General features: G+C 45.7%; 20 protein-coding genes, 4 long non-coding RNA genes, 2 other non-coding genes and 1 pseudogene across 73 annotated transcripts; 10 read left to right on the top strand and 17 right to left on the bottom strand.

The window, feature by feature from the left end:
- The first annotated feature begins 13,908 nt into the window (after positions 1–13,908).
- On the top strand, positions 13,909–99,184 carry SRPK1 (SRSF protein kinase 1). 6 transcript variants are annotated; one of them, XM_070777421.1, is made up of 17 exons: positions 13,909–14,014; positions 14,545–14,605; positions 49,087–49,205; positions 50,025–50,133; positions 51,040–51,127; positions 52,192–52,279; positions 63,745–63,851; positions 64,822–64,987; positions 67,899–67,924; positions 68,354–68,567; positions 68,949–69,368; positions 70,091–70,191; positions 75,637–75,744; positions 80,053–80,122; positions 83,146–83,238; positions 83,544–83,636; positions 85,053–87,529. In XM_070777421.1, the coding sequence occupies exons 1-17, from the start codon at positions 14,002–14,004 to the stop codon at positions 85,235–85,237; spliced, it is 2,061 nt and encodes a 686-aa protein (XP_070633522.1). In that variant the 5' UTR covers positions 13,909–14,001; the 3' UTR covers positions 85,238–87,529. The 6 variants fall into 6 exon arrangements, with proteins under 6 accessions (XP_070633522.1, XP_070633526.1, XP_070633524.1 ...); XM_070777425.1 differs by lacking the exons at positions 83,544–83,636; positions 85,053–87,529 and adding an exon at positions 99,090–99,184; XM_070777423.1 differs by lacking the exon at positions 83,544–83,636.
- LOC109577155 (transcription factor E2F5 pseudogene) lies at positions 55,054–56,685 on the bottom strand (annotated as a pseudogene).
- LHFPL5 (LHFPL tetraspan subfamily member 5) lies at positions 89,976–105,587 on the bottom strand. Of its 2 annotated transcripts, XR_011563258.1 has the most exons (5): positions 104,925–105,587; positions 99,727–99,963; positions 96,468–96,494; positions 91,506–91,834; positions 89,976–90,319 (listed from the first exon to the last, which is right to left on the bottom strand). XR_011563258.1 is itself a non-coding variant. In XM_019985432.2 (4 exons), the coding sequence occupies exons 1-3, from the start codon at positions 105,334–105,336 to the stop codon at positions 96,484–96,486; spliced, it is 660 nt and encodes a 219-aa protein (XP_019840991.1). In that variant the 5' UTR covers positions 105,337–105,587; the 3' UTR covers positions 89,976–91,834; positions 96,468–96,483. The 2 variants fall into 2 exon arrangements, 1 of the variants encoding a protein (XP_019840991.1); XM_019985432.2 differs by having other exon boundaries at positions 89,976–91,834.
- Positions 105,588–111,930: 6,343 nt separating this feature from the next.
- On the top strand, positions 111,931–114,769 carry CLPS (colipase). The gene is made up of 3 exons (XM_019985404.2): positions 111,931–112,512; positions 114,021–114,143; positions 114,565–114,769. Exons 1-3 carry the CDS (start codon positions 112,429–112,431, stop codon positions 114,694–114,696), a joined length of 339 nt encoding a protein of 112 aa, XP_019840963.2. The 5' UTR covers positions 111,931–112,428; the 3' UTR covers positions 114,697–114,769.
- A 1,233-nt stretch (positions 114,770–116,002) lies between these two features.
- On the bottom strand, positions 116,003–123,445 carry CLPSL1 (colipase like 1). The gene is given in 3 exon segments (XM_070778399.1): positions 116,003–116,740; positions 117,502–117,719; positions 123,425–123,445. Coding segments are annotated over 3 exon segments (360 nt in total). The 3' UTR covers positions 116,003–116,619.
- A 468-nt stretch (positions 123,446–123,913) lies between these two features.
- CLPSL2 (colipase like 2) lies at positions 123,914–126,500 on the bottom strand. Its single transcript, XM_019985189.2, has 3 exons — positions 126,414–126,500; positions 125,562–125,684; positions 123,914–124,229 (listed from the first exon to the last, which is right to left on the bottom strand). Exons 1-3 carry the CDS (start codon positions 126,498–126,500, stop codon positions 124,134–124,136), a joined length of 306 nt encoding a protein of 101 aa, XP_019840748.2. The 3' UTR covers positions 123,914–124,133.
- Positions 126,501–144,147: 17,647 nt separating this feature from the next.
- Positions 144,148–167,304, bottom strand: ARMC12 (armadillo repeat containing 12). Of its 10 annotated transcripts, none has more exons than XM_070777865.1 (9): positions 160,888–161,376; positions 155,677–160,306; positions 154,986–155,255; positions 154,188–154,440; positions 153,350–153,495; positions 152,993–153,127; positions 146,379–146,552; positions 146,172–146,243; positions 144,148–144,513 (listed from the first exon to the last, which is right to left on the bottom strand). In XM_070777865.1, exons 4-9 carry the CDS (start codon positions 154,345–154,347, stop codon positions 144,184–144,186), a joined length of 1,017 nt encoding a protein of 338 aa, XP_070633966.1. In that variant the 5' UTR covers positions 154,348–154,440; positions 154,986–155,255; positions 155,677–160,306; positions 160,888–161,376; the 3' UTR covers positions 144,148–144,183. The 10 variants fall into 10 exon arrangements, with proteins under 10 accessions (XP_070633966.1, XP_070633968.1, XP_070633967.1 ...); XM_070777867.1 differs by having other exon boundaries at positions 154,188–155,255; positions 155,677–157,039; positions 159,820–160,306; XM_070777866.1 differs by having other exon boundaries at positions 154,188–155,255; positions 155,677–155,820; positions 159,820–160,306.
- LOC139178943 (uncharacterized) lies at positions 161,810–173,022 on the top strand. 2 transcript variants are annotated; one of them, XR_011563370.1, is made up of 2 exons: positions 161,810–165,104; positions 166,410–173,022. It is a non-coding gene; the product is annotated as an uncharacterized lncRNA (long non-coding RNA). The 2 variants fall into 2 exon arrangements; XR_011563369.1 differs by lacking the exon at positions 161,810–165,104 and adding an exon at positions 165,136–165,730.
- Positions 173,023–194,910: 21,888 nt separating this feature from the next.
- FKBP5 (FKBP prolyl isomerase 5) lies at positions 194,911–317,207 on the top strand. Of its 3 annotated transcripts, XM_070777864.1 has the most exons (13): positions 194,911–195,051; positions 200,611–200,715; positions 218,605–218,635; positions 245,202–245,327; positions 259,685–259,829; positions 277,707–277,849; positions 278,796–278,910; positions 299,948–300,104; positions 304,575–304,665; positions 307,161–307,244; positions 311,608–311,793; positions 313,936–314,175; positions 314,893–317,207. In XM_070777864.1, the coding sequence occupies exons 4-13, from the start codon at positions 245,223–245,225 to the stop codon at positions 314,998–315,000; spliced, it is 1,374 nt and encodes a 457-aa protein (XP_070633965.1). In that variant the 5' UTR covers positions 194,911–195,051; positions 200,611–200,715; positions 218,605–218,635; positions 245,202–245,222; the 3' UTR covers positions 315,001–317,207. The 3 variants fall into 3 exon arrangements, with proteins under 3 accessions (XP_070633965.1, XP_070633963.1, XP_070633964.1); XM_070777862.1 differs by lacking the exon at positions 218,605–218,635; XM_070777863.1 differs by lacking the exon at positions 218,605–218,635 and having other exon boundaries at positions 245,199–245,327.
- Positions 317,208–400,956: 83,749 nt separating this feature from the next.
- Positions 400,957–416,097, top strand: TULP1 (TUB like protein 1). Its single transcript, XM_019986346.2, has 15 exons — positions 400,957–401,072; positions 401,171–401,222; positions 401,592–401,670; positions 401,904–402,071; positions 402,734–402,883; positions 404,122–404,223; positions 404,311–404,427; positions 404,740–404,858; positions 408,046–408,051; positions 408,147–408,317; positions 408,481–408,593; positions 409,601–409,712; positions 409,794–409,892; positions 412,263–412,434; positions 415,224–416,097. Exons 1-15 carry the CDS (start codon positions 401,026–401,028, stop codon positions 415,355–415,357), a joined length of 1,641 nt encoding a protein of 546 aa, XP_019841905.1. The 5' UTR covers positions 400,957–401,025; the 3' UTR covers positions 415,358–416,097.
- Positions 415,757–439,570, top strand: TEAD3 (TEA domain transcription factor 3). Its single transcript, XM_070778392.1, has 15 exons — positions 415,757–415,774; positions 416,431–416,821; positions 426,061–426,312; positions 428,181–428,245; positions 433,202–433,264; positions 433,454–433,516; positions 434,341–434,352; positions 434,908–435,045; positions 435,153–435,202; positions 435,790–435,851; positions 436,810–436,943; positions 437,117–437,290; positions 437,468–437,608; positions 437,713–437,865; positions 438,095–439,570. Exons 1-15 carry the CDS (start codon positions 415,757–415,759, stop codon positions 438,206–438,208), a joined length of 1,830 nt encoding a protein of 609 aa, XP_070634493.1. The 3' UTR covers positions 438,209–439,570.
- Positions 439,571–444,367: 4,797 nt separating this feature from the next.
- RPL10A (ribosomal protein L10a) lies at positions 444,368–446,907 on the bottom strand. Its single transcript, XM_019986176.2, has 6 exons — positions 446,826–446,907; positions 446,396–446,470; positions 446,229–446,309; positions 445,724–445,872; positions 444,876–445,048; positions 444,368–444,570 (listed from the first exon to the last, which is right to left on the bottom strand). Exons 1-6 carry the CDS (start codon positions 446,828–446,830, stop codon positions 444,400–444,402), a joined length of 654 nt encoding a protein of 217 aa, XP_019841735.1. The 5' UTR covers positions 446,831–446,907; the 3' UTR covers positions 444,368–444,399.
- A 902-nt stretch (positions 446,908–447,809) lies between these two features.
- FANCE (FA complementation group E) lies at positions 447,810–456,994 on the bottom strand. Of its 5 annotated transcripts, XR_011563363.1 has the most exons (11): positions 456,529–456,994; positions 454,650–455,265; positions 454,003–454,047; positions 453,645–453,713; positions 453,211–453,354; positions 452,459–452,582; positions 452,153–452,231; positions 450,723–450,789; positions 450,158–450,251; positions 449,468–449,593; positions 447,810–448,369 (listed from the first exon to the last, which is right to left on the bottom strand). XR_011563363.1 is itself a non-coding variant. In XM_019986238.2 (10 exons), the coding sequence occupies exons 1-10, from the start codon at positions 456,777–456,779 to the stop codon at positions 448,268–448,270; spliced, it is 1,623 nt and encodes a 540-aa protein (XP_019841797.1). In that variant the 5' UTR covers positions 456,780–456,992; the 3' UTR covers positions 447,811–448,267. The 5 variants fall into 5 exon arrangements, 2 of the variants coding, with proteins under 2 accessions (XP_019841797.1, XP_019841798.1); XR_011563364.1 differs by lacking the exon at positions 450,158–450,251 and having other exon boundaries at positions 447,811–448,369; positions 450,723–450,785; positions 456,529–456,993; XM_019986238.2 differs by lacking the exon at positions 450,158–450,251 and having other exon boundaries at positions 447,811–448,369; positions 456,529–456,992.
- Positions 456,995–458,996: 2,002 nt separating this feature from the next.
- On the bottom strand, positions 458,997–464,764 carry LOC139178942 (uncharacterized). Its single transcript, XR_011563362.1, has 3 exons — positions 464,258–464,764; positions 459,627–459,762; positions 458,997–459,382 (listed from the first exon to the last, which is right to left on the bottom strand). It is a non-coding gene; the product is annotated as an uncharacterized lncRNA (long non-coding RNA).
- An 18,209-nt stretch (positions 464,765–482,973) lies between these two features.
- PPARD (peroxisome proliferator activated receptor delta) lies at positions 482,974–568,673 on the bottom strand. Of its 7 annotated transcripts, none has more exons than XM_070777858.1 (8): positions 568,542–568,673; positions 564,896–564,980; positions 497,295–497,525; positions 488,722–488,957; positions 487,819–487,957; positions 486,400–486,602; positions 485,781–486,231; positions 482,974–484,911 (listed from the first exon to the last, which is right to left on the bottom strand). In XM_070777858.1, exons 3-8 carry the CDS (start codon positions 497,422–497,424, stop codon positions 484,664–484,666), a joined length of 1,407 nt encoding a protein of 468 aa, XP_070633959.1. In that variant the 5' UTR covers positions 497,425–497,525; positions 564,896–564,980; positions 568,542–568,673; the 3' UTR covers positions 482,974–484,663. The 7 variants fall into 7 exon arrangements, with proteins under 7 accessions (XP_070633959.1, XP_070633960.1, XP_070633962.1 ...); XM_070777859.1 differs by having other exon boundaries at positions 488,722–488,930; XM_070777861.1 differs by having other exon boundaries at positions 488,722–488,903.
- A 5,613-nt stretch (positions 568,674–574,286) lies between these two features.
- DEF6 (DEF6 guanine nucleotide exchange factor) lies at positions 574,287–601,398 on the bottom strand. Its single transcript, XM_019986311.2, has 11 exons — positions 601,247–601,398; positions 590,460–590,600; positions 589,625–589,810; positions 587,733–587,969; positions 587,498–587,644; positions 578,111–578,219; positions 577,624–577,922; positions 576,411–576,577; positions 576,100–576,298; positions 575,066–575,156; positions 574,287–574,863 (listed from the first exon to the last, which is right to left on the bottom strand). The coding sequence occupies exons 1-11, from the start codon at positions 601,340–601,342 to the stop codon at positions 574,640–574,642; spliced, it is 1,896 nt and encodes a 631-aa protein (XP_019841870.2). The 5' UTR covers positions 601,343–601,398; the 3' UTR covers positions 574,287–574,639.
- Positions 601,399–603,091: 1,693 nt separating this feature from the next.
- On the bottom strand, positions 603,092–633,136 carry ZNF76 (zinc finger protein 76). 4 transcript variants are annotated; one of them, XM_070777403.1, is made up of 14 exons: positions 632,846–633,136; positions 617,817–617,984; positions 614,189–614,269; positions 613,995–614,072; positions 612,583–612,782; positions 610,510–610,626; positions 610,096–610,171; positions 609,428–609,553; positions 609,137–609,316; positions 608,112–608,345; positions 607,854–608,017; positions 607,018–607,152; positions 606,116–606,229; positions 603,092–603,955 (listed from the first exon to the last, which is right to left on the bottom strand). In XM_070777403.1, the coding sequence occupies exons 2-14, from the start codon at positions 617,887–617,889 to the stop codon at positions 603,851–603,853; spliced, it is 1,683 nt and encodes a 560-aa protein (XP_070633504.1). In that variant the 5' UTR covers positions 617,890–617,984; positions 632,846–633,136; the 3' UTR covers positions 603,092–603,850. The 4 variants fall into 4 exon arrangements, with proteins under 4 accessions (XP_070633504.1, XP_019841543.2, XP_019841544.2 ...); XM_019985984.2 differs by having other exon boundaries at positions 606,988–607,152; positions 632,960–633,112; XM_019985985.2 differs by having other exon boundaries at positions 606,988–607,152; positions 632,846–633,004.
- Positions 633,137–633,206: 70 nt separating this feature from the next.
- On the top strand, positions 633,207–806,221 carry TCP11 (t-complex 11). 8 transcript variants are annotated; one of them, XM_070777409.1, is made up of 12 exons: positions 633,207–633,413; positions 641,452–641,551; positions 742,659–742,758; positions 746,750–746,844; positions 751,903–752,073; positions 767,460–767,556; positions 776,438–776,558; positions 789,988–790,208; positions 790,918–791,054; positions 791,291–791,508; positions 791,595–791,776; positions 793,987–806,221. In XM_070777409.1, exons 6-12 carry the CDS (start codon positions 767,510–767,512, stop codon positions 794,390–794,392), a joined length of 1,332 nt encoding a protein of 443 aa, XP_070633510.1. In that variant the 5' UTR covers positions 633,207–633,413; positions 641,452–641,551; positions 742,659–742,758; positions 746,750–746,844; positions 751,903–752,073; positions 767,460–767,509; the 3' UTR covers positions 794,393–806,221. The 8 variants fall into 8 exon arrangements, with proteins under 8 accessions (XP_070633510.1, XP_070633511.1, XP_070633513.1 ...); XM_070777410.1 differs by having other exon boundaries at positions 742,656–742,758; XM_070777412.1 differs by having other exon boundaries at positions 633,207–633,595.
- SCUBE3 (signal peptide, CUB domain and EGF like domain containing 3) lies at positions 644,111–680,881 on the bottom strand. Of its 5 annotated transcripts, none has more exons than XM_019986255.2 (23): positions 680,300–680,881; positions 666,699–666,821; positions 665,597–665,722; positions 663,848–663,982; positions 662,695–662,820; positions 662,407–662,523; positions 660,239–660,286; positions 657,850–657,966; positions 656,017–656,139; positions 655,426–655,542; positions 654,817–654,942; positions 654,416–654,532; positions 654,171–654,275; positions 653,765–653,881; positions 653,290–653,448; positions 652,832–653,047; positions 652,324–652,485; positions 651,949–652,116; positions 651,295–651,456; positions 650,677–650,874; positions 650,090–650,242; positions 649,895–649,974; positions 644,111–648,212 (listed from the first exon to the last, which is right to left on the bottom strand). In XM_019986255.2, the coding sequence occupies exons 1-23, from the start codon at positions 680,382–680,384 to the stop codon at positions 648,063–648,065; spliced, it is 3,030 nt and encodes a 1,009-aa protein (XP_019841814.1). In that variant the 5' UTR covers positions 680,385–680,881; the 3' UTR covers positions 644,111–648,062. The 5 variants fall into 5 exon arrangements, with proteins under 5 accessions (XP_019841814.1, XP_070633500.1, XP_070633503.1 ...); XM_070777399.1 differs by having other exon boundaries at positions 662,695–662,817; XM_070777402.1 differs by lacking the exon at positions 652,324–652,485.
- On the bottom strand, positions 709,050–709,156 carry LOC139179174 (U6 spliceosomal RNA). The gene has a single exon (XR_011563598.1). It is a non-coding gene; the product is annotated as a U6 spliceosomal RNA (small nuclear RNA).
- LOC139178798 (uncharacterized) lies at positions 758,285–761,976 on the bottom strand. The gene is made up of 3 exons (XR_011563257.1): positions 761,108–761,976; positions 758,782–758,810; positions 758,285–758,698 (listed from the first exon to the last, which is right to left on the bottom strand). It is a non-coding gene; the product is annotated as an uncharacterized lncRNA (long non-coding RNA).
- Positions 806,222–807,778: 1,557 nt separating the features above from the next.
- Positions 807,779–977,104, bottom strand: ANKS1A (ankyrin repeat and sterile alpha motif domain containing 1A). Of its 5 annotated transcripts, XM_019985677.2 has the most exons (25): positions 976,756–977,104; positions 907,100–907,180; positions 904,627–904,783; positions 902,439–902,501; positions 895,015–895,311; positions 894,088–894,163; positions 893,712–893,813; positions 893,517–893,618; positions 891,991–892,187; positions 888,468–888,560; positions 883,511–883,631; positions 867,356–867,942; positions 836,233–836,299; positions 831,202–831,308; positions 817,097–817,195; positions 816,203–816,355; positions 815,998–816,105; positions 814,883–815,047; positions 814,060–814,185; positions 813,824–813,895; positions 813,611–813,697; positions 812,949–813,086; positions 811,966–812,136; positions 811,239–811,336; positions 807,779–810,119 (listed from the first exon to the last, which is right to left on the bottom strand). In XM_019985677.2, exons 1-25 carry the CDS (start codon positions 976,962–976,964, stop codon positions 810,116–810,118), a joined length of 3,480 nt encoding a protein of 1,159 aa, XP_019841236.2. In that variant the 5' UTR covers positions 976,965–977,104; the 3' UTR covers positions 807,779–810,115. The 5 variants fall into 5 exon arrangements, with proteins under 5 accessions (XP_019841236.2, XP_019841235.2, XP_019841237.2 ...); XM_019985676.2 differs by lacking the exon at positions 807,779–810,119 and having other exon boundaries at positions 810,126–811,336; positions 976,756–977,103; XM_019985678.2 differs by lacking the exons at positions 807,779–810,119; positions 902,439–902,501 and having other exon boundaries at positions 810,126–811,336; positions 976,756–977,103.
- A 142-nt stretch (positions 977,105–977,246) lies between these two features.
- Positions 977,247–986,111, top strand: TAF11 (TATA-box binding protein associated factor 11). Its single transcript, XM_019985633.2, has 6 exons — positions 977,247–977,384; positions 978,026–978,700; positions 981,571–981,716; positions 984,255–984,342; positions 984,673–984,769; positions 985,447–986,111. The coding sequence occupies exons 2-6, from the start codon at positions 978,530–978,532 to the stop codon at positions 985,575–985,577; spliced, it is 633 nt and encodes a 210-aa protein (XP_019841192.2). The 5' UTR covers positions 977,247–977,384; positions 978,026–978,529; the 3' UTR covers positions 985,578–986,111.
- A 214-nt stretch (positions 986,112–986,325) lies between these two features.
- BLTP3A (bridge-like lipid transfer protein family member 3A) lies at positions 986,326–1,059,221 on the bottom strand. 2 transcript variants are annotated; one of them, XM_019985632.2, is made up of 21 exons: positions 1,058,951–1,059,221; positions 1,038,062–1,038,224; positions 1,037,923–1,037,961; positions 1,037,082–1,037,173; positions 1,019,921–1,020,110; positions 1,019,331–1,019,471; positions 1,018,739–1,018,909; positions 1,017,640–1,017,829; positions 1,011,888–1,011,974; positions 1,011,189–1,011,359; positions 1,010,655–1,010,794; positions 1,007,930–1,008,071; positions 1,007,199–1,007,392; positions 1,005,534–1,006,990; positions 1,000,062–1,000,258; positions 997,470–997,624; positions 997,235–997,385; positions 992,308–992,570; positions 991,759–991,867; positions 991,528–991,634; positions 986,326–991,123 (listed from the first exon to the last, which is right to left on the bottom strand). In XM_019985632.2, exons 1-21 carry the CDS (start codon positions 1,058,992–1,058,994, stop codon positions 990,998–991,000), a joined length of 4,329 nt encoding a protein of 1,442 aa, XP_019841191.2. In that variant the 5' UTR covers positions 1,058,995–1,059,221; the 3' UTR covers positions 986,326–990,997. The 2 variants fall into 2 exon arrangements, with proteins under 2 accessions (XP_019841191.2, XP_070633497.1); XM_070777396.1 differs by lacking the exon at positions 1,058,951–1,059,221 and having other exon boundaries at positions 1,019,921–1,020,001; positions 1,037,083–1,037,173; positions 1,038,062–1,038,162.
- On the top strand, positions 1,057,804–1,070,628 carry LOC139178797 (uncharacterized). Its single transcript, XR_011563256.1, has 3 exons — positions 1,057,804–1,058,498; positions 1,065,739–1,065,889; positions 1,070,383–1,070,628. It is a non-coding gene; the product is annotated as an uncharacterized lncRNA (long non-coding RNA).
- Positions 1,070,629–1,073,587: 2,959 nt separating this feature from the next.
- SNRPC (small nuclear ribonucleoprotein polypeptide C) lies at positions 1,073,588–1,084,378 on the bottom strand. The gene is made up of 6 exons (XM_019985631.2): positions 1,084,244–1,084,378; positions 1,083,859–1,083,901; positions 1,080,234–1,080,342; positions 1,077,978–1,078,067; positions 1,076,500–1,076,604; positions 1,073,588–1,073,934 (listed from the first exon to the last, which is right to left on the bottom strand). The coding sequence occupies exons 1-6, from the start codon at positions 1,084,249–1,084,251 to the stop codon at positions 1,073,810–1,073,812; spliced, it is 480 nt and encodes a 159-aa protein (XP_019841190.1). The 5' UTR covers positions 1,084,252–1,084,378; the 3' UTR covers positions 1,073,588–1,073,809.
- Positions 1,084,379–1,085,121: 743 nt separating this feature from the next.
- LOC139179160 (U7 small nuclear RNA) lies at positions 1,085,122–1,085,184 on the top strand. Its single transcript, XR_011563587.1, has one exon. It is a non-coding gene; the product is annotated as a U7 small nuclear RNA (small nuclear RNA).
- Positions 1,085,185–1,090,776: the final 5,592 nt, after the last annotated feature.

Genomic DNA, 1,090,776 nt, shown 5'->3' with positions numbered 1-1,090,776 from the left:
GCTGTTTAGTTCCTCTTCACTTTCTGCCATAAGGGTGTTGTCATCTGCATATCTAAGGTTATTGATATTTCTCCCGGAAATCTTGATTCCAGCTTGTGCTTCTTCCAGCCCAGCGTTTCTCATGATGTACTCTGTATATAAGTTAAATAAGCAGGGTGACAATATACAGCCTTGACGTACTCCTTTTCCTGTTTGGAACCAGTCTGTTGTTCCATGTCCAGTTCTAACTGTTGCTTCCTGACCTGCATACAAATTTCTCAAGAGTCAGATCAGGTGGTCTGGTATTCCCATCTTTTTCAGGATTTTCCACAGTTGATTGTGATCCACACAGTCAAAGGCTTTGGCATAGTCAATAAAGCAGAAATAGATGTTTTTCTGGAACTCTCTTGCTTTTTCCATGATCCAGCAGATGTTGGCAATTTGATCTCTGGTTCCTCTGCCTTTTCTAAAACCAGCTTGAACATCAGGAAGTTCACAGTTCACATATTGCTGAAGCCTGGCTTGGAGCATTTTGAGCATTACTTTACTAGTGTGTGAGATGAGAGCAATTGTGTGGTAGTTTAGAACTCCCAAAGTTATAGAACTCTAAAACTTTACCAAATTCGTGGGTGCTCTGATTAAATCTAAAATGCCCTCATCCCAGCATGCATTTCTTGTTCTCAAGGACTAAGATGAACAACCTGGAACTCTGCCGGATGCTCCCACCTGGCCTCAGCCCTCTAGGCAGCTCCAGGCCCACAAGTTTGTTTCCAGTGTCCTTTATTCAATGTCATAAATTTAAGGAAACGCTACGGAGTTGGCAGAAATCTGGTTTACTTAACAGTAACTTTTATGAAAGCGACTAGGAGACTGAGTATTAACTACAGCAACACTTAAATGCACTATGCCCTTGTGCCAGAAATTAGCATTTTTTTTCCTAAAAGGAAAGCAGTCTTTATTTTGGGGGGCTTCCAAAGCTTGATTTATAGTAACTACAAACATTGCTACTTTTGAAAGTTTATAGAAAGATTCTTAGAAAAATTTCAAACATTAGTCACACTGTTGTAATATTCATCCAGTGTTAATAATTTGTTCTTCAGTAAGAATGGAATTCTTCATAGCAAATGCCCAAGAGCAGCCATTAAAAACTTGCATGCATGGGTGCTAAATCGCTTCAGTTGTGTTCAACTCTTTGTGACCCTATGGACTATATAGCCTGCCAGGTTCCTCTGTCCATGGGATTCCCCAGGCGAGAATACTGGAGGAGGTTGCCATGCCCTCCTCCAGAGGATCTTCCTGACCCAGGGATTGATCCCAGGTCTCTTGAGTCTCCTGCATTGGCAGGCAGGTTCTTTACTACTAGTGCCACCTGGGAAGCCTATTAAAAACTGACTGTTAACTAAATCAGCTAAATGTTAGTAAAGCCTTCCTGAACACCTGTAGCTCTATCCTCTGTCATCTCCATAGGCACCACGTTTATCTAAGTAACAGCCAATCATGTCCGACAGGTACTAACACTAAGCTCTTTTACTGTACAAAAGAAGCCTAACATGGATATGTGTGCTTGCATAGCTGTACTGTTTGATGCTTGTAAAAGTAGATCTAAGTAATGCTTCCCTGGTGGCTAAGACGGTAAAGCATCTGCCTGTAGTGCGGGAGACCCGGGTTTGATCCCTGGGTTGGGAAGATCCCCTGGAGAAGGAAATGGCGACCCACTCCAGTACTCTTGCCTGGAAATTCCATGGACGGAGGAGCCTGGTAGGCTACAGTCCATGGAGTCGCCAAGAGTCGGACACGACTGAGCGACTTCACTTCACTTGTGGATGAGAGAGTTTACTTGGCCTTGACTGTTTCTCATTCTAGCCAGTGAACTCTTTGTTTATAATAACACTTAAAAAAAAAAAAAAACCCTGTAGGGGACTTTCCTGGTGGTCCACTGGCTAAGACTCCGCACTCCTAATACAGAGCACTTGGTCAGGAAACTAGATCCCACACGCCACAACTAAAGATCCTACATGCCACAACGAAGACTGAAGATCCCACATGCTGCGACTAAGACCTGGCTCAGCCAAGTAAATATAAATAAATAAGTAAATAAAAACCCTGGAACACTAAGGGCAAGTAAAGGGAGCCCATCAGTAGCACAATTTGTGGGGCACCTGCAGATGACTGCATGGCAGATACATTGCAGCCTTAAAGAAAATGTCCTGTTTGCTGATATAGTAAGCAGCGGTTCAAAAACCATGCAAGAACTGGGATCTTCATCAAAAGTCCTGTTACAGTGAATTGTGTAAGGGTCGTGAGCGTTAAAACTAAAGTTGGGATTCCACTGTTCAATTCAAGCAGGCAGGGATCTGTTGTCACGATGGAGGCTCACAGAGAAGAGGACTCTTCATTGAGCCCCCGAGCACAAATGGGCCTTAGGTTTCTCTTCAGGAATAGCTTCTGCTTCGAAATGGTCCATCACTCACTAGTGACAGGGACTGCCTATAATCTAAAGCAAATCAGGCATGAAGTGAAGTCTCTCAGTCGTGTCCGACTCTTGGCGACCCTATGGACTGTGGCCTACCAGGCTCCTCCATCCATAGGATTTTCCAGGCAAGAATACTGGAGTGGGTCGCCATTTCCTTCTCCAGGGGATCTTCCCAACCCAGGGATTGAACCCGGGTCTCCTGCATTGCAGGCAGATGCTTTACCATCTGAGTCGTCAGGGAAGGCTAATCAGGCATGAGAGCAGTGTAAATAATCAGCCTGTTTATTGGTGTAATCAACTCTGTTTATCCCAAGCTCCCTGACTGCAAACATGGGCATGGCTGTCTCCAGACACTAATACCTGACATTGCCTCTGCCTACGTGTCTGTAAACACTGGGTGGTTGTATCCTCTTCTGAGTCACAATTAGCTTGTGAAATTGCAGAATCGTTCTGATTTATTTCAGTCATTCCAGGAGCTGACTTTGGGTCCCATTTATATAACAAATTAACATGTGAAAGGTCTTAAAATGCATGTATTTGTGCATTGGGAAGGGGATCAACTTCTTTTTCAATACTAAGCTGCCTTCTCTCTCTAAGCTCATCCTTTTGATCTTCTGTAGAAGCCAAGGATGGAGCAAATGTATCAAAAAATGCTGAATATGGGCTCACAGGAATATGCTGGGTTTTTTTTTTTAATTAATTTATTTGTTTATCTGGCTGCACTGGGTCTTAGCTGCAGCATGTGGGATCTAGTTCCCCAAACAGGGGTCTATTGGGAGCCCAGAGTCTTAGTCACTGGACCACCAGGGAAGTTCCAGGAATGTGTTGTTTACTCAAAGTCCATTTTGGGGTTTAACCTGAGCCAGCAGGAAAAGGACATTTCTCAAGCATTAATCTAGAAAGGGGTGTGTGTGTGTGTGTGTGTGTGTGTGTGTGTTTTATTAGAAAAGAGGAGATTCAACTGTTAGTAAGTCTTCATGGGAAAACCCCAGCCCACAGTATCCTGCAACTTCTGTCTCAGAGTGACTTTCTATAGTGCTGCTGGAAATGACGTTAATATCACGCACAGAGCTTATGCCATTGTGCCCCTCTCTCTTTTGAAGTCCACTTTGAGTACCACCAAACCTTTTTATTTATTTTTGCCATGAGAATTGCGGGATCTTAGTTCACAACCAAGGACTGACCCCAGGCCCTGGCCATGAGAGCACCGAGTCCTAACCACTGGACACCAGGAAATTCCCTCCACCAAGCTTTCTGCAGAACATATCCTGTGGAGCATGCCAGTAGCAGAAATCTCCTCTTGCAAGTCTTATTCCTGGCGTGACACATGAATTATTATCGATTTCAATGCTTATTTCAACAACCTGAGGAGTTTCAGTGGCACAGTTTTGGTTTCTCCTTGAAGAATTCTTTGAAGGGCTTAATCCCTATTTTAAGGCAACATTTCCTCTTCTGGGACTGCTCTGTGGCTGAGAAGTGTCTCCTATACTGATTTTTTTCTCTTTGACAGGCAAGCATCTCTTGGAGCTCAGGCCCACATTTTCACTACAGCTTCCTCTTTCATGGCTGAAGAGATTCTGACACCTGGACTGGAAGTTATTCCATATTTCCCCCACTTTACCCATTGATTATAAGATTCTGACCAATAGCAGGCAGGGCTTTGGAGCGGTGGGAGCCTTGAAGGAAGTATGCTGTTCTTGTGGCCACAGATACGCATGGTGCCCTTAACTTGCTATACTCACTGAAACTCGCCCCACTGGTGTTCATTCCTCCATAGAACCCGCCTCTGAAACATTCTGATTAACAGTGTGTGGGAGGGACTTGCCTGGTGGTTCAGTGGCTAAGACTCCGGACTCTCAACACAGGGGGCCTGGGTTTGATCCCTGATCATGGAAATAGATCCCCTCATGCCGAACTAAGAGTTGGTGTGCCACAATTAAAATCAAAGATCCCAAATGCCACAGCGAAGACCCAGTGTGGCCAAATAAAATATCAAAATTAAAGAAATAAAGACAGGGCAACTCAGACGGTCCCCACTCTTCCACTCTGCTATGATCAGGTGCACCTTCTCTCCCAGGTAGCACTCATTTATTAACTCTTGATTGTGTGTCAAGTTCTGTTCTAAGCACTTTGCAAAAGTTAGCACATTATTCTGCACAACAACCCCATGAGGCAGGGCTGTTATGACCCCCGTTTCCTAGATGAGGAAACAGCACAGGAGTCCCCCTGCCCTGGACTCCAGCTGAAGCCTCAACTCTACCATCTTGTATTGCTTAACATCTGCGGCAGTGAAGGTTCAGAACAAGTCCAAATGAAGGCAGATGCCTGTTGACTGAGTGCATGCAATGCGGCAGGTACTTGACGGGTAATATCATATTTAATTGTCATTTCCTCCAATGCCTCTCCTTGAGCGGAACAGTTATTCTTTTTATCCAGGGTAAGACTCTAAGACCAAGAGTTTGTCCAAAGTCAAAGCTATTCAATGTCAAAGCTGAAATTCAACCCCAAGTGAGATACCAAAGATGAGGTGTTTTTTTCTGGTGGTGGTGTTGCATCATTTGGCTTTTAAGATCTTAGTTCCCCCACCAAGGATCAAATACGGGCCTCTGACATGAGGGCACCAAGTCCCAACCACTGAATCGCCGAGGCTTTCTCTTTACTCAGTGCTGCTTCCATCTGGGGAAAGGTGGCTTCTTGATGTCTTTAAATTGAAAAATGCAAATCAGTACACCGAGTGCCTCTGTGTCTCTGCCTCTTCTCCCTGTCCCCACCTACCCCCTACCACTGCCCACCATACACACACCCAGACACCGTGGTTTTTACCTTCTTTCGTGTTGTTGTTGTTGTTCAGTCACCAAGTCACATGCAACTCTTTGAGACCCCATGGACTGCAGCACGCCAGGCTTCCCTGTCCCTCACACTTTCCCAGAGCTTGCTCAAACTCATGCCCATTGAATCAGTGATGCCATCTGACCATCTTGCCCTCTGTCACCCTCTTCTCCCACCCTCAATCTTTCCCAGCATCAGGGTCTTTTCCAGTGAGTCAGCGGTTCGCATCAGGTGGCCCAAGTATTGAAACTTCAGCTTCAGCATCAGTCCTTCTAATGCATATTCAGGCTTGATTTCCTAAGGATTAACTGGTTTGATCTCCTTGCTATTCAAGGGACTCTCAAGAGTCTTCTCCAACACCACAATTCAAAAACACCAACTCTTCGGCGCTCAACTTTCTTTAGGGTCCAATTCTCACATCCATACATGATCACTAGAGGAGGGAATGGCAAACCGCTCCAGTACTCTTTCCGTGAGAAGCCCATGAACCATATGAAAAGATATTTTTTTCATAACATTCCTGAAGATAATTTACTGAGAACCTACTATGTATCTGACACTTTTCTTTTAGGCCCTGGAGATACAGCAGTGAACAAAAGTCACTGTCCTTCCAAGGAGCAGTGAGGCAATCAAACAAAAAGTCCTCTCCCTCCACCAAAAAATGCTCAGGTACACTGGCTGAGGGTGTATAAACCTCTCAAGGGTCCAAACGAAGGAATACGTTGAAATACTGCCGTTTGGATTGAGACAGTAAATAACTTTAATGACTGGATAACACATCTTTTTGCAAGTCAGATGGTTTCCAATTACCTGCTTTCAACAAAATGAATAAGGACCTCTTGGAATTGTCTGTTGATGGCCATGAATATAAATTTTGATGATTACCATGTTATTTTTGGCACATTTGGAAGGAAATGTTTTAAATTATATTGCTGTGCCAAACCCTTTCTATTCCCATTTATAAAAAATTTTTATTTTATGTGACCAAGTTTTCTCACCCATTACCAAAAAAATGAATAGAATAATGCAGGCCTCATTAAGAAACATCACCTACCTTTGCACTGATGTGTATTTGCAACAAAATTTCATCTATCACAAAATGATCCTGTATGTTATTTTGATTTATCATGCTGTGATATTCATGATAGGTAAGAGTTTTTAGAGGACCATGATCTTAAGAAATGTCTTTGGAAACTAAATTACAATGTTAATGCACATTTATGTGGTGAGGGATGACAGGATGAGCAAGACTTTTTTCTTAAAATTTATTTGACTTTGCCAGGTCTTAGTTGTGGCATTTTAATCTTTGTTGTGGCATCCAGGATCTTTTTCTCTTTTTGGTTGTGGCATTTAAAGTTTTAGTTGCAGCATGTGGGATCTAGTTTCTTTACCAGGGATTGAACTCAGGGCCCTGCATTGGGAACGTGGAGTCTTAGCCACAGGACCACCAGGGAAGTCCCAAAACAAGGCTTTTAAGCATAAAATTGTATTACCTGAGGATGAACTTCTGTGAGAGTAAAATGAAATAGAAATACAAGTTCAAGGAGAAAAGGAGGTAATGTAAAATTTCTTATAATTAACAAAATGATTTTTTTACATATAAAAGTGTATGACTACTGCTGCTGCTAAGTCACTTCAGCAGTAGTCACTCTGTGTGACCCCATAGACGGCAGCCCATCAGGCTCCCCTGTCCCTGGGATTCTCCATGCAAGAACACTGGAGTGGGTGGCCATTTCCTCCTCCAATGCATGAAAGTGAAAAGTGAAAGGGAAGTCGCTCAGTCATGTCCGACTCTTAGCGACCCCATGGACTGCAGCCCACCAGGCTCCTCCATCCATGGGGTACTGGAGTGGGGTGCCATTGCCTTCTCCGAAAGTGTATGACAATGGATATCAAATTGCTATTGTATTTAAATTCCACAGAATGGCATTCAAAACTGTGATGTAACACTATTTTAAATTGTCAATTTCCTTTCCAGTTTGTATGCCTTTTATGTAATTTTCTTGTCTAGTGACCCTAGCTAAAGCCTTCAGCACGTGACTGAATACCAATGCTGAGAGTGGACATCCTTTTCTTGTTCCTGATCTTAGGGAGAAAGCTTTCAGTCTTTCATCATTAAATATGCTGATAGCTGTGGGTTTTTTCCTCAGCCTTTATCAGGTTGAGGAAGTTCTATTTCTAGTTTGTTGAGTGCGTTGCACAGGGATAATTTCAAAAAGTTATTTTAGTGAGGAAGGAGACAAAGTGTTTTTGTGTTTTGGGCTGTGCTGGGTCTTCGATGCTATGCACAGGCTTACTCTAGTTGCGGCGAGCAGAGGCTCCTCTCCAGTTGCGGGGCTTCTCATTGCAGGGGTTTCTCTCGTTGTGAAGCATGGGCTCTAGGGCTCGTGGGGTCAGTAGCTGTGGCACAAGCTTAGTTTCTCTGAGGTATGTGGAATCTTTCTGGACCAGGGATCGAACATGAGTCCCCTGCATTGGTAGGTGGATTCTTTATCACTGAGTCACCAGGGAAGTCCAAGGAAGGAAAGCTCAAGTTCAAGTTCCTTAGAAGCTCTAACCTCCCTGCTATACCCCCCAGCACCAAACAAAGTGCCTGCATAAAGAAAGGGCCCGATCAGCATTTGTGGAGCAAACTACCTCCCACCTTCCCCCTTGCACTTTATACTCCAGCGATGCTAAGCTGTTTATGGTTCCCCCACATACCACATGGGGCTTCATCCCTGCCTTCTGTTCCCAGCTGACATTTATTCGATGCTCTCCAATGCTGCACAGTGTCATCTCATTCAGGAGACGTCTCTCTCCTTACCCCTCCTCAAATCCTGAGCTGAGAGGGCCTCTTTTTTTTTGTGCTCCTGTGGTACTTCATGCATCTATTATGTTTATAATATGGTGTGTGGTGAAGAGTAGGAATTTGAGAGCCTGGCTGCTCCGATTCAAAACTCTACCTCTTACTATATAGTTTGTGTGACTTTGGTTGTACCTCAGCTTCCTCATCTGTCAAACACAGATGATAATAATAGTGTTGACCGCACAGAGTTGTTTGAGGGATGAGGGACAACAGTGTCCAGGAAACAATCATTACTATATAAGGATTAGCAGATATCTGTATATGTATAAACGGCTCACTTGGCTGTACACTTGAAACTAATACAGCATTGTAAGTCAACTATATCCCCCCCACCAATTTTTTTTTTTTTTAATAATTAAGTCCTACTGGGCAAGGTCTATGTTTTTTTCTTCTCTGCTTCTTGAAGCCCTTAGTCTCATGCCTGGGCTGCAGCAGGTACTTGATAAATCCTTGTCCTGAGGGTGGACCTGGTGGAAAGGATTTGAAAGAAGGAAAAGAAAAACAGATCTGATACTGCATAGCAGGTAGAAATCAGAACTCAAATGTCTAAACCATGTTGCCCATTTTTATGTGTTTCTCAAACTGTCTTTATTTTGGCCCCAAGATTGCCAAACTTTAGAAATTAAACCTGCAGTCAGAGCCTCCAAAAGGGCAGAGACCTCAAAGAACATACACAGGTCATAGGAGCTGTTCTGTGCCTGCCTGCCAGTGAAGGTTAACAAATGTGTGTGGCAGATTTTAGTCAAAACTTGCTTCCTTTATATCCCAGGAGTGAGGATGTGGGGCAGACAAGTCCTCATCACTCAGACTTGTCTGGTAGAAGTTCATTACCAAGGATAAAGAACTTAGAGTTGGACCCGATCAGCTTAGGTCAGTTTGTAACACCCTACTGCCTCACCAGCGCACCTCCAGGGAGCAGAGAAGGGGCTCCACCTGCCTCCAGAACCACCAGTCTCTGCAACCTCCTCATTGCTAGAGAACCCGCACCCCCAACCTTCATGCTATGGCCAGAGGAGGCCATCTAAGAGGACGCAAGAGTTTCCCACCCCACCAAGCCAAGGCTTTTATTCTTATATCTCCTCTACCTACTCCCCTCAACTCTTCAGTCCAGCACAATTTCCTTGTGAAGTTTATTTTTTTTTAAATTTTTTGGTTGTACCACACAAGCCTCTTAGTTACCCAAGCAGGGATCAAACCTGTGTTGCTTGCATTGGCAGCACAGTCTTAACCACTGGACTGCCAGGGAAGTCTCAAAAGGGAAAGTTGCTTGGTCCTGTCCAACTCTTTGAAACCCCAAGGGCTATACAGTCCATGGAATTCTCCAGGCCAGAATACTGGGGTGGGTAGCCTTTCCCTTCTCTGGGGGATCTTCCCAACCCAGGGATCGAGCCCAGGTCTCCTGCATTGTGGACAGACTCTTTACCAGCTGAGCCACCAGGGAAGCTTTTATAGAACAAAGCCAGAAAGGGGTTTATATCTCCAAGCAACTTCATTTCTCAAGCCTCTCCAGGGACCAGGGAGCCCAAGAGGCTGACTTACTCACTTGGAAACTGAGGTCTGCTTTGGGTGGAGCCTGCTGACTGCCCAGACAGGCTGTGCTGGATATTCTGTTTGCCCCTCCAGACTCACCCTCCGCCCTCTCCACCCTGCTCTGTGCCTTGGGAGGCTGGCTGAACTGTATCACCCAGGCACCCCTGTCTTCTAACTTCCAGTTGGGTTTTGTGAATGGGAGGCAGTAGCCAGAGAGGATGATTAGATAAAGAAGCTGGGTATTAATTTCCCTGCTAGGTGACAGCTGGAGCTTCCCTGGTGGCCCCAATATACAAGCATCTGCCTGTCAATGCAGGAGACATGAGACGCATGTTCAATCCCTGGGTTGGGAAGATCCCCTGGAGGAGGGCATGGAAACCTACTCCAGTATTCTTCCCTGGAGAATCCCATGGACAGAGGAGCCTGGTGGGCTACAATCTATAGGGTCACACAGTCAGACACGACTGAAGTGACTTAGCACACACACAAGTGATGGTTTTATCGCTTTATCAAAGGGCACAGCTGTATTCAGGTAGTGCTTTCTTACCACTACAGCTCTGTTATGGGTTGAATTGTACCCCCTCCCCAAAGACGTATTGGTATCCTATCCCCCAGGACTTCAGAAGGTGACCTTTTGGAGATAGGGTCTTTACAGAGGATTAAAATGAGCTCTTGAGAATGGGTCCTAATCCAATATGGCTGATGCCCTTATGAAAAGGGGAAATCTGGACATAAATCAAGACACACATAAAGAGAAGATGATCTGAAGAGACATGGAACAGGAAGCCACCCACAAGCCAAGGAAAGAGGGCAAATCCTTCCCTCATAATTTTCAGAAGTAACCAACCTTGCTGACACCTTGATTTCAGACTTCTAGGCTCTAGAGTTGTGAGACAATACATATCTGTTGTTGAAGCCACCTGGTCTGTGATACCTTTTTTATGGCCTCATGGCATATGGGTCTTAGTTCCCCTACTAGAGATCAAACCTGTGCCCCCTGCATAGGAAGTGCAGAGTCTTAACCACTGGACCAGCAGGCAAGTCTCTATGGTACTTCGTTAAGGTAACCCTAGCAAACTAATACAAGCCCTCATTGGGTTCTGGTAACACTTCCACCCTTGTTTCTTCAGGCCTGGGGTGGTAAACACTCCTACTGTTGCTAGTCCCTGGATGCCTTGCCATCCCTAGCTGGTTTCCCTTAAGCCCCTCAATCCCTTTCTTCACTTCACTCCAATTATTCTATTGACTGTGCCATGTTTCCTGATATTCAAGCCTACAATGTAATTATATTTTCCCAATATACTTCACAAAATTATCACAAAGGCAAGACAAAGTTCTGTGGGGGTTCTCCAATCATGCAGATGTCTACTGGGAATATTATTCAAATAAAGCATCTGTTTTATTCTCACTTTCTTCTTCTCTTGTCTACTTCCCCAGGACACAGGGGAATCCATAAGGGGAAGCGATACTTTGGATTTAATTCAGATCAAAACTTTGAGAGTTTGTGGTAATCAAGCCAGGGAATGTTGGGTGTGATGAAATAAGTATGGTACACTTAGGTGCTCATATTTCAAAATTCCAAAGAAGCATTAGGGAAGATCCAGGAGGGTCTTACTTAGTAAATAAATTAGCTCATAAGGAATGGGATCTTTGCAGAAATTAAATTCTCACTGCCCATAAGCAGCAAAACCACAACGATTTATGTTCTCTGAATTCTACTTTTAAAAGAACTTGCAGAAAAACAGTTGTGGGAGAGGAGTATGCATGTAATTGAGAATACCAAAGAATGCCACCACTTTTAAGAATAACTTCTGGAAGGGTAAAATCCAAAATAGATTAAGCCTTGTGAAATGGGGGGGGGGGTGATTTTTAAGGTTACATTTAAAGCAAGAAGCATAAAAAATGATATAGGCTTTAGAATAGGGGGAAACCCAAGCAAGCTAGCTTATGTGAACAATTATAGAAACTGTAGAAAAAGTGTGAAGAACTGAAGCATGCTGGGAGAATGGGGGAAAACAGAAGAAAGAAAAAGAAGAAATGGTCAATTCTGGGAACTCAGTCCAATAAACTTGACAGTGACTCTGGAAAAATTCTCAAATGAGTTATTAAACAGAGGACTGATAAGCTCTTGAGATAGAGAAGCAACAGTCACCCAGGGTCAGAATAGGTGCGACTGATTCATGCCAAGCTACACATTCCTTTTTGATGGATTGGCACTAACCTATTTGAGTTTTAGCACAGCTCTCCAATTGTCCCTGTCAGTGTTTTCTCTCCCTCATCCAGACCATTCTCATAAACTGCACGTCATTTGTTTTTTTAGCCACACCCTGTGGCGTCTGGGATTTTTTAGTTCTCTGACCTGGGATCGAACCTGGGTCCTTGGCAGAGAGAGCTTGGGGTCTTATCCGCTGGACAACCAGGGAATTCCCACATCATTTATTCTTTGATTAGACAAATATTTGAGCACCTAGTAAGTGTCAGACACCCTAATAAGTGCTTGTTAGTGAGGATACACCAAGGAAAACCCAAGCAGCACTCCAATTCCCATGGAGTTTACTTTCTGTGGGAAGTAATTTCCCCATTCTGGGACTCTCCTGAACCACCAGCACTCTCCTGTCTTTTCTAAATCCTGAGCAGGCAGAATCCTGACTCCAGGGTTTCAATGTCTGCCCCAAATCTCCTTTTGTTTTCAAGGACAGAACTCAGAGGAAACTGGGTTGTAGTTTTCCTGGACAACAGGCGCTGTCCTCTTTTGCAATCTGCCTAGAAATGCTACCATTCAGGTTCCCTGCAACAGATATTAATTATCTAAATTTCAAATTTGGCAAACCTACATTTCCAGCCTCACATTCTACTTCATCTTTTCAGTCATTACCAGCCTCAGTCCCTGCCTGTAGGTGTCCAAGCCTGTGTCTTTTTGCTCAATTGATTTTCTCATTCAGGAATGTGTGACATCTCCTCCACCTCTGGAAATCCTACACATTTCCCAAGACCCAGCACAAATGCTGTCTCCTCCCTGGCTGGACTTAGTGACCTACTTTGCTCAATAAAATCCTGCCCAAGCCCCCAGGCTTGACCTGTGCAGCATTATTGTACTTTCATCTTCCCGTCTCGGTTAATTAATTACTCCTCGGTCTTCCCCACTACAGTAACTTCTAGAAGAGCAAGGATCTGCAGGCTTCCACCTGTCCTGCCGTAGTACTTTACAAAGGGGTTGACAAACAAAGGCCTGAACCAAGAATGGTTGAAATCATGGGAAAAGATCAACAGAAAAATAGTATTTCATGATACTGGAAAATTACATGAAATTCAAGTTTCAGGGACCATACATAAGGCTTGTTTTGAGCACTGAGAAGCTTTTGAGCTCTAGTGGCAGAGCTGAATAGTTAACAGATCTTATGATCCCCAAGCCTTTTAAGTTTACTACATGGCCCTTTACAGAAAAACTTTGCTAACCCTGCTATACAAGTATTTGATGACTGATCACTGTGTCAGGACACCAAGGTTCTGAGTACACATCCCCTCCGAGTTAGCTTATTCGTGTAGTGGAAGTAATAACTATCTTGCCTTTAGGCTGTCATGAACATCAAATGAGACAGAGCACTTAGAAAAGTATAAAACTAACTATTCTATAAAGACAACTGCGTGTATCTGTACTGAAAAGTTGATAAAGTGGTAAAATAAGAAAACATTAAGTTTTATTCTCCCGCTTCCTTCCTTTAACAGTCTTCATTTGACTTTGAAATTATACGAGAAAACTCACTTTTAAAGTCTTTGCTTTTCAGTAACGATAAAATCACAGGTTCCTTCCTTCCGGTCCTTGTGTTGCTCCTACTCCTTTTTCTTACTTGTAATTTCTCCCTCAATTTTCCTCACCGAGTTTCTCAACTGGCCCTCACAATAGCGCCGCGGAGGGACTGGGACACACCTGATCACTCCCTTTTACAGACCAGGAAACCAAGGCAGGCTACAGTCGGCTACGGAGCTCTGACTCAGCATGCAGGGAACCCTCTATGCCACTCTGTTCGCCATTCCTCAGGGGGCGACCGCCCGGCGAATGGAATAAACCTCGTACTGCGAGGCTTCCAGGCTCGCTTCTCAAACACCGCGCGCGCGCTCACGCTCGGCGTTCTTCCCCTCCTTCCTCTCCTGTTCTTCTCGCCCTCCCCTCCTCGCGAGCAGGTGGTAGGCTCCGCGCTCAGCGCGCAGGCGCGCGCCGTCGTGGGCGGGGCGGGGCAGGCGCCGGTGGGCGGGGCGTGCGCGGGCTGGGTTTGGGGCCGCGGCGGGAGCGGGAGTCAGCGCCACTCGAGTGCGCAGGCGCCTGGCGGTTACCGGTCTCGCCATGGAGCGGAAAGGTGAGCGGTGAAGCGGCCTCCCGCCACGAGGGGCAACGGCCGCCGGGGGCGAGGCCCGGGTCACCGCCGGGAGCTTAGCCTAACCGCCGCCGTCCGGTCCCCGGGCGTGCGGCACCCCTCCACTGAGGTGGCGCCGCCCCTCACCCCCCGCTTCTGGGCTGCGGGTCCGCGCCCCTCAGCTCGGGCGTCCTTCCGCGCCGGCAGTCATCGCCCCTTGTTCCCCGCCAGGCCCGCCCGCGACTTGGGGCCGCTCCAGGGCCCGGCCCTCGCCCGGCGAGGCCGACCACTGCTCGCCAGCTCCCTGACCCGGCCCGAGCCCCCTCCGGCGCGCCCCGCCTGGGCGCTGCTTTGCGCCCCGTGGGCCGCCAGCCCCCCGAGCGGCCGCCCAGCAAACGCCGCGGCCCTCAGCCCGGAGCCGCCCCTCAGGCAGGCCCGGCGCCAGGGCCTCGCACCCCTGCTGGGTCTCCACCCTCACCTTGGTCGCCTCCTTTTCTCCCCATTCGCCCTTCATCCATCCCTCTCTCCTGCAGTGCTTGCGCTCCAGGCCCGAAAGAAAAGGACCAAGGCCAAGAAGGACAAAGCCCAGAGGAAGTGAGTTTCGCACCCCAACATTCCGTTCTCTGGGTCTATCCCCGCACTTCCTCTCCTCCGGTTTCACGCCTGGAACGTTCACGGGGTCTGGGGCACCCGGGCGGCCCCGGCCACATGGCCTCGGGGCGGCCGTGGAGGGTTGCGCCCCTGGAACCATGTGGGAGGGAGCTTCGGTTGCTGAAGGTCTGGTTCTGAGCAGCCCGGCGCCTGCTGGAAAAGGGCTATTGGTGGAGGACCGGAGCAGCCCGGGCCATTACCTTCCCAGCTACAGGATGAGGCACCGGCTCCCCGAGTTTGGGCCTTCGCACCGAGCTGTTGGATCATGATCAGTTTGTGAACTGTTCTCTTTCCATACCTGCGTCTCAGCGTCTTAACTTGCCTCCTACGTGTGCAGGGTAGGCAGCCAGGGAATTCTTGAATGAATTTTCCGTCTTTCGGTCTGCCAGCCTACACGCTCCCTTTTATAGAGGAGGGCAGGAGCTTCCCCCCTGGGTTAGGCAACTTCCTGAGTATGCAGGCGTCTCTCCTTCCTCGCGGTGTGCAGGCAGCCCCCTGGTCTGGAGCCGGTTTCGGTTGCTGCTTGTCTTGCGCTGAATGCAGAGGCCTTCTGGAGTGGGCATCGCAGCAGTGGCGGGGAAGTTGTTTAGCCAACGACGCCGTTGGATTCTGGCATGGTTTGTTCAGTGCCACAGGCCCGTTTTTATCAGCAGGATGCATAATCGTGGTTTAGCGCTATTGTGGGAAGCACAAAAGTTGGTCAGAGCTTCATAAAAACGCCCAGTAGAGGGCTTCGCAAGTGAGTCTTAGTCTGAAGAACTTTTATCTTATACTCACGTTTAATTGCAGAGGGCCTTGGGAAAAAAATGCATTTTCTGAACACTTTTCCATTTACTTGGGTCTACCTGGAGTTGTACACCATCTACGTCTTTCTGAGCTGATGAAACTCATTTCTGAGGCTTCCCTAGGTTTCCTTTCTGAGTGATAATACAAGATCCGGGTATGTGTGCGTGAGTGTACGTATGTGTATTGTTTTTGGCGGCTACCTAATGTTTCAGGAGAGCAAATAATGACTTGTATCAATAGAGCTAAAGTAGACGAACTCAACTCTTGCTTCGTTTCAGTCAACTGTTTTATGAAATTTTTTATTTTGTGAAGTGCTTGGTAACCAGTGTATTTAAATTGTACGTATTTGGTTTGCCCCTTGATTATCCATATATGGATGATTCAAAAACCAGTTTTTACTCAGATAGGTTTAATAGAAGCAACAGGGAGCTAACCTGGTTCTCCTGTGCAGTGGGAATTTAAATGTTTGTGTGTGTGTTCTCTGTGGTTCTCCTGTGTGTGTGTGTGTGTGTGTGTGTGTGTGTGTTCGTTCTGTTACTCTCTGTGGTTCTCCTGTGCAGTGGGAATTTAAATATTACTCTGTGTGTGTGTGTGTGTGTGTGTGTGTGTGTGTGTTGTTACTCTCTCTGGAGCTGATATGAATGTGTTATAAACCAATATGTTTTCTGCTGATGTAAGGAGGTGGTGATTTTATTACTCACTGTATTATTTAGAATTCTTCTAAATAATTCTAATTCTAATTCTTCTGTTTTTGTTCTCTCCATAAGGAAATTAACCTTGATATTAGCCTGAATCAGCCTATATATAATTTGGGAAGTAAATATAGTAGGGGTGATCATATACTTTATTTTTAACCAGATATTCATTACTTTGGATTATCTATTTAGACCATATGTTTTATTTGTAAAGCTGAATGTATGTATTTTGGATTATCTGTTACTCCATTCACTGCCGTGGGTAACTTAGAGTTACTTGCACAAAAACAAGTGAATATTACATATAATTAGCAGTTACTGTACAACCTTGATTCTTTGAACCACCTTCATTTACTTGTAGTTTCAGAGGTGCTTTTTTTTTTTAATTTTAATTAATATTTTGATTTGGGGGGACAGGTTTCTCCAGCCTCCTTTTAAGTACCTGAGAAGTCTAATTAATTAGCTTGGTTACAGAACCGTGTCAGAAGTTCAAGCCCATTTGACTCAGGTAACCTGACTATTCCATAACTTCTGACTGCCCTCCTGGTTTCCAGTCATTTTGCAAAAGCAGGCTGCTAGTTACCAGATTAGTCAAGGAGAAAGTCTGAGAAAAAGCATGTCATAGTTTAGTCTTTGGACCTTGGATTACTTAGTTAGGGAAACAGTCTTATATGTTACCACTGGTAGCTCAGTCATAATGAAAACTGATCAGGACTTGTTTTAAAAAAAGCATTTAAATTAATAACTTTAGAAAATTTTCATGTAAAACAGTAAATGACATCCTAGTAATTTAGTCCTGGGGTGGTACAGGTAGAAAGGATTTTTAGTCTCTATTTTGTGGATCTTAATACTGGAATCGACACACTTTAGAGAATATGCCCGGGGAGCTGCACCTGTTTGTAGCAGTGTCAAACTGGAATCCAGTGTTCCTATTTTCCAGTTCAGTGCTCTTTAGGATTTGTTTCCTTTCTGTTCTTTTAACTCTGCTGAAAGATCTGACCTGGGGATCTTTAGTTGTCTTACTTGGGGAATTCCTTCTCCATTTCACTTTTTCACACACTGTACTCTCATTTACTAATGTTAACTAGTTGGTGACAGTCTCTATTTTATTTACAGATAAGGAAATTGAGATTCACCAGATTACCCACCTAGAAAATTTGAAGCTAGGATTCTAACCCAGATCTTACACGCCCCAAAGTCCTGGTATATCTCCCAGTGACAATTCCTTTTGGTGTATCTAAGGACAGTTATGGTAGAAGCCTAGTGAACAGAGGCTTCTGAATAAGGGACCTCAGGATGCCTTGGTGTTGAGGTATACATTCATCGCCCCCTGGATATGTCTGTTTCTAAAGGATAGTGTTCTATCTCCCTTTGAGTGTTCAGTTTTCAATGTGTATATCAAAAGCTGTGTGCCTTTATTTGTTTATTGTAATTTTATAATTCAGTGCAATTTACATCTGCATTTGAAATTGTATGAAATAGAAACATATATAGATGTACATATATATTATATAGAAATATATGTGTTTCTATTCCACAGAATCATATAATTCCAGAATAGATTTCATAACTGATTATTACGTAGCCTAGGAAGTTAGTTTGGACAGTAATTTACACTGTATTTGCAGTTAAAGAACTTTATGAAGTTAGTATAAATTTTGTAGTAAAATTTTTTGAGCTGGAGAAGTGCTTTTGCTCATTTTAGCACTCATATATGAAATCAGAGGGGAGGAGGTTTTATTTCTTAATTTTGCAATGTAATTGAAAACTCAGAAGGGACAATACTTTGAAAAAAATTTTCAACATTTTTATTCAGTAAAGGGTAAAGTACATAAACTTGAAATAATTTTTAATTAAATGGTATTAGATGTGTTTTATGTTTAACAACATACCTTGAAAATTGGTTCTGCCCCAGTTCCATATAGTGCAGGATTACCATTTTTTTAAAGGTCTGCCTTTTTCATCATCTTAGGAATGGTTCCATATCAAGACACTAGACAGTAGCTTCATTTAGCATTCCATCAAATGGATGGACCATAATTTATTTTAGTTCCTATTAATAAACATGCATATACTTTTTAAGACAAAAATAGAATTATTGAATATATTTTTCAGTAGTAGACATTACCAGGAACATTTTTTACAACTTAAGTATTTCACGTCATTTTAAACATTCCACTATATGCTGTTACTTCACAGCTAAGATGAATAGTCTTTTGGATTACTATTGCTCCCATCAGTGATTATTTCTTTAGGATAAATTCTTAGAAGTGATATTACTAGTGTGTACATTTAAAAAATTTTAAGTTCATATTGTCAAAGTTTTCTCCAGAAAAAGTTAACCAGCTCCTATTCATTAAATACTTCAGTTCAGTTCAGTTACTCAGTCGTGTCCGACTCTTTGCGACCCCATGAACCGTAACACGCCAGGCCTCCCTGTCCATCACCAACTCCCGGAGTTTACTTAAACTCATGTCCATCGAGTCAGTGATGCCATCCAGCCATCTCATCCTCTGTCGTCCCCTTGTCCGCCTGCCCACAATCTCTCCCAGCATCAGAGTCTTTTCCAATGAGTCAACTCTTCACATGAGGTGGCCAAAGTATTGGAGTTTCAGCTTTAGCATCAGTACCGCCAATGAACACCCAGGACTGATCTCCTTTAGGATGGACTGGTTGGATCTCCTTGCAGTCCAAGGGACTCTCAAGAGTCTTCTCCAACACCACAGTTCAAAAGCATCAATTCTTCAGTGCTCAGCCTTCTTCACAGTCCAACTCACACATCCATACATGACCACTGTAAAAACCATAGCCTTGACTAGATGGACCTTTGTTGGCAAAGTAATGTCTCTGCTTTTGAATATGCTATCTAGGTTGGTCATAACTTTTCTTCCAAGGAGTAAGCATCTTTTAATTTCATGGCTGCAGTCACCATCTGCAGTGATTTTGGAGCCCAAAAAAATAAAGTCTGACACTGTTTCCACTGTTTCCCCATCTGTTTCCCATGAAGTAATGGGATCAGATGCCATGATCTTAGTTTTCTGAATGTTGAGCTTTAGGCCAACTTTTTCACTCTCTTCTTTCACTTTCATCAAGAGTCTGTTTAGTTCCTCTTCACTTTCTGCCATAAGGGTGGTGTCATCTGCATATCTGAGGTTATTGATATTTCTCCCGGCAATCTTGATTCCAGCTTGTGTTTCTTCCAGTCCAGCGTTTCTCATGATGTACTCTGCATATAAGTTAAATAAGCAGGGTGACAATATACAGCCTTGACGAACTCCTTTTCCTATTTGGAACCAGTCTGTTGTTCCATGTCCAGTTCTAACTGTTGCTTCCTGACCTGCATACAAATTTCTCAAGAGGCAGGTCAGGTGGTCTGGTATTCCCATCTCTTTCAGGATTTTCCACAGTTGATTGTGATCCACACAGTCAAAGGCTTTGGCATAGTCAATAAAGCAGAAATAGATGTTTTTCTGGAACTCTTTTGCTTTTTCCATGATCCAGCGGATGTTGGCAATTTGGTCTCTGGTTCCTCTGCCTTGTCTAAAACCAGCTTGAACATCTGGAAGTTCACGGTTCATTGCTGAAGCCTGGCTTGAAGAATTTTGAGCATTACTTTACTAGCATGTGAGATGAGTGCAATTGTGCGGTAGTTTGAGCATTCTTTGACATTGCCTTTCTTTAGGATTGGAATGAAAAATGACTTTTGCCAGTCCTGTGGCCACTGCTGAGTTTTCCAAATTTGCTGGCATATTGAGTGCAGCACTTTCACAGCATCATCTTTCAGGATTTGAAATAGCTCAACTGGGATTCCATCACCTCCACTGGCTTTGTTCATAGTGATGCTTCCTAAGGGCCACTTGACTTCACATTCCAGGATGTCTGGCTCTAGGTGAGTGATCCACACCATCGTGATTATCTGGGTCATGGAGATCTTTTTTGTATAGTTCTGTGTATTCTTGCCACCTCTTCTTAATATCTTCTGCTTCTGTTCGGTCAATACCATTTCTGTCCTTTATTGAGCCCATCTTTGCATGAAATGTTCCCTTGGTATCTCTAATTTTCTTCAAGAGATCTTTCCCATTCTGTTGTTTTCCTCTATTTCTTTGCATTGAAGCTGAGGAAGGCTTTATCTCTCCTTGCTATTCTTTGGAGCTTTGCATTCAGATGCTTATATCTTTCCTTTTCTCCTTTGCTTTTCGCTTCTCTAGAAGCAGTTTATTTTAATGAGAGGATACAAAGAATAAACAACAGACATCGTAAGTAAATTATGTAGTATGTTAAGTGATAAGGTGGAAAATAGAGGAAGATAAGAGGGATTGAGAAGCTGGGATGGGGGTGCAGTTTTAAATAGGGTGAAGGAAGCCACATTACTAAGGTGACACTTGAAGGAGGATGGCTGCAGGCAGAGTGTGAGGAATAGGAATGTTCTTCCAGCTCCTGCTTAGCCTCCAGGACTGGGCAGTATTACTTGAAAAAGCTTCTCAAAAATGGTAATCTACGAGATACCTTAATTTCTTTTATTACTAACAAAGTTGACCATTTGGAGGATATTATTGGCCAGCTACTATCTTTTGCCCATTTTTATGTTGGATGTTGATTCTTTTCTTAATCTTAAGAGCTACTTGATAAGAATATAGCTTTTGTTAAGTGGCAGGTTTGTATTTCTCTCAACTTCATAGCCTTTCAAATTGCATTTATAGTGTGTTTTTGACATAAATTAACTTTTTTAAATGTGGCTAATCTTTTTCTTTGCTTTTTGACATTTTCAAAGGTAATTGTCAACTGTCCGATGTTTAAAAAACAGTGGCATTTTTAATTTTGTGTGATTCCATTAAAATATGTACTTGGAAAATTATATACTACTAAAATTTCACTTTTAGAATTGCTGTTATCAGAAATGTTTTCTTGTCTTCTTTCTCAGTAAGTTTATATATGTTACTAAATTTTATTTGTTAGTGTTTCTTCTATAGCAAGACCCAGAGGCTTTACCGTGTTCCTTTAGATTGCTTGAAACCAGCAACTTGTTGAAATGCTAAAAGTGACTGTTGCTTAGGAACTCCTTTGTTAAAAATGAAGAAAAGACAGGCTGGTCAACAAAAATTCATTTTTACCATATTTTTTAGACCTGGTAGAATAACGATAGCAAACATATTTTTCCTCCCACCTTATATAGACTTTTGCCCAGTGTTTCCCAAATCCTGTCTACCACCAATGCTGGTTTGGGGACTAAGTTCATTTTTATATTGACTAAAGTACTTTTATGCTTCTCTCACTGTATCTGAAGTAATCCAAGCATATAAAAAAGTTCAGGTAGCTAGTAGTTTTAATGATTTAGCTAAAGAGATATAGGTATCTAAATATATTTTATACAGTTTTTCTTTGAATTTAAGATGCTATTAGTTTTTAATTCACCATTTTATTAAATACTTCCAATTAACCTGATAGCACCATTCAATATAAGATGTGTCTTTATTTCAGAGATGTGAATTGGTGGGAAACATTTTCATGTTTGAATTTGTGAAATGCAGTAATTCCGAGGTTGTGCAGAATTGACAGCTTGATTGTCAAGAGAAAATGGCAAAATTCACCTCAACTTCAACAGTTATCAACTATGGCTGATGTTATTTCATCTATATCTTCTACTTCCTTCCATCTTAGTTGAAAGCAAACCCCAGACATATCATTTGGTAAGATTGGGACTCTTCTTTTTTTTTTTAGGCCACATCATGTGGCATGAGGTATCTTAGTTCCCTGATCAGGGATTGAACATATACCCCCTGTGCTGGGACCACAGGAGTCTTAACTACTGAACTGCCAGGGAAATCCTGGACTCTTCCTTTTTAAATGCATAACTACAGTACTATTATCACACCTAAAATTTTTTGTCACACATGGGCTCTTTTATTAGGTTGGTGCAAATGTGTAATGGCCATTTCAGACTGTGGATTTTAAGTCATTATAATTAGGCTCAAACATCTTTATTACTCAAAATAGGAACCACTGTAATCAACCTATTTTTGCCAACAAGAATTAAGTTTGTTTATTCCTGTAGTGTAAAAATCCATGCTTTGGGGTTTGACGAATTGGAAAGCATTTTCTGCCTTCTGGTTGTGGAAGTTTTCTAGATGCTTGAAGAAGTGGTAGTCGGTTAGGGGGAAGGTCAGGTGGATATGGCAGATGAGGTAAAACTTCGTAGCCCAATTTGTTCAACCTTTGAAGCGGTCAGGTGTTGTGGTGGAAAAGCATTGGGCCCTTTCTGTTGATCAGTGCCGGCTGCAGGCATTGCAGTTTTCGGTGCCTCTCATCAATTTTTTGAGCATACTTCTCACATGTAATGGTTTCACCAGGATTCAGAAAGCTGTAGTGGATCAGGTGGGCAGCCGACCACCAAACAGTGACCATGACCTGTGCTTTGGAGCTGCTTCTTGGTCCAGCTGTTGAGCTGGTCATTGCCATTTGTCATATAAAATCCACTTTTGGTCACACATCATGATCTGATTGAGGAATGATTCATTGTTGTATAGAGTAAGAGAAGACGACACTTCAAAATAATGATTTTTTTTATTTTCAGTCAGCTCAGCTTACTGAGTTTTTTCATCTTTCCAATTTGCTTGAAATGCCAAACAGTTGTAGAATGGTTGACCCAGAGTTCTTCAGCAACTTCTTGTGTAGTTGTAGGAAGATCAGCTTCAATGATCTCTCTCAATTAGTCATTGTAACTTCTGCTGGCCAGCCACTATGCTCCTCATCGTGCAGACTCTTAATCTCCTTTGCAAAACCTCTTGAGGCAGCCCCACACTGTTAGCAGTTCCTGAGCCAAATGCCTTGTTGATGTTGTGAGTTGTTTCTGCTGCTTTATGACTCATTTTGAACTCAGAATCGCTTGAGGGACTCCCCTGGTGATAACAGTGGATAAGAATACGCTTGCCAATGCTGGGAACGTGGGTTCAGTCCCTGGTCTAGGAGGATTCCACACGCCTTGGAGCAACTAAGTCCCTGCATAACAACTACTGAGCCGAGGCTCTAGAGCCTGTGAGCCGCAACTGCTAAGCCCATACTCGTAGAGCCTATGCTCCACAGCAAAGAGAAGCCCCCGCTCACTGCAACTGAGAAAAGCCTGTGAGTAGCAGTGAAGACCCAGGGCAACCAAAAATAATAAATAGAAGTATAGAAAGATAAGAAAATTATTCAGATTTGCTTTTTGTCTAACATCATTTCAATAATCCAAAATAAATATAAAACAAATAATGTCATTAACAGCAAATAATAAATCATTAGCAAAAAAAACCCATAAAGTGAGAAATGCACACTGAAATGATCTATGACATAACCACATTTATTTAAGAATGTATTCCAACATCAAATGGCAAATTTCAACAGTGCAAAAACTGCAGTTACTTTTGCACCAGCCTGTTAGTTGTGGCTTGGAAGTCGTGGCATGGGGGATCTAGCTTCCCAACCAGGAATAAAACCTTGGCTCCCTGTGTGGGAAGAGCAGAGGCTTAGCCACTGGACCACTAGGGAAGTCCCTGTTTTGTGCAGCTTTATGGAGGTATAGTTTATATACCATAAAATTCACCTGTGTAAAATGTATAGTTCAGTGGTTTTCAGTATGTTCACAGTCTTGCAAGCATCACCACTATCTGGTAAGTTTGAAATATTTCCATCACCTCAAAAAGAAATGCTGTACCCATTTACAGCCACTCCTCATTACCTCCCAATCTATCTGACCTCCAGCCGTCGGCAACCTCTAATTTACTTTCTTTCTCCATAGATTTGCCTAGGCTGGACATTGTGTATAAATAGAATCAACTATATGTGGGTCTTTTGTGATGACTTCTTTCATTTAGCATGTTTTTAATGTTCATGCATTTTGTAGCGTGTATAGTTGTTATTTCTATTGATTGTCCTATTTTTGGCCAATTGGAGTCCCTTCATGATGGCTTCTGAGTAGTTTTGACTCAACCTGAGGCATTTTTTATAGTTTTTGATGTCTGGTGTGACAGTTTGTTCAGACTTCTGCATTTTCTGCCCCAGACTAGGAAGTAGCCCTTTCTCTAAGAATACTCTTTTAGTGAGAAATGACGTTTAGAAATCACAATCAGTGCACTTATTTGTACTAAATTTAGTCACTGTTTCTAGGACTTGTCTGTGGTTAGGAAATAAGTTGTGTTTTTTCTCTTAAAAAATAATGAGTTTATGTTATACTTAAAAATCAAATTGAATGACCCAGGGATTTTCCTTAGATCTTACATCTCTATCTCCTTTCTCTCAAATTGAAAACCCCAGTTCTCAACAGCAGCAACATGATTATTCGTTTTCTTTCCTCACAGCATGAATACAAAATAGTCTGAGAATGACAATGTCAATACTACCAGCAGTAATATGATTACTGAAGAAAGCTGATGACTTCTTCAGATTGTTGTTCTTAGGGCATAGTTTTTCACTAAGGGTGTAGAGTCAAATTCCCGAGTTTTAAAGTTATGTGAGCTAGTTCTTGCTGTGTGATTATGTTACCACCTGGTACACAGATTCATTTGTTTAATTTTTGCTTCATTTTACATCATCTTTGGCTTTTTAAAAATCTTCTTGTAGAGTTTGGGTCATCTGTGTTCTTAGTTTAGAATGAATATTGTATGTACAATCATTTGTGATTGTGTTGATTTATTTTTAGAACATGGTTTCTGAAGCATATGATTAATAAGCACAAAGGGAATGGTGATTATCAGAATATGGGGTGGGCTTTCTCATTTGTTCTGTGAGAAGATGAGTCATGTTACCAGGTCTTCAAATTTTTGGAGAGACCCTGGAAATTTTTGTTTTAATGTGACTTTTAATTTTTAAAAAACTATTATAAAAGTTAGAGGCAGGATTTTACAGCCTGCAGTTTGTTCAGTTCAGTCGCTCAGTTGTGTCCGACTCTTTGCGACCCCATGAACCACAACATGCCAGGCCTCCCTGTCCATCACCAACTCCGGAATCCACCCAAACTCATGTCCATTGAGTCGATGATGCCATCCAACCATCTCATCCTCTGTTGTCCCCTTCTCCTCTTGCCCTCAATCTTTCCCAGCATCAGGGTCTTTTCAGATGAGTCAGCTCTTCGCATCAGGTGGCCAAAGTACTGGAGTTTCAGCTTCAACATCAGTCCTTCCAATGAACACCCAGGACTGATCTCCTTTAGGATGGACTGGTTGGATCTCCTTGCAGCCCAAGGGACTCTCAAGAGTCTTCTCCAACACCACAGTTCAAAAGCATCAATTTTTCGGCACTCAGCTTTCTTTATAGTCCAACTCTCACATCCATACATGACCACTGGAAAAACCATAGCCTTGACTAGATGGACCTTTGTTGACAAACTAATGTCTCTGCTTTTTAATATGCTATCTAGATTGGTCATGGGCTTTCCTGGTGGCTCAGAGGTTAAAGCGCCTGCCTGCAATGCGGGAGACCTGGGTTCGATCCTTGGAGAAGGAAATGGCAACCCACTCCAGTATTCTTGCCTGGAGAATCCCATGGATGGAGGAGCCTGGTAGGCTAGAGTCCATGGGGTCACAAAGAGTCAGACACGACTGAAAGACTTCACTTCACTTCACTTCTAGATTGGTCATAACTTTCCTTCCAAGGAGTATTCATCTTTTAATTTCATGGCTGCAATCACCATCTGAAGTGGTTTTGGAGCCCAGAAAAAAAGTCAGCCACTGTTTCCCCATCTATTTGCCATGAAGTGATGGGACCAGATGCCGTGATCTTAGTTTTCTGAATGTTGAGCTTTAGGCCAGCATTTTCTTCACTCTTCTCTTTGACTTTCATCAAGAGGCTCTTTAGTTCTTCTTCACTTTCTGCCATAAGGGTGGTGTCATTGCATATCTGAGGTTATTGATATTTCCCCTGGCAATCTTGATTCCAGCTTGTGCTTCATCCAGCCCAGCATTTCTCATAATGTACTCTGCATATAAGGTAACTAAGCAGGGTGACAATATAAGCCTTGACGTACTCCTTTTCCTATTTGGAGCCAGTGTGTTGTTCCATGTCCAGTTCTAACTGTTGCTTCCTAATCTGCATACAGGTTTCTCAAGAGGCAGGTCAGGTGGTGTGGTATTCCCATCTCTTTCAGAATTTTCCAGTTTGTAATCTCTGCCGTAGAGTCTTCAGGGTGAGAGTTAGTCATTAATTGGCCTAATCATTAGGCCTAATACCGTCTTTAGTGCTTCTCCCTAAAGTTATAGTAAGCACAGTCGTGGAAAAGCCCTGTGGTTCTTTGTGCCTCTTACTAGAAGATTAACTTGGAATTTGAAAAAGATCCATGAGATTAGCTATGAAGACCACAGTATCTAGTTTTTTCAACTCCCTAAATGATTAGTTTCAGAAAGTTGTCAGAAACCACAAAATAAGTGGTTTATACACAAAATACACACAAAATAAGTGAAATATACTTCATTTTCAGAAAAGTATAGTAGCACTGGACAGAGAAGTTAGCTGGAAGGAGGTAGACAGATAAAAATCATACTCATTTGTACAATGATGAGCCTGTGGTTTTATAGATGAAGGTTAAGGTCAGATGTAATTCATTGCTATTGGGTAATTTATTGGTGGCTTAAATGCTTCGTGCAGTAGATATTTAAAGATTGCCTATCAAAGAGTTTGAGAACATTTGATATATATTTTAACTAGGATGTAAGAATTGTCACCAGTAGTGGTGAACAGTCATCAGTGACATGAAGTTTGGTGGTGGTATCGTGAGTCATGTTGATGACCTTTATATATTGTTTAATTTACTCAGATTCTAAATTCTTTGTTTTGAGTGACTAGGCATTTTGAACAATGCTACCTGTCCTTTTGGGGGTAGACTTATGGAGAACCCAAAATACTAAAGTAGTCTTATTTTGTAACTAATAATAAAGGTAATTTTGGGGCAACTGTATCTTCTCATTCACTTTGCTCTTGATTGTGGTGCTGCCCTTCGTCATGTGAAGGATCTTGAATGTCTTTTCAACCAAGTTGTTTAACCACAGATGTCGGGTCCTTTCCATACAGAGCTCAGTGGCAAGATCCCTTGATACTCTTTTTCTCTTCCATGACTACCTTTGCTTTTGAGAATAGATTTTGCGAGAATTGTATGTTGCATATTTCTTTGCTAGTGTTAAGAATATAATGACATAAATTAGGTAACTTATGCTTGTGTTGCTTCCCTTCCCTGGTGGCTCAGTTGTAAAGAATCTTGCCTGCAGTGCAGGAGGCCCCGTTTCAGTCCCTTTGTTGGGAGATCCCCTGGAGGAGGGCATGGCAACCCACTCCAGTATTCTTGCCCTGAGAATCCTATGGACAGAGGAGCCTGGTGGGCTGCGGTCCATGGAGTTGTACAGAGTCGGACACGACTGAAGCAACTAAGCAGCAGCAGCATGCTTGTGTTGTAGGTAGAAAGATAGTAGAGGTATATGCTCTCCTGTGCGCGTGCACGCACGCTGAGTTGTGTCTGACTCTTTGCGACCCCGTGGATTATAGCCCGCTAGGCTCCTCTGTCCATGGAAATTTCCAGGCAAGTATGCAGGAGTGGGTTGCCATTTCCTGCTCCAGGGGATCTTCCTGACCCAGGGATTGAACCCACGTCTCTTAAATCCCCTGCAATGGCAGATGAATTCTTTACCACTGTACCATTTGAGAAACTCATGTTCAGGTACTGTTTACCAAAAAGAGCTTGTACTTTCGAATCCCATAGTCCTAGGTTCCAACTTGCCTCTAACGTGGTTGTTGGGTGAACTTGGACAATATCATTTGACTTCCTTGAGTCTGAGTTGCCTTATCAGCTGATGGTGAGATTCTGATGATGAAATTGTACGTGCATGCCTTGCTCAGCACTCAGCTGGAGTAAACTGCTTTGGGGACTACTCCCATGTTCATGTTTTCTTCCTTACCTTAAATGGGTTTACCTTTGACTGTTATGTAACATTTCTTACTACTGTTCATGTGTTGAGCTAATGCTTTTAACTCATCTGTTGGTATTTCTCACATGTACATGTATGAATCAAGTCTAGATTGGAGTAGAATTGCCAAAGATCAGGGATGCTGCTGCTGCTGCTAAGTCGCTTCAGTTGTGTCCGACTCTGTGCAGCCCCATAGACGGCAGCCCACCAGGCTCCTCTGTCCCTGGGATTCTCCAGGCAAGAACACTGGAGTGGGTTGCCATTTCCTCCTCCAGTGCATGAAAGTGAAAAGTCAAAGTGAAGTTGCTCAGTCGTATCCGACTGCTAGCGACCAAATGGACTGTAGCCCACCAGGCTCCTCCATCCATGGGATTTTCCAGGCAAGAGTACTGGAGTGGGGTGCCATTGCCTTCTCCAAAAGATCAGGGATGGTTTGTTTAATTTTGTGTACATATTATCTGATAAACTTAGGCACTCAGATTTTTGTTTCATTGTTGCCAAACCCTTTTTTGAGGGGGATACATACAGTTGAACCCATAACGTGGTTCCTTGATAGTTCTTCACCACAGGAGCTCCTGCAATTATTCAATTTCCAAGGCAGAAAGAAATAGAAGACTAAAGTTTGCATGTAAGTAAACTAGTTTCTAAGGTGCTTTTTCCAGTCAGCTTTCGGTTTGTCTTTTGAAGCCAGAGCTAAATAATTTCTAAGACCCCAAATACATCATCTTCAAATCAGTTCTTTCTCCTGACTTTTGTTTTTTTTTTTTGAATCTTTCCAGGTGAAACTCTAGCATCTCTCACCTCTTTACTCAAATGTCACAACCTTATTTAAAATAATGTCAGCATACTCTTGTCTCCTTACCCTACTTAAGTTTTCTTTATAGCCCTTCTCATAGCCTGACATAATAGAACATGTATCTCCATGAGAGACATTAAGAGAGAAGACTTTGATGGGACTTCTGTCCTCCCAAGTTTAGCAGTTCACCAGCTGAAACTCAAAAACCAGACAGTTGAGATAAATTGGGGCTCTTTTTGTCTCCTTGTGCTAGCATGTAAACATAACGAAGACTCAGAACGCTTCTTTCCTCACAGCTGCGTTTCCAGTGCCTAGGAAGGTACCTGACCTACCTGTTGGCACTCAGTAAGAGTGAGTTAAATGAACACATGTTTGCTTGCTTCTGTTCCCTTATTTCATATATGTAATGCTAAAATTTATGGATCAGCCACTGATATAGGATAAAAAGAACCACTGTGTTCCTCAGGAGGTAGGTATTTTTCTGCCTTCATTGTAGGTACTGGGCGACTGAAGCACAGAGAGCTTCTTGAATTAGCAGTGCATTCAAAGTCGTGGGGCTCTAGCAGACTGTAGAACCAGGATCAAACCTAAGTCTCCTAACACCGGAGACCTTGACTGTGTCTCCTGCATCTTTGGTTTCCAGCCCTCATACACTTTTACCATCTTCTTGTCAGAAGAATTTTTCTAAAGCACCGCTTCTGCTGCTTAAGTTTCTTGATTTCCTTCCACATAAAACACTTCAATATTTGACATTTAATAACTTCACAGTCTGATTTCATTAGGTGATTGCTGGGGTTGGGGTGGGGTGTAATGGTTTTCAGTTGAGTGATGAGTAACAGCTAAAAAAGGAAGAGAAGATACTTGCCTTGTATATATATACCTTTTCTAGGTATTTATATAAGAGAAGGCAATGGCACCCCACTCCAGTACTCTTGCCTGGAAAATCCCATGGACGGAGGGGCCTGGTGGGCTGCAGTCCATTTGGTTGCGAAGAGTCAGACATGACTGAGCGACTTCACTTTCACTTTTCACTTTGATGCATTGGAGGAGGAAATGGCAACCCACTCCAGTGTTCTTGCCTGGAGAATCCCAGGGACGGGGGAGCCTGGTGGGCTGCCGTCTATGGGGCCGCACAGAGTTGGACACGACTGAAGTGACTTAGCAGCAGCAGCAGGTATTTATATCCCATTTTACAGGCAATGAGCAAAATAAAGTCTGTCCTCATGAAACTCATGAAACTGGGAGTGTGTAGGAAAAAACATCAATCACTGAAGAAAAATGAAGTGGGGTAAAAGGGCAGGGGAGGGTGTGCCCCTAACTACTGTTTTATGTAGGAGTGTCGAGGAGGTTTTCTGAAACGGCAACCCGTTAACATGGATCTAAAGAGATACATGGTCAGTAAGGTGGGTTTGCAGGGGCAGAGCTGGACAGCAAAAAGATTATGTAAGGCCTTATATAAGCCATTATGAAAACATCTATTTTGAGTGTTCAGTTCAGTTCAGTCCCTCAGTCGTGTCCGACTCTTTGCGACCCCATGAATCGCAGCACACCAGGCCTCCCTGTCCATCACCAACTCCCGGAGTTCACTCAGACTCAGGTCCATCCAGTCAGTGATGCCATCCAGCCATCTCATCCTCTGTCGTCCCCTTGTCCTCCTGCCCGCAATCCCTCCCAGCATCAGAGTCTTTTCCAATGAGTCAACTCTTCACATGAGGTGGCCAAAGTACTGGAGTTTCAGCTTTAGCGTCATTCCTTCCAAAGAAATCCCAGGGCTGATCACCTTCAGAATGGACTGGTTGGATCTCCTTGCAGTCCAAGGGACTCTCAAGAGTCTTCTCCAACACCACAGTTCAAAAGCATCAATTCTTCGGCGCTCAGCCTTCTTCACAGTTCAACTCTCACATCCATACATGACCACTGGAAAAACCATAGCCTTGACTAGACGAACCTTTGTTGGCAAAGTAATGTCTCTGCTTTTGAATATGCTGTCTAGGTTGGTCATAACTTTCCTTCCAAGGAGTAAGCGTCTTTTAATTTCATTGCTGCAGTCACCATCTGCAGTGATTTTGGAGCCCAGAAAAATAAAGTCTGACACTGTTTCCCCATCTATTTCCCATGAAGTGATGGGACCGGATGCCATGATCTTCGTTTTCTGAATGTTGAGCTTTAAGCCAACTTTTTCACTCTCCTCTTTCACTTTCGTCAAGAGGCTGTTTAGTTCCTCTTCACTTTCTGCCATAAGGGTGTGGTGTCATCTGCATATCTGAGGTTACTGATATTTCTCCTGGCCACCTTAATTCCAGCTTGTGCTTCTTCCAGCCCAGCGTTTCTCATGATGTACTCTGCATATAAGTTAAATAAGCAGGGTGACAATATACAGCCTTGACATATTCCTTTTCCTATTTGGAACCAGTCTGTTGTTCCATGTCCAGTTCTAACTGTTGTTTCCTGACCTGCATACAAATTTCTCAAGAGGCAGGTCAGGTGGTCTGGTATTCCCATCTCTTTCAGGATTTTCCACAGTTTATTGTGATCTACACAGTCAAAGGCTTTGGCATAGTCAATAAAGCAGAAATAGATGTTTTTCTGGAACTCTCTTGCTTTTTCCATGATCCAGCGGATGTTGGCAATTTGGTCTCTGGTTCCTCTGCCTTGTCTAAAACCAGCTTGAACATCTGGAAGTTCATGATTCACGGATTGCTGGAGCTTGGCTTGGAGAATTTTGAGCATTACTTTACTAGCGTGTGAGATGGGTGCAATTGTGCAGTAGTTTGAGCATTCTTTGGCATTGCCTTTCTTTAGGATTGGAATGAAAATGGACCTTTTCCAGTCCTGTGGCCACTGCTGAGTTTTCCAAATTTGCTGGCATATCGAGTGCAGCACTTTTACAGCGTCGTCTTTCAGGATTTGAAATAGCTCGACTGGAATTCCATCACCTCCACTAGCTTTGTTCTTAGTGATGCTTTCTAAGGCCCACTTGACTTCACATTTCAGGATGTCTGGCTCTAGGTGATTGATTACACCATCGTGATTATCTGGGTCGTGAAGCTCTTTTTTGTACAGTTCTTCTGTGTATTCTTGCCACCTGTTCTTAATATCTTCTGCTTCTGTTAGGTCCATACCATTTCTGTCCTTTATCGAGCCCATCTTTGCATGAAATGTTCCCTTGGTATCTCTAATTTTCTTGAAGAGATCTCTAGTCTTTCCCATTCTGTTGTTTTCCTTTATTTCTTTGCATTGAAGCTGAGGAAGGCTTTCTTATCTCTTCTTGCTATTCTTTGGAACTCTGCATTCAGATGCTTATATCTTTCCTTTTTTCCGTTGCTTTTCGCTTGTCTTCTTTTCACAGCTATTTGTAAGGCCTCCCCAGACAGCCATTTTGCTTTTTTGCATTTCTTTTCCATGGGCATGGTCTTGATCCCTGTCTCCTGTACAATGTCACGAACCTCCGTCCATAGTTCTTCAGGCACTCTATCTATCAGATCTAGACCCTTAAATCTATTTCTCACTTCCACTGTATAATCATCAGGGATTTGATTTAGGTCATACCTGAATGGTCTAGTGGTTTTCCCTACTTTCTTCAATTTAAGTCTGAATTTGGCAATAAGGAGTTCATGATGTGAGCCACAGTCCAGTCCTGGTCTTGTTTTTGCTGACTGTGTAGAGCTTCTCCATCTTTGGCTACAAAGAATATAATCAATCTGATTTTGGTGTTGACCATCTGGTGATGTCCATGTGTAGAGTCTTCTCTTGTGTTGTTGGAAGAGGGTGTTTGTTATGACCAGTGCATTTTCTTGGCAAAACTCTATTAGTCTTTGCCCTGCTTCATTCCGTATTCCAAGGGTAAATTTGCCTGTTATCCCAGGTGTTTCTTGACTTCCTACTTTTGCATTCCAGTCTCTATAATGAAAAGGACATCTTTTTTGGGTGTTAGTTCTAAAAGGTCTTGTAGGTCTTCATAGAACCGTTTAACTTCAGCTTCTTCAGCGTTCCTGGTTGGGGCATAGACTTGGATTACTGTGATATTGAATGGTTTGCCTTGGAAACGAACGGAGATCATTCTGTCGTTTTTGAGATTGCATCCAAGTACTGCATTTCAAACTCTTTTGTTGACCATGATGGCTACTCCATTTCTTCTGAGGGATTCCTGCCCACAGTAGTAGATATAATGGTCATCTGAGTTAAATTCACCCATTCCAGTCCATTTGAGTTCGCTGATTCCTAGAATGTCGACATTCACTCTTGCCATCTCTTGTTTGACCACATCCAATTTGCCTTGATTCGTGGACCTGACATTCCAGGTTCCTACGCAATATTGCTCTTTACAGCATCGGACCTTGCTTCTATTACCAGTCACATCCACAGCTGGGTATTCTTTTTGCTTTGGCTCCATCCCTTCATTCTTTATGGAATTATTTCTCCACTGATCTCCAGTAGCATATTGGGCACCTACTGACCTGGGGAGTTCCTCTTTCAGTATCCTATCATTTTGCCTTTTCGTACTGTTCATGGGGTTCTCAAGGCAAGAATACTGAAGTGGTTTGCCATTCCCTTCTCCAGTGGACCATTCTGTCAGACCTCTCCACATGACCCGCCCGTCTTGGGTGGCCCATGGGCATGGCTTAGTTGCATTGAGTTAGACAAGGCTGTGGTCCTAGTGTGATTAGATTGACTAGTTTCCTGTGAGTATGGTTTCAGTGTGTCTGCCCTCTGATGCCCTCTTGCAACACCTACCATCTTACTTGGGTTTCTCTTATCTTGGACGTGGGGTATCTCTTCACGGCTGTTCCAGCAAAGCGCAGCCGCTGCTCCTTACCTTGGACGAGGGGTATCTCCTCACCGCCCACCCCCTCCTCTAGGCCCTCCTGTGCCCGGGCAGCCACGGCTCCTTGGAGGTGGGGTTGCTTCTCCCGGCCGCCACCCCTGGCCTTGGGCAGGGGGTAGGTCCTCCTGGCCGCCGCTCCTGACATTGGCCGTTCCTGTGCCATCACAGCCTAGCACTCTCGGCTGCCTCCCTTCAGGCATGGGGTCCTTGCGGCTTCTGCCCCTGACGTGGGGTAGCTCCTCTTGGCCGCGCTAAGTGTAGTGGTTACCTAATACGTAATATGTTATTATATATTATTACATATTAGTGCTTTATTAAAGATTGCCCATTGTTTTTTGGTTTTGTTTTTTAAGTATAATAAGTCCAAAATGCTCCCTGTAGAAGCCTAGGCTGCTGAGATTAAGAGATCACAGATTGCCATCTAGTGGCTATGTAATCATAAATGTGGGTAAACCTTCCAGAAAATAAGCAGGCTCTACAGAAGTTTGCGGAGAAGGCAATGGCACCCCCACTCCAGTACTCTTGCCTGGAAAATCCCGTGGGCGGAGGAGCCTGGTAGGCTGCAGTCCATGGGGTCGCCAAGAGTTGGACACGACTGAGCGACTTCACCTTCATTCACTTTTCACTTTCATGCATTGTAGAAGGAAATGGCAACCCACTCCAGTGTTCTTGCCTGGAGAATCCCAGGGACGGGGGAGCCTGGTGGGCTGCCGTCTATGGGGTCGCACGGAGTCGGACACGACTGAAGTAGCTTAGCAGCAGCAGCACAGAAGTTTGTGTTGCCATCTTAGGTGTATCAGTGCAAAATGTGGATGCCTGAGGGGGGAAAAAAAAACCTTTATATATGAACTATTGTGTACCTCTACCCTCAAACACTTTATATAGTCCCTTTGAACAAAGACATTCATTTGTATATTCACAATTTAATTATCAAAATAGGAAATAAAGTGTTAATAACAGTAATTTAGATCTTATTTAATTTTTGAATTTTTGTCAATTGTCTCAATGTCTTTTGTAGAAAAAGGGTTTTTTTTCTGGTGTATCTAACCCAGGATCATGCACTGTATTTAGTTTTTGTGTCTCCTAAATCTACAGCAGTTCCTTGCCTGCCTTTGTGTTTCCCGACATTGGTGCTTTTTAAGAATATAGGCCATTTGTTTCTGAAATTTCTCTCAGTTTGCTTTTTTCTGTTTCCATGTGATTCGGCTTATATGTGTTGGCACTACCTAAGTGAAATGTATCTTCCTTGGGGCATCACATCAGGAGACAATTGATACCTGTCTCAGTATTGGTGATATTATCTTTGCTGAGTTAACGTAGTGACTACCACGTTTCTTTACCATAAAATCAAAATTTTTTCCTCTTTGCAATTCATAAATTATTTCTGGGGAGATATTTTGACCTGTATGTGTAATTTTTTCCTTATCAAAATTTCACTGTTTCAGCATTCATTATTGATTCCCACCTAAAGCAGTTATTGATATGATGGTTACAAAATGGTAATTACCTAATTCTACGATTTCCTTCTATGTAGTTAATTGGTCAGCATTGTGTTACTAGAAAACTTTCCCTTTACTCCATTCATTTGTTTATCATTCTGGCCATCAGCATTAACATAAATTTATGGGGTCTCTTTCATTCAGTAGAGTTTAATCAATTGCACTCATTATTATGATGCTCATATTCTTTCATATTTGGCCATTGGGACCCCTTCACACTGGCTTTTGTTTCTTTGACAGGTCTCCTTTATTCTTTGAGCACTTCTCTACTTTCTGGTACAAGATAATTCTATGTTTATCTTGTGCTTTTTCTGCCCCAACCCTGGAATCAGTCATTTCTTTGAGGAGCCCTGGTTCCTTTTAGTGAGGACTGGTGTTCAGAAGCCAAGATTTGGGTATGTTTTTAACTAAACTTTTAAAGTATGATTTTAATACTTCTGTATCACAATATGTTGGAATAGTAGGTTTCTGTGATATCACAGTTCTTTATTTCTGATGAAAAACCTAGGTGGTAGAAGCTGTAATAACTCTTGGGCCCATTCTTTGACATTGCTCCAGTAACCTACTTTAGTGTAAGGCAATGATAATTAATGTTGTAATGTTGTAATTGAAGCTCCATATTTCCATTTTGAAATAATACCACTGTACACTGTGTAACTAAGTAAAGTACTGAATGCATGAAGACATGTAAATTTCCTATCCCTGTAATAATCTGTAAAGTCAATTCCAAACTTTATGTAAAATATGAGCATAATTTTCCAGAAAAGTATACTCCATTTTGAGGCTTTTTTGTTATATGGTGTGAGAAAATGTTCTAATTTGATTTTTTTACATGTAGCTGTCCTGTTTTTCCAGCACCACTTTTTTTTAATTGACCCATGTCCCCTAGCATAACAAAGGCTATTATTTCTCTTATTTTTATATATACAATTTTATTTGTATATTTATTTTTGGCTGTGCTGCGTCTTTGTTGCTGCGTGGGCTTTTCTCTAGTTGTGGTGAGTGGGGGCTACTCTGTAGTTGTAATGTGCAGGCTCTCGACGTGGAGGCTTTTCTTGTTGCAGAGCGGGGGCTCCAGGGCACATGGGCTTCAGTAGTTTTGGCATGTGGGCTCAGTAGTTGCGGCTCCCAGGCTGTAGAGCACCAGCTCAGTAGTTGTGGCAAATGGGCTTAGTTGCTCTGCAGCATCTGGGATCTTCCAAGATCAGGGATCAAACCCACATTTCCTGTGTTGGCAGGCAGATTCTGTACCACTGAACCACCAGGGTAGCCCCAGCACCACTTATTGAAGATACTGTCTTTTCCCCATTGTATATTCTTGCCTCCTTTGTCATAGGTTAGTTACATAAGTGCATGAGTTTATTTCTGGGCTCTCAGTTCTATTCCATTTATCTATGTTGCCATTTTTGTTCCATTACCATACTGTTTTGATAATTGTAGGTTTGTAGTATAATTTAAAATCAGGGCACCTGATACCTCCAGCTCTTTTATTCTTTCTCAAGATTATTTTGGCTCTTCAGAATCTTTTGTGTTCTCATACAGACTTTAGAATTACTAGTTCTATGGAAAATGCTATTGGTATTTTTAACAGGAACTGCATTGAATCTATAGATTACCTTGAGTAGCATGGTCATTTTAACAGTATTCTTCCACTTTGTGAACACAGCTAATTTTTCCATCTGTGTTGTCTTCAGTTTCTTTCATCTGTGTATTATAGTTTTCTGAGTACAGATCTTTTTCTTTAGTTAGATTTATTCCTAAGTATTTTATTCTTTTAGATGTGATGGTAATTTGGGTTGTTTTTAAATTTCTCTTTCTGATAGTTTATTAGTATATAGAAATGCAACAAAGTTTTGTGTATTAATTTTGTATCCTGCAATTTTACCTATTCACTGATGACATCCAGTAGTATTTGGGTGTTATCTCTAGGATTTTCTATGAATAGTATCATGTTATCTGGAGACAATGACAGTTTCACTTCTTCCTTTCCAATTTGGACTCCTTTTATTTATTAGTCCTAGTGGGTTTTTGATGGATTTTTTAGGATTTCTAGATGTAGTGTCATGTCTTCTGCAAATAATAACAGTTACACTTTTTCCTTTCTAATTTGGATGCCTTTTATTTCTCTTTCTTGCCTAATTGTGCTGGCTGGGACTTCAGTCCTATATTGAATACAAGTGGTGAGAGTGGGCATCCCTGTCTTGTTCCTGATCTTAGAGGAAAAGCTTCCAGCTTTTCACCATTGAGCATGATGGTCATTGTGGGCTTGTCACATCTGGCCTTAATGATACTGAGATATATTTCCCCTATAGCTGCTTTGTTGAGAGTTTTTAATCATAAATGGATGCTGAATTTTGTCAAATGCTTTTTCTGCATCTGTTGAGAAGATCATGTGATTTTTATCCTTCATTTTTTAATGTGGTATATCATGTTGACTGATTTGCAGATGTTGAACCATTCTTCATCCTTGGAGTAAACCTAACTTGATCATGATATAGGAGAAGGCAATGGCACCCCACTCCAGTACTCTTGCCTGGCAAATCCCATGGACGGAGGAGCCTGGTAGGCTGCAGTCCATAGGGTCCCTAAGAGTCAGACACGACTGAGTGACTTCACTTTCACTTTCCACTTTCATGCATTGGAGAAGGAAATGGCAACCCACTCCAGTGTTCTTGCCTGGAAAATCCCATGGACAGAGAAGCCTGGTAGGCTGCAGTCCGTGGGGTCGCACAGAGTCGGACACGACTGAAGCGACTTGGCGGCGGCGGTGGCGGATCATGATATATGATCTTTTCAATGTATTATTTAATTTGGTTTACTAATGTTTTGTTGAGGATTTTTGCATGTATGTTCATCAGTGATACTGGCCTGTAATTTTCTTTTCTTGTGGCATACTTGTCTAGTTTTGGAATTGGGGTATTTATCCTCAAAATGAATTTGAAAGAGTTCTCTTCTCTACTGTTTTTTGAAAGAGTTTGTGAAGGATTGGTATTAATTCTTATTTGAATATTTATTAGAATTCACCAGTGAAACTGACTGATCCTGGTTGTTAAGAGGTTTTTGACTGCTGATTTAATCTCCTTACTAGTAATCAGCCTGTGTTCAGATTTTGTATTTCACCATGATTCAGTATTGATAAATTGTATGTTTCTAGAAATTTATCCATTTCTTATAGGTTGTCACATTTGTTGGCATGTAATTGTTCATAATATCAGTTACGATCCTTTGTATTTTTCTTGCATCAGCTGTAACATCTCTTTCATTTCTGATTTTGAGTCTTCTCTTTTTGGTGAGTCTAGCTAAAGGCTTGTCAGTTTTGTTTACCTTTTCAAAGAACTAGCTCTTAGTTCCATTGATCTTCTCTCTTGTCTTTTCAATCTATTTCATTTGTTTCTGCTCTCATCATTATTTCCTTTCTTCTAGTAATTTTGGGCTTTGTTTGTTCTTTTTCTCGTTCTTTGAGGTGGAAAGGTAGGATGTTTACTTGGGACTTACTTCTTCAGGTAGGCATTTATCACTCTCCAGTTCCTTCTTGGAATTGCTTTTACTTCATCCCACAAATTTTGGTATGTTACTCTTCCATTTTCATTTGTCTCAAGGTATTTATTTTCCTTTTGATTTTTTTTCTAAAGAAACAGCCCATTTGTTGTTCAGTAGCACATTGATTTTTGTTTTTAATTTATTTTTGGTTCACTGGGTCTTCATTGTAGTGCATGGGCTCCTCATTTCTGTGGCTTGTCGTTGTGGAGCACAGGCTCTAGGCACACAGGCTTCAGTAGCTGCAGCATGTGGACTCAGGCGTTGTGGCTCGCAGGCCTAGTTGCTCCTTGTTATGTGGAATCTTCCTGGACCAGGAATTGAACCCGTGTCCCCTGCGTTGGCAGGTGGATTTTTATCCTCTGTACCACCAGCAAAGTCCAGCATGTTATTTTATGTCCACATACTTGTGAAAATTTTCAGTTTTCTCCATGTACTTAATTTTTAGTTTCATATCATATGGTCAGAAAAGATGCCTGATATAATTTCAGTCCTCTTAAATTTATTAAGGCTTATTTTGTGGCCTATCATATGATCTGTCTTGGAAAATCTTCCATGTATACTTTAGAAGAATGTGCTTTCTGTTGGTTTGGAAGTCCATCTGGTCTAATGTATCTTGTAGTGCTTATTTTTCCTAATTGATTGTCTGGATGGTGTCTCCATTGACTTTAGTAGGTTACTAAAATCCCCTACTGTTATTGTATTGCTGTCTTTTTCTTTAATAATACGTTTGCTTTATATATTCAAGTGTTCCTTTGTTGGGTACATGCGTGCATGCTGCATGTTTAGTTGCTCAGTCATTCTGACTCTTTATGACCCTTTGAACTACAGCCTGCCAGGCTCCTCTGTCCATGGAATTGTTCAGGCAAGAATACTGTAATGGGTTGCCATTTCCTTTTCTAAAGGATCTTCCTAATCCAGGGATTGAATGCATGTCTCCTCTGTCTCCTTTATTTCAGGCAGATTCTTTACCCACTTAGCCATCGAGGAAGCCTGTTGGGTGCATAAATACTTATAAATATTATATTTCATATTGGATTGTCTTCTTTCTCCTTATGTAATACCCATATATGTCTGTTTAATACAGTCTGAGGTTTAAAGCCTCTTTTGTCTGATACAGTTATAGCTACTCCATCTTTATTCTGGTTTTCATTTGGATGGAATATCTTTCTATCCCTTTACTTTCAATCTGTCTGCATTGTTTCATCTGAAGTGAGTCTAGTTGCTTGAGATGGGTCTTGTTTTTTTCTTTTTTTTCTTTTTAAATTTACTCAGCCGTTCTGTTGACTTTTGATTGGAACATTTAATCTGTTTACATTTAAAGTAATTATTGGTAAGTATGTGCTTATTGCCATTTTGTTAATTGTTTACTGTCTGTTTTTGTAGTTCCTCTCTTAATTTCTTTTCTTGTGCTCTTCCTTTGTGGTTTGATGACTTCTTTTAGTGGGTTATTTACATTTTTTTCTCTTTATCTTTTTTAATTTTCTGGGTTTTGCTTTGTGGTTACTGTGAGGCTTACATATTTAACAGTCTATTTTATAAAGTTAGTAGCAACTAAGTTTGATCCTGTTTGAAGCTCAGCATTTTTATTCTTTCCTTTCCTTCCCTCATTTTATGTTTTTGATCTCACATTTTACTTGTGTATCCCTTAATTATTGTTACCATAATTATTTTCACAACTTTTGTCTTTTAACCCTCATACTGTTAATAGCTATAATAGTGATTAGTCCGTTTTATTTTTACTTTTCCAGTGAGATTTCTTCTTTCATGTATTTTCTTATTACCAATTAGCATTCTTTCTTTCCAGCTTAAAGAAATCCCTGTAACATTTCTTGTTAAGGCCAGTTTGGTAGTGGTGAACAATTTTAGATTTTGTTTGTCTGAAAGACTCTTATCTCCTTGAATTCTGAATCACTTTCCTAGGTAGAGTATTCTTGGTTAAAAGGTTTTGTCCTTTAGTTTTTTCTTTTAGCAGTTTGACATATTGGCCATTTCCTTCTAACCTGCAAAGTTTTTGTTGAAGAATCTACTGATAATCTTATGGGGGTTCCCTTGCCACATAACAAGTTGTTTTCTTCTTGCTGCTTTTAGTATTTTCTCCTTGTCCTTAACTTTTGAGATTTCAGCTAGAATGTTTTGGTGTGCATCTCTTTGGGTCTGTCTTCTTTGGAACCTTCTGGGATTCCTGGATCTGGATGTCTGCTGTGTGGAGTGTCAACTTTATTATACAGACTTTCAGTTAACCTCCCTCTTTACCATCCCTCTTCTCAACCTGCGTTCCTGTCCCCCTTCTCCACTTTAGGTCACCTTACACTTTTCTTTTCCCCTAGATTGCCAGAGCATTTCTCTCTCTCCCTGTCTCTACATTGTAGTAGATTTATCATTTTATTTTAGTTTTATTGGCTTTGAGTGAACAGATGATATAAATGTAATTGTGCAGTCTATTATAGTTTCTGTTTCTAGCTTTTTGCTTTAATAAATGCTGTGATAGCCATTGTTATATCTAAATCTTTGTGTATGTGTTAATTTTTCTATAATAAAACAGATTCACAGGAAGTTGCAAAGATAGGACAGGGAGGTCCCAGGGAGGCTTTGTCCAGTTTTCCCCAGTGGTTGCTTCTTAACAATATGTAAGAAATTGACCTTGGTATAAAGTGTGTGTGGTGTGTGTGCTTATCTTAATTTTTAGGATAAATATAAGTGAAATCATTCAAAATTATTGTGACTATTACCTAATTATGCAAATGACCTATTTAAAATGCTTCTTGTTGTAAGTAACCAAATTCAAACTCACTTCCCAGGCTGTATCTAGAGGGGTTAATGGGGCTTCCCTGATGACTCAGTGGTAAAGAATCCACCTGCAATGCAGAAGACATGGGTTCGATCCCTGGGTTGGGAAGATTCCCTGGGGAAGGAAATGGCAACCTACTCCAGTATTCTTGCCTGAAAAATTCCACGGACAGAGCAGCCTGGTGGGCTACAGTCCATGGCGTCGCAAAAGAGTCAGACACAACTTAACAACTAAACAACAAAGAGCGGTTAATCTGTGAGGCTGGACTCTGAGTATATCTCCATGGATCTGCCTGTTTTCTCCACTCCTAGCCAGTAAATGGCTTAGCTTAGTTTTTCTGTATTTTAACATCATTTTCAGACATTTGCCTCCTATTTGGTGGTAGTACTCCCCTCTGACAATTGCTTGGTTCTTATTGCTTAAAATTTCAGAAGTAGAACTTTCAACATCAATTCTTTCCTTCCCTAAAGATTTCTAGATCTTGCTTGGATCATGCAAGGGAGGTTTTTACCTATGGGAAGGAAGGGTAGTTAGGCTAGGTGATTGGCAGCCTTGCCAAGTTGTGGAGGGTTATTTCCTAAAAGTAAATGATACCAGACAGAAGCAGCAGCTGAGCATGAGAGAAGTCCATTCTCCCTGCACTCTTCCCAACCTAACAGTAAGTTGAATTTTTTTTTTTAAATTTTGCCTATTTTGAAATGATGTGGCTGTTTCCTGAGTAATTCTCATAGGAAAAGATGCCAACAATTCAGAATTGTACTATATAAGACAAATTTTTTTATTCACTCTTTTCCAAGAGGGGGAACCAACCTGTTAACAATTGTCTGTATCCTTGCAATTATTAGTTTGTTTACTAATATATGTACCTGTATACATTTTTTAAAAAATTAAAGCACACACACACACATACATATTATCCAGTTACTTGCTTTTTTCATCATAATGGTGTGTCTTAACTTTCCTTGAATAGTACCTCTCCAGTTACTTGAATGTGCTGTTAATTACTTAATTGTTAATATTGATTACAAATTATATTCATTTTTTTTACACTAACAATAAAGTGATGACTTTTTTTGCTTTAGTCTTTATTTCCTGCTTAGTTAAAAGATCTAGGAGTCTAGATATTGTTGTGACATCACAGCATCATGCTAAGGCACTGTTACAAGTTCTCTCATAATGTTTTGGGATTGCTTTTTTCCTATGTTGATTTTTTTTATCCCCAAATTGTGGTAAAATACACATAACAAAATCTACCACCTTAACCATTTTAACTGTACAGCTCAGTCATGTTAAGTACATTCACACTGTTGTACAACTATCACCACCATCCATCCCCATAACACTTCTCATCTCATAGAACCGAAACTCTATATATCCATTAAACATTTTGAGTCTTTGCTTTCAACTCTTTAGGTATATGCCCAGAGTAGAATTGTTGAATTATATAGTGATTCTGTTTTTAATCTGGGGGCGGGGGGGGAAGGACCCACCATACTGCTTTTCATAGCACCTGCAGCATTTTTACATTCTCAGCAGCAAAGCACAAAGTTTCCAGTTTCTCCATACTCTTGTCAACATAGTTATTTTAAAATATGTACCTGTACTTTAAAACGCATTAATAATAAGTAATATATATTAATCACTACCTATGTACAAGGTGACTCAGTGGTCAAGAATCCACCTGCCAATGCAGGAGACATGGGTTTGATCCCTGATTCTTGAAGATCCCCTGGAGGAGAAAATGACAACCCGCTCCAGTATTCTTGCCTGAAAAATCCCATAGATGGATGAGCCTGGTGAGCTACAGTCCATAGGATCACAAAGAGTTAGATACGACTGAGCACACACACATACATAATAAGATTATGCTAATTATTATGTTAAATGTCAGGTTCTCACAGCAGCTAGTATCCTCATTCTGTAGATGAGTTGCTTTCGACTGCTTTGGATGTCAGGGTTTCTGCTTTGAATGTCAGTTTATGCTAGTGCTGTCAAATTAACTGGAGAGCTTTTCTAGCTCTTAGAGATACACTGGTACACTTTATTTTAAAAGAATTTTTAAAAAAGAATTACTCAATTAACTCTTCATTGAAAATGTAGTAGCACTTGACCTTACTATCTGGACTTGTTGCTTTTTAGGAGTGGTTCTTCAGTTTTTTAATCTACATGATTGTTATATCCATGTAGGTGTTTTGTTTTTTTTTTTGTTCAGTAAAACTGAGCATAAAAAACAAAAACTATAGAAAAATTTTTTGCAAGTACTTTTTTCTCCCCCATGAATTAGGCATGCAATTGAATCTCTCCCCATTGCCTCCATTTGTATTTTGTGATAAAAACATGATTAACCTCAGGCCGGAGAAGGCAATGGCAACCCACTCCAGTACTCTTGCCTGGAAAATGCCATGGATGGAGGAGCCTGGTAGGCTGCAGTCCATGGGGTCGAGAAGAGTCGGACACGACTGAGCGACTTCACTTTCACGCATTGGAGAAGGAAATAGCGGCCCACTCTAGTGTTGTTGCCTGGAGAATCCCAGGGACGGCGGAGCCTGGTGGGCTGCCGTCTATGGGGTCACACAGAGTCGGACACGATGAGGTGACTTAGCAGCAGCAGCAGCAACCTCAGGCAGTGTAAAGGTACTTTTGGGGGTAGTTTATGGGTAAGGTCAATAAGATTTCCAAATGTATGATAATGATTTAGCCAAATGGCATTAAGCCAGCCATGTGTTGGAGTCATACTTAAAAGCAATCAGAGCCAATTTTTTTAAAATAAAACATTTGAAGTATAAACAATAAAATAACAAATAAATAATAGTAGCTCCTACTCAGCCTAAGAAAATCTCATTGTTGTATATGATGCCATGTGTACTCCTCCTTGATCATATCTCTATATTAGTAGTTCACTTGTGGAATATAGCTATCCTGAATTTGTCTTGTATTTCTTTTGTGTTGTTACTTTATTCTTTCTTTTTACTCAGCTTTTTAAAAACTGAGATATGATTGGCATATAATACTGTGTACGTTTAATGTGTATAACATATTTGATGAATTTATATCACATTGTGATTGACATTGTAGTGTTAACTAACATCTGTTATATCTTATTATTTCTTCCAGTGGTAGGAGCAGTTAAGATCTAGCCTCTTAGAAATTTTGATGTTTGTAATATAGTTTTATTGTCTATAATGACCATACTGTGTGTCAGAGCTCCAGCAATTATTTACTGACTAGTTGCAGTTGTGCAGTTATTTATATTTTAACTACACATTGGCTGTTTTGTATGTTTTTAAACTCTGAAGGTGGGATACGTTGTATATATTCTACAGCTTGCTATTTGCACTCCATCTTACGTTTGTGCAATTCATTCATACTGATGGATGTAACTTCTTCATTTTTCAGCTCAGTTCAGTTCAGTCGCTCAGTAGTGTCCAACTCTTTGCGACCCCATGAATTGCAGTACACCAGGCCTCCCTGTCCATCACCAACTCCCGGAGTTCACTCAGACTCACGTCCATCGAGCTAGTGATGCCATCCAGCCATCTCATCCTCTGTCGTCCCCTTCTCCTCCTGCCCCCAATCCCTCCCAGCATCAGAGTCTTTTCCAGTGAGTCAACTCTTCACATGAGGTGGCCAAAGTACTGGAGTTTCAGCTTTAGCATCATTCCTTCCAAAGAACACCCAGGGCTGATCTCCTTCAGAATGGACTGGTTGGATCTCCTTGCAGTCCAAGGGACTCTCAAGAGTCTTCTCCAGGACCACCGTTCAAAAGCATCAATTCTTCCGCACTCAGCCTTCTTCACAGTCCAACTCTCACATCCATACATGACCACAGGAAAAACCGTAGCCTTGACTAGACGGACCTTTGTGGGCAAAGTAATGTCTCTGCTTTTGAATATGCTATCTAAAGTTGGTCATAACTTTCCTTCCAAGGAGTAAGCGTCTTTTAATTTCATGGCTGCAGTCACCATCTGCAGTGATTTTGGAGCCCCCAAAAATAAAGTCTGACACTGTTTCCACTGTTTCCCCATTATTTCCCATGAAGTGATGGGACCGGATGCCATGATCTTCGTTTTTACTGTTGGATATATTTTATCAAAATACTATAACTTACCTGTCTCTCCTCTTGATGGACATTTAGTTGTTTTCTGCTTTTCCTTATTTCAGACAGTGCTGCTGTGAACACAATTGCATATGCTTCTTCTGGAGCATTCATAGCAGCAAGATTCATAATAGCTAAATAATAGAAACAGTAGAGATGTCCATCAACTGATTAATGGGTAAATTACAGTCTGGCCTATCTATATAATGGAATATTATTCAGCCATAAAAAGTAATGAAGTACTGATAACACCCTATGGCATGGATAAACCTTGAAAACATGTTAAGTGAAAATAGTCACAAAGGCCACATAGTATGTGGTTTTCTATATCTGAAATACACAGAATAGGCAAATTCATAGACACATAAAGTAGACCAGTGTTTTCCAGAGTCTGGGGGAAGAGTGTAATAGTGAGTAGCTGTTGATGGGTTGGGGCTTTTTTTGGAGGGAGGGGGATAAAAATGTCCTAAATTTAAATTGTAATGAGATTACACAACTCTGAATATACTTTAACTAGTGAAGTGTACACTTTAGATTGGTGAACTTATGACATGTGAATTGTATCTTTGGTAGCTCAGATGGTAAAGAATTTGCCTGCAATGTGGGAGACCCAGGTTCGATCCCTGGGTTGGGAAGATCCCCTGGAGAAGGAAATGGCAACCCACTCCAGTACTCTTGCCTGGAGAATCCTGTGGACGAAGGAGCCTGGTGGGCTACAATCCATGGGGTCACAAAGAGTCGGACACAACTGAGCTACTAACACACACACAAAGAAGTTAAAGTAACTTCCAGGAAATTGTTTTCAAATGCAACCCACTAGTAGGTTATAGACCAATTTAGTGAGTCAGAATGGACTTAACAGTTTCTTTGGTTTTACTTTTTGTTTTAAACTACAGGAATTTCTTCATCATTTATTCTTTAGAAAATGTAGAAGTGTGGAGTTTGTGTGGCTAATTTGAATATATGAATTCATGAAATGTGTAAGTGAACATTCATAAATAGCATATTCTTTATGATGATTATGAATATATAGTATTTGACTACAAAAGACTCAGTAAATTTTTATTTAGTGCTTTGGTTTTGCTATTGAGTGATTGGTGATGATTATACCAATGGAATCTTGAGTTGAAAGGATCCTTCGAAATCAGAGAAAACATTCTAACTTGGCTTTTATTTACCTCTTGATTCACACTCCAGACTTCGTGTCAGAACAAGCTTGGAACTATAAGGAGAGCAAAACTGTCAAGCTTTTCCACTGCTTTCAGCTTTCTTCCCAAATTTTTGCCTTGATTCTGTTCTATACCACAGCCAAGTATATTCCTATTTCTAATATTACTGGTGTTTTAATTGGGTTATAGATTATTTGACTTCTTTGGAAGCATACTGCTATTAAATTTTGATCTGTTGTTCATTTCAGTTTATATTGGAGATTTTGTAGATGTACTGGGTTAAATTTTGTATGCTTTGAGAGCTTTAAACTACTGATAACAATGGTTTTTCTTCTAAATATAAATAGCATATACTTGTGACATGAAATATTGATAGGTATGAAAAGTTTTAAAGCACAGACTGAAACTATTTTAGAACTCTCCCTTTTTGTCCTAGGAAGACTGGTTTTTAGTTTCAAGTGTTAATAAGCTGAAATTCTTTCTGTAATATTTCTTCAGAAATTTTATACTATTATAACAACCATCAATCAAAGTTACAGTGATATTGAACTCTTTAATCATGTTATCATCTTTTCCTCACTGTCTAATAGTAACTGTCTCTGTTTTCTCAAATTTTCTTTCTTTTTTGGGTTTTTGTCTTTTTCTGGCAGAGGCTTTTATTGAGTTGTCTGATGTTCATTGATTGACATCGTGTGTAAAAGCATGGCTTAGTAAAACATGGGTGGTTTGAGAAAGCCAAGATAATACAAGGATCTAAAGGAAACTTAGAGACTATAAATCCTATCCTAAAGATGAAAGAAGGCAGTACATCATTGAAACAATACAAGAGTCTGTAGAAAAGGAACATTCAAGAGAAAAAAGTGGGAATTGCATGTCCGTTTTTCACAACTCAATATTTCACTGCTTTTCAAAAATTTTTCAATTATAGTTCTTAAAATAAAAATTGTAAGACAACAAGTTTGAAATCAGAGAATTTGTTTTAGAAACCTGTCTTAATAAATTTGGAAATGTTCATTCAGACTCATTCCCACTTAGGAAAGTAGGCCAGGTAAGTTGCCCAAAGACATGCTTTCACTAAGAATTGAATCATGCAGTTTTGTAACTACTTTTGTATCCTCTGAGGGACAGAAAGTACCAAGAGTGAGGCAGGTTGGAATGGCCACTGAAAATTCAAATCTAGTCATGCTTGCCAATGTAGTTATGTCTCAGCAGCCCATTAATTTTGCTATTCAATTTTTTTCTGTTGAATCTTTTGGAAAAAAAAACAATCTGATGAAAAAGGTTTGAAAATGCAAATAAAATACTGGGAAATGGGAATTAAAATTCCTTTTCCTGCAACTGCTGAAAAGAGTGATGTGGACACTACTACTTTTGCTCAAAGCTTCATGAAGCAGGCAGCTTTTAAGTGTCAGAGCCTGAATGCAAACCCAAGTCTTTCTGCCTCCTGAACTACTTACTTACTCAGTGCTTAAAAGTTTTAATATAAGTAATTGATGGCATGTAGAGAAAGGAATCAGTTTTAAGTGTTTAGTACATTATAAGATAACATTTTAACCTGTCAAATAAACCAAGTTTTTGAAATTTAGTAATACTTGAATACTCGGAGCCCATGTGTGACTGGAGATGTAATTCATTACAGCTCTTTCAGAAAAGTCATACTATATAAAAAACATTTGTGGGCACAGATTGGGAAGAAATAATCCAAAGTGTTAATATGTTCAAAATAGAGATGTTTTAGAACAAAATAATTATTTTTCAAATTTCCTATATTTAACCTGTTATTTTTATAAACAGGGAAAATGTTTCTATCTTTATCTGGTAGTTTAGGGGAATAATTCTAAATGCAGAATAAAAATTGTCTAAAAATACTCAACAGCTTTAATTTTTAGTACTGACAGAATGTACCAGAGTAGATAGTGATACCACTAAAGGAAGTAGATTTAAGAGATGGTATAGGAATGAGGGGGAACGTTAACAATATAATAGGAAAAGCAGGATACAAATTTGTTTATAAAGTATGTTTTTTAATAAAAACAACAGCAAATTACTGGAGGAAGATCTAGTTTTACCAGCAGTTTTGAGTATTGAGATTCAAGTAATTTTTCCCCGTTGTACTTTTATATATTTTCCAGATTTTATTTAATCATGTACTGACTTTTTAAAACTAGGCTTTTCCTAACACGAGGTAAAGTGATAGGTAATGTTTTCCTAGGCTGCCACTGCGTAACATTCCGTTTGTGTTATCTGTTCATGGGTCCTGTTTTCTTCTGCTCACATGGAATGAACATGTTTGTATTATTTCTTAGATCTGAAACTCAGCCCCGAGGCTCTGCTCCGCACTCTGAAAGTGACCCGCCCGAGCAAGAAGAGGAGATCCTGGGATCTGATGATGATGAGCAGGAAGATCCCAATGATTACTGCAAAGGTAAGGTTTTCTGTGAGGAGATATCAAGTAAGATATAATTCATGTGTACACTCTTTCATTTGAATATTTGATCTATCAGCATAAATGGTGTTAATGCTTTCTGCTTATTGCATCCTTTTCTCTAAGTATAGGAATTAGTATTTCCTTTTAGTTTGACTTAATTAAAGCTTAGTTTAAGTTAAATGTATCTACTCTCTTTTTCCTTAAAAAATGATAGTGCATATTTTCCTTAGAAAATTTCAGAAATATATTAAACAAAAAGAAAACAAAAGTTATCTATAATGCTATCATCCAGAAGTGAACAGTGATAAGATTTGGTATGTAGACTTTTGAAAAACACATTTTCTCTACTCTTTTCTCAAAGTGATGATTGCTAAGCTACATTGTATTAGAATTACGGATACTTAAAAACCATGGCATAAGATTGCCTGATGTATTTTGTTTCTTTTACAAAACATTCCAGGATTCTTGGGTAGGATTGAATCTTGTAACAGAATGTATCTTACCATTGAGGAGAACTTGGTTCTTCTCAGCAGGCAGAGATAGGTGTTTAAATCCTTTGATTCCTGCCACTGTTATCAGCCTTTTCTGGTCTTCTGGTTTGTTTCGTTGTGCTGTGTTTTGGAAAAGTAATTTTTTTTTTTCAAGTTAACATGAGCTCAATAATACTGTGTTGCTGACTTGATTTAAAATTTTCTTTTGTTGAATTGATTGTATTAAAAGAAACCATTTTTATTTGCTGAAGATGTATAAATGTTGGAAAATGTGAGATTTTTTTTTCCTAAGTAAGTGATTCTTTCCCTCTGTTGTTTCTTCCAGGAGGTTACCATCTTGTGAAAATTGGAGATCTGTTCAATGGGAGATATCATGTGATCCGAAAGTTGGGCTGGGGACACTTTTCAACTGTGTGGCTATCATGGGATATTCAGTAAGTTTTAGTACAAGAGGATTAGGTGGTTCCTAAATGTTTGTGTTTAATTTTCCACTTTTAGTCTAGCTCTAGACTGATTTCTTAATAAAAATCTTATAGTTGATAATCTTTATATTCTTGGGCAAATGACTTTCCTCTGGTGAAGCAGCACCTTAGAGGAGACACAAGATTGAATTATTATCAGTAAAGCTCTTGAAACTCCCAAATTCAAAACATTACAGATACTCAAAGAAAGTATAGTGTATTAGTTCATAGTTTTTCCCACTGGAATAGAGCTAAATTTTTAGATGGTATCCTAGACCAACCTGTGTGAAATTATTTTCTTGTGTTTTGTTTCTATAACAGATTTGCTCAGCCATACAGTCTAAAACCTCTACATAAAAATCACAGGCAGTTAACATTGGATGTTTACCTTAAAGTGTATCTTCTATCTTTGATGAGACAGCAATTGCTATCTATGCACTATTTTTATCAGTTTTTCACCCAAGTATTTCTTCTGGCTTCTTAGAGGAAAGTATAATATTATAGCTTTTAACCTTTTAGGTTTTACTATATAAGTATACAGAATACTTCTGATTTGGTGAAGTTTCCCCCCTTACTTATCTCCATTTCATGGTTTTACATGGGTTCATGGAGCATTCAGAAAGTGGATTTTAACTCAGAGAAAATGTTTTGATGATTGACATTATCTAGGAACAGATTTTCTTCTTCTTATAAGTTCAATATGGCCAGTTAGTGCTATTAACAGGTGCAGATGATCCCACAGAAATAGTTCTTTGTGTTTGAATACCAGGGAAACATGAAATCAATATACATTCTATCACTGTCTCCCAGTTATGGTTAAATCTTAGCGAAACTGAAAGGTAAGACATTTAGTCTTAATTGCCTGTATTTGTTTCTTAGGGGAAAGAAGTTCGTGGCAATGAAAGTAGTTAAAAGTGCTGAACATTATACTGAAACTGCACTTGATGAAATCCGGTTGCTGAAATCAGTAAGTATTAGATTGTATATGTGAGCTACGTTATAAATAAATAAAGTTTTATTCAAGTTAAGACATACCAAATACATACTTTTTGATATGGCTAAGTTTTACTGTAAAGTTCCAGTATCCTTACAGAGGTAGAAGAAGACAGTATTTACACATTCTGTGTATTTGGTAGGGAACTGGTAGAATATGCTGTGATGGCAACTCTCCCTGTACATGCACACTGAAAAAAAACCTTGCAAATAAAAATATTTATTGAGCATGTTTTATGTGCCAGGTTTTCTTTCCTGTCATGGTTAAAATAAAAGAAGTGTGAATAAATATATAACTTCTGTTTTGTTTTAAAGTCTTTAAAAATATTTAATATAAAAATAAGCACTGTAGTTATTAAGTCCCTTATGTTACTTGGAAACTTAGGTAAATATTTTCAAAAACTTATTTTCAGTTTTCTTAAAAATTCGGAAATGTCAGTGAGGTAGAAGAAGCTTGAATCCTAAGTGAGAAGACATGAGTTTTTAGGACTGGCTCTATCTGAATATATCCTCAACTCGTCTTTTTATTTCCTCTGAGCCTTAGATTTTTCATTCAGAAAAGCAAGGATGCTAGACCAAGAGAGCTTCAGGAAAGTACTTTCAATGTGCTAGTCTGTAACAAGATGAGCTCATGACCCAAAGTAAATCAGGGTACTGCTTCCTTCCCTGAGAGGTTTTTCTGTGAAAAAAATGAAGGCTGAATAAGCAGTATGGTTAGTGCTATGGTTGATTTGCATCATGCAAAAGCTCCTGAATTCTTCCTGGCCTGGTAACTAGCAGTTAATTTGGGAGTAAGTAGCAAAATGTTATAATTAGAACAGTAACTATATAATACAATCTTTGTTGATTGTATTTTCTTTTGTGAACTGTTTTTATTAAGTTCTTTGAGCTATTAAAATTTTATGTTTGTCTTACAGATTTGTATAAGCTCTTTTCTGAAGTAATCCATTGTTACATATGCTGCTGGTATCCCCTCCCTCACCATTTGGTTTATTTCTGTGCTTTCCCTTTTTTTAAATATTGTCTTCCCTATTACAGGTTCGTAATTCAGATCCTAATGATCCAAATAGAGAAATGGTTGTTCAACTACTAGATGACTTTAAAATATCAGGAGTTAATGGAACACGTATCCTTTTTAGAACCTATTTTGAAAACAAATCATGAAATAACTTTATTTCAAAGAAAGGAATGAGATTTGCATTGGTCTCTTTTCTCAAACTATAATCAAAATGTTTTTATTTTATTGTAAACTTTTGAACACATTGTGAATCATGTCTATCTTTTGTATGGTGTGTTTTTTAAAGCTATTGCTTTACACTTTTTCCTTTTTTCAGGCAAATTAAAACTGAAGTCAAAAGAAACTTTAAAAAAAAAAGACTTGTAGTACTAATACTAAGTAAAGTTTCTATTTTATCAATTAACACAGATTTTAGTGAATTATTGAGAAATAGTAGGTTAAATAAGAATTCAGTGCACTTTATTATCTCAGTATTTAAGAGGCTGTATGTGTAGATTATGCTTAAAATCTAAATGTAATTGTTCATATTCTGTCGTAATGAAAAAAACTACTAGTTTTATGTTTTGATCTGAAATTTTAGAATTTTAAAGTTGGAAGGAATGTTAGCTGTTCCCCCCGCTGCCCCCATAAGTTAATATCAGTGTGACATGCAAAGAGCTGATTGAAAGATTGTTGCAACAGCTATGGTTGTAAAGGCCTAGCAAATTTTTCAGAATAAAAGATGAATTTCACTTGGATTGGAGAGTCTAAAACTGTTTTTAAAAGTGTTTAAAAATGTGTAAGGAAAGATTTCATGAGTCATTCTACTTTCCCTGCATGTCTAGCTTCTCTTAACACACACTGTAGCCAGTGATTTGTTAAAGGAAATGGGCTACGTAGGGCTCTGTAGTATCATGTGGACTGTGGTTTAAGAGATTTGAACTAAAACACATGGAGAAAGCATAAGATAGGAGAGAGAACAAGTGATACCATGAGGATTTTATCTGTCATTCTGAAGTTAGTTTTCAGTTATTTCCTTGGAGAAGTATAAATCATAGCCCTCTGCCTCCCATCTCTAAGGAATACAGATACAAGAATCATGCCATATGAATCATCGTTTTATGTCTTGTGGTCATTTCATAGGTGACTTACTGTGTGTGTGTGTGCGCACACATTTTTTCAAAGAATTAGGGAGGCAAACCAAGAAATAAACCATATAGGATATTGTGATGGCTGTTGGATTCTGTTTCCCTATTACTTGACCTTGTAATGTTTGTCATTGTGCCAAATTTCTCTCTTAATTTGGGAACATTATAGTAAAACTGTAGAAAAAGTCGGTATAATCTCCTTAGTAATGCAGAGTACCTTTTTTTGACCCTAAGCAAGAAGAGTTTTGTTTTTGTTTTTGTTTTTTTAAATTATTGAAGTATCTTAATAGATTTTGAATTTCAAGTTCTAAGATGTTTTCTAAACATCACCGTATGGTTTCTCTGTAGTTTCTGTCCACTGAGTTCCTATTTTACTAATTTCTCCCTTTATCCTTAGCCATTTCTCTCTGCCCTTCCTCCTACTTGTCTCCCAACTGTCTCAGTTAAGGCATTATTTGCTGCGTCTAGAGGTTGAAAAGGATAAAATGCAGAGCACTGAGTTAAGGTTTAATGAATTATGTCATTCTCCTGCCTCTCATCTCTTTTCACAACATAGGTATAACTGTATGGAGCCACATATCTGTGATTTTCTTTGTATCTGGGTATACTGCTTTTTCTCTGGAGCACTGTCCTTTCTCATTTTGAAGTATCACAAGGACTCTGAACTAGAAGTTAGTCATAGACTTCAGTATAAATGCATTCGTTCTACTTCCATGGGTGGTGAGGGGAGAAGAGTGATTAAGAAGTAACAGCTGATCTTTACATAATATTAACATGGGTCAGTGTCATTTTTTGGCCACCTATGTGACCTATGTTTTAGGGTACTTTTTTTTTTCTGGTGTGTATTTTACCTCTTTTGCTAGCTCTTCTTGTTCATAAGACACTCTAAGTGTGGCTCTTAATTAATTTTCAGCCTTTTTTCTTTACACCATCTCCCACAAAATTTTTTTTTCACATATCCTTTTGCTGTTTCACCCAGTTCTTTTGTTTTTAAGCTATTAAATGTTTGATCATTTTTATATCACTATTTGCAAATTAAAACAACACTGTTGTTAAATTGTAATGCTTCTCTCAAAGGAAAGTTAATAATAAAGCTGCTGCTGCTAAGTCACTTCAGTCGTGTCCGACTCTGTGCGACCCCATAGACGGCAGCCCACCAGGCTCCCCCGTCCCTGGGATTCTCCAGGCAAGAACACTGGAGTGGCTTGCCATTTCCTTCTCCAATGCATCAAAGTGAAAAGTGAAAGTGAAGTCGCTCAGTCGTGTCCGACCCTCAGCGACCCCGTGGACTGCAGCCCACCAGGCTCCTCCATCCATGGGATTTTCCTGGCAGGAGTACTGGAGTGGGGTGCCATTGCCTTCTCCGATAATAAAGCTAGGAACTTAAAATTCTCTTTTCTGGTTTGTTTGTTTAAGCAATCTGCATTCTAAAATATCTTATTTTGGTATATTTCGTATATACAGAAATAGAATAGTTTGAATCCTCAGAGATCCATTACCCATTCTCAAATTTATCAACTCATAACCAATGTTGTTTTGTCTGTATCTCCTGATAATTTTGTGACCAGTCTTAAATATATTATTTCATCCATAATTATTTTAGAAAGTATTTCCAAAAGACAGAGACTCTTAAAATATAACCCCAACATAGTTATTATTCCTAAAAAAATTGGGGACCAGTTTCTTAGTCCCTTTATGTAGTCAGTGTTTCAGTGTCTCTAGATGTCTCTTTTTCTTTTTTTAATTCTTTTTTTTTTTTTTTATCTTTTATACAATTTTATTTAAAAAATCTTGTTAATGTACAGGCATTGGCACATTTTAAAAACAAACTACATAAACAGATCTTTCCTATAACCTAGGAAAGTGGAATGTCAGAAGTCAACAAAATGTGATAAACTTAAAGTGCTAAAACAGAAGGCACTTCACAAACTCTGTTCACTGAAACAGTTAATATATCCTAGTTTACACCCTTCATGTTATAAGTGGCAGTGAATGTCTGGATTGGAGGACACAAAGGAACATGGACAGTCTTGTGGCAGTACAAGTGGAAGACAGAACAAGTGATGAGCCCTTGGCCAACTTTCTTGTTTCGCATGACCTGAAGTCTACTTTAACTTTCTTCTCATATAAGGGGAAGAAAACAGAAGGGTTCAGAATGGGAAGAAAAGTTGAAATTTCAGAAAGTAATTACTTGAGGGTGTGGAGGGTTGGTGGATATGAAATCATTTTTTCTCCTGAAACAGTCAGAATCCTTTGTTTTTATGGTTGAAGTTTTGTGAAGCAAAAATAAAGTATTAGGGAAGAACATTTCAGAATCAGTGAACTAAAAAGGTGTTACATTCATTATTTTAAATACTTAGGTTATTAAGAAGTCTAAAATGTTACACAGTTAGAGGTAGATAACAGTCCCAAGTTTCCATGGAATCTAATAATTTAGTATCTGAACATCAAACAGATCACAAACGCCTTCATTATCATCTAAATTAAAGTTGTAGTCATCTGCTGGGGTCGGAGAAAGCCGTAAGAGCGGAAACACATCAGAAGACATTAACTCATCAATGATATCTCCACTAATAGATCCTGCTGAAGACAAGTCTGTGGCTGGCGTGTGCTGGAGAGGCTGGCTTCGTTCAGAGACAGGTGGCTCAGGCAGGCTCTGGACGGCTGAGCTGGGCTTGTGTGGAGGCACTGGGGTAGGAGGCTCAGAGGGAGGCTGCACGAGGTCGTCTGAGGGGGGCACCGGGAAAACCACGGGCTTAGATGAGCTGGACTCTTTATTTATAAGCAGCACGTGGATAGGTCCTGAATGACTCTTTAGATTGATCTGATATTTCTTTTGTCCATTCTGACCCATTTCTGGAATAGGTACCTCCAGTTGTGTACCAGAAGGTGCTTGAATGGCCAAAAGTGTATCACCATTAAAACAATTACAGATGTCTTCATGAGTTACATAGGAAAATCTATTATTAATGGAGTCGTCCATCACATTTTTGATGCTTTGCTGTAGCCACAACTTCTGCTGATCAAGTTCTCTTTCCTTCAGTTCTAGATCTTCAATTTCAGCTTTGAGATATTTTAATCTATCTATGACTTCTTTAGTATTACAGCCAGCACCTACACCTTTCCATTGTATACTGTTTTTTGACTTTTTTTCAATTAAGTCAATTCCTTCCAAGACATTGGTGATATCATAAATTCTTCTTTTTTGCCTCACAGCCAAAGTATCTGCAGCCGCCTTGAGGTCCAGAACGCCGTCCTTGGCCTCCTGCAGCAGCGACGCGAACTTGGCGGTGAGCAGCCCCAGGCTCTTCTCGTGCCGGCTACTGCCGGCCCCGGGCGGCGCGCAGCTCGCGGGCTCGGCCGCCGCCATCCTGTCCCCGCGCTCCGCCACCTGCCTGGCCGGACCCCAGGCGGCCGCGGCCGTCGCTGCCCGCCAAGGGCGGGACGAGGGCTCTTTTTTTAATTCTTAACTTAAGTCAAGAGTCACATAAAGTTTTTAACAGTTCCTTTATTATTTGGCACATCAAAATGTTGCAGGCTCATTTTGTATATTTACTATCCCAGACCTGGGGTCAGCCATTTATCTGCAAAGCCCTAATTCCTTTTAGTGGGAAATGGACAGAATTGAAGCACAGCACACAGTTTGCTACTGGGTTGGTTACGGCCGTCACTTGTATGATCTGTCAATCCTCTGCAAAGAGCAAGTACCTTCATTCTCTTCCTCCCCTCCCTTTTTTTGTGTCACTTGGAAGTTGCCTTTACAGCTTACTCTTGTGGGTCTGTGGGTTTGTTTGAATTACTTTTTCTTTATGTGTTTCATTTTGGATAGTTTCTATTGCTGTACTTTTTTGAGTTTACTAATCTCATTCTGCAGTGCCTGATCTGCCATTTATCCCATCCACGGTATTTTTCATCTCTCACTTGCTGCTTTTCATCTCAGAAGTTCAGTTTGGGTCTCTCTTTTTCTTCCAGTTTTATTGAAATATAATTTGATAATTATCACACACACTGTGATAAGTCTACTAAGGTTATATTATCATAGAGATGTTAAAAGTTGACTATGTTCTCCACACTGTACATTTCACACCCATGACTCACTTATTTTGCAACTGAAAGTGTGTTCCTAATCGGTCTCACCTTTTTTTTTTTCCCCTCCTCCAACCATCCTCCCTCTGGCAACCACCTGTTTGTTCTCTGTATCTATAACTCTGTTTTCTGGTGTTTGTTTATTTGTTTTTGTCTTTGATATTCCACATTATTAAGTGAAATTGTACAGTGTTTGTCTGTCTCACTTATTTCACTTAGAAGCATACCCTTTAGGTTCATCTATTTCACAGATGGCAAGGTTTCATTGTTTTTATATTAATATGTATACACCACCTCTTCTCTGGGTCTCTCTCTTTTTTAAAATCTTTTGTATCTCTTCAACATATGGAATGACTATGACTGTTAATTTCCTTGTCTGCTAATTCTAACAAGTGGGCCAGTTCTGGGTCAGTTTTAAATTATTGATAATTCTAATTTTCAGATACAATTTCCTGCATCTTTGTTGCCTGGTAGTCTTTCATTGAGACATTGTGATTTTTACCTTGTTGGCTGTTGGATATTTTGTGTTCCTTTAAATCTTGAGCTTTGTTCTGCAATGCAATTATTGCCAGGAAACAGTTTGATCCTTTTCAGATTTTACCTTTATGATTTGTTAGATGGCTAGGACTAATCATCATTTGATGCTAAAGCTGAAACTCCAGTACTTTGGCCACCTCATGCAGAGTTGACTCATTGGAAAAGACTCTGATGCTGGGAGGGATTGGGGGCAGGAGGAAGAGGGGACGACAGAGGATGAGATGGCTAGATGGTGTCACCGACTTGATGGACATGAGTTTGAGTGAACTCCGGGAGTTGGTGATGGTCAGGGAGGCCTGGCATGCTGTGATTCATGGGGTCGCAGAGAGTCGGACACGACTGAGCAACTGAACTGAACTGAGGACTAATCATTCCTTCCACTGAGGCAAGGTTTTCCTAAATATTCTGCCAAATGCCCCATAACTATGAATTTTTCCAGGTTTTTTTTTTTTTTTTTTAATTGACTTTCCTGGTGGCTTATATGGTAAAGAATCTGCCCGAGATGTAGGAGACCTGGGTTCGATCCTTGGGTCGGGAGAAGGGAATGGCTACCCACTCCAGTTTCTTGCCTGGAAAATCCCATGGACAGAGGAACCTCGTGGGCTATGGTCCATGGGGTTTCGGAGCTGACAAGACTGAGTGACTTTCACTTTCTGTTCATAATTGATATACAACATTGTATTAGTTTTTTGTATACAGCATAATGATTTAATAGATGTATACATTGCAAAATGATTACCATAGTAAGTTAACAGCCATCACCACACAGTTACATGTTTTTCTTGTGTTGAGAACTCTTAGCAACTCTCAAATATACAATATTATTAAGTACAGTCACCATCCTATACCTTACATACTCAGTACTTACTCATCTTAGAACCAGAAGTTTGTACCTTCTGACCACCATGACCCATTTCCCCCACCTCCCACCTTTGGCAACCACTGGTCTGTTTACTGTGTCTGCGTTTGTCTTATTTTGGTTTTAGATTCCACATATAAGTGAGATCATACAGTCGTCTTATTTCATTTGGCATAACAACCTCAGGGTCCATCCATGTTGTCACAAATGGCAGGGTTTCCATCTTATGGCTGAATAATATTCCATTGTCTATGTAGACCACATTTTCTTTATAGTCATCCATCAGTGGACACTTAGGTTGCTTCTGTGTCTTGCTGTTTGTTTTGCATTTCCCTGGTGATTAGTGATGTCAAACTCTTTTTCATGTACCTGTTGGCCATCTGTATGTCTTCTCTGGAAAAATGTGTTCAGATTCTTGTTTTAATCAGACTGAGATCTTTTCCCCCTGTTGAGTCATAGGAGTTTTTTTATATTTTTTATTTACTCCTTGTCAGATCTTTGATTTTAAGTATTTTTCCCATTCCATAGGTGGCCTATTCATTTTCATTTTGTTTCCTTTTTTTCTGCAGAAGATTTTTAGTTTGAAATAGTTCTTGTTCATTTTTGCTTTTGTTGACTTTGTTTTTGGTGTCAGATCCAAAATATCATCGCCAAGACCAATGTTAAGGAGCTTACCACCTGTGTATTCTTTTAACAGTTTTATTGTTTCAGGTCTTATGTTCAGGTCTTTAATACATTTTGAGTTGATTTTGGGATATAGTATAAGATAATGATCTAGTTTCATCCTTTTTCAGGTGGCTGTTCAGTTTTCCCAGCATGACTTATTGAAGTTACTGTCCCCATTGTATATTCTTGGCTCCTTTATTGTAAGTTAATTGATCACGTATGTGTGGGTTTATTTCTCACCTGTAACTGAAGTTGCCTAGTCCTCCTGGCTGGAGCCCTGTGGGGATGCTGGGCACTGTTCCCTCGAGTCCTTTCAGATGGCTCCCCCCCAGTAGTTTCCTCATATGCCTGTGCTGATTTACCGCTCTGCTGAATGTGTGAGGCGGACCGCATTGCAGATCTTCAGGGCTCTCTTTCTCTACAGCTCTCTCCTCTCTAGTACCTTGTTCTGTGAACCATAGCTGCTGCCTTGATCTCCCAAGACTAGTTCCATCTGTTTAACTCAAGGGGTTTGCCTGAAAAGTCTCAAGACAGTAAGAAGACAGTAATCTGTCAGACATCACTGTCTTCTTTGCCTGATATCCAAGGTCGTTAAATCTGTTGTTTTATGTATTTTGCTTGATTTTGTTGTTGTCGCTTAAAGCAAGAGGGTAAACCCAGTTCCTGTTACTCTATCTTGACTAAAGAACTTCCTAGACACGTTTAACTCTTAAGAAATTACTGACCAGTTTTCCAAAGCAGTTGTACCATTTTACACTTTTGTTAGTGCAGCATGGGAGCTCCAGTTGCTCCATATCCTCCCCTACATTTAATCATGTTTTTCACTCTGCTGGATCTTCTTTGCTACACAGGTGTTTGTGTAGCTGGTGGCAAGCAGGGGCTCCTCTTTGTTGCAGTGTCCAGGCTTCTCACTGCAGTGGCCTCTTATTGCAGAGAACAGGTTCTGGGGCATGCAGGCTTCAGCAGTTGTGGTTCCCAGGCTGCAGAGTACAGGCTAAATAGTTGTGACACTCGGGCTCAGTTGCTCCACAGCATGTGGGATCTTCCTCGACCAGGGACTGAGCTCATGTCTCCTGCATTGGCAGGCACATTCTTTACCACTGAGCCACCAGAGAAACCCTAATCTTTTTAATTTAGTCATTCTGGTGAGTTTGAAATGATATCTCACTATAATTTTGATTGTATTTTCTAAGGTAGTCAAAAGACACAAGTTTGGGTAAACTCTGGGAGTTGATGATGGACAGGGAGGCCTGGCGTTCGCGGATCATGGGGTCGCAAAGAGTCAGACACAATTGAGCAACTAAACTGAACTGAACATGTCCATTTTTAAATCTTTAATTGAGAACAGTTTCTTTCATGCATTCACCACCATCACCCCCTACTGACCTCAAAGAAGCCAGGCCAGTTGTATTGTTCCTTAATTTGGATTTGCCTGATTGTTTGCTCATGATTAAATTCATTAATCATTTTTGTCAGGTATATCCTGGAATGTGAAGTCAAGTGGGCCTTAGAAAGCATCACTACGAACAAAGCTAGTGGAGGTGATGGAATTCCAGTTGAGCTATTCCAAATTCTGAAAGCTGATGCTGTGAAAGTGCTGCACTCAATATGCCAGCAAATTTGGAAAACTCAGCAGTGGCCACAGGAGTGGAAAAGGTCAGTGTTCATTCCAATTCCAAAGAAAGGCAATGCCAAAGAATGCTCAAACTACCGCACCATTGCACTCATCTCACACGCTAGTAAAGTAATGCTCAAAATTCTCCAAGCCAAGCTTCAGCAATACATGAACCGTGAACTTCCAGATGTTCAAGCTGGTTTTAGAAAAGGCAGAGGAACCAGAGATCAAATTGCCAACATCCACTGGATAATGGAAAAAGCAAGAGAGTTCCAGAAAAGCATCTATTTCTGCTTTATTGACTATGCCAAAGCCTTTGACTGTGTGGATCACAATAAACTGTGGAAAATCCTGAAAGAGATGGGAATACCAGATCACCTGACCTGCCTCTTGAGAAATCTGTATGCAGGTCAGGAAGCAACAGTTAGAACTGGACATGGAAGAACAGACTGGTTCCAAGTAGGAAAAGGAGTACGTCAAGGCTGTATATTGTCACCCTGTTTATTTAACTTATATGCAGAGTACATCATGAGAAATGCTGGACTGGAAGAAGCACAAGCTGGAATCAAGATTGCAGGGAGAAATCTCAATAACCTCAGATATGCAGATGACACCATCCTTATGGCAGAAAGTGAAGAGGAACTAAAAAGCCTGTTGATGAAAGTGAAAGTGGAGAGTGAAAAAGTTGGCTTAAAGCTCAACATTCAGAAAACTAAGATCATGGCATCCCGTCCCATCACTTCATGGGAAATAGATGGGGAAACAGTGGAAACAGTGTCAGACTTTATTTTTGGGGGCTCCAAAATCACTGCAGATGGTGACTGCAGCCATGAAATTAAAAGATGCTTACTCCTTGTCAGGAAAGTTATAACCAACCTAGATAGCATATTCAAAAGCAGAGACATTACTTTGCCAACAAAGGTCCATCTAGTCAAGGCTATGGTTTTTCCTGTGTTCATGTATGATTGTGAGAGTTGGACTGTGAAGAAGCCTGAGCGCCAAAGAATTGATGCTTTTGAACTGTGGTGTTGGAGAAGACTCTTGAGAGTCCCTTGGACTGCAAGAAGATCCAACCAGTCCATTCTGAAGGAGATCGGCCCTGGGATTTCTTTGGAAGGAAAGATGCTAAAGCTGAAACTCCAGTACTTTGGCCACTTCATGCGAAGAGTTGACTCATTGGAAAAGACTCTGATGCTGGGAGGGATTGGGGGCAGGAGAAGAAGAGGATGACAGAAGATGAGATGGCTGGATGGCATCACTGACTCGATGGACGTGAGTCTGAGTGAACTCCGTGAGTTGATGATGGACAGGGAGGCCTGGTGTGCTGCGATTCATGGGGTCTCAAAGAGTTGGACACTACTGAGCAACTGATCTGATCTGATCTGATCTGATACTACATTCTTTCTCATTGTATTACATCAGAGGGTACATGATGTGAATTTGTGTTTATCATTGGTGATAATATGTTTGATCACTTGGTTAAGGCAGAGTCTTCTGGATTTCCCTGTTTAAAAGTACCTTTTTCCTTTTATAATTAGTAAGCAGTCTGTGGGGTCATAGGGTAACTCCATGAGAATTCTTTCTCCCAGCAGACTTTATCAATAGTTTTAGTATTCATTGATTCTTACCTGAAACAGTTCAGTTATTACTGTAGTGATTGTAAAATGGCAACTTTTATTTCTGTCATACTTTATATATTTATTAATTGACTTTTTCTCTAAAGAAGACATTTTGAACACACCCTTATTTTAGTATCTTGTTTGGATTCATTTTGTTTTTAGTTTAAGCTAATTCATAACTTCACTCTGCAAAATGTTCTCAACTTCGGCCCGTGGTTTCTTCAAGCTGGTTTTTATTTTCTCTCGATGTGTTCCCTTACTGTAGGCACAGCAAGGTATTCCAGGTTGCCAAAAGGCCCTGGATTGGGCCTTTTTAAGGAGTCCAGGTTTTCCTTTAGTGGAGAAGCTTATTTAAAATAGAAGTCTATTTTAAAACACTGGATCATTATTACATACAAATGTCTTGACTTTCCAACTTATATAGAAACTTCTGTCGAAAATACAACATCTTCCTACTAAAATCCCCGCAGTGCCCTGGCCCTAGCACTACAGGTCCGCAGAGTATTCCTGTCATGCAGTGGGATTCTGGGTGCTCACACAGCACACGTGGCGGTGGCACCAAGGTCAGGTTTGTGCACTGCAGAGGATAAAGCAAGTCAGCTTCTTGTTCTTTAAAAATGCTGACATTTACATTTTTTAGGTTGTTCTGGTATATTGTTTTCTGTAGCTAAAGCAGAATTTATTTTTCCTTGCTCTGATACTAGGAGAGTTGGAGTTGTTACCCTGGACATTAGTTCTGACATTAGGGAAGAAGCTGATCAACACCTTAAGCCTAGTGCTCTCACTAGCTTTATGTACATATTTCACTCTTATTTTAATCACTGTTTAGATGCATAGTTTTACTGATAAACCAGCTCCCCCCCCAAGTTTTCCATATTTTGGGTATTTTTGGTGACAAAACATTAACCTTTGAAATTTCATAATATTGACAGCTAGATTTTTTTTCAGGTAAAGTGCTGTAACTTTTTATACTGAAAGAATACAATAATAATTTCCTTGGGGTGGAGCACAGCTTGTCTTGCCCTTTTCTTCTGTCTCCGTTTTCCTCCTTAACAAACTCCTAGATATCTGCATGGTATTTGAAGTTCTGGGACATCATCTACTCAAGTGGATCATCAAGTCCAATTATCAAGGGCTTCCTCTGCCTTGTGTCAAAAAAATTATTCAGCAAGTATGTATCCTACTATTTTCTATTTTTTCAAGGTTGTACTCCATTTATAGTTATAAAATATTTGCTATATTCCCTGTGTTGTAAAATATATCCTTGTGGCTTATTTATTTTATACATAATAGTTTGCATGTGGTAATTTTTTTAGTTTCTTAAAGTGTCTGGAGTTTCCTATTTCCAATAGAATTTTTACTTCTAAAACTAAGTTTCTTAAATTGCTGAAATTGTTTATTCAGCCTCTAGGGTTTATTGGTTTATTGCATTTGTTTTTAAATGTTTTAGCACAACCATTTCCCCCAGGTTCATCTTCCGTATTAATTATTAGATGGAGAGCTGTGTTTAATGCCTGATTTTAGAATTTTGGACCGTTATCTAGAAGTTCTGGTTGCAAAAACGGATTGTATATTGATAAAGAATACTTTGTCAAATTACGTCCCGCTCTTCACATTATTCATGAGCATTTTCTCATAAACAGCTTTCAATATACAGTAAAGGAGTTTTATCATCAGGAAAGTAGTAATACTTCAGTGGCAAACAGTTTGTTTAACTAATGTGTTTTGTTGGACAGAGCGCCAAACTGGGAAGCACAAGACCTCAGTTCTTCAATAAGGAAATTTAAATTTCAACATACTTAAATCTCTTTCATCGTCACCTACATTTCAGTAGTTAAAGGACATGTCAACCATTTATTCTCAGTCTCTATAATGTACTTAAAGAATATCTTCAAATAGAATTAACTCTGTAAAACTTGAAAGAACATTTCATTGCAAATAAACTCTTTCCTTTGTTTATAGTTTAAAATTAATCTTTCTGGGGAAGTTCTTTAAAAAAAAAGAAAAAGCTTTCTTCTCTGTAGGAAACTACCATATCATTTTTATATATTTATTTTTCACAGTGTTGTATTGTAGCTTTTTTCTTCTCCAGGAAGACTTGTATTCAGTGTTTGCAAGTCTGCTGTTCTGTTCCCATTCAGGTGTTACAGGGTCTGGATTATTTACACACCAAGTGCCGTATCATCCACACTGACATTAAACCAGAAAACATCCTGTTGTCAGTGAATGAACAATACATCCGGAGGCTGGCTGCAGAAGCAACAGAATGGCAGCGCTCTGGAGCTCCTCCACCTTCCGGATCTGCAGGTATATTTTCTTTGGGGACTTGGTTTTCATTAGAAGTTAAAAGTTCCTGTTTTTATTCTGTTACCTGGCAGTTAAGTAAAGCACCACTAATTCACTTAAGAGTAAGGTACAGTAAGTACTTAAGTAAAAAATAGTTCCGGCCTTCAAAAGACTTTTTTATGCTGAGTATTATTTCCATAGGGGAAGAATACTATGCCTTTTAGGTTCAAATATGTTGTGTATTATAAAAGCTGATTCATGTTAAAATGTTTTCTCTTGTGATTTGATGTTCTTTTTTTTTGATGTTCATATATGCTGACCTATGTGAATCAGTGATCCTTGTGCAGGGACATGATAGCATTGCTGTTAAAAGTATGGGTTTGAGCACTGGAGTGGACATACCTGTTTCGAATCCTTGCTTCATTGGTTAATGACCTTGGGCAAGGGATTTGACTGCATTTTTCCTCATGCATAACTTATTGGGATTAAATTTCACATGAAGCAATTAGTAGTATGCCACACAGTATTATGTATAAAATAAATGGTGGCTACTATGATTACGATTGATATTTTTTTTCTGTTCGTGGTACAGATTTTAATTTTAATAATTTAATTATATTTGAGGAACTCTCTTGATCCTCAAGGTGAAGTATCAATTGTCTGTACACATCCCTTAAAAAAAAGAATACCTCCACAGGGGCAAGGGGCAGCTGTTCAGTGGGCATAGAGTTTTCATTTTTACAAAATGAAAAAGTTCTAGAAATGTTGTGCAACTATGTGAAATGAACACTGCTGAACTGTATGCATTACAATGGTTAAAAGGGAAATTTTTTGAATTTCAATTCAGTTCAGTCGCTCAGTCATGTCCGACTCTTTGCAACCCCATGAATCACAGCACACCAGGCCTCCCTGTCCATCACCAATTCCCGGAGTTTACTCGAACTCATGTGCATCGAGTCGGTAATGCCATCCAGCCATCTCATCCTCTGTCGTCCCCTTGTCCTCCTGCCCCCCATCCCTCCCAGCATCAGGGTCTTTTCCAATGAGTCAGGTCTTCGCATGAGGTGGCCAAAGTATTGGAGTTTCAGCTTCAGCATCAGTCCCTCCAGTGAATACCCAGGACTGATCTCCTTTAGGATGGACTGGTTGGATCTCCTTGCAGTCCGGGGGACTCTCAAGAGTCTTCTCCAACACCACAGTTCAAAAGCATCAATTCTTCGGCGCTCAGCCTTCTTCACAGTCCAACTCTCACATCCATACATGACCACTGGAAAAACCATAGCCTTGACTAGACGGATCTTTGTTGGCAAAGTAATGTCTCTGCTTTTCAATATGCTATCTAGGTTGGTCATAACTTTCCTTCCAAGGAGTAAGCGTTTTTTAATTTCATGGCTGCAGTCACCATCTGCAGTGATTTTGGAGCCCCCAAAAATAAAGTCTGACACTGTTTCCACTGTTTCCCCATCTATTTCCCATGAAGTGATGGGACGGGATGCCATGATCTTAGTTTTCTGAATGTTGAGCTTTAAGCCAACTTTTTCACTCTCCTCTTTCACTTTCATCAAGAAGCTTTTTAGTTCGTCTTTACTTTCTGCCATAAGGGTGGTGTCATCTGCATATCTGAGGTTATTGAGATTTCTCCCTGCAATCTTGATTCCAGCTTGTGCTTCTTCTAGCCCAGCGTTTCTCATGATGTACTCTGCATATAAGTTAAATAAGCAGGGTGACAATATACAGCCTTGACGTACTCCTTTTCCTGTTCGGAACCAGTCTGTTGTTCCATGTCCAGTTCTAACTGTTGCTTCCTGACCTGCATATAGGTTTCTCAAGAGGCAGGTCAGATGGTCTGGTATTCCCATCTCTTTCAAAATTTTCCACAGTTTATTGTGATCCACACAGTCAAAGGCTTTGGCATAGTTAATAAAGCAGAAATAGATATTTTTCTGGAACTCTCTTGCTTTTTCCATGATCCATTGGATGTTGACCATTTGATCTCTGGTTCCTCTGCCTTTTCTAAAACCAGCTTGAACATCTGAAAGTTCGCAGTTCACGTATTGCTAAAGCCTGGCTTGGAGAATCTTGATCATTACTTTACTAGCATGTGAGATGAGTGCAATTGTGTGGTAGTTTGAGCATTCTTTGGCATTGCCTTTCTTTGGGATTGGAATGAAAACTGACCTTTTCCAGTCCTGTGGCCACTGCTGAGTTTTCCATATTTATGAGTTTATTTTACCACAATTAAAAAAAAATTTTTTTTTAAGGAGGACTGAAGAGTCTACCTTCCAGCTAAACTAAATTAATATCTATAACATACTATGTAATAAATTACCATAACTGTTGATACCACTTTCCTTTTAAAACTGACAAGTGCCAAGAGGAACTAGCCTTAGGTAAAGAGATGAGATGGTTGTTGCCTATCATATTCCATTCTAAGCGCTACATGGGAAGGGGATTTTAGCAACATTAATAGTGTGAATTGGGCTATCCTGTGAATCAGTGGTGAAGAATCCGCTTGCCAGTGAAGGAGAGGCAGGTTCATTCTCTGGGTCGGGAAGATCCACCAGAGAAGGAAATGGCAACCCACCCCAATATTTTTGCATGGGAAATCCCACAGACAGAGGAGACTGGTGGGCTGCAGTCCATGGGGTCACAAAAGAGTCAAACAGGACAGTGACTAAACAATAGTATAAATCAGAAACGGGCACTTGGTTCTTTGCATGTACTGATGCTATTTGGAGAAGAGTTTATTTAAATTTATTTTAATGGGTCACCTTTTCTATGCATTGTTCTTTAAATGTTATTATTTTTTTTAATGTTGTTTCTAACAGTTGCTTAACACACTGTACAAAAAAGACTTCATTCTGATAGGGTGTCTTAGTTTATATTGCCTGCTGAATGCCAAGATTCTGACTTGGTTTTCTTTTCTTTTCAGTCAGTACCGCACCCCAACCTAAACCAGTAAGTATAAGGTGTTTCTACATTTAATTCTGATCTATGGGCAATGGGCAGGGGTTCTTCTCTTATGGATCACAGTTTATTTAGAGTTTAGAAAACAAAGAAAAAATGTTCCTGCGCTTCTGTAATTTTCTCCAGTAAATTCCTGTGTGTCTTCAGCAAGTTTGTACTGGTGAGGCCTCCATAAATTTGAGCATGTTTGAGCGTGAACCAGCCCCACAGACTGTTCTGAGGACCAAGATTTGTTGTGTATTTTGTTTTAATTTGGTTTCATAAGAGTATCTGCATTTTTTTGGTTAATGAAAAACTTAAGTGTTGTGTTAGGGAAATAGTGGAATTTAATCAGGAAGTAATTAAAATTAATAGTTATCTCCAACTAGGGGTAATGGATTAGCCACCTGAAGGCTTTATCTGTTTGTAATCTCCGCCCAGGCTGACAAAATGTCAAAGAATAAGAAGAAGAAATTGAAGAAGAAGCAGAAGCGCCAGGCAGAATTACTAGAGAAGCGAATGCAGGAGATTGAGGAAATGGAGAAAGAGTCGGGCCCCGGGCAAAAAAGACCAAACCAGCAAGAAGAATCAGAGAGGCCTGTTGAAAGACCTTTGAAAGAGAACCCACCTAATAAAATGACCCAAGAAAAACTTGGTATAAATAGAGCATCACAAATTACTTTATAGCAAACTTTAATTTATCATTGTTATATAATGTAGTGGTTTCATGCGTACACAGCATCTCTGGGGGTGTCCTTACACAGTAAGAATATAGAACTTGTCATAAATGTTAGGGAGGTAATATTCAAATGTAATTTCTAAGTTTTCTCAGGAAATGCAACATAGACCTTTTTTAGCAATTGGGTAAGAATTAGAAGATCTTTGTCCTTCCATGAGTAGGCTTTTGATGTGCAATCATGTTTTTATGTCACTCTGTATAAGTTCTGGAAAATGTTCTAATCTTATGGAGAGATTTTTTTTTTTGCTTTCATGCATACGCATACATGTGCATCCTTTTTGTCTGTTTGTTCCTTAGAAGAGTCAAGTACCATTCACCAGGATCAGACACTTACAGGACGTGGTATAGAGGGTGGTGCAGCAGAAATTAATTGCAATGGAGTAATTGAAATCATTAATTTTACTGAGAACAGTAATAAAGAAACATTGAGGCTTAAAGAGGATCTACGTAATGCTAATGACTGTGATATCCAAAATTTGAAGCAGGAACCTAGTTTACTAAGTTCCCAAAATGGAGACAGCAGCACATCTCAAGAAACAGACTCTTGTACACCTGTAACCTCTGAGGTGTCCGATACCATGATGTGCCAGTCTTCATCAAACGTAGACCAATCATTCAGTGAACAGGACATCAGCCAACTTCAAGAAAGCATTCGGGCAGAGATACCCTGTGAAGATGAACAAGAGCAAGAACATAATGGACCACTAGACAACAAAGGTAGTTTCCCATTACTCCTTTCCTCCATAAGATATTCATGAATTTCTAATACGTCAGACAAAGACAAATAATGTGTTATCACTTACATGTGGAACCCAAAAAATAAATGAGCAAAACAGAAATTGACTTGCAGGTATACATACAAATGAGAAGAGAGAGAAGGGGAAGGAAAGATGGAGGTGGGGACTGAGAAGAACAAGCTACTATGTATAATAAAATAGACAGGCTAAGGGATATATTTTACAGTCCAGGGAAATACAGCATTATTTGTGGTGACTTTAAATGGAATGTAATCTATAAAAATGGTGAGTTGCTGTGTTGTATACTGAAACTAATATGTTGTAAATCAACTGTACAATTTTTTTTTAATTACCACATAGAAAAAAATTTTTCATGAGTTTCTAAAATAAAAGTATACCTTTGTTGTCATAAATACAGCTTTACAGCAGGTATCCGAGTTACCTTCAGTGTATAGATGTGTAGTTCAGTTTGATCTTTATTGGTCATGTAGTGAGCACACAGCATTTTTATTTGTCGCTTTGAAGGCAGAGGTTTTATTTCTGGAAACTTGAGGTGTTGCTTTTACTTGTTTTCAGTCTTAGAAAATGTATTAATAGGTGGCCAGTTGGGGGCCTGGGTGTGTTACCTCACAGAGTTTTGTTAACCTTTGGATATTTCTCTGTTCATTGAACAGTCTTATTGATGATACCTGTTGTCTATAGGAAAATCCACTGCTGGAAATTTTCTTGTTAACCCCCTTGAGCCAAAAAATGCAGAAAAGCTCCAAGTGAAGATCGCTGATCTTGGAAATGCCTGTTGGGTGGTAAGTTAAGCTTGTCTCAGTGTTTTGAAGAGACTGGGGATAAATAAGAATTTGGACTTCGTCGTGCGAAAAGAAGAAAACATCTGCAGTTCTCAACCTACATTGCCAGTGACCATTTTAACTTTCTCTTAACCTTTGCATGAGTAGAGAGAATGGTATGCTGAAACAGTCCCCTCCTGCCCCTGCACAAGGTACCTGTCACCGACATTCAGTGATATCCACTTTTGGCTGGTTTTATCTGTATCCTCATTGACATTCATAGTCCAAATGCCCACGTTCAGACTTTCCCTTCTGTTTTTTAAATCAGCATCTAACCAACTTATTAATTGTAACCTTTTAATTCATTTAATATATTTTGGAGCCTTTGTCAACCACAAATTTATATCAAATTCAGTTTTATGTGATACTTGCTAATATACTACAACCTTCACGTATTCTTGACAGTTCTTTGTGATGAACAGTCTTTGCTCATGAGTCTTCTGTAGTTGACCTAGAACATGCCCAGACATGACATTGCTAAGTCAGAAGTTGAGTGCTTTTTTTAAAGGGGGGTTTTGATATATAGTATCTTATTAATACTGTTGTTTACCAAGTTAGTGCTTTTGTGTTATTTTTAATGAATATCTTTTTAAAAATCTACAAAGAGTTGCACAATAAACAGTACTATTCAAAGAGCCATATGCTTTATAAACAGGGATGCTGGAGACTATTGAGGTGAAATCCACTTTAATAGATCCTGTTCATTTTTATATTTCACATTCCCTATTCCACATGACATTCTATATCTAATGGTTCATAACCAAGTAGGATCTCAATTTCAGTATTGATTCCAGAATATTGTGGTAACATTTTAGTAAACATCAAGTCAGTACTTAGCACTAACTGATAGGAATATGGAAAAGCTTTTTAGGTAATTGGAATTATCTCACCAGGCCACCATATTTTTACCTGCATGACTATAGTGGCTCTCCTCACTTCTCTTCGTTGTCCTTTCCTCTTACTGTTCTCAACACAACTATCAGAGTGATCCTTTTAAATGCATGTCAGATATTCTCAAAACTTTGTGGTGGCTTCCTTTAGAATGAATAGAAGATCCTTACTGTGGCCCACATACCACCACATGAAGCAAAAAACTTAGTTTCAAAAAGAGTAGATTTTCTTCAAGTTCCTGTTCAGATGGCATCTTACCAGGGGGATCTTTGCCTGAACACCTGCCTAACATAAACCACTACTCTTTACACCCACACACCTTTTATATTCACTCACGTATTTCCTTTTTTTTCCTCTCACCCTCTCCCCTAAGTTTTCTTTCTCCACGGCACTTAACCCAATCTGATTCTACATATTTGTTTAATATCCCTTTCGCTATCATGTATGTCCCATCACAGCAGAGATTTTTTTTCATTCATTGCTGTATCTATAGTGCTTAGAACAGTACCTGGTACATAGGAGCTGCTTATTAAGTATTTAAAGCAATTATAGAGGAAAACATTGACTCTAACAAAAATCATGTGGTATAAACTTCAAACGTCTGTCAGTTTTCTGCTTACGTCATTTCAAGTTCCTTTACCTTTGTGTTTGGAACGCCTTCCGTCACGCCTGTCTTGTGCATTTGGCATACTTTGCCTTATTTGGGTTGTCTTTCCTGTCATTTTTCTACACAGAATTAATCTATTTTCTTTAGTTCTCGCGTACATTCCTTTTCTTTAATGAGTCTCTATGCTAAAGTGACTTTGTGTGGGCGCAGGCTTGACCTGGGCACTAGCACGGTGGTGACTACACGTGGCGCCTGTCCTGCCAGGTCCTGGTCGGACCCCACATCTTGCTGGTCTCTTAAGCACAGCAGCATCTGGCATTCTCTAATGGAATTTTATATTATTTTCAAAGAGCTTGGTTTTTTAAAATATTATACTTTTCGCTCATCACTTACGCACATACATATATAGCTTAGGGTCACTTACATAGATTTTAGTTCAAAAATCTGTGCCCTTCCTTTGCCAGTTTTTCACTCCCTGCATAATGGTATTTACCTTCATTATTGTTAATAAATAACTTAGGTATGTTGCTTCCAATTCTTTTCAGTTTTAGCTATTTCTTCCTTTCCAATAGGACTTACCTGCCATTATATCTATCCCCTATCTTGTCAATTTAATATGACTTTGGGCTAAATAATTTCATGTTTCTATTATTAGGACTCTGATGCTATCTTCAGCTAAACTAAGTATATATTGTGTTATGATTCCTTTTCTCTTTTTGCCTAACACTGTTGCTTCATTTATTTACGCGTTTTGTTGTTGTTGTTTTTAACTTTTATCATTTAATTCCACCCCATACTTTGACCCATTGCTTTGAATACATACACTTTAATACACATGGATACCTTGGGTATTGGTCAACTTTTTCTTCCTAAAGAGCTCTATCCTGGAACTTGTCTTCTAATCTGTGTTCATCTCTTTGGTTCATCTGCTGCGTCACTGCCATTTGAGATTTCCTTTCATAGTCATCCTTGAGATTATTGTTAATTCTCTCTATATATACATTTTGTGTCTCTCTGATCTTCTTTCCTGGTTTACTCCATCATGGTTTTTGTTTGAAATATATACAGCTTTTAGTGGCTTCCTAAAGGAGTGAGCATCCTTGCATAGCTAATAATGTCTTCATTCTGTTTTTATACTCAGTTGACCGCATGTAAAATTCTAGGATGAAAATCATTTTCCCTCAGAATGTTTGTCATTGCTTCATGTTTTTCTAGTTTCTTGTCATTGCTGCTGAAAGTCTAGAGTCATTCTGATTTTTGGACCTTTGTATGAAATCTTTTCCCCTGAGGAAGTCTGTGGGATCATTTAACAGCCATGTGCCTCATGCCATCTATTTTCATCCATTAGCTAAGAACCCAGTGTGTGCTGTCAGTATTGAAACGCTGGTTCTTTGGTTTTGTTTCTTGATTTTTTTATTTTTTTTTCTTTGATTCTCTTCTTTTCTAGCTCTGGTACCTCATTATTCAAATGTTAGATTTTATTCAGGTTCTCTAATTTTCTTACATATCTCTTCTATTTTCTAACACTTCCTTTTCCAGGAGATTTCTCAGCTTGTGCTTTTAAGCCTTATATTTTCTTATTTCTCTTATTATATTCTTACTTTTTAAGAGTTCCTTGGTTCCATGATTATCTCTGAGAGGATACTATTTTTCCATTTTCTTCTTTATATGGTGTCTTCCTTGCTTTCTTTGTTTAGGGTCATTAAACAAAAGACTGACTGACCATTTGAATGGAGTGCCAGAAAGCTGTTTAGAAGCTTTGTGCCTGGTGGATCTTGTTGAATTACTCACTATAAAATGATCTGTCTGAGCTGTTTCGTTTCATCCTCAGATGTCAAGGTCTTAGATTGGTCGTGTTTCCCACAGAAAATTTAAGTCTTCCTCAAATCTCTTAACCAGAGAGTAAATGCCTGACTGCTAGTGTTTTGAAAACTGAGTTAAGCTAGAAAACTGGGGGTTCAGCATACAATTACATATAGTCACTTAATTGCCCTGTATTCAGAATAGTACTCTCCCCTCAACCATGCCGAGCATCCTCCAGGAGCTGTTTTACCTGCTTCAGACAAAACCTCTGTGTTGGGTCAGGCAAGGGCTGTTACACTGCATCATGCCTGTGTTCTGAGCTCTGTTTCTTTAAAAGGTGTTCTAAAGCAGTGTTCATTTGTTCAATCCCACTTACCCGCCTACTTCCAGAAATAACCTGATACCTCGAAATCCTTGGGAGGAGGAATACTGTGGTGTTTATCACTGTGCTTCTCAGCTTTCACTAGTGGCTTATTATTCAGCTTCCTTGGATCCATTAAGACATTTAATAATGATCTCTCTGCTTTCCAGCTCCTAAACTGTATTGCTGTGACTTCTTTGCCATTCTCGGTCTTTGTCAGTTTATTCTTTATTTGTTTTTTAAAATGTATTTATTTATTTGAATGTGCCGAGTCTTAGTTGCAGCATGTGGGATCTAGTTCCCTGACCAGGCCCCCTGCATTGGGAGCACATGTCTTAACTGCAACCTACAGGGAAGTCCCTGTCAAGTTTATTCTTTAAAAATTGAACACTGGATTCTCTACAGAAGTGGAGTTTCAGGAATAAGTGGATGTGTGTGTTTCCAGTTCAACTTCTTTTGATGACTCTTGGCCTCATTTATCCTTTACAGAGTCTTTGTAAGGCAGTAGTAAGGCACCATGAGTAGAGACAGCTCCCTTGAAAACAGCATGTCCGTTTTTCTAAGTGTATCACCTGTAGTACATTTCCACTTCAAACTCAGTATCTGAACCCATTGTTTTCCTGTAAAACCACATCCCTCTCTAAGGCTTTCCACCCATTTTTTGTTGACAACTTCTACCACAGAGTTCCTTTTGACTCTTCTTCCTGTCTCCCACTTCTAGCCATTGAATTTTTAAATTGTGCTTATTCTTCCTGTGAATGTCCTTGGTTTTAACTCTTCTCTCTCCTGTTTTCACAGCCATTGTTCAGATGTTCATTACTAAGCCTAAATCTGGCCATAAACCAAAAGAAGATTACCGGAATGGTGTTCTCAGAGGTCCTGTCAGTATTCTTACAGGACGCTCTCCTGTTTCCTAACATGCTGTGGTGTTCTTTTGTCGCCAGATGAAATCTGAACTCTTCAACCTAGCAGTTAGCTGTGTTTGGCTTTTGCAAATGTCTTTCCATGCCTTTGTGATGTCCCCTCTACCTGAAGTACTTCTGGTCAAACTTGTTCCCTTTGGAGCTCCTCTCAGTGTTGGTTTTCTGCCTGAAGCTTACTCTGCCTAAATTCTGCGCTTCACAAATTGCTGTTTTCTTTATTTTTAGATGTTTTCCCTTTTCCCCATACATGTGTTAAAGAAACTGGTTGTTTTGATCATTGCATCTCCATAGTGGTTAACATGGTCCCCAAGATAAATGTTTTGTATTTTTGGAGGGGTGAGGTAGCAAAACGAGACTGAAGGCAAGAAGTCTTTGGGTGGTGTTTGTAAGGCTCTTAAAACTTGAAACCTACATCTTTTATTTTCTCATGATGAGAACACAGCAAGGAAAAGTTTGAATGGAACCTAAATTGGGAACATTTATATGTTGAAATGCAAAGTATTTTAGACAAACAAACAACTTTTGTTTGGGGTGATAGTTTTCCATTTCTTAAAAAACAATTTGTTATTGCCTAACCTGTGTTATCCATATGTAAGTTCAGGCTCATGTTTGCAGAAATAATTTAGAGCAGATGGCATGTAAAGAAAAGTGCTATTTAAAGCCAATAGCATAAAAATGATACTTAAGAAATGAGCCACACGAGAACTTTGGTTTAGGGAAAACTTTGGTGAATTTATCTTAATCTCCGTTATTAAGCAATTATGACTTGTTACTTTTTAGAATAAATGAATTTTAAAATACTGTTTCCTTCATTTACTCAGCACAAACATTTCACCGAAGATATTCAAACAAGGCAGTATCGCTCCTTGGAAGTTTTGATAGGATCTGGCTATAATACCCCTGCTGACATTTGGAGCACAGCATGCATGGTAATGTTTTTCCTGTTGACTTTAACTTGTTATGTGGTAATTTGCTAATTTCAGTAGACCAGCAATTTAAAAAAATAGTAAAGAAATTTTTTTCTGACTTACTACTGGCACTCTAAATCCCATGTCTGGAGAGGTCTGAATTCAAAACCTTAGGTATAAACATCTGGCATTCCTTTCAGTTCCTGCCCAATTCCTGTTAGGTGAAGGAACCAAATGTTTCTTATTACAGATGGGGCTGGGGGTGGGTGTTAAAAACAACTGCTCAGAAGTGGTATTGCTTTTGCAGGTTACAGGTACCCTTTGCCCTTTCAGCTCTATTATCAGATAGGAAAAACCCTGGAAATTGATTCATTCTATACAGTTCTATTGGAGAAGGAAATGGCAACCCACTCAAGTGTTCTTGCCTGGAGAATCCCAGGGACAGAGGAGCCTAGTGGGCTGCTGTCTATGGGGTCGCACAGAGTCAGACATGACTGACGTGACTTAGCAGCATACAGTTCTATACATTCAGCAGTTCTTCAGACATGAAGCTCAGTCATCCATGGATTCTTAAGTTGCTGCTTTCTCCTTGTCAAGCAACTACTCAAGTGATCAGATTTAGTTGCTATTAAATGACTTCCCACAAATAGCTTCATGTTGGAGCATATTAAATTGTTTCCTGAAATGGAGGTATTCTGATTTGTGATTGTGTGTTTTACTTTTTTCTCTCCTACTTGTTGTAAGTGCCGTACGGGCAGGAGCCATGTCTATTATTATGTATAGCTAAGTGTCTGGTTCAGGGCCTGAGACTTTTTGAGGGGGTGCTTACAGTGCATTTCTAATGCTCACTACCCAGAGTCATCACAGACTTCACAGATTAAAGGCATAGTTTTCCACAAGACTATTCTCACTTCAGACACCAGCTGCAAGCTCGGGGGTCCACAGGCCACCTACACTCCTGACCATCTGGCTACAAATTGGGGATTTCCACTATCCTTTCAGATTTAGTAATTTGCTAGAATCATTCACAGAACTCAAGAAAGAGCTAAAATATTACAGTTCTGATATAAAGGATATAAATCAGGACCACCCAAATGAAAACATGCATATATTGAGGCCTGAGAGGGTACCAGAGATGAAGAAACTTCTGTGTCCTTAGCATACCTGACTTTCCTGACAAATCAATGTGTATCACCAACCAGGGAAGTTCACCCAAGCTTTGAGTGCCCAGAGTTTTTATTGAGATTTCATTACAGTCTCTAGCCTCCTTATCCTTCCGCGAGATTAGGAGGTCAGGCATGACAACATTCAGTTCAACACCTCAACTTCCTGATTGTACAATTGGTCTTACCCACACTGGGGGCATGTTCATCCCTGCTCTTGAAACTGTGTCTAGGGACCCACTATGAGTCACCTTATTAGTATAAACTGAAGAGCGGTCCTAAGGGGCCCACCATGAATAAGAGTCACTTTTATGACTTGGAAATCCCAAGAGTTTAGAGGCGCCCTCCCAGGAAACAAGAACAAGATCAAACAAATTCATTAGTATACAATAATACTTAATAAATATTTGTGGACCATCAAATGACTGAACTAAACCAGAAACAAACTATAATTTCAGCTGTTATTTTGTTTTGACACATCAGTGGTCTTTTAAGCAGGGGGCTACCCGAAATGAAGGTGGTTTGGTATTGGTGCACAAGATGAAAAACATTGGGAAAAAAACTTCTTTCTTGCCGTACTTTAAAGCTTTGTATTGAGGGATTTGATGTGGTAGAGGAAATAACTGATACAGATGCCCCCATACAAAATATAGCTAGTGTGTAGGTGGCCTTTGATTTACTATGATGTGGTTTTTAATAGTTTAGTTGAGGGCAGTAAGTCCTGCTTGCTGTTGAAAATAGTACTGACAATGTCAGGCTTAAGAAGTAAGGCAAAAAAGATGAAAGGAGGGGTTGGTTAACGTAGGCCCCTCTTTGGACCAGCTCACATACAGGAATTTTGTTGAGTAAGGGAAGGTACTTAACTGACTTGAGACAGTATCATGAAAACTTGAGCCCCATTTATTACCCCAGATTTCTCTCATTTGCTAATAGACATAGAAATATTGCTTTAAATATCACCATACTCAGAGAATAAAAATAAATCTTAGAATATCATAAGTGTCCTGGAGACATGGATCCTCCTTCATCCTGTGCAATCAATTGATAGAAAGATTGGGACCCTTTCTGAGAAGTAAAAAGGCAAGTTGTGAGATTGCCTACCACTTTAGTGATTGATACTACAAAGTTAGAAGCAATTATAAGAAGGGAATGTTCTGTGAAGAGCATTAAGAATGAATAAAGAATAGATACTGTGTCCACAGTTTTATCTTTCCAGAATATCATACAGTTGAAATTAAACAGCATGATTTGTTAGCTTTTTTTTTAACTTTGTAATACTCATTTATGGTTCCTCCGTGTCTTTTCATGACTTGATAGTTCATTCCTTTTTAGCACTGAATAATATTCCATTATCTGGAGGTATCAGCACACTGGATTTAGTAACTGGTTTTGCCTGTGGCTGTTAGCATGACCCTGACTGGCATAGAATAGGCCCTTTGGTCAGCATGAGACAAGGACAGGAGTGTAGCACCAGAGCCCTGGATCTGGGATGGACTTGGCCTTTCCGTTCTGGTCAGGTTGCTCATCTGTAAAGGAAAGATGTTCAACTAGGTGTTTTGTAAGCAAGTTTCTAGGGGTTTTTAGTTCTGTTGTGATCTTTTGGTTTGGGTTGGGTTTTTTGTACTGTTAATTATAAAATTGTAACTAATAAGCAGCTACCTTATGTTCCAAAAATAAAGTTCTTTTAGAGAACTTTAAGTATCTAGGTGGAAAGTTTTAGTGTTTTTGATCTGTTTTTGTTTTGCCACACCACATGGCATGTGGAAGGAACTTTAGTTCCCCAACCAGGAATTGAACCTATGCCTCCTGCATTGGAAGAGTAGAGACTTAACCACTGGACTTCCAGGAACGTGCCTAGAGTATTTTAAATTTTTAGAAAACTATCTTCTTTTTTAACTTGTAATATTTTCACTGAATCTCAACATGAGGAAAAATTAAAGTACTGGTTTTAGGAGAGATTGACAAATTTTGATGAACAAGAATCCGTTTGTTTCTGTTCTGCTTTGAGGGTGTAACAAGTATCTGCTTTATCAGTGTAGTTCAGTAACGAACTGCTAGCATGTAAAACAAGCTATGCTGAGCAAGGAGCCACACAGCATTGCTGACATTTTAGAGACAATCCTGAAACTTCTGGTTTTGTGGTCTTGTTCTGGGCAGTAGTACAGCCCAGGTGATACATTTTTGAGAAAGACTCTGCTTTTGTGACAATGGCAGACCACCAAGACCTAGACCTGGATCTAAATTGAGAATGTGCCCCAACTAAATTCACCCCACATTCCTGAGATTGTCTGGGATACTTGGCACCATTGAGTCAGTCAAAATTAACCCGTGGTTACTAGCACTTGACTGATAACTGTACTTTTTATATCAATAAGGTCCTTTTTAAAACTGCTGTTAAATTACTTGCTCTCTTGTTAATCATTGAAAAATTAATACAGCCCCATCACTCGGATGCTGTCCTCTGTACTGACACTTACTCCTAAGGAAATCGCTTTTTCAGACCCTCTTAAACTGTTTACAAATTTTCTTGTTATAGGAGACATGCCTCTCTTTTTCTGATTGTTGAATGCATACCTGCTGATCAGTATTAGTGGCTTCTGACTCCGTTTATACTTCATCTTTTTCTGATTCTCTATAGACCAAGGAATTGGGAACTCTCTATCTGGGACAGTTTAAGAAGTGCTTTCCAAAGCAAAACTTACTTTAAAAGTGCTTTCTACCAAACTCTAAAGAGTCCTAAGTAGAAAAATTTCTGAATTTTTTTGGTTTTAAGTACAAAATCTTAATTTCTAGATGTGTGAATTTATTAAAAAATACTCACCTCATGAATAATTTAATAACTTAGAATCACCTTAGATATGTCCCTCTCTGAGCAAAAAGAGAAACTTAAGAGAGTTGAATTAATGATTAAGAGATTGGGACGCAGGGGGCTTGGAATAATCCATATATTGATATTAACTGAGCTTTTGCAGTTTTCTTGCTCCATTTTATTAAGGTGCAGGTGTGAAAGGAAAGTTCTTTAAGAATAATTTTAGACAATGTTTTAAATGATCATTTGCAGGTTTTTCCAAGAAAAAAAATTACTAAAATTGAGCCAAATAGCAGTAAACTTCCCAGAGGTCTTTTTTTTTTTAAGGCTTTCATAAGCTTTTCCTCTTTTTCTTAGGCCTTTGAACTGGCCACAGGCGACTATTTATTTGAACCTCATTCGGGGGAGGAGTACACTCGAGATGAAGGTAGGTCCTCTCACCTGAGGCTGTCTGTGCGTGGTGGCTGTCATCTGTTAGTACTAAAGAGCCTTAGTCTTCTTAGTGTGCTAAGTATATATAAATCCCAGAAAAGAAATATATTTTATATTAAGTATTAGATATAGTAGATATTTTATGATAGATACTAAAGAATTCTATGTAAAGATTAGAGAAAAGGCCACAGTTGGTTGAACTGAAACTTGTATTTGCCAGATTTCTTCTAAAGCATCTAGTTGTCTTCCTTCCTGTATATTAGTAAATCAGTGATTCATTCTTTACCCAGTTTGGATCTACCTGTTCATCGATTTGTTGCCTAGTTATGCTTCCAACTTTATCCGGAAGTCAATTTCAACATACATACACTCCTTGAATGCAGAGAATATATCCTCTTTGTCTATATAAATTATACAGCATTTAGCGTTCTTTTTTTTTTCCTTTCTGAAAATGAAAGCTATATATTTTTTCTTTTTAAATGATACTAACATTTAGAATTCCATTTTAAAAGAAAATATTACAGGTTTATATTTTACAATACCAGTAGGAAAAGCCTAAGCTGTCAGTTGCTCTATCTGAGAGGCTGTGAAACCAGACAATTAAATGTGTGATTATTTTTTTTTAATCATGGTGGCGTTCAAGTAACTAGATGATAGCATGAATTTAAGAACTTTATTAAAGGAATGTTTTACCTTCTTTATTATATGATTTTGGCGCTTTTGTTTTCAGAATCACTGGGGATTACTTTGAGAGAGTACTGCCACTGTACCCACCCAGGGTGGAAAATAGGTCTTTTACTTTCTGTGCTTTCCTTGATCCTTTAAGAAAACAGGTTCTGTGCTGTATGGAACTGACAGTGCTCTTTTCTCAAACTGGGGTGTCAGTAGGCAGTGTTAGTAAAACCTCCTACTAAGTATTGTTTGGAAAATGCTCTGCTAACTAATCTCCATAGCCATATACCTATTTTAATGGGTACAATTTGGACATAATTTCAATACATAAGCCCCTTTTAAGAATATACTATAATTACTACCTCTGTACACACTTGATTTTCCCTATTATCTGCTTGCTTCTTTTCTGGATTATAAGTTTGGGGGCATAGACTTAACACTGTTTTAGAAATGCACTACTAGGGACTTCCCTGGTAGTCCAGTGGTTAAGATTTCATGCTCCCAATGCAGGGGGCCCAGGTTCAATCCCTGGTCAAGGTATTAAGATCCCACATGTTGCACTGCACAGCACAGCAAAAAAAAGAAAGCCCTACTATATCTGTTTTGTAAGGGTAATTAATTTTTTTTCTTTCCCTAGATTCCCTATAAATAGTCTGTGGTACAAAACTCATATAGTGGCTAGAATTATATTATATGGGGTATTATGCTATCAAACCTGAAAAGTGAAATGTAAATGAAAGTCTCAAGAGACGCGAGAGAACCAGTTACCCTAGATATTTAGATCATAACTTACTCCCTTCCATTCCAGTCAATACTAATAGTCCTGAGATAAAACCTCAGTACTATAGGAGCAGGAAAAAGTAAACGCTTAGCCCTCGCTAGTGTAGGCATAGGGTTAGGAGTCATGGTAGGACTGGGGCCTAAGTAGCATGTCTTCTGCTATTAGAGACATTCCACAGCCCTAAACCTTAGAATAATACTTAATAATTTTGCCTGTCAGGTATATTAATCCTATGATTAATTGATAAACGAGAGGTAGGTTGCTGCAACTAAAAGTAATGTTACGATTTCAAGGGGAAAATAATTCCTTAGCATAAGAAAAATAATAAAAGAACCAGTATTTTACTTGGAAGTTTACAGTAAGACAAATTATAGTCTCATTTATAATTAATGTATAAAAAGATACTTATTTGCAGATCCTGCCTAAATTTGGCAAAAATTTCGTATCAGTGAAATACTTGTTACCAGATCATAAATTCAGTCAGACCGCCCAAAGGTTATAGTGAGTTCATGAATAAAAAGCTGCTTTTAAATGACACCAGTGAGTCCTTTACATGAAAAATAGGAAGCACCTGAAACCTTCCCAAATTCCCAGATATGTGAATGTCCCTAGCATATTATTCCCCTCTGAGATACATTATTAGAAGGTTTCAGTGATTCCTTTTGACCTTGATTCTATAACTGCAGAATTAAAGTCATTTTTAAAACTGTTTTGTGGCTAGGAGCCATTGCTTTTTAAATCTCTTCGTATTTCCTTTCTGCCACCTGCAGGGAAAGGTAGTAGGGCTGTCTGTAGGTGTGGATGCAGGCTAGTCCAAGCTCACCTGGAGACGAACTGCACGTCTCCTAGCAGCGCTCACAGTCCATAGTCCTGCTGGGACAGTTACAAGGCACTGCATGACTTAAACACTTTAGAGCCAAATGTGGTCAAGTATAATAGCTGTGCTTTAAATGTTGTTGCTAATTTTTTCTTTAAAACTATGATTTATTAAATTACAAAAAACCCTCTGGACAAGACATGATGAGATAGGGGCTGTTATCTGAGCTCTAGCTCTTATTAGCTGTGTAACTCAAGTAGTCCATTCACCTTGAGGTTTTATTTTCTCACCTTTAAAATGGGGTATTTAATTTTTGGCCTGTTCTACAAGGTGATTGTGAAAACTTAATCATATGTGAGTGCTTTGTCATGAACATTCTTAAATAAAGTGATATTATTTCCCACAGAGCCCTATTGAACACTGTTATAAATATCTGTTATCAGTATCTATCCTAGAATGTCTGAAGCATATTGGTACACTTTTTACCTTACTTGTAAAACCCACCTGAACCTAAACATATAGACAAAATAGAAATAAAATAGATAAGCCTCCAAACTTTAGAATGGGACTTGCCAACTACAGGTGATCAATCACCTGAAATAATTCTTGGCCTTCCCAGTCTTCCCTTGAGTATGCTGGGTTTTATTTGTAGTTCCTTTTAAGTAGCTAGTTTTTGAAAAAGCTATTCATAGAAAAACCTCTTTTACAGCTTGTCCTTGATCCTGTTCTTCTTACCCTTCTATTTTAGACCACATTGCGCACATTATAGAGCTGATAGGCAGAATTCCAAGACGCTTTGCCCTCAGTGGGAAATATTCACAGGACTTCTTCAATCGCAGAGGTAGTATTGTTAACATGAGTTTTCATCTAGGTCCCAGGGATGCAGCTTCAGGAAGCAGAGCATTCACACCAAGATGGTTTTTAGTTACCACTCAAGTCCCACTGGAGTGGTTATCTGATTTGTAATGGTTTTCTGGATTCTCCATTAGTTGGATAGAGTCCTCTTCTCATTTAGGACAGAAAGCAAGCTGAAATGCTTTACAAAGAGGTGTGCATGCTACTCTTTCTGCCAGTGTTTAGAATTATGTTCGTTATTCCTATTATGTATGTCTTTTTCCCCCCTCTTGAAATGTTTGAAACATACAGATCACATTGCATTGATCATAGAACTTCTGGGGAAGGTGCCTCGCAAGCTCATTGTGGCAGGAAAATATTCCAAGGAATTTTTCACCAAAAAAGGTAAAAGAAGTGTGTTTGTTCCCAGACATTGAGGGGACAAAAGTGTTTGACAATGAAGAGGTAAGTACTGCTGGGTACAGTGTCCTCAACACCTCAAGAAGGATGCTTCTTCCTTGAATGCAGAGCTGTGACTTAGCAGAGACTGGAGCCAGACCATCTGGGTTCAGATTCCAACTGCTGTACTACTGATACGATCTTTGACCCAAACTCAGTCTCCTGATTTCTAAATGGGGATTACTTCATATTAAATTAGTAGTGGGCACATAGTTCGTTGATTATTCCTACTATAGCACTTCTGAAAAATGGGCAGATTTTGCTGAGGCAGTTCTATCAAAAGACAAGTAAAATTAATTTTTATACTTTGAATTTCATAAGTTTATGTTATCATTTATTAGTAAGGAAAACAAAGATAAAATTCACCTTAAATTTTTTACTGGATAATATTATGTTGACATATTTAAATATGTATTTCTTAAGCATTCCAAATACTGAAATGTGAAAACCTGATCCTACAAGGGGCTAGAAAACTGTCCAACCTTTTTTCCCTTTTTGTCATGGTTCCCTTTTTCCTCAAAATCTCTATACTTGTGCTAAGAAAAATCTTTTTTTGTCAGCACTTGAGAGCAAGCAAGCATTTCTTAATGTTTCTATTTGGGGCAAGAAGATGGTGAAGTGCTTCCTGAGAGTTCTTCCTTTTGTGCAAAGTCAGGTTAATGGCATGCATGTACCAAGTAGGTAATCAGGCACTCACTGCCCACAGAAGAGACTTCAAATAAGTGTTATATAAGAAAAAAAAATTTAAAGCAGCATTAACCTTAACAAGTCACTGATAATTGACTGTCTTTAAAAAAAAAAAATTGTTTCGAGGAGGCAAAAGGAGATTGATGTTCCAAAATGGTACAGTGTGATTCAGCTGTATCTGAAAATTTGTGTTTTTTTAGTTTTATTTTTAGACATGTTGGACGTGGTTTTTAGCTCATTATTTTTTAATTACTGCCTTATTTTGAAGCAACATTTACTAGATTATTGAGCCAAAAATCGAGTACAAGCAAATTATTCTTCGTATGTGGTAATAAATTGCCTCTGAATACCATAAGACCATGCTGAGTATATCGGCTTTTAATTTTCAGTTTAGTGAATACCTCGTTCCTGACAGGCCTACCCAACTTGCTCAGGACGAAAAATCCTAGAATGGTGGATCAAAATATTGTTTTAAATTTTTAGGCCTCGTGAAAAATGGAGACACTTCTTTCCAAGGAAGGCATTAGATAAGAGAGGTGCTTTATGAATAGAGAAGGATTAGATTCTGGTGGCAGTTTGATTTCTTGATAGACTGCCTGGATTAGTTCCTGGATTTCCGCAGAACAATGTCACTTAGCAATGTTGGTCAGTTGCTTTGTACTGTCTTTACCGTAGGTGACCTGAAACACATCACGAAGCTGAAACCCTGGGGCCTTTTTGAGGTTCTAGTGGAGAAGTATGAGTGGCCTCAGGAAGAGGCAGCCGGCTTCACAGATTTCTTACTGCCCATGTTGGAGCTGATCCCCGAGAAGAGGGCCACTGCCGCCGATTGTCTCCGGCACCCTTGGCTCAACTCTTAAGCCCAGTCCAGCACTGCAGCAGAGATCACGGGCTGGCCCTCCACCCCTCCCCTCCAAGCATTTCCCCCTTCCCTTTTCAGGGTGAAGCTCTGCCTTCAAGGGTTTCTAGGGTGTTTGTGTCTTTTATTTAATCCAACATGTTCATTTGGGTTTGCTTACTTGACCCTGTGGAGATCCTCCCACAGCCATTGGGCATCCTAGGTGAATTTGGCCTTGATTGGGCTCTGCCAAAGACTAATGGACTAAAATGTGAAACAGCCTCACACCCTGTACCCTTGTCTTTCCATCAGGACATCCTTTAAATTATAAGCATCCTTTTAAAAAGAGCTATGAAGATGTATGAGCTCATCCTTTTATTCACTGACTCTAAGAGTCAAATATTCTAGTGCATATCCTGTTGCCAGCATGAGGATGAGAAGGGGAAAGGGTGTTACTTCTATGTACAGCAGAGACATTAAACTTGCTGTATCCAGGCTGCATCATCTTCCTGGATTGTTTCTGTTGTTCTCTTTTCTTCATGTTTTTTTCTGCGACTTTTAAGCTACTGTGTTTTTAAATGAGCTGTATAAACACCAAATTTAGGTAACATTTATCACTGTTCAAAGCACTGTCAAATTCCTTTCATCCTTTAATAACCCTAAGGTCCTCGAATCTTCAGTCTGATTTTTGATGGAAACAGAACTGGAACCATTGACTAGTAATTTCTTCAGAACCACATATGTTCTGCAAACAGTCCTTTCCTGTGTCTTTTCTGTACCCTAATAGCAGAATTACTTTGATTGGCTGTTTATTTTTTGTTTTTTAATCCCTGGCTGGCACTTTACTCATTGCACTTGAGTTTATTGCCCCATAATTAAAGAATTGAGGATGACTCTGGGAAAGAGAACTAAGTTTCAGAGATTTTCCCATCTAAGAAGAAACTATCCTAGAGTTCTTGGGTTTGTTTTTTTTTTTTTTACAAACAGTCCCCAATTTTTATTTAGGGCCTTTGCTTTACCTCGTCCAGAATTCAGCCATGAAGCAGTTTCCCCTTATGGCTTTGCCCTTCTCATTTTCTCAGAGGCTTCAGGTCTTAAACGAAATCCCAGGATACAAGAACCAAGGGGAGGGGGTGGGATGGTACTTTTTTCATTGTTGTTTATTTTGAGGGTTGTGTTTGTTTTTATTACTTTTCTTTCTCAATTGGTTTAAGATTAGCCATTCTCTGCTGCTATTTCCTTGTATAATGTAAGTTTTAAATTTTGAGATGATTGAAATGTACTTGAGGCTTTTTTTTTTTTAATGGGAAAAGGAATTTGTGAATCTTATTTTAGGATGAGCCTCTCCTAGACTTGCCCTAGACATTACATATATTCCTCGGGTCATATTGAAAAGCAAAAGGGGCAGGATTGGGGTCACAGCTGCTTGTTCTGCACGGACCAAGTGGGCCTTGGGGATTCAGCATTCTCCAGAAGTGGCTACGGGACTGATTTACAGAACGCCAAGGAGGTGCAACTTGAGGCTCCGCTAACAAAGCAGCGATGAGACTGCTGGGTGGCCAACTTTCTGTACAGAAAATTGGAATCTAGATTCTGTCATTTACCAACAAAGGCAAAGGAAAAAGTGGTGCAATTATGCAATCCATTTAACTCACAAACATATTACCCTGAATAACTGGCCAGCCGTTTCATCGGATCCTTGATGGTAATCCTGAAATCAGACATGTTCCTGTAGAAAGAATTTTAAATGAGGCTGTCTATGCACCTATCAAGAATAAAGAAAATAGATTGTATCAAACAACGGCAGGGAAAATCCTTCAGCAGTTCTAATCCACTTTTGGTTTTCAGCGATATATACATGTAAAGCAATACCAGACTAGAACTGAATTCTTTCCTACACTGTAAAATCACAATTGTGGAATGATAGGAATTCTGGTGATGACATTAAAGTGAACTAAGCAAAACATACACAAATAGAAGGCCCTGTTTTAACAACTAACATGAAGAGAAATGTAATGAGAGAACCTGTAACTTCATTTTGGAAATGTTTTCCCACCAAATAAGGGCTTTCCCCCCATCTCTTAAAGAGCCAGATGAATTCAAAGCCGTAGAAAGAGGCAGCTGCAGAATTTGATCTTCCAAGTTTTCCCATGTACCTTTATTGAACTTACTGTCAAATTGCCAGGATCTCACTAAAGGATTTCTATTTGCTCTCAGTAAAAAATAAAACCCCAAACACATTTTTATTCTTTCTACTGGGTGCATTGTCTGTTTTCTTTGTAAATGCAGTACAATAAAATTATTTAATAACCTACATGTTTCCAGAAGATTTCTGTTTGTTGCCCAAGTTAATCTGACCTAGCTTCAGAATGGAGGAATGGATTGGTTGAGTTGCTTTTTGGACTTAATATACCGTGAAACTGTATAATTTAAACACATATCATTTTGTGTGGTTGGTAGCTTTGTTTCTATCTTTAAGGAGGTGAAGTGGGATTAACAAAGTACATTTTGGAAAATTCTAAGAAAATTGTTATTCCTATAACTCAGCACCATTTTTCCTGAATATTTGTGGGTTGTCTTTTTTTTTTTTCTCTCTAAATATCACAAAGTGCAAAATATCAAAATTTTGTGAACCTCAAGGCACTGGAATACACAGTCTTTCATGTATTTGTCTCGTTCACCCCTCAGTATAAATTCTTAGAAATGGGATTGGCTGGGGCAGAGAGTAAGCACATTTTAAAGGCATTTAGTAAATGTTGCCTAACTTAAGTGGAGAACAGTTGGACTGGTTTGTGGTGACCAACAGTGTTTGAATGAGCCTGTTGTAATCTCTCTCATTTTGTTCCTAATAGCCAGTTTGATTGCCCCAAAAGGGGAGTATCTTGTTTTAATTTGATTTAATTTAATTTAATTAATTTAATTTAATGACTAGTATGGTCAGAATCTTGTTTCATAGGTTTTATTGGCCTTTTTTTGGTCATTTGCCTACGTTACCCAACTTTTCTTTTGGCATGCTTCCCTGTTTGATGATTTGGTAACATTTTTGCCATGTTTCTGTCACATTTTCCAGTTTTTTTAAGTTGCCTTTCATTTTTGTGATAATGTTTATTCATAAAGCCCTTCTCTAGCCCTGAACTCTATGTAAACTGCTTAATTATTTTGTTTTAATTGAACTGTGCTTTAAGGTATAATACACAGTGTGTTCGTATTGTAGTATTGACCAGAATGTAACCTGTTTAAAAAACAACCAAAAATTAAATTGGAATTCTTCAAGCCAGCATGTTCATCAGACTGACAATTCTAGGCAGTCCCTCTAGGTCTTGTGTTAAGCTATCTCAAAGGAACCATCAAACTGAGTTGAGTTACAACCCTGAGTATACACAGGGAAACCATTAAGCTGTTCCAGAGGTGAAATTCAAAAACTACTTAGATGATATGTATTTATCCTTTAAGTCGTTGCACAGATATTAACCCACACCACCTCCTTAGGATATCAGAAACATCTCAGTTTAAAAAACCAGAAAAATTGAGATCGTGTGTTTAGAAGCTTAACTAAGCAAGTTTACATTAGTACCTACTTCTGTTACTGACTTGAGGGTTTTCCATACATAGATTATCTGGGTTTATATCCTACCAAGTTCACTCTTTTATCATAATCTTTTGTCCTTAATTCACATCTAGTTATTGCCCATTTTAATACTGTAACAATAACAAGCCTTGCTTCCCATTTGGCAGAACTGGACCATGTTATGAAAGTATCAGCTGCCTGCAATTTGAGCTGTGCCCTTAAGACATTTCACTGGTTGCTTTGGATTTATTAAATACAGAGGAAAGTATGGTCAGTGTTGGAAATTAGAGGACTTTTTAAAGGACCCCAATGATTCTTACCTGGTATTCAAGCACTTACACAATTCCCTCACCTTTAACGTGGGCTGGACTTTGTGACTGTTCAAAAGTAACAAGGTGTCACTTTTTGGTTACAAAGGGGTGGTGGCTTCTGTCTGTGCTCTCTGTGTAGGAACCCTTGCTCTGGGGAAGCAAGTTGCCAGGTGAATAAGCCTTTGGAGAGGCCTTCAGCTAGCAAGGAACTTGGGCCCTTGGCCCAACTACCTGTAGAAGCTGAGTCCTACACCCCTGAGCTTGGAAGCAGATCCAACACCTTAGTTGCAACCCTGTGAGAAACCTTGGTGCAAAGTCACTTGGCTAATCCTTGCCAATTCTTAACCTGACGAAGGGCTTCCCTGATAGCTCAGTTAAAAGAATCCACCTGCACTGCAGGAGATCCCAGTTTGATTGCTGGGTCCGGAAGATCCCCTGGAGAAAAGATAGGTTACCCACTCTAATATTCTTGGGCTTGCCTGGTGACTCAACTGGTAAAGAATCCACCTGCAATGCGGGTAGATCTGGGTTCGACCCCTGGGTTGGGAAGATCCCCTGGAGAAGAGAAAGGCTACCCACGCCGGTATTCTGGCCTGGAGAGTGCAGAGTTGGACACAACAGCAACTTTCAACCTGCAGAAACTAAAATGTTTTAAGCCACTGAGTCCTGGGCTAATTTGTTATTCAGCAACAGGTAGCTAATAGAGAGATGTAAGATAGTGAAAGCATCTAGGAAGGACACCGTTCTGGTTCACATTCCAGATATAAATCATAAGGCCTTCCTCTGTTGACCTGCTCAGTGCTAGTCACTGTTCAAGCTTGGTGATCACAACCATTCCTGGGTCCCAGCCAAAGGCAGAGGAAGGAGTATAGTAAGCTTGGTTAGAGGAGTGCTAGTTTTATTGATTTTTCTATATACTTTCAAAGATGAAATCTGAATTTAAAGATCAGACCACTTGAGAAAGGCTGATGATGCGTTACTGTCAACGAAAATCATCACTTTATTGGAGAGGTTGAATTCTGAGTTTTCTTGAAGATAAAGCAAAAGGTGAAATGCTGACTCATGTGACTCAGATTTGCAGATCTTCTCCAGGTTGGTAAACATCCAGTCCTCCTCTGGTGAAACTCAACTGTTTTTGAGGGCAAGGTGAAGGCTTTTGGCAGATGTACCTGAAGCCCCCCAGAAGCTTCTCTGTACCTTCATAGTTGCCATTCTAGTGAGAAATCTTTTAAAGACAAGGAAGCCTTAGAAATTTTTCTTTTACCTTTTATAAAAAGTTACAAGAAATAACAAACCTAGCTAAAAACATCACTAAACTGCAGAATTGGCCAAATTCTGTCACTCGTGGGTGGTCCAGTGGTTAAGATTGCTTTCATTGCTGTGGGCCAGGGTTTGATCCCTGGTTGGGGAACTAAGATCCCACAGGCTGTGTGGCCAAAAAAAAAAAAAAGCTTGCATAAAGTAGATGCCTGACAATGAAATAATTTTATCAGCACAAGAAAACATGAATGTGATCACTCATAAGTCCCATCCCAATGGTTCCCATCATCAACAACTGGGACGATGCTGAGATACTCATACTTAGCCTATCAGCTAGAGGAGAAACTGTACTGACTGGGCAGGTGTCCGAGTACATTGGTTAAAAAGCACACCCTGCAGCCCAGAATAAGAAGCCTGTTTTCCTTGTTACTGCTGGTTGATCAAGATCCATTACAGTTTTGTTCAGCATTTACCCCCTTTACCTGTGAGAGAACAGCACGCATACGTTACTGAGGAAATGTACCAAGGTCAGAAAAAACACTTGTTCTTCCTGGATCACTCGCTGCAGATAATCAGCAGAACCCTGCTTTAACATACCATCCTGAGGACAGGGAACAGCCTAAAGAGCCTGTCTTTGTCTTGGCATCTGCTACAATGAGGTATTACCTAAATTGTGTTCCCCTCTGGGGACTGGTAAGATTCACCAATTAACTACCAAACCTAAAGTTTGTTTTCTTTTTTTTAACGAGAGGGTCATCTATACTGTAACAAATTACTTGGCTACTAGTAACTTTCTGAAACTGTTAGCCCATTCTCTTTGGGTCAGTATAGGCACTGAAAAAATAAGATTTTTGGTTCCCAAAGGGAAAAAGTCAATTTAGTCTTGAAAGTTTTTACATCCTAAAGTTACCCAGTCTTTATGAGACTTCCTGATGGATTCAGGTTCCCGTAACCCCTCTAGTCATTTCCTCTGTGCATCAATTGAAAAAAAAAAACCTGAGGAAAAAAGCAAAGGACTCCCTAAACCTCAACCTGAAACGGTCCAGCATGGTGACAGCCACCTCTTTTTAATTGCCCTCTAAGAGCTGGATGGCAGTTTCTGGGTGCTTTGAAACAAGTATCCTCAGTGAATTAGACTGTCGGGGACTCACCCTAGACACAGTCATTCTGCTGTCATTTTACAGAGAGGCCTCGAGATGGTAAAGCGACTTGCTGGGGTAAAGGGATAGGAAGAGAAGGTGGGTTCCTAGTCAGGAGAGTTAAACCATTACTCTGAACGTCTTGGATGTGGTCACTGCATTTCTGCCTCACTGGAGTTTTCCGAATGTAGTAAGTGGTCTTGAAAATCTTGTCAGTTTCTAACCCTATAATGAAAGGCTTCAGGACTTCAGGCCTAGACTAGCAGACACAGGGAAGCATGGAACAAGTTTTCTGAAGAATTTGATTTGCTCATTTTTCCATTGTCAGGGAAATAGATGATCTGTCATATTAAAAAAAAAAAAAAGCAAGATTATAGACTTTGACATTGTTAAGCAAATAAAAACGCAATACTCACATTTTAATTCAGTTCTACTCCAGACAGCAAACTTCCTCATTAGTATATAATATCAGTGTCCCTCAAGTTAAAATTCATAAATGTCTTTTAAGATGTAAAAAAATATATAGGGCAAGAAAAAAGACAGCTAGTTTAGCTTTCATTCAGTAATGCCACCCCAGAATTTATCAACAGAAGCAAAAAAGTTTTCTGTGATAGCAGTCCTAAATAGCTAACTAAGGTCTGGTTTAGCAGTGAAATGGTACAACAGTGCTGTGGAGTTCTGGGCTTTTAAAAAAATTGATAAGGAACATTGCAAAGACATGAGAAAATATTTATACTCTTAACAGTTTGCTACTCAAAGTGTAACCCCTAACCAGCAGCTTATCACTGGGGGGCTGCTTAGAAACACAGTGCTTGGATTTCTGAACTTCAGCTAAATTAGTCTGAATTTTAACAAGGTTCCTGAGGTAATTTATGCATATTAAAATTTGTTGTTCAGTTGTTCAGTCGTGTCTGACTCTTTGAGACCCCATGGACTGCAAGCATGCCAGGCTTCCCTGTCCTTCACAATCTGCTAGAGCTTGCTCAAACTCATGTCCATTGAGTCGGTGATGCCATCCAACCATCTCATCCTCTGTCGTCCCCTTCTCCTGCTGCCCACGATTTTTCCCAGTACCAGGGTCTTTTCCAATGAGTCAGCTCTTCACATCACGTGGCCAAAGTATTGGAGCTTCAAGTTCAGCATCAGTCCTTTCAATGAATATTCAGGGTTGATTTCCTTTAGGATGGACTGATTTTATTTCTTTGCTGTCCAAGGGACTCTCAGGAGTCTTCTCCAACACCACAGTTCAAAAGCATCAATTCTTTGGCACTCAGCCTCCTTTATGGTCCAACTCTCACATCCATATATGACTACTGGAAAAACCATAGCTTTGACTACATGGACCTTTGTCGGCAAAGTAATGTCTGCTTTTTAATAGTCTGTCTAGGTTTGTCGTAGCTTTTCTTCCAAAGAGCAAGTCTTTTAATTTCATGGCTGCAGTCCTGTCTGCAGTGATTCTGGAGCCCAAGAAAATAGACCCTCTCACTGTTCCCATTGTTTCCCCACCTATTTGCCTTGAAGTGATGGGACCAGATGCTGTGATCTCAGTTTTTTGAATGTTGAGTTTTAAGCCAGCCTTATCACTCCTCTCTTTCACCTTTAGTTCCTCTTCGCTTTCTGCCATGAGGGTGGTGTCATCTGCATATCTGAGGTTATTGATGTTTCTCCTGGCAATCTTGATTCCAGCTTGTGCTTCATCCAGCCCAGCACTTCCCATGAGGTACTCTGTGTGTATAAGTTTTAAAAGTAGGGTGACAGTACACAACTTTGACATGCTCCTTTCCCAATTTTGAACTAGTCTGTTGTTTCATGTACAGTACTAACTGTTGCTTCTTGACCTGCATACAGGTTTCTCAGGAGGCAGGTAAGGTGGTCTGGTATTCCCATCTCTTTAAGACTTTTCCACAGTTTGTTGTGATCCACACAGTCAAAGGCTTTAGCATAGTCAAAGAAGCAGAAGTGGATGTTTTTCTGGAATTCTCTTCATTTTTCTGTGATCCAACGGATGTTGGCAATTTGATCTCTGGTTCCTCTGCCTTTTCTAAATCCAGCTTGAACATCTGGAAGTTCACAGTTCACATACTGTTGAAACCAAGCTTGGGGAATTTTGAGCATTGCTTTGCTAGCATGTGAAATGAGTGCATTGTGTAGTAGTTTGAACATTCTTTGGCATTGCCCTTCCTTGGGATTGGAATGAAAATTGACCTTTTCCAGTCTTGTGGCCACTGCTGCAACACTTTCACAGCTTCATCTTTTAGGATTTGAAATAGCTCAGCTGGAATTCCATCACCTCCACTAGCTTTGTTCATAGTGATGCTTCCTAAGGCCCACTTGACTTCACACTCCAAGATGCCTGTCTCTAGGTGAGTGATCACACCATCATGGTTACCTGGGTCATTAAGATCTTTTTTGATATAGTTCTTGTGTATTTTTGTATAGATCTTGTGTATCCTTGCCACCTCTTTTTAATATCTTCTGCTTCTGCTAGATCCATACCATTTCTGTCTTTTATTGTGTCCATCTTTGCATGAAATGTTCCCTTGGTATCTCTAATTTTCTTGAAGAGATCTCTAGTCTTTCCCGTTCTCTTGTTTTCCTCTGTTTCTTTGCGTTGTTCACTGAGGAAGGCTTTCTCGTCTCTCCTTGCTATTCTCTGGAACTCTGTGTTGAGATGGACATATCTTTCCTTTTCTCCTTTACGTGTCACTTATCTTCTTTTCTCAGCTATTTGTAAGGCCTCCTCAGATAACCCTTTTGCATTTCTTTTTTCTTGGGGATGGTCTTGACTATGTTGACTATGAGGGCTACTCCATTTCTTCTAAGGGATTTTTGCCCACAGGAGTAGATATAATGGTTATCTGAATTAAATTCGCCCATTCCGGTCCATTTTATTCACTGATTCCTAAAATGTTGATGTTCACTCTTGCCATCTCCTGTTTGACCACTTCCAATTTACCTTGATTCAGGGACCTAACATTCCAGGTTCCTATGCAATGTTCTTTACAGCATCAGACTTGACTTTCACCACCAGAGACATCCACAATGGGGCATTGTTTCCCTTTTGGCTCAGCCTCTTGATTCCTTCTGGAGCTATTTCTCTGCTCTTCTCCAGTAGCATATTGGGCACTACCAACCTGGGGAGTTCATCTTTCAGTGTCATATCTTTTTGCCTTTTTATACTGTTCATGGGGTTCTCAAGGCAAGAAGACTGAAGTGGTTTGCCATTCCCTTCTTCAGTGACCACGTTTTGTCAGAACTCTCCACCATGACCTGTCTGTCTTGGGTGGCCCTACATGTAATGGCTCATGGTTTCATTGAGTTAGATGAGGCTGTGATCCATGTGATCAATCTGGTTAGTTTCCTGTGATTGTGGTTTTCATTCTTTCCACCCTTGAGGAATGACTACAGGCTCATGGAGACTTTCTGATGCAAGGGACTGGTTGTGGGGAAAACTGGGTCTTACCCTGATGGGCAATGCCCTGCTCAGTAAGTCTTTAATCCAATTTTCTGCTGATGGGTGGGGCTGTGTTCCCTCCCTATAGTTTGGCCTGAGGTCAAACTATGGTAGGGATAATGGCAGTAATGGTGACCTCCCTCAAAAGGACTTATGTCAGCATACCACGGCTCCCAGGACTGTTGTATTCAGTGCCCCTGACCCTGCAGCAGGCTACTGTAGACTCACGCCTCTGCCAGAGACTCCCGGACACTCACAGGCAAGTCTGGCTCACTCTCTTCTGGGGTCACTGCTCCTTTTTCCTGGGTCCTGATGCACACAAGGTGGTGGTGTGTCCTCCAAGAGTCTGTTTCCGCAGTTCGGGGAAGTTCTATAATCAAATCCCATTGGTCTTCAAAGTCAGATTCCCTGGGGGTTCTCCCTTTGCTTGATCCCCAGGTTTGGAAATCTGTAGTAGGCCCTAGAACGTCTGCAACGGTGCAAGAACTTCTCTGGTATAATTGTGCTCCAGTTTGTGGGTCGTCTGCGGCGGCTCTATTGTGGGGCTAACGGTGACCTCCTCCAAGAGGACTTCTGCCACACACCACGCCTCGCAGGTCTGCTGCAGCCGGAGCCCCTGTCCCCGTTGCAGGTTACATCATCTGGTAAATTTGTGGGGGTGGGGGTCAGTACTGATTTACTGTTTTTCAGATAAGTATGTTTATGTGGTCGGGGATTGGAAAGTTATTGGAAAAAATTAAAATAGTTAAACTGGAGATATCTGTCCTACCCACACACAGTGCCTGAGCAGCTCTGAGTCCTCAGTAAGTGACAGCTGTCAGGAATATGATGCCACTGTGGGCTGTTCCTTCCCTTCCTTCCTCTCTCCCTCCTTCCTTCCCCTCCCCTTTCTTTGTTTTTAAAAGGTGTTCCTTCATGTTCTCGTTAATTCACATCTTAGAAACCTAAAAGACAATAAGGGAATTAACATGTTATGTTTCCTTTTCAACCAGATATTAAAATTGATTAAGTCATGTTTTGCTTTTTGCTTCAGCTATCAGGAAGCAGGGAACTAAATTTAATACCTAGTACACTAATGCTTTTAGCCCAGATTTCTGTAATATTTGTTTTCCTTTCTATGTCTTTTATTTTATGTTTCATTAGGTTTTCCACCATGTCTCTTATAAATCTTCTGAAAATAAGGGTCCAAATTACAATAATGACTTCTAAAAACAGTCTGTTCTTATTGGCCAGGCTCCACAAAAAGAAGAGTTTATGAAACCACCTGCCTGTTTTAAATTATTTCTTCTCTCCCTTTGTTTTTCCTGCTTCTCAAGACACAAGTAAAACTAGAGGATTCTTGTTTGCCCCTCAGTGACGGTCTCCTTTGCCAGCTAGCCCATGCCCCCTCCCACCCAACACTCCACACTCATCCCCCTGCCCCTCTTTCCCTAGGTCCTACAGCCCAGCCTCATGAGTCATTCTGCGAGGCTATAGCACTTGCAAAGACACACAGACCACCCTCCAGTGCAATTACTCACCAATGCTCCAGCTGCTTCAGACTTCCTCTGCAAGGAAAGAGAACAAACAGGATGTGTTTACAATCCAGCCTTGTTTCCAGGCTCATTGCCTGCACACTATTGCCTCTTTTATTCACTATCAGGAAAGCTTGCCCTTTTTGTTCATAATGTTTATCAGCTTGTGCTTCCATCCTGCGTGATCGTCTCCCCTACTGGACTTGAGGTCCAAATGTAGACTTCCTCCCTCACTGGACCTCTGGGCCAGAAGGTGTCGGGGGAGATGGCGGCGCAGATGGATGAGATAACGAGTGGAGGTACTAGAAAGACAGAACGTGGGGAGAACTAACATTTAGCCTTCACCTACAATATGCAGGCACTGCTGGTGCTTTGTACACACTATCCTGAGCACAATTTTTTTTTAAGATCTATTTTATTTTTGGCTGTGTTGTGTCTTCCTAACTGCACATGGGCTTTCTCTGGTTGTGGTGAGTGGGGGCTACTCTTCCCTACAGGATGCGGGCCTCTCACAGAGGTGGTTTCAGAGCATGGGCTGTAGGCGCACGGGCTTCAGTAGTGGCGGCTCTCGGGCCTTAGAGTGTGGGCTCAGTAACTGTGGCGCAGGGGCTGAGTTAGTTGCTCCACAGCATGTGGGATCTTCCTGGATCAGGGATCGAACCCGTGTCTTCTCCATTGGCAGGTGGCTTCTTAACCACTAGGCCACCAGGGAAGCCCTTTTATTTTTTTTATTGAGATATGATTTACTAACATAAAATTTACTCATTTAAAGGTACAAAACGGTGGGTTTTGGTGTATTCACCACATGATGCAACTATCACCTCTGATTCTAGAAATTTTCATCACCCCCCCAAAAAATCCTGTGACTTTTAATGATAACTCCCAATTCCCCTCTCTTCCCAGCCCCAGGGAATTACTAAAATTTGCTTTCTGTCTCTTTTGATTTGCCTATTTCGAACATTTTATATAAATCGGATCATACAATATCTAGTCTTTTTTCATCTGGCTTCTCTCACTTAGCAGTGTTTTCTTCCACATTGCAGCAGTCACCAGTGCTTCATTTCCTTTTACGGCTGAAGAATAACTCCGTGTATGGATACACACATTTTGTCATTCAGTCCTCAGTAGATACATGACTCTGAAAACTACTATGAACATTTGCACACAAGGTTTGGGGGGCACATATGTTTTCAATTTCCTTGACTATTTGCCTAGGAGTGGAATTGCTGTGTCACATGGCAACTCTGCTTAATCATTTGAAGAGCTGTCATTCTGCTCTCCACAGCAACCACACCATTCTACATTTTCTCTAGCAGTGTGTGAGGATTCCAACTTCCTCACATGCTCATCAGTACTCGATATTTTCACCTTTTCTGTGGCAGACATCCTAATGGGTATAAAGTGATATCTCATTGTTGTTTTGACTTGCATTTTCCTAATGGTTAATGATGTTAACTATTTTTTCATATGCTTTTTAGCCATTTGTATATCTTATTCAATGAAAAGTCTATTCAAATCCTTTGCCTATTTAAAAAATTGGATTATTTTTATTGTTATTGTTGAGTTACAAGGGTTCTTAATATATTCTGGATACTAGAATTATGATTATGACTTACAAATATTTTCTCCCTATCCATGGGTTGCCTTGTCACTTTCATTATGGTATCCTTTGAAGCACAGAGTTTTCAATTTTGAGGAAATCCAGTTTACTTATTTATTTTTCCTTTTGGTACTTGTGCATTAGATGTCAAATATAAGAAATCATTGCCTAATCCAAGGTCTTCTCTAGGAGTTTTATAATTTTATGTCTTACATTTAGGTCTTTGATCCATTTTGAGTTAATTTCTGTATATGATGTGTGGTAGGTGGCCCAACTTTATTCTTTTGCATATAAATATCTGGTTATCCCAGCATCATTTATTGAGAAGAGTATTCTTTTCCCCATTAAATGTTCTTGGCACCCACCTTGAAAATCGATCAGTCGTAGATGCTTGATTTTATTTCTGGACTCTCTGTTTCATTCCACTGTCTACCCTATGCCAGCGCCACACTGACATGGCCATTGTAACTTTCCAGTAAGTTTTGAAATCAGGGCATGTGTGCCCTCCAACTCTGTTTTTCTTCAAGATTATTTTGGCTCTTCTGGGTGTCTCACATTTCCAAATGACAAGCTGATCCTAAAATCAAGCCAGCTGGGATTCTGATAAAAACTGCAGTAAGTCTGTAGACCAGTTTGTAGAGTATTGCCATCTCAACAACATTAAGTCCTCTGATCCATGAACATGGATATTCCCATTTATTTAGGCCTTTAAACATGTTTTTTTGATTTGCACATACAAGTTTTACTTTTTTATTAAATTTATTCCTAAGTGTTCTTTTTGTTGCTATCATAAATGAAATTGTTTTTTAATGTCATTTTCACATTGTTCATTGTTAGTGTATACAAACAGAGTATATTTTTGTATATTGTTCTTATATTCTGCAACCTTGCTGAAGTTGTGTATTATTAGCTTTAATAGTTTTTTAGTGGATTATTTAGGATTTTCCATATACAAAATCATGTCATCTGCTAACAGAGATGGTTTTACTTCCTCTCCAAACTAGATTTCATTTCTTTTTCTTGTCCAGTTTCCCTGGCTATAATCTCTGGTACAATCTTCAGTAGAAGAGCAGACAGCCTTATCTTGTTCCTGAGTTCTATCTTGTAAAGTAGGTATTTTTTACAAATGAAGAAAAATCTGCCTCCTACCCCCTAATGAGGGGAAATGAAGCTCAGATCAGAAAATGGATATATGGAGAATCCCAAGGTGACTCTAATCTGAGGGAGCTAGGCTCCCATCACCTGGAGTCCAGGAGCCATCACATCTGCGCCCTCACCTGCCTCTCCTCCTTCCAGAGCAACTCATCCCTCTGCTCCCCATTGCTCCTCTCTCCACCAGCAGACTCCCCTGTTATTGCAAGACACAGCCTCAGTGCTGCCTTCCACGGGAAGGCCACACCTAGCTCCCCAGGCTGGACCAGGGCTCTCTCCCCGGAGACCCTGAGAGTGCAGGGGGACGAGGACACCCTTCTATCACAGGCAGCCTCTGCCACGTAGGTCTGTCCCTGCCTCACTACGTGCCAGCCTGCAACCCTCCACTGACCCTTGGGTTCTGGAACAAGAGCTGTGTTTGATTGGTCTTGGTGTCCCCACCCTTGGCCAGGGGACACACCTCAGGCAACTGGCAGAGAGGAAGCCTCAGCTCCCTGGGCTGGAGAGAATTACCTTTTCCATCAGCCTTATAGTCATCAGGGAGCAGCTTGTCCTGGCGGTAGCCCAGCACAAAGGCCAAGAAGGAGAGGATGAGAGCGTCTCCAATGCTGAGGATGGCAAGCATGAAGGCCCAGCGGATGGTGCAGTGACCCAGCGTGTATTTGCCTGTCTGCTCTCCACACATGCGCCGTACCTCACTTGAGTCCCAGCCGTCTGGGTAGACCAGGCAGCCGATCATCAGGCCTGTGGCTGAAGGGGCAGGGGAGGTGCAGATGGCGTCAGGCTGGGGAAGCTCGGTCTGCTCCCTCCCACTGTGCACTGCTGTCACCGTGCCACCTCCCTTCCTGTGTTAACAGCCTTGAGAGGCACAAGAAGCAAGCTGCTGCCACTCTTCTTGCAGAACAAAGAGGAGAAAACTGAGGCTCCAAGAGCTAAAGCCATGTGCCCCGGGAGCCACTGGTCAGGGGTGAAGGCTCAGAGCAGGACTTCTCAGCCCGGAAGGTTCTGCCAGGGCACCAGGTAGCCCTGCCAGGCCCTCAGCTATGCCCCTCACTTTGAACTTGATGAGGCACCGGCTTCAAAGTCCTCCCAAAATCCAATTCCAGCCCAGAGAACTCATCACTCCTAAGATGTACTTTTGTTCAGACCTCAGCATCTCTGGAATAAGTGTAATAACAAAACTTTAAGCTATAACTTGATTAGAAGCTTTTTTTCCTTTTACACCACATCAAATAATTATGTCTCCTACAACTCAGATATTTTAGATTGAGTACAGGAAGTTTTCCAGCCCCATCTCTGGCTGCTTCCTTCATGAACCTTCCATCTAAGCAAATAGGATCTCCACACCTTTACCCACTACAGCACAGGACAGTTGTCCACACCTCCCTGAATGTGTTTAAAATGTTGATTCCTAGGTCAGGGTTGGGCTCAGGAATCCCTTCTTTAAAAGCACTCTTCTGGGTGACTCTCTCAACAGGAAAAGCTGGGGAACACTAGGGTAAACTGCCTGGATCTCAAGCCCAGCTCTTTGCTAACTGGCTGTGTGACTTCAAGCTAGGTACATAAGCTTTTGTGCCTTGGTTTTTTCATCTGTGAAATGAGGATAATAGTATCTGCCTGTCTGGATTGCAGTGAGGCTCAAATCAGCTAATACTGGAGAAGTGCTCAGAAGAGCGCCTGACACACAGTTGGCATTTCCCGAGTGGCAGCTCGTATGCCACACTGCTTTCATTGATTCAGTATTGACAGCCAAACGTTTCTTCTTCCCCACCTTCCCTCCATTTTCCCCACCAAACTTCCACCCCACCTTAGCCACCCAGGAAGGTACATATTCCTGGGAGGTGACTGGGGCAACCTCCGGGCCCACCATTAGGCAGACACGGGGCACCTCCCCTTATCTGTGCCGCAGTCCCAACCCTGGCCCTCCTTTCACAGGACCCGAGGCTCTTCAGCCCCAAAGCTGTGCCCTACCCAGGAGCCTCATGGAGAAGCACCTCACAGGACACCAAGTCACCGTCTGGGGCTCAGCTTGTTCTTGCAAGGAAGGTCAGCAGATCAAACAAAAGCACAACAAAGTATAAAGATCAATGTACCAAATCCCACCTTCCCACCTAAATGAACGCCTCCTTTGTTTTTTTTCTAGGAGGAGCTGATTTATTAATACAGACTTCTCTTACAGATCACAAAATACTTCATATACCATTTTTCTGTCAATCCTTACAACAGTTTTGTGAAGTAGGCCATGTGTTAATATCCCATTTTACAGACTAGAAAACTGAGGTCCCAGAGAAACCAAGTGAGTTACCCAGTCCTTCAGCTATGGCAAAGCCAAGACCTGCACCCACAACTCCCGACTTTCTTGGCTTCAAAGTTGATTGCCCCAGACTTCCAGACAAACATCTCTCCAAAGAGCTGAATGTATTTAGCAGTGACATTTCAGACTCAGTGACAAACAGGAAGATACTTAGGGTGGTTACCCTAGGGGCTACCCTCCCTGAATCCTTTGGTAAAACCTGTGGCCTCCCCCACTTGGTGTGTGATGAGTCCTCTGGTACCTGGCGTGGCCCTCTTCTCCTATAGCACCTCCCTATAGCGGTTTCAGAAAAGAGTCCAGGGTCTCTGGCTTGGAAACAGGTTGTTTCTATGGGCGCCACAGTTCTGTATGAGCGCCCCACCCACCCACCTAGTAGGGAGATCCACCCCACTGTGGTGTCTCAGGGCTCTAAGCAGAGGCCAGCGTGGTATGCTCAAGCAAGTTTACTTACCATTTCTGACTTCCAGTCTCTTGCTGGAAAAATAAGAATAATAATACCTGACTCAGAGCAGGGTTATGAGGATTAAATGTGATTAAGTGTTTACTGCAGTGTCTGGTCATGACCGAGTGACTTCATTTTCACGTTTCACTTTCACGCATTGGAGAAGGAAATGGCAACCCACTCCAGTGTTCTTGGAGAATCCCAGGGACGGGGGAGCCTGGTGGGCTGCCGTCTATGGGGTTGCACAGAGTCGGACATGACTGAAGCGACTTAGCAGCAGCAGCAGCAGCAGTGTCTGGTATATGCTAAATGGCCAGTTAATGTTAGTTGTTGCTACTATTATTGGCACTAAAGTCAGATGGAAGCACCCTCAATGGATGTCTCTGTCATCAGAGCTGTTCACGAATATTCAAGGTACATAACAGGATTATACTTCCTTGCCTCCCTCCCTTGAAGTTGTGTGCATGCATGCGTGCATTCTCAGTTGCTCAATCCAACTCTCGGTGACCCCATGGAGTATAGCCTACCAGGCTCCTCCGTCCAAGGAATTTTCCAGGCAAGAATACTGGTGCAGGTTGCCATTTTTCCTGCTCCAGAGGATATTCCTGACCCAGGAATCACACTCGTGTCTCCTGCATCTCCTGCATTGGTAAGCAGATTCTTAACTACTGAGCAACCTAGGAAGTCCCCCTTGAAGTTAGGCTGGGTCATAAAGATTCCTTCAGCCAATAAGTGAGCAGAGATGCTGTGTGCTTTTCCAGGCCAGAGCATTCAACTGCTGTTGGAGACTTTCCAGAGCTCTCTTTCTCTTTGCAATGATCACAGCCAGATGACAGCTGATGCTCCATCAGACTGGGCTCTGGAAGAGAACAGTGAGAGCAAAACCCTTCACTGATCCTCAACAAGTGTGTACCGTGATCAAGAAATAAACCTTTGTCCTAACCCACGAAGATTTGGGAATTGTTACTGTGGCATCATCCCATCCATCCCTGACTGAAAAAGCTGTTTTGGGTTTTTCACGTTTACCGAGCACCTACCACATGTCAGGCCTTGTGCAAGATGCATTATAACATCCCATTCCTGCAAGAGCCCTGTATTTCTGCCGTCTTCAACAGATGAAGTTACCAGAACTCAGAGAGATGTGTAACGTGCTCTACTTATGTTTTTAGGAGCTGGGATCACCCTCGGCCTGCACCTGGCATCCAGAAGCTCATTTAACTTTAAGCGACAGCTCCTCACTGCCCCACTCATCAGTCCTCTTTCTCTTCTCCTGTGCCCTTCTCTGGTCCTTAATCTTGTCCAAATTAAGCTAACTGGTTTAGGGCTCCTCTGATGGAGGAAGCTGTCAATGACTGGCTGTGGGACACACCTCCTCCTCATCTCTCCCTTTGCCGCCCCCCTCCTTTCCCCAGCACCAAAGAATGGAACACAGCACCATCTTTGTTCTCCCCCAACATAAATGTTTCATGGGATGGCACCCGGCCACCTCTGCTATCAGTGTCTTCAGCTCCATGACCCAGAAAAGGATCTGACTCAAATGGCCTGGTGATCCCTCTCCCACCCAGGCTCTCCCAGCACTGCCAGTTCAGCAAATGGCACCTGTTGCAGGAGGTTGGGGGAATGGGACAGTGCAGAGAATGAGGGAGGGAGGGTGGTGTTTCCAGCATCCCATTGTTCTGGAGGACCAGCTGGCAAGCATGCCAGGGTCCATTCTGCTCCTCTTTGTCACAAAACTGCTAAATCCTCCCTTCTCTCTCCCCACTGCCCACTCAAGCCCATCAAGACTTGCCTCATCTGTGCCCCAGCCTCTCCCTCACCGTTTAGAGAGACTACAGAGAAAGGGAGGTGGCAGGGGGATTGGGAAGGCAGCTGTGGAACCAGGTCAGTAGCCTGAGTACAAGATTCAGAGTTTGAAGGTTCTGTCTCTCACGACCTGTGTGCTAAAATACAAGTTACCCGCTAGGAGCCTCATCTATCAGATGGGAGGAAAACCCACCTCACTGGGTCATGATGAGGCTCCTCATCTAGTTCTTGGGACTCACTGCCATAATTCTATTTCCTTGGTTTCCAGGTGATCTATTACAGTCTTGGCTAAGTCGTGTCTTCTCTCAGCCCCAGATCCCTCATTTATAGTTGGGGGGAGGACGCTCTAGCTCTCTAGAGCCCCCTCCAGCTCTGACTGTCCTGAGTTTATGGTTTGGTTGTCTGGGATTCAGTTCCCTGTTCCATTCCCCCTGCTAAGGATAACGCTGCTTCTCATTCTAATCAATGATGTCAAGATGATTTCACTCTAGTCTGCAGTCCCCAACAAGGCTCCTGGACATCTCCCTCACATGGACAGTCTGTGTGTGGTGCTTGGATTGAGGAGGGACCAAGGGCTGCAGGACAAAGTCTTAGGTAGGCATCCCTTCCTAGGCTCTAGAGGATAGCAGGACCAGCTGACCCCCAGGACCCAGATGCCTGTCTGTAGCCAGAAGCAGGAAAAGAGGGGCAGATAAGGCCTTGCGTCTGAGCACCACAAGTAGCCGCCCATCTCACATAGTTCTAAAAGACCCTACTTCCCTCCCCCACCACAAAATATCACCTCCATTCACTGCCTCAAGTGCTTACACTTGCTGTATCAAGGATGGAATCCTAGAATTAGGGTACAAAGACCTTCACTCTACCATGAGTGATTTGCTCCTGGGCAAGTCACTTCCCCACTCTGGACCTCAGTTCCTGATCTATAAGATGAGAGAGTTGAACCATTTGATATTTAAAGTTGTTTTGATCTCAGCCATCCTGAGACTTGTTACTCTTCAGAAGCATCTGAAGAGCACACAGCATGGCTGGGCTATACAGGACAACAGCTGAGTTGGAGACTCAGCAACTCCAGGGAAGGTGGGATGCTGCACCTTCTCCTGTGGCCTTGGGGCGGGGCGAGGGGCTCCCTGCCCTCCCACTATCCCTGCTCACCCGCAGCCAGCTGCATCCACGCACAGATCTTGTAGACGGTGGCCGTGTTACAGACGAAGAACAGGCTGAAGCAGATGATGGAGCCAATGATGAGGAACATGGCCAAGGCCACAAAGAACATAGCAGTCTTGAAAGCTCTAGAAGGGATAGAGGAGAAGTCCAGCGGGCCACCCTTGCAGATAAGCTCAGAAGACAGCACGTTGCCCACGCAGTAGGAGAAAAGGCCAAAGTAGCCCGCCTGGGGCGTGTTGACGCTGTCACCGATCCAGTAGGGCTGGATGAAGAGCGCCATGACCAGCACAGAGAAGCAGATGGTGAGCGTGCCCCACATCACGCCCACGGCCCTCGAGTTACGCACGTAGTTGGTGTGGTAGATCTTGGCTGCCTCCTGGGCAGGCAGCAACTTCACCATCGTGAGGGCGCTGGGTCCTGGGGTGGGGACTTGGGGGCTGGAAGTGGCTTTGCGAATGGATGGAAGCCCAGAAGTGGGTCACCCCCTCAGCCGGGTGTGGGGAGGAGGCTGAGGTCAGGGAGGATGACCTTGGCTTCTCCTGGGGAAGCTTGTCCAGGGGCTGTGTCTGCTCTGCTCGAGCCGGCCTGCCTCGGGTCTCCTGCCTCCCTTTAAACCCGCCGGGGTCACGGGCCTGCGGGCGTCGCCCTGCCCCGCCCCCTTCCAGCGGAGAGCCCCAGGGAACTCCGCCCCCTTCGCTCGTCCCGGCTCCGCCCCGCTCCCTCCACCGCGCGCGCAGCTTCAGCACCGTGGCCAGCGCCTCGGGCCCCGCGGCAGAGGCGCGTGCCGAGCGGCCGCCCCACCCACTCCACAAGGCGGCGCCTGGGAACTCTCTTCACCCTCCGGAGCCGGGCTGACAAGGACCGAAAGGGCGGGGCTGTGGTTGTCACCTTCCTCTCGCTCGGTGTCCTGCCGCCAAACCACTTCTGGAGCGCAGTCCCCAGCCCAGCGCATACTTCCCTGGTTCCCTATATGTCCTCCTGGAACCTCCAATCCCTCGGAGGCCGGCAAAGTCTTCCGGGTCACTGGTTTCTCCTCCCTATATCATTCAGGGCACAATTACTAAGAGCCTTCTGCGTACTGAGCCCTGTGTTGGAGGCAAGAACCATATACTAAAAAGGACGGGGCCCCTGCTCTCAAGGACAGTGAGGTATTTACATATATGTAAATATATATTTGAAATGCAGACTGATAGTGTGATAATAGAACCCACTACACAAAGAACGGTCCTTACGAGCCTTCTCAGACTTTAACATATGCTTTTTGTTCAACACAATGTCTTTCACTTCTTGTGTATGTTTTTGTTGCATATTTCTTTTTTTATTTACTTTTATAAGTATAGTTGATTTACAATGTTGTGTTAATTTCTGCTGTCACTCAAGGTACATATGTTCATTCTTTTTTATAGTCTTTTCCATTATGGTTTATATCTGTATATATATCTGTATATATGTCTGTATATATATATATATTTTTTTTTTTTTAATTTACTTATTTGGCTGTACTGGGTCTTAGTTGAGACACGTGGGATCTTCGGTGTGGCACACAGAATCTTTAGTTGCACCATTCAAACTCTTTGTTTTGGCATGCGGGAGTGGGGATCCAACCCAGGCCCCTGCGTTCAGAGAATGGAGTCTTAGCCACTGGACCAGCAGGGAAGTCCCTATCCCAGGATATTGAATGTAGTTTCCTGTTCTGTACGGTAGGACCTTCTTGTTTATCCATTCTGTAGAAATAGTTTGCCTCTAGTAACTCCAAATTCCCAGTCCATCCCTCCTCCTCCACACCCTTGCTTATTCCTTTCCCCCCCTCTTTTTCAAAATACCTGTATTTTTCCTAAATGTATAGGCAAATTCATGATTAATATACATACATAGGAAAATTCAAGAAAGTTACATAAAAGAATAAAAATCACTCATAACCCAAAAATGGGAGCTAAGGACAAACAAAATCATTTCACAAACATTCACTTCAGCTTTAGATAGATCTGAATTTGAGTCAGCACTTGTTAGCTGACTCAAGTTAGATGGTCAATTTTGAAATCAGATTGATTATATTCTTTGCAGCCAAAATGGAGAAGCTCTATATAGTCAGCAAAAACAAAACCAGGAGCTGACTATGGCTCAGATCATGAACTCCTTATTTCAAAATTCAGACTTAAATTGAAGAGAGTGGGGAAAACCACTAGACCATTCAGGTATGACCTACATCAAATCCCTTACAATTATACAAATAGATTCAAATGGAAGTGACAAATAGATTCAAGGGATTAGACCTGATAGAGTGCCCGAAGAACTATGGACAGAAGTTCGTGACATTGTACAGGAGGCAGTGATCAAGACCATACCCATGAAAAAGAAATGCAAAAAGACAAAATGGTTGTCTAAGGAGGCCTTACAAATAGCTGAGAAAAGAAGAGAAGCTAAAGGCAAAGGAGAAAAGGAAAGATATACCTGCTGCTGCTAAGTCACTTCAGTGTGTCCGACTCTGTGCAACCCCATAGACTGCAGCCCACCAGGCTCCCCTGTCCCTGGGATTCTCCAGGCAAGAACGCTGGAGTGGGTTGCCATTTCCTTCTCCAAAAGATATACCTGTTTGAATGCAAAGTTCCAAAGAGTAGCAAGGAGAGATAGGAAAGCCTTCCTCAGTGATCAATGCAAAGAAATAGAGGAAAACAATTGAATGGGAAAGAACTAGAGATCTCTTCAAGAAAATCAGAGATACCAAGGGAGCATTTCATGCAAAGATGGGCACAATAAAGGACAGAAATGGTACGGACCTAACAAAAGCAGAAGATATTAAGAAGAGATGACAAGAATACACAAAAGAACTATACTTCTTCATGACCCAGATAACCACCACGATGTGATCACTCACCTAGAGACAGACATCCTGGAATGCAAAGTCAAGTGGGCCTTAGGAAGCATCACTATGAACAAAGCTTTGGAGGTGATGGAATTCCAGTTGAGCTATTTCAAATCCTGAAAGATGATGCTGTGAAAATGCTGCACTCAATATGCCAGCAAATTTGGAAAACTCAGCAGTGACCAGAGGACTGGAAAAGGTCAATTTTCATTCTAATTGTTCTAATTCCATTCTAATTGTTCTAATTTCCAATTCTAATTTCATTCTAATCCCAAAGAAAGGCAATGCCAAAGAATGTTCAAACTACCACACAATTGTACTCATCTCATATGCCAGTAAAGTAATTCTCAAAATTCTCCAAGCCAGGCTTCAACAGTATGTGAACTTTCAGATGTACAAGCTGGATTTAGAAAAGGCAGAGGAACCAGAGACCAAATTGCCAACATCCACTGGTCGTCAAAAAAGCAAGAAAGTTCCAGAAAAACATCTATTTCTGCTTTATTAACTACACCAAAGCCTTTGACTATGTGGATCACAACAAACTGTGGGAAATTCTTCAAGAGATGGGAATACCAGACCGCCTTACCTGCCTCCTGAGAAACCTATATGCAGGTCAGGAAGCATCAGTTAGAACTGGACATGGAACAACAGACTGGTTCCAAATTGGGAAAGGAGTACATCAAGGCTGTATATTGTCACCCTACTTATTTAACTTATATGCAGAGTACATCAAGTGAAATGCCAGGCTGCATGAAGCACAAGCTGGAATCAAGATTGCTGGGAGAAATAGCAATAACCTCGGATATGCAGATGATACCACCCTTATGGCAGAAATCAAAGAAGAACTGAAGAGGCTCTTTGATGCAGGTGAAAGAGGAGAGCGAAACATCAGGCTTAAAACTCAACATTCAGAAAATGAAGATCATGGTATCAGACCCATCACTTCAATGCAAATAGATGGGGAAACAATGGAAACAGTGACAGACTTTATTTTTTTTGGGCTCCAAGATCACTGCACATAGTAATTGCAGCCATGAAATTAAAAGACACTTGCTCCTTGGAAGAAAAGCAATGACCAACCTAGACAGCATATTAGAAAGCAGAGACATTACTTTGCTGACAAAGGTCCGTCTAGTCAATGCTATGGTTTTTCCAGTAGTCATGTATGGATATGAGAGTTTGACTACAAAGAAAGCTGAGTGGTGAAGAATTGATGCTTTTGAACTGTGGTACTGGAAAAGATTCTTGACAGTCCCTTGGACTGTAAGGAAATCAAACCAGTCAATCCTAAAGGATATCAGGCCTGAATATTCATTGGAAGGAGTGATGCTGAAGCTGAAACTCCAATACTTTAGCCGCATGATGCAAAGAGCTGACTCATTGGCAAAGACCCTGATGCTGGGAAAGATTGAAGGCGGGAGGAGAAGGGGACAACAGAGGATGAGATGGCTGGATGGCATCACCAACTCAATGGACATGAGTTTGAGTGAACTCCAGGAGTTGGTGATGGACAAGGAAGCCTGGCATTCTGCAGTCCATGGGGTCGCAAAGAGACACAACTGAGTGACTGAACAGAACTTGAACTTGTTAACTGAGGGTTTAGCTTCCTGAGCCTCAGTTTATTCATTTATAAGATGAGTATGATAATAGTATCTATTACATATGGGTTAGGTAAAATAACATATGGAAAATGTTTAACCCAGGGCCTCACATATAAAAATGCTCAAAAAAGTTTATTATTATTATTATCTCTGTTGACATTTTGGTGTATTCCCCTCCTTCTGGACATATTGCTTTATACAGTTGTATAATAATGTATATACATTTGTGCTCAGTCGTGTTCAACTTTTTGTGACCCCATGAACTATATAGCCTGTGAGGTTCCTCTGTTCATGGGATTTTCCAGACAAGAATACTGGAGTGGGTTGCCATTTCCTTCTCCAGTTTACATTTAGTATCCAATTATTTTCACTTAGCATTTCACCATCAGTGTTTTCTCACATTACTAGTTTTTCAAAAACGTGATCTTTAATCTTTATGTAATTGTTTAATTATCCCCCTTCTTGGGGGTATTTCAACAGTTTCCCATTTTTCACTATTAAAAAGAACCCTGCCTTAAGCATATTGTGCTGTTAACCTGTGTTTCCTCTTAAATTTCTTCAGTTTTGTGATCAGTCCTCGCCATCAGATTGAAAGTTCAACAAGGCATGACCTGTATCTCCACCATCGGGCTGGGAGCTTCTCCAGAGTGGGGGCTGTATGTTCCCCCCTTCAGAAAAGGCCTGGGGCCAGGCTCTTCGGGACTAGCAGACACCTTTTGTTTAGCCTGATCAGCAGAACTTCCCCTGCCTTTCAGAGAAGGCTCTCCTGCTTTCTGAGGTTCCTATGAGACAGCCATCTCATGTAGATGGAATCAAACCGTCTGTGTTCTTTAGTCCACGGGTTTTCTCATTCAATATTATGGGGGATTTCTTTTTTTAAACTGTTTTATTTATTTGGCTGTGCTGGGTCTTAGTTGCAGCATGTGGAATCTTTTAGCTGTGGGATGTGGGATCTAGTTCCCTGAGCAGGGATCGAACACGGGCCCCCTGCATTGGGAGTGCAGAGTCTTACCCACTGGACCACCAGGGAAGTCCCTCATTCAGCATTATGTATGTGAGAGAAATGCCTGTGATCGAACGTGGGAATCAGAAATCGATTCTTTTTTGAGGGGGAAAAAGCCAAAGCAAAACACTCTTTAGATTGGGGAAGGGGTGGTTAGACCATATGAGGTTTGGATACAAAAAAGTCCTTAACTACTTCTTGCTTGTATTTTGGAAGCACAAACATTATCAAAGTTCTTTTTGCTATATTCTTTGTTTGGAATGGAAAAATCTGCATTCTTTCACCTCTGGAAAGGTGGCCATGACCTGCTGGCTATACTAGGACTGATGCATTTTGATAGAAAGAGCTCTTGGGTTCCAGTTCCTTCCCCAGCCTCCTCATCTTGACTTGGGAGAAGGAACAGTGTGGTGGAAGGGCCAGGACAAGCTCATGGGGAAAAGTGGTTGAAAACACTGAGCCCCATAAAAAAAAAATAAGAGAAGACTGTTTCTTTCATCAATGGCATTTCCAGGTGTCTGGAATTGGGTGGGCTTCTCTCATTTTGAGGACGTCCTTGTTGGTTTCTTCAGCTGCTCTTCTCTAGGCCACCCTCAGTGCTATAAGGGTGAAGGGTCGCTATGTTGCCTGAACACCCCCCATGTGTCAGGCACTTCCGTGGGGTTTCACATACACTGTCTTATTCAATCCTGACTTTCCTAAGAGCCACTGACCTCTTTGCCTCGATAAGAAAACAGGTTCATGGAGATTACAAATTTAAATAACCTGTCCAAGTGCGTGCAGCTAATTATGGTAAGTTTTGAAGTCAGGTCTGTCTGGATAAAGGCAACCCAGTCTGGGAACCTCCCCAAGTTGGCCGTCTTCCACTTCCTGGGGTGGGGAAGGGGTGCTCTGCTACAATGGCCAGCCCTCCAGGGAAAGCCGCTCCATCCCACACCTGAGCACACTCAGGCAGCTGTGCCCTTCCCAGCCTTCACCCTGGGCCAGCAGAGGCCAAAGGGACCTTTTCATCCTCAGCCAGGACTAACAACTGCTCAGGCACACACGTGGCCTTGGGTAGGGGACAGGGTGAGGAGACGAGTGGAAGCTTTATCGAAAGGGGCGAGTCTTTGATGCTGGCTGCAGATATTGAGTGAAGTGGAAAGGAAGCGGGAGAGAGTTGTTGGAGAAGGACCTCCTGAGAGTCCCAGAATCACTCCTACAGGCGTCCCCCGGGGGGAGGTTGGGAGGGCGGGACACCCAGAGCAGGACGCCCAGAGCAAGGCGGTACCCCCCTGCCAGCGACCACAGAGCCGGTCAGCCCCAGGCGCCTGGGCCTGCAGGAAAAGCCCAAGGGGGCCTGGGACCCCTCCTCCCCTGAGCCTGATACTGCCACATACCTGGGTTTGGGTGGGGTCAAAAGCAGGACCCAGACTCGGGTGAGGCAATAGAGGGGTCTAGGAGGGAAAGTTAAAGGAGGTGCTCACACTCTAGGTGTCTGTTGCCTCACCCAAGTCCCAGCCCTGCCAGGGAGCTCAAGGCACCAGAGGTGAATAACAGCAGTGAGCAGGTACTGCAGCTAACATGTACTGCTCATATTCGAAGCCCTGTTCCAGGCTATAGGTATTTTGTGTATAACATAACATAACATAATTTCGTGTTAATGCTCACAACTCTTATCAGTTGACAGGTAAGGAGACTGAAACAGAACTGGTAACTTGCCCAGCTAATACCTCCTACAGGCAAAGGTGCTCCTGAGTCCCCTCTCTTAGCCAGGCCACCATGTCACACAACCCCCAACACACACACACACACACACACACACACAAAAGGTACGGGTGCCAGGTGGCACCCAGTAGCTTATCAGGACCCCACCCCAGCAGGCTGGCCACAGCTGGGCCTCTGCCCATGGCAGGCCCTGTGGGACTGGGAAGGTGGGTCACATGTGCACAAGGCCTCTTTTATAGCCCCACCACCCCCTCTGGCTCTGTCTTTTGCCACCTGACCTGACCTGCCGGCTGCGACCTACACCAGCTGTGCCTGCTCATTATGGAGAAGGTCCTTGTCCTTCTGCTCGTCACCCTCGCAGTAGCCTATGCGGTTCCCGACCCCCGGGGAATCATAATCAACCTGGTAAGAGGGTCTTCCAGGCAGGAGGCATCTGGGCCCCCATTTGGGATATTTTTTAAGCTTGGCTTTTTGACCCCTGGTGGGTCAGCTGCCCAAGAGCTGGGAGGTAAAACATCTCTTCCTTGACTGCCCACCTCCTGTCTCCCTTGCCCCTTCCCCAGGGCCCCAGAGAAGGCCGATCAGTGTGGAGCATGCTCAGAGCATGGTTCAACCCGGTTGAGGGAACTTGATAAAAATCCAGAGCGGAGCTCCCTGGAGGTCCAGTGGTTAGGACTCCACACTTTCACTCCCGGGGGCACAGGTTCAATCTCTGGTTGGGGACCTGAGATCCCACAAGCCGTGAAACGAGGCAAGAAAAAAGAAAAATCCAGAGTGTTGGGCTCTCGTCCCGGAAACCCTGACTCAGAAGATCCAGTAGTTTAAAAAGCTTCCCCAGTGATTCTGGCTTCTGACCTACACTGACCAGTCCATCTCTAAATGCCTCAGGATTGCTTACTTATTTAGTCCTTGTAAGAACCACATGGGGCTTCCGAGGTGATGCTGGTGGTTAAGAACCCACCTGCCAGTGCAGATGTATGAGACGCAGGTTCGATCCCTGGGTCGGGAAGATCCCCTGGAGGAGGGCATGGCAACCCACTCCAGTATCCTTGCCTGGAGAATCCCAGGGACACAGGAGCCTGGTGGGCTACAGTCCAGAGGGGTTGCAAAGAGTCAAACACGACGGAAGTGACACCGCGTGTGCATATGCACACATGCGCGTGGACACACACACACACACACACACACGAGCCATGTGAGATAGGTACTATCATAATCAATCCCGTCTTCACATGGAAAGCTGACTTAGAGGAAGGTTAAGTCTCCTGCCTGAGGTCGCACAGCTGGAAAGCCTTGATCAGGGACTGGCGACCAACTGGCCCGCTCCAGAGCCAGGCTCTCCCCACTGTCCACATGGCCTTTCCACAAGAGGGCACTGCAAGAGCCCTTTGGATTAGGAACCCAGTTTGCAGGTTCTTAACTCAGGGCCAGGCGTGGGTTCAGAGGGGCCGGGATGGCCCTGCGATTACCTGTAAGAGTCTGTGGAGGGAGGAGTTTCCCAGGAGATGGTCCTCAACTTTCACAGGCTCCTTGAAGGACTGGGGGACCCAGGGAGGTTTGGAGACCCCCTTTGGGGGGCCACAGGTGACCATTCCAGATGGGAACACTGAGGCATAGAAGGGGACAGAGACTGGCCCAGGGTCACCCAGGGAGCTGGTAGCACAGCCAGTCCGAGGAGTTGGGTGTCCTGTCCCCACCCAGGGCTACTTTCACAATGCCACACTGCTTGTGTCTCATGCGGGTGGGTCAAGGGGTCGGGGTGGGCAGAGGCCTCCAGCCCCGGGGGTTGGATTTCTTCATACCAGCCCACCATGGTGTGAGGCCCTGTCGTCAGTAGCGGGTGGTGAGTTGGGGGTCTGCATGGACAGGGGACCAAAGGGAGGAGGCCGGGCTGACTGGCTGCCCCCTGGCAGGATGAGGGTGAGCTCTGCCTGAACAGCGCCCAGTGCACCAGCAAGTGCTGCCACCGGGAAGACGGCCTGAGCCTGGCCCGCTGCGCACCCAAGGCCAGCGAGAACAGCGAGTGCTCCGCCTTTGTGAGTGCCGGCGGGCAGGGTATTGGGGGGTGGCAGAGACAGCTGGGGAGGTACAGCTCAGCGTGGGGAGGGCCCTCGAGGCTTGGGGGTGGGCTCAGGGAAGAGGGTCAGTCTGGACACCGAATGCTGGAGGTGAAGGGAGGGCAGCACACTTCAAAGCCCTTTCCCATCCCATCCGCTCTCGAGCCTCACAACCGACCGGTGATGTGGGCGGGGCAGCGAGGTGTTACCCATCCTATTTCATGGGTGGGTAAACAGACGCTCCTCAGAGAGACCAAGTTAGTAAGAGCCACACAGTGGACAGCAGAACCCAGGTCCTCCAGGCCCACAGCACCCCCCGCACCCCCCCGAGGAGGCACGAAGGAGAAGCGCCATCTGGGGCAGCTGGCCCGCACAGTCTGTGACCACCCTGTCTCTGCAGACGCTCTATGGGATTTACTACAAGTGTCCCTGTGAGCGGGGCCTGACCTGCAACGTCGACAAAACCATCGTGGGCTCCATCACCAACACCAACTTTGGCGTCTGCCTTGATCTCGGACGTGCCACAGAGTAAGCAAGCTCACCCAGGGCCGGCACACCCCAGGACACTCCTCCACCAGGACCCGCTCCTGGCTGGCCACCGCCTCGACCAGCATCTCTGCCTTCTAACTGGGTTCTTGGCAATTAAAGCCCCTCTTGCAAACCTTCCCCAGTCACCTGGATACTCTTGCTGAGTCAGCGTCTTCCTTGCTGTTACATCAAGCTTCTTGCACATCAGGCAGGAGTCATCTGAAAAGGAGGAACAGGTCCAGGGGGCCAGACAGAACAAGGCTGACAGGCTGGAGACAAGGTTGTGAAACAAGACCAGTCAGGCTAGGAACCTCTCCGTTTCTAAGGAGCATTGCAGCTCCCTGGGAGGCCCTCCTTGCTCCCCAAGTTCTCAGGCAGGCAGGCAGACACGCATGCACACACACACACACACACATGCACACACACACATCTCTGGTGGGGAGTTATAATGGCCCATATTCTTTGCCCTGCATCAAAACTTACCAGTCCCTTCTCCTGGTCTCTCACCCCTTTCCTGGGCCAAACTCAGAGATGACAGCTAGCTGACACAGTCTATGTTAAAGAGATCACGAACAATCGCTGCAGCCTTACTCTGTGGCCAGCAAATTCTCACAACAGCCTTGGGAAGGAGAACTCATTGTCTCCCCTTTATAGATACAAGAAACTAAGGTTCAGAGTTGTTAAGTAACTTGCTCAATGTTATGTAATTAGAAAAAGTTGGCACTAAATCCACCCAACTCCACCCCCAACCCTTTATACAATTTCCTGTTCTTTCCCAGTTACTCACACTAAGACAAATGGGTGGAATTAAAAGGAAAGGGCTTCCCTGGTGGCTCAGACAGCAAAGAATCTGCCTGCAAATGCAGGAGACTGGGGTTTGATCCCTTGGTCAGGAAGATCCCCTGAAGAAGGGAATGGCAACCTACTCCAGTGTTCTTGCCTGGAGAATCCCATGGACAGAGGAGCCTGGTGGGCCACAGTCCATGGGGTCGCAAAGAACAACTGAGCGACTATCACTTTCACTTTCAAAAGGAATTTAGTTTTGACTTAATATAAAAACCTTATACCCACTGGAGCCATCAAACCTGGGCTTCCTTAGAGAGTCTTGGGATGCTGGGCACTCAGATGTGCAAGTGGAAGTTCAGTGACCCTCAGTGGCGATGCTGGAGAGGAGATTCACATAAATGGGGGAGGGTGAGCTGAATGAAACAGGTGCTCTGCCCGCCCCGGGATTCTGTAGTTCTGGGATAATGAATCCTCAAGAGTAACCATTAGGTTTATGCGATAAGTCTGGATTCAGCTGTGAATAAGGAAAACCCAAGTAATTATGGCACAAACAAAAGGGGCATATATTTCTCAGGCATGAAGAAGTCTGGAGATGAAAGTGTTGGCATGTGTTTGGGTGCCAGCTCCTCTCAGCCAATGCCTTCACAGGGGCTCCTAACATCAGATCCTCTCACCATCTGCTAAGTTAGAAAGCCTGGGGACAGAGGCTGGGTTGGGGATGGGGGCAAGGACAGAGTGCCTCTCTCGGGGTACCTCCTTATCTTCCCCTAATATTTCCAGGCTGACGTCTCCATATCTACACAGCTACAGCTGGGTCACCTGACCACCGCTAGCTGCAAGGGAGGCTGGAAAAGCAAGTATTGGGCAAAGAGAATGGGATTGCCACAACTGGCTTAGGCTAATTACAATCCTGCTCCAGGGCTGGGAATGTGGCCTGCCCAAACAATTCTGGGGTTTTGCAAGGAAGGGGGGCAATGGCTGCCAGCAACATTGCAAGCTTTTTATCTCAGTGATAGTGCATCATCTCTCCCTCCTAGCCCCTCCCCCTTGGGGGAGGCTCTGGGAACTGGGCAAAGGAACACACAGTCTGGGTGGCACAGGAGTAGGTGGAGAAGTGGGAGGAGGCAACGAAGAGCGATCATTAAAAGAAAGCTTTCTCAGCTGGCTTCTTTTTTTCAATTTTCTTACAATGGCTATAGATGATTTTAAACTATTTCTGATTCTTTGGAAATATACAAGTCAGGTCCAGCTGGCAGGGATACCTGTTATCCAGGCCGAGGAATGCCAGGGAAAGGCGGCACTTTGACCTCAGCCTTGAGGGCTGCTCTGGGGGCAGCCCCCACCTTCAGCACAACCCAGCTCGGGGGCCCTCGACTTGTGCACAGCAGAGGAGCCTGGGCATAAAGGACCTTCTCACCCAGCTGCTCTGAGTCTGTGCCTCTGGTCACCTCCTCCAGGCTGACCTCTAGGGTTGCACAGTGCCCTCATCACTCCGCCCCTGGCATTGGCTTTCCCCTGTTATCCCACCTGCCAGTCCTAAGTGGATGAACACTGAGAGGGGGCCCCATCTCCTCTCCTTAAATCCTCTCATGGGTCAATCAGCTCCCCTCTCCAGCACACTCAGTTCCTCTCTCAGTCCACTTCCTCCCAGGAAGCCACAGCAGAACTCCTGGGGCTTGGGATGAGGGTGGTTAAGGCAGAGGAAGACCCAGGATTAGGGCCAGACCTAAACTGTGCCATTGACCGTGCTTCTTCAGGGTCTGCTGAGAAGACCCCCGGAGAACGGGAACCCATGTTAGAAAAAGAAGCATCGCCGGACCCCATCCCTGCCCCACCATCCAGGATTCCACGCCCCTGGGGGGAGGAACCCACCTTGGGTCTGTCCGAAGTCTCCCCCAGCAGAGAATTCCCCAGTTGTTTCCGCCCACCTACCCCTCCCTCCTTCCCCTGGCCCCTGGGTGCGCTCCAGTTCCGCCTTCTGTGGGTCTCTCCCCCTCAGCTCCCCCGAGGCCCCGACACCCACCCCTGGGTACACGTCCTGCCCTTGGACCCCCTTACGGTGCAGTACAACTCGCAGTTCTCAGCAGACCGGCGGCAGCACCCACTCTTGCACCCCTTCTTCTGGAAGCAAATCTCCCCCGTGTCCTGCGGGGAGACAGCCTGGCCTGCCTCCTTCTCCCACACCGCCCCCTCCACCTGCCAGGCTGGGCAGTCTCTCAGGCCCCAGGGGCGTCTGTGTGGCTGGGGTTCGGGGGACACAAGGTGTCCGTGGGACCTGACTTGTGCCTAGAGGGGACTAAGCAGTTTTGGAAGATTTGCCCACAGTGTCCCCCAAATAGGTAGCTTCTCCCCTGGTGCACAGGAGAGTGGGCCAGACCCACCTGCCTGCCCCACAGAATTGTCATCTGCACCCCCCAGACGTGCACACGCTCACACGTCAACGGTCCCCAGGGCTGGGGCTTATGACATTATCACTGCCATCCATCAGCCCTCTGTCCGACAATGTCAGTAGTCTTTCAAGGAGCAAATACTGAGCGCCTACTGTGTGCAGGCCCTGGGGCTCCAGCTGAAACAAAACCAACAACTGCCTGCCCTGCTCCGCGTGTCCCGCCCCGGGAGCCCTGTCTGGCTGCTTCCCTCTCCTGCCCCAGGCTGCAGCCCTCTCGGACACCCAGCTGGAGCAGGCCCATCACCTGGGTTTGCCGTGTTCACATCGTATATGACTCTGAATTTATCTTCTTTATCCTGTTTTTAAATTTTTCTATCCCCCTCAACTCCAGGAAGGCAGTGATTTTTGCACTCATGATCACAGTTCTATTTCTCACACACAGTAGGTGCTGACAGCAGAACTGCTGAATAAAGAATACTGTAATGTTCCTTTGACCTCTCTAACCTCTTCTAACATTTCCATTCTCTCTCACTCCTCTTTGCTGTTTCTGAATATGCCAGGCAAGGTCCCTCCCTAGACTTTTGCCCTGGCTGTTCCTCCACCTGGGCAACTCCTTCTCCTGCCTGCCTGGCTCCCTTTAGGAAAGGCCTGGTGGTTCAGATGGTAAAGAATTTGCCTGCAGTGTGGGTTTGATCCCTGGGTTGGGAAGATTCCCCTGGAGAAGGAAATGGCGACCCACTTCAGTATTCTTGCCTGGAGAATCCCACGGAGAAAGGAGCCTGGCAGGCTGCAGTTGATGGAGTCGTAGAGAGTAGGACACGACTGACTGACTAATCCTCATTCACTCCCTTTAGATCTTTGCTTAAATTTCGCATTGTTAGTAATGTCTTCCCTGAATACCCTCTCCTCACACCACAACTCCTGAAGCCCCTTTCTTATTTTTTTTTTTTTGTCCTCAGATGTTGATCACGTGGCATATATTAATATTTTACTTATTTACCCCCTACAGTAGAACGTCAGCTCTCCCAGGGCAAGGATTTTTGTGTCTTGTTCACAGACCTATCGCTAGCACCTAGCAAAATCCTTTATATGTACTAAGTGCTCAATAAAACGTGAGGGGAGACGAACGTCTATGACTCTTACCAGACGTGAGCGAGCTTGGAAAGGAGTGCTCTGTTGCGTTCACCTCTGCAAGACCATCAGCGGTGCCCCAGCAGGGCTCCCATGATCCAGATGAGCTTTCTTTGTCCCCCCAAACACCCAGCACTCCCTGCTGCCCCCCAACTTCCAGCTTTCACCCACAGAAGCCTCTGGGTCCACCCACCCTTCCCAAACAGAGTCTTAGGATAGTGGTAGATAGTGTACCCTCTAGGTTCCCTCCCAAACTTTTGATTTCCTCCCCAGTGAGGAGGAAGAAAAAGGAGAGGAGGAAGTGGAGGACCAGGAGCAGCCGCCTCTATGTTCCAGCTAAAAACCCTGCATCTTCCACGTGACTGAGGCCTGGTGGGTAGGTAATGAGGTATGAATGCCCAGTCCTGGGCTTGAGAGGGAGAGGCCAACAGTGCCAGCTCCCAGACCAAAGGGACAGAGGACCAAGCAATGGGGATGAAGCAGATGTTCCCCAAGCTGCTTCCTGGACCGTCCACTGTGCTTGTCTTGCTGCTGGCAGAGTAGCCAGTCCATGTGCTTGGGCTCTGGCACCAGCAAGATAGATCTGGATTCAGATAGCTCTGCTATCTACTGGCTGTGTGCTTTTGGCGGACTTCTAAACCTCTTTGAACCTAGTTTCCCCATCTGCAAAATAGGACATAATAACAGTATATCATAGGAGTGACGCAATGCTTAAATAACAGGTATTTTACTATGAGTAGGCACCCAATCAATAGAGGCTGTTGTCATTATCTATACAGTTAGAAGGTCTCAGAACGATCTCAAAAGACTCTCTCATCCTATCTGATTGTATATTACTGTTAACAAATAGCATTGTGAATATTTGTTTCACAGATGAGGTGACTAAGGCCCAGAGAAGTCGCCAAACCTCCCAAAGTCACCAAGCTATCAAACAACAGAAGATTAGACTCTGGTTTTTACCTTTCCACTCCCTACCTCCGGAGACCTTCAATGAGAATTTCAGTAACTCCCCCTCCTGTGAAAGTGCGGTCACCTGAACACATTTCTGTGGGCCTTCTCGGTGAGCACGAGGATTACAAGCTCAGAACACACAAACTGGGAGTGGGTCTGGCGGCAGATAATCAGAACAAAGTGCCTGAGTCTTGAGAATGGAAACAGGTGGTAATGCTGTGGGTAGAGGGGCAAGACATTCTAACATACAGTAATCATGGCAGGAAAGGAAACACTGCGGAAACAGACCACCCAGGAGGCACAGAGGCTTAACACAACACAAGTGGGTGTCTTGCTTGTGCAAAGTCAGCTCTAACATACAATAATCATGGCAGGAAAGGAAACGCTGCGGAAACAGACCACCCAGGAGGCACAGAGGCTTAACACAACACAAGTGGGTGTCTTGCTTGTGCAAAGTCGGCTGTGAATCAGGACATTCTCCAGGGCCACCATCCACCATGTGGTGACTGAGCCATTCAGGCCTCTCCCAGCCACAGAGCTTCCCTTGGTCACCCAGCCATGGCAGGGAACGAGAACTGGAGAAACTGAAGTCATAGTTTCTGAAAATCAATTGAGCAATCCACGTTTTCTGGGTGCCTCTTGGAGGATGAAATCAACCCCCACCCAGAACTGGTTTGGATGTTGGAATGGATGATGTCACATATATCAAAACAGTATGAAAAGGTTTACTACTCAAATAATGGACCTTTCCGGAGACAGCAGGGCAGGCGCAAGGGGGTCTGAGTGGTAAGGATGAAGGGGTGGGCGGCTTTGACTTTTACTGCAGCTAGGAGATGGGGCCAGGGTGAGGGTTCTCCCAAGCAGGCTGGGGTTTGTGTAGTTTGCTTCTCCCACCAGCACCAAGGGAGGGAGGGGGCTATTATTGGCTGGCCTAGATGTGGGGCAAAAGGGGTGTGAAGGCTCAGAAGATATCATTGCCCAATCAAAAATGGAGTCTTCCTTGGCACTTCCCTAGCCATCTATCAGTTAGGGCTCCATGTCTCCCCTGTAAGGGGCATGAGTTCCTTTCCTGATCAGGGAACTAAGATCCTGCAAGCCATGCAGCATGCCCCTCCCCCAAAGAAGTCTCCCTACCTGAAATCATAAAATTCTAGAAGAAAACATAGACAAGTGTTTGCACTGGTCTTTGCAGTATCTTTCTATTAATAGTTGTGACTCTTCAGGCAAGGGAAACAAAAGCAAAAATAAACAAATGGGACTATAGCAGATAAAAACTTACTTATGCACAGCAAAGGAAATCTTCAGGAAAAAAATGAAAAGACAACGTACTGAAAATGGGAGAAGATATTTGCAAATGATATGTCCAATAAGGAGTGACTATCCAAAATATATGAAGAACTACAAATCAAGAACAAAACAACCTGATTAGAGCTGCCTAAGGCAATGGCACCCCACTCTAGTACTCTTGCCTGGCAAATCCCATGGACGGAGGAGCCTGGTGGGCTGCAGTCCATGGGGTCGCTAGGAGGCGGACACAACTGAGCGACTTCCCTGTCACTTTTCACTTTCATGCATTGGAGAAGGAAATGGCACCCCACTCCAGTACTTTTGCCTGGAAAATCCCATGGACAGAGGAGTCTGGTAGGCTGCAGTCCATGAGGTCACTAGAGTCGGACACGACTGAGTGACTTCACTTTCACTTTTCACTTTCATGCATTGGAGAAGGAAATGGCAACCTACTCCAGTGTTCTTGCCTGGAGAATCCCAGGGACGGGGGAGCCTGGTGGGCTGCCATCTATGGGGTTGCACAGAGTCGGACACGACTGAAGCGACTTGGCAGCAGCAGTAGCAGCAGCAACAGTCATTAGCTCTGGGTCCTGGGAGCCAAGCTCTCCTGGCTTATTAAAAAAATAATAAAGGGTTTTGTGACAGCAAATTGCTCCCACATTTTGTCCTTTTGTCCTTTAATAACAGAACTCCCCAAGCTTTAGCTGGGCACATGGATGTCCAGATGAAAACTACATTTCCCAGCCTCCCTTGCAGCTAGCTGCAGCCACGTGACTAACTTTTGCCTGAAAGTGAACGTGTTAGTCTCTCAGTCTTGTCTGACTCTTTGTGACTCCATGGACGGTAGTCAGCCAGGCTCCTCTGGCCATGGAATTTTCCAGGCAAGAATACTGTGGTGGATTGCCATTTCCTTCTCCAGGGCATCTTCCTCACCCAGAGATTGAACCCAGGTCTCCCACACTGCAGGCAGATTCTTTACCATCTGACTAGTGGCTCACCAACTTTTGCCTAGTGGGGTATAAGTGAAAGTAATTCCTGCTGCCCTTTTAGGAAGGGTGAGCTGCCTGCTGCCCCTCTACCCCCTTTCATCTAACTGGAAGGTGGACCCAGCAGGTATGGTGGTGCACTATCTCTGACTATAGAAGGAAAGAAACAATCTGAGGCAGAGCTTCCCAACTAGTGTGTCTGGAGATGTGGATGCCTTCTGCCCTCAGGAGAGCCTCTTTAGGGCCCCGAGACCCTTCTACTCTTATGCCAAGGTGCTATATCAAAGTGAATCAGCTATATGTATGTGTGTGTGTATATATATATATATATATCCCCTCTTTTTTGGATTTCCTTCCTATTGAGGTCACCACAGAGCCTTGAGTAGAGTTCCTTGTGTTATACAGTAGGTCCTCCTTGGTTATCTATTTTATACATAGTAGCAAGTCATTGCTGTTTTTAAAAATATTTTGGTGACATGAGGGAAATGATTGAGATACAATGAGATAGGAGAAAAAGAAATTTATGATCTCGGGGTGATCCAAAAGATCTCTGTATTACACTGTGTTTATGTCAAATGAGGAGTGGTGAGTGGGTCCAGGGCAAGGTGACCCCGAGGCAGACTGAACTGGGGTTGAGGTAGAGACTCAGCGTTCCAGTCTGACCCAGGAGAGTGGGTCAGGGTTGAGTATGCAGACTAAGCAGACTAATCCAACTAGAATCAGTCTTAGGATGTTTGCTGAGAATTGTGACACAGATGTTTCCTTTCTCTGGGGAGCCTGATTTCTCCATATGTGAGGTGGATTTGTGGTTAAGAGCCTGCCCTGTGGAGCAAGACAGCCTGGGGTCCAACCCCAGCCCCACCCCTACTCGGACACTTTGAGCCTCAACAGCCTATTCTTAAACTAGGGATAATTATAGTACCTACTACAACTTTGTTGTGACAATAAGATGAGTTGATACAGATAAGAAAACACACTGCACAGTGTCTGGAACATAGTAAGTGCTTGATAAATCTTAACTGTTATTATTACCTGACGCCTGGAACTTTTACAGCTACTGGGAAGGAATCCAGCCAGAGGGCCATGGAGCTACTGGACTCAACCCGACCCGAGGCCAACCTGCTACTGCACTTCCAGTTCTGACCACCAGTGAATTCCCTCAGCATCCAGACCGTTTGCAATTGTTTTATTTTTTTGGATACTTGCAGCAGAAAATACACCATGGTGAGACTTGGGTAAGTCATGTAGCTCTGTGAGCCTCAGTTTCTTTATTTTTAAACATTTATTTGATTGAAGTATAGTTGATGTACAATGCTGTGTTAATTTCTGCCGCACAGCAAAGTGATGCAGCTATACATCATATATATTCTTTTTTCATATTCTTTTCCATTATGGTTTATCACAGGATAGAGTTCCCTGAGCTATATAGTAGGACCTTGTTGCTTATTCATTCTATACATAATAGTTTGCATCTGCTGCTGCTACTGCTGCTAAGTCGCTTCAGTCGTGTCCGACTCTGTGCGACCCCATGGACTGCAGCCTACCAGGCTCCTCTGTCCATGAGATTTTCCAGGCAAGAGTACTGGGGTGGGGTGCCATTGCCTTCTCCAAGTTTTCATCTACTAATCCCCAAATTCCAATCCATCCCTTTGCCCTCCCCTAGCAACTACACCCCCACAAGCCCACGCCCTTCCCACAGTTTCCCCCTGAGACCACCAGGCTTCCAGGCAGGGCCAAACCATGGGAAGCTCTATCGTGTCTCTTCTTTCAGAACAATCCCTATCCGGTTCCCTCTCCCAGGAAGCACAGACAGAGACCAGAGCCAGGAAATGACTTTAATGTCTTTGAGCAAGATGAGGCCCCTCAAGGAGGGGCGGGAGGAGGGTGTTAGTGACCAGACTGCGTCCTCCTCTAAATCAAACGGCACCTACGGCTACAGTCTGGGTCCTTTTGTATGCATTTCAGGCCTACTCGGCAGGGACAAACGATGTTGATGGCCCTCCTGGTCTGCAGAAAATGGGTGAGAGAGTTGAAAGCCACCAAGGAGCAGGGAAGAAGGAGGCTTAAACTTCTTGGGGAGCAGAAGCAAGAGCCCAAGTGATGGAATGAGACAGACTTGAGGTCTGACAGCTCTACAGCTCATAACATTGTGGCCTCAGGCAAGCTTCTTTGTCTTAGTTCCCTCATCTGTCAAATGGGAATACTAAGGGACTTCCCTGGTGGTCCAGTGGCTAAGACTCTTAGCTCCCAATGCCGGGGCCCAGATCCCTGGTCAGGGAACTAGATCCCAAATGCTGCAGCTAACAGTTCATATGCCAGAACTAAAGATTCCCCCATGCCAGGATCTTTAGACCTAGTACAGTCAAACAAATAATTTTTTTAAGGAAATAATAGTAACCCCATTTGTCATTGAGGGAATTAAAACGAAGTAGATTAAGTGCCCATAATGAAAAGACCCTCTGGCTACTTCAGTTGTAGTTAGGCCACAGGAGGGACCTGGCTGTCTTCCTGAGCACTGGCAGTTCTCCAGACAGAGAGATGGAGACTGAGCCCAGCCTCCCTAGAAAGTTTTGGGCCCAGGGCCAGAAAAAAGGCAAGAACAAGATGCACTGTACGTTCTGCTCCTTGCATTTCCACCAGCTGATAACAACCATGTTCACTGAGCACCGTCATTGCCAGGATCACATACTTTTCCCAACAAGCTGGTCGGGGGGGTACCTTAGTCCCATTTTACAGATGAGGAAACTAAGGCTCAGAGAGCAGAAATGATCTGTCTAAGGTCACAAAGACAGGGGTTGGTAAAGCCAGGGTTTAAATTCAAATCCAATCCCAAAACCGTCAACCTGCCTGGGCAGCTCCTCTCGAGAAATTCAGTCATTGCAGCAGCGTGGTAGGGATGGATTGGGAGGTCTTTTCCCACCTGCTCTGTGGCAGTGATGTTAGAGTAGAGATACTCATTCATGCAATAAACGTTTGTTGAGCAACTGCTATGTGCAGGCACTAAGCTGGGGGGTAGGGGGTTCCAAAGTGAATATGCTTTAATCCTGCTCTCGCAGAGCTCTGACCAGTGGTGGAGGCAGACAGAAGACAGGCAAATCAGGGAGATACATGCTCTGCTGAGGGTGTGGGTCCCGAGGGTATGCGAGTTCCAAGGAGGGAAGGATTCTTGGAGGAGGCGCCTGGAGTTGCATTGCAGGACGATCAGGAGTTTGCCAGGTGGAGAGGGGGGAAAGGATGCTTCAAGCAAAGGGTGAAAAAAAAGGTGCGGCCATGCGGGGTTTTTGAACCATCTCCACCCTACGAACCAGCAGGGGCTGCCCCACGGGGGCAGGGTCTCACCTGGGGCAAGCACGTCATGGTTATTCTGGCCCGAGGGGCACAGAAGGCGCCACCAGAGTCCAAGTTGATGAGACAGCAGTCACTGAAACACTCAGAGTGGTGGGAGCACCTAGCCCCATTTGCCTGTGGGGACAACCCCTAAGTCACCAGCTCTCTGGCCATGTGTGTGTGTGGGGGGTCCCCTGACACTGCCAAAGCCCCATGGATCCAGAAAGAGAAGTCCTAAAGAAGTTCACCCCCACGTCCCAACCCCCACTGCACTCAGAGGAGCAGGGGAGAGGAAGGGGGAAGTTAGGACTTTTCCCTCTGCTTCTTTCCTGGGGGACCCCTCACCTCTGTGGGTCCCAAAGGGTCACCTGTGTTGAAGGACCAAATACTCCCCATCACACTTTAGTGGGGGATGTGGAAGGGACAGAGAATGCGGTGGAGAGGAAGACGAGGAAGGAAAAGGAGGAAAGAGCTGCGTGCCTACAAGGGCATGGAGAGGGGCAGACGCTAGGGCAGGTGTGCAAGCGTGACTTGGGGCAGGACTGAGTGTCCCAGGAGGGGAGGGGAGGGGGCTAGGCAGGGGAGGGGAGGGGGAGGAGGCTGCTGGTTATAAGGCCACTTTCTTATACCTCCAGAGCCACTAGGGAGGTGAAGCAAGGGCTTTGAGTCCTTTGGGAGCACACCAAGCTTCCAGCCTGAGAAGAAATCCCCAGTAGGGGGTGGTCCCCTCCCGCCCCTCCCCCCTACCTCGGCCCCGTCCCCCACTTCTCTCTCCAAACCCAACTGGCCCCTTCTAGATGGAGAGCGATGCCCCGGCCACCACCCTCGCCTAGAACGGAAGGTTCAAAATGTTTCTTGGCTCACCTTTGTAGACCCCTTTTTAAAGAGCGCGAACTCTCCCCAGCAGGGGAGCAGGACCCCCGAGAGGAGAAGCGCGATGGCCAAGGCCATAGGCTTGGGAGGCAGAGGTGCAGCGGCTCCGCGAAGCCCGAGGGGCGGTGGGGAGAAACCCCTTGGCGGCCTCGTGACCGGTGCCCCCGCGGCCGCCCTGGGCTGGAGGCGGAGGGTGAGGGAGTTAATGGTCACAGGCCGCTCGGGAGCCGAGGCCAAACCCCGCGGAAACCCTTTCTAGCTCCCAGGAAGCTCCTGGCCCGGGAAAAAGAATGAGACCCTGATTCAGGCTTTGACAGGCCAGATGATCGGATTTTGGGGGCCCTGGGGCCTTCCGTGCGTAATACTTACAAGTAAAAACTTAAAACTGTAAAGTAAGACTTTATCTTGCAAAATTATGCAAATGTATATGCTGAAATGAAAACAGCTGGCTTCTTGATATTCGGACTCTCTCTCTGCCTTTGCCGCAACTACCTACCTCCTGGCCTACCCTATTTGAACAAGCCAGCCCGGACCTCTGGTGTTTCCCATACCCTCTCCAGGCCCAGACATGTGGTCTGTAAGAATCAGGAGCCAAGAGAAGATGACCTGTAAGACCTAGAGGTCTCCCAGTTCTAAGAAGTCGATGAAGTGTCTAAGAATCTGTGAATCGTATGTGACTCAGCCATCTTGGTATGAGGGCAGGATGGAGGACCGGCAGACTGGGAAGGAAAAGGAGGGTTCTTTCGGGAGAGCTGCAGGCAGCAATCATGGGCCCTGGGGGAGGCAAACTTGCTTCATCTCTTCCCTCTGGATGAAACTCCCACCTCATCTCACCCTGGGCTGCTTCTCTGCTTTTAAAATTTGGCTCCTGGATTTCCCCAGTGGTCCAGTGGTTAAGAATCCACCTACCAATGCACGGTCATAGGTTCGATCCCCACTTGGAGAAGATCCCACATGCCGCAGGGCAACTACTAAGCCGGGCACCACAACCACTGAGCCGGCTCCCTAGAGCCTGTGCTCTGCAACAAGAGAAGTCACCACAGTGAGAAGCGCACGCACCCCCTCTAGAGAGCAGCCCCCACTCTGCAACCAGAGAACGCCCGCGAGCAGCAAGGAAGACTCAGCACAGACAAAAGTAAATAAAGATAATACAATTTTTAAAATATATGTAAAATTTGGCCCTTAAGATCTGAGGAGCCCTGACTTGATGGGGTGCCATAGACTGAGTTGTTCCCCCCTCCCGCAAGTTCATAAGTTGACACCCTATCCCCCAGTGTGATGAGATTTGGGGGTGGGGCCTTTGGGACATAATCATGGTTAGATGAAGCCATGAGGGTCCCCTCAGGATGGGATTAGCACCCTCATGAGAAGGGACCCCAGAGAGCTTACTGTCTCTTTCTCTCTGCCATGTGAGGACCCCGTGAGAAGGCAGCTGTCTGCCAGCCAGAAAGAGAATTCTCACCAGACCAAACCATCCTTAACCTGGATTTTTAGCCTCCAGAGGGTGAGAGATAAACGTCTGTTGTCTAGGCCAGACTACGGTGTTTTGCTGTGGCAATGTGAGCTGACAATTATAGAGGGTTTAGGTCTTTTCTTTAAGAAGAACGGCCCCCCACTATCCTCAGAGGGGTTTGTGTCCAAGATCTCTGTCAGCCCGCCCTGTATCAGTCATGGTAATTGCCACAGTCTGTCATAACAGAGAACTCTTGAAATTTCAGTGGCTTGGCACAATCATGCATTACTTGTCAGGCATGTAAGTTTTGATATGGGGCAGGAAGACTCTCTTCCATCTCATAGCTGCATCATCTGGAAGACTGGCCCCCAAGGTCCTTATGGAGGAAGCGAGAGAAAGGAGGAGGAGGTATGTGGACACCTCAATGCCTCGGCCAGGCCTGACAGCTGCCTCTTCCAGGCACACCATTGGCCACAACAAGTCACGTGACCCCGACCTTTTGCAAGGGAGGCTGGGAAATCCAAGTCTTGGAAGCATTGGCGTCTACTATCGTTTCTGCTGCCGGTTTTACAGGTGAAGAACCCAAAAGCTGGCTCAAGGTAAAATAATTTGCCCAAATAACAGTTAAGTCACAGGACGAGATATCAACCCAGGGCCTTTTAGCTCCTGAGGTCAAGCTCTCCCCATGCCCCACTGCTGTGGGCAGCCAGAAGTCTTTGTCCCCTAAAGGAATCTCTGCCATCCTTTGTTTCCTGTCGGTAAAGCGCATTGTGAACCCAAGAGGAGCCCCAGGGTATAATAATTCTTCGTGTGGAGTCACCTACTTCCCTGAGGTATTTGGCCCTTCCTTGTGAGTGTTTGATAATGGGTAAATAGTGTGTCTTCTCAGGAAAGGGACTGATGTGGGGGCAAGAGACCAGTGATATGTCAGGATTGGCAGGTTGGAATTCTTGATCCGAGGCCCAGGAACCTCAGAGAGGCTTAATGAAGGCCCCGAGGGGGAGGTAAGCCCCTGAAATTCTAAATTCTCTACCCCCCCAAAAAAATTTTTTTTTAAGGCACAGGACTGCATTAGCCTCAGAGACTGGTTCAGAAACTTCGGGGTTTTTTGCTTTTTTAATTATTTCGAAGTCTAGTTGATAGAGCCTTCATTTTTAAAAATTATTATTTTGTTTGGCCGTGCCTCACAGCATGTGGGATCTTAGTTCCCCGACCAGGGATCGAACCTGCACCCCCTGCAGTGGAACCTGAGCCACTAGGGAAGTCCCACTAGTGCCTCCATTTTAAGGTAAAGAAACTGAGGCCCAGACACAGCAGGGACTTCCCAGGTGACTCAGCAGAGCCAGGGCTGGACCCCGGCTCCTGACTCCAAGTCCTGTGCTCTTTCTTTTGCACCAATGGCTTGTTTCCCACATCCAGCCGGCACTGGTCACAAGCACAAATCCAAGACACGTGCAGTGTGAGGGGGTAGGCACCAGATTACTAGGTCCCTGAGACACCTGACGTGTGAGAGCGGCTCCAGCTCTGCCCTTTGGCCAGGACCCAAACCTGGGCAGCCCAGTCTCATATGAGGAGAAGGGGGCAGGAAGGGCCTGGCTGGTGGTCCTCTGTTCTCCCACCCCCGCAACCAGCCCCCCTCCCCCTCCCCATCCATTCTCCCATCCTCAGACGCCCTCCAGCGTCTTCTCCTTCCCTGCATCTTTCTGTTGGTTTCCATAACAATATTCTCACTGATCTACAGCAAAATGGAAAAATTTAGGGCAATGTGGTTTTTGTTCTTGTCGTTAAACATATTTAAAGAACCATTCTTTATTCTGAAATTGCATCCTTCCTACTTTCTTGGCCTTCCAATGCGTTTTTATGAAACAATGGAAAATAAGACAATACCAGTAGTTTTATTTGGTTTTCCATGTTGTTTCTTGGCCAATATATTACACACACACACACACACACACACACACACACACACACATTCTGTCAGTTTCTTAAAATTTTTGGAGCTTTTAATCAATCTGGGAAATCCAAAATAGAAATCTGGTGGAAACTGCCCTAGGTAAAAAAATCACCCATTTCCCTACTCATTCCTGAAGGAATGCTCAAGGGAGTCTGAGGAGAACGACGAGCAGAAGCTGGAAAGAGCGTGGGAAGTAGAGAGAGCACAGCCAAGGCTTCCTGGGGAAGAGGACAGGCGGTGTCCGTGGGTACAGGGGTGGAGGCGCCGGGGTCCTTCTGGTGCCCAGGACAGGCAGGGAAGCCTGCAGCCAGGGACAGTGCTCTTCCATGAGGGCTTGAAAGGGGACTACGATTTGAGCAGGCTGAGAGTAAAGGCTTGCAAGCAGGGGTCCGATTCCCTGGCGGTCCAGTGGCTAGGACTTGGTGCTTTCACGGCTGGGGCCCTGGGTTCAATCCCTGGTTGGGGAACTAAGATCCCACAAGCTGCAAGACTTGGCCAAACTAAACATACAAGCAGGAGTCCAGAGGGACAGAGGTTTGGAGGTGAGAATGAGTAGGGGACAGGCTGGCTCTCTGCTTACAGAGGATGCAGGGTGGAGTCGGGGTGGTCAGTGCTCCAGGGAACTTGGGGGACCTTGGGAGTAACCCCAGTTGTGGTGACTCCTCAGTGGAAAGCTGGGCTGATGGTGGCCGTGCTGGAGTCGGACCGAGCCTGGGGTCCAGGGTTTTCATGGGGTGGGGCTTCTCTGCTGCTCTGTGAAGACAGGAGGGGTCTCCTGAGAGAGGAAGAGGCCCAGTCCTAAGGGAGGTTACCTCATATCCATCCTCAGGTCATCTCTCTCTCTCTCTCTCTCTCTCTCACACACACACACACACACACACACAGCTCCCATCTTATTTCTTCCCAGGACAGACTGGTCCTGGGGAGGGGCTGTCAGCTCAGCAGGGGAGGAAGACAGGCTTGGAGGGAGAGGACAGAGCTGGCCACAGCCTCACCTCCTCCAGAGGTAGCCAGCTGTTGGACCCCGAGGCGTCTACCTGGAGGACAGAAGTGGGTAGTCACACCTGGTCACACCATTGCTCTCCACCCACGAGAGCATCTCGACAGGTTAGCCTATGATGGAGGCTTCCTCAGAGGGGCCACAGAGGGCTCCCCACAGCCTCTGTGTTCGGGGGAAATGTTCATGATGAAGTTCTTCAGAGATCTCTGTGCAGCTTCAGGTGACAGAGGGGTGGCCCGACCTGGTGCCCAGCCTGCACTGCCCATGTGGATGGGAGCTTCGTCCTTCTCTGACTCAGTGGAGCCTCTGAGCCACAACCGTACTTAGTCGCTTGGACAAAGAGTGTTTCTGGCCTCCTCAAGGAGCCATGATGTAATCACAACCCCTTTAGATACACGTCAAAGAAATGCAAGACTAACTTGTTTTAAAAATAAAAGCCAAAGGAACAGCTTTGGGCCAGCAGCTGTGTGAGGCTGGCCTCAGGGGCCTAGGGGCACACTCCCTGATATTAGGTGTCTCCTCCTTGGCTTTAGCCTTTGTGGGGGCTGTGTCTGTCTGTCTCTTGGGAGGGTGGCTGCCTCTCTGGACAGTGGCAGCGGGGTGGGCAAAGCTGTGTAAAGCCCCAAGCCCCTCCCCTCAGCACCCATTATACAAAACCCTAGAAGACTCGACTGGCCCCAGTTGGGTCAAGCAGTGTGGCCAGGGGGCCAGGGACTGTTACTGGTGGGACTTTGTGAAGCCTGGTCAGAGCAGGTTCCCAGAGGCAGGGACATGGGGGGTTGGGATGGGAATGGATGCGGGTGGGCAGGAGGATTGCTGTGCCTCCAGATGCAGAAATCCATCATGGTTAAGTTTCTCTAGCCTGGGGCAGTGCCTATGGAAGGGTCCTCAGAAACATGTGCCCACTGCCTCCTAGCCCCGCAAAAGCTGTAAGGTATGTTCCATAGACCACTGGGTTTCAATCTTTTTTTTTTTTTAACTACAAAGATATTTTTTATACTGGTATTCAGAGAACTAGTAGATATTGTTGGCATCCATTCCAACTGACTGACTCTGTCATGTTGGTTGTTGAATATTTGGATTACTATCACTGCAAACGTGTGTGTGTGTGTGTGTATACACATGTGTAATGTGTATATGTGTATGAAACAAGTTTCACAAAAGCATACTAACATTTACTATATGTGATCTGCTCTGAGATTTTCTATTCTACTTCATCTTTTCAGAATGTCGATTAGAAACTTATCGTTGCTGGGGGGAAGGATGGGAGAAGTGACAGTTAGGGAGTTTGAGATGGACAAGTACACACTGCTATATTTAAAATGGATGACCAACAAGGACCATATCACATTGGAACTGCTCAGTTATGTGGGAGCCTGGATGGAAGGGGAGTTTGGGGGAGAATGGGTACATGCATATGTATGGCTGAGTCCCTTAACTGTTCATCTGAAACTGAAAATATAAAAATATTGTTTGTTAATTGGCTATACCCCAATACAAAATAAGAAGTTTAAAAAATAAAAAAAATTAAAAATATCAATCAGAATTCCAAATTGATTTCACTGCTCACTTATGTCCGTATTGAGTCCGACTACTTTGACTGCCCAACCCACTGTAGATACCTTGGCAGCCTCCATTGCCCATTCATTCACTCATTCAACAAACATTTTAGCGACACTTACTCTATGTTAGGCACTTCATCATCAGAGTCCATTTGCAGATAACAGACACCACTGTGCCTATTTTAAGCAGAAAGGGATATAATATAGTAACTGAGGGCTTATAAAGTCTTCAAAAGGGTTTGAGGGGTAGAATCTAGGCTGAACTTCCTGGAATAAAATTTATTTAAAAACTGAGCTGCCAAGGAAGCTACCTACTCTGCCACCATTAGCAGGATGGGAGTCAGGAGGCCACTGCTGTGACTGTGGGCCCCAGGAAACACACACCTTAGCTGTGCTCTCAGAATCAGGAAGCTGCCATCAAAAAGTATTGCCTGTATTTGCTCTGTCTGGGGCCTAAAAGAAGAAAAAAGTCTCCCACATTTCCAGCCCTAAGGTCCAGGGAGGAGGTGGAACAAAGGCCGAAACAAGTCAATCTACAGCAGCCACCACTGGGACGAAAGGTCTGGATGTGGCATGGGTTACCTGAATGGGGTGGAGGTCGATTTCTCTCTATAGGACAACTATTCAATGTTTACAGCTACAGATCACTTTGAATGTCAACCTATGCTTTTTATTCCTGTGCTTCTCTGTCTCTCTCTTTTTCTGGCCATGTCATGCAGCTTAGATTACATTAGTTCCCTGACCAGGGATTGAACCCATGCCTTGGCAGTGAAAGCACAGAGTTCTAACCACTGGACCACCAGGGAACTCCCTGCTTGTCTTTCATACATATTTAACATGTCTTTTTTTTTTTTTAAATCACATCGTCATTGATCAGGGGTTTTGCCCACCGCCCCCACCCCACCCCCGCCCCGGGAATTTGTTAGGGAAATCCCATGCCTCACAACCTTCTCCCTTACCAGCTTGCACACCCACCCTGGTGCACTCTCAGAAAGGTGAGCTTCCACTTCCTGCTCCCTTGTCATTTCCTTCCAGCCGCAGTCCAGAGAGAATGCTCCCTCTGCTCTGTGCCATTGTCAGTCTTTACTGAACTAATGCCCAGGGTCCAGGAGCTGCTGATGAGGAGCTCTGTCCTCTTTCAGTCATTGGCCACTTGAACTTGCTCACCCCCTTCTCAGTTGCCACGGCAATCATAGTTCTCCCCTCTAAAAACAGTTGCTTCACAGACAGATGATGGTAACTGCCTTTGTGGAAACCAAGGCAAAAATTGGTCCTGGGAGAGAATTTCCTGGTACCTCAGTGGTTCAGTCTCTGGTCAGGGAACTAAGATCCCATATGCCACATGTTTTGGCCAAAAAAAAAAATTTTTTTTTTTTTTAAAAAGATGGTCCTAGGAAAGATGGGCGGATAGATGAGTTTACTCTTTGATGGATCCAACTCGCTCCTGTCCCGGGTACCCAGCTCTGTGCTCACCTGCCAGCTCCTACTTAAGAGGATACAGAAAGAGCACTCAAAGCTTGAACAAAATTTGTTTAATAAGAAAATTATGAAACAAGTGAATTACTAATAGCAGAATTTCATTTACCAAGACAGAGCTGTAGGATATACAAATAGGTTTGGCTGCAGCAAAAGAAACCACGGAACCAATGGTTTACTAGAAGACAGAAGTTTATTTCTCTTTCCCATAACATCCCAAGGATATGCAGTCCAAGATGAAAATGGGGTCTCATGGTCTCAGGGGTCCAGGCTGCTTTAGTTTCACTGCTCTGGCATCTATAGTCGTTCTCTTCATCAGCCTGGTCAAAGATTGCCTTATTACCTGTTCATATTTCAGGTATGAAGTGAAGGATGAGGGTGGGTGTGGGAGGGCCTGACTGCTTTAATACTCTCCACTCCATCAGTCAGTCATGTTCGCAAGAAAAACTGAGAAATGCAGTGTCTACTCTAGGAAGCCATGTGTCCAGGTAAAAATCAGACACAGGCCACAGTCTAAAGTATGTGTGTGTGTGTGTGTGTGTGTGCATTGGCCAGGTGGTATGCTTTCTAATTCCATATGTTACACTCACAGAGCCCTGTCTAATCTTCTTAACCATGCAATCTCCATTCTATGTCCTGTCTCCTGGACTCCAGCACCCTCCCCCTTCCAGAATACAAGTACCCAGAGTGATATGAGAGTGGAGAGGCCCTCCAATAAGGATTCATTTCTCTTTGTCATTCTTTGTCAATCTAGACCAACAGGGTTGGGCCACAGTGGCTCTCAATTTACATACAAGCCTTGGAAATAAAAAAAGTTTGCCAGCCATGTGCCCAGAGTATGACACTGGAGCTTGGCAGTTAACCTTGATGGTTTCTAGTCTTAGGAGACAGGATCTGTTACATAGCACCTCCTCCCCCCTTTCCAATGATGGTGCCCCCAACCTTGGGGAATTTTCCCTGAGGTTCCATCCAGAGGTCAGATCTTGGGAACCAGATCACTGCCTTGGAAGTAGCTGAGGTTCCCACACTCGCTCTGGCAGCCTCGATACCCTGGTGCCTTCAGTGCTCTGATAGAACACCAGGAAATGCCAGAGATGGGACCCAAGTTCATGAACTCGGCTCTCTTTCTCTGCCTTCCTTCCCTCCTTTTACTCTATTGTATGTATCTAGGTCACTGTATCTTGAACAATGACTTGTAAACTATTTTAAGAAATCACATTTCTGTTTTTCTATTACTATCTGTTTGCTCCTTGCTCATTCATTTTGAAATCTGTTACTCCTAGGCAGATAAGCTATAGCAGGTACCAAACATTTAGGTGAAAAAATACCTTTTCACTTTTCCCTCCTACTTTAAAGAAAGACAGCCACTGCTTAGTTTCAGCTATGGGAGTCCTCGGCCCAGCTCAAGGAAACGAGGTGTTGTAAGATGCCAGTGACTGAGAATCTCTGGGGTTAGGAAAGGGTTAGGAGGAAGGGAGGACAGCTGAGAAGAAAAAAGGGACCTTCCAGGGTGGCATTTGGGTTCACCCTTTGGCTCCATGGAAGTAGGTATCATGGAGGGTAAAAGCTCTCTCTACTGACTTCTTTTTTCTCTCAAAGGAAACTGTGTTGTGTTCCAGGACATTTGAACGGCCATAGTTACTTGTGGGCAGGGGTCACGGGCATTAAAAGTCTCACACGTGAGTGTGGTATTGGTGATTTTTGTTCTCATCCTTGAGTGGAAGGAATGAACAAGTGGCAAGGCTCTTGGAAGAGTTGCTTGTTGCATTCGTTACTTACTGTTGCATGATGAATCACCCCAAAAGTTGGTGGCTTAACACATCATTTGTTGCTTCACAGATTCCCGTGTGTCAGGAATGCAGTCACAGCTTGGCAGGGTCCCCTGGCTCTGGGTCTCTTCACAGGTTGCCATCAAGGTGTCGGCGGGGGATGCAGTCACCTTCAGACTCCACTGGGAGTGGAGCTACTTCCAAGTTTACACAGGTGGTGGTTGGCAGATTTCAGTTCCTTGCAGGTTGCTGGACCGACAGCTTCAGTTCTTCACAGGCTGTTGGCTGTCCTTTCCATAGGATAGCTCACAACACAGCCATTGGCTTCATCAGCACAAACCAGGGAAAGAAAAAGGAGAATGGAAGCAAGATGGAAGTCACAGTGATTTGTAATGGAATATTTTTTTTTGGCTGTGGCATGTGGGATCTTCAACCTTTGTTGTGACACACAGGATCTTCAGTGCGGCATGCAAACTCTTAGTTTTGGCATGTGGGATCTAGTTCCCTGATTAGGGATTGAACCCAGGCCCCCGACATTGGGAGCACGGAGTTTCAGTCACTGTACCACCAGGGAAGTCCCTGTAATCTGATCTTTAAAGTAACAGTTCCTCACTTGGCCATTGCATGATCAGGCCACTCAAGATAGCTGTTCTCTTTCTCTTTGTACATCTCCTGCTCAGCCAGACCCTGTTTCACCTGCACCCTACTTGCATGAATGTGCTTGCCCCCTACCCCAGCTATTGGCTGATCTAACCCCTCAGCCAGAGGGGCTCCACCTGCTAGTTTATTAAGGGAAATACTTCCTTGTGATGGTCGTTAATCTGAGCAGCTGTGAGGGTCATGCCCCAGTTGATGGTTTCCCTGGTAACTAACTGATGAGTCAACCTGATGTCAATCCCCCTATAACCAGTTGCCTCATTCTTCCCCAAGTAGTGAAGATGGCTGTCGTGTTCTGCCTGGTCTCTGCTGTATTGGTGGGATGTTGCTCCAGGACCTTTTGTTTCACACATGTAAGACACCCTATCTCTCTGATACTGTCTCCAAGCTCTTTCTTCACCCATGAGGCTAGGCAATCACAAGACTTGCAGGCCTGCAAGGTGCAGCCTGACAGCCATATCCTATCGGTAAGAAGCAAGTCACCAGGTTCAGTCCACATTCAAGGGGAGAAAATTACACAAGAGCAGTGGTAACACATGAGTTTAGAGAAGAGAGGCTCTGTTTTAAGTCTTAAGATAAAGCCGAGGGCTCCAGCCCTGTTTGCTTGAGACCCTGTGTTGGGATCCTGCTGGAAGCAATCCAGTGGGGTTTGGCGTTACCTCATCTCTGTCACACGCCTCCTTCAGGAAATCAGTTACAGGAGTAATTGGCAGTCTGCCTGGCCAAATACCATCTACCAGCACCCCAGCCCATCTCGTAATCCCATCAGAGGAAACTCTGATTTCCCTTTTGGTAAAATTTGAAGTATAATTGTTTCCCACCCTGGAAAGCTCCTCCCTCTCTCCAGATCTCATTCAAGCCCATCTCTTCTCTGAAGTCTTCTTAGAATCAATTGAAAAGATGGAAAGAGATGCTTCTTTGGAGAAATAATTGCCCAAAGATAAAATAACTCTGCAGGTAAGGAAACAAGCTAACCAGCTGGAAGTCAGACTGAGGGATGGGATAGATAGGCTGGCAACCATTGGCGTGAACTTTCTCTTCTCTTTGGCAGAGAACCTCCCAGAGGGAAAACAGGCGCATCTAGCTGCTGAGTGCAGATTAGTCCTTTTGATTTTTGTTTTGTCTTTTTTTGTGGCACCTCGCAGCTTGTGGGACCTTACTTCTCAGATCTCAGGGATTGAACCCAGGCCATGGCAGTGAACTCAGATGGCTCAGACGATAAAGAATCTGCCTGCAATGGAGGAGATCTGGGTTTGATTCCTGGGTCTGGAAGATCCCCTGGAGAAGAGAATTGGCAACCCACTCCAGTATTCTTGCCTGGAGAATCCCATGGACAGAGGAGCCTGGCAGGCTGTAGTCCATGGGGTCGCAAAGAGTCAGACATGACTAAACGACTAACATATTCACTTTCATAGCAATGAAAGCACTACAAACTAACCATTGGACTTCCAGGGGATTCCCTGGTCCTTGTTGATGGATGCCACCTGTGGCAGGTTTTTTCTTTTTTTTTATTGGCATATAGTTGCTTAATAATGTATTAGTTTCTGCTGTACAGCAAAGTGAATCGGCTATACATATACATATATCCACTCTTTTTGGATTTCCTTCTGTTAGGTCACCCTGTGATGGCTTTTAAATACTCACAAAGTGTTTGACACTCTTCAAAAGGTAGCACCTAACTCCCCTTGTCTTGAATGTGAACCGGACCTAGAGACTCACTTCTAACAAATAGAAGATAGTGAAAGTGATAATGTATGACTTCTGAAGTTAGGCCAGAAAAGGCACAGCAACTTTTGCCCTGTTCTCTCTTGGATGATTCACTCTAGAAGAAGCCAGCTTCTATGTCACGAAGATGCTCAAGCGTCCTTGTGAAGATGCCCATGTGTAGACAAACTGAGGCCTCATGCTAGCTGCCAGCACCAACTTGCCAGCCACACGAGTGGGCCTCTTGGAAGTCACCCTCCAGCCCCAGTCAACTCTTCAGATGACTGCAATCCTGGCCAATGTAACTTGACCTCAAGAACAACTTGACTGAATCAGAAGCACCAAGTCAAGATGGCTCCCAAATTCCTCCAAGAGATAAGAGGCTCTTATCGATGTTTTAAATTGTTAAGAGGAAAAGAAATGGAGAGACAGGGCAGGAAGAAAAGATTTATGCTTCCCTGTTGTAGCATATTTGATTGGCAGATTCCTTTAGTGCAAACAGCTTCACCAGTGCCCAGGTCCTGGAGCGGCCAGCAAAACCCAGTAACCAGCAGGTCCTCCTGGCACTGACTCTTAGGCAGCAGTGTCAGCAGAGTGCCTCCATCTCCTGCAGCTTCTCCAGCATCCGGTACCTGCTGTGCACGTGGCTTCTCCAGCCGGAGGTTCCTGCGGCACTGACAGGTTCTCCAGCACCAGGCTCCTGCGGTATGCGGGGGCTCCTGTACCCTGCCCAGGTGGTTTTGTCGTGGGTTGAACACCTTTGGCTCGACACATCCCTGAGAAGAGCTCTCCCTGGCATCTAAGGAGGCAGACTTCTGCAAGTGCCCCTGGCATGACACCAATGTGACCTTTCTACTCTCTGGCAAGCCACAGACTGTTCTCTTCAACAGGATATAGATTACAACCTTGAGGTAGGAGGCAGATATCACTTTCTGGAATGCTCTGTTTCAGCCTTAGTCTTGGGCACAAGGGCTGCTGCTGTGTCTGCTGTTCATGTATTTAGAGTTCTCTTTACTCCTTACTGGGCTTCCCTGGTGGCTCAGATGGTAAAGAATCCACCTGGGATGCAGGAGATGGGGGTTTGATCCCTGGGTGGGGAAGGTCTCCTGGAGAAGGGCATGGCTACCCACTCCAGTATTCTTGCTTGGAGAATTCCATGGACAGAGGAATCTGGGGGGCTACAGTCCATGGGGTCACAAAGAGTCAGACACAACTGAGCGACCAGTGCTTTCACTTTACTCCTAAGTGTTAGTCACTCAGTCATGCCCGACCCCATGGACTGCAGCCCACCAGACTCCTCTGTCCATGAGATTTTCCAGGCAAGAGTACTGGAGTGGGTTGCCATTTCCTTCTCCAGGGGATCTTCCCAACCCAGGGATCAAACCTGGGTCTCCTGCGCTGCAGGCAGATTCTTTACCGACTGAGCTACAAGGGAAGCCTGTTTACTCCTCACTAACCAATTCTTTTGGAGAAGGCAATGGCACCCCACTCCAGTACTCTTGCCTGGAAAATCCCATGGATGGAGGAGCCTGGTGGGCTGAAGTCCATGGGGTCGCTAAGAGTCGGATACAACTGAGTGACTTCACTTTCACTTTTCACTTTCATGCATTGGAGAAGGAAATGGCAACCCACTACAGTGTTCTTGCCTGGAGAATCCCAGGGATGGGGGAGCCTGGTGGGCTGCCGTCTATGGGGTCGCCCAGAGTCGGACACGACTGAAGCGACTTAGCAGCAGTAGCAGCAGCAACCAATTCTTTATTTCTTATTACAGAGGATTGGACTTACAATTATTTTTAAATCTCCCTGTTCAAATTATGGTGTGGTTTCTCTCTCTCGATTGGACCCAGACTGATACCCATAATCTGTTACACAGCAACCAATAACCAACACAGTGCACCCCACGTCACTGCCCACTGCCAGCTCTCCGTTCATTACCATCGGCCAACTGTGTGCCTGCCCAGAGCAGGCTTTGCCTTCAAGGCTTTTATAAGCAGTCAGATAGGACCTACTGCAAAAAGAACAAAATGTATAAGACCCGAGCTTTAATTTGCCAAATGCCACATGAGAGACTCAGATGAGAGGTGCTGCTGGAAGCCCCAAAAGCGGGTATAGTTGAAGAAAACCCTAGACTACCACAGGTCATGGGGAACACAGCCCATGGGAAAGCAGGAAGACAAGCCCTGTAGGCAGGGAGAAGTCTGCATCAAAACCTCAAGGGCAAGACTAAACATGACGGATTAGGTCAGCTGTGACTTGTTTGCTCCAGTTTGACTAGTGAAGAGTGTTGACACGTTGACATGTCAACACGCTTGGCTAGTGGCAGGCAGGATGAACAGATGCTGAAGGGCCTTAAATGCAAACTGAATTCATTTGGTGCTATTATGTGGCAAAGGGCTCCAGTGACCGTACCTTCCAGGACAAAATCCTGTCTGCTTTTCATGTAGGTACACTTGCACGTGTCAGATCAAGTGACTTAGCCTCGGGGCTGAGAAAAGTTCACTTTGGTGGTGGGGAACCTCTGAAGGTTTTTGAGGATGGTGCAATGTGAGGTTTTGATCTTTTTTTTTTTTTAATTTTTTGGCCATGTCACATCACATGTGGGATCTTAGTTCCCTGACAAGGGATCAAACCCATGCCCCCTGCAGTGGAAGCACAGAGTCTTAACCACTGCACTGCCAGGTAAGTCCCAATGTGGGATTCAAAGATTAGCTTGCAGTGTGTAGGGCTGGAGGATGGAGGACAGAAATAGGAGAATGACTTTCCAGAAGTCCTGATGTGGGGGAGAGTAAAGCAGTGGGAAATGGAGCATGTGATGGGGAAGAGAATTTAAAGTGACTCCCCATACCTTGCTGGTGACATGGGAACATGGGGGAGCTGGCAGAGAGGTGGGTAGGATGATGCTGGCATTTGACACGTCCCACTGGGCTGACTGCACTGTAGCCAAGTAGCAGGGAGGAGCAGCCTAAGTCCTGAGCTCAGGAGAAAGCGAGAGCTGGTGATTCAGAGCTGGTAGTGACTGTTCACCCACAGATGGTGATCAACTTGGGGAGATGGTGATAAGGATGGTCCCTGAGTAAGAACTGGCTCTCTTGGTGAAAAAGTAGGTGGATTAAATGAAATCAACCTTGGATCAGTGGTTGCTGAGCCTGGATGAGTGTCCACAAAGGTTTCTACTTTCCCACATGTTTTGCAAGTTTTCATAATAAAACATTAAAAAAAAAAACCCTGACTCTCTGATCAGCATATCCTAACCTATACCCTTCCACCCACCATCCATCCACTCAAGTGATGGGGTCTTGGGTCAGGGAAACAGTGGGGACAGATTTGCTCGTAGTTCAGTCCTAAACTGGCCTCTAAAATCCGGAAGCATTGAGGTCTTTCTCAACTGCCACAGACTCTGGCTTAGAATCAATCCATGGTCTCCTCTCACGGGGCTCAAGCCAAGGAAAATGAAAGAAAAAGTCCAGTAAAAATTAGGAGGTTCTATTCCTATTTCTGTCCCAGACCAGTCATGTGACCTTGAGCAAGTCACTTTTCTGCCCCTCCACCCCCTCAGCTGACTTCTCAGGAGCATGTGTTAAGGAAAAGAAAGAACCGTGGCCGTTTTTAAGCACTGAGACTTGGCAGTTGCTGTTACTGTTATGTAGCCCAGCCCGTTCCGAGTAACCCAGTGCTATACTGTCTGCAGTGCCATAGTCTCTCTCACTGATTATCTTTGGCCTCAGTCCCCAAACCCACCTTCTCCCTGAAACTCCCTGAAAGCACTGGCTCCACATTCAAATTTAAAAGCAGCAAGAGACAGGGAGGAATACATTGGGAGACTGGGATTGGAACATATACACACACTACTATATATGCAATAGATAACTAATAAGAACCTATTGTATAGCAGAGATCTCTACTCGGTACTCTGTAATGACCTACCTGGGGATAGAATCTAAAAGAGAGTGGGTATAGCACTCAAAAAATGGGCAGAAGACCTAAATAGACATTTCTCCAAAGAAGACATACAGATGGCCAATAGGTACTTGAAAAGATGTTCAACATTGCTAATTATTAGAGAAGTACAAATCAAAACCACGAGATATCACCTCACACCAGTCAGAATGGCTATCATCAAAAAGTCCACAAACAGTAAATGCTGGAAAGGCTGTGGAGATAAGGAAACGCTCCTGCACCGTTGGTGGGAATGTAAATTGGTATAGCCACCACGGAGAACAGTATGCTATGCTATATGGAGGTTCCTTTAAAAACTAAAAACAGCGCTGCTTTCAGTTCGGTCACTCAGTCGTGTCCGACTCTTTGCGACCCCATGAATCGCAGCACGCCAGGCCTCCCTGTCCATCACCAGCTCCCGGAGTTCACCCAAACTCACGTCCATCAAGTTGGTGATGCCATCCAGCCATCTCATCCTCTGCCGTCCCCTTCTCCTCCTGCCCCCAATCCCTCCCAGCATCAGAGTCTTTTCCAATGAGTCAACCCTTCACATGAGGTGGCCAAAGCTAAAGCTGGAGTTTCAGCTTTAGCATCAGTCCTTCCTAAGCAATCCCAGGGCTGATCTCCTTCAGAATGGACTGGTTGGATCTCCTTGCAGTCCAAGGGACTCTCAAGAGTCTTCTCCAACACCACAGTTCAAAGTCATCAATTCTTCGGCGCTCAGCCTTCTTCACAGTCCAACTCTTACATCCATACATGACCACTGCAAAAACCATAGCCTTGACTAGACGGACCTTTGTGGGCAAAGTAATGTCTCTGCTTTTGAATATGTTATCTAGATTGGTCATAACTTTCCTGCCAAGGAGTAAGCGTCTTTTAATTTCATGGCTGCAGTCACCATCTGCAGTGATTTTGGAGCCCAGAAAAATAAAGTCTGGCACTGTTGCCACTGTTTCCCCATCTATTTCCCCTGAAGTGATGGGGCCAGATGACATGATCTTCGTTTTCTGAATGTTGAGCTTTAAGCCAACTTTTTCACTCTCCTCTTTCACTTTCATCAAGAGGCTTTTTAGTTCCTCTTCACTTTCTGCCATAAGGGTGGTGTCATCTGCATATCTGACGTTATTGATATTTTTCCTGGCCATCTTGATTCTAGCTTGTGCTTCTTCCAGCCCAGCGTTTCTCATGATGTACTCTGCATAGAAGTTAAATAAGCAATCCTGCAATTCCACTCCTGAGCATATATTGGGAGAAAAACATGATCTGAAAGGATCCATGCACCCCAGTATTCATTGCAGCACTGTTTCCAATAGCCAAGACATGGAAGCAACCTAAATGTCCATCAACAGAGGAATGGATACAGATGTGGTACATATATACAATGGAATATTACTCGGTCATTAAAAAGAATGAAATAATGCCATTTGCAGCAACATGGACAGACCCAGAGAGTGTCATACTGAGTGGAGTAAGTCAGAGAAGGAGAAATATCATATGACGTCACTTATATGTGGAGTCTAAAAAGAAATGATACAAATGAACTTACAAAGCAGAAACAGATTCACAGACTTCAAGAACAAGCTTATGGTTCCCAGGGGAAGGATGAGAGGAAGGGATAGTTATGGATGCACGTGTACACACTGCTGTGTTGGAAATGGATGACCAACAGGGATCTACCGTATAGTACATGGAACTCTGCTCAGTGTCACACGGCAGCCTGGATGGGAGGGAAGTTTGGGGGAGAATGGATACACGTATATGTGTGGCCGAGCCCCTTCGTTGTTCACCTGAAACAATCACAACATTGTTTGTTAATCGGCTGTACCCCAATACAAAATAAAAAATTTTTTAAAGAGTAGGTATATGTGTAACTGACTCATTTTGCTGTATCGAAGAAACGAATACAACACTATAAATCAACTATACGCCAATAAAAAATTATCGCTCAAAAAAAAATTAATAAGGGACTTCTCTGGCTGTCCAGTTGTTAAGAGCCCACACTTCCACTGAAGGGGGTGCAGGCTTAGATCCCACATGTTGCATGGTCTGGTCACAATAAATAAATTTTAAAAAGCAGCGAGAGAAGGGAGTCCGTCCAACTCAACAGGGAAGTGGGAATGCGTTTGAGGAGACAAGCCCACTCTTTGACAGGCAGTTATGCTGGCTAAAGTCTCCACCCACCCCGAAGGCCCAGGACAGACACAGTCCCCAGCCTCCTCTCCCATACTCATTTATTGGCTCTCCATAATTTTATTCCCCGTTATTAAAGCAGGAATGACTGGGTGGGCAGGAAGGCCGGATTCCCACATCCTGGGGGCACTGCAGGCTGACTATGACTTTGCAGGCCTGGATCTGAACATCCTCCTCCGGGTGGATGACCAAGGCGAGCAGCCGGTCTGCCAGTCGTGAGTCGTCCCCAAAGAGAGCTTCGTGTAAAGACTGTTCGTTGTAATGCCACTTCACGGCGCGGTAGTGGGGTGAACTCCGGCCTTCACTCAACCGCTCTGCAAACACCAGGACCTCAAACAGCAGACTCCCAGGCTGTGTGGACTGGAACAGGTTCAGGAAGTTGCAGTGCACCTGCGAGCAGGATTCAGTAAGGAATCAAGTCCATGGCAAGTTCTAAAGTTCCTCCATCCTCCTACTGCCTCAGCTCCCCAATACACCTGAGTTTCAGATGCGACTGTGTAGCAATCTTTTGGTTTTCAATATCGTTCTCTGACATAATTCCATTGTGGTCATAAAACATGAGTGATATAATATTGATTCAGGGAAGTTTGTTGAGCTTCTTTTTAAAGCTTAGCGTGTGGCTAATGTTTGTAAATATCTTGTGAACTTGAGAGGAATGTGCATGTACTAATTGTCGAGTGTTCTGGATATATCTAATGGCTTAAGCTTATTTATTTGCAGCAAGTGTAACCTAGTTTTATTTTATTTATTTATTTTTTTTTGTAACCTAGTTTTAGATATTTATCTATTAATTGCTGAAACAATAGTTAAAACCTTCCAAATCTTCCACTGTGGTGGTAAACATGTCCTTTTTTCTTTATAATTATTCAGCTGTAAGAAAGAAATCCTGCTATTTGTGACAATATGGATGGGCTCAGGGAACATTATGCTAAGTGAGATAAGCCAGACAGAGAAAGACAAATACTGCATGGTATCACTTACATGTGGAATATTAAACACACACAAAAAAATCAAACTCATATAAACAGTAGAAAAGTAGTTGCTGGGGGCTGGGGTGGGGTGTGGGAAAATAGGGAAAGGTTAGTAAAAGGGTACATATGCTGTGCTTAGTCGTGTCCGACTCTTTGCGACCCCAGGCTCCTCTGTCCATGGGGATTCTCCAGGTAAAAACAGTGGGGTGGGTTGCCATGCCCGCCTCCAGGAGATCTTCCCAACCCAGGGACTGAACCGGGTCTCCTGCATTGCAGGTGGATTCTTTACCGTCTGAGCCACCAGGGAAGCCCAAAAGGGTACATACTTTTAGCTAAAAGATGAAAAAGATCTGATGATCTAATACAAAACATGGTGACTATAGTTGATATTAATAATACTGTATTATATAATTGAAATTAGCTAAGAGAATGGACGGAGAAGGCAATGGCAACCCACTCCAGTACTCTTGCCTGGAAAATCCCATGGACGGAGGAGCCTGGTAGGCTGCAGTCCATGGGGTCGCTAAGAGTCAGACATGACTGAGCGACTTCACTTTCACTTTTCACTTTCATGCATTGGAGAAGGAAATGGCAACCCACTCCAGTGTTCTTGCCTGGAAAATCCCAGGGACGGCGGAGCCTGGTGGGCTGCCGTCTATGGGGTCGCACAGAGTCGGACACGACTGAAGCGACTTAGCGGCGGCAGCAGCAAGAGAATAGAACTTAAATGTTCTCACCAAAAACAAATATGTGAGGTAAGGGGATAGTTGTGTTAATTAATTAGATGGTAGGGATCGTTTCACAATGTTGTAAGTAATTTTTCCCTATTGCTAAGATACCTAGACTAATTTGTGTCACCTGTGTTCCTGACTCTCAGAGTTCAGAAAGTCCCTCAAAGGAAAATCTGATTCTGTTGAGAGGACAGGAAGGGGGCGGTTTGCAGTATGTATCTAGTGCGGGGGCAGAAAGAGGAACAAGATGATCCTGTCAGGGCTGAGTGTGTCTGAAGAACCCACGATTCCGCCTTTCCCAATATCTGTTAGCACCCGTCGGCCCGCCCCTCAGATCCTCTCTCACCTGGCAGTTGAGAATATCGTAGAGAAGGTCGTTCTTCTGTGCCAGGCTGCTCAGCAGTCGTATGGCTTGCACCTGAACAGAGCAAAGGGCCACGCGTGAGAAGGCAGATGGGCCTGAGCAGGGATGACACGAATCTCTGCTCCTCCCTCTAGGCGTTGTGCCAGGGCCGGGCAGGGGGTCGGGGCCTGGGCCCCCATCCTCAGGCACCTGTGCCAGGATATAGTCCGACTGCAGGATCTCCATCAAGGCAGGCATCACCCGTCGCAGCTGCGGATGCACAAAGTCAGGCAGCGGGAAGTTGTTGAGGAGTCTGAGGCCTGCAATGTGCAGCTCTGAGTCCCAGATGGTGGAGATCAGTTCCAGCACCTTGATGGAGTGTTCCTAGGGAGGGCCGGGGGAGAAGAGAAGGGTTTCCTGCTTTCACCGGATGGCCCTCAACATTAGCCCGCCCTCTGCCTTCACTCAGGACAACTGAGCCAACCCCACAGACAGTTCCCCACTTAAACTCTCCCCGTGGTTTGACCACCCCTCCCACCGCCTTGAAAATCTGTCTTCACTGGGCTTCTCTGTCCACAAGCATCTTTCCCCGGTTCTTCTGCCAACCTCCTCTTCTGTCTTCCTCCCTGCCTTAGTGACACGGTGTTAAAGACTCACAGACTCAGTGTTAAAGACTATCCATATGCTGATGCCTTTCAAGTTCCTGTTTCCCGCCCAGACCTCTCCCTGAACTCCAGACTCACAGATGCAAGTGCCAATTCCACTTCTTTCCCAGAATCTTACTAAACCTCTGAGTTGACACATTCCCATCCCCACACCTGCTCTCTCCACCACCCTTCCTGTCTCCGCTGTTGTTTACACCTGCCTCCCTTACTCAAACCAAAACTCCCTGGTCTTCCTTGACTCCTTTCTTTCTCTCACACCCCTTTCTAACCCTTCAGAACATCTTGAGGGCTCTGCCTTCAAAACCTGCCAACAGTCAAGCCACTGCTCACCATGCCCCTTCCGCCACCCTGTTCCAGGCCACCAGCATCTCTCCCCCAGGCTTCTGCAATAGCCTCCTCCTCTCTACTTCCAGCCTTGGGCAGCAGACAGGCTGGACGTTCACGCCCCTGCTCCAGAGTCGCTGGTTCATTCAGGATAAAGGCTAAAATCCTTACAGTGGCTTACAAGATCTTCCCCTGTTCCCCCCATTATTTCTTTGCCTCATCGCCTATTCTCTCCTCTGCTCTCACGGATTCCCTGAAAAGGCCAGGTACACACCTATCTTAGGGTCTTTGCACAGGCTGGTCCCTCTGCTTAGAGTGCTCTACCTCCGATATTCGTAGCTCACTCTGACTCTTACCTCCTTCAAGACTTTGCTATTTAATGTCACCTTCTCCAGAGGGGGGGCTTCCCTGACTACTCTCTCCTCTAAGATGAGACCACCACTCCCATCCCCACCTTCCTTATCCACCCCCTTTTATTTTTCCCTATACCACTGTCACATGGAACACACTTTTTGTTTTTAAATTTTTATTTTCAAATGATTATAAGTTCACTAGAAGTTGCCAAAACAGAGAGGTCCCAATGTGCCTTCCACCCAGTTTCCCTCCATGCTGCTGCTACTGCTAAATCACCCGACTCTGTGTGACCCCATAGACGTCAGCCCACCAGGCTCCCCTGTCCCTGAGATTCTCAAGGCAAGAACACTGTAGTGGGTTGCCATTTCCTTCTCCAATGCATGAAAGTGAAAAGTGAAAGGGAAGTCGGTCAGTCGTGTCTGACTCTTAGCGACCCCATGGACTTCAGCCCACCAGGTTCCTCCATCCATGGGATTTTCCAGGCAAGAGTACTGGAGTGGGGCACCATTGCCTTCTCTGTTTCCCTCCATTGTTACATCTTAATTACAGTATCAAAACCAGGGAACTGGTATTAGTACAATGTGTACGTATAGTTCTGTGTCATTTTATCAGGTATGTAGATTCGTGTAACCACCACTGAAGTCAACAAATTATTCCATCAGCATCGCCACAGATCACCCTTGTGGGTGATCTTACTGTCACACTTACCCTGCCCATCAAAACCAGCCCTCACCAGGGCAGGCCACCAATCTGTTTTCCACCTCTCTGATTTTGTCAATTTCGAGGTTATATAAATGGAAGCATACTTTGTAATCTTCCAAACCTGGTGTTTTCCACTTGGTATAATGCCCTTGGGACCCATCCAAGATGTGTGTATCAATGGCTCATTCCTTTTCATCACCGAGTGATGTTCCACAGTACGAGATTACCAGTTTGCTTAGTCATGTATCTACTAAGAGCCATTTTGGTTGTTTCTCCTTTTGAGTGTTACAAATAGAGCTGCTGTGAACAGGTTTTTGTACAGATATAAGGTTTTATTTCTCCAGGATAAATGCTCAAGAGTGCAATTGCTGGTTTGCATGGTAAATGTAGTTTTTTTGTTTTTAAACTACCAAACTATTTTCCAGAGTGGCTGCTTTACCATTTTACATTCCCACCAGCAACATATGAGAGATTCAGTTTCTCTCCATCTTCACCAGCATTTGGTACGGTCACTCATTTTTTTAGTTTAGATCATCTAATAGGTATATAGTAATATTTCATTGTGAAATATTGCATTTCCCTAGTGTCTAGTTAAATGTTAAACGTTTCTTCATGTGCTTATTTGCACATGAAGTTGTATATCTGCTTCAGTGATATTTTGCCATATCTTGTACCCCTTTTCTAACTGGACTTTTTAAAATATTGAGTTTTCAGAGCTCTTTATATAAACTAGATATGTCTTATGTCAGATATGTGGTTTGCAACTATTTTCTTTCAATCTGAAGCTTATCTTTTCATCCTCTTAACAGGGTCTTTCACTAAAAAAATGTTTTTAATTTTGATGAAGTTCAATTTATCACTTTTCTTTTATAGATTGTGGTTTTAGTGTCATTTCTATGACCTCTTTATCAAGCCCTAGATCCCCAAAATTTTCTCTTTTGAAATTGCAGCATTACCCTCATGTCAGCCTTCTTTACCACTCTTCTTGATTTTTCTCAATAGCATTTGCCCCCATGAAACAATACGTTTCACTTTTTTTGTTTAAGATTTTGTTGATATTTAATTAGATTTGGCTGCACTGGGTCTTTGTTGTTGCCCTCAGACTTAGTTGCTCCACGGGATGCGGGATCTTCCCGTACCAGGGATCGAACCTGTGTCCCAGGCACTGCAAAGCAGACTCTTAACCACTGGACCACGAGGGAAGCCCTCATTTATTTGTGTATTGCCTGCCTTGCTTTCTGCTAGAATTTAAGTTCACTTGGGGTAAGGTTCCTTCTTGCTCCATTCCCCGTTGTATCTCATATGCCTAGCACAGTGCCCAGGCACGACAGAAGTGTTCAGTATACGTCTGTTGAATGAAAAAAGGGATCTTGGCTTCTGAGCTGCAGATGCTTGGGGCTTATTACCAAAGGCAGGTACCTTACAAGCTATGCCTTTGCAAGTCACTTAAGAAGGACGCTAGAAGCCTGGAGTGAGAAGCACAGACTTTCCATTAGTACCCTGCTCCTTCCTGCCCTCATCCCTCGCTGACTGCCGAGATCTGAAGGGCAGGTAGGAGTTAGCAAATCTGGGGTGGGCTTTCAGGCAGCAGAGCACCAGGCACAAGAGCTGGGAGGGGAGACAGCTTGAAACACACAGTGTAAACAGCGGGGGTGTGGGCAGGGAGGTGGAGCTGGTTGTACACGTTAAAAATTTTTGTGTGTGTTTTTATTTGGCTGTGCTGGGTCTTGTTGTGGCATGCAGGATCTGTAAGTGCAGCATGTAGGATCTAGTTCCCTGACCAGGGGTCAAATCTGGTCCCCATGATTGGGAGCGCTGAGTCTTAGCCCCTGGACCACCAGGGAAGTCCCTGGTCATATATTTTCTGATGAGAGCCTTGAGGAAGACCCAGCAGGGAACTGATGCAATCAGATCTCTCTCAAGAGGGTGGTCTGGTTCAGGGAACAGGGGCGAGCTCCATTTGGATGTTGGGTCAGAAGGTCTCCAGACTAAGTGGAACAGCTGGCCATGGGTCTGGAGGTCAAGGGAGCCTTCAGGCTTTAGACAGAGACACAGGAGAGCACATTTAGCTGGAAACTGAGGCTAGGGAGTGGCCGTTTTCACCCAGAGAGTCAGGTCCTCAGGATACAGACCCTGGGGGAGAAAGGGACAGCGGTGCCCATGCCACGTGCATCGGAATCTCCTGAGGGGCTTATGAAAAACAAAGCTTCCCTGTTGAACTGGTTCTCTGGGTGTAATGCCCTGAAATCTTCATTTTTAACCAGCTTTCTTGGCAATTCTGATATGCATGAGAATCACAGCCTTAGGGTTAGCTGAGAGATGAAGTAGAAGCAGCCAGTAAGTAGAGACTTTTTTTCCTCCAAAGAGAGTCTGATACAAAAAATTTAAAGTGTGAAAAGACCAAGTGTTGGGGAAGAAATGATGCAACAGAAACACTCATGTGGGGCTGGTGGAAGGTGTAAACTGATTCAGCCCTTCTCAGAAAGCTGGGCATGCCTTTCACCTGACCATCCCACAACTGCATACATGCCCTAGAGAAAGTCTCCCGTGTCCCAAGGGCGATGCATGCGCGAAAGCTCAAGGTGCCATATGCAAATGACTCAAATACCTACCATGAGCAGCTGGATAAATAAAACTTCAGGATAGTCATGAACTAGAATACTGCACAACAGTGGAAAAGAAACAGAGCAGCCCCTATCAATAAGGATGAATCTTTCAATGTTGGAGGGAAAACACAAACCACAGAATGCAAACTGCAGACTTTCAGATCCATGAAGCATAAAAACATTCCAATTACATTTTACCTATTTTTGCCTGCTGCTATGGCCTGCTAGAAAATGAAAACACATGTATACATGATAAAACTACAAAGAAAATCAAGAAATTGATGAACAAAGTGCAGAGGAACAACTGCCTCTGGTCAGGGAGGAGGCTGGCATTAAGGAGGGGCGTCCAAGGGCATCTAGCCAATTGGTCATGTTCTATTTCTTAGCCTGAGTTCTGATTATGTGTGTTCTGTTTTTGTTTTAAATATTTATTATTGATTTATTTGGCTGTGGCCGGCACAGGGATCTTTAGTTGCAGCATGTGGGATCTGGTTCCCTGATTGGGGATCGAACCTAGGCTCCCTGCATTGGGAATGTGGAGTCTCAGCCACTGGGCCACAAGGGAAGTTCCGGTGTTTTATTGTTACCAAACACGCGTAAAATGTTCACGTTTTGAATATTTTAGCTATTTTTAAGTAAAATATTCTGGGAGAGATCGTTTGCTAGAGAGAGATTAGAGGTCATTAGAGGTCAAGGAAGATGTTTTCTAGTTTTGTCTTTTAAGATGGAAAGAATAGAGCTTGTTGAATCTAATGGGAAGGAGCCAGGGGAGGCTATACAAGACAGAGTTTAATCAAGGAGAGGGGCCCTCAGGGGAGGGGGCGGATGCAGGACTGAGACGATCATTAAATACAGGCAGGAAAAAAGCCTTTCTTCCATGGCACCAGCAGGAAAGCAGGAAAGGATGAGTAACAGGTAAGCCTGAAGGCCTAGCAGCAGGAAGCTGGGGGAACTGACATTTGGTGGCTTCTGTTTTCTCTGCATCGTAGTACTGAAAACATTAGTGATCCAGCCACCAGCCTTAGACCAACACAGCATGGGTGTGGTCTGACAATATATCTGGTTTTTGTCCCCGACTGCAGGCACAAGGTTCCTAAAATCCTTGCAATTGCCTGCCAGGAGTGTTTTTGGTTTTTATAATGAGCCTCTTTCCATCACCCCTGAATTTATGCTAATAGGGCAACTCTAGGCAGACCCCTAGATTCCTGCTGGATGAGGCCAGAAAGACCCAGCTAGGATTAGGGGGCTGGAACGTTTACCCCATACCTGACCTCTGGGGAGAAGAGTGGGGCTAGAGACTGAGTTCAGTCACCAACGGCCAATGATTAATCAATTATGCCTACATAATAAAGCCTCCATAAATACACCTACATGACAGGGTTTGGAGAACCCTGGGTTGGTGAATATATCGCGCTTGGGTTGGTGAATATATCGAGGTGCTAGGAGTATGGCAGGCCTGAAGAAGACATGGAATTCCTTCCCCCACATTCTGCCCTTGCACCTCTTCCATTTGGCTGCTCCTCAGTTGTATCTTTTTCCCCTGTTAGCTCCGAAGAGTGTGGCATGTGGGATCTTAGTTCACCAACCAGGGATCGAACCTGTACTTCCTGCATTGGGAGCACGGAGTCTTAACCACTGAACCACCAGGGAAGTCCCTCCTCAGTTGTATCTTTTATAATAAAATGTAAGTAAAACATTTTCCTGCATGCTGTGACTCTTTATAGTGAATTATCAAGTCTGAGGAGAGAGGTCATGGGAACCTCCAACTTTACAGCTGGGCGGTCAGAAGTGGAAGACGGTCTTATGGGACTCAGCCCTCAGCGGTGGGGTCTGTACTAACCCCAGGGAGACATGTCAGAACTGAACTATAGGATACCCAGCTGGTGTCAAGAGAGTTAGCTAGCGTCAGAAAGAACCTCGGGGGTTTCTGTTTGGGGTTCAGAGATTCTCCAAGGGACTGAGTTCAGTTTTATCCTGGGATTCAAAGACTTCTGCCCCTATTGGGAAAGTGATCACCATTTTCCCACCAATTCCAAGGAAAAACATATTCCTGGGTTACAAATTCAGACCCAAACAGACTTCTGGAACATGACCATTCATCCTAGGCCCACTAAAGGGCCCACGGCCTGTGGACACCCCGTGCGCTCTGCCCCACCCTTATTGCTAGGCTCACCTGGATTTTGAGCCTGAATTTTCTGATGCCAGAGAAAGCTTTAAGTGTGTTCAGGGCTTGGATTTTGACACTGTTGTCCTTGTCATCCAGCATGGAGCCCACCAACGTGATGTCATCATTAGTACAAGCAGAGGCCTAGAGTGTACCAGGAGAGACGGAAGAGGCGGGAGAAGCGGGGGTCCTGGTTCCCCCACACACACACCCTGTCACCAAGACCCCTCAACACAACCCCTCCCACCCTCAGAGAGACAGGTCCATCTGCCTAGTCAGGGGGGTTGGGGGGGGTACCAGGACACACGCTGGTAGCCCCCAGGGGCCAGGCTGATGGGGAGGGGTCTCCTGCCTCCCTTCCCTCACCTCGGACTCCAGCAAGTACACACAGCGCGTGATGCTGTGTAGGATCATGCTCCTGGTGTACGGATCCTGCTTGCACTCCAAAGAGTTGAGGAGCCTCCGGAGCTCACCTGAGTCCCGCCCGTGTCGCTCTCGCTCGATTGCCAGGCCTAGATAGCCACCCCAGACCGGTTCAGGCTGTGGACTCAGAGGTGATGAAAGAAGGGGATTGGGAAGTGGGGCAGAGGGGCCTGGGAGACAAGGCTGCCTTGCCTTTTCTGAAGAGAAGACTTCCTGCCGTATGCAGGACCACCATGTGCAGCTGATCAGGGTGTGCGCTGCACAAGGGCACCACATCTAATGCTGCGTCATTCAGATCATAAACAAAAACGTTCTGTACGTTTACCATAACAACTTTCTGGCATATGGCAGTCACACACGGTGTTTCATCATAACTGGTATGTGGCAATGATATTCCAGCAGGTGGCAACACAAAGTCTTGCAGAAAGGGTTTCTTTCTCAACTTTGCACTGAGTGGTCACAGAGATTAGTGGAGGCTCTGGGCACATAGGTCCCCCAGTTTTCCCTTGGGGAGAACTGCTGATAGCAAGTTTCTATCCATCCTAGATGCCAGAGTGAATGTAGAATTTAGAAACCTGCCAGATGACTCCTGAGGATGCACCTGAGCGCCATCCACTACCTGGGGACCCTGCTCCAGCATCACTAGAGTGGGTCTGGGGAAGATGGAGTTGAGAAAGAGGCACGAGAGAGGGATGTGGAGGAGTCCCCTTGGGCCCCTCAGAGACCTGGGGAATAGGTACCTCCTGGGGCCGAGCCCTCTCCCCAGGGCGGGGACACTCACGGGCGATGCAGATGGGTGAGGCAGAGCAGAAGGGCGGCTGACATTTTATGCCGGCCTTGATGGCCTTGTAGAGGAGGTAGACGGCCCCGGCGCCGGTGGCCAGGCTCACCACACCTTTGCGGATGTCCATTTGCCTCGGGCGCTGGCGGATGCAGGACATGCCCGAGGCAGCCAGCGAAGGCCTTCCGGAACCAGAACTCCAGCAGGGCCAGGAACCAGGGCACCAGAATCAGAACATGGGCAACAAAGGGAACTGGGGAGACAGCAGGACGGAGGGCGGCGGTCGGGAACAGGGCATCCAGGGAGCCTTGGAGGCTGTGGGAATCAAAGTCAAGACTCCAGGGAGACAGAAGGTCTGGGGCAGGAAGGTCCTTCACAGCCCCCATTTTTAAGGGACCCAGGTTGGTGGGGCCCCAGCAGTCAGCTTCAGAGGCTTCCTTTCCTCCATTAGAGGGCAAAGTGAAAAGTGAAAGTGAAGTCCATCAGTCGTGTCCAACTCTTGGTGGCCCCATGGACTGTACCTGCCAGGCTCCTCCATCCATGGGATTTTCCGGGCAAGATTACTGGAGTGGGTTGCCATTTCCTTCTCCAGGGGATCTTCCCAACCCAGGGATCAAACCCAGGTCTCCTGCATTGCAGGCAGACTCTTTACCGTGTGAGCCACAAGGGGGCTTCACCATTAGAGGGCAGCAGAGGCCCAATTTCTGGAAGTTTGTAAGTTTGCTGTGGGGGTCCGGCGGGGTTGGGGGTGTTGGGGGTTTGGGATTTGGCCCCTGGCAGCCCTGTTCCCTCACTTGCCTGGCCTTCCCATCTTTGATCTTTTTGCCATGGATCCACTTCTGGGCCTCGGAGTGTTTCTGTAGGCAAGGGCCCCTCTTTCCATCGGAGGATGAAAAGATGACGAGCACCTTACAAAGTTTTCCAGAGTCTCAAGGCAAATCTATTATCTTCCAGCATCCACGTGTTCCCTAGTGTTGACCAAAAGCTCATAAGGGCAGTTGTCTCTGCATCTCCAACATCCAGCAGTCCTGCACTTAGGAGATGCTCAAGTTATGACTTCTGTTATTCCTTGAGGATGGGAGGACAGAAAAACGTGAGAGAATCTGAATACGGGGATGCCAGGCCCATTTAACCAGTGTGTCTCTGGAGGAGAAGGGGCCCTTGCCTTGATCATTTGTAACCTGAGAGGACCCAGATTTAGCATTCTAAAACTCCAGGGTTAAAATCTGGGTGGGTCTGTGCCATTAAACCTTGGAGGCCTGAATCTGGGAGTATCACACCCCATCCCACCCTCCACACACAACATATACACACAGGGTGGGATGGGGTTGGAGGCCTCTGGAAAATGCCACCACCCTGGAGGAGGAGAACCCAACTTTGGAGGCCTCAGTCTCCACCACCTCCACCACTAGGATGGGGCAGGTGAGACCAGACCCTTCCCTTCTCCTCCTCCCCTTACCCGCAGTGTCCCCATAGCCTCTGGCCTCACCTTCTGGTGCAGAACAGGGAGGAGCCCAAGCCAGGCTCAGGCCCAGAGTCAGCCCTGAGCATGGCTGCCCCAGAACAGGGCTTCTCCTGCCTGGCCTTGAGCTCCTGTTGGAAGCCTCGGGGCTCTGGGCTGCTGCATCTGGGCCTGCAGGAGGTGTGGAAACACATCACCAAGGATGCTACAGCAGCCAGTCAAGTCTATCCACTCAGAGCCTTCATCCACATCACCCCAGGCTGCAAGCAACACTCCCGGGGGGTCATTCTCTTCCATCCTCGGCCCTCCTCAAGGGTCATTTCTGGTCCTCTACACAGCAAAGAAGGCGATGGCACCCCACTCCAGTACTCTTGCCTGGAAAATCCCATGGATGGAGGAGCCTGGTAGGCTGCAGTCCATGGGGTCGCGAAGAGTCGGACACAGCCCCAAGGTGGGTGTATGGTCAGGCCATTCAAGATGGCTGTTCTCTTGCTCTTTGTTCTTCCCTTGCTCTACCTGTCCCTTCTTTTAAAAACTTGGCCGTGCCACTTTTGTTGTGGCCCGAGGGATCTTCCATCTTCATTGCAGCATGAGAACTCTTAGTTGTGGCTTGTGGGATCTAGTTCCCTGACCAGGAATTGAACCCCGGGCCCCCTGCGTTAGGCGCTCAGAGTCTCAGCCACTGGACAACTGGGGAAGTCCCTTGACCAGTCCCGATTTTGCCTGCACCCTACGCATGTGACCAGGTTTGCCCCCTGCCCCAGCTAATGGCTGATCTCACCTGCTAATTTATTAAAGCAAACATCTGCCCTCGTGATGGTTCTTAACTGAGGGGCTGTGAGGGACGTGCCCCAGCTGGTTTCCTTGGTAACTGACCAGCCAACCTGACCTCAATTCCCCCTCTAAATAGTAGTCTCCTTCTAGCCTGAGTGGGAAGGATTGCTGTTATGGCCTGCCCGCTGTAATCCACAGGTTGTTGCTCCAGGACCTTTTGCTTAAGACCAGCACCAACCCCGTCCCCAAAACTCCTGTCCAAAAAACCACTGAGGTCGCCATCATTGTCTCCAGACTCTTTCTTTGGTCTTGAGGTGGGGCAACCACAAGGCTTTCAGGACTGCGGGGTGCAGCCCAACGATTGGTCAGCCAGGCGAGAGGCCAAAGGAACACCCAAGATGTCGAGAAGTCAAGGATGGGGAACGGAAGATCGCAGGCATGATCTCGAGGTGGCTGTTCACCAGCAGGTGGGGCCCTGTGGCAGCCGACTGCCATGAGAGAGGTCTTTCTCTTGCATTAAATTGATTCTCTTCCACTCTGGTAACCTCGGAGTCTCTGTTTTCAGTTTAAAAGCAGCAGCCCTATGCCTGTGGCTCATCTGACTGCACGAGGATGGCTGGTGAATACAGACAAAATGCAAGGAAGTGGATGATCTGCAAAGGACAAGCATACACACCTCCAACCTCTCACCACTAAACAATTACAGACAAAGGCTTTAGGGGATCTTAATTCAGGGATAGGCTGGTGAATTGGACGTGGCTGAAAAGTCTGGTTGGGGCCTGTGACAACAACAAAGAGTACTCCTGGGCTTCTGGTCCCAGCTGTAGAAGGGGGCAGAGCAATGATACAGACCGCGAAGGGACAACAGCCATGTGCAGCTTACACTACAAAAGGCTTACCTGGGTCTAGCAATGCAAAAATTCACTATTTGGGGTCTAGGATAGCTGTGTGTGAAATACAGGACCCCCATGGACATTGATAATGACCAAAGACTCCACTTAACCAGGCATGAAGTTCAGGAACGGGCTGATAAAAATGACACACATTGGCCTTTCCACTTGCCTTACGGACATCCCTCCCCCGACTTCGACCAGGCTAATGGAAAGGATGAAAGAACAACTTAACAACTGAAATGGAAACCTGTTCTTTCCACGGGTGGACCAGAGGCTAACTTAAGCTCTAAGAATTCAAACTGAGCATCCCAGGGGCAATGAGCCCAGGGCTATGTTAACCCAGAAGTGACTAGTCAATACAGTCTGAGCTTAACAGTTAACCGCCTAAAGACGAATGCCTACTATCAGGACAACAACTTACTTTTGCTCTCACCCCAGCATCTCACCCCCAGAGGAACACATTACCAAGTGATCCGGGGACTGGCAGGTAGTCCCTGGTGCTTTGGGTTTGCTGCCTCGTGGGGAGTAGGATTGGCAAGGGAATTACAGATTTCACCTGGATTTATACTAGACCCACCTAAGACTACTAAAGTTAATCCAGCTCCTAATGGAGAAACCTGTATGCAGGTCAGGAAGCAACAGTTAGAACTGGACATGGAACAACACACTGGTTCCAAATAGGAAAAGGAGTGCGTCAAGGCTGTATATTGTCACCCTGCTTATTTAACTTCTATGCAGAGTACATCATGAGAAACGCTGGGCTGGAAGAAGCACAAGCTGGAATCAAGATTGCCAGGAGAAATATCAATAACCTCAGATATGCAGATGACACCACCCTTATGGCAGAAAGTGAAGAGGAACTGAAAAGCCTCTTGATGAGAGTGAAAGAGGAGAGTGAGAAAGTTGGCTTAAAGCTCAACATTCAGAAAACTAAGATCATGGCATCTGGTCCCATCACTTCATGGGAAATAGATGGGGAAACAGTGTCACACTTTATTTTTGGGGGCTCCTAAATCACTGCAGATGGTGACTGCAGCCATGAAATTAAAAGACGCTTACTCCTTGGAAGGAAAGTTATGACCAACCTAGATAGCATATTCAAAAGCAGAGACATTACTTTGCTAACAAAGGTCCATCTAGTCAAGGCTATGGTTTTTCCAATGGTCATGTATGGATGTGAGAGTTGGACTGTGAAGAAAGCTGAGTGCCGAAGAATTGATGCTTTTGAACTGTGGTGTTGGAGAAGACTCTTGAGAGTCCCTTGGACTGCAAGGAGATCCAACCAGGCCATTCTGAAGGAGATCAGCCCTGGGATTTCTTTGGAGGGAATGATGCTAAAGCTGAAACTCCAGTACTTTGGCCACCTCATGGGAAGAGTTGACTCATTGGAAAAGACTCTGATGCTGGGAGGGATTGGGGGCAGGAGGAGAAGGGGACGACAGAGGATGAGATGGCTGGATGGCATCACTGACTCGATGGACGTGGGTCTGGGTGAACTCCAGGAGTTGGTGATGGACAGGGAGGCCTGGCGTGCTGCGATTCATGGGGCAGCAAAGAGTCGGACACGACTGAGCGACTGAACTGACTGACTGACTGACTGGAGAAAAAGTGCCTCTATACCCTGTAGGCTGAGGTTATACCACCACCAGCCTTCAGCACTATGAATGTCTTTGTTGCTGTCCTAGGCTCTTTATTTGGTCTCAAGGTTGGGCAACTCTGAGACTTACAGGTCTGCGGGGCCCAGCCCACCAGTGGGTGACTACACAGACTCCCCGCAGTGAAAGGTGACAGAGGCCGCTGGAGGCCCCCTTCCTCCACTGCCGTGGGACCACCTATCAGGCTCCATGAACTCTGGGCAGGAAATGGCTGCCTGATGGAACTGTTCTAGGTTCAGACTCCCCTGATGGCTCCGAGGAGAGGTCCTTCAGAACAGAGTTCCAGCCCTCTTCTGAGGGGAACCCAGGGCTACTGGCCTCCTCAGTCTATGGAGCTGACCCCAAGACCCTCACATCCTAAACAAATGCAGTGCTCATCTGCTCTTTAAAGCTCTCCAAAGATGTGGAGTTCTTTCCTGGCTCTAAGCTAATTCCTTCCTGCTATATCTAAGCCTATTTTTTTTTTTTGGTTCTGCTCTCAAATGATTCAGAGGGATCAGAGGCAGCCGCCCCATTATACGTTTTTGCTAATCCACAGCACAATATAGAAGAAAAAAAAATGTGTATTTGTTGGTGGAAAGTCAAGGACTGTTCTTTCTTGGGAGTAACTGCTTTTGATTCAGATGAAGTCTGTCTTCTTTTGAGAATTAAAATATATTTGCTTTTGTGAAATGATGGTGACAACACTCGACAGTGAATGTTCTTGGTGAGCATAAACGAAGGCTGCAGCTCCCGGTGAGAACTTGGGTTTTGGTTCTTTTCCCCTGTCAAATCCCCAACTTTGGAATATCGACTAGAGAGAAGTCTGAGACGCCATACACACACAAAGCCAACCCCAGGTTTCTTACCTGCCCTCCCCAAGGCAAAAGGGCACGGGCTGCCCTAGCACAGCTTTCGGCCATCAGCACCAGCTTTCCACCTTGAAGGCTGCTGATGTTCCCATCATGCTGCTGAAGTTCCCATCACACTGCTGTTCGGTCGCTCAGTCATGTCTGACTCTTTGCAAAACCCCATGGCCTGCAGCACCCCTGTCCTTGACCATCTCTGGAAGCTTGCTCAAACCCATGTCCATTAAGTCAGTGATACCATCCAACCATCTCATCCTCTGTCGTCCCCTTCTCCTCCTGCCTTCTATCTTTTCCAGCATCAGGGTCTTTTCTTCCTATCAGGCGACCAAAGTTATTGGAGCTTCAGCATCAGTCCTTCCAACGAATATTCAGGGTTGATTTCCCAACATGTTAGGTGCAATTTATTTAGTGAGCGTGGGTTCAACTCAGACTTGCTGCTCAGTTACTGAGTTAGCTTTGTAATCTTTTTGTGCCTCATTTTCCACACCTATAAAATGGGTAAAATAGTAATATCCACTTCTTGGGTTTATCAGAACAGTGCTCAGCACACAGAGCTCACCAAATGTGACTATGATCATTTCGATTATAAGCAGGCTTCCCCCTGGACAGAAATGTCAGGGGTGGGAAGGAAGTGAGCACTCAGAGGGTTGGCCTCTATGAGGCCTAAAAGGTACATTATTCAGCCTCTTCCCTTATCCTCTATCCCTCCCACTCTGGTCGTCTTTAGGCTAATCAATCTCAACTCCTGTAGCGCATTTACTTTCTTTGCCAGTTTTGGAGTCCTCCTTGAACCCTTCAACCCCACCAAATACCTAACCCTGGAGAGCTAGGGGCACCCGGCCCATTCCTGGGCTACTCAGTTCCTAAAAACCATCCTTCCGCGTGTAAAACCCCAAGACTACCTGCTTACTCTATCAGGACTCTAGGCATGGGTATTTCAGCCTAGTTAATTAGAGGAGACTGACACGCTATTAGGGACCTGCTGTGCAAGTAGGCCATTAAGAAGTGTGACCCAGGAGGGGTCCCGCACTTGCATGCCCAGGAGACGCTAAGGGGAAATCAGCTTACTTTATAATGAAAAGCGCGTTGGAGTCCTTCGAGCTTCGGTTTGGGCAAGTTCCATAATCTGGGTCTCAGTTTCCTCCTCCGGAAAACGGGTCTATCAATACCCGCCTACTATACGGAAGTGCGCCGTCAGAACTGAATGCGACGCTGTACGCCCGTGACTCCAGGTGAACTGGGGAAGCTCTGCACGTGCGAGCTGCCCCCGCAGAGAGAGGAGAGGTGCACGCCTGGGGACAGCCCGCGCCCTGACGTGGACCCCACGCGCTCCGAGGCCGTGCCGTCCAAGCTCGCGCATACCCCGGGCCAGGGACCAGGCTGGCGGGCCTCTTGAGTAGCTCGTGACGCCGGCGAAGGCGTGGGGACGCGGGAAAAAGGCGGCGAAAACCCAGGGAAGCGAAGGGGTCGGTGCCCCCCGCAGAAGGAGGACTGGGCGTGGGGCGGAGGCCGAGGCTCCTCCCGCCCCCGGCCTCCCCCGTCTTGCCCCCCCTCCTCCGATTGCTCCCCGCTCCTCCCCCGCCCCGCGCGCATCCGGCGGCGGGCACAGGATGTTCTTTCGCTCGGGCCCCCCCACCCCCGCCCCCGCTCTCACTTTCCCTCCGCTCCCATCCCCCACTCCCGCCGCCGGCACCTTGTTTAACTCTTTCCCTCCCGCGCTTCGCGGCGCCCAGCGCGCCCTGGCGGAGGAGGGGGGGTGGTTCCCACCCTTCCCGCCCACCCCCAGGACCGGGAGCTCGGTCCAGGGCGGCACGGGAAGAAGGGCCCCAGCCGAGCGCTGGGCCTCGGTTCTCCGGATCCACTGGCTCGTCGGGGGTGGGAGGGGAAGGGATGAAGAGAGATCCTAGGGCCTGAAGCCGGCCTTCTTCGGATCCCCCAGGCCAGCTCACCACCGGTGCCGGGTGGGCTAGGGGTGGGGGTGCCCGCAAATCCAGCGAGTCCCGCGACCGAGGAGGGCAGCCAGCTGGGCGGAGTTAGCGCCAGGCCAGGCGTAGAGTCAGCAAGGTCGAGGACCCCAACCTCATCCTCTCCCTGGTTGGGATGAGAAGGGGGCCCCCGGGTCTCCGGGAGAGGATGGACAGAGGTCACGCCCTTCGCGTACACGTCACTGTTTCCAAGGCAACCAGGGGCGGAGACGCGGGCTGGGGAAGGAGAGAGCTTAGCGAAACAAGGTTGCTAGAGACCCTGGGACCCGGGAGTGCGGGGTGCGTTGGGGTTGGGAGGCGGCGTGGGCGGCCTTTTCAATCTTTGCTTTTCGCTCTCTGGTGCTCAAAAAGCTGAGGGCCGGACAGGTTCCGTTCATTCGACAGACGTTCGTTGAGCTTGGACCGTGCTTGGCATCAGGCTTAGGCACTGCGTTCTGGCGGCGCTGGATCCGAACCCTGCCCTCGCTGATTATTTTGAGTCAGGGTAGAGTGGCTATGCATCCTGGGTTACCTCCGTGGAACTGGTGTTAATTGTTAACAGTGTCCTTTTACTCGCTTAGAAATGTCTCAGTGGGGGGTTGGAGGACAGTAGTTAAGGTACCGCATCCCCCAATTCAAGAAAAGCTCCCGCAGAGCAGGCTGCTGTCTGCTCACTTTGCAGCCAGCACTTTGCGTTCTCTGTAATCTTTGCCTTTCATTCTGCAAGGTAAGCATCTCTCTCACCTTTTACAGATGAAGCAGGCTCAGAAAGGTGAAGAGGCTTGCCCAGGGCCATACAGCTAAGTGTTGGACCTACGTCATTGTGGCCTTCAAAATCCAAGAGCCCAATCTTAGTCTTTCTTTTCAAGACAGATGATATTAAATAAGTAAATAAATAACCCTGTCCCTGCCGCGAAGGAGCTTATAATATTTGAGGCTGAAAATATTACAGGACATAATGAAGCAATAAAATCTAGGAAAGATTAAAGGCCACCCATAAGGCTTAGAGGGAAGTTGATGACAAAATGATCCAAGGGTAGAGATTATCAGTGCCTTTGAGCTGGGTTATGAGGTGGTGATGGGATCAAGCTCACTGGGTCTGTGTGTTTGTGTGTTTGTGTGTGATGTGGTGCCAAGAAAGAGAACAACTTAAGGGCATCAGACCAGCGACCCAGAGCGAAGCAGGCTGGACTCTCCAATGGCAAGATCCCTCTGTAAACCCCAAAGCCACTGCTTGCACTCTTTTCTGCCCTCCACCCTCCTCAGTGGTTTTTCTGTTCCTTGCTGGAGCACAGGCTCCAGGCAGGCAGCTAGAATCATTCCATTCAGCACTCCAGTACTTTAGAGTTGGTATTTGGCACAACCTTGGTAGCTCCGACGGTAAAGCATCTGCCTACAGTGTGGGAGACCCGGGTTGGATCCTTGGGTGGGGAAGATCCCCTGAAGAAGGAAATAGCAACCCACTCCAGTGTTCTTGCCTGGAAAATTCCATGGATGGAGGAGCCTGGTAGTTCATGGGGTCGCAAAGAGTCAGACAGGACTGAGCGACTTCACTCACTCTAATGTTAATTTGGATGTCAGCTTCTCTCTTCTCATTCCCCACCCCTACCCCAAAGATTCTGGGAAATTTAAAAACCAGGGCTGCTCAAAACAAAAGGGCCTGCATGAGCATCAGGAAAGCAAAAGGCTTGATGCTGACAAGGAGACCAAGCCAGGAAAGAGAACTGTGAGGAGAAAAGAGGCACAACCCAATGGACTGGACACTCGGGGAACACTGGATGCCTTCCTACCACGCACCAGGCCTTGTGCTGGATTCTGTGGTTTGGGCGCACCATGAATGAATGTGGGCCCCTTCGTATGGAACACACAGATTAGTAGCTGGTGTACCCAGTGTGCTTGAAGAATCTGAAGTTGATAACATACACAATAAACAGTGTTTGAGAAAGATTATTCCAGCAGGGTGTGTAGGAGGAAGGAAAAACCTGGGTCAGAAAGGACAGTGTGGCAGTGACTGTGGGAATTTGGGCCAAAGGTGGAATCTATGGTATTGGAAAGGAAGGTGTGAGGAAAGTAACAATACACCTTGTAATAAAAGCAGGAGTGGGAAGAATTTGGTAATAGATGGTGAAGGAGAGAAAACAGTTAAGAAATTTTTAAGTTAATTTTTTTTTAGATTTTTATTTTTGCCTGCACTGGGTCTTCATTGCTGAACACAGGCTTTCTTGAGATGCAGCCAGTGGGGGCTGCTCTCTAGTTGCAGTGCACGGGTTTCTCATTGCAGTGGCTTCTCTTGCTATAGAGCACATGGGCTCTGGGTGCACGGGCTTTAGTAGTTGTGGCTCAAGGGCTCTTAAGTGTGGGGTCAGCAGTTGTGGTACACAGACTTTGTTGCTCCATTGCATGTGGGATCTTTCCAGACCAGGGATCGAACTGGCATCCCTTGGATTGCAAGACAGATTCGTAACCAGGTCCATCAGGGAAGGCCCAAGAGTTAAGAATTAATCCTCCTTCATGGTGAGTTTGGGCAGTAGGAAGGTTACTGCAGGCAAGGAGGAGGAGCTGGTGTGAGGGACCTGAGGGTGAGTTCCGTCCCTCCTGGGCCATGTGAGGGCAGGTATCCTCTAGGTGATTGGACTTGGACACAGGGACATCCTAAAGAGTTGTGGCTGCCTCGTAAAAGAGTGTCCTCGTCACTGTGGGTATGCAAACAGCTTCAGAACATTGGCCTGGGATACTGTGGAAAGATTTTATCCATCAGGTAGAAGGCTGGAGTCGACACAGTGAAAGTGGCTCCTGACTGAGGGATTTGGTGAGCGTTGGCTGGGTAAGCACATGTGTGGGAAGGACGCCTGTATGTGTGGGAAGATGGTTGGCATCCATCGTCTCAACTTTGGCTACAAAAGGTGCCCGAGATGCCTGGGAAGTGGGGGTTGAGGCCCAGGTGAGGCATGTCAGCAGCCTAGGATCCTGCCCCACCCACCCCCCGCCCCACCTTGGAAGGCCCTGGAGCCCAGGACTGTGCTGACTGCCAGGGCATTTCCTGGAACTTGGCAGAGGATGGAGCCCCTCCCTGCCTGCCCTGGCACACTCCAGGTACACTGTGTCCCGGGATGTGGGGTGGGGGTGGGGGGTGGAAACCTTGCAGACACCCCAGGAGACTGGGGTGTAGGAAAGGTCCCCACCCCCCAGGAAGAGTCCTGGTTTGGGCAGACATCTGAGCTCCCGCCCTGCGGCTGTCATCCTCACAATGGCCCCACCAGACCCCAGGGGACAGAGGCCCAGAGGAGGAAGGAGAAGCCTTGTGGCTGGGTGGCAGGATTCGTGAGTCTTTGTTGTGGCTTTGGGTGGGAGGGTGGGTAAGGCAGAAAAGCGGGGTCTCAGGCTTCAAAGCACCTCCCCACCTGCTTCTTCCCTGCGGGGTAATCTTCAGGGGCCTAGTGGTTTTGAGGGGAGGGGACAGGAAGAGACTCTGAACTCTGGGTCAACCGAGGACAGAGATGGAGAAGACTTCCTTGCCCTGCATCCATCCCATCTCTCCCAGCGTCGTCTTCTGCTCCCCTCCACTCTAGACCAAATTTCTACTTCCATCTGCAACTAACAGTTACGACCCCCCACCATGCCAAGACCTCCAGAGGCCTCCCAGAGTGGTGGGAGAAGGGGACGATCAACTTGTCTGGCGGGCCACACCTGCCGGGCTGGGTGAGGTGAATGCCTCTCCCGAGTGGGCAGAGCCCATTCAGGTCCGGCCGGGGCGTGGGGGGCGGCGCGAAACGCTAGAATGGAGGGGCGAGAAGGCAGAGGGCTGCGCGAACCGGCCACGTGGAGGTCCAGAGCGACAAGCAGGGGAGGGAGCCGCGAGTAGGCCGTAAGCTCGCTCCTCCCGCTCGAGGGAGCCTCCGAGAGAGTTGAGTCGTCGCTGACCGCAGGCTGCAAGAGCGGTTGATCTGGTGAGCGAGCACACCCACTTACCCAGCTGCTGAGTCAGGCTGTTCTCGCTCCCCGTTCGCCCGCCCGCCCGCTCGGGACATTGTGTTCCAGCCCCGGCGCGCTGGCACCCGGCCCAGGCGCTCACACCAGCCTCCTCGCCCTGTTTGTGCTCGCGGCTTGCGCTCGGCGCGCAGCCTCCCCGCCGCCGCCGCCGCGGTCCCGCGAGTGCACGCTGGGGCCGGGCCCGCCGCAGACACCGGGGACGGTCGGGGGCTGGTGCGCAACTCTAGCACCCATCCCCCTATCCCCTCCCCTCTCCGCCGGCCCAGGGGTCCCTGAGGCTCTGCCCGATCACCGGCCTTAGCAAACCCAGATCACTCCATCCCCCACATGAGTCCCGGTTCGGATCCCTGGGCGAGTGGGGGGCCTGGGGCAGCACAGTTGGGAAGGGGCGGGGGGCAGATATTGGGAGCTAAACGCGAGAGAAGGAGCCACCCAGGCTGCCACCCCAGCCCCACGGGTGCTCAGTCCAGGAGTCTGGAGGACGAGAGCAAGGAACGCGCCAGCCCCATACTTGCGAGACCTGAGATGCGGTCACGTGACAACGGAAGCCCGCTAGAGGGGGCCAATTCAAGCCATCTCCCCGGAGCCTCCCGGTTCCTCCGACCCCTTCCCTGATTGATCCTTTTTTCACACAAGCCTGGAGACTCCAGTGATTCCCAGGGGCTGGCAAACCAAGCCCAACTTTCGGCTAGCTTGGGAACCCCCTGGCTGGACGCCAGGAGTGAGTAGGAAGAGCCTGGACACTAGCGGGTGGGAGTGGGCGGCGTGGTGGAAGACCACGACCCCAAACCCGAGCCCGACCCCTCCCTTCGTCCAGCCCAAACCTGGGTGTATTCAGGGCCACGTCTTCTTACCCATCCTTCTGCAGAAGGAGGTCCCTGAGCGCTTGGCCTAAAGGTTCCTGGACCAAGGAAGGGACAAAGGACTTAGATACCGAGCACCTACCATCTGTAAGGATGAGTTCGCCCCTGCTAAGGAGATCATTAAAAAAGTTTCCAACGCAATTCGGAAAGTCCTTTCTTCTCCCTTCTTCCAACCTCCACAGTCTGCTGTGCCATTTCCCCCATGCTGGGAGGACCCATCTTCCAAGGTCTACCCACCTCTCAAGCTCCAGCTCATAAAGCCTGTTTGGAACAGTGCCGGCCAAATCTGATTCCTCTCTCCTCTGAAAGCCCAGCACACTCAGTCTGTACCTTTCTCAGGGCACAGCATGTGGCCTGTCTCATATTCTAGTGATCTGTTTACTAATCCTGTTCTTCTAACCAGATTAGAAAGTCCTTGAGGCAGAAACAAAGTCTGCTTCTCTGAGCCTTCTCCCATGGCTTGAGCTCATCCCCCACAGGCCAAGCTTGGCACTGGAGTTGATGTTCAATAAATGTTAGGTGTATTGAAATGATTTCCTGCCCTTGGGCAGTTTGCAGGCCAGTTGAAGAGACAAACACATGGCATGTGAGGTTAAATAATAACCCAAGCCAGCAGGTGGTGAGTACCAAATGTGTGAGAGCTATAGGGAATCAGTGGGAAGGAGACGGTGATAAGGGAGAAAGATCCCCGAAGGCTCTAGGCTTTGAGCTGTGTGTGTGGAGGAGGAGAGAGAAGGTGTGGAGGTGACTCAGTCTGGTTTACATCACCGCAGACCCGCCTACACACTAGGCACTTCACCATGCATTATCTCTAATATTTAAGAGAGCGGGCTGGGTTTGGGAAGAGTGGAGGGGACCCAAGCCAGACGTGCCCAGAGCCAACCAGAGCTCAGAGGCAGCCTTGGATCTGGGCTTCCCACTCTCACTCCCCAGGCACTGCCTGTTCCCTGGCCTGCCGCTCCTACATACTACACCCAAGAGAGCTGCCCAGCACTGCCCAGCTCTGGATGCCCTCTGGTCCCTCCCTAGTGCACAACTGGCTGTGTGACCTTGGGCCAGGCACTTCCTTCCCTACACCTCTCCGTCGTCGTCGTCTGTGCCTCCATTGCAGCATTTCCAGGCTGTGACTCTGTGAGTCAGTGTCCCAGGGATGCTTGCCACCTCCCCTGATGTGACCTGGGCTGCTGTGGCTCTCCCCTCCCCTAGCCCCTACCCCCCTTGTTGCTTCCTCCCAGTCTGGAGCTGCTGAGAGGAACACTGGGTACAGAGTGTGAGCAGGGATAGGAGGTTTCCTGTGGTTGCAAAAGGAACATCGGGACTTTCCCTGCTGTGGGAGAAGTGGGGGAGGAGGAGGCAGGGCCAACCTCGAAGGAACCTCTGCTCTCTTCCCTCCCCTCAGTGCTCCCAGCTCTGAAAAAGGCTGGTACAGTTTGTTACGCTGGGGCCGGAATGTACCGTGTGTTTCATATGGCCTCTGTCCAGTCCTACACTGGTTGCTTTATATTTATACTTCCTTCTTCAGCCGTGGCATCCTGCTGCCTGTCACCCCTGCTCTCATCTGCCCACCTCCCACCTGGGCTCCCCCATTCACCAGGGGTTCTGCACTCTTCTGGGTGGTAAGGGTGGGGGGCTGAGCAAGCCCTGGAGGAAAGTTGGACTCTGGGAGGTTGAAGCTGTCAGTCCCCTTCTCCCTCCATCAGCCAGCCCAAAACAGCCTCCAAGGCCATGGACACTCCAAGCTGGGTCTGAATTTTCTCTGGGCCTTTGAGGTTGACCCCCCTCCACCACTCCTTGCCACCCTTATTTTTCTGAGCACTTAAACAGTGTGCTTGAGCCCAGCTAGAGAGGTGAACTGAAGGCTCTATTTAAGTTGCCACCCCCCACCCCAAAACCTTGGCAGACTTGTTAATCCTTGATCCTCCAGGCATCCATTACAGAACAAGGCAGAGGTGGGAGTGGGGGGGGGGGATTCTACCCCCACTCCCCCTACCCTAGGAGTCAAGCTTACCTAACAGAAGCTGCAAAATGGAATTTGACACTTTGTGACAAAATGATTTTTGAGTTGTGACCACTTTAATCTCCTCAAAGTGGGTTTGACATTCAGAGATCGATACATTTATGATCTAGCCTTCCTCCCACAAGAGCACATGATGTTATTATTCACAATAAGAACTAATGTCCATTGCCTCCTAGGGACCAAGCATTGGGTTCAGGGGTTTATATACACAAGCTCATTTACTCTTCACAGTGACTCTAGGAGGTGGGTGCTTCTGTACCTGCCTTTGACAGTTAAGGAAACTGAGGCTCAGAGAAGTAAGAGAGCTGGGATCCACATTTAGGTCTGTCTCACAGCAAAGCCAGCACTTCTGAGTGTCCTGCTAGATGACTTAGGTCTGTATCTAAATCACAAACCCTCCATTTCTCAAGCCTCAGAGTCCTATTCCGCCCACACTTCAAATGATTCCAGGAACTCTGCATCCTAAGAGCCTATATATGCCTGGAGGTATAGTATGACAGCGGGAAAAACATTTTCAGCCCATTGGAAAGGCTGAAATGCAGAGGCCCCAGGGGACACTCAGTGGTGGAGGTAAGTGGTCAGACCTGCTGGCTATGGGCAGCCTCAGTCATTTCTCGGCTGGCATGCCAGCTCCCACTCAGCCCCTCACCTAGGAGTAAACTTTTTCTCACTGTACCACTCTGGAAACTAAGAACCAGACCTTGGATCCAGGACTCTGAACTCAGAACTTATGTGGTACTTGGTGACATGGTGGCATGGCCTCTCCAAGGACCCATTTACATTTACAGCAGGGCTTTGGCAGAAATCACCACCATTATGTCAGATCCCTGGCCATCTTGGGGTGTGTCCATTTCATTTATATTTCCCAACTCGCTATGCTCACTATGATCTTCATGATCCTCTAAAGGAAGGAGAATAGTGCCCATTTTCCTAATGGGAAAACTGAGGCATGAACAGCTCAGTTGCTTACTCAAGGGCAAGAAATTAGATTTGTGACTCTGATATCTGGGGTGCATTGTTTCATAACACTGAGCCTGTCCTAAGACACAAAGAGTTTCCCAAGATGTCCCCAAGCCTGGTGACATGTGACCTTTCATCCAGCCCTTTCACCCTAGGATGCTGCCCATGCCACCCTTATCTACCCCAGGGCTGAAGCAAGGGCCCCAGACATCCTGTAGTCAGCTGGCCTGGCCTGGGCTCTGGCTTCCTGTCCTCTGCGGCTCTCACAGGCACATTTTGTCCCCTCTGAGGCCAGTTCTTTCTTCCTCTTTTATCCTTCCTTCTTTGTCGCTCTTTGCTCACTGAGAGTCCTGTTTAAATGCCTCCATCCATCTGTGTTTGCTTTTTACCTTTGTGTTCTGTATGTCCCTTCTCCTGGGAAGTTTCCTAAGGTCCTCCGTGCCCTCTGCCCTTGACACCATCTTGTTTTTAAGGAAGCATCTTCCATTTCTACCCCCACCCCCACTCCTCGCTTTGCTTCCAACTTGAGAAGAGGGGTCAGATTACTCTGGTTCATGCCGTCAGTGTGCACTTAATGAATGCCTACTCTGTGGCCCAGGAATTGTGTTAGTGCCTAGGATCTAAAGTCCAAAAGCTGTGCTGGAGCATCTATTAAGCACCTACTGTGTGCTTATGCTTCAACCTAGGGACACGTAAGCTGGTCATTGTCTTCAAGGAATCTCCAGGTAAGAGAATTCCTTTGTGGTATAGTGGTTAGGACTCCAGGCTTTCACTGCTGAGAGTCTGGGTTCAGTCTCTGGTCAGGGAACTAAGATCCCCCAAGTGGTACAGTGTGCTGCCCCCAAAGATCTCCAGGCTACTTGGGAAGATGCATATGAACAAGTTACTATAATGCCCTGGGAAGTCAGAGACTGGGTGTGACCAGAAGCCTCAGGAAGGGCTTTTCTGAGGAGGCCAGTCTTCAAGCCTGAGAGGAGCTGGCCAGGCAGAGAAAGGGTGCAGGGAGTGCCAAGTAGAAGGAACAGTGTGTATAAAGGCACATGGCGTGAAGCTGCCCTGGGTTCTCTGGCGGACACTTTGAGTTGTTTGGTCTGGCCTGAACCTGGAGTGCAGGTTGGGGAACCTGAGCAGATGTGGCCAGAGGCAGGCAGCCCCAGATGGTACAGAACCTCCTGTTCAGCCAGAGTTGACCTTTATCCTGGAGCAGCCAGAAACCAAAGCAGCCTGACGGCTCCCTACAGCCTAGGAGCCCCAGGGTTGGGCTGGGGCCAGGCCTGAAATACTCTCAAGTCGCCATTAACCCATATTTACTGCCCTTTGGCTCCATAAGACCTGAGAGAGAGGCAGACACTTCAATATAATGCTGTTTCCAAAGCATAATCATTCATTCATTCATAAATGTTTCACAAGTTCTCCTGTTTGCCACCTGCGGCTCTGAGCACTGGGAAGGGATCATTGACCCCCTCCACTGAGGTCCCAGCTTGCAAGAAATTTTACCTCTTTGGCAGCTGGGGAGGGAGGATAGGCCACAAACAAACAAAACAAAAGAAGTAAATGAAAAAGATAATCTCAGATCGTGCTGAGTGCAGAGAACAAAGCACAGTGGTGCAACTGCAAATGATGGGCTGAGTTGGGTGGTCAGTGGAGGCTGCTGTAAGGACAGTTACCTTTGAGCTGAGACCGAGATGGCAAGAACAAACGAGTATGTGAACGTGCGGGGACTTAGGGTTCTAGGCCTAGGAAAAATCACTTGCAAAGGGCCTGAAACATGACGGAGCTTGGTGTCTTTCAGGTTTAGAAAAATGCTGGGTTCATTACTCTCCGGCAATTCTATGCAAGGATCATTGTACTCATTTTGTAGAGATGGAAACTGGGTATCAGAATGGTTAAGTTCCTTGGCCAGTATCCTAACTGGTAGTCCAAATTTGGGCTCTAAATCCACTGCTCTTTTTTTCTACCAAAGTATCATGTTGGTGTACAACCAGTGTCCTAAATTATTTAGAACCATCCAGTTTCCAAAATTCTGCCTCACTGTTCTCTGGACATTCACCCTGGACCTTCTCTGTGTCCCAGATCATGACTTCAAGCCCTGTCTCTGCGTTCTACCAGCAACAGCCGAGAATGGGCGTATCATCCCCCTAAGCCTCAGTTTCATCATCAGCAAACAGGGAGAGTAAGAATCCCAATGGCATAGGCTTGCCAACTGAGGATTGAATGAGGTCATCTATGTACGGTCAGTACAGTGCCTGGAGCAGGGTACACATTCCACTTGTGGTTGTTCTTAAAACTGGGGTCGCAGGAGAATGGTCCTGTCACCATGTGCAGGCCTCTGACGCACGTGCAGGGCCTGGGCGCTGCGGGGGCAGAGGACAGCCGGGAGGGCCTCTTCCCTTTGCCCAGCCGCCGGCTTCTCGTGCTGGGATCCCATACTGACACATCTTGTACTTCCCGTTTCCAGGGAAATTCCTCGCCTCTGGACCGCACCCGCCCTTGAACACCTCCCGGTCTCTTTGGGCAGAGCGCAAGCCAGACAGAGCTGGGGACAGTGAAGTGGCCATCCTCAGCCCTGTGTGTGCCAGGAGCCCCCCTCCCGGGGCGTGGGGGGCGGGTGGCCCCGCTGCAGGAGGGCAGGGGCGGCAGAGGGAGCCTGGCGTGGGCGGCTGGGACAGAGTCCTTTTTGAAGGAGGTGGGGACCCCGTGAAGTACGTGACTTCTGACCCTTCAGCCTGCACGCTCCAGTTAGCAGGACAGAGACCCCTCCCCATGCATCCCCAGCCTTCCCGGGCTTTCTGCCCTGCGGGGAGGCCCTGTCACCCCGCCCCCCACAACACCCCCCCAGGCATCCTTGAGAGGACCAGCTGGAACTGGGGGCTGGGAGCAGGCAGAGTCCTGCCAGGGGTCTCAGACCCCTAGCCTGTCTCCCCCTACCCCTCCCTCGACACAACTGCTGGTTTAAAGCAAAACCTGATTCCGTCCTTTCTGCTGCTCGGTGGTGCTGGCACTGCTGCCTGGGGTTATTTTTAGCAGGGATGCGGGAACGCACATTTCTCCCGGACTTTCACTGGGGACACCCCCACCCCGCCAGCCAAGACTCCCCCTGGGGAGGCTGTTTCGGAAACCCCCCCTCCCAGAAAGGGGAAACGGGTGTGCTTTCTGTTCCTCCAACTCACCAGAACAGGAGTTGCAGTCAAGCCTGGGGCTACCCTGGTGGGAAATTCTAGGTTCCAAAGCCTTCATCCCTGGTCTCTGTGTTCCCTTAAATCTGGGGGGCCTGATGCTCAGTGTGTGGGAGTTGGGGTCCAAGGAGAGCCAGCACTATGGACTCCATGGGGGCACCAGTTATTCTGGGTGGTGTTTATGTGGATACTTGCTTTATGATTCATTAAACTGATCTTGCCTGGTCTGTGTATTTCTCTGTCTGGGTGTCTTTTCTGCTAGCAGTAGTTTATTGAGGTATAACCGATATCCAGTAAAATGCACAAATCTTAACTGCACAGCTCAGTGAATTTTGACAAATATGTATACCTGTGTAACCATCACCTAGATCAAGACTTTGAACGTTTTGAGTAATCCTAAGTTCCCTTTCTTGACTAAGAAACCTATATGCAGGTCAGGAAGCAACAGTTAGAACTGGACATGGAACAACAGACTTTCCAAATAGAAAAAGGAGTACGTCAAGGCTGTATATTATCACCCTGCTTATTTAACAATCTATGCAGAGTACATCATGAGAAATGCTGGGCTGGAAGAAGCACAAGCTGGAATCAAGATTGCCAGGAGAAATATCAATAATCTCAGATATGCAGATGACACCACCCTTATGGCAGAAAGTGAAGAGGAACTAAAAAGCCTGTTGATGAAAGTGAAAGAGGAGAGTGAAAAAGTTGGCTTAAAGCTCAACATTCAGAAAACTAAGATCATGGCATAATCAATAAAGCAGAAATAGATGTTTTTCTGGAACTCTTTTGCTTTTTCCATGATCCAGCGGATGTTGGCAATTTGATCTCTGGTTCCTCTACCTTTTCTAAAACCAGCTTGAACATCTAGAAGTTCATGGTTCACGTATTGCTGAAGCCTGGCTTGGAGAATTTTGAGCATTACTTTACTAGCGTGTGAGATGAGTGCAATTGTGCGGTAGTTTGAGCATTCTTTGGCATTGCCTTTCTTTGGGATTGGAATGAAAATGGACCTTTGCCAGTCCTGTGGCCACTGCTGAGTTTTCCAAATTTGCTGGCATATTGAGTGCAGCACTTTCACAGCATCATCTTTCAGGATTTGAAATAGCTCCACTGGAATTCCATCACCTCCACTAGCTTTGTTCGTAGTGATACTTTCTAAGGCCCAGTTGACTTCACATTCCAGGATGTCTGGCTCTAGGTGAGTGATCACACCATCATGATTATATGGGTCTTTTTTGTACAGTTCTTCTGTGTATTCTTGCCACCTCTTCTTAATATCTTCTGCTTCTGTTAGGTCCATACCATTACTGTCCTTTATCGAGCCCATCTTTGCATGAAATGTTCCCTTGGTATCTCTAATTTTCTTGAAGAGATCTCTAGTCTTACCCATTCTATTGTTTTCCTCTATTTCTTTGCATTGATCGCTGAGGAAGGCTTTCTTATCTCTTCTTGCTATTCTTTGGAACTCTGCATTCAGATGTTTATATCTTTCCTTTTCTCCTTTGCTTTTCGCTTCTCTTCTTTTCACAGCTATTTGGAAGGAAAGTTATGACCAACCTAGATAGCATATTGAAAAGCAGAGATATTACTTTGCCAACAAAGGTCCGTCTAGTCAAGGCTATGGTTTTTCCAGTGGTCATGTACGGATGTGAAAGTTGGACTGTGAAGAAAGCGGAGCACCAAAGAATTGATACATTTGAACTGTGGTGTTGGAGAAGACTCTTGAGAGTCCCTTGGACTGCAAGGAGATCCAACCAGTCCATCCTAAAGGAGATCAGTCCTGGGTGTTCATTGGAAGGACTGATGCTAAAGCTGAAACTCCAATACTTTGGCCACCTCATGCGAAGAGCTGACTCATTTGAAAAGACCCTGATGCTGGGAGGGATTGAGGGCAAGAGGAAAAGGGGGCAACAGAGGATGAGATGGCTGGATGGCATCACTGACTCGATGGACATGAGTTTGGGTGAACTCTGGGAGTTGGTGATGGACAGGGAGGCCTGGTGTGTTGTGATTCATGGGGTCGCAAAGAGTCGGACACGACTGAGCGACTGAACTGCACTGAAGTTCCCTCGTGCCTGCTCCTAGTCAGGCCCCACCCCTGAGATGACCAAGATCTGGTTTCTATCCCCATATTCATTGGAAGGACTGATGACTGATGCTGAAGCTTAAACTCTAATACTTTGGCCATCTGATGCGAAGAATTAACTCATTAGAAAAGACCCTGATGCTGGGAAAGATAGAAGGTGGGAGGAGAAGGGGACAACAGAGGATGAGATGATTGGATGGCATCACCGACTCAATGGGCATGAGTTTGAGTAAGCTTCAGGAGTTAGTGATGGACAGGGAGGCCTGGCGTGCTGCAGTCCATGGGGGTCACAAAGAGTTGGATACAACTGAGTGAGTGAACTGAACTGAAGACTGGTTTCGTGTATGTGTGTGTGTTTTACAGGTTAGAAGAAATATAGCTGCTGTCATAAAAGAAAGAAATGGGTAATAAAAAATTTAACATGAAAGGGAGCCTCAAAAAAGGAGGGTAATTGGAATTTGAAAAAACTAAGGAAAAATTGGCATGGAAATGGGAGGTTCCAAACTAGCTCAACCCCTCAGCTTTGGGACTGGAGGGTTTGGGATATTCCCCTGAGCAGAGAGGCAGTGAGTGGGGCTCACTCCTGGGCTCAGTCCTGCCAGGGCTCCTCCTGGGTCCAGCTGCCCCTGTTTTCTGCTAGAGATCCAGGCCCTTCCTCCAGCCCCCTCACCACAGCAGGGTTCAGCAAGGCCAAGGCTGCAAGGAAATGGCACTCTCAAAGGGATTCACCTAGAGACAGGGAGAAGTCAGAGCCTCTGTGCAGTCAAAGTTGTTAGTCTTTTCTGCCTTCCCTTTCAAGATCTTTGTGATTCTGGGCCTCCTTCACCCTACATGAAGGGGAGGGGAGAGGCTGAGGCTCTCAAAGGAGGGTAGGAGAGGAAGAGTCAAGGAGCCCATCATTCCTTCTTTCCTTTATTTTAAAACACTTATTTGGGACTTCCCTGGTGGTCCGGTGGTTGAGACTTTGCCTTCCAATGCAGAAGGTGCTGGTTCGATCTCACATGCCTCACAGCCAAAAAACCAAAACATAAAAAACAGAAACAATATTGTAACAAATTCCATAAAGACTTTAAAAATAGTCCACATCAAAACAAGCCTTAAGAGAAAAACACTTATTTGAGCACAAGTTACAGCACCCACGTTGCTGTATCTTCTGCTCCTGCTGGGGACTGGAGAATGACCATGACAAACTTCAGCTCCCTAGGGAGTCAAAGATAGCATTCCCAGGTGGGCCGAGGCCTTATGCCCACTTCCTAATGGAGAGGAGGGGCTCAGAGAGGTAAAGTGACTTGGTCAGTGCCACAGAGCTGGCTGCTGGCGGAGGGAGGGGGTCCCCGACTCAGCCTAGCTGGAGACGAGAAAGCAAAGGAAGCGAAACCAGCAGCCTGGCTCCTCGGCTTCCTTCCTCGCAGGCTCTCGGGAGCAGCAGAGTGAACGCTGACCTGGAGGGCAGGAGCCTAGTTGCGTCTAGGGCTCAGAAGCATGTCCTCTCTATGGGCCTCGGTTTTCTCCCAAGTCCGTTGAGGAGGCAGCCTCAAGAGGAGCTTTAAGCTTCCTTTAGCTCTAAGTCTTTCAGGCGAACAGGGCATCTTCCTGCCTCAGGGCCTTTGCTCAGGTTTTTCTCCTACTGGAAGTCCCTTTTCCCTCCAGCTTCCTTCCTCTGACAGCCTCCCAATCTTTTGCCATCTAATCCCAGGGCTACCCGCTGAGGCCCTTGCAGTCCAAGGCCTTTTTTTGAGGGGGTATCCCCCAGGTCTCCACTACCAGGACAGGCAGAGCCTCCCTCCCTTTGCGCCACCCACCTCCCACCTTGGGACGGGGCCTCCCGTGGGGTGAGGAGGTGTTTGTTCCGTCAGCCACACCGGAGGCAAAGTGAATTTTTGCTCCCACCCCACATTTCCATGTGCTCCTTTCAACTTGCTAAGAATGAGCTCATCCTTCCTCAGGGCCAGCAAGAGGTTGTGCCTTCCTGCTGGGCAGCCAGCCCTGCCCAGGGCATCAAACTGGGGCCCTTTTGGCAAAGGTGGCTGCCCTGGGAGGCGAGCCTAGGAAGGATGGATGGGAAGGACGGGCAGGGTCTCAGGCAGAAGGATGGATGCTCTGCCTCACCCGACCCATTCTCATTCACAGACACCTGGGCAGAAATCTTTCCTACGACAAACATATGGCTCCTGTTCCCATCGCCACACCCAAACCTACGCCTACCCACTTGCTCACAAACAGACCGGCAACTTTGTAAACATGCACCCCATCGCTCCCTCTGCCCCTGCCCCAGACAGGCATTGCGCACAGATACATGATCATCACACATAGACACGTGGGCACACATAGACACAGGGCACACATGTGGGTGCATCACGGGCAACAGTCATGCCCACAAGGACCTTGCGGCAGGGAACACTCACATGCATGTGCACACAGGCATGCATGTTTGCACACCAGGGTACACACATACACACACTCTCCTCTCCACCCTCAGCTCTCAGATGAAGGGGCCCAGCTTGTACTCGGAATGAGGAGAGTGCTCCATCGTTGGGGTCTGATGTCTCTGGATTTATATCAAACTGAGTATTTTGTTCCCCAACTTTCCATAGGGATGGCCCTATGGGAAGCAGGGAAAGCCCTAAGAGCTGTGAGCTCAATCCAGGGCAGCAGCTGGGGTGGGTGACAGACAGGAATGGGGGCAGGAGGGTGGGGGGGAGGACTCTGTCGGTCTTGGGGACGATGTCTCCAAGGAGGCTCGTTTTGCGAGGCTGACCTCTCCGCTTTCACTGTCATGCTCTTCACTCCATTCCATCCATTCATGGGCCTCAGGCCCGTGTTCTCTTTCTATGTGTGTGTGTGGAGGGGGGTGGGTGGAAGTCTTTGAGAGGGCCCAGTCCCAAGGTTGATATGGCATCTCTGAGGCTAACAGCAGGATGCCAGGCAGGTTGGCCCCCCCTCAAGTGGAAGTGGGGGGCTTCGCTTGGATTCCTCCAGGGCAGCACAGCAGGAGTCCAGAGAACAGGAGGTGGAATGGTTGTGTTTGTGACGTAATTACCCCATCTAGAGGGTCGGGCAGGGAGCAAGCTTGGATTCTATTAAACCCAGTTTAGCTGCAGTCAATGTGTGCCTGATGTGGTGTGGGGGTGGGTGGGGAGAAGGAGGGGTAGATTCAGAAATGACTAAGACACAGTAACTATTTTCTTAGAGTGAGTGAGTGAGTGAGTGTGTGTGTGTGTGTGTGTTGGGTGGTGGCTCATGAAACCCCACACAGGCAGAACAACCCCTGGGAGGAGAATTTAAACACAATGTGCTCCGCACGGAAGCCATCACCTCTGCCTGTCCCTGCCCAGAGCATCACAAACGCGCCCTCTGCCTGACCCTCCTGCTGTGCTTCCTGTGTGGGTTTACTGTTAATATAAGGCCATGTCGTCCCAGGGCGACACCTGGGGGGCTGCCCCAGCCCTGCCCTCTCCTACCCTAGCTCTCAGCCCCCATCCTGTGGGTTTTCTCGTCCCATCTCTTCCATCTGCTGTCTCCTTTCAGGATTCATGGTCTGGGCATCTCTCACCACCTCCTTCCTGGACTTTGAAGGGATGGGGGAAGTCTCACATCCAGGTGTATATCATCCCCTACACTGTTGCCACGAGCACCTGCCTCAGACAATGGCTGTCACTTAGAGGCCTTCACTGGCTCCCTACTACCATTAGAATAAAGTCCTAAATGCCTGACACAGCACAGGCATCCCTCTGTGTACAGCACACGCAGCAGCCCTGTACCACGCAGTCTGCCCCCAGCTCCCAGTTCCCCCAACTGGCATTGCTGGCGGACACCTCTAAGCCTTCGTATGTGCTGTTCCTTTTGCCTGGAATGCCTTTCCCTCATTGACCTAGCAAGGACCTCCTCATCTTTCCAGACTGAGGTGGGGTCCTTCTTGGTCTCTATGAAAACACATTTTATCAGAGAGCTAACAAAAGCAACTTAAAAGCCACATACTAGGCACTCTTCTGACCCATCACTTGATATATATTATATATACATATAAGCTTGTTTAATCCTCATAACAACCCTGATAGAGATTATCATCTTTATTTATAGATTGGGAAATTTGATACCGAGAATTTAAGAGACTTATTCACCTAAGGTGATATGCCACCTAAGGTGATATGCCTCGTAAGTGGCGGAAGCTAGCTGAAGAGTCTATGCAGTTAATCCCTACACTACACCGCCTCACTCACTATTGTGTTTGCTAATTTATATAGCTTTTGAGCAATCAGAGTCAGTTAATGTCTGATGAATAAATAAATGAGTGACTCATTAAAATTGAATGGAATGAAGAAGTAGGGCTCCTCCTCATTTATAAGATTCTGCCATGCTAAAGCTGTTTCATAGAACATAGAACAGTTTAAAGAACATAGATTTTGAAGAAAAATCCCATACATCGTGTTTTCATCTTATCGTCTTGCTTTTTATGTAAAATTTCCATGGATCTCTGAGCCTACGTTTTTTTCAAGTCAATGGAGACAAATGTCCTCAGACAAATGTCCTGCTTCTAATGACCTGCTTACCATGTGCTGCTGCCCCCAAGGAGACAGACCCACTGAGAAGTGACCAAGGCAAGGTGAATTGTGGCAGATGCTGGAAGCGCATCCCTTCTCATCACACAGGCCTGGGACAGAGTCATCCCACCCAGGAATGTCAATGAAGGCTTTCTACAAAAGGTGAGATTTGGGTTGAGTCTTAAAGAATTTTGATAACTAGCAAGAAGGAAGAAGGGTGGGGAAGGCCAGTGAATGTCTGGACTCCAGAGTTGGGTGGTAGGAAGGGCAGGGCAGGAAGACAGGAGAGGGAAAAAGGATGTGATGGAAGGTGAGACCAGCCAGGTAACAGTGTCTGGTGGTGTGGCAGGTGTGAAATCACCTTCACTTCCACCCCAGGCAGCTGTACAGTTTTGAACAAGTGGCTGATTTTAAAAGTTTCTGCAGGAATTCTTGGGTGGTCCAGAGGTTAGCGCTTTTACTGCTGGGTCCCAAGTTCAATGCCTGGTTGGGGAACTAAGATCCTGCAAACCACAACACATGGTCAAAAAAAATTATTCTTAATTTTCTGCTCTCCTGTGGGCAAATTGATCATTTAAGCCTGGAGAAAAGCTCAAATGAGCATCCCCAGGACAGGAGAGATTGCTGATCCTCCAATGCCAACAGCTCAGTCCTACACTCATCTCTGGAAGGTGGTATAGCTTAGGGGGTAAGCCATGATTCTGCCATTTGCTGTCTTGGCAGGTCATTCAACCTGTCTGTGACACAGTTTCCTTAGGTTGTCATTGAAGATTAAATTAGTTAAAGCGTTTAATTATCTAGATCATTGGAAGCATCCAGCTTCTCACAGCTGCCAGTAGACTCTAGCTAGTATGGTCACTGCAGCCAGAGGTCTTCACAATGGTGCTAAATTTCATTGAGTTATCCCTTGTCTGGGCCACAGGATTGAGCCTTTGCTGTGTGGTTCCTGTTGCCCTCCTCACTCACCAAATGCCCCAAGTCAGTGCCCCCAATTTTTGCCCCTGCCCACTTAATGCCCTTTTCATACTGTTCATGGAGTTCTTAAGGCAAGAATACTGAAATGGTTTGAGAAGGGAGTGACAGAGGATGAGATGGTTGGATGGCATCATCGACTCAATGGACATGAATCTGAGAGAACTCTGGGAGATGGTGAAGGACAGGGAAGCCTGGCGTGCTGCAGTCCATGAGGTCACAAAGAGTCAGACATGGCTGAGCGGCTGAACAACACCCTGTACCCACTGTGCTGATACACCGGCTTCTTGCGATGAGGTTAATTTTGCTTTGTGCCCGTAGGGCTGGGACGAGAAAGCAAAGCTGCGAAGAAACCTGAGTAAATACTTCCTGGGAGTGCACAGGGCATGGAGCCAATTTCAGTTCGAGAGTCAGCCAGGTTCACACATGAGAGTTAAGTCCCTGGGAGTCGGCACTGGTCCCTCAGCGTCTCCCCGAGTGGGTGCGGGGTGCTGGCCACCTCACAGCCCTGCAGGGAGCCAGGCCTGGAAAATACCTGTTGGTTCTTTGCATGGCAGGGTCAGAGCAGAATCCAGCTATGCAATTACAGGCTGAAGATCCTGAGAACCAGGCTGGGATGGGCTACAAATGTGGCTCATCCTGGCCTAGGTTCAGGTGGCAAGGTGATTAGCTTCCGAAATAGAACCCGGGCCCTTTCCTGGGGCCAGCCCAGTGGCTGCTCCTTAGCAAACCCCCAGGGCTTTGACGATTCTCTTTGAATGATCAAGTTCACCTTCCCACCATCCTGCCCTACGGCTTTCTCCTAACACCTTCCATCCTGCAAAAACTTTCTCTTAAATATTCTAAGTCAGAGTTTCTATCACTTTTTTTTTTAATAGTTTGATAATGATGTGCCTTGGTGAGATTTCCCTTGTGTTTATACTACTTGGGGCTCATTCATCAACTTTGGAACAGTTTCTGTCATTACTTGTCCTATCCCAACTATTGTGTCTCAAAGATGGTTTGCAGGGAATCACCTGGGAGCTTGTTAATGACGCCCCACCCAAATAAGAATCCCCTGGGAGTCTGTTTTGAACAAGTTCCTGGCTGAGTCTTCGGTGTACTGAAGGGAGACCACTTCAAGGAGACTGTGAGTGCTCCAAATGAAGGGCCTAGATGTCACTCCTCTCTGTGTCCCTGAAGGGCCTCACTGTTGAATGGAACACTCAGCTGCAAGGGTTTCTCTTCATTCATTGAGTCAGCAAGATTGGTGCCATCTGCCTTCCCATGCTACTAAAGCCCAATGCTGAACAGATGACCCTTGGACTCATGAATTTCAGGCACCAGGTAGCAGAGGAAAGAGACTCCGTGGGCGCTTTAAGAGGCTCCCCCAAACCCACCAAGGATGCTTCTGGGGAAAGCACGCCTGCTGACATAACCATATGACTGGGCATGGGAGGAACTTCCTTGGTGGCGCAGTGGTAAAGAATCCGCCTGTCAGTGTAGGAGACACGACTTCCATCCCTGGTCTGGGAAGATCATACTGTGGGGCAACTAAGCCAGTGCACCACCACTACTAAGCCTGTGCTCTAGAGCCTGGAAACTGCAACAAGAAACAACCACAGTGAGAAGCTTGTGTACCGCAACTAGAGAGTAACATCTGCTTGCTGCAACTAGAGAAAAGCCTGCACAGCAACAAACGCCCACACAGCCAAAAATAAATGAATAAATAAATATTAAAAAAAAAAAAACAAGGGACCCCTGTTCTCTGTAAAATGCAGATAAGCATTTCTGTATGGAGGCTTGAGATGAATGAGTCAGACTCAATAGTTAGAAATTCTGGGTGACAGGTTTAATTCTCTTTGGAGTTAGGAGTAGAAGAAGAAGAACAAGTAAGGAGGTTAGAAATGATTATTTGCAAGCTACTTCCTAGAAAATACAGTGGGAAGCAAATAATGTACCAGACAAGTAAATAAGCAGGCACATGGTTGTTATCCATCAACTTTACTGAGGCAAAAATTTACATAATAATACAGCACACCCATCGTACAGTTTGATGAGTTTTGACAAATGTGTTTGCCTGGGAAACCTCTATCACAACATAGATTATTTTCTTAAAAAATTTTCTTTGTTCCTTTTCGCAGTCAATCCCCACCTGGCCTAGCAGCCCCTAATCTGCTTTCTGTCACTTTGCATTAGGTTGGTATTTCCTAGAATTTCAAGTACATGTAATCACACTCTTTTGCAACTGGCTTCTTTTGCTCACCATAGTGATTTTGAGATTTGTTCCTGTTTTGGCATGTATTAATAGTTTTTTCCCCTTTGATCGCTGTATATTATTCCATCATATGACTGTACCATTATTTGCTATCCCTTCTCTTATGGTTGGAGGTTGTCCTTTTTAAAATATTTGTTTATTTGGTTGCTCCAGTTCTTAGAGGAGGCATGCGGGATCTGTGAACTCTTAGTTGCCACATGAGGGATCTCGTTCTCTGACCAGGGATCGAAGCCGGGTCCCCTGCTTTGGGAACACAGAGTCTTAACCACTGGACCACCAGGAAAGTCCCTGATCATTGTTTGAGGCTGTTATGAGAAAGTTGCTATGGACACTCTTGTACAACTCTTTCTGTGAACATACATTTTGGTTTCTCGTGGGAGCAGAATTGCCGAGTTATAGGGTAACTGTATGATTAATGTTAAAAGAAGTTACCAAACTGTATCCCCAAGTGGCCGTATGTTCCCACCGGGAAAGGACAAGAGTTCCAATTTTTCCGCAGCCTTGCCAACTCTTGGTATTGTTGGTCTTTTTCATTTTAGCAGTACTGGTTAGGTGTGCAGTGGTCTCTCACTGAAGCACACATATGCCCACCTCTCTAACCTCTTCTAGGACTGCTGCCCCCACCCCCACATTTTTCCCCAGTCTCCCTGACCATCTTTCTGTTTCTCCCATGTTCTGGGCTTTTTTCCTGGAATTCTTACCCTCTCAAAATTTCCATAACTAGTTCCTTTTCATGATTCAGTTCTCAGCACAAGTGTCACCTCCTCAGAGGCCTTTCCTCACCACCCTCTCTATTGGTGTCCTCAACATTTTTGATCATATTACTCTTTTTTCTTCCTTTGTAGCAGTGAGTCCTATGTGAAAGAATCTTATTTGTTTGTCTACTTGTTAATTGTCTGCCCAATAATAACATCAGTTCCAGGACCAAACACACTTTGTATTTTTTGTTTAGAGCTTAATAGAGTAAATGTTCAATGTGTATTGTTGAACAGATTTGCAGTCCAAAACGGATGTTTGATATATTGATATTTGAGGTTCTAGGAATTAAAGGGTATGCATATCAACAGAGAAAAAATATTTAAAGCATAAATTACTTTTATTGCCTGGGGAAATTTGATTTTGCATGTAAATATGTTTAGAAATCTAAAAATACAGAAAAGTAGAAAGAGGAGGAATATCAACTATAGTTCCACCAAACATTGTGGTTTTAAAATGTAAATCACTGAACATTATTAACTAGGTTTAAAATTTGATTTTTTTGAAGTTAATATTAACTTAATTAAATAATATTTCAACATGGGAAAAAAACAGTGTATCCTTCTGGAAAAGCTACTCATATTCAAACATAGCTATAGCTATCTGAATTTCTTCCCAAAATAGTACCATTCTGTGTACATTGCTTTGCACCTTAGTTTTTCATTTAACAATTTATCATAGAAATCATTCTACATCAATATGTTTATTGGTTAAGATTAGGTTCAGCTACAAGTGATGGAAAATTCAAAATATCAGTGTCCTGAAAACTTAGACATTGGTTTCTCTTCCACTAATGACTTGCCTGGTGGTTCAGATGGTAAAACATCTGCCTACAATGCGGGAGACCCGGGTTCAATCCCTGGGTCAGGAAGATCTCCTGGAGAAGGAAATGGCAACCCACTCCAGTATTCTTGCCTGGAGAATCCCATGGATGGAGGAGCCTGGCAGGCTACAGTCCATGGGGTCGCAAAGAGTCGGACACGACTGAGCGACTTCACTCAATGAACTCCAGAGGAAAGTAGCCAGGCAATACTAGGTCTACACAATTATCAAGGACCCAGATTCCTTCTGTCTTTTGCTATGCCAGACTCAACACGGGGCTTCTACCTCATGGTCCAATGTGGCTGTCTGAGCTCCAGGCATTACATCTGCATCTAGCCAGCAGAAAGAGGGGAAAAAAAGAGAGACATCCTTTCTCCCATTAAGACATTTCCTATGACATTTCTGCTTAGCTCCCATTAGTCAGAGCACAGGGACACATCTAGTTACAAAGGAGGCTGTGTTCTAGGTAGATACGTATACCAGTTCAAAAGGCAGATGGGGGAATCCCCTGGTGGTCCAGTGGTTAGGATTCTGCACTCTTACTGCTGAGGGTGAGGGTCCAATCCCCCTAGGATCTTACAGGCTGCATAGCACGGTCCAAAAAAAAAAAAAAGCAGAGGAGAAAAGGAGAATGGATATTGGGGGTGACTAACAATCTCTGCTAGAGTATACCTAGATTTGCCTCATTTTCAAAACTGGAATTTTTTTTATATCCAACTGTCCAGTGGAAAGTGGGAGCCAGTCACCAAACCTGTTGTCCTACATTTCCAAATTCTCCCTGAGGCTTGTGATTGGTAGAGCTATGATCCAGCTGCAAGGGAGGTTGGGAATTTGAGTTCTGATTTCCAGGTTGAGAGGTGAAATTTGTGATAGAAGAATTTCCCCAAATATAGAAACGCCATTTAGAATTCGGACCATTCCTCTTATCAAAGACAGCTATATACATTAGACAAATACTTTTGAATCTTAAAAGCATCAAAAATCTAGCAAGGTAGTGAGGAATTACTGGACCAAGATACACGAAAAGAATCCAGAGAGATTAGAGTTGCTAGATAAAATACAGGACTCCCACTTAATTTCAGATAAACAACAAAATATTTTTTAGCTTAAGTATGCCCATGCAATATTTGGGACATAGTGATACTAGAAAATAATTTGCTGTTTATTTGAAATTAAAATAAACTTGATGTCCTGTGTTTTTGTTTATTAAATCTGGCAACCCTAACAGAGGAGTGAGTCCAGCACTCGGGGCTGCTTGTACCCAAGGGCATTTGCCAGTCTGAGTCATCAGAGAGGCTGAGCTGTGCTTTTGTATAGAATTGTATTTCAGGGCCTCCCGAGGTTGGAGATTCTGATAGACCACTCCTGTGGTAGGATATTCCTTCAGTGACCCCCAGGGAACCATAACTATGGGTATTCTCCTGACTCTGGGCTGGCCCTGTGATACACTTTCCCTGATAGAATGTAGGGCCAGTGATGTTGCGCTGGGCCTGGTTCAAGCCTTAAGATGGCTTCCATATTTTGGCTCTAGGGGATGCCAGCTGCCATGTAAGAAGTCCTACTACCCTAAAGAACTGGGACCTAACCGAGGAATGGGTGACAGGTGCCCAACTAGACTTCAGAATTGTCATGGACCTGTGGCTGCTATAGGGTTTCTCTGGTGGCTCAGATGGCAAAGCATCTGCCTGCAACGTGGGAGACCCGGGTTCAATCCCTGGATCGGGAAGATCTCCTGGAGAAGGAAATGGCAACCCACTCAGGTAGTCTTGCCTGGAAAATTCCATGGATGGAGGAGCCTGGTAGGCTACAGTCCATGGGGTCACAGAGAGTCGGACACAACTGAAGGACTTCACTTTCTTTCTTTCTTTGTGTCTGCTATGTGTCTGCCACTTTCTCCTTTCTGAACAGGAGTATCTATTGGAATTTTCCTTCTTCTGCCTAACCATTACCTGAAGGGAGTAGATAATTTGTCTCTAATTCAAAGTTGTCAGATTCAGAGAATTCCTTGAGAAACCTCAATCATACGTGGACCTGAATTAGATGATGAAATTATGGACTTCAAGTTCAATCTTGGTACAGTAATGGGGTTAAGATGGGAAGGGGTCTTTTTAAATATTTATTTGTATTTGGCTGCTCTGGGTCTTAGTTGTGGCATACGGGATATTCAGTCTTCATTGTGGCATCCAGGATCCTTAGTTGTGGCATGTGGGATCTAGTTCCCTGGATAGGGATTAAACCCAGGCCCTCTGCGTTGGGAGCATGGAACTTAGCCATTGAACCACCAGGGAAGTCCCTGGGGAGAGAGGTCTTGAGAGGTGTATTTTGCATATGGGAGGAAGTATATCATTAGGGGACAGAGGACAGATTGTGATAGATTATTACTTCAATGGGCCCCAGTGAACCACGTATCTCTGAAATGACATTATTATAAGTTCCCTCCCCTTGAATCTGGGCTGGCCCGTGATCTGCTTTAATGAACAGAACATAGTGGAATGACACGGTCAGTTCCAGGCCTAAACCTTAAGAAGGCCTGGCAGCTTCCACACTTGCCCTTTGGAGGAAGCCAACCGCCATGTTTAGAAGCCCAGTTATGCAACTCAGTGGTTTTAATGTTCTCACAGATACATGTCACCATCACCGCAGTTAACTTTAGAACATTTTCATCACCTCAAAAAGAAACCCTGTGCCATTTACCTGTTATCCTCCTATCCTTTCTTCCCCTACACTCCCAGTTCTAAGCAATCTCTAATCTACTTCCTCTCTGCTGTCTCCTCTCTTATGGATATTTCATATAAATGGAATCAAACAATATGCAGTCTTTTGAGACTGGCTGCTTTTACCTAGCATAATGTTTTTGAGATTCATCCATGTTAAGAAGGCAGGGGACGTGGGTTCAATCCCTGGTCTGGGACGATTCCAAATGCTGCAGATCAACTAAGCGTGTGTACCACAACTACGGAGTCCACCAGCTACAACTACTGAGCTTGTGTGCTGCAATTACCGAAGCCTGCAAGCCCTAGAGCCCATGCTCTGCAACAAAAGAAGCCACAGCAAGGAGAAGAAGCCTGTGCACCGGAACAAAGAGTAGCCCCATTTGCTGCAACTAGAGAAAGCGTATGTGCAGCAATGGAGACCCAGTGCAGCCGTAAAAAGTAAACAAATAAAAGATTTATCCATGTTGTAGCATCTGTCAGTACTTCATTCTTTTTTATGGCCAAATAATGATTCACTCGGAGAAGGCAATGGCACCCCACTCCAGTACTCTTGCCTGGAAAATCCCATGGATGGAGGAGCCTGGTGGGCTGCAGTCCATGGGGTCGCTAAGAGTCGGACCCAACTGAGCGACTTCACTTTCATTTTTCACTTCCATGCATTGGAGAAGGAAATGGCAACCCACTCCAGTGTTCTTGCCTGGAGAATCCTAGGGATGGGGGAGCCTGGTAGGCTGCGTCAATGGGGTCGCACAGAGTCGGACACGACTGAAGTGACTTAGCAGAAGCAGCAATGATTCACTGTATGGATATAGCACATTTTGTTTATCCGTTGATAGACATTTGGGTTGTTTCACTTTTTGGCTATTATGAATTTATGCTGATACTTAAGTTGGTGTACAAGTATCTGTCTGAATCTTTGTTTTCAAATCCTTGGGGGTATATACTTAGGAGCAGAATTGCTGGGTCATATGGTAATTCTTTGTTTAACATTTTAGGAAATGCCAAACTATTTCACATTCCCACTAGCAAAACACAAGGGTTTCGATTTCTTCCCGTACTTATCAACACTAGTCGCCTTGTGGAAAATCAGCTCACCATAGATGTATGGGTTTACTTCTGGATTCTCAATCCTTTCTTTGACCTAATATATTTCATTGTCAAGGATATGTATACCCATGTGCTGTTACCAAGAGTTGATTACTGTTGTCTTCAGTAAGTTTTAAAATCAGGAAATGTAAGTCTTCCTACTTAGACTGTCTTTTTAAAGATTGTTTTGGCTATTCTAAATCCCTTGCAATTTCATTAGAATTTTAGAATCAGCTTGCCAATTTCTGTAAGGAAGTCAGATGGGAGTCTAATGGAATGATACTAAATTTGTAGATCAATTTTAGGAGTATTGTCATCTTCACAATGTTAAGTTTTTTGATCCATAGGATGTTTTTCCAGTAATTTAGGTCCTTAATTTCTTACAACGTTTTATAGTTCTCAGTGTATAAATTTGGCACTGTTTTGGTTAAATTCATTCCTAAGTATTTTATTCTTTTTGATGCCATTATAAGTGAAATTTTTCTTAATTTTATTTTGGATTGTTCATTGAAAGTGGATAGAAATATAATTGCTATTTTAAAATGTATCCTTTATATTTTATTATTTTAAATTTATTTATTTGACTGTGCTGGGTCTTAACTACGGCATGTGGGATCTTTAGTTGTGGCAGGCGAGCTCTTAGTGGTGGCGTGTGAGATCTAGTTCCCTGACTAGGCCTTGAACCCGAGTCCCCTGCACTGGGAGCATGGAGGCTTAGTTACTGGACCACCAGGAAGTCTCACAATTGCTATTTATTATTGATCTTGTATCCTGCAACCTTTTTGAATTTATTAGTTCCAACAGATTTTTGGTGGATTCCTTAGGATATTCTGTACACAATACCGTGCCATCTGTGAATAGTGATAGTTTTACTTTTTCCTTTCCATTTCCTTTCCTTTGTATGTGTGTGAATGTGTTTTTTATTCAAGTATAGTTGATTTACAGTATTATATTAGTTTTAGGTGTACAACAACATGTGTGTGTGTGTGCTCAATCATGTCCAACTCTTTGCAGCCCCACGGACTGTAGCCCACCAGGTTCCTCTGTCCATGGGATTTCCCAGGCAAGAATATTGGAGGGGGTTGTCACTTCCTTCTCCAGGGGATCTTCCCAACCCAGGGATCAAACCCAAGTCTCCTGCACCTCCTGCATGGGCTGGTGGATTCTTTACCACTCAGCCATCTGGGAATCCCAGGTATATGATGTAGTGATTCAATATTTTTATAGATTATATTCCATTTAAAGTTTTACAAAATAATGGCTATATTTCCCTGTGCCATATGATATATCTTTGTTGCTTATGTATTTTTTTTTTAATGTTTATTTTTGGCGGTGCTGGGTCTTCGTTGTCGCGTGGGCTTTTTCTTTAGTTGCGGCCTAGCTGTGGTACGTGGGCTTCTCGTTGCGGTGGTTTCTCTTGGCGCAGAGCATAGGCGCTAGGGTGTGCGGGATTCAGTGGCTGTGGCACATGGGCTTAGCTGACTCACAACATGTGGGATCTTTCTGGACCAGGGGTCAAACCCCTGTTTCCTGCATTGGCAGGTGGATTCTTTACCACTGAGCCACCATGGAAGCCCCACTTATGTATTTTATACATAATAGTTTGCATCTTAATCCCATTCCCCTATTTTGCCACTTCCCCTTCCCTCTCCTCAAGGGTGACCCCTAGTTTGTGTTATCTGTAAGTCTGTTTCTGTTTTGTGATATACATTTGCCTGTTTTATTTTTTTAGATTCTACATATAAATGATAACATAGAAATTTTGTCTTTCTCCATCTGACTTACTCCACTAAGCATGATAAATTCTAGGTCCATCCACATTGTTACAAATGGCAGAATTTCCTTTTTTTTTAATGGTTGAGTAATATCCCATGTAGAAGTAGAAGAAGTGAAAGTCGCTCCGCCGTGTCCAACCCTTTGCGACGCCCTGGACTATACAGTCCATGAAATTCTCCAGGCTAGAATACTGGAGTGGGTAGCCTTTCCCTTCTCCAGGGGATCTTCCCAACCCAAGGATCAAACTCAGGTCTCCCGCATTGCGGGCGGCTTCTTTACCAGCTGAGCCACAAGAGAATATTCCATTATATATGTGTGTGTGTGTGTGTGTGTGTGTGTGAGATTTTCTTTATCCAGTGACCTGTTGATGGACACAGGCTACTTCCATATGTTGGATATTGTAAATAATGCTACTATGATCATGGGGGTGCATTTATCTTTTCGAATTAGTGTTTTCATTTTCTCAAGCTATATACCCAGGAGTAGAACTGCTGGATCATATGGTACTTCGTTGTTTTGTTTTGTTTTTTTTGAGGAACCTCCATACTGTTTTTCATAGTGGCCAAACCGTGGGTGCCTTTTAATTTCTATTTCTTGACTAACTGCTCTGGCTAGAACCTCCAAAGCAACGGTAAATAGAAGTGGCAAGAGTGGACATCCTGTTTTGTTCCTTGTCTTGTTTTCTGGACTCATTGTCCAGTTTTTCAGTATTAGGTACAATATTTCCAAGTTGTGAGCTTTTTTGCAGATATTCTACCAGGTTGAGGATGGCTGCCTATCTTTACAAATAAAGCTTTATCATTATATAGTCAGGCCATTCATTTATGTGCTGTCTATGGGTGTTTCGTACTATAATGACAGAGTTGAGTAGTTATGACAGAGGCCATATGGCCTGCAAGCCTAAAATATTTACCATCTGGACCTTTAAGAAAAAAAAGTCTGCTGACATCTGTTTCAAACTGCTAAATCTGGGGACAGTTTGCTATGAAACAGTATATAACCTAAAAAAAAAAAAAAAACCCTCCCATTTTTGAATGGGACCTCAGAGAATTGTAGCACTGACTAAGGGGAACCCATAAATGAACAAACCCTCCTGCAGACTCTTCAAGTTATCAGAGAGGCTCAAAATCAAAAGCCCTGAAATTGGGTTGCAAGCATGCTAAGTTGCTTCAGTCGTGTCTGACTCTTTGTTACCCTATGGATCATAGCCCTCTGGGCTCCTCTGTCCGTGGGATTCTCCAGGAAGGAATACTGGAGTGGGTAGCCATGTCATTCCTGAAGGGAATCTTCCTGAGCTAGGGGTTGAACATGTGTCTCTTACGTCTCCTGCATCGGCAAGCAGGCCCTTAACCACCAGCACTGCCTGGGAAGCCAAAAGTGGGTTCAGGATCCTAACTTGCTAGTGTTTCCCCAGGATGGGGACACAAACGGAAATCCTCTCTTTTTCCTTCTTTCTTTTAGAAATCATTTTATTTATTTAGCTGCACTGCGTCTTGGTTGAGGCATGCATGCAGGGTCTTTAGTTGTGGCACGTAGAATCGTTTAGTTGGGACACGTGGGCTCTAGTTTCCTGACTGGGGGATCGAACTGAGGTCCCTTGCCCCAGGACCTCAGAGTCACAGCCACTGGACCACCAGGGAAGTCCCTAGAAATCCTTTCTGGAGGAAGATATCATTGGTGCCTCAAACGATTTTTTAAATACAATGTCCAAAGCATAACTAGATACATGTGGAGATAAAACAGCATGAAGGAGAATCAGTAGGGAAAACTGACAATGAGAGTGGACCCAGGAGGACTCCAGACTGTGCCCTGCCGCCCACCATGGGCACAGACCCTCAAACTACTATACTTACTATGTTTAAGGAGAGAAAAGCCAAACTTGAAAATTAAGTAGGGCACTAAGAGAAAATGACATAGCAGATCTGAAAAAGAACCAAAAAGAAATTCTAGAAAATTCTAGAAATTCTAAAAAAAAAGAAATAGAATAACCAAATTTGAGAGCCCAATGGAGGAGAATTTTTTAAAAAGCTGAAGAGAGAATTAGTGAATTGAAAGAGAAGAAAAATTTTTAGAATAAAGCATTTAAGGACAAAAGACAGAAAAAAACAGAAGAAAGGGATGTAGTGAGAAGGTATAATATATATTTCAACTAGGAGCCCAGAAGGAAAGAGGAAAAGGTATAGAAACAGTATTTGAACATATAATGGCTGAGAGTTTTTCAAAACTGATGAAAAAGTATATAAAAGGTGATATCCATGAAATGACAGATACTCATCCCATGATATTGTGACTCAAAATCCTTCATTTACAAATCTGCCTTTGAGAGGATTCCGAAACCAATATGGAGGTGGCACTGTAGCGAATGGAATAGTGCCCAGGAGGGCTGAGTTCAGGTACAAACTCTGCCACCTCCTAGCTATGCCACCTGGAGAAAGTTGCCACACTTCATTTTCTCAACTGACAGGGCCAGTAACACAAGCCTTCTCCACATTATCATTGTGAAAATGAGGGATACAGTGTATGTGAACAAACCAAGTGAATGCCAAATGTTTTTTCTTATTTTGGCTGCACTATGAAGCTTCTGGGATCTTAGTTCTCTGATCAGAGAATGAACCCACACCCTGAGCAGTGAAACTGTGGAGTTCTAACCACTGGGCCACCAGGGAGTTCCCTGTGCCAAGTGCCTTAAGTAAGACATGGCTTGAGCAGTAGCACAAGCATGGCCAGGGGCATTGACAGGGACAGGTGGGACTGACAATTTGTCCAACTGCAAAATAAAAATGTGGGTCCCTTGTTAAAAACTTATTAAGAATTTCAAGACAGTGACAACAAAGCGTTAATCAGAACACGGGTCACAGGCCGGTGAGGCCTGCTGTGGTGACAGGTTTTGCAAACTGCTCTGTGCCTAAGGAGAGGGTTGCTCACCCCACACCCGGGTGTTTGTAGCTGGGGCCCATGTTATCTTCGAATTCTGAAGGGCAGCAAAGCTCAGGGAAATTGCAAAGCACGCGTGTTTCCAAGTGCTGAGGAGGGCAAGTGCAGTGACCGGAGTGGTTTTCTGAGAGAGGGTGGGGCCAGCTCGGCTGCCGTCGGAACTGACTGTTCCCCCACAGACTCTGGACTAGAAAAAAAAAAAAAAAAAAAGCTGCAGCTGTATCTACAGGGCCTGTTGTTGTTTGCTGCGGTGTGTTACAACACAGCCTGGCAGCCTCCCGCTTCTTTCTCTCTTCCTCCGCCTGGTCCCAGGCCATGTGACATGGCCACACGGCACAGCAGATTTGACCACACGGTTCCTGCTGTTCCCTCAGTTACTAGGCTCTTCCAGGTCTGCATTCTTCTTGCTCACGCTATGCCCCCCCTCTTCCCCCCCTTCCCCTCCCCAGAGTTTCTTTTCTTCCTCTTCCACATTCATCAGTCTGGCAAACACCATCTCTTAATAGTCTTTTATGACTCAGATCTAGCGTCACCTCTTCAATGAGGCCTTCCCTGACTCCCTTCCCCAGGAAGAGCCGATTGCCTTGCTCCTGGGAGTCCGCCACTGGTCTATGCATAGCCACTCCCTATGTAGGTATCTTGTCACAATCTATGAAACATGAGGCCATGGACATGCAATGTGGATGGCACTGTCTCTTAGGTCTGGGACAATGTCCTCTCACCTCAGTATACCGTGCGCGTAGCACAGTGCTTAATTCCATGCTGTTAAAAAGCATGTGGGTGTATGCTAAGTCGCTTCAGTTGTGTCTGACTCTTTGAGACCCTATGGACTGTGGCCTGCCAGGCTCCTCTGTCCATGGGGATTCTCCAGGGAAGAATACTGGAATGGGTTGCCATGCCCTCCTCCAGGGGATCTTCCCAACCCAGGGACTGAACCCGTGACTCTTGAAGTTCAGGCCTTGGCAGGTGGGTTCTTTACCACTAGCATGCCACCTGAGAAGCCCCATTAAAATCACAGTAGATGCTTAAACGATTGGTGTTAGTATGCAGAATTAATGCACAAATAAACTGTTTCAGTGACACTTCTTGGCACCTGGTAAAAAGGTAAGCTTCTAGGCACTGAAGCAGGGCCTTTGCCCTCATTGAGGAGGTTTCAGTGTCAGCTCTAGTGGTTGTTTCTGCAGGTGGCACCTCTTGAAGGCAGGGATGGTTATTTGTAGAAGAAGCTCTTCATAAATACCTAAATGACCCTAGGTGATATAGTGTTGAGGCCAGATGTGGAGTTGGGAGATGTTAGGTTTCCATAGGTAATTATTAAGCTCCACAGCTGTGGGACTTCAGGTTTCTGTTTCCTCAAAAATGAGGAGATTGAGCGAGCCACTCCCTAAGGCCCAGGAGCTGCTAGCTCAGTCCCCTCCATCTGAATCTTGGTTTGGTCATTTCACTCCAGGGGCCTGAGCCCCCTCCTGAAGTCCAGCTGCTCAGCAGACCTACCCGTTGGCAGGTGGAAGAGAACACAGACATCTTTTAAGAGAACACAGGAATCCTCTGCTGTCTCAGTTACCTGGGATCTCATGTTTGAAAGGTAGAAGACCGTGGGAAACCCTAATCTTAACAGTCCCTGAGTGTCTAGAGGCAAGTGCTACGTGCTATGCTTCTCCAGATGGGATTTTTTTCCTCCCGTTCCAAATGGACAATACCAGTTCCCCTGGTATTATTTCCTGGGGCTAACCTGGCTTGCTTACCTGACGCAAACAAGCCTGGCCTGCCCCTCTCCATCCCCGGATCAGGTCGGGTGGGCGGACAGGAGGGCAGAACTATCAGAGAGAGGTCCCAATGTGAAGTCCACTAGCTTGTTTGAGCATTAGTGTCCTCGGAGGTAAGGGATGGAGTGAGGGGGCGTCGGTCAGTTTCCTCCATCTCTTCCCTACAGCGCCCACAAAGGGGCAAGGGCTAGACACGTGGGCTGGCGTGGGGGAGGCGGAGGTTACACCGAGGCGGAGGTGCAAATGACCCGGGGCGGGGCCTTATTTGCATGGACGGCGTTCGGCCGCCAATCGGGATGGGAGAAGCGACAGCCCGCGCGTCTTTTGGGGGCGGACTGACAGCCCCGGGGCCCTATGGGAGGCGGGTCCTGCGGCCCGCGGGGGCGGGACTGCGCCGGGCGCTGCCCCGGGGAACTCAGGCCGCTTCGCGGGCGCTGCCAGTCTCCGGCGGCGGCGTCCGGCGCGCGGGCGGCCTGCTGGGCGGGCTGAGGGGCCGGCGGCGCGCGGCTGAGGCAGAGCGACAGAGCGGGCGAGCCGCCACGGCGACAGGTACCGGCGCCATGGCCATGGGGGGATGAGGCGGGGTGGCCGCCCGGCCCCGGGAACCGCGTTCCCTCCTTCGCGGTCCTGCAGCCGCTGCGCTGCTTCCTCACACGGGGCCCCAGCCCGGGAACCGCGCTGCGGGGCCGGCGGGGCCGGGACTCCTAGGAGCGGGCGCGCTGGAGGCGCCCAGACTCCCCCGCGGGAATCCTCTGCGTCCTGCCGGGCGAGCTGGGCCGGGGCTCCCTTCCCCTACTAGAGGCGCGGAGCCGGGCGGCCGCGGGAACGGCTCCCCGCCCCTGCCGCGCTCTCCCTCAGGGAGACGAGGCCGGTCGCGCCCCGCTTGTCCTCACTCGGCTCTTTTTTTTTTTTTTTTTGGTTTCCCGCCCTGGGTAACAGGTCCCGTCTCGGCGGCCCTCGACTTGCCCGACGCCTGAGAGCCAGGCGGCCCGTGAGCCGCCGCCGCCGCGAGCGGGAGAGAAACTTCTGTCTCCCGGGCCCGGGCGGCGGGAGAAGTGGGCCCGCGGTGAGCCGTGCGCCGGCACGCATCGCAGGCGCGATGGAGCCTCGCTCACCTGGCGGGCCCGCCGAGGGAGGGATAACGGAGCGTCCCGCCGCAGCCGCGGTCCCCGGCTTTCGGTCTGCGCTCCCGGGGCGGTGGGTGTGGATATGCGCGTTCGCCGCCTTTCACCTGCCGCCCCGGGAGGAGGACCAGTGACTGGGAACACGGCCTCCCCGTCCTCGACTGCCTGTAGAGGGGACTGGGGCAGCGCCGTTCCAACAGGTGATTATCCCAAGTGCCAGGTCAGAGCCACTGAAAAGTTGTTTCAGTGTTCGATAATTCAGTTCACTCCCTGGGCTTTGTTCAAGCCTTCTCCCGTAATGAATTTTTTTTTTTTTTAAAGGTGTGCTGACCGTAGTATAGGAGTCAAAAACCAGTATTGATTGGGGTGCGGGGTGGTTGGGGAAAGTGGGGAGTGTCGCCAGCGTGTGGATTGCCTTCTTTCCATTGACTTGGCCGGGAGGAACATCTTAGTTTAAAAATCGGTTTCTGCAGTGGTGGTGAAAGCATGCATAGTAAGGTACAAGTTGTAAATGGAGAATGCAGAGCTCGAGATATCCTTCGCTGTGGTTCAGGACAGAGTGTACAACGTTTGGCCGCCATTCAGTAAATTCTGCATGAAGCAGTTTGAGCTCGTGGTTTTGGATTTACTTTACAAGAGTGGAATAAGGCTTAGCTTTGAATGGGAGCTTTCTTTGCCTCTCTGAAGGCACACAGGAGTGTTTATTTTCATTGTCTTCTCGTTTTGTTAGATTGTAGACAAGGGAAATTTAAGGCATATTTTGGTTCAGTATTTTTAATAGCCTATGGGAATTCTCCTTCACCCATTCTCCCCCTCCCCCGCCCCGCATAAGAGTATTTATTTTAAAATTCGAGGGTAGAGTTGAACAACTTTTTATTCTTGTGGAAGTTTTTATGTTATACTTTCACTTATTTTCTGTTTCTCTCTCTCACAGCTGACCTCACTTAAAATCTACAGTTACGGCCTTGACCAATTTAGGGCATTTATAGAAAAAGTTTTAAAATAATATGTAATTATTTTAAAATATATTATGAAGGTTTAGATAACTCAGATTTTTCTTATGTCTTTTTTAAAATGTCTGTGCTGGATATGATTTGAATAAGAGATGTAAGGAACTTCTTAAGGACAGTTACACTTTTGATTTAATTATGTTACTTTATTAGTGCTTCATTGAATGGTAATTTTAGTCACATGTTAATTAGTAACACCTTTGAAAGGTGCACTCTAACCAATAGGCTAGTTGTAACTGTTCGGGATTTTTTTTTTTTTTAATCAAAGATTTTATAAAATTTTTTTTTGTTTCTCTAAAACAGGCTTATCTGCTGTGAGTTCTTTGTCTTTCAAACGTGAACATTTTAAAATATTGGATTAGGCAACTAGTGAAGTCTTCAATTTTCTGTTTATTCTTGCATTGGAAAAAGAACTTATTTCGGTTGTTTTGTTTCCTAAAGTCTTAGCTTAGAACAAGCAGTCTAGAGAAGGAAGAACATCCTCTTTCTATAGCTGTAGAAGAAATTATTACTGTTGAAAGCTGAGTTGGCTTTTCGATGCTTAGCGAAGGTAGATTGAGCAGTGACTTGTTCAGAGTGGGTTTTATTCTGTATAAGTAGTTCTGAGGAATCTCATGAGACTAGGGTTATAGGTGATCTATATAATTGTTGTTTAAAGTGTATAGGAATATATTAGTCTAACTATTGTGTATAATTAGAAGTTTTATAGTTTTTATCTTGTGATGCTTAAATGTACCACATACCATAAATTAAAGCTGTATTTCATAGTTTAATTTACAGAAGCATGTTTTGGGAACTTTAACTGTAAAAGTGCCTTTTAATTAAAATACTGTTTTCAAATTCAATTTTTACATGTTTTAATTACTGATTTCTGTCCACTTTTAACTTGTGGTAGACCGTATCATAAAATGGTCAACCACGTTATAGTTTCAAAATTAAATATAAGTTGAATTCTTACATCTACATAATAAATGTTGGGAGTATTTTTAAGTCACTTACCCTCAGGTTTGGCTCCTTTTGAATTTGGGGGTGGGCAAATATTTCTGATTAAACAAAGCTACAGAAAAACAGGGACACATGTGAAACAAGCTACGTTTGAGGGTAAATCACATGATACTGTTAGATAGTAATACTTGTTTATTTAACAGTAAAATGCATGCTGTATCTGTTATTAAGAATATTTTCTGTAGGCCTTTAATATAATTTTTCACAATTCCTAACAATCTATATTGTACATATTTTGGCACACTGAATTCTGTACTTATTTTATGCTGAACAGTTAAATATTTTATACTTTTTATAATTCTGAAACTATTTGAACTTTCTAACCTAGCTAATTAAGTAATCAGATTTTTTCATTATTTTACATTCTGAATTTTTTTTACAGTGCATTTTTAACTTCTGACATTATGCCAGGAAAATTAAAAGTTTAAGGAAAATTAAATTTACAGTCATTTGAGACTAAGTGGAAGTTGGTAGGTAAATCATGTAACTGTTGATTTAAAAACAGTAGCCACTTAAGTGGGTTTTTTTTTGCAAAAAGGTGCTTATTTATTGTGTAAAAGATAGTTCTGCCAAATGAAACAGGTAAAGTAATTTATAGCAGGACCTTGTGGACGTAACTAAGTTCCTAAGGATATTTCAGTAGTATTTAAAACACTAAAATTCAAGCACTCAAATTATTTGTACTTCATTTTTGTCATGATGAGGCTTGACCTGCATTCAGCTGAAACTCAAACATGTAAGACTATAATCCTTAAATGTGGCACGTATTTTAGTGTTCTAGCCTTTTGGAAAACAGCTAGTTAATAAGAGTGAAGGACCACCAGAGGGAGTGTGGGGTCTACACATTTGATTTGATCTATTTTCTACTCTTGGTCTGGAAAAGAAACATTTTAAAAAATAGGAATAAAATTTTAGCTCTCTAAAACAGGCAAAAAGATATTGAAAGTTGGAAATTGTAGCTCTTTGGAATTGCTGTCATTTTTGTAACACTTAATCAAGTTTGTTTTTTTCTTTTTAGAAAAAGGTACAGTTACTAGAAAAATAAAAATTATGTATTTTCAGAGTGCAGTAATGGGTTTTTAAGTAAACATTTCCACATCTGTGAAAGTTATGGAACATCCGAATGCTAAGAATGTTTTTTAAGATTAAAAATACAGTCCATTTGAGTTGTATGGTCTTGAAATTGCTCATTTTTTGGAAGGAGGAATAAAAGATGGAGAAAGATCAAAGATAGAAGAGGGTTTTTTTTCCCTTTTGTAGTCTGCAAATCTTTGCTAAAGCAGGCGATGGTAAATTTTTGGAACCATTTGTGATGTTCAGTTTGTAGTCTTGGCAGTTTGTCTGTGATGTTAAATGAAGAACCACTCCTAGTCCCCTGCAAATGATCATCTGATGATCAAAAACAGGGTTGGGGATTTCAAATTGGTCGCATCAAAAATCCGATTTGTGTGTATGTTTCTCAATGTTCCTGTCTCTGGAAATTAAAGATCCTTCTAGCTGCTGAAAGTTACACATGGAATTTGAAGGTCAGGATGTCTCTGTCACAGACAGTGCTGCAGTAGGTTGCTTTTTGGAATGGAGGTCTTTTTCTGAATAATGATGAAATGGTCTTTACTCATGTTAAATATTAGCCAATGGAATTATTTCCATGTTTAACTTTTTTAAAAAAGCAAGACAATAAAGTAAAATCTTGTAACCTTAACATATTTTGGGTTTTACCCCCTAGCATTAAAAAATTACTTCATCATGGATAGTCATATTTAATGTTCTGAAATTCTAGTTTGGAAAGGGGATCTGTTGTGAAAAGATGGTATTTCATTGATGCGAAATACAGTAGCTTACATGGAGAGAAATTTGTTTCTCTTTTGAATTATACTTAGGTTAAAATATAATATACTTATTAAGAATTGAAATGTCATCTAAATTTATTTTCATTGTGAACTTTATAAGTTTGTTTAATATACCTTTGGGGTTATTCCTAGGTAGATCTCTCAGAGTCCATTTGTGTACACACACACATAAATACATACACACAGGTAGGAAGATAAATATCTATACTATATGTATTTGTATTATATATGAAACTGTGTATGTTTATTATATGTATACATATAAATCATCTATATGACTTCCCAGGCTTATTTATATGTGAATTCTTTTTTTTCAAGTGAAATCTTGCTTCATCAAGAGGAACAAAGTACATGTCCACACAGAAACTGATAAAAATGTTCGTAGAATCTTTCTTCACAATAATAATAAATGACTCATAATAATAATGACTCATGGTGGCTCAGAGGTTAAAGCATCTGCCTGCAGTGCGGGAGACCTGGGTTCGGTCCTTGGGTTGGGAAGATCCCCTGGAGAAGGAAATGGCAACCCACTCTAGTATTCTTACCTGGAGAATCCCATGGACGGAGGAGCCTGGTGGGCTACAGTCCACAGGGTCGCAAAGAGTCAGACACGACTGAGCGACTTCACTTTCACTTCACTTTCAATGACTCACACAATGACATAGAAGAATCTCAGAAATATTATTCAGAGCAAGAGAAACCAAACACATGTATGTATTGTTCGATGCCATTTATAAAAAATATAAGAACAGACAAAACTTAGGTATGGTGATAGAAATCAGGAAAGCAGTTTCTGGGTAAAGGCTGTGGATAACTGGAAAGGGACAAAGGGGAACATTTTCTGTAAAGAAACTCTTCAGTTTTCAAAAAATTAATTAATTTGACTTTGCTGGGTCTTTGTTGGCAGCATGTGGGATCTAGTTTCTTGACTAGGGATCAAACCCTGGCCCCCTGCATTGGGAGAGTGGAGTCTTAGCCTTTGGACCACCAGGGAAGTCCCAAAAGGGAACTTTTGAGGGTGATAGAAATATTCTATAGCTTGGTTTGGGATTCAAGTGATTAAATTCACGTATACGCTTTCAGGGTAATTTTTAATTTTCATATATTTTTAACTTACAGAACAGTTTCAAGACCAGTACACAGAACTTCCAGATTCATCAATTGGTGTTGTATACATTTGTTCAAATTTACCAAGCCGAATACTAAAGATCCGTGCATTTTATGGTATGTAACTTTTACTTTCATAAGGAAAAAAGCTATAAATGTTTGTTGAAGATGAGAATGACTTTGTTATCTGAAAAAAGTGAAATACCTCAATTTGAAATATGAAAGCAGTACTTTAATAACGTAGAAGAAGAATTACTGACATGTCTTTTGTCTCTATATGTATCTGTGTTCCTTCTCTCTGAAGTCTCATGACATCATATTTCTGTTAGAAGAAACAGAATCCTGAAAATGATTCAAGGCACAATTGCCAGCAAGGAAACTGGTTTATTTTGTTATGCTGTGTAAGTCACCTAGGGAACAAGACTGCTACCCAGTGATAGCATCCTGGGAAGGTACTGGTAATTCCCGTTAAGAGAGGGGCACATCTTCAGTGTGCTAGGTTTTTCTCAAACATGTACAATCTTTACTGTCCTAGAATTCACCAAAGAAGAGGGAAACAAATTTGGTTGTTCTTTTTGGGTGGTATTTATAATAGGGAGGAAAGAGTGGTGCATACTAACCATATAAACTAGTCTTGATCATAGGTAAGTGGTAAATCTAAATGGTGAATTTGGTGCTCTCTATTAGTTTTAGTGCTGCCATAGAGTGATTTGAGTTAAACCTATTTAAGTCATATCTTAAAAATATGTCAGTTGTTAAGACATTCAACTTTTTTTTCTTAACTTACTATTTTATGTAAGCTTAAATATGTCCTTCACAATTTAGGATTGGGCATTATTTATGGATATTCACTTTTCGTCCTTTTTTTTTTTTTTTTTTTTTTGCATCTCCATAAGAAATTTGTTTATTTGGTTATGCTAGAGTGGAAGATGATTTGAAGTAACAGGAGAACTAACCAACAGGCTTAACAAATTAATCATTGATGACTGGCGATAAACACTTATGTTGCCTGTACTAACCAAAACTGTACATATATATTGTCTGTAAATTTTTTCCTTAACAAATGTAAGTTCTTTGATGAGAAAAATGACAAACGTCGAACTTGGCCAACATGGGTAATAGGACTGACTTTCTTCATTTAGTGAACACGCTCCTGTTCCTCATGTCCTGTTCTCCCTTTTATAGACACTAAATTTCACTGATCTGTTGAGCATGAATAAAGCATTATTTGAAAAATTTTAAGAATTTTGTTTTGAGTTGTCAAGCCTTAACTGCAGATAGAATTTTAAAAATACTTATAGGTAGTTTTTCTTTTAGACTTTTTATTATGAAAGTTTCAAACATACACGGAACTGGAGACACTAGTATAATGAACATCTATATACCTATTCTCCAGGTTTATTAATTATCAACAGTTCAGTTAATGTGCTTTTAAAACTGTTACATTCTCACAAATATTGTAAAGCAGTAGTATACCAGATTTTTTTTTCCCCCCCAAATTTTGTTGTACATAGAGAAACCTGAAAAGCGGTGTGTTTTAGCTCACACTTAGCTTTGGACGATCAGTAATTCTGAAACCATTCTTATTCTTAGTTTCTTTCCGTCAGTTCATAGCCTGGAAAAGAAAGATACATTTTTTAGCTTTTTCTTTATAGTAAATTAGTTCAAATACACTATAGAATAAAGTACTGTTCATCTGAAAAGTTAGATTATCTTCAAAATGTAGTGTCTGAGGAATGCTGTTGTTTAAATGTTTTGCTGTTATTTTCTCTTTCTCTAAAAACTAAGTCATTGCTGTGCTTTTTTAGGCTCCAAATCTGTATCTTCTTGAGGCCTTCCAAAACTGAGGCCCCAATTTTCACCTGTGTCTTGAAACTAAATATGTTTAAATACCATCTCTGTAGCAACTGCACACCAACACCCCCTCCCTCCGCCCCCAGTCGAAACACTTTCTTGACTTTCCTCTTTAGCTGCTCATGACTCTGTTATTCTTACTGGTCATTTTTTTTTTCCCCTTACTCTTCCTTTACTTAAGCTCAATGAGTCACTAAATCACTTTGTTTCTAAATTTATGCTTTTTTGTCCTTTTCATTTCCACTCTAATTGTCCTAATTTGGGTAACATGTTAGCAGGAAGTTGTCCTTAATCTATAATGAACTTGATATATATCAAAATTAAGATATATTACTAAAGTAAAATAGGGCATTTTCTTCCCTTTCAGAGAAGGCTTCAGTCTTATAAGCAAACACATAATTTTTAAGGCCTAGGAAATCATTATATTTGAACCAAGGTGATGTAGATGATCTCCAGACCACTCAACCTGGTGAATGATGGCCGGCAGGGGTATAGGTGGCAGACTTCCTTACCACAGAAATGGCCCAAGTGAGTTCCTTCTAGCCCAGAATATCTGCAGGTGCTTTGCAGTGGGGCAGATACTATGTGTATGTAACAGATTTTCAGGACGTCTTGTGCTTCTGTGGTAAAAATAAGGGATCTATTGGTTTACCTGAAAACTCTTCTCCTATTCCTTGTGGCAAATTTCCTGTCCAAGATAGTTCTCATCAAAAAGCCATTATGCCAAAAGTGACTTGACAGTCTTATCTCATTACTTTCCCTTCTCTTTACAGGCTCCTAGAATTGAGGTTTGTCAGAAAGATAGCAACTGAGGTTAGTTGAGAGGATGTAAAATAAAAATGGGAAAGTAAGGGTTGTCTGTTGCACTTCACATGAGCAGTAGCCAGCCTCCAGTGGTCTTGGGCCTGAGTCCTTTCCAGATGGATTATAGCTTATGAACTTGGCTTGCCTTTGGTCAGCTTATGGAGATCTTTCTTCTTTCTGCTCTTCTGGGAATTGTTTGAATTTCCTCCTGGTGGAAATCAAGATGCAATTTTACATTACTGACTCGGGGATAAGAGAATAAAATTTGATACTGTTTTAGATAATCCAGTATATCTGATTATTTTCTTCTGTGGGAAGTAGGAATAATACAGGGATTCTGAGATGCTTATGCAGAAATTAATGGTTATTAAGAGTGGAAAATGGAGAAGAAAATTACACCATTTATAGGAAGGCTAGTATGGTGGGGGCTAGACCTTTGATAAGGAGTATTGCTACATGATCTTGGGCAAGTTACAGTTGTTAGGATTAGTGGAATCCTTCTCTATAGTATAGAAACTAGAGATAAGTCCTAGGGTATAGGGAGTAGGGGAGCCTGAAGGGAGAAGGAATGGGATGGAAGAGTTTCCAAGGATTATTTTGGTTTAAAATATAAGTTAAAATCTTCCTGAAGTTTTGGGGATGGCCCCTCTGCCTGTGGCATCAGAATGTGGTCCTGAGGCCCTCGTGCACTGTGAGAAGCTGTGCCTCTTATCCTGAATGCTTGGTGTTCAGAATAGTGCTGCAGAGTAAGTGAGAGTTGAGTTGAGTTGTTAGGACTGATTTTGTCTTCAGGGTGTTTTGTGGTTGGGTGGAGACTAAGAGTCTGGTTAGACCCTTAGGTAAGACTGTCACCACCGCTTTGTGATATGGGACAAGATACATAGCTTTTCTCTGAGCCTCAGTTTCCTCATCTATAATATTGGGAGGTGCATGCAGTATTAATACCTACCTAAGAGCTGTGAGGTTTAAATGAGATAATACATACAAAGTACTTAGCCCAGAACCTGGCATATGTCTTCAGTAAATATTAAATACAATTATAGTTTCATTAATAAGCAGTTTTGTGTTTGGATAATAAGTTCTGTTAGGTTCTAAGCATTGTTACAGAATAAATAAGATCCTGTCCTTAGACAAGATAGAACATGTACACAAAAGATAAGTAACAACCCAAGTCCTGTGGTAAGTGACAAATGAGTGGTGTACTTGAGAACTCGTGAGGCAGGAGTAATTGCTAAGCGGATGAGAATTTCAGGAAGGTGACAGAACTCCACCTGAGCTTTGTAGGACTAGTTAGCAGGTTAAGGGGATAGGCTCCTTGGAGCCAGACTGCCTGTGTTAGAGTCGTGACTCTGCTACTGTGTAATCTTCAGTAAGTTACTTGACCTCCTTCCTAGGATTGTTGAGAGAATTAAATGAGTTAGTACATGCCAAGTGCTTAGAACAATGCCTCAAATGTGGTTAGAAGACCCAGCACAACCCCCAAAAAACCAGAAACAAGCCATGTAATTAGCGCATGATAAACTGTTGCTATAAATTGAGAGAAGGGAGAATGCATTTCAGGTAGAACATTGAATGATAACGAAGGGGAGGTATGGTAAGTTTGTTTGAAATGATGAAGCCAAATGGATTCAAGGGAATAACCTGTGGAAAATAGCGTGGGATTGTGTTGGGGCAGAATTATGAGTGATTAAGCCAGGGACTATGACATCTTCTCCATATATTTCTGGGGAACTTGGGAAGATTTTTTGGGTTATTGTAAAGCATCCTTGTGTGCTGTGAATAACATTTCTAAGTCGTGTCTCTTGCATTTCTCACTGTCTTTCCTGATTTCAGTGTAACTGAAACTGCTGTTCATACTAATTTTGACAGTGAAGTTCATGATCCTCTACTTTGAACCATTATGGCTCTTTAATCTATCCATTTCTTTTTGTAAACATGTATTTTGGCTAACTTTCCCTATTTCTCTCCTTATTCTATTTGTTTACATAATGCTTATTCCGTTTCTTCAAAGTTTAGTGGGTTTCTGCTGTTTTCCACTCTGCCCTCAAAAATCCCAGTAGAGATCCTGAATTATCAAAGTCACGAAGTAGAAAGGGATAGGGCAAAAAAAGTGAGGAAAGTGGGGAAATATTCTCTAGTCCAGCAGTCTTATTTTACAGATGAGGACATTGAGGTCCAGAGGAAGTTATGTGAAGATCCACAGCTAATAATTAGCAACCTATACCTTTCAGAGCTAAACAAGGGCTGTTTTTTTTTTGTTTTTTGTTTTTTGTTTTACACTGTTATCCTAGTATGATTCTTAACAATCTGGGTAGGAGTTAGAGTAGTATCACTAATATTTCTACTAACAACTATCAGACCCCAAGGTAAGAATAATTTTACTGCTAGGAATAATGTGATAATAATTCACTCTATTCTTAATGAGAAGCCCATGATTACACTTATTAAACTAGCATTACTATTCTTTTTTTTAATATAAATTTATTTATTTTAATTGGAGGCTCATTACAATATTGGTTTTGCCATACATCAACATGAATCCGCCACAGGTATACACGTGCTCCCCATCCTGAACCCCCCTCCCTCCCCGTACCATCCCTCTGGTTTGTTCCAGTGCACCAGCCCCGAGCATCCTGTATCCTGCTTCGAACCTGGACTGGCGATTCATTTCATATATGATATTACATGTTTCAGTGCCATTCTGCCTAATCATCCCACCCTCTCCCTCTTCCACAGAGTCCAAAAGACTGTTCTATACATCTGTGTCTCTTTTGCTGTAATGTTTAAAACCAAACTCCAAAGTGTGCTTTAGAAATAAAAGGATTTCTTTTATTTTTAAAGTTTTAAGTTATAAATAGTATTATAAATAACATTCTCAAAAAAAGTGGACATTTTGTTCCTATCGTGGTGGAACACAGGTTCTCTTTTAGAGTGATTGATGGGCCCGTAAGGTTAGCATGAAATGTTGGAAACTATTGTACTTTCACCTCACAGCCCCCAAACCAGTACTTCTGCTCGGACAGTTGTCTCTAAGCTTACATCTTCTTCAGTGTCTTACATTTTACCATATGCCACACGTAAAGGTGAGAAGCTTACTTAAGCACTGTACTCTTCTAGATCGTTTTCCTACCTAGATGTAATCTGACAGACTATATTTTATAAAGCCCTAATCTTTATTTAGTGTCTGGATACTCTAGTTGCTCAATAAATGCTTCCTTCACTTTTTACAGAGCACGTAATTTTTTCTCAGTAGTGTCAGTTCCTAATCTCTAAATCACTGTCACACCACTTTTCTGCTCTTGCAGTGTCTTGTTTTAACTTTGGCAAGATGCTCCTCTTGTGTTTTGAAAACTTGTGTGATGTGCAAATACTTTTTTAGTCACTTTAAGCATAATTTTATCATAAAATTATTTCACAGCTGGTAATATTTCCATGTTTTGTATTCTTCCGCAAGATGAAAGAAAGAATAAGTGTCATGGGTTACATAAAGATGCCCCAGACCTCTCTGTTCATCCTGCCCTATCTCTTAAAAAAAAAAAAGGCTTCTAACCAGATTCATTTTTACTGAAATACTTATTTTTCTTTATCATTTTCAAACGCCGTGAAGCTGAAGTGTATATACACAAAGAAGAACTGTGTCCGTGTCCTCAGTGCTTTGTATCAGATCCCTTAGTTGTATTGTCTAGGCTTTAGTTTCTTTTTCCTGTCTTCATTTTTCTGAGGATTTTTTTCTCTTATGATCTGCAACTTGTTTTATATAGATGATTATTCTTTATAGGAAATTATAACTTCTATTTATGCTAATAGGAAAGATAAATACTTCAAAATTAAATTTTGGATTTTTTTGATAGCTGTGTGTGTGTAAGGATCTCTTAGCCTCTTTCTTCAAATTATAGGAGTTTGTTTTCTGTTTTAAAATTTTTTTCTTGTAAACTGTTTTATTGTTTTAAAGAAATTTGTTAAATTATATTTTGAGTGGTTTTTAGCCTTTGTTTCTATATACATACAAATATATATAGAGAAGCAAAGGCTTCTCTATATATATTTATAGAATATATTCTTTATATATATAAATCATTGTGTATAATTATAATATGTGCACTGTGTATAATACTATATTATATATGTAATATATAGCATAAATATTGTATATGTTAATATAATTTAGCTTTGGGTGTAAGCCTTCCAGTTCTCGTATGATGAGAGAGAAAGGAACAATTGGTTTTTGTAACCTTTATATAAATTATTTGGCTGTCTTGCTTACTCCATTTACTATTTTCCGTTTTTTATTTGTGGCTTCTATAAGTGGAGAGCTTTAATATTATACATTCTTATAGACTGTAGTCTTTGTTATAAAATAAATTTATTTCTTTTTCCATTTTTAATATGACTATTTAGATTTTCTGTTCAACTCATGGTATATTTTTGTTTAGTTTTTGGTTAGATTTGTCAGTTTGGTTGTAGTTCATCTTCCTATTGTTTTTGTTCATTTTATTCATATCTCCTTTAATAAACTATTTGGTATTACCATGTGCTGAATATTTTCGTGTTTGTGTATCTATAGCTGCTAAACAAGTGTGACTGAGTTTTCCTCTTTAAGATTCCTAAGTAAATATTTTTATACCTGTTGTCTGTTTTGCATCTGAAATGCTGGTAACAGTAAACAAAATTTTAGTACAGTTGATGTGAATTAATTTTTTATGACAGTTATCTAGCTTTGCCAGACCAGTTTTGTTAGAAAATTGAAAACGTTTAAAAATTAATAATTCTCCTAATCTTGTGTCCCTAATTTAGTAATTTGTTTTGATCCTAGTCTTTTATTTTGAGAACTCAGCAATGACTTTTTAAAAAATGAATCATGAAATATGTGAAACAACTTTAAAAGGGGAAAGTAAAGATACATTTTAGGACCTACATTTTTTGTGAATTGGATTAACAGATTATTCAGTGATATAAATATATGACTTTTAAATTAAGTTTCTTCTATATTCATTGAAAAGATTTGATATCTTGTAATTAAAATTAAAAGGCAAACACTATTAAAAACCAGAATTCAAGCATAAAATACTTGAGAAATAATGAGCAGGATGAGAGTGGAAAGAAATCTCTAAACCAGTAATCTGAGGTAAGATATTTTCTGTATTTAAACACTGAATTTAGCTCTGAGCTTCCTGGCAAGCAAGAGAAAAAAGGGAATAGGATGGGTTTCATCGTTATTGTCTAATAAAGAAAGCTTATCAGTTTTTAATGAGAGAGAAACCTTTTCTGAGTTCTAAGTTAAAAAAGAGGTTGTTATGTGAATTCTTAAAAAGGAATATATTTATATTTCCATTTTTATGCCTTAACTACTGCAGTTGCTGTGTTAGCTGTCATATACCATTCATATGCACTGTAGTTCTATTTGGTCATATTAAGTTTACATCCACTGTTGTCAAAAGTGGAAATACCATGGCTAGGGTGTGTTTATATATTGCCTCTAGAATTGTAGCCATTGACGAACAGGAAACTGAAAGCTAAAAGTTCAGGAAATGTATTTAAACTTTGTGGAAAGAATGTATAGGATACTTTACTGAAATCCATGGCCATTTGAAGACTAAAAAATTATGTGTGCATTTAGTTAGAGAATAATAATATGGATTCTTAAAATGCTGTCAGATGCTTAAATATGATAATAAATACAGTATGCACATTGTGTGCCAGGAAAATTGTGCAATGCTAGAAAAAAATGCAAACGGATTATTATATGTGTTCAGCTATACTCTCAAGAAATAAAACAGCTGGCACAGCAGTCAAATTCTTCAAGGATGTCTTATTTTCAGAGAATTACAGAGTGTTGGTTTTAGTTTTAGTTCCAGGGAAGGAGAGGTCCCTGTTTTACAAGATAGTCCATTTTACTCTTAGGAAATTCTAATGGTTAAGTTTTATTTTCTCATATTGGGTTGAAGTTTGTTCCCTTGTAATTTATTAATGTACTCAATAGTTTTCCTAGTTTTGAAAAGAAAATAGTTAACTGATAAAAAAAAAATACTAAAAAAAATGTTTATTATACATTTCAAGTGTTTGGGTTTTGTTTGTTTGTTTTAGGTATTGTGGCATTTTAGGTGCCTCAGGAAATACTAAAGGTTGAGGTCTTTATTTTTGAAGTGGTTTAGAAGATTTCTGTCACAGGACATATGATTAACGTGTATGCTGGGTAACCTATTTTCTTACTGTTTCTATACTTACCTGTTTTAACAGGATGTGATCTATATGGTTTCAACATTCTTATTGTTTGAAACAACATGAAGTTTTAGTAACTTCTTAGAAATGGGAATTTTCTAATACTGTGTTTTTTGTTGTTGTTGTTGTTGTATTTCAACAAAAGAGGTCGGTTATGATTCTTTCACTCCAGTTTTGTGATTTGAAGTTACAGTCACTCAGAATATTCAGGGACCACATTAAATGAGAATTCTATTTATTACAAAGTTCTTCTAGGAAATTTAGCTGTATTATATGTCAGCAATTACCATTTTAATAGCCTCATTAAAATTAGCCTTTTTCAGAATTGATTGGATTTGGATCTGTCATGTTTTTGCCTCTGAACTATTGGGATGGCCAGGGGGCTTGAAGGAACTGACTGGCGGGACTGGGAATGGGCCTACCCCCAGGGGTGAGGAGCAGTGATTCCCTGGTGGAAAGTCCCAGAATGCTGTTTGCAGTAGAGGGTGGAATGGGCTCTAGGCTGACAAAACAAAGAGTCTCAACCAGGCCAGACCATACGGGGCCTGGTATAATGAGTTAGGGGGGTGGACTTTAGGCAGTAGCTGATCTGTTTTTGTAACAAAGGGTTCTTTTCAAGAACAGCTCTTACTTTCTCCTTATTGTATGGTACGTGTTTATTGTAGAAGAATTTAGTGAGTATATATAAATCCATACAGAAAAGAAAAATTTTCTATAATGTTTCTTCCCTTTTGAATTTTCTTAGCTAATTTCCCTTAAATTTCATTTACCATCTAAGTTACTTCTTAAAATTTATTTGAAATGGTGCTTGTTGAATTGTTCTTTCACAAAGTGTGTCTCTGATAACTTTTTCAATTAATTATGAAGGAGATAGGAGTTAACCTTTAAAGCCCTTGTTTTTGTTTGATGTAATTATTCTATGAATTTCTATCTATTTTATGGGAAACTATAGGCACACAATGAGAACACAAACCTGAAAGTCAGAGTGGTTCTTACAAGGCAAACAGGAAAAATGGAGCAGGGATGAGGTCCTTCTTGTTCACCATTATGTCAGTATCATCAGGTACAGTGCCTGACATGTAGTTAGTGTTCCATAAATAATTGTTGAATGAATGGATGAGTTTCTCATTAAGCACTTTGAGTAGCTCATAATTCCTGCACTGTAGATAATCAAGTTCAATTGCATTCATCCAAAGTTAAAGAGTCTTTGCTGTGCTCAGTCCTGTTTTAAAAATGAAAGTTAAGATGATTTTTTTAAAAAGATAATGTATGTGCACACACACACACACATACCATACAAAAAGTAAAACTCCCTTGTTTCTTTCTTTGAATCCCATTCTCCAGAATTTGCTACTGTTAACGACTGGTATTTTTTTCCTAGATATTTTCTTGCATTTACAAATATATGTGCATTTTCTTTATACAAATAAAATAGTAGTCTACATTGTTGTATAACTTGCTTTTCCCCTTCTTAAAGGTCTTTCCATATCAACTCATATGTAACAGCTCCATTTTTAAAGAATTTTTAAAAAATTATTTATTTATTTGACTGCAGTGGGTGTTGTGATGTCTTTAGTTGCAGCATGTGGGATCCAATTCCCTGACCAGAGATTGGATCTGGGCCCCCTACACAGGGAGTGCAGAATCCTAACCACTGGACCACTGGGGAAGTCCTTGTAACTGCTTCTTTATTTTTAATTGCTGCATAATATTCCACTGTGGAGATGCATAATAATAGTCAAGGAAGTTTTAGTAGTGTGCCCACTTTTTTTTTTTTTTAAACCATTTCACCAATATTGTGTTTAATAACCTTCCACATGTAATTTTGTTTTCTTCTGTGAGACTATTGGAGAAGGCAATGGCACCCCACTCCAGTACTCTTACCTGGAAAATCCCATGGATGGAGGAGCCTGGTGGGCTGCAGTCCATGGGGTCGCTAAGAGTCAGACACGACTGACCGACTTCACTTTCACTTTTCACTTTCATGCATTGGAGAAGGAAATGGCAACCCACTCCAATGTTCTTGCCTGGAGAATCCCAGGGACGGGGGAGCCTGGTGGGCTGCAATCTCTGGGGTCGCACAGAGTCGGACATGACTGAAATGACTTAGCAGCAGCAGTGAGACTATCTACAGGATATTTCCTGGAAGTGCTATTGGAGGGCTAAAGGATATTTGCACTTATACTTTTTATCAGTTCAGTCACTCAGTCATGTCCAACTCTTTGCAACCCCATGGACTTGAGCACACTAGGCTTCCCTGTCCATCACCAACTCCCAGAACTTGCTCAAACTCATGTCCATTGAATCAGTGATGCCATCCAACCATCTTATTCTCAGTCGTCCCTTTTTCCTCCCACCTTCAATCTTTCCCAGCATCAGGGTCTTTTCCAATGAGTCAGTTCTTTGCATTAGGTGGCCAAAGTATTGGAGTTTCAACTTCATCATTAGTCCTTCTAACGAATATTCAGGACTGGTTTCCTTTAGGATTGACTGGTTGGATCTCCTTGCAGTCCAAGGGACTCTCAAGAGTCTTCTCCAACACCACAGTTCAGAAGCATCAATTCTTCTGCGCTCAGCTGTCTATATAGTCCAACTCTCACAACCATACATGACTAGTGGAAAAACCATAGCTTTGACTTGAGGGACCTTTGTTGGCAGAGTAATGTCTCTGCTTTCCTTCCAAGGAGTAAGCGTCTTTTAATTTCATGGCTGCAGTCACCATTTGTAGTGATTCTGGAGCCCAAGAAATAAAGTCTGTTACTGTTTCCATTGTTTCTGCATCTGTTTGCCATGAAGTGATGGGACCAGATGCCATGATCTTAGTTTTCTGAATGTTGAGTTTTAAGACTACTTTTTCACTTGCTTCTTTCACTTTCATCAAGAGGCTCTTTAGTTCTTCTTCACTTTCTGCCATAAGGGTGATGTCATCTGCATATCTGAGGTTATTGATGTTTTTCCCGGCAGTCTTGATTCCACCTTGTGCTTCATCCAGCCCAGCATTTTGCATAATGTACTCTGCATATGTTAAATAAGCAGGGTGACAATATACAGCCTTGATGTACTCCTTTCCCAATTTGGAACCAGTCTGTTGTTCCATGTCCAGTTCTAAGTGTTTCTTGACCTGCATACAGATTTCTCAAGAGGCAGGTCAGGTTGTCTGGTATTCCCATCTCTTAAAGGATTTTCCACAGTTTGTTGTGATCCACACAGTCAGAGGCTTTGGTGTAGTCAATAAAGCAGAAGTAGATGTTTTTCTAGAACTCTCTTGCTTTTGTGATTGATCCAGCAGGTGTTGGCAATTTGATCTCTGATTCCTCTGCCTTTTCTAAATCCAGCTTGAACATCTGGAAGTTCACAGTTCACGTACTGCTGAAGCCTGGCTTGGAGAATTTTGAGCATTACCTTACTAGCACGTGAGATGAGTGCAATTGTGTGGTAGTTTGAACATTCTTTGGCATTGCCTTTCTTTGGGATTGGAATGAAAACTGACCTTTTCCAGTCCTGTGGCCACTGCTGAGTTTTCCCAATTTGCTGGCATTTTGAGTGCAACACTTTTACAGCATCATCTTTTAGGATTTGAAATAGCTCATCTGGAATTCTATCACCTCCACGAGTTTTGTTCATAGCAATGCTTCCTAAGGCCCACTTGACTTCGCATTCCAGGATGTCTAGCTCTAGGTGAGTGATCACACCATCGTGGTTATCTGGGTCATGAAAATCTTTTTTGTGTAGTTCTTCTGTGTGTTCTTAGCACTTTTTATAGATGTTGGAAAATTCCCCCTTAAAGATAGCATACTGCTTTGCACTCATTAAGGACATGAGTTGTTGTTTTCTAATAACTACATGCATTCATTTTGTGGGTTAGAAGAGTTCAACTTTTGAAAATGAATCCTCCTCCTGGTAATTTGAGTGGTTCAGAAGATGGATTAAATCAAATATCCCCATTGCCTGACATAAGTAGTTGAAGTCAAGTGGAAGATGGTAGCCTATACTTTCTGCAGACTTAGAGTATACATTACACTGATCCAGATATGAAAGATCAAAATGTTGGTTTTCAAAGGTTTTGTCTCCTTGGGATGTTTAAGCTCAACATTTACAAGTGACCGTCTGAAAGGATGGAAGGCCCTGAGTATTGGTTTGAGAAGTTGGGTTTCATTGTTCTCAGGAACTATTTTAAGTCCTTGAACTGGGGCATGTTTACTGGTGGTATGTACCGAATGAATAGAAGGGAGTGAGTAGGCTGGAGGGCTGTGGTGACTCAGGAAGGAAAGGAAGAAAACGCAGAATGTGGTGATGGCTGTGGGATTGAAAAGCTCAGGCGGTAGGAAGCAACGCGCAGTTGGCGGGCCCTGTCGATGAAGTGGGGAAAGTGAAGTGTTTGAAGTTGCGGAAGAACATCCAGACAGTGCAGATGATGAAGTCAACAGAGAAGGGGCCAAGTTTGGAAAAGTTGATTTAAAAAAAAAAAAAAAAGTAGGGCTATAAAAGGGTTCTTAAGTATCTCTAACCAGGCAATTCAAGAGAGATTAAAAAACTGGAGAAGGGAATCGGAAGAAATTAACTAGATCTGGAAGTTATCTGCAGGTGAAGTTGAAATTAAGAGTGGATGAGTTCTGGGATGAAGTGGTTGACAGGGGAAAAGCTGTTGATTGAAAACTACATTTTGAAAAGAGGTACTTGCAGTAATGGGCTTCCCAGATGGCTCAGTGGTGGGCATCCGCCTGACAATGCAGGAGACGTGGGTTCGATCCCTGGATGGGGAAGGTCCCCTGAAGAAGGAAATGGCAACCTACTCTTACATTCTTGCCTGGGAGATCCCATGGACAGAGGAGCCTGCTGGTCTACAGTCCAGGGGTTGCAAAAGAGTTGCACACGACTTAGTGACTAAACAACTTGAGTAATAGGAGATGGGATGTAAAGAGCAATTAAGAGAAGAAGTCAGTAATCTGAGAAACAGGAAAAGAATCGGGAGAAATCTAATTGGGAACTCACTTTTTTTTTTTTTAATGGCCTTATTTTAAAATTTTAATTAATTAATTTTTTGGCTGCACTACGAGCCATGTGGGATCTTAGTTCCCAGAGCAGGGATCAAACCCCAGTCCCTGCATTGGAAACATAGTCTTACCACTGGGCTACGTGGGGAGTCCCTCACCTTCATTATTTTTCTCTACATACGATATTGTATTTACTGGATGTTTTCCAGGCAGCTGCCATGTTCTTCCTTTGGTGTAATACCTCAGAAAATTTTGTTGTGTGTATTTTAAAGTTGGAGTTAGTTTTATTCCTGAAGTTGACTATTACACTTGAAAAAAAGTCTTGGAAAAGTAGTTTTGGTGTCAAGCTCTGTGCTCGCTCTGTGCTCCTTCTTTGTGTGGTTTCATAAAATCTTTTCATTTTGTTTTAATATCTGTGGGTCCAACACAAGAAAAAAAAAAAGCCAGCTTATTATTGACTAGATACAAGTCCAGATACCTTGTGCATTTTAACTGATCATTTAAAAAATGTTTCTTGGCTTTGGAAACTCAGCTAATAACAAATGATAAGAATGAGTATCTTTTTTTTTTTTTTTTTTTTTTAAGAAGAACAGTGTGAATTTAGAGTGTACTGTCATGGTGCTTGTCAGGATGGAGCCTAGTCACAGGAAATAATCTAGAGTCAAAGCCAGGGCCCTGTGACTTCACCAGAGTTAGTAGGTGAAATGGTTCAAATGCAGGCTCAGGAGTCATTCTGCCTGGTTCCACTGCACACGAGCAGTATTATGCCCCTGAATTTCACCATCTGGACATGCTAATAATAGTTTGTATATCAGGGTCATTAAGAGGATCCATCCTGGAAGAAAATTAAAGAGAGACTGGAAATTTGCAGATAAATACATGTGCCAGGTGGTAAGTGGGGGAAAATAACAGTAGGACTGATTGTTGCTGTTCCTTGCTCTTTTATACTTGGTAATAGGGAGGGTCTGTCTGATAAAGTGTTTAAACAGAGCCTGCTAGAAGTGAGGAAGCAAACCAGAGACCAGTGAGGAAGCTGATTTGGGGCAAGAGTTTCAGGTGGAGGGGACAGCAAGTGCAGAAACCCTGAGGAGCGGCGTATTGAAGGTACAGCGAGAAGGCCAGAGTCACATGGGCAGAGTGAGAGGAGGAGCAACAGGAAATAATTTCAGAGATAGCCACCGACCAGCACGTGGGTTTTCTCCCCTTTATTCTTATTATTTTTAAAAATCTTTATTGGCCTTTAGCTGCTTGACCATGCTGTACAGCAAAGTTAATCAGCTGTGCATATACATGTACCTCCTCTTTTTCAAATCTCCTTCCCATTTAGGTCACCACAGAGTACTGAGTAGAGTTCCCTGTGCTATACAGTAGGTTCTCATTAATTACCTGTTTTATAGATAGCATCAATAGTGTACATGTAGAGTTTTAAGCATAAGAAGGATTTGGCTTTATTCTGTGTGAAATGGGAAGCCGTTGGGAGTATTACCAGAGTTCATTTTTTAAGTCAGTCTGATTGTCACTTCTTTTCTTAAAAACGCTTCAGTTCTCTACTTGCTTTGGAATAAAAGTTCAAATGCTTTCTTCTGGCACACAAGGTCCTTCATAGTCAGGCCTCTGCCCATTTAGCATTATCTGCTTCCTTCCCACATGTACCCTCCACTTTAGCCAAATTGGGTTACGTGCAGTTCCCTGCATGGGTCACAGTGATTTGTGTCTTCGTGTTTTTCTGCACGCTGATTGTCCTAGGAGACACGCTCGCCCTCAGCTCACATGGTCATGGCTGTGTTTCAGAGGGACCTCTTTGTGCTCCCAGGGCACCCTGTGCCTTGTTCTCTCACCGTCCCCTCCCCGGCCACTTTGTACTCTAGTCGCAGAGTCTTGTAGTGTGCTGTGTTCTTTTACCAGCCTTGATTTGATTTCACTCGTGCCACACCCTTGCCAGTTGAAATTTTGTTCATCCTTCAAGAATCAGCTGAAACACTGCAATCTTTTCTCCCCTTTATGAATCTTTATAAACCTGCCCTCATAAATACTTTGTAGCTTTGTTATACTTAATCATAATTATCCTGAGTTAAAATGCTTCTCTGCCTTACTTCACATAGAATCCTCTGCTTGACTCATTTTTAAGTTTCTGTTGTAGCCCCCAGTATAGTGTCTTGCACAGATTTCACATTAAGTAGATGATCAGGGTATGTAGGATTTATATGATAATTAGAAAAACTGTTGGGTTTCAAGCTGATAAGCTATTGGGTTTCAAAAGCAGCACAAATGAACAGTTAAAATGAGATGCCTATTAAGAAAACAAATTTATTATAACATAATGTTGATGATGGCATGGTTACTCTGATTCTCATATAGTTACTACTGCCAAAAATTAGTGCACCCCTTTTGATATGTGTCGGAGAAGGCAATGGCACCCCACTCCAGTACTCTTGCCTGGAAAATCCCATGGACAGAGGAGCCTGGTAGGCTGCAGTCCATGAGGTCGCTAAGAGTCGGACACGACAGGGTGACTTCACTTTCACTTTTCACTTTCATGCATTGGAGAAGGAAATGGCAACCCACTCCAGTGTTCTTGCCTTGAGAATCCCAGGGATGGGGGAGCCTGGTGGGCTGCCGTCTATGGGGTCGCACAGAGTCGGACACGACTGAAGTGACTTACAGTTTGATATGTGTAGTTTGGCAGGATGTATTCAGACATAAATGTCCATGGTTTTTTTTTTTTGAGTTAGTGATACCCCTTCTGGAAATCATCTTCAGAAAATAATGCAGACTAGAATAACAATTAGAATAGCTGCCTCTACAACTAATGCTGAAAGTTTACTACGTGACAGGCACCGTGTAAAGCCCTTTACACACATTACTTTATTTCTCAGAATCCAAAGACGTATCGATGCTAGTAATCTCATGTCGTATATGGGGAAATTGAGGCACAAAGAAAATGACTGACTTGCTGCCATGTTGTCAAGCCAAGAGTCCTACAAACCAAATTCATACCCCTAATTTTATAATGTGATAAAGCCTAGGCACAAAACTATTCACAGCTGTGTTACATAGAGTAGATAAATTGGAAGCAATGTATATAATTAATTATGGTTCATCCATTCAATAGATTAATCTTTTAATAGCTTTATTGAAATAAAATTCACATAATATTTATCTCTTTAAAATCTACAAGTCAGTGGTTTCCGGTATATTCACAGTTACACAACTATTACCATTACCCCACTTCAGAACACTTTATCACCCTCGAAGAAATCTCATACCCATTAGCAGTCACCCCCTTTTCCTGATTACCCAATAACATCACCAGTCTATTTTCTGTCTCTATAGCTTTGCCTGTTCTGGACATTTTGTATAAATGGAATTGTATAAGATATGGCATTTTGTGCTTGGCCTTCATTTAGCATAATATTTCAAGGTTCATGTTGCAGCAGGTTATAGTACTGCGTTGCTTTTCATCACTGAATAATATTCTAATGTATGGGTATATGACTTTTATCTATCTCATGGACATTTCTGACTAATGTCTAATGGACATATCCGACTAATGGACATTTGGAGTGTTTCTGCTCCTTAGCTATTATGAATATTCATGTCCAGGTTTTTGTGTGGACATATTTTCATTTTTCTTGGAATTGTTGATCAGATGATAACTAAATTTTAGAGGAACTCCCAGACTATTTTCCACAGCAGCTGCATCCTTGTACTTTTCTCCTAGCAGTGTATGTATGAGTGTTCCACCTTCTCTACATCTTTGACGATACTGGCTGTTATCGGTCTCTTTGCTAATAGCCATCCTCGTGGTTTTGGAGTGCTATCTCATTGTGGTTTTGATTTGCATTTCCTTGATGCCTAATGATGTTGAGCATCTTTTCGTGTGCTTATTTGCTGTTTGTAAATCTTGTCTGGAGAAATGTCTGAATCCTTTGCCCCCTTTTAACTGAGTTATTTTTTTTATTATCGAGTTAAAGGAGTTCTTAGTATATTCTAGATACAATCTCATTATCAGATATTTGATTTGCAAAATTTTTCTCTCATCCTGTTGTGTTTTCACTTTCCTGATGGTGTCCTTTGTAGCACAGAGTTTTTAATTTTCATGAAGGCTGATGTTGTTTTTTTTTTTTGCTTTCAGTTTCACATAAGAAAACAGTGCCTAATCCAAGGTCAGTGAAGATTTACTCCTGTGCTTTCTTCAGAGTTTGATAGTTTTAGCTCTTATGAGGAGGTCTTTGGTCCATTTTGAGTTGATTTTTTGTATGTAGTGTGAAGTAGTGTCCAACTTCATAACCGTTTGCATATTAAGATCCAGCACCAGTTGTTGAAAAAAGGCTGATCTTTCTCCTATTGAATTGTCTTGGCACTTTTTTCAGATATCAATGGACCATAAATGTAAGAGTTTATTTACCAGCTGTCAGTTCTGTTCTGATCTGTGTGTCTGTCTTCATCTTAGTACCACACTATGTTGATTCCTGTCACGTTGTAGTAAGTTTTGGCACCATGAAGTGTGAGTCCTCCCAACTTTGTTCTTTTCAAGGTTGTTTTGACTGTTTTGTTCAGTTTTGCTGTGAACCTATAACTGCTGTAAAAAATCTGTTTTTAAAAAAGGACTCCTAAATTGTGGTGTTGGGATTATGGTGATTTCTTTCCTCCTTCGTTTCCTAAAGTTGCTGTAACATGTAACTATATTATATTTATAATTTAAAAAATTTTAGTTTACACAGTTTGGCTAATGGAATACTTTTTTTTTTTTTTTAACTCAACAGGCAACTCTTAGCTTTGTAGCTAAAAACTAGAGTAACCCAACTTTCCAGGGAGAATGTATGAAGGTGAAGAGGTAGGGCATAAGGTGACGGTTAGAATGAGCCAGACTCAGATTTAACACTTGGCTCCATGGATGTGCCTTTCTGTCTCCTGTCAGTTTCCGTCAGTTTCTTCTTTGCCATCTCACTGTCCATTAAAAGCCTTCCCTCTCACCTTAACTAAGACTTTCCTCCAAATATTTAGGTGAATTTTTGGAATCTGGCTAGTCTGTATAATTGCCATCCATAAATGGAATGAATGATGATTGAGTAGCATTAGGGCAAGGATCCAGATAGTGCAGTCTGAGCTGCATAAGTCACTTTGATGGAGGTTGATTTTGAGAAGTGGACAGGGGGAAGTCATCCAAGCAGAGCTCTTTACTGACTTCTCTGCCCTTTTGTTCCTTCAACTCTTTGCATCTGTGTATGTTGTTTTCTTAGGAAATCATGGTGAGGGTAGAGATCTGTAGGTGGTGCTAGTTAAAAGTTTAAATAGGTGCACAGAGAAGCAAGCCTGTGACCGACTCAGTGACAGACTGCTTTTCCTGCGGTGTTTGTCAGCACCACTACAGAGTGTGCATGTGTTTTAAATAGTCTGCGGACTTTCTTTCCAGTGGAAGCAGTGTTAAAATCTCAGTATATTGAAATACTTGATAGGTTTGTGTATTATAAGTGTCCATTTGAAGTTTGTTTCAAAACAAAAGCAAGTTTTATAGACCTGCAAAAACTATTAATACCAGTGTCAACAACAAGCCAACTTTTTTGTAGTATTAAGATGATTTGCACTGTATTTTTTAGCTGAATTAATAAAAGAAGGGGATTTTTAACCCGGATTTTTGTAAAAGCTGTGTTATATTTATTAATTGCATTTAGAAATGTAAAATCATACTTTTTTATTCTCATAAGGCTTAAACTTCTTACATACGTTAAAGAAAAACGAGATGCTGAAGTTATGCAGGTTTTCAGAAATATTTGCAAAGCCATAGTTTTGACAGTTTTTTTTTTTTGACAGTTGTTTTAAAATCAAATACCTGCCATTTTAGGAGAGAGATGTCTTACTGCCAGTTATAGGTTTTGGCTTTTGTAATGTTATGGAAAAACTACATCCTTTAGATTTCAGACTGTAAAAATTAGTTCTAAATAATTCTTATTTTATAAAATACTTTCTTCCCATTTGAAGTTCCATTCATAATTCTTGTGTCTCCCTTTATCTTAAAATACTTGCTTAAAAATACACTTGCAAGCTTGTGCTTCTGTCCAACATAGGATAACAGATTGGATTTACTCTCTCAGCTGTAATCACATAACAAACGAACAAACAAAACCTCCATAAAAAAATATATGAAGTTTCAAACACTGAACAACTGGCAGCAAAGGATGATAATTCCCAAGAAAGCAGAAACAGATGAAGTCTACAATTATCGTAGCTTACTGCCTGGAGAGAGTTTCCAGGCTGCAGCATGGGACCCAGCCTCATCCCAGCAGTCTCTCCAGTAGAGGAGACAGAGCTGGAGGTAAAGGAGGCTATAGTTTGGAGAAGAGGGCACAAAAAGGAAACTTCAAAGGTCTGCAGGGTGTTCCCCCTTAAGCTTTCAGGTGAGTAATAATCAGTGCACATGTTGTATGGAAGCTACCTTAAGCCAGGAACCATCTGAAGAGAGTAGAGGGAATAATACCTGATTCCTTTTCAGGGTTAAAGTAGTATGTATTCCCATCAGCCAAAGGGATTAAACCTCCTAAGTCACAGGACATCCGGTAGTGTATTCAGAAAGGTGTTGCCCCAGCAGTGGTGCTAAACTACAGACTGCTCTCATCCCTTCTAACAAAGCTTAAAAATAGGCCTCAAAATGATCAAACTGTTCTGACTTGCTTCACTCTGTGTAATAGGCTCTAGGTTCATCCCCCTCATTAGGACTGACTCAAATAGTTCTCAGAAACCAACACAAGATTGTAAAGCAATTATCTTCCAATAAAAAAATCAGTCATTGTTGACACCATTAAAAAAAAAAAAGGATCAAACTATTTCCAAGTAATTTAACTGCACCCCAGAACAAAGCTCAAAATGTATAGTTATACAAAAAGTAGCACTCTGTTGTCCAAAAGATAACAAATAACAAATGTTGGTGAGGATGTGGAGAAAAGGGAACCCTTGTGCAACTGTTGGTGGGAATGTAGATTGGTACAGCCATGGTGTGGAGATACTTCTAAAAATTAAAATAGAAACACTGTGTGATCTAGCAGTTCCACTCCTGGATATTTATCCAAAGAAAACAGAATACTAATTAGAAAAAATATATGTAACCATACGTGCTCATTGCAGCATTATTTACAATAGCCAAGATATGAAAGCAACTTAATTACCCATCAGCAGAGGAAAGGATATCGCAGATGTGATATCTTTATACAGTTGTTAAGTCAGACAGAAAGATTAATAGTGTGTGATTTCACTTACATGTGGAATCCAAAACACAAAACCAATGAACAAACATAACAGAAACAGCATTACAGAAACAGAGAACAAACAGGTGATTGCCAGAGGGGAGGGGACTAAGAGAAAGAAAGAAATAGGTCAGAGAAATTAAGAAGTACAAACTTCTGGTTGCAAAAAAAAGAGTCAAGGGTCTGAAATGTACAGTGTGTGGAATATAGTCAGTAACTATGCATATCTTTGGTGACCTGTTGTGACTAGACTTTCTGTGGTGATCATTAGACTTACTGTAATTATCATTTTGAAATGTACAGAAATACTGAATCACTATGTTGTTTAACAGGAACTAACATAGTGTTGTAGGTCAATTATAATTCAAAAACAAATTCATAGAAATGGAGACCAGATTTGTGGTTACCAGAGGTGGGGGCAGGAGAAGGGGAAATTGGGTGAAGGCAGTCAAAAGATACAAACTCCCAGTTATAAGGTAAATAAGTACTAGGATATAATGCATAACATGATAAATATAATTAACACTGCTTCTGCTGCTAAGTCACTTCAGTTGTGTCTGACTCTGTGCGACCCCATAGACGGCAGCCCACTAGGCTCCTCTGTCCCTGGGATTCTTCAGGCAAGAACACTGGAGTGGGTTGCCATTTCCTTCTCCAATAATTAACACTGCTCTGTGTTATATAGGAAGGTTGTTAAGAGAGTAAATCCTGAGTTCTCATTGCAAGGAAATTTCTACTTAATTTTGTATCTGTATGAGATGATGGTTGTGCACTAAAATTATTGTGATCATTTCATGATATGTGTAAGTCAAACCATATGCTGTACAGCTTCAACTTATATACAGTGAAAGTGAAGTCACTCAGTCGTGTCCGACTCTTTGTGACCCCATGGACTGTAGCCTGCCAAACTCCTCCACCCATGGGATTTTCCAGGCAAGAATACTGGAGTGGGTCGCCATTTCCTTCTCCAGGGGATCTTCCTGACCCAAGGATCGAACCCTGGTCTCCTGCACCGCAGGCAGACTCTTTACTGTCTGAGCCACCAGGAAAGCCCTCAACTTATACAGTGCTAGATGTCAATTATATCTCAAAAAACTAGAGGGGAAAAAAAAAATAGCACCAAGGTAAAATTCACATCTGGTCTCCAATCAAAAGCATCAGACTTGCAAGGAAGCAGTCCTTGAGGAGGAAAATTAAAAAATAGAAACAGATCCAGAAATGACACAGGTGATAGAATTAGTGGACGAAAACGTTATTTTTGTTCACTGATATCTAGCACTGTATTATTTGAAGGTGTACAGCATATGGTTTGACTTACATCTTAAAATGATCACAATAAGTTTAGTGAACAGCCATCATCTCATATAACTGGACAAGTAGACAAAAAAATTAGTAATGATTTAGAAGAGTTAAACTATTATCAACCAACTGACCAAACTGACATTTATATGACATTCTACCCAATACAAGCAGAATACATATTTTGTCCAGTTGCACAGAAGAACATTTACCAACACATTTTAGTCCATAAAATAGTATCAATAAAATTACTTAAATCATAAAAAGTATGTTATCTAACTGAAAGGGAATTAAATTTATAGTCAACAATAGAAGGATATGTGGAAAACTTTTAAACATTTAGAAACTAACTGATTTTTAAGAAGCTCATGAGTCAGAGGAAAAAAAGATGAATTTAGAAAGCATTTTGTAGAGAATGAAAACACAACATATCAAAATTTGTGGGATGTAGCTAATGTAATGCTCAGGGGGAAATTCACTAAATACCTACATTAGAGAAAGTCAAGTTGAGCAAATCATTGTCCTCAGCTTCTACCTTGAGAAACTAGAAGAGAATATCAGACCCATAGTAAGCATAAGAAATGAGCTAAAGATCAAATCCAAAACCATGAAATAGAAAAACAGAAAGTTAATGAAATCAAAAGCTGGTTCTTTGAGAAGACCAATAAAACTGATAAACCTCTATCCTGTTGGATCAGGAGCAAAAGAAGACACAAGTTAGCAGCATCAGTAATGAAAGAGCCAGCAAAGCTGCAGGTACTGTGGTCTTTAAAAGGCTGTGTAAGAGAAGGGTATGAATTACTTGATGTCAGTACATTAGACACTTAAATGAAGTGGGTAAATTTTTGAAAGACACAAAATACCAGTGCTCACTCAGGAAAATATGAATAGCCTGAATAATCTTATGTCTGTTAAAGAAATTGAATTCCCCCAAAGAAAACTCTGGGCCCGGATGACTTCCCTGATGAATTCTAGCAAATATTTTTGGAGGTCATGATACGAAATTTAAACATATTCTTCCATTAAGTTGGAGAGAATCCTTCTTAACTCATTCTATAACAATTGTATTGTCCTGATACTAAAACCAAATACACTACAAGAAAAAGTTACAGACTCGTATCCTTCATGAACACAGTTGCACAACTCTTAACAAAATTTTAGCAAATACACTCCGACAACATATAAAACGATAAAAAAATACAGTGACCAAGTGAGATTTGTCCCAGGAATTCAAGGTTGGTTTGACATTTCAAAATCAATATCATATAGTAAAGTAAAAATGGAAAACCATGTGATCAATTCAATAGATGCAGAAAAAGCATTTAACAAAATCCATCATTAAAAACTGCCAACAAATTAGGGAAAGAAAGAAACTTCCTCAGTCTGATAAAGGACATCCATGAAAAACTAATAGCTGAAATCATACTTAGCACTGAAAGACTGAATCCTTCCCTTCCAACATTAGGAACAAAGCATGATGTCCACTGTGAGTCACAGCTTGAATTCAGGACTGTACTTGAACTTATAGCCAGTGCAGTCAAATAAGAAAAGAAATAAAAGGCATTCAGATTGGAATAGAAGAAGTAAAACTTATTATCACAGATAACATGATTGCCCATGATTTCTTTAAAAAGAAAAAAAGCTATTAGGATTAAGTGCACTTAGCAAAGTGGCCCCCTTCATGGATCACACCCTTGTGGCAAAGAGACTCGCATAGTTCAGTGAAGTTATGAGCCATGCCGTACAGGGGCATCCAAGACAGATGAGTGATAGCGAAGAGTTGTGAATCAACTCCGAACATTCGTTGGAAAGACTTGCTGAAGCTCCAATACTTTGGCCACCAGATGCGATGAGCTGACTCATTGGAAAAGACCCTGATGCTGGGAAAGGTTGAAGGCAGGATGAGAAGAGGAGGCAGAGGATAAGATGGTTAGGTAGCATCACTGATTCAGTGGATATGAATTTGAGCAAATTCCTGGAGATAGTAGAGGGCAGAGGAGCCTGGTGTGCTACAATCCTTGGGGTTGCAGAGTTGGACATGACTTAGCAACCGAACACCAACAAGCAAAATTGCAAGATATAAGATCAATACAGAAAAGTCAACTATATTTCTATATACTAGAAAACAAACAGCCAGAAGTTGAAATTTTAAAAGAATACCATTTGTAGTAAAATTTGAAATACTAAGTACCTAAGGATAAATTTCCTAAAAGATATGTAAGATCTCTCCACTGGAATCTATTAGATATTACTGAGAGGGATTAAGGAAAACTAAGATAAATGAAGATATACTGTACTCAAGGATTGGAAGCTCAATAATGTCTGTTTTCTCTAAAGGTATAGATTCAGTGCAACCTCAATCAGAAATTCAGCTGGCAATGTGTAGAGAGTGTCAAGTTGGTTTTAAAGTTTATATGGTAATGCAAAGGTCCTAGGATAGAAGAGAGCTTCCCTTGTGGCTCAGCTGGTAAAGAATCTGCCTGCAATGCAGGAGACCTCGGTTTGATCCCTGGGTTGGGAAGATTCCCTGGAGTAGGGAAAGGCTACCCACTCCAGTATTCTGGCCTGGAGAATTCCATGGACTGTACAGTCCACGGGGTTGCAAAGAGTCAGACATGACTGAGTGGCTTTCACTTCACTTAGAATAGAAGAATAGAGAGGACTTAAAACCATCTGATTTCTAAAACTTACTATAGCTACAATAATGAAGACAGTGATATTGATGTAAAGTAAGTAGACCCATGGAACAGAGAATATGGTCAGTTTCTGAGTACAGTGCCAAATCAATTAAATAGAAAAATGGTTAGTGTTTACAACAAATGGTAGGGGAACAACTTGATATTCATATGCAAAACACTAAATCCATACCTTATTCCATACCTTATATGCTGCTGCTGCTGCTAACTCGCTTCAGTCGTTTCCGACTCTGTGCGACCCCGTGGACGGCAGCCCACCAGGCCCCTCCATCCATGGGATTTTCCAGGCAAGAGTACTGGAGTGGGGTGCCATTACCTTATATATAAAAGTTAATTCAAAATTGACCATAGACCTAAATGTAAGGCCCAAATCAATAAAATTTTTAGAAGAAAATATTTTTGATTTTGGGTTTGGTAAAGATTTTTAAGATACAACACCAAAAGCATGATTTATAATAGAAGAAAAAGATAAATTGGAGTATATCAATTAAGAACATCTCTTTGAAAGCCACCTTTAAGAGAATAAAAGGACAAGTCACAGACTGGGAGAAAATATTAACAGATCACATCTGATTAAAGATATTCAGATTGAACAAGGAACTCTCAAAACTTAAGAAAATTAAGTCAAAAATAAGCAAAAGATTTGGACAGTTCACCAAAGAAGATACACAGATGGCAAGTCAGCCCATGAAAAGATGATCAACACTGTTACTCATTAGGAAAATGCAGATTAAAATCATAATAAGACACCACTATGTAGATGTTAGGATGTCTTCAGTTAAAAAGGCCTACAGTACTGTTAGTGAGGACATGGAGCAGCTGAAACGTTTACACACTTCTATACAAAATGGTACATCTACTTTGTAAAGCAGTTTGCCACTTTCTTAAAGACCTAAAATATACACCTGCTCTGTGATTTAGCCTTTTCCACGCGTAGGCGTTTATTTAAGAGAAATGAATGCATATGACCACATAAAGATTTGTACCCAAATATTCATAGCAGCTTTATTTGTAACAGGCAAAAATTGCAAACAGTCCAAGTGTGCATCAACAGCAAACATTGTGCCCTGCCTCATACAATGGAATCCTACACAGCGACAAAAAGGAACGAACTGTTGATGCATGCAGCAATGTATTTTATTCTCAAAGTAAGAGAATTCAGGAGGAAAACAAGACATTCCGTTTATATGAAATTCTATAAAATACAAACTATTCAGAAAGCAAATCAGAGATTGCTCTGATGTAAGCCAGAGAGAAGTGAATCATAAAGAGATACAAAGAAAATTTGTGGCTGACAAATATATTCATTATGTTGATTGCAGTGATGGCTTTATGAATACATATATGTATGTCAAAACTTACAAATTGTATATTCTTTAAATATATGCAGTTTATTGTCAACTCTTAAAAAAAATTTTGTGTGTTCTACATTTGGGGATAGCAAGCTGCTTGCATTTCAGAATCAGATAAGGGACTCAGTTTTTAAACTAATTTTTAAGTGATTAAGTTTGAGGTGAGAAAACATGCACTGTATTTATCAAGTTTACTTATAATTTTTAACTTATTACAAAATTGAGAAACTGAATAAATGTTCTAATTTGGGCTTTCTGAAAGTCTGAAGAATTTTTTATAATAATGTATCAAATGTTAGATTTAATTCTGTTGTCAGATTAGAACATTGTAAACCAACTGGATGGTAAATAAATGGAGAGAGAGGAAGGAATGTTGAAAGAATACTGAGTGTAAGATGGTGGAAGTCAACAGAATTCTAGGCTTGGGAGACATTCTTACGATCTTGTTTGGATGACTAGGCATCTAAGATAGATAGAAGAATAAAGATCCCTCCAAAGATGCCCACATCCTAACTCCTGGAATTTATTAGTGTTACCTAACAGAGAAGAAGGGAATATGCAGATATGATCAAGGTTAAAGGTTTGAGGTGGGGAAATTTTCCTGGATTATCTAGGTGAGCCCAACATAATCACAGGGATTCTTAAGAAAGCAGAGAAACTTTCCCATCTGTGGCCAGAGGGAGAAGGTGACCATAGCACCATCTACATTTGGGGATAGCAAGGATGACCAGAGAGAAGATGATATTGCTGGCTTTGGAAATGGAGGAAGTGGGCCATAAGGCTGCTTATATAACTTATATGCAGAGTATATCATAAATGCCAGGCTGGATGAAGCATAGCTGCAATCAAGATTGCCAGGAGAAATATCAATAACCTCAGATATGCAGATGACACTACTCTTACGGCAGAAAGTGAAGAAGAGCTAAAGAGCCTCTTGATGAAAGTGAAAGAGGAGAGTGAAAAAGCTGGCTTAAAACTCAACATTCAAAAAACTAAGATCATGGCATCTGTTCCCATCACTCCATGTCAGATAGATGGAGAAACTATGGAAGCAGTGACAGACTTTCTTTTCTTGGGCTCCAGAATCACTGCAAATGGTGACTGCAGCCATGAAGTTAAGAGATGCTTGCTCCTTGGAAGAAAAGCTATGATCAACCTAGATAGCATATTGAAAAACAGAGACATTACTTTGCCAACAAAGGTCTGTCCAGTCAAAGCTATGGTTTTTCCAGTGGTCATGTATGGATGTGAGAGTTGGACTGTGAAGAAAACTGAACGATGAAGATTTGATGATTTTGAACTGTTGTGTTGGAGAAGACTACTGAAAGTCCCTTGGACTGCAGGGAGATCAAACCAGTCAGTCCTAAAGGAAATCAGTCCTGAATATCCATTGGAAGGACTGATGCTGAAGCTCCAATTCTTTGGCCTCATGATATGAAGAACTGACTACTGGAAAAGATCCTGATGCTGGGAAAGATTGAAGGCAGGAGGAGAAGGGGATGACAGAGGATGAGATGGTTGGATGGCATCACTGACTCGATGGACATGAGATTGAGGAAGCTCTGGGAGTTGATGATGGACAGGGAAGCCTGGCGTGCTGCAGTCCATGGGGGTCGCAAAGACTCAAACACGAATGAGCGACTGAATTGAGCTGATGGGCAGCCTCTAGAGTCTAGAAAAAGCAGAAGACTCTTTCCTAGAGCATCCAGGAGGAGTGCAGCCATGCTAGCACCTTGATTTTAGCCCAATGAGACCCATTTCTATCTTCTGCGCTCCGTAACTGTGAGATAAGAAGTGCATATTGTTTAAGCCATTACATTGGTGAACTGTTGCGGCAGCTGTAGAAAATATCTAAGAGGATAACCCTCAGAATTAATAAAGTTTTACCAGAAGATTGCAGTAGAAAGTGAACTCTGTGATACCAGAATAACTTTTTCCATTCCTTGGGAATTGTTTTCCATTCCACATATCAAACGACATTTTCCTATAAGGTAAAACATGCACTTATTCATTAAAAAGTAATCCTAGATATAAAACATTAGAGTTGGAACTTCCTTGGTGGCTTACTGGATAGGAATCCGCCTGCCAAGGCAGGGGACATTTGTTTGTCCCTGGTCCGGGATGATCCCACACACCCTGGAGCAGCTCAGCCCGTGTGCTGCAACTCCTGAGCCCAGGTGCCCTAGAGCCTGTGCTCTGCAACCAGAGAAGCCACCACAGCCACCCCTTGCTCCAACTAGAGAACGCCTGTGTGCAGGATTGAATGCTCAGTGCAACCAAAAATAAATTTTTTTAAAAAATTAGGAGTTGGAATAAATCTTAGATTTATCACTCTAGTCTAACCCCACCCCCTCTACCCCCACCCCCAAAATTTACAGATGGAGAAATGGAAAACTGAGCAAGAACCAAAGATCCTGTAGCTTAGTTACAACAGGTTTGAGGTTAAATTCAGGCACAGGGCAGTACTCTATTGTATACATGCCCTATAATTAGAAATTTGTTCTGGAAGCATGGAATATATGAGTCATTCCAAAGAGGGTGTTTACTTGGGAAGATGGACAAATCTTTATCTAGCTGGCAGGATTCACTTAGGAGGTTAACTTGTCAGCTTGGAAGGTCCTCTCTTAGGTATGGTGTCATTCTCCAGGTTAGATTTTTCAGAGTAGACCTAGAAAAGGAATATAGTCAACTGATAATTAAATTTCAGTGCTGATGCCTTACACTGTCTACTATTTTATTATCTTTACATTGATTGCTTTTGAATATCACAGTTCATTTGTGTTTATCGAGTGCCTCTTGTATGTCCATTTACACTAGGTGGTGGGGGTTCAAAAATGAATAGGACACACTCTGCCTGTGTGATGTTTACAGCCCTTCTGCCGTATGTTACCTTGTTGTCCTGTTCTTAGAAATCATCAGCAGACTTGGAATCAAACTGATCCAAATGAGTCAACTCAAGTTAATATACCTCTGTGGCACAGGTAGAAATATAATTTTTCTATCAAAACATGAATAGAGGCTCACTCCTGTGTTTACCCTTAGCAGCGTGTAAGTTCTATGGAAATTATTTCATCTGTACTGCCACAGGGCATAGTAATCAGAAGTGAGGTTGGGACATTAAAAGTTTGAAAGCCAGTTTCACTTTCCTAGAAGCAATTGCAACTGTACTTTTATTTATTTTTTTTAATATTTATTTTTATTTGTTTGGCTGTGACCAGGGTCTTAGTTGCGTCTCTGATCTTTACTGAGACATGCAAGATCTTCAGCTGCGACTTGCAGGATCTAGTTCCCTGATGAGATCAATCCCAGGCCCCCCTGCATTGGGAGCACTGAGTCTTAGCCACTGGACTATGAATTAGGGCGCCCCTATACTTATATCTTAATTACCTTGTAGAATCTGATAACTCCCAAATGTATACTGTCACCCAGAGCTCTCCTGAGTGCAGACTTCATCTCCCGACTGCCTTCTGGATCTCTTACAAGCACCCCTCATTCAACCAGAGTTTGCTTCCTCTACATAGGAGGCACTCCACCATGTTTGAATTAAATTGAACAGAAAGAATAAAAAATCCTGATGAGTGCAATGAAGTATTTTCATCATTTCATCTTTTTTTTAAAAAAACTTGTCTTAAAAATCATGAAAGAAATGTATACTTATCGTTAATATTTAAATGATAAATTTTACAAATGAAAATTCCTTTTTACCCTCCTAAATCTCATTTTCCAGAGGTAACACTATCTTAACAGTGGTTAAATATACATTTCTTGTATATATTAGTAAATGTACACCATTTTCTTCCTAAAAATAGGATCATACTAATTCTTCTGCAGCTTCCCATTCACTTCATAGTACATGTTGGACAGTGTTCCAACTTGCATGTCATTGTTAGAAGATTGCGTATCTAGAATAAGGGCTTCCTTGTGGCTCAGCTGGTAAAGAATCTGCCTGCAGTGCAGGAGACCTGGGTTCAGTCCCTGGGTTGGGAAGATCCCCTGGAGAAGGGAAAGGCTACCCACGCCAGTATTCTGGCCTGGAGAATTCCATGGACTGTATCATCCATGTGGTTGCAAAGAGTCGGATATGACTGAGTGACTTACACTTTATCTAGAATAGCTAAGGCCTCACCTGTTTCCTATGAATATTTTTAGAGTTTAATTGTCTTAACTCTAGGAAAGAACAATGATGAAAAAGACATTTTGGCATGTAATATTTGCATAATTGTAATCCAGTGCTCTAAAATGATTGTATACACCAAATCTATACTGGGAACCATAGTTGGTTACTGCAAATAATTGTGATATACCACATTGTCTGTACCACGTATATTGTCCCTTTTTGACATCATCGAGTGACTTTGGTTTTGTTTACAGCCCAGAGAACCAAATCATTGGGCACTGTGCATTCTAACAACACATTTCATTTATTACAGTGGTGTTCTTTTTTAATGGATGGACATCTACAAAATCCTTTCTCAGTTCATTTGTTTTGATGTTTTTGATGTTTAGACTCTTAGCTCAATATTCTCTTTAGATTTATCTCATCCTTTTTAAAGACTGAATAATATTCTTATGGTATGAATTTGTGAATTTTCATTTAAACATTCCTCTTGAGGAAAACCTTACTTTTATTTAGCCATATTAATTTAGCTGTAAGTTAAAGAAAGAAAGTGAAGTCACTCAGTCGTGTCCAACTCTTTGTGACCCCATGGTCTGTAGCCTACCAGGCTCCTCCGTCCATGGGATTTTGCAGGCAAGAATACTGGAGTGGGTTGCCATTTCCTTCTCCAGGAGATCTTCCCAACCTAGGGGTTGAACCCAGGTCTCCCGCATTGTAGGCAGACACTACCTTCTGAGCCACCAGGGAAAATCTATGCTTGTGTTCTTACTCTCAAATCATTACTTTTTTGTTTCCCTGTGACTTTTTCCCCTGTGTATTTAAGCTTGTCTAGTTATTTCTTATTCTTCAGTTCCCTTTCAACCAAAGCATTTTATTGTTTCCCTTTGTAAGCATAATATGAGTATCAAAATTCTCACCTGTCACTCTTGCATCTTATACATACCCTTCTACTTTATATTCACGTATGCTGCCGTTCTCTCCTTTCCGTTTAACTGCTCAATCTTCACCACTTCCTAGTGCCTTTGGGAGATATTAGAAAGTGAAGCCACTCAGTCGTGTCCGACTCTTAGCGACCCCATGGACTGTAGCCTACCAGGCTCCTCCGTCCATGGAATTTTCCAGAGTACTGGAGTAGGTTGCTATTTCCTTCTCCAGGGGATCTTCCCTGACCCAGGGATTGAACCCTGGTCTCCCCCATTGTAGGCAGATGCTTTACCATCTGCACCACCAGCAAAATCGGGAGATACTAGGGAATACATAAAATCCGCATTTTTTTTCTTTAAAAACTTTTTAGCCACATATGTATTCATGGGAGATGTCCCATTTTATTCTAAGAATCTTCAGAAACATTTGGGAGGTAATTGCATCCATGAAGTAAGGACATGCTAAGAAAAAATGAGCAATCAGATAGTAAGAGTATACAGAAATAAACATTAGTTTTAAAAATCCATTGTACAGATTAAGTGACAACAGTGGACATGGCTGACAAACAAAAGGTGATCTAGAAATTTCATCAAAAGGTATCTTTTAGGATATAGAGCAAAAGGACAAAGATGGAATCTGAGAGAAAAGACCAATGTTTCTCAACCCTGTGTGCACACTAGAATCATCTGAGATGCTTTCTAAAAACACGGATATCCTGATCACAGGCCAGTTTCATCCAGACTCTCTGAAAGTGGGTCCACAGGCATCAGTGACTTTTTAAAGCTTCTTGAGTACTTCTGATATTTATCCCAGAAACATGTTTAGGCGACCTGAAGGATATAACCAGGATATAACCAAGGATATACCCAAGTCTGTCTAATAATACTTCTGAAAGCAGAGGACAGACATTGAAGGAAAAGAAATAGTAGGAACTTCCCTGAGATCTCCAGAGTCTTGTTTTCAGTATTTAAGGACCAGGATGTTAAGGCCCTTGCACAGATGAAGGAAAGAAGACAAATACTATATATATCCTAGTGGTATAGCTGAACCTCTGGAATAAAGAAAATTTTTACCTCTTTATAGAAGAAAATGGGAGCCACCTTGTGCATTTGGGAAGGAGGGAAGCCTGCCTGTCCTAATTGATGGAACACTGCATCTGCTGTCCGCAGGCGGGGCTCTGCTTAATTTCTCTGCTCTTTGGGAGGGTGTCCAGGTTCCCTTGGGAAGAGCTGTTATAGCTGGTGTTTAGAAGGCAGTTTGCTCTTTGTTCTCTCCTTGGGACTGATCTCTTCTGCGTTCTAGTTCAGGGATACATTTTTTCTTGTTTTCAAGCTCAGAGCTTTATAAGTTTTTCTATCTCTCCAGTGCCATTTCAGAGGGAGAAAGTTGACCTTGGTCCTGTCTTTCAACATTTGCCATTTGGATGTTCTCGTGTTTTCTAGATTTTTTGTTTTGTTTTGTTTTAATACTAATTTAACTCTTTGCCTCCTACTCATTTAAGAACAGTAATTTACCCAAGTAAATGGTTAGTGACAGGAGTAACTATAAATTTGGTCTATTAACTTTGCTTTCTTCAATAATTACTGGGAAAAGTGAATTTACCAAAGCATTGTATGCATCTGAGAGAGACAATAAAGGAGGAAGCAATTTGTAGCTATCAAGTGGTAGTTCAATTTAGGATTCTTTTTCCTCTCCCATCTTTATGATTGGACATCCCGGAATCTTTGGTCTCTCCCTCCAGAATTGATGCAGAACGCTTCTGGAGGCTCAACTCAGAACTGTGGGATTGCACTGGAAGTGCAGAAGGTGTCCTCAATTAAGGGGAAGGTCAGAGGACTAAGGAGAGTGCAGTGGCATTACGTACTTCACGTTGCTGAGCAGTTATCACCACTCTTTTTCAGAACCTTTATATCTCCCCCAAAAGACACTCTGTATCCATTAAACCACTACTCTCTATTCTCTGCTCTCCCAGCCCCTGGTAATCTTTATTCTATTTTCTGTCTCTCTAAACTTGCCTATTCTATATACTTCATATATGTAAAATTATACAATATTTGTCCTTTTGTGTCTTATTTTACTTAGCATAACATTTTCAGGTTCCTCCACATTGTAGTATGTATCAGCATTTCATTCCTTTTTATGGCCAGATAATATTCATTTTAACATATATAATTCATACTGCACACATAGCCATATTTTGTTTATGGACACTTGGATTTTTTTCTAAGCTTTTGGCTTTTGTGCATCATGCTGCTATACCTGTTTGAGTCTCTGGTTTTACTTCTTTTGGGTACATACCCAGGAGTGGAATGGCTGAATCCTATGGTAATTTTACGTTTAATATTTTGAGGAACCACCAAACCTTTCCACAGAAGCTGCACCATTTTACATTACTACCAGCAGTGCATGAGGGTTCCGATTTCTCTACATCTTCACCAACACTTTCCCTTTTTTGATAATAACCATCCTGATGGGTGTGAAGTGCTATCTTATTGTGATTTTGATTTGCATTTCCTTTATGAATAATGATGCTGAACATCTTTTCATGTACTTATTGGTTGTTTGCATATGTTCTTGGAGGTTTCTTTTTTAAAGGAGGAAAAGTAAATGTATGAACATGTCTTAGAGTGTTTTTTGTCATCTCTCCATTCCCCACCCCAGTGTAAAGAACCGAATAACTGGAGGGACATAGGTGAATAGATACAGTGTGCGATTTCATATAGACGTATAGTCTATACATTTGGTGTTGCTTCCTGTGTGTGCACGTATATCCTGTCTTTTATATGTATGTATTGTCTATAGATAGATAAATCCTCCTGACGCTCCTCTGTGACTGGACTTGAGTGTTACTGGCCTGGGATTGAAAGTAAATGAGGGCTTTCCAGTTCATCCTTTCATGAATATTCTCAAAATTAGGATGCACTTACACTGCATTCAGTCTTAAGCCCTTCCTTGTGTTTTCTTCCTTTTGTGCTTTAGTTTTAGGAGACTAAAAACCTTTATGGCTCAGACATATGTGGTACTAAAAAATGTAATTTTCTGTGCTCCTACCAAAGTAGCCAGTTTCTCTATTCTTTTCTGCCTTCTTTGTGAAAACTCTTGCTAGACAGTAGGATAATCTTTGATACAAGATACATATATTTTAACAAAGAGAACAATGAGTAGAGTATGTAATATGCAAGGTTAATTTAGTGGAAAAACCTTTAGAATGATTTCTCACTTGGGGGAATATGACAATATAGTTAGGTAAATTGAAGTTTTCAGTGCACTGTTGATGAAATGCTCAACATAGTCTCATTTTTCTGTGCTGTCTCAGGTGTTTGCTGACCAGCACTTTGGAGAATGCATGCTTATCCATAACAGAACGAACTGTGTGTTCTCTTTCTGAGGCACTGGGCAGCAGTTTCCCCCTTTAGACAGTTCAGAACAGTAAGCTTTATCATAGATTAATATCCATAGCTACAGAGTGATTTTAAATCCAGAATAAATATAGGGTAGGGAACAAAGACACAGCTCTCTCATAAAAAAAGTGAAACTTTCTCAGTGTGTCCAGTTGGTTTTTAGGAATTATCTGTTCTTACAGCCTTTTTTTCATGTAACACTGGATAAGAGAAGTTTTTATTTGTTTTGTCTAATTCAAAAATCTGTATCAGATGGCATAACTGGAATTAAGGGTAAATACTTAGAAAGTTCAGTTTATTTATTTATTCTTCCAGATTCATCTGCCTTTGAAAGTTCAACAAAGCTTTAGTTTGGTTTTTATCTTTGTGTTTTAATTATTTGTGCTACTTCTTTTCACGTGGACTCCATACTGGTCAAAATCATTTTCAGATCATGAAGGTTATTTGTATCCCTTCAAGTGTTAGAACCAAAACTGAAGAGCAAATTCTTTTATCAACTGAGATTTGTAAAGCTTGCAAATCAATGTATACAAGTTCCCTATTTATTTGAATTTGAGCAAGCCACTGTTTCTAAAGGGGAGGGTTAGAACCAAAAGGAAATGTTTTTTTGAATCACAGAGTTTTCATCTGAAAGTTTAGCTGAACACCAAATGACGAACATTCAGAAGAAAGGCCTTGCCTTTGGATGTGTTGCGTTCGTGCTTTCTGAATGCTTTGTTTTTAGCTGTTTGTGCTCACACAGGCCGTCAATAATTTGAAAGTACGAGGCACACGTCATGGCACCTCATCCCTAAATGCTTCAGTATGTCTCCACTAAGAATGAGGAGATTATTCTATACAGAACCACAATACTATATCACACTCTAGAAAGCTAACATTATACAACAATGGTAAGGTAATATATAGTCTGTTTTTCCAAATTTTCCTCAAAATTTGCTTCTGTAAATTTTTGTTCCTCCTAATCCGATATCTAGCCAAGGATCACACATTGCATTTGGTAGTTGTGTCTCTTTAGTCTTTTTAAACCAGAGCAGGCCCCTTTCCTTTCTTTAAATGTTTTTTCTTTTATAACATTAACATTTTGAGGAGTCTAAGCCAGTTGTCTTGTAGAATGTTCTACACCCTACTTTTGTCTTTTCTTCTTGCTTAGTTTCAGGTTAAACATTTTTGGTAGGAATACCACTTGTATACTTCCTATTACATCACAGCAGGAGGCACAGTGATACACCAGCCTGTGTTAAAGAAGATGCAGAGTTTGGTCACGATGTAGGTTACTTGTGTGATCAGACCACTCCACTGGAAAGCCCTTTTCCTTTTTTTAAGTATAAGTAGTCTGTAGGGTCATGCTTCAAGACCCTCTGACTGTCCTGTTCCCTAATAACCTCTCACTTGATGGTTTTAACTTGTTTATTGATGTGGTTTTCCTAGGGGTTTACTGATGGATGTCAATGTATCTGTAAAGCCCGACCTCCAAAATGTTTAAAAGATCTTTTCTCCCTGTTTTTGAAGCGCTTTCTGCAAATTTCTATGCATGAGAGAAGTGTTTTGTGAGTGGTAGGTTACTGGAATTTGGGTACAAATCTTGTTCATCTAATTTTCCTGTCTTGCCCAGCATCACATACAACAACTAGGTACTTAGTTTTTGTTGTTGTTTGTTTGAGAACACTTTGTTCTGACCTTTCCCTTACCCTGAGCCAAGCATTTGGATCTTTGGTGTCTGGTATAAACTGTACTAGTAAATAAAGCAAAGGGGCTTAGCCCCTGGTTTTTGGTGTTCTCTTTGAAGATTTTTGAGTACAGCAAAGTTTGATTTGTGTCTTTGTTGACATTGAAGTAAGTTTAGGTCAACTGGAAGTGAGTTAAGATACATTTAGTTGTTTAATCATCAGTTTTATCAATAAGACATTTGTCACAAGTATAAAATAGTTCTTTTTGACTGTGTAGGCAAGAGGATCCCACAGTGACTTAGGGAACCTTAACGTCCATTATTAGCCTAATAACGAATAACTGTGGAAGTTACTAAGTCTTGACTTTTCCTGCTCAGCCACTAGAGCTGTTAGGAAATTCATCATGACAGCAGGCAGTGAGATGTTTTTTGTTTTGTCTGTTGATTAGCTTTTCAGTATTTGCCTTGCATGAAAAGGTGTCTGTCATTTTAGATGATTGATGATAATAAGAGCTAGTATACTTTTAACATAAACATCATATCATTTAATCCAGAAAGTCACTCTGTGAAAGGAGATGTTACTGTTATTCTGATTACACAGGTAGAGATAAAAGGCTTGGAGAAATTAAAAGTAAACAACATCACACAGCTTGTAAGGAGCTCCAAATTCTTTGCCCTTTCTGTCTTATCAGTCTAAAAGGTAGAGGTGTTCTGGAGAATCTAAATAAGGACAAACCATGGCCCTGCTCTTAGGGATCTCTTAAATCTGGGCCTTCTGGTTCAAGATGGCAGACTAGAAGGATGTGTGCTCATCTGCAAGAACACCAAAATCCCAACTAGCTGTTCAACAACCATTTATAGGAGGACGATGTAACTGACCAAAAAAAGATATCCCATGTCCAAAGACAAAGAAGAAGCTGTAGCGTGATGGTAGGATGGGTGCAATCATGATAAAATCAAATCCCATACCTGCCAGGTGGGTGAGCTGGGGATCCAACAAAGGGACTGGGGATCCCCAGGAAATCTGACCCTGAAGGCCAGCAGTATTGGATTACAAGACCTCCACAGGACTGGGGGAAACAGAGACTCCAGTCTTGGAGGGCACAAACAAAATCTTGTGCACACCAAGGTCTAGAAGAAAGGAGCAAGTGGCTCCACAGGAGGCTGAACCAAAACTACCTGCTGGTGTTGGAGGGTGTCCTGTGCAGGCGTGGGTTGGCAGGGCCTTGCCACAGGGACAGGGGCAATGTCCCCCTTGGTGTAAGCCCTTTTGAAGGTCCCTGTTAACTGTACTATAGAGCCCAGGGCTGATTTGTCTCAGGCCAAACAACTGCCAGGGAGGGAGTGCAACCCCACTTATCAGCAGATAGTTGGACTAAAGCTTTACTGAGTAAGGCCATGCTCATCAGAGCAAGACTCAGTTTTTCCCACCACCAGTCCCTCCCATCAGGAAGCTTACACAAGCCTCTTAGCCTCCTCCATCAGAGGTCAGACAGAAGAAGCAAGAAGAACCACAGTCCCACAGCAGCTAAAACAAAAAGCACATTACAGAAAGTTCATTAGCATGAAAAAGCAGAAAGTTATGTCCCAGATGAAGGGACTAGATAAAACCCCAGAAAAACAACTAAATGAAGTGGAGATGGCAACCTTCCAGAAAATAATTCAGAGTAGTGATAGTGAAGATAATCCAGAATCTTGGGGAAAAAATGGAGAAGATGAAGAAATGTTTTATCAAAGACCTAGAAGAACTAAGCTAGTGGAGGTGATAGAATTCCAGCTGAGCTATTTGAAATCCTAAAAGATGATGCTGTGAAAGTGCTGTACTCAATATGCCAGCAAATTTGGAAAAATCAGCAGTGGCCACAGGACTGGAAAGGGTCAGTTTTTATTCCAATCCCAAAGAAAGACAATGCCAAAGAATTTTCAAACTGCTGCACAATTGTACTTAGCTCACACACTAGCAAAGTAATGCTCAAAATTCTCCAAGCCAGGCTTCAACAGTATGTGAACCGAGAACTTCCAGATGTTCAAGCTGGATTTAGAAAAGGCAGAGGAACCAGAGATCAAATTGCCAACATCCATTGGATCATCGAAAAAGCAAGAGAGTTCCAGAAAAACATCTATTTCTGCTTTATTGACTATGCCAAAGCCTTTGACTGTGTGGATCACAACAAACTGTGGAAAATCCTTAAAAGAGATAGGAATACCAGACCACCTGACCTGCCTCCTGAGAAATCTGTATGCAGGTCAAGAAGCAATACTTAGAACTGAACATGGAACAACAGGCTGGTTCCAAATTGGGAAAGGAGTACGTCAAGGCTGTATATTGTCACCCTGCTTATTTGCAGTCATTTCAGTCCAGTCGCTCAGTCATGTCCGACTCTGCGACCCCATGAATCGCAGCATGCCAGGCCTCCCTGTCCATCACCAACTCCCAGAGTTCACCCAGACTCATGTCCATCAAGTCAGTGATGCCATCCAGCCATCTCATCCTCTGTCATCCCCTTCTCCTCCTGCCCCCAATCCCTCCCAGCATCAGTCTTTTCCAATGAGTCAACTCTTTGCATGACGTGGCCAAAGTACTGGAGTTTCAGCTTTAGCATCATTCCTTCCAAAGAAATCCCAGGGCTGATCTCTTTCAGAACGGACTGGTTGGATCTCCTTGCAGTCCAAGGGACTCTCAAGAGTCTTCTCCAACACCACAGTTGAAAAGCATCAATTCTTCGGCGCTCAGCCTTCTTCACAGTCCAATTCTCACATCCATACATGACCACAGGAAAAACCGTAGCCTTGACTAGATGGACCTTTGTTGGCAAAGTAATGTCTCTGCTTTTGAATATGCTATCTAGGTTGGTCATAACTTTCCTTCCAAGGAGTAAGCGTCTTTTAATTTCATGGCTGCAGCCACCATCTGCAGTGATTTTGGAGCCCCCCAAAATAAAGTCTGACACTGTTTCTACTGTTTCCCCATCTATTTCCCATGAAATGATGGGACTTGATAAAGGACAGAAATGGTATGGACCTAAGAGAAGCAGAAGATATTAAGAAGAGATGGCAAGAATACACAGAAGAACTGTACAAAAAAGATCTTCACAACCCAGATAATCACAATGGTGTGATCACTCACCTAGAGCCAGACATCCTGGAATGTGAAGTCAAGTGGGCCTTAAAAAGCATCACTACGAACAAAGCTAGTGGAGGTGATGGAATTCCAGTTGAGCTATTTCAAATCCTGAAAGATGATGCTGTGAAAGTGCTGCACTCAATATGCCAGCAAATTTGGAAAACTCAGCAGTGGCCACAGGACTGGAAAAGGTCAGTTTTCATCCCAATCCCAAAGAAAGGCAATGCCAAAGAATGCTCAAACTACCACACAATTGCACTCATCTCACATGCCAGTAAAGTAATGCTCAAAATTCTCCAAGTCAGGTTTCAGCAATATGTGAACCGTGAACTTCCCTGATGTTCAAGCCAGTTTTAGAAAAGGCAGAGGAACCAGAGATGAAATTGCCAACATCCGCTGGATCATGGTAAAAGCAAGAGAGTTCCAGAAAAACATCTATTTCTGCTTTATTGACTATGCCAAAGCCTTTGACTGTGTGGATCACAATAAACTGTGGAAAATTCTGAAAACGATGGGAATTCCAGACTACCTGATCTGCCTCTTGAGAAATCTGTATGCAGGTCAGGAAGCAACAGTTAGAACTGGACATGGAACAACAGACTGGTTCCAAATAGGAAAAGGAGTACGTCAAGGCTGTATGTTGTCACCCTGCTTATTTAACTTCTGTGCAGAGTACATCATGAGAAACGCTGGACTGGAAGAAGCACAAGCTAGAATCAAGATTGCCGGGAGAAATCTCAATAACCTCAGATATGCAGATGACACCACCCTTATGGCAGAAAGTGAAGAGGAACTAAAAAGCCTCTTGATGAAAGTGAAAGTGGAGAGTGAAAAAGTTGGCTTAAAGCTCAGCATTCAGAAAATGAAGATCATGGCAGTATGTCATGGAAAATGCTGGTCTGGGTGAAGCATAAGCTGGAATCAAGATTGCTGGGAGAAATATCAGTAACCTCAGATATGCAGATGATACCACTCTTATGGCAGAAAGTGAAGAAGAACTAAAGAGCCTCTTCGTAAAGGTGAAAGAGGAGAGAGAAAAACTGGCTTAAAACTCAGCATCCAAAAAATGAAGATCATGGCATCGAGTCCCATCACTTTGTGGCAAATAGGTGGGAAAACAATGGAAACAGTGACAGACTTATTTTGGGGGGCTCCAAAATCACTGCAGATGGTAATTGCAGTCATGAAATTAAAAGATGCTTGCCCCAAGTTAGAAAAACTATGACCAACCTAGACAACATATTAAAAAATAGAGACATTACTTCACTGACAAAGGCCCGTCTAGTCAAAGCTATGGTTTTTCCGGTAGTCATGTATGGATGTGAGAATTGGACCATAAAGAAAGCTAAGTGCTGAAGACTTCATATTTTTGAACTGTGGTGTTGGAGAAGACTCTTGAGAGTCTCTTGGACTGCAGGGAAATCGAACCAGTCAATCCTAAAGGAAATCAGTCCTGAATATTCATTGGAAGGACTGATGCTGAAGCTCCAATAGTTTGGCCACATGATATGAAGAACTGACTCACTGGAAAAGACCCTGATGCTGGGAAAGATTGAAGGCAGGAGGAGAAGGGATGACAGAGGATGAGATGGTTGAATGGCATCACTGACTCCATGAATATGAGTTTGAATAAGCTCCAGGAGTTGGTGATGGACAGGAAAGCCTGACGTGCTACAGTCCATGGGGTCACAAAGAGGTGAACACAAAAGAGCAACTGAACTGAGAAGAACTAAAGAACAGACAAAAAAATAAATACACTAGAAGGAATCAATAGCAGAATACCTAAGGCAGAAGAAAGGATAAATGGCCTGGAAGACAGAATGGTGGAATCACTGCCGCAGAACAGAATATAGAAAAAAGAATGAAAAGAATTGAAGACAGCCTAAAAGATCTCTGGGACATTAAATGCACCAACATTCACTTTATAGGGGTCCCAGAAAGAGAAGAGAAAGAGAATACCTGAGAAAATATGTGAAGAGATGATAGCTGAAAACTCCTTAACATGGGGAAGGAAATAGCAGTCCAGGAAGTGGAGAGTCCCAGGCAGGATATAAATCCAAGGAGGAACACACGAAGACATAGTAATCAAACTGACAAAAATTAAAGACATAAAATATTAAAAGCAACAAGGGAAAAATGACATATAGGGGAACTCCCATCAGGCTATCAGCTGATTTTTCACCAGAAACTCTGCAAGCCAGAAGGGAGTGGCACTTTAAAGTGATGAAAGAGGAAGAACCGACAACCAAGAATACTCTACCCAATAAGACTCTCCTTCAGATTTGATGGAGAAATCAAAAGCTTTCCAGACAATCAAAAGTTAAGAGAATTTAGCACCACCAAACCAGCTTTACAACAAATGCTAAAGGAACTTTTCTAGGCGGGAAACAGAAGGAAGAGACCTGCAGAAAATAAACCCAAAACAGTTAAGAAAATGGTAATGGATCTTACATATTGATAATTACCTTAAATGTAAATGGATTAAATGCACCAGACATAGATTGGCTGGGCAGGTGAGAAAATGTGCATGTATGCAATTCTACTTACCACTTTACTCTGCTTGACCACCCCCCAGATTGTATAATTATTTTATAGTGCCAGGTCAGTCATGTTTCCATTATGGCTTGCAGTTGTAATAATCTTCTATTTTTGGTCTGGCTATTGAGTGTGAAAACTGTTCTTTTTGTTTGTTTGTTTTGATGGTGAAAACTGATAAACATCTTTTACTATTGTGATTGTGCAACTCTTAATACCATTGTATTATGACTGGTCAACAGAAAAACAACAGAACTCTATATCACCAAAACTACCGTTTAATAGAAAAACCTGTAATCACTTTTTAAAATCCAGATGTATATCAGAATTGTTGGAATTTTTGAAAAATAAAAATGCCCAGGTATTGCTTTTTTTCTTCAGAGCTCCAGATATGTTTCTAATGAGCAGCCATGTTTGGAAACAACTGAACTACATGATGATCTTTTACTTTTATCTCGTTTGTTCCACTTTTTCTGTTTCATATTCAGTGCTCCCATTTCATTTAGTTTGTTTTCCAGTTTTTCCATCTCTTCTTTTTTGTTTTTTGATGTTCTTTCTTAAGCCTTTATCAACTAGTAGAAAAGTTTGTATACATATATGTAAAAACAATATGTATAGTATATATATTTCAGAAAACTTAGAATTTTTGCCTAACTATAAATTTTATGACATTTTGATTCTACTTGTTTGACTTAGTATGAATAGAATGCTAGATTTCTAATTAAAAAAATAGATATGCAACAACAACAAAGGTTTACTGTATAGCACAGGGAACTGTATAGTCAGTTCAGTCGCTCAGTTGTGTCCAGCTCTTTGCCACCCCATGAATTGCAGCACTCCAGGCCTGCCTGTCCATCACCAACTCCCGGAGTTCACTCAAACTCATGTCCATCGAGTCCATGATGCCATCCGCCCTTCTCATCCTCTGTTGTCCCCTTTTCCTCCTGCCCCCAGTGCCTTCCAGCATCAGAGTCTTTTCCAATGAGTCAACTCTTCACATCAGGTGGCCAAAATACTGGAGTTTCAGCTTCAGCATCAGTCCTTCCAATGAACACCCAGGACTGATCTCCTTTAGAATGGACTGGTTGGATCTCCTTGCAATCCAAGGGACTCTCAAGAGTCTTCCCAACACCACAGTTTAAAAGCATCAATTCTCCGGTGCTCAGCTTTCTTCACAGTCCAACTCTCACATCACAGTCCAACTCTCACAGTCCAACTCTTCACAGTCCAACTCTCACCAGTAGAAAAACATGACCATAGCCTTGGCTAGACGGACCTTTGTTGGCAAAGTAATGTCTCTGCTTTTTAATATGCTATCTAGGTTGGTCATAACAGTCAGTGTCTAGTAATAACCTATAATGGAAAATAATTTCAAAAATAATATATGTGTATATGTATAACTGAATCACCTTGTGTACCTGAAACACTGTGTGTCTTCTTATGAATATATTATAGAATGCAAATCAATGGAAGAGCTAAGAAAGTAAAGGGCAGACAACTGCAAAATAGAAGGTTAAAGTTGGTACAATGAAGGTAGCATTTGAGGGAAGGTACAATGAAGGGAAGAATGGGAAAGAAAAAGAATGCCCAAAGTATGGAGATGGGAAAGCACAGGACTTGTTGCAGGAGAAGCCTGGTCTGGTTTGGCTAGAGCGTGAGCCACATGTGAGAAAGTAAAGAAAGTACTGGAGGCTCGACCTGAAACATAGGTTAGGGTCATGTTGTGGAAGGCGTTGAGTGCCATGGTAGAGAAGAACATCATTCTGTAGGAAAATTTGAGCAGGAAATGAAAAATGTGGCTCTACAAAAGAACCAATAATCGTCATGATAAATGTTTACATTTTTCGGTTATGACTTTGCGCTCATCCCTTAACATTTGTTATCTCCTTAATGCCTCATAGTAACTATGAACTATGGACATGGAACTGAGGCTCAGACTGGGGTCTATCATTTTCTAAAGTCTTGTCCTATTTTCCACTGTGATAGATTGCTGTTTCTTTTATCAGATCACCTGATAAGTTCTTAATTCTCTGTCAAGAATATGGTTGTAGGAAAAGGACATTTTCAAGTTCTGAAAGGACTACTTCTCAATGTGTAATCATACTAAGGAATATAATCACTGCCAAGCCTGACTTGTGCTGCTCTCTAATTTGGGACCAGAGCTAGATGGGAAATTGAAGATTTGGATGATGTTTTATTTACATGCCTCATGACGTCAGTACATGCTCATAGCAAACGTTTTTATTTTCCTTTTTGGTGTTTAACCTTATTGGCCCTATGTAAATCTTGGGTCAGGTAAAGCTCTGTTTCTAGGGGCATTTTAAGATACATAATGAAGTGATACATCTCCTAGCTAAAATTTGTTTCTTCTCAGCAGGTTTTCTACTTTTAAAAGACAATGACTACTGATGAAGCTGCCAAGAACAATGGAGAAAGCCCTGCAGCAGCTGTTGCTGAACAGGGAGAGGATATTACCTCCAAAAAAGATAGAGGAGTATTAAAGGTGAGGCCATGACATGTAAGGAAATTTGCTATCTGGAAAGATTGTTAATAAAAATCTTTTTTTGTTTTTGGCTGGAGGTGTAGATGGATTGGGGCTTCCCAAGTGGTGCAGTTGTAAAGAATTTGCCTGACCATGCAGGAGACGGAAGAGACGTGGGTTCCATCTCTGGGTTTGGAAGATCCCCTGGAGGGGGAAATGGCAACCCACTCCAGTATTCTTGCCTAGAGAATCCCATGGACAGAGGAGTCTGGTGGACTACAGTCCATGGGATTGCAAAGAGTCAAACATGACTGAGCAACTGAGCATTGAGATGGATTATGTTTATTGAGGCTTACCAAGTACCAAACGCTACAGCTAAATTCTCATTTGGTCTTTATAACTGCAGGTTTATTTTTAATCCCAGATTACAGATAGTAAAGCTGAGGGCCAGCTATGTAAATTAACTTGCCCCAAATCATATATCTCAGTAAATGCAGGTCTGAGGATTTATGTTATGTCTGACTCCAAAAAGACTGTCTCTCTCTATTCTCACCAGAGTATAAATGGGCAATTATTTTAATATTTAAGTATATTAAAGCTGCTGCTGCTAAGTCACCTCAGTCGTGTCCAACTCTGTGTGACCCCATAGACGGCAGCCCAGCAGGCTGCCCCGTCCCTGGGATTCTCCAGGCAAGAACACTGGAGTGGGTTGCCATTTCCCTCTCCAATGCATGAAAGTGAAAAGTGAAAGTAAAGTCGATCAGTCGTGTCCGACTCTTAGCGACCCCATGGACTGCAGCCTACCAGGCTCCTCTCTCTGTGGGATTTTCCAGGCAAGAGTACTGGAGTGGGGTGCCATTGCCTTCTCCAATATTAAAACTAGTTAATGACAATTTAAAAAAAAACTTTCTTAAAGGAAAAAAAAGTTGACTTGAAAAGTTCAAAAGGATTTGTTTTTTACATAGAGTTCCTGTGTGTAATGAAAACATTTTTTTGAGGTTTAATCAGAGAATGTATCTCACTTTTGAATTAGTGTTCCTCCTTAAAAACACTTTTTTCACTCTGTAATTATGTTTACAAGTGGTTTTTTTTTAAACCTCACAGAGGTCTTTTGAGACAGAGCACATTTGATTCTTCCATTTATATATGGAAGATATATGTGTTGTTATTCCATATAATAGAGAGGTTAAATGGCTTTAGTCATAGTAAGTTCTTTTTTCTCCTACACTGTTGTGATGTATTCAGGTTTTGTAAGGTTAATTTTTTTGCTGAAAAGATTGAACTATTTAAATATTATCAGTAAGCTGAGTTTTAATATAACCTATGTTATCAGTAGCAAATGAGATTTTTTCTTTTAGTTTGTTTTGGCTAATCTTGCTTACGTGAAAGCTTTCTTCACATATTCACAAACATCAATCTCTTCTGAATATACATGTTTTACTATTTGCTTGCTATATGCTAAGCCAAAGTTTGAAGACCTGTAAAATAAAGACTTTAGCATTATAGATGTGTACCATGCTATCTTCATTCAGAGGGCTTTCAACCTTGTAGCTCTGTGAATTCAGTTCAGTTCAGTTCAGTTGCTCAGTCGTGTCCGACTCTTTGCTGCCCCATGAATCGCAGCACGCCAGGCCTCCCTGTCCAACACCAACTCCCAGAGTTCATTCAGACTCACGTCCATCGAGTCAGTGATGCCATCCGCCCATCTCATCCTCTGTCGCCCGCTTCTCCTCCTGCACCCAATCCCTCCCAGCATCAGTCTTTTCCAATGAGTCAACTCTTCGCATGAGGTGGCCAAAGGACTGGAGTTGCGGCTTCAGCATCATTCCTTCCGAAGAAATCCCAGGGCTGATCTTCAGAACGGACTGGTTGGATCTCCTTGCAGTCCAAGGGACTCTCAAGAGTCTTCTCCAACACCACAGTTCAAAACCATCAATTCTTCGGTGCTCAGCTTTTTTCACAGTCCAACTCTCACATCCATACGTGACCACTAGAAAAACCATAGCCTTGACTAGATGGACCTTTGTTGGCACAGTAATGTCTCTGCTTTTCAATATGCTATCTAGGTTGGTCATAACTTTCCTTCCAAGGAAGAAGCGTCTTTTAATTTCATGGCTGCAGTCACCATCTGCTGTGATTTTTGAGCCCCCCCAAAATAAAGTCTGACACTGTTTCCACTGTTTCCCCATCTATTTCCCATGAAATGATGGGACCAGATGCCATGATCTTTGTTTTCTGAATGTTGAGCTTTACGCCAACTTTTTCACTCTCCACTTTCACTTTCACAAGAGACTTTTTAGTTCTTCTTCACTTTCTGCCATAAGGGTGGTGTCATCTGCATATCTGAGGTTATTAATATTTCTCCTGGCAATCTTGATTCCAGCTTGTGCTTCTTCCAGCCCAGTGTTTCTCATGATGTACTCTGCATAGAAGTTAAATAAGCAGGGTGACAATATACAGCCTTGATGTACTCCTTTTCCTATTTGGAACCAGTGTGTTGTTCCATGTCCAGTTCTAACTGTTGCTTCCTGACCTGCATACAGGTTTCTCAAGAGGCAGGTCATGTGGTCTGGTATTCCCATCTCTTTCAGAATTTTCTATAGTTTATTGTGATCCGTAGAGTCAAAGGCTTTGGCATAGTCAATAAAGCAGAAATAGATGTTTTTCTGGAGCTCTCTTGCTTTTTCGATGATCCAGCAGATGTTGGCAATTTGATCTCTGGTTCCTCTGCCTTTTCTAAAACTGGCTTGAACATCTGGAAGTTCACGGTTCACATATTGCTGAAGCCTGGCTTGGAGAATTTTGAGCATTACTTTACCAGCGTGTGAGATGAGTGCAATTGTGCAGTAGTTTGAGCATTCTTTGGCATTGCCTTTCTTTGGGATCGGAATGAAAACTGACCTTTTCCAGTCCTGTGGCCACTGCTGAGTTTTCCAAATTTGCTGGCATATTGACTGCAGCACTTTCACAGCATCATCTTTCAGGATTTGGAATAGCGCCACTGAAATTCTATCACCTCCACTAGCTTTGTTCGTAATGATGCTTTCTAAGGCCCACCTGACTTCACATTCCAGGATGTCTGGCTCTAGGTCAGTGATCACACCATCGTGATTATCTTGGTCATAAAGATCTTTTTTGTACAGTTCTTCTGTGTATTCTTGCCACCTCTTCTTAATATCTTTTGCTTCTGTTAGGTCCATAGCGTTTCTGTCGTTTATTGTGGCCATCTTTGCATGAAGTGTTCCCTTGGTACATTTGGTTCCCTCTAATTTTCTTAAAGAGATCTCTAGTCTTTACTATTCTGTTGTTTTCCTCTATTTCTTTGCATTGATCACTGAGGAAGCCTTTCTTATCTCTTCTTGCTATTCTTTGGAACTCTGCATTCAGATGCTTATGTCTTTGCTTTTCTCCTTTGCTTTTTGGTTCTCTTCTTTTCACAGCTATTTGTAAGGCCTCCCCACACAGCCATTTTGCTTTTTTGCATTTCTTTTCCATGGGGATGGTCTTGATCCCTGTCTCCTGTACAATGTCACGAACCTCTGTTCATAGTTCATCAGGCACTCTATCAGATCTAGGCCCTTAAATCTATTTCTCACTTCCACTGTATAATCATAAGGGATTTGATTTAGGTCATACCTGAATGGTCTAGTGGTTTTCCCTACTTTCTTCCATTTCAATCTGAATTTGCCTGTAAGAAGTTCATGATCTGAGCCACAGTCAACTCCTGGTCTTGTTTTTGTTGACTGTATAGAGCTTCTCCATCTTTGGCTGAAAAGAATATAATTAGTCTGATTTCGGTGTTGACCATCTGGTGATGTTCATGTGTAGAGTCTTCTCTTGTGTTGTTGGAAGAGGGTGTTTGCTATGACCAGTGCATTTTCTTGGCAAAACTCTATTAGCCTTTGCCCTGCTTCATTCTGTACTCCAAGGCCAAATTTGCCTGTTACTCCGGGTGTTTCTTGACTTCCTACTTTTGCATTCTGGTCCCCTATAATGAAAAGGACATCTTTTTTGGGTGTTAGTTCTAAAAGGTCTTGTAGGTCTTCCTAGAACTGTTCAACTTCAGCTTCTTCAGTGTTACTTGTTGGGGCATAGACTTGGATTACTGTGGTACTGAATGGTTTGCCTTGGAAACGAACAGAGATCATTCTGTCATTTTTGAAATTACATCCAAGTACTGCATTTCGGAGTCTTTTGTTGACCATGATGTGTGAATTACTCATCCCAAACTCCAGAATGCCTCTCAAGACCATGGAAATTCTGCAGGTTGTTATCTTCTGCTCTTTTATCTTTTCAGAGCACTGGTGCAGAGAACAACTTGCCTCAGGCCCTGCTTTGTTCTAGGGAGTAAATCCAATAAGATTTTTAGGCCTGTAAGAAACATTTTGAGATTGTAAACCCTTTAAATCTTACCATCTATCACTGTCTAAAGCCTCAGGTTTCACCATAGGGCTTTTGGTTAAGATTAAATAGGTCTGTGGACTTCCCTAATAGTCCAGTGGTTAAGACACCAGACTACTGCAGGAGCACAGGTTCGATCCCTGGTCAGGGAACTCAGGTCTTGCATGCTGTGCAGCACGGCCAAAAAATCAGTTCAGTTCAGTTGCTCAGTCGTGTCTGACTCTTTGTGACCCCATGGACTGCAGCATGCCAGGCTTCCCTGTCCATCACCAGCATCCGGAGCTTACTCAAACTCATGTCCATCTAGTCAGTGATGCCATGCGGCTGTCTCATCCTCTTTCGTCACCTTCTCTGCCCGCCTTTGATCTTTCCCAGCATCAGGCTTTCTTTTCAGTGAGTCAGTTCTTCGTGTCAGGTGGCCAAAGAGTTGGAGTTTCAGCCTCAGCATCAGTCCTTCCAATGAATATTCTGGACTGATTTCCTTTAGGATTGACTGGTTGGATCTCCTTGCAGTCTGATGGACTCAACAGAGTATTCAGCACCACAGTTCAAAAGCATCAGTTCTTCAGTGCTCAGCTTTCTTTATAGTCCAACTCTCACATCCATACATGACTACTGGAAAAATTATAGCATTGACCATTCTCACCTTTGTCGGCAAAGTAATTTCTCTGCTTTTTTAATATGCTGTCTGTGTATAGACAGCATATTAAAGGAGTAAGTGTCTATTAATTTCATGTCTACAGTCACCATGTGCAGTGATTTTGGAGCCCCCCAAAAAAGTCTGCACTGTTTCCCCAACTATTTGTCATGAAGTGATGGGATCGGAAACCGTGATCTTAGTTTTCTGAATGTTGAGTTTTAAGCCAACTTTTTCACTCTCCTCTTTTATTTTCATCAAGAGACTCTTTAGTTCTTCTTCGCTTTCTGCCATAAGGGTGGTGTCATCTGCATATCTGAGGTTATTGGTATTTCTCCCAGCAATCTTGATTCCAGCTTGTGCTTCATCCAGCTCAGCATTTTGCATGATGTACTCTGCATATGTTAAATAAGCAGGGTGACAATGTACAACCTTGATGTACTCCTTTCCCAATTTTGAACCAGTCTGTTTTTCCATGTCCAGTTCTAAGTGTTGCTTCTTGACCTGCATACAGATTTCTCAGGAGGCAGGTCAAGTGGTCTGGTATTCCCATCTCTTTTAAGGATTTTCCACAGTTTGTTGTGATTCACACAGTCAAAGGCTTTGGCGTAGTCAATAAAGCAGAAGTAGATGTTTTTCTGGAACTCTCTTGCTTTTTTGACTGATCCAGCAGATGTTGGCAATTTGACCTCTGGTTCTCTGCATTTTCTAAATCCAGCTTGAACATCTGGAAGTTCACAGTTCGCGTACTGCTGAAGCCTGGCTTGGAGAGTTTTGAGCAGTACCTTGCTAGCATGTGAGATGAGTGCAAATTGTGCGGTAGTTTGAGCATTCTTTGGCATTGCCTTTCTTTGGGATTGAAATGAAAACTGACCTTTTCCAGTCCTGTGGCCACTGCTGAGTTTTCCAAATTTGCTGGCATATTGAGTGCAGCACTTTCACAGTGTCATCTTTCAGGATTTGAAAGAGCTCAGCTGGAATTCCATTACCCCCACTAGCTTTGTTCATAGTGAAGCTTCCTAAGGGCCGCTTGACTTTGCATTCCAGGATGTCTGGCTCTAGGTAAGTGATGACACCATCGTGGTTATCTGGGTCATGAAGATCTTTTTTGTATAGTTCTTCTGTGTATTCTTGCTACCTCTTCTTAATATCTGCTGCTTCTATTAGGTCCATACGATTTCTGTCCTTTATTGTGCCCATCTTTGCATGAAATGCTCCCTTGGTATCTCTAATTTTTTTGAGGAGCTCGCTAGTCTTTCTCATTCTGTTGTTTTCCTGTTTCTTTGCATTGATCACTGAGGAAGACTTTCTTATCTCTCCTTGCTATTCTTTGGAACACTGCATTCAAATTAGTATATCTTTCCTCTTCTCCTTTACCGTTAGCTTCTTTTCTCAACTATTTGTACGGCCTCCTCAGACATCCATTTTGCCTTTTTGCGTTTCTTTTTCTTGGGGTTGGTCTTGATCACTGCCTGTTATCAATGTCATGAACCTCCATCCATAGTTCTTCAGGCACTGTATCAGATCTGATCCCTTTAATCTATTTGTCACTTCCACGGTATAATCATAAGGGATTCTACAAACTAAGATGGTGGAGTAGAAAGACGTGAACTCATCATCTTCTGCTAGAACTCCAAAATTACAACTCGCTACTGAACAGCTGTCAACAGGAGAGTATTGAATCCCACCAAAAAAAGATACTCCATGTGCAAGGGCAGAGGGCAAGATGGTAGGAGGGGTGAAATTGTGTTTAAACTTAAACCCCATACCTGTCAGAGACACTCGGAGGTCTCAGACAAGCCTTGTATGCACCAGGACCCAGAGACCCCCACAGAGACTGAGCCAGAACTGTGTTTGAGTGTCTCCTGTGGAGGTATGGGTCAGCAGTGGACTGGGGCAGGGGCTCTAAGTGCAGTAGACTTGGGAATGGCATAAGCCCTCTTGGAGGAGGTCACCATTAATCCCACCGTAGAGCTGCCAGAACTTACACAGGACTGGGGAAACAGACTCCTGGGGGGCACAAACAAGACCTTGTGCACACCAGGACCCAGGAGAAAGGAGCAGTGACCCCACAAGAGAGTGACCCAGAGTTGCCTGTGAGTGTCCAGGAGTCTCTGATGGAGGCGTGGGTCGGTGGTAGCCTACTGCAGGGTTTAGGGCACTGACTGCAGCAGTGCGTGGACCTTTCGAAGGAGGTCACCATTATCTTCATTACCTCCTCCATAGTTTGGCCTCAAATCAAACAACAGGGAAGGAACACAGCCCTCATCAACAGAAAATTGGATTGAAGATTTACTGAGCATGGCCCTGTCCATCAGAAGAAGACCCAGTTTCACCCTCAGCCTGTCTCTCCCGTCAGGAAGCTTCCATAAGCTGCTTTTCCTTCTCCATCAGAGGGCTGACAGACTGAAAACCACAATCACAGAAAACTAACCAATCTGATCACATGGACCACACCCTTGTCTAACTCGGTGAAGCCATGAGCCATGCCATGGAGGGCAACCCAGGACGGATGGGTCTTGGTGGAGAGTTCTGACAAAAGATGGTCCACTGGAGAAGAGAATGGCAAACCACTTCAGTATTCTTGCCTTGAGAACCATATGAACAGTATGAAAAGGCAAAAAGAAAGGACACTGAAAGATGAACTCCCCAGGTCAGTAGGTGCCCAATATGCTACTGCAGATCAGTGGAGAAATAACTCCAGAAAGAATGAAGAGACGGAGCTAAAGCGAAAACAGTACCCAGTTGTGGATGTGTCCTGTGATGGAAGTAAAGTCCAATGCTGTAAAGAGCAATATGCTTAGGAACCTGGAATGTTAGGTCCCTGAATCAAGGCAAATTGGAAGTGGTCAAACAGGAGATGGCAAGAGTGAACATTGGACATTTTAGCGATTGGCGAACTACAATGAACTAGAATGGGTGAATTTAACTCAGATGACCATTATATCTACTACTGTGGGCAAGAATCCCTTAAAGAAATGGAATAGCCCTGATAGTCAACAAAAGAGTCCAAAATTCAGTACTTGGATGCAATCTCAAAAACAACAGCATGATCTCTGTCCATTTCCAAGGCAAACCATTCAATATCACAGTAATCCAAGTCTGTGCCCTGACCAGTAATGCTGAAGAAGCTGAAGTTGAACGGTTCTATGAAGACCTACAAGACCTTCTAGAACTAATACCCCAAAAAGATGTCCTTTTCATTATAGGGGACTGGAATGCAAAAGTAGAAAGTCAAGAAACACCTGGAGTAACAGGCAAATTTGGCCTTGGAGTACAAAACAAAGCACGTCAAAGGCTAACAGAGTTTTGCCAGGAGAATGCACTGGTCATAGCAAACACCCTCTTCCAACAACACAAGAGAAGACTCTACACATGGACATCACCAGATGGTCAGTACCGAAATCAGATTGATTATATTCTTTGCAACCAAAGATGGAGAAGCTCTGTACAGTCAGCAAAAACAAAATTGGGAGCTGACTGTGGCTCAGATCATGAACTCCTTATTGCCAAATTCAGACTTAAATTGAAGAAAGTGGGGAGAACCACTAGACCATTCAGGTATGACCTAAATCAAATCCCTTACGATTATACAGTGGCCAAAAAACAGAGAAGAAAAAAAGAAGATTCAGATCAGATCAGTCGCTCAGTCGTGTCCGACTCTTTGCGACCCCATGAATCGCAGCACGCCAGGCCTCCCTGTCCATCACCAACTCCCGGAGTTCACTCAGACTCACAGCCATCGAGTCACTGATGCCATCCAGCCATCTCATCCTCTGTCGTCCCCTTCTCCTCCTGCCCCCAATCCCTCCCAGCATCAGAGTCTTTTCCAATGAGTCAACTCTTCGCATGAGGTGGCCAAAAGACTGGAGTTTCAGCTTTAGCATCATTCCTTCCAAAGAACACCCAGGGCTGATCTTCTTCAGAATGGCCTGGTTGGATCTCCTTGCAGTCCAAGGGACTCTCAAGAGTCTTCTCCAACACCACAGTTCAAAAGCATCAGTTCTTCAGCGCTCAGCTTTCTTCACAGTCCAACTCTCACATCCATACATGACCACTGGAAAAACCATAGCCTTGACTAGACGGACCTTTGTTGGCTAAGTAATGTCTCTGCTTTTGAATATGCTATCTAGGTTGGTCATAACTTTCCTTCCAAGGAGTAAGTGCCTTTTAATTTCATGGCTGCAGTCACCATCTGCAGTGATTTTGGAGCCCCCAAAAATAAAGTCTGACACTGTTTCCACTGCTTCCCCATCTATTTCCCATGAAGTGATGGGACCGGATGCCATGATCTTTGTTTTCTGAATGTTGAGCTTTACGCCAACTTTTTCACTCTCCACTTTCACTTTCATCAAGAGGCTTTTGAGTTCCTCTTCACTTTCTGCCATAAGGGTGGTGTCATCTGCATATCTGAGGTTATTGAGATTTCTCCCGGCAATCTTGATTCCGGCTTGTGTTTCTTCCAGCCCAGTGTTTCTCATGATGTACCCTGCATATAAGTTAAATAAGCAGGGTGACAATATACAGCCTTGACGTAATCCCTTTTCCTATTTGGAACCAGTGTATTGTTCCATGTCCAGTTCTAACTCTTGCTTCCTGACCTGCATACAAATTTCTCAAGAGGCAGATCAGGTGTTCTGGTATTCCCATCTCTTTCAGAATTTTCCACAGTTTATTGTGATCCACACAGTCAAAGGCTTTAGCATAGGCAATAAAGCAGAAATAGATGTTTTTCTGGAACTCTCTTGCTTTTCCCAAGAAGATTAAATAGGTCTATTAACTGCCATGACCTAGGGCAATTTAGTAACATATCTGTGAGAAGTTTCCTCATTTGTAAAATTTGAATAATAATACTGCCTATCTCATAGAATTAAGATTATATAAAGCATTTAATACAGTGCCATGTTTGTAATTGTCTCTTATTAACATATATATATATATTTTTATTTTTTTTTTTTTTTTTAAGACCAATGCAGATCTTGGAAGTCAGTCAGAAACTAGCCCAGTAATATAAAATTTCTTTATGGAGCTTACATTTTTAAACTGAATTGAGATTAGGTTGTTTTCTTAAGACAACTCCAGATTTAGGCACTAAACTCAGCTTGTTGGGGAAACCTGAAGTAATACCACAGTATTACTGTGCATGTGAACAGCGTTGACTCCCTGGGTGCCCTTCACTCCATCAGCCCAGTTACTTGGTTATAGTCCTAGAAATGCAGATGCCCTCCAGGGGCAGCCGAGGCTCCCCAGTACCACATGCAGTTCATGAACATGAGCTCTTTCAGAATATTGTGAGGTTTCTCTTAGATTAACATTTTTGGAAACATTTTTTCCTCTTGAGCCCTAGAAGGGCAGTAATGGTTCTCCTGTTTTTTTTTTTTAAATTAGCTTTTTAGTTTTTAAATTATAACTATTTTTTCCCAGCTGTATTGAGATGAAATATAACATTATGTAAGTTTAAGGTGTATAATGTGATGATTTGATACATTTAAATGTTTCGAAATGACTACCACAAAAGGTTTAGTTCACCCCTTCATCACCTCAGATAATTATCATTTCTTTTTTGTGGTGAGAACATTTAAGATCTATTCTCTTAGCAGTTCTCAAGTATATAATACACTGTTGTTAATTACAGTCACCATTCTGTACATTAGATCTTGAGAATTTAATTCATGTTATGACTTGGAAGTTTGTACCCTTTGACCACCATCTCCTCATGGCAACCTTTTCCTCTGGCAACCATCATTCTGCTCTTTGTTTCTGTGAATTTAGCTTTTTTAGATTTCACATACATGTGGTATCACACCATTTATGTGTTTCTCTGACTTACTTCACTTAGCATAATGTCCTCAAAGTACATCCATGTTGTCACAAATGGTATGGTTTCCTTCTTTCTTGTGAGTGAACAATATTCTGTTATACATATCTATGGGTTTCCCTGGTGGCTCAGAAGGTAAAGCATCTGCCTGCAATGCAGGAGATCCAGGTTTGATCCCTGTGTTGGGAAGATCCCCTGGAGAAGCTAACCAGCTAACCTGCCTCAGAATTTTGGCCTGGGAAACCCATGGACAGAAGAGCCTGGAGGGCTACAGTCTGTGGGGTCAGACACAACTGAGCGACTAACACTACACAGTACATATATATACCACATCCCTATTCAGTATTTCTTTGAGATAATAATTTCATTTCCTTTGGATTTATACCCAGAAGTGGAATTGTTGGACCATATGGTAGTTCTAGTTTTAATTTTTTGAGGAAAGTTCATACCATTCTCCGTAGTGGCTGTCCCAGTTTACATCCCTATCAGTAGTGCACAAGGGTTTCCTTTTCTCCAAATCCTTATTAACAGTTGTTATTTGTTGATTTTTTTTTGTAATAACCATGAGTTCCGTATATATTTTGGATATCAAATATATGGTTTGTGGATATTTTCTACCACCCCATAGGTTGCCTTTTCATTTTGGTGATTGTTTCTTTTGCTGTGCAGAACCTTTTTAGTTTGATATTCTACCTATTTATTTTTGTTGCTTGTGCTTTTGGTGTCATATCCAAAAAAATTGCTGCCAGGATTAATGTCAAGGAGGTTTTCCCCTTGTTTTCCTTCACATGTTTTGTATAGTTTCAAATCTTATGTTTTAAGTCTGTTGTTGATTTTGAGTTAGGTTTTGTGAGTGGTGTAAGATAGGGGTCCAGTTTTATTCTTCATGGGGTTATCCAGTTTTCCTTGGCACTTTTTATTGAAGAGATTATCTGTTCCTCATTGAGTATTCTTGGCTCCCTTGTCAAATAGGAGTTAACTGTGTATGCTGAGGTTTATTTTTGGGTTCTTGATTCTGTTCCATTGGTCCATGTGTCTGTTTTTATTACTGTAGCTTTGTAATATAGTTTGAAATCAGGAAATATGATGCCTCCAGCTTTTTTCTTGGGATTGCTTTGGCTATTTTGGGCCTTTCATGGGCCTGTTCTTCTATTTCTGTGAAAAATACCATGGGAAAGTTGATATGGCTTGCATTGAGTCTGTAGTTGTCTTTCAGTGGTATGGACATTTTAGCGTTTTTAATTCTCCTCATTCATGAACATAGGCTGCCTTTTCCATTTATGTGTGTCTTCTTCAGTTCCTTCCATTAGAATCATGCAGTTTTCAGTGTACAAATCTTCTGCCTTCTTGATTAACTTTATTCCTAACTGTTTGATAGTTTTTGATGCTATTTGAATGAGAGTTTTATTGAGGTAGAATTTAACAGTTTATTAGTTTCAGGTGTGCAACATGATGATTTGACATTGGTATATATTATGAAATGGTCACCACAGTAACTCTAGTTAATATTTGTCACCACACATAGTTTAAAAAATTTTTTTGTGATGAGAACTTTTTAGATCTATTTTCTTAGCAGCTTTCAAGTAGGCATTACAATATTATTAACTGTCACACCCTGCTGTACGTTACATACATGGCTTACTTATTTTGTATCTTTCGACTCCCTTTACCCATTTCTCCCACCCTCCCCTCAAACTCTGACCTCTGGCAACCACCAGTCTGTTTCTGCTCTGTATATGTGTAAATTTGGTTGTTGTTTTTTTTTTTCTTTTTGGATTCCATATGTAAGTGAGGTCATACGGTATTTGTTTTTCTGTGTCTGACCTATCTCACTTAGCATAATGTCCTCAAGGTCCATCCATATTACAAACGGCAAGATTTAATTATTTTTTATGACAGAATAATAATCCATTGTGTGTGTATACAAACATATATATATATATTTAATATTTATTTATTTGGCTGTGCTGAGACTTAGTTGTGGCATGCGAGATCTTGTTCTCTGACCAGGGATTGAACCCCTTTTCCCTGCTTTGGGAGCATGTAGTCTTAGCCACTGGACCACCAGGGAAGTCACCATATATATGTATATATTTTTTTTTCTTTATGCATTCATTTATCAGTGAACATAGGCAGTTTTCATATCTTGGCTAATGTAATGAACATGCAGTGAACATGGGGTTGCATATATCTTTTTTCAGTTCATATTTTCATTTCTTTTGGATAAATACCCACAAGTGGAATTGTTGGATCACGTGGTAGTTCTACTTTTAGTATTTTGAGGAACCTCCATACTGCTTTTCATGACAGCAGTACCAGTGTATATTCCCACCAACAATGCACAAGGTTCCCTTTTCTCCACATCCTTACCGATACTTGTTATTTCTGTCTTTTTGATAATTGCCATTCTGATTCATTTGCATTTCTGGGATTATTTTCTCTACAGTATTTCCTTTTCAGATATTTTGTTGTGTGTAGAAACACAACATATTTCTGTATATTGAATTTGTAATCCTGCAGCTTTACTGAATTGATTAAGTTCAGCTTTTTATGAAGTTGCAATTTTTTTTTTTCCATTTAGAATGTCTGGGCTTTTGAACCAAGAAAGTTGTAGAATCTTAGTTCACAGTGTTTATGTGAGGATATGAGGGTGGAGCAAGGAGGTTATATCTCAAGAAAGAATTCAGGAACAGATCATTCTTTCGATAAAAATTCAGACCCTTCCCCACAAAAGATGTTTAGTTACCATCCTCTGTTATCTAGCAAAAATGATTAATTTGGCATAAGTGATTGACAGAATAAATTATACACCACATGCCTGGATTTGATTTTCTTTTCCCAGAACTTGACCAACTCTATTAGTGTCTTGCTCTGCCAAGAACAAAATAAATATACTGGATTTTATGATAGTTAAATATTTTTCAACTTGGAACTTTCTGACATTTCCTTTACTAGAACACAAGTTATTCAGTATCATATCAAACTTTTTTTTTTTTTACACATTGCATATTCTTCAGATAGTAAGAAGTATAACCTGTTATATCAGAAAATTGGGCTTTTTGAAATAAAACCAAACTAATGGAATCTAGTCAGAAGCTAATGTTTTTAGCAAAGGAGAGAAGTAAAAATCTTACCTTTGAAACTTTGCTTCAGACTTACTTTTGAATGTTTTTGAAAGTCCACTAATGTTTTTGGTCTAATTCAGTTTGTACATGAACTAGCTCTGTGTTTTCAGAGATTTTAGTGTCAAAACATGGGGCATTAAAGCAATAAAACAAGCTCTATTAGTTTATTATTTTGAGAGAATAGTGTGGTTAACAGTAGTATTAAATATTTAGTGGTATAGGGCAGTTTTCTAACAGTGAAGGTTATTGCAAGAACTGGGAGGTAGGCCTTTAGAAAGGACAGACAGTTGTTTACAAATCTGCCTGAGTGATGTGGCATGGACTGAGTGACATTTTTATTCTCCGATTAAGAGAAAAATGTTTAACCTCCTTTTTTCTTGACATTTGTCTTTCCTAGATTGTCAAGAGAGTGGGAAATAGTGAGGAAACACCAATGATTGGAGACAAAGTTTATGTCCATTACAAAGGGAAATTGTCAACTGGAAAGAAGTTTGATTCCAGTCATGATAGAAATGAACCATTTGTCTTTAGTCTTGGCAAAGGTAAGAGGGTTGTTTGTTTGTTTGTTTGAGTTGTGTTTTGCTTAGATTTATTGCTATTTATATTATGTGGAAGCTAGTGGATCTTATCCTTGCCAAAAGTGAAAATATTTTGGAGCAGTAGTTATCAAAGTGTGGTCCATGGATCCCTGTGGTGTCCCTGAGATTCTTTTGGGGGTCCATAGTGTCAAAATTGTTTTCATTATAATACTAAGATGTTACTTACTATTTTTTACTGTGTTGACATTTGCACTGATGGTACTAAGCTGCAGTGGTGAAAAACTGCTGGAGCCTTAGCGCAGATCTAGGCAGTGACATCAGATCATACCAGTAGCAGTGTGTTCTTCCTGTCCTCACTTACTGCTTAAATAAGAAAGACAAAGGAAAGCAGGTTTCACTTAAGAATGTCCTTGATGCAGTGTAAAAAAATACTCATTTTGTTAAATCCTAATCGTTGAGTTTCACATTGTTTTGGTATTTTGAGACAGATGGGAAAGCACATGTAAAACACTACGCCAGCCCCCCGCCGCCCCCCCCCGCCCCCCCACACACAGAGGTTATCTCAAGGGGAAGCACTTGTGCACTTTGGTTGAGAACTGAACTGGCTGGATTGTTTCTGTGAAGCATCATTTTTATTTGAAAGGGCAAGCTGTGATTATTCAGACTTGGCTATTCTGTATTTGGAAGATAATTTCTTGCAGATTAATGCAATGAGCCTGTCACTTCCAGGACAACAAGTGACAGTGTTTCTACCATTGAGTTTTCAGGTGAAAAGTGCAGTATGGGGAAATTTGTATCTGCTACTCAGAGCTGGACAGCTTCCCAGAACGTAAAAGATTTCTGATGAGATCAATGAGTATAAATGAATGTGTTTTAAGATAGTATACAGTGAAATGTGTTAACATTTGGAAGATTGTGTGACTCAGTGAACAGTATTTTCCCAGGGACCAATGCAGGATGTTACGAAATCACTCATGAGTAAAAGGTCCATTGGATGGATTTTAATGTAACATCATATGAAAAATTCATTGATATGATCTCAGATTCTACATTGCAACTGACCCTTATGAAACTAATACCTGTCCAATTTTGATGTAGTATCAGATGATTGTATTCATGATTATCCGAAAAGGCTGTTAAAAAACTCCTATCTTTTCTATTATCTTTGTGGGTTTGGATTTTTTCCATATACTTCAACCAAAACTTGTAGTTGCAACAGATGAATCTAAAAGTAGATATGAGAATCAGATTGTCTTTTATTTTCAGACACATTTTACATTTGTAACAATTATAAAACAACACCACTCTTCTATTTTTTTTTGTTTTGTTTTGGGGAAATATAATTATTTTCCATAAAAATAATTTATGCTAACATATGAAGCTATTGTTACTTTAAAGGAACTGGTAAAAATGTATTAAGGTCCTAAGAAAAAAAGTTGAGAACCACTGTTTGAAAATCTTAAATGTGATATTTTTACTAATTTCTTTATAAATACTTTTAAATGTCTTCAGTTAGTTTAGTATTCTTTTTTTTTTTTTTCACTCTTGGAAAAAGCATACCCCATACAAATTGAACTTCGTGGACTGTGTGACTTGTTGGAAGTGAATGGCTGAATTACAAAGTCCTTTTAGTTTGTCAGTCACAGATAGAGCAGATTTTAGTTTGTTCCCAGGCCAAGTGTAGGAGAAAGGAGGCAACCCCCCCACCCCATTTACCACCATGCCTCAGTGTTGAATAATTTCATTCTTTTTTCCGACTCTACACGTTAGTTGAGTTGCTAGCTAAGCAAAGATCTGGGAAAGGAAAAAGCAAGAAGCTAAGGAGTTAAACTCTTTCTGAGTTTCTGCTTTCCTTGTACCCATAGACATTTGTATGTCATGGCGACTTCTGCTTCCTGTCCAACAGTCCTCTCTTCAAGCTCTAATGCTGGCTGGGTCACTGCCCCCTTCTCCTTTGGGTCCTTTGAGTTGATGGCTCATGGGAGATTAATCTTGTGTTTAGTAAGATAGCAATCAAAATCAAGTACAGATTTTTTTCCTTAACATAGCAGAAAGTGCCAACGGTGAAGCATTTTTTCATTCTTGCTGATGTAGGGATGTGAACCTCCAGGGCCACCAGCATGGCTGTGGCATCATTATTTAATTGAGAGGACCCCAGAGTAAATGGCCTCATCAGACCTCTTTGTTCCCGCTGCTCCCCCTTTGAATTTCTGTCTTGGAGTTGGTAGATTTAAGATAATAGGTCTTCTGTCACCAATTATCTTTGCAAGAAGACTGAAAAATTGCTGAGAATCCATACAACCACCTTCTGTACCCAGATTTTCTCAGTAAAGTGCACTATGGTGAAAGTAATGGAAATTAAAATAAAAATAAACAAATGGGACCTAATTAAACTTAGCTCCCTTCATTGTGTAAAAACTTCTATCAGCAAGGTAAAAAGACAACCTTCAGAACGGGAGAAATTAATAGCAGATGAAACAGTGGACAAAGAACTAATCTCCAAAATATGCAAGTAGCTAATAAAGCTCAATAACAGAAAAACAACCCAATCAAAAAATAGGCAGAAGACTTAAACAGACATTTCTCTGAAGACATACAGATGGCTAATAAATACATGAAAACATGCTCAACATGGCTTAGTATTAGAGAAATGCAAATCAAAACTACAATGAGGTATCACCTCACACCGGTCAGAATGGCCATCATCAAAAAGTCCACAAACAGTAAATGCTGGAGAGGGTGTGGAGAAAAGGGAACCCTCTTGCACTGTGGTGGGAATGCAAATTGATGCAGCTACTATGGAGAACAGTATGAAGATTCCTTTAAAAACTAGGAATAAAACTACCATACGACCCAGCAGTCCCACTACTGGGCATATACCCTGAGGAAACCATAATTGAAAAGACTCTATTTCCATAAAATAGAACCCCAGTGTTCATTGCAGCACTTTACAATACCTAGGACATGAAAGCAACATAAATGTTCCTCAGTAGATGAATGGATAAAGAAGTTGTGGCACATATACACATTGGAGTATTACTCAGCTATAAAAAGCAATGCATTTGAGTCGGTTCTGATGAGGTGGGTGAACCTAGGGCCTCTTATACAGAGTGAAGTAAGTCAGAAAGAGAGAGACAAATACCATGTGTTAATTAACTCATATATATGGGATCTAGAAAGATGGTACTGATAAACCTATCTACAGGACAGCAGTGGAGATATAAAGAACAGACTTTGGACACAATTTTTAAACGTTTCCTGGGATTTTGAGCAGAGAAGAGGCAGCTTTCAGTTGACGTGGTACCTTCAACACACCTATCTAGAGGTCGCATGGTCTCATGGGGAGTGCATCCGGCTGGGTGTTAGGAAGCCAGCGTTCCTGTCTTTGTTCTTCCCTATGGTATGTTAACATGAATAGGTCACCTAACCTTCCCTACTCTTACAAAAAGAAGCGTCTGTAGAAGAGCTTTAAGATTAGTCCTGAGTCTGAGATTCCATTCTTGTATATTCTGTGAAGAGTACAGGGACAAAAACTGTAAAGGATTAAACCCAACACAAAAACAAAAACCTTTAGAGGACCCCTGAAGATGATAATTAGGAATATGAGGCTAGAGCAGTATCACTGTGGTAAAACTTCTATAACATAATGTGTTTAGTTGCCTATAAAACAAACATTGGCTAGGCAGCTTAGTTTTATACCTGTATGTTATGGCAGTAACTACTTCATCGTAATGAAAAATAATACAAATGGACTCTAGCATAAGTATTGTACACTGAACTCTCTTGATTCCTTATGTACTGGACTTACTGGCTGGCTTTACAATGGAGGGGAAAGAACTGTGTTACAGCAGTTTGGGTCCTCCTGTTTACTATGCTTGCATACAGACCTTTTAAAACAATGCTTAAGCATCTTTTTTAGCCTCAGAAAGTAACTGGATCAATCTAAGACAGCTGGTTATTACCACTACAGAGTGTGTTACAGAAATTAGAATGAAACAATGATGGTTTCCCTCACTGAATTTTTTAAACTAAATCTTTATTACATATTCTGAATCCCTAGAACTGTTCCATAGCCCATCTTAAAAGAAGCTAAAATAAGAATGACTCAGGATTTTCAAGTATGCTTCTGTAATAGGGCTTTTGTTCTTTCCCTCTCCCTCCAGCAAATACGCTGTCACTAAAATTGGGAAGGGATGGGTTTGGGGGCTGCAATAATTATATCTGGTCTGTTCTTAAAGTAAATCTAAGGACACTAACGCTTCACCCACCTACCCCTATGAAGATCTGCTGATTTTTGATAAAAGGCTATTTCAGTGAAGTTGTCTTTGGTGTTCTTGGTATATGACTAAACACAGTTGGGAATTATGAAGATAAAAATCTTATCTCTTATATTCTTCCCTCAATTTGAGAAGACAAACCAGTCATTTTGGATTTTTGACATTACTATTCTTCTTACTATTGAGAGTAAAGCGTAATGAAGTAAATGTGAGTGATCTGCCTTTAATCTAACCTTATTAGATGCATCATGATCCATGATTATTGTCAGTCATTAGCATACTGGGGTAAAAGGGAGAAAGTATATGTTGAAAGACTAATAGCGAATACTTTCTAGGACTTGCAGTGCAAGGCAAAGGGCTTATATGCATTATCTCATTTAATCCTCACATCAACCCTATTCTTTTTTTAAAGATTTTTTAAGAAATTTATTTTTGGCTGTGCTAGGTCTTTGTTGCTGCATGGACTTTTCTCTGGTTGAGCTGAGTGAGGGCTGCTCTCCAGTTGTGTTGTGCAGGCTTCTCATTGCGGTGGCTTCCCTTGTTGCAGAGCACCGCTCTAAGGTGCGCAGGCTTCCATAGTTGCAGCACATGGACTTGGCAGTTGAGGCTTCCAAGCTGTAGAGCACGGGCTCAGTAGTTGCGGTGCACGGGGCTTAGTTGCTCCGTGGCACTTGGGACCAGGGATCAAACCCAGGTCTCCTGCATTGGCAGGCAGATTCTTTGCCACTGAGCCATCAGGAAAGCCCCTACTGTTATGTTTTAGATTTTTTTTTTTTCATTTAACAAATATTTATTGAGCTGCTATTATGTGATTGGTTTTGTGCTAGGAGCTGAAAATATAACAGTGGGCAGTACAGTTACGATCCCGGTTGTCTAAAGCTTATTTGTCAATAGAGGATATGGATACTAAAACAAATACATAATTTTAAATGTGAGGTATTTAAAATTTATACAGACAATTCAAGAATTCATAAATGTAACTTTACTTTTTTATAATTGCATTCAATTTTGCTCTGGAATGCCCTTTTTTTCCCAATAGTGGGAAATTCCCAATCTTGCCATCTTCAAGTAACTCAGTCACTCCTGAGTATATTTTAGATTTTTGGCACAATCTATTTAGTATAGTTTAGGTGGCAGTTAGTCATAATAACATCTGTGTCTGATTTTTTTTAAACTGAGGTACTATTTACATATATTAAAACTCACCCTTTTAAAGGTATAGCTTGATGGGTAATAGCTATATGACCACCACCACAATCAAAATATAGAACCGTTTTCTCACCCTAAAAATTTGCTTATAGTTCCTGGGCCATGCAGTCACTAATCTGGTTTCTGTTACTACAGTTTTGCGTTTTCCAAAAATTCATATAAATGGAATCATATGTCATCTTTGGCGTTTGACTTCTTTCACTTACCATAATGATTTTGAGATTCATACATGTTGAATTTCAAGTAGCATTTTACAAGTATGGAAATACTACAATTTGTTTATCCATTCAAAAACTGGACATTGGAGTTTCCAGTTTGGGGCTATTGTGAATAGTGTACTGAGCATTCACATACCTGTCTTTGTGTGGATATATTGGGTAAATTTATTTTGGGGTAAATACCCAGGAGTGGACTTGTTGATCACATGGTAAACATATGTTTAACTTTAAAAGATGCTACCCTACTGTTTTTTTTTAAAGTGTCTGTACCATTTTGCATTTCACCAGCAAGGTTTGAGAGTTTGTTTTTCATATCCTTGTCATTTGTTAGTGTTGTCAGTCTTTTTAATTTTAACCATTTTAATGCACATGGAATGGTGTTTGACTTTGGTTTTCAGTTGCATTTTCCTGGTAATTAGTCACATTGAGGGTGTCCTTTCTTGTGCTTAGTGTACATTTGTATATTTTCTTTTGTGAAGTATGTGTTCAAATCTTGTGCCCACTGAGTTGTACCCTGTAAGACAAGCACTTAATCAGATATGTATTTTGCAAATGTGTTCTCCCAGTCTCTAACTTGCCTTTTCATTTTCTTTTCTTTTTGCCCTTTCATTTTCTTAATCAGTCTTTGAAAGAACACAAATTTTCAATTTTAATGAAATCCACTTTACCAATTTTTTAAAATGTCTTGAAAGTGAAAATGAAGTCGCTCAGTCGTGCCCGACTCTTTGCGACCCCATGGATAGTCTGCACCAAGCTCCTCCGTCCATGGGATTTTCAAGGCAAGAGTACTAGAGTGGGTTGCCATTTCCTTCTGCAGGGAATCTTCCCAACCCAGGGATTGAACCCAGGTCTCTCACATTGTAGACAGACGCTTTACCATCTGAGCCACCAGGGAAGTCCTAAAATGTCTTGCTGCTGCCAAGTCACTTCAGTCATGTCCGACTCTGTGTGAGCCCATGGACTGCAGCCTACCAGGCTTCTCCGTCCATGGGATTCTCCAGGCAAGAACACTGGAGTGGGTTGCCATTTCCTTCTCCAATGCATGAAAGTGGAAAGTGAAAGTGAAGTCACTCAGTAGTGTCTGACTCTTAGCAACCCCATGGACTGCAGCCTACCAGGCTCCTCCATCCATGGGATTTTCTGGGCAACAGTACTGGAGTGGGGTGCCATTGCCTTCTCCCACAATGTCTTAGGTACCTACTATAATTAGCTATTTTAGTTTTCTTTTAGTTGGTTTTTGTTTACATATGAGGAGGCAACAGGTAAAGTGAGAGCACAAAGTTATAATTATTACTATTATTTATAGGTCTAATAATTAGCCCAAAGTTATACAGTAAGTGGCAACGCCAGTTATACAGTTATGGCAGAGCCATAACTCTTTCAAGTTATGTTAGATGTTAAGGTTTAAAACTAGCCCCAAAACTAGGTACAGAAACAAAGTAGGTCCTGGTCCAGCAGAATTTACTGAGTGCCTGCTGTATACCAGACATTTTTCTTAAAGGAATGATGTAGTTAATGAGGTTTATCAAAAGCAAAATTATTGCTATTACATGCTTGGTATTGGTGCCTAGTTCCTAGTTTTAGTTTTATTTGAAATGGTTTTTTTTTTTTTTAATGTTTATTCATTTTTGGATATACATATATATTGTGAAATAATTACCACAATCAAGTTAATTAATACCTACATATATCCCCTTTCTCTTGAGCCTCCCTCCCACCCCACCCCTCCAGGTCATTACAGGGCACCCAGGGGAGCTCCCTGTGCTGCGCAGCAGTTTCCCACTAGGTAGCTGTTCTATACTTGGTGCTGTATGTGTCAGTTCTGCTTTCTCAGTCCGTCCTACCTTCTCCCTCTGTGTATACAAGTCTGTTCTCTACGTTTGCATCTTTATTCCTGCCCTGTTTTTTTTTTTAAAACATATTTTAGGCCTTGACAACATTTTACAGCGAGTAAAATACACTTACTAGTAACAGGTAACCATACAGCCAGTGTCCTGTGGGCTGTTTGTGGTTTAGCCATATGTTCCCTTTAAATTTCTATTGATACTCTTGCTCCTCTGTAAATATAGTCTTAACATCTGTTTACTTTTTTTTTTTTTTTTTTAAACATGCAGTTTAGGAGCATTCAGGATTTGGAGGGAAGGCTTATGGGCCAAAATATTCAATTTTTCTGTCCTTCCCAAAAATGAGAGCCAGAAAGACAACAAACTTTCAGTACTTTCTTTGGATTTACCTGGTACTTTCCAATGAAGGAAGAATGCTTCCAGTTTCATCACTGAGCAGATATTAAGGAGAAGCTGATTTAGGCATGGGTGAGAGTAGACTAGGGGAAGCTAACAAATTTTTAATTCCATGTAGATATTGCAGCATGGACTGTGTTCCTTTATTAAGTGTAATATTTGGTGGTAAGTTCTTTGGGAAATAAAAAATAATTAATATATGACTGCTGACTTCAGGTATCTAGCAGTTTACTCTGGTAGCGTTGACTATGATGGCTGTCCCAAAACATTATTTTTTCTCCCTGTCTTTGAAATGATAAGTCATGAGGATGGGGAAAGATCATCCAGTGATCAGTTTTCTTAGTAATTAGAGCAATGGCAAAAACAGAATGTAACATAAGACATATGAACACTTTTAAAGAATTTTAACATATAAATTAGTTTGTTGAATTCATAATCATATCCTTTTGGTAGGGAGTGGGGATGATTTATCAAGAGTCCTTTTTTATAAGACATTTAAAAAATAAAAGATAAAATTAATATGAGGAAAAAATATACAGGAAAAACTTTATCTAGTATGAAAAGAAGAAAGACAATGTCAATATTATCAATGATTTCACATGCAAACATACATTTAAAAGTTAGTCATTAATTTTGTCAAGGATGCCAAGACCATTTATTAAGGAAAGGAAACCGTTGATGCTGGGAAAGCTAGATATTTACATGCAAAATATGAAGCTAGACCCTTGATATATAAAATTTAAATGAATCAAAGCCCTAAATATGAGACATAGTTTTTTTTAGGAGAGAACTTGAGAAGAAAGCTTTATGACTTTAGATTTGGCAATGATTTCTTGAATAAGACACTAGAAGCAAGGCAGCAAAAGTAAAAAGTACATAAATTGGCTGCCTCAGAATTAAAACCTTCTGTGCATCAAAGGATACAGTAATGGAATGGAAAGGCAGCCTAGGGGTTCCCTGGTGGCTCAGTGGTACGGTGTCTGCCTGCCAACACAGGAGATGGAGGTTTGATCCCTGGTATGGGAGGATCCCACAGGCCAGGAGCAACTGAGTCTGTGTGCTACAGCTATTGAGGCTGTGTTCCAGAGCCTGGAAGCCACAACTGCGGAGTCCACATGCTGTAACTACTGAAGCCCACACACCCTAGAGTCCGTGCTCCGCAACAAGAGAAGCCACTGTGATGAGGAGTCTGCCCACTGCAACTAGAGAGTACCCCCTCTCACTGCAGCTGGAGAAAAGCTCGCATAGCCATGAAAACCCAGCACAACCAAAAATAAAAAATAAAAGTGAAAAAAATTAAAAACCTATTTTAAAAGGCAGCTTAAAGAATGGAAAGAAATATTTGTGAATCATGTATCTGACAAGGGGTTAATATCTTAAATACGTAAAAGAACTCCTATAATCCAGCAGCTAAAACCCTCAAATAATCTGATTATAAAATGGACAGTGGAGATGGGAGGGAGGTTCAGAAAGGAGTGGATATATGTATACCTGTGGCTGATTCATGTTGAGGTTTGACAGAAAACAACAAAATTCTGTAAAGCAATTATCCTTCAATAAAAATTTTTTAAAAAATGGACTTAAATAGACATTTCCCTAAAGAAGGTATACAAATGGACTAGAAGCATATGGAAAGATGCTCTGCATCACTGAATCATTAGAGAAATACAAATCAGAACCACAAAAAGATATCACCTCATATCCATCAGGTACTATAAAAAATATTACAAGTGTTGGCAGGTTTTGGAGAAATTGTGCATTGTTGGTGGGAATGTAAAATAGTGTAGCCACTGTGGAAAACAGCATGGGAGTTTCTCAAAGAAAAAGTTAACCTATGATCCAGCACTTCCACTCCTTGGTATATACCAAAAGAACTGAAAAGAGAGTCCTAAAGAGATATTTGTACACCCACGTTTGTAACATTATTCATTATAGCCGAAAGGCGGAAGCCACCCAAATGTTTGTGGGTGGGTAAACAAAATGCCTTAATGTACTTACAATGGTATATGCGTGCAGTGGAGTATTATTCAACTAAGACAACACTGATAAAACTTGAGGACATCATACTAACTGAAATAATATAGTCACAAATAGCCAAATATTGCATGATCCCACTTACATATAGAGAAATCGAGAGTAATCAAATTCATAAAACAGAAAGTAGAATGAAGTCTTGCCAGAGACTTGGGGCAGGAGGAAATGAGTTTTAGTGAGTGGAGTCCTAGTGTTGCAAGATGAAAAATTCTGGACATTGGTCGCACAACAATTTGACTATACCTAATTGAACTGTACACTTAGTGGTTGAAATGGTCGTTTTTATGTACGTTACCACAATTTAGTCTTTCCCTTTTTTCAACACCCCCCCTCCAGGGTGGTATGCTTATTACAACTGGAACCTACATTGAACCTATAAAATTTGGTTTTGTTTTTTTTTTTTAATCAGAAAAAATTATATAATACTCTTCAGAAAGAAGAAAAAAGTACAGTGCATTGTTTTTATACTGAGCTTTAAGTATATATTCTCATTTCATATTTTGTACTAATAGAATAGGACTGCTGACACTGATAAATTGTACTTGAGGTAGTAAAATTGAAGTCCAGAACAAGTGGGAGAATAAATTGTGTTTTTATATTCTCGGTGTATTATACTTATACTTAAACCCTAAAGAGACCAAAAGATCCCCAAAATCAAGAATCTTAAAAATGTTTTTGCTTTGACCCAGTAAATCTGCTTTTAGGAATCAGTTCTAAGGAAATAGGTAGGAGCTTGCTTAACCAACTCCAGTGTAACTGGTACTCTCCATTCTGCTTGTAAAGATGCTGAGTGATACCCCTTGTTTCCTGTTCTTAGGTGTGGCCCTGCACTCTGCCTCAGCCAGCTGAGAGAGTCATCAGTGTCCTTCAGCCACAGACCGCTAGGAACACAACTGTAGTGAACAGGTTGCATTTATTACTCATATAGCCTGCACACCATGGGAAGCCGGGGCGTCCCAGTAAGAGTGTTTGAAAGGCCTATAGGATCGGGGCTCATATTAGGGGATTTGGGAAGAGTTTAAGGAAGGGATTTGCTCTGGATTGATACTGTGGGAATGCAGATGATTCTTTGGCTATCTTAGCAGATCTCAGCTAGGAGGAGGGCTGACTGGAGTGAGGCTTGAGCTGTACCTGTAGAGAAGTGGCAGTCACTCCTGTCACCAGGAGAGGGGGATGTTTGGTATTTTGTAGGTTGCACAGGGACCTTGTTTTTTGTCCATGCTCAGACAAAATTTTGAAGTGTTCTTCTTTTGTCTCACTTTTTCATGGTTTCAGAGTAACCCTGTCCGATGCTGATGTTTTGTGAGATTGTTATGTCCAACAGGAGGATAGCATGGCCTAGCTGGGTGCCCTGGGCCCATTTCAGAATCACCAAGGCCGAGCTGTGTTGGGCAGTTTCTAGACATTAGGGCCCACTTTTTTCTTTCTCAGATTCTTTTTAAGTATCCGTTTAAACTTGCTTATATCCAGTATCCTTTTTGTAATCATGCAGTTTCATTAGATAGTATATAAAACACTGAGATTATATAACTTATAGATATAATGAGAAAGGGGAATCATTTCTATGAAAACTAAGTTGAACATCTTTGGAAAGATTTGTTAAAGTGAATTGCTAAAAGTCTTTTTAAAATGGCTATTGAATTAGGGGTGGGTAAATGCCAGGTGAAATAAGTAGGCCATTCAGAACAAATTTTTACCAGACGGATTCTACATACTATTACAAGTTCTTCTAGTTCTTACTCCACTTTAAAGATATCCACATTGTAAATTGCAAGTGCTATACTGTAAGTGTGATTTATATAGTGAAGATGAAATAGGACTCTTATTATACTCAGAGACAAGGCTTTGGCTTTCTAACACAGAATTAGTGAATTAATACACTATGATAGGTTTTAAGTTTAAAAACTTAGGAACCTGGAATGTCAGGTCCGTGAATCAAGACAGATTGGAAGTGGTCAAACAAGAGATGGCAAGAGTGAATGTCGACATTCTAGGAATCAGCAAACTCAAATGGACTGGAATGGGTGAATTTAACTCAGATGACCATTATATCTACTACTGCGGGCAGGAATCCCTCAGAAGAAATGGAGTAGCCATCATGGTCAACAAAAGAGTCTGAAATGCAGTACTTGGATGCAGTCTCAAAAATGACAGAATGATCTCTGTTTGTTTCCAAGGCAAACCATTCAATATCACAGTAATCCAAGTCTATGCCCCAACCAGTAACACTGAGAAGCTGAAGTTGAACAGTTCTGTGAAGACCTACAAGACCTTTTAGAACTAAGACCCAAAAAAGATGTCCTTTTCATTATAGGGGACTAGAATGCAAAAGTAGGAAGTCAAGAAACACCCGGAGTAACAGGCAAATTTGGCCTTGGAGTACAGAATGAAGCAGGGCAAAGGCTAATAGAGTTGTGCCAAGAAAATGCACTGGTCATAGCAAACACCCTCTTCCAACAACACAAGAGAAGACTCTACACATGGACATCACCAGATGATCAACACCGAAATCAGACTAATTATATTCTTTGCAGCCAAAGATGGAGAAGCTCTATACAGTCAACAAAAACAAGACCAGGAGCTGACTTTGGCTCAGATCATGAACTCCTTATTACCAAATTCAGACTGAAATGGAAGAAAGTAGGGAAAACCACTAGACCATTCAGGTATGACCTAAATCAAATCCCTGATGATTTGATTTAGGTGGAAGTGAGAAATAGATTTAGTGGAAGTGAGAAATAGATTTAAGGGCCTAGATCTGATAGATAGAGTGCCTGATGAACTATGGACTGAGGTTCGTGACATTGTACAGGAGACAGGGATCAAGACCATCCCCATGGAAAAGAAATGCAAAAAAGCAAAATGGCTGTCTGGGGAGGCCTTACAAATAGCTGTGAAAAGAAGAGAAGCGAAAAGCAAAGGAGAAAAGGAAAGATATAAGCATCTGAATGCAGAGTTCCAAAGAATAGCAAGAAGAGATAAGAAAGCCTTCTTCAGCGATCAGTGCAAAGAAATAGAGGAAAACAACAGAAAGGGAAAGACTAGAGATCTCTTCAAGAAAATTAGAGATACCAAGGGAACATTTCATGCAAAGATGGGCTCAATAAAGGACAGAAATGGTATGGACCTAACAGAAGCAGAAGATATTAAGAAGAGGTGGCAAGAATACACAGAAGAACTATACAAAAAAGATCTTCACGTCCCAGATAATCATGATGGTGTGATCGCTCACCTAGAACCAGACATCCTGAAATGTGAAGTCAAGTGGGCCTTAGAAAGCATCACTACGAACAAAGCTAGTGGAGGTGATGGAATTCCAGTTGAGCTATTCCAAATCCTGAAATATGATGCTGTGAAAGTGCTGCACTCAATATGCCAGCAAATTTGGAAAACTCAGCAGTGGCCACAGGACTGGAAAAGGTCCATTTTCATTCCAATCCTAAAGAAAGGCAATGCCAAAGAATACTCAAACTATTGCACAATTGCACTCACCTCACATGCTAGTAAAGTAATGCTCAAAATTCTCCAAGCCAGGCTTCAGCAATATGTGAACCGGGAACTTCCTGATGTTCAAGCTGGTTTTAGAAAACGCAGAGAAACCAGAGATCAAATTGCCAACATCCACTGGATCATGGAAAAAGCAAGAGAGTTCCAGAAAAACATCTATTTCTGCTTTATTGACTATACCAAAACTTTTGACTGTGTGAATCACAATAAACTGTGGGAAATTCTGAAAGAGATGGGAATACCAGACCACCTGACCTGCCTCTTGAGAAATCTGTATGCGGGTCAGGAAGCAACAGTTAGAACTGGACGTGGAACAACAGACTGGTTCCAAATAGGGAAAGGAGTTTGTCAAAGCTGTATATCGTCACCCTGTTTGTTTAACTTATATGCAGAGTACATCATGAGAAACACTGGACTGCCAGAAACACAAGCTGGAATCAAGATTGCTGGGAGAAATATCAATAACCTCAGATATGCAGATGACACCACCTGTATGGCAGAAAGTGAAGAGGAACTAGAGAGCCTCTTGATGAAAGTGAAAGAGGAGAGTGAAAAAGTTGGCTTAAAGCTCAACATTCAGAAAATAAAGATCATGGCATCCGGTCCCATCACTTCATGGGAAATAGATGGGGAAACAGTGTCAGACTTTATTTTGGGGGGCTCCAAAATCACTGCAAGATGGTGACTGCAGCCATGAAATTAAAAGACGCTTACTCCTTGGAAGGAAAGTTATGTCCAACCTAGATAGCATATTCAAAAGCAGAGACATTACTTAGCCAACAAAGGTCCATCTAGTCAAGGCTATGGTTTTTCCTATGGTCATGTATGGATGTGAGAGTTGGACTGTGAAGAAGGCTGAGCGCCAAAGAACTGATGCTTTTGAACTGTGGTGTTGGAGAAGACTCTTGAGAGTCCCCTGGACTGCAAGGAGATCCAACCAGGCCATTCTGAAGGAGATCAGCCCTGGGATTTCTTTGGAAGGAATGATGCTAAAGCTGAAACTCCAGTACTTTGGCCACCTCATGCGAAGAGTTGACTCATTGGAAAAGACTCTGATGCTGGGAGGGATTGGGGGCAGGAGGAGAAGGGGACGACAGAGGATGAGATGGCTGGATGGCATCACTGACTCGATGGACTTGAGTCTGAGTGAACTCTGGGAGTTGGTGATGGACAGGGAGGCTGGGCATGCTGCGATTCATGGGGTCACAAAGAGTCGGACACGACTGAGCGACGAACTGAACTGAAAGTTTAAAAAAAGTTCGACATCATATATATGTTCTTTTTATGATTCTTCACTCAAAGCAACATTTTAAACTAACCTACCACCTTAGTCCTAATGAGTCAGGTGAGAGGCTTTTATAAAGAAATCTAAATGTTTATTAGGGGAGTAATGAAAGTATGGCATATTCAAAAGATGAAATAGCATATAGCTATTAAAAGTCATATTTTCAGATACTGTCTTTTAACAGAAAAAAATGCCCATATAAGTGTAAAGAGTAGGCTACAAAATGAAGTAAACTATGACCAGAATTTTAAGAATGTATATACAAAAATTTAATATGTGTACAAAGTAGAAGTACACAATTGGAAGAAAATGAACCAAGAAATTGACATTTTATCCCAGATGCTGAAATTGCCTAGATTTTTTTTTCTTATTGTATTCTCTATGTTTTTATATACATTCCAAGTGTTCTATAATGAGTTTTTGTTTTTTTAAATCGGGGAAGTGCTTTTTATGAAGAGGCCCAAGATGGACAGCTTTAGAACCATATCCATGTTCATATCAGGCTGGCTCTTTGCTCAACGTGTTTCATTCCATATCTGAAGTTCTGTGTAAGAGAAACTTAAATGTTCCTGAATGAGAAGAAAAGCCAAAGGCACAGACATTTATATAGCTTGGGGCTCCTGTGGATTTAATAGCCAGACTGCTGTTTCCAGCTTCTCAGGCCTACCATAGACATCATCTGTGAATTAAGCTTTTGCTGATTGCGCCAATCCCCAGCCCAAGGCAGAAGCCACTCTTTGTGTTCTGTGTTGGTGTTCACCATATCCTTAAAAAAACAAACAGGGCGTGTGTCTTTCTGCTGCAGTAGCCAGACAGTTGCATGCTTCTTAGATGGAAGAAGGGAACAGCCACTTTCAAATTTTTAGAACCTAGGCAGACCTTTGCTCCTCAGTAATTGGCTAAATGTCTTGAACAAATATACAGTAGTACCCCCACAATATGATTTCCTCTTTCCAATAAAAGAGGGTGTAAGGTATTATTGGTCTTAAAATAGCAGAGTTGAGAGTAAAAAAAGTTCTATATGGACCACACTAAAACCAGTCATAGTCTTTGAGGAGCATCAATGACTGTGAAGCAGCCTGTCCACAGCAGACTTTACATTTCTTCTGAAGATTCTAGACTGTTCACTTTGGAACTGTGTGTGGGCATATATATTGATGTAGCCCTTTTGGAAGGGCAGTTGGGCAATATCTATCAAATAGAAAGTGCACATCACTTTTGCACTTCTAGGAATTCGCTCTCCAAATATACTTGCACAAAATAGGCAAACATAAGGGACAAAAATCCTTATTAGAGTACTGTTGACGATAATGTTTCTCAAGAGTAGAGTGACTGGAATATTCTGAAGCCACTGACAGTGAAGTACGTCGCTATGTATTTATGATGATGGCGACGACTGTTCTTTATTCAGTGTGTATTATAGCCAGGCGCTTGAATTCTTACAACAACTGTATGGCAAGTACTATTAGTATCTACGCTTTGCAGACAAGGAAACTTGTACAAGGTCACACAGCTAATATGGGCTAGACCTGGTATTCTAATTTATGCAGTCTGGAGTTAAAGCAGGCTGTATTGCTAACTCCTAAAATTCATATCCTCCTATCAGCTGATGAATAAAGATGTGTGTGTGTGTATATATGCATATATACACACATATAGAAATTATAAACATATATATTTATAGCATTTTATAATGTCATATATTTATATATAATTAAAATATATGTATATAAGAATCTATATAATGAAAAAGCAGTTCCGACCTGAATGTATAGTATGCTGTCCTTTTGTTTTAAATTTTTTAAAAAGCAATAGTGCACACTGGAAAGATACAAAAAAGAGAATACAACAGTGGCTTCTTATAAGGAGGGAATGAATGACTTTCACTTATATCTTTCTCTCTTAGGTGTTTGTAAAAATAGGCATGTATACCTTACATATACTTTAAAATAAGTATATCTGATATTTTGAAAAGTTGTAATGCCTAAGACTAAGCTGAAGTCATAAGTCACAAATGCCTTGTCCATCTCTACTTACATACCTTAGCGTAGAGTTCCCCTTATTCTAATCATCCTTACTGTAATCCTACCATCAGCTCTCAGTTCAAGATAACAGCTGTCTTCAAAATTTTGCTCTTTCTGGTACTCATTGCTCACCTGGTCTCACTTTGAATACTCAAGTCTTTGACAGAGCACCTCAAATTTGTATATCATCGCTTGAAGTTTTGTACATTTTCTGTTGTTTTCCAGAGGATTTGGGTTAAGTTTCTTCCCTGGTGGTCCAGTGGTTAAGACTTCACCTTCCAGTGCGGGGCGTGCGGGTTTGATCCCTAATCGGGAGCTAAGATCCCACATGCCTGTGGCCAAAAAAGCCAGAACAATAAAACAGAAGCAGTAGTGTAACAAATTCAATAAAGACTTTAGAAATGGTCCATATCCAAAAAAAAAAAAAAAATACAGTTTTACAGTTAAGCAGTAAACTTTTAGTTTCCTGGAAGTAAGCAAAAAAAAAATTCTGAGTTCTGTAGTTCTTGTGATTTGGCAGAAGAAGACACACATCATTCTGGTTTTTTAGAAAAACAAAAACCACTTTTTTTTTACTCTAAATTTTGAGGAGAAATCTGTTTCATGGGCCGTTTTATGCAATTTATACTTTTCCAAATGCTTCTTGTTTGTTGTTTTTGTCTACCCAACTAAATTATAAGCTTTCTTAGGACAAATTCCATTTTCTATACTATTTTTATTCCATCTCTGCCTAGAAAACACGCACTTATTCTTACAGTTGAAATTATAAATTAAGCAACAACTGCAGCCCAGCCACATTTCAGAGATTATGTTACCGCCACTTTTCAAAGACTTCGTCTTTGAGCAGTTTAGAATCTGATACCACTTGCATGCTTCTCAGCAGAGAATCTTCTCTGTTCGCTCTCAGGAAAAAAAAAAATCATGATTTGTTTCTTAGTGTGTAACTTTTACTGAGTTTTTTTGTAGCCCCTGCTTCCTAGCTGAGTAGTATATAGTTTAAGGAATGGGAAATGTGTTTGAATTTTTGTTTTGTGAAAGTCTTAAAATATAGCCTATAGCTTTCAACCACTTTTTCCTTTCTCCTAGGCCAAGTTATCAAGGCATGGGACATTGGGGTGGCTACCATGAAGAAAGGGGAGATCTGTCATTTACTGTGCAAACCAGAATATGCATATGGCTCGGCTGGCAGTCTCCCCAAAATTCCCTCGAATGCAACTCTCTTTTTTGAGGCAAGTATGTGTGTGATGTTGCCTTGTTAGCATCTGCTGTACTACAGTGCTGGCTCCAAAGCGACAGGCAGTGCAACGAGGAGCTAAGCTTGCTATTGAGAATCGGATCCAACTTATTTATTTTGGAGCTTGGCTTCTTGAATTGTTTCCCACAAACCCAAGGGGTGTGTGCCAGTGCTTTCTTAGAAACGTGTCTCTGGCACAAAACGGTCATATCCAAATAAACAAAAGAAACCAGGCTTAGAAATAAAGGTTCTGGTCAGTGGTGTGAGTTGTGACATACTCAGACCTGACCAGAGGACAGGATGGGAAATGTGGGAGATAAATGTTGAAATACACCTAAACCAAGTTGTAAAGCTATTTTTATGACAGAGGTTTATGACTGTCCCAGATCTCACTTCCTCATTAGAAGCAATAGGTGGTGATAAAATGTTATTCATCCTGTGTTGAGTCACACATATTTGGCCACACTTAATTAAAAAATTAAGAGGGAAAATGCCTGAAACATTGTACCCAGGTAAAATACACCTTTAGTTGGTTGTAGGCCTGATTCATAGGGTTTAGTCTTACATTTTAAGAAGGGAATTCCATGAATCTGGGGTGAAAAAGTGGTGGCCTCTAGAGTTAAACAAAATTGTTTTGGGCCAGAACTGTGTCACTCTGGCGTTTTGCCCACAAGGCAGTTTTCCTAGTATTTCCTGTCTGTCTTTGCAGTGTAGCCCCACAGGATGTGGTCCTAGACATTATCATTACGTGAAGGTTCTTTCCAGGTATTGAAAAGTGCAGTGTTCTTTTTTCCCTGCTTTTCCAATAACTGAGAAGCACAGATAAATATAAAACAGAGTTTTGTTTTGTAAAATGAAGGAGAATAGTTGCGCTAGTGTTTAAGTATGTTAAATTGAGTTTGTTTGGGCCATTCTCAGCCATATCCCTTTTTCCTTTCTAGATTGAGCTCCTTGATTTCAAAGGAGAGGATTTATTTGAAGATGGGGGCATTATTCGAAGAATCAAACGGAAAGGAGAAGGGTATTCAAACCCAAATGAGGGAGCGACAGTAGAGAGTAAGTACTGCTGTGAGAGGTCCCAGTTATGTGGACGAAATGGAGATTTCCTTTTTAAAATCTTTAAAAGAATAAATGTACTGAATATTTATCTGTAGAATAGTTTTAAATTCAACATTTATTTAATAAGGACTTCATTTAGTAAATATTCACTCAACCTACATGCGCCAAGAACTGTACTAGGTTCTTCAAACTCTTTAAAAAAGTGACTAAAAGGTAAGCCCATCCAATAAGGAATTCTTAGTCTGTGGACTCCTTGGTGTGCCAATAGCCATATTAGTTACCTTAAATATTTATTCATTTATTTCTCACAGTAACCTTTTGAGGTATGATTAATTATCCCTAGGCAAGAAAAGTGAGTTCAGAGAAGTTACATAATTTACCCAAGATTACATTTACTAAATAGAGCAGTAGATGGTAATGCCCTTCAGGGCTCTCAAACTCATCTCACAGGCTGTTGTCAGGATAAAAAATGGTTCATCATATTAGACAGATCAAAACTGGGGATTAATTTATTCTCTTTGGTGTCAGGAGACCTGGGTTCAAGTTCTGCTTCGTCATTTATAGAATGACCTGAAGCTGTTACATTTTTTTGTTTTATTTGCTAAATAGGGTGTAAGAATAGGATGAGGACCAGGGTAGTGGAGCACCCTTCCCCCTCCCAGAGGGAGGTGTGCACATATCAGGTGCCACTGTGTACACGACTTGTCACTGTGCCCTCCAGTCAGCACCTGCTCCTCTCTTCAGTGCACAGTGCATGCTGGAGGACAAGAACCTTTCTTCATCTTTTTGTTTCCAGCGTCACTTACAGAGCCTTACACACATTTGGTGTTCAGCAAATGCTTTCTGCATGGATAAATGTTTGTAAGATGCCATTTACTAAGCCAAAGTACTTCAAAAAAGACAGTTGTGAGAAAGCATAAAGAAATACACCCATTAAAATTAAAAAAAAAAAAAATCAAGGGAATTCTCTGGCGGTCCAGTGGTTGGGACTTAGCACTTTCACTGCCATGGCCTGGGGTTCAATCCCTGGTCAGGGAACTAAAGATCCTACAAGCTGTGTGGTGCAGCCAAAAAAAGTTGTTTTTTTAAATCAGTAAGGGATTAGTCTTCAAAATTTATAAACACTTTGATCCTTAACAGCATTAAAACACACGGCCCTCTCAAAAAATGGGCAGAAAACCTAAATAGACATTTCTCCAACAAGGAGATACAGATGGCCCACAGGCACATGAAGAGATGTCCAACGTTGCTAGTTATTAGAGCAGTACAAATCCAAGCCTCAATGAGATAGCACTTTACACTGGTCAGAATGGCCATCATAAAAAATTCACAAACAACAGATGCTGGAGAGGGTGTGGAGAGAAGGGAACCTTCCTACACCGTTGCTGGGAATGTAAATTGGTATAACCACTATGGAGAACAGTATGGAGATCCTTAAAAAACTAAAAATAGAGCTACCATATGACCCTGCAGTCCCACTCCTGGGCATATACCCAGAGGAAAGCATGATCTGAAAGGATCCGTGCACCCCAGTATTGATTGCAGCACTGTTTGCAATAGCCAGGACATGGAAACAACCTAAATGTGTGTCGACAGAGGAATGGATACAGAAGCTGTGGTGCATATAGAGCATGGAATATTACTCAGCCATCAAAAAGAGTGAAACAGTGCCATTTGCAGCAACGTGTGCAGACCTGGAGAGTGTCCTACTGAGTGAAGTATGGCATCCCTTACATGTGGGATCTAAAAAGAAATGATACAGCTAACTTACTTGCAAAACAGAAACAAGACCAACTTACGGTTCCAGGAGGAAGGGATAGTTAGGGACTTTGGGAAGGTCGTGTACACACTACTATATTCAAAACGGATAAACAACAAGGACCTGTTGTATAGCACATAGAACTCTCTTCAGTGTTATGTGCCAGCCCGGATGGGAGTGGGGTTTGGGGGAGAATGGTTACATGTATATGTACGGGCCGAGTCCCTTTGCTGTTCATCTGAAACTACCACAACTTGTTAATTGGCTATACCCTAATACCAAATAAAAAGTTTAAAATTTGAAAAATAAAGGTTTCATTTGAAATAGCATAATGAACTAGAATATCTAGGAATATATGTGACAAAAAATATGTAGGAAGTCCCTTACGGGGAAATTATAAACTATTGAAAGACTAAACTAAATGGATTGTGTGCCCCAAAAAAGAAATACACACATTAAAAAAATCAAGTCACTAAACAAGGATGGCAACAGGAATGAGAGTTCGTTTTTAAAATGTAAACTAGAATAGTTGATTCCCTCATCTTTAATGTTGCATATTGAACCACAACATTATTTTACCTTCTGTTTTGAACCCATTTTTCATTTTCACAGGTCTGGTAAATTAGTTCAAATTTCGCTTTTGTTTAAGTTGGAAACAGTTATAAATAGTATTGTTGTCCTATTGTAGTTAAAGTGTTTAGATAGTTATCATTCTTGGTAAGTTTAGAATAGATGAAGAAGAGCTCAGATGTATAACGTTGGAGAAGCATCTAGACTAGGAGCTGAGAGAGAGGGTTCAGACTGTGGCCAGCTCTAACTGGATGTTGCCTCTCTAGCTTTAGCTTCTTTCATGTACAGTGACACAAGGGAAGCTGTCTTGATTGCTAAGGTCCTACTAGCCCTAAAAATTCTATGACCAAATTCTAAATGTTTATGAAAGTTATAAAAATAATAGGAAATTCTCTTCAGTATATTAATAAGCATTTAGAAATCTTGTCTATAACATTTTTAAAATTTTTATTATGAAAATTTTCAAACATACAAAGTAAAGGATTTTTCACCTATGCTACAGTGACTTCCCTAACTCAGCAATTTATGTTTTAAAACTGGAGGTTTTTGTCAACTAAATTAAAAGGAAAAACTTTTCCCAGTTATAGGCAATACCACAAAGCTACCACTGCTAAATTAAATCAAATCTTGCTTTTGGTAATATTTTCAACGGGAGTCATTTTTTTTAATGTTTCACTGAAATAATTTTTTTTTTTTTCTTTAATCCATTGTATATTCTTGCCTCCTTTGTCAAAGATAAGGTGTCCATATGTGCGTGGATTTATCTCTGGGCTTTCTATTTTGTTCCATTGATCTATATTTCTGTCTTTGTGTCAGTACCATACTGTCTTGATAACTGTGGCTTTGTAGTAGAGCCTGAAGTCAGGTAGGTTGATTCCTCCAGTTCCATTCTTCTTTCTCAAGATCGCTTTGGCTGTTCGAGGTTTTTTGTATTTCCATACAAATTGTGAAATTATTTGTTCTAGCTCTGTGAAGAATACTGTTGGTAGCTTGATAGGGATTGCATTGAATCTATAAATTGCTTTGGGTGGTATACTCATTTTCACTATATTGATTCTTCCAATCCATGAACATGGTATATTTCTCCATCTATTAGTGTCCTCTTTGATTTCTTTCACCAGTGTTTTATAGTTTTCTATATATAGGTCTTTAGTTTCTTTAGGTAGATATATTCCTAAGTATTTTATTCTTTTCGTTGCAATGGTGAATGGAATTGTTTCCTTAATTTCTCTTTCTGTTTTCTCATTATTAGTGTATAGGAATGCAAGGGATTTCTGTGTGTTGATTTTATATCCTGCAACTTTACTATAATCATTGATTAGTTGTAGTAATTTTCTGGTGGAGTCTTTAGGGTTTTCTATGTAGAGGATCATGTCATCTGCAAATAGTGAGAGTTTTACTTCTTCTTTTCCAATTTGGATTCCTTTTATTTCTTTTTCTGCTCTGATTGCTGTGGCCAAAACTTCCAAAACTATGTTGAATAGTAATGGTGAAAGTGGGCACCCTTGTCTTGTTCCTGACTTTAGAGGAAATGCTTTCAATTTTTCACCATTGAGGATAATGTTTGCTGTGGGTTTGTCATATATAGCTTTTATTATGTTGAGGTATGTTCCTTCTATTCCTGCTTTCTGGAGAGTTTTTATCATAAATGGGTGTTGAATTTTGTCAAAGGCTTTCTCTGCATCTATTGAGATAATCATATGGTTTTTGTTTTTCAATTTGTTAATGTGGTGTATTACATTGAGTGTATTACATTGGTGTATTACATTGTTAATGAGGTGTATTACACCTCAAGAAACAAGAAAAAAGTCAAATAAATAACCTAACTCTACACCTAAAGCAACTAGAAAAGGAAGAAATGAAGAACCCCAGGGTTAGTAGAAGGAAAGAAATCTTAAAAATTAGAGCAGAAATAAATGCAAAAGAAACAAAAGAGACCATAGCAAAAATCAACAAAGCCAAAAGCTGGTTCTTTGAAAGGATAAATAAAATTGATAAACCATTAGGCAGACTCATCAAGAAACAAAGGGAGAAAAATCAAATCAATAAAATTAGAAACGAAAATGGAGAGATCACAACAGACAACACAGAAATACAAAGGATCATAAGAGACTATTATCAACAATTATATGCCAATAAAATGGACAACGAGGAAGAAATGGACAAATTCTTAGAAAAGTACAACTTTCCAAAACTCGACCAGGAAGAAATAGAAAACCTTAACAGACCCATCACAAGCACGGAAATTGAAACTGTAATCAAAAATCTTCCAGCAAACAAAAGCCCAGGTCCAGACGGCTTCACAGCTGAATTCTACCAAAAATTTAGAGAAGAGCTAACACCTATCCTGCTCAAACTCTTCCAGAAAATTGCAGAGGAAGGTAAACTTCCAAACTCATTCTATGAGGCCACCATCACCCTAATACCAAAACCTGACAAAGATCCCACAAAAAAAGAAAACTACAGGCCAATATCACTGATGAATATAGATGCAAAAATCCTAAACAAAATTCTAGCAATCAGAATCCAACAACACATTAAAAAGATCATACACCATGACCAAGTGGGCTTTATCCCAGGGATGCAAGGATTCTTCAATATCCGCAAGTCAATCAATGAAATAATTTTTAACTTTCAGAAAAGTTGCAAAACTAGTACAGAGAATTTCCTCTTAGCTTCCCCTTTACTTAACCACAATACATTAGCAAAATCAGGAAATTAACATGGATTCAGTGCTATTAACCATTCTGCACATCTTAACTTTAATGTCACCAGTTGCCATGTCGATGTCCTTTTCCAGCACACCATCAAATTCAGCATCCAACATTGTAATTTAGTTGTCTCCTTCAATCTGTGACAGTTTATCATCTTTCTTGTTTTTCATGACTTTAACACTTTTGAAGATAACTGGCCAATTATTGTAGAATATCCCTTAATTTGGGTTTGTCTGATGTTTTCCCCTGATCAGATTGAGGATACACATATTTGGAAAAATACCACATAAGTGATGTTGTGCCCTTCTCAGTTACCAGGAGGTGCATGACATTGGTGTCTCACTGCTGGGGATATTAACTTGGATCACTTGGTTAAGGTGGGGTCTATGTTTTTCCACTATAAAGTTACTGTTTTTCTGTCCATAATTATGAAGTATCTCATTGGGAGGGAAATATTAGGAAACTATGGGAATAACCTCTTTTACATCACACCTTCACACACTAACTTTAGCACCCTTGAATGAACGGTTTTTGTATGCAACAGTTATTACTGTGGTATATAATTTGCCTAATGGTGACTTTTCTATTTCCACTGTTTCTTCTACATTTAGTTAGAATTCTGCTGTAAGGAAGAACTGCCTCTTCTCCCCTGTTTGTTTATTCACTTGTTTATTTACACCAGTATTGACCCATGGATATTGTTTTATTCTGTAGGTTATTGTTCATTAGTACTCTTGTTGCTCAGATTGTCCTAGATTTGGAAATTGAAAATTCCTTCAGCTTGGCTCCTTTGTCCTTTCAACACTGTTTCTTGAGCACATGCTTGCTTTGGACACCACTGGATGCTCAGGGTTTATTTGGTTAATTTTCCTGCCCCAGGTGTAGAATCAGCCATTTCTCCAAGGAGCTCTGATTCCTTTTCCTGGAGAATGGTATTTAGAAATGAAGATCTGGGTGCTAGGTATACTCAAGCTATGGAATGTTATTGCTTCTAAGGGGTCCAGGAAACACATGTACTTCAATGTGCATCTGTACATATCTATGTATACTTCTGTATTAGTATGTGAATATGTATTAACTCATTATTGACTAGAAACATATTAATACATTTTCTGTCACCTGAACTTTATTGACCAGAGACTTTTCAAGATTTATTTATAAATTGCTGGCCACAGGTGTTAGTTTCTGCTGAAATTCCCTGGTCAATAATACGTTAAAAACTATGGGTACGTACTGACACTTTCAGTTTCACCCCATCACAGATTTGTTTTAGCCTTCTCTCTGCTTCTTTGAAACTGCTTTCTCCTACAGTGAGAAACCTGGCTCTCATTATCCACAGTATATTTATTTATTTGCTTAATCATAGTATACACAGAAAGCAGTTTCAGAATTGCTAACCCATACCCCTCCAATATTCTTGCCTGGGAAATCCAATGGACAGAAGAGCCTGGAGGGCTACAGTCCATCGGGTCGCAAAGAGTCGGACATGAATGAGTGACTGAATGCACACACACACACGCACACCACCCCCCCCCCACCCCACCCCCGTGAAAAGCAGATTTCCTAAGTAGGATGTGTCTTGAAAGTAGTTCCTTTTGTCCTGAGCCTGTCATACACTGAAAATACTACTCTCCAACTTAGGTTAGTTCTCTCATTTTCATTCCCTTCGTTGTGGTTATGTTACTCACTTGTAATACAGTTAAGTTCATCTGTTATGTTTGCCTTCCATTGGAGTTCCCCTCACACTCTGGTTGGTTTTAATTATTTGTTTTTGGGGTATATGAAACATTACCATGATTCTAGATGATATAAAAAGATACACTCAGAAGTGTTATCCCCCTCATCCTACTAACCTGTCCCCATTACCTCATTATTTCCATTCTGTTCCTAAATTTCTCCCTCTTATAGGTAGCCAGTCTCATTAATTCTTGGTTTATTCTTGTATTTTTTGGCAGAAATGAGCAGATATATTAATTTTTTCTTATAATCCCTTTTTGCATGAAGGATAATATTCTATCTTATTCTATCTAATATTCTATCAATATTCTATATTGATATATATTATATATTGTATAATATATTGATAGAATAGTAGAGATCAATGAGTTCAGTTCAGTTGCTCAGTCGTGTCTGACTCTTTGCAACCCCATGAATCACAGCACGCCAGGGCTCCCTGTCCATCACCAACTCCCGGAGTTCACTCAAACTCACGTACATCGAGTCGGTGATGCCATCCAGCCATCTCATCCTCTGTCATCCCCTTTTCCTCCTGCCCCCAATCCCTCCCAGCATCAGAGTCTTTTCCACTGAGTCAACTCTTCGCATGAGGTGGCCAAAGTACTGGAGTTTCAGCTTTAGCATCATTCCTTCCAAAGAACACTCAAGACTGATCTCCTTTAGAATGGACTGGTTGGATCTCCTTGCAGTCCAAGGGACTCTCAAGAGTCTTCTCCAACACCACAGTTCAAAAGTATCAATTCTTCGGCGCTCAGCTTTCTTCACAACCCAACTCTCACATCCATACATGACCACTGGAAAAACCATAGCCTTGACTAGACGGACCTTTGTTGGCAAAGTAATATCTCTGCTTTTCAATATGCTATCTAGATTGGTCATAACTTTCCTTCCAAGGAGTAAGCATCTTTTAATTTCATGGCTGTAGTCACCATCTGCAGTGATTTTGGAACCCAGAAAAATAAAGTCTGCCACTGTTTCCCCATCTATTTGCCATGATATATATCTATATATAGAGAGAGATAGATAGATATCTATGTATTAGATGTGTATTATTATCTATATTATCTATAATATATATCTACATATTGATATCTAATATTCTATCAACATGTTATATTGATATATAATATTCCATATAGAATTCTTTCTATTCTAATATATTCTGTGAATAGAATTTTTGATATATTGGAATAATCTTTTATATAATTTTATTCTTTTCTGTCTCTAAATAATATTAAGAAAAGGCAATGACTAATTTTTTTGTCTCTCTTGTTAGTTTGTATTTTCCTGGGGAATTTTAGAGTAAATGGTTTATTCTTTTTTATCCCAGAAGCCCTTTTGGGTTTTCTGGAACAAATCAATTTTATAAAAATTTGTTGTATTGTCAGTTGTCAAGGTTAAGGTGTTCCGCTCTCCCTCTGTGAAACCTATATGAAGCTCTTTGCAACTCTGTGTGGGAGGAGGACAGAAGGTTGACTCAGAAGTGGTCCCTGTCAGAAACCAAGATCACCTTGTTCCTTTTAAAGTCTTCTCAGTCTTGTCTTGACTGATGTGCCTTTTTTGCAGCATCACTATAGACTATTCAAAACCAAGTAGAAATCCTAGAACTAAGGCCAGTTGTGAAAGAAAAACTACAGACAGTGATCATCCATTATAATGTGTCATTATAGATATACAAGAGGGACTGAGTTTCCTGTCGTTTCTGTATAAAGGTACAATGAATAGTCAGGGGAAGGGGCCCACAGGCTTCAGAAGTGATAGACACGAATTTTGAATCTCAGAATCACTATTTGATATTTTTATGACTTTAGACAAGTTACTTAATCACCTTGAGCATCCATCTTTCTCATCTGTAAAATGAGAAGAATAATTTTTTTACCCCCACAGATTGTTGTGACAGTTAAGAAAGGTGCCTAGAATGTGGCAGACACTTAATTTCTTTATCTTCTATATTATGTTTATATCATATGTTTTGCTGTCTTTAAATAGATTTAAGGAAATAAACCCTAGACTTCTCTTTCCCTTATACTCTCCAGCCAATCCATTAGTAAATCGTTTTCCTCTACCAGGTTTGATCTGGAACCCATAATCAGTTTGTCTTTGGTAACAGTCTTTAAAATAATTATATACCTTCTTAGTAATCTTACCTAAATCATATTTCTCCAGGATTTTTGTTGGTTGGTTTTTTGAAGAACAAAGTTATGGATGGAATCAAAAGGCTTATATTGAATTGTGATCTTTTGTTTCCTTTTAATGGTTTCTTTGTGGAAGACAGAATTGCACATTAATTTGACAGAACTTAATCTTTCTCAAAGAAATTGTGATATTTTACTCCCTCTGTCAGGATCCTAATGGTTGCAAATCAATAGATCCTGTTCCAGTGTGTGTTTTTATGTCAATTAAGATGACCATCTTGTAATTTTTATGCAATGTTGTCCTTTTTCCATTAAAGAAAAGTTACTGTGTTCTAAGGTCCTCTAATTGACATTATCATGATGACTGATACTTTAGTCATCATACTTTAGTTTCATTGCCAGTAGTGGCTACATTGTTACTTTTAAGCTTTGTTTTCTTAGAAAAACCAATTGACTGACATGCAACTCTGAAGAGCTACCAGCTCCTCTTCCCCCACCTCCCATCTCTCACCTCTTCTGATTTGTTAACTTTGTGCTTGGAGTAGGTACATCAAAATGCTCTCTGAGTTAAACTAACTCTTACCTCACAGTACTTTCAACCACATCTGAATGCAAAGAGTACAGACAGTCGGCAGTATTTTCAAATGTGGAAGTTTCAACAGAGTGATCTACAGGGAGTTGAGTTGTTGGGAGTACCCTTCCCCCTCACCTTTCCCTCCACGAATCCCACTGAAATGAGAGTTGGGGAAGGGAAGGGGATAGATGGAGAATGATTTCAAAAAAGAGGAAGAAATCTATGTTAGTGGTAGAAAACAGGAAAACTTCAAGAAGTATGTCAAAAATTATGAAGAATTTCTGGAATATGTAGATAAAATTGGACTGATGGAAACTAGACTCAGGAAACCCAACCCACAACAGGTGTAAAGACCTCTGCAGAGCTACATACTGTTCTTTTCCATAGACTTGGGCAGAACTCCAAGCTTGGTTAGCTGGTACAAGGGAGCCAAAGCAGGCTATGGGGCAATCATAAGGGTTGTTATAAAACAGTATGGAACAGCTGGGCCAGCAAGCTGCTTATGTAGCAAGTTCTCAACTTTGGCTGAATTTAGAATTACCTGAGGAGCTTTTAAAATCCTGATGCCCAGGTCTCAGTCCAGACCAGTTAAATAAGAATATTAGATCTCAAAGGATGGAACTCCAGGCATAAGGATTTTTTTTTTTTCATATAATACAAGTTGTATAATTGGGTCAGTGACTTAACATGTAATTTTATTTAATGATACATAAATATTAATCAAACACCCAGGAATCAGACAGATGTTAAGCAGCTAGACGAATTCTCTAAGGAGGTTATGAGCAGCGACTTCCCCAGCAGTCCTGTGGTTATGACTCCATGGTTCCAATGCAGGAAGCATGGGTTCGATCCCCAGTCAGGAACTAAGATTCCACACTTGGTGTGTGGTGTGGCAAAAAAGAGGTTACAAGCTGAGTTTCTTAGAATTAACTGCTGTTTATGAGAAAAAATCAGATTTCTAGACCAAAACAGATTGTAATTTAAGAGGACTGGGATGGGGTCTAGAAATCTGCAAATTTAAAAAAAAAAACTCTCCAAGGGATTCTACTTTGCAGCCAGGGATTCAGAATTACTACTGTAGGGCTTGGCTGTGACTTTTGCTCCCAGACTAAAGTCAGTAAGGCTAGATTTCTGAAATAAAAATAGGGATCTGCCTCGGAAGACTCCATGTGTTAGGACTTGGACTGCAGAATAAGAACATAAAGTACCTTTGAACTTTGAAAACAGATTTGAAGGGGGAAAAAGTGAAAGAGCAACTCTGCCCAACAGTAAATAAGCTGAAGTGTCTTGTTCCTGAAGTAAAACTTTCTCCTACGTCACCAGTGGAAAAAGGTGTCCCCAGCCTTCCTGTGCACATCATCTCAGCACATAGTAAATGCTCAATAAATATCTGTGGGCTCTTCACCCAGAGATCCCCATGATCAGCCCACCCTTCTTGGGAAAAGGCTTACCTAATCCAAGAGCTTAGAAAAGCTGTGCCAGCTAACTAAACTCACTTGATCTTTCTGAATCCTTCCTTTATAATATGGCCAAATAATACAGAATCCTCAGCAGATTCTGAAACAGAAACACTCAGATAGACTTGTCTAAGTATTCAAAATACTAATACAAAATACTAAGAAATAGAAGAGAACTTTCAAAATACTAATTACTATCTTCAGAGATATTTAAAACAGGATATTGAATTCATGACTCAAGATCAGCTTCTCTGAAAATGAAGAAGATAAGAAAGTATCTGTAAATTAAGAATGTGATTATCAAAACTGGAATACCAAGGAAGGATTGAGAAGCAAAATGGACAGTCTCAGAATCCTGAATTAGTGATACAAAAGATGGTAAAGAATATCTCAGAACACAGAGAAAAAAACCCAAAGAGATGAAAAATTAATCAAGGATAGGTAATATGTATCTTCCTAGAGGAAGAGAGAAGAATCTTAAGATTGAAAGGACCAGTTGATAGTGGCACAGGAGTGCATTTTCACCTACATACATCCTGATGAAATTCCTCCCTCCCTCTTTCTTTTTTCTTTTCTTTTCTTTCAGTTGAAGTATAATAGACTTAAAATATTGGTTTCAGATTGGGTTGGCCAAAAAGTTCATTCAGCAAGCTGATACTGAATGAACTTTTTGGCCAACCCAATACATTAACAAAATGATCACTATGGCAAGTGTAGTTACCATCTGTCATCATATAGGGTTATTACAGTATTACTGACTGTATTCCCTATGCTGTGCATTATATCCCTGACATTTATTTTCTAACAAAGTTTGTACCTCTTTATCTTCCTCATCTATTTCACTTATCCCCACTCCCCTCTGGCATCCCTGTTGATTTCTGTATCTGTGACTCTGCTTCTGTTTTGTTACACTTGTTTATTTGCTTTGTTTTTTAGTTTTCACATGTACATGAAATGAGATGGTATTTGTCTTTGTCTGACTTACTTTACTTAGCATAAATACGACGTCCATCCATGTTGTCATAAGTGGCAAGATTTCATTCTTTTTATGGCTGAGTATATCTGCTGAAATTTCTTAATTCCATTACTTAAAATTTTGCATGCTTCCAAAACTGTGCAAAGGACTAAGAATCAGAATGACCTTGTGAAACTACATACGAAAAGACGTTTTAAGCATTGTCTATGAGTATTTTGAACCTAAAATTCTATCCCCAGCCAAATTCCCACTTAACTATAAGAACAAAATTAACTACTGGGAGTATGCAGACTTGTGCCCTTTTGGGGGGTGGGGGGGAAATAGGATATACTAAAACGTCACAAAAGATAAAGCCAAGAAGTGAAGACTCAGCCATAAGAAACATCAGTGAGCATAAAAGTAATTTCCATACCAGGACAGCTGAAGTTGGGATCCCTGAAATGGTAGGACTAATGTTAAAAATAGTAATTGTTTAACAGTCTGGGTCATTTTAACAAAATGAGATGCAGATGGGAAATGAAGGAAAATGAGAGGAAGGAAATTGGCTAAAATGATTTTCTTACTCAGATTCTGCCGATTAGTTCAGTTCATTTCAATCGTATCCAACTCTTCGCGACCCCATGGACTGCAGCATGCCCCTGTCCATCACCAACTCCCGGAGCTTGCTCAAACTCATGTCCATCAAGTCACTGATGCCACCCAACCATCTCATCTTCTTTTGTCCTCTTCTCCTCCTGCCTTCAATCTTTCCCAGCATCAGGGTCTTTTCAAATGAGTCAGTTCTTCACATCAGGTGGCCAGAGTATTGGAGTTTCAGCTTCAGCATCAGTCCTTCCAATGAACACCCAGGACTGATTCCTTTAGGATTGACGGGTTTGATCTCCTTGCAGTCCAGGGACTTTCAAGAGTCTTCTCCAACACCACAGTTCAAAAGCATCAATTCTTTGGTGCTCAGCTTTCTTTACAGTCCAGCTCTCACACCACAGCTTTGACTAGATGGGCCTTTGTCAGCAGTGTAATGTCTTTTTAATATGCTGTCTGGGTTGGTCAGAGCTTTTCTTCCAAGGAGCAAGCCTCTCTCAATTTCATGGCTGCAGTCATCATCTGCAGTGATTTTGAAGCCCCCAAAAATAAAGTCTCTCACTGTTTCCACTGTTTCCCCATCTATTTGCCATGAAGTAATGGGACTGGACGCCATAATGTTAGTTTTTTGAATGCTGAGTTTTAAGCCATCTTTTCTACTCTCTTCTTTCACTTTCATCAAGAGGCTCTTAAGTTCCTCTTCACTTTCTGCCGTAAGGGTGGTATCATCTGCATATCTGAGGTTATTGATATTTCTCCCGGCAATCTTGATTCCAGCTTGTGCTTCATCCAGCCTGGCATTTCACATGATGTACTCTGCATATAAGTTAAATGAGCAGGGTGACAATATACAGCCTTCCCAATTTGGAACCAGTCCGTTGTTCCATGTCTGGTGCGAACTCTTGACCTGCATACAAGTTTCTCAGGAGGAGGTTGAAATTAGTTCACATTGATAAATATGTGTGTGTGTGTGTGTGTGTTAAATGATTTGTTCAAAATTTAATCTTAGGTGCCAATAAGAATAGTATGTAGAACTTCCAAACCACCAGCATGAAGTGGGGAAGTAAAGGAACAAGGAAAATTTGACTGAACTAGTAAAGGTAATAAAGGAAAAATAACAAGAAAACATTATATAGGAAATAAAAAATAAGATGGTAGGAATAAAATCAATCAAAGTCACCTATTACAAAAAATATGAATGAGGTAAAGTCACCTATTAAAGGCAGAAATTCTCACGAGGTTAACACAAAGATGACAACAAAATATAGGTATGTGTTCCTTATAAATAATACATATGTTCTTTATAAATAGCACCAAAAACCAAAGTGAAAGAAAGTGAAGTCATGCAGTCATGTCCAACTCTTTTGTGACCCCGTGTTCTCCAGGCAAGAATACTGGAGTGGGTTGCCATTTCCTTCTCCCGGGAATCTTCCCGACCCAGGGATTGAATCCGGGTCTCCCGCATTGGAGGCAGACGCTTTAACCTCTGAGCCACCAGGGAAGCCAAAAACCAAAATGGTCCAAAAATTGAAAATAGAGGAAGGATTTAATGTATGCCCATGTTGAAATCTGATAGAGCTATCATTATTAAATGCAGATCAAAATTACAACAAAGTATCACCTCACACCAGTCAGAATGTCAGTTATTAAAATCTATAGACAATAAGTGCTGGAGAGGATGTAGAGAAAAGGGGACCCTCTTGCATGTTGGTGGGAATATAAACTAATACAGCCACTATGGAGAACAGTATAGAGGTTCCTTAAAAAGCTAGGAATGGAACTACTACCATATGACTCAACAGTCCCATTGCTGGGCATATACCCTGAGAAAACCATAACTGAAAGAGCCACACGGACCCCAGTGTTCACTGCGGAGCTTTTCACGATAGCTAGAACATGGAAGCAACTTAGATGTCCATCGACAGACGAATGGATACAGAAATGTGGTACATATATACAATGGAATATTACTCAGCCATAAAAAAACACATTTGAGTCAGTCCTAATGAGGTAGATGAACCTAGAGCTTATTGTTCATCCACCTAGAGCCTGTTGTACAGAGAGGTAAGTCTGAAAGAGAAAGACATGTTGTATATTAACACATGTGTGTGGAATCTAGAAAGATGGTGCTGATGAACCTATTTGCAGGGCAGCAGTGGAGACGCAGACAGAACAGACTTGCAGATGCAGCGGGCCAAGAAGAGGGTGGGACGAACGGAGAGGGAAGCGTGGAAACCTGTGTATTACCATATGTAAACTAGCCAGTGGGAATCTGTGTGACACAGGGAGCTCAACCCAGTGCTCTGTGACAACCTGGTGGGGTGGGGTGGGGTGGGAGCTGGGAGGGAGTTTCAAGAGGGAGGGGACATGTGTATACCTGTGGCTGATTTATGTTGATAATACGGCACAAACCAGCACAATACTGTAATTATCCCCCAATTAAAAATTCTTTAAAAAAAGAAATCTGATAGAACTATGAGGGTTTTTCTGGTTTTGTTTTTCACATGCTTTAATGCCCTAGCAAATTTTGTCCAGTAAGAGAGAGCAGTTCTTGAAACCATTTTATTAGATATTTTCACAAAATAATGTTGTATGGTACTTGGGTCTAGAGCTTCCCTGGTAGCTCAGCTGGTAAAGAATCCGCCTTCAATGTAGGAGACCTCGGTTCAATTCCTGGGTTGGGAAGATCCCCTGGAGAAGGGATAGGCTACCCACTGCAGTATTCTTGGGCTTCCCTGGTGGCTTAGATGGTAAAGAGTCCTGCAATGCAGGAGACCTGGGTTGGGAAGATCCGCTGGAGGGCATGGCAACCCACTCCAGTATTCTTGACTGGAGAATCACATGGACAGAGGAGCCTGGTAGGCTACAGTCCATGGGGTCACAAAGAGTCTGACACGACTGAGCGACCAAGCACAGCACCTGGGTCTAAAATGGATAGTGTTTATTCTTTCAGATATTTCCATTTTACATAGCTCTAAAGGCCACCTCATGCGAAGAGTTGACTCATTGGAAAAGACTCTGATGCTGGGAGGGATTGGGGGCAGGAGGAGAAGGGGACGACAGAGGATGAGATGGCTGGATGGCATCACCGACTCTATGGACATGAGTTTGAGTCAACTCCAGGAGTTGGTGATGGACAGGGAGGCCTGGCATGCTGCAATTCATGGGGTTGCAAAGAGTCGGACACGACTGAGAGACTGAACTGAACTGAACTGAAAGGCTGCTTAGTCACTCAGTCGTGTCTGACTCTTTGTGATCTCATGGACTGGAGCCTGCCAGGTTCCTCTATCCATGGGGATTCTCCAGGCAAGAATACTAGAGTGGGTTGCCATGCCTTCCTCCAGGGGATCTTCCCAACCCAGTGATCGAACCTAGGTCTCCCACATTGCAGGCAAATTCTTTACCGTCTAAGCCACAAGGGAAGCCCATATAGCTCTAAAAGTTATCTTCAAATCCTCAGGTAGAGTAAAATCTTAGTAGAAAATAATCTTTTTGTTATTTAAAAATTCAGCCAATGGACCATTTATTTTAGAATAGTACTAAAAACAAAAGCTGCATATCAGTGAAGAATTTAAATAGCTCTTAAGTTTATTAAAAATAGGAGTTCTAATATATTCAAAAGGGAAAATTCCTATAAATGAGTGAAAATCACATTTTCCTTAATGCCTTGTTTTCAGATTAATCATTAAGTAAATATTTACTTTCTGGCCCTGAACTGTGTGTTGTACACACAGTTAGACATACTGCGAGGTACAAAAGTGTAAGAGATTGCCTTTGCCTGCTTTGAATTTTATTCACATTTTGACAGCACTCTCTGTGGAGCCATTAACTGGTTTCTCATACCAAGTTCTAATTTTTGTTTAATCTGGTATAATTTACCACTCATTGCAGGAAAATAATCATAGCTAACGTTCATTGAGTTCATCTCTGTGTAGCCGCACATAATAGTGTTTTCACATAGTAGCTGCCCTGACATAAAAATGAATGATGTCAAGTATTGGGCTAAAAGTTTTAATTCAGTACCTAATTTAATCCTGTCAACAGTTAGCTAACATTATTTCCCTAATGTATAGATGAGGAAATTGATCTTCGGATAATTTAAATGACCTTGCCTAAAGCCACAATTAAGTGACTGAATGGGACAGGAATCCAGCAGTGACTCAAGTGCTATACTAGCGTGAAGAGGAGAGACTGGTGAGGAGTTTTGTTGGTGTAGAATGTATTGCTATGTGTATGCTTCCTGTTTAGACTAAGACGTATAACCATTATTCAGTTCAAGCAGCCAGGCTGCATGCCCGCTCTCAGCTAGCTTCTGTCCCTCAGTGCCTTGAGCAGCCTTCCAGTGGGGGGAGTTGACTGCCGTGCCTGAGGGGAGCAGTTTCTCTTCTGCTCAGTGATTAATATGCCTCTCCTGATTTGAGAAACCTATCTCTGGATCTGCCTCTTCAGGGGGTCATTAAGATCCCACTGTCTCTTGGGTGCTCTGCTCTATTAGGCAGGAAACGCAAGCAGAGAGAAACTCCCTTGGCATGAAGTAGGCAGCAGAGAAAACCCTTGCTGAGTGGGAGTAACCTGTCGCAACCTGGTTTTCTCTGGCTAAATGGCCAGTCTTGTCTAGTAGTAATGCCATTACAACATTCCCATTCAGATCCCCATGACCCAGTAATTGTTTTGGGAATGAGTGCAAAGCTATCAGACACCAACTACTATAATTAGAAAAGAGAAAAACACTCACCAGAGCTAACGTCTTTAGGCTGGAGGGATTACAGCACTTTTTAATTTGTTTTAAGGTTATGGAGCCTCTTTCTCAGTTTTGCTTCCTAAAATACAAATTATACCCAAAATGCAAGTTTTTCGATTCTTGCATTCCAGTTTTTTTTTTTCTTTCCTTACTGCAGTGCACTCTTTCCTTTCCCCCCCTATTTTAATCGGAGTACAAATTGCTGTCAGCACATCGAGTTCATGTGCCAGCCACATTCAGAACAGGGTGTTCTGTGCTCTTCAAAACAAAATTGCTCTAGGGCAGTAAGAGAACAATAAGTCAGAGCTCCAGTTTAAGTGATGTTTTGCAGCAGACCAGGCTCACTTGATGTGGTTACACTCGGATTTCGAGGGGAGGCTCGGGTAATTCAGTTTGGTTTGATTTCGTGGGGTTTGGAGGATCTCCCCCCTTTAAGTTACGTAGACTTGAAGTTAAGAGAAAATGTCCCTTTCTAACTTGTGTATTTCTTTCTCTCCCCAAAAAAAGCCCTAAGTAGAAGCATCCTGTATGTACTTTTATTCTCTTTGGGCACGTCATAGATCATTTACTTCCCGTAAATCAGGGTGGTTGGAATTAGCAACAGACCTCCTGAGCCCTAGAGGCCGAGCTCCCAGTGAGTCATGATGGTTATTATTAAATATTTATTAAATGAGTATTTGCACTAAGTGATACAAGGTCAAAAGCAACCACAGGTCTTCCACAGCCAGAGCTGCCATGGTTTTCTTTGGTAGCAATTGTTGAGACAATTTTTTAAAAAGCAGTTATGTGGGAGCCAGACGTGTCTGCATCTGTCCCCATGATGGGGGACCGGGACCCTGCTGTGGCGATCCGCAGGCATTTCTGTAGCTCCAGGATGGGGTGTGAATTCTCGTCAGCTGTCACATGAAACATGTCACACCAGTGTTCCAATTTTAGAAACCAGTTAACCTAGCGATAGGGTTTGCTAGTAGATGTAAAGAATCAATGGGCTCTCTACTAGCTAAGGCTATAACACCTCCTCTTGCACTGACATTCCAGATAATTAATGTCAATATTAAAAGGTTTTATATACACACACAGACTGCTGTGTGTGTGCGCACGTGCATATCAGTTTAAGATTTTGTGGTACTATAGTGCTTATTCAGGTTCAACCTAAAAGAGATTTAATAGAAAAAAAAAGATTAGTTTCTCTATAAGGTAGTAAGTGTTTGTAAGCATTATTGCAAATGTTTCCCTATTGGGTGGCTAAAACACTGGTTCTCCCAGTATTATCTCTCTTAGACCAGCTGCGGTGAACTTTTTTTTTTTTTTTCCTTTCTTAATTATACTTTAATTATAATTTGACTTGAACTTTTTTTTTTTTTTTGCTTGCTTCACTTATCTTTCCCAACATGTTTATTAGTAGCCAGTCTTTTCTTTCCCTAACATAAAGCGGTTATCACATGTAAGGAGAATTTCTGAAATCATTTCTATAATCTTCAGATCAAGTATATGCATCAAGCTGAAAACCAGCCTAGGAAACTGACACACAGGCAGGAATCTTTCACAGAGTCTCTGGATTTCCTGTTTTGAAAACACATTCAAAGTTGATCAACCTAAAACCACAACGAATGTACTGATAGCTTCCTCCCCCACTAAATGTTCTCTCCTTCAGGGAGGAAAACACTTCTAACAATAAACCTCACACAGAAAAAGTTGTGAGCTACTAGGATCATAAATCTCAATGCTTGAGATGTGCTACAGTACGTGGGCTGAAATTCACTTTGCTCAGCAAATCTTTTTTACATGAAAAGTGTCATCACTTTTCTAAATTTCTTAGGCAAATTTTAAAATATATAAGAACATAAATTTTTTTAGAATTCTCAAATCCTTTAGAAATACGAGCTTTTACTCTAGTAAAAAAAAAATCTTAAAAAAAAAAAATTACTTGGCTGTGCCAGGGCTTAGTTGCAGCATGCAGACAGACATTTAGTTCCCTGACCAGGGATGGAACCCAGGCTGCCTGTACTGGGCGCACGGTCTTAGCCACTGGACCACCAGGGAAGTCCCTCTAGTAAAAATATCTTAAGCTTAGAATTTCCTGCAGAATCTCTCAGGTGTGTACGTATTTGAAAATAATAAAGTTGAATTTATTTGGGACTGTTTCCGAGAGAACTTTCACCGTGCTGCAAGCTAAGTTGTATTTTATATAGAATGTTCCAAAGGTGAGTTAATTGAGAGTCATCTGTATCGAACAGAATAAAATTCCTCTATTCCAGCTCCACTCTGAGAGCCAGTCTAGCTGTTGCCCCTGTTTAAAGGGTCTGACTCGAATCAGGCCTTCTCTAGTTTGGCCCAAGTGTCTGGCTCCATCCTGTATCTGTGATGGGAACAAATCAGGATGGTATTAATCCTAGTGATTAGAAAAGGGTAGAGAACTTGAAAGCATAAATGTCCATGTGACATTTTGGCCCCTAGTATCTGTGCCACTGCTGTTTACTTTTCAGGGTTTCTCTCATTTCCTAGGCCTGGGCTAAAGGTAACCTGATCAAATTACAGGAATTAGCTTTGAAACTAGTTTCTGGTCTGTGTCTAGAGTTAACATTACTGGGTCATAGAACTATAGAGTTGTAGAGTTTCAAAGGAGCTTTGAGATTCAGAAGTTGAAAAGTATACGTTGGAATTGAATTTGTATTTGGAACATAACTGTCTCATCGAACGGGTGTAACAGAACAAGTTATGTTTAGTCTCTAAAGCAAGTTATTGATCTAAAGTAAAGTAGCCCAACCAGTCGTAGAAAAGAAGCATTTTAGGAATTCATTACATTTGAATCGAGGCCATTATATTACAGAAGCAGGAATAAAGAATTTTTTATGAAAGATAAATTTTTATATTGCTTTTTGGCTGCTGTGCTGTCGTGTAAACCATCCATTTTTCTTACTGAGTCAAAGACCTAAATGGAAAGGAATGAATATCCTTAATACTAAACATAGTTGGAAAGTTTCAGAGAATTGTTTATCCCAGAAGGAAAAGTCTAACCAATCAAGAGGAAAATACATATCTATATGCATTTTTCCTATATTATACTAACATAAAGCCACTTATCTAATATGAAATTACCCTGAAAATGAGCTGAGTTTGAGTGCAGTGGCTAAGTAGGCCCTGAGAAATTGACCTCTGAACATTTCTGAGGAGGTGGCTGAGAAATTTGATTTTTCAAGTTATAGTAGACTTGATTCCTTCACATTTTACATTTATTATTCCACTAAGGGATTACAGCTGTGTTATTGATGATGTTGCCTTTGGCTTTTCCATTTTATTTAAACATGTTTGTGAATGAGGTTAAAGCTCTTAAAAAAGGGCTTCTGTATTCAGTTAACCCTCGTATATCACTGGAGAAATAGCCATTCAGTTGTTTTTCAACCCAGACATCTGAAGCCAAGAAAATGTTTAAGCCTTTATCTACTTGGTATTAAATTTGTGGCATTTTGATAATTACCTACTAAATAATTAGTTTTTCTTGTGTTACAGTAGAGGATGTCTCTGTCAGGTTAAGTTAGAACTGTTTCCACTTTATTATCTGCTAAACTATCTTATTCATATAGTTACAGTAATTTTTAAGTTTAAACCTAAAACAGAAATAAATATGATTGAGCTTAAATTTCCCAACTGGGTGGACTAAGCTTCAACAGGACATAATCCATATGTCTCCAGATGCAAAGAAGAAGGGGAAATACTCTTTTATCACGGCCCTACATTAGCCAGTCACAAGGAGCAGCTCTGCTGACTGTCCTGTCTCCCCTCTCTCAGTCCACCTGGAAGGCCGCTGTGGTGGAAGGACGTTTGACTGCAGAGATGTGGGGTTCATCGTTGGTGAAGGAGAAGACCACGACATTCCAATCGGAATCGACAAAGCCCTGGAGAAAATGCAGCGTGAGGAACAATGTATTTTATATCTTGGACCACGGTAAGCAGTGTACTGGTTCAGTACACAGTGACTGAGGTTATCTAAAGAACAGGGATACACTTGTTTTTTCAATCAGCATTTTGCTATTTTCAGTGAAGTTAATGCCAAGAGTGGAAACAATTAATTAAATCAGGCTACAGTTAGAGTGAGTTAATGGGCCTTATAATATTACAGAGGTTTGTAAGCCTGTTCACTTGATTGATGTGTGTTCAGGATAGGACTGACAGGCGAGTTTTGCTTCTCTGTTTGTTTTGCCGGCCATGTCGCCAAGACAGGAAGCTCTTGCCCCTTCTCCCTTTTTCTCTGAATTAGGCTGGAGGCGGTAAAACGTGGGGGCTGGAAGTAGAAGCAACATTTGGATGATTTATTACCACTTGAATCTGTGCCACCTGTTCTTATACAGACTCTCTGAAAAAAGAGTGCTCTTCCTGGATCTAAAGGCAGAGGAGATGACTCATTTTTGCCTAAATTTTTCCCATCATAAGGATATCCATTAGCACTTCCAAGCTTAGAACTATCAGACACTAACAGTCTCTCTTGTGAAAACATGTTTGGTATTATTTTTAGACCTAAAATTATACCATGGATCTAACCCTTCTATCTTGAGAAATGGACCCTTGAGAGAAACCAGGGTGTTTTGATTCTATTTGTGTGAAAGTGCATCTGCTTATCTCGTGTCTCCTCTCTCCCTGGATCCTTGGGTTTCAGTCAGTAGGATTTTGAGTTACTGGGAATCCTGATGACCTGCACTTGCCAATAGGTATTCTTGTGCCTTTTGTACAATTGCTTGCCTTGTGTAGCCTTAGTCCTAATCCAATGGCATATTTACCTTTGCCCTGACGCTTGAGTCATAATTGTATTTCTCAAGTGATGTTCCAGTCATGCCACTAATCCACTTGAAAAGCCTTGCAAAATGCTCTACATCTCGAACCCTTTAGAGCCTTCACTGAGGCACCTTTTATTTAATACCTTCTTTTTCTCTGCTTATTCCTTTCTGAACTAGTATATTCCCACCTTTGTGTTTTATTTGCATTTACTATGTAAATAGTAGTATGTACTTCACTCAGATGAATCTAGTTCTCTCTTCTATAAGAACCTATTTTTTAACTCAGGTGGGGCATAGACAGGCCATCACTTCCATATCTAAGTAATATCTAATTATTTTTAATCCAGCATCCCAAAGTTACATTAGTTCTAAGCTCATATAAAGAGAGTGGTATTTATGCACATATATTTTCAAATTTAAGTTCCTTGCAGAGGAGTTCTGCTTGTATTGTAAACATATTATATGAATCAGTTTATTACATTTTGACCTAGCTGACAAGCCAGTTGTGGGAACAGATGTCTCAATTGTAATGGGCAGAGAGAAGCCGGAGTTACCCTTATATTTATTAATGCAGATGGTTCCTTGCAGGTTTAAATTGTGGTTTTAAAAAAAAGAAACAAAAAACATGCAGCTTACCGGCCGTGTATACTTGACTCTAAGTCTGTTTCCCTTTCTATAAAATGGGGATAGCAGTATCTGCCTCACAGAGTTGTGGAGGACTAAGTAAGAGAAGGCATGTAAGGAGTGTAGCAAAGTGCCTGACACACCCGGACCCTCAGCATATTGGCTGATATTGCTGTCCTGATGACTCTCCCATTTGACTCTCAGACCACAGGGAAAAGGAAACCCTGTTTTAACATGTGGTAGATTTTTCAGGCATAAAAGTAGGCAACAAGTTTTCATGAATTTCTAGGTCTAAGAGGTTTTTCATATGTTTTGTGGAAATAGCATGGTTAGAAAGGAACACATTATTTCCTCTTTAAGATGTTGCTTAGTATGTTAAGGAGTCACGAAGTGCAATGCCTGTAACAGGAGACTGCCCACACGTGCACCATGTAAGTAAGATCTGTATATGTAGAGAATCCGGGCGTGCGGGGAGTGTGTACAGTGAATTCGCTTGTCTTACCAGGTTCCCACTTAACAGACACACTGCAGCTGAGTGTGGCTATAAATATGGCTATTGCAAATATGTGTTTGGTGTTACTGTTAGGGTCACCTGTATTTCATTCTCCAAAAGATTTCCAGGGCATATACCTTCTCTTTGATTCTGACAAGACTCCTTGACAGGATGTTTTCATAATAAAGAACTCATAAAACACATCCAGAGAATCCCATTTTCTTACCTCTCATCAGGACAATGTCTTTAATATTGTTTTAAATATGGTGACTGGTTAATTTTTCTTGTTTTAGGTAAAGTATGGCTAGTTTTAACTTTTTTCTTCCTTGTCTTCTGTACGGCACCGACCCCAAACAAAAACAGGCTGTCAAGATCCAGAGTATCTCATTATGAGGCAGTGTGGTTCAAAAACTAAACAATTATCTGGGACCCACACAGTCTGAATTTAAATCCTGGCTCCACCACTGCCTCTGTGTGACTCTCAGGAAGCACTTCTGAGTCTTAGTTCCTTCATCTGTAAAAAGGGAATAATCGCATGTAAGGTACAGGTGGTGGTTGTGTGCACAAAAGGGTATAATGGTCATGAGCAATCAGTGTTTCTCTGCTCTCCGCAGGCGCCTGTCAGTTTATGAACATTGATACTGGATTCCTTCTGTTACTGTAACCCAGCCTGTCTTTTGGTTAAGCCTGAAATTCCATTTGTGGTGGTCTTTCACTTGGGCTCCCCAGGTAGCGCAGCAGTAAGGAATCCACCTGCCAGTGCAAGAGATAGTGGGGTCGATCCCTGTGCTGGAAAGATCCTCTGGAGAAGGAAATGGCAACCCACTCCAATATTCTTGCCTGGAGAATCTCATGGACAGAGGAGCCTGGCAGGCTACAGTCTATGGGGTTGCAAAGAGTCGGACATGACTGAGAATGCATGTCTTTCAATCAGATGAATTTGTGGGTCCTTCCTCACCCTGCCTAATCCAGAGTAAATCAGACAAGCTTCTGTATAATTGGAAGTCAATTTAGATGCTCCCAAAACAGTTCCCTGGGATTGTGTTCCATATACCTCTTCACAGAATGGACTGTACAACTACGCTGTCAGTAAACACAGCGCTCAGCAAGGACTCACCTGCCTACCTGCTTCCCAGCAGTTAAAGAATGTCCTTTATTTACCAGATGGCAGGAACAAAATAGGAGATACAGCAGTCTGAGAGCTCAAAGTAGAAAACTAGTCACCACTTCCTACAGTTGGCCACTGGTAATTATGTCCGCTTTTATTTCTTTGCTGAAGATACCCTTTGCCCTGCTATTAAAACCGCCACACCCCATTCCTACCAGCTTTCAGTCCGTCTCTGTGCCTTCTCTGGCTCTAGCTTCCACTGTCTTGTGTGACAGTGGAGGTATGTGAGTAAACATTTTCTTCCTGAAAAATTGAGGCAGGGAGGAGAGAAGTGGTGCAGACAGCAAGAGATGAGTGTTCCTACTCCAATCCTCTTACCCCAGAGAAAACTGAAGCTATTAACACATCAATCCAGTTTTGGCATCTTTCATCCCATAGCCTGAGTGTTTGAGTTACTAAGTTTTTTGCAGTGCCATTCCATATATTAAAGAGAAGTTGGCTTGAAACACATGGGAGTAGAATTATTCCAGGGAACATTTTCCTATTATGCTGGGCATTGTTCTACATGCTGGGAAACCGCTGAACCAGACAGACAAAGCTCCATCAGAATTTCCGTTCTCGTAGACGTGTGCTCCCTCGAATGCCTTGCATTTGTTAAAATCTTAAATGGTCTGAAAAAAACAGATTTCTGTATCCTCAGTAATTGTATTCAGTAAGTTTGGCTAAAAAACGCAGTGTTTTGTAGTGTTACAGCCAGGGAGCTATGGGAATGCAGTGCAGCGTGTTTCTCTTGATGAGGCATTAGAGCTTGCTGGGGCTGCTTTTTTACATTATATTTTGTGTTTTCTAGTATGCTTTCTAAAAGTCTTGAAGAAATACTGTGAGGATATATATCCTTTCTGGTGTGTGATCCTTTCCCCCCATTTATCTGACTGGAAATGGCACTTCTGGAAGGGGACAATATTTTAAAGTTAAAAGCTCATTAAAACATACCTCTCCCACATAGCACTTTAACAATTATAGTGTCTGTCTTCTCTAGGTCCTGATGAAGCTTCAGCCCTGATAGTCAAATAGTGTCTGTTTTTTTTAAAAAGAACTAGATATAAAATCAAACAGAGAAAAAGACAGTGACATTTACAATTATATTAAGCAAGCTGTCCCAAGGAGTCCAGGTGTTGCATCACACAGGAATGTAAGGAAGAAGACTAAATGGAGCCTGGCTTCTTAAAAAACCACAGCAGTGGTACTTGGCACTGTATGTTCTGACCAACATCTGGTTTATCTTCAGGGTCTCTGATGTGTGTAGTTTGCAAATGAGAGCTCTATGCTAATGTGATGCGTCAAGATACCGAAGGAGGTGCCTGGAAATAAACCAGTTCTTTAAAGTTGTTTGTTTTTTTTTTTCCCTCTCCATTTCAGATATGGTTTTGGAGAGGCAGGGAAGCCTAAATTTGGCATTGAACCTAATGCTGAGCTTATATATGAAGTTACACTTAAGAGCTTCGAAAAGGTGAGAAAATACCAACTTCTCTGAAATCATGACAGATTTTCTTCTCCATCCACTTCTTGTAAATTAGTATCTTACATTACCAGATGGTATAGATAGAAGGTATTTGTATGTCGTGCTTTCCATGACCGAGTTTGTCCCCTGTCTCTGATGCTGCTCCTAAAGCACAGCACAGCTGATACACAACCAAGGAGCCCAGGGTTCTTATTTTGTTCCTGTGTGTCAGCCTTTTTTTTTTTATTATTATTAACTTTTTTGGGTAGAAGCCAAGACTTGTTCCCTTATTTGTTCCTAGACTTGTTCTTTTTGTACTTTTTTTCCTGGGTTGAAGACAAAAAGGTTCATGTTCTTGCCAAGCAGCTCCTTGGGGGAGTGGGGTGCAGTTTTCCAGGGCTGAACGGGTTGTACCCTTCACAAGAGTTGCAAAGAGGCCGTCATTGTGGCTCCAAGTTATTATCCAAAATACAAGGCTTCGTGCACCACCAGGCTCCATGACAAGGGACACAAGGAACAAATCTGTTAACCTTAGACCTTTTCTTTTCATACCTGTCCAAGTAGAAAAAAGTGTTGGCCTCAGGATCCAGAAACGGCATGCCTCCTTGAGCATACTGCCATCTCAGATCCACCTCTGGAGGCTCCCAGCAGCAGCTTCCCTGGACAAACAAAACATTTGCCTGAGCTGGGTACACTGTCACATCCAGCTATGTCCCTGCCCACCAAAGTCTCCCTTCCCTGAGAGCCTTGTGAGTGCGTTTTTAAGACATTTTTCATCCCCTCCCAGTGCTACCTCCATGTTCCTTACTTTAAGCTTTGGACTAGAAAATGAACATTTTTTTGTTATTAGACACAGAAAGGAAATCATTGTCCTGAGGGCCTCTTAATGTTGGGCTGAGAAAGGGGAGGACAGCTTTGGGATCCTCTCCTAATGGTGATGCTCCGGATCATAACACAAACAGACACACGCTCTTTTCACAGCTATTGCTTGTTGTCAGATAATGTCTTCTGAAGTCCTGATCCTCCAAAGTTGTCTTCATGGCACAAAGTTGTTTTAAATAGGGAAAAAGGGATCTTTTGCACATGGTTATTTAGGCCTTTGGCTTTCTTGTTTCCATGTCAGTAAAGTAACCCCCACCCCTTCCCATCGTGGCCCTGTGGCCCTGGCCCACTCAGGCGCCCTCTCACTCCTGAGTAGTACTGTGGTACACCACAGCAAGCCTGTGCTCAGTCACGGCCCCAAGGGCACATTTGAAACCACGTGATCAATCCATGAAGATACAGCAGTCCAACATAGGAGCACCTCAGTATATAAGGCAGCTGTTAATAGACATAAAAGGAGAAATTGACAGTAACACACTCATAGTGGGGACTTTAACACCCCACTTACATCAGTGAACAGATCATCCAGACAGAAATCAATAAGAAAACACAGGCCTTAAATGACATATGACAGTTAAGACAAGATGGACTTAATTGATAGTTATAGAGCAGTCCCTCCAGAAGCACCAGAAGACACATTCAAGTGCACATGGAACATTCTCTAGGACAGGTCACATGCTGGGCCACAGGGCAAGCCTTGGTAAATTTAAGAAAACCGAAATTGTTTCAAGCATCTTTTCTGACCACAGTGCTATGAGATTATATACTTGAAACCATGTGACGGTGTGTGATGTTGTTGGTAGCAACATGATTTAATTTTCTGTTTTGTAATATTAAGAACAGACTTATAATCCACTGAAGCTTCATAATTCTTATCAGTAAATTGACAATGGCTGTGTCAGTGCTTTTCCCCTAAAGGACCTCTCAGATTGTGATGTTGACTCTCTATGATCCAGCTGTTCTTAATAAAAGTGCAGTTGTCCCTGGACTCATATCTGTAATGTGGGAAAGTAATGATACACACAAATTAGCAGGTGATCATGAAAGTGCTTGTTTATGTCTTTGCATCACCTCCGTCCTCCCACTTATGTTTTCCTTGAAATTCCCCAAGTAAACTTGTGCTAGTTTGGAGGCTTCAGGTCTGATTGTTTCACAGTGAATATAGACAATTACATGACCTGGAATTTTTAAAACTGTGTTTGAGTATATAACTGTGACTTGCCTGCAGTAGTGTTCCCATTTTAGAGTTAAAAACTGAATCTTGAGAGAAACAGCTTGCCAAAATTGTAATAACAGTATAGCAGCAGAATGAGAAAAGAGGCCCCAGCTTTCATTGTGTGGCCTCACCTTGTAATTCTAAAGATGCACTCTTAAAGAGTGCTCAACAGCCCATGTTTCTTACAGCGTTACCGCCCAAGCCTCCCTCTTGAGCAGCATGGGTCAAGCTACACCTTTGTTCTCATGGAGGGTGAGTTCTAACCTACCAGCATCAGCAAGGGCACACAGTTTTAAAAGCCACTGTGTTTCAAGGTGTAGAAGTAGCTATAGTTTTTTCTTAGTTTTTTCAGCTGATGCTTTTCCTTCTTAGTTCATCTAACCATCGTCACGCATTTATACAACAGGCCAAAGAATCCTGGGAGATGGATACCAAAGAAAAACTGGAGCAGGCTGCCATTGTCAAAGAGAAGGGGACTGTGTACTTCAAGGTACGTTAAGTCTTTGTACAATACTTTCCATCTCAAAGAATTTACTCAACTATCAGTGAAGTGTGCTGATATCCCCTATCCTGAATTCTGTCAGTACCCTTCAGGATAAGAATAAGCCTGAATTTTTACAAGTCTGTCATTTTCAGTATAAGAAATGATAAGGCAGAATGAATTAGTGTGACACAGAATACAAATGCCTCTTTTACACATTCTGATCTAGACTGTAACCATCCATAGCATCAGACCAGGTCTGGCTTGCCCACTCACCGTGTATCAGTTAAGGCCTCAAGCCCTGTGCTTGGAACATAGTGGGCCATCACCAAGTGTTTGTGCAACAAAACAAAGAATGAATAGAATAATTGTGAGCAGATAGTAGCATTCAAAGGGATAAGTTTCATATCATTTTCCCTTTCCACTGTTTTGGGGAAGTCACTTAGGTACATGATAAAAGTTCATGCACAGATTTCAAAAGGAACTGAACCCAATATAAAAAGTGCAAAGAGAATTTGTTACTAGATTTTTAAATAATAAATTGTTAGGAATCAACATAGGGTTGCCAGAAAGGCTAGTAACTCTCATTATTCACTTTAACATTATTCACTTTATTTAACATTATTCACTTTACCCGCTTAAATGAGTTGAGTGGGTACAAATCATAACTTAAAGCATTTCTTACTGTGGGTGTAGATAATATATATTTATTTATAACTCATATATACTGGATTCCCTGGTGGCTCAGAGGTAAAGAATTTGTCTGCAATGCAGGAGACATGGATTCTATCCCTCAGTTGGGAAGATTTTCTGGAGAAGGAAATGGCAACCCACTCCAGTATTCTTGCCTGGGAAATCCCCATGGACAGAGGAGCCCGGTCGCAAAGAGTCAGACACAACTTAGTGACTAAATGACAATATCAACTCAGTGTAATAAAACAGCTTAGCTGTTCAGAAACTAATTGGTTGCTGATGACTCAGTGTTGCAAAGCCAGGTATCATATAGCTGTGTCCTGAATATATACAGAGAGATGGCCAGAATTTGTAACCAGCAGCAGAAATCAGTGCTGAAGTAGCTATACAATTATTTAACTTCATTGCGTCTTAGCATCATAACTACAATAGTGATTTGTGTATTTCATAATGTTATGAACCCTCTTAAAATTACTGATGTTTGGATAAAACCTGGATCATACATATTATTTTTAACATGCAATTTGATAGACAAAATCTTTCAAAACATTAGTCTATTGGGGAAAAATTAATGAAAAGGTTCAGAACCACTGACCTAAGACTTTTTCTCCCAGAATGTCTCTGAACGTTTTGCACTAAAAAAAACTTCCCTGGAGGCACCTTCACATTTATAGGTAACAGATCCCAGCGGCGATCCTAGTTTTAACTATACGACTTTAGAAATGGTAGGTGGGTTCCTATACACATTCCCTTTTCAGATGTCAGGGCAAGTTCCAGTCTGCCTAGCAGCCTTCCTGGGCCTCGACTTTTCAGGGTGTGTGACTTGGGCACAAGCGCAGGGGCCTGGTGTGGCGGCCAGAGCAGAGATGGGGCACGGTCATGCCACCCACACAGCGAGCCCTATTCTCAGTGACCTGTCGGCTTGGTTTACACCTAAGTGGGTAAGTCTCTGCTCTTAGTAGGGTAGAATTGTAGAAAGCTTTTAAATGGAAGTGATTTTGGTGTTCAGAGTGTAAACTCCTCATATGAACCTCTGAACACTAAAGAAAGGTAGGAGAGGATGTCTTCATTTGGCTCTGAAAATAATTATTAAGCACATGTAACATGACGTTGCACCCGGCACTGTGCAGGTCAGCTAAACAGACAGGATTTGTGCCCTCATAGCTGGCACCTGGTCAGTGTCTCTCTCCTCTGACTTGGAGGCAGAGTGGGAAGAAGGCTGAGGATACTTCTTACCAAGAGGTTCTTGCGCCCCCTTGTGCTCCTTGGGGATAAAGCGTTCTTAAAGCAGCTGAGTGAAGGGTCATCTTTCAGCCACAGGACCCTTTGTAGACTCACCAGGTTTTGCTATGTTTTGACCACCATTACTGAACCAGGAAGCCAGTGCTCTGATTCAGAAACAAGTTGTCCATGACTCTTGGATTTTAGGAGTTTAGGTTAAAAACTCAAAACCCTCTTTTGCTCCAGAAGAGTGAAGGAAAGAGAAGACTTCTCAACCTTGGCACAGTTGACATTTGAGGCTGTAAAATTAATTCTGTTTGGTGGGAGGTTCTGTGCATTTAGCAGTAGCCCTGGCCCCTACCCACTAGATGCCAGTGGTACACACACATTCTCCAGTCGTGACAACTAAAGAACATCTCTAAACATTACCAGATGGTCACCTGGGGGCAGAATCACCCTAGTTGAGAACTCCAGTTTTAGTCCATCAGAAGCAGAAATAACACAAAGATCTTTGCTCATTTTAAGTTGAGATATAAAAATTATATATACTATATATGAAAGGACTATCGAGAAAGTAAAATGCTCTTTAAGTGTAAAGAACATGTACATAAAGTCTAATACTTGGGGGTTTTTATTTTCTTTCAGAAACTATAGCCTCTCTACCATTCTGATAGTCAGCACCTACCGAAGTGATCGGATCTGGTCTTTGTCCTCCCTGGCTCTTTCCTTCCTCTATGACAATATATTAGATAGAAAGGTAATTAGAGGAGGATGAGAGAGAGGAAGAAGAAACTAGACATAACAGGGAAAATGCCTGCCCTTCTCACTGAATCTAAACAAAAGGACAGCTTTCATTTTCACCCATATCTCCATTTTGCTCCCAGTGATTGAAAAACTTGATTCCATAGTTATATTCCTTTGACCTTAATATTTACTTAGCAAACCATCATCAAGAACCACCTTGTGTTAAACTCTGAATATTACAAAAGGGATAGGGCATGATTCCTGTCCCAAAAAGCTTATAATCCAGCAAGAGAAAAGACAATGACAGAAAATGCCAGCCCCTGAAACTGGTAAGGACTTCACTCTTGAGTAGTGGGGCCTAAGGCTATGACAAACTACAAGGACAGCCAGCCCCCAGCTTATACCTGTGTGAAAGCAACATGCATCCAGTAGAAACCATACTTTGAATTTGGGTTTGCCTCTACCCAGACTGGTGATGTCATCAGCAGTGAGCACAGCTCCCAGCCATGGGATCACGGGGCTAAATAACCGACACAGCGGCTCTGGACCCACACACCTTTCTGGTTTTCACTTTCAGGACAGTATTCAATAAATTACATGAGATATTCAGCAGTCTATTATAGGCTTTGTGTTAGATGATTTTGCCCAACTGTAGGCTAGATCACACTGAAGGTAGGTCAGGCTAAGCTATGCTGTTCAGTAGGTGAGGCATATGAAATGCACTTCAGTTTCCCTGGGCATACTGGGGGGTGATCCCCATGTAAGCTGAGGAAGACTGTACCTTCATATCCAGGCCCTCCACTTGGAACTGTGTCTACCCCATCCTCATCACCGGAAACTGACATCAGGGCTTCCTTTCTACAGTAATAGAGCATATGTATCATTCATGTGAATTATACAGTTTTTATTCACAGTTGTTACTGAGTGAAAATATGGTTAAGAGAAAAGTCTTTCTCATGTAGTCAGGTGACTAACACCTGTGTTACTTTTGTTTTATAGTTACGTATGCCGGACAGCTGTTGATTGTGTATATTCCCCCGGTCTGTAGATCAGTGGTTAGCAGACCGCAGCCTGTCTCTGTAGGCAGGGCTCTCCTGGGACTCAGACCACAGCCTGTTTCTGTAGGCAGGGCTCTCCTGGGACTCAGCCACCCCCTTTGTTTATATATTGTCTGTCGCTGCTTTAGTAGCCAGGACAGAGTTACAGCAGAGACTGTTTGGTCTGCAAAGCCTAAAATATTATCTGCCCCCTTATAGGAAAAGTTTGTCAACCCTTGGTTTAGCTAACGAAGATCTGCTGGGTTTGGGACTAGCACTTACCAGAATATAGTATCCACTGTCCAGGGCTGATTATCAGGAGAAGGGGAAAGTAACTTCCCTTCAAGTAAACTACTGACATAGTCTATAGCCACTCACAGGCCTTATGAAAAGTTTGGTAAATACTGGCACCAAAGAATGTAACTCAGAAGCCTTGATGCCCGTGTGCTGAAGAGAGTGAGATGGTAAATGCTGGCGAAGAGCATCACAGTGCCCACCCTGCAGCAGCTCAGAGGTCACTGGGGTTGAGAAGGAACAGGGAGAGGTGTCTGGAGAGCAGGACACTCGCGCACCCTGCTTGGGATGAGGGGGTGGTTCCCTTCTGAGGATCTGCTTCGCTCCCTTTGAACTCGCTCCAGAGCCAGGACAGCAAGTAATTACTAGCTTCTCTCTCTCAGGGAGGCAAGTACATGCAGGCGGTGATTCAGTATGGGAAGATAGTGTCCTGGTTAGAGATGGAATATGGCTTATCAGAAAAGGAATCGAAAGCTTCCGAGTCTTTTCTGCTTGCTGCCTTCCTGAACCTGGCCATGTGCTACCTGAAGCTCAGAGAGTACACCAAAGCCGTGGAGTGCTGCGACAAGGTAGAGTGTCTGCGTGTGGGATGAACGTTACATAGCCTGGATCTTTTTCCCTGTCTTCATGCTTAGTCATCCTACACTTCCTCTCAGCCAGGGTTTGGGTTTTTTCATTTTGTTTTGTTTGAGATTATTTATTTCTCAGTAAGAACTGGGAAATTCAGAAAGTTTTTTTTTTACTACAGTCATACTTTCCTTATGCCTAGACTGTTTATAATACATTATGAGTTAAAAGTTTTGATAAAATTAAGCAATATTTATCCATGACCTTAAGTCTGTGGCATTTGGTACCAGGTTACACAATTTTATAAAAACAGATTTAACTTATTAAGCCTTTTAGGTCTTTAAGAAGAGGCTGTGATGGTTCATCCAGAGATATTTACATATTTTTATTATCATATTTATTCACTGCCTAGGATTACACATAAATAATTTGCAAGACCCACAAAGCATCAGCACCCTCATTCCATCTGTGTTGTTAACATGGTAAGCAGTGCCTAAGCACTAACAACTGGTAGAAGTACCATATGTATGACTCTGTTCTTTTCTATACTAATGATGCTACTGTGTCAGGTATGAGGTCCCAGAGTGAACACTGTACATTTTACTATGGGTACAAGCTAGTAACTGGATGTATCTTAAAGACAGACAAAGGGAACAAGAAAAGCAAGCAACTATTTCAGGCCTTCTTTGTAAGATTGAGTTTTAAAATTTTGAGTTTTGTGGATCAGTATGTTATATGAAATATATAACATGATATATTAAATATATTAAATGGCATTTTGCCTGAGAGAATAATGTTACTGTTACATTTTTAAACCTTTGTTGTTCTTTCTTATAAAAGTAGTATAAAGTCATTCAATATTCAGACATTACAGAAACATCTAAGAATCTGAGTCCACTCATAAAATTCCCACTGACCCTCTCCCAAGGCCATGGTCATTCACGTCACACGCACATTCCTCTTGTTTTTCCATTTCCATAAGTAGAGTAACATGTATGTGTACTTTTTAATGAGAATGTATAGATTTATAGTTCTATAAAATAAGGCCATCTTTCCACATCTTATCAGTTCATCATATTCTTTTTAAAGTCTGCTTAGTATCCAGTGTATGTATCTATCAGTTTATTTAACCAACCTGTTTTGGTAGATTTCCAGGGTTTTGATATTACAAATTATATAGTGTCTCTCTGCATATGTATGGGATTATTTCTCTAGGATAAAATCCCTAGAAGTCGAAATACTGGGTCAAAAGACATTCTGTCAATATATTTAAATATGTTTAAATTTTAATACTTTATATATTATTGAATATTATCAGTGATTCCTCAGTATTATTGACAATAGAAAATTCTTATTTTCATTTTTAGTTCTTGGTTACTAATTAAGTTGTACATCTTTTCATTACTTGTATTGAAATAACTAGTATTTCTTCTCTGAATTGCTTGTTTACATCCTAAGATTATTAAAAAAAAAAATATCCATTTGGTACTTACATCTACTCCAACTAGGTTTGCTTTTTAAAAAAATAATAACCCTATTATATTTTTATGGAGGTTTGCATGTAAATATATTTGGATTAGAATTTATTTTTGTGTTTATGAGGTTAGAATCTAAATCTTATTTTCTACATAGAATCTCTTATTTTCTACATGGATAGTCACTGTTTTAGCCCCATTTATTGAAGTTAAAACCCTTTTTATACATGATTTATGTTACTATCTTTGTGATTATTAAATCTTTTTTATATACATACACGTGAATCTGTTTCCAAATGCTTTGTTCCACTAACCTGTTTTTTCATGGAGTACTGTTTTAATTTTAGTAGTTTAATAGTATATCTTTTTTTCTGGTAGGTCAAGTCCCCTCATTATTTTTGAGTTTACAGAAATTTTCTCAGCCAGTCTTAGGCATTTACTTCTTCCATTGGCATTTAAAATGAACTTCTCAAAAGCCCTCCTCCCAACCCCCCTTGGGATATTTATAGAAACTGCATTAAAAAAAGAAATGAATTTGATTATTTTGACCAGTAGTATATAATTGCTTTGAGCCTGGTCTTTTCTAAGTCTTTTGGCCAGAGACTTTTCTCTCCAAATTCCCACAAGGTACATGGCATTCTTTCTAAAATATAGCCCATCTGTCCCCAGGCCCTTGGACTGGACAGTGCTAATGAGAAGGGCTTGTACAGGAGGGGTGAAGCCCAGCTGCTCATGAACGAGTTCGAGTCAGCCAAGGGCGACTTTGAGAAAGTGTTGGAAGTAAACCCCCAGAATAAGGCTGCAAGACTGCAGATCTCCATGTGCCAGAAAAAGGCTAAGGAGCACAACGAGCGGGACCGCAGAATCTATGCCAACATGTTCAAGAAGTTTGCAGAGCAGGACGCAAAGGTACGTGCACAACCCACCCACCTTCAGGTTGCGGGAGGACGGACCGACCGGACCTCTGACTTCCATCCTAAGGAGGTTCCCGTAGGACACAGGCCCAGGAAGACAACCCGAGAGGCCACGAGGAGGGAAGAGGACTTCAGAGCTGATCAAGGCTGCTTGGATCTAGAGGACGAGCCGGGAGGGTACGCGGTTCAGTTCACCAGAGGCACAGTTGTGAGGCCCTGGCACGTCCATGCAAGAGAAGAGGGGAATTAATTCCCTAGAAGTGCACTAAGGCTTTTATTATTATTTTAAAAGCCAAACACAACACTTGCTTGTAGAAACTTCTGAGCTTCCTAGGAAATAAACTCTGAGGGGGAAGCCCCACCCCATGCCCTTTACTTTGAGGCTTGAGAGCCAACCTAGCAACCCAAGAGGAGCAGTCAGCCCCCCGGACCGCTCAGGTGTATTCTGGTCCTCACTGACCGTCCACTCAGACCCTCAGTCACGTGGACTTGACAGTCAAAGCTGTCCGTGGGGTGGGCTGGTCACTTTAACCAAAGAAAAGGGAAAGCTCCCAGGCTAACTGTGGCAGCAGCGCTGGGAGTGACCAGCTGTGAATCCCAATACAGTCGTGCTCACGCCCTCTTGTGTTAGACGTGACCATCTAGAGGAGCCAGGAAGCAACTGGACATTTCTTTTTTCCTCTAACCCTCTTGATTCCTGTTTGTTCCTTAGGAAGAGGCCAGTAAAACAATGAGCAAGAAGACTTTAGAAGGGGTCACCAACGAGAAAGAAATAGGAAGTCCATCGATGGACGAGCAGAAAGCCGAAGGGCACGTATGACACCACGCCACGGAGGGAAGAGTCCTAACACACTCGGCCCCTCCTCCATGGGCTTTCGCCCAACTCAGGACTAAACAGTGTTTAATGTAAAGTTTGTTATAGTCTATGTGATTCTGGAAGCAAACAGCAAAACTAGTAGCTTCCCAAAAACCACCACCCTGCTGCTGCCCAGAGCTCTCATCGCGGGGGCGGTGTGGGACCACTCCAGGTGGAACAGAGCAGCGTCTGTCAGTGTGGAGAGTGAGCCAGCACCTTAAGTCCTGCTCATTTCAGTTGATGTCAACTTGCAATATCCAATTCCGGGTCCCTTAAGATCATTCTAACAATTGGGGGCTGTCTGTTAGGTTTTACATTTGACTGAACTTTAATAGCACTGCAGAAACCTAGAATTCAATGCTTGATGAGTTTCTTCTTTCCTATAGTTGGGCAGGGGAGAGTTGAGGGTGGGGGAGGTTTTGTTTTCCAAATGACTGAAGTGCTCTGAATGCAAGCTGTTGCATTTTTAATGAACAGAACCCACTGTAGAGGGGCCAGGTCCCGTTCAGGTCCACAGCAGCATCACACACTTGAAAGCCAGAACCTCAGAGGCGTCTTGCTTGCTGACTTTGCCGCCTTAGTCAAGCAACCCCTCTGTGAGAGCGGTTTCTGCCCCGCAGCCTGTCCCCCAAGGGGGACCCTGTCATTCCTAAAACACTCTTCCATGATGGTGAGAAGGAGGTTCTGGATTAGCCTTCCCCACTTTGGATGAAGTTCTGAGACACTGAAATGTGAAGAAAGCAGTCAGAATTGTGCTTTTTCTTCCCTCCTCTGTCTGTTAGGAAAGAATGTTGCATCCAGTAATGCCTGCTCATTGCTACCGTTCAGTTTCTCACTTCCATTCTGATCTCTCCTATCAAGAATTTCAGACTTGTTCTTATATCTTTGACGTGGAGTGAGTTTTTATTTAACCTATCTGTCTAGGATCCTTGAAGCATTTTTTGTTGTCTTTTTAAAATTCCTGTCTCATAAACACGTGTATACTGATATATGGAAGTTTATTTACACTCCTATTTTTTTTTTTGACTTTTTACTACTAAGTAGCTTAATTTTTAAAAACAAAATCTGTGAGGTTGAAAAATCATTGCTCTTCTACATTAACCGTTTTCCTTGCAGGTTTGACATGCTGTAGCTTTCTTTTCCTGCACTGATAGCTGCTTTGTTCTGGTATGAGTTGTGGAAAAGAGTTGAAAACAGCTTCCCATGCAGGTACATCTAGCCTAAAATCTCCAGTACTTGGGCATTGAATTAGGGCAAGTCTTAAATACGAACATGTAGTTGAATTTTAGTCCTTACGGGTAAGCAAGATTAAGCATGGCTTTCTAGTCCCACAGCCTAAGAAATAAGAAACACTCATAGGAATGCATTTGGCAACCCAAAAAACATTTGTTTCAACCTAGAACATCTCACCTTTTTAAATCCTAAAAAACACTGGCAATTATATTTTAGATTCATTTTTATTTTTATGGTGGTTTTAACAAAACACTTTTATTCTTGGGTTAGGACCCATGTTAAAACATAAAAATAAAGTCATTTCCTTTTTATACCAGTTTTCGTCTCTATGGAACAAATGGAATCGAGTTTCTCCTTTAATGATAACTAGAATTCCTTTTAATTTCTCATGTACACACTTGTCTTTTTTCATGAGGTATTTCTTTAAAAAGCCCCAATCTCACCTAGAGAATATAAAGCAAAAGTTGATTTTGCTTATCTGCTTAACTGCCTAGTATTTGTAGCTCTGTTGACTAGAGCATGACTCCAACGAGGCCAAGATTGAAATTAGATCCTAAAAAGGCCAGTTAGATTTTTGCAGGTAACAAGCAAAATAGTATTCCCAAAACTAGATTCTCTTAGCCCACTGTCTCCCTAGTGTATGTTATGGGTCACGGGAACAGAAAGTGTGTGGAGTGGGGAGAGGGGAAGGTTGGGCAGGTGGTTCAGAGGAGACTATTACAAGGTGCCCATCACCTCTCAAGACAAAGAAACTTCATGTATTCTTGTATCAGATTCAGTAATTTTAAACAATTTGTCTAGAAATCAGCTGTCTCTTAGACTGCATTTGGAGTGGTGAGACAGATGAATTAATAGCAGATTGGTTTTTAAAACTATTCAGATGTACTTTTTTGGTGTTCCTTAAATAAATTCAGAAAAACAAATGTGATTTCCCATTATTCTTGTTGTTGTGTTGTTTTAATCGCTAAGTCATGTCTGACTCTTTTGTGACCCCATGGGCTATAATCCATCAGACTCCTCTGTCCATAGGATTCTCCAGGCAAGAATACTGGAGTAGGCTGCCATTTTCTTCTCTAAGGGATCTTCCTGACCCAAGGATCAAACCCGCTTCTCCTACATTGGTGGGCGGACTCTTTACCACTGAACTACCTGGGAAGCACCCCACCCCCACCATTATTCTTGGTTTTGCTCAAATAGTCTTCAATAAAAAGGTTGTTTTGGTTGGGAAACTACTTTGGGGGCCCAGCTGAAAAAATGAAACCTCAGAAAACTGACAAGAGACAACACTGTCCTGCTCTTTGCTCTAAGACACAACTTGAGATTAGCTTTGGGGTACAGGCAATGGAATTATGCATCTTTGTTCAAATGAACCAAATAATCAGAAGAGGATTCTGTGTTTGCATTAACCAGTAGACATTCCACCATTTTCATTGTAAGGTAGGTTCAGTTTGGGAAGTGAAGAGGTTTAATTGTGCCCTTTAATAAATATGTAAAATATAAGTAAGCATGTGTCAGGCGCTGTTGTGTGTTAAACAAGTATTTCCTCTTAAGTAGCATTTTTCTTGGATATTCACACTGTGAAGGCCTAAAGAGCTGATGTCACATACATTGTGAACCCTTATTCACAGTGCAAAACAAACCAGATATTAGATCCTCACTAGAATCTGGCTGCAGCAAGAAAAGGCAAAAGGTTTTCCTCTGAACCCTGCTCCTTTTGAGCAAACACTTCAGTATCTTTGTTTGGAGGGACCCTCACCTTTTTAACATAATCAAGGGCAAGTAGTGGAAACTTCAGTGATCTGCCAGGCATTGACATGGGTAAGGTTGGTACGAGTTGCTAAGAACAGTGCATAGGAAAAGCTGCCCTGCAGCCACAGGCTTAAATGGGTCATAACTACTGGGTGCATCCCATGCGTCAGACATTTAAACCCCCTTTACGCTTCCACATGTAAAAAGGATGTAGCTGCTGCACTGTTGCCATCTTCTGAATCGCACAGAAGATCATGTGGTCCTTACTGAAACTATAAGAAAGGCATTCTGGGATATGTATTTCAAACCTGGCTTAGTTTACACATTATAAATATTTCCCAAGTGTCTAAGCCTTTCCTGAGGCATTAAATATTTCTGTCCTGGGTCTACTTGGATGATGTGCTTTCTTAAATAACTTTAAAGCCAAAAATCATAATGCCTATAGCAAGAAGTTAGCTACTTAAAAGTTTGACCAAGGAGATAAAGCAGGAAGAACAAGTGGCTAATGATTAGTACTTGGCACTGTAATGACTAACTCTAGTTACTCTACTGATTTGATATCTGCTTACAACCACGTTTCCACAGTGAGAACTTCTGCTCTTTTCAGTGTAGAAACATGAACCCGCCTATATGACCTTGCCCTAAAACAGATACCAAAGTCTTCCTAAAGATGACACCAGCCTAAACACAGTAAACTCATGACTGTCTGCTGAGACATCAAGGAACTTATACGTTCCTTTATTCATCCCCATCTCAGCATCTAGCACACTATACCCAAACTAGTACTCAGTAGATACCCAGCAAATTGGCTTCCTCCCCTTCATATCTCTTACTTCTGTGGCCCTTCATTCCTGTCACCCACCTTGAAATGTGGAGGCCAGAACGACATGGTTTCCTAGCAATCCCTGCAACCTAATCTTGGTCCTTGAGGTGCTGGGAACCAGCCAACAACTTGACTCAGGGTGGATCTGCAAAATGCATCTATGGTCTTCAGGCCACAGTGATCTTAAATCTATTTCCACTCAAGGGTAGATCAAATGTGAAGTGAACGAGGATTCCGGGAAGATTGAAGAATAGGAAGCACCAGGAATCTCCCACCGAGACAACAGCTACAGTGGCAGAATCTGTCTGATATAACTATTTTGGAATTTGGGAGTTTATGAAAGCCTTACAACTTGCAGGCATGGATGGTAAACTGTAGGCAGTTTTTGTTCATTTCAGCTAGCACAATAGAAGCTACCCATCCACTACAACCAGCAACATGGCAGGCAGCTCTGCAAGTTTCTGACACAGCTTGTGGGAGCTAGGGTGGGCAAAAAGGACTCTGTTCCCTGGATATTGAGGATCTGTGCCCTGAGTGGGATTTCTGCTTGATTACTGAGATGCAAAGAGGTAGGCAGCTGTTGGCTCATCTTGCCCCATCAATGTAAGCCTCTGGCTCAAAAGTCCAGCAGCGTTTTGCATCTTCCCCTCCCTTTTAAGAGCCAAACATTAAAAACTAGCACATTCAAAAATGACTGCCTATATGGGAAAAATGAGAAAGACCACATGTGTCCAGGGAAAGGCTCAGAAAAGACCCGAGAAGACGCTACGTTTGCACTTCAGACCGACTCTCAGCACAGAGACAGCCTACAGCAATCAAGAAACCAAATGAACAAACTAAAAAATACATGGGGAGGGAGGTGGGAGGGGGGTTCAGGATGGGGAGCACGTGTACACCTGTGGCGGATTCATGTTGATGTATGGCAAAACCAATACAATATTGTAAAGTAAAAAAATTAAATAAAAATTAAAAATACAGCAAAACCTGGAGGAGGAAAATCTGATTTCCAGAATGAATTCCACATTATTAGATTCAAATGGTCAGAGTTAAACAACAACAACAATCACAAAGCACACAAAGCAGCAGGAAAGTATGGACCAACTGGTGGAAAAAATGATTCAACAGAATCTTTCCTTGAAAAAGGCCTCATGGCAGATATACTACCAAAATTTTAAAACAACGATCTTAAAGATGTTCAAAGAACTAAAGAAAGATATTATATGGAGAAAGTAAGGGAAGTGACATGTGAACAAAATGGAACTCTCAATAGAGATTTTAAAAACCTAAAGAGAAACCAAAAGGAAATTCTAGGACTGAAAAGTACCATAACTGAAATGAAAAATTCACTAGACAGACTGAAAGGCAGACTGAGAAGACAGAAGAATCAGAGAACCTTAACATCAGATCAGATCAGATACTCAGCCGTGTCCGACTCTTTGCGACCCCATGAATCGCAGCACGCCAGGCCTCCCTGTCCATCACCAACTCCCAGAACCTTAACGCAGGACAACAGAAATTACTGAGACTGAAAATGAAAGAAAAAAAGATGGAAGGAAAGTGAGCACAGGGCTTCCCTAGTGGTCCAGTGGTTAAGAATTCACCTGCCAATGCAGGGGACACAGGGTTCAATCCCTGGTCTGGGAAGATTGCACGGGCTATGGAGCAAGTAAGCCCAAGAGCCGTAACTACCAAAGCCCACACACCTAGAGACTGTGTCCGCAAGGGAAGCCACAGCAAGGAGACGCCCTTGCCCCACAACAAGAGCAGCCCTTGCTCGCTGCAATGAGAGAGCCCACATGCAGCAATGAGGACCCAGCATAGTCAAGGGTAAATTAAAAAAAATTTTTCCTGCACCCTCTGCATTGGAAGGTGAAGTCTTAACTTCCAGACCACCAGGGAAGTCCCTAAAAAAAATTTTTTTTAAGTGAACAAATGGGATGGGGAGGGAGGTGGGAGGGAGGTTCAGGATGGGGAACACATGTAAACCCATGGCTGATTCATGTCAAGGTATGACAAAAACCACTACAATATTGTAAAGTGATTAGCCTCCAATTAAAATAAATAAATTTTAAATAAAAGTGAACAGAGTCTAAGGAACCTGTGGGACACCACCATATGGACATTGTGAGAGTCCAGAAAAAGAAAATGAAGTAGTGAGAATATTAGAATAAAGGTTAAAAACTTCTCAAATTTGATATAAGACATAAATGAAAGCGAAAGCCACTCAGTTGTGTCTGACTCTGTGACGTCATGGACCTACACACTCCATGGAATTCTCCAGGCCAGAGTACTGGAGTGGGTACCCTTTCCCTTCTCCAGGGGATCTTCCCAACCCAGGGATCGAACCCAGGTCTCCCACATTGCAGGCAGATTATCAGCTGAGCCACAAGGGAAGCCCAAGAATACTGGAGTGGGTAGCCTGTCCCTTCTCCAGCAAATCTTCCTGACCCAGGAATCAAACCAGGGTCTCCTGTGGATTCTTTACTAACTGAGCTATCGGGGAAGCCCAAGACATAAATATGAACATCCTAAAAGGTAAATGAACTCCAAGGTAGATTGACTCAGAAATCCAACCCAAGACAGATTATAAATAATGTACACTCTCAAAAGCCTAAGACAGAGAGCAAGAAAGAAGTGAACCACCACATACAAAGGATTCTCAATAGGATGCTGAGTGGATTTCTCACTAGAATATTAGAGGCCAGAAGACAGTAGGTTAGTATATTTAGTGCTAAATGGAAAAAACTCAACCAAGAATCTCATATCCAGTCAAACTGTCCTTCAAATATGAGGGAGAAATCAAGACATTCCCAGGTAAACAAAACTTGATGGACTTCATGACCACTGGACCTGCACTGTAAGAAATCCTCCAAAGTAAAACATAAGGACACTGGAGAGTACCTTGAAGCAATACAGAGGCCTAAAGATCTCAATAAAAGTATATCAGCAATTGGAAAAGCTAATACTAATGTAACAATGATTTTTAACTGCACTTGGTTTTTTACACTCTGCGTGATAATAATACATTTAAAGAAAAAATTATAACGACTTCCCTTGTGGTCCAGTAGTTAAGAATTCACCTTCCAAAGCCAAGGACCCAGGTTCAATCCTTGGTCCAGGAAGATTCCACATGACAAGGGGCAGCTAAGCCCGTGTGCCGCAACTATTGAAGCCCACACACCTAGAGCCCGTGCTCTGCAACAAGAGCAGCCATCGCAATGAGAGACCTGCACACAGCAACTGGAGAAAGCCCGCGCTCAGCAGCAAGACCCAGCGCAGCCAAAAACAGAAAGAAATTCTACAAAAAAAGAAAACAATTGTTACTGTAAAAGTATTATTGTAACTTTGGCTTGTCACTCCAAATCTTGTTTTCTACATAATTCAAGAAGCTAATGTAATTAAAAGAATGATTAGTTTATGTTTTTGGTCCATACGATATAAAAAGATGTAATTCAGTGACACCAAAACTGAAAGAGGTGGGCACAGAGCTGTAAAAGAGGTTTTTTTTTTAATGTAATCCCCATGGTAACCATAAAGAAAATATCTACAGAATATATACACAAAAGGAAACAAGAACATTTCACTTAAAAAAAAATCAACACAAAAGATAGGAACACAAGAAATAAGGAACAAAATGCTCTAGAGCATACAGAAAACAACACAGTGACAGAAGCCCTCTGTGTATCCGTAATCACTTTAAATGCAAATGGATCAAACTCTTCAATCAAGATTGGCAGAATAGCTGAAAACACAGATCCAGCTACATGCTATTTGCTAGAGACTCGCGTGAGATCCAAAGACTTAAAAAGTTGAAAGGATGGAAAAACATATTCTATATAAATACAAAACAAAAGACAGCATGAATGGCTATATTAATATCAAAAAACAGACCTTAAATCAAAACAGGTTACGAGAGACAAAGAAGGACAGTATAGGGCTTCCCGGTGGTACAGTGGATAAGAATCCTCCTGCCGTGCAGGGGGACCCAGGTTTGATCCCTGGTCCGGGAAGAGTGCACATGCCACAGAGGAAAGCAGCCCCAAGTGCCACAACTACTGAGCCTGTGCTCTAGACCCCACATCCTGCAACTACGGAAGCCTGAGTGCTGCAGCTAGTGTGCAACTAGTGTGCCCATGTCTAAAACGACTGAAGCTCACGCGCCTAGAGCCTGTGCTCTGCAACAAGAGAAGCCACCACAATGAAGAGGAGCCCTCGCTCACCACAACTAGGAAAGCTCATGAGCGACAATGAAGACCCAGTGCAACCAAAACTAATGTTTTGAAAAGGACAGTTTATATTAATGAAAGGCTCAATACATCAAGAAGAGAAACAATATAAACATGTATACACCTAAAGACAGACTCGACAGACACAAGTTTGAGCAAGCTCTGGGAGCTGGTGATGGACAGGGAAGCCAGGTGTGCTGCAGTCCATGGGGTGGCAAAGAGTTGGATACAACTGAGCAACTGAACTGAACTGAATGACAGACCATCAAAACAAATGAAGCAAAACCTAACGGAACTGAAGAGAGACGTAGGTCTAAAATAGTAGTTGGAGACATCAATACTCAACTTACAAAAATGGAGAGAATAATCAGGCAGAAGCTAATTAAGGAAACAGGACTCAAGCAATGTAACAGACGACCTAGATCTAAGATACACACGCAGAACACTCTACCCAGTAACAGCATACACATTCTTCTCAAACGCACATGGGATGTTTTCCAAGGTATATCATACGTTATGCCACAAATTATGTCAATAGATTTTTAAAAGATAGATACAATCCAAAGAATACTCTCTGAATATAATGAGATGAAGTAAGAAATCAATAATATAGAGAAAACTGGAAATGTATTTACAAGATCATGGAAATGAAACAACATACTTTGAAACAATCTATGGAGCAAAAAAAAAAAAAAAAAGAAAATCAGAAGGGAAATTAGAAAGTACTTAGAGATGAATGAAAACGAAAAATACAACATACCAAAACTTATGGTACATGGCAAAAATGGTGCTAACGGAAATTTTTAGCTATAAACATGTTAAAAAAAAAAAAAAACAGGAATGTTTCCAGTCAACAATCCAATTTTGCAACTTAAGAACCTAGAAAAAGAAAAGAGCAACTAAAACTAAAGGCAGCAGAAGGAAGGGAATAATAAAAACAAGAGCATAGATAAACAGAATAGAGAAGAGAAAACAAAGTCAGCAAAACCAAAATTGTTCTTCAAAAAGATCGACCAAATTGACAAACCTTTAGCTAGGTGGACTAAGACAAACAGAAGGAAGACGCAAATTACTAAATCAGAAATGGAAGTACGGACATTTCTAACAATGCTAAAGAAATAAAAAGGATATTGTAAGACAGTGCTATTCTATGCACAACTGCACACACACACACACACACAATAGACACCCAATGAAAGAGACAAATTCCTACAAAGAACACAAAACCTAGCAAAAGTAAACCAAGGGACTTCCCTGCTGTCCGGTGGCTGAGACTCTGTGCTGTCAATACAGGGGGGGGGGGGGGGGGGCGGGGGCAGGCTCAATAGTTTGCATGCCGCAATTAAGATCTGGTGTGGCCCAATAAATAAATAAAAATAAGTATCTTAAAAAAAAAAAAAGACTAAATCATTAAGAGACAATCTGAGGAAGCCAGAGCATCAGTTGCTGGTGGTCTTGCGCAGCCCAGAAATGAGGCAGGGGGAGGCAGCTCTCCACCAAACTCTTCTCAGTGATGCTGCAGCAGGGCCTGCAGGGCAGCCTGGCAGCAGATGGGTACGCGGCCACCCCAGCCTTCCACACCAACTTCAGCCACCTGTGGCCGTGCCTGCTGGGGTGCATGTGCTGCCTGGCAAGGTGCTGTGTGTCCAGGTGGCACACGTGCCCATGGCTGTCTCGCCTACTAGACCTATATGAGTGGATGGAGTCTCCTATATTTTCCAGGGAAAGGATGATATCATTTTGGACCTGAAAAGAAATTCTAGAATCCGCATGAGTGGTCTGATGTACTAGTCTATGGTATACCTGACCACCTTCAGTTTGTTCCTGTTCCCTGGAGAAGCACTTACCCTGGACCCTGGCTTTCCACAGATTCTTCTACTTTTTACAACACAATGGCCATAGCACAGCAGAGTCAGCTTTCACTTCATCTTTCTTAAGATAAAGGAAGCAAATGCAGATGGAAAGGCCCCAGAGAAATGAGAAATCAAGGACTCCCTAAAAGTGACTGTTCTGTTTTCTTTAAATACAGAGTGGATGGTCTGCAGATAAAATACTCTGTTACCTGTTACATACTCCATTTTAATTTTAACAGACCCAACTGTATTTTAATTAGCAATGATAACTTTAAATTTTATTCAGTTTTTTTTTTCCATTCTGATCTGAAAGTATTCTCTAATTTTTTAATTTCTCTAATGTTTTTATTTCTCTAATATTTTGGTTAAAATAAGGAAGAGTGGCAAAATGATATTTTATAATCATTGCTATTTCTATTATTTTAATGCAGTTGATTTAAAGAACACTTTTTTGATTGTACACATCCCCTTCTAAAATCTCAGGTTTCTCCTAAATGTTTTTGGATCAGACTACATTTTATATCAAAAATAGTCCTTTAAAAAAATTTCTATTTCTATAAAATTAAATGAAGAAGATGGAATAACCAGATTTCCCCCAAATACTGTATAATAATTTATTGTTATGCTTATCCTAAACTTCTGCAAGTACATTTTAGTCTTTTGTATTCTTTTATTGTGGTTTTATATATAGTAACATTTACAATCTTTAAATTAAATTCATTGGTATTAAGTACAGTCATAGTGTTGCACCATTATTATCACCATTGATCTCTAGAACTTTTTCATTTTCTCAAACTGAAACTTGGTGCCCATTTAATCTTTCATTTGTAAGAAACAGCAAACTGCAGATTCTGGGACAACCCATACCTTATTTACATGTGGAGTTATCACAGAAAGCACATAATTTATATTTTTTATTCATTTACTCAGTTTTTAAACAGGTGTTGACTGGGTACTGACGATAAACCAATAGTGTGCTGAGGATGATGTTGAATAAACCAGATGAAGTCCTGCCCTCAGATCTTACAGTTTGTTGTCTTCTTATTGTGGGAGGCAGAATAATGCCCCCCCCCCACCCCCCGCCAAAGATGTCCATGTCCTGATCCCTATACCTGTGACTGTGTTACCCTGCAAGGCAGAACGGGATTTTGAGGGGTAAGTTAAGGATATTTGTTTGTGTGTATATTTCTTACGTTTATCTATGTACTTATTTTTGTATCAAAAAAGAGAAAAATCTGAGTGAGTAATCAAAATCCTCCCAAAAAACAAAAGTCTAAGACCAGATGGTTTCACTGGTGAATTCTACCAAACATTTGAAGAAAAATTAATACCAATCCTTCTCAAACTTTTCCAGAAAACTGAAGAGGCGGGAACACTACCAAACTCATTTTATGAGGCTAATATTATCTTGATACCACAACCAGACTAGGACACTGCAAGAAAAGAAAATTACAGGCTAATATCCTTGATGAACATAGATGCAAAAAACCTCAACATAATATTAGCAACCCAAATTCAACAATATATTTAAAGGGTTATATACCATGATCAAGGAGGATTTATCCCTGGGATGCAAGTATAGTTCAACACCTCCAAATCAATGTGATACACCACATTAACACATGAAAGATAAAAACTATATCATCATCTCAATAAATACAGAAAAAGTGTCTGACAAAATTCAACATCCATTCATGAAAAAATTCACATCAAAGTGAGTCTAGAGGAAATGTACCTCAACATAAATAAAGGCCTGATACGACAAACCCACAGCTAACATCATACTCAATGGTGAAAAGCTGAAAGTTCTTGCTCCAAGAGCAAGAAAGGATGCCCACTCTCATTGCCTTTATTCAACACAGCATTGGAAGTCCTAACCACAACAATTAAGCAAGGAAAAAAATGAAAGACAAGCAATTAGAAAGGAAGAATTAAAATTGTCACTATTTACCACTGACAGGATATTATATATAGAAAACTCTAAGAGTCCTGCTCAAGACGGCAGCAGAGGAAGATCCTAAATACACCTCCTCCTACATACACACTGTGTCTACAGTTACATGTGGAGCAATGTCCTCTAAAAAATGCAACCTAAGAACTGGTTGAGTGACTTATACATGAGGCAAACAAGAAAGAGATCACACCAACATGGGTGAGAGGCTGAGAAACAGCCTTGCCCACCCCTGGTCTGGCAACCCACAATCAAGTGGGGACACAAGACCTGGAGCTCCTACCTGAGAGGTAAAGGGTTTGAGCCCCACATGGAGCACCCCCACTATTAAAACCTGAGAATTGAGGGAATTCCCTGGCTGTCCAGTGGTTAGGACTCCATGCTTTCACTGCCGAGAGCCCAGGTTGGATCCCTGGGCAGAGAATAAAGATCCTGCAAGCCATGTGGCAGGACCAAAAAACAAACAAAAAATTTTTAAATAAAACCTGAGAACTGAGCCCCCAAAACATTGAGCTTTGAGGGCTTGCATCCACAAGAAACACAAGGCTACAAGGAACTGGGAAATGGCTCTTCAAGACCTCATGCAGGGATTTCCCTGGTGGTTCAGTGGTTAGGAGTCCACCTTCCAATGCAGGGGACATAAGTATGGTCCCTGGTCAGGGAACTAAGACCCTACAAGCTGCACGGCAACTAAGCCTGATGCCGCAACTGGAGTCCACGTGCTCCAGAGCGCCAGGACCAGAGAAACCCACACACCGCGATGAACAGCCCATGCAGTCAAAAAAAAAAAGACCTCATGCACTTGGACTCACCTACCCCAGGGATCAGCCAAATTAGAGCCGCCCACACTTTAAGTGAAAAAGGCTCATTGGTTGGTCTTGGAGCACCAGCCTGACAGGCAAGCATCCGGTACTCTCTGTCGGGGGAGGCCGACAGATGCCATGTTGGCGTTCTCTGGCTCCAGTGGGTGGGCACTGTTTCTTACAGCTCCAGGCCTTTTTTTTTTTTCCAGCAAGAGCTTTTACACACATCTGGTGGCCCAGCTTTTGCTGCTGCTGCCCAGAAGATGCCTCTTGATCACCTGCATCTGCAGGCTCTGTCGAGGTGATTATTTAATTTACTAAATAAAAAACTGACACAGAGAGTCAAGCAAAATGAAGAAAGAGAGGAATATGTTCCAAGTAAAAGAACAAGGAAAAAAGACTTCAATAAAACAGATAATTTACCCCCAAAAGATTTTAAAGTAATGATTATAAAGATGCTCACCAGGAAAAGTTCCCTGGCAGTCCAGAACTCACACTTTCATCTGCTGTGGCCCCAGGATCAATCCCTGATCTGAGAACTAAGATCCCACAAGTCACAAGGCACAGCCAAAATTAAATAAATAAATATTGAACCAGTGACAGCAGCCTCACTTGAAAAATATTTTAAATAAGTAAATAAAATACTTAGGCATAAATCTCTCCAAAGTGGTGAAAGACTTATATGCTGAGAATTATAAAACATTAATGAAGGAAACTGAAGATGATTCAAAGAAATGGAAAGATATCCCATGCTCTTGGATTAGACTATTGTTAAAAATCAAAGTAATTTACAGGTTCAATGCAATACTTATAAAAATACTCATAACATTTTTCACAGAACTAGAACAAATAATCCTGAAATTTATATGGAACCATAAAAGACCCAGAATTGCCAAAGCAGTCCTGATGAAAAAGAACAAAGCAGGAGGCATAACCCTCCTGTACTTCAGACAACACTACAAAACTAACCAAAAAAGCCTGGTATTGGCACAAAGAGAGAGAGATGCAGATCAGCTGAGCAGAACAGAGAGCCCAGAAATAAACCCACACACCTATGGACACTTAGTCTTTGACAAAGGAGGCAAGAATATACAATGGGGAAAAGACAGTCCCTTCAGCAAGTGGTGCTGGGAAAGTTGGACAGATGCATGTGAATCAGTGAAGCTACAACAGGCCCTCACACCGCACACAGAAATAAACTCAAAATGGCTTAAAGTTGTAAATATAAGACACAACACCATAAAAGTAGAAGAGAACATAGGCAAAACATTCTGACATAAATCATACTAATGTTTTCTTAGGCCAGCCTCTCAAGGCAATAGAAATAAAAGCAAAAATAAACAAATGGGACCTAGTCAAATTTATAAGCTTTTGCACAGCAAAGGAAACCATAAACCAAATAAAAAGACAACCTATGGACTGGGAGAAAGTATTTGCAAATGATGCACCCAGCAAAGGGCTTAATTTCCGAAATACGCAAACAGCTCATACAATTCAATAACAAAAAATAAACAACCCAGTCAAAAAGTGGGCAGAACACCTAAATAGACATTTCTCCAAAGAAGACATATGGACGGCCAAAAGCAGATGAAAAGATGCTCATCATCGCTCATTATCAGAGAAAAGCAAGTCAAAACAATGAGGTACGACCTCACAGATTAGAATGGTCATCATTTAAAAAGCCTACAAATAATTAATGCAGGAGATAGCGTGGGGGATAAAGGGAACCCTCCCCCACTGCTGGGGGGAATGTAAATTGATACAGCTACTATGGAAGAAAGCATGGCGGTTCCTCAAAAAACATAAAACTAGCACTGCCATATGATCCAGCAATCCCACTCCTGGGCACATAACTGAGCAAAACTATAATGCCAAAAGGTACAGGTGTCCCTACATTCACAACAACACTATTTACAACAGCCAAGACATGCTGCTACTGCTGCTAAGTTGCTTCAATCATGTCCGACTCTGTGCGACCCCATAGACGGCAGCCCACCAGGCTCCCCTGTCCCTGGGATTCTCCAGGCAAGAACACTGGAGTGGGTTGCCATTTCCTTCTCCAATGCGTGAAAGTGAAAAGTGAAAGTGAAGTCGCTCAGTCGTGTCCGACTCCTAGTGACCCCATGGACTGCAGCCTACCAGGCTCCTCCATCCATGGGATTTTCCAGGCAAGAGTACTGGAGTGGGGTGCCATTGCCATGGAAACAAGCTAAATGCCCACTGACGAATGAATGGATAAAGACGTGAGATACACACACACACTGAATAGCACTCAGTCACCAAAAGGAATGAAGTAATGCCATACCTCAGCAGTATGAATGGACCTAGAAATTATCACACTAAGCAAAGTAAATCAGAAACAGAAAGACAAGGGCTTCCCCGGGGGTCCAGTGGTTAACAGTCTTCCAATACAGGGGATGTGGATTTGATCCCAGGGGTTCAGGAAACTAAGATCCCACATGCCACAGGGAAACTAAGCCCATGTATCACAACTTAGAGAAGACCACGAGCCCCAGCAAAGACCAAGCACAGCCAAAAAAAGAAGACCAATATCATACGATATCACTCATACGTAGAATCTAAAATGTGCCACTAATGAACACATCTACAAAGTGAAAACAGACTCACAGATACAGAGAACAGACATATGGTTGCCAAGGGGGAAGGGAAGGATTGGGAGTTTGAGATTAGCAGAGGCAAACTATTATACATAGGGTGGAGAAACAACAAGGTCCTGCTGTTACAGCGCAGGGAAGTGCATTCAGTATCCTGTGATAAACCACAGTGGGGAAGAATATACATATATATGTATAACTGAGGCACTTTGCTGTACACACAAATAAACACAAACTTGCAAACAAACACAACATTGCAAATCAACTATACTTCATTAATTTTTTAAAGACAATGGCTAACAACAACAAATGCAGGAAAAAAAACAAGCATTGAGGGCATGGAGAAATTTGGAACCCTATGTGTTGCGAGTGGGAATATAAAACTGTTTAGCTGCTTGTGGAAAACATATGGCAATTTCTAAAAACTTAACCATAGAATTATCACATGACCCAGCAGTTCAACAACTGGAGTATATCCCAAAGAAATGAAAGCAGGGACTCGCACAGATACCTGCACACCCATGTTCACTATAGCATTATTCACAATTGTCAAAACAGAGAAGCAAATCTACTATACTTCAAAAAAAGTTTTTAAGGTAAAAGCAACCTAAGCTTCTGTCATCAGGTGATGGATGAATAAAATACAGTATAACCATACAATGAAATATTGTTGCTGTTCAGTTGCTAAGTCATGTCCAACTCTTTTCAACCCCATGGATTGTAGCATATCAGGCTCCCCTGTCCTCCACTATCTCGTGGAGTTTGCTCAAATTCATGTCCATTCAGTCAGGGATGCTATCTAACCTTCTCATCTTCTGCTGCCCACTTCTCCTTTTGCCTTCAATCTTTCCCAGCATCAGGGTCTTTTCCAATGAATTGGTTCTTTGCATCAGGTGGTCAAAATACTGGAGCTTCAGCCTCAACGATAGTCCTTCCAATGAATATTCAGGGTTGATTTCCTTTAGGATTGACTGGTTTGATCTTCTTGCAGTCCAAGGGATTCTCAAGGGTCTTCTCCAGCACCACAATTTGAAAGTTTCAGTTCTTTGGTACTCAGATTTCTTTACGGTCCAACTCTCACATCTGTATATGACTACTAGAAAAACCATAGCTTTGACTATATGAACATTTGTCGGCAAAGTGATGCCTCTGCTTTTTAACACCCTGTCTAGGTTTGACATACCTTTCCTTCTAAGGAGCAAGCATCTTTTAATTTCATGGCTGCAGACACCATCCACAGTGATTTTGGAGCCCCAGAAAGTCACTGTTTCCACTTTTTTCCCATTTGCCACGAAGTTATGGAACCAAATGTCATGATCTTAGTTTTCTGAATGTTGAGTTTCAAGGCAGCTTTTTCACCCTCCTCTTTCACCTTCAAGAGGATCTCTGGTTCCTCTTCACTTTCTGCCATTAGAATGGTGTCATCTGTATATATGCTGTTGTTGATATTTCTCCTGTCAATCTTGATTCCAACTTGTGATTCATCCAGCCTGCCATTTTACAAGATGTACTCTGTATATGAGTTAAATCAGCAGGGTGACAATATACAGGCTTGATGTACTCCTTTCCCAATTTTGAACAAGTCCATTGTTCAATGTCCAGTTCTAACAGTTGCTTCTTTACCTGCATACAGGCTTCTCAAGAGAAAAGTAAGGTGGTCTGGTATTTCTATCTCTTTAAGAATTTTCCAGTTTGTTGTTATCAACACAGTCAAAGACTTCAGTGTAGTCAATAAAGCAGAAGTAGATGTTTTTCTAGAACCCCCCTTGCTTTCTCCCCAATCCAATGAACACTGGCAATTTGATCTCTGGTTCCTCTGTCTCTTTGAAACCCAGATTGTACATCTGAAAATCCTTGGTTCAGATGCTGCTGAAGCCTAGCTTGTAGGATTTTGAGTATAACCTTGCTAGCATTGAAATGAGCGCAATTGTGCAGTAGTTTGAACATTCTTTGGCATTGCTTCTTTGGGACTGGAATGAAAACTGACCTTTACCAGTCCTGTGGCCACTGCTGAGTTTTTCAAATTTGCTGACATATTGTGGAGAAGGCAATGGCAACCCACTCCAGTATCTTGCCTGGAAAATCCCATGGACAGAGGAGCCTGGTAGGCTGCAGTCCATGGGGTCGCACAGTCGGACACGACTGAAGCAACTTGCCAGCAGCAGCAGCAGCTGACATATTGAGTGCAGCACTTAAACAGTATTATCTTTTAGGATTTTTAAATAGCTCGGCTGGAATTCCATCACCTCCATTAGCTTTGTTTGTAGTAACGCTTTCTAAAGCCCACTTGACTTCATACTACAGACTGTCTGAAATAGGGAATTATTCGTTTAATGGGTACAGAGCTTCAGTTGGTGATGATGATAAAGTTCTGGAGGTGAATTGGTAACAGTTGTACAACAACATGAATGTTGTTGTGAATGTGCCTTAATGGCATTTTACACTTAGAAATGGTAATTAAAAAAAAAAAAAAACTTTTTATTTTGTATTGGTGTATGCTGCTGCTGCTAAATCGCTTCAGTCGTGTCTGACTCTGTGCAACCCCATAGACGGCAGCCCATCAGGCTCCCCCGTCCCTGGGATTCTCCAGGCAAGAACACTGGAGTGGGTTGCCATTTCCTTCTCCAATGCGTGAAAGTGAAAGTGAAGTCACTTAGCTGTGTCCGACTCCTAGCGACCCCATGGACTGCAGCCCACCAGGCTCCTCCATCCATGGGATTTTCCAGGCAAGAGTACTGGAGTGGGGTGCCATTGCCTTCTCCGGTATTGGGGTATAGCTGAAGGCAAATAACATTGTGATAGTCTCAGGTGAATAGCCATATATATACATGTATCCAAACTCTTCCCATTCAGGCTGCCACATAACACTGAGAAGAGCTCCATGTGCTGTACAGTAAGTCCTTGTTGATTATCCAAAAAATGGTGAATGTTACATTATATATTTTTCCACAATAAAAAAAAGAGTGACAGAAAATTAAAGACATTTTTAGGAAAAAAAGAGAGTGCCTGAATGGATTAAAAAAACAACAACAAGACCCAGGACTTCCCTGATGGTCCACTGGTTAAGAATCCACCTGCCAATGAAGGGGACACAGATTGAATCCCCGGTACGGGAAGATACTACATGCCACAGAGCAACTAAGCCCATGCACCACATCTGCTAAGCCTGTGCTCTGCAATAAGAGAAGCCCATGCATCATAGCAAACAGTAGCCCCTGCTCGCCACAACTAGAGAAAGACTGCACACAGCAAGAAGACCCAGCGCAGCCAAGAATAAAACAAATAAATACGGGGGGGAAAAAACCAAGACTCATCGGTGTACTGCCTACAGGAGACTCACTTCGGGTTTAAGAGCACACACAGACTGAAAGTGAACTCATGGAAAAGATATTCCATACAAATGAAAATCAAAAGAAAGCTAGGGCAGCTATACTCATATCTTACAAAATTGACTTTAGGATAAAGAGAAAAAGAAGGCAATTACATAAGGATAAAGGAATCAATCCAACAAGACAACATTTATAAATGTTAATGCTTCCAACACAGGAGCACCCAAATATACAAAAAAATTATTATCAGACCTAAAGAAAGAAATACACAGCAATACAATAATTTGTTGTTGTTCAGTCACTCAGTCATGTCTGACTCTTTGCAACCCCACGGACTGCAGCACACCAGGCTTCCTTGTCCTTCACTATCTCCCGGAGCTTGCTCAAACTCATGTCCATGGAATCAGTCGTGCCATTCAATCATCTCATTCTCTGTCGTCCCCTTTTCCTCCTTCCCTCAATCTTTCTCAGCATCATGGTCTTTTCCAATAAGTCAGCTCTTCACATCAGGTGGTCAAAGCATTGGAGCTTCAGTCCTTCTAATGAATATTCAGGACTGATTTCCTTTAGGATTGACTGGTTTGATCTCCTTGCAGTCTCTCAAGGGACTCTCAAGAGTCTTCTCCAACACCACAGTTCAAAAGCATCAATTCTTCAGTGGTCAGCCTTCTTTATGATCCAACTCTCACATCCATACATGACTACTGGTAAGACCATAGCCTTGACTAGACAGACCTTTGTCAGCAAAGTAATGTCTCTGCTTTTTAATATGCTCTCTAGACTGGTCAGAAGCGTGGCCAAGAGGAGCTACCCCTTGCCCAAGGTCAGGGGCGGCGACCGAGAGTGCCAGGCTGCGTCAGCACAGGAGCGGCCAAGAGGAGCTACCCCACATCCAAGGTCAAGGGCGGCAACAAAGAGGAACTACTCCACATCTGAGGTCAGGGGTGGCGGCCAGGAGGAGCTACCCCACGTCCAAGGAGTGGCGGCTGTGCAGGCGCAGGAGGGCCGAGAGGAGCTACTCCACGTTCAAGGTCAGGAGGGGTGGCCGTGAGGAGATACCCCTCGTTCAAGGTAAGGAGCAGAGCCTGTGCTTTGCTGGAGCAGCCGTGAAGAGATACCCCATGTCCAAGGTAAGAGAAACCCAAGTAAGAAGGTAGGTGTTGCAAGAGGGCATCAGAGGGCAGACACACTGAAACCGTAATCACAGAAAACTAGCCAATCTGATCACATGGACCACAGCCTTGTCTAACTCAATGAAACTAAGCCATGGCGTGTGGGGCCACCAAAGATGGGCAGGTCATGGTGGAGGGATCTGACAGAATGTGGTCCACCGGAGAAGGGAATGGCAAACCACTTCAGTTTTCTTGCCTTGAGAACCCCATGAACAGTATGAAAAGGCAAAATGATAGGATACTGAAAGAGGAACTCCCCAGGTCAGTAGGTGCCCAATATGCTACTGGAGATCAGTGGAGAAATAACTCCAGAAAGAATGAAGGGATGGAGCCAAAGCAAAAAGAATACCCAGTTTTGGATGTGACTGGAGATAGAAGCAAGGTCCAATGCTGTAAAGAGCAATATTGCATAGGAACCTGGAATGTCAGGGCCCATGGATCAAGGCAAATTGGAAGTGGTCAAACAGGAGGTGGCATGAGTGAACGTCGACATTCTAGGAATCAGCGAACTAAAATGGACTGGAATGGGTGAATTTAACTCAGATGACCGTTATATCTACTACTGTGGACAGGAATCCTTTAGAAGAAATGGAGTAGCCATCATGGTCAACAAGAGTCTGAAATGCAGTACTTGGATGCAATCTAGAAAATAACAGAATGATCTCTGTTCATTTCCAAGGCAAACCATTCAATATCACAGTAATCCAAGCCTAGGCCTCAACCAGTAATGCTGCAAAGACTGAAGCTGAACGGTTCTGTGAAGACCTACAAGACATTTTAGAACTAACACCCAAAACAGATGTCCTTTTCATTATAGGGGACTGGAATGCAAAAGTAGGAAGTCAAGAAACACCTGGAGTAACAGGCAAATTTGGCCTGGGAGTACGGAATGAAGCAGGGCAAAGACTAATAGAGTTTTGCCAAGAAAATGCACTGGTCATAGCAAACACCCTCTTCCAACAACACAAGAGAAGACTCTACACATGGACATCACCAGATGGTCAACACTGAAATCAGACTGATTATATTCTTTGCAGCCAAAGATGGAGAAGCTCTATACAGTCAGCAAAAACAAGACTGGGAGCTGACTGTGGCTCAGATCATGAACTCCTTATTGCCAAATTCAGACTGAAATGGAAGAAAGTGGGGAAAACCACTAGAACATTCAGGTATGACCTAAATCAAATCCCTTATGATTATACAGTGGAAATGAGAAATAGATTTAGGGGCCTAGATCTGATAGATAGAGTTCCTGATGAACCATGGATGGAGGTTCATGACATTGTACAGGAGATAGGGATCAAGACCATCCCCATGGAAAAGAAATGCAAAAAAGCAAAATGGCTGTCTGGGGAGGCCTTACAAATAGCTGTGAAAAGAGAAGCAAAAAGCAAAGGAGAAAAGGAAAGATATAAGCATCTGAATGCAGAGTTCCAAAGAATAGCAAGAAGAGATAAGAAAGCCTTCCTCAGCGATCAATGCAAAGAAATAGAGGAAAACAACAGAACAGGAAAGACTAGAGATCTCTTCAAGAAAATTAGAGATACCAAGGGAACATTTCATGCAAAGACGGGCTCTATAAAGGACAGAAATGATACAGACCTAACAGAAACAGAAGATATTAAGAAGAGGTGGCAAGAATACACAGAAGAACTGTACAAAAAAGATCTTCATGACCCAGATAATCACAATGGTGTGATCACTCACCTAGAGCCAGACATCCTGGAATGTGAAGTTAAGTGGGCCTTAGAAAGCATCACTACGAACAAAGCTAGTGGAGGTGATGGAATTCCAGTTGAGCTATTTCAAATCCTGAAAGATGATGCTGTGAAAGTGATGAATTCAATATGCCAGCAAATTTGGAAAACTCAGCAGTGGCCACAGGACTGGAAAAGGTCAGTTTTCATTCCAATCCCAAAGAAAGGCAATGCCAAAGAATGCTCAAACTACCGCACAATTGCACTCATCTTACACGCTAGTAAAGTCATGCTCAAAATTCTCCAAGCCAGGCTTCAGCAATACGTGAACCACGAACTTCCAGTTGTTCAAGCTGGTTTTAGAAAAGGCAGAGGAACCAGAGATCAAATTGCCAACATCTGCTGGATCATCAAAAAAGCAAGAGAGTTCCAGAAAAACGTCTATTTCTGCTTTATTGACTATGCCAAAGCCGTTGACTGTGTGGATCACAATAAACTGTGGAAAATTCTCAAAGAGATGGGAATACCAGACCACCTGACGTGCCTCTTGAGAATCCTATATGCAGGTCAGGAAGCAACAGTTAGAACTGGACATGGAACAACAGACTGGTTCCAAATAGGAAAAGGAGTATGTCAAGGCTGTATATTGTCACCCTGCTTATTTAACTTATATGCAGAGTACATCATGAGAAACGCTGGGCTAGAAGAAGCACAAGCTGGAATCAAGAATGCCAGGAGAAATATCAATAACCTCAGATATGCAGATGACAACACCTTTATGGCAGAAAGTGAAGAGGAACTAAAGAGCCTCTTGATGAAAGTGGAAGAGGAGAGTGAAAAAGTTGGCTTAAAGCTCAACATTCAGAAAACTAAGATCATGGCATCTGGTCCCATCACTTCATGGGAAATAGATGGGGAAAACAGCGTCAGACTTTATTTTTTGACTTTTCCAAAATCACTGTGGATGGTGATTGCAGCCATGAAATTAAAAGATGCTTACTCCTTGGAAGGAAAGTTATGACCAACCTAGATAGCATATTCAAAAGCAGAGACATTACTTTGCCAACAAAGGTCTGTCTAGTCAAGGCTATGGTTTTTCCAGTAGTCATGTATGGATGTGAGAATTGGACTGTGAAGAAAGCTGAGCATTGAAGAATTGATGTTTTTGAACTGTGGTGTTGGTGAAGACTCTTGAGAGTCCCTTGGACTGCAAGGAAATCCAAACAGTCCATCTCCACCCAGGAGATCAGTCCTGGGTATTCATTGGAAGGACTGATGCGAAAGCTGAAACTCCAGTACTTTGGCCACCTCACGCGAAGAGTTGTCTCATTGGAAAAGACCCTGATCCTGGGAGGGATTGGGGGTAGGAGGAGAAGGGGATGACAGAGGATGAGATGGCTGGATGGCATCACTGACTCGATGGACATGAGTTTGAGTGAACTCCGGGAGTTGGTGATGGACAGGGAGGCCTGGCCTGCTGTGATTCATGGGGTCACAAAGAGTCGGACACGACTGAGAGACTGAAATGAACTGAGGCTGGTCATAGCTTTTCTTCCAAAGAGCAAGTGTCTTTTAATTTCATGGCTGCAGTCACCATCTGCAGTGATTTTGGAGCCCAAGAAAACAAAGTCTGTCACTGTGTCTGTTGTTTCCCCATCTATTTGCCATGAAGTGATGGGACCGGATGCCATGATCTTTGTTTTTTGAACGCCGAGTTTTAAGTCAGCTTTTTCACTCTCTTCTTTCACCTTCATCAAGAGGCTCTTTAGTTCCTCTTCGCTTTCCACCTTAAGGGTGGTATCATCTGCATATTTGCGGTTATTGGTATTTCTCCCGGCAGTCTTGATTTCAGCTTGTGCTTCATCCAGCCTGGCATTTCACATGATGTACTCTGCATATACAAAAAGTGAACTCATGGAAAAGATATTCCATACAAATGAAAATCAAAATAAAGTTGGGTAGCTATACTCATATCTTACAAAACTGACTTTAAGACAAAGAAAAAGAAGGGAATTACATAATGATAATGGAATCCATCCAACTCATTGAGTTGGCATCATCAACTCGATGGACATGAGTTTCAGCAAGCTCCAGTAGTTAGTGATTGACAGGGAAGCCTGGTATGCTGCAGTCCATGGGGTCACAAAGAGTTGGACACAACTGAGCAACTGATCTGAACTCTGCATATAATTTAAATAAACAAGGTGACAGTATACAGCCTTGATGTACTCCTTTCCCAATTTTGAACCAATCCATTGTTCCATGTTTGGTTCTAACTGTTGCTTCTTGACCTGCATACAGGTTTTGCAGGAGGCAGGTAAGGTGGTCTGATAGTCCCATCTCTTGAAGACTTTTCCACAGTTCATTGTGATCCACACAGTCAAAGGCTTTAGCTTAATCAATGAAGCAGAAGTAGTTTTTCTGGAATTCTCTTGCTTTTTCTATGATCCAATGAATGTTTACAATTTGATCTATGGTTCCTCTGACTTTTCTAAATCCAAGTTGTACACCTGGAAGTTCTTGGTTCACATACTGTATGAAGTCTAGCTCAGAGGATTTTGAGCATGAACTTGCTAGCATGTGAAATGAGTGCAATTGTGCAGTAGTTTGAACATTCTTTGACATTGTCCTTCTTTGGTATTGATAAAACCAGCTAGAAAAACATAGTTAGAAAACTGACTAGAAAAAGTCAGTTTTCATTCCAATAATACAATAATCCAATAGAATAACAGCAGAGGATGTCAATGGTCCACTTTCATCAATGGATAGATCATCCAGACAATCACTAAGGAAAAAGCCTTAACACTTTAGATCAGATTAACAGATATATACAGAATACTCTACTCAAAAATATATAGAACACAATCTTCAAGTATACAAGGAACATTTTCCAGGATAGATCATGTTAAGCCACAAAACAAGTCCCAGTAAACTTAAGAAGATTGAAATCATATCAAAAATCTTCTGACTACAATGGTATGAAACTAGAAATAAATTACAGGAAGAAAACTGGAAAATTCACAAACATGTGGAGATTAAACAACATGCTACTGAACAACCAATGGATCAAAGAAAAATCAAAAGAGATTTTAAAAATACCTTGAGAAAAATTAAAACAGAAATACGATATACTCAAACTTATGAGATATAGCAAAATCAATTCTAAGAGGGAAGTTCATAAGTGATAAAAAACCTACATCAAGAAACAAACATCACGAAAACATTATTCTCAATGATGAAAAGCTGAAAGCTTTCCCTCTAAGATCAGGAACAAGACAAAGATGCCCACTCCCACCAGTTATTTTTTTAATTTATTTATTTTGGTTGTGCTAGGTCTTTGTTGCTCCGTGGACTTTTCTCTAATTGTAGCTAGTGGGGGCTACTCTCTAGTGGTGGTGCATGGACTTCTCACTGCAGTGGCTTCTCTTGCCATGGAGCCCAGGTTCCAGGGCATGCGGGCTTCAGTGGTGGTGGTGCATGGGCTCGATAGTTGTGGCTCACAGGCTTAGTTGCTCCATGGCACGTGGGATCTTCCCAGACCAGAGATCACACCCGTGTTTCCTGCATTGGCAGGTGGATTCTTTACCACTGAGCCACCAGAGAAGCCCTCACCACTTACTAAACATGGTACTGGAAGTCCTAGACAGAGCAATTAGGAAGAAAAATAAGTCATCCAACTCAGACAGGAAGAAGTAAAACTGTCACTGTTTGCCAATAAAAAGATTTATTTATATATACACACATACACACACACATACACACACATAACCCTAAAGACTCCACCAAAAAACTGTTAGAGCTAAGAAATGAATTCAGTAAAGTTGCAGGATACAAAATCAACATACAAAAATATGCTGCTAACATTGAACTATCAGAGAAATTTAAGCAATCCCATCAAAAAGAATAAAATATCCTGGAATAAGGAATTGAAAGACCTGTACACTGAGAACTACAGACACTGATAAAATAAACTGAAGACACAAATAAATGGAAAGATATTCTATGCTCATGGAATGGACCAATATTTTTAAATGTCCATACTACCCAAAGAAATCTACAGATTCGATGCAACCTCTATCAAAATTCCAACAGCATCTTTCGACATATTTAGAATAAACAAGTCTAAAATTTGTATGGACTACATAATACCTCGAAGAGCCAGAACAATCTTGATTAAGAAGAACAAGGCTGGAGGCACCATGCTTCCTGACTTCAAATTAGACTACAGTGCTACAGTGTCAAAACAGTAATGGTACTGGTATAAAAACAGACACAGAGATCAATGGAACAGGATAGAAATCCCAGACGTAAACCCACACAAATACGGTCAACTAATTTATGACAACAGTGCCGGAATATACGATGCGGAAAGGACAGTCTCCTCAATAAATGGTGGGAAATGAACAGCCACATGGGGAAAACTGGAGAGCCGCAGGCAAAAGGAAGAAACTGGATCACTATCGTACATCATACACAAAGATCAACTGAAATGGATTAAAGAGTTGAATGTAGGACCACCCTGGTGGTCCAGTGGTCAAGAATCCACCTGCCAATGCAGGGGACACAGGCTCGATCCCTGGCCCAGGAAGATTCCATATGCAGTGGGGCGACTCAGTCCATGCAGTGCGACCACCAAGCCCACGAGCTGCGACTACTGAGGCTCGTGCACGCTGAAGCCCTTGCTCCACAAGAGAAGCCACTGAAATGAGAAGCCCCCAGACTGTAACTGGACAGTAGCCTTCACTCACCGCAACTAGAAAAAAAGGCCATGCCCAGCAACGAAGACCCAGAGCAGCCAAAAATAATACAAGTTTAAAAGAGAGTTGAATGTAAGACTGAAATTAAAATTAAATTCTTAGGAGAAAAAAAAATGGAGTGAAACCTCCTTGACATTGGTCTTGGCAATGATTTCTCGGATTTGACACCAAAAGTAAAGGCAGTAAGAGAAGAAGGACAAATAAATGGGACTTCGTTAAACCAAAAAGCTTCTATACAGCAAAGAAAACCATCAACAAAGTGAAAAGGCAACCTATCAAATTAGAGAAAACATTTTTGCAAAGCACACGATGGATAAAGAGTTAATATTGAAAATAAAGAACATGGAGGGGGTGGGATGAATTGGGAGTTTGGACTGACATATACACACTGTTTTATACAGAGGATAAAATAGGGTAACTAATGAGAACCTACATAGCTCAGGGAACTCTACTCAGTGCTCTGTGGTGACCTAAATGGGAAGGAAATCTAAAAAAATAGGAGATACAAGTGTATGTGGGCTTTCCTGGTACTCAGACAGTCTAGAATCCATCTGCAATGCAGGAGACCCAGGTTTGATCTGTAAGCTGGGAAGATCCCCTGGAGAAGGGAATGGCTACCCACTCCAGTATTCCTGCCTAGAGAATCCCACGGACAGAGGAGCCCGGCGGGCTGCAGTCTGTGGGGTCGTAAAATGTCAGGCACGACGGAGTGACTAAAGGACAAACTACAACATAAGTGTATAGCTGACTGACTGCTGTGCAGTACAACCTAACAACATTGTGACACAACTGTACTCCAACAAAAATTAATTTTAAAAGGATATGTCAATACTCTAAGAAGAATATTAAAAATATATACAATAAAATCCTAACAACCATTAGAATGAAAGTTTTATTTTTCATAGTTGTCCTTTCCTGTGTTTCTATCTCTTTTATAGTGAGTATGTTTTACGTTCTTAAGTCAGAGGGAAAAATGGACATTTGAAAATGTCAAAAGACATTTGAAAAGAAGAATATTAAAAATATATACAATAAAATCCTAACAACCGTTAGAATGAAAGTTTTATTTTTCATAGTTGTCCTTTCCTGTGTTTCTATCTCTTTTATAGTGAGTATGTTTTATGTTCTTAAGTCAGAGGGAAAAATGGACATTGAAAAGAGAATTTAGAGTCCTTTAATACTAAAACGTAATAAAAACCACATGTCTATTACTTAGGCATTAAAAAATATTTTTTTAAAAAAACAGAATATATAAAGAACTCATATACTTCCAAAGAAAAGAATAATCCAGTTAAAAGGTGGGAAGAAGAAATGAATAGACATTTTTCCAAAGAAGATAGGCAAATGGCCAACAGATAACGTGAAAATGTACTCAACCTCACTAATTCTCAGAAAAACACAAATCAAAACCACAATGAGACATCAATTCATATCTGTTAGAATGGCTAGTATCAAAAAGATATGTGATAGTTAAATGTTGGGAGGATGTGGAGAAGAGGGAACCCTTGTGCACTGTTAGTGGGTCTCTGAATTGCTATTGCAACAGCCACTATGGAAAATCATACTGTTCCTCAAAAACTGAAAAACAGAACTACCACGCAATTCAGCGATTCCATTCTGAGTATTTATCCAAAGAAGACAAAAGCACTATCTCAAAAAGACGGCTGCAGCCCAATGTTCACTGCAGCATTATTTACAACAGTAAGACATGGAAACAAGTTAAATGTCCATTGATGGATGAATGAATGAAGAAGTAGTGAAATTATATATAGAGAGAGATTTATATATATAATTCCATAATATTATATAAGTAGTGAGTTATATATATAATTCCATAATATAATACATATAAATATTATACGTATATTAATTCCATTATAATGGATAATCGCATATTATTCAGTTACAAAAAGGACAGCTGGCAATTTGTGACAATATGGATGGACCTTGAAGGCATTATGCTAAATAAAATTAAATTCATACAAAGAAACACAAATACTGTATGACCTCATTTATACATAGAATAAAAAAAAACTCTCACAGATACAGATAACAGAGACAGCAGTTGCAGAGACCAGGTGAAACAGGTACAGGCAGGTCATCAGTAGGTATAAACTTCCAGTCATAAGATAAATAACTCCTGAGGATTAATGCACAGCATGGTGACTATACTGCATCATATATTTGAAAGTCACTAGGAGAGTAAATCTTAAGTTCTCAACAGGAGAAAAAATCATTGTAACTACTATTTGTGTGGTGGTAGATGTTAACATATATGGTCATTGTTTCAAAATACATACATATATCAAATCACTATGTCCTACACCTAAAACTAATATAATGCTATATGTCACTTGTATCTCAATCTTTTAAATATCTCCCAAGAAAAATCCTAGGGAATTCCCTGGAAGTTCAGTGGTTAGGACTCTGTGCTTCCACTTGCAGGGAGCCCAGGTTTGATGCCTGGTTGGGGAAATAAGATCCCGTGAGCTGTGCACCATGGCCAAAAAAAAAGAAAAGTCCTTGATGTGACAGCTTCACTGGGAAATTCTACCAAACCTTTAAATCAGAGCGAACACCAAACCTTCTCAAACTTTCCCCAACAACTAAAGAGGAGGCAATACTTCCTAATTCATTTTCTGAGGCCAGCATAACCCTAATACCGAAGCCAGACAAAGCACTACGAAGAAACTACAGAGCAAATCCTTTATGAACATTGATACAAAATCCTTGACACGTTACTAGCAAACAGAAATCAGGAGCGGGAGAAAATATTTGCAAACGAAGCAATTGACAACAGATTAATCACCAAAATATTAATATATAAACAGCTCATGCAGCTCAGTATTAAAAAAAACCAAGTAACTCAATCAAAAACCGGGCAGAAGACCAAAACAGACATTTTGCCAAATAAGACATACAGACGGCCAACAAACACATGAAAACATGCTCAACATCACTAATTATTAGAGAAATGCAAATCAAAACTATAATAATACCAGTCAGAATGGTCATAACAAAAAATCTACAAACAATCAATGCTGGAGAGGTTGTGGAGGAAAGGGAACCCTCTTGCACTATTAGTGGAAATGTAAATTAATATAGCCACTATGGAGAACAGTATGGAGGTTCCTCAAAAAGTGAAAAAATAGGAATGCCACATGACCCAGCAACTCCACTCCTGGGCACGTACCCAGAGAAAACCATGATTCAAAAAGATACACGCACCTCAGTGTTCACTATTCACAGTAGGAGGACATGGAAGCAACCTAAATGTCCATCAACAGAGGAATGGATAAAGAAGATGTGGTGCATACATACAATGGGATATTACTCAGCCATAAAAGGGAATGAAAATAGTGCCATTTGGAGAGACGTGGATGGATCTAGAGACTGTCATACAGCCATCTCATCCTCTGTCATCCCCTTCTCCTCCTGCCCCCAATCCCTCCCAGCATCAGGGTCTTTTCCAATGAGTCAACTCTTTGCATGAGGTGGCCAAAGTACTGGAGTTTCAGCTTCAGCATCAGTCCTTCCAAAGAAATCCCAGGGCTGATCTCCCCCAGAGTGGACTGGTTGGATCTCCTTGCAATCCAAGGGACTCTCAAGAGTCTTCTCCAACACCACAGTTCAAAAGCATCAATTCTTCAGTGCTCAGCTTTCTTCACAGTCCAACTCTCACATCCATACATGACTGCTGGAAAAACCGTAGCCTTAACTAGACGGACCTTTGTTGGCAAAGTAATGTCTCTGCTTTTCAATATGCTATCTAGGTTGGCCATAACTTTTCTTCCAAGGAGTAAGCATCTTTTAATTTCATGGCTGCAATAATCATTTGCAGTGGTTTTGGAGCCCAAAAAAATAGTCTGACACTGTTTCCACTGTTTCCCCATCTATTTCCCATAGTTGTCATGCGAATGTATGTTCCTCGGTTCTTTGTCTCGTCACAACAAAGATTTGGAGCGACGGACATTAAAGCCCTCGGCGCGTCACAGTTCTCAGGTCTTGGACAAACCGTGCTACAGCTCTTAGGCAAATCAGTGTTACAGCTCCATTTTATTTAGAAGATAGCAGGAGAATCCAAGACTCAAAGAGAAGAGAGTGGAGGAGTGCGGAGGGAGGGAGAGTCCGAGAGAAAACGCTTTGGCTCCTCTTATGTTTTTTCCTCCACCTGGGTCTGCCCTATGCAAATTGGGCTTAGCCAGGAGTGCTGTTTGTTCTGTTTGTTCTGCCTGAAGTCTTCACTCTGGTCCTCAGACCTTCCTTGTCTTTTAGCCACCGCCATTTTGGACTCCTTTTCCCTATTCTACCTACCTAACATTCCTCCCTCAAGAGATGGGAGGCCCAATTCTTTGGGAATAGGGGCGACAGACATTAAAGCCCTCGGCACGTCACAGTTCTCAGGTCTTGGACAAACCGTGCTACAGCTCTTAGGCAAATCAGTGTTACAGCTCTATTTTATTTAGAAGATAGCAGGAAAGTGAGAGAGAGAGAGAGAGAAAGAAAAGAACGCTCGCACGCGGGAGAGAGAGTCCATGAGAGAGCGCTTTGGCTCCTCCTTTTATATGTTTTTTTCCTCCACCTGGGCCTGCCCTATGCAAATTGGGCTTAGTCAGGAGTGCTGTTTGTTCTGCCTGAAGTCTTCACTCTGGTCCTTGGACCTCCCTTTGACCTTCCTTGTCTTTTAGCCACCACCATTTTGGACTCCTTTTCCCTATTCTACCTACCTAACATTCCCCCCTCAAGAGATGGGAGGCCTAATTCTTTGGGAATAGGGGCATCGAGGTCTTTCTGGCTACTTCCTGCTGAACTGGGACGGCAAGGGGTATTGGACCTCCCCCTCTTGCTAGTCTCAAGCCTCAGAGTCCTTATAGCAGTGTCCAAGGGTGTGTGATATTTTCCGTGGTCGGCTGTAGTTTTATATCTTTGTTGAACTGGCACTGCATGTTGTAGCTGGTTGACCTGGGCAGAGACAAAACAGGTTAGACAATTGACAGGACATGGAATAAGCATAGGCATCATCAATATAGCATAACAAGGACTAGTAGGGATATTAGTCAATTTTAAATTCACATGGCCACGATGGCTCAAGTCCCTCCTTGTTCAGGGATCAGAAGATCTATCTCCTGTCTGTTTTGGAGAACAGTCTCTGTCAAGCTGTGTTGGCTCCTTAGAGTTATCCTGAGAAATCTTATCCCCAGAAACCAGATTTTGGGGGCGTTCATTAGAATGACACTCATTGGTAGTTCTGAATAGGTATCTGAGATCTCCCAGGGGCTCACAGGTGTATTGAGTGTCCTCTTCTGTTTTCTTCCACAGCTTGACTCATGAGTAGTGAATCCAGGAGTCATGTCCTGGTACCTTGACTGCTGTCAGGGTAGAAAGTATTACAGGGTAGGGGCCCTTCCATGTGGCTGGAGTTGAGCCTTTGGGGACCCATCTTTCCAGACTTTAATTAGGACTTGTGTTCCTGGAGCATATAGTGGTGACTCTTTGGAATCTTTTGGGTCCTGGTTCATACCCCACAAGCATATATCCTGTTGGAATTGCCCAATGGCCATGGTATAAGACTGGGGGGTCTGAACCTCTGGATCTAGGAAGAGGTCATTGACATAAACAAAAGGTCTCCCATATAGCATCTCATAAGGACTAAGACCAACCTGTTCCTTAGGGGCAATGCAGGTGTGGAGGAGAGCTATTGGTAAAGCCTCCTTCCATCCCAGGGAGGTCTTCTGGGTTATCTTTTTTATTGCTGATTTTAAGAATTGATTGGCTCTTTCTACTTTTCCTGAAGATTGAGGCCTCCAGGGACAAGATACTAAGTAATGCCCAATGCTTTCGAGACCCCTTGGGTGACCTTAGAGTAAATGATGTCCCATTGTCACTTTATAATGACCTGGGCAGACCAAATCTTGGAATGATTTCATGGAGCAGTTTTTTTACCACCTCCTCAGCCTTCTCAGTCTGGGTGGGAAAGCCTTCAATCCATCCTGTGAATGTATCTATCTTGACTAATAGGTATTTATATCCTTGAGAAACTGGCATCTGGGTGAAGTCCATCTGCCAGTCCTCTCCTGGGTAGGCCCCATGTCGTTGGATGGGCTGGGCCAGCTGGGGTCTTCGAGCTCCTTGGGGGTTGTTTAATTGGCAAGTGGGACAAGAGGAGACCACCTGTCTTATAGTTGTTTGGAGGCCTGTTCCTCTGAAGGGCCTTTCTAGTAATCTTTGGACAGCCTCTTCTCCTAAATAACCAAGTTGGTAAGGAGTTAACCAACTTCCATTGGAGGTTCCCAGGCAGAAAAAGGAGTCCCTCCTTTTGGAACCACCGCATATGATCTTCTTGAAAGCCCTCGCTCTTAGCTTTAAGAGTCTCACCTTCAGTATATGAAGGAGTTTCTGGCAAATTAGTCTGTGGAACTAAGGTGGCAATCCCTATTAGGTCATGGTTCTGTAATGCTGCTCTCCTAGCTGCCTGATCAGCTGCTTGGTTCCCTCGTGCCACTTTCGTGTTCCCTTTTTGGTGTCCTTTACAGTGGGAGACTGAAACCTCAGTGGGCAGATGGACTGCCTCCAAGAATCGAAGAATCTGATCACCATATTTGACTGGGGACCCGCGGGTGGTCAAGTGGCCCCTTTCTTTCCAAACAGCTGCATGTGCATGTAGCACCAGAAAGGCATACTTGGAGTCAGTGTAAATGGCTATTCTTTATCCTTTTCCCAGCTCTAAAGCTCGAGTCAGGGCTATGAGCTCAGCTAATTGGGCTGAAGTACCTGGTGGCAGAGGCTTAGCCTCTATGGTCTCAAAATTGGAGACTACTGCATACCCGGCTCTTCTTTTTCCATCCAAGACAAAGCTGCTTCCATCAGTGTACCAGATTTCCTCAGGATTGGTCAGAGGATCTTCTGACAAGCCCTCTCGGGGTTTTGTCCAGTGGTCCAAGGTTTCTAGACAAGAGTGAAACGGGAGAGAGCCCTTGGGGGTAGGTAGGAGGGTGGCTGGGTTAAGAACCTCACAAGGGGATATAGTGAGGCCTGGACTTTCCATCAGCATTACTTGATATCTGAGGATTCTTTGATCAGACATCCATAAATAGCCTCTCCCATTTAGGAGTTATTTTACTTGGTGGCTGGTAAAAATAGTTAGTTTGCCCCCAAAGGAGAGTTTTAAAGCATTTTCTATCATGATTGCAATAGCTGCAAGATTTCGAAGGCAGGGGGGCCAACCTTGGGAAGTTGGATCGAGCCTCTTGGATAAGTAAGCTACAGGCTGGGGCTCAGATCCCAACCTTTGAGTTAACACTCCCAAGGCTATTCCCTCTCTTTCATGGACATAAAGTTGGAATGCTTTTCCTGGGTCTGGCAACCTCAAGGCAGGTGCCTGAGTTAAGGCCTGTTTTAGTGTAGCCTCTGCCTCCTTTTGAGGAGTTCCCCACATCAGTGGGATTGAATCATCTCGTCCCTTTAAGCTTTCATATAAAGGCTGGGCAATTAGACCATAATTGGGTATCCAGATTTTACAATAACCAGTTAGCCCCAGGAAAGCTCGCAATTGTTTTCGAGTCGTGGGGGAGGGCAACTGGAGGATTCCTGGTACCCGATCAGAGGATAGCCTCCTGGACCCATGTGTAATCTGAACTCCCAGGTAGTGACCTTTGTCTCGACCATCTGTGCCTTAGCACGGGAGACTTTATATCCCCTTTCTGCCAAGAAGTTTAGAACCTGAATTGCATGTTTTTGGGCGCTTTTTTCATCTGGAGAGCAGATTAGTAGGTCATCTATGTATTGTAATATTTTCCCATTAGGTCCCAGGTCCAGATCTAGGAGATCCTGGCTATGGGCCTGTCCAAACAGGTGGGGGCTATCTCTGAACCCCTGAGGTAATACTGTCCAAGTCATCTGTTGGTGTTTTTCTCCTGGGGCCTCCCACTCAAAAGCAAAAAGGTGTTGGGATTCTTTAGCCAGTGGTATGCAAAAAAAATGCATCTTTGAGATCCAAGACTGTAAACCACTTGGCACTGGGTGGGATTTCTCCCAAGATTACATAGAGATTGGGTACTGTGGGATGGAGGGGGACTACAGCTTCATTTATAATCCAGAGATCTTGAACCATTCTCCAGGTTCCGTCTTTTTTCTTTACTGAGAGAATTGGGGTGTTACATGGCGAACTGGTAGGGACCAATAGCCCACAAGCAAGGAATTTATTTATTAAAGGCTGTAGTCCCCCCCCCCCGAGCCTCTCTTTTGAGAGGATGTTGTTTCCGGTTAGGAAACAGAGTGGGATCTCGGAGGACAATGATGACTGGTTCAGCTTGGTGGGCTTGTCCAGGAATCCCTGGTCCCACACCTGGGGGTTAATTTTGTCTTCCCATAGTTTTTGGTCCCTCTCTATTGAAGGTGTAATGGGTTCTTCAGTAGTAACCAGGAGCTGTAGAGCTCTAGGGGCTGAAAAACTTCCCATCACAAGGGTGGTCCCCAGTTTAGTGAGTATATCTCTTCCCAATAAGGGGGTAGGACACTCAGGGACCACCAGAAACTGGTGGGAAAGTATTTTTCCATCCCAGCAACAAAGAAGTGCTCAGGTGAATCTTTTAGTAGTTGCTTTTCCTGTAGCACCCAAAATGGTACAGGTTTGGGAGGAGAAGGCTCCAGAGTAGGAGATCAAGACAAGAGTATGTAGCCCCTGTGTCAACCAAGAAATTCTCGGACCTACCTGCCACATCCAGTTGCACCCTTGGCTCCAGCCCCATGATGGTTATCTGTGACAGGCGGGCTGGCTGGAGCGGGCCGCTTCAGTCCTCTTGAACCATCGTGAGGGTAGGCTTGGTGCTTGACCTTGAGGCTCTTCGGTCCCGAGGGCAGAGTGCCGCCCAATGTCCCAGTTGATGGCATTTGTGGCAAGCCGTTCTAGGAGACTTGTCATGGTTTGGACACTCTTTGGCCCAATGCCTCACCTGTCTACAGATCAGGCATCTGTCTCGTGCCTTGTCCCTCAAGGACTCGGGGTTTGCCATAGGGCTTCTCTGGAGGGCGGCCAGCATCTGGGCATGGCTTGTCTCTTTCTTTTCTCTCCTTCTCCTGGGCCTTGGCCTCCTTCTCCTGTTCCCTGTTTTAAAGGTATTGGTGGCTGTCTGGACCATCTCATCTAAAGAGGCAGCAGGGTCCTGCTGTTGTAGCTGCTGTAACTTAATTCTGATATCTGATGCATATTGGGACAGGAATTTGTCCTTTAAAATCACCCGTCCCTCATAAGAGTCTAAGTCCAGGTTGGTAAACTTTTGGAGTGCCTCTTTTAGCCTCTCCAGAAAGGCAATGGGGTTCTTATTGGGCTCCTGAGTTATTGCTGAGACTGGGCACAGTCCCACAAGTAATAGGCTTCTTTATGTTTCCATGGGTGGACTTCCTTAGGGGTGAGTCTTTCTGAAGCTTATCCTACCTAGAACTGTTGCAACCTGAGAGCCAGGTGTCCCCGGGTCAGGGTGCAGATCCCCAGGCAGGCTGAAGTGTGACAGCCTCCTAGAGATCGAATCCCCGGGCAGGTCGAGGCATGACAGCCTCCCGAGGATCGGGTCCCTGCGCAAGTCGAGGCATGACGACCTCCTGGGACCCCTGGGACTAAAGGATCCCCGAACAGGTTGAGGTATGACAACCTTTCGAAGACCGATCCCTAGGCAGGTCAAGGCGTGATGACCCCCTGGGACCCCCCGGACTGGAGTTTGGGCGTCCCCAAGATCTCCAGTGTGACCAGTATTGGGTAGGATTAGGGGGTTGGATATTATAGAGTATTTCCCTCCCAAGGCCAGCTATTTTCTGGTTGTCTCTTCAGAAGATTGTAGAGGCAACCTTGTGGGTCTGGATAGGGCTTAGGAAAAGAGCATGAAACAGGAGGGAAGGGGGCAGAGCACAACCTTTGAAACAATGACATAGCACAAGGGTATAATGTAAACCAATTAAAATCAATTGGGTCCAAGATGACAAGTCAAATTCAAGTAAACCTTAATCCCCAATCTATAAGCCAACCGACACACCCAGAGGTGGCAGGACAGCTCCAAGGCACAAGGTCAAAAGAGGGAGGAGTGGGTGGTTCCCCAATGGCTGGGATGATCCTTTTACTCATTAGCATATGAATTCCATCCCCTCACAAAACCTAGCCAGGCCTAATACCATGGCTGCAGCTCTTGCCCTGGCAATGGTTCACACCCTGAGGGGTGGCTTCTCTCCGGATCCTAACAAATCCACCTCTTATCGCTTTGTCTCTCAATGAATTTTTGCAATGAGACATCAGAGCCTGAGTTTCATTAGTTTTGGTCGGGCTTGAGTCCCAGGAGAGAGCTGAAGGACAGGAGGAAAAAGCAGTGGGAAAAACGTGCCAAGGAATCCCCTTCATAGCCCACTGGAAGATTTGCTAAATATCTGACTGGTGCTCACAGTTTCATTGGTCTGATCCTTGGCACAGAGAAGAGAAAGGACATCGAAATGAATCCGCCACAGGTATACCTAAAAAAAAAGGAAAAAAAAAAGAGAAAGGACAGAAGAACCCCCACCAGCTTGTGTAACAGCTACTGGGGCTCAGCAGATAGCGCCCTTGGGACACACTGAGGAGCACCTCTCCAGAGTCCCTCAGTTGTGCCCCTGCCGCCCGCCTGTTAGTGGGAGGTTCGAGGAAACAAGAAACGAGAGATTGTAAGGGTCCCTCCAGCCATAGGAGCGAGGACCTCTTACCTTAACTGGAGGTCTTCTGGAATCTGAGACTGGGCCGCGTGAGCTTTCTGCTGAGTTCGTTTTTCGCTGTCCCGGTTTCCAGCACGATGGGCCTTCCCCTGCACTGGGTTTCTTCGCCTTCCGCTTCTAGCGTAGGAGCTTCGCTGAGTTGGGCTCCTGCTGTGCTTGGCCTCTTCCAAGCAGAGGTTGTTTCAGCCAGGTTAAATCCGAGTCACGGCACCATAGATGTCACACGAGTGTATGTTCCTCGGTTCCTTGTCTCGTCACAACAAAGATTTGGAGCGACGGACATTAAAGCCCTCGGCGCGTCACAGCTCTTGGGTCTTGGACAAACCGTTCTACAGCTCTTAGGCAAATCAGTGTTACAGCTCTATTTTATTTAGAAGATAGCAGGAGAGAGAGAGAGAGAGAGAAAGAAAAGAGCGCTCGCACGCGGGAGAGAGAGTCCATGAGAGAGCACTTTGGCTCCTCCTTTTATATGTTTTTTTTCCTCCACCTCGACCTGCCCTATGCAAATTGGGCTTAGCCAGGAGTGCTGTTTGTTCTGCCTGAAGTCTTCACTCTGGTCCTTGGACCTCCCTTTGACCTTCCTCGTCTTTTAGCCACTGCCATTTTGGACTCCTTTTCCCTATTCTACCTACCTAACAAAGTGATGGGACCAGATGCCATGATCTTCGTTTTCTGAATGTTGAGGTTTAAGCCAACATTTTCACTCTTCTCTTTCACCTTCATTAAGAGGCTTTTTAGTTCCTCTTCAATTTCTGCCATAAGGGTGGTGTCATCTGCATATCCGAGGTTATTGATATTTCTCCCGGCAATCTTGATTCCAGCTTGAGCTTCTTCCAGCCCAGGATTTCTCATGATGTACTCTGCATATAAGTTAAATAAGCAGGGTGACAATATACATAAGCTTACTATATTACCAAAAAACCACGAAATCCTTGTATTGCCAATAGATGCTGGGAACTTCACACTGCATCCTTGAAGAGGCAGAATTCCATTTGCAAGAGGGCCATGTAGTCCTCCCAGCCTGATGGAATAGCTCCCTCCCTGCCCTCATGGTATATATCTTGGAGAACTTAAAGCAAGGCTCAAAGAGATCTTTGTACACCCATGTTTACAGCAGCATTATTCACAACTGCTAACACACAGAAGCAACAAAGCGTCCACAACTGATGAATGGATGAGCAAAATGCTGTGGACACATACAACGGAATATTATAGAGCCTTAAAAAGAAAATTCTCCAAAATGTCACAACACGGGTAAACCTTGACAGCATTTTGATAAGTGAAATGAGCCAGTGAAATTTGTCTTTTGTCTTACAAAAGACAAATAGTGTATGATTTCACTTGTGTGAGGTACTCAGAGTAGTCAAATTCATAAAGACAGAAACTAAAATGGTGGTTCTGGAGTGGGAAGAGTGAAGAATAGGGAGCTGTTATTTAAAAAGTATAGAGCAAAAAATAAATAAATAAAAATAAAGTATAGAGCTTCAGTTTTACAAGATGAAAAGAAATACGGTGATGAGTTGTGACATGGTTGCACAACAGTGTGAATGTATGTGATATTACTGGACTGTAAAGTTTAAGGTGTTAAATTTTATGTTACATGTATTTCACACAATAAAACAAAAATTTACTAAAAAGTTCACTGTTCTAAGAGTCAGCCATTTTTCTTGCATAAACACTCCCTGAATCACTGCAAGTCTTTGGTAAATTTCCAGAGTTTGGGAAAGTTAATTCTGACCATTTTAGCCAGTTTTCTCATTGCTTTTATGGAAGAAATTTTAGAGATTCTTACTTTGGTGTTTTTTTCCAATAGCCATGGTTTCACATTGTGAATATCTCTGTGGCTGCCTGCTTTACCACCTGGGGAAAAGTAAAGATTATAATAACCCCAGGCCATTAGGAAAATTCCTGCTGGCCTGCAAAAGGGTCCCAGCTCTACCTGAAAAGCTCACCTCAGGCAAAGACGAATAATCAAAGAGGAACCTATGCAAAGATACTAGAAGGAAAGAAAGGGGTAAAAAAGGCAGGACAAATGTGAACACTGGAAAACACTTGTTAGGAAACTGTTACCACAAAGCAGGTGAAAAAAAATTCGACCAGATATTTCATCTTCAGTTTAAAAAAAAACAACTCTTCCATGAAACCAGAGCCCAAGAATGAAACTAAGAAGATGCACGAGCATTGCATAAATAACAAGCAAAACATGAGCTGGCAAAACCCAGGAGACAAGTGAAAGAAAGAAAATTAAAGTAGCACAGAAGAGAAGATGAAAGGGTCTCAGGAAAAACAGACTGAGAAACACAGAAGAGGGTTTGGAAAACTGGACTTTTGAAGAGTGAGCAAGATAAATGGAAATACTTACACAGGCTTAAAAGGAAATAACACGCATGGCAAATGGGCAAGACAGAGAAAGAGTGAGCGAGAGAGAGACAGAGAGAGATCCCTAAGAAAGAAAACCCAAAGAGACTTGAAAACAGAATCTTGACTGCTTTCGGCAATGAGAAAACACACGACGTGACACCTGGAAAGGCCGGGTCCCCGGGAAAGGGGATTACAAACAGTGAAGATGTCCAATGCTGGCTGTTACTGGACTTCAAAGGTAAGAATCCTTTGAACCGACAGGCAAACAGATCACATCTGGGCTCACACGACCCTACAGCTGTATTTGGTGTTGGAGCACAGCGGAGCTAAGACAGGCTGGGACCCTTTGCTGCAGAGCTTGCACCTGGACAACACCTCTCCTCCAGCAACAAAATGCAAAGAAATGAGACGGGACTAAAAATAACTGTATGCACGAGCAGTTGGGGCAAATTCTGGACCAAAAAAAAAAAAAATACAAAGAGACCAAAGAATCCAACTGCCACTTCTGAAGAGCCTGGAGCAAAAACAAGCTGTTGGGAGCAAAAGCAGGGTACTTGCACATGGCCCCCTGCACATACCACCGCCTAAGGGGTGGGCAAACCGCCTAAGCCACCCCTGCAGCCTGACCCCTGGACACACCTTCAGTCTGTATCAAGAACAAGCTCGCCCCGCTCCAGCAAGAGCAAGCAAGCAAGGGAACCTGTTGTTCTCACTCCCCCTGCCCAGTGTTGCGGCAGGGTCCCCAGCAAAGCCTTGCCTGAATTTCCTGTCTGGCCTCTAGTCAATTTCTATTGACTGGGGAAGGCTAAGAACCCTGGTTGGCATCAGATTTATGGCGCCCAAAGTGGGACAGTTGTCCACTTCTGGATGCAGTTTTCCCATGGGTGACAAGTGGCCACCTGAGCCTCTTGGTCCAGAGTCATCCCCTTTGCTAAGCCTGCCTTCCTGCCCCCCGGGGGCTTCAGCACCCTCATTCAGACAATGCATTCCCTTCCCCCCTGTCCTTTTCCCTTTCCTGAGATTGCTCTACTTCTCTGTCTTCTCCATCGTTGACAGTGGACGTCAGGCACCTACAGCATCACTCCTCTCAACCTGTCACCTGATCCCTCTGGCTGGCAAGCTCACCTGGACAGGTGATGAACAGAGGCGGGAGCAGGCTCTCCCTGATGCAAGGCTTATGAGAGTGATAGAGGTTTAAACCTCACATCAGGTAGCGGCTGGAAGTCCTATCATCCCAGGAGTCTCCCCTTTATTTTCCTGCTGTCTCTTTCCCTTTTTCAGTCTTTTCTGTCCCTCCTCTCTGAACCTCTCCCTTGATCCTAATACCTTCACTGCCATCCTCTTTATCATGAAAACTGCTTGTTTGTGTCTTTAAGATTTGGGCATTGGCATCTTTGTTTCACATAGTCTTATCTGTCCAACTGCTCCTGCCAGTCTCCACCAAAATCGTGGGCATGGCGGAACATTTAAATCTTGAAATATAAATACACCCCACTTTGCCAGAGAGTCCAACCTTGGGTTGCTTGGTGGGATTTTAGAGAACACAAAGAAGAGAAGGAGCTTACATTTTTCCCTCCTCTGCTTTTGCAATGTAACTATTCTGCCTGGGCTCTCAGTAACTGCCTGATTCATGTGTAGTCCTCCAGACTAAAGAGAAAAAAGGTGGGGGGCATTTTAAATTCAAACAAGAGGGCAGACTTCCCTAGCGGTCCAGAGGCTAAGACTCCACACTCCAGTGCAGGGGGCCCAGGTTCAATCCCTGGTCAGGGAACTGGATTCCACATGCCACTGCTGCTGCTAAGTCGCTTCAGTTGTGTTCGACTCTGTACGACCCCATAGATGGCAGCCCACCAGGCTCCCCCATCCCTGAGATTCTCCAGGCAAGAACACTGGAGTGGGTTGCCATTTCCTTCTCCAATGCATGAAAGTGAAAAGTCAAAGTGAAGTCGCTCAGTCATGTCCGACTCTTAGGGACCCCATGGACTGCAGCCTACAAGGCTCCTCCATCCATGGGATTTTCCAGGCAAGAGTACTGGAGTGGGATGCCATTGCCTTCTCCGCCACATGCCACAGTGAAGATCAAAGATCCCATGCCGCAACTAAGATGCGGTGCAGCCAAATACACAAATAAGTATTTTATTTTAAAAGTGCAAATTCCAGGACTTCCCTGGAGGTGCAGTGGCTTACTCTGTGCTTCCAATGCAGGGGGTGTGGGTTCGATCTCAGGTTGGGGAACTAAGATCCCACATGCTGCGTGTTGCAGCTTAAATAAACAAATTCAAGTGAGAAAACTAGATCTCTGGTTCTACAGAAGTTAGCTTGACTTAAGCTTGTGGGTTTAATTAACACAGACCTGACTTTAGATTCATCAGAATTCAGTATAGGACTTTTCTGGCGGTCCAGTGGTTAAGAATCCCCCTGCCAATGCAGGAGACACAGGTTCAATCCCTGGTCGGGGAAGATCCCACATGACACATGGCAACTAAGCCCGTGGGCCACAGCTATTGAGCCTGTGAACCACAACTACTGAAGCCTGTGAGCCGTAGAGCCCGTGATCCACAGCAAGAGAAGCCACCATAGTGAGAAGCCCACACCGCAACTGGGGTGTAGCTTCACCCACTGCAACGAGAGAAAGCCTGCACACAGCAATGAAGGCCCAGCGCAGCCAAAATTAAATAAGTAAATAATTTTTTAAAATTAAGTATAACACTTTCATTGTACCTAGGATCACTGAAAGTCAATAAGTACATATTGGTTTTGTTATGAAATTTGTCAACAGGGAAAATAAACTTTTATGATCAAATTTTTAAGTCAACATAACTGTGATAAGAACTTTTTGGTAAACTCTTTAGGAATAATTATGTTTTGAAAATATCCGTCTAAAATAGTCCCTCTGGGGCTTCCCCAGTGGCTCAGTGGTAAAGAATCCACCTGCCAATGCAGGAGACATGGGTTCGATCCCTGATCTGAGAAGACCCCACATGCCGCAGAGCGACTAAGTCCATGTGCCACAACTATTGAGCCTGTGCTAGAGCCTGAGAGCCGCAACTCCTGGGCCCACGAGCGGTAAGTGCCGAAGCCTGGGCGCCCTAGAGCCTGCGCTCTGCAACCAGACAGACCACGGCAGTGAGAAGCCCGGGCACCACCGATAGATAGCCCCCACTAACACAACCACAGAAAGGCAACCACAGCGACGAAGACCCAGCATGGCCAAAAAGAAAGTAAAACAGGACCTCCAAACTTTGGTAACGTAAAACTAAATTAAGTTACATGATAGGAATTCGTTGAATACAGAGGCCATTTCAAATAAAATATTGGGAACATTAATGGCTGAACAGGCCTAAATGTACCTCTTTTGACTTCTTGCAAGAAGTTTGGTGCCACCTTGAGATGTCCTCTACCAATCTATACAATGCTAATGTAAAAGACAGCTCCTGGTTGCTTAAAGAAACGATGTGTGTTTTTAGAAAAGAGGATATAAGGAATGGGAATATATTTTGTTCAAGGAAAAAGGGTGGGTTTGTCCTGAAACTGATTATTTCTAAATGAAAAGAATAAGAAACAAAGTCTGGCTACAGAAAAGTGCAGAAGGTTTGTGGAAGAGGAACACTGAGAAAAGAATTTTGTATGTGGTCAGGGTTTTCTTTTTTTTTTTTTTTTTATCACTTCACTGCTTTTTTTTTTTTTTTTTTACTTTACAATATTGTACTGGTTCTGCCAACCATCAACATGAATCTGCCACGGGCATACACGTGTTCCCCATCCTGAACCCCCCTCCCACCTCCCTCCCCATACCATCCCTCCGGGTCATCCCAGTACACCAGCCCCAAGCATCCTGTATCGAACCTGGACTGGCGATTCATTTTTTATACGATATTATACATGTTTCCATGCCATTCCCCCAAATCGTCCCACCCTCTCCCTCTCCCACAGGGTCCAAAAGACTGTTCTATACATCTGTGTCTCTTCTGCTGTCTCAAATACAAGGTTATCATTACCATCTTTCAGTTATCGTTACCATCTTTCTAAATTCCATATATATGCGTTAGTATACTGTATTGGTGTTTTTCTTTCTGGCTTACTTCACTCTGTATACTAGGCTCCAGTTTCACCCACCTCATTAGAACTGATTCAAATGTATTCTTTTTAATGGCTGAGTAATACTCCATTGTGTATATGTACCACAGCTTTCTTATCCAGTCAACTGCTGATGGACATCTAGGTTGCTACCATGTCCTGGCTATTATAAACAGTGCTGCGATGAACATTGGGGCATGTGTGTCTCTTTCAATTCTGGTTTCCTCAGTGTGTATGCTCAGCAGTGGGATTGCTGGGTCATAGGATTTTCTAAGGTTGGATTAAACTTAATTAGGTAAATGGATTTTTTTTTAAGATAGGCTGATGCAAGACTGGATTTGGCCTCTTTCTCATAAGAGAACAAACTTTCCCTGGAATGCTGCTTTTGATAACAGATTGCGTGAATTTCTGTGCCTTTAAGTGATCTGCATTTACTTTTGAAATCTTTTTTTTCACCTTAGCTCAAGGAATAATTGTTTCACAGTGACCTATGATTCTATCTGACTGGGTTATTTTAAAGCTTTATGAAATTTTTGACAGACTTTTCAAATGTCAAATTCTAATTAAAGTTCTTTTGACCTCCAGCTAGCTTTGGGGTGCTTCAAAGGGCCCCTGGACCATCCCAAAGCGAGATCCTAAACGAATTGGCTTGGTATGTTAAATCATACGGGAAACTGTCCGAACTGGCGGTTGCCTGTGTCAGATGGAAACATCAGGCTCTCCCCGCCTTGACTGCAGCCACCAGACAGGGGAAGGAACTCCGGGTTCTTCTACTGCCAAGTCTCTCACCCTACTCTATGTCCAAAAATATCCCCTGTGGGAATACTCCCACCTGTAGGCCCGCAGGTCCTGACCCCTGTGGCACTTTCTGCCCAACTTTAATTCCTCCAGGAGTTCCTTTTTGCACCCCTCACTCCAGGCCTCGGCAGCCCATATCTTGCTACAGACTACCTATGGGGCTGGCCACCTCCAAGAGGCCCATATCTGAGGCTTTATAGCTGCTCAGTCTTGAAGAATACAACCCGACCCAACACCAGGAAAATTGTTACAGGACATAAGCATTCTAGGCAATAGATCCCCCTTAGGAAGAGTCATGGTTTGAACCATGACTTTGCAAACATCCGCTACCAGGGGACACCGCCGCCCCCACTCCACCGGAGGAGGGACTGAGTACCAGAGACATCTGGATGAGTGATAGGGGAATAGAGGAAGCCCCAAATCCCATTAGGTAAGAAGGGAATTTGGAGGACACTCCAACCCCCTTCTGACAAAAGCCTCCTAGTCAATGTCTCTGGGATGCTGGACTTCATTTCCAGGAGCACTCTCAACTGCAGGGGACTCAACACGGGAGGACCCTCTTCTGAGCGAGAAGAAATACCTCTGGAATGTATCCCCCCAAAATGGAAATTTTTAAAAACAGAGGGCTGAAAAGGCAAGAACTTAAATCCTATGGTAACAATGCATGGCCTTTATATAAGTTGAGGGAGATAGAGGAATAAAGGCCTAAAATGGGTCTTAAATTACGATACTATCTTGCAATTGGCTCTTTACTGTCTCAAGATGGGAAAATGGACTGAGGTTCCCTATGTTCGAGCCTTCACGGTTCTTTACCAAAACCCTGCCCTCTGCTCCTGTATTCAAGTCTGAGGAATTAAAAAACATTCCCAACATTTCTGATGATCCTCTTTTAACCTTTCCCAACTTTCAGGGAGGAACCCAAGTCTCCCCTGCTTTTCCAGAGCCACCTATTTCCCTAGAGGCACCTATTCCTTCAGATCCCTGTGCCCAATCCCACACACCACCTCCCTATGTCCCTTTATGGTCTCTGCTACCCCAGGAGAGAGACTAGTCCCTCTGGGATAACTCATAGTGGAACTTCCTATCACCCAGGATCGGGAAAAGTGTGCCCTCTGAGGAAAGTGGCAAATGGTGATGAGACAACCAGAGTACACGTGTCCTTCTCTTTAACCCATTTAGCCCAATGCAGACAGAGCCTGGGCCAATTTTCTGAAGACTCTAGTATGTTTGTTGAACAGTTTTAGGCCCAAACTCTGGCCCTTGATTTAACTTGGAAGGATGTCCAAAGAGTCCTATCTAGTTGCTGTGCCCCTGAAGAACATCAGAGAAGTATGGACAGCAGCCCAGGGGCCTGGGGACCACCTTGCCAGGGACCAACCCAAGCATTTTGTTGTGGGTGGAGATGCAGTCCCAAATCAGGAGCCCCACTGGAATTATAACTCCTGGAGGGAACAGAAGCCAAAAAGCCCACAATCCAGTGTGTGTCAGAAGGGATGAGAAAGCACATCAAAAAGCCAGTTAACTATGGATAGTTAAAGGACTGACCCAAGAAAAAAAAAGAAAATCCAGCCCTCTTTCAGGGATGGTTTGTGGAGGCTTTTAGAAAATTTCCTAACACGGATCCATCCTGAGGGTCAATCCTTGCTGGGACAACATTTTACCAGCCAGTTCACCTCTAATATTAGGCAGAAACTCCAACAGTTACAATTAGGCCTACAAACTGCAATGCCCCAATTCCTAGAGGTTGCCTTTGGGGTGTTTAATAATCGAGATCAAGCTGAGGAGGAAGAGAGAAACTGGCAGGAAAACAGAAGACCAGGGCTCAGGCCAAGCTTACAGCCATAGCCGTCAGCCACGCCCTGCGACCACAGGACAACCCGAGGGGACAAGGAAGCTTAACCATCCACCTGAGGACAGTAAACCAACAAGAGGGGTGCTTCGAATGAAAGTCGACCAGCCACTGGGCCCAAAAGTGCCCAAAAGAGCCCCCTGGTCCACGTCCAGTCTGCAACAAACAGGGAGACTGCAAGTGGGATTGTCCCCAGTCCTGAAAGGGAATGGGGGCTCCCGCTCCTGAGACGGCCACGTTGGATGATTGAGGTGGCCTGGGGTTCTGGCAGCTCCCCTCAACGAGACATCTATCTCCACGGAGGAGTCCTAGGTGGTCCTTGACATGGTAGGCAAGAAAATCAATTATTAATCGATATGGGAGCCACTTACTCTGCCTGAGCTCTCACACTGGGCCTCTTCCCTCCAAAACCTGTACAGTGACTGGTATGGATGGAAAGCCCATTACTTCACTAGGTGTCTCACTTGCCAATCTGAGCAGCATTTAATCTCACATGGCTTTCCAGTGGTTCCTGAGTGTCCTGCTCCACAACTGGAGAGAGACCTGCTCGGCTCCATGGGGCCATCTCACGATTAACAGGCCCCAAGCAACCTTCTCTTGATTCGAAGACAAATCAGCTGGAAGAACAAGGGCCTGTTCCCAGCCATATTCTACACATAGCAAACCCTACAGTTTGGGACAAAAGAATCCCTGGGAAGGCTTTCTATGCCCAAGCAGTAAGAATTAGCCAGAAGCCAGAAGTCACTTATCCTAACAAGAGACAGTACCCTATAAAGTTGGAAGCAAAAAACGGTTTGCAAACTCTCATAAATAAATTCTTAAAACACAGCCTCTTAGTGCCTGATCAGTCTCCATGCAATACCCCTACTTTGCCAGTTGTTAAGCCAGTTGGGAATGTGGGATGGTGCAAGCCCTCAGCGCAGTAAACAAGGCAGTGGTCCCTATATATCTCTTATGGCCGATCCTTATATTAGTTCAGATTCCTGGAGATGCCAAATGGTTTACTGTGCTTGACCTCAAGGATGCCTTCTCTCGCATCCCAACTCATTCCTCATCTCAGTATGTCTGCCCTCAAGTGGAGGAACCCCTACTCGGGCCAAACGCAACAGTACCTGGGCAGGATTGCCTCAGGGGTCTCAAGGCAGCCCACACTTGTTCGGTGGTGCTAGTGGTAAAGAATACACTTGGCAATGCAAGAGACGCAAGAAGACTCAGGTTTGATCCCTGGGTCAGAAATGCAACCCACTCCAGTACTCTTGCCTGGAGAATCCCATGGACAGAGGAGCCTGGCGGGCTACAGTCCACGGGGTCACAAAGAGTCAGACACGACTGAGCAACTAACACTGGGGCTACAGGATCTCCCAGGAAAAAAAGCCCAAACCTCAAAGCAGCAAGTTAAATACCTGGGATATATTATAAACCCTATATAAGCAGACAGTTATCTCCTTATAGAAAAGAAGCTATATTAGGCCTAAGTGCCCACAAAACAAACAAAAAATTATCCTTTTTTAGATGTGGCAGGATTTTGCAGAATTTGGATTCCAGGATTCAGACTAGTGGCCAAGCCTCTGTATGAAGCCACTTAAGACCCAGATACAGAACCATTACTCTAGACTGGTTCTTAATAACATTAAACAGATCCTCACCCAAAGCTCCTGCTCTGGGTCTCCCAGTTTCAAAAAGCCATTTATTTTGTATGTAGCTGAGAAGCTAGGGGACAACTCTGGGGGGGTCCCTGTACAAAACCTAGAAGTTCCTCAGCCTATAGGCTATTTTTCCAAACAACTAGATTCTGTGGTCCATGGCTGCTTCCAGGTGGTAGCTGCCATCTCTTTATTACAGGAAAAAGCTAACGAGCTTAGCTGGAAGTCTAGACCACTCATCAAGCACAAGGGATTCTGGAGATTAAAGACCACCATGGCTTACTGGAGGCCGTCTTACTAAGCGCCAGGCTTTACTCCTTGATGCCCCAGAACTAACCCTCAACACCTGCCACACCCTCAGCCCTGCGACACCCATGCCTGCTGAAAGCCCAGAACTAACACAGTCCTGCCTTGAAACCTGTGGCCAGGCTTATGCCTGCAGCCCTGACCTAACAGACCAGGTAATAGACAACCCTGAGAAGAATGGTTTACTGACGGCAGTGGTTTCGTTAAAGATGGAGGCAGCAGGGCAGGGTATGCTATTGTGAGAGCCTATACTGCTACAGAAGCAAAACCTCTGCCACCTAACACTTCAGCCCAGAGGTGAGCTAACAGTCCTAACTCGAGCCTTAACCTTAGAAAAAGGAAAAACTATAAATACACGCGTGTGCTTGGTTGCTAAGTCGTGTCAGACTCTTTGTGACCCTGGGGACTGTAGCCCACCAGGCTCCTCTGTCCATGGGATTCTCATGCAAGAAAACCGGAGTGGGCAGTCATTCCCTTTTCCAGGGACTCTTCTCGACCCAGGGATTGAACCCCAGTCTCCTAAACTGCTGGCAGATCCTTTACCGTCTGAGCCACCAGGGAAGCCTGATACATGAATATATGTACAGACTCAAAATATGCCTTGTTTTACATGCCCATGCAGCTATCTGGAAAGAAAAAGGACTTTTAAATGAAAAAAAAAAAAAAAATCCCCTGTAAAGTATGGGGCTAAGGGACCTCCCTGGTGATCCAGTGGCTAAGAAGCCACCTACCAACGTAGGAGACAATGGTTCAATTCCTGGTTCAGGAAGATTCTACATTGCCGTGGGGCAACTAAGCTTACATGCCACAGCTACTGAGCCTGCTAGCCTACAGCCAGTGCTCCGCAACAGGAGATGCCCGTACCCTGCAACTGGAGAGAAGTGCCTGCTCACGGCAACTAGAGAAAGCCTGAGCACGGCAACAAAGACCCTGTGCTGTGCTCAGTCGAGTCCGACTCATTGTGACCCCACGGCTCCTCTGCCCATGGGATTCTCCAGGCAAGGATACCGGAGTGGGTTGCCACGCCCTCCTCCAAGGGATCTTCCGAACTCAGGGATCAAACCCAGGTCTCCCACAATGCAGGCAGATTCTTTACCATCTGAGCCACCAGCGTAGCCCAAGAATACCGTAGTGGGTAGCCAAGGCCCACCATAGTCATAAAGAAATTAGTTAAATATATGGGGCTAAGATTTGACATCTCAAAGAAGGGACTCAAAATCCAAAACAAGGAACAGTCATTCACTGCCGTGAGCACCAAAAGGAAATTGACCTCTGAGTATCTACTGACGGAACAAGGAGGGGTGTGGCCATTGCTAGTACTGCTTGTCGCCCATATGTCAATACCTCGTTCAGGTAGAAACCACTTTTGAGAAAATTCAACAAGTCCCCTGGCTTCAGCAGACAATTAACCACCAGTGCTTGCTATTCAGTATGGACAGGGAAACTGAAAGTTGCTTCTCTAGTTTGTTCTCTCGCATCCTACAAGATATAAAAAAACTTTTTGGCAGGAGGTTTTCATTTTCTTATAACCCTTTTCTTTTCAGTCACAGACTTGGTCACAGGTTTACAACAGTACTCCGATGTCTTCCCTAGTGTTGTAAACCTGTGACTAAGACTTTTGGGCCAAGGAGGAGACCTGGAACCAACAGGTCCAGAGCCTCTATTCTAAAAATAGAAAAACATGTTCAACTTTAACCCTGAAAGTAACAAAACATATATACCCAAGCAGAACAGCTTCTGAGCAGAGGTGACAGCTCCTCCCCTGTCTGGTCGACAGGTAAGGAAGCCCTCCCAAAGTTAACCTGGTTCCTTCCCTTCCGAGGCCCTTTAAAGGCTACTCCTTTGTTCTCCTTTCTGGTCCTTGTTTGATTAACCTTTTGTTGAAGTTTGGGTCTTTTAGGCTCCAACAGTTGGAAGTAAGGCTCATGATGGCTCAAGGAGTTCAACCCACTCCAGCAGAGAGTGGCCCAGGTCCCTACGGGTCCTTGGAACAGTCAGCAAGGGACTTCTACACCTCTTGGGTAGGCTAGAGTCTGTTGCCTCTGTCCAGCAAGAAGCAGTTTCAGAAGATGAGACCTTCAGCCCCTTACCCCTTAAGAATAAGGACGTCTCTCAGAGGGCATTGAGACAAGCTGGGACCTGGGACTCTCTTGCTGCAATGCTTGCACCTGGACACACCTCTTCTCCAGGAACAAAATACAAAGAAACTGTATGGGGCTAAAAATAACTATGGGTATGCAAAGTTGGGGCAAATTCTGGACAAAAGAGATCAAAATACCCAACTGCCACTTGTGAAGAGCCTGGAGCAAAAACAGGGTTTTGGGAGCAAAAGCAGGGTACTGCACATGCCCCCTGCACCACCAAAGTGGTGAGCAAATCACCTAAACCACCCCTCCAGCCCAACCCCTGGACACACCCTACCCTCATCCCATATGAAGAACAAGCTCGTCCCTGCCCAAGAAGCAAGCAAGCAAGGGAACCTGCTTGTTCTCGCTTGCCCAGCACCCCTGCTTCAGCAGGGGCCCCAGTAAAGCTTTGCCTGAGCTTCTTGTCCAGCCTCTAGTCAAATGCTATTGATTGGGGAAGACCTAGAACCCTTGTCCATATCCTGAGCCAGCAAGGCTTCAAAAGGCAGGAAAAAGCAAACACTGCCAAGACATTTATACTCAGTCCAAACAGTTCTGAACAAGCAAAATGAGGAATATTGTTCTCAGAAGGCTTCCTCAGAAAAGACTCAAAGGTGAAACTCAGCCATGCAAGAGGGAAAGTCAGAACAGAAGACCTGGAGCCACAGGTCTCCTGGGATGACTCCTACCTCTGAGGTCCCTGCTCCATGTCACACCCTGTGCGTGCTCAGCCACTCAGTCAAGTCCAGCTCTTTCCCACCCTGTGGACTGTAGCCCATCAGACTCCTCTGTCCATGAAATTTTCCAGGCAAGAATACTGGAGTGAGAAGCCATTTCCTTCCCCAAGGGATATTCCTGACCCAGGGATCGAACGCCACATTTCCTCATTACAGGCAGATTCTTTACCACTGAGCCACCTGGGAAGCTCACATTTCATATCCCAGGTGGATTGTTTTAACACCCTCTTCTCTATACACAAAATTGTTTTTTCAGTAATAATCACTTTTCTTGACTCACTCTTCAGTTTTAAAATAACTATTAAAAAGAGTAACTTCAAAATTTAAAAATATTCAAGTATTTTACGTATGAAAATTTGCACTGACCAAAGAATACACACACACACACACCTTGAAGTTTACACTCAATTTTGCCATTTAAAATTTTAAACACAAAGTAAAAACTTTTAAGTGATCATATAAAGACAGAATTGAAATTATATCAGTTCTGTGTGATAATTTTTACAACCACTGACTGTGCCATCATTATTTCATATTCACTAATTAAATGCAGGAATATGCGGTACAGCTGGAGATACAATACAGCCAAAGTGAGCTTGGAGTATTTCATACCTCGAGGTTCCTACTTTCCTAATGAAATCTACTGTAGATCAAGTGTGTGAGTGCAATGCGTCAGGGAAAGGTTTTCTATTATACAAATTGAGATTTCTCCAAATGAGCTTCCAGGTAGACTAAAAAGGATAAATAATAAAAATATGCTAATTTGAAGCACACAATGAAATTCTGTGCTTTGAAATTCAGTAATAACCAAGGTAACTGGAACAAAAGATTTGGGGAAGGGGGCATTTTACCACTAATACTGTTGAGGATCGCCAGTGCAAGGTTTTACAATAAAAAGCCAGCAAGATGCTCAGTTTTATAATTGTTTTCAAAACTCTCCTACATCTGTCTCATCCATTTTACTTTCTGCAGCCTTGCTACAATCTAAGAAGTCACAGATAAAAGAGTAAACGTGGGCAGTCATTAAAGACAGAAAATAGCCCCACTTATATACTGAAGCTGGACCACCTAAAGCAACACAAGGTAACATTTCAGCAACAAATCTCCACAGACTGCACACTCCCTCAGTGCCAGCACCTGGGGCTGCCATGCCTACTGCCCGCCCAAGTCCAGCACCAGGCTCTCCCCAGTCCTCCTGCCCCTGGAAACTCACTGCTCCAGATCCCCAGCCAGGAGGGTACTCACGCTTGGAGGTGTTGCCCCCTCCGGTACAGACACACCTGCCGGAGAGAAGGGCGTCCCAGTGGCTGCTCCGGAGTTGCATGCAGGGGCAGGCAACAGAGTCCAGCAGACACCAGTGCATGCGGACGTGAGGTCATGGCCAGCGGAGCAGCAACAAGACGCTGCCGGAAAAGACCAAACAAGACCTGGAAAGGATAAGCCAGGAGTCCCACCTGTGAGAAGAGGCGGGCAGTTTAACAGCCCACAAGCTGAAGGACATTAGTGCTTCAGAATGTGGCCAAATTGTCCTGGCCGCCAAGGAGAGGGCAATTGTTTTTGATCTAGAATCTGTGGTTTTCACCTAGCACCTGGAAGCCTATAATTATTATTACACTTTACTGGGAATTGGTGCATTTTCCATTTTCTTGCAGGGAACTTTCTTTTCCATCAAGAGGAGAACATATCAAAGGCTTTGCAGAAATTCTTTTCTTATTAATAAAATAAGCTATTTCAAAACTTAAATTTATAAGCAAAAGAGCAAAGCAGCTATGATCTCTTCTGAAGGGGAAAACGTACAAAAAGGAGAGCTCACCTGAAGAGGTGCTTAGGCTTTACGATGCACTCTTCTAGAAGGCTTGAGGATCAGACCAAATTCAAGGGGGAAAATGTTTGGCGTAAGGGATGGAGGATGGAGGGAAGGAAAGAGAGGTGAGATTGGGGGTGGAGGTGTGGGGATGGGGGCGGTGGAGAAAAAAGACAATGTAAAGGAGATGCGGGAAGCCTGTAACGAGGAATTTGGTGAAACTTTAGGAAGGAAAAGAAAAGCCCGTAAAGAAACAAGACCGATTAGAAAGAAGATGAAGTCTGAATGCCTTCAAATTCTAAAGGAGAAAAAACACAGAATTTCAGAAGAGCTCGGAGCTCTTATTTGCAGGAAGCGTTTGGGATGAGCGAGCATTCCAAGCCTTCCGCCGACTCCCTGCAAGAGCTCCCCCAGCTGGCCACACAGCGCAATCACAGGGGGGCTTTAAAGCCTCGGGACCCTGGGCCCCATCTGCCTCCAAAGAGCTTCACTGCATTGGTGTCAGGTGTGACTTGACTGTTGGGCTTTACAGGCTTCCCGGGTGACTCTAGTGGGCAGCCAGGATTGACAACCAGAAGCTCTGACTTCTGAAAAAGAAAGATATTGAAGTTTTGGGAACATTGCATTATACCGTTGACAATCGTTCAGTTTAGTCGCTCAGTCGTGTCGGACTCTTTGCGACCCCATGGACTGCAGCACGCCAGGCTTCCCTGTCAATCACCAACTCCGGAAGCTTGCTCAAACTCATTCCATCGAATCGGTGATACCATCCAACCATCTCATCCTCTGTCGTCCCCTTCTCCTCCTACCTTTAGTCTTTCCGTTGACAATGTCAAGATGATAATGCCTTAAAGCTGGAAAAGGCCATGAATAAAATTGTAGTTAAAAAATACTGTGCTTGAGATGGAAAAACGCAAAGGTTCATTATAACCAATCTGTGCTCTATCCATATGCTAGGATACCACTCAGTGATTAAAAAAAAAAAGGAACAATCTTATTTTCAAACAGGCACCAAAGATACATCTCAAAAACATGATGCTATGCTGAGGGGAAAAAAAAATCAGACACAAAAGAGCACTTTCTAATATACGGTTTTGATTATGTGATGTCCAAGAACAGGCAAAATTAGTCTGTGATGAAATCAGAACAAGTGGTTGCCCCTGGGAAGTAGAGGTGGGAATTGACTGAGAAAAGCCACAAGATGGAATGTTCTCTACCTTACTTTGAGTAGTGGCTATACAGGTGCAAATGTTGTCAAAATTCATCAAACTGGACACTTAATATTTTTTTGCATGTAAAGTATACTCAATTAAAAAAAAATATCCTGCACTTTTGAAAAAGAGACCATTTCTAATCAAATGGGTAATGAGATATAAGCCTGATAATAGCTACATCCTGTCACAGAGATGGTGGGGGAGAAATGCAGAACCTTGAGGCAGACAGCAAACCTTTAAGTACTGCATCAGCAGAGAAAGGAGCTCAGAGGAGAAGCTGGCTTGAAAAAGGATGAATGGGGGAATTCTCTGGCGGTCCAGTGATTAGGAGGGCTTCCCTGATAGCTCAGTTGGCAAAGAATCCGCCTGCAATTCAGGAAACTCTGGTTCAGTTTCTGGGTCGGGAAGATCCCCTGGAGAAGGGAAAGACTACCCACTCCAGTATTCTGGCCTGGAGAATTCCATGGACTGAATAGTCCACGGGGTCGCAAAGAGTCGGACATGACAGCGACTTTCACTTCCGAGTGATTAGGACTTGGTACTTTCCCTGCCCTGAGCCCAGGTTCAATTCCTGGTCACCACCCCCACCCCCACCCCCACCCAAAAAACCCTTACTATTGTCAAAAAGAAAGAGAATAAATGGGAGGAGAGCCGAAGCTCTTAGCTGAAGAGGAAGCAAAAACACTTCTAAGCACAGAAGTCAAGAACAGGAAGGCAAATTTTAGGAAGGAGAGAGGAGGAGAGAGGAGTGATCAGTCTAATAAAACCCAAATTCCTCTTCAGGATCAGAAAAATAATGACAATTCATGAGCTCCTCTTGCTACCAGGAGAGCTTGTGATGGAGAGAACCAAGCTGCCAGCCTGTGACAGAAATTCACATAAGTAAAATCAAAGACAGGATTCCCTGGTGGCTCAGTGGTAAAGAATCTGCCTGCCAAGCAGAAGATGTGGATTTGATCCCTGGCTTGGAAAGATCCCTTGGAGAAGGAAATGGCAACCCACTCCAGTATTCTTGCCTGGAAAATTCCATGGACAGAGGAGCCTGGCAGGCTCACAGGGTCGTAATAAAATCAGACACGACTTAACGACTAAACAACAACAAAAATCAAACAGCAATGCTTCAAATACCAGTAACTTCAAGTCCAATTCCAGAAAGATGGGACCATAAAATCCTACCATAGAGAGGTCCTCTAAGCCAAGCATCAGCAGACTTTTCTCAGTAACGGGCCAGTTAGTATTTTAGGCCATGCAGGCCTTAGGGTCTTTATGCAATAAACACTGCCATTATAGCATGAAAGCAGCCATAGAAAGACACAAGTGAATGGGGGTGCCTATGTTCCATAAAACTATCTATTGGGTTGGCCAAAAAGTTCATTCAGGTTTTTCTGCAAGGTGTTATGAAAAGCCCGAATGAACTTTCTGGCCAACCCAATATAAAAACAGCTGTCAGATCATTGAAGACAGGCCATGATGGCTGAGTTCATTCCAGTCAAAAGGCAGTAGGAAAGGAGAAGCTGCCCGCACAACTCGGAGTTGCACACATCACTTGCATTCACAGTCAGTGGCCAGAACTTAATCCTTGGGTCATACCAAGCTGCAGGGAATGCTGGAAGTGTGGTCTACTCCGTGAGCAGCCATATCTATCAAGGATCAGGCATCTGCCACCAAAAATCTAGTAGACCTAATAAGCAAGTTCAGCAAAGTCGCAGTCAATATGCAAAAATCATCTGTATCTCTTACACTTAACAATCAACAGTCCAAAAATGAAACGGAAATTAAGAAAACAATTCTGTTCACAAAAGCATCAAAAAGGATAAAATACTTAGGAGTAAATTTAACAAAAGAAGTGCAAGACTCGTATGCTAAAACCTACAAAACATCACTGAAAAAAAATTAAAGACCTAAATAAATGGAAAGACATCCTGTGTTCAGTGGAAGACTTACTATTGTTAAGAGGTCAATACTCCCCAAATTTGTCTATAAAATTCAATGCAATTCCTGTCAAAATTCTAACTGCCTTTTTTATGAAAATGGATGAGCTGATCCTAAAGTTCATAAGGAATTGCAAAGGATTCTGCCTAGCCATAATAATTATGAAAAAGAACAAAGTTGGAGGACATATTTCTGGTTTCAAAACTTACTATTAATCAAAGCAACAGTAACCAAGACTGTGTGTTACTAACATAAAGATAGACATAGAGAGAAAAACAAAACGGAAAACCCAGAAACAAACATCATCTTTTAGGATTTGAAATAGCCCAGCTAGAATTCTATCACCTCCACTAGCTTTGTTCGTAGTGATGCTTCCTACGGCCCACTTGACTTCTCATTCTAGGATATCTGGCTCTAGGTGAATGATCACACCATTGTGGTCATCTGGGTCATGAAGATCTTTTCTGTACAGTTCTTCTGTGTATTGTTGCTACCTTTTCTTACTATCTTCTGCTTCTGTTAGGTCCTGACCATTTCTGTCCTTTATTGTGCTCATCTTTGCATGGAATGTTTCCTTCGTATCTCTAATTTTCTTGAAGAGATCTCTAGTCTTTCCCATTCTATTGTTTTCCTCTATTTCTTTGCATTAATCACTGAGGCAGGCTTTCTTATCTCTCCTTGCTATTCTTTGGAACTCTGCATTCAAATGGGTATATCTTTCCTTTTTGCCTTTGTGTTTAGCTTCTCTTCTTTTCTCAGCTATTTGTAAGTCCTCCCAAACAACCATTTTGCCTTTTTGCGTTTCTTTTTCTTGGGAATGGTCTTGATCACTGCCTCCTGCACAATGTCATGAACCTCCATCCATAGTTCTTTAGGCACTCTGTCTATCAGATCTAATCCCCTGAATCTATTTGTCACTTCCACTGTAAGGGATTTGTTTAGGTCATACCTGAATGGTCTGGTGGTTTTCCCTACTTTCTTCAATTTAAGTCTGAATTTGGCCTGGTGGCTCAGAGGTTAAAAGCATCTGCCTACAATGCGGGAGACCTGGGTTCGATCTCTGGGTTGGGAAGATCCCCTGGAAAAGGAAATGGCAACCCACTCCAGTACTCTTGCCTGGAGAATCCCATGGATGGAGGAGCCTGGTGGGCTACTGTCCACAAGGTCGCAAAAAGTCGGACACGACTGAGCAACTTCACTTTGGCAATAAGGAGTTCATGATCTGAGCCACAGTCAGCTCCCAGTCTTGTTTTTGATGACTATATAGAGCTTCTCCATCTTTGGCTGCAAAGAATATAATCAATCTGATTTCGGTGTTGACTATCTACTCCATGTGTAGAGTCTTCTCTTGTGTTGTTGGAAGAGGGTGTTTGCTATGACCAGCGCGTTCTCTTGGCAAAACTGTTAGCCTTTGACCTGCTTCGTTTTGTACTCCAAAACCAAATTTGCCTGTTACTCCAGGTAGCTCTTGACTTCCTACTTTTGCATTCCAGTCCCCTATAATGAAGAGGACATCTTTTTTGGGTGTTAGTTCTAGAAGGTCTTGTAGGTCTTCATAGAACTGTTTAACTTCAGCTTCTTCAGCGTTACTGGTCAGGGCATAGACTTGGATCACTGTAATATTGAATGGTTTGCCTTGGAAATGACAGAGATCATTCTGTCATTTTTGAAATTGCATCCAAGTACTGCATTTTGGAGTCTTTTGTTGACTATTATGGCTACTCCATTTCTTTAAAAGAATACAAGGATCTAAAAAATAGTACAAGGGATTCTTGTCCTCACACTACTACAAAATTGCTTCTGACACCAGGTCTGTGTGTGCTTGGTTGTTTTTCACACGTTCAAGCAGCTCTGTGCTATCAGCTAGGTGTCCCACAGTTTAACTCAATCTTGACACTACCTGGAGATCATGTCTGATCCCACAGGTTAAGGACTCAGTCCACAAGACACCCCTACTCCCAGTTCAGATGCCAATCAAAAGTCCAGACTGGGGACTTTCCTCGTGGTCCAGTGGTTAAGACTTAAGACTCCGCCTTTCGATGTGGGGGAGCAGGTCTGATTCCTGGTTGGGGGAGCATGTCACAGGGTGTGGCCAAAAATTAAAAAAAAAAAGTCCAGGTTGTTACTTGCATTTCTTTTTTAAAAAATATTTATTTACCTCCTTATTTGGCTGCATCGCGTCTTAGTTGTAGCATGAGAGGTCGTAGTTGTAGCATAAGAGACCTTCGCTGCATCATGCAGGATCTTTCGTTGTGGTGCACAGACTCTCCAGCTGTAGCACACGGATTCCCTGGTTGCAGTGCACAGGCATAGCTGCTCCAGAGCATGTGGGAGCTTAATTCCCCCACCAGGGGTCAAACCTGAGTCCCCTGCATTGCAGGGCAGATTCTTAAACCATTGGATCATCAGGGAAGTCCCTGGTACTTGCATTTCGGACCAGTGAACTACAAATTTGCCTCCTCAGTTTCAATTAATTTCCTAGAGTGGCTCACAGAACTTGGGAAAACATTTACTTACTAGATTATCAGTGTGTTATACAAAAGATATAAGTCAGGAACAGCCAGATGGGAGAGATGCAGAGGGTAAGGAATGTGGGAAGGAGGGTGGAGTTTCCATGCCCACTCAGAGCAGGCCACTCTTCCAGCAGCAACTCAGAAAGTCTCTGAACCCTGTCCTTCTGGGGGTTTTAAGGAAGCTATATTATGTAGGCATGACTGATTGGGTCATTGGCCGTTGATGACTGAACTCAATCTCCTCTCCCCTCCCCAGAAGTCAAGGAGGTGGGGCTGAAAGCTCCAGCCCTCTAATCAGTGGTTGGTTCCCCTGGCAACCAGCCCCCATCCTTTGGGGCTTTCCAAAAGCCACCTCATTAACACAAAGCAGCTGTGATTGAAAGAAGTTTGTCGTGAATAAATACCAAAACACTCTTTTTGCCTTTATGGCTCTGAAGCTGTTTCACGAACCAAAGACAAAAGACCAAATGTTATGACCAAAAAAAAAAAAAGCTCCCATTGCTCTTATCGCTTAGGAAATTCCAAGGATTTTAGGGGCTCTGTGCCAGAAGCAGGAAGAAGACAAAATACGTATTCTTATAAGTCAAACTTCTTTCGCCCTCCACTGAAATCGGCAGGGCACTCTATCCCCAGTAAATGAGGAGTATCAGTTCAGTTCAGTTCAGTCATTCAGTCGTGTCCGACTCTTTGCAACCCCATGAATCGCAGCATGCCAGGCCTCCCTGTCCATCACCAACTCCCGGAGTTCACTGAGACTCATGTCCATCGAGTCAGTGATGCCATCCAGCCATCTCATCCTCTGTCGTCCCCTTCTCCTCCTGCCCCCAATCCCTCCCAGCATCAGAGTCTTTTCCAGTGAGTCAACTCTTCACATGAGGTGGCCAAAGTACTAGAGTTTCAGCTTTAGCATCATTCCTTCCAAAGAAATCCCAGGACTGATCTCCTTCAGAATGGACTGGTTGGATCTCCTGGTAGTGGGTAGGTGAAATAAATCAGAGAGTTGAAAATAAGGGACCCCCCCACCAACAACGGTGGACCCAAGCAGTCAAGACACTGACCCGGCCGGTTAAGCCATATGGATGTGACACCAGAAGAACTAATTTCCTTAGGAAAGCCATCTCCCAAGTCAACTTTTTAATACTTATTTTTTTTTATCTGGCTGCACCAGGTCTTAGTTGCAGCACATGAAATCTTCCATCTCTGTTGCAGCATGCAGGATCTTTCTGTTGCAGCATGCAGAATCTTTCCATTGCAGCATGTGGGATCTAGTTCCCTGACCAGGGATTGAACCTGGGCCCCTGGTATTGGGAGCTCATAGTCTTCGTCTCTGGACCACCAGGGAGGTCCCTCCCATGTCAAGTTAATCGAATCCAGTATTTATGTATTACTTTCCTGTGGCTGCTGTAACAAATTACACAAACTTGATGGCTTAAAACAATAGAAATTTACTCCCTCACACTTCCAGAAGCCCTAGAGGAGAATCTACTCCATGCTGCGTCCAGTGGCTGGCTGCCAGCAGCCCTTGGGCTTATAGCCACATCACCCTCGTCTTTCAGGCCAGCATCTTAAAATCTCCCTTTGCTCCATCTTCACATAACCGTTTTCTCTATCAAACTTCCTCTGCATACCTCTTGTAAGAATATTACATGTGTGTGCTTTCAGGGACCACTTGGATAATGTAGGATAGTTACCTCATCTCAACACTCTTAATCACATCTGCAAAGATCCTCCCACCCTCACCCCCACCCCCACCCCCAGGCTCCATGGATTAGGATATGGATATCTTTCATGGGCACATTGATTCATTCAATACACATGACTCAACCCTTTACTGAATATTTATATAAGTCAGCATTCAGTCTTTAGTTCAGTTCAGTTCAGTCGCTCAGTCGTGTCTGACTCTTTTCGACCCCATGAACTGCAGCACGCCAGACCTCCCTGTCCATCACCAGCTCCCAGAGTTCACTCAGACTCAGGTCCATCGAGTCGGTGATGCCATCCAGCCATCTCATCCTCTGTCGTCCCCTTCTCCTCCTGCCCCAATCCCTCCCAGCATCAGAGTCTTTTCCAGTGAGTCAACTCTTCGCATGAGGCGGCCAGAGTACTGGAGTTTCAGCTTCAGCATCATTCCCTCCTAAGAAATCCCAGGGCTGATCTCCTTCAGAATGGACTGGTTGGATCTCCTTGCAGTCCAAGGGACTCTCAAGAGCCTTCTCCAACACCACAGTTCAAAAGTACCAATTCTTTGGCGCTCAGCCTTCTTCACAGTCCAACTCTCACATCCATACATGACCACTGGAAAAACCATAGCCTTGACTAGACAGACCTTATGGATATGCAAAAATTTATAAAACAGGGTCTTTGACTTCTGATTTTAATAAAGTTGATGTGTTCCCGCTTATCTGGAAATCATCTGTATCAGTCAGGGTCCAGTCACAAAAGAGGTTCCGGAGATTTCTCTGGTGATCCAATGGCTAAGACTCCACGCTCCCAATGCAGAGGCCCTGGGTTCAATCCCTGGTCAGGGAACTAAATCCTGCATGCTGCAACAAAGGACTAAAACCGCCAAATAAATAAATAAAACAGGTTTCATAGTAGTTATTTTAACAGAATGTGAGATAGGACATTGATTAAACAGGGGCTGGAGGACTCAAAAAACAAAAGTAGGACGCTGAGTTCGGACCAAGATATATGCTAAGCCAAGAAGCAACTCCCACCTGAAGCGCTGGGGGAATGATGAAAAGACGCTAAAAGGGAGGCTTCCAGGGACGGCGGAGCCTGGTGGGCTGCTGTCTATGGGGTCGCACAGAGTCGGACACGACTGAAGTGACTTAGCAGCAGCAGCAGCTTGGAGGTGAGTTCTGGACCTTGGAAAAGAGGTGGGATCCAGTGGCTGCTACCATCCCAACTGCTCCGAGGAAGGGATGGTACTGGGCTCCACCCCCAAGGAGAGATGCTGTGTCATCATGTGAGTGTATCAAGAGACTGCGGGGAGGCTGAAGCCTGGACCCCCGAATCAAGCTGGAGGCGGAAGCCAACCTTTGCTGCCCCGGGGTGATTTGCGCCCACTGCTGGTGAAATACTGCTCAAGCCCAGAAGCAGCCGGGCACGTCTCAGCTCCGGCCGCCCGGTCTTCCCTCTATCGCCCTCTGCTGGCAGAAGCTCGCAGGACGCTATCTAGCCCGAGAAATGCCGCCGAGTTCCAGCTTCAGCACATCAGAGCAGAACACAGAAGGGTCGATTAGGAGCGGAAAGACAGTAACAATCCACCCAAGCCACCCCCTGGCTCCTCAGCATCCAGTTCCACCCTGCCACCTATATTTGAACTTTCATATTCCAGCAAAACAAATGGACGCTTCTGCCTAACAAGCTAGATCCCACTATCCTTCAAATAAATGAAGATATTCTCAGCCTTGCCCCAAAAGGGGACACACTAAGTCTGTACAGCCATCGCTAAGTGATGTTAATGACTGCATTGATGCTGATAATATAAAGCTACATATATATTTCTTTATATGTATATGTGTTTGTGGGGTGGGGGGGCAGGAGCTTCCCAGATGGCCCTAGTGATGAAGAACCCGCCTCCAACACAGGAGATGAAAGAGAAGTGGGTTCCATCCCTGGATCGGGAAGACCCCCTGGAGGAGGGCATGGCAATCCTCTCCAGTATTCTTGCCTAGAGAATCCCATGGACAGAGGAGCCTGGCGGGCTATGGTCCATAGGGTGGCAAAGAGTCAGACACGACTGAAGCAACTTCACACACATGCATGTGTGTATGTGTCTTATGGGTAGAGTTGGGTCTCCCAAAAGGATGGGTTAATGTCCTAACAGTACCTCAGAATGTGACCTCATTTAGAGATAGAGTCTTTGCAGATGTAATAAAGTCTAGATGAGGTCACTAGGGTGGACCCTAATCCAATCTGACTGGTGTTCCTACAGGAAGTGGCAAACGACATGTGAAGATATGGACCCAGAAAGAACAGCATGTTCTCAGAGGCAGAGCTTAGGGTGATGTGTCTACAAGCCAAGAAACCACCAGATGTCAGACTCCACCTCCTGAACTGTCAGAGAATAGATTTCTGTTGTTTTTAAGACACTCACCCTGTGCCTTTGTTACGGCAGCACTAGGAAACTAGCTGTGTGTGTGTGTGTGTGTGTGTGTGTGTGTGTGTGTGTATAGAATAAGTAAGAAAGTGTACCTAGCTAGCCTATTCTCATTTCGATAATTCACTACAAGACTGTACTTGATGACAGTAACTTCTTTCTTCCATTCCCCATTCTGTGTTCTTTCTTCCTTTAGCTAGCACCGTAGCTGGTTGAATTATTTATGTGGTGGGGTAGCCCTTTATTTAATATGAAGGGTATGAGTTCTCAGTGGTCCTGCCTTTTGCCGGTTGCTATTGTTTTCCATTCACTTTTACTTGGGAATGTGAAGCACTAAGAGGCACCCGGGACACATCCCCGATTCTAGATGTCTGACCTCACTGTGTAGTAGCAGCCGCCTTTGCCCTTAGTCACCAGGTTCAGTCATTCCAGCAGGTAGAGTAACCCTTTCCTTTACCTGTGGGCTCAGTGACATGAGGAGCCCCAACTGACCAGGAAGCGGTCTCAGCTTCCAGGTCAATGATATCAATGTCATATCCCATGGCGGAAGAAATTTCTCTACTGGGTATCATGACCTTTAAATCAGCAGAGCTCAGAATTGCAGGAACAGGAGCCATCTATAGACAGATGTACTTATGAAAGGAACCATGTACATTTTCACCGTTTGATTTCCAGGTCTGTATATTCTGGGTGCTTCTCCAAAAGTTCATCCTATAAGACGAACCCCATACTTCAAGATGTTGTCTCTCTTGTGACTTGATGGGTCAGATGACTCCCAGTACCTAATAGGCACCTCAGAACAAACAGCCACTTGATGTCCCATCCCCAGACATTCAGTCTCCACCAGGTCCCAGCAAGCATGCAGCTAAATCAGAAGGAAAGCAGTTCTCTGCACACCACAGCATGGAATTGCTCAGCAAACTTAAATGTGTGTGCTATGATTCCCCATCAGGGCTTCCTCGGTTGGATCATAAAAGGCCCAAGTGATGGAGCCATTTGCACTACAGCTTGAGCCCGCTACAGAGCCTGCCTCTCCCTGGACCCCGCTCAAAACTCAGTAAATGGATCTGAGTTGTACACTCCCTGTGATGTGCATCGCCCCTGTATTCATTTCCCAGGACTGCTGTAACAGGTTGGCTTAAAACTGCAGAAAGGGGACTTCCCTGGTGGTCCAGTGGGCTATGACTCTGCGCTCCCAATGCAAGGGACCTAGGTTCACTCCCTGGTCAGCAATCTTGATCCCACACGCTGCAACAAAGGTTGAAGACCTCGTGTGCTACAACTGAGACCTGGAGCAGCCAAATAAATAAACAAATAAATTTTAAAAAGACAGAAATTAATTTTCTCATAGTTCTAGAGGCTGGAAGTCTGGTATCAAGGTGTCACAGGGCCACACTCTCTCAAAGGGTCTAGGTGAGAACTTATCACATGACGTTCCACCTCTCAGCTTCCGGTTGTTCCAAGCAGTTCTCACTGTTCCTTGGGTTGTAGACACATCACTATAATCTCTGCCTCCACCCAAACCTGGCCTTCTCCCTGTGTGTCCATGTCTTCATGTGACCTTGGCCTCTTCTTACAAGAACACCAGTCATGTTAGATTAGGGTCCACCCTAATGACCTCATGCTAACTTGATTACATCTACCAAAACTCTATTTCTAAATGAGGTCACCTTCTGAGACATAGGGGGTTAGAATGTCAACATATCTTCTTGGGAAATGCAATTCAAACCATAACACCTTTGAAATCCGAAGAGACCCATGAAGCACTGGGCCTCATCTTCGGTCAGAGGCAGTAGAAGGCACCACACTCACCTTTAAGGAAATAACCCAACTTGCATCAAACCCCTGTGTATCCCCAGGAAGGTTGTTGAGATGGCAAGTCCCTGCATTTTCACGGGCTTTGTCTCCCACCCTCTGGCTTGGTTGGGCCTTACTTAGGTGTCTAAAGTCCTTGTTCCTCAGGTCCTATCAAATGAGCATCGTAAAGGCCTTGATGTTCTGTCAGATACTGGGATGATGAAAACCTCTGCACACTAGGTTATGAGAGAACTAGAGGGTTGACTTGGCCCTGAAGAAGACTGTAAACAAATACTGTTGGGCCTGGTAAGTGATTTAAACCGCCTTTGGTACCACTTGCAAGCTGTTACAAAGAAAATATCATTTGCCAGGTCAGTAGTGCTAACCAGGGGGACATGCAGCCGTAATAATTTGTTCCAATAAAGATGATGCATCTGGAACAGCAGGTGCAATTGGAATCACCATCTGATTATGTTTACAATGAATTACAGAAATGCTCTCTTAAAGCCATCTTTTTTTGTACAAGCCAAGCAGGTAAGATAATAAATGGGCGTGTGCAAGGTAGCATCATCCATGTTGCTTCCCCATGTTGCAAAATTGCTTTTACTTTACTACCTGGTTGCTGCTGCTAAGTCGCTTCAGTCGTGTCCGACTCTGTGTGACTCCATAGATGGCAGCCCACCAGGCTCCCCCGTCCCTGAGATCCTCCAGGCAAGAATACTGGAGTGGGTTGCCATTTCCTTCTCTAATACATGAAAGTGAAAAGTCAAAGTGAAGTCGCTCAGTCGTGTTCGACTCTTAGCGACCCCATGGACTGCAGCCTACCAGGCTCCTCCGTCCATGGGATTTTCCAGGCAAGAGTACTGGAGTGGGGTGCCATTGCCTTCTCCTACTACCTGGTTAGGGACGGTTAATTCTGAGATTCTTCTTTGTGGTACTTCCTGCCAAAATAGCCTTTTTACCATGGTTCTGAGATCTAATATGAGGATTCTACCACTGGCCAAGTATTCATTCAAGAACTAGGAAAACAATCACAGGATGGGTCTGTGATTCTGCTTGGCTCTTTGTGATTTAGACTTTAGCCAAAATTCAATTTATCATCTGACCACCGTAAGGCCTTACTGGCCTTTTTGGTTGCCAGGAATTAATGACAATTCAAAACCGGTATCTAGTGATCTCCAAAGAGGCTGAGAATGTCCCTTTACCCAAGACACAGCTACCCTAGTAAATGGCTGCAGGGTCCTTGGAGGAAAGCTTGGAAGATATATATTGCATGCTTACAGGAGCTTGCAAGATCCCATCTCAGAGGGACCCCAGCCTTAAGTCAGTCAAAGGGCTCTGAGGTTATGAACTGCTTTAGGTCCATAGACTGGGTGGGGACTGTGACCATTACTGTGGGAACTAAGGGTTCTGGCTTTGTAGATTAAGAAATATTTTATAGGTTGTTCATCTATTTTATTCCTAGGGATACCATGATCAATTGGGCACCCTCAAAATCCATACAGATCAAAACATTCTGATTGCCATTCTCCAATGTCCATGATGTTTCTGGTGACTAAACGCTGCCCTGTAGCCCCTCCTGCTCCAGGACTCTGGCTTTCCCATTGAAATATGGGAGCCCGTCTCAGGGGTGGGCCCCCTGGTATTCCTGGCCTATGGGAAGCAGCCAGCACAGAGCTGGCAACACTGGGACAGAATCCCTAGTGCCCTCGGAGGGATGTGTCCTCTGGGACTTCACAAGGGATGCAGTGAGGCGGGGATGTGCCCATCACACATGACAAATCCACATTTCTTCCCTCCTGCACATTGGGACTCTTTCTACATAATTTCAGGGACGTGCTAGCACCTCAACTTCACTGAACAGAGTCAGTCACTGAGTCCAGGCTTTAGTTAATCAACCAAGCAGAGACTTTTCTGGTGGTCCAGTGGTTTAGACTTCATCTTCCAAATTAGAGGGTGCAGGTTCAATCCCTGGTCAGGGGGCTAAGATCTCATATGCCTTGCAGCTAAAAATGGAAGCAATATTACAACAACTTCAATAAAGACTTTTAAAAAATGGTCCACATTAAAAAAAAAAAAAAATCAACCAAGAAAACTGCTCAGTAACTCTCCCAGCTGTACCAGCTGACACACTGGGAGAGATGGCAAAATAAAATAGTGACAGTCCCTCCCCTCTCTGTGTGTAAATCCCTTCAAAGTGTGACTTGACAGCAACTCCTGTCAAGTGGACACCTACATCTCCACCCCCTTAAATGCCACCTGGGCTTGTAATGTGCTGTGACCAACAGAATATGGCAAAGGTGATTTTGTGGGTGTTCTGAGACCAGTCCTCAGAAGTTTTGCAGCTTGCACTGGCCCTGACTGTCCACTCTCTCACTGCCCTGAGACTTCCAGGGAAAGGACCCAGGATGGTCCTCCTGGAGAATTAGAGACCACACAGCCCTGCAGACAGCCAGCACCTACAGGCCGACTGTCTTGGGGCGTTCACCCAGCCCCAGCCGAGCCACCAGATGACTGTCGCCAGGAGAGAGCAGCAGAAGAATTGCCCAGCTGAGCTCAACTAAACTGCCAACCCACAAAATCACAACCAAATAAACCAGCTATTGTTTCACACCACTAAGTTATGCAGCAACGGATAACCGGGGCACACAAACCCAGTGTGATCTCATATTGATGAACCCAGGAACAGAAAGACCATCTCTGAGGAAACCAGAAAATAACGAAAACTGCAAACTACAAAATGGGCAAAGGCGGTGCCCAAAGCAACTGAGATGAAGAATCAGGGAGGGTGGGGAGTTAAATGGAGAGAGGATGCCTTCAGCTTGGATCTCAGGCAGGGCCAGCAAAGAGCAAGCCCAAATGAGGGGCCTGTCCTTGGTAATAGTAGAGCCTCAGGTGTGACCCTGCGACAGAGAGCTGAGGCCAGATGAAGGCAAGGTCACAGGTAGAGAGGAGTCAGGGGACAGAGGGACCAGGGGAGGAGAAGGACCATCTATGTGAACACTGAACATGTAAAGAATTATGGCTGGAACAAACAGTCCATTGAAAAATGGCCAGGGGTGGGACTTCCCTGGTAGTCCAGTGGCTAAGACAACTGCACTTCCAAAGCAGGAGGCCCAGATTCTATCTCTGGTCAGGAAATAGATCCCATATGCTGCAACTAAGAGTTCCCATGCTGTAATTAAAGACCCCATATGCTGCAAGAAGATCGAAAACCTGGTGCAGCCAAATAAATAAATGGGCAGGGGCTGAATAGACATTTTTCCCAAGGAAGATGTACAGATGGCCAACAGGTACATGAAAAAGACATTGAACTTCACTAATTGTTGGGGAAATACAAATCAAAACCACAATGAGACATCACCTGTTGGAACGGATATCATCAAAAGACAAAACATAACAAGTGTTAGTGGGGATGTGGAGAAAAGGGAACCCTCCTGTACTGTTGGTGAGAATGTAAATTGGTGTAACCACTATGGAAAATGGTATGAAGGGTCCTCAAAACAATTAACAAAAGAACAATGGTACAATCCAGCAATTCCACTTCTAGGTGTTTTCTCTAGGAAAACAGAACCACCTATTGGATAAGATACATGCACCTCATGTTTGTTACAGCATTATTTACAAAAGCCAAGATATGAAAGAAACCTAAGTGCCCGTCATGGACCATCACCTGCCAGACTCCTCTGTCCATGGGCTTATCCAGGCAAGAATACTGGAGTGCATTGCCATGCCATTCTCCAGGGGATCTTCAAGACCCAGGGATCAAACCCACACCTCTTGTGTCTCCTGCATTATAGGTGGATTCTTTAGCAACTGTGCCACCTGGGAAGCCCATCGATAGATGAGTGGATAAACAAGATGCAGTATATACATATCTGTGTATATGGGCTTCCCTGGTGGCTCAGAAGGTAAAGAATCTGTCTGCAATGCAGGAGACCCAGGTTCTATCCCTGGGTGGGGAGGATCTCCTGGAGAAGGGAATGGCCATGAACTCCAGTATTCTTGCCTAGAGAATCCCATGGACAGAGAATCCTGGTGAGCTGCAGTCCATGGGGTCACACAGACTCAGACACAACTGAGTGACTAACACTACTCCTACTATACAACAGAATATTACTTCAGTTCAGATCAGTCCTCAGTCATGTCCAACTCTTTTCGACCCCATGAATCACAGCACTCCAGGCCTCCCTGTCCATCACTAACTCCTGGAGTTCACTGAGACTCACGTCCATCGGGTCAGTGATGCCATCCAGCCATTTCATCCTCTGTCATCCCCTTCTCCTCCTGCCCCCAATACCTCCCAGCGTCAGAGTCTTTTCCAATGAGTCAACTCTTCACATGAGGTGGCCAAAGTACTGGAGTTTCAGCTTTAGCATCATTCCTTCCAAAGAACACCCAGGACTGATCTCCTTCAGAATGGACTAGTTGGATCTCCTTGCAGTCCAAGGGACTCTCAAGAGTCTTCTCCAACACCACGGTTCAAAACCATCAATTCTTTGGTGCTCAGCCTTCTTCACAGTCCAACTCTCACATCCATACATGACCACTGGAAAAACCATAGCCTTGACTAGAGTATTACTCAACCATAAAAAAAAAAAATCATGAAATCTTGCCTTTTGAAACAACGTGGATAGACCTACAGGGTATCATGATAAGTGAACTAAGTCAGACAGAAAAAGACACTGTATTATTTTACTTACATGTGGAACCTAAAAAATAAATGAACAAACAACAAAATAGAAACAGAGTCAGAGATACAGAGAACAGATGGTTGCCAAAGGGGTGAGGGGAGAGGAATGAGTGAAACAGGAGAAGGAAATTGATACATAGAAACTTCCAGTTTCAAAATAAATGAGTCACAGGGATGAAATGTACCACGTGGGGAACAGAGTCAATAATTACGTAATATCTTTGTACAGGTGACAGATGGGAACTTATTGTGGTGAGCCCTGTGTCATGCACAGAAATACTGAGTCACCAAGTTGTGCACCAGGAGCTAATACAGTATTGTAGGTCAATTAGACTTCAAAAAAATTATGACTGGAGTGGTATTTAAGAGAAGGTGCAGTGAATTAGGTTCACTAAATTAGGTTCCCTTCAAGGAATCAGGAGTGACCAAGGGCCAGTAGCTCTGTAATACCAGTTCGGTTAAATAGCATGAGATTTAAAGCTGTGGGGCGGAGGGAAGAAGGAAGGGTCACATTCTGGAAGTGGAACGAGTCGATCGCCGACCCCACCTCTTCTTGGCCCCATGGCAAGAGGAGCGAGAGAGAGAAGACAGTCACCATTTGAGCTAGTGGCGGGGAAAGCTGTGTCCCCAGGGAGACTCGGTATTCCAGAAGAGCTAGGAGATGAAGGAATTATCCACAGAAGACAAATCCCAGGGTGCTTCCCATGTCTGAATTTGGATGGGCTCGTGAAGGGTTTTTAGTAAAGGAGCAGGAGAGGGGACAAGAGAAGGGAAAGACCGGCCAGATGAGGATTAGATACAGGGAGGAGGCTGAGCAGAGACCATAAACAGGGATGAAGGGTGTAATGAGATTAGTCTGCAGCAGAGCCGTAGCGGGGCTGGGTGGCTGGCAAGGCTGTCAGGGAGAAAACTCATGCAGAGACGCATATATAACCACACCGTGCAGAAGCAATCCTGTGTATGCTGGGATTGTACATGTCTTGCCAGGTGTATCCAGTAATATGGGATGCTCACTATCTTCAAGTCTGGCTAAGGACATGGGGAAGATGGGCTTTTCCAGAACTCTGATTCCTATTAAGACTTTTCCAAGACTGGTCAAGACAATGATGAAAAAGCCAGCGTAACAGAAGAGCACACGAACAGATACCAAAATAGATTTGATTTAAAATGTGACAATGCAGGATTTCAATTTGGTGAGGGAAGAATGTACTTAATAAGTGTTGCTGACTCACTGGGATCCCACCAGGGAGACAATGAGTTAGAACCACCACCTCTCACCATAGCCAAATTAAAAAAAAAAAAAGAAATTCAGATGGTTTAACAGTGTACATGGGCTCGCTCACCCAAAACTACTCACTCAGACTCTTCAGAGGCTGAGCCACAGGATCTGGATTTTAAATAAGACACTGTGTTCTTGCCTGGAGAATCCCATGGACAGAGGAGCCTGGTGGGCTGCCGTCTATGGGGTCGCACAGAGTCGGACACGACTGAAGCGACTTAGCAGCAGTAGCAGCAGCAAGCAGCTAAAAGGGACTTCCAAAAGGGACTTCGTTTGTGGTCCAATGGTTACGAATCCGCCTTGCAATGCAGGGGACGTGAGTTTGACCCCTGGTCAGGGAATTAAGATCCCACATGCCACAAGACAGCTAAGCCTGTGTGCCATGACTAGACGCTCCATGTGTTGCAGTGAAAGATGATGCAACAAAGACCCCACGTGCTGCAACTAAGACCCAACGCAGCCAAGTAAACAGATGTTTTTAAAAAACAGCACTAAGGACTTCCCTGGTAATCCTGTGGTAAAGAATCTGCCTGCCAATGCAGGGAACACGTGCTCAATCCCTGCTCCGGGAAGACTCTACATGCCTTGGGGCAACTAAGCCCAAGTGCCTGTGCTCCACGGCAAGGGGAGCCGCCGCAATGAGACGGCCCTGCTCCCTGCAGCTGGAGAAAGTCCATGTGCAGCAACTAAGACCCCAGCGCAGCCAAAAATAGATAATTTCTTAAAGCACTAGAAAATATAGCCATTATCTGTTGTTATTGCTGTTTTAGTCACTAAGTTGTGTCTGACTCTTTTGCAACCCCATGGACTGCAGCCTGCCAGGCTTTTCTGTCCATGGGATTTCCCAGGCAAGAACACTGGAGTGGGTTGCCATTTCCTTCTCCGGGGGATCTTCCAAACCCAGGGACTGAACCCCATTTCCTGCATCAGCAGGGGGCTTCTTTACCACTGAGCCATCAAGGAAGCCCCCAACAATTATCAAGAAATAAATTCAAAGAGAAAAAATTTTAATTAACTGAATAAGTGTATGCATACATATACATATGAGTACACATGTACACACACACACACACATATACCACATTCAAAGATTGGAAGGCAAACTTCCAGGATACAAACTTCCAGTCATAAGATTAATAAGTTCTGGGGGTATAAAATACAGCATGGTGATTATAGCTAATAATACTCTATTACATACTTGAAATTGCTAAGAGAGTAGATCTTAACTGTCCTTACCACACAAAAGAAATGGTAATTATGAGACAGGATGGAATGTTAGCTAATGCTATGGTAGCAATCATTTTGCAATTTATAAATGTATCAAATCATCACATTGTATACTTTTAACATACACAGTGTTGTATGTCAATTACATCTCAATAAGCTGGAAAAAAACACAAATTTTGTTAGGTCTTCCCCATCTTAAATCTCTTCTTAATATGTGTACATTTTCTTTTTAAAAAGGATTAGGAGATATGAATGCAATGCAATCAAATCAAAATCATGGGTTATTTTTTCGGTAGAATGTGACAGGTTGATTCTAAAATATGTATGTAAATGAAAAAACAAAACAGCCCAACATGGGAGTATCACTCAACTGGATAGCAAAACTTGATAAAGTACAGTGATTAGGAGAGGGTGATACTTGGGTCAGCATAGACAGACTGAAGAAGACTGGAGAGGGACACAGAGGAGGACAGGAGTTACGATCTATGTGGCAATAAGAGCGCAGGCAAAGACGAGCTTTTTCAATAAACGGATTGAGTGTTCACATGGGGAAAAAGTGAAACTTGATCCTTGCCACACACCATAAACAAATAATCTCGGGTGAGCTGTCATCACATGGAGGGGAGAACACTAAAGATTACATGAGATGATAGAAGGTGAAAGAAAAGGTTGAGGATGAAAGCCTCGGGGTAGTGACAGATTACATTTCCTGTCACAAAAGCACCAACCTTACATGAAAAGCCTGACAAATTTGGTTTCATTAAGATTAATAAGTAATTCCATTTGTACAACACTCTAAAACAGGCAGAACTGCCCCCATGGTGTTTAGGAAGGCATCCTCAGGCTGAAAAAGATGGAAGGATGCGAGGACCCGATCAGGGCAGTGGTTGCATGAGGGGCAGGAGGGGCTGAGGCTTTGAGTCTGACAGTGTTCTGCTTTGTTTTGGGGCCTCGCTGTCCGAGTTCCCTGATCAGGGATTGAACCTGCGGCCCCTGCACTGGAAGCACAGCATCTTAACCACTGGACCGTCAGGGAAGTCCCTGCTGTTGTTTTTCTAGACCTTAACGAGGTTACATGGGAGTCGGCCTTGTGATAATACATTCACTTGTATATTTATGTTTTAGTCTTTTTTCTGTATCTATAAAGGTTTTAAGGAAAAAAAAAAATCTTCCCATGTGATTCTTTTGTTTTGTTCTTTGGCTGCACCACGCTGACATGCAAGGTCTTAGTTCCCTGACTAGGGGTGAAACCCACGACCCCTGTGGTGGAAGCAGAGTCTTGATCACTGGACTGCCAGGAAAGTACCCCCTTACCCATGTGATTCTGATGAGCAACCACATCTCGGTATCCCTCGTCTAGAGCCTCAGTGGAGCAGCCCTGTAATGGCCAGGTCTGTTTCAGGTGATACAGTCCAATCCTGACTCATGGATCTCAGACATTGACTCACATAGCCGAAAAGCCCAGGGTAGTTTCAGGAATGGCTAGTTCCAGATACTCCAACAAGACTATTAGGAACCTCCCGTCTCTGCTCAGCTTTTCTCATTATCCTGCAGGCTCTTGACCCCAGGACAGCCCTGGCTAAGTCCTACCAGGTGAGCCACAGGAGCAGAAAAAAAGTGTCCCCTCAGGTTGGCTCTCCCAGGCTCACCCCTGACCCAATGCTGTGGCCAAGGGTCTGAAATACAATTGAGGGTATAGTCAGCCTCATTCGCATCATATCCATATGGGAGAAAAAAACCAAGTTTCTTCCAAGGAGTGAGTGAGTGTTGTTACCAACAGAAAAAAAGAAGACCAACAGGGATCAATGGGCTAGAAGCCCCAACGGGGTCAGAGGAGAGGTGTGGGGGAGGAGAGTGGGCAGGGGTCGGGGAGGAGACTGTCACTAGAGACTGGGGCATCTGAAGTGCAATTTCAGAGGTGGAGCAGTTTCAGGTGATGACAGGGACCGGGGTGTGGTCTTGGGGGTGGGTGGCAGGGCTGTCAAGGAGCCAAGTCCCCAGGGTGTTGGAGGCTGAAGTGCTCGTGCCCAAGGTCTTCATTAGCAAGGGTGGAACCCTAATAAAATGTGGCCACACATGATCCAGTCCCAGAACGGCACCAGAAACACAGCCCAACAGCCAATGTAATTAACAAGCAATTTCATTCTTTGGTCACACCTCTAGGAGGATTTAAAGGGAGTCAGGTACATAGTTCAAAGCCACACTCGTTAAACCCCCTTTTCCTCTCTTCTCTTTCTTCATGCCCCGAAGCTACTCAATCTCCATCTGCCACCAAAAAAAAAGAAAAGAAAAGAAAAGAAAAAACGCTCCTCTTCCACATCTAGCTCAACTCAGCAGCTACTTTCCCATGGGGAAGAATCACTCCTTCTTCAGGAAGGGAAGGCAGGGAGGAGAAAGTGGACCCGTAATTACAGGACTCTTTTGGGGATGGGGGTGGGGAAGGGAGTGAGAACACATCTCTGTGCCCAGCCTCTCCCTGATCATTTTTACCCCATCACAAGGAGAGTGACCTGCTAGGTATGAAATAGAGAACTAATAGGGACCTACTGTACGGCACAGGGAACTCTCCTCAATAGTCTAAAATGGCCTATATGGGAACAGAATCTAAAAAGCAACGGCTATGGGGCTTCCCTGGTAGTCTAGTGGTTAAGAATCTGCCTGCCAAGGCAGGGAACGTGGGTTCAATCCCTGCTCTGGGAAGATTCCACTTGCTGGGGAGCGACTAAGTCCATGCACCGAAACTACTGAAGCCCACGCTCTAGAGCTTTCAAGCCACAGCTACGAAAGCCTGGGCACAGAGAGCCACGCTCCGCAACAAGAGAAACGCCCGCTGTGTGTATAACTGGTTCGCTTTGCTGTACACCTGAAACTAACACATTATAAATCAACTATATTCCAATTAAAAAAAAAAAAAAAAAACTAAGGAGAATGACCTAGGAGGTACATAACAACAGCTACTAGGGGACTTCCCTGGCGGTCCAATGGCTAAGAGTCTGCACTCCCAATGCAGGCGACCCAGGTTTAATCCCTGGTCAGGGAAGTAGATCCCACATGCCGCAACTAAAGCAGATCACACATGGAGCAGCTAGGGATCCCACGAGCTGCAAGAAAGATCGAAGATCCTGCATGCTGAGACCCGGTGCAGCCAAAATAAACAAATAAATATTTAAAAATAATAACAATAACAGCCACTGGGAGGACTGGCAGGTGATGAAGCAAAATGAACACGAGTTTTTACATTCGTGGTCCTCGACTTCATGAGCCTTCTGCTTCAAGAGCCTCCATCTCAGAACCTGGAATTCATGCTAAATAAGCAGAAACCCTAAGGCCAGAGCTCAAGCAGGAGCCACTTTCTCTTCTCTGTTAACAGACCTAGTAGGTTTTTAAATTTACTTTAACAATAAACATGGACTTGTTTCATTTAGTATAATAAATCAAGCATTAACATTTTGAGGAAAATCATTCTGATGCTGTCAACGGCGTTGGTCAATTCTGGACCTTCCACTCTAAATCTAACAAATGTTAATGCAAATTTAAATAATAATGAAGTACTCTCTCTCACCCATTAAATAGAAAAAAAGGCAAAATAATAGAACCAAAAGTTGGTGAAGTTACTAGGAAAAAAGTGTATCCATACATTATTAGTGTAATCCTCTTTGAGGAAAAGAGATGATTGACAATCAACACTCATCAAATCCCACATATATTTATTCATAAATTCATTCAAAAGAAGAAAATTACACTTACCTTCTCACTCTTCACCTCTATCAACCCTCCAGGGCTGGGCACAGATCATCTTATCGTTTTTTCTAATTGTTGTATTGTAGTAAAATACACATAAAATTTACCATCTTAAACATTTTAAAATATACAGTTCAATGTCAGTTGCTGGTGTTGTTCAGTAGTTAGGTCGTGTCTGACTCTGCAACCCCATGGCCTGCAGCATGCCAGGCTTCCCTGTCCTTCACTATCTCCCCGAGTTGACTCAAATTCATGTCCATTGAGTTGCTGATGCTCAATGTCAGTAGCCTTCATATTATTGTGCAACCAGCCATCTCTGGAACTATTTTTATTTGGCAAATCTGAAACTCTGTTACCATTAAACAATAACTCCCCATTGCTCCCTCCCCTCAGGCCCATTATACTTCCTGCCTCTATGAAAATAATTTGACTATTTTAGGTATATCATATAAGCAGAATCATACAGTATTTGTCTTTTTATGGATGGCCTTATTTCACTGAGCCTAATGTACTCAAAGTTTATCCATGCTGTGCTAAGTCACTTCAGTCGTGTCCGACTCTGTGCGACCCCATGGACGGCAGCCCTGGGATTCTCTAGGCAAGAACACTGGAGTGGGTTGCCATTTCCTTCTCCAATGCATGAAAGTGAAAGTGAAAGGGAAGTTGCTCAGTAGTGTCCAACTCCTAGCGACCCCAGGGACTGCAGCCTGCCAGGCTCCTCCGTCCATGGGATTTGCCAGGCAAGAGTAATGGAGTGGGTTGCCATTGCCTTCTCCCATCCATGCTGTAGCATATGTCAAAATTTCCTTTCTTTTTAAGATTGAATAATACTTAATTGTATGTTTATACCACATTTGCTTCTGGAAAAGGAAACGGCAACCCACTCCAGGATTCTTTCCTGGAAAGGTCCATGGACAGAGGAGACTGGAGAGCTACATACAGTCCACGGAGTCACAAAGAGTCGGACACAACTGAGCGTGCACACGTGCATGCACCACATTTGCTTATTCATTCACCTGTTGACGGACACCTGGGTGGTGTCCACCTTTCAGCAGTTAAGAATAATGCTGCCGTGAACATGGGTGTTCAAATACCTCTTCAGGATCCTGCTTCTAACTCTTTTGGGCATATACCCAGGGCATGTGCTATATACTGTCTCATCTTTGGAGGGGGTGGGTGTGGCCTGGTTTCTGAATCAGAGGGTATGAGGAGGTTGGAGGGGATTGGCTGTGTGACCTTGGGCAGGACACTTTCCCTCTCTGACAGCAGATCACATTTCCAAACAGGGACTTCTGTTAACCAGACACATGCCCAAGCCCATTTTCCTGGGAAATTCTAATTCAATGCCTGTCCTGGGACCCAGGAATTTGGAATTTTTTGAAGAGCCTCAGGTGATTTTTATCATCAAACAGGTTTGGGAATCACATGGCCGGAGAATTTCTAAAGACCCTTGCAGCTGCGACATATGACTTCAGTGATTAAGAGACTAACCTGGAGTCTGACTGATTTCAGTTAAATTCCTGGTTGCCAGTCACCAGCACCACCTCAGTTTCATCCCGTAAAGGAGGGTAATGGCGCCTACCCCAGGACTCCTGCATGAAGTAAATGGAAATGAAAGAAAATAAGGCTTTAGCATTTACCTAGTACTCAAAAAAGTCCTCTAATATCTTTGTGTTATCCCCAGTCGTCCGCTCCTTCAGCCTGACTGTTCTTCTCGCAGTGGGTGGGTTCCTGTCGCCTCCTGGTGGTAAGACTAAGTCAGTGCACACACCCTGACTTCCCCGTTTCCCCATCCAACTCTGCCCCAACTCCCACCCGGCCCATTCCATCCCAAGCTCACCCTATTCAAAAGCCTTAGGCCCCTCTGCGAGGGTGGAAGATCAAGGCGGGAGGGGCTGGGGTCTGAGGCTCCCAGAGTCCATTCCACAGCCTCAGCCTAGGGATGGTGAGTCGTTGGCACTGACTCCCTGGACGGTCCTGCAGAAGCCACTTCTGTCCTGACTCCTCCTTGATAGTAAGAATGGAGCTGAGTGCCAGTTCTATGCTGGAGGTCTTATAGGTATCATCTCATTTGATTTTCACATAAAGAAGAGGGACTTAGAACTTTCCCACAGACGAGGAAATTGAGACTTAGAGAAGGTAAGTGACTGGCACAAAATCACACAGCTTGTGACAGTGAAGCCAAATCTCAAGCCCAGGTGGATATTTTTTAAAGGATTTTATTTTCTTTTTCCAGAAAGGAAGGCTACAGAGTTAGAAATTTTCACCAAAATTTAATATAATGTTTGATTCTTCAAAACAGCCACAGGCTTTTCAGCTCTGGACACTCAGGTTACACAAAAACCTTGTGAAACTGATTCAGCCAGAACCTTCATGCTTTCTTACTAAAGAACAGTCAAACCCAGGCAGATCTTAAACTATGGTTATTTCTATTAAGCTAGAAAGCCTACAAACTAGTGATTATCTGCCTGGGCTGGACACTGAATTCACCTGGGGAAGCTTAAAGAATATTCATGCCTGGGCTCCACCCCAGAGATTCTGGTTAATTGGCCTGGGATATGGCTTCAGGTCCCCCGAGTATTCTTGTGGGCAGCCCGTGTGAACCACTGCTCTAAACTCACTCCGTCTGTTTTCTGTTTCTTGGGGCTCGGGGCCCTGCTCTCTGCTCTGTGGGTAACAGCAAACTTCCCATAAACGATCTGGGCCCAGGCGTTCCACTTGCCCCAGGTTCATAGGTGCACCGGGGGATGACCGTGCCACGTGACAGCCCCAGCCTGGAGCAGGAGACCTGGTTCTACCACTGAGAGGTAACTGGAGGGCGAACTTCTGTGTGCACCAGGACGCACTCTTGAGTGATGCCCGAGGGTGTGGGGCACCAGGTTCTGCTGCGTACTAGTTGTGTTGGCCTTGGGCAAGTGACTGCACCTGTCTGTGAAGCTGCTGGTATGGAAAGCATGTATGAAAGTAAAAATCGACGGCACAATATGGCTAAGTATTAAATGAGCTAATTGATAGGAAACCCACTTAGAACGATGCCCAGAACCCAGCAAGCTCTCAATAAATGTTACGGCTACAGCTGCTGCTATTATTATTCCTCACTCCTACAAGCTGCTGCTATTATTATTCCTCACTCCGACAGCAGCTCCGGGTGCGGACTGCTCACCGAGCGGTCAGAAGAGGAAGAAATCCTCTTTCCTTTTTCAGAACTACTGTTCTCGCAAATCACAGAGAGCCCCGCCCAGAGGCGGGCACAGGTCTGAGCTGGCCAATCAGAGTACACCCATCCTAGGACTTAGATCCAGGCGTAAGCAAGGGACCAAAGTGCAGCCAGTCAGGCGTCCGCTTGGGGGAGCTAATGAGCTCAGGGAGTCGTCTGAGGTCACCTTTCCCAGGAACGCAGAGGAGAGCAGAGAGTGTGAGAGAGAGGGACTTGGGGACGCCTTTTGAGCCCCTGGGTACAGCCATGCCAGAGGTGAGACTGCCTCTAGCTGACCTAGTTGAGGGTGCAATCTTTTGTGCTTATGCTACTTTACACTGGGCTTCTGTTACCTGTCACTTACACGGCTTTAGGTTGGGTTCATAGTCCCTGGTCACCCTTAAGGATTCAGTTGAGACAATGTCCAGGAAGTGGCTTCTTATTCGGAGGTTGGGCCTGAAGGCAACTATTAAATCAGGGTAATTACGCATAAGTGATGGAGAAGGAAATGGCAACTCACTCCAGTATTCTTGCCTGGAGAATTCATGGACAAAGGAGCCTGGTGGGCTACAGTCTACGGGGTCACAAAGAGTCGGACACGACTAAGTGACTAATGCACACACACACACACCCATAAGTGAAAATCGCACAGAGCAGAATTGCCCTTGACAATTCCTCAGAGATTGAGGAGGACTAGAGAGACATCACGACCAATGCAAAGTGTTCCCCTGAACCTATAACAGCCAATACTGGGACAGTAGGAAAAACCTCTCGGTCTCTGGCCAAGGGTATTCCAGAGTTTATCACACTATTCTTGAAACTTATGTGTCAATTTGAAATTGTTTCAAAAATAAAGAAAAAAAAAAACACCACTGGAGGAAAAAAAATGAACATTGGATGGGAAAAAAAGGAAATGTTTTTGAAGAAAAAGTCTCATAAATCGCCTGTTAAATAGTGTACCTGCCACAGGCATACACCACATTGGAGACAAACGGACTTAGAACAACAGCCAGGCGGCTGCTCCACCAGGGTAGAAGGCTGCATCTCCTCCCTGAGCACTAGGTGGAGAGACAGGTGTTTAAGGGCCCACTTGTGCCAGAAATCTGGATCTTTAAACACTAGAAACACTAGAGTCACATGTTGCAGGATCAAGACAGAATAAGAAACAGGCGGGGTCTCCCCTCCCCATTCACAGCATCCAAGACAGTTCTTTGTCTCTCTCTCCCCATTTAGTTACTCATCACACACCGTGGGCCCTGGAGAGACAGCTGTGAACAGAATGGACAAAGTCCCTGGCCTCAGGGAGCTTTTCTTCATAGCTCCTGTGACATCATTCAGAGACGTGTGGGGAACTACCCAGTGGGGAGATAGTATCCTCATTTCTCGAAGGCCTCTTGGAGACGGTGCTGGGCTGAGTGGTTCTCAGAGTCAGGTGGGCATGTGAATTCCCAGAGGCTATGCTAGAATGCTGAAGGCTGGGCCCCAGCCCAGAGCTGCTGATAGTCAGAGGTGAGGTCTGTGCATCCATGCTTCTAACGTGTTCCCCAGTAATGCCGAGGGAACCATTACTGTTCCCCAGTAATGCTGCTGGTCCAGGGAACCTGCTTTGACAATCACTGCTTTACTGCAAGGAATAATTTCAAGCATTTCATAAACCCCAGTAATATTATTTGTCATGTTCTCCTTTTCTAGAGGAGACATCAGTGCCCCAGTTTTATTCTCTGTGCCTCCCAATAACCTCATCTCACAGCCTGTGCATTCCATGAGGAAAAAACCAAGCTGGAACACCATTTTCAGCTCCTTCGGCCAGCGCCCAACAGTCACTAGGGCTTCCTTCAGCCCAGGCTCTGAGCTCAAACAGCTGACCTGAATCCTGCTCACTCCCGCCTGTCCTCCTGTGAGACCCTGGACAGTGGCTTAACCTTCCTTACCCTCTGTTTCCTTATCCAAGAAGCAAGGCTAAGACTAGGACCCTGGGGACTTCCCTGGTGGTCCAGTGGCTAAGACGCCAAGCTCCCAATGCATGGGCCTGGGTTTGATGCCTGGTCAGGGAACTAGACCCCACACGCCGCAACTAAGAGTTCACATGCCACAGCTGAGAACCGATGCAGCCAAAAAAAAAGACTAAGACCCTGGCACTGCAAGGCTAGAGCTCACTGAGAGAAACTCCCTTCTAGAACAGTCTGCCAGGGGCTATGTGACATCAATAGCACCCTGATGGATAAAAGAAGCCCCATTCTTCAACAAAATAAAGCTGACAAAAATCGGCCATTTCAAAGCTAAGACCTATTTTCTATTTTCCAAGAGCCTGAACACCGGAGGCAGCTGGAGTTTCCCGGTTTCTGAAAAGCCCACCTGAATGGATCCTTTCACGATACAAATGTATTTTGCCAGATTGAGAAACTGAAGCTCAGGGCAATAGGCTCTAAGCAAGGGGGATAACTTCCCCAAGGTCACCCCGCTGGGACATGGAAAAGCAGGACGCATGGGTCTGTTTCTGGGTAAAATCTCCAGCTCTTAACCACTGCTTCAGACTTTCTCCAAAATCCCCTCTTTTCTCCTTTGCACCACACAGGCTGAGCCAGGGAGGGCTGGGTTCGAGTCTCTAGGACTGGGCCCTACTTTCCTTATACATAAAGCACCACACAGCTGACCTTGATAAGACATCGGTTCTATGCCAGGCACTGCACTAAGCACCGAACGTGGATCAATCCATTTGCTTTTCACAACTTCCATAAAGTCAGATACAGTTATTGTCACCACTTTACTGTCTAGAAAATGGAGAGGTGAACTCATGTGCTCACCTGCCTTTCAAAGTTTCCACAGGGACTAGAGATAACACAAGTGAATACCGCACACCTAGCAGGCGCTTGTCCATGGAATGGCTCCACCAAGCACCAGCGGTGTGACCTTAGACAAATTACTTAGCTTCTCTGAGCCACAGACACACAAGTGTGCTGTAAGAATCAGCTGAAAGCACTGGGAACAACGCCCAGCACATGGTAGGAGTCGTTATTGATCAGCATCCAAGTCATTGGTGGTAGCAAATCTTTGTCTTCTGAAAGTAGATTTAATTTTAGGAAATAGCTAAAATTCCAGTGGAATTGAGTCTGGTGACTAATGCCAATGGTCAAAGAGAAATGTCATTTTTAGACCAGAACAAAGTGTAGTTACAAAGTCTCAAGCTTGTTTTTCTTTGTGGAGAGGCTTGGTGTTCTGGTGTCAGAGCAGAAGGTACCAGAAGATATGTGTTCTTTTTTAAAAAATTTTTTTGGTATTTATTTGAATGTTCCAGGCCTTAGTTGCAGCATTCGGGATCTTTTTTTTTTTTTTTTTTTCTTTTAATTGCAGCATAAGAACTCTTAGTTGCGGCATGTGGGATCTAGTTCCCCGACCAGGGATCAAACCCAGGCCCCCTGTATTTGGAGTGCAAAATCTTAGCCACTGGACCACCAAGCAAGTCCCTATGTGTGTTCTTGACATGAATCTTATCACTAAACTCTCATTTTCAGCAAAGTCTTAATGGCCAATCCTAAACCTACCCATCCTTGGCCCAAATCTAAACACTGACCCATCTCTAAGTTTCACACACATCTCTAAGTTTCCCACTGTGAAAAGTGAAAGTGAAACTCACTCAGTCATGTCCAACTCTTTGCAACCCCATGGACTATGGAATTCTCCAGGCCAGAATACTGGAGTGGGTAGCCTTTCCCTTCTCCAGAGGCTCTTCCCAACCCAGGGATCAAACCCAAGTCTCCCGCATTGCAGGCAGATTCTTTACCAGCTGAACCACTAGGGAAGGTCCCCAACAAAACTCTGAAGATTCTTTTTATTCTTTTCTGTGTTTCATTTGGCTATTTTCTGCTTCTATCATGATCTGGACCCAGACTAACTCTCCAAGGATTAAAAACATGTCACTGCATTCAAAGTGTACAAAATGTGAATACATTCTCCTTAAAGTAACTAAGTAAATGTTAAACTTTTTAATTAAAATTATTTTTCATGTATGTTTCGAAAAGTGACTTTTCCTCGAATATATTCAAAATGATATATTAAAAGTTGAAGGCAAATATAGTTTACACTTAATAAATATCCCCCAATTAATCAAATTTAAATGGTTTTTAGAAGTTTTAATTTCATCTTATTTAACACTTTTAGGAAAACCGGACTGTTCTTAAAATATCATCCAATTCTTCATCCAACATGAAGAATTGCTACCATGCTTCACAAGTCATGTCCAGACTTATGTAGGTACACATTGCTGTGAATTAATACTCTGTAGTGTTCCTCAGCTGCCACGTGCAAAAGGCACAGAGACAATGCTGATTCAAGAGACCCTTCGGAACAGGAAATAAAAGCAACTAAATGGACACTTTGTTATGTAAGTGTTGATCACAGGCATGCAACCCAAGAGGAGAGATCTGAGAAGTGAATTTACCTTTTCTTTCAAGTTAAAGTTTCTGCTGCTCAGATTTGCCCCCCAACTCAGAAGCAGAGTCCATCTCTGGTGTCGGCCAAAGCTCAGCCCACACACCTCCTACAGGCGGGTTCAGGAATCTTTGCTTTTGAGAAGAGTGGGCAAGAGAGAAGTGTCTCTGGGACCCCAGCAGGGTTGGAACCTGGATGTTTAGGGTTACAGCCCGCTGAGCCCCAGGCTCCCCATGGTTCTCGGCTCGGACATGTTTGAGGTTAGAGATTCCCTCTGAAGGGTGGTTCTTAGGCTTAAGTCCTGGTTGAGGCGGCTGTGGCTCCCACTGCTACATTATGCCAAGTTCTTTGTTGCTTGGAAACATGTTCTTAAGTTGTGCCCTTTACCTGGAACATTCTCTTTCCTAGTCTTTGAAATCCTTCAGGTCTCAGTTTAAAATCCCCTTCTCAAGGACTTCCCTGGTGCCCCAGTGGCTAAAGCTCTGTACTCCCAATGGAGGGGGCCTGGGTTCCATCCCGGGTCTGGGAATTAGATTTCACAAGCTGCAACTAAGACCTGGCATGACCGAATATTTTAAATAAATAATTTTTTTTTAATTCCCTTCTCAGCCTCATCTATCCTCTAAATCCAGACTGGTCCCCCCTGCTAGTCTCATGGAACCCAGTTCTTTCCTTTCCTGGCAGTTATTAGAATTAATAATAATGATATCATTATAACTGGGCTTCCCTGGCGATTTGCATATTCATGGCTTTGCTCTCTTCCATTTCTCACAAGAATGGAAGCTCCATGAGGGCAGGGACCACATCCTTTTGTCCATCATTGTATAACCAGTGCTGTTTGGCACAGAGTTGGTACCCAGGAAATGCTTGCTGATGACTCTCAGCTGTGAGTTTCCTCACCTTTAATATCAAGGTGTTACTATCTGCCTCAGTGGAGAGAGAATGCGAACAATGACCTGATGCACAGTAGCTGGTCAATAAATGCTGCTCCGGTTATCACACATTCAGAGGCAGATGAGGACTGAGGAATCTTAGCAGTGGGGCCTTAAGGGCTATTTACAACTGAGCGACTTCACTTTCACTTTTCACTTTCCTGCATTGGAGAAGGAAATGGCAACCCACTCCAGTGTTCTTGCCTGGAGAATCCCAGGGACGACGGAGCCTGGTAGGCTACAGTCCGTGTGATTGCAAAGATTCGGACACGACTGAGTGACTGAGTGAGGGTTGGATGGATTTCATGAAACGGCTGCAGCAAAAGTATGGAGGAGAGGAAGCACAAAGGCAGTAAGTAAACCTACGGGGCTGGATGGAGAGTAGGGTTTGAGACAGCCCTGTAGTGAGAAAGGCAGACTGGGGCCAGGTCAGGGAGAGCCCAGAACACCAGCCCAGCGCATTTAAACCTGATCGTAGGGACACAGTGATGATTTCGGAGCGAAGGTGTGAACTGAAGAAGCAGCATTTTAGGAAATTTATGTATGGCAAATTGGGACCAGGTGGACCAAGGACGTGGAGAAAAACAAAAAGACTGTTTCATTCAAAATCCATCTAATCATTATGACCATATAAAACATAAAAGGGCTAAAAGCAAAAGCTCTGACAGGAGACAGTTCTGGTTACCATCTGGCCGATACTAAGCAGGTCACTTCATTTCTCTGGGCCTCAGTTTCTCCACCTATAAAATAGAAATAATAATCTCTACCTTACCTATATCACTGGACTATTGTCCAGTGAAAATCAAATGAAATAGGGAATTCCCTGACAGTCCAGTGGTTAGGACTCAGCACCTTCACTTCTGTGGCCTGGGTTCAATCTCTGGTCAGAGAACTAAGATCTCACAAACCTTGTGGGCATAAAAGGAAAAAAAGTGCTAATTTACTGATGCAAAAAATGAACCCCAACCATGTACCAAGTTGTGCTGTAAATGCTGAGGAAACAGAGATGAATCCAAAGTGCCCTGAAAAGGGGCACATAATTACCAATTTTTTGTCTTTTTTTTTCCTTCTAATTACTGATTTTTGAGCGTTTACTGTATGTGGCTTTCCACCTGTCATCTCATTTCATCTGTACACCATCCCTACCAGGTCAGTGCTGTTGTTAAACCCATTTCATAAAATGAGGAAACGGAGGCTCAGAGAGGTTAAGTCAGTCACCCAAGGATGTTCAGCTCTTAAGCAGCAGAGTTTAAGGCTTGTGCTCAGGGCTGGCTGACCCATGCCAGAGACGGCTGCCTCCCTCCCAGTGCTAGATCTTTGAATACATGTGTTTCCAACCCTTAGGTCTCTACCTTGCTGTTCCTTTTCCAGCAATAAACCATCCCACCTTTTCTTTTTTCTTTTCTTTTTTTTTGACTGCAGAACTCCCCTCCCCTTTCAAGTTTTAGATCAGGTTTCAGGAAGCCTCTAGGACCCCCAGTTGGGCGCCTCTTCTGAGCTTCCTCTGCACTTAGCCAAACCTCTCCCATGATATTAATCATACCAACACTATATTCCCTTGTCTTTAAGCTTTTTAAAAAGCACGTTCCAGGACTTCCCTGGTGGTCCAGTGGTTAAGACTCTGCACTCCCAATGCAGAGAACATGAGTTCAATCCCTGGTGAGGAAACTAAGATCCCTCACTACGATCCTGTGTGCTGCATGGCAAAAAAAAAAAACAAAACAAAAACAAAAACTAGCTGAATCAACAAAACTTAAAAAAAAATTCATAAAAATTAACTAAAATATATTTTAAAAAGCATGTTCCTTATCATTAAGAAACATTTACGTTTACACCCAGAATATAGGCATATTTCTTTATAAAGTATACACACATGCATGTGTCAATCCATATATATTAAATATTAGTAAATCTTGATTCTTTTTTTATGAAAAATGAAGATACATACAGGATCTGATCTCATATTTTCTTCCCATGCCCCATTTACCACCACCAAATTACAAATCAGCATCTCTAAGTCAAAGCTCAGGGCGTGGGGCGACCTCGTACAGGGACACCAACCTTCAGGCTGCTGGGGATCTGAGATCTTGTGAGTTCAGCCTCTTCTCTCAGTAGGCCAGGACGCGGGGAGGGGGAGGGTACTCTGGGCAGAAGCCCCTCCCACAGTCCTGCCACCCTCGGGAGCCTGTAGGAGGTGGGGGTGAGGCTGAGCCTGGATTAGCTGGGGCCGGGGGCAGGGAAGCTTCTAGAGCTGCAGGGTGGCCAGAGAAGTGGGTGCAGCCAGGCGCGGGCACCATGCCGCTGCAGGACGACACCCTCCGAGAGGTGTGGGCCTCAGACAGGTCTGGAAAGCCCCCACTTCACCCTACCTGAAGCCTGGTGGGGGGCTCAGATGGAGGGTTTGGGGAGGGAGACAGGCTGATTCCTTTGCTACCCTCAGCGGACACGAGGAGGAAGGCCGGAGCCCCGAGGTCCAGCAGCGCACCAAGCAGGTAGGTCACCTGGCTTGGGGAGGAGACAGAGGGCCCCCTCACGCAGCACAGGGGATCTGGGAGCGAGCGGGGCAGCCTCTGGGGGTCCTTACTTCCCTGGAAGTTTGGGCTTTATTTTGTTCTTGCAGGAAAGGGGTGTTTGGGGGGGCATGGGGTGTCGTGAGGAGGAACCTGGACTTTGGGACATTGGAGGTGTCCATGAGACATGGGAGGGAGTCATCCATCGTGCCCCAGGAAGGGGCACAGTTCCCCTCCCGATAATCCGCGGTTATTTCTGGCGGCTCAAGGGATTAGAAGGGTGATGGGCAGCCCTCAGAGTCCCCCCGCCCCTTTCCTTCCTCTCCCTCCTCTTGACCCCCCACTCCGCAGCGACAGAAGTTGAGGAAGAAAAAGCCAGAAGCCCCAGAGGCTCCCTGCCCCACAGGATCCAAGCCCCGGAGACCTGGAGGTGGGCTGGGGGTGGGGCACAGGGTCCCGTGAGGGAAGGCCCGCAGGCGAAGAACGAAGGGGAGGGGGGTGAGCTGGGGGATAGGAAGAGCGAAAGGATGAATGAAAGCCGGGAGAGTGGTGTCCAAAGTGAAACAGAGCCCCGGGGAGCCCCCAGAGTGAGGAGCCTGAGGGGGGCGGGCACCTTCTCAGGAAGAGGTGGGGGTCGCTCCTGACCCGCGCATCTCGGCTCAGCCGGGCGGAAGGGGAAGCCGCGGGAGGAGCCCGCGCAGGGACCGGCTGAGGCCCGGGCAGCGCAAACAGTCTACACCAAGTTCCTCAGGGACCCCGAGGCCAAGAAGCGCGACCCCCGGGAGACCTTCTTGGTAGCCCGCGCCCCAGACGCCCCGGACACGGAGGACGGTGAGCGAACCCCGAGGGAAGGGGGCGTCTGGAGACCAGTAGGGGAGCGGGCGACTGGAGAGGAGAGGTTGGACAGGAACAACAGAGGGAGAGAGGCAGACAGCTGGGGAAAACAGCGTCTGCATCCCTGGCCTTGGCTCTTAACTAGGAAACCCTTTATGCTCGTGTTCTTTTCCCCATTTTCCGGATGGGGAAACCGAGGCACAAAGGAGTGGTTAAGAGCTCTGCCTTAGACCAGGACTAGGGGCAAGGGGGAGCTCAGATGGGTCTGGCTGGGAGTTAGAAAGAGAGACAGACCAGGGTAGGGAGAAGCAGAGTGGGAGAAGCAGGCACGTGTCTCATTAGAAGGGATGGAAAAGGGGAAACTGAAAGATGCCAGGAGGGTGTGTGACAGCCAGAGAGAGAAGGGCCTGCAAAGAAGCGCATTTTCCCAGAATAGGATTGCCAAGCCCCCAGCGTAACCCCGACTCCAGCTCTCGAGTGACTTGCACGCTGTGGAAGACTTTGGGGTCACCGCATTCTTTGAGAATCTTCCTCCTGTTTCTGTTCCAGAAGGGAGCCTCCTACCCCTGGCTCCTTCACTGCCTCCCAGAAATCTGGAGAGACCCGCAGAGATTAGAGGACCCACCCCAACCCCCATATTGATGAATTTCTACCTACAGGGGATGAGGAGGAGGAAGAGGATGACCTGGAAGATGAAGACGAAGAGGAGGAAAAGAAAGAGAGAGTCCACCTGCCTCCCAAGAAACCCCCCAAAGAGAAGGCTTCTACAGACATCAAGGAGAGGAAGACCAAGGCCCAGGGTCCAAAGGGTGGGTGTTGAGGGTCCAGAGGGGGCAAAAAGACACACAAAACTGGCCCCAGAGGGGCCTGGGGGTTCATGGATGTGCAGGGGTTGAGACATCAGAAAGCTACCAGGTGTCTGGACCCAAGTGTTCCATCCTTTGGTGATTTCTTCCCTCTGCATGCTGTATCGGAGAAGGCGATGGCACCCCACTCCAGTACTCTTGCCTGGAAAATCCCATGGACGGAGGAGCCTGGTAGGCTGCAGTCCATGGGGTCGCTGAGGGTTGGATACCCCCGAGCAACTTCACTTTCACTTTCATGCATTGGAGAAGGAAATGGCAACCCACTCCAGTGTTCTTGCCTGGAGAATCCCAGGGATGGGGGAGCCTAGTGGGCTGCCATCTATGGGGTTGCACAGAGTCAGACATGATTGAAGTGACTTAGCAGCAGCAGCATGCTGTATGCTAAGTCACTTCAGTCGTGTCCTACTCTTTACAACCCCATGGACTGTAGCGCGCCAGGCTCCTCTGTCCATGGGATTCTCCAGCCAAGAGTACTGGAGTGGGTTGCTGTGTCCTCCTCCAGGGGATCTTCCCAACCCAGGGATCCAACTCACGTCTCTTGTGTCTCTGCATTGGCAGGCGGGTTCTTTACCACTAGCACCACCTGGGAAACTTCTTCCCTCTAATGATCCTTAAATTAATATGTGCCCCCCGCCCCACCACCATCACCACCATCCTCCCAGCCCTGGTCAGGGTGTGCTGAGCCAGGGAGGGCAGAGGATTTTCATGTTCTTGGTGAGTTTTTAATTTTTTTTAAACTCAATATGAATTATATTTATAATTTTTACAAAAGTATCAAAGTGATTGTAATAAAAATCAATTCGTGAGTAAATACTGTGATGGCTTCCTGGCTGGGCACCTTGCCCTACGGGTGGGTGCTGGGGTCTGGTGTAAATGTAGACACATAGCTAGGACCTTGGGCCTCTCGAAGTGGGAGGACTATCTATAACTCTGACCAGAGAAGGTTTGGAGGATTTCTGATGGAGATGGGGTGGGAGGTGGGATTCAGAGTTTCCTTAGAAGGCCTGGCATTCATTCATTCACTACTTATTATACTCCTGGTGTTCATTCAGTTCTTTCTGGACTCAGGGTTAAAAACAAGACAAGCAGAGGAGCTCTGAGCCTCCCAGGGGACTGAAGGGACAATGAGTGAGGTGGAGGGTGTGACTCGTCTTTGTCTAACCCCCACCCTCCATTTCCAGGAGATCTGGGAAGCCCTGGCCCCCCACTGAAACCTCTTCGAGTTAAGAAAAAGGAGGCTCCAGCGGGGGAAGGGACCAAGATAAGAAAGATGAAGAAGAAAGGTGAGCCTAGTCTCCAGAGGAGCAAGGGTCTCTGGGTGTGGGGCTGGTGGGGGTGGGGGTGTGACCTCTTCACTTCCACACCAGCAGGGTCCGGGGAGGCTGACAAGGACTGCTCCGTGAGCCCAGGCACAGTGAAGAAGACACCAGCAGCCATGTTTCTGGTTCCCGGGGAGTGCCCAGCGGAGAAAACTCTGAAGAAGAAGGGTGGGTGGTGAGCTTTGGTGAGCTCTGGTGAGCTCTGGTTCCGGGACGTCCAGGGGCAGTCAGCTGTCAGTGTGGAGGGGCAGGTAAGGCAGAGGGGGTAAGGCGGAGGTTCTCAAGTTGGAAGACTTGGGGGCGCCTTGACGCCCACTTTAATAAGCCGTGTGGCCTCAGGACAGGGTCTTCACCTTTCTGAGGTTATTGCTTTCCGATAATAGTGAACTGGGGTCCAGGTGAGGCGTGGGTGTCCCTTGTAAACCGTGATGTGCCCCTGCCAGGGTAAGGGTGCAAACAGGCTTCCCCCTCCACCCCCAGGAACTCCCAAAGGCTCCGAAGAGGAGAAGAAGGAGGAAGGGGAGGAGGACGATGAGGCGGCCGCTGCGATGACCAAGAACAGCAATCAGAAGGGCAAAGCCAAGGGAAAAGGCAAAAAGGTGGGAGCCTGGAAGGGAGAGGGCGAGGTCCCTGCTGGGAGAAGTGGCAGGGTTTGGGGGACCTGGGTGTGGGGCCTCGTGGGCTGGGGCAATGGAGTCCCTTGGGGTTAGAATTCTTAGCTCCCTCTTTGGTGACAGGGTACGAGGACAAAGGGAACCAGGTTTGTAGGAACAGAAGAGGCAGTTGCGGGGTCACCAGGCTGGGACTGGCTACCCGGAGGCCTTATGCTGTCTGCCCTGAGCCCTCCCCACTGCAGCCTAACCATCAGACACAGCCGGAGGTGCTTGCATGGCCCCGCCTGAAAGCACACACATTTTCTGTACCAGGAGGTGGAGCACAGTCAGACAGGCACAGGCGTACACACCCCTGGGCATAGGGACTGACTGACAGCCAGGTGACTGTGAGTTATTAAAATAGTTCTACCCTGCTGCTCTGATACTGCTCAGAATGCTTCTTCCTCTCCCACCCAGGACCTCCCAACCTTCCAGCAACCTAACTATCCAGCAACCAGAGGGTTAACACTGGCTCTCAAGGGCCTCCAGGACCTTCCTCTACCATGTCCATTCTGATTGGGCAGTCTCCAGGGGCAGAGCATGTTGTTAAATATATTGAATGCTGCCCCTCCTCACAAACAGGACTCAGGTACCAACATGCACAGCTGGAGTAAGCAAGAGAGAGGGGTCCAGCTGGAGAAGGTGATGAAAGCCTTTGAGAAACAGGCTTCCACGAATAGAGAGATCACCCCGAGGGCAGGGCCTGGGGGGTGAGGGTGGGGTCTTAGCTTTGTGGGTTTATTCCTTTGTACACCGAGGGACTGATTCACATGGGCCGAGATCACCAGATACTGATGTATAAACTGAAAGCCCAGTTTATTATCTTCCAGAAAGAATATGCAGGCATGCAGAGCCTTTAATATAGTAGGCTCTTGAAATTCACCATGTAGAAATGTTTAAATGAGTTCCAGCTTTCTCCATACCGCATTCCAAACATAGTCCTGAGTTTCCCAAGATTCTTCTGCAGCAGCCTAGAGTGGAGAAGAGATGCCCACTCACCCAGAGGTTAAGGGCCCACTTCCCAACACCAGCCTCACTTCACACCCAGTGCAAACCTGTCTTCAGCAAAATGGGCAACCTCAGCCCACCAGGGCTTCTTGGTGGCTCCCAGAGAGCATTTACTCCTCAAATGCACATACCCAGGTGGCAGTCCCTTCTCTCCCCTGCTGAGAAAGTTGGGGTTAGAATCTTGGTTGCCCTTCATGTGAGGGACAGAACATACGAGCAAAGGGTACTAGCCTTGTAAGAACAGAGGGGCAATAATCAGGCCACCCTAGGGCCTAATGCAACCAAAGAGTTATTAAAAGTTTTCAATGAGCAAAATGAGCTCATTTATTCATTTGTTGTATTGCTATGTAACAAACCACCCCAAAACTTAAAACAACACTTCATCCTCTTAATTTCTGTGAGTCAGAAATCTAGGAACAGACTCACAGACTTAGAGAACGAATTTACGGTGGCCAGGGGGATGGATAGGCAGAAGGGATAGTTAGGGGGTTTGGAACGGATATGTACACACTGCTATATTTTAAATGGATAAGCAACAAGGATCTGCTGTCTAGCACAGGGAACTCTGTTCAATGTCATGTGGCAGCCTGGATGCGGGAGGAGTCTGGGGGAAAATGGATTCAGGTATAGGTATAGCTGCGTCCCTTCACTGTTCGCCTGAAACTATCATAATATTGTTAATCAGCTATACCCCAATACAAAACAAAAAGTTCAAAAAGAAAAGAAATCTAGGAGTAGTTTAGCAAGAGTAATTCTGGCTCAGGATGTCCCATGAATTTGCAGTTGAGATGTCAACTGGGGCTGCACCCATTCTCAAACCTTGACTGGAAATGGAGGATCTACTTCTAAATTGGTTTACTATCATGATTGTTGGCTGGAGGCCTCTCCAGAGGCCCCTTGAGTATCCTTATGATGTGGTAGCCAACTTGCCTTAAGAGTTCAAGAATGGCCCTAGAGACAGAGCAAGGCAGAAGCTGTAATATCTTTTATGACCTAGCTTTCAAAGTGACCGCCCATCACTTCAGCCTTATTCCATTGATCACAGAGACCAATGTGGGAGGGATCTACACTAGAGTATAAATACCATCTTGGAGATTGGCTGCTACATTCATTGGGTATTTACTTTCTGTTAAACTAACAGGTGGCGCTAGTGGTAAAGAACCCACCTGCCAATGCAGGAGATGCTGGAGACACAGGTTCAACCCCTGGGTCAGGAAAACCCCCTGGAGGTGGGAACAGCAACCCACTCTAGTATTCTTGCCTGGAGAATCCCATGGACAGAAGCCTGGTGGGCTGTGGTCCATGAAAGTGAAAGTGAAGTCACTCAGTTGTGTCCGACTCTTTGCGACCCCATGGACTGTAGCCCACCAGGCTTCTCCGTCCATGGGATTCTCCAGGCAAGAGTACTGGAGTGGGGTGCCATTTCCTTGTCACAAAAAGTCAGACACAACTGAAGTGACTTAGCACACCTGCACGCACATAGTAACAGTAGTAGCTAACACTTCTAACGCCATGTGCCTAGAACACAGTAACCCAAATCTTCAGCCTCAGCTCAGTTCACTTCCTAAGAGCATCCATGTGATGGAAGGTCTTTTGACAGGCTGTGCATCTAACAGAAGACTGGGCAGCAGTCAACATCCAGCTACAGCTCTTACTAACTATGTGAATTTGGGCAAGTTATTAAGCCTTTCTGAGCCTCAGCTTCTTCACCTGTATAAAGAGACCAACCACCTCAGTAGCTATAGATAAGAAGAATGATAATATTCCAAAGAGGAACACTTGGAAAGTGCATAGAATAATTCCTGGCACATCGGTAGACTTACTATGAGTGTCTGTTAAATACATAAACTAAGGTCTGTCCCAGGTATCCACCCCCATCCTGCATACTTCTCAGGTGAACCGAACTGAGTCACGGCGACGTTAAAAATTAACAAACATCATAGACAGTTAGTGGTGGAACCAGGATTTGAACCCAAGCTGCCTGGCCCCAGAGCCTTGGCTCTTAACCACAAGCTAAACAGAATCTTAATAAAGCACAAAGCTCCCCACAGCCTGGCGAGCTTCGGGGGAGGCTGAGGGGCCCAGGGCGACCCCTGGAACAGCCTCTGTTCTCTCCCCCAAACAGAAAGCGGTGAGTTGCCCTGCCTGCCTCCGGGCTCCGGACCTTCTGCCGAGGGCTGGGGGAGATGGTGCTCTGGGGCTGACGCACCCTCTGCCCTCACTCAGAAGGAGGACAGGGCCCCATCCCCACCCGTGGAAGTGGACGAACCCCAGGAGTTCGTGCTTCGGCCTGCCCCCCAGGGCCGGACGGTCCGCTGCCGGCTGACCCGGGACAAGAAGGGCATGGATCGGGGCCTGTATCCCTCCTACTTCCTGCACCTGGACACTGAGAAGAAGGTGGGTTGGAGGAGGGAGGGAGAAGGGAGAGGGGAGGGGCCCGGACCCCAGTCGAGAGCCAGAATGGGGGTGGGAGCTGGGGGGCAAACGGGCCTTCCCCTCCCCGCACTCCCCTCCTGCTCGCCTCTGTCTTCCAGCGCTTCTCCTCTGCCCCTCTCCCCAGGTGTTTCTCTTGGCCGGCAGGAAGCGGAAACGCAGCAAGACCGCCAACTACCTCATCTCTAGCGATCCCACCAATCTGTCCCGAGGAGGGGAGAATTTCATTGGGAAGCTGAGGTGGGGCTGCGGAGCTTGGGGGCCAGTCACCTCTGGCCCGCTGTGCAGAGTGCCCCACCTCAGACACTCTGGAATTGTCCCCCGGCCCCGGGCTTCTCTATATACATGGACACTTGTCCGCTTTGATGCATGTAGATCACTTGGGGATCTTCTTCAAATGGTTCAGTGAGGCGAGTCCTCTGGTGGTCTAGAGGTTAAGATTCTGGACTTTCACTGTGGTGGCCTGGATTCAATCCCTGGTCTGGGAAACTGAGATCTTGCAAGCCCCAGGGTGAGGCAAAAAAAAAAAAAAAAAAAAAATTGGGTTCAGAGGGTCTGGGCTGGGAGTGAGCTTCTGCATTTCTAAGACGCACTGGGGTGATGCCCATGCTGCTGGTTCTGGGACCTCACTCGGAGTAGGGCATAAAGTCCATGAAGCAGGGATTATGCCTGTCTTGTTCATGGTTGAATTCCTAGCACCTGGCACATAGTAGCTATTCAACAAACAGTTACTAACTGACCCAACGAAAGAGTCAGCACCCACCCTGTGTTATGTCTCCCCATATAGCTCATCCAGTCCTCACCACAAATCTGAGAGATGAGGAGAAAGTGAGTCCCCAAGTCAGGCTTTATTTCTTTATGTCTTTACCAAGCACATATGTAAGGCCTACCTCTGTGTCAGAGGTATTTCTAGGTAATTTGCAAATATTAATCCATTCAATAATTTTATCAACCAAATTGATAGAAAATATTATTACCACGCCCATTTTACAGATGCGGAAGTTGAGGCTAAGAGTTTAAGTCACTTGCCTGGGGTCATACAGCTAGTAAGAGCTGAGGTTTGAAAGCTGCCCAGTCTCCCTGTAGATCCAGGTTTTAAAAAGACTTCATGCAGAAAGCCAGGGGCAGGGTCCTAAGACACACCCATGCTTGAGGCAGAAAGCTCTTAAGCTTGGCTGTGAGGAGGGGTCTGGAAGAAGGGGTGTGGAACCCCCTCAGCCCCGCCCCCAGCTCCACCCTGCTCGCAGGTCCAACCTCCTGGGGAACCGCTTTACTGTCTTTGACAATGGGCAGAACCCGCACCGCGGCGGTAGCACGGACGTGGGGAGCCTTCGGCAGGAGCTGGCGGCCGTGATCTACGTGAGAGCGCCTTCTGTCCCCGTATGCCCTAGGGCAGGCCCCTTCCCTCGCCGAGTGGTCTAATGCGAATCTCCCTCCCAGGAAACCAATGTGCTGGGCTTCCGAGGTCCCCGGCGCATGACGGTCATCATTCCTGGCATGAATTCCGACAACGAAAGGGTGCCCATTCGGCCTCGCAACGTGAGCCCCGCACCTCCCTGACACGCCTTTCCCTGTGGGTCTTGCTCCCTAGTTACCGGCTTGTAACCCACTTCCAGGAAGCCCTGTGGGGTGGGGAAGGGGTGTTCGGCCTACCCCATACCCAACCCGGAGCACACCCATTGCCCCGTCACAAATTCATTCTGGCAACTTGCACAATAGATTCAGTTTGGAGGGTTTTCATTGAACTCACTGAAACGAGCACAATAGGGTTGGTTAGTTGTGTTCGTGTGTTTTGTTTTTTTTTTAGTGTACATCAAAATCATTCATTCATATATTCATTCAACACACATACATTGAGTACCAAGTATTAGTCTAGGCAACTGCAGACATCAGTCAACAAAACGAAGATCTACCCTCATGAACCTGGCATTCTAGTGGAGGGAGACAAACGGTAGACAAAGTCTGTGATAAGTAAGTAAATTGTGTAGTGTGTTAGAAAGTGGTTTTTACTGTAGCGGGGGGGGGGGGGGGGGTGGAGAAAAAGTTGAACAGGGAAAGGAGATGAGATGTGTGTGTGTAGGTGTGATTTAAATTCAGTGGTCAGAGTGGGCCTCACTGAGCAGATGAAATTTGAAGGAGGTGAGGAGCAACCCTGCAGATATCTGGGAAAAGATCATGCAGGCAGGGAGAAGAGCCAGTGCAAAGGCCCTGAGGCAGGAGAGTGCCTGCTGAGTTTGAGGAGCAGCAAGCTGGCCACGGTGGCTGGAGGAAGATGAGGTCAGAGAGGTGAGAGTGAGGGGCAGCTGAGCCTGTGTAGCTGGTTTTTACTCAGAGAAACAGGAACAGCAGGGCTTTGGGCAAAGGAGTGATATGATTTGACATATTTTAAAAAGCAAAGGCTGTTTTGTGTGTGTGTGTGTGTGTGTGTGTGTGTGTGTGTGAGTGAGATGTAGGGCAAGATGGAGAGCTGGCCCAGAGAGAGGGGGCCTCCTTCAGTGTGTCAGACCCATGCTTTGCCCCTCAGCATTGCAAGCTGAGTGAGCCCGGGATTTCAGAGACGGTTGACTGGCATGTCTCATACTCACAGTGATGTCACTTTACTCATTTACAATGAAAAAGAATACTCCCATCAGCTGATCACACATCTTTCCCTGCTGGAAAGCCACAATGGAATAATCAGAGACCTGGCCAACCCATGGGGCACAAGCCCTGGGTGGCTCCTGTCTTTAGGAGCCTGTGTGTTCCACAACTGCTCCTCCCATCCTGGAATAGACACACGGATCCTCCAAAGGCGGTGCCTCCCTTGGGCTTAGTAGGAACTGACACCCAGAGCTGCTCTGAATCTCTTCATCATCAGTTCATTCATTCTACAATCATTTATTAATGCCAGGTGTTGAGAATGTAAAATCAATACAAGAGGTACCATCAAAACAATATCTGATATTTATTGAACATTTACTCTGTGTGAGGAACTGCTCAAAACAACACTTCATGCACTATTAATCATTTAATCTTCACAACACCCTGTTATGAGGGAAACTAAGGCACAGAGTTCAGTTCAGTTCACTTCAGTCACTCAGGCGTGTCCGACTCTCTGTGACCCCATGGACTGCAGCATGCCAGGCCTCCCTGTCCATCACCAGCTCCCAGAACCTGCTCAAACTCATGTCCATTGAGTCAGTGATGTCACCCAATCATCTCATCCCCTGTCATCTGTAAGGCACAGAGCCATTAGTCAAATACTGCGCCTGCTGTTAGGGTATCTAATTCTGTCCTGTCTGCACTGTTAGTGCAGTGGGAGAAATCATAAGAGCGAGGAAATTCAGAGCTAAGACATTTAAGTCAGACTTGGGGTCACAAGGCTTCTTGGAGGACACAATCTTGAGTGGACTCATTCTAAGCCATGAACGTGAACAGGTGACAAGAAACCAAGAAAAGAAATACATGTCTCATATAGACCCTGCTCCTTCCTTCCAGAAACTCTTCCAGGACATTTTAACTACTCTGTACCTATACATCTCTTGAAGCTCAACTGTGAGCTCCTTGTAAATCCTAGAATATCTGGTTCATCCTTGTGATAGATGCTAGCGTGTGGCCTAAGACCCCTTGGGACCGATGGCACAGAGCCCCACCTGTGCGGCAGATGCTACTTTTCACTTTCCAACTCTCCACTTTGGCGTCCTACAGCCGAGCCCATTCTCCCAGACGTACATCCTGGCCAGGTGGATGCCACAGACACTGTGGGTGTACTCAAAGAAACCCTGGCCACCATGGCCATTGACACCCAGGCTGCACACATACATAAAAGCACCACAGGTCCCCAGCCACTGCCCCACCCTGTTAGTCCCAAGATATCTCAGCCAGCTCTCACTATCCTGCCCCTAATACTGCCCACCCCTCACACCCCAGGCCAGCGACGGGCTGCTGGTGCGCTGGCAGAACAAGACACTGGAGAGCCTCATCGAGCTGCACAACAAGCCCCCCATCTGGAACGAAGACAGTGGCTCCTACACCCTCAACTTCCAAGGCCGAGTCACCCAGGCCTCAGTCAAGAATTTCCAGATTGTCCACGCTGATGACCGTGAGTATCTGAGGACACAAGCCAGGCTGTTCCCCACCACCTCCAAGACCCCAAACCTCACTCAGGTCTTTCCCTCCCCTCTCCCCCTGCCATCTCCCTCTCTCTCTCTCACACACACACACGCATGCGCGTGCTGGAGTGGAGCTGGCCTTTATCCCTGGAGCCAGAACATTCAGGAAGGTCACTCTCTCCTGTGGGGGCACTCACATTGTACCCCCCAAAGAGCCTCAGATATTCCAAGCAGCTGTCTTCAGGTGCATTGTTTTCAGGGCCTCGTCCTAGCACTGACCAGAGCCTGGGCAGATGCTGGGCTGTTTTGGGTAAGACTGCGTTGAAGGGACAGTTACGCTGCTAGAGTTTAAAAACCACTGAAAGGGAGTTCCCAGGCGGTCCAGTGGTTAGGACTTGGTACTTTCACTGCCATGGCCTTGTCAGGGAAATAAGATACTGCAGTTCAGTTCAGTTGCTCAGTTGTGTCCAACTCTTTGCGACCCCATGAATCGCAGCATGCCAGGCCTCCCTGTCCATCACCAACGCCCGGAGTTCACCCAGACTCATGTGCATCGAGTCGGTGATGCCATCCAGCCATCTCATCCTCTGTCGTCCCCTTCTTCTCCTGCCCCCAATCCCTCCCAGCATCAGAGTCTTTTCCAATGAGTCAACTCTTCGCATGAGGTGGCTAAAGTATTGGAGTTTCAGCCTCAGCATCAGTCCTTCCAATGAACACCCAGGGCTGATCTCCTTCAGAATGGACTGGCTGGATCTCCTTGCAGTCCAAGGGACTCTCAAGAGTCTTCTCCAACACCATAGTTCAAAAGCATCAATTCTTTGGTGCTCAGCTTTCTTCACAGTCCAACTCTCACATCCATACATGACCACTGAAAAAAGCATAGCCTTGACTAGATGGACCTTTGTTGGCAAAGTAATATCTCTGCTTTTTAATATGCTATCTAGGTTGGTCATAACTTTCCTTCCAAGGAGTGAGCGTCTTTTAATTTCATGGCTGCAATCACCATCTGCAGTGATTTTGGAGCCCCCCAAAATAAAGTCTGACACTGTTTCCCCATCTATTTCCCATGAAGTGATGGGACCAGATGCCATGATCTTAGTTTTCTGAATATAGAGCTTTAAGCCAACTTTTTCACTCTCCTCTTTCACGTTCATCAAGAGGCTTTTTAGTTCCTTCACTTTCTGCCATAAGGGTGGTGTCATCTGCATATCTGAGGTTATTGATATTTCTCCCAGCAATCTTGATTCCAGCTTGTGCTTCTTCCAGCCCAGCGTTTCTCATGATGTACTCTGCATCATGTACTGAAAGTGGAGCCTAAAAGCCACGAGGCTCTGCCAAAAGTAAAAGTTAAAAAAAACAAACTTATGGGCACTTCCCTGGTGGTCCTGTGGCTAAGACTCCATGCTCCCAGTGCGGGGGGCCCAGGTTCAGCCCCTGGTCAGGGTACTCGGTCCCACATGCAGCCACTAAGACTCAGCACAGCCAAATCAATAAAAATAAATATGAAAAAACCCCCAAAACTTATAGCCCAACCCCTATGTGGCCAGAGAGGATGCTGAGGCTCAGAGAGGGCAGTCCCTTACCCAAGTCTCTCAGCAACTGCAGGCATTACTTACCCTGGCCCTCAAATTTTATTGCAGAAACACACAGTGCTTTCTGTGGACCAGACAGTGTTCTCAGGACTTCACAGATACTGATTCATTAAGTCTTTTCAACAACCCTGTGAGGAAGGTATTATTATTATCCCTATTGGAAGGACAGAGGAGGCTGGCGTGCTGCAGTCTATGGAGTCACAAAGTATCAGACATGACTTAGCGACGGAACAGCATTTGGCAGATGAGAAAACCGAGGTGCAGAGAGGTTGAGTAACTTACAGCTTGTGAAGGCAGAGCTGGGGTTAGAACCCAGGTAGTCTGTCTCCAGTGCCCCACTCCTAACCCCATCAAGATGATTGTCTTTCAGGAGTAGGAAGTATAAGTCAAGCATTTCTATTCTCTTTCCAGTGAGGTCAAAGGCCTGCCATCGTAGAATTAGGGAAAAAAAGATATACTCAGAACACAAAAACATCCCGTTACAAGCCTGGGGAAGAGGTCCCCACTAGGTTGAAGGGATTTGGATACGGAGCAGTATCTCCTAGGGATTTTCCAGGTTCCCAGGATTGGTTAACATTGAACGAGCTCCCCACCCCCACTCCATCCTAGGGATGTGCCCCCAGTGTCATCTGTCCTGAAGTCTTAAAAACCCATCTCCAGATCACATTTCGGGTGGAGCCTGGTCTGCCTGGGTTGGGGGTATTTTTAGCAACATCCTGTCCCATGGATGCCGGGGGAAGTGTTGGGATGGGGGCTGGGAACCTGGGCCAGATATGAGGTAGGGGCTGAGTGAGGGCACTGGTTGAGGCCATGAGGCTGGTGGTCTCAGGACTTGGGGTCTGGGATGAGAAGAATGGGGTAAAATCGCTTTAGTTGGAAAGGAAGGATTCTAGGCATAAGCAAGTTTGACTGGTTACTACAATGCGGGCAGGTCATCTGCCTAGCCCTGGGCAGTAGAAGGTAAGGCAGGGTCCTTGCCCTCGGGGGCTTACAGTGGCGGGTACGGCGGCAGGCAGGCTTATTGGGTGAGATAAGAGGGTGCATGGATGGAGGGTGACTGACATGGTGGCTAAGGACTGGGATCCCAGTGCAAGGATGGGGGCCCTTCCCTCAATGATGAGGGCTTCGTCTGCCAGGACAGAGCCCGCGAGGTCTCAGGCCGCCCCCACCCGTGTCTGTGTCCATAGCCGACTACATCGTGCTGCAGTTTGGCCGCGTGGCCGAGGACGCCTTCACCCTAGACTACCGGTACCCGCTGTGCGCCCTGCAGGCGTTCGCCATCGCCCTCTCCAGTTTCGACGGGAAGCTGGCCTGCGAGTGATCCTAGTGATATCCCCAGCGCCCGCCCGCCAGGGCTGGGAAAAGGATTCACGTTGGAGGCTTGCACGGTCCCTTCACCAGAGCCTCTCGATGAAGACTTCTCCCTTGTCGGGGGGCTGACCCCTCACCGTCTCCGGGTGACCTTCATTCACTGCCCAGCCTGGCACGGTGGGGTGGGGGGAGGAGCTCAGACGGCGGTTCGGACGGAGATGAAGAACATCTGGAGTTGGAGCTGCACATCTGGTCGCGGAGCTAGGCTGCGCCGCTTCACCAACACCACCCCCGCCCCGCGCCCCAGTCACTTCCTGTCCAGGAGCAGTAGTCAGTGTTGTTTTAACCCCCTCTGGGACTGTACTAGGGCTCGGAGGAGCCGGCGGGGGCTCAGAGGAGGGGGCAGGTGATGGGGGACGGAGAGCCGGTACCAACACCCCCAATAAAGCCGCTTCCTAGGCCAGGACGGACAGCGGTTCTTCAGCGCGTGCGGAGAACGAGGCGGCGGGAGGGGTCCGGGGGGCGGGCTGGAGGCCTCCGTTCCCCCACCCCCGTCCCGCTCGGGCCCCGAGGCGCTCCCGCGTCCCCTCCCACGCGCCCATCGCGGGTCCTACCGAAACTCGGCGGGGCTCGCGGTGTCGAGACGCCCCCTGCGGGGGCCCCCGGGGAGCCGGGACGAGAGGGAGGGCCCCGGAGGTCCAGGAAGAGGGGGAAAGGGAGAAATTCGAGAAACAAGCCTCTCGGGGAGAACCAGACAAACCGGGTTCGGGCAGGGCGGGCGCAGCCTCTAGGGCGGGACCGGTTCTGGGGCCCCGGGAGTCGGGGGTGCGGGCCCCCGGGCCGGAGAGGACGCTCCGCCTCGGCCGCTCGGGACTGGGGGGGTGGAGAGTGAGGAGCCCGAGGCCCGTGCGCCCCGAGGCTCCGCCGGGCTCCTAGTGACGCGGCACCCGCGCCAGGGCCCCGACGGGAGTCCTGCCCTCGAGGCGGGAGCTCCGCCCCCGGCCCCGCCCAGGCCGGAGCCCCAGATTCCGGCGGGGAACCGGGGAGGTGGGGGAGTAGAGCCCGGCGTTCCAGGCAGGTTAGGAGCGCCGCTCCGGGCGGGCGAGGAGCGAGGCGCCCGGGCGCGGAGAGGCCGGGCGGGCTGCCGCGGGGGTCCCGGAGCCCCGGGGTGGGCGGCCCGGTCGCCGGCGGGGGGCGGCCCCGCGCGGCCCCGCCCTCGCGGCCGGTGCCCGCCCCGCTCCGCGCCCCGCCCCCTCCTTCCCCGCAGCCCCCACCCCCAGCCCGGGCTCCTCAACACAAACTTTCCGTGCGGCTCGCTCCCTCCTCCGCGCCCGGCGCCTCCCGCTCCGGCCCGGCTCATTCCGCACATTCCGGTCAGCCCCCTCCCCACGACCCCCCTCCCCCGGCCCCCCTCTTCGCTCCCTCGGGCCCGGCGGAGCCGCCCGGCCGGAGCGCCCCCGCGAGATCGGACCAGGTAAGCCGGGCGGACGCCGGGAGGAGGCCCCGCTGGGAGAGGTGGTGTGGTTGGTCGGTGCTTTGGGGGGTGGGGAGCAGTCAAGGGGGGGCTGGTTCCCAGAGCCATTGTCCAGCCTGAGCCTGAGCCCCGGATCTGGGTGCCGGGAAGTTTAGAGGAAAGGGGGAGAAGCTCTCCGGGAAGCCCCGCCCACCCTCCCACCAACCCCCCGCGACCCGGACGAGTTGTTCGGGGGGAGGTCGGGGAGCCGCGAGCCTGGCCCCGGTGCCAGCGCCTGTCCAGACGTCCGCATTTGGGGGTGTCGAGGTCGGGGTTCGGGGGCCCGCACAGTCTGGGGTTGGGGGGGCCTGCCACCGGGGAGCTCGTCCCCGCAGCGCCCAGCCTCGGGCCCCGCCGCCCTTTGGACTCCCGGCTGGCGCTGTCTCGGAGCCCGCCCGGCCCCAGCTCCACGCAGGCCTCGGGCCGGGCCTCCGGGCGCCCAGGCTGGCTCCCGCGCGCGGTGCCCGCAGCCGCGCCGGACTGTGGACGGTCTCTGGCAGCCAAGCTTCACGACCCCGGGCGTGTGCCCCCTGATGGGGCAGGGGCTTAAGTTGCCTTCATTTCTGCCGCCGGCGTCGGGGTGGAAGTTTCAGAGTTCCAGCCCTGAGCTCTGTGAGCCTGGTTCCGAAGGGGACTGGATTTGGGGCCTTGTCTTGGCCACACACTTCGTCAGAGCCCGTGTTTAGACTTTAGAGGACTTGAAGGCGGCTTGTCTCCTCTAACCCTAAGCCCCACCACACACTCACCACCCCCACCATTGTCTGTCATGCCCTCTACTCCTGCCTGGGGAAGGAGAGCTGGGAGCGCCTGTCTGCCTCTGTTTTCCAGCCTAGCGGGGCCCTGGGGCAGTGTCATTGAGACCAGACCCCACCGTGTCACCTTTCCGGGAGAGGGGCCCTCATCCAGGGCTGCGAGATTTTTTTTTTTTCTGTGAACAAGGGGGATTGAGGCCTTGGGGTAGAGCTTCTCAGGGGAGGGAAGCCGTCCCTCACAGCTCCCTCTGTGTCTTTTCTCTCTCCAGGTAGAGGCAGAACCAGGTCAGGCCTGAACTTGTAGCCGAGTAGAGCAGGGGGTGGGGGTGGGGGCTGGACACAGCTCAGAGGGGCTGGTGCCCAGGGCGGCTCTGTGTATCCCACCTCCTGCAGCCCCAGAGCAGGGGGGCCAGGACACCTCGTTGGCCAGAATGCTGGGGGCAGCCTGGGGCAAGGAGGGAAATCTGAAGTTGCCAAAAGTTAGTTTTGGTGAGAAATGAGGTCTTCCTCCCACCCAGATTCTGGCAGCTCTTTTTCCCCATAGAGTTGCCACCACAGACCATGGTTCTGGGGTCTTCCTGGATCCCTGCTCACCCTGTGAGCAGGCAATGGACAGATGTCTTTTCTAGGACTAGGGTATATGATGAGGGGGGACTCATGGGACCCCAAATGCCCCCTCCTCAGAGAGAGGCTGGGATCCAATGGGAGTCTCAACCTCATGGGCCTTCCTCTACCATCACTCCCCGCCCCCCCAGGGAGGGAACAGTAATTAATGCTAATTAGTGCATTTGGCTGAGTAGGATGGTCAGTGATGCCCAGGTCAGAGCTGTGTGTATGTGTGTGTCCTGGGCTCTGCTCCCACATTCACCCTCAGGTTTGCAGATCTTGGCACATTCTGAACAGCTGGGGAAATATTAAAATGAAAAGGAGACATCTCAAACAGAGGAGGCCAAGAACTTAAGAGATCTGGCCTCAGCTCGGCGGTGGGCCTCAGTTTCCCTGCTTGGAATCCAGGACTTCTCTGGTCCCTTTTCTCTGAGCTTCTCCAAGTCTCTTTTTGGTTCCTGGTCAGTTGGCCTTCCCATCATGGAAACTGAACCTGGTGGGATCTGGAGAGGTGAGTGGGTGATCAAAGTGGGTCTAAGGAAGAAACAGGGCTGACCGGGGGTTGACTGAAGACAGCGAAGCCAGTGAGAGGGGCTGAGAAGGTTAAGGCAGCAGCCATCAGGAGGGCCAGGGGGGCCAGGTGGAGTCAGAGAACAGCCCTGGGAACTGGCTGTGGGGTCTGGCAATGAATGGTGTTCAGAGGCCACCTGGATGGCCAGCCCTCTCCCAGACCCCTCTGAGGGCTCAGGGTGGAAGCTGGAAGGGAGCAAAAACTCCCAGTCCTATCCACCTCTTCGCTCAGGAAGGGAGAGGAGCCAAGGGGTCCGGCTCACAGAGAGGACCATTCGGGGTGGCGGGGGGAGCTGGTGGTGCCAGGCCCCAAGGAGCCAAGAAAGAGGGCTCCCAAGACTGCAGCTCTCCATGGAGGTGGCCGGGAGGTCCCAGCCTCTGCTTCCCATGTGGGGTTTAAGGGGTAGTGTTGAGGATCCAGGTCTCCGTGGACCCCTGGGGTCATGGCGGGAGCTTCTCTGCTCAGAGCTGGGGTGGAGACCAGCTGATCACACTTGGCCCTGTCCCTGTGGCCTAGCCCCATCCTCCCCTTCCCCCAGTGTTGTGCCAGCCTAGGGTGGTCTGCCGGAGAGGCACTGCCCCTCGGGGCTCTGCCTGTCTGCTCAGGGTCCCGCAGGAGGCTGGGACCCACAGGCGCAGGGGCCCAGAGAACCCTGTCCCTCTGTGAATCCGCAAAGCCTCAGCCCCTGAGGTTTCCTAGAGTGCTGATTGCTTCCTGTGCTCCCTGCCAGGCCCACAGGACCGGAAGTGATAGAGGGAAGCGGGAGTGCAAGTGTGTGCTGCTGGACCTGTGTGTGTGTGTGTGTGTGAGGCCGAGAGGGACCCTCTGTGGGTGACACCGTAGGGGTGGTGCATGTGAGGGGAACTGGGGTGAAATCAGTTCATGTGTGTGACTTCACAGGACGGAACTGTATGCGACATTGTGACTTTGTAACATGCATGTGAGAGACGCTGTGACGTTCTCAGTGTGTGACTGATCTGCATGCGTGCGTGTGTGTGTGTAGGGCACCTCTGTGTGTGTGAGGGGCCATCACACGGGGTGGGTTTATGAAAGAACCCGTCTGCTTGACCAGTGGTGTGAGCTCACATCCCTGTCCGGCACTGACTGGCTGGGATGCCGATGCGCCACCTGTGAGGGCCAGTGCGACCGTGTGATGCTGTGTGTGTCCAAGGCAGAATGAGGCACACTGGGCCGGATGTGCTCACGTATAACACGCTGAGACGCCGTTGTGACATGATGGACTCTACCTAGTGCAGCATGCGAGTGCTGAGAAGCCGTGGCCATGGCTGAGCGTGAAATCAGGTGTGTGGGTGAGACGGAGAAAGAAAGCCCACATGCCGAGGGTCGGTGCCGCTTGCGGGGTGAGACTGACCCTGTGGGCGGTCACATCTGTGGTGGTTTGAGATAGTGGGGCCGTGGGGGTGACACCCTTCAGGGCTGTGGCATGTATGGCGTGGGATGCCGTGTGTGTTGAATTTGAGGGCCCGTGACCCCGTGATCGTGGCAGATCACAAAAAAAACCTGTTAGAAACAAAGGATGTAATTAATGCTGCTGAATTGTGCACTTTAAAAAGGTACTTTTTTTTATCGTGTATATTTTATCACCATTTAAAAAAAAATTAAGGGACTGCCCTGGTGGTCCAGGAGTTAAGACTTTGGTGCTTCCACTGCAGGGGGTGCAAGTTTGATCCCTGGTAGGGCTGCATGCAGCCCCCCCAAAAAATGTTTTTTTAAAAGGAAAGAAATGAGAGATGCAGGTGACAGTGGCAGTGCGGGGCAGTGGCTGTGAACAGGAGTGTGTATGTTTGAGAGAGAGGAGGGGCCCAGGGCAAGCTTCTGTGTTTATACATAACATTGACAGTGTGACTTTCCCGAGGAGGCAGCAACCAACTGAGGGATGGGTCACATCTCGGTGGGTGACCCAGAGTCCAAGGGGCCCTCTGACACGGTGAGAACTGCGAAACCCAGAGTCACCCCTTTACTGCACCCCCGCCCTCTCCAGCCTGGATCCCTGGCCTTCCTGGACTGAGTCGAGATGAAGAGGCTGGACAGCGGCTCGGAGTGGGGGGTGAAGTCTGGGAAGTGGGCCCCTTCTCTCTGCAGGAGGTTTGAGGGCTCCGAGCCCCTTCCCTCCCTCCTACACTGCTGGAGGGGGGAGACAGTGAGGGGGAGCCTTGGAGAGAGAAGCCTACAGGGGCTTCCCTGCCCCCTCGACTCCCTGAGAAGCCTGTGCCCTAGGAGAGGGGGTGGGTGGGTGCAGAGGCTGGATTCCCAAATTGGAAGCACATTAATAAGCTGGGCAGCGGGGGAGCCCCCTTCACCTCCCTCCTAGTGGGCTCTGCAAATTGCTTCCTCCTGTAAAAATCTCAGCCCGGCTCTAGGGAGGCGGGTACTCCCTCCCTAGCCTGGCAGGGCGTGGTCACTTGGCAGGATCCCTGAGGGGGGGTGTGGGGTCCTTGGGCTGGAGGTGGGGGCGGCGGACACCATCCGCATCCCACCCGCCCTACGCTCCCTGTCCCAGCACAGCACAGCTACTTCTAGGGTGGGAGCCTCTGGCAGCTGGAGAACAGCTGGCCCCGCGGTGGGGGTGGGTGGGGAGGAAGGAGGGAAAGACGGATGGGGGCAGGGAGGCTCCCTGAGCCTTCCTCCACTGCCGGCCCCATCCTCAACCCGCCGGCCGGTCAGCCTTGCCCTGCCCTGCCCTGGTCTGGAGGCAGGGCATTCGGGATGAAACTGCTGATTTCCTGATCTTCCCACCCTTTGAGTGAGGTTCTCACTCAGCATGAGAGCATTTTGGGGGCTGAGTTTCTGCAGGAGCGGACAGCTGCTGCCTCTACCCCCAGTGCAGACAGCGGTTCAGTCGCCTCCTTGGTGGGGCCGCTACCTGGGGAGAGTGGGGGGGATTGCTGACACCTGCCTGGACTGGCCTGGCTTGCATCTCCCACGAGGCCCAGGCTCTGGGGAGGCCCAAGCTTCAAGTCTGTCCCTGCCCCCACTTGAAAGGCAGTAGAGGGCGGGTGGTTTGGAGTTGGTGGGGTGGGAGGGGCTGGGGTGGGTGTTTAGGTCCTCTGTGGCCGCCCCGGCCTCCCTGGCTTCCACCTCTGGAGCTGTCCAGCCAGTTATTCCAGCAGGTCTGGCCCCAGGGAGGGGAGTGGGCTGCAGAGTACCCCTTATCTCCCTCAGGGCCCTGAAGCCTGCTCGCCTAGCCTCCTATCTCCCACCTGGCCACCACCCAGAGGCATCTTCTGACCTCCCAAGGCCCTGGGAGAAGGGGAAGCAGGTGTGACTGGTCAGATCGAAGGTAAAGGCCATATGAGAGCACAGAGGCCCGCAGGCCCTGCAGGAACGCGGAGAGGGGAGGTCCTCTGAGAGGAGGGGTGGGGAGCGGTGGGCCAGGAGGGGCCGTCGCCCTGGATGCGGCCCCAGCCCCAGCGATGGCTCCCTGTCACTCCTCCCTTCCCCTTTGGTCTGCTCGGGGCTCGGGGTCTTTCTGTCCTTGACTCCATCCGTCTCTTTCTCTCTCCCCCCACCTTCTGGTTTTCCGTTCCGCACAGCCTGACCATGTCTTGGTTTAGTGATTGGCCCCTTTCAGCTGGGCCTCCTGTCTTCTCCATCTTGGTCTCTGTCTTTCTGTGTCTCTGTTGGTCAGGGTCCCTCGCCCCCTCCTCGCAGTGTCCGTGGAGCCCACTCTCTCCAGCAGTCTACCTGTTCCGTCTGTCAGTCTCTCTCCGGATCTCACTCTCGCCCTCCTGTTCTCACTCCAACTTTCCCTCTCTGGGTCTCTCACTCTCTGACCGTCTCCTCTCTTTTGTCAGTTTTCTTGGCTGTCTTCTCTTCACCCACTCCCAGACTCTCCCCCATCCTGCACCCCCCATCCCTCCACCTCTTTGCCCCTCACCTGGGTCTTTCTCCCCCTTCTCCCACCTGTCTTGAGAGCAACGCAGAGGCTCTGCACACCTGGGCCAGCGACAGTGAGCGGCTGGGGGCTGCCACCCCTGTAAACCCCGCCATGGAAAGGGCAGATCAAACCCTAAGCTGAGTGGGGGCTAGCATCCCTGGGGTCAGCCCCCTTCACCATTGGCCTCAGGATTGGCCTCAGTCCAGTCCTGCAGCTGGCTGAGGGGAGCCCGTAGCCTCCTCCCTCCCCGCAGGCTGAGTCCCAGTGGTTTGGAGTCTAAGAGAAGGAGGGGGGCCCACTCTCTGTCCTCGCCCCAGGGCAGTAACTCTGGGAAGGCCAGAGCGGCTATCCAGGCTCTCCACAGTGACCCCCTCCTGAGTGACATGGTAGGACAGAGACCCTAGTTCAGCCCCCAGCCAGGCGCCACTGCCCACCTGCCAGTGCCCCGGGTGTTCCTCGTTCTGGTGGGGCGGTGCAGATATTCTCACTGGGTGTCAATCTGGGCACCCACACAGCAGCATAACCTGCACACATGGTGCTCCTGGGCATGGCTGTGTGGGGTGGGGAGTTACCTGCGGGCCCCCAGGAGTGTGCCTGGAAAGTGGGTCTTGCATGTAGCCTGTGAGCCAGTGGAAGGGACGGTGGTCCCGCTTCTCTCCTTGACTTGTCCTTGCGGCCGCCCCCCCGGGGCTCCCCTCCCCCTCGCCAGCTGCCAGCAGTCCCAGCCAGGGGCCGCCGCCCCACCCCCCCCAGTCTGTCCCAGCTCCCAAGCACTGCTGTGTTCGCCATATTTGGCCACAGTGCTCCTGCGGGGGGCGGGGCGGGGCTGACATCACCCTGAGAAGGGGGGGCCCCCCGCCGCCTGGGTGAGGGGAGGCGGGCAGAGACTTGGGGGAGGCAGGAAAGTGGCTTTGGAAAGTCTGGGGCTGGCAGGGCCCCCCATGCGCCGGGCCCCTGCTGCTCTGAGGGAGGCCTCAGGGAAGGATTTGGGGGGAAATGGGCTGAGGAATCTGTTGGGAGGGGTCTTAGCTCATCGTAATCCCTCATCTGCCTCCCCTCTAGAGCCCACTCATCTGTGGCACTGTCAGACCTGGGGGAGGCTTTGCATCCCAACTACCCCAGTACAGGAGCCGCTGTGATCCCCCCACCCTGCATTGCCCTCCCCGCTTTATTACATAGACTTGGTCTCAAGGGGTTGAGGAGGGGATGGAGGTGGGGATGCAGTTCCTGGGCTGAATAGAGAAGTGTGGCCCTTGCGACCCGTCAGGAGCACGGCTTCCTCTCTCCATGGCTGCCCTCTGGTGTGTCCTGAAGGCCTTCCAAGGGAGGGTTATGGCAGTAACCTGGGGGTCCTTGAAGTTGCTCCAGCCACCTGGGTTGAGGAGATCCCGTGGCCCAGACCCCACTAGGTAGACTGAGGATGGTTGCCGTGACAGCTGGGTCTCCTTTCTGTCTGCAGATGGTGGGACTTCTCATCTTGGTTAAGAGACCGAAGTTAGATTGCCTGTGTTCAGAACCCAGCTTTAGTACGCACTAGCTGCGTGTCCTTGGGCAGATTGCCTAACCTCTCTGTTCCTTGGTTGTCTCATCGGAAAAGTGGAAATAATAATAGTAGCCACCTCATGGGTGACGGTGAGGATGAAGTGAGTCAGTGTGTGTCAAGTCCTAGACTAGTGCCTGCCATATGCAGGTGCTGTTGTTTGTAGTGACGTGAATGTAAACTCTGTGTCCACCTGACATTCAGGCAGCAGCCCCCGCCAGGCCCTCCCAGGCTGCCAGCAGCCACCTTCACGCCTTCCAGAGTAAATAGGTGGTCCCCAAAGGGAGAACCCCACCCATTTGGCAGGACCTGGAATTCTTGTTTGAAGGGAAAGAATTCTCTTCCCTGGCTTCTGTGGGGGTCTCCCACCTGGCTCCCTTCTCTCTGTTCAGCCCAGAGCACATCCCAGAGTCTAGCCATCTGGGGCTCTGCAGCTCCCTGGACCCTGAGAAAGCCCTGGACGTGCAGTTCTAAGGCTGAAGTGGGCCGGGGGTGAGCCGAAGGGCTGTGTGTGTTGGGGGACTGTCTGGGTGTGGTCTGCTTTAATAACCCAGCTCGGCGTGTGCAGGGAACTCAGAGTTTATAGAGCCCTGGCCCTTCCACCATGTGGGCCAGGGCAGGGGCGGGTGTGTGGGTGGTTTATGGGCTGCTGTGGGGCCGGGAGGTGCGGGAACAGGAAGTGGGATGGAGGAACGGGTGGGGTTGAGCAAGGCTGTCAGCCCAGCACCTTCTCAGCTGCTCCCTTACCCCCCAGCGTCGCTCCATTCTCCAGGATTCCTAGGGCAGTTCCTGCCCTGAGATTAGGTTCCTTGGCAGGGTTCTCATGAGTTAGCTTTTGAGGAAAGCAAAACCATACCCTCCCTGGATCAGGAACCCTCATCTTATGGCAGGTCCTTGGCAGGGTTGGGTTGATGCTGGGGGAGAAGAAGGGGTGAAGTGTTAGTTGCTCGGTCGTGTCCGACTCTTGCGACCCCATGGACTGTATAGCCTGCCAGGCTCCTCTGTCCGTGGAATTCTCTAGGCAAGAATACTGGAGTGGGTTGCCATGCCCTTCTCCAGGGGATCTTGCCAACCCAGGGATCGAACCTGGGTCTCCGACATTGCAGGCAGCTTCTTTACCGTCTGAGCTACCAGGGAAGCCCACGGGTGGGGGTCCCTGATCAGGACTCCTGATGACGAGGAGGAGAGTCGAGGCTAGAGGCAAGGAGCCCTTTTGAGAGCCGCAGAAATCCTTGGCCCTGCCCGTGTGGTCCTCCTCTCTTCCTCGTCATGGTGCCTTTGGCAGCTGCATGGTCTTGTGAGCCTGTTTTCCTCATCTGCATAATGGGCATCACTCCTTGCCACCCCCCCGCCAACCCCCCCAACGCCACCTTAGTTTTGAGGGTTGAATGAATATGAAAGTGCAGGTGGCGGTGGTTTAGTCGCTAAGTTGTGTCCGACTCTTGCGACCCCATAGACCGTAAGCCCACCAGGCTCCTGTGTCTATAGGATTTTCCAAGCAAGAGTACTGGAGTGGGTTGCCATTTCCTTCTCTGAAAGTACTTTTTCCTCACAAAAGCGCTGTGCAGGTATAAGGCATTTTGTTGTTGCTCTTGATCTCCACTAGTACCATGTCTTGAGTGTTAATGAAAGAATCTCATTTCATTTTAACCCTCACAATCTCAGGGAGACCCTTCCTTCCTTTTAATAAGGCTCAGAGAGGTGGAGTCACTCACCCAAGGTCACACTGACTAAACCACCCCACCCTGGAGCACTGGCCCGGCCCCGGGGTGGGAGATTGCTGTTGTCTGGAAAGGCCCTGTGCTACCTAACCCCTCTGCTTCTGCCCCCCAGGTTCAGGCTGCCCAGTGGGCTCAGGCCCAGAGCCCAGAGCAACCAGCACAATAGCGTCCAACAGCTGGAATGCCAGCAGCAGCCCCGGGGAGGCCCGGGAGGATGGGCCCGAGGGCCTGGACAAGGGGCTGGACAACGATGCAGAGGGCGTGTGGAGCCCGGACATTGAGCAGAGCTTCCAGGAGGCCCTGGCCATCTACCCGCCCTGTGGCCGCCGCAAGATCATCCTGTCGGACGAGGGCAAGATGTATGGTGCGTGCGGGGAGGCAGGGGACCCTGGGCCGGACTTGGGGAGGCGCCTGGCCCTCCCCGCCCCTCCCCCTGCTCTCTGCCCCCTCACCCAACCGGTTTGGCGAAGTCCTTGCGGGGCCTCCAGCCCTCCTAGGGCGGGCCGGCGGGCGGGCGAGTCTGGGCGTGCAAGCCTGTGTGTCTGGATCCTCCTCACAAACAGGCCAGGCTTGCCCCCTCCACCAGAGTGCAACCCACGCGCGACACCCCCTGGCTGCCCCTCCTCTCCTCGCCCCTGCTGGCCTGGAGGTTTCGGGGTGACTCAGTGGGCCCCAGAAACTGGGTCAGTTCGGTGTGTTCTGGTCTGGACCTGAACACAGGTCCCTCTCCTAGGAGGATGTCGGGGAGGGTCCCTCTCCTAGGAGGACGTTGGGGAGCCCCCCGAGGGCTGAGGCCTGGGGTGGGATCCCAGTGCAGAGCAGGGGTTCCCCCCATCATGGGTGGGTCGGGGAGGGGGACTGCAGGGTGGTGAGAGGCCTGCTCTGGGAAGGGCCCGTGTGGGGAAGAGGGTCTCACCTCCTCCTAGGCCTCCTGCTTGCCTCCCTCTGCCACCTGGCCCACCTCCTGCTTTCAGAAGGGAGTGTCCCCCCCACCCCGTTCCTTCCTCAGAGGGCTCTCCCAGGGCTGCATTTTTGGGATAACTCAACCCTTCTGCTCCTGGCTCCTTGCCAGCATCCTCCAGCTCTCTGGAGTGGGGCAGGCCGTCAGCCCGTCCGCGCCCGGTGTGCAGCGCCGTGGGGGGAGCAGAAGGGAGACAGCTGGGCTGCCTGGGTCCCCTTCTCCTCCCACGGGCACACGCCCACCGCCAGCCCGGGCCCACTCGTGGGGCGGGCAGGTGTTCCCGGGTGCCTTCCCCGGGATGGGGGCCACCTGCCCCCACCACCACCTCCCAGATGGCCGGGGCAGCCCCGCAGGGTATTTTTAGACAGGGTGGAGGGAGTGGGGTGGAGGGGGCAGGCAGGAAGGGAGGGGCAGTGGGCCTGGTTCTGTCATGGAAGAGGAATTTGGAGAATGTGGCCCTTCTGCGGAGGCTGTGGAGTTGGGGGGCAGGGGCCTGGAGTTGGGGGTAAGGGGTGTGCCCCCAGGATGCTGACATACACTGCACCATGTGTCCCAAGCACCACCCCTCGCTTCACAGGGCCAAGCCCTCGGACACTGGCCAGCCTCTGGGTCCCCCGAGGGTCTGGGGTGCAGAGCAGAGCCCCCGCATCCAAGGCTGCCGGGCTGAGCCCGCTCTCACAGGGTGGAACAGACACTGGGAACCAGTGACTTGGGGGTGACAGGCTCAAGGACATGGTGATGCGCTCAGTGACACCTCTTGACCCAGGCTGTTGGTGTAGGAGGCGTGCTGGGGACCGTCCGGTCCTTCCTGCCTGTTTCACCAGAGAAGGACAGGGACCCAGGGCCCAGAATTCTCACAGACACACAGGGATGTGTGCCCAGGAAGAGACGTCACACACACACCCTCATTGACAACACAAGGGGGAAGGAAGCCCTGCCCGGGGCTGGGAGTGGGGGGCCCAGCTGTCCTGCCGCCCTTCGGCCGCACCTGCCCCTGTCTGTCTCGCAGGGAAAGCCCGTCAGGCCGCCTGACATTGTTCCACCTCCTGCTCTGCAACCCCTCCCCCAATGAGCAGCCCCCCCAGGTCCTGGAGGCCATAGGGGAGCCCTGGGACTTCCCCTTCAGCTGCCCTGCTTGTGCCTCTTGGGGGGCAGAGAGGGGGGTGGTTTGGAATTGAGACAGAGATGGGGGAACAGGCGTGGTGTGGTTTCCAGCTGGGGAGGGGCTCTCCTCTTTGCCCACTTCCCATTTTCCTCTTATCCCAATCTAGGTCGAAATGAGTTGATCGCACGCTATATTAAATTGAGGACGGGAAAGACTAGGACGAGAAAACAGGTAAGAGATGATTTATACTGTGCACACCCCCCACCCCAAAAGACACCCTCTTCCCTGCCTCCTTCAGCCCCTTCCCAGCCGAGCTAGCCCACTTCCCTGCCCACTTCCTTGGATTCGCCCCATTACTCAGCCCTGGTTCCCCGACCTGGGATCGAACCTTAGCCACCCGCACTGGGAGCGAGGAGTCTCCTCCTCCTCTGGACCTCCAGGGAAGTCGCCGCTGTCCTTTGTGACTGCCCCCCTCCCCCAGATCTTTGGTTCAGTGACCACAGATCGCTGGGCAACTGTGGCAGCTGTGTGTCCCTGCCCCGAGTGGCTCACTGACCAGGCAGGGAGACGGACAGTTGGACAGATGAGTGCAGAGGAGGGCGGCATGGCTGAGATTGGAGTGTGCGCTATCGGACAAGCATCTAACCCTGACCAGCCAGGGGAAGGGAGGAGGAAGGGCTGGGAAGGCTTCCTGGAGGAGACGATGCTCAAGATGACTTTTTTTGTAGGAAGGAACAGATTTAGGCAGGCAGGAGGAAAGGGAGATGATTCTTCCAGGCCAAGGAAGTTGGCTGTACAAAAAATAATTGTTAACGCCTCCAGAGTTGACTTTGTGTTCATGTATTTAGTCCTCATAGCAGCCTTGTGAAGTGGGTACAGTAATTATCTCCCTCTTACAGGTGAGGAGACCAAGGTGCAGGAAAGTTAAGTAACTTCCTAAGGTTGCTTGGCAGGTTGGATCCACTGGACAGGAAAAGAGATTTCAGTTGGTGTGGTGTGTGGAGGGAGGGGTGGAGAGATTGAGCTGGCGCCTGAGGGCCAGGTTTCCCTGGGGGCAGCTGGGGGCCTGGAAGGGACTAGATCAGGGAGTGGCAGCTGTTAAGGCCTGTCTGCCCCGAACACCCGAGGCAGTGCATAGGGAGGGCCAGGCGGAGGCAGGGACCTAGGTCAGCTGCAGCCTGGGCAGTGACCGTGGGTAGCGATGGTGGACACGGAAGAAACTGGCGATCTGGGAGCTAGTCATCTAGGCTTCCAGTCCAGGGAGGAAACCTGAACGGAGCCCTTTAGGGTGGGTTGCATGTGGGGTGAGAGAGGCAGGCTGGAGTCAGGGACCTGGAGAACCAAGGTCAGCACCGCCCGAACCTCCTTCTCTGGGTGGGATTTGGGCCTTGCCACCCACCCCCAAGATCCCCCCTGTCTCCAGGGAAGGTTCTGGGTCCACTCACCCAGTGTGGAAATTGCTCCCTCATTGTTCAGGCCTTATTAGTCACTCTGCCTGGGCCCGCGCATGGTCGTCGTCGTCGTTAGTTTCTTATTTATTTCATTTTACTTGGCTGCACCAGGTCTTCCTCGTGGCACACAGGATCTAGTTCCCTGAACAGGGTTTGAACCCAGGGCTCCCTGCATTGGGAGCTCGCTGTCTTAGCCGCTGGACCACCACGGAAGTCCCTGGGCCAGCTCAGACCGTACAGCATTTATTCATTTAGCAAATCGTTGAAGCTACTACTGTGTTCTCCCGGCACTAGGGATCCCGCCAAGAACCGGACAGACAGGGCCCAGTTCCCTGAAGCCTGGGGCCATGGGAGGAATACTAGCTGTTCAGCCCCCGGCTTCAAATACTTGCTCCTCTACCTGCGGGCAGGGGATGCCTCACCTCCCAGCCTCTGTCCTCAGCTGTTCAGTTAGCTTAAATGTAAAACAGCGTGTATTTGTGTACGAATTTGCCACTTCTATTGCTATTAGTATTATAGTCATTACGGTGAAGGATTACGGTGAAGATTGCTCAGTTGTGTCCAACTCTTTGCGACCCCATGGACTGTAGCCTACCAGGCTCCTCTGTCCGTGGGATTTTCCAGGCAATAGTACTGGAGTGGATTGCCATTTCCTTCTCCAGGGAACTTCCCGACCCAGGAATTGAACCCGGGTCTCCCACATTGTAGACAGATGCTTAACCATCTGAGCCACCAGGGAAATCCCATTATAGTCATTACAGACCACCATCCCAGGCACAGGAAGAGGGGACTGTCTTGGGCAGGTGTGTCCTGCTTCACCCAAAAGACGTGTTTATAGGAACCTGTTGGTCAGAGTGGGAAGGGGCCCAGGCATCTTTAAATGAGACCCAGGGAGGGTGGCAGATCCCCTGAATTCTGGGTCCAGCATCACACCTGCTCCTGGCCAGATATCCCAAGAAGGCTGGCTGTACAATGACATTTTACATACTAGCTGTTGGTAAGCTCAGGATTTTAAAAACCTCTGGCTTTTGTCATTTTGCAAGGGTGACACTCCTCTTACTTTATTATTAGAGCTCTGATGTCTGATATCTCCTCAAAGAGGGACCCAACCTATGGTTGTGAGAATAAGGTGTGTCTTTATGTGTCACAAAGAGCAATGCAAGGTTTTTTGGTGGTTTTCATTTTACTTTTAGCTGAAAAAAAAATGCAGTTTTTAAATTTATTTTTTATAGCTACTTAGACCAATTAATGGGCTTCCCTCATAGCTCAGTTGGTAAATCATCTGCCTGCAGTGCAGGAGACCTGGGTTCAATTCCTGGGTTGGGAAGATCCCTTGGAGAAGGAAATGGCAACCCATTCCAATATTCTTGCCTAGAGAATCCCATGGACAGAGGAGCCTGACAGGCTACAGTCCACAGGATCACGAGAGTCGGACATGGCTTAGCGATTAAACCACCACCCCCCCAGCAGTTAATAGCAAGTGCAGTGCCTTCGTGGGCTTCCCAGGTGGCTCGGTGGTAAAGAATCTGTCTGTCAAGTAGGAGACGTGGGTTTGATCCCTGGGTCAGGAAGATCCCCTAGAGAAGGAAGGGGCAACCCACTTCAGTGTTCTTGCCTGGGAAATCCCATGGACAGAGGAGCCTGGAGGGCTACAGTGCTGGGGTCACAAAACGTCAGACACGACTTAGCGACTAACTGACAACAACAATGCCTGCATGTTGAAAGCGCAGCTAATATTACATTAGGGTTAAGTCCCATGTGACTTTCAGCTGTCACAGAGTTGGCCATCTGGAGATAAGTCCTGGGCTAAGGGCCTATTGGTGGTGGCCAAGTGAGCTCTGCTGTCAGGCCACTTGGGTCCAGCGGTGTGACCTTGGATAAGTTGCTTAACCTCTCTGTGCTTTGGCACATCATCCCAATCATATTAAATTGGGAATAATATTAGTGCCAACTTCTTAGCATTGCTGTAAAGCTCAGATGAGTTGGTACATGTAAAGTGCCGGGAACAATAGTAACTGTGTGGAACTTCCCTGGTAGTCCAGTGGCTAAGACTTCAAGCTCTCAGTGCAGTTGATCTGGGTTCCATCCCTGGTCAGGGAACTAGATCCCACATGCCACAACTAAAGATCCTGCATGTTGCAAATAAGACCAAGTGCAACCAAATAAATAAATAAATAATACATTTAATAACAAAAAAAATACTAGCTGTGCTCGGTAAATGCTGGTTATTGTCATGATGTGAAGTGATCAAGAATCTTGCTGGCTGTAGGTCTGAATCGTGGGCGCAGTGAGATGAGAAGCACTCATTTGGGTCCTCACCAGATAGCAGGGGGCCTTCCAGCAGCCCTTACATAGTAACTTTTAATCCATGATTAAAAAGAAAAACTGTTTCTTTGTGGCGATAAAAACAATTTGCAAGGCAAGCCAACAGCAATTGCTGATACTGAAAGTGAAGCAGCTTAGAAGATCCTCGAGTTCCTCCCCGCTTGTTTCATGGGGGAAAAAAAACAGAGACGTTTAGTTCTCTGAGGCTCAGGGTCAGATCCTTGACAATGTCAAGGGGGTGTTGTGCAAGCCCAAGGCGCACACATCCAGATGGTGGCTAGCTCAGTTTTGCCAGTTGAGGGAGGCTTCAGGAAGGAGGAGCTGGAGAAGAAATGCAATTAAGAGGATATACTGTGTACACAGAGAGAGTACACACTGCTATGTGTTAGTCCGAGGGGAAGAAAGGCGTGCTGGGGAAGGGAGCTGCGTGAACAAAGCAGGAGCGAGACCAGGCCTAGTTCCATAGGCTGGCAAGCTGGGGTCTTCTTGGGAGGACTTAGGCAGAGGTTCAGGGGAGACCTTCTGTAAGGGATTTGGCCTTGATGGGTAATCTGGTGGCCAGCAGAGGCATTATGGCCATGGCTAGCCTCTGAGATGCCAATTGGAAAAAAAAGGGGTCCAATGAGGAAGAAGTCACGCGTTCTTGGAAGAATACAAAGATGCTCTTCCTCTGTTTTTTACCAGTCATCTTTTAATGGGTGTTAATTCTCCATTAGGATGTGAAAGGATTCAGGGCTGCCAGGCAAAGGTCATGGTCAGGAATGCAGAGTGTCCCTTCACATCGGGCCCTCTTCAGTGGTACTTGTGTGGCCACTTGTGTTTGAACTCCTTGTAAGAATGGCAGTAGTTGAAAAGCTTGTAAGCTGCCAGCACCGTGGAAAGTCCGGCAAGGCTTCCTTTCTTCACATTGACATACTTGTTGTCATACTCTTGAAATGCTCCAGCAGTGCCTTTAGGGGCGAAATCCTGCGTCAGTATCCAGCTTAGCAGCTCCCCTGTTTGGCTATCCAGGAGCTTCTCCAGCTGGTGGTATGACTGATGCCATCTTGGATTCCAGGGGTCTCTCTTCCTTTGCTTTAGATGCAGCCCTGCATCAGGGCACACGGCTTGGCCAACAGAGCTTGAGCTAGATTTTAGCCCTCACTGGTCAGGTGCTCTTACACAGTGAACAACTTGTACAACTGTACATGGTAGTCCTGGAAGCCACAGTAGGCTCATGATCAAGACAGGCCAAAAGAGAGCAGAATTGGCAGTGCAAAGGGGTGTCTGCCCACAGGGGCCCCACAGTTCCCCCCCACTTACAGTTGGTCCCAGGAATAAGGGCTGGGATGCTCCTTGCCCGTGGCCACCCCAGCTATGCCTCCTCACTGTCTGTGTTTTCCTCTCTGGCCGGGCACGGGGCGGCCCCTAGGTGTCCAGCCACATACAGGTTCTAGCTCGGAAGAAGGTGCGGGAGTACCAGGTTGGCATCAAGGTATGTCAGGCACCTGACCAGGGCCTCCAGCCCCCTTCTCACTCACGGTGCCTCCTCCACTGTCTGCGTGGCTCAGGCCTCTGCCTCGGCTGGCTCTCCAGCCCCTCTATGGCTGCTTTCTGGCTGAAGCTCTATTCTGGCCTCTCCTGTTTTTTCTGCTCTTTTTCTCTTTCCTTTCTCTCTCTACAGGTCTCTAGCCACTTGCAGGTTCTAGCCAGGCGGAAGTCTCGGGAGATTCAGTCCAAGCTGAAGGTAGGGGGTCCCCTGCCACTTGGCCTGGCCTTGCCCGGGCCTGGTGCTGCTCTCTGACCCCAACCGGGGAGAGGGAACCGGCTGTGGAGCTATAGGTGGGCAGCATGGGGGTCTCAGAAATATGAGAAGCAGAAGAAGCCCAGTGGCCGCCTCATGCTGCACAGGGCCACGGTCCCTGGAGACAGGAGGAGCCCAGGAGGACAGCCCACCCGACAGCGAGGGAGAGGAAGACCATCTGGGGGCCACTGAGGCTCAGCTCTCTTCTCCTCCATTTTCCTTTTCTCCTTCCTCCTAATTGCTGCTTGCTAATTGCATGGGGACTTCGGGTGGGCAGGGAGGAGACACCGGGTGGGGAGGACTGGCAGGCATGGCTGTTCCTTGTCTTGGGCACTCAATCCTGGTGGCCCTGTGGCTGAGGATCTCAGAGCCTGGGCTTATGGCCCCAGCCTGGGTAAGCTGCACCTCTTTTCTGCCCATGGCTGCCCAGCAGACCACGCCTCCTGCCCCTGCTCCTCTGCCTGAAGCACAGCCCCAGTGGGTGTGGACAGACCCAAAGGGCCCCAGCTTGGTCCCCTAACTAGATCTCCAGCCCCTCCACCCTCATCCTGCCCTTTCCGGGGCACCCTCAGCCGACACGGACTCCCTCCCGGTGGCAGGGGGCTGGGGGGAGGTCCACGACTGCCTCTGAGCTCCCCTGGGCCCCTCAGGACCCCAAGAGCCAGGTGGGCACTGAGAGGAGGGCGGTGAAATGACGTGCCCTCCACCCCCCACCCCATCCGGGCTCCTCTGTGTCTCATCTAATCCATCCTCCTTCTCTTCCACAGGCCATGAACCTGGTAAGTAGCACTGCCCCTGCCCTGAGGGTGGGGGAAGGGCAGCGGGTGGGAAAGCACCTATGCAGAATTTTCAGAGTATGGATTGCGAAATCAGTGTAATAGACTGTGCAAACAGCGTTTTTTTTTTTTTTTTCTTAATGGATGATAGTGGCTCTTAAACTTTAGCTTGTATCAGAATCACCTGGAAGGCTTAGGGAGCCAGACTTCTCGGCCTCACCCTCAGAGTTTCAGAGTCATTAGGTCTGAAGTGGGGCCTGAGAATTTGATTTCTAATAAGCTTCCAGGGGATGCTGGTGTTTCGTTGGTCCGCGGACCAGACTTTGAGAACTGCTGATGAAATAGAAACTATGAGTGTTTGACACACAAGCAAAATAAAAGGAAATATTTTTCACGTATACTGGGTTATGGAATAAAATAAAAGTATCTCTTACTGTGGATTGTAATCAGAGGGATGATGTACACGTAGGAGCGAGGGCCTGGGACAGGGCCCCTGAGGCAGGCCGCCATCCTGTCTCTGGCCTGGCCGAGGCCTCACAGGGCTCCTCTCCTCCCCAGGACCAGGTCTCCAAGGACAAAGCCCTCCAGAGCATGGCGTCCATGTCCTCTGCCCAGATCGTCTCTGCCAGCGTCCTACAGAACAAGTTCAGCCCACCCTCTCCTCTGCCCCAGGCCGTCTTCTCGGCTTCCTCACGGGTACGGGGGTCCTGGCAGGTGGGACTGGGGTGAGGGAGTGCCTTTAGGGTGGGTGAGCTGGGAGTCCTGGATACTGAGGGACCCTGGCCTTTGTCCCGTCTCTGCAGTTTTGGAGCAGCCCCCCTCTCCTGGGACAGCAGCCTGGACCCTCTCAGGAGTGAGTATTGGGAGATGGCCTTCCCCCACCGTCTTCCTTCCCCTGTCAGCCGCGCTGGACTTCCCTTCCCATCTGGGTTCCAGCAACAGCTGAGCAAAATCTTAAATTAAAAATAGAGGGTTGGAGAGCACCAGTTCAGAGAGCTGATGCTTCTGTCTGTTCATTCATGTGTTTGTTTATTCATCAACCACTTGTCATCCATCTTACAATTATTTTTCACTCAGTTAATCTCTGAGTCAGTCTTTCAGTCAACAAGTCGGGTAGCCAAGTACTCTCAGCTCCTTCAACTCCAGGATGAATTTCTTCCTAAGACACGCCCTCGGTTTAATGAGCAGGTCTGCAGGGTGGGGTTTGAAATGCTACATTAAATGTGCACATCAGTTGTGAGATGCAGCCAGACTTCATAAAAGTTAACACATGAAGCAAACAAAACACTTGGGAGTTAGCTGGTCGGCATGCGTTTCGGGGAAGTGCACAGGAAGCCGGGTTCCTCCCTACGGGGGTCCCAGATGAGGCCCATATGACTGGGCCAGGCAGAAGGTGGGGAAGGGGGCGACTCTCTAACCAGCCCGTGCTCCTGTCTGCAGCATCAAGCCCTTTGCACAGCCAACTTACCCTGTCCAGCCGCCCCTGCCGCCAACGCTCAGCAGTAAGTTCCCCGCCCGAGGCAGCCACTCCGTTCCTCCTTCAGCACCTGCACGTGTGCTCGGGAGAGCCTGGGCCTGAGTGAATGAGTGAGTGAGTGAGTGTGTGTTTGTGTACACACGCGTGCGCACGCGCATGTATGGATACTGGGAGGGAGGGGTGGGTAACATCTGTAGGGGATCGGAACAGGCCAGGAATAAGCCCCTTACCTTTTACAGTGTTGCTTCCAGAACTGTGTTACAAGTACACACCACCAAAAGTGTTACACTGATAGGTGTGTATATATATAATTCCTTCTAGGAAAATACACCAAAATCTTCACGGAGTTTCACTTCTTCTAGGTATTGGGGTTCTGGGTAGTTTTTCTTTTTCCATTTTCACTTTATTTTAAATTTTTGAACTTTTTAATTTGTATTGGGGTAGAATGGCTACCCACCCCAGAATTATTGCCTGGAGAATTCCATGGACAGAGGAGCCTAGCAGGCTACAGTCCATGGGGTCACAAAGAGTCAGACACAACTGAGCGACTAACACTTGTGATGGTTTTAGGTCAACAGCAAGGGACTCTGCCATACATATACATGTATCCATCCTCCCCCCAACCGCCCCGCACCAATCCAGTTTGACACATAACGTTGAGCAGAGTTCCCTGTGCTATATACAATAGGTCCTTGTTTATCCATTTTAAATATAGCAGTGTGTACATACCCATCCCTAATTATCCCTTCCTTGCAGCAACCGTAAGTTCGTTTTCTAAGTCTGCCTTTTCACTTGCCTTGTATTTTCTGTTTGGACACACATTAACAGTGACACAAGGGAAAATCCACGGGTGTACATTACTGAGGCCACAACACACGGGGGTGCAGGGTCCGCGCTGCACACAGGCCGGGTGCAGGCGGGGGCGGCTCTGCGTGTAACCGCACAGCACCCCGTGCCGACGAGGGTCCATCTCGTCCTCCCAGATTACGAGCCCCTGGCCCCGCTCCCCTCAGCTGCTGCCTCTGTGCCCGTGTGGCAGGACCGCACCATCGCCTCCTCCCGGCTGCGGCTCCTCGAATATTCCGCCTTCATGGAGGTGCAGCGAGACCCTGACACGGTACCGTGGGGTTGGGGGCAGGGTCTGTGCGGTCCGGGGCCGCCGCTCAGGGTCGTGGGGCTGGGACACCGTGGTCGGGGGGGCGGTCTGTCTCCGTGCAGCCTGTTGCCCCCCCGCCCCGGGGCTTGCACACTTGTGTGCTCTCCTGACCCTGTACTGGGCCCTCCCCACAGTACAGCAAACACCTGTTTGTGCACATCGGCCAGACAAACCCCGCCTTCTCAGACCCGCCCCTGGAGGCAGTGGATGTGCGTCAGATATACGACAAGTTCCCCGAGAAGAAGGGTGGCCTGAAGGAGCTCTATGAGAAGGGGCCCCCCAACGCCTTCTTCCTCGTCAAGTTCTGGGTGAGCTGCCCTTGCTCCTCTGTTCTCGACGGCCCCCGCCAGGGGCACAGTGCCCCCTGGGCCCGCCCCTGCCCTCTCTGCCTGGGCCTGTGGGTACCATGCGGGAGATGGGTCCCCAGGCAGGATGCTTCCCTTGGCCTCGGTCAGCACCTCATGCCACCCGGCTCTCTCCTCCAGGCCGACCTCAACAGCACCATCCAGGAGGGCCCAGGCGCCTTCTATGGGGTCAGCTCCCAGTACAGCTCGGCCGATAGCATGACCATCAGCGTCTCCACCAAGGTGTGCTCCTTTGGCAAGCAGGTAGTGGAGAAGGTAGAGGTGAGTGGGGGGCCACAGCGAGGGAGGGGGCCGAGGGGTCGGCTGCTGGGAGTGGGCCGGCCGAGTGACTCCTGCCCCCCGCCCACCCCCTCCGGCTCCTGCAGACTGAGTATGCCAGGCTGGAAAATGGGCGCTTTGTGTACCGCATCCACCGCTCGCCCATGTGTGAGTACATGATCAACTTTATCCACAAGCTCAAGCACCTGCCAGAGAAATACATGATGAACAGCGTCCTGGAGAACTTCACCGTCCTGCAGGTGTGGAGGCGGCGGGGGGCACCCAGGCACAGGGGGAATGGGGTGGGTCAGGGGGCACCTGGGCACAGGGGGCACGGGGGTTAGGGGGCACCAGGGCACAGGGGCCTTGAAGCAGGGGTACCCAAGCCCATTCCTCAGAGGAGGAGCCTGAGCCCCAGAAAGGAGGACCCCTCCCCACACCCCAGCCCTGGGCTGCCTGACCTCCCATCTCTTCCTACCCGACCCCCAGGTGGTCACCAGCCGGGACTCCCAGGAGACCCTGCTCGTCATTGCTTTCGTCTTTGAAGTCTCCACCAGCGAGCACGGAGCCCAGCACCACGTCTACAAACTCGTCAAAGACTAGGGTGCCCTTGGCCCCCACCACCACCGCCACCACCACCAGGATCCAGGACGAGTATCTTTCCCACACGCCTGCCTGGTCCCCCCACCCCAGGGGTCCAGGATGGAGGACTCATCCACCTGCCAGGCCTCAGGCCCAGGACCCGGGAGGCCTCCCCAGCCACCCCTGCACGTCCACTCCCTGCCACTGTTCTGCGCTTTCATTGAAGGAGGAGAGAGGCGGGGCTCAGCGCCGGGCCCAGCTCAGCTGGACGCCAACCACCGTCACCAGCTCTGCCCAGCCTCGAAAGACTGGGAGGACACCTTCCAGCTCAGGGGTGCGTGGCTGCTGACCTTTCAGGGGACTGTGGTGGGCGAGGAGCCGGAGTGCAGAGGCCCCGGATGGGGGAGTGTCGAGCTGGGGTCGTGTTGGGCAGAGAGAGGGCCCGTGCTTTCTGTGTGCCTGTGGTGTGCCAGGCCTGGGGCAGGCCCCCGCATGCCATCCTCAGACCCTGAAGGGCAAGAGTGGGGCTCAGTGTCTCCCTTGAGGGACCCGGGGGAGAGGTGGGCAAGTTGGGAGTCCTCCCCCAGGGCAGCCTGTCCCTAAAAGCCCAGGTTTACACTACCTCCATAGGGTGGGGCCCAGCCACAGGGGTCAGAGGGAGTCTGCACTGAAGGGCCAGGGTGGCTGGGGTGGGTGTCTAAACAGACCCCAGGGCCCTACCAGCCTGCAAATCCAGGCCCTGGGGGCTTCCTGGTCAGATCCAAGCTTCCCTGCCTGGCCTGGTCCCAGCCCCACCCTGAGAAGCCTCCCTGTGGGCAAAGGTTCCCAGGGGCAGGCCCGGGCTCCAAAACAGGCTTGAGGGTCAGGTCCGAAGATGGAGTCCCAGCCCCCGGGGAAGACCCGTGGCCCAGGGAGAACGGGCAGTAGAAAGGTTTGACAGTTTCTCTTGCCTGAGACTTGCATCTGGTGGTGAACCCTCGGGGGACGCCGTTCTCTTCTGTTCTCCCCGCCTCGGTCTCTCTGGCCTGGAGCGGCGGCTCCCCGTACCCAGACCTGGGACTGCTGGTTATGCCTCCCCATCACCCAGGCCCCTCCACCTCCAGCTGCCGCCCGTGGGTATTTATGAGTTTCATATGAAGTACTGTGCCCCTTCCTTCCGCCGCCCCTGAGCTTCCTGAAGGTCCTCACAGTTTGCATATTGCTCAGGCCACCTCCAAACCCAACCTAGGTTTTATAATGTATATTATATATTTTTTGTGTATTTTTTAAAATCCAGCTGTGATGGGTTATATCATACATGTGGCACAAGGCTGGGGCAGAAGGCCTGAAGGCCCGGCTCCTGCTTGAAAAAAAAAAAAATTAAAGTTATTTGTTTGTGGGCTAGTTGTGTGCCCGGGTGGTTGTGTGGTGTGTGCCCTGTCTCCGCTGGGGTGGGGGGTGGGACCCAATTCTATCCACACTTAAAATAGGTATGTATTGGGACTTCCTGGGTGGTCCAGTGGTTGAGATTCTGCGCTGCCAATACAGGGGGTGTGATTCAATCCCTGGTCTGGGAGCTAGATCCCACGTACCACGGGGTGTGGCCAAAAGATTAAAAAAAAAAGTATCATTAAAAGAATAGACATGATTCAAGGGTCTTGTGAAAGCTTTGCCGACTCCAACCTTTCTCTTGCCACCCCCCCCACCCCATGAGTTGAGCACGGAAGTGTGACCAGCGCTGGCCTGAGCCCTGTGTTGCAGCATCTCTTTAATGCGGTGACTTGCCACAGGTGACTTCAGTACTGAGATGGGGCCCCTGTCAAATCCCCACAGTCCATAGGGGCCACTACGGGTTTTACCATCCCATCCGCACCCCACACGTGAGGAAAGAACCTCAGGGAAGTGAGTGCTCCCCAAGTGGGTGGCTGCTCGCTGGGGGCAGCCGGATTCCAACCTGTTCTGTGCCTGGAAAACCTCTCCCCTTTGAGCTCTCCTGTGCTCACACAGCTGGGACCACAGTGTGGGGGGAGAGGGGGTGAGGAGATGGGGAACTCAGTGGACAGCTGTTTATCCAAAATTCAAATTTAGGGACTTCTCTTGAGGTCCTGTGTTCCCAGTGCAGGGGGCAGGGGTTCAATCCCTGGTCAGGAAAGTAAGATCCCGTGTGCCGCATGGTGTGGCCAAAAAAAAAAAAAGACTCAAATTTAACTGGGTATCCTGTATTTTCATTTGCTAAATCTGGCAACCCTACACTGAAATCTAGTTTCTAGATCATTCTGGCCCAACTTCCAATTTTGCGATGGGGAAACAGAAGAGGTTAAATGTTCTCACTCAGCTGTCAGTGGCAACACCAGGATTTGAACCTGGTCTTCTGACTTCAAGCCTAGCCACCTAGTATACTATTAAATAATCAGGTGGCCTCTTGTCTTGGTCCACGGCATCGGTGGGACCCGAGACTGTTGCTCACAAGATGGGGAGGGTGCCTGGAGCCCCAGCCAGATGGAAGGGTGTCCTGCAGACAGAAATTGGTTTATGAGAAACCTGCCTTGTGCTAGGCCTAGGGCTGGATACAAAATCCAATCTCTACTAATAGGTGAATATATCTCTTGGGTGCTTGAATCATCCTCACGTGGGTTATTGCCTTCAGGCTCCTGGAGTAAACAGCCTCCAGGTAATTTCTATTAGAATAATGTAAGTCTCATGAAAACTCAAGAAGTGAAATTCGACTGCCCTCCTCACTTGCCACCCCCACTCCCACATACAAATGCAACCGATTCAGGGTGGGTGAAAATTACATAGTTCTGAGGTCTCAAAATATTGAAGGAACTTGATAAGAAGGTGGGTTTTATGAACCCAAAACCTAGGACTCTCTCCTAGAGGTAGCTCTCCCTGCCTGGGGTTCTGTGGGAAGCTGTAAGGAAAGGCCAGGAGAGCAGGGACCCAGAGAGGCCAGTAGTCCTGCCCCCTGTTCCCGTTCCCATGTCCTTAGGGAAGATGCAGGTGGGCCATCATTTTGCCAGGTCCACAAAGCCTGAGCGCTGTCATGAGGTTTCTGTGGGGCTCTCAATTTCCCTCTAGAACCAACACTAGCTTCTCAGGTGGCTCAGTGGTAAAGAATCCACCTGCCAATGCAAGAGACACGGCTTCAGTCTCTGGTTTGGGAAGATCCCCTGGAGAAGGAAATGGCAACCCATTCCAGTATTCTTACCTGGAGAATCCCATGGACAGAGGAACCTGGACGGCTACAGTCCATGGGGTCGCAAAAGAGTTGGACACAACTTAGTGACTAAACAATAACAGCAAATGCTGGAGAACTGGGGCCCCCAGATTTCTAACTCAGGTGCACACTAGGCTTTAGTCTAGAGTCATCCTAGAGGCTGGGCTTGGCTAAGATAGCTGGGCTGTCACTTATAATCAAATCAGTCTGCTTTCCCGTCCTGCCTCCCACTCTTTGCTCTCTAGTGTGGTGCTATGGGCCTCTGGAGGGCTTAATTTTTAAATCCAGGTGATGCAAATCAGTAATCCAGTAAGACTCAAATTTCCAAGAATTTCCAAAACCTACCCATAGAGTTTCCATAACTATTTTTATTAAGACTTGGCGCTTCTACCACAGGGGGCTTGGGTTAGATCCCTGGTGGGGATCCCCTGTGGGGAACTAAAATCCCACACGTGGCACAGCAAGACAGAGTGGCTGGTGGGGAGGGGCACGAGGGTGCAACTGATTCTCAAGGCACCTTGTTCTCCCCACGCATCACCATTGATGAAACAGCTGTCCTCAGGACGACCTCCATTCCATCTGTCCTACAGCCAGCTGAGCCAGACAAGCAGGTATTTATGCGCCAGGTCTAGAACACACATGTACGTAGTTATGCCTAATTACCATTTTATAACCGCTGTTTGAGTACCAAGTGCCTGGCACTGTGCAAAGCACATCATGCTTTTAGTAGGTACCTTCTTCAGCTCCACTTTCAGATGAGCTTTCTGGACGAGGCTGGCTCAGTAGGTACCCATCGTTTCTGAGTGGTAGAGCTGGGATTCACTCAGGCAGTGGGGGCCTCAGCCCAGTCTGGTCTCGCACCCCACAAATTATATGCAGCTGGTCACAGGAACCTCCTCTGGGAAGCCCTAGCTTTGCTGTGATGCTGCTCATGACAGCACAGCTGCTGGCACAGTTGGTCTCCCAGAAGTGATTTGCTTTCATCTCACAGGCTGTAATCATTCTCTCAGAATTGGCCACCGAAGGTGCACTTGGGGCCCGCCTTATGGAGGCTTGCTGCTGCTGCCGCCGCCAAGTCGCTTCAGTCATGTCCGACTCCGTGCGATCCCATAGACAGCCTCCTACCAGGCTCCTCTGTCCCTGGGATTCTCCAGGAGAGAACACTGGAGTGGGTTGCCATTTCCTTCTCCAATACGGGAGGCTTGCTGGCCTTCACCTAATCCCTCTCATACCTTTTGCTATCAGTTCAGTTCAGTCGCTCAGTCGTGTCCGACTCTTTGCGACCCCATGAATCGCAGCACACCAGGCCTCCCTGTCCATCACCAACTCCCGGAGTTCACTCAGACTCACGTCCATCGAGTCAGTGATGCCATCCAGCCATCTCATCCTCTGTCGTCCCCTTCTCCTCCTGCCCCCAATCCCTCCCAGCATCAGAGTCTTTTCCAATGAGTCAACTCTTCGCATGAGGTGGCCAAAGTACTGGAGTTTCAGCTTTAGCATCATTCCTTCCAAAGAAATCCCAGGGCTGATCTCCTTCAGAATGGACTGGTCAGAGCTCCTTGCAGTCCAAGGGACTCTCAAGAGTCTTCTCCAACACCACAGTTCAAAAGCATCAATTCTTTGGCGCTCAGCCTTCTTCACAGTCCAACTCTCACATCCATACATGACCACAGGAAAAACCATAGCTTTGACTAGACGGACCTTAGTTGGCAATGTAATGTCTCTGCTTTTCTATATGCTATCTATGTTGGTCATAACTTTTCTTCCAAGGAGTAAGCGTCTTTTAATTTCATGGCTGCAATCACCATCTGCAGTAATTTTGGAGCCCCAAAAAATAAAGTCTGACACTGTTTCCCCTTCTATTTCCCATGAAGTGATGGGACCAGATGCCACGATCTTCGTTTTCTGAAACGTTTTCCTTTTGCTATACTTACCTTTATAAGAGACAGGACAGAAAATGTAGTCACTTGTGAACTATCTTTCATACTCTATTCCTCTAGCTACCAAATCATAAATTTTCCCCGTGTTGCCTTTTTTCTTTGGATAACAAAAACCACACAGCTTCAGAAAATCCCCTAAATCACTTAACTCCCAGCTTTCAGTGGGAGTTAACTTTACAAGCTTTAGTTTGCTCCCATTTTCCTTGAGTTGGCCAAAGTTTGTTCTGTTAGTCACTGTCCAACTCTGAGACCCCATAGACTGTAGCCTCCCAGGCTCTTCCGTCCATGGGATTTTCCAGGCAAGAATGCTGGGAGTGGGTTGCCATTTCCTTCTCCAGGGGATCTTCCTGATCCAGGCATTGCAGTAAGATTCTTTACCATCTGAGTTACAGGGAACTCCTTTTTTTCTGTGCTAGCTTACAAGACCCAAAGTGAACCTTTTGGCCAACCCTATACTAGGAATAAAACTTTTTCCTTTCAGTGAAATTGAACTCGTTGGTTGTAGCCAGCTTTCCCCCCTCCACACCTACTGGCAACACTGTTAACAGGCCTAGGTGTTTTATCACTAACTGTATTACCAGAGGAGCAAGTCAGGACTATCACATTGAGAACCAAAATTAAATGCTCACCAGATGACTAGGTGTAATAGTTACAACCTAAGCCAAAATGACAAATCCCTTTGGTTAATACCCTGATGCTAGGAAAGACTGAGAGCAGAAGTGGGTGAGAGGAAGAGATGGTTGGATGGCATCACCGAATCAATGGCCATTAGTTTGAGCAAGCTCCAGGAGATGGTGAAGGACAGGGAAGCCTGGCATGCTGCAGTCCATGGGGTCTCAAAGGGTTTAGACATGACTTAGCCACTTATCACCTTGTACACAAGTAGATAAAGGTGGTTTTAAGAAGTTTCAGCATTACTCCATGATTTTGAGGGCAGAAAGGCCTTCTCTGGTTTGTACTAAATGGCTACCCATCACTGGCTCATCAGTGCAGGGTAGCAAAGCGCCTCCCTCCCTCCCTCCCCAAAGCCACAGAAGACACGGCTGATGGTTTAGTATGGTTTATTAAGCTGTGCCTTAGTACAGACGCTGGGGCTTGCCCATGGTGCTCTTAATGTACAAGGCCCTGACGTTCTGCCAATTTTTCTTGAGCAATGACACCAGGAAGTTGACAGCTAAGTGGATGTTGTACACAAGCTCATCATCTGTCATCTTCACGTGGCCAACAGCCACTGCCAGACACAGCACCTGTGGGGAGAAGGTCAAATCAGGTTGGTGGCCTGATTCAAAGAAACCAACTGTGGAGAGTGGGCTCATCTACAAGCCAGATGGCCCATTCCACCCCCTTCCAGTGCCCTAATAAGCAGTGCTTTGCCCTCAGACCTAGAAGACCGGAGCTATTTGAAAACCTTCAATCCTGTAAGTGACTGTCACAAGTCCCAAGAATCCACAGAAATGCAAACCAGGGCTTCTACACACAGAATGTGGGTAAACTGCAAGGCCCTGCCACCACCACCACTGTTTAATCTGTGCAACCAGCCAGACCACCTCACCTTCTTCATCTGGAACTTGATCGTGGACTTCACTTCATCAACTTTGGCCACCATGTTCTCATTGTGGGTCAGCAAGGAAGGGAACTTGCCAGCCTTGTTCAGGCCCGGGCCCAGGATTCGGGGGATCTGCTTGATCAGAGACTCTGAAGCCAAAAAGGCATCATATTTCTTGGCTGGTAGAGAGAAAAAGCCATTAGGACCTGGCCCCTCAAGACAACTCTCAACAGAGCTCTGTGACCCAACCACAGAAGTGGCCTCCATCAGCACTCTACCCTTTCCACAGCTACCAAGTCTTCTGCATCCTCTCCTCAGGGCAGTAGGAGCTCCATCCTCTGGACTTTTACTGGCCAAATATCCACATGAAACCAGGTGCCAGAAGTCCACACTGACTCACAATCCATGTTGCAATGAAAAAGGCTCACTCTAATTAAGACTGCTTGGTTTCAAATCCCACCTTCCTACTTTCTAGTCACCCAACTGAAGAACCTGTTCATCTGTAAAACACTCCAATCATAGAGCATAAAGATTAAAATGAAACAATAGGAGCTCTAAATAGAAATTCCAACGCAGAAGGCACTAGCACCTAACCTGTCAATTTGACAGAGCTCACCTGCTTAGCAAAGAACCACTACCTGGCCTTGTTCCCTTAAAAATAACCCTCAAAGCAAAAAAATTAATTTTTCACATGGCTAAGTTTCAATTTCCAGTTGGCCAAGCACAGCAGATGCTTGGTCATGACTCTACCCCTTCATTTTAAAATCCGAATAGCAGAAATACCCCTATGTTCTACCACTCCCAAGAGATCTGCAGTCACTGTACCCCACCTATTTACCACACCAGGCACTCACCCAGCTTCTTGACCAGTTTCTTATTCTTGTTGAGTTTTTTCAGCGCCTCGATGTCCATGTGGGGGATATCCACAGCCTTGGCCTCATCACAATGCTGCTGGTCCCCCAAGACACACACGGAGAACTTGGGGCGGGGAGTGGACTTAAGCCTGCATTTTGGGGGGGACAGGATAGGTCACATCCAGCCCTAAGCTACCGAGGCTGAAGGTGAAAGGGTCTGGGACCACTGAGCCTTACCCAGAGCCGTCCACATTCACCAACAGCTAGTCTGGCTTCTCAAACTAGCCGGCGGGCTCGGCCAAAGCCTCCCCACGCCTCCCCTCTTCTTTTAAGACCCAGGGTGGGGGTCCGTCCAGCCACGTCTGCCCGGAGCAGGGGGTCTGAACTACCCGGGCACTTCAGTGCCGCACGCGCCCGGCCGCCTCGAGCTCCACTGGAGCCACAAGGGAGGAGACAGGGCAGCGCGGGGGCACTGAGGGCTGGGTGGGATCGGAACGGTGCCAACCTGACGGTGCCCGAGAAGCGTTTGTCCTTCTGAGGGTCATAGTTCTTCAGGCTGATCTGAAGCTCCACCGTCTCCAAAAACCTTAAAAAAAAAAAAAAAGTTAACGAAGTTATAACAAGCCTCCAGCGGCTTTCCCCAAAGCGGCTCTCCCCGAGGCCGGCGCTTACTTTCTGCGCTTGCGCTGATTCCCGTGCAGGACTTCCCGCACCGCCTCGTAGAGGGTGTCGCGGGAGACTTTGCTGCTGCAAGAAACAAGCAAGACAAGCGGTCAGAGCCCGGGAGCCGGGCACCAACCCCCGGGGGTGTCAGAAGCCTCGGGCGCGGGGGCTGCCTAGAGATTACTCCCCGGGGGTTTCTGGACACCCAAGTGGAGCGACTCGGGCCCAAGGACCAACCCCGGGGAAGAGAGACCCTACTGGAGACCGGCCTTGGCGCGCCAACTCGAACGCCAGGCCCGCAGGCCGAAGCCTGACAAGAAATGCCCCTCAACGAAGCAGGGGCAAGAACTCCCGGGGCTTCTGCCCGCAATGTTTCCTTCCCCACGAGGGCGTCCAGAGGCGCGGATGAACGTGGATAGCACGACTAAGCAACACCAACCTCATAGTTCCCTACGCCGCGATAACCGGAAAAGAGAGAAATGCCGCTCGCGCATGCGCCCAAATAAGATCCTTGTTCTCGCGAGAGATGTCTGTTCCCGCGGCTTTTCTCCTGAGTGTAGTCAGTCTGGTGGCTCAATCCCGGGGAGCGCCGCCACCTGCGGCCACTGAGGGGCGCCACCGACGTGCCTTGTACCGCTAGACTCGCTTGGGAAGACCCCAGCCGCGCGCCCCGTGGCACCAGACTCTGCCAGGCCCTTAGGGAAGAGGCTAGGGCCAGGGATCGAACCGCAGTAGTCACACTGCTGGGCATCGCACCCTTGACAGCCGCTGAGAGGATGCAGACAGACCCCCCACCATTTTTGTCTCTTAGACCTCCGGCGCGCACTTCCTCCTGCCTTGCGAACCTGTTTCACGTCTCAAAAGCAGGCTTTACTAAAAGTTTCTTTCTTGGCCGCTCAGAGCCTGCAGCGGGGAGGCCTCAAGGAAGGTTTTGTGATGAACTTACACCTGACAGTTGATTCAGGAACATCTATAGGTTGTTTACTGTGAGCAAGGGCGCCTCGCTAAGTGCTGTGGGAATATAGAGATGTAGGACAGACGCGCCCACATACTGCACACTCTCTGCCTCTTCTGTCCAGCAGACTGCTCACCGTAACCCCAGGAGCTCTTCAGATCCCTCCCCAAAGGCCATCTGCCCCAAAGCCTTCCCCAACTCCAGGCTGAGTCACTCCCGCCCTCAAGCCCTCTCCCGCAGTGTGGCATGCCCAGTCTCACCCACTCCACAGACCGCTCTGACAGGGCTCAGGTGCGTGGTATCACACGTGATCTGTCCCACAGAATGTGAATAAACCTCAGAACTCTACCACCTGGCCCACAAGGAGAAAGATGCCCCCTGTCACTAAGCAGGGTGGGGCAGGGGGTGGGGGGTGGTGTGGGCTGGTTTCAACAAATAACAAGAGTTAGTAGGAAGACAGGCACTGCTTCTAATAAGACATTGTTGAACCTCTCTCTCTCTTTTTTTTCTTAATGAAATACCATTGATAAATTATTCAAGTCAGAAACAAGAACACAGAGGATCATCACATATACACTTGAGCACAGGAGATCTGTGCTGAGCACATGTCCCTGGGGCTCCTGGAGTGTCATCGTTGTCCACTCTGGGTCTGCTATGACCCTGCTGAGGCCTATCTTAACGGTGTCTGTCCCCAGAAGTGACAAGGAGGGAGCCCAGGGTCAGGAGCCCTCGGTAATGCAGATCATGTAGCCCCAGTCCCTTCCTGCCAGCCCCTCTGCAGCCTGGAGCAGGGAGGCAGTTGATCGCTGGGATGGCCAGGTTCAGCCCTGACCCCCAGGCAAGAGGCAGGGTGAGGAGCTGAGGGCAGAAGTGTCCCTCAGGAAGTCGGTGAGGGAGCTTCGGGAGGGTGGTCCTCTGGTGGACAGTCAGGGGGTCAGATGTCTCAGAGCAGCCTGCAGGGACTTCCTCAGGAAAGTGGTGTTGAGTTCCACAGCTGCAGCCAGGCCCAGCCTCTGGGGCTCAGTGATCTGGAGAGAAGGATGAATCGTATCAGGACTCCAGCAGCTGATCCCTTCTCTCCCCTATCCCGCCCCTGGGCTCTGTTAGTTAGAAGAGAGAAATCCAGGCCCCAAGGATGATTGGAGATGACTCCCTGAGAAATCTAACTTCCATTAGATGCTACCATGACCAGGAGATGCTCATCTATAAAATGGAGCCAATAATAGTATCTTCTCATAGGACTAGTTCTCACAGGACTAGTACCAAGTTCACATATATAAAGGGCTTAGAAGGATGCCTGGAACATAGCAGGGGCTACAAGTATCAGCTTAGTCTTTTAGCTCTCTAACCTTCTCTCCCACGACCATCCACTCCTGGGTTTTTAGGCCTCAGCTACAATGACCTACCTGCAGATCCCCTCGGACATTCAGTGCTTACACAGTTTATTTGGCTGGAATGCCTTTTTCTCCACCTTGGCCTTTAACTACCACCCATCCTTTAAGAGTCAGGAAGCCTGTACCAATTTCCACGACAAACAAAGTTTAGTTGCCCCCTTTTCCTCTGCCATCAGATGCCCTGTGCTTACCTTCACCTGGCTGCTAACAGTTATTACAATGATCTGTTTATCATTTCTCTCCCCTCTCACTAGCCCAGTAGGTGCTGGTGCAGAGGTCAAGTCCAGGACAGAAACTGTGATATTGTGATTGTTGATTCCTAATGCCTCAGAAAGCACCTGGCCTATAGCAGTGTTGGCTGGATGAACGAACTCCTAAGCAGCCTCACTCCCCTATTCTTGGACTTGAACTTGTGGTTTCCCTGTTACACTCAGGGTTTTCTCCCTGGCGAACATCAAACACCCTCGTGGCAGGATCAAGCAGCAGAAACTGCCCTTGTGTGTGTTTAGTTGCTCAGTTGTGTCTGACTCTGCGACCCCATGGGCTGCAGCCTGCCAGGCTCCTCTGTCCATGGGATTCTCCAAGCAGGAATACTGGAGTGGGTTGCCATGCCCTGCTCCAGGGGATCTTCCCAACTCAGGGATCAAACCCAGGTCTCCCTCATTGCAGGCAGATTCTTTACCAACTGAGCCACCAGGGAAGCCCCACACTTGTGGCCCTACCAGTACTCACGTTGGCCTGATACTTGGTCATCACTGTCAGCAGGAGCTTGGCATAGGCCATGGATGTGGTGGCCACTGGCCCCTCTTTACAGAGTTTCTCCATCAACACACTGAACTTCTCAGGGGGCATCTCCACCTGCACACATTAGGAGATGGGGCAATAGCACAAGAAAGGGCCCTGGATTCAATTCCCCAACTCTACCACTTCCTAAGCAAGTAACCCTCAACCAAACTGAGCTTTAGGTCACTCAACTAGACTGAGCCTCAGCTTCCACATCTGTAAAATGGGGCTCATAATACTGAACTCTGAGGACTTTGAAAGTGATTTAATGTTATTATGCAGATAAAGCCTGGCACACAGGGCTCAGAAAAGCGGTAGTCACTGCTGCACAGGCTCAGATTAGGAGCAAGGGGAGGCTGAGGATCTTTAGCCTGGCATAGTGGTTGAAGATAAAAGGAGAGAGTGGTCCCAAGGGAGTCCTGCCTGCATAATAACAACAGCTCTTCATAATCATAACTTAATAAACACTTATTAGGCACTAGGTACCGTTCTGGACATGCTACCCCAATTATACCACTTAAATCTCACCCCAGTTTTACATGGTAGGTACCATCATCACCCCCCTTTTGCCGATGAGGAAAATGAGGCATAAAGAGGCTAACTACTTGCATTATAAACCAATGAGACAGATTCATGTACCGGTATATGGAAAAACTGCCAAAATTCCTGTTAGATGGAAAAAGCAAAGCACAGGGCACTCTGTGTTACAGCTTAGAGCTTGGTGTGTTACAACCTATGTAAAAAGCAGGGGAAGAGTAAATTTCAACATGTGTCCTTGTATTTATACAGCGTCTCTGGGAGGGTTCCACTGTGACTAGTAACACCGATTAGCCCTGGGGAGGGGAATCTGGGTGGCTGGGAGGAATTTTTTCACTATGTCCTTGTAAGGATACAGTTCAAAAGTGGAAACATATGACTCTATTACCTATTCAAAAATAAATTAAATTTACACATACACATCAATAAGTCCCTCCTCCAGGCCACACAGCCAGCAAGAGGCACAGCTGGGATTCACCGTGCAGTCAGCTCTCTGCTCCTGGCCTTTCAAGCCCCAGGAGCCTCCTCCCAGTGTCACAGGCACCCTCCTGGAGGGCTGCCATCCTGCTTGCCCATTCTGTCACTGAAGTGGTCAGAAGCCCAGGAGCCCCACGCCCGCCCACAGCACAGCAGCGCTTCTTTGTCCATCCCAAGGCAGCCTGCTCACCTGCCGCTCCAGGAGTGACTGCAGCACCAAGAAAGTCTCCTCCTTCCAGGGCAGCTCCAAGATCTGTCTGCAAGCACAGGCCCCATTGAGGAAAGCTCAGCCTCCCACCAAGCCCGGAGATCTACTGCTCCTACCCCAAGGCAAGGCCCCGGGGACAGCTAAGATCCCCAGCCGCAGAGGAAGTAGTCAGGGCCCCTGATGCTGGCGGCCAGGTAGGAGCCGCTGCTGCAGTGCTGGGAAAGCCATGGCCCCAGACCCCTGGGAGCTGACAGTGGAAGCTTTGGCCGAGAGGTACAATGGTTCCCTGAAAAATGACCAAGAGTCGAGAGTGCATCCTGAGCAAAAAGGGGTGACCGACCCAGGGAAGAGGATGATGACAATGATGGGTGAGGTGACACATGTGAGGCTTCTGAGAGAAGGCAAGCCGTCCCTGCAGAGCCCAGCCCTAGGTGAGGTCCACTCCAGCTGCACCTCCTGTCCTCAGCTTGTTGGGAAAGGCAGGATGTCACGTGGAAACAGTGTCCCTTCCCGGGTGCACAGACTTGGGTCTGAGGCCAGGCTTTTGTGCTCGCTGTAGCTCTGTGGCCTTTGGCCACCTCCCTCAGCCTCTCTGAGCTTCAGCTTTTCCATCTCTAAGGTGGCAGCAGCGCAGGACTGCACGCAGACTGAAGTAATGAATTGAAAGCACAGAGAAAGTCCTCGGAGACAGGTGGCTAGTGGTTTTTTGGAGATTGTCCCCTTCTCATTTGATACTTAGCATTTTACATTTCATGTTGATGTCCAATGGGGTCTCACCTACTCATTATTTCTACATGTCTGTATCTTAACTCCCCAATTTGATGCCCAAACTTAACACCAATTTTATGACAGTATTTGAGCACTTCCTAGGTGCCAAATACTGTGCTGAGGTCTTCATGTGCATTATCACACTTAATATCTAGAAAAACCCTACACAGTTAATGTGTGGAAGCAGAGGCTCAGAGAGATAGAACAACCTGATTAAACTTGCACATTTAAAGGCAAAGTTGAAAGATAAAAAAAATAAAAGGCAAGGTTGAGGTTTTCACCCATGTCCGTCTGACTCCAGAGCCAGCGCTCTGAACCACGATGTCATGTTCCAACTATGCTGAGAACTCAAGCACAGCAGCACCAGCCTCTTCTCCACATTCCCTGGGGCGCCTGGCACAGAAGTCTGGCCCCCTGGGCTGGGGAAGGGACATGGTGTGGCAACTTACAAGGACCCACAGTGGTAAGGCACAAAGCCAGGCTCAGGTCAGTGAGAGCGGGCATCAGCTGTGCCACTGCCTGTATTTCAGGCACTTTTGGGCACAGGGCCTGGTGCCCAGTCAGCTCCAATTCCAGAATGCCAAGAGCAGCTTGGCCAGGGGGAGGAGGTGTGGGTGGGGCCAGCAGAGGTGCCTGTCACTTACCCCAGCATTAGAACCTGCACATCTGGCTCCAGGGCCTTGTCCTTTGTAAGGCAACACAGTAACTCTGTTTGAGCTGGACCTGAGTGGGCGACAGCAGATGAGAGAAGTCTGGGAGAAGACGGCAGGAGAGGAGGGGGCTGGCAGGGAACAAAATGCCCAGCTCATTACAGGCGGCAGTGTCAGGGAAGCAACTGGTATCTTTACTCCTTGAATACCCAACTCCTGCCAGGACCACCCAGGGGAGGTGAAGGGTGCTGGGAAGAGAGAGGGCAGAGCTACCGGGCCTGAGGCCTGTTCTAAAATTACCTATTCCTGGGGCTTGGAGCACGGGGCCAAGGAGGGCTCTGCAGACCGCATAGGGATACTTGGTACAGAAGGAGGTCAGGGCAGTCGTGAGCAGGCGGGAGGCTGAGGAAGTCAGGGAGACAATCTACAGCCAACGGGGAGGAAACAATTAATTAATTGCTTCTTCCCTCCAACAAATGTTTATCAGACTCATTTCAGAAGCTTATACACCAGGCTTCCCCAGTGGCTCAGCGGTTAAAGAATCTGCCTGCAATGCAGGAGATGCGGCAGGAGGAGCTGCAGATTCTATCCCTGGATCAGGAAGATCCCCTGGGGAAGGAAATGGCAACCCACTCCAGTATTCTTGCCTGGAAAATCCCATGGACAGAGGAGCCTGGCGGGCTACAGTCCATGGGATCACAAAGAGTCAGACAAGACTGAGCAACTAAACGCAAACGCATACATTACAGTGATAGAAAAGCCCTTTTATCCAGGACCCACATGGATCCACCCGTTGGAAAGCACACATAGCTCCCTTCCCCAGCTCCCATATCCCTTCAGTTTCTGTAAGGATCTGGGGCCCAAGAGGGATGAGTTAGATGCCCCGTAGGTAGATGGCCTAGGGGTCTATGCCCTTCCCTTGCCCCCGGGACCCAGGACAGGCCAGATGTGAGCCAGGCTGGGAACCCCGTCTAGCATCCTGCTGAGGGCTCGGACTCTCTCCCTGCGCCCCACCAGTCCCAGACCCTTCATGTGCGTCCCAGAGCACCTACCCGTCCAAGGAAGAGGCTCCTGGTCAGCACAGTGGCATTGCCCAGACTGAGGTCTGGTGACAGGGCCAGCAGCCAGGTGCAGAGCTGGAGGAGACCTGTGTCCAGGAGCTGCGGGAGCTGCAGCTGGGCACACAGCAGGTCCACCTGCCAAGGACGGGGGAGGGTCCCGGGACACTCAGCCTGTCTTGGCTGAACTGTCTCAAGCCAAGCAGGCAGAACAGGCGGGACCAGGACACCCCAGGGTAAGGTAAGATGGGAAAGCTGCCCTATGGGAACCAAGGGCTAAAAGAAACCACTGTGGGTGACCCCTGCCCCTGAGAGAACAAAAACCCAACCAAATCCCCTCTCCAAATTCCCACATGAGGCAGGGGAACAGAAATTTAAATGGAGACAGGGACCGTGTCCTCGGGGCCAGCCAGGCTTTCTGGACTCACCTGGCCAGGACTGCACTCCTGGAGAAGCTGCAGCTCAACCGGTGGGGTGCCCTCCAGTCCTTCCAACCCCTGAGAGGGCGAATGCCACGTTAGGGCTGGCAGAGCCCTCAGTGACAAGTCAATTGGCAGAGTGGAGGGGTGAGGACCTCAGAAGGTGCTACTGGAGAGCTACTTGCCAGGGGTTAGAACAACATATGTGGGCCAAGAAAAGCCTTCACACGGATGGTGAGACCTTCATTTCCCACCCCCTACCCCCACTGAACAGCTGTGCCTCGCTGCACTGGGGCTTCCCTGGGCACCACTGGGGTCCAGGAAAGGGTGGAAGAAGGGCTGTAGGGAGCAAGGTAGGGCAAGTCACCTTCCCGAGGGTCTTGAGCAGCTGCTGCAGCCTGGGAACCTGGTCCTGCAGAGGAGAGCCCAGTCACTGCCAAGCCCCAACCCATGCAGCATGGCCTCCGGTCATGGCCATGGCCCCAGCCAGGTCCCAGCCCCCTTTGAGAGAAGGCCCTGGGTCAGTGGGAGCTAGCGGGCAAAGATGACTCAAGAGAGCCAGAACATGAAGCCTAAACTTTACAAAGTGCTTCAGAACTCAAACTAGACAAGGGCCCATGTAAATCCACCTGAACAGACTTGTCTTCTTTTCATCCATCCTGATGGGGCTAGACCAGGCCCTGGGCTGGGAGGTCAAGCTGGATGCTGGGACAACTCCCCCATTTCCCATAAGGTGGGGCGGCAGGGGTAGCTCCAGAGCCTTTCCTATTCCCGGTACCCCTGATCTCACAATACTGATCATTAGGTCAAGGGTTCCCACCTCCAGTCCCTCCCTTCCCTACCCTCTTCTCAGAAGCTTGTGGAGCAGAAACGACATTCCCTCAAGCCCACCTCCTTCCCCTTGCTCTGCAGACTACAGTCATTCCAAAGGGGACAGTGTCCCAGCCAGCTTTTGCCCTGTATGAACCCTCCACTCCAAAAGATCACTCTAAAGCAGCCACCTCACCCTAGTACCTGGATAACTTTGGGCAACTCCAAACTCTCAGGTAGGCCCTTAGCATCCTTTAGACTCTGACCAGCCTCACTGGGCTCAGGTCCCATGACAGCCTGGTTTGTAATGGATGATGCACCTCCTCCATCAGCCAGGGATTCCAAAGATTCGTGTTCAGGTCTCTTCTCCTCATGACCTTCCTTTTCCAAACACCGGAGCCTTTTGGGGGCCCTCTCCCCCTCAGGACTGACAGGCTTTTCCTCTGGCTCCTTCCTGCGTTTCCCAGGCTGCTGGGAGTCCTTGTCCTCCTCCTGCCCTCCTTCTCCTTCAGAATCTGGAGTCGGGGGCAACTTCAACTTCCTGCCCCCTTGGCCCAGCCGCCTACACAGGCCTTGGAGCTGTCTCTGGCACCTTTCAGACAATGGGGACGCTCCATCAGTGGAGACGCCAGCACTCAGATCCCTTTGCAGAAATTCTCCAAGGGCCTGGAGCCAGGGATCAGGGTCAGGACTTGGATCCTGCCTCGCAACCTGCAGCACAGGGAGGAGCCTGCTTTCGGGCAGCGATGGCCAAACAGCCATGAGCAGGGACATCAGGTTTCTCCGGCATAACGGGGGCAATCGCAGCAGCAGTGGTTTCCTGGGTGGCAGAGGGAGGGCACCGTTAGGAGCATCTCGCTGAAAGGAACACAGGGCAGGCTGGCTAGAGTTAGAGGCTACATTGCGCCGGACAGAAGTGGGTGGGGAGTGCTGGAAGGCAGCACCTGAGGGTCAGTGTGGATGGAAATGAAGACAACATGGAAATCACTCAACAAGAGAGCATCTATTCTACACTACACTAGACCCTGCTCTTTGACATCTCCTATTTCAGCTCAAAAATTGGAACCTACCCTGTAATCCATCACTTCATGGCAAATAGATGGGGAAACAACGGAAATAGTGACAGACTTTATTTTCTTGGGCTCCAAATCACTGCAGATGGTGATTGCAGCCATGAAATTAAGATGCTTACTCCTTGGAAGAAAAGCTATGACCAACCTAGACAGCATATTAAAAAGCAGAAATATTACTTTGCCAACAAAAGTCCGTCTAGTCAAAGCTATGGTTTTTCCAGTAGTCATGTATGGATGTGAGAGCTGGACTATAAAGAAAGCTGAGCGCTGAAGAATTGATGCTTTTGAACTGTGGTGTTGGAGAAGACTCTTGAGAGTTCCTTGGACTACAGATAGATCCAACCAGGCAATCCTAAAGGAAATCAGTTCTTAACATTCATTGGAAGGACTGATGCTGAAGCTGAAACTCCAATACTTTGGGCCACCTGATGCGAAGAGCTGATTCATTTGCAAACACCCTGATGTTGGGAAAGACTGAAGGTGGGAGAAGGGGACGACATAGAATGAAATGGTTGGATGGCATCACCAACTCAATGGACATGAGTTTGAGTAAACTCCAGGAGTTGGTGATGGACAGGGAAGCCTGGCATGATGCAGTTCATGGGGTCGCAAAAAGTTGGACCAACTGTGACTGAACTGAACCCTGTAATAGATCCATACCTGTTTTATGTAAACAAGAAAAAAAAAAGACCTTTCTGAAATTTTATGTAAAAATGATACTCCAGAACGCTGAGTAATGCTTAGTCTGCAGCCCTGTGCTCCCCTCGGCAGTCCCTGTAACTCACAGGGGTCACCACCCTTCACGCTTCTGAACCTCTCAGTACGTGACTCTGCTATTTGTCATCACACACAAAGACACTTGGGCTATGTGAGGCAGGAAAGAAACCTTTTATTTGTGTGTGGGGATTAAAAACACATCTAGAGCAGCGGGTAGCGCCAGCTCCTGCTTCACACGACCCTAGAGGATGAGGGCACCGACAGGGCCGGAGGAACGCGGGCGGACGACTTACAGCTCCAGGCGACAGTCCGGGCCCTCCACGACGGGCTCCTCCCGGCACAGCGCCTCGAGGACGCCGCCCCAGGCAAAGGGCTCCCCACCGCGGCCGCTCAGTGTCCGCAGCACGCCTAGACCACGCCGCGCCCCGTCGGGCCCGGCCTGCAACGCCTGCAGCAGGAGGCGGCCAGGGGCCTCCAGCCGAGCCCAGGGCGCCGCCGGCTCTGCGTCCTCAGCCCGAGCGGTCTCAGCCTCCAAGGCCTCCATGCCCAGGATCGGGGAGTCGCGCCGCCCCGCGGTCCGGCTTCGGGCCTCAGCTCCGGGGCCTGGGAAAAGGGAGGCTGAGGACAGCGCCGCTCCAGCCAAGTTCCCTCCTCAGCTCACGGGGACACCCGACCAGCGCGCGGAACTCGAGCGGTCAGCAAAGAAGCGGGAGGTGCGGCTAGGGGCGGGGCGCGGGGGAAAGCCGGAAGGGGCGGGGCCAGGATGCGCCGGGCCGGAAGCAGGAACCGAGCAGGGGAGGGGGCAAAGGCCGACTGCCGGTCAGCTGATGGGGCGGGGCCAGAGTTGGGGCGGGGCTACAGAGAAACAGGCTTGTAGGCGGGGTCATGCAAGAGATTGGGTGGGACAGGGCTTGATGGAGGAGCGGGTCCTTACCTTCCTTCAGGTAAGCGATGAGGGCGGAGGTACAGAACAGATATCAGGGTTAGTTGTATTCAATACTTCTGAATCCAGACCTATTTAATTTAAACTGACGCCCATGTTGCTTGTAGATCTTGGGCTTTGGCATAGGATTTGATCATAAAACACCGTAACGTCACCTCTTCCACAGGCCATCAGCTGCTATCATTTGAGTTTCAGCCATCTCCAGAAATATTTGATGTGTAAGTACACCAGAGAATGGGAGTTGCAGTAAAATCCAATGTTATCTATATAGCAAAAAGTCTAGCTACTGTAATCTTCCTCTCAGAGATCAAGAAGTGTCCTTGCTGTGGTTGTTTATAAAGGACCAAGAGAGCCTCCATTTCCCAGTGTTTCAGCTTAGGGAAATCTGCTGGAGGAGGCAAGTCTTCCCGCGAAGGGAGGGATCATAGCAGAGGATGGAAATAAAGGCAGAGGGGAGAAGAGCCCCACAGGACCCCCATAAAGCCTCCTTTGGGTGCCAGCTTGTATTTCTGTCTTCCCAGCTTCTGCTGCCATGCATACATCCATTCGATCAATAAGCCTTTTACTGATCACCTAGGGCTAAGGATACAGGGAACAAAATAAAGACCCTTGCCCTTTTTGTTGCTGACACTCAAGTGAGGAAACAGACAACTGAATACGTAAACAATAGAATGACTGTTTGTGATAGGAGGGAACAGAGATAGAGTGAGATAGTTTTAAATAGGTGGTCAGGCAAGCTGAATCTAAAGGAGATACGGAAGGAAGCCAGGTAGAGGTCTATGAGGAGACCATTCTGGGAAGAAGGTTATGGTTAGGCTTTGAGCAGAAGCCTGGCTGGAGCTGAGTGCACCTGCTGGAGAAAAATAGATGAGATTGAAAAGATAACCAGACCAGATTTTGTGAGGCCGTGAGGTCCCAGAGGAAAACTTGTCTTTTACTCTGAATAGTATGGGAAGCCATAGGCATATTTTGAGCTGTATCAGATTTCCATTAGAGTCAGTTTTATAATTTTTTCCAAAATGATTTCAAGGGAGCTATTGGATAGGACTGGACTTCCCAGGTGACTCAGTGGTAAAGAATCCACCTGCCAAGTGTCTGGGCACATCCACTGGAGGAGGAAATGGCAACCTACTCCAGTATTCGTGCCTGGGAAATCCCATAGACAGAGGAGCCTGGAGAGCTACAATGCATGGGATCACAAAGAGCTGGACACGACTGAAGCGACTGAACAATACTGGAAAGGAATAAGGAGGATATCTTAGATAGTGCCTGCTTTGCAAAGGCCAAAATAGTAGGAAAGAAATTTCTTCCAGGAACCTCTCTCTCAGGCTATCAGTTCTAACTTCATAGGAGATGTTTTTGATCTTCTAATGACGTTGGGGGCAAGGAGTTGGGGAGGCCCTGATAAGTAGTGGGCAGGGCCAAGAATGCTAAACCACCTTCAATGCTTTCCCCACCCTCAACAAACAAAGAAAGCTTTACTTTGTAGTGGCTCTAGCTCGTGCCCTTCAAGGTCTGCATTCTAGCTGATGGGAAGGAGATGAGAGAGAAAAGTTCTTAAAAAGTGTTCTCTAAAAGTGTGGTTCAAGATCCCTGAAGGAATACTCGAGATCCTTTCATGGGATCCCTGACACCACTCTTCTTTGTAGTACTTATGTTGTTATTTGCCCTTTCTTATCTCATTCTCTTATGGGCATAAAGTGAAGTTTTCCAAAAGCCAATCACAAGTGATACTGCAACAGATTAAGTGCAGAAGCAACCCCTTGGTTGGGATGCAGGCACGCCTGAGGTATAAGCAGACTCTTCAGACACCAGGAGTGATGGTTTAGGTACATTTTATTGGTTTCCTTCAGAATCCTTTTACAAAAGAGCAAAGTTAAAAACCAAGTCCCTGCCAAGACATTGAGAACCCTACCCCCTCGCTTCGTTCCCCAGCTGTGTCACTCCTGCAGTTCATGAGGGTAGAAGGCTTGCTACTTTCGTCCCTTACCAAGCCCCAAAAGGGGAAATACCTACTACCTGGCAACCCCTGCCCCTCGGCCCCATCCCCCACACATTGATCCTGGTTATAGCAGGCACTTGTAAGAACTATTGGGGTCCAGGAGGAGTTCTGAACCCCAGAAAGCCACACCCAGGGCACGGTCCATGAAGAACACTCCCTCGTCTGGCTCGGTGCCCCCTAGGAACACTGGTGTGCCCACCACCTGGGAGTAGAAAAAGAAATAAGTGAAAACCCATCAGCTTCAGCTCTAGTCGTGCCTGGTACCAGAGTCAAGGCTGACACATAGGTTGGGCAGGTTGTACATAGCACAAAAGTACCACATCCACACAGACACCATCAATGTCATAGATATCATATGTAGGTTTAACATCTATCAGACATTTATTATAAAGCTTAACTAGCAGCCTTCCCAACCTCCATACCCCTGCTATTACCACCTCACTCACAGAGGCCAGCTGCATACTCTCAGGCCAGAGAGGATCAAAACTCGGGGCCTCATCTGGAAGCTGGTGCAGGTAAATGCAGTCTGATTTGAAAGGGCAGCGGCCATTCCCCCGCATGAAGAACCGGCATTGAATCTGGCTATGAGAGGGCAGAAAGAGAGAAGACCATCACCTTCAAGCCCAGTTGACCCAGGAACAAGGGCCAACTTTTAAGCTGGGTAAGTTGTACACAGCACAAAGATGCCACATCCATGCTGGCACCTCTGGCATCATCCTAAAGGAAATCAATCCTGAATATTCATTGGAAGGACTCATGCTGAAGCTGAAGCTCCAATACTCTGGCCACCTGATGCGAAGAGCCGACTCCTTGGAAAAGACCCTGATGCTGAGAAAGATTGAGGGCAGGAGAAGCAGGCAACAGAGGATGAGATGGTTGGATGGCATCCTCAACTCAATGGACATGAGCTTGAACAAAGCACAGGAGATTGTGAAGGACAGGGAAGGCTGGCGTGCTGCAGTCCATGGGGTCGCAAAGAATCAGACACGACTTAGTGACTGGAGTGAGCGACTGAACAACTAGCATCATAGTGAAGTGTAGATGTTAATGACAGTTATTTCCCAGCAGATGGCAGTAAAGTGTCTTAAGTGGTCAGTTCAGTTCAGTGGCTCAGTCGTGTCTGACTCTTTGCGACACCATGAATCGCAGCACGCCAGGCCTCCTTGTCCATCACCAACTCCTGGACTTCACTCAGACTCACGTCCATCGAGTCGATGAGGCCATCCAGCTACCTCATCCTGTCATCCCCTTCTTCTCCTGCCCCCAGTCCCTCCCAGCATCAGGGTTTTTTCCAATGAGTCAACTCTTTGCATCAGGTGGCCAAAGTATTGGAGTTTCAGCTTCAGCATCAGTCCTTCCAATGAACACCCAGGACTGATTTCCTTTAGGATGGACTGGTTGGATGTCCCTGCAGTCCAAGGGACTCTCAAGAGTCTTCTCCAACACCACAGTTCAAAAGCATCAATTCTTCAGCGCTCAGCTTTCTTCACAGTCCAACTCTCACATCCATACATGACTACTGGAAAAAACATAGCCTTGACTAGATGGACCTTTGTTGGCAAAGTAATGTCTCTGCTTTTTAATATGCCATCTAGATTGGTCAAAACTTTCCTTCCAAGGAGTAAGCGTCTTTTAATTTCATGGCTGCAGTCGCCATCTGCAGTGATTTTGGAGCCCAAAAAAGTAAAGTCTGACACTGTTTCCACTGTTTCCCCATCTATTTCCCATGAAGTGATGGGACCAGATCCCATGATCTTAGTTTTCTGAATGTTGACTTTTAAGCCAACTTTTTCACTCTCCTCTTTCACTTTCATCAAGAGACTTTTTAGTTCCTCTTCACTTTTTGCCATAAGAGTGGTGTCATCTGCATATCTGAGGTTATTGATATTTCTCCCAGCAATCTTGATTCCAGCCTGTGCTTCCTCCAGCCCAGTATTTCTCATGATGTACTCTACATATAAGTTAAATAAGCAGGGTGACAATATACAGCCTTGATGTACTCCTTTTCCTATTTGGAACCAGTCTGTTGTTCCATGTCCAGTTCTAACTGTTGTTTCCTGACCTGCATACACATTTCTCAAGAGGCAGATCAGGTGGTCTGGTATTCCCATCTCTTTCAGAATTTTCCACAGTTTCTTGTGATCCACACAATCAAAGGCTTTGGCATAGTCAATGAAGCAGAAATAGATGTTTTTCTGGAACTCTCTTGCTTTTTCGATGATCCAGCAGATGTTGGCAATTTGATCTCTGGTTCCTCTACCTTTTCTAAAACCAGCTTGAACATCTGGAAGTTCACAGTTCACGTATTGCTGAAGTCTGGCTTGGAGAATGTTGAGCATTACTTTACTAGCATGTGAGATGTCCTTTTCATTATAGGGGACTGGAATGCAAAAGTAGGAAGTCAAGAAACACCTGGAGTAACAGGCAAATTTGGCCTTGGAATATGGAATGAAGCAGGGCAAAGGCTAATAGAGTTTTGCCAAGAGAATGCACTGGTCATAGCAAACACCCTCTTCCAACAACACAAGAGAAGACTCTACACATGGACATCACCAGATGGTCAACACCGAAATCAGATTGATTGTATTCTTTGCAGCCAAAGATGGAGAAGCTCTAGATAGTCAGCAAAAACAAGACGGGGAGCTGAATGTGGCTCAGGTCATGAACTCCTTATTGCAAATTCAGACTTAAATTGAAGAAAGTAGGGAAAACCACTAGACCATTCAGGTATGACCTAAATCAAATCCCTTATGATTATACAGTGGAAGTGAGAAATAGATTTAAGGGACTAGATCTGATAGACAGAGTGCCTGATGAACTGTGGACAGAGGTTTGTGACATTGTACAGGAGACAGGGATCAAGACCATTCCCATGGAAAAGAAATGAAAAAAAGCAAAATGGCTGTCTGAGAAAGCCTTACAAATAGCTGTGAAAAGAAGAGAAGTGAAAAGCAAAGGAAAAAAGGAAAGATATTCCCATTTGAAAAGAGAGTTCCAAATAATAGCAAGGAGAGATAAGAAAGCTTTCCTCAGTGATCAATGCAAAGAAATAGAGGAAAACAACATAATGGGAAAGACTAGAGATCTCTTCAAGAAAAATTAGAGATACCAAGGGAATATTTCATGCAAAGATGGGCTCGATAAAGGACAGAAATGGTATGGACCTAACAGAAGCACAAGATATTAAGAAGAGGTGGCAAGGATACACAGAAGAACGGTACTAAAAAGATCTTCACAACCCAGATAATCACGATGGTGTGATCACTCACCTAGAGCCAGACATCCTGGAATGTGAAGTGAAGTGGGCCTTAGAAAGCATCACTACAAACAAAGCTAGTGGAGGTGATGGAATTCCAGTGGAGCTATTTCAAATCCTGAAAGGTGATGCTGTGAAAGTGCTGCACTCAATGTGCCAGCAAATTTGGAAAACTCAGCAGTGGCCACAGGACTAGAAAAGGTCAGTTTTCATCCCAATCCCAAAGAAAGGCAATGCCAAAGAATGCTCAAACTACTGCACAGTTGCACTCATCTCACACGCTAGTAAAGTAATGCTCAAAATTCTCCAAGTCTTAAGTGGTACCTTTCTCTTAATTCCCAGAGTCTATTTGGGACAGGAGTGACTCTGGGAATCTCCTTTCCTTCTTTGAACTAAGTTTCAATAAAACCATCTAAGGAAGGAGAACAGATAATCCTACAGTGTGTCTCTGTAACTAGTTTAGAACAATGCTGTCTTCTGAGGGGTGGTCTTAAGTAAAGTAAAGTGAAGTCACTCAGTCCTACTCTTAGCGACCCCATGGACTGTAGCCTGCCAGGCTCCTCTGTCCATGGGGTTTTCCAGGCAAGAATACTGGAGTGGGTTGCCATTTCCTTATGATTTGGTAATTGCTAGCTAATGAAATTTGATTAAGAAGTTTCCCACTTCTGAGATTTCAAATTTCACTCTGTGAAAGGTCAGATACAGGAAATGTTTGCGGGTAACTTACGATCTGCTTAAGTAGGAACAGCGTTTTCTTGCACAGAAAGACGGATGAGAGGGAGAAAAAGATAAAGTGCTTTATTTGTACCCTTTTTCCTGCATCACCAACTCTCTGCTTGACACCAGCACAGTTGAGTCTTTCCCACTTCCTACAGTCCCAGCAAGAATGCAGGGTCCCTTTGACCACCAAGCTTGGAGCTGGGGAGTCCCTCTAAATCACTGCCTCCCCATCCTGAACCCTCCTCCCTCCCCAGGATGGGGAACACATGTACACCTGTGGTGGAAAAAAAAATTTAAAAAGCAAAAAAACACAAACAAACAAAAAATAAAAGCATACAGCAAGTCTCAAAAAAAAAAAAAAAAAAAGACCACAATTTCTTATGACTTAGTTCATTTTGTCCTAAATTTTCAGGTTTGATTAAGTTAATAATAATGATAATACCTTATATATTTCTTTATTTCCATCAAATCCCTTTCAGACACTTCACCCTATTCTATCAATATGTTCTTAAATTTTCTAATGATGGATTTTGAGCATGTAAGACATTCACAGAATAAACTATTAAAGGAAAAAAAAACCCAGAAAATTTAGTACAAGTTCAAGAATTAGAGGTTTCCCTACATGTTATCTTTTAACCGCCTCTTCATCCTCAGCAGAATTCTTAGTTAAAAAAAAATAAAACAGCCAGAAACATTCAAAGGTTTGAGGATTGTTGCCTGAACTACAGGAAAAAAAGAGTGATGATTTTAAATCACAAATAGTTAAAAAAAAAAAAAAAAAAAATCACTGCCTCGCTTCCTCTTCTTACCATTTGACCAAAGCTAGCATTAGGGACCCGTCCATCCAGACAGTGGTCAAAAGCCCCCCACGCAGCCATGGGACTTCCCTGGTGGTCCAGTGGGTAAGACTTTGAGCTTCCAATGGAGGGGGGTGGGTTCAACCCCTGGTCAGGGAAATAAGATCCCAAAAGCCTTGCTGCATGACCAAAAGATAAAAAGCCCCCCACCCAATCTGACCAAATTCTCCATGAGCGTCTCTCACTGGGTCTCACGTGACACCAGTCCTGTGGCTGCCGGTGCTGGAAGCGCTCATCATCTTACCGTTTCCCTTCTTCTCTCACATCAGTGTCCTCCCCCACATTCCTTCCAGTCCGCGCTAGGAGCCAGAAAGCCTGGCTTCAAGCCCCGCTTCCTCACTTCAGCCCGACAGGCCTTTCCTCAGTTTCGTCTGCAACATGCGGAGAGCTAGAGCCCCGCCTCACAGTGTCTGTGACCTGCAATGTCTCGCACGCGATGGACCCTCCATGATGCTGTCTCCTATCGCACCCGGGCCTGGGTGCTCCCTTCCGGCCCTCCCAGCTGGTATCCAGCCGCCAGGATTTCCCCACTTCGACCTCCCTCTGCCTGAGTGCTCCCATTTTCTCTTCGTCCTTATTCCTCCTCCATCCCCAGCTCAAACACCTCCCCCTTGAGACTCTGCCCAGGTTTGTTCTCAGTAACTTTGCTGAGGCAGTTATTAGAGTTCACAGACAAAACTCAGGTAGAGACTAGGTCTTTTTATCCCACTCTCTATCCAGATATACTTTGCATACATCAAGTGTAATAAACCCTTTGGGAAGGTAAAATTAAGAACCTGGAATTGTAACTAATTCTAGCTTTTAGATAAAAGCCTACCCTCCCCAAGAGATGAAAACCTACTCAACTTTACCCCGTCTCCAAGGGCTGCATTTCAGTGTCTTCAGAAACCCCATGTTTTCAAAAATTATGTAAGAAACAATAGGCATTCATATCAATTTACTTTCCTGATTTAAATGTCTTTTTGTTTGGCCATATGCACGGCTTGGGGGATCTTAGTTCCCCTACTGGGGAAAGAATCCCGGGCCCAAGCAGTGAAAACTGAGTCCTAACCACTGGGCTGCCAGCGAAATCCCATTCTTTACTGCTTAAAAAAAAAAAAGAAGAAAAGAAAACTAGAAATAAAAGCCAAGCCTGGTTTCTCATCGTGCTGAGAGATCCTGCATGGATCCTGAGCCAGGCTAGAGAAGGAACTTGGCCTTGACTGTCTCGGTCAGTCTTATCCCCCATGGGGCTTTCTGAAATAATGGAAAGAGCTCACACGCTTGCCTGCCATCTCCGACACTCTGTGTTCCCAGGACTGGGAGTGGGCACTCCATGCTGGGAACCCCCAGGGACTGGGAATGGATCAAGGGTTGCTTTCCTTCCTTCCTAACCTGTGTCACATTCCCCCTTGCCAGTTTCACCTGGTCCGAGCCTTGAAGTTCCTGATGAGTTGCTCCTTCTCAGGCCCCTGGCTCACCCAGAATCTGCAGGGGATGATGTAGCTGGAATGGACCCGGCACTGGGGACAGGCCCTGCGAGGTGAGGGGGTTGGGTGGGAGAGTGGAAGGTGAAAGAGGAGTAGTAACAAGCCCACCTCTCCTGGGGGCCTTTGCCTTGCTCCCGGCTGGCTTCTCCAAGACCCTTACTTGATGACACCGGGCGGGAAGTCCCCTCGGCTCTTCCGCCAGGCACGCAGGCAGCCCAGGCAGTGGGCGTGGCTGCAGTTGGGCAGGATGCCGAAGAGCCGCTCGGCCTCCTCCGGCTTGTCCCACACCTTGTCCATGCAGATGCCACACACGACGTCCTGACTGCTGTCCTGCACCCTCTGCAGCCACAGGCAGGGTCAGAGCACATCTCCCAACCCCGCTTTGCCAACACATAGACACATGCACACAGACACATACACACAGACAGACAGACAGACACACACACACACACATTGCTACCCCAAATACAGCCCCGGGACCACAGGGCCCTCCTCCAGCAGGTCTCGGCATCCCAGAGGCCCAGCATGGCGCCCTCCCCCCATCCCCCTCCACTACCTGCTGCACCTCAAGGTCAAAGCTCTGAAATGGGGCCAGAAACTCCCGGACAGGATCTGACTGAGGTGGAGGCTTCAGGAAGTAGTGGTGATCACCATCAGCAGCTGTTGGGGAAAAACTGGATCCATTCATTCATTTCCTCATTCATGTGGCATCTACTGAGGGTCTGCTGCACGCAAGGCCCTGTGGGTGCATGAAGTCCTTTGGCCCAGTAGTTCTGAGTCCGTCTCTAATAAAACTGTTTGGACCCATGCCATTCATTGGGCTTTCCTGGTGGCTCAGAGGGTAAAGAATCTGCCTGCAACACAAGAGACCCTGGTTGCATCCCTGGGTGGGGAAGATCCTCTAAAGGAGGAAATGACAACCCACTCCAGTATTTGGGTGGACAGAGAATTCAGTGGACAGAGAAGCCTGGCCAGCTATAGTCCATGGGGTCTCAAGGAGTGCAACACGATAGAGTACGACAGCCACCTACCATGTGTGGCTATCAGATACTTGGAATTGAGCCAGTCTGAACTCAGATGTGTTGCAAGGGTGAAATACACATGAGATGTTGCAGCTTAATACCCCAAAGAGTCTAAAATGTTTTATTAATAATTTTATATTGGTTACAGATAGCAACGACATTGGATATGTAATTTTTGATATATTGGGTTAAAATATTAACATTAATTTCACCCATTGCTTTTTAGTTTTTTTAAAATGAGGCTACTAGAAAAATTTTAATTACATATGTGAATTGTAAAATGGTGCAACCACTTTGGAAAACAGTTTGGTGGTTCCTCAAAATATTAAACATAGGGTTAATATATGATCCAGTATACACCCAAGAGAAATGAAAAGATACATCTGCATAAAAACTTGTACATAAGTGTTCATAGCAACATTATTTATAATAGCCAAAAAGCAAAAACCACCCAAGTATCCATCAATTGGTGAATGAATAAAACAAAATGTGGTGTATATCCATACAATGGGATATTATTTGGCCATAAAAGGGAATGAAGTGTCAACCCAATTCAGTATCCTTGCCCGGGAAATCCCATGGACAGAGGAGCCTGCCAGGCTGCAGTCCATAGGGTTGCAAAAGAGTCAGACACGACTAAATAATAATAGTTCTTATTACACAGGGTATAGTAAGGATTAAATGTACTGTTGCGTGAAAAAAAAGGGGGGAATGAAATACTTATATATGCTACAACCTGGATGAACCTAGAAAATATTGCATACTAAATAAAAGAAACCAGACACAAAACTGGCATAAAATGTGCGTGGTTCTATTTATATGAAATGTCCAGAATAGGTGAATCCTTAGAGACCGAAAATAGAGTAGTGGTTGCCAGTGGCTGGGAAGGGTTGTGGATGGAGAGTGACGGCTAATGGATTTCTTTTGAGATAATGAAAATCTTCTAAAATTAAATAGTGCCACTAATAAGAACCTACTGTGTGTCATACAGAACTCTACTGAATCCTCTGAAATGACCTCTATGGGAGAAGAATCTAAAAAATCATGGAGATATGTACATATGTAACTGATCCACTTTGTTATACAAAAGAAACTAACACAGTACTGCAAATCAATAGACTCCAATAAAAGTTAATTTGAAAAACAGTGCTATTTACACAGCTCTGAACATACTGTACTGCATTAAATCGTACACTTTAAATTGGTGAAATTTTTGGTTTGTGAATTATATCTCAATAAAGCTGATTCAAAAAAATTGTATATTTCTGTTGAACAGCACTGAATTAGAGCAATAATTTTAAAAGTAGCCCCTAACATTTAGTGTTTACTCTGTGCCGTTACTGGGCTCAGCACACCACATACACGGATTTGTCACAGCCTGTGAGGAAGGGAATACCATCAGTGCCTTTCTGCAGATGAGGCAGTCGAGGCCCAGGGAGGTTAAGTGGCTTGTGCAAGGTCACACAGTTCCAAAGCGGTGGAGCCAGCATCTGAAATTAGGTGGTTTCACTCCACAGGCACCATGGTATTCTGTTTAGAACACAGAGAGCAACCAAGCTGAAGGACATTTTCCCTCTGGCTGGGACTCTTGAGGATGGAGACTGGTGGAAGGAAATGGCAGCCTTGCTTGGACACAGAGCAGGGACCCTGGCCTCAGATCCTACTGTGCCCACCTGCAGTGCCCCGATGACTCACATGGTAGTGACAGGGACTCCCGGGAGCTGCCACCAGCATCCTCAACCTTGCCGAACAGCCCCTCCGGGCCAAGCTCCATGTCCGGGTTGGCCCCTACGCAGCCCCAGCTGATGGCCGCAGAGGGCAGGTAGGAGGGCTCAGAGCCCCTGCGAGTCAGCCCCAGCCGGGGCCCTGGCAGGGTGACGTGGGGCTCCGAATGGCGGCAGCCCCACTGGAGGTGACGGGGAGATGGCAGGTGCTGGTAGCTGTTAAAGGGTGGGGGAAGAGAGGCGTGAGAAGACAGGGCTAGCCCTGCCTGGGCTCAGAGCCAGCTCCGCCCAGAACGTGGAGCTTAGAGGGTACAGCAGGCTCTAGGAAGATGCATGGACCATAAGGGACTGTTCCGAGTCCCCCAGCCCACTCCCCACTGGAGGAGAAGAGGTGCAGGCGACTTCTCTGGTGGTCCAGTGGCTAAGACGTCATGCTCCCAAGGCAGGGGGCCCCAGGTTCGATCCCTGGTTGGGGAACTAGATCCTACGTGCTGTAAGTAAAGAGCCTGCATGACCCAAGGAAGATCAGATATCCTGCGTGCCACAATTAAGACCTAGCACAGCCAACTAACTAACTAAATATAAATAAGAAGAGGTGCTTACCTGCATCCCTCTCCATGGAAGCAGAAGCCTCTCTGGAAATATCTGCAGACCTGGGATGCCTTCTGGTCCCGAGGGAAGCAGCGGCTGGACCTCCAGCGACAGGGCCCTTGGTCAGCTTTCCTAAGAGATCATGCCCAGCCCCATTTTTGCCCCGGCCTTTGCAATCCTTCTCGAAAGAGGCTGTGTGACATGAGGGCTCAGGCTCCAGGCTTGGTCCTGCCTCTGCTGGATAATGATCTCTGGGTGGTAACTCAACTTCCCTAAAGTTTGATTTTCTCACCCTTAAAAACAAGAGTAGCAGGCACTTCCCTGGTGGTCTTGTGAGTGAGACTCCATGTTCCCAGTGCAGGGGGCCTGGGTTTGATCCCTGGCCAGGGAACTAGATCCCACATGCTGCAACTAAGACCCAGCACAACCAAAAATGAGTAAATAAATAGATATATATTTTTTAATGAGAGTAACAATGCCTCCTGTTACCTCAGGGTCATTGTGAGGGATTTTTAAGATTTCATACAATGTACACAGCAGGTGCTTAGTAAATCATAGTGATCACTGTTACTTTCTCCAGGCCCAGAGTCTTGTGGGCTCTGGAGTCAGAATTCTGGGTTCAGCTTCTGGAACCAGGGCTAGCTCTATGGGCATGAACCCATGTAGTCATGCAGGGACCCCATACCTGCTTCAAAGCTCTGCTGTTACCGCCTTGAAATTATTCAATTTTTGGACAAGAGGCCTTGCTTTTCTTTCTGTGCTGGGTCCCACAAGTGGCATAGCCAGTTCTGCCTGGTACCACTACTTCTTGGTTGTGTGAGCTTGTCCATGCCTCATTTTCTTCATTTATAAATTACTAGTACGTCGTACTTCACAGGATGCGGAGAAGGCACCCCACTCCAGTACTCTTGCCTGGAAAATCCCATGGGCGGAGGAGCCTGGTAGGCTGCAGTCTATGGGGTCACTAGGAGTTGGACACGACTGAGCAACTTCACTTTCACTTTTCACTTTCATGCATTGGAGAAGGAAATGGCAACCCACTCCAGTGTTCTTGCCTGGAGAATCCCAGGGATGGGGAAGACTGGTGGGCTGCCGTCTATGGGGTCGCACAGAGTCGGGCACAACAGAAGTGACTTAGCAACAGCAACTTCAGAGGATGATGCAAAATGCAAGTGAGATATTGTATGTAAAATATAGCTATCCATCCCTTGGTATCCGTGGAAGGTGGGTTCCAGAACCCACACTCATCAAAATCCACGGATGCTCAAGTTCTTTATATGAAATGGAATAGTATTTGCATATATACTTTTAAGTCATCTCTAGATCACTAATAAACCTATTACAGTGTAAATACTATATACATATTGGCTGCAAATTCAAGTTTTGTTTTTTTGAACTTCCTGGTTTTTTTTTTCCCAAATATTTTCAGTCTGTGGTTGTTTTAATCCATGGGGTCAGAACTCACATGGCCAACTATACCTAGCACACAGCAAGCCCTCAATAAATGTTAGCTGTTCTTATCACTCTTCTGTCATAAACATCATCGTCACCGTTACTACAGGGACACTTGAGGGTCAGGGTGTGAGGTGGGAAGGGCAGGAGAAGGCTGAGTTGGGCCAGCATCTATTGAGAATCTACTGCGTGTTCAGGCCTGCGCCAGGGCTCCGGGGGCCTCTGCTCTTGTGTGCTGCTTTGCGGGGAGTGGGAACGAGCCCACATGTGAAATGGGCAGGGCAGCAAGGGTTGGGACAGAGGCCGGACTCTCGTCCTGCGAGAAAACAGACTGCCAGCCAATGCCAGGGCTCTGCCACGGAGTGGCCCCCACCATTCCCCGGAGAATGTCCAAGAGGGGCCCTGGCAGAGGAACAGGTGGAGGGAGGAAAGGATGGGTGACCCAGTCTTGTTGGTGAAGGTACCACGTTGTCCGGCACGTGGTGGTCCTTTGTTTATGACACTATGTGGAGCCCCTGGACTTGCCTGTGGAGCTCCCTGAATCGACGCAGCCGAGGATCAACAAACCACTGCCACGAACAGGGGGAGGCAAGTGAGGCACTCACCTTGGACACAAAATTCAACAGATGCCCCAAACGCTCAGTCATAAAAGGAAATGATATTTTAAGAGATATAAATTAATGCAGAAAAAAAATCCACAATGGGGCTTCCCTGGTGGCTCAGTGGTAAAGAATCCGCCTGCAATGCAGGAGGCATGGGTCCGATCTCTGGTCAAGGAAGATTCTACATGCCGTGGGACGGCTAAGCCCGTGTGCCACAACTATTGAGCCTGTGCTCTAGAGCCCAGGAAAGCCACAAACACTGAAGCCTGTACATCCTAGAAACCGTGCTCTGCAACAAGAGAAGTCGCTGCAGTGAGAAGCCCACCCACCACAACCAGAGAAAAGCCAGCGCGGCAACAAAGACCCAGAACCGCCAAAGATAAAATAAAAAATCCACAATGAACAAAACAGCAAAGCTTGAAATAAAGACAGGATTCAACCCCGCATAATTTACCATCCCTGTCTCCCCTAGTCCTGGCCTTGCAACAAGGGCAGAGATAACCAAGACAAGTGCAGACGGTAGAAAGGATTCAGGCAGAAATAAAAGGCTGGCAGGGTGGGGACCCACTTTAGACAGGATGGTCAGGGAGGGTCTTTGAGAAGGTGCTAGGAGTAATAAACATTACTACAATGATTATTGTCATACAATATAATAGCTGCAGTTATTATTGTTGTTATTTTTGCAAAAGCTGTCGTGAGGGTAGGGAGGGTCATGTAAGATCATTTAAACAGTAACTTTTGATTTTAATTCAGACCACTACATCATTTTTGGTATGTAATTCAGAAGAAATTCAAAGAATCGGATGTCCCTACAGTAACAAATCAACTTTTCATTTCCATTTGCTTATTTATGTGAACAAGACTTCTCAGTGTTTCCATTCATCAATATTAGAAATAGACATTGATGTTAATAGCACAACATTGTAGATCAACTGCTGCTGCTGCTGCTAAGTCGCTTCAGTTGTGTCTGACTCTGTGCGACCCCATAGACGGCCGCCCACCAGGCTCCCCTGTCCCTGGGATTCTCCAGGCAAGAACACTGGAGTGGGTTGCCATTTCCATCTCCAATGCAGGAAAGTGAAAAGTGGAAGTAAAGTCGCTCAGTCGTGTCCGACCCTCAGCGACCCCATGGACTTCAGCCTTCCAGGCTCCTCTGTCCATGGGATTTTCCAGGCTAGAGTACTGGAGTAGGGTGCCATTGCCTTCTCCAACTATGCCCTAATAAAAATTTTAAAAAATTGAATGACAAAAAACAAGTGATGTTGAATCCTGTCTTATTCTAGCAGTAAGTAATGTTTATCCATGGATGCATGAGCTTTTTTGACAGGGGGAAGCAACAACTTCAACTGAATTTTCTAAAGAAAATTTTCTTATTTAGTAATTAAGTGTTAAAGTCTGTAGGGAATTCCCTGGCAGTCCAGTGTTTAGGACTTGGCGCTTTCATGGCTGGGGTTCAATCTGGGGTTCAATCCCTGCTGAGAGAACTAAGATCCTGCAAGCCGTGAGGCACAACCCAAAAAAAAAGGGCGGGGGGTGTATGGCATACTTCCAGTAACTAAATCTAGAAAAAAAATTATATTTCTGTTTCACAAATATCTTTGTTGCAGGAGCAAATAACATTGTGATCAGTAAAAGACTTCTGAGAAAAAAAAAATTTTTATTAGGGACTTCCCTGGTCATCCAGTGGTTAGGAATCCACTTTGCAGTGCAGGGGACGAGGGTTCGATCCCTGCTTGGGGAACTAAGATTCTACACACCTCAGTTCTCTGCAACTAGAGAAGCCTGCGTGTCACAGTGAAGAGCTTGTGCACCACAACCAAACCCCAACAAGGCCGAATAAATAAAAATAGTATATAAAATTCTGTGGGGGAGTACAATAGGCATTCAAGGAGAAAAAGGAATTATGTAAAACTGTAAAGAGCCTGCTTATGTATTGTTTAAATGGATGACATTATATGTTAACTCTCTGGGATTTAGATGCCACTGGATACAGGAAAAGAATAATATACTTATTCAGATCCACACTGCTCACCTGCCATTGCTCGTCAGCTGCTCATTAGTAGGACCTAAAGCAAGCAGCCTGAAATAGCTCAGATTGAAATTCTACGCAGAGCCCCAGCCAGTCCCAGCCCAGTACCCCATGGTGCCTTTTCATTGTTATCACTACCTGGCTTGGAAAAATGGACAAGTTCCCCTAGGAAGATTAAAGGCAAGTTCTTGTGGGCTGAGAGCTTTGAACACATCCCTCAAAATCTTACCTGAGGCACCAGCCTTGGAGAAAGAAGATTCAGAAATGGTGAAAAAGCATTTGAGTTAGTGATGCAGCTTCTCTAAAAACAACTCTTAAAACTCTTTTGGAATGAAAAAAGAATAATTGTTTTCTTTTAAAATGGGACTATTTCATGGACATCTCTAGTGGTCCAGTTGTTAGGAATCTGCCCTGCATTGCAGGGGACACGGGATTGATCCCTGGTTGGGGAACTAAGATCCCACATGCTGCAGAGCAACTGAGCCCGAGCGCCACAACCAAGATCCTGTGTGTTGTAACTATGACGAAGTGCAGCCAAGTAAATAAATATTTTTTTTAAATGGGACTATTAAGAATACATTAGAAATTTAAACTTTGCAACAATTTACATTATGATGAAAACCATTAGATAACTTGGAGAATGAAGGGGAAACATGCTTTTTCAAATTTCTTTTAGGTTTATAGAAGATGCCAGGCCTGCTATGTTACTGCTCCCAATTACAAGTTGGGGAACAAATAGGAAGAGGCTGGAGTAGGGGACGGACTAGGTCAGTGGTGATCACCAAATTAGCGAGGCTGGAGGGTGGATGGAGGTTGGGTGAAGTGGTGAGGTGGAAATGACAGTCCCTGGGGAAAGGGTGAGGAACCCGAGAGGAGCAGCCTCTCATCTCCTCAGGGAGGAGCCAGTGGCCCTCAAAGGAAGGTCTTGCAAGCCTCCTGTCCCAGGTCCCCAAAGCTGTGCTTTCCCTAAAGACCGCAGTGACGCTGACCTCCAGGGCTGCCTGGAGAAGCCACAACACTAGGTCCTTCACAAGCAAAGAGGTCCAGTGACCGAATTCTCCCAGCAGGTCCAGAGGGGCTCTTAGACCATCAGATGAGCTACAACAAAAGAGGCTAGGGGTTTTGTGATCAAATCAATTTGAGAAACTCCTCCTTCTGTATGTCCTTAGAGTCATGTTGTATATTGCTTATTGTCTATGAACATCTTAAAGGCTCTGATAAGTCCTGCAAAGGACTCTGTTTGATTTTACCTAGCATTGCTTAAACTTGTTTCTGTTGGTTTGTTTAGGTCTTCTACCCACAGAGCCTTGATATATCAATAAAATACATTTGGTTTGGAGGAAGTGGCAGATTAGTTCATTTAATCCTCAAAACAAACCTTAAAAGCCAGGAATCCTCTTTTGTTTACAAAATCTGAAGCTGAGAGAGGTCAAATAACTGGCCTGCGACTCAGAACAAGAGTTAAGGCTATAACACAGGTGTGGCCACTTAGCACAGTGTTTAGTTAACCAAGATTGAATTGCCAGGGGTGAGGGCTGCTGGATTTGGGGAAGTTTCTGAAGCCAACTTCTGGGGGCAGAGTAGCCGGAGGTCACAGGTAATCCAGGCCTGGGGAGGCAGCAGGAACCTTTGGGTGGCCGGGAGGCCAGAGCAGTGGACCCCTGAGCAGTGGCCCAGGGAATTGGGACTGGCCTGCTGAGCAGGAGCAGAGGGTGCGGAGGAGAGCAGGGACCAGGAGATCAGGGCTGGTGTGGTAAGGTGGGAGGCGCAGCCGGCCACATCCTGACCAGGATTCTTAAAACTGGAGAGCCCTTGGGACTTCCCTGGTGGTCCAGTGGTTAAGAATCCGCCTGCCAATTCAGGGGACATGGGTTCCGTCTCTGCTCTGGGAGGATTCCACAAACCACAGGGCAATGAAGCCCACGCATCACAGCTTCTGAACCCTTGCCCTGGAGCCTGTGCTCCGGATCAAGAGAAGCCACCGCAACGAGAAGCCCGTGCCCCCAACAAAGACCCAGTGCAGCCAAAAAACAAGCAAACAAAAACTTCAGAACTCAGACTTAGTCTAGCATGCCACCTTCCTTCCTGAGTTTTAGGCAGGGCTAGAAACAACTGAAAATCTCCTTTAGTAAAAGTCTGTCTTCCTTTTTTTTGCCTTCCCCTTGCTATCAGATCACCTTTCTTCCCAACCTGGGGAAAGCACTTCACACCGAGACCCTAAGATCTACAGTGATCCCTCTTTAGGGAGAATGATCCCTCCTTTACCCAAACTTCAGTTCTCTTCGGGGAACTGAGCTCTTCCAGCTGTTGGGAAAATGAATGTGTTTTAAGGTCTGAATGTTTGATGGGAGGACTAGTGAGCTAGCATACCCAAAGGAATGACTCTCTAATAGTGTAATGTTCAACCTGAAGTATTTCCATTCAAATGCTTGGGAACAGCTGGCACTAGGCTGCATGCAGGGCCTACAAAGGTGACCGGGAGAACAGGTCCCACCACAGACAGCTGCATGGTGCTGCTGGGCAGAAAAACCTTTGCTGTATAGAGAGAAAAAAGACAAGTGGGGAATCTCTGCCCTGAATGGTCAGACCCGGAGCTGGCTCTGATTGAGCTGTACAGCCTTGGTATGTCTTATCCCCTCTCTGGTCTGTCTCCTTCTCTGGACTATGAGGAGGTGAGAGGTCATCTCTAGACCCTTCCTGCATTGGGGTGGGGGCTAGGAAGCCCCTTCTCTCATCTGATGCACCCCACTTCTTTAAGACTGAGCTTTCAGTGGCCAGAGGGAACCCAAAAGAAATTTCCCCCACTTCCCCTGTGTTCTCCCAAAACCCAGACCCCTACCTGCGTGACCGCTGGGAGTAGGGGCTGCTCCCCCCACCTCGGCCACCACCACTGGGCCCGGCAGAGTCCATCCCAGCTGTGGCCCCTCATGAGAATCAGGCAGGGCTGGTGCTCCTTTATCCCTCCCTCTCTGGGCAGGACCAATGGGAGGAGGGGCTGGGAAACGCGGCCCACCCCTCCTCATGGCCCCAGGTCTGCCTGAGGTGGGATGGAGTGTAGAGCAAGATGGCTGGAAGGCTAGGGGGCTGGGGGCTCTAGCTGCCCTGTTTAGGCTGCAGGACACAGGTAGAGCAGGGCAGGAGGGCCTTGGGGGATCCCTTGAGGATTTCTGGAGGAAACTGGGGGATGGGTTAAGGACTTTGAGGGTTTCAGCAAGGGCCACAATGAGCGGTGGCCAGGAGGGGCTTGCCTGAAGCTCTAATGAGGAAGCTCCAGATTGGATGATAGCAAATCAGCCCATCAGACCTCTTCTAGGTAGGTTAACTGGCTGGTGGATTCCTGGCTTGCATTCTGGAGAGGTAGGGGACCATGAGCTCTAAGAACCCCCCAGTTCCCTGTCTTAGTCCTCCAAAGCCCACGTTCTCTTCATGGGACTGCAATGCCCGACGTGGGAGACAAGTTGGCAAAGTTAAAAGGACCAAACAAGAAGCATTCACTTAAAAGTTAAAGGAGAGATTTTTGGTTTTAGATTTTTATTTATTTGTCTGGTTAGGGTCTTAGTTGTGGCATGCAGGATCTTGTCTTGTGTGTGGCACGTGGACTTCTCTTGTGGGCTCACTAGTTGCCGTGTGCAGGCTTAATTGCTCCGTGGCACGTGGGATCTTCATTCCCTGTCCAGGGATCAAACCCACGACCTCTGCACTGGAAGGCAGATTTAGAAGTCCCAAAGGAGAGGTTTTTAAATTGAATTTAAACAACTTCCTCTGTTGTCTAACTAGTTTGGGAGATCAATAGGACATCATTGTTATTTCTTTAACTTTTGCTGGATCAAAATTACTTAAAATAATTCTTACAGGTGCTGCCAATCTGCCCTCTATACAGGCTGTGCCAGATTTTACTTCCACCAACAGTGTGAGATTCTGCACATAATATAATCAAACTTGTTGGTATTTGTTAATTTGTTATGTAAAACAACAGTATCTCATTGTGTTTTTAAAAATTTTTTATTTTTGGCTGTACTGGGTGGACTTTTCTCTAGTTTGGGAGAGCGGGGACTACTCTCGAGTTGCGGTGCATGGGCTTCTCGTTGTGGTGGCTTCTCTTTTTGCAGAGCACAGGCCGTAGGGTGAGCAGCAGCTGAGGGATGTGGCTCAGCAGCTGTGGCTCCCAGGCTCTAGAACACAGGCTTGGTCTGACACAGGGTTTAGTCGGTCCACGGCACACGGGATGGGATCCTCCTGGATCAGGGATCGAACTCGTGTCTCCTGCATTGGCAGGTGGATTCTTTATCACTGAGCCACCAGGGAAGCCCTCATTGCAGTTTGAACTTTTATTTCTTTTACTATGAGATTAAGCACCTCTCCCTATGTTTTAGAGGCATTGTTCTTCCTGCTCAAATCCTTTGCCCATTTTTCGATTGGGTTGCTGCACTTTTACTTACCAATTTGTAGGTAGCTTTTGTCTTACTACGTCACATATTTTATTTATTTATTTATTCAATCAGCAAATGTTTATTGATTGACAATTCTGTTCCAAGGGGTACTTTTTTCCCCACTTTTTAAAATTTATTTAACTGGAGGCTAATTACAATATTGTAGTGGTTTTTGCCATACACTGACATGAATCAGCCACAGGTGTACATGTGTTCCCCATCCTGAACCCCTTTCCTCCCTCCCTCCCCATCCCATCCCTCAGGGTCATCCCAGTGCACCAGCCCTGAGCACCCTGTCTCATGCATTGAACCTGGACTGGCGATCTATTTCACATGTGATAATATACATGATTCAATGCTATTCTCTCAAAGCATCCCACCCTCACCTTCTCCCACAGAGTCCAAAAGTCTCATTCTTTACATCTGTGTCTCTTTTGCTGTCTTGCATATAGGCTCATCATTACATCTTTCTAAATTCCATATATATGTGTTAATATATTGTATTGGTGTTTTTCTTCCTGACTTACTTCACTCTGTGTAATAGGCTCCAGTTTCATCCACCTCATTAGAACTGATTCAAATGCATTCTTTTTTATAGCTGAGTAATATTCCATTGTGTATATGTACCACAGCTTTCTTATCCATTTTTCTGCCAGTGGACATCTAGGTTGCTTCCATGTCCTGGCTATTATAAACAGTGCTGCGATGAACATTGGGGTACATGCGTCTCTTTCAATTCTGGTTTCCTTGGTGTTTATGCCCAGCAGTGGGATTTCTGGGTCGTATGGGAGTTCTATTTCTAGTTTTTTAAGGAATCTCCACACTGCTCTCCATAGTGGCTGTACTAGTTTGCATTCCTACCAACAGTGTAAGTGGGTTCCTTTTTCTCCGCACCCTCTCAAGCATTTATTGTTTGACTTTTTGATAGTAGCCATTTTGACTGGTGTGAGATAGTACCTCATTGTGGTTTTGATTTGCATTTTTCTGATAATGAGTGATGTTGAACATCTTTTCATGTGTTTGTTAGCCATCTGTATGTCTTCTTTGGAGAAATGAATATTTAGTTCTTTGGCCCATTTTTTGATTGGGTTGTTTATTTTTTCTGTAATTGAGCTGTGGGAGCTGCTTGTATATTTTTGAGATTAATTCTTTGTCAATTGCTATTATTTTCTCCTATTCTGAAGGCTGTCTTTTCATCTTGCTTGTAGTTTACTTCGTTGTGCAAAAGCTTTTAAGTTTAATTAGGTCCCATTTGTTTAATTTTGCTTTTATTTCCTTTACTCTGGGAGGTGGGTCATAGAGGATCCTGCTGTGATTTATGTCAGAGTGTTTTGCATATGTTTTCCTCTAGGAGTTTTATAGTTTCTGGTCTTACATTTAGATCTTTAACCCATTTTGAGTTTATTTTTGTGTACGGTGTTAGAAAGTGTTCTAGTTTCATTCTTTTACAAGTGGTTGACCAGTTTCCCCAGCACCACTTGTTAAAGAGATTGTCTTTTCTCCATTGTATATTCTTGCCTCCTTTGTCAAAGATAAGATATCCATAGGTGTGTGGATTTATCCCTGGGCTTTCTATTTTGTTCCACTGATCTATTTTCAAGACAGTACCATACTGTCTTGATGACTGTAGCTTTGTAGTATAGTCTGAAGTCAGGCAGGTTGATTCCTCCAGTTCCATTCTTCTTTCTCAAGATTGCTTTGGCTATTCAAGGTTTTTTGTATTTCCATACAAATTGTGAAATTATTTGTTCTAGTTCTCTGAAAAATACCGTTGGTGGCTTGATAGGGATTGCATTGAGTCTACAGATTGCTTTGGATAGTATACTCATTTTCACTATTTTGATTCTTCCAATCCATGAACATGGTATATCTCTCCATCTATTTGTGTCATCTTTGATTTCTTTCATCACTTTTATAGTTTTCTATATATAGGTCTTTTGTTTCTTTAGGTAGATTTATTCCTAAGTATTTTATTCTTTTAGTTGCAATGGTGAATGGAATTTGTTTCCTTAATTTCTCTTTCTGTTCTCTCATTGTTAGTGTATAGGAATGCAAGGGATTTCTGCGTGTTAATTTTATATCCTGCAACTTTACTATATTCATTGATTAGCTCTAGTAATTTTCTGGTGGAGTCTTTAGGGTTTTCTATGTAGAGGATCATGTCATCTGCAAATAGTGAGAGTTTTACTTCTTTTCCAGTTTGGATTCCTTTTATTTCTTTTTCTGCTCTGATTGCTGTGGCCAAAACTTCCAAAACTATGTTGAATAGTAGTGGTGAGAGTGGGTGCCCTTGTCTTGTTCCTTACTTTAGGGGAAATGCTTTCAATTTTTCACCATTGAGGATAATGTTTGCTGTGGGTTTATCATATATGGCTTTTATTATGTTGAGGTATGTTTCTTCTATGCCTGCTTTCTGGAGGGTTTTTATCATAAATGGATGTTCAATTTTGTCAAAGGCTTTCTCTGCATCTATTGAGATAATCATATGGTTTTATCTTTCAGTTTGTTAATGTGGTGTATTACGTTGACTGATTTGCGGATATTGAAGAATCCTTGCATCCCTGGGATAAAGCCCACTTGGTCATGATGTATGATCTTTTTAATATGTTGTTGGATTCTGTTGGCTAGAATTTTGTTAAGGATTTCTGCATCTATGTTCATCAGTGATATTGGCCTGTAGTTTTCTTTTTGCATGGCATCTTTGTCTGGTTTTGGTATTAGGGTGATAGTGGCCTCATAGAATGAGTTTGAAGTTTACCTTCCTCTGCAATTTTCTAGAAGAGTTTGAGTAGGATAGGTGTCCGCTCTTCTCTAAATTTTTGGTAGAATTCAGCTGTGAAGCCATCTGGTCCCGGCTTTTTGTTTGTTGGAAGATTTCTGGTTACAGTTTCGATTTCCGTGCTTGTGATGGGTCTGTTAAGATTTTCTTATATTTCTTCCTGGTTCAGTTTTGGAAAGTATACTTTTCTAAGAATTTGTCCATTTTTTCCAAGTTGTCCATTTTATTGGCATATAGCTGCTGATAGTAGTCTCTTACGATCCTTTGTATTTCTGTGTTGTCTGTTGTGATTTCTCCAGTTTCATTTCTAATTGTGTTAATTTGGTTCTTCTCCCTTTGTTTCTTGATGAGTCCGGCTAATGGTTTGTCTATTTTATTTATCTTTTCAAAGAACCAGCTTTTAGCTTTGTTGATTTCTGCTATAGTCTCCTTTGTTTTTCATTTATTTCTGCCCTAATTTTTAAGATTTATTTCCTTCTATTAACCCTGGAGTTCTTCATTTCTTCTTTTTCTAGTTGCTTTAGGTGTAGAGTTAGGTTATTTTTCTCTTGTTTCTTGAGGTAAGCTTGTATTGCTATGAACCTTCCCCTTAGCACTGTTTTTACTGAATTCCATAGGTTTTGGGTTGTTGTGTTTTCATTTTTATTAGTTTTTATGCATATTTTGATTTCTTCTGTGATTCGTTGGTTATTCAGAAGCATGTTGTTTAGCCTCCATATGTTTGTATTTTTAATAGTTTTTTTCCTGTAGTTGACATCTAATCTTACCACATTGTACGTCACACATTTTTAAATATGGTTGATTTAAATGTTTTCCTTTATGTTTCTCAATAGAATAAAAATTTTAAATGTGTATATACTAAGATCTTATCTTTTTATTTTATAGATTCTAAGTTTTGTGTATACCCCCTGGAACTTAAGACATTTTCAGGTGTACAATAAATTTCATGTGTTTCAAAAAATATCTGAAACGTCTATTCACCTCAAGATTATATACAATTTTCTCCATGTGTTTCTTCTAGTTTTCTCCCCTCCTTACTCTATTTTTAACATTGTATAAATTTATCCATTTTCCTGTTGATGAACATTTTTGTTGTTTCTAAGTTTTTGCTCTTGGTGTAATGAACACGTATGTGAGTCTTGGTATAATTTGGTGGTGGTGTGTCAGGCTGGTTTCCCCAGGATAGATTTGGAGTTTTACTTACAGGACTCTCACTGGGGAGTGCGTCTGAGAACAACCCCTATAAGAAACTGGAAGAGGCAGGATTGGGTAGAGAGAGAAGTTAAACCATGATGTAGTTATGACAGAAGCTTCCACTTAGGAGCTGGGACGATTCTTTGCATCGTCTCAAATTGAGGCAGTGGGGCTTGCACTGGCCTACACGCGGGCTACAGGCTGCTCCTGAGGAGATGTTCTCATCCTGGGCAAGGAGGCTCCCTTCACTACAGGCCACTTCCTGAGGGACTCAGCTATGAGCCAGGCAGTCATGGACCTCAGGGATGGAACTCAGCTATGAGCCAGGCAGTCAAGGACCTCAGGGATTCTGAGGGGTGGAGCCTGGGTGACACTTCACAGCTTCCATGGGTGTATGTTAATGTTATGACGTTTTGCCAAATTGTTTTTCAAGTTGATTTTATCAACTTCTACTCCCTTCTGCAGTATTTGAGAATTTGTATTGTTATTCTTCCTTTCCGTATTTTTGGTTTTCCTGTGCTTTTTTTATTTTTTAATGATTTCTATAGATCTTTTTTTGAGGTGCAAAAAATGATCTCTTTGGCTGTGTCTGATGTTTTTAACTGAGTTTCTTTCTCTGGAAGTTCCAAGTATTTCTTTAAAAATGTTTATCATTTTTTTCCCTTAAAAGGCAAACTGTATCTTGTGTATAATTTTCAAATCTTTATATATTTTTAAATGATATAAAACTTATTTGGGGGCTCCCCTGGTGGTCCAGTGGGTAAGACTCAGCCCTCCCAATGCAGGGAACACAGGTTCAATCCCTGGTCAGGGAACAAGATCCCACAAGCCACAACTAAGACCCACCGCAGGCAAAATAAAACAAACAAAAAACAAAAAAAACCCTGTTTCCTATACTGTAACCAACAGCTGTATTTCTTGATGTCCTGGGGCTCTAATTTCACTGGTTGTCCTGTTCATTTTCATGCAGGTTGCTTCTTCCCGTTTATCATTTTGTGGAAGTTCTATACTGCCTGTGTTTGTCCTTCAGAAAAGTTTTGTGTCTGCTTCTTCCAGGCTCCCCAGGGATATTACCAGCCTGGGGCCCCATTTCTTCCTTTATTTAAAAATAAACCTTTACAGGTTTCAGAAGACAGTATCTTCTAATTCTCTCATGGTTGCTTTCTTCTTTTTTAGTCTAAACTTTGGACTCATTTATCCTGAACCTTTGTGAAGATGGTGCCGCTGGAAGTAAAGGAGAAAGCCGGGGTGTCAGCTAAGGAGAGAAGTGTCCCGCAGTGAACGCCAGGCTTTGGCTTTGTGAGTCCCATCCCACTAGCGGCCCAGAGGGACTGTCTCCTCCTGGGCCCTCCTGAGCCCCTCCCGACCCCCGCGGCCCCAAGTCTGGTTTGTGCTGTGCTTCCACACCCCTCTTCTTACGCTCCCGCCCCAAATGCTTCCTCAGGGTGGGACGGCACCTTCTCAGTCCTCCACAAACCCTGCTGGCTGATGAGCGGTGAGCTGAGCCCAGAAGTGGGGGGAATGATGGGCAGCCCCACCAGCTAGAATCGACCACCCCCACCAGAACCCCAGGCTCATTTGCCCAGTGTCTCCCCCTGCATGCACGGGCCCTCAGGAAAAAGGACCACTCCCCCTCAGCCCCCAGGAAAAAGACTATCAAGAACTGAGTTAGTCTAAATCAATTCTTAAATATTTAATTCCCATTTATTTAAAGTTCCATCAGTCTGTATACACTATTTATATTAAAAACACAGGAAGCTGGAGCTCCTAGCAAAAATATACATTTCAATTTTGGAGACTGTTCAGACACTGAGAAGAGCTGCATTCCTCAGTATCAGACCAGGTGGGGGATGAGGATGGTGTGTGTGGTGGGGGAGAGAGGGCGGGGAGAGGAGAATAGGGACCGGAGGGAAGAATTTTGCCATAGAGAGTGATCGGGGGTGTGGAAGGGCCCCTGGGGAAGACCAGACAGGACCCAGGAAGCCTGGGCTCTCACCCCGCATCTCCTGCCACCTTTCTCAGAGACCCCAGCCAGCTCCTCACACCTCTCCAGGTCCACTTCCCTCTGGAAAGGCAGCCTGGGCAGGCTCTGCTCTCCATTGGGCCAGCCTCCAAGCTGGGCCCCATCCCGAGGTGGAGGTGGCAAGTGCTCGTCACTGGGGGGACAGACAGGGCAAGGAGCGGGGCTGGGCCTGGAGGTCCTGGTCACCCAAGGCGGTGCAGGGAGAGTTCCAGGCGGCCGGCTGGGCCAAATACAAGGAAAGGGGAGCTCAGCAGAGCTGTTGCAACAAATGGGGGTCACAGATGTGCAGGATCTGTGAGCAGGTGCTGGGCTGGGTTCGCAGGACCCCACCGCCCGCCCACCCAGAGATCTGGCCCAGCCCAGGGAACTGGGGCGAAGCTCTGCGGCCATCCCTGGCCCCTCTGGGCCCTCACTTGCCTCCAGGTGAGGGAGAGGGGCGAGGAGGCCCCAGGTAAAGTGAGTTCAGTGCTCTTGGGGTGTGTGCTGGGGGGAGTGTGTGGGCAGGAGCTGCAGCTGGGCTGGAGCAGGGCCGCCTCCTGCGGGCACAGGCGGGTGTGCAGCCAGGCCCCGGCGGGGGGTGGGGCGGGGGGGAGAGCTGGGGTGCTGGTGGGGGACCCACCCCATCAACATCCGCCTCCCGTGAATCTCGCTTCTCTTCAGTGGAGGTGTGGGGACCCCCACCCGGAGGGAACGCCACCTCTATCCAGGCTGGAGGAGTGTACCCCAGCGGCCAGCACAGGGGGCCGTCAGTGACGCTGGCCTGGAAGCTCAGTGAAAAGACCAGGAGGATGGCAGGTATCGGGGGGCAGCCGCGGCCTCAGCAGGGCAGTGACCATCTTGGGGAGGCGGCCCCTGCCAGGGACCCAGGTACGAGGGGTTGCTCTGCAGTCAACTCAGGGCTGCTTGGCTTCCCCAGGAAGCCAGGCCCAGAGCGCTTAGTGTTTCTTTGGGGTCCTCGGCTATGAAGACGGGAGAAGGTGACCATGGAACAAAGGGCAGGCCGCACCCCCCTGCTCAGGCCCTGTTCAAGCTGCTGGTGAAGTGACACAAACTGTCTCAGAGGAAGACAAAGAGGGACAGACACGGGGACAGGGGGAGAGAGAGGGAGGGGGCGAGGCAGGAAGCATGAGACCTACAGTGAAGAAGGAGAGCAGCAGAGGAACGAGAGCAGACGGAGGTGCTGAGGAGGGAAGGGAGGCTGGAGCTCAGGGAGCCAGAAGCCGTGAGTCCTGCCAAGTGAGAGCGATCCCGCTGCTCGGACGCCCAGCGCTCAGGGGCTGGTCATGGGAGAAGCCCCGCAGGGGGCGGGGTGGGGGGGGGGGCCGACCGCCGCCTTCAGTACATGTCCTTGTAGATCTCCTGGAGCAGGGGGTGCAGCGAGGTCTCGGTCTCGGTCTTCTTGATCCGCTGCATCATCTGGGCGTGCTCCGTGACCAGCTGCCGCAGGTCGGCCATCTTCTGCAGCAGCTTGGGGAAGAGGTACTGCGCATCGGGGTGGTTGGCCTGCAGGTGGAACTCGAGGGCGCGCAGGATGGTGTCCTGGATGGCCTCCACCTGAGACACGTTCATGAGGCCTGGCCGGTCTGTGGGCACACAGGGCAGGGTCGTGGGAGGGAGGAGGCCCACCTGGAGGCTCGGAGGGCGGGCAGTCCCCTACCCCACACTGGTGTGGGCAACCTGGCCTTGGGGACAGTGGGCCTCCCGCCTTGATCCAAACCTTCTCTACCACAGACTACTAACAAGGCTATGGGCAGATCACTCAGCCTCTCTGGACCTCAGTTTCCTCATCTGTAAAATGGGAATAACAGAAGTGCCTCTGGCATAGAGTCATTATGAAGATTAAAGAGTTATAATCTAGGGAAATCTGGTGACTTCCCTGATGGCACAGGGGATAGGAATCTCCCTGTCAATGCAGGGGACATGGGTCAGATCCCTGGTCCAGGAAGATTCCACATGCCGTGGAGCAATTCAACCTGTGTGCCACAACCACTGAGCCCTTGCTCTTTAGAGCTGAAACTGCTGAGCCCACATGCCTAGAGCCTGTGCTCTGCAGCAAGAGCAGCCACCATGATGAGAACGAAAAATAGCCCTGGTTGATACAACTAGAGAAAGCCCGTGCAAAGCAACAAAGACCCAGTGTAGCCAAAAATAAATAAATAAAAAGAAACTGAAATAGCACCTGGCATGAAGCAAGCGCTATGCCACTGTCAGCATGAGTCTGATTATATTTGGTGTGCTGGAATTTGAAAAATTCAGGTAAAACAGAAACTTTCTCTGCCACCAGAAATAACCCCCATCAACACATTGATACGTCTCCTTTTCCTTCTGTCTCATCCGCATGTACTAGACAGAGCAGGTCCTGCACATACAAGTTAGTGCATGCGTGTCCCACTGCCATTGCCAGGCTGGCTCTGCGCAGGCCAGCCCCCCGCCCCCTCCCCGCCCCACTTACCTCCGCACAGAATGATGGCCGCGATGAAGAGAGCCAGGTCACTGTCATCAAGTTCCAGGGCATTGAACTTGACGGCAAACTCGAACTTGGGCTCAATGATGTCACTGAAGGGCTTTCGGAGGCTGCGCAGGAACTCCCGGGTGACGAAGCCGGTGCCGTTGGCCACCAGCAGCCCGTCCTTGTTGACGATGGAGGCCAGCATGGCAAAGATGGCCTCGTGCACGCCGTACTTGAGCAGGGTCACCTGGTCGTTGAGGAAGAGGTCGCCAAAGCTGGGGATGCTCTTGGCGAACTCGGTGAGCTCACGCACGGTCTCCACCGTGGTGCACTGGCAGCGGTAGAAGACGTGCACGCTGATCTCCTTGTAGGGCGGAAGACTGTTCACCAGCTGCTTCCAGACCAGGCCCTTCTCCGCCTGCCACAGCGTCTCGATGTCGTGGATCACAAAGGGCTGCAAACCAGGCCCCGTTAGAGGCCCGGCCTCGGGGGACCCCCGCCCGTGTGTGCTCCCACACCCTCTGCCTCTACCAAGGAGTAAGCAGGGAGGAGGCCCACTTCTCCCCGCAGGCAGGCGGGCAGCAGCAGGGCCCAGAGCTGCCAGCTGAGTTGTGACACTCACCGCCGTGTGGCTGGCCTTGCCGGTGAGGATGCCGCGGGCCTTCTTTTTGGTCATGTTGAAGTTCTTCAGGTAGGCGCTGTAGATGTGCTTGGAGAAGGCCCTCAGGTCGGCCACCTGGGGGTTGTGCTGACTCCCCTCATTGGCTGTCAGCCCCGCCACCAGCTTCCTCTTCTCTGCCTCTGGCATCCGGCCGAAACGGATGGCTGCGCAGGGAGGGGGACCGTCATGGAGGGGCCTGGCACCTCTAAGGCACGCGGGCCAGAGACAGAGACATGCTTTCAGAAGCTCGAGAGCCAGCAAGCTGGAATGCTGGGGTACCCCTCCAGAATACAAGCTCTGGAGCGGGGCAGGTCTGCTGGCTATCTTGTTCACAGAGTCTAGCACACACGGGCCCTAACTCACAGGGTGACTGAGCCACTGTGGCTGGGAGGCCGGGAGGCCGGGAGGCTGTGCTGCGTGGTGGCGGGGGGACAATCGCTGGTATCAGAGGCCTGTGCTTGAGGGCCAGCTTGGCAGGTGGCCCACAGTGTGGCTGGCTTCAGGCAGGCCCCCTCACCCTCTCTCATGAGAAAAGTGCAGCTAATAAACAGATGACCAGAATTAAGTAAGAGTATTCACATAGGAAGCATTCAAAAATAACAGACCAGGATGTGAATCTGGCTTCTCTCAGAGAAAACCTGAGAAGTGTTCAGTTACCCCTGAGATCTCCTAGAAAAGCTGCCTCTTCCCACCCAAGGGATAGGGGTCCCGGCTGATACAGACTAAGGGGAGGGATCAAACTCCAGACCTGCCCCCCTCCAAGACACAAGACAGATAGGTATCTGTGGGTGGAGACAAGTATACAAGAGGGCCTCCCCGTCCTCTGGAGGTCTGGCCCAGAGGGGCAAACGGGGCAGGCGGGCTATGCAAAATCCTACCAAGTCTCACGACAAGACTTTGTTGGGCACCTAGTGCACAGGGCAGGGCAGGCTCTGTCTCCTGGAGCACTGGCCTCCAGGAAACTCCAACCTGGGTCCTGGCAGCTGATACACATGGTCAGCTACTGGCTCCTGCCTGCCCTCAACAACCAAGGCCTGAGGGTCCTGGGCCTTGGCAGTGGCTTTTCACACCTTGTCGGGTCATCCAGGACAGGCTCCAGGAGAGTGGTGGTTCCAACACTACTGGAATTGGGGTCAGTTCCCAGGTCCCTTCTGGGCCAGAAGAGGGTGAGACCTGGGTGCAGACAGGCGACTCCCCGGCCTGGGAGCGTGGCAGGTCCCAGGCAGTCTGGGAAGGCAGACCTCAGGCCAGCCTGTGCTGACTTTGAGACTCAAGGTCCAGATGGGCAAGGTCAACAGCTGACCTGCACGCTGGGCACTGCTCTGAGGGCACCCCCTTCTGTTTCTGGGCTCCTGGAAACCTGGTTTCAGGTCAGCTCACCATTGTGCGACATGCCCAGTGCCAGGCATTTCTGGAAGCGGCAGTACTGGCACTTGTTGCGGTTCTTCTTCTGGATTTTGCAGATCCGCTCACATTTCTCATATTCCAGCTTCATGCGGATCGTCCGACGGAAGAAGCCCTGAGGGAGTGCAGATCCATCAGGAAGAGAAAAACCACGAGGAAGGGAGAAAGGCTGAGGCTCCAGCCCTGCCCGCTGGGTTGCACTCAGGGGCTTGATTATACATTAAGATGAAACAATTCCTGAATTTGGAAGTAATGGGGGAATATCATTGGAGAGGAGAGGCAGAAGGAAAGTAAAACAATTCTAAAACTTTTGAAATAATTCAAAATAAAATACCATATTTAAGTGCTTCTTTGTTCATTTGATGACACCAAACACTATGGCTAACTTAATTTACTTGTAAAGCATCTGGTTCTACAGTTTTCTACGCAGTTGTTTAGTAAAATCATCTGTGAAAGTTTGATGGGTGTGCAGTTAGGAGAAAAAACCCAAAAGCACCCCTGGAAAAATAATTAAAATGTTTCCTTTATTATAAAAGAGCCCCTCCTGGGGCCTTGAGGCGCAGGAAGCCCTGACCTCCAGGAGGAGATGCAAGCCCAAGGCCCGCATTTGGCCCTGCATGCCCTCTCCTGTCCGGTCCCCAGGGGGCGCCAGCGGCCCAGGTGAGAGGCTGGGTCAGCACTGCCGGTGCCCAGTCCAGGCCAGGTGAGGGAACCCCTCCTCTGCTGCAGGACCCAGAACTCAGCCTGCAACTGGCCCAAAGGCCTGGCTGCCTCCCAGGCAGGAATTTCGCAGTGGATCTGGTCTGGGCCTTGCCTGGAGGTGGGAAAGCTCTGTCAGGTCAACTCACCATGCGAGCACAGCCCACCCTCAGCCCGTACCTTGCATCCCTCACAAGCGTGAACGCCGTAGTGGAAGCCCGACGCCTTGTCCCCGCACACCCGACACTCCATATTGAGGCTGCCACACGAGGCCCCGTCACAGCCCATCTGCAGTTGGTCCAGCAGTGAGAGTGGAGAGCAGCTCTGGGAGAGGTCTGCAGACACACAACACGGGGCGAGGTCTGCAGACACACAACACGGGGTGAGGTCTGCGGACACACAACACGGGGCGAGGTCTGCAGACACACAACATGGGGTGAGGTCTGCAGACACAACACAAGGTGAGGTCTGCGGACACACAGCACGGGGCGAGGTCTGCAGATACACACACAGTGGCTCCACCTCCTGCCAGGCCTAGGGACCTGGGGAGGTGACCAGAGCCCTTGGGGGAACATAGGTGGTGAGAAGACACCTATGTATCACAATCTTGGCTCAGCCACTTAAGGGCTATGTGACCTCTGGGAGTCAACCTTTCCGAGGTTCAGTCTCTTCACCTAGAATGTGGGGTTAATGACAGCTTCTCTGGGAGGAGGGTGAATGTGTCCAAAGCCTTTCCCCCAGACCTGACACCCTGAAGGTATTCCAGAAATTCTGCTCACTATCTGGCCGAGTCTGAGCCTGCCTGGGCAGACTCACCACTGGTGGAGAGAGGGCATGGGGGATGGCTGTGTTTTGGGAGGAGGGCAGCAAGAGGGAAAAAGCAGACAGATTCTCTTAGACTGTCCTTAGGAAGTGGATCCCTGGTTTACAAGGCTCCACGGGGTGGGCCCATGGGGGACAGTGTGCGGCATGGTTTGCGGGGGCTTCAGAAGTGCCCCCACCCCAGAAGTCTGATTCCTGCATGGACTCCAGAGATGCTGTGAAGAGTCTCTCAAGAAGCTCAAGCTCATTCCCACAAAATTTCTTGCTTGACTGAGCAGAAAAAGCAGAAGTCTCAGTCACGCTGACCGGGCAGCAGGCTGAACTTCCTTGAGTGTTTTCCTATTACTAATAAAGGCAAAGACATCTGAGCCCCGGATTGAGAGTTTCAGTGAGGAAAGCAGTTGGCCAAGGGGGGCTTTGGGGTATTAGTGCTGCCGGCTGACTCATTAAGGAGGGCTGGGGCCCTTCTCCTGAACGCCTCCTCGGACGCTCAGAAAAGAGCCCTCCCCGGCAAGGGGGCCTGACTGAGCCCCAGCACAACGCTACTTCGTGATGCCATGGGCAGCCCGTCTCCTCTGCCAGGCTAGCCTGACAGCCTGCCGTCCTCTGCCTTCTTCCCTGATGAATGCGCACCCTCCTCAGAGGCAGGGGCCAAATTCCCAGAGCAGAGGAGCTGGGAGCAGATGGTGCTGCAGGGAGACCCCAGCCATGGTGGTCAGCCCAGACGTAACGTGTTCCGGGCTGCCTTCTGCCCTCTCTACAGTACGGTCACTCTGCACAAGATCTTGACTCCTGCGACTTTCCTGGTGGTTAAGAATCTGCCTTTCAGTGCAGAGGATATGAGTTCAATCCCCGGCCGGGGAACTAAGACCCCACATGCCGCGGGGCAACTAAAGCGGGGTGCTGCAACCACTGAGCCCGAGAGCCACAATTAGAGAGACAGCCCGAGGGCGGCCATGAGGACCCTGCATGCCGCCACTGGACTTGATGCGCCAAACAAACAGGGCTCCCCAGGTGGGCCAGTGGTAAAGAAATCCGCCTGCCAGTGCAGCAGACGCAGGAGACACAGGTTCAATTCCTGGGTCGGGAAGATCCTGGGAGAAGGAAACGGCAGCCTGCAGCAGCTGCTTGCCTCCCGGCTGTGAGGGTAGGGGTGACACAGCCCCTGCTTCCTGAAAAGCTGGGCCGGTCACAGAGGCCAGGCGCTCCACAGGCTGCAGCTGTGCCGCTCAGCCTGAGGACAGGGGTGCTCACTTCGGGGGGCGGATGGCCTGGGGGAGGGAGCCCTTCCGGTCTCAGGGACCCTTGAGTGCACTCAGAGTTGGGCACCCCCGTCAGGACATAAGGGCCACAGGGCAGGGCCTCCATCTGCCGGGGCGCTGCTGCTGGACGTAGGGCAGGTGCCCCGCGACTCTGGACTGAGGGTCCTCCAGCCGCCTGGGTGCCCGGGCCTCAGTGCCCTCTGGCTGGAGGGGCTGGGCAGAACCCGCCACTCCTGGAGGGCATGGGATTCACGTCACCAGCTGCTGGGAGAAAAACGAGACAACACGTGACGAGGCTCTGTGGAGACCTGCGCAGATGTGGCAGGGAGGGTTTCCGGCACTTCCTCCCGATCTGTGTGGTCTGTGTGCGTGTTCGCTTTCTGGCACTTCTCGTAAACGGTGTTGCTTTTGTGGTTTGCACGTCTGCCTCCCCTGCTAGCCTCGACACGTCTCTACTCACATTCTCTTTGGATCTCGAAGGCCACCTCCTGCACCGAACCTGGGTTCACAGTGACCTATCACCCCAGGCTGTTCCCACCTCCCCATCAAGAGGGGTGCTTCCTTGTCCCCGCTGTGGCCCTGGAGGGCTGGCAGGCGTCTGGTCACTTGGTTGCTGCTGGCACTGCTTGTGGCAATGTCATCCTCTCTCTTCACTCAATAGACATTTGCTGTGCACCTGCTGAGCACAGAGCTGGAGTTGGACCCTGCCGTCAATCAGCGGAGGTGAGGAAACCAGGACCCAAGGCAGCGAGCGGCAAGGCTGGCTGGCGGCGGGGCAGGCAGTGAGGTGCAGGCCTGCGGGGGAGCTGCTGCTGGGCGAGGGGGTCAGGGAACGTGACCGCTCCCCTCTCTGGGCTCAAAGGTCAGGGCTTCGGACGACCCCCAACTTGGTTCCAGGTTCTCAGAAGCAGCAGGCCTGGTGTCGGGGGTGAGAATGGACTCAAGAGCCCTATGGGCAGCTCAGGTCAGAGTCCAAGGCTCAGACCTAAGCTCTGTGCCCTGGGCCTGTCCCCTCTGCAAATGGAGTTGACAGCAGCGTCTGTCTAGAGTCATGGTGAGGAGCATAGGAGTTAACAGAGAAGCTCTTGGACCTTGGCGGTGCTGTGTAAATCCGCTTCCGTGAGGATGGGACTTAAGGTTCTGCAGTTCTCAAGCCTGTGCCCACATGGCAGGGGCCAGGCCTTCTCCTTCCTCTGGCTGCTGGCTCCTCTTCTCCACGGCTTCACACAAACCAAGACAGAGGTGGAGGGTCTTCTGCTTGTGAGGCTGGGAGAGCTCTGAACGAGACTGGGCACCCCTACTCCGCCTGCCCTGCTCAGCCTGGAAGAAGCCAAGGTGCCAAGCCCTTGTACCAGCGACGCAGGCAATCTCTGGACGGCAGGGAGAGGCCCTGGTGAGTATCCCGGGGGTGGCAGGGAGCACTCAAGAGAGCTGCAAACTGGACTGGGGAGAGACAGGCACAGGGTAGCGCCAGTGCCCCGGTACGTCTGCTCCCCGCCAGGTGGTGGGAGGCCACGGGGAGGCACGGAGGCCTGGGGCAGGAGTGATGGGACAGCGCCAGCCCCCAGACCCTGCCTGTTTGAGGGGGTAAGAGAACACGAGGAGCTGACACACGGCAGAAGGGGCCGGGGAGCTGAGGGGCGGGGATGCACGGAGTGCATGTATCCTGCAGGGGAGGTCTTGCTGTGGGGAACCGGTGTGTTGGGGTGTTCCTGGCACCTCATGGTGCGCTTTCCAAAGACAAAGGTTCTGTTTCTTCCCTATTCACCACCTGGCTTAAAAGTTTATTCTCCAATCGTCACCATATCCTACCCAAAAGTGACAATGGCAGAGTGTTCCCCACTCAAGGGACCCACTTCTGAAGGCTCCTTGCCCACCCGTGATCTCCCAGTGGGAGAATCCCAGGGAGAGAGGAGCCTCGCGAACCACAGTCCATGGGGTCACAAAAGAGCTGGTAGGACTGAGCAATTGAGCATGAACATCATTTCAAACCACCCTGGGAGGCAGTAACTGCCACCATTTAAAGATGAGGGGACCGAGGCCCAGGAAGTTACAGGTTTTGTCCAAGGTCACCTGTGCAGTACATGGCAGGACTGGGATTGGACCCTGAATCCGAGAACCCCTGCAAGGCCTGCGTGTTTGAGGCAACAACACCCTCTGTCAGTGCACGCCCAGTGTGTCAGGACAGCCACTGGACGCTTCACACATCAGCCTCACGTGACCCATGCGTCAACCCTTCAAGCAGGTCTTCTTCAAGACTCTTTCATAGATGAGGAAACAGGCTCAGAAGGCTAGGTGACGTGCTGACAGTGGCTAATTCTGTGTCAGCTCAGCCAGGCTAGGTACCCATGAAATCAAGTTTTTAATCAAATCCAGTCTAACATGTTACTATGAAGGTATTTTTTGATATGACTGATATTTAAATCAGGACTCCCCACATGTGAGAGGCCCCTGCCGGTCAGCTGAGGGCCTTAGGAAAACGAGATCAAGGCCTCCGCAAGGCAGAAGGAATGCTGCCTGCAGGCTGCTTCCGACTCGAGTGCCATCATCACTGCCCCCAGGCCTCCAGCCTGCTGGCCTGCCTGCAGAATTTCAAGTTGCCAGTCGTCATAATTACATGATCCAATTCCTTAAAATAAATCTCTCTCTCTCTCTACACACACACACACACACACACACACACACTCGGTCTTGGTTCTTTCTCCACAGAACCCTAACACTGTGGCAGACTAAGAATTATAGCTCAGAACCCCCAGGGCTGAGCTCTGACCCCCTGCACTGGATGACCACCCAAACCTACGTGTGCGTGCGTGTGTGTACTTGTGTTCATAACTACTAATCAATAGTTTGTGACTAGGATCAGTGAGGAGATGAGTCACTGCCGAGTGTATTACTGGAGTGTTTGGACTCAGCATAAGCAGTAGCCCCATCACGAAGAGAGTGAAGTATCAGTTACACCATCTCTGATTACAAGTTCAGCAAACAGACACGACTGACCTTACTCACGTCATCGCTCCCCCTGCCTGCCTATCTAGTCTCCATCGCTGGAGGCATGCTGTTGTTAGAGCTGGAAGGGCAGCCCAGAGGGAACAGCCCTGTCTATTTACTTTGCTGGCAGAGCCCCCACAGCAAACAGCTTCTGAAGACAGGGCCAGTTCTGTGGAACTCTGGGGCTGGGTGACCCGGCAGTCTCCTGTTCGCCTGGCCTGTGGGCTCCTCAGAGCAGGTACCCAGCCGTGCCCTCCCCTGGATGGCCAGCCCCTGCGGACCCCCGTCAGGCACTGCTGAGTGAGAGGAAGTGCCGAGGCCAGGAGGAAGGACACTCTTGTCTCCCCCAGTCCCTCGCGGAGACCCCTGACCTCCCCCTTGGGCGTGACTGGGAGGTTCGTCACTGCCGCCAGAGGGGAGGGGGTGGGAAAGGTGGGTGAGGGCTGGCTCAGCGCCCCTGCCGGCCAAGGACTCGGGCACGCAAGCGTCCTCGCTGCTGAGTGCTCACGTGAGGCCCGTCCTGCCCACCTCCTGGAAGCGGGGGTGCTTGGCAGATGCTGAGCTCAGTACAGAGGTGCACAGCATCAGCGCAGAATCTCTGGGGGGGTCAGAGGGAGCCAAACTATGCGGCCTGCCTGCTGTTTCAGGGCTTGAGACGGCGCCTCATCTTCCTGGGTCCCTGAGGGGACTCCAGAGGCCAAAGTCACAGACTCATGGGAGGAACAGGGAACCGGCAGGTGCTGGCACACCCGAGGCTGGTCACATGCCACCGTGACTCCTCACCCGCCAGCCCTTGAGATGGGCAGGATTTCTGGCCGCACCACGCAGCGTCCCCGACCAGGGATTGAACCTGGGCCACTATGGTGAAAGCCGGAAATTCTGACCACGAGGCCACCAGGGAAGTTCCAGGACGCAGCCTTAAAGGGTGAAGAGACTGAGACTGGAGAGGTGAGGCCCTCTCCAGAGGCCCACGGTCCAGACTGGTAGATCTGGGGCTCCTGCCCTGGGTGCTGGGATCCCTGACACAAGAAGCTCTGTTCCCTGGGCCCCTCACCTGCTGGCTGCTTTGTTTTTTTTTAAGAAAACAACAACTAGTTTATTTCACCCTTTTAAAGAAAGCGATTCATTTGCTTTTTAAGTTTTATGAGACTGCTGCAGGCTTGCTGGGAAAAACATATAAGGGCACACATGTGGCGCGTGACAGACCCCCCCCCCCCCCCCCCCCGCCCCCCGCCACAATCCTACCCCTCCGAGCAGCCCCCAGTCCTCTGGTTGTTCTCTTCCAGTGCCTTCCGAGGTACATGAGGATTTTTAAACAGTGGGATCCTCAAGCAGTTGGGAGCTTACTTCCCTGTCAGTGTATACAGACCCACCTCAGTCTTCCTACTGACCGCACGGCACCCCACTGCACGGCTCTCCCACAGTTTACATAACCAGCTCCCCACACATGGGCGCTTTCCAATTTTCTGCTATCATGAACGCCGTGGCTGTGGATGAGTGTGGAAATATCTGTGCACCCTGAGCAAGTATTTACACTGGATACACTGGCTCAAAGAGAAGCCGCAGGAGCGAAGCAGCACACGCTCAGAAGTGCTGACCTGCACCGCCAAGACACCCTCCCTGCCTCGGGGGCTGCAAGGCCAGCCCGGTCCTCGCCACCAAACTCACACGCCACCAAACTCACACGCTGAATGACATCTCATCTGAAGAGTCCGTCTTGGCTGTCTAGTAGACTGAGAAATGTTTCTTCTTTTCTGGCCATTTGTCTGTCTGTCCTACTGTCAACTGCCTGCTCCCGCTTTTCTGGTGGGGGACTTGCCTTGTAGAATTTTATATACTATGGCTTTCACTTGAGTGATTAGGTTAAACAATCCCCTCCTGTTTCAATTACTGAACAAGTAGGTCTTTCTACTACCAAGTCATCCATTTATTGATACACGGAATCTACTAAACGCCACATCGTACAGAGCACTGTGAGACTGGCTGGGCAAATTCTGCCTCAGACACCTCCCTGTGTGCCCGGAAGCCCACCAGCTCCCCAAGACTCCATCACCTCACTTGCCTCGCCTGCTTCTGCACCGGCTACTGCACGCTGCTCTGCATGTGGACAGGCTACCACTTGGGGATACGGTCCCCCAAGGTGTGCAGGAACCACGGGACCGGACACCACGCTGGTAACTTCTCCGTGCCCGGGGAGGGTGTGGGCCAGGTAGGCCGTGAGGCCACCGACCCGAGGCCCTCTCTTCCCCTCTCTCCCCCCTGGCGTCCTTGGTGACAGCTCTCACTCCTTCTTCGCCCCCAGTGGCTCCCCTCTGCCTCCTAACCCTCCGGGCCTGTCTCCAGTTCAGACAGCGTGGGCCGTTAGCTCTGCAGGACGGACAGCTGCAGGTTTAGCCAGTCCTCTCTTCTGAGGAAGGTTGTTCTGCAAAGCCATCCCAGGTACCAGCCACCCAGCAGGGAGCAGGTGACCCTGGGGGTGGGGGGACACCCTCTCTCGGAGCCTGAAGTCACAGCAGCGTACTTCCCTCATGCCTGGGTGTCTGGTGGGACCGGAGGGACTGGATGATGGCTCTCCAGTTGCCCTGCCCCACCCTGTGCCCCGAGGAGGAGGAACCTCTGCAAAAGCCGGGCTCCTGCTGTGCAGGTTCAGAGCAGTGTGACCCAGGGATCCAGGCCTCTTGTAGCTGAGTCTCAGGGGGGCCAGTCCGACCTCAACAGCCCCCATCTGCCCTGCCTCAACTCCAGACCCCATCCGCCTCCTTCTCCCCATGCAGACCCAGGGGGCCAGAGCCATCTCTGTGGGGCCAGCCTGCTCCTCTGCCCACGTCACCACTTGCAGTCGGGATCCCCTTCAGCTGAAACCAGGAGCAAGGTCGGGATGCCCCTCCGGGCAGCACATCCTCTACTGACCCAGAGCTCCCTCTGCGGGAAGGGAGCAAGGATCAGTGAATGTAGCAGCACTCGGGTGGAGGGGGCGGGAGAGAGCTGGGGTGAGGTGGCGAGGGAAGGGGCGGCATCAGCAGCAGGGAGAGCCAGGGGCTGAGAGGGGGCATCCGGGAGACCTTAGCGGTGGACCCAACATCACAGCGATGAGAGGAGGAGGATGACGGAGCGGCACAAGGTACCAGAGGAAGGCGTCTGCACTGATGCTGGCAGTAGACACCGGGGAACCAACAAGTGAGGCAAGAGAAGCTAAAATCTGCCTGGCTGCACGAAAGTACTATTAATTCCGGTCATTCTCACTAACTGCTTAGCATCTGCCAAATTACAAAGCACCCTGACGACGTGTCACTAGCACCAGATGAACTGAGTTGTGTATTCTGTCTAATCCTAATCATCACACATACAGGTGATCTTTCTGGATGATGCTGATACACGTTTGTGCTGGGCCCCTTGTAGTATGAGAGGTGGAATATCAACAGCACACGCATTACAAACGCTAACTCGTTCAATTCCCACAAAAGCCTGCTTGTACACCTGCTATAACTCATGTTCTACAGGAAGAAGGGAGACAACTCGCCCAAGATCCTGCAGCTGATGAGCAGCAGAGCCAGGGTGTGGCCCCGGGCTGCCTGGCTCCGGCCCTTAGCCACCCTGCTCCCCTGCCCCCCACGATGACACTGTTTGCGGCGGGCCAGGCTCCCCGTCCTGACTCTGTCTGCGTCCCCGGCCCCTCCTCACCTGTGTAGCTGCTGGAAGGAAGTGAGTGCTCTGGTCCCCCGTTGAGCTCTGGGGCTCCTTCTGCCTTTGCCGCTTCCTCTTTCTCCTCCTCTGGCCGGGCCTCAGGGGCTTCCTCCGGGGGCTGCTCCATGGCTGACTTCCCCTGGGCGCCACGCCTGCAGGCCCGGTCATAGCTCTGGCATCATCTGGGTCTGAACGCAGATGGATCTCTACAGGGCAGTTCCCGTCAGCCTGGACGAAAGGGAAGACAGGAAGAGGTTGGGGAGGATGAGAGGGTGACAGAGTGGGAATGGGTGGGGAGAGGAGCCCCCACCCGGGAGGGGCACGTCCTGCTGCCCCTGCTGGGGCCGGAGGGCCTCAGGCCTGCAGTGAGCCAGTCTCCACTCCTGGCATCACAGGTCACTGCGCCTCCACCCTTTGCCCACTTGGCTCTTACAGCAGGTTTGTGGGCTTCAGAGCAGTCTCTGTGAGCCAGGTGTGGCGGGCGACATGCCCCCGTGAATCCTTCCCCGAGCCCTGCTCTTTGAGCCTCCTGAGCCTGCAGGAGCCACATGGGAACGGCCCGAGGGCCTTTGTCAAATTCTCCACCCCCTGCTGGAGGTCCTCATATGCATCCGGCCCCCCAACCCCCATCCTGTCCCCACCAGGCCCGAGAATTATCTCTCTCCTAAGCACCCGGCTTGAAGGCAGTGGATCCCACCCTTCCTGACTCTGGGAGAAGGAAAAAGACATGCTCCCTGCCCACTAGGCTGGCAGCTGACAGGTCTGCAACCAGACCGTCAGCACAGAGCCACCGGGCAAGGGGCGATGCACACTGTCCCGGAATCTGGTGACCCCCATATGTCAGCCTGGAGGAGGCAGTTCCAACCCTCAACCAGTCTTGTCCACAAATCACATATAAGCGAGGGGGAGTGAGGCCACGAGATGTGGGGAGAGTCTGGCAGGGAACGCCTCTCGGGGATACAGCCTGAGAAGAGACGCGGAGGCGGCACACTGAGGGAACCCTGCTGGCAGGGCGAGGGGCGCCATAGGAGAGAGGGCTTGAAGGGATGGCTGGGAGGGCGGGCTGAATCCCGGCATGCGCGCTTCACGCCACAGGGCGCGGGACTAGACCCTCCCGTGGCGGTGCAGACCCGGGAAACTAACGGCAGGAGAGACCTGGCTCAGAGAAATTCAAGGACCTTTGGGACCGCACCCTAGATGTCCCAGGCAGCTCAAACTCAACCAATCCAAACAGAAGCCACATTCTGGCCCCGAGCTGGCCCTTCCCTCCTCTGGTAATCCCTACCTCTGTGACCCAGACGCCCACCGCCCACCTATCAAAGCCGGAAAGTGGGAGCCACTCGAGACTCACCTCTCTCACCCTGTTCTAGACTTGCAAACTTGGCTATACTGGAATCACTGGGGAGCTATCCTCATAGATTCTCATTCGACTGGTTTGGGAGCGGCTTGGCATCAGGACTTTTAATTCCCCTGGGGATCGTAATGCACAGCCAAGCTTGAGAAACCCTGTGCTACAGTAAAGCAACTTCCAGTTGGCGGTAAATCGTTTCCTCTTAATCACTGCTTCCCACCAGGCCTTAATCTTCCCTTGTGTGGACTGACACAATGACCTCTTAAATTGGTCTCCCAAAGGCAGCTTGGAAATTCAGTGCCAGACTCTAAGCGCCCGGGAGCTAGGAATCTGGAGTTGCGTGTGTGGGTGCAGTCACTGACAGGATAGCTGCAGGACGGAGTTCAGCTCACTGAAGACTGACGTGCCACAGGAGGACGGGTGCCAGAGTGGGGACGAGGCGGCGGCCAGACACGGAGATGCTCGGGATGGACGAGTGGCAGGGACAAGGGGGAGGGTAGTCAACCATGTCAAATGCTGCAGAGTTTAAGGGTGATAAAGAGATAGACGGCCACTGAATTTGGTGACTGTGAGGTTATCTCTGACCTTGTTATACAAATTTCAACCAAGTGGGTGGGACAGAAAGCAGGGCTCCGAAGAGTAAGTGGCAGCAAGTAAGCTGGGACAGTGAAGGAGACTTACTGTTAAATGATTATATCAGGGGAAAAAATGATAAGAGGATGTAGCTTGGAAAACTAGCAAAGCCAAGAGAAGGTTTTTTGGAATAGAGGAGACTCGAGTAAGCTGTGGCTGAAGGAGAGGTCTTCTGAGAAAGACAGTCTGAAGAGTTAAGGGGGAAGCCGGGGCAGAACGACTGATGGGAGGGGAATAACTCAAAGGCACAGGATGAGGAAAACACGAAAAGCTGCAGCACTGTCTGTGTGGAGGGGTGCTAAAGCTCACAGGGAACGGCCACACTTTTTAGTTAACCTGAGTATAAGGCATAGTTGTCTACTGAGAGTAAAAGATAGGACTTGAAGAAAGCAAAGAGGCTGGATGCTACTGCTAAGTCACTTCAGTCGTGTCCGACTCTGTGTGACCCCAGAGACGGCAGCCCATCAGGCTCCCCTGTCCCTGGGTGGAGGTAGGGAATTAACTGGAGAGAAATAAAAAGAATTACATAGAAAGGCTATGGTAAATAAACCACCGAGGCACTGGCACAAGAACAGATAATCACTGAAAGAGAATATACAAAGTCCATAAACAGATACAAACGCATACCGGACAGGACTTTAATGTTATAAAGATGGCACTACAGGGAGAGACAGATGGAGAGAGTAACTCTGAAACAATACATTACCATGTGTGACACAGACAGCCAGTGGGGGTTTGCTGTATAACACGGGGAGCTCAAACTGTGACAACCTAGGGGGCAGGAGGGAGGGTCAGGAGGGAGGGGACATGTGTATACCTGATTCATGTTGCTGTTTGACAGAAACTAACACAATAGAAGGCAATGGCACCCCACTCCAGTACTCTTGCCTGGAAAATCCCATGGACGGAGGAGCCTGGTAGGCTGCAGTCCATGGGGTCGCTGAGTCAGGCACGACTGAGCGACTTCACTTTCACTTTTCACTTTCATGCACTGGAGAAGGAAATGGCAACCCACTCCAGTGTTCTTGCCTGGAAAATCCCAGGGACGGGGGAGCCTTGTGGGCTGCAGTCTATGGGGTCGCACAGAGTCGGACACGACTGAAGCGACTTAGCAGCAGCAGCAGCAGCAACACGATATTGTAAAGCAATTATCCTCCAATTAAAAATAAATACATCTATTTTTTTAAAAAGATGGCACTCCAAAAAGAAAAGACAGATTCTTCAGGAAATAATATGGAGACAAATGAGTAGCCATCTGGATCCCTACCTTATATCTTATACCAAGACAAGGTCCAAATAAATCAAAGGTTTTAAAGTTAAAACAAAAATACTTGAACTATATAAAAAGTGATGAAAAGCTAAGTGGAGGAAAAGTGAAGATTGATACTAAAATCCACGAAATTTAATGGGTAAAAACTTATGGGTAAAAAAATTAACAAATGCTATTCCATAAAAATACAAACTTACTACAAAGTAAACAAACAAAAAACAACCAAAAAACAAACCAAAAAAAACCCCTCAGGGACTTCCCTGGTCCAGGGGCTAAGGTCTGCACTCCCAACGCTGGGGGCCTGGGTTTGACCCCTGGTCAGGGAACTAGTGCCCACATGCTGTAAACTACAGTTCCTGTGTTGCAACTAAGACCCAGCACAGCCAAACACACACACAAAACCCAGAAGAGAAAAAACAAAAACAGGTAACAGACTGGGAAATATATTTGCAATTCATCAGACAAAGGGCTAACTGCTCTAAAATTGTTTCTAAAAATTAAGTAAAAGACCAGCAATCCAACAAAAAACTGGGCCCAAGATACAAAAAACATAGAAAAAAGGTATACATTTACTCCTTAAACATATGAAAACACACTCAACATCATTTATAAAAAGAGAAATACAAATTAAAACATCACTAAAATACACTTTTTTTTTTTTGCCACACCATGGCAGCTTGTGAGAGCTTAGTTCCCTGACCAGGGACTGAACCTGGGCCCCTGGCAGTAACAGTGCAAAGGCCTAACCACTGGACTGTCAGGGAATTCCCGGAAATATGCTTTTTACAATCAGATTAAAACAAACGCTAACACCCTGGCTATGCACTTGGGGAAATACCATCTCACATGTCCCTTGTGGGAAGGTAAATTAGCATGATCTCTAAAGAGGATAATTTGGCTACATCTCTTACATTACTGGACACGTTCCCTTTGACCCAGAGACACCACTTGTAGGTTGTCTCTTACAGTCACCCTTCCACTGAAGCATAGTGACACAGTGTTAGCACAAGGCTACTCATTACAGAATTATTTGCCTGGCATGGGTGGGGAGCAAGTTAGACATCCATTAACAAGGGACAGCCATAAACAAGGATGATGATGTTTATGGACTGATATGGGAGTATCTCTAAGATATACTAATTAGAGAAGAAAGCAATTTGCAAAATGAAGTGAAGAGCTATGAAGTGAAGTCATGAAGTTGCTCAGTCATGTCCAACTCTTTGCGATCCCATGGACTGCAGCCTACCAGGCTCCTTTGTCCATGGGATTTTCCAAGCAATAGTACTGGAGTGGATTGCCAGTTCCTTCTCCAGGGGATCTTCCCAACCCAGGGATCAAACCAGGGTCTCCCGCATTGTAGACAGACACTTTACCGTCTGAGCCACCAGGGAAGAGCTATACTTTGTGCAAAAAAGGTATACTGAAGCTGGATTTGGTCTGATAAGATAGTGCTGGAAAGCTACATAAGAACTAGGAACACTGGTTGCCTCTGGGGGGGTGGGGGGGGACTGAGTGTCTGGGTCAGAGATTTTTCACTATACCATTCATTTTTTTAAATTTTGTTGGGGTATAGTTGATTTACAATGTTGTGTTACTATGATACCTTTTAAATTCTGAACTTTAAATTCCTGAAAATAAATTGGAATAAAATGAAAAGGCAAAACTTACAAACAATAATGTGGAAGATGAGAGGACGTGATAAGCAATAAACTGCTCAAGCCCTTTCTCAGGAGACATGGAGATGCTGATGAGCATTACGGTTCAGTCAAATGTACACAGAAAAGTTCCAAAGGTAAGCACTAAGACACTGTAAACAGAATGTACATTTTCCATATTATTACAGCAGAATGGGAGAACTTGGGAGAAGTCATGTGAAACTCTGGCTTTCTGCCTGACGAAAGTCTCACGGACGGGAGCCTTAACAACCGCATGCAGTGGAGGACGGTGGACTGGTCCTGTGACAGAAAGGCCGTGGTGGTGGGAAAAGTGGGAAGTTTCAAGTCAAGTCTGCAGTCTGCTTGATTCAGCTAGTATGAACAGTACTGCACCAGCCTTCATTTCTCAATTTTGGTAAGTGTGTCTGGTATATGGGAACTCTGTACAATCTTATCAGCATTTCTATAACCCTAGACTTTTTCAAAATACAGATTAAAAAAAAAAAACCTTAAAAAAATCTGGCTTTCTTGTTTCTCTTAGAAATTAAGCAGACCTGGCCAATGCACGCACTCCTGGGCTGCTTCCCTCATTCATGAAGCATGAACTGCTGTGTTCACTTGCAGGGATGGGAGTCTAGTTAGTGTAAACTGGTTCCTCAAGGATCACTCTCTGATCATCCCTGAGCACTCAATTTGGGAATCACTGGACCTAGAGTGAGGGAAGTGCTCAGAGGCTCAGGTGCTGCCGCGTGACCCTGGCTGATGAGCGAGCGGCCACCTGGGGCAGTCACCCCCAGGTGCTACCGATTCCAACTCCCCTTATTTCTCACTGAGCCCTCTCACCTTCTTGTATCAGCTATGTGCCTAGCTACACACTGAATTTCCCATGCTGTCTAGCAGTTACAGTGCTCAGGTGACGATTCTCACCAACTGTATGCAAACAGAAATCTGCTAGAAGGGTCTGCTAGAAACACAAACCTGAGAAGACAGCTCCAGAGGGTGAGGCTCAAAATAGGAAGGAGCTGCGGATCGCCACAGCATCGCGGAACTGTGGAACTAGCCCTGGAACATCGGTCTCTAGACCACTTATTAGGTGGAAAAATTAAATGCTAATATCCCAAGGCTCTGTTTGCCAGATTTCAGTTTCGTGCAGTTGAACACCGCCCGAGCTGACACAGCAGCAGGACAGAAGGGGAGAGTGGGAGCGTGGGGAGGGTGGTGGCAGCGCTGGAAAGGACCTCGGTGACCACCGAGAGCAGTGTGCGCCTCTCCTGGCACGTAGGAAACCCTCGACAGAAACTAGCGAGTATCCAAACAACGAGGACCGGAAACACGGATTCCTCTCGCTTCACAGAACGAAAAAGCCTGGAGGTGGGGGGGGGCAGGCCAGGTGAGGGGCGAGACCTCCGGCCAGGCTCGTGGCTGAGGCATCCAGGAGACTTCTGACGAGCGGTGTCGGGGGCTGTGCCACGTGGTGCCGGGGGCGGGCAACGGGACCTCCGTGAGCCCCAGGCGTGCTGGGGGCCCTGACCACACAAATGAGTGCACGAGGCCGATCGGAACAGACTGCTTTGGGATCTGTGTAGACGGGTTGTCGGTGGAGACAGGGAAATCCCACAGGGCCACGAGGACTGGGGCCCCCTTGGAGGAGGAAAACAGGAGGAAAAACCACACTTCCCCGTAGAGATATTTGACACAGTATTTTCTCACACATTCCCTCGCACCCTCTGAGTGACCCCGGGGCACAGTACAGACTTCACTGTCAGGACCGATACTGGAGGGGGGCAGGAGCTGACCAAGGTCCCTCCGCGGGGCAGGCTTGGCCCAGTCCTCACAAGCACACTATCCCCCAACCCCTGGCCAAGGCCAGCCCCAGGGGCTCCCCTAGGCAGATGAACAAAGAGACCAAAAGCGCAGGCCCGCCCGCCCTGACAAGCATCTCTCAGAGGACACGCTGGAGGATGCAGCAGAGGACCGCAGGCTGCAGACCCACAGGGCCCGAGTCTGGCCAGCCTCCTAGGAGCTGCGAGTGCGAGGCCGCCTTATGCACCCAACAGCCCTGAGCCCCGGCGTTCTGTCCGTAGACCCGCTGGCAGAATGTTCTTTCACCACAACCAGAGGAGCTCTTCTCAGGTTCTTGGGGGACAAGAGGTGGCCTCCTAAAATCAGATGCGACTCTGGGCTCTGGCTAGAGTTCGGGGCTTGGGGCCGGGGTCTCTGGATTCCAGGCGGATGTCCCTGTCCAGCCTGGAGCTGTCCCTCGCCTGTGACTGCTGAGGGGGAGCTGCAGTATGGCTGTTCTAAAACCCACAAACACAGCCCTTGGGGCTGCTGCTCACCCAGATGTAACCCTAAGCTGTGGCCTATCCCTGCAATCTGCCAGAAGCCGTCCACTGTCACACAGCCTGTCTGCAGCTGAGGTCTGCCCTCTATCCAACAGCCAAGTCTGCCCTTCCCCCTGAGCCCAGGCCCAGAGGCTGGGTTTTCGCAGGTAGCCGCCACCCACCCACCACTCTCCCTGCAATAAACCGGGTTCCCTTCTTCCTTTCTTTGGCTCTGGGACTAAAAACAGCACCAGGCACTAGGTTTAACATTTATGTGGCTGAGAAACCTTGGTCTTTGCTGTTGCATCCCCAGCACTGTGCCAGGGCCAGACACCGTCTCCCTGGGACACAGCTTGGCCTCACGTGAGAAGCTGGTGCTGCCCTCCAACAGGACACGGGTCCTGCAGCCAGAATGAGAGGGGTGCTGCTCTGCAGCCTCTGGACAGCAAATGAAGTCTCCATCAGAAGCTCTCACGAAACACACGCCTGGGCTACGCATCCTAGCCTGCACACACACTCAGGCAAGTCTGCTAAGCAAGTACCCTGCCCTCTTGCCCTTCTGGGAGCTGAAGCTGGGCAGGCAGCACCACTCCATCCATTCTGCACGTGGCAGGCAGACTTCCTAGGCAGAAGGAGTGAGCAATTTAACCCAAATGGCCCAGAGCTCCAGAGAGGCCTGATCTGGAGCCTGACCAACCAAGCCACCTGGGACCCTAATCCTCCTACCAAGTCATCCCCAGGAAACGGCGCTCCCTGATGCCAGCAGCAGGCTGAATGCTTTGAGGAGGGTCAGCCCACGTGCTTGACCCACTCAGCTGTGGTGCATCCAATTCACCAAGGGCTCAGTACACACCAGGCTGTGGGTATACTGACACATCTCACCCTCACAACAGCTCTGAGAGGTGATGTCCGCTTCAGTTCAGTTCAGTTGCTCAGTCGTGTCCAATTTTTTGTGACCCCATGGATTGCAGCATGGCAGGCCTCCCTGTCCATCACCAACTCCTGGAGTTTACTCAAACTCATGTCCATTGAGTCAGTGATGCCATCCAACCATCTCATCCTCTGTGGTTCCCTTCTCCTCCTGCCTTCAATCTTTCCCAGCATCAGGGTCTTTTCCAATAAGTCAGTTCTTCACATCAGGTGGCCAAAGTATTGGAGCTTCAGCATGAGTCCTTCCAATGAATATTCAGGACTGATTTCCTTTAGGATTGAGTGGTTGGATCTCCCTGCGGTCCAAGGGACTCTCAAGAGTCTTCTCCAACACCACAGTTCAAAAGCATCAATTCTTCAGCACTCAGCTTTCCTTCTAGTCCAACTCTCACATCCATACATGACTACTGGAAAAACCATAGCTTTGACTTGACAGACCTTTGTTGGCAAAGTAATGTCTCTGCTTTTTAATATGCTATCTAGGTTGGTCATAGTTTTTCTTCCAAGGAGTAAGTGTCTTTCAATTTCATGGCTGCAGTCACCATCTGCAGTGATTTTGGAGCCCCCCAAAATAAAGTCTCACTGTTCCATTGTTTCCCCATCTATTTGCCATGAAGTGATGGGACTGGGTGCCATAATCTTAGTTTTCTGAATGTTGAGCTTTAAGCCAACTTTTTCACTTTCTTCTTTCACTTTCATCAAGAGACTCTTTAGTTCTTCTTTGTTTTCTGCCATAAGGGTGGTGTCATCGCATATCTGAGGTTATTGATATTTCTCCTGGCAATCTTGATTCCAGCTTGTGCTTCATCCAGCCCAGCATTTTGCATGATGTACTCTGCATATAAGTCAAATAAGCAGGGTGACAATATACAGCCTTGATGTACTCCTTTCCCGATTTGGAGCCAGTCTGTTGTTCCATGTCTGGTTCTAACTATTGCTTCTTGATCTGCATACAGATTTCTCAGGAGGCAGGTAAAGTGGTCTGGTATTCCCATCTCTTGAAGAATTTTCCAGTTTGTTGTGATCCACACAGTCAAAGGCTTTGGCGTAGTCAATAAAGCAGAAGTAGATGTTTTTCGAACTCTCTTGCTTTTTCGATGATCCAACAGATGTTGGCAGTTTGATCTCTGATTCCTCTGCCTTTTCTAAATCCAGCTTGAACATTTGGAAGTTCACGGTTCACGGTGAAGACTGGCTTGGAGAATTTTAAGCATTACTCACTGTGCTAGCATGTGAGATGAGTGCAATTGTGCAGTAGTTTGAACATTCTTTGGCACTGCCCTTCTTTGGGATTGGAATGTAAACTGACCTTTTCCAGTCCTGTGGCCACTGCTGAGTTTTCCAAATTTGCTGGCATATTGAGTGCAGCACTTTCACAGCATCATCTTTTAGGATTTGAAATAGTTCAACTGGAATTCCATCACCTCCTCTAGCTTTGTTCATAGTGATGCCTTGTAAGGCTCACTTGACTTCGAACTTCAGGATGTCTGGCTGTAGGTGAGTGATCACACCATCGTGATTATCTGGATCATGAAGATCTTTTTTGTATAGTTCTTCTGTGTAGTCTTGCCGCTTCTTCTTAATATCTTCTGCTTCTGTTAGGTCCGTACCATTTCTGTCTTTTATTGAGCCCATCTTCGCATGAAATGTTCCCTTGGAATCTCTAATTTTCTTGAACAGATCTCTAGTCTTTCTCATTCTATTGTTTTCCTCTATTTCTTTGCATTGATCACTGAGGAAGGCTTTCTTCTCCCTCCTTGCTATTCTTTGGAACTCTGCATTCAAATGGGTATATCTTTCCTTTTCTCCTTCGCCTTTGGCTTCTCTTCTTTTCTCAGCTATTTGTAAGGCCTCCTCAGACAGCCATTTTGCCTTTTTGCATTTCTTTTTCTTGGGGATAGTCTTGATCCCTGCCTCCTGTACAATGTCATGAACCTTCGTCCCTAGTTTTTCAGGCACTCTATCAGATCTAATCCCTTGAATCTATTTGTCACTTCCACTGTATAATCATAGGGGATAACCAACAGGTGCTGTTATTATCTCCATTTAACTGATGAGGAAACTGTGGCACAGAGAGGGAAAGTAATCGAGTCAAAGTCACACAGTAACTGGAAAAGCAGGACTTGAGGCCAGGCAGGTTGGCTCCAGTCTTAATCATTATACTGTGTGCCGTGCATGTGGTGCTGGGTTAGCCTTGGACCAGCAGCTGGCATGCTCCTGCCCTGTTAGATCCATGAGCCTCAGTCTGGAATGCCATCCCCGCCTCTAGCTAAGGGCTACTTTCTTTCCAGAGACGCCTGCACTTCCTTCTTAAAGGAGCTCACCTTCACTAGCCCCACAGTGGTCCTTTCTACTGCAACCCTGAGCCAGGCCCTCCAGATCTGCGATTACCACACTGAACTGCCACATCTGTTAGCTGGTTTGTTCTCACTATGTAATCAGTCTCCCAGATAATGCCTTCCATCTATCTTGCAGAGTTAGGTCCCCAGCACTTGACACAGTGCCTGGCACTTAATGGGTGCTCAGCATGCACTCATTGAATGAATAAACAGACCAAAAACATTAACCTCAGCCACACCATGTCCAGCTGTAAGAGCTGCCACTGTATCTGTTCTCACCCATTGCTGCCCTTGAGATGCAGTGCCCCGCAGCCTTGCGTATCAGGCCTGGGGTCAAACCCTGGTTCTGCTCCTCCCTCTCCATGACTTGGGGGAGACACCAACCCCTCAGTTTCTCAGCCCTAAAGCTGGGGTATGCCCACTTAATCTGAGTGGCCATCGTGCGGAGAAGACAACCACACAGCAAATGCGCAACAGGCAGCAAATGGGCTGCGGCTGCCGCCGCCTCGGGGGCTGACACAGAGCGAGCGGTATTCCAGTGTGGACAAGTGCTGGCCTCTGGAGTTCCAGGGACCTACACCCTGAATTTCACAATTCCCTGCCTTGCAATCAACCGTGAGAAGGGAGTGCTGACAGGGCCCGCCCTGCTCTGGGTCTGGGCTTCTTTCGGAGCCTTTGTCCCCCGCCCGGCCCTTGGGAAGACCCAGTCGCTGCGTTTCGTCCTTCCCTCACTGTAGCGGTGGGCAGCGGACCTCTGGGTCAGCGGTGAGAAAGCCCGTGGGAGCAGGGCCTGGCCGCTTGGCTCCAAGCTTCCCTCTCAATCATTAACCTGGTGCTGACCCAGTGCCCTGGTTTTCCAGACCAGCAGCTCCACGGTGCTCTCTGCTCTCATTCGTCAGCCCAGGTCACCCCACTCCGCTCCGGGCACTGTGGCCTTGGAATCCCCGGAGGAGAAGCCCAAGGAATGAGGGGTTGATCCTGTTCAGAGCCTGTGGGAACTAGAGGAGGCCAGCCAGCCACCCCTCCCCCACCATTCTAGAATTTTTCCAATTCCATCAAGAGTTAACCCATCAGCCCTGTGGAATGGAGCTAAGCTATAATAAAACAAGACCTCAGGGAGCCACAGAGGAGGTGCTCAGATAAGAGGTCAGAGTGGGCAGGATAGCTCCCCAGGCAGGACCAGGGAGAGGCCTGGGGGCAGCCAGCTCCGGGCCTCCGAGCCCGGCGTGGGTCAGGGTGCTGAGCCGCCCCGTGCATCACCGTGGAGGACCGAGGAGATGCTGCAAGTACTGGCTTCACAGACAACAGAACCGCAAGACACAGTGGGAAGGAGGTTCAGGAGGGAGGGGACACGTGTACCGACGGCTGATTCACGTTGATGTTTGGAGAAACCAAACCAAAGAAACCACAACTCTGTAAAGCAATCATCCTTCAATTAATAAATTTAAAAAAAATATGAAAAATAATCTCACACCAAGCTGGAGCGGAGGGGAGAAACAAACAAACGTGCAAAATGCATAGAAATAAAACCGGAAAGACATGGCCAAATCGTTAATGGTGCTTTCCTCTGAGGGGTGCAGTTATGGGTGATCTTTATTTTCCTAACTATACTTTTTGTGTTCCTCAAAGTTTTTACAATGAGCATGGGACACTTTCAATATGGGGGGGGACAAAGGGAAGATATGCTTTGAACAAAGAAAACTGAATAAATGCTTTAAGGTTCTTAGAAGGTAAAAGAAGGGTGTGCTGAGAAGCAAGCAAGACGGCTCCCTGGGAGCCTGAGAGCTGAGGACCCTCCTTGCTCAGAGGAGCTGCAGAGGTGAGCGCAGGGGGTGCAAGCAGGCACAGGGCCACAGCGAGGGGCTTCCAGAACGTTCTCATTCAAGGACCGCGGGAGCTATGATGCTGCCAGCACCTCTCTGCCCTCCTCTGCTGTCAGCTGCTTTAATGTACTTGGTGAAGCACCCACCACCATGTGCCCAAGGCAAACGCCAGACTCTGAAGGATGAGGAGGGCCCTGAAGGACCAACACTGCCACGCGGGCCTGGCGTGGGTGCTTGGGGAGGGTCCCCAGGAGGACGTGGCCTCTGACTGAGAGGCAGGCAGTGAGGTGACCGGGCAAGGGGGTGACAGAGACCCCTCAGAGGGAGGAGGGTGGCAGAGACCCTCTGAGCCGGGCCTGCTGGGAGCTTGGGGCAGCTGATCTGGCTGAGCCTGGAGACCACCTGGGGCCTCGAGGGGCAGATTGAGGGCTCGGCTGTTTATGTGAAGAGCAGCAGAGTGCCTAGGAGGGCTCTGAGGGGGACGCGCAGGACCAGAGCAGTGTTCAGACACGGACTCCTCTGCTGCCGTGGAGGGCGGGCTGCAGGTGCTGGCACCCCCAGGAGGGGCGTCAGCGTGAGACAGGGGCCACCTCCCAGAGCCCAGGCGGGCTGGCTGTGGGGAGCTGCCCCGTCCCACTCCTGGGAGGGTCCGGGCTGAGGAGCCGAGGGACGGGGGCCTTACAGAAAGCTGAGCGCGGCTCCGGCACTTCACCTGCGTCCTCGCCCATGCCCCGCTTGGGGCTGAAGGTCAGGGCAGGACGGGGCACTCCAAGACCCACTGCTGCTCTGACGGGCCCGGCTCCAGCCTCCCAGCGTGGTTCTGGTCTCACTGCTCCTCGGCTGCCACACCCACCCGCCCGGGAGCACATGTGGCACTTGGCACTGCTGGGCAGGGGGCCAGTGACCACAAACAGCCACCACATTCCGGGGCTGACGGCTCCACCGCAGCCCCCCCGACTCCTGACACCTCGTCTCCACCAGCAAGTCCAACCAGCCTGTGTATCCGCAGCCCTGCTGCGGGGGTACGTGTTTACAGGGCGTGGATGGGACACTGCTACTCAAAACCTTTTCTTTTTAAACAATAACTAAGATCTGGACATCAGCCAGGCCTTTAAAGCTCATAAGGCACCTCCACGTACACGATCCCATTTACTTGACGCAGGCAGAGCAGGGCACAGCACTGAAGCGCGCTGAGCACCTGTGCTGGGCTGTCTCATCCTAACGCTCAGTGAGCCTCAGGGCAGCTCTGACCCCTGCTGCCACGCGAACCAACCGGGTGGGGGACGGTGGCAAGGAGAGGGGCCGCGGGAGAGGGAAGGGAACTCGGATCAGCCCAGGAGACGCAGTGACTCCAGCTGGAGCGGACAAAGGCAGAAATGGGGGTCGGCATGGGGGAGTGGCTTCTGAACCTCCCCGAGGGGAGAGGAGACGCAGAAGAGCCCTACAGCTAAGTTCTGTCCAGGAGAAACTGTGACTCCCGCATGTCAGCTTCACCTGAAAGTAATCATGTCCTTTGACCTGGTAATTCCTCTCTAAGGAAACTGTACCAGGCTGTTCAAGGCAACGTTATTCATAATAACAAAATCAATTTTTATAATAATGAAAAATAACAGAAATGACTCAGTGCCCAATAATAAAGGAATGGATAATTAAATTAGGGCACTCCCAGAAAATGGAGTATTATCCAGCCATTATACTCATGCTTCCATAGACTATTTAAAAGCTTGCTAAGTGGGAAGTAGCAGAATACAAAACTATAGAGACAGCATGATTCCATAGAAATGACGAGCAAAAGAATGGAAGAAAGTTTCCTTACATAAACAGCGTGGCAGGTGATTTATTATTTTTACGGTGCTCTACTTTTAAAACTTCCCGTACTGAACACGTATTACCTTCATCTTATTTGACTCAGCAGAGCACGGGGGACATGGCTGGACCATTCCCCCTTTGTGTCTGTTCTCAACCTGGCTCCCAGGTTCTCCTCCGACCTCAGTGGCTGCTCCCAGTCAGGCCCAGTCTCCAAAGGGCTCCTTTCCTCTCCCCTCAGTCCCCGCCTGCATGGTCTCGTCGGAGCTCATGGCCCTCCATGCACTCCGCACTCCCCTATTACTCCTCCACTCCCAGCTTCTCTGTGATCTTTGTACTGGATGCCCAAGGGCATCACGACCCTAACACACCCAAAACTAAGCTCTTGGTACTTCCCCCAAAGTCTTTCTCAGCTCAGTAAGTGGCAACTCCAGCTTTCTAGATGGTAAGGCCAAAATGTCAGAGTCAGCAAATGTTGTCTCTGCCTCTAATCAACACCTTGAATCTAATCCCGTCTCACCACCTCCACTGCTAGGATCCCAGTCCAAGCCAATACCATCTCTTGCCTGGATTATTGTGATGGCCTCCTAACTGGCTTCTCTGCTTCTGGCTTCACCCCATGATTCTCCACTCAGCAGTCACAGTGATCCCCTTAAGTCGGATTGTGCCCCTCCTGTGATCATATCCTCCCACCTTCACACTGGCCCGGAGGAGGCCTTCTGGAACTGGGCCCCTGCCTGAGACCTCCCCGCCAGGATACTAGGCATCAATGCCTCCTTGCTGGTGCTGAACGCAACAGGCATAGCTCGCCTCATGGAGCTTGCAGCTGTCCCCTCCAGCTGAATATGCCCTTGCCCCAAGGCTTGCTGCCTCACCTCCTCAGGGCTTTGCTCAAAAGTGACAGTCAACCTGATCACCCTATTTAAAACCACTCCAGCCCAGCCTCGGGTACTTCCTTTTCTCTTCCCTGCTTCAATTTCCTCGGTAGTTCTTACTACCATCTGGGATGTGTGTGTATGCACACATGCATGTACACATTTATGCATATACCCACACGTACAGATATAACGTGAAGGTGCCTATAGGGCTTCCCAGGTGGTTCAGTGGTAAAGAATCTGCCTGCCAATACAGGAGATGCAGGAGATACAGGTTTGGCCCCTGGGTCAGGAAGATCCCTGGAGAAGGATACGGCAACACACTCCAGGATTCTTGCCTGGACAATTTCATGGACAGAGAAGCCTGGTGGGCTACAGTCCATGGGGTCGCAAAGAGTCGGAGAGGACTTACCGGCTGAGCACGCCTCTATGTGTGTGTACTTTTTACTCATCTGTCTACTGCTCGTCTCTCCTCAGAAGAATAGAAATTCCACAAGCCAGAGATTCTTGTCTGTTAAAATCATGCTGACCCTCAAGTCTTAGAGAGGAGTGACTGGCACACAGTAATAGCTAAGTTTCTATTGGGGGAAGCACACTGACCGAAATTGCCCACCCTGGCCAGGCACCATAGCAACCTTTGGCGTGAATTATTTTACGACAGGAGGTCCTGGTAAGGAACACAGAACTAACAAGCCACCACCAACCAGAAGAGTTTGGGAAGGTCAAAAGGAGACACCACATGTCCGACCACCTCCCAGAATCCTCGCTGGCATCCATCTTGGCTGAGCGATGTGGGCACCACCTGGAAGGACCCTGAGTCTTAATGCTGGGCCAGAGACAACTGGAAACGAATCCCATCACCAGAAAACCCGAGACTGGGCCAGTGGCCCAGCGGCCCTCCTGGGCCTCCTCACCCCACTGCTCTCCGCCAGGGCGGCCTTCTCAGTAAAGCCTCCTGCTCTGTCAGCTCGTGTGTCTCTTTGGATGATTCATTTCCGAGTGTTAGACAAGGGCCCACGCTTGGGCCCTGGGGTCCCCCTTCCCGCAACACTTTTACAACTGAAAAAAAGCCAACTCAGCCTGAAGCAGCCCGATGGATATCATTGCCTTTGGTTTCAGTTTCCCAAGGGCACTGGAACCTGCTCTCCAGATCCTTCCAAAAGAACAGCTTATCAGGGTTACGATCAATTGGTAGACATTGGTGGAAAGGAAAACATGGAGTCCAGAAGCGGCTGGTGAGGGCCTCGCTGTAGGCTGCCCAGCTCTTTTTACTAAGCTGCCAGGGGACCTTGGGGGAGGTGGCTCATTCTTCTCGGCTCCACTGTGCCCACAGGGAAGGAGTGCTGGGCCTGTCAACCCCTTTAATTCTAAAATCCTTGCACAGAGCAGGCCCTGAGAGCAGAACCCAATGGAAGGAGGCCCCAGGCCATTCACAGACTTCAGCTCCTCTCAGGGTGGGGGCAGGGAGGTAGTGACAAACCCTCAGGATCTTTCTGAGCGTTTCCACTCCAGTCCAGGAGGAAGGTAAGACCCATACCTGCACCCACCCTGGGGAAGGCTGCATGCAAACAGGGAAGGGGAGGAGGGGGCTGAGTCCTCAGCGGGAGGAAATGGCCTCTTGTCGGAGGCCTCGGGGAAGGGTCAAGGCCAAGGAGAGCTAGGTCATCCAGAAATGACCTTAAAGGTAAAATATGCTCATTAGAGGGAACACTGAAGGGTTCCGAGAAGAAAATAAAGTCCAGGAGTGGGCAGATGACTTGTTCACAGGGACTGAGGGACATGGTGTTCTCGGTGGGGGGCAACGCAGGCTCCTGGCAGCTGGGTGGAGAGAGACACACAGCAGAGCAGGGCGACAGGGGCCAGAAAAGGCGGGGAACCAGCAGCTGGTCTGCCTTCAGGCTGGGAGCTCTCAGCCACTCCAGGGTCCTGCTTCTCACTTCCATTCCTGGAAGCCCCCTAATGCCATAGTCTCCACCATCCTGGTAAGTAGAGCCCACGTTCAGCTGCCTTCCATTCCTGGTGCTGTTCTGTCTGACATCCGATCACCAAGGCTCTGCCCGCACTGTCTTCATCCCCAGAGCCATCTTTTCCAGACAAAGCCTCTCATCACTTTGTCCTTAGATGGCTTCCTGGCCCCTCCTCCTCTCTGGGTTGTCATGCTCTGGCTCCTGAAACCCCCAATAATCAAGGGGATGAAGCCAAGTGCAGAAGGGCAACACATTAGATCTCAGGACTACATTCTCCTTCTTTCTTTTCTCCTAAGTCAATGAGGGTCTAAGTGAGACGCTCTTTCCTCTAGGTGTTTATTAACCTTTAGATGAGGCAATTCAACAAATGACAGCAACTGCCCAGGTCCTACCGAGATCCAGACCCCAGCACAGCTTCTATCTGGAGGTTAGATGGTAGAAGAGAACAGTGGAGAGAGAGGTGCTGGACACGTGACAAGTACACTCCCAGTTCTTTACTATGCTGTGCACCTCTGGGCAACCTTCTAACCTCTCTGTGGCTCAGTTGTGTGTGTGTGTGGCTTAGTCGCTCAGTTGTGTCCGACTCTTTGATACCCTAGTGACTATACCCTCTGTCCATGGACTTTTCTAGACAAGAATACTGGGAGTGGGTTGTCATTTCCCACTCCAGGGGATCTTCTTGATCCAGGGATCGAACCCGCGTCTCCTGCATTGGCAGACAGATTCTTTACCACTGAGCCACCAGGGAAGCCCCTTGGCTCAGTTATCCATCTGTAAGATGGAACTGCAATAAGGGGCAAGGGAGCAGGGCACAACCTTTGAAAGAATGACGTATCTGTAGGATACAATGTAAACTGATTACAACTAAGTGGGTCCAAGATGGCAGACAAGTCAACTTTGACTAGATCTAATCCTCAGTATAAATGACACAGAGGGGCACCATGACAGTTCCAAGGCTGACCATAGAGACCAAAAAGTGGGCGGTGGCCCAAATCCTGGAAATCTCCACCCCTTCCCCTAAAAAGTGCAATAAACCTCCCACTCATTAGCTTATGAAACTACTCAGCCCATAAAAGCTAAGCACATCACATTTCGAGGCCACACTCACCCTCCACGACAGCCCACACTCTTGTCTGTGCAATGTGTTTCTCTTAGGCCTATTCTTGCCTTCTGACATGGCCCACATTCTGTGGAGTGTGTTTCTCTCTAAATAAATCCACTTCTTACATTCTACTCTATCTCTCACTGAATTCTTTCTATGATGAGACATCAAGAACCTGACCTTCATTAGGTCTTGAAACGAGGTGTGTGATCTCAGCTGGAAGACTGGGGCTTCTGGCCAGGTTCAAATCCCGGTCACACAGCTTCAAGTCCAAAGCAGCGTTTTGACTGCGTTTGAGTCCCGGTCACATGGGTTACAGTCCGAAACGGGGTTTTGGCTGGATTTGAGCCCCAGCACATGGGTTCACTCTGAGATAAATGGTTTCAAGCTTAACTGAGACATTAAATATGAAAAACATTTATATTATACAATGTATATGCCAAAATGTTAATGACCGTTACCCTTTGGGATAATTTTTTTTTAATATTTACTTTTATCTATTTATTTGGTAGCTCTGGGTCTTAGCAGGGAACATTTCATGCAAAGATGGGCACAATAAAGGACAGAAATGGTATGGACTTAACAGAAGCAGAAGATATCAAGAAGAGGTGTCAAGAAAACACAGAAGAACATCCTGGAGTATGAAGTCAAGTGTGACTTAGGAAGCATTACTATGAACAAAGCTAGTGGGGGTGATGGAATTTCAAATTCTAAAAGATGATGCTGTTAAAGTGCTGCATTTAATATGCCAGCATATTTGGAAAACTCAGCAGTGGCCACAGGACTGAAAAGTTTTCATTCCAATCCTAAAGAAGGGCAAAGCCAAAGAATGCTCAAACTACCCACAACTGCACTTATTTCACATGCTAGCAAGGTAACACTCAAAATCCTTCAAGCTAGGCTTCAACAGTACGTGAACTGACAACTTCCAGATGTATAAGCTGGGTTTAGAAAAGGCAGAGGAACCAGAGATCAAATTGCCAACATCTGCTAGATCATAGAAAAAGCCAGGAAATTCAGAAAAACATCTATTTCTGCTTCTTTGACTATGCTAAAGCCTTTGACTCTGTGAATCACAGCAAACTGTGAAAAATTCTTAAAGAGATGGGAATACCAGACCACCTTACCTATCTCCTGAGAAACCTGTATGCAGGTCAGGAAGCAACAGTTAGAACCTGACACAGAACAATGGACTGGTTCCAAACTGGGAAAGGAGTACCTGAGAGTAATGCCGGGCTGGATGAAGCTTAAACTGGAATCAAGAGAAGTATCAATAGCCTCAGATTTGCAGATGGCACCATCCTAATGGCACAAAGCGAAGAGGAACTAAAGAGCCTCTTGATGAAGGTAAAAGAGGAGAATGAAAAGCCTGGCTTAAAACTCAACGTTTAAAAAACTAAGATCATGGCATCCGGTCCCATCACTTTATGGCAAATAGATGGGGAAACAACGGAAACAGTGACAGATTTTATTTTCTTGGGCTCCAAAATCACTGCAGACAGTGACTACAGTCATGAAATTAAAAGATCCTTGCTCCCTGGAAGAAAATCTATGACAAACCTAGACAGCATATTAAAAAGCAGAGATATCACTTTGCCGACAAGGGTTCATCTAGTCCAAGCTGTGGTTTTTCCAGCAGTCATGTATGGATGTGAGAGTTGAACAGCAAACAAGGCTGAGTGCCAAAGAAGTGATGCTTTCGAACTGCGGTGCTGGAGAAGACTCTTGAGAGTCCCTTGGACTGCAAGGAGATCAAACCAGTCCATCCTAAAGGAGATTAACCCTGAATATTCATTTGAAGGACTGATACTGAAGCTGAAGCTCCAATGCTCTGGCCACCTGATGCGAAGAGCCAACTCACTGGAAAAGACACTGATCCTGGGAAAGATTGAGGACAGGAGGAGAAGGGGACGACAGAGGATGAGATAGTTGGATGGCATCACCATTTCAATGGACACAAGTTTGAGCAAGCTCCGGGACATAGTGAAGGACAGGGATGCCTGGAGTGCTGCAGTCTATGGGGTTGCAAAGAGTCAGACACGACTGAGCAACTGAACAACTAGGTCTTAGCTGTGCCATGTGGGACCCAGCTGCCTGACCAAGGAGTGAACCCGGGCCCCCTGTATTGAGAGCACAGAGTCTCAGCCACTGGACCACCAGGGACGTCCTGGTGTAATTTTTATTTACTCTCTTATTGCTTATCTGATTTTCCTAAATTTTCTTTGTTAGATTTTTTGGCCATGCCTCGTGGCAGGTGGAATCTTAGTTCCCCAACCAGGAATTGAACTCTGAGCCCCCTGCATTGGAAGCTCAGAGTCTTTAACCACTGGACCGTCAAGGAAATCCTGCATTTTCTATGATGAATATGTGCTGTGTTTAATAAGCAAAATTAAAAAAAAAAAAAAAGAACTTTTAAAAGCAAGATATAAACATGAGACTTCCATTATTTTAGAGAGTAGCTGAGGAAAGCTGAGGAAGTCTACCTCAAGATGCAACATCCTGCAAGGGCACCTCATGGACTTCTCTGCCAACCCTGCAGGTGGCAGAGACGTGGTGCCACAGCAGGATGGCGGAGACACATGGCTGGGCGGAAACAGCAAGTGATTGAACCGCATACCTGCCCCACGCCCGTTTTATCTGCCTGCATCGCAGAGCTGACACATGCTCGCCCAACAGCATGAACGACTGTGAAGGGAACACAGTCTGGAAGGAGAGAGAGCAAAGGGTGACGGTGAAGGAGAGAGAGCAAAGGGTGACGGTGGGGAGACAACTGCTTTTACACTGTTGCAGCTCTAATTGTAACTTCTGTAACGAGTCTGAGTAGAAGAGCCAGGAGTCGCCTTGAGAAATTTCTTCCTTTCTCCCTCACAAGCTGAGGGTCTCACTGAGAAATCAGCTCAGGAACTGAGAACGAGCACCGACAGCAGAAGTGAAGTAAAGCTGGCCCGGTGGAAGCTCTCAAAGGCATCTTCAGTTGCTTTCTGTACTCTCTTTCCTTTTCGAGTGCACACCTGTCTACTTGCTTTCTAAGGTCCCGGATAAGCACCTAGTTCACAAATATTTGGAAAGCGTGCAGTCTCCCAAAGGGAGAACCAAAGGTCAGGGAAGGAAAGGACAAAAAGCAAGAGCATTCAAATCTCAGAGAGCCCAGAACAGACTTTTTTAAACCGTGAAGCACCTCGGAGAGTCAGAAGATTGGCCTATGCCCTCTCCTTCCAATTCTCAGAACATTCTGACAGCAGCTTCTGGATTTTACACTTGCATTGATAGCCTGAAAAAGTTCTCAGGGAGAAAACTGGTCAAAACCCTGCCATCTCATGCCTCAGGACTCCGGAGCCAGGAGGAGGGGTGTGCAGAAACCCCAGGGAGACCCAGAAACACCAAGACTGAGTGACTTAGTGATGACTCTTGGGGAATTTGTTCAGGGAGTGGAAGGCCTCCTGTTGGGTCATGTCCGGCTCCCAGTAAGGATTCCAGCCGTTTCTGGCAGGAGGACAGAAGGTGCTCCTCAGAAGCATCAGGTAGAGCACTGCCCAGGTCCCCGAGTGTTATCACCAGCAGAGGGGGCGAGGGTCTGCTCACACTGTTTCCCTCCAGGCTTCTCTCTCCAAGGCTCCCTGGCCTCTGCCTGATTGGCTGCCCGAGCCCTGCAGGTCCCTCCAGGGGCAGGGCCCTGGGAGGCCACAAACCAGGGGCAGAAGACCTTCCCAGAGCTCCCTGCAGGACCCGGATGGTGTGCTCTGCGCGGGGCTGCCTGGGCCCCGGTCCTGAACTCAGCCCCGTCCCCGAGGCCTGTGGGGATCGACAATGAGGGAGAGGCAGCTGCAGCTCGGGAAGGCCGGTTCTCCTGGATTCGCAGCTCCGCACCAACAGGAAAACATGGCCTTGACAAACCATATCCGGATTGATCCAGAGCCACTGTTTTCCTCTAAACAACTGCTCCAGGGAAGGACACCACAGAAGCCTAAGAGACACTACTCCCCGGGCGTGTGGGTCCCACTTGCCTGGGGAGGGCTGCTAACAGGGAAGGAAGGGCACAGGCTGGGTTGGCCAGGGGCTGCCCAGGGGACTCCGGAACCTGCCCGGCCCTCCTCCCGGGCTGCCAGCTCCAGAACCTCTGCCCCAATCCTGGGGCGACCGGAGCAGGTAGGCAGTGTCTCCCCACCCAGGGCGACTTGCCTGGCAAGGCTCTGCTCACCTTTCCCTCATCAACACTTCCTGTTGGCCTCCTCCCTGCCCCGGGCCCCTAGGCAGGGCCTTCCCCCGTCCCTCGGGACCACTGTGGGGGTTCACAGGCAAATTTGGGGATCCTGGGCACAGACCTGAACTGGGCCCAGGCCAGTGATGTGAGGCCCACACCCCCGTCTGGGCAGGAGGGGCTGGTGCGGCGTTGGCAGCTCACCTGTCAAACCCGCAAGAGCCTTTATTCCAAGGGTGCTCAAGCAGCAGCCAGCAGCCCCCTGACTGGCCTGCCCGAGGTGCCCGGAGCCACCTGCTAGGTGTGGAGGGGACCTGGGCAGGACAGGTGCCCCCTCTGCCCGCTCTCCCCACATTCTCCAGGCACTGGGGCTCGCCTGCTTCCGGGCCCTAGCACCTGGCACCACCTCGACGATGACCAGCCACCTCAGAGGAGGCAGACTGGTGTGAAGGCAAGGGCAGGGCTTCAGCCCAACAACAACCTGCCACTTACTGGTTGGGTGGCCTTGGGCAAGTTGCTTCATTTCTCTGAGCAACAACTTCCTTATATGCATGACTCAGTCGCTCAGCCCAGAGAGATGACATGGCTCGTCTACAGGTCTACAGTCATGGGGAGACATGGTTAGGGAGCTGGGTCCCAAATCCCGGTTTCCTGGCTCTCAGAGCTTTTCTGACTACACCGGGATATATATATATTTTAACATTTACTTAGTTGGCTGCTGCACCATGCCTTAAGTTGTGGCATGCAGGATCTTTAGTTGTGGCACTGAACTCTTAGTTGCAACATGTGGGATCTAGTTCCCTGACCAGGGATCAAACCCAAGTCCCCTGCGTTGGGAATGCAAAGTCTTAGCCACTGGACCACCAGGGATGTTTTTCAATAGCAGGAGTAATTGACAGAGAAATACCTCATTTCCAAAATGGCTGTCAATTATTCCTAAAAGTCATCAAAAGTTCCTAAAAGTAGCCTTCACAGATACCAACTTTTCAGGTGACTAAAGTCAGCATCACCTTTGCTGGGGCACCTGTCGTCATCTCTGTGTCTTGCCTCCTGATGTGAAGTACCAGGAAGCACTCGTCTCCTCTCTGGTTCGGGAAGAAATGTTCCCGGGACCTGATCACAAGGAAACAATGCAACAAACATGGAATGTGGACCACCACCTATGGAATGATGTTACAACATTGATGAATGCAACATTGTTGCAACTGGTGAACCTCAGTGAAAGAAATCAGTTTACTGCCCTATCCTTTCAACTTTTCTGTAGCTTTGGTCTTTTTTTTTTTTTTTTAAAGAAAATAAAAAACAGAAAAAAGGCGGTTCTGCTTTCAGCTTAGCACAGGGCTCTAAGCCAATGAAGACTCAGCTGTGTCATGTTCGATCCTCTCCCCAGCGAGGATCCAGAATATAAAAATCCAAGCTTCTTCGAATGTTGTTGAAGGCTTGGCACAAAAGAGATCTGAGTTTTCTAAGTTCATCTGCCATGAACCTCTACAATGTGAATCATGTTTGTCAGCCAAAGCTGTTTACACGCTGTTTCCTGCCACTGGTTGGAAACGCTTTATGTTCAGCCAGCAACTTTCAAGAAGCATCCTCTACAGATCAGGCACCCACCCACCTTGGATCTGGTGCCAGGCAGGGTCCCAGAGGCTCTGTGCTATACGAGACACAGCAGCTGCCCTGGGGGGCTTACCAGCCAGGAACCTATGAAGCTTGGCTTTCATCAAGTCCTGCCTTGAGATATCTCAATTAGTATTTTCCCTCTAAAAATTATTTATTTTGTAAATTATTTTTTGACTGTGCTGGGTCTTCTTTGCTGTTCAAGGGCTTTTCTCGAGTTGTGGTTACACGGGCTTCTCGCTGCAGGGGTTCATATCACAGACTCCAGAGCGCGGGCTTTGGGAGTTAAAGCTTGAGGGCTTAGCTGCCTGGCAACATGCAGGATCTTCCCAGACCAGGGATGGAACTTGTGTCCCCTGCACAGGCAGGTGGATTCTCAACCACTGGACCACCAGGGAAGCCCTCAGTTAGTATTTCTATGCAAGACTTTCTTCTTAACATTTCTTGGGAGATTTGTTTTTACTCAATCCTGAAGTCTGAGAGATATTAATTGAGAAACTGGGAAAAGGTATTATAATCCTCTCATGAGAATTAAAGCTTAACAACCAATCCAAGGAATCCACTGCTGTAAGTCAAATCAAGAGCAAGAAACTAACATGCAGAGTTCAAGGTTGAGGCTGATGTCTTTGGGAACCAGGACAGGAGTGCATAGGAAAGAAGTGGCAACAATCTAACCATGTCTTCCTTGAAGCCACTGCCAATGTTGTAAGTGTGTATTCATGGTCCCTTCTGTTGCTAACAGTCATTCTTGCAAACATGTATTAATATATTTATATACAGCTTCCCAGGTGGCTCAGTGACTAATGAATCTGCCTGCAATGCAGGAGAGACAGGAGACTTGGATTCAGTCCCTCGGTGGGGAAGATCTGGAGGAGGGCATGACAAGCCACTACAGTACTCTTGCCTGGGAAATCCCATGGACCGGCAGGCTCATGGGGTCCCAGAGAGTCAGACACAACTGAAGCGATTGAGCACGCCTACACAGTATACACAAATCCACCCAGTGATTTCCTAAGAAATAAGTTTGGAGGCAAAATTAGTTTTAAGCTGGCAATTATGACATGTGATTCTAGTACTGCTGTTAAAGTTGTTAGGAGATTCACATGTTAGATTATTAAAATAACATGTACTGGCATTTTATAGTATTTGACTATTGGCTATATGAGAAATACGAAGAAAATATGTGAGTAGTGGAATTCAAACTACCGTACAATTGCACTCATCTCATATGCTAGCAAAGTGATGCTCAAAATTCTCCAAGCCAGGCTTCAACAGTACATGAAACATGAACTTCCAGATGTTCAAGCTGAATTTAGAAAAGTCAGAGGAGCCAGAGATCATGTTGCCAACATCTGTCGGATCATAGAAAAAGCAAGTAAGTTCCAGAAGAACATCTACTGCTTTACTGACTAAGCTAAAGTCTTTGACTGTGTGGATCACAACAAACTGTAGAAAATTCTTAAAGAAGTGGGAATACCAGACCACCTGACCTGCCTCCTGAGAAATCTGTATGCAGATCAAAGAAGCAACAGTTAGAACTGGACACAGGACAACAAACTGGTTCCAAATCAGGAAAGGAGTATGTCAAGGCTGTTTACTGTCACCTTGCTTATTTAACTTATATGCAGAGTATATCATGAGAAATGCTGGGCTGGATTAAGCACAAGCTAGAATCAAGACTGCTGGGAGAAAAAAAAAACAGATTGCTGGGAGAATTATTAACAGCCTCAGATATGCAGATGACACCACACTTATGGCAGAAAGCAAAGAACTAAAGAGCCTCTTGATGAAAGTGAAACAGGAGAGTGAAAAAGTTGGCTTAAAACTCTACATTTAGAAAACTAAGATCATGGCATCTGGTCCCATCATTTCATGGCAAATAGATGGGGAAACAAAACAGTGAGAGACTATTTTTGGGGGCTCCAAAATCACTGGAGATGGTGATTGCAGCCATGAAATTAAAAGACGCTTACTCCTTGGAAGAAAAGTTATGACCAGCCTAGACAGCATATTATAAAGCAGAGACATTACTTTGCCAACAAAGGTCTGTCAAGTCAAAGCTATGGTTTTTCCAGTGGTCATGTATGGATGTGAGAGTTGGACTATAAAGAAATCTGAGCACCGAAGAATTGATGCTTTTGAACTGTAGTGTTGGAGAAGACTCTTGAGAGTCCCTTGGACTGCAAGGAGATCCAACCCGTCAATCCTGAAGCAAATCGGTCCTGAATATTCATTGGAAGGACTGATGCTGAAGCTGAAACTCCAATACTTTGGCCACCTGATGCGAAGAACTGACTCACTGGAAAAGGCCCTGATGCTGGGGAAGACTGAAGGCAGGAGAAGGAGGGGATGATGGAGGATGATATGGTTGGATGGCTTCACCAACTCAATGGACATGAGTCTGAGTAATCTCTGGGAGAGGCTGATGGACAAGAGGCCTGGTGTCCTGCAGTCCTCGGGGTCGCAAAGAGTTGGACATGACTGAGTGACTGAATGGAGTGGAATTCTACAACACTAAATCAGAGGCTGATCTAGAATGTGAATTAGTAAAAGCAGTATTGATTAGATAAAGCAATAGTTAAAACTGGGGCAAGCAAAGTATTTTTATCATTAAAGAAGGAATTATTTATACATGTCTCTTGATGTCCAATTTAAAGATACTTTTGGATGCATCCTTAACAAGTCAGCCACCATCAACATAAAATGAAAACATTTTTCTACATTTGGAATAAGTCTACATCATGAAGAATCTTCTACATGATAACATCTGTCATGAAACAAAGATCAAGATTATTAGAAAGAGTAATAAATGCTTTGCATATTTTAAAATTTCATTTTAGACTCACATAAATATGACCAACTGATTTTGACAAAAGGAAACAGCGATTCAATAATGAGAACTCAGTAAATGGTGATGAGACAACTAAAGCAACTCAAATACAAAAAGTAAATAGAAAAACCTTGGCTTGTGTTTTGTATCTTTTATAAAAACTAAAACTGGATCATAAATCTAAATAAAAGTTAAAAGACCACAAGCTTTTAGAAGAGACTGTAAACTTTGTGACCTTGGGTTAAGTTTGTTTTCTTTTAATGTCTGTATTCATTTCTGTATTTTTGCTTGTGGTGGGTCTTCGCTGCGGTGTGTGGGCCATCTCCGGTGCGGCAAGCGGGGGCTGCTCTGTGGCGGCGTGAGGGCCTCTCACTGTGTCGCCTTCTCCTGTCGCAGCTCTAGGACGCGTGGGCCTCAGCGGCTGTGGCACACAGGCTCCAGAATGTGGGGGCTCCGTGGTGGTGGCACATGGCCTTAGTTGCACCACGGCACGTGGAATCTTCCCGTACCAGGGATCAAACCCACGTCCCCTGCACTGGCAGGCGGATTCTTATCCACTGTGCCACCAGGAAAGTCCTTCGGTTAAGTTCTGAGATATGACATCAAAAACACAACTCATATCAGAACATTTTTTGATAAACTGGACTTCATTAAAATTAAAGACTTCTGTGCTTTAAAAGGCACCATTAAGAGAATGGAAAATCAAGCCATTCAGTGAGGGAAATTTCTGTAAATCACATATCTGACAAAGAATATGTATCCAAAACAAATAAAGAATTCCCAAAACTCAGCAATAAGAAAATATACATCCCAATTAGGAAATGAGCTAAAGATTTGAGCAGATACTTCACCAAAGAAGCTACATAAATGACAAATAAACACATGAAAAAGATGCTCAGCATCCTTAGTTACTAGGGAAATGCAAATTAAAACCACAAAGAGATATCACTATGTACCTAGTAGAATGGTCGAAACAAAGACTGAGAAGACTAAGAGTCATCAAGGCTGCGGAGAACTGGACTCTCATACGTTGCTGGCGGAATGTGAAATGGTCAGCTATCTTGGAAAACAGTTTGGCTGTTAAACATATTCTTAGCATAGTCCCAACAGTCTCACTCCTAGGTATTTACCTAAGTGAAATGAAAACCTATGTTCAAATTAGCATATGATTCAAAATAGCATGAATCTTCATTCAAAATCATCAAATACTAAAAACAACCTCTATGTCCCTGAACTGAAGAATGGACAAACAAATTTAGGCACTTCCTTACAGTGGAATACTACTCAACAGTGAAAGGAACAAACTATGGATATATGCACTAACCACGGATAAATTTCAATACATAATGCTAAGTGAAAGACGCAAAAGGCTACATACTTTATGATTCCATGTGTATGACATTCTGGAAAAGGGAAAACTATAGGAAGAGAGAACAGACCAGAAGTTAATGATATGGGCAGCTCTGATTTACAAAGGATGGCACCAAGGAATGTCATTGTCTTTAGGGGGTGATGGTACAGTTCTTTATCTGGATTATGGCAGTGGTTAGTATAAATTTGCCAAAACTCACAGAACTACATACCAGAACGGGCAAATTTCAGTGTCTGGAAATTTAAAAATAAAAAAATCTTAATTTCACTTTAAAAATAACTTTTAAATATTCAGTATTTGTAGTACTATCCTTAAATTATTAAATGATTTTTATTTTGTATTTTGTGTTAATGTTTTCTTCCTTTAACATTTTCCATTATCAAATATCTATGTTGGGTAGGGATCATTTTCACATGTTAATACATAATCTTGTTACAATATATTGTTCCTAGTACTAACAAACCACGCATTTACTCTTATACATCTTTACTTTCTTTTATAGTAAAACCTCTGAAACTTTCACCACAGAAAAATAATTCAGTCTACTAGAGTCTCATCCCTTCTTAACACTCATAAATTAAGTGTTAAAGATATCAAGTAATTTATGATCTGGGGAACTCCCAGGAAATTCTATTCCTCGTTTCCGAATCCTGAAAGTTAGTAACTGACAGGAGTTTGGAAGCACCGCTCCTGACACTTTCCCAGGCAGCCTTTACTATGATTCCCCTCTGGCACCCTTCTACCTACTTCCAGCCAGAGCCCCATCCAGTTAAAAAATCGTTCATGGGACTGGCTTGGGAACTGACTGTATACAACAGTCCTACACAGGAGATGCCAAGAGCAGGAAGACAGAGACTGCCCTTGAAGAGGGTGAGGGCACAAACAACTGTGTGATGGAGGCCGCAAAGAGGAAGACACTTGGGAGGAAGAGATTTTCCAATTCGGGAGAGGCAGGGATGCCTGCGGAGTAGGTGTTACGGTCCTTCTTTCAGCCCAACGGCAAGGTTGGGAAAGGCCCTCCCGGTGAAGGCCCAGGTGAGCCAGGCCAGGTGGCCGAGAGCACAGAGCGCGTCCGGGAATAGCGAGCTGTCCTTTCACTGGAGCGTGCAGTTCTATGAAGGACAGATAAGGGGTCCAGACAAGGCCAGCCTTGACGTCCTCGTTACTAAGGGTGGACTTAACTCTTGAGGCCGGGGGTGGGCAGAACCCGAGCAGAGAGAGGCAGAGACTCGCTGGGGGGCTTCTGAAACAACAGCGAGGGTCTGAAATCTCTCTCATCCCTTCAAAACTCTACACTCTGTTCATCCAGAACTTTCTAGCACACCAGGAGCTCCCTGCCTCTGGGCCTTGGCATAGACTGTTCCTCCCACCTGAGCCATCTCATCCCCTTAACTCTCTTTGTCCTTCAATCTCAGCTTATATCACCTCCTCAGATAAGCCTCCTGCAGTGTGCTCCTGAGATCTCTATCTCCAAGCACGTCCCTTCCCACACTTTCTTGCTATTGCCTTTTACTTAGTTATTTAATCTAGAGATGTGTTATTTATTTTCTTGCTTGCTTTATAACAGGGGTATAACATATCCACTGTTAAGAGTGTGCTGTCTGTGTCAGTCTTAAGTATGCAGATCCACAAAGTCTTACATTTTTATCCTTCACAAAATCATCACTCAGTTCAAGACAGCAAACATTTCCAGCACCCCAGAAGATTCTTCATGCCTCTTCCCAGTCAATGTCCCCACGGAGAGCTAACTACTATTCTGATGTCTATCAACGTCTGTTAGTTTTGCCTGGTGCGCATCCAGCATCTCCTGAGTGAGAACCCACAGGGGACAGACACTGAGTCGTTCCTGCTGCTCTCTGGACCCAGGAAGTGCTGGGCACAGGGCAGGGATTTAACTACCTGCTTACTGAACGAGCAGACCAGGCTGGGAATGGTGTCCAGGGGGCACGTTGCATCTCTGCACCTCTGCCCGAGCTATCCTACCAGAGTGTCCTCCCTTTGTCACTGGTCTCACTCTGACAGTCCTTCTCTTTCAAAGATTTGGTTCAGGTTTGCTCCCCTTTCAGGAAGCTTGCCCCCAAGTATCCGCCACCCACCATGCTCACCCCACACATGCTGCTTCCCGTGCTTTCTGGGTATGTACGTTTAGATTCTATTCCTCAAACAATCTAAGTCTTTCAAAGGCTGTTGTTCAGTTACTCAGTCCTGTCTGACTCTTTGTGATGCCACTGACTACAGTACACCAGGTTTCCCTGTCCTTCACCATCTCCTGGAGCTTGCCCAATCTCACGTCCATTGAGTCAGTGATGCCATCCAACCATCTCATCCTCTGTCGTCCCCTCCTCCTCCTGCCTTCAATCTTTCCCAGCATCAGGGTCTTTTCCAATGAGTCAACTCTTTGCATCAGGTGGCCAAAGTATTGGAGCTTCAGCTTCAGCATCAGTCATTCAATGAATATTTAGGACTGATTTCCTTTAGGATTGAGTGGATGGATCTCCTTGCAGTCCAAGGGACTCTCAAGAGTCTTCTCCAACACCACAGCTCAAAAACATCAATTCTTCAGTGCTCAGATTTCTTTATGGTCCAACTCTCACATCCATACATGACTACTGGAAAAACCACAGCTTTGACTAGACAGACCTTTGGCAGCCAAGTAATGTCTCTGCTTTTTAATATGCTGTCTAGCTTTGTCACAGCTTTTCTTCCAAGAAGCAAGCATCTGTTAATTTCATGGCTGCAATCACCATCTGCAGTGATTTTGAGTCCAAGAAAATAAAATCTGTCACTGTTTCCATTGTTTCCCCATCTATTTGCCATGAAGTGATGGACTGGATGCCATGATCTTCATTTTTCTCCTTTCAAAGAAGAGACCCTGTTTTGCTCTTCATTAAATGGAGCACCACCACTCTCACCTCCTCACTGCTCTAACCTGCAAAAGATTCTTTTTTTCTGTCTTCCCCACAGGGCTCTGAGGATCATACCAGAAAGCAGCTATGAACATGTTTTATAACCCACAGTTCACTCAACAAATCTAAAGCATTTTACTGCTCTAGTTACATGAATGCTTATTGGAAAATTATTGGTCAAACTATATATACATTATCTCTACCAAAAAAATGGTTCAAAAGAAACATTCCCAATATACAGTTAAGTGAAAAAGAAGCTAGGTATCAAAACAAACAAACAAACAATTCAGCATGTTCCCCACTACCATGGGGACAGAGGTAGGAACAGGAAATATACATGTACACAGGAGTATATGCATGGGAAAATATTGGAAGAATACACAGGATACTGGTCGTCCTCACCTTTGTCCTTTGGGCATGGGGCTGGGGGTCCTACGTCTTGTCCGTCAGTCTCTTTTTGCCATATAACTTTCTTGTCTATGTGTTACTTTTATATTAATTAATGTTTTACCATAAAAATAAGCTAAGCTGCCTAAAGCTCATCCTGAGGGTAAATGGAGGGCAGCCTACTGATACGTGGGCTCAGGCCCCAGAAGCCAGACAGACACTGCAACAGGCCTGGAGGCAGAACTTCAGCCCCCATCAAATCTGGAGAGATGGAAACATATGTGAGCACACCCAGAGTGACCCGGAGCCTCACAAGGAGCAACAGCTGATACAATTCCAGCTTTTATTTGGCCAAAAGCTAGGGCCACGGGGAGCAGGGGGTCTGGGGATCAGTGTCACTACCCGGTCAAGTGGCCCAGATGAGTGTGGGCCTGGCTTCCCTACCTCCAGACAAAGGCCGGGAGAAGCAACTGGAGGGAGAAGGCAGGACAAGGGCCTCCGGGAGGCTGCTCGTTTTCCCAGCTCTAAGACTCCACGCAGCACAGGGCAGGGCTTCCTGGGGCCAGAAACAACCACGAGCTAGACGTGGGGAGACAGACGGCAGCAACCTGTCTGCCCTGAGGCCCGACTGTCTGCCTGTCTCATCTCCAGCGCCACCCATGCCAAAGCCTCACCCTTGATCTTGAGGAGTCACAGGACCTTCAGGGTCAACCAAAACACTCCAGCAGAAAGGTCGACAGGGAGGTGGATTCCGCCATTGCCTTTTTGCTTTATGTTTGGGTGGATTCTGGGCTGGGGTCTCAATCTTCAAGTCATACTCCTTGAAGCTATCCCCTCATCCCCCAATCTTTCCCAAGATCCAAATAACCCAAGCACCAAATGAACTAAGTACTGTCATCCAAGTGCCAAATATCTCCCCACCCCACCCCCTTCCTCTGTCATCTGAATTCCTCCAAAGTCTGTCAGGGGGCCCCAGCTTCCACTCTTTTGCCCTCTCCCGAGGCTGCAGCCAGGATGTCTTTCTAGATCACAAAGCATGTCACATCTTCCCTACTTAAGACTCTTCCAAAACTCCTCGCCACCATAAGAAACACCCCAGACTCTTGGTCGTGCTGTCCAAGGCCTTTCTTTTTTTTTTTTTACAACTGGTCATACCTCGAGGCATGTGGGGCATGCATTCCCAGACCAGAAATTCAACCCATGCTCTCTGCAGTGGAAGCGCTGAGTCTTAACCACTGGACCACCAGAGAAACCCCCCAAAACCCTTCCCGATTCAGCCTCTGCCTTCTTTCCCCTCTGCCCGGGGGTCTGAGTGTGCTGTGCTCCCCACACATGGCCCCAGGCCTTAGCCACACCCTTCCTGCCAGGCCCCCCCCTCACCTCGCTGAGGTCCTGGTGTCTGGGAGGAAGCCCCTCCACCCCCAGCCCACTGAGGGTCAGGTGAGCCCACTGGGCTTTGTTTCAGCTTCCCGGCCATCAAGTGAGGCCACACCCCTCCCTGACAGGCTGGTGAGAGGGCATGTGAACAGTGAACGCTCAGAGCAAACTGCTCCGTACTACAGAACTTGGAGTATCAGAACCACCACAGTGAGTTCGCTTCCACAGCCTTCGGTTCCCAGGTTCCCCACGACCTCTCCTTGCCCTTTGCCTCCGTCACACAGTACCAAGGCCCACTGACCACCACCCTGAAGCCCTCTCTTCCGGGGGCTCCGCCCTCTGCTGCGTGCTTTACTTTACCCCTGCCTGAACCTCCCTGACACATGCTTCTCCCCGTACCTGTCTTTGGTTGGTCTCCCTGCTCACCACACAAACCACCTGCTGGGGTTTTCTGCATTGTGGCTGCATATTCCGCCTCTTCCTGGGCTGCTGTCTTGCGGATGGAGGCCTGGCAGGGCCTCCTCATGCATCCAGAATGTAACCAGTGATCGTTGCGCTGGGACCCTGGCAGCCCTGACCCTTGCGCCCAGCAGAGCGCCCGGCAGGTGGCACATGCTCAGCTTGAGTCTGCAGAACTGATCGCCACATGCTTCTTTCCTCTCCTGCCACCTTCTACCTGCGACTCCTCCAAGGCTCCTTGCGCCATCAATGGGACACCACCCCAAGTCACACAGGCTGAAACACAGCACCACTGGGTCCCTCCTCACCACTGACTTTTCAACCATCCACTATTCCCTTCCGCAGACTCTCCTGCTGTTCTGGCTCAGGCCCTGCCCACCCTGCACCTGGCCCTTCCTCTAGACCCTCCCTTGATCCACTCCAGTCTCCCTTCTCCTGCTCATGACATTCCTAAACCCAGATGTGATCTGTCACAACCCTGCCTACAAATCTCCGCAGCTCTCTTGTGCCCAAAGAATGCAATTCAACTCCTTAAATGCAGCATCCAAGGCCTCCCACCCGCTGGCCACAACCTGTCAGCCCAACCACAGTGGGTAGAGCAGCAAAACAACTGATGTGTACCAAGTGCTTCCCACGTGTCTCTTAATCCCTTTAATAATCAGGACTACAATTTTACAGAGGAAACCAAGGACAGGAGGGCTAAGTAACTTGCCCAGGGTCACAGTCGAGGCTCATGAGCAGTGTCCTAGGTCAGAACTAACTTTTTAATCCTTCAGTCTTCCCTGAAAGATTGGATCTTTAAGGGCTGGGATGTGCCTTTTAAAAAAACCTTTGCGGCAAGCTTCGCGCTGCCTCCCTGACTTCCCAAAGGGAACTGAGAGAGGGGTGGAAGAGGAGAGCGCACAATAGGTGTTTCTGAGATGGACATCAAAGATGCTGTGGGTCCTAGAAATTATTCCTACAATTTCATTTTAGTCCTAAGAAGGAATATCCATGTTTAACGGTTTAGAAATTTTATAGTAAATAAAAGCTGTATTTTCTTTACATACAATTAACTGCAGCATCCTGGGATTCCTAATTAACCAGTGTGCATAAAATATTTATGCCTATTTTACGGGACCTATTTTCCAGGAGAAGGATTTACTACTTCCAAAGGTTTACGCTGTGACAAGCTGCCAGGGACAGCGCAGTGCAGCCCTGCCAGGTGCCTGGCCAGAAACACCGCTCCCAATGGCGACCCCGTTCCTGGAGCAGTGTCTCCTGGCAGGGCCGCGGTGTGTCCAGGAACAGGCTGCACTCCTGCCGCCAGCCTCCAACTGTCTATGGGCCTGGAACCTGGCTCTTCGAATACATGGCTCCCAGCCCAGAAACTCCCACAAAGCTGCCAGCTGTTCCCACTTCCTCAGGTTCTGGGGGACTACTGCTGGGGTTAGAATGAAGGGGCAAAAACCACCCCAACAGTAACAATGATGATGAAGATAAAAGGCAAAGAGCAGAGGAAAGGGCACAGGAGAACTGAGCAACAGAGAACGCTGGTATAAACCCTGGGGCCTGTCTGGGTGCCGACTAAGCTGGTGGGTAAGGGGTGATTCCTCACACCTTCCTCAACTCCGGCCTTCTTACCCCCATTCTGACCTGCATTTGTTGACTTATCTATTCTCCCCTCTGGAACGGGGACTCCTTGACTGGTCCTAGTAGCTAGCGGACAGAAGGCTCTAAATTGATGCTGAATGAATGGTGGCAGACCTTGCAAATATCACCTCTCTTCTTCTCCCTTAGTGACAGAAGCCACATTTTATTTCATTTGGCAATGGGTCCATCTAAAAGACTTCTCAGCCTACCTTACAGCTATGGGAGGCCAAAGACACGGGAGTCAGCAAAGCTCTGTAAGGGGAACACAGTTAGCGTATGTCCTTTTTATCCTCCCCCCATATCACCTTGTGGACGACATGACGGCTGGAGCTCCAGCAGCCATCACAGACCACATGCAACCCTGGGGCTGGAAGCCATGCACTCAGAGTGGCAAAGCAGGGAGCACGCCTAGACTGTCTCCTCTAGATTTCTTTTAAGTACCTAACAAAGAATGAATTTCTAGTGGTTTAAGCCACTGGTCTCTGCTTACTAGCTGCGAAATATAATTCAACAAATCCATGAATAAACCAATTAAACCTGGTTTTCTTAAATTACTCATTGCTGACTTTCAGTTCAAAGGCCAGTCACCATCTTTAATCTCTGGTCTGTGTAATACAATGATAATTTTCCATTAATTATGGACATCAGGAAGATGGAAGGACAAAAGCAATACAAAGATGAGATAGTACAGGTTGAGAGGATGAAGATGATCAGGGATGATGGCAGGAGGAGAAGCAGGAAAATGAGGGGCAGACAAGAGAGGGGAAGTGGGGGGTGGTGGGCTAAGAAGAAAGTGTAAAGGGTGACAGAGCAAAGGAAAGGGGAAGATAAGGGCAGGTGGAGACCATGGAGAGATGAGGAGGAAAGAAGGCAAAAAGAAGAGTCAATGTGTCCCGTGGCAAGTCACCACTTAAAGAGTACTCACTGTGGGCTGGGCACAGTGCCAGACACTCTGTACCATTCTCTTTAATCCTCATCCTTCTGAGGTAAGTATTATCATGCCCATTATAATTGTGGCTCTGACATACTAAATAACTTCCCCTGAGTCACAGAAAAAAGTAGAGGCAGAAGACATTCTTAAAGTAGCCTTAATGCAGGGGAATGGGGGGCCATCATCCTTCCCTCTCTCTTTTCTCTGTTCTGCTGCCTAGAATGTGGGTGTGATAGCTGGTCCAAGGCAGCCATTTTGGACAATGCAAACAATAGCCACACCCTAAGAATGACAATGGAAAAGGAAATGGCAGCCCACTCCAGTACTCTTGCCTGGGAAATTCCATGGACTGAGGAGCCTGGTAGGCTACAGTCCATGGGGTCGCAAAGAGTCCGACACGACTGAGCAACTTCACTTTCACTTTCAAGAATGACAAAGCAGGGAACTGGAAGGAACCTGCGTTCTTTACAACCTAGTGGAGCTTCTATAACTGCCTGGGACTCCACCTATGCCACTTGGAGTCCACCCATAAATCTAACTATAAATGTTTCAGATCTCACTTTGCTCAATTTTCTTCCAATCTTCAGTAACAGATTCCAAGACTCACTCCTAGAGAGACTGATTCAGTAGTCACTCTCCTAGAAAAATGGCATCAGACTAGAAAAGGCAAAGAAATGATCTAAGAGTCCACAGAAAAAATCTTGATGCCTCAAAACCAGCAACTGCTGGTGATCTGCCCCTAGGATTCCCTGAAGATAAGCATGTGACACTGTAAACCTGTCATTATTTAAAGACAGGGAAGAGGGGAGGAGTTCTTAAAGACACACTTGGGCCCATTTTCAGAAACAAAACAGTGGTTCTATAATCTCAGGCCAGTCTGTAATGGTGCTCACAACCACCCAAGAAAAAAAATAAACTGATGTTTAAGCTTCAGAAAGAGAAGAGCTCCTTTTGAGCAAAAGCACCAGCCTGTCCAAGGGGCAGATGTGCACACAACAGCATCATGCAGAATTACTTTCTTACAAGATAGGCTGCAGCTTCCTGTGCACTAGGAATTCTCTCCAACTAGACAGCAAGCTCTTCTTGTCCAGGAAGGAGCTATCTCTTAGGAATCGTGTGTATTGGCCCAGGCTATCTGCCACCCCCAGCCCTGTGCCTACCTCCGAGTTGAACTGAATCCTGAAATCTCAGCCAAGAGGACTGAGAGTCAGAGCTGTCATTGTTCACCACTCCCACCAGACTACAGTCTGATGGACATCCTCTCGTGATCGTCAAAGATCAACTCCCTTCTCTTCTGAGATTACTCTTGTGACAGAATCCCAAGAGTTCAGAGAACTCAGGCAGAACGGAGGAGGGATGGCACAGGCCCTGTTTAGTTCTGCCCAGGCCTATCCAATCTGCCCCTTTTAGCTGCTGAAATCTCAGAGAGGCAGAGCTTTTAACTGGGCTGGATGCAATAGGCAGGCATGGGCGACACTCAGCTCTGAGCAGCTGGCTACTGCACCTTCACATCCTGTCTCCTTCGAGGTACCCGAGTGGGTATAGAATCACCCACTCCTAGAGCAACTGTCCCTTTCAGAAGTGTGACCTTATTCTAAAATTACAGGTTCTCAGGGTTCACTAGGGATCGTAATTAGTTTGTATTCCTTTGCCTGGTACTCAGAGAAGCCAAGTTTGGGGATGGAAAGTGGGGCATGCATTCTTAAGGCTGGAAACTAATTTGCAGGATTTAGTGGCTTTTTCTGGCCACTGGCTTGCTTTTAGTCTCTGGCACCCTCTGCTAGACTGAGAACTGCTACCTTGGGTCCCAGCCACACTTCCATCAACTTGGCACAAAACCTGCCAAAAAATCATCTTTCCTGCTGTCTTTCCCTGCATCTGGGTCTCAAACAACTCTCAGGCTCTTGCTTCTACTCAACCAGAGAAATTCAACTCAACAGGTCACACTGAGCAGTCATCAAGCGATGGGGAGAATGCCAGGAGCTTTAAGCACCAAGAAAAGCAGGGCCCTGTTCTCAAGGGTCTTAGCACCTGGAAAAGACGGGAAATAGGTAAACCAGCAATGACCTACAGAGTGATAATTACTATAGAAAGAGACTTCAAGCACAGAAACAGCAAAAGCCACTGTCAAGAGGGATAAAGGAAGGCAGTCAGGGGAGACGGACACTTCCTGGGAGGAACAAAAATGTGCAAAGGTGCAGAAGCCCAGGGTGTAGCCTCCTGGAGCCAGAAGCCATTTACTATATGCCAGAGGCTGCCATTCTACAGATGAGAAAACTGAGGCACAGAATCTTGTCCAAGATCACAAGTTGAAAGGATGAAGACAGGTTCCAAACCAAATAGCTGAACTCTAAAACTTGAGCTTTTAAACATTAGTTTGTGGTATGCAATAGTTCAATTTGCTTAAGTGTAAAATTTAAAGCTAAGCTTACACAGGAAAGGTAAATGGGGGCTAGATCACAAAGGGCTGCATACACTATACTAAGGACTTGGACCTGAACTTGCAGCAACACAGTGAAAGAGCTTCGCCTTCCTGCCACAGTCACAGTCATATTAATAGAAATACTAGATAAGATAAATGATATCCCTAAACATACAGCCAAATTTGAAAGAAAAATACCCCATGTGCCGGAAATGACAAGAAAAAGTGAAACATGAACACTGAGTGGGACTGACACCAGAATGACCTGTGGACTTTTGAACCCCCATATGAAGTGGCTTTAATGTCTGGCTGTGACTTTGAGTCCGGATATCAAGATGAGAGCCTCAAAGGGCTGCCCAGAGCAGGACAACAACAAGGAGTTGGCCATTGCTCCGAGGCTCTGTGGAAGGGTGAAAGGGGTGTCAAAACGGAGAAATGGACATAACAACTGAGCCAGGACCTTTAACCCCATGGGCCCACCAAATGCCAACTCTTCTAAGGGAAACTTTCACCTCCCAGGACACAAAAGTTGCCCATAAGAATCCTTTCTGAGGGACTCTGAGCTCATAACCCAAAGTTACAAACCACACAGGGAAATAGACCACCAAGAGGGGCAGCATTGGACATAAAAAGGGAGAAAGCATCTCAAGAATCAGGAATAATAAACTAATTTGAAAGAGATGACAAAATGAGAAGATTCAGATGATGAAAGAGATAGAGCAGCACAGAAAAAACAGATAAGAGATTTGGATGGTGGAGAAGGAAATGGCAACCCACTCCAGTGTTCTTGCCTGGAGAATCCCAGGGACAGGGGAGCCTGGTGGGCTGCCATCTCTGGGGTCGCACAGAGTCGGACATGACTGAAGCGACTTAGCAGCAGCAGCAGCAGTGTTAAACTGGCTATAATAGCACCGTAAGAGCTTAGAGAAAAATTCTGAGTCTGTGTACTACTCCTAATTTCCCTTTTTTTCCCTGCCTCAGGAGTCTTAGAGGGCAGAGTCCTCTATCACCAGCTTTCCAGCAGTAGTTACAGTATAAAAGTATCTGTGAAGATTAATTTTAGAAATAGTGGCTTGTATTATAAAAAGGTATATACGACTTTTTCTTTAACCCAAGGGGCTAATTAGAAAATGCTGTATACTTATTTGCAATTAAACATTTGTTCTTCCAACTTAATTTGTATCATTAAGAAGCTTCAATTTAAGTTTTATATACATGTACCAATATTTTTTGAACATTATTAAAGGAATTAGAACTCTCAAAAAAAAAAAAAAAAGAGAGACTTGGATGGTAGAATGGTCAACAGATATCTAAGGAATTCCAGGAGACTACAGTACAAAAAATGGGACTCTCCAAGTCTAAATTTATCTAAAATTATTCCAAAATACAAAAACAAACAAAAAAAATTTTAAGTGAGTCTTTGGGTAGAAGTAGCACACCAAATTCTGAGCAAGAAAAAGAGAAACACGGCTTCCCTGGTGGCTCAGCAGTGAAGAGTTCACCTGCCAATGCAGGAGGTTCAATCCCTGGTCCAGGAAGACCCCACATGCCTCAGAGTAACGAAGCCCAGGCGCTACAACTACAGGGCCTGCGCTCTGGAGCCTGGGAGCTGCAACTATCGAGCCCACGGGCCACAATGGCTGAAGCCTTCGTGCCCTAGAGCCCGTGTCCTGCAATAAAAGCAGCCACCACAATCAGAAGCCCATGCATTGCAATGGAGAGTAGCCCCCACTCGCCACCATTAAAGAAAAGCCTGCCCAGCAATGAAGACCCAGCACAGCCATAAATAAATAAATAAAATTATTTTTAAAAAGAAAAACAAATCCACGCTTACTTTCAAATGGTTCTAGGGATCTCCCTGGTGATCTAGTGGCTAAGACTCCAAGCCCCAGTGGAGGGGGTCCAGGTTCAATCCCTGGTCAGGGAACTAGATTCCACATACTACAACTAAGACCTGGTAGAGCCAAATAAATAAAAATGGTGTTTAAAAATGGTTCTAAACAAAAGTACAGAGATACAGAAATGCATTAACTAAGTTTAAGTAAAAAGAATACAAATATTCACTATACTATTTTTATGTTTTTTTGAAAGTAAAAAGATAGCGGGAAAGAAGAGAAAATGTAGGAGTAAGAACAGAAATAGATGTATAATTTTCAGACTAGTAAAGAGAATTAAAAAAAACCCAATCGGGGCTCCCTTGGTGGTTCAGTGGTAAAGAAGTCACCTGCCAATGCAAAAGACATGGGTTCGATCCCTGGTCCAGGAAGATCCACATGCCACGGCAGGGGAAGAAAATCTCAAACAGAAGGCAGGAAAGGAGAAAAACAAGCAGAAAAGGAAGGCACATTAAAAGTACTCAAAAACATGATAATATATTTAAGTGAAACCCCCAAATGTAAATAAACTCATTTAAGACAGTTTCAGATCTGACTTAAAATTTTAAATCCAGCCACATTCTGTTTATGAAAGAAACTCCTAAAACACAATGACACGCAAAGGTTGAAAATACAAGGAAAACAACCACCACCAGCTGGGCTAGCACTAGTGTCATCAGACTTTAAGGCAAAAAGCAGGAACGATAAGATTTGGTGACTGATTTAAAGGGACATGGAGGGCAACCATAAGGTGACCGAGGGCATGGAGATGCTCCCGGTAAGGCGGGGCGGTGGGGAGAGCAGGTCTGGCAGAGAAGGGGTAGAAGCCCCCGGATGCGCGCACACAGGCGGGGGAAAGGGAGAGGAATCCGGGCAGCACCGAGAGCAAGAGGGGAGACGGAAGCTTCATCTCCCAGAGGGCAGGGCCCATCTCTTTCTGCTGCATCCTTCCAGAGTCTAATAAGGTACGAGGCACAAAGCAGGCGCTGGTAACTGCATGAGCGATAAGAAAACAATACACGAGTAGGTGAGGACCAAACAAGAGAGGTCTCAGAGCTGCAAGGAAAGAAGCTGTGCCATCTGTAAGGCCTGTGATCTCCACGGTGACCAGGGGCAGCATCTTCTTACAGGGACGGGGGTGAGGGGGAGGACTGGAGCAAGCTCCCGGGGAATGGGACACGACACCTGTGAGTGACGAACAAAGGGTAACTACTGCTAGAGAGCCGTAACTGACTCCACGAAGGGCACAGCTCTGCCCCCAACAAGCGCTGCCTTGGCCATCCAGCTCTTCCTTCAAATCCCAGTGTACTATCTGCAGACTTAGCCAAGAAACAAGCAGACAACACGACTCATCTTTGGAAAAAAGAACTGCTGTGAGACCACAGGCAAGAGGCTGCCGCTGTGACCCGGGGAGACCTGCCTCCACGTTCCTGGCCCCTGTCCTGGGCAGGCCCTCCTGGACAGGAACTGTGTGGACGGCAGCAGGGACTGCGGCCAGTGGTGACTCAGGCAGCGTGGGTGCCCGCCGCCTCCAGAGGGGGCAGCCCGCGCCATTTGCGTCTGGCTTCCTGGAAGCATTTCTTCATTTCTCCTTTTGCAGACCTGCAACTTCCAGAGTGACATCTCTCCTGATGACTAAAGAGGGCATGTCAAGCAGCCACTGGAACCCACGTCTTCTTACACACCCCTGACCAACCCAACTTTACTCACTCCCCAACACCTCCACACTCGACAGGGGAAGTGGCCAGAGGGTGCCCCAGGGCCTGAGGGAGACAGGAAATGATGTGGCACTGCCCGTGGCCACAGTGAGGGCCCAGGAGGTCCGAGCTCCGCTCAGCCACCACCGGTTCCCCAACAGGTGGGACTTCGGTGGCCCAAGGAAAGGGGCATGTGACTAAACTAAGGGGTTCCTGGGTCAGAGAGTGTCAGAGTTCAGAAGACCACAGGACTTCCTCTCTTAAGTTAACTCAGATTCAAGGGAACAGGGAGTCAGAAACTCTCCGAGACTGCTGAGACAGGGTAAATTAGTGTAACTCTCTAGAGTTAGGCAAAATTTATCAATCTCCTAACTTTTAAAAAATGTTTATACATTTGGCGGCGGCGGGTCTTGGTTGCATTTTGTGGTGAGTGAGCTCTCTAGCTGTGGCTCAGCAGTCACTCCGCAGCAAGTGGGACCTCAGTTCCCTGACCAGGGACCAAAGCGGCATCCCCTGCACTGCAAGGTGGGTTCTTAGCCACTGGGCCACCAGGGAGGTCCCAATATCCTTACTTTTGACTCATTCAGAATGATACACACACTCTCTCTCTTTTTAACTCTTTGGCTGCACTGCACAGCACAATCTGGGACGTTAATTCCACGACAGGGATGGAATCCGTGACCCCTGCACTGGAAGCAGGGCGATTTAACCACTGGCCTGCCAGGGAAGTGCCTCTCTCTCCTTTAAAACCAAGTATCTACCAAGTGCCAGGAATTACGCCAGGTAGTGGGTTAGTTCTTACCAGGGCAGACAACGTGACTGCCCTCAAAGAACTTCTGTTCCAGTCAGGGATTCAGACAACCGGATAAGGTATCAACCAGAAAAGATACCAGGTTATCTTATTAACCAATCAGATAAGATCAATTTTGAGTATAGGAAGTAGTATATATAATAGCAAACAATGAGAACCGACCCAAATGTGCATCAGCAGAACTGGTTAAGTAAGCTCAGGTAAACTCCTAAGAAGGGACACTGCTCTGCTTAAAAATGCATTTTTGAAAACTATATTCAAATTGCTAGTGATATGAATATTTAAAGCAGATTTCAAAACAGCATCACAATTACGTTCAGTGCAAAAACCCAACCACACAAGACCACGTACCATATGATCCCATTTATACAAAATGTCCAGAGCAGGCGAATCTGTGGAAACAAAGTAGACTGGAGATTGTCTGGGGCAGAGGGGTGGTGCATGGAGACAGTGAACATTAATGGACGCAAGATTTCCTTCTGAGATGAGAAAAGGTTCTAAAATTAATTATGGTAATGGTTACACAACTCTGAAAATATACTGAAAACTATCAAATTGTACACTTTAAATGGATGGACTTCATGGTATATGGATTATACCCCAATAAAGCTGCTGAATAACAGTATCACAATATGACTTCAATTTGGTTTTTCAAAAAGAGGATTTTGTGGGAATTCCTTGGCTATCCAGTGGTTAAGACTCTGCACTTCTGCCTGGGTTTGATCCCTGGTGGGAGAACCAAGATCCTACATGTTGTGTGGCTGGGCAAAAAATAAAAACAAGAAGAGGGTATATGAAGGCGTTTATGTACAGGAGAGAGAGAGAAAGCATGGAAATGCTCCAACCATCAAAACATTAACTGAGCAATTCTCTGAGAGGAAGGTTCTGGGTAATTTCTGTTTCCCTCTATATTTTCCAAATATTCTAAAATGTAGGCATTATTTTAACTGACAAAAGCAATCAGCCTGGGTTTTCAAATCTTCAAGGGGACCTTAAAGTAGATAGAAGGCACAAAACCAGAAGGATCCAACTGCTGTGCTAGCTTGGATATATCTAGTGGAGTCATGTTCTTTGCACCAAAGATAACCAGGCAGCTCAGCAAAGGGATTTTATATTCCAGATAAATGAGACCCAGTAGGCCCTAGTTAAGGATCTCCTGAGCACTGGCAGAGCTAGCTCCCTTCTGTAAACACTTTAAAATGAAACCAGCAGTCACCAGAGAGCTCAGATACTACCAAAGAATGCAGAAGAGGGTGAGCTGAGCAGATGCAGTCTGAAACCTGGAGGCCGTCAGAAGTCACAACCACACGCCTGGATGCGATGTGTGAGGCCCTCAGGATAATCTCTCAGGTCCCACTTGAACTGCTCTGATCAGTGACTTCAAAGACGCCTTTCTGAAAAGTCAGTGGTGTCTACGGCCATACCACCCTGAACGCGCCCGATCTCGTCTGAAAAGTCAGTGGTCCTCCCATCAGGCTGCCCGCTCTGGTCAATGGGGAGCTTTAAAACGCAGATCCTTGGACTTCATTCCTGGAAATTCTAATTTCCAGGAGAAATCAGAGGCCTGAGACAAGGCCCAGGAAGCTACGTTTCTTCCAAAACTCCCTAGTGAATCTGCCAGCTGAGTCTTGTCTGGGAATCACCGGACGAGACACCCCCTGGGACGACGCGCAACAGGGCCCGTCTGCACATCTGGCGGCCGTGCCGGGATCCCACAGGCGAGAGCTAAGCGCAGGAGGGGAGGCTCAGCGGGGAAATTCTGGGCGTGTTCCGCAGTCAGTGCCGAAGAGCCTGGGGGACAGCCAGCAGATCCCCAAGACAAAGCCAATGCTGGAAGGTTCTCTTGGGCACAATGATCTGAGATGCTAACCTGTGAAAAAGAAGTAAGAAGTCCAACTTCTGGGCTTCCCTGGTGGCTCAGTGGCAAAGAATCTGCCTCTAATGATAGAGACGTGGATTCGATCCCTGGGTTGGGATGATCCCCTGGAGGAGGAAATGGCAACCCACTCCAGTATCCTTGCCTGGAAAATCCCAAGGACAGAAGAGCCTTGCAGCTACAGTCCATGGGGTCACAAGAGTCAGACACGACTGAGTCACTAAACAACAACAACTGTGCCGCTTCTGCCCTGGGAGGTCAAGAGAAATTAGTTCCTTCCAACGCCACACGCGAGCCAACAGCTCTGCAGGCGCCAAGGAGTAGGAAGCAGAAAGGGATGCAGTGCGGTGTGGCAGAGCGAGCCCTGGGCCTGAGTCACAGCTGTGGGTTCTAATCCCTGCTCTGCACCATCGTCGTCAGTGGTTAAAGACGGCATCCTTGCTGCGACTCCCTCCTTGAATCTGGCTGGTCCAGGATCTGCTCTGACATGTGGCAGGGGCCCCCACTCAGACGGCTGAGGGAACGAAAACCCAGTGTTCTAACAAATAACCTTGTCACAGAACCCTCTGACCAGGAGCTCCCACTTTTACTGCCCTTCTTGGCCAGGGGCACGTCTCCATACCTCAGGTCTGGGAACTATTTACAATCCCCTGTAACGGGGAAGGACCCTGCCAGCAGGCACCCAGCGTTCCAGGATGACTCACCGTCCCTCGCCACAGCCGCGTCCCCCCTGGCCTCCCTTCTTCCCGTTACAGTGTCATCTTTGTCCTGGCCACCTCGGGGCAAAACATCAACCTCACAGGAGCCGCTGTCTCCCTTCAGCATCCAGGGAACAAGACTTGACCTCCACACCTCTCCGCTCCACCCCGCCGCCCAAAGGCACGGTCCTCATGGCAGGCAGACCTGAGAGTGCTGCTCTTCAAGTTGCTAGCTGTGCGCCATACATGAGTTTTTTGACCTCTCTGGGGCTTAGTCTCCTCAGCTGCAAACAATATACATCAGTAACACCTTCTTTTTGAGGTGGTTTCCCAGATATGAGTCAAGAAAACACAGCCAAAGTACATAATACAGAGAAGGCGCTCCATACAAAGCAACGGTTACTATAGACCAGAAACTTTCCCCTCAGTTATTAATACAGACCTCTCCTAACCTAAGTCTCTGACTGGGTGTCACTCTCCATTTTGACCCCTCTTATATGATCTGAGCAAGTTAATCGTCCTAGATAAGAGCCACCAGCTTACTTTCCTGCCCAAAGGCCTCCCACGTCTCGCATGTTCTCGCATCAGTCTCAGCTTCCCAGCCAGGCCTGGAAGAATGTCTGCCTTCAAGGCCCTGCCCCACCCCTTGGCGCCCTCCAAGCCAATCCCACCCTCAGGGCAACTTGCTATAGGAGGCAGCCTTCGAAAAGGACCCGCAAACACACCCGCCTCCTAGTATTCAGGCCCTCGTGTAATAGCCTGCTGACTCAGACACTGCCGGATCCTAAATGTTGTTTAAAGCTGATGCTGGGAAAGATTGAAGGCAGGAGGACAAGAGGATGAGATGGTACTCGATGGCATCACGGACTCAATGGACATTAGTTTGAGCAAACTCTGGGAGATGGTGAAGGACAGGGTGATGGGGTAGCCTGGCGTGCTGCAGTCCATGAGGCTGCAAAAAGTCAGACGTGACTGAGCGATTAAACAACAGCAGCAAAGTTCTGGGGTAATCTGTTATGAAGCAACGGATAATCCTCCTGATTTCCCCAATCACATCACAGCTGTTGCTCTTTTACTCACAGCTGCCTTTCCTACAACATCTCTGCCTACCACAATCCTGCCCAGCCTACAAGGCCCACCCCAGATGCTAAATGCTCACCTGAGCCGTTCTTAGTTCAATTCTGTTGCTCAATTGTGTCTGACTCTTTGCTACCCCATGGACTGCAGCACTCCAGGCTTCCCTGTCTTAAGGCTTTTGTCAAACCAGCAACTGTCAAACCAGCTTCCTCTTCCACACCTCACCATGGCAACTGTCGCACTGTATCCGAATCAATCTGTTTGTTATATTCATGTGCAAAAATATCTGTCAGGGTTATTCACAGCAGCAAAAGACTGGAAATCACCTGCACGCCCATCAATAAACGAGAGGATGGCACACTCATGCGAGAGACGAGGGAGCAGTGAAAAAGAATGAGGAAGCTCCAGGTGTACTGACATGCAAGGGTGGACAAGACACAAGACGTGAAGCAAGGAGCAGACCAGTGCGCACAGCAGACAGTCATCTGCCTGGAAAGTAATAATGCCATAGCAGAAAAGAAGTAAGTACGCACCCATAAACCAAAGTGGCGAAGACAGCTGCCTCCGCCAGGGGTGCTGGGCAGCTGAGAGACGGGGAGGGAAAGAGGGAATACTTTCTGAATTTTGTAGCATGTCAAGAATTTTCAATTCAAGGGACCTCCTGGTGGTCCGGCAGCTCAGATTCCTTGCTCCCAAGGCAGGGGCTCAGGTGTGACCCCTGACCAGGGGACTGGACCCCACACTCTGCAGTAAGAGTTTGCATGCCACAACTAAGACCTGGTGCATTCAAATAAATAAATATTAAAAAGGAATTCTCAATTCAAAAATAAGCAACTCCTAAGAAAGAGCTTTCCCGCTAAGACCAGGAACAAGACAAGGATCTCCACTTTCACCACTTCATTCTATATTATACTGGAGATTCTAGGCAGCGCACTTAAGTGAGAAAAAGAAAAGTTATCCGGATTGGAAAGTAAAAAGTAAAACGATCTCTATGAGCAGAAGACATGGTCTGATACATAGAAAATCCTAAGAAATCCACTTAAAAAACAGAACTAATAAATAAGTTCAGGAAGGTTGAAGTATACAAAATGAATATATAAAATTTAACTGTATTTCTATACACTAGCAATGAAGCAGTAAGTCCACAAGTCCACAGTGTCTAATAAACACTAGAAGCAGGGACTGGTGGTGCAGTCGTTAAGACTGTGCTCCCAACACAGGGGTCAGGGTTTGATCCCTGGGCAGGGAACTAGATCCCACAGGCCGCAACTGACAGGTTGCATGCCGTGACTCAACATCCTGCATGCTACAACGAAGACTTGGAACAGCCAAATAAATAAATAATAAATAAAATAAATATTTTTTTAGAAGCAGAGGATAGGAGACAATGAAGGAAAATAAATAGAAGACTTCCTGGAGACTCCAAAACATTTGTCTTTAGCAACTAAGGGCTCTACAGGAGTTAAGGAAAGAAGACAAATACGTAGATGTATTCTGGTGACACAGGGGCTTGCCAGGCGGCGCAAGTGATAAAGACCCTGCCTGCCAGCACAGGAGACTAAGAGGAGCAGGCTCCATCCCTGGGTTGGGAAGACCCCCTGGAGGAGGGCACGGCAACCCATTCCAGTATTCTTGTTTGGAGAATCCAATGGACAGAGGAGTCTAGTGGGCCATAGTCCACGGGGTCACAAAGAGTTGGACACGACTAAATTGACTTAGCACACATCCTGGTGATATATCTTGAACTCCAAGAAAAACGAAAATTCTTACACCTTTCAGAGAAGGAAAAAAACAGATTACTTACAGAGGACTTACAATCCAACTTCATACTGGAGTCTTCTTATCCACCATTCGTACTGAAACATGGAGCAGTAACCCGCAAATTCTGATTCTATACGCAACAGTGCTATCAATCAAGAGGGCGGGCGTGGGTAGCTTTGGACAGCGCTGCTGGGTATGTAAGATGGTGCAGCCACTACGGTAAACAGCATGGTGGTTCCTTCAAAAATTAAAAATAGACTTATCATGTAACCCAACAATTCTACTTCTGGGTATGTACCCAGATGAAAGGATCATCAACAGACGATACACAAATGGATGATACACAGATGGATAAACAAAATGTGGCACATTCCTAAATGGAATATTATGCAGCCTTACAAACGAATGGAGTTCTGACCTGCGCTACAACATGGTGAACTCTGGGACACTGTAAGTGACACCAGCATTAGGCAGTCGCTCAGTCGAGTCTGACTCTTTGTGATCCCACGGACTGCAGCACCCCAGGCTCCTCTGTCCATGAAATTCTCCAGGCAAGAATACTGGAGTGGGCTGCCACGCCCTTCTCCAGTAAGTGACACTAGCTAGTCACAAAAGGACAAACACTGTATGACTCCACTCATATGATGGATTTAGAGTAGTCACGTTCATAGAAATAGAAGGTAGAATGGTGGCTGCCAGAGGCCTGGGGGAGGGGGGAATGGAGAGTTTATTTAGGGTACAGAGTTTCATTCTTGCAAGATGGTTTCCAGGTTTTTCTTTTGCCATGCTGTGCGGCTTGTGGGATCTTAGTTCCCCAATCAGGGATTGAGCCCAGGACCATAGCAGTGAAAGCTCAGAGTCCTAACCACTGGATCACCAGGGAATTCCCATTTCTGCAAGATGAAAAAAGTTCTGGAGATGGATGGTGGTGAGAGTTGTCAACAATGTGAAGGTACTTAATGCCACTGAACTTACATTTGAAAAAATGGCTAAAACGACAAAATTTTTGTTATGGATGTTTCACAATAAAAAATAAATACATAGGGTTCCCCTGGTGGCTCAGGGGTAAAGAATCTGCCTGCCAATGCAGGGGAAACGAGTTCGATCCCTGGTCCAGGAAGATCCCACAAGCTGTGGAGCAACGAACCCTGTGCAGCACAACCACTAAACCTGTGCTCTAGAGCCCGGGAGCCGCAACTGCTGAAACCTGCGCACCCTAGAGCCTACGCTGCGCAAGAGAAGCCAGCACAATGAGAAGCACGAGAACTGTAACGAAGAGCAGCCCCCGTTTGCAACAACAACCCAGCAGAGCCATAAGCAAATACAAAGCCAATAAATACAAGAAACAAACGAAAATAAGTGAGTGAGGGCATGCTGAAGGCACTTTGGAAAACAGTTTGGTAGTTCCTCAAAATATTAAACAGAAAGTTACCATATGATCCAGCAATTCTACTCCTATAAATAATCCCCAAAGAACTTACAACATATCCTCACACAAAGCCAGTAAACGAGTGTCCACAGAAGTCAAGAAAATGGAAATAACCCAAACGTCCATCACCCGAAGAATGGATAAACAAAAAGTGATATTCATACAATGGAGTATTATTCAGCCATAAAAAGGAATGAAATACTATTACACGTTAGAGCATGAATGAACCTTGAATACATTATGCCAATTGAAGAAGCTAGACACAGAAGGCCACATATTGTATGTTCCTGTAAATATGAAATGTCCAAAACAGGGAAACCCACAGAGAAGGACAGCAGGCTAGTGGCTGACAGGGAACTGATGAGGGGACGGTGGTATCAGGAATCAGCACTAATGTGTACAGAGTTTGCTCTAGGGCTGACAGAAATGTTATGAAATTAGATAGTGGCAATGACTGTACAACACAGTAAATCTACCCAAACCACTACAGTGCATACATTAAAGAGGTGAATTTTATGTTATGTGAGGTGTACCTCAATTTTCAAATGCCACAGAAACGTACAGATGATAAGATAAAAGGAACTGCTCCCACTCTGCCTCGTGGCCCGGTGATTCAGAATCTCGGCCGGTCCGTGCCCTCCTGTCCTGCAGGGCCGCCTGCCCTTCCCCTCCACCCCAGGTGCCCTGTACTCGGGCTGCTCGCCAGACCTTCACCTCCCCCTTGACTCCCCACTTTCCGCCTCGTGGGCAAGGCCTGCCCCTGCCCCACGGAACCCAAGTCTCTCCTGGCAGGCGCCCACCATCACTCAGCCCCACCCAAGCGGGTCTGCAGGTTGAGACCGCAGCCCCTGGGGTCACCCCAGAGGAGCTGCCCGGGGCCGGGACTGTGATTCTGAGCGTGTGTCAGCTGAGGGATACAGTTTCATGTAGGGACTTAATTATAGCTCAGGGGTGGAGGAGGGGCGAGGAACACCGCAGGCTCTGAGGGGCTGCACAGGAAGCTGCTCTGCTCTGCAGCCCAGGAGCCGGCCACCAGGTCTCGCCAGGACCGGGCTCCACTGGAGAACATGCATGACCCAGAGAGGCCCACAGGGACACACGGCTTACAGAAATCATCCTGTTCACAAGCGTGAAGTCCTGGCCACCCGCTCCATGAAACACCAGTCTGTGTACTGACCAGAGTAGTTCAGAAAAAGACTGAGATGCCAAGTGTTACCTACCCTCAGGGCTCAGAGGCCTCCTCCTCACCTAATGCCAGAGACCCCACTTTATTCGAGAGGAAGTGAAGTGGAGGGATCGTTGTTCCTCCTAGAACACCCCACCTTCAATTTCCCCCCAGCTCTGAGCTGTCGTTTTAGAATGGAATCTGAGCGGCCGATTCTGAGGATGCCGGGGACATCTCCCCCGACTCTAAGGATGCCTGGGACATCTCCCCCAACTGAGGATGCCGGGGACATCTCCCCCGACTCTGAGGATGCCGGGGACATCTCCCCCAACTCTGAGGATGCTGGGGACATCTTTTCCAAGCCTGACTACGTGCTCAGATCCCCACCCACTGCCCAGGGAGGGGCCAGGGAACAGGGTCGGTGGAGCTCTGTGGCTGGGTATGTCAGCCCTGTCAAACTACCCAACCTAGGCGCTGCCAGGTGGGGAAAGTAGACAGGCAGAGGTTCATGGAAAGGGCAGGGCCTGGGTGGAGGAGTGTGTCCCCTCAAGATGTAATTCCTTCCCCCTTACTTCCGCCCATATCCGGGCCGCTTATATTGAACGTCAGGCTCTTCCCGGCTACCTTGGGGGCTGCCCGCCAGCTGCCCCGCCCCCTCCGCTCCGCCCAGCACTCAGTGTCTTCTCTCTGCTGCAAGACGGCAGGGACCCAGGCCCTCTGGTCTGCCACTCTTCCCCAGCCCCACCCCTTGCTGGGCACCACCCTTCCCATCTTCATTCTGTGTACTTTTTTTTCTGAGCTCTTGAGAGGTTTTCCTCTGAAAGCCATGAAAAGAAACCTTCAGACTGGGGGCAGTATCCTTTCCTGGGTTTGCATAGGAGGAAAAAGAAAGGCAGAGGAGTGGGTAGGGACAGCAGACAGGGACGGATGCGGAGAGGCAGAGACACAGCTCACACACCTCCCTGCCATCCACCCTTCAAGCAACTACACCAACAGGTGGCTCTTCCCAAATGCCTCTCTTTGGGCAAAATACCTTTCTTCGCTCACTCATAAAAGGCAAGGAAGGTCAGAGAGCAGAGACATAATGAAACCACCTGAGAAACGGGAAAGGCAATTCATAAAACTGAGAAACAACACACCATTTTTGAAAGAAAAAAAGATTAGGTATATACAATCATACTAAAACCTCAAAGAACACAGTCCTTGGCTTGTGAGAGATTGTTACCCACATTCTTCACCAAAAGATAATATTCATTAATAGACGAATGAATGAACAAAGATAAAAATTTATAGCAGTCACTTACAGATGGCATAATTATGTTTGATTTTTTTGGTCCTACCTCTTGGCTTATGGGATCTTAGTTCCCGGAAGATGGATTGAACCTGGGGCCCCGACAGTGAAAGTGCTGAGTCCTATCCACTGGACTTCCAGGGAATTCCCTAGGTATGACTTTTAAAATTTTTCTTTGCAGTACAGTTGATATGCAATATTATATTAGTTTCACGTGTACAGCATAGTGATTCAGTATTTTTGCAGATTATACCCCATTATAATTTATTAGAAGATAATGGCTATAATTCCCCGTGCTACACAATATACCCTCGTTGCTCTAATAGTTTATATACAGTAGTCTGTACCTTTTAATCCCAGGCCCCTAATTTGCCCTCTCCTCCCTCCCCTCTCCTCTCTGGTGACCACAAATTTGTTATCTGTATCGGCAAATCTGTTCTGTTTTGGGTATACATTTATTTGTATTACTTTTTAGATTCCACATATAAATCACGTCACAGAGTATTTGTCTTTGTCTGACTTATTTTATGAGGCATAATATTCTCTATGCCCATCCATGCTGCAGCAAATGGCAGAGTTTCATTCTTCTAGGGTTGAGTAATGTTCCACTGTAAATGTATACCCTCCTTCTTAATCTATGTGTCCACTGATGGGCACTCAGGATGCTTCTATACCTTGGCTATTATAAAGAGTACTGCTACGAATATTGAGGTGTAGGTATCTTCTTGAGTTTGCGTTTTTGTTTTTTCTGGATCTATACTCCATTACTCCTGCCTGGAAAATCCCATGGACGGAGGAGCCTGGAAGGCTGCAGTCCATGGGGTCGCTGAGGGTCGGACACGACTAAGTGACTTCACTTTCACTTTTCACTTTCATGCATTGGAAAAGGAAATGGCAACCCACTCCAGTATTCTTGCCTGGAGAATCCCAGGGACAGCGGAGCCTGGTGGGCTGCCGTCTATGGGGTTGCACAGAGTTAGACATGACTGAAGTGACTTAGCAGCAGCATACCCAAAAGTGGAACTGTTGGATCATATGGTAGTTCTATTTTTAGTTTTTTGAGGAACCTCTATACTGTTTTAAATAGTGGCTGTGCCAATTGATACTCCCACCTACAGTGTAGGAAGGTTCCCTTTTCTCCACATCCTCTCCAACATCTATTATTTGTAGACTTTTTAAGGATAGCCATTCTGATAGGCCTGACATGATAGCTCATTGTTATTTTGATTTGCATTTCTCTAATAATCAGTGATGCTGAGCATCTTCTTGTGCCTGTAAGCCATCTGTATGTCTTCTTTAGAAAAATGTCTATTCAGGTCTTCTACCCATTTTTTGATTGGGTTGTTTGTTTTCTAATATTGAGTTGTATGTTTTATATAGTCTGGGTATTAACCCTTGTTGGTCACATCATTTGCAAATATTTCCTCCCATTCTGTAGGTTATCTTTTTGTTTTGTTGATGATTTCCTTTGCTATTTAATTAGGCCCCATTTGTTTATTCTTGTTTTTAATTATCATTTGCTTTTTATTTTAGGAGACTGATCCAGAAAAATACTGGTATGATTGATGTCAAAGAGTATCCTGCCTATGGTCTCTTCTAGTTTTGTGGTTTCAGGTCTTACATTTAGGTCTTTAAATCATTTTGAGTTTATTTTTGTATATGATGTGAGTGAATGTTCTAATCTCACTCTTTTTACACGTGGCTTCCAGTTCTCGCAGCGCCACTTATTGAAGAAACTGTCTTTTCTCCATCGTACAGTACAGTGTTGCTTCCTCTGTCGTAGATTAATTGACCACAGGTGTGTGCATGTATGACTTTTTTTCCTCAGTAATAATCTGTATCTTCCTATTGTCTACAATGAATAATCATTATTTACATAGTTAAAACATTTTAAAATAAATTAAAAACCACATATAGAGAAATTCTTGTGCTTGAATGCCAGCCCCACATCCAAAAAAGTTCCCCAAATTCCCACAATCCTGGCTTTTGGTTTGTGGGGACAGCCAGAAGAATCCCATGGACAGAGGAGCCTGGTGGGCTACAGTCCATGGGGTCGCAAAGAGTTGGACACGACTGAGTGACTAACATGTATATATATATGGGCTTCCCTGGTGGCTCAGATGGTAAAGAATCCTCCTGCAATGCAGGAGACCTGGATTCAATCCCTGGGTTGGGGAGATCCCCTGGAAGAGAGAATGGTAACCCACTATAGTATTCTTGCCTGGAGAATACCCATGGACAGAGGAGCCTGGTGGGCTACAGTCCATGGGGTCGCAAAGAGTCAGACACGACTGAGCGACTAAGCACATACATGTATGTATATACATGCACAAAAGTGAAAGCTGCTCAGTGGTGTCCAACTCTTTGCAACCCCACTGACTATACAGTCCATGGAATTCTCCAGACCAGAATACTGGAGTGGGTAGCCTTTCCCTTCTCCAGGGGATCTTCCCAACCCAGGGATAGAACCCAGATCAGCCACACTGCAGGCAGATTCTTTACCAACTGAGCCACAAGAGAAGCCCACATACATTGGTTACATCTGATTAAGTCCTAAGTCCCCAGATACAAGTTTCCAAAGGTGTCTTTCACTGTTATTAGAGAGTTCAACAGCTTGCTAGTGGCAAGTCCCTCCTCTAAAACTTCAGGCCCAACCACACAGAACCAGCCAGCAGTAACTGCATCCATGGGACATAGGTCCCAACCCTGCCAGAGCTCACACCCCAAAGCCAGAGCCTCAGAAAACTATGAAAGGAAAAACAGGGCCCTGACATCCTCAGGCTGGACAATGCCTCACCTGACTTGGCTGCCTCCTCCAGGGCCCAGGCCGGGGAGGGTGGGGGTGACCCTCAGCCAGCTGCCATAGGCATCACCCAGCAAGGTCCCACAGGAGTCAATACCTGCTCCAGCCAACACTCAGATGCAGAGAGGAAGACCAAGAGTCTTGAAGTTCTGTTCAGTCCAACCAGTGTTTACTGGCATCCCCTAGGGTGCTGGACGCGACAGTGCAGAGATATGCTAACAATAAAACACTCAGCTGTCAGCAAGTGGGACCTTCCTGGCGATCCAGTGGTTAGGACTCTGTGCTTTAACTGCCAGGGACTGGGTTCAATCCCTGATCAGGAAACTAAGATCTGGTAAGCCATGTGGTAGGGCCAATGAAACAAAACACTCAATGAATGTCTCTTTTGTGCCTCAACATGTAATTTTAAAAGCAATTTTAATCCTTAAGTCCTCCCTGAGGGGTAAGGTCTATAGTTACCTCCCCCTGCTACAGATGGGAAAGCCATCCAGGGATAAGGTGACTTGAGCCAGAATATAGTTCCAAGCAGTCTGGCTCTTAACCAGCACCTCACATTCCCTCAAAGTTCTTATCCTTAGACGCTGCCAGGGAGTGCCACATGCTACTTCCTTCCTGCTCTGCTCTAGGTGAAAGCCCATTCCCTTCTGAGAAGCCAAAGAAATAAGGAGTGTAGCAGTCCCCTCTCCAGAACCTCCGCTCCTACAGCTGGGTGGAGGAACGGCCATCAAGGCCCAGCCCCCAGGGTCCAGCGAAGGCCCCCTCAGAGGGCCCCTGAAGAGATGCCCCTCAGGTCCGTCTCTCTGATTCCCAACACCTTCCCTGCACACCAACCCCTGCCTCCAGCGAGGAAGTGGGAGCAGAAATAAATATAGCTCTCCCAAAATAAACCAGGGATGGCAAGGTACAAGAAAGGAAAAAAATGGAATGCCACTGCTGCTTTGAGCCCGAGACGTTCTCCTGGTGCAGGCAGGGCCAGTGCTGCTGAGCAAGACAGGTGCCAGGAGCCCCGAGTCCCCTTCTGCCTCTGCTCCCAGCCTGCTGATGCAAACTGGCACTCATTTGTACACGCCTAGAAAGCTCAGGCTAAGGGGACATGAGCAGGGAGGGCAGAGTCACTGAGCTGAGAAGAACACGGGCTCCAAAGGGCTCAACCCCAGCTCTATCATTTGTCAGCTGTGTGACCTGAGCGAGTTGCTCAGCTTCTCTGATCCTATACCTATACCTCATCCAACACACCATGTCCACAGTGTGAGAGTAGCGAGCTCTTCCGCAGCGAGGGAGAATCTGAACAGGGACAACTTCCCTTCCTCCGTTCTCTCCATGTGTGCACACGTGGGCCCTCTTCTTTTTCCTCTTTCACTCGGCTGAAAGCGGGCGGGTTTGTCACTGCAGCAGGGACTGCTTCCGGCTCCTACAAGCCCGTCCCACCCTCCATGCCTGGCCCAACAGTTGGCTGGTTATTCTTATGATTCTAGGGGGCTTGCTCACTGCCTTGGGGCAGATCCAGGGAGTCACTAAGTACAGTCATTCTCAGGGCCTCCTCTGCCCGCTGACCTGAAATGAGGCTCTGCGGGGGGCCCCAAAGCCTGCCAACGCTCTGCTGCTCAGTGACCAACAAGAGGCTCTGCTGTGCTTGAAAGCAGGGAGTGTTCTCTAAGGCAACATTAGTCTGGCTGGTCAGGCAGGTACTTTCCGAAGTGGAAGAATTGGATTTGGCCAGTCACCACTCTGAGCGGAGGCCCTGCTGCGTGGCGATCAAATAAGCAGGCTTCAATCCCCTGGGTTCAAATCTCAGCTCTGCCACTTATTAGCTGTGCCGCTTCGGGCAGCTTTCCTAACCAGTCTGAGCCTTAGCATTCTTATCTGTAAAACAGTACAATGATTTCTACCTCTCAGGGAGGTGTGGGTGAAACAAGGTACTGTGACAGAATGTGATGAGTACAGTGCATTCAACACATATTCGACTCAGCTACCACTCAGATATCTACTGACGTTTGCTGGGGATGGAAAGGGGCTTAGACACAGGTGAGCCCAGCTCTTGACGAGGCCACAGTCAGGGTCAGAGCCTAGCCTGCAGGCAGTCACCCCACCATCATATACCCCAGCAGGTGCAAAGCCAGGGGTGTGAGAAGGGAGCCTTACTAGACGCCCCGTGGAGGGAGCAGGGAGAAGGAGGCAATTGAGAGAAACCGCCAAAGCCAGAAATCTCGGATGTTTCCACTGAGCCTCAACCAGAGGGAGGGGCAACAACTGGGAAAGGGTCCTAGAGAGAACATGGCAGCTTTCTGACTGCTCCCCGAGGTGCCTTGCCAGATGGCTCTGTGGTGGGCTGGCTCCAGCGCCGCTCTGTGGGGAGAGGGCCACTTAGGCCAGCCATCCAGTCTCCCGTCCATCCAGCAAGTGCCCGGTGAGCCTTTCTGCACACGGCACTGGCCCTGCAAGCAGCCAGCTTCTGGGAAGACCTTTGATGGGGCTGGGAACACCCATCAGGACTGACATGACCATGCAAGGCAGGCTGCTCCCCTGTGACTCAGCAAGGTGTCTGACTCATCCATCCATAGGATGGATGGACTGGTTCTTTCTCACAATGGAAGCAGAAAGCAGAAAGGAAGGCAAAGTTCAGGCTGCAGTCCGCAGACAGGAAGCAACACGCGGGCAGAAGCCCTAGGAGTACTGAAGGCAGCTCGCGAGAGGTACCCCCTGGTTATCCACGAGGTGCCCAGGGCGGGGGCACACACTCGAGTCCACAGCACACGGTCCTATGGTGCAGAGGACAAAGCCACGGTGGGCGGGCGGGGAAGAGGCAGGCCTGGGGCATGTATGTCCACTGGGTCAGGGAATGGGCTAAAAAACAGACAAAATGTTTTTCTAAAAGGTGACCCACTGCGAGGATTATAGGAGGCAAACTATACGTAGGTGATGTAAATACACTGGAGTGTTAAAGAGCCAGAAAAGAAGTTACAGGAATCACACGCTGTAACAGCATGTAAACAGGACTGGATTAATACAATTTTGACTGGATGCAGCCTGCAGTTTGGGAATTTATTTACCTAGTGATTTTCTCTTGGGAAAGCAAAGTTATCATTGGTCAATTTGACTTCTCATTTCTCAATGGCAATTGATTTGGTGCCATTATTTATTTATGTATTTTTTTATCCTTTTTGGCTGCACCACATGACATGCAGGATCTTAGTTCCCTGACCAAGGATCGAACCCACGCTCCCAGCAGTGGAAGCGTGGAGTCTCAACCACTGGACTGCCAGCGAAGTCCCATGGTGCCATTACTCAGAACAGGTTCTACAGAGTCACCTAGGACTAACTCTAAAATCAGGGACGTAGGCATGAAGGATTTAATCCGTGAAGACGGTCTGTACCCAACCTCCCAGTGACATCAAAGCTGTCAAAATGTCACTTTGGAAAGCTGCCGGAGCACCAGAACTGTCCTGGGTCACTATCCAGGGAGAGTGACTCTTCAGGCTGGGCATACTAGACGTTCTGGAATCCGATTCTTCGAAATCCCAGCTGCGCCGGGAGGACTGAGCGGAGGCAGAGTCCTGAGGTCTGGCACGGCCACTCGCAGGAGAGGGAGACTCGGTGGCACAGGGACCTGGGGCTGTGAGGCTGGGGGCCCAAGGGACAGCCGTGAACAGGCAGGGGCCCAGCTCGCATTCCCCCCGCCCCGGGAGCCCCCAGGCACCCACCGTGCTGCTCTGGGCGGGGGAGAGCCGGGAGGCGCGGGGCTGTTAAGAAAGCATGCAAGGTGGCGGGCTCCACACCAGGAAGGTGGCAGAGTGGGGTGGGCAGCAGCCTCGGGGCCTGGATGAGGGGAGGGAGGACCCTCAGGGGCCATCTGGACCTGCCCGGTGAGAGCAGCGGACCGCCTTCCTCAGGAGTTGCTTTTATTATTCAGAAAAAGGAAGGCGCCTTTCTCCCTCTTCTAGTATTTTAAGCTGTTTGCCTGCTGCTACTCCACTTCATGGGAAATAGATGGGGAAACAGTGTCAGACTATTTTGGGGGGCTCCAAAATCACTGCAGATGCTGACTGCAGCCATGAAATTAAAAGACGCTTACTCCTTGGAGGGAAAGTTATGACCAACCTAGACAGCATACTGAAAAGCAGAGACATTACTTTGCCAACAAAGGTCCATCTAGTCAAGGCTATGGTTTTTCCTGTGGTCATGTATGGATGTGAGAGTTGGACTGTGAAGAAGGCTGAGCACCAAAGAATTGATGCTTTTGAACTGTGGTGTTGGAGAAGACTCTTGAGAGTCCCTTGGACTGCAAGGAGATCTAACCAGTCCATTCTGAAGGAGATCAGCCCTGGGATTTCTTTGGAAGGAATGATGCTAAGGCTGAAACTCCAGTACTTTGGCCACCTCATGCGAAGAGTTGACTCACTGGAAAAGACTCTGATGCTGGGAGGGACTGGGGGCAGGAGGAGAAGGGGACGACAGAGGATGAGATGGCTGGATGGCATCACTGACTCGATGGATGTGAGTCTGAGTGAACTCCGGGAGTTGGTGATGGACAAGGAGGCCTGGCGTGCTGCGGTTCATGGGGTCGCAAAGAGTCGGACACGACTGAACGACTGAACTGAACTCAACTCCACTGGTGTGATGTGACAAGTGTTCTACAGAAAGGAGCTGAGGACACAGACACAGAGGCAGAGAGGTGGGGGGGGGGGGGCGAGGGAGGAACGGAGGAAGGGCCCACGTGGAGACATTCTCATGGCACTTCAGGGTCGTGGCCCGGGCCCCAGGCGTGCCTCTGACCTCCTCTCCTGCTCTCTTCCTCCTGCACCGCTCTAGCCACCAGACCTCCTGGCTCCTCCTCCAGCACACCAGCCAGGTTCCTGCCTCAAGGCCTTTGCACTTCCTTTCCCTCTGCCTCTAAGACTCTTCCCCCATATGACTCACTCTCCTCTTTGGGCTCAAATATTACCTTCTCGGCGAGGCCTTCCTCAAGCCCTCTATCTCAAACTGCCATGACCTCTTTTCTACTTTATTTTTTGATATAGCATTTCTCACCATCTGACATGCTATTTACTTAATTCTGGCTCCTCCTCCTTCCCCACCACAACCACCAGGCGAGCAGGAGATCTGTTTATCTGCTTTGTTCACTCCTTCATTCCCAGTGCCTGGAACAGAGCTTGGCACCTAGGAGGGAGCCAGTAAATACCCACTGAATGAATGGGAGGAACAGCAGAAGGGAAGAGGGAACCAGGGTCAGATTTAAACTAATCCTGGATCCTCAACACTGAATGAAGGTGTGGGGTGAGTGCAAAAAGCAAGGAGCACATACTATCTGAGGCCTTCTCTTTTGCCCCCAAGAACTCCCCAAAAGGTTACCCCGGATAGTAAGTAAGTAAGTAAGTGTTAGTCATTCAGTTGTGCCCAACTCTTTGCGACCCCATAGACTGCAGCCCACCAGGCTCCTCTGTCCATGAGATTTTCCAGGCAAGGATACTGGACTGGGTTGCCAGTTCCTTCTTCAGGGGATCTTCCCAACCCAGGGATTGAATCTGGGTCTCCTGTACTGCAGGCAGATTCTTTACCGACTGAGCTACAGACAGCATATTGCTTTAAATATTAGTTTGCAAAAAGGCTGGACCTAGAATCTCCAAGTGCCATAAAATGGATGCTCTACAACTGCCTCAGACTAAGAACAAGGGTCAGCCAAGTCACTACCTGTGCTTGGAGATGGATAAGCCCTGTAGCAGTTTCCTGCTGCCACTGTAACAAATCACCACAAACTCAGTGGCTTAAAACAACACATTTATTCTCTTAGGATTCTGAAGGTCAAAAAACCAAAATTAGTTTCACTGGAGCAAAATCAAGGTACTGGCGGGCCGCACTTCCTCCAGAGGTTCTAGGGGAGCACTTGTTTCCTGGCCTTTTCTAGCTTACACAGCTGCATTCCGAGCATTCCTTGGCCTCTCCTCCATCCTCGAGCCAGCAGCAGAGCATCCTGCTGCGGCAGTCACACGCCTTTTCCCTTTGCCTCCCTCTTCTAAGGACACTGTGGTTGCACTCAGGCCCACCAGGGTAAGCCAGGGTGTGCGTGCTGTGCGCGCAGTTGCTCAGTCGTGTCCGACTCTCTGCGCCCCTATGGATGGTAGGCCACCATACTCCTCTGTCCATGGGATTCTCCAGGCAGGAATACTGGAGTGGGTTGCCATTTCCTTCTCCAGGGGGTCTTCCTGACCCAGGGATTGAACCAGCATATCTTACATCTGCTGCATTGGCAGGCGGGTTCTTTATTACCTGGAATGGAGGTAAGCCAGGATAATCGCCCCATCTCAAAATCCTTACCTGAAAAATCCATTTTGCTATATAAGGCAATGCCCACAGGGCCCAGGGCTTATGGCCTGAATATCTCTGGGGGCCATTACTCAGTCCACCACCACGGAAGGCAGGTGCCAAGAATTTGGAAGAAATTCAGACCAAAGGTCTGGAGAAGGCAATGGCACCCCACTCCAGTACTCTTGCCTGGAAAATCCCATGGACGGAGGAGCCTGGTGGGCTGCAGTCCATGGGGTCGCTAAGAGTCGGACACGACTGAGCAACTTCACTTTCACTTTTCACTTTCATGCACTGGAGAAGGAAACGGCAACCCACTCCAGTGTTCTTGCCTGGAGAATCCTAGAGACGGGGGAGCCTGGTGAGCTGCCATCTATGGGATTGCACAGAGTCGGACACGACTGACGCAAATTAGCAGCATCAGCAGCAGCAGCAGACCAATGGTCTGTAGCAAAGAAGAGTCAGGTCTGGAATCTTGGCAAGGTCCTAGATCAGGGTCCTTCTTTTGCTCTAACTGGATACTATTAATTAGGGGGGTGGGGAGTTATTTTCAGGCAACTGAGCACTTTGGCCTTTGAAGGGCCTTCTTAGAAGGGAAGGGTAGTTTTCTCTTCTCCAACCTGAAGTCCCCGGAGGACCATGCAGAAGTCCATCTCAGGATGCATATGCTGAGGGTCAAGGGTCTCTGGACTATCCCAAAAGCCTTTACAGGAGGGGAAAAAGAAGAAGTGAAGTCGCTCAGTCGTGTCGGTCTCTTTGTGACCTCATGGACTGTAGCCTACCAGGTTCCTCTGTCCATGGGATTCTCCAGGCAAGGATACTGGAGTGGGTTGCCATTTCCTTCTCCAGGAAATCTTCCCTACTCAGGGATTGAACCCGGGTCTTCTATATTGTAGGCAGAGGCTTTACTGTCTGAGCCACCAGGAAAGTCAGGAGGGGAAGCTACAAAGAAATGATCTGGCCAGATGAACAAGCTCGAGATTGGGATGGTAGGTAAGTTTTCTCCCATGAGACCTGCCTTGGGAGGAGGGCTATGAGAACTCATCTGAGTCTAGAGAGAAGTTCCAGATCAGCTGGTGCTATCTGATGCCAGGAAGGGCCAGGTTAACGACAGTCCAAATGCTGCATGTTACCCACTCTGCTCCACACGGCACCTCTGAGAGTTACAGCAAGGTGGCTTCTGCCCAGACATCAAAAGACACAGAGAAGCAAAGCAAGATAAACACAGCCGCTTCAGGATACGGCTTTACACCTGGGACACGGTCCCTCTGCCGTGTACCACCACACGGCTCTTGGTTGGAATGTGCTGCTCATTCCCCTCAAAGCCTTCAAGGGCTCAGGGAGGTGACTGAGGATGGTCAATTTCCACTGTAAGAATGATATGCTTATCTCGTGGGTTTTATTGATCCACTGGGTCACCAGTGGATCCAGCTGGCTAAAAATATTTAGTAGGGAAATGACAGAGGAATGGTTCTTAACCAGGGGTGACTTTGTCCCAAGGGGACATGTGGCAATGTCTGGAGACATTTTAGGTTTTCACCAAGGTTGGGGGGGTAAAACTGGCCTCTGGTGGGTAGAAGCCAGGGATGATGCCTGACATCCTACAATATGCAGACAGCCCATACAGCAAAGAGGTACCAGCCGAAAATGTCTACAGTGCTGGGGCTGAGAAATCCTAAGCCAGAGAAAACAGAAGTGGAGGTGAAGAAAGCAGAGTGACGGTCACAAGCACGGAATGCTTTATGGGATTAAGGGAAACAGTAAAGGCACACCTGGCCTGCTTGTTTGGAAAAAGGGATGATCAGTGAGCTCTGGGTTCTGGCAAGTTCAAGGACGGCCTGTCTGGGAGGCGAGTGGGCCGCAGACAGCTGTGTACGCAGAGCAGCTTGCCTGGCCCCCGCTGCAGGCAGAGCTGGCTTGTGCTTCCAGCAGAGAGGTAGCCAAGAAACTCTGGGCCACTGAGGTCACAATTCTTGGATGAAGGAAATGCCAAAAGCAGTCATAAGATAAGGACCAAAGAGTTATAGCAGGTTACAAAGAAAAGCAACAAAAATCTGTTTTTAGGTCTCTAACAATACAATAATAAAGAAATGAACTTAAACATGAGGTCATTTTCCCATAATACCTGGGAGACTCTCCCTTCAGGATCCGTCCCATGCGGGAAATCTTTCAAAGCTGTATTGCTGTGAGCTGTAGATAATTGGGGAAGGGGAGCTTCCTTCCCGTCTCAGAGCTGCTGAGACGACACCAAGGCCTGGGAGAAGTCAGGCTTTGCAGATGGCACGTGAAAGAAAAAGAAGAGCAACATACTGCCCGGAACTCCAGGAACTCCTGAGGAGCAGATGAAGACTCCTGTCAATGGGGGAGGGGCCTGATGCAAGAAACCACTTCCTCCTGAGCTCAGGGCCCTGGAGCCTGGCTTGGAGAAACCAGCACTTACGGAGGCTCCTCAGTCTCCAAGTCACAACCCCACACCCTGAGCGCTAAGAGTCACATCCAGCTCTGCCCGACACTAATGCCGCTCCAGCACTTCCCTGGGCGTCTTCTCAGACAGCAAAGAGCCACAGAGACAGGTCAAGGGCATGAGGTGCCTAACGGCAGCCAGGGCCCCGGGAACTGCGGGAGCAGCCAGCCCCTGCCCTAAGGCTGGAGACCCGTGAGAGCAGTCTTAGCTGGGTCTCAAGCCGTTCCTCCAGCCTCGTCCTCCGTCCCTCTGTTTGCTGTTTCCCCCCTCAACCCTCTTCCTTCCCCGTCTTCATCCCTCTCCCTCCCATCCTTTCATCTGTCCCCTTCTTCTCACTCTTTTCCTCACTTCCTCTTGGTTGGTGATACTGAAACTGTCAATGGTGTCACATGAAGCTTTATCTTTCCTGCTTCTTATTTGATAAATTATGGACTTTTTAATGTGTCTTGCCAATAAAACCTAAATTCAGTTGCCTTCTAACTTTCGTGAGCCCTTTAACCTCTCTGGTGTATCAGCACCCCTAAACAACACCTGTGTATCTGTGTGTGTGCGTTACTCCACCCAGGCTCTGTGTACTTAATCTCTGTGGCTGGCAGCTCAGCATCAATTAATTTCAACAGCAACCAGAGGAACTCAGATTATACATGAGGAAGAATTTCCTCATACTTAAGACAACTGTAGTAATCTCCTACCTAATCTCTCTACCTTCATTCTATCTCCATTTAGTCAACCTTTGTGCAATATTAACATAATGACTCCTTGCTCTAAAACCATCAGCAGTCACCCATTGCCCAAAGAACATAGAGTGCAGATTTCCTCACCTGGTATTCAATGGCATCTATAAAGCTACTAGAAGTTTCCTAACAGTGGTTTCCAGAAATGTAAATTGTGAGAAAACACACTTTTCTCCTTTGAGTATTCATTTACAGGCCAGGTTACCTCACAGAAGGAATGCTAATAAAAAGCACTGCCTGGCCTGCATGGAGGCCTCTCTCCCTCCCAATGAACCACGAGTCCTGCTGCTCATACCCCTGTGCAGCCCTCTCCTGAATCTGAACCGGTCCCATGACCAAGAAGACACAAAGTGACACTGTATGACTTCCAAGGTGAGGCCCTAAGAAACCTTGCCTGTATCTCTCAGTACACTCAGTCTTTGTATATTTCTGCTCAGAACAGCTCCCATACTGTGAGAGGCACAGGGCACATGGAGAGGCCCCGTGCAGGTACCCTAGTCAAAACCGAGCATCAAGTGCCATGTGAGTGAGCCAGTGAGTGAGCCAGTGTGGACATCCAACCCGCTGGGTGTTCAGATGACTCCTGCCTTGGTCTCCACTTGACTCCAGCAACATGAGAGACCCCAAGTTAGAATTACCCAGCTGAGCCCAGTCAACCCACAGAATCATGAAAAATAATAACATGCCAATTTCACTTAAGAATGTCCTAGATGAACCAATAAAAAACTAACTTTATTAAATCATGCCCCTTGAGTGCATGTCTTTTTTTAGGCTGTGCCACGAGGCATGCACGGCCTTAGTTACCCAACCAGGGATTGAACCTGTGCCCCCTGCAGTGGAAGGGAGGAGTCTTAACCACTGGACCATGAGGAACAGGAACGTCCCAAGTACATGTCTTTTAAATGTCCTTTGTAATAAATCAGGAGTTCCAAGACTGTTCCAAAGAAAAGCAATTGTGCAACTGTGCAATTGTTTGAGTTGCAAGCTAAACTAGCCACTTTTTTTTTTCCTTCATAAAGTACCATTTTTACTTCAAACAAAAGAATAACAGCCAAATAAATTATGATTATTTAGACTGGGTGTTTAACAAACTTTTTCTTGAAAATGAAGTGAGCTATCACTTCAAGAAAAGAAACTGACAGTATGTTACCAACAATAACAAATCTAGCTTTCAAGAAAAAATCCAAATTATAGAAAGCTTGTATCCACCATTGTGAGCTTCACAGCTTCCTAATACTTGAAGGATAAAAACAGTGGTCTGAATACGATTTACTGATGTCATAAAATGAAATATGTCAACACTTAGAAAATATATATAAATCAGTGAACCAATATTTTCCAAAGACCAAAATAAAAGATCCATTCGAAGTGCAAGATGGGCCAATGGATTATAAATGTCACAAAATATGAGAAGTTTGTTGATAAGGTTTCAGACTCCACATTCCAACTAACCTTTAAGAAACTACCATTTGTCCGGTGTTGGTACAGTATTAAAGAATAATATCCATAATTATCTGCAAGAGCTATTAAAATACCCTTCTCCTTCTCAATTACCTATCTGTATGAGGTCAGATTTTCTTCATATTCTTCAACTGAGACTGTACTTCAAGAGACTGAACACAGAAATAGCTGTGAGAATCCAGCTCTTTTCTATTAAACCAGACATTAGCAAAAATGTAAAACAATGTCCCTCAACATTTTTGTTTTGGAAAATAGTTATTTTTCATTTAAAATGTCATTTGTGATAAATGTAATGGTTGTATTATTATATTAAATGAATTCATAAATTAGTAATTTTAAAAACTGCCTTGGTTTTAATTTCCAATACAGTAAACAAAAGTTCATGACATCCTTAACAATTTTTAAGAGCATGAAGTTGACTTCAGAATAAACCAGCTTCCTTTCAAGGTGGCCAATCTGACACCCAGTTTCTTTAAGGACAAAGCCAACCCTCACGGATGACTCGCTCCTATCAATGAGTGTCCTTGTACGGCACATGTTTTTATACTCACTGGCTCTCAGTGTTCAAAAGATGTTTTTATGCATATGTCCAGGCCGTGAGGACAGCCATGGACCAGGTCTGAAATCATCTGTCACAGCATCTGGCCCCAAAAAAGTGCCTTAGGTGGGAAAGACTAAGATGACAACACCAGTTTTTTGAGATTAACACTGAAAAATCCAATAAAGCTACAGCCTCATCTTTGCCAGTGGAAACTAAAGAAAGAAAACTTCCGGCTGGGGGCGGGAGCTCAAAGTTAAGAGATGAACAGGACAACTGACCCTGGACATGGACAACAGCTGCCACTGTGGCGAGCTCCTGCCCAAACAAATGACCAAGCAAATCAAGTCAACGCAGCAGTTCTCCCTGACTCTGGGGAACTTCCCTCTCTGCCTTCTCTTAGAGAACCTCAGAAGTCCTCCCAGATCTTCCTCCTTCCACACTCACATTTCCTTCAAAGAAAAAGACTTGGTATGGGATTAATAGGAGGGGCCCTTGCCTGAGACCTTCCTGCAAGATCCACAAACAGCCTGACCCCCACAGACTGTCAGACTCATGAGCTCAGCACCCTGTTTGGCAACAGGAAAACCCACGGGGTGTTAGAGGCAGAGAAAGGGAAGTGAAACCCATAAACAGCTATTAAAACTACTGAGCTTCAGAGATTAAAACAAATCAAACAGGAGCCCCACATTTCCCCTGGCCCCCAGCAGAGACCCCACCACGGCCAGGCTTCCCAGATAGTTGGGACAATGAACGTCGAATTCCATGGCGCTCCCCTTCTGAGAGTTTACAAAACCTGCCAGGCATCCTGAGAGCCAAATAGGGAAACAGCAATGGGAAGTGCGGAGCATTGTTCTGACTCTCCTGAGGACCTGATATCCCAGCAGAGATGCTAGAAACAATTCTACGTATCACGCCCAGCTCCCACATACATGCCAGCAAACTACAGACCCATGAACAGGGACAGAATCTAATTTCTTACCATCATCATTTTCCAAGTGCCTAGTAATACACGTGGCGCACAGCAGGCACTCAAAAATGTTTGTTGCATAAATGGAAGAGAAAAGTGCACACCATCATTGTGGCCTGGCACCCGTATGGACAGAGAAGAAAGTCTGTACCTTTATTCATTCAATATTTATTTAGCATTTCCTCTGTACCAGACACTGTCCTAGACACAACAGGAAATAAAATAAGACCCCGCCCTTGTGGAGTTTATGTTTCAGTGAGTGTAAAGGTGAAAAGCTTAATGCTCCTCAAAAAAACCATGTTTAAGCCACAGATTCAATAATTATTTAATTAATTACTGTCACTACCAGATGCAGTGACAGGCGCCTGGGATCTGGGACCCCGCGCTAGAGAAATCACATCCATCAGTTGTCAGAGGCCCCGAGGTAAGAAAGACAGGATTACCTCTTTGGTGCATCTGTCCTCATCTGTCGGTGAACAGAAGCCACTGCGTGAGTACCATGTGCATACCCCAAAACACCACACAAGGCTGCAGGAGTGAAAGAAACCGCACATCTTTAGCTGAGAGGCACCGGGGGTCAGAAAAACAGCTCTGATACATTATAATGAAACACGAGGGCTCAGAGGGTGCTCCCAGGATGGCTCCTTCTCTGTCACTGACACATACCCTGAGATGTTGTGATTCTGAACCTGAGTCAGCAAATATTTCCCAATCCTGGAAGTCATCTGCTCATTTCCAAGTCAGCAGACACCGGCTTTGCTGCTTCTACCAGGTGGGTGGGAGGAGCTGGTGAGGTGAGGGAGAAGCCGGAGTCCAACACTCCCCATGGGTGGCAGCTCATAAACGGAGATGGCCTGAGTCATACTTGATTCCTTGACCAGAGCCCAGTGGAGACAGCACTCGAGTCACACCCTCATCACCAGCCTCTGAGCCATGAAGGCCAAGGGCCATGTGCCACGGAAGAAGACCCGGTATCTGAAACCTGATGCGAGAGGCCGTCTTCTCCCTGCCAGGCTCAAGCGTGTGCCCAGCTCTCCTGACATCACCGAACTCAGCTGCTGCGAGTGGCTCCTCCCTCTGGATCCAAAGGCACAGAGGAAGGCCCTGTAGTTTGGCTTCCCAGCCTGCAGGCAGCACCCTAGGAGGTGGGCCTCAGTGACAGAAGACAGCTGAAGCCTTTAGCAGCCAAAGGGCCAGGCCCTCCTGAGAGAAGCTGCACCATCCCAGGACACGCCGGGAGCTGCAGGCCCTGGGGACAGCTTGCACAACAGCCAGGACAGTGGCATTCTGTCCAAAAAAAGAGGCCTACGAGCTTCCCAGGCCAGGGCCCAACACTGGCTGTCCTCTCACCGGGCCCTGGGGAGCGGGCTCTGAGGGACCACAGGTAGGACTGGAAGGCTGAGTGGGGGGCAACTCTTCCTGAGTACTTGGAGGAGGAAAGCAGAAGTGGAGAGGTGAGGAGAAAGGCAGCCGAACAAAAGAGCGGGTCACTGAACTAAGGAGCTGCTGGGCTACCCCATCTGTGGGATAATGTCAGGGGCCTGTCTGCCGAGCTCTGCAAAAATCACCGAATGGGCACTTGGTCGTGGATAATGACGACTACCTACGCAGAAGACGATGGGGTGAACAAACTGCAAGAAGCTATCTGGCCGGAGCTGCTGGTGCCCAAGCTGCTCCCCAAGGACTGGGCCTGACTTCCTCTTGGGCCCTTCTTACTGGCCACCTCAGTGGAGAGTGCTACCAGTGGGTAAGCAGCCAGAGCAGCAGCAAACAGCTCAAAAGAGTTGGATAAACTCCTGGGGAGCCAGATGCTGGACAAAAGGACCACCAAACACACAACCCCAGCTTCATCAGAAGGATTCACCAGAGGGACGTTTCCTATAGGAACAAGGGATCCCTTTTGGTCCTGTCTGCCCAAATCCTTCCCCTAGTGCTGCTTGGGAAAGGGGACTGGCTCAGCCTTCCACAGCCCTATTCACTCTCACAGAAAAGGGTCTGTGCACAGGAGGGCTCCAAAACTTTAAAGTTTGGTCTGGCCGATTCAGTTGGCTCTCCACCACAGCTCCTGAAGGCTGCCAATTCTGTGTTCAATTCTGGCTCAAAGGCAGAGAGCACGATCCTCAAAAGAGGAGACCCAGAAACCCAGAGCCAGGTGAAACAACAGGCTTTCATTTTTGAACCTGCGAGTGGGTCACGCTTTCAGAATCCTTCAAGATCAGACTGGACAGAGACAGAGGATATGTTATTTCCTCAACATCTCCTGAGTCCCTGAGAGGACTAACACCAAAGAAAGGAGCTCAAACTGAACTAACACATTTGTGACGAACTTTCACCTTGGCAAGAAGTTTAAACATCCAGATGCACCACGAACATGGTGGGTTCTCCAGCCCCAGAGAAGACGATGCCTGTGACTGGAAGCAAGGCAAGCTCCTGGCACTGTCTTCCTAATGCAGACCCACAGACTGCTCCGGCAGATATGACCTGATAGCCTCAGCTACGCCTGGGCAAGGGGAACAGAGCCTCAGTGTCAGCCTCCCTCTTAGAGCCACAGGAAACGAAGCTCCCAAGGGAAACAGAGGGAGAAAAACCTTCAGGAGAACCTGCTCAGTGATTTGACATCAGAAGCCCAGAACACACTCAGTGGGTTAAGAGATGCATGAGGGAAAAAGCAGCAGGTGGTTTGAGCCACCAATAACAAACGGAATAGATAGCTGCCGGCCCCAGGGCTATCAGGCTGGCAATCTGTTTCAAAACTTGAACAGGAAAAAAATGTTCTGGAGCCAGTACAGAGGAAACAGGTTGAGGTCCACAGGCATTCTCTGGAGACTTCTCTTAGCTCTCTGGGATGGGCATAGGGTGGAGGGCGGGAGGAAGGGCAGAGACAGGCTGGGGTATCATGGTTTAAATGTGTATAATATGTCCAGAGTGTAAAGCCACAAAGCCCTGTTTCCTGGAAGGGGAAAAGAGTTGGACAAGGCCTCCAACTGCCCCTGGCACACACCCAATTCAGCGGCTGGTCTCTCCTCAAGGGTTCCTGGAAGTCAACAAACCCATAAAGGGGAAGTACTCAGCTGAGACTGGGAGAATGTTCTATAAACTGGACATTATCCCTGACGCAACACCCTAGTAAATTCTCCCACACAGACACACGTTATATTCACCTCAGACATTCAGAGCCTTACTTCAATCAAGGGGCTGCACAGCCTACCCCACGTGGATCTCATCTGTGGGTCATGGGAAAACAAAGTAGTGTCTGGAGCTTAATGCTTCTCCCAGAAGCAGAGGCAAGGAACTGGGAGGGAAAGGGAGGTGGATGACAGGAATGCAAGAGACAGGGCTGACTAGAAAGAAATCCTGAGAGTGGGGCAAAAAAAACAGGGCTTCTGCGGGGAACCAGGGTAGGAGAGGCTTAGGTAGACAGGGATTGAAGGCATGGGCTGAAAAAGCCAAGTAACAAGGTGAGAAAGCTGTGGGGGAGGAGTAATAGTGACGGGGGTGGGGGTGGGGGTGGGGGGCAGGCAATTGGAGGAAAGAGAAGACGGGGATGGGGAAAGAGAGCAAAGACTGGGAGGGCAAGGATAGGAGGACGAAGACAAGGATGATGAGGCGGGGGTGGGCGCAGAAGCTCTCCAAGGAGACCCTGGGCAGAGAGGGTCAAGGCTTTGGGGACACCAAAGAAGGGATGGAGGAAGAGATGAGAGGCAAGGGTGGGAGGGGACCCAGAGCCTGAGACGCCGGCTCTCAGAACACAGAAGTGGGAAGAGGCGAAGACACGAGGCCCAGAAGGGGCCGCAGAAGTCTGGGGGTCGAGGGGAGGAGGCCCACGGTTAGGGCTCGAAAAGCGACGGGCGTCCAAAGGCTGGGGGCGCAACGGCAGCGGGGCGGCGTGCCCGGAGAGCCACGGACAGCCGCGGCCCGCCCGGGCCCGAGTGACGGGAAGCGACGGCCGCCGGGTCGGCGGACCCCCTGCGCCTCTCGCCCCTCACTCCACTCCCCGCAGGGCCTCGCGCACCAGCCTCGCTGCTCGCCTCAGCCCGGGCCCGCGGCTCTCCCGCCTCCGCCGACCCACTTCCCAGGACCCGGACTGACCTGTCTCGGCTGCCCCAGCGCCGCCGTCGCCGCCGTTCCGCAGGCTCCGCAGGCGCCTCCGGCTCCTGCCAAAACTTTTCCCATTAATCCCCGGCTCCGCGCGGCTGCCGCGGCGTCACACGCTGCGCGGCCCGGCCCCGCCCCCGCCAGAGCGACGTCACCGGGCCGCTCGTCCACGCCCCCTTTTTCCACGCCCCCTTCCGCTTCGACCGCGGCCAATCACCGCACATCTGGGATCCGCCCCCTGACCCTGCCGCTCCGCCCACCGCACGCTGCGCCGGGCCCACCTGCAGCGCCCTCTGGTGCCCAGGGAGGAGCCGGGGCGGAAGCTCCAGGACCAGTAAGACACGTCTGGCAGATATCACAGAAGAGGATTGGAACTTGGAAGGGAACGTAGCGATTATTTTAGCACAGTCAGTCTCCTTATCCTTCCAGGGAAGAAACAGCCCCAGAGAAGGTGTGTGACTTGCAGTGAGAGGCAATACGGAGGCTGGAACCTGGATATTCCGCTGAAGAAGACTATGCTCCCTCTGATTTTCACAAAAGGGCTTTGTCCTTCAAGTTCAGTTCGTTCAGTTCGGTCGCTCAGTCGTGTCCGACTCTTTGCGACCCCATGGACTGCAGCAAGCCAGGCTTCCCTGTTCATCGCCAATACCCGGAGCGTACTGAAACTCATGTCCATCGAGTCGGTGATGCCATCCAACCATCTCATCCTCTGTCGTCCCTTTCTCCTCCCTCCTTCAATCTTTCCCAGCATCAGGATCTTTTCCAATGAGTCAGTTATTTCCATCAGGTGGCCAAAGTATTGGAGTTTCAGCTTCAGCATCAGTCCTTCCAATGAATATTCAGGACTGATTTCCCTTAGGATGGACTGGTTGGATCTCCTTGCAGTCCAAGGGACTCTCAAGAGTCGTCTCCAACACCACAGTTCAAAAGAATCAATTCTTCGGCCTTTAAGAGGCTTCTGTAACTAGAAATTTGGACTTCCCTGGTGATTCAGTCGGTAAAGAATCCGGGTGCAATGCGGAGACCCAGATTTGATGCCTGGGTGGGGAAGATTCCCCTAGAGAAGGAAATGGCAACCCACTCTAGTATTCTTGCCTGGGAAATCCCATGGACATAGGAGCCTGCCGAACTACAGTCCGTGGTGTTGCAGAGTCGGACACGACTGAGCGACTAAACCACCACAACTAGAAATTTGTGGTTCTGGATTTCTTACTTATCTTCCTATTCATCTAATATACTTGCCCTGTAAATGGGGAACATCCTTCCTTCTGTTGTAGAAAATTCTGTTGTCCCTTTTTAATCCAGGTCTTTAGGACCTGGAAGGGACTTGTCATCCCAACCTTCAGATATACCATAAAAAGGTACTTAGCAGGGACGTCCCTGGTGGTCCAGTGGCTAAGACTCTGCTCTCCCAATGTAGATGGGCTGGATTTGATTCCTGCTCTGGGAACTATATCCTGCATGCAGCAACTAAAGATCCAGTGCAGCCATAAATGATTGTTGTTAGTTTGTTGTTTTTTTGTAAAGTACCTAGCAGCTGGGATGCAGTCTTTAAAAAATAAATAAATATTTATCGGCTTCTCTGAGTCTTCATTTATGCATGCGGGCTTTCTCTAGTTCCTTTTAGTTGTGGTAGCCAGGCTTCTCATTGCAATGTCTTTTCTTGTGCAGCAGGGACTCTAGGGGCACAGGCTTCAGCAATTGTGGCCTATGGTCTCAGTAGTTGTGGTGCATGGGCTCGGTTGCCCTGAAGCAGGTGAAATCTTTCCAGATCAGGGATGGAACCCATGTCCCCTGCATTAGCAGGGAGATTCTTTTTTTTTTTTTTTAATTTTATTTGTATTTTAACACCAAAAACATTTTGTGTTGGGGTATAGCCGATTAACAATATTGTGATAGTTTCAGGTGAACAATGAAGGGACTCAGCCATACATATACATGTATCCATTCTCCAGGCAGATGGATTCTTGACCACTGGACCACCTGGGAAGTCCCTGGAAGGCAATCTTATGAAAGAGATTGGATTTGTCATCTGGAGTTGAACAAACTCTGTAGGTATATTATCTCCTCTCCATCATCTTTAAAATAAAGATTACACTCCGCTCTCTCATATACTCCCCAGGATACACCCTCAGATATCTGGTTAATAGAACTGAGTGATTTTTTTCTCTCTGCTTCTCTCTTTCCCGACCTCACCCCCCACTTTGTGAAATGAATGTGCAATACTTTTGTAATTCAGACGTCAACCTCCTTGCCTTTGAGATGGAAGGAAGAATGGGTTGTGGAAGTCAAAGCCTTCCCTAAGATTTCTGCAAATTTCTGGGGGATTTATATTCTCATAAATCTCTCTGCCTCCAGGCTTCAGCTTCTGCGAGGCTGTTGCAGTCACAGTTCAGAAATGTAGAGACGAAACTCAGCCCCTCCTGAGGACTGCCCAAACCTCTTCCCACACAAAACATTCATGGGTATAGATGGTATGATGCTCCGGGCCCTGGGGCAGGATCACATGATGCATTGCAAATAGTTTAAACTCACACAGCTGACATTCTTCGCAAAGTTGATGTTTTCTGATTGGCGTTTTTCCCCTTAGGGCCTGGCTTTTTCCCAAATTACTACCTCTCCTCCCTGCCCCACCATTCTCCCTTCTGCCCAACTGTGTCCAGAGAAAAAAACAAATCCCTCTGGCTTTCTAGGCGCATCTCTTCATTGCTAGGGTTCTTGCCAACATTCATGCCCTGAAGATCTCACTTCCTTCCTTTAAAAGACTCATTTCCCCTAAAGACAGCTCCTTCTCTAAAAGAAATTCTGGGAACACTGTTAAGATAGTACATTTTTTATTCCTTTTTTTTTTTTTTTTAACCTTGCCACAAGTCATGTGGGATCCTGGTTCCCCTATCAGGGATCGAACCAGTATCCCCGACATTGAAAACATGGAGTCCCAACCACTGGACCACCAGGGAAGTCCCAAAGATAGTACATTTTTTTTTTTTTTTTGATAGTACATTTTAAACCTCACTTCATTTTTATACTAAAAGTATGTGTGTGTGTATATATATATATTCACCTAAATCAGTTAGCTTCTGTTGCCTGAGTCCAAAACAGACCAATACAGCTTCCCCAGATCTTCATTTTGACTAGATTTGCCCACAGGCATAGCTCACAATGGGAATATTTGGTTCCTGCCAAGCCTTTTCAGACCAGCCAGAGAGCTCAGCTACCAAAACCTGCTGTGATGCCCAATTACAGTGTAACGGAATGGTAACTTACGGTGTGGAATAAGGCTAGACCTGCTTTGAATTTTTGGATCCGGTTGCCTCCACAGCCATTTCAAGATCCAGCCAGCAGATGGAGTCCTCCTTGGCCTCCTGAAATCGGCCTCCTCAGCCCTTCTCTGTCCTCAGCTACAGCAGGGGCCAGAGAGGCATCACTGAGCTGGTGCCTCTTTGGCCCGGAGTGACACTGGGCTTGAGAAATAGGCACTTTATGTATCCTGACAACAGTTTGCAAAAAGCCTGTTACATTCCAGCCCTTCCAGTCCATTGCCCGACCTCCCCAACCCTCAGAGTGGTGACCTGGGGCAGCAATGAGCACTTTGCACATGGCCTCAAGTTTATAGGTATCTTTGAAGGCATCAGAGATTGGATACATTCTCCTTCGTCCAGGATATTGGTAAGGTCAAGGGCATTCTTTTCTAACCCTGCAATCAAAAGACAGCAAAATATCTTCTCCTGCTCCTAAAAATGTCCCTCAGGACTGTCAGCTTCTCATGCCAGTCCCAGTTCAGGGTGGTTTTCTTTTCCCTGCCTCGCCACAACCAGCAACACCTCCCGTGTCCCGTCATAGAATGGTCAAAAGCTGGGAATGGACTCCGGTTACAGGTGAGGAGACCGAGGTTTAGAGATTTTCCTGCCACCTCAAGTCTAAACACTACCTGGCTTCCAAGAATGTTTAATCAGTTCCCGTTCTATCTTTCTAGTCACAGTCTTTTGTAGTTAGTAGTCTTCAAAATTTTTGCCCCTCTACCCCTAAAAGAATATATAAGAACTAATGCAGCTCCTTGCACATTCTTAAGGTGACATCTAATGTTTTTCATATTGGTTTCAAACAGTTGCAGAGTATGGATGTAATTTCTGCTGCTGCTGCTGCTGCTAAGTCACTTCAGTCGTGTCCGACTCTGTGTGACCCCATGGACGGCAGCCCACCAGGCTCCCCTGTCCCTGGGATTCTCCAGGCAAGAATACTGGAGTGGCTTGCCATTTCCTTCTCCAATGCATGAAAGTGAAAAGTGAAAGTGAAGTCGCTCAGTCATGTCTGACTCTTAGCAACCCCATGGACTGCAGCCTACTAGGCATCTCCGTCCATGGGATTTTCCAGGCAGCAGTACTGGAGTGGGGTGCCATTGCCTTCTCTGGATGTAATTTCTACTAGTTTATAAACATTAACATCTTATTATAAAACTACTATGGCGGGCGTATGTACTTAGTTGTGTCTGACTCTGTCGCCCCATGGACTGCAGTCTACCAGGTTCTTCTATCCATGGAATTTTCAAGAATATTGGAGTGGGTTTCCATTTCCTACTCCAGGGGATCTTCCCAACCCAAGGATCAAACAAGTGTCTCTTGTGTCTCCTGCATTGGCAGGCGGGTTCTTTACCACTGTGCCACCTGGTGTGCCCATAAAACTACTATATTACCCTTTTAAATGTGTTGAATAAGACTCAAATCCCATAGTGAATCAACAGATAAACAACAAGGACCTACGGTACAACACAGGGAACTATTTTCAATATCTTAACCTATAATGTAAAAGAATCTGAAAAATATATATATATATAAAATATATCTGAGCCACTTTGCTGTATACCTGAAATTAACACAACACTGTAAATTAACAGTACTTCAATTTCTTTAAATGGTCAAGACAGTAAAAAAAAATATACATGAACAAGCTCTTCTTCAGCAATCAAAAATTTTACATTGTCTCCTTTTCTCCTTATACTTGTATTTCCATTCCACTTTCCCATTAAAAATCTAACCTTAGGGAATTCCCTAGTAGTGCAGTGGTTAGGACTCTGCACGCTTACTGCCAAGGGCCCAGATTCAATCCCAGGTGGAGGATATGAAGGCCTTAGCCATGGCAATAACCATGGGGTTAGAGATGGAGAGATAAATATGAAACCATGAAGGAGAGAGAATTGACTGGATTTGATGACGGATTTTTCATAAGGGGGTGTCAGGGAGGAAGCAAGTTATCCTAGACTCCCAGATCTCTGTCTTAGGTAGTAAGGTAGGTAATCAGGCAATATGGGAAGGAAGCAAGTCTGAAAGGTTTAGGCAAGTTACCTGACCTCTCTGAGCCTCAATTTCCCCATACATAAAAAAGAGAATAATAATATCCATCTCTCAGGGTTGCCATGACAAATAACCTGAGAAATTTCCAGACACAGAATATATGTTCAATAAACACTTCTGGGCAATATCAACAGTGGTGCTTTCTCATGTGCCAAACACTTAATCCTCAGAACAACCCTATAAGGGAAGCCCTATTATTTTCCCTATTTTATCAACATGGGAACCGAAGCACAGGGAAGTGAATAACTTGACCAAAGTCGCCCAGTTGGTAAGTGGCAGAGTGGACTTTCCTAGCCACTGTATTATACTGTATTCTTTCTGGGATCTATAACTGGACTTAAGAAGAGAGAAAATGGTAGGAGAGATAGACAACAAACCTGCTGCATAATTTATTCTAACAGCAGTTTTTATTCGGAAGTGTGCCTCCAAACTTGGTGGCAGTCTGGGGACAGGTGGTCCCTGGCTTGCTTGTTGACTCTTTCCCAGCCCAGGGCATAGGGCCCTTGGAGTTAAGGCACAGGGTCAAGTTCTCAAGGATCAACATCTCTGACAGCCTCAGTGGTCTGAGGCCTGGGGCTGGTGCAAAAAAAAAAAGAACGAGTTTCCAATCCAGGCTGTTTCACGGTCCGAGGGCCTGGGCCCTGGGCACCAGGGCTGCAGCTTCTTCTTCTGCAGAGGCTGGTGTCACCCACAGGCCAGCTGTGGCCAGGTCCTGATAGGCGTGAGATTGGGGGCAAGAGATTAGTTTTCTGGTGCCAGGTCCAGTTTATCTTCCTGAGAGGCAGAAGCTGAGCTGGAAGCGTCTTCCCCACCATTGAGGGACTTCTGTTGGTCACTGCTGCTGGGTGAGGGGGTCTTGTTGTCTCGGGATCCCCAGCGAGTCAGGCGCTTTAGGGAGGAGTCGCGGCGGGCAAGTAGAGGGGCCTGAAAGCCTGTGAAGGAGCTGCTGGTGGTGGGACGTTTGTCTGGCAGAGAAAAGGCAGGTATGAGGAAGCAGCAAGGTGTGCACAAAGGTGAGAAGTTGAGGGGCTTCACCTCAGCCCTCAGGGGAGAGGAGCACCCCCTGACCTGCAGTGCTCTGCTGGCTCTGCAGATGTGGGGGTCTCCCTCCTCCCTCCCTTGTCCCTCTCCATTCCATGGAAAGCTCCAGGGTCTAACCCTTCTCACCTCCAGGTTTAATTGGATGCATGAGCCGGTTCATCTGGACATTCCAGTGTTTCACGTTGGTACTAGCCTGGCGCAACTTCTGTTGAGCAGCCTGTGGGGACAGGACCAGTGGAGAGTGGTCAGAGCCACCATCCAAGACAGCAAGTCTCAACCTTTTCAGGTTCACAGGCCCCTTAGGATCCGACAAAGGCTATTGATCATCTCCCCAGAAAAACTCATGTATGTTCATAAAGAGCTATGTGTATGAACAAAGTTGGCATCCAATTTCAGGGGACTCAAAGACCCTCAAATAGTCAAAAATAATCATAAGTATAGTTTCTACTTATCAAGCAACTAAAATGTACTAATATCTTACTTAACTTCCAGAGAAGAAGCTAAGAAACAAATTCAAAAGAGGTTAAGTGACTTGCCCAGGGACAAACATGGAGCTCTGAACCACTGTGTCACATCACCTGTCCAGGACCTGATGCAGAAACCTCTGCTCCAGTGCTTATCTAGCCATTAGCAGCGGCTGTGGGGTGGGGAATCACAGAGGAATTTTCTCTTTTTATGATACTTATTTCTGTGTTTGAATTTTTTTACAATGACCATGTATGCCAACAAAGCAAAATAAAATAATGAATACTAATAAAAATAAAACATCAAACATTTGTCCTTTAAAAAAAATCTTCTATGGAGATTTGGGCTCCAAAGAGTGGAACCAAAGTGCAGGGTTAGAAAAGTAGGGGCTGGAAGAGTAGGAGGAAAAAAATTTTGCCCAGATGAGTAACAATGATAAAAAGAGCAGTTAATGTTTCTTCAGTGCTTACTGAATATTAAGTATCATGTGCTATCTTGTTTAACCTTTATAGCAATGCAATTACCAGTCCCCTTTCCCAGATGAGGGACCTGGAGCTCAGAGAGGTTAGGCCATTTGTCAGAGGCCACACAGTCAGGCAATGGTACAGCCTGAGGGACAGAGCACCAGGGAAGGTTCCAGAGCCTGTGCCATGGCTCACCCTGCCGCCTGCGACCTGTTCCACCCCAGGCCTCACCTCCACATCCTCGTCGGCCCTCTGCCGGTTCTGCCGCACCTCTTCCAGCTGCTGCTGGGCCTGCTGCAGGGAGCGGCTCTGCAGGGCCATCTCCTGCTGCAGCTCCTGCTTCTCCTGCTGTGCCCGTTCGATGTAGCGCTCCTGTTCCTCCTTCAGCTGCAACAGCTGCTTCAGCTTCTCCTCCTCCTCCTCTAGCAGTCTGCGGGGTGTCCACTGTGTCACCTCTGAGGCCGAGGCACCTCACAGGTGCTCAACAGGTAGGAGGGTGGGGGCGTCAGGGAGGGGAAGCAGAAGGGGCCGCCTGGTCCTACCTGGTCTGGGCGAGGCGCACGGCCTCCTCGTCCTGCCGAGCTTTCACCTCCAGCTGCAGGGCCTCCTGGAGCCTCTGTTGCATCTCCTCCAGCTCCTTGATGCGCTGCCGCTGCCGGGCAGCCTCCTCCTTCTTCAGCTCCATCTCAGCCTGCATGGAGGCCCGGGCCTGCATGGGGGACAGGGAGCCAGGTCAGCGGGGGCCCGGCGGAGGAAGGTTGCCGGTATGCTGCCCTTTCCCCAGGGCTTTGTGAGGCCAGCCCAGCTAGTTATCTCTGGATGAGGGTCTGGGGAGTTCCTTCATGTCAGGTTTTCCTGATCTGATCCCCTTCTGAAAACCTGACTAGGTCAGATAAGGATCAGTGAACCACATGGGGGAAAGGGGCTCAAGTCATCCCCTTATTAGCACCAGCCTTAATAGTTATTATTATACATTGAATATAATGTTTTATAATTATAATTAGGCTAGTGCTAGCAAGGAAACGACCATAATTATAATTGTTAGAGCAGTTATAACTCAGAAGTATTTCCTTAGTTGATCCTCCTTTCCACACCTCTATAAACCAAGTTCTATTGGCATCAACATGTCACAGGTAACTGAGGCACAGAAAGGCCAAGTAACTTACCTGAGATCACAGGGTTCCTAAGAGGCAGAGCTGGTATGGAACCCACAGTGTCTCGACTCCAGATCTAGATCTCTTAAATCTTAAATCTAGTTGCCTCTACACCTCTAGTCCGTCTCCAAGTTCATCCTGTCTTCTTCCCATCCTACCTTCTCCAGACTGGCCTTATTATAAATTCAGATCAAGTCAGGTCCCACATAGTCCAACCTCGGTCCAAATTCATCCCCAGACACAAGGTCTGTAGCAGCTCCTCTGTCAAGGTCCCGCCCCCTAGCCAGTCAAGGTCTCCCAACCTGGCTTCACTCTACACCTATCACTCTGCTCCATCCTTCCCAATTCGAAGGCTCGGGCCCCGCCCCACACCGTCTCTCCTCTCAAGCCACCCTTCTGCCTGGTCCCTTACCCCATAGGCCCTGTCCCCATCCCGTACCTATCTCTGTTCCCCGCCAAAATCCCTCAAGACAAGCCCCACCTCTACGCATACCCCACAGTGCGTGGCTCCGCCCCCAGCCCAGGCCCCGCCCCCCCGGCGCTCAGCACCTGGCGGGCCCTCACCCCTCGGCCCACCGCCTCCCCCCGGGTGCAGCCACACCTGCTCCGCCTCGCGCAGCTGGACCTCGAGCGCCTGCTGGAGCTCCCGGTGCTGGCTGCGGCGCCGCTCCTCCTCCTCCTGCATTAGGCGCTCCGCCTGCCGCTGCGCCTCCTGCAGCAGCTCCAGCTCCTGAAGCTTCCTCTCCTTCTCCTCCTGCAGCTGCTGCAGCCGCAGCATCTCCTCCTCCTTGGCAGCCCGGCGCCTCTCTCGCTGCTCCCGCTGCTCGCGCCGCTTCTGCTTCAGGTCCTTGTGCAGCGACGTCTTCCCCTCGGCCTGCAGCCGGATCGCCGTCTGGATGGCTGCGGAGGGAGCGGGAGGGGCTAGCCGGGGACAGGGGGGCCTCCAGGGAGCCCACCGCCAGAAAGGGGCCTTTGGAGTGGCTCCTATTCAGCTTCCGGCCCCCTGCTGGGCAAAGGGCTCTCATTCCCTTTTCACCGATGAGGCGCCTGGGGTCCAGCCGGGTCCAGGCCACCCCGCTAGCACTCACCAGCTGTCCACTCCTGGCGCTGACGCGTGTCGGAGGCGCTCATCTCATAGGTGCGAGAGGCAGTCTTCACACAGAACATGCAGCGCTTCCCCTCTCGGTCGGGCAGCACCTGGGAGAAGGCCCAGACAGGCTGGCTTCACTGGGGTCAAGGGCCACACCCGCCCCAGGGGGGCTCCAGCTCCAGCCCCTACCCCTTTGGCTGACCATCATCTCCTCCTGGCACCCCTTCCACCCACTCTGCCAGGAGCCTGCGTGGCCTGGTTTGGACGTTAGTGTGCCCACAACTCTTACAGCCTTTGCTCTTTGAAGATGGGACAGCTCTATTACTATCTCTCTGTGGGGCCTACACACAGTGACCACTGAGTGTTTATCTAGATCAGGGCTCAACATCTCTCATGATAGGGTCCTCATTAATGAGACCATTCATTTCCACAGAAGCCTGCCTGCTGAGAAAGTTCTCCATTCATTCGTTCCACAGATATTCTGTAGTGTCTACAGGCTACTCATTGCTCATATGGGATACTACTAAGATGTGCCTAACAGACCAAATCCCTGCCTTGCCTAAGCTTACATTCTAGTGGAAAATAATAGCTACCCACTGAGCTTCATGTGTTCTAGAGTCTGTACCAGGCATAGATTATTAGCTCCATCTTACACAGAAAGAAACTGAGGCTCTAAGAGGTCCAGGAACCTGCCTGATTCATACTGCATGTTAGTGGTGGAGGTGGATTTCTGCCTAGATCTGTGCTCTTTGCACAATGATAGCTGTTTCTTTACATGACAAAGATGGATACAGCCTAGAATGGCTATAATAATGTTTTTCATGTAAAAAAACAAGTGTTAGCGAGAAATTGGAGCTTTCATTTACTACTGGTGAGAAGGTAAGATGGTGCAGCCACCATGGAAAAGAGTTTGGCTGCTCCTCAAAAATTAAACATAGAATTACTATGTGATTCAGCAATTCTACTCCTAGGTATGTGCCTTGAGAAAAGAAAATATATATCCACCCAGAAACTTGTACATGGATATTCATAACAGCATTATGCATAATAGCAAAATGATGGAAACCACCCAATATCCACCAATGAATGAACAGATAAACAAAATATGGTCCATCCATGCAGTGAAATATTATTCACCCATTAAAAGGAATGAAGTCCTGATTCATGCCAAAACATGCTTGAAAATGTTATACTAAGTGAAAGAAGCCAGGTACAAAAGGACAAATGGTGTATGATTCCACTTATATGAGGCTCCTAGAATAGGCAAATTCCTAGAGATGGAAAGCAGAATAGAGGTTACCAGGGACTGGAGGGAGGGGAGAATGAGTTATTGATTAATGGGTACAGAGCTGCTATTGAGGATGATAAAAATAAAAAGCTTTGGAAATAGATAATTGGGACGGTTACATGTGAATGTACTTAATACTACTGAATTGTAACACTTAAAATGGTTAAAATAGCAAATATCATGTTATATAAATATTTTTTACTATAGTTTTTTAAATTGTTGCTTTAAGCCTCTAAAATAATGGACAGAGTCAAAGGAGGAAAAGGGGATAGGAAAGGAGAAAGAATAGGGGAATACAGAGTGGCCAAAGTAAAAGCGTTAGTCACTCAGTCATGTCTGCTTCTTTGCAACCCACGGACTGTCGCCAACAGGGTCTTCTGTCCATGGGATTCTTTGGGAAAGAATACTGGAGTGGGTTGCCATTTCCTTCTCCAGGGGATCTTCCCAACCAGGGATCAAACTTGGGTCTCCTGCATTGCAGGCAGCTTCTTTACCATCTGAGCCACCAGGGAAGTCCTTATCTGGTCTGTTGCCAAAGGGAATGGAATTTGAGTGATGGAGAGAGACCTTTAAAGAGGACTTTTAGAAAATTTTGCTGGATAGAGTGAGTCATAAGTTATCGCCTCTGAAATCTTTAGCAAAGTCCACATCATTCACCATTGACTTTAGTATTGGATTTGATTTGCAGTTTTGTTTTTTAAAAAAAGTGCTGAGGAGAGGAGCCAAGATGGCAGAGGAGTAGGACGGGGAGAACACTTTCTCCCCCACAAATTCATCAAAAGAGCATTTAAACGTCGAGTAAATTCCACAAAACAACTTCTGAATGCCGGCAGAGGACATCAGGCACCCAGAAAAGCAACCCAACTCTTCGAAAGGAGAGAGAAGAAATACAGCTCCACCCACCAGAACACCGACACAAGCTTCCCTAACCAGGAATCCTTGACAAGCCATCTGTACAAACCCACACACAGTGAGGAAACGCCACAATAAAGAGAACTCCACAAACTGCCAGAATACAGAAAGGACACCCCAAACTCAGCAATTTAAACAAGATGAAGAGACAGAGGAATACTCAGCAGATAAAGGAACAGGATAAATGCCCACCAAACCAAACAAAAGAGGAAGAGATAGGGAATCTACCTGATAAAGAATTCCGAATAATGATAGTGAAATTGATCCAAAATCTTGAAACTAAAATGGAATCACAGATAAATAGCCTGGAGACAAGGATTGAGAAGATGCAAGAAAGGTTTAACAAGGACCTAGAAGAAATAAAAAAGAGTCAATATATAATGAATAATGCAATAAGTGAAATTAAAAACACTCTGGAGGCAACAAATAGTAGAATAACAGAGGCAGAAGACAGGATTAGTGAATTAGAAGATAGAATGGTAGAAATAAATGAATCAGAGAGGATAAAAGAAAAACGAATTAAAAGAAATGAGGATAATCTCAGAGACCTCCAGGACAATATTAAACGCTACAACATTCGAATCATAGGGGTTCCAGAAGAAGAAGACAAAAAGAAAGACCATGAGAAAATACTTGAGGAGATAATAGTGGAAAACTTCCCTAAAATGGGGAAGGAAATAATCACCCAAGTACAAGAAACCCAGAGAGTCCCAAACAGGATAAACCCAAGGAGAAACACCCCAAGACACATATTAATCAAATTAACAAAGATCAAACACAAAGAACAAATATTAAAAGCAGCAAGGGAAAAACAACAAATAACACACAAGGGAATTCCCATAAGGATAACAGCTGATCTTTCAATAGAAACTCTTCAAGCCAGGAGGGAATGGCAAGACATACTTAAAATGATGAAAGAAAATAACCTACAGCCCAGATTATTGTACCCAGCAAGGATCTCATTCAAGTAGAAGGAGAAATTAAAAGCTTCTCAGACAAGCAAAAGCTGAGAGAATTCTGCACCACCAAACCAGCTCTCCAACAAATACTAAAGGATATTCTCTAGACAGGAAACGCAAAAACAGTGTATAAACTCGAACCCAAAACAATAAAGTAAATGGCAACGGGATCATACTTATCAGTAATTACCTTAAACGTAAATGGGTTGAATGCCCCAACCAAAAGACAAAGACTGGCTGAATGGATACAAAAACAAGACCCCTACATATGTTGTCTACAAGAGACCCACCTCAAAACAGGGGACACATACAGACTGAAAGTGAAGGGCTGGAAAAAGATTTTCCATGCAAATAGGGACCAAAAGAAAGCAGGAGTAGCAATACTCATATCAGATAAAATAGACTGTAAAACAAAGGCTGTGAAAAGAGACAAAGAAGGTCACTACATAATGATCAAAGGATCAATCCAAGAAGAAGATATAACAATTATAAATATATATGCACCCAACACGGGAGCACCACAGTATGTAAGACAAATGCTAACAAGTATGAAAGGAGAAATTAACAATAACACAGTAATAGTGGGAGACTTTAATACCCCACTTACACCTATGGATAGATCAACTAAACAGAAAATTAACAAGGAAACACAAACTTTAAACGATACAATAGACCAGTTAGACCTAATTGATATCTACAGGACATTTCATCCCAAAACAATGAATTTCACCTTTTTCTCAAGCGCACATGGAACCTTCTCCAGGATAGATCACATCCTGGGCCATAAAGCTAGCCTTGGTAAATTCAAAAAAATAGAAATCATTCCAAGCATTTTTTCTGACCACAATGCAGTAAGATTAGATCTCAATTACAGGAGAAAAACTATTAAAAATTCCAACATATGGAGGCTGAACAACACACTGCTGAATAACCAACAAATCACAGAAGAAATCAAAAAAGAAATCAAAATTTGCATAGAAACGAATGAAAATGAAAACACAACAACCCAAAACCTGTGGGACACGGTAAAAGCAGTCCTAAGGGGAAAGTTCATAGCAATACAGGCACACCTCAAGAAACAAGAAAAAAGTCAAATAAATAACCTAACTCTACACCTAAAGCAACTAGAAAAGGAAGAAATGAAGAACCCCAGGGTTAGTAGAAGGAAAGAAATCTTAAAAATTAGAGCAGAAATAAATGCAAAAGAAACAAAAGAGACCATAGCAAAAATCAACAAAACCAAAAGCTGGTTCTTTGAAAGGATAAATAAAATTGACAAACCATTAGCCAGACTCATCAAGAAACAAAGGGAGAAAAATCAAATCAACAAAATTAGAAACGAAAATGGAGAGATCACAACAGACAACACAGAAATACAAAGGATCATAAGAGACTACTATCAACAATTATATGCCAATAAAATAGACAACGTGGAAGAAATGGACAAATTCTTAGAAAAGTACAACTTTCCAAAACTGGACCAGGAAGAAATAGAAAATCTTAACAGACCCATCACAAGCATGGAAATTGAAACTGTAATCAAAAATCTTCCAGCAAACAAAAGCCCCGGTCCAGATGGCTTCACAGCTGAATTCTACCAAAAATTTAGAGAAGAGCTAACACCTATCCTGCTCAAACTCTTCCAGAAAATTGCAGAGGAAGGTAAACTTCCAAACTCATTCTATGAGGCCACCATCACCCTGATACCAAAACCTGACAAAGATGCCACAAAAAAAGAAAACTACAGGCCAATATCACTGATGAACATAGATGCAAAAATCCTTAACAAAATTCTAGCAATCAGAATCCAACAACACATTACAAAGATCATACACCATGATCAAGTGGGCTTTATCCCAGGGATGCAAGGATTCTTCAATATCTGCAAATCAATCAATGTAATACACCACATTAACAAATTGAAAAATAAAAACCATATGATTATCTCAATAGATGCAGAGAAAGCCTTTGACAAAATTCAACATCCATTTATGATAACAACTCTCCAGAAAGCAGGAATAGAAGGAACATACCTCAACATAATAAAAGCTATATATGACAAACCCACAGCAAACATTATCCTCAATGGTGAAAAATTGAAAGCATTTCCTCTAAAGTCAGGAACAAAACAAGGGTGCCCACTTTCACCATTACTATTCAACATAGTTTTGGAAGTTTTGGCCACAGCAATCAGAGCAGAAAAAGAAATAAAAGGAATCCAAATTGGAAAAGAAGAAGTAAAACTCTCACTATTTGCAGATGACATGATCCTCTACATAGAAAACCCTAAAGATTCCACCAGAAAATTACTAGAAATAATCAATGACTATAGTAAAGTTTCAGGATATAAAATCAACACACAGAAATCCCTTGCATTCCTATACACTAATAATGAGAAAACAGAAAGAGAAATTAAGGAAACAATTCCATTCACCATTGCAACGGAAAGAATAAAATACTTAGGAATATATCTACCTAAAGAAACTAAAGACCTATATATAGAAAACTATAAAACACTGGTGAAAGAAATCAAAGAGGACACTAATAGATGGAGAAATATACCATGTTCATGGATTGGAAGAATCAATATAGTGAAAATGAGTATACTACCCAAAGCAATTTATAGATTCAACGCAATCCCTATCAAGCTACCAACAGTATTCTTCACAGAGCTAGAACAAATAATTTCACAATTCGTATGGAAATACAAAAAACCTCGAATAGCCAAAGCGATCTTGAGAAAGAAGAATGGAACTGGAGGAATCAACCTACCTGACTTCAGGCTCTACTACAAAGCCACAGTTATCAAGACAGTATGGTACTGGCACAAAGACAGAAATATTGATCAATGGAATAAAATAGAAAGCCCAGAGATAAATCCACGCACATATGGACACCTTATCTTTGACAAAGGAGGCAAGAATATACAATGGATTAAAGACAATCTCTTTAACAAGTGGTGCTGGGAAATCTGGTCAACCACTTGTAAAAGAATGAAACTGGACCACTTTCTAACACCATACACAAAAATAAACTCAAAATGGATTAAAGATCTAAACGTAAGACCAGAAACTATAAAACTCCTAGAGGAGAACATAGGCAAAACACTCTCCCACATATATCACAGCAGGATCCTCTATGACCCACCTCCCAGAATATTGGAAATAAAAGCAAAAATAAACAAATGGGACCTAATTAACCTTAAAAGCTTCTGCACATCAAAGGAAACTATTAGCAAGGTGAAAAGACAGCCTTCAGAATGGGAGAAAATAATAGCAAATGAAGCAACTGACAAACAACTAATCTCAAAAACATACAAGCAACTCCTACAGCTCAACTCCAGAAAAATAAACGACCCAATCAAAAAATGGGCCAAAGATCTAAATAGACATTTCTCCAAAGAAGACATACAGATGGCTAACAAACACATGAAAAGATGCTCAACATCACTCATTATCAGAGAAATGCAAATCAAAACCACTATGAGGTACCATTTCACACCAGTCAGAATGGCTGCGATCCAAAAGTCTACAAATAATAAATGCTGGAGAGGGTGTGGAGAAAAGGGAACCCTCTTACACTGTTGGTGGGAATGCAAACTAGTACAGCCACTATGGAGAACAGTGTGGAGATTCCTTAAAAAACTGGAAATAGCACTGCCTTATGATCCAGCAACCCCACTGCTGGGCATACACACTGAGGAAACCAGAAGGGAAAGAGACACGTGTACCCCAATGTTCATCGCAGCACTGTTTATAATAGCCAAGACATGGAAGCAACCTAGATGTCCATCAGCAGATGAATGGATAAGAAAGCTGTGGTACATACACACAATGGAGTATTACTCAGCCATTAAAAAGAATACATTTGAATCAGTTCTAATGAGGTGGATGAAACTGGAGCCTATTATACAGAGTGAAGTAAGCCAGAAGGAAAAACATAAATGCAGTATACTAACACATATATATGGAATTTAGAAAGATGGTAACAATAACCCGGTGTACGAGACAGCAAAAGAGACACTGATGTATAGAACAGTCTTATGGACTCTGTGGGAGAGGGAGAGGGTGGGAAGATTTGGGAGAATGGCAATGAAACATGTAAAATATCATGTAGGAAACGAGTTGCCAGTCCAGGTTCGATGCACGATGCTGGATGCTTGGGGCTGGTGCACTGGGACGGCCCAGAGGGATGGTATGGGGAGGGAGGAGGGGGGAGGGTTCGGGATGGGGAACACATGTATACCTGTGGCGGATTCATTTTGATATTTGGCAAAACTAATACAATTATGTAAAGTTTAAAAATAAAATAAAATTAGAAAAAAAATAAAAAAATAAAAAAAGTGCTGACATAAGCAATCTAAAATAACAACAACAACAAATGAACAGACATAATGAAACCTAAATAGAGTTACAGTTTCAGAGAAAAAAAACAGATTTGTTTGCCAGAGGGTAAGGGTGTAGAAAGAAGGAAGAAAAAGTTGAGGGAGATTAAGTGGTGCAAACTTCCAGTTGCAAAATGTGAGTCATGGGTATAAAATGAATAGTGTGGGGAATATAGTCAACAATTATGATTACATAGTTATCTTTGTATGGTGACCTATCGTAAGTAGAACTATCGTGGACATCAGTTTGAAATACATAGAAATATTGAATCATTATGCTGTGTAACAGGAATTAACATAGTGTTGCAGGTCAATTATACTTCAAAAACAAACAAAAATATCCATATAAGGAGAGATCAGATTTGTGGTTACCGAGAGGTGGGAAGGGGGGTTGTTGAGGGGATAGGGGAGGGGGAATTAGATGAAGGCAGTCAAAAGGTACAAACTTCCAGATATAAAATAAGAAAGTTTACTAGGGATGTAACATGCAACATGAAAAATATAATAAACACTGCTGTAGATTATATTAAAATATGAAGCTTCCCTGGTGGCTCAGTGGTAAAGAATCTACCTGCTAATGCAAGAGTCTCAGGTTCTGTCCCTGGGTTGGGAAGATCCCCTGGAGAAGGAAGTGGCAACCCACTCCAGTATTCTTGCCTGGGAAATCCCATGGACAGAGGAGCGTGGTGGGCTACAGTCCACGGGGCCACAAAAGAGTCAGACGCAACTTAGCAACTGCGTGTATGCTAAGTCGCTTCAGTCCTGTCCCACTCTGTGCGATGCTATGGACTGTAGCCTGCCAGTTTCTTCTGTCCATGGGGATTCTCAAGGCAAGAATACTGGAGTGGGTTGCCATGCCCTCCTCCAGAGGATCTTCCCAACCCAGAGATTGAACCTGCATCTCCCGTGGCTCCTGCATTGGGGGGTGAATTCTTTATGGATAAGTCACCAGGGAAGCTTAAACAACAACAAATGTTATATATAAAAGTTGTTGAGAGAGTAAATCCTAAGATTACTCATCACAGAAAAAAAAATTTTTTTTATTTAATTTTGTACCTATATGAGGTGACAGATGTTCACTAAACTTATTGTGCTAATCAGTTTATGATATGTATAAGTCAAATCACTATGCTGTACACCTTAAATGTACACAGTGCTCTATGTCCATAATATCTGAATGAAACTGGAAGGAAAAACTAAAGTGTGTTACTTTTCTAAAAGAAAAAAAAAGTGCTGACATGGCTGAGAATGGCCCTGAGGCATTCAGGTATACAGTTGACCCTTGAACAGCTCAGGGTTTAGGGGTACCAAACCTCTGCCGGGTCAAAAATCCACTCATAACTTTAAAGTCAGCCTGGTGGCTCAGACTGTAAAGAATCCGCCTGCAATGCAAGAGACCTGGGTTCGATCCTGGGGTTGAGAAGATTCCCTGGAGAAGGGAATGGTTACCCACTCCAGTACTCTTGCCTGGAGAATTCCAGGGACAGAGGAGCCTGATGGGCTACAGTCCACAGAGTCGCAAAGAGTCAGACAGAACTGAGTGACTTTCACTTTCAGTATCCAGTTATATCATTTGCGGATTCAACCAACTGTGGATGGTGCAGTACTGTATGTATTTATTGAAAAAAAATCCACGTATAAGTAGACCCACCAAGTTCCAACCCACGTTGTTCAGGGGTTAGTTGTTTTTGGGTTGCACTCACCTAAGCAGGAATCTTAGGTGGGGAAGTCACTGGGGCTTCCTGCCTTGCCCTCCTCCTGACCCCTTGCCCTCAGGCTACACCAGAGCCCTTCTGGGCCTTGCTCCAGTATGCGCTCCACCCCTTCACCTGTCGCCCTCACCTCCACACAGCACTGCGCATCCAGCGGGATCATACCCCTCTTCTCCTTGCACTCTTCACTCCCAAAATAGCAGAGGCAGCTGGGCTGCAGCTGGAACCAGCGTTCTGCCCAGTTCCTCCGCAGGTGCCCTCGCTTCCACAGGTAGCCCTGCCAGAGCCAGAGCAAAGTCAGAGGCATCCTCGGCCCCGCCCCCACCCTCCTCGGGGTCCGCCCCTGGTCCCCAGCCAGGCCTGACCTGCTTCAGGACGTCTTGGATGAGCTCCTGGTAGACCTCGTGGATGGCCATGCTGAGTGTGTCCCGCCCGACGCCTCGCAGACAGCGGCCTGAGTTGAAGAGCTCCAGGAACTGCCAGACGCTGAGCCCCCCACTGCTCTGGGCTGCCTGGGCCTCCTGAGCCAGCAGCTCCTCCAGCTCCCCCAAGCCCACCTCCAAGCTCATGCTGCTGAGCACCTTCTTCAGTAGGTATTCCACCTGGAGGGAAGGAGGGAAGGCTTGGTGGCCGCAGTAGGTGGTGTTTCTGGTGTCGACACCAGGGGTCGCTACCATCAGGCTCCCAGAGCTAGGGCAGAAGTGACCACGGACAGGAGATGGCAGGTTGGGGGGGTGGATGAGTGTCAGAGGACTAAATGACTAAACACGGGTGGACTCCTGAGTAGAGATTTGGGAGGGGATCCTGGGGCCCCAGCTTCAATTCAGATATCCCCTCCCCAAGCTCCAGTCCTTCCTGCCTTGAATCAAGGGCACGGTGAGGTGGGAGCTGAGGACTGGGGGCCAGGCAGAGACAGCGAGTCATAGAAAATGTCAGCGGGGGACAAGGGCCCTCTCGTTCAATCTCCTCACTCTGCAGAAGGCAAAACTGACGTTCAAGGGAGGGGGAAGTGACTTGTTTTGAATCGCACAGCAAGTTGGTAGCAGCCAGAGCTCAATTCAGATCAACACCCCATGAGTCTTTATTCCACGCCCCCAGCCCCAGCCCTGGGGATCCTTCCCTTGTCAGAGGGCAAGGGGATGGGTGGGAGCGAGCAGGGCAGGGACAGGAAACCTGTTGCAGAGGAACAGGAAGTGGTGGTTGGGGTACATCCTGCTGCAGTTTGTTCACACTGCGTGTTGATCACAAAAGTGAGCAGATTTCTGGCCTCAGAGAGGCCACCTCGCCTTGCTGGCAAGGGTCTGACAAAGGTACCCGGCCAGGTGTCTGTGTCTGTGAAGACAGACACATGTCCTTCTGCTGTCCCAGCAGCTTCTTGGAAAACTCTCTGCAGGACTTTCACTCTGGGGACTACTGGGTCTTGGCTGGGAGTGGGGTGGGGGCACCCCCATTCTTCCCACAGACAGAAGTGAGGGCATGAACCTGAGTGCAGTTAGACAGGCCAAGACCTCTCGTAAATACAGCAGACCGCCTCCCCCACCATTGTGCCCTACTCTAAAGATCTAGATTCGCCCTGGGATCTTTACCACCACCAGAGGGCAGAAAGGGTCAGGAGAAGGCTGAGTGGACAGGGGAGTGGGGGAGTGGAGGGAGGGGGCAGGCTGGCTGCCGAAGGGGTCACCTGCCCCAGCTTCACCCATGAACTGAGAAGGTTGAAGCTGGGTTCTAGGCTGATGTTCCCAGGATGCCCTCTCTCTGGGGTCTGAGCTGATTCCGTCCTGGCTCCCCCCTGTATTGTAGGAGACAGGAAGAGAAAATCTGGAACCAGGGCCAGACTCGGTCGCCCACTTGGGAGTGACTGGAGAGATGTCCCTGGAAGGTCTCTATTCCCCTAAAATAGCACCCTTCTCAGTTTGCCACAGTGCCTGAAATCCTGCCATTTGATTTTAAATGTTTTCGTTTCAAAACGCTCAGTAATGTATCAGGCATTCACACCTCTGTGTAAACAGTTTGCAGAATCATTTTCCTACTGTGAGAGCGAGCAGGGCCTTGAAGGAAGTATAGTTTTGAACCTCCTGGGAGAAGGTATCATTGCTCTGACATGGGCAGGTCTAAGTGTCTGGAGATGAGTGGGTGTAACAGGTAGCCAGTGGAGAGATAAAGAAGACAGAGGATGTGGGGAAGTCAAGAGACAATTTGGCCTCCTTCATGGTTTTGTTGAGGCCTGTCCCTAAGTGATAAAGTCCCTGGGGCTCACCTCATCAGGAACCATGATCAGAGGGTACTTGTCCTCAGACAGGAAGTTGAAGAGGCACCAGAGTCGGAAGGCATCCTGATTGGAGAGCATGCTGTTCCCGTTGCTATCCACCTGGTAGTTCTTCTTCGCCGTCAGGGTCCAGCACAGCTCGTCAAAGTGCTCCTTAACAAAAGCCCCCTCTTCCACCTGCCCCCAGGCCTGCAAGTCAGCTGCGAAGGCTGCCTTGGCCCAGCTCCACCACCCAACTAGGCTCCAGCTGGCTTCTCAGGGTCATCTGTTTCCCTGCTCCCCACCCTGCCATGCTGGGACTCTCACCTGAGTAATCCCTGAGCTGATGATCAGGGAGCTGTCTGGCCAACCAGCCTGACCCCCAAACCCCCAGCCCTGCCACATGCATCACTTCCCCACATCCACATCCACCCAAGTTCCCGATCCATAGAGGAGCTCAGTCCCTCAGGCTGGGGAGAAAGAAGGGGAAGCCCAGGAGGAAATGAACAGTCAAGAAGAACTTGAGAAGACAGTGACAGCTAGGAGGAGTGGAGGGGACAGACTTAGCGGAGCTGGAAAGCGCTTGTAAAATGACAGCTGAAAGCTAGGCGGGGGGCGGGGGGTGAAGATTGTGGGGAAGGTGGAGGCGAGGATAGAGAGGAGGGAGCTGGAGTGAGTTTTAAGGGGGGCAAAGAAGGGGCAAGTGACGGGGATGTGAAGGGTGGAGATGGGGGCATGGGTGGACAGAGGGGACAGAGATGGGGTTCATGGAGGGAGGAGTTGGGGTGGCAAGGAATTAGGGTGCTGGCCAGGGTGGGAAGTGGAGAGAGGTGAAAGGGGCCCTCACCTTGTCCAGGATGTACTTGTTGAGGTAGGGCATGTATCCCTGGCTGGACACGGGACCATCGTCATCGTCTCGGAAGTGCTCCTCCAGGGCCACGGGGTCATGAGGGATGTGCAAGACGGTGTACAGGTTGTGGGACAGCACCTGAGACAGAGCGGGGCTTGCCTTCCTGAGCCCCGGCAGAGCTGGGCCACAGGGCTGCTCCCCTTCCCCTGTCGTCCTCACCCCCATCCAGCTAAGCCTTCTACACGCATTATTTAGCTCAATCATAACTAAAACTTCTCTCTCCCTCTCTCTCTCTTTATATATATATACACACACATATGCATATATACACATATACACATACAATAAATAAAAAGTCCATCTACTCAAGGCTATGGTTTTTCCAGTAGTCACATATGGATGTGAGAGTTGGACTATAAAGAAAGCTGAGCACCGGAGAATTGATGCCTTTGACCTGCAGTGCTGGAGAAGACTCTTGAGAGTCCCTTGGACTGCAAGGAGATCCAACTAGTCCATCCTAAAGGAAATCAGTCCTGAATATTCATTGGAAGGACTGATGCTGAAGCTGAAACTCCAATACTTTGGCCACCTGATGTGAAGAACAGACTCATTGGAAAAGACCCAGATGCTGGGAAAGATTGAAGGCAGGTGGAGAAGGGGACGACAGAGGATGAGATGGTTGGATGGCATCACTGACTCAATGGACATGAGTTTGAGTAAGCTGCAGGAGTTGGTGATGGACAGGGAAGCCTGGTGTGCTGCATGGGGTCGCAAAGAATCAGACACGTCAGTGACTGAATTGAACTGAACACTCACAATGGAATGTAATTCAGTCATGAAAAACTGAATGAAATCTTGCCATTTGCAACAACATGGATGGACCCTGAGGGCATTATGCCAAGTGAAATAATCTGACAGAGAAAGACAAATACAGTATGATCTCATTTAAATGTGGAATTTTATAAAAAGGGAAAAGAAGGGATCCACAGATACAGAGACCAGATTGGTGGTTGCAAGAGGTATCGGTGGTGAGAGAAATGGGTGAAGGTCCTCAAAAGGTACAAACTTCCAGTTTTTAAATACGTCATGGGAACATAATACACGGCATGGTAACCATAATGAGTAATACTGTATGCCATCTGAAAGTAGCTAAGAGAGTAGGTCTTAAAAATTTTCATTGCAAGAAAAACAATTTTTTAAACCATGCATGGCAATGAATGTTAACTAGGCGTCTCGTGATCATTTCACAATATATGCAAATAAAGAATCATTACATTGTACACCTGAAATTAAAGTGTCAATTATACCTCAATAAAAACCAAAAAAGTAAAAACACATGCACTTGCTATGCAACAAGAACTGTGCTCAGTACTTTGCATATATTTCCCTTAACGCCCAGAACAACTGTTAACATCCTCATTTGACAGATGAAAAAGACCCCTGGACTCTGAGATGTTAAGTAATTCACCCAAAGGCACAGAGCTGGCAGGGCTGGGATTCAAGCCCAGGTAGCCATGCTCTTTGGCACTCATTAGGCAGGCGTGTCCTCTTTCTGCAGATGGGGACACAGAGGTTCAAGGGACTCAGTTACTTGCATAAGGACTCAGTGAACAAAAGCCTAAGATTCCAGTTCAGCTCAGCAGATCCCAAGGTTCAGGGGCAGAAACCTAACATCTACCGTCAGAGACTCGGGGTCAGGCTGAATTGTGCCTGGAGTCCAGTGAGCCTGCTCCAGGAAAGGCGTGTTCAGTTCCAGCAACTGCCCTTCTAAAGATGAAAGGAAGCTGGAGAGGGTGCCAAGAAGGGGCACAAGAAATGGTCCATGGGGTGTGGATGACAAGGCTAAAAGGGATGACGACGGGGGAAACGGGTAGGTTAACAAACCCATCACATTAGCACAAAGAGTTTGAAGCTTGAACAAGGAGATCAGGAAAAAAATAAAACTGTCTTGGTGTAATTCTGTGATAGCACTTATCACAGAAAGTGTGAATGAGGAAAAACTGTCACCTATTCTGTGCCAGCCACTGTATGAGGTGCTTTCTATACCCCAGATCTAATCTCGGCGACCGTGATATCCAGACATTAGTGTCCCTGTCTTCCAGATGAAGATGCTCAGGCTTGGAGAAGTTAAGAATAAGTGGCAGAGGGATTTCCCTGGGGGTCCAGTGGCTAAGTCTAAGCCTCCACAGTTCCGGCACAGGGGGCCTGGGTTCGATCCCTGGTCAGGGAACTAGATCCCACATGCCACAACTAAGATCCAAGATCTCCCCAACCCCATGCCGCAACTAGGACTTGGCATGGCCAAATAAACAAATATTTTTAAAAAGTAAGTGGCAGAGCTGAGGTTGGAAACAGGTGTTCCTGACTCTGAAGGCAGCTTCCCTATTAAAATATTGACCTCACCTTCATCTCCCAATTATATAGTAAACTCTGGAGACAACACCATGTCTTCATCTGCACACCCAAGGTAGTCAATAAATGCTGTATTCAAGGGCTGCTTCACCACCAGCAGTTCAGCTTGGAGGCAGCTCCTCTGAGGCAGGAGCTGGCAACGCCTCCCAGCTGGTGTGCCTACTGTCTTGATTTCCTTATTCTCTTTTGTGAGAGGAGAGGGACAAGGGTTTGAGACTTCTCCCCAATATTTTCCTGAGCCTCAGGTTCAACTCAGCAAAGTGGGAAGTTGGGGGGCCCAGTGATGGGGTCAGTATTTCTATTTTCCCTCACTTTCCCTGCCTGGGCAGTTATCTGTGGCCCCCACCCCAACCCTCATTCCCATCATCTTCAAATTATCTCATGTGCCATCTATAGTTTTGCTTTTCTCTTATTCTAAAGGACATCTGGAGTTTCTTCCTGATGAACTCTGCCTTCTTTTCTTATTTTGGTAACATAGCCTTGATTTTCCTTTGAGAAATACCTCTCCTCCATTTTCAGTATCTGTGGTATTAGCCGTTTGCACCCCTACCCCATCTGGCTGCAGGGATGGGCACTTTTGAGTCACAGTGTTTGGTCTGAGAACACACATGACCAATTCTAGACCACTGAGAAGCAGTCCTGGGATTTTTGCTTCCTCTAGGGGAGAAGAGGTATATTCTTTCCATGGGTAAACCTGGAAAGAGTTAAGGTGCTGGAAGACAGATGCAGCTAACATCTTTGTCCACCCTGAATATTCATTGGGAGGACTGACGCTGAAGCCGAAGCTCCAAAACTCTGGACATCTGATACGTAGAACTGACTCATTGCAAAACACCCTGATGCTGATAAAGATTGAAGGCATGAAGAGAAGGGGGCGGCAGAGGATGAGGTGGTTGGATGGCATCACTGACTCAATGGACATGAGTTTGAGCAAACTCCAGGAGATGGTGAAGGACAGGGAAGCCTGGCGTGCTGCAGTCCATGGGGTTGCAAAGAATTGGACACCACTGAGCAACTGGACGACAACAACAAGGACAGAGAATACTATCAAGCTATCAGGTCAAGTAATAAAGAGAGTCGTCATCTGAGGACCTAGATCCAGCCAAGCCTGAAGCCAATACTATGCTTGGAGTTTCGTTTATGTGAGCCAAGATATAACATCTCCCTTAAGCTATTTTGAGTTTGGTTTCTACCACCTGTAATCAGAGAAGACATGATTAACACATCTATGGTCATAGGATACTAATCCACACTCCAAGAGGTGCCACTGCTAAATGCTTGCACTTAAAATCCAGAGTGACCAACACAAGAGAAATACCCACTTCTGAAGAGACAGGTGTTATTCTAAGTTTCACACACTTCTACCTGCTGTCTCCTGGCCTCTTCAAATTAACCATGTCCTTATGTTTCTTCGAGTTTCCCAGAGCACCTCTTTGAGGAAGCTTCCTGCATAGCCCAGCCAAATGCTACACTCTAGTGACGGGGGAACATGGAAGGCCAGGGACCTTCACTTTCTAGTTGTGAGGCCTTGAAGAAACTTCTTCACTCCCTAAGCCTCAGTTTCATTGTCAGTAAAATGGGATAATACCCACCACGCAGAGGGCCCGTGAGGGCAGAGTAAGATGATATATAGATAGAGTGCCAGAGCAAATATAAGTTCCCTCCTTGTATAGTAAGTGTGATTTTTTTTTTAACCTAACAAATTAACAAAGATGCAAAAGACTGATCCTATCCAGTATTGAGGAGATTGTGGAGAAATGGGGATTCAAATGCCTTACTGCCAAGGTGTGAATCGGTAGTCTTTCTAGAGGGCAAGACTCTATCAGATGTAAAATTGGGCATGACCCCAGCATTTTTAATCATCCAGCCTACAGATGCTCAAGGGAACAGAGCTAACTGTACAAGAATGCCCACTGAAACGCTGTTTAGAATACAAAGCATTGGGAAATGCCTGGCAGTTCAGTGACTAGGGCTCTGAGCTTCCAGTGAGTGGGGCGCAGGTTTGATTCCTCATCAGAGAACTAAGATCTTACATGCCCTGGCACAATCTGCCACCACCCCCCCCAAAAAAAAAGAGAATATATAAAGCATTGGAGACAGCTTGAGTCTCCTTCAAGAGGGGACAGGTATACCACATCATGGACCCGTGTGTGGTTGAAAAATTTTACTTCTGCTACATGTGTGCTTTCGGGCAAGTGATTTTTAACTTCCCCAAGATTTTAGTCTCCTCTTTGAGGAAAATAAGGGGGCCTGCTCCACGGGCTGTTTTAGAACAAAGCGTAGCACCTTGCACACAGTGCAATAAAAGGTATTGCTTAATAAAGGTTGTGAGCTATTTTTATTATTATATTTGTGTGAACAGACATGGAAAGATATGTATACTATACTGGCAGGTGGAAAAAAGTACGCTCTAGAAAGAATTATCTCTAAAATAATATGTGTGCAAATATTAGGTTGAACCATTTTAAACTGCTATTTGAGTAGGCCAAAACAATCAAATGTCAGCGATTTCATATGGTTCTATCTAATGTGTTTATTTGTACATAGAAAAAAATCTAGAAGACTCAGCAACTGTTAACAACTATCACCCTACCACCCTCCCCAGGGAAGGGAGGGACTTTCACCTTCTTTAACACTATTTTTGTCTTTGAATTTTTTTTTAACCAGTAAAATATATTTTACTTTTATAACAAATTTCAACTTCTTTAAAAAGCACAATTTTCTGTGCTTTTTATTGTTTTTATGACAAAAAATGTAAACTCTAGTGATAGAAAACACAGGGTGCCATTAACCCCTGTTATTAATATACCCTGCTATTAAGTTGCTTTGTAATAATGTTCTTTTGCTATTTCTTGTTTGTGTGAGCATTTCTGGCTGTTCTACATTCCTTGAGGGCTGCAAGGACTCTCATCTTAACCTTGACTCCAGAGCTCAGCAGCGTGTCCCCTACACGCTCAAGGTTTTTGATTAAACTCCCCTTAAGTCTAACGTAAGTGCTGAAGTGGTTTTCCAAGGTTCTCAGGGTGAAATCTTGGAGTCCTTCCAGAGATTTCACTCTATACCTTCTCTGACCTCATCCCTCTTGCTCCCTTCTGTCTAGCCACTCTGACCCCTTAGACGTTCCCCGGACATGCCAGGCATGCCCTTGTCTCAGGGCCCTGGCACTTTCTATTTCTTCAGCCTGAAACATTCTTCGTCCCGGCCACTGCACGGCTCACACCCTCTCCACCTTCTCGGGGGGGTGGGGGTGGGGGGCTTCTCTGACCACCTTATTTAAATCTGTAATCTCATCCCTCTACTCCCCACACTCCCTATCCTCACTTCTGCTTTATTTTTCCTCCATGTCATGTATCATGAGTTCTGACTTATTGTGTTTATTCATCTGCGTTCTCTGACTAGAATGGTCAACCCAAGGGTGCAGGTTTTTTTGTCTGTTTTATTTTATTCACGGCTGTACCACTGGGTCTGGCATAATGGATACTCAATAAATATCTACTGAATGAACTTACGTGCTTCAAGAGAAGAAATGGGAGAAACACAAAAGTCAGATGGATGTGGATTGAATCTCTCTACACTAACCTCGCTGGGCTTTACTTTTCACACCTCTAAAAATGGAGTTCAAGGAGACTTTGCAGACCTCCTCTCCCCGCCAGGACAAGAGCTGCCACCCAGCAGCACACAGCTGTCTGAACCGTTCCTCTCCTGGGTTTGCTGGCCCACGCTGTCCTCTAAGACCTCTGTCACTTGTACCTTATGCCAGTGGAATTTGAGGAACCCCGGCAGAGGCTCTGACTCCTGTGAGCTATCAGGACAAAGAGGAATCAAAGGCTCCAGACACTGAGGGTTCAGGGCCTCTCCCTGGAGAAATCAGCTGACCTCAGATTGCCAGGCTTCCTGTGGCTGGGCGCGGAGGGGCGGGGAGGGGAGGGAAGGGGCTGGGGGCGGGCAGAGGGCGTGACCAGAGGAGGGTCCTGCAGGAAAGGAAACGGCGGCGGGAGCGTGCGCAGCAGTCACCTGCCGATTTCAATCACTCCTTAGCCCCGGAGGCGGGGACGCTCCTGATCCTGCTTTTACAAGGGAGGAAACCAATGCTCAGAGAAGTGAAGTGTCTTCTTTAGAGTCCAAGTCTGACCCTAAAGCCCTACACTAGACCTTCAAGCTACGTGGGCTCAGATTAAGCATCAGAATCACCTGGGGAGCTGGTTGAAACTGAAATCTGCCAGGGCCCGCCCAGACCTACTGACTCAGAGTTTCCAGGGGTGGGGTCCAGGTGTCTGCAGTTTTCACAAGTTGGCATTCGGGCTTCCCCAAGGAGGGCTCTGTCTCCCCCACCCACCCAGGCAGCCCCTGACCTCTGGGTTGGCAGCCATTGACCTTTGAGAGGCATCATTTATTCACTGTTTCCTCTGTAGGAGTGTGGGGGAGTGGTTCTCCCCTGGGGGCATGTGGTGTGTGGGGGGGTGGTGGGGGGGGAGGGGGGTGGGGGGGTGGTTCTCCCCTGGGGGCGTATGTGTGTGTTGTGTGCAGCTCAGTCATGTCTGACTCTTTGTGACCCCATGGACTGTAGCCCACCAGGCTTCTCTGTCTATAGGATTTTCCAGGCAAGAATACTAGAGTGGGTTACCATTTCCTTCGATCCCAACTTAGGGATCGAACTTGCGTCTCTTGAGTCTCCTGCACTGGCAGGCGGGTTCTTTACCACTGGCGCTACCTGGAAAGTTCCCTAAAAACTCAAGTGCAGCGATACAGTGGGTGCCAGGCCCATGATCCTGTAGTTCTTAGATTTCAGGAGTAGATGAAGATACAGAGCATTTGGGCATCCTTAAAAGTACCAATCACTAACTGCAAAGAGAATGACTAATTTCTCTCTTTTACATGGCCTGTAGTCTTTAAATGTATCCAGGTGCTAAGTGATTCTTTTAAAATTTATAGATTCTTTTTAAGAGTCACTGAATATATTTTCCTCAACTAGTGGGTACTAAAGCAAAACTACTAACATGAGGGAGGAGCACCAGGAATTTTAAAAGCCAATCTCTGGATTGGCTGGTTGCCTGTTGAGAGCAAGAAAGGGCTGGAGGGATTGGGTGTAGGCATCACAGGAAAGATGGAGGCTCAGAGAAGGAAGCAGAGAGGAGAGGCTGTGTCAGGATCAGTTTCACCTACTTGATAAACTTTGTTAAAATTTACTTTTCTAGGCTAGCTGGAGAGCTTGGTGATCCCCAGTTCAGCCCTTGGGCTTTATAGCTCAGAGCTGGGCAGTGACTTGCCTAAGGTCACCCTGCTGGGGAGCAACAATATAGGTATTGGCCTGTATGGCTCTGAGTCAAGGGCTCTGTATCACTGAATCATCCTTCCCTCCTTCACACTCTAGACTGAGAAGATGACAGCAGGCAGATGTCAGGGCAAAGCTGAGGACCTGTCATCAGATTCCTGAACTGAAGTTGTTATTAACTTCCCTTCACCTAGAGGAGGGCTTCCCTGGTGGGCTCAGCAGTAGAGAATCTTGCCTGTGATGCAGGAGACCTGGGTTTGATCCCTGGGTCAGGAAGGTCCCCTGGAGAAGGCAATGGCAACCCACTCCAGTAATATTGCCTGGAGAATCCCGTGGACAGAGGAGCCTGGCAGGCTGCAGTTCATAGGTTTGCACCGAGTTGGACACGTCTAAAGCAGCAGCAGCACCTAGGGGAAGCCTGTTGTCCCTCTCCAGAGGAGGCAGAGCCCGAAACTCAGAGGCTCTCAGTGGGCATGACTCCCTCCCTGGGTCCCAGGACTGCCCCGAGTGCCAACTAGAGGCTCAGGATTCTGGGACCCCACAGAGTCAAGCAGGAAAGGCCCCAGTTCACCCTCCCTGCCTTGCCTCTGCTCCTGCTGGTCAAGGGGAAGTGGTAGGCCTCCTAGGATCCTCATCGACACACACTGCTCTAACCATACACCCAGTCTCAGGCCCCTCAGAGAAGACAATCCTGACTCCTTGGGGGTACTTCTCAGAGGATTTGCTGTTCTTCCTCCTCCTTCTGGCCCCCTCTGGGCTCTGCCTAGGATGGCCGGTGGCAGCCTTTCTGCCAACATGTTGGAGAGAAGTGGGTGACTGTCCCAGCTTGCTCTGGGCTGGTGCAGGTCCCCCGGCCTCTTCCCAAGAGAGGACGCCAAGGCCAGGGACAGTTTTGGTGAGGACAGGCTGACCCCAAGGTCTTTTCCCTCCTCACCCAGTCTTTCCGGGGAGGGAGTGTGCCCTGCTGGTCTCTATCTCTCATCTGCTTCTTCCTCTGCCTTCTGACCACTTCTCTATTGCTCTTTTGCCTTTCCGGCATCCCCACCCCCAGCACTATCACTACTTCCTCCCATCCCAGGCTCTAGTATCACGGGCTGGTGGGAGGACTGCCTTCCTCATCTCTCTCTCCTATGACACGGGCCCTGCAGTTTCTGGGCTGGTGGGAGGACTGCCTTCCTCATCTCTCTCTCCTGTGACACGGGCCCTGCAGTTTCTGGGCTGGTGGGAGGACTGCCTTCCTCATCTCTCTCTCCTATGACATGGGCCCTGCAGTTTCTGGTCCACCTGCCGCCGGGCCTGAGACTCCCACTGCTACTCGAGTTCCCAGAATAGACACGTTTTCTGTTGATGGATTGAAATCTACCACTAATCCTGTATGACCGCAGAAGCTGCTGGCAGTGGGCTCATTGTGAGCTGTGATGTAGTACAAAGACAGTGGATGGATGCTTCGATTATGCATCCTCCCCTTGCAATCTCCCTTGTAAATACTCAACGGGTGGGGGTGGTGGCACAGGCATCTGCCCAGTTAGAGGCCAAGACAGAAGCTCCAACTAAGAGGCTTACTGCCTGGTGGGCTCAGGAAATCTAAATGCAGTACCTTCCACTTATGAGGGAAATAGAGAGCCTGGAGGTGTCACAGGGGCCACAGCTAATGGAGTGGTGGAAAACGGAGACAACAAACTATGGAGGTTGGGATTGTTCCTGGAAGATATTAAAGGGGCGACATGGGAAGTGGATATAGGACATGGAGTTTCTGCAAGGATGGGTTTTGAATGATCTGCTTTTCCTCTGTCTGCCCTGCAGAGCTCACTAGACTACATAACCTGCAATAAGACGATTTAAGTAGAATGTGAGGAAGAACCTGCCTCTTGGGAGATTCTCTCAGATGATCAAAGGTGGTCGTGGACTCTCCTTCCTGGGAGAGCCAAGAATCATTTACTAGATGCTCACAAGTCTGGCTAAGGGGTCGATTATGGGATAGGACCAGGTTGGGAGATCCAAGTTCATCATGTCCAAGTTCAGCAAAGTAGAGGGAGGGGAAACAATGCCTATCCTGTCCCATTCGTCTCTAGGGTTTCCAGGTACCTGCTCAGTCATTTAGAATGGAGGTTTCCTTGAGACTATACTCCTCCTTTGTTGGGGGAGGGGAGGGCGACAGAAGAGATACAGGAGTCTGTGGCCTAGCCTCATGCCAGGCGCATACCTGGTGCTCAATGTTTGTAGAGTGAATGAATGAACCCCGAAGGCGGATCCCAGGGGGCTGAGGCCTCCCTCATCCTGTCCCCCTGTGCCCCCAGCTCCAGTGACCTAGGGCCTTGCTTCTTGCCCGCTAATGAGCGTGAAGGCAGCACTAACCCAGGAGTGCAGGACAGAAACTTTTTGGTCTCCCAGGAATTATCTAGGACCAAGCAATGAACTTCAGGGCCATCACTGATGGGGCTCTTCCTGGACTCAGATTCTACCCCTTCCCTGCTAGAGGTCTCAAGGCCTAAGATAAGTTTTCCAACCTGGTGGGCGTGAGGGGGTTGGTGAACGGCAGTATGATGGGGTCTTCAGTCCTTGCCCCTTCCCAGTTCTGTCCCACCTAGGAGGCAGGGTGCAGAGTAGATGCTCTCCTGCCAAGGACGACTGAGCCCTTAGGGCCATGAGAGGCTCTTGAACCCTTTCTCTCAGCTCCGGGAGGAAGTGACTGACAAGTACTAGCTAACTGTCTCTCTTCAAAGCCAGGAGGAAGCAGCAGGAGGGAGTAAGGTGCATGCCCAAGCCTGACTCTGGGGAGACATGTGCTCATCACATGGAATCTGGGATGTAGCTTGGCTCATGGCCCTCAGAAACCTCAGAACCCCATGATGCCGCCTCTGCTCTCCTGAGAGTTTGGGTCGGGGCCCTGCACACACCTCACTGGGGCCTCTGGATGGTGGGCGGCAGCATCCACCAGGCCATGTCACCCCAGTTACCCAGCACCGGCCCCTCACCCTCCCAGGGCCCCTGGCTAGCTGGGGTGCCCCTGGAGGAGCGCAGGGTTCGCGCCTAGCTCCCAGGAAGCAGGGGCTGCTGAGGCGCAGCTGCCGGCCTCCCCTGCGCCCCGGGTGCCGCTCACCTTGAGCTGGGACTTGGAGACCTTGCCGCTCTTCTCCACGTCCAGTGCGGTGAATGCGTACCAGATGGACTTAAGCAGCTCCTTGCGCAGGGCCATGGCTGAGGCGCCCGCCCGGCCCAGGGGCGGCTCTGACACCAAGATCCGGTTTCAGGAAATGCAAACGGCAGCAGAGACCGCAGCAGGGCCACGGCGCGGACCAAGAGCTCCACCTGCCTGCTCTCGCAGGCTCCCTCGCTGGCAGGACCCAACCTGTTGCTCAGTGGCCCCGCTCCCTGCTTGGGACTGGGGACCAAGCCCTGGGGAGCTATGGCCCTAGCTCTATTCAACCTGGTTCCCTGGGCGTGAGGCCCTTTGGGAGCCTCCTGGGCCCCCAGAGGCAGCTTGCTGAAGGAAGAGTGAGCCCGTCCTGACTTTGGAGTCAGACAGCAAGGGGCAGGTCCTGTACCAATCCCACACTTACCAGGTGGTGTACCAATCCCACACTTACCAGGTGGGAGGCTTTGGATGAACAACGTAACCTCTTCAAGCAGCTTCTCATTGGTAAAGCAGGAGAAATGCTCACCTCATAGATTGTAAAGAGGTCTGAGGATGGGTGTAAAGCTGGGTTAGGCTCTGGGTAAAGCATTTCTTTTAAGGCCATCTAACACTACTGTGGTGGCGGGGCCCCTCCCACCACCACCAATATGAACTTGAAGGAGGAACTGGGCCAGAGCACCTCTCTAGGTCCGGAGGACTTGGCACGTGATTGGCTGCTTCCTTATCCCCTGGCCTTGGCTCTAACAAGGCACCCAGAGGACTGCCCCCTCTGGGGCCCAGTCGCTCTGACCCAGAGACTCTGAGGCTCATAGGGTGAGCCCCGTGGTGGGGCCCAGCTTCCAGGGCGCTGGGAGCAGGAGGGTGGGGACCCAGCGCCCTCCACATCAGTGCTTCTGTTTCTTTAGACTCAGTACCTGTGAGGGCTGGCGCATACTCCTGCCACTAACAGTTGCCTTGGATGTTGAAGGTAACTGAAGCACCCCTACTTGGGGGCATGCCCCAGCACCTGTCCTTCCAAGGAGCAGGTGCAAAAGAGAGTTTGCTAGGCATCCTAGGAGAGGATGCCTGTGTTGGGGGAGAGGGGGCACATCTGTGACAGTGGACAAGAGAGGAAAAGAAACACCTCCACCTACGTCTGCAATGCTCCCAAGCAGGAGGGGTCAAAGCCACGAGTTCTCCCCACCACCTCCCTCTCCTGCATTCCGCCCTTCCCGCCAGGGCTGGTTTGGTCCTACCACATACTTTTCAGAAGACTCCAACTGTGTCTTCAGACTTCCACAGCATAGTCCCAGACACCTAGGTGGGTACCCCCAGAGCTGGGTATCGAAGCTGGCACTTTAGCACCAGGGCAGCAGAGCCATCAGAGATTTTGGTGCCTTGGCAAGGGTACCCCCAGTCCCTGGGGCTTTGCTCACTTGGAGCAGTGGACTGTGTGCTATGTGTAGAGAAGCGGTTGGGTCTGGAGGGGCTGTGATGATGTATCACAAGGCAAGGTAGAAGAAAACAGACTTCCTCCAGTCTAGTCATCTTGAGGCTTGAGATCCAACCAGAGCCTGGAAGCAGTGGTCACACTGGCCTTGTTTGGCTGCCCGGAGCCCACCTGCTCAGCTGTGGGCAGGAAGCCACTGGCAACTCCTCGGGGCTTCTCACATTACGGCTTCCTTCCCCAGGACTCCTGGCAGGGCAGGCCCTCCAGTCCGACAGTAAGGCTGAGTGAGGTCTGTGCCTGGGATACAGGACCAAGAGCCTGATTTGACCAGCCCTGGCACCAGGGCCCAAAGCTGAAAGGAGGGAGGAAAGACCCAGGTGGAAACTTGGAACTTTTATTAAATACTCATTCACCCATTTGCCACCACCATCCAGAGCAGGAAAAAAAATTATCAAAATGGAATTAAAAAAAATAAAACAAATTACACCCAATCCCCAGTATGTACAAGGTTGTTCCTGGCCTCTCTGCCACAGCTGTGGAGAGGCTGGGGAGCAGCTGGGGTGGGCATGGGGCTGGGCACCTTTCTCCAGCCACGGGCCCCTGAGCAACTCTGACTGTGGTGGCAGAAAGTCCCTACTGCCAAGGGGCCAGACACCTCGACTGGCCTCTGGGGAGGTGTTTATTGCTGGGAGGGGCAGGGCTGGGCCCACTCTGCCCCTACTGGGCGGAAGAGCTGTCTGACTGCTCCCAGAGTGGGCAATGACCAGTTGGGAGTAGAGGACCAGTCCCAAAGCAGCCCCAATCGCCACCTGAGAAAGGGGATGGACCGAGGCCAGGACAGGTGTTTTCCAGAGAGAGAGGGTGCTGAGCTGATTCTGGGGGGAGGACACCCCAGTGCAGCCTGCTGATCAAACTTGTCCTCCTTAGCTCCTGAGGATGACGCACTCCCCCGACTCCAGCTGCCTGGCCCTCCTTGGGGGCAGGGCTCCTGTGCCCTTCAGGCCATTTTCCTGCTGCCTTCTTGCCCCAGAGACCTTTGTGGCCACCTGCACGTCAGCCACAGCCTGGGCCCTTGGAGGCAAGGATGCCTGTGCAGCCTGGCACATCCTCCAACATGGTGTGGGACGCAGCCCTCGGGCTCAGCAGCTGCTCTCCGACTCTGCAGTCTCCAGGGTCGCTGCCCCCCGCTGCATGGCAGCAGTGGCCACGCTGATGGCCTCCTCCAAGGTCTGTTGCGCCTCCAGCTGTGGAGAAGGAAGGAGAGAGTGAGACCCTCCCTCCCAGGTCCCAGTGGTAGGGTATGTGGTCTACTATTTTGAATGTCCTCCGCCCACCCAGTGTCACACACACCTGAGCACTCAGTAGGGCCCCAGGAAACAGCAAGTTCACTGATAGAACCCTATTAGGCTAGGTATGGTGAGGAGCCATGGAACGGTTCAGGGTCAGACAGAGCAGCTTGCTCATAGAAGGGGAATGGCGGGCTGGAATAATCATCGGACCTAACAGAAGCAGAATATATTAAGAAGTGGCAAGAATACACAGAAGAACTGTACGAAAAAGACCTTCACGACCCAGATAATCACGATGGTGTGATCACTCACCTAGAGCCAGACATCCTGGAATGTGAAGTCAAGTGGGCCTTAGAAAGCATCACTACGAACAAAGCTAGTGGAGGTGATGGAATTCCAGTTGAGCTCTTCCAAATCCTGAAAGATGATGCTCGGAAAGTGCCACACTCAATATGCCAGCAAATTTGGAACACTCAGCAGTGGCCACAGGACTGGAAAAGGTCAGTTTTCATTCCAATTCCAAAGAAAGGCAATGCCAAAGAATGCTCAAACTACCGCACAATTGCACTCATCTCACATGCTAGTAAAGTAATGCTCAAAATTCTCCAAGCAGGCTCCAGCAATACGTGAACCGTGAACTTCCAGATGTTCAAGCTGGTTTTAGAAAAGGCAGAGCAACCAGAGACCAAATTGCCAACATGCGCTGGATCATCGAAAAAGCAAGAGAATTCCAGAAAAAACATCTACTTCTGCTTTATTGACTATGCCAAAGCCTTTGACTGTGTGGATCACAATGAACAGTGGAAAATTCTTCAAGAGATGGGAATACCAGACCACCTGATCTGCCTCTTGAGAAATCTGTATGCAGGTCAGGAAGCAACAGTTAGAACTGGACATGGAACAACAGACTGGTTCCAAATAGGAAAAGGAGTACATCAAGTCTGTATATTGTCACTCTGCTTATTTAACTTATATGCAGAGTACGTCATGAGAAATGCTGGGCTGGAAGAAGCACAAGCTGGAATCAAGACTGCTGGGAGAAATATCAACCTCAGATATGCAGATGACACCACCTTTATGGCAGAAAGTGAAGAGGAACTAAAAAAGCCTCTTGATGAAAGTGAAAGAGGAGAGTGAAAAAGCTGGCTTAAAGCTCAACATTCAGAAAACTAAGATCATGGCATCCAGTCCCATCACTTCATGGGAAACAGATGGGGAAACAGTGGAAAGTGTCAGACTTTATTTTTTTGGGCTCCAAAATCACTGCAGATGGTGACTGCAGCCATGAAATTAAAAGACGCTTACTCCTTGGAAGGAAAGTTATGACCAACCTAGAGAGCATATTCAAAAGCAGAGACATTACTTTGCCAACAAAGGTCCGTCTAGTCAAGGCTATGGTTTTTCCTGTGGTCATGTATGGATGTGAGAGTTGGGCTGTGAAGAAGGCTGAGTGCCGAAGAATTGATGCTTTTGAACTGTGGTGCTGGAGAAGACTCTTGAGAGTCCCTTGGACTGCAAGGAGATCCAACCAGTCCATTCTGAAGGAGATCAGCCCTGGGATTTCTTTGGAAGGAATGATGCTAAGGCTGAAACTCCAGTACTTTGGCCACCTCATGTGAAGAGTTGACTCATTGGAAAAGACTCTGATGCTGGGAGGGATTGGGGGCAGGAGGAGAAGGGGACGACAGAGGATGAGATGGCTGGATGGCATCACTGACTCGATGGATGTGAGTCTGAGTGAACTCCGGGAGTTGGTGATGGACAGGGAGGCCTGGCGTGCTGCGATTCACGGGGTCACAAAGAGTCGGACACGACTGAGCGACTGAACTGAACTGACTCAGCCCCCTTATTTTCCAGATGAAGGAACAGGGACACGAAGAAATGAAGAGTTGAGACTGCAAGGCAGAATGCCATGAAAGTTACCGTGAAGGTCAGAAGGGGCTCCCCACCCTGCCTCAGTGAAGGAAGAGCCTGGGCCTGAGACAGGTGTGTGGCTGCAGGCAGAAAGGGATTTGTCCTCTGAAATGGGCACCTTCAGACCCGAATGCTGTCCTCTTCCCTCCACCGAGTTCCCCTGCCCTTCGTGCTTCTTTCTGCAGCCACCAGTCTCCTCACCTGCACCGCAATGTGGGTTCCGTTGGCTGTGGCCAGCAGTGCCACCTGTTGATGATGAAGGGATGCTACACTTGAGTCCTCAGCCACCACAGTCCCAGAGGTGATGATCGTGACCTGAAACATATATTAAGAACGAGGTTTTCCAACCTACTTACATTATTCTCTCAACCCCCAATCCAAAAAAATCCCTTCAAGCAAGGTGGCTGGGAACAACTCAGAAGGAAATGAATAAAATCATTATGAGTCAGATTAATGAGCTAGCTTGGGGCTCAGAGCTAAGTGGGGATTGTGGCGGTGGTGGTTTAGTCACTAAGTTGTGTCCAACTTGAGACCCCATGCGCTATAACCCACCAGGCTTCTCCTTCCATGGAATTTTCCAGGCAAGAACACTGGAGTGGGTTGCTATTTCCTTCTCCAGGGGATCTTTCCAACCCAGGAATTGAACCTGGGTCTCCTGCATTGCAGGCGGATTCTTCTACTGACTGAGCTACCAGGGAAGCTCTAAGTGGGGGCTGTATGTTTCTTTAACTTACAGCCAACTTAATTGATGAATTTTGAGCCACAGAAGGACAGAGATGTAAAACGCCCCACAGGTAATTTAATACCCTCATTTGAAAATGGACTAAAGCTCATGGAAAAGTAACATGCAACATGCCTACGGCAGCAAGCAAACTGTCTCTTGACTCTCAGATCAATGCTTGTCAACAAAGGAGAGTTGCTGATGACCCAGAGTTGTAGGGAAGACGCTTTATCTGTGGGAATCTTGGTCCTCCTAAGAAGGCTGGACTAATTTAGCCCGCACTTTTTAAGGCCTGTCGCACAGAAAGGAAGGACAAGAGAGGAAGAACCCCAAGCAAGCGGCCTGGTCGTACGGGCTGCGTCTGGGTGCCGTCGGCGCTGACCATGGCGACTGTGTGGGCGCCAGAGGTGGCGAGGGTGTCGTCGTGACTGGGGATGGCGAGGGTGGTGCTGCCATGCTGGGTCACCATACTGATGGCGCTCCCCAGGGCCTGCAGGTCTTCTGGGGACAGGCTGACCTGCCAATGGGAAGGAGGAAGATGAGCCAGGAGTGGAGGGGAGGGTTGTCTGAAAGCCCCCAGGCAGATGAGCCTGCTCTCTCAGGTTTGCTTATCGGTAGACTAGAGGATCAGCTTCTTGTCACAGGGTGGAGGGATCAGGACAAGCAAGTGAAACAGGCCCTGGCTGCAAAGAGAGGCTACACTGGAAGAAATCTGCTGACCACGTCTATTCACCACCACTTTGCCTCAGGGCTCTGTTCCATGCAATTCAGGGTTTCTACCCAATTTCACCCTCGTCATCAACTCTGAAAGTTACAGGTGCGCTTGACACTGAGCGTGCAGACAGAGGCCGGGTTATGCTGCTGGCGCGAAAGCCCAGGCTTGCAGAGGCCACACCGTGCTCTGGCCCGTACACCAACATGCCTCTCTGGAGGAGGACATCCAAGTGTTTCACTCAGGCAAACAGGACCTGTCAGCCTTCAAGTAAAAAGGGAAACTACTAGCTATGCTCCAGAAGCCCCAGAGACTGAGTTGGACGCATGAGCAGGCGGCCTGTGTTACAGGGAGTTGGGAGCCTCGGCCTCAGCTCTTGAGATCCAGAAGGGTGAAAAAGAGAACCTGGGTGAAGATGGGGCTGTTAGAACCTGGTGCTCCCCAGAGAGAGAGGGAGGGGCTACCAGCCAGAGGGGCCCACCCCACCCCTCGCCCCCGGCCTGTACCTGCTGGGCACCATCCTGAGTGATCAGAGCCACCTGGGGGGCCCCGTCCTCCTCGGTCACCATAGCCACTTGGGTAGGGAGGTCATCGCCCTCTTCCTTCACCTCTGACACGTAAGCAATGTGGGGACGCTTGGGTGGCGGGCTCTCCTCGGCTGCAGATGCAGCTGGGAAAGGAGAGCCAAGGCTGACACCTGCCCCCAGGTGGTCATGGGGAGACCTGGCTTGTCCCCACTCTCACCTCCTGCCCACGCCCCTCACCCTCGAGCTGCTGCTGCTCGTAAAGGGCCTGCTCGCTCTCCTCTGTGGCCTCCAGCTCGCCGTGGGCGCTGCGCTTGTGCATGGCCAGGGTGGAGGTCTGCCGGTAGGTCTTGCCACAGGTGCTGCAGGTGTAGGGCTTGCAGTGTGTGTGCACCACGTGGTGCTTATACAGGCTTGAGTACTCGGTGAAGCGCTTCCCGCAGCCTGGCACCGTGCAAACGTATGGCTTCTCCCCTGGGGACACTGGGCTGTGAGGGGGGTGGGACCTGGGGCTGGCAAGGGGGAAACTAAGGGAGCAGGAGTGAGGGACAGGGTTGGTGAAGAGAGAGCCAGAGGGAGGAAGAGGGACTGGGATCTGGGACTCTGAAGGGACAGAGCTGGGGAAGATGGCCAGCAGCAGAGACAGAGGAAGTGAGTGTGGGACCACGGGGCCTGCAGACAAGGGGGAGAGAAGACAGGGGGGTGGGCAAGGCTGAGGCTAGTGAAGGGGCTGGTGAGGGGCACCAGGGCCTTGTGAACAGAAGCAGGAGACAGAGAGGGATGACTGACGGGGACGTGCCAGGTATGACGGCAGAGGGAGGGGACGCGTGCGTCCGAGAGATGACAGAAGCTAGACAGGGACGTAACACTGGGGTGGGTGAGGATACACGGGAGTCACAGGGACAGTGGACGACGTGAGGAGCTGAAGACATTCCACTCTGCTCTCTCCCCATTGTGCCTGACCCTGGCCTTTATCTGGGAGCTCCGCTGGAGGGGGCGGATTTCAGGTGGGTGCAGATGGGGGCAGGGGGCTGACAAGGCCAGCAGTGCCCATCAGATCAGCCCCAACTGGTAATGGAGGAACTGCTCGCTCACTGCAAGTGAAAGAGCGGTTCTGGGGGCACAGCTGGAACCTCGGGACCCTGTGCCCCGCCCGCGGACCAGCCTGCAACAACCCTCTGTTGAGAAGGTGTCTCAAGTCAGAAGCCTTTGGTAGAGGGGCTGGGGCCTCAGAGGGGGAGGCCCGCGCATGCCAGCTGGCCCACCTGTGTGGATGCGCACGTGATTCTTGTAGTTGGTGGCGCTGGTGAAGCCACGGCCACAGTGGGGCTCGGGGCAGGTGTAGGGCCGCTCGCCTGTGTGGGTGCGCACATGTACCTTGCGGATGTTAGATGTAGTGAAGGAGCGGCCACAGCCCTCGAAGGGGCACCGGAAGGGGCGTTCACCTGTGGAGACCCACGTGTGAGGGCGGCTCAGCAAGGGGTCCCGCAGAGCGGGGTGAGCCCCGGGCTTGGGGCCAGGCCCTAACTGGGCTGGGCGGGCAGGGCCCGGCCTACCAGTGTGGGTCCGGACGTGCTTCTGCAAGTCTCCTGAGGTCTTGAAGGCCTTGCTGCACAGCTCCTCTGGGCACTTGTATGGCTTCTCACCAGTGTGGGTGCGCATGTGGCTCTTCAGCCCATATCCTGTCCCGGGGGAAGGGGAGGGGTGAGAAAAGCACTGGGTGGGGCCTCATCTTTAGCATCTGCCTTCCTAAGGCAGGGGCGCTCTCCCTTAAGGTGTGCCCCGTGAGGCTCTGGGCCTCCTTTGGCACAAAGCGCCCGTGTCTGCCTCCGTCCTGCCACTGTCTGGGTACAGAAGTGGGGCTGCGGCAGCGGTTCCTGCTCCCTGCCCTGTCCAGGGCCAGCTGGCGCCATTCCAGAACCCGTGGAAGAGGAGACCCAGAGAACCTATGACCTCAGGGCCTCAACTGAGGGAAAATGAAGTCCAGAGGGAGGCAAGCCCTCCAACCACTGGCACCCCCCACTGGTCTGTGTCAGGGTTGCTTCTTGCCTCCATGACAGGTTTCCTGCAGTGATAGTGCCCTGCAGCTGGAGCACTGAGACAGCAGTTTCTTCCGGAAGGCAGCCTGGTGCTTGGCTCCCTTGAGGGAACATTCAGAGCTAATCTAGGGCCCTTTACCCTCAACTGGAAGCAGTCCACCTTGGTCTCCATCCAGGTAGGTTACCTGTGGCAAAGGCCTTTCCGCAGCTGGGGAAATCACACCTGTATGGACGGTCACCGGTATGAGCTCTCTCGTGCACCTGTGAGGACAAGCAACCATGTCATTCAGAGGCGAGAGGGTATGAATGGGCTCTTCGGTTTCTTTAGGGCCCAGAATATTAGCATTGGCCACCTCCTTTATTTTGCTTCCTCTTCAGTGGAGATGCCCCCTCCAGGGAGCCTTCCCTGATTCTCTTCCCTCATGCACTCTTCACGCGTGTCACAGCCCCCCGTGCTGACATTCCTGTACGCTCATCTCTTCCTTCCAGGAGGCAATGAGCAACCTGAGGTCAGGGACCAGTTCCAGTCAAAGCAGGAAGGCAGGATTGCAGCCTGCTGGGAAGACAGCAAGGCTGAGAGCTCTTTGCAGCCACCTTACCTTTAAGTGATGCGCGGTGGTATAGAGACGCCCACAGCCCTTGTAGCCGCAGCGGAATGCTCTGTCCCCAACCTGTTGTCCTTTGCCATTATGAGGAGCCTGGCTCTCATGCAGAACCTGAGGGGAAAAAATCTTGGGGTCCCTATATGTATTCTCCTCAAAGAAGGAAGGGACGAGGTGGGACACAGGGCCCAGCTGGCAGCTTAAGACCCAATAAACAGGGTTAAACCTACCAAGGGGGAGATGCGCAACCTGGGTGATCGATCTAGACAGATGGAACAGACGCTGAGCCTGCTGCAGAAGGAACAGGGCTGGCCAGTGGAGTCACCACCAGCTCTGATGGACAGAGAGACGATTAAATGTCACTGGGGCTCTGACATCTTGGGGAGAAAGGGCGTCTCTTAGATGGGCAGGTAGGGCGGGGGGAGGAGTGGCCGCAATGGCCACACTCGAGCTGGGCTGAGGGCCAGCTGCCCCCCTTCTGACCGTGGAGGCTGCTGCTCTGGACACGTTTATCCTCTGATAGGAAGAGATTCCTTCCTCCCTGGGGAAACCCATGTTTGGAAGGGGCACTGCCAAGGGGCTGGCTATGGGGACAAGCTCACCTCGGCTCACCAGAAGCGAGGTGGCCACAACCAACAAAGTGCACAGGTGCCCAGGGCAGGGACCTGCAAGTCCTCCCAGAAGCCCCGTTCTACCTGTAGCACCTGGCTACTGACAAGCCCTTCCTTTCCCTCTCTCCTGCCAAAAACCATTCCACACCAGCCTCTGGCTTCAGGGAGCCTTAATGTTGTGCTTTCTTGGGCAGAGTCCTGCTGGAACTGTCCCTTAGCCTTTGTTTTTGGGACACTGTGGCCTTCCCAGGAGCTCTTGAAACTGAACTCTGGAAGGCATGGTGAGCAGAGTCAAAGGAGGGAGGCCAAATCCACAGCGGGTCTGTATAGTCAGCTCCAGGTCAAGGGGTCAGGCAGCTGACAAAGTTTCCTGGACACTCGAGTAGCTGGTGGGTGGCAGGAGAGGGCCACAGGTGGCTGGGCCTGCTCGCCAGGCGAACCCAGTCAAGCGTTCAGATTTCACTCCCAAGTCCCACTGGTTCTTGAGGGAATCAAAAAACTTCAGGGCTAGAAGTGACCCTCTGAGATCATCTGGCCCCAACTCATCATATGAGATGGGAACAAGTTGAGGCCTCGGAGGGGAGTGACTGAGGCAGCACATGGCAGAGGCAGAGCCCACACAGATTTCAGGGCTTACAGTTAAAGCTTGGTTGTCTTCCCAACAGCAGTAAGCTTCTAAAATACACCTTACAGAATGGGGGTGGGAGTGGGCATAGCCCAGAGGGGCCTACTGCGAAGTTTTGTAGTGTCTTTTCAACTTCCTCTTCTCCTCTATGATATAGCCATTCTAGTTTAATTATAAAAACAACTCCCCCAGTCCCCTGGGTAAAATGCACGCTCCAGGAAGCCCTGCTACATCCACCTTGAGGCGCTGGAGTTCGGCCGGGCAGGGAGGACCCTGGTCTGGAAGGCTCTCAGATCTCTGAACTGGCTTCCCCTACAGGCAGGACCACGGCCCAGGCAAAGAGAGCCTAGACTGACTAATGTTTGGAAAGCCAAGATCCTTTTCCTTTGCAGCTGAGCTACTGTGCAAGCCCTGGGTTCCAAGAATCCCAGCTGCTCCGCTACATCTGCTCTCGTCACTGCCTACAGAGATTATTTTCCCAAATGACTTAATAGTCGCAGAAAAGAAAGAAACACAAGAACATCTGACCTCAGAGAACTGGAAAACTAATAAAAGTCGCTGGCAAAGGTTTTCTCAGACAGTGCAGCCAAAGTGAAGCTGGGCCTAAGTTCCCACCGTATGGGTATCACTGTTTCTTACAGCTGCCTTCCCTCTGCAGAGACGCATAAACAAGTGGGAGTGTACACAGCTGTTGGCGGGCCCCAGCTGGGCTGTGACTCTTGCCCAAGAAGATGACCCGTGAGAGATGAGTCGGGGGAGCCAGGCTGCGGGTCACAGGGAGTAGCCCTGGCCATGTGCAGGCACAGGACTAACCCTGTCATCTAGAGAGCTCACCTTGCTGGTATACTGCTCCAGGGCCACCACTGTGTCCGCACTGAAGCCCTCGTCATCCTCTGCGGCCAGGCCCTCCAGGCCCACCTCTGTCTGCACAGCCAGGATGGCGCCATCTGACGGCACAGCCACGGGGTGGTGAATGTAGGCGGTGGAGCCATCTTCCAGCTGGACGGCTTCCAGGGCACTGGGGTCATAGCCCTCTGCAGGGAACATGCGGTTAGCCCAGAAGCTGCACAAGGGCAAGAGATGCGGCTGGGACCTGGGCGTTGAGGTAAGGAGAGGTACATATACCGAGGAGGGTTTAGCCTCTGGTTTCTCCTGCTCCCTCACCTTGGTGGTCCACTCTGGCTGGCCCTCCCTCTGGGGCCACCTCTCCTAAGGATGAGGTCTCCTATGGAGTACTCACTGGGAACACACAAGCTTGGTGAGGACCTGAAAGGACCATCATCTTGGCTGAGATGACCATGAGAACCTCCTGACTGGTGGCCCCTCACCCCATCTAGTTCCCTCCAGGCAGCACAGCATCCAGAAGGAGCTTTGCAGGACACACGTGTGGTCTTGTTACCCAACAGCCTAAACAGTTCAACCATGTCCATTGGCCTCAGGATAAAAACCCAAACCCTTATTCTGCAGCCCCAGTGCTCTGGCCCATCCTCTCTGTTTGGCTTCACCTCACCCACTCTGCCCTCCCCTCCAAGACTCAAGCTCCTGGCAGTTCCATGAATGTGCCCTTCTTTCTCCCTGCCCACCTCCACCCGTTTCCGGGTCACACATGCTGTTCCTTCCGTCTGGAGTACTGAACCCTTCTTGCCATTGCTCTTTCCCAGCTAGGCCCACTCCATCCTCCAGCTCCCAGCCCAAGCGTCACTTTCTCAGAAAAGCCCTCCCTGAGTCTGAACCCCATTTGTAGTGATCAGTTCATGATGGTTCATTTCAAGCCCTTTCCGCCACTAGATTCTAGGAGAGCAGGGACTATGTCTGACCCTGTTCTCTTTTGTATACTCCACACCTAGTGCCTGGCATGCAATTGCTCAAAAAACTACTTGTGGAAGAAATAAACCATTATTCTTCAGTACCTTAAAAGCTTCATTCTTAAAAAATGTAAAAAAAGTATGTGGTCCTGGTTTTGGATATTATTGGATCCCATTTAAAGCCTTAACACTTTGTGGCTGTGCTGTAGCTAGAGCCGCCAGGCCCAGGCCATGGACTCCCATGCTCAGGCTCCTAGGGGCAGAAGCAGCTGCTCCTGCGGTCCACGCCAGGAAAGGCAGGGGTGCCTGCTAATCCAGGTGAGCGTGGGGCCCACGGCTCCATGTCTCCGCCCCAGCTCCCAGGGTGCACAATGCTATCCCCCAACCACGGCCAGTTCTGCCTCCCTTCCTTCTCACCAGTCATGAGGACTGTGACCCCACCTTTGGGTGTGCGGTGTATGTAGGCCATGCTGCCATCTTCCAGCTGCACGGGTTGTCCATCCTCAAAGGAAAGAGGCTCTGTAATGAGAGCAATGCCTGCCTTTCTCTGGAGCTTGGGGTCAGGGAGCAGGGCTCCTTCAGTGGAGGCTGCCTGGCCTCGCTCATGTGGCAGGGGCGTCCTGGGATGCCCTCACCTTTCTGCACTGTCACTTGGTGAATGTATGCAGTGGTCCCATCCTCAAGCTGGATCACTTGCCCTTCAAGAAGCTTGTCTCCTGCGGGGGCAGAAATGGAGAGAAGTGGGCCAGGCCCAGAAGAGGGCTGAGGAACACTTGCCTGCTTTAGTACAGGCCTGTTGGAGGCACAGTCTGCATGTCTAAGCACAGCTTAGACATTCTCCATGTTACCTCACTCCCTGCCTCCCAGGTCTGGGCCTCAGAGGTACCAAGGCAGAGACATCCTGCCATGAAGAATCCTAAGCTCCCAGAAGATTCCCCTTCAGTCACTCACAGGAGGAGCAACTTCATTTATTATTCTACCCATGCCACACAAAGCAGGGACTTCCAACCTGGCAGTAAGCATCTGAGATTGAGCTAAACAGCAAAGGATTCCCTGAAATCTGGAAAGGCCCCAAATGGATCCAAATTCAGATCTGACTCAAATTAACTAAATCAAAATATGTTCCCTTGTCTCCCACTGCGGCAGTATGCCAAGACCAAGACCCTCTGATAAGGCAGTATAACTTACAGGTTAAAAGCAATGGGCTCTGGGGCTTCCCTGGTGGCTCAATGGGAAAGAATCCCTCTGCCAATGCAGGAGAAACAGGTTTGATCCCTGGTCCAGGAAGATCCCACATGCCATGGAGCAACTGAGCTCATGTGTCACAACTAATGAGCCTGTGGTGTAGAGCCAGGAGCCACAAATGAGCCCACATGCAGCAACTACTGAAGCCTGAGTGCCGTAGAGCCCTGCAACAAGAGAAGCCACTGCAACTAGAGAGTAGTCCCCACTCGCTGCAACTAGAGAAAAGCCTGTGCAGCAACAAGTGCCCAGCACAGCACCCCCGCCCACACAAAAAAGCACAGGGCTCTACCACCAGTCCAGACCTCCTGGGTTTGAATTTCAGCTCTACCTCTTACTAGCTGTGTGATCTTAGACAACTTATTTAACTTCTCTGTGCCTCCATTCAGAGAAGGCAATGGCACCCCACTTCAGTACTCTTGCCTGGAAAATCCAATTGATGGAGGACCCTGGTAGGCTGCAGTCCATGGGGTCACTAAGAGTCGGACACGACTGAGCGATTTCACTTTAACTTTTCACTTTCACGCACTGGAGAAGGGAATGGCAACCCACTCCAGTGTTCTTGCCTGGAGAATCCTGGGGATGGGGGAGCCTGGTGGGCTGCCGTCTATAGGGTCGCACAGAGTCGGACACGACTGAAGCGACTTAGCAGTAGCAGCAGCAGTGCCTCCATTTCCTCTCCTGAGAGCAAAAGGCTCTTAGATTTAGAATTAGAATTATATAGGCCTCTCCTTATGTCCAGGGAGTTTGAGAGGGAGAAGGGATAAAGGAAGTGAGAAAGCAAAGAAGGGAGACTGAAGACTCAATGACAAGTGGTTTCCTTGTTCATTTACTTACACGTTTCAAGACCAGACAGTTACTTCTGGCTCACCTCTGCTGATGTCTACCCCTCAGAAGAATTCTCAAACTTGTCCCCAAACTGAGTTTTCTTGGGTCTGTAACTAATAGTTCCACAACCCAGCCAGAGTAGGTAAGGCGGTGACAAAGGTAGGAAGTAGGAGAGAAACACAGCTGAGACGAGGGGAGGGCAACCCCCTCTTCCCTCCTGCCCAGCAAGCAGCAGGCTGCCCTGCCAAGGGCACTAGCACTTGGGGATCTGAAAGTATCAGCAGAGCTTCTGCTAGGAGAGTGGGTACTGTTGCAAGACAGGAAACAAGATGCCGAGAAGAGTTATTAAGGGAAAACTCTCAACCTAGAACTTCTAACAAGCAGAGATGACAATGCGGAGAGGAGTGGGGTGCTGGTGGTGGGGAGAAGAGCTGTCAGGACCCTTACACCCCACTGCAGAGGTGACTGTAGGTTCCGTTTTGCCCAGAGTGGTCCCGGTGCCTTTATTCAGAGCATGTTCTTCCACTCTCCAAAGTGTCAGCTTTGAATAACACATTTCATGCTTACCCTGTTTATAGGTAAGTCTCATAACATTTTAGGGCTTCCGGCTGGCTAAGCTGGGCCCAGACAGAGCTGCCTGCTGACAGAGATGAAAGTGCACTGGTTGAGAGCATCAAAGGAGCTCACCTGCAAGAGAGCTGCCTTTCAGGACAGTGAAGTTCTGGTTCCTCAAGGCCAGCTCTACTCTAAGCAGTACGAAATCTGTTGGGTGTGAGTGTGTGTGTGCATGCATGTAAGGACACACTATAGCACCATGGAGGAAGAAGAGAACAGAGCCAGGAAGAGTGACAAGAGAAAGATATAAATGGGGAGGTGGGGGAGGTAAAGAGATCATCCAGACATAAGAAGGAAAGACATAAGAAAAGAGAGTGGCTTTCCAAGGCCAAGCACAGCCACTTGTTTGTTTTTTCATTCATTCAACCATTAATTCGTAACAGAAGACTGAGGCAAGGGGAATAGCCGGGTCCATAGAGTAAATGCAGGTCCTGAATTCTTCCATCCCGCTGAGACTGCTGTGAGAGGGCAAAGACCTCCAATGGGAAGGCTGCAGGCTTCACAAGTATTCTAGAGAAGTCCATTCTCAAGAAAATAAAGCCAGCCAGCTCCACACGTCATCATATGGAAAAAGCCTATCGATGCTATTAAGGAGCCTCTTTGTTGTCATCAGGAAGCAGCCGATTTAAAATGAAATCAACAATTTATAAGCTTGGGACTTGAAATACATTTTGACAATGTGTTGAAATGAAGGAGGGCACTGTTGCAATGACAGTGGAGAAATGAGGATGGCGGTGCTCACAGAGTGCAGAAAAGGCAAAATAAAGAGAAGGAACGAGGCAGTGTTTGGCCAGTGCTGTCCAAGAAAGACCCACATGCCATCTGGCGTGCCTGTAAATGCTGGCGAAAAGAAGGAGCTTGTCAGGACACTGAGTGTCCTGGCCAAAAGGCCCTGCTCTTCAATAATGCTCTGTTCTGACTCCATGCCCCCTTGAATTTAAGTTCCTTGAGAATTTGAATTTCAGGTAAATCTGAATTGCAGATAAACAGTGAAGGATTTTTTTTTTTTTTTTAGTACTTGGTATTACTATGTTATTGCTTTTAGTATTTAATCTTATGTTTATACATAGCTTTCTCATGCAGTATTTGGAACATACTTACACTACAAAATTATTCATTGTTTATCTGTAATTAAAATTTAACTATGTGCCCTGTAGACTTTTTCTGGTCACCCTAGTGGGGCCCCCTACCCTGAACCTAAAGAGTATGTTGCACATGCTCAGAAGATAGTTTGATTGCTTAAACTTGCTTAAATTAAAATGAACTGCTTCTAGAAAGAACTGAGAAAACTGGAAAGGGAATATTTGAAAAGCAGGAAGTCACAAGCAGCACTGTGTTCATCCATGCCAGAAATATTTATGAACCTCTTACCACACATAAGGGAATCTTGGCTCCTGTAGCTAGGCTAATCTGATTTTCTAGCCTCCCTAGGTGGCATTATATTTTAGAGTTACTTTTTCATCAATCACCTTGAGATATTCTCATGCAGAGAAAGTTGTAGCAAGTAGGCAAGAGGGCAGGGTGGTCATGAGACTCTTGGACCAGGACAGGGCAGGATTCTGCAGTCCGCAGAAATACCTTTGACAGCTTGCTGGACATAGGCCGTCGTCCCATCACTGAGGGTCACTGTCTGCAGCCCCAAGCTCTCCATGGCAAACTCCTGCCTGTGCAGTCAGACATGAAGTTGGCTTCTTTCCAGCACCGGAGCCACAGCTGAGGTTAGAGATTTCCTTTTGCGTCACAGATCTGAGAAAATGGACAGTGTCATATTATGAGCTGCATGGCTTCCTCCTGCCACAAGGACACACAGGGACAGTGAATGAGGCCAGCCAAGAAGAAGAAGAAAAAGAGATGAATTCTTCAAAGTAGAGAACTATGTTGGCTTTTATTAAGAGTTCGAAATATACACATTTAAGAATTCTAAAAACTGAGCATTCAAGAGAAACATGCCAGCCAAACTGGTTGTAAATTAAGATTTCATTAATCAAAACCCACTTTTAGGGACTTCCCTGCTAGGCCAGAGGCTAAGACTCTGTGCTCCCAAAGCACAGGGCAGGGGTTTGAACCCTAGTCAGGGAACTAGAAACCACATGCCACAACTGAAGATCCTGCATACCGCAACCAAGACCCAGTGCAGCCAAACAGATCAGTAAATAAACAAGTCAATTGTTTATAAAACCCACTTTTAAATTCACTCCCCTAGAAGGGAGACTCACTGAAGGCAGGAGGCCAACTCCGGGGTTGCTGGTTCTCTGTGACCATTCTGATATCTCTCCTGTGCTCAGATCCATCCATTCACCAAGAATCAGTGAGGTCATTCTTTTTTGGGGGGCCATGCAGCTTGCAGGATCTTAGTTGCTGACCAGGGATTGATCCTAGCCCCTTTGCAGTAAAAGCACAGAGTCCTAACCACTGGACCACCAAGGGATTCCCAGTGGGGTCATTCTTGATTCCCCCTTTATCCTCAGAAGTCTAGGAATACCACCATCTTACACCATACACAAAATTAATTCAAATGGATTAAAGACTTGAATTTAAAACCTGAAACCATAAAGCTCCTAGAAGAAAACATAGGTGGTAAGTTGCCAATGATTTCTTTTTGGAATTTGTCACCAAAAGCAGAGGAAACAAAAATAAACAATTGGGACTAAAAAAACTAAAAAGTTTCTGCACAGCAAAGGAAACCATCAATAAAATGAAAAAGCAACCTATTAAATGGTAAAAATATTTGCAAATCCTGTATCTGATAAGGGGCTAATATGCAAAATACACAAAGAACTCAAATGACTCAGTAGCAAAAAGCCAAACACTCCAACTGAAAAAACAGGCAGATGATATGAATAGACAGCTTTCTATGCCCAGTAGGTATATGAAAAGATGCTCAACATCCCTAATCACCAGTGGAATGCAAATCAAAACCATAATGAGATATCACCTCATATCTATCAGAATGTTTTATTACCAAAAAGACAAGAAAAAATAAGTTTTGGCAAGGATGTGGAGAAAAGGGAACGCTGTGTGCTATTGGTGGGAATGTAAATTGGTGTAGCTACTATAGAAAACAGTATGGAGATTCCTCAAAAAATTTAAAGTAGAATTACCATTTGATCGAGCAATCCCACTTCTGTGCATTTATGCAAAGAAAACAAAAACCTTAACTTGAAAAGATATATGCATTTCCATATTCATTACAGCATTATCTACAATGGCCAAGACATGGAAACAATCTAAGTGTCCACTGATGGGGGAATGGATAAAGAAAGAGCTACACCACACACACACACACACACACACACACACACACACACACACACAGACTGGAATATTATTCAGCCACAAAAAGAATAGTATCTTGCCATTTCAACAACATGGATGCACCTTGAGGACATGACGATAAGTGAAATAAGTCAGGCGGAGAAAAAATAAGCACCGTATGATCTCATTTATATGTGGAATCCTTAAAAAAATTAGATTCATAGATACAGAGAGCCGATTGGTGACTGCCAAAGGCAGGGGTTGGCGGTAGGTAAAATGAGTAAAGGGAGTGAAAAGGCACAAACTTCCAGTTACAAAATAAGTCCCGGGGGATGTAAGGTACAGCATGATGACTACAGTTAATAAAACTGTATTGCATACTTGAAAGTTGCTAAGAGAATAAAATTTAAAAGTTTTATCACAAGAAAAAAATTCTGTAACTGCATATGGTGCTGGATGTTAACTGACTGACTGTGGTGATCCTTTCACAATATACAGATACTGCTGCATGTTGTACACCTGAAACAAATATAATGTTGCATGTCAATTATACCTCAATTTAAATAATTAAAAGACAGACAAGAAGGTCAAGGTACCTAATTCCAGGTGAGTATCACCTCACCTGTTGACTAATATAAGAACCTCCTAATATGTGTCAATAAATTCTTGCCTGTTTCTCACTCAAATTTTGTGTCAGAATGCCTTGTTTTTAAAGTACAAATCTAAACCTACTACTTCCTTGATTAAAACTCTTCAGTGGCTTCCTATCACCCTAAGAATTCATTCACCTTGCAGGCAAGGCTGGTCCCCTCAGAAGTCCCTGCAGCCCTGGCCACCACGTTTTCCTGGCACTCACAGTCCCAGGGTCACATGCCTACCTCTTCTTCTTTAATACACGTTGCCTACACAAGACTTCGGGCTCCAAACCCAGTTCCTGGCTCACTGCGGGCTCTCCACAAATCCTCGAGCTGTGACGTGCCAGTCCTTGTCCCAGTAGGGAAGCACTGACACGTGCGTCTGCTGTGGGACGGAGTACCGGAGCCCTGCTCCAGGGCAAGGTTCTCTTTGCCACCCATCCATAGGATTCTCCCGGGCTCGAAGTCTGCACGGCCTACTGGACTCTTACTAGCTGCCAGCTCATCTTCTCAATCAGTGCTGCCCAACCTGTTATCACATCAGGGCACCCAGTGAGGATATTTGTATGTCACACTTTGGGTGCTGGTGCTTGAAGTCATGAGCAACCAGCTAGAGCTTTGGCAGTTCCAAGGGCTGAGTGGGTAAGCACCCTGACATAACTACAGCCCGTCTGTGACACACTGGTGGGGACGGTCTCTGCTAGACTCGGCATCTCCACCAGAATGATTCATACCTTCTGTCCATAACATTTACTGAATGGGCTAAGCTCTGGGGACAGCAATGCTACTATCACTGATAGTGAACACGGCCAGGGAGCTAACCATGTACTAGGCATTTAAATTTGGTAACCTGTTTAATCCTCACACTGACCCTTTAATTAAATACTATTATCCTCATTTTACAGTTGAGGGAGTTGAAGCTCTACTCAAGGTTGCACAGCTAGTAAATGAAAGAAAAGGATTTGAATCCAGCCCACCTGGCACCAGAGCAGTACTCCTAAGGAGTCTATTCTGCTGCCTAATACGGAGGTTTTTAGCTAGAGTTTACGAACCCTGAAGCCACCTGATAACACGTTTTTGGTGTGTGAGCTTGCACATTTTTCTGAAGAGGGGAGAGTCATGACTGTCATTGGAGTCTTACAGGGATTGAAGGAGGTAAGGAACCATTGGTCTAGGTAGGAATTCCGATACATGATTCATCTTTTCTGGTCTGCTCGGATCCTGGCAGTGACCTCAGTGTTGCCCAGAGTCCTGATGACCCCCAACATGGTCCCTACCTCATGAAAGCCCTGGGCCTGGCCACTACTGGACTGCTCCAGGACCTTCGACTTTCATTCTCTTAACCAGGGAGATAAGTTCTTTTGGGGAACTGTTTTCATATTAACAGCACTGTATCAGAAATAATACACCTGAGAGACCTATGTCGGGATTACAAACCAGCCTCAGATCTTTATGGCTGGGCCCTGTGGCTGCTGAGGCAATGGCTGGTTTAACTTAGCTCATCTGTATTCTACTGAGATTTTCTGAGGAAAATCTGTGCCATGGTTAACAACACAGGCTCTGCTGTCAGTCTTGGTTCTAACTCAGACTTTGCCTCTTTCAAGCTGTGTGTCCTTGGAAAGTAACTGGACCTCTCTGAAATTTAGATGATACATCTTAAAAACAAAATGAGGATAACAGTGGCGTCTTTGTCACGTTACTGTCAGGATGAAATGAGGTCACATACGTCAGCATTTAGCGCAGTGAAGGCACACAGGGATTACCCGAGAAATGCTGGCTCTAGGGAAGCGGGTGAAAGGGGAACCTAAAGGGATATGCTTCTGAAGCAATGAGTATTCCTATAACAGCTAGGAGTACTGACAACAGCCTGGTATCTGTAGAAAGGCTCGTAACCTCAATTTCACCTCCTGTTATTGCCTCTTCATCTGTAAAATGAACTGTTGGCCCAAATGACCCTAAAATCCTTGCCACCATTCATGTAATTACATTTATTAAATATACACCCCTTAATACATGTCAGCTGCTGTTTAAAGTACTCTATCTATACTATCTTTTTTAATCTTAAAAACAATCCTATGAGGAAATGAGTACACTATCCCCATTTTACAGCTGAGGTGACTGAAGCTTAGAGGTGGAGTAATTTGCTCAAGGTCCTAGAACAAGTTAGTGCTGCAGCCAGGATCTAAGCCAGGCTGGCTGGCCCCAGAGTCCATACCTCTTAATATCTGGTTTATTTCCTCCTTTTGCTAATCCACTGTAACACAACATCAGCGCTTAGAACACTTGAATACTGGTTGTTTAACTTTCATCTCACCCACTGCAACTTAATCCTGGTTCTTCTCAACCTGACCACATAGAAGGAGGGAACAGCTAGCAGCCACATTTCCCAAAATAACGCTTTTTAGACTCAAAGAAAACAAATCCCTACTCTTTTACATGTTCTCATGTCCAGGCTAAATATTCAGTTTTCCTCCTTAAGCCTCATAACATAAACCTTTAATAAAACAGTCCCCTCTTGCTCTCTAGCCCTTCCGGATCGCTGAATCCTCCTTCCAACAGTGCCTGACTGCGGATGGTGAGAAGTTGCTTCTTGGCTGCCAGGCACATACAAGTGTCTGATTGCCATTTTTCTTCCTTTCTTTTGTTAAATAATGGTCAACTCCGAAGCCTCCTGTGCCAGTACTACCGCAGGGACATTGGCAGAGCCAAAGAAGGCTTGTCACTGCCTGAGGATGGCTGGGTCTGAGCAGTTCCTGCCTGTACTGGACACTTCAGATTTGTAACTCCCCTGGCCCTCTGACAAAGGGCAGGGGGGAGCTGGGCGGGGGGAGCAGGAGTAGCTGCTACCTTTTCTTTTTGGAGGGTGTAATTTTTACCAGCTCCCTAATGACCTGAGCCGAATGGAGAGCTAGTCTAGGGGGAGGTGTGGTGAGGAATAAGAGCCAAGACAAAAGGTAGGGATGAGAAGGGAGACTGACACACCCAGAATTAGCAGCAAGTCCAGTTCCTGTTTGTTGCACTTTTAAATGAACTTAACGTATTGTTGGTTCTGGTGCAGGAAACAGCTCCATGACTTCATAATATATAAATGTGTTTCCTCTTGTAAACATAAATTATAGTTACCAGAGAGAGAACATTTACGAAAACTTTTTAGATACATTGAATCTTTCCCTGTGAAAAAAGATGGGCTTAAATTGTGTCCTTAAAGCAGAAAAATAAGAGGTATGACAGATGGGAAATGAAAGAGTAGCCATGTGCTTCTCCACTATGTCATGGTTCAAATCTAATCTGACCCACACCTAAGCAGGGCTTCACCTGGACTACAGGCACCTGTTTGCTAGTCTATCATTTTCTGCTAACCCGAATTCTGGGAACATTTGAAATAGGGTTTCTGGACTCTGTCAGCCCAGAGGGTACTGAGGAGCCAAAAAAAGAAAAAAAGAAAACGTTTGCTTGGAAACAGAGAAATGTTCAACTTTGGGGGGAAAAATGACAATTTTCACTCAGATAATTACTAATGTGGAAATACAGAAAACTTCTCAGAAAGGACAAAGCGACATTAGGTTGGGAGGGACAAAGACTGAGGGAGTCAAGTGGCAAACAAATGAGAAGCAGATTTGGAAGGGCTGTAGTAAAATGATTCAGTGTTTGTTATTATAGAAAAAGACTTCAGTGCATACACAAAACCCGTAGTGAAACAGGCTTGGTTCTGTGGGTTTCCAAAAACTAAAGAGAAAACAGGAAATTAATAACAGAAACACATTTAAAACACCAGCTAAACATCTCTTTCCAAAAGGCACACTGATGTTAAAAGCCCAAAGTGCTTTTTAGTATGGTTCCTATTTGGCTACTGCAATTTTACAGGTTTGAAGTAGTCACAGAAAAGGGAGTAATTGGGCAAAATGGATTATTTTTAATTCCAAAAAAGTCAATGAAAATACAGTCTCCTTTACTGCAATATGGCATTCATTTTAAACTAAAACAGATAACTTAAAAATCTAATTTTCAGACAAATGTTTAAGTGAATTTAGCACCTTAGTTTGTAAACACTCTACAGAGCAATCATGGCTTAGTTTCAAACTCACCTTTAGTCCATGAAAAGAAAAGTCCAGAAAAAAAGGCAATCTGGAAGGGTTATCCTAAGGATATCACTTTATATCAACAAACAAATTAATACAGATATGAGGAGGTTACATTTGAATTGTTACTGGAATTCAGCTTGGGGTCACTGCGTGCTTGAGACAGGCTATTTGACAGTTTCAGAAGGGACTGGATCATCACAGTTATTTAGAAACATCGTGTTATTTAAAACATCACTCTGGGACAAAAAGGTTAAATTTATATTATCAGTTAATCAAAATGGAATAATATCCAGATCTCAAACAGGAAGAGAAGGTAGTTTTGGCCCTCTGAAGCAAAGAAATCTAAGTCAGAAGAGTTGGCTTTAAAAAAACCCTCAGCATTAGGGGGAAATATTAAAGAAATAAAATATAAGGCATGATATTAAAAACACATATAAATAACTAATAAGGACCTACTGTATAGCACAGGGAACTAAATAATCTGTAATGACCTGTGTGGGAAAACAATATAAAAAAGTGCAGATATATGCACATGTGTAACTGATTCACTTTGTTGTTTGGCAGAAACTAACACAACACTGTAAATCAACTACACTCCAAAAAAAACAAACAAACATGTAACTGAACTGTACACTTAAAAATGGTTAAGATGGTACATTTTATGTTCTGTGTATTTTACCACAATAAAAAAAAACCCAGGCAGAGAAAAAGCCACGTGCAGACACTTACAAACCTCCAAGAATAATACCAAATTTCCCCTGGACGATATGAATTCACACAAGCAAAAAAACACTAATATTAAGTAAACAACACACAAAAAAGGTTCATTCTCATTAGTAATTAAAGAACAAGAAAGAATAATCATGATGATATTATACTTATGGAATTACCAAAAATCAAAGTGAAAGTATTCACAGCCAATAAACAATGACATATCACCACACACCTACTACAGGAGCTGAAAACCCAGAACACTGCAAACTCCAAACGCTGGTGCGAATGCAGAATGGCAGAGCAAAATGGCACTCTGGAAGACAGTTTGGCAGTTTCTTACAAAGCTAAACATGTTCTTACAATAAGATCCAGAAATCCTATTCCTAGGTATTTACCCAAATGAGTTGAAAACTTATGTCTACAGAAAAACCTGCACATGGATGTTTATTTATTTAGCAGCTTTATTCATAATTGCCCTAAACCGGAAGCAATCAATACATCCTTCAATAAACAAACTGTGGTACATTCATACTACGGAATATTATTCAGCAATAAAAAGAAAAGTTATTAAGTCACGAAAAGACACAGAGGAACCTTAAAATGTACTTTGCTAAGTCAAAGAAGCCAATCTGAAAAGGTTACATACAGTATCATTCTAATGATATGATATTCTGGAAAAGAAAAAACTTAAGAGACAGTGAAGTGATCAGTGGTTGTCAAGGGTGCAGGGGAAGGAGGGGAGGGATGAATAGGCAGAGCATAACACATTTTTAGAGCAGTGAAACTATTCTGCACAAGTCTATAATGGTGGATACTTGAAAATCCAGAGTGTACAACACAAAGAGTGAGCCATAATGTAAACTATCAGATCAGATCAGATCAGCCGCTCAGTCGTGTCCGACTCTTTGCGACCCCATGAATCGCAGCACGCCAGGCCTCCCTGTCCATCACCAACTCCCGGAGTTCACTCAGACTCACGTCCATCGAGTCAGTGATGCCATCCAGCCATCTCATCCTCTGTCGTCCCCTTCTCCTCCTGCCCCCAATCCCTCCCAGCATCAGAGTCTTTTCCAATGAGTCAACTCTTCGCATGAGGTGGCCAAAGTACTGGAGTTTCAGCAATGTAAACTATAGACTTAGTTAATAATAATGCCTCCACATTGGGTCATCAATTGTAGCAGATATACCCCACCAGTGTAAGATGCTAACTGGGGGAAACTGGGAGGCTTAGGGTAGGGGGTGCGTAAAAAGGGAGTACACAGGGACTCTCTGTACTTTCTGTTTAGTTTTTCTGTAAACCTAAAACTGCTCTAAGAAATAGTCTATTAATTAAAAAAAAAAAAAAGAAATATCCAACCATCGATGTTGGCAAGGCCAGGAGAGGCGGGTGCAAGTGTGCATTGCTGATGGCACTACAGGGGCTCCAGGTTCTCCAAAGAACAATCTGTCAATGCTTAACCCCACCAGAAAAGGTTCAGGTGCTGAGGTCTAACATTCATCCCAGAAAAAGACAGGACAGAAAACAAGAGCTACTTGCACAAGATGCTGGTTACATACCCACTCTCATTTTGTGAGTGACCTGTTCATTGAAAGTTGAAAGTGTTAGTCGCTCAGTCGTGTCTGATTCTTTGAGACCCTGGACTATAGCCCACCATGCTCCTCTATCCATGGGATTCTCCAGGCAAGAATACTGGAGTAGGTTGCCATTCCCTTCTCCAGGGATCCTGTTCATTAAGATGGGCTATACCTTGTATTAAAAAAAATATTATTATTTGTTGCACCACAAGGCATACAGAATGCAGGATCTTAGTTCCCTGACCAGGAATTGAACCTGTGCCCCCTGCAACGGAAGCACAGAGTCCTAACCTGTCCTAACCACTGGACTGCCAAAGAAGTCCTTATATCTTATATTCTTGTTTAGTTGGTCAGAGACTCTCCTTAAATAGAAACATAAACATCTAAATGACACAGGGTAAGATGTTTGTGCTTCCAGATGCAGTGAAGGGATTACTCTGCCAGTTATGTTATTTTTCCCTCAAACTTAACTCTTTTGGGATGAAAATAACACACTCCTACTTACAGTTAAACTGCTTATAATTCAAGAGCAAGCATTTCGGCTTAATTAGCACCTTACAAAGAATGTGCCCACAGATACTAAATGAATAACACTACTAGGTCACATAGCTAACTGAGCTCTTTAGCTCAAATTTGAATCCTAAATCAGCTCCACTTATTGTGAATCAGATCTGATTGAAACTTCTGAGATTGGCTTTGAAATCCTTCATCTACCGTAGAGACATAAGCTCCCTAAAAGAAGTTCCTGGCAGAAGAGTAAATGCTGAGTGAAGGAATGAAAGAGGGAAGGGACTGAATCCCACCATCCCAGCTCTTTCTCCAGCCCCAAATAGGACGCCCACTTTTTCCTCACTTGAATTACCACTTTGCCTCATCTATGACATCCACAAAGTTTTCTCCCAGACCCAGTTCAAGAACAAGATTTCCCTGGCCAACACCACAGCAGACCGTGAGACCCCAGCCATTTCTTCTGCACTCAGCAATGAAGTTACTACACCAGGTGGCTCGTCTGCAGTGTTCCATGAGGGCACGGATATATCTCCCTGTTATTGGATCCTCTGTGTCCAGAGCCCAGAACATGGCAGGCATTCACTGGGTATTGCTTTAGTGAAGGAAGGGAGGACTCAGCACCAATAATATTACCCTGTGTAGAGCTCAGCAGTTTACAACATGCTCTCAGATATACAGATACATTATCTCACTTGCTCTAAGCTTGCTTCATCAGCTCTCACAGCAGGAGGGGCTGAGAAGACAGCTCATTTCTAGTCTAAAGCAGTCATTCTGCAGATGAAGAGACAGAGGCCAGAGCTGCCAGAGGAGTCCCAAAGGATCACATGGCTACCTGGGGGCAGAGCCGAGTCCCACGCCAGAGCCGTCAGTGCTCTTCCACTCTGCTCCTTTGTCTCTGGCCCAGTAACAGTGTTCTTTCAGTTCCCAGAAGGGCAGACATTCACTAACAAGTCGGAGAGACTTGTATATGTAGCTGCTTACTCAATATTTCCAGGTCCCCAAACATCTCAAACTTGACATATTCAAAAGTGAATACCTTAGCTCCCTTCCTCACCGTGTGCCCTTCTTCCAGGCTCCCCCTTTTCAGTAAATGGGAACTCCATTGTTAAACTGCTCAGGCCAAAAGTGATGGAGCAATCCTCAACTTCTCTATTTCTTTCACATGCCACTTTCAATCCTTCAGCAAATCCTACTGGCTCCTTTTTCAAAACATATCCAGAATTCAAGCACTTCTCACTCTTTGGCTTTTTACTTTGGGTCCGAGCTACCCACTTTCCTTGCCTGGACCACAGTAGCAGTTCCCTAATCAGTTTCCTTCCTTCCCCTCTTGCCCACTACAACCTATTCTCAACATAGCAGCCAGAATGATCCTTTATGTCAGATCATGTCACTTATGTGCCTCGAACCCTCCAATGGCTCCCATCTCACTCACAATTCACAGAAAATCCAGGGGCCTATAAGGCCTAATACGATTTACCACAAATCTACTCCCACCCACATCTCTTGCTGTTTCTCCTCTCTCACACTACTGCAGCCATAATGACTGGTGTCCTCACGTTTCTTGAACATACGAGGTGTACTCTTGCCTCAGGGCCTTTGCACTTGCTCTCTGACAGCAGAGGGAATATACTTCCCTCAGATAAATGCCTGGCTCACCCCTTAACTTCCTGTGGGTCTTTGCTTAGATGCTACCCTTTCAGTGAGACCTTCCTTGACCACCCTAATAAAATTTAATACCCTGACTTCTGGTACTCTTTATCTTCCTTCTCTGGTTAATTTTCTCCATATATATTCCACTTGTTTATCATATGCTTCTGCTTCATCCCAACAGGTGAGCTACTTAAATCCTGGAGCTTTGTTTTATTTACTACTCTATCCCCACGTACTAGAAAAGTACCTGGCTTCTAGCAGATATTCAGCAAACATTAGTGGAATGAATGAATGAGTAAATGAATGAATGAATGAACATCCTTACCTTTAGAATCTCCCAGTAATCTAAAGGGTTCAGGCCAGAAGGGAAAGACCCTGGTTGAGCTCTGACCTCACCCTCACTCCCCGCACAGCTTCTCCTTCTTCTTAGGTCCAGCCCAGTCCCTTACTACAAGAAACCAGGTCTGGGCTGGGAAGCAAGGCAGGACCAGGGCAACAGGTGCTTGTTGCCAGGATGGTACAATTCTGCATAGTGCTAATTTTTGGCTTTGGCATCCTGATACCTCATCAACAGAAGAGGTCAAAAATAGGTTGGGACTAGATAGTAGTACTGACTCAGTTTAACAGCAACTAATCTGCTTTGAGATATCTTTCAAGGACCAGTGCTAAACTTGCATGTGTTCACCTATCTGTCCTCTTCTTCTTTCTCAAACTCTTTATTATGGATTTCAAACATGCAGAATAGTAGAAAGAATAGTATAATGAACTCCATGAACCCATTACCCAAATTCAGCAATTACCAACATTATGTCAATTTGGTTTCTTCTGTTCTCTGTCTCTGCAACCCCCACTGAATATTTCATGAAGCTGTTTCTTGAGAACTGATCTACATATGACACACTCTGGTCTTGTTAACACTGTATTCTAGCAACTATGTCAACCAATTTCTCTAGTTTTACTAGAAATACAGTTTAAAAAAAAAAGCACTAAAAAAGCACTTACACCCATTCTCTCACCAAAGCAATGACTAAAAAAGGAAGTATCTAAATTCCAAACTGTTTAAATCAAGGGACTTGTCACTTATCATGTTTGGAGGGATTTGGGGAGAAGGGTTTTGTAGCTACAAAATAGATGTAGACATGAGCTGTTTTCACTTGTTTGTATCTGAGGCAGAACTTCTGAATGAACTTGTTCAATCCAGTAAGTATTTAATGACTACCTGCTACATATGAGGGACAGGATTAAGAAGACAGAAAATAAGAAAACCCAGCCTCTGTTCCTAAGGAAATCAGTGTGGGGTGGAGGATGGGTGTTGTGTGAGAAGAGTGTAGTGGGAATAGCTAACATCCAAGGCAGAATACATTCTAGCCTGAGAGATTAAACAAACCCAAGGCAAAAGTTCCTTAAAAAAAAATCAATCCACAGAATTTGCAGACCCCGAGATTTACCTCTTCCTTAACTCTAATTTTGCCCTCTGCTGAATTTATTGCTATACAGCCAATACATATATTATATGGGGTCAGAGAATTCAGTGATCCACAGAATAGACTTTCGGAAGTGGATCTTTCATGTCACATGTTGCTACTTACCATCCAGTCTTCTGGTGGCAGAGAACTGGAAAGTCATCCCAGGGTTTGGAAAACAATGGAGCTACCTCAGGGCCGACACTCAAAGTGTTCTACTCTTTGAGAGCATATACAGCAAGCAGCTTTATAAACAGAAGAGACTGTGTCAAGGAGACATGGCTAGATGGATTCAGAAGGACTTCCAAGAACTCTCTCCTGGCTACCTAAAGGACTGTGACCTTAGTGGTCTATTACCAGAAGAGTGCAGCTCTTTGGACAAACCAATGAGGTTTGGTTGGCCAGGTTGTGTAGGAAGGAGAAAGTGCATGCTCATTCATATGCCCCTGGAATTAGGTGCACAGGAGAGTGGAAGAAGGGCAGAATTAAGATGGAAGAAAGGTTTACATCATAATCAATGTTACCAAGATTGGTGAGGTAAGGATGCATGAGAGAGAAGGAGTAAGGTAGGAAAAAGGCACTGTGACAATGGATGGGGCACAAGAATAGGGATTAGTAAAGGGACGATTCTGGTTTGAAAAGGAGATCACTGATGGAAGTGAAAAAGATGCCACATGACCCAAGATCTTGAGAGGCAGGATCTCACAAGATACTAACAGGGTGTGAAAAAGAGGGACCTTTGAATGGGAGGGTGTACAGATTATGAAGGATGGGTTCCCACTGGAATGGAAGGGGGTCACTTCACTGAAGCTGGGTGAAGTGGTCACTAGATAAAGGTTTTGGGTAATAGGATGTAGCTATGGATGGCAGAAAGGAGGCAGCTGGAACACTCATAAGAGATTGGAAATCTCTTATTTATGTGAATTCCTGGGGGTAAGCAGACTTAGGATGAGAGGATTTGGGGTAAAGTGCCAGTGAGACGGGAGACACCTTACGATAAGCGGGAGCTCCAAGGACTCATAGGGTGAGAGGATATTTGGACAAAGGATAAAGAGAGGTACTAAGGTGCAGGGGTCTCAGGACACTTGGGGTCAGAAGTTATGAATAATGGGTTGAGGAAGACACCAAGCCATGCAGGAAAGGTTAATATTAATAGAAACCTTGGAGGTCGTGGCAAGTGTTGATGTTGGGCTTAGGAATTATTAGAAAATAAGGAACAAGGGGCTGAGGGTAACCTGGAAACCCAGGTAGGTTTAGGAGCAAGAGAAGCTATGGATCAACAGAGTTTTGAAGATCGTGTTCAGATGCCAGCTCTGCTACTCATCTGTGTGAATCCAGGTTCGTCATTTGTTTAAAACTAAACCAAAACAAACAAAATAAGGGAAACAGTGGTAGACATAGGAAGAATCACGTCTTTGGTTTGTGAAGGGAAAACTTAATTTACACATACAAAGTGTGGTACACAGTAGGTGCTTAGCACTAAGTGCTAATCTTCATTAAGGAGATAACCAGAGTCAAGAGCCAAAGAAGTGAGGAGGCCATAGGAGACCTAAGAGGACAGGGATTCCAAGAGCTCAGGGGTACAAAGATAATGCAAAGTGTGGGCCCTGCATTCATTATCTGCTGACTCCCTAGCACCCAGGATGGAGTTAAGACCCATAAGAGCTTCTCAGCATATATTTAAGGGCTCCCTTAGGCTAGGCTTCGTGCCAAGTGTTTGAATACATTACTGACCCTGGGGTGAGGTTACAAAAGTAAACTTCTAGCTAGGAATACAAAAACGATTGCAAACAAATATTATCTTGATTGAGAATTGTACAACTTCACAGCTGGAAGAAAACTGAGGTCATTTAACCCAACCTTATCATAGATGAAAGACTGAGGTCGAGAGAGAGGAAAGGAGTTCTAGTGGCAGAGCTAGGACTTCCATCTGGGACCACATACTCAATCCAGATTCTCTGATGCCTCCAACTGCATCTACTTCATATTCATCTCTATAACTTCCTGGGCACCAGCTCCGTGCTAGGGCACTTGTTTAGTCATGTGCTGGTTGATACTGGGGGGCTGAAGTGCAGACAGGGACGTCAGCGGAGGTGACTTCAGGATGGAGGGGGAACATGGAATGAGGTCATGAAGTTATAGGGAAAAGAATGGATTATCAGACATTGAGGGTTACATAGAAGATGACTGGCTGAGAAACTATTTTAGACGGCTGAGTTTAGGAGTTACCAGAAAAGGTCTGAGGGGAGTCACCAAGTTTGTGTGTGGGGGGGAATACAGGGTAGAACTGGACGGGTTACCAGACTAGTGGAGTCAGTAAGGTTTGAAGGGATGTGGGGATGTCCGGTGGTCAGTCACTGTGTTGGTGGGCCCCTGGGCAGTGCTGGGGAAGTTCCTGGATTGGCAGAGTCAAAGAGTAAGAAGTGAGGATTACCTGGTGAGGTCTTAGGGTCAGTGGGTGGGGGGTCAGAGGTGGGGGCGGGCGCAGTCACACGGTGGGGTGTGGGAGTCACGGGGCAGGAGTCACAGGGCGGAATTGGGAGGCAGGGATGGGAGCCGGGACCCGAGGTGCGGGAGGGCCAGGCCGCCGACCAGCAGTCCGGCCACCGAGCTACAGGGCCAGAGGAGGGTGGGCACGCCAGGCTCGGGACCTTCCCGGGACCCTGCGCCCGCCCGGCCTCCCACCTGGGCACGGTGGACCCACTCTTCCCGTAGCCACCAACCTGACAGCCCCCGAGGGCGACTCCGCCGACAGACCGCCATGCACCGGGCCCCGCCACCAGCGCCGGCCCCGCAACCCGCCTGCGCCATAGCCCGCCCGCCCGCGAGCCGCTTGCCTCGCGCGATATCCAGGTTCCAGGGCCGCCGCACTTTTCCTCTCCTCTCGGCGGGCCTCCACCGGGCCCCGGAACCCGTATAGAAAATACAGGGCAGGCTCCACCCCGCACCCCGAGTGGCGGCGGCCGCCGTCTCACTTATCCCGGTTCCCGGGCCGCCGGAGCCCGGGCGGCCGGGGTCTCGAACGGTGCCCCTCAGAGCCCCGCCCCGCCCCCCGACCCGGGTGACGCGCCGCCCGCCAGGCTGGGCGCCCGGGGAGGGCGTGATGACGTCACGACGCCCCGGTCAGGGCCTGGGCGCGGCTCACGAGCCGGGTCGTCTCTATAGCAATAAAGAGCCGCCACCTGTTCCTGAAGAGGGGACTCGGTCACCTGAGGCCTGAGGCGGGCGCGGGGAGGAGTCCGAGGCCCCGCGGGCTCTGCGCCGTCTCGTCGGCCGCCTGCGGGCGAGAAGGTGCGCTCCTGGTGCTGGGGAGGGCCGGAGGGGCTGATTGTGAGGGAAGCCGTGCCTCTCCTCAGGGCTCAGAGCCGCCAGGCGGCCTCCTGCGCCTTTAGGGTCCTGAGGCGCCTTGCTGTGCGCAGTCCGCACGCACGGCCTGCGATCTTCGACCCACCCCCTGAAGGAAGCAACTGCAGGTATTACTAGCACCTTATTGAAAAGGACGACGTCGAGGAGCCGTGAGGGACTCGCCTGTTTAGGGAGTGCGCCCTGACGGTCCTCTCGGGTTCTCTCACGCTCATTCCCCCGTCAGTCCCACCCCCAGCCTCGAAACCAGCTACCACTGACCCTCGTAGGTTCGTTTCGGGTGAACAAAGCCAGGCCCTTTATGGTTTACCCCTGTCACCAGGAGGGACTATGATTGGAGAATTTTCAAACAAAGTAAAAGAGAGTGAGCTTTTGGTAAAAATAAATAAAAGAGAGAAGTTAGATGAGGAACTGGTAAAGGTTGCCTCTTAGAAGAGGAACTGGGTGACTGGAGGAATGAGGTGAGAAGCTTTACCTTCTCTGTCCTTTTAGACTTTAACTCCTTTCTTTTGTCTCCTCTCTCCCCTCCCCCCCCCAAAAAAATTTAACTTAAAAAAATTTTTTTGAAGGGAGTGTTCCAATAAACTAGAAACGTTTACAAAGTACTGTGTTTGGGGTCTGTGGTAGCTAAAGATGCCATAGGAGGCATGGGTGATTGCTTTCCTCCCTTGTCTATACAAAGCTTAACCACAAAGCTTTAGACATTCTCTGTTCCGCATCTTCCTAGTTTGGGCACCACAGTTCCAGAGGTGGAACTGGGGCTATAGTTCTCATCAAGCTCTCAGCTTAGGGGGGCAGTGAGTGACACTTGATGGCCTCTTCTTGTGGTTAATAATTAATCATTTCTATGTGCTGTGTGTTAAGTTGCTTCACTCGTATCAGACTCTCTGCGACCCTATGGGGGTCAGAGGAGCCAGCCAGGCTCCTCTGTCCATGAGATTCTCCAGGCAAGAGTACTGGATTTGGTGGCTGTGCCCTCTTCCAGGGATCGAACACCCATCTCTTAACTCCTGCACTGGCATGCAGACTCTTTACCACTAGCACCACCTGGGAAGTCCCAATCCTTTCTATACCTCCTGATACAGAGATAAGCAGCCTGACCTTTAAGGTGCCCCCTCCCTGTTCCTTTTTGGTGGAAGTTTAACAAGTTATTAATACCTAGATAGAGAATATAGTAGCTTGTCCTGTAGCTTAAACTTCTGGATAGACATAGAGCAGAGACTAATACTCAGGTGTCCTAATTTGTACCCCCACCACCTTTTTCCATAATAAAAAATACATCTATCCTTTCTCATATTCCTTGCAGATCCTAATCTATTTGGTAATCACCTCTCCTCTTACACAACAAAAACTGTGGGAAACCAGTGTCTGAATTTGAAGTATTAGGACTCTGATGATGGGTAATTTCAGGTACTCAGGAGAACTGGGGAGGAATATAATTTGGAATGCAGGATCGAAGATCATTTCTAGCAGCTTCTGTTCTACCTTTGAACCCCATCTCCACAATATACTGTATAGGCTGGTGGTCTTCAGACATTTTTTGAAATGGACTTTATAAAAGAATTTTAAAGAACTATGTATCTCCTAGTTCATTCCTAAGTTGACACCTAAATTTTCCATCATATAAATTTTTGTAGAGGATATAATTTCTGACTTACCGCAAATTTTGATGTTTTAAAATATAACCATTATATCATTCTTAAATGTATCTGCTGCTGCTGCTAAGTCACTTCAGTCGTGTCCGACTCTGTGCAACCCCATAGCCGGCAGCCCACCAGGCTCCCCCGTCCCTGGGATTCTCCAGGCAAGAACACTGGAGTGGTTTGCCATTTCCTTCTCCAATGCATGAAAGTGAAAAGTGAAAAGGAAGTCGCTCAGTCGTGTCCGACTATTAGCAACCCCATAGACTGCAGCCTACCAGGCTCCTCCATCCATGGGATTTTCTAGACAAGAGTACTGGAGTGGGGTGCCATGGCCTTCTCCTAGTGGGCTCCAAATACCCTAAATATTTGATGCCCACCAGCATCCATTTCGGAGAAGCCCGCTAGGCTCCTCTGCCCATGGAATTTTCCAGGCAAGAATACTGTAGTAGATTGCCATTTTCTACTCCAGGGAATTATCCTGACCCAGAGATTGAACTCATATCTCTTGTGTCCCCTGCATTGGCAAGTGGATTCCTTAGTGCTGTGCCACCAGGGAAGCCCAACAATTTTCTACCTGTTTTTTATTTTTATAGACATGAATGTTGAGGAATGTTCACATTGGGAAAGGAAGAGACTGTTAAAATGATATCCCTAAAGCCTTTGAACTACTTCTAAATTACATGCCAACAATCACAACAATTCCTCATAAGTGTCACATTACCAAATAGACTCCTCCTTTAATTGTATTAAAAATTTTATTTAATTAAAAGAATTGGAAACCACAGATCTTGCAAAAGGATTTGTTAGTCGTTTGAGTATCGATTTCAGTCTTATCAAAATAATTATGTCATCTTTTCACTCAGAGGCAGCTAATCAGACTGGTTTTCATATTTCTTTGTCAATACAATTTTTTGGATAAAATTCCTTTTTTTAAAAGGTGTTCAAATAAGTCTCACGTTTTATTAAGATCCTCTATAAACATATTTATTCACTACTGAAAATTGAAATAGCACATCAAAAATTTTTATTACATTTCAACATGCTAACAATGCTCTGGCCAAGCCAACCAATGTTTTCTTTACTTTCCTTCCACAAGTTAATTTGTTTCAAATTCTTGATACTGAGTTTCATCTTACAGAACTTCAGGCTTATGAAACAGACATTACCTGAGACTTACTCAGTTCAGTTCAGTTGCTCAGCTGTGTCCGACTCTTTGCAACCCCATGAACCGCAGCATGCCAGGCCTCCCTGTCCATCACCCACTCCTGGAGTTCACCCACCCATGTCCATTGAGTCGGTGATGCCATCCAATCATCTCATCCTCTGTCATCCCCTTCTCCTCCTGCCCTCAGTCTTTCCCAGCATCAGGGTCTTTTCAAAAGAGTCAGCTCTTTGCATCAGGTGGCCAAAGTATTGGAGTTTCAGCTTCACATCAGTCCTTCCAATGAGCACCCAGGACTGATCTCCTTTAGGATGGACTGGTTCGATCTCCTTGCAGTCCAAGGGACTCTCAAGAGTCTTCTCCAACACCACAGTTCAAAAGCATAATTTCTTCGGTGCTCAGCTTTCTTTATAGTCCAACTCTCACATCCATACATGACTACTGGAAAAACCATAGCCTTGACTAGACGGACCTTTGTTGGCAAAGTAATGTCTCTGCTTTTTAATATGCTGTCTAGGTTGGTCATAACTTTTCTTCCAAGGAGTAAGCGTCTTTTAATTTCATGGCTGCAGTCACCATCTGCAGTGATTTTGGAGCCCAAAAAAAAGTCAGCCACTGTTTCCACTGTTTCTCCATCTATTTGCCATGAAGTGATGGGATCAGATGCCGTGATCTTTGTTTTCTGAATATTGAGCTTTAAGCCAGCTTTTTCACTCTCCTCTTTCACTTTCATCAAGAGGCTCTTTATTTCTTCTTCACTTTCTGCCATAAGGGTGGTGTCATCTGCATATCTGAGGTTATTGATATTTCTCCCAGCAATCTTGATTCCAGCTTGTGCTTCCTTCAGCCCAGAGTTTCTCATGATGTACTCTACATATAAGTTAAATAAGCTGGGTGACAATATACAGCCTTGATGTACTCCCTTTCCTATTTGGAACCAGTCCGTTGTTCCATGTCCAGTTCTAACTGTTGCTTCCTGACCTGCATACAGGTTTCTCAAGAGGCAGGTCAGGTGGTCTGGTATTCCCACATCTTGAAGAATTTTCCACAGTTTATTGTGATCTACACATTCAAAGGCTTTGGCATAGTCAATAAACAGAAGTAGATGTTTTTCTGGAACTCTTGCACTTTTTCGATGATCCAGCAGATGTTGGTAATTTGATCTCTGGTTCCTTTGCCTTTTCTAAAACCAGCTTGAACAACTAGAAGTTCACTGTTCACATATTGCTGAAGCCTGGCTTGGAGAATTTTGAGCATTACTTTACTAGCATGTGAGATGAGTGCAATTGTGTGGTAGTTTGAGCATCCTTTGGCATTGCCTTTCATAGGGATTGGAATGAAAACTGACCTTTTCTAGTCCTGTGGCCACTGCTCAGTTTTCCAAATTTGCTGGCATATTGAGTGCAGCACTTTCACAGCATCATCTTTCAGGATTTGGAATAGCTCAACTGGAATTTCATCATCTCCACTAGCTTTGTTCATAGTGATGCTTCCTAAGGCCCACTTGACTTCACATTCCAGGATGTCTGGCTCTAGGTGAGTGATCACACCATTGTGATTATCTGGGTTGTGAAGATCATTTTTGTACAGTTCTTCTGTGTATTCTTGCCATCTCTTCTTAATATCTTCTGCTTCAGTTAGGTCCATACCATTTCTGTCCTTTATTGTGCCCATCTTTGCATGAAAAGTTCCCTTGGTATCTCTAATTTTCTTGAAGAGATCTCTAGTCTTTCCCATTCTACTGTTTTCCTCTATTTCTTTGCATTAATCGCTGAGGCAAGCTTTCTTATCTCTCCTTGCTATTCTTTGGAAGTCTGCATTCAAATGGGTATATCTTTCCTTTCCTCCTTTGCTTTTCACTTCCCTTCTTTTCATAGCTATTTGTAAGGCCTCCTCAGACAGCCATTTTGCATTTTTGCATTTCTTTTTCTTAGGGATGGTCTTGATTCCTGTCTCCTGTACAATGTCACGAACCTCTGTCCATAGTTCATCAGGCAATCTGTCTATCAGATCTAGTCCCTTAAATCTATTTCTCACTTCCACTGTATAATCACAAGGGATTTGATTTAGGTCATACCTGAATGGTCTAGTGGTTTTCTCCACTTTCTTCAATTTAAGTCTGAATTTGGCAGTAAGGAGTTCATGATCTGAGCCACAGTCAGCCCCTGGTCTTGGTTTTGCTGACTGTATAGAGCTTCTCCATCTTTGGCTGCAAAGAATATAATCAGTCTGATTTCGGTGTTGACCATCTGGTGATGTCCATGTATAGAGTCTTCTCTTGTGTTGTTGGTAGAAGGTGTTTGCTATGACCAGTGCATTCTCTTGGCAGAACTCTTATTAGCCTTTGCCCTGCTTCATTCTGTACTCCAAGGCCAAATTTGCCTGTTACTCCAGGTGTTTCTTGACTTCCAACTTTTGCATTCCAGTCCCCTATAATGAAAAGGACATATTTTTGGGGTGTTAGTTCTAGAAGGTCTTGTAGGTCTTCATAGAACTGTTCAACTTCAGCTTCCTCAGCATTACTGGTTGGGGCATAAACTTGGATTACTGTGATATTGAATGGTTTGCCTTGGAAACGAACAGAGATCATTCTGTCATTTTTGAGATTGCATCCAAGTACTGCATTTCAGACTCTTCTGTTGACTATGATGGCTACTCCATTTCTTCTGAGGGATTCCTGCCCACAGTAGTAGATACGATGGTCATCTGAGTTAAATTCACCCATTCCAGTCCATCTTAGTTCGCTGATTCCGAGAATGTCAATGTTCACTGTTGTCACCTCCTGTTTGACCACTTCCAGTTTGCCTTGATTCATGGACCTAGCATTCCAGGTTCCTGTGCAATATTGCTCTTTACGGCATTGAACCTTGTTTCTATCACCAGTCCCATTCACAACTGGGTATTGTTTTTGCTTTGGCTCCATCCCTTCATTCTTTCTGGAGTTAATGAGACTTATTAGTATTTCTTTTTGTCAAATCAAAGTGGAACTAAAGTATATTCAAATCATTTCAAATACAAGCTACATAGATTCTTCATAACCAGATTAAGGTAGAAAAAAACTGCAAGAAAAAAAGACCAAGTTATAGGTTATCAAAATACTGGTACACAGTCTTTCCCAAGCTGCTTCATAATGATCCTAAAATTACCAACAAGAAAAAATAATACAGGAATAAAGTTTATGACTCATTCAACTCCATGGCATAACTACTGTATGTTGTATTGTGATAATTCTCATAATTTTCCTCAGAAGGATCTCTGTTAAACCTGCAGTAACTACAGGTGCATTGAAATCTTCGAACTCTTGATCTAGTCTCAATGTCCTCCTCCTGCTGTAGTTCTCTTTGGGAGTCACACCGAGGAACTCCTTTGCCATAGCAAAGTCTGAGAGATTCAGTCAACCTTTGGATCCTGTATCTCTCCTCACTCAACAGTGTCCTCATGCCTCTCCTCTTATTGGGTTTTTTTCTCACCAGGAAACTTCCCAATCAGCTGAGGTGGATCTTCTGGTAGATATGCCAGTTTGGTACTAGGATTGAGAGTCAAGTTACTGAGGTTCTTTGTTAACATTTCAGAGTTAAGAGGCAACTGGCATTGCTTAGGAAGCTTCATCTATCAACATTTTAAGATACTCCAGGGTCCAGGTTGGGTTATCCTCAGATGAATCCATTGGGAGTCTAGTCACAGTTTGAAGATCCTCCTAGGTCTTTGGGTTCCAGAGGAAGGCGATGCTTTGGGCTCAGACTGCTACCAAGTAACCTAAAAGAATTTGAAGATCCTCCTAGGTCTTTGGGTTCCAGAGGAAGGCGATGCTTTGGGCTCAGACTGCTACCAAGTAACCTAAAAGAACTATCAGTTCAGTTCAGTTGCTCAGTCGTCTCCGACTCTTTGCAACCCCATGGACCGCAGCATGCCTGGCATCCCTGTCCATCACCAACTCCCAGAGTTTACTCAAACTCATGTCCATTGAGTCGGTGATGCCATCCAACCATCTCATCCTCTGTCGTCCCCTTCTCCTCCTGCCCTCAATCTTTCCCAGCATCAGGGTCTTTTCAAAAGAGTCAGCTCTTCGCATCACGTAGCCAAAGTATTGGAGTTTCAGCTTCAACATCAGTCCTTCCAATGAACACCCAAGACTGATCTCCTTTAGGATGAACTGGTTGGATCTCCTTGCAGTCCAAGGGACTCTCAAGAGTCTTCTCCAACACCACAGTTCAAAAGCATCAATTCTTCGGTGCTCAGCTTTCTTTATAGTCCAACTCTCATATCCATACATGACTACTGGAAAAACCATAGCCTTGACTAGACAGACCTTTGTTGGCAAAGTAATGTCTCTGCTTTTTAATATGCTGTCTAGGTTGGTCATAACTTTTCTTCCAAGGAGTAAGCGTCTTAATTTCATGGCTGCAGTCACCATCTGCAGTGATTTTGGAGCCCAAAAAAATAAAGTCAGCCACTGTTTCCACTGTTTCTCCATCTATTTGCCATGAAGTGATGGGATCAGATGCCATGATCTTTGTTTTCTGAATGTTGAGCCTTAAGCCAGCTTTTTCACTCTCCTCTTTCACTTTCATCAAGAGGCTCTTTATTTCTTCTTCACTTTCTGCCATAAGGGTGGTGTCATCTGCATATCTGAGGTTATTGATATTTCTCCCGGCAATCTTGATTCCAGCTTGTGCTTCCTTCAGCCCAGAGTTTCTCATGATGTACTCTACATATAAGTTAAATAAGCTGGGTGACAGTATACAGCCTTGACGTACTCCTTTTCCTATTTGGAACCAGTCCGTTGTTCCATGTCCAGTTCTAACTGTTGCTTCCTGACCTGCATACAGATTTCTCAAGAGGCAGGTCAGGTGGTCTGGTATTCCCATCTCTTGAAGAATTTTCCACAGTTTATTGTGATCTACACATTCAAAGGCTTTGGCAGAGTCACTAAAGCAGAAATAGATGTTTTCTGGAACTCTTGTGCTTTCTCGATGATCCAGCGGATGTTGGCAATTTGATCTCTGGTTCCTCTTTCTAAAACCAGCTTGAACATCTGGAAGTTCACGGTTCACATATTCTTGAAGCCTGGCTTGGAGAATTTTGAGCATTACTTTGCTAGTGTGTGAGATGAGTGCAATTGTCTGATAGCTTGAGCATTCTTTGGCATTGCCTTTCTTAGGGATTGGAATGACAACTGACCTTTTCCAGAAGAACTATAGAGCTGAGAAAGAGGAATAAAAATCCAGGCTGACACGCTGTGGTGAGAGAAGAATTCACCGGTAAAATTCTTTTATCGTTACATGCTTTCAGTATCATTTTATTAAAATATTGAAGCGCAGATTCATATCCATATGGAAAATACCTACCATTTGTAGAATCAGCAAAGCCAGTCTTCATTTCAAATCAGACTTACTTTCTGTTAGGGAAAGATCTGACTTTATTCTTCAGTTTAAATAATTAACTAATACTCATTTTAAAGAATATTATAAAATCACTGGGAAATAAATTATTAATTGTAGCTTATAAAATAGGTTATTAAAAGTCAGTCATGATTAAAATTATATAGATCTAATATTACTATAAAAACTGTAAAACCAAGATGGTACTTTTTCTCATTGTATAATTTGTAATAATGCTATAAAATGTATAGCTAAATCTATTAGTTAATTTATTAAATTAAAAGTAGGATAGAAGGTGTGTTATTTAGTTCCTTGGCAAATACAGGTATCTACTTGTGTTGAACTCTCATGTTTGGCTTTTGGGAACAATTAAAGAATCATGTAACGGAAGAAAGAACTCCAATAATTTTGTTATACTTCATGATCAAACTTAAGTATTTAATAAAAAAAGCATTTTAGTAGGAAATCATTTGAGCAGCTAACAATTTCATTTTTTTGTTAGCTGGTGGTAGAAAATAGGAAACATTTTCTAAGATGAAACAAGAGTACTGATTATAATGGGAATATTTTGTTATGAAGGGAAAAAACAACTCCTTCCTTCTACTCCCCAGGTTTTTACACTCTGGGCCATGCGTCAAGATTCAGTGTAGGTGAGGGAAACACCTTTCTTTTGTAAAGTAAGACAAGGACTATGGTGAAAGAGGAGGTGGAATGGAGATAACACGAATATATATATATACTGGCTGGATCTCAAACAGATTAGTTTTAGGGAAGATCTCTTACAGAAGTTGAGAAACTGGAGTGTTTTTGCTTAAAACTCTCCTCAGATTGATTTCCTTGTCCAGGTATCCCTTGGAAAGTCTTCACATACTTTAGGAAGATTTCCTTGGAAAGTCTTCATGTGCTTCACTTTAAAGATTGCTTGATATAGACAGACCCATACTCCACTGGTCCTGACTATACATTATTCTAGGACATAATTGCAAGTGTCCTAGCGAGGAGGAGTAGGCTTGGTGTGTTTGGAATAGAAGAGGGTTAGGAAAGAAGTCAGAGAAGATGACCCCAAGTTGGTGAAGTCATTCACTATGATCCTGGATATGGTCCTCAGCTTTGCAGTTCTAAAAATGTGATTTTGTCAGTTCACACAAAGGTGTGAATCAAACTTACAGGAAGTTAATATATGAAGTAGAATGCCATTGAATTAATTTATACTCATAATTACCAAGTAGACTGGATTCTCTCGCCTGGTGGCAGATCCATGTGGAAAGGTCAGTTGTAATCAGTCTTACATGAAGAATGCAGATCTTGAGCATGGCTATTATTATCAAGCTATGATAGCCTAATAATGATGAGCTCAGTAACTGCAATAGAATGCACCGATGTGCTTTATAGATGTGTTTTTTTTTAGATGCGTAGTTTTTGATCAGGTTGATTTTTCCTTATTCCTCTTAAATGGCTATATCACAGAACTGTTAAATCCAATAAACTTTCATGTCATGGAATTATATAATTGCAACAATCATCTCTGAGCCTAGAAATTGAGACTGTTCATTTTTAAGAGATTAGAGATTACTTTCGGAGAAGGTGATGGCACCCCACTCCAGTACTCTTGCCTGGAAAATCCCATGGACGGAGGAGCCTGGTAGGCTGTAGTCCATGGGGTCACTCAGTCGGACAGGACTGAGCGACTTCACTTTCACTTTTCACCTTCATGCATTGGAGAAGGAAATGGCAACCCACTCCAGTGTTCTTGCCTGGAGAATCCCAGGAACAGGGGAGCCTGGTGGGCTGCCGTCTATGGGGTCACAGAGTCGGACACGACTGAATCGATTTAGCAGCAACAGAGATTACTTTCCCATGACCTATGTACTAATCATTGACCCTGAATGATCTGTACTTCAGAATATTGTTTGTAACCAAGAGTGTACTGCATAAAAAGAAAACCCTGGTGACTCTGTGTTGGTGCTTTGCTAGAAATGGGACATCTAAACTAGGAAGGTGAACCATGGTTAGATTTTTGTTGTTGTTTTTAATGTGGATCATTTTTAAAGTCTTTATTGAATTTGTTACAGTATTGCTTTGTTTTACATTTTGGGTTTTTGGCCCTTAGCTCCCTAACCAGGGATGGAACCTGCACCACCTGCATTGAGAGGTGAAGCCGTAAGCACTAGATAGCTAGGGAAGTCTTATGGTTAGATTTTGGGCCCTGTACTATGATGAGCAATGATACTCCAAATTTCTTGCACTCAGGATAATTCTCGATATTGCTTTTTAAAATAGACAAGCCTTTTCAGATTCTAAAATCATTATGAATAAGAAGGATAAATGAAAAATTGGGGTAAGTCCTGTCTGAAAGCCAGAAGACACATTTTTTTCTTCAAAGCTTTTTTCAGTTCTAGGGTAAACTGTTGAGACAGGAAAAGATGTCAGGCTGAGGCGTTTCATTTAGTATTTTAATAATAATTATAAAAAGGACAATACAAAATCCAAACATTTCTTTTTACAAGTTCAGATACATTTTTTTTCCCCAAGTGCAAAATACTCTATGAACTGCATCATTTATTGTTGTGTAGGAGATGCTTACTATATCGGCAGCAGTGGAAGGTAGATATAAATACAAATATTTTGAGATTTCTTCTGCATTATGCATTAAAAAAAAAGCCTCCCACATGGTAATGATTATTTTCTGAAACTTAAGTTCAGCTCACACAGAAGAATGTTTTCGGTTTGTCTAAACAGTTATAATTTGTGTTGTCTAGCTAAGCTGATAACAGAACTGGGGGTTATAGTCCCTGTTATCACACATTTTTGTAGAGGGTTCCTAGTCCAAATAATGGCCCAAGGACAGAGTATGCTACCTCTGAGACAAGTAAAATTTAAGGATATCCTTGTGTTGTTTGCTTCCACTTTTCTTTTACAATGCTTAAGAAAGAAGCCAAGCAGGTTAACATTATTTTCTGCTTATGGTCAGTTATACTTTGTCTCTTTTTCTCTAGTTTGAGCCTGTTATATTGAGGTTAAGCAGCAAATACAGAAGTTTCAGCACTCTTATGTTTTCTGACATTTTGAGATACGGCCCCGTAACCTCCAGTCACCTCAAACATGCGTATGGAGAGAACTTCTTAGATATGAAAACTTTCATTAGGGCTAAAGACCAGGGCTATACTACTGAACTTTCAACAATGAATTTGAACCTCCAGCACCTCACACTAATCCAGTCCTGAGGGAGTCAGAGCAGTCACAGCTTGATGTCAGCCTCTGGGAATTTGCAGGCCTGGGAGGGCAGTTCAAGTCCAGGCTCTGGTCAGTTTTCTCCTGACTTTGTTCCTCTAGGTTTTGGGAATGGGCCTGGCCCAAGAATACAAAAAGATGGAGGAAGAGAAGTAAAGAGATTGCCATGTTGCTGAAGTCATAAGTGCCTTTCAGATATGCATCACTTGGTGCTTGGAGCCCTTGCAGGAATGGCTTCCCATTCTGAGACTCAAATCAGGACAGGTTTTGTACTAAGATAAATGAGGCCTCAGTTATGTAGGGTCAATACTGTGACCCTACAAATACCTCTTGGCTTGTTCATGAAGGGTTCCCATTTACACCATCTTCCTACTTCCCTACACTGATTAAAAAAAACCTCTTTTTCTGACCTGTAAAGGCCTAGAGAGTCTTTGAATGTGGACCCCTCAGTCTACTAACTCTTAGTTTAATGCCCCTGGGCCTACAGAAGCAACTTTGCCTGGATTCTTAACTCCCAACTTGGACAACCTAAATTAAAAATCAAATTTGGTGGACATTAGTAGGTCTTCATCTGGTCTCCAGGATCTGTCTTGACATTATTTAAGAATCTTGGTGGTCTGTACTTTCCATACTGTGGAAATCATTTGTAAGCCCCAGAAACCATGGAATAAATGGTTAGAGGAAGTGTGTTTCTGTGTATGGGGTGACAGGAAAGGAAAGAAGAGCAAGAAGCCAGGCCCTGAAGGCATGCATTGGGAAGCACTCTGGCTTTGAGAGAGATGCAAAATGGTAGGGAGAGAGGAATCAGAAAGTTATCCTAGCTTCTAGTGGAGAATGAGGATGGTCAGAGTTGGTTAAAGCAATTTTCATGGCATTTCCTGCAAAGTGTGTATCCTTCTACTAAATGACCATTTACCTGCTTGGAAGCAACCACTTTGTATCTCTATAGCAGAGCCTTCTTTGGCCCAGAGAGACAAAGGCAGCCAGATCCTCCACCCCCAGGCCATGGTGTTGGCTAATGGATGTCAGTGGATCTAGCTATGACATTGGTTACCTACTGCCTAAGGTTGGTGAATGGTACTGACTTGGGGCGGGAGTCGGGGTGGGGCAAAGGGGAGCGCTTGCCGGTTCCTTTATTCACTGTTGAGCCTCTTTGAGGAACAATAGCTTGAGATAGTCATTAGAAGTGAGCCATAGGAGTCAACTGTTAGCTTTTGATTGAATAGGGGTACAGCTTTGGGGGAACTAGAAGGAGCAAATGGAAAATAATTTTACAGGCAGCACTGACTGAAGGTGGAGTGTGTGAAGGATCTGGACTTGGACATGGACGTGATTCTTCTTCCTTTTGAAAAGCAGTAGTTGAGGAAGCTAGGCTTGAAGTCAGCTCCAAGAGGAATTGGCAAACAGGGGTAGGCAGAATGGCCAAGGTCAGGCAAACAACTCCATGCCTGGATAACTGTCCTATTCTTGGCTCCCACAGCCTCGTCTCTGGCCTCAGGGCCCTGAGTCAGCCTGTCCCCAGGGGGTTTGTCCTGGTCCTCTTCCTCGTGCACATCAGGGGAAAACTGGATGAGAGCAGGGAAAAGATGGAGGCTTTCCCTACTCGGGGTGGAGGATTGCTAACCAGTTCCATCGGCCTCTACAGTCTTGAGGTCCATGCTGAATCCATGGAGGCATAGGGATGGTGGGGTTGGTTTAGCAAACACAGGTCCCTCTCCTTACTGCTCCACCAAGTCCCCATAGTTACTGTCCTACACATCAGGTCTCTGCTGGTGGAGCAGAGACAGATCAGATGCTCCAGCACTCAAGGCTCATGAGATTCAAAACCTTTTTTCTTCCACTCCAAACATACACTCTTCTCTCTTGGGCAGCTATAAATAGGGTTGTTCTAATTGAAGAGAAAGAAACAAAAACAAAAAACAAGACCAGAAAACAAAAACCCCTCCCTCTAGTCAACATAGAAAGACTCAAAATGATTGCACTTATTAGATGTGGACAAGGTGGGCAGAAGGCTCGCCAAGTGCACACATTCCTCTTGCTGCCTATGGCCTGGGGCCAGAGGTAGGTGGCTCTGGGCTGGCTACAGAGCGGGGTCCTCTTTGGTGGAGCCCACAAGCCATCCAGGACTGCAAGGGAAAGACAACTCTGGGGGCAAGGCCCAGACTGGCTTTTGGTCAGCAGTCATGTTTCTTTAAGGGCAACACTCAGCATGGGGAGTGGGGCTCCCCCAGGGAGCACTCAGGTGGGAGTAAGGGAATGGCTGGGCCAGGGAAGACAAGTAAGAAAAGGGATTAGTGTTTGAGGCTGGCTTCCAATTGGTCTGTAGTCTAGTCCTTTAAAGGACACATTTTCTTTTTGTTTTCTTTTTTGGGCGATGCTTGAAAACTTGGTTTCTGTCCTGCAGAGAGAGTCTTTGTCTGGGGAGCAACAGCCGCATATTCAACATGGTAATTCCTGCTGCTCTTCTTCATTCAGTTGGTGTCCACTAGCCAGTAGTGTGGGCCTTTTGTAAGCCCTCAGGGATTGGACCCCAGGCAGACATGGGCCAAGAAGGAGAGGAGCTGCACATAGACAGGGAGGTTGGCTATGTGGGCGGTCCAGGGCTCAAACCAGGCGTCCCAGAGGATGAGTGCTGACATTAAGCCTCTAAGTCAAAGGCTTCTTCGGCAGAACCCTGGGCTGTTAGAATATCCCTGGGGGGGCACAGTCAGGGGACATTTTGGCTCCTGATTCGCTAGGCACAACCTCTAACAGCAGAAGCCCCTCCTCCCCTTCCCCCAGTAGACCCACTTCCTCTGTGGGCCTCGAGCACCCTTCCAAGATGACAGGGCCGAGGATATGGGCTGGTGAACTGGGCAGTGTGGCTAGGGAGGGGAGCGGGATACCATCCCTCCACCCCTCGGGAGAACAGAGCCAGCACTGGATGGCTTTTCCAGGAGCATGTAGGAAGTGAGAAAGGACAGAGAAACAGCGAGGCCAAAGGAGACAAGGAAAGGAAGCTAGAGGAACAGAAAGGGAGAGCGCTTAGTCTATATGGAGATTTTTTTTCCTCTCCAAAAAGAGAGATCAGAAGGAGTCCCTCATCTGAGGGAGGGGGCTGCTGGCTCTGAAGGCTAAAGAGTCTGGGGGCTTCAAAACCTGGGTCTTGGGCCTAGGGGCACTATTTGTAGGGCCTTAGGAAGCTGGAAACTTTGGAGCGGAGCAGCTTGATGAAGGATTTTGGCAGCATCTCCTTGTGCTTTTCTGTGTACTTGAAGTAGTTCTGGGGGTGGGCCAACACCTCGAAGAAGGCCTTAATGAGCTTCTTGTCCTGCAGAGGATGGCAAGTGGCAATATCAGCATCAATGTCAGTGGTGGGAAAGAGGACCACTGGCCTCCACCCAGCAGCAGTCCCTCTTGATGCCTAATAGGCACATCCAAAAGTGAACTATGGATCCCCTCCCACCATCTGTTGCTCCTTAGAATTCTACAACTCAAGTCAGTGGCAGCTCCATCTTTCCATTGCTTAGTCTCAGTCTTTGGAGCCATCCTTGACTCCTCTCTCTCACTCACAACCACAGCAAAACCTGTTGATTCTACCTTTAAAATATATATCCGGGGTCCGACCACTTCTCACTATCTCCACAGCTACCACCCTGTCCAAGACCATCATTTCATTTGGCAATGGCCTCCTACCTGGTTGCCATACTGCCACCTACTTTTGTCCTTCTATAGACTGTTCTCCCTCCCTATCCCCAGGAGCAGCAGAATGACTTTTGTTTTTTAATTAGATCATGTCCTTTTTCTATTCTAAAAACTTCTCTGGGTTCTTTATGACTCAGCAAAGCTGAATCCCTGGCATGCCCCATCGATGGGATGTGATCTGTGCCCCGTTGTCTTTCCCGTATCCCCCCTTGATTCTTCCTTGCTTTGCTGAGCCACACTGGCCTCAAGGTTCTTGAACATGCTGTATGACTCCCATGCTCCTGAGTTTGGAATGATCCTCTCTTGATCTTCTAATAGGTAGCCTTTTACCTCATTCAGGTCTCTTCTCAGAGGCCTTTCCTGACCACCTGTCTGAAACAGCAGTATGATGTGTGGAGAGCCTACTGGGTGCCAAGCACTGTGCATTAGGACTCAGCTCTTCCGGCTTTTGGGCTAGTGTTCTTCACATTGCATCAGGAGATTTTTTAAAACAGGAGGTGGAGCTTCCAGCCTCTCATCTCCACTTTAATCAAAATGGTACCTCAACTTTATGCATTGGAGTTCACAGCACATTTGAAATAAGGATTCAGATGCTCTGAAGTTTTTTGAGAAGCATTGCTGCGATATTCTTTGCAGTCAACCAGTTCTAGGAGATTTTTGTCATTGTGTCTCATTTTAATAATAAAAAATTATTTTATTTATCATAAAATAACATTTTTTGCATTGATAGTTTATGAAGGATAATACTGTGACTAGGACTATAGTTTCTTCAGTAAGACATTCTCAAACTGGGATCCATGGACCTGAGTATCCAGACCACCCTTCAATGTTGGAAACATTTCTTTTCCTTTAAAAGAGGTCTCTACTGAATTAACCCTGAGAAACGCTGTACAGGAGCACTGTTTTTCTCTGGGAACTGAGGAGGGAGCTCCCTGCCAGGGAAATCCCAAAAGCATCTTTCTAAACCTTATTTTCCATATATTTCTTGGTGGAAGAGGCAGAGGACATTTCATCTCATCTTCCTGTTCTCTTCCCCCAGAGTGTAAGATAGTATGGCTGACGCTGCAGTCAGATGGGTCTGGGCTCAAATTCCAGCTTTACCCCTGGGGCGCGGTCTATAATTCTCTGTGCCTGAGCTTTCTCATCGGTAAAGATGAAAGGCTTTTTGTTAGGAATGATGAAAGTACCTACTCCATAGGCCTGTTGTGTATATCAAAGAGAATATTCAAGTAAGCACTTAGCATATTGCCTGCCCATTGTTACATGCTCATTAAACACTGGCTGTCATTATTGTTAATATTCACTTGCCTTTAAAATTTCCTGGTGGTTTTCAGATGCATAGAGCCGGCCATCTCGAACAATGTCTTCTACCAGCTGCTCGTAGTCCTCTGCAAAGTCCATGAAGGGGAGGAGCCCATGCGTGAGAACTCTTGCTCCTCCCTTTGAGATTCCGGAACCTCCCCTTCCTCACCCACCTCCCTGGCTCTTCCTGCCTTTGCTCACCATCGTAGGTAACATAGGGGATCTGGAAGCCACGGGCACTGTTGGCTTCACTTGTCTTGAAGTTGATCCAGAGCTTCCTGGAGCGGGCTGTGAAGGCGATGGGGCGCTCGTAGGTCTGGCAGGTCTCATAGGTGGTAATGGAGGATGGGGAGGCTGGGAAGGTAAGCAGCAGGTCAGGAGAGAGCCAGGCAAGCTCCCCAAGTCCTCCTAGAGCGAGGACTCAGGCTGACAGAGGCCCTCCCTCATATGCGTAGCTCCCCCAGCCCCCTCCTTACACCCATACACATAGCCTTTCTCACGGCCCTCGGCATGTTCTTTGACACCCAGGCACTCACACAGTGTGAAAAGTTTAACATTTAAATGAATGGAGCTGTAAAAATTCTAGAATAGGAAAGTAACACATGTAACACTATTGAAATTCTACTTCCAAAGCTGGCTTTCTTAACTCTGCCCTCCATTGGACATGTAGCATTCATTGCTATTTTCCTTTGCTTCCAAGGCCTTACTCATCATGGCCCCAATTCTTCCACCACCAATTTTCTCTCTCTCTCTCCCCCCTTCCCTGGCCCAGCTCTTCAGCCACCCACAGTTCTTTCTCATGACGAGGACGTCCCCACACTCATCCTCAGATGGCAGGAAGATCTCGGGTACCACGATAAGAATCTTGCGCTTGGGTGGGGGGTTGATGTTCCACACGCACTCCACACCAGCTGGGTAGTTGCCTGGGTAGTTGGGGGACTCGATATAGCCAGTGAACTCACCCAGCTCCCCACCACACTGGCGATCTGTAGCCAAGCCCAGTGGACAAAGCAAGAAAGAAAAGGGAAGTCAGTGGGTAAACAGGTTGGGGAAATTGAAGAGTTCTGAAGTGGAATTCAGACACATGGAGTTCGTCATCTCCTCCAAGTTCTGGGTTCCCCTTTCCTTCCTGCCCTTTTAATACCTTCTTGCCTCACTTTACCTGTCTGTACCTCCCTCCTACCTGTCTCCTTCCCCTGCAGGGAGAGGGCACTTCAGGGCCCAGCCCAACAACAGGCCTTGAGTGTAGGTGGGCTGGGAAGAGAGGGAGGGTGGGACTTGCCTGCCTAGCCAACCCCCAGCCCTGCTCCCTGTGGTTCACTACCTTGCCCACCTCCCACCTCTTCCCATGCCCACTGCTCCCAGGCCTCTCCGCCCCATTTTCCATAGCCTGGCCTGCCACATACTCTTGCACTGGGTCACACTGGTAGAGCCATCAAAGTCAGTGCTTGTGTTTCCTGGACAGCGGGTGCAGAAGTTCTGACGGAAGTCAGGCTGATAGGAGCCCATGGCACAGCGGATACAGCGGTGGATGCTGGTGTTGTAGTAGTGCCCAGGGGAGCACTGGACTGCAGGCAGCGGGGAGGAGCAGGGGTTAAGATGGCAGGCCAGAAGGAATTCTGGGGCAGGGACACGTTCATCATAGAGAGTAAACAAAAGACACCAGAGTTCCTTCTGGAGTCCCAGCCTTCCCTAGTCACTCCAGAATTTAGGCCCAGGAGGACACAAACTAGCCAGCGCGGTTGGTCAGTGTCAGCCTGTTCTCTCGGGCACTGAGCACCTGCAGAGAAACTCGTTTGCAGCTTTGAGGAGAGGTGGCGCCACTCCCAAAGCAGAGGGCTAAGTGGAGCTGTTACTCTTTCCCCAGTTCCTAGGCTTAGGACTGCTGGAGGGCCAGGATGCGTCCTGTGAGTAGGATGGTGGGGTTGGTCATGCAGCTGGGCCTTTAGTGGTTTGGGGAAGATGGTAGGGCAGCATACTTGGGTCTACTCTGGGGACCTGGAGAGAGTGTGGGAGGTAGTTGGGGCTGGGGATCCTACCAGGATGAGCAGCCCACTCACCTTTGGTGTCACAGTCTTGGAAGGAGATGGCTCCCTCATGCTTAGTGGTGAGGCCCCCACCGCATGGGAAGCACAGGGTCCGTCCTGCTTCAGGTTGGTAGGTGCCACGTGGGCACGGCTGGCAGGGCTTGAACCCATCTGCAGAGTGTTGGCCAGGTGAGCACTGACCTGCAATGAGCCAAGGGCCGAACTCTGATGGGGGTGGTCCTGGTTATCCCCACAGGGTAACCCAGTCTCAGGGGACAGAGGCACACACAAATAGGATGTTGACGAGGAGAGTGGCCTGGAGCCTGGGCCTGCCCTTGGGAAGTCCCATGCCCATGGGCGTCCCAGTGCCCACCCTACCCCACTCTGTATTGTTTGTTCCCCTGGCACCTGCACATGTGGTGACGTTGGTGGCTCCAAGAGGCCCGTGGGCATCACTCCCAGGGCAAAGGTCGCAGGAGAGCTGCCCTTCTCTCTCCTGGAAGGTGCCCGCTGGGCATGGCACACACTGCTCCGTCTGGCCGTGGTAATACGTTCCCTGCGGGCAGCTGACTGAGGGAGAGTCGGCCGCGCTAGCCACCCACCCCCACCTATTTCCCACCACCCGGGTCTGGGGCTCCCCTTCCCTCTCCCCCAGATTCAAGGAGAACCTCTTGGTCTGGGATCAGACAGAATCCTGCTGGGGAGGCTCAGGGGCCAAAGCCATGTGCAGGAGGGTTGGTAGCTCCACATGATGGCCCTCTAGATCTCAGTCTGGGACCAAGGAGGGGAAGATGATGGGCAGAAGGGTCTTGGCTGCCTCACACCTTGAGAGATGTAAAGTGTCCTGCTCTGAACCAGACCCAAGCTGAGCCTTCCCTACTCCCCTACTCCCCTGCTCCCCAGCAAGCTCCCTTACCACACTTGGCCCCAGAGCGGTGCTGCCCAGGCCTACAGGCCTCCACTGGTTCAACTCGCTCCCCAGCTACTGGGCCTGGCTTGTGGGCCAACTCATAATCGAGGCCTGCCAGGCGCAGTAGGAAGCGGTCCTGGTTGATGGACTTTCTAAGCATCTTCAGGGATCCTTTTAGCCGCCGTTCCATCCGCTGTCGGAGGCAGGGCAGCCCACAGCCAGCTGGTGATGGATGGTGTTATGAGTTGGAGAAGAAAGAGAAAGAGTGGTTGTGAGCAGGAGGGCGAGACAGCAAAGCGAGGAGCTAGGAGGGGCTTGGGGAGAGGGACCGGTCCTTGACTAAGCTTTAGGCAGGCTCTGCCCTTTGACAGGCTCTGCCCTTTCCCTTTGCTGCCGAGACCTGCTGTTTGCCCACCTTTGCCCTCCCCTTTCCATCCTCCTCCCAACGGTGTCCCCAGTCCCACCTGTGGTCTCTTCGGCCCTGACTTCTGCCTCCAGTTCCAGAGTGAGCCGAGTGACTTCCTTGCCTGGAGGGGTCCGGGCCCGCCGGCCCTTGCCCTTCCGAGAGGAGTCACATTTGAGGTGGATGAAGGTGACCTGGCAGTCAGAGCAGGGGGCGCCACCTAGGGAAGAGGCCTAGTCAACCTCAGGGGTACCCCCTGGAGACAGTGTTCTCACTCCTGGCTTTCATTTTTCCATCCCAACCCAGACAGATCTGACCAGATCTTTGACTGTCCTTTTAGTCTAGGATAGTTATTAGTTTGTGGGGAACATCCTAGGACTTCCTTGGACCCTACGCCTGCAACCACTTCTTCCCCTGCTCTGTCCAGAATTCAGGGTGTCAGCGGGTTTTTGGAGCTCTCACTAAGCTGAGGAGTTGAGGGGTGGGAAGGGTTTGGTGGCCAGATAGCCCACTGGAGTAGGGTCCCCAGTCCAGACCTGGCCCCGTGATTCTACTGGTCTCTTCCGTTTTGCCTTTGTTTCGCAGGTGCAAATGGCACTTGGCGTCTTTGATCTTGAAGGAAGCCCGCTGTTTAACCGTCAGCACTGCAGCCTCTAGAGGGATGGCAGAAGCTCAGCATAGCCTGGGGGCCCCGTGAGGGTGGGGGCGGCTATAGAGGGTATTGGGAAGCTGGGGCCGGGGTCTTGGCTGGAGGAGAGGGGTTACTAAAGCCAAGAGCATCAGATGTCAAGGGCAGAGGGAGCAAGGCAGCAGGGCTAGACAAATACAGAGTAAAGAAGGGGATCCAGGAAAAAGTAAGGCCAGGAGGATTAATAAGGAAGGGAAATTGGGGTTAATAAGCCAGAGAATAGCTTGAGACAAGGCATCTGGGCTGGTGCTCACCATGGCAGTGGTTGGAGTTCGTGCTGTTCCCGGCATGGCTAGCTCGGGCTGGAGCAGCCCTGGGGCTGGGGATGCCACAGCTCACGGTGAAGCCATTCTCAGACTCTGAGAGAAGGGGGCTGTCACCACTCTGACCTGCCCCCTGCCCCTCACTGGCTGACGGAACCCAAGGGGAGCAGAGGAGCTGCCTAAACAGCCAGTCTTCCTCCCTGCCAGCCAGCCCTCCAGCAACCTCCTCTATGTACCTGGCAAAAACCGGGCCCGGGATGGGCAGGTCAGGGCACAGGTGTCCTTCTTCCCAGACCGGTTGCAGCTGAGCATGGCTTTTGAGGCACCAGGACTACTCTGACACTTCACTGGCTCTAGGAAGGGCAGAGAAGCCTGAGGAAGAGAGGCTCTTCCTCTCCTACCCGCTCTAGCCTGTCAGTCAGGTGTGTAATTGGAGGAAGAGAATGAGCTACATGCAGAATTGCAGTTGTACATGGAAATGGACGAAGGAGTTATTTACCAGGAACTCCATGTCTCAAACGGCTACATTCTCTATCCCCTAATCCTTCATACCCTAACTCCACGATTTCCAGGACCCCAGCGACCCCCTTCCCTGAAATTGCAGTGCAAGCTTCCGCCAGCAGAGGGCGCCACCCACCTGTGCAGTCTTTCCCGTTCCAGTGCAGCCGGCCCTGGCCTGCGGGGCAGGTACACTGGTAGCTGCCAGGAGTGTTGACGCAGCCAAAGCGGCAGCCTCCCCGGTTGATGCTGCACTCATCCACATCTGGGGGAAGGAGGCGGGAGACACAGACAAACAATGGGGGGAGCAGGAGCCAGGACGTGGGCAGTGAGTGGGGGGCCTTTCGTTAGAGTTCCAGGTACCCTAAGATGATTCCCAGTCTGAGAAGAGTTCAAACCTAAGACCTTCTTCCCTGGTCTCTGTTCTCAGTCCAAAGAAGGATTAAGAAGGGACCAAGCTAACAAAGTTTTTAAAGCTTTCCATGCCTACCTAGCAGAGGAGTTGTAATCTGGGGGCTGAGGATGGGAGTCAAGGGACAGTGATGGGGATGGGAGATAGAAATTTTGGAAACAGGATGCTGTTCCCTGATACCCCAGTGTCTCCACTGTCTTCACTTCTCCCATTTCCTCATGATGGATGTAGGCATGGCACATGCACCTGGGGACCGCCACAGACGCAAGCCACCTCGGGTGTGTTCAGCTGAAAGGCGAGGAGGTGAGGGGCTGAGGGTCAAAGGTGCCAGCTTACCCCCACAGTGGGTGACGCCATACAGGAGGTAGCCATGACGGCAGAGGCACTGGAAGCTCCCTGGCGTGTTCACACAGATGTGGTCACAGGTCCGATCAAAGGAACACTCATCTATATCTGGAAGAGCAAGGTTTCAAGCCACTGCATCTGTCTTGGGGCCACTTGACCCTGTGATTCCTACTCAGGTGAAGGGCCCCAGGGAGGGGCCTTGGCTCTGTTCCTCAAACTGAAGAGTTCCTACCTCTGGCCCAGCCCTAAGATCAGTGACTCAGCAATGCCTACCCACTCCCCTAGGCCCCTCCATTTGGAGCCTTTGAAGTCAGGAACTTTGAGATCTGTGCCTGTGGATTAGGGCCACCATGTGTGGTTAGGCTGGTCGGATCCTGCCAAGGATGTGAACTGGGGTGAAATCCACTCTCCCTCCTTGTTGAGCCATGTGCCCCAGAAGGGCTGGTTTGCCAAGAGGAAGGAGCATGTTTGCTAGGTCACAGCATGACACTGCCTGTGGAGTCTCCCCTCTCAGACTCTGGCCCTCTGGCCTCTTTGAAGCTCTCCTACTCTAGAAACTCTCCTTGGCCCAGGTCTGCTCACCCTGGCAGTTCCTCTCGTTGATGAGAAGCTTATAGCCCTTCTTGCAGCTGCATTCGAAGCTGCCCACTGTGTTGCGGCAAATGTGGTCACAGCCCCCGTTGTTCAAGCGGCACTCATCTATGTCTGGGGAAGCAGGACAAAACAGAACCAAAGGTAATACTGAAGACTAGGGACAAATGAGGAGACAAGACCCTCCCTCCCTCACAGAGATGGGAACATCAAGGAGAGCCCTGGGTCTGCCTCTGCTGACTCTTTTTTTTCTCTCCCATCTCTGTTTCTTCCCTCTTCAGGATATCTGTGGCCATTAGTTAACACCTTGTTTCTTGGGTCTGAGTCCTCTTAGAACAGGAGAGATGGGAACCAGTGTCAGACCCTCAGGGAGTGGCCTAGAAGTAGGTGGGCATCTGACCTACAGGGCTAGTCTCTGCCCCTCATTCTGCCACTGATGGCCCCTCTCCAAAAACGCTGGTAGACAGGATTTATCCCTTTCCTGTCTGTCGTAAGAGCCTTCGGGGGTGGGGGCGGCAAAGAAGTGGAGACCCAAAGGGGTAGCGCATCAGAGAGGAGGAGCTGGAAGAGAGGCCAGGCGGGAGGACCTCCAGGAAAGCCAGTGAGGCAGGGGAGCTGCTGGGGGAGGGTGGGGGCCAGGCAGGGGGCTGGACTGGGGAGGTCTGGAGAGACTCAGGCCCAAGGCAGCTTTCAGCACTGGGAAGGGAAAGGAAGGAGGGGGCGCGTGAGTGGCTTCCTTCCTGAGGTCAAGTTCCCCAAGCTGGTGGCAGACAGGACCCAGGCTACTCACCCTGACTTGGGGGAAGGGGCAGAGAGGGCAGTCTTGCACTTTACTCTCAGCATACCTGTCAGCAGTCCTTCCTAGCAGCAAACTTCTCAACTCTGGCTGTCTGACCTGCTGCCCCAGCCACAAACACCCCCGCCCCAGCCCGGCCCCAGCCTCCTCCCTGGTCTGTTTGCCAGCTGCTGGGCCGAGAGGCACAAAGAGCACACCCGGCCTTGCTCCAGTCCCTCCACCTTGTGACGAGGGACACAGACCTGATGAATCGTATTTTCAGTAGGGCCACCCTCCCGTTTTCCTCCCCTGTTGTGCCTTTCCCCTAAAGCGGGCTCATCAAAAGGAAAGGGAAACAGAATGGACAGTGTGGGAAATTCTATCATAATAGTAGCTAACACATTGTTACCGTTTGCCAGGCACTGTCCTAAGACTTTACATATAGTTGATGGTTGAAATGTAACTCGTTTAATCCTTGTAGCATTTCTGTGAGGCACTGAACCTTTACTGTGGTGAAACTGAGGCACAGAGATACTAAAGAGCTAGCCCAGGATCACAGAGCTAATAAGAGGCCGAGCTGGAATCTGGAGCCAGGGAGCCAGGCTCTAGTGTCAGTGCTCCTACCTGCTCCCCTAATCTCCCTCTGATCAGGAGAGCCTTTCCACGGGGAAGGTCTGGGGACTGTGGGCTAAGAAGGAACACACTTGTCACCTTGTGCATACATAATCAGGGCGCAAACACCCTTCTAGACTCAGGAACAAACGTGAACAGCATGTTCATTAACCAAGAGGGTTAGGGACCTGCAGGGAGAAGAGGAACAAGAGGAAGGAAAACAAAGCGGGGCAGGGGCGCTAAGGAACTGGCTGGACTTTGGTGCCTCTTGGACTGAGATGGGGAAGGCGGACAGGAGACAAGCCTTCGTCACAGCCTCAGTTCTTTAGAGTCAGGATAACTTGCGGGGGTTGAGGAGGTCCCACAATGAGGTACCCTGTCTCTGGTCGCAGTCTTAGCTCCTTATCTTTACACTCCTGTCCTCTGAAAACCCTTACCTTTGCAGGTCTTCCTGTCTGGCTGCAGCATGAAGCCCACAGGGCAGCTGCAGTGGACGCCCGTCGCTGCATCGTGGCACTTGCTGTCGCAGCCCCCGTTGTTGACAGCACAGGTCTCTGTTTAGGAGGGAGGTGGGGGATGGTCACCTGGCTATCGGCATGGAGGAGTCCCAGAGCAGAGGGCAGAGGAGGGGCGCAGAGGCCCAAGAGGAGGCCCCGGCTGCCTCCCTGTGCTGCGGAAGGAGCATCAAGTGGAGGCTCCCAGCCCCCTTCCTCCCTTCGCTCCCAGCCCCCAGCCCCTCACAAGTGCAGCCAAGCAGTCCACTTCCCTGCCCCCTACTTGATTGAAACAAGGTGGACAGCGGTGAGGCAGGTACAAGCCAGAGCTGTCAGGCAGGAATGTGCTGAGGGCGGAGGAGGCGGAGAGGGGAGGGTGCAGGGAGGGAAAGCTACGTAAGGGTGGTGCTCACTCCCAGGGAACAGGAAGGGGCTACAGGAGTTTCCTCCTCTTTCCCCCCACTGTCTCGTTGGCGGGTGGGGTCACGGTGGGACAGTCTTGAGGAGAGTGAGCCTGGTGATTCCTGAGACAGCTGAGAGATGACCATCAATTCATCTTCCCCTTCCTCTCTGCTCAGCTAGCTTAAGAAAGATCCCAGAGGAGACAGCTCCTACTCCATCATTCCCCAGCCCCTTCCTGGCTACCTCCAACTCCTCCTGAGTCCTCTTAGTTCCAGATAGAGATAAGCTGGCTGTTGTTATTTTACTTTCCTAATGGGGAGATACTGTCTAGGCAAGGGGAAGGGGCAAAAGGAGAAGAAGCCAGAGGGGAAGGAAGGACATAAGAAAGTAAGTGAGAGAGTTAGAGAACCTCAGAGCCTCTCTTCTGTTGCTCCCCTCTTGACTGAAGCTTTCCCTTTGCTGAGAGGTTAGAGTTGGGGGGAATATAGATGGGCCACACTTCCTATTTTCTGAATTCAGAGCAGGAGAAAAATAGGTTTAAACTACAGCTCAGGAGAGTGAGATGAGCCCAGGAAAAAAAAAAAACAAAACATCAGCTCAAAAAGTGCAAGGCCCTGACACAGGGGCTGTGAGGGAGGTGTGGGCCATCCTCGGGGGTGGGGGGTGGCGCGGGCTTAGAATTCTCCCATTAGAGAGATAAGAGGCTTCTGCTGTGGAAGAGAGAAGAGAGGATCTCAGAATCAAGAGAACTGAGTGAGAAAAGCACTGGAGAGCGTTGTCATTTCGAATCTCTGACTCCTGAAACTCAGGCCCAACCCACGTCACTGAGAAGAGCAAAGCAAGGGCTCAGAAAAAGCCCACCTCTATCCCCGGTGGTAGATGCCCTGGTCCCAGTGGGATCTCCTGTGTGCCACTCCCACCTCAGTCTCCTTAGGTTTCCAAGACCATGGGAGGAACCTGGGAGGGAACCCTGACTTCAGGTTCCAAGCCCAGCCACCCCTACAAGAGTGTTCTTAGCATTAAAGCCCTCTAAGTCCTGGAGCAGGGAGAGGGGAACAGAGATCCTGTACCAAGTCTAGTCAATTCTGGGGGGTCCCCGGTGGGGAGCAGATCATCCCAGGCTGGACAGGAAGCTGGGCAAACCTGCCCGCCACCCCAGGGTAAAGCTCTCCAGAGTGGCCTCTCTGGCTGCCTCAAACCTTTGTTCCTCAGGTTGTGCATTAAAATCATGGTTTAATCTGTGCTTGTTTTGTGTCAGGCACTTAGCAGACGCTCCAGTGCGCTATCTCCATCATCGCAGGAACACTAAGAGAGGACTCTCATTCTCCCTCTTTTATAGACGAGTAAGCTGAGGACCAGAGAGGAAAGGAGCTTGCTTAAGGAGGCACACTTAGAAGGTGGCAGAGCCAGGACTCAAGCTCTGTCTGAACTCAAATGTCGTGCACTGAACCGTTATGGTGGGAGAGAAGGACGAGAGGTGCTGGGCCTGTGAGCTAACACGAGTAAGAACCCAAGAAAGAGATCCTAAGGAGGGGATGGCGCCTAACGCTACCCCACCCTGATCTCGGGTGGCACTGTGGGCATGCTGGCTACGTGGAGCTGGCGCAGTCTTCTTGTGTAGAAGGAGGGTGGGGGCAGAGAGTTGGGAAGTGGGGAGGTGTTAGAAGCTGGGTGAGGAAGAAGGTGGGACAAAGGAACGTGAGAGGAAGGAGAGGAGAATGGCCGTATCACAGAAAGGAAACCAACACGAAGGCTTCTGGGCCAGCTCTTGGGGACCCAGGTTGCTGTCACTCGATGGGCCCAGCGCTCAGGCTGCCGGGGAGCCCAGTCAGGCTGGGCCCAATGGGCATGCGGTTAGTGGGAGCCCCAGCGGGTTAGCCCTTCCCCTAGCAAGCCAGTGAGAGCAAGCGGAGAGAGCAGACATATTTACCATTAGAAACGGCCTGAGGGGGGACGTGCTGCTCTAGCCGCCTTTCCCCTGTTTGACATTGTAAAAAAGCTGTTTAGATGCTGGGCAGAGCTACTGTGGCCCTCTGCGCCCCAACCCCCTCCCACCCTCCTCCTCCGCCCTGCAGGCCCAAACCACTGGCCCCGAATGATGAGCTCTGAGACTCCTACACTTCATTCCCCAGCCTCGCCCTGCCTGGTACCCTCAAAGAAGCCAGGCTCCCACCAAGCAACTGGTGGGAAACGGAGTCTCAGGGAGGGGCAGTCATGGTCCCAGTACTACACAGCATGCCAGAAGCAGAGCTGGGATGCAACCTCAAGTCTTACAAGCTGCCGAATCCCAAATCCCAGAGGGCGCCCACCCTTACTGCTAAACTACTGCCCTCTCAGTCTCCCCACTAAATCTGAACGTCCTGATGGCCTCAAATGATGGCATTTCCTCCTACCAGGGCTGGGGAGAAAAATAAGATACAGGTCAAGGTAAAATAAGTTCTTCTGGAGAAGAGGGAGAGGAACTTGAAAAAGACATAGAACCTTAGAACAGCCTTATTTGCTCTCTTCTGCCTCACTTGGCCATGGCCCAGAGGGTGGATGGGTCTTGCATTATAGCAGAGCTCAAGCTTAATGGGAGTATGTTCAAAGCAGCCATGCCCGGGACTATCTAAACAGAGAGAACATCAGAGAGGGACCGGCCTCCCATCCACGGCCCCGTCGTGACACATGCAGCTTTTTTGGGGGGCTGCATGCAGTTTCTTCTGGGAGTCTCTAAGGGTGTGTAAGCGCGTCCAGAGCATCGCAGGAGGTTTGAAAGCAGAAGAATTAGACTTAGGAGGGAAAAAATGAATGGAGCTGGAACAAACCAGCCTCAAGAAGGCAACATGAGGACCCGAAAATGTTCCAAGATTTAAGAGAGTTAGTTTAGAGGGAAACATGTAGCAAGAAAGAGTTTAAGGAACTTTGGAACTGTGTGTGCAAGTCTCTGGAGCAGGTACCTGAGGGAGGCCTTGAAGAGCCCCACCTGCTCAGTCCTTGTGTCTGGGGGAAAGGAGTGCTCTCTGCAGAGACAGAGGGGTTTCTAGAGTGAGTTGGAAGACAGTCTGGTTCTGAAACAGAATGTCTTGTCTCTGATAAACACCAAATGACTGTGTTCACACCTTCCCATCCCTAGCATGTTGCAGCCCATGAGATGAATGGCCATTCATAAACACCCATGCCCACAGGACAAGCTTGCCTCTGCCCGGCCCAAGACACAGCCTTTCCCCTGCCCAGACTCTCTACTTTAATTTCCACTTTGCCAAGGGGACACCTTGTCCCATCATCTTTCTCAGCATTCTGTAAGCACATAGTAATTGGCCTTCACACACACACACACACACAAACCCCTGAAGATTTAGGGAATTAGGAATCAAAGAACTGAACTCATCTGTGGACCTAAAGATATGTGAGGTAAGGCCTAGGAATTCAGGAAAAGGGGTCCAGGTATTAAGAAGACCAAGTCAGGGTGAGAGGGTGGGATTCTAGAGTTGGGGAAGAAATGGGAGGACCCCAGGCCGAGCTCCACTGGAATATGGAAGAGAGAGGAGAACATGGGGGCCTAGCTGGGAGGACTGGAAAGGAGATTTGTAGGAGGAGAGCAAGGAGAGACAGAAGAAAGAGGAAGATACTGGAGCCAGGCAACCCCACTCATCTTGTCCCAGGAAAGGGCACTCTGTCCCACCCTTGAGTGTGGATGGTGGGCTGTGACAGCTCGCATCTCACCACACTACGCAACTAGGGCCTCTGGTCAGGCTTAATTCACCGACTGCCCCACCTTTTCTCCCCCTTCTCAAGCACAGCCTGGGGTCAGCAAGCACCTCAGCTGATAGTTCCCAACCTGTCAACACTTCATCCTGCATTAAGAGGACGGCGAGGCTCCCCGGGGGTGGGGGTGGGGGGGCAGTGCAGAACCAAGGGGTGGGGAGAGGAGGAAGGTTGGGTGAGCCCTTCACTCTCACTAGACCTGCCACTGTCTGGGGGCTTCAGCCCACTCCCCAGTGCGCCTGTGCTCAGCAGCTGAGCCCCACCTCGGTGCTCCCCCCTCCCCTGGTTCCCCAGGGCCCTCACCCCTACCCCCATTGCAAGTGGACTGAGTTCTCCACTGGCCTCACCCACCGATGCACGTCTTCCCGTCGGTGTGGAGCACAAACTTGACGTGGCAGCCGCACCGGGGCCCCTGCTCCGTGTCGTCGCACGTGTGCTGGCAGCCACCGTTGCCATAGTTGCAGGTCACTGTGCAGAGAGGGCATGCCTGTCAGCTCGCCTCCCCCGGGCACTCCGGCTCTCCGTAACGCAGAAACTGGCCTTCGAAGCTAGCTGCCTCTCCCGCACGCCAGTCTCTTCCTACTGCTGCTGCCGAGGCCCCATGCCCCTCCTCCCCCACGGCCATCCCAGTCATCTCACATTTACAGTCCCGTTGGTTCTTGGTGAGCTCGAAGCCAGGGCGGCATTCACAGGCAATACCCCCTTTGGGTGTCTCCCGGCAGATGTGAGCACAGCCATGGTTCTTGTTCATGCAGTTCATTCCTTCTAAAAGGGAAGAGGAGGGCGGGGTGAATGTGCTGTGCTCTTGGGCACCTAGAGGAGGAGAGACTAGAAGGGAAGCCTTGAGCCCCAGGAACTGGAACAGTTTCTTGGAGGCTGCAGCACAGAGACTGACTCTCCCCCTCACAGGTCCCCTGTCCTGGCCACAGAGCCGGTGCTAATGAGCAGAGCTCATAGCTATTCTGAATGATACATCCAGGCCCCCTAAACTCTACATGATCACCCTCTCCTTCAAGCAACTAAAAAACAGTGCCTAATAGTTGCCCAGCACTGTGCTTATACTGGGTAGATATAGGAGGGACCCAGAAATATATAAGACATGATCTCTTTTCTCAAAGAGTTTACAGTCAAACTGGGAAGAAGATAAATAACATTTATCATGTGAGTGAGGAGTAATTGGCAAGGGTCATTATTATACATTTTATTCAACAAATATTTATTAAGCTCCTACTACAAGCAGGGCAGTATATTAGGTTTTGGGGATACAAAGATGAATTAGGCTTAGTCTTTGCCCTTGGGGGTGGGCAGGGGTGTGAGGGTGAGGGTGGAGTCACAGAAACAGACAACATGTGCCCCCATATTCCCACCTGACGCTCCAGTCCAGCCCAAGACTTGAGGCACGGGCAAGGACAGGTGACCTTGGTTTAGGGTTTGGCCATCTTTCGGGCTTGGCAAAAAAGTTCATTTGGGTCTTTCTGTACCATCTTATGGAAAAGCCCAAGTGAACTTTCTAGTCAGTGCTCTACAGTGAGGCACAAACCCACCTTAGATCTGGACACAGAGGATGTCCCAGGGTAGCCTCTATCCCACCATGACCCCCAGCCCCGGATGAATTCTCCCAGACTTCACTCTAACCCAGAGTATCTGTTCACGGAACCCTCAGGATATGACTGGGTTCAGGGACAAAAGGAGCAGTGGAGGGTAGACCTGGGGGGACTGAGGGAGGGCTCCTGAGCAGACAGAGAGAAGCACGGGCATTCGGGGCCGGGCCCCCCCCCGGCCAGAGGCTGACCTTCCGGCCGCTGGATGCAGGTGTGCTGGTTGTCGCTGAGGAAGAAGCCCTCCCGGCAGTGGCACTCGTAGCTGCCCATCATGTTGACACAGCTTTGCTGACAGCCGCCGTTGCCCTCGGCACACTCGTCCACATCTGCGCAGGACAGGCGGGTGGTGAGGCGGGCGCAGCCAGGCCTTCCATGAAACCCAGCACCCAGCTGGAAGCCAGGCGGTTCTCACATCCCACTGCCACCCTCAGGGGGCGGCAAGTGAGGAGGGGACATGCGAGAATGGCTCACTCAGGGGAAGACGTGCCTCTCTTTCCCTCACCTGTTGAAACTGGGTCTGAAGGCAGAGGAGATCAGGAAAGGAGGCAGAGCGAGAGGAGCAGAGATGAAGACAAGGATGGAGGTTGGTCAGGGGCAAGACCTGTGAGCAGCGGTTGTGACGAGCAGCCAGGGACTCAGGGCTCTGTGTGCGGGGAGAGCTCTGGCAATGGTGCTGAGGTTGGAGGGGGCGGGTGGGGAAAGGTAGTGAGCTTCAACTCACTGTGGGGCAGGGGCCATTTCTGTGGAGGGACCATGGCCCTGTCCTTCCTCCCCTTCTCCCATGCCTGGGCTTGCTGCCACATTCCCTAGCCTTTCTCCTATTTTGGTTTAACAAAACAAAGTCTGGTAGCTTGGCGGAGAGGGATGGGGAAAGAGCTGCCAGGCCACACCCTAATTACCAACCCCAAATCACCATCCCCAGGCTCATCCCGGGGCTCCCACTTCAGTGCCCTGACTCCATCTCATGCGCCTTACTACCCTCCCAAGTTCACAGTCCTTCTCTGTTTTCCTTGGTGCAGGAGGCATCGGAGAGGGACCCAAATGGGCCATTCTAGCTCCAAAGGCATCCGACTCCTTAGGGCCTTCTCTTCCCCTCCTCTCTGCTGAGCCCTGAGACCCCGTCCTTCACTCTTTGGCCAAGGGCAGAGGGGCCCAGGCCTAGCAGGCTCCTGGCTGAGGAGTGCACCTGGAGGAAAAGCCAGGGAGGTGTCCTCGGTTTTGCCTTGTTCCCGTCCCATCTCCTATGCCCCTGACTTCTCCCTATCCCTGTCCTCCTACTCTTACCCTGTCCTACATTCCATCCTTCTGTTTGCTCCCTTCTAGTCCAACCTGGTCATTTTGTGACTCTAGCCAAGTTCTTTCCTACAATTTGTGGTGGAGAAACTGAGGCCCAGGGGATGGATGACTTATACAGGGTTCCCCTAAAAGCTAAAGGCTAATAAGACTCGGAACCCTAACCCTAAGGTAGGGAAGCATCATCATGGATGACATTCCTCCTGTTTTCTGAGCACTTCCCAATGTCCTAAGGATGGTACAGGGCTCTTTACGCACATTGTGTCATCACACTGCAGCCCTTTGGGTGGTTATTACCTTCCCTGTTGCCCAAGTCTGCACGGCCAGTAAGCAGCAGAGCCAGGATCTGCTTGGAGCCAAACCACCTTCCCACCATGCTCCACCTGCTGTGACTCAGCCACTATTGTCATCTGCTGGCCCTTCCCCTGAGAACACTTTCTAGCAGCATCTCTTTAATGTTTTTCATTCAGAAGGATTTTTTCATCCTCAGCATCTTGTCTCAAAGGGGAGGCTGACCTTGTTTTCTGTTTTGTGGGAATGCAGCTTTTTGTTTACTTTTCCTCTCCGTGCCTGAGAATGGGAAATGCTGAAAACATCTCCTTCTCCACAAGACATCCCCTGCCCCCATACCTTCACCCCTCGCTCACCCAGACAGTTGTGTCCATCATGTGCCAGGTGGAATCCATCATAGCAGGTGCATCGGTAATTGCCAGGGATGTTGACACAGTCGTGCACACAACCTGCATTATCCTCCCGTTCGCACTCATCCACATCTGTGGGCAAATAGTTGAGGCAGCTGGACCCACCTGCATCCCCCTGACCGTCCATCCCTGGGCTCAGCTTTATGGTGGTTTTTTAAAAAATACAAAACCTCTGTGTATGTGTGTGTGCTTGTGTGTATTTCTGTTTCCATAGTTACTCTCATTGCCTACAAACCATTTTGCATTTAGCTATTTTCATCTAAACTTCAGTCATAAACATTTTTATACTTCATCAGATCTTTCCAATTATCACTGTACATGGTTGCAAAATATTCCATTATGTTGCTACATCATAATTTATTAATCCCTTTTTTCTATTGTTAGATTCCTTCCATTTATTTTTCTCTCATAATGCATCAAAAACATCTTCTCTCATATATTGTTTCTTTGAATTTCCTTTAAATAAGTTCCTAAATGTGAAATTCCTGAGTTGGAGGGTATAAATGACTTCAAGATTCCTTCTAGGTATGACAAAATCACTTTTCAATTTATAATGTCACCGGGAATTAATGAGTATACCTTGTCTATTGAAGTCTTAACCAACACAGAAGGTCATAAATTTAAAATAACATCTCAAGACTGCTTTAATTTGCATTGCTTTAATTATGAGGAGATGTGTTTGTTTATAGTATGAATTTGCCCTAGGGTAAATTGTCTGTTCTCATTCTTTTTGGGCATGGTGTAAGGGTCTAAAGACAGAAGTTCCAATAGCAGGGAACCTGAGGCCTTAGTCCCGTGATCCTGATCCCCTCACCCAGTCAGGTTGTATGGCTGTGAACTGTTCCCACCCGGGCCTGAGCATGTATATATGGTGTCTTTGTGCAAATTAGAAAACGATACCCTCTCTGGGAAGGAGCTGCTTTCCTCTAGCCCCGTCCCACGCCAGCAGGGAGTGCAGGGCTTCTTGCACAGCATGGCCAGCTGAGAGCGGGGGCACGGTCTCCCCCTCTGGCAGCTCTCCCTTCTCCAGGTGCCCTCCCAGCCTCACCTTTGCAGTGTTTACCGTCCCCCGTGTAGCCAGACTTGCAGATGCACTTGTACGACCGTGGGGTGTTCTGGCAGATGGCGTCGATGTGGCAGTTGTCGGTCCCTTCCACACACTCGTCCACATCTGGCAGGGGCAGAAGGGACGTGTGAGACCCTCTCTTGGTGCCTCCCAAGGGGTGTCTTGAAGGTGGTTCCTCGGGGCAAAATCCCCTCTCCTCTACAACAGACAGCAATCCCTCCAGAAGCAGGTGGCCTCCCACACCTCTCTGATTTCAGAGTGGGCTGACCCTGTAATTTCAGGAATTCAGAAAGCACCCCCACTCCCCTCAAAAATACTTAATCCACAATGACAGCTGAAATTCCATCATTTGAAACACTCCTCTTTGATTTAAAAACAAACAAAAAACCCTTGGACTGGGTAGGTAGCACACTTAACTTGATTAGAAACTTTCAACCTAGGGTGAATTAGTTTACCTTTCTGAGGAGCAGGCTTAGAGGGAGGGGAAGAGAACGGCATGAGGACAGTGGCCTCTGGGCAAGTGGCAGTGTCCAGTGACTGCTGGTAATTAAAGGAGGAAGAAAGGGAGACAGGGCATCTGAGGAATCTTCCTCTGCCTCACAGTTCTGTTTGAGACCAGGCCTGCTCCCACTTGCCCACCATGGCGCCAAGAATCTTTAAAGGAAAGAAGCTCCATCCCGGAAGATTTGCCGAGGCCCCTGTGCTGTCAACAGCGGAGGGACTAGGAGCTGGCAGGGGCTGGCACCAGCAACCCAAAGCCTGATAAGTGCAGTCTTTGCAGCTCTCCAGCTGACTCATCCAAGCCCCTCCATCCCACCACCCTGAGTGCTGTCATCCAATCCCAGGTGCACCTCGCTCTGACACAAGCTGCCACTCACAGAGCTGCGCTGAAGAAGGGCCACCCAAGACCTGGCAGAAAAAGACGACGTTCAGAAAGGACACAGGAAAGAGAATAATTTGTCACCTTTGGGCAAAAGACTGCAGCTTCTGGGGCAATGTTATGATGCCCATAAAGCTGAACTGAAATAGGGGGAAATGTTTGTTTCAGCTGAAATGCTTTATAACTAAAGGCTGTGGCAGTTCAGATATGACTCAGCCCAGCCAAGAGGAGAAACACACGAGTAACATGAAGCAGGATATGTTTGAGTGCCGTGAGGGTGTTAGAATAAGGAAAGGGGGTCCTCAGCCGTGGCTCATGTCAGAGTCAACCACCTAGGAGATGCCCAAGTGCCACCCCCAGAAATGCCGGTCAGCTGGTCTGGGCTGAAACGTGGTCATCAGTAGGCTTCTAAAGCTACCCAGGTGAGTCTAATATGCAGCCAGGCTTGAGAATCTCCACTACAGAGAAGATCAGAAGAGGAAGAGACCACTTCCAGCTGTGAACTGGGAAAACCCAGGAAAGTGTAGCAACCTGCAAGAAAAAGAAATTGTTTTTTCTTTTACTTTCAGAAAATGATCATAACTTCCGAGTGTGATCTGTGGGCCACAGAATTGCTTAGCTTTTGTTAAAATGCAGATTCTCAGGCTCGATTGCTGACCTACTGAATCTAAATCCTTAAGGTACTTGATATATTTTTTACTGAATGAATGAATGGACCAGTAATTGCTCCAATGTATAGACACCCATGAGTCCTAGCTTGAAACAGTTATCTGTTCTTTTATTTCAAGTACTTCAGGGGCAAGACTGAGGCTTCCTAGGGCTAAGAAGAGAAGTGAAATTTTGAAGAGTGCTCTCAAACACCTGCCTCAAGTCTTCTGGGCTTCTGTTCAGCTCTGCACTCTATCCTCCAACTCTCTTTGACCCCTCTGTACAGCCCACCATGCCCAGTGATTTAATTGTTGTAATTCACATTTATTTATTCTTCACCTCCCTCAGGCTGTGCAGTGATGGTGTCTGCCTGCTGGTCCACCCTAGGAAGTTACCCCAAAGTGAATGGATAGAGAGGAGGGCAGCACAGGATTCTAGTTCATGGGAGAGGGCAAGAGGGACCTCTGTAGACAGTAAGAGGCTACATGGAGAATCAGTCTGTCCAACTGATGAAGACAAAGTGGTACTAAGAAACACCCTATCATAGAGCCTAACCTCCCGAATTAGTTCAGTCTAAAATACAAATTCAGCTCTGCCACTTAATAGGGTTTTCCAATTCTCTTTATTTCTTCATCTTTAATGTAGCCTTCTCATAATCTTTAACGTAGCCTTCTCATGAGAGGCTGTGAACAGTTGATGAGATAATTTGTGTAAAGGTAATTTGTATAAAGTACCTAATAAAGTATTTAGTAAATATTATGTTCCTAATGCATGGAAGCTTGAGATGATAAGTATAAAATCATTGGTTCAGACAATAGGTGCTCTAAGACTATGCTGTCTTAGATAGTAGTCACTAGGTACATGGGGATATTTTAAATTTAAATTAATGTAAAGTTTGGCCCCAGGCCAAATGTTCAATAGCTATATGTGGCTAAAGGCTACCCTAGTGGACGACAGCACAGGTATGGAACGTTTCCAGCAGCACAGGAGGTTCTATTGGAACCTTATTCAGCTCTAGGAGTTCTGAATGAGAAATACCCTGGGCCTAGTGAGTTTGAGTGAACTCCGGGAGTTGCTGATGGACAGGGAGGCCTGGTGTGCTGCAATTCATGGAGTCTCAAAGAGTCGGACACGACTGAGCGACTGAACTGAACTGAACTGAAGTAGGCTACAAAAACTCTTTGGAGTGGGACTCAAGTTTGAGTTTTGGAAGCTGGGTATGTGTTAGAAGGGGAAAGGAAATTTCAAGTGTAGTTAGATGCATGAAGAAAGACAAGGCACTCTGAGATCCAAGTCCTTATTCTCTTTCCCCACATTTATTTGCACGCGCCCCCATGGTGGGGAAAATATCTTTTAACAACTAATTCCAGTCTTGAAATGGAATCCAAAGTTTGAGATGTTCTCGTCAGGTCCTGTCTCTACTGTGGTAACTTGTGAGTCTCAGAGGCAGGTGCAGAGCACAGGGCAATCCCAGTGACTAATAACCATCCTGTTATCCTGCTTTGAGCCCTCTTCCCCTCGTGTGCTTCTTCACCACTTCCCCAGCAGCCAGCAGGGCACCTTGGAAACTCATTGGGAAGCTCCTCCTCTGGGGCCATCTTAGAGGTACCCACCTGTCTCTGAATCATCTGGGGCTTTACAACAGGTCCGTATCAGCTCCTTGTTCTCTCCTTGGCTGCTGATCCAGTGCTCGCAAGTACTAGAGTGGCTCCCGATGCTGACTGCAGCAAACCTGGGCCTCCTGGAAGAGCCTTTAGACCCTTTGGGCAGTTGGGCTTTTCCTGCCGTCTCGACTACCCCCACCCATTCTCGGCCCACGATACTTGCCCTCTCCAACACCAAACCCTTCAATTCCTTTCCACACATTTGCACTTCTCATTTTTTTGCATTTGAGATGCAGTCCTTTCTTTTTTCTTGTAGACGCACTGTTCCCAACTTTCCAAACCTAGCTCAAAAATTGTCTTCCCAAAAGCTCTTCCTAGTAAGCCCTATTCCCAGTGAGTCCCATTGGGACTGGTTTGCCTGGTTTGCCTCAGCTCACTCATCTTGTGTGGCATGTTCAGCTCTCCTCACTTGACTGGTTACTGACTGAGGAAGGGACCCTTCAACTGTTTGGATGGAATCTTTTGCAGCAGAACAATCCTAAAACAGACTTCTGAAGTAGGGCCCCAAATCATATCCAGTGTCTTCCATTTGCCAGCCCATTCTTTCAAGGCTCCCTCCCCCGACATCTTGCCCACTCACAACCTGTCCTGCAGGGATCCCTTCAGCACCTGTGGGCACAGTCTCATCTTAGTTCATTCTCTCAGGGTGCAGGTGTTTATGAGCTGGCCTGACAAACCAGGGGATGCTGTCGGGTGGGGATTGGTTTAGACCAGTGGCTGCACCCTGGGGTTCCCCTTTTAAAAGTGTGGTCGCTCTCTTGGACCAGCTGCATCGGGATCTCCAGAATGAGGCTGGACCGCTGTCTGTCTTCCTTTCCCATCTCAGATAATGTGATAGACTATTTGCCCAAGCCAGCAAGAGACCAGGGGCAACAGCATGACAGAGTATTTGAGAAAAGGGGTTCTGGAGTGAGGCTGTGTCTGTTCAGATGCCAGCTGCATGCATGTCTGTGTGGTCCTTGGCCAGCCTCTGAACTTAGCTGCTCCTTCCTCTGTAGATGGGAATAATGATATAGCATCTGGTTATGGGGCCACCAGGAACATCAAATGAGTTAATACCTGGCAAGTACTTAGTACTGCAGTGCAGGCATACAGTAAGTGCTCAGTAAAGGCTTGTTATTTTTATTCCTTCTCTCCAACCTTCCCCACAGTATCCTTTCTGAACCCCTGTCCTCTCCCCCAGTCCCCTTATTAAAGCCCCATTGGAGGCCTGGTGTGGGGAGATGCAGCCCCAGGAGAACATGTGATGCAACAGGGAATCTGGAGAGACATATCCTCGGGGGCATCTGCGTCACTGCCTGCTCTGCCTGTGCTGGTTCGGGAGCAGGGCAAAGCGGGTGAGAGGCCAGTTGGGAAGCACAAAGCTGCCCTCCACAGTCCTTTGTGAAGGCAATTATTTTGTGTCCTTACCCCAACTTCAGGCACCGGGCTGGCTCATAAGCTGAATTAGGGGAGAGTGGTGGCTGCAGAGACACCATAGACGAGCCAAGACCTCCCTGTCTCACTCTTCCTGGCATGAATGCACAGGTCTGTAATGGCAGCAGCTTTTCCTAGCACCATCTGATGTCTCTTCTGGATTTGCTTCAGCACCTAGCAGAGCAGTCCATGTTGCTGCTGCTGCTAAGTCGCTTCAGTCGTGTCCAACTCTGTGCGACCCCATAGACGGCAGCCCACCAGGCTCCCCCATCCCCAGGATTCTCCAGGCAAGAACACTGGAGTGGGCTGCCATTCCCTTCTCCAATGCATGAAAGTGAAAAGTGAAAGTGAAGTTGCTCAGTCATGTCAGACTCTTCGAGACCCCATGGACTGCAGCCTCCCAGTCTCCTCCATCCATGGGACCCCATGGACTGCAGCCTCCCAGTCTCCTCCATCCATGGGATTTTCCAGGCAAGAGTACTAGAGCACTCCATAAATTCTGATAAATGTAGGAAAGAGGGATGGGATGAGGCAGAGAATACGAGGGTTAGAGCAGACTAGAAAAGGTGAAGTAATATGACACGGGGAGCCCTAAGATTCCCTTCTGAGGATGGAGAAGTGTACCCTAAAAGACAAGCAGGAGGACACCCAAGGAAACACTTTGTCTGCTTAAAAATTTTGCCCAGGTCCAGCTCTGGAATAACCACCACTGAAATGAGCAGGAATGCAGGCTGCAGGTAAGCAGATGCCTGTAGGAAGAGTCCACTCCACCTTTAGGTTACTACCATGGTCACCTTACTGAACTCAGAGGGGCTGGGGGTAGTTGTGGACAAATTTACTGGGCCCAGTGAGAAGGTCCAGAGCAGCTTGCTTGACGCCCTCACGTGCTCACATGGCTGTGGCATTCTTCCTGCCCAGCCAGGATAGCCCCAGATGTGTGTGGGGTCTGCCTCGTCCCTCTATTTTCCTCTCCGGAGATGCCTTCGAACCTCACCCATCACTTTGGACCCAATGCAGGTGCCCCTGCTGGGAAGCTGCCTTTGACTGTGGTAGCCTTCTCTAATTTATCCTTTCTCTTAACTCTGGAGATTTTACTGTCAGGTCCTTGCATCCTCTGACCAATTGCTGTCTTGTACAGATACGTCCTATATGCAGCTGCTGCTGCTGCTAAGTCACTTCAGTTGTGTCAGACTCTGTGCGACCCCATAGACGGCAGCCCACCAGGCTCCCCCATCCTTGGGATTCTCTAGGCAAGACAGAGTGGGTTGCCATTGCCTTCTCCGTCTTATATGCTACCACTGCAAGGAGATCCAACCAGTCCATTCTGAAGGAGATCAGCCCTGGGATTTCTTTGGAAGGAATGATGCTAAAGTTGAAACTCCAGTACTTTGGCCACCTCATGCGAAGAGTTGACTCATTGGAAAAGACTCTGATGCTGGGAGGGATTGGGGGCAGGAGGAGAAGGGGACGACAGAGGATGAGATGGCTGGATGGCATCACTGACTTGATGGATGTGAGTCTGGGTGAACTCCAGGAGTTGGTGATGGACAGGGAGGCCTGGTGTGCTGCGATTCATGGGGTCGCAAAGAGTCAGACATGACTAAGTGACTGAACTGAACTGATACCATTATTTAACTTTTGGTTTCTGTGTATTATCTTCCAAAGGAAGCTGTGAGCTCCCTGAGACCATGGCTTCTGAATCTCTGAAACCTGTACTGCAGCTAGAACAGAGCTGAGCATATTTATGCAACAATTCAACAAACAGCATTCGCAACATGCCAGGCACTGGTGCTAGGTGCTGGGGATTCAGCAGTGAACAAGACAAACTAATATATTGAAAGCACTTAGTAAATATTTGCTAAACAGATGTGTAGATGGATGGATAGATGAATGGGTTGTGGGTGAGTGGATGAGGTCTATATTTTGGCATCTTTTCTATGTTTCTATACAGAAAAAATTCATTTCTTTTCTCCTCTGTAACCCTACCACTGTTCTGGGTAGAAGACAATCCCAAGGAATTTAGTCCTAAGTTAAGGGTAGGCAGACAGGAAACTCAGAGAAGGGAAGATACCCACTTAAAGGCATCTATTTGGTTGTGCTGAGGTAAGAAGAGATTGGGACCGACAAATTTAAGATAGGATTTCTAGGGAATCCTACAGAATTCACAGGACCTCAGGGTTTTCAGATATTACCTGGGGCTTCTCAAACATCTCTTCAGTGCATCCTTGTTAGATAGATGTTCCCTAGCCTCCGTGCTAACACCCGATGACGGTACCAGGGGCCATGGTTCCACTGCTACTCCTTGTCAGTTCTCTTACCCTCTCCTCCATGTTGCCTCCCATGTCCAAGTAACATTTGAAGTAGAGCGAGCCCAGCTGTCGCCTGTGATACCTTGACCTGCGACATGTGCACATCTGCTCCACCTCTAGGTCAGCTAGAGGAACTGGGCGAGCCTGGCTCCCCAGCTCTGGCTTATCAGGCCGTCTTCCCAATTTGGAACTGGGATGTGACCCCAGCCAGAGCCTGGGCCCATCCTCAGCCTGGACAAAGCCCAGGCAGGGGTGAGGAGGCCTGGAAAGAGCCCAGAAACCACACAGATGACCCCACGGGCAGAGAGGACAGAGCACTTTCTTGTTTTTAAAAAGTGCACTTCCCTCTTATCCAAGCTTAGCCTGCTCAACTGAAGAGCCAGGAAAAGCAGTTGGTGCTTGGCAACTGGAGAGGTGCAGGGCTGAGCCTCATAGTGTCCTACCTGATCCCCAATCCAGATCCTTGCTTATTTGAATATGCCCCCAAATGGACAATAATTTTCTCCCTTTCAGTGTGGACTAAACCCACCACCCTGAGTCAGAGGTCTTTAGAGAATGGGTAGAGTAGAGGGAGTGGGAGTGGAGAGGAAAGGAGAGAACACTGGAGAGGGAGTCAGGCAGCGTGCAGAGTCCCTGCTTCATGATGACCAGTCTTATCTCTTCACATTGATGTGGAAAATAACAAGATAAACGATGATGTCAGATGATGTTTAATTCCAGTAAAGGCCTTTCACTTAGGTCATTTCATGTGATCCTTAAACAGTCCTGTCTGCCACTGACTAGATGAGAAACAAGCCCAGAGATGATATCTTGGGGAAGAGAAAACAGCCAGTGTCTGAAAACCCAGGTTTTCTGACCCCCAGTCTGGTGTTCTCTCACTGCACACTGCCTTTTATAAACACATGAGGGAGAGACGCATGCCTTAGCTGTCACTGTGGCCTCCCCCACCGCGCACTCCAGCTCAGCACTTGGTTCAGCATGAAGCAAGCATCCACTCCAGAATCACGGAATGGCCTGGAACTTTCTAGGATGCTCCTGGGGGGAGTTGGCAGTAGGTGTGCAGGTCCTTCCGGGCTTTGGGCATGGGGGCAGCCGGGAGGAGGGCAGGGCTGAGTGTGGGCAGGGAGGGCACTGGCTGCACCGTGGTGGGTGCAGACGGCGTTGCCGTGAGGAGGGGTGGGCGACGTGGCTGTGGGCAGGTGTCTCCTGCCCTCGGAGTCACTAGACTGGGCCAAGCAGCTGGTTAGAAACAAAAACAAACACCAGGGATACAGGTTCCTGCTGTTAACAGCTTCAGACCGCCAGAGGAAAACTCCAAATAAATATAATTAGAAACTTGTAAAAGCGTCCTCTCTGTAAACCTGCTCCCCAGGGTCTGTGCTTTAAGCACCCCGCTCCTTCCCGCTCCCCCCCAAGCCCACATATCCTGACACCCCACCTTCTTCCAGGGACCCCTCAGATCTGTTTCCTTGTTTTAGATCTCCTCCCCAGCCCAGCGGCTCCTGCCCAGGTCTGTCCCCAGATGCAGACAGCCCCTGGCCCAGGGCTCTGAAACCCCAACCCCACAGCTCTCCAGGGCCCTGGTTCCAGCCACAGGGAAAGCACAGGGAAGAGTGAGGGCCACGGTACCCTAGGTCAGGGGCGTCCGTCCACCTGTAGAGCCAAAGTGCAAACCCAATGGCAGCTACAGAGCAGTGCCGTGGCCTGAAGAGGGGAGACATCTAGGCTGGAGAAGCACAGAGAGGGCTAGTCTTGGAACTGAGAATACAGGGTGGGGCCAAGGACTGGGGCCGTGGGGCCTTGCCCAGCTGGTCTTCAGTTCCCAGAAGAGAAACATTTCAGCTCTACTTCCCAATGCTATGGGAGACACACACATTTACACACATAGAAGCACACACTTGTGCTGCAGGGACTGTTTCCAAGGGGAAATACCCCACTTAAGGACACAGTAAGAACTACCAGGCACATGGGGCCCCAGGAAACTGGGGTGGAGGACTTAGACTTGGCAGGGAACCATGAAGCGGGAATCGGGGAGAAAACGGTACGAGATTCAGGAAAGGAGCCTGGGGAGGCCCGGCTGCAGGACAGAGGCTTGCTACAGTGTCTTCTACCATCAGCAGGAAGGATTTCTCCCCCCACACCCAGCAGGAAGCATTTTGAAGAGATGCATAATCTCAGAGATGAAAAGGACCCTACTGATACTCTCGTCCACTTTATATGTGAGGAGGAGAATTTCAGTTATCTCCTCAAAGGGCCCAATTCCTGGGCTCTGCATTTACCTAAACCCACTGGTACCTGCCGTAGTCCCCACCCCATGCCTTGTGGGGTTGGCAGTACGTGGGCATGAAATGAATAGAATGGGCAGTCTGGTGACAGAGGGGGCAAAGGGGGCAAGGGGAGGGTCCACGTTCCCTCCTGGCACAAGCACCCAGCTCCCCCACCCCTCAAACAGCTCTGGGTTGGCAGCTGTATCACTTCCCCCCACAAGGATCGGCAGTCCCTCTGTTTCCAGACTCCTGTCTAATAGCCAAGCCCGAAGAAGCTGTCCCCAGGTCTGGGCCTCTTGCGGGCACTGCCAGCCTCAGAGCAGCTCCGCAGTTTCCAGCCCTGACAGGGACTCTTTCTTATTAGCGGTCATGTGCTAGGGGTATGGGCTGTCAACGGAGGCCCACACCCGGACACGAGGGGACCGGCGCCGGGGGCAGGGCCTGGGGTGAGTTCAGGCAGCAGCTCTTCACCTCCATCTTCACAGGAGGGTCTGAAGCCATCTGCTCCCTTCCCCCACACCCAGTTCAAGGCACAGGACCAAGCCATTCCACTTCTTCACTTCTCCAATGAAAACAAAATGCACACTGCCTGCTTCCTTTTTCCTCTCACCGGAGCACTGCACGCGCGCGCGCGCACACACACACACACACACACACACACACCCTGAGTCATACACACGCACGCTCACACACCCTAGTGAGTGCACACCACGCATTCTCAAACTCACACCCAGGGCTGGCTCCTTTTACAACAGGTCCCAGCCATTCACATCTCAAACCGGTTCTCATGCTCTCAGATTCCTGAAGGTTTCAGGAAACAATCTCACTGAGGGGTTGCTGATAACTTTCTTTCTCCGCCTGTAGTCATTGTGGCTTCTGTGTCTTCTTGTCCCCTCTCTCTCCCTCCACCCAGCAGAGACTTGGGAGATGAGAGGTAGGAAGGGGAAAAGTTCTCCCTTGGCTGTGGGCTTTCCCCATCCCCCTAGGGGACATGTCACTGAGAGAAGAGAGGTCAAAGGGATTCCTGAGGAATTTCTAAGCAGTCCACCCCCCTTCTCCACCCTCTGGAAAAATGAGGGGTGGGGGTCAGGCTTAAAGGGACGATCAGGCTCCAAGGGTCGGGGCTGACTCTCCCTTTTTCTCTCCCGCGTGGCCTGGCTGGGGCGCGGGCAACAGCCAGCGGCCCACGGGGCCACCCTCACCCGCTGACACGGTTATAGTTTTCATTTTGTATTTTGGAGGGAGGGGCTAGGAGGAACAGTCCCCTCACTGTGAGAGCCAGCCACAGGAGCCCAGGGAAGCAGGGAGGAGAGGAAACAGCCACATTAAAGAGGAAGAGAGGGGTGGGGGGAAGAAAGAGAGAGACACACTTACACCCAGACAGAGACTTGGAGAGACGCACCGAGACAGAGAGACACTGTTTGCTGCCAGATGAACGCTCCCAGTCCCAGGGACGGTGTTACTTGGAAACTCTAAATATACGACTTTATCAAAATTCTGTCCCTAATGAGGAGAGAAAACAACCAGGTAAACTAAATGTCCAGGCTGGCGCGCCCTGCCGCCCTGGGGACAAGTCTTCCCCAGGAGACCTTTTCATTCAGCTGTAACCTGAGCCCCATGCAAGGATTAGGTCTTTTTTAACCACTGCTGCACACCACCCCCCTTAAAAAAAAAAAAAAAAAAAGCAAAGCAAATTAATGCTTTTAAGTTAACAATTATCCTGGTTATCCAGTCTGTCTACTTTAAAATACACAGACAGGCACTTGAAAAACACTCAAAACCATGTACCCTCATGCTCACTCATTCCTAGTCACAGAAGCTTACCCACCCACTCATCCATACCAGCTCTCAAAGACACTAAAACATCTGTATACATGCTTAACAACAAAGTCACAACAGACACATACACCCAACTATGTCACCTGTGGGTAATCGTGGTAAACCTCACACACACGCACGCACACACATTCACCTGTACACTCAGGGCTCCCTTCTGTGTCTCTCCCCTCCTTTCCAGTCCACACCACTTTGGCTCCCCCCCCCGGTGAATCTCTCAAGAATAGGGACAGAGGCCCAGATATCCCCAGTGCTATAGTAACTCTTGACAAGATACTTGCCAAGGTTATTTGTATTTTAAAGACCCACTAGAGCTTCATTTGAAAGCATGTGGCAGTCAAGGCACACCTTCTGGCACTGTGAGATCTTGGAGGTAGATTTGAGAGCCAGGGATGGCCACAGCTCTGCCTATGGGTAAGGCTGCCCTGCCCGCTCAGTAACTGTCCTTCCTGCAACACTGGTGTGCAGATCTGGGACCAAAGATGTCCCACGAACCCAGCAAACCTGTCATTAGGCAACTCTAGCAGACCAGGTTGACAAATGCCCTGAATAGTAGGGTTAAAAGTGACTGGCTTGGAATCTATGCCCAGCTAGACTCTGGGGTCAGAAGGAAGGAAGATGCCAAGCTAACTGCAGTGCAGACAGAGCAAGCATGGCTGAACGTGAGCTCAGCACTGGGCAACACTAGAGTCTGTAAGTCCCTTGAGGGCAGGGGTCTCCACTCTGGCTGCGTTTCCCACAGCAGCAACAGCAGCAGGATAAAATGAAAGAGCCCTAAAGTACCTCGGAAAGATTCTGAGTCCCTCTGTCCCTGAAGGATAGTTGATCTCCCAGGCTTGAAAGCCTTGGCTTGAGGGCACCTGTCCCTTCTCAGACTCTCCATCTGCCCCAGGAACCCCCTTGAGGATACTGCCTGCTCCCCGTTTTGGCTCCAGTCTCACGAGGCCACTACAGACACTGGCTCCAACTTGAAAGAGGCCCTTATCTTGTCTCTAGATTACTGCATGAAATCTGTTCCTTCCTTCAGACTAAACTCCCTAGCTAATTCCATGTTATGAGTAAGTCAGCATGCACTACAAAAGCCAGCTTTGTTTATGAAAACACAAGCAAATCCACAGTGGAAGAAGGGCTGCTCCCAGGCTGGGGGTGGCAGTGGTAGTGGGCTGTCTGGAACCAGGACTAGGGAAGAGAGGTAGGTTGGGCTTGGAAGGGGTAGGGATGGGGGTCTAGTATTTGACAGCAGAGGGTCTCTCGTGTTTTGTTTCTGTTAAAGAACAGGTTGGAGGAGGAAGAGGGTAGTTGAAGAGGCAGTGCCGGGGGGAAGAGGGTGCACTGATACAGCACCTTCCTTTTAACGGAGCAGGAGTCCATCCAGGACACAGAGCAGCCTAAGAGCCAAGTGCTCAGGCTCCAGGACGCAGCAACCTGACTGCCAGAGACTCAGGCTTCCCCAACTCCCAAGTTCAACTTTCCCTTCTGGCCCAGCCACCTCCACACCCCAGCCCGGCTTCAAGGAGCCCCTAGGACAATAGGCAGAATCATATCCTCCTGGGTGAAGCTCTGCTAGGAGGAATTTTCTTTTTGTCCATATAAATCTCTTCCTGGGTGAGGACTCGAGGGGGAAAGGGTACAGCAGGAGGTCAAGGGGGAGGGGAGGCTGTCCCCAAGAGAACTGGAGCCCACCAGCCTGGTTTCTCCCAGCACAGCCTTGGGACTGATCAGGCAAGGAGCTTGGGGTCAGAGATGGGGGCGGGAGGGCCTCCCTCTCTCTCTCTCCCTAATTCCTAGAGGGATCTGTCAGAGCTTCCCAGCCTGGAATTTTACTTTGTTATTTTAATGCAATTCTGACCTGGATTTAAATGGAATTGGAAACCCGAGGCCCTAATAAATAAATATTATGATAAGAAATGAAAGCCATGCAAGACGAAAAAGATTTCCCCCAAAGAGGCAGAAATGCGACATTCTTGCTGGGAGCCAGAATCACAGAAATTTTCTTCACTTCTTCAGCCCTCTTCCATCCAGAGGGAGACAAGTTGATTTTTTTTTTTTTTTTAGTTTTCCATAAAAGATCCTATTTTTCCTTAACATTTTTTTTTTTTCTGATAAGACAACTATGAAATTTCTAACTTTGAGGAGAATTGGGGGCAAGCGGAAGAAATGTATGGCATGGCTAAAAAAGTTTTCATTCTTTCAGTCTCTCCAGGCCAAAACTTAAGTTTCTGGCAATGTTTGGGAGAAGAGAAGATTCTCTCATACTTTTTGGAGGGCAAGAAGTCTTTGGAAGATGCTGGGGTGGCAGTGAAGTCGGGCAGCATTCGGAGGCGCGTGGTCACTTCTGCCCGGGGCTCCCCAAACTTCTCACTCATCCGTGCTGCCCCTGTCTCCTGTAGCCTTTCGCCCGGGGCGTAGTGCCCAGAGGTCAGGTCCCCCGCCGAGGAGGGTGGGTGTACGGTGCCCGGTCCTGACAGGAGCACGCTTCCCAGCACCTGCCCTGCCCCTCGGAAATCGCGCCCCCGCCCTCGGACCCTGAAGCCCCGGCGGCCGCGCGCCCCTCCTTCCTTACCTTGCACGGCTTTGCTGTGTTGGGCGGCGCGGGCGTGGACCAGCAGGACAAGCAGGCAGAGCCCGGGCACGCGCCCCGAGCCCATGGCTGGAGCTACGGGCGGCCGGGGCCGGTCTCGGAGCCTAGGGAGGGCGGAAGCGGGCCGGGCCCCCGCGAGCCGAAGGGGAGAGGGGCGAGGGCGCCCGGCCGGGGCCGGGCCGGGGTCTGTGGGCGGGGGGCGCGGACAGCGGCGCCCTCGGCGGGAGGCTCCCAATGCTGCCGGCTTCTCCCGGCGCGACGCCCGGGAGAGCGAGGCGGAGGAGGGCGCGACGGGGCTGGGGGCGCCCGGCGCCGCTGACGGAGGGGAGCCCCCGCTCTCTCCAAGGCCGGCTCCGCTAGCGGCGGCGGCGGGGCTGCTCCGTACAATTCCACCCAATTCCCAGCTCCGCCGGGAGAGAGCTGCCGCGGAGAGCGCGCTGAGCCCGGGCGAGGGACCTGGGAAAGGGGAGGAGAAACGCAGCGCCAGAAACACGCCCTTTCTGCCTCTCTTTCTTCCTCTCTCGCTCTTTCTCCGTCTCTCGGGCTCCGTCTCTTTTTCTTCGCCTCTCTCCTCCTCCTCCTCTTTCTCCTCCTCTCCTCGCTCCTTTTCGTTTTCTTCCTCCTCCCCCCACCCGCCTCCTCCTCCTCCACCTCCTTTTCCGTGCCCTTTTTTCTTTCAAATGGGGCCTCGGCGCGGCGGCCGCTCCCCCTGCGCGCCCGGGCGCGGCGGCCCCCTCCCCAGGCTGCCGGGCCGCTGCCTGCAGGAATTTACAATCCGGCGCTGGGGGAGCGGGCCCGGTCTCCATGGAGACGGCTTCCCCGGGAGCAGGGAGGTCAGGCGCAGACCGCGCACAATCAATGGATCAATGCAAGCCCCGCTCGGCTCCAGACCAAACAGCACCGGGCTCCGGCTAGTCCTGTCTACCCGCGGAAAGCGCGGGGGAGCCAGGGTGCGCCCCCGCGTTCGCACGCGACGAGGGCTGTGCGACGCAGGTTTGCACGCACACCTACAGAGCAGACAAAGAGAGGGAAGGGTGTCGGGGAGGCCGGGGCAGAACGAATCGCACCGGCACTCCGGGACGCCCGCCGACACAGCCCGATACGCGGGGCACAGCCACATAGGACCTCGGAAAGCTGAGAGCGGCTCCGACAGCGGCCGAGTTAATGCCCTCCTAACTCACCTCCACCACACCCCCACGCCCTCGGGACTCAGTTCCCATTCCTAGTGCCTAGTCCTCTTTAATCGAGGACCAAAAAGAAATTAGCCTTTCCCCAGCTGAAAGTGCTAGCTCTAGGGCAGACTGTCCTGCAGTTACTGTCTCGGAGGTAGCCCGCTCATCCTTCTCCCCGTAGAGACCTGGACTCATGTGTAAAAAACACTCGCGCTCAGCACAGGGCAAAAGCTAACCCGCAGAAACCTGACTATGTGTATAAACACAGAGACCCCCCAAAATATGCGCAACTCTCTCCTCCAAACCTGCCCTCCCACCTTCAAGATGTGGTCCTCACCAGAACATTCTTAAGCCCTCATCCTTCCAACTTGCAGGGGCAGAAAAGGGAAGATAAACGATATCTTAAAAAATAGGGGCAAAGTGTGTCAATGGAGCAGTGTCCCTGAAGCATGGACAACGCCACCTGATGCATGTCCCAGCTCTGCCTCTTCTCTCCTTCCATCCCAGGGGAAAGATGAAGGACTTCTTGATAGTGGTGAGAGCTTTTCTGGAGTATGGAGCTTTGTTCGGTCGGAATAAGACTGCCAGGCCCTAGGCAGTCACTTATGCTTCAGAGCCAAACTTCTGGAGGAAAGAGACCTTTGGGACCCAGACTAACCTCAAAGGGTCTGTCTTCAGGGTACCCTGGATGAAGGGATAATGATCAGCATCCCCCTGAAAATAACTCAGTTCTTAGACCCTTCACACCGGCAGCCCGTATCAGCTTGGGTGACAGTTATGCTTTGTCAGAGGGTTACCACAGGGAGAAGAGTGAAGGGGTTCCTCCCCTAGGGACTGAGTGGAAAAGTGGGAGGATGCGGACTCAGGCATCTGGGTTTCCTGTCCTGGCTCTATCCTGGGACGAAGATTACCTTTGGGCAAATCATACCTCAGTGTCGTCACTGAAAAGAAGAGGCTGGGTTAGCACAGTGGTTGGAAGGAGACAATGCCCTTAGGAAGCCTAGGGGAGGAGGCCTTGAGAACTCCCTGCATGGCATGAGAGATGGCAGTTGGGATGGGAGCGCACAGAACATGGGAATGGAGTGAAGGCCACAAACGTTTGGGTCAGACGATCTCCGAGGTCCCTTTCAGACCCGTCACTCTAGGGCTCTCTCCCTCCTTCATTCCACTGGCAAACCCCTCCCCTTGAAACAGCTTTGCCTGCTGCCACCAATTATGTGTAGGACTAGAGGACAAGTGCAAACCTGCCATCCTCTCTGCCCTAAACAGGAGAGTGGTTTAAAAAAAAAAAAAAGGAATCAGAGGGTGCCTATCCACACTGGGGCACAGAGGGTTGATTAGCGCCCCCCAGGCAGGGAGGGGAGATTGCACTGTGCTCGCTTTGTCTCTGCCTTGATTTGGACACTGGTGTGTTCTTGCCTGGAGAATCCCAGGGACAGTGGAGCCTGGTGGGCTGCCGTCTGTGGGGTCGCACAGAGTCGGACACGACTGAAGTGACTTAGCAGGAGCATCAGTAAGTTCCTCTGGGTCCCTAGGGAGGAGGGCTCCCGCCTACCCTCTAAAGCACAGGTGAGATGGGCATGGAGGGTTCTGTATGAGCAGATTAATAGGTTAACTCAGACCTTCTCTCCAGGGCAGCGTGATTTCCTGATCCTCTGAGTGTGGACATTGCCCTGGCTTCGCAGGGAGGGAACGGTGGGTGGCCCCACCTTAGCTGCTATATCTCTGGGAGGCTCAGTGTCTTTTACTCATTTCCTTTCCCCCCTCCTTACTTTCCTCTATTTGTTCCTCTGTTCCTCTAGGAAGGTGAGCTTTCTCCACCTCTGGGCAGAAGAGGCAGTTCCCTGCCCTGCTCCCCACCTTCCATTCTAGTCCGCGCCTACCCTCAGCCCTTCAGAGGAGTCTGTAGAAGTGGGGTGTGGCTCACATTGCCCTCTGTCCTGTCCACTTCTGCAGGGACTCATGACGGGAGAGTTACTCAGGACGGTGACAAGGAAGGAATAAGGCAAGTGCTTCTACACAGCAGCAGCACATGCCACGCCCTCAAGGGGCAGCGGGCAGGGGGTGCGGGGTGCGGGTGGCGTGGGGTGGGTAAAACGTCCCTGCATTCTCCGGGGCCTCCCACACTCACCTCAGGTGGCAGTTTGCTTTTGGGTGCCTCTCTCCTTCAGGGATACCTCTGACATTCACTTCATTCTAATTTCTCTTGCAGATGTTGAGGGAGAAGGGTGGGGCTGGGGGACCCACAGCTAATACCTCTCAGTTCTCATTCTGCTTCCAGGAATACTTCTGCCAGGTCTCTGCCACCTCCAGGGACTTCACCCCCGCTGCCAAGTCTCTTTCCACGAGCTTTTGCTTTTTCTCTCTCTGCTCCTGAGCTACCCCATCTGTTATATGAATCCGATGCCTCTATCTTAACAGAAGATATAGTCTTAATGGAGAACATGCATGTACTGAAACAACGGTACCCCAAGGTCAATGTCAGGCCCTACCATTTCCCAGCCATCTATTTTGGGTAATTTATTTCATTTTGCTGAGCCTCAGCTTCCTCATCTATAAAATGGATATGCACCTACAACCGCATAGCTGAGGCATATATTACACCGGCCCTAGAGTGAAATAAAACTGCAGTTCAAATCTCAGCTGTGTGACTCAGATAAGTTAATTTCAGCAAGCTTCAGTTTTATGACAAAGGGAATAGAAACCTCATCGGGTTATGGTGTTAACTGAATGAGCTAATGAATGGGAAAACCCTGGCACACAGTAGGCATCCAATAGGTGGTGGCTATTGCTGTTATTTCGACTACTTCTCAGAAGGAACAAGGACCACAGGTGTTTGATGGTAAAGGTATAGTAGTGCCTAGGAAGGAGCAGTCTTGGTGCAGCCAGACTCTGATGCAGCTGAGCACGAGTGCAGCCAACCGGGCTCAACCTCACCACCCTCCATAGATTCCCGTCTGTCACACATTCCTTCCGAGAAGGTTCCAAAAATGCCATGCATTCCAGCACACTGCCCTTGTCAGCAGCACTTCCAAATTGGAAGGTTGGAAGGAAACTTACCTACCAGGTAGAGTAGCTCTTTCCCCACCACCTTGTACCTCCTACCCGGTCTTCAGAAGGCACAGACACTTTAATGAGAACTCATGGTTACATCAATTCGGAGCTTTCCTGTGTGCCAGGCGCTCCACCACAAACTCATCAGGCAAGAACTGCTAGCCTCATTCTGCTGGTGGGAAAACTGAAGCGAAGAAACATCAGCCTGCCCAGATGACTGACTAAGAACGGAGGAAGCCAGGATCTGGGATGCAGGCTTGACTCCGAAATGGGTATGGCCTCCCCATTCTCTTTTCTGCCTCCTCTGAAAACACAGCGACTCAACATCTTCTTGCCACTGTTACAATTTAATTATTTGGGGTAGATCAGCCCCTTTACGTACAAGAGGTAGCAGGGCAGTACCCTTGTCCCGGAGGATCACACAGAGGTAGGATTTCAGAAGACTGAGAGGTCACATGACTGCCCTAGGTCACACGACATATTATAGAGGCAAAGCTAGAAGCATGATCCATGTCTCCCCTGACGTCTTTTTTTTTTAAAAATTTTATTTTTATTGTCTATTTGGCTGTGCCAGGTCTTAACTGTGGCATGGGGGATCTTTAGCTGGGGCACGTGAACTCTTAGTGGCACTCGGGATCTGGTTCCCTGACCAGGGATTGGACCAGGGCCCCCTGCTTTGGGAGCATGGAGTCTTAGTCACTGAACCACCAAGGAAGTCCCTCCTCTGACTTCTGACTCCTGGATCAGTGCTCCTTAGTCTGTACCCTGAGAGCTGCCAATCTCCCCTCTTCCAGTTCTCAGTTTTCTTTTTCCTCATGATCTGATCGGTCACAAATCCTTCTGTCAAGTGGCATATGGTACTTATTGCAATAAGTACTGAGGGCCTTCCCAGTGCACACTGTCTGAGGCCCTCTAGAATGTACAAAAGAAATAGAAAATGTGATCCCCAATCAAAGAGGTGTATCAGGGGAATCCCGGTGATCTAGTGGATGAGATTCCACCTGCCAATGCGGGGGACACAGTTTCGATCCCTGGTCTGGGAAGATCCCATGTGCCACGGAGCAACTGAGCCCGAGCCCCAACTCCTGAAGCCCACATGCCCTAGAGCCTGCACACCCCGGGGAAGAGTAGACCCCACTCGCTGCAACTAGAGAAAGCCCACACTGCAGCAGTGAAGACCCAGCACCACCAAAAATCAATTCATCACCAGGGTATGCTTTCAGACCCCTTTGCACCATAAAGCAAATCCCCCAAATGCCCTGAATCTCACCAGGAAGGCAAGGTTTGTATATGCAAAATAATATCTGAATGCAACGTCAAGCAATCCAGACAGAGAGTGCCAGAGAAAGTCAGAGGAAACAGGAGTCGATCATCCAAGTAGGTTCCGTGGACATTAGGAGGGACTTGAGGTAAATCTTAATGACACTTAGAAAGAGAGGGACAAGAGAGGAATATAAACAAAAATCAGGGACAGAGATAAAGAACAGTCAGAACAACAATAACGGTAAAAGAAATAGACGAAAGGAGTGGGGCGCACGCTAGGTCAGTGGACAGGTCGACCCTGGCCAGTCCTTGTTTCCCACCTGTCCAGGATGGCTGAGCAGCCGTTTGGGCAGATAAGTGAAAGACTGGAGGTAATGGTCTCTCAAAATGTGTCCTGGCCCTGGGATTCTAGGAGTAACTTGTTCCCCAAGGCCCCTGGTCTTGTCTCTGTGCAGAGGTCTGCTGGCAGTCCTGCCAGGACCTACTGGGGGCGGGGAGAGCCTGGTCTGAGCTGCCCACACCTCCCCACTTGGGCAGCCTCCTTAGCCTCTCATGCCAGGGTGCCTCCCCCAGCCCTTCCTCCCTGCCCACCCCCACACCTGAGTCACTTTGCCACCTGCTTCCTCCCCACCTGCTCCCTGGCTGCTTTCATGAAGGAAGCAAAAATCTCCAACCTGCCAACTGGCATGAGCACTGATGTGTGGTTCCAGACTTCTCCACATCGCAAGGCAAGTCTCCAAACTGCCCCGAGCCTTCGCCCTGTCACCTCCGACACAGCTGCTCTTCCACACTTCAGATGCCCCTCCACCAGGCTCAGCCCCCTTACTTCCCCAATCAGTGCTCTCAACTCCTGTTTCCTTGAGAAGCCAGAAGCCATCTGGCATGTAGTTCCTATCTCCCTCTCCCACCACTGCTAGGAGAGGGGTTCCTCCTTTTGACCAAGGCCAGCCCCCATATGCATGCACAAGGATCCCACCCCCTCTTGCCTCGACAGGGAGCTGGTGCTGTCAGTTACCCCTTCCCTTTCCCAAATCCCTCACCTGGGCTCCTTCTCCTGTGAACACAGTGTAACCTGCAGCATCCCACAGGAGCAACCGCAAGCTCCCCTCAACCTCGATGCCCCCATCCTTCCAGTCTCCTGAACTTCTAGGAGGAGACTCCTGCTCTCCATCTGCCCTGCTTCCTTCACCCCTTGCCCTTGTGCAATCCGGCCCAGGCCCTCTCTACCCCTCTGCCAGGCCTCCACCAACCTCCCCACTTCCATATCTGAGGCTGCCTGCTGGTCCTTACCTATCCTGACCTCTCTGCATCATCGGAAGCCTCTGAATGGTTTCCTTTCCCTTCCTGGGTCCTTTCTTTCCCCCCATATCCTGCCAGTCACTCCCCCTTCACTGGCCTCTTAAGTGCTTCTAGCTTGGCTCTTTTCACTTCTCACCCTAAGTGACCTCCCTCAGGGACAGCGGGTGGAGGGAAGAATACCGGCTTTGAAGTCAGATGGTTCTAGGTTTCAATCCCAGTCCCAACAAAGGATGAGTTTGAACAAGTTTTTTTACCTCTTGGAGCATAAACTTTCTCATCTAGAAAATGGGAGGATGAAATTCTGACCTTGCTGGTTGTTGGAGGGAACAGATAGATCGCGTGGAAGGCCCAGCACAAAGCGGGGCACTGTGCCCCACTGTGGGACATTACGGCGCCAACTATCACCAATGTGATGACTCCCAAATCTATATCTCTAGCCCCCACTTTTCTTGTAACTCTAATTCTGTGTGTCCAGTTTTCAGGCCTGTATGTCTAGCTCTCTTCTCTCTTTTCTAACTTGCCCTATATTTTTGCCTACTGAGAGATATTTCCATTGGTATTTTTCAAGATCTCAAGCTGAACCAACCCCAGCTGAACGTTGTCCCTCTCCACACTCACCCCTGACCTGTCCTCTTCTTGACCTCCATGTAATGGCCCCATGACCACTCAGTGGCCCCAGCTGGCTTTCTCAGAGTCTGAAAAGACTCTCTCTTCCTCTCCCATCTGAGAGGTCACTGCATCCTGAGGGCGAAACGTCTGAAACCTCCCTCAATTCTACGCCTCCTCTCCACCTCCATTGCTGCTGCCTCAGCCTCCAGGCACTCAGCATGTCTCCCGTGGACACACACGGGCCTCTGTGCCAGTCCTGAGCCCTCTTCCCCAAAGACACTTCGTGTCTCTCCTCTGATCTCACCGTCGGTACACCCAAGCCACACCATGCCTGCCACATACCATGGCCTTGACAGCTGGGAAACCGCTATTGCCCTTCAAGATCCGGTTTAGATGTGCCTTGTTTATGAGATCTTCTTGCCGCCCCTGCAGGCGTGGTGCTCAGTGGTCCTTGAAGCCTACCCTGATGGCCCTGGGTGTGCTGCGCTGTAATGGTTTCTCTTCAGTAGTCTGTCAGACGTTTGAGGGCAGGACCATCGCATCCCCAGCCCCGAGCATATGCCTGGCACATAGTCGTGCTCAGTGAGTGAGTGCCGAGTGAATGAAGGAATGGCGAGCTCTTGGGAATCCCAAGGAGGTGGGCAGCGCACCCCTGACCTGTCTCCCTGCCTCCCACCAGCCCCGAGTTGTGTTACCTAAAGGACTGGTGGCAGCAGAGGGTGTTAAAGGGAGGCGCAGCATGGAAGCCAGGGGTGGCGTGGAGAGGCCAGGCTGAGGACAGATCACAGAGGAGCAGGGGACCCTGGGAGGGGCTCTTCTGGCCAGAGACTCTGAGCTTCTGGAGGCACAGAATCCGAGCTGGAACCTTCCAAGCCAGAACTCAAGGTCTCCCCAGAGGTTTGGAGAACTGGATGATGGCAATCTGGGTAAAGCAGCTGGAGGCAAGAAACGGGCGAGAAGCAGTGATCCGAGGCCTGGGACCAAGATGGATGAGGTGGGTGGTGTCTACAGGCAGGTTCCCCAGCTGAACCCCAGGGAAGCAGACTCAGGAAGGGGAAACCTCATCGTCTCTACCCCTTCATCAGAGATCTTTCATACTGATGCCTCAAATGTCATCATTAGAAGATAACTCCTTTGAGCTAAAATTGTATTTCTTGGGTCCCAAATACAAATAAAATGGCAACCCACTCCAGTGTTCTTGCCTGGAGAATCCCAGGGACAGGGGAGCCTGCTGGGTTGCCATCTATGGGGTCGCACAGAGTCGGACACGACTGAAGCGACTTAGCAGCAGCAGCAAATACAAATATCCCTGTGAGAGATTACTCCTTGTGAATTAAAATGTTAGTTATCAGCTGAAGCTCTAACAATACCGTGGCAAAGGATGGGCTACAGGGACACTGGCTGGACCTCTGGACTTGGCTGAGCACTGGCTCGGCTTTTGCTCCGCCTGCCCTGTTTCCTCACAGTGCTGCTCCCCCAGGTCTCCCCAGAGGAGAAGCTGGAGAGATGGAGGAGGACTTTCCACGGGCATCCTAGGTTAAAGCAGGGATGAGTGCAGGTGGAGATATCGGGACAAAGTTCATGGTACTCGCCAACCAACGTATAAAGTGAATTGCTGTAAAACAAAACTCGGTTCCCCCAGTAACTTCTATTCTGTTTTCCAAGAAGGGCCCTTATCGGACTGAGAATCCATTTAGAAGAAGCCGAAAACCCAGAGCGAGGAAGGGGTTGGGATCTCTGCCGCCTGTGTGCTCAAGCTGAATGTTGAGGCCCTCACAAAGGGCGCCTCCCTTGTCTGGTGACAGGCTCTCCTTTCTTCATGCCGCCACTTCTCCTCTGTCCTGGGGCATTTGGTGAGCTTGCTCGGCAAAGCTAATGGGCGTCAAAGCCAGGCTGGGATTCCTTGGTGTCTCACTCTGGTCCTGCAACAGTCAGCCTGCAGGAGCCTGAAGAAGAAGTCTTGACCTTGACCTGGGCCTCGGGGCTCTTGAAGAGTGAGGGGAACTCCTTCTAGTAGTCTTCTGCCCTTCCGCCCATCCCGGCCTGGGTAGGGTCCTGCTGGGATTGACCGAGGAACTCCCTTGCTTCTCCTTGCCAGACCCGAGCTGTAATGTTACCCTTCACCAGTAGGTGCCGCCGTCTAACATACCATCCTCCAGTCTTTGGTGAAGTCCCGAAGCCAAACCTTGGGGAGCCTACCCAAGGCATCCAGCGCTTCAAACAATCTGCAAATGAAATTATTATAAATGAGATACTCCCACATCGATGAAGTTAAAATGTGGAATTAATTGTGTGTTTCTGAATAACCACAGAGTTCAATTTTTAATCAGTTTGACATTGATTGTGCACTTGCTGCATGCCAGGAACTTAAAGGATATGGGCGTTCAAAGATGGCATGGTTCCTCTTTTAAAGTTCATAATTAGGCAGGAGAGAGAAATTTGCATCTAAATAATTAGAATATAAGGTAGAACATGGGACTTCCCTGGTGGTCCATTGGTTAAGAATATCTGTCAATGGAGGGGACGTGTGTTCTATCCCTGCTCTGGGAAGATTCCACTTGCTGGCAGCTGAGCCCATGAGCCGCAACTGCCAAGCTCATGTGCTCCAACCACTGAGCATGCACCCTGGAGCCTGTGCTCTGCAACAGGAGAAGCCACCCCAGTAAGAAGCCCGCGCACTGCAGCCGCAAAGTAGCCCCCACTCCCTGCAACTAGAGAAAGCCCTTGCACAGCAACGAAGACCAGGGCAGCCAACACGAAATAAATTTTTTTTAAAAAAGGCAGAACATGGTAAATACCCAAATACGGAGGTGCCAACATAAAATTCTAATGAAAGCATTAAAAGGGACAGATTAATTCCAGCTGGAAGCTTGGGGAACGACTCAGAGGAGGAGAGGGTTTAAAAACGACCTCAAAGAATAGGTAGACTTCCTATACATGGAGTTGGGTGAAGATGGTGAGGGCTTTCCAGGTGGCGGAAACAAGGTGAGCAAGGATTTGAGGGGGAATGTCTACCAGGAATTAATAATGTGGTTTGACAAGGGTTTAAGGGGCTGGAGAGGAAGATCTGAAAGGTGGGGAGGGGAAGAGCCTGTTCCCCGCCGGGGCTAAGGGGTCGATCCTGTTGCCGTGGCTCCAGAACCCGAAGGACTTTAAGCAAGGCGGCAGCAGGGCTGGCTCCTGTCATAAACTGCTTTTCCATACCCTGGATGTGATGTGCTCTACGGGACTTCTTCAACGTTTAGCGACTTTATTTCATCAAGGATGCGGGAAGAGAACAGAGAGCAGAAAGGCAGAAAGGCACAGAAAGAAGTGACAGGGAGGGAAATGATGGAGAAGGAAGAAAAGATGGAGAAGGACGGGAGGCCGCAGAGGAGCAGGAAGGCAGCGCCTGTGCTGGGAGGAGGCTCAGCCCGGTGCTGTGCTCAGGGAGCTGTCTGGGCGTTTCCAGGCCAGCGGCCTCTGGCTCCCAGCCCCGGCAACCACAGAGGACAATGTGAGGCGGGCTTATTTGGTGATGTGTTTGCTGCTGGCCCTGTTTGTTTGTTTTCCATTATTATTATTATTTTTTTTTTTCCTGGCAGTGGACACATCTGGGGTAGAGAAGAAGGAGGAGATCAGCACTGTGGCTCACAGTGACAGCGGTCCCCAAGTCAGGCTCTGGGCCGCTGGGACTCTTCAAGTGGGGGCTTGTGGGCATTGGAGCTGGACTTTGGATGTTCCTGGGAGAGGCCTCTATGTGGGCACCCAGAGCCAGGTGGTGGCTGGCCCAGGCACAGAGATGGTTTGCATCCAGCTCTTTGTCCTTGTCTTTCTCTACCCCAACAGGAAAGAATTAAAAGTCCTTGAGGCCTGGGCTCCTTGCCTGTGTGGCCAGGATGTCATGCTGGGCTGGGGAGCCTGTAGGGGTACAAACAGCAGCCACTTTCAGCTCAGCACTGGGGGCCAAAGGGGGAGTCCACGCGAGCCTGCCTGCTCTCAAGCCCTGATGATGAGTCTGGCCTTCTCTCTCCTGTCCCGCAGCCCTTGGAAGCCAACCTAACAAGCACTATTAAAGTTAATGAAACACAAGGAGTTCTCCGTTTGCTCGGTTATGACTCTTTACGAGATTGCTCCCTCTTGCAGAGGAGATTCATTTGAGCTGCCAGGGCTTAGCCTTTGTCCCCCTAATTTTTATTGGCCATTAACAAGATCAGATGCCCTGGGCTGACCAGGAATATCTGGTGTGGGTTCCCAACAAGCCCCATTGGGTCCAGTCTCAGGTGGCCTTTTGATTCCAAATTAGCCTAAGAATGGTCCCTGTTTCCCTTCTTCCCTCTGTTACTTCTCCTCCTCCAAACCCAGTTTTCTATGTTGGTACAGCAGGGATTTGGGAAGAACTCAGAAGCTAGGAAATGCTTCCCATCTGCTTTAGGATGTGTCTAAACCCACCGTTGGAGTGAAATCCAGTGTGGCTTAAGGGCTTTACTCCCCATTAAAATGGAAATATACTGAACCTTGTTAGTCATTTGCATTTTGGTGTGAATCAGTTTGTAAGGTCATGGATTGGCTGCAAAGGGATCTGGGAATCTCCTGTACTGTATACGGGTTTTTATCCCCAGTGGTCATTTTTCCAGAGAGGGGTTTTCTATAGCTTTCTTCAAAGTTTTCATGACACTCCCGCCCCCTCACACAAGACAGAAAACCTCTCTGGAAGTGGGAGGAGTGGTTCATAACTGGGGCCCAGAAGACAAACTCTCCTACTGCTTGGCCAGTCCCACCCCTGAGGAGGAGCTGCTCCCAAACCCGCCGCCCCGCTCTCTGGAGAGACTTCTTCCACAGACCTCCCACAGTCACCACTGCTCAGTCATGCCTCCCCGAAATCTTAAAACCAACCTCAAGCTGGGGGCAGGGGCAAGAGCAGAGCCCTTTAACTCTACTGATTTACATGGCAAGGCTGTAAATGATAGGTTCTCATGCCTGGTGTAAATACTCATAAACTTCACTGTAAGTGCCGGGCATCACATGTCTTGGGCGCCCAGATCCTCTGCAAACCCCATATAGGCCTGCCTGGCATTCAGGAGGTCAGGGAGGAGGGGAACGCTGAGCTGGCTGCAGCTGTCATGACAAGGTCACAGCTGTGACTACCGGGGAAGAGGGCATGGAAGCTAGTCTCTGAGACCCCGCATATTCCCAGACAGAGCAGATGGCCCCTGCACAGTGATGCCTCAGAGCGGCTCCTCTCCTGCTCAGCTAAGGCTGACTGTTCTCACAGGGTACGGCATTGCCCTCAGAAAGCCCCTATTAAAATGCAAAGGGGCTTCTTGGGAAGATGAGTAGGGCTGGTTGGCTGGCTGTCACCCAACAGAAAGCAGAGTCCCCAGACCCCAGAGGATAAGGTTTGGCATACATGGAGAGAAGTTTCCAGCAGATCAGTGCAATGGCTGTATGAAGTTAAGTGGCCTTTCAAGTAGTCTCTCTAATTTCACTCTTGGGGTCTGAGAGCCCGTTCTTCACATGGCAGCCAGAGTCATCTTAAAAACAGAGTTTCACAACCTCAGCACTCTTGACATGTGTTGGGGGGGCCGTCCTGTGCATTGGTGGACGTTCAGCAGTATCCTGGCCTCTACCCACTGGAGCACCCCCGCCCAAGCTGTGACGACCAGGTACTGTCAAGGGTCACTCAGGAAAGGGGGGCAAGATTGCCCCTCCCCACCTCCATCCCACTGAGGATTTCTGTCATTAAGTATAAATCAGATCATGTCACTCCCTGCATAATCCTGCAGTGCCTTCCCACTGCTCTGAGGATGAAATCCAGCTACTCAGCGTGGCCCTCAAGGCCTCCGTGAGCTTGTCTTGCCTCAGGCATGCCTCTCTGCTCTTGTCCACCATCAGTCACCCTCCAGTCAAGGGAAGCTTTTTTAAAAGATTTACTTTTATTTAAATATATATACACACACACGTGTGTGTGTATAGTAGAGTGAAAGAAAAACCAATTATTCTTAATTTATAAGTTGTAAAAAGAAACTCAATTCAAACCGCATGAACCAATCTTAAGAATCATGCCATATTTATCATATATTTTAATTTTGTACTTTTTTTGGTTTCCACTAAAATGCCATTATTGTGCAAAACTGAGACTTTGCTTTTATGTTGTCTTTGACACATGGAATTTTCTGATATACCTAGATAAACTGAGCTTTTTCTTGGACAAAACAGAAGATGGAGAGACACTGGCAAGTATTGGCTATGTTTTGGAAGCCTTTTCATACACCCTTATGACAATTGAGAGCAGGGACAGTGTGTGGCTTGTTCACCGTTGTATCTGCATTACCGCCCCTGGTGCCCACCACCTAGCAGGCTCTGAATAATTATCTGTAGAGTGAATAAATGAGGATGGCAGGAGCTCAGAGAGGGAGATGGACCCCTCTGGAAAATCAAAGGAAATCTTCTTGGGTAGGAAGACTAGAGGGCAGGAAGGGGGAAATGACTTCTAGGACTGGGCTTAGAGGATGGCGGAAGCAAAAGCCCAAAGAAAGCACAGTGGGCAACAGGCACTGCAACTGACCCAAAGAACACGCAGGCCGCAGACATTCCACGAGGGGCAGAAGAACAAATGCAGTGTGAATACAACATCCGGTCTGAATGGATCCAGGGGTGAAGTGTTTGTGTCCCTTGATGGAAAAGTCGGGAGAAAAGTCAGCAGAGTAGGAGCCTAGTGAAACTGGAGACAAACAGGGAAGATTTTGATTGCTGAGCCTGGAGTCTAGACTTGGCTGAGCCTATGAAAAGTAATGATTATTCCTCTTGTGGTATCTGATGTCCATGACTCCAAACGGCTCTGATCCCCTTCGACCCTGGAACCAGATCTGTGTCCCCAAAGGAAGTCGCGGGAACTGACCAGACAAGGGAGCCTAGACCAGTGCAGAGAACCCTGGGACCCCAATGCAAGAGGCCTGGGGCCTGCTTCCTTTTTCCCTCCCTCTCTTGATGTGTGGCCTTGCTCAAGGCGTTAGACTGCAATGGACCTCCGCATCCTCCTTTAGGAAAACAGAGTTAACAATACCTGCCCCGTTCAGAGGAGAAATGAGGTCATGTTTGTGCAACGTTATGAGCTTACTGGAGACAATGAGTGGATTCTTCTTAACAGTAACAATAATAATCATTACTGTAAATCTAACCAGTAAATATATCTCCTCAAAGCTGGAGTTGGGGCTCTCAGTAGGATAGCAATTAAAGCTTTAAAAAACATCTCTAGATGGGGGAATTTTCTGGCCCATTTTGATTTTGGGGGTTTTCAGAATTGATGTCGTTGTGGGAGGGAGAGGGGCCTGCAGCCATCCTTCACGTCAGTTCCATTCAGTTGCACGCATTGGATCTCTCTTGTCCTTGAGTTAATCCTCAGAGGGTTTTGTAACTTCTCACCCTCCTTCAGTTCAAGGAGGAAGAGGTTCCTTATGTTCCCCATCTCTGCACACACTCAGTGCCCCATTCACTTCCAGAAACAGTCATTTGACTATGAGAGATCCTGGCCATTTGGGCATTGGACACAAACTAGCCTGCAAAGTAGGTGGCCTGTCTCCAGGATTTAAGCCTCATTTCCACCCATCCCACTAAGTAGGCTGAAGCTTCCCACAGTGAGCTATGCATTCAAATCCCCAAAGAGTGGAGCCCATTGATTCTCAGGCGATTCTAATGCAACCAGCACCTGTCTGAATTTGGGAACCCCAGGTTTAGGGAAGTATTAGTTATGAAATGGGTCTACAAAGAGCAAAATCATGCTGATACAAAGGCATTGTTAAAATTTGGGTCAACCTGGCAGAAGACCCTTTCTCCTGCCCCAATCCACAGAATGACAGGAAGCTACAAGAAAACAAACAAACTATATTATAGTGTGAGAAAACGAAAAGAGAACCCTCAGCCTATCAGACATGTTGGGTACCAGAAAGATAAAGAACAAATAGCATCAAAGCTATAAGAATAAAACTGGATAATAGATATGAAGGAGAAGGCCACGGAGGAGGGAAAAGTGGTCTGGGAGACAAGGGTCAGAGGGGAGCTCTAAGCCTGAGACGACAGACTCAAAACAACCAGAGGAGGTCCCAGAAGTGTTCCTTGCTGCTTCCTGACGTGTGTTTAGTAGTTCACAGTAGAGGATTTGCCCCAGGTTGCTGGGGTTAGAGAGGCAGAGCAACGTTCCAAGCAGCTACTGACACTCTGAAAGGGAAGTAGGGAGTCCTCATTCAGAAGAAAAGCTGCTGGCAGGCCACACCTCTCTCTCCCACCCTCAATAACCGGTGACAAGGCTATAGTGAACACAAAACTGGCAAACAGATATTCTCAAACACAAAAATGAGCAAAACACCAGGAATCGCTAAGGGGAAAGGAAAAATAAAACCATGGTACAGAGAAAGTGCATTGCACGGCCAGCACTGTCCAACAGAACCTGCTGTGACGATGGAAGTGTTCTGCATGTGAGTTGTCCAACATGTAGCTGCACACCACCTGTGGCTAGTGATCATCTGAAATGTGGCTGCTTCAACTGAGGAACTGAATTCTTTATTAAACTGTATCCTAATTTAAATTTAAATAGAAAGCAGATACTGTATTGAATAGCAAAGCCCTGAACTTAACACGTAGAAGAATTAACACCCAAAGAAATAGAGATAACAGAACAAAAAACTGTTGGTTTTGTTTCTTTAACTGTCTTTGGTAAGATCACTTGAATTGAAGAATAGTTATTTTCAAGAGATGAAAAATAATAATAAAGTCCATTTAAAAAAACCAACCAGATATTTTTTAGAAATTTTAAAACTGATCGTCAGAATTTGAATCTCAGTAGATGGTCTGAGATAAATTTAATGATCTGATTATTAGAAAGACTGAGCTGAAGAAGTCTCCTTAAACACAAGGAAAACCGTAAAGAGATGGAAAGTCCGAGAGAAAAGTTAAGAGCCATTTGTCTAATAGGCGTTATAAAAGGATATAACTTAAGAGAATAGAAGAGAGAAAGTAATTGAAGAAGTAATAAAAGAAAATTTTCCATTGTTGAAGAAAGGAATTAATTACTAGATTGAATGTTCCCAAGGGGGCGGGGTGAGGGGTGGGAAGACTCATACCTAGACACATTTTGGTGAAATTTCAGATCACCAAAGATAAAGGAAAAAAAACTGGAAGCTTCCAGAGAGGAAAAAGCAGGTCATTAACACAATAATATTATATTGGCATGAAACTGGATGTTAAAAGACAATGGAGCACAATCTCCAAGTTCCAAAGGGAAATGAAATATTCAAGTGGGAGGGAAGTTTAAGGCATTTTTTGTTTTATAAGGAGAAAGTTTGCCACTCTCATTTTCTTTAAAGAATTCCTAGGGGAGATGCTTCAATTATGATAAGCGGACGTAAGAAAGAGGAAGACGTGGAATGCTGAAACTGTGGTGAGCAAAGAAATTAGTAAAACTTTTAGTGAAGTCTGAATTATGGAGGCATACTGTAAACACTTCAAAAATAACAATTTGGATCCATAATCTACCCAGAAGATCTAAACACGGTGGAGGAAAAAGAATGTTGACGTGTATTAATGGAGAAAGAAGCTTCTAATTATCTCTAGACACTGATAGAAAATTGTGAGTTAAAGAACACAGGATTTGGGACTTCCCTGGTGGTCCAGTGGTTAAGAATCTACCTTCCAGTGCAGAGGACCCAGGTTCAATCTCTGGCTGGGGAGCCCTCACGCGGCGATTACTAAGCCTGCACGCCTCAACTAAAAGGCCCCCGGGCCACAGCAAAGATGCCGTGCGCCACAACTAACACCAAAAATAATTTTTTTTTTTTAAGAATATAGGATTCAAATTCAAGAACAGAAAATGGGATATTGGAAAATCAACTTCCAAATCACAAGAGTGAATGAAAGGGCAAAAAACTTAATCTAAGAAAAAGCATGAAGAAAAGATCTTTTAAAAAATAAAAAGAAAGCATGGTAAAGGGGAAGCATAGAAGGACAGGGTAAGTCTGCATTAATTTTACCTGAATTAATTTACCTGAATATCATTAATATTACCTGAAAAAAGAGACAGTTCTGCTGCTGCTGCTAAGTCACTTCAGTCGTATCCGACTCTGTGTGACCCCATAGACGGCAGCCCACCAGGCTCCCCCGTCCCTGGGATTCTCCAGGCAAGAGTACTGGAGTGGGTTGCCATTTCCTTCAGCAATGCATGAAAGTGAAAAATGAAAGTGAAGTCGCTGAGTCGTGTCCGACTCCTAGAGACTCCATGGACTGCAGCCTACCAGGCTCCTCTGTCCATGGGGTTCTTCTATTAAAGGGCAAAATCCGGCTATATACTGTTTACACAGATGCGTTTGAAACCAAGTGGCAGAACATTTTGAATATGAACAGATGGGGGAAATATACCAAGCAAAGGATAACAAAAGTAGAAAAAATAATATATTAACATTAGATAATTTGGAATTCAAGGCAAAAGGCTCTAAAAGAAACAAGATTCACCGAAAAAAAAAGTCTTAACAAAAATTTTTAACATCTATGATTTTTAATAGTCAAGTTTAAAAATATATAAAGCAAATGTTAGTGGAAATCAAGGATAAATGAACAAATCTATTGCCATGGATGAAGGCCCCAAAAGCTGCAAGTGAAGTAGAAAAAAGTCATAATGAAAACAATAGAGGATTTGAGTGACAAAGTTAACAAGCTTTAACTAATATATGTTGTACCCTACAAACTGAGAACACTTTTTTTTTTCAAACACATGTTTAGAATTCACATACAATAAACTCCCCCCAAATTATAAACCACCCTCCATTATACCAGCCATTTTCTCTGCACATCAGTTCAGTTCAGTTCAGTTCAGTCACTCAGTTGTGTCCAACTCTTTGCGACCCCATGAATCACAGCATGCCAGGCCCCCTGTCCATCACCAACTCCCGGAGTTTACCCAAACTCATGTCCATCGAGTTGGTGATGCCATCCAGCCATCTCATCCTCTGTCATCCCCTTCTCCTCCTGCCCCCAATCCCTCCCAGCATCAGGGTCTTTTCAAATGAGTCAACTCTTCACATGAGGTGGCCAGAGTCTTGGAGTTTCAGCTTTAGCATCAGTCCTTCCAATGAACACCCAGGACTGATTTCCTTTAGGATGGACTGGTTGGATCTCCTTGCAGTCCAAGGGACTCTCAAGAGTCTTCTCCAACACCACAGTTCAAAAGCATCAATTCTTCGGTGCTCAGCTTTCTTCACAGTCCAACTCTCACATCCATAGATGACCACTGGAAAAACCATAGCCTTGACTAGACAGACCTTTGTTGGCAAAGTAATGTCTCTGCTTTTGAATATGCTCTCTAGATTGGTCATAACTTTCCTTCCAAGGAGTAAGCATCTTTTAATTTCATGGCTGCAATCACCATCTGCAGTGATTTTGGAGCCCAAAAAAGTAAAGTCTGACACTGTTTCCACTGTTTTCCCATCTATTTCCCATGAAGTGATGGGACCAGATGCTAAGATCTTAGTTTTCTGAATGTTGAGTGTTAAGCCAACATTTTCACTCTCCTCTTTCACTTTCATCAAGAGGCTCTTTATTTCTTCTTCACTTTCTGCCATAAGGGTGGTGTCATCTGCATATCTGAGGTTATTGATATTTCTCCTGGCAATCTTGATTTCAGCTTGTGCTTCTTCCAGCCCAGCATTTCTCATGATGTACTCTGCATATAAGTTAAATAAGCAGGGTGACAATATGCAGCCTTGATGTACTCCTTTTCCTATTTGGAACCAGTCTGTTGTTCCATGTCCAGTTCTAACTATTGCTTCCTGACCTGCATACAGATTTCTCAAGAGGCAGGTCAGGTGGTCTGGTATTCCCATCTCTTTCAGAATTTCCCACAGTTTCTTGTGATCCACACAGTCAAAGGCTTTGGCTAGTCAATAAAGCAGAAATAGATGTTTTTCTGGAACTCTCTTGCTTTTTTGATGATCCAGCGGAAGTTGGCAATTTGGTCTCTGGTTCCTCTGCCTTTTCTAAAACCAGCTTGAACATCTGGAAGTTCACGGTTCACATATTGCTGAAGCCTGGCTTGAAGAATTTTGAGCATTACTTTACTAGCGTGTGAGATGAGTGCAATTGTGCAGTAGTTTGAGCATTCTTTGGCATTGCCTTTCTTTGGGATTGGAATGAAAACTGACCTTTTCCAGTCCTGTGGCCACTGCTGAGTTTTCCAAATTTGCTGGCATATTGAGTGCAGCACTTTCACAGCATCATCTTTCAGGATTTGAAATAGCTCAACTGGAATTCCATCACCTCCACTAGCTTTGTTCGTAGTGATGCTTTCTTTCTAAGGCCCACTTGACTTCACATTCCAGGATGTCTTTAATACATGAAAATAAGCAATTAACATTAAAATGGTAGGGTGGGATGAGGTGGGACTTTATATCTACTTGGAAATGTATACTCATTCACAGGGAATTCTTTGGAACTCAAAGTCTCCTTTATCTCTGCTACAGCCCATTCTGGTGAATACTTATAGGTGTAAGTCTCACATATGAAAGTCACCTATCATGCGATCCCAAAGCGGGGAATACTATTGTGAACCTCTGGTCCTGAAAGTAAAGTTTAAATGAAGTCAGATCAGGCTGGTATTCAAAGACTTCCAGAATCTAACCTTAGTCCGCCTTTCCTCTCTCATCCTGCACTCTTCCCCAACATGCAAATGCCACAAATCAGAATATTCACCACCTAATGAAAGCTCCTTAGTCCTCTACACTCATCCTGTTGCTCAAGTCCTGTGACTTAATTGTTCCACCTGTTTAAATCTTACTTCTTCAACCTGATTGTGCACTTTAGCACACTGTAGCTCAGGCCATCATTTAGTAAATAGAGTTTTTTTGTTTTTTTGGGATCAGCAAGTAATGCGGACTCACTCTACCCAAGTGAAGGAAAGTGAAAGTGAAGTCGCTCAGTTGTGTCCGACTCTTTGCAACCCCATGGACTGTAGCCTACCAGGCTCCTCCGTCCATGGGATTTTCCAGGCAAGAGTACTGGAGAGGGTTGCCATTTCCTTCTCCAGGGGATCTTCCCGACCCAGGGATCAAACCTGGGTCTCCCACGTTGCAGGCAGATGCTTTACCCTCTGAGCCACCAGAGAAGCCCCTAAGTGAAGGAGGGAGTGAAAATTATATTTGTCTTGTTTTTAAAAAATATTGTGTTTATTTGGGTATGATGTGTCTTAACGGTGGGATGCAGGATCTTTTAGTTACAGCTTGTGGGATCTAGTTCCCCAACCAGGGATCAAACCCGGGCCCCCTACATTGGGAGTGTGGGGTCGTAGCCATAGGACCACCAGGGAAGTTCCTACGTTTGTCTTTAAAATGTGGAAATAGGAGCAAAGGAAGATTAAAAAGTTTGTCCAGTGTAGTACACTTGCAAAATTGGAATTAGTCGGCACTATCTCATGATGTATCTCCTAATTGTTGCTGTTTTTTCTTTCTCTTGGATGTCTCCTTTATATAACAGAAGTTTATAATGTGCTTCCCACGAGTCAGGCAATCTTTCATAAACTTTTCACTCAGCTGAGTCTCAGCCCAGTCTTAGGAGTTAGATTCTGCTGTTGTTATCCAATTGTATAGGTGAGGGAACTGAGATACAGAGAGGCGAAGTAACTTGTCTGAGGACACATTCTCAGTATGTGGCTCTGGAGTCTCTACTTCACCACTGTCTTATACTGCCTTTCATCTTTAGATGTGACTTGCCTTTTTCCTCTAAGTCAAAAACCCGTCAAATAATGCCTAATATGTGCACTCTGTGATCTACAGAGATTCTACTCTATTTAACATCGGATCAGTCACCAATCAGGCTACAAATAGAGAATGTGAAGCATTCCCATTGAAACCATTTACCTCAGATTGGGACTCAAACCCAGCCAAAACCCAATTTGGCACTTGAACCCATGTGGCAGGGACTCAAACCCAGCCCAAACGCTCCTTGGGACTTGAACCCACATGGCTGGGATTCAAACACATGTGGCTGGGACTTGAACCTCGCCAAAACCTATAGTACCTGGTTTTAGGACCTAATGAAGCTCAGGTTCTTGATGTCTCATCACAGAAAAAACTCAGTGAGAGACAAACTGATAGGTAAGAAGTGGATTTATTCAGATTCAGTGAGAAGCACACGCCACAGACAGTGTGTGGGCCATCGCAAAGGGCGAGTGTGGTGAAATGTGGCATGGTTAGTTTTTATAGGCTGGGTAATTTCATATGCTAACGAGTGGGAGGATTACTCCAACTATTTTGGGGAAGGGGTGGAAATTTCCAGGATTTGGGCCACTGCCCGCTCCTTGGTCTTTTGACACTGCCTTGGAACTGTCATGGCACCTCTGGGTGAGTCATTCACTTGCTAACTGAGGATCAAGGTCTAGTCTTCTCTGCCATCTTGGTCCCATTTGATTCTAATCAGCTTGTGTCGTGTCCTTGGGCTATGTCATTCTTTCAAAAGTTGTGCCCTATCCCTTTCCATCCTGTTACACCATCACCTGGAATAGTGTCTGATTCAAGAAAGTGCTCAACAAAAAAGAACAAATAAATGGTCAGATGAATGGACTGAATAGATGAATGGATGGATAAATGTATGGATTAGATATGTTTGTAATTGAAGTTTTATTGAAACACAGCCACACACATTTATTTACATGTTTGTGGCTCCCCAGAGGTCGAGTGATCTGCAAAACCTGAGGCATTCACTATATGGCACTTCACAGAACAAATTTGCTGGATCCCCAAAGGTCTGTCTAGTCAAGGCTATGATTTTTCCAGTGGTCATCTATGGATGTGAGAGTTGGACTGTGAAGAAAGCTGAGCGCCGAAGAACTGATGCTTTTGAACTGTGGTGTTGGAGAAGACTCTTGAGAGTCCCTTGGACTGCAAGGAGATCCAACCAGTCCATTCTGAAGGAGATCAGTCCTGGGTGTTCATTGGAATGAATGATGCTAAAGCTGAAACTCCAGTACTTTGGCCACCTCATGCAAAGAGTTGACTCATTGGAAAAGACTCTGATGCTGGGAGGGATTGGGGGCAGGAGGAGAAGGGGACGAGAGAGGATGAGATGGCTGGATGGCATCACTGACTCGATGGACGTGAGTCTGAGTGAACTCCAGGAGTTGGTGATGGACAGGGAGGCCTGGCGTGCTGCGATTCATGGGGTCGCAAAGAGTCAGACACGACTGAGCGACTGAACTGAACTTAACTGAGAGTGTAAAGACACTTTCTTCCTGGAAGTTGTCATCATCGAGGCAACTTCAAGTGCTAGAGAGGAAACCCTATCACTACTTGTTGCATGGAAAATGGTCAAGAATGGTCTGTGCAGGAAATTGCCAGGATGCTCTTCGAGCCAAAAAAATGCCCTTATGGGGAAGAGGAAGCGGTGTTAGCAGATGACTGTTACCCTTGCAGAAGTGGTTGAAAGGCAGGCTTTGGAGCCTGGGTTGACTTGGGTTTGATTCCTAGCTCTGCCGCTTACTAGCTGTGTGACTTTAGAAGGTTCCATGTTCTTTCTAAGCTTCAATTGGCTTCTCTGTAAACTGGATGATAAGATCTGCCTCTAGGGTAGGTCAAGGCTCAAACAAGATATTGCATAGAAACTATCTAGGATCTAGGAGCCCTGGCAAATGGTCATTCTGTTTCATTGTGGATACCAAATGTGATTCAGGGTTCAGTTCAGTTGCTCAGTTGTGTCCGACTCTTTGCAACCCCATGGACTTCAGCACACCAGGCCTAACTGTCCATCGCCAACTCCCGGAGCTTATTCAAACTCACGTCCATTGAGTCGGTGATGCCATCCAACCACCTCATCCTCTGTCTTCCCCTTCTCCTGCCGCCTTCAATCTTTCCCAGCATCAGGGTCTTTTCAAATGAGTCAGTTCTTTGCATCAGGTGGGCAAATTATTGGAGTTTCAGCTTCAGCATTAGACCTTCCAAATCAGGGTTGATTTCCTTAGGATGGACTGGTTGGACCCCCTTGCAGGCCAAGAGACTCTCAAGAGTCTTCTCCATCACCACAGTTCAAAAGCATCAATTCTTCGGCGCTCAGCTTTCTTTATAGTCCAGCTCTCACAACCATACGTGACTACTGGAAAAACCATAGCTTTGACTAGACAGACCTTTGTTGGCAAAGTAATGTCTCTGCTTTTTAATATGCTGTCTAGGCCGGTCATAACTTTTCTTCCAAGGAGCAAGCGTCTTTTAATTTCATGGTTGCAGTCACTATCTACAGTGATTTTGGAGCCCCAAAAAATAAAGTCTGTCACTGTTTCTATTGTTTCCCCAACTATTTGCCATGAAGTGATGGGACCAGATGCCATGATCTTCATTTTCTGAATGTTGCATTTTAAGCCAACTTTTTCACTCTCTACTTTCACTTTCATCAAGAGGCTCTTTAGTTCTTCTTCACTTTCTGCCATAAGGGTGGTGTCATCTGCATATCTGAGGTTATTGATATTTCTCCCAGCAATCTTGATTTCAGCTTGTGCTTCTTCCAGCCCAGTGTTTCGCATGATGTACTTTGCATATAAGTTAAAAAAGCACGGTGACAATATACAGCCTTAACGTACTCCTTCTCCAATTTGGAACCAATCTGTTGCTCCATGTCCAGTTCTATCTGTTGCTTCCTGACCTGCTTACAGATTTCTCAGGAGGCAAGTCAGGTGGTCTGGTATTCCCATCTCTTGAAGAATTTTCCACAGTTTGTTGTGATCCACACAGTCATAAGGCTTTGGCATAGTCAACAAAGCAGAAGTAAATGTTTTTCTGGAACTCTTTTGCTTTTTCGATGATCCAATGGATGTTGGCAATTTGATTCAGGGTTGGTCTCCAATTATTACTGGCCAATTTCAAATGAGATTTTGTGCTCAGGTAGCCCTTTGTGGAGAAGACCACCACTGCCCCCACCCCCTTCTTCCTGCAGTTACTTTCTGTGGCCTTCCAAGTTCCACGCTGGCTCTCATCCTGTCCCAACCCTTGCCCCTTCCCATCCCACCCTCTGCACTTACACTCTCCCTTCCTCTGTTTTTCAAGTCATTATTGTTCTCTGGGTGTTTCTTGTGAACCCAGACACCTGCCCAAATAGACCTGCCCCCACAAGGGGTCCAATGAACCACTGAGGGCCTGTTGGGTGATTTGACAACAGCTCTGGGTTTTGAGCGGGCACACACTGACTCGTGGGTGGCCCCTTCATTCCCAGCCATACTAGACAACATCACATGCCTGGCATCACAGGGTTTGACATTCCTGCCACCAGAGAGGCATTCCTTTGTGATTATTCTTACCCTCAGGATGTTCCTCTGTTAAAATGTAGGTAATTCCTAGAAGGAGATCACCTGTGTCCAGGTTCTTATCTTGAGTTACCGCCTCTGAGGTCTTAACTTATCAATGGTCAACTAATTCCTGAACTGTTACAGTCCCAAGTGGGATCCTGTATCTGAAAATGATTTCAACTTTGTGAAGAGAAATATATAAGCAAAGGATCACTTTTAATGTTAAAAAGGGTTAGCAGCTAGCTATCCTCTCTATTTTACTGAAATGGGTGTTGCAATAAGCCCAGAGGAGTGAATCTCTAAGGGTGGAATTACAAACTACAAAATAAGTTTTAAAATATTTAAGGTGGGGACTTCCCTGGGGGTCCAGTGGCTAAGACTCCCAATGCAGAGGCCTGGGTTCGATTCCTAGTTGGGGACCTAGATCCTGGTTGCCACAGTTAAGAGTTCACCTGCCTCACACACCCTGCGACTAAAGATTTTGCATGCGCAACTAAAGATCCCGCCTGCCACAGCTTAAATCAGAGATTCCGAGGGCTGCAACCAAGACCCAGCGTGGCCAAATAAATAAATGTTTTAAAAAACATAGTTAAGATGCCAGGGGAATGTCCTTTCCCTCCCTAAGCCCATTGCCCAGGTGAACATCAACTCAGCCAAGGGGCCAGCTCCCACCCCTGGAGTCTTGGACTAGAGAAAGTACTGTTGGTGTGACTGAGCTGTTGATGCTGAAGCTGAGAACCAGGAAGAATCTTAGAAGCCACCTAACATTGCAGGTAAGGAAGTCGAGGCCCGGAGAGAGAGAAAGCTGCTCTCTCATCTAAATTGGGGAAGCCTAAGTAGAAAAGTTATGACCAACCTAGATAGCATGCTGAAAAGCAGAGACATTACTTTGCCAACAAAGGACTGTCTAGTCAAGGCTATGGTTTTTCCAGTGGTCATGTATGGATGTGAGAGTTGGACTGTGAAGAAAGCTGAGCACCGAAGAACTGATGCTTTTGAACTGTGGTGTTGGAGAAGACTCTTGAGAGTCCCTTGGACTGCAAGGAGATCCAACCAGTCCATTCTGAAGGAGATCAGCCCTGAGATTTCTTTGGAAGGAATGATGCTAAAGCTGAAACTCCAGTACTTTGGCCACCTCATGCGAAGAGTTGACTCATTGGAAAAGACCCTGATGCTGGGAGGGATTGAGGGCAGGAGGAGAAGGGGACGAGAGAGGGAACTCCGGGAGTTGGTGATGGACAGGGAGGCCTGGCGTGCTGCGATTCATGGGGTCGCAAAGAGTTGGACACGACTGAGTGACTGAACTGAACTTAACTGAACTGAAGAAGAAAAGTAAGCTAGTTTCTCGGGCGAGGAGAGGGATGGCCAGGATGGGTCAAGAGGCATAGGAAGCAAAGCTGTTTTGGGGACTCTGCCCTCCTGGCGGTGCTGGCCCCTCCTGGCCTTCCCTGTGCCCACACAGCACAGAGAAACCAGTCCACTCAGCCCTGACTCCGGCCACCCCTCCTTGCCCGGGGCCAATCTGCGAAGGGGAGGCCTCCCATCCCTGCCTTGCCGGCAGAGAGAAAGTCCGAAACAATGCCACTAAACTGAAAACATCTCTGTCTTTCTCACGAACAATAGCCATTAATAACCATGGAACTGGAGCAGAAATGGAACGTGAACCCCAGGGGCCTGGGAGCCTGGAGGGTTGCAGGGGTGCGGATGAGGGGACCGAAGGCTGGACCCAGCCTCTCCCCACCCCCTCCTCCCGCCACCCACCCGCACTCCAGTCCTTCTGAGGCACTCCTGGTGGCACCTGACTTTCCCACTTGGAACATTGATCGAACCCCCCACCCACCCCCACGCTCTGGTGGGGCCAAAGGGTTGCCCAGACGATCCTCCTGCCTACTCCGGCAGTGCCCGGGGTGCTCACCACACACCAGGAAACTGGGAACCACACCCAGGGGATGGCTTAAGTGCCCCCTCAAACACCCCAAACTGGGCATGCCCCTGTTCCCTGCGAAGCCCTGCAAGCCCCTGCTGGGGAGTGGGCAGGGCTGCATGGGTGACCTGGAGGCCAGTGACCAGCCTGACCCTGGCTCCTCACTGCGGGCACCCCCCAGCGTGGGCTCTTTTGGGGGTGGCTGAGGCAATGAGCCCCGCTGAGAGCAGGAGATGACGCATTTTTCTGAGGCCACAAGCCTCTTCTGACGGATCCACCCCATCGGGGAGCAACTGAAACCTCATCCCACCCAGCATGGCTTTTGTCTGCACCACATATTTGTCTTGTTTGGAAGATTTTTGTGGGTTTTCCCGTCTTTCTCCAGCATTCACTGCCCTGAAGGGGATGGAGGCCGTGGTGGGGCTGAGGGAAGGCGACCTGGGGGCTCTGTCTGGTGGTCTGTGGCACAGTTGGAGGTGGGGGAGCAGTGTGGGGGCCCCCCCACAACATTCCCTGCGCCCCAAGTGGGCACTCTGGGCCCAGGCCACACGCCTCTTCCCTGTGGACGTGTGCCTCTCCCGGTCTGTCCCCGGATGCGTCCTCTCTATCTTTTTTAGCCTCCTCAGTTCCAGCCCCAGCATCCCTTTTTATCCCATCACGTCCCCTTCCACCAGCCAGCCTGACCCTCACGATTTCCTGCCTTCTGGCAGCTGTACATACCTTTCCTCCCCGTTTTTTCCTGCCTGTCTGAATTCTGAAGTTGCCATCTCTCCTCCTCCTTGATGCCCACCTGGACTACCTTCCCATTTGGCAGGTTCCCCTCCTTCTGAACCCCAGCAGTATGTTTTCCATCCCTCTGGTGATGCAAACACCACCTCCCCACCCCAACCTCGATCCCATCTGCTCAGCCACAGGGAAGGCTGAGGCCATGTCTCTCATGCTTTGGTTTGTCCCCATCATGCCTTGTATCAAGTGATTGCTCAGTTAATATGTGTTTGTGGCTTCTCAAAAGTTGGCCATGGACTAAATCAGAGAATCTCAGTGATGGAAGAGACCGAATCCAATGACCCACTCAGAACTCGAGTTCCTGCCAAAAGGTGTCTGGCTTTAGCTTACATGCCTGTAGTGACAGAGATCTCACTATTTCCTGGGGTCACTCATTTCCTCTCCCGATAGCTCTGACCATAAGAAAGTTCTTTCTCATATTGAATTGATACCTGCCACTTCTGGCTTTCCCCACCCTATTCCAAGCTAGACTACAAAAACCATTCCAATCCCCTTGACTCATAGTTCCCCTTCAGACATTTGAAGGCAGAAATCCCCTACCTCTGCAGTCTTTTCCATGGGGAAACACCTTTCGTCCTAACCCCTGGGGCCCCTATGCTTCGATGACCATGGACTTCAGCCTCAGGCTGAGCCTCTCCCCAGACCCTCGCTGAATTGTCATTCTCCTGACAGAATTTCCCCTCTTCCTAGATCAAAATGGATGTCCTAACCTTTCGGATGGGGCTTGACTCCATGTGGTAATTTGAGACGTCTGAAAGGAAGGAGTCCACTTTCTCACCAAGTTAGAACGGTGATTAGAGAACGCTGACCAGTTGCTTTGTGCGTTTCCCTATTTGTCTTGGCGCGGCCCTACCCACTCCTGAGGAGGTAACTGGAAAGCCTGACAACTGTTTCTTAGTGAAGGACTGGTTTTCCACACACCTCAAAGGCTGTCTCTTAGGTCATTTATATGCATTTTAATATAGGCATTTCAGAGGGAATACCAAATGTTCTAAACCAGAGAGGTGACTCACTGTGGCATTTCAGGCCGTTGAGATATTTTGGGACAAGCGAGCCCTGTGGTGCCTGGCCTGCCTCTCCCTGATCCTCTGCGGGTGATGGAGAATCTCCAGGGCCCAAGGACATTTGCATCAGGACCAGGCACTTCCCAAAGGGTTGCCCCCTCCACCCTCCAGCTCCCTTACCCTGCATCAATTATTAGAACTTATGCTTTGCTGCCTGTATGGTTCACATTTTTCTTAAGTATCTGTGTCTGGTAGCAAATGAAGGACTCCTTGAGGAAAACAACAGGGATCTTAACATATTTTTATCAGTGTTCCGTATTTTTTTTTTTTTTTTAAAAATATGGAACGCTTCACGAATTTGCGTGTCATCCTTGCGCAGGGGCCATGCTAATCTTCTCTGTATCGTTCCAATTTTAGTATATGTGCTGCCGAAGCGAGCACAGTGTTCCGTATCTTGATCGTAGCGATGCACACACAAATGTATGCATTTATTGAAACTCACCAAACTGTACACTTAAAATGGTTGCATCTTGTTGTTTGTGAGTTATACTTGGACAAAGGTGGTTTTTATGTTTCTATTTTGGCAGTGCTGGATCTCCATGGTGGGCCATGGGCTTTCTCTAGTGGCGGTGTGTGGGCTTCTCTTGTGGAACATGGGCTCTCTAGTTGCGGCACTCAGGCTTAATTGCCCCAAGGCATGGGGAATCTTAGTTCCCTGGCCAGGGATCGAACCCACGTCCTATTGGAATGTGGATTCTTAACAACTGCGCCACCAGGGAAGTCCCCGAAAGTGTTCATGTCCCTTACAGAGTCTAGAGTCACATCCTGTTCATACCTCTATTCATGTGCATTTGTGTAGTGATTCGCTAAGTTAAGCTGTACCTAGAGCCATAGCCGAGGGCCGTCTTAGCTTGCCTACCCAGCCACGAGCTTTATGTGTCTCCTCAAACATCGTGGCTGAAATAACACTCTGCATTCTCTGGCCTTGCTTCCAACTGGTCCTTCTACCCAGTGACTCAGGCCCAAATTAAGGAGACAGACCTGATTGCTCACCCAGCCTATCTTGCAGGATTGCTTCAATACGACTGTTACCATCACGGGTATGGCTATATTACAGGCCCCTCACCAGTCTTGCCACTCACTCACTTTGAGAGTTTAAGGTTCCTCCCCGAACCCTTGAATGTGGGATCACAGTCACTCAAGGTCGATTCACCAGACCATGGCTGTTGCTCAGAGCCTCCCAGCCATCCTGTTCTGGAAGTCAGGTGGCAGTGGTCCTGCCTAATGGGTTATTGCATCTGGGCCACGGTTCTAGTTATCTTGCCCGAGTCAGGGCTTAAGGTGTCCAGGCACCTTGGATGCTGGGCCCTGTTTCAACCAAGTGCCTGGTTTCTTTGTGTTGTCTGGAGCTCATGAGTGTTTCCTTAGAAAGGAAGATAGCAGTCACCTGTGGGGAGCAAGAGGCGGTGATTTTTATTTGCCTCTTCATGTTTTCCAGTCTGTTCGATGATTCCCACGTGTGTCTGTCTTGCCTACCAGACTGGAAGCTCCATGAGGGCAGGGTCTGCATCCCTCTTCATTATCCTTCACTCTTAGCTGTGTGCCTGGAATATATCTGGTGTTCAAGAAATACTTATGGGCTGACTAATGACTTCAGTTTCATGAAAACTGTGGGGGAAGTGTTCTTCACTCATCAAACAGTATCGGGTGTTGATGAGGCTGCGGAGAGGCCAGGAGGCTTCTGTGGAGTGTGACCTGATCCAGCCTTTTTGGAGGGCTATTTAGCAATATCCCACCAAGTGGAGAAAGTCCTCCAAAGTCTTTACTCTGGAGCTACTGTCTGTTGCTTGTGCCTAAGAATGTTCATGGCAGTGCTGTACAGAATCACAAAAAGCTAGAGGTGACCTATATGTTCATCCACAGTGGACACTGTGGTAGTCACACAATGGATTATGTACAGCATGGAATCAAACACAGCTTCACACAGTGTCATGGGTTACTCTCAGAAACATAAAGTAGGTCAGAAAAGAAAACTGCAAATAGATGTGTACAGTATGATACCATTTATATGGCCTTTAAATACATGTAAAACAACACTATATGTTGTTAATTATATCCAGAAGGTCTCAGGAAAGGCTGAGTGCAGACTCAGGGCCCAGTTCACCCCTCTGCAAAGGGTATATATAATATGAACATAGTAAGATACAGAGATATTTTATAAACATCGAATTCAGGAGACTCGTTACTGTGGTGGCAGGCAGCAGAGAGATGTACTTGTGTCCAGTACACAGAGGGTTTCACCAGTACTGGCAAAGTGATATTTTCCAGGTTGGCTGGTGGTGGGCATATGGTGTTTGTGATGTAATTCTGTCTTTTGTGGTCATATTGTTGTTGGCTCCTTCTCTTCTGAGCACATAGTAGCTTGCACTTTCTGGTGCTCTGTGGTTGAGAGTGACCCCGTGACCCATTCTGGCCAAGGAGTGGTGAGCTAGACCATTAAATTGCCTTTTCAAGATCCTCCAGCTCTCTCTTTTGCTCCTGACAATGTCTGAGATGTTGGCTGTTCTATCCGCCTGAATTCCTGAGTGATTTCAGTGAGCAGACCCCTCTGCTCACCCTTGAAGGATGTGGAGCAGAAGCAGGAAGCAGCAAGTAGCAGAAGCAGAAGTGTGTTAAGCCCGTGAGATATGGGGGTTGTTTGTTACTGTAACATACTCTGTACTATTCTGACTGATACATACCTTTTAGGGTGCTTGCATATTTCAATTAAAAAATGAAAGGAGGGCAAACATCCATGCCTTTTGGGCAAGCCCCAAAATTTGACAAGGAAAGGGAGCAGAGGAGAGAAGAAGGCCTGCAAGATTTCATTTCCATTTGTTTCCTTAAAAAAAAAGTCATCTCCTCATAGCCTTTTGCCCCTTGAGTGGTAGGAATGGACAAGCTCAGCAATGCAGCAGGGAGGCTTCAGGCTGGAGCGCCCCTGGCACCTCACTACACCTTCCTTAGAAACCCATTTAGCTGCCACTGTGCTTTCCCTTGGCCAGGCCTCAGCGTCAGGAAACAAGCCCAGCCGTAGCTGGGCATCAGACACCTGCAGGGCAGACTTGGCTTGGCACGTTCTCCAGGCTTCCGAGCGCCCTCCCCTCCCCGAAGCTGCGGGAACATCAGCCAGAGCAGATACCTGAGATCAGAGCAGACAGGATGTGAGGAAGTTCTCGCCTTGGGTGCCTGGCAAGAGTGGGAGCCTGGGTTCCCAGGCTTGTGGGGCCGACGGCTCCGTCACACAGTCTGGAGCCCACTGACACTTCAAACGGAGCCTCCTGTCTTCTGGCCTCCGCCTCCGGAGGAAGTGTTCCTGGATTACCTTCACTAGAGGGAGAGGAGGAGCTGCAGGTAATACCCGGATTTCTATGGTGCTTTTCTTCCCGAAGCTTCAAAAGACTTCCCCTTCTCTGATCTCCCGTGACCTCCCCCAGCAACAGGGCAAGAAGAGGAAGATTTCCCAGTTCAGGTGGGGAAATGGGGGCGTGGGGGGCAGAGAGAGGAAGTAAACGGCCTGCAGTCACAGAGCAGGACAAGGATGTGATTCTGGTGGGCGAGGGTGTCGTCTTCAGACCTCAAAACCCTGACGCTGGTCCCAGGCCCGTCCTGCTGGGCGGCTGATCTCTCTGTGTGGGCGGTGGCCTCCGTGCTCGCCAGCTGCCCTTGCAGAGGGGTGAGCTGGGCCCAGGGTCCCCACTCAGCCTGTCCTGTGGTCTGAGCACAGCGGAGGAGGATCCCGGACAGGCTCAGGTCAGCCCCCCGCCCACAGAGCGGTGACGACAGGTTGGCCCTGAGCCCTGTGGTCCCGCCGCTGGGAGGTCAGGCCAGGGAGGCTGCCAGAACACCAGGGCTGAAGAAGGTCCAGATAACGCAACTGGGGCAGCCTCTGTGGGTGGAAATGACATTTCTTGGCTTTAAATAGCTCCATCTCCGGAGCCCCGGAGCCTCAGCGGGGCTATTAATTCCTGGACTCCCAGGGCTGCCCGGCCCCGTCATTCTGTTTGCACAAGTTGTGTAAGATCTCAGGCATTTTTCCTGCCACCCGTCTCCCCCACCTCCCTTCAGTTCTCCTGCGCGAATCCAACAAGGGGTTAGTTTATTTCTAGTAGCGGGCCTGGGTTTCAAGCTGACCACATACATATTTTGTCCTTACAAGTGACGCGGCTCAAGTCAACAGCAAACTCTTCAGGGTTTTCTTTGTAACCTGCTGTCTCCATCATGAAAGGTAATGTGTATATACGTGAAAGGGGAAAGCAGAGGCTCTATCAACGCAGGTACGCATGTGTATGTCAAGTTAATTAATCAATCATTTAATCCTTCAACCAACATATTAATCTCCCAGCTATTTGTTTGAGAGCCTACTATGTGTCAGGCACTGGGCTAGTTCTGGATACATAGGGTAAACCAGAGTCCTCCCTGATAAAACGGCTGTTACCACCTCCACGCATGTTGCCAGGGGTGACTCCTGCCTGGTTAGGCATCCCAGTCATGAGTTCTATGTGTCCCTGAATTCTCTGAATCCTGCTCAGCATCAGCAAACCTCTAGCTTAGAACGCATGCTGAGAAAGATGAAAAGGAAAAGACAGACAGAGACAGCAGGTACTCGGTGTAGAAAACTGACGGGTCATGGTGGCCGACTGGCTGCAGGTGTAGGAATTGATGGCAATTCTAAAGTATTCAGCCTAAGGACAGGGGAGACTTGGTAAGAGGCAAGGACAGATGCTTGGCCTTGGGAAGGGCCATTGGCCTCAGTTAGGAATTGAATTTGCTGATTAAAGTCCATTCACAGTGGCCTAAGCACAAGGAGCTTCTTCTCTCAAGTAAAAGTCCACAGCTCTGGGGCTGGTGCAGCAGCTCCAGTCACTGGGATCCTTCTATCTTTCTGCTCTGTCATCCTCACGTTCTCCTCATGGCCCAAAACAAGCTACTGGAGTTCCACTCATTACCCCTGAATTCCAGAAAGAGAGAAGGAAGGAGGAGAGAAAGACAAACAAGGTGTATGCCCTTCACCCTTTTAAGGAACCTACCTAGAAATCCTCTGTCACCCTCTGCTTGCCTCTCATTAACCAAAACGTAGTCACTTGGCTACACCAAGCATCAAGGGAGATGGAGAAATGTAATGTTTTAGCAGGGCGTGTTGCTCAGGGCTCTGTTACCAGTGAAGGAGGGAAGGACTGACATTGGGAAGCACCCAGCAGTTTAAGCAATGGCACTCAACAAATATGTGTTGATTTGAAATTGAGTTAGGAGGAAAGATAAGGAGTTGTATTTAGGGGCATGAAGAGTCTACAGTGAGGATGAAACATCCTATTCCAAACAGAGGACTGGAGCATATACGAAGGGAGGACTGAATACGTAGGTTCTCCAGTCAGCCACAGAGAGAACAGAAAACCGTGGCTCAGGTGAAAGCCCACAGCTGATCCTGGGTCAAGAATATAGCATGAGGGACAGAGAAGAAAGAGCAGCTTGCAAAAGAAAAAAAAACACAGACCATCATTTGTCCATTCTCACCGCATGATGTCATCTAGGCTCCCCCAGCGTCCCAGTCAGTCTGGAGGGTCTTTGAGGGCACAGACTGCAGTTCTGACCTTGGGGCAGCTTCAGGTACCTGTTAAAACAAATACAGCCTGGTTCTGTCCTGCGCCCAGGTTGAGCATTTCACGGACACCCACAGGGAAGACAGCTCCATCTGCTCCTCTTCCCCCAGATGCACCCTGCTCAGACCTGGCTGACATTTAGACCCCATTTGGGGAATTCTGCAACTGAAGAGTGGGGTCTGCCCTGTGGCCAGGGAGCAGGGGAACGGGAGGGGCCTCTCCTCATGCTATGTAAATCCTCAAGAAGTTTCTCCCAGAGGATTTAGATCCGTGGTTCTCAACCACATGGGCAATTTTCGCCCTGCAGGGGACATGTGACCAGGCCTGAGAACATTTTTGATTGTTATGACTAGGGGGGTAGGATGTGCTATTGACATTTAGTGGGTAGAGGCCACAGATACTGTGAAACATTCTGCAAAGCACAGGACATCCCCCCACAACAAAGAATTATCCTATTCTTTGTGAATAGTGATGAGGCTGCAAAACCTTCGTTTATATGTGTCTGATTACTGGGCCCACAGGAAATTTAAATAATCCCAGTTTCACCCAGACCCACACAATGTTGATTGACATTGAAGCTAAACCCAGGCCTCTGAAAGTCGTACTTAACCACTGGAGGAAAAATTAAAGTTATGCTTATCATAATTGACTACCATTTACTGACCATCTACTATGCCCCAGGTTCTTTACATAAATTACTGTCAAGCTTTTCAACAATTACAAAAGAATCATCATTATCTCTGTTTCACAGATGAGCTAACTGAGGCTCAGGGGGGTTAGTTGTTCAATAGCACACAGCTAGCAAGTGACCCCAAAGCCCACTCACTTTCCATTCCCCACATGCCTCTTATATTTGTTACAGTCCTATTACTACATATATCTGCTTATGGTCACATCTTATGAAAGCTCATAATTGGATGTGACAAACAAGGGAACTATCTACTAACTAGTGCATGCATGCTCAGTCGCTCAGCTGTGTCTGACTCTTTGCGACCCGGTGGACTGTAGCCAACCAAGCTCCTCTGTCCATGGGATTTCTCAGGCAAGAACACCGGAGCAGGTTGCCACTGGGGATCGTCCCCACCCAGCAATGGAACCCACATCTCTTGCATTGGCAGGCGGATTCTTTACCCCTGTGCCACCTGGGAAGCCCCTCTACTAACTAGACCATTCCATTAATCCTAGCACATCCTTCTCCAGCCTTTCCAGGCAAACGGGATTTTCTGTGCTTAAAGCATATCAAGATGTACCAAGCGGATGCAGTTCTTGGAAAAACAAAGCAAGTGGTCGCCAAGCAGCTGAAAATATGCTCATTTTCAGCTCACTAAGGAGCTCATTAAGGAGTCAGGCAAGTAGAAATGAAAGTAACAGGCAGATACTTCAGGATGGTCCCAGGCAACTGATGGAAAGCACCAAGAGCTATCCACCTATTAGTGCTGGGTGTGGGGAAAAGGGCATCCTCATTCATTGTTGATGGGGATGCTAGGTGTTAGGCATTTTGCAAAAGCAGCCTTCTGTATCTTCTAAAATTAAAACCAGGGGCACATCATCGTAGCAATCCCACTTCTGGGCACATGCAGATATATAACATTAGTTTTAACACATCACCGCTCACAGCAGCAGAAAGCAGAAAACACAGGGGATGACTGTCAGAAGGGGGTGGTTTGATACATTAATAAAGGTGAGTTTCATTGTAGGTAAATAACAATAATAATTTTTTTAAACTGCTACAACCACTACAGTTCCTGTGATATAAAAAAATATATTCAACAAGATGCTATTTACATGCATTTGTGTATACCTAAATATATATATATATAGAGAGAGAGAGAGAGAGATCTGCATAGGCTCTCTCGCTGAGGTCCAGTTGTGTCTACCACTTTGCAATCCCATGAATTGTAGCCTGCCAGGCTCCTCTGTCCATGGAATTTTCCAGGTAAGAATACTGGAGTGGGTTGCCCTCTCCTACTCCGGGGGATCTTCCCCAACCAAGGATGGAACCCAAGTCTGCGGCACTGGCGGGCAGATTCTTTACCACTGAGCCACCCGGAAAGCCCCATGCTTATATGAAGAGGGAGAAGAATATAGAAAGGTCCGTTTTAGGTTCTTAATACGGGTTTCCTGGGGATGAAGATGCTTCTAGGGTGGGGACCAATGAAGAGTCAAGAAAAAAAAGGAAAAGAAAAAAAGAGCAGACTTGATGTGATAAGACCAAACAGTATATGCAGTTAATTGCAACATTCGTAAATGTAGAGGTATGCATATGTTTCAGTTCAGTTCAGTCGCTCAGTCGTGTCCGACTCTTTGCAACCCCATTGATCGCAGCACACCAGGCCTCCCTGTCCATCACCAACTCCCGGAGTTCACTCAAACTCACATCCATCGAGTCGGTGATGCCATCCAGCCATCTCATCCTCTGTCATCCCCTTCTCCTCCTGCCCCCAATCCCTCCCAGCATCAGTCTTTTCCAATGAGTCAACTCTTCCCATGAGGTGGCCAAAGTACTGGAGTTTCAGCTTTAGCATCATTCCTTCCAAAGAAATCCCAGGACTGATCTCCTTCAGAATGGACTGGTTGGATCTCTTTGCAGTCGAAGGGACTCTCAAAACTTAAAAATGTTTAGTTCTCCAGCGGGCTGAGCCGCGGAGGAGGCACTAGACTTCCCGCCGCGGAGCTCTTGGCTGGGCTCCCCGCGGGCTGGCAGCGGAGGCTGCGCGCGCCCGGGCGGCGAGCGGCTGGCGGCCCGGCGGGTCCCGGCGCCTGCGGGCGCGCTGCCCCGGCACCGCGTCGGGGACGCGGAATCCCTCACCTGGAGGGCGGCAGACACCGCCAGCCCCGGAGACCGCGCGGGGATTTTCCAGTGGGGGCGGAGGCTCCTGAAAGGCGCCTTGTCGGCCCACGAGGGGCAGAGACGGTGCGGACAGCGAGGCCCGGGGAAGGAGGACCCCGGCTGCTCCCCTCCAGGGCCGCACCTCGGACCCCTTGGCCGCTCATCAGCCCTGAAGGTTGGCAGGAGGCCGGAAGCTGAGCGCAGGGGCGAGCGGTACCTGCAAGGGGACTGGGAGCTCACGCCCAGCTCTCCGCAGAATTTGTGCACAGAATTGTGCGTTATTGTAGAGACCAAGAGTGGCTTGGACCCGCCCTGGGAGTTGTCCGTGTTCGTGGCGCCCCTTCCCTGGGGCCTAACACTGTGCCTGGCACTTTACATGGCGTATAAAAAAGCACCATTTGTATGGTGAACTACACTGCCTTCAGCAGGCACTGTTAGGAAGCGCCCCCCCCCCCCCCCCCCCCGCCCCCACCACTCCCTGCCGCCCGACTCCAACAGCCATGTACTTCCTCCAGAACCCTGGGGGCTTTCCTGTTCTGGTGGCATCCTATGTAATGGGCTTGATCATTCTGCTTCTCTGAGCCTGTGTCCTGCTCGGCTCCCCCACCCCACCCCGGGGCTGCCCTGAGCACAGGGGTGTAAGGGACAAGTTTGACTACTTGCTGTCCAACGCATAGTAGGTTATCTATCACCGAAATTTACTACAGCAGGGCAGAGGAAGAGGACATTTGAGTGACATTTGGTTCTCTCCATGTCCTTTGAATGGAAAATCCGATTAGGTCTTAGATATTCTGCTGTCCTTACCAAGAGAGGAAGGAGAAATATAGCCTGAGCTCTGGGCCTGGGGGCAGGATGTGATGTGACAAAACTTACAGCTTAAAAAAAAAAAAAAAAACTAGAGCACAAAGTTTAAAGGTAGAGTCAAGGGGGCCAAGAAGCCTCTCCCATTTCCTTGCCCTGGGCTGTTTGCCAGGAGAAAGGAAAATGCTTCCAGAAAGCCCAACTTGGGGTTTAGCAGCTCCAAGGGAAAAATTTTCTACCTGGAACTAAAGCAAGAACTAGGCTGCAACCCAAAGTCTTCTAACTTCCACTGTGACTAGAGAATTGCAAGAGAGAAGCAACAGGGAGGTGTGTGGGAGGGTGGGGTGGGGGTAGGGATGGAAATAACACTGGACTTGGGGTCACGGTCTGGACTGAGCCCTGGTCTCAGCTATTGGTGGCGCAGTGGTAAAGAATCCACCTGGCAATGCAGGGGATGCAAGAGACAGGTCTGGAAGATCTCCTGGAGGAGGAAATGGCAACCCACTCCAGTATTCTTGCCTGGAGAATTCTATGGACAGAGGAGCCTGGCAGACTGCAGTCCATGGGGTCGCAAAGAGTTGGACACTACTGAGCAACTGAGCACACACGTACACACACACATTCAGCCACTTAGATTAGCCCCTTAGCCTTGGGAAAGGTCCTTGACTTCTCTGAACCTCAGTTTCCTTGTCTCTGGCCTAAAAATAATAGCCCATTTGAGTCATGTGACAATCTACTATGGGATGGATGAGTACGCATCTCAGTTCTCTGTATGCAGCAGGTCCTCAGCTAAAGGCTTCAGGTCAAAAAGATATTTGCATCACAATGTTCACTGCAGCATTATTTAAAGCAGTCAAAGGTGGAAACAACCCAAATGTCTATCAATAGACGAATGTTTAAACAAAACGTGATATAGCCATACGATGGAATATTATTCAGTCATCAAAAGGAACAGAATTCTGATCCGTGCTACAACACGGATGAACCTTGAAAAGATTATGCCAAGTAAAAGAAGTCAGGCACAAAAGGATAAATCCTGTATGATTCCACTTGTACGAGGCACCAAGCAAATTCATAGAGACAAAAAGTATTACTAGAACAGAAGTTACCAAGGGCTGAGGGTAGGAGAAATGGAGAGTTCTGCTCATGTTCAGTTGTGTCTGACTCCCTATGGACTGTAGCCCTCCAGGCTCCTCTGTCCATGGAGTTTTTGAGACAAGAATACTGGAGTGAGTTGCCATTTCCTCCTCCAGGGGATCTTCCCAACTCAGAGATCAAACCCACGTCTCTTGCGTCTCCTACATTGGCAGGTGGATTCTTTACCACTATCGCCACTTGGGAAAAGTGAAAGTGAAAGACACTCAATCGTGTCCAACTCTTTGTGACCCCATGGACTATACAGTCCATGGAATTCTCCAGGCCAGAATACAGGAGTGGGTAGCTTTTCCCTTCTCCAGGGAATCTTCCTAACCCAGGAATCAAACCCAGGTCTCCTGCATTGCAGGCAGGTTCTTTACCAGCTGAGCCACCAGGGAAGCCCAGTTATTGCTCTGGGTACAGATTTTCTGTTTGAGAGGATGAAAACCTTTTGGAAACAGATAGTGGTGATGGTTGCACAGCAGTGTGATGATACTTCATGCCAATGAGTTATGCACTTTAAATAGTTTAAATGGCAAATATTATATGTCTTTTACCACAGTAAAGATCTTTTTTAAAAAGGTGGGGATGAGGGGAACCTGTTTGTGAAAATTCTGTTTTTGGCAGCACTTTTGTGATAGTTCCCAACTGGACACAGCTCAAATGTCTGTCTACAGTAGAATGGGTGAAGTATTGTCTGTTCATGTACGGGGATGCTAGGCAGTCTTGAAAATAAATGACAACTACACACAATAATCTGGGTGGATCTGACAGACATGATGTTGAGTGAAAGAAGCCAGACATGAAAGAGAACGTCCTGTATGATTCCATTTATGCAAAGTTCAAAAACAAGCAAAACGGATCTGTGGTGCTAGGGGTCCGGATAGGGTTCCCCTTGGGGAGTGATGATTGGAGAGAGCACAAGAGGGTTTCTAGGGGCTGGCAGTGTACTTGGTAACTGATCTAGATGCTGTTACCTGATTGTGGTCACTTTGGGAAAATTCTCCAGGCTATTTTACACTTATCCTGTGTGTTCTTTTCTATATGTATGTTTACTTCAACAAAACATTAAAAAAAAAAAATCCTTGTTCATGTCCTGAATGGTGAATGGGAATGGTGAACCAGAAAGTCAAGCCTGATTTATACGCTTAATCTGTGCCAAGCCAGGGAGACTATGAAGCCAGATTTGTAATTCTCTACACTGCTTGCAATTTGTACTGCTCCCACCTCCCCTTCCCCACCCCCAGGCCCCATGAGCTATAACCAATTAGTTTTGAAATCTAAATAGCCGGCTTTCCACAGCTCACACTGCTGGGGACCTGGAGGGGAAGGAGGTACACCCCAGCAACAAGGAGAGGCCCTGATCCTCAAGCTCACAGCCTGTGGAGCTGAACCCACCAGCCTGGCCCCCTCCCGGACTTGCAGGTATACAGTAGGCACCCAGCAAATACTTGTGGATGGGCTGTGTGTGATCAGAATTCTTCAAGTGCACCCCTCAGATCTGACTGCCCCCAATATCAGGGAAGGGCTGTTGGCAGCCCCTTGGGGAGTTGCCTGCAAGGACTTGGGGCCTGGGGGGTCTAGAGAAAAGGTTGCCCCTTCCTCTGGCATCGGAAGCCCACTGCCCAGCTATCCTCCCGGACGCTGTGAGGAGAGCAGATACAAACGCCTGACTTGGCCCTGGCTGACCCAAGGTGACTCCCGACGCCAAACAACCTGGCAGTTGGGGTCTGGGGGAGGGGATAATTTATATTTATGCCTGGTGACAAATTGCTAAATAATAGATCTGGCTGGGGTTTCGGTTTCTTCCCCAGCAGCTTAACCAATGTGTTGGCCTGTTGACTCAATCAGCAAGCTATTTTGGCCCTGTGGGGACCCAGAGCTTGGTTTCTGCTCCGGGAGGCCTTCCCCTTTCTCCCGTGTATTTGGGCTTCCCCCAGGTTTGTGTTTGTTTGTGTTTGTTTGTCTGCCTGTCTGGGGCCCTGAGGGTTGAAGGCAGCCTGGGCCTCTGCCAGACTCCAGGTTTTTACATGGCCTGGGGCACGTGGCCCTGGGGAAGCAGACTCCTGCTTGCACGGGTATATCTCATGTGTAAATGGTGAACAAAACAGCTGCATCTCTTTCTCTTTGTCCCAGTAAATGCTGTCCTCCCGGTCCTTCCGGCCCCATCTGCCTTTCTCCCCACAGAAAACAGTCAGCTGCTCTTGGTATTAACGACAGGGACGGGGGTGCCTGGTGGGCTGCCGTCCATGGGGTTGTGCAGAGTCGGACACGACTGAAGCGACTCAGCAGCAGCAGCAGCAGCAACCTAAGTCCTCATGTGGGAATAGTGTTTATGGTTTATGAAACCCTTTCACAGCATCGTATCATTTGACCCTCCCATAGTCCTCGGTTTGGGGCTGAGGCTCAGGAAGGTTTGGGGGTCTACCTAAGGTCATGTACTCATAAGAGTCCACGTGGCGCAATCAGTTAGCTTGTTTGGCTGTTAACCGAAAGGTTGGAGGTTTGAGCCCACCGAGGGAGACTGCCCCTGTGATCTTTTGGGCTATCCTGATAGCTCAGTTGGTAAAGAATCCGCCTGCAATGCAGGAGACCCTGGTTCGATTCCTGGGTCAGGAAGATCTGCTGGAGAAGGGATAGGTATCCACTCTAGTATTCTTGGGCTTCCCTTGTGGCTCAGCTGGTAAAGAATCCACTTGCAATGTGGGAGACCTGGGTTTGAGTCCTGGGTTGGGAATATCCCCTGGAGAAGGGAAAGGCTACCCACTCCAGTATCTTGGCCTGGAGAATTCCATGGACTGCCTAGCCCATGGGGTCGCAAACAGTCAGACACAACTGAGCAACTTTCATTCGTATACTCATAAAGGTCAGAGCATATCTTTTGGTTTCTGGTCCCATCTTCTCTTCCTTGATCCAAGTGGCCCCCTCGCCTTTGGAGACTGGGGCAGAGGCTGCTAGCTGCCACCATAAATCCATTTCCCCTTCTTCCTTGGCAACAGAACCTCCATTTTATTCAAGGTAACATCGTGCTCAGGCAAAAGAAACATTCCTAGCACTCACTTGCAGCTGTGGTTTGTAGGCAGGAACTTCAGGAAAGCTCCTTAAAAGGGGGGCATAAACCCTTTTTACCTTATCTCCCTGCCTGGAATTCAGTGATAATGGCTGGAGCTCAGTGGCCATTCTGGACAGTGAGGTGACCTTGAGGGTAAAAGCTATGTACTACGACAGTAAAGCAGAAATAGATGGGTCCTGCGTCTTAGATCACCAGAGAACTCCTATGCCAACCCAGACTTCCTACCTTCAGATTTCTTTTACACGAGAGAAATTAGCTTCTCTTTTGTTTAAGCCACTGCTGGTGGGCTGCCGTCCATGGGGTTGTGCAGCCAAGTTGAATCACTCCAGATCCAGGGACCCCATTTCTGGTGATACACAGTCTCTCCTGCACCCTTTCCTGCTTACTCACTTGGAATCTAGAGGGCTCTCTCCTCACGGTTCTCAGCTCTCATAGTTTGCATATGCTGGGCCTGGGTCATGAGAGCTACCCCAGGCAGACACCTCTCTGGGTCCCTTGAACCCCCTGAGAATTCTAGAGAACAAACGCATTGCAGAGTTTCTTCTGTTAGTTCCTATGGCCAAGTGAAACCACTGAAGGAGGAGAACACATGAAAATTCCAAGCGCCTGGCAAATTGCCTGGACTGGATTCTTCTGAGGGCCGGTTGACAAACATGCTTCCAGCTCCCCTTCATCCCTCCAGGCTTCCAAAGGGTAGAACAGAGAGTTCATCATTTGGCCCCTATGCCTCATCTGCACCCCTGCTCCCCGAGAACCATAGAGTGCATGCATTCATGGCCATGTGACTCTCTACCAGTAAAACCTTTTGAGCATCCACTCCTAGGAGATGCGTGTTTGTTGACTCAAGAATTACAGACTCACGCCTATTAGTGTGCACATGTAGAGCTGCATGTAACTGAAAGCCCAGGCAGTGATGGCTGACTCGAGCACCTTGACTGGCTGGGGAGGGTGGGCTCAGCGTGATGCATCAGATCACGGATGTCATTAAGAGCTGGGCTCTCTCTGGCTTCCTGAAGTTCCTCCATCCTTAACTTATCCTCCATCCTCCATCCTGCCTCTTCAATGTCATGTGTTAACATGGTGTCTGCCTTCTCAGTAGGACAAGGGGGTCAGGGGCAGTGCCAGCCTGCGACACTCTGGCACCTTCCCCTCTCTAAGAAACAAAGTGTCTTTTCCAGAAACCTCTGGTGAGGGTGTCCTTATGCCTCCTTGTCCAGCACTGGGTCGCATGGCTTCGTGGGTCACAGAGGAGTCCGGGAAGTTATCAGGTAACAAGGGAAAAGGGAGGTGGGAATGGAATGGCTGTTGGGTGGTCACCCCATAGAGTCTGCAATACATATATACTACTGGGCTAATGTATTAGGTATATGATAAGATCCACATTAAAAATAGGGATTTTAAAATCATGAGATAGGGGCTTCCCTGGTTTTCCAGTGGTTAGGACTCTGACTTCCACTGCAGGGTAAATGGGTTCAATCCCTGTTTGGAGAACTAAGATCCCACAAGCTATGAAGCTCAGCCAAAAACATTAAAAAAAAAAAAAAAAAAGAAGAAGAAGCATGAGATTTAAAAAATAGAAATTCTAACATTAATTCCCACACAATTCCTGGGGCACCCGCTTTGGAAACCGTCTCTGTAGCCAAAAAGACCTGAGTTAAATCTTGGCTCTGCTGCTTATTAACTGCCACCTTGGCAAATTCCTTAATCTTGTCAAGCCTCACTTTACTCATTTGTAAGGTGGCGATAGTAATGGAACCCATCTGATAGGGTTTTGTAACAGTGCCGGGTACCTTTGAAGAAAACAATATTAGAATAATAAGATGTCTTCCTTCGATATCAGCTTTCCATTTACGGGCAAGGGATGGTGATGGGGAGAGTTAAAATTTTGAAACTATTGAAAGCAACAGTGAGTCCTCAAAGAACATTTTGATTATGCCCATCATTTAAGTATCCAGGTGTTTTTCATTTCTAAAGCTTTTGAGCCACATTCTGAGGATTCCTACCTACCAGGACACAGGACCAGAGTCCTGCCAATATTTTCCTAGCATTGCCACTCCCTGCTGCAAGCCCCTGGTTTCATGATTCTGCTCTCTTGGCCTCAGCTGCAGCCTGGGAAGATTGGGCTAGAAGGTGTCACGCCTGTCCCTTCTCCTTCAGTTTAGGGCATCCCCTTCGTCAGTTCTGGCTCCTGTGGCGTCTCTCTGCCTGGTCTCTCCCCACTCCCACTCCAGTCCCGAAGCCCCGAGTCCTGCCTCTTGTGGCTTGCCCTCCCTTTCCCTGGCCTCTGGTAATTCTGCCCTTTTGAAAGTGCTCTCTATCCCAGCGTCCTATAAGATTCCAAGTCCCTCTAGGGAGAAGGCAGCAGGAAGGTCTGGTCTCTGCTAGAGATGAGACCTGGTTTTGAGTTATTTTCTGCCCTAGATTCAGAGCACTTTCGGTGTGCAAGGTCATATCCTAAGGTCTTTATACGTTTTAACACACATAATGCTCGGAGGTGGCTACTCTTATCACCATCATCATCATCAATCCCACTTTTAAAACGAGAAGAATGTGGCACAGAGAGGTTAAGCACCTTGCCCAAGGTCACACAGCTGGCAACAGGCACAGCTGGCAACAGGCACAGCTGTGTGTTTTCCCAGGCACTCTGGGTCTAGAGCCCATGCTCTTTACCACTGTGTTAGACAGTATCTGATTTCTTTGTCTCCTGTGATTTGGGGCTAGTTATTTAACCTTGTCGTTTTTGTAAATGTGGAGCCATTTGAGAGTATATTACAGACGTCACGTCACTTCACCCTAAATATTCAGTGTGTCTCTACCTGGCATTTTTCAGTATAACCTCAGCACCTCATCAATTTTGGAAATTTAACGCTGATACAAAGCTATCATCTAATGTAACGTTTATCTTCAAATGTCCCTGTCCCCAATAATGTCCTTTGTAGCTTTTCACTTTTTCAATATAGAGTCCAGTCAGGACCACACACTGGGGGAATTCCCTGGCTGTCCAGGGGTTAGGACATTGTACTTTTACTGCCGAGAGCATGGGTTCAATCCCTGGCCGGGGAACTAAGATCTCACAAGTCACATGGCACAGCCAAAACAAAACAAATCCAAAGACTACACGTTGTATTTAGTTATAATTTTTTAAAAACTTTTTTTTAATTGAGATATAATTCATATGCCATAAAACTCACCCTTTTTAAAAGTAATTTCATTTGTTTGGCTGTGCTGGGTCTTTGTTGCTGCACGGGCCTTCTGTAGTTGTGGTGAGCAGGGGCTGTACTCTAGTTATGGGGGGCGGGTTTCTCACGGCAGTGGTTTCTCTTGCTCCAGAGCAGGGGCTCTGGGTGCACACGCTTCCGTAGTTACAGTGCGTGGGCCCAGTAGGTGCAGCTCCCAGGCTCTAGGGCACAGGCTCAGTAGTCGTGGCTCACGGCTTAGTTGCTCCTTGGCATGTGGAATCTTCCTGGACCAGGGATTGAACCTGTGTCTCCTGGATTGGCAGGCGGATTCTTTACCGCTGAGCCACCGGGTAAGCCCCCAAATTCACCCTTTTAAAGTGTATAATTCAGAGGTTGTTGTTGTTGTTTTTTTAAGTATATTCACAAAGTTGTGAAACTGCTACTATTTTCTAATTCCAAAAAAAATTCATCATTCCCCAAAGAAACTCTGTACCCACTGGCAGTCACTCCGCATTCCCCCGTAGCAACCGCTGATCTATTTTCTGTCTCTATGAATTTCTCTCTTCTGGACATTTCATACACATGGAATCATATAATCTGTAGCCTTTTGTGTCTTGTTTCTCAGCATGTTTTCAAGGTTCATTCATGTGATAGCGTGGATCAGAACTTCCTTTTAAAGGCTGAATAATATTCCCTTGTATGGATATACCATATTTTGTTAATCCATTTATTTGTTGATGGACACTTGTGTTGTTTCTTCTCATTGGCTGTTATGAATTTTTTGGGGGTCCAGGCTGTTATTGTTCAGAATGTTCCTCCATTTGGATTCTCTGATTAGTTTCAGATTCACTCTATCTGTTTTCATAACCTAACAAATAACTTTCTCTCTCTGCTGAGCTCGGCCGGGTCCTTCATCTCTGCCCAGCCATGTTGCTGGCAGGTGGAACAGCCTGTTAGAGGCAGAGTTCCTCGCTTCCCCAACAAAGCGGTGCTGTGCTCATGCCCACTGCCCACAGTCCCTGCCACTGCCCTCCCTGCCCTGTGGGCACAGAACCTCAGAGTTATTTCAGGCCCTTTCGTGGTAGACCTGGCCTGGGAAAATCTGAGGTCCTGGCGGCTGGACACAACTGCCTTCCTCAGAAGCGTGAAGGTCATTCCCTGGGCTTGGCTTCTTTGGTCTGGTGGTCCAGCCCCTTGCTTCTGGTTCCCACTGACCCCCAGCAGTCACCCCCTGGCAACCAGTGCGAGGGAGCAGAATACACATCACTGGGATGGGCTTCCTGTTGACAAACGCCGGCTTGTGGCATCGGGTGTGGTTAAGGCTCAAAAGAGCGTCTATCTAAAAATGGGCCCTTTCTGCTCAATGGACTCAGAGCACGTGTGTCTTTGAGTCATTGCTGTTTCCTTCACTCGGGCAAAAATGACCTTTCTTCCCCCGCTGGTTTCCTCTGTGCAGCCCCAGCAGTCCCACAGCTATGAAAATCTGGAGTCTCTTCCCTCCTGGACCTCTTCCCCAGATTAACAGCTCAGCGTTCCTGGCAAAATCCACAGGCTAGCTAGGACTGGTGCTCCATAGCTGTTTGTTTTTCTCTTTAAGAGCAGAATGAGGCAGGACTTCTGAATCACCTCCTGACTCGCTGTGTGGCTTTGAACAAGCCACTTGGCCACTCTGTGCTCCAGTTTTCCCAGTTGGAAATGAGAGAATGGATGATGCCATTCTTTGCAGCATGTGAGCACAGACAGGTTTGTTTATGGTTGAGACCATGGAGCAAGCGACCAGGATGGGGTGAACCTCCTTCCTTGGAGATGCAGATGTTTAACAATAGGTCAGATCCCCATCTGGCCATCCTGGTAGATAAAGAGGTGGTTGTAGAAAGACCATGAGCTTTAGGGACAGATATTCCCAAGGCCAAAACTCATCTCTCAGTATCCTACTAGCTGTGTGGCCTCGAGCAAGTTAATATCTGTGACCCTTTGTATCATAGGGATAATAGTAGCTTTTCCCGGAGTTGATGGAGATATTAAGGGTGGTGACATCTGAAAAGTGCTAAGGACAGTTTCTAGTATGTTGCAGAAGCCCAATAAACCATTGATATTGAGAAAGTATAGTCAAATCGGTAGCAGTGCGGTAGTTCCTTAGGATACATCCAAATCCTTAATCCTCTCTGTTGGCCAGTTTCTCATGCTGAGTTTTAAGGCAGCTAAGTTAGTGTTGTTGGACAAATACTGGGGTATCTTCCCGGAAATTAAGGCCCCTTATCTCCCATCCTTTTTGTTTAGCCCAGTTTTCACCTGCTTGGAAAACAGAAGCAAACAGAAACGGGTGGCAGAAGGTCCCAAGTTATCTCAAGGAAAACCTTCCGGAGGGGGAGATACTGCAGGGCAAGGCTGTGAACCAAATTCCACCTGTGAGGTCCTAGCTCCCTGGGAGGCTCATGGGTTCCAGCCTCCCTGGTGGCCTAGCTCTGGGTGGACCACCCAGGGGGTGAGATTTCAGGGCTGTCCAGACGCAAATCCTCCCTGTCTTGTGGGCTAATTCTTGATAGTCCTCTAAGCCCATGGACTTAAAGCTTTGATCCCTGCTGGAGAGAGATCCACCTGGGAAAAGACATCATTTAATCCTCTTCAATCATGTGATCCTCAATGTATGTGACTCCAGCAGAAATTGCAGGTTGTCCTCCTGTCTCATTCCCCTCCATCTTCATTTTGTAACAGAACCCCCACATTCTGGCCGTCTGGTCACAGCAGGGTTTCTCAGCTGCGGTGATTTTCAATATTTTGGGCTGGATGATTCTTGTTGGGTGGGGGGCAGGGTATTCTGTGCTTTGTAAGACATTTAACAGCATCCATGGCCTCTACCAATGACCCCCTCTCTAGACACTGACAAGTGTCCCCCTGGGAATGGGGACAAACTTTCCCCTGTTGAGAACGCCTGAGTCATAGACTACATTTCCCAGCCTCCCTTGCAGCTAGGTGTGGCTATGTGACACCATTCTGGCCAATGACGCATGACTTGATGTAGGTGCTGTAGCCATGTGAGCAACTGCCAGTTTTCCTTAAAGGGCAGCATGCTAGAGTGAGAACACAGTGTTAGAAGCTGGGAGATGAAAGCTGAAGGTCAAGGGGTGCAAAGCAGCTACAGAGAAGGAATCGGGATGCCCAGCCTGGGAGCTGCCATATCCACCCAGCTGCCTATGCTTAAACAGCTGTGTGTGAGAGAGAAAAATAACCTTCTGTCTTGTTGGCCATTGGAGCCACTGTGATTTTGACCTTTGTAACAGCTCCTGAAACTACATCCCAATTGACATAAGGGATTTGTCGCCTCCTTTCCTGACTGCAGAGGGTGAGAGAGGAAGTGAGAACATGAACGCAGGAATAAAGGAGTGAATGACTAAACCTGCCTCTATGGAACCCCCCTAAGTTCCAGGCGCTGTGCCAGGGGTTTTTGTGAACGCTACTCTTAGTTAGTTCTCCGCAGATTCTACAGGAGAGGCACTGTTATCCCTGTATTTCTCACAGAGGAGGCCAAGGCTCAGAGAGGTTGAATGACTCGTCCACATTACACAATCAGCCAGGGACAACAGGATTCGGCTCTGTGCCTGAAAGGCCCCCCAACGCCCACCCCGGCCACATGCTGCTCCTTTGATTGAGAAACTCTGCAGACAGGAGGCTCCAGTAAGGACGCCTCTGCCTTCAGAATAACCTTGTCACACAAACCTTGTTCCTGTCTCCACCCCAGTACTCTGTCTGCTCATCTCACACCCCTGTTCAACGTTGCTCATCTCCAAGAAGTCTTCAGGCTTGCCTGCCCTTTTCTGCTTCTCTACCTTCTTTACTCAGGCCAAGCTTACTTAGCCCCCTTGGTCTGCTAAGTTGCTTCAGTCATGTCCGACTCTGCGCGACCCCATAGACGGCAGCCCACCAGGCTCCCCCGTCCCTGGGCTTCTCCGGCAAGAACACTGGAGTGGGTTGCCATTTCCTTCTCCAATGCATGCAAGTGAAAAGTGAAAGTGAAGTCGCTCAGTCGTGTCCGACTCTTAGTGACCCCATGGACTGCAGCTCACCCGGCTCCTCCATCCATGGGATTTTCCAGGCAAGAGTACTGGAGTGGGGTGCCATTGCCTTCTCCAGCCCCCTTGGTCTAGGATGCTGTTAACACCCTTCCAAATCCCTACCTCCAAAATCTGCTGACCCAGAGCCCTTTGGCAGGACTCGGCTCAGACATTGCCTCCTACAAGAAGCCTTCCTTGACTACACCCTTCTCAGTCAGACGAAGTCCCTCTCTTGTGAGCTCCCCTCACACTGTACCCCCTATGATGGCACATACCATTGTGCGAGGTATAGACTTCTCCGGGGCCGAACTCTGTTTCCTCTGTCTCTTCACAGATTGACGTGATATCTGTGAAACTTAGTACTTGTTCAAGAATGGGGAGGGAGGGAGGTGTGCTGGAATGGTGCAAAATGAGGAATCCAGCTCACAATTTCATCCCTGTGTGTGTCCACAGTAAAAACCAGTTGCTAGTTACTGTGAGGAGTTTCAGAGAGAGAACGTGTGTGCTGAGAGCTCAGACTCTGAGAAGAAGCTGTGTGTATGTGTGCGCCCAGTCGTGTCTGACTCTTCGTGGCCCCCTGGATGGTAGCCCACCAGCCTCCTCAGCTCATGGAATTTTCCAGGCATGAATACTGGAGCAGGTTGCCATTTCCTTTTCTAGGGGAATCTTCCCAACACAGGGATTGAACCTGCGTTTCTTGCATCTCCTTCATTGGGAGGTAGATCCTCTACCACCGCGTCGAAGAAATCGGACAGAAAACATACAAAAAGGTAAACTATGGACACCGCACTGTGTGTCATCTATGGGGCGGGTCCCTCGAGGCCCCCAGAAGGATCTTGGGCTCTCTCCACCCCATCAGTCTCTAGGAACGCCAGCTCCTTCTAACAGCAGTTAGACATCATGGGGAGGAACCATCTGCCACCCGAGAGCTGCACACTGAGAGTCTGAGGCTGAGAAGAAAGACCACGTCTCCCTGCCTCCTGTCCTGACTCACCCAGCTCATGGGAATCATACCCTGTTGTCCTGTTCTGGGAGCATGGCTGGCAGTGAGGGCTGGGGGAGCCCTTCTCCAGCCCTCGGCTCCTGAGAAGCCTCCCCAGAGACCAGGAAGTGGGGATTCGTAGGACCGGATCCCTTCCTCAGATGCTCTGAAAGCTGGGGGATTTGAGGCAGCTGGAGAGCCGGAGGACAGGCCGGACCCCTCAGAGCATGTGGCCAGGCTTCCGCCATCATGGGGGCCACTCACCCGCTCAGAGCTCCCATGGGACGCTCCAGTGGCCTCCAGTCAGTGGGTTTGGAAGCATGGGCCAGAAGCCCAGCTATGAGTCCAGCCTTTGCTACAGGAGCCCTCCTTTTCTCTCTGGGTGAGGGAAGAGGGACCCGACCCCACTGGGAGAATCAGCCCTGAGGGTGGATGGGAGTGACAGACGTCCTGATGGTGGTGGTGAGCTCGGTGAGCGCGTACCGGCCGGGTGCTCTTCTAAGCACCCATTTCATCCTCATAACCGCCTCATGAGATCTGAGTCTCCTAGCTCTGCCCCTGTTCATCATCCAAGTGACCTTTAAAGCCCTTTTCCAGGGCAATATGTCCCCTCAGCAGTGCCTGCCCTGTGCGGCCTTGAGCAGGTCCCTTTCACCCGTCAGCAAGACGCCAACCCTGACGAGACGAGCGTATGAGACCAACAATGCAGCCGTGCTTTGATGAGGCTGTGGGTGTTAACCAGGCTTAGCTGTGATTCCTTCCTATCTCGGCCCACCTGGCTGGCGTGCAGATGCCAGGGTCTGCCAGCCTTCCCCAGGGAGGGAGCCTGATTCTTCCCTATTGCGTCGTCCTCTGCATTCTCTTTTTTGTCACTGACCACCCACCATTTTGTACAGCCCGAGGAAGGCCTGGCTGGTGTGGACAAGGGTCCCAGCACTGACCCTGCCCCTCACCAGCTGTGTGACCTCAGGCAAGTCGCTCCTCCTCTCTGGGCCTCAGTTTCCCCATCTGGAAAACAAGGAGGTCAGAACTGAACTACTGCTCTGTGCGCAAGTATCTTAATGTCCTGTGATCAAAGGCCAGGGGACGGGCTGGCGGGCCCAGACGAAAAGCTCAGCCCCGGCTCAGCTTCCCATGTTAATGGCTTTGCCAAAAGGAGGCCCCTGGCCATGGAAGCTGCTTTATCAAAACGTGTTCCAGCTCACTTAGATTACACTTCACTCCACTGAACTTCAAAAGGGGCACAAGGGCTCCTCTGCAGACAATTGCCGGCAGAACGTCAACACGGTCGGTCAGGCTTGAAGGGGTCACCTCTCTGGGCAGCTGGGCAGGCTTTTATGGACCCTTGATGGGAGAAAGAAAAACGGGGTGGGCTGGAGCCTCACGTGGTTGAGCCTTTGTGGTTTTCACATGGTTATCGTCTTCCCCAGTCTCCAAATCTCAGATCCAGAGAGAGTCCTGATGGCCAGAAAGATAGGCGGCCTCTAATAGGATGAAATATAATCTGAGGAGCCGCAAGCCTCATGCTTGGAGGAAGGGAACAAAGCAAATTTGTGAGTGACAGTTCATGGGCAAAACGTGTTAGCAGTTTTGTGTGTGAGAAGGGCACATGGGTGTTAATTGATGATGAAGGTCGTGCGATGTAGCTTCCAAAGGAACTAAAGCCTTGCTGCTTGCGTTTAGAGAAACACAGTAAGAAGTTGGAGAAAAACAAGAATATTGTTATCGTTTATAAGGGCTGGCTGTGCTGGACACTGGCCCTCGTCAGTTACACGGATTATCTCACCTGATCCTTACAGCTCCCAAAGAAGTAAATACTACCATGATCTCTCTGTGTTTCCAGTAAGCAAACTGAAGTTCAGAGCAGTTAAGTGACTTGCCCGTGGTCAACAGCAGATAAAAGGCAGAGGTGGGCTTCAGTGGTAGGACTCTCCACCTATTTTTCCACCAAAACAACATCGTGAGAGTAAACAATCCAAAGAGCAGCGGTTGTTGAGTCTTCAACTATTTTGAGAATGTGTGGGAGAAGGGGGTGTCAAACGTGCCCTGCAGTGGGTCGTTGGGAGGAACTAAGACTGAAGGGTGAACAGAAACCATCTCCCACTCAGTGCAAAGAAGATGTTTTCAGCAGCCAGCTGTCTGGAGACAGCAGGCAATGTCAGGAGTGGTGATTTCTTTGATATTGGGGATGTTTATAACCACCGGGCAGGAAGGCGAGCAAGTGGATTCAGTAGGTGGTTGAATGAAGACCCTGCTACTAACCTTGAGTTTTGGCAGGTTCAGGGGTGGAGGGGCCGGGTCAAGCAGATACACCTTGGTCTCTGGAGTCCAACAAGTCTTATCATGTGAAGGATTTATCCAGGTGTTACGGAAGTACCTTGCAGCAGGCAGCCTCAGGCTAAACTGAGAAAGAATCTGGCTTGAAAGAACCCTGACCTCAGGGTGAGGAGACCCGGTCTCCTGACTTCAGTTTTTAGCTCTGTGCCTTCGGGCAAGTCACTTGACTTCTCTGGCCCTTGGTTTCCCCACTGGTACAAAGGAGCTTGGATTGGATCAGTTCTGAGGTCCTGAAACATAAACAGATATTACCTGTGAACCTGGAATGACACAAACCCTCTGCGTCTGAGAGGTAAGGGCTGGAGAAACAGCAGTGGGAGGCAGGCCGAGGATGGCCCCGTGGGCTGGGCTAGGCAGTCCTCCTGTGGAGGTCAGGACGCAGGAGCTGGGCTGGTGGCCCAAACTTGAAGTCAGCCCTTGCATTTTTATCATGGAGGAGGTGGGAGAAACGCACTCAGCAGACAAAACAAACACAGCGAGGGGGGTTGTTGGTGAAGGTGTATGTTTTGTCTGCTGGGCACTTTCCTGCCCAGAGGCCCATCAGACAGGCTCGGGGAGGCCCTGAGTGAGCGAGAGGAGCGGGTGCAGGCAGGCAGCCCCAAAAGGCTGTCTGTGCTCTGCAGTCGACGCCCCGACCGTCTTTGTTATTGTGAATTGAGGGGGAACTCCCCCAGTGTCTGCTTTTTGAACTTAGAAAAACCTAGGTTCAAATCCCAACTCTGCCGCTCACTAGCTAGGTGATTTGGAAGCAATTCATTTAACCTAGGGTGTCCATGTATGACTTGTTATCCAAATGGAGGCATCTTTGAGAATGGAGGGGAAAGCTGTTATTAATTGTGCTGGTTCAACTGCATAAACCGAGACTGGAGTAAAACCAGGACACCCTTCCTGACTTGCCCAGGCCCATTTCCACACTGAGAACATGGCCACGTGCTACTTACGTGCACGTGCTTCACGTGGCTGGACTGAAGCGGCGGTGAGCAGACACAGCGTTTACTGGGCACTAAGGAAGAGAAGGCTCCACGCTGCCCTTTCCCTCTCCTCGTATTCTGTGTGTCTAAAGAGGGCTCTGAAACGGGGCTCACTGGGGTCCCGGAGAAGCTGTGCCAGGGCCTCCTTCGAATCTGTGTGTGCTTTCCTGGAGGGCCTGTGCCCAACGCCAGCTAGAACGTGGGCCTCCCTTTGGGATCTGTTTGCCTTTTCATAAACACAGACACAGGGTTTTTCTTGGCCAGGCCCCTCTGCTCACAGCTCAGGGATTGTACCTTGAAGCGTTCGCTCCCAAGTGATTTGAATCAGGATCTACCAGGAAGTTTGTTTTCCAAGGCCTTAGTCAACATGTGGGTGTGGAAACACCAACCAATTGCAAAGCAGAGTCAACTCCTTTTTAAATAGGGACTTTCACATTAGTCAGACTTTTCAAAACAACATAATGTTTAAATAAAATTCCATTTCCATCTTTCCATCACCAGGAGCAGTTGCTGAAGATATTTCTGTTCCACCCAGAGGCTTCCCCAGCCCACGTCTTAGCTGCTTCTCTGACTATGTCAGAGCCCAGGCTATGATGTCACTTGCTGGGGCTGCGAAATCATTTCTTACTTGGGCCTCGGTTTTCTCTTCTGACTCTTCACGTGGACTCGGACTGCTTGGGCCAGAATCTTATTTTGCTTCCTTCTGATTCTTTGCTTTATTATTGCCTGGACTAGCCGCAATCCAGCCCACACCTTCCAAGGTACCTCCTCCTTAAGCACCGGCACAATCCCAGGGGTTCCCAACATTTTAGCATTCGAAGCTCATAGCTCAGGCTGCCTTTGACGTACCAGGATTTGGTGTGAAATACTTTTGACAGAGATTCATGGGTCCCAGATGTGACCACCTTGAGCAGGCTCAGACACACACCTTACCAAACCTGCAGATTGATGGGTGCACACACATCTAGCATCTTCCCATAACCCTGGGCCCCCATCAGGGTCATCTACTCTGATCCCCTCCTTCCTGGCTCCTACATTCCCAGGACATGGCTGAGTCACAACCCCATGGAGCTCTCTGCTGGTTTGGCAAATTAGGCAGAGTCTGAGAGCTCCTCAACCTGTTGGTTGTGGACTTAACATGTGTCCAGCACTCTGCTAAGGGTAACATGCAGTATTTCACTTCGTGATCAGTGCTTTAGCCCGTGTTTGGAACTTGTGCCCCAGTTTTGTCACCTTTAGAATGGGGATGATAACAGTAGCTCCTCCCTCATGGGTTGGTGTGCAAATTCAGGAAGCTCAAGAGTATAAAGTGCTCAGAGCCTGGCTGACATGTAGCCAGTGATCCATTGCTGCTGGCTATGTTTATGATAAACCCTCACCACCGTCCTGTGAGAAGGGGGACTCTCATTATCCCCATGGGCAAACGAGGAACTGAGATTTGGAAAGGTTAAGTAACTGCCCAAGCCATGTGCTAGAAAGACAGGCAGTAAGCATGCTTTGCGAAGTCTGGGGCCCTGCTCTCTGCGACGTGAGAATCTGGGTTAAATCCCAGTTCAGTTGCTTTTGCATACATTTATAGACACCAACGTGCCAGGCCCTGTGCCAGGAGCCAGGAAGCCAGCAGGGAGCTCCACCCTGTTTTCAGCCCAGCCTGAGCAGGCCAGCTCTGGACTAGGCACAGTTAATCTCCAGCCATCCCCTCTGGCTTCACCTGGCTCATTAAAACCAGACACGTTACGAGTTTACTTAGCATCTGCAGAGAGCGTCTTTCATCTTCAAAGGTTTCCCGAAGCACCAACCAATTAATCCTTACAACACCCTCATCTCATGGACAAATATTTATCCTCACTTCATACCCAGGAAAATGAAGGCCCGGAGAGGAGTACAGACTGGGCGGGAGGAGGAAGAATGAGTGGCAGAGCTAAGCAGAGAATTCCGGAGCCCCAGACCCTGCTGGCTGCCCGGTCCTTCTGAAGGCTGCAGGGAAATTCTTCCCGTAATGCCTTTTTTTTTTTTTTAAATGGAAGCAGAACCTTTTGCAAGTTCAGAAGAATTAGATTTCTTTAATAGTAACCTGCAGGAAATACATTAAAAACACATTCTATCAGTTACAAATCTTAATGTCACCAGCCAAGGATGAGGGAATTAATGCTGGGCCCAAAAATACATATAGTCAGCAACTCCAGGGCAAGGGCAGAGACGATTTATAGAGTGCGAGGTCTGGACGTCTGGAGCAGGCAGGCTGAACTCAGTGGTGAAATTGAAACAGGGCTGTTCTCAGATGGGGTGGAGTTGGGGGAGGCTGCTGAGGGCGGCTTTGATTCAATCATTGTTCACCGTTTCTTCTCGATGTAAAAAAAAATTTTTTTTAATGCTATAAAGGCCAGGTTCTGATCTGTCATGAGAAAACTGCTTTCATTAACATAGGCTCCTGTTAAGGGCACTTTAAAAGAATCGGCTGACCCCTGCAAGGTGCCCCCAACCAGAAAAATCCCAGCTCTGATCCTCTCGCCTGTCTACCTGGGTCAGACAAAGGGGGAATCCAAGCAGTGGTTTGGCTGGAGAATCTATGCAACAAAGATAAAACCTATGTGTAATTAATGTGGTTTTACTCTGTTAGCAGAGAGTATTTTTCTTTACCTTTATATTGTAAAATAAAATACCATTATAGAAACCACAGCAAGAAAAGGTGTCGCTCAGTAAACCGGGGTAAAGGAAACAGCCCTGGTCTTTTAGATTGTTTTCGTTTTTGGACTCAGCGCTCCATTTCGCCAAACTTGAATCTTAACATGACCTTGGAGAAAGTTTGAATCTCAGGGGTATAATGTGCTAAAGTGACCTAAAGAGCTATGTAGAGCTCTCAGCTGTTAGTTTAGGGCCGCCACATTCCCAGCCATGTGCCTGCTGCTCACAGAAAGGGTATTAAAGGACTCCTAGTGAACATCAGGAGCTGAAAGCCACAGCAGAAGTGGACATGGGCCCCTGGCACATCCCCACCGCCTGCCTCTCTTGTTGAAAACCACACAGCATCCCCTGTGGGGCTGGGCTAGTTCGTGGGCAGGTGTCTGTGTCCTCTTCTCCTGGAGGAAAAGGTGAGAAGGAATTGCATCATGTCCCCTCCCTTTACAGGTGAGGAAACTGAGGCCATAGTTCTGATCTGAGGTCGATGGTAGCAGGGCCGGGTGGTAAGATCCCAGGGCACTTCTGCCCCGCGTGGCTGTGCCTCGTTTTCCATGATACGCCACGGTGATGGTGTTGTTCAGTCCCCCAGTCATGTCCAGCTCTTTGCGACCCCATGGACTGCAGCATGCCAGGCCTCCCTGGTGAGTCAATAGCCTGGTTAGCACGCCATAGTGAATCAATTGCCAGGAACTGGTAACCAGCACTTTCTAACCAGCCCGAGTTCCCAGTCGGATGACTGACCATCCTGGTTTGCCCAGGGTTGGGGGCAAGAGTCCCAGTGCTGAACCTGGGACAGTCCCAGGCACACCGGGCCAGCTGGACACCCAGGCTGTGTCCATGTCACCGACGCCCAATCACCTTGACTAGCCAGTGGGCACTCAGCCGTGGGGGCAAATCAAAACTTAGAGAGGAGGATGGGGTTTCTTACACTGAATGAGTTGACTTGGGGTACAATTATCCAAATCACTGAGATTTTTTTAAAGTTACTGAAGGAAATGTGGAGGTTTGTCCTGAATTATAGTAGCTAACACTTTGAGCATGCTTTATAACTTTAATGCACTTTCACATTCCAAATCTTAATTATTTGGGCCCTTCAGGCAAGGCTGTCTGATTAAAATCATTTTTATGAAGTAGGAGACTAAGCTGGCCCAGCAACCTAGGCCAGCACACCTAGCTGTGAGTGATGGAACTCAAAAAGCCCCCGTTCTCTGACCCTTGGCCGATGTTCCTCACCGCCCCCTCTCTGGTCTGGAACCCTGGCTGGAGGCCAGATCTTGAGTTCTCTCTTTATTTAATTGTTGGGAAGCAGGAAGCCAGAAACTAGAGGTTTCTAAATTCAATTCCAAGGACCTTGGATTAACACCAAAATAATTCCCTTACTGGAGACTTGCTATTAGAAAAGAACCTTAATGGGGGCCAAAGAACGGTCTTGGTTTGATCAAGCAAGGCTATTTGTTTACCTTTACCTCCACTGAAAGCCGAGTGCCTTCTGAGACAGTATTAAGGCTCTCCCTTCCCAAATGCCAGTCACACGCCCCCAGCCCAGGACACTGCTTCCCACTCACGCTGGAGCGGTGGACTCTGGGCTTCTGAAATTAGAGCTGAAAGTGAAATGCTTTGCTGAGCTTTGCCTTTCAATGCTTTTCTTCTCTCTTGGGTTTTAACTGCTTTTTCTGACTTCAGGGAATCCCTTGGAAGTTAATAAAACTTACTACATCAAAGGGCTCTACAACCATTACCCTATTAAAACCTCACAGCCCTCCTGCAGCAGGTAAGCATTATTAACCCCATTTTACAGATGGGGAAACTGAGGTTAATTGGTTTGCCTCAGGCTACTGAGGAAATGAGGGTCTCAGCTGGCTTTAGAACTGGGTGGTTTGTTTGGATTACTCAGGGGGCGTTGCTTCTGCCAAAATCTGTTTTTCAAAGCACCTTGATTCTTAAAGATTTCTTTCTCTTTCATGAAACTGATTCCTCACTGGCTGGACTGATGATGAGGAATTTCTCCAAAGCTGGCTTGTCAGAAAGCAGCAGCCCCTGCCTTCCACCAGGAGAGGTGCCATAAAAATAGATGAAAGCTAAGAGTTCAGTGCAGCAATTTAGGAAACAATTTGGGCCTTTCAGAAATTAATGTTATTTAAAGATGCAGATTCATCCACCCCAGGGGCCTCCTGGGAGTGCTTGCTGAACCATCTGTTCAATCAGCTCATTTTCTTTCCCCCTAATCCTCCTGGCTCTCCTGTGTGTATGTACAGCGAAGGTTCCTGGGGAACTCGCAGCATGAATAAAAAGCAAAGACCTTTCTCTTTCACCAGCCACCTCTCCTCTTTTCCAAACAGCATTAAATTCCTAATCCTGTTTATTCTTAGTGGGGGTATAAAATTCATGTTCCAACAGACAATGAGGAGATCTGTGGAGGCCTCCACCCCAGGGCTCATGTCCTCTCAGCTTGGGTCCAGCCAAGATGGTTGAGGTGTCTTTACCCCATTCTCTGAGAAGAACTACAAAACCTGTTAATATTTGGGGATACATTTGCCCAGGCCTGCTGAAGGAAGAAGCCGAAAAAAAAAAAAAAAAAAATCTTGGGGAGGGAGTAGTGGTGGTGGTGGTGACTGGCTAAAGCTATCCATGAACCACAGGGAAGATTTCAAAGGCTCAGGTAAGTGTTTTCAAAAGGAGGTTTCAGCACCATCCCAACTGTGTAAGTCCCCGCTTCTTGCCATTCAAGTCCAATTATAATCCACAAAGGCAGGATGCTGTGTTTACATAAATAATTACCAGATTTCGGATAGCCAGACGTGTTGCAGCACACAGAAGACAAGCCCATAAATTACATTTGGGGAATTAAGGGTCAGATTGATCTTATCTCTCTAAATCCGGCCAAATTCCGGCAAGATACAGGCACATCCGGTTGACTGAACCTTGGGAGGCAGAGGCCCCAGAAATCAGTGATCCTGAGGATGTCACTCCCCCCAACCTCGTCCCCCAAACCTCCCTTTTCTGCTTCTCCCTGCTCAACTTTGCTGACTGGCTCTGAGAGCTAGCGGGTGGCAGAAAGAACTGTCCCGACTTGCTCTTTTGCCCAACCTGCAAGGGAGGAAGGCAGGAGAGGGGTGTAGGCATCTCACTTCTCTCCTCTCTGTTTCCTCCTGGACCACACAGGATCTCATTCCTGAAACAACAGCAGTGATGTAGGAGTAGCGATGGGAAACATTAAAGCGATGACAGTAATGCAACAGGGCTCCTGCTGGAGATTTCCCTCCCGCACAGGCAGACCTCTGTGTTTTCATTCATTCAGCACCTACTGCACCCCCAGGCCCATGCACTGTGCAGTGGTGAGGGGCTCTGGCTCGGAGTCACAATGCTAGATTTGAATCCTGGCTTTGCCAGCCACCCTGGGCAAGTGACCTAACCCTTCTAGCCTCAGCTTCTTTATCTAGAAAATGATGTAATGATAGCACCACACCCTAAGAATCAGGTGAGGATTAACTAAGTCATTCATAAAGACATCTTAGAACAAGGTCTGGCACATAGTCTGTTGGTTATTGCTAGTATTATTATTATTATGACTCTGCTAAGCACATGTGGGCCTCTTTTCTGAAAGTGGTTACAAGCTGGTTGAGACAGAATTCCCACATAAACACAAAGGGTATGACAAGGCAGTATGGTTGATTAGGTACCAAGTGGATGGAAAAGACAATTAAGTTCTAGGGAGCAGGCTGAAGGATGAGATCGCTGTGACAGGAGAAGGCTTCATGGAAGAAGGAAGCCTAAAACTGGGCAAGATTTGGCCGAGCCACAGAAGTGCATGACAGATGTGGGGAGAGCTCAAAGCACAGTGGGGTGATGGAGCCCCAAGAATCCACAAGAATTAAACTATTAGTCAGAGTGTTATGCAAGTTTGATGCTTCTAGGAGTTTAAGCCAAACCTATTCAATTAAGATTTCCAAATCCAAATTTGGAATCCAGATCCAAAGCCTCTCCTGTAGAGAAAGATATATTGATTTGTGTTAACTTCATCGGACAAAACAATGTTATGAAGTTGGGCAACAGAGTGTGTTGTGAAGAGACCAGAAGAGGCATGGATAAATAGAGCCTAAATTTTTTAAATGAGGGGATAGACATATTGATAGAGTTGTTATTGAAGTAAAATAATATTGTTTGGTGAAGTAGAAAGTATTCTACACAAAACAATGTTCTATTCACTCAATCATTCTTTCAATATTGAGTGTTTACTATGTGCCACACATTCAGGGAAACTCTGGTAGTGAAAATAAATATGATTTCTGAGATCCATATGTATTGATCTCATATTTGTCATTTTCTATAAGTTATAGAATACTTTCAAATAAATAAGTAAAAGCAGGTACACAGAAAACAAGCATCTAAAAAACATTTCTATATAGTGTGTTTCTAAAAAATTTCTGATCTGCCTCCATGCAGTTACTTAAATGAATTTGGTCTTCATTTGAGTAAGAATTATAATAATTTATTATTGAACATTTAAAAAATTAACCCAATCATTGACAGTTGAATTTCTGAAAAACTTTTGCTTGGATGTCACTACTTACAAAGATGAATTAATTTAAGAAGAATTTAGTGAATGAACCAACCATGTGCCTAACATCGTTCTACCTGCAACAAAGGATAAGAAAGGATTTGAAGGGAAAGAAGGATTTTCACTTCGAGCTAAGGAGCAATAGGAACTGGGTATACTTTCTTCCATGAAACAACCAAAATGACAGACAGACAGACAAAATATATGAAACAGTGGTTTTCAAACCATTTCAGGCAATGAAAGACAGTTACTGAGAGCAAGGAAAACACACAAACTCTTCCATTTCCCTAACTTTCTGCCACACAAGGGTTTCCAGGCTGTAACACAGGAAGAGAAAACCCAGGCAGAGCTCAGCCAATTCTCTGAGTGGAGAATTCTCTGCCTGAGGACAGAGTTAGAAATTTGGGGAGACCAAGGTGGCCAGAATTTGCAGGAGAGAGTCCCAAAGGGGAGAGAGGCTACACACCGGATCTGGAGCTCTGCAGAAGGTCTCCCTCAAGTATGCAGCATAACTGACCCACGAGTGTGAGGAAACTAACCAAGGCCAGGGAAATAAACATCTGGAAAGATTAGAGGAGATAATAGGTGTTCACTCAGAGCTGGGAACAATGTCTATCACCACCAACCAGACTGGAAAACTTTGTAAGTCTTGGGGCTTTGGGTAGAATACTCAAAAGGGTATTGTCTCAGTAATGGGGGATAATTAACCCTATATTAAACATGGTTCTGTTCCTACCTAACAATTCTTAACAGCAAGACCAAAAGGATTGAACTGTGTCCAAGTAATCTAGCTCCCATACAAATCTCAAGAATATTTGTAGAAATACCAAAATATCCAGCACCCAGTGAGGTAAAATTCACAATGTCTGGCATGCAAACAAAGATTATCAGACATGTAAAATGTGACCCATAATGAGAAGGAAAATAAATCTATCAAAATTGACCCAGAACTAAAAGATACTGTAACTAGCAGCCAAGGATGTTAAACCAGCTATTATGACTGTATTTCATTTGTTCAAAATATGTATGTTATAAAAAAGATTTAAACCAAACTCTTAGAGGTGAAAACCAAGTGAGTGAGATAAAAACCACCCTGGCTAAGATTAATAGCAAATTAGACATTGCAGAAGAAAATTTTAGGAACAGGAAGACATAACAATAGAAACTATTCAAAGTTAAGCATAAAGAAAAAAAGTTTATAAACTGCAAAGAGTGTCCATGAACTATTAGACAACATCAAGCAGCCTATTATACACAATTGGAGTCCTTGAAAAAGAGTTAGGAGGACAGAAAATTTACTTGAAAAAGTGATGGCCAAAATTTTTCTAAATTTGATGAAAACTGTAAACTTACAGATCCAAGAAGCTCAATGAGCCCCACGTACAAGAAACCTGAAAGAGAACTACACCAATGAGTGTACGACCCAAATGCTCAAAACCTGTGTTAAAGAGGACATCTTTGAAGCAGCTGGAGGGAAAAAAAAACCACACATTATATAGAGAAAAACAAATATAAGGATAGCTGCAGATTTCTCACTGGATACACTGCAAGTGAGAAGACAGTGGAGCAAAATATTTTAAGTCCTGAAAGAAAACAAAACTGTCAATCTAAATCCTATACCCAGGGAAAATATCTTCAGAAATGAAGATACTATACAGATCTTTTCAGACATATAAAAACTGAAAGAATTTATCCCCAGCAGAAAAGAACTCAGAAATGTTAAAGGAAGTCCTGCAGGCTGAAGGAAATGATACCAGGTGGAAATACAGATCTACCCAAAGGAATGAAGAGCACTGGAAAAGGTAACCACAGGGGTGAATACATGTTTTTTTTAGGGGGGGGGTGGGAGGGTGGGGAGGTCACACAGCACTTGAAGCCCTTGGAGAAGCCCAGCCTTTAAAAACAGTTTTTTTATTCAGTCACTATTTTTGGCTGCACTGGGTCTTTGTCGCTACCCGCGGGGTTTCTCTAATTGTGGCGAGTGGGGGCCGCTCTCTAGATGCTGCGTGCAGGCTTCTCACTGCAGTGGCTCCTTTTGTTGACGAACACGGGCTCCAGGATGTGCGGGTTTCGGTAGTTGTGGCACATGGCCTCAGTACTTGTGCTGCATGGGCTTAGTTGCCTCGGAGTATGGAGAATCTTCCTGGAAAAAGAGTTGAACCCATGTCCCCAGTATTGACAAGTGGACTCTTTACCACTGCACCACTAGGGAAGTCCTAAATACATGTTTGTTTGTTTTTTAACCAAGTATATATCTTTCAAAGATAACTGCTTAAACAACAGCAACAACAATTATGTATTGTGTGGTTTATTTCACATGTATAAGTAAAAAGTGAGACAGTAAAAGCCCGAAGGCCAAGAAGGGAGAAATGGACATATTCAATAGTAGGTTTCTTGTACTACATGTGAAGTGGTATAATATCAATTAAAGGTAGACTGTGTTAAGATATATACACCATAAACCTCAAAGCAACCACTAAAATAAAACAATATGCACAGCTACTAAGCCAACAAAGGAAATAAAATGGAATCATAAAGAATACTTAATCCATGGGATTTCCCTGGTGGTCCAGTGGTTATGACTTCGCTTTCCAATATAAGGGGTGCAGGTTTGATCCCTGATCAGGGAGCTGAGATCCCACATGTCTCAGAACCAACAGAAGCAATTTATTGTAACAAATTCAATAAAAACTTTAAAAATTTTTTTCAAAAAAACAAAAAGAGAAAAAAGGAACAAAAAAGAAATGGAACAACTGTAAAACACATAGCAAAATGGTGGGCGCACACTTAACAATATCAACAATCCCATTAAAAGTGAATGGTCTGTGCTGCATAATTTCATTTACATGAGGTAACTAGAATAGCCAAACTCCTCGAAACAGAAAGTAGAATGATTGTTACCAGGGACTGGGGAGGGAGACAAGGAGTTACTGTTTATAGGAATAGGGTTTCAGTTTTGCAAGATGAAAAAAATCCCAAAGACTGTTTGTACAACAATGTGAATATGCTTAGCACTACTAAACTGTATACTTAAAATGGTTAAGATGGTGATTTTTATGTTGTGTATATTTTATCACAATTAAAACCAAACCAAACAAAAATATTCACATATTTCTTTGAGGTTAAAAATGAAAAAAAGTAAATGGTCTAAATGCTCTAGTTAGAAGGCAGAGATTGTTAGGCTGGATAAAAGAGCAAGACCAAATTATATGGTGCTCATAAGAAATACACCAGTTATTTTTTCAGTTATACATATATACATTTTTTATTTTTTATATTCTTTTCTATTATGGTTTATCATAGGATATTGAATATAGTTCTCTGTGCTGTACAGTAGCACCTTGTTATCCACTCTCTATATAAAAGCTTACATCTGCTAACCCCAGACTCCCACTCCATCCTTCCCTCAACACCCTACCACCAGTCTGTTCTCTGTATCCATGACTCTGTTTCTGTTTCATAGAGAGGTTTGTTTGCATCATATTTTAGATTCCACATACAAGTGACAGCATATGGTATTTGTCTTTCTCTTTCTGACTTACTTCACTTAGTATTATCATCTCTAGTTGCATTCATGTTGCTGCAAATGGCACTGTTTCATTCTTTTTATGGCTGAATAGTATTCCATTGCATATGTGTACTACATCTTCTTTATCCACTCATCTGTCAGTGGACATTTAGGTTGCTTTCATGTCTTGGCTATTATGAATAAATGCTGCTATGAACATAGAGGTACATGTATCTTTTTGAATAATAGTTTTGTCTGGATATACACCCAGGAGTGGGATTGCTCGATTGGATGGTAATTCAATTTTTAGTTTTTTGAGGAACCTCCATACTGTTTCCCACAGTGGCTGTACCAACTTACATTCTCACCAACAGTGTAGAAGTGTTCCCTATCCTCCACATCATAAGAAATGCACTTTAAATATAAAAACACAGATATGTCAAAATAAAAAAAGTTCAAAAAGATATATCATGTTGCTGCTGCTGCTGCTACTGCTGCTGCTGCTGCTGCTAAGTCGCTTCAGTCGTATCCGACTCTGTGCGACCCCAGAGACGGCAGCCCACCAGGCTCCCCTGTCCCTGGGATTCTCCAGGCAAGAACACTGGAGTGGGTTGCCATTTCCTTCTCCAATGCATGAAAGTGAAAAGTGAAAGTGAAGTCGCTCAGTAGTGTCCAACTCCTAGCGACCCCATGGACTGCAGCCTACCAGGCTCCTCCGTCCATGGGATTTTCCTGGCAAGAGTAATGGAGTGGGGTGCCATTGCCTTCTCCTATATCATGTTAACACTAGTCAAAAGAAAGATGAATGTGGGGATGTGATGTGCATAATCAATAATACTGCACTGTAGGATCCTCTATGACCCACCTCCCAGAATATTGGAAATAAAAGCAAAAATAAACAAATGGGATCTAATTAAAATTAAAAGCTTCTGCACAACAAAAGAAACTATAAGCAAGGTGAAAATACAGCCTTCAGAATGGGAGGAAATAATAGCAAATGAAGCAACTGACAAACAACTAATCTCAAAAATATACAAGCAACTCCTGCAGCTCAATTCCAGAAAAATAAACGAACCAATCAAAAAATGGGCCAAAGAACTAAAGAGACATTTCTCCAAAGAAGACATACAAATGGCTAACAAACACGTGAAAAGATGCTCAACATCACTCATTATCAGAGAAATGCAAATCAAAACCACAATGAGGTACCATTTCACGCCAGTCAGAATGGCTGCGATCCAAAAGTCTACAAGCAATAAATGCTGGAGAGGATGTGGAGAAAGGGAACCCTCTTACACTGTTGATGGGAATACAAACTAGTACAGCCACTATGGAGAACAGTGTGGAGATTCCTTAAAAAACTAGAAATAGAACTGCCATACAACCCAGCAATCCCACTGCTGGGCATACACACTGAGGAAACCAGAATTGAAAGAGACACGTGTACCCCAGTGTTCATCGCAGCACTGTTTATAATAGCCAAGACATGGAAGCAACCTAGATGTCCATCAGCAGATGAATGGATAAGAAAGCTGTGGTACATATATACAATGGAATATTACTCAGCCATTAAAAATAATACATTTGAATCAGTTCTAATGAGGTGGATGAAACTGGAGCCCATTATACAGAGTGAAGTAAGCCAGAAAGAAAAACGCCAATACAGTATACTAATGCATATATATGGAATTTAGAAAGATGGTAACAATAACCCTGTGTACGAGACAGCAAAAGAGACACTGATGTATAGAACAGTCTTTTGGACTCTGTGGGAGAGGGACGGGGGGCATGATTTGGGAGAATGGCATTGAAACATGTATAATATCATATAAGAAACGAATCGCCAGTCCAGGTTTGATGCAGGATACAGGAAACTTGGGGCTGGTGCACTGGGATGACCCAGAGGGATGGTATGGGGAGGGAGGTGGGAGGGGGGTTCAGGATTGGGAACATGTGTACACCCATGGTGGATTCATGTTGATGTATGGCAAAACCAATACAATATTGTAAAGTAATTAGCCTCTAATTAAAATAAATAAATTTAATTAAAAAATAATAATACTGCATTGTATATTTGAAAGTTGATAAGAGAGTAGATCTTAAAAGTTATCATCACAAGAAAGAAAATTTATAACTATGTGTGGTAATGGATGTTAACTAGACTTATTGTGGTGATAATTCTGCCATAAATGCATGTGCATGCTAAGTCACTTCAGTCATGTCCAACTATTTGTGATGCTATAGACCATAGCCCACCAGGTTCCTCTGTCCATGGGATTTTCCAGGTAAGAATACTGAAGTGGATTGCCGTGCCCTCCTCCAGGGAATCTTCCCGACCCAGGGGTTGAACTGGCATCTATTACGTCTCCTACACTGGCAGGTACATTCTTTGCTACTACTGCCATATATTAAATTAAAATGTTGTATGCCTGAAACTAATATAATGTTATATGTCAATTACATCTTTAAAATGTCTATGTTTTGGAAAGATGTATATATTATTAGATTAAAAATAGTTATGAAACAAACAAAGAAACATGTAGTAGCTGTATTAATGTCAAAGTAAATTTCAGGGCAAAGAACGTTGTCAGGAATAAATAAAATCATTTTATAATCATAAAGTGGCCAATTCATCAAGATCACTTAATTCTAAAAGGCTATTCACCTAGGGACTTCCCTGGTGGTCCAGTGGCTAAGACTCCACACTCCCAGTGCAGGGGGACCACGTTCGATTCTTGGTCGGGGAACTAGATCTGCATGCCACAACTAAGACCTGGAGCAGCCAAATACATAAATAAATGGAAGAATAAATAAATGAAGTCAAGTTTATGTACCTAAGAACAGAGCTTCAAAATATATGACTCAAAAAACAATAGGACTGCAAGGAGAAATAGACAAGTCACAATTACAAAAGGAGACTTCAATGTTCTCTCATTAATTGATATACAAGTAAGTAGAAAATAATCAAGGGTACAGAAGACTAACACCATCAATCAACTTGATCTAATTGACATTTATAGAATATTTCATCCAACAACAGCAGAATGTTTACATTCTTTCCAAATGTACACAGAACATTTACCAAAATAGGCCATATTCTGGACTATGTAAGTCTCAATATATCTGAAAAGATTCAAGTCATAATAAAATATGTCCTCTCATCACAATGCAATTAGAAGTAAATAACAGAAAGACTCTTGGAAAATCTCCAGATATTTGGAAACTAGATAACACACTACTAAATCACCATGGGTCAAATAAAAAATACAAAAGAGAAACTAGAATGTATTTTGAATGGAATGAAAGAAACTCAACATATCAAAATTTGTTGGCTGCTACTAATTCAGTACTTGAAAGGTCTCAAATCAAAAGTCTCAGCTTCCACCTTGAGGACCTAGAAAAAGAAGAGCAATTGAAACTCATAATAAGCAGAAGAAAGGAAGTAATGAAGATCAGAGCAGAAATAAATGAAACAACACAGCAAAATAATGAAGAAAATCAATGAAGGCAAAAGGAAGACCAATAATCTTGATAGACCTTTAACAATGTCGATCTGGAAAAAAGAGAGGGGATACAAATTATTGCTATCAGTAATGACAGTGGTGATCTCACTACAGATTTTTACTACAGGTAAAAAAAGACAATAAGAGAATATTACGAACAATTTTGCCAATGGCAACAATATAAACTAGACAACTTATATGTAACAGAAAGAAATCGTCAGACGAACTATCAAAACTCAGTAAGAATAAGTAACCTGAAAAACCCAGTATCTATTAAAGAAATTGGGTTTGTAGCTTAAAACCTCCCCCCAAAGAAATCTCCAAGCCTAACTAGCTTCACTGGACAATTCTGCAAATATTTAAAGGAGAAAATAAATACCAATTATATACAAACTCATAAAACTGAAGAGGAGAAAAATTTTACAACTCATTCTGAGGCCAGTATTATCCTGATACTAAAACCAGACAAAAATTTATAAGAAAATAAAACTATAGACTAATATTCCTTATGAATGTAGATGCAAAACTTCCAAACAAAATTTTAGTAAATAAAATCAACATGTAGAGAAAACGCATCATGACCAAGTGAGATTTACTCCAGGAAGACAAGATTGACTTAATATTAGAAAATCAATATAATTCATGTTATTAATAAAGAAAGAAAGAAAAGCCATAGGATCATCTTAATGGATGCAGTGAACAATTTTGACAAAAATACATCTATTCCTCGTTAAAAACTCTAAGCAAACTAGTAGTAGAAAGGAGATTCCTCAACCAGATAAAGAACATCTGTGAAAAACCTACAGCTAACATCATACTTAATGGTGAAACTGAATGCTTTCCCTCTCAGTTCAGTTGCTCAGTAGTGTCCGACTCTTTGCAACCCCATGGACCCCATGGACGGCCAGGCTTCCTTGTCCATCTCCCAGAGCTTGCTCAAACTCATGTCCATGGAGTCGGTGATGCCATCTAACCATCTCATCCTCTGTCGTCCCCTTCTCCTCCTGCTTTCAATCTTTCCCAGCATCAGAGTCTTTTCCAAAGAGTCAGTTCTTCCCATCAGGTGGCCAAAGTATTGGAACTTCAGCTTCAGCATCAGTCCTTCCAATGAATATGCAGGACCAATTTCCTTTAGGATTGACTGGTTTGATCTTGCAGTCCAAGGGACTCTCGAGAGTCTTCTCCAACACCACAGTTCAAAAGCATCAATTCTTCAGCGCTCAGCTTTCTTTATAGTCCAACTCTCACATCCATACATAACTACTGGAAAAACCATACCTCTGACAAGACAGACCTTTGTTGGCAAAGGATTGTCTCTGCTTTTGAATATGTTGTCTAAGTTGGTCCTAGCTTTTCTTCCAAGGAGCAAGTGTCTTTTAATTTCATGGCTGCAGTCACCATCTGCAGTGATTTGGGAGTCCAAGAAAATAAAGTCTATCACTGTTTTACATCTCTTTGCCATGAAGAGATGGGACTGGATGCCATGATCTTCATTTTCTGAATGTTGAGTTTTAAGCCAACTTTTTCACTCTCCTCTTTTACTTGCATCAAGAGGCTCTTTAGTTCTTCTTTGCTTTCTGCCATAAGGATGGTGTCATCTGCATATCTGAGGTTATTGATATTTCTCCCAGAAATCTTGATTCCAGCTTACGCTTCATCTAGCCTGGCATTTTGCATGATGTACTCTGCATGTAAGTTAAATAAGCAGGATGACAACATACAGCCTTGACGTACTTCTTTCCTAATTTGGAACCAGTCCGTTGTTCCATGTCAGGTTCTAACTGTTGCTTCTTGACCTGCATACAGATTTCTCAGGAGGCAGGTAAGGTGTTCTGGTATTTCCATCTCTTTAAGAATTTTCCAGTTTGTTGTGATCCACACAGTCAAAGGCTTTGGTATAGTCAATAAAGCAGAAGTATTTCTGCATTCACTCTTAGATGAGCAAAACCAGGGATACTTCTGCTCACCACTTCTAGTCAACACTGTACTAAAGGTTTTAGCCAATGCAATAAGGCAAGAAAAAAAAATAGGCATCCATGTTGGAAAGGAAGAAGTGGGACTCTTTATTCAAGACAACATGAGAGGGACTTCTTGGTGGTACAGTGGTTAAGAATCCTCCTGCCAATGCAGGGGATATAGGTTTGATCCTTGGTCTGGGAAGAGTCCACATTCTGTGGAGCAACTAAGCTCATGTGCCACAACCCCTGAGCCTGTCTGCCCAGAGCCTGTGCTCTGCAACAAGAGAAGCCCCTGCAATGAGAAGCTGGTGCACTCAGTGAAGAGCAGCCCCTGCTTGCTGCAACTAGAGAAAGCCTGTGTGCAACAGCAAAGACCCAGTGCAACCAAAAATAGAGAACGTATTGAAAAAGGTAACACAATAGCAAAAGCATGACCCAGCAAGAAATAATCCGAGACTAGACTTGAGGAAAAGGAAAAATTTCCACTGTATGAAAGACACTCTTAGGAGAATGAAAGTCACAGAGTGGGAGAAAAATATTTGCAAAGCATATAACTGATAAAGGGGTTGTATTCAGAGTATGTAAAGAACTCTTACAACTCAGCAGTAAGAAAACAACCCCGTTTTTAAAATTAGCAAGAGATTTGAATTGACACTTCACCAGAGGAGGCATCTGAACGACAAATAGCACAAGAAAAGATGGTTAGTGTGATTAGTCATCAAGGAGATGCAAATTAAAACCACAGTGAGAAACCACTACACCGTTACTGGAATGGCTTATAGAAAGAGGAAAAAGACTGACAATACCAAGTGTTGGTGAGTATGTGGAACAACTGAAACTCATAAACTGTTGGTGAAAACGTAAAATCAGACAACCACTTTAGAGAAATATTTGACAGCTTTTTATAAAATTAAACATACCATATTGTCCAGCAATTCATTCCTAGGTATTTACCCAAGAGAAATTAAAACATATGTCCACAAAAAGACACACTAGACTATTTACAGGAGTTTTGTTCATAAAGTCAAAAGCTAGAAATAACCCAAATATCCACCAACAGATACATGGATAAACAAACTGTAGTATATTCATAGAATGGACTAATACTCTGCAATAAAAAGGAAAAAAACTACTGATAAATGCCACAGAAGTAGATGACTCACACTGGCATCGTGCAGAGTCATAGAAGTTAAATACAAAAGACCACTATTACAGACTGAATTGTGTCCCCAAATTCATGTGTTGAAGCCCTAACCAATGTGACTTTATTTGGAGACTGGGCCTTTAAAGAGGCAAGTAAGGTTAAATGAGGTCATAATGGTGGTGGGGCCCTAATCCAATAGGACTGGTATCCTTGGAAAAAGAAGAGGAGACACAAGAGATGCATCCACAGAGAGAAAGGCCACGTCCAGACACAGAGAGAAGGAGGTTATCTGAATGTCAGAGAGGGTTTAGGAGAAACCAAGCCTGTCAACACCTTGATCTTGGTCTTCCAGCCTGTAGAACTATGAGAAAATAAATTTCTGTTGTTTTAATAGCCTCCCAGTATGCAGTATTTTATGGCAGCCTTGGACAACTAATACAACTGTATATTGTATAACTCCATTTATATGAAGTTTTAGAACAAGTAAAATTAAGCTATAGTGACAGAAAGCAGATCCATGGTTGCCTGGGGCCTGTCCTGGGATAAGGAGATGGGTATTGACTACAGAGTTGAACAAATAAACTTTTGGATGTGAGGGAAATATTCTATTTAACTGTGGTGGTGGTTCCCTGGCATATATATCAAAGCTTATCAAAATGCATGCTTAAATTTGATGAATTTCATTCACAGAAATGATACCTCAGTAAAGTTGATTTTAAAAGAAACAAAATATTATGTAAAAAGTATAGACAAGAATTCTGGAATGCAATGGAAGGGAGTTATGAAGTCCACTAATGCTTCATGGCTTTCATTTTGTTATTTTGGATTTTTAGAGTTGTCCCCCCAGCAAGGGAAGCTGTGAGTAGATTCAGCCCTACATACGAAGAGGGATGCAGACAGAGTGCTCCATGTTGAAGTCCTGTAGAGTTATAACCAGACATTTCCTTTAATTTATTCATGAAAAACAGCCAGCATTAAACATCAACCAACTATTACACTCAAAGGTATTTGTACTTGAAAAATTCTTAATATAAAAATTTGTGAGCTTTTGTTTTCATTTGTTTGGGGCTTTTTTGTTTTTGTTTTTTCCCTACCAAGTCCCCATTTCTATCCTCAACTGATGATGAGGTTTTGCTTAGCCTGGGGGCCTATCTCTTCCTGGTCTTGTTCTCCAAATTGGACTGAGTGAAACATCAAAGCCCCTCCAGTGTGCTTGCCTCACAGAGACTGAAGATCCTCGCTATGGGTGCTAGAGTGTGCCTGTCTTAATTAGAGGGACAACTGTTAACCTTCCTAACACAGCAACTCTTGCCTTCCTCACCATAGAGAAGAAAAGAGAGAAGAACTGGATTAGATGCTTTTAGAAGTGCTTGCCAGCTATATTATCCTCTGAGTCTTTATTAGGTCCATGTTTCTCTCACTCAACTATAATGAGTTCTCTCTCCGTGCTTAATTCTATATAGTCAGGGCTCGGGACACAGCAGAGAAGCAGACAGACTTGGGTTGTGCCTTCACGCTGCTTGTATTCCAGTGGGAGTTCAGGGCTGCAAGCACTCAAGTTGAACGGGCGTAAAGGGTAAGGAATGTACTGACCTGATGCTTGGGAATCAGGCAGCAGACTGGGTTACAGGGGTACCTCGAGACTGTCTGTGCAGTGAGGCTGTCATTAAGATGGCCATCAGGGACAGTTCCCACTCTCCTACCCTGGGAAGACAAAGTCAAAACCCAGGAGAGACATGCTCTCTTCCCAAAGGGAGTGTGATGAAACAGACTGGTGGGAAACTCGGTGAGAAACCTCTAGCCAATGTCTCCTTGCGCCTTAGTTAATCTGATTCGTGTCACGTGCTCCCTCTGAACCAATCACTTTAATGGAGGTGGATTTCCCACTAGACCAATCAGGCTTCTCCATGGAATTGGATGCGATGGGAATGAAAATGAAAGTGTTAGTCACTCAGTCCTGTTTGACTCTTTGCGACCCCATCCACTGTAGCATACCAGGCTCCTCTGTCCATGAAATTCTCCAGGCAAGAATACTGGAGTGGATTGCCATTCCTGTCTCCAGGAGATCTTCCTTACCCAGGGATCTAACTGGGGTTTCCTGCATTGCAGGCAGATTCTTTACTGTCAGAGCCACCAGGGAAGCCTAGGAATGAGCTGGGTGTGTTTCAGAGACCAGAAATAAGAGGCAATGCTTCATTCTAGTTGGGTTGTATTAACTAGAATATTCACTTAGTAAATCTCAACATTGGTTCAAGGCAGCTGATAGCCCTTTGGTGACTTCTAGAAGCATTGACTTCAAATACTGGTTTCAACTATGAACTGTTTCAAGGGAGTCACCTTATACAAAACATATCAGAACTATTCAGAGGTTTCACTGTGTGACTGTTGAAGGGCAGTTGGGAAAGACTGCTCTGGGGAGGCAACTCTAGAGCCAGCTGCCTGTGCACACAGCTTGGCTTTGAGTTTCTGTCTCTGGTATTTACTAGCTGGATAAGTCCCTTAAGCTGTTGGAGCCTCAGTTTCCATTCCTGTAGAATGGGCACCTTCTTTGTAGGATTTGTGAGAGGACTAAGTGAGAATGTATGTGATGCCCATTAGAACAGTGCCTGGCACATAGTTTTTATTTATTATTATTTATTATTAGTGTTATTATTTACATGTGCAGAGACAGTCTAATCCACCACCTTACTAGGTACACCTGGGTTTGTTTTTTGCTGCACCAGGTCTTTGTTGCTGCATGTGGGATCTTTAGTTGCAGCCTGAGAACTCTTAGTCAAGGCATGCGGGTCTAGTTCCTTGACCAGGCCTTGAACTGGGGCTCCCTGCATTGGGAGCAGAGTCTTAACCACTGGACCACCAGGGAAGTCCCACTTGGGTTGTTTTTGACCCACACCTTCATCTTCTCAGAATCTGACTTTAGGTCCCAGCTGAAGAATTGGAGTACCACTTACAGGCATTTGTCAAGGTTCTATCCTCCATCTGCACGGCTTTTCTTGTGTGCTCCAATACCTCCACTTTTCCGGAGGTGATAAAAAGACTGATCAAGGGTTCTGAGGTCCGACTCCCTGGGTTCAAGTCCCTGCCTTACTATTCACTGTGTGACCCTGTGCAAGATACTTAAATTCTCATCTATTAAGTGGGTGTAAAAGCAGCATCTTTGTCATGAGGCTGTTGTGAGAGTGATGGCTGTGCATATGTGTGAAGGGCTCCCTGAGGGCCTGACGCATCGTAAGAACTTGATATGTGTTGCCTCATTATTATTACTGTTTCATCTAGCAACGATGAGTCCTGACACCATTTTTTAAAAAATAATTTTTTTATGGCTGTGCAGGATATTTGTTGCTGCGTGAGCTTTTTTCTAGTTGCAGCGGATAATGGCTACTTTCTCGTTGTGGTGTACGGGCTCTTGTTGCAGAGCACAGGGTCTAGAGCCTGGGCTCAATAGTAGAGCCCCGAGGGCTTAGGTGTTCCTCGGCAGGTGGGATCTTCCCAGATCAGGGATTGAACCCTTGCCTCCTGCATTGGCAGGCAGATTCTCCACCACTGAGCCACCAGAGGAAGCCCTCTGACACCATTCTTGTTATCAGTTAGTCTCAATCTCTCTCCTTAGTTCTGCCTGCTTATTTCCACCTGCCTGCTGAATATTTTCTTACCAAGATCCAACCAAAACTTCATTCTCAATCTGTCCCTAAATCTAAAATATACCATCGACTTCCTCCTCCTTTCCCCAGATTTCCTCCTCTGCCTCTCTGCAGCCCTTCTTTTCATTAATATCAGCACCTATGGGAAACAAAGAGTCTTATTTCCTGTTTCAAGAATCCAAGCTATCAGAAAGCCTTGCTTCTCCTCCACTTGCCGCAGATTCTCATAACTGGGGGGCACTTCCACCCAGCTTCCAAGAAATGAGGCCAGAGCTGTGAAGTGACCTGCCCAGGGTCACCAGCATGTGGGCGGCCGAAGTCTGCCTGCTTTTGTGGGGATTCCCCTTCCACCTCCCGGTGGCTCACTGTTCTCTGTGGCCATGGAACCACTTCTCCCCAGTTGTCCCAAGGACCTCTGGCAGGCTCACAGTCCCAGGCTTGGTGAGGCAAGGCTCTGTGTAGTTCTTGAAACAATTAAAATCAGATTTAATAAACCAAGTCTCCTGTTATCCTGAGCTGTGCGCTGGGGAAGGGCGGGAGGTGGGGGCCGGAGCGCAGAAGTAAGGAGGCTCACTCCTTTGAGAGTTTCCAAGCCTCGTGAGCAAGGGAGCACCCAAATTGACAGATGTGAGTCATTCTGAGTGTGCCTCTGTCAGTCACAGATGGGTACAAGAGATGTAGGGTCTGCAAGGGTTATGAGTGGTTTAACCAGTGTTTTTCAATTTGAGAAATTTCATGGCATAGAATTTGAGGGTGTCCGAAGAGCCCTCCGCGGTCCTTCTTGCACTTCCATCTCTCTGAGCCTGAGCTCTGAGGGGTCTCAGGTACTCACTCTGTAGCTGACAGGCACTGAAAGTGGGCCGCATGCAGGCTCCAAGCAGGCTTCAGACACCACAACAGCCGTCTACTTCCTCAGACTATTGAAGTCAGAAAATTCTTGCCATTCCTGAGCTTGTAACAGAGACTCAGACCCAGTGACCTCTTTTTGTTCCCACAGGGGGCTGCAGCCCCTTTGCAAGTTTAAACCGTTCAGATGCGCTCTGGCTTCATCTAGTAGACACCGTCGGTGGAGGACCAGGGCGGGGGGAGGCGGTGCTGGGAAGAGTCCCCAGGGTGAGAAAGAGGATGGCCACGGTCGCCCCATCCTCCCCGCCGGCCATGCGAAGAACACACGTCCTGAAGTAAACTGAAGTTTAAACTGTTCCCTGTTCCTAGAGGCAAAAAATACGATATAGACGACCATGACCTGAGGGAGGGGGTTTTGGAGGAGAGGAGAAGGGACTGTTTAGTGCGTAGTTTGTGTTGGGGATGATGAAAGTTTGGGGAGGTAATGGTGAAGGTTATACAACATTGTGGATCTAATTTATTTGATGCCACTGAATTGTACACATAAACAAATGTTTAAAATAATAAATATTATGCTATGAATTCTACCACACACACACACACACATACAAACCCCCACGACAATAACTTAAAAAAAAAAGCAAAACCTTGTTTTCTACATTTCTTTTGAAACTGACTTCAAATAAACTGGCCTTCAAATCTGCTGCTGGATTCTTTGTCAGGAGATCATTATACTTTGCTTTAGGCTGGCGGTTCTAAAGAATTATGGATGACGGGAATGATTGAAACTGATTTATTTCTCAAGTGTTTGAGATTCCTTCATCCTGGTCCAATAATGTCTATTCAGGAAGAGCTTGTCTTTAGCAAAGTCAGAAAAATAAAAGAAAATGCACAGGCCACCATTTAAAGACGGCCTGGTTTAAGAAAATCTCTTATGTGAAATCTCAGATTTGGAGAACAAATTGGTGGCTGATGATTTGCTTTACAAAAGACTGATTCACTTAACAAAAGAGTTTTCCTCAAAGGTTCCTTTAAGGAGAGAGCCCCCTGGTGCATTTAATGATATTATTAGATTAAAAAAAAAAATCATCCCGACCGTTCAAGGACATTGCACTGTAAACATGTGAATGCATTGTGTTGTGTTGTAAGAGTGGAAATAAAGAAGTCAGGACTCTTTGACAAATGGACCGTTTTTTGGCCCAAAGTAACACAAGGAGGAAGCAAGATGAGTGTTCTTGGCCTAAAATCCTGGCAGCTTTCTGGGAAGGCTTTGGGAGTTTGTGATTTATTTCAGACCAGCTAAGCCCGAGGCCCACGATGTGTCCATTTTAAGAACTTAGGGTCCACGTTCTAACTCTGCTCACGCTGACCCCCATCACCTGCCCTAATCACAAAGGCCCTCAGACGTGAGCTCAACTCTGTCCTGCGATGGCAGAAAAATATATCTGTTGCCAGAAAGTGGATTCTCTCCGGTGACGAAGAATGATCCTTATTTATGTCTGCATAGGTACATTCTGGGGCCCATAAAGGTTTAATTGTCCCTCTAACTAGTTTTTAAAAAAAAACCACAAAAAGGCTGCCAGCTTTCCCCAGAGTTTAAAACCCACTGAATGCGGTTCAGTGGAAACTGCTCTAAGTGTGTGACTCGCGCCGTGTCCCGGGCACAAGGCGCGATTGTTGGGGAAGTCGAGAGATGCAGCTCTTAGGAGGGCTTTCAAAGTCAGTGTTTGTGGCTTTGGGCTGCTGCTGACCCTGGCTTACTCTAGAGAGAGAGAGAAGCAGCCTGCCCCTGGAAGTTACTCCCAAGGTGCCACTGCCCCCTGCTGCCACCTCCCAGTTCAGGGGGACACCCCCACCCCCGGTCACAGGACCCTAAATGTCCTCCCTCTTCTCTCTGATGTTGCCTTTGCTGGTTTAAAAGATTCACAGGGCCCTAAAGACAGAGGAGACACAGAAAAAGAGGAAACATGTCTGCGAGACAAAAAGAGAAAGATGGGCCCCGTTAAGGAACCCACTGGGCCCAGAGAGACACTCTGCCTGACCCCCCAGCACCGCTGCCTCCCCTGCTTGTGCCTGTGTGTTCATTTGACAATTATTGGCGGGATGCCGACTATGTGAGTGAAGTGCATACAGTTCCTGCTCCCAGAGAACTCAAAGTCTCCCGGTGGAGTTAGACAGTCCGTCGGGGTTCATCACGCACAACCGGGTAAGGACAAACTGCAGTGACTGCTGTGCAGAAAAAGGAATAGGTGTTGACAGAAGCTAACAGAGTTTGACATAGATACACATGTCTGTCTGGAGACTGCTGCTGCTGCTAAGTTGCTTCAGTCGTGTCCGACTCTGTGCAGCCCCATAGACGGCAGCCCACCAGGCTCCCCCGTCCCTGGGATTCTCCAGGCAAGAACACTGGAGTGGGTTGCAATTGCCTTCTCCAATGTGTGAAAGTGAAGTCGCTCAGTCGTGTCCTACTTTTCCTAACCCTATGGATTTCAGCCTACCAGGCTCCTCCGCCCATGGGATTTTCCAGGCAAGAGCGGGTTGCCATTGCCTTCTCCGGTTTGGAGACATATATACACATATATATTGACATATATACAAATGTCTCTTTGCAAGAGAATTATTAAGTTAACCTTAAAAATGCATCCCAGCATACAGTAGATGCAGACAAATGCTGTTTGATTCCACTGATACGAGATACTTAGAATAGACAAATTCACAGAGGCAGAAGGTCCATACATAGATGCCAGGGGCTAGGCGGTGGGGAGGGGGAACGGGGACTTAGTATTTAATGGTGACAGAGTTAGGAAGGTGAAAAATACGGGAGATGGATGATGGTGAGGGCTGCACGACAGTGCGAATGTGCTTAGTACCTCTGTACTATACACATAAATATGGTTACATGTGTTTTCTATTATGTGACTTTTACCACATTAAAAAAAGAAGAAACTAACGGAGGGCCATGGGAGGTTCTCTGAGGGAGTTATGCCTTGTGAGCTAGACCTGAAGAATGAGAGGGAGCGGGCAGGGTGAACAGGGGTCAGAGGAAGGGGCGGTGTGTGCAAAGACCCTGGTGCAGGGAGGAGCAGGACTGGAGAAGGAGGTCCCCAGCATGGCTGCTTTGTCTTCTCTTGGAACCCCTTCCCTGAAAAGATCTGTGATGAGTTCCCATCCATCACACGTCCAGGTGAGCTTCGAAGGGCCTCGTCCAGATTCGCCCCAGATCACCTCGACCCTTCTCACACTCCTCCTGGGTTCTGTGAAGAAAACACATTTGTCAAGAGACTAAAGCAAATAGTTTTTGACATGCGGTTCTGTACCATAAGGGAGGCTACAATGAAGTCGATCCCAGTTTACATGACTCCAAATGGTTCCATTTAAACGTCCCACCCTGTATTTACGTGTCCCTACCACTTTAGTTGGCTGTTTATCTTCCACTGTACTCCACGCTACTTGCAGTCTGGGCCTCTAGTTAACATCATCCCTTACTATTTCCATTCCATGGCCTATCATTTACATTTTTCTTTAGGAAATGTAAATATTTATTTACCATATTAGCTTTTACTCTTACTTAGCTCTATATATTATGGAATAAACAGACTGTGATATGGGTTCTAGTCCTAAATTTTCTGTAAACTGGTGGTGACCTTAGACGAGTCATTTAACCTCACTGAACCTAAGATGCTTCTTTGTAAAATGAGGCGTGTTTTGTTTTTGTTATTTTGTTTTAGCTAGCAGATCCAATACTCAGGATTCCTCTTAAATTCTGTGGTCCTCTTATGGACATCCTTCTCTATACCACCCCTCTTTCAGAATGTCTTTGTGGTAGGATCAACTTTCTGTATAGATTGCTCTTGTGGGAAAGTGTACCCAGTATCATATTTAATGAATGAGGATAGGTCATACTCTTGGGCTTGTGTTAAAGCACACATATGTGGGGAAGTGGTTGAGAAGTAGGAAGATTCTAGCTGCTGGCCTGAAATTCCCTTAGGCTACTTTTCAAACTGGGGTATCTGCACCCATAGGGGTACAAAGGTGTGCCAGTAAGTATAGGAAGCCCTTTCTCTTTGAACAAGAATGCTACTCAAAGATTTGCCAAAAGCAAATAGAGCAAACAGTGTTAAAACAAACATATGACATCTTAGTTTAAAACGGCCCCCCTGGGGTGGACAGCTCTGGGCACACTGCAGTGTGAGAGGAAACAGGGCTTCTGCTCTGTCCTTGGGCTGTGTGAGAAATACTTGCCTTATGGGTCTTTTGAAATATGTGCACTTTAATAGGGTAAAGGTGCTGAGTTACTCGGGAGGGGCACTCCCACCAAAGGACGGACATATATGGAAAATCCATTTTCACCCATTATGAGAGTTTAAAGAGGGGTCCTGAGGTTGAGGGGGAGCCAGGCTGAACAAGAAACCCATTTCTAAAGACCAAATTGGTTACACAATCTTGCTTAGGATTCTGGCTCACAGCTGGGTTTGAACTGATCCCAACATCTGGAAGGTCTCTCACCGTTTTTCTGACCTCCAGTAACAAATCTTCTATGTACTCCATTCTGGGACTTACCATACATACATGTTAGTTGTATTTTCTTGTTTATACAGCTCTTCAGCCAGTCAGGTGGCGTGAATTATTAAAAAATATATGATCAAGAGTCAAGACTTTGCTTGCCATGTGACTTTGGGGAACGCCCTGAAATCTCTCTGACCCGCAGTTTGCTCATCTATTAAATGGTCCAATATAACACCTGCCTTGCCTACTGAAAAGATAGAATTGTGTGCAGAGCGTATGGATTTGCAATGTAAAAGCGTTTTGTAGATCATTAAACAAAAATCAGTTATTATTAACTAAGATCCCAAAGGGAAGGAGAGTTTATCTCTTACATCATCTTTCTGTTCTCCTCAACTTCTAACTTTTGCCTAGTTGGTTCTGATAACTATTCGAGATAAGATCATGAAATGCTGTCCCCACGCTGACCCTGAGGAACTCCAATTCTGGCATTCTCTCCTGCCTCCTTCCTTCCCTTCTCTTCTGGCCGGTCTCCCCCCCGCCCCCCATCCATGCGCTCAAGCACTGCTATTTCCTCCTGCTGCCCCTTCCCCATAGCTTGGGTAAGAGGAGGATACCTAAAGGGGCTGTGTGATATATATAGATGAACTGCTCAAGTACAGTAATTTCAGGCATCACTAGGGAGAGTCACAGCAATACCATTGTTGTGGGAAAACAAACTGGTGTCATTCTGAAAACTTTCTCCCAGAAATAAAAATGCACAAACAGAATTCTGGGAAAAAAAAATTTTTTTAAAGAGAAATCAACAACCTAACCTACATATCTCCCTGTAATAACGAAAAATATTTTCATTGAACTTGGCTCAAATCATGCAACTTCCTCCCACTTCTCCAGGCTTTGGGGAGTAGGCCAGCCTGCTTCACAGTTGACATCCCTGAGGGAAATACCAGGAAAAGGTGATGAGGAGGAAAGGGCAGGTTTAGTATGTACTGGTTTGAGATACTCTGGCTAAACAGTAACTTTGCCAGGCCATTCCCCTCCTTTCTACCTGGGCCTCAGAGCGAAGTGGATTTTCTTAAGCAGAAATGTTCTTGGATCTCTTCATAATTTTCCCCTTCAAAATGTAGGAGTTGTGCAAGAAAAATCCACATTCCACACTAACAAGGCAAGGGTTATAATGAGAACTTGGTTTCTTACGAGGCAATACTTTCATCTTTTGTTTTATTTATTTATTTTCAAAGTAAGCTTTTGTGGTAAGAAATCAAGTCAGGGTAATAAAGAACGATGGGAGCATGTGGAGTGGAAAATTTCCTTTTCGCCACCCCCCCCAAAGTACACGGAACTGGAGAAGAGGGGAGGGGTCACCTCAGGTCCTCACATCACTTCAGGGGCAGCAGGAACCCAGAAAGGCCGGCGATGTGCTCCCTGGAGCTCAGGGATCCGACCTCAACATCCACATAAGCCCCAGGACACCGCCCTCCCAGTCCCCACGCCTGCTCCGACCAGCACCCGGCAGGGTTCTCGGCTTCCACATCTGGAGAATGGGAGAAGGGCGCTCCTCCTGCAATGAGCCCAGGGCTAAGGAAACCACCTGCCTGGCTGTGGACCTGTGTTTCTCAAGCTTTCTGAACAGGCTGAAGAAACACAACAGTGCGCCTTCCCTTCCTCGCTCGTTCCAGGTGATCTTTTTCGCGGAGGGCGGTAAATGCCCGGCAGGGACGGGCCAGGTCACCGGAGGCCTCGAGCCCTCAGGTCACCGGAGGCCTCGAGCCCTCAGGTCACCGGAGGCCTCGAGCCCTCAGGTCACCGGAGGCCTCGAGCCCTCAGGTCACCGGAGGCCTCGAGCCCTCAGGTCACCGGAGGCCTCGAGCCCTCAGGTCACCGGAGGCCTCGAGCCCTCAGGTCACCGGAGGCCTCGAGCCCTCAGGTCACCGGAGGCCTCGAGCCCTCAGGTCACCGGAGGCCTCGAGCCCTCAGGTCACCGGAGGCCTCGAGCCCTCAGGTCACCGGAGGCCTCGAGCCCTCAGGTCACCGGAGGCCTCGAGCCCTCGAGGACAGAGGCCCTCGGCCCGCGGCTTCCACCCGCCGGCGGCGGCACGTGCCTCACCCCGTTGCCCCGGAGACGGGCGGGGGTTTGTGCTCAAAGCCCGGCCTGTGCCACCCTGACGCGGGCGCGGGGGGTGAGCCCGGGCTTGGCCCTCCTGCCTGCACGCCACCTCTCGGGCCCTGCCGGCCGCCGCCCCCGCCGCCCCTCCGCGGTGGTACGGCCCGCGCTTAGCGGAGGGCCTCCGCCCCGCCGACGCACGAGTAGCTGCGGGCCTCGAGGGAGAGGTGAGGGCCGCGGAGCTGCCCGAGACCTGGCGGGGCCCCGGGGCCGGCGCTTCGGGCGGGGAAGGCCGCTCTGCTCTGGCCGCAGTGTCCCGCTTGTGGAGGCAGCGCTCACTTCTCCGGTTCCCCTGCCTCCGGGCCCTTCTGCCCGCTTCCCTTCTTGAAGCTGCCTGCCCAGCTGCCTTAGTGGGGTCCACGTCGGGCGCGACGGGCCGGGCCCCACACCCGCCACCCCTGCGGTAGTTGAAGCGCCCTCTTCCCCGCCACCCACAGCGCCCCCGTTTACCTCCCCCACCCAGATTCCATCAGCAGGATGACTGACGTGGAGGAAAACGTGCCCGTGAAGGACCCTGGCGACGCAGAGAGCAGACCCTGTAAGCCCGAAAGCTCAGGACCGACCCGGGAAGACAAAAGCAGCCTCAGGGACCACCCTTCCCGTAGGTCCAGCCGCCCCCCCCCCCCCCCCACCCCGGCCTCGGCCCTCGGGGTGTGCTCAGTGAGGGTCGGGTGGGAAGCGCCACCCTCCTCTCGCCCCCTCCTTCCTTACCTCCTCCAACCCCAGCCTCTTCCTTTCAGGCCAGAGGCACCCTATTCAACCGAAGATCTGCAGAGAGTTTGGGGTCCTGGAGAAAAGACGAGACCCAGGAGCGATTTCTTAAATCTGACAAGATTGAGGCTCAGTTCAGAGCCCTGTTTGTGTTCTGTTGTTTTTAATTCGTAGGTGGAACATGGCAGACACCTGGGGTAGAGTTTAAAGACCCGAAATGATCCCAGAGGGGCCCAGTGTTCTCTCTGTGCTTGGTGGACTGCATTAGCAATGCTGCTCAGGCCTCACTCTTGTAGAGGGCATGAGGAGATGAGGACGAGACGGTTGGATAGCATCACCGACTCAATGAACATGAGTCTGAGCAAACTCCAGGAGATAGTGAAGGACGGGGAAGCCTGGTGTCCTTGGGGTCGCAAAGAGTCTGACTCCACACTGAACAGCAACAGTAGTACAGTGTTCTTTTTTGTTCCTGTTGGGACACAAAGTCTCTTCCACTCTTTAGGTCTGATCTCACTGGGGTTCATCCAGCATTTCTTTTATAATAATCACCAGATAATTTAAGTAGTCCTCAATCGGAAGGCCTGCCCACGAGCCTTAACCACCTGAGTTAAATTCTTCAAATTCAGTCCCATTTCTTTCTCTTGTAGCCACACGGGGTCGCTGCTGGTTAAGGAAAAGTAGCAAATTGGGTGTTTTGGAATCCTCCCTTGGCATAGGTACTTTTCAGTAGATGTCAAACATGATGTGGGGTGGCAAATCACTTTTTTGGTAGAAACAGTTTAAGTTCTTGAGGATGTTATTTAAATGAATCCATAGACAAGAGAGCTCTAACCTGAATAACCAAATTCCTCTTTTTAAAAAATTTCAAAATTTTTTATACCAGGGTGACTTGGTTAAGTTACTTACAAGTTATTTTGAAAATGTCTTTGTCCTTGGGATCTGGATTTTAAAAAATCTGTTTAGTTACTTTTTATGTCTGATTTCTCTTCGAGCCCTCCCCGTTCCTGAATTTTGCAGCTGTGGCAGTTGCATAGCGCTGTGGTACTTTGGACAACAGACCAGTGTTGTCAAAGCAGGTTCTGAGCTCTGATCTGTTAAAGTTGGGAAGTGTTTCTGTGTATGAATTCCTCAGTCCTTCAATAAACTGCTAGAAGCAGCTCAATCTCCCTCTGAAGATTTTCTTAGTTCTGATTTTGTGTTTGGTGAATTAGCGGCAAGTCTCTTTGCATATTTGACTGTATTTTGCCATCTTGCCTGAAACTAAAGACTTTAAAGAGGCTGATGAAATAGAGAGCTTCCTGTCACCCAAGGTTACATTCAACCTTTGTGTTTGCCTAAACAGAAATGCCATCTGTGGCTTTTTGATAAATTTTACAGTCATCTTTTATCCTTAACTTTTTATTTTGAAATATTTCAACTCTGTTGAAAAAATAATGAATGCCCACATTGTTAATATTCTGCCTCATTGTTTTTTTCTCTTATTATACATAGGCATTTTTTCTTGAAGTTATAGGGTCATGATTTTAAATACTTCATGTATCTTCTAAGAACAAAGGCATTCTCCTATGAAACCTTTTTTCTGAGATAATTTTATTTTTCCTTTTTATATTTTTAAACTTTTTTACATATAGAAATCAAACATACACAGAAATACAGAGACTGGAATGATGAACCCCCGTTTTGTCACTGCCCAATTTCAACAATTATCAACTAATGTTAATCTTAGTGCTTTTATATCCCCTCTACATCTTGGAGCCAAATACTTTTTTGTGAACAAATTATGAAGCTTTATTGAAAGATCGTGAGAAGATGATTTACTGTATATGACACTCTTGATACCAAGTAATCATAACTACCATGTATGCCTGTTATATGAGAATGCTGTCAACTAGGTCTGTACTAAGAACAGTGGTTCCCAAATTCTAGTGCTCAGTTCAGTTGAGTTGCTTAGTCGTGTCCCAACTCTTTATGACCCCATGGACTTCAGCACGCCAGGCCTCCCTGTCCATCACCAACTCCTGGAGTTTACCCAAACTCACGTCCACTGAGTTGGTGACGCCATCCAACCATCTCATCCTCTGTCATCCCCTTCTCCTCCTGCTTTCAATCTTTCCCAGCATCAGAGTCTTTTCAAATGAGTCAGCTCTTCGCATCAGGTGACCAAAGTATTGGAGTTTCAGCTTCAACATCAGTCCTTCCAATGAACACCCAGGACTGATTTCCTTTAGGATGGACTGGTTGGATCTCCTTGCAGTCCGAGGGACTCTCAAGAGTCTTCTCCAACACCACAGTTCAAAAGGATCAATTCTTTAGCGCTCAGCTTTCTTTATAGTCCAACTCTCACATTCATACATGACTACTGGAAAAACCATAGCCTTGACTAGATGGACCTTTGTTGGCAAAATAATGTGCTGTCTAGCATTGGAGAAGGAAATGGCAACCCACTCCAGTGTTCTTGCCTGGAGAATCCCAGGGACAGTGGAGCCTGGTGGGCTGCCGTCTTTGGGGTCACACAGAGTCAGACACGACTGAAGCGGCTTAGCAGCAGCAGTAGCAGCAGCAGGTTGGTCATGACTTTTCTTCCAAGGAGTAAGCGTCTTTTAATTTCATGGCTGCAGGCATCATCTGCAGTGATTTCGGAGCCCCTAAAAATAAAGTCAGTCACCGTTTCCACTGTTTCCCCATCTATTTGCCATGAAGAGATGGGGCTGGATGCCATGATCTTAGTTTTCTGAATGTTGAGCTTTAAGCCAACTTTTTCACTCTCCTCTTTCACTTTCATCAAGAGGCTCTTTATTTCTTCTTCACTTTCTGCCATAAGGGTGGTGTCATCTGCATATCTGAGGTTATTGATATTTCTCCCGGCAATCTTGATTCCAGCTTGTGCTTCCTCCAGCCCAGCGTTTCTCATCATGTACTCTGCATATAAGTTAAATAAGCAGGGTGACAATATACAGCCTTGATGTACTCCTTCTCCCTATTTGGAACCAGTATGTTGTTCCATGTCCAGTTCTAACTGTTGCTTCCTGACCTGCATACAGATTTCTCAAGAGGCAGGTCAGGTGGTCTGGAATTTCCATCTCTCGAATAATTTTCCACAGTTTATTGTGATCCACACAGTCAAAGGCTTTGGCATAGTCAATAAAGCAGAAATAGATGTTTTTCTGGAACTTTCTTGGTTTTTCGATGATCCAGCGGATGTTGGCAATTTGATCTCTGGTTCCTCTGCCTTTTCTAGAACCAGCTGGAACATCTGGAAGTTCACGGTTCATATATTGCTAAAGCCTGGCTTGGAGAATTTTGAGCATTACTTTGCGAGTGTGTGAGATGAGTGCAATTGTGTGGTAGTTTGAGCATTCTTTGGCATTGCCTTTCTTTGGGATTGGAATAAAAACTGACCTTTTCTAGTCCTCTGGCCACTGCTGAGTGTTCCAAATTTGCTGGCATATTGAGTGCAGCACTTTCACAGCATCATCTTTCAGGATTTGAAATAGCTCAACTGGAATTCCATCACCTCCACTGGCTTTGTTTGTAGTAATGCTTCATTTTGTGACAAAATTCCTAGCAAGATTTAGTGGAATGAATTAAAGATACTGCAATGAGTTTTTCCTAAACCTAAAGTTGATTCATTTTAAGGACTAATCTTTATTCTGACCCTTCCTGCTTTTTTGGAGGTTAAACTATTTTTCTTTTATGAAATGATGGTTTTGGTGGTGGTAGAGTGGTTTATTTGCTATTTTCATACTGTCCATACTTGACAAAACAAAAAGTTGGCAAGTTATTGTCCCTTGCTCAAAATCATTTTGGAAATTTACTAGTCTGTGAAATCCTAAATTCTAGAAACTACTTTAAGAAGACCAAGTGAAATTGACACCATTCAGTACCTCTGTGTGGAGAATTTAATGTCCATCAAAGACAGGAAGAGGAGAGTGTAGTCATAATACCCTTAGATAAATGTTTATTTTTGCAAATTACTTTTTTGCTGCTTTATTATTTTACTTTGTAAGAGTTTCTTTTTAATTTAATTTTTAAATTTTTTTGGCTATGCTGTGCAAAAGGCATCTTCATTGCCACGTGTGGGCTCTTAGTTGCGGCGTGTGGCATCTGTCCCTGACCAGGGATGGAACCTGGGCTGCCTACTTTGGCAGCATGAAGTCTTGGCCACTTGGACCACCAGGGAAATCCCAGGAGAAAGGTTTTTAATCAGTTTCATTTTCTGTTTTTTATTTTTATAATAAAATAGTTTCTTTGTCCTCCCTTATCCCCACACTGGGCTACTAAGAGAATCTGTCATGCGGCCTTGAGTTCAGAAAACACAATTGGTTGGAATGGTTGGAGGAGTGTGTGTGAGGTCACTAGGACGAGCCTCAGTCTGGAGCCGCTCACAGTGAGTCTCTGAAGAAAATCACAGTTCAGACTTGTGTGAGTTCACTGGTGTCCACTTTACATTCTTTTTTTTCAGTTGAGATATAATTAACATAGAACATTAGTTTCGGGTGTACATCATACCTTCTTTCTGTCACAGGCCTGAGAAATACAGTTAATGACGCTTCCAAGCTGAGCAGCGAGATTGGGATGAATCGTGATTTCCGCATGGAAGAGAAGGTTTTGCCTCCTGGCAGGTACAGGTTCTTCTGATTTTCTCATTTTATTCATCCTGCTATGGGTATTTAGCGCAAATGCCTTCTGACTAGACTTGAAGCATTTTTGTTTAAGAATACAATCAGTGTTTGAATCTAAGCCATAAGAGGTCTCAACAACTTGAACAGAAGAGTAATAAATTATAATTATTAGTACCAGAGGGTCATGAAGCAAATGTTATTTAACCAGGGACTAAACCCAAGCAGTTATTGGGATGTTCACTTTGCGTGCATGCTAAGTCGAGCTTCAGTCATATCTGACTCCTTGTGACCCTGTGGACTGTACTCCACCAGCCTCCTCTGTCCATGGGATTCTCCAGGCAAGAATACTGGAGGGGACTTTTGAAGTGAAGTTGCTTAGTTGTGTGTGACTCTTTGTGATCCTATGGACTGTAGCCTACCAGGCTCCTCCATCCGTGGAATTTTCCAACAAGAGTACTGGAAAATTCCAAGAGTGGGTTGTCATTTCCTTCTCCAGGGGATCTTCCCGACCCAGAGATCGAACTCAGGTCTCCCACATTGCAGGCAGACACTTACCCTCTGTGCCACCAGGGGACTCTCAGTTCAGTTCAGTTCAGTCGCTCAGTCGTGTCCGACTCTTTGCTACCCCATGAATCACAGCACGCCGGGCCTCCCTGTCCATCACCAACTCCGGGAGTTCACTCAAACTCAAGTCCATCGAGTCGGTGATGCCATCCAGCCATCTCATCCTCTGTTGTCCCCTTTTCCTCCTGCCCCCAATCCCTCCCAGCATCAGAGTCTTTTCCAATGAGTCAACTCTTCGCATGAGGTGGCCAAAGGACTGGAGTTTCAGCTTTTAGCGTTTTTCCTTCCAAACAACACTCAGGACTGATCTCCTTTTAGGACCTCAGTTAATACTAAGAGTTGAGGTGCATTTCAGATCTTCTCTGACAGATGTGGAGGAATTAGCCTATAGTAGCTGTCTATTGCTGCATGATAAATTACCCCAAAGCTTAGCAGCTAAAACAGTGTTCTCTCCCAGTTTCTGTGGGTGGGAATCTGGGCGTGGCTTCACTGACACAGCCTCTGTCAGGCTGTTGAGGTTGGCCTGAACGGCCCTCAGCTCCTTGCCTCCTGGGCTCCTCCATGGAGCAGCTCCCAACATGGCAGCTGCCTTCCCTCACCCAGCACGAGAAAGTGGGTAGGTGGGTGAGAGACGGCACCTACGACAGAAACCAGTCTTTCTGCTACCTAATCTCAGCAGAGATGTCCATGGCCTCTGCTACATTTTGTTTGCTAAAAAGGAACCCTCAAATCCAGGCAACACTTGAGGGTACAGGGTCACACCAGAGTGTGAACACTGGGGACCTAGATCTCTGGAGTCTTTTTTGGATATTGGTTGCCACCACATGACTCCTACTACTCTTATGTGGTCGCAGATTTAAACAGGCAAAGATGAAAAGATTAATTTTTATAATGGTGGTGTTTTCAACTGTCCCCTCACCCCCACCCTGCTTCATAAATCAGCTTAATTTGTGAATCAGGATCAAAATGCTGTTGATAAACAATGCTCCCGCATCCCCATCAAGCCTTATTTTTCATTCTCCTTAGTTATATTGACATTGCAATAAATAAATAAGAACCATTGTAAGTATTAATATGACTTGCTGGTTTATTGGCAGTTCAGTGGGTAAATTCAGTGTCAGATTTTTACATTTTAAAACAGTTCTGATTTCCCACCAGTGGACAGATACACAGTGGCAGCTTGTGATTCTTCAGTTTCCTTAAATGCGTTTGTTATTTGTCAGCTTCAGGAGATGTTCTACACCCCAAGTTGCTGCCCTGGTTTTCATGCTCTGATCTGCTCTCACCAACAGATGGCCTCGCCAAGCACAGCTTCTCTGGGAACAGGTTTTCACCAAAGCCCAGATCTTCTCGCATCTCTCTCACTGCTTAGATGTGTTTGTTGCTGTCAGGAGAGGAGGAAAAAATGAGTAGAGGAGATGAAAGAGGGAGCAACGAAACAGGAAAATAGTACTGTTCAGAGCTGGGTTCTCAAGTAAGGCAGTACAGATGTTTTTTTTTCTTCATTTTCCACCATTTATTCTTGGTATCAAAACTAGTTCAACTCTTCTTACAAAATGAAAGCAAAATACTGGAGACATATATCACATTTTTCTTCCTGTGGCTTTAGCCCATCCCTACCCCACCAAAAGAGACCAGAAAAAAAAACTCAGAACTCAAGAGCAAAACCAACTCTACCTGACCACATTCATAAAAAATGACACGGGGATACACTGCAGAACAGAAAGAGGTCGTCTGCTCTGTGTCCGAAGGTTTCTCCATCGTGTCTTGTGCTAGGTGAGCACCCGTCATTGAACATGCTGTGTGTCAAATGCAAACGTACGGTCAGATGTCATATAGCATACATCTATAACATACAACATACAACATACAAGCATATGTCAGATCTCAGGAGAGATGGTGAACATAGCAGAAACTGAAACTCTCCCTGCGGTACTTATCTTTAAGCACTGTAAAAGCAGCAACTCTTAAATCACAAGTTCATTTCTTTTCAACCTAGTCAGTCCTTATTTTATTTGGGCTGTGTTCTTTCAAGCAACTGACTAGATTTCCCTTCAACAGAATGTGTTTGGCTCACTTTATCACTCCAATAAAAATTTCAGGGAAGAAGTGTGCTTTACATGCAAAAGAGTATTCTAAACAAAATCTTCCTAGCTTCAAACCTACCCAAGTGCACAGGCTTCGTACAAATGCATTTTTATTAGGCCTCTAGAAAGAGGTCTCCACAACCAATAGCACCCGAAAAAAAGAAAAAGCATATTCAAAATAAAGGCTCTGGCAAACTATTAGAGGAAACACAAAATCACTTTGAAGTGGCCAGTGGCAATAGATATAATGCATAAACCTGAATAAGTGAAGTTTGAAGTCACTCCTTATTGGCAGTTGACTTTACTTTGGTCTAATAGGATGATGTTACCTCAGTTCAGTTCATTGCTCAGTCATGTCCTACTCTTTGAGACCCCATGTACTGCAGCATGCCAGGTTTCCCTGTCTATCACCAACTCCTGGAATATACTCAAACTCATGTCCATTGAGTTGGTGATACCATCCAACCATCTCATCTGTCATCCCCTTCTCCTCCCATCTTCAGTCTTTCCCAGCATCAGGGTCTTTTCTGATGAGTCAGTTCTTTGCATCAGGTGGCCACAGTACTGGAGTTTCAGCTTCAGCATCAGCCCTTCCAGTGAATATTCAGGACTGATTTCCTTTAGGATGGACTGGTTGGATCTCCTTACAGTCCAAGGGACTCTCAAGAGTCACCTCCAGCACCACAGTTCAAAAGCATCAATTCTTCAGCACTCAGCTTTCTTTATAGTCCAATTCTCATATTCATACATGACTACTGGAAAAACCATAGCTTTGACTAGATGGACCTTTGTTGGCCAAGTAATGTCTCTGCTTTTTAATATTCTGTCTAGGTTGGTCATAACTTTTCTTCCAAGGAGCAAGCGTCTTTTAATTTCATGGCTGCAGTCACCATCTGCAGTGATTTTGGGACCCCCCAAAATAGTCTGTCACTGTTTCCCCTGTTTCCCCATCTATTTGCATGAAGTGATGGGACCAGATGCCACGATCTTCGTTTTCTGAATGTTGAGTTTTAAGCCAACTTTTTCACTCTCCTCTTTCACTCTCATCAAGAGGCTCTTTAGTTCCTCTTCACTTTCTGCCATAAGGGTGGTGTCATCTGCATATCTGAGGTTATTGATATTTCTCCCAGCAATCTTGATTCCAGCTTGTGCTTTATCCAGTCCAGCATTTCTCATGATGTACTCTGCATATAAGTTAAATGAGCAGGGTGACAATATACAGCTTTGATGTACTCCTTTTCCTATTTGGAACCAGTCTTTTGTTCCATGTCCAGTTCTAACTGTTGCTTCTTGACCTGCACACAGATTTCTCAGGAAGCAGGTCAGGTGGTATGGTATTCCCATCTCTAAGAATTTTCCAGTTTGTTGTGATCCACACAGTCAAAGGCTTTGGCATAGTCAATAAAGCAAAAGTAGAATGTTACCTACAGTTGTATTAATTGGGAAATCCCTTATTTGGGCCATTCATTGATCAGGCATTTGTTGAGTCCTTATTATGTGACAGGGAAAATTGCTGACTTCTGGAGATAGAGGTAATTATAGCTATGACAAATAAGGCACTGTCTTTGCTGTCAAGACACTTGTAGGAGAGATGGTTGAATTAGTGACTGTAAGTTCACTTAGAGCTGTGTATAGAGTTTAATTAAAGTTCTCAGCTGCCTAAGAAACAGGTTTGCCTATGATGACTTGAGTCTTAGAGGTGGTCTGGGTGGGAAGGGATGCTCCTGGCAGAGGACACGGGTTGGAGGCACAGTGGTGTGAACTGAATAAGTGTCTTGGTGTGGTTGAGCATGAAGTGTTATGAAGTAGGAGGAGAGAAGTTAGACAGGGAGGCAGAGCAGTATCAGGAGGGTCATATGAGCTGTTTGTGCTGCTGATGCCAAGAAGCCCCTAATGGACTCTGAGCATGACCTCATAATCAGGATTGCATCTTAGAAAAGTCATTGAATTTAGGATGAATTTGTGGGGAACAGATTAAAAGGGGCAAGACTGAAGGGAGAGGGACCAGTTAATGGCCCTTTGTAGTAGTCTAGGTAAGAGATGATGGTAGGAGCAGATGATTTCAGAGACATTTCAAAAACAATTTATGAAACTTGGAAGATGGAGTGGATGAATGGGATGAGGAGAAAAGCTTTACAACCGATTCTAGTGCACAATCGACTGTTAGATTATAGTTGGTTACCGTTGCTGATTGAGATTGCAGTGTTGGGAGAGGAATTTTGATTTTTGTTTAATTCATCTTTGTATTGTTTCTTTTTTGTTTTACAAGGAGCATCCATTACTAAGAGGGGATGTTTGATTCCAGAAAACCAATCACTATTGGCAATAACTAGGTGCAGCCTCAGAATTTTCAAGTGGTTCTTTTTCTTATTAGCCTAAGTGTATTGGTCAGAGAAGTCATTTAAATAAGCATTCATAGGAAAGTGAATTCCTTTAAAAAAGTAATAGACAATTTTTAGCATAGTTTAATTTTATGGAAAATAGCTCTCACATTCCCTCCTTTCTCCTACATACAGTTTCCTCTGTTTACATCTTGTATTAGTGTGGTTTATTTGTTACAATTTATGATCCAGTATTAATACATTATTATTAACTCAAGTTTACAGGGGTATTCACTTTCTGTGACGTATATTCTATGGGTTTTGGAAAATGTATAATGACATTTATTCACCATTTCTGTATTCATCATTTCCATATCATACAGAGTAATTTCACTGCCCTAAAATTCCCTATGTTCTATCTATTCATCCTTCCCTCCCTCCCCCTGAAACTTTTGCAAACACTGATCTTTTCACAATCTCTGTAGGTTTTCTGAATTTCTTACAGTTGGAGTCATACAGTATGTAGCCTTTTCAGATTGTATTCTTTCAACTAGCAATATACATTTAAAGAACTTCCCTGGTGGCCCAGCTGTTAAGGCTCTGTGCTTCCAGTGCAGGGGGCATGGGTTTGATCCTTGATTGGGAAACTAAGATCCTACATGGTATGGCCAAAAAAAAAAAAAAAAATTTAAGTTTCCTCCATGTCTTTTGAGGGCTTGATAGTGCATTTCTTTTTAGTGTTGAATAATATTCTATTGGCTTCCCTGGTGGAAGAATCCTCCTGCCTATGCAGGAGATGCGGGTTTGATCCCTGGGTCAGGAAAATCCCCTGGAGAAGGAAATGGCAACCCACTCCAGTATTCTTGCCTGGGAAAGCCCATAGACAGAGGAGCATGGCAGGCTACAGTCCATGGGGCCACAAGAGAGTCAGACTCTACTTAGCAACTAAATAAAAACAAATACTCCATTGTCTGGATATACCACAGTTTATTTATCCATCACGTACAGAATGACATCTTGGTTGCTTCCAAGGTTTGGCAAAAAAATAAAGCTACTATAAATGTCCACGTTTAGGTTTTTGTGTGGATATAAGCTTTCAACTCCTTTGAGTAGGTCCCAGGGAGCACAGTTGTTGGACTGTATGAAAGAGAATGTTTCGTTTTGTAAGAAACTGTGGAAACATCCTCCAGAGTGATGGTCTTCCACTCTGCACTCCTACGAGCAGTGAGTGAGGGTTCCTGTTGCTCCCTGCCCTGGTCAGCATTTGGTGTTGTCGGTGTTCTGGATTTTGGCCATTCTAATAGGTGTGCAGTGGTATCTCATTGTTACTTTAATATACAATTCCCTAATGGTGACTTCAGCCATGAAATTAGAAGATGATTACTTCTTGGCAGGAAAGCTATGACAAACCTAGACAGTGTATTAAAAAGCAAAGACATCATTTGCCTACAAAGGTTCGTATAGTCAAGGTTTTGGTCCTTCCAGTAGTCATGTAGGGATGTGAGAGTTGGACCATAAAGAAGGCAGAGCATTGAAGAATTGACTCATTTGAAGTGAGGGACTGGAGAAGACTCTTGAGAGTCCCTTGGACAGTAAGGAGATCAAACCAGTCAATCCTAAAGGAAATCAGCCCTGAATACTCATTGGAAGGACTTGATGCTGAAGCTCCAATACTTTGGCCACCTGAGGTGAAGAGCCGACTCACTAGAAGAGACCCTGATGCTGGGAAAAACCAAAGGCAGAATGAGAAGAAGGTGACAGAAGATGAGATGATCGAATGGCATCACTGATTCAATGGACATGAACTTGGGCAAACTCTGAGAGATGGTGAGGGACAGGGAGGCCTGGCGTGCTGCAGTCCATGGGGTCTCAATCAGACACAACTTGGGGACCGAACAACAGCACTGAGACACGAGGTGCAGCATGTGCTTGTTTGCCATCTCTATATGTACTTTGGCGAGGTGTCTGTTCAGACCTTTTCCCGTTTTAAAATTGGGTTGTTCTGTAATGACCTACATGGGAAAAGAATTTTTAAAAAGAGTGGATATATGTAAATGTATAACTGACTCACTGCTGTATAAAAGAAACTAACACAATGTTATAAACCGACTATACTCCAGTAGATTAATTTGAAAAAAATAAAATTGGGTTATTTTCTTATTCTTGAATTTTAAGAGTTCTTTGTATGTTTTGGATACTAGTTCTTTATCAGATATGTGCTTTGCAAAGATTGGAGCTTGTCTTTTCCTTCTCTTAACAGTGACTTTCACAGAGCAGTTTTTAATTTTAAAGAAGTCCAATTTACCAGTTTTTTTCTTCCATGGATCTTGTTTTTGGTATATCTAAAAGGTCATTGCCAAACCCAAGGTCACATAGATTTCTTCTGTTCTAGAAGTTTTAGAGTTTGTTTTTTGCATTGAGGTCTACGCTCTTATTTGTGGAAGGTAGTGATTAAAAGTCTGTGTCTAGGTTCATTTTCTCCCATGTGGATGTCCAGTTGTTCTAGCACTGTTTGTTGAAAAGATTATCCTTTTTAACTGAAGTGCCTTTGCTGCTGCTCTTTTCTGGAAGGGGAAAAAAGACCAATATTCTGGCTTCCATGACTGGTTACATGGTAGTGCCATTGAGATTAGGAATACAGGAGGAACAGGTTTGTATGGGAAAGATAGTGAATTCAGTTTTAGATGTGCTGATTTGGAAGTATCTGTAGATAGTTCAGTTCAGTTCAGTCGCTCAGTCGTGTCCAACTCTCTTCGACCCCATGAACCACAGCATGCCAGGCCTCCCTGTCCGTCACCAACTCCCGGAGTTTACCCAAACTCATGTCCATCGAGTCGGTGATGCCATCCAGCCATCTCATCCTCTGCCGTTCCCTTCTCCTCCTGTCCCCAATCCCTCCCAGCATCAGAGTCTTTTCCAATGAGTCAACTCTTCGCATGAGGTGGCCAAAGTACTGGAGTTTGAGCTTCAGCATCAGTCCTTCCAATGAACGCCCAGGGTTGGATCTCCTTGCAGTCCAAGGGACTCTCAAGAGTTCTCCAACACCACAGTTCAAAACCATCAATTCTTCGGTGCTCAGCTTTCTTCACAGTCCAACTCTCACATCCATACATGACCACTGGAAAAACCATAGCCTTGACTACATGGACCTTTGTTGGCAGAGTAATGTCTCTGCTTTTTAAAATGCTGTCTAGGTTGGTCATAACTTTCCTTCCAAGGAGTAAGCGTCTTTTAATTTCATGGCTGCAATCACAATCTGCAGTGATTTTGGAGCCCCCCAAAATAAAGTCTGACACTGTTTCCACTGCTTCCCCATCTATTTCCCATGAAGTGATGGGACTAGATGCTATGATCTTAGTTTTCTGAATGTTGAGCTTTAAGCCAACTTTTTCACTCTCCTCTTTCACTCTCATCAAGAGGCTTTTTAGTTCCTCTTCACTTTCTGCCATAAGGGTGGTGTCATCTGCATATCTGAGGTTATTGATATTTCTCCCGGCAATAGATAGATGTTGTCAAAGAAGGAAAATCCTTTTCTAGATTTAAGTCTATAAGAAAATGAAAGATCACTTAGTTCTTTGCTGTACGTGTACGTAAAGGGAAACTAAGTCACATCTTTTCTGCACTAAATGCAGAATCAGTGTTAACGTTCAGCCTGACCTCTGTTCAGGGTTCTTCTTACTGCAGAGAGTGGCTGCACCAGACCGTGAGGAGCCCTTCTGAGAGGTTGTGCCGGTGCCCTTAATATCCAAGTCTAAAACCCCAGCTAGTTCAGCTCTGCTGCCCTCCATACTTACCTTCCCTTGTCTGTATACTCTTTTAAATCAAATATCGTTTGGGTCTTAGTAGATAATGACCTTATGGCAGTTTTTGAGTGGAGAAAATAATTTTCTTCATTTAACCCTCTTACAGTCTGGAAGGCAGGATCAGAGAGACCATGCACGATGCCTTTTGGGATCATCTGAAAGAGCGACTATCAGCTACTCCGCCAGACTTCAGCTGTGCTCTTGAACTTCTAAAGGAAATTAAAGAGGTGAGTGACAAACCTTACCTTTGCAGATATAAAGTTTCTGGACAGCTCCTGCTCACTGGAATGTCAGTGGCCAGCAAATCCCAACTGAACATGGTCCATGAATCAGTCAGAGTCTATGATCAATAGACAGAAATCACTCAGTAATTTCAACAAAGAAGTTTTAATATAAAAATTATTATAACAGGGAATTGGAGAAATGAAGGCTTTGGGCTAGTAAGAAGCAGAGAAAACTCTGCTGGAATATAAGATAAAGGAGAGTCCTGTTTCAGCCCTAGGGTAGGGGGAACACCCAAGGACTCAGTTACTCATTTGAGGGCACGGCTGTGCCAGGGGAGCTCTCTGGCCTGTGTGTGCTGTTGACCACCATGCATGGCAGGAGCTGGTTGCCAGAGTAGTCGCCTGTGCCCCAGGAGCCTAGCCCTGGAGAAGCAGCCGCTTGCTCTGCAGGAGTCCAGTACTCGAGAAACCTCTCAGCTGCGGGAGCCAGCTGCCTGTAGAGCCACATGGACTACAGGAGCCTGCTGTGAGAGCTTCCAGAACCAGGAAAACTAATTAATAGTACCTTCTGACACTTACCCAGTGTTCACAGCAGCACTGTTTACAGGAGCCAAAACATGCAAACAACCTACATGTCCATCAGCAGAGGAATGGGTGAAGGAGATGGGGAGTACATATACATAGTGGAATATTATTCAGCCATAAAAAGAATGAAATAATGCTATTTGCCACAACATAGGGGGACCTAGAGGTTATCATACTAAGCGAAGTAAGTCAGAAAGACAAATATGATATCACGTATATGTGGAATCTAAAATATGCTACCAATGAATTTATTCAACAGACAAACTTACAATTACTAAAGGGGAAAGGCTGCTGCTGCTAAGTCACTTCAGTCGTGTCTGACTCTGTGCGACCCCATAAACGGCAGCCCACCAGGCCCCACCGTCCCTGCGATTCTCCAGGCAAGAACAGTGGAGTGTGTTGCCATTTCCTTCTCCAGTGCAGGAAAGTGAAAAGTGAAAGTGAAGTCGCTCAGTCATGTCCCACTCTTAGCGACTCCATGGACTGCAGCCTACCAGGCTCCTCCGTCCATGGGGTTTTCCAAGCAAGAGTACTGGAGTGGGGTGCCATTGCCTTCTCCAAGGGGAAAGGGGAAGGGGATAAATTAGGAGTTTGGGATTAGCAGATACAAACTGCTCTGTATAAAACAGATAACAAGGTCCTATTGTATTGCACATGAACTATATTCAATATCCTGTTATAAATCATGTGTATGCTTGTGTGCTAAGTCACTTCAGTCGTGTCCAACTCTTTGCAACCCCATGGACTGTAGCCCGCCAGGCTCCTCTGGCCATGGGATTTCCCAGGCAAGAGTACTGGAGTGGGATGCCGTGCCTTCCTCCAGGGGATCTTCCTGACCCAGGGATCGAACCCATGTGTCTTACATCTCTTGCATTGGCAGGCAGGTTCTTTACCACTAGCACCATCTGGGAAGCCCAAATAATGGAGAAGAATATGAAAAAGAATTTTATTATATGTGTATCTGTAGTCTGAATCACTTTGCTGTACAATGAGAATTAACACAATATTGTAACACAACATTGTAAATCCAGGAAAAAAAAGTGCAGTTTACAGATGAAACACAATTGTTCCATCTGGTAAAGGAAAAATATTTAAAGGACTTCATTTTCTCAGAGCAGAGAAGGGAAGGGTGGATTTGGAGAGGATTTGAGTGGCAATAAATTGATAAATGTCACATTCCATTCCTTTGGTTACTCAGCTTCCATATATACCCTTCTGCTAAGTTGCTTCAGTCGTGTCCGACTCTGCGCAACCCCACAGACAGCAGCCCACCAGGCTCCCGCATCCCTGGGATTCTCCAGGCAAGAACACTGGAGTGGGTTGCCATTTCCTCCTTCAATGCATGAAAGTGAAAAGCGAAAGTGAAGTTGCTCAGTCGTGTCCAACTCTTCTCGACCCCATGGACTGCAGCCTACCAGGCTCCTCCATCCATGGGATTTTCCAGACAAGAGTGCTGGAGTGGGGTGCCATTGCCTTCTCCATACCCTTCTACTCACATTCAAATTCCTGAAAACAATTCTGTTTTTACCTAATAAGACATAGCTATCCAGGGAGTTCCCTGGTGGTCCAGTGGTTAGGACTTCTCATTTTCACTGCCAAGGGCCCAGGTTCAATTTCTGATTGGGTAACTAAGATGCCACAAGTTGCGAGGCACGGCCAAAAAAAGAGACAAAAGACATAGCTGTGTCTCTTACAAGTTCTTATTTTTTTCCCCACGTGAAGAAACTCACAGTCCCAATGGTTGTTATATCTATTGCTGTAGATATCTTCAGTCACTGTCCCACTGAATATTCTGTTCAGTTCAGTCGCTCAGTCATGTCCAACTGTTTGTGATCCCATGGACTGAAGTACGCCAGGCCTCCCTGTCCAACACCAACTCCCGGAGCTTGCTCAAACTCATGTCTATCGAGTAGGTGATGCCATCCAACCATCTCATCCTCTGTTGTCCCCTTCTCCTCCTGCTTTCAATCTTTCCCAGCATCAGGGTCTTTTCAAATGAGTCAGTTCTTCACATCAGGTGGCCACAGTATTGGAGCTTCAGCATCAGTTCTTCCAATGAATGTTCAGGACTGATTTCCTTTAGGATGGACTGGTTGGATCTCCTTGCAGTCCAAGGGACTCTCAAGAGTCTTCTTCAACACCACAGTTCAAAAGCATCAATTCTTTAGCACTCAGCCTTCTTTATGGTCCAGCTCTCACATCCATACATGACCACTGGAAAAACCATAGCTTTGACTAGATGGACCTTTGTTGGCAGAGTAGTGTCCCTGCTTTTTAATATGTCTAGGTTGGTCATAGTTTATCTTCCAAGGAGCAAGCGCCTTTTAATTTCATGGCTGCAGTCACCATCTGCAGTGATTTTGGAGCCCAAGAAAATAAAGTCAGCCACTGTTTCCATTGTTTCCCCATCTGTTTGCTATGAAGTGATGGGATAAAGTGACGGGACTGGATGCTGTGATCTTCGTTTTTTAAATGTTGAGTTTTAAGCCAGCTTTTCACTCTCCTCTTTCACTTGCATCAAGAGGCTCTTCAGTTCCTCTTTGCTTTCTGCCATAAGGGTGGTGTCATCTGCATATCTGAGGTTGATATTTCTCCCAGCAATCTTGATTCCATCTTGTGCTTCATCCAGCCTGGCATTTCTCATAACGTACTCTGCATATACAGTGAAATAAGCAGGATGATGATATACAGCCTTGAAGTACTCCTTTCCCAATTTGGAACCAGTCCGTTGTTCCATGTCTGGTTCTAACTGTTGCTTCTTAACCTGCATACAGATTTCTCAGGAGGCAGGTCAGGTGTCTGGTATTCCCATCTCTAAGAATTTTGTGCAGTTTGTTGTGATCCACACACTCAAAGGCTTTAGTTTAGTCAATAAAGCAGAAGTAGATGTTTTTCTTGAACTCTCTTTCTTTTTCGATGATCCAGTGGCTGTTGGCAGTTTGATCTCTGGTTCCTCTGCCTTTTCTAAATCCAGCTTAAACATCTGGAAGTTCTCGGTTCATGTACTATTGAAGCCTTGCTTGGAGAATTTTGAGCATTACTTTGCTAGCAAGTGAGATGAGTGCAATTGTGCAGTAGTTGGAACATTTTTTGGCATTGCCTTTCTTTGGGATTGTAGTGAAGGCTGACCTTTTCCAGTCCTGTGGCCACTGCTGAGTTTTCCAAATTTGCTGACATATTGAGTTATTTTGGCATATTGTTATGCTGGCATATTGAGAATATTGTTACCTATAGGCTAAACTGTAAAATTTAACTTCCAACAACCTATGTATAAAATAATAATGAGGTTCCTTAAAAAACTAAAACAGAGCTACCGTATGATCCAGCAATCCCACTCCTGGGCATGTATCCAGAGAAAAGTGAAAATGAAGTCGCTCAGTCGTGTCCGACTCTGTGCAACCCCATAGACAGCAGCCCACCAGCCTCCCCCATCCCTGGGATTCTCCAAGCAAGAACACTGGAGTGGGTTGCCATTTCCTTCTCCAAATCCAGAGAAAACCATAATTCAAAAGATACATGTGCCCCAGTATTCATTGCAGCACTGCTTACTGTAGCTAAGACATGGAAGCACCCTAAATGTCCTTAGACAGATGAATGGATAGAGAAGATATGGTACATATGCACAATGGGATATTACTCAGCCATAAAAAGAATGAAGTGATGCCATTTGCAGCAATATACACACTACGGTGTGTATAATCTGGGCGTTCCCTGGTGGTCCAGAGGCTGACACCATGCTCCCAATGCAGGAGACCTGGGTTCGATTCCTGATCAGGGAACTAGGTCCCACATGCTGCATGCAGGCGGAGCTCCTCTGAGGAAGGAGGCTTGGCATACTCAAAGGCAGGATCGAGCCTCAGCATGCAACTAAGACCTGGCACAGAAAAATAAATTAATAAATGTGAAAAAGTAGATAATCTAGTAAGGCCTTACTGTAAAGCACAATAGACTCCTTGATATTCTGTAATAACCTATATGGGAAAAGAGTCTGAAAAAGATAAATCACTTTGCTGTGCCCCTGAAACTAGCATGGCATTGTAAATCAATTATACTCTAATATGAAATAAAAATTAAAACAGTCATGGGAGAGAGAAGAAAATGGTTAGCATATACAAATAAACCCATGCTTATAAGAAGCAGAGAGAAAATGTATGGTCTTTGTTTCTGTAATGGTCACAGGGCTGTGTTTGGTATTTGTGGTTTCATTTTATGATTCATTCCGTATTTTCCTTGTCTTCCGGTGTTGGGGTTTTTTATCTGACAGAGTGACCCAAACCTTCATTGCCAAAGAGTCTGAGTGCTCAGGCATTTTTCTTTTGCTGTTTGTATGCTGTGGTTTCCCCTTGACCTTTATTATTGGGTATGGAAATACCAAGAAGTACCTCAGAATCTTCCAGATTCCAGACACAGTCCTTCTTGCCCCCAGTGTGCAGCAGCAGCCCAGCTTCCTCTTGGTGCTCAGGGTCAGGTATTCTAGTCCAGAGAGGAACTCCTTTTTTGCCTTGTTGGCTCAGTGATGTTGTTGTTCAGTTGCTAAGTTGTGTCCAACTCTTTGCGACCCCATGGACTGTAGCACACCAGGCTCCTCTGTCCTTCACTGTCTCCTGGAATTTGTTCAAATTCATGTCCATTGAGTTGGTGATGCTATCTAGCCATCTCATCCTCTGCCGCCCTTTCTCCTTTTGTCTTCAGTCTTTGCCAGCATCAGAGTCTTTTCCAATGAGTCAGCTCTTTGCATCAGGTGGCCAAAGTATTGGAGCTTCCGCATCAGTCCTTCCAATGAATATTCAGGGTTGATTTCCTTTAGGATTGACTGGTTTGATCTCCTTGCAGTCCAAGGGACTCTCAAGAGTCTTCTCTAACACCACAGTTGGAAAGCATCAATTCTTCAGCGCTCAGCCTTCTTTATAGTCCAACTCTCACATCCATACATGACCACAGGAAAAACCATAGCCTTGACTAGATGGACCTTTGTCAGCAAAGTGATGTCTCTGCTTTCTAATACACTGTCTAGGGGGCTGTCTTACCTTCTAATTCTGTGGAACCAGTGCAAGCATTCCTCCCAAATCAGCAGGGCCCGAAGTTGGCAGGATGGGAAACAAAAGTTCTGCAAGTGGGTTTTTAGATTTAATAGAGAGAGCAGCCAGCCCTACTTCCACCCCTGATTCTGGGACCAAGTCTTCTCTCTTTAGGGAACAGCACTGAATAATAGTTTTGATTCAAAGCATATATTGCATCTTGCAAGACAGAACTTCTTCAGTTCAGGATATTATCTGTCAGCTAATGCTATAACTGAGTCTTCAATAAGCCATTCCACTTTTCAGTTAAGATCAGTCAACTTTCTGTGAGGGGGCATGTGGGTATGAACCCATTGCTGTACTTTCTTGGCTGTAAAATGAGTTCCTTGATCAGATGCAATGCTGTGGGGCATGCCAGAACCCAGACAGTGGATAAGGCCTTCTGTGAGATTCTGTGAGTACATGGGTTTTGGTGCCTAACAGAGGTAGAGAAGACAGCTTTATATTCAGAATGTGTTTGTTCCATTGAAGGTGAGTCTTTGCCCCCTCAGTGAAGGAAGAGGTCCAGAAAGGTCCTAAACAAATCGTCTGCTACCAGATGGCTGGCTGATCCTCCCTGGGGGAGCAGTGCCACATTACAGACTTAGTTGTTTGTGTTTGGGGGGATTTTTTTTTATTATGGTAAGCATAAACTTTTTGCCATTTTAATAATGTTAAGGGTTACAATAATGTTAAGGGTTACAATTCAGTGGCATTTACAATGTTATGCACCCATCACCATTATCCATTTCCAAAATGTTTTTATCTTCGCAAACAAAATTAAACAGTAACTCCTCATATACCTCTTCCCTCAGTGCCTGGTAGCTTCTGTTTTATCTTCGGTCTCTGTGAATTTGACTGCTGTAAGTACCTCACATAAGTGGAATCATACAACATTTGTCCTTATGCATATGGCAAATTTTACTTAGCATAATGTTTTCAAGGTTGGTCCTCATTGTAGCATGGATCAGAGCATCATCTCTTTCTGTGGCTGAAAATACTCCATTGTATGGATAATCCTACATTTTGTTAATCCATGCATCTGCTGCTGGGCGTTGGTGTTGTTTTCCCATTTTTGCTGTTGTGAATAGTGCTGCTGGGGGAACGTTTGTGTCCAAGGCTTTGTTTGGGCATCTCTTTTCCCGTCTTTGGGATATACGCCCAGGAGTGGAACTGCAGCGTCATGTGATGATGTTTAATTTACTGAGAAACCACTGGAGCGTTTTCCACGGTGTCTTAGCATTTACATTCCCACCAGAAATGTGCCTATTTCTCAACATTTTCACTGACTTTTCAGCATGTATTTTTCCTTTTTTAAAAACATTAGACATCTGCCCCTGGTGCAGCCACGTCTGACGCGGAGTCTTGTTGTGGTTTTGACTTGCATTTCCCTTGTGGCCCGTGGTGATGAGTATCTCCCTGTGCTTGGCGCTGTCTTCTGCATTGTCTTTGGAGAAATGTTTACTCAAGTCCTTTGCCCATTTTAAAATTGAGTTGTCTTTTTGTTGTTGAGTTGTAAAAGTTCCTTAAACATTCTGCATCCTTGACCCTTGTTAGATAAATGATTTGCAGATATTTTCTTCCATTCTGTGGGTAGCTCCCCCCCCTACTTTGCTTGATGTGTCCCTTGATGCACAAATGTTTTAATTTTAACAAAGCCCAATTCATCTAGTCTGTGGTAACTTCTGCTTTTGGTGTCATATCTTGTGAAATCCAAAATCGTGAAGATTTGCTCCTGTTTTCTTCTGAGAATTTCAGAACTTAAGCTCTTATGTTTAGGTCTTCTACCCAATTTGAGTTATATTTTATTTGGTGTAGGTATGGTTCAACTTAACTTTTCTGTATGTGGATATCCAGTTTTCCCCAATACCATTTGTTGAAAAGACTGTCCTTTCCCCATTGAATGGCCTTGGCATTGTTTTCAAAAACCATGTGACCATACGTCCAGGTTTTATTTCTGGGCTCTGTATTCTAGCGTGCTTTGTGTGTCTCCTTACGCCAGTATATGCTTGGTCTCTTATGGGCCACTTTCATCTGACGATAGGTGGCTGTGTGCATGTCCAGTCTGGTGCCTAGGTCGGTCAGACAACGCCTGACGGGACGCTCAGGCCACATCTTACCCATTGTCCTGTGTTAAGGTGTTTGCTTTCTCCCAAGGGTCAAGCACAAGCCAGAATGATTTCTCCAAAGGCAAATAGTTATCCCCAGAAGAGGGCATAGGTTTGCTCCCAAATCCTAGAAGTCTGTGCTGTGCTGCTCCTGTCAGTACTTGCTCAGAGGGTGTGTACAGCATCCACAACTCGCCAGGGACACTTCAGGTATCATCGAGTCTCCTGGCTCGGGCTGGGCTTGCTGCAGAGCCTAAGTTTTGCTTGGTTCCACTTGAAACTGGTAGCCTTGTGAGCGACTCTAAATGAATGTCACAGTAGCAGTCTCAAATGTGGTGTATGTTACCTTGAAAATCTACAAAGATGGACAAGTGTTTTGCCTTTTTTCATGATGGGTTGTTTGATGTGCAGCAGCTTATCTTTCATCTTGGAGTGGATGGCTTGACAGGCTCAGATCACTGAAACTCTTAAGTCACTTCCCTGAGGTCATGGGCTGCCCATTCTTACAGGGATTATCTGCCAGGCTCTAGTTTGCATGTTTTTTTGAGACATTTTAAGTACTTGCTACTTTCTGCTCATCAGGTCCACTGGACGTGTGGCCATTTGAGTTCAAACCTCACTCACTGTGCAGATTTTGTATCAGTCAGGGTCCAGTCAGGCAGAAGAAACCACAGGGTGATTTGAACAAGGAAACGCTGCTGTGCTGTGGGAACTTGCTGGCAAGAGCACCCTGGAGCCTGGAAAGAGAGCCTCTTCCTCTTGCTGTGTCTCTTTAGCACCCTCTGCCGGCAGAACATAACACTGTGCCAGCCCGCAGAGGAAAACGAAAGGGCCCAGCGCATTTTCCCAGAGTAGGCACTGACGGGCCGATTTGGAACTGAGGCTCCGGATGCATAATAGGCATAGTTTATCATTTAAATGGACAGTGCGGAGCAGGTTTTACTTGTTCAAGATGAAGCTAAATAGTTGGGACCTTGCTGTGACAATACAGTATTCCATTCAATTATTAATAACTAACACTATTCCTCACCATCACCAATATCTGTATATTACGGAGGCACAGATGTGAATAAGACAGTCTCTGTCCATAGGGAACTTATATATTTTTCTGTTAATAAGTTATTTTCAAGGGACTTTGAACAGTTCCTTTGCCTATTTCATTCTTTGAAGTAAAATTTAAACCTCAAAAATGCTTGCTTTGGTAAATTAAGAGTACCTCCTCAGATTTCCCTGGTGGCGCAGTGGATAGGAGTCCGCCCGCCAGTGCAGGGGACACAGGTTCAATCCCTGGTCCAGAAAGATCCCACATGGTGCAGAGCAGCTAAGCCGGTGTGCAGCAACAGAGCCCACGCTCTGCAGCCCGTGTGCTGCAACTACTGGAGCCTGTGCACCTAGCGCCTGTGCTCTGCAGCAGAAGCCACCGCAGCGGGGAGTAGCTGCCGCTTCATGCAACCAGAGAAAGCCTATGCAAAAGCAACGAAGACTCGGTGCAGCCAAAAATAAGTAAATAAAATAAAAATTTAAGAAGATTTTTAAAGAGTACTTTAGCACCATGTGATGCTGTATGTTTTTTATCTGTGTACCTTGCATTTCTTTTTTACCATACCCCTTGATTTTACTTATCTCTTTATCTCAATCTGTGTAGAAAATGATACACTTACTGCTGCTATCATTGATCCCCTGAACCCTTGCACTATCACTGGTCCCTAAACAAAGATAAATAATATTCTTTAAGAAATTGACGGGCCTCACTTCTTTTTTTAAAAAAAATTTTTTTGGATTATAGTTGATTTATAATATTGTGTTAATTTCTGCCGTACAACAAAATATTCAGTTATACATATAACCACTCTTTTTTAGATTATTTTTCCATATAGGTCATAGAGTATTGAGAAGAGTTCCCTGTGCTATAAAGTAGGTCCTTATTAGTTACTATTTTATATATAATAGTGCATATTGTCTTTTCCAGTCTCCCAATTTATACCTTTCCTTTCCCCCACTGCTTTCCACCCTGGTAACCATGAGTTTGTTTTCTACGTCTCTGGCTCTATTTCTGTTCTGTAAATAAATTCATTTGTACCATTGTTTTAGATTCCATATGTCATTTCACTTCAGTCACTCAGTCATGTCCGACTCTTTGCGACCCCATAGACTGCAGCACACCAGGCCTCCCTGTCCATCACCAACTCCCAGAGTTTACTCAAACTTGTGTTCATGGAGTCAGTGATGCCATCCAACCATCTCATCCTCTGTCGTCCCCTTCTCCTCCCACCTTCAGTCTTTCCCAGCATCAGGATCTTTTTTAATGAGTTAGTTCTTTGCAACAGGTGGCCAAAATATTGGAGTTTAAGCTTCAGCATCAGTCCTTCCAGTGAATATTCAGGACTGATTTCCTTTAGGATGGACTGGTTGGATCTCCTTGCAGTCCAAGGGACTCTCAAGAGTCACCTCCAACACCACAGTTCAAAAGCATCATTCTTCGGCGCTCAGCTTTCTTTATAGTCCAACTCTCACAACCATACATGACTACTGGAAAAACCATAGCCTTGACTAGATGGACCTTTATTGGCAAAGTAATGTCTCCGCTTTTAAATATGCTGTCTAGGTTGGTCATAACTTTTCTTTCAAGGGGAAAGAGTCTTTTAATTCATGGCTGCAGTTACCATCTGCAGTGATTTTGGAGCCCAAGAAAATAAAGTCTGTCACTGTTTCCACTGTTTCCTCATCTATTTGCCATGAAGTGATGGGACCAGATGCCATGATCTTAGTTTTCTGAATGTTGAATTTTAAGCCAACTTTTTCACTCTTCTCTTTCACTTTCATCAAGAGGCTCTTTAGTTCCTCTTCGCTTTCTGCCATAAGGGTGGTGTCATCTGCATATCTGAGGTTATTGATATTTCTCCTGGCAATCTTGATTCCAGCTTGTACTTCATCCAGCCCAGCATTTCTCATTAAGTACTCTGCATATAAGTTAAATAAGCAGGGTGACAATCTACAGCCTTGATGTACTTCTTTCCCAATTTGGAACCAGTCTGTTGTTCCATATCCGGTTCTAACTATTGCTTCTTGACCTGCATACAGATTTCTCAGGAGGCAGGTAAGGTGTCTGATATTCCCATCTCTTGAAGAATTTTCCACAGTTTGTTGTGATCCATACAGTCAAAGGCTTTAGCAGAAGTCAGTAAAGCAGAAGTAGATTTTTTTTGGAACTCTCTTGCTTTTTCGATGATCTGGCAGATGTTGGCAATTTGATCTCTGGTTCCTCTGCCTTTTTCTAAATCCAGCTTGAACATCTGGAAGTTCACGGTTCATGTACTGTTGAAGCCTGGCGTGGAGAATTTTGAGCATTACTTTACTAGCTTGTGAGATGAATGCAAATGTGCAGTAGCTTGAACCTTCTTTGGCATTGCTTTTCTTTGGGATCGGAATGAAAACTGACCTTTTCCAGTCCTGTGGCCACTGGTGATTTTTCCAAATTTGCAGGCATATTGAGTGTAGCACTTTCACAGCATCATCTTTTAGGATTTGAAATAGCTCAACTGGAATTCCATCATCTCCACTAGCTTTGTTTGTAGTGATGCTTTCTAAGGCCTGCTTGACTTTGCATTCCAGGATGTCTGCCTCTAGGTGAGTGATCACACCATCATGGTTATCTGGGTCGTGAAGATCTTTTTGTACAGTTCTTCTGTGTATTCTTGACATCTCTTCTTAATATCTTCTGCTTCTGTTAGGTCCATACCATTTCTGTCCTTTATTGTGCCCATCTTTGCATGAAAAGTTCCCTTGGTATCTCTAATTTTCTTGAAGAGATCTCTAGTCTTTCCCATTCTATTGTTTTCCTCTATTTCTTTGCATTGATCGCTAAGGCAGGCTTTCTTATCTCTCCTTGCTATTCTTTGGAACTCTGCATTCCAAATGGGTATATCTTTCCTTTTCTCCTTTGCCTTTCACTTCTCTTCTTTTCACAGCTATTTGTAAGCCCTCCTCAGACAACCACTTTGCCTTTTTGCATTTCTTTTTCTTGAGGGTGGTTTTGATCACTGTACAATGTCACAGACCTCCGTCCATAGTTCTTCAGGCACTCTGATCAGATCTAATCCCTTGAATCTATATGTCACTTCCACTGTATAATTGTAAGGGATTTGCTTAGGTCATACCTGAATGGTCTGGTAGTTTTCCCCACTTCCTTCAATTTAAGTCTGAACTTTGCAATATGGAGTTCATGATCTGAGCCATAGTCAGCTCCTGGTCTGGTTTTTGCTGACTGTATAGAGCTTGTCCATCTTTGGCTGCAAAGAATATAATCAGTCTGATTTTGGTATTGACCATCTGGTGATGTCCATGTGTAGAGTCTTCTCTTGTGTTGTTGGAAGAAGGTGTTTGCTATGACCAGTGCGTTCTCTTGGCAGAACTCTATTAGCCTTTGCCCTGCTTCATTCTGTACTCCAAGGCCAAATTTGCCTGTTACTCCAGGTGTTTCTTGACTTCCTAGTTTTGCATTCCAGTCCCCTATAATGAAAAGGACATCTTTTTTGGGTGTTAGTTCTAGAAGGCCTCGTAGGTCTTCATAAAACCGTTCAACTTCAGCTTCTTCAGCATTACTGGTTAGGGCATAGACTTAGATTACTGTGATGTTGAATGTTTTGCCTTGGAAATGAACAGAGATCATTCTATCATTTTTGAGATTGCATCAAAGTACTGCATTTCAAACTCTTTCGTTGACTATGATGGCTACTCCATTTCTTCTAAGGGATTCCTGCCCGCAGTAGTGGATGTGATGGTCATCTGAGTTAAATTCACCCATTCCAGTCCATTTTAGTTCGCTGATTCCTAGAATGTCAACATACACTCTTGCCATCTCCTGTTTGACCACTTCCAATTTGCCTTGATTCATGGACCTAACATTCCAGGTTCCTATGCAATATTTTCTTTACAGCATTGGACTTTACTTCCATCACCAGTCACATCCACAACTGGGTACTGTTTTTGCTTTGGCTCCATCTCTTCATTCTTTCTGGAGTTTCCATATGTAAGTGATATCATATATTTGTCTTTCTCTGTCTGATTTCACTCAGTATGACAGTCTCTAGGTCCGTCTATGCAAATGGCATTCTTTCTTTTTCATGACTAATGTTCCATTGTATATATGTATGACGTCATCTTTATCCATCCCTGATGATGAACTTTAGGCTGTTTCCAGTAGTCCTGCTATTGTAAGTAGTGTTGCCGTGAACATTGGAGTGCATGTATTATTTCAAATTATGGTATTCTCTGGATATATGCCCAGGAATGGGAGTGCAGGGACGTATCATAGCCCTATTTTTAGTTTTTTAAGGAACTTCCACACTGTTCTCCACATTGAATGTACCAGTTTATATGCCCACCAACCGTATATAGAGGGTTTCCTTTTCTCCACACCTTCTCCAGCTTTTATTGTTTATAGATGTTTGATGGCCATTCTGACCAGTGTGAGGTGATACCTCACTATAGTTCTGATTTGCATTTCTCTAATAATGAGTGATGTTGAGCATCTTTTCATGTGCTTTTTGTAAGGGACCTAACTTCTTGATCCTTAAAAGACATAGGCTGGGATGTCTCTGGCTGAAGGGGGATTGTCCATTAGAGAGAGTTGGGGGCTCTGAACAGAAAGCATCTCATCCCCTGACTTTCTTTCCTGGGCAGATCCTGCTGTTGCTGCTATTACCACGCCAGAACCGCCTAAGAAGTGAGATTGAAGAAGCCCTGGACATGGACCTCCTTACGCAGGAAGCAGAACACGGGGCCCTGAATGTCCCTCATCTCTCCAAGTACATTCTCAACATGATGACTCTGCTGTGTGCACCGGTTCGTGATGAGGCAGTGCAGAAACTGGAGAACATCTCAGACCCTGTTTGGTTACTGAGGTGTGAAGCTTGACCACTGGGCCGGGCACAGCTGGGCGGGACACTGACTCACAGCTGCTGTCTCTTCCCCACTGAAGACCTGACTGGACTCCTCTTTTCCGTGGTCCATTCGCTTTTCTTTTCTGAAGATGGCCTTAGATTGATTTGGCTCCCTGTGTACCATCCTACCGTAGGTCACTGGAGTATGTAATCCTTTCTTCCAAGGAACTCAGACACCCCTATGCCAGGCTTTCTTATTGCAGTTCACACAATGTGAAGATAGAGATTGGAGACGATCCCTTTTTCAGAGTTATAGAAACCAAGACCCAGAAAGTTTAAAAAAAAAGTGAATTGTGCAGAAATAGCATCAGAAATAACATCAGATGTAATCTTACTGTTCAGAGAGATTTGTTGTCATGCTGATGTATTTCCTTCTACTGACTACTTTTTTTTTTAAAGAGACATAGAATGGCTGGTGTGAAAAAGTCCAAAGGCTGCAACATCCAGAGACTTACTTGCTGCTAGTGCTGCCAGTCATTCACTCTGGGCCTTGGGTCCTGGGCCACAGTGCCATCTTTTGTAAATTTCAGAGGCGAGACCTAAAGCCCCTCCCACCTCTAGAATACAGTGATTTAATGATACCTTGTGTAGGTTCCCCGCCCCGCCCCCACTGGAGAAAGTAGGGAAACATCCTTTCATAGTATAAATACTCCATTTTCTCCTGTGTCAGAGGGATCTTCCAGGTTCTGGGCCTGATGAAAATGGACATGGTGAACTACACTATCCAGAGCCTTCAGCCCCAGCTGCAGGAACATTCCATCCAGTACGAACGAGCGAAATTTCAGGACCTTCTCAACAAGCAGCCTAGTATGTATATAAACTTGAGGGAGAGCGGGGGTGGGGGTGGGGAGTATGACCTTGGGTTCTGGCTTTATGATGTGGGAGGGAACTCTGCCTCTGTTTAAGAACAGAGTTTCTCGCTCAGACTAGGGGCGGCAGAAGGCTGCTGCCCCGACCAAAGCGTTTCCCTGCTGAGGGGAGGAGACCTCACCCGCGGTCCCCAGGCCGCAGGGCGGTGCTGAGGGGGCCTCCGCTCTGCGCAGGCCTCCTGGATCACACCGCCCGCTGGCTGACCCGCGCGGCCGCACAGCTGTCCGCGCCACTGCCCAGCGGCCCCGACGCCGCCGACGCGGCCAGCTCGCCCTGCTCCTCCCCCGGCGAGGCGGCCAGCAGCCCGGAGCCCCTCAGCCCCACCATGGTGCTGTCCCAGGGCTTCCTGAACCTCCTCCTCTGGGACCCTGAAGACGACGAGTTCCCTGAGGTAGGAGGGGGCGCCCGGCCCTGTGGTGCGGGCGGCAGGGCCTGCCCGGGGCCGCCCCCTAACGGCGCGCCCCCCCTGCCCCCCAGACCCTGCTGACGGACCGAGCGCGGCTGCAGGAGCTGGAGGCACAGCTGCGCCAGCTAACCATCCTGGCCTCCGTCTTGCTGGTTTCCAGCAGCTTCTCTGGCAGCGTCCTGTTTGGCTCACCTCAGTTTGTGGATAAGCTGAAACGTGTAACCAGAGCCCTGTTGGAGGAGTTCAAGTCCAGGTGAGCTGCAGAGGTCTGTTTTAGACCAAAGTGGGGTGAGGACACGGTTCCCATGAACCGCAGAAAGGCCCTGTGGACTCAGCCACAGAGATGCGGGGTGTCTTTCCTTAAGTGCTCTTGAGGCTGCTTTTTTAAAATTTTTATCGAGGTGTAATTGATTTACAGTGTCGTGTTGGTTTCAGGTGCACAGCAACGTAAATCGGTCACACATTTATCCGCTCTTTTTAAGATTTTCCCGCACGGGAGTTACAGAGTATTGAGTAGAGCTCCCTGTGCTACATAGCAGGTCCTTATTAGTGATCTGTTTTATATGTAGTAGTGAATATATGCATCAATCTCAATCTTCCAATTTATCTCCCTTGAGACTTCTGACAAAGAAAAATAAAACTTTCTTCCAACAGGTCAGTAAGGAGGATTGTTTACTGTAAAATGATTCCATGTTGTTGCTACAGAGGAGCCTTTCTCTAGTTGTGTGGGCTGGTCTTACCTAACTCCAGGAGCCAGTCAGCAGTGTTGGCTGAGCGCCTACTGCGTGCAGGGTGACACACCCTGGGAGAGGAAACAGTGGAATCCGAAGGCCAGGTTTGTTATTGTAATTGTGAGAGCAGGACAGATGACTGTGGAAAATGTCCAAGAAAGTCTTAAAAGTGCACATATATATATTACATGGAGTTGGAACGTTCTGAGTGGATATGCAACCCCTGTCCAGAGCTGATTTTATAGTTTATCTCGTTTTCTAAGAAGAACGTGGTATCACACAGAGAATACTGTCTGGAGGGTAACGGTGGAAACCCTGCCCTGCCCACTGGGCTCAAGCTCCCAGGGTCTGGGGTGAGGGCGGCAGGGTGGCCGGGTGTCTCCCTGGTGCGGGCCTGACTTACGGTGTGGAGCATCGGGGCTCGTGGCCACCCCCGGGTCCCAGCTCGCTCTCCTCCATGGTCTAGGCCTGAGGAGGAGGCTATGCTGACTGTGAGCGAACAGGTGGCTCAGGAGATCCACCAGAGCCTCAAGAACATGGGCCTGGCTGCTCTGAGCAGCGACAACACGGCCTCTCTGATAGGGCAGCTCCAGGACGTCGCCAGGAAGGAGAACTGTGTCCGCAGCGTCATTGGTGAGTGTGCCCGTCGGGGCGAGAATGGTGAAGGGAGAGGCCGATCCCGACCCCTGGACATTGCTCACCGAGCCATTTAACAATAAAAAGTATGATAACTGGACAGGTCGCTGGGTAGGCTTTAGTTTTTGCAAAATGCTGGGTTGAAAATACATGCCTTTTAGTTTAAAGACTGCCTCTATGAGGTTTCCCTGGTTGTCCAGTGGTTAAGACCCCACGCTTCCACTGCAGGGGGCTCGGGTTTGATCCTTGGTCAGGGAAGTTCTGCATGCTGTGAGGTGCAACCAAAAATTTTTTTAAGAAGATAAAAAATAAAGACTGACTCTGTTGGTTCTAAGGGAGATTTGCACCAGCAATTCATGGCTTCTCGGTGTGGCATACTGTCCAACTTGGTTAAGTCATCCTTGGCTTTCTGGGTCATTTCTGATGGTTTCCCAGGTAGCTCAGTGGTAAAGAATCTGCCCACCAAAGCAAGAGCCACAGGAGCTGTGGGTTCGATCCCTGGGTCAGGAAAATCCCCTGGAGGAGGAATGGCAATCCACTCTAGTATTCTTGCCAGGATAATCCCATGGACAGAGGAGCCTGCCAGGCTACAGTTCATGGGGTCACAAAGATTCGGCATACTGTCCAACTTGGCTAAGTCATCCTTGACTTTCTGGGTCATTTCTGGCTACAGTCCAAGACATGTGACACCCACCCCCTGCCAACAAGAAATTGATGCTGAATTAGGTTGGGGGACATGTCCCCAAAGCAGGGATTTCCCCTCTCCCACGTTGAATTGGCAGCTGTGAACTTGACTTAGCTCTTAACCTCAGCCATCTGAAGGGTCAGTCGAAGATCCTCCTGTTGCATCAGACAATAGGATCTATCTGACGGATACTTCAGGAATCTTTTGAATAGAAATGTACTAGCCCAGTAGTTTTGGATCTTTGCTCTGTCCTTAGGAGCTGGGTCCCTTTCCAAACAAAACAGATGTCCTTCTCTCTAGGTGAGTGGGTGGGTCAGTGTGTATCTCATTTAACTTTGAAGTTAGGAGTGTGGTGGGCAGTGTTTCCCCCTGAAGATTATTTGCCTTCTCACTATCTTTCCCTACTCACAGATCAGCGGATCCACTTGTTCCTCAAATGCTGTTTGGTTCTTGGTGTGCAGCGGTCTCTGCTGGACCTCCCTGGAGGCCTCACCCTCATCGAGGCAGAGCTGGCAGAACTGGGCCAGAAGTTCGTCAGCCTCACACACCACAATCAGCAGGTGTTCGGCCCCTACTACACGGAGATCTTAAAGAGCCTCCTCCCCCCAGCTCAGGTGCTGGAGACAGAAGTGGCGTCTCTCTGATGGCGCTGGCTCGGGCCCTGGCTCCTTGGACCCAGCAGCGAAGCCCGCCATCTTCCTGGGGTGATGTCACCAAGCAGCACGCCCTCTCCCCGCCTGCAGCCAGCGCACCACGCTGTAGTGACCTCGTGTGTGAGCTCCAGCTGGCCCAAATGCGTCCACCAATAAACTTCTGAACTGCAAGCAAGCCCCCGCTTCGTGTGCCGCAGCCGTGGCCAGGCCCTGCATGCTCAGCTGCCCACTAGCCGAGCAGCCAGCAGGCCCCGGTTTTTCCTCCAGGTGCCGCCTTCAGCACACGGAGCAGAGAAGCTAAGACACCCAGTACTAACACTGTTCTCTGAGGGTAAAGGTATTTCTCTAAGGGCTCTGAAAACTCTGTGGAATTACCTAAAGTGTGAGTGTATTTCTGGAATTTAGGAGTTTGTTTTGTCTAATTCAGTTCAGATTTGGGCATGATTGAAAAAAATTATTGGAAACCTCATTTCCAGGACCAATTTCCCCTAAAGGTTTCATTCTTTTTTTTTTTTAAAGTTTTATTTGGCTATGCTGGGTCTTAGCTGTGGGATCTTTAGTTGTGGCAGACTGACTCCCAGCTGTGGCATGTGGGATCTAGTTCCCTGACCAGAGATCAAACCTAGGCCCCCTGCTTTGGGAGCTGGGAGTCTTAGCTGCCAGAGCACCAGGAACCTTCCCCTGCTGAAGGTTTCAAATGACGCAATAAGGGGTCCGGAGGAGTAAGCGGCTCAGCTCCCTCTGCTGGGGCAGGTCCTGAAGCAGGGTGCCAGCTCCTGAAGCAGGGTGCCAGCTGGGGCCAGGCGAGAGTGGGTGTTGACTGCTTGCGGCTTCCTGCTGAGCACACGTCTGATCATGGGATCTCCCTGCCCGGTGTCCAGAGTCCAGCTTGGCCAGTTGGGGTGATGACTGGTTTGGTCAGGTTTATTCTTGGTCCTGTTCTCTAGCTGAGGGGCAGAGTGAGTCTCCTGTCCCCTCCTCTCTAAGCTTAGAAGCCCCCTGATCTTCCCTGCAGAGGCCACGTGGGCATCCTGGGTGGATGAACCTCCTCCCTTCTCCCCACTTCCAGGCTGGGACTCTCCCTGGCAGCTCTGCTGTTGGCATCACAAGCGAGGGCTGTTCTAGGAAGGACTTGGGCTTGCTGAGATCCAGCCCCTCATTCCCGGGCTGACTGTGGCTGGTCAGCTCTGACCTAGGATGCTGAAATAAGAAGTGTTCCCTTCATATCTGGCCCTTTTTTTGGCAGAGGACAAGAGAGAAAATGGGGATTCACCTATGTGCTCTCAAGGTACTGTGACGACAGCCAACATTCTCACCGTTTCAGGAGACAGAGGGAGCTAAGTATAGCACACTTGCTCTTAGAAGAACATCCAAAGGGGGTTTGAGTTCCATTAGCCCAGGGTTTCTCCTGATTGACTTCTTAAAAAAATTTACTTATTTGACTGAGCCGGGTCTTAGTTGTGGCACTCAGGATCTTTAGTTGTAGTGTGTGATCTCTTAGTTTGGGCATGGAGGATCTAATTTCCTGATCACGGCTCGAACTGGGACCCCTGTGTTGGGAAGGTTGGCCCCTGGACCACCCAGAAGTCCCTGATTGCCGTTTTAGAGTAGAGCCTAGTTAGGGACAGAGCCAGGCCACCAGCGGACCTTTGCTGTGACCAGAAAAGCTGGAGGTCCTGGGTCGTTCAGTTTCCAGTCTTGTAGCTAGACAGCCTCAGGATGGGGACGCCCAGGCTCGGGGGTGTGTTTAAATAAACAGCCAGGCTTGCCTAGACAGCTTCTCTGATTTGCAACTGTCTGAATTTGTTAAAAATCCGTATTTTGGAAGCCTCATCATCTTAGAGGCTGAAGTGCTCCGAAGGGGCTTCTGAGAGGAGGACTGCCCGGTTGGTGGGTGCGGAGGCTGGGCTGACGTGGAACTGCTTTGTGCTTCATCATTAAGGTCTAGAGTGAGCGATTTCTTAGAAATGTTGAGTTTATTTCCCTGTGTTTCCATGTGGAGGAGACAGGGATCCTGACCTCAAGGAAAGATAGCTCCATTCAGTCCTGCCCACAGTTTGAAGGACACAGACTTCAATTTCTCATTTCCCCTTCCCCAGTCCCTGGTGGCCACTAATCTGCTTTCTATTTCAGTGGCTTTTCTGACTCCAGATAAATGGAATCATAATATGAGGTCTTTTGTGACTGACTTCTTTCACTTGGTGTGTTTTTAAGATTCATCATATTGTAGTGCATTTCAGAACTTAATTCTTTTAATGGCTAAATAATATCCCATTATACAGATACAATGGGGGCTTCCCTGGTGGCTCAGATGGTATAGAATCTGCCTGCAATGCAGGAGAGCTGGGTTCAACCCCTGGGTTGGGTAGGTCCCCTGGAGAAGGAAATGCAACCCACTCCAGTACTCTTGCCTGGAGAATTCCATGGACAGAGGAGCCTGGTGGGCTACAGTCTGTGGGGTCGCAAAGAGTTGGACATGACTGAGCGACTAACACTGTATAGATATTTCAAATGTTTATCTGTTCGATGGACATTTGGATTGTTTCACCTTCTGACTTCTGTGAGCAGTGCTGCTGTGAGTGCTTGTGTGCACGTTTTTGTTTGGATACTTGTTTTCCGTGCTCTGAGGATATACCCATATATCCAAGAGTAGCGCTGGTGGGTCACATGGTAATTCTATAGGCAATTATTTAGAAACTACTAAACTGTCTCCCACAGCGGCTGTGCCACTTTATATTCCCGTGAGCAATGTGTGAGGGTTCTGCTTTCTCCACATTTTCACCAACACTTGTTTTCTTTTTTCTTTCTTTTTTTAACTTATAGGTGTCTTAGTGGGTGTGAAGTAGAACCTCACTGTGGCTTTGACTTGCACTTCCCTAACAGCTAGTGATGTCGATCATTTTTTCATATGATAATTGGGGTTTGTATAGCCTTGGAGAAATACCCATTTTAGTCATTTGCCCATGTTTGAATTGGGTTGTTTTGTTATTGTTGAGTTGTAAGAATTCTTTATATATTTCGGATACTAGACCCTTGTCAGATACGTAATTTGAAAATATTTTCTTTGATTCTGCACGTAGTCTTTTCTCTTCCTTCATCATGTCCTTTGCAGGTTTTAGGTGCAGCATGTGGGACCTCTGTCCCTGCCCAGGGATTGAACCTTGGGCCCCCCGCATTGGGAGTATAGAGTCTTAGCCACTGGGCCACCAGTTTCAATTTTGATGAAGTCTGGTTTGCCAGGTTTTCTTTTTATGAATTGTGCTTTGGGTGTCAAGTCTAAGAACTGTTTGTTCAGGCCTAGGTCCCAAAGATTTTCTCCTGTGTTTTTCTGCTAAAAGTGTTATAGTTTTATGTTTGAAGTTAATTTTTATGTTAGATGTGAGACTTAGGTTAAGATACTATTATTTTCTTTTAGCTGTGGATATCCAATTGCTCCAGCATCATTTGTTGACAAGGCAATCTTTTCCTACATTGAGTTTCTTTTATACCTTTGTTAAAAAAGAATTAGGCATTTTTGCATGGGTCTGTCTCCTGTTCCACTGATCTGTGTTATTTTTCTTTCTGCCATACCACACAATGTTGATTGCTATAGCTGTATAGTGAGTCTTGAAAATTGGGTAGCCTGATTCCTCAGACTTTATTATTTTTCAAAGTTATTTTGGCTCTTCTAATTCCTTTGCCTTCTATAGACTAATCTTGCCTATGTCTATAAAAAAACCATGCTGGGATTTTGATAGGTATTATGTTAACCTATGTATCAGTTTCCAAAGAATTGACATCTTTACTCTGTTGAATACTCCAATTCATGAATAGTATCTGTCTCTCTAGTTCCTTAAATCTTGAGTTCTTTCATCAGCATTGTGTAGTTTTCATCACACAAGTCCTGAACGTGTGTTACTAGATTTATGCCTAATCATTTTATTTTGTTGAGTGATTATAAGTGGTATCTTATTTTTAACTGTGGTATCCCCATGTTCATTTCTAGTATACAGAAATACAACTGATTTTTTTGTTTGTTTTGGCTGCACCATCTATGGCTTGTGGGATCTTAGTTCCCTGACCAAGGACTGAATTTTGAACCCAGGCTCTCAGTGTGAAGTCCTAATCACTGGACTGCCAGAGTGTTCCCTTAACTCACTTATTCCAACATTTTTTTGGGTAGGTTCCTTGGAATTTTCTTCATAGACAATCATGTGATCTGGAAATAGGCACAGTTTTATTTCTTCCTTTCTGTTATGAATGCTTTTTATTTTCTTATTACCTTATTGCACTGGTTCAAACTCTTATTTTAAGACTGGTAATAGTGGAGTCCTTTCCTTGTTCCCAGTCTTAGGGGGAAAACATTGTATTTCACTGTTAAACACAATGTTGTAGGTTTAAAAAAATTTTATTTATTTGGCTCTGCTGGGTCTTGGTTGAGGCATGCAGGCTCTTTAGTTGTGGCATGTGGGATCTGGTTCCATGACCAGGGGTTGAACCCAGGTCCCCTGCATTGGACATATTGAGTCTTAGCCTCTGGAGCACAAGGGAAATCCCCAGTGTTGTAGATTTTTGTGGATGCTCTTTATCAGGTTGAAAAAGTTCTCCTCTGTATTAGTTTTCTGTTGCTACTGTAACAAAGTACTACAAGTTTAGTGCCTTGAGACCATGCACATCTATTATCCTACAGTTCTGACTGTGAGAGGTTCATAGTGGGTGTTATGGACTAAAATGAAGGTATGGGCAGAGCTGCAGGAGGCTTAGGGATGTATTAATCTCCTATGGCTGCCACAGCAGATGACTGCAAACGGAGTGGCTTAACAAAAGCAGAAAGAAAGACTCTCACAGTTCTGGAGGCCAAAAACCAGAGATCAGTCTGTCTTGCTGAAAGAAGCATGCTGGCAGGGCTGCGTTCCCTTGGAGGCTCTAGGGGAGGATGCGTGCCTTGTCCCTTTCAGCCCCTAGCGGCTGCTAGATTCCTTAGCCTGTGGCTCCATGGTCACCTCAGGGTCATGTGGTCATCTTCTGTGTGTATCTAATCTCCCTCTGCCTCTCTCTTACAAGGGTATTTGTCACTAGATTTAGGGCCCACTGACATAATCCAGGATAATCTCCCATTTTAAGATCATTAACTTAATCACATAGGTAATTGTTACGGATCGTGTCTCCCTCACGCCACCCCTAAGTCCCTATGTTGAGTCCTAATCGCCCCCATACCTCATTTGTAAACAGGGTCACTGTGGGTGTACTTATTTAATATGAGGTTAGACTGGAGTTGTGTGGACCTTTGATCCAATCTGTCTGGTGACCTTATGAAAAGACATGTGTCACATGAAGAGACACATACAGAAGTACAGCAGTGTAAAGAATCAGGGAGAATGTCATCTGCTTCAGGCTACCAGAAGCTGGAAAAGAGGCCTGGGACAGATTCTCCTTCACAGCCCTTCAGTCAGTTCAGTTCAGTTCAGTCGCTCAGTCGTGTCCAACTCTTTGAATCGCAGCATGAATCCCATGAATCGCAGCACGCCAGGCCTCCCTGTCTATCACCAACTCCCGGAGTTCACTCAGACTCACGTCCATCGAGTCAGTGATGCCATCCAGCCATCTCATCCTCTGTCGTCCCCTTCTCCTGCCGCCAATCCCTCCCAGCATCAGAGTCTTTTTCCAATGAGTCAACTCTTCACATGAGGTGGCCAAAGTACTGGAGTTTCAGCTTTAGCATCATTCCCTCCAAAGAAATCCCAGGGCTGATCTCCTTCAGAATGGACTGGTTGGATCTCCTTGCAGTCCAAGGGACTCTCAAGAGTCTTCTCCAACACCACAGTTCAAAAGCATCAATTCTTCGGCGCTCAGCCTTCTTCACAGTCCAACTCTCACATCCATACATGACCACTGGAAAAACCATAGCCTTGACTAGACGGACCTTTGTTGGCAAAGTAATGTCTCTGCTTTTTAATATGCTATCTAGGTTGGTCATAACTTTCCTTCCAAGGAGTAAGTGTATTTTAATTTCATGGCTGCAATCACCATCTGCAGTGATTTTGGAGCCCAGAAAAATAAAGTCTGACACTGTTTCCCCATCTGTTTCCCATGAAGTGATGGGACCAGATGCCATGATCTTCGTTTTCTGAATGTTGAGCTTTAAGCCAACTTTTTCACTCTCCACTTTCACTTTCATCAAGAGGCTTTTTAGTTCCTCTTCACTTTCTGCCATAAGGGTGGTGTCAACTGCATATCTGAGGTTATTGATATTTCTCCCAGCCCTTAGAGGAAACCAACTCGGCTGCCCCTTGATTCCAGCCTTAGAGACTTCAGGTAAAACAAATGTCCTGTCTGTTTAGGCCCCAGTGTGTGGGGCTCTGTTCTGGCAGCCCTGGGAAACTGATACAGGAACAGTGATAGGTTCCAGTATTAATAATCAGGACCTGCTATCTTTGGGTGGCCATTATTTGGTCTCTCACCAAGGAAGAACGTATTTCCTTGGCTTTTTCTGGTTCTAGAGACACTGCACATTCCTTGGCTGGTAGCCACTTCCTCCAGCTTCTAAGCAGTTGCTAAACTGTGACTTCCTCTCTCACTTTGACCCTCCTCCCCTCTTTTTTAATAGTCCTGGTGATTACACTGGCCTGTTCTAGATAATCCAGGATAACCTCCCCATCTCAAGACCCTTGATCTTGATCACATTAGTGAAGTGTCTTCTGCCACATAAGGTAACGTATTCACAAGTTCTGTTGATTAATTAGGATGTGGGCATCTTTGTTGTTGCTGAGCCACTCAGTCTTATCCAGCTCTCTTGTGACTCCATGGACTGTAGTCTACCAGTCTTCTCTGTCCATGGAGTTTCCTAGATAAGAATACTGGAGTGAGTTGCCATTTCCTTCTCCAGGAGATATTCCTGACTGAGGGATTGAACCAGAGTCTCCTGCACTGGCAGGAGGATTCTTCCACTGAACAACCAGAGAAGCCTGGGGACATCTTTAGGGATCTCTTGTTCACCCTCTATTTCCATTTTTATAACCTTTTAAAATTCATGAATGAGTATTGAATTTTGTTAAGTATTTTTCTGCAACAATTGATGTGATTTTTCTTCTTTAGCTCATTAATATGCCTTATTACTTTGCTTGATCTTCAAATATTGATCAGCCTTGCATCCCTGGAATGAACATCATTTGGTTATGTAAAATTCTTTTTATATGTATCTGAATTCTATTGGCTAATAATTTGTTACCGATTTTTTATGCCTTTATTCATGAGAGTGGTATTAGTGTATAGTTCTCTTTTTTTGTATCTCTTTTGTTGGTTTTGGCATCAGGATAATATTAGCTCTTGGAATGAATTAATTAGGAGCCATTCCTCCTCTTCTGTTTTCTGAAACAAATTGTGTAGAATTGGTATTAATTCTTCTTTAAACATTTGGTAGAATTCTTCAGTAAAATCATCTGGGCTTAGGTTTTTTTTTAAATTATGGATTCAGTTTTTAATGATGGATTAAAATGATTTGTTTCACATGGTGAGTTGTGAATTTTTTGAGAAATTGGCCTGTAGCTCTGGGTGGTTAAACATGTTGCTTAGACTTGTGGTAGTTTCGGTTGCTGTTTCCTCTGATGCCTGCAGGGTCTGTAGCAACAGCCATTGTTTCGTCCCTGATGTTGGTGGCCTTTTTTTTTTTTTCTTCTTTTTCTCCTCTGTTAGTTTCTGCTACAAAACTACAGATTTGTCCATTTTATTGATCATTTCATAAAACAAATTCTTTGTTTCATTGAAACTTCCCTATTTTCTGTTTTCATTTATTATTTCCTTCTTGCTTTGGGTTTATGTTGCTCTTTTTGTTTTTGAGGTTCTTGAGGGTAGAAGCATAGATTATGAATTTAAGCCTTTTCCTTTTTCCCAGTGTATGCATTTACTGCTGTGAATGTCCTTTTCAGCACTTCATTACCCTTCCCCACAAATTTGGATATGTTGTATGTTCATATTCATTCAATTTAATGTTTATTTTGATTTCCCTGGAGATTTCTCTTTGACTCTTAGATTACTTAAATTGTGTTATTTCCAAGTGTTTTAGAGAATTTTCTGTTATCTTTCTGTTACTGATTTTCTATTTTGATTCTGTTGTGTTTCAGGAACACACTCTTTATTATTTTAGTTTTTTAAATATGTTGAGCTTTATTTTATGGCCCAGGATATGGTCTGTCTTGGAATATGTTCCAAGAGCACTTGAAAAAAGCCCATCCTGCTGTTGCTGGGCTGGTAACAGCGCGGTCGGTGGGACCCTGCTGGCTGGCGGCCCTGTGCTCTGTGCCGTTGCTGGTCTCTAGTTGTTCTACCGTGGTTGACAGTTTCCAGCTGAGCTGACTCTTCAGCTCTGTATTTGTTGTATCAGTCTGCTCAAGCTGCTGTAACAATGAACCATAGAAATTTATTTCTCACAGTTCTGAAGGCTACAAAGTCCCAGATCAAGGTCGGGCAGGGTCATTTTCTGGTGAGGACTCTCTTCCTGATTTGTAGACAGTCACCTTCTTGCCTGTTTTCACGTGGCCTTTCTTTGGTGCCTGTGTGTATCTTCACGCTATGTTAGGGCTTACGTCTGCCAATTAATTTTTTTTTTTCTAGTTATTCTGTTTTCATTTTTCTGTTCTTTTTCCTATCTCCCTGTGAGTTTCTTGAAAACATTTTAAAATTCCATCTCTGTTTCTCTTTCTTTCTCTGTCTTCCTCTTCTTGTAAGGCCAGTAACCCTACTGAATTAAGATCCCACCTTTATGACCTAACTTAACTTTAATTACCTCCTAAAAGCCCTGTCTCCAAATACAGTAAACTGGGAGTTAAGGCTTCAACATACAAAGTTTGGAGGGACACAGTTCAGCCTAGAGCATTCATGAATTTGTTTCCCTTTTCAACTCAGTTTTTGCTTCACATGTTTTACTGCTGTGTTGTTTGGTACACATACATTTAGGATTGATATGTCTTCTTGGTGCACTGACCTTTTATGATTATATAGTACCCTCTTCTCTCTTATGATTGTCTTTGCTCTTGAAAGTTTGTTGCTGAGCTGTGAAAAATGCTGGGATCCTTGGCCTCCAGGGGAGAGGAATTCAATCCAGGGGACTTCCCTGGTGGCTCAGATGGTAAAGTGTCTGCCTACAACGTGGGAGACCCGGGTTCGATCCCTGCATCAGGAAGATCCCCTGCAGAAGGAAATGGCACCCCACTCCAGTAGTCTTGCCTGGAAAATCCCACGGATGGAAGAGCATGATAGGCTACAGTTCATGGGGTCGCAAAGAGTCGAACAAGACTGAGCGACTTCACTTTTGCATAATTCATTAACACAGCGTAAGAAAAACATTTCCGTAAGAAAAACCACATTGGTCAGCTCAGGGTTTGAGAAAAGTTAAGTTCAGGTGGGGAGAAGGCAATGGCACCCCACTCCAGTACCCTTGCCTGGAAAATCCCATGGACAGAGGAGCCTGGTAGGCTGCAGTCCATGGGGTCGCTAAGAGTCGGACATGACTGAGCGACTTCACTTTCACTTTTCACTTTCATGCATTGGAGAAGGAAATGGCAACCCACTCCAGTGTTCTTGCCTGGAGAATCCCAGGGACGAGGGAGCCTGCTGGGCTGCCGTCTATGGGGTTGCACAGAGTCGGACACGACTGAAGTGACTTAGCAGCAGCAGCAGCAGCAAGTTCAGGTGGAACCAGGTGTCGTCATGGCAACACAAGATTTTAAGAGAAACCTCCTTTTAACTTTGTATAGAGAAGGGAAAGGAGAATCTGACACTTGCAGCCTGTTTCCTCAGTTTGGAGACCCCTAGCTTTCCTGCCCGTTACCCTTTCAGTCTGAAGTCTACTTTATATCAACATAGCCACTGTTTTCTTTTGGTTAATGTTTGTATTATATATCTTTTTCCATCCTTTTTTGTTAACCTGCCTCTATTATTGTTATTTGAAGTGGGTTTCTTATGTAGTTGGTTCATTTTAAAAAATCTCCTCCAGTCTTTTAATTGATGTTTTTTAGACCATTTAAATTTAGTGTAATTAAGATATGTTAGGGCTTAAGTCTGCCAATTAATTTTTAATTTTCTAGTTATTCTGTTTTTATTTTTCTGTTCTTTTTCCTATCTCCCTGTGAGTTTCTTAAAAACATTAAAAAAAAAACTCCATTTCTGTTTCTCTTTGTGATTTTATCTCCTTGAATAACTTTTTTTAGTGTTTGCTCCAGCTATTATATATGTATATACACATACATAACGTGAGTCTGAGTGAACTCCAGGAGTTGGTGATGGACAGGGAGGCCTGGTGTGCTGCGATTCATGGGGTCGCAAAGAGTCGAACACGACTGAGCGACTGATCTGATCTGATCTGACCTGACCTGAGCTGTCCATAGTCTATTGGTGTCATTGTTTACCAGTTCAACTAAAGTGTAGAAATCTTGTTTTATATCTCCTCACCTTCCTCATTTATAAAATTGTTTTAAACACTTCCTCTACTTGCATTTAGAACATTAAACAGTGCTAGGATTTTGCTTCAACCATCAAACATAATTTAGAAAACTCAGTGGGAGAGGGAAAGTCCGTTGTATTTACCCATATTTTTGCTTAATGTTTATCCTTCCTGATGTTTCAAGGTTCATTTTTTTTTTCCTTTTTCATTTCCTTTCTATTTAGACAAGTGTCACCATTCTTTTAGGGTAGGTCTGCTGGTGAATAAGTTCCTCAGTTTTCCTTCATCTGAGAATGTCTTGATTTTTTCTTCACTCCTGAAGGATATTTCTGCAGGGTATAGAAGTCTGGGTTCACAGTTCCTTTCAGCACTGGAAAAATATACCACTTCCTCCTGGGCTCCACGGTCCTGCTGACAAGTCAACTGTCTGTCATTCAAATTATTTTTCCCCGACAGGTAAGATGTCATTTTTCTCTTGCTGCTTTCAAGAATTTTTCTTTTGTTTTTTATATTCAGAAAATTAATTGTGATGGCATGGATTTATTTTTATCTGGTTTGGGGTGTGCTCAGCTTCTTGATTCTGTAGGTCAATGAGAAGTCTTGAGCCATTATTGCATGGAGGTCTCTTTCAGCCCCACTCACTTTCTCTCCTGGGACTCTGCTGACATATGTGTTTGATCTTTTGTTAGGTCCCTGAGACTCCTTGTTTTTTTAAGTCTAGTTTCTCTGTTCTTCTAACTGCGTAATTTCTATTGTTCTATTCTCTAGTTTGTGGATTCTTCTCTTGTTTATTCTGCTCTTGAGCCCATCCACTGAGATCTTTATTTTGGTTCCTGTTGTTAAGAGCAGCCACCTAATTGCTGGGTGATTGCAAGTTCCCAGTTAGGCCTCCTCTAATGCCACCCCAGAGGGTGTTAGGGCACCTTGATGTCTGGTGAGGAGGGACGTCTAGGCTTACCACTTGGCCTTTGCTGGCCTGTGGAAGGAGGGGCCAGTTTTTCTTCTGTGATGCGTGGATGAATTAGAGCAGTTCGTGTCTAAAAGCTGTCTTGCCAGGCTGCCTTCTTCCTTGTCCTCTGAGAGCAGGCTTTTGTTTGGGCTTTGTACCCACTGGTATGTCTGCCAGGGTTTTAATTATACTTGCAAGAAGAATAGGGGAAAGTCTGTCTACTCAATCTTCCTGGAAGTGGAAGTTGATTTACTTTTGATAGCTGTTGTCAAGTTGTCCTTCGTTACATACATGTGGTGCAAAGACTGTTCTCAGTTGTTTTTATAATGATGCATTTTGCTTTGCAGAAATGTTTGATTTTTATATAGTTGAATATATAAATCCTTAAGAAAGTGAACTCAGTTATGTAACATGTTTGGAAAGACCTTTCTCATATGAAAAACTCTCTTTCTTCTAGCTTTGTTGGTTTTTTTCTGGTTTTGTTTTGTGAACCATCTGGAATTAATTTTGGTATAAGTAGCAATATAAATCTCCCTGCACCATTCCCACCACCCCCACGGCTACCCGCTTTTCCCAGCTCTATTTACTAAATAATAAATATTTTATGGTGTTGAGGAAATTCTTTAATTTGGTACATGCTTGTTTGTAACTGTAATAGCCAGTCCTGAGGAGAGCAGTCACAGAGCTGCAGGGGCTGTGCTGGGCGGTGGAGCTGAGACCCCCTCGGCTGCTGCTTGTGACGGCCAGTGCTGTGAGCTGAGAAGGCCTGCTGGCCCGCCCACTGGGTTTTGGGGGACCTGGACCCTTTCGAGGTTGGAGGCCAGAGGCACCGAGGCCAACAAGAGGGTGTCTAGACCAGCCCCCTGGTCACTGCACCTTCTGTCCTGACAGCCCTGCAGCCTGGGTGACGGTCCACGCCACATCTGTGAGAGGGGGACCAGTGAGAATGGGGAGCGGGGCATGTGGAGGCCTGGTTTGGGGTCCACAGTGCAAGCATGGGCATTGGAGGCAGTGCCCAATTCCTGGCCCCTGCTTCTGCTTCCAGGTCTTGAGGAGCAGGGGGTAGAGATGGGAGCGTGGACCGACGAATTGTGGGATGTGTCCCTCCACCCCCGCTGTGAGGCCGCCCCACCACCCTCGTGCCTCTCCCTGCAGTCCAGCTCTGGCTCCTCCTCGGTCAAGTGCAGTGTGGTCTATGGCCTGGCAGGCTGGGGTGCCCAACATGAACTAGGACAGCTGGACATCACTGGACTAGAGGGTTTCTAGGTGCCTCTCTCGAGAAGACAATGGCACCCCACTCCAGTACTCTTGCCTGGAAAATCCCATGGATGGAGGAGCCTGGTAGGCTGCAGTCCATGGGGTCACTAAGTCAGGCACGAATGAGCGACTTCACTTTCACTTTTCACTTTCATGCATTGGAGAAGGAAATGGCAACCCACTCCAGTGTTCTTGCCTGGAGAATCCCAGGGACAGAGGAGCCTGGTGGGCTGTTGTCTATGGGGTTGCACAGAGTCGGACACAACTGAAGTGATTTAGCAGCAGGAGCAGGCGCCTCTCTGGCTAGCCCTGGGTGGGCATTTTAACCTCTCTGAGCCTCAGTTTCTCCTCTGCAGAGAAGGCAATACCCAGGCAGGGGTGAGGGCTGATGGGGCGGTTGTTGGGGTCGTCAGCGTTGCCTGTCTTTCCAACGCTCTCTTGACCAGCAGCCCAGGAGCCAGCCGGCTTGGCGAGCACCACGTCCCTCCCATCCCCACAGCTCAGGATGTCTGGAGAGCCTCGCTGTGTGGCCTTGGGCTGGTAGCTAGTTGTCTGTATAAAACTTTGCCTCCACAATTGAATGCATTCCTGAAGGAGACTCTCCTTCCAGAGCTCTCGACTTCCATCAGCCTGATAACCCCGGCGTTCAGTCAAGTCTGTGGCTGACCAGCCCAGGCCCTGCTCGGCATTCAGACCAGCCGAACCTGGGGAGGGGAAGGTAACTGCAGGGCCCTCACACCAGAGCAGGGTCAACGCTGACCAGCAGCCCTTCCTGTTGGAGAGTGCCGGGTGGAGCCAGTTCCCCAGACTGGTGCCAGCCAAGCAGAGTGGATCCTCATTAGCACCCAGAGCCAGCAGCTGGCCTGTGCCCGCGCTTCTGCTGGAAAACCGTCAGGAAATGTTCCAACTCAGACTCCACAACGTAAGGCTGGTTTCATGTCACTTCTCATTTATTAATTCAGTCTGTTCTAAGTTGTACAGTTACGAAAATAACAAAACCAAAGCCAAAAGCCCAGGAATATTTACACTCTCTCATGTAGTGAGGTCAGTCTATGCTGTCGCACAGGTCGGTTACGCTTGGTACCACAAGATGTTCGTAATTTAGACAAAATCGGACAGATTAACAATTATATGTACAGTAAAATAGAAGGGGAAGTCATTCAAGTATCAAAATACAGACAAAGATTAAATAACATTTTATTACAATTCAGTCCCATTGCCACACCGTTAGCAACAACACTTTGTGAACTGCATCTGACAGTCGTCCTGCAGGCCTGGGCCCCCCTACACAGGCTGAGGGCAGACCGGCCTGCTCAGCCCCGGGCTTCTCAAGGGACTTCCCAGAGCACTGGAGGCCCTGGAGGGGTGTGAGCATCGCAGAGGCAGAGCCTGTCTGGAAGGAAGCCCCGCTCACTCGGAGCAGCTGCGAGGAAGAGGGTGGACCAGAGAGCGCCTCCATCTCGAGTCCTGCCTGAAGGGCCTGCACACTTCAGAACGGGGCTGCGCTCGTGTGCAGAAGCGAGGCTTCTCCATGTGAAGCCTGTCCTCAATGTTATAATATTTCTTTCTAGGGAAGGGAGAGTACCTGTCCCAGAGGAGGAGTAAAAAAAGATCTAGCCCCTCCCTTTTTGACTACTGAGAAATAAACCAATCTCAAAATCCAGAGCAGATTAGCCAAGGCTTTCCAATATGAAAACACCCTGAATAAATAAGATATAGCAGCTTCAAGAGGAGGAGACACCTACCTAGGACATAAAAACAAAAAACAGCTTGAAGAACTCATCGTAGTGTCTACAGTTTTCTTTATGGATCCACCACCCACCACGAGGGGCCTACTTAGAGGAGACCGGCCTTCCTCAGGAGGAAGAGGGCACAGCACGTGTGCTGTGGCCGGACCAGCAGTCTCCCCACCTAGCTTGGGCTCCTTGTCCATCTTTGGAAGAAGGATGGGCTGAATACTGCACAGTAGAACCGTCAGGCCCTGGGAGCGGCAGGACATGAAGTCAGACTTCCGGTGTTGAAGTCCTTGTTTAGTACCGAAAGGGCAGGACCACCTGTCTCCATCCCAGAGTAAGGGCGACCCCCTGGGCCTGCGACCCCACACCCCTGGTGTGGACGGTGCAGGGGGCCCGCCCCCGGAGCTCCTGGCCGGGGGGTGGGGTGCTGCCAAGGCCTTGGACCTACTGACCCCAGGAGCGAGTGCACCGCGCCAGCAAAGGGCCTGCTTGGGGAGGAAAGGCTCTGCTCTGCGAGCTGCTAGACACACAGCTGACCTGGTCCAGCCCCAGTGAACAAGATCCTCCCATTCTACTGCCTCCAGGAGGAGCGACGCAACCAAAGGCGCAAAGCAAAGCCAGCCAGCAGGATGGATCGGGCGGCGGCACTGCAGGCCCTGGAGGCCACGCTGGGGGAGCAAACGGCCTCTGCGCCCAGCCTTCTCCGCCCTCAGAGCCTGGGGTGAGCCCAGAGCTGAAAGGACAACAGTCAGACCAAAGTGAGTCCTAATCATACACACCTGATTAGATAAATCACACACCTGCAGGCAGCCGCCTCAGCTGACCTACCCGTTAATGCCCAAGACAAACACAGCTGCTTCCTCTCCTTTCTGATCCGACTCAGCCGGCCTGAGGTCACCGGAGGGCCCGTGGCCTGCAGCCCAGGGCGGTGTTCGGACCACGGCGGCCCGGGACCTGCTCGTCCTCTGCCTGGCTCGATCTCTACGCTCTGCCCGCTGGGGTCGGAGTGGAAGCCGCCACAGCCGCGCTCGGCTCCGGGCAGGGACGAGAAACCGTGTGCGGCTCAGAAAGGAGCAGCGGCTGAACGGGGCGCCTGTCGGGCCACTCGGTTCACCCAGCGCCTCCTCTCGGAGCTGCCCAAGCGCGTCCATGCCCTGGCCTGAGGACAGACCCTCGGACCGTATGGCCACTGGTCTAAAGATTGGCAGTTTAACCTAGAGGTTTGAGCCAAGTGTTAATTTTATAAAAAAATTTTTTTTTTCTGTTAAAAAACGTTTTCTGGACAAGTCACTTCTAGGGCCTCTGGAGTCCCTAGTCTCATCTGCTAGAGGCTGGAGGGCTGCTCGGCACCGGGGCAGGGCTCCCTCCACGAGGCCTGGCGGCGGGCCCAGGCCCACAGCCGGGAGGAGTCCTGCGGGCAGAGGTGGGCCTGGGTCTCCAATGCAGGTGAGGCGGCGGTGGCAGCGGCGGTGGCGGGAGCCTGCGCTCCGCACGGCTGTTTCTGCAGCACAGTCGGTTCCTCGGTGGCTCAGCTTGGCAGAAGCAAACACAACGGGGGGAGGAAAAGGTTAACCAAAGGGGCTGCACAGTGGAGGAGACGGAGAGGAAACAGGGAGGCAGAGCAGAAGGTCCCTCGCGGCCTCCCCGAGCACCCTCCGTGGCTCAGGCATCTGCTCGGAAGGCACGAGGGCAGGAGGCAGGAGACCCACCTCGGCTTGTCCACCGGGTTTCGGCTCTAAAGGAACCGCCGCCACTGAGCGGCGGTGCCCCCCGAGTCGCGCTCCGTGCTATGCTTCCCCCCACGGAACCGCGGCTCCCCACCCAAGGGCGCGGGGCCTCCACAGCCTCCGTGCCGCCTTCCCCGCTGCTGAGCCCTGACCCCACACCACGGAGAAGGGCCAGCAAGCACTGCCCAGCCCAGGTCCCCGCCCTCAGGCGGCGGCATCCCGAGGGGAGGAGGTGCAGGGCACTGACCCCCCTCCTGCGGGTCCCACAGGGCGGCCTTCCTCTTCCGCCCGCCTGTCACTCCCTGGCCAGGGCGTGAGAAGCCAATCCCACTCCATGCAGCTCAAGACCCCCGAGACAAAGACTCCAGGCGCGTGGAGCCAGCCTGTGGGTGTCTAGGCCCTCAGAGCCGCAGGCTTTGGAGCCAGGCATGTGCCCCAGGGGCCTCACAGCGGGCTGACCCCGGCCCAGCTGAGGTCTCATGGCAGGAAGACAGGCCACGGGCCAGCGTGAGCTGCGTGCAGGGGATCTGGCCCCAGGCGGTCACAGTGGTTGGTTGTGTCGGGAGAGGCGTGGCGAGCTCTCGGCAGCACGGGACTCAAGCTGCGGGAGGAGCGGCAGGGAGCCCCGCCCCATTGGGGGGGGCCGCTGCTTGGAGCCGGCCTCCCTCCGGGTCCAGCGAGCCTGCCGGCCGACGCCCTCCCGCTGCCCCACCTCAAAGGCAACTCGCCCCCCCGCCAAGCCGTCCTCGACCAAGGCGGGATTCACAGTGTCCGGTGGCTGGGAGAGCTGGCGCGGGAGGGGAGGCCCGGGGCGGGGGTGGGCTTTGGCCTCAGCGGGCGGAAGGAGCGCTGAGAAGAGCAGAGAGGCACCGGAAGGCACGAGAGACTAGCGGAGGCGGGGCTTAGAAGATAGTGGTCTCGTACTTGGTGCTGAGGCTCCGCTTAGAGTCTGGCTTGGGGTCCACGACCCAGGAGACGCTGGCGTGGGACTGGGCGTCGGGGTCCGTGTCAGGTGGTTCCAGCTGCCAAGGAGGAGGGGGCAGGGTCAGAGGGGCCGCACTGGCATCCGTGTCCCCGGGGGTGCCCTATTCTCCGCCAGAGAGCCAGCTCCCTGGGTGGGGAGCAGGAGGGGCACCTCGCGGGAGCGTCCCGGAAGGCTGTCTCCCGGGCGCGTGGAACGGCTGGGGTCCCTGGGCGGTTCCATGGCGCAGGAAGCGGGGAAGGGGTTTGGAAAACCCAAACCGTGGGGCCAGAGAGCTCCCCCGGGCAAGACCACGGCGGGCACCCTGACCTCTGGAGAGAGGAGGACACACAGCAGAGAGACAGGCCACAGCACAGGGGGGACGGTGCGGGGGCAGCTCAGGGAAGACGGGCACGCGGGGTCGGGGGCGCCAGCGTCTCCAGGAGCTCACGGGCACGCGGGGAGACTGACACACAGCGGGTGCAGAGACCTTGGCTCCAGGACTAACAGACGGCAGCGGGAGGTAGGAAGGACGGTGGGCGGGGCGGGTGTGACAGTGACAACAGCGACTACCGGGGGGCGGCGGCACCTGGGGCGCGAGCAAAGCAGACAGACAGGCTGGGGTCACGGCCGCACGAGACCCTCCACGCCCGCTCCTCCCCGAGCCCTGGGCCCCGGCGCCCCACCTACCGCTGACTTCCGCACGCCCACCCGGGGCTTCGGCACGGGCTTGGAAGATCTGGTCTCGATCACCTCAGCGGCAGAGGCCCCCACCGGCCTGGACTTCTGGGCCTGCAGGGCCAGCTGGTAGGCCACCTCGAACGCCTGGCCCAGCGTCAGGATGATCTCATAGGTCAGGTTCTGGGAGGAGGCAGGGCACAGGGTGAGAGGAGGGAGCAGGGAGCACCGCCCTGGCGCCCCCCCACCCCCCAGGACCCCACACAGGCTGGGCAGCAGCAATGCAGGCAACGGCTGCCCTGAAAGCGAAGTGTGTCCCGAGGACAGTCTGAACAAAGCGCACATTTTGTTTCCTTGTGGGTGATTCTACTGGAGAGACGAGCCCTGGGGGTCCCTGTGGCTTCAGGTCCTACTGCCCAGAAATGACAGAGAAGGTGAGCTGTAGGAACTGGGACGGGCACCTTCTGGGGGACTTCCTCTTTAGAACAAGCCCTGAAATAGTTATTCTGTCCCGCTGTGCAGGTGAGGAGCAGGGAGGGGAGTTCCTAGCTCACAAGCCAGCGCATGTCAAAGCCCAGAGGCCGTGGCCGGGCCCAGAGCACCGACGGAGGTCCCCAGTGGGGCCCTGAAGACCCGGGGGCAGCAGGCCTGGCAGAGGCCCCGTCTCAGGGCCGCCACATGAACACCTCCCGTCAGCCCAGCGGCGCCAGGGTGCAGCCCAAGCTGGGCTCTGAGGGAAGGAGACTCCCTGTCCCCAACAGGGAGGTGGAGGGCTTTTCAGGAAGACGGCCCCATGGGAGGGTCAAGCCACAGCCTGGGGAGGTGCAGCCCTGGCCCGGGAACACACACGCGGCCAGAAGCAGGGCAACTGCTGTCGCTAGAACCCTGGTCGAGCCACTGCTGCTCTGTGCGCCGGGCGTTTGCTCCTGACAGGCGCGGCTCGGTGCCCGCCAGGTGCCAGCACCCAGTGCGCGGGCCGCGTGGCCTCCACCTACCACATCCACCGTGCTGAAGACGTGGCAGTAATGGTGGCCAGTCTGCAGGTCCTTGGTGACGTAGGCAAAGGCGCACAGGTCCTCTGGGTCCTGGGCCGCGCAGGAAATGTTCCGGATCTCGTGCTCTGCGATGACATTCTGCGGGAAAAGCAGCTCTGCAGTGCCCGTCACCAGCCCAGGGCGTCGGCCAAACGCCACTTCCTCATCTGCTCTCTGGCGGGGTGGGGGTTGAGGGTGGCACCTAATCTCCTCTGATTTAGGTTTGGGGTCTCCACCCCTGACCACAGCAGCCGAGGGAGTAAATGTTCACATCCAGCCCCCTCTGCCCTCCAGGGCCCAAACGTGGGGCCTGGGGGTGTCCTGGGCTCAGTAAGCGCATCACAGCGTTAAAGGCCTGTGAGCAGTGAAGTGGCCAGTGGAGCCCACGCTGAGGAAAACAAGCTGTCACCTGGGACCCAGGTAAGGAGGTGCACGAGAGACCAACACCGGGCCGGGGTGGAGGTGGGACCAGACGGGGACGCTGAGGAATATAAGCTGTCCCCTGGGACCCAGGTGAGGGGGTGCACGAGAGACTGACACCGGGCTGAGGTGGAGGTGGGACCAGGCGGGGACTCTGAGGAAGGCGCCCCGCTGGCGGGGGTGAGGGCGGGGAGGGGACACACCTTGTTGGAGGCATCGATGAACTTGACCCCTTTGTATGTGATGGACAGGATGATGGTGGGGATCTTCCTCATGTGCTCTGTGGATTTCTACAGCAAACGGGAGGCCCGTCAACGCCGCTCCTCAGGGCAGGACCCCGCAGCTGCAGCTGGTGCCACCGTTTGCTGCCTGCCATCCTAGCCCCGCCCAATACACCACTGCCCGTGACAGCCTACCCGCATCTTGGCACAGGCGTCTTGTGTGGATTCTGTCCCTCGCAGATCTTTGATCAACATGGAGCCCAGATACTGTGGGAGCGAGCAGTAGGCGCGTTCAGGTGTCCTGTGTCACCATGCAGGGATTGCCCAGCCGACCTGGACCCTCTCCCGTGACTCCCCTCCCCGCAATGCCGGGACGGCTGAAGAGCTGAGAATAGCATGGGGGCCCTGGGCTGGAGGTAGGGGTTACTCACGTTGGCTTCGTAACCGCAGGACTCGAATATGAGTTTCTCCGGCTGGTGTTGCCAGCTCTGCACAGGGGCGTAGGGGGCAGCCAGGCTGGGGGGCCGGAGGGTCAGCTTGGCCTCTCGGTGCTCCTCCTGCAGAACATATGGGGCCCCAGTTCAGCCTGCCGCTCAAGGGGCTCCTGAGCGCCCCGCCTGGCTCTGGCCTGCCAGCCACCTCCAGGAGCTCCAGGGCAGAGGCAGACCAGCTGTTCAGATGGGCTGGGGCAGAGGTGAGGCCTGTCCAGGCTGAGAACAGGTAGGGAAGCCGGGACCTCAGCCGCCCATCCGTGAGCAGCTCCACGTGGAAGGCTCCGTGGTGTCGGAGACGATCTGATCCTGGGGTAGTGGAGCGGGGAGGATGTCTCTGTGGTCACGGATGTGCTTTATAGGGGTCCTCGTGACAGGAGTCGGGGTGTGGGGGTGACGGGGTCCTCAACTAGGGCATGGGTGGAAGGCATGGGGACGAAGGGAAATTCAGGACTCCCAGCAAGGTGGAAAGTCTTGATAGAGAGTCACTAAGACTGCCAGACAGCATGCTTTTTGAATCTTGTAAAATTCACAGTTGTGCTGGTGCAAAGGTGCGGGGACTCCTCAGAGGCCAGAACTGAGATGAGTGAGTCGTAAGAGAAGAAGCGGGTCAAAGACATGGAGCGAAGGCTCGCCCTGTGGGGGATGCGGGCCAGGCCACACCTGGGGGGCGGGATGAAGCCTGCGGCCTGTGCCAGGCAGGGGGAGCCCTGTCCTGCCGGGAGGGGTGCAGGGACCCCGTCTGGGCCCCCTGCCCGCCCACCTGGGTTCTGAAGCGCTCTGCCCGAGAGGGCGCCGCAGGCTCGTGCAGGCTGTTGTGCGGCCTCCTGCCCGCGTCCCCAGGAGGCAGCAGCAGGTCAGCTGACCGCCCGGCACAGGAGTCGTTCTGGCTCAGCGGGGACGACGTCTGCGAGAACAGGTCCTGGCACTGCGGCGGGGAGAGCCGTGAGTCTGGGGGCCGCCTGGCTGGGCCTCAGGCTGCCGGTATCAGGGCCCAGCCCCGGGGGGGGATCAGTGAGAAACTGGTATCGGGGCCCAGCTCCAGGGGAGAGTCGGTGAGAAAGGGCAGGAGCTGGGCATCGGGCCAGACTCCTCCAGCCAGAAAGCCCTGACAACTGGGCCCTGCAGGTGGGCAGCCCAGAGCGTGCAGGGAGGAGGGGTGGTTGTAGGGCGGGGAAGCGCGCTCCACCTTCTCAAAGAGAAAACTGTCTGCCACAGCTGATCGGGCCCTGGGGATGCGTGACTCAATCTCAGGGTCCCTCCTGAGGAGACATTGTGCTCCCGATGACACCCTGTCTCCTTGGCTTCCATGTCTGAATGTCAGCGGAGTGTATGGTCTCGGAACCAGCCTGGGCCCGGGCTTCCTCATGTGTGAAAGGGTGAAACCGTGCCCACTTTGAGGCTGAGACTCTAGCCCAGGCCCACCCACTGCCCACCAGCAGCCTTGCAGGTCTGGGGAGAGTCATCCTGAACCATAGGCTCACAGTCTAACCTACTTTTCAGTCAGAAATGAGGAGCATTGAGCAACAAAACATCGGTGAGATTTTAAAAATCACAGGGATTTCCTTCAGAAGCTCAGGAAGGCCCAGCCCTGCCGTGTTCTAGGCTTTGTCTCTGGCTCATGTCAGACCGCCCGAGGGGACTCCAATCCCCAGACAGCTGAACGGGACATTCAGACATGGCCCTAGCCGTTTGGGATTCGGGTATTTGTTTTCCTAACTTCCCCAACACTTGACCCCAACACTGGGAGGAGAGGGATCGGCTCAGCTGCTCCTTTCCTATAGAGGTGACACTGTCTCTGAGAAGCTCCTAAAGGATTCTTTTCAGTTCCTGACAGCACAAAGCACACGCGCCTCCCTCTCCGCCCGCCCCACTCACTCTCAGCTGGGAGAACCGCGGGGGCTTCTGGGGCGGCTCCTCGTAGGGCCTGTCCGCCAGGGAGGCGATGATGCGCTTGCGATGGCCAAGCAGGTGCACCTTCAGGACCTGGGGGCGGGGTGGGGAGCAGTCAGGGGACGACTGGGCATCCAGGGACACTCATGCTCGGGACTGACCAGCCAGGCCTGCGCCGAGCTGTACTCACGTTGACGAGCTCCAGCTCCCAGAGGTTCTTCACGGTGTCAATCGAGCTGTAGCCACTCGACAGGAAGGAATGGACATAGTCCTGAAGCCCCAGCGAGTCCAGCCAGGAGGGCACTGACGGGGGGCTGTTGCCGTCGTAGCCCAGCGCCTTCACCTGTGCAGCGAGGACAGGAGGCAGGGCTGACAAGGACCCCGGGGATGCGGGAGACCACACTGGAGGCTGGGGTAGGAGTGGGACAGTGCCTGAGGACCCACAGGGGCCTATGAGCTCAGCACCCGAGTCCCTCGGCTCACACAGCTGTCTCTGCCTCACCTGGGACCACCCGGGCACCCCAGGTCTGCCGAATCAGGGCCCAGCTGAGGCGGGAAATCAGTGAGAAAGGCAGGTGCCCTGTCAGGTGAGGCTAGATGGGGAGGAGGGTCTGTGAGGCCCCTTCTATGCCCGACATGGTCATGGACCTGGCGGGACAAGGAGATGGTGCGCGTCCGTGGGGACTCGTCTGTGCGCCCTCAGACCTTGGCAGTAGAAGGGACCAGGGGACTCTGTGCCAGCAGAGCTGAAGAGAGGCTCAGGCCTACCGCCCACAGCCCCCCAGGCAAAGACCGCTTCCTGTGCTGCCCCACACCCCAGGCCTCGGGCCTCGGGGAAGGCCTGGCCTCCAAGTGATGGGCTACACCTGCGGGCACCAGGCTCCACGCCAGATGACCTGTTCCTGAGGCTGGACTACATGTGCACTGTGCCTGGGGCTCTGCTGCCCTTGGAACGTGGCAAAGAGGTGAACAGGACACTGTGCTCCCTGTGGGGCTCCCAGGACGGGGCAGACCCCCCTTGGTGGCCCCCAAGCCCCAAAGCCTGCCCTGCCCCTTGCTGAGGCTGAGGCACTGCGGGTGGCACCTTGGGCAGGGACCGTGCGGCCTGGAGCAGCTTCCGCCTGTGCTGTGCATCACTGATGCCGATTTCCCGCAGGTCCTGATCTTCCATCACGTTAGGCCCCTGAGAGGAGAAAGGAGAACGTGAGGGCCTCCTGCATGAGGCCGTGAGGCCAGCCTGTTATGGCCCCTTGCCAAGTTCTTCTTCGCCACCAGCACCATGAGGGTGTGAGCCCTGGGGCACCCTGCGAGGCCAGGATGGGCTACACAGGGCCCCATATAGCAGGGAGACAAACCTGCCCGGCTGCCCACCTGTCCTGAGCGGCTCCAGGGCGCGGACCTGGGCCACAGCAGGCAGCGCACAGGCCCTCGCCCACCTGAGCCCATGTGCATTTACCTGGGGGGCAGATCTGACAACTCCCCAAAGTGATCGTATCCGACTCTTTGCAACCCCATGGACCCAGGTCTCCCACACTGCAGGCGGATTCTTTACCAGCTGAGCCCCAAGGGAGGCCCTCCCCCCAAGGTGAAGAACAGGATTAATTTCCAGGTTCCTTACAGATACGATTTTGTGATTTTAGGTTAAAACAGCCACCCTGGGTGGGTGGCAGGGGCAGGCACCCAAGGAGGAGAGGAGTCTCAAGGAGGACAGGAGTCTCAAAGCGGAGACCTGCCTGGGAGAGGAGGGAGGGGCAGTGGAGGGTGAAACGGAGGGTGGCTGGCGTTTGTCGCGTCCCTGCTGCATGACAGGGACGAGGAGCTTTCACGTGCACTCGCCCACTTCAGGCTCACAACCTTGTGTTAGGTTCTGTTTGCATCCTCATTTTACAGAGAAGGAAACTGAGGCACACAGAGGTCAGAAACACATCTGAAGTCACACATCTCGTGGTGGAGCTAGGATCTGAGAGGGTCTGACTGCACTCACCACTCCTAACCCCTATCGTGCTGTCTTTAGTTACTCACAGTGGTGTCACAAGATAGGGTTTTTTTCAGATTATGATACATGAAAAGTCATGCGTTCTGCCTGTCTCTCAGCTACAGAGCCCCAGCCCCCAAGAGCAATGGTTCCCACTTTCCTGGATATCCCTCCAGACCCCAGCTGGGCACCTACACACATGCACACTTTATTCCTGCATAAATACGATTCTTGACACACTGTTCACAACTACTTAGTATATATAGGAGATCACTTTGCATCAGTGTATGGAGACCTGTCCTTTCTTTTAAAGCTGCATAATCATCCAGGGTCATGGATGATTATAAATTTATGAAACTGTGAATATTATACATTTTTACACCAGTTCTGTGTTGAAGGATGACTGCTTCCAATTTCTGCTTTTACAGGTAGTGCTGCACAAACCCCCTCTATGTGCATCGTTCTGTGGTGGTTATCAAGAAGAGAGACTGCTGCCAAACCATTCTCGAGAAAGAAGAACAAAGCTGGAGGTATCACTCCCTGTCTTCAGACCATACGACAAAACTGCAGTAATCAAAACAGTATGGCAGTGGCACAAAAACAGACGCATAGATCGACGGGACAGAACACAGCACCCAGAAATAAAGCCGCACTTACATGGTCATGTAATCTTAGGCAAAGGAGGCAAAAATATACAGTGGGAAAAGACAGCCTCTTCAATAAATGGTCCAGAAAACTGGACAGCTACCTGCAAAATAATCAAAACTGTTGTTCCACTTTCTCCTACCATATACAAAAATGAAATGTGAATGGATTAACAATTCAAATATAAGACCTGAAACCATAAAACTCCCAGAAGAAAACATAGGGAGTACACTCTGACATCAGACTTAGCCCTATTTTTTAGATCTGTCTTCTCAAAGGAAACAAAAGCAAAAATAAACAAATTGTACTATATCAAACTAAAAAACTTTCAGACAGAAAGAAACTATCAACAAAATGAAAGGGCAATCTACTGAATGGGAGAAGATATTTGCAAACAACGTATCAGATAAAGGTTGTCAATATCCAAAATATACAAAGAACTCATAATCAATATTTAAAAAACCAAATAACCTGATTGGAAATTTTTCTATTCAGATCCTCTACTCATTTTTATTTTATTTTTTTTATTTTTAAACTTTACATAATTGTATTAGTTTTGCCAAATATCAAAATGAATCCGCCACAGGTATACATGTGTTCCCCATCCTGAACCCTCCTCCCTCCTCCCTCCCCATACCATCCCTCTGGGTCATCCCAGTGCACTAGCCCCAAGCATCCAGTATCGTGCATCGAACCTGGACTGGCATCTTGTTTCATACATGATATTTTACATGTTTCAATGCCATTCTCCCAAATCTTCCCACCCTCTCCCTCTCCCATAGAGTCCATAAGACTGTTCTATACATCAGTGTCTCTTTTGCTGTCTCGTACACAGGGTTATTGTTACCATCTTTCTAAATTCCATATATATGCGTTACTATACTATATTGGTGTTTTTCCTTCTGGCTTACTTCACTCTGTATAATAGGCTCCAGTTTCATCCACCTCTTTAGAACTGATTCAAATGTTTTCTTTTTAATGGCTGAGTAATACTCCATTGTGTATATGTACTATAGCTCTCTACTCATTTTTTAACGACATACAGATGACCAAGAGACACATGAAAAGATGCTCAACATCACTAATTGTTAGGAAAATGCAAATTAAAACCACAAGGAGATATATCACTTTACACCTGTCAGAATGGCTATTATCAAAAAGACAACAAAGAAGTACTGGCAAGGATGTGGACAAAAGGGGAATCTCATGCACTGCTGGTGAGACTGTAAATCGGAGCACTGACAGATGAATAGTGTGGTGTACACACACAGGAATACTACTCAGCCAAAAAAACAGGAAGGGGACTTCCCTGGTGCTTCAGCGGTTAAAAGAATTTGCCTGCAAATGCATGCAGGGTTGATTCCTGGTCTGGGAAGATGCCACACGCCGCAGGGCAAGCAAGCCTGTGCGCCACAACTGCCGAGCCTGTGCTCTGGGGGCCTTGAACCGTGACTACTGCAGCCGGGGTGCCCCACAGGCCGTACCCCACGTGGAGAGGGTAGCCCCCTTTCCACAGCTGGAGAAAGCCTGTGCACCACAACCACCAACCAGCACAGCCAAATAAATGAAACCATGCTTTAAAAAAAGAACGACATCTTGGCACTTGGGACAGCATGGATGGGGTCCAGAGTGCATTATGCTGAAACAGACAAATACGGTATGATCTCACTTATACGTGGAATCTAAAAAATGAACGAGCAAACCAAAATGGAGAGAGACTCATAAAGCGGACGAACAGGTGGTTGCCAGAGGGGAATCAGGTGAGGTGGAGGGGAACGGGTAAAGGGGATTAAGAGGTACAGACTTCAGTTACAAAATAAATAAGCCATGGGGATATAACGTACAGCCTAAGGAATATGGTCAGTAATGTCGTAATAACTTCACATGGTGACAGACGGTTACTAGACTCACTGTGATCATTTCATAACGTGCCAGATGTCAAATCATTATGTAGTACACCTGAAACTAATATCACATGTCAACTATATTTCGATTTTAAATTTTCAAAAAAGGGTATAAAAGAAGTTGCTTGGGCAAGGGTATGTGTGTTCAGAAGGCTGACAGACGTCTTAGTCTTGTCAGTGCAGCTGTTTAGAAATGGCTTCTCACTGCGTGTCTTAACACAAGATCAGCCCGCTCGTAGGTGAGCTCAAGCATCCTTTCATGTTTTATCTGTCAAGTACATACACAGCACTTACTGCCCCCCTCCATGTGCGACATGCTTTGCACTTGCTGAACTACTGAATAATGGGGACTACTGTTACCCCATTTTACAGCTCAGGGAGCTGAGGCCCGGAGAGAACCAGTGACCTGTGGGGCCGAGTTCAGCCCAACATTCGTGTCCATGCAGCTCTGGGGTGGGTGCTGTGAGCAGCCACAGCTGCTGCTTCAGGAATTACTTTATCCTGCACTTGATCTGCAGGAACTCTTTACACAGTGAGGAAATCAACGCTTTACTATGAAGAGCTGGGCGCGTGTCTTTGCTGTTTGTCTTTGTCTCTGAACTGCTACGCTGGCTTTGTTCAGGCAGAAGCTGTCTGCTTGCACTGGAACTCCCACTTTTCTCATGGAGCTTCTCTAAAGTTTCATCAGGCTTAGAAAATCCTTTCTGGGATTTTTAAAACAATTCTTCCACAGTTTTTCCCCCGTAACTTCACAGTTTCATTTTTTACAATCCAATCTTTAATCTGCCTCAAATTTATTTTGACATAAGATTTAAGGGTCCACTTAATATTTTTTTCCAGGCAGCAGATGGTCTATTTCTTGAATGAGCTATCTTTTCTCCACCAATCTGAAATGACTTCTGATGTGTCCTAAATTCCTGTTTCCAGGATTTTTTCCGGACTTTGTATTCTGTTGAGGTGGATATTATTTATGCCCGCTTTACAGAGAAGGTTAGTAAGTGGGGCCAGCTCATGCAGACCATTACCTGGTGGCTTCACCTCTGTGCCCAAGCTGCAGTGACTGCTGGTGTGGGAGCCTCCCGAAAGCCTGTGCCTGGTGACAGAAATCTGGCCTCACAGAGGACAGGCCATAAGCAAGACAGCTCTAAAGCCGGACTACTCTGCTCAGGCTGCAGGGCACACCCCTCTGCTGGGACCCTAGAGATCCCTGGGCCTGCAGAGTGTCCTCTGGGCCCTGGCACCACTCTCAAGTCTGACCAGCTTCCAAGTCACCCCTGAATCCAAGAGTCGCCACGCCGAGTTCCTGTCGTTACTCTGGGCCCAGGTCTAGGGTATGCTGGTGGGGAAAAGCGGTGGGGGAAGAGGGGGCAGGCTTTCTGGTGACGATGAGGACCCCTCAGCGAGGACCCGAGAGTGAGCCTCTGAGAGGGCGGCACTGCAGCAACGCTCTGAAAACCCACTGCAACCCTGACGTTCCCTCAGAAGCCTTCACAAACATTTAGGGTACCGCTAATACTGAACTGAAGCCTGACCACCAGGAAACTAGATCCAACTGGAGACAAGGCCATCATGAACCAGACCTCCAGGCAAGAGAATGGGGGGCGTATGCAGCTTTGAGGAGGAAGAGGCAGATGTCCCAAACAAAGGACGTGACGGAAAATCAGAGCAAACAGCTGCCAGAGTACGCCCTGGGCACAGCGCAGGGTCCTGAGTTCCTAAACCTGCCATGTCTACATTCTGTGGGATTAGTTTGTGTGGTGGCTATCAGGCCCCCAAATCCTCAAAGACAGGAAACATTCTGGAAGTTACTCCACTCTCCTGGCTGAGGAAGAAACCTTTTCACAAGGAGGTTTATGGGGAAAGGGGACCTCCTACTTTGTTCACCTCCTGCCACACTAATGCTGACCAAGAGCTGACTATATGCCAGTCCGCGTTCCAAGTTCCCAGTGAGCGAACAGTTAGGGAGCTAACCGAGCAGAACGGCTCACTGGCCTAATAAGCATTTCAGTGAACAGAGATTTCCTGAGATTTTATTAGTTTCCAAGTCTAAGTGAAATCTGAAGCAGAACTGCTGACGCTTGGCTTGGTTAGGTTCCATCCCTAAGGGGGAGGGGACAGGCGTGAGCAGCGTCCTGGCGCATCCTCCTGGAGAGGCGTGTGCGTGCAGCGTGCCAGCCTGTGGAAAGGCAGGCTGGGAGACGGCACACCTGGGCTCTGTCCCCCTGCCCCACCACGGCCAGTGTCAGCCCTGGCAGGACTTGACCTCTGCTCCAACAAAGGCCCATGAGCTCTGACGAAGAGGGCCCGCTGGGCAGAGACTGGATTCCTCGGGAGGGGTTTCGTCCCTCAGCAGTAGTTCCAGACCCGCCACTTGGCCCGCCCCCTCCAGCCTAATTTCCATATTCTGTATGGCCTCTCTCTCTTCTCAGACAACCATTCAGCCATTTCTCCTGCCAGGAGTCATTAAAAAAAAAAAAACAAAGGCTGAAACCTCCTCTCTTGGGGGAGAAAGAATGAGACCGAGCTACTGTCCCCAGCCTGACTGGGCCTCCGGGGAAAAGCCCCGCAATGATGCTCCTCCCCCTCCCCGCCCCACCCAAGTCTTTCTTGGGCCTCGAGGAACAGGGATGGTGGGAAGAGCTGTTCCAGAAGGATAAGTGTGCTGGGGTGAGGGGTCAGGGGCTTGCCTTGATGCACAGAGAATGCAGATGAAGACCTCAGGAGCAGATTTCTCAAATTAGGGGAGGGGAAGATGGGAGGATGAGGGAAGAGCCAGCTGAGTGTGCTGAGCGGCTGACAGTCACCACACCCCTGGCTGTACTGATCTGTGGGGCCTGCCTGAGCCGCTAAGAAGGCTCCTTAACACCTGAGCAGCTAGGTCAGTGACCACATCATCGGGGCCCCTGGCCGCCTCCAGAGCCGCTGGGCACCAAGGGGGTAGCTAAGTGCTTCCTTGGGCCCTGGCTGGTTCAATGTGATACTTATGCTTTCTCTGCCTTCCAGGACTTTGCAGATTTCCACTGGGCCCTGCTTCAATCTCTCCCTCATATTAAAGGAGAAAAAATTTTTTTCTAAGTAGAAAAGTTGTAAGTTTATTTTTGAAAATTCTGAAAATAAAAAAGTATAAAGAAAAATGTAAAAGCCACTTATAAATCCATTGCCTCTGGTGGGGGTGGGGGACCGAGCTTACCATTTGGGAGAAGTCTTTTCAGTGACAATATTTTGGCAGAATTGGGACTGTGGTCTATATGTTATTTACTTAACCTGTCTTTTCACATGCTGACACGCTTGTGCACTGAACCGTCTGCCATGGACCCCCAACGACCGCACGCTCTCCAGGGCGCGTGCGTCCTGTAACGTCACCCACCGCGTTACTGGCTACAGCAGCACGGCTGTTGGGGGCACAGTCATCTGGGCGCGGGTCGCTGAGCACGGAACAGGACAGGACCTGGTCTGAGCCAGGACCACCTTCCCAGGCTGAGTGGCCACAGACACGTGGTGGTGGGTGGGCTACGAGGGAGAGCGAGGAGAGCACACGTCTTCCCCAAACCACAGCCTCAGACCCAGGGAGCTCGGGGAGCAGGGGGCTGGCCCAGGGAGAGTGGGGAGGACCACTGGGAGAAGGAAGAGGAAGCGAAGATGGGCAGGGCTCTGCTGCTCACCTCTGTGGCCTACGGGTATGAATAATGATGGAAAATAGAAGCCATGCTCCCTGAAGCATCATGTGTCCACTCATCCAGGGGTCGAGGGCTTCCTGTGCTCTACCCACTGGGCAAGGCAGCTGTGGTGTAAAAGAGTAAGACCTGGGTTCTGGGCTTCCCTGGTGGTCCAAGTAGTTGGGAATCCACCGTGCAGCGCGATCCCTGGTCCAGGAATGAAGATCTCACGTGCCGCAGACAAACTAAACCTGTGCGCCGCAACTCCTGAAGCCCACGCCCTAGAGGCCAAGCTCCACAAGAGAAGCCACTGCAACGAGAGGCCCACACACCGCAACTTGAGAGGAGCCCCCTCTCACTGCTACTAGAAGAAGCCCGCACGGAGCAACAAGACCCAGTGCAGCCAAAGAACTGGGTTCAAGTCCCTTACAAAGTCAGAACTTTATAAACAGGAACAAAGCCACCAGTCCACGCAGGTTAAGTAACGAATTCCTGGCGCTGAGCGCTGACCTGCTGGCAGGAACCAGCACTCCGCAGCTCTTCCTGTGTGCACCTGTTCGCCGCTGCCTGGCCTCGCCGACCCCTGCCTTCCTGGGGCGTGGTCACAAGACTTCCCAGACTGACGCCGTCCCCAGCTCATGGGTGCCCTACAAAAAGCTCGCCATCCTCGGCAGCAGGAGCAGCTCAGCCTTGACCTCCATCCCACCCTGCCCAGCCCTGTCCTCAGCTGGAGGCACAGAACACCAAGGGTGACCAGAAGCAACTAGTTCTCAGATGAGGATGAAGCGCAGAAGCTACCGGCTCCTACATCCGGAGGCCAGAGTCCGTCTCCCCGGTCAGTCTCGGCGGAGGGCTGTCAGGGATGGCTCTCCTCCCTGGTGGAGGGAAGCCACACCCCTGATGGCCCTGTTCTCCCAGGAAGGCCCCGGGGCCCCCCTTCTCTCTGATCCAGGCGCAGTCTCCTCCTGCCCATCTGCTGCCTATCGCCCCTGAATGTCTGCCTTGCCAAGGCCTTATCTGACGTCAAGATGCCATAAGCACTTCAAGTCATCAGTGCAGACCCAGGTCAGTGAGTCAAGGGGCCTGGATCCAAGACCACCCAAAGCAGGCTTCACCTCGCATGTCTGAGGATAAAGCTGATCTCTGCTTCTGCCACCTTCCCACCTCAAGTTCTCACACTCAGCCATGGAAAGTCTCAGTGGCTGCTCTGGGTGACCACAGCTAATGCTGTGCTGTCTTCAGAGCTTACGTGCAGAAAGAAGAAGGAAGCAGTCAAGTGAGATCCTGTGGGACAGGGATGGGGCGGGGGTACAGAGTAACCTGCCTGAAATCATGCAAGGGACCTGGAGGAAACCCAGATCTCCTGACTCCCAGCTGCTTCTCAGGGCAGGTGATTAGGCCCTGCCCATGTTTTCTCCTAAGCTTTTCCCTGTCCAGTTTCCTCAACTGTGGCCTCAGCCAGCTGCCCGAGGCCCTGGAGCTTCCCTGAGGGTGGAAGTCCCCAGGGCCTGAGCCCCACCAGCTCCTACCCCAGCCTCTTGTAGACTGGCCCTGACAGAGTGCGGACAGAATGGTCTCCAGCCATGGCATCTACCTGGGAGAGGGGGCTACAGGGCACCAGAGTGCGAGGCGAGGGTATTGCTCTGGGCCCAGGAGACCTGGCTTCTGCTTGAGGAGCAGCCTTGAGCAAGTGACACTCCTGGGGTCCTGGGTGTGCTGTCCACGGAGCCTGGGAGTCGAGACGGGCCTCAGGGACACCTGAGTCATAGCTGATGTCTGCCAGGGACACACGGGCCCTACTGCTCTGCCCGCTGCACTCCTGCACATGCACCCTGGGGGTTGACTAACCGAACACAGAGACGTGCTGAGATACCAGACACAGCCCCCAGCAGCTGCTCACCCCGAGACCCCAGACCCGGAAGCTACAGGACAGGATGTGTTCACCACTCCAACTCCATCCTCAGGGCACTTGGTTAAATTAACAGACGTGAAGACAGCTCTCAAACGCCACTATGAAGGGGATGGGAGAGGCCAGTGCCACACGGGGGCACGCGGAGCTGGACGCTAAGTGACTCCAACTGCTGGCCCTCTGGGTAATTCTGGGGGAGCAAGAGAGCGCAAGCGCTGGGAAGGGGCCCAAAGGGAACCTGGCTCTGGTCTCAAGACTCAAGGGCTCTGCCAAGACAAGGAAGCAGCAGCCCCTGGGATAACGAGGAGCTAAGTTCTTAAGTGACCACAGAACTGAGTTAGCACAGGAGGCAGGATCCACACTTGTCTAAGAATATTCCTTCCAAAGGAGTAAGCTCCGGGAGTTGGTGATGGACAGGGAGGCCTGGCGTGCTGCAGTCCATGGCGTCGCAGAGTCGGACAGGACTGAGCAACTGAACTGAACTGAACGCATTCCTTCCAAAGCCTTAGCTCCACACCCCTCCAATGACCCAGGTGAGGAAACTCTCCCTCTCGGGCCCTGCTACACACGGGGGCACAGAAACGGCCCCGCCCCAGAGCCGTCAGCTCCCCAAGCGCTGGCTGGAGAGATGGCGAGGCGGGGAGGCAGCCTGACAGCAGGGCAGGGAGAGGCAAAGGCAGGGACGTCAGAGGGGATGAGGAGCCACGGCAGAAGCCTGGGCGGAAACCCAAGGGCACAGCCTGGCTTCCGGGGTGAACAGTGAGGCTGATCCAGGGGTACAGCAAGAAGGGGGGCTCAAGGGTCTGGGAACCTGGCCGGGAAGCTTCACAGAAGCCAGTACAGAAGGAGCCCCTGGCCAAGTTCGTGCCTTGAGCACTCACAGGGGCTGGTCCTGCTCACCTGCCATCTCTCCCCTACATGTGGCACCAGCTGGCACCTCAGGAAAACATGGGCAGAGGGGAGAAATAAACCGACGGGAGGCGCACGAGGCTGCCCCAGCACTGCCCTGGAGAGGCACAGGCCTGCCTCTCAGCCTCTGTTTCCAGCCCAGCCTGAGCTGCTGCTGACTCCTTCCCGTTTTCCCCTTGTCTAAACTCCCAGCCTCGATCAGTTGCCACGTGCCATGGTGGATCAGCACTCCACCATGCTGTCCAGTGGGCATCTTGACTCCCCGGTGCCCTGCCTGGCAAAGCCATAACCACAGGATCCTGCCCCCTATACCCAGAACTCAGAGATCGTGGGGGCCCCCCAGAGAGTGGCTTTTGAGGCCCCTCAACATCAGGCCCAGCCCCCCTTGCTGCCCTCTCTGGGTCCTGCCCGTTTCTGCCCTCAAGCCAGCCTCACCACAGACAGTGGGGGCCTCTCCCTAGAGTCTTTCCAGCTCTTGCAGCCTCTACAAAACCCCCAGGATGGCACGGGGAATGTAGGGGTTCAAAGTCAGATAGCTCTGGGCGAGTGTCCCGGCTCTGCCACTTCCTGGCAGTGTCTCCACCCTCTGGGCCCAGGGCCCTGTTTGCGATTTGATGCGCACCCGCCTCAGGGCTGGGCGCCAGCTCGGTGCCCGGCAGGCAGTGAACCCTGGGTGAGCGAGGCATCTCCTCCGTGCCCGGTACTTAGCACTCGTCGCTGTTACCAGTGCTGTGTGCGCGCGTTCTCCCAGCTAGACTCAAATTCGTTACGATGCCTACAGCATCTGCTTAGCTGATTTCAAAGCCATTCCTTGTAGGAAACGCAGAAAATCTATTTCACTCTCAAAAAGGAAACAAAGCCATAATCCCCCTGAGATAACGAACAGTAGAATACATTTTTGGCTTACTCCCTGCACTTCGATATGCTTTCTAATTTGAAAATTAAGATCATGTTGCACACGGATTTTTGTGTCTCAGCTTCTTCACTCAGCACTCCAAGGTGAATGTTCCTGCACGTCAGAGTCCTGAGAACCTTTCTAAATGTCCACCCGACCCCGCAGGAGGAGCGCCACCACTGACTCCATGACACTCCAGTGAGGGGACGTGAGGCCGAGTTCCAGATACCGGACCTGCACCAGCCCGCTTGAGCTGCACACTCGCCAACCACCGATTACCTTCTTTTCGTGCTGATTAAACACATTTCCTCCCTTCTCTGAAAAAGCCCATTTCCTGTGGACAAGATTTGTGGTAAGACAAATGGAACTGGCTACGATGCACGAGCCAGCGTGGTGGGCGGGCTGGCAGACGTGTGAGCCGGACTTCCCGCCCTGGCTCCCGGGTCGGGGTCAGCCCCGTCACCCTGGGGGTGCCTGGCAGCCCCTGCCCCTGCCCCCTGCGGGCAAGAAAGTGTGAATCAAGTTCAAACTGCAGCACTCACTTGTCCGGCTCAGGTCTCACATCACAGGAGGAGAAGCCAAGAGAAGCTTGGACAAGACAGGACCCAGGAGGCTGTGACGGAGGTCTTCCATTTGCTCACGGCCTAAGTGCGCTCTGCATGGCCCCCAAAAGTAAGCTTGGGCTCAGGGACAGAAGCCACAAGGAGACAGGTTTGGCTCAATATGAAGAAGGGTCTAAACCAGCCTGAGCGACGTAGAGCATGAAGGGGCTGTGCCTTTGCAAGGGGGAGGGCCCGTCACTGGGAACAGGGCAGAGGTCATCTGGAAGGACCTCGGGCACAGAGGGGACGATAAGACCACGTGGTGTTAAGGTCCCCTCTACCCTGAGAGGGAGCCAAGTGACTCTCACAAATGCCCTAGACTCCTCCCACAACTCAGAGGACCCCGGCACAGGGAGATTCCATAGCAGCCCTTGGTCTCAGACGTTCCTACTACATCTAGAGCCTGGCTGGCTTCCTGGGAGCCACTTGTGAATCTTGCAGAAGAGTCTCCAGAGCATTTCACAATGAAGAGAAACATTTACAACCTACTGAAAACCAAATCACACAGGGATAACGCCACCAGCTAACGCAGTGTAAGTTATACCATATGCAACGAGGGAATGTTTCTAAACAAAACACTCCCTTCTTATGTGTTCTCTTCCTCCCTTTTCTGGTTACGAAAACTTAATTAGCCTTGCAGCCCATCTGGCAACTTACATGCAATTACCCAGGATGCTGTGCATGGCCACTCAGGCCACTGAAGGCCTGAGAAGCCATGCGCTAGACTGAGGCGCAATCAGCCTTCCTGCCTGCCAGCCGCCCCTCCGGAACTGAGAGGACAGAGGGGAACGGCTCGCACCCAGGGCAGCAGGAGGAGCCTGGAAGGCCCTGGAAGAACTGAGCTGCGGGCCTCCCTCAATGAGCCCCTCCCCAAAGGGAACAGGTGTGTTCCGACAGAGGCCCCGCATCGTGCGTGGATGCCTGGGCCAGGGCCAGACTTCTTCCCCAGGTGCCTGCCCAGCTCCTTTCTGGTCAGAGTACAAGGAGGGGCAGAGAAGCAGTTTTAAAGGGGTTTTTATACTCAAGGAATGGGCACCTTAGCCTTTCCAGACCAGTAGGAGGAGGGGTGAGAAGTCAGGAGCTCAGCCTCTCAGATCCCCCAGCACAGGCAGGGGACACCCACGGCCACCCTTCCTTGCCCACCTGATGGCCAGTCTGAGGAAGGGCCGTGCTCAGAGGCGCAAGGCCCCTCACCGGCCGGCACCAAGGGCGCGGTGCACTCACTCACTGGCTGAACACTCACCTCCGTTTTGGGTTTGCTGGCCTTCCCCAAGGAACCTGGTAAGTCAGGGATTAGGTTATAAGAACCATAAATATACTCAGTTCAAGTTAAAAAAAAAAAAAGCTATTTAAAACCTAGTATTTTTAAAAGCTGAAAAATAACTGGCCTCAAGTTGGCTTGGGAAGGGTGGCTTGCAGCAGCCTTCGCTGTCTGCCCTGGGACACAGACAACCTGGTGGGGTGAGCTGTCCCAGTCAGGGTCCCCCGCGGTGCCTTGGGCCAGCTCCCTGGGTGGCCCACTACTTGGGAGGTGCCCAATGCCACCCCGTCAGTGAGAGCCCCACAGAGACCCACTCTGGACAGTAAAGGGCAGGGGGAGCCCTGGGTCCACTGACCACCACCCTCAATCACAGCGGCCGAGGGGGCTGCGTGGTCAGGGATCTGCTTCAGGGAGCGGAGGCACCTCAGTGTCCACTCGGGACTGCACCCTGGAAATCGTGAGAGGCGGGACAGGCCCACCAGGAAGGAAGGAACCTCAAACCAGCTCCCAACACAGCACGGGCAAGAAGGCGACTTCAAGCATCTAAAAGGCACCACTCCCACTCCCCTTAGCCACCAGTGAGAAACAGGCCGTGTGCGTGGCAGCGAAGCAGGACCCTCAGACCCGGAGTGCCAGGCTCGTGTCCTACCCTCCCCAGTTCCCAGAGACGTGAGCATGAGTAAGACAGTCCACTGCTCTGGGTCTGGAAAATGAAGATGGAGATGTGAGTGCACATCTCAGGGCTGCTGGGAGAGTCAGTGAGCACCTCCCCGCACCCAGAGTGCTAACAGGACGCGTCAGCTCTGTCCCCACCACTGCGCTCAACCTAGGGGAGGGCTTCCCGAGGAGATTCAGGCATGGGCACCCCGCCCACAGCTGCTTCTTGGACCTATACAGGGAGCCCTGGGTCTGGACCCAGGGTCCGGGTGGGCCCCTGCTCCACAGAGAGGATACTTGGGTTTTTCTTTCTTTCTGAGCTGTTGTGCTTTGCAAGAAGAGAATGCAAAGTTACACCTCAGTAAAGCAGCCGATCCTTCCCACCCCCACTCAGCCTCCCATCTGGGCCACCCATGAGGCCACCAGCCCACTACCAGGCCTTCGTGCCAGAGACCTTCTGACTTCAGTGACCACAGGCTTGACAGTAAAGTTTTGGGGAACAAAGGGAGCTTCTGGCATCTGGCTGGGATCTGAGACCCGGGATCTGAGAGGGAGACAGGAGTGGACCAAGGGATGTGTCAGGGACACTGCTTCTCCGATGTGAACTTGCAAAGAGTCCTCCCGACAGGGTGTGCCCAGAGCAGTGCTGACAAAGCAGCGCCACCGCCGCGTCCAGCCGCGCGGCCCCTCTTCCTGGGACACAGGTCTACGTACAGTTTCCACCTCCAGTGGGGCCTGGGGTGCGGGAGCGGCCTCCCCCAGGGCTGGGCACTCACCAGGAAGCGGACATCGTCAAAGCCGTTGAGAAGCAGCCTGCTCTCATACTGCTGCAGCCCCACGGCCTCCAGCCACTCCCCGACGCTCTGTTCCAGCGGCCGCGCACCTGACGAGAGAGGAATCGGCAGACGCTTGAAAAGGGAGAAACCATTGAGGCGGTAGCAGCGGCACTCGGAGGAAGACAGATGGCACTGCCACACCATCGTCATTACCACGGAGCAGCCACACTCGGGACCGGAGGCAGGCGAGCGCCGGGCCCGCGGCCCCTCCTCCGCGGGTGGCGCAAGGGCACCGGGCGGCCGCCGCCCACTCCCACGCCCCCCGGGGTCTGGCGGCCCGGGGGGCCGGGGGAGCTGACCCCCTAGGCTCTCCGGGTCGGCGCTCGTCCGCCTGCACGCAGGAATTTCACAAAGTCCGTCCCCACAGGCCCCAGAAGGGGCGGGGGACGAGGGACCAGTCCCACGACCTTGCAGCCCAGGCCAGTCAGGGGCGAGCGCGCCTCTTCATGCAGCGGAGGGACACAGGCACAGCGAGGGCTCCGCGCCCGGCCCCGGGCAGCCAGCGCATGCAGCCCAAGCAGCAGGACCCCGGCCCGCGGAGAAAGGAGACTTTTACTTGTCTTCCCCCAGCAGTCCCGGAACAAGCAAACCATGGCCACCAGGCTTTCGTGCGCAGAGGCTCAGGGCAGCGCGGGCCGGGCGGGCACATGGGCGAGGGCTGGGGGCCGGGACCCCACTACACTCCGGCCGCCGGGGAGCGGGCCGTCTCCCGGGGCAGGTCGCTGTCCGCGGGGCTGCCTTCCCAGGCGGGGCTGGGCGGCGGGGGTTGGGCGTTCATCTTCCTCTTCCGACGGTGGCTGTTCCCGTGACTAGCCTGCTCGGGTGGAAAGCAGGCGGGCAGATCCAGTTCTCAGCTAAAGAAGACAAAACCCAGCTCAACAGAACAGAGAAAGGCAGCGGTCCTCTGTCATCTGAGTGGCGCGAGCCTATTTCCCGGTCGGTGCTGCTCTGTCTCTGGCCGAGTGATAAAGGCAGCAGCTGTCTTCCCAGCGTCTCCGGGGCTTGCCTCCCTCCTCTGAGGATGAATATGAAAGGGAGGACCTCATTTGCTCTGCTCCTCGGTAGGACTGGGAGCCTGCCAGTGCAGGGGGGAAAAAAGTTCAGCCCTTCCTGGAAGACCTTGGATGCTCTGAGCTGATCACCTTAACCCCATCTACTTCTCCGGTTCTCGTGGGCAAGAAGAGATGAAAGAAGGAAAAAGGAGAACCAACTACAAAAACATCACCTCCGGAGAAGTCTTGACGCGGTGAAAGTCATTCTGGTGTTCCCAGCACCTTCTGCCCTGTGGGCAGGCCAAGTGGCTTGGTTTAGATAGGAGACCCTGGTGACCCACTGTCCCAGGCTCCCCCTCCTCTGTCCTCTGCAGAACAGATGGTGGTCAGGGCCCTGGCAGCCGGCCTCCCGATGCACGGTAGCAGCTCTGCGAGATGCTGAGTCTGGGGGCGGCCTGGGCCCCCCTGCCCCGGAGCGGGGCCGTCTGCTCCAGGAACCTCGGCAGCGGGCTTCTGAGTGCCTGTGAAATCAAGTGTCCCCCGGCCGCTGATTCATTCCTGCTCGTAATCCCCTGGCCAGGCAGCCGTAGTCCCGCCTGCTGCTGGTGGCTGTGCGCGCGTCCAGAACCGCAGCAGAATGCTTTGTCTAAAGGCTCCTGGGCTCCACACTGCCTGCTGTCAGCTCTACAGTCCTTGCTCACTCTCGTTACGTCTGGCCCTCCCCCTCCTCCCCTCCCCTCCCCCACCCTTCCACGCTCAGGAAAATACATCAGGGATCGGACATCTCAGCAGAAGCTGCTGCTGCTGCTGCCACCAAGGGAGAAGGAGACAGCAGCAACCAGCACGGGAGCAAAAGGACGGATTCTCCCAACAGATCCTCCAGGATCAGCTGTTGGCCAATGTGTACATGTACGAAAGCCAGAGACGGCCGAACTTTACCTCCAGCTCCAGGGGCTGCAGACAGCTGATCAGGGAGAACAGAGAAGGAACGTCCTACAGTTTTGGCCGATAGTTTCTAGGACAGCCAGACAGGGGACAGAGGAGTGACACTCTCCTGAGGGCACAGCCTATAGGTGAAGTCACCCCCCGACCCCATCATTTCAGGAATGGCTGTGCCTCTCTGCCAAGAAGATAAGCCACGAGGTATCACAAAAACAGGTGACACAATAAGGACAGGACAACAGAGTTCTCGGGTGAGTGCACCAATCAACTTAGGAAGTGACTTCTCTCCAGGCTGTGAGAACCCAGCAGGGAAGCGCCAGGCCCCCAGCAGGCTGGTGAAAATCAGGGGAGGAGGACACGGCCGGGGACTCCAAGGACAAGTGGAAACTGGGACCAAACCTCCAGTCCAGCTGCGGAGACCAAACCCGGGGACCACACGCCACCCTCTAAACGTGCTGCGAGATACCTGCCCCCAGCAGGCTGGCCCGCTGCTCTCCCGGGACACAGGGCCCCTGGAGCAGCCCACGTTCAACACCTACTCAACCACTGAAACAGCTGATGGCAGCAAAACAAAGTCAAGCGTTTTCTTTCACTGGCTGAACAGCACAGGCCCTTGGTGAAAGCAGCCAGAGTGGGCTGGGCCGGGGAAGGCCTGCCCTCCCTGGATTCCTGACAGCGGGACAAGCTGGCAAACAGGCCCGTCGGGATACAGGTCACCAGCTCTAGTGCCAGACACTCAGGGGCCCACAGCCCAAAATAAGAGTTAGATTCAAGCACCATCTTGGGGTCTCGGCTTTCAGGACACGATCCCTGCAAAACCAGTCACAGCAGGCAACGCCCTGCTTAGCTAAGGGCTGCCTGCCTGCGAGTCTGCTCTTCCTCCTGGGATGGCGACCCCTGAGCCCAGGTCTCCTCTCCTAGATCCAGAAACCAAGGATGGTTTGGAATCTGACACTGATCATTCAAAATGAAGAAGAAATCTGGTTAGGGCTTAGCTGAAGGCTGGTGCTCTCTGAGGTCCTGGGGAAAGTCCCCTCTGACACATCAGACAGAGGTTACGGGCAGACCAGAGCCCCACTCCACCCTTCACAGTCCGGCCACCCCACAGACACTGCAGGCTGGGACTCTGCAGTGCGGGTGGACGCACCCTCTGCTCAGGTGGCCACCTTTGTGTACTCACCCTCAACTTTCCTAAGCTGGGGTCTGGAGGATGCTACTCAGTGCTACTAAAAACACTGTGTGCTGGGAGCCAGAAACCTAGGTGGGTAGCCGGACCATCTCTCGCCATTCACGTGGGTTCATGGGGCGTGAGATTTGGAGGGTGGGGCACACAGGGCAAGGAAAGGGCTCACTCTCACCAAGTCTAAGAAGAAGGACTCTTCCAAACGAGTGTTTTCCAGAAGGGCTGTCGCATCTCCCGATTAACCAAAGCCAAGAGGTAACGGCCTGCTTCTGCGCCAACCTCTCGAGCATACACAACTGATGTAAGCTCCTCAGACGCAGAGAGGCACAGGGAAGCGGAGACCAGCCTCAACTGAACTGACTGCAGCCAACCCATCCCCGCTGCCCATAGAGAACAGTTTTGAAAATGGCCACAGTCTGTCTCGGTCCTAAACATTATCCCCAATAAACACTTGCTCCTGGCAAAGCCTGCAAACCACAATTAAGCTCCCTGGACTGTATCTATTAAAGTGCCATGAAACAGAGCCACAAACTCTTAGCCAGAAGAGCCACATGTGCAGACCTCTCGCATAATCCATGACTGGTAAAGATGGACCCAACCCAATCGGGCCTTCTCTGCTAGAGTCCAGGGAAACACGGCTGCTGAACAGAAGGTGGCTCGAGGAACCCAGTGGGTTTCTCAGTATGAGGAAGTAATTGTTTCATGGACAGAAACAAGCACCGCTTCACCTCAAGTATTTGTATGTATTACTTAACTTTAACAAGTGAAAAGAGGTAAGTATGATTATCCAAATGTTGTCGATAGGAAACCGTGGGCTCACAGGGAGTGAGCACCTTGCCCTGGACACACGCACATGTAGAATCAGGCTTTGAGACAGGGCCGAGGCTCCCCACAAGGCCCGTGGCCTCAGCAGCAGCTTTCTCGCTGAGGTTCATGCTTGCCCCGTCGTCCACCGGACTTCCTGCCAGGGCCAGGGGCTCATGCGGGAACGGCCCATTCCACTCTGGGCTCACAGGGCAGTCTTGGAAACAGCCTCCCGACTGAACAAGGAAGCCGCCCCTTAAGTGCAGAGGGAGCCTTCCCTGATGACGGGAAGAGGCCAGCTCCTCAGCTTCTGTCCGCCCAGGTGCCCTGGTGGCAAAAGTGCCTTCAGAGGCTTAAGGGGAGGGTGTGAGAGGTGCTCTGAGAGGCACCGTAAGAATGTCACCTCATGAGCAAGCTGCGTAACCATAGTTCTATCGCCAAGGAAAACAGCTCAGGTAGGGCCTCCCTAGTGCCTTTGTTTCAAACAAAGGCAGGTAGAGCTCACCTGCAGGGCTTTGAAATGAAAAGAATAACCCAAGTAACAGTGCTCTGAAGTGAACATGGTGAATAAATGGAAAAATGGAGAAACAGACACGAGGAGGGAACAGCAAATCTAGCCCTTCCAGGCGATCAGGTGAAGAGCCCACGCCAGGGCACTGCCACCGTCATGGGTCAGGAGGGCCCAAGCCACGTTCCCGGGGAGACGCAGAGCCGCCCGGGAGGCTGGGGCCAACTCAAGGAGCAGCCCCCGTGAGCCAACCAGAGAAAGCCCACGTTCAGGAAAATAACAGTGATAGTCGTTCCCTTTTTAAAACGGAGCTTCCTCACAGACAGCCTAAGATGCCTCTGTCCACTTTCCTCTCCTCTATGCCAAAGGAGTCATGGCTCCTAAAATCACAGCTGGGCGGGCGGTGTAGACGCGAGCGTGATGTGGTCTGGGCTGACCTCTCTCACCCCTAAACGTCTGTCCTCTGGGTCAGAGAAATGTCTGAGTCAGAAGGGAGCAAGAGGGCTGCGTCCCGCGGGGGAAATGGCTGTGTGGTACGGTACCTGAGATCCTCTGCTGTTCCTGAGAAAAGTCGATCCCTTCTCCAATAGAGCTCATGATCTTCTCAATCTGAGACAGAAGAGAAAGGAACAAGACAGGCTGTGAGGCTCAAGTCAGACACTGCCAGCTCACCAGCAGCGCGTGCAGGGACAGGCCTCCAGGACTCTTCCAGATGACGCCAAGGTCCAGCACTGACCTGCGAGGTTTCAGAGCTCACACAGGTCAAGAAAGGCTCTTCTCTGGCCCCTGCCCCCGAGGGTCTAAAGACGTGCTCTGAAGGGAGTGAGTGGGTAACAATCGGGGCTCAGCTGCTGGAAACGCCCAAATGCCTCCCTTCCGAGGCAATTTATACATCACTTCCCCCACCCTCCAGCCTTTCCAGACCCAGTGGAGACCGCGTGGAGGGTGCGAGAGCAGGCCAGGGCAGGCGCCCTCCACTGCTCCTGCTAGAATCTAAATTTCATGAGGACAGAGGCTGCGCCAGCTCTGTTCCGGGCTGTACCCACCGCACCTGGAGCAGGGCCTGGCAATTTGTAAGCACCTCATAGATAATTGCTACTGCGTGACCACCAGCTCTGAGGTGTGGGGACATTTTCTAGAGCTCAGACCAGCAGAGCCCTGGAATGGGCATGTAACCCTAAACGGAGGAGCTTTTGCTCCCTGGAGGTGGGCAGTCCTGCACACAGCTCCACACTGGGGGTTGAAGAGGGCAGACGCTTGTCCTTCCCCTGGATCACAGCACACAGAGCTGGTCTCTGAGTAGCCAGATGTCTCCAGCATCGCCCCTCCCCGCCATGTGGACCACCTGTCCCAGCCATCTGGCTTTGGTCACCCGGAGCTAGATCCAAGCCCCCTGCTCCGGGAAACCTGGCCAGGGGCAGGACCAGGCGGGGGCAGGAGGAGGAGCCCCACCCACCCCCACCCCCCCCGCCCCCGCCCCCAGCGTAGTGTGATAATGAGCTCATTCACTGCTCTTTTTCTAAAGAAAGGAAAAAAAGACCTCCTGTACCAGGACGTGGATGCTTTTTCCTCTAAGTGCAAGTAAGGAGCCTTAGGTCTGACAGTCAGAAAAATAACAACTCTCCAGCCAGCGTCCAGCTGGCACACAAAGGCAGTACATTTGAGCCTGGCTGAACAACATGGGATAAACACCTCCTCTACCCGGCAGCCAGGGCACAGGAAGGTCTTCTCCTCCACCACAGAAATGCCTGCTGGCTCAGGCAGGCATGCAGTCCCCTGACTGTTTGTTAATGCACACATTAACTCCAGCCCCCAGCTCTGCAAAAGCAGAGGAAACACTTCTCACCGGGGCGGCAAACCTCATCGACTGGGCAGCCCAGAGGCTGGCATGGGAAGCAGGTCTGCTGCGCCCCTCCAAGAGAAGGCCCCTCCCACTCAGCCCTCCCCAGAGCACCCCTTTCTCTGGCCCTGCCCATTTCAAGTGCATTTGGCTTAAGACCTGGCTCTCGGTAGATGCTCAATAAAAAGTTAGCTTGCTCCCCACTCCCCTTCTGTTGTCCACAGCGCTCTGATCTAGTACAGTTTTAAAACATATTTTTACTTATTTTTGTACAGGTAATACTTCGCATGATTCAAAATTCAAAAGATGCAAAAGGTTATTCAGAGAAAGGCCTCTTTCTGACCGCTGTCTCCGAGCTGCCTATAGTTCTTCTCCCTGGAGGCAACCAGCATAACCTGCTTCTCAAGCATCTCTTAGGTCTATTCGCAAGTAAGCAATTATGTGGATGTACTCCACACCACCCCCCAACTCCGACAGAGCTATTCCAAGTGCGCTTCTCTGGATCTCGGTTTTTCCACTTAATAATAATAATTCCACATTTTGGAATTCTTGCCACAGTTCACAAAGAACACTTTTTTTGTTTTTTAAACGGAGGCGATATAGTCAGCCAGTGTTCACCTGTCTTTGAAGAGGGGGCATGCGTGTGGCATTCTCGATCGTCTCTCTTTCTAAACAGTACTACAATGAATACTGATCCACATACACCTTTGAACCCAAGTACGTCTGTAAAGTAGTTCCTAGGTATTTCCTGAGACTTCTTCCAGACACAGAATCTGGAGTTAGCAGCAGGGAGCTCACAGGTCATACAATCCCGGCTCTCACACCACTTTAGTCTAACGGGACTGAAGACATCCCAGGGAGGGGGCCCTGGCTAACTCTCCCAGTCAGTTTGCCCCATTTGCAGAAAGCACCAAGTTATAGAACATTTGTCTTTCTACATATTTAAACTTTTTCCCTGATGTCACCTGCTCTTCCATAGAAAACGCTTCGGGATATGTGGAGACAGCTCTTGCCTTCCAGATAAACCGCTCTCCAATTCCCAGGCTACAAGGCCTGACCTGGCGTTTAATGACACACCGGTCATTACAGGGCAGAAGCCTCACACCTGAGCAAAGAGCAGGCACTCAACAGAGATCTGCTGAGGTGGCTTCTGTTTCCTTTTCTGCATTTATAGGAGAAAAGTAGGCTGCTAAAGTGAGGAAACTTCCTTACAAGTAAGTGCATTTACTTGTTGGGTGTTGGGTCCTTATCTCTGGAATGGGCCTACCAGCCGGGATCCCTGAGGGGGTGAGTGTGGGAGGACCACCACAGCAAACACCAGGAGGGATGGAATCCAGTGTTCTATCTGCCCTTCTACCCACCAGGCCCGGCTCATGGTGAGAGGGGCAACTGACTGATGAAAAAAGCCCAGTGTCCACTTAGTTAATGCCAACAATGAAAAGCTATTTTCCCAAGGCCACACAGTCAGGGTGGGAAAAGCTCAAGTGGAAGGTGACTCCAAAGTGTCTTTTGAAATAAAGTCAAGTCACCTACATTATATATTTCATGATTATCATATAATCAATCACCTAACACCAAAGCCCCAACTGGCCTGTAGAGTCAGTGTCTCCTGGTTGCCCAGTTCATGACATTCTGCCAAAGTCCCTTTTGAAGTCAGGAAGAGCAGAGCTGGACACCTCTCTGCTCGGCTTCCTCCTGCAGGCCCCAGGGGTTGCCCTCAGGCAACCTGTAAGTGGCCAGGAAGAGTCCGGCCTTCCCAGCTGCTGGGTGCTTCGGTCCGCAGCAGGTGCACAGGGCGCTCTCAGGGCCATGCCATCCAACCTAGAAAGTGCGCTTTGTTTTCTGTGAACTGTGGCGGCTGAGGCCAGCTGCGAAGATTCTAGTTTACAGAGGATCTGAGAGTTCTCCCAACAACTTGCAGCCCAGGAGCCCTTCCAGCCTTGGTGGGAGTGCAGGGCGAGGAGGGAAGTGGCCATGACGTCCGTGCGGGCAGAGACTGGCACAGCTCTGCCCAGGCCCTCATCCCGGGCTGTGGAGGCTGGAGGAGCCGGATCTCATCACCTCCCCCTGCCACAGCCCCAGGGCCCCAGGACCAGCAAAGGGGGAATGTGGTCATTTCTGGACAAAGAGGAGCAGCCACAGAAGACAGATACTGCTCTGATCCTCACACTTGGGGGTAGTTTAACTATTTAGGCTTGAGTTAAACAATCTGATTAGGCTGTTTTCCCAGAAACATTCTGCACCTCAGGGGAATGTCGGGGGAAGAGGCTGGCAGAACAGAACGGAACAGTTCAACATTCTCTGGTTTTTTTATTGCTTAAGATCCGTGACGTTTTTGGAGAGAGGTGGGAAATGGCCACACTTTTAATAGTGCACTTCATGTCAACTCTATAAAGAGCTTGTATTTGTGTTTAGTAAAGCCTGAAAGTTATCACCATAATGGACTCATCTATTCTATAAAATGCTTGCAAATATTCCATTTTCAGCAAGTATTCAGGCTTTCTTTTTTTTCCTCCTACCTGGGCTGTATAAAAATATGTTCTCTGTATGGCTGAAAACAACCAAAACCACACACTAGGGACCCTGCTGCCAAGGCCCTCTCTCATCTGCTGGTTCAGAACACAGGACCCTGGTGCCCAAAGGCTGGCAACAGGAAGAGACACTCTATATACAGACAGGTTCACTCTCCCGTCACCATCACCTGGCTGCCGGGAGCAACTCAGATCACGTCAGGCTTTTCCATGGACACTGGGAGTGAGGGGAGGGAGAAGACAAAGCCTTGGGGAAAAGTACTTCCTGGGCTTTGCTGGGTCTTCTGTGCCCCAGAGGTGAGTTGGGTACAGGCAGTCCAAGGAGGACCACAGCCTCGGGACAGCGAGGCTCCCTCCTAGGAGGTGGCACAGGTGAGAAGCAAGGGCGATGTGCCTGGGCTCCGAGTGCAAAAACGTCGGGGGACCAGGAATCAGTCCGGTCATAAGATGAGCCTCACCGAGAGCAGGAAGGCAAAGGGGTCACCTTGCTTCTACCTTTTGCGGCAAACAGGAACATAACGGGAGGTGTTTCTGGAACTGAATTTGGCTCCTCATGTCAGACATGTCCCCCCAACCCCCACCCCCGTCTGTTGCCCAGTGAGCTGTCAGCTCCCGAGGACCCTCTCACGAGTGACAGCTCCTCAGGGCCCTCCCATGAGATGGAAAACACAGTCCCGCTGGGCCTGTACCACCAGGACTGGGGACGCCGTCTCTCCCTTTTGCTGCCCCGGAGACCGACTCCTTTATTGGCCTGGAGACACCCCACGCTTGCACTGTAACTTCCCCACTAGCTCTTTTACGGTGTGTCCCGGGGACCCGAGAGGCCCAGTAAAGGTGAGGACCCTGGCTCAAGCTGTTTCTTCTAGAGGCCGCACGGCGCCTGCCCAGAGCTGGTACGTGAAGGTGACAAACGAGTTACCACTTGTTAAATGCCCGGGCCAGCCTCGTCGCCTCACCAACACGGTAGGAGGGGAAGGGCACGTGACACCTCTGGACCTCAGTCTGGATTCTCTAACTCCCCTCCGCATTTTTATCTTTTTCCCACCTCCCTGGGTCTCTGGCACAGGGACCTCACACCCCACGACTACCAGCCGGCCCCTTCCCTCAACAGTCCTGCTCAGCCTAGCTCACTGCCAAGCGGACTTGCCACCCCATTTCTCAGGTGAGAACGCTGCAGCTCTGCCGGCGCCTACCCCATCCCCCACTGATGGCACCACTCTGAGGGACCGATGCTGCTCTGTGTGTGAGGAACCAGGGCCAGACGCCCTCCTCAGGCCAGACGGCCCTGCTCAGACAGCGCCCCCCATTCCCAGGCGCACAGGCGGAGTCCTCGCCTCCCTGGAGGCCCAAGCCCCTGCCACCAAGTGACCGACGATGCCAGACTGGCTGTTCCGCGGTGCGAGGTTCCCTGATGCCGCCGCCACCGCCTCCCAGCCCAGAGAGCACAGAAGAATTCATCGCCATCTCTTTGTTTTCCGCCCTCAGCAGCAGATAGGACTCCTCCGCCTAGAGCAGGCTTTGATTCCCCTCATTTGATAAAAGGTCACCGGCCAGGGTCTGAGTTATTTTTTCCCCTCTCCCCCCAGACTGAATCACACCAGGCCTTGGAAAGACAAAGATGGATTGAAGTAAATTATTTGTCCTGATTTTCTAACCTTGCCAACTGTGTTTAGTGGAGGGAGACAGGACTGGAGGGGGAGGGGAGCAGTGGCCAGCAGGGGATGAATACGTATCTGCAGCGGTGGGTGGGTGGGGGGGGTTGTCCCTCCCCAGGCAGCTCCACGAACAATGAGTCACTTCTTCTCCACGGAGCACAGCTAGTCTCCAGCTCATGGTGGGGGGCTTTAGACCTTTGCCATATTTATAGTATTCCCATCTGAATCCCTTTTACATTGTCACCTTCCTTCTCAATCTCACTTTTCCTATGAGGCTGAGAGACCACAGAGCTGTTACGTTTCTGAAGTCCCTGTCCTTTGGTCTGGGACGCAGGCTCAGATGAAAGCCTGTGTGTGTCTGCCCCAGGCTACACTTCCTGACCCCCGTCTAAGTCTCCAACTCCCTTTCCCCTCCTCATTTTTATCCTTTACACACCTCTTGGGAGGCTGATACCCACCGTGCTCCCCAAAGTATCGTGCACCCCACAACTACCAGCTGGCCCTTTCCTTGACCAACGCCCATGCCCCAGACTGGCCACTTGGCGGAAAGTAAAGGAGACTTGCCAAGTGACCTTCTCGTGCTAGGACAGCCTCCTCTACAAGGACTCTTTTACCTAAAAGCCCCAAGAAACTGCTGAAAGAAGAGAAAAGGTGGGAGACCTAGATTCCAATTAACTTTATTATTGCTACCACAGAACTCTGGGTTATGCGCCAAGTATGGGCTTTAATAAGTGGGACAAGACTCTAAAAGATTAATGAGGATTATGTATTTGGGTTCCTGTCCAATTTATGCAATCTACTTTCTATCAGGAGTAGGCTGGTTTGGGGGAGGAGGAAGCCGCTCAGAGAGGTGCAGTTCTCTCAAACACTGGGAAATCTGTCTCTTGGTCCTTCTTTGGTTTTTCTTTTACCATCAGCAACCTTCCCTTGTTGGTCCTGCTCTTCCAGAGCTTGAATTCCACTGCAGTGCGCTGCACTGTGTGTCTGGCTACGGACTAAAGTGGCCCAAAGCAAACACCCCAGGCGCCCACTCAGGATTGATTTCCTCAGCACTGTGGCCAGGGAGAGAAAGGGGTTCTTCTATATCCATCAGCTCCTCAGACTCTGCAGGGGAACACTTGCTGTGTAATATCAAAGGAGACGAATGTGGAATTTTGAGCACCAAATTATATACACTGAAGAAGTAAAAAAAAGAAAAAATTACATATACTTAACACAAATACACTACCAACATCCATCAGATGCCCTGAGGCTTCCTACAGTCTGCCACTCCCAGTCATCTCTGTGAAACAGAAGTTGGATGAAGCTGATAGAGTCCCCCAAATTCATTTTAAATCACTAGGTAAAATCTTTCAGATAAGCCTTATACAAAAGAACACACATTGCACTGATTCCATTTATATAATGTTCCAGAAAAGGCAGACGAACATCCAGCATTAGGAAGAACAGTTGCTGGTGGGGTAGGAAAGGGTAAAGATTGACTGGGCAGGGACATGAGGGAACTTCCTGGGGTGATGGTAATATCCCATATCTTGACAGAATTTGGGTCATACAAATATATGTATTTATCAAAACTCAGGGAAAGGTGGACTCATGGTTTAAGTCTTTCATTTGCATTAACCTCCCCTCAAATTGATAAACAAATACCAAACTCTAGATAATGACATACCTGTTAAAATGTTTAGTGATGACATGTACTGATGTCTGCAAGTTATTTTGAAATGCATCACAATATAACATCTATTTTTCAGAGGTCTGAGGGCTTAACAGATATGAGATAAAGCAAGAACAGCAAAATCTAATTGCAATCTAGGCTGTAGGTGGTGAATATACAGGCATTCACTCACTGTTCAAAAGTCTCTTTCAAGTTTTTTGTATGTTAGAAGATTTTCATAAAATACTGGGATAAAGATCTCTTTCAGGATCAAATCTTTTAGAGAATAATAAATGGTAAGACCAACGCTGGTCTGAGTTTCCTCATTTGTAATGAGCTCTGCTCAACATGCTAATGAGCAGAAACATGCCCAACAGGCAAAGGAAACAAAGAGAAAGGAATGTGGGAACTCCGACTGACTTCACCATTATTCTGAGTCACAAAGCTTCAGGGTTAAGGGCTGTCAGCCCTGCTCCTCCGCAGTGTGGCGTTCTCTCTTCTGGAACTCAGGCTAACCCCAGACTTGCCGGACTGAAAACTCAATTATCAGTGTTCCCAGGGATGAACAGGCCCTGGGAAACTGGTTCTTATTAATCAGACTCAAAAGACACTGATCCCTCCTTTGGTGGGCTGCTTTAGCACGATAAGCAGCACGTTAGGATACTTGGCTAGTATCCTCTACTGGCCGAAATCAATCAAATGGGATCAAAGCCATCCTCAGAATACTGCACAGGCAAGAAGTGTGGACCATGCCAAGAGCTTGTTCAGTGACCCCCTTCCTACTTCAGGAGGTCATCCTGAAAATCAGGACAGGTGCTCACAGCAAGCAAGGTACCCTTCTTGGAAAGCACTTAGATCAATGCTGTTAACACTCCAGCTTTCCAGGGTGGACAGGTTCCAGGCTTAGGTTCCTGCAGGGGGGTGCTGTGCCCTCCGCGTTACCAGCTGGGGCGGGGGTCTGGGCAGGGGGACTACAAGCCATCCCATTTAATGCTTTTAAATTATTTTAATATATGTGTGTTTTTGGCTGCACTGGGTCTTTGTCGCTGTCCATGGGCGTCCTCTAGTTGCAGCACGTGGGGGCTGCTCTCCAGCTACAGCACACAGGCTGTTCACTGCGGCGGCTTCTCTCGTCTCGGAGCACCAGCTTTAGGCATGTGCGCCTCAGTAGTTACAGCGCACAGGCTTAGTTGCCCTGTGGCATGCGGAATCTTCCTGGACCAGGACAGGGATTGAAGCGGTGTCCCCTGTCTTGTAAGGCACAGTCTTCACCACTGGCCCACCAGGGAAGTCCCCTCCCATTTTAATGATGAGGAAACCAAACATCAGAAAAGTTAAAATAACTTTTAGCTTAAAGAACATGATCACAGAGCTAGAAATATGTGGCCAGTGCCTGATTATCTTTCTAATTCAACTTATTTAGGGCCTAACTTCTACTCTAGGAAAACTCAAGAGTACAATTTTAAATACGTGGGACTGAGGACACTGGAACAAGAAACCTGAGTTCAAAATCCACTTAAGGGACTTCCCTGGTCCAGTGGTTAAGATTCTGTGCCCCCGCTGCAAACAGTATGGGTTCAATCCCTGGTCAGGGATCTAGGATCCCCTATGCTGCCCAGTGAAGCCCCCCAAAAAATCCACTTATTTAGTTGTGGAATCTTGGATAAGTCATTTAACATTTCTTTCAATTTCTCTTTCTATAAAATGTGAACAAAAAAATTCGTCATTCAGGCAATCACCGTTACAGGCAAATTACTTGACTTCTCATCCTTACCCTTGTGGCTCAGCTGGCAAAGAATCCGCCTGTAAGGCGGGAGACCTGGGTTCGATCTCTGTGTTGGAAAGATCCCCTGGAAAAGGCAACGGCTACCCACTCCAGTATTCTGGCCTGGAGAATTCTGTGGACTGTTCAGTCCATGGGGCTGCAAAGAGTCAGACACGACTGAGTGACTTTCACTTTCACTTTCTTTCACTTTCTCATTCTTAAGCCTCAGTTTTCACAAAGGCAAGATGGAGACCTCAACATGAGGCTGCTGTCAAGATCTGAGACAGCACATGAGGAGTCTTAGAGAAGTGTTTGGTTCCCAAACAGAGCTGCAATGCGGAGTTAACTTACTGAGACACGAGTCTGAGCAAGCTCTGCACCGCCTGAAAGACGTGGGCTTCCCTGGATGACATCACCCTGGGAGGAAAGACAAGGTCCTCTCGGCTGCAAGCACAGAGGGAGAGACCTGCTCCTTCTCCAGAGGCAGTGTTTGTCTACCCCGGCTCCGGGGAGACTCGGGGCCTGCCATGTCCTGGGGCCCCGGCAGGAGGTACTAAAGTGCCTTCTTAAATTAAGTCCTTGGAAAAATAGGGTTGAGCCTAAGAGCCATTTAGCTTTCGCTCTGTAACCCACTTGAGCAGATGTCAGCCTCCCTCACGCAGAGAAACATCTGCAGTCCTTGTGAAACCACAGAGGCTGGTGGAGTGTCCATGCAGGCCCTTCCTCACCCGCTTCAGCTTACAGAGCTTAGATGGTGTGTGCACATGTGAGTCACAGTCATCTGGTTCCAGAGGAAACAGAATTCCACCTAAAAACAAGTTAATCAAAACCCAGATTCCTTTGTTTAAAAAAAAAAACGACTGACCAGCGGGAAAGGGGTTCTTTCTTCTGGCAGAAACTGTTGGAACATGCTGTGTGAACAATAGCTCACATCCTGGACACTCAGCTGGAGGCTGCTTCTCCATTCAGGACAAAATGTTTCATGTGAGGGAGGTGACGCCTTTCTACCAGCAAGAGACAGAGGACCAGGGACAGTACTCAGCAGAGGAGAGCGAGGAGAGGGAGAAGAGGGAGAAGGCCTAGAGGCACCAACCCCTCACCTCAGAGAAATCTGGGGAAACAGGTGGACGAGGGAAAATCACATGGTCACCTGTGATGAGGTGACACCTACCCTGCAAGTCTGTTAATGATTTTGCTTAACTATGGTTTTTCCAGTAGTCATGTATGGATATGAGAGCTGGATCATAAAGAAGACTGAGTGCTGAAGAATTCATACTTTCAAACTGTGGTGCTAGACAAGACTCTTGAGAGTCCCCTGGACTGCAAGGAGATCAAACCAGTCAATCCTAAAGGAAATCAACGTTGAATACGAACTGGAAAGACTGATACTGAAGCGGAAGCTCCAATACTCTGGCCACCTGACGCGAAGAGCCGACTCACTGGATAAGACCCTGATGCTGGGAAAGATTGAGAGCAGGAGGAGAAGGGGGCAACTGAGGATGAGAGGGTTGGATAACATCACCGACAAAATGGACATGAATTTGAGCAAACTCTGGGAGACAGTGGAGGACAGAGGAGCCTGGTTTGCTGCAGTCCATGGGGTCGCCAAGACTCAGACACGACTTAGCGACTGAACACACACACAACTGAGCAACAAATTAGCCTCTCGTTAATCGACCAATGCTGCCCACACCCACAGGGGCAGGAGCCTCTCAGGCACACCCGGAGTCTTCTGCTTCCACTGGCTGAGGGTTCTGCTCACTAAGAACCAGCTGGGATCATTTCCAAAAATGTTTAAAATGGTTATATGTGTGGACAGAAATAGGCAATTAAATTAAATGCTACAGAAATGAAACAAGTGCAAAAAGCTGTTTCAGTGATGACCAGGTAGATGTTTCCAAGAGACTAATTTTTTTAAATGTGTTCTTGAATTGTGTTGTTGGAGAAATAAACTGTAAAAATTTCTAAAAGGATTCTGTGTACTCAGAGGGCTTCACAAGTGGCTAAATGCTTGCCTCACTTTTGAGAAACTCAGTCTAAAAGTCTGAATCAATCCTCTATTGTAGATGTGATCCATGTAATAAAGAGGACAGAGAATTCCAAATTAGCAGGTCCACACAGAAAGAAAAAGCCCCAGCTTCACAAAGACTAGCCTACATATCTATGCGTTGGGGTTAAATTACAGCGTTTGTACTCTTTTTAAGATGACTTCCTTCTTTAACAGAGTTCTGTGATTAACCAAACAACCCTCGTCCTGATTGGCCACACAGCCACCGTCCTGGGTGGAGCTGGCAGCACTGTCTGATAGACTCTAGCCTCTGCTATCAATACCCTGAGCTCTGCACATAGGAATTCTCAGACCACTGTCATCAAGTAAGCCTAGACTCCCACACAGAACCCTTCTCTGGCTGCTTCCTCCAAAAGGCTAGGAAACAGTTCCAGGTGACTGGAGCATACTTCCAGCCTTTCCTTTTTCCGCACTGAGGTTCCTGTTTGAGCAGCGCCTTACCCACTGCCGTGGTCCAGGGCCAAGCAGCCTGGGCTGTATGACTGCTTCTGGTTACAGAGCCAAGTCCTGGCTTCTTACATACTACCAACTCAGAGCCCACCTCACACAAGTCAAGCTTCCAGCTTCTACTCATGGCATCAGGCACGTGATGAATGGGAACAGCCCTAGGCCCACCTGGATCTCCAGCCAGGAGCACAGGGACAGCAGGGCACTTTAACTGAGACGGGTCCCCTTATGTCCACCTGCTCCCCTTCCCTTCCCCCGGCAAACCACAGGACATGGAGGCAAAGCAACTAGAGTCCTCTAAGTCTCAGAGACGTGTTCTAAACTTGAAGGGCATCCAAGGTCATCCTAAGCAAAAAAACTGAGCTAGGAACTAGTCTGTGCTCTGCCCCAACCCCAATCCCAAAAGGCAGTGCAAAAAAAATCAGGAAAATATCATCCTTATATCTCCTAAACATAATCAGGGAAGATAAGACACATGGAAACCCTCCGTGGGAGTGACAGGTACATGGAGGATAACTCTCGTACGGGTGGGAAGCAGCGCTCAGCGGTGCAGACAACGGTGAGCCTGAGGTGCCTGACCCTGGCTGGGGCTGACGTGGGGCCCACCTCTCAGCCCACTGTTCTCACCAACCCGCGTCCTGCTCAAGATCCCCACTGCGGGGCCCGGCCTCTGCCCCCGCTGCTGCCCCTGAATCTTCACCCTACTACTCCCTTCAGGTCCAGCTCGAGTCGCCTGGGCTCTTCCTGCCGTGCGGGCTAATAGAGCAAAGCATTCCGAATCAGAACAAGGCTTTATCCTTGGTCTGTGACTTTGGCAAAACACACGAACCTACCTTAGTCTTGTCTGTAAATGGAGAAACACCTGCTTCGAGGTTCTAGATGGGGACCGGACGTGATAACAGAGGGTGCGTGCCCGGCACACAGTGGGCATCTGAGAGCTTTGGTGCTCTGCCAGCACCCTTTGGGGACTGAACGCATCCGAGGTTTCTGTCTTCAGATCCTCGCGGCAGAGGTAGCCTGGCCATCCTAACGCAAACGTGTCCATGTAAATATGGTCCAAGGAGGTTCCTGGTCCTTTGACATAAGCCTACCACACCTCTTCCGCTTCTCTTGTATTTCCCATGGGTGCTCCTAGCAAGTACTGAGCGCTGGCCGGGCTGAGTCAATACCCCGTGGAAAACACACAAGGAGTTTTAAAGTGGTTGCACCTTAACAGGTTCTTAGGAATTTGTTCAGGACATACATCTTTCTTCCATCTGAGACTTTTCCTGAAGAGGAAATGAGAGGGGGAAAGTGACGACTTTCCTCACAGCTATGCGGCATCTTGCCTCCTGATCCCTCCACTGCATCCTCACTGCATCACTGCAGGTTCCTGCCGACTTCCTCTTGCATCTCAGCCCCGTGCTGACCTCAACCACAAGGAAATGTGACTGATCCTCTTAAAAAAAAACCCAAAACTGAAATACTTCTTAAATTCCAGACAGTATATTTTATAACACTGTAATTTCAACACTAATAATAAATGACCCATCCACAACCTCCCCACCTGGCTCAGGAAACAGAATACAGCCAATACAACACCGCCCTTCCCGGGTCCCGGCCGCCCTTCCCTGCCCCTGAGGCCACTAGCCTCCTGCAGTGAGTGCGGTCATCTTCCTGCTTTTCCTTTCTGTTGGGCGTCCATGTCTGTACTCCTAAGGAACATGGGTTCCTGTCGCTCTTTTCTGACCATGTGGACAGGAGCACAACTTGAAGTCCCCAAAGGAACACTTCAGGTTCTGGGACCAGAGCTCAGGCACAGGGCTTCCTCTGGCTGGTGAGGAAATGGGGGGCCATGGAAAGGCCCAGCATGTGAAGACACACCAACACGCCCCTGCTTCTCATCAGGCTGGCAGGGTGAGGTCACGTACCTTCTGGGACTCCTGGGAAAACCCACTCCCTACATGGGCAGCAGCATGAAACGACTGTGGATTAAATGCCATGTTCAAGTACACAATCACATGGGCCAACCAGAAAGAACACAGCCTTTCCCAAGCAGTCTCAGTGGAGACCGCCCACCCTGGGAAAGCCCTGGGGACCTGTACTCTTGGGCCTGTTGGCAAGGGAGTCTGGTGCGTTGCGATGACAGAGTACCGGACTTTCTCAGGAAGAACATGAAAGGCTGCACTTGGGAGAGGAAGGGCAGAAGAGACAGTCACGCTGCCTTCTCCACCCTGTGAGGCGCTGCAAGACCCTGGGCCCCCACCCTGCAGAGGCCATCTCTCACCTTGGCTCGCACCAAGATTCCAGAGCGAACACAACCCACCAGTCCCAACTGTTCCGCAAGTATTTATCAAGGCCAAGACTGTTCCCCAGGGGCAGGGGTGTGCGTCTAGGAGGGAGGGAGGGCCTTTGGAAAAGCAGTGGGAGCTACAGCCTCAAGACAACACCACGAGGGAGAGGTTATCAGAGGAGCCAAAGAAAGACCAAGTGTATTCCTGCTAGTGTGAGACCCAGGGCAGCCATTACTTAAAAATATTACTCTACCATCTCTACTGTTGGTTCTTTCTGCCAGTCTGTTTCCCATTCTTGTCTTGTTCGATAAGCAATAACAATTTAAAAGGGGGCTGTGTGCTTATTTCAGAGGCAGCAAAACTGGGGAGACAACTTCCAGCTTCGTCCCTTCGCAGAGTCTGGAATAAGAGGAAAGAGGGAGAAGACAGTGGGGAAGCATTCCGAGCAGGTGTGCTGGCCCCAGGGGTCCTCAGAGAGGAGAAAGGACGGAGGGAAGGCTCGCTGATGCCCCCAAGGGTCCCGGATCCAAGCTCAGGGGTCCCGAGCTGGGCTTCCCAGCTCCACTGTTAATGAGTTACAGAACCTTGTCTAAGATTCTGCCTCTTACAGAATCCAGTGCTTGAGTGACAGAGGGACTCAGAAAGAGAGACAGTGCAAGTTCAGACTGCAGGAGTTTAGTACTCACAGCAACCGAGATCAACAAGATTTGTTTTTCTCAAGTATCTTTGAGCTCAGGCCGTGTGTGTGTGTGTGTGGTTGTACACACACACACCAGAATCTCAAACATGCTCTTACTCTGCTGAAAATAAACAGGACAGCTTTAGTCAAAACTGTGAAGTACAAAACCTCTAACTTCCCTTTTTTCTTTTTATACTTTGCTTCCAGAAGTGAGAATAAGTAAGTACAGCTGGTTTATGGATTAACAAACTCAGCCCTTGGGCCCTCACCACTGTGTTGATGGCAGTGGAGGAAGGCTGGACCAAGTGAGGCGGGAAGCCACAGATTTGGCCAGCGGGGGCCTCAGAGAGGATCCAGATGAGCCACTTTGCAGGTAAGGAAACTGAGGCTCAGAGTCATCCACTGACTTCACCAAGGCCATGAGAGAGGCCACACAAGGCTGACCCTTGCTTTCTGCCTCTGTTGAGACGCCCCACTGACCTGGCAATTGAGCACGTGGCAGAATATGGAGTAACCCTTGGTGAATACACTTTAGCCTCCAGAGGGCTAAGTCCTGAAAGAAAAAGAGCTGATGCAAAAATAAGCTTCTCTACATCCTGGGACACTTGCCTCTTTTTAGAAAATGGCTTCTGTGCAGAGCACGGTGTTGTCTTGCTTCAACAGGGAGACACGGGGCAGTGGTCCTTCAACTCAGCAAATGTGTGGGCCATTTTCCCCTAAACTGGGATAATGGGAATATTACAAGGTTGCCTTTTCATCATGACATATAAGGACTTCAGAAACGAGCAGGATGAAAGTATGAAGGAGATCTTAGTGATGACAGAACAATTCTGCATCTTGACTGTAGTGATGGCTATACGAACCTACCCATAAAAAAACTGCATAGAATCACAACCCCCCACCCCAAACCGGTGAAATGAGAACGGGGTCTGTGGATTGTATCAAAGTCAATTTCCTGACTCTGACATTGTGCAAGAGTTATGTAATGCATTATACTATTGGCAGAAACTGGGTGACGAGTCCCAAATAAAGGACCTCTCTGTACTATTTTTGCAACTGTGAATCTATAATTATTTCAAAACAAAAAATATGAATAAAGGAAAAAAATCTTAACATGAAAATTTCCTCGTCTTATAAAAGGACACGTGAAGTACAAAGGATGAACATATTTAAAATAAAGGCAGTTGGCAGAAAAACTGCCATCAGCACCACCACGACACTCCTCACTGTCCCCATTTCCTTTATCATGGACCAGTCAAAATTGTGCTGAGGACTATCTTAGGAAGAAGGCAAGATTCCAGTCCTCCATCCTCGCCAGCCCAGCAAGCAAACTCACTGTGCCAACAGACCCACTTGAAGGGAGGCCTGGCGTTCCCAGCCCGGTCGGCTCCAGACCGTTCTCTGCAGCCATGAGAGATGGGAACACAGAAGCGGGACAGGATAGGGTGTGGGCTGAGGCTGAGAGCAAAGGGCACCAGGGGGCAGGTGGGGTTCTGGCAACAAACTGAAGCTTCTCTTCTGCCTTCTGCTCTTCTGACCAGCACCCAGAACCTTCTGCCTTCCCTCTTCTCCTCCACCAGAGCAGACTCACTGTCTGCCATTTACAATCCGGGATTTCATCATTTGCACCACCTGCTCCTCACTGGCTCAGACTCTGAGATCCAGGGTCCATTCTCACAGCACATGCTCCTGTCCTCCTGCCGCCACCCTTGGCAGCTGCTCTCAGAGCCCTGAGGACTTGTCTGCCACATTCCCCAGACCCCAGGATCGGGTCTGTCCGAGCACCAAGGTGGGGGTCCCCACAGACTTCCAGGCTGGGGGAGGGGTGTAGCCAAGAGAGCTTGGGAAACCTTAGCCCTGGGCTACTGACAGGGTGGCATCAGCATTTATCACATCTGTGCCCGACAAGCCTACAATTTCCAACTACAGACACCTGCAGCTCTCTGCGGGTTCTTTCCGGCTGCCAGGGCCCTTGGCCTGGACCCTGGCTGGACTGGAAGTGGGCTGGAAGTCAATGTCCTGCCCCTGCTCCCGCTCAGAGAGCAGCATGCACTCAGACTGAGGGGCTCCTTCCACCCAGGTTCCCTGGCGGGTCTGAGCCCAGGCCCAGGCAACGAGCCCCTTAGTAGTTCCCTATCTTTCTCACACTCTTGCTCCCCAAAGAGGGCTTCCTAGGATCCCCTCCCAGATAAATTATTTGCATCTAGATACTGCTGTGGGGGAAATCTACCTAAGACAGATGATCACGGGGAAGACCAACAGTGGAGAGATGAGAGCCGAATTCCTGCCATGAATGAGCGTATCTCTGTGGGTGTCTGAAGCATGTAATTGGCGTAAGGAGGGAAACTGCCAACAGCGTGGCCACTATCAGATATGAGAAAGCTAATAAGGGGGAAAAAACAATAAAAACTTGATTTGCCTCGGTAATACTCATTACAGCCATTTATATAAACCGCTTTTCATTTGCCTAATTACCACTAGCACGATAATTATCACGGATATATTAAATGTGCCCGATAAAACTGGCATTAAGTTTTACTTGCTTTCTGGTGTTATGCATCCCTACATTTAGTTCCTTATGTTCATAACTGCGTGCTCCTTTCACTGTCTGTTCACCGGAGGAAACACGCCCGAGACTTACCTCCTACAACAGAGGCTGTCAGACTTCGGCCTGCGTGGATCACCAGGAGAGCAGACCCTGTGACAACCTTGGTTGCTGGGCTTCCCGCAGAGCAGCTAATTAACCAGGTCTGGGGAGGAGCTAAGAATTTGCATTCTAGCAAGTTCCCAGGTGAAGCTGCTGCTGCTCTGTAATCATACTTTGAGACTCACTGCCTTAAAGTGCAATAAGGGAAACAGCGAACTAGAAGGTCAAACTTTTCAGGTGGCATCTGCAACACGAAAGACTGGTAGTCTCTTTCAAGAAAACAAATGGAATCAGTCACTCAACCAAAATCAGATTTGGTATGCTGGTACCATTACCAAAAAGGGTAAAATTAACTCTCTTGCTCAAACAAGTCCCAGGAGATCTGGGTTTGCTCCTTTGTTCAACCAGTGGGAGTGCCCCCTCTGTGCCAAAGATGTTGCTAAGCAACAGAGGCTTGGGTACTGTCAAAGGTCTCGTGAGACACTGGGTAGGTCACATTCTCTACGGGCCGAAGTCTACTAACCTGTAAAGAAGATAACTCATATTTACGGAACCTTCCAGCTCTGACATTTTACGATGAATCTAAGTAGTATTGCGGCTCAGAGCAAAAATATCCTGCCTGGCTGTGTGGGCAGCGTGATGAGAAACGTGGGTAAGATCCTAGCTGTTCCAACAGGGTGACTGTGAAAGAGCAGCTGACGCCCTGGCAGCAGTCCTGGCCCTGCTCAGTCCAATCTGAGTCAACGAAGGCCCCCAGTTAAAGGTGCTGCCAAGGTAGGTCAGTGCTACGCCCAATACCAATCAAAGAATGTAAACGCACCCAGCATGAAATGCATGTTCATAACTGGCACTACCCTGATATATTATGACATTTAATCACTCCAACTGCTCAAGAGAAAGCTGGAGCCATTCGCTAGAATTAAGGATGCTATGCTAACCTCCTCAACTGGGATTTTAAATGAGCCTCGTGCTAACAGCTTTCCTGCTCTGAATGCAAAGCAGGACACCGCGCAGAGAGGCGGGGTGGCCACCTGTGAAGGGCAGCCGCTGGTGACACCGCTCTGTGCTTCTGAGAGGCCTGGCTTCCAGATCATCTCCTGACGTGTCCCAGGCGAGGGACTGACCTTCCAGATTCCACAAGGAACCTGTAGGAAACATTCTTGTTTTATGCTCCTTTACAGATAGAGAAACTCATACCCAGAGATGACCACAATTTGCTAGAAATCACCAAGGAACCAACCGTGGAACTGAGGAGAGGAGTGAGGCTGTCCGATTTCTGCCCAACACAGGCTGGCAACATCCAATCAGCACGAGGCGAGGCACGAGGGTGAAAGGAACTCAGTTAAACACCAGCCCTAAGACCCACATGACAAAGTGGCGTTAAGGTTAAAGAAGTGGAAAAAGAATCCAGCCACGGCAGGATCAAGGAGGGGCACCACGGGCTGGGGCACACTTACTCCCGCCAAGCCAACCCAGAAAACACACAGTTCATTTACAGACAAACAATTAACGTTTTCTTAGTCTCACGTAAGGTATAAACCAGAGCATATTTAGGAAGCTGTTTTTGTTGAACACATAAACAAGTAAAAATACTAAAGTGCATCATTAAGACCAGCCCCTAGCCCCTACTTTCAGCGAGACCACTGCCCTGAAACTCTTCCTCACATAAAATCCAGGAGCCAGACTCCCTTCAGAAAAGCTCCCTAAGACAAGGAGCGAGGTCCTTTAGCTGTGCGCCCTGCACTCAGAGCTGGCGCTGAGTAAGTACCTGCTGGTCCGGTGGACGGTGTCAGCCGCCCGGACAGCCACTGACAGTGGGCTGAGAGCAGGCTCCAGGGAGGCCAGCCAGCGCCTCTGCACCCGCTACTCATGCGAGACGGTTCCTGAGCCAATGTCTGCCACCGACTCACAGGACAAAGAGCCCCATGGGCGTACAATCACCGTGTGAACTGAGCTGCTTCCTTGATCTGTTCTAGTACACCACCCTTAAGTGTCTGTATCTTCGTTTCATCTTGTTACGCTGGGATTTCAGGGCAAGGCTGTGCTCAGCCTATTTAGTCCTGCAGATTTCCCAGGTGTCAATCATATTCTTGGCTCCAGCTTTGTTTCTTTGGACACGGAACCCTCACCCTTGGACAGCTGACTGCCTCTAACCAAGGTGGCTTTGGATTTATGATGCTATATTTCCTTTTGTAGCTCAAAACTGAGAAAACATAGACATAATGACCACATTACATAGAATTGAGCAAACAATGCAATGATACCGGCCTGAATAATGCTAAGCATACAAAGGCTTGGAAATGTATTTTAATACCAGTAGGAAGCATTTGTCTAAACTAAATCAAGGAAAGGGCACAGTGGCAAACGTGGGAGAGGTACACAAACGCTCCCCAAAGCAGCTCTTGAGTGGTACACCTACAGAAGATATTCAGGGACTCTCAAATGAAATTCCCTCTTCCCGTTGTTGGAAATGTTACGGGGCAGGTGCACCTCATTTTCCACAAGCCAGGCTGAAACCCAACAAATGCTGCTCTGTGGAATGACTTGGGTGTGACCACCAGTGATGATGTCACACAAAGTTCTTAGTGACACAGGATGGAGCTCTTGTCCAGGAACGGGGCCCGAAGAGGCTGCATCATCCAGCCTGCTCGGGTCCATCTGGGCAGCTGAAACCCTTCTGAGGCATGCCTGCATCTCTACGTGAGGACCAACAGACGAGCTCTTCACTGAGATCAGTCTCTGGTGCCCTCCTCAAGGGTCCAGGAGATGTGGCACTGCAGTCCCTGCCAGCAGTGAAACAAACGCACCCATCACTGGGCTCTGGCCTTAGAAGCTGGCAGTTCTCAAGTGGCTGCCCAGGGTGAAAACAGGCCAAACCTAATTGAACCTTCAGAAGAAGTTCAGACTAGAGAAACAGCATTATCTGAGCTACAGCATGGCCAGGCCTCTGTGTTAACCCAGCAGGGGAAACTCATCAAGGACCTTCATTCTGGATCAGTGGCAATATTGTTGATTTTTTTAAAATGGGCTTTGGAAAATTCCCTTTTCTGACAAATCAATTCTACCTGCACCACAGATGTCAGAGATGCTAACGCTTCCACTTTATCAAGTAAGTACCTGTGAAGCCCTTAAACACATGGACGCAGCTGAGGATTTCTTTGGTTCTGCGTTCACTCCACTGCAAGTCCTTCTGGACACCTACAGGGATGGATGGAGCTACCTGGGCAGGAGCTGATATTTTAACTGAAATGGACCTGAAACATACCATATCTGGTTTGGTTCTTTTCTCCTCTCAATCTAATTGAAAAGAGTAGGGGCCAAGAACTGGCCAAAGCTATTTCTAGTCTTTACTTCAATATATGATGTGCTAATTTGATTCAATCATGTCCGACTCTGAAACCCTATGGACGATAACCTGCCAGATTCCTCTGTCCGTGGGATTCTCCAGGCAAGAATACTGGAGTGGGCTGCCATTAAAGCAGAAAGAGTTATAACGCCTACTGTGACATTTGCAAGGGGGGACTTTTATTTTCAAATCCTTTATAACTGTTAACTATTTTATGTAAGGGGGAAGGGCAAGCAGTAAATGGAGTTAGCTTAAAACTGATATTGGCATTTAAATGTAAAATTTAATGCTCCCTCTCCAAATTAGAATGTTTTCATAAAGCATTTTTGGCTTTAAAAGAAAATGGAGGGAGGGGAGCTAATCTATCAAATTAAGTGAGAAATCCATAAAACACTGGCAATAAACCTCTTCTGAAATCCATAAATTTCTATGCTCCCATCTGTGAAGCAAATTATTCTGCGTATTCTCTAGAATCCTTTGTTGTGATATAAAAGAGCTATTACTTATTACTAGAGAATGAGTAAGAAAATAAAATTCAAGATTGAAGGGTGAGCTGGAGAAGGACTTAATTATTCTATCTCCCTCAGGAACAAAAAGAAAGCTCTCTCCGCTCAAGCCTGGCAAGGTCCTCAGCCATCCAAACCTTGAGTCCTTAGACTCAGGACCTCCGACCTCCTTCCAAGGTCCTTAACCACTGACACATTTCGAAGTGTCCCTTTTGTAAAATGAACTGTGATTACTATCCTTGAAATGTCTCTAATCTGGTTAGGGAAACAGGCCATGCACAAAAAAGACAAGATCAGCAATGACCAGAGTGCCAAATTAGTGCTTGAGGAGACAGTGTCCAGTGAGAGGCCTCTGCACTCCCGGGCTGCGAGGAGGCAGGTTCTGGAACCGACAGAGGCTTGCCCTCCTCTCCTTGACTGGGCTCCTTTCCTCACTGATCTAAACTGAGCCCCACTCCTCACCTTCCACCTCTCACAGTACTTTCTTCAAGAGCACTTATCTTTGTTTGTGACGATTTTTTGTTTGTACTTGTTTAATATAATCTTTCCCTTTTGACTGTAATCTCTCAAAAGCTGGGTGTATCTATTTTGTTTACTATTTCACTTCTCTACTATGCCCAGCGCCTAGAACAATGAGCACACATCAGGTTCTCAATAACTGTGAATGAATGAGCAAGCTTTTGGCATTTCAACAGGAAGAAACGGAGAAAGGCATTCCAACAGGGACAAAGGTATAAACCAAAGTGTTGAGGAAAACAGTGGGTAAAGGAATTGACGGGAACCAGAAAAATGGAGTGCAAGATGAGACAGAAAGCCATGTGCAGAAGCTGGAATTGGGTTATTTTCTGCAGAACCATGAATCCAGGCCGAGAAATTTCAACTTTGTGCTATAGCAATAAGGCACCGGGGAGGTTCTCAGTCAGGGGAGATGATACAAAATATTTAGGACTATGTCAAGGCAGTGACAAGTAACATGAACTAGAGGAGAAGCCCAGTGCAAAGCAGAACACCGAGGTGGTGGCTGTCGAGCCGACACCAGGAAGGCAGGTGGGGATGGAGAGGAAGGGGGAGATTCTGAGAGAAAACCCTGGTGACTGACACAGGGTGGGGAGGAGAGGAAGCACTCGGAGTCAACGGCACATGAGGGCTTGAGACACCCTTTACAGAGCCAGGCATGGGGTCATTTATACCACACAGGCTTCCCCAAATCTCATCCATCCTATTGCTTAAAAAAAAAAAAAAAAACTGCTACAAAATCATCTCTGCCTCTAAATAAGGCCACAGTGAGAGTCCTACAGATGCTACACACTGCCTGAGAAGGACTCGGGGGCCAGGCAGCCCCTCGGCCTGTCAGGAGGAGAGCAGGTACAGTCACACCTCCGAGCCAGAGGGAAGACCTACACTGATTTTGTCAAAAAGCACAACAGGAGAGAGGCTGAACCCTGCCTCAGGCGGGGAGCGCAGGCAGAAGCTTCATAAGGCAACCCGGAGCCGTCAGTCACTTCACAGAGCAGCAATCTGTATGGCCCCCTAAGGCGGAAAAAGGGGCTCTCATACACGGCCCTGGATTTGGGTTCACTGACAATGGGTTCCTGTGATTTTTCAGCAGAGCAGGAGGTTCATCAAACTCCTTGATGAGGTGTTACCGGGTGGTATGTGACAAGTAAAACTCCATCAGAATATATAATGCAATCTGTGGTGACGTCCTATGACTCTGAGAGGACCTGAAGACCTGAATGCAGCCAGAGACGAGCTGGGGCGGAAGCGGTGAGAGAACCACCACCCAAGCTGAGGGAGAAGGAGCTGGATTTCCTGGTAAGGAAATGAGAAGGTCTGAGGGTGGGAGGACAGAATCACAGTGTCAAATACCTGCACAACTGCTAGGCAGGACAGTGTGCAGGATCCAGAAGTGATGGGGTGGAAGTCACAGACCCTAACCAGAAACGAAGGCGCATTCGCAATCTCACACAGGTAACGGCGGACGGCAGAGGGGGGCCACTTCGGGTTTCCAAGCAAAAGCTCGATCACCACCTCAGGAAACGTGGAAGTGACTTTGTTCAGATTCCTCTGATCTCTTGATTTAAAAATTTGCTTAAAAATCATCTTATCAGTCTGTGAGTCACAGAAGAAAACACCTAACAGTCTTCTGTTTGCGACGTCAGTAGAGGGAGGAGGCGCTTTGAGCTTTAATAGTGAAAAGAAAAACTCATGCATTTCCCAGGATTCCCTCTTTCAAATTACTTTCCTTTATATACCTAGAACAAAAAAAAATTTCTTTTTCTGGAGTCGGGGAGAAAAGTAAAATAGGGCTGCAATAAATTGGGGTTAAATAAGAACTGAAAAGTAACTGCTAATTAATACCAAAATGAAAATTCAACTCACCTATATGCTATTAATAACTACAATCTCATTAAGACTTAGAAGCTCTGACTGGTCTCCCTCATTTAACAGCACCAACATCTTAGGCAAGTCATTTCAGCTTGCAAACTTTAGTTTCCTCATTTGGAAAACTGAATCAAATAGTGGACAAGATCAAACAGTTGCTCTAAAAAATCACCAGGATGCTTGGTCTTGGCAGCCATGTTTTGGATTTGACACTAAAAGCAAAAGGCAACAGAAGCAAAAATAAACAAGTAGGACTGCATCAAACTAAAAAGCATCTGCACAAGCAGAGTGAATCAGTGACAAACTAAAAGGCGACCAACGGAATGGGGGAAAACACTGGTGAACCATGTATCCAAACAAGGAGTTAATATCCGAAATATACAAGGAATTCAACTCAGTAGTAAAAAAAAAAAAATATATATATATATATATAAACTAATTTTAAAATGGGCAAAGGACCTAAATAGACATTTTTCTAAACTAGACAATCAGGGCTTCCTGGGTGGTCCAGTGGTTTAGAACCCGCCTCGCAATGCAGGGAACACCAGTTCCACCCCTGGTCCACGATCCCACATGCCATGGGACAACTAAGCCCGAGCGCCACAACCACTGAACTACGTGCTGCAACTACTGCAGCCTGCGTGCCTCGAGTCCGGCTGCACGACAAGAGAAGCTACTGCCATGAGAAACCACACACTGCAACGAGAGGGTAGCCCCTGCTCACTGCAACTAGAAAAAGCCCGTGTGCAGCAACAAAGACCCAGCAAGGGCAAAAATAAATAAAGATAAACAAGTGGCCAACAGGTACATGAAAAGATGCTCAACATCATTAAGCAACTTGGAAATGCAAATCAAAACCATAATGCACTGTCACCTCACACCTGTCAGAACGGCTGGTCTCTCCAGTCCTACAAGCCAGCACAGAGCTATTCGCCCAGCAGCAGACCCCAGGACGGCATGCCCAAACGCACAGCAGATACAAGGCACCGTCCTGGTTTTCTCTGGAGGGTCTGCTGAAAATAGCTCCAAAGCAGAAAGGAACTGGAACATTTATACAAACCACACTACTTCCACTGAGTTTACAATGGCTTCCTGGTTGTTTAAATCAGGGCAGGCAAGAACAGACTGTCAGACAAATTGTCATTTGTAGGCTCCTAGCGAGCTCCGGCAGTTTTCCACCTGTCCAGAGAGAGAAACAGGCCGCTCTGAGTTATGGACAGGGGGGCCCCATGGCGTGAAGACTGGCTCATTCGAGCTCCTGAGCAGGACAGAACAGCATGCTGGGGTAGAGTCCTTAGCATCGTGGCCCTGCCCAGGATCTTCAGGCCACAAGCACAGGCCACTGGCTACTCCCCTGGGGGCACCCTGGGGAAGAAAGCAGGACAAAGGAAAGTAAAGGAGCCCCAGGCGGGTCGGGCAGTGTTCCATGAAAACACAGAGCAGAGACAGGATCACATCTCTGAGGGTGAGAGCACAACACTGGCATCCAGAAAAGAGCTCTGTGTCACTGCTGAGGGTCACAGGTTTCAAAGGAGGTCCACGTGCAGTCCACACTGTTTTCCCAGCGTCTATATAAATAAAAAGCCTATACCACAAGTAGTTAGATGTTCTGTAGAATATAAAAATATTTAACAAAAAATAGAAAACCGCTGGAGGACAAGGCTGAGAATGAAAGGCTGTTAGCAAAGCCTCTCCTTGATTCTACCAGTAAAAATAAGAATGAAGAGGAAAAAAAAAAAAAGAGGAAGAAAGTAAAAAAGACAGGAAAGAGCATAGATGAAAATGAGAGAAAGAGCAAAGGGGTGAAAAAAAAAAAGAGAAAAATAAAGAAGCGGAACTTCCCTGGTGGTCCAGCGGCTAAGAATCTACCTGCCAATGCAGGGGACACGGGTTTGATCCCTCGCTGGGAAACTAAGAGCCCACGTGTTGCGGGGTAACTAAGCCCTTGAGCCACAACTCCTGAGCCCTCACACCAGAGTCCGTGCTCGGCAATGAGAAAGAGGAGCCACAAGAGTAAGAAGCCCATGCACTGCAGGTAGGGAGCAGCCCCTGCTCACTGTAACTTAAGAACGCCCTCTCACAGCAACTAAGACCCAGGGAAGCCAAAGTAAGTATGTAAATAAATAAAAGAAAATAAAGGGGCAGAATAAGTAAAAAGATAGGAAAAATAGCAATGAGGAAATCTGGAGATGCAGGCAGGGGTGGCCACACTGATCTTCTCATCCCTGGCCTACTGCAGAGCCAGGACCAGCTCTGGCTTATTTACAATGCACCAGGCCATGGAGATGCCCATATTTACATATATATTTAACCTAGACTAAGAAAATCACGTGGATTTGTCAGACAAAAAGGCCCAAACTGTTCACACAGGACTCTATACCCTGTAGCTCAGATGGTAAAGAATCTGCCCGCAATGCAGGAGACCCAGGTTCGATTCCTGGGTCGGAAAGATCCTCTGGAGAAGGGAATGGCAATCCACTCCAGTATTCTTGCCTGGAGAATTCCCATGGAAAAAGGAGCCTGGCGGGCCACAGTCCATGGGATCACAAAGAGTCAGACTGAGCGACTAACACTAATACTACTATTCAATAAATGAGCTTATTTTTAAAATAGGAAAACAAAAACACCCTCCATCCTACCAGACCACTTAAAACCAAAAGGGGATGTAGAGGTTCTAGGATAAAAGTGACTCCTGAATAAACCTAGGAGCAACGTAAATAGTCACTCCAGGCTCCAATCTGTCCCAAGAGGTAGGAGGGTCACATTCTTCTTTCGAGTGGGAGGGCTGTGCTCAGCAGAAAGGACTTGTTTACATAATGAAGAACAATACACACTGCAGAACAATGTTATGGGAAGTTCAGCCATGGTCAGTAGAAACTCAAGCCCAAATCTCTGGGTTTAAGATCTAAGGTATTTTCTTGCACACCTGACCCTCAAGGGTTAAAAGCAAGCACAGCCTCTGTGGAGTTGAACCAATCAGCATTTCTCTCGATGACATCATGCCTCCAACTGGACAGCCTGCTGGAAAAGCTTCTGGGACCTGGCCTGGGAGGGTGTTTTTGTTTTCCTGGCTGCTGCCCCTTCACTCCACGTGGAGGGACTCAAGGTCCCTGCAGCTACCATTTCAGTCAAAACCAGGACACTCCCCAAACCCCTGGCCAGAGATTACTCTGTTTGCACAAAATGTATGCAAAGCATGTCCCTGTTCTTCACCCATCTCTCACTAGTTTAATATTGATGAAAGCTGATTATAAAACACAGATTCATCACTTAAGCCTTTAGCTAAGTTCTAAATGACTCAAATGTTTATGCTAAGTAGCCAAGTGGCCTTCTGTGGCTTTTCCTTTCCAGAGCTTCAATCCCATTCAAAGGCAGGTGTGAGAGAGACCTATCTGATCCCTTAGGACTTTTTATACATTCAAACTACTATCTGACCAGACACCAACTGCTACTGCCGTGTGTGTATGTGCGTGTGTGTGCACGCGCGTGCCTATGGGTGCAGCATGCAGCGCAGTGACAGAGGATTAAAATACATGCAGGGAGCTGAGATGCTGTCGACACTGCCAACCGCGTGGAAGGAGAACAGGTTTCTTCCCTAGAGTTGGAAGCGGGAAAGGCTTCCAGTTAAATGATGAATTTTTCCTGCTTCCCAGCACCCTGAATATCCAGGCCTTCTGGATCATCTGCAAATGAAGATTAATGTACAGTTTACATGCAAGAGCCGCGTTGACTGCCCCAGCACACAGCCATCTGTGGTTGTTTAGACTTGACAGAAACCGTGCTAGAAACGTCTGTATCACTGATGGTCCCTGCAGGAAAAAGAAGGCACACTCGAACGGGGAACTGAAGGAGCTAAATAAAGGGATTACTGGCACAGGTTTGTGTTGGGGACAGAGAGAGGAACAAGGGTGGAGCCCCAGACCTAGAGAGTCTGGGGGAGGAATGTTACCAAAATGCACAGAGAACAGCTACGGAGCCAGGGTCTCTCAAAGGGCTGGGGGCTTCAGTAGAGCAACCCAGCCAATCCAAGATTTCCTTGGCCGAGTGATGCAGTTCACAAGGGTGGGCCTCTGGGGGCACACAGGCAGGTAGGGAGGGTGGGGAACACACTGAAGGGCAGATGGAAGGTGCCATGCACCGCGTCTAACAACCAGAGAACAGCTAGAAGAACAAGCTAACTAACCCGATGATATAAGCAGAGACAGGATACTGTGCTTTTCAGAATGAGGACCTGAGTCCAGATCTTACTGGCACGGCCACAGCAAGCCATCCCCGATATGCAGCAATTAGGTAAGAAAAGCAAATTATAAACTAGCAAATGTACTAAGATCTCAAATTTGGATATATATCAAACATTAACAGAGACTAACTATGTAGAGAGCTGAAGGTGATTTTCCCACTCCTTATCTATATATTTTACAGTTTTATTTATCTTCAGGCTCTCAGTTTACCTTCTATGATGCCGCAAGGGATCATTAAGACAAAGAAGGTGCTGATTTGACTGGAGAACACAGAAAATGTCTATTGAAGCTGGGATTTAGAGCACCTCTTAGCCTGAGCACTCTTCAAAGCAAACTCTCATTAGTTCTTTGTTACCAGAAACACAACAGAAAATAGGGAGAATACAAGCATCACTAGTGCCCACTGTCTCAGAGGTTGCCCTTAACCAGGCTAACTTCCAGAATCCTCGGTCCAGGGCAATCAGTAGGGCCCACAGTAACACTTGTGAGGAACAGGCTGCGTGTGAGAACAGGGATGGTCCACTGTGCATGTGCCCAACATGCATCACCCCACACCCGGCCCATCAGGCGGGCCTACACTGGAACAATAAAGGGGAGAGGCTGTGGACTGCTCTCTAACCTCTTCCCTCCCAGGGAATCAGGCAGAAAAGCTCATTAATTTCTCGAAGAACAATGTGCGGCACCTGCCCTCCTCTCCCAGGCGGGGCGGGCTCTTCCGTCTTGGGTAGGGCAGAGTCAGGCAGGAGGCTGAAGCACTTGAACTTCCTAGTCTCCACCAAACCTTCCCCCAGAGCTCTGCCTTTCTCAAGTTTTGAAGATGCTCCAGGGCCCAGTTCTCTCCCTCCAAAGCTGCAGACACAATAATAGTATTAATATCTACCATTCGCGCAACACTTTATGCCTACTGGAACTGTACTGAGTGCTGAAACGTATCTAATTGGTAAAAACACCTCTGAAACACAGATTTGACGCCTGTTTCACAAATGAGGGTAACCACTCCGAGGCTTCCTGGAGCCTCCCACACGGAGGTGAAGTTGATGGAGCCAGGTCTACTGACTCCGGAGCAGGGCCCCTGGGCCGCCCTGCGCTGCCTTCTAGGATCAGCCCGGCCAACCCACGGGCAACCCCGTCTGCACTGGGGTCGCAGCCGCCCTGCCCCAGAGCCTCCCTCTTCCTCCTGGACCCCTGGGGAAGAGCTGAGCTGGGCCCAACCTCCTTTAGGGCAGCCTTACCGACCCCTTAGAGCTAATGACGACAAAGAAAATAAAACTGTCAAGCACAGGATACAGGCAAAGCAGCCTTCAGGCAGGGGTCAGGGTGGGTGGCGAGCAGCCATTACTTAATGCCCTGCTCTAGGGAAGTCTGCCAAGTCCTGCGTTTAGGGCCAAACAGGGTGGGAAACACTCCTCAAGTTTCTCTTTAGATAGAGCTATCCCCCCAAACCAAGTATAATACGGCTCAAAACAATACTGAAGGGTTAAACGTAAAGCACTCTGTTAATGTTTACTATGCAAGCACAGCTTCATCTTCTGAATGCTTTCCAACAAGACCTCAATTGCCTTTAGTTTTTTCAAACTTAAAATGTAACAGTCCTTCTGGTGGTTAGCCTCACCACAGCCTGGCCCAGGAGTCCCTGGGTTCCCTGTATCCACCAGCAATCTCTACCCACCAAGACAGTACCAGCGTGTGCACCTCCTTTCATTAGGATATAAGGAGACTCAACAGGCAACTTCAATTAAGCCTGGCGTGCCTCGGTGATTTTATGTTTCTTTTCCAAGAGGAAATGGTGGAACCCATAACACTGCCTGGCAGTGCTGCAACAGGGCCTGGACAGTCTGTGAAGAATCGTCCAGCACTGCTGACCGCTTGGGGTGGAGGATGTACTCAGGGTGAGACATAAAGAAGGGGTGATTCATCAGGCTGGTCCAGCAGCCTGTGTGAAGAGCTCTGAGCCATTGCCGTGACAGCAAAGCACCCCCTCACTTCTCAGCCTCACGGCCAAGTCCTCACACTCTCTTCTCCCAGTCTCACCTTCCGCCCTTACTTCTTCCTCTCCCTGTACACTCTCTGCACGTGACAGGAGCCACGTGACCAAAGCTCCCCCAGACCCTCGCGCTCGCTCACCTGCTATCTCCGCCTCGATGTCCTTTCGCCATCCCATGGCTCCAATCTGGTTCTAACCAGAACACCTGGCTCTTGAATTCCATATCCAACTCTACTTCTCTGTGATCTTTCCTGAAGCCCCCTTTCTGCCCTCTCATACGCCTCATCTCTGCCCACTCCACTCCCACTGATGTTTTTCTCTGTTGATTTCTCCTGCCACTTCAGAGAATATTGCCTCTTACTCTTAAACTGCCTTATCCTATACTGGACTGTAAGTTAGAAAAACTCTGTTTTGAAAACAAAGGTAGAGCACACGTCCCTACAGACCCCTGCTCTCCCGTGTGCCATTTCTCGGGCACAGGCGCTCTCGAACACTAGCTACATTTCCTTAAGTGGCCTGGCATCAGCCACAGGCTCACCACCAAATCCTGGTTTGCCAAACAGCGAAGATTTCCTCTGGCACAGGATCTTCCTGTCCCTGACTAAACAGAGTCCTAAACCTCATCTTATCTGGAGATGAGTGCTGGAGGAATTGGCCCCGCCCTGTTCCCATACTGGGAATGGGATTAGCTTTGGTTTACATAACTTTTACAGCTGCAACCCGGATGGGCTGGGTAGGGCATTTAGTCTACAGAATGTTCAAATGGACATGCCAGCTGCAGTGGTCCCCTCCTCTTTGAGAGCTAAATTCATCTTGTGAAAATGTTCCGGGGAGACAGATCCAGTCCGCTTCAAAGTCAGCTTCCTTTCAGCTAGAAGCCTGCGAGGGTAGTACTTGAACATTCCCTGCATGTTTACCAAGCTTTGAGAAACACATTCTTCTGCCCAGGAAGACATGTCACAGGTCACTGCAAAATACTTGGGCACATATTTCTATTCTTTAACAATGGCTCTGAAAGGAACCTGGGCCTCAGATTCCAAATGTGTTCTCCTCACTAATCACTCTGTTTTCTGAACCACCTAGCCTTCTGCCCCACCAACCCAGGAATGTGGGATGGGCAGAAGCTTCTGCCGGGAGAGCATGTGGTCTTCCTGGGAAAAACAGGAGAATCACACGCAGCGGGAAACAGAAAATCCCCCTCTGGTTCCCTTTCAGCAGCTTCTCCCAAAGCCCCATCCCCCAGCCCTGCATCTCCCCTCTTCCTCCTGAAGGCTCACAGGAAGTCCTCTACTTCTTCCGCAGCATCTTCAGGGCGAGTCTGGCTCCCTCAGTTAGGCCGATGGGATCCAAATATTTCCAAACAGCATGTCACTTCTAGGAACTGCTTCTTCCTCAGTCCTGCTCTGCTGGGCCTCCGCCCTGCAGATTAACCGTAAGTGGACCTGTCCTCTGCCACGCAGGCACGAAGACCCCTGTCCTGGCTCCAGGGCACCTGCCCCCTCCCAGCTGTCGGAAACACCCTGGTGGAAGTGTGAAGGAAGCTGGCAGCCGCGGCCCCTGTGCTGGTCCTGGGCATCGGCACCCGGGTGAGCGCAGGGGCTCGGCCAGCCTGGCTCTCTTCCCCGAGACAACACGCAGCCTTACCTCATCCCACTCAGAGGCGAAGGAGGGCGACTTCTCCAGCCTCTTCTTCCCAATGCTGCAGTTGGAGAGGGACTCACTCCGGCTCCCCATCGTGGCGTCCTCCGTTGGGGAGCAGGTCAGGAGATCAGAGTCAGACTTGGACAAGCTGCGGCTGAGTTTGAGCTCAGCCTTGGGTCTGCTGGTGGGAGGGGCTCGGCTCCTGGCCCCGCTCGGGTCACCTTCCTCCTCGGCGCCCCCAGGGCGTGGAAAGGCTGTGCGCATTGAAGTTTTGGGGTGCGTCTGGCTGTGGGCGGGGGGCAGGCTTGCCGGGTGGCCCACTCTCCTACTCTGGTCCAGCACACGGGGCGGGGAGGCTCCGGACGCACGCCTGCCTGTCTGCTCCAGCTGCATCTCCTCGGGGCAGGCGCCCTGCGCGGGGGACCCTTCTCGATGGTTCTGGCCAGGGGCAGGGAGCAGCTGGAGAGGGTCCTGCCCCGCCTCACACACCGGGGAGGAGCCGTGGAGGAGACCTGAGAACTGCTCCGGGACCTGCCCGTCCTGCCCCTCCGCAGAGTCCTGGCTCCGGCCACCGCTGCTCTGCCTGTGGTCTTGGAGTGGACGGAGAGACAGAGAAATAACAAAATTAAACACGGCAAAAACCAACAAAGTTCCAATGCAGCGAGCGCACGGCCGAGCAGAGGAATTCAGAAGCAGGGGAAAAGGGAGAGAAGCTGGATGGCTGGGGAGCAGGCAGAGGGAGAGAAGAGGAGAGAGGAAGTCAGCAAACAGTTTCGTATTGTTCTTAATGTCCAATTTGTACCCAAAGTCAGAGCATTTATGAAATTCCAAACACTGGCCTGATTAATGCTATCTGGCAGCCTTCCTTGTTGTTAGATTTCTGTTAACATTAACGACCAGACCTGGCTATATAAGGCGACAGGAGGTGCTAACTATATCCCACAGAAAGGACACAAGTGAGGAGAGTGAATGCGGAGTAAAAGTGAGAGGGAGGGAGAGAGAGAGCCGCCAACAAGCAAGCACGAGCAAGCGAGACTCACTCCTGGAACATCTGATACATTTCCATAAAGGCCAAAGTGTTATTTAGAGCCACCCGCCCTCCCTTCCTCTGGCAAGCAGCAACAGTGGGGGGGTGGGGGGGTGATGGAAGTCATGATCCACAACCTGCGACTTCTGGAATTCCTTAACTGAAAGTGCAAAACAAACCAGGAGAGAAATAACCGCTTCCTTCCTCAGGTTTGGAGGGGGGGGCGGGTGGCGATTCAGAGTTCCACCCCTCTTCCTTCCTTCCTCAGGGAACACAGGTTTTTTTTTTGAGAATGTGCACATCTCACTCTTTGCAAAGCCTCCCAGCTGCTCCTATTTGTTTAAGTTTAACCTTAGCTGGTCCACTGAAATTAAAAGGGTCTGATTTGTCAGTGCCGAGACGTGTGCCGTGCTCCTGAGACGGCCCCAACATCCCGGAAACCCGACACTGCCAGCTCGTGAGGCCAGCCACTACTGTATGCTTCCCCGAGGGACCAAATACCTCTGCCCTGAGGTAGCATAAATAATCGACCAAATCAGAGTCCAACATCAGTATCATGCCAGGACACCGAACAGGCTCTCCCTGCACGAACTCAGACCTATTAGCGATTTTAACCCACATCAGCAGGGCAGATGACAACCCTGTGCTGAGCACTAGTTCACACTCCACGGCTAATGTCCAACCTGACTTTCTCTGTAAGTGGAAATGTACGGTACCGGCACCAAACGATTCTCTAGTCTGCACAAAGCTCTCCAAACTGTTCATGAGATCAGAGGATCTTGGAACCCAAAGGGTCAAGCTCAACTATTTTTACAGATGAGAAATCTAAGGCCCTCAGGCCTCCAGTGGTTGGTCTGGAGAGGTGGGGGAGACCCAGGCGTCGGCACACCTGGCTCTGGTCCTGCTATCTGCTCTCTCGCTGGGTGGCCTTGGCAGTGATCTCATCTTGCTGGGCTTCAAGATCTAAAATAAGCAGGTTGCCTGCGTGGTCCTTAAAAATCCCGTTTATGTTCTGATAGTGATGAGAAGGCACGTCTTCACCACACTGCGACAGCACACTTCCCCTCGGGGTTGGCAGAGCCCCATGGGGAGGCCTCTCCTGGGCCTGCCTGCACAGCACGCCACCCCCATCAGCAGGCCCGCAGTCCCAAGGCTGTCAGGTGAGGAGGGCCACACTTCACACACACAACCCTGCACCACCCAAGCCCGACGCCAGGGTCCCACAGTGCTAGGTCCGCATTTCAGGAAGGACCCCGGTAACCAGCTCTCCAAACGTTGAGCCTGTCACCCTGAGGTCTGAGCAGGGATATGGTTCCATGCACCCCACCCCACCCAAAGGACAGTTTGGTCTCTACAGCTGGCTTGGCTTTTGGCAGGTCTGCAGAGGCCGTGGAGGGGTGGCCAAGGAGCTCCACCTCGTGGATCTGATGACTCACCCACAGGAGCCCAGAAGCATGAACTCTGGCCTCTCCTTCCTCTATTCTTGACTGCTTTGGGACTTTCACACCCCAAACCCCGAAGGTCAAGTCCAGAGCACTGAATAAGCCCTGACAGCCTGGATCGTATCTCCAGGGAAAAAGTGCTGCGTACATGGAGTTCTGCATGGCTTCACTCAGGCCTCAGGAAGCCCTGACTTTTGGGGTATGAACACCACGTAAGTCAGCTGCCAGTGTGCCTGAAGCTGCCCATGAGGCTGACGGTGGGGCCACATAAGCATCTAATGGTGACTCGGGCCAATGGGACTTCCTAGGGAAGTGGGAGTCAACCGGAGTGGAAAACCGGCCATCTCCAGGACCATACCCTAATGGCCAGCTTCCTCTAGGTTCTGGCCCAGGGGGCAGTGTCTCCCTGACCACATCTGAATGTGAAAGAGGGTGCTGGTAACAGGCTTCTCTTCCTTGGCACCAGCTTCTACCTCCTTACTTAACAACTTTTTTGAGGAGATGGGAGTCCAACAACAAAAGAAAAACACCAGTCCAGAACTGGGAGCCAGCCAGGCTCACACTGCCTGGGTGGACCTTGGAACCCAGGCCACAGAGCATGTTCTGACTGCTTCTGGCATCGCCAACAATGAAGGCCCTGTCCAACAGCCATGCACTCATGTCGGCTATCAATGCAGAAAGAGAGACAGATGCCAAGAGCTCCCTAACAGACAGATGCTGGAGGAAGGAAGTGGGTGGAAAAAGGAATGGAACCTTATGGCAGGAGGAAATATGCGAAGAGTAAGAATTTCTGAGGGTCATAATCCCAGTAGAGAAACCATAGTCCACCAGAGTAGAGGAAATCATGGGAAGGGATTCTTATTTGACATGGCTCACCCAGCAATTTCCAAGAAAAGACACCTTGGCATTTGAAAAGCTGGTCAAGATCTAAGAACCTGAGGATCTCAACAAGCTGGCACTCCTTCCCATAAAATACTATATCCAAGACTAAGCTAGATTTCCTGGCAAATCAATGAGTGGGAAAAGACCTACTCAACGGTCCTTTCCTTCAGTAAAGTCAGGATAATATTAGGTCTCTTAGGGACAAGGTGTTAACAATATAATACACCGATCAAAAGCCAGATCTCCCCCAAGCCCCAACACCAAAGCCAGCTCTTAAGCAAATTACTGAACTTCTTTGTGCCTGGCAATCTCATCTATAATTCTGGGATCTTAACAGTACTTATTTCATAGGATTGTTATGGGAATTTTATGTGAGAAGCATTTAGACCATGCCTGGCACATGCCAGCTCCGAACAGATGTTAACACCTGCTCTTATTCATATTTTGTTCACAGATGACACCTACTACTTCTCTGTTCCTCACAGGTTGTCACAAGGATTGTCAACAACACTGCACATGCCAAGTACTAACATTGTCCTTATAAGTCTCGACACAGGAGGAGGTGACCAAAGGTAAGAGAGTGAGAAGGCTGAAGTGAGAAGCAGGGCCCAGCACCATCACTGTGAGCCCTCCTTCCATCAATACACGTGTGCGACATATCCATCTTCAGGGAGCACCCGAAGATACAAAGACGAAGACATGACCTCTGCTCCAGCACTACCAGCTATTGGAAGAGACCAGCATATAAAGAAATAACTAGAATTCAAAGCAAAGATTAAAGAAAAGTATAAACCAAATGCACAGTACAGTGAGTAGCAATGAGCGTGTGATAACTTTGAAACAAGAGGCTTCTCAGAGGAGGTAGATTTTGAGTTGGACACTGAAGAAGAAGAAAGGCCTTGACAGGCCTCAGAAAAAGTGGAAATACATTAGAAAAAGCAGAGACAGGACCCTTGTGCCCAGGGCTCATAGACTCCATAAGAGGACCCTCGGTCCAAGGCCTTCCTTCGACTGAGAATCACTGTGCTCCCGCCCTGGGAGCTCCATAGCTCCTCAAACGCTCGTCCTCCACTGCCCACGGCACTCCTCCCACCTGCCCTTCCAGGAGAGGAACAGGGGGACACGACACGGGGAGGGCTGTGTCCTCACTCTCCCCATACACCGAGGCCCGCTGCTCCACTGAACAGCAGGGCACACCAGCATGCTAATTCCCAGTCCCTTCAACTTTCCATTTTTATTCATTCTGGGTGTGCACTTTCCTTTTGCCCTGTGAGCTGCTGAAGCAAGGGGTCTTCTCTGCTGCATTTTAATTACTATGATGATCCATGGGGATTCTCAAGGGTTTTTGAATAATAACATTTTAACATTTACACATTTCCTGCCAGTTTAAATGAGGGCTGAAAAACGCAGGGTGTGAGAGGACTTGCTACGTTAAAACAATCCTCAGGCTCAGAGGAGAAAGCTGGGGTACTCCAGTTTCCTGGGCTGTTCTACTTTCTTTGTGCCCTTAGGATTAGAACCTTCCAAACACTTAGTCACAGTGGTGAGCGCCAGAAACTGTGTGTGTCCAGGGAACTCCCAAGTACGGTGATGCTATTGGAGGGTCACTGTGCTTCTCTCAGAAAGAAGGTACTGAGTAGGTTATCCAGACACTTGCTGGAGACCATGATCTGACAAGACAAATAGACAGAGTCCACACTGTTCCATGACAACCCGAGAAACAGAACAAGAGCTGGACTGGGATTCAGGAGGCCCAAGCTGGAGCTGCAGCCCCGTGACTTTCCCTCTCTGGGTCTCTCTCAAAAATTAATGGCTGGGATGCATTCTCCAAGGCTTTGAGATTTAGTATGGTTTGAATCTGTGATTAGATGACCTAAGTTCCCTTCCAGCTCTGTGACATTAAAACATGAATAGTAGCAGGGCTTCAGGGGAAATGATTTAACCTCATAGTTAAACAGGCTTTGGATATGGCCACGTTAGGGCTTAAGGGCCAGCTCTAACACCTAACTTTTTCTTCCTCATCTATTAAACAGGGATAAAAATAGCCTCTACTCGGAAGATTTGTCTGGAGATATGCAATGACCTAATCAGTGTAAATGAACCCAGCGCACGGCTGGCCCGTTAGAGGCCTTCAGTTAATGGAAGCTGCCATCATTAGCATTTTTCATTTACAACAGTTTCCAAACTGTTCTTCATGCTAACACGGCGCCGAGTCTGGTTTCCTTTTCCCCAGCTCAACAGAGAAGACTGGTTTCTTCTAAGTGGCCCTGTGAACCAGGCAGAATAAAATTCAAATGCCAGGGCAGGTCTAGCTGTCTTGCAAGTTTAGTGCAGAGCTGTGTGTGACAGCACGGTGGAGAACACTCAGGTCAGGAACCACGTCCTCCCAAGACAGCGCCCACGGGCACAGCGCGGCTATGAGACTCAGGACCGTTCTACCAGGCTTGGTCCTGATTACCGACACCTCCCCGTTTCCCTAAGCTCTTCCCTAAGTGTTCACGGGCTGTTGTTGGACCTCTGGCCCCTCACACTTCCCTGTTCAGCATCACCAGCTCTGCCTGGATCAGCTTCCACTCGGCCATGGTATTTAACCAGGCCTGATTTAATAGAACACTTGCCATCTCTGTTTCCCTTGATCTTCTGCCAGTTCCAATACTGGTTATTCACAACCATTTGCTTTCTCTTCTCCAGTTGCTGGAATGTTGAGCCCTGCTGAATACTCAAGAAACAACTGACTGAGTCCTCTACCAATTTAACTCAGCTGTCTTCCAACAGCTACCAAGCGTTAGGTACTGGCTCCTCTGTGCCAGACATTGTGCTAAGCATGTTCTCTTTTAATATTCACAACAACCACGAGGGAAGAATCTGTATCCCTACTTTACCCATAGAAACTGAGGCTTAAAGAGGTTACACGGCTTCCTCAAAGCTGCCGACCAAGAAGTGGGAGAGAAGGAATCCAAATGCAAGCCTCACTACCAGGCTCAGTCACGCTTTTATTCACCTCGTGAAAACTATGATTTCGCTATAAGATCAATTCCTTACCTCTTCCCTTGGTGTACTCTTGGGAAGATAATTGCACCAATTTACTTAGATGATTTAGACCAAACCTCCTTAACTATTTTCAACATCATGTCAAAATCTGGGGATAATTTCATCTCTTCCCACTTGAGAAGTATATCTTCTCATCCAGGATTTACCAAGGGCCGTCTCATTGCCCAGTGCTTTTTCTAGTCTTTATCCTTCTAGCTCTTACTGTATTGACACTGTTTACTAGTTGTCCCCATTCTCTCCTCCTCCCTTGGTCATGGGGCTTTGTTAGACTGGCTCACAGCCACCTAGAATAAAGCCTACATGTCTCGTCTTGGTGGCTAGGTGTAGCCACATGGCCAAGCTCTGGCCCGTGGGCTATTAGTGAGAGTGGTTTGTGCAACTTCTGAGAACTGTCTTCAAAGTGCTCTTCTTCTCTTCCTTCTGGCCTGTGCTGATAGCTTAAACTTCAACAGTTGTCTTGAACTGTAAGATGGTAGAAGGAAACCGGGTCCTTGGCCACCGTGAACTGCCATCCTCGCTCTAGACTTCTTACTTCTGGACTATCTGATTTAAGACAGACAGTTATTTGGGGGGTTTTGGAAGTTCAGCCTGGCTTCTAAAACACTGCATGATTCTGGCTATCTTCCCATGTTTTTCCTCTCTGCCGCTAAATTTAAGTTCTATTCTTGACATCTTCAATCTCTCTAATCTTTCCCTCAGCAATTGATTTTCTCATCCACATTATCCATCACTTCAACGTGGATGATTCATGAATCTGTATTTTAATCATTACATCTTTCTTGAACATCAGACCCACATTTCTAAGAGTCTATGGAATACTTCTAGCTGGATATTTTGGTACCTGAAACACCTCAAACTTAACATAATCCAGAATTGGACTTATTTCCTCAAATGTGCCCCTCCTTCAATCCCCTGTTTCTATTAGTTGCACAATACTTCCCCAATTAACCAGGATCAAAACCTCAGACTCATCCTTAATGCCTTCTCCTCCTCATTCACCCATATCTGGATGAATGTAAGATCCTGTTAATGCTACCTATTTAAAACTCTGCTATCCATGTTCTCCTTCCAGTCACTTCCTATCATCCCTCTAGTCTGAGCTCTAATTTCCTTTAAGAGATTCCTTGAGATCTCTCAACTTCAAGGTATTCCTAACTCCAGTCTCTCCCAACCGCAATCTAAGATTCTACAATTACACATACACTCAGCCCTCCATATCCATGGGTTCTGCATTGGTGGATTCAACCAGTCACAGATCTAAAATACTCAGAAAGAAAAAAAAAAAAAAAAAATCCCAGAAAGTTCCAACAAGCAAAATTTCAATTTACTATGGGCCAGCAACTACTTATCAGTATTTACATTGTATCAGGAATCAGAAGTAATTCAGATGATTTAAAGTATCTGGGAAGCTACATGGAGCTTATATACAAAAAACTATGCCATTTTATATAAGGGACTTGAGCGTCCAGGGATTTTGCTATGAGTGGGGGAGGAGGGGGAGGGTGTCCAGGAACAAATCCTCTGAGGACACCGAGTGATGACTGTTCTTGAAGTGTGGCTTCTATCCTGTCACCTCATTCAAAAAGCTTCAACAACACTCCACTGTCTGAGGAATACAGACCGCCATCTGAGATCCAATATTCTACGACCAGTCCTTTGTTCCAACCACACTGGATTATTTACCGGTCTCCAAATATGCTATCGTCTCCCACCATCTTACTGTTGCTGATGCCACATCCTCTGCTTGGAAAGGCCCTCTTCTTCCTCACTTCTGCTCATCAAGTAGAATTCTCTATTTTGGGTTTCAGCTCAAATGCACTTCCTTCATAAAGCCATCTCTGATCTCTTACACTGACATAATTTATCCCTTTTTGAACTCTAAAACTACTTTTATACCACTTTAACATATTTTGACCTTTTATGATTATTTTACATATGTCTCATATATACACATGTATATAAATGGCTGTTGATACATTCGGTGGAAGAAAATAGCTTAGCTCTTGGATGCATAGCTTACAAAGCTCGAACTTATTCCATAATGGAAAGAAAAGTAAACTGCTCCAACTCAGAAATACAAATTGAAAAGATACAATAGGGCTCCTCTGATATAAGGGGTGAGAGACGAGGAAGCTTCTGAAGGTGAGGCTGAACTATTACACTCTCTCATTTACAGTTTTTGCCTTTGGGAAAAGCACCCAAATTTACTCCTTGTAATCTACCAAGAAAAGCTGGCCTGGACTTCCATGTTAAGACGGCTGACTGAATACAGGTGCTTACTTAAATCTTCTCCCCACAGTCTCACTAAACTACAAGTGGGCCTTCTGCTAAAAGGTGTGCAATGAAAGCAGACCTGACAAAACTCGATCCCAAGCTGCCGAAAGGAAAAGCCAGACTTCACACTATGGAATTCCCCAAAGGCTCGGAAACTGGCAGCACTTTGGATGTGGGAGTAGAGAGAGAAGCTAAAATAACATTTTTCCTCCCCTTCAAAAAGATTAAGGTCTTCACGAACTTCACACAGACCAAAATGCACAGCTCTCAGGAGTGATGACTTAATTGCTTCTTAAGACCTCAGAGGTGTAGCATGTGCCAAGGACTCCCCACGTAGCGCTGTCTTCCGATAATCGTGCATCACCGTCCTAAGCTAAGCAACCCCTTCACCTGGCCCGAAACACTATTAGTGGATGCTGCAGAAAAGCGCCACAGAGAACAGTGACTTTCAGAGGTCCTGGCTACCTTCCCATTTGCTAACAAACTTGTCCACCGTTTCTCTGAGCAGGAGCATGCCCCCAATGCTCAGGGGGCAAAGAGCTGAACACTTGAGAGAAATAAGTGACTGTGCTACACGAAACAGGAAGCATTGTTCTGCTATGCCAGTCCAGATAAAGATTTCAGAAGACTTTTTCTATATTTGAAACAACTGAAATAACAGAGGAATATCTAGTTGGATAACACTGTCATAAAACCATCCGAGTCTAGTGCCTTTACTGGGGAGGGAGGGCGGGCTTTCCACTTCATGGATCTATTAAAGTTTTCTCCGGTCGGTTTTTGTCTTTTCCACAGACACTACCGGCATTTCTGGATGTCTTCACTGTGAAGGTCTGTCCTGCATGCTTAGCATTCCTGGTCACTGGGCACCAAATGCCAGTATGATCCCCTCCTCAACTAGTCATCGTGATTAATTCAGTAACTCACCCAGACAACTCCTTCCAATTAATAGAGAATTAATAAGAATAAATTTTATTAATTCTCTATTAACTTTTAAAATCTCTGAATTTGTGGTTACATATATTTCTTATATTATTCCTAAATGCTGTGTTCCCCTTTTCTTGATCAGAAATGTTGAGATATTTTAAAACACAGACAAGTTTTCATTCTAGTTATCAAACCTATTGCTTTTTGCTTTGTTTTTAAATTTTCATTTCTGCTTTCTTTTTTTCTTTCTGTGTTTAACTGAAGTGTAAATGCATACCATAAAGTAGGTGACCTGTTGTATCTGCCTTTATCTTTATTAATTGCTCTCTGAAACTTTCTCCTGCTTAAGTTTTAGTCTTTCTTGTTTTTAAAAAATGAATTTAAGAAGAAAAACTTTATGCTGAGCACCACTTTGGCCAAATATTATCAGTGCTTAAACAAAATATTTCTACTACCATTAATTTCTAAGTTGGAAAATGATAGAAAAGAAAAAAGACAGGCAACTCATAGACTAAATATATAATACTAATCAATAAGATAAGATGCTCAGTTTCAATGGATCAGGGAAATGCCAAATTCAAAAGTCACTTTCTTTGTTTACTATGGGGAAAAACATTAAAAAGTGATAATATTCTGTGTTAGTAAAGGTATAGGGCAAAGAACACACTCATTCCCCGTTAAGTGGGGCCCAGTGGCTCCACCAACAGATCTAGACATGCATCTACATTCTGACCTGATAATTCTACCTTCTGTCAATGTCTTTTAGAGAAACACTCTTAAGCATGTAAGAATGTCTGTATGGAATGTTCACAGCAGCATAATTTATAACAGAGAAGTCATACTGAAGAGAACTTAAACATCCATCAGTTAGTGAATAGAAAAATGAGTTATGCAAGGACTTCTCTGGTGGTCCAGTGTCTGGGACTCTGTGCTCCTAACGTGGGGGGCCCAGGCTGAGTCCCTGGTTGGCGAACTGGATCCCACACACTGCAATTAGTCCCATGTTGCAACTAAGACTCAGTACAGCCAAATATATACATATGATGAACTTCTAAATAAAACAAAACATTTTTTTAAATGAGTTATGGGCTGTTTAACAACAATTTTAAAATAATAAGGTAGACTTTTAGAACTGTGACAAAATTTATTTATGATCTATGAACAACTTAAAAAAAGTTTACAAAATAGTTTGTAAAATATGATCCTATTTTAAGTTAAAAACAAACAAAACAATTTCATATGATCACTTTTATATAAAGATAGCACATGGCCCAAAGTAAAAAATAACATACTTTCAAACTATGGTCATCTCTGGTAACTGAGTAGCAGAGAGGTGAGAAAAATCTGAGCATTTTATTTGTATTCACTTTTGTATTGTTTGAAATTTTTCCTTCCAGTGAGCTAAAATGAATGTAATTTAAAAAATAACTCCTACCCCACCCCTCACATGGTAGTTTCTAGTATTATAAAGGAGGAGCTGAAAGCTCTGATAGTCTCATTAACACGGCCTTTTTGAAAACTGATGAATTAATTCATAAAAGCTGCCTAAGATAATGACACAAATGGAAAAGCAGGCAAAATTTAATATGTACTAACGCACGACATCATCTGCTGACTTGCCTCACTCTGACCAATCCTAGCAGGCGTTTCTTCCAGGCTACTGAGAAATTGGCAGAGCCTATTTTCATACTTAATGTCGCCACTCCTTTGTCTGAAAGCCCTTTGAGTGATCTAAGCAGCTTGCCTGGAGGCAGGCACACTTCTCATGCTGTGGTTCAATTAAATCTGCGTCCAGCACCACCCACTCTCAACAGTTAGCCCAATACTGCAGAGCTGGAAGAAACCAAAGCAAAGGATCATGAGACGTGAGGTCAGAAGTCCTCCTGGGCAGCTCTCCCCTAGACCTAGAGATTTCTTAACCTGAGGGCAGAAATTTCCTACCAAGGTCACTTGGCCCCATTTACGAAGTTCATCTGACTTTCCCCTTTCCTTCCTTTCAAAGGCTGAGTCAGCTGACCTTATAGTGGTTCCAGAGCAGATCTTTGAAAGAAAGAATTAGAATCTCATTCCTCCATGATGCTAAAGAGTCTTTCCTCACTAAGAACTCCTTTCAAGGGAATTTTCTGGTGGTCCCCAGTGGTTAAGATTTTCTGTTTCCAATGCAGAGGGTTCCGGTTTAATCCCTGATCAGGGAACTAAGATTCTACATGCCTTGCAGCCAAAAACTTAAAAAATAAATTTGAAAAATTAAAAAAAAAAACACCCTTTTCAAACAGAGCATTAAACTCTTTAAGGGTTAAATTTCAGTATGATTTATTACTAAACACCTGGAGCAGGTATCAGAGCTCCACCTACTCTGCAGCACTATTCACAAGAGCCAAGACATGGAAATAACCTAAATATCTATTGCCAGATGAATGGATAAAGAAGATGTGGTACGTATATACAATGGAATACTAATCAGCCATGAAAAAGAAGAAAATAATATCATCTGCAGCAACATGGGTACAACTAAAGATGCTCATACTAAGTGAAATAAGTCAGAAAGAGAAAGACAAATACCATACATCACTTAGGTGGTTGTTGTTTAGTCACTAAGTCGTGTCCAACTCTTTTGTGACCCCACGGGCTATAGCCTGCCAGTCTCCCCTGTCCATGGGACTTTCTAGGCAAGAATCCTGGAGTGGGTTGCCATTTCCTTCTCTAGGGAATCTTCCCGACCCTGGATTGAACCTTAGTCTCTGCACTGGCAGGAGGATTCAATCACTGAGCCATCAAGGGAAGCCCACATTACTTACACATGGAATCTAAAATACGGCACAAACAAACCTATAAAACAGAAAGAGACTCATGGACATACAGAACAGACTTGTAGTTGCCAAGAGGGAGCAGGGGAGGCAAGGGATCAACTGGGAGTTTGGGGTTCAGTTCGGTTCAGTCACTCAGTCGTGTCTGACTCTTTTCGACCCCATGAATCGCAGCACGCCAGGCCTCCCTGTCCATCACCAACTCCCGGAGTTCACTCAGACTCATGTCCATCGAGTCAGTGATGCCATCCAGCCATCTCATCCTCTGTCGTCCCCTTCTCCTGCCCCCAATCCCTCCCAGCATCAGAGTTTTTTCCAATGTGTCAACTCTTCACATGAGGTGGCCAAAGTATTGGAGTTTCAGCTTTAGCATCAGTCCTTCCAATGAACACCCAGGACTGATCTCCTTTAGAATGGACTGGTTGGATCTCCTTGCAGTCCAAGGGACTCTCAAGAGTCTTCTCCAACACCACAGTTCAAAAGCACCAATTCTTCAGCACTCAGCTTTCTTCACAGTCCAACTCTCACATCCATACATGACCACTGGAAAAACCATAGCCTTGACTAGTTGGACCTTTGTTGGCTAAGTAATGTCTCTGCTTAGATAGATGCAAACTATTACTATTAGAATGGATAAACAACAAGGTCCTAATGCACACCTCAGGGAACTATACTCAACATCCTGTGATAAATCATAATAGTCTTACATTAAAAAAGAATGCATATATATGTATAACTGAGTCACTTTGCTTACAGCAAAGATTGACACAACATTGTAAATCAACTATACTTCAGTCAAAAAATGTGAAGAAAAAAAATAAATCCTAGGTCTAAATGTATACAAAAGCTGTAACATTTCTAGAAGAAAATACAGGGAAAAAAACATTAGTGAACTTATCCATTAAAAAAAAAAAGGGTACACTGAATTTTATCAAAATCAAGAAACTTTTGTTCTTCAAAAGACACTGTTAAGGGGATAAAAAGACAAATTACAGACTGGGAGAAAATAAGATATCTGATAAAGAACTTAAATCCAAAATATATAAAAAAATCCTTACAACTCAATAATAAGAAACAATCTAACTTTTTTTAATGAGCAGAAGATCCAAACAGACCATTCATTAGACACAAGGATGCCAAATAATCTCATTAATAGATGTTCAATACCATTAGTCATTAGGGAAATGTAAATTAAAACCAGAGTGACATATCACTCCATACCTATTTGAATGGCTAAAATTAAAAAAAACTGACAATATTAAATGCCAGGGAACATACATAGCAATTGTAACTCTGATGGGATGTAAAATGGTAGAACCATTCTGGAAAATGGTTTGGCATTTCCTTATAAACCTAAGCATATATTTATGAAGCACTCAGCAGTTTCATTTCTAGTGTTTACCTCAGAGAAATGAAAAGTATGTTCATAGAAGTGCCTGTATGCAAATGTTTACAGTAACTTTATTTGCAACTGCCAAAAACTGAAAATGGCCCAAATGGCCCTCAACTAGAGAACGGATAAACTGTGGTACATCCATTCAATGGAATACTATTCAAAAATGAAAAGGAACAGATTACTAATACATGCAACAAGGTTGAGTCCCAGTGAATTATGGTAAGTGAAAGGGCCAGACTCAAAAGGGTACTGGAATATTGTGATTTATAGGAAATATATACTTGGTCCTTCAGATGACCAAAATATATTTCTCAGCTATACTGGGCCTTTATTCACAGTTCCTGGCTCATAACTCCCAAAACAAAAGAAATTTTCTGATTAAGATATTAATGAAGGTGACTTCTGGATCCTACCCCAGGATGGGGGATGGTTGCCAGGGGAACCAGTCATGTGATTAGAGGGCTGAATGTTTGGTCCCATCCCCTGATTTCCTGAGGAAGGGAGAAGGAGTCTGAGGTTCAATCAATGCCATTGGAGGATGATTCAGTTAATCATGACTGGGCAATGAAGCCTCCATTAAAACCAAAAAAGACAGCTTTTCTGTCGTTTCCACTTTTTCCAACAGCTTCCATGCTAGGGAAACCAGAACTCTTCTGCATGCCAACAGGCCAGGCCCCAAGCTCGAGGAGGACAGAAGCTCTGTTCACCAGGACCTTGCCCTATGTATCCCTTCATGCGGCTTTTGCTTTGTATCCTTTAATATCCTTTTATGATAAATTGGTAATCTGGTGAGTATGTGGGTTTCCCTCAGTTCTATGAGGCATGCGGCATTTAATCTTTGATTTACAGCCAGTCAGTCAGAAGTCCAGGTAACAACCTGGACTTGAACTGGCATCCTGAGCTGGAGGGGGTCACTGGAGCCTCCAACGTGTAGCCGGTTGGTCAGATGCACAGACCTGGGCTTATGAGCGGCATCTGAAGTGGAGGGCGGTCTCATGGGACTGAGCCTCTTAGGTTATAGTCTCAGAGACCCCAATGACATCAGAGAATTGCTTCTTGGTGTGGGGAAGCCTACACACCTACACACACACACCTACACACACACACACACACACACACACACACATACACACACACAGGAACTGGGTCTGGGAACCTTTTGTAGGTATGTACTACAAGACTCCATTTATACAATGTTCTGGAAAAGGCAAAAATCATAGGAATAGACATTGGAGCCGAGACTGTAAGGGAGGGGCAGGACTGACAACAAAGGGACGCAGAAGAACCTTCTGGTGAGGAAACCATGCTTTATCTTAATTGTGGTGGCAGCAGGCAAACAACTGTATTTGCCAAAACTCACAAAACTGTCTACAAAAAGGCTGAATTTTACTGTTTCTGAATAACTTTTTTTTAAAAAAAAGCTCCAAATGGAAACCATAAAAACAAATCAAAACTACTATGAAAATAACTACAAACTTTATGCACTTAAGGAGAAACCTTTTACACAGGACTGTTAAAAATAAGGTCTGCGGTATCAGACACATCCACACATGTTCTCTTAGCCACCGCTACCCTGACAACCCTCGTAGAGGGTACCGTCAAAGACGCACTGCATCCCCCGCTCTTACCTGCGCCCCGGGCTGTCAGAGGGTGGAAGGAGGCGCTAACAGCGCCTGCGAAGGGCCCCAGGCCGGCAGGCTACAGGGAGCTGCGAGAGGCCGTGGGGGCTCCTTCACAGCAGTGGGAATCGCACCACCCTTCTTGTCCTTCCTTAGGAGACAGAGGTTGTCACAAACGCTCCAGTGGGGCCCACTCACTCTGGTGGGGACCGCAAGCGCACCGCCTGGCCGCTTCTCAGTCCTGCAGCCCTCACCCCTCACAGAGGAAGCTGGATTTCGCAGAGGCGATGAAAGTAGGCCAAGGCAACTGAGCACTCCAGTTACCAGGTGGCAGCCAATCAGGGGCCCCTCCCCAGGAGTGGCTCGCTCCGAGGTCAGGCCTCAAAGCGGAGTCTGTGCCGGCAGCCTGAACCCAAGGGGAATGACTTGTTGGGCTTGTTTTTCCACCTCAGGAACTTGAGGATTTGTGATTTGAGGCCCCAAATCAATCTCGGCCACAAGACTGCCAGCCTCCCCTCCCTCGGCACTCACCTAGTCTGACCTGACCTTTTCCTTGCTTCACATGCTCAAAGGTGACAAGTCCCACTCCAGCCCAGGGTATTGAAAATGAAAGGCCATAATACACCCACCACCCAGAATGCCCTGAAACCCAACTCACCCAGCCCAAGGAACACCATCATCTCCTTCAGCTCTTCTGGAGCTGTTTCTGCCAAGAGGCGGGGGTGGGGGGCTCTACCTTTTGTCTTTCCATCCACAGACACCAGCTTCTTCGTCTCTGCTGTCAGCAGCAGCTCATAAGGGTGCTCATCCTCCTCCTTGGCTGGGCTCCCCTGAACCCAGGGTCTCATGGCCAAGACCTGAGAGAGAAAGCACGTACTTCTCAGGCAGGAGGCTAACACCCAGACAGGTTATGTCAAACAAATTTGAGATTATCAGCTCCTTTTTCTTCAGAGAGGAAGAGAGGAGGGGAAGAGAAGGTAAATAAGTGTCACAGGGAATTACAACCACTCTCCTGGCTACACATCTGGGCCTCAAATCTCAATGGCCTTTGATTAAAACACTTCCCTTTCCTTCCCTCATTTCATCCTTCAAAATGCCATAAATAAAATCCAAGATCCTCCCCTCCCCTGCCTCGCCCCTCTCTGTGTGATCTCTTTTCTGTGGATAACACCTCCCGAGTGGTTTTTAGTCACCAGGCATCATAAGACCTTCTCTCTCCATGTTTCTTTTCTAATATTTCATACATTCACACAGTACCCCAAAGGCTGGAATCCCTCCCCTCGTCTTAAGAGGGGATCAGAATGATGTCTAACTAACCCTGACTGACATACACTTACTAGGAACAAAGCTTTCTGCAAATCCTCTATTTCTGTGAGCCCTTCTTCATAGGCCCCAGGGTTACAGATGAGGATTTTCCCAAAGCTGGCTTCCTACCACACTTAGGAGAACACAATCTTAAATCAATTCTACCAATCTCTGTTCTGAAGAGAGGCAAGGATGAATTTCAGTGGAGAAAAAGCAGCTCTGTCTCCTGAGAAACCCCTAATCCAGGCAGCCAAGTGTCTCTGATGAAATGACTGGCCGGAGCTGGCCCCGACATCTGCCAATTGGCTTGAGTCAGCTGGAGGCCTGTAGCCACAGCCAGTCACGGTACCGGAGAAGCCAAGTGTCTCAACACAAGCCAGAAACACGACGGTTCATGCTACAGGCACACTGAGAGAGAGAATGGAGATACTTGCTACAGAGGACAATTCTGGCTCATCGGTGCTAAGAATCCAATGTGTTTCACAGGCAAATTAAATATAATACTGGCTATTATGAAAGCAAACCAAAGCACAAAATCTCTGATTGAGGAGTTTGGCTGGAACAAGGGATATATTACGAAAGACAGGGTGAGAGGGATTCACGAGTCCATCTCACAAACAAGGGGACCCTACACGTCAGGCTTTCTGGTGCACCTAGAAACCTCCTCTTTTATTGACATGTCCCACGGCTCACTGGAAACAAGTCAGGTTTGTGATTCATCAGGATTTGGCTTCTTGGAGGCACAGCTCACAGCGTTACAGCCTAATGAGATAACAGATTCTAGCAGCCTCAGATCCAACGAGAGACTGTAGCTCCTGTCTGCTAACAAGTCTGCCACTCCAAAGACAGTGACAGTCTCTCCAAAATCCTGCTGAGCGCAGCAGGCACCTCCACTTACTGAGGGCCACCTGACAGCTAAAAACTATTTCCTCACAGGGAGCCATTTGCCTGTATTACTTTATTCCTTTCGCCTCGTCATAGGAACACAATTAAGGGAACAAAGAGGGGCCATGAAGCAGTTCAGACAGCATCAACTTAACACCACAGGCTTCACAGACAGGAATGTGTGTTCTGCAACTTTACACACCCAGGGCCATCACTTAGGCAGAGCCCTGGAAATCTGATTCTGTGAGTGTTCTGCATGCAGTCAGAGCTCTCACATAGCCCCAGGCAGTCTTCTCTGCGAGGTACTTGACAGCCTGGGTGCCCAGCCTATAATATCCTTTCTTCCCAAGCAGGACAGGGCTGATGACTTCCATCTGGAAAATCAGGCCACTGGACCTGCATTCACTCCCTGCCTGGCTCCTGTGCAAGACAACCGGAAGCAGAGAACCAGCAATGACAGAGCTGGAGGGGCCCAAACCATTACAGCCACAGCTAGGGAGCACCTGGTTCCAGCTCATTCCTTCAGTGAATGACAAAACCCAGTTCCCAGAGAGGTCCCAGGACTTGCTCAAGGTTACACAGAAAGCTTCCAGCAGAACCAGGGCCAAAAAATTCACCTCTCCTCCAGATTCTAGACTGAGTTGGCCTCTATTTTTTTCTGGGAAGTATGGTTTCTCCACTCAACTCGGAACCCTCTCCCCACTTCAGATGTCTAATGAGGGTCCCCTGCTCAGACCCACACAATTGTAGGGTGATCTTCTCCTCTTGGTCCTGGCCTCGGCCAGCTATGGATTAAAATCTCATGAAAAAGCAATAAACTGCTTTTCTGCAAGTCTTTCCAGTTCCCACTCAAGAAGGCTTGTGTCACAGAGAATAAGGCAGTAACTGATTTTCAACAGAAAGGATTCTGCTTTTTACTAAATTACTCTTTAATATTTTTTTCCCCTTTCTTCCAGGGCTTGCAATAAATCAAAAACAACCAAAAAAACCCCACAAAAAACAAAAATGTATTCTCTGCTCTATGGAGAGTGACATTTTAGCTGCAGAGAAAAGCAACTACCAGTTGCCACCTAACTGTGACCATGGGATGGCCCACCCGGCTGTGGACAGCTTTCTGGGAAGAGATATCACAACAGCTGCAGCTTCCCATGAACATTCAGCACATCTAAGCAGAGAGAAAACACTCGTAAGTCCGATGCAGTTGGCAGCCCATTTGGTGTGGTGAAAACATCTGAATAGCTGAATATATGTGTGTGTATGTTTGATTTTTTTAAAGGCAGTTTCATGATCTGGCCGTTGCGCTGATCAGCTTTCCTGGACCCGGGCACACTCAGTTTCTCTTAAAGGCTTCTGTGGATGATCTGACGCCTCAGGAATGGGAAACAAACAAGAGGGCAGAGTGTGTGCCTCCTACGATATGAGGTTTGGTGTATTAAAGCTTTGAGTGTATAAGAAATGAAAATGGTGAAGGCTAGAGTCCAATTTTTTTTTTTTAAGTCCACTTTTGGAGAAGATCTATCCAGTCAAACTACAGTGAACAGAATCTGTCTGGATCATTAAAAGGATAATGACCCAGACCACATCAACTCTGTATTCATGTACGTATAATCATTGCTTCGGAAGCAAAGCCAGGGTTCTCAGGGTCTTCCAAATGTTGACTATGGTGGTCCAACTGATCCAGAATTCCAGGCTATTGGAATATGTATCTCAGACAGTCTCCAATCCAGAAAAGTTGTAGGGAGATTTCTCCTCCTACTACTTCTTGATACAGTATTACTGCCAAACTGTATGCCCTAGAGAGTTCTGGGAGAAGAGAAAGTGCTGGTCATCCAGTATTTCTTTATGAGTCTTCCCCTTACCCCTGGACTTCAGCAATTTTACTCCAAGTCCTTGTTAAAGAGGCGGCGTGAGGCATTTACAGAGACCCAGCCCTGACTGAAGATGCTCTGTTATTGCTAGGCTTCTCCTTGTAAAAAGGGAGTAATAGAGTGAACCTCTACATAAAAACATGTAGGGATTTACTACATGCACGTGTATCTGCTGGCAATGTATTATTACCCTAGAGCCTGTAATTCTAGAGACACCTTAATCAAGACATAATAATAAGTATTTTGTAATTAAGGGATAGAAAAAAATAAGGACAGAATTTGTACCTAGCATGGAAATCAGCCCCTACCTTCAACACTGACTTTTACATTCTTAAAAGGATTTCCTTGTATTTATACACATTGTTAAACTGAAGTCATCCTTATGGCTGCAGCTGTTTATATTAAATAAAAGAACCTGTCTCACTGGATGGTCCACAGCAGTAAAAAAAAAAAAAAAGTTAACTGTGACTTCTGGCGACTAAGTAATGAGATTTAATTGATTAATGTGTGTTAGCTGATTTTTAAGTTAAAGAATAATAGGGCACTGAATGAGCTACAAAAGACTATTGAAATTATAAAATATTTTGAATAAACAATAAATGTATTCTCTGAATGGTGGGAAGTGTTAAAGGAGCATTAGGAAGATGCAAGATTAAGGAAAATATGATTTTCTTCATATACCTAAGTTAGAAGATTGAACTATTTGCCCATGACAACATTTCTTGGTTTAAAAAGTGAACTATTCTTTTCAAATAGCCTCCTTTGATGTCCCCTACCTCTTCCCTGACTCCTATTTCTCCTCTAGTTGAATTTTCATGACATTTTCCATGTTTGCCCTGGTGCAAGATTCTTCATGGGAAATGAAAAGGGAAAATGCAAAAAATGGAAACAAGACCTTTGACTCAGAAGCAAAGCTTGCTAATCTGGGCCTTCCTTCCGTGGCTCAGTGGTAAAGAATCCGCCTGCCAAAGCATGGGACATGGGTTCAATCCCTGGTCTGGGACGATCCCACACGCCACAGGGGAACTAAGCCTGTGCTCTAGAGCCATGAGCCACTACTACTGAAGCCCAGGCGCCTAGAGTCCATGCTCTGAAACAAGAGAATCACTATAAAGAGAAGCATGCCCACTGCAACTACAGAGCAGTCCCTGCTTGCTGCAGCTGCAGGAGGCCTGTGCACAGCAATGAAGACCCAGTGCAGTCACAAATAAATCATTTTTTTTTTTTTAAAGGTTGCTAATCTGATCCAGTGTAGAGAACAGTGATTGGGTGGGGGGGGGGGGGGGGGGGCGGTATGCTACACTTTGTATGAAAAGACAACACAGTTACAAAAGCCAAAAGAGAGACCCTTTAGCCTAATGGAGCCAGGAGAAAATGTGGATGTTTGGCTTTCCATGTGGCAGGGTAGATCAATAATTGGCGTGCCTGCTAGACAGCCCTGGTAAAATTCCTTGCTTAGTACTTTTGGGTGAGTTTGAAAGGTCTTGTTCTGGATTACTGATACACACAACAGAAATTTACTAATCCAAAGAGGTGAAAAGAAAATGAGATAGCAAAGTCTTCTTTAAGCACACACCAGATGCACTTAGCAAAAAATTATATTTCAGTGATGGGAATAAATCCTCAACTCTCTACCTCAGAAGCTGTCAAGGGAAAATACTTCTTATCTATGTGGTCTTCCTCCTCTTCGTCAGGTGGTGGTTTTGCTGGAGGCGGAGGACGTTCCCTCTGTAGAAAAGAAAAATAAGTATTTTACTATCTCTTCTTTCGAGAACCTAACTTTTTTGGTTTACTCTTATCTTTGCCTTTGGGAATAAAAAAGAATAATGTACAGAATTCCCCTGACAGACTAAACTCAAGGTTTAGTATCTGAATAGATGGAAAACTCTATACACACACACAATTCAAATACCGTTGCTTTGTTTTTTGATCTTTATAGCAGAGATTACAAACATGTCTGTCATATCCTTGGCCACACTGAGAAATATCAGCACTAAAAACACAACTGCCTCATCAGAAAATGTCCTTCATGATAGCAATACACAAACTCCAGTGTAGGAAAACCGGTGGCTCAACTTCCAATCTACCGGAGAAGAGGAAACAGTAAATCAAAAAAACCAACTTGTAAGAGCTCTAACAAACCAGAGTTATTAAGGAAATAATGAGAGGAATCTAGGACAAAACATCAATTCCTGCTCAAAGTGAAAGTGCCAGTCGTTCGGTTGTGTCTGACTTTCTGCAGCCACGTGGACGGCAGCCCGCCAGGCTCCTCTGTCCATGGAATTCTCCAGGCAAGAACACTGGAGAGGGTCGCCATTCCTTTCTCCAGGGGATCTTCCTACTCCAGGTTCAAACCCAGGTCTCCTGCATTATAGGCAGATTCTTCACCATCTGAGCCACCAAACTTAATGCTATTCTTATTTATTAGCAGAGCTCAGAACTGGTCTCTTATCCTTGGTCACTTTCTTCAGTGAGTACTATTATGTATCATTAGCATATGAAAATCCTATTTCATCTCAGCCCATTTCAAAAAAGGAAGAGTTGTCAGTTATCTGCCCTCACAGGGGTTGGCCAGCTTTTTCTTAAACGGCTACACAGTAAATATTTTAGGCTTTTCGGTCAGCTCTGCCAGGGGGACATCTAAGCAGCCATAGAGGATATGTAAATGAGCGGGTGTGGTTATGTTCCAAATACAACTTTATTCACAAAAACAGGCAGCTGTCTGTGGGCCTCAGTTCACCAGTCTCTACCCTTAAGCAAGAAACTCACTGAAGAAGGGATTATCAAGATCACAGTAGACAGTTTCAGGAACACACAGAATGATCTTTGGCGAAACAAAGTCGAAGAGAGTTCTGCCATCGTCCCTGCTGGACTCTCAGCGTCTTCATATCCCAAAGTCCTATTCATGCCTGAGAGCTCATGTTCCTACAGGGAAGGGAGCTGGCCTGCAGGCCCCTTCCTTGGCTTGTAGGTTAGCTCACTGTGTTGCTAGAACAAGAGTATTTCTAAATATCTGGGTGGAGGTGAATGTTGAATTAAGTGACAGCCTCCAAGAAACCTGTAAGGAAAGACACTTCTCCCATTTTAGGAGCCGCCGCGTGTGTTAGCACTCGGCATCCGTGATCCCTCTGTTAAACACACTTTACTGGCTGGTATTATATCTTGATAATCTGGTCATTCCCATAGTCCCTGCCACCAGATGGGTGCAACAACTCCAATGAGGTCAAGCCAAGTAAAGCTATTTAGGTCGAATTTCCCACTAAGTCCACTTTCCCCACCCTCCTTGCTCCAGAAGCACAGGGACAAACCTGGTCCCAGTGACACCTTGTAAGGAGGCGAACGGCAAATGGAGCAGGCCCATAATCTCACTAGTTATCCAACCAAAGGACACAATAACTGAGGGAAACCAGAATGAAGCATAATAAAAATGACTCAGCCTAGATGCCCTTTCAAGGCGAGAGACGCCTAGAAAGAACAGTATGAAAGGTTTCTATGGAAGTGGTGATCACCAGGGACCCTGGAAGGAAAGAAAAGCATGAGTCTCTCTTTCCTACCATGAAAACTTCGGCCAAGGGCTACAAAGCTGACTCGTACATAACTATTCACTGTGTTTACAAGATAGGGAACAGTCCCTTGGCCACAGGTAATTAACAAGGGCCAGGAAGGCAGCACAGCCACAACATCCTCAAGTAAAACTGGCAAAGAGGCATCCCAAGATGCATCAGTTTCTACTTAGCAGGACCACAGGAGGCTAGATTCCTAGAGTGGGATGAACAAAGAGCCCATGTAAGTCAGTGGCTAAGCCCACAGGAACTTGGTCATTCAAAGCTGACTTCAGCAACCCTGTGTTCTTCTTGCAAAGCCTCCAGCTCCCTCTAATGGGCATCACTGGTAAGCGCCACAGATGGCAGTGTCTTCCTCCACAGGTTGGATTGGCCTATTTGTACCTAACAGTGAAAGAAGTGAGAAAACAGACAAAAACAAACTAGCTCTGTCTGCAGAAGCGCTCTGTGAGTGGTGCCTGGCACACAAGCTTGCTTTCACCACCGACAAGGAGTTCATCACACTCCCTGATAACACCCACTCTAGGGGTGCTGCCACAAGGTCAGCAGGCCTTTCCAAAATCCATACGGAAATGCTGGGACAGGGCAGGGCCAGAAGTCTAACAAAAGAGAACACCAAAACCATCTGGCCATGCCCAGAGCACTAATGAAAAGTCCAAGGATCACCAGGCAGCCAAAGGATCATTAAAATGGTCATAAGCCATATTCCCACCAAAGGGAAGGGCCAGCCTCTCCAACAGGAAGATGTAATATACACCTGAAAATATGCCCCGAGGTGGGACTATCACTGGAATCCCGTTAGAGCAGCACCTGTTTATGAGGAGCACAGTGCTCAAAGCCTCAAACTGCGGCGCTGCCAGAGCAGGGAGGAAGGGCCATGGGACCACTGACTCGGGGCTAGGCTCACAGCAAAGCCCCAGAGGAGACAGTGGGGGTAAGGAGTCTGGAGAACAGTGTTCAAGGCTAGAAGAAGCAAGTACTATAGAAAGAACCAGTCAGATGGGAAGGTTGACCTTTTGAGGGAAAAATTCAGAGTTGTCCTCCTTCCACCATTTCAAAGCCTGAAGGGTTATGACTACGGGAAAAACGGGAAGGTATATGCTAACATATCCGCATCTGCTTAAGCCTTGCTACAACCCTGCTGAATACAGACTCTGTCCAAATCCAGGGGGTAACTTTTCAAGGGCAAATGGAAGATCAACACGTACTCAGGGCAGACAGGAAGTTACTTAGTGAGCTCTTCCATCAATGGACCTGCTCTCTGGAAAGAAACCAACAATACATAGCAAAGACACCAAACACAGAAGCAGTGCTGAGCCTAACCCAAATAAAATGCTTCAATTTTCTCTAAGGACAACCGAGTAACAGAAAGATGCCAACGGGTTATACTGAAACTGAGAAACTAAAATTATACCTCAACATGACCTGCATAGTTAGACCACACTAAGCAAGAGGGAGAAAGGCAGAGGGGGAGCCCCCAGGAGAGCAGGTGGAGGCAGCCTAGGCCTCCGAGACGCAGCTGGCACAGGGGGCCACGCTTCCCGTCCCCCGTTCCCCAGCAGAGCAGAGGTGACAGCGGAACCCCGGCCACATACAGGCCTCACTCCAGCAGCTTTCCCTCCGGCCGCCTCAGCCTCCCTGCTCACAGAGTCCCGGTCGGACGAGCGTCCACTGGCCGTGCTGTCCAGGGACTGGCAGGAGACAGCATTGTACAGCGCCTCATAGGGACCCTCCTCTTCTGTGCTGGTGTTAAAATCGATGATCAGTTCAGTCACTGCTTTCTCCAGGTCACCTAAAGAGGGGTGGGAAGGCAAGAATCGGTGAGAGGAGGACACAGTCTCGGACTTCCCACCACGGCAACAAGCCAAAGTCCCTCCGGTCACCTGAACTTGACCAGTGTTAACCCAGAGCAGGAAAATAAATCACGGCTCTCTCCATGGACAAGACTAAATACAGAGTTTCATCTGCACTATATACTCTGAGAACTGAACAAAATTTTCTCTAGTTCAAGATGGAACATTTGACATCAATGAAGGACATCTCCCAAGACTGTTATAAATTCCAAAATACCTCAATATCATGACAGCATGAACGTAAACCAGAAAATATAGCAAAATACAACTGAAAAAACTTCAGTAACAAGAACATGTGCTCAAGCAAAACAGAGGATGGTGAAGTCTCTCTGAGATGGGGATGCTGTGTGGCTGTTGAGACTCACTTGCTAGGTAACTACAAACCTCAGGGTGCCTGGGATCCAAATGTGTGACTCTGTCTGCAAAGTAACCAGGGATCTGGTTATAGACTGGGGATCTCTGGGTCACTTGCAGAGTCAAAACTGTAACTGTAAAATCCTTGAAAGCTAAGAGCTTAGTGAACTACTAATCCCATTACCAGCAGATTATGAGGTCAAGAAAAGAAATGTGACTGGGGAGGGGAACAGGGACTCCACAGTAAAGACAGGCTGGGGAGCCCTGGACCCTTGTATCTCTGCAGTCCTCTGAAAAATCTCTTTCCTTTTTTAGTATGTGGCTGTGATCCGCATCTGGGGGAGGTGTCAGCCTGTGTTCTGTCTTTCTCATCCATCGGATCTAGGATCCAAAAGGGTTGCTCAATCAACCTGAAGAGGTGGATCCTAGCTAATGACTGAGACACTGGACTGCCCATGCTAGCACCCAGACGGCATTTGTTGGACAAATGATACATTACTAAAACCTGCCATATATATAGCTACCAACCAGATGACACTCATTATATATTTACTGTGGGCCAGGCACTACAGTGTATGTTGGGGGAAAAAAAAGGTTTCACTGAGATTTGAGTTCATCCTGAGATCATCCTATCCATCACATATCCCAGGACAGCTCTCACGGAGCCAACTCTAAAAGTAGACAATAAAGTATGAAAGAAGATATCCCACAGTTATGGCCTAAGCTTTGCCCAAGAAAGCTTCATATAGTAGCTGGGAAAAAATGAATTTGAATATGAACTTATTAAGTACTCCCAATCCTCCAAATTATAATTTAAATCAAAGATCAAAGTTTTTCCATTCTGCTAAAGAACATTCAATATTCAACCTTTTTCAAGCTGAGACCCCTCTATAGGCAAAGAAGGGCTGACTCACCCTGAGACTTCTGGGATATAGAGTCCAGGTTGGAGATGAGAGGTGGCTGGGGTGTAAGGGTTTTGTCTACCTCTTTTGCACTTCTTTTTCCAGTCATGTGATCTACATCGAAAAACAGAAACAAAAATAAAGCTGTACCAAATACCAATGTCTTGGTTCACCCAGCTGGTCCTCTGGCCGAAGATGGACCCATACCTTCGATGAGTGCCGCTATCTGCTGGCTCTTCTGAGATGGCAGCTCCCGGACGGTGTCCAGTGCGGTCAATCCTCGGTTATCCTTTATGTTGACATCAATTCCTAGAAAGGCACACCAGGTGGACCCGGGGAGTGAGGATTTTCAAGCGAGGGTCAAACTCCAGGACACCTAATGCTCCCAAGAGGCACAACCAACATTTTCATCCAAAGCCATTTTATCCAGCTATTCAAAAACAATTCATACATTTGCAATCAACTAGTGGAGATATACACATTGAGTTCAAAGGCAGCCGGCAAAAATCCCCCTCGAGATCCTAGAGGGGAGCGATCTCCACCCCGGCATGCTGTACAGACAAGAGCACTGCCGACCTCTCACCTGCAGCCAGCAGGATTTGCACCACATCGGTCTTGCCAAACAAAGCAGCCTCATGCAAAGCACTGCCCTTCTCCGTCTGGAAAGCAAACGAGAGCGCAGAGCAGGATGTCATCAGACAGTGACTCAGGTTTGGCATGGCTTCACATGACAAACGGGACACAGACGAGAAGGGACGGAAAATAAAATAAACCACACGAAGTTCTCTGTCATTATCTTTCCCACTTTTCGGGTCTGGATTCCAAAACCACAATCGTGGCCCACACTTGGTAGAGGGTGTTTGATGCGCCACCAGGAGGCCACACACGAATAACTGCAGAGTCACCCTCGGAGCCACCCACCAGTGACACTCCCCAAAACCCCACCTTCCTGGGAGGAACGAATGATGAGAAGAAAAGGACAAGGGGGTGGAAGCGCGGTAACTTCCATTGTGTTCTGGTGGCTGCCAAGCCTAAGGTATGGCCATCCTGAGGGAGAAAGCTACCAGCAAAGGGGAGGCTGTGTCCTGCCGGCAACACCAAGATGATGGGACTGTGGAGGTGCGAATGGTGGCAGCGGGAGCACAGGTAGAGGAAGATAATGAAAGCTTTCTAATCTCAAGAGGGCGTCCGTAAGCACATCTTTTCAGGGTATAACGCCATGTATTAGGGACGGGGGAGCCTGGTGGGCTGCCGTCTATGGGGTCGCACAGAGTCGGACACGACTGAAGTGACTCAGCAGTAGCATTACCCCTGAAAAGAAACGAAAAATAACAGACTCACTGGAGGAGTTTGTCTCTAAAGTTTCGTGTTACAATGAGTCAGCAGCTGGAAGCATCTGACAAGGTGATGTGAACCGTGCTAAACAGGAACACAGCCCAGCAGCACGGAGCTCGTGCCTTCTCCAACAGGACTAGGTCCCCGGGCCTGGGAGGGCCACCCGCCGTGCTACCTGGTAGCTGCTATCCATGCCGGCGTCCAGGAGGACCTGCACCACGGCTTTGTGGCCATTCCTCGCTGCCAGGTGCAGAGGGGTGTGCTTCTTAGTGTTGCAGCTCAGGAGGTTAGGGTGGGCGTTGAGGAGCATCTTCACCACCTCCAGCCTCCCGTAGAGTGCGGCCAGGTCCAGAGGCGTCTCGAACTTGTTGTTGCGCATGGTGGGGTCAGTCAGCTCCTCTAAGAGGACCTTCACCACCTCGGTGTGGCCGTACTGCGCTGCGCAGTGCAGGGCCGTCTCGTTGTCATTGTTCTAAAGAGTTAACAGGCAGATGACCATCAGAAAGGTGGCCAGCAGGCAGACGGGCACACACTGGGATAATCACATGCAAAACCACTGAAATTTAAATGAGAAAAACAGCAGCAATACTCGGGGACTAGTAGAACTACGTCAGAATCCAGACAGACTCTGCTGCCAGCAAGGCCAACTGCTCTGATCAGCCTCAGTTACCGCCAGAGGGGAGCAGTCGGCTCCTTAGCCTTGGCAGTCTCCTCTATGCCATGTGAACATGTCTCCGGACGGCACAGAGAGCCACCTTGGGAACACGGCACGCAGTGGGGAGCAGCCCTGGCACAGATGAACGCCCGTGATATCACTGCCATTGACTCATTTTAAACTTCGACTGGTTTTACAATTTCTATTGCGCCAACCCGTGGTCCTGATTTTGGATCTACTGACCATCCATTGCCTCGCACACAAGCTTTTTGGAATGAGCTTGTCATCTGCGTAGCTTCTTACATGCAAATCAATCGGCCAACAATGAAAGTAGCAGAGCAGAGCACCCAAATCACTTTCAACATATCAGCCAACAGCCACTGCCAAGGGATGGAGGTGCCTGAGCGCAGTCTCAGAGAAATATAGGACCCAAAGGCTGCCCTGAGCCTGCTCCGGAATTCTGCCCCAACCACTGCATGCAGGATCTGCAGCTGTGCAGGGAAGGATTTCTTAGGTAAGAAAGATACAATCAGACACTGGAATATTTTGTGTGAGAGGTGCAAAATATTCAAGATTGGAACACTGCCATTAATTCAAATTCACAGCCACATGCCAATTTTGTTTCAGACTAAAGGCAGAACCTGAGATAAAACAGGACAAGTTTGTGCTTTATCAATCACCAGAAGCAAAATGTTAATCATTGCTCTTTCTTTTACTACTATTGACAATGTATAACTAGAGTAGACAGAGAGAAATTTCCATGACCTCTCCTTTTTTAGAGGCATGAACAAAAATGATAATTCTCTCACAGGATTTTGAGATTCCTGAATTTATCCAGGAGACTTCTGCCATTTGGGGGAAACAAAGCTTCCAGGGGTGTGTGTCCTTCAGATCAATATTATGCACCTTTCAGTGGTCAAAAGGTAAAAATTAAATGTTTCCACAAAAGATTTAAATCTATTAATATATTCAAAGTAATAAACTAGGAGTTACCCAAACATGCATGCAAATCCATCTGTTTTTGATCTGGCATTTGACTGCATCATTTTTTCCAGCTACTCCAAGTGTATCAGAAAGATCCAGAGCTACTAGGAGCAGGGCCCCCAAAGGCCAGAATGACAGCAAAGAATTTTTTAAAAATGAAACAAGGACAGAAAGGGTGGTAGCAGGAGCCACATGCAAAGATAAATGCACACAGATAAACACAGGGAGCAGCACTGAGCTCCAACACAGCTCTAGGAGAGCGGCTGCTGAGAAGGTACAAACAAGACTTCCCTGGCCACAGAACACAGCCAGTTAGCAATGGTCTCCTGTGATACAATTGCGTCCAAGGGGCCAATTCCATGTCAACCCGGAAGTCTAGAGAGCAGGAGAAATGCTGGGCCAGAAGTAAATCCTTGGGGCTCCTGTGTCAAACACACCATTCAGGCCACCCAGGTGCCTATTTCCTATTAGGCTATGGCATGAATAAAACTGAGAGCTGTCACTTCACTTGCTAAGAAGAAGCAAGGACCACTACAGCAATGAAAACTCACAGGAGCTTCCTGTACAGGGAGCCAGGGGCAGAGCTGCAACCCCAGGAAGTTTAAGAAGACTCTCTGCATTTTATATCTCAAGATTAGCATGACAGCAAGGGCCAAGAAACTCAGCTTATTTTTATTAAAACTCCAGTCCAGAAAAACTCATTTACTCTAAATAGACACTGCTGTCTCTTTTATATCCAAGTTGTCTCTCAACAACCAGAATAATATGTAAAAAGCATGTCATTAGGGCCTGAAGAACCATAAAACTCTGAACTATCTAGCAGAGGGGGAAAAAAGCCTTCTCTGGGTTTCTGCAGAACTAAAGCAGCTACCACACAGCTGTCTCACTAAAGGTACAGTCTCGATCCCCACCAGGCAAACTGTCTTGCCTGTCTACGTTAAAAATGGCCTAACCACCACTCTGCAGTTTATTTTGAGTGTAGGAAGCATCTTGTTTATGTTTCAGTCTTGCCAGAAATGGTCTGGTAACAACAGTACTCTTGAGTTTATGTCTGTGGTGACCACATATCTTGACTATTGAACACAGGCCATACCGCTTCCCCTTGGAGCCTGACAATTTTCAGGGCAAGAAGTCACTAAGTTTTGGATTCATGGACCACAAAAAGGGGCGGGGGGGACTCCAAGGAGGGCACAGACTCCCAACCACATGGAATCTTTCTTTTTCACACCTTTCAAGCCACACCTTGGGGGGGCACCCCAGGAAATCTGGACTAAGCAAGGGGACTGAGATGAAATACCCAAATTCTCCTCAAAGACTTGGCACAAACTCTCCATTCCTGTTTATCTTGAGGTCCACTTTCATTTTTTTTGCTAGGTCATTACTTTAAAAAATCCCAGTACCCTTTACACTTAGAGACCCCACTCAATGCATAAATCCATTACTTATGTGTTTTATACACACACACACACACACACACACACACACACACACAATACAACCAGCAGAAAACCATCTAGAAACATTTCCATGGCCTTTTCTCTCTGGGAACTATTCAAAACCATCACCTCTCAGTGCTTGGATCACAGTCCAACCGCACTCTTGTCCACTGATGACAGATCTAAGTTAGAGACACTGGGGCTACAGCTCCCAGGTCTCACGATGGTACAGGCCCTGGAAACATAGCCACGTTGTAACAAAAGGATGAAGTGAGTCTACAGAGGTTTAGAAGACAGGGGGAAAGTATGAGGACAAAGTCCACCATGTGGACCATGTGGAAGAGGAGTCAGACTTATTCTGCAAAGCTCTTAAGGCACTACTCTGTCCAGCAGATGGAAGGTTTAGGAAAACATACATCAACAAGCACAAAAACCCCAAATCAATGGAATCCAAAAGGGGGCTGCCAAGAGTGATTCTGTTTACTATGAAGAGAAACAAATAAGGCCCACTTTTTAGATGAGAAAAGAGAAATCCTGCTCTGGTGGAAAGTCAGCCTAGATCAGTGGTTCTTAAATAAGCTTTGTTTTAGAATTACATGAAAGCTTAAAGGGAACTAATACTGAGCCCCACCCCAGGACTGACAAGGTAGCACCTTGAGGGTGAAGCCCAGGAAAACTATTATTAAATAGGTTACCAACCTAGCAGACACCAAATTAACCAGGCAATCATTCATCACGATCAAGAACAAAACAAACTGCCATCATGTGCCCTGTGATGTGATGCACTGAAAAGGAAGGACAGAACACCAGTCTTGTGGTGTTACTGCCAAGAATGTACACCCTGAACCCAAGCACAAGGAACTACAGCCAAACGCCAAGTGAGGGACAGTCTACAAAACTACTGGCCTATGCTCTTCAAAAATGTCAATGTCATGAAGGACTAGAAAGGCTGAGGATAACTGTTCCAGATTATGTATGATCCTGGACTGTATCTTGGACCAGAAAAAGAAATCGCTCTAAAGGACATTATTGAGACACTTGGTGAAATCTAAGCATTGATTTCATATTAGATAATGGTATTGTATCAATGCTGAATTTTCTGAATTTGATATTTGTATTCTGGTTATACCAAGTGCTGCTGCTGCTAAATCACTTCAGTCGTGTCCGACTCTGTGCGACCCCATAGACAGCAGCCCACCAGGCTCCCCCATCCCTGGGATTCTCCAGGCAAGAACACTTGTCCTTATTCTTAGAGGAGATATATGCTGAAGAATTTGGGATTAAAGGGTCATGAAATTTATGACTTAATCTCAAATGGAAGCTGGAAGTGAAGTCGCTCAGTCGTGTCCGACTCTTTGTGACCCCACAGATTGTAGCCTACCAGGCTCCTCCATCCATGGGATTTTCCAGGCAAGAATACTGGAGCGGGTTGCCACTTCCTTCTCCAGGAGATCTTCCCAATCCAGGGAATCTCAAATAATTCATCATCAACTACAACAATCACATATATTACATATATATATATATATATATATATATATATATATGTACACACACATACACATGAGAGCACAAGAGTGTGCACACGAGATGAAAGACGGTGTAAGCACGCACAATGCCACAGAGTGTCAACAACTGGTGAATCTAGCAGAAGAGTGTAACGCAGCTCACTGCATTATTCTTGTGACTTTTTGTACACTAGAAATTTTTTCAAAATAAAAAAGTGTTATAAGAGCTTGCTGGTGATTCTGATGCACCCAGACAAACTGATGAACTGCTGGAGACAATTGGTCTAGAGAACGTCCAGATCTCTTCCAGCTCTAAAACTGTGGATTACTTTTAAGTGTCTGGAAAAAAACAGATCTTCCATAAAATTAATTTGACTACTGCTCATCTTATGCTATTTAGACTAAGTCAAAATTGTCTTAAAAGGGAGTAAGTAAACAATTTTAATAGTTTCACCTTCGCTAAGGATGACATACATTTGGACTGGTTTATGTGGACTTGCCAAAACAGGAAAGGCTCTGTAGAGTGAAGAGGAAAATAAAAGCTCATGAAAACTCCCTCTGCTCCCAGGAAGGGCATCTACAACTTCTTGTGTCTACCGGTGCCTGACAGGACTCAGCATACAAATGTACTTTAGCAAAAACAATTCTTAGACACACCAGGTCAATAAAAACCCACTGAGTCAGGAATAAAACCTAGGGAGGTTAGAATCTTATCAGCCCGAGAAGAGTCTGCATTCTAGCACAACCCAAACAGCTTTATCCTTTAATGGAGTTTACATCGTTTGGCCTTTGAGGGGTTGGTGGGTGGGGCAGAGGCAAAGGGTAACACAGTTGGCCCTCCCATCCACGAGTTCTTCATCGTAGGAGTCAACCAACCATGGGTCAAAAATATTCAGGGCAGGGAGGGAGTCCAGAAAGTTCCAAAAAGCAAAACTTTAATTTTCCACATAGCAACTAGTCTTTTTTCAGCCACACCCCACAGCACATGGGATCTTTGCTCCCCAACTAGGGACTGTTCCACACCCCTTGCATTGGAAAGGCAGAGTCTTAGCCACTGGATTGCTAGCAAAGTCCCCAGGCGGCAACTACTTATACAGCATTATTATTGTGTTACGTTGTACTGTTAGGTATTATAAGTAATCTAGAGAGGATTTACGGTGTACAGGACAGAAGTAGGTTACATGCAAACACTACACCATTTTATTATAAGAACTTGAGTACAGTATCCTCACGGGTCCTAGAACCAACATCCTCATGAATACTGAGGGAAGACTATTTACAAAGAGAGAAGTTCTTATTCCATTTAGACTAAGTTTCTTTTACGTGTGTAAAATCAAGGGATAGGAAAATCTGCTTTTAAGAACCAAAGTCTTACCCTTTAATCAGAGCTTTATAAGCTAACTAACCAACCACCAAGTGGGAAACAATCACTTCAAGGTGCCTCCCCGCAAAACAAAACCTTGACCGGACCAATGGAGCAATGTTGCATTAAGTGCCCCCCAACTAGTAACAAAGAACAAATTCCAAAATGGCCTTTCAGAAATGCCACATGATGTCTACCTCTTAAAATCAGAATCTCAAATACTACTACTGATCAGATATTTTTACTTCATGTACATGATCTTATTTGAACTCCAATAATACAGCCAATTAGATGGTAAACCCCATTTTACAGAAGAAGAAACTAAAGCTCAGAGAAATAAAGTAACTTGTTCAAGTCAACACCAGTAAGTGGCACCACAGAATTCAAACTTGGATCTGACTTGAAAGACCTTGATCAATGAGGGTTTTCCACTATGCCACACTACTTCCAATAAAAAGAAGACAGAGTACCCTCCCCTCTGGAAGATTAGAAACAGAATTGAAAGAGTGGGCAAGAACAAAAGCTACCATGTTTTACCACCCCAGATCAAGCTGCTTCTCCACCGTTAGGGCCCAAGAGCTGAGGGCAATCTCCCATAGAGCCTGCTGAGGTCCAGCCCATAGGGAGCTCATTTGCTAAATCAGTGTCTCTTAGTGAAAACCATGAAATATCTGTCTTGCATTTGAAAACACACAGAAGGACCTCACGCATCCCTTCCCAGCAGCTGCTGAACTCAGAGCAAGTGAAAGGGAGCTGATATGAACAATGCAGTGACTCAACCAGACTCCAGATTGTTGCCAAAGTGAAAAACCTCATCTGAACAAAAACTTGAGTCAAAAACAGCAGGTGAGAGTGCAGAGGAGAGAGGCTAACATCATCACCCAACCCACAAGCTCTGCCTCCAGAGGCAGTAGAGGCCCGCGGCTGGATGTTCATCACTACACCAGCCCGTTATCTGTCCCAGCCTCAGGGAGGGAGACTCAAGGCCAGTGCCCTGCTTGGCCTTGCAACTTAATTTCCTACTTCTGAGCTGTTCTAAGAGCCAAGAGTGTCCAAGCAGAGAGAGAAGCTATGGCTAGGGAGAAGAGACTTAGGCTTTAAATAAAGATTCAGGCGCAAACTCAAAGAAAGAGAGGGAAACCACACCAGCAGCTTTTACGGGTAAAACAGTCACCCATGCCCCTCGGCCACATCTTCACCACGAGCTACAGAAAACCCAGTTCCATCTCAAAAGAAATATAAAAAGCAAACCTAAAAAAATTAATCTAGAAAGTACAATTAAATCATTTTCTGACATCTTTTAATTGCATTTTTCTTTTTTGAATTCAAATGATTTTAGAAATCATGGTAGTAAATTATGGCTATACATGGTCCCTTCTCTTTCCCCATTTCTGCCACTTTGAAGCTTTTCAGACATTCCAGAAAAAACACCCAACCTTTCCAGAACTGGTATGGGTTTTCAAAACAAACCAAAACCCACTGAAGCTGTGTTTTCCCATTACCAGGCAAGCCAGAAGCAGATGGACAGAAGCAGACAAACGTCAGGATGATGAAGAAGAGTCTGAGCGGACAAGAGTGGAAGCTAGAGAGGACAGAACAGAAAGTGCAGCTTGGAGAAATGATGCAGAGAAATCCTGGCAGCAAAGTACACACCTTGGCATTGATATAAGGGTCAAAGGGGCCGTACTTTTTGAGTTCTTTGATCTCAAGAGCATTCTATAAAAAGGAGAGGAAAAGAAAATGTGATGATAAAATGGATGAAATATATCAATGCAATGCACAGCCCTGAGGGGCCCCAACACTACACCAACTCGGATCTGTCCTCTGGGCGCCTCAAAAGGAAGTTAACGGAAGAAGACAACCTTCAGGTCATCTGTCATCACCCCTCTTGACCAAGCTTCCAACTGGAGCAACATTAATGGTTTTTAATAAACCAGTGAAGTACTTGTAACCACTGCCTAGGTACATTAGTTTCTTCCAGCTCTTGCAGAGGTTGTGCCCAGCCCCTGCCCCACCCACCTGCCTGCCAGATATGCAAAGCACGGGGCCGGGGTGCCACCTATCAACAGACACTCCAGGCGGGAGGTGGCTGTGAGCAGGACAAGCTAGCACACTCCAGAGGCTCAAAAACCCAAGCAGCTGTGCTCCAAGGCAAAAGTGAGCAGAGACAGGATTAGGAATGGTGGCTGAAAATTTCTTCATTTAAGAGGACTTTAGTGTGTGATTTTTCAACTTTGAGGGATATTGGTTAATAGCAAACCTCTTTAAAATATTTCCCCCAGGTAAGAGCAATCACCACCATGTTAGCTAGGAGGAGTAAAACTGCATTTAGGTAAGAGGCAGGCTTAAAGAGATGATTTTCCTTCCTAATGTTATAAAGCAAACATCCTCATCCACAATCTGGAATGTCTGTTGCTCACCTATCCAGAAAATACAGCCTGCAGGGGGAAGGGAAGCTGATGAACAGCTACACACACTCTCTTTCTCCAAATGGAGAGGGCTGGGAGCACCACAGCAGTCTTCTCGAACCTCTCGGTGACTCCAGAGCCCGCTCTGCTCTGAACAGCTCACTGAGAATGCACATGGTCCTGCTGCCGGAGGGACTTCAAGAATGGTTTCCTGGTTTTTTTGAGGAATAAGCCTGATCTAATCCCAGAGGCCACTGAACAACCTCCTCTCATCAACGTCATTAGGAAAAGAATCCTAAATTTATTGAGAACGGGCAGGATCTCTCTCATTCAAGCACCTACTTCAGCTCAGAGCAGAGAGAGAAAGAGGAGAATGGCTCGTCATAGAGAGAGGGCCCATCTCCTCGCAAATCGACACCATCTCAGACCCAAACTGTAGGGAGTTACACTTCATGAAAGGCTGGTCTAGAACTTCATAATTCAAATATAACTTTCCCAAAGGACTACATATAAAGAAGAGGAGGTACAGTCTAAGGGCACCTGAATCCATGGCCAGTGTATGGGGTTTCTGCTCAAAAGCTGCCTTTTTTATTTTTTAAGAATACTCTGCTTTGTCAAAGAATGTGTTTTTTTTGTTGTTTTTTTTTTTTACTTAAAAACCCCCATGTATTTGGAAATTAAATGTCCACTTTTAAATGATGGGTTTATCTAAGATGCCATAACAAGGAAAATTAGAAAATATTTTTAACAGAATAAGAATGAAAAGAAAATCTACCAGCATTTGTTGCCGGCAGCCGAAGCTACTTCATGTAACGAAATACACTATGGACTCTTGAATAAGGTATGAAGACAAATAATGGACACTAGCATAAAACTTTGTGAAAATGAACAAAATCTGTACTTTGGTTAATAATACTGCATCACGTGTTAATTTAAGAATGGTCAGTCTTAAGTGAACATTAGAGGACATCACTGAAATGATCTTCATTCCGCTGTGTCACCTCTGGCCTCCACTTAAATGTCTTCGTTTTTCAGCTAACAGCAATGCATGCCTCCACTTCTGAGAGTTCTGATACACACAAAACAACATGGTCTCCACAGTCCTGACACGCGCTGGAGTGTTTTGTTTAGCAGCTCAAGCTGCACTGCCATGTTGATGGCAGGAACCCAGTTTAAAATGAGCCCTGGGCAAGTGTGCAGGATGTGCATTATTTCCAGCCTTGTGCTGTTACAGTACTATTCCAAATCTGCATAGGAAATACACCCTTCATGGTACAAGGTCTCTCTGATTCACTAAAAAGAGTGGCATTGGGAAGAGGGGAATTACTCTTAGGCCAGGGAAGAGCTGGTTCCCTTAGATCTGAGCTGTGGGCCTGAGGTGGCTGCCAAGGTCTGGCTGGAGCTGTGTGGAGAAAGCGTCCCTTCCTTCCAACCTGTTCATTGACTTTGGTGTGTGAGGGCCCTTGATGGATGAGCAATCGCACTATCTGGGCGTCTCCTTTCCAGGCTGCCAAGTGCAGCGGATAACAGCCTTTAGAGTCAGCCACGTTGGTCAGCGCGTCGTTCCTCAGAAGAACCTCGACCACATCCCTAAAAGGCAAAAATCGACTGTGAGTTGCAGAACCCACAAGTCTTTCCTATCAGCAGCTCTGCATGTCTGTGTAGCAGGAAGCCCATTCACAGAGAGGAGCTCACCTGGCTCCCATCTCTACCTGAGCTTATCACCTGATTCTTCCTTTTAATTCCCTGACTACTTGAACAGCTGTTGACAAGCGGCTGAGTCATCTTGAACCACACCCCAACTGTCTCTTCACCTCCTGGTTTAGCTATTTTCTAGATAATCCATTTATTTTCCATTATCTTGAAAAAGTCTGGTTTCCTTGTTTGTGATGTTGAAACAGCATTCAGGGACAGAACTTACATAAAAGTAGTACACAAAACAAATATCATGATTCACCACATTATTCAAAGCATTTGGTGAAGTGGGAGCTGGAAATAAGATGGGCAGAGCGACTCAGAGTGGTTGCAAACGTAAACAGACACTTCTGCAAGCAGAAGACACGCATGGCGTCACTTGGTACATCCAGGAAGGAGGACTTGGCTTCCTTCTTGGTGACACCACTAATTAAGCAGATAAAAATGTATAATTATCCCCATGCACATGAGGTCCAAGAAAATCCCCACTGTAAATAAAAACAGAATATGGAGGTGAACTTGGCTAACAAGCTACAGTCATTTAAGTCCAAGATCCACTTTAACTCTGGCTACCCCACTATTTGGCTTCCCTGGTGGCTCAGACGGTAAAGCGTCTGTCTACAATGCGGGAGACCCGGGTTCGATTCCTGGGTCGGGAAGGTCCCCTTGAGAAGGAAATGGCAATCCACTCCAGCACTCTTGCCTGGAAAATCCCATGGATGGAGGAGCCTGATAGGCTACAGTCCATGGGGTCCCAAAGAGTTGGACACGAGTGAGCGACTTCACTTTCACTTTCACCCCACTATTTAAGGGGGAGGAAGTCTCTACAGATTATCTGTTAGCTTTGTTTAAGATGGTTACAGAAAAGACCGCACTACAGAAAATAATCACATTCAACATATTTTAGGGCCTTCCCTGATAGCTCAGCTGATAAAGAATCCACCTGCAATGCAGGAGACCCCGGTTTGATTCCTGGGTTGGGAAGATCCCCTGGAGAAGGGCATGGCTACCCACTCCAGTATTCTGACCTGGAGAATTTCATATACTGTATAGTCCATGGGGTCGCAAAGAGTTGGTCAGAACTGAGCGACTTTTACTTCACCTTAGAAAAGCATACTGGAGTCATTTTGTTGTTGTCATTGTTTAGTCACTAAGCAATGTCTGACTCTTTTGTGACTCTATGGACTGTAGCCACTGAGGCTTCTCTGTCCAGGGGATTTCCCAGGCAAGAATAGTGGAGTGGGTTGCCATTTCCTCCTCTAGGGGATGTTTCCGATTCCGGGATCGAATCCAAGTCTCCTGCATTGGCAGGAGGAATCTTTACTCCTGAGCCACCAGGGAAGCCCAGTGGACACTTAGGCTGGGCCAAGTACTGCCAAAGTGATAGAGAATACCACAAGGTGGCAAGGCTCGGCTCCCTGCTCAGAAAAGTCTAAACGGTCCCAATAAACTGTTTTTTCTAAAAACTAAACTGCTACAGCTTATCTTCTCTCATATTAGGCCTCAAACTCTCGCCGGCGCCCTCTCTTTTGCTACACTCCGGTTTTCGGTTTCCATCTTCCAGCAAATCTACCCACTGCGCCTGCACTCCCCCGCGGGGCCTGCCTCTGCCCTGGGCCTGCCCGGTCCCCTTCACTGAAGGGCAGGGCCTGCCTCAGGCCGCCAGAGCACACCTCCAGAAAAGCTTCCACACAAATCCCACATAACAAATCCGAAGAACTTCTCTGTACTTAAGAGAATTAAATAGGCCATATTATTGGTGTATTTTCCCCTCAAGAATGGTTCTTGTTGTGTACAAGGCTACTTTTATGAGGAAAGAGTGTCAAGCAGAAAGATAAACAGAAAGATTCTCCCGACCACTCGATTTCTTTTCAGCTTATAAAGAGGCTGGTCACCTGGTAGATTATCCAGCCGCATTACGATCTAGCATCCCCGAATGTGAGCGTCATATTCAGATCACTGTGTGGCGCTGATCCATTTCAGAGGGGAAAAGAAGCTTTTAACGTTATTTTGGAGCAAGGGTTAGGAAACGAGGTTTAAAGTATACACTAAACAGAGACTCAAGAATTCTGGACAGACTAAATTTAGTTTTCCTCTGTTTTTCAGCATCCCTGCTTAGTACATCTTTAAAGGAAGGAAAAAAAGAAAAAAAGACAACCTGAGGCCTGAGTTTTGAAGAGTGGGGCAGGAACATAGCACATTAATACTTACTTATGGCCATTCAAAGCAGCATGGTGCAGAGGTGTGTACCCAGTGCTGTCAACACAGTTCACATTTGGCCCTCTCCAAATGCTACAAGGAAAAAGAAAGACTGAAGTCACAAACCAAACCTTTGGGAAAAATCCAGCGTGGTGTTTAACCCAACAGGTCACTTCCATATGACTCCTGACACAGGACGGCAGCCATGCCCACAGAAACACACAGCGTATGCCCCGCTGCAGAAACACACGGCGTGTTCCCCACTGCAGGAGCACGCGGCGTGTGCCCCGCTGCAGAAACACACGGCGCGTGCCCCACTGCAGGAGCACGTGTCGCATGCCCCGCTGCAGAAACACACGGCGTGTGCCCCGCTGCAGAAACACACGGCGTGTTCCCCACTGCAGGAGCACGTGGCGCATGCCCCGCTGCAGAAACACACGGCGTGTGCCCCGCTGCAGGAGCACGTGGCATGTGCCCCACTGCAGGAGCACACGGCGCTGAGGGCACACCAGCAGCTTCCTGTAAGGGGTCAAGTGCCAGGACAGCACTGTCATCATTCCAGAGCTTGTTTTCCTGTGTCCTTCTCCTCACTGGTAACTTCTTTATTCACTCAGTCTGGGACTTGTGCCTCTGAAAACTGTCAGGCTTGTAAGAAATGCTCTTTGAAAGGTCATCAAAAATAACACTGAATGAAACCACTTGTCAGTTATAGGTATGGGCACTCACCTCTAAGGCTGGTGACTGAAGGCTGGAGAGACCTCAGCATAGACCAGACAGATTATCAGGATCATTCGACCACAAGGACCAAAATCAAAGAACCCATGTTCATAAAAGCACCCAGATACATGTGTTAAGATGCAACGGACAATTTTGCCTTTCCTTTGTGAATATGTCTTATTGGTAATAAAAAGAATAACAACAGAATCTACAATGAGCACCTTGCTGCTACTGCTAAGTCGCTTCAGTTGTGTCCGACTCTGTGCGACCCCATAGACGGCAGCCCACCAGGCTCCCCCGACCCTGAGATTCTCCAGGCAAGAACACTGGAGTGGGTTGCCAATTCCTTTTCCAATGCATGAAAGTGAAAAGTGAAAGTGACGTCGCTCAGTTGTGTCTGACTCTTGGCGACCCCCATGGACTGCAGCCTACCAGGCTCCTCCGTCCATGGGATTTTCCAGGCAAGAGTACTGGAATGAGCACCTTATTTGAATCAAAAATACCACACTAAGAAGGTTGAAATGTCACCTCATTTAATCCCTGAAGTCTTAATTATGACCCCTGTTTCATACCTTGCTACACTGGCCAGAACTTCTAACATTAAGTAGCAGAGGGCAGCCTTGTTTTGTCCTTGCTTTTGATGAGAACGCCTCTAATGCTGTTGACAGTTGACCTGAGGTAGACACTCCATAACATGTAAAGGAAGTATCTTATTTTTTTTCTTCCTTTTAAAAATGTATTAGAAATACTGTTTAAATGCTTTTACCTCTATGGATAAAATCATAGTTTTTCACAATGAACCAACTAAAATGTTATCAATAGCTTCCTTAATACTGAGTCATTCTTTCATTCCTGAAATAAACCTTATTTGCCACTTATCCATTAGGGTCATGTCAATGAATTTTACTTGAGAGCATTTTACTCAGGATTAGGATTTTCACATCTGCATTCCTAAGTGAGGCTGGTCTAAAGTTTTTGATTTTTGTGCTCTCATTATTGGGTATATCAGTGTTAGATTTAAGTCACAGATCACCTGGGCAGCTATCTACCTATTTCTATATCCAGGAATCACTGACATAGAGCACTAAAATGATAAAGAATCACCAGTAAAACCATCTGGGCACAGAGACTTGACACGCAGATGTTGGAAGCAGCATTATTTATAACAATAAAATATTAGAAACAGTCCAAAAGTCCATCAATAGAGAAATAATAATTAAGGTGTAGACATATAGAATTAAGTACCATTTATACTGCTATCTAGTAAGAACAGAGAATACAATATAATGCTAAGGAGAAAAGAAGAAACAACACTGTAAATACTATAGAGGAAAAATATATATGAGAGATTTATCAGGATAGTGGATTGGGTACACAAGCTCACTCCATCTCCTATCTAAAGTTGTGTGAAGTGAAACAATTTCTACCCTATTCCACAGATAACTGATAGATTCAACCCAAGGGGGAAAAAAAAAAATGTTATCAAGCAACTGGCAACACTGAGGGATTCCTAAAAGGCAGAAATCAGAAAGCCTAGATCTACAGAAACGCAATGTAGAAGAATGCAAACTAAAATAATCACATACTTCTTTTTGCCTATCAGCCTGACAAAAATAATGACATTATAAAACGCTTGTGAAGATCAGGGAAACAAAGTCTTAAATTCAACTGGTATGAGTTTAAACTGGTGAATTCCTCCAGGAATACAATTTGGCAGCATCCACCAAAACCAAAAATAGGCATTCACTCTGGGCCCGCATCTCCACTTCCAGGCAGCTATCCAACAGAAACACTCGTACACGTGCACAGACACACACCCTTGTACAGGATGCTTCACTGCAGAGTAAGAACTACACACTTAATGACCACCTATGGATGGGCAGTTAAACACCAGGTACACCCACAAAATAAATTATTACTTAACAGTTAACAACAACAAAGGAAAGACAAGAAAACAAGTTGGACTATGTGTCCTGACAAGGAAAGATTTTGTAAGATGCACTGTGTTACTGTGAAGTGGAAAAAAAAGTCACTGTATAATATATAAAAGAGGAGGCCTCATTTTACACAGACACAGACACACACGCACACACACCCACGGATGGCAATGCAGAGAGTGCTCACCAAGTCACTGTATAATATATAAAAGACGAGGCCTCATTTTACACAGACACAGACACACACGCACACACACCCATGGATGGCAATGCAGAGAGTGCTCGCCAAGTCATTGCATAATATATAAAAGACAAGGCCTCATTTTACACAGACACAGACACACACCCACCCACCCACCCACGGATGGCCATGCAGAGAGTGCTCACCAAATCATTGTATAATATATAAAAGACAAGGCCTCATTTTACACAGACAGAGAGACACACACACACACACCCACAGACGGCAATGCAGAGAGCGCTCATCAAGTCATTGTATAATATATAAAAGACGAGGCCTCATTTTACACAGACAGAGAGAGAGACACACACACACACACCCACAGACGGCAATGCAGAGAGCGCTCATCAAGTCATTGTATAATATATAAAAGACGAGGCCTCATTTTACACAGACAGAGAGAGAGACACACACACACACACCCACAGATGGCAATGCAGAGAGTGCTCACCAAGTCACTGTATAATATATAAAAGACGAGGCCTCATTTTACACAGACAGAGAGAGACACGCACACACACCCCCCCACGGATGGCAATGCAGAGAGCGCTCGCCAAGTCATTGTATAATATATAAAAGACGAGGCCTCGTTTTACACAGACAGAGAGAGAGACACGCACACACCCCCCCCCACGGATGGCAATGCAGAGAGCGCTCGCCGAGCACGGCCGTCTGCCTCTGGGAGAGGAGGCAGGGTGGGGAGGCACTGTAGCGTGTGAGGAGGACTTCCAGGTTCTTCCCTACATTCTGCCACACTATTCAGAACACAGTGATGAGAAGGCATTCACGTAGTGGTGTTTTTATAATATTTTTAAATGATGGGAAGGAAGCCACGTACAGAGAAAAGAAGAGCAGAAAATCAAAATAGTAACAATAAATGGTTGTATATGTAAATGAGTCACTTTTATAAGTATATAGGTATTTGGCTTAATAGCTCAAGATAAATTTTAAGTGAAAAGAGAGGACATGTGTACTCTGATAGCTAAGTTATTTGTTCATTGTCAGTTAAGGAAACTCGTGACAAGGTCAGGAACTTGAGGGACTTCCTGGGGTCCTCATCCTCCATTAAGCTTGGATTCCTGTAGCATCTTTCAAACAGAGCTAAAAGCAATTATCTATGTCACATTTACAACTCATTTCCTAAACCAAAAATTATAAACCGATGCCTGACAATGAATAGAATGTTGGAAAGTGAAACAGATCTAGAAAATTTAGGAGGTAGACTTTTCATATTTAGAGTCAATTTGCCCCACAAAACAAAACATCATCATTTTTCTATTACAAAATAGGTGACACTGAAATCCAGAAACAAATTATTTGCCCCAAATTATAAGCCAAATCAGTGGCTGATCCAAAACTCTCCTTTAAGGCATTCTTGGTCTTTGGCCAACAGGGACTTGTGATCTAAGCGGACGGCAAGATGAAGTGAAGATGTAGTCACACAACGCTGCACACAATAGCAAGGCGACTGGAATAAATAAGAGGAGCTGGGAAAGAGGAAATCCTCACACAGGTTAGAGCAGCTGGGACATCAGATCTGTTGGCTCCTAGTATCAGATTAGCAAGCTGCTACCTTTTCAACTTTCTCAATTCAGGTCCCAAAGTAACCTTAACACTAATGTTTAGGGACCTCCCTGGTGGTACAATGGTTAAGAATCCGCCTTCCAACACAGGGGATGTGGGTTCAATCCCTGGTCAGGGAACTAAGATTCCACATGCCACGGAGGCAACTAAGCCCATGCACCGTCCACACCCTGAAACAAAGACCCAGTGCAGCCAAAAAAACCCGAAAAACAAAACAAAAACCCCTGACACTTAAATGGCCCTTGCTTTTAATGACAAGGCAGAACTGAGCAATTCCTCTGTCATTTTCTAACTTTTCCCTCCACGTCTCTGGTTTAGAGGTGGTTAAGTCTGGATAGCCCATTCCAGCAGTAAAACTATCTCAAAACAATGAGAAAAGACAAGGCAGAGAGATAAGGAATTTCCTGCAAGAAGCTGCAGCTTTCCCAACTTGGTAAGACCTTTACCCCTCCTTTTTCTCTAAGCATTTCCTCTAAATGCCTATCTAGAAATTTGAAGGAATGGGGAATATATTAAATAAAACCTAAATGAAAATGGAGAACTGTCAGCTCTCTGTTTGGAGTCTTAGCTTCAGACAGGATGGTAGTAACATCCCCCTCCACCCAAGTTTCTTCCTTTTTGGAAGCCCAAGAAAAGAGCTATTTACAATCTAGGTCTTCCTCGCTACCGCAGCTGTTCTATGAGGTTTTTCTAAAGCAGTACCAAAGGGCCACTCACTAACAGACAAGAGCAGGACACAGTGCACTATGAGAACCAAGGGAAAAACAAGAACAAAACCTAAAAACGGTGCAGGAGAGTCCTAAACACCCAGTGCACTCTCACCACAGCATTCATCAGACTTGACCTTAAACCACAGGGAAAACCCTTATGCTGTGCTTCCATGCTACATATTTTAAGCCCTTTAAGGGAATCCTTCATGTTTCTGAGAGCACAGCAGTGTACAAGAACTGCCCAAGGGCCACCAGTTTGCAACTTCTAACATTTGGTTTTTCCTAACCTGCGACCGTTACGGCAGAAAGTGAAGAGAACTAAAAAGCCTCTTGATGAAAGTGAAAGTGGAGAGTGAAAAAGTTGGCTTAAAGCTCAACATTCAGAAAACGAAGATCATGGCATCTGGTCCCATCACTTCATGGGAAATAGATGGGGAAACAGTGGAAACAGTGTCAGACTTTATTTTTTTGGGCTCCAAAATCACTGCAGATGGTGACTGCAGCCATGAAATTAAGACGCTTACTCCTTGGAAGAAAAGTTATGACCAACCTAGATAGCATATTCAAAAGCAGAGACATTACTTTGCCAACAAAGGTTCGTCTAGTCAAGGCTATGGTTTTTCCAGTGGTCATCTATGGATGTGAGAGTTGGACTGTGAAGAAAGCTGAGAGCTGAAGAATTGATGCTTTTGAACTGTGGTGTCGGAGAAGACTCTTGAGAGTCCCTTGGACTGCAAGGAGATCCAATCAGTCCATTCTGAAGGAGATCAGCCCTGGAATTTCTTTGGAAGGAATGATGCTAAAGCTGAAACTCTAGTACTTTGGCCACCTCATGCGATGAGTTGACTCACTGGAAAAGACTCTGATGCTGGGAGGGATTGGGGGCAGGAGGAGAAGGGGACGACAGAGGATGAGATGGCTAGATGGCTTCACTGACTCGATGGACGTGAATCTGAGTGAACTCCGGGAGTTGGTGATGGACAGGGAGGCCTGGCGTGCTGCGATTCATGGGGTCGCAAAGAGTCGGACACGACTGAGCGACTGAACTGAACGGAACCTGCGACCCCAGTGTGACATGATCTCCATGAAACATGACAAACCTGCTTCCTCATATCCATTAGAAATGGCCACAATCTCTTGATGGGACATGTAAAAATACTGCATTTGAGATGTTTTTACATAAAACAGAGATAGAAAAACTGTAAGTTGAAACCAAAGTGGCCAGACCACCTTCACCTGTGACTGCTCTGTGGGATCAGGATCAAATGGTGCCCCGTTCAGTGGCTCTTAGCTAGCAGCAAGCCTGCTTCATGTGGTCCAGTCACCTAACTGCTTACTTTACAGAGAGAAGTAATGGTATCTCAACGGGCAGGCAGGGTCCAATCCAGTTCAACTGCATATATGTTCAGGCCCCATCTGGCACAGGCCAGAGTGCTACATAGTCTCCACCCTAGAGGAGAGTGAGGAAGTCACACAAGTAAACAAATGACAACACAGTGCGTGACATTCTGGAAAGTATGCAAAGTGTAGCTGATGGGGAAATGGGAATAAGGGAGGCCCTGCAGAAAAGGAAGACATTTGAGCTGAGCCTTTAAAGCTTAGACAATCAGCCAGGCAGAAGCAGCAAAGAGGAAACAGCCATCAGGTACTCTATTCAATGCTCTGTGGTGATCTAAATGGAAAGGAAGTCCAAAAGAGGGGACACACACACACACACACACACACACACACACAACTGATTCACTTTGCTGTACAGTAGAAACTAACACAGAATTTTAAAGCAACTATAGTAAAAAAAAAAAAAAGAGGAAACTCAAATTCAAGGTCTCCTTAGTAGTCCCAGCAAACTGGGGCAAATGCAATTACCAATTATTTTGAGTGGCTGGAGCATGATAGTGAATGCGTGGATGGACAGGTAGGCAGAGCCAAGCCATGAAGGCTCCTATGTGCCACTGCAAAGTTTCAAGCAGGGAATGATTAGATGTGTATTTTAGAAAAATCTTTCTGTTGACAGCTGGGAAGTAACCTAGATGGGAACCTAATAAATCTGTTATTTACCATACTGTTGTGATGGTCTGAAATATGTCTCAATTGGGGAAAAATCATTATGCTAAGCATTTACAGAAATGATGGAGACCAGACTAACTTCCAAGTTAGTGATTTGGGCATGAAGTGAGGACCTGAACAAAGGGCGTGGCAGGGCAGATGGAGAAAAAAGAAGATTCAATAGAAAAGACAGGATCTGGTGACTAAATGGGGAGAGGGGTGGCTAATGAGACAGTAAATTAAGGAGGAAAAGTAGTGTTGATTTGCTTTGTGACTGTGACAGTGTGTGCTGGGGGGCAGGCACAGGGAGTTTTGTTTTGGGTTTAGTTGAGGCTGAAATGAATTTGACTCCCACGTGTAGATGTCTAGTCAATCAGTAGGTAGACATGATGGTCTAGGCTACCCACTCCACTATTCTTGGGCTTACCTAGTGGCTCAGATGAAAAGAATCTGTGCGCAGTGTGGGAGACCTGGGTTCGATCCCTGGGTCGGGAAGATCCTCTGCAGGAGGGCACAGCAACCTACTCCAGTGTTCTTGCCTGGAGAATCCCCATGGACAGAGCAGCCTGGTGGGCTACAGTTCACGGGATCGCAAAGAGCCAGACACGACCGAGAGACCAGGCACAGCACAGCACATGATGGTGTGAAATGCTGTGGTTACATGACTAGTTTAAATGACAACACTCAAATGCTGACATGCCCTTGTTCAACCCTTACAACCACATTATGGTGTAGCAAAGTATCAGCACATTATTTCCATCTCATAGGTAAGAAAACTGAAATCCAAATGCCTTACTGATTGTCATACAGCTAATTAATGTGGAATGGAAAGAAAATCCCATGTCTGACTTCTAATGCGTGTTCCTTCCAGTTTATTCAGGCTCTCGACCTTGACTGTTGAGACAAAACAACTTGGACCATGATGCATCTCCTCCTGCATTAGTTCTCAGGAAGTCAGACTCTGAGCACAAAGGCAGGACAGGGCCTGCTCCATCACCGGTTCTTTGAAGAGGAAGCAATGGCAATGAACTTGAGGGGGGAAGAGAGGCTCTCGGCAGCTCTCCATCAGGTCCTCATTAAATCATTATGGTCTAAACAGGAGTTTGTCTCATCAGCCTTTTTCTGCCAAAGGCGTTCGCTGTTTCCCTCTTTTGGTCATCCTTACAGAGGCAAACTTATCTCTAAACCTCAGAAAGGACTGAGGTTTTCCAACACAAGGAAACACTGTCCAAAGTCCGTCTAATTTTACAAAAACTTCATCTCACTCAAATGAATTTGACACATCCTTACTAAAATGCTTTTCACATACTGAACTGTTGAAAGGAGAGAGAAAAGGGAAGCCACTTTCATTGTAAGAGAAGCCGGTGATCTCTGGAGAAAGACAAAACTCGCAGACATGAAACAATCATACAAAAAAACCCAAAACAATTTTAGTTAACTGGGAAACACTGAATGTGTATTTTTATTTCTGCTCAATCCTCATTAAAATGAGGGTAAAAACAAAAAGAATAGGAGAAAAATAACAGTGAACATAAAATGGCGGTGTTTTTAGAAGATGAAAAGTAGAGAAATTAGCAAAGCTGAAAGAAAGAATCCCTGCAGCCAGAGAAGGAGAGGCCAACTGATCAGGGAAGGCTCGGGGATTAGAGGCCCCTGGTGGCACAGGAGCCCAGGCATGAGGAGGAGCTGGAAACGAGGACCCAATACGAATTCTATACAAGGCAGCGACAGGCCACCAAGTCCCCAGTCACATCCAGGGCAGCCAGAAGACTCTCATTCCTGCACCCAGGCAGGAGTGCTCGGATGCTCAGTTGTGTCCAACTCTTTGTGATGCATGGACTGTAGCCCACCAGGCTCCTCTGTCCATGGGATTCTCCAGGCAAGAACACTGGAGTGGGTTGCTGTGCCCTTCTCCAGGGGTCCTTCCCAACCCAGGGATCAAACCCAAGTCTCCTTCATCGCAGGCAGATTCTTTACCATCTGAGCCACGAGGAAGCTTAAACAAAAATGACAACCAAGGATCCTGATACATCTGAGGAAAGCAAACACGAAAAGACAGAATACAGAACAAAATAAAGTGACTCAAAGGAGCACAAATAAGAAACCAAATAAAACCTCAACCGAAGAAACCTATTATCACACAAGAACAGGATTAGAAAAAACTACATCAGTGTAAAGCTTTTGGAAATTAAACACATGATGGTAGAAATATAAATATAAACAAAGAGCTTGATGATAAAGCTGTGTAAACCTTGCAGAACGTGGAACCAAAAGAAGAGATGGGGAAATTCCAGAGAAAAGATAAGAAAATTAGAGAACCAAAAGTTCCAGAGAAAAGAAAGAGGAGAAAATTATCAAAGAAATAACTTAAGAAATTTTCCTAGAACTGAAGAATGTGAACTTCCAGTTTAAATAGTCCATCCTAAATTCAATACAAAGAATAATTTTTAGAAAGACCCATTCCCCTCATGGCACAATGAAATTTCTAAACACATGGGATAAAGACAATATATTTTCCAGAGAGAAAAAATTGTTTGCATACAAAGGATTGAGTGCATCAAATTTTCAATTATTTCAAGATTTTCACAAAGTCTTACGGCTTTCATTTCTGGAAGCTATAAGACAAAAAAGCAGTACTTTCAAAATTCAAAAGTGAAATGATTTCCAACCTAGAATTCTATAGCAGACCAAAAATCAGTCAAGTATAAAAAGAGAATAAAGATATTTTTAGACATGCAGAGTCTTAAATTTTACCTCCCACACACCCTTTTATCAGGAAGTGACTGGAGGATGTGCTCTACCAAATAAATGAGCAAGTCAAAAAAGAGGAAGACGTGCATCCAGGAAACCGAACAACAACAAAAAAAAGGCAAAGGGAATAAAGCACGGAGTGGAGTGAGCCTCAAGAACCCCCAGCCGCCCTGGCGGACGCGGGGCTTTGGGGATGCAGGAGAACACGAAACTGACGAGATCAACTGACGTGTCTGCCTGGGACTTGGAAAAGAGTATTCAGGGATTCAAAATCTACGGCTGTAGTTTAGGAGTTAAGAGTGAGCTGGGGAGGGAGGAGGAAGGAGGGTTCAGGATGGGGAACACATGTATACCTGTAGCAGATTCATTTTGATATATGGCAAAACCAATACAATATTGTAAAGTTAAATGAAATTAAATTAAAAAAAAAAAGATAAATAAATAAATAAATAAAGTTGTTGATATTTCTCCCGGCCAAAAAAAAAAAAAAGAGTGAGCTGGATAAGTATGGCTGAATGCCTTCGCTGTTCACCGGAAATCATCAAAACAGTGTTAAGCGGCTATACCCCAATATAAAAATAAGAAATTTTAAAAAAATTCCCTCTCAGCCCTGCCTTGGCTGCATCCCACACAGTTTGATAGCATTTTCATTTAGTTCAGTTATTTTTTTAATTTCCCTGAGACTTCTTAACTCATGGATTATTTAGAAGTGTGTTGTTTAGATTCTAAGCATTTGGAGATTTTCCTGTTGTCTAATGTTACTGATTTCTAGTTTGATTCCACTGTGATCAGAAAACAGATACCAACTTTTGTCTTATGTAGCTTAGCATATGGTCTATCTTGGTATATGTTCTACAGGCAATTGAAAAAAATAATATGTATTCTGCCAGAGTTATATGGAATGTTTTATAAATGCCTACTAGATCTTACTAAAAAAAAAAAAAAAAAAAAACTGAGCTAGATATAGGAAACTCAGAAAACCACCAAGACAGGTAATACAAGAAAAAGGAGAGAGAGAGAGGATTGTAGTATACTAATTGGTTTGGCAGGTGAATAATACTAATAGCCGTAATAATATAAACATTAGATACTGATTAACTAAAAATTGTCGTACATCTGAAGGATGAAGGGGGAGGCAGCGGACCTAGCAAGTGAAAGAAAGCTAAACCCTGCTCTTCCTTAACAGAGACAGATAAAAATTCTAAAATTTTAAAATCAAGAAAGCAGCAAAAGCATAGTAATCAAAAATACAGAGGAAACACCTGAAATTCAGAGCCAAGAGCTGGAAGTGGCTGCTTTCCCAAAAAAGAACTCAAGTGGGCAGAAATGGCCCCCTGTTGAGGTTGGTACAGAAACGATTCTGGCACCACACGCCAGGGTGAACAAGTCCTTGTCAGCGTGAAATGTGTATTTCTGGTCACCTTGGCTTTTGTGGCCATGGGTTTGGTGTTTCAAATGTGTGATGAAAGGCAGTGACTTTGAAGGGTTTATTCCCTTGCGAGAGACAAACACAGAGGAAAGGCAATGCCCCATTTTAAACTTACAGGTGATACAACTCACAAACATCACAAAAAGGATGTTCTTCTTGTTCCACAACGCCAGCAAGGAGCTCTCCCCTCTCCTGCCAAGGACAACAATCTCCTGTTTCTAGTGAGTTAACTGCGCACAAGCCACACCACACCACACACACACGGGCAAGTTTCCGGAGAGCAAGGGCTGTGAGAAACCTTATACATTCACTCCAGTAACTGCGAGGTTCAGTCACTGTACCCAGAAGGGGGAATGGGAATGGAGGCAGGAGGAAGCACAGAGTCTCTGCATGGCTGTGGACGTGAGCATCACTGTGGGAGCGTTCCGCTCTGACCACGAGGAAGTCATGAGGAATAATGCAAGTATAATCACTTTTTTACAAGCCATATTTCCCTTACCGTTTATGCAATTACTTTGGGGGCCCTTAATTTTTATTTGATTCAGTTTACTTTAGCCTGGCTTCTTAACACTTAAGCATTCCATTTCTGTTTCACAATTGCAAGAAAGGCACAGAAGTGCTGAACTGCATGAGAATGGTCTCCGGAGTTCAAAATCCTGATTCCTGCCACACTGCATCCTCTATGACAGTAGAGACTGTGCCCCATTCCCAAGCAACAAGCACACAGGAAACATGCAAATATTTGTGGGGAGGGGGAAAGAAGGGGAAAGCTGCTGTGCTATTCTAGGTTCCTTATAATAAACAAGACCAAGCCACTGCCCTAAAGAGCCTCAAAGGCACAGAAACAAAAAATTGTAATGCAATGTTAAAGCGAAAGTGAAAGTCACTCAGTCGTCTCCAACTCTTTGCAACTCCATGGACTATACAGTCCATGGAATTCTCCAGGCCAGAATACTGAAGTGGGTAAGCCTTTCCCTTCTCCAGGGGATCTTCACAACCCAGGGATCAAATCCAGGTCTCCCGCATTGCAGGAAGATTCTTTACCAGCTGAGCCACGATGGAAGCCTAAGAATACTGGAGTGGGTAGCCTAGCCCTTCTCCAGCAGATCTTCCTGACCCAGGAATTGAACCAGGGTCTCCTGCATTGCAGGCGGATTCTTTACCAACTGAGCTATGACGGAAGCCCATAATGCAATGTAGTTCATGCTATAAAAGAACTGTGCAGATGCTAAGGGAACACAGGGACCACCAGGATGAATGGCATCAGTTCTCAAGAAAAAAGGATGAAAAGGCTTTGCAACCAGGGAGACAGGTACGTGATCACACTGCAGCCAAGGTGACCCCTTAAGGGCAAACGCTTCTCAGAAGGCCATGCCCCCACCTCCTTCCTCCCCAAGCCCCCAGTCCATCCTGCCTCTTCAGCGCCTCTGCAGCACCGAGCAAAGCTCTCAGGAACTCCTCCTTTTTTCCCTCAGCCAGGCAGGATTCTTCATGAGCTACTTAGAGAGCTCCTTGTACTCTGCCTTGATGACAGTGAGCTCAGTTCAGAGCTCTATGCTTGTCCCTATCTGACTGCCTTTCTTACTAGACCCCAAGCAACTTCTGGGCAGATCGGAGTATGTTATGTTTACCACCGTATCCTCACTGCCAAGAAAGCCCCGAACCAGGCACATGGGGAGCTCCAGGCGTAAGAGAAATCTACACATAAAGGCAGGAGGGGCCCACCTCTTCCAAGACAGAGATGGTAAATTACTTTAGATCAAGGAAACTATTTCCAAGAACTCATATCCTCTACCTAGTTATTTCTTGAGTAAAAAATACTACACAAATACCTCTAAATATGTGCAGTTCATATTACTGTAAGGTAACATGCTACTCAGGAAGAAAAAGCAATGTTCCTTCTATTGTTTAGTGTGAGTATGGGGGGTGAGGGGAGAAGAATGTGTGCGTGTGTACACAGAAAAACTTTTAAAAACGGTTTGTTCCTTGGCTTGTCAAAGTCCACAGGCTGAACTGAGCTGGGTAGGAAGGCAAGATGCCTTTGTCCGTCACTTTTGGGAGCAAAGATTTCTCCAACTCAGGCAAGTCATAAATTCTGGCTTATATCTGTTGTCCCAGCATAATAATTAACAGCATCCTGGCCTGGACAATAAATTATATGGTCACTTTACTCCATTCAGATTTTGAGACCCTTCTCTTGAAATTTTGAGTATAAAAGGCCTGAAAGTAACAGGCAGTATTAAATGTTCACTATGAGCCAAGCATACTTTCAGTGAATTAAATAACTCACTATTTACTCCCTATCAGAACCATATAACGAACCCGAGGAAACTGGCAGTATGGGGTGAGTCATTTACCCACTGCCCCAGACCTGGAAGGGGTGACACTGGGTTTACCCCTAAAATCGTAAGGCTGTGCCATATACAACCTCTTGAAAACCACTCTCTTGGCTGTTTTTCTCATTCCTGAGTAAGACAAACTCCCCACAGTTCATACACTTTCATTTCCGCCCAGCTTTACGTTGCCTGATCCTCATTCATTCTGCCTTACTCGTTTTTTTCTCTCTGGGGGTATAGGAAACCAATAAAGAGTCTTGAGAGAGGCACTATATCCTAGATAGGAACCAGATCCCAGAGGGAAATGATTAGAGGTAGTTAACCAAAAGACTCCCATTAACATTTCCAGGAATCCAATTACCTGACAAACCTTGTTACTTAGAGGTAACTATTAAAAGCATCGTCAGCTACAAGCTGACTGAATTCATTTAATATTAAAATATTCAAGATGATTATTTTGTTGTTTCGAGGAAATTAAAATGACCAAAAAATTTCAATATAGAAATAATGCAAAAGTGTACATCTAATGTATACCTCAAATGAAATTTATTATCAGATTCTAGGTCCTACATACACCACAAATATTTCCTAAATGTACCAAGCACCACAACCGAAACAGTGTTCTGAATGTTCCTAATTTGTAGGCTGAATGTCAAAGGTCTAAATTCTTTTTCACACAAGCAACTTACCCATATGAGTGAATCCTGGACCTGACATGTTGGATCAGCTGAAGATCATCTAAACTTTATGTAAAACAGAGATGTCACTTGTCCCACCCCTACCCTATCTTATGAGAACTATCTTATGGAATACACAGGATAATGCATGTGAAAAAAAAATTGTACACCGGAATCTAAAATATAGTTTGGCATCAATATCTAAAGTGAAGCAAAACATTCTAAAGAATGAGACCAGTGTATATGTGCTGACATGAAAAAATCTGTAAGATATATGAAGTGGGAAACGCACCTGCATAACAGTATGCGGCGTATGATGTCACTGCAGTAAGAACAGTGCATTTTTCTACGCCTGCACTACCATATGGAAGGCTATCTACCAAAGTGTTAAGACTGATTGGTTCTAGGGGTGAGGCCTGAACTACTTTTGTAATCACACACACACACACACACACACACACACACACACATAGACTCTCTCCTTGACCAAACTTTATTATGGTTCCTCTGAACATTCTTTTCAACTAGGCCTTGATTTTGGTTCCCATCCTATCTTTGACTTACCCAGCCCAGTTTTAGCAAGAATTCTGTTAAGTAAGTTTATCAAGAGTTCTCCCACCCTTGATACCTGATGAATTTCCCCATCCCTCCTCTTTGATGTCTAAGAAGTCCTTCATCTGCCTTTAGCAAGAATCCTGTTGGGTCAGTTTAGCAAGAATCCCCCTACCCTTGATGTCTCCTCTGAATAATTTTCCATCCACTGACTCATTCATCCTTTTTGCCAAAAATGCTCCTTGCTGTATCTGAAGACGAGCCTCTCTCCCCTAAGGCAATACTCCTACTACAGTAGTCTCAAAGTTTTCCTTACTGCTTTACAAGTGTAAGAACAACTTTTTCTTTAACAACACACATACAAAAAAAAAAAACACACACACACACGTATACCACTTTTTCTTTTTTAAGTGAAGCCAGATCTATTCCGGATAGATGGGCTTCCAGTTATAAGATTCTTACTTAAAAGAGTTCTTTTAAGATGGGGTTCTGGAGTAAATTTATTTCTGGGTTTGGCCTCCTTTTTAAAAAACCTCCTGTGGTCTTTGATTTTTCCAGTCTCTGGAGGATGAAAATCAATTATTCCCATTTGCTTCTGAATGGAGCTCTTCAATCACAGAGGCTATGAATAAGCTTGCCAAACAACTGCAGTACCAGTCCCCAGGGGAGGGTACCAAATAGGTCAGTGATTTCAAAGGCTGGGGGACTTTAGAAGACATTATTGGAAATGTACAAAACGGTAACGTGCTGCTGGTTTAGGTGATGCTGAGATGAGGGAGATGAAAGAGCCAACAGAGGGTTACCAAATCCCAGAGAGCCTACCTTCTAAACCAGCTTACCAATTCATCCCCATCTCCCCATTTCCAAGGAATTCCCTGACGGCTCAGATGGTAAAGAATCCACCTACAATGCAGGAGACCCAGATTTGATCCTGGATCAGGAAGATGCCCTGGAAAAGGGAATGGTTCCCTGGAGAATTCCACGGACAGAGGAGCCTGGAGGAGGGCTAGCGGGTCGCAAAGGGTAGGACACAACTGAGACTAACACTTTCACTTTCTTCATTTCCAAAGTCACTGCCTTATGCCCGAAATAACCTCCCAAAAGATCTTCACTGCCTTAAGTCTCTCTATTGACAAAATCAAACATACTCTTTCCAAAATGCAGCATCCCAACCTCTTCAGGAGTGAGTCTACAGCAACAGACTTCTGAGTCAAATATCATCATTTACTCTGAACCAAGAGAGCTATGATACAATCTACCACCCCCCTCTCAGAATCACTGTATTAAGAATCTCTTCTTTGCTTTAGTTCTGTGTAGCCAAGGTGACTTCTGTAAGCTGATTATTTCCTTTATAACAATTACATCCTGTTTTTGAAAGAGATATGGCATTTATTTCTGAAAATAATACAGTTTGCTGCCTTAAGCTTTTTTGCTTAAACTAAATTTTAAAGTTATTTTTCCATAATTTAGTAGCATTATAGCCACTTCCATTAGTGAAAATAGATGAACAAGGCATATTACTTTGGAAAATTAAAAACACACACAACAACAGGAAGTTGGTTTACTAAGTCCAGGTTTTCTCCCTTTCTTTGTCCCTATTTGTAATGTTTAATTCCAGAGCCTGTCCCAGGGACTCTACTGAGGTCTGTATTTAATCAGCCTCCCAAATCTGCTCTATTTGCCAAATTCCTTTTCTAGCATTCCCAAAAGGCACTCAGTATCCTGTCCTTGGAGTCAATCCAAAAATAAGCACTCATTTTGGATGACTAAGAATGTTGGCAAACACCTGGCTAAAAAAGCAAAGCCATGCTACGTGTAGCATTTACCAACTGAGGAATATGAGACTTGAGCATGAAGGTTACAAAGAAAACATTTTCTGAGACTGGAAGGCTTTCCCACGAATAGCTTTTTGCTTCTCGAATTTTAAATGTACCTAAGTCAAGAGGCAGCCAATTACAACAACTAAACCTCCATATGGGAAGAAATGCAGCTTCATATATCAAAGAACAAGAGGAAAGTCATATCACCTGCTGATGGCCAAGAAAGTGAAGAAGTCCAAGAAGTCTTCACTGAGTCTAACAGGTGTTGTCTTTTAGTACAGCAGCTACACAGAGAGTCTGCTATGAACGAACTATTGTGCTAGACACCTAAAATGTATCCGCTCTACTTTTCATACTATATAGTAAAATAAGAACTTTCACATGCTCAGAGAGATGAAGCTGAAGAGAGAGGTGAAGCCACTTGCCCAAGGACACTCAGGGAGCACGAGCAGCCAGCATGTGGCCTCGTTCTGCCTGACCCTTAAATCCATGTCACTCTATTTTGCTGCTGTTGTTGAGTTGTTGTGTCCAACTCCTTGTGACCCCATGGACTGCAACACACCAGGCTTCCCTGTCCTTAACCATCTCCCGGAGCTTGCTCAAACTCATGACCATTGAGTCAGTGATGCCATCCAGCCATCTCATCCTCTGCCACCCTCTTGTCCTTTTGCCTTCAATCGTTCCCTGCATCTGGGTCTTTTCCACCCCGCTCTTCGCATCAGGTGGCCAAAGTATTGGAGCTTCAGCTTCAACATCAGTCCTTTCAATGAATATTCAGGACTGATTTCCTTTAGTATTGACTGGTTTGATCTTGCTGTCCAAGGGACTCTCAACAGTCTTCTCCAAAACCACAGTTCAAAAGCATTAATTCTTGGGTGCTTGGCCTTCCTTATGCTCCAACTGTCACATCCATACATGACTACTGGAAAAACCATGGCTTTGACTACACCGACCTTTGTCAGCAAAGTGATGTCTCTACTTATTAATATGCTGTCTAGGTTTTAGCTGTCTAGGTTTAATATGCTGTCATAGCTTTTCTTCCAAGGAGTGTCTTTTAATTTTATGGCTGCAGTCACCATTGATGGTGATTTTGGAGCCCAAGAAATAAAGTGTCACTGCTCCCACTTTTTCCCCATTTGTCATGATGTGATGGGACTGGATACCATGATCTTCATTTTTTGAATGCTGAGTTTTAAGCCGGTTTTTTCAGTCTCCTCTTTCACCTTCATCAAGAAGTTCTTTAGTTCCTCTTCACTTTCTGCCATTAGAGTGGTGTCATCTGCATATCTGAGGTTGCTGATATTTCTCCCAGCAAAATGGATTTCAGTTTGTGATTCATCCAGCTTGGCATTTCTCATGATGTACTCTGCATATAAGTTAAACAAGCAGGGTGACAATATACAGCCTTGACGTACCCCATTTCCAATTTTGAACCAGTCTGTTGTTTCATGTCCAGTTCTGTTGCTTCTTGACTTATACACAGATTTTTCAGGAGATATGTAAGGTGGTCTGATATTTCCATTTCTTTAAGAATTTTCCACAATTTGCTGTGATCCACACAAAGACTTTAGTGTAGTCAATGAAGCAGAAAGATGTTTTTCTGGACTTCTCTTGCTTTCTCTATGATCTAGCAGATGTTGGCAATTTGATCTCTGGTTCCTCTGCTTTGTCTAAACCCAGCTTTTACATCTGGAAGTTCTCTGTTCATGTACTGCTAAAGCCTAGCTTAAAGGATGAACATAACCTAACTAGTATGTGAGATGAGGGCAACTGTATGCTAGTTTGAACATTCTTTGGCATTGCCCTTCTTTGAAATTGGAATGAAAACAGACCTTTTTCAGTCCTGTTGAAAGCACTGCTGAGCTTTCCAAATTTGCTAATACACTGAGTGTAGCACCTTCACAGCATCATCTTTTAGGATTTTAAATAGTTCAGCTGGAACTCCATCACCTTCAGTAGCTTTGTTCATAGCAATGCTTCTTCCTAAGGCCCACCTGACTTCATACTCCAGGATGTCTGGCTCTAGGTGAGTGGCCACACTATCGTGGTTATTCGGGTCATTAAGACCTTTTTCGTATAGTTCTTCTGTGTTCTTGTCACCTCTTAACCTCTTCTGCCTCTGTTAGGTCCTTACCATTTCTGTCCTTTATTGTGCCCATTCTTGCATGAAATGTTCCCTTGATCTCTCAAATTTCCTTGAAGCTGAAGTTGACCAATTCTATGAAGATCTACAAGAACTTTCTAGAACTGACACCCAAAAAAGATGTCCTTTTCATCATAGGGGACTGGAATGCAAAAGTAAAAAGTCAAGAGATACCTGGAGTAATAGTCAAGTTTGACCTTGGTGCACAAAATGAAGCAAAGGCTAACAGAGTTTTGTCAAGAGAACACACTGGTCATGGCAAACACCCTCTTCCAACAACACAAGAGATGACTCTACACATGGACATCACCATATGGTCAATAATGAAATCAGACTGATTATATTCTTTGCAGCTGAAGATGGAGAAGTTCAACACAGTCAGCAACAACAAGACCAGAGAAGACTGCGGCTCTGATCATTAGCTTCGTATTGCAAACTTTAGGTTTAAAGAGAAGAAAGTAGGGAAAACCACTAGGTCATTCAAATCCCTTATGATTATATAGTGGAGGTAACGAATAGATTCAAGGGCTAAATCTGGTAGACAGAGTACCTGAAGAACTATAGACGGAGGCTCATAACAGTGTACCAGAGGTAGTGACCAAAACCATACCAAAGAAAGTGAAATGAAAGAAGGCTATTTACTACCTACCAAAATCAACAGTTTGATAGATTTAAACATTTCATATAACCACTCTGTTAATAATGAAAGCCTTAGAAAGTCTATGGACTCCAAAAATTTCTGACACTATCTCTGTGTTGACAGTCCTAATACATATGCCTTGGTGCACACACATGCTTAGCAATTACTGACTCAAAGCCAAGACTAATATGGCTCTAAACTGTAATATGAACTAAAAATACCACACTCTAAGCTGGTTCTTTGGAAACATCAACACAATTAATAAATGTCTAGCTGAGCTAACCAAGAAAAAGAGAAAGAGAAGATACAAATTACTACTACTAAAAATGAAAGAGGGGCCATCACTACAAATCCCATGGACTTTAAAAGGATAAAACAATATTATGAACAACTTTACGCCCACAAATTTGGAAAGTTACATGAACTAATTTCTACCAAAATTCACACAGGAAGAAATAGTGCATCTGAATGGGCCCATGTTTATTAAAGAAACTGAATCAATAATTAATAACCATACAAAACACAAAGCACCCAGCCCAAATGGTCACACTGGTGAACTCTAGCACACACTGAAGAAAAGAAACCAATTCTCTGCAATCTACTTCAGAAAACAGAACCAGCAGGAACACTTCCTAATTCATCCCATGAGGCCAAAATTAATACTATACACTAATAACAAACTATCAGAAAGAGAAATTAAGAAAACAATCCCATTTATAATTCCATCAAAAAGAATAAAATATCTAGGAATAAATTTAACCAAGGAAGTGAAAGATCCCGTACACTGAAAGCTATTTTAAAACTCAATAGCAAAAAACCCCAAGCAATCCAATTTAAAAATAAACAGACTTTCCTGGTGGTCCAGGGGCTAAGACGATGCACTTTCACTGGGGGGCTGGGGTGGGGGGGTGTAGGGGGTGCCGAGGGGTGCCGTAGACCAAAAAAAGAGACATTTGCTCTGAACAGACATTTTTTCCAAAGAAGACATACACACCAACAGACAAATGGAAAGATGCTCAAATTACGAATCATGAGGGAAATGCAAATCAAAACCACAATGAGATACCACCTCATATCTGTCAGAATGGTTATTACCAACAAGACAAAAAATCAAACGCTGGCAAGGATGCAGTGAAAAGGGAACCCTTGTGTACTGCTGGTGAGAATGGAGACTGATGCAGCCACATGGAAAACAGCACAGAGGTTCCTCAAAACTCACTGCAGTGATCATTTCACAATGTATACAAACATTGAATTATCGTGTGTACATATAAAACGAATACAGTATTGAATATCAATTATATCTCAATTTAAAAACAAAGAAAGATGGACTTTTCTGCTGGAATATTGGCTAAGATTCCACACTCCCAATGCAGGGGGCTAGAGTTCAATCCCTAGTCAGGGAACTGGATCCCACATGTTGCAACTAAAGACCAGGGAAGAGACTGAGTGCTGCAACTAAGACCGGTGCGGCCAAATAAGTAACATTAAAAACGAAACAAAACAAAAAGTCAACAATTTACAAACCAGCAAAAGATCTGAACAGACACCTTACCAAAGATTTACAGACAACAAAGAAGCATATGAAAAGTTGCTTGACATCATATGTCATTAGGGAAGTGCATATTAAAACTACAACGAGGAGTTCATGTCTTTCATGCACGATCGGCCCATTCTCCTCGAGGGGCCCGTGGAATAAACCTTTCTCTGTTCTAAGTAAATAAAATAAAATAATAAAATAAACAACAATGAAACACAAGTATGGACCTATTAGAATGGCTAAAATCCAAAACACAACACCAAGTGCTGGCAAGCACATGGAGCAATGAGACTCACTGTTGGTAGACACACAAAGTGAAAACAGCCAGTTTGAAATCTCACTTGGCAGCTTCCTTCAAAGCTGACTATAGGTAATTTACCACGTGATCCAGTAAACAGTCCTAGGAATTTACTCATGAGCTGAAAACTGATGTCCACACAACACCTGCATGTGAATGTCTATAGCAGCTTTACTCATAACTGCCAAAACTTGGAACCAATCAAGATAACCTTTAGTAGGTGAATGAATAAACTGTGGTATATCCAGATAAAATATTATTCTGCAACAAGAGGAAATGAGCTAACAAGACAAAAAAAGACATGGAGGAACCTTAAACATGTATTACCAAATGAAAGAAAACTATCTGAAAAGGCTACATACTGTATGACTCCAACTATATGATGTTCCATTAAACTAGAGACAGTAGAAAGAGCAGTTGCCAGGGGTTTAGGAGGTTTCCAGAAAGGATGAACGGAGGAAATATAGACCATTTTTAGGTCAGTGAAACTATGATACTGTAATGGTGGATGCATAACACTATGTATTTGTCAAAACTCACAGAATTGTACAATACAAAGAGTGAACCTTAACAGATTTTCAGTTCAGTTCAGTTCAGTTCAGTCACTCAGTCGTGTCCGACTCTTTGCGACCCCATGAACCGCAGCACACCAGGCCTCCCTGTCCATCACCAACTCCCAGAGCTTACTCAAACTCAGGTCCATTGAGTCAGTGATGCCACCCAACCATCTCATCCTCTGTCGTCCCCTTTTCCTCTTGCCTTCAATCGTTCCCAGCATCAGTGTCTTTTCAAATGAGTCAGTTCTTCACATCAGGTGGCCACAGTATTGGAGTTTCAGCTTCAGCATCAGTCCTTCCAGTGAATGTTCAAGACTGATTTCCTTTAGGATGGACTGGTTAGATCTCCTTGCTGCCCAAGGGACTCTCAAGAGCCTTCTCCAACACCACAGTTCAAAAGCATCAATTCATCGGCGCTCAGCTTTCTTTATAGTCCAACTCTCACATCCTTACAAGACTACTGGAAAGAACAAAGCTTTGACTAGATGTACCTTTGCTGGCAAAGTAATATCTCTGTTTTTTAATATGCTGTCTAGGTTGGTCATAACTTTTGTTCCAAGGAGCAAGTGTCTTTTAATTTCATGGCTGCAGTCACCATCTGCAGTGATTTTGGAGCCCAGGAAAATAAAGTCTGTCACTGTTTCCCCATCTATTAGCCATGAAGTGATGGGACCAGATGCCACGATCTTAGTTTTAACAGATTTTAGTTAACAATAACATATCAATATTGGTTCCACTGGGGCTTCCCAGGTGGCTCTAATGGTAAAGACCCCACCTGCCAGTGCAGGTAGACGTAAGGGACACGGTTTGATCCCTGGGTTGGGAAGACCTCCTGGAGGAGGGCACAACAACCCATTCCAATAATCTTGCCTAGAGACTCCCATGGACAGAGGAGCCTAGTGGGCTACGGTCCGCAGGTTCACAAAGAGTCAGACACGAGTGAAGCGACTTAGCACACACACACGCATTGGTTCCATTACAACAAATGTACCACACAGTAAAGATGTTAATACCACACGCACACACACAGTAACTGGGGAAACTGGGCGGGTGGGGTGAGACAGAGAAGGAGCATAGAACTGTCTGTATCTTCTGAGCATTTTTTTCCCTATAAACCTAAACCTGCTCTAAAAAAATGAAGTTTATTAAAATATCCCCCACTCTCTAAAAATGAACACTCATGTCAGAAGTAATGATGTACAATGTATAATCCAAAACACGGGAAGAAAAGAATCAGTATCAGGCTGAATCAACAAGGGTGGCACAATTCAAAAGCAAATCAGGGTCCTAACTTTCCTTCAGCTGCCTGCAGGTTTCAGTTAACTGAGGGATCAGTCTAAAAAACATAGATGAAATTACACAAAATCAAAATATTACAGAGAAACCATAGACCTCACCTACCCGACTCACTCATTTTTAGATTTGAGAGCATGAAACCTAAATGTTTAAGTTCCTGTCTTAGCCCCCAGAAGCCATCAGATCTCATCTCTGTTAAGGGTCTAACCGCAAATCTAGACCATAAACCCAGGAAGAGTATGTGAGCTCTGGCCACTTCTAACGACTGTTCATAGCAAATCTCCAACTATTGTGTCACGTGCTGCTAAGTCACAAGTGGTTCTAGACAAAGCTGGTAGAGAAAAAAAAATCTCCTTTGGAATTTAGTTCCTCAAAGTAATGAAAGATGGCCAAGTGTGGCCTAGTGCTCAGAAGACACCAAAATATTTCCACTGGAGGATGAGGTGAAGAATTCCACCTGACTACTAAGCTACTGCCAAAGGACTATGAAGGGAAATGAAACATAACAAGTTCCAAAAACTGAAGGCAACCAAAGTGCTTAAAAGCCCTCTGAATGCAAATTCCTCAAGGTTACAACTAGGACAATGTTACTTAGAATCTAATATAATACTTTGTAGGCAAAGGACATTAGGAAGCTCTGAGGTGCTGTATCTTTTTTAACAGCCACAGCAGCCACACGGAGCACAGCTCCTGGCAGAGCCAGCTCCTGGGGCCGACTCTGGACAGTGCGCTGTCAGTCCACTCCCAGCACAAGCTGGCCTCAGCCCCCTGAGCTGTCCCAGCGCAGGCGACACTCTCTGCAGCTCCATGACATCTCTGAAATGTCTTTAAAGAATGAGGAGCTGCCAATTTTAAAGACTGACTAAAGTTGTACTAGGAATGTCAGGAGTATTGAACATCAGAGAATCTGATGTAGCCTTAACAGATTAAAGAAGAAAAATCATACATTCGTTCCTCTCACTAGATTAAAAATATTTTACAATTCAACCCTCATTAATGATAAGAAAAAAACTTCAAATTAACTAATGTCAGTAATATATTAAATGGAAAAAAACAAGTTGCAGATTACGTATCACCATTAAAACAAAATGGAATCAATTTATCTAAGCATGTTAAAAAAATCTGAAAAAATATACATAAAACTGCTGGAAGGATTGAAGGAAGAGAAACAATGGATTGTTATATTGTTTGACTTTTTCTGTCATAAGGATGTATTAGTCTAACAAATTTAAAATGGTATTTTTATTTTAGAAAAGTTAGAATCAACAGCACTCCTAATCGTGGCCCATTTAACTTTATATCACACATACAAAAAAGGTCATCTATTAAGACTCATCAGGAAAAAAAGTATTTCTCCGTTATACGGATCAGCGTAAATTAAATTCTCTCTCATTTCCATTTTTCCTCCAAATCCTCGTCATGTGTGTCACATGCAGACCCCTCAGGTGACTCAAGGACAAAAGTCAACCATACCAAGTACATTGCCCTAAACACTGTGCAGACTGATTCAATACATGTTTCAAGTGAAACAGCACATTCCAGACTTCTTAGATCTGTGTTCAGATCTGTGAACTATACTGGACAACTCAGAGCGCTCAGCGAGGTTAGGAATATGTAATTAATCTTTCCATTATCTTCCAAATTTATGGGCATTGTTTTCCAGAACTCGCTATGTAAAATTGCAACTTGAGAGACACAACGTACTCATCAGACTGTGTAAAACACACCCTGTCCTTAAAAACCACATAGCTGCTTATCTTACGACTATTCCTGGCTCAAAAGACCGGTGGAAAGTGCCTGAGAAGTCAAATCTGGAAATGAGAGCATCAGTGGCCATCTAACCAGGACCCAGATGACTAAAACTCATGAAGCTGCACCACTGAATTTCCTCCACAGCCTGTTCAAGTGGCCTCAGCCACTGCCCACAAGAGCTGGGAGTAGCAGTCATGTATCTTAGACGAGCAAGATGTGACAAGACCACAGAAACAGAAAATGCTCCTGGACTCTTCAAGCTTGCTGCGCCTCCTGACTCTTCAAGCTTGCTGCACTATCATCTACTTTGCAGAGACTTCTAAGCAGACCCGGGAAACCAGTAATAAGCACACGAAATGAAAAGCGTTCAGTATTCTTAGCATACTCCCCAATCTTTTATTTCTGATTACTTGAAAGCAAATAGAAGCAGGCAACTAAATATTTCACCATAGTGTATAATACTGTTGAGACAAAATGGACTAATTCTTTTTTTAAATTGTCTTTACCTTTATTAGTGAAACAAAAGTCAGAGGAGAAATTTAAGTTTAAATTAAAACTTTAGATTTCCCCCCAAATTTAATAACAAAACTACTCTGCCTTCTAAAAAGTATGTAGTGGAAACAAGGGTATCTTAAGTTTAGCTCAAATGATTTACTAAATGGCTCTGGGAAATTCATTGATTTTTTTCCTCTGCAAACTGGACTAATTCTTTTTTTTTTAATCATTTAATTTTAATTTTAATTAGAGAATAATTGCTTTACAATATTGTTCTTCCATATATCAACATGAATAAGCCATACGTATACACATGTCCCCTCCCTCTTGAACCTCCCTCCCACTCCATCCCACCCCTCTAGGTTGCTGGACTAATCCTTGATGAAAATATTTATCAAATGCAACCTACAGGTCCATTGAACCAACAAGACTGGCAAGCAAATTCCACAAACATAATGAAATAGATACCAGGATTAAATTAAGTTTGTGGAGCAGATGTGTGAAATCACTCCACAAAGCTGATGAAGAGACATCTGTTCCCTTGCCTGCAGAAGGCATCATGCATTCTGCTCTGATCCACCCCAAGAAGCAAAGGGCCTGCCCTGCAGGAAAAGGCTCCTGTGACCACTCCTCCTGAGCAGCCTCTGAACCTGTCTGCTCCAGATGCCAAAGTTTGGGAGCTAACTTGGCTGCAGATCAAGGCCACAATCCTCAAGCACCAATAAAAGTGATATTCCTATCCACCTATCTGACTGTGAATGTCACTCTTTTTTCAGTTGTTTCAGAAACAACTACATTGTACTTTGCTGTATTATGCTTCACAGACATTAGAATTTTTTCAAATTTTATTGAAGTATAGTTGATTTACAATGTTGTGGAGAGGTATTTTTTAATTGGCTCCATTATACCTCATTGGGCTTCCCCGATGGCTCAGTGGTAAAGAATTCGCCTGCAATGCAGGAGACATAGGTTCAATCCCTGGGTTAGGAAGATCCCCTGAAGGAAGAAATGGCAACCGTCTCCAGTACTCTTGCCTGGAGAATCCCATGGACAGAGGACCCTGGCTACATACAGTCCACAGGGTCACACAGAGTCAGACACGACTGAGCACACACGCACACCTCATAAGACCTACCTCCAAAAGAAACTAAAATCAGCGCTCCTAGCCCTTATGTAGTCCACGATTAAATGTTTACAGAACAATAACTCTTAGGAGAACCAGTTATGAGATGAGTTTCAAAGACACACTGGTTTGTCAGGCTCTTAAAAATTCAGAGGGGAAAAAAAAAAAAGCAATACAGGAATAAGTCAGAAAACAAATAAAACTGAGTAAAAATTAAAATTCAAATATGATAAACATCTGTCCACTGAAGGACAGGTGTCTGTGCACAGGTGGAACAAGACAATTGGTGTCAGAGCAGGCCTTCACCACAGAACTATATCACACCGTTCCTCAAGGGAGAGGACAGCTCTCTTTGGGGAAGATCCTAGAGACCTCCCCTGCCCCCAGCTCTAAAAAAGCCGAACGCCACTGATTTTTTTTTCCCAAGGCTCAGTTGAACAGGCCTAAAAGCATTGTTCCCAAACTGCTTGATGCCTGAAATCCTTCCAAGAAAAAGAAAAGCTTTTTAAACTGCAATTAGAAATAAATGGCTTAAAATGTGCTTTAAAATGGTTGACAAGTAATGCATTTGCTATGACTATATTTTGTCTAATTATGAATAAATGACATCAGAGCCTTCCTGACTTAGATGGAGGGAAGGAGAAGAGAACACAAGGTCAACAGGCGCCTTTAATGAGAGAGAGGTCATTGCAGAGGGAGGTGCAGGTTGGTGGGAAAGAAGGACATAGAACCATTATTTAAAACAATAATGTGCTAGAAAATTCAACAAGAGAGGCAAGTGTCCGTGACATATACTGGATCAAGTCATAGAACAGGAAAGGCTCTAAGGTAACTGATTTAGTCTAAGCCCTAGGACTTTGTCCTGTTTCCCCACAATGGACATCATAAAGACTGTCACCAGATTAATTTCCCTAAAGCTGGAGTCTGATCATGCCTAGTCCACTCCAGAACCTTCAATAGGAACCCTCGTCCTTCAAACTGAGGTCAAAATGATTGAGTGAAGGATTGATGGCTTGTGTGATCCAGCCACTACTTATTAATACTTTCCCAATCTTATTTTCTTCTTCACTACATTATACCCCATTACTTCAGCAAAACTTAGCTTTTCTCCAAATACGCACAGTCTCTTCCACTTCAATGCTTCCCTCTCCACCTCTCTCCCAGCCTGCCCTGTGCCTCAGTTCTCCTACGAAGCCTACAGCCCCAACTCTAGCTTCTCTCATCCTTCACCCACAAACTATACTGTTCGATCTTCACAAATACCCTGTGAAGAACTGTAGGTACATACTACCCCTAAATAGCAGAAGAAGAAACTGAGTCTTAGTGAAACGAAGCATTGCAGTCTCCCCTTAGTTATGAGGGATTCTTTCGAAGACCCCCAGTGAACGCTTCCTGAAACCTCAGACAGTACCGAACCTCACGAGTACTGTGTTAGTTCCTATATGCACATACCTATGGTAGGGATTCATTTACAAATCAGGCACGGTAAGAGAACAGCCGAGCTGACAGCATCACTACTGCACTTTGGGGCCATCATTAAGTAAGTAAGGGTTTACTGCGCAAGCAGTGTGATGCTGCAGCACTCGATCTGATAGACCAGACGGCTTCTAAGTGACTAACAGGCAGGAAGCGTACACAGCGTGGATACGCTGACAAAGAGGCAGTTCACATTCCAGGCAGGACGGAGCAGGACGGGGCAAGATCTCCTCACACTACCCAGAATAGTTTGCTACTTAAAACTTGGGAATGATTTACTTCTAGAATTTTCTATTTAACATTTTTGGACAGCAGATAACCGTGGGTAACTAAAACCATAGACAGCTCATCCGCAGATTAAGGGGGACCACATAACTTGTCCAGGGCTCCTATAATAATAAGCACTAAACCAGGAGCTGAAATCAGGCACTCTGACTCCAGAGCCCAAAGCCATAACCACTGTGCCTTTCAGCACTACATATCCGGAAGGACTCTCTTTTCTCCTCTCAACTTCCATCGTACTTTATCTGTTTATATGAGTTAATGACAAGAGAGTAAAAAAGTGATGTGATATTATATCATATGCACTTTGCACACATATGTGCATAACATATAGTATATACATATCTTTCGAGACTTTAAGGCACATGAGATCAAGGTCCATCTGTGTGAGATCCATTTTCGTATCTGCCTGGCATCCAGAAGAGTGCCCCGTTCATACTGGTAGGTACTGGGTACAATGATGAATAAATGAAGCTACATCATCAGTCCTATGCTTTGTTTTCCAAATGAGTAGTTTCTTAAAAGTTTGGCTTCCAAGGAATTTATTCATCTAGCTGTTGGGAGGGATATGTGTGCTGTGCTGTGTTCAGTTGTGTCTGACTGTGCGACCCCATGGACTGTAGCCCACCAGGTTCCTCTGTCTGTGGGATTCTCCAAGCAAGAATACTGGAGTGGGTTGGCATTCCCTTCTCCAGGATCCCGTGGAGGAGGGAGGGATATATTTCACATCAATTGATAGCAACGAGCCCATTAGTCCTATACAAGTTGGGGATGGGGTGAATGAATAAGGAAGAAACTAAATCTCCTTAAGAGCTATCGCCTCTATTAAAATATATTAGAGACCTCTCATAGGAATTAGAAAACCTAAGTTGGTTTGAAATTACGATAGTGCTTTGATCAGGAAGGAAACATATTCTTGGCACTGGGACAGTCTGACAATGGAAGCAAATGAAGAGTTTAAGGCGGATTTGAATTTTTGTTCTCCTTGGCCTGGAAAGACTATAGAGAACTGGGTGTCAAGGTAATGACCTCAATTACTATATACCAAACCATCAACAGCTGGAGGCCCTTCACCAGCCTCCACCGACAATCACAGACCTGTGTGCTGCCATCTGCTGCAGAAGCAACAGGGGCTCTTCAGAGGAAAGGCACAGCCAGTGTCATACTCTTCAGGATCTCTGCCTCGATGGCAGCCTGCAGACGCCCTGGCCTGAATTCTCCCCCTGGAGATAAGGGCTCACCAGCATGACGTGTGCTCTTTCAATGCACCCTACAGGTCACGGGTGCTGAGCACTCTAAAGTAAGCTCCTGAAGCCCCCTCACCAGTTGCTTAGGGACATGCTAATCCCATCACCACTTCACCAGGGTGCATTTTAAATAAACACCTTGCACCTTCTTTCTTTCAAGTTTCCCCATATGCCCCTGGTGGCCAGAGACATTTAAGAAGTATCAATGATGCTGTTAATATTGAAATGCTGGTGTGTATTTAACCCAGCAGGGCTTTTAACAACATACATTAATTTAAATGTTTTCAGGATTTACTTTAAAGATAGCTGACAACTAAAGCCACAGGAAAGAGGAGCCCAAATAATAAAGAGTTCTCTTTCTCACATTCTGGTACAAATGACAAGGCCCAACAATGTCAGCAGGTGCTGGTTCTACCTCTAATATTCATAGTTTTTAATACAAAGTAACACGAAGGTAGTCTTGCTTCTGATTCAGAAGATGGGGCATTAAAAAATGTAAACCAGCCGATCCCTATGCAGAGAAGCATAAAACTGGAGTCATGACCAAAGGACAGAAGCCCAAAGCTTTTTTTACATTAGAGCAAATGGGAACAGCCTCACATGGCCAATCTTCTAAGAAGGAAAATAGATAAAAGAAGAAATATGAGCAGCCCGATGTTTGAAATATCTAGAAAAATACTGATTCACAGAAGTCTTATCAAATAAGATGGGGAGAAAGAAGAGGTGATGAGGCTGGGAGAAGACAGGGGAAGAAGACTGTTTTAGCCGAGAAGTGAACAGTATTTTCTTTAAATGACTTAGCCAAGAGAAACAGGTTTCACATGTGTAACAGCAAGGGAAGCTTGGTTCAGAGCCAACTTGTCATGAAGCCCAGTTTCCAACACTTATTAAGAGGCTAAATCACAAGGATGTTTTTTCTTGCATGAGGTTCCAGGGGAAGGGATGTAGGGAAGCCCCTTAAGCTACATGTAAATGCAAATGAGAAAACGAACAATAACTAGACAGAGCCCTTGAGTAAGGCCAAAATAATGTACAGCTAGCCAAGCTCTAGGCAAGCTCCAAAGACTTCAGTGAACTTAAAAAAAAAAAGGGGGGGGGGGGCAATTTCACTCAGTGTTATAAGTATCCTGGGAGCTAAAATGAGGGCTTCTTTCCTCATCAACTCTGAAAAATGCTTCAATTTGTAAGGAGAGTAAAAGAAAAACCAAAGTTTTCAACTCTCTAACATAATTAGTTAGGGAGGTTCTTCCATTCTTTTCCCTTTCTTCAAGTCAATTCCCTGAACACCATGGTATACTAGTCTAAGACCACAATTTCTGGAATAACAGTGATAAAACATCAGCTATTGGGTGCCTTAAAAAAACAATCTCCTCAAGTGAAACTAACGTTTAATTGCATTAATTTCCATCTATTAATAATGTGTTAGTGTTTTTAAAAAGCATTAGCCATGAAAGCTCTTTTGGAAGATGTCAGTCAAAGCCACAAATGAGAAGGAAGAAACAAGACATTGGTATGACACCAAAGGAAGTCAAGTGTGTGAAGGAGGGGCAGCTGTTTCCAGAACACTTATACTGTTTCCCGTGTATGAATGCAAAATAGCTTTCTTCCCATCACTCTATGCATGACCCCTCTGCCAACTTTTGCATCTAAAATCTTTTTAAGCCTCCATTTTCAATAGCTGACTTCAAAAAAATCCATTTAACCAATGACCTTTAGCCTGCAAAAGCAGTGATGGAATGATCAGTGACATAAATTTAAATTCCAGACAGTCAAACAAAATTTTCAAATAGGAGCCACTCTTTTAACTCAATAATAAAAAAGATAAACAATGCAACTGAAATATGGCCAAAGGACCTGGGAAGATAGCTCTCCAAAAAGATATACAAATGGCTAATAAGTAACATGAAAATTTAGTCAATAACATTAGTCATGCTGCTGCTGCTGCTAAGTCGCTTCATTCATGTCCGACTCTGTGCGACCCCATAGATGGTAGCCAACCAAGCTCCCCCGTCCCTGGGATTCTCCAGGCAAGAACACTGGAGTGGGTTGCCATTTCCTTCTCCAATGCATGAAAGTGAAAAGTGAAAGTGAAGTCACTCAGTCGTGTCCGACCCTCAGCGACCCCATGGACTGCAGTCCACCAGGCTCCTCTGTCCATGGGATTTTCCAGGCAAGAGTACTGGAGTTGGGTGCCACTGCCTTCTCCAAACATTAGTCATGAGGAAAACGCAAATAAAAAAATCACTTTATACTCAGTACGATGGCTAAAATAAAACAGACAAGAACGAGTGTTAGCAAGGATGTGGAAAAATGGGCACCCTCATCCATTGCTGGTGGGATTGCACAATGGTTCAGCCATGTTAAATAATTTGGCAGGTCCTCAAAAAGTTAAATTGAGTTAGCACATAACTTAGCAATTCACTCCAAGAGAAATGAAGGTATATCTCCACACAAAAAAACTTGTATGCAAATGTTCAATGTATCACTATTCATAATAGCCAAAACATGATAACAATCTAACTTTTCACCAACTGAGGAATGAATGAATAAAATGTGTCATACCATGCAGTGGGATATTATTTAGCAATAAAAAAGAAGGAAGTACTGACGGTTGCTACAACAGGTGAACCTTGAAAACATTACACTAAGTAAAAGAACCCAGTCACAAACGGCCACATAATGCATCATTCCACTTAGGTGAAATGTCCGTACTAGGCAAATCCATAGAGACAGAAAGGAGATTAGTTTAGCTTACCCAGGGAGATCAAAGGAAAGTGAGAAATGAATTCTCATGTATATGGGGTTTCTTTTTGCAGTGATGAAAATGTTCTGAAATTAGACTGCAGTGATGTTTGTACGAACTACTAAACTATACACTCTAAATAGGTGAATTTTATAGCATTTGAAATATATCTCAAAAAATTTAAAAAGAAAAAAAAGAACCTATTATTTAACTGGTAATTTTGATCAGGTTAAAGACAAGAAGAAAACACACACACATCACGGCTTATGAATCTCTGACTTGTCTGATAAATCAGCAGAATGCCAGGAATCAGGAGTCAGAATCTCTGGAGCTAGAAGAGATCTGAGAGAGCCTCATCTTATCTGTGGAAAAAAAACTAAGGTCAAAAGGGTGGAAATGACTCTCTTTAAGGCAGACTTGAGGTTAGAACTGAAGGCAAGGCCTTACGGGTGCCAGACCCTCCAGTCTCTCTCTGTATTGTAAAGTTTGTCAGAACAACCCCCAAGGTCACCCAGCTGGCTTCTGGAGGCCCCGCCTCTACAGTAGCCCAGCCTTTTTGCCGAGTCTAGTAACTGCTTTGTTTTAAGGTAACCCTCCTTTGTATCTGCAAAATATTTTCATTAAACTTTGTATATGGAAAAGGCCAGATACATACTTAACAATCTTTTACTATTTTGTGCTTCTTACTTATTTTCCTGTTCTGTATCTCTCTGGAAGTGTTCATAACAGAAAGAGATGTTATTTATTAAGCCACCTGAGTGTGGACTTTTCCCAGGCTTCAGCACAGATTACAGGGGATGGTCTTGGAAGAAAGAAAGGGGATTCAGCAAGCTGGCTTCATCCTTTGCCCTACAAGAAAAGGCACAGCCAGGACTCTTGGTGGCTCAGTGTTAGGGCTCCATGCTTCCACTGCAGGGGGCACAGTTTTGCTCCCTGATCGGGGAACTAAGATCCCACATGCCCTGTGGCAAAAAAAGAAAGAAAGAAAGAAAAGGTACAGCACTTTCCTCCTCTAACCATTCTGAGTCACTCAGGTTTTTATAAGATTTAAATGTCCTTTAAGACTTGGTGGCTCCTTGAAATGATGCCACTTGTGGGGAGCTTAAAAAGTAGAAGGGGAGCCCTTCTATACCAAGATAAAACTTCCTTCTGAGAGCCCTCAAAACTAAGGCGTGATGGTCTGAGACTGAAAATAGTCTTTGAGATTATCATAAAACCCTTCCCTCAATCAAAGTAATAAGGAAAAAGGGTCACTACTGATCAACAACTGATGAACTAGGAAGGGGACTCAGCTACATCTGGGACCATGATCAGGGGAATGAGGCAAAATGATACTCTGCAGGAGATACAACAGTTCTTAATTTGCAAATTTGTGGCTAATTTCCAAAAGAGGAAACGGCGCAAAGGTAGAGAAACTGCCTTCCTCAGAGACTAGCAGAGCAGGGAAGAAAACCAAAGGAAGTGGGAGAAACAAGTTACAGCTCTCACCCAATCCCCATCATCTCTAACAATCCCTAGGCAATTAGGTACGTAAAAGTCAGCATCCCTATTTTACAAAAGGAGTCTGGGATTTAGAAGAATGCAGCAGTCTGTGCAAAGATCAATATTATGAATATTCCAACAGACTGGGAGAGTTCAGGATCCTTGGGAAACGATCCTTTCAGATGTGCAAACCAACTTCCTGTGCTGGAAACTACCCACTGATAGGCATGATAAGAAGACCAAAACCTTTTATTTAGTTAAAATTAGTCCTCTGAAATCCAAAGTGGGGAAGGAGGGTTGGGGAGACAGCTATCGATGAAAGATAACTAAAAAGAAACATCTCATTCATGAACTTCAAGAAGTCATACAGCAGGAACATGGAGATTAAGCCAGAACTGCAGGGGAAGTAACAGAATAAAAAAGACAAAGCAGATTTAGGGTTTAGGTCTCATAACTAAAAGGAATGGCTAACCACCATGATCTTTACAAAAAAAGAGAGATTAAATATTCCAAAAAGATAAAGAAATAAGACAAAAAATTTAAATCAAAGCGTGCATGCTCAGTCACTCAATCGTGACTGACTCTTTGTGACCCCATGGACTGTAGCCTGCCAGGCTCCTCTGTCCAAGGGATTCTCCAGGCAAGAACACTGGAGTGGGTTGCCATGTCCTCCTCCAGGGAATGTTTCCCACCCAGGGATCGAATCCTCCATTACAGGCAAATTCTTTATCGCTGAGCCACTAGGGATGCCCTAAAGCAAAGCAGATGGCAAACACAACGATGAAAGACTGCCTAATGACCAGGCTGAAAGCAGAACTGCCCCACCAGGACAGATCATCTGCATGGTAAGGCAATCCACAACCACTGTGGACAGTGACTGCAGCCGTGAAAATAAAAGACGCTTGTTCCTTGGAAGAAAAGCTGTGACAAACCCAGACAGAGTATTAAAAAGCAAAGACATTACTTCGCCGACAAAGGTCCATATAATCAGAGCTATGGTTGTTTCAGCAGTCTTGTATGGATGTGTATGCCGAAGGCTGAGTGCTGAAGAATTGACACTTTCCAACTGTGGTGTTGGAGAAGACTCTTGAGAGCCCCTTGAACTGCAAGGAGATCAAACCAATCAATCCTAAAGGAAATCAACCTTGAATATTCATTGGAAGGACTGATGCTGAAGCTGAAGCTCCAATACTTTGGCCACCTGATGTGAAGAGCCAACTCATTTTAAAAGATCCTAGTGCTAGGAAAGATTGAAGGCAGGAGGAGAAGGGGACCACAGAGGATGAGATGGTTGGATAGCATCACCAACTCAATGGACATGAGTTTGAGCAAACTCCAGGAGATGGTGAAGGACAGGGAAGCCTGGCGTGCTGCAGTCCATGGGGCTGCAAAGAGTCAGACACGACTGAGCGACTGAACAACATGGCAAGGCAAGTCACTCACAAATATATACATGTATGAACAAAAACCGGAGAAAAACGGGACCTTTTCCCAGACAGCTGTTACACAAGAAAATCAAACACGTGCAGAATACATTTATTCATCTATTATAATACTATCAAATCCCCACCATACAAGGTTATTTTGCTTGGGAGAGTCAGAAGTACACGAAACTAGGCCAAAGAGGCCTAATGAGACTCACACCACCACCGGAACAACAGAAAGAGTGCTGGCTATGCACGGGTGTTACAAAATGCACTGAGGCATAAAAAATATCGAAAGCTGGATAGCACTAATGGTATTGAGTACTATACTCCAGGTATTATTTTAAGTGATTAACTGTAGAATCTTTACAGAGAAAGGAATTATTATCTTCATTTTACAGAGGAGGCTTAATAACTAGTCCCAGACCCAACAGCTACTAAATTCTGGGCACTTTACAAAATCTGTCTCACTTCTTCATGATGAGTCTAATCTTCATTACACACATTCAGAAACTGAGGCTCAAAGAGGTTAAGTGACTCGCCCCAGGTTACATAGCTAATAAGTGGGTATAGCCAGTGTTCAGACCAGGTCTGTAAGATTCAAAAAAGCATCTGTTCACTCTGATGGTACCATGTGACATTCCTAAAACAAATTCTTGAACTAAAAAAAGAGAACAGAAAATGCCGTCTTCAAAATGGTGGCTCCAGCCAAACAAAGGGAGACAGTGAAACAAGGTGATTAGGACCAGGGGCCTAGAGCTAGCCTGCCGGGACTCAAGCTCCAGCTGCAAAGCTCGGTGCGCAACTCTGGGCAAGCAGCCTCACCCTGCTGTCCCTCGGCTTCCTCACCTACAACATAAGGTTAACAACGGCATCTCCTCAGAGGGGTTGTTGTGAAGATTAAACGAGCCAGTATTTGGAAACCTGTAAAATATTCAACAGTGTCTGACACAAAGCAGTGGGGGGAGGTCGGGAAGGGTGGCAGGGGAGAAGGAAAGAAGGAGGAAAAAAAAAACCTGCTCAGAACAACAGAAACAAAGCAGACGTGGGTAAGAGCCCCAGCCCAACCCGCCTGCTGTGACAATGCTTCCACTTGAGCTTTTGGATTAACACGTGGCCAAGGGGAAGCCAGGGCTCCTCCTTACCCTTAACACTGCAGCTGCCTGCGACGCAGCACTCCTGACAGTGATTCCAAGCATGAAAACCTGAGACCTTTCAGATGATTCCGGGACACCTGGGGCCCTAAAACGCTACTCTCTTCTTCCATGGCGCCGCTTCCTTTGCAGTCTCGAAAGCAATCACATCACTGGCAGTGCCTAACCGTGGTAGCTGAAAACTTTACAGGGATTCGAAATATCAGAAATATGTGGTTTGTGAATGGGAAGACAATATCCCCAACCTTCTTCCCAGTTCAGAGGGTTGTTAAAGGAAAACACCACCTGATGCTCTGATGCGCCTGTGACTCAAGAGGGTCCAGGGAAACTGGCAGTACAGTTGAGCAGGAGTCTCTACGAAGCGTGCAGTCCGGGCCCCGCCTGCACACCGCCAGAGTGCAGCTGGATGCTCAGACAGTGAAGAGGGAACACGGCAGCCTCCCCTCTGGCTCCTGCATTCAAACTGCAGCCCAAGGGAAGCCATCTCAGCCTGGGGACAGGCTGCTCTTGAAGCTCCTCTTGGGTGGAAGGGGTCATTACTTTCTTGCTTGTCACCAAACCGCCCTCTAACCTGCTCCTCCTCTCCACTCTCCCCTCTCCCACCACTTTTTGCAGAGCTGTTCAGACAGGACTGAACGGACAGGCCACCTTGCGCTGCCTCTGCTGTGTCTCCAGCAGCCGTCGAATCCTGAGTGTCGCAGTGAGCGCTCACTCACTGAGCGCCACCCCCTCCTCCATTCCCACGGCCAGCACTCAGCCCCCACCTAAAGCGGGGCCCATCAGAGCAGCTTCCCAGCAGGCCCTCCGCCTCCTGTCACTCTCCTGACCGCAACCCATGCTGTCCAGCCCCCGCTGACTCACTGGCCTGAGTTCCCAGTCGGGTCATCCCACAGTTCTGTGGGATGGTGCCCCTCTACAAAATGACCCTGGTGCCCCTCTACAAAAACCAGCCCTTAGATCTATGTCAAACTTAGTGATCACTCCCACGTCCCATGCCCCAAATCACACAGCCCAGCTGACTTCCCCTCACCCTAACTAGTTTCCTTACAGCTTCCAGAACACATCAAGTCCCTTCCTACTTCTGTACTGTCACACACATCTTTTTTCCCTGACTCAAGCTGTCAGCCCGTTTCAAGCCCCACCAAGGACGCCTCTCCCGACCACACCTCCCCTGACTCGCCCCCTCCTTCCCTGAATGTCTCCAGCCCAGATGTTCTGCACCACATCATCACATGCACACCAACGCTGGACACTTAGTGTGTGCCAGGCACCCTTCCAAACGTTCTATGTTCACTTCATCTTCACAACTCCTCGATGGAGTCAATCTCATTTTACAAATGGACAAACTGAGGCACATAATGTGGGCCCAGGGCCGACAGCACAAATCCTACAGTGAGGATTCAACCTGGAGCTAAATCCCGACCCCCTCACCACATATAATCATCAGAGAGTGCCTCGCAGAGCGCCGTGGTGATGGTCACTCAGCAGCGCGGAGCCACACCTCTGCCCCCAGCGCGCCCTCAGAGCTGCACTTGAGCTCACGCCACGTGACTGAGGACAGGCAACAAGGCTGAGCCCTGAGCAGGGACCAGTTCTGGTGCCTCGCAGGACCTTAAGAGGGACGTATTGTCCTGCGAGGCTGGGGGCACCTGGGTAAGGAGGTGGCGAGGGAGCCTGAGTGTCTTTAAACCACCACCCGATATTCACCAGAGCAGCGCTTCAGCACAGAGTTCACCCTGAGTGCCGAGATGGGACGCGCTCTGCCTGCCTCTGCACACTGCACCTCAACGTCTCCATCTCTGGGGTCCAGGACTCCACAGTGAGCAACATCTACTTTAAGGAATTCAAGTTAAGTGACATGACGCAAATTAGAAGGGGTCACAGAACAATTCAGAAGGTTCCATTTTGGAAACTATGAACAAAATGATGATGTTTCCTTAGCGAAAGGGTCTTCGAATTCATCAACACCCCTCCATCCCCCTACTCAGCACATCCAGAGACAGAGATCATTTCTCTCAAGTATTATTGGCTCCCAGAGAAATGACTCCAAGAGGCTGGGAATATCATGTTTTCAGAGGGCTCTAGAAGGTTCTCATTGTCTTTCTCCCAGATTGTTAGTTGCTCAGTTGTGTCCAATTCTTTGCGACCCCATGCACTGCAGCCCACCAAGCTCATCTGTCTGTGGAACTCTCCAAGCAAGAATACTGGAGTGGGTAGCCATTCCCTTCTCCAGGGGATCTTCCCAATCCAGGCATCGAACCTAGGTCTCTTGCATTGTAGGCAGATTCTTTTTACTGAAAGGCATGGCTGGTCAAGGGAGGCCATGGGTAGTGCTCAAAGAAATTTCCCAAGTACCACAGGTAAGTTTCCGATGCTGCCAGCACCTAAGGAAGAAGGATTTGCCCCAGAAAGCCAGAGACTCCCTCACCTGTGTCCCCTGCAGGGTAGCACACCAGTGACTGGGAATGTCAAAGCTTCTTTACTGACGTGCGTGATCATCAGTATATATACACACACACACACATATACACTATATAAACTACATAAACACAACCTTAGCTTACTTCTTCACGTTAGTCTAGGGCTGCTGCTGCTACTAAGTCACTTCAGTCGTGTCCGACTCTGTGCAACCCCATAGACGGCAGCCCACCAGGCTCCCCCGTCCCTGGGATTCTCCAGGCAAGAACACTGGAGTGGGTTGCCATTTCTTTCTCCAATGCATGAAAGTGAAAAGTGAAAGTGAAGTCGCTCAGTCATGTCCAACTTTTCGCGACCCCATGGACCGCAGCCTACCAGGCTCCTCCGTCCATGGGATTTTCCAGGCAAGAGTACTGGAGTGGGAGGGCATGTTAATAAAATTATCTGCCAGTATCCACAAGGGACTGGTTCCAGGACCCCTGGATAGCAAAATCCATGGATGCTCAAGTCCTTTATAAAATGGTGATGTGCTTACACAGCCTAAGGAAATCCTCCTATAGACTTAAATCATCTCTAGATTACTTATAATACCTGCTGCTGCTGCTGCTGCTACTGCTAAGTCACTTCAGTCGTGTCCGACTCTGTGCGACCCCACAGACGGCAGCCCACCAGGCTTCTCCATCCCTGGTATTCTCCAGGCAAGAACACTGGAGTGGGTTGCCATTTTCTTCTCCAACGCATGAAAGTGAAAAATGAAAGTGAGTGACCCCATGGACTGCAGCCTACCAGGCTCCTCTGTCCATGGAATTTTCCAGGCAAAAGTACTGGAGTGGGGTGTCATTGCCTTCTCCACTTATAATACCTAATACAATGTAAATGCTATGAAAATAATTGTAAATACAATGTAAATACTATGTGAATAGTTGCTGGAGTGCAGCAAATTCCTGTTTTGCTTTTTAAGACCATTCTGGAATTTCTTCTCCCAAATATTTCCAGTTCAAATATTTCAATATTGCGGTTGGTTGAATCAACAGATGCGGAACCTGCAGATCTGTACCTTCTCACAGCCTCCTCTAGTTTCACTTTCTAATTCTAATCCACTCCTGGTGAAAATCCCACAAGGTTCTCCCTAAAGCAGGGCCTCTCACAGCACTACTGACATCTGGGGCCAGACGATCCCAGGCTTGGGGTGGCCGTCTCATGCCCTGGATGAGGTTTACAGCCTCTCTGGGCTGAGGCTGGCAGCACGACCCCCGTCAGGCTGTGACAAGACTTGCCGACACGAGGGAGCCAGGAGGATGGCCCGTGGCTGGTAATCACTGCTCTAAAGAAACCCAATTTGGTCTGAATCTCAGACAGCACTCCTACCCACCCAGTTTCAAGTTGAAATTACTTTTCCCCCAGTTGCCCAAACCCCAGATACTGCTCCCCAGAATTCTACTGATGAAAGTAACCCTGAATAAGATTCTTCAACTCTTTGCAAGAAGGATCTTTCTCCCTGTCTGTCACTTAAGCCTCCTTCCTGGTTTCTCAGCTATTAGTGTTTCTCTTGAAAGGCTGTAAGGTTCCTACTCAGTCACCCGTGGGCCCACCAGCTTACCCTTCTGTCACGGAGCGTGTGAAGGCTTTTGCCCCAAGGCCCAATTACACGCTCATTATCCGGTCGCAGCCAGAGGCAAACAAGCCTCTTTCTTGGCACCCTCAAAGTCATTTGTCATACAGGACTTCAGGGAAGCCATTCTGTGAGCAGAAACTAGACGGAGAAAAATGTACTAAAAGAGGGTTTGTGAAAGGCCTCAAACAAATGGGTTCTATTAAAAAATAATCATTTACAGAAGACAGGAAAGAAATCAAGAGTCTGCTAAGATAGTCAAGGCTTCTGAGAAAAAGAAAAGGATAAGGTGAAACTATTGCTAATACAGACTCCACCTTCCCAAAAAAAAAGAGAGAGACAAATATATACACCAGAAAGAGCCAAAGAGTTAAGTTTCCTTGCAAATACATCTAAGAGAAAAACATGAGGACACCTGAAAGTCCAAAAGAAATAAACGTAATATAGGAACTACTGAGTTGCCAATTTAAAAAATGTCTTCAGCAACAAAAAGGCAAAATATATAATTGGGTAGAAAAAATAAAAATGATAGTAGAGGCAATTAAGACTTCTAAGATCAAATAATATTAATAAATGTACTAACAGATTCATATGCTTTTGTCTCTCTAAACATTTTGCCTCCTCACCTCCTTCATCATTTTAGACAGATTTTCTTGAAATGGCAGGAACCACCCATTTGGAAATTCAAAAGTCACAGACAGTGCCAATGGCTGCCAAACCACATACAGAAACAGCAGTGCTGCAGAGAAACACAAAACTTAACAAATTATCCCCAAAGGTTATCTCCTTTTAGAAAGGGTTAAAGGCTGAGAAAAATAGGAAACTGCACTTGAAGTTTTTTTGGAAGGTAACTCTGCTCACCATTGTAGAAGCTTTTTGGAGTACAAAATGTGTACAAACCTTAAAACGCTTCTTTGAGGACTGCAGAGAGGACTGGGAGCACAGGTCTCCGGAACCATAAACAAGAACAGGAACCTGAAGCTTGAGGAAAGGAAAGTGGGAGAAAAGCGTATCTAAAAACTAAACCCGACCAGCTTCTATCAGACTTTATAGACCTGGCTGAATGGTTCATATTAACAACCATAAATATAGGAGAAAAGAAAAATATACACACCAAAACCCCCTCCGTTCAATGCCAAGTACAAACAGATCCTTGGAGGCTGTGGGGCTGGGCCAACATTCCCAGTGCTTTCACTGTCCACTGAGTTGCCTTTTTAAAAAATTTCCTCCAGAAGAAGCCCCTGCCTCTGCAAAGGAACTTAGGAGTTAAAAAAAAAAAAAAAAAAAAAGTTTAAACACACACAAATTCAAAGACAAACAAACAGCATCCTTCAAAGAGCCTGACGGAGTTGTAAGGAGCGGTATGAAGTCCGACACGGGGCACAACACAGGCACTTAAATAGGGTCAAAGAGCTGATCCATCTTCCTCCCCATGTGAATTCAAGAATCCTTTCCTAAGGTCTCAGAGGAAGAAAGGCACCTCTCCTCAGACTTTGTCTCCCCTATAATCTGTTCACTCCATTGTACCCACGATGTAGCTTGACAGTTTAAAAGTATGTAACTTAGCAGCTGTCTGAGCTTGGCCAAGTGGCTTAAACTCTTATTTCCTCATCTACAGAAGAGGAACTGACTCTATCTCTCAGGGTTGCTGTGTGAATAAGACGTAACAAGAACTGTGCTTCCCCCAGTACCTGGACACAGGCAGCATTCAACCTGTGCTGTTAACATCACGCCAGTATCTTTGGTTGCTTCCTTTCTATCAGGTTCTTCCACGGCCTTCAGATACAGTCAGAACACAAGAAAAAGGCTTCAGTGGGTCCCATTTCTCCCAAAGCCATCCGATTTCAGCTCTTCCTGGCCTTGCCAAACTCTGACAAGTCAGTGATCTACACCCACCTGCCTCACTACAGATTCCCGACTCATTCACTGCACAGCTGCTCAAGGCAGCCATCAGCTTTTCACCTCCTTAATGGAGCAGCAACGCCCACAGTCCCCAAATCCAATTTCTGTTTTCATTTTCTGTGATCTCTGAAACACTCGACAGTTGATCAAACTCTCCCTTACATTTTCTGTTCCCTTGATCATCATATCAGGCTTTCCAAACTTTCCTTCAGCTCTTGCTGGCTTCTCTGGCTCCTCCCCTTGGTCCTGGGTGTGGAAACCCTGGAGGCTCAGGGCTCTGTGCTCCCCATCTCTGCACGTGCTTGGCCTCATCACCTTCTATCAGGAAGAAGCCCAGGGTTCCCAGGGAGCCTAGGCAGAGTCTTGCAAGGATGTGAAGGAAATCTTGCCAGGACAGATTTGATCCACGTGATATGCTGAAACACAAAGCTAGGAGTGCTGATCAAGGTGGGAAGGCAATGTTTGTGGCCAAAATAATGTGTGGAAAAAACAGCTTGAATTCACAGGGTGACCAAATGTCTACATGTCTCATGACACCTTCAGCCCTGACAGGTATAGTGCGGTGGTTAGGAATGCAGGCTCTGGAAGCACACCAAATCCTGACTCGTCCACCAACCAGCTCTCTAACCTTGGTCATGTTATAGTCTCTCTGTATGTCAGTTTTCTCATCTGTAAAATGGGGATAACAATATCTGTTCACATGGCTTTGTGAGGATTCAATGTAAAGCATTAGCACAGCATTTAGAATACAGTAAGTTCATGCGAAATTTTAGCTGATATTGCCCTCTACTTTCTCTGTTCCATCTCAGTCTAAAAAAATGTCAGTCAGGATGTCCTGGGACTTTCCTGGCAGCCCAGCGGTTAGGAATCCACACTTTCAGTGCAGGGGGGCACAGGTTCAATCCAAGGACAGGGAACAACGTTCCCACTTGCCAAAAAAAGATGGCTGTTCCATCACTGACAAGGGGGAACAATCCACACAGGAAACAGAGTGCGGAACATGCTCTGGATTATCTGCATATAATAACCCAAGGGGGTATCAATTTATTTAGAGTCTCCCCCAAAAGCTCTAATGTTCTTAACATTTGTTTAACAAAATAAAGTCTCCGCTAGCCACCAGCTGTTAACAACACTGAGTCCGCAAGTTTGACCGGACAGACCCACTGCCAAAAAGAACTTCAGTTCTTTGTGGCTCAGGTTACTGTGAACTCCAAACATCCGCTGTTTCAATAAAGAAGTCATTACCTACACCATCTTCTGATCAGAAAGCTTCAAGTTATACTTTCTTTGAATATAAGTCATCAAACTGGTGCCTACATTAGAAAAAAATTTTTAGTAACATTTTTTTTTTAATGTTAGCATTTCTGAAAGAGTCTCTCTCCCTTCTTCTGTTTCTTCACAGTTTTTATAGAATTTCAGAGCTGGAAGGAGCCTGTGATATTTTTGAAGCCAAGGCTTTCATCGGCAGCTAGGTTTGGAAACTCCTCTGAATCCTCAGCTTGGGTGAGGTGCTGATGACAAACCAGAAGAGGAGGCTCCTCTGGGGCCATGCAAGTGCGCCAGGCCAGTTGCACTGGAAGCAGCTCAGCGGGTGGGTGATAATTAATCATATGAGAACATGCCAATCCTTGGCTGGCTGTTTTTTTAAAATACACAAAAAGAACAGTTAAATGTGATGACGTTACAAAAGGTTGTACACTCTAATGATTCTCAGAGTGAAAAGCAGATGTTTTATTATTTTGATTCACTAGCTTTTCTTACTACTTCAAGGCTAGTTCTAGTCCCAATAAAACTTAGTTTCCAAGCCCACCTGTGTCTTATTGTTTAAAAAGCCATATTTATAAGAGAGGTGGAACCTATTCTTTGACAAACAGTTTTGATAGTCTCTACATAGAGTATCCTTTAGATATGCTGTGTTAAGTTTTTTGTATCAATCACAGATCCAGGTGGCCTAGAGGTCATGACTAGTTCTATTTTTAACTTTAGGACAAACTCAGAAATAAAACTATAAAAACAGATGTTTCCCTGCTCTCTCCTCCCCAGTGTTTCCAAGCTTGTTTTTGTCCCTAATCCTTATCTGCCTGCATGACAGTCTTATTGTTTTGTGCCATTAAAATATTACATATAGTTGCACAATATGAGATCACATCCAATGCAGCATCTTCCCAACAGAAAGAATCAACCCCTTTAATGACCACTTTTGAGGCCTAATTGTACTACTCCCCAGAAAACAATGCAGTATGGCCCTGGGACGGTAGACGTGGGCAGGAAACCAGCCAACAAGTCCCCAGCAAGGCCGTGAACACAGGACAAGAACAGTAGGTGCCACGAAGCCAGGCAGGCCAGGCTTAGAGCCCCGCGCTGACATCTACTACGCTGAATGACTCTGAACACCTTACACAATTCTTACATGGGTCTGTTTGCCACCCAACTCGGAGCTGAGGGTGAATTCAGCCAGAACATATCTAAAGAGCAAACTGCAGTGCCTGGCACAAGGAGACTTAAAGAATGTCTTTTTTCATCTCTAAATGATAGTGCATTTATAAAAACTGTCCTAGTCAGGGGAAAGGGAAACATTTGAAACTCTTGGCTCATGACAAAACAGGCAAGTAGACCCATTTATCAAAAAAATCAACAGCAGGGACTTTGCTCGTGGTCCAGTGGTTAAGAATTCACCTGCCAATGCAGGGGGCATGGGTTTGATTGCCTGGTCCAGGAAATAAGAGCCCGAATGTCTCAGGCCAGTTAAGCCATGTGCCACAACTAGTGAAGCCCGTGCGCCCTGGAGCCCCCGAGCAGCAACGAGAAGCCTACGAGAACATGCTAAGTACACTAGGGGATTATCTCCCATAATTCTCAGAACAAAACTGCAAGACAGCTACTATTATTATTGTCATTTTAAAGGTGAAACAGAGAGGCTGAGAAACTTCCCCAAAGACATACCACTGGCACGTGGAAGAGCTGGGATCTGAACCCCCTGCGCCTGCACCCAGAGCCCAGGCGCTTTTCCACCACAGCCTGCCTCTTCTAAGATGAGGCCAGGGGCTGTCCAATGTCAGAGCCTGGCAAGTTCTGTAGGTGCGGAGGTGTGTGGTGTAGCTCCAGATGCAAGTTAGAGCAGGGCCCAGGCTCCAGGGAGTTGCGAATGGGCACTTCATACTTGTTAAATTAAGTACTTCTGAAGCTTCCCGTGCAAAGCGAACAGTGGTGAGCAATGAGGAAAGAGGAATAAGCCGGCCTGCAAAGCTTCAAACACACATCAGTGAGTCTGGGCCCAAGGACAAACCATGATCCTACCAAGGTGCTCCAAGCCATATTCAGTTTTCTCTTAGAAAGAGCAGTTTCCTGGGGGAACCCTCCCAAGAGGGTTCCAACTTTTCCCATAAAGAACCGGGAACATTTTAGTTCACTAATCATAACTGATACTCATTCATGATTAAGGTTTTTAAGGAGCATATAAAGTTCAAAATGTAACAGTAACTTGTCCAGTTCACATTCAATGTTATACTCTGTTCTATTTAAAAAAAAAAAAAAAAAAAAAGGTGCTTTTTCATGCTTGCAGTCAACTTTTTCCTTCAACAAATTCGAAGGCAACAGAATACTTTTAATGACACTATAAAATTCAGTCGACAGATTTAGTGGCCCACTTTAAGGAGACCTTGAGACGATGAGCTAATAATGTGACGGCTTTTTGTAAAACTGACCCAGAGCTACCTTTGTCGCTCTTCTCCTCACTGTGGTTCCCACACAGAAGCACAGAGGTGCACTAAGGAGGAACTTGTTATCAGCCCCGCAGCTCCGTCTGGTACGACAGACACAAAGCTCTTGTTTCATAAGCAGTACCATGTGCCGGGTGCTGTGCGAAACAAGTTATCCTCACAAAGGTCCCTGAGCTATGAGGTACTATTGTTATTATTCCCATTTTGGAATTAAGAACATGGAGGCACAGAGAGTTTAAATAAATTATGGCCCAGCAAGTAAAGAATCCGCCCGCAGTGCAGTAGACACAGGAGATGTGAGTTCAATCCCTGGGTCGGGAAGGTCCCCTGGAGGAGGGCATGGCAACCCACTCCAGTATTCTGCCTGGAGAATCCCATGGACAGAGGAGCCTGGTGGGCTAGAGTCCAAAGAGTCGCAAAGAGTCAGACATGATTGAGCGACTAAGCACACACTGCTAAGGTGAAAGCTGGCATTTGGACTTGGCCCAACTGGCTCCAAAATCTATGTTCCTAAGCACCGTGCACCCTGCTTCCCCCAAGTCCCTCCTGCCTTCAAATGGTATCACCAAACCTGGCCCACACGGGCACAGAATTCAATACCCTTTGACTCTCAACCAGAAGGTGTTCCCACACCCACAAACTCAAGGCTCTGATTTCAAGGATGGCTAAACTCAGCCTCTGGAAGGAACAAGTGGGGCAGGTTCTAGGGACAGGGCAGAGGGTGGAATGAAAAACAGGAAAAACCTTTCTGGTGTGAGCCTGAGGCAGCAAAACCAAGGCAGGTTGTGGGGCGGGGCGGGGGGGGATGGTGGGGGGGGCGGGGAACTATGCTGGGGGAGGGAGTTGACAGCAAGAAGACAGCCTCTTCCTCTCCCCTGGGACTGTCCCGTCTGGGAGTTCTGGAAGCTGCTTATCAGCGCCCACCCACAGCTGCCCCCTCATGAGCTGCTGTGAGCCTGGCCAGAGCAGAAACACCTGGAATTCCCTAAGCAGGGCGGCCATGGAGTGGGGAGGTGGGGCCCATCTGGGCCTGGGGCCTCCTGAGGTGTGGAGAAGGGGGAGGATAGAGCAGTCAGCGGTGGCTTCTGCAGGGACACAAGGGCCCAGGCTCCAGCAAGCTGGGAGGAGACAGACCCTCGACTCAGAAAAAGATCTTTACCTACAAGAAGATACCATCGTATTTGGTGGTTGAAGAGATAGGAGTGAGCCAAGACAGAAGGCCACTTCATTTGCATTTCTTACAAAAACCGACTTTCTAACATCAGGCTGAAACTAGCTACACAGTGGTTACAGGATTTCTGGTAGACACTATGGAAAACGGGGGGTGCGGGGGTGGGAGGGGAAGACAGGGAGCTTGGTTGGATGTGAAGAGAAGTCACGAAACTGAAAAGGTGCAAAAAAAGACCATCACTGACATCTCAGTGTGCCTCAAAGGAAACCCTCCTCTCCACAAACCAGACAGGAAGCGCCTTTCAGCCCTGACAGCTCCCAGTCCTCCGTCCCCAGCGGCTCTGGCCAGCAGCCGGGCAGCGGGAAGGCGGCTGGCAGGGCAGCAGGTGCCCACGGCCCCGTACGTGCCGCCCCGCCACATCTCCCCCTGCTCCCCCTCTGCCAGGGCACACAGGACCCTGGAGGGCCCGCTGGGGCCAAATAAAGGAGGGCTTTATGCTGCCCTGCCCCCACCAAAAGACACCCACGAGAGGGACCTGCGTGTCTGACTGTAATTATCAGCCATCTGACCAGTTACTGCGATGGCGAAGGAGGGCAGGGGGCACACCTCTAATGAGGGACGGGCATGCTGCAGGCACCAGGGAGGGTGCCCCTGCTTGACAGGGAGCAGCGCTTGTTTACAGCAAGTGCTTAATAAATGCTGAGTCAAAGACCAAGATGGAGTATACTAGATAACTTACAAATGTTTTCCCAAAAGCTGCAGTCCAATAATATCAGGGGGTTACTGCCTTTATTTTTATGCAGTGAATTCCCAGCTGAACCATGCAGAATTACAAGCCCTACACAGAGGAAATGTGTGGAACACAAGCCCTACACAGAGGAAATGTGTGGAACACACTGAAACTTTTTTATTTTTAAGTTACTTGAGGGCAGACCATATTTTCAGAGTCAGAAGGGAGACTTTTACAAGAGACCAAATGAGGAAAATTTTCTTTAAAATGAGACATCTGGCAAACCTGGCAATTCAGTTTTTATTTGTTGATGAAAATTTCTTGGACCTGTGTTCCTCTCTGAATCATTCTTCTTAAAATAGAGGCTTTAATAGAGAGCATTTTGTCTGATTTTTCTTCCATAGCAGGCTCCACTGAGCACACAGAGGAAGCAGCAACCTCAATCCACAGGAACTGCATTTTCATATTAATTAACATTTTACTCCATTTGGTAATATCTGTTGAAAAGTGAACTGTGGCGGAGATGCTGGTCTCATCCTTTCGTGAAGCTCCACATGCAGATTTTCCTCAATGTGTTAACTGGTAAGAAGCAGACACGATGCTCTCAAAGGCTGTATACTGGCTGCAAGGAAAACAGCGTTGACCTGGAACCCAATACCTTCTCTGAGAAGATGGGAATAAAAAAAAACTAGCTCTGCCATAAGCAAGGAGCAGACCCCAGAACAGAACAGTGGCTTGGAGCCTCGGGGCTTCAGGAACGTGTCAGCCCACCACAGAGCAAAAACCAGCCAGCCTTTCCTTTCACTTCATTATTACATTCTCATCAATCAAGCTGAAATAAAAAGGAAACCCTCTGGAAGGAAATCTTGGGAATATAAAAACCCAAACTGCACTTTATTAACAACAACCAAAAAAAACATGCCCAGGCCTGAAGTTCCAAGATGCTAACCAATACCAGATCTATGCTTATAGGAAGGGTGTCTGCATTTTCCCCGCTGCCTACAGCACTAACTATGGAGACCCCGTCAGTCATCAGGTGTCTGAGTATCTAGTAAGCTTCAGCACTGCCATAAGGGCAGGGGACACATGTGAGCAGAAAGACAGACACGGCCTTGGCTTCACGGTAGGTGAGACAGACCTTGATGATCCCAGAAGTCATTTCTACACAAATGTACCTAAAGACGGCATCACCGATGCAATGGACATGAACTTGGGCAAACCTCAAGAGATGCTGAGGGACAGAGAGGCCTGGCATGCTGCAGCCCATGGGGTTGCAAAGAGTTGGACACGACTGGACGACTGAACAACCACCACCACCTAAAGAGCTCGTGAATGTCTCCCACTACACAACACGAGAGCCCCAAATTCCCTTCTAGAGTAAAACATCACTCCATTTAACAGCTGATAAAAATGAGGAAACCACGTGCCCAAGATCATACAACCTACAACCTCAGTTTGGTGAGGCCTCGGGTCCACGGCCTATCACACCAGGTCACCTCTGCCCTCTTCCTGCCGCTTCCAGAAGCCCCCAGTAAGACCCCCAGGGAGAAACAACTCTACAAGCCGTCCTGCTCCCACACTCAGAGCCCTTGGAAAGTCCTGTGTCCAACAACACTGTTTGGGGCCCGTGGTGCAGTATTTCAGTGCTCTCCTGACTTCACTCATGGGGAAATCTTCTTTCTTCAGAAATGGAAGAGTCAATAACACAGGAAGCCCAAAGGCCTTTTTCACAGAATAAACCTAAAATGACTACGGGCCCCGGAAGACTTCTGGCTGCCCAAGAAAGTGGGCCAGCACATAACCTGGACTCTGCTTCCCGTCCTGGCCAACTCAATATTTTGTCACAGAACTGTCATAACCATTTCCTCCCCAATCTTAGAAAAATCTTACTACCTCCCATACTGACTTAAATACATCTTGAACAGTGTTTTCCTGAAAACACTGTATAAATCAAATGGTGATGACTAAATCATTCTGGACCCACTACAGCGATTTACTAAGTGACAGAATACTTTTGGTGAGCAAACTATGAGTCCTTAATTAATCCTGTTTAAACTCTGATGTTTTTAATTACCAGATTTTCATAAAGTAGCACAGTCTCAGAGACAGTTGTACGAACTTTGTAAGTGTCCATTTAAATTTCTTTGAGAAGATGCCATCCTTCCTGATTGATGAGTTTTAGATTCAAAGACTATTTTATGTAGCCTTTCCTAACTAACTAGTGAATAGCTAGAGGCTCAGAGACCAAGGCTCAGTTCAGCCTCTATTTCGACAGCTCCTCTCTCTATGGCTACTTACTGTACTGTTAGTATATGAACAGTCCTTCTCATTTTACAGGGGTGTTGAGGCCAAATGAAATGAAACAGGTAAATGCAAAAGGTACTATTTAAAGTTGAGACACCTGATTGTCTTTCTGTACCTGGCTCCTAGTGCCGGGCCTACCCAGAGCAGAAACTCAGGAAATTGAGGAAAGAACAAAGTTCACTTCTGCAGAAGCTGACAGCATTCATCGAGTACAGGAAAGGAAACCTAACCTTAGGGAACAAACAGTGGGCCAGGTTAACCACAACAAAAATAGGCAATACAGTCCCAGCCAGCAGGACCACAATAAGGTTCTGCATCTCATCGTCAAAAACGGAACCAGCTACCCCTACGTGACAAAAGCAGGTCAAACAAGTTACTCAGAGCCAATCTCTTTCTCAATCCATCCAAAAATGTATTCTTTTCAATGATCCTCTAACCAAGATATCAAAGTATTCTTACTAGTATACCTCTTTCTAACCTAATCAACTTTGTAGTAGAATTAGGTATTAATTGTTCAAATGTCTATTAAATCCTTACCATGTGTCAGGTCAGAGATTCTCAGTTATTTCAATTCCTACTCTTTAATAAAATGTGTTGCCAACTTCTCTCAGAGGTGAAGGGGGCTCCCCTAGCCCTGGGCAAATACCCAGTTTCAGGGTCTGGAGCCCCACCTCCCTGAAGACCCCAGACTCCCAGAACACCTGCGATCAGGGAGAAACCACAGGAGCCGCTCTGAGGTTGAGATTGGCTGGCGAGAGAAAATAAGGCTGAGGCCCACCGTCTTCCTCCAAGGGGCTCTGTGTTTACACACAGGGAACCAGAGCACGCCAGACTACACGAGCACCACCGGAAAAAACTGACACTGATGCTGATTACAGATGCTGGGGAACCACAAATTAATAAGCAAGAAACTGAAAATCTGATTTGGCCATGTAAAAATTAATGCTAATTATAGTCACTTAACATGAATAGCTTACCTAATTACCATGCAGCACAATACTGATCACGCACATCAATAAAGGTGTCAGATTAGCCCGAATGTGTGACTTCATCAGGACACTGAAGTGAGGTCACACCTGGCTGACTTTCAGAAACTGTTCCTCAGGCGGCGTGCTTTTTTACTCACAAATCAAAGCTGAATTGAACATCCTTGGGTGAACAAGAACTTGCATTGCTATAAAAGCATTACCAGGCCCTGGGCACAACCTGGAAACTGGAAGAGCAGAGACTCTGTGGTGACTCAGAGCACTACACAAAGATTCCAGGGGCGAGAAACAGATCCTGCATTTTTTATTATATATGACTCTGCAGCCAAACTGCCACTTCTCTTCTACTCACTTGAATGAAGGTCTTCATTCCACATACCACCATCCTTCATTCCAAACTGTCAAGGGTCATTACAGCAGTAACAGGAAATGTGGAGCTGGGGCCTGACAGCTGACTGAATTTTGGCTGACTGGGGAGAAAAGCTTCCTCTGCGTGTGAAGGGTGTGAGTTTCTTAGTGACCACCCAGGGTTAGGACTCCAGACACTGCCAATCACAAAGCCCAAGGAGCGTGTTTGGCCACTTCTGGAAGTTTCCAGGTCTGTGCATAGGTCCTCGAACTTCACAAGATGCACTCTCACAGCTAAGGACCAGGACTGTGAGTGAGGAAGGGCTGGGCCCTAGATAATAGCCCTGAGGGCTAAGCATCCTCGTTGGTATCCTGTGCACACTGAAGGAGCTTATTTCAGAACCTCGCAGGTCAAAGCAAAGATAGTGGTTAACTTGCACCTTTAAAAAAACCCCAGAATCAAACCAACACAGCATTCCGCAGCATACATGGGTGGGGCTTTCTGTACACATCTCGGTAAATACACGCCTGAAAGGAGTAAGAAGTCAAATCAACACAGCACTCCGCAGCACACATGGTGGGGCTTTCTGTACACACCTCGGTAAATACACGCCTGAAAGGAGCAAGAAGTCTTTTTCTGCCTTTCTATCACTAGCTTCCCCTCAGTTCAAGGCTCTTGGGCCTTCTGCGTGGAGCTTTAGCTTCTACCGCAACAAAGGGTGATTGAAACAAACCAAAGGGCTGATTTATCTGCGGAGTTTTAAAAACTTTTAATACAAAGCCTTCATCTACAAATGCCTGTGCACACAGAAACAAGTAACGGGGCCGTTCTAAAGCTAACATTCCCCTTCTGCTGAAAGGAAGAAAGTATTCCACTTCGGTTATGACTCAGGACATCCAGTTCTTCTCAAAAATCTCACTCTCACTTTCCATTGTGAAAATCCTATTCAGTCACAAGAAATTTCAACCTCTTGCTTATAAATCAACCAAGCCATTGCACCTCCTGGATGTCTTTCCAATCTGGCCCCTTTCCATACAAGTTCTAATAAGCTTTATAGTGAGTAGTAGCAGTCTTTCAGTCATGTCGTTCTCTTTGTGACCCCATGGGCTGTAGCCCGTCAGGCTCCTCTGTCCATGGAATTCTCCAGGCCAGAATACTGGGGTGGGTTGCCATGCCCTCCTCCAGGGGATCTTCCCAACCTAGGGATCCAACCCGGGTCTCCTACATTACAAATGGATTCTTTACCGTCTGAGCCATCAGGGCATAGCTTTAAACGCCTAGTAAATTTCTAACCCTCTGAGCCACTTCCCCAAAATCTGAAGTGATCTTTCAAAAATGTAAACCCATCTTTACTTTCTGTGTGAAATCCAAGTCCTGACTGTGGGCCTGACGGCCTGGCCTCTGCCTGCCACTCCAGCCCCTCTCTCCCACTACCAACACCTCCTTTCCACCGGGTGACCGTTGGCAGTTTTCTCCAGCCTTTGCACACACGGTGCTCTCTACTTCTCCAGCTTAGATGAGCCCTCACTTTCCCATTCTTCACCTGCACAACTCCTACCCTCTAATACACCCACTCAGACATCACGTCAAGGAGGAGCACCCCTCCCCCTACCCGTCCCTTGGTTCTTCATGACCCTCCAGCACCCCTGCTTCAGAGCACTCATCACACCCTGTCTCGCTCTTTAGAAGATTAGGAGGCTGGGATGGAGACTGCCTTTCTCTCTAACTCCACTGGCTTACACGAGGCCTAGTACTCATCAAATGAAGAAACTCCCTCGTCCTTTGATTTCAAATCAATACAACTTCCTCTACTAGAGAGTTACGCATGTAATCTACTGGGAAAAATCTACTAAGGTGACTTTTCGTTAATGATGGAGATAATTATTATGGTGGGCTTCCCTGGGGGTAAAAAATCTGCCTGCCAATGCAGGAGACGTGGGTTTGATCCCTGGGTCAGGAAGATCCCCTGGAGAAAGTAATGGCAACCCACCCCAATATTCTTGTCTGGAAAATTCCAATGACAGAGGGGCCTGGCAGGCTACAGTCCATGGGGTTGCAAAGAGTCGGGCACAAGCTGGTGACTAAACAACAACAGCAGTTATTACGGTAAATGCCAGCTGAAGGCACAGAATGTGGTGCGATGGGAAAAACACCGGGCAGCCAGTGAGGCACAAGGCTGAACTTATACCAGAGGCACCAGAAGCCCAGGTCTGCGGTTTCACAGGAGAATTTAGGGAAGTCTGGGAATGCGTCGAGTGCAGTGTTTGGCACATGAAGACGTATCCCTGCTCCCAACTCACTGTACTTCATGGGCCCGGGTGTGTATGGTGGAGAAAAAGAAACACATTCCCAGCAAAAACCTATGGTGATAAAGGTCAAAACAGTGGTTATCTCAAGGAGGGGCATTTTTGGCTGGGCGGGAACACGAGAACCTTCTGGAGTGCTGGAAATGGTCTATGTCTTGATCTTGGTGATGACTACATAGATGTGTACATGAAGAAAACACTTTGCTCTTTACACTTAATATTCGTGTATTCGCTGGATGTAAATCATACTTTAAAAGATTTTGGAAGCTAATAAAGGAAGAACACTCTCCCCTATGAAGGAACACAGCCCTAGCGGTGAGGTTTGACGTCAAAGCATTTTGTACACTGAAAGCTCCTGGTCAACCACAGCTTATTCTTAGCCCCAGGCTGCAACATTATCATAAACGGTCAGCAAATGCATTTGTACACCAGGCATGGGCAGCAGGCAGGATACACGTCTCACGCTCACGCATCATGATGTCCCAAAGGTACAGAGAAGCTATCCTACTTTATAAAAACATTTATTTCAGAATGATACGAACTTCAGAGTCACTCTGTTATAACAGTTTCTCAATCAACAAATACTCAAAGTACAGCCACAATCCAGCTGGAGCTAAAACAATTTTTTGAAGTATTCTCTCTCACTCGCACTTCCTCGGTCTCTCGTCCTTTCAGGTCTCAAGTCTAAAGTTCATCAAGCCAGCATCCAGGCTGCTGCCCACCCACCTGATGAGCCTCCTCTTCACTGACTCCACATGCAGCCCCCACTCCACCTGGACAGCTCAGCAAGCAGGTCTTCCCACTGCAGCTTCTCCACCTTTGCCCCTGGCTGATCCCTCTCCTCCCTACACCCGTCTCCTAGCGGCTTTCTTCAAGGGCAGAGCTCGTGCCCCACTCCCTAGAGGTATACACGGTTGGGAGAAGGGTCTTCAGAACACCCTAGTCCATTACCATCTTCTCGCAACCTCCTTTAGCTCAGACTGTCCACATCCATGGCTAAAGGTCCAAGCACCTAAAAGGTGGCTGGACTTCCTTTGTACAAATATTACTATTGGCAGCTGCCATTACTATGTTCCAGCCACTGTTCTAAGTACTTTACATGCATGACTTCGTTTAATCTTCAGTCTTACTATATGGAAGATACTATTATTACAGATGAGGAAACTGAGGCAAAGAAGTTAAAGTTGTCTATTATCTCTCAATAGGTAGGTGGCAAAGGCAAGACCTGAACCCAGAGAACTTGACTCCAGAGCCACTATCTAATATAGTGCTTGTGTGTTTCCTTTTTATTTTGAAATAATTTCAGGCTCACAGAAGGGCTTCAAAGATAGTACAGAGCTCCTGTGTATCTTTCACCCCGCTTCCCTTTACGTTATCATCTTATATAACCCTGGTACACTGATCCAAACTTAAGTAACACTGGTATAATACTATTAACTAAACTACAAGACTTCCCTGGTGGCACAGTGGATAAGAACCCACCTGCCAATCCAGGGGACACAGGTTCGATCCCTGGTCCGGGAAGTCCATAAGCCACAACTACTGAAGCCTGGGCACCTAGACGCAGTGCTCCACAACAAGAGAGCTGCTGCAGTGAGAAGCCCACACACCACAACTACAGAGAAGCCCCCAAACCAGACAAAGCCCAATAGCAAAGACCCAGCACAGCCAATAAATAAATGAAACTAAACTACAGACTTTACTCAGATCTCCCCAGATTTTTTTCTTTTTAGTTGAAATATAGTTGATTTACAATGTTTTTACACTTGTGGCCATTTCCTGGCCCACTTTACATTTAGTGGACATAATTCCTTAGTCTCCGGTCTATGACAGTTCCTCGGTCTTTCCTTATCTTTCACAACCCTGTCATTCTTAAAAAATACTAGTCAGGTATCTTCTGACTGTTCTTCGGTTTAAATTTGTCTTGTTTTCCCATGATTACGCGGAGTGATGGATTTGGGGGCAAGAACACAAGAGGTGAAGTGCCCTTCTCATCCCATCCTATCAGGGGGCAAATGATATCAACGTGACTGATAATTTTAACACTGGCCTCTTGGTTAAGGTGGTATATCCCAAGTTCTTCCACTGTGAAATCACTGTTTCCTCTCTCCACACTCTATTATTTGGAAACCAGTCTCTAAGTCCAGCCCAAATCCAAGAGGAGCGGAATTAAACTCCCTCCTCAGGAAACAAGACTTTCAAAGAATACGTGGACGTGGATTGAAATCATCACAGTAATTAATAAATATTTTGGAAGATGCTTTAGGGTCATGCAAATATTCTGTTTCTCCCTAAACTTTCACCCATTCATGTTAACTTCACTGGTGGATCTTGCCTACAGCAATTACTACTGTGGTGTGCTAATGGTGATCTTCTACTCCTTTCACTACTTCTACATTTATTAACTGGAATTCTTCTGAAAAGAAGAACTCTCTGTCCCCTTTATTTATTTATTCAATCATTTGTATCATAACTCATGGATGTCTATTTTATTCTTCGGCTCATAATCTATTACTACGGCTTTTGACTTTGCTGTTCAAATTGTTCCAGCTTTGGTCATTGAGAGCTCTTTCAGGTTGGCCTCTGTGTTCTCTTGACATACCAATCTTTTTTATTTTCCCTGCCCCAGTCCTGGAATCAACCATTTCTCCAAGGAGATCACAGGACCATTTTGTCATCACTCTAATCAAGTCAATTTCTTAGGAGAATTTGACAAATTTTGTATTTCTAAATATCTCCTACAGCAGCATGCCTGACATACAGGAATGAATCTGTTTATGAAAGCTTCAAGGACAGAAAGAGCAGTGGCCCACTGGCACATTCACACAGATAGGCGACGGGCTTCCTCCTCTCCTGACTCCCCCGTGGGGCGTGGTACAGAAAAGGCTGCCAAATCTAAAAAAGAAATTATACAAACGAACTTTATCTACACAACAGAAACAGACTCACAGCCTGAGAGAACAAGTTTATGGCTGCCAAGGGGGAAGGATGGGGGAAGGGGTAGCTGGGGAGCTTGCTAAGGACATGCACACGTTGCCATTTTGCAATGGACAACCAACAAGGACCTGCCATATAGCACACGGAACTCTGGACGGGAGGGGAGTTTGGAGGACGACGGACACGTGTATATATGTATGGCTAAGTCCCTTTGCTGTTCACCTGAAACTATCAAAACATTGTTTGTTAATCAGCTATACTTCAATGCAAAATAAAAAGTTTAAAAATTGAAAACAAAAAAAAAGGCTGCCCAGTTCCTCACGCACAGTCTGTCTCTGCAGCTGCTGTAAGATGTGCTGATGCACCTTCCTTGGGACCTCTGCCAGGAAGCACCACAAACACTGCCTTCTCCCCCCACCCCATGGATAGGAAACTGAGGTGTAAGAGGAGTCAAAAACGTTCCCAAGAGCGCACAGCAAGAGAACGGCTGAGGCTGAGGCGACTCCAGGCAGAAGGCCCCAAGGGGCCTGCTCTCCTGTGCCCCTCCCCAGAGGCAGAGTGCACTCTGAAGGAGGAGGGCTCCCGGCGCCGACATTCCCTGAAGACTGATTTCTCTGTCTAAACTGTGTCGTCCCCTTCCCTTCAGAGTTCAAGCACGGAGAGACTGACTAAAGGGTAAAACTAAGAGAGTTATGTGCTTTCCAGACCCCAGGATTCTAGAAAGACCTAGACAAGAACATAAGGCTTAATGTAAAGATTTTGTCTGGTTATCTACAGATCAAATACAAGGCTAACATCAAAATCAGCGCAGGAGGGAAAGACAAGGCTTAGATTTTGTTCCACTCAAACCCAGACGGCCACACTGAACCCAAAGACCAATCCTAGCTTATTAGTATAAATACAAAGTGAGCAATGAAAAACAAATTAAACACATTAAAACTAATATGAATTGCAATCAAAATAACATTAAAAAGCAGTAGGTTAAGCCCATGGGTGTCAAAATCTTACAAGTTCCAGTACCTGATAATAAGGAAACCTGATGCCAGCCAGATGCATGCGAAGTCAAGACACTGAGTTCATTATTTTATCACCAGAAAGAAATGAGATAATACCCTGGGCATAGGAAGTGTTTAAAAAAAAATACACACACACATATATATGTCAATAATGGTGGTTATTACATTATTATACAATATTCACATTTTTTCGGGTATATAGTTGACTAAAGAATAAATATTAAAGAGAGGTAAACAGAAATCATGGTCACTAAAGACAATGAGTCTAACAGATCATGATGGTTAAAGAAAAGACATCTGAAAAAAGCGCTGTCTGAAAAAACTTAACTAAAAGTACTGGGTCCTGATTTTGTATACACTGTTTCTTCAAGAAAGAAAAAACTGTTAAATTTGAAAAGGCAACACTAAACCCTTGATCATTCACTTTAAAACCTTTCTGAAAGTCTGCTATGGGTCTGCTAAAGATGATGTAAGGGCTGCTGATAAGAGTGACTAGCAAGACAAAAAAAAAAAGTGACTAGCAAGAAAACTATTCTCCAGCCAGGTCTTAAACATAATTATGGAGAGAGCAAGAGATTAAAAAGTAACAAATCTGGAGTCTCTGCCAATTTCAACACCTGAGGCATTTTCACTTGTAACAGATAAAAAGCTACGGAGTATTTCATTGACTGCTAAGCCGCAGGGACCATAGGTGCTTTCAGGACCACTAGCTAGAAGCACTACCTTTTCCTTCTACCTCCACAACCTGGAGGCGCAGACCTGCACTTGGCAGCCATCATCTCCACGTAAAATAGACTCTACAGGCCTTGAAAATGGAAAGTCTTGGCCTTAGGCAAGTCACTTAAAACTTTCTTATCAGAAAAATCACCACTGATACCAATATCACAGGATTGTGAAGATTAAAGCACCAAGGATTATGGAAGTAATATTACCTATTCCATAACCCCAGGCTTCAAGCTACTATCAAAAATCATTTGACCCAGCCAGATAACAGTCTCTGAAAATCATTTTCTGGACAAACTAATTATTGTTTGGGAATGTAAAATCTGGTCATCAACCACTAATGAGGGAGGGGAAAGGTAAAGAATTGTTTAAAAAAATAAAAAAGCAGAACAGGTAAGCATAGTTAAAAATAATTTCAAACACACAGGCCTCTAGTTTCTTGCCAATTGTTTAGATTTACTTCTCTTGCATACACTGTGGACTCAGTGGTACATCAGACACTCATCGGTACTGATGTGTCCAAAACAATTCTTTATCACTTTAAAATTTGGTGGGGAAAGGGAGGGGCGTGAATTTTCTCAGAGGTGAAATTCAGGAATGCATTAACCTGCTTGAGAGGAAGATGAGAATTTTCTAGAAGGAAAGTTTGAGGAAAGCAATATAGGAGGTTTTGTCTTCTTCATGAGTTGCAGGGCTTCCCCTCTGTATTCTATACTGATATGTTATTTGGTGTAAGTCTGAAGACATTCCCTTCATCTAACTTTCTTACATCCAAGGAAACTGCCAATGACTTTATAATAACCATCTCACTTTATGTAGTCAGTGTTTAAAGGATTTTGTGTTACATGCTTACTAAAAGGAAGAAATTGCCCCAGTTGCATGAAGGCTAAAACTAAGGACTCCGCAGCCAGTCTGCCCGGGCTGGGAACCAAGCCTCAGCACCTCCCAGTCACTATCGTGGGCAAGGTACTTGACGGCTCCGTACTTCGGTTTCCTCATCAGTAAGCTGGCAATATTTCTAGTGCCTTCCCCAAAGTGTTGTTATGAGGACAAAATGAGCTAATATTTGTAAAGTGCTTAAGAACTGCAGATGATAAAAAGGGTTATCAAAGCAACTACTAAATTAAAATAAATAAATCCTTAATTAATCTTCTTTAGTAAAACTTTACCTAAAGAGAGTAATGGGTGGTGTGAATCATATCCAAAGACACTCAAATTCTCCAAGGGGTCAAACTCAGTGCTTTATCAGCAACAGTCTGGGGAGTCAGACTCCTGGCTCTGCCCTCCTCCGTGTGGCCCTGAGCGGGTCACTTTAACTTCTCCCTGAATCTCCGCTACTTCATCTGTAACAGGTGGGTAATGACAATTATCCAGCAGATACGCTGTGAAGATAGACTGAGAAAATAGGGTGTGAAGTTCCAGGCACAGGCCAAGCAAAGTATTAAGGGCTCAAGAAACGAAACTCTCTCCCCACATCATGTACAACCCCCCAGCCCAGAGTCTACAGCTACAGTTCTGAGCTACAGCTCTGAATTAACCTGTGAGTGAACTACCTCAAATTCTACAATCTGGACTGGGCTTTCACTGGAGTTTTATCAGGGCTGTGGGGCAACCTGAAGAAGCAAGAATCAGACCACTGGATGGAACCAGGGTCCAAAATCAAGCTGGATCAGAAGACAAGTAAGGAACATGATACTAAGAGGAATCAACAAAGCCAGGGCGGGGCTCCAGCAAAGAGCTAAAGACAAACCCACCAAGTCTAGGAATCTTCCAGGCCAACAGTCCTAAAATGATCTGTTTTGAAACCTCTTCTGGCCATTGGCCATCGGACTCCTCAGAAGCAGGTCTATAACTCAAAAGGAAAAATAACTTGAGAAATGGACTGTTTAAAGGAGACTGAAAAGAAATCAGAATGAAGGCTTATTTCAGGTGAAAGGAAAACAAAGTCAACAAGTTGGTTCACTCAGACAAGAAGAGCTGGGATACAGACAGAAACTCCCTTTAAGGTGGGTCTTTCTGGAAACTCCCTGATGGTCAACAGTTAGGACTTGGCAGTCTCACTGCTGGGGCCTGGGTTCAATCCCTGGGCAAGGAATTAAGAGTCTATGTAAGCTGTGAGGAGCGGCCAAAAAAGAAGCATCCTCCCAAGGTTACATAAAGCACCATCTCCAAATAAACTCACTTCTGTTTTCTAAAGATCTGATATCTTAAGTAAAAGCACCACTGTTTCTATTTTTTCACAGCTGAGAAGAGCGAGTTTTCAATTTTTTTTTAATTAATAATATTTAAACTTCTGAGATTTTTAAGCTTTTTCTGTGGCTGAAAAGAATCCCAATTAGAAGATCTGACTTCACACATGCAAAGCTGAAAGGTACAAGATGAACAAAAGGAGGGACAATAATAAAAAATTTTACTTTCTTAATCTTAGTAAGGACAAGCACTTACTAATGTCCTCCAGATTACTGTTACTAATCCAGTATCAGTGAATGTTCAATCAGTGCTGATACTGGTATTACTATTCACGGGACATACCCTTGGAGCTGCTTTTCCAGGCATAGTAAAGGAAAAGACTGTTCTGCAGACACCACATCAAGTCCTCCCTCACTCAGCCCCAACAGAGGACGGACCCCATCCATGGAGGCAGAGCCACAGCTTCAGTCCTGGGAGAATTACACACTGCCCGACTCAAGTGTTAAACTCCTTGGCGCTGTGAAGCTCAGGTGACTTAAGATAGATTTTCCTTTCTCAGTAAATGAAGTCCAATATATTTCTTCTCTTACTTCTGTTTTCATTTTTCATCTTAACTCATGACAATGCTCTTTAAAGAATCTGAGAGCCCAACATGAAAGTGCTGTGAAGCCAGTACGAAGGAGCTGGATGCTGTCACTGCCTAATAGAGGCCAAGACCTCTTTGAAGTAGAACCCTGATTGTCCCAACAACTGTCAAAAAGAGAAACAAATAAGTCGTTCTATGTGCTGCTTTTATCACTTTTAAATTGAGGCTACACATGTAACATTTGCATGGCTGGTCAAAGGGGGAATCTGCGCCAAAGCAGAAGGATCCTGACCCAGACCTCCCACCCCCACTCCAAACACATAAAACCAAGGGATAAAATAAAACAAAGAAAGGCTTGCATATACAGCTGAGCTCCAAATCAAAAAGAAAAAGAATATATACAGATAGCAGTACAGGAACTCGAAATCAGACCTGAGTGGGAGCTCTAAATGCAATAATTAAGAAATCAATGACAAGACCTGATTATTCAATGCTTATACTAAAAAAGTGTGACACCATGAAATATATTCAGAGTAACATGAGACTGAATAAGTAACAACTCACCTTGACACAGACTCTTATCTAGAGTCACACCATAAAGCTGGTGGGAAAACACCACTCTTAGTGGGTCTTCCATAATTACAATGTAAAGAAATTTGGTTATTCAAGTCCCTAGAGTATCTTTTTAAGGCTTTCTAACTTATAGGGCCAAGTATGGCCAGTGGAAAACTTAAAAAAAAAATTAAAAGTCAGATGAACTACTCCAGATTCAAAGATCTTAATGCTTGATTTGCAAGTGACCAGAAGAACCAGCACAACTGGGGGACTCTGAGTAGGCACAGCATTCAACTAAAATATACCAACACACACAACAAACACACCACTTCATTACAAACCAATTCAAGGGCTTTACTTGGTAAAATTGTCAAAATCTAAATGTCTCAGAGCACATTTTAGAAAGGTTATTACTGAAGCACGAATATGCTTAAGTCTGTGCATTCATAATGATTATTCACAAGAAACTCATTGGACACCTCTGAAGACCACTTGGAATGCAACCTGATTTGAAAACAGGTAAATAAGGGGGAAGAATCAAGCATTTAATCCCTCTTTCCTGCACAAACGTACCTCAGGGTAACAAAGCAGTTAATAACATGAGGTTTCTCTATAAAGTTTCTCTCCAGAAAGTATTTCAGTCAATAAATGAAGATGGTAACATAAAAATGAAAACACCACCACTTTGCAAATTCTAAATCAGGGCTATAGATCATGAGTGCCAATGGCTGCCAACGTCACAAAAAAAGAAGCCTAAACAGAGGGACATACATGAAACCCACTAGGAAGAAATCCTGCCAGAAAATCTGAACCTGAATCAGACTAAACCAGGATCTGGTTTCCAGCTCATAGCAAACACAGGGAACAGATGAACACACTGAACGATACCTCAGAGATGCAATCGGCAAAACCCAGGCTCTGGTAAACAGACAAATGAATTTTTTGTCAAAAACTGACAAAAACAATTTTTTTCTTCAACAAGTAAACTGGAATGAAAAAAGTGACAGAGATGAAACCCAAAGGTTTAAAGACAGTAATGAGACATTCCAACCAAATGCCATGCATAGATCTTGTTTGAACGCAGATTTGAACAAACCAACAATATAAAATAAAATATTTTCAGGAATTCCCTGGCAGTCCACTAGTTAGCACTTTGCACTCACTGCCAAGGGCCTAGGTTCACTCCATGGTTGGGGAACTAAGATGCCATAAGCTTCAAGTCAAAATAAATAAGTACGTCTCTGGACTTCTGTATGTCTGAAATGTCCCACAATAAAGGCTAGAACAACAAATGGCAGAAACAAAATGGATTTTGTCTCATTCTGCTTGGAGCGTACTAATGGCCCTCTTCTAAACATTTTGCCTCTGAGAAAGGACCCAAGAGGCCCCAACCTGACTATTAAAAATTCTCTGTCTTCACAAAGGTAACTTTCTAAACATAACTAGCATTTAGGAGCCATAGATCAGTATATTACTTTCCAATCAGAAGGACCCAGGAGATGTAAGGAGCCTAAGAATTATTATGAATCCTCAAATTCAACTGCACATATGTGATTTTTGCAGTGGTTAAATACTCAAATTACATCTACTATCCTACTGAGAATATAAAATGTCATAATCACAAGCATGCACAAAAACTTATCTGCAAGGATGTACATCACAGTGTTATTCCAACAGCAGAAAACTAATAGCAAACTCATACCTAATGGCGGGGAAGGGATTAAATAAATTACAGTTCGTACACACTATGGAATACCACTTACCCATTTCATATGAGGTTGAGGGGACTAGAAAATGATGGTAAAATGCTCACAATATATTAAGGAGAAATCTGAGACAAAGTACATACAGCACAATGGTCTGTTTCAGGGGGGAAAAAAAAGGGTGTATAGAAAAAAGACCAAAGTATGTTCATCAAAATTACAAAAGCTAATTTCTCTAGGTAGTAGAACTATAGAGGATTTTCTTCTTTGTGCTTTTACTGTGGCTAGCAATTTTTCTGCAATAAAGGCAGAGATCCATAATTCCTCATCTACAATTCAGAAAACCAAAAAGTTCTGAAAATACACTTTCAAAAGTTAGTGGCAAATTTGTTTAGATACAAAACTGACATGGAGCAGCTTCACAGTTATCCCATTTAGTGTGAATATTAACAGGTTTCACTGCAAAAATATAATGTTTCAGAGTGCTGCCCCAGATTCCAGTAGGGGGTCAGTATCTTCCACAACCCCCAAATTCTGGATTCTAAGCCCCAAGATTTCAGACAAGTGATTGTGAGTCTATATCAGTTTGTAACTTTGCCACCATTATCTCATATTTGAAAATGCTGGGAGCCTCTGCTATCAATTACTGCTAAGTCGCTTCAGTCATGTCCGACTCTGTGTGACCCCACAGACGGCGGCCCACCAGGCTACCCTGTCTCTGGGATTCTCCAGGCAAGAACACTGGAGTGGGTTGCCATTTCCTTCTCCAATGCATGAAAGGGAAAAGTGAAAGTGAAGTTGCTCAGTCATGTCCGACTCTTCTGCAGCCTACCAGGCTCCTCCGTCCATGGGATTTTCCAGGCAAGAGTACTGGAGTGGGGTGCCATTGCCTTCTCCAGCTATAAATTACTATAAATCTTTACATGGAAACATAAAAAAAAAAAACAAACAGGATTATCATTCCAGATCTCTCAAAGGTGGCAAGCATTAGGCTCCCATCAAATGACTGTAGCAGCCCAGGTTTACCAAGCCCTTGGCAAGAGCCAGGCATTATGTGTCTTAATATCTTAGCTCATGAGATGCTGCTTCAGAAAGTAGGTACTATCCTGGGCACATTGTATTAGGTTGGCCAAAAGGTTCATTTAGTGTTTCAGTAACATCTTACAGAAAAACCCAAAGGAATCTTTTGGCCAACTCAATAAACATGGAGACACAGATGCTCAGAGAGGTGAAGTAATTTGCCTACCTCACAAGGCAGAGCTGGGTCTGAGCCTGACCCCATAGCTACCATGCTGAAACTCTCACCAGTTAAGTAAGTCAGAAGGCAGCTCTACTTCTTGGAACATCTTCACTGTTTTTAATAGTGGTAATAACATCACAAGTAAAGCAGAGACAACTGTTTTAAAAACTTTTTTGATTTGTAAACTAAACAAACCTGATCTACAAATTACTGAGAAAGGATAAATATGAAGCCATACCATATAATTTCTAGTATTACTACCACTAACTCTAACCTCACCAAAGTTATGTGAAGATGTTCTATGAATACAACAATATAATTTTCTATACCACAAAAAATCTCCCAGTAATCCTTTGGAAATCAGTGTGGGGAACATTTTCTGAGGGCTCTCCAACACAGACCCAGTTCCTGCCCACAGGAGAGCCTGACATTTCCAAGAACAAACTCTCCACCATCTACTTTTGGGGTTTCCTTGGTGTCTCTGGGCTATAAAACCTAGTAATTTACTCTCCCTACTGAAGACTAGGGTAGAAATAGCTTAACTTCCTTTTGAAAAACCAAAAGTCACAGCTGTTTGAGTGGACAAACCAAGGAGGGTGGGGTCCAGGAAAGAATCTTCTGAAGGGATTTTTCTGGCCAGACACAACTTTCACCAGGACCATAACCTCCCAGGACAAGTGAATATGCTGAAGCTGACTGAATACAAACCAAATTCTTCACAAGACTGTTTGACCTGTTTCCAGTCTCTAATTTTTATAACTAAGACACTCAAAACTGAATTTCAACCAGAGAAGTAAGAAAAGGGAGATCTCCGACTTACTAAACTTGTGTTAAATCCTTTTTTACTACCAGGAGACGCCCTACTCGGTTTAAGAATTAGGCATGCTCAGATGTTTGCAACTACACTACAGTCACTCCCAGGCATGCCACCTTTTTTGTTTTGTTTTTTAACAGGGGAACCACGTTCTGCTTTAGAGAAAGCAAAAATGTACAGTAACTTCAAAGGAAAGGAAAAAGGGCTGCCATGTGAATAAAATTATACTTAAATAAGTATTTTAAGAAGTTCCTTCAAAACCATTTTTTTCCCATTTATGTTTAATCGGAGGATAACTGCTTTACACTGTTGTATCGGTCTCTGCCGCATGACAATGTGAATCCGCCGTAAGTATACACATGTCCCCTCCCTCTTGAACCCTGCTCCTACCTACTCCCATCCTGCCCCTCAAGGTGGTCACAGAGTACTGGATTGAGCTCCCTGTGTAAAAAGTACATGCTCAGTTGCTAAGTATGTCCGACTCTTTGCAACCCCATGGACTGCAGCCCACCAGGCTCCTCTGTCCACAGGATTTCCCAGGCAAGAATACTGGAGCGGGTTGCCATTTCCTTCTCCAGGGGATATTCCTGACCCAGGGATGGAACCTATGTTTCCTGTGTCTCCTCCATTGACAGGTGGATTCTTTACTGACTGAGGCACCTGGAAAGTCCCCACTGTGTAAAAACCATTTTTTAATTAAGAGGTTTAGTAGAATATCTAGAAAACTGCTATAGCAGTAAACAGTTGTGGGGTTTCTGTTATTTTGTTTTTGCATTCTCTTAGAAGAGCAGGAACTTAGATCACACACATCCATGAGTTCCTGCTTCTAAGCCCGCCCTTTTGACATCCTTACATGGTCAGCATTGCTCTCCTCCTCAGGATGTTAAAATCATCTAGCTCAAAATAGGCATATTCAAAAGCAATCTGGCACAGAGGAGGGCAAAAGTAAAAGGGTCAGCACGAAAAAAATTGTCATGTCACTGCAATTTCCAAGCTACAGATCCATTTTCTGGTTGAAAGGGCCATTTCAATAGAACAGTTAGGGTAGCCACTCTTTTTTTGCAGTATGAATTCCTTAAATAAATATCAAGAATCCTTTCTTAAAAGCAATAACTCTGTCATATCTTCTGACATTTGGGGAGAACCAAATCCCAGGCAAGAATACTGGAGTGGGTTGCCATTTCCTTCTCCGGGGGATCTTCCTGACCCAGGGATCGAACCTGCATCTCCTGCTTGGCAGGCAGATTCTTAACTGCTGAGCCACCAGGGAAGCCCGAGGGTTACAATACATAAAGCAATAAACTGTGAAATCCAGACAAGCAAAGTATGAGTGCATGCAGTACGAGTCACTGCAGATAAGGGGTTCCAAAGTGGAAGTCTGAGAGATCCGTGTGTCTTAGGGTCATTAGGGAGGGCTTTGAGAAGTTAAGACCTAAGCCAAAGCAGTGTAACAGAATAGGGATGGGGTAAGAGAAGAGGCATTCTGTAGCTTAAGAACAAGCACAGAGCCTTTGTGGAAGGGGCTGGGGATAGGACTGCATCACAAACAGATGAGACAAACTTACATGTGATCTGGAACCTTTCTATTCACTGCAGCTGTATGCTCCCGCTCCCGCGAGCTTCCCTTGGTCACTCAAAACAGCTGGACAAGTGCAGGCTGCAACTGACAGCACTGGTGGGGCAGGATACGGCAGCTAACACAAGGGCCAGATCTGCAGCCACGGCGCCATGGCTCTCATTAATAACCCAGGGTCCTTGAGGTGGGTGTGTAGGCACAGGAGATCTGCCCTCTACTATTTCAAAACCTAAAAAGGGAGGACGTGCTGACCTAGGGATTATCTAAATGCACGGTTTCAATTTCTCAGAAATCCTTCACTAGGCTGAACCAGAGTCCCATCTAATTAATGACACACCTAGTGTAACCAGTGCCTGCAGGTCCTCCCTGCCCGTGGGAGTCACAGGGATGAGACGCCAGGGCAGCTCTGAGGCTATCTATCACCTGGATAACAGATACAGGAGCAGGTCAGAAGGAGCAAGCTCTCTTACACAAGCCATCCACCCTTTACTATAGAAACTGGACATATGAGCATGAAGCCCAAAGTAAAAAAAAAAATCAACAAAGATTTTCTAGTCTTGCTTAACTACAGGGCGCTAAATTTTCAGCAAAATGTCAACAGTCCCTGAGTGAGAGAACTAAGAGTAACCCGACCTGTACTTGAAGGCAGGAGATATGTGAAAGTTTCTCACCTCAGCAGGATATTCAGCAGGATACTGGGGAATAAGGTATCTCTGGCACACAAATGCTGTAGCCTTCAATGCATAAGAGACAGGCACCTCCAAACCGGTATGGCCTTTCTCTCATCTCACAGACATCAGAAGTGCAGAAATATCTAAGTAATCCAGGTAAAATTTCAAACCCAAATTATGCATTCAAAGTACATTTATTGAACACCTGTGTCAGGCACTGATACAAGAATCAGAAAAATAAAGAAAGACTAAATCACTCTGAAAGATGGAAGTACAGCTGTCCATTATTTCCTTTTATCATACCCAACCACTTAAAGCTCTGGATAGAAAGCTCTTCTAGTGGCCCACTAGCACAAAGGAGACCTCTGTGCCCCTGACAATGGTGGCCCACCTGGAATGCTCTCATAGTGCGTCACCTACCCAAATCCTCACATCCTTCACATCAGCTGACGTCCCCCTCCTCATCTCCACCTCATCCCATCCCAAAGTAACCTCTCATTTTTTTGAACTACTAACAGTGAGTACCACCATCAGTTTATGTAGAAATGTGTCATTCCCTATTTAATACCTGTGTTTATTCAACAAATCTTGAGTACTAATTATGTGACAGCATTGTCCTAGGGAGCTGTAGAAATTGCTGCAAATGGTACTGATTTTTGCCTCCCCTAAAGAACTCCCTGGGAGCATTCTTCTCTTAGACTGCTTTTTAGTATCTTCCTGTATAGGCCTGGCTTTGTACTCAGTGCTTAATACCTAATAATTTAATAGAGCCTTAGGCTTCTTTGGTCCAAGCTCACTCAAACTGAAGTTACATAAACTAATGGGGAACAAAAGCAAACGAAGCCATTTCTAAGTGAACTTCCACTTCTTAAAAACCTCAAAAGAACAAGGAAGGAAAAGAAAACCGGCTATGAAAGTGCTGCTGAAACATCACATTTTACTCACACTGACAAAGCACCTCCAATCGCCCCTCCAAGCCACACAAAACACGACCTTTTTCCTCTCAATCCTTACAGCTCCAGATTCAAGTGTTTGTTTTAACAGACCTTGGAAAAGTTTAAAGCACTCCTCAGTGTCCTAGACAAGTCTAACGCTTCATTTTTTGATGAATAAACCCCCTGATTGATGAACCCTGCATCTGCCACTTAACAAACTAATCCAGTGAGGTTCACTACAATAAACTGGAATTTAAGCTTCAAGCACAAGAGGGGCTCAAAGAAGAACACTTTGAACGTAATAAACCTAGAGACGATTTTAATATAAACAACAAAAGCCATGTCCTGCAGAGCCTGGTGGAAGGTTCCAAGTTCCCCAAAGAATGGAATCGAGAGCATTTCTTCAGGGGAACCGCGAGATTCTGTAAGGCGTGGGAGTTTCTGCAGGAGATGAGGGAGATTTAAAATACACATTTTTTCCCCCATAAAGTGGCTTGTGAGATACAGCAGCTGGCACCCGAAGGTGAAGCCCGGGCTATGCCATGCGGCGGAGGCTGCCACCTGGGCACTCCCACCATTCTTCGCAGCCCGGTCAGGACGGGAGACGAAGACAGCCCGACGCCGCGCGGACCCGCACCGGCGCCCCTCGCCCCAGGAAACCTAGCAAACCCAGCCCGCCAGGGTCTCCGGAGCCCCCATCTCTCCGGGGACCCAGGCGACGGACGGGGGAAGGGGGGTCTCCAAGAGCTACCCGGACCCGGAGCGTTACCTACCTGAGCAGACTGGACAGGGCATGGCTCGAGGAGCCAAGACCGCCGCCGCCACCTCCAGAGCCGCTGCCGCCGCCGCTACCGCCTCCAGAGCCGCCGCCGCCGCCGCCGCCCCCGAAGCCTGAGGAGAGCCGCTTCCCGGACAGCAGCTTCTCCACGGCCGGGAGGTGTCCGGTGCGGGCCGCCTCCAGCAGCTCCTGCTCCTTCCCCATCCCCAGGGCCGCCGCGCCCTGGACCCCGTTCCCTGGGCCGCCGCCGAACCCGTTCTGGCTCCCAAACTTTCTGTCTCCGGGCAACGCACCCCCGGAGCCGGCCGGGGACACCACCCCCCCTCCCCACGCCTTGTCCCTCAGGGGCGCGTCACTTCCGGGATCCGGCGTCACGCGTCACCGCGCCCCCGCGCCCCGCCCCCATGCCCACCTAGCTGGGCGGGGCCGCGCGGGCCGGCGCAGGTGGCTGCCGTCTGAGCCGAGTGGACCCGGCTGCGCCCTGATAAGCCTTCCCTGCCAAGAGGGCTGCGTCGTGGGGTCACCCGCTGTACAAGTGGAAGGTGACGAGCGCGGTCCACCTGTCCGCGCCCCCTGAAGTGCCCTCCTCCAGAGGTTTTGGGAACTCGCAAGACAGGAAATACGGTAATTCATCCAGGCAGTGTAGAAACAAAGAGAGAAGTGTGGTAACGCGCACCAACATTTGCAAGCCCATTCCCTCTGCACCATAAATATGTCATGGGTTTGGGAACCTAGTGATAAAATATGTGAATAATGTGACCTCCTCCGCACCTCATGCGGAAAGAGAGGAGATTCTTAAAAGGGAAATAACCCCACTTTATGCTCCCAATCCTTGAAATGCCTCGTTAAAGCGAAACATTCAAAGGAAAGACTTCCCTCCCTTTAGGATTTGTTTCCTCTTAGTTTCTTTTTTTTTTTTTTTTTTTACCGCCCTCCCTCTCGCCCCACCATGGAGGACCTTAGCTCCCCAATCGAACCCTCGCCCCTTGCAATGGAAACGCAGAGTTCTAACAATTGAACTGCCAGGGAGCCCCGTTTCCTCTTACTTTTGACGGATATTAACCAAACTGACATTAAAGGTCAGATTTGTAAAACCGACTCTGATCTTGAGTACTGGTGAATTGGGAAATATGCAATTCGGTAGAAACTACCTGTTTTGCTTCTGGTACTAGGGCTATTTCTGGCTCGAAGAAGGCGCTCAGTAGTTGTGGAGTTACTAATCAATTTGGATAAATTCAGTTCAAGCTGTACGACTATTTTTTTAGGTGCTTGAGGAACAAAAGAGAGATGCTGACAATTCCATGTTAACACAAGCCTCTGAGGTCCAACTGAACGCGTAAAAGGTTGAGTTCCTGTCTGCGTTTGCCCGGGAGCTGCTTTCCACAAGGGCGAACAACGGATGGAGTTTTCTCCTGTCCGCAAACTTTCCTCTGAGGAAAGCAGATTAGGAAGGCGTTAACAGGTTGTGATTTGAGAAGGACGGAAAGGAAAAAGGAGCCCTTCAGTAAACAACAAAACCCTCCTTTACAAATGCTGGCTTCTCAAGGTGGAAAATCCACAAACTGATTTCCGTACCCTCAACTTTCCCTCTCCGCACCGCCACCAAATGAGTAAACCGAAGCCCTGCAACCCTCCTGGCGCGTCTCTAAATGACCCCTTGGAGCAGCGGTCTTGGTGATGTCATCGGAGCGCGACGACCGGAAGTAAGCTGCGTCCTGAGCTCGGGAGTCTGACAGCGGCGCGTTCTCCTCTCCCGGGTTCTATCCGCGATGGATAATGCCTGCGAATCGCCCAAGGAAAAAGGTGGAGACACCGGGGAATCAGACGAGACGACGGCGGCTCCTGGGGGCCCCAGGGTTACAGATACGGACGGAATCCCGGAGGAAACAGACGGTGACGGAGACGGGGAATTGAAAGAGGCCGCCGCTGAAGAAGGCGAGGTAGGGAGAGATGTGTCCATGAGGCCGGCGTAGCTTGTGTCACTTCTCGCCCGACAGGCCTCCTGTTTGGTCCCTCCCAAGCTAAAACAGTCGAGGTCACCATAACCCTTTAGATCTGCAGTCGCAGAGTTGGGGTATAAAAGGGGAGGAAACCTTAGAGCCGTCTGAGTTCCAGTAACTCAACCATTAGGTCAGTATTTTTAATCACTGCCCTTGGGCGTTAAAGGTGCTTCAAAGAGGGGACTTCCCTAGCGGTCCAGTGGTCAAGACTTCACCTTCCAATGCAGCCTGTGCGGGTTTCATCCCTGTTTGGGGAGCGAAGATCCCATATGCCTCGCAGCCAAAAAACCAAAACATTAAACAGAAACAATAATGTAACAAATTCAATGAAGACTTTAAAAAGCCACTGCCAAGGGAATTTCAAATAGCTTCTTGGTTTTCCTGGTGAGGAAATTGGGGTCGATGCCAATCGACATTGAAACGGAGGGTAAAAGCTAGAACCCAGGATTCCTGGTACCCCTTTCACCTCAATATGATTTCTGAGATATTGCTTAAGCATAACTTCGTCACTATAGGCTGAGTCGTTAATGGGAGACTTTGAGGTAGTAATTTAGTCACGTTCTCCTCCTCTTGGGACATTTAACTGCTACCAGTGACCTAGGTGCTAATATCCAAGAGTTTCTATAGCACCAAACTGCTATCCCAAGTGTTCAGCAGTGTTGCTTCTGAGTATCAGTCAGAAGACCAGAATCTTAGAGCCTTAGGTAGGTTCCATTTCTAAAAATAGAGTCTTGAGGTCTTGGAACTGTAATTCCTGTTTGAATTTAAGTGTGAGCTCATGGGAGAAGACATTGGATTAAATGGAAGCTGCCTTTCAGAACATAAAGTTGCATCAAAATATATAAAATTAAGAACTTTAAGAAAAATGTGACAAAACTACTTTAAGAAGGAACTTAAAAAACAGATCTCAAGGACAGAAAGGATTTGAGTAATAATTAGCTTAGTTCAGTAAAGAGCTGTGCACATAGAAGATAAAAAACTTTTGATGCTTCTGAAACACTTTTTTAAATGGATCATATACCAGACCACAAAGAAAAGCATAAATTCTTAAAAATAAAAATCATAACATCATATTCTGTCAGTACAGTGCAATAGAACCTGAAATTAACAACACAGAGTTTCTCCCACTCCCTCAAAAAAACTAACACCTGGACATTTTAAACCAATTTCTAAATAGCTTTGGATTAAAGAAATTAACATCAAATCCTATTGGATTTTACCAAATTTTTATTTAAAGAAAAAGTCATTGTCTTACATATTTTTACAGAGATACTGAAAATAAGCACCCACCTCAAGAAACCAAAAAAAGAACAAGATAAACCAGAAGAATGTAAAAGCAAGGAGTTAATAGGGATTAAAAATAGACATTAATGAGTTAATGCTTTAAAAACTGTAAGAAACAATAAAATTAAGACCTGCTTATTTGCAGTGTTTATAGGCACTGATTTGGAGATCTTTAAGCTTTAAGAAAATCTAATGTTCAAGTTTAGACTAATTTTGAAAATTCAAGACAAATGGCTCATTTTTAAGGATAATGTAAATCATCAAAATTGAAGCACAAAAAGGTTGGAAAATTCATATGTATCAGTAACCAGAGAAGAAGTTGAAAAAGTTGTTAAAAGATTTACTGCCTTCACTCTCACCTACCTCTCATATTCCCATATGAATTTAAATGTGAGTTCCTCTGTAAGGAAAACAGAAGTTAAATCTCATTAATGAGGTTTGTCATATCCTTAGATTCTATGTTAAGTTGGAGGGGATGAAGTTTGGATTTTGAGGGGTTTTTGCTGTCTTTATTAAACATATTGTGAATAAAACAATGTTAAATGTTTATGCAAAGAGGGATAAATAATAAGAGACAAACCTTCAAAAAATGTTCAGTCTAGGGAATTCCAATGGTTAAGACTCTACACTCACTGCAAGGGGCCCAGGTTCAATCCCAGGTCAGGGAACTAAGATCCCACTAGCCACACAGCAAGGCCAAAAAAAAAAGTTCAAGTTCTCAGTCCAGTAATGGGAAATAAATATTTGCTTGATACAGTAGAATTGGAAAGAAGAAAAGAGCACTACATGTGTGAGAAGCTCACTTAAAAGTTCCAAATTCAAAGAAACACTGCTTTGATAAGAAGGTGCCCTTTTTAAAATATTCTTTCCACATGGACTCATCATTGGTAAAGAAATCCGTAGGTTTAGACGAAGAAGAGCTGGCTGTATGGAGAGAAGTTTTCTTATATCCCCTCTAAAGATTGAAGTCACTGACTTCTCTGGTGGTCCAGTGGTTGAAAATCTGCCTTGCTAACCCAGGGGATGTGGGTTCCATCCTGGTTGGGGAATTAAGATCCCACATGTGTGGGAGCAACCAAGCCCTCGTGCCACAATTCCTGAAGCCTGCGTGCCCTGAAGCCCTTGCGCCACAACTAGGGAGTCCGCAGCATGTGAAAGATGCCACAAGCCACAACTACGACCCAAGGCAGCCAAATAAATAAAGAATGAGGTCAGAAGGGTGGGCTCAAGGGGAGTGTGGCTTTCATGATCCTTGGCATTACCATGCCTGTGTAAACAGATACTGAAACTAGGATCATAGGTTACCTGGAAAACTGGATTATGTAGCAGCTTTTCTTTCCCCGGTTGGGCTGTAAACTCCTTTAGTAGAGATAGGATATCTTATCTTTGATGTACAGCCAATGCCTGGAACCAAAAAACTACAGAAATAAGAGAATTCGTTGTGTTGTATGAGAACAATGTCTTTTTGCCTTACTCAAGTCTGTAAAGTAGGCCGTATATATAAAGGGTTTCTTTTGTCTTCTTAGCTCAAGAGTCAGGATATTGCAGATTTAACAGCAGTTGAAAGGGAAGACTCATTACTTACTCCTGCAGCCAAAAAACTGAAAATAGATACCAAAGAGAAGAAAGAGAAGAAGCAGAAAGTGGATGAAGATGAGATTCAAAAGATGCAGTAAGTCAGTTTTCTGATCACTCCCTTTTCAAGGCTCTAAACTGACCACATAGTTAATACATTTTTCTTGGCCTTAAAATTTACTTTTTTAAACTCAAACTAAGATAATTAATATATCAATATTATGGTTAAGTTAAAAGAAAAATATCACTTTCAGTTCAGTTCAGTCGCTCAGTCATGTCCGATTCTTTTCAACCCCAAGGACTGCAGCATGCCAGGCCTTCCTGTCCATCACTAACTCCTGGAGTTTACTCAAACTCATGTCCATTGAGTCAGTGATGCTATCCAACCATCTCAGCCTCTGTCATTCCCTTCTCCTCCCGCCTTCAATCTTTCCCAGAATCAGGGTCTTTTCAAATGAGACAGTTCTTCACATCAGGTGGCCAAAGTATTGGAGTTTCAGCTTCAGCATCAGTCCTTCCAATGAATATTCAGGACTGATCTCCTTTAGGATGGACTGGTTGGTTCTCCTTGCAATCCAAGGTACTCTCGAGTCTTCTCCAACACCATAGTTCAAAAGCATCAATTCTTCGGCACTCAGCTTTCCCTATAGTCCAACTCTCACATCCATACATGACTACTGGAAAAACCGTAGCCTTGATTAGACAGACCTTTCTTGGCAAAGTAATGTCTCTGCTTTTTAATATGCTGTCTAGGTTGGTCATAACTTTTCTTCTAAGGAGTAAGTGTCTTTTAATTTCATGGCTGCAATCACCATCTGCAGTGATTTTGGAGCCCCCCAAAATAAAAGTCTGTCACTATTTCCACTGTTTCCCCATCTATTTGCCATGAAGTGATGGGACCAGATGCCATGATGTTAGTTTTCTGAATGTTGAGCTTTAAGCCAACTTTTTCACTCTCTTCCACTTTCATCAAGAGGCTCTTTAGTTCTTCTTTGCTTTTTGCCATAAGGGTGGTGATATCTGCATATCTGAGGTTATTGATGTTTCTCCCGTCAATCTTGATTTCAGCTTGTGCTTCATCCAGCCCAGCATTTCTCATGATGTACTCTGCATATAAGTTAAATAAGCAGGGTGACAATAAACAGCCTTGACGTACTCCTTTCCCTATTTGGAACGAGTCTGTTGTTCCATGTCAAGTTCTAACTGTTGCTTCCTGACCTGCATAGAGATATCTCAAGAGGCAGGTCAGGTGGTCTGGTATTCCCATCTCATTAAGAATTTTGCAGTTTGTGGTGATCCACACAGTCAAAGGCTTTGGCATAGTGAATAAAGCAGAAATAGATGTTTTCCTGGAACTCTCTTGCTTTTTCAATAATCCAGCGGATGTTGGCAATTTGATCTCTGGTTTTTCTGCCTTTTCTAAAACCAGCTTGAACATCTGGAAGTTCACAGTACTGTTGAAGCCTGGCTTGGAGAATTTTGAGCATTACTTTACTAGCATGTGAGATGAGTGCAATTGTGCAGTAGTTTGAGCATTCTTTGGGATTGCCTTTCTTTGGGATTGGAATGAAAACTGACCTTTTCCAGTCCTGTGGCCACTGCTGAGTTTTCCAAATTTGCTGGCATATTGAGTGCAGCACTTTCACAGCATCATCTTTTAGGATTTGAAAGTATCACAGTTAACATTTTGACATATATTCACCAAGATATTTTCTTTACATATATTTATCTGTAAATAAAATTAATTTCAAAGATGTTAAATACTGTTGATAACCTGTTTTCATTATGTTTTCTGATTGTAAAAATAGTATGAATTTGTTGCAAATAATTCAGAAAATACAGAAAAATAGAAAAAACAATTACTTATAACCCCACAACCCAGAGTTTACCCAGGGCATATATTTGTGTATATACCTTTTCAGATATAGTTTAATGTTTGATATATATACATATTTTCATGTCAGTAAATATGCCCGTAAATTGTCATTTTTAACAGCCGCATTGTATTCTATTATGTTGATGAACTATAATATAATGTAATCTACCTCTGCAGTTGTTTTGTTTTTCTTTTGACATTATGATCAACATCTTTGAGCATGTCTTTGCATACCTGTCCATATACTTCCTAAAATAAACCCCTGGAAGTGTAATTGGTAGTTTAAACAATATGAACATTTTCAAAGGATTTTCATTTGTATTTTCAGAATCCCCAAAAAGGTGTTCCACCCACACTCTACCAGCATGTATGAATTTGTGTCTTCCCACCCTCACTAGCACCATGCTTTTTAATACTTCTTTATCTGTTTTTTGAAAAATGTTTATCATGTGAAATGTAGTGAGGTAGCATTATGGGAAGAGAGAGCCTACTGCTGAAAACATAATCTATCTACTGTGATTCAGTAACCCAACATTGGTTTTGTTCTTAGTGAAGTAAGAAAGGAACTTATGTTTCACCTGTTGTCGAGTAATAGAAATACTTTCTCTTCATTCCTCATAAATACTAAGCCGAATACTATTGGTCCCTTGAAAAATTAATTTTTTTAATGTCTGAGACTTGGTTTTATTGACATAATAATGTGTATATCTTAAGTATTTGTTGTTATAAGTGAACTTAATTACCTGAATCTTTGTCTAGAATCCTGGTTTCTTCTTTTTCTGAGGAGCAGCTGAACCGTTATGAAATGTACCGCCGGTCAGCTTTCCCTAAGGCAGCCATTAAAAGGGTAAGGACGGACTGTCACACTCATTTCCATGAGCCATGAGAATTGAACAGGGCTCAAGGGCTGTATCCACTGACATTTTGCAGTGAAGTATTAGGCAAGTTGGTGGAACATTTAGGCAGGAAAATAAAAATACATGCCCCTCAATAGTCTGACCAGTTGTAGTTTTATATTCTTGACAAATAGGCCATTATACACCTGAAAGCTTGTATTACTGGTGTCAGTTTCAGCATCAAGCCTTTAGTGAACTCTTAGTTCAGAGCTCTTGTGGGTGTTATGTTCCAAAGCCAGTCCTTGACTACCTTACTCACAGTCTTTTGTCCTTCTTTCAAGCTGATCCAGTCCATCACAGGCACCTCTGTGTCTCAGAATGTTGTTATTGCTATGTCTGGTATTTCCAAAGTTTTCGTCGGGGAGGTGGTAGAAGAAGGTAAGTGGTATTGGTCTAAATACTGGATTGAGCCTGTGGTGGTCTTATTTCCAAGGATATATATACTGAGAGACTTATGAGGTCCCAGTGGTAGTTTCCATTTACACTAGAAGTTGACCAAGGCAAGAGCCTTATATTCAGGAGAGCATGTATTGAATGCATTATTCCTTGAAAGTTTCAATACTAGGAGGTCTGGAAACACCTTGGAAGTCTCCCTTCCTGATTCTTGTCCTCAGCCCAGGGTGACAAGTAGACGGTATTTTTCTCCAATGGACTTTGTTCATTTCTGCTCCCCAAAGTAGAGATACAAAGAAAGTCATCCCTGGGGCTGACCAGTGTGGTATGGTGAGTAGTTGTCCCTGATGTTATGATCCCCTGGGAGCTCCTGTCCATCAAGTAAAGAACCTGGCTGCTACTCTCTGCTCATTTCTAGCTGGTGAAATATTTATTCTTTCAAGGAGAAGCTGTGTTTTGAACTGTTGCCTGTGATAAGGCCTGATGTGGGATATCATGCTAAAGCTAAATGATACATTTTATAGCATTCTCTGAAGAAGGGAAAATATCTTGGTTTATTTCTTTAGCACCTTTAAGAGGAATTAATGAGCATTATAGGACTCGAAAGGATTGTGATAAGCTCTTGTGTGATAATGAAACTCTTCTCCTTGTCCTCTGTTTAGCACTGGATGTGTGTGAGAAGTGGGGAGAAATGCCACCACTGCAACCCAAACACATGAGGGAGGCTGTTCGGAGGTTAAAGTCGAAGGGGCAAATTCCCAACTCAAAGCACAAAAAAATCATCTTCTTCTAGACCAAAGTCTAGAAGAACGAAGCCCTGCTTCCGGACTTCCTATTGCATGAGATTCTCTGCACTGGTGCTTTGGTATCTCAGTCCTCCAAGGATTCCATGATGATTTTAATGTCTTTCTCAAAACTGATAATTCATTGCATCTAAAAGAAGGCATGCACCCTGTTTCATACTTGCCTTGACTAAATATTGACTAAATATTGGGACCTCTGAGGGCATCTGAGGCATTTAACTATTACTGGCTAGTTGGAAGAAGAAAGGTTGGTGTGCCTTAAGCATCTTCTGGACAGGAATGCTGCTTTCAGAAAGAAAACCTGTTCAAGACGGTTTGATGGTTTCACATTGAAGCCTGAAGTTGCTGTGAATTAGGTTGTTTCTTTACATCTGGTTTTAAGTAAATGAAACAATCAGAAACTTGACCTGTGATACTCCACCATGAAGGACATGGTGACAGCAGAAGCAGTGGAACAGTTTGTCCCTGTAAACATTTGAGATTCTTCTATGGTGAATGATTAATAAAGCTGTTTTCCAACCTGCCTTGTGTGTATTTTTTCTGTCTAGCTGGTTGGGATGGGGAGAAGTTTGCTGGTGTCCAAATAAAACTTGTCTGGGATTTTTTGTGAAAGTTGGAGCCCTCCCCATCCCTACTAGAACCATTAAGATTGTATCTCATAAAGAATACTTAAAGCACTTAAAAACAATGTAAATGCCTATGTGTTTCAATTCCTATAAACAGATATACCAGAACCAATACTGTTTAATAAGTTTAATTTGCTTTTTTCAGGTGGTTCACAGAACCAGTACACTCAAGGTTTGATTAGATATTGCAACATTAAAATTTCTCAATACTGACCAATATTCCAGTTCATTGGATACATTCTCATTGTTTTCCTCAAGAAGAGGGGAATGGAGGGACTTTTTATTGACAGTGATTAGCAGTAATAAGGCTACTGTAGTATAATTGGCAATGGGCAATCTCCAAGAGTTCTTTCTTCTCTATCATTCAGTACCATAAGGAGAGGGGTTCTGAAGCTTTTTGCTTTTGAAGCTTTCCTGAGCATGTCAGTAAAGATTCCAATTCTGGTTAGCACCCTGAGCAGGGGAAACAGCTTAGACACAAAGTTGGGCAAATCTGGATTTTAGTGTCTAGCATTAAAACTTGTGGCTTTAAACATGTACTTAGCTAGTGGAGAAGACACTTCAGTGGTGCATTTCACCAAGAAACGCTGTAAGACTCAGGCTAAATCTTGACCAAAAACTGCAGGGAAAACCAAATAAACAAAAATACATATCTCAGCTCCAGAGGAAGCTTTTTAAGTGGTCATAGGAGCTATACCTATTGCAATATGAGATACTGGATAAGGCTGAAATTTACAGATAATAAGGAAGAAAGTTCACATCCCAAGTATAGCCACTTAGCAAAGCCTCACAGTTGAAGGTTATCTAAGAGTATTCCCCCTTGTATCTGTTGTAAGAGATGGAAAAAATAATCCCCATTCAACAACAGCAACTGTATGTACCTACCCAGAGGTGAATGGGAATATTCCTCCTCCAGCAGGAGGTAGGGGAAGATTCCAGGGAAGGTTATAGTCCCTGAAAGGAGAGGACCTCAATCACAGCAGAATCTCTTGAAGCACAATAATGACTATGGTCAATCACAGAGCAATGACAGCTCTTGGAGTTCTCAAATAGCCAGATGTCATCCCACTAGCTTGCGCAGCAATGCTGTTTCCATCATTTTGTGATATTACTATTAACTGTTTTTGAAGTTAAGGTAAACATATAAGGGAGGGAAAAAACGAACCAACCTTAGTTTAAAGGTTTGGAATGCAAAGTTCCTGTATCGGTATGTTCAAACTACACCACCTTTCCACCACCCCCTAAACTAGCCTATGGGAAAACTGACGTAAGTGGATGAAATGGAAGAATTTCAGTTATGCGGTATGTGAGGGCTGCCTTAAGCCTTGTATATTCCAAATACAGGAACCATTCCTTTCAGAACCATGAAAAAGTGTACATAAAGGTTGAGGCCCATGGCAAAATGAGGGTCAGATTAAATGCACAGCAAAAAGCAGCCATGGTTAGACTAGAACCCATTCCTTCTGTCTTAGGTCTAATAAACTAGCTTACAGATGATTCCAGTGAGTTAAAAACAGGATTTGAGATTGCTAAGCACCCCTGCAGCTTAGCTAAGAGAGATTTAAACCAGTCCATTTGCACTAAAGCATATCTCCAGTACCTCCATGTAAACAGGAAATCTAGACAGTCACAGGTAATACCAGGTGTAAACGCTTCACAGCTGACACGGTGACTGCAGTGGCGGAAGTCTCTTGGATAGGGGTGTTTCACTCCAGACATTTTCTTGAGGTATTATTATTTCGTGTTCACAGTCTTAAAGCTCCAAGGCAGAAATCGTCAGCAGGCCGAAGGAGCTGATACTACTATTTTTTTCCTTCCATCCTTTTCATTTATTCTGAGGACTACCAACAAGGTCACATTTCTTCACTATGAAAGTTTTTCTCCCCCCAGTGAATAGGAGTATGAAGTTATACAAGATGACTTTTACTAAAATTCCATGGGATGCTGACCCTCTACCGTATTTCCTGAGTGAGGAACTTCAAGACAATGGCCAAAGCTATCACGTAAGCAAATTCAAATTCTAGGGCTACATTTGTCACATGGACAAGAGCGCCACAGAGCCCAGAAACCTGAGCGAGCTCTGGTCATTAAAGGGGTGAGCCTCGGCGCTGGCCAGATTTGTTTCTATTGCCTCCTACCAAGCGGACACTTAAAGAGAAAGTGTACCAGGCAACTCTTCGCATGGAGGGACAGGGAGGGCAGGAAAGCAGGGGAAGGGAAGAGAACCAGAACGTGATTTGAGACCAATGCAGGTGAGCCCGAGGTTGGATAATTCTGTCTTCTGGCTACTGGCTCTTCCTCTGTCCCCTCTAAGAACATTAGACATGCCACGCTGGAGAGGACCAGTGATCCTTTTTGTTCATCATTCTGCCTTTGACAGAAGCACTTAAAGGGGAGTCTGTGGAGGGATGCAGTGGGTAACTCCATTGTATATCACCAAATAACCCCAGTTTCCTATAATTCCTTTTGGAAAGTCATCGTGCAAGGATTCCTCGTAAACCTTCTGCACCAATATACTTTCTTACAGCACCACTTCTTAAACAGAGAGCCCTAGGAGTTTCTGATTTGCTACAAGAAGTGCTTGTAGGTGCTAAGGCTACAAGGGCCAGCCCTAGTATTGTGGGACCCGAAGCACATGCCCTGGATCTTGACTGAATATCTGACCTAACACTACCCTCAGCTTTCATCCTTTTCAGAACTGGAGCTCACATTTTAAAGACGTGTACCTCCACCCCTGATGATTTTTGCTGTTCTCTAGACCTTTTCACCTTTCACCACATACTCTGTAAGTAAGGCCCCTAGAAGTGCACAGATCATTTAAGGCGTTACCATGGTCTTTTCTGAGATGCTGTTTTCTGTGTTGGCTCCACACGCCCTACAGCAGCACTCTGACCCCTCTTCCCTTATGGCAATGCTTAGGTTTCTTTCCTGAGCTCTTTCCAGGGCTCACTGTCTCAGTGGTTGCTTATTCTCCCCTAAGGGCACTGCTTCACACTAACCTATAGAGAATCTCACCTGACATTTTCCTGAGTATTCACAGCCCAGTCTTTGAATCTTCTGCAAACTTTTTTTTTAATTTTATTTTATTTTTAAACTTTTCATAATTGTATTAGTTTTGCCAAATAATTTTTTTTTAATCGCCTCTGGTTTATCTTCACTGCCTGGAAGTAGTGACATTTGATTGCATTATAATATCCTACTTTCAGGTTATTTATAAAATTCTTAAATAAGGTTAAACCAAGCATCAACCGATAGGGAACTTCCACTGTTGACATTCTCTCAGAAAGATGTTTATTCTTAAGTCTCTCAGCTGTTTCCTAAGCATGAGAGGATATCCCCATAAACTCATAGCAATTGCTGTTTTTAAAACTGTCTTAGTTTTAAATCACAACAAAAAGCCTTTAAAAGTCTGAGCAAATTAGATCTTGTTCCTTCTTGAATGTATATTTCTTTTTATCGTCAAAATACTAGAATATACAAGTCAGGCATGATTCCCCATAAAGGAAACCATTTATCTTTCCCCTAGTAGGTCATGTGTGATTAAGACTTTAGTGACACTACTAAATCATTATTTTACCATCTCGCCAATTCAAGGTGAGTTCGCTGATGAACAGTTCTGTCCAATCAACAGAGCTTGAAGTACAGCACAGAGCAGTATGGATCAAGATAGAATGTTGGGGAGGAATTAGGGAAGAAAGAGGGGGAAATAGCTCTTTCAGCAGTTAGGGCAAAACCTAGCTATGCTGAAGGTTTTTTTTAACTCAAGTCAAAATAACATGATTTTAAAAAGCCACAGTGATAGAGGCAGGTGAGAGGCAACTGCTGAGATGTTTATGTTACCGTATAAAACACAATTTCAGTTCCGACACCACCAAGGACTAAGGAGATTGCTGGTAGGAAGTCACAGCGCTGGGAAAGCTGATGTGCCAGGGACCCCCGGGAGACAGGAAAAAACCTGTGAGGGGCAGCTGTGGAAGACAGACAGGACACGGCTGGCAATAGTGGGTTCAGTAGGAACCAAGCTCTCCTACGATCCCCACCAAGCCTTGACCTCAACCTAGCCCAGAGTGAATCGTTTCTTGATTTAAATTTCAAACACACTGTGTTACAGAAGGGAGAGGTGATACAAGGGAGCCGCTACTGCTGTTTACTTCCTACCACAGCATCACAGCGATGACAGGCGTCACAGAGGAAGCTTAACCCTGAACGATCTGATTGTAACATCAGCCAAGATGACAGGGGCTTAGTTTCCTTTCCAAACAAGGCAGAATCCATGTCTCACTTACTCCTGTGCCTCCCCTGGCTCCCGCCTTGCTGGCTACTTCCTGTTCCATTCTACCGCCGCAGCACTTCCCAGGTCCACTACAGAAAGCAAGCTCTGAGACACAGAACCTTTGGTGACTCTGTGGGTGACCGAACAAGGAGATGGGAACTCTGCGCTGTTCACACAGGTTGTGGAGCAAGCAAAGGTCTCTGCCATGAAACCAGGTGGTGAAATGACCCTACAGTGTTGAGAAGATTCCACCTAGTGTGCTGAGGGCCAAAAGGACAGGCGAGACGTGATGCCTGAGCCACACACAAAGTGGGCCCCAACTTTCTGGAACGTGGTCATGCTTTGCCCTGTCTTCCATCCAAGTCAGAACCGCTAGTACAAAGGACACCACCAGGAGTGAGCTGTGCGTCCTCCGCCGGCTTGTCCAGCACTGGACGGAGTCTGTCACAGGTGGTGTGACTGCTGGTGATCTCCTCCTCTCTCCTTGGCAAAGATCGCTGAGCCACTGCTGTCAGAGCTCAAAGAGGGGGTTATATTTCCTAATCTCTTCAAGAAGTTTTTCTTTATCCTGGTTGGCTTGAGCCAATGCTTGTTTAGTTTCTATAAGTTCCTTTCGTAGGGTAGGCAGTTCATTCACCTGAGGAACAACAAAGAAGTCATGATCAATCAATAAGGTAACACACCTTGCAAAGACATCCAGTAAGGGAACATGGAGGGAGAATTCAAGCAGCACAATCCGCAAGTTTGGTCAAAGATCAAGAGAACCAGCAAGGTCTCTTCTCAGAGGCTAATCCCCTCTTCAGAGCTCATCAGCTGCAGGGACAACAGCAGGTGGAAGATGTCATCAGCAGGCATTCATCTCTAGCTCCTGACCTCCAGCCTCTGTTCAGCACTTCCAGAAGCTACTGCTAGGTGACAAAAGCCCAGACCGCCCAGCTGTACCAGCACAAGCAACCTTGTCAGCCCTCTGGATTTTACCCACTTCTATGATTACAACCCCAAAGGGTTTACAGGAAAGGTACTGTTCAGTTAGGGCCTCACCTGTGGACCAAAAGCCTCCCCGGTGGACACCAAAAACACCTGTTCTTTGGGGGGCTGCCTCTTCTCACTCTTAGGTGCTTTGGCTGATGGTCTGTCTTGAGCAGCAGCTGGAAAAAAGTAAAGGCTCTGAATGACAACTGCCAGCAACAAGCGGACTGTTCCTACTTGTCGTCTATTTCCTTACAGGAGCAGAAAGGTAGAGAAGCCGGGAGGCTGACAAGCCCTACTCACCACCTATGTGGAACACACCATCGTCACTCCGACTCAGGACAGTGTGCTCCACGGACAGAGTGATGGGTATGGGGCCTGGTGAGGTGGGGTAGATGGGGGGGACATCATCCTGCAGGAAAGAGAGAAGCCACATGAGGCCCCCAACCAACTCAGTGCAGCTTAGGTAACAAGCCATGCTTCCAACTGTGGAGCTGGAAGCACTGTGTATCCATACACTCTAGCGAGGCATGAGACGCATAATGAGTCTCTCCCATTCTAGACACAGTGAGCCTGAGGATCTGCTAACCTGTGGGCTTGCACAGTCATGCTGCATGCCAAAGGGCAGGGCTAGAGACAAGGCCCCCCTCACTTGAACCTAGAACTTTTTGCTGCTACTACATACTTAGGTACTACTGTAGTAGTGAATACTAACATGCCTTTCCTCACTTGGTCCTCCCCATATTTCACAGGGACATGAGAAGAAGTTAACAGCTGTCACTGTTAACAGGGTCAAGGGTCAAGAATCCGTTGCTTGACCAAGTCTAGGGTAAACCCCAAAGTTCCTCTCACCTTTAGAGTGACCCTGGAGTTCAGGAGCTCAATCTGCATGGGAACCACCACTGGTATCTCCTCATCCTCCAAGAAGGGCCCCAGGCCACTGAGCACCGAAGTGAGCAGCTCAAGGTCACAGCCCTGAAGCAACAAATGCAGGAAGCCGTTCTGTGTAGCCAGAGGGGAATGAACAGCTGCACCAGGCCCCACCTCAAAGCGAAGGCCCACAGCTGGCCTGATGTGGCCAGTCTTCGAAGTGGAGGAGTCCTGAAAGCTTGTGCCTTTGTGAAGCAAGACAGAAGGAAAATACATTAATTAATTACCAGCCAGTGATTGCTCAAAGCACTTTAATATATAGTTAATATTCACAACCATTGTGATTATCTCAGTTGTAAAGATCTTTCTTGTACAGTTCTTCTGTGTATTCTTGCCACCTCTCCTTAGTATCTTCTGCTACTGTTAGGTCCATACCATTTCTGTCCTTTATTGAGCTCATCTTTGCATGAAAAGTTCCCTTGGTATCTCTAATTTTCTTGAAGAGATCTCTAGTCTTTCCCATTCTATTGTTTTCCTCTATTTCTTTGCACTGTTCACTGAGGAAGACTTTCTTATCTCTCCTCGCTATTCTTTGGAACTCTGCATTCAAATGGGTATATCTTTCCTTTTTGCCTTTGCTTTTTGCTTCTCTTCTTTTCACAGCTCTTTGTAAGGCCTCCTCAGACAGCCATTTTGCCTTTTTGCATTCCTTTTTCTTGGGGATGGTCTTGATCTCTGTCTCCTGTACAAGTAACTAACCTCCGTCCATAGTTCTGCAAGCACTCTGTCTATCAGATCTAGTCCCTTCAATCTATTTCTCACTTCCACTGTATAATCGTTCAGGATGTGATTTAGGTCATACTTGAATGGTCTAGTGGTTTTCCCTATTTTCTTCAATTTAAGTCTGAATTTGGCAATAAGGAGGTCATGATCTGAGCCACAGTCAGCTCCCGGTCTTGTTTTTGCTGACTGTATAGAGCTTTTCCATCTTCGGCTGCAAATAATGTAATCAATCTAATTTTGGTGTTGGCCATCTGGTGATGTCCATGTGTAGAGTCTTCTCTTGTGTTGTTGGAAGAGGGTGTTTGCTATGACCAGTGCATTCTCTTGGCGAAACTATTAGCCTTTGGCCTGCTTCATTCTGTACTCCATAGCCAACTTTGCCTGTTACTCCAGGTGTTTCTTGACTTCCTATTTTTGCGTTCCAGTCCCCTATAATGAAAAGGACATCTTTTTTCATGATGGTGTGATCACTGACCTAGAGCCAGGCATCCTGGAATGTGAAGTCAGGTGGGCCTTAGGAAGCATCACTACGAACAAAGCTAGTGGAGGTGATGGAATTCCAGTTGAGCTATTTCAAACCCTAAAACATGATGCTGTGAAAGTGCTGCACTCAATATGCCAGCAAATTTGGAAAACTCAGCAGTGGCCACAGGACTGGAAAAAGTCAGTTTTCATTCCAATCCCTAAGAAAGGCAATGCCAAAGAAGGCTCAAACTACTGCACAATCGCACTCATCTCACACGCTAGTAAAGTAATGCTCAAAATTCTCCAAGCCAGGCTTCAGTAATACATGAACCATGAACTTCCTGATGTTGGCTGGTTTTAGAAAAGGCAGAGGAACCAGAGATCAAATTGCCAACATCCACTGGATCACTGAAAAAGCAAGGGAGTTCCAGAAAAACATCTATTTCTGCTTTATTGACTATGCCAAAGCCTTTGACTGTGTGGATCACAATAAACTGTGGAAAATTTTGAAAGAGATGGGAATACCAGACCACCAAACCTGCCTCTTGAGAAACCTGTATGCAAGTCAGGAAGCAACAGTTAGAACTGGACATGGAACAACAGACTGGTTCCAAATAGTGAAAGGAGTACGTCAAGGCTGTGTATTGTCACCCTGCTTATTTAACTTATATGCAGAGTACATCATGAGAGACCCTGGGCTGGAGGAAGCACAAGCTGGAATCAAGATTGCCAGGAGAAATATCAATAACCTCAGATATGCAGATGACCCTTATGGCAGAAAGTGAAGAAGAACTAAAGAGCCTCTTGATGAAAGTGAAAGAGGAGAGTGAAAAAGTTGGCTTAAAGCTCAACATTCAGAAAACTAAGATCATGGCATCCAGTCCCATCACTTCATGACAAATAGATGGGGAAACAGTGGAAACAGTGTCAGACTTTATTTGGGGGGGCTTCAAAATCACCGCAGATGGTGACTACAGCCATAAAATTAAAAGACACTTACTCCTTGGAAGAAAAGTTATTACCAACCTAGACAGCATATTAAAAAGCAGAAACATTACTTTGCCAACAAAGGTCCATCTAGTCAAGGCTATGGTTTTTCCAGTAGCATGTATAGATGTGAGAGTTGGATTATAAAGAAAGCTGAGCGTCAAAGAATTGATGCTTTTGAACTGTGGTGTTGGAGAAGACTCTTGAGAGTCCCTTGGACTGCAAGCAGATCCAACCAGTCCATCCTAAAGGAGATCAGTCCTGAATATTCATTGGAAGGACTGATGTTGAAGCTGAAACTCCAATTCTTTGGCCACCTGATGCAAAGAGTGGACTCATTTGAAAAGACCCTGATGCTGGGAAAGATTGAGGGCAGGAGGAGAAGGGGACGACAGAGGATGCGATGGTTGGATGGCATCACTGACTCAATGGACATGAGTTTGAGTAAACTCCGGGAGTTGGTGATGGACAGGGAGGCCTGGCATGCTGCAGTCCATGGGTCGCAAAGAGTCGGACACGACTGAGTGACTGAACTGAACTGAATATTCATAACAGCCCTGTACCAGAAGTGTTATTATCTTCCCATTTTACAGATGAGAGAACTGAGGCACAGAGAGTAACCTGCCAAAGCAGCAAAGGTTGTGGACTTCCCTGGTGGTCCAGTGGTTCAGTCTGCCTGCCAAGGAAGGGGACAGGGTCTGGTCCCTGTTCTGGGAAGATCCCACATACCACAGGGCAACAAAGCCCTTGCACCACAACTACTGCAGCCCATGTTCTAGAGCCTGTGCTCTGCAACAACAGAACCCACTGCAATAAGAAGCCCACGTGCTGCAACTCCAGAGTACTCCCCACTCACTGCAACTAGAGAAAGCCCACACACAGCAACAAAGACCCAGTGTAGCCAAAAATAAACACTTTTTTTAAAACCAACAAAGTAACACAGTTTGCAAGTAGCAAGGTAGGAGCTGCATGCAAGCTGCCTGACTGCAAAGACCATGGGCTTGGCCAGTCTGCTTTAATGCCTCTCATGGTAGGAGGGACATTAAGGACCAATTAAAAAGCTGGTCTTGCTTAGAATCAGAGGCAGTGGGCTAATAGCCAAGGTGAAGCTGAAACAGAGGACCCTCGGGAGTTCCCTGATGGTCTAGTAGTTAGATCTCAACTCTTTCACTGCTAGGACCCAGGTTCATCCCCTGGTTGAGGAATTGAGATCTTACAAGCCATACAGCACAGCCAAAAATGAATAAACAAACAGTGGACCCTCAACTCTGCTAAATTTGATCATCTCTTCCTTTCTCCAAGTCTTGATCTTCTCATCTTTCTCTCAGGAAGCCAAGCAGGATCTATGTTAATTTACTCAAAACTGCATGAAGAATAAGCTCAGGTGCAGCCAAGGCTATGAAGCAACTTACATACCTATATACCTGTAAATTGGTACAACCGTTCTGGGGAAAAAATGGGCATTATCTAGCAAAATGACAGCTATACCTACCCTAATGACCTAGCAACTATTTCCTCAGGAACATAAACCTGGAGAAACTCTCCAACATACGTAACAGGAGACATATACAAGGATGGGCATGTCAAAAGAACCCTATTTGAAACAGCAAAAAAAAGTGGAAACAAACCACATGTCTGTTCAGAATAGAATGAAGACGTGAACAGAGTAATGAGTACAAGAGAGATTTTGGGGGTGATGGTGATGGTTGCAGAACTCTGGAAGCTTACTAATATTTATCAAAGTACACACAAAGAGTGAATTTCATAGTACGCATATTATACCTCATTAAAGCAGTTGTTTAAAAAGTCATACATTTCTCCAATAGAATATTATAAAGTAGTGAAAATGAATGAATTACAGCTAACTCAACAACCTAGAAGGATGTGAAATCATAGTACTTGAAAGGAGAAAATCACAAAAGAATATAAACAATAATTCCACTTAGAAAAACTCAAAAGCCTACACAGCTAAATACACTGATAAAAAAAAAACATGTGGAAGAATTGTAAAGCAAGAAAATGAAAAATACAAATTCAGGATAGTGATCCCCTATGATAGGTGAGAGGCAAGAGGAAGGTTCTGGAGAGGGGCTCCCGGGGCTCAAACTTAATGGTACTGTTCTATTTATTAAACTAGGTAGTAGGTACATGCATTCATTGTTTTGTGATTATTTTATACCTTATATATATTTTTTATAAGCATTCTACTTTACAAGCATATCTACTCAATATTTAAAAATAAAATTTTTAAAAAACGAAGCATGTAGTTTAAGTCCAGATTTTCCCTGCCATCTTTTAAAGTATAAATGATAATTTACATCAAAGGACTGAATCAGAAGCTCCCTGATCAGATACAGCTTGATGTTAGCAGCCCCACAAACAAACAAGTGGACACTGTGCTTACATATGAGGGTAAGGGGCACTGGGGAGGTGAGGATGGAGACCAGCCTGCCGGGCACAAAGCCTCAGCGAGAGCTCTGGGCGGCTCCTTGTGAGGAGGAGGCTTCGTTAGACTTCTTCCTCCCCCTAACGGCTGCTGGAGAGAAGCGCCAAGGACTTGGCACTCAGCTGGCTGCCCCTGGAGCACAGGACAGGAGCAGCTTAAGCTCTGACTGTCCTCCTCCCTACCCCAGCTCAAATCCCACTAGCTCTCCTGGAATCCCACCATCCTTACCTGGGCACTGTCCGTGCAGGAACTGCCAGAGTCCCACGGTTCCCGGCTGCTGGAGGGTCAGCTTCTCTGCTTGCAGGGCCACAGTCAGGTCCTCACCACGTACCTCAATCCCCAGAGACACCTCATGCACCTTCAGGACCAGAACTGAGACCTGTAACGGGAGACACGCTTAGCTGAGTCCCAAGCTGCCAGCTGAGAGCCCACCCTCTGCAGAGAAGAAAGTAGAACAGCTGACCAGGTGAAGACTGAGGTCTTCCCCACTGGGTGAGACCGAACTGTTGGCCTCTGGCGACCCCTGGCCATAACTATCCACAACAGGGTTCTCTTGAACACCAGCACTGTCCACAGCATTGGGAAGAGATCCCGGTGGAAGAGATTCTGGACCAGACTCTGCAAAAGAAAGATAACAAGAGTTGGAGAGTCAAAAAATTTTACTCAAATCCAATCTCTAGTGACAATTGTAAAAACAAAAAACTTATGACATTCATGAGAAAACTGGAAATTTCAAGACTAACTGGATATTTAATGAATTTAGGGAATTATTGTTAATTTTTTAAAGTGTGACAATGGTATTTGTTCATGTTGAAAAAAGCCTGTAAATGGAAGCAACCCAAGTGTCTATGGACCGAAAAACGGTTAAACAAAATGTGGTACAAATGGAAAATAAATACTAGCTTTAAAAAGGAAGGAAATTCTGACACATGCTACATACAGCATAAATGAACCACAGAGACATCATGTTAAATGAAATAAGCCAGTCATGTACAATTCCATTTACGTGAGGTACCTAAAGTGGTCAAATTCATGGAGACAGAAAGTAGAAAGGTGGTTGCTAGCGGCTGGTGGAAGAGGGAATGAGCAGTTATTGTTTAATGTGTATAGACTTTCAGTTTTGCAAGATGAAAAGGCTCTAGAGATAGATAGTGGGTGATGGTTGTACAATGATCTGAAGGTACTTGATGCTACTAAATTATAGTTAAAAATAATTACGATGGTAAATTTTATGTTATGTACATTTTACCATAATTTTAAAAACTTTTAATTTGGTTAAAAATCTGTATTTTCTAGAGATGTGTAATGAACATATTTATATATTTATGGATAAAATGATATGGTTGGGATTTGCTTCAAAGTAATATGGAAAGAAGGGAAGAGGGCAGAAGAATAAATGAAATAAGAATTGCCATGACATCTGGTCCCATCGCTTTATGGCAAATAGATGGGGAAACAGTGGAAACTATGCGAGACTTTACTTTTTTGGGCTCCAAAATCACTGCAGATGGTGATTGCAGCCATGAAATTAAAAGACGCTGGCTCCTTGGAAGGAAAGTTATGATCAACCTGGACAGCATATTAAAAAGCAGAGACATTACTCTGCCAACAAAGGTCCGTCTAGTCAAAGCCATGGTTTTTCCAGTAGTCATGTATAGATGTGAGAGTTGGACTACAAAGAAAGCTGAATGCCGAAGAATTGATGCTTTTGAACTGTGGTGTTAGAGAAGACTCGAGAGTCCCTTGGACTGCAAGGAGATCCAACCAGTCCATCCTAAAGGAGATCAGTCCTGAATATTCACTGGAAGGACTGATGCTGAAGCTGAAACTCCAATACTGTGGCCACCCAATGCAAAGAACTGACTCACTGGAAAAGACCCTGATACTGGGAAAGATTGAAGGCAGGAGGAGAAGGGGACGACAAAGGATGAGCTGGTTGGATGGCATCACTAACTCAATGGACATGGGTTTGAGTAAACTCTGGGAATTGGTGATGGACAAGGAGGCCTGGTGTGCTGCAGTCCATGGGGTTGCAAAGAGTCAGACATGACTGGGCGACTAAACTGAAATGAACTGGGACAGTAATAATAAAGATTTTGTCGAAAATCTGTCATATGGCAGTTGTGATCATATTTGGAAATGGAAACCTTTCCAAATAAAAATAATTTTTAAAAAAACTGCCATGAGTTCTTAATATCCCAAGCTAGGTAATGGGTATATGAGGTTCATTATTTGATTCTATTTTTAAATATTTGGATTTTTCCACAAGAAATTAATAATAAAACAAACATGGATATGCCATCCAGTTTAAGAAACAGTATATTCTCTTTTTATTTTCATTTAGATACTCTTAAGTGACGATTTTACGCTTCCCTGGTTGCTCAGCGGTAAAGAATCCATCTGCAATGCAGGAGCCACAAGAGACGCAAGTTCGATCCTTGAGTAGGGAAGATCCCCTGGAGGAGGGCATGGCAACCCACTCCAGTATTCTTGCCTAGAGAATCCCATGGACAGAGAGCCTGGTGGGCTACAGTCCATAGGGTTGCAAAGAGCTGGGCACAACTGAAGCAACTTAGCATGCACACAAGGGCCGATTTTAAAAGTTTTCATTTTGATAAGCTGAAAGAATTAGTCTAACTCCTAGTGGGGTTTAACCTAACTCCTGAAAGTTACTCATTGTACTATAGACAAAAAGCTCCTGGTTATTTTCCAACAATGAAACACATAGTTAAGCAAAAGATAGGAAACACACACACACAGCATTGACACAGCCACAAAGTTAACCTACTGCCATCGCTCCACGGCTCTAAGACTAGCGCTCTCTTCTTTGAGTGTTGTTCTGTGATAAGGGTCAAATACCTATCAATAACCTAGAAGATGTGAGGATAAATTCAGACTCACAAATCCACGAAAACTTCGCTCTTCTTTGGCTTTGATTAAGAAAATGTCTGCTTCCTCAGAGCTCAGCCCCTTCTGCGTCCTGCTGGTCTGAATACAGGCACCAGAAGAGCCCTCTTGAGGCTCTACGACTCTGCCTGGCTCTGCGTCCACTTACCAGACTCCAAGAGCATCACGAAGCTCTCACTGCCGTCACTGTCCACTGAAATCCGGTCTTCAGGGCCACTGTTATCCAACGAGACGCCATCAAATGACTGCTGGGATACTGTCCTCTTCATGGAGAAAAATCGGAGTCGGGCAGCACCTCCACTTACGGGGGCTGCCGCCCCTTCGTCTACCTTGGCCACAGGCTCCCTGTTTGAAAAACAAAAACAGAAACCACGAATGTGGCTTAGGAGGCACGTTGTTTCATTCCCTTGCAAAACCCACCCTTTTCAGCCCAGACAACTACTGTAAGCATAAACTTTGAGGTCAACTATTACCTTCTGTAGAAGGGGGTCACACCATTTTTCAACTGCTGGGCCTTTCTGAACCCTCCTATTCCAGCATTTCAAACTGCACAGGCAGTTCTCCCATGTCAAATGTCAAGGTTATTCAGGATTATCCTATCTATAGCAGAGACCTACTACCTACAGCCCTGGTGCTTATGAGTTGTACCCAAAGCCATTCCTCAAGCATTTACTGAGTAACTTCTGCATACAAAGCACCACACAAGACACAGGGCAGTGGTGGCCAGTGACAAATAAGACACCCTCCCTGTCCTCAAAAAATGTGTATTCTATCAGGAGACAGGGGACTATACACAAATAACATTACACGGTAATAAGTCACACACTGTAAGAGGGACAGGGATACAAGCCAAAGGCTAGCCAATGCCAAAAAAAGGGAAACGATGAAAAGAAGGGGATCAGGAATGGCTCTGAGGAAAGAGATGATGTGTGAGGTGGTCCTTGAAAGACTGTGAAGGAGACAGCACAGAGGGCCTTCCGTGGGGAAGAATCAGCCTGAACAAAGTTGTTGCACCAGAAAACAAAAGGTACCTTGCAGACTAGCAAGCAGCGTAGCTCAGCTGGAGCACAGGCTTTGCTGGGGAAGAGCAACAGAAGTCAAAGTTAGAAGGTTTCTTTAAAGAAACTTGTAAAGACCTTTTGAGTCCACCCTCCTATGATACAGGTGAAGAAACTGACTCAGTTTCAGCTAAAGGTAGAATTAAGAAGAACCCAAGTCTCCTAACTTCTTGCTAAGTGCTCTTTTCACTTAACCACATGAGTTGCAGCCAGATCATAGGAAACCCTGGATAGAAGACAATGCATGAAAGTGCTCTGAAAACTATGACGTGTAGGAGAGAGATGAGAAATCTCTGTACTGTCCACTCAATATTGCTATGTCGCTAAAACTGCTCTAGAAAATAGTCTATTTTTAAAAAAATATAATGTGCCATATGGATATATCACAATAATTGATAATACCACACTAAGAAGTTCAAACTCAACTCAGAAAAAAGAAAAGGCCAGAAGGGTTTAGAATAGGGAAATAATAGGATTATACCTGTGTTTTAGGAAGTCTGACCTGCCTTTTTCAAATAAGCTAGAGATGGAAAGACATCCAACAAGAAAATCAACCAACAGTTTACTAAAATACTCCACCTGTGGGAGCAGACAGGAAAAACTGATGTGAGACTCCCTAGAGCCCTATACTCAGAGTCACCCTCCTAGGAGCATTAGTATCTAAAGGAGAATTTATTAAAAAGTAACTTCTCAGGCTTCATCTCAGACCTCCTGGAAGAGGAACTCTGAGGGTAGGGCTCAGCACTCTGTGTTTTAACAAGCCTCCAGATGATTCTGAAGTATGACTAAATTTAAAAGTATGGTCAGAACCTGACAAATGCCTGGAAAAGGCAGAGCTTGAATGAGCAGGAGAATGAGGTCACCCAAAAAATAAAGAAAAAAAGAGCTGGTCTGGGATAAGGAATTTAGTTTTACACATGTGAGGTTCAAGGCACCCCTGGAGAGCCATGTGGAACTATGTGCAGTAGATAGTTTTAAAGGAACAGCAGGGGAGGGAAGGAAATCAGGACTGAAAATAAGGACTCTTGCAGAAGTGAGTCAATGGACAAAATAACCAAGAGAGAAAGTACAGCTGACCCTTGAACATCACAGGTTTGAACTGCACAGGTCCACTTATATGTATTCTTTTCTCAACAGTACAGATTTTAGTACTACAGGGCTTCCCAGGTGGCTCAGTGGTAAAGAATCCACCTGCAATGTAAGAGATGCAGGTTCAGTCCCTGAGTCAGGAAGATCCCCTGGAGAAGGAAATCGCAACCCACTCCAGCATTCTTGCCTGGGAAATCCCATGGACAGAGGCGCCTGGCGGGCTACAGTCCATGGGGTCGCAAAGAGCTGGGCATGCCTCAGTGACTGAGCATGCACACACAGGACTACATGGTCTACAGTTACCTGAATCTATGGATGCGCTGAAACCACAGATATGCAGGAACCATTCTACAGGTAAGGCCAACTACAAGTTACATGCAGATTTTCAACTGCACAGAGATTCAGTGCCCCTAACTCCCATATTGTTCACGAGTTAACAAAATGTATTCAAAAATGCAAAGTGATCTAAATCTGAACGTTTGGCAAATTCATCTTAAATGAATGAAGAACCTTAAATTGTTTAAGGTTTAAAAGAACCTTTAAACAACTTAAAAGAACCTTAAAACGTTCGTAGTGTGTGACCCGATAATTCCACTTCCTAGGTTTTATTCTAATAAAATCTTTATTCTAAAGATTTTATTGTATTCTAAAATAAAAGATTGAGATATGAATAAAGAGTCATGTTCACAAAAAAAAGAACACTTAACACAGCATTGGTTTCACCAGAGAAAAAAGTAGAACCAGACTAAATAACCCCGCAAGCCTAGATTGTGAACTGGATGAATAAATTATGATGTATCTATTTGCAAGAATATAATAAACCAATTCACCAAAGAATTGATGCTTTTGAACTGTGGTGTTGGAGAAGACTCTTGAGAGTCCCTTGGACTGCAAGGAGATCAAACCAGTCAATCCTAAAGGAGATCAGTCCTGAAAATACATTGGAAGTACTAATGTTGAAGCTGAAGTTCCAATACTTTGGTCACCTGATGAGAAGAACTGACTCATTGGAAAAGAACCTGATGCCGGGAAAGACTGAAGGCAGGAGGAGAAGGGGACGACAGAGTATGAGATGGTTGGATGGCATCACCGACTTGATGGACATGAGTTTGAGCAAGCTCCAGGAGTTGGTGAAAGACAGGAAAGCCTGGCGTGCTACAGTCCATGGGGTCACAAGGAGTCAGACACAACTGAGCAACAACAAAAATAGGGCAATTAAAAATTATATATTCAAGTACTTCATGAATGGGAATCTTAAACAAAGTGAATAAAAGTGGGAATTTTCTATATTCTATAGAAATAACATAATCCTATTAAAAAAATTGTGCAAACATGTACAAGCATTCACATGGACACATAAATACATGTATAAAATCTGGAAGATTCGAAAGTCAATGAGGGCTAGCTCTGGATAGTGTCGGGCTTTCCAGGTCCAGCTAGTGGTGAAGAACCTGCCTGCCAGTGCAGAAGACATAAGAGACACAGGTTCAATCCCTGGGTCGGGAAGATCCCCTGAAGGAGGGCATGGCAACCCACTCCAGTATTGTTGCCCGGAGAATCCCACGGACAGAGGAGCCTTTGCAGGTCGCAGAGTCGACACGACTGCAGCAACTGAGCACGTCACGCACGCACTGGATAGTGTCATTACAGTGACTTTTATGTTTGCTTCTTCATTCTTTTATTTTCTACATATCGACAAAATGAACACAAATTATTTTGATAATTTTTCAGTGGGGTGGGCGCCATGCCATGTGGCATGTAGGATCTTAGTTCCCCAACCACAGACTGAACCCGGGCTCTTTATGGTGGAAACATGGAGTCTTAATCACTGGACCACCAAAGAAGACCCCATTTTTATAATTTAAAAAATAAAACGATGATAAAAGTGATCAGAATATGGATAGCCTAGTGCCTTGGAACAGTTACATTTATAGGATAAAAGGAAGAAGAGAGCAGCCAAGGAAAAAGATGACTACTTCAGAGAAGTGTGAGTAACTGCGCAGGGTTACAAACACTCAGGATGGACTGACTGGAAGGGCTGGAGTCCTGGAGAAAGAGGACTGAGAAAAGGCCGCCAGCCTGGGCAGTGGGGAAGTCGGTGCTGGTGTTTGAACGAGCCCGTGTCACACACACCTTTCTTTTCTCCTTTCACCTCCCTCTGTCCCCAGCCCTCGCCCATCTGCATTTGGTAAAGGCAGCACCTTTGGTGACTGGGAGTTCAGGCTCTCAATCCTCACCCCAACACTCACAAGCTGTGTGATCTTGAGTAAGTTTGTTACCTCTCTGAGCCTCAGTTTCCTCATCTGTAAAATGGGGAGTGATATTAGTTCCTTGCTTATAGGGTTCTTATAATTCATTGGGTTAATATTGTAATATTTAGGACAGTTTCTGACACATAGAAAGCAGTCAATAAATCTTGCCTAGTATTATTATATAATTTATCTTTTAAGCTTTCCTTCTCTTTCCTCCTAGGCTATCTTGGCCAAGCAGGAAGAAGCCCACTTGCAGGCTTTGCTTTGAGACCAATTTAAGAAAATCCTCTTAAACAAAAGCTCTAAAGCCATTGATCTTCTCGGCAAAGATTTTCCATAGTTCTCATCATCCTTTCTGAAAGCACAGACACTCATGGAAAAAATCTATGCCTTCCCTCCCTTCCGACTGCACATTTCTGTGTTTTCTGCTCACTCCCTACTATAGCCCCAATGCCTAATGCAGGGCCTCGTGCACAGTAAGGGCTCAGAAAATATTTGTGACATGAATGGATGAAATTCTCCCCTCTTTATTACCCTGGCAGATATTGATAGGTGTACCACAAAGAGCAAATCCAAAGCTCCAGCTTTTCAATGTATAAAAGACAGGATCCAGCTTTTCAATGTATAAAAGACAGGGCTCTGGTCTCTGAAGCCTCCATTTCCTCAGCTATAAATTGGGCTATGAACATCTGCAGCGAACTCCACAGACTATTGTGGGATTACATCAAACAAAATATTACCCAAGGGCCCACAGAAAAGAATAAAATATCATACTGGCATTATTATTCTGATACAGTATATCTGTATCAACAATAGGGAATCAGTGAAAGAGATAACTTGATGCTATGAAACAATAAATGTTGACTTGAAAATTGCCCAAAACCAGACTAAGATACATGGAGGCATGTGAAAATTCATGGGATTATGTTATTTTATTATAATTCTGGGTTCTTCCCCATCACAGGATTAGATGTAGTCCTGAAAATAAAATCTCTCTGACTGAAATACCTATTATCCTCTAAATACCTGAAAGTTCCTCTGCTGCTCTCCAGGCAACTCTGAAAACTAAAGCCTTTGCCACATTAACTAGCCCATTTTACACACACTCCTGGACTACAGGCACTTCCCAGTCTACAAATGTGCATGGCAGGAGGCCTGAGCCCCGTAGCCAAAGCTAGAAGGAAAAGATGAAGTGACTGAGGGAGGCAGAGAACCACTCACTTGGCTGGGGGCAGAGACAGCATCTTGTGCATGGTGGAGGTCATTCGGTCTCTGCCCAGACTGAAGGCATCCTTGGTCAGTGACATAGCTTCCTTGGTGAAGTCCATGGTGGCATGCAGTGCCTCCTTGGTGGCATCCTTGGTCATGTGAATAGCACTTGATAATTCTCCTTCTTTGTTCTTCAAGGGGATGAGCTCACCCTGTCCATTCAGACCAGAATCCCTGCTCCCTGGGGGCTTCAACGCAGCTGGTGAGTCAGATGCTTGGGCTCTGCTTGGTCTCTTGGCCTGTAAGGAATCAACTGCCTTGTGGCCCTTCCCTGCATCCTGCTGGGCAAGAGAACCTGCACCCTGTACTTCTCCGTTGCTGTGGAGAGGCAATGGCCTGTCCTGGGATGCATCCAGATGTTCAATGCCACTGTCTTCCAGAACCTTCTCGGGGCTTGCTGGGCCCTGTTCTGAGGAGGCGTCAGACTTCAGCTCCCGGTCCTCTGAAGGAGACAGCTCTGAATCTATCAGGCTGGTAGTATCTGAACCCTCAGAGTCAGCCTCATCAGCCCCAGGGGGAGGATGCATGAGCAGAACCACCTCCGCGCTGGGAAAGAGGACGCCAATGCAGGCTGTCTGGTCCTGCAGGGGAGCCCCAGTCATGGCCTCTGTATCCTTAGTCAGCTGCTCCTGAAGATCCTGAAGCACCTCCTTCAGGCGAAGGAGGGCCAGGTACTGGTAGTGGTCGAGCCGCAGGCAGATGTGCGCAGGGGAGTGCACAAGCATGTGCACGCCCGCCGTGTCCTCCAGCTCCATCAGAGGCCCGTTGCTGTCCACACCGCCGCTGCCTTCTTTTGGGATCTCCATGACTTCCGGAAGGCCTGACAGGCTTTTCAAATCATGCTCAGTCTTTGACCTCTGATGGGACACAGTGTCAGGGGCCAGGGCCTCAGAATGGACAGGACTGCCAAAGCTGGCGGACGGTTTCAGTCTCCCTTCTGTGGCCATACGCAGCTTTCGTGCCTGTGCTTGTTGCCAGTGGAGGGGCAGGCAGGCCCAAATGGACAAGGGGAAGGCGGCCACAAAATTCAAGGTGTGGCCTTTGAAGTTCTCTGTTCCCTCAAAGTCCAAGGAGATCTGGGTGAAGTGGATGGACCAGAGGTCCTGGGAAGCTTTAAGCCTCTGAGGAGGGAGAACACTAGACTGAGGGAGGCAGGAATCCATCTGGAAGGCGTGATCCATAAAAAACATGTGCAGAAAGCTGAAGCCGCCTGGTACCTTGGGAAACTGAACATAACTGGAATGAAAGAACTCAGTAGCAGCAAAACCCCGGAAGAGACTCTGGAGGTCTGGACAGCTACAGTATGGAGCGTGACGTGTATTGGTGGCAGTCATGCCTGATGCACAGAGGACAAGGGACTGGGGACGATGCAACACAGCCCGCTCTCTCTTCTCCAGCGGGAAGCTCACCTTCAGAGAGAAAATGAAACCCAGTTCAGAACGGCCAGCTGAGCATCTCTGCAACCCACCATTAACACACGCATGTCGGACCATTTGGGTTGTAAAACTGCTTTTCTTCTTTCTATCCAATGGGCAGAGCAGAACCTTGAATTACAGTCATGGTAGAAATGCAACTGTGGCTGCCAATAGGGAACAGAAATCCCACTCTCTACCTTACCTTCAACCAGAAGGCATCCAGGCGGATGTCCAGATGTTCATCTTTCTGGCTGGAACCTTCCAGCTTGTAGATAGCTTTGAACTGCTCCAAGCTGCGGTACAAATCCAGGCAGAAGAGGTTTCCCCAGAGTAAGCTGGCAGGATCCATAGTAAATGTCAGACCATTCACCTGAATGTAAAGATTGGGACAGGGAACTGGAAAGCAGAGAAAAAGAATTGCCGCAAATGAAGTAACTGCTTGACTCTTACTTACCAGCTAATATTCATTTTATTATCAAGAGAGCAAAGGTATCGGACTTCGCTGGTGGTCCAGTGGTTAAGAGTCCACCTGCCAATGTAGGGGACTCAGGTTTGATCCCCAGTGCCAGAAGGTCCCACACGCCAGAGGGCAACTAAGCCCATGTGCCACAACTACTGAGCCGCGCACCCAGAACCTGTGCTCCGCAACGAGAGAAGCAACGACGAGAAGTCCCTGCACTGAAGCAGACAGCAGCCTCTGCTCGCCTAGAGGAAGCCCACACACCGCCACAGAGCCCAGCACAGCCAAAAATACATACATTTAAAAAAAGAGAGAGCCAAGGAATCTTCTGGGCAGAGTTTTCAACAAAAGTGTGCCACACTAACTCAAACACCTAAAACTCCTAACAAACAGAATAGGAACAGAGACTCCAAGGCTGACTAATGTGAACAGGATGAGTTAGACGGGAGGAAATGACCAGGGCAGATGCTTACCTGGCAGCTCCTGATTATCAGGGAAGTAATACTCTGTGAACTCAATATGAATGGCAGAGACCTGAGTAGGGAGGTTGTGAAGATTCCGACTGCAGGACAGGAGTGTCGAAGGCTTCTTACTTGGCTGTCCAGCTGTTGAAACCTAGGCAACCACAAGTGGCTGTTAGCATCCGTACCGCACCCCAAACAGAATTTCCAGCTTCCTCTGAGGTAGGATAAAGCTTCTATAATTAATTCTTCCAGTGTCTGTCACGGGGAATAGAGTGATTTTCACATGGATGCCAGGCATTCTCACACCTGACAAACACGATCTGTGAGTTCATCTTTCTCATGAAAGGTTTGTAGTGGGGTATTCAAAGGAATTATATCAGACCATTGTATCTACTGTGGGCAAGAATCCCTTAAAAGAAATGGAGTAGCCCTCATAGTTAACAAGAGTCCGAAATGCAGTAAGTAGGTACAATCTCAAAAACAACAGAATGATCTCTGTTCATTTCCAAGGCAAACCATTCAATATCACAGTAATTTAAGTCTATGCCAAAGAAGCTGAAGTTGAATGGTTCTATGAAGACCTACAAAACATTCTAGAACTAACACCAAAAATAGATGTCCTTTTCATCATAAGAGGACTAGAATACAAAAGTAGGAAGTCAATACTTGGAATAACAAGCAAGTTTGAGCCTGGAGTACAGAATGAAGCAGCGCAAAGGCTAAGAGAGTTTTTCCAAGAGCATACACTGGTCATAGCAAACACCCTCTTCCAACAACACAAGAGAAGACTCTACACATGGACATCACCAGATGGCCAATACCAAAATCAGATTGATTATAGTCTTTGCAGCCGAAGATGAAGAAGCTCTATACACAGTCAGCAGAAGCAAGACCAGGAGCTAACTGTGGCTCAGATCATGAACTCCTTGTTGCCAAATTCAGACTTAAATTGAAGAAAGTAGGGAAAACCACTAGACCATTCAGGTATGACTTAAATCAAATCCTTTACAATTATACAGAGGAAGTGACAAATAGATTCAAGGGATTAGATCTGATAGATAGAATGCCTGAAGAACTATGGACGGAGGTTCATAAAACTGTACAGGAGGCAGTGATCAAAACCATCCCCAAGAAGAAGAAATTCAAAAAGGCAAAACAGTTGTCTGAGGAGGCCTTACAAATAGCTGAGAAAAGAAGAGAAGTGAAAGGCAAAGAAGAAAAGGAAAGATACATCCATCTGAATGCAGAGTTCCAAAGAATAGCAAGGAGAGATAAGAAAACCTTCCTCAGTGATCACTGCAAAGAAATAGAGCAAAACAATAGAATGGGAAAGACTACAGATCTCTTCAAGAAAATCAGAGATACCAAGGGAACATTTCCTGCAAAGATGGGCTCAATAAAGGACAGAAATGGTATGGACCTAACAGAAGCAGAAGATATTAAGAAGAGGTGGCAAGAATACACAGAAAAACTATACAAAAAAATATCTCAATGACCCAGATAACCATGATGGTGTGATCACTCACGTAGAGCCAGACATCCTGGAATTTGAAGTCAAGTGGGCCTTAGGAAGCATCACGATGAACAAAGCTAGTGGAGGTGATAGAATTCCAACTGATCTATTTCAAATCCTAAAAAGATGATACTGTGAAAGTGCTCCACTCAATATGCCAGCAAATTTGGAAAACTCAGCAGTGGCTACAGGACTGGAAAAAGTCAGTTTTCATTCCAATCCCAAAGAAAGGCAATGCCAAAGAGTGTTCAAACTACCACACAATTGTACTCATCTCACATGCTAGCAAAGTAATGCTCAAAATTCTCCAAGCTAGGCTTCAACAGTATGTGAACCGAGAACTTTCAGACGTTCAAGCTGGATTTAGATAATGCAGAGGAACCAGAGATCAAATTGCTAACATCCGTTGGATCATAGAAAAAGCAAGAGAATTCCAGAAAAACATCTACCTCTGCTTTATTGACTGTGCTAAAGCTTTTGACTGTGTGGATCACAACAAACTGTGGAAAATTCTGAAAGAGATGGGAATACCAGACCACCTTACCTGCCTCCTGAGAAATCTGTATGCGGGTCAAGAAGCAATAGTTAAAAGCAGATATGAACAATGAACTGGTTCCTAATTGGGAAAGGAGTACGTCAAGGCTGTATATTGTCACTTGGCTTATTTAACTTATATGTAGAGTACATCATGCAAAATACTGGACTAGATGAAGCACAAGCTGGAATCAAGATTGCCATGAGAAATATCAATACCTCAGATACACAGATGATACCAGCCTTAAGGCAGAAAGCAAAGAGAAACTAAAGAGCCTCTTGATGAAAGTGAAAGAAGAGAGTGAAAAAGCTGGCTTAAAACTCAACATTTGAAAAACTAAGATCAAAACAAAAAGAAAAAAAATGAAAAAAAAACAAAAAGAAAAAAAAAATTAAAAAACAAAAAGAAAAATCAAAAAAAAAAAAAAAAAAGATCATGGCATCTGGTCCCATCACTTCTCACTTCATGACAAAGAGATGGGGAAAAAATGGAAACAGTGACAGACTGTTTTCTTGGGCTCCAAAGTCACTGCAGATGGTGACTGCAGCCATGAAATTAAAAGATGCTTGCTCCTTGGAAGAAAAGCTATGACAAACCTACACAGCATATTAAAAAGCAGAGACATGAATGAATGAACTGCTTCCCCGCCTTTGCAGCCCTGTTTCCCCATATCATGGGCTCCTTACCTGGTGGATGTCCAAGTCATCCACCCTTATGACCAAACAGCTAGAGCGCAGGCGGTTCCATGCTGGAGGCCGAAAGACTGTCTGCCGGCCCTGAGAAGGGCTTCTTTCTAGGGGGCTCTTTCGAGGACTGGAGAAAGAATCTAAGTAAAAATAAGAAGGTGGGAAAGAGATTCAGATACACTCAGTTCTCATTAACAGAACTCAGAAAGTAAAAACTCTTAAGATCATTAATGGTACATGTAGAAAAGAGCTTGTCAACACTGGCAAGCTTCTGGAGGGAACTCAAAAATCATCTTCTCCTTCAGACCAAGGCAACAGAGATGAACACGGAATAGATATGTTAACAGCCGCTCTTCCACATTGCAGCTCTGCCTGGAGACAAACAGGACCCATAAAGAAAAAAAGTCATGAATGTCTCTTGGTGCAATAAAGTTAGCATAATTAGCCAGGCCAGTGCTTTATTGCCACTGTATACTCAAAAGGCAAATGTCAAGTGACAGAGTTACGGGATTCCTCCAGCTCCTCATAACCCACCTGCTTTCCTCCGGAAGGAAGAGTCTGCCCCCAGGTGCCAGGGTGGTTTCAGATCTGTCTCCTGGTGCCACTTCTCCATCTTACTCTGAAATTCTGTCACCAGCCTCTGGGCCCACTGGCCTCGGGTCTCCATGGCCTCACAGTGACGCACCCAGTGTTTGCAGCTATCACCTGTGCAACAAGGCAAAAAGATTTCAGCCTAAGATCATGATCCAATGTCTTAATTATTCTTTTCCATTGGTATAGCTTTCCACAGTTCAGAATCTGATCCCTTACCACCAATCCAAAATTCTCTAAGATAAGAAAAAATTATCCAGTGAGAGCACTCAAGTTCTTCTGGATTCTGTATGTGATTTTTCCTAAGCCTCCCTAAAGGCCAGCTGCTGACTGCTGCATCTTTGACCGTGGACCACTGGAAAGGCTCTAAAATTAGTGGAAGTGAGGGGCAGAGCACAGAATCAAATGCCACATCTCAGGCACTGCTTCCCCTCCTACTTCTCATCAATGATAAAGAGTCATCAACAGCAGACCCCACAAGTTTCCAGAGATGTCCTCTTGAAAAAAGACTACAGCCAACACCTCTCTGAGCCTGTGCTGCAATCCCAGGCAAGCTTCTGCTGGACAATCAGGGGTGAACTCAGGCATCAGTCTTCAACACCTCAGCCACACTAAAACTGCATGCATTCAGCCTTCTCCTACCTGCCCAGTGGAAGGGGTAATAGTCGAATGCCATCTTGCGAAAGGTTAGCTGCATTGCACCACCCATGAGTCTGTTTGCAGAGACACCTACAAAGACAAATAATGGTGAAAAGTAGCATAAGAAACAAAGAGGCCTAAACACCACTTGAAGCACTGAAAAGTCCTCCTGAGGGTCAGCTCCCAGGCCTGGCTGATTCATAAGTGCAGCCAACAGGCTATGATGGTAGGTGATTTGCAAGGCTGAGCTATCCTCTTTTGAACTGCAAAGTATATACTCTAAAATTTGTTTGTTTTAGAAAAGCATATTCCATTGTCTCTGTAAATGGCTGCCCGATATCCAGAGAGGCAAAAGCAGCAGCAAAGCTCAGGATTCCAGAATTCCAATCTTAGGTCTCCCACAGGCACACCTGACAACGTTGACTGACTGGTTCCCCCAAACCCGGCAATACCAGTACCGCTGCCTCTCAATACAACTCCTGGAGAGGCATAAGCCAAACTCTCCAACAAACAGGGACCAATGTTATTTCCTTCCATATCTTAGCTAAAACTGTGATATCGGACAGTCATTATTACACACTGCACATACAAAGAATGATGGAACACAAAACCACTGCACTAACAAGGACATTATAAACAGACAGAAGAGTGTACACAAATTGAAGTTTGTCTGCAATTGGTCAAATATTCTATTGTAGATCCTGAATTCAATTCTGACTAAATGAATGAACTTTCCATGTTTCTATCTTATCTCTCCAACTGGACTCTAAGCACAGTAAGAACAGGGACTATTTCTTCTCCATATGTGTGATGAAGAACACTTGTCCTGTTCTGCACTTCCATCCTATCCCTTCCTCCCTATTTCCAGGAAAGGGAAATACTGTGGGACCATCTAGCTGTCAGCTGGTGCACCTACAATCAGGGAGTCATTTCCATCCAATCTAGGTACTACCACCCCAAGTTCTGGACTATTCACCATCCTACCAAGAGGTAAACCTACACCAATGTTACTGCTGCTCAACCTTTTTGTCATAATTAGTACCTCTTAGGAGCCTGTTGCGGAGGAGCCTGGTAGGCTGTAGTCCGTGGGGTCGCTAACAGTCGGACACGACTGAGCGACTTCATTTTCACTTTTCACTTTCATGCATTGGAGAAGGAAATGGCAAGCCACTCCAGTGTTCTTGCCTGGAGAATCCCAGGGATGGGGGAGCCTGGTGGGCTGCCGTCTCTGGGGTCACACAGAGTCGGACACAACTGAAGTGACTTAGCAGCAGCAGGAGCCTGTTTAGATGTTTTTTACCTCACTGCCCCTTCCCTATGAAATTTAATACTACAGATACACTGTATATCATACGTACTAAAGCTTATTCCTTTTATTCAATGCAAGGTTAAGAAAGACTGAATAATTTTTTTAAGTTAAAAGATTTGGGACTTCCCTGGTGGTCCAGTGGTTAAGGCTCCACACTACCAGTGCAGGGGGCATGGGCTCAGTCCCTGGTTGGGGAAGATCCTACATGCCATGTGGACAAATAAATAAATAAATAATTTTTTTAAGTAAAATTAAAGATTTAAAGCTATTAATATTGAATTTAATTTTGTATTTACTGAGTAACTTTTAAGGTAATTTATTTCTGATATAAATTATAATGTGTAGAACCATGTATGCATTTTAGCAATTTATATAAATACATAAGTGATATAATCAGATTATTAGTTATTCAAAATTATCTTTGAAATAAACAAAAATTTTTAATTAATTTCTTACAATTATTTTTCATTAACCTTTAACTTTCACTTAATATGAGAAAATAACTTTTGGCTTAACTTTGTTGTTATTGAGTCACTAAGTTGTGTCCGACTCTTCGCTTAACTAGGTGCTAGATATTCATTCAGATGGTGTCAATATTTTCTCAACACAATTAAATTACTGACTTGTTGAACAATTTGTGGAATTAAATAATAAAATATAAACTATTTTTATTTAATTCTCAAAGTTCAAATTACAAAAGTACTAAGCATTAATGGGAATTCCCTGGCAGTCCAATGGTTAAGACTCTGCATTTCCATTGCAGGGGGTACATGTTCAATTCCTAGACAGGGAACTAAGATCTTGCATACCACATGGCATGGCCAAAAAAAAAAAAAAATACCCTAAGGATTAAATATAAACAACACTGATGAGGCAACCAGTGGCAGCCAAGAAATATATACAAGCCACCTCTCACCATCTGACTTTGAGATCAAGGACTTTCAAGACTCAAAGTCCGCTAATCACAGCCACCTATTTGCCATAGTTTATAGCCCTAATCTTCCATGAACTCAATATCAACGTTGCTCATATGATACCCAAGAAAACTCAATAAGAGAAATTAAATACTAAGGAATAAAATTTTGTGAAATAGAGTTAAGCACTGTTATAGCTAAGATTTTTTTCATCCCTGATCCTCACCAAAAAACCAATTTTCAATGTCCAGAACAGGCATGCATCAAGACAGAAAGCTCAGTGGTTGTTCAGAGCTGCAAAATGGGGATGGCAGCTAGTGGGTACAGAGTTTCTCTTAGGGATGACAAAAATGTTCTCAAATTAGATTGCAGTGATGATCACACAACCCTATGACTACACTTTAAAACACTGAGTTGTATATTCTAAATGGGTGAATGGTATGCTATGTGAATTCTACATCCATAAATATTATGTGCATGCTCAGTCATTTTTGACTCTTTGCAACCCTATGGACTATAGTACTGCAGGCCCTTCTGTCCATTGAATGTTCCCAGCAAGAATATTGCAGTGAGTTGCCACTTCCTTCCCCAAGGTATCTTCCCATGTGTGTCTCCTGCATCTCCTGCACTGCACGCAGATTTTTTGCCATTGAGCCACTGGGGAAGCCCATCAATAAATAAATATCTGTTTAAAAGAAAAGAGTGGATTTTTACTGCTGAGGGTGACAGCATCCCAGTTGAAAATGTATGACCTCGGCTGCTGGAGGGAGAGCATTGCACAGCCATGCTCCTATTGGATTTATTTGGAACTAAAAGAACAATCGACTACACAGACTGAACATATTAAAATATGATCTAGAATCAAAGAATTGAAATCAAATTACCAACTATCAACATATATAATTATAAACACATAATCATAGGTGACAAATAGTAAATAGTGTATATAAATGACTAAAATTCTCTAGTGAGATGGTGGGAAGAGGATAGCCTACCCTGAAGAGAGATAAAGAAAGCTTTGGCTCACAGCCCCTAACCTGAGGGAAATAATTAAAGAGGCAAATGACACTCTTTTCCTCATCAACAACTCACCTCCTCCTGGAAGCTGCTCCAGTTTGATTTTAAGAGACAGTGCTGCCCCACCCCAAGCCACCCTGTCCTCAATGACCTACAAAGTTTCCAACAACATCACCTCCAGTACCAAGGGATAGATAAGTGTGTTAGTCAGAGGCCCCAACATCCAGGCTATAGTGTCCTTAAAGAAAAAGCTGACAGATATAGCCGATCCCTAGAGCAGCACTGTCCAAAAGAACTTTCTGTGATGATGGACATCTTCTAGGGTTCATCAGTCAGTTCAGGCGCTCAGTCGTGTCCGACTCTTTGTCACGCCACCTAGGGTCCACAGATTACTTGTAATGTGACTGCCGCAAATGAGGAACTGAATTTTTAACTTTATTTAATTTTGATTTTAATTTAAATAGCCACACGTCTCTCTCTATTTGCTACCATATTGGACAGAGAGTTCTCAATTCAGTTTAGTTCAGTCGCTCAGTCATGTCCGACTCTTTGCGACCCCATGAATCACAGCACTCCAGGCCTCCCTGTCCATCACCAACTCCTGGAGCTCTTACAGCAATGTTATCCAATAGAAATGTAACATAAGCCACATAATTAAAAATTTTCTAGTAGCTACATTAAAAAGGTTTTCTTTCAAAAAGTAAAAATAATTTTATTATTACACTTTAAACCAACATACTCCAAATATTATTACTTAACATGCAATCAATATGAAAATAATTACCAAGGTATTCTGCGTCTTTTTTTGTACTATATCTTTGAAATCCCACATGTATGTTACACTTGTGGGGTTTGGATCAGCAGGACTTGCCTGGTGGTCCAGTGGTTAAGACTCCATGTTTCCAACGCAGGGGGCATGGGTTTGATCCCTGGTTGGAGAACTAAGATGCCACACGCTGTATGGCATGGCAAAACAAAACTTCACTCAATTTGGATCAGCCCATATTTCAAGTGCCCATTAGTGGCTAGTGGCTGCCATACTGACCAGGACAACTCCAGACAACCTTAGAGCCCTTCCTATAACACGGTTCTTCCTTCTCCTTTCTTCCCAAATCCAAGGGGAAGAATCAAAGTCACAAGAACTCCTCATGTTCCTTGGCCTTTCACACAGTCATATGCCACGCCTGGGTATGGTTGGCTGGGCGTTCTCCCTCTGTCTCATGGAAAATGTCCCTAAAATCCACCGAGTAGATTAATTCAGCTTCATAAATAAATGGGGGCTTCAGGGAGGGCTAGCCATTCACATCTTAGTGTGGATTACAGAACCCTGCTACAGGAAGAAGACAGGGCTCTACACCCTCATCTAGCAAGAGGATGAAACTCTCCAAATGTATTTTTAATAAAGATTTCTGAAAGGAATCATAACAAAACAAAACTCCAAAGTCTTCATAGTAACACTTGGAAGAAATAACCAAACAAAATAATAATTGGTTTAGCAAAGAACCTTCAAAATGAGTGGGTAGCAAACCAGTGAGTGGCAGAAGCCATCTTTACCCTGTCACTGCTCCTTCAGCTCTTTCATCGTGGGAGTGCAGAGAGGCTAAGTCCTTTCAACACCAAGGCAGAGCAGAGCAAGCGGCAATGCAGCTTGGTGACCCAGGAATAAAAGGTAGGTTCCTCCAAGGAAGGTGAGTCTAAGTCTCATGAAGAGGCAAACACAACCTCCAGAGACGATAAGGCAGCCAGAGAACCAGCTACCACATGACAGCATCTAAACCCAGAGCTGGCAGCAAAGGGGAGCCAAGGGGGAGCAAGGAGAACTGACGGAACCAGCAGCAGAGAACTAATAATCCAAACACTGGCCTATGATTAAGGCCCTCCAAGTTCAGTATATTAACTCATTTGAGCCTGATACAACCTGTGAGTAAGAAATGATTTAATTCAAGTTCACAAATGAAGAAACTCAGAGAAGTGAAGGGATTTTCCTAAGACTTATAAAGGAAAGCAATGAGTCAATTACTTTTCATTCTGAATAAACGTGTATGTGTGTTTAATAACAATTGCTCTAATGGATGAAAAAGTATGACAAGAACACACTGTAACCTCTCTGCTTGGGAAGAACACATTTATATATAAACTGACTCAAAGATCTGAAAATTCTGAGGTTTCCAATAGTTGAATTTACCCTCTGGAAAGCTTATAACAGTGGTCAGCAATGCCCACTAGGGAGGGAAAAAAAAGGATACACTGCTTGGGCTCTATCCCAGAGGATTCCGATTTGGTGAGGTCTGGGAAGAGGCCCAGCCCCTGTATTTTACTGCCTCTCAGGCGGTTCTGTTGGACCCTAAAGGCTGACAAGCAGTAACAGAGAGCTGCCCCAGGAGCGCTGAGACCTGAGGAGGGCTGTGATATGGGAAGCCAACAAAATACCCTAACAGAGTCTGGAAAGAGCCTTCCATCCCCCAGAGCTGCAGGCAGTGATGGGCCGCCCACCCAGGTCGGCCTCGCAGGATACCTGGCTCTCGGGACTGGCTGTCATCACACACGACGTGCAGGTCCAGGCGCGAGATGAGCAGATGGTAGGAGGACTCTTTCACGTCAAATTTCTCAAAGTACTGGCCGAGGCGGCTGCTGCTGCTGCTGCCCTGGCTGCCACCAAACGCCTGGGCCCAGGACTGTTGGGCGCTGGGGGCAGGTGGGGTGATCTATGTGTGACAGAGAAAAGCAAGACGTCCAGACCCGGACAGCGTCCTTGCTGGCCTTCTTTAAGCTTTAGTTCAGCCTGAAGAAAATCACAATTTGATAAGATGTCCCTTCCCTCTCATAATCATTCTTTTTAATCACATATACTTTATTATACACTGAATAGTAATATCTCCTAAGTTTTCACTTTTATAGCCTTGAAGAATTTTACACTTGTTTCTTTATATGGTGGCACTTCATTTGCTTTTCTGTGATAATGATAACAATTATATATGGTATTACATTCATATAAATAAACACACATCTTTTTACTTCTAGCCCATTAAGTCTTTCCTAAGGTACAGTGATGCCCCTCATAACGGTACGCCTGGTAGCTCACATAGGTCTGTCCCGTCTAAACAACCCAAAGAATCCAAAGAAGCCAATAATTAATTAATCTAGTAACTGTCAGAGTCCTGTTTTGACATTTGAACTGCTTTCTAAGCTTCCCTCCCACCCAGAACTTACCTGACTGATGCTAAAACACCTCCTCCAAGAAGTCTTCCCTAAGTACCCTCTCTCAGCCCAGGATCCCTCTGCTTTGTGTTTGGCACACTATTTACCTCTATTATAGCACTTGTCACATCATATTGTAACTACTTGTTTATGGTCCATATTTTAAGACAGCAAGAGCTCCAGGGTCAGGAACAAGAGGCTTTCCAGTGGCCAGCACTGTACACCTAACACACTAGAGGCACCAAATGAAGAGAATACTGGATAAAGGCACAGGCAGAGCCTATGCACACATAGAAGTGAATGACACATTCTCCCAAATAAGCGGAACAAAATCCAGGCTCCACCTATGCTGGTGTGAATTAGGTCTGGCCTGCCATCTCCCCACCACCACCAAGGGTCTCTGTTTCACCTCTAACCTGTATAGGTTCAGGGGCCAGGGTCTTTCTCTGCTGGGCAGCCTTCTCCATGGCCTCACTCAGTGACTCTGCATATTTCATCATAGCCTTGAGCTGCGAGTCCGTTAGCACCCAGAGCAGGTCATCCAACAGGAACATCAGCTTGGAGGCTATCACATTGCAATCTTTGGTCTGGAGGGGTCACAGAGAACACAGGCTTCCACATCTGGTACCATCCCAACTCCTTAAAGTGAGTACTGCCCAACAAATTTCAGAGATGGCTTTTCAATCCTCAATACAAGAAAATATCAAGTACTTTGGAGAGTTAATTTCTTACCAGACTACAAAAGTTTTCTGTGATTAACAAAAAGCAGTAATAATCAACTGCCTATGTCCCCATATACAGGTAAAAATTGCTATTTCCAAAATTAAAATGATGGAAATAGACATGTTCCCTCAATAGTAGATTTTGTGCAACACTGAACTGCAGGTCCTCCCCTTTCAAATGTCATTTCAGGGGCCAATAACACACGAAGAGGAGGAAACACCAACTCCAGCACTGTCTGGGAGAACAAAAGATGGACGTTTTCGTGAGGACAGAGAACACACTCACTCTTCTCTTGAGGGCTATCTGGATCCTGCCTTGGTTGGTAATCAGCCTCAACGGAGTGCTGACTGGGTCCTGGTCACCATTGTCTGTAGCATCTGCCTCAATTCGAAGTGTTTGCCAAGTTATTTCCTTAAATGTTAAAACCTAGAAGGAAAAAAAGTAAAATCCCTTAACGTTGTGGATGAAATTAATCAAGAGGCAGGAAGTCCAAGGGGACAAGACTATCGAGGCAGAGACCCCACCATTCTTAGCTGGGACCCTGCTCACAGAAGGCAGTGCATCACAAATTCTTAGATGAGGAAAAGGGCTTCTTGGGCTCCCAAGAATGGGGAAGCCTTTGACCCAAGACAGGAGTACAGTCATTGGGAATTTGCTATATGACACAGGGAGCTAGAAGGCTGGGATGGAGTGGAAGGTGGGAGGGAGGTTAAAGGAGGGGACATGTGTATACCTAAGGCTGATTCACATTGATGCATGGCAGAAACCAACACAATACTGTAGAACAATTATTCCCCAATTAAAATAAAAAATTTTTTTTAATGAATCCTTTGAACCCTCCCATCCTCCCCCCCTTGCAATGGCAGGGCTGTCACCTCTCCTCGGTGTGGGTCAGTGATGCGGGTGAAGCGGAGGTCACTCTGCTGCCAATTGGGGTTGACACTATAGCCCTGGAGCTGCCACAATTCAAAAGAAGCGTGGAAGGCCTTGGAGTGAATCTTGATGGTGATGGAGTTGACCATGATGAACATCCCCTCCACCACCTTCTCAGCAAAGCCATACTCACTAGGACAAACAAGGCAGATCAATATTCAGGACCATGTGAGACTTTGGCATTAGCACACCTTTTTCCTTTTCTGGTTGTCCCATGCCTTGCAGGATCCTAGTTTCCTAACAGGGGGTTTGAACCCAGGCCCAGGCAGTTAAAATGCTGAGTCCTAACCACTGGACAACAGAGAATTCCCTCTACATACTCTTTATAATGGAAGACTTAAGACTTTTAATAATGCCTGTCTTTAGATGCTAGAACTGTGGACGGTTTTTTCAAAGTTCTCTCCTCCCACTTCTGCTTTATATTTTTTAAATTTCTAAAATTTTTATGATGATGCAATACTCTTTCTGATGAGCTTTTTCTTTTTTAAGAATGGAATAAAAGAAAGAGTTGACCTGGAAACAATCTCCTTCTGGTTAGAATAAGTTGAAAAAAATATTTTCCAAGTCCACAAACTACCTGAATAAATATTTGACTATTGTCTGTGAGGAGAGATATTATCACTACAGAAAGGAAACAGTCGGTTTCAATAATGTCTTCAAAGACAGAACATGCTCTGTGAAAGCGGTGAAAGAGGAAAGAGGTACAGCCAGATGAGCGTGAGGTTTAACCCTGTGAAATCAAGTCAAGAACAGACCCACCTCTGCCTGTCAAACCCACCCCAGAGAGCACAGCTGTACGTCACAGAGGCCAAAACAGCAGGTAGAGAAATGAAGGCCATCCTTAAAGTCCTTCTAGACATGGAAAACACAGACATTCTTGACATGCCAGTGACACAGTTTTCATTATAACAGATAAAAAGGTCTGGGAATTATAAACTGAATACACACACACACACACACACACACACACACACACATATCTCTCTGCAATTTATATCACAAAGCGCTAATATCTCTAATATAGAAAGAGTTTCACAAAACTGAAAAGAAAAAGACCAATAGCCCAATACAAATGGGACAAAGTAGGGACAGTTCACAGAAAAATAAATGCAAATAGATATTAAAGATAAAAAGATGTTCCACCTCACTCATGTATCAAAACTACACTGAGAGTCATTTGATTCAGGACAAAAATGACAGTGAAGTAGGGAAAATTCAATAACGGTGCGTGGTCAGTTTGAGGCTAAACGTAAAAAGAAAAAATAATGTTGACCTTCATCTTGCATCAAATGAACAAAAAACCAGTTTCAAGATTGACTGTAGATCTAAATGTGAAAGGTCAAATAATAAAGCTAGAAGAAAACATAGGAGAATATCTTCACGCCTTGAGATAGGAAAAGATTCCTTAAATAAAACACAAAAAGCACCAACCATAAAGGGAAATAAAGATATATAGGACCACAGTGGAATAATGTCTGATCAATAAAAAAATAACATTAGGAGTGATAAGACACCTACACAGTAAGAGAAGATATGTGTAATACATGTATGTAACCAAGGACTTGTTTCCAGAATATAAAAAGAACTTCTACAAATTAAAGAGAAAAATATAAATAACCCCCAAAATAAATGGGAGAAAACATCAATGCTTTATGAAAGAGGATATTTGAAAGTCTAATAACTCATCAAAAAATGTAAACTAAAAATAAAATTTGACACAACTATTAGGTGGTTAGAATAAAAAGAGAGACAAGACTAAGTGCTAACAGATGGAACGCTTATGTACTGCTGGGGCGAAACTGGTGTAAGTGCTTTGGAAAACTGTTCAGCAGTATGAACTAAAACAGAACATATGCATAGCCTACGACCCTGCAACTCTACTGTCAGTTCAGTTCAGGTCAGTTCAGTCGCTCAGTCGTGTCCGACTCTTTGCGACCCCATGAATCGCAGCATGTCAGGCCTCCCTGTCCATCACCAACTCCCAGAGTTCACTCAGACTCACGTCTATCGAGTCAGTGATGCCATCCAGCCATCTCATCTTCTGTCGTCCCCTTCTCCTCCTGCCCCCAATCCCTCCCAGCATCAGAGTCTTTTCCAAGGAGTCAACTTACTGTAGATACATACAAATTAGAAATGTGTACATATGTTCACTAAGAAGCATGCATAAGAATGTTGATAGCATTACTATTCTTTTTTCTTTAGTTAAAAGTTAAATTTTTAACTTACATATAGAAAAGATCATTCTTTGCAGGATACACATACAAGGTTTTGACAAATGCATAAAGTCACGTATTAACTACCACACTCATGAAAAAGGACAGTCCTATGTAGCAACAGTATGCTAAATAGCCAGAAAGTAGAAACAAATGAAATGTCCATCTACAACAGAATAGATAATTGTGGCATGTAATGGAATATCATATAGTAATGAGGATTAATGAAAAATAACTACAGGTAACCACATGGATGATTTTTAAAAACATCATGCTGAGCTAAAAGTATGTAGATACAAATGACAACGTATTATATTATTACATTTATATAAATTTAAAAATAGGGAAACTAATGAGTAAACTTCCAGATTTCAAGCTGGTTTTAGAAAAGGCAGAGGAACCAGAGATCAAATTGCCAACATCCACTGGATCATTGAAAAAGCAAGAGAGTTCCAGAAAAACATCTATTTCTGCTTTACTGACTATGCCAAAGGCTTTGACCGCGTGGATCACCACAAACTGTTCAAAATTCTGAAAGAGATGGGAATACCAGACCACCTGACGTGCCTCTTGAGAAACCTGTATGCAGGTCAGGAAGCAACAGTTAGAACTGGACATGGAACAACAGACTGGTTCCAAATAGGAAAAGGAGAACGTCAAGGCTGTATATTGTCACCCTGCTTATTTAACTTATATGCAGTTCACATCATGAGAAACGCCGGGCTGGAAGATGCACAAGCTGGAATCAAGATTTCTGGGAGAAATATTAATAACCTCAGATATGCAGATGACACCACTCTTATGGCAGAAAGTGAAGAGGAACTAAAAAGCCTCTTGAAGAAAGTGAAAGAGGATGGCGAAAAAGTTGGCTTAAAGCTCAACATTCAGAAAACTAAGATCATGGCATCTGGTCCCATCACTTCAGGGGAAACAGATGGGGAAACAGTGGAAACACTGTCAGACTTTATTTTTCTGGGATCCAAAATCACTGCAGATAGTGATTGCAGCCATGAAATTAAAAGATGCTTACTCCTTAGAAGGAAAGTTATGACCAACCTAGATAGCATACTCAAAAGCAGAGACATTAATTTGCCAACAAGGTCCATCTAGTCAAGGCTATGGCTTTTCCAGTGGTCATGTACAGATGTGAGAGTTGGACTGTGAAGAAAGCTGAGCGCCGAAGAATTGATGCTTTTGAACTGTGGTGTTGGAGAAGACTCTTGAGAGTCCCTTGGACTGCAAGGAGATCCAACCAGTCCATTCTAAAAGAGATCAGCCCTGGGTGTTCTTTGGAAGGAATGATGCTAAAGCTGAAACTCCAGTACTTTGGCCACCTCATGCAAAGAGTTGACTCATTGGAAAAGACTGATGCTGGGAGGGATTGGGGGCAGGAGGAAAAGGGGACGACAGAGGATGAGATGGCTGGATGGCATCACCGACTCGATGCACATGAGTTTGGGTGAACTCCAGGAGTTGGTGATAGACAGGGAGGCCTGGCGTGCTGCAATTCATGGGGTCGCAAGGAGTCGGACACGACTGAGCAACTGAACTGAACTGAACGTATGGTATTAAAAATGAGGATAAAGTTATCCTTGAGGTGGGTATGACTAGGAAGGGCCCAGCAGGCTTTTGGGATTCTGGAAGTGGTCTACTTTTGATGTGTTAACTGTAAAGAATCACTAAGCTGCACATTTATGATTTATGTACCTCAATCAGTTCAGTGCAGTCACTCAGTCGTGTCCAATTCTTGGTCTGCAGCACGCCAGGCCTCCCTGTCCATGTACCTCAATATACTTGACCAAGAAACCACAGAGAAATACCATGTGTCATCTTTAGATTAGGCAAAAATCCTAAAGTTTGACATTACTGTCCGTTGGCAAGGTTCCTGGACCTTTCAAGGAGATCAAACCAATCAATCCTAAAGGAAATCAACCTTGAATATCCACTGAAAGGAATGATGCTGAAGCTGAAGCTCCAAAACTTTGGCCACATGATGGGAAGAGCCAACTCATTGGAAAAGACCCTGATGCTGGGAAAGATTGAGGACAGGAGGAGAAGGGGATGACAGAGGATGAGATGGTTGGATGGCATCACCAACTCAATGGACATGAGTTTGAGCAAACTCCAGGAGATAGTGAAGGACAGGAAAGCCTGGCATGCTGCGGTCCATGGGGTCAAAAAGAGTCAGACATGACTGAGTGACTGAACAATAACAACAAAGTTTTCCAGAAAACAAGAACTCAAAACATTGCTGGCGGTAACACAAAACTATAAAATCCTTACAAAGGGAAATTTAGCAATGTCTATCAAATGCATTTTCCCTTTGACCTAGCAGTCCCTCTCCCAGGAGTATATTCTAAAATATGCTAGCAAAAAGAGTGGAAACAAATCAAATGTCTACCAACTGATGAATGGATAAGTAAAATGTGGTATATCCATACAATAGAATGTTGTTCAGCCATAAAAGGAATAAAGTACTCATATATGCTACAACATAGCTGAACCTTGAAAACATTATGTTAAGAGAAAGACACCAATCTCAAATGACCACATAATGTACTATTCCATCTATACAAAATGATCAGAATAAATACAGAAAGTACATTTATGGTTGCCTAAGGCTTAAAACAGTATGAAAAGGCAAAAAGATAGAACGCTGAAAGATGAACTCCCCAGGTTGGTGGGTGTCCAGTATGCTACTGGAGATCAGTGGAGAAATAACTCCAGAAAGAATGAAGAGACAGAGCCAAAGCAAAAACAACACTCAGCTGTGGACGTGACTGGTGATAGAAGGAAAGTCTGATGCTGTAAAGAGCAATACTGCATAGGAACCTGGAATGTTAGGTCTATGAATCAAGGCAAATTGGAAGTGGTCAAACAGGAGATGGCAAGAGTAAACATTGACATTTTAGGAATCAGTGAACTAAAATGGATGGGAATGGGTGAATTTAATTCACATGACCATTATATCTACTACTCTGGGCAAGAACCCCTTAGACGAAATGGAGTAGTCATTATAGTCAACAAGAGTTTGAAATGCAGTACTTGGATGCAATCTCAAAAACAACAGAATGATCTCTGTTTGTTTTCAAGGCAAACCGTTCAATATCACAGTAATCCAAGTCTATGCCCCAACCAGTAACACTGAAGAAGCTGAAGTTAAATGGTTCTATGAAGACCCACAAGACCTTCTAGAACTAACACCCAAAAAAGATGTCCCTTTCATTATAGGGGACTGGAATGCAAAAGTAGGAAGTCAAGAAACACCTGGAGTAACACGCAAATTTGGCCTTGGAGTACAGAATGAAGCAGGGCAAAGGCTAATAGAGTTTTGCCAAGAGAATGCACTGGTCATAGCAAACTCCTTCTTCCAACAACATGAGAGAAGAATCTATACATGGACATCACCAGATGGCCAACACTGAAATCAGACTGATTATATTCTTTGCAGCCAAAGACGGAGAAGCTCTATACAGTTAGCAAAGACAAGACCGGAAGCTGACTGTGGCTCAGATCACGAACTCCTCATTGCCAAATTCAGACTGAAATTGAAGAAAGTAGGGAAAACCACTAGACCATTCAGGTATGACCTAAATCAAATCCCTTATGATTATACAGTGGAAGTGAGAAATAGATTTAAGGGCCTAGATCTGATAGAGTGCCTGATGAACTATGGATGGAGGTTTGTGACACTGTACAGGAGACAGGGATCAAGACAAGCCCCCAAAAAACAGAAATGCAAAAAAGCAAAATGGCTGTCTCAGGAGGCCTTTCAAATAACTGTGAAAAGGAGAGAAGCAAAAAGCAAAGGAGAAAAGGAAAGATATATCCACTTGAATGCAGAATTCCAAAGAATAGCAAGGAGAGATAAGAAAGCCTTCTTCAGTGATCAATGCAAAGAAATAGAGGAAAACAAGAGAATTGGAAATACCAGAGATCTCTTCAAGAAAATTAGAGATACCAAGGAACATTTCATGCAAAGATGGGCTCAATAAAAGACAGAAACAGTATGGACCTAACAGAAGCAGAAGATATTAAGAAGAGGTGGCAAGAATACACAGAAGAACTGTATAAAAAAGATCTTAATGGCACAGATAATCATGATGGTATGATCATTCCCCTACAGCCAGACATCCTGGATTGTGAAGTCAAGTGGTCCTTAGGAAGTATCACTACAAACAAAGCTAGTGGAGGTGATGGAATTTCAGCTGAGCTATTTCAAATCCTAAAAGGTGATACTGTGAAAGTGCTGCACTCAATATGCCAGCAAATTTGGAAAACTCAGCAGTGGCCACAGGACTGGAAAAGGGCAGTTTTCATTCCAATCCCAAAGAAAGGCAATGCCAAAGAATGCTCAAACTACTGCATAATTGCACTCATCTCACATGCTAGTAAAGTAATGCTCAAAATTCTCCAAGCCAGGCTTCAGCAATACATGAACCGTGAACTTCCAGATGTTCAAGCTGGTTATAAAAAAGGCAGAGGAACCAGAGATCAAATTGCCAACATCCGCTGGATTATTGAAAAAGCAAGAGAGTTCCAGAAAAACATCTATTTCTGCTTTATTGACTATGCCAAAGCCTTTGACTGTGTGGATCACCACAAACTGTTCAAAATTCTGAAAGAGATGGGAATACCAGACCACCTGACCTGCCTCTTGAGAAACCTGTATGCAAGTCAGGAAGCAACAGTTAGAACTGGACATGGAACAACAGACTGGTTCCAAATAGGAAAAGGAGAACGTCAAGGCTGTATATTGTCACCCTGCTTATTTAACTTATATGCAGAGTACATCATGAGAAACACTCGACTGGATGAAGCACAAGCTGGAATCAAGATTGCTGGGAGAAGTATCAATAACCTCAGATATGCAGATGACACCACCCTTATGGCAGAAAGTGAAGAAGAACTAAAGAGCCTCTTGATGAAAGTGGAAGAGGAGAGTGAAAAAGTTGGCTTAAAGCTCAACATTCAGAAAACTAAGATCATGGCATCCAGTCCATCACCACATGGCAAATAGATGGGGAAACAGTGGAAACAGTGGCTGATTTTAGTTTTGGGGGCTCCAAAATCACTGCAGATGGTGATTGCAGCCATGAAATTAAAAGATGCTTACTCCTTGGAAGGAAAGTTATGACCAACCTAGACACCATATTAAAAAGCAGAGACATTACTTTGCCAACAAAGGTCTGTCTAGTCAAGGCTATGGTTTTTCCAATAGTCATGTATGAATGTGAGAGTTGGATTATAAAGAAAGCTGAGTGTCAAAGAATTGATGCTTTTGAACTGTGGTGTTGGAGAAGACTCTTGAGAGTCCCTTGGACTGCAAGCAGATCCAACCAGTCCATCCTAAAGGAGATCAGTCCTGAGTGTTCATTGGAAGGACTGATGTTGAAGCTAAAACTCCAATACTTTGGCCACCTGATACAAAGAACTGACTCACTGGGAAAGACCCTGATTTTGGGAAAGACTGAAGACAGGAGAAGAGGATGACAGAGAATGAGATGGTTGGATGGCATCACCAACTCAATGGACATGAATCTGAGTAAACTCCAGGAGTTGGTGATGGACAGGGAGGCCTGGCGTGCTTCAGTCCATGGGATCGCAAAGAGTCAGACACGACTGAGTGACTGAACTGAACTAATTAATAGAGAACTTGCTACATAAACTATGATGCCTCTATAAAATATACTGAGTATTTTGCAGGTACAAAAAGGAATAAGAAGCATCTCCTTATATACATCTATGAAGTGATCTCCAGGATATACTTTTAAAAGAAAAAGGCAATGTGTCAAGTGTTTATGGTATGTTACATTTTGTGTAAAAAATGGAGTAGGGACAACATACGTACATATAACATACCTTTTTTATAGTTTTAACTTTGAAACTGTGTAATTTTACATAGTTTAAAAAGTAAATTAAAAACATTTTACAAATTTAAAACAAACTGATATAAAACTCTTAGAAGATAGCATAAGAGAAAACCTAGATGGTACTGGGTATAGCAATTACATTTTAGATACAACACCAAAGGCACAATTCATGAAAGAAATAACAGCTACACTGGACTTCATTAAAGTTTCAAAATCTGCTCTGTGAAAGACAATGTCAAGAGAATAAGACCACTCATAGACTAGAATATATCTGCAAAAAGACACATCTGATAAAAGACTGTTATCTGAAATACACAAAGAACTGTTAAAAGTCAACAATAAAAAGACAACCCAATTAAAACATGGGCCAAAGACCTTCATAGATACCTTATGAAAGACGGACAGATGGCAAAGAAGCATATGTCTTATAAGCTCTACATCATATGTTATTAGGGAAACGGAAATGAGAACAACAGTGAGATTCCACTACACACCTATTAGAATGACCAAAACCCAAACTGCTGACAACACTAAATGCGGAGAATTCCATGGACAGAGAAGCCTAGCAAGCTACCCCATGCGTCCATGGGGTCGCAAAGAGTCAGACACGACTGAGCGACTTTCATTAATTACTAATCCAAATGCTGACAAGGACATGGAACAGCAGGAACTCTCATTCGCTGCTAGTAATAATGTAAAATAGTAAGTCACTTTGGGAAGACAATTCTGTGGTTTCTTCCAAAACTGAACCATACTCTTATCATATGATCCAGCAATCATGCTCCTTTATATACACTCAAAGGAATTTAAAAGTTAAAGTCCACACATGGACATTTATAGCAGTTTTATTCATAATTGCCAAAATTTGGCAACAAACAACCAAGATGCTGTAACTATTAAATGGATAAACTGTGGTACATCCAGACAATGAAATATTTTTCAGCACTAAAAAGAAATGAGCCACAGAGTCATAAAAAGACATGGAGGAAACTTAAATGCATATTATTAAGTGAAAGAAGGCAATCTAAAGAGATGGAATCATCATGGAAAAGGAAAAACTATGGAATAGTGAAAAGACCAGTGGTTGCCAGGGGTTGGAGCAGGGAGAAGGATGACTAAGTGGAGCACAGAGGATTTTTAGGGCAGTGAAAATACACTGTACGATACTGTAACAGTGCATGCATGTCACTATACACGTGTCCAAGCCTACAGAATGTCCCACCAAGGGTGAACCTCAAGGTGAAGTATGAACTTTGTGTGATTATGAGGTGTCAGTGTAAGTTCATCTGTCATAATAAATATGCCACTCTGGTTGGCGGAGGTCCATAATGGGGGAGGCTCCGCGTGTGTTGAGAGCAGGGGGTATTTGGGAAATCTCTGCTCCTTCCTCTTAGTACTACTATTTATACCTAAAACTGCTCTAAAAAATCTGTCCTAAAAAATGAATTCCTATGTATGTCAAGTTGGTACCCAACCATACAAAGAATGATTTCAAGTAATTTTATTTATTTTTTTAAGATTTTTTTAATGTGGATCATTTTTTAAGTCTTTATTGAATTTGTTACAATATTGCTTCTGTTTTATATCGTTTTTTTGGCTGTGAGGCATGAGGGATCTTAGCTCCCCCACCAGGGGTCACACCCCGCCCCCTGCACTGGAAGCACCACCAGGGAAGACCCTCAAGTAATTTTAAAACACAGTATTTTGACTATATATATCTAATGGAATATATCATAAGGTTAAAGCAAATACATGGGAATTCCCTGGTGATCCAGTGGTTAGGATTCTGCACTCTTAATGCCAAAGGCCTGAGTTCAATCCTTGGTTGGGGAACTGAGATCCTGTAAGCCATGCAGTGTGGCCAAAAATAAAAAACACATATTCACACACACAAAAAGCTACTGCATTCAGTAGTCTTATTGGTAGTTATATTAGTCTTTGTTATTTTTGAAACTATTAAAAAGTGAATTATTTATTATAAAATGTTGTTAGAACAAAATTTAGCATATGAACAAAAATGCAAATATTTCTGGTTCAAGATGGCAGAGTAGAAGGATATGTGCTCCTCTCCTCTTGTGAGGGCACCCAAATCACAACCAGCTGTTGAGTAACTATCAACAGGACACTGGAAACTATCAAAAAAGATACCCTACATTCAAAGACAAGAAGCCACAGCGAGATGGTAGGAGGGGCACAATCATGATGAAATCAAATCCCATACCCTCTGGGTGGATGACCCACAAACTAGAGAACAATAACACCAAAGAAGCTCTCCCACTGCTGTGAACCCGCTGGGCTTCCCAGCCAATTCCTAAAGGGACTGCCAATTCCCAGATTCCCCAGGGAATCTGATCTTGAAGGCCAGCAGGACTGGATTACAAGACTTCCACAAGACTGGGGGAAACATGAGACTCCAGTCTTGGAGGGCACAAACAAAATTTTCCACATACCAAGACTCAGAGGAAAGGAGCTAGTGTTGGAGGGTCTCCTGTGGAGGAGGTGTGGGTCAGGAGGGGCTCACCACAGGCATGGGGGCACCCAGCCTGGAAGGTCCTCCTTGGGGTATACCCTCTTGGAGGTTGCCAGCACCCAACCATAGACCCAGAGGGTTGGGTCGCCTTAGGCCAAAAAAATACTAAGGAGGGAGCATAATCCCACCCACCAGCAGATAATTGGATTAAAGCTTTACTGAGCAAGGCCCTGCTCACCATAGCAAGACCCAGTTTCTCCACCACCAATCCCTCCCCCGAGGAAGCTTACACAAGCCTCTTAGCCTCCTCCATCAGAAGCCAGATAGAAGCAAGAAGAACCACAGTCCCACAGAGACTAAAACAAAAACCACATTACAGAAACTTAACCACCATGAAAAAGCAGAAAGTTATGTCCCAAATGAAGGGACAAGATAAAACCCTAGAAAAACAACTGAATGTGGAGAAGGAAATGGCAACCCACTCCAGTACTCTTGCCTGGAAAATCCCATGGATGGAGGAGCCTGGTAGGCTACAGTCCATGGGGTCACAAAGAGTCGGACACGACTGAGCAACTTCAAAAAAAAAAAAAAAAAGAAAAACAACTGAATGAAGTGAAGATAGGCAACCTTCCAGAAAAAGAATTCAGAAAAATGATAGTGAAGATCTTTCAAGATCTCAGAAAAAGAATGGAGGCAAAGATTGAGAAGATGCAAGAAATGTTTACCAAAGACTCAGAACTAAAGAACAAACAAACAGAGATGAATAATATACTAGAAGGAATCCATAGCAGAATAACTGGGACAGAAGAATGGATAGGGCTTCCCTGATAGCTCAGCTGATAAAGAATCCGCCTTCAATGCAGGAGATCCCGGTTCGATTCCTCGGTCGGGAAGATCTGCTGGAGAAGGGATAGGCTACCCACTCCAGTATTCTTGGGCTTCCCTTATGGCTCAGCTGGTAAAGAATCTGCCTGCAATGCGGGAGACCTGGGTTCAATCCCTAGGTTAGGAAGATCCCCTGGAGATGGGAAAGGCTACCCACTCCAGTATTCTGGCCTGGAGAATTCTATTGACTGTAAAGTCCATTGGGTCGCAAAGAGTTAGACACAGACTGGATGATTTTAACTTTCCCTTTCAAGAACGGATAAATGACCTGGGGGATAGAATGGTGAAAATCACTGCTACAGAACAGAATATAGAAAAAAGAATGAAAAGAAATGAAGACAGCCTAAGAGACCTCTGCGACAACAATAAACACACTAACATTTGCATTGTAGGGGTCCCAGAAGGAGAAAAGAGAAAGGACCTGAGAAAATATTTGAAGAGATAATAGCTGCAAACTTCCCTAACATGATAAAGGAAACAGTCAAGAAAGTCCAGGAAGCACAGACAGTCTCAGGCAGGGTAAACCCAAGAAGGAACACACTGAGACACATAATAATCAAACTTAGAAAAATTAAAGACAGAGCTGTGCTTAGTCGCTCAGTCGTGTGCAACTCTTTGCTACCCCATGAGGCTCCTCTGACCAAGGGGATTCTCCAGGCAAGAATACTGGAGTGGGTTGCCACACCCTCCTCCAAGGGAATCTTCCCAACCCAGGGATAGAACCCTGGTATCCCACATTGCAGGCGGATTCTTTACATCTGAGCCACCAGGGAAGCCCTAAAAAATATTAAAAGCAACAAGGGAAAAGGAAGGGAACTCCCATCAGGCTATATTCTGAACAGAAACTCTACAAGCAAGAGAATGGCATGATACATTAAAAATGATGAAAGGGAAGAACCTAAACCAAGAATACTTTATGAAGCAAGAATCCCCTTTAGATTTGATGGAGAAATCAAAAGCCTTCCAGACAAGCAAAAGTTAAGAGAATTTAGCACCATCAAACCAGCTTTACAACAAATGCTAAAGGAACTTCTCTAGGCAGGAAACAAGAGAAAATAAACCCAAAACAATTAAGGAAATGGTAAAAGGATCATATATATGGATAATTACCTTAAATGTAAATGGATTAAATGCCCTAATCAAAAGACATAGACCAGCTGAGCAGATGAAAACAGGTGGGTGTATGCATTTTCACTTACCACATCACTCTGCTTGACCCCCCAAATTGTATGTAGTTATTTTATATTGTTAGGTTAACAATGTTGCCATTATGGCTTGCAATTGTAATTGTCTTTTATTTTTTGTCTGGCTATTGATTATGAATATTGATAAACATCTTTCACTACTGTGATTACTCACAATACCATTGTATCGTGATCGGTCAACAGAAAAATAATAGAATTCTATATCACCAAAACTATCATTTAATAGAAGATCCTGGAATACTTTTTAAAATTCATATGCATACCAGAATTATCTTGGAATTTTTTGAAAAATACCAATGTCCAGTTGTTGCTTTTTTTCACCAGAGTTCCAGATATGTCTCTAATGAGCAGCCACGTTTAAACAACTGGACTATATGCGGGGCTTTTACTTTTACCTAGTTTGCTTCACTTCTCTACTTCATACTCAGTGCTCCCATTTCATTTAGCTTGTTTTCCAGTTTCTTCATCTCTCCTTTTATTTTTTTTTATATTCTTTCTCAAGCCTTTATCAAGCATAGTAGAAAAGTTCTTGTATACCTTTATATATATAATACGTATAACATATATATTTTAGAAAACTTGTAAATTTTTGCCTAACTAAAAAATTTAAGACATTTTGATTCCACTTGTTTGACTTAGTATGAATAGAATGTTATTTTTCTCATCTAAAAAAATAGATATGCAACAAGCAACAAAGGTAGCACAGGGAACTACCGTCAGTATCTTGTGATAATCTATAATGGAAAACAATTTCCAAAATAACATACGAATCACACACCAAAAAAGGAATTCTACTTTTTTTTTTTTTTTTTTGACTATAACAAGAATGCTTTATTATAGATTATTGAATGTATGAAATAACACTGATTGGAGTGACAAGAACAACTTTGTATTTCACCCTTAGCATTCATAACTTATTTTTAAGTTCATGGCTTTTATATGTGTGTGTGTGTGTATGTGTGTGTGTGTGTATATATATATATATATACACTTTTAGTGTAATGTGGAAAATTCTAAGTATTTGTTAAATCTGAGGTTATTACATGGCAGCCATTATAGTTTCTAAGTAAGCTAGAAATTTTTAAGAATTTAATTTATTGTTAGAAAAATTTGTGCATATACTTTATTGAACACCTTTGGTATGCACTTTTGATGATTTTCTTTTGTTTTGTCATATCTTTTGTAATGGTGTTTTACATTTTTTAAATTATAATGGTAAAGTTATAGAGACAACTGAAAGCAAAGAGAGATTTTAGCCTGCTCATGAATAGCTAGACTGACATTCGTGTGTAATGAGCTATCTACTACTTTTTGAAATTTAGCAACGTTTATCTTTTTGCCAGCTTTTCTAAATGTCCTATGGACATCTAATAATGAAATATGAGATATAAAATTTTAAATATATTTGTATGTGATATAAAAATAATATAAATTAATAGAAATAGAAATCTATTATATTTAAATTATTAATGACATCATTCAAGATGCTCCTATTCTTATTTTTTATGCACTTGATAAAATATTCTCAGAAAAATGTTAACACGTCTCACTATGATTATGTATTTTTTCTTTCCCTTATATTTCTTCTGATTTTTGCTTTGTTTCTTTGTTGTTAGGTGTCTAATGGTTTATGATGTCTATCTTCTTTGTCATTAAAAATATTCATCTTTGTTTCACTTAAAAATAAATTAATTTTAAAAATGCAAATTGTAAATCTAAAAAGTTACTCAAAATCCTTTTTTTCAATTTGAGAAATTCAAGATGTTATCATGAATTATTTTTATCTTTCTTAAAAAATATTTTTTCCCTAGAACTGAAAAGGCTTTAAAGCAGTGACGACCCAATGAATACAATTCTTCCCAGACTATTGTCTCTAACTAAATATTCATAACATTTCTCACTAAAAAGAATCAGGTTCCTTGGAGGAATGTCTGATTCCAGGTATGAGGTAAGGATAAAAAAGAAGAGAGTAAGAGAAGCCTGATTTGTTCTGTACAAAAACAGAAAGATTACTGGGATCTTGTCTAAAGGACACAGGTGATATTGAAAGGCTCTCACTGGCCAAAGATGGGGACAACTGAACGTCAGAAAGAATAATGACTGCAATGGTGTCGTGTACTTGACACTACACAACAAATACATCTTATAAGAACACATCAACATTGGACGTAAAGAACGTAAAAGCACATGAAAAATGAACAATGAATGTAAAATAGTAAATCAACCAGGAAATGTTCAACGGTTTGTTAAAAAGTTAAATCCTCACCTACCATTCCATCCAACTATTCCGTTCCTAGCCAAGAGAGATAAAAGCACATGACCTCACAGTAACTTGTATATGAATTTTTATAGCAGCATTACTTGCAATAGCCAAAAAATGGAAATAAAATGAACATTAACAAGTGAGTAGATAACAAGTTGTGATCTACTTACACATGGAATGTTACTCAATAATCAAAAGAATGAACTGGGCTTCCCTGGTGGCTCAGTGGTAAGGAATCTGCCTATCAGTGAAGGAGACAAGGGTTTGATCCCTGATCTGGGAAGATCCCACATGCCACAGAGCACAGCAATAAAGACCCAGCACGGCTATAAATACTAAATAAATAAACTAAATAGAATAAATAAAAGGAATGAACTATCGACAAACTCAACAGCATGGATGAATCTCAAAATAATTATGCTGAACAAAAGAAGCCACTAAAAACTAGTACATACTTCACGATTTCACTTAGAAAACATAGAAAATGCAAACCGATCTATACTGACAGAACATCACTGCCTGGGGATGGAAGGGGAAAGGGCAGGGAGATCAACAATAGGTTTGAGGGAATGGATAGGTTATTATCTTGACTGTGCTGATGGTTGCATGGACATATACATATACCCAAACATACCAAACTGTAGATTTTATATATGTACAGTCTATTCTCCCTCAATTACACCTTAATAATGATGTAAAAAGTACATGGATTTGAAACGATAAACTGCCTTCACTTTTCCCCACCCAAAAGAAATCTCTTCAGAGATTATTAGGGTGTCAATTTATAAATCTTAAATTTGCTAAATAAAGGTAAAGAATTCAGTATATCCTGACATTCCTGTACACACTGTTTTTCAAAGTAATCAAATATTAATAGTTAGTGAAAGAAAGTTCTCTGTAAAGTTTTCTCTATAGAAAATCACAACTAATAAATGCAACAGGAAAAAAGAGCTATAAAATCTCTATTTTCCATCTTACACTGAAATAATAGATCTACAAACAACTATCATCAACGGTTCCTAAACCACGAGGTGAGAGGTAGATGAGGAACTTATCACAACTAACAAGTCAGGCCAACATCATCTGAATCCACTGGGTAATCTCAACCAAAGGAATCTTATGCGCCTCCTATTATTACTATTCATGAAGTATTCTTACCAAGAAAACGAACAAATGAATCAAATCAAGTCTTTAACTACCAAATTAAATGAAACATCTTAAATAATACCTCGAGGATCCAATCAGCCAAAATACAAAATATGGGAAATTCTTTAGAAGAAATAATCCAGTTTCTACAAAGAATAAATTACCTATAAAAGAGTGTGGGATTGGGGATTGTTTAAAATTAGAGAGCCTTATTTTTTAAAGTTTTTCTTTAAAAAAAAAAACAAAACGCTATTTATTTGGGGTTTTTTTGGCTGTGCTGGGCCTCTGCTGCTGTGTGTGGACTTGCTCTAGCTGCAGTGAGCAGGAGCACTCTCCAGTTGCAGTGCACAGGCTTCTCATGCTGTGGCTTCTATTACTGCACAGCAAGGGCTCTAGGCTCATGGGCTTCAGTAGTGATGGTGCACAGGCTAAGCTGCCCCGTGTCGTGTGGAATCTTCCTGGACCAGGGATCAAACCTGTGTCCACTGCATTGGCAGGTAGATTCTTAACCACCAGACCACCAGGGAAACCCTTAAAGAGTTTTAAAAGGCAATATCCCCAAATATAAAGTGTGGAGCTCTTTGCAGCCAAACTGAACTGTCAAAAAAAATATTTTAGAGACAACTCGGGAAAATTAAATATGAAATAAGTGTTAGATGATATTAAGGAATCCCTATGAATTCTATTAATTGTGATAATAGTATTGTGGAGTCTTTTCCTTTCTTCTCAATCTTCATTAATGACACATAATACAGAAGTATTTACAGATGGAATCATATGGTATCTGCTATTTGCTTTCAAGTATTACAGCGTGTGCATACACACACACACTCACAAAGTGGCAGAAGAAAGGTAGAAAAAGAACAGTGAATTGTTGATAATTGTGAAAGTTAGATCTTGGGTGGATGGGGGCTCATTACACTATTCTCTCATTACACTATTTAGTGTATGTCTGAAAATTTCCATCATGAAAAGTTTCTAATTTTTAATTAAAAGGTGATCTGGACCCATTGATACATTGGAAATAATAGGACCCAAAGCAACTAACCTCTGTCCTGAAGCGAGGGCAATAGGAGACTGTCCATTGGGCGGCCGAGGCTCCTCACAGGTCTTCATCTCCACCTCTACCTTATCCAGACACTGAAATAAAAGCCATGGAGACCTAAGCATCTGCACAAAGCCGCACACAGCACAGACTGTCTTATCCGTCTCTGGGCTTCAGCACCCAGTTGAGTGCCGTGTCCACGGTGGACCAACAATAAATGTTAGTCAAACGAATGAACAAACTAACTAAAACACAAAGAGAGGCCTCATCTTCCCCCTTCCATTTCTATTAACAGCAGAACTCCATGACAAGCATGGGATTAGCTCACAGCAGAAAATGAAAACATAAGTCCAAGTTACAGAGATATTACTATTCCTGGGGATTCCAGTCCTTGAGATATATATAGATATAGACATATATATAGATATAGATATAGATAGATAGATAGATAGATAGATAGATATATCAGTTCCTGAAGGGCTTTTAGCTGAGAATCACCCAACAGTCAATGTGAATAAATTTCTAATAATTCCTCCAACAGGAATCCAAAGGAAATGTAAAGATAGAAGCTGGACAGCAAAACTTGTTATAAAAAAACAAAATTCAAAGCAAAACCAACTCAGGACTTGTGTCTCAGAGCTACTTGCTCTACTGCACAGCAGTTCTAGAAAAAACCCAGACAACAGTCACCCCATCTCACGGAGGAGCTCACAAGCCAGATGGAAGCACCCACACTCCCAGAAAGGACAGCCTATCAAACTCCTCCCCATCTTCTCTCAGCTCCTTTAAAACCTTACCCCCTACCTCCCCCATTTGATTACTTGCAATCAAGAAAGGCCATTACCAAGCAAATTGGGTGTGTCTTCAGCTTTGTCCACTGGATCTGAAAGAGGAAAGCAAAGACTCAGGGCTATGGGAGGCAGCCCTCACGGGGTCAGGCCTGCTGGCCAAAGAGAGCAGCAGCCCTCTGACTACATTCTCACCCGGATCGAGGCCCTGTTGCAGTAGACCCGAGTGATGGCTAGCCAGGTGGGGAGCTCCAGCACATTCTGTAGAACCTCTTCATCCAGCTCCAGGTTGGTCAGCTGACCCTCCCCTTTCAGGGTGCTCAAATTGATTTTGTCCGGGGAAAGATTTTTAGTGAACCTGAAAAGAGTGATGGTAAGCAGCTATTATTTCCATGGAAACCTGCAAATGAGCATTATAACCAAATAACACGTCTCGATATGGAGAAATGAGAAAGTTAAAGAACAAATGTGGACTAACAACCACACTAACTCCAGACAGCATAAGGTGTTAGGTGAGACATATTCTGTCACAATCGCATCGTCTTTCTACTCAAGAACCTACGATAACAATTCTGGAGAAACTGTTATAGCATCAGCAATATAGACTTTGATATAATTCCCATTGGAGAAGGCAATTGCACCCCACTCCAGTACTCTTGCCTGGAAAATCCCATGGACGGAGGAGCCTGGTAGGCTGCAGTTCATGGGGTTGCTAAGAGTTGGACATGACTGAGCGACTTCACTTTGACTTTTCACTTTCATGCATTGGAGAAGGAAATGGCAACCCACTCCAGCGTTCTTGCCTGGAGAATCCCAGGGACAGGGGAGCCTGGTGGGCTGCCGTCTATGGGGTCGCAGAGTCGGACACGACTGAAGCGACTTAGCAGCAGCAGCAGCATAATTCCCATATAAAACCAGAACATCCAGATAGCAACTTAACAGCTCATGGTTTAGTTGGTAAGTTGTATCTGACTCTTCTTGCAACCCCATGGACTGCCGCCTGCCAGGCTCCTCTGTCCATAGAACTTCCCAGGCTAGAATACTGGAGTGGGTTGCCATTTCCTTCTCCAGGGGATCTTCCTAACCCAGGGATCAAACCTGGGCCTCCAGGATTGCAAGCATTCTTTACCAACTGAGCCACCAAGGAAGCCCTTGAATAACATTAAAAACAAAACTATAAGATAAAGCATCCTCATAAACCCCATATACAAGCAGGAGGGGAAAAAACATTAACAGCCACAAGACATGAGTGCTATAAGCAGTTGTGCAGATCATCAAAGAGGAAAACAACAGGACATCAGAGAAATCAGAGAACAGAAGCACCCCAAGATGACCAAGTACTCCGTGAAGAGCAACGTGGGCCAATTTGAGAAAAGCAATGGAAGCTGAAGGGGTTTTGGGCCAAAGGTCCAAATGAGACGAAGCAATCTAACCCTATAAACTCATGGAATTCACCAAGGCTCCTTTCTAAGATGGGTCCCCACACTGAGAAAAACTTTTGGGAGAGGAATCCAAACTGAGCAAGACAGAAATGAAAAAAACAGATAGTCCAAATAAAAGTTGGGCAGGGGGGCGGTGAGTTAGGGAGGGTAACAGACCAGGAGGTATCAGAAAGCAAGCCATTATATTTTTAAACTCTATTTGAAACAACAGAAGAGGGAATTCTATGAGGTTAGGATATAAAACAGTAACAGATTAATTACTGGCTTGTTAAGTAGGGTAAAGCAAAACCCCAATCCTTACCCCATATACCTTTACTGATGTGGAAAAAGAACACAACCACTTAGGGCCTTGCCAAAGGGACTCAACCTGAATGTCATCACACCACTGGGTCCTGTTGCTCATTTGCAGGAAATACAAAGGAAAACTGCTGAACTGTACCCTAAGTGTGCAATCAGCAGAATCCAGGCCATGGGAAACTACACGTCAAGGGGCTGCACATAAACAATTCACACAGGCCTGTCCTCTCACTGTCACACACTGAATCCCTTCAACATCCTGCCAACGACACCAACTGTATTGCCAATCCTATTCCGGATGCCAACTGTCTTGCTGTTCATACTGTTCGCTGAACCCAGGGCAGGCAAGGCACAAGCTAAGAGGCTGGAAGAAGACTCAAGGAGCTGTAGGAACTGCAGACACGTTTATCCTCTCCTGACTGGCATGGCAGCCATAATGCAGCCTCTCTCCTGGCTGACGCAGCAGCAGCCATAACATAACCATAACGTAGCCATAACTTCATATAACGTAACTATGATGCCACTCCAATGTAGAACCAATGCAGTGGCAGCCAGGGCTTTCACGGTGAGGCTCATACAGGCTACTGCATCAAGTAGCCCGTGACCAAGCGAGCACCTCGTGACATGCATGCGCAGCACCGTAAGTGACCTCAGCTGTTACACAGCCCTGCGGAGTCACTGTTGACAGCACATGGGGTGAGAGGGGTGAGAGCGTGCGGTGAGGGGGCGAGAGCCTGGGGTGAGAGGGGTGACAGCGTGCGGTGAGGGGGCGAGAGCCTGGGGTGAGAGGGGTGAGAGGGGGTGAGGGGGGTGAGAGCCTGGGGTGAGAGGAGTGAGGGGGGTGAGAGCCTGGGGTGAGAGGGGTGAGGGGGGTGAGAGCCTGGGGTGAGAGCGTGGGGTGAGAGAGGGTGAGAGCCTGGGCCAAGAGCCTGACCAGTGCCATCCTGTTAATTTCCCCACACACGCTGTCTCCAGCCCTTGCGCCTATGCTCTTGCCACTCACCCCTCTTCCTGGAGCACCTTCATCATGATTTGTCATTGAAGACTCAACTCTGACTTCTCACTGAGACCTTCTTTCCTTAACTGCTTCAATGTTAAACTTCATGTTAAATTCAAAGACTTAACCCTGACTTCTCACTGAGACCTTCTTTCCTTAACTACTTCAATGTTTAAACCTCATGTTAAAGTCCTACCTTCTACATCCCTAGAATCTGTAACACACATTTAGGTCACCATCAGAGAGGGTCTTGGGCATTCTCTAATTTTTCCGTATGTAACCACTGCTGTGCAATTCCGTGTTAAGCCCAGTGAGGTCAGGGGCGGAGTGTTAGCCGCCCCTCCTGATAACATGGTCACCTGACAGAATGCCGGCGTTCCTACACACCTTGTAGCCAACTGCCCCGCTGACTGACTACTCCTAGCTCCCTTCTCTCATCTGTTGGCTGGATCGGCTTCAGGCCCGTTCCTCACAGCACAACCCCGGCTCCTGTACGACAACCTGTCTGATGAATCTCACCGGTGTAAGTTCTCACTGCTGTTGCCTCTCACAGTCACTCTTTTCTCACCAATAATGAATTTCACTTCTCCCTCCATCTGTAACTATACTTAGCCCTTGCACATATCAGATGCTAATAGTTGAATTTATTGAGTTATATGTTATTTACCAACTTTTTTCCCACACATATTCTTTCCGTTTTACTAAGCTGTGTTTCAGTGTTTCTGGTTTCCCTTGAACCCTAAAATCATGACTGGCAAGAGTTTTATCTCTACACTTTTCTTCTACGGTGACTAACATGGTACTATGTAAAAGGGCTCTGTAACAGTTTTTTAAATGATAGTAAAAAAAATTAGAAGTTTAAAAACACACAGTACTGTATGATATTAAGAGACATATAGAAATGCACTGGCATGACAACAGCAAATTCTGGAAAGTGCTTGCCTGTGGGACATGGGGAGGGGTCCACAGGAAGTGCCACCTGTATGGTCAACGCTTATTTCTCCAGTTGGGAGGTAACTGCATGGCGCTTCATTATATTACTCTCTATACCTTTCTGTATGGCAAATATTTGACAATAAATCTACCTAAGATTTCTATCAGTGATATACTGCACATACGTACTGTTGGGAGAGCTACTCCTCCATGGGTCTCTCACATTCCTACGTCTTGCTGGGTAAGAAAAACACAAAACACATGACCCTGACCACTCCTTACCCAAGCCACTTCTCAGGGCTGTGTTAGAAAGAGCAGCTTTGAGGGATGATGCAGTGTTCCTCTCCAGTACGAAGAACGGGCTTGCTTACTATGTACTACGAAAGCAATGGATTCCCCAAACTCAGGGTCCCACTGCCATAGCACATATACAGGCCTCCGTCTGGGCCCGCTCATACCCCTCCCGTGGGACCTGCGGGGCACAAGGGGAACCAGCGCAAACCTATCTTTACACTGCTTGCAGGCCATGACTAATAAAGTCCTTTCTCTCTGACCCAGGAGTCTTGTGCTCTGCCAGCAACCACGAACTGCAGTGGGCTATTAGCATCTAAACAGGGTGAAATAAAATCCTAGACCTTTACACATACTTTTACTGATTTTAATTCGTAAAAAAAAAAAATTAATCAACAGTTACTGAGTATGAATCTATATTATTCTCTGAACTAAAAAAATAAGTTTTCTATAATGACTCCTGTTCTCTGAACACTAACTTGCCACAGAGGGAAAGAGAATTCCTCTTTTCCTATAAAGCATGGCCACCTACGAGGAAACAGGACTGGCTGTGAAAGAGAAAAAGAGAACAACTCAAAGTACTTTCACGACGTAAAACAACTAAAAGTAAAGACACAGCACAAACCCACAACCCAGAAAGACGGGAGGAAAAGCAGAAAACAGAACTCAACGTTATTTACCTAGAACCCCGAAGTACCAGGTGGCTTTCTTTTTCAAGCCCCTTTTGTGTTAAATAAGGTATTACAGTCATTTCCTTCCAGCACCCTTCCTCTACTCCAAGTATTCAGGGAAGCCACCTCAGCTTAAATGGGGGCGGGCACCCTTCAGAAGAATTAATCCTCAAGATAATTTTTGAAGATATAAAATTAATTTTGAGGGCTGTATGTCTCCTCTCTCGTCTGCACAGACTCTGATAAGACCCCCACCTCCCCACCTCAGCTAAGAATCATGGCAGGAGCGAGACAGGGTAAGGATCCCTTTAATACACAGGAGCAGGGAGGAAAGGCTGAGAATCACTATGATAAGCTAATTTTGCATCTGATAAAAAGCTATTTTCAAGAAAAGTGACAGAAACTTTTTCAAGTATGTTTCTCTCTGAAAAGAGGAACATACTTCAAATAAAACGAAACAAACACAGACAAGAATAAGTTACACTGCTTGTTAGCACTGACATTCTCAGGGTGCCTATACTAAACAGGTACCATGTATCTATGCAAAACCTAATCTTATTTGTGTGCTCAGCTGCTCAGTCATGTTTGACTCTTTGTAACTCCCTGACTGTAGCCTGCCAGGCTCCTGTGTCCACGGAATTTCCCAGGCAAGAATACTGGACTGGGTTGCCATTTCCTACTGTCCAGGCTCTTCCCGACCCAGGGATAGAACCCATGTCTCTAGTGTTTCTGCACTGCTAAGCAGATTCTTTACCACCAAAGCACCTGGGAAGTTCAACCTTATCTACAGCTCTATAAAAAATAAATGTCATTTTTCATTTTTTTTCAAGCCTTAAAACATTTTCTTAAGTACAGTTTACTTTGTACCAAGCACTCTGAAAAGGAACATTATCTCAATTAGTCTTCCCAATACCCCATATGAAATATGCATCATTATCCCCATTTTAAAGAAAAAGAACATGAGGTTCAGATATAAAGTCATTTGCCCAAGGTAAACAGGGCAGGAAGAGGCAGAGCATGAACCCAGCTCTGCTCACTGGACTTTCTTCTACTAACATCTTGGCTTAGTAATATATTCCTTCAAAACACATCTGGCACAAAATAAATTTATAAGGTATCTCAGAAATGGTAAGAGGACATCCTTTCCCTTTTTACAAACTACCACGGCTGTTTAGCTGCTTAACCTGTATAAGAAGAAAAAAAAATTTTTTGTGGGGGGAGAAAGGGATAAAGTTACAGTGTACCTCCATCAAAGACGTTTCTGCACTTCACCAACTCAGTCAGATTAATAAATTCTTCCTTAGGTATGCCCAGAGCTAAGTCACCAGCATTCTAGCAGTAACGCCCTGTCTCTACCAAGACACAGACAAGGGACCACAGAGGTTCCTGTGCTATCAGCTCTGTGATCAAATATGCAAGTCAGTCAGTAATCATCAAAAACTGAACAAACAAAACGACCACGAGTTCTTTAATTATGCTCTAAGGACTGCTGACAGTACAGGCAGGTTTGCTGGACCAGCATGGGCTGTTCTCCCGTAATAGTGATAATGAGACACATTTGTTTTGCTTTTTATCAATTAACTTTAAGGAAACAACAAAAAAATAGATATTACCTAACTGCTTCTTAAAAATGCAGTAAGAATTTCTCAACTGATTTTGCCTGTAGTTTATCATAATAACAAAGAATAGGTAAAAAGATGATCCATGGGTCCAGTCATTGTCAGGGAGGTTTGTGGAGGTCTGCTCAACCAAGGAAACCACTGACCTGAGATCTAATCTCAAAGTATCCAACAATCCCTGGCACAAATTTCATTCAGTATTGTGCTCCTTATCCACAATGATATCACTGAGTCCAAGGGTGGCTGAAAAGGCTAATGGAAGCCTGCTATTTATTGTACTTCAAGAATGTGGGAAAACATTTTCTGGCCATCTGTTACTGTTACAAAGCATAGAGGCTAAGATGAAATCAAGATGGAAAAACAGACTTGGATCAAGTTTCATTTCTCCCAGAGCACTGCAATTTGCTGAAGAGACAGCAGACAAAGGCTCCCAGACATCTTTATGAAAATGGACCACAATGTTGGGAAGTGACAATTCTTAGATTTGGAGAGTCACAGAATTTCAGAACTAGAAGGGCATCTTAAATACTCTCTTAGTCCAAGCCTATAATTTGCAAGTGGAAAAAAAAAACAAAAACCTGCAGTATCTATTTAAAATGTACTGTTTTTAAGTATATTCACATAGATGCAAAACCATAAGCTTAATCAATTTTAGAACATTTTCACTACCCCCCAAAGAAAAACGAAAACAAAAACATAGGCTGCAGCTATCATTCCTAATCTCCCCTTGCCTCCCAAAGCTAGACAACTGTCATTCTACTTTCTGTCTCTATAAATTTGCTTATTCTGGACACTTAATATTAATGGAATCGTAAAATATGTGGTCTCTTGTGACTAGCTTCTTTCACTTAGTGTATTGTTATCAAAGTTCATCCATGTTGTAACATGAATCAGCACTTTGTCCTTTATTTTTTAATATAGCCAAGAATATTCCATTTTTGAATATATCACATTTTGTTTCTCCATTATCAGTTGACAGACATGTGGGTTATTTCCACTTATGGAGTACTATGAATAATGCTACTATGAAAATGCAAGTACAAGTTTTTGTGTGGACTTAACAACTTTATTTCTTTTATATATACACTTAGGAGAAATGCTGGTTCAAATGGTAACTGCTTTACTTTTTAAGTAACTGCTACATTGTTTTTCAAAGTGGCTTCACAATTTTGCAATCCTATCAGCAGTATTTGAGAGTTCTAACTTCCCCATATCCTCATCATCACTTGTTATTATCTTTTTTTTATTATAGCCATCCTAGAAGCCATTGCAGTTCTGATTTCCATTTCCTTGATGGTCTCATGATGTTGAATATCTTTTCGTGTGTTTGTGGCCATTTGCGTATCTTAAAGAAATATCTATTCAGACACTTTGCCCATTTTTAACTTGGTTACTTGTTCTTTTATTTAGTTGTCAGTCATTATTTCTTCAAAGAAAACTTGTCTTGTTTTAGTTATCTACTGCAGCATAATAAATCACTCTTAGTGTTATAAAACAGAAAGCATTTTATTAAGTTCACATATTCTGCACACTAGAAATCTATTCATGAAATAACTGGGATTGCTTTTCTCTGATTCACGTATCAGAACAACTGGGGAGCCCCTGGACTCCAAGTACATATATTTTAATATTGTTCCATAGTCACCGACGCTCTGTTTTTGTTTTTCAATCTTTTCTGTTCTTCAGAGTAGATAATTTCTATTCCTCTGTTTTCAAGTTCACTGACCATTTATTTAGCCACCTCCAACCTGCTGCTGAGAATGAGCTTTTTATTTCAGATATTGTACTTTTAAGTCCTAGATTTTATATTTGTGTGTGTGTATATATATATATATATATATATATATATATATATATAAAATCCATTTCTCTGGGGAGAGTCTCCATTTGTTCATTTATTACTACCAAGTTTCCTTTAAAGTCCTATGTGGTAATTTCAACATCTGAGTCATCTTGGGGTAATTTCTACTGACTGCCTTCTCTGGACAATGAGTCACAGAGCCATTCAGTTATTATTGTATACTAGACATTATGGAGATTCTGGATTCTGCCAATTTCCCTCCGAAGAATTTTGTTTTGTTGGTCAATCAATTTGGGCTAGATTCATACTCCAAACTCTGTCCTTTCTGTAGTGGATGAAGCTGAATTTCAGCTCAACTTTTTCAGCTTTCAACCATCGCCTTTTCCAAGCTCCATGGAGTCTCTTCCCCCATGCATGTCAAGGATTAAAGCAGATTTTAGGGTTTCTCCTTCCTTGTTCACTTCTTTCTAAGATGTATCCTTTCATTTTCCAGTCTCTCTTATAGCCCTGAATTTCATCCTCTGACTCCCCAAGTAAGACTGTATGACTGCAGACTTTTGCTTGAGTGGGTGCTAACCATCACCCACCAGAGTGTCCTCAGGCAAAAAAGCTATAGAAATGAGAATCTTACCTAGTACAATCCATATCTTTCAAGTTTCCTGTCAGTTTCTGCCTCATTTTGTCAGTCTCCAAGGTCTTCGAGTAGTTGCTTTTTATATACTACCTTGAGTTCATAATTGTTACAAGAGGGAGGCTTTGGTCATATAAGATACTCCTATATTGTTAGAAGTAGCTCTTCTGCTAGCTCTCATTATGTTCTCCCCAAGAGGCAACCATGATGTGAGTCACCAAAAACACATATGACTGGATGTGCACAAACACACCCTCTCAGAGCAGGGCAGCAAAGAGTAATAGATAAGTTATCTTCTTGGTCTGCTGGTGAAATGCTTGTCATAAAATTGTAAAGCAATATAAAAAAACTGTAAGAAAAAATAACAGTTTCCACTATAGAATGGCAGCTGGGCTTTCTTAGAGACTAAACAATAGATAGTAGTTATATATGCAGATAGACAATTACTATATATATATATTCTACTAAAATTGCTTCTTTCTTCAGTGAATGCCTTGGGCATTTTATAATGTCAGATTTTTAAAAATTTTTTTAATAATTAGAGTTAATCTATAAACGATGCCTCTGTATAGATACACTATAATTTATTTAATAAAATTCCTACTGATTTATATTCATTTCATTAAATAGCCTTTTTCACTTGTTTGATTCCTTCTGTAGGATGAATTCATAGACGTGAAACTGCAGAGTCTACATTTTGACAGATATTGCCAAATTTCCTATCACAGACATGATACTGATTCATACTCTCAACAGTTATAACCAATAGTCCAAATCTCCTTATACCAAGGGTAGCTTGGTCATTTGAAGCACTCCTATGTACCCTAATTCCCATCCCAGAATTCTGGACATTCTAGAGAGGCTCTCCTTCCTTAATTCCTAACAACAGTCCTGATGAACATTCTAATTCCCTACTCTAAGCCTGAAGCCTTGCTAGTCTTGTTTAGCTGAAACACTAATAACTGGATCTGGTTTGATCCACTTTTCTTCTAGAATTGAATATTTGTAAATTGGCCTACTGGGGCTTCCCTAGTGTCTCAGCCGGTAAAGAATCCGCCGGCAATGCAGAAAACCTGGGTTCGGCTTCTGGGTTGGGAAGATCCCCTGCAGAAGGGAATGGTAACCCCCTTCAGTATTCTTGCCTGGAGAATCCCATGGAGAGACGCGTCTAGTGGGCTTCAGTCCACGGGGTCGCAAGAGTCAGATACGACTGAGTGACTAACACAACAGCAAACGGGCCCACTAGCAAAGTAAGACATGCTACCTGTCGATTCCTCATCTAACTGCCTGTTAACAGATTGACCACCACCTAGAATACAGCTGCAATTTCTTATTCATCATCTTTTCTACATACCTTTTTTTAAAAAATGCTTTTTTTTAGGCCATGTTATGTGCATGCAGGATCACAGTTCCCTGATGAGGGATCAAACTCACACCCCCTGCATTGAAAGCATGCAGTCTTAACCACTGGACCATCATGGAAGTCCCAACATACTCTAACTGATCATTCTAGAATTAGGACTGAGATGGGGGGATCTTCACCAACTGTAACTCAGAGATAGTGCCCTCTGCCCTCTCAATTAGTTCTTCAACCACTTAGTCCCCATAGAGACTGGGTCCCAGGTTCTTTCCCCTACACTGGTCTTGAAGATAATACACCTCGTGACTTAAGTCTTGGCGTGTCTCACTTTGTTAGAAACCTTTGTCATCCTAACATACTCCCCTTAATTTCCTTTACTTCCATGTCATGACAATTTTCAAACTTAAATCAAGAGTAGGAATTAATGAATATTGTATTTCTAATTTCAAAACCTACACAGGCTCTTGGTTTAACCAAAGTGAAAGTGTACTTGCTAACGATCAGAAAAGGAAGGCCTATTCCACTAACGGGCATTGTTGATTATTCACTATTGAATGAGAACAGTTATTTCTTTGTGGTAAAGCCTTAAACAGCTATTTAGAGAAGTATAGCAGGCAGATTATCTAAGTTTTTAAAACTGCCCAAGGAGAAACTAAGGAAAAAGGAAAACCACACCATACACTGAGGGTGTCCTTACTTTTTAAGCACAACTGGCCCTAATTTTGACCAAAATATATGCTTATTTTAACAGGCATAGACTGCTCAAAGTGATTTCTTTCACATCTGATGGTGGAAGAAAAGCCCTGTCAAAACCTTTGAGTAGTTTCCCCTACAGAGATCATTTAATAAACACCCTAAGATAGCTTCCCAGGCGGCGCGAGTGGTAAAGAATCCGCCTGCCAATGCAGGAGATGCAAGAGATGTGGGTTCGATCCCTGGGTCGGGAAGATCCCCTGGAGTAGGAAATGGAAGCTCACTGTAGTATTCTTGCTTGGAAAATCCCATGGATAGAGGAGCCTGTTGGGCTACAATCCAGGAGTCACAAAGAGTCGGACACAACTGAGTGCACGCGCGCACACGCACACACATCACCACACCTAAGATAAGCAGCACATTCAACTATGGGTTAGTAGGTTCAAACCAAATAAAGTAACTGTGGAAGACACAATGAAGAGCTTAAAATACAAACAAAGGTCTCTAGGGAGGACTATGAGCTCCTCAAGAGCTGGAACTGTATCATTTAGATCTCTGTCTAACTCAAAACCCAGGATAAGAATGTTCAATTAATGTCTACTGATATTAACAAGAAGCAAATAAATGACAATTGCCAAATAAGTGACATGAACTAAGGGGTATATCCAACAATCTATCCATATTCTTTCACACATTGCAAATCAGTTATGTGTCTGATTATCCAAACATGTTAAACCAGGTTTAAGAGTGTCATCTGTAAACACAAAAATAAATGTAAGCTGTGAAGCTGAGGTTAGAAGGTACACACTTCCCATCTGCAATAATTAGTAAGTGCCAGGTTTTTTAAAAGGAGAGAGGGAACGAAAGAGATTAAGTATATTCTGAAAGCTCTGTCTAAAAGCTGTTATAATAAAATACGGTATGAGAAAATAAAAAAGATATTTCTCTGAGAACAAAAATTATTTTTAAAGTAATAGCTAACATTTAATTTCTTACTCTATTCCAGGCACTGTCCTAAGCACTATCTTATACATTCTTAATTAATTTCTCTCAATGACTTCATGACATAAAAGACAGCCACTGTCTCCAATTTATACATAAGGAAACCTAAGTGTGGAAAGGTTAAATAATTTGTCCACAGTCACAGAGCAGTCTGGCTCAAATACTTGCAGTCTTGCCTACACTAAACCATCTCTGTGACTTTAAACAAAGTCAAGAGTTAGAGAAGTGTGGAGAAGAGAAACTCTAGGTCCCTCAAACCCAGGTCAACGGCAACAGAGAAGACGATGAGCCCCATCCAGATGCTTTGGCGTAGTATTCAGGCCTCTATGACTTAGCCAATATCCTTCTAGCTGTATTCCTTTAACCCACACTGCACGATGCAGAACGACATATAGTCTCCTAAAACCACCTGTTGCTTCTCAGCCTCTGCCTGGCATCACCCTTCTGCCCCTGTCTGTGCCCTGCTGGCTCCACGGATACTTCTGAAGGCTTTACTGGGCCCAGGGTTTACAGGCCTATTTGTTTCTATAGGCAGGTAAGACTCTGAGCAGGAATCTTGTCTCATTTGTCTCTGAGTGCTTCTGGAAAGAATTAATGAATAAATGGTTTCAGAATCAGAGTCCTCAAAGACAGCCCAGGGTCTGGGGCTAGCGGAAGGGGAGACCAGGCTCCATATCTGAGAGTAGCTGAGGCTCCACCTGCATCTGAATAGCCAACTCTCCTGCAAGAAACCTTCCTTACAGAGGCAGAGGAACCTCTCTTGAGGGTTCTGAGGACTTAGGAGCCACAGCCAGCTCCACCTGCAAGCAAGGGATATCCTTCAATACACTGCCAAGCCTCTCCTGTCATATCAACCTCTGTCGAAACATTTCCTCAAATGAAATGAGCTCCTGAACACTGCAGCCCCTTCTTTCACACAGGTTTGAAAAAAAAAAAAAACAGATTTCAAAAAACAAAAAAAAGAGAGAGAGAGAGAATGAGAAGAAAGAAAGAGAAAGAAAGAAAATCGGATTTCTCTTGGAAAAGGGAAACGTGTATTTTCAGCTCTGCCTGGGAAAGCACTCCACCAGATGGCAGGAGGAAGTTCAGCTAGAATGAACTGAGCCATCCCTAGCTGGAATGTCCACATTTTAGAACATCTTGACTTTCAAATGACTCATAAACCGCTGCCCTGACCCCTGCCCCATCCTCACTGCCATGGCAACAGAAACCGGTTTCAGAAAATAAAAAACACACTTGGAGTTTCCGGAGTGTCTGCGGACTGAGGAGCTATGAAAGAAAGAGTGGCTTAGGGGAGCTGACCCTGCAGGACGTACCGTGAATTGGCGCTGAGCTAGCTAGAATAGCATTCCTGCTCCCAAATATGTTCTCTATTCCTCCCCCTGACTTAGCTGAAATCATATACCCTAAAGAACAGGGAATTTTGGTGGGAGAGTAAGGGGAGCTGAGAATACAGGCCTGGGGGTAGCAGGGTGAGGCAGCAGAGGCCTGAGGGAAGAATCGGGGCAGTGGGTGCGTGACAGAGGGGCCTCAGGAGGTGGAAAGAGACATAAAGGAGAGAAGAGAGGGTGGGTCAAGAGCAAACCGGCTGTTTCAGATTTTGGCCTAAGTTGGTGGTTCTCAGCCCTGATAGACTCAACTCTACGAGCGGTCTTGCCAAGAGTGACAACCTTCTCTAAAATAATGTTCAAAACAATCTTTCCCAAGCGTAGCTGCAGTCCTGGAACTCACTGTAGTTTAAAGCTGTGCAGGGAATTCCCTGGTGGTCCCTTCCTTCCACTGGTTAGGTCAGGACTCCATGCTTCCTTCCACTGCAGAGATCATGGATTTGACTTTTGATGATGGAGGAACTAAGTTCCCACAAACTGCATGCAGCAGCCAAAAAAAAAAATTATGCAGTACTTTGTGTTTACATGTAAGTAGGCTCATATAATCTAAACAAGCAATTCACCTCTGTAAGCATCTACCAAACATTCAGAAGCCAAAAAGGACAAAAGACAAGGAGTGCCCTGGTGGCCTAGTGGTTAGAATTCTGGGCTTTCATTGCTGTGGCCGGGGTTCAATCCCTGGTCAGGGAACTGAGATCGAGTAAATAAATAAAAAGACAAAGGATAATCCTTCTTTGTGTGAAATGATTCCACATACTGCATGACATCAGCATTTCCAGCCCACTCATTGAATGCTGGTCATATCCCTCAATCAGAACTGGAAAAAATGGCCTTAGGCCTTGCTGAGAAACAATGATCTCAATGATCTAAAAGATCTTAATCCAAACTTTTTCTTCTCCTTCTTCTCTCCTCCCGTTTCACGTGGTTGCCAAACAACCAAGACCCAGATCTCCATCTAGTGAGCTTATATTATATACAATTAACATACTGTGGCTTTTGTGGGATAAGAACCTATTCAACAGTTATAACACTATTTCTACTACTGAACCACAAACTCCAAATTTCAAACTTAGAAATCAATTTTGAGAATATAACACTTCCATAAGTCAGAGACTTAAATACACTGACCTCTCACCATCAAAGTTCTCATTCTTTAAATGATGGGTTGACATCTAAGCTATATATCTCCAAGGCACTAAAAAGACTCAGTATCCATGTAAAATGATCATTGCTGTTGGCAAATAAAACAACATCAATCCAACACATCATTTATGATACATCTAGTCTTTATTTTGTGGCAAGAAGGTACAAACTACCTATCCTTTACCTAGACTGCTAACGTGTATTATTTTTACACTTTAGTTTTTCCCCTTACTATAGATACTGATTGGTTGATTCCACTGCTTATACATATCGGGAAATGTTCCTTAGCATCCATAATCAGCACCAGTAGCACTTTCTTCATCACACAAAGATGAAGGTCCCTTAGTGATACTGGGTCAATCAGATTCCCTTGTCTCCTGCTCCCCTACCCTCACCCTGCCCCAGTCTGAGGTTCCCTGAGTTACAACCATGTGTTCTCACTCCACATACCTTCTCCTGCACCCACTTCACACACTCAAAACATCCTCAGACTCTCTGGTTTTCAAAGCAGTCAACGGTCATAAGCCCTGCCACATGAATGTCACACCCAAATAATCATAGAGAATTAAGCTGTTTTTTTCCCCCCAATGATTCATGTCACACTTACAGATTATTTTCCAACCAGGTTTTATATTAGGTGCAGAAAACTAAATGGCCTCTATTTTTTTTTCACTCTGAAAATAAAGTATATAATTGTGCTATATTCTTAAACTCCAGATAAGTAAACCCTCTAAGGACCCAACCCAGTCAATACATATCAGGTACTTCACCTATTCTGAGGCCCAAGTTTACCTTGCAGCATGCCTCGGCGAGAAAAAAGTCAAACAGGACCAGCCCTAGTTTTCTTCTCTCCTTAAGCAATGATACAGAGCATTCATCTCTACTTCTCTGCATTAAAATGTTAAGAAACATCATTCTTACATGTCAAAAGAATTATTCATTTGGATGATCTCTCTCGAACAACTTTAATAAGTAGTAATCGTCACTGTTCACTGAATACTTTTTCAGTACCAGGCACTTTTATACATGCTTTCTAATCCTCAAGACAAGTGTGGATTATTATCCCCTATTTAACAGATAAGGAAACCGAAGCTTCAAGAAACTAAAAGACTTGCTGAACACCAGCTTACAAGTAGCAGAGTCAGAATGCACAGCCACCTTTTAGAGTTAAGTCCTGGTTCTTTCTACTACAATAACATGCTGCTCAGTCAGCTTTTCAAAGCAGCTGATTTCATTATTTGTGAACCATACCTTAAGCTTTTTATGTCAGATACATATGACCACTTTGCTTTGAAATTCGTATTGCTTATAAACGCTGCTTTTTTTTAAGACACAAGACAACCACTTTAGGGTAAAAGAGAATCACCCTTGGTTCTTTTTTTTTTTTTTTTTTTTTAATTTACTTTTAGTTTCTTTTTAAAAAAATTTTATTAATTTATTTACTTTTAGTTTCTTTAGTAAAGATAAAAATCTATGCCAGGGCTTTCACTGCTGGGGCCTGAGTTTAACAGCTGGTCAGGGACCCGAGATCCCACAAGCCATGTGGCACATCTTTAAAAAAACAAAAGCCATGCCAAAAGGGTACTAAACTTATAAAACAGAAAGAAATTATTTAATATCCAGGGTGGTCTGAACGCCAAATATTTAACAAAAACTCAAACACCTAAAGAACAATCCCTCCTTTCTCTTAAGGTAAATGACTATTACTCTGACAGGGAGCAAAGCATCACATCCATTCCAAGTAAGAAATGTTATGGGTTAATGGTTACACATTACCCTAATTATTTCCACTGAACCTGCCCAATTGGAACATTTCTTCAAAAATTTCTTATGTTTCCAAGGTTCTGACATTTGCTTGTGACTAAAATCCACAAACAAGTCAGAATTTGAAAATTAAACAAAGGCCAAAATAAAGGGGCCATCTGGTTTATCACAGATGAAGTAAAAATATTTCAAAATATACCCACCAGAATGGCTAAAATGAAAAAGATGAAAAATACCAAGTGTTAGCATGGATGGAAAACAACCAGAATTCTTATAAACTTTCAGGGGAAATGCAAACTGCTACAGCCAGTTGGGAAAACTGTTTAGCAGTATCTATTAAAATTTAACATACACATATCCCGTCACCCAGAAATTCCACTCTTAGGTATATCCACAACAGACACACTTATTCACCAAAGGATATGTACCAGACTCTTCCTAATAGCACTACTCAGCGCAGCTCTGAACTGAGAAACTACACAAATGTCCATCAACAGAAAAATGTACAAATAAATGTAAGTATATTAATAGAATAGAATAATAGCAATGAAAACAGAAAATCTACAAATTGATACAACAGAGATTAACCTCACATAAACAATGTTGAGCTAAAGAAGCCAGTCATGAAAGTATACATTCTGCGATTCCATTGATATAAAGTACAAATAAAGAGAAAACTAATCTTTGCTGTTAGAAGTCAGGACAGTGACTAGCCCTTGGTAGAGGCAATGATGGGGGACACTCAGGGAGCTCCCCGGTGCTGGTTAATATTCTCCTTCACATGGTGCTGGTTGTTCAATCTGAAATACTTAGTAGATGAGATGCATTAGAGCAGCAGAGAGATGAAGGAGCCTGGCTCTGGAATGGCAGTGACTGTGTTAGGATCTCAGTCTCACGACTTACTGATATAGGGCAAGTTATTTAACTTCTGTGTCTCATTTATTTCTTCATCTATAAAATGGGCCTAATGTTTCCTTCACAAGGTTAGGCTGAGGATTAAATCATCATAAGACATATAAAGTGCTTATTCTTACAACTGGCTATTACTATTAAATATTTGCTAAGTCAATAAAAGTGCTTCTTCAAAAGCAAGACAAGATGAGGAAGAAAACAAAAGATGTATATGATTGCACTATTACCGGAAAATGTACAAAATAATTATTCAGGAAATGAAGATGATAATAAGTAAGGCCTAATCCAAAGGAGTGTGACTTGGAAGCCGAGACAAGCCCTACCCACACAAACCTTTACCTAAACAGACCCTGGGCAGGCAGTCAGCCTCTGAGTGGGCAACTCCAGCAGTCCACCGGGCCATGAGGTCTCTCCAGGATGAGGGGGCACTGATCAGGATCTAAGAAAGCTGAGCTCACAGTCAGGTTCTCTTATTCTCCAAAAGGACTCTGAACTCAGTAAGTCTCTGATTTCACCTAACGCTTATGTTTTTTAAACTACCTATCATGTTATCAGCCTTGTCTCTGTCACTTGGAGTCACATTTCCTGCAGCCATTTAGAGTAAATAATTAAGAATTCTGCTGACTTTCTAAAAGAGCCAGTTGAGTGAGTTGCAGTCACCTATACCATGGACGTGTCCCTAACTTCTCTGGCCATGTTATGACAGCTACTCTTCATTAAACTCTACCTTCATGCCAGGTACTATAATAAATACTTCTCAAAAAATTCTGCTAAGCATGTAGTATTCTCTCTTATTCTCATCTTTTACAGATAAGAAAACTAAGGCTCAGAAACGCTTCCCTGTATTATTAAGTGACAGAGAAGAAAGGTGAATCAAGCTTGTCTGGCCCCAGAGAAAACTCCCTTTCCATGACCAATAGTCCTTCGACTTACTTTACAATCCATCATATTTCTTCCTATTTGTACAACAAAAGGTCATTAGCTAAGGGGATCTAAAATAAGAATAATCTAATTCAGTGAAAAATCAATTTGGGGTATTTTTTAAATTAATGTTTTTGTTCCAAGTAAAAATCTCCTCCTGGGTTTATTTAAATAAACAATGAACATAAAAGCTATTTGTATTATACAGCGGTCATCCAAATCATAGGTTAAAGCCCTTAAAAGAGAATTGTACTTCTTCCCTGCTGAATCCCCAGCACCCAGCTCAGTGCCTGGCCTAGAGTAGGATCTGGAAAATCACCTCCTTCAAATCTTGTTTACCAATAGTCTACTGATAAGTAGGATGCATTCCAACAAGACACTTTAATATGCAAAACTTCCTGAGCAAAATGAAACATAATGTAGGAGTCACTGGGATATCCTTCCTGCTGCAGGATACTCCTCCAGGTCAAGCAGCACTGTCAGCATCAGCAACAAGTAATTGTTAAACACCTGCAAATATTTATTTAATTTAGTACCCCAGTATCCCAACTCTCCGCTCTTTCCTCATCAAGTTTGGCAAGCCACAGAAATTATAGTTCCCCTCCAAGCATGCCAGCCTCTGGATGTGTAGTAGAGACCGTACAGAGACACAAATATCACATGTGATTAAGGAAGCTTTTCCAAGTTAAATCAACAGGAAGGCCTCAGGAGTTTGACCTTTCCCCAAGTCAGACCTACATGCTAGCAAAAAAGGCAGCCCTGAATAACCTTCCACCCTACTCCTCAGTCAACCACACAACCCTGAGGAAACAAGAAACTTCTACCAACGTCTAACACCTATTCCTACTTCATCTAAAAGAGAACTTTGTTCACTAAGGAGTCACTGAATATGTCAGCATATACTATTAAAATTTTTCTTTAAAAATTCTATCTTCTTAGAGACAGCACAGAATATGAGTGTATCACATTACAGCAGAAGTGTACCAGAATCAGGAAGCAGAATTGTACCAGAACTTTACCAGAATTAGGAAGCCAGGTTCTATTTCTCTACCCATTTTTGGGCCACTCCATGGGGCTTGCAGGGTCCTAATTCCCTGACTGGGGGTTGAACCCACGCCCTTGGCAGTGAAAGCAGAGTCCTAACCGCTGGATCGCCAGGGAACTCCCTCTATTTCTCTACTGTACCTTCCACCGTAACTTAAGCAAGTCACTTATCCGTCTAGGCTTTAGCTTCCTCGGTCATAAAATGAGAGGCTGAACTAGTCAGGGGTTATTCAGGGCATTCGTTCAAGATGCCTTAAGAGGTTAAGGCATGTGTTTAAGGGATTCTTAACCTTCCCCACCATGGGAACTTACATAAAAAATTATCTGTTTGCATATGTGGATTTTTCTGGAAAAGTCTATGGCTTATATCAAACCATCACACAAGTTGTGGCCTCCCAAATAACCACATCGCATGCTTTATTGAACACTTACTATGCACTAGGCACTGCACTAAGCCCTTGTGTATTAACTCATGTAATCCTCACAACAGCCCTTTGAGTTAGATACTACTATTATCCTCATTTTATAGTTAAAGAAAGTAAACCAAAATCATCCTGACCTCTTAAACACAATGCTATGTTAGGTAAGATCATCTCTAAACCCAAAAATTGTCTGTTTCTGTGTTCATTCAAATTAATGGTTTCCCTTCAGTTAAATTTTCCACCTCATTCACAATCATTAGTCATACACGTCTTTACACAGAGCAAGCAAATTCATGGCACACCCAAATGAATGTCACCTGAGAAAGAATATAGTAGGGAATTAACCCAAGGAGAGGATCCAAAGGCACTTTCCAACTCCAGCCTCTAATCCGCTTTTACTTTAAAACATGGTGTGGTGATTAGCCAAGAGATGAATCTGAATCTAATTACTAATTAAAGTCTAAAATCAAAATAACAGTAAATTGGCCAAAGTGTCTGCCAGAAGAGAGGATGCAGTGCCAGCGACAGTGTCTCACACAGCACTCACCAAGGCAATGAGAAGATCAGAAAAGAAAGGAGAGCAAGGCCTGGGGTCCGTGGAGACTGGCTCCTCCCCCTGCTCCCTCCTCCTCAAAACCACTGACCACCGTGGAGCCAAGGACTGGATCACGCTCCACGTGAGAGACAACGGCTGTCTAAAGGTATCGCTAAGCCCTGCCCAGAACAAGGAGTGAAAACGAAGTGAAAGGTCAGCTTCTGATTTTTCTGGATACCAGTTCTGACAAGCTGCAATCCTAACTCAGGGGTCAGCAGTCACCCAATTACAAGCGAACAGTTTTGCGTGCCACCCAGCTCGGGTCCAAATGACTTGGACATAACATTGCTTTGATGGTTGCAAAGCAGAAGTGGGAGTCGTTAGTTCTTTTCACAAGCTGTCCAAATATCCTCCATATCTTAAAGAGAAGGCTGTTGAAACTTTATGCCCAACTCTCACGCCCTTTCTCCATTTAGTCTGTGTTAAATGAGAAGAGAAGCCCCGAGAGGGGAAAAGGAGACTCGAGGAAAGGCCTGGGTGCAAGGATTAGATCTTTTTCGAGAGTGATGCAACAGGGTCAGCCTGACGACAAAGACAAGGAGCTGGGAGCTTCTGGGAGGGAGAAAAATCAGTATCGCGGGTGGGAATCTGAGCGGGGGATGGGTTTTGAAGGACTGGGGAACGGGGTCATTTTTAAGTGAGTGGCCCAGGTTGAGGGATCTAGTCCGGAGCAGAAGGAGGAAGACGAAGACCGAGGAGCGGGCAGGTAGGCGGGTAAAAAGGCGGGCAGACGGCCCCGAGGGAGGGGCAGCAGCGCGGAGAAGGAAAGAGTGGGAACCACGGGGGCCACCGGGGGCCGGGAAGAGGGCCCGGGGCGGGGGCCATGCAAGGGGGAGCGGGGTGACCTGCCCGGCGGTGTGGGAACTGAGGTGCGCGCGGCCGCTCAGGAGATCCTTGCGGTCGGGAGGGCCTGGGCACCCGCGCCGGGGCAGGGGCGCCGGGCCCCCAGGGCCCAGGGCCAGAGCAGAGCAGCGCGGTGACAACGGTCGCGGCCCCCGGAGCGGGCTGTCCGGCTCGAGCTGAGGCGGGGATCGCCGCCGAGTCCCGGCCCCGGGGCTGAAGAGAGGGAGGCCGGCCCGGAATACGGCTTTTAGGGAGGAGGGTCGAAGGGGACGAGGACGGGCCCGGGACGGCCGGGGCCGGCGCTGGCGCTCTCACCGGGACAGGTGCTTCAGGATCTGCTTCTTAATGAGCCCGGCCATGCCGGAGCCGCGGCCCGCGCGGAAGGTGGGCGGGCGGCTGTGGCCTCCTCAGCGGCGAGGGAGACGCGCGACCCCTCACCTCGCCGCGGCGCGGGGACCGGATGCCGCCGCTGCCGCCGCCATGGCGCTCTCTAGCCCCTGCCCCGGCACCCGGAGCTCCGCCGCGATCCCACCCACCCGCGCGGCGAGGCGGAGATCGCGCGCCGCCAGCCCGGCTCCGCCGCGGTCCGGGCTGCTCTCGGCGGCGGGGGCGCGCGCGGCGGGAGGAGGGACGCGCGCGGCTGCGGGGGCGCGCGCGGCGGGAGGCGGGGCGGGCGGGCTCCAGGCTCGCTCTCTCGCTAAGCCCCGCCTGCCGCCTCTCAGCCAAGCGAGATCTGAAAGCCTTCGCCTGTCAGCTGCCGGAGTTTCACACCTCGGCTGTCGCCTTGAAGAATCGGGGAAAGGCGGCGTTCTCTAATTTTTTTTTTTTTTTTTTGCAGGAACTCACTAGATAATTGCACATTTCGCGGTCCACCTCTCTCATTCATTTCGCTCACACATTCACTCATTAGTTGAGCACCAGCTAACTGTACTCCAGGAATCGAGCCGGGGAGTGAAGAGTAGGTTCAAGGACCTCGCAGGCCCATAGTACCACGACACTCTGCTGCTTTGTGAAGAGTGACAGGGGGACACCTCGTCATCGTCTTTGTGCCCCTCTTAGCCTCCATCCAGTTAACCAGCGGATAAATGTTGACTCAGCCCGTACGAGGTGCACTGCAGAGGCCCCCATTCCCAAATGCTGGGGGCAGCAGAAAAGGAGGCGGTAACTTTAAATGACCAAGGACTTCAGAGGTCGCCTTTTTTACAAAGAAGGAAACTGAAGCCCAGGGAAATAGCTGAAAGAGCTTATTTAAGGTCACAGCTACCTAGTGAGAGACAAGAGGCTGGAGCCCAAGTGTTCTCAGTCCAGTGCCACCTCCACCCTAGTCCACCCATACACCTAGATTCTGGCAAAGGTGAGAAGGTGGCAGTCTTCAGGACTCACACCTTCAAGCAAAACTCTGAACAAACTACTCTCCGAGACAGGCTTATAGGAAATCTGGCCACCAGTTAAGTTTATTCGTTCTTGTAGACACACAGTAGATGAACATAGCAAAAGTCAAGATGTCTCCTCCCTTGTTCCTCAGCCATTCAATTCTCTTCCCCTAACAACTGTTACCTGATTCCAGAGATAGTCTGAGTATATGGTGAAACATATAAATGTTAGGGTTTTAATACAGACAAATGGATTCCTATGCCTCTTAGTCATAGTAAATTCATATTTCCCAGAAGCTCCCCCCCACCGCCCCCGCCACTGGGTTCTCTACTATGCATTTCTTTCCATCAGAACTGCATAATCTATAATTTCTCCATCTGCCCTCCTCTCACCAGAATATATCCTAGGGACCAATAGATCCCACAGAAGAGATTTCTTGCCAGGGATATTGATCATAATCCCTCCTTCTAATTTGGCTGTCAGATGCAGGGGCCTCTGGGCCATTTTTTGCATTTCATGTTCCTTTTCCTAGAGAATCTAGCAGCTGACTGGATATCTGACATCAGCGATATAAAATAAAACTCTCCTCAAGGTCAAAGACTCATCATCCTTGCTGGATGATTCACCATGCCTGATGAATGAGTTATTTTTTCACTGAAAGCAAAAACTTATGCTCTAAAATAAACACATGGAACAGAAGCATTCCTACTCTCACCAATAGCACACTTTCCCTGCAATGCTAAGAATGCAAAGCATATAAAGGCAAAAGAGATTTGGGGCCAATTCATATTTTTTCTTTAAGGTTAATCCTTTCAAGATTATTGTAGATTAACATTCAGTTGTAAGAAATTATAGCGATCCCTGTATACATTTCACAGTTCCCCCCAATGGCTTTTTGTTGTTGTTCAGTCGCTCAGCCGTGTCCCACTCTTTGCAACCCCATACACTGCAGCACTCCAGGCTTCCTTGTCCTTCACCATCTTCTGGAGCTTGCTAAAATTCATGTCCATCGAGTCAGTGATGCCATCCAACCAGCTCATCCTCTCTTGTCCCCTTGCCTTCAATCTTTCCCAACATCAGGGTCTTTTCCAATGAGTCAGCTCTTTGCATCAGGTGGCCAAATCACTGGAGCTTCAGCATCAGTCCTTCCAATGAATATTCAGGACTGATTTCCTTTAGGATTGACTGGTTTGATCTCCTTCCAGTCCATGGGACTCTCAAGAGTCTTCTCCAACACCACAGTTCAAAAGCATCAGTTCTTCCGTGCTCAGCCTTCTTTATGCTCCAACTCTCATAACCATACATGACTACTGGAAAAACCATAGCTTTGACTAGATGGACCTTTGCTGGCAAAGTAATGTCTCTGCTTTTTAATACTCTGTATAGTTTGGTCATAGCTTCCCTTCCAAGGAGCAAGTGTCTTTTAATTTCATGGCTGCAGTCACCATCTACAGTGATTTTGGAGCCCAAGCAAATAAAGTCTGCCACTGTTTCCATTATTTCCCTGTCTATTTGCCATGAAGTGATGGGACTGGATACCATGATCTTAGTTTTTTCACTGCTGAGTTTTAAACCAGCTTTTCACTCTCTTTTAACTTCATCAAGAGGCTCTTTAGTTCTTCACTTTCTGCCATAAGGGTGGTGTCATCTGCTTATCTGAGGTTATTGATATTTCTCCTGGCAATCTTGATTCCAGCTTGTGCTTCATCCAGCCCAGCATTTCTCATGGTGTACTCTGCATATAAGTTAAATAAGCAGGGTGACAGCATACAGCCTTGACGTACTTCTTTCCCAATTTTGAACCAGTCTTCTTGTTCCTTGCCCCAGTGGCAACATCTTGTAAAACTTTAGTACCATATCACAACCATGATGTTGACATTGATATGTTCAATGAACAAAACATTTCTTCCTGATATGAATGCCTTTTATTTCCTTTTCTTGCCTTATAGTGTGGGCTACCAATCCTGGCACTTTGTTTAATAAGACTGGTGAGGGCAAGCATCCTTTCTTTGTTCCTAAAGCATTCATTAAGTCTTTTGGCTAAGTGACTAAGTCACATCAGTCGTGTCCCACTCTGTGTGACCCCATAGATGGCAGCCCACCAGGCTCCCCCGTCCCTGGGATTCTCCAGGCAAGAACACTGGAGTGGGTTGCCATTTCCTTCTCCAATGCATGAAAGTGAAAACTGAAAGGGAAGTCGCTCATTCGTGTCTGACTCTTCACGACCCCATGGACGGCAGCCTACCAGGCTCCTCCGTCCATGGGATTTGCCAGGCAAGAGTACTGGAGTGGGATGCCATCACCTTCTCTGATTAAGTCTTTTACCAGTAAGTATAATATTAACTGTAGATTTTTTGTAGGTGCTCTTCCCAATTTAATGAAGTTCTCCTCTATTTCTATTTTTACTGAGAGTCTTTACCAAGAATAAATGCTTTTTTCAAAGGCTTTTTCTGCTTAAATGCTATGTGATTTTTTTCTTAGGCTGTTAACATGATGCGTTACCCTGACTGATTTTTCAAATACTGAACCAGCCTGCATCCCTAGAGTAAACTTCATTTGGACATGGTGTATAAGTACTTTTATATATTGCTGCACTCTCTTTGCTAATATTTGCTTAAGAATCTGTGTTTATTTGCTTAAGAATTTGTGTATATTTTCTTGATGGCTAATGACTGAGCATCTTCTTATGTGCTTACAGGTCATTTGTGTAACTTTTTCGAGAAATGTCTATCCAGATACCTTGTCCATTTTTTAATTGGGTTATTTGTCTTTTTATTATCAAATGCAATCATTTTTATATTCTAGATTACAAGTCATTATCAGATATATTATTTGCAAAACTTTTTCCTACTGTCTTTTCATTTTCCTGATTACAATCTTTGAAACAAAATTTTTAATTTTGGTTATCATTTATCTTTTTTATTCACTTATTGCTGTGTTTTTGGTGTTGTATCTAAGAAATCACTGCATAATCCAAGGTCATGAAGATTTACATGTTTGTTTTCATATAAAATGTGTATAGTTTTAGCTCTTACATTTACTTGAAATGACCCATTTCAAGATAATTTTTGTATATGGGGACCAACTGCATTATTTTGCATGTGAACATCTAGTTGTCTTAGCATCATTTATTGAAAAGAAATTTTTCAATAAATTTCATTATTGAAATGAATATTCTTTCCCCATTGAGTTATCTTGGTGAAAATAAACTGCCATGCACCAGGAACTAATATCGGTTGTATGTCAGTTATACTTCAAAAACAAACTAAAAGAAAAAGAAATCTGATTTGTGGTTACCAGAGGTAGGGAGGAGAGGGTGTGGGGAATTGCATGAAGGCAGTCAAAGGTACAAACTTCCAGTTACAAGATAAGTACTGGGGTGAAATGTACAATATGATTAAAATCATTAACATTACTGTAAGTTTTATATAAAAGGTAACAGTAAATCCTGTGTTCTCATCACAAGAAAAATTTTTTTTTCTTTTTTTTTGGGCTGGGGTGGTCATCACTGCAGCGCTCGGGCTTTCTCTAGTTGCGGAACACAGGCTTAGTTGCCCTGCGGCATGTGGGATCTTAGTTCCCCAACCAGGGATCGAATCTATGCCCCCTGCATTGGAAGGTGGATTTTTAACCAGGGAATTCCCCCCCAAATTTTTTCTGTTTCTTCAATTTTGTATCTGTATGAGATGATGGATGTTCACTAAACTTACTACGGTCATGATTTCAAAATGTAAGTCAAATCATTATACTTCATACTGTAAACTTACACAGTGCTGTATGTCAATTATATCACAAAACTGGAAGTAAAATAATAAAAGAAAATTAGTTGCCAATGAAAGTATAGATCTATTTTTGAAATCTTAATTCTATTTCATTCATCTATATATCTAATCTTAAGCCAGTAACAGTGTCTTGATTAGTGTAGTTCTGTAGTAAGTTTTGAAGTAAGACATCTATAGTGGTTTTGAGTATATAGCTTTTATAAATTTTAGTTGTATGTTTTTTAATTGTTCCTCTAGTTATTATATTATTTATGCATACCTTATCACAATCTACTGGTATTGCCATTTACCAGTCTAGTGAAGTATAAAAAGCTTACCTTTTATATTCTTTTTTTCTCTGGGAGATCTAGTTGTCTTAAATATTTCCTCTATGTACATTTATAGCTGCATTAATCAGTATTATGATTTTTGCATCAACCATCAAACATAATTTAGAAAATTCAGGAAAAGGAAAATCTCTTGTACTTACCTGTATTTTTGCTTACCATATTCTCATCAATCCTGATGAGATTCATTCATTTATTCATTCATTTATTGTTTTTCTGTTTGGAGAACTTCTAGTCATTCTTTTACAGTATATCTGCTGGCAACAAATTCTCTTCATTTTCTCTCACTGGAGAACATCTTTATTTCCCATTTGCCCCTGAAACATTATTTTCACAGGGTATAGAATTCTGGACTGATAATTCTTTTCTTTCAGCACTTGAAATCTGTTTGCCACTTCCTTCTGGCATCCATGGTTTTTGATGATAAATCTGCTGTCCTTCAAATTGTTTCCCCTCAAAAGTAGGGTGTCATTTTCTCTGGCTGTTTTCAAACTTTTTGTTTTCAGTTTTCATAACTATGTAGATTTCTTTGAGTTATCCTGATTGTTATTCAGCTTCTTGAAAATTTGTGTTTATGTCTCTTGCAAGCCCTTGGGAAGTTTTCAACCATTATTTGTTGCAGTACCTTTTTTGGCTCTCTCCTTTTTTCCCCTCCTGGAAGTCTGATAACATGAATATTAGATTTTCAGGGACCCACAGGTCCTTAAAATTCAGTTCATTTTTTTAAGTCTATTTCCTGTTGTTCAGATTGGGTATTTTTTATTGTTCTATCTTCAAGTTCTGATTATTTCTGATTACTGTTTCTTGTTGAGACTATTCATGAATTTTTTTCACTTATTTGGCGGTTCCAGAATTTCCATTTGGTTCTTTATATCTTTTTGCTCACTAGAGCCTTTTCATGATGCCTGCTCTAAAATCTTTTGTCTAATTACTCCAGGAGCACTATCAGCTTACTGTTGACAGGTATCAATTGCATTTGAAATGTAGTTTGAGATCTTCCTTGATCTTGGTCCAATGAGTGATCTTAGATAGAAATCTGGATAGTTTCATATTATGTTCCGAGATTCTGGATCTTATTTAAATGCTCTGTTCTAACTTATCCTTGCAATGCAGAAATGGGGAGGTACTTTCTTGTTACTATCAGGTAGAAACAGAAGTCCAGGTTGCCCAATTAGCCTCCTTGGATACCCAAGGAAAGAGTTCCTCATTACTGCTGGGCTAATGTGAAAGTTCTGGCTCTTCAGCAAGCTTCAGCTAATACTTCTCTAGCTGGGAAGTGGCAGAGTGCCTTGTTATTGCTCCCCACAGCCTCATCACCACTGGACATTGATAAAAGTCCTTAAAAGTTCTGACTCAGCGTCTTCTGACATCTCAAGAGGGAGCAATGCCCTGTTACTGCCAGATGGGAATGATAATCCAAGCTCTTTTCTCACCATCCTGGCAGGGGTTTGGGGCACTTCATTGTAACCTCACAAGGGTGGAAATCTAACTCCCCACTTGGTCTTTGTGGCATGGATTGGGGTAGGGTGAGTTTCTGTGGTGTTTGGCTGGAATAGAGTGGTTATTGTCTAAAAGTTTTCTGACTTACTAAGCTACCTCTTTTCTGTTTGTTTGGATACAGGAAGCAGACTTTTCATGGAGTGTATTTTTGTCTGTTGCCCATTGGAGATTCCTGGTTCCAACTTCTTCAGCTCCAAGTCTGGCACCTTTGAGGCAAACAGAAAATCCGGAGAGCTCATTATGTTGTTCTTTGGGTCACAATGCCCTAGCAGGTCAGCCTTCTTCTCTCCGCCTTTCAGAGTTTCCTATGCTTGTCTGTTGTTGTTGTTTTAATTTTTTGGCTGCACTGGGTCTTTGTTGTAGCACACGGGCTCTTCACTGCAGCAAACAGGCTCTTCCTAGCTATGGTGTGTGGGGGCTTCTCCAGTTCTGAGTACAGGCTCTAGAGTATGCAGGCTGAGTAGCTGTAGCACAACGGCTCACTAGTTAGGGTGCGTGGGCTAGATGTTCTGCAGCATGTGGGATTTTAGTTTGCTAAACAGCCATCGAACCCACATCCCCTACATTGGAAGGCAGATTCTTAACCACTGGACCACCAGGGAAGTCCCTCTTATGCTTGCTTTTTATGTATATAATGTGCAGGGTTTTAGTTGTACTCACTGGGAATAGAGAAATATACACCTATTCTATATTTCTGGAAGCAGAAGTCCATATATTTTTTTTAACTTTTTATTTTGAAATAATTATAGATTTACAGGAAGTCATTAATACAGAGAAGCCCCATGTACCCTTCACCCACTTTCCTACAATGGTTATATCTTACACAACTACAGTTCGATATAAACCCCAGGAAACTGATCCTGGGGATGCATGTGTATAACTCTGTCACTCATGATGTGCAGCCTGTGTAACCACTACCACAATAAAGATACAGGATTATTTCACCACAAAGCTCTCCCTCGTGATACCCTTTACAGTCATTCCCGGCTGCCCCATCTCCACTCCCAACACCGTCCCTAACCCTTTGCAACTACCGATTTGTTCTTCATTTCAATAATTTTTGTTATTTATACAGATGGAATCATGCAGCAGATGCCCCTTTGAGACTGGCTTTTTTCACTCAGCATACTGTCCTTGAGATACATCCAAACTGTTCTATCAAAGTTCCTTCATTTTTATTGCTGAGCCATATTCTACAACCCATACATTTTAAAACCACCTAGGTAATCACTGTATTTCAGAGACAGTAGCTTTCCTCACCTGCCTGGCAGGATAGCCACATCTCTAAATTCATGATTGGGGGTCTTCCCTGGTGGTGGTCCAGTGGCTAAGACTCTGTCTTGCAATGGAAAGAACACAGGGTCGATCCCTGGTCAGGGAACTAACATCCCACATGCCTAAGCCTATGTGGTCTGGAGCCTGTGCAGCACAACTACCAAGCCTGTGCGCTTGAGTATGTGCACCACATGAAAGATCCCACATGCTGCAGCTAAGACCTCATGCAGCCAAATAAACAAATAAATTAAAATATTTTTAAAAAATTAATTCATGATTAGCGAGTTCCCTGGTGGTCTAGTAGTAGGATTAGCTCTTTCACTGCTGTGGCCTGGGTTCATTCCTTGTTCAGGAAACTGAGATCTCATAAGCCATGCAGCGCAGTAAAAAAAAAAAAAAAATCATGCATTTGTACATAGTGTGCTTTGTATGGGACAAAAAAGGACATACACAGTGGCCAAAAATAACACTATACAAACAAGGAAAAGTAGTTTTATGGAAAACTCAGGAACAAAAGGGTTGAATAGCAAAGAGCAGATATCATTGTCTATAAAGATTCTTGAGAGTAGTTTCTAGTTTGTGGTAGTTATATCTTTTAAAAACAAGTTGAGGTGTGACTGACATAGAACACATATTATTCAAAGTATATAATTTTTAAAAGTTTTGACATGCATATACACCTGTAACTGGAGAAGGAAATAGCAACCCACTCCAGTAGGCTTGCCTGGGAAATCCCATGGATGGAGGAGCCTCTCGGACTACAGTCCAAGGATTCACATGAGTCAGACATGACTTAGTGACTAAACAACATGAAAACCCCAGAGTTCCCAAATATTAACTTTTATGCTCAGCATCTACATAGACTTACTTAAAATACTTGGTTGCCTTATGACCATCAGAATTCTTTCATGCCCACCTGTCTTTAGTTTGCTTCCTGATATTTGTGGCTTGCCTCAGCAATTCCCAACTTACTGTGACATTAGAACATGATTTCAGTGGGTTAATTCTACTTTATTAAAATTTAATGGCCGTAAATAGCATACTTACTTAATACATTATTGGGCTTCCCTTGTGACTCAGCTGGTAAAGAATCCACCTGCAATGCAGGAGTCCTGGGTTGGATCCCTGGGTTGGGAAGATCCCCTGGAGAAGGAAAAGGCTACCCACTCCAGTATTCTGGACTGGAGAAGTCCATGGGGTCACCGAGAGTCGGACACGACTGAGTGACTTTCACTATACACCTGTAAAGTCATTACCACAATGTCCATCACTGTCAACAGTTTTAGCTGTTTGCTGCTGTTCCTCCAAAAGAATAAGCAGACTCTGCTTCAGGGTCTCGGTATTTATCGGAAAGCCTGTGCCCTAAACATCTGCACAGCCTTCTACTAACCACTTCTAGTTAGTAGAAGGTCTTTCCCACAGACCTATCCCTTGCCTGCCATTCCCTATGCCCCTTACCGACGCCCCTTTTTCTTCATGGCACATACCACCTAACATTGGTATTTTTGTTTATTGTCTGACTCCCCCTTTAGAACATAAGCTCCAAAAGAGGAAGAACTTTCTTTTACCATTGTGTTCCCACCACTGAGAACAGTGTCCAAACTCAGAGCAATAGAGTGGCACACCCTAGGCAGGCTTCTCTAGCAGGAGTGCAATTTTTGTAGGGGGCGGGGAGGGAGACTGTGCGGCAAAGTGTGACGTGTGGGATCTTAGCTTCCTGACCAGGGATCAAACCTGCACCCCTTGTACTCAAAGCACAGAGTCTTAACCACTGGACTGCTAGGAAGTCGCCTAAGCCCATCGATACTACTTTCCTCTGAGAGTCTCTTTTTAAACTCAAGATAATGTGTGACTTCAATATTTACTTCTCTTTGACATAAAAGAAGTCAAAGGTAGGCAGAACATGGCAGCTCTTCAATCATTTAGGGACCTATGCTCCTTTTACCCAGAGAAGGCAATGGCACCCCACTCCAGTAATCTTGGCTGGAAAATCCCATGGACAGAGGAGCCTGGTAGGCTGCAGTCCATGGGGTCGCTGAAGGTCGTACAAAACTGAGCGACTTCACTTTCACTTTTCACTTTCATGCATTGGAGAAGGAAATGGCAACCTACTCCAGTGTTCTTGCCTGGAGAATCCCATGGACGGGGGAGCCTGATGGGCTGCCGTCTATGAGTCAGACACAACTGAAGTGACCTAGCAGCAGCAGCAGCAGCAGCTCCTTTTACCTTGCTAATACCATCTTTAGTAGCCAATTCATGGTCCAAGACATTGCCTGCATTTCAAGCAAACATCATATCCACATTCCTGTCAGCAGAAAAGGACAGAAAAAAAGGCACGTTCTCTCTTGCCACATGGCCTCACCTAGTTACAAGCTATGGGGAATGTGCTACTCATTGCAGATGGCCATGCATCCAGGTAAAAACTCGATGTTCTCTTGTTAAGGAAAGTAGGAGGTACCAGGGTGAGCAATCAGTAATGTCTAACTGCCACCCTAGGCTCTACTGTTTTTCTTCTTTTTGACCTCTTTACATGCTTCTCTCTCCAGCAGAGGCCTGAGACTTAAATTCTTTGTCCCACCTTTTACTTCTATATTCATTCAACAACCATCCCCTAAAAGTGGATGTGATGTACAGGCAAAGAGGAGGAGGGCAGGATTAAGAGACTTGTTTCTAAGGGTCACTGTGAAAGCTAAGTACTTATAAAGGGCTTTGAGATCTTGGCGTTCTGTGCTGATTTCAAAGTCTCATCATTAGATAAGGATGTAAGTCATCTTATGGGCTTTTCTTAATTGACAGCCAGGGAAAGATACTTACTCAAAAGGAACGAGTATGGAGAAGCTGGACAATCACCTGCTAGGTGATCAAAATTACTATCATCAACAAGGGGGGATGCCTGTGTGCCTGCCTACAGATATGATATCCCAGGGATGCAACTGAGGATGTGTACCCAAATGCAATCATAAGGAAACATCAGGCAAACCCAAAGTGAGGCGTGAGGAATATTCAACAAAAGATGGTGAGATAAACAAAAGATGGTCATAAAAGACAAAGAGAGGCTGAGGAACTGTTCTACATTAAAAGGAGACTAAAGAGATGTGGCCCCAAAAAAGTACATGATTCCAGAAAGGATTCTGTACAGGAAAGGGGAAAAAAATACAAGGACAAATATGAAACATGGTTGGTAGATTAAATTATTGAATCAAGGTCGATAATTAAAACCACAGTGTGTAAGAGAATATATTTATTCTTAGGAAATACACACATAAGTATTTATGGTAAAGGGCATGAGATAAACAATTTACTCTCCAATGGTTCCAAATAAAAGAGAGAGAGAGAGAGAGAGAGAGCAGAGGGCAAATAATAAAGTGAATGAGGTGAAATGCTAACAGCTAACAAAAGGTGATGGGTGATGCTGTCAAAGGGTATATTAATGTTGCTTGTGTAGTTCAACTTTTCTTTAAGTGTGAAATCTACCACCCTGACCCTTAAGGATTTCCCAAGTGAATCAGCGGTAAAGAATCTGCAGGAGACAAGGATTCGATCCCTGGGTCTGGAGGATCCCCTGGAGGAAGAAATGGCAACCCACTCCACTGTTCTTGCCTGGAGAATCCCATGCACAGAGGAGCCTAGTGGGTTACAGTCTATGGGGTCGAGAAGAGTGGGACATGACTGATAACTGAGCACACACCCTGACCCTTAAAGGGCAAGAACAATAAACAACATACAGTTTATTTTATTCCTGCACTTGTCTGATGAACTATTCTAGATGCTGTATTTGATCCTGGGCCAGAAAGACTAACCTTTATGCTTTTAATTAGGAGACAAAGAAACGTCTTCAATTAGTTAATGTTTATTAAGGTCTTCATGTAAACAATACACTGGGCAAGTCTCTGGGACACTTCTCTCATGGCAACCTAAGGTCAGCCAGGGTTTTTCCTTCTGTTCACCTGATGAAAGAAACCATGTGACTGAAGTTATGTAAATGGGACACACACTTAATCACCACTGGACTTTTTCCATACAGGATGACCAAGTTAGCCTGCAGCTCTATGCAAGGATCCCATTTCTCATGCAGCCTGAAATTAAGGGGCCTGGCATTTTGACAAACCATTAACGCCAGACAGCAGACATGATGACAGCTTGGACTTTAACTGCCCTCATAGCTTTGGATCTGCCCACAGAGAAGGAAGCAAGTATGTTATCCCACACTGACCCTAATTTCTTCAGTTCTTGATATCTAGTAGATTCTGGTTTGTACTTATACAGATGCTCATATTACAGCTGACTCATATTTTAGAATTAAAACCAGAGGTCTAAAGGCATAAAGCAATAGCACCAAGTTTAAGCCTCTTACAAAGGAAACATCTGATAATCATTCATTATAATAATAGTTTGCCCTAGGAGTTAATAAAATTTAAAAAAACCTTCTTTAGAATTATTTATTCCCACTTTTGTTCACTGTTAAAACTTCTAAGTCAACATATTATTTTCCTGAAACTTTGTAAAACACTTTTTTTCAAAGACTATAGAAATGTTTCCAGAGTAGATATTCAACCCTAAAAACATACTGTGGAAAAATCTTTATTTTAGGAAAACCTAGGTTGTTCCTAGTATCTGAGGCTGTTTTAAAAACCTAAATAGACACCTGTGGGCTTCCTGTGTATCCACAGGCTCTTTACCCTGCACCTAACAGAGCCATCCAAACCAGAAACTTGCTGAGTCACATATAAGCTCCACTGGCATGGTTTTCCCTAACAAATCCTAAAGTCTACAGAAGATTTTAAAAACAAATGTAATAAGCTATAAAAGACACACAAATTATCAATTTCTAAGACTTAAGTCCTCCTTAAAAAGATGTGACAATAAAAAAACTAAAAAGCAACAAGTAGTCCTGGCAAAGGCTCAGACTAAGAAGCTGACTTAGCTTCTATGGAGGCTGAGCATAAAGATCATCTCGCTGTAAGAATCTAATCTCTTTCTAATCTCTTGTTTACCTAGATGTGGTTTATTTGCCTAAATTAGCTTTTCTTCAAAATAGTCACAAGTTTCTAGGAAAAAAAGCAAACAACCTATCGTCATTTAAATTTCTAGCTACAAATCTTTTAAAAATTATAAACACACATGCATATATATAGTTGTATTCTTGAGTATAATAGATCCTAAGACAGAGCTTGCCAAACCCACTGAATAATCAAAATTTCTTAGGGAGCTTTCTCAAAACACAAATTTCCAAAGCCCAAACCAGATATGTAGAATCAAAATCTGGGGTCTTTATTTTAATCTCTATTGAATTTTTTACAATATGTCTTATGTTTTGACTTTTTGTCCACAAGGCATGTGGATCTTAGCTCCCTGACCAGGGATTCAACCTGCGCCCCTGCACTGGAAGGGGAAGTCCACTGGGCCACCAGGGAAGTCCCCAAGTCTGGACTCTTTACTTTGGGAAAGGTCTTCCATAACTCTGATCACCAGCCAGTTTGTGAACTGTTGGTTTAGGGCACCCTCTGCCATAGCATCACATTTAACAATAACCTCAGATGGCAAAGGTGGATTGTTTTGTTTTTTCAATAGAGAATGATTCAAAATCCAACAGATACAAAAAAGCGGCAAACCTCTCTCATTCCTCCCTGTCCCCTAGCCATTCTTTTACTTTTTACGGTCAACCAGTATTTCCAGTTGCTCAACTGTCCTTTGAGGGATCCTTTAAGCACACACAGGCATATATAGGTATTTCCTTTACAAAAGGACAGCAGCAAACAAGACATTGTTATGTGAACAAACCAAGATTCGGGACAATGTGTATCTTGGAAATCTCCCCGTCAGTTCAGAACTTCCTTATTCTGTTTCAGCATGCATGGGATGTGCCACAGTGTGGGTGTAATGTCTTTGCTCAGTCCCCTTTCATCAGACACCTATGTGATTTCCAGTTTTTTGCTATAATCTTATACATATGTCATATCATACATGTCTGTCTATAGGCTAAATCTGTTCCCTGGACTTGGAAATGCTAAGTCAAAGGACACAAGCACTCTAATTCTGAGTGATACTGCCAAACTGCCCTCCCCAGAGGTTATAGCAATGTTTACTCCCACTTGTAATATGAAACAGGAGTTTAGATTTTACACTAAGCTGAACAGTGGCAATGGCTTGCTTCTAGATGCCTCCCTGAAAACATTATCCTTTTATAGCCTGGTGACATAACAAATGATGTTCTCAAGATACCTTCTTCACCATGAAAATCTGCCTAATTTTTCTATTACTAGTAGAGAATTTTCTATATGAAGCTCAAGAAAAAGAGCTGAGTGAAAGGAGAAGTTGAGGTTAAGGCAATTCTTGCCAAGCTGACACGCACTCTCTGTGAAGCTATTTTCCCTACTTCAGCATAAAAGAAGTTTATGCTTCTTTTAAATTAAAATTGTCCACTTACTACACAAAGTATTATTAATGTGAAAAATTAACCAGGTGCTCTTTATTATTTTAATTGACAAAAGCTCTATAAGTGTTGGATTTACCAGTTTTTGCACAAGTAAACTTTACTAAATAAAGACAGGGCACCCACAGGGACCCACTCTACAGCTAAGGGAAAACAACGTCAGGCAGAGGGCATGCTGAAGGGAGAATGAGCTACAGAAAGACAACAGGAATCTCTGTTATAATACAAAAAGAACACAGAAGGGAGGAAAAAAGGGAACACATTTTTAACTAAAAGAATTGACAATTTTATTTTCACATTTCACAATACAAATGAAAACTGTTTTTTCTGTCCCACGACTTCCTTCCAAAACTACTCTCTCTGATAGGAAGGGGAACAAGTTTTCCTTATCATGCTCTTAGAAAACACCCAGAGTCACAGCACCATGATCTCCTGGTTAAGTACAAGTAATACAAAACTGATACAAAGAGGCTCCCCAATCTCCTTATCTGTCTGGTCGGGTCATTCCTGGCCGGGTGGGCACCATCATGGGACGGGCAGGAGGTCTCATCATTGGGGGCCCGGGCATCATTGGCATGTGGCCTCCCATAGGCGGCCTCATTCCAGGAGCTGCAGGCAAAACAAAAAAGAAAAAAAGAGAGTCAAAAATACTACTTAGGAGAGCTTGATGGGACTTCATTTAAAGACAAAAAAAGAGCCCCCCCTGCAAAATGCTGGAAAAAAGACATACTTGACAGAAGAAATGCAACAAATCCATCACATCTGTAAATTACTTAGACATTCTCAAACAAAAAACAAAAAGGTCAACACAAGAACCATATGGGAATCATGATCTAATGATAGTAAGGGGGAAACTATTAATAGATTGTTTTCCAGAAATCACCAGGGACCAGTTCCCTAAATTGACCTTTTTTCTCACTCAGGGAAATTCACAGCTAAGTCACATGTTACTCAGTCAGCTCTTTTAATCACTTCTATGCACCATATAACCAGGAGCTAGTTCATGAATGTACACAGGCACAGAGGACAATCTTACCACTAAGCGTTTGTTCGGAGTTGTAGGAAAGGTGAGCAGGAGGCCCATGCTGAGAACCTGTTAGTAACCATACTTAGCTCAAGTCAAGAAAAATAATAGGCAATAATGTGATTTATAACAATTAGCACACACACACAAATCTGATTTTTCTAATGCATTTCAAAAACTAAAAATGAATTTTTTTTTAATGTGTCCCATCAATATAATACCAGCCAAATAAATGAGCCAGGGAAGGGAGGGCAAGCAGACAGGTGAGGGTTGGGGAGGAATACAGGCAGCTTCATGGGACTGGTAATGTTCCACTTTCTCAGCTGGGTGTTGGGTTCATGATATTAATTATATTACTATGCCTTATAATTTTCATGTTATATAGCTTCTTTTTAAATATCAGATTTTACCTAATCATTTTTCAATAAATCATTTTGATTATAATGATTCAAGAGAAAACTATATTTAAAGTTGAATATAGCCTTACCACAAAAAGCAAAACACAAATATATGCAAAAACACAAAATCCAACAGGTACAAAATTTAAGATAAATTTCAGCAGAAACAGAAAATATTAAAATTCTAAATATCTTATTAAAACTCCCTCCATAACATAACCTGTATTCAGCATTTTCTTACAAGAAACTGATCCAGACCAAAGACTAAAAATGAGGCCCCTGAAAACTTGTTTTCTTTGGTCTCCATAGAGCATTAAACTTTAATTGGTTGTCAGCACTGGCAACTAATATGTCTAATAACTAATAAGTATTCCTTTTTACATCTTTTTATTATGGAAATGTGTAACCATACACAAGCAGAGTAAAAAGAATATAATGAACATCCATGTACCCATCAACCAGCTTCAACAATTATCCACCCGTGGTCAACTTTGTTTTATCTTATCCCCACCCATTCTTACCCCTGCCCACTCCCCAACTACTCAATTATTTTTAATGAAATCCCATAACTTTATTATTTTAACCTGGCTAAAAATAACAACAAAATACTCAGGCAAACTGGCATCACCAAGCCTGTATTCTCAAATGTCAAGCACACACTGACACTGAGTTCTAGAAGCTTTCTTTACATGAGTCAAAGCACTTCCCAATTCACATCCCTAACCCCTCTAGGCATCTGAATTTGTGACCCCAATTTAAGAATGTAAAAGACATCTGAATCACTTAGACTGTGTTCTGGATTTACAAACCAGTAAGGCAGGACTTTTCCTTATCTAAACTTTCCCCCTCTAAATGACACCCACATCAAGCATACTGATCGCTTCTGACCAGGAGGCTACTATATTGTCTTATCAGTTGGGGTGTAGGCTTCTTATGTCACTTGTATGTACTCTAATTATTTATTCTGCAAACCAATGAAATATGAATACAGAACAAGAACTGTTTCTATAAAAACTACGCTGATTACTAAGAAAGACTCAACCAAATCATCCCCCCAGGGTACTCACAAATTTGGTAGGCGAGAAGATCATAAAAAATAGGAACTAAACTGCCTCACAAGGTCTCTAACCACTTCAAAGAAAAATGAAACTAAAGTTGGTAAAGGATGCATTATGAGTGTGGCTTACTGGTTTATGCAACAAACATATGGTGTTCCAGTCAGTATATTCATTGTCAAAGCAAAGGCCCTGACTGCGTATCAGAAAACTACAAACCAATGTATATTTATGTTTATGTTAAAATCAAATGTTTGAGGTACAAGTTTTTTCCCCTTTTGAATAAAAAACTACTAGGCCTAAGATCTTTTTCATAAATACTAATTAACCAAGTTAACCTGAAAGATTAAATCAGCAGTAGGGGGGCAGTTCTGCTCCAAACCAAAACTGAGGAAAGCAGCAGCCTAAGGATGTATCTACCCTTCTCCTCATTACAAACAGCCAAAAGTCAGGAGGGGCAAGGAAACAGGAGGGTCAGAGGAGAAGAAAAAAAGAGGTAGTCTTATCTTCCTTTCAGTTGCACAGGGTCTTTGGATACCATCCAATTACACTGATAAACCAAGTACTTCTTTTTACTATTATAGATTCACCAAATGTAATTTGTTGCAGTACATTTAGACAGCTAATTAAGAATTCTATTTAAATCAAAAGCTAGAACACAATGGAGCATCCAAGAAGGAAAGAGACCCAAACTTACCAGGTCCCACTGGCATCATCCCAGGAGGAGGGGGACCCATCATCGGCATCATGGGAGGGCCCCCCATGTGAGGTGCAGGCATCATCCCAGGGCGAGGAGGACCCGCTGAAATAAGAAATGGGCCTCAGACTGAGATATTCTTGTATATTAACAATTTCTTTTTAATGAAACAGGGCTTCATGACCTGGCCCAAATTCTGCAATAATTCTGTAACTTTTTATGATTTGTTTTATAACAGTAGATCGACAAAAATCAGCTGGCTACAGAACTTTAATTACTTTATGACTAAAAACAAGCCTGCCCAGACAGAAGTGTAAAGTGAAGATAAGTTCCCCAAGTTAAATTCCAAGTTTTAAATTTCAAACTCTATCCTCTGTTTAAAAAAAACAAAACAACAAAAAACTGATGATCTTAAGCTACAAGTATCTAATTTCAATTTCAGGTCTTTTTTTTTTTTAATCAAAACCTAGGTTTAAGAGAGTCTTTGGAAATATGATAATGTACATGCAGAGATATTCCTGACAGTATCTTTTACAACAGCAACAATCTGAAACAACTTACATATCCAACAGTAAGAAAATGGTGAGGTTAATCATGTACATTCATACCACTGCCTATTCTACTATTAAAAATAATGGAGTTGAGTGCCAGCCAGTCGGGACAGACTAGGGGAGAGAGATGACCTTAAGCTGCTGTGAGCCTGATCAGATCCCAGGATGGCAAGATTCCAAGAAGGGACTGGTGGGCCACTAGTGGTCTAGCCTACTTCTCTGTGTTTATATCCATGATTACTTACAGGACTGAATTTAGGTCTCTGAGTTCAATTTCTATCTGAACCCTTATAGGAGGGACAAAGAACTTAGGCCTAATTATTCTATCTCCACCTGTCTGTTCTGCAGAAACAACAAACCTCCCCAAACAGAAGAGTCCTTTGACCCACTCCTAACTATGCAATTTTTGTCTTTCTCAAGGTATATGTATATTGGTGTTAGATGGGTTACAAATTTGGGAGAGAGACTGAGGAGTTTATCAGCTGTTTCGGTCCTCCAGTGTTGCATTCATAGCAGTAAACAATTTAATACCTTAGCAACACCTCTTTATACATCAGCTCATTATCACAGGTACATTCAGAGCTATCCACTGTATCTGTCACAGACCCACTTGAGACCTAGTAATAGTGCAATAAGAATGTAACTCTAAAGATAATTCACAAATTATACCACTGAAGCTGTCATCTATTACTGTCTATATATCCACCAATGCAACGGACATGAACTTGGGCAAACTCCGGAAGATGGTGAGGGACAGGGAAGCCTGGCTTGCTGCAGTCCACAGGGTCACAAAGGGTCGGACATGACTGGATGACTGAACAACAACATTCATCTAATGAGCATTTGAAAGCCTACTGTGAGATAATCTAACAAAATCAAGGATAATCTTCCCAGTTACACCTACTAAGGTAAAAACTTTATACTTACGGAGACTGGGGGGAGGTGGGATCATTGCCCCTGCAGGAGGAGGAGCAGAGAATGGAGTAGGAGGTATCTTTCCTTGTTGAAATGCAGCAGCTTTGGAGAGAGTAAGCAAAAACAACAGTGAATAAGAATTCAACAACCCATTTAATTACTAAAATAACCACTTTCTTTTCAATCTTTAATGATCCCATTATTTCACTCTAAAAATCTTTCATCCAACATTACAACACCATGGTCAAAATCAACTTTAAGTACTCACCAGCTAAAACTGCAATTAACTGGTTTACTGATCTGGGTTTTTTAACCAAGTTTTATTTCATCACCATTCCTATGGCTAAATAACTATGTGAGACTAGTTAACTATAAGTGACCTCCCACCTATAAATGTTTTACCAAAGAGAAGCAGTCATCTTTGATCTGCAGATGTAGTTTATACTCAACTTAAGCTGCTCAGTTTTATTTGAAAAATGTGTGCTAAGTGCCCAGAGGCCAGGCTTTGTAAAATTTCAGTCCTTCCTATATATGCTTTCCTGCATCAAAACAATACACCATTTTGGTTTACCAGTTTTGAAATTAATGCACTGAGCTAAGAGATGTTAAAGAAAAAAGATTTCAAATTCAAAGCCAAGAGCCTGCTCTGAAGGAGATTATGATTTTTAAAAAATGTCCAATACAATTACAGTTTTTCTTTCAGATAACATGAGGCACAAATGCAAACAAAAGAAACTGAAGACTGTTTGTATTTGTCTTGGGAAAACAGTCATAAATAAACACTAAAATACACATGCATAAAGTCAATTCCTGAATATGCCTTTCTCAAGTCAGTGCAGTCTGCACCCCAGACACTCCCCCATTCCACTCTACCCTCACAGTGCAAAGGAAGTCAAATCACTCAAGGAGATCACTGATAATTCATGAAGATCAGATGCAAAAAATGACCCAGAGTAGAGATTTATGAATAGCTATTCACAAGCCCCCTAAGAGCCTATTCTCTCGAAGGGTTCATATCTCCCAACAAAGGCTTTTCCAGTCAGGAGACCTCCCACATCCTGCGCAGGACAGCTTGCAAAGACTGAAGAGGGAGTGGCAATGCCACTGGCTCAGTAGCAGACTCAACACAGCCATGAACATCATCAAGTCCGTCCCCAAGGGCTCACTTCTTCTCCTCTCAAAGTTTTTCATCAAAAACATTTACTCATCCTTACATTTTTTTTCCCAGATGAGATAATTTCTGAGATTTGCCCCTTAATAATCTAGGAAGGGGAAGGAAGTAGATGAAGGTATCTGGTGGCTCTCAACAAGAGGCAATTTTGCCCCTGTAGGGACATCAGGCAGTGCATGGAGATACTAGGAGCTACAGGCATCTAGTGGGTATAGGTCAGAGTTGCTGCTCAACAGCCTGTAGCGCATGAACAGCCCCCGACAAAGAATTATCAGGCCCCAAATATCAACAGCGCTAAGTTAGAGAACTTTGGTATAAACAAGACAATGCTGCAGCTGAAAGATACACGCGTGACAGCCACAGGAGGTTCTTTCTTTCAAGTTCTCCTTCTTCTGAGCTTAAAATTTTTCATGACAGTCTTGCTTAAAAAAAAAAAAGCAAACACCATGATCAAAGTCCACATTTGGCTGCCAGCAGTGGGTACAATGAACAACTGGAAAAGGCCATGTTTCAGATACGTTAGGATGATCAAGCATAAAAATACAGTATCTCTTTCTGGCAGTGCTTTGTACCTTACCACCCCAAACAACAAAAATGTTCCTAATTAAACGAGTATAGCATGTATGGCAAGAGTCCAAAACATATCCAGACTATTCTGTCATATCAGTTACGCCCTTTGTGACCAGTTATCTTTGTCAGGACGGGAAGAATAAGTCTCTCAAACTCTTCAAAGAGATCTACAAACTCACCTCTACCTTTTCCTACTGTAACAGGAAAACCAATCTAAAAATTACGAATCACAATAAAGGAGGTTATAAATTTGCTACAAAATCTGGTCCACATCAACAGAAACATTAGACAACTCATTCTTCTCTACCCAACTTCCTAGGCTAACCAGTATCTGATTGCTCTACCCTCAAAAATTAGTGTTTTCCTATATCCCCAAGAAACCAATGACTTTCCACTTCTTTCATTCAGCACATCAGCATGATCCTATTTATCATTCAGAATGAGCTGCTTCTCTGAAAAAACGAGAGACACAGAGACGAGGAAGAATGGGGCCATCTACCCCACCAGAGCAGGAGGCCGCAACGCACTTGTTTTGTCAATCAGGCTCTGAGCCTGCTCTTCCATCCACTTCTGATAGTAGTCTTTCACATTCTCCTTGTGCTTCCTACCACTGCAGTGTGTCTTCCTCACAGATGGCTGGAAAACAAAAGGGTAGTGATCAGTCAAAGAAACAAACAATCCCAAACCAGAAATTTTCTGAAGCCTTACCTTTTTGTGGGTAGCCTTGCTAAATTTAGCAGCTTTAGCTGGGTGCCAAAGCATCACTAAAAACATTTTCCAGCAATGTACTGTGGTAATTTACCTTCTGTATTTATTATCTAAACCTGGGGTCAGAAAACTATGGCCCATGGGCCAGCCACCTGATTTTGTGGAAAAGAAATACTGAAACACAGCGGTATTCGTTTCTTTATGGATCGTCTACGTCTTCTCTCCACAACAGCAGAGTTGAGTAACTGCAACAAAGACTGTATGGCCCACAAACCTAAAATAATTACAATCTGGCATGTGAAGAAAAAGTCTGCAATCCACTGATCTAAAACACAATATTATGTGTTTTAGGTTACTTTCTTAGGTTACTCTATGGAAAAACAATATAGCTTACATACATTTAAATAACAGTTTACGGAAATATGGTCTTTTAAAGGACCATAGGTCTAGAACATAGATTCTATGTGAATCCCTCAGAACTGTAGCTCATCTAACAGTTTTATTGAGATAAAACTGACATAAGATAAACTTCACACACTTAACCTTTTGTCTTAAGTCAACATTTATTTAACTTTTACTACATGCCAGACACCATGCTACGTACTTTACAAGTAGTGCCTCAATCTCCCTAAGACCACATGTGCACAATACAGCGAAATACTAATCAGAAAGAATGAACTGCTGATATATGCAATACAGACAAATCTCAAACCATGCTGAGCAAAAGAAATCAAACATACAGAGTATATAAGCCTCCATTCATATAAAGTTTAAAATCAGTAATAATGATCTTTAGTCATAAAAGCCAGATCAGTCAGGGTCGGGGTGCACAGGGACTCACTACAAAAGAGCACAGGAGAACCTTCTGGAGTGACAGAAATGTTCTAAGTCTTGATGCATAGAGCAAGCTGTAATCATCTGACGTATCATCAAACTGTACACTCAAAATACATGCATTTAACTGAATATATGTAATTCAATAAAATTGATTTTAAAAATCACAAGGTTATCATCTTTTATTTATGCCTAAAGATGTGTCTCAAAAGACATGTTAAGTAGCAAACCAAGGCCTGGAATCCAGATCGCATTCAGATGCACCTCATGACTGCCTTCCTCCCTCTTACCTCTCTCCACATGACTGCTTCAGCCATAGCAGATATGACCACTATCACAGGAGCAAAAGCTGTGTATCTCAGAAACTGGTGTACATCTCAAAATATTAATACCATTCCCTGTCTCCCAGTCACTGCTTACACTAATACCACAATGATGCCTTAAGCTTAATAACAAAATCATGCCTAAGAACCAGCAAAAAGTTAGAGCACTGAATCTTCTATACATTTCAAAGTCCACCACAGAGACTGCTTCAGTCACCATGGAAACTTACTTTCACAAGGTATCTTGTTAGAAAAACAGTATTATAGGGATTCCTGACATGTCTTATAAAGAGATATTTACTATAAAGAGAGACTTTTCCACTCTCTGAATTCTAGCATTAGCAAGCAGAGTGAGTATACGACAAAATAGCACTGGAAAAGGGTAGAAAGGCATAGCCTCCCAAACAAACTTCAGAAAATTATGATGAAGGGTTTGACCTAGAGAGGGGGTTAGGGACACAAAGACAAAACAAAACAGGCAGAGCTCTGTAGGCAAGCTACTACTAATACCAAATGACTGAGAGGTCTCCTCCAAGGTGTAATAATATAATATTTACAACTATTATTTCTTTAGGAGGAAGAAATACATATTCCATAAATCTACTAATGCTGAATTATAGCTGACCATATGTTAGAATTCCAAACGAAGTGACAACAGAGAAATAATCAGTTAACTTCTTGCAGCTACTATTCATGATGACATCATGACTGAATTCTGGTTTAATCAGGTCTCTGATTAAAAAAGTTGAGAGCTGCAGTTCTCAAGGTGTGGCTCACAGACACCATTCAAAGTGCAAGACAGACCAGTGACTTTTAATGTTAAGACCACTTGACACGGTTTAGATTCTACACTGCAACTATGCATTGAGTTTTGGTGCAGTAATACAAGAATATTAAAGAATATCCACAAATGTTTCAAAACGATATTAAAGTACTTCTAGCTCCTACATACATGTGAGGTTGGATTCTTCATATACTTCAACCAAAACAAGGTGTGACAGATTTAGATTTAAAGTAGAAGACAATTAAGTCAGATGTTACAGAAGAGTCCAAAAAGTTCATGCCATTTTTCACACTAAATTTTTTCTTTTGGAAAATAGCTATTTTTCACTTTTAAAGTGTTATTTCTGTTATCTTTACCTTAAATGAATTAATATTTTTAAGTAACTTCAAATACAGAAAATTTTAATGGAGAAAAATCATTTAACCTACCATCCAGTAATTTCTAAGCATGTAAAGGGACCGTGAAACAAAAAATTTGAGAGCTGCTGGCATAGAAGCTTTGGAGTTAGACTGCTTGGCTCATCTTCCACCTCTACACAACTTAATGGTTTTGTAACATCCAGTTATTTATCCATGCTACCTCAGTTTCCCTCTCTGTAAAATGGGAGATAATACTAACTTCATAGGATTATCATGAGCATTAAACAAAATGATACTGTAAAGCATTTGGAACACTGCCTGACACACAATATTCAATCTTAGTAGTTGTTGTTATCTATTAATTATTTTTTAATCAAAAAATTCTCCTCAAAATGTACGCATTTCTTTCCAATTTAGTCAAACACTTGAGACCCTTGACACAAACAAATATTAGAACCTCAGGACATTTTCCTAGAGTTTTTACTTGTCACAAACTTTTTTCTTCATCTTTAAACTTGCTAAAGCTTTTATTATTTTGGGTCTCCACTGAAAACACTGACTGATGGAAGATTAACTTTGAATTATAAATACAGTTACAGGAAGGGTGGAAAAACAAACACCCCAAGTAGTTTCTTCAAGCAGTAGCCCTCAAACCAAAGCGAGATGAAAAGCAGAAATTACAAAATTCTTAAAAAATCTTATTTATTACATACAAGGCTTTGCTTAGGTTTTCTTTTATTAAAAAAAAAAGTAACAGTTTTATTGAGCTATAATTCACAGGCCACACAATTTACAAATAAATTTAAAGTTACAAAATAATGGCTTTGATATTTCCCTTGAGTTGTACAATTATCTATTTTATACATAGTAGTTTAAAACTCTTAATCCCTTATCCTTATCTTGCCTCTCCCCACTTCTCTCTCCTTACTGGTAACCACTAGTTTTTCTCTGTATCAGTGAGTCTGTTTGTTTTATTATATACATCCGTTTTGCTTTATTTTTTTGGTTCCACGTATAAATGAGAACAGAGAATATGTTTCTTTGACAACCTTATTTCACTAAGCATAAGACTCTCTAAGTCCATCCACGTTGTTGCAAATGGCAGGCACACGGTTTTTTGAAACTGAAAAGAACCACTACTTACAGAATCATGGGTGAGGTATGTGTCGCAGTAGTCACAATAAAATCTGGAAAAAGGAGGGGGATAGAGGAAAAAAGAGATGACAACCAGTTAATAGATGCCCATCAGAGCTGCTAGTCACTGAAGCTGAAATATAAAATAAAAGACGTATTTACGATATGAAGATATCAAACAAAACGTCCTGACACAAGTCAAGCTTTTTGGCTACCTCTGCGGATTCCACCTCCGCACTCGAAAAGGACTAACGAGAAATCCGGGTCGTCCTTCCTTCCCCTGACCCGCTCGCTCCCCCAGAGGCTACCGGAGCCAGAACCCGCTCTGCGTTCTCCCGCAGGGAGACAATTAGTAACCGTGGCCGCGAACACGCAAATACAGGCCCCCCACTCACTTAGGCATGTTGCTCCACAGGCCGTTAGCAACTCCGTTCCGCGCCGCCTGGAAGTGACCCGCTCAGTCAGCGCCGACGCAGCGGAAGTGACGAGCCCAACGCGACTTCAGAAATCCAATCCCAGTCATCCAATCCTCCAGCTGCGTTGCGCAGGCGGTAACGGCGTCGTGGGCGGGGCGAGGGGTGGGGCTTGTCCTGCTCGTCTCTTCACCTAGATGAAGGCGGAAAGAGGGGGTACCGAGAGTCGCGGCGAGGTTCAGTAGTCGGTCTCGAAGCCGACATTCTCTATCCTCCCGGAAGTATGTTCACCCTGGTATAAATGCTGAGAAGACAACAGTGAACAAAACAGGCAAACATCCTTGCCCTCGTGGAGTTGATATTCGAGTTGGGGAGGACCATAAAGTTAGTAGGTAGTGGGTTAGATGGGGCCAAGTTGCAATACAGTAAGGGAGGGAGGGAATGAAGCATGAAAGAGTCCAATTTGGAATAAGACAGAGAAAGCTTCCTGACAAAGTGACAACTGAGAAATGACAGGTTTCTTAAAACAAGAAACCCAGGCGGAAGCCGGTTTACGTACCGTCTCTTTGTGAGCTCTTTAACCCCTGGAGGAGGCAGAATCCCCAGTTTCAAATCCGGTCGCTGCTTCTTAGCTATGCTACATAGGCTACTTATAATGGAGTAGCATATAAGTATACTTATTAAACTTTCTGAACCTCAATTTCCTCATCTGCAAAATATGGATAATAGTTCTTACTTGTGGAGTCAGGATGAATTAGATGTGGAAATGTTTGTACAGAATTCACTACAATGCGCATACTAAGCCCTCCACAAATGAAAGTTATCTTTACATAGGAGGAAACTATTAGACGTCATTTGTCCAGTGTTGCAACTCTTTTAGAAATTGTCTAGCAGGTTTTTCTGGTACGCAGTGGAAAACAAAACAAAAAAAAGTGCCTTGTCCAGGGAATTCCCTGGTGGCCTAGTGGTTAGGATTCTGGGCTTTCATTGCCATGGCCCAGGTTCAATTCCTGGTAGGAGAACTGAGCCAAGTATCTGGCAAGAAAAAAAAAAAAGCTTGTCCATAGGTATAACCTGTTCTAGTAACAAGGCAAAACTTTCTGCCTGGTGTATCAGACTCCGAAATGGCCTGACCCTTCTTTCAGAAAAAGGAAATAGTGTTAGGAACTGGAAGGAGCTCTTGCTTCTTTTGTTCCATATTTATCAATGGTGCAGTTGCAACCAAAATAATAATAATTGGTGCTTTATTTGACAGTTGACTATGTCCTAGGTGCTTGTGTTGACTGGGAAAAAAAAAAGCACAGCCTTAAAGTTGAGAGTTATGTTTTATTTATTGGATAAAACTGAGAGCTTAAACCCAGAAGACAGCCTCTGAGGGACTGCTTGGAAGAGGTAAGAGAGAATCCAGAATATATAGGAGTTTTGCAAAGAAAAAAAAAAGTAATTAAAGAAAACCAGACATCTCAAGTTAATGAATTCATCACTTTTCTATGTATGGGAAGAGGCAAGAGTCTGGACATATTGAAATTATTCCTCTGACATGCATCTTCACTATCTAGGGCCAGTAGCCTGCCTTTCTCCACCCTGAATCCACTCAGTGTGCACACTGAGAGTGCCTACAGTGGCTGCTGGCTTGATGGCACAACATCTTTTGTTTGTTGATATGGCAAGCAACATTTTCCATTCACAGTTTAAATGCACTACTTATTTAATCTATTCAACAACACTGTTATTCATATTTCAGACGAGGAAACTGAGCTTTAACAAGGTTAAATACACCACAAAATTTATTTTCTGGTCTTAGAAGTTAACTGCTCAATGAAGTTGTCAGGCTTTCACCGCCCCTAGTACAGTGCTTCATTTTACCGTCATTGGTGTGGAACAATCAACTATTATGTGTTTCCTGATCAGAGGCTAACATTAATAGACACCATCAGCTATGATATATTTTTACCAAAAATACTTAACCTGGATCTAACAAAGCATGTAGTAGGATAGGCAAGAGGATCTAAAGGAAAGCAAAAGGCAGTGAACAAATTGAGAAGGTGGTACATTGTATAAAACAACTGGCCTTTTTAAATTAAAAAAAATGTGTCTTTCTACATTAAAATATTTTTGAGAGACATAGCAACCAGATGTAGTGTGTGGTCCAGGGTTAGATCTTAGTTTGGACAAACCAGCTATGAAGAACATTTTGGGGAAACTGGGCGTTAATGTTACAGTGCTGCTAACCCACCTTCGTCCAGACAGCCTGAGTTGACTCTTCTTGAAGGGGAAGGTTCGTGAGTTATGTTTGGATTTTTTTCCTCCTCCCTCTTTGTCCTGATCGTGAGCCTGTTTTAACCTCAAAGCCATTCCTCATCTTCCTCAGCTCTTTTCAGTATGGCAGCAGGGAGCCGTCCACATAAGGAAAGGCTACATGTCCTGGACTCCTGGGCTGACTGGGCACCACTCTGAGTTGCTGGGCCCCATTAATGGTAGACACTTCTGGAGATTAGACGGATCAAGGAAGAAGCCAGAGTATCCCCACCCTCATCCTGTCCCCAAACAAAGGATCCATCCCCACCCCCAAACCTCAAGCTCTCTCCTCCTATCTCTCTGGCTCCAACTTTAAGCAGATGATCCCAGCCCCATGGTGACACCATGACCTTCTTCTGCCTCTCAGTTTAAGGGAGGCAGTAACTTCTTGCTATTGCTCATCTTTGAGTTACTTCACTGTTCTGTGTTTCACTTTTTATCCCTGCCAACACCTACATAAACTAATTCTCAGTTTTAACTTCCCTGATGTTCCAGTGGTTAATAATCCACCTTCCAATGCAGAAGGCATGGGTTCTATCCCTGGTTGGGGAACTAAGATTCCACTTGCAGTGAAGCCTGCATGCCACAACTAGAGAGCTCAAGTGCCACAGCTACTGAGCCCCTGTGCTCTAGAACTCACACACCGAAACTAAACACCGACACAGCAAACAAATCAATATCCAAAAGATAAATACTTAAGAGTGATCTCTTCCAGAACCCAGAGGATGACCTTACTGTGGAGTCCTATCCCAAGATCACAGGTCAAGGCCTTGTACCAAGGCCACAGATCTGGACCCCATCTCCAAGGTCATTTACGGAACTGACTGAACCCCACTGTAACCATTGCCAAAAGTGCCCCGATCCTTAATGGCCAGCTCCTTGACCCCATATTAGGCAAAAATGCCTATCCCAGTACTCACCCTATGGCACCCTAACCTAATGCCACCCTTGCAGTCGGAATTTTCTTTGTCTTGAGACTAGAAAAATGGGCTACCAACCCAAGAAAAGCGTCGACTCTCCCTTGAGCCGGCCCACTGTTCTAACAGTGTCCCTTCGACTCTCCCTGGTCTGTCAGGAGGTCAGCCCGCTGTGCTCAAAGTACCCATGTTAATCTCCACTCTTTGCTCTCAATAAGCTCGCTCCTTTCTGAAATACTCTGTGTCTGGAAATTCTTTTCCAACTAGCAACTCTTAGTTCCAAGGGGTTATCTCCTCACAGCTTGCCTATGGCCCTGTCATCTTGTAAAGGATTGCTTTTCTCACTTTTCCTCTGTGTGTCACAGGCAACTAAGAGAGCTTGTTTGTTACCCTCTTTCCCCTAGATCTTTGGTGAAAATCCCAAGTGAGCTTGAAATGCCTTACAACACTTTGTGGGATATTCTAAAAACTTACAATGTTTGCAATCTACTTTATAATGCATCCATGTTTTTTAATTTTTCTTAAGGTTATTTCACACTTAAAATGAATTTTACTTATTTAATTTTGAATGGGTAATAATATGAAAGTTAAAGTTAGTCACTCAGTTGTGTTTGACTCTTTGCAATGCCATGGACTGTAGCCTGCCACGCTCCTCTGTCCATGGAATTCTCCAAGCAAGAGTCCTGGAGTGGGTTCTCATTTCCTTCTCCAAGGGATCTTCCCAACCCAGGGATTGAACCTGGGTCTCCTGCATGGCAGGCAAATTCTTTACCGTCTGAGCCACCATATGGTGCAAAATTAGAAAACCACAGAAGAGTATCCGCCCCAGGCACACCCCTCTTACCAGTTTCTTGCGTGTCCTTCCAGAGATAGACTATGCATGTACAAACATAAAGGATGTTTCCTGTTCCTATTTTTTAAATGCACAATATTTCACTGTGAAGAGGACATGGCATCCACTCCGGTATTCTTACCTGGAGAATCACATGGACAGAGGAGCCTGGTGGGCTATACAGCCCATGGCGCTGCAAAGAGTTCATTGAACACTAATGAACTGACTGAGCACAGACGTAGTATTTCATTGCGTGAATGTACCTCAATTTATTAAATCCTCTATTGATGAACATTTTATTTTCTTGGGCTCCAAAATCACTGCAGACAGTGACTGCAGCCATGAAATTAAAAGACACTTCCTCCTTGGAAGGAAAGGTGTGACAAACCTAGACAGCATATTAAAAAGCAGACATCACTTTGCCAACAAAATCCATATCGTCAAAGCTATAGTTTCTCCAGTGGTTATGTACAGATGTGAGAGCTGGACCATAAAGAAGGCTGAGCCCTGAAGAATGGATGCTTCCAAATTGCAGTGCAGGAGAAGACTCTTGAGAGTCCCTTGGACTGCAGGGAGATCAAACCAGTCAATCCTAAAGGAAATCAACCCTGAATATGCATTGGAAAGATTGATGCTGAAGCTGAAGCTCCAATACTTTGGCCACCTGATGCAAAGAGCTGTCTCACTAGAAACAACCCTGATGCTGGGAGAGATTGTAGGCAATGGGTGAAGGGGGGTGGCAGAGGATGAGATGGTTAAATAGTGTCACTGACTCAATGGACATGAATTTGAGCAAACTCCAGGAGATGGTGAAGGACAGAGGAACCTGGCATACTGCAGTCCATGAGGTCACAAAGAGCCAGATATAACTTCGTGACTGAACAACGACAATAAATTGATGAACATAAATTGTTTCCTGTCTGGCTATTACCGGATGCTGCCATACATGGTTAAATGCCACATATCCAAATATATTTGTAGGATAAATTTCTCTAACTGGAATTACTGAGTTAAGGAGCTTTGCTTTTATAAGTTTGAACTACTAAAGCCCACATGCTCTAGAGTCTGTGCTCTGCAACAAGAGTAGCCACCATGATGAGACGCCTACAGACCATAACAAAGGGTAGCCCCCACTCGCCACAACTAGAGAAAGCCCTTATGCAGCATCCAAGACCCAGCACAGCCATGAATAAATGAGTAACAGTGCCACTCAAACTTCAGGGAGTGAGAAAGATTCAAGAGTTGGGGAAATACTGTTTTCAAAGAAGTACGAGGAAGCATTCTGGGCCAAGAATGGTATGTACAGCTGCCACTGTTAGTCATATCTAGGCCAGTTTGCAAAGCCGTATCAAAGAAAATGCCAGTTTAAGGTGGTAATTTCCACTTTCACTACCAGAGGACTAGAGTCATGTACCTTAGCAACCTATTCCTCCCCTCCCCACTCTCCCACTCCCCATGCTAAGGCACAGAAGGTAATATTCAGTTATTCAGTATTTATTCAAGAAACATTTAGTGAGCATTCACTTGGTGTTCAGGTCTGTATTGTCCACTATCAATAAGAAAATAAATAACACACTGTACCACCATCAAGTTTAAAGTAGGAGATAAGACTTCAACAGATAATTAAAGCATTATGTGGTATATGAATATTCATGAAGAAGTAGTGTGGTGTAGTGGTAATGAACACAGCTTCTAAATCCAAATTGCTTATTGCTTTGACTTTGGGGAAGTTGCTTGACATTTCTTTGTCTCCACTTCCTCATCTGTAAAATGGGGACAGTAATAGTACCTACTTCATAGGGTTGTGGCTGTGAGGAGTGAATGAGATCATTTTTGTAAAGCATTGAATACATGGTAAGCCTACAGCAATTGATGGATAGTGTTGGCGCTGTCAGTAATAAGAAAGGTACTAAAACTCCAGAGCTCATGAATTCCACATCCAGAAATCCTTCCAGGCCACTTCTGAGCCACATAAGAGATGACCTGTGGAGCTCAGAGGCATTTTCCCTCTCCCTCCAGTAAGAGATCTCAACCTTATCTTGCAACCCTCACTGGATGCTGAGTCTCCTACTAGGCGCTCTTTACAACCTGCAATTCTTTGTTCCACCGCCAGACCTCAGGGCCCCAAAGTGCAGGGGAAAGACTGAACCCGGGAGGTGGACTTGCCTGTGCACTTTGCGCTGTGCATTCATAGATGCCTCGCTGGGGAAGGTCTACCCTTGTGGCCTTGCCCCTTAACTTCTCTTTGAACTGAGATGTCATTACGGTTAAGTGGACTCAGAAAGCTACAATTTGATTTCTTTTTTTGGACAGGAAAGTAGGATTTATTGGTGGGCAGGAGTAAGGAGGGGATAGCACCAAGGTTATCAGGAGTGCGGGGCCCCCACCCTTCCAGGGGGCCATGATTGGGGGTGTATTTGGCCCCACAGCCTCTGGGATGAGCCACTTTTCTGCCGTGTTTTCAAATT

Source organism: Bos indicus, chromosome 23 (assembly GCF_029378745.1).
Source record: "Bos indicus isolate NIAB-ARS_2022 breed Sahiwal x Tharparkar chromosome 23, NIAB-ARS_B.indTharparkar_mat_pri_1.0, whole genome shotgun sequence".
NCBI lineage: Eukaryota > Metazoa > Chordata > Mammalia > Artiodactyla > Bovidae > Bos > Bos indicus.
The sequence above is the reverse complement of the archived record's forward strand: the minus strand, read 5'-3'. Positions and strand labels throughout refer to the sequence as shown.

Excerpts from the sequence above, each read along its gene's own strand:
- SRPK1 (XM_070777421.1), top strand. Across the intron at positions 63,852-64,821 it reads TCAAAAAAATTATTCAGCAA|GTGTTACAGGGTCTGGATTA; the intron begins GTATGTATCCTA and ends GTTCCCATTCAG. Across the intron at positions 67,925-68,353 it reads CCGCACCCCAACCTAAACCA|GCTGACAAAATGTCAAAGAA; the intron begins GTAAGTATAAGG and ends ATCTCCGCCCAG.
- LHFPL5 (XM_019985432.2), bottom strand. The coding sequence starts at position 105,336 with ATGGTGAAGTTGCTGCCTGCCCAGGAGGCAGCCAAGATCTACCACACC. Across the intron at positions 99,964-104,924 it reads GTGGATGCAGCTGGCTGCGG|CCACAGGCCTGATGATCGGC; the intron begins GTGAGCAGGGAT and ends CTGCCCCTTCAG.
- CLPS (XM_019985404.2), top strand. The coding sequence starts at position 112,429 with ATGGAGAAGGTCCTTGTCCTTCTGCTCGTCACCCTCGCAGTAGCCTAT. Across the intron at positions 112,513-114,020 it reads GGGGAATCATAATCAACCTG|GATGAGGGTGAGCTCTGCCT; the intron begins GTAAGAGGGTCT and ends GCCCCCTGGCAG. Across the intron at positions 114,144-114,564 it reads ACAGCGAGTGCTCCGCCTTT|ACGCTCTATGGGATTTACTA; the intron begins GTGAGTGCCGGC and ends CTGTCTCTGCAG.
- CLPSL2 (XM_019985189.2), bottom strand. The coding sequence starts at position 126,500 with ATGGCCTTGGCCATCGCGCTTCTCCTCTCGGGGGTCCTGCTCCCCTGC. Across the intron at positions 125,685-126,413 it reads TTAAAAAGGGGTCTACAAAG|GCAAATGGGGCTAGGTGCTC; the intron begins GTGAGCCAAGAA and ends TTGTCCCCACAG. Across the intron at positions 124,230-125,561 it reads CCATGACGTGCTTGCCCCAG|ACCAGGAGGGCCATCAACAT; the intron begins GTGAGACCCTGC and ends CATTTTCTGCAG.
- ARMC12 (XM_019985945.2), bottom strand. The coding sequence starts at position 153,682 with ATGTGGTGCCCTTGTGCAGCGCACACCCTGATCAGCTGCACATGGTGG. Across the intron at positions 146,553-152,992 it reads AATTCAGGCTCAAAATCCAG|GAACACTCCATCAAGGTGCT; the intron begins GTGAGCCTAGCA and ends GGCCCTCCCTAG. Across the intron at positions 144,514-146,171 it reads ACGATATTCTCAACTGCCAG|GTGCACTGCAACTTCCTGAA; the intron begins GTGAGAGAGGAT and ends TCCTGCTCGCAG.
- FKBP5 (XM_070777862.1), top strand. The coding sequence starts at position 245,223 with ATGACTACTGATGAAGCTGCCAAGAACAATGGAGAAAGCCCTGCAGCA. Across the intron at positions 245,328-259,684 it reads AAGATAGAGGAGTATTAAAG|ATTGTCAAGAGAGTGGGAAA; the intron begins GTGAGGCCATGA and ends TGTCTTTCCTAG. Across the intron at positions 277,850-278,795 it reads ATGCAACTCTCTTTTTTGAG|ATTGAGCTCCTTGATTTCAA; the intron begins GCAAGTATGTGT and ends TTTCCTTTCTAG.
- TULP1 (XM_019986346.2), top strand. The coding sequence starts at position 401,026 with ATGCCGCTGCAGGACGACACCCTCCGAGAGGTGTGGGCCTCAGACAG. Across the intron at positions 402,072-402,733 it reads CGCCCCGGACACGGAGGACG|GGGATGAGGAGGAGGAAGAG; the intron begins GTGAGCGAACCC and ends TTCTACCTACAG. Across the intron at positions 402,884-404,121 it reads CAAGGCCCAGGGTCCAAAGG|GAGATCTGGGAAGCCCTGGC; the intron begins GTGGGTGTTGAG and ends CTCCATTTCCAG.
- TEAD3 (XM_070778392.1), top strand. Across the intron at positions 416,822-426,060 it reads CCCCCGCGAGATCGGACCAG|GTTCAGGCTGCCCAGTGGGC; the intron begins GTAAGCCGGGCG and ends TCTGCCCCCCAG. Across the intron at positions 433,265-433,453 it reads AGTACCAGGTTGGCATCAAG|GTCTCTAGCCACTTGCAGGT; the intron begins GTATGTCAGGCA and ends CTCTCTCTACAG.
- RPL10A (XM_019986176.2), bottom strand. Across the intron at positions 445,873-446,228 it reads CGCTTCTCGGGCACCGTCAG|GCTTAAGTCCACTCCCCGCC; the intron begins GTTGGCACCGTT and ends CCCAAAATGCAG. Across the intron at positions 444,571-444,875 it reads TCAAGTTCCAGATGAAGAAG|GTGCTGTGTCTGGCAGTGGC; the intron begins GTGAGGTGGTCT and ends TTCTCCCCACAG.
- FANCE (XM_019986238.2), bottom strand. The coding sequence starts at position 456,779 with ATGGAGGCCTTGGAGGCTGAGACCGCTCGGGCTGAGGACGCAGAGCCG. Across the intron at positions 453,355-453,644 it reads AGGAGTGCAGTCCTGGCCAG|GTGGACCTGCTGTGTGCCCA; the intron begins GTGAGTCCAGAA and ends CGTCCTTGGCAG. Across the intron at positions 452,232-452,458 it reads GCTCCAAGCCCCAGGAATAG|GTCCAGCTCAAACAGAGTTA; the intron begins GTAATTTTAGAA and ends TCGCCCACTCAG.
- PPARD (XM_070777858.1), bottom strand. The coding sequence starts at position 497,424 with ATGGAGCAGCCCCCGGAGGAAGCCCCTGAGGCCCGGCCAGAGGAGGAG. Across the intron at positions 487,958-488,721 it reads ACGCTTGTGAGGGATGCAAG|GGCTTCTTCCGTCGGACGAT; the intron begins GTACGGGCTGAG and ends GCACTCCCTCAG. Across the intron at positions 486,603-487,818 it reads ACTGGGCATGTCGCACAATG|CCATCCGTTTCGGCCGGATG; the intron begins GTGAGCTGACCT and ends CTCCCTGCGCAG.
- DEF6 (XM_019986311.2), bottom strand. The coding sequence starts at position 601,342 with ATGGCCCTGCGCAAGGAGCTGCTTAAGTCCATCTGGTACGCATTCACC. Across the intron at positions 578,220-587,497 it reads ATGCGCAGTGCTGTGTGGAG|GTGCTGCCCGACCGAGAGGG; the intron begins GTGAGGGCGACA and ends GCCTTCTCCCAG. Across the intron at positions 577,923-578,110 it reads GCGCCAGGAGTGGACAGCTG|CCATCCAGACGGCGATCCGG; the intron begins GTGAGTGCTAGC and ends CTCCCTCCGCAG.
- ZNF76 (XM_019985984.2), bottom strand. The coding sequence starts at position 617,889 with ATGGAGAGCTTGGGGCTGCAGACAGTGACCCTCAGTGATGGGACGACG. Across the intron at positions 614,270-617,816 it reads TGTCCAGCAAGCTGTCAAAG|GAGACAAGCTTCTTGAAGGG; the intron begins GTATTTCTGCGG and ends CTGCCCCCGCAG. Across the intron at positions 610,172-610,509 it reads CCACCGCGCATCACTTAAAG|GTGCACGAGAGAGCTCATAC; the intron begins GTAAGGTGGCTG and ends TTGTCCTCACAG.
- SCUBE3 (XM_019986255.2), bottom strand. The coding sequence starts at position 680,384 with ATGGGCTCGGGGCGCGTGCCCGGGCTCTGCCTGCTTGTCCTGCTGGTC. Across the intron at positions 657,967-660,238 it reads CCCTCAGGCCGTTTCTAATG|AGACCTGTGCTGTCAACAAC; the intron begins GTAAATATGTCT and ends CCTCCTAAACAG. Across the intron at positions 652,117-652,323 it reads CAACGTCACCACATGTGCAG|GTCAGTGCTCACCTGGCCAA; the intron begins GTGCCAGGGGAA and ends GGCTCATTGCAG.
- TCP11 (XM_070777405.1), top strand. The coding sequence starts at position 762,701 with ATGACTGACGTGGAGGAAAACGTGCCCGTGAAGGACCCTGGCGACGCA. Across the intron at positions 767,557-776,437 it reads AAGGTTTTGCCTCCTGGCAG|TCTGGAAGGCAGGATCAGAG; the intron begins GTACAGGTTCTT and ends ACCCTCTTACAG. Across the intron at positions 791,777-793,986 it reads TTGGAGGAGTTCAAGTCCAG|ATCAGCGGATCCACTTGTTC; the intron begins GTGAGCTGCAGA and ends CCCTACTCACAG.
- ANKS1A (XM_019985676.2), bottom strand. The coding sequence starts at position 976,964 with ATGGGGAAGGAGCAGGAGCTGCTGGAGGCGGCCCGCACCGGACACCTC. Across the intron at positions 817,196-831,201 it reads TTGACGATGTCCGCTTCCTG|GGGCCTAACGTGATGGAAGA; the intron begins GTGAGTGCCCAG and ends TTCTCCTCTCAG. Across the intron at positions 811,337-811,965 it reads TGGGCGTGCGGAAGTCAGCG|CTGGAACCACCTGACACGGA; the intron begins GTAGGTGGGGCG and ends CCTCCTTGGCAG.
- TAF11 (XM_019985633.2), top strand. The coding sequence starts at position 978,530 with ATGGATAATGCCTGCGAATCGCCCAAGGAAAAAGGTGGAGACACCGGG. Across the intron at positions 981,717-984,254 it reads GATGAGATTCAAAAGATGCA|AATCCTGGTTTCTTCTTTTT; the intron begins GTAAGTCAGTTT and ends ATCTTTGTCTAG. Across the intron at positions 984,343-984,672 it reads CTAAGGCAGCCATTAAAAGG|CTGATCCAGTCCATCACAGG; the intron begins GTAAGGACGGAC and ends CCTTCTTTCAAG.
- BLTP3A (XM_019985632.2), bottom strand. The coding sequence starts at position 1,058,994 with ATGGCCGGGCTCATTAAGAAGCAGATCCTGAAGCACCTGTCCCG. Across the intron at positions 1,037,174-1,037,922 it reads AGACACACCCAATTTGCTTG|TGTCTGGATAAGGTAGAGGT; the intron begins GTAATGGCCTTT and ends CTTTTATTTCAG. Across the intron at positions 1,011,975-1,017,639 it reads CAGCCAGTCCCGAGAGCCAG|GTGTCTCTGCAAACAGACTC; the intron begins GTATCCTGCGAG and ends TTGTCTTTGTAG.
- SNRPC (XM_019985631.2), bottom strand. Across the intron at positions 1,078,068-1,080,233 it reads GAGCCTGATTGACAAAACAA|CTGCTGCATTTCAACAAGGA; the intron begins GTGCGTTGCGGC and ends CTCTCTCCAAAG. Across the intron at positions 1,073,935-1,076,499 it reads GATGATGCCAGTGGGACCTG|CTCCTGGAATGAGGCCGCCT; the intron begins GTAAGTTTGGGT and ends TTTTGCCTGCAG.